Here is a 1153433-nt window from a genome sequence, read left to right as displayed (position 1 = left end):
CCCATTAAACGGAACTAAAAGTATGCAGAGGGGACAAGAGCCGTACGGGTCCACCCTATGTGTTTTTAAAAGCTGTAAATGATTTAAAGTAGTACTGTGTATTCTACTTTAGGAGACCGGTAAGCAGTCATCATACTTGCCGAAAAACTTTTTTTCATAAAAACGTTACCAAGCTTATGTTGAATGCACTAGTCTTTCTTTGATGGAAATGATTTCAGTAACATTATTTTGTCACTGTATAACCATAGCGGTAGCGATCTTGCCATGCTTTCTTTTGTTCTTCAGCTTTCGAATAATATTCTTCTATGTAGGAGTGTGTTTTCCCATCATTATGTTTTTTGGTAAACAGAACGATTACTTTATTGAAGAGACTGATGCTGGGACTGTTGGTACATAGTTCAAAATGGACGTAGGGAAGGAGGAATCGTACAAGCACAGACACCCAGTGTGTGTGTGCATTCCATTACTTCCTCTTGTGTAAGACTCCTTGAGGCTGAGTGTTGTTCTTTCAAACTCTTTTAGTGAAATTGTATGAGCTATGTTTATTGCACAAAAATAAAGCGGTCTTTATAACTGAAATCTTGAGTCTCAAATGAAATAATTTCACTTTTCACACAGCTTAAAATTTTATTTAACTACGAAACAAAAAGGGGGCGCCGACCATTCTAAACAGAACATTTATGACGTTTCGACTTCCAGCATGGAAGCCTTGTTCACGATGAATACATCATCAGAAGTGGCTCGTTTTATTTGGAAGACGAAACGTCATAAACATTTTGTTTGGACTGGTCTGTGTCACTTTTTTATTTCAAATGTACCCTCCTAGCCAGACTGGATTCCGCCATGATCCCGACTTCAAATGTCATTTAACGTACCAAGTAAGTGCTCACTGAACAGCAACATCTTGTGTTGACAAGTGTGTAGAAGACTAGGAGTGGCACAGTCATCATTAGGATCTATTCAGCGTGTTCTAATAAAGGAAGATGTCGATGGAGGGCTTCACCATGGGGACAGCGGCTCATCCTTTTTTCTTCAATTGTGTTTTTCTCCATAATACATTGAGAGCCAATCTTTGAGATAGAGACTTAGGACAGAAAGCTAGGGCTACTTCTGAAGTGTAGTAGCTTGTAATGTTTTAATTGTCATAATCTTTCCCAAGTGGCAAAAATTGAATTTCTTAATGAGTGGGACCTTTAATCTTTGTTTTTGCAATCACAAAAATCACAATTTTTTTTGCAATCACACAAAAAAAGGGTACAAAATCGAATTTTTGAACTTCGCGCCGAACCCTACTATCGGTCAGTCAGCATGACGTCACTAATCGATTTTTAAAATTTTTTTTATCTACGGCTGGTTTCTGCAGATCAAAATGTTACGAAGCCTCAGCGAGAGTGGAAAAGCGCGAGACTATCTTTGTTCCACACCTTGAGCTCAGCCAAATAACCCAGAAGTATGTTACACAGTAATAAATGTTTCCCATGGAGAAAAAGTTCTCTATTTTATGCATTTATCATTGGCGCCCGCAAATGACGGATCGATTGAAGGCGCTTAAAAGTCGCGATTTCGGTTTCTGATTGCGTGAAGCGCCACCTGCTTCCTGCTGCAAGCGTCATGGCGACTTCCTGTTTACTTTTCTGGCTCCAACGCGTGCGTTCAACTTCCAAACTTCTGCGCTGTTCTACGTGACATTGTGAAATCTATATGGATATATACGTGGTGGTCATATGTAGCACCACCCGGAGCATCAAGCACCAATATTTGATATGCGACACTTTGCCTACTGGTCGTCAGAAGGTAAGCAAAACGCCACTGCATCCTGCACAAACTTGCGCGGCCCGCCTGGTAAGGCGAATATGTAGTGCTTCTACGGCTACTGCTGCCCTTGCATTTGGGAATGACACTTGTCTGCTTTAATATCGTGTTAACTATAGCGACTAAGGCCTGCGTCTTTAATGTGTAAGAGCATGAGCTGCGCATACACGGACTTTAGAGAATAGACGACGCATCGTGTTTTCTGTTCTCGTTCGAAACATGTCCTCAGTTCTCGATCGATTCCAACGAACTAGGAGAACTTTCTGTCCGGATTTTTAAAACGATATCGCATTTGTTCTTCCGCATGGTCACAAATAGACACCACATGGAAAGAAGTGAGATTGTACGAATGAAATTGCTCTCCAAGAAAAGGTGGACAGAAATATGGGCTTCAGAGCAGTGTGCATAGATTGCAATATTTAAAGTATAGCAAGACGATTTAGACAACCTGTAGTCACATGAACCTGGCCACACAGCATTTGTACAGAGTCGTCTCTCGTCTCAGGGTATCATTAACGTCTATCGCTCATCCTTTATAAGTTAAATGCGGCCGCCGTGGCCGGGATTCGTTCCCGCGCCCTTTGGATAAGCACACCACCGTGGCGCGTCTCTTTGATGGGGTCCTTCTATGCCAAACGTCCGCGACATTGCACTCGTACTTCTCAAGATTCTGTTCTAAAAATTGTGGCCAAGCTTTTTTTGTGCAATATTCGGCTTCCTTCATGAAACTGTCATTGTAAGAAAAATTTTTTCTGTGTCCTTGGGAGGGATTTTAACGTTGCCATAGTGGTTGCTAGAAAAGGAATGGTGATTTCTTATTTCCTCCCATTGCGTCCGCTATTCTGTCTCGCGATATGCTTTGTGGTGAAGCAAAAAGGCCATTCTGCGTCCATTCTGAGAATTTAAAAAAAATCTACAATGTATATAAACACAATACAATAACACCACATGCCAGCATAGTTGCCAGTAAGTGTGTCAAAAAAGTATGGAGGTCGATGACCGAGAAGTTTCAAAGGATGAGGGGCGCAAACGTAGGAAAATGTGTAAATGGGGTGTCGCACCACCGATATACACAGAAATAGGAATAGACCACATCGAAGTCCAAGTGCCAAATTGCCAGACGAACTTTTTTTTTTCTATTCAATTCTGCCAAAGACAGCATCTGAATAGAACCACCTCCTCGCCTTTGTCGCCAATAACCCAGACCATTAATCTTTTCAAGCTGCCTTGCTTAACATTGTATAATGTACATGTATTAACAACTCTCCTCTGTAACGCTATTTGGAATTGAGAGTGAGTTAAAGAAATGCATGACTCATGTTCAGGCACATGCAGTTTGGTGATGCAGTCAAATTAAAATTGCACTTGTTTCGAAGGGTGTACAAAGGAAATTCGATTCTGAAAGTTTAATTATAGTGATTTTTGTTTTAAGTGAGAAAAATTTATGTTGAACATGTGCCACGTCCTTGGACGGCAGCTCGTAAGTCGGCTTCACTGCGCTGCGTGCTTCCTTGGGGCAAGGGAAAGATGCAACGGCCACACAAGTGGCAAGATTTTATGCTGCTTTGTGTATTTCTATGCTTTGACAAGCATTCATCGGCTTTCTGCAGTGCCACCGATCCGCCATGTTTGAGATGGTTTGTTCAGAAATATACTGTTATAGTATAATAAAAGTATATAACAAACACTGGGGATACACTTTAATTCTTTTTTGCAGCTCCCATAAACGTGACTCGCACATCCGCAGGTCGTCCTTTGGCCGCATCCCTTGGAAGCACATAAAATGAGCATTGCGAATGATGCGTCTACTGCTTCCTTGTCATACAGGAGAGCCTGTAAAAAAAAAAAAAAGTGAGAGCGATAAATATATAAAAGGACAGTGCCGCCTTACAATTACTGTGCTGAAGTGAGTGCCAACAAAAGCTGCACTAAGTGCAAGGCTCGTTCTTAAAAGGTGTTAAAGGGGTACTGACACGAAAAATTTCAGTTGTTTTTTGCGTCAAATGCGAGGCCAAGCCCTCAAGAGCCTACAAACGGTAGTGCTAAGCGCAAGTGCACCCTGAAAAAGTAATTACAATATGTTTTTAAAAGCTAGTTTCGGTTCCTACTGTACCCTGATGTCACAACACGGTATGAGCTTCTCGTCACGTGCTTGCACAATATATAGTGACGTTTCCACGGCTGCTCAGCACCGTGGCTCCGTTGATGACGCACAAGCGGCCATCTTCGAAGTGTTGGTACCTGATGTCATCACAACTAGCCAGACTGCTGCGTGAAGTCACCAGAATTAGTACTGTAGCCTGACGTCAAGCTAGTGTCGGTGTCGGTAGGTGCGCCATGGAAAAAGTTACTTTCATATAAACATAAAATATCTGATCAGCCTTTGCTGAGCTTCACACTTGCTCAGAGGCGTCTCTGCATACAGGAGATTTGTATGGCGGAGTAAACTCGCCTTCAAAAAAAGGCGTCAGTACCCCTTTAAGCGCCGGTTACACACACAAGTCAAAAGTTAAGTATAAAGTTCGTCTTTGAATGCGGCAGTTAGTGAAGAGAAGAAAAAACTGGGGGCAGCTACGTACTATTGGCGCGAAGACTGAGGAAACAAAGCTGGTGGCGTTCCCCTCCTCCTCACCCTCTTTTCGCTTTCCACCCCTTGCTATAGTGTACTATTAAAGAATATGCTATGCCTCACCGGTCTCCCCTCCTCCTCACACTCACTTCTGTTTCCCTTCCCTTTTCCATACTATTGGGCATGAGGCCCACCACTGGAAAAGATGGCGCCACTGTCAACGTGACAGATAGACATGATCACCAGTAGCATTGTCTGCTTAGGGAGCACCGACATGGGCTGAAAACAATATTTTTGAATAGCACCTGCGCTGCAATTTTGACTAAATGAGGAGTTCTCCCGCTTCAGCTGAGCACTTGACAACAGTTGAAAGCACAGCAATATGAAAACGTGAGCTTAGTAACTTCGTAACGTACTCGTTACTATTTCGGAACTGTAACTGCTGCCGGCCAATTCGTCTGCTGAGCGCCTATTTAACGTATAGGTGCGGACGTATTCACTAAGAGAGGCAATCTTTACGATGACAGCTTTGAAATGCAGCTGTTGCTTAAATTCAACAAGAAGTTGTGGAAACTTCTCCTTACAGTAATCTGTGCGGTAACTTTGTTTTCAAAAAAGGAATGTGCTTCTTTCGATCGGCAACTGTGGGTACACGTTTCTGTAGTTATTAAATTTTTCCACGAATTAGGCTGATCTTGAACACTTTCACATAAACGCTCGCAATTCTCGCGGCAATTATACAGGTTGTGATGTTTCTTTACGAAGAGCGTTGATGATAAAATCTTCTTTTGTGCAGTCACACTGCGAAAAAAGTTCGGCATATCCCTCGCCTTGTGGGAATCAGTTCCATGCAAAGCAGTCAGCGAGTAGCTGTGCGTGCTGCATATTTTGGCTTTGAGCCAAGGAATACAAATGTAAAGCTTATTAGACTGCTTGAAAAGCAGAGCTAACACTGGAACCGCCATTAAAATTATCCCGACATGACGCCTGAATCATAGCAGTATATAAGTATTGCTTATTGCCTTGTTATAAAATTAGATAGCCAGCACTGCAACCACAACTGACCTTGCACCGACATTACGCCTGTGTTGGGTTTTTTTTCCGAAATCAGTTTCAAGACCTGGCGTAGCTCTGTGGTAGAATACCTGACTGCCACGTTGAATGCCCGGGTTTGATTTTCTGCTGGGGTCCTGATTTTTAATGTTTGAATTCGTTAGGTCAACGCTGCTGATATAGGTTTTTCTTAACGCACTCGCATTTGAATTACCAATGTCTGTTCTCGCCGTTCCTGGGTTGATATATACTGTCAGTCACCCGTGGCACATACCCGCATACTGCAGCCCGTGGTATACGGGTGTGTACCACACGTATGTAGAGGAAAGGGTTTGACGACGTACGCGAAAGGATTTTAACATTATTCATGTCATGACCAGACTATCGTGTTCGTCAAATTCTCTTACCCTCCGATGCCAGTTTTGGCCCACACTAAGTTAGAACACCAGATGTAGGTAGCTAGATAGATAGATAGGTAGATAAGTATACATAGAAACGTTCAAAGTGCCTTTGATTCGCTAAGAAATGCTTCACATTTAAAATGGCTTTACCATGTGTCACGCGAGTTAGAAGCCATCACATCTAACTGTCTAGGCGACTTTAGGTAACTATACTCTTGCCAAGGTACGATACATTTGTCCAACTTATTCTCCTTAAATCTGTACTTCACGTAAAATTGTCATTTGGGCTAGAAGTTTTATGTAAATATATAAACATCAGCTTTATAAAATTGTTACTTGGGATTCCTGCAGCAATAATGCAGTGATTAATATTTCTGACCATGAAGTAACGGCAAAAGTAACGTCCGTTACTTTTTTTCGGTAAATGTAATGGTAACACGTTAACTTTTTTAAGAGGTAACGTAGGGCGGTAACGCGTTCCTTTTTTGTTAGTGTAACAGGTAACGTATTTAGTTACTTTTTCTCAGTAATGCCTACAACACTGACAATTATAGATGCTTATTTATGCTACGGCTGCGTCATCGCTTAATTGAGGCTTGATTCTCGTATGATCCATTTATTTATACAGACGGACCACTGTAAGAGTATATTTCTTTTGGTGAATTCCATTGGCAGCTTCGGAGCACTTCCGGTAGCAGTTTTTCTGCTCCATTAAGAGCAAGTCCGTTCCATTGGCGGATTGAGAGTGCTCCCTGTATGTTTCATTGGCAGATCTGGAGCAGCTCCCTCTACTCCGCGAAAAGCGGCAGATTCGACCGGAAGTCGCAAGCTCCCAGCGCGTGCACGCAGAGCGTGGCGTACTGCATGCGCGATGCAATGTGCTGTCTGACCGCACCCGTTCTCTCCGCTCGCGCCCATGAAGGCGAAAACGGCGCAAAACACAAGGAATGCTGGGCGCTTGCGAAGCAAATGTGCGCTAGCGGCCCCTACCATTTGCTCTGGCGGGGCCCTCGTGTTCCATTGACAGATTTCCTTCGGTTGCTCTCCGCCGGAGTGGAGTGCTCCGGCGCAGAGTTCGTCGGCCACTCCGAATCCACCAGTGGAATTCACCATTCAGAAGCGTGAAAAGCTGGGCCGGTTAGTTCATGTTTAGGTGCGAGGAAACCAGCAAAACTCAAAAACAAGGACGATAGAAGAAGGCACATTGAAGCGCACACCATCGCCGGAAACGGTGTGTGCTTGAATGTGCCTTCTTCTATCGTCCTTGTTTTTGAGTTTCGCTGGTTTCCTCGCACCTAAATTCACCATTAGGGATTGCCCACATTTCATGCAAGAAGATTGTTTGGGGATGCCCCATCACGGCGACCGCTCGCAATGTGCACTCACTGTACAATTTATGTAAACAGATAGCGCCTGTAAGCAACCCTGTGCTTTCTTTTCATCCAAGATTATTATTTTCATTGTAAAAACTTCTTTCGTTTGAAAGTATCCACAGAAATGTCCGTTAGGGCTTCCACGTGATGTTTTCACAGAGCGCCGATAGCGAAACCTATGAGGAGTGCGCCGGCATTATCCTACCTAGAACGCAAGTGCGGTGCATCCGATAAGAGGATGACTCCATAACTCCTCGCCTCCAATACTATACAAGACTGTTGTGCTATGCTTTACGCTCTCCGCTCCTCCCAACATCACTCCATACCCTCACTTCCTTTCCCACCCCGTATTATACTATACTATGCAAAGCTATGCTATGCTAGAAGCTGCTTGGCACATATCCACTTTTTGTGGCACATACCTGCAGAGTTTTTGCTAACACCTCACGGTGGAACTTCTTTCACAAGTAACCATCGAATGGCTTCTTTGAAGGAGTTTATTGCCTCACGAATCAACCGCCCCAAAAATTTTTTAAATCCGTGCGTACGAGCGGAGTTAGAGATTTGTCGCACGCTGTAATTGCTTTCTCTCTCATCCCAACGAGCGCACTGGAAGCTAAGCAGGGGAGGGATGGCACAGGGGAAAGAAGTTACATCATCTACACGTCATGACTTGGTGCACTTTTTCTTTGTTTTCTTTTTCCTTTCGAACGCATCGTGATTGCATGCGCAGGCACGTTAACTATGCAGCTGACGATGCTCAAGTCAGCTGACAGCCCGTGAATTTGGGTATATGGCATAATTTGTAGAAAGAAGAGGGAACGATTTCTAACTGACTTTCAGAATCAATGGTAAATTCCAGGCCTTGTAGAAGAGTTGAGATCTGGGCCAGTTGGTTCATGATACTTGACGAAAGCCAGCAAAAGAACGGGACACGAGAAAAGGCAGACACACACACCGCTGGAACTAACAACTGTGACTTTATTGAAGAAAAACATTCAACGAAGAAACCTCACAACGCATGTGCAGCACGTCTGTATCACCGACAACGTCACCCGGTGAAAGATTACGCAATCATCTTTCTTGCCATCGTTGTAACACACTAAATTCCTTGTCAATGAGGCAAATTGACGGTGTGCTTATACATCTATCTCCGCTTTTCCTAATGAAGTATGCCTCCACAATTTCCCTTTCTTCTTTACCCTTACCTCTTCCCAGATAAGTGACATTACTGAAAAGTGGGTAGCAACCGCATTCCCGACAGTGACGTGCAAGATTCGCCCCATCATTCGAACTCAAAGAAGCGTGATGTTCACGCAACCTAGTATTAATACATCGGCCGGTTTGGCCGATGTAAACCTTATCACAGGTCAACGGAATGTTGTACACAACACTTGTAGCACATTTCGTGAAGCAACGCTCGTGTTTGGTAGAGCACACCGGATTGCTAGTCTTTCCACGAGCCACACGTGAGCATAGGCTAGCAAGTTTACACGGAGCTGAAAGAACAATGTTTACGCCCTGTCGCGCGGCAACCTTTTTGATATTATGTGAAACCTTATGTATGTAAGGTAGGATTTCAAACGGTTTCTCCCGAATGCGTTGTGCTGGCAGACCAGTGCTATCTTGTGGCCTCTTAATCTTTTGTAGCACAGATTCTGCCACCGCGTACAGCAGATCCCTTGGGTAACCAGCAGCTTCCAGCCTCTCGAACTGGTTGTCTAGGCTGGTCTTCATAGCGTGAGGGCAACTTTTTTTCAGAGCATTTAAAAAACAGTTTGAAATAATGCCTCTTTTAACAATCTTTGAATGTGCTGACCCAAACGGCAAAAGGGCTTTCTTACTCCTAGGCATAAAACACCAACAAAGATGGTCATCACCATGAAAAGTTAATTGAAGCTCTAAAAATCTGATGGACCGGTTGCATGGAAGTTCATGGGTGAAGCTAAGAGCGTCAGAAGAAGCCTCAAAAGCTTCCACGACCTGGTGTACAACACCAGGTAAGGAGTCAGATGAAGACACTTTTAAAACAATGAGAAAATCATCGACGTATCTAAAGATACGGCACACACGTTCATGATCTATCAAGCCCCGAAGCGAGTTGTCAAAACGAGCTAGAAATATATTGCACAGCACAGGAGCAACGCATGACCCTATGCAAATACCCCTTCTTTGCAAGAACATCGACCCCTTAAACTCTACAACCGTGGATGACAGATACATCGTCAACAATTCTAAAAAGGCATCAACAGACACACCACAGTCATTCTGGAAGGCGATCGGCCCCGAGAGTTCTATTACATCGCGTACCGCCAAAAGCAGTTCGTCATGTGGAATGCTGTAGAATAAGTCTTCAACGTCGATTGAAAAGGCGAAATTAGCTCCTGCAATTCCTTCGTCGAGCACCTGCACGACGTCATACGCGCAGTCGACACCGTACGGGTCTTGGACTGGGAGGCTTTTCAGGTGTTTCTGCAAGAATTGACCCACCAGCTTTTGCCAGGAACCTGCCTCTGTTACAATGGCTCTGAAAGGATACTCTGGCTTGTGAGTTTTTGCAGAGAAAAACACTTGAAGAGAATTCCTTTTACAGTTCTTCACAGCTTGAGATAGCCTGTCCAACTTTTTATCTTTCAAGAGCTTCAGTGCCGCTGTCTTCAATTTTGAAGGTTTTTGTTTTGTGGGCAGGAAATTCTTGGCAACGGCATCCAGTGCTTTTTCTCCGAATTTGCTCGTCGGCAGAACAACAAAACCACCCTCTTTGTCCACCTCGATCAGAGTCAAGTCCTTTTCATTGAAGTAGTTGACAACACGATTGAGTTGACGATTTCTATGTCCGAGCTCGCTACGGCGAACCTTTGAAAGAACATCCACTCCTTCGGACAAGCAACGCTGTTTTTCAGATCTCAACTCTTCTGCAACGTATTTCTTCTTCCCTGGGCATCTTTCTAAGTGTGCATTCTACTGAGGACCAAAGGACGTTTTGTGTAAGTGCCATCGCCTTCGTCACTTGCCGTGCGCGAGAACTATCCGTTTGCCTTAAGGTGAACTCTGCACCAAAGGAACTGGTGGCGTTCTTCGGTCTCTTACAGCCGTCATCGGGACATTGGAGGCGGATAGTGAAAATTTGGAAATCGGAGTGTTGGCGACAGGTGAGGCTTCTACATGACTTACTACGTGTTCTTTGCCTTGCGGGACGTGATGAACATTCCGGGGTTCAATGCCTCATGGAGCATCGGCGCATGGCCGGCCAAGCCACTGAGGTATTTTGGAACCATTTGAGGAAACACCTTCCCAAGAAGGGAAGGTCCGAGGCTTCTAGTTGCTCGGTCACTTACCTTGAAGGTGTTTCAGTTCCGGGAGAGATACATGCGCTTCTACAGAATGGGCCCAAGTTCAGTATGACCCCTAGTGTCACTATGCCTGCACTTTTGGCCACGGTTCACAGGGTGTCTGAAAAAGCGGGCAAGGACGAAAAACAGCGTTGCTTGTCCGAAGGAGTGGATGTTCTTTCAAAGGTTCGCCGTAGCGAGCTCGGACATAGAAATCGTCAACTCAATCGTGTTGTCAACTACTTCAATGAAAAGGACTTGACTCTGATCGAGGTGGACAAAGAGGGTGGTTTTGTTGTTCTGCCGACGAGCAAATTCGGAGAAAAAGCACTGGATGCCGTTGCCAAGAATTTCCTGCCCACAAAACAAAAACCTTCAAAATTGAAGACAGCGGCACTGAAGCTCTTGAAAGATAAAAAGTTGGACAGGTTATCTCAAGCTGTGAAGAACTGTAAAAGGAATTCTCTTCAAGTGTTTTTCTCTGCAAAAACTCACAAGCCAGAGTGTCCTTTCAGAGCCATTGTAACAGAGGCAGGTTCCTGGCAAAAGCTGGTGGGTCAATTCTTGCAGAAACACCTGAAAAGCCTCCCAGTCCAAGACCCGTACGGTGTCGACTGCGCGTATGACGTCGTGCAGGTGCTCGACGAAGGAATTCCAGGAGCTAATTTCGCCTTTTCAATCGACGTTGAAGACTTATTCTACAGCATTCCACATGACGAACTGCTTTTGGCGGTACGCGATGTAATAGAACTCTCGGGGCCGATCGCCTTCCAGAATGACTGTGGTGTGTCTGTTGATGCCTTTTTAGAATTGTTGACGATGTATCTGTCATCCACGGTTGTAGAGTTTAAGGGGTCGATGTTCTTGCAAAGAAGGGGTATTTGCATAGGGTCATGCGTTGCTCCTGTGCTGTGCAATATATTTTTAGCTCGTTTTGACAACTCGCTTCGGGGCTTGATAGATCATGAACGTGTGTGCCGTATCTTTAGATACGTCGATGATTTTCTCATTGTTTTAAAAGTGTCTTCATCTGACTCCTTACCTGGTGTTGTACACCAGGTCGTGGAAGCTTTTGAGGCTTCTTCTGACGCTCTCAGCTTCACCCATGAACTTCCATGCAACCGGTCCATCAGATTTTTAGAGCTTCAATTAACTTTTCATGGTGATGACCATCTTTGTTGGTGTTTTATGCCTAGGAGTAAGAAAGCCCTTTTGCCGTTTGGGTCAGCACATTCAAAGATTGTTAAAAGAGGCATTATTTCAAACTGTTTTTTAAATGCTCTGAAAAAAAGTTGCCCTCACGCTATGAAGACCAGCCTAGACAACCAGTTCGAGAGGCTGGAAGCTGCTGGTTACCCAAGGGATCTGCTGTACGCGGTGGCAGAATCTGTGCTACAAAAGATTAAGAGGCCACAAGATAGCACTGGTCTGCCAGCACAACGCATTCGGGAGAAACCGTTTGAAATCCTACCTTACATACATAAGGTTTCACATAATATCAAAAGGTTGCCGCGCGACAGGGCGTAAACATTGTTCTTTCAGCTCCGTGTAAACTTGCTAGCCTATGCTCACGTGTGGCTCGTGGAAAGACTAGCAATCCGGTGTGCTCTACCAAACACGAGCGTTGCTTCACGAAATGTGCTACAAGTGTTGTGTACAACATTCCGTTGACCTGTGATAAGGTTTACATCGGCCAAACCGGCCGATGTATTAATACTAGGTTGCGTGAACATCACGCTTCTTTGAGTTCGAATGATGGGGCGAATCTTGCACGTCACTGTCGGGAATGCGGTTGCTACCCACTTTTCAGTAATGTCACTTATCTGGGAAGAGGTAAGGGTAAAGAAGAAAGGGAAATTGTGGAGGCATACTTCATTAGGAAAAGCGGAGATAGATGTATAAGCACACCGTCAATTTGCCTCATTGACAAGGAATTTAGTGTGTTACAACGATGGCAAGAAAGATGATTGCGTAATCTTTCACCGGGTGACGTCGGTGATACAGACGTGCTGCACATGCGTTGTGAGGTTTCTTCGTTGAATGTTTTTCTTCAATAAAGTCACAGTTGTTAGTTCCAGCGGTGTGTGTGTCTGCCTTTTCTCGTGTCCCGTTCTTTTGCTGGCTTTCGTCAAGTATCCAGGCCTTGTGCTGCGCTGTAATGTTTGGCTCGCGTGCTCTCAGGAGCCTCGACTACCGATCGGCAGTGTTTTCTAACCATGCCGAAAAAGTGTTTCAGGGCCCCTTTTAAAGAACTTCGCTGTTGAAAAAAAAGGAAATAGCAGGGGGACAAGCTAGGAGAGCGCTGCCCTCACTTGTTCCTCTCCTAATTCTTTCTTTTTTGATAGTGCCAAGTCACCAAAGTATTATGGTTTGTTTAGACGATGATTGCCTAGCAGATAAATGCACACACACATACAGCAGAGGAATGAGCAATTATGATAGAGTTAAACAGAGTGACTGTTAATATGAGGCTGCTAGAAACCTGCTTTCACTTGTGGAGCTGATGTTCAGCCTTCATTTCTGTGGTTGGTGCATGAAGACTAGGACTGTGTTTTGTTCTATCTAGCACAACTGAGCAACCTTGTACCAGTGCATGCACGTGGCCCTGTTTACATGAAAGTGTGTTCACCTTTGCAGCTCGCAGATGTTGAACAGCTGATGGCGCAAGGAGAATGCCAATATCTTCCTTGTACATTTCAAAACAGTTCTTGAACATGTAATTCCCGTCCAGAAGTGTTGCGTCCTTTATTCATCCTACTGTGTTGCTCCTGAATTGCCAATAAAAAGTACAATGTGAAAATTTGCTCTGGTGTCTCCAATTAAAGACATTATTCAGACTGCGTGTTCAGACTCCAAAACTTTCATATTGACCAAGCATATTCACTGAACCAAGTGTGCAAGGTGTCCAAGAACAAATAACTTCCAAGATTAGCAACATTTCAGCCCATAATCAGAACAGGCATACCAACTATTTCTCAAGGTCGTGAATTAAAACCGTCATTTGTGTTAAATTTGACAACAGCAGCATGCTTGGGCACATAGTGCATGTTGATGTTGGGCAGCAGCTCGTTATGCGCAGTTTTTAGCAAATCTTTTAACATTAATTTTTATGCACATGGCTGTTCAGCGACAGCAACCATACGTAGTAGTGTAACAGGGTTTCACTGGAGAACAACGGATGCCCCACAGCGGTGGGGCTGCAGATGTTTACAGCCAGCCACTTTTGTGATGTGCAGAATGCTGAAACGAGCAAATACATTTGTTTTCTCAACAATGCCTGTGCATTGATTGATTGTGCCACTTAAAGGGACTGACAACCAATTTTTAGGGCACCTATCTTCTTTAGCGCAATGGAAAGCTAACTGGTCAGATTGTCTAGCCATGGAATGGTAACGTGGAAAACGCCGTGAAACATTTTTAATCAGAATTTTTCTATCTCCGGCGAATATGAACTCTTAAACACACTTGACAACACATGCTGCAAACAATGAATCCGAGAGCGGTTTGTGTTTTAGCGCGAAGCTTTACTGCGCATGCGTGCACTCTGCGCGCATGCGCCACGGCTGGACATGGGCCACTGGCGGCTGCGAAGGCAGCGCCGCTTCTCACCATGCAACTCCTTTTACCTCGTAGGCAGCACAGAACTGAGCGGGGATAGATAATAATATGCATACTCTAACTCTGAGGACCAATTATGGCATGCATGACAGCATCAGACTACGTATACGTACAGAAAAGTGACAGACTTCATAATCCAGCTTCAAGGCTCTTCCGCTAGGCTGCGCAACATAGCGATTTTTGTTACTTTTAAGCACGATTTAAAAATATAAATCCTACTCGCAACGCGAAAAGAATGCTGGAATCTGTCACTATATTTCACGGTCTTTTCATTTTTACCAGGATCTAATAGCACGTTCTGCCCAGTTGTCGGTCCCTTCGAAGGCCCCCTGACAACACAACTTCAAAGCCAAAATCTTCTGTGTTCCATTCTCCCGCATACATAGGTAACTCAAACCATGTATTACTGGTGAACATAGTCTTAAACGCATTTTAATATGGTCTCAAAGGAAGCGCAAGTGCCCGAATTGGTGACAACTTGTGATCTCATTATCAGTATGATGCATTTAGTGGCTACTCAGGCTCACTGATAATTCACCTGTTCTACGAGCATAGTCGACATCAATGACGGACAAGCTTGCAGGGCGCACAACGAGGGCTATCGTCATTCACCTCTCTTGCTTTATTCTTGGGCTGCTTTCTAGGTGCTTCTGGATGCTTACGCCAGTGGTATTTTAAACATTGCAAGATATAAACAAACATTCAAATAGTGGTGAGGTTTTTTTTTGTTCCCAAGGGGGGCTGTGAAATGGGTGCCCTGCCGGCAGCTGTACTTTAGTAAACAAAATTCGGCAGAAGCTCCCTTGTCAAGTCACCTGCTCAGGAAACTCAACCACCTGAACGGAATGGAGTCACCATTTTAGCACTTTACTTCTTCTCATGCTGGTAATAAATTGCTTGTATCTAAAAAAAAGGATTTGGAAAAGTTTCCAAGTCACTGTGGTGTGTGCGTAAGGTGATTATGACAGTGTACAGCTTCATATTCGTTGTGTCACTGTCAGCTGATTATCTTGGAATATCTATGCTAGGTACACAACAGTGAAGTTGCTAAACGAAGTTTGCCACCTAAACATGCGGAATGAAAATAATGCTTATGGAGATTAGACGCAGCAGTCTCTAATACAACATATGTGTCACTGCTGCTGGCCCTGGAACAACTGTAAAATAAGCATTACAACAGCTGTAACTTGCAACAGTATAGTATAATAACAGTAATAGTCACGGAACTTTTATTTGGCAGCGAGCATCGCCTGCCTGTGTTACAACATGCTCCGTGTTGACATGAGCTGCGTGACAGTGTGTATCGCAAATTTTTTTTTTTTTCTCTGACACCATTGATGCCCTAGCTGAGCTGTGCGCCACAAATCTAGCAGGTGGTGACTTGTAAAGCTGACACATCGTGCAAGGCTTGTAAGCCATCTGGCAAGCGGAGTTGCTTCAGCTCATTGCTGCAGTGGGCATCTTGCTCTCGCTATCCACTCAACCTTCAAAATTGGATAGCACAAGATTGAACAGGTCCTGTGCATCTGAGTTCCTTCTAAGTCTTGTTCGATTTCCCATTATGCAATTTTGAAGATTATGAGCCAACTAGCCTATCAACGTATTTTGTTTGTTATCCACCCAACGCCCGCAGGATCCACGTGTCTGCAGCTGTAGCTTCACCCCTGGAGAGACAAACACTTTGCCCGAGTTTAGGCTGATCGGTGATCGTTCCCATATACCTTTTGTTTGTCCGCATGCTTTTGGAGATGGTCACCGTACAAGAGAATATAATAAGAACAGCTGGTAGTGTGGCGGCACATTGCAGAGCAGATCTTCCACACACTTGGTCTCTGTTGCCTGATGGCGCGTGCTCGATGGAGCTTGACCTGTCGAGTGCGCGTGACGGTTGGCTGTTTGACAAGTTGAGGAGGCAAAGCAGGGTCGAGGAGGGTGTCACTATAATTGCTTGCAGCTGCCTTGGTATGCTGTGCATGGCTCAATTCATGGTGCAAATGATTTGATGATGATGTAGAATAAATTCTTACAAAAAATTTCAAAGACAGTTTCAGGGTCCCTTCAAAGTCAAGTTTATTTGGCTCTTATCCTATTCGAAATTATCTTCGTGAATACTTTGTACAATGATGAGGCTGACATGTCTAGTTTAAATTCTTTTATGTCTCCATTTTTTTGTATTAGTAAAACATTGGCGTTTTTCCAACTTGTTACATTCGAATTTTTGCATCTTGCCGCATGACCGTGTGCGGTACGGCGTCACTCTCTGCGTACCTTTGCAAAACAAGGCGGCTGAATGAACGGCTTGGGCACTCCAGACAAGCGTGATTCATACTGTAAGACATGTTTCGGTACATAAAACTAGTAAAAGTAATGGCGAAGTTAACGAAACATCGCCCTGCGCACTGTTAGAATAAAATGATAAGTCGTTCTTTAGCTGTTTCTTGTTTACAAGTACCAGGTTTTCAAACGCCCCAGTCGGCCAACAGGATTTTTCATTACCGCAGTACAACGAATCTAAGAACTTGCCTAGGATTAACGATAAGGGAGTGCCCTTACTACTAGTCGATGAGATAATATCAGTAGTGGTTATCGCTTACGCAAAGCCGAACATTGGACGAGTTGGTGCAAGTTAACCATGTCGAACTGTAGCGGCTGTAGTGCATGAAAACACACGATCGGTTCCTTCGCAGAAAACTTTTTTTCTGCTCGCGCAGCGATCGTGGATGAGCCTCTTGTGCCGCAGTTCGAAATGTTTAGCACGCTCCGTATCCACAACGTAAGAACGGCAGCATAGCTATATGATCACGCTCTCTGATATGTAAATGTAACAGGTACGCCGACATTTCAGACTAGCGAAGCAGAACTCGAAATAACAGAGATCGCTACTTACTTGTCGTGGCAAGGCAGCGCATTGCAGCACCTTCGCTCTGTTTCGCCCTCGACGTCCGTCAATCAAGCAAAGGCAGTACTAGACGTTCTCTGAGGCAGTCACGACGAAGTCGCTACGGGACACCGGTTCACGGACTACGCTGTCGAAACGAAAGCTGCACGACTGGCGGTCATCGTCGTCGGTACAGAGACAAGAGACGAACGCGCGAACATACATGCACACGTGGAACAGATGGAAAGCCGACACCAGTCGGCGAAGCGAAGCCACAGAACACTTAGCGAAGCGGCGTTCCAGAAAGCTCCGCCAAGATGTGACGGCGCCACCATCGAAAATCTCTAGAGATTCTCTCCCTAGGTACCTAGCTTTCGAACACAAAAGGATTTTGTACGACATATAGACGCTCGCGTCTCCGCGCCATCATCCGCGCCGTCCCCATGCAAGGCCGCGTCCGCGCCACGGATGCTTGCGCAGGGGGCGCTGCGGTCCATCGGAGCGCCTGCACGGTGCATGTCGCGCAGGAGGAATCGGTGGAGTATCGCGCCTTGCCTTTTATTTTGCGCTCGCGCATGAACTCCACGTTTTCGTTCTGTTCGTGTGGGCAGAGACTGGAACATCCTGAACCGACCAAACATTGCATTCAACGTCGTCTCTTGTCTGGACACTGCCGGGATTACACTAAGATCAGTGGTGGATCCAGACGCTCACTTAAGAGCGCGCAGTTACTCGAAGCAAAACCAAAGGGCCAAAAATTGGCTTTTATTTTTAAAGACGATAGTCTTTCTTGGGATACTTAAACGGAGAAATTTTGGTCTGTCTGTCTTTCTGTTTGTCGGCACGTCACTCGATTCAGCCACCCGGCCGAAGTTTAACCACTTGCTTACCGCCCACCCAGCTTGAACTGGTACGGCTGTTCATACTTGTGAACGTTGTCGATCAAAAAGTAAATATTACGCATATCTGAGGCGCAACATCACCAGGCAAGTATTAGGTGGTGTGTTCCTTTAATAGAAAATGCATACATACGTAATTCTAAATACCCTAGTTTCTTAAGCTGCGCTGAAAATTCGACTGCGCTGAAACTTGCCTTCCTCCGTGCCCTCTGAACGAGCTCATTGTTGTGTTTCGGTTTCGGTTCTGTATTGCACTGTACGAATGCCATGGGGGGGGGGGGCCGCTCTGGAATTCCTGCTTTACCCAGGCGACGTATACATAAAAGAGTGTGTGGAGAGTACTCGTTGAGTGCGGACGTTTCTTCTGCTTCAGTGCTTCGCGCCAAACCGCGTGTTCGGGCTGGATGGCGTCCCCGCCGGTCGCGTTGGTCACCGCCGGTCTTCGCCTGCTGCTGCGCCGGGACTACGAGCCCGCAACACAGCACTCATGTTTCCCGACGTATTGCAAGATGGCGTCCATATCTCACGCAGCGCCTCTTCTATCGTCTTTAGACGACATTTGCAGCGCAGCACGCAGATACGCGGCCAATTTTTTTTTCTTAAGGAGTTACTGTTATCACAAGACTGTCATATCATTATATATATGCTGTTAAATTGTCCTTACGAAGGTACCAAACATTTCTAAGATCAGTTTTTAATAAGCTTTAACAGTTCTGAGAGTAAGAACGTTACTTCAGATATATTTAGTGTGCTAAGTCTCGTAATTATAAAGGTTGGTTCTCGATGTGTTACGGAGACAATAAACGCAATGCAGTTCTGAGAATGGGTGAGTATATTAATTACAGATATTGTAATGTTGGAGATTTTTTTAACGATAAGCTAAGTTCATCGCTCAAAGTGTTATTAGATCTATTTACTGTCCCACAATATATATATATATATATATATATATATATATATATATATATATATATATATATATATATATATATATATATATATATATATATATATATATATATATATATATATATATATATATATATATATATATATAGATTCTTTCATACCATACCTCGTGACAGCCAGTTGATTCAACAGACTCATCGTACATCTCGAACAGGCCACATGAACGCAGTAATTCCACCCCGAACCCGCACCACTACGTTCCATCAGTCATTCTTCGTCCGAACTGCCCGAGACTGGAATGGCCTTCCGGGAGATGTCGCACTCGTCCGTGACGCAGCGTGCTTCCGATCTGCTACCGAACTCTTAGTCTAACATATGGAACTGCTGTTTTTGGACTTACCTTTGTAAATAGATTTTTTTTTCTCCTTCCTTTCAAATTGTCATCATTGCCGTCTTTTGTATGTTGCATTTTCCGATTGTTGTTTTTTGTTAATTATTGTATTTTTTCCCTTTTTTTCTATCTTTTGTTCTTACTTTTGATGCCCACCCCTCATGTAAGGTCCCCGGGACCCTTGAGGTATCAATAAATAAATAAATAAAAATAAATATATATTATATATATATTGTGGGACAGTAAATAGATCTAATAACAGTAATAGATCTAATTTGATATATATATATATATATATATATATATATATATATATATAAGGAATGAAGAAAGAAACTACGACTTTCGTTGGTTTGGCACTGTATATTTTCACTAACGTTTCGTCTGGTGGACCAGACATTGTATATATATATATATATATATATATATATATATATATATATATATATATATATATATATATATATATATATATATATATATATATATATATATATATATATACAGAACTTTATTTTTGTCCAAGGTTGCTGCGGTCCAGGGAGGCGGTAGCCGGGAGACTGTATAGCTATAGTGCCTAGAATATACTGTATATTCTAGGCACTATAATATAGCTCTACAATGACGCCACAAATAAGTTGCGCCTCCTACAGGCTGGGACATTTACAGCAGAAGTTTGGCTACAGTTTGGCACATCAGAACCATGTGCATCAGCCGAAGAACAGACATATGGTATCTTTTCCACGAGTACCTTGCCACAAGGTTCGAAATTATAAAATGAAAGGGGTGTTGGCTTTCATAATGTGCTTATTACTTTCGTTTGCTTTTTTTTTTAGGTATAGGGATATAGGTATAGGGATAGGAGCTATCTTTTATCTGGGAATGACATAAAATCACACACGCCTGCCACAATTGACGTCGTTGACAGCCTCATTGATGGTGGAGACTTCAGGCGCGGAGACTGCACTAGCGTCGGGCACAGACCACAGTGCATACGTGGAAAAAAAAAAAGCCACGATATGCTGACTTACTACATTGCTGGTTAGGTGGCGCGTAAGACACTAAAGAAGACACAGTGCGAGACTTGTGCAACATGTCTCACATCAGACGGAAACACAGCTACGGGGAGTGATCAGGCCTCCCTATTCACAGCGCACTTTGATAACGGATACCCCTCCGGACCTCTCAAAGCAGCTATTGCAAAACTTGAAAATAGCTTTACCACTTATTTCAGCATGAGTAAGCTGCACGAAAAGAGCATTGTGGATTTAAGCGCTTTCTTGAAAAAAACAGATTTGCCTCATCTGGGATGTGAAGAATATTCAAATTTCATCACAAAAAGCCTCCATGAAGTTCTGCATTTTACTTTGATTCCGCTTCTTCACGAAATCACTGAACAGCGAAAGAGAAGTAAAGCGGCAAAGAATTAAGCTGCTAAAGACGAGAAGATGCAATTGTGAGCTCCAGCTCCAAATATAGTCGTATCCTGAAACGAGGTCAGGCAACCCTGGGAGCCAACGAACGTTTTCCCGCCGAGAGAGAGCGGAGAGCCGCGGTATTCGGCTTCATACAATGTGACCGTCCTTTGTCTTCTGCCTAGCCTCCTCAAATTAAACGTTTTTCTACCCTTTCCGTCCTGTTACTCCGCTCACACATGGCGCAGTCGACGCCCGCAACCTGCCACAGCCACTTCGCTCGCCAAGTAAGTCGCCGTGCCCTCGCCTGAGCGCTGTTGAACGCCAAATCAATCCTAAGCCTACCCAGCACGCCGTATCAACAACGATGTCGTTCATTAACTGGGGTGTTGCTACCGCAGAAGACCTCGCCACCTTGAATGTACAGTTGATTAAAACTGAGCTGCAACGCCGGAGCCTCTCCACAACCGGCAACAGGGAAGAACTAATTCACCGACTACTGGTTGATACCGCGAAAGGGCCACCGCCAAACCATGAACCCGCGCCATGCGTGCCTGCAATTTCAACGTCGTTCCCGAACGTGCCAGTGCCTACTATGTCATTCCCAGCTATGCCAACCTTCACGTCAGACCCAGCCGAAAACATGCAGCGCATGGCAGCGTTTCTTCATCAGAACATGGCCGTGATGATGACGACGATAGCCAGTCACGCGAACTCAGTGCACGTGACAACACTACCAGATCTCTCAGCTTCGCTGCCTACCTTCAACGGCAGTGGTACCCCTACTTTCAAGCACTGGATAGAAGAGCTCGAGCGCATTCAACGACTTGCACGATGGGAAGACCCGACTCTCCTCGCCATTGCGCAAGGAAAGCTACGTGGTGTCGCAGCCGACTGGCGTGCCTCAACAGGGCGACAACTTACCACCTGGGCCATCTGGAAGGCCGGACTCCAAGAACGATTCGGCGAGCAACTTTCGATCATACAGTGGCAACAGAAGGTCACAGCCCTCACACAAAAAGCCGGAGAGAGCCTGCAGCAGTACACCTTTGCGAAGCTCAAGATCATGTCACGCTGTCCAATTCCCATTACTGACAAGGAACGTATCGAATACCTCGTTCAAGGCATTCGTGACGACCAGGTAGCCACATCCATCGCTGTTCAGCGACCCCGTACCGTGGATGACTTTCTTAACGTTGTATCCGAAGTGGATAGAGCATTGGACCACGCCCGCCTGATCCGATCTCCGCAGTCAACAGAACAATTCGCAGGACAGCCGGTACGCCCCCACTTCCAGAGTGCTACTCCCAGATCTGACAGTACTGTGAATTCCCCACAGAATGCTCGATCATCTACGTTCCAGCACGCTACACCCATGAGGCAGCCTCCTCGTATTGCCAGCCTACCACCAGCTGACCAAGAGTCAAGGTACGAAGCCATTGCCGCTAAGTCTGGTGCCCCGGCATATAGGAGAGGCCAAGACTTGCGAGACGCTGTGTGTTACAGCTGTCAAAAGAAGGGTCACCTTGCAAGTAAATGTACTACACCGAAGCAGCCTCCTGGTGACAAGCAGGCAGTCCCCAAAGCACCAACAGCCTGTGTTGGCCGTGTCGACGACACCCTGTATGGATCCAAGTTCAGATGTGCCGTTGTTACCGCTCAAGTCAAAGGACTGGGAGAGATCAGTGCTTTCCCTGACAGCGGCTCGAATGTCACTATTCTTGCAGCAAGCCTAGCATCAAACCTCAAAATCGAACCGTGGACCAAGCCACCTTTGCTTGTCGTTGGCGGGAGCTCCGTCATACCTGAAGGATCTGTCTTTTTGAGAATCACCATCGGACCTCTATCTGCAGTTGTCGAAGCAGCCATCCTTGAACGGAACGCCCTTCCCCTCATTCTGGGAGAGGATTGGTTTTACGCAGCTCAAGCTGAACTCCACTTCAAACCTCCGAAGCTGCCTGTGATCTGCCAGCCATCTACCAACGTTGTCGTGCAGTGCAAAGAGGAACTGTTGCCAAGGATGTCAAATGCAGTAATTCTTACAAAGTCTGCATTGTCGCGTTTTGATCCCTCGCAGCCCACGGCAGAGCCGCTTCAATTAGAGTATGAGCCGGACGAGAATGAACCCATGTGGAGCCAGCTCAACAGGGCGGCCCTAGTTCAACCGGAAACATGCACCACAGGCCCACTCCAGACGAGCTCCTCCAGCCCGTTGCCTTCAGGCCCACTTGCTAACGTCCTTGATGATCCTCTGACTGACATATGCCTTGGGGCTCAGCTCAGTCCCGAAGAACAAGCAGCCGTGAAGTGTATTGTACAACGTCATGCTGGTCTTTTCAGCACAAGCCCAGAGGACATCGGTCTCTATGAAGGCATCGAACACGAGATCAAGCTGGTGCCTGACGCCAAGCCCTACGGTCGACAGCCGTATCGCTACACAGCCAGTGATAGACAATTTCTCGAGCGTCAGACAGCCATTCTGCTTGAGAGTGACATCATCCGGCAATCCTACGGCCCTTGGGGCTTCCCAGCAGTGGTCGTGACACAAAATGACAAAAAGAGACTGTGTGTGAATTATATACCCCTGAACCAAATGACAGTGAATGTCTTACAGCCACTTCCCCGGGCTGACGACATTTTTGATGACCTTGCCGGAAGCTCCTTGTTTGCGGTCTTGGATTTGTGCTGTGCATACTGGCAAATCAGAGTGAAAGAGGAAGACCAAGAGAAAACCACATTCATCACGCACCAGGGTACTTTCAAATGGACGCGAATGCCTTTCGGGTTGAAGAATGCACCATCCACCTTTCAAAAGGCGATGCATAAAATATTTTCTCAGCTAGAGCCTCGACAGTCCAAATCAGGTGTACGCACGTACCTGGACGACATCATCATCTTCGCCGACACCTTCTTGGAGTTCCTAGATCTTCTGGAGGATACTTTGACTCTCCTGCAGGAAGCCGGCTTCAAGGTTTCCTTGAAGAAATGCAAGTTTGCTGTTTCTTCGGTGAAGTTTCTCGGATTTCTGATCTCGGAACAAGGCAAGCAACCAGACCCCTCAAAGATTGAAGCACTCCTGCGAATCCCTGTGCCGTAAACGTCAAAACAGGTGCTCTCTTGGCTCCAGACAGCCAATTTTTACAGACGCTTCATACGTGACTTTTCAAAGATTGCTGCGCCTCTCCAAGCCGCCATTCGGACTGTCGAATTCGAGTGGACACCTGAGTGCCAGCGGTCCTTCGACACTATTCGCTCTGCACTAACGTCAGCGCCAATACTGGACCATTTTGACGCTGATGCACCTACTACAGTTGCCACAGACGCATCCGCTGCAGCCCTTGGGGCAGTGCTCACCCAAAAGAAAGACGGCAAAGAGACTGTGATTGGGTACGCCAGCCGATTGCTGACAGAATCTGAGCGTAAACTACACAGCAACGTTTGGGAAGCTTTGGCTGTGCATTGGGCCATTACAGTGAAGTTTCGACATTACCTACTTGGACGACGGTTCCATCTTCTGACAGACAACTGGTCAGTCGCCTGTTTGACCACAAACTTCAAGCCGTCTCGACGCTTCACAGGAATGCTACTCGATCTAGCAGAGTTTGACTTCTCTGTTGAACACCGACCAGGCCGTCAGAACCACGTGGCTGACATGCTTTCGCGTTATTCATGCGCCACAGTGTCTCAAGTCCACAGCCTCATCACAATGCAAGCTGAAGATGAAATGTGCAAGGCTATCCGTGCAAAGCTTCTGTCAGGACAGGAAAACCAGAACTTTGTTGTGGTCAATGAAATCCTCTGCAGGGTTGTGAGTCCAGACCTGCACACAATTGTTGTCCCAGCCAAGATGCAACAGCAAGTCCTCGAACTTGCTCATGATGCCAATGGACACATGGATGTGTCACGCACCCTCACAAAGATCAAAGAGCGTTATTGGTACCGCAGATGGCTGCTACGACGAAAGAGTATGTCGAAGCCTGTCAAGTTTGCCAGGTGTACAACCGGCCTACCACACGTTCAGTTGGCACAATGTGTTACATGCCTACGACTGAGATTCCATTCAGTGCCATAGCCCTTGACCACATTACAATGCCAGGAACAGAAGAGAAGTACATCCTCAACGTCATTGACTTCACAACCAGATACATCGTCCCAGCAGCGGTGCCCACAACCTCAACCAAAGATGTGCTAAAGCACTTGCATTCGCTTTTCTACAGATTTGGAGCCCCGGACGACTGCCTCTCCGATCATGCCAAGTCATTTGAGTCTCACCACTTCAAGAATTTCATGCGCATGCATGGTGTGAACATGCATTTTTCAGTATCATACCGTGCCGCTAGCAATGGACTTGTTGAGCGGGCCAATGGAACACTTGTGACGGTCCTTCGGAAATTGTGCAATGGTGATCAGTCACTTTGGGTCACTAAACTGGAAGAAGCCGCTTTTGCTGTCAATACAACCCGCCATCGAAGCACTGGCTTTTCGCCCTTCGAACTTTTGTTTGGGTTCATACCAAAACTGCCACATCAAAAAGTTCGCCCGCATCAAGCCTCTGACCTCAGTGAAAGACTCTTGACACTGCCAGACCGGCGAAGCGAAGCCGTCAGTAATTCGGAACAAGCGCAAGAAACTCGGAAAACGATATATGACAGGACCCACCGCGATGCATCGTTTGACATTGGTGACTTTGTATGGTTGCGACGACAAGAGCCTATCCTACAGGGATCTGAAAAGCTTGCTCCCAAGTTCAAAGGCTTATACCGAGTCACACGCAAGCGAACTCCAGTCACATACGACATTCAACAGGTAACCAACTCCGCAATGTCTATACCAGACACTCGAGTTGCTCATGTAAGCCAGATGAAGAGATACCGTCCACCATACGTCGACCCAATCCTGGCCCAGCCGACAGCGGGAGATGCATCCCCTACTCCAGACTTCTCCGTGTCGCCGCCCGAGGACCACGTCCCTGTTCACGACTCCGCTGAATTTGTAGATGCACCTACCTTACCATCACGCGTAGATGAAGCCTCGGCCCAACCTCCAAGTCGACGACCCCTGCGTCATCGAACACAACCACGACATCTACAGGACTATGACCTGTCAATGCAAGATTAGTGTTTCTTTTTCCAAGTGGACTTGGACTTCTAGGTGGGATGGGATGTGAGCTCCAGCTCCAAATATAACTGTATCCTGAAACGAGGTCAGGCAACCCTGGGAGCCAACGAACGTTTTCCCGCCGAGAGAGAGCGGAGAGCCGCGGTATTCGGCTTCATACAATGTGACCGTCCTTTGTCTTCTGCCTAGCCTCCTCAAATTAAACGTTTTTCTACCCTTTCCGTCCTGTTACTCCGCTCACACAATTAAATGACGCTGACGAAACCCATGTCAAGGAACCAATAAAGATTAAAAATTTTGATGCTCTCAATTCTGTCTCGTGAAGTGATAAGCCGGACGGATGCACTGAGGGATGGTGGTCATCACTGGGAAACTTGTGTGACGCCAGACTTCGTGCTCTTCTGCAACTTTAACTAGCGCTAAGGTATTCCTTACTTATTTGTACTCAATGTCACGTTCTGTAACAAAAGCAAACACCGCAGGCCTTCGACGTGAAAAGGTAAGCAAACACGAGAGCGCGATTGTAAACGGCTCCGCCAGCACACCCATAAGCGAGAGTCGCGGGCGGGGCGTCTGCTCAAGGAACTCCGATTGCGCGCAGCGCCACCGCCGCAGGCATCCCCGAGAGGACGCGGCGGAGAGCGGAGACGGCAGACTAGCCTAGTCTGCCGTCTCCGCTCTCCGCCGCGTCCTCTCGGGGATGCCTGCGGCGGTGGCGCTGCGCGCAATCGGAGTTCCTTGAGCAGACGCCCCGCCCGCGACTCTCGCTTACGGGTGGGCTGGGGGAGCAGTTTACAACCACGCTCTCACGTTTGCTTACCTTTTCACGTCGAAAGCCTGCGGTGTTTGCTTTTATTACAGAACGTGACATTGAGTACAAATAAGTAAGGAATACCCCAGCGCTAGTTAAAGTTGCAGAAGAGCACGAAGTCTGGCGTCACACAAGTTTCCCAGTGATGACCACCATCCCTCAGTGCATCCGTCCTGATTATCACTTCACGAGACAGAATTGAGAGCATCAGAATTTTTAATCTTTACTGGTTCCTTGACATGGGTTTCGTCAGCGTCATTTGATTGCATCTTCTCATCTTTAGCAGCTTAATTCTTTGCCGCTTTACTTCTCTTTCGCTGTTCAGCGATTTCGTAACGGAGCGGAATCAAAGTAAAATGCAGAACTTCATGGAGGCTTTTTCTGATGAAATTTGAATGCTCTTCACATCCCAGATGAGGCAAATCTGTTTTTTTTTTTTCAAGAAAGCGCTGAAATCCACAATGCTCTTTTCATGCAGCTTACTCACGCTGAAATAAGTGGTAAAGCTATTTTCAAGTTTTGCAATAGCTGCTTTGAGAGGTCCGGAGGGGTATATCAGGCCTCCGTTATCAAAGTGCGCTGTGAATAGGGAGGCCTGATCACTCCCCGTAGCTGTGTTTCTGTCTGATGTGAGACATGTTGCACAATTCTCGCACTGTGTCTTCTTTAGTGCCTTACGCGCCACCTAACCAGCAATGTAGTAAGTCAGCATATCGTGGCTTTTTTTTTCCACGTATGCACTGTGGTCTGTGCCTCACGCTAGTGCAGTCTCCGCGCCACTGAAGTCTCCACCATCAATGAGCCTGTCAACGACGTCAACTGTGGCAGGCGTGTGTGACTTTATGTCATTCCCAGATAAAAGATAGCTCCTATCCCTATACCTATATCCCTATACCTCAAAAAAAAGCAAACGAAAGAAATAAACAGCGCGAAACATGTGCGGTGGGCGAGCAGTCGACAAACTGACATAAGAAGTGCCGCGAATGAGTATTTCTTGTGCCACGAATGTGTTCTTGTGCTGCGCTTCGAGCCTATTTCCCGCTCATTTCGGCATGCAACAGTGTCATTAAAGAACGAACCAATATATTTTCAGTGGAGGAGCCAAAAACCAAATACAACGCACATTATGAAAGCCAACACCCCTTTCATTTTATAATTTCGAACCTTGTGGCAAGGTACTCGTGGAAAAGATACCATATGTCTGTTCTTCGGCTGATACACATGGTTCTGATGTGCCAAGCTTCTGCTGTAAATGTCTCAGCCTGTTGGAGGGGCAACTTATTTGTGGCGTCATTGTAGAGCTATATTATAGTGCCTAGAATATACAGTATATTCTAGGCACTATAGCTATATAGTCTCCTGGCTGCCGCCTCCCTGGACCGCAGCAAGCCAGCAAGCTTGGACAAAAATAAAGTTTTGTCTCTCTCTCTCTCTCTCTCTCTCTCTCTCTCTCTCTCTCTCTCTATATATATATATATATATATATATATATATATATATATATATATATATATATATATATATATATATATATATATATATATATATATTGTAATAATAATAATATCTGGGGTTTAACGTCCCAAAACCAAGATATGATTATGAGAGACGCCTATATATATATTGTAGGACAATAAATAGATCTAATAACACTTTGAGCGAAATCGCATGAACTTAGCTTATCGTTAAAAAAAATCTTCTCCAACATTACAATGTCTGTGATTAATATACTCACCCATTCTGAGAACTGCATTGCATTTATTGTCTCCGTAACACATCGAGAACCAACCTTTATGATTACGAGACTTAGCACACTAAATATATCTGAAGTAACGTTTTTACTCTCAGAATTGTTTGCTTATTAAAAACTGATCTTAGAAATGTTTGGTACCTTCGTAAGGACAATTTAACAGCATATATAAAGTGATGGCAGTCCTGTGATAACAGTAGCTCCTTAAGAAAAAAAAATAAAAGCCAATTTTTGGCCCTTTGGTTTTGCTTCGAGTAACTGCGCGCTCTTAAATGAGCGTCTGGATCCACCACTGATCCTAGTGTGATCACGGCAGTGTCCAGACAAGAGACGACGTTGAATGCAATGTTTGGTCGGTTCAAGATGTTCCAGTCTCTGCCCACACGAACAGAACGAAAACGTGGAGTTCATGCGGGAGCGCAAAATAAAAGGCAAGGCGCGATACTCCACCGATTCCTCCTGCGCGACATGCACCGTGCAGGCGCTCCGATGGACCGCAGCGCCCCCTGCGCAAGCATCCGTTGCGCGGACGCGGCCTTGCATGGGGACGGCGCGGAGACGGCAGACTAGCCAGCATATTCTAGGGACCGTAACCGTACTAAAACGGATGCTTTTTGCGCACGTGAGCGCGCTGGGCGAATGGTGGCGCGAGCGGTGAGTTCTATCAGAGGCGCAACTCTGCTACCTAGAGGTAGCATATACAGTAACTCTACACAACGTTCTAGTAACGTTGCTCTACACAGTGTTAGGGTACAGTGTACTAGTACACTGTAGTTAGGGTGCCTCAATGATCGCGCGCTCCTCCTCCCTCCGTTGGAGGGTGGTGCCTTTCTTTGCGGGGGTGAATGCCGCCTCCGCGAGTACGGCTGCCATATTTGAGCCCACTCCACTTCCCCGGAGGCCGTTGCACGTGCGAGGTGCCGCGTTCGCACGCTCCCAGTTTTCTACGGACCGCAAAACTGGCAAGGTGCCTGGTTGCTGCGTGCCACTGTGCACAAACCACGCAAGAAATGGCTGGAGGATGTTTTCATTCCCTAGAGATCCTAAAAGAAGACTCCTCTGGACGGTGAAGATAAAGAGGGACAAATGGCATCCTGCAAACTCTTCGCGTATATGCAGTGTAAGTACAGTCATTATTTGAACAAAATGGTATCGAAATGGTACACATTAATGTCGTCGCGTCATCCGTCTGTTGCACTAAGTCTGCTAGATGTGGCGAAGCATCGTGTAGCTGTGGACACTTAAAACCTGGCTCTAAATACCTTTCAAGGGATGAGCATGGGCTCCACCTCTTAGTGGAAGCCATCGCAGGCGGGCCTCCTGATATCCACAACAGTCGTGATTCGCCTGCAGGACATTCTTCTAAACTCAGAGGGGTACAACTTCTTTCTCACCAGCAGGCTGCTACAAGATTGCCTTGAGAATCTTTTCTCCATAGTTCGTCTCAAGAAGCCTGTCCCAGACGCCTATGATATGAAGTGCACCCTGAAGCTTGTGTGCATTAGCCAATTTTTGCACATGCCTACTACCACCAGCTACACTGTTGACGATTCCGAGTATCTGGTTGACCTTCTCTCAAACGGGAGACGTGTCCTCGCTGAAGCCGAAACACAGGAAATCGATGACTCGGAGATTGTCTTCACTGAAGCACTGACATCAACTGAGTGTAGTATCGTGTTCCATATTGCCGGGTTCCTCATGAAAGGTGTACTAAAAGCCATAAATAACTGCGAGCACTGTAAATCTGCTTTGCCCGGTTCCAGTGACACGGAACATTCTTATCTTACAAGGCTGAAGGAGTAAATACGCAATGGCGACAACCTGCATTACGCCAGTCCTCAAGTGATTAGTGTGCTTAAGTCGTGCGAGGAGCATTTCAAGGGCATCACAGAATGGACGGAAAGCCTTCTCAGCATAAAATCTCCGGTGCAGGCTGTTGTAGCTTACCTAAGTCGTATGGTGCAGTTTAATGTTGAAACCTGCCAGGTTCACAATGAAACCATTCGAAAGCTGTTATACTCTGCTTCTGCCCGAATGAGGCTTCGAATTCACCTACGACAAATGGAAGAAAAAAAAGTTAACGGACATGCAAGCAAGACGTGTGCTGGGGTGAGCTTGCCATGAATGGATTTGTAAATATGTATATGTGCCGACGTACATATCGTTCACTTAACTTGTATTTTTTGGCAGCAGTTCCAATAATTTTCAATATTGATTAAAGTGCACCATTAAAGCTCCTATGTGCATTTTGTTTTTTTAGTTGTCCATTTGCTCTTCACACTACATATAATAAAAAAATGTCTTCACTCGATAACTTACTTTCTCGAGAATATCTCTCGCACTAACGTTGGACGTCCGATGGAGAATATTTCTCGCACCCACGCTGGACGTCTAATAAACGTTATCGGTGATGGTATGAAAGTTACGAAACCATTTCATACATCGTTTAAGTGGCCAGCTTACGTGCAAACTATGCATCTGCATTGGGTATCAAAAACACAGTGAGAAATTCCATACCGCGGCACCGTTTCTTTCCTTTTTTTTGTCTGTGTAACGTCTGTTATTAAACCAGTGGCGCCAAGGATTTGACCACTTTCAAGAGCCCACACATTGCGCCCTCAAGGAGCAAAAGATTTCATTAATTCACCTTATCATCCTCGTGGTTTCATTCTTCCTTGCAGGTTGCGCCGGGCGAGATAAGCACTATCTGTACGAGACCGCCTGCTAAGTTTCAATACGAGGTAGCAAAAGGCGACGGGAGGAGTGGGCTCAAATATGGCGTACCGCCGTAGCAGACGACGCGGTTGTCCCCACCCTAGGAGAGGGCGCGCGATGCGCGCGCCCCCGCTTAGAGTGCGGTCATTCTTTGAAAGCATGGAGGAAAGCATATACTGAGAGGCCCTGACGTCACTCGTTGTGAAGCCGTGGTGAAGCCGGAAGTCGGCCATATTGACTGGGCAAATTCTCCTCTCTTGTTTACATCCGAATGTGAAGCGAAAGGCGCGACTCTCTCTCCGGCTCGAAAAGCACGTGGGCTGCGTGGCGCGCGCGCCGGTGCTATCCGAAACCAACTGAACGGATTTTAACGCGCTGTTCTGCCGCGATACGGCTGACGAAATCTCTCCGTCTGGGTATTGTACTCTTGCACTGCCGCCGTTTACAATAAACTCCGCTAGTTGCACGTTAAGTTTTTTTTATTTGAACAGTTTCTTGTGAAAATAAAGATGTTATGTCGGACCAGCCAATTCATTGCCGCGCAACGAACCAGGCGCCGAAATTTGTACAGCTTCTTTCAGATCGCTTTTCTTTTACGCTTCTCTTTGGGCTTTATGGAACTTTCGGCCAGGCTGTGAGCTAGGCACGGCGATACAAAAACATGTCTCCTCTGCAATAAACCCGGAGGCCCGTAGTTATGCCACTAAAATCGGCGTCGGTGGAGCATGTATACGTGACAGCCCGTTGAGGTTGCGGCGGCCTCCTTGTTTTCGCTTCCCTTATGTCCAAAGCGTACTGTTTTCAACGGATATCCCAAAGGCCAGGATTTCATTAGGACGAAGCAGCGAACACCAACTGAAGGTGCGTGAGATGTCTCTGGTGTGGATCACGCGCACTGGTACCTACGGAGAACTTAAAGGCGAGGATCGCGTTAGGACGAAAGCTGGGAAAGCCAGCCGAAGGAATGCGTGGGAAAAGGTCTCCCGGATGGATCACGCGCGGACACAGCCGCCAAGGACGGCGGGGAAAGCCAGCCGAATGCGAGGGAAGATGTCTCCGGGATAAGTGGCTAGTTATTTGAGAACAGGAGAGAGAAGGCGCTTGTTTCTGTCTCCCTTATCGGGAACATAGCTAAGCGCCTTGCTTGGTGGTGAAGTGGTGGTTCACGCGCGGACACAGCCGCCAAGGATGGCAGAGAAAGCCAGCCGACGGAAGGCGAAGGAAAAAGGTCTCCGGGATAATTGCCTGTTTATTAGAGAAAAGAGAAGGCGCTTGTTTCTGTTTCCCTTATCGGGGACCCGGCTAAGCGCCTTGCGTGGTGGGGAAGGGGTGGTTCACGCGCGGACACAGCCTTCAAGGATGCCCGCCCGGTTCAAACAGCGCCCGTAAACAAACACAGCATTCCTCCTTTCTTAATGAAAGCCGGATATGATTGTGTACACCTGTGGATTTCGAATAGTACGAGCAGCACGTCTTACTGCGTTGGCACTATCCCTCGAAGCTCCACTGCGAGCACGTCGCTGTGTGCGCGGTCACAGCCGCAATGCCCAGCTGTTGTGTGCCAGGATGCAAGTCGCGCGGCTCACAAGGAGTACCAGCCACCTCCTACCATTTGTAAGTAAATTTACGTATTCGGTGGACGCGTTAGAGTAGAGGCCAAGCGAATTCGCATAGTGGCAATCGTTCTGTAGATTTATAATATAACATGTTATGCTGCGTGTATACATTACTGTGCAATACATATGTTGTGTAACCATCCATTATCAGGTTTCCCAAAGATGCCGTTCGTCGGACAAAGTGGATAGAAGCAATTTGGCCCCCGCATATTCGCCGGGAACCTGCAAAGGAAGCTCATTTTTGTTCGAAGCATTTCTTAGAGGAGCATTTTGATCGCACGTCCGCGTTCAAAGTCCGCCTACGAGAGCATGCAGTTCCTACTCTCTTGGTGAGAATGAATGAACTTTGGAACCGATTTCCGTTCTCTTATACATAGTTCACGATTTATATTTTTCTCTCTCTGGTAAACGATCTTGATACCTGTATGTCGCTAGCATTATAGTGGTAAATGATGGTAAAAAGGATTGACATACAATAAATGTTATAATTCAAAATAAATAAATAAGCAATTAAATAATAAACAAATTATCATGCACCAGTTCATATCTATTCAGGCTTCCTTCTTTTGACATCACTGACGAAATTATATTTTTCTCTTAAAATTTAACAGCACATACTCATACCTGTTAGTACTCTGTGCACGAATTGGTGGGGTGCAAAAAAAAACTTAAGGTAGCAATTTCATAACCAGCATCTAGAAATTTAGATATAAACGTGGTAATCAAAAGCAAGAGTTTTGTAAGTGCCTCTTGCATCGCGTATACATGGTTAATTTATATTGATATGAAGTAATGCAACCCCTGTGCCATTGTTATTTCTTTTCTTGTTTTATTTTTTACATCCGATCTACAATTGTAATACTAAGTTTTTAATCCCCCAGCTACCTCATCCAGTACAACAAGGTGATAGAGCACCTGATGCAGCAAGCACCGATTCATCCTTTGATTCCCCTCAGCTCATGCAAGGTTGCGCTGAAGGCTTGCTGCTGCTTGCACAGGTAAACACTTCACTTGATCATTATAATATGCTTACAGGCCAAGTTATGCTTGAAGCAGCCACTCAACAATAAAATATTGTGGTTGTACTTGGTGCATTAGAATTCAATGTGTATTTGTACAATGCAATGCAAGTAAAGCAATATGCAGAAACTGTGGGAATGGCAGTTATATTGCACTCATTCCTCCAGTTTCAATGCCTCGCTTCATCTGTAATGCTTTGTACAGCTTTTCATGAAGGCATTTTTAACTAGCAGTGATATATCACTATCAGGTTGCTGCAACTTCTCATGAAGGCCTCCAAGCTTGCCTCTCCACACCTGCATCGCCTGACTTAGCTGCAGGCTTCCACGGGCAGTCCACACTCCAACAGGTGCACATCACTTTTCCCCTCTCGTTTTTTTTATTATTAAGCTCATTAGCTCACTACTTTGAACACTTTGCTGAAGAGCAAACCACTGAATAGCATAGGTATTCTTGCTTTTAGGAAGCCATGGATATACAGCATGAAAGTGCAGATCCAATCAGTTTACCTGACCTAGATCCCTCCAACCTAAGTGCCAGTCATTTCATCGAGCCAGCACTTGTACAGGTGAAAATTCACCTCTGTTCTACTCATCAGGCATGCTTGTCCTCTGTTATAAGTAAACTGATGTTACAGTTGATGTAGAAGTAAAAATTTCTAACACGTGCTCTTTCTAAAAGACTCCCATGGATATTGGTGAGAAGAGTGAAGCACAGGCCAGCATCGCCACACCAGGTCCATCCGGCCAAGTTGCTGGTATTCAATGGGAGCCGGCCCATGAGCAGGTAAACACACACTTCCACGTGACATAAATGTTGAATGATATACCAAGTGATACCTTCTCTAGCTGAGGCTTTACTAACATAATATGCACTTTCCCTTTAGTTATGTGGTTGCAGTGTCCTGATAAGAAGCAATGCATGTACTAGCCCACCTCAATTTTTCGAGAAGCAGTATAGTTCAATTATTTTAATAGTTCAATTATAGTTCAAAATGCTATTAGGTGCAGCAGTACCTCTTAAAACTGGCTATGCAAGCCCCTGTGAATATCAGCATTGTCAGAATTACAAATAACCGTTTTTTTATTAAGATGGTATCATCTACTTCCACAGGAATTACAAAGGCCAGAAGACATGCTGGCACCATTTGAAACACCAAGAAAAAGAAAGCAGGCAAAGGTAAAGAAGATGAACAAATGCAAGCTATCAGACCAAAGCAATGCACGTGTATACATCAAGAGTAGCACAACCAGTCCCAATATTTAGTTCAGTAAACTAATAAAATAACAAGACAAGAAAGGGTGTTAAAGTCATAATTTGATCAAAGCAACGCATGCAAACTGTACATGCCATGTTTATCTGCATGACATACAAATCAATTGATGACTGCAATATTAAATGACGAATGACCTGTGCTCCAAGTTATAGAAAATGGTTGGCTAATATCGATGAGGTCTTTTTAGAGGCGACCAAGATATGATAGTACAAGGTTGTCCTACATTTGAATGTTTTAAATACCATAAGTGCAAGTGTCAACAGAAGGAGCAGGAATAAGGAAAAATTATGGCTCAATGTCCAAATTCCCTGGCTCAGTCATATTGTTATTAGAAGTGTTTCAGCCTTTCACAAGTGACGCACGTTACCACCTGACAAGTTAGTGTTTTGTTCTATCTGGTTTTGCATTGTAGGTCGACACCCCTGAAAAGGCTTTTTTGCGAGCTCGCACAGCAAGACTTGCCTCAGAGCAGCAAAGATCAAGGAAAGCAATCAAAAGACTTCAGCAGTCCAAGAGGCGCCTTAAAAAACAAAATGCCGAATTGAAATCAGTTTTGAAAACACTAACCAAAGAAAACATTTTGCTCAGAGAGCAGGTTTCAGTGCTTGACACTCTGGGTGCAGCAAATCGGCATCTTTTGAAACGACAGATCGCAAAACAGACAGGACAACACCCCCGAAAGTATTCACCTGAGCTAAGGGCTTTTGCTCTTACCTTGAACTTCTACTCTCCTCGGGCATATCAATATGTAAGGGAAGTCTTTGACACATGCCTGCCACACCCTCGCTCATTAAGAAAATGGTATGAGAGTGTTGAAGGAAAAGCGGGATTCTCTAAAGAGGCTGTGACTGCATTAAAATTGAAATGCTTAGAAACTAGCAGTCGAGGACATCAAGCTGTGTGCAGCCTCATAGTTGACGAGATGTCAATTAGACAGCGGGTACAGTGGCAAAGTGGTCACTTTGAAGGCTATGTAGACATGGGCGCAGGAACCGAAGGTGACTGCTTGCCACAGGCAAAAGCCGCCTTCGTGATAATGGCTGTCTCCATTAATGGCCATTGGAAAGTTCCTCTTGGCTACTTCCTAGTTGATGGGCTTGTAGGTAAGCAGCGAGCGAACTTAGTTAGGCAGAGCTTGCTGACAGCTCATGAAGCAGGGGCCATGATTGTTTCTCTGACATGCGATGGTGCGCCAGCTAACATTGCAATGCTTCAAGAATTAGGTTGCAATTTTGCAGATATTCAGAACCTTCAAACAACCTTCAAGCACCCAGCTACTAACGAACCAGTTGCAGCTTTTCTTGATCCCTGCCACATGCTAAAGCTGGTGAGAAATGCCTTTGCACACCACAAATATTTTATTAACCAGGATGGAAAAGTTGTATCGTGGGCGCACATAGAAGCACTTCATGACTTGCAAGATAAGGAGGGAGTGCATCTGGCAAATAAGTTGCGAAGGGCTCACATCGAGTGGCAAAGGCAACCAATGAAGGTCCGCCTGGCAGCCCAGGTGATGAGCCTATCCGTGGCAACAGCAATTGCTGAATGTAGGGCAATGTGCTTGAGAGGATTCGCAAATTCGGAGGCAACTGAGGAATTTTTAGTGATTATTAATAACCTCTTTGACATACTCGATTCCCGCAGCATGCATCAGGGAGGGTGGAAAAAACCAGTCAATGAACAGAATGTAAATAACATCAAAGAATTGTTTGACAGCACAATACGATACCTTTCCCTCTTGAAAGAGCCTGCAAACAGAAGAAATTTAATAGAAACGGGGCGGAAAACTGGCTTTTTGGGCTTCATAATATGCATGAACAGTGTGTTAGCCATGTATGATTTTCTCATTTGTAAAAAGAAGATGCTAAAGTACATTCCTGGGCATAAAATTTGCCAGGATCATTTGGAATTATTTTTTGGCTTAATTAGAGGACATGGAGGGCACAACGACAACCCGACATCCCAACAATTTCAAGCAGCATTTAAAAAAGTGATCGTCCAAAATGAACTGTCTGATGTTGTTTCTGGCAATTGTCAAGTGCTGGACCGCATAACTATACTGTCATGCAGCTCAACCAAGAGGCATTCAGCAACAGAACTGCTGAATGCCACCATTCAGAGGAGGCAGCTTGTCTGAAGAGACCGTTGAGCATAGTTATGTAGTCAGCGAACATGATTACTGTGCATCATTCGAACACATAAGTGATTTTGGAAGTCGGGCTGTTGCCTACATTCTGGCTATGTGGCAAACAAGCTGGGCTCAAAGCTGATGTGTGCCCATTGTAGTGAAGCATTGTTTAGCACTTCAGGTGCAGCAGACACTGCATTCATTCAAAGGAAAAGCATGGGGGTGCTTCACTACCCATCTAAAAGTGTCCTTGAAATTTGCAAGAAATCAGAATCTCTTCTTCGATGGGCTGTGCACATGAAGATGTTAGCATCAAGATCACTCTTGCTGGACCTTGTACTCCAAGTGCTTGAATCACTGCAGCATAAACAACTCTTTGCAGAACTGCACACACACATGTTTGATAATTCACGACTGGAGAATCACTATGTCCATCTTTTAAGAAGTGTCGCAGAGTCTTACTTGAATGTGCGCCTATATCATGTCGGTAAGCAGACAACGCAAAGTTTTCACAGCAGTCAGGTGCGCCAAATGTTCACAAAACTGACCCAGTTTAAAGGGCAATAGCATTCCATTCGAACATTTAATTGGCCAAGTAACAATATCGTTTTTTCTATCTTCCCTATGTCTCTGCTATCTGCTTTTGTAGTCCAAATCAATGTTTCTTATGTGTGATGATGCTCTTATGTGTGATGCCCTAACGTCTAAATGCAGCTGAGTATACTGAGATGTTCTGTGCTTGCCTCTCGTTTCAATGCACAATTAATCAATGGATATGTTTATAATTGGATGAAATGACTATGGCATCCCACACCTGAATGGGTGTAATGCACCAAAACTGTTTTGGGTACACTTTATGTTCATTACACTGAAATGATCATGTGCCCTTCTCTCAGAATTAAGCCCACAGAAGTCTAACACTTGTGTGTACTCCCTATTGTATTGGTATTCATATTGCACACCACTTCTTACTACAGGTTGGCGAACTCACTCATGAGTCCACTCACTCAGAGTCGAGCCGTGAGTCTGAGTAAGTCTGCGTGAGTAATATTTTGGTGAGTCCGAGTGAGTCCGGTTGAAGAAAATTTTCATGAGTGTGAGTCCGAGTAAGTTAGGCTCAGGAAAAAAGTTTGGCGAGTCTGAGCGAGCCCAAAGCACAAGATATATTTCTTTAGTGAGTCTTGAGTGAGTTCCACTGTTTTTGCCGAGCTATCTACTAGTCTTCAGCATTACTATCAGCATTACCTGAATTCACGTTTATACTCACGTCTACTCAAACCTATTCCAAAGCAGTGACGTTCATGCCCCATTTAAATGTTTATTGATCAGAAGCGCGAATTGCGGATGGAGATGCCTTCACCTACCCACCTCGCCAACTCTTCTAGGGAAGTTCTTGATAAACACATCTTATGTTTTTATCCTTTCAAGAAAAATGACTGTACTGGTTTGCGAGCACTCACTATTCGAAGGTACTGTATCAAAAGGTGCCCTGAAGAGCACCGATAACGTGAGGTATTGGCGTTAAAGAGCAGTGACAGCATGGTTGAAAAAGCTAATTCTAGGCTAACTCATGAATAAACTCACTCGGAGCTTAGTCAGACTCGGATCAGGCTGTGAGGGGTGAATTTGAGTTCGAGTGAGTCCGGTTGAAGAAAATTTTCGTGAGTGTGAGTCCGAATGAGCCCTAAGCGCAAAAAATATTTAATAAGTGAGTTTGAGTGGGCTCCACAAGTTTTGCTGACCTATGCTTCTTACATCCGTATTCAGTCTCTAATTTGCATTTGAATGGTACACCTACACCATCCCCGAAGAAGGCTTGAAATACATGCTGCCAATGCTCAACAAAAGTGATTCTTTTTTTGTTTTTAAAGACTAACAACGTGACAGATTTTTCGGATTGCTATAGTCACAAATATTTGTGGTCAAATATTTTTCCACGTCACTGCATTGTAGATGTACTGCTCGATGTGTACTTCACAATTTTCCTCCGTACTTGTACTTGTCATAAGTATCATTAAAATGTGTTTTGCTCCTTCTGTCTTGAGTTCTAAAATAATTTGGTCACCATCGTTCGAACGGCTTTGTCCGACGCGCATTCAACGAGGTGCACCTGGTGATCTTGTGCAGGTGTGAGTAGACATTTTAACGAGTTTTGCTCTAATACAGACAATACTGCGAAAAGCGAGCATCTTAAGCGAAGCAGAACAGGTAATTTAATACGCACAAGCATGCTGTAACTGTAAAGGAACATGAAAAACAAGATTCAATTACAGTCTTGAATAAGGACCTGCGGGCCGCAAATGCATCGTCCGCTGTCATAATTACCAACACCGCATAACTGTCACTGACCTGCAAAGCATTCATTGAACAGATTCTGGAGCACAGTTGCTATCTTCTATGATGGCTCTTCAGCATGATTTTGCTGGACACTGCAAATCCAAAGTAAGTACGTATACGCGCGCTCGTTCCACGCTTTCTAGTTCAGAATTCTGGTTACAACCACCACCGGGAGAACACCGCGTAGCTAACAATGCGGCACAAAGAATGGATGCTGTCGTACAACTGCAGCACGCCACGGTTAGGTGCGAGGCCCACGAAAACGCGCACACCGCCGCTGAACCGCCGGACCGATGCCGCACCGCACCACATCAATAACAAAACGCCGCCATTGTGCCCAGTGAATATGGCCGCCATGACGTCATTTCCTCCACACTTTTCCCACAGCGCGCCGGCTGGGCATGCCCTCTCCTCTCTTTCCTTCCTCCGTGTTTGAAAGGGTCGACGCCGCCTCGACTCGCGCGTCCGCCATGTTTTAGCCCACGCCGCGCTTTGGTTAAACGTGCATGCTGCGCCTACCGCCTTGTCGCCCGTCTGCTCCGCCGCGAGTCCCGCAGGATGACTGGATGTTGCGTGCCACAGTGCACGAACCATTCTAGGAATGGTTGGAAGATGTTTTCTTTCCCAAGGGATCCTAAAAGAAGACTTTTATGGACAGTGAGGATAAAGCGTGACAAGTGGCAGCCGACGAATGCCTCTCGTGTGTGCAGCGTGAGTATTGCAAGCTTTGTTGCTGTTTCCCATCACCTTTCCTTTGCTACGTCGGGTGCTTTTGGGACGATTTCTGAAACGGCGTATATGTTACTAGTAACGCAGTCACAGAATAGACTAGTGTAAGTTATGTGTGTGCCGTGGTTTTGAGTGCGAGTTGGTGCCTCTTCAGCGCGCATTGTCGCACTTGAACACGATCGAACGTTGAGCGAACTGGTAATGCCAAATGGTTTTATCGCGTTTGAACCATTCGCATAAATTTGGCGCTGTTTTCGGGGTGTGCTTGGAAAACGTGCTTTCATTGTCGCGAGCATCTCCTTTTGTTTTTTTTTATGCACGAAGGTGTGATAATGAATATTGTCGCGTCTATAGTGAACTGCAAGTATTTGGTACGAGTTGTGATTTCTTTCCTAGCAGGAACTAGAAATCGAGAATGTTATTTTTCGTTATCCGGTGGAATAATTTGCCAGAATCGCTTTCTCTGAACAAACGCTTTCTTGTGTACATTACCATACGCGGTCATTAGTTTCAACGCGGCATTCACAGCGCTGAAAAACATTGAAACATTACATAAGTATAGTCGTTTCCGCTGCGATTTATAAACGACATTCTGATGCTTACTGCAATTTCGCTGGTATTTTTTCGAAATGGGAAATACAGCCATATTTTAAAATAGGTATTCAATAAGAGGACACGAAGACGCATACATCCGGCAATCGGTCACATATAATAGCAGCCTCGGAACCTGCGCGCGGATTCCAATCGCTTTAAGATTTAGCTGAGCAGCGAGTAGACCTTAGGACTCTCACGTCACCAAATTGATCACTGGTGATGGATGTTGGGAAATGCTGTGTGTATGGCACTCTGAAAATGTGCGTTTGCTATGTTGACAACATGTGCAGAGAGAGCCCGTAATGATGAATGGGATGGAAACGTTGCGCTCCGGTATATTCCATCTAAGTTTATTTTCACTCCATATCTCTAATGTAGCCGTCAAATCTGCGCGCGCTGTCTTCAAATTTTTATATTTCGCTAATTCGTTCGCTTCACTAGGTGCGTTTCTCGCTCAAATTAAGAAAGATTGCTTAAGAAAGACGCGCAATTTGCATTGCGCGTCTCAATACTGCGTGTCTCGTTTCGAGAATTCGTGCTGGAATAATTTCAGACGTACATGAAAGCATACATTCTGCGTCTTTATGTAAGGCGCATTATTGCACCGCTTTTCGTTTCGGCAGTCCCGGGAATGATACCTTTCAATTATTGCTTTCTAATAGACAGTATTCCGCATCTTTAACTTTCCTGAATAAAGCTAAACTGTCGTGCCTTCAAAAAGACACCGCACGAACATATATACCCGCAAAGTATAAAAGTAAATAGTGATGCCTGCAGCTCTCAGGGATCCAAAGCAGCTGTGCGCCGCTCAGCCACAGCCCAGCGGCCGCGCTGGCAGGGAGTATCACTGCGTTCTGCGACACCTTTAGGCGCAAAGTATTCGATTACTTGTTCTGATGCATGCCTGGAAACTTTTAACTAGCGACTTCCGTGAACGATTTTGCGTTTGCGAGGGCAAATCCAGCACAAAGTGTTTTTACTCGAGAGCAAAAGGCTGCGAATCCGCGCGCCGGCAGTGCGCGCCTTGACGATTGGGATCAGTAATGGCGACCGCTGTAGCAGACGACGCGCTTGTCTCCACCCTGAACGGAGCGGAGGCGAACGAGCGCATCGAGGCACTCTACGCAAGACGGAACTGCAGCGCCGCTAGTTCTCGCGACCGCCGTTCGGACCACCCTCCTCCGCTGGCGGAGATACGGAGCTTTGAAACTGAGTTTGTTCTAGTAACGCTGGTGATGACTGTGTTCAGTGTGCACCAGATGGAGACGTTCTGAACCATAAATGTCTTGGATTTCGACCGATTTCGACTCTACAAAGTGGCACCAAGAATAATGGCAAGACGAGCAACAAGGATATACTTCAAGGCCCATGTGCTCGGATTGTTTGGCGAGTTGAGTGGGCATGGTATTTACTCCTATTTAGTATTTATTTGATATCAGCTTTCTTTTTGTATCCAAACTTGGGACGAAGCCGAAAGGTCAGGAAAACAAGTCCCTCGTCCTTTGTATCCGGTATTTGATGACAGCGAGACCAGCGATGCCTCAATTGCAAGTCCACACGCTCTAATAGAAGTTGAATGATTGAGCGCATATATTATTGCTGTTTGTTTTTGTGTTTGTCAGTATGCACAAAAAAACGTAGCATAGATTAGAGGTAAAGGACAGGCGCCCTGCTCGTGAGTGTAGTTGGAGTCTCGCAAGCCCTTTGTAAGTATTTACAACGTGCATGTTGAGCCGAAAACGCGTTTATCGCCTCATAGTAAAACGCTCTAGTCGATGCGGTTTGTGTGTTGTAGTGCGCGCCAATCGGCTTATCATACTTGTTCGACATAATGTCACAAGAACCACATGAAGGCCACATGATAATTCATTATACAAAATGTGCATAGCATATGTACTACACTGGTGCGATTTATTAATGTTGTTGGCTTAATTGCATAAGCACGTAACATGCAGCACCTGTGTTATATCCAACTCATTGCAGCCTGACTGCTGTGTTGGGCTTGCAACGATATGGAATTTAGGCTGCCTTTACTACAGTCTTACACATTACTGTTGCCTCATCGTGAATCTACCCTAGCTTAATTTATTTCATGCCATCTTTAAGTTGAGATTTAGTGGCATGCTCTAGGTATGATAGTCGCACCACCATCGTGAAAAAGAGCACGTCACAGATAGTAAGTGATTATTGAGTTTGCTGTAATTTAAGGACGAGTTTGCAGTTCATTCTTGGGTACAGCTCAAAAAACACAGGACGCAAGCGTGTAAACGGGATAAGGCGCTGCTTAATTTAAAAAAAAAATTTGCCCCTTTATTTTCCTTCCTTTTTTCGCCGCAAAATTTTGCCGATATACTGTTTTCTTTCACGCAATAAGCCACAGTTGGGTGTGTGATATTTCACTCAGTTTTTTGCTACAGTTCAGCTCCTGCAACATTGTGAACATGTGCAGCGAATGAAGGTCTAGATAATTTCTCACTGTGCCACCTACTTTCTATACATTGCTTCAAAGGTATAAACTTTAATTAAATATGTGTTACTGTTTTCTGATTTCATGGCTCTGTTTATTTGCAGAATCTGTCAGGCACTTCCTCGAGTGCGGATGAGGCAGTCCAGAAGAAATTGACACAAGACATAGTTGCCTTGGCAAAATAGTCGCCCGCAAGATCGCCAACATCATCAAGGGCCAGAAGAAGCACTTGTAGTTTTGATTATGAGAATATATTTGAACATATGCCTCATTCATCCACTGTGATTATCATTGCAGGGGCGCTGCCACATTGTGGGCCTTCTGCATAAAACTGACACCAACGACGCATTATGCAAGACCATTTGTGATGGGTTAATGAATGGCAAATAGACAGATACAAAACTAATACATTACCAATAGGCTAACATAATTCAAATATGCAAATACAAAACAAATAGACCTATACAGAACCAATAGACCTATAAGAACCAATAGACCAATAGGTGTTTCATAAACCAATAGGCTATTGGTTTTCTATTGGGAATTTTCGCTAGGGAATGAAAGAAGTCCTGCAGGGGACGTAAAATAAGCTGAATATGATGAAACCTTACATGCGTTGTCTCTAGTCATAGTACAATCCAGTGGGACGCCCGATAACTGTATGTTGCTCATCAGGCATCCAGAACTGCTATTGATTTAGTTATCTAAGCTCTCAATATTACCGTCTCTGTCTGAATTTCTCCCTTGCGACGACTCATTCACTCGCACCTTCTCTACACATCCGAGTGAAAACAACAATGTAATTATGCAGTGAACTACACTATTATAAATTATAATTGCAGTGACATATAATTGTCAAGTGGATAATAGTAACATAAGTAATTATGCAGTGAAGCATTGCCAGTGTGCCTTGTAAGCACAGTTAAATACTTTGCATTACTTGTTTAATTTGCAGTGTGTAATCTATGTCTTGCGTAAGATCTGTCTAGATGTAAAGAACGTACTCAAGGTGTGCTGTGAGTAGTTTCTGCAGCCGTAAGCAACATTTACAGGGAACTTTGCCGGCTTCACTGCATCAACTTTTGTTGTGCAGTGAAGATTTACTGATGTGCACTTCATGTAGGCATGTGACCGCACTGTAAATTAAAAATCATCCGCAGTACTAATTAAGCAATACTAATCTTGCAGTTCCTACAAATCCGTTTCTCTCAGAAATGTATCCAAGGTTTTTTTTACCAAATAGCTAGCGTTCTGAAACTTTTGTCCTTTCTTTTCAGTTTTAGAAGTGCTGGCATGGATTTAACTTTCTGGCAAGAGTGGTATCTCAAGTTTTCTTTCAATGATAGAAGCCATATACTTATCAGATGTCGAGCTTCTGCTCCTATACTTGACTCTGAAATGAAAGACTCCCACAGCTAGTGAGGAACATTTGTCTGGAATGTAGGGGTGTGCGAATATTCGAAAGTTTCGAATATTCGTCGAATATTACATTCGAAATATTCGTATTCGATTCGAAAATCGTGTATTCGAAAGGTTCCGAATATTCGATAACTTCGAATATTCGAAAAATTCGAATATGCGATTCGATTATCATGCACCAAATAACTCGTCTTCCACATTTCTGCTGCGTTCGTATAGCTAAAAACGTTGCCGAGACGAGCGATAAACATCGTAAGTACACGGAGGCATGATATCTACCTGCGACGAGCGCCCCAATACGTATGATTTATTGCTGGTGCATCTCCGACGTGCAGCGCTGTTGGCGATCATGTAACCATACATTTTCAATATTATGCGGCCGTAACGTGCCGCACTACCACTCGTTCACTATGCGGGACCACTTCTGAAGATAGACAGTGACCCGGCATGTGACTGGTGGCGGACTGTGACTGATGGCCTACTGCCTGATCATGTGGAGCAACTCATATTTCTTCATGATAACATTTAGTCATTACTTTGATTGTGCCGTTTGCTTCTGTTGTGATGTGCATTGTGCTAGCCTGGACATTGTGTTCTGGAGATAGCAGTGTATGTTGTGTTGCCAGTCAGGCTGTTAATGTTTTTTTTTCTTCAAATGGCTACATGTTAAATAAAATATCGTTGCTGTGGAGGCATTTTTCCTTTGATATTCGATATTCGATTCGATATTCGAAGGTTGATATTCGTATTCGATTCGTATTCGAAAAATTTGATATTCGCACACCCCTACTGGAATGTGCTTGGTAGCACACGCTGCAGGTGTTGTTGTGCCGGAGCAGGTGACCGAACGTCGAAGCAGGGATCAACCCCTGCATGCTTTGTCTGCAATCCGGGGAAAACGGCGTCTTCACCCGGCCGGCCCCGTCAACTGACGCCAGTCGTTCTTCAAAGCTGCCCAGCTATGGAAAGGCTGCTCAATTCCTGCGGTGTAAAGGAGGTTCAACACCTGCGGCCGGCGGATCGTCAAGTTAGAAGACAGCCAACACCTGCGGCCGGCGGATCGTCAAGTTAGAAGGAGCCAACACCTGCGTGCGGCTTCTGGCAGCGCGTCGCAATTGAAACTTCTAGCAGCGCGCCGCAATTGAAACTTCTAGCAGCGCGCCGCAATTTAGAGAACTTGAATAGGAGCCAACACCTGCGTGCGGCTTCTGGCAGCGCGTCGCAATTGATACTCCTGGCAGCGCGCCGCAATTTGGAGAACTTGGATAGGAGCCCAACACCTGCGACCGGCGGACAGTCAGCAGGACAATGGACGGCTAGACGATTTAAGGCCGTGCCGGTCCGTGGAACGAGAGAGAAGGAGATCGGAGGAGATCGGAGAAGGAGAACGACTCGAACGGAGTCGAACCAGCCGACGTGGTCGGGCTGGCAGTCATGTTGATTGAGTCTTGCATCATGTAAATAGTTGTACATAAAATCTTTTCCTTATTCACCTTGCCATTACTGACTACTCCGAGCACGATAGCGATGGGCCACGCAACCTCATTCCTAACAGTGGTGGCAGCGGTGGGATGCCAGGACCTCGTATCCTACGCCGCGCACCCGAAGGGCCCTACCCCAGTCGTAACAGTGGTGGCAGCGGTGGGATGCAACGACCTCGGATCCTACGCCGCGCACCCGAAGGGCCCGACCCCAGTCGTAACAGTGGTGGCAGTGGTGGGATCGGCCAGCGTCAGCTACCCTGGTGTGGTGAGTGCCTGAAGTTTACCTCTTATTGCCAGACCTAGCTAGCCTAAGTCATTGTTAGCAGGTTTTGACTTTTGTTGTTGGCTTAAAACTTTGTTTGGTCAGCCAAGAATTGGATGGTCTGACCACTTTGTTTTGTAGAGGGTAAACGAGGCAGAGTGTAGAGTCAGTATGGACAAGTTCAGTGTATATGACCTCCTTGAAATTTGCAAGGAGTTGGGCATTTCGGTTGGCTCTGCTAAACGGAAACGGCAGATCCTCCCGATTATGGAGGCAGAGAAGGTGACTGTCGAGGAGGCCCAGGAAGCTCATGAGGAGATTCGAGCTAGAAAGGAGGAAAGGGATAAAGAGAAAGCTGCCGAGCAGGAACATGAGTTGAACCTAAGGGAGCTGGAACTTCGTATATCCGCCGCAAGACAGGTTCCCATAGTGAGGGAGGCGGTAAGGATGGAAGACCTTTTGCAGCCGTTCGAAATTGGCCAGGACATCGCGCTGTTTCTTGTTAATTTTGAGCGAACGTGCGAGAAGGCAGGATTCCCCCTAGAAAGTTGGCCGCAAGAGTTGCTAACTCTCCTTCCGTGCGAGGCCGCCGATGTTATAGCTAGACTCAATAGGAAGGACGCTGTATCGTATGACAAGGTCAAAGAGGCGCTGTTGCGCAAATGTCGCTTGTCAGCAAAGGGATTCCGACAGCGTTTGAGTCATGCGCGCAAAGCTGGGACATCGGACGAGGGCACGCATGGGGGAAGGGGAAAGATGGCCAACCGGCACGCAGAGTGCCTCGGACATGGGAAAGGCTCAGTTTTAGCCTTAGTGTCAGACGGCCTGCAGGAAGTAACTGAGGTTAAGGATACGTTGTTCAGCCAGTGGGGTAATGTAGGTTCGGCCGAATGCAAAGGCCCAAGAGAGAGGTCTTTGCAGGGCAGTGATAAAGCCCCAGTAATGGAAGAGACTCGTCAGAGCAAGCTGACTAGCTTAGAGAGCGTCGCGGCTGTCGTTCAGTCACAGGACATAACTGACGAAGACCGCGAGGGTAGCTCAGTTCAGCCGTTTGGAGCTTTGACTCCACAGAGTTCCGTACATGCGAGTACGAGGGACGAGGCGCCTAGTATTACGAGCCGCTCCGAGGCGCAAGAGGATGAGGCGCGCCGGAGAGACCAAGAGGTCGAGAAGCGTCGCGAGGCACAGGAGGCTGAGACCCGTCGCGAGGCGCTTCAGGAAGCAGAGGCGCGTCACAAGGCCCTAGAAGAGGAGGCGCATCAGAGAGAACGAGAGGCTGAGGCGCTTCGATGGGCGAGAACGGACGAGGCGCTTCGAAAAGCGAAAGAGGCGCGAGAACAAGAGGCACTTCACATAGCGCGAGAAGCTGAGGCGCGTGAGGACGAGGCGCGTCGTAAGGCGCAAGACGAGGCGCGCCGCGGAGACCAACAGGTCGAGATACGTCGCGAAGCGCAGGACGCAGAGGTTGCCTTCGAAGGCCTGAGAAAAGGGGCTATCCAGGATAGTGATAGATCACCCGAAGCTAGAGAGACATCTCAGGGCGAGCTAACTGAGTTAGAGAGTGTCGAGACTGTCGCTATGTCAGAAGTAAGGACACCTAGCGACGACACCGAGGATAGGCTAGTTGAGCCGCCTGAGATTTTGGCGGTGAATATCGAAGGCAGCGCACTTGCACGCGCGTGCGTCGAAGCTGCCAGCATTCCGAGCCGTTCAGTGAGGAAAAGGCGCCGGCGAAAGAAAAAGGGGAACGAAAGAGAGACCAGTAGCGGTAAGCGTGCTAAAGCGCTGGCAGAACGCGACGACCGCATCTCTCGAGACGCCAAGTTGAAGGCTTGGCCTGAAATCCCAAGAAGGCGTGCTAGGAAACGTCCCAAGTTGAGAGTCCCGCGGGGATCTAGATTGTGCGCTAAGCGCATCGCGAGGAAGCGAATGTCGATGAGATTCAGGCGCCGAGGTTTCCGTCTGTTCTCATCTTTTTCACTGCCGTGTAGAGGCAGGAGCGCAACGAGGTGTCGCGCACATAGGTATCGTGAGAAAGGCCCCAAAGTATGCACAAAGAGTCGTGCAAAAAGAAAGCGTCCGCAAGACAGAAATGCGGCAAAGGTCGCGACGCGTTTGAGGAAGAAGTTCGGACGTCGGCGCGAAATTGCGAGAGGGGCGCGATTGTCATTATTGACCGGTTTCTACTGCATGCGTCTGAACCACCAAGAGAACAGGAGGAGAGTAGCGCATGGTTCGCGGAATCGGACAGAGGAGGAATTGATGCGCAATCATCAAGACAGTAAGCGCGAGACAGCTGAGGAGCATGTTGATGAGCATCGGAGGCGGACGGAATGCTCCAAAGTCTGCACCAAGAAGCGTGCGAAAGGGAGAAAGCGTCCGAAAGATAGAAACGCGACAAAGGTCGCGACGCGGTTGAGAAAGAAGTTCAAAAGTCGGCGCGAAATTGCAAGACAAGTGCGATTGCCGTCAGGGACAGGTTTCTACCGCATGCACCCGTACCGCCGAAAGAAAAAGAAAAGAGAAGCGCATGATTCGCGGAAAGAGTCGGCGGGCAAAGGAACTTCCCGTTGTTCTTTTCGAAGAGCGTCGGATCAGGTGCGAGATCGCAGGCGTCCAAGCAGCCGAAAGAAAAAGAAAAGAGAAGCGCATGATTCGCGGAAAGGGTCAGTGGGTAAAAGAACTCCCCGTTGTTCCTTTCGAGGAACGTTGAAACAGGTGCGACACCGCGAGGTCGGTGACCTTCGCGAGGTGGCAGGAGGCGACAAAGAAAAGTCCGCTACAGGGAAAGTAGTGAGGCTCGACGAGGGGGTGATTAACTTTCATGCGTATCGTACACCCCGCTTGACGAGAAAAGCCTTCTGGGCGCGACCACCGCGAGTGCGCCTGAAAAGTTGTTGAGGACAGCTGTTGGCTTTTCCTGGAATATCGACTCCGGATTTGTTGGAAGGAATTTTGACTGTTAATTTTAGTTAGTATTTGGTATTCCTTGTTATTTCCGCGAGTGTTGATAGCTTAGTTAACTGTTATTTAACCTTGTTTTCTTTAGCGCTCTGTGGTTTTGTTTGTTAGCCGATATGCGTTGTGCAGCTAGCTATCGGAAGGTTAGTGACACGCATCAGAGCGAGTCAAGGGCTTTAAGAGATGAGCGCCTTGAATAGGGTTACGTCAGCTGCCTATGAAAAGAGTTTGTGGCGTTTCCGTTGCGTGTCATGCGTGAACGCAAGGAAACATAGGGCGGTTTTCGAGTGGCGTGCGCTGAGTTAGCGTTGGCGTTTGAGGCCTGCTGTTTCCGTCACTTAGCGGGAGCCCGCAAGCAGTTGGCGTATGACACGTGCGCAGTTACACGAAAGGCCGGTGCAGGGCTTTGTGTGCGCCGTTCGGGAGCTCCCTAGTAAGTCAAGGTGTCCCACGAGTTGTTAGCGGAACCTTAGGCGTTAAGCTGAGAGCTTGCGAGAAGGATAGGCAAGGCTAGGCTTTGTGCGAGTTTTGGTAGAGCCACGCAAAATTTATTTTTGTTTGTTTTTTGTTCTTTTGGCGTGCGTTCTGTGTAGGAGCGAATGAGGAAAGGTTATAGCGAGTCGCTCGGTTGTTTGTAAAAATTGTGACCGCAAGGGAGAGCTAGGTTAGTCGTACATCCGCGGAGTAGAAGCTCGCGGTGGCACTAGTACGTGCAATTACGGATGTCGTTTGCGAATTCAGTTCCTGATGTGGGTGCAGCGTGACAGAGTGCTCACGGGAACATGTCTAGCTTTAGTGGCGCAATATTAAGAATAACATGCGGAAGCAGTAACCCGCATGGGAGTGAGTTGTCGGCGTAAAATAATACACGTTAGCCGTGAGTAAAGATTTGTACGACCGCTAATTGTGAAAGAGTGGTGTTTGTCGAGCGTAACCGAATTTTACTTGTTTGTGTTTACTGTAGAGGCAGTAAATTTTGACCTATGTAGTGTCTGTATTTTGGAGGTTAATCTTCTAGCGTTGTAGCTGAAAAATGTTTCAACGGAGCTAGATGTAGGTTGAGTTTTGTTTTGTACTAGTTAGCATGAGCATTTAGGGCGAAGGGTAGTTCAACATTGTTTTATGTGAAGGGGGTAAGCTTTATTTTCAATTTCAGTTCATAGTTAGTAGAACCATGTTGTGTTGTTACGCTTACGCTGAGAGCGTTTAGTGAGAATTTAGCGAAGCCTTTGAGCTTCCGTTGGCTTCCTTGGTTGTTTATCTTCCATGCCTAAGCAGCTTTAGTACAATTACAATTCTTGTATTTCCTCGGAGTTGTTTCTTTAACAACACCTGAAATTGAGGTCTGTTGTTGAACTCGTCGTCATGCGATACGCACTTCTCCTCGTTTTATTTAAAGCGGGAACGTTAGTTGTCAGTAAGATTTGTTTCATTCATGTCTGGCAATTCGAGGGAGTGCGGAGGGCACTTGCAGCGCTGGGTGTAGTTTGACAATGGTTGCCCTGTCGAGTTCGTCTTATCCACAGGAATCTCGAGTCCGTGCCAGCCGAGTGTTCGTGTGGAATGTCACGAGAGCGGTGATCTTGGGAGCTTCGCCTCGAGCCGTGGATGAGCCTGGTGTCCGGCCGCATCAATTCAGCCGAGCTACGTGGAGCAGCTCGTCCTCCTGATGCATTGTTTGGCGGCGGGGGTGCTGTTGTGCCGGAGCAGGTGACCGAACGTCGAAGCAGGGATCAACCCCTGCATGCTTTGTCTGCAATCCGGGGAAAACGGCGTCTTCACCCGGCCGGCCCCGTCAACTGACGCCAGTCGTTCTTCAAAGCTGCCCAGCTATGGAAAGGCTGCTCAATTCCTGCGGTGTAAAGGAGGTTCAACACCTGCGGCCGGCGGATCGTCAAGTTAGAAGACAGCCAACACCTGCGGCCGGCGGATCGTCAAGTTAGAAGGAGCCAACACCTGCGTGCGGCTTCTGGCAGCGCGTCGCAATTGAAACTTCTAGCAGCGCGCCGCAATTGAAACTTCTAGCAGCGCGCCGCAATTTAGAGAACTTGAATAGGAGCCAACACCTGCGTGCGGCTTCTGGCAGCGCGTCGCAATTGATACTCCTGGCAGCGCGCCGCAATTTGGAGAACTTGGATAGGAGCCCAACACCTGCGACCGGCGGACAGTCAGCAGGACAATGGACGGCTAGACGATTTAAGGCCGTGCCGGTCCGTGGAACGAGAGAGAAGGAGATCGGAGGAGATCGGAGAAGGAGAACGACTCGAACGGAGTCGAACCAGCCGACGTGGTCGGGCTGGCAGTCATGTTGATTGAGTCTTGCATCATGTAAATAGTTGTACATAAAATCTTTTCCTTATTCACCTTGCCATTACTGACTACTCCGAGCACGATAGCGATGGGCCACGCAACCTCATTCCTAACAGTGGTGGCAGCGGTGGGATGCCAGGACCTCGTATCCTACGCCGCGCACCCGAAGGGCCCTACCCCAGTCGTAACAGTGGTGGCAGCGGTGGGATGCAACGACCTCGGATCCTACGCCGCGCACCCGAAGGGCCCGACCCCAGTCGTAACAGTGTACTACTGAACAGTGGCGTAGCCAGGAATTTTGTTCGGGGGGGGGGGGGGCTCACGTTGCAGCGCAACCTCCTCATCGAATGTTTCGAACGACTAAGTATATGAATAGCACGTATTACCAGTGACAATTTGTATTATATGCTGCAAATCACTTCTTGAATGCTGCGCACTGTCAAGAACAAGTAAGAAAACAAGTAAGAAATTATTGCAGGAGGGAAATACACAGGGTTACACGTGCGCGTGGAAATAGACAACTGGGCAAAGAAAATTAACACAACAGAAATAGAAAAAAATAAGTTCACGCCGTAATACATTCGCCAGTAATGTTCTGAAAAATGCTTCGGTAATACAATCCGCAATTTGCTGCCGTAGCTGATTCTACTGGGTTATCGAGTGTGGGGAAAGTGCAGCTCGAAAAGACGTTCGTTCCACAAATAATTTCCCTTAATTTTAACGATGGTCACTTATATGAGATATGCAATGAGGCGTTAAAGGTAAGCTTTCTTATTTCCCTATTTATCTTGCCCATGCTGGGGAAAAAATTGAAACGCATTCCTAACCTCGTGTTCTTTCTGCGTGTGCTTAAAAGGGCCCTGCAACAACTTTTCAGCATGGTCAGAACACGCGAGCGAGACGTTATAGCTCCTCCGTTTCCTTCCCAGGCCCGCTGGAAACCCAGCACGCGGCCTGTAACTTACGATTAATTCTCAGTCAGCTAGAATTTGTCCCCTATTCTATCGACAAATGATGCCATAAACCGAAATGACTGCGCCATGAATCCGTAATACACTCGGAGGTCGGTGGCTGATGCGTAGGCTGCACAGTTACTGCGACCGCCGCGGAAGGCCTCCATGTGCCCGCGCGCGCGCTCGCGATCACACTGAAAGCAAGTCGCACGTTCACAGAAAAAAAGAGAGAGAAATTGCCCAGGGCCATGATGCGCGATACGACACGCACCTTCTAGCCCCTTTGTTTTCGTTCGCTTCGAGTTTTAAAGACGATGGTCTTCCTTGGGGAACTAAACATTTTTGGTCTGTCATTCTGTCTGTCCGTCACACAATTCAGCAGTGAAGCTGAAGTTTAACCACTTACTCAACGCCCAGCCATCTTCCAACACCTTCCATTAGCGCTCATGCGTGAAAATCGAAGAGGCTCACGTGCTCTAAGGAATAGGGGTTATAGAACAAAAATATAATGTGCTTACCTTTGCTGGCTTCGGTGTCATGGCTTGGACGCTTTGGCGCAGGTGAAAAAAAGGACGATATTCTTTTCTGCGACATGACCGCACTGAAGCGCCAGATCTCTTCGCGTCGGTGCTGTTGCGACTCGGGTAGCGTAGCCGTTGGGACCACGAGTGGGTGCTCGACCACGTCGGCTGGTGCGACTCCCTAACAATCGGACCTGCACGGCCTTAAATTGGGTAGCAGTCTGTAGGACCGCCGTCAGAACTGGGCGCACGATTGTTGTTGTTTTCTTGTTTACTTTGAGCGGAAAACTTGGGAGGCCACGGCGGTCGGGGTGCTGCGTTCATTCCGGCGCGCAGCGCGACTTGGGCGGCTTTTGGTCAAAGCAGATGCGACCGGATGGCCCCTGACCGCAGGCTTCGAAGTGCCTGCGCGTCTCCCCGCAAAGTGCTTGGGCTCCGGAGATGAGGGAGCCCATCTGGTTTCTTGTCGCACCCAGGACAAAGGAGCCCGCTTCCACGCGGGCGGTGGCTGGAAGGGTTGGAAACGCCGTCGTAATGACCTCCCTAATTGCCCAGCGATGCCTTCCGGCTGCGCATGAATGGGCCGCTTCCAGGCCCCGCCCACGAAACACAAGAAAAGCTAGAAAACTTCTACTAAACATCTAGAAAGGAAACTCCAAAAGTATATTAGAAGTTTAGTTGAGATGTTATTTAGACGTAAGCAGCTTGAAAACTTCCTGTAGCTGTGCTAACGCCACGTTATTAGAAGTCTAGAAAACTGCTTGCAAGAATTCTAAAAAACTTCTTGCTAGATCTTTTTAAGAGCTTTTTTAGACATTTATTTTTCATGCAAACCAGCTTGTTGAGGAGCTTGCCCTAGCCAATTCGTTGCATCACGCAGCCTTTTGCAATCACGTTTTAGCTGTTCACTGTCAAGCGTAATAGGTAAAGGGATGCCTGCGTAATATGGCGTCACATTAATTTCTGGAGCTACTCTAGCGAGCAGGATTGATAATTAAAAAAAAGCAGATGTTCAGGGGTAGATGGAAGCTTGACGAGATGACAAATTCTTCGACACGGGGTGTCGCTGGAGCCATTTCGACAAGCGGACTTGTCAATTCACAGCTTTGAAGAAGACAAGTTTGCTTGTCGAAGCGCTGACTCCAGCGACACCCCGTGTCCAAGAATTTCTCATCTCTTCAAGCTTCCACCTTCCCCTGAACTTCTGCCTCTTTTGACTTATCAATTTTGCTCGCTAGAGTAGCTCGAGAAATTAATGTGACGCCATATTACGCAGGCATCCCTTTACCTGTTACGCTTGACAGTGAACAGCTAAGACGTGATAGCAAAACACTGGCATGATACAACGAATTGACTAGCGTGTTGCTGGAGCCGACATTTTGACAAACTAACTTGTCTTCAAGTTCCAGCCTTGAAGAAAAGTCCGCTTGTCGAAGCGGCTCCGGCGACACCCTGTGTTCAAGAATTTTTTATCTCAGCAAAATTGGTGTACTTCTGGCCAAAGAATTAGTTAGCCCTATTTATTCAGACATGACATTGCCTTAATTCATTGTTCTCAACTCATCTAAGCATTCTGATGTCGGGCCATTTTCATTACTTGTGTTTTATGGAATGCGTTATACCACGCTTCCAAAAGTAAATGCGAAATTCCAACAAATGTTGTTATCATGCATAACCTTTATTGTAGCAATTCCAAACAATATGTTGGCCACTTGACATAGGCTGGAGCAATGTAATTGATGACTTTGTTCAAGAACCTGCACGCAAAAGGCACAGTAAAGTCTCAATCAATCAGACATGTATCAGCACAACAAAAATCGGAAGGCTGTCTTGGCAAACACACGAGCACAGCAGCAATACTTTGCTAAATCATCGAACATTTGTAAACGTCAATAGAAGCAGTTCAATGGCTTATTTTGTCTCAATGAAGTAAATTTAGATATGTTAAAGAATCTTAAGTAGGCAAAATTTAGAGTTCCTCTACAATGGTGTGTGTCAATAATATCGTGGTTTTGGGAATACCTGGAATTCTAATTTCCGCCTGCACACAAAAGGCACGATGAGCCAAGAAAATGTTTCAGTCAAGCATGCACCTACACCAGCATAGCAAAGAAACAAATAAAACGAAACAAGAGGCTAGTTTGGTTAAACGACAACAAACACCGTAGCACAGGGCGACACTAGTTTAGGGAAAAATTCGCCCTAGTTGGTAGCACATGCAAAGAATTTTTTCGCATAACCAACACAAGAACAAAAATGGAGACACAACATGTGCACTAACTTTCAGTAGAATGGTTTATTGCACACGAGGCAAACGGTTGCACAATGCCGGTGCACTCACACTGCACCAAGAAGCAATGCACCGAGATTTGTCTTTTTCCATTTCATTTTTAGATATACATAACACTCATAAACTCACAGACTACTGCACATTCCAGAAAGTCTATTCTTTATCTGACAAGGACAGGGACAGAGTACTAACACAAGTGGTACGGATATTTGCGATTTTGGCAGCTCATAGTATTATCAATCTCGTTAGTTAAGCTCTATTGGTTGATAAAACCTTTGAGTTCTGCTAGAAAGGTTCACACCCACACGCTCTACAGGACAATGCAAGCCACCCATCATTGACTTTATTTACAAGATTACAATGCTCTATTAACCTATCATTCATGCAGCTGCTTGTTTACACGACATACTGCTTACTGCAGGAAAGAGGTATCTGATATGCGACAGTTTCTCCACATTCCACAAACCGCATTCTATGTCGTTTCTGGCAAGCAGTTGTCTTCTTCGATGCTTGGCTGCTAATTCTGCAAATCGATTTCAGCTTTCACGGAGCGGAAAAACTATTTGTACATTAGCAAGTGACATCAACCTTATTATGTAGTGCAAAATTTCGTGCAAGTGTGGCACAACAGCTATTCCTTTTTGAGCAACATCACTGTTGGAATGGCAGACTAGAGCAATGGAGCGGTACTTCCTAATCGGGACCTCTGCGACTAACACCTTTGTTTGAGTGACGTGTTGTGTGTGAATCTTTCCAATGTGCTATGTGTTCCGTTGAGTTGTTGGGCTATTCAAGTACAGAATAAAAAGGTTGGCATCACGTGCTAATGTGCAGGTAGTTTTTCAGCTCGATGCAAGCTGAAATCGATTTGCAGAATCAGCACTCAAGCACCAAAGACGACGACTGCCTGCAAGAAACAACATAGGACACAGTTTCTGGAATGCAGAGAAGTTGTCATTTATCAGATACCTCTTTCATGCGGTAAGCAGTATGCCGGGAAATGGGCCACTGCAGGAATGATAGGTTAAGAGAGCATTTTTAAAAGAGGCGAGCGAATGTTGGGTGAGTTAGTGTCTCGACATAGTAAATACCATCGTAAGTAGCGCAACTAGACAGGACAACAGTGTTCGTCTGTTCCTTTCTGTTGTCCTGCCTAGTTGCGGTACATACAATGGCATTCATAAGACAGCATTGTAATCTTGTAAACACCATGGATGTCTGGCGTTACAGTGTAGAGCATGTGAGTGGGAACCTTTCTTTCAGAACACAAATGTTTTATCAGCTAATAGAGTTGAACTAACGAAGTTCATAATAGAAGCTGCAAAAATTGCAATAGGGTGTATCAATTTTGTTAGCACTCCTCGACTGTCCTTCTCGAATGAAGCACTGACTTTCTTGAACATGGAGTAGTTCGCGAAGTGATCAGTATGCCGTATATTTTGCTAAAATAAAGCGGAAGAAGACATCTCTCTGCATGGCACCTTGGTTAAGCTTGAGGGCACCACCCCATTGTCTACAAGTGCCTCGTGTGCAATAAACCATTTTTTTTAAGTTAGTGCACAGATTGTCCCTTTTCGGCTTTCTGTTGCTTATGTGCTAAAAATTTTTACCAAGTGTGTTGAGGTCACTTATGAGTACAGAAAACAAGATACTTTAGAAATTTCAACCACAGATACACAGAAGCACAACAGCAAAACCTAGTTAACAGTAGAAAACTTGTAACAGCCAAAGGAAAGTGCAGCTGAACAGTTAATATTAGGCAGTTTTAGAATAGCGTGCGCTAAGTTAGCGTTAGCGGCCCGCTATTTCCGTCACTTAACGGGAGCCCGCAAGCGGTTAGCGTACGACGCATGCGCAGTTGCGCGAAAAGCCAACGCAAAGCTTTGCGTACGCTATTCTAAAACTGCCTATTGCCCAAACAATGCGCTTAAATTTAAGTATGTTTCAGAGTCCCGGGTAAGCAAAATCAACGAGTTCCTCCACAACGGTGGCCTTCACAATCGTGTCGTGGTTTCGGCAGTACTCAGAACTTTATTTTCATCCTGCACGCAAATGGCACAATGAAGTCAGCCAAGCATATGCGTGCAACAGCTTACCCCATGTCTTTCAAAAATTATGACAAATCGGAACATTTTCGAAGCATATGTTTTAACGCCTTCTACACATCCTTCTAAGGCCTCACAGCAAAGTTACTTGAACACGGGCATGAGCTGGCGCTCTCATGTATAATTCGTTCAGGTGACCTGTCGGCGGGTTCAGGTGACGCACTTCCACATTCATCACCCTCAACACAGATTGTAACCAGGCAGGCATTATCTACGCTTTCAGTAGTTGAGTTTTGTGCTGAAAAGTTACTTTCATTATTTTGCATCGAGGCGGTCTGGCGAAAAAGCGGCTCAACTGCAGCATGAAGTCGGCGATGTTTTTGCCGACGCATAGGGAGCCGATAGCTTTCTTTTTTTCTTTCCATGGCAGACCCTTTCGCGCGGAAAGCTAAAAATGACACTTACGTCTGTTGGGTGTCTGGAAGACAATGAGGTCCTGGAGTTTTGACACGAAAAAATAGCAGGACGAACAATTGAAGCACATTCCGAAAAGACGGAGAAAGGATATTCAACTTGAAACGCTTGAAACTATACTGCGCAGTTATCGTCGGCGGCTTCGGTGGAAAGGGAGCGAGATAAGAGCGAGAGCGGCGAGAGCGCCAGAGCGGCGTCACGGGCGGCCAATGAGAGGGCACGACACGATGACGTAGAATGACGAAGTGTGTGGCGACCAATGGCGACCATGGGTGGCGACATGTCTCGACCATGGCCTCCGAGATGGGGGGGACGCGGCCGCTATCTCGGAGGCCATGTCTCGCCTCTCGACGGCGGGAAGGTGAGGCGAGGTTGTGGAGAGGAAAAGACGCTTTTCTTCTGCCCTCGCTAAGAGCGCGCCTCAGCAAGCATGGTTAGAGTCACTCGAAAATTTCAGAGTACCGCAAAGGTAGGCTGCACGCGGCCAACATTGGGCGGCGGCGGCCATTTCCCTTCCGGACCGTCCAGCGCGTTGGTAGCGTGTGTTGAGAAGTGACCGATCTTTTCGCCTCGATGCCGTGTTACGGTCGGCGTAACTTCAATATGTGTGTGTGTGTGTGTGTGTGTGTGTGTGTGTGTGTGTGTGTGTGTGTGTGTGTGTGTGTGTGTGTGTGTGTGTGTGTGTGTGTGTGTGTGTGTGTGTGTGTGTGTGTGTGTGTGTGTGTGTGTGTGTGTGTGTGTGTGTGTGTGTGTGTGTTTCTTCAAAACGGTATCAGAAATGATTTCGAGTCATCAACAGTCATGAATCGACTGCGCGGTAAGCGGTGTGGCTAATGAAACGTGCGGCGAATGTTGCCATGTGCTCGCGAACTGTCTTCGTGGCTTCATTGGTCTATTTTCGTTTCACGGCCGGGTGTGTTCGCAAGGTCCGGAGCTGTATAGTTGCATTAGCGTAATGACCGTGCGAGATGCCATTTACTTCGACACTTGGTGAATGTTGACTGTTTGCGCTAGCTTTGCAGTCGGTGTTCAGGTTGACTTCATAGCGCATTCCAGAAGATTATCGAACATCGCGAACATTCAGCATTGCGTCCTTCGACTGATCGCTGACGCATACCTTACTTGCGCACCATGCTTGCTGTTCAGCTGGGTGTTATTTGTAATAGAAGTGGTGTGTGTACGGTAAGTGGAAGTTGTGCGTGAAGTATTTGTCTAGGTTCGGAACGCCAGCAGTTGAACGCACGGGCGAATTGGCGTGCGGTAGGTAAGGTTTATCTTATTTTTCGAATACGTTGTGATTTCCTAACAGATAGGTAGAAAATAGGCCATCGAAAATGATTGACGTCACTACTCAGTTGTCTGATTTCCTATTTTTTGTCTCCTTAATATTCCCAAAGTTGCAGTGCATTTGCAAATATTTTGCTGTGTTCCGACAAAGTTTTTTTTTTTTTGCGTTGCCAGCGCGTAAACAGCTGGGGTTCGGCTTCTGCACTGCTTTTAATTTCAACTTTTTTTTTTGTAATGCACTCTTGTTAAAACTTTCTCGGCGCAGTGCTTTATGTTATTTTGATCAGAAATAGCACATCCCGAAACCTCTTAACGCGCATGCTACTGCAACACAGTATGTATATAGATCTGGGGCTCGCATGAAATCGATTCCCTCAATGCGTGGGAGGATAAGCCGATTTTTTTTTTTTTTGCTGTGACCATTTCTCACCCACTAAACAGTATTGTAAGGGTACGCTCGGCGCAATGCAACATTAGCAACATTTTTAAAAAATAAAGTACGCTTAATAACATTGCCTTGTACCAACTTTATCAACAGAGTTCCACGCTTCAGTTTTGCGCAGTGGCAAATGATCATGCGACAATCGTCTTCAAGGTATACAGTAAACAATTATTATTTTAATAAGTCTTCGATTTCGCTCTCGTGCGCGACACGCTTATAACTCGAAATGCATGCACAATCTGTTCAACATATCGAGGTGTAAACAGCCGAGCAAATAGAAAGGTACGTAGTATGCAGTTTTCAATATCGCTGAACATAGCGAACAGAAAAGGTGAAGTATCCTCTTGAATGAGAGCTTTTCCAGCAAAGTTTGTGTAGTTCACTACAGAAAGGAGTGTTCTTCGAGAGGGGCGAATTCATTTCGCGGCCAACTATGCAGCCACGTACAACGACGCTCTTTGACGTTAATGTTTTCCACACGGAATGCAAAAATATACGAAATTCCCAGAGTAGCTCACCAGCAACGTTCGGTTACTGGTGAGCTACTCTCTGGCATCTGCATGGCGCGTTTAAAACAGCGACGAAGTACTTCTAGGGACCGCGGTACTGCTAAATGTCCGGCCGCGCTCTGCATTCAACGCGCCTGCACCCAAAGCGCTTGGAAGCGATATGGCGGCGAGAGGTCACGTGATGCGAGTAAGCCAATCGCGTCGGCGGCGGCGCGCGGAAAACAGATGCGATACTCTGAAGTTTTTCTAGTGACTCTAAGCATGGTCTGCGCGCGAACGAACTAACTGGAGATGACGCTCGAAGGGTCCGGGGGCACTCTCGGTCCCCATACTGCCCATACATTGTATCACATTTTATTTCATCAATTAAGCGATGGTGATCGATGTTCGGCGAATGATTTTGTATCCTTCACGTGCATGGTGGGCTAAAAGATGGGAAAATTTGGTTTACCGATCTTCACATGTTAAAATGGGGAGAAATATGAACCCGCTACCCTTTCTTTTTATTGCGCATGCGGTTCAGGCGACCAATATTTGCGATTACGAACGTATACGAGCGACCGAAGTTCATATGTGCGCATTTTATTGGCAAAAGCTCTAGAAAAAAATGTTCACTAAACGTTTTAAAAAGACTTCTTGTAAAAAACGTTTTTTCGACGTCTTCTAAAAAACTTCTTGTGAAAAACGTTTATTCAACGTTGCATAATATACCTAGATGTCTGCATACCTTTTTAGTCGTTTCAAGAAGTTTTTTAGAGGCTTTGTGTTTCGTGGGCGGCGCGGCGGTGGCGAGGTGTCGCATGGTTCGGCCTTGGTTCGGCCCCACCGTTTGCTGTTCGCGCGCTTCGCGGTCGCCACCCAAGGAGGTACAAGATAATGTGGTCTGCTTTTTCGGCACTGCGCGGTCGCCGGAGGCATTCGTCATGTGTTTCGTGCATCAGGCGGCTCAGACGGCGGCTAGACCCTTGACGCTAGAATGCGTGAACGGCGAGGAGCGGGCACACGTCGCGGGGTTACGGGCGCCCAGTCGGCACCTTTGATAATTGTTTGTGCACTGACATTCCTTCGGCGCGGTAACCATTTCCGCACTTTGCTTTACAGTCTGGTTCGGCAGAATCGCTGGAGTGGGAGTTGGGGTAACGAGCCCGTAAGTGGTGCCACGCGTAACGTTTTGCGCGGAGGCGGGAGCAGCGAAGTGGCTCGAGGGTGGTCGGAGGGTGGTGTCCTTTCAGCAATGGGTTGGGCATGGCACCAGGGTTGTTTTCTTAAGGACGTTTTTCTTTTCTTTTCTTATCACTGCACGCGTACATTTGACAGCGAGTCTACTGATAGAAATAAGTTTTATATGCACATAGAAAAATAAAACATCATTTTATGTCACTTTTGTATATAGTTGTCGCATTAACAGCGGAAGCAGTGAGGCACGGAATGCTAAATATTTTTGGCGCGTTCTTTTCCGCGCGATTTTTTTGTAACCACGGAAAAAAACACGTGAAAACAAGTACTCGCGCCTAGCGCTAAAAAAATGTGAAAAATAATCCCTGGGAATTTACAGCTCATCTGAACTGGCGATAAAAAGATCATTCGCATGGAGTCTGTGAGCGGACTGACTATTCGTCTGGCGAGGTGATCTGTGAAGACTAAAAAAAGTTCTGAACTAATACGGCGATCTGGGCGAGTTGGTGTACTAACATCTTCGGGAAAAATGTGCAGCGCGGCACGGACGAAGGACAAGCGCTCGTGTTGTGCGTTTCTTGTCCTTCGTCCGTGCCGCGCTGTACATTTTTCCCGAAGAAGACTAAAAAGTTGCCTTGAAGTAACTGCATGGAGAGTAAATGTTAGATCCGGGGACGTTAGTCATTAAAAAATTAATGTAATTAAACCTGCGTCGCCTTGTAGAGCTTCTAGGATAGGAAGGACACAATGGCAGACGCCGGCTGCGTGAAAGTAACGTAAAATAGCAATAATCGGACCACAGTCAATTTTCTTTATATTGTTCAAAAAAGAAAAAGAGTGATACCCTGTTTCACAAATTGCATGGTTGAAAACAAATCTCGCAGAAAAGCTACCATCCAGAACCTTTTAACTGTCCATGGTATTGTCGTGCTCAAAAAAAAAATATTTTAGACGACATCCTGGTTGGTTTTCGGTGAAGGTGGTTATTTCGGACGGCGGTGTATAATAGAACGAAAAAAATTCAAGGGGTGGCGGGGAGGCTGAAGCCCCATAAATCTCACCCCCCCCCCCGGGCGACGTCCCTGGTCGGCGGTGAAAGACAGCACGAAAAATTTCGGGGGGGGGGGGGGGGGCTGAAGCCCCATAAGCCCCCCCCCCCCTGGCTACGCCCCTGCTACTGAATACACCTTTTTTAGGAGGGAATCAAACAGCGCTGTTGATGAAATAGAGAGAAGGCAACAGACACAACATGTGTCTGTCATTTTCAACCCATTTTTTTCTTTATGGTGCTGTTCGATTTGTTCCTCATAAAGAAACTGCACGGCTTAATTCAGTTCATGTAAATGCAGGACAGCCCCATGTTGAAGCAGGACACTGTATATTTTTTTTGTAAAGCAGGCAGGGCTGCAAAAAAGCTAGAGCTTGACTAAAGCCAAAGACACAGGATGTGTTAGTATCAGAAGATGCTTGGCATAGACACATGCTAAAAATTGCAGATCCCACGTACCGTGGGAATCGATGTTATGCGAAGCATGCGCGGGATGTTGACTGCGGCGTAATTTTTCACATGGAGCGAAACGTTACGGAATAACGCTAGAGAAATATGGAAGTAGTATACACACACTCATTTGTTGAAGAGTCGCATATCTATTATATAACCAGTTGTTTACAGTTGCAGTTACAGTTTACAGTTGCGTAGCGATGGCAACAGACACATGGGTGTTACTAGCACCACACGCGGTAAACTGATATGTATACAGTGCTTATATTCATCAATATTGGATAGCGCGAATCCGAAAAGGACAAAGAAGGAACACAGATGCACAGGACAGGTGTAATTCGCAACTAAGCTGCATTCAGGAAAGTTTGTCTAGATGTATACACAGCCGAATGGCACGCGCAGGCGCACTGCACGTACGTTATAGTCACAGTTACAGTTGTAATGCTTATACTTGTCCGTTATGACGGAGAACGCACGCACGCTTCACGAACCCGTGTGTATGTGTAGAAGGGGTCCTTGACAGTTCTCGAACAAGGTCATCATCACCGTGATCAATGAGCACCAGCAGCTGGACCGCACTTGTTAATCGGATCCGTTCGTGATCGTGGTTACGAGGGGTCTAATTGCAGTAAAGTGCGAGGTATAGTACAGCTGGTGGAAATCCTGGATGACTCTTACGATGAAATGATCTATGATGCCTCCTGTCGTGGACGTGGCAGCGAGGTCTTTTGATGCCCTCTCCACATCCAAACCATCTTTCACGCAATATAAGGACCAAGCATTTTTGGGCCTTCATAAATCAATGTTCAAGACACCGGTAATGATGAGAGGCCTGGTCCTCTCAGCAGATTTATTGTAGGAAGTACTGACGCCGGTTTTTGCGTAATCCCCGTGGTCCACGTTGCGGACCAGGTGGATGAGTGGATGGTACTTGAGCGTCTTCTAGGGGTGTTCTGTCTTCAGTTTCCTCAATTTCCTTGCGTCCGACACGGCGGTGTAGCGGTTAAGGTGCTCGGCTGCTGACCCGAAGGTCGCGGGTTCGATCCCGGCCGCGGCGGGTGCATTTGGATCGAGGCAAAATGCTAGATGCCCGTGTTTCGTGTGATCTCGGTGCACGTTAAAGAATACCCAATGATCACAATGTCCGGAGCCATTCGCTACGGCGTCTCTCATATCATATCGTGATTTTAGGACGTAAAACCCGAACAATTATTATTATTATCACTTTCCTTGCGTGTCAGTGTGTGTGTTCGTGGTTACTATGTTGGTTGAGACTCTGTATCACCTGTGGCACATACCCACATAAAAGTAACTCTGGTTTACGGGTATGTGCCACACGTGACTGAGAGAAAGGGTTTCATGACATACGCGACAGGTATTTTGCGCTATTCGTGTCACGACCAGTGAATCGTGTTCGTCATACACTGATCCCCTGCTGGGCCAATTTTGGTATATTACAAGTTATGGAGACGACCAGGAGAGCGCCCAGACGTAGGCGGCTAGATAGATAGATACGTAGATAGAAACGGCCAAAGTGCCTGAGGTTCGCTAAGAAATGCTTCGCATTTAAAAAATGATTGAAGGGATTATCATAACAATAGGAAATAATTATACTCAGCAGGGCATAAATGCATGCAGTATTGCTCCTCACCTTGGTGCTGGTTTTTATCTGTTTCTCCGTTGATGCAACCACATAATTCTGTTCAACGTGGAAAAAACCCCACTAGCAATTTGTCACCTAGGCCATACTTCCTCCAGGGCTTGTTTCATTGTACTTTTACCGTACAGAAGAAAGTTTGTTTTTCTGTGCTGTTTCTTAAAACATGGCTAGAACTGTACACAGACTACACATGCACCCCTGGCATCAACAAAACCATAGAGGAAATTAAGGCATGAATAGCAGTTTATTTTAAGGCACACAAGAATGTCACATTCTCTTTTGAAGCTGACAGCTATGAGATCGACGAAACCAACTTTTTTCGTACATAATGTGAACGAATCACAAAATTTATTGTTTTTACGAGCTCGTTCAGCAAGAAGGCAAGAGCGTAGGTGCATCAGTGATTTGCGTAGCATGGTAAACAAATAATATGGAATAAGATAAATTGAAGGCAGGCTTTTTACGAGCCACTTTGTGGTTGTTTTCCAGGAACACATGCTTTCTTAGCACCTTTGCCATACCAAGAATGTAATTCCAGACAAGGCACTCAGTATGTAAGGCTTCAAAAGTATGGGTGCTTTTTAGGTACTGTGGGGACCTCTTCACGGAGAGGACAACAATAAATCTAGCTGCGACATATACAGTGTCTGCCATATTTTAAATGGCAATGAACCTTCTCCTGCTACCTCCAGCACTATGTGAAGCACGATACAAATAAACACATATCTTTTACTTTCAGTTCAATACATGTGGCAAGCCAGCTTTCAGAAATGAGTCATTGTAAGACATTGATTTCATATATTAAGCACTCTCGTGCAAAGCAAATAGAAGTAGAAATGGGCCAAGCATGCAGCACTGAGACTCTCCAGCCACTCATCAGGAGGCACACATGCGGAACAAAAAATCATATGTGCTGGAATTTCATGCATGTAACTATCAGCCATCCATTATTATTTTTTTGTTGGTGGGCTAATACTCTTCGTAGGAATCTGGCGGGCAGAGGTAAGGTGGAGCTAACGTTCCTATTTTGCGTGCAACTTTAGTACTCTGTGGGATTTCCTCCTCAAAGGTGGTTGAATATCAGGCTGAGCCAACGCTCGTGCACTTTGGCTGATATAATTTCTTTCTTAAAGGAAGAATCTAGCTTGTCATCTTGCTTTTTCGTTATGGTGTTGACACACTCTCTTTCTCACAATTTCTTTTACAGGATGGTAACTATAACGCGAACTCAAGGAAACTACACAAGGCACACAAAGAGGAGCGTCCTTGTCCTGAATTCACGCTACAGCTATCATCATGACATACTAACTAGCCCAAGCGTCCACCCTTCTTTTACAGCTCACAAAATTGCCCACCTTACATCATGTCATCATCTTCATGCATGTCACAGCACACCACACATTTCTGGTGTGCACCAGACATTCGAGACACCGAAGTTTCTCGGTGATGTAGCATTCGAATCCACATACCAACGATTTGAAGATGAGTGTCGTAACCACTCAGCTATCCAGGCATGCTAGCAGAGCATACCATAGCATTTTATAGCACAGTGTAGGAAGGGGGTGTGAAAGGGAAGTGAGGAACAGGGAAAGGAGGAGGGGAGAGGGTAAAGCATAGCATAGAAAAAAATGAGAGAGAAGTGCTGAAAGAGAAAGATTCAAGAAGGGAGAGAGAAAGGCGAAGAGAAAAAAAAATTAATGAAAAAAAAGAGACAGGAAAAACAGAGAGAAAAAGAAATAAAGAGAGGAAGGAAAAAAAGTGAGAACTGAAGAGAAACAAAGAAGGCCGCCCAGTTCCGCACTTCCTTCTGGCTTGGCACTAGTGCAAATATGCCTTAATTTTTTGTAACCTTGTTTTGATCTTTGAGGGTGCACAATTCTGCTGTGAATGATGTGAAAACAACACATGGGCACTGGTCACAGGGGTCTCAAACACGTGTCCCGCGGACCTTCCTTGAGCGACTCAGCCCGCACATGACTGTCTTCATCCTCATCATAAAACAGCTGATCACACACAAAAGAAGAAGGAAGAACTGTAGAAACAGCGCTAAAAGATGGGATGAAGAAAGGACACAAACCAAGGCGCTGACTAACAACCAAATTTTTTTTTGTTGTTGTTAGTCAGCACTGTGGTTTGTGTCCTTTCTTCGTCCAGTCTTTTAGTGCTATTACTACAGTTAATCATGAACCAACCAGCCCGAATGCGTACCTTATTGAAGGAAGAACTGATGACACGAGTGCTTCCTTCTTTTGTATTTGTGTGTGTGTGCACTGTTTTATGAAGCAGTTCGACCAACTCGCCTAAATAGCTACCTTGCTCTTGTCTTCATCTGATATTTTACCCTAATTAAAAAGTCAGCTCTCTGGTTGAGGATGACCGATGAGCACCTGTGATTGACCACGAGGATCGTCTCTGCACGAGAAGTTAATGCGGACATTTCTTCTCTCATCACAGCTAAGCTTTCCAAGGCATCAAGCCAGCGTGTTTAGAACTTCAGCAGTTATTTTGTATTTCGCAAGGAAGAAAGTTGTGTGACTTTGCTAAATGGTACTCACACAATTTTCTCGCCTGTTGCACCTAATAACGCTTTGTTTGGGTAAGCTACACAGACGTGACATGGTCTCAAGGATTTGTTCCTGGAGCACTCCATGCAGACAAAACAAAAACGTGGAGTAAAAACTTTTTATATTGTAGTTTTAGCCATTCTGGAAGTCGATATCGTCATCTTTCTCGATTCTTGATGACATTGAGAAGGGTGTCGACTTGGGCTTGTTGGTTTGTCATTCTCGTAAACTGTTGTGCGTGAAAGACGTAGACGGGGAACACAAAAAGACACACACGGAGCCAAGTCTCCTTCAGAGATGACCCATATATGAGATATGCGAAAAGGCTTTCTTTTAAGTGACAATACTTGACATTTTGCCTCCTTCCCTCCAAATGAAGTGTTGAAGTTTATTGACGTGAAGTAAATACAGATCGATTGCAAACACTGCATGGTCCCTTAGCCGAAGGCTATTATTGGGGCCATTTACAGACATGTAATTACCGAAATGTAAATTTACAGACATGTCATTGATAGTTTAGATCATCAATGACAACACAAAAAAATTAGTAATAGCAGCAAAAAAAAGGGAAAAAATATATAACAGACAGAATATATAGTAGAACAAGGAGACATGTCATTTTTAACTTAAGTGTGGTAAGCATAACACTGAGAGAGGGAAAAAGCAAGAAAAAAAAGTCATGTATGTATCTACAGGTTGCGCACGTGACATAAGTGTCTGTACATGCCCGGATGACATCTGCTGTAAACTGAATTTTTTTAACCACAGTGAAACGTTCTTGCTTTGTTTTCCACTAGTCTCTAGCCATATAAATTTCTAGCCAATGGTATATTAAAGTTGCCCATTTTTTTGTTTCTTGTTGGACGATTGGGCACACGCAATATTGGTATGTTCAAGGGATAGTTGTCCTTAATTATACTACTAATGCACTTTGCCATACTTATTTTGCATAAGAAATGGAATGGTATGATTTGTAGTTTAGCAAAAATTGGTTTACTTGCTTCACTTCCCCGCGAGAAATTAATAGATCGGATGGCTCGTTTCTGTAGACGCTGAACAGGTTCTAGGTACGCCTTGAATGTCCATGCCGATGACTCAATACAGTACGTTAGGCGATATTGGAAAAATGAAAAATACAAGGTGCGGAGAATGTTTCTTGGAAAATGTTCCCGTGCCTGAAAGAGCAAAACAACTAGATGCCAACTTTGAACAAAGCGCTTTCATGTGACGCTGTCAATTTAGACGGTGATCGAGAATAACGCCAAAATAGGTATATCAGTAAGTGCGTTCGAGTGGGCATTGATTTATATGCAGTGGGACACAGCCATTACAGATAATTTTTGAACGTGAGTGGAAAGCGGTATATTTAGTATTTGTAGTATTAATGGTTAGTTTATTGGCAACGAACCATTCGGAAACAATAGCAAGGTCGATTTGGGCTTCTTCCTCTAGTTCCTTCATGTTGTCACCTGTAATTATCGAAGCGGTGTCATCAGCGTACATTGATATATCAGCGAATTGTAAAGTTTGGGGCAAGTTATTTATATCAACTGTGAGAAACAGGGGACCAAGTAGTGAACCCTGCGGTACTCTTGTACTAAGATGCTGAGGGCATGACGTTATGTTGTTTATATGTACGATTTGATTTCGATTATCAAAATAACTGGGAAAAAAATCAAGTTCACTGTTGTGAAACCCATAAGCACAACTTCTTGAGTGAGATGCCATGATAGACGGTGTGGAAAGCCTTTTTTAAATCAAGAAAAATAACTGCCACTAGTTGGCTATTATGAAGAGCGATGTTTATTGTCTGTGTTAATGAATGTCTGCACTGGCCCGGCCTTTGCAGGACTAAATTTTGTGATTGCGGCCCTCTAGCTCAGGCGAGTTTGAGACTCCTGGTTTGCTTCTAATGGTGGGCTTTCTTATAAAGTTGGTTGCAAGATGGTGCTGTGGTGTGTATTTCTTCTTCGTGTGTTCTCGTTTTTTCGTGCTGTCCATTTTAACATGTATAAAATGCATCCATGTGCAGACTTAAAACTGCTCAGCATGACAGTTGATAAGCAACACAGGTGACACGAGGACAAGTGCAGACTTCCAACTGAAATTTAACACAACACAATATATAGCCTACACCCAAGATAAGAACAACATGCTTATGCTAGAAACAAATAACATGAAGTGAAGGATGATAGTGCAGTGAAACTATAAAAAAACAACTAAGGCAGAATACCACATGACGATGAATCCAGGTAAGCGAATTCTTTATCAGATAGGAATATTGATGACTGACACAGCTTTCTTTAGTTATCCTTACAACGTCAACGCCATCATGAAAGTAAGCTGCAAGAGCTTGTTTTCTTAAACAGAGACTGGCAACTACATTCTGAACAACGAGAAGCCAAAGAACCATCCCTATCCACGTTTTTTTACTTTTTGACAATGTTTCTGTAATGGTATATTTAGGCATCTACCTCTTTGACCAACGTAGCTGTGTTCACAGGACAAAGGCACGCTGTAAATGACGCCTATTACGCAGTCAACAAACTTTTTACAGTGCATAACTTGGAAATGGCTCAAAGGTCCTTCTACGGCTCTAGTACGAACACATAACTGAGATTGCTTATTCGGTGCTTTGGTTAAACAGGCAGGTTCCTAAGCATCTGATTACAGTGGCAAAAAGTAAAAAATGTGGGTAGCAACGTTATGGATAGAGACGTTTTTATGGCTTCTCATTATTAGAGATATGGCTGCCAACCTCTGTTCGAGAGAACACGAGTTCTTGTGGCTCACCCTCATGATGGCACCAGCAACCTTCATTATTCTTATCTGATAAAGAACTGGCCTATCTGGATTCATTAGCATGTGCTGTACTGCCTTTGTTTTGTTTTTTTACGGTCTCACTGTGCTTTCATGCTTGACCTCTTTTCTGTAGCATAAGCATGTTGTTTTAATCTTGGGTGTAGGCAATATATTTGTGAGTTGTGATAAATTTTAGTTGGATGTCAGCGCTAGTCCTCGTCTCACCTGCGTTGCTGTGTCTACTTTCGCGCTGAGCAGTTTTAAGTATACGAACTAGCCCAGTACCACACGTTGCTTTGTGCGTAGAACCCGTGTGGTGCGAGCCGCATGCCCTTACGAGCAACGTCATGGTGACGGTGTTTGTCACATAGAACTATCGATCATGTAGCCATGGATGCGAATAGTGAGGCTTGCGCATGCGGTGACCAATACGGGTGTCACATAGGCACTTTCTATTGAAATCGAAATTCTGGACAGGTGATTGACTCGCCTCTGCATCTAGCGCAAGTAAGTAAATCGCGATTAGGAAACTTGGGCTGGATCGACATCGAAATTACATCGTGTGATGCCCGTACTATGAAATCGAGGCTGGTCAGTGGCTTTTCTGAACGACGAAGTGATTCAAGTACCGTGCATTTAACAGCTAAGCCACGGCGAGTTCGATGCCATTACGGCTATAAAATTAAGCTTTCGACGAATATGTGCAAAAGCACAATGCAAAGCAGGTTGCCGAGTGGGTAAGAACGGCTGTGCAAAGCACAAAACAAACTTCCCTAGAAATGTGCACAACTACGGACTACCACAATGCTACCAACGTCCACGTACCGCACGAAAATAGATCAAATATGAATCGCAAACAACACCGAAACAGGTTCATGAGAGCCCTAGACATGGCAGTGACCGCGCAAGCTCAGGCGAACCACAGTACCGGTTCCAAACGCACTGATGCGAACACAATCCAACTATTCACGTTCAAAAAGCACACTGGTAAACGACAAGCACAATCACAGTGTCCGTGCCCACCACACAAACACCGCGCCGATCACAAACACGCAAGAAAACATGCCCAAGTACTTAAGTGCCCACGGGTTGCCTGAATCGGTGATGTAAACTTTCAACGAAAAGCCACAATCTTTCACAAATCCAAGCCAAGTTGTGTGAAAATAGCGTTTCCTTATTTTGACCCGGCCATAACCCGGGTCAGAATAACGAAACGCTATTTTCACGAGGGTCGCAGTAGGGCCGGCTGGCCCTAGCTGCATGCCGTCCGGCAGCCCGAGCGAATAATCGAAGAGGCTCTCTGTAGTGAGGGGAACTAGTGACATGAGTGACTTCGCCCCGCCACGGTGGTCTTCGCGGGATCAAATCCCGGCCGCGGCGGCTGCATTTTCGATGGAGGCGAAAATGTTTGAGGCCCGTGTATTTAGATTTAGGTGCACGTTAATGAACCCCAGGTGGTCGAAATTTCCGGAGCCCTCCACTACGGCGTCTCTCATAATCATATGGTGGTTTTGGGACGTTAAACCCCAGATATTATTATCATTATTGACATGAGTGACTTCCGGAACTCCACCACCTCTGCAACGTACCTACCAGTACGGTCCATTCTAGGGACCGTAGTACAGGCAAAGCATCGGTTGTTGCATCATTCTCCGAGTTTCGATCGCGCCCTGGTTAAGTGCTACAGTGTACTAGAATGTACTAAGTGCCTTGTGTGGTCACATGACCAAGCCCCCTATAGAGTGGGGACAGCATTTTGGGAAGCGATTGACTCTGCATACCAGCATGTCGCTGCTCCCCCCCCCCCCGAAATGTTTTCGTACTGTCGTGCACCGCCGACCAAAACAGCCACCTGCGCCTGAAGTCTTCCTGGATTTTTTCTAAGGGAACATTGCTGATTTGACTGGCTGTCCTCGCTGCGCCCATGTCGTCCCTGTAACTGGCTGCGCAGCGCATGACCGTCAGTGGCGCAGCGACATGCTGATTAACGGGGTCCGCTCTCCCACGCTGAGCCGTGCTTCTACGAATGAGTAACTATTGTTGACTAGCCGGAAGCTCGGAACGGTATTGTCAAACAATGCTGACAGAAGAAAAAGAAAGGAAAACTTTTCTTATTCAGCGCGATTAGAACCGAGATCCCATAGGCACAACGCATCGTCCGAACGCTAGGTCTGTCTAACCGCCCCAGGTGAAAATTTCCTGCTGGTTTCCTGCTGGGAGTTGTTGGTTTTTGATGGAACCAACAGGTAAGCTGCTGGTTTCCTGCTGGTTGTACTGGTTCCAGCAGGGTGCCTACTGGTTCTTTACTGGTACCAACAGGGTGCCTACTGGTTCTTTACTGGTACCAACAGACTGCCTACTGGCTGGCTGATGGTCCCAGCAGGCAGCCTGCTGGCCGTACTGGTTCCAACAGGGTGCTTGCTGGTTTTCTCTACTGGTTCAAGCAGGCTACTGGTTTCCCCCTGGGCATTGCTGATGGAACCAACAGGTAATACCTGCTGGATTTCTCAGCTAACTGGTTCTTTGTGGTTTTGTTCGAACTAGTCAAAACATTGAACCATGGGGCTTGTATCTTCTGTTTCTAACTAAAACCTTACTGATTTTCAAATCGGTGTGCAGATACATTCAGGCAATTAGGATGTAGCATAGCGAAATTAGACACAGAGGGTTCGTACAGCTTTCAAAGGACAAAATTCAAGGACTTTCAAGGCGCGTCTTGGGTTTTTCAAGGACTAAAAATGATATCCAAAGGAGGATTTTTATTTTGTGCTAATAACAGCGTTTCAACACACTGACTAGCTTTAATGAATTTATAATATAACCATAGTCCTTGTGATACTGCAGTCTTGACCACATCTAAACCCAAGCAACATTTTATCCTTGGCAAAATGTCGGCCTGATGTCGCTGGCCAACTGCATGCACTGTCGTTGGCCCAACCTTGGCAACCAATGTAGGGCCGGTCTTGGGGATTGACATTGGCCTCATGTGGGCCTGCGTCGGCACCCGATGTAGGCCCGTCCACCGTGGCCGACGATGCCGAGTGCATGCCGCTCGCGGGTTGACCAAGGCCTGACATCACATATCCGTCGATTTACCGACGGCCGTGGGTCGGTTGCGGACGTTCCTCGCTACTATTGCTCTGCTTTTTTTTTTCTTATTTTTTGTGCGTGTTCTAACAAAACGCATCTATTGTTTTTCTGGTGTGTTGATGCGTGTCGTATTTAATGTGAACGGGCAGTTTATAGAGGCGTTTAACTCTATCTGAATTAATTACGGGCAGAGTGCACACGTAAGACGGAATTAAACGCCTCTAACGGTCTGCACTAACGTGTTAATACGTAACACACAATAACAGAAAGACGTGAATATAAGTTTTCTCTCTTTATATGTTTATTTTGCAATTGTATAGATGTACTAATCTTACATGCAACATTGTTCGCACGGAGCGTTTGCATCAGCCCTTGTGCAACGCAACCGTACAGTCCATTTGATCACTGCGTCATAGCGCTGACATATATATAAAACGGACGGCATTCTTGTTGGATCGGCTCCCTTCTTTCGGCCAGTTCTCGTGCTCTTGGCCCTGAACACGTACGCAGATGCGACGTTTTACCGTCGAGATGTAAATCGCCACCCTCATCAAGATGTGAGACTTGCATTGTTCTTCTGTCGGAGAAGACTGAAAGAAAGAACAATGAATAATACTCTGAGAAAGGTAGACTATTTACTTGACCAGTTGCACAGTCATGTCGCGTCTAGAAACTCTATTCACACAACTAAACAAAGTTATTTTGTCACTGCACAAATAAGAAAAACACTGCACTTACAATAAATGCGAGTGTCCTGAAATTCTGAGAAGTGCTTCAAGCTCCACAGTGCACAAACTTGATAATATGTGGAGACAGGATGGATTGAGGTTTTCCTTGTTGGCTCGTAATGTCACTGCAAAACAAATGGTACAATAAATAGATTAATGAGAACACAATCTTACCTTCAAAGCGGCCGCAGGCCAGTCACATTGTGTAGTCGGCATTTACAGCACACTTGCGACCAAATTCAACGTGAAAAGCGATTGCGTGAAACTTTTGTAACCAAGCATACGTCTTACCAGAATTCTTTTCAGTTGACGAGACCAGCGCAGCACGGTATCCACACCAGTCCTTGTTGCAGTGTTCCTTAGAGAAAACGGCAAAATAGGTTACGGTCTTACAATAAGATGCCACAAATAAAATTTGTTTTTGTCGCTAGACAAAAGTCACCATACGATACACCGAGGAAATAGAATGTCACTTACGAGTTCGCGTCAAATCCTCGGCAGCGGGAGACGGCCGCGCGCCTCCAGGAGCAAGGCAAACGAACAGGGTTGCCAGGTACTCGGAGAGCTACCCGCCAAATTTCCGCCCGTTAATAGCCCAAAAGTAGCCAAACGTAATTAATAAAAAATAGCCCAAAATAGCCAAAGAGAGCAAATATAGAAAAATGTTTCTATTTATTATAATTTATACACAGAGAGTTTATACATGTCTCCAATTGTGCTGCTGCTTGCAAGATCGCGTGTGTGGTGCAGGTAGCAGAAATAGAAAGGAAATGTCACTTTATTTGCTAGAATTTCTGTTTTCTTGTTGCTCTTTATTAATTTGTTTTCTTTGAAGTGACGACACGATGTGAGGATTGTAGTCAAAGGAATGGAGAACCCCATGGAGGAGATGAATGTTTTTAGTAATTGCTCGTTTGGTATTTCACTACGTTTTTTTTATGTAGCGGCCGTGGTTTAAAGCAAATAACTAAAGCTAAATGATGCGGATCACATTCAGAGCATAAGTTGGAATCCACATCAAGCTAAGCTAAAGTAAAGTGGTAAATTATAACCTTTAAAATCAACGGTGATGCGTAAAATCTGGTGATAGTAGGCATAGCACAGAAAAACGTTACGAGGGTCCAAGTTACTTCTTGCGTGCTATCATGTACACTTTATATTTAAATCCACAAATTTATTCGCCATGAGAAGGAACAACTTAGCAGCATCGCGAAACCCGGCAAAAGAAGCTTCGCCTTAAAAGGCAGGGAACATATTCATTATTACTGACTACCGTAATTGTCTGGTGGAGGCTGCTGATACCTAAAGAATGCAAACACACAGGTAAAGGATAGTAGAAAGAGTGAAGTAAAGATAACTGTGTACGTAAACACTTGATTCACAACGAACTGGAGGCGCAAAACCACCACTAAAGAGGAGAAAGGGCACTGAAAAACAAGCGTTTGAAGCGAAGGCAGGTAATAGCCCAAAAGTAGCCAAATAGCCAACGACAAAAAATCCCGCCAAGTCCACAAAAATGTAGCCCAATTTGGCTATTTATAGCCCAACCTGGCAACCCTGCAAACGAAATGCTTCTGAGTGCTTGCCCAATGCCCGCCTCTGCGTAGTGTTTCCTCGCTCGAAAGAGCTACGATTTCGCGGGAAGGGAACTCCCGCACGCCACGGAGCTCGCTTCCCTCCCCAGCGCGGTGACAAAGAAAAAAAAAACCGCCAGAAGTCCGAGGTTCGGCGCTCCGCTTGCACGCCCCGCCGCCCTCGGCACATTCCGTTCCTCCTTTCAGGACTTGTCATTCTTTCTAGGAGAGGGATGTGATGCATGCTGCGTGCGCTCTCTCTCCAAAGTAAGACCGCAAGACCCCATCTTACCACTTTTTTTTTTCGGGGGAACGCACGTGTGTCTGGTGAGAAAAAAAAAAGGCGCGCGAAAACACTCTAGGGCAGCGCTAATGCGTCCAAGAAGCGAATCGAATTTGAATTGAACCGTTTTCGTTGTTAACACAAAATATCGTTGGCACCCTAACATTAAAACAAATTAACATGAAAACCATAAACTGAGCATCAAGTACAAATATTAAAACTCTTCAGAGTGTGCGGACTATCAAATTCTGGCTCTGCAAGCGACTTTTACGCTAATTTTGTGTTTATTTGGACATAGATAATATTTTGAAATATTCGTATTAACGCATATGGGCTATTCCCGAAGACCGAATCAAGTATGACGATATTCGATTCTATATTCCAAATGTTTTCATTATATCTGATGTCCTCCCTCTGTCATGCGGCTCGATCAGATCAATCATGTATTTATATTCACGACCGTGCTAAAGCGGTGGACAGTTCGGTGGACAGTTCAAAATCATCGATATTTTAATAGAGCCTAGCGCGCTATAGTATCAGGATCACAATTAAATTTCTGCTCGGTACTCGCATTTATTCCCATTTATTGATGTTGCTCAACCAAATGCTTTGCGTCTAATGCATGCAAAGGCGGACATTTTCTTGAGCTTCGAGCAGAAACCGTAAACGCTCGGTACACTTGAAAAGCACTGATGTCGTACCACTGTACATTGAGCATATAAGCGCTTCATCATAACAGGTCATCATAAGGCTTGAAAGGTGCTCATGACAATGCGACGGAGGATTCTCGGCGGCCCGATCGCTAAAGGTTCTGAAGTTTCTTGCGAAACAGGTGAAAAATTTCGACATTTAAATTCCGCATTCTAACCAACTCCGCAATTGTACCTTTTCTTATTCACATACTTAATGTGCACATCAGAAATATTCGGCTGGATTCGGGAAAACTGAGGCACAGCAAACATATAACTTTAGTGCTGGGGTTATTGATTGGAGCAGAACTGCAAATGCGACGTCATTCTTAGACAAATGGACGTGTAATAAGCTACAAGAACGCCAGATTTTAAGATCACTTCGCAATTCAGCTTTTCATGTAATCAGTTAGAGCTTTCGCGCCCCTGAAACACGTATCTGAAATTTTCTATTAAAGTTGTGCAGTCCGCGAGAACTCTATTTCGCACAATTCGTGTGACGAAATTAATATTTTTTTGGTCTCGCTATAAAGCAGCCAAAACCTTTCCGATGGGAGAAAGAATGATTTAATTCATTTTCAATAAAGTTTATTATTAATAGATGGTGTAATGTATATGGTCGGTTACAATCAACGTGCCGTTTGCGAACTATTTGAGTCAATTCTATACCGCGGCACAATGGACCATTGTAAAGCCACATTAAACAGAAATTCGCGTGCTTGCACTTTCTTATCCGTTATGTACTTCCTGGTGGCAAATACATTGATCTCCAGAGTGTTCAAATCTTGCGATTTCTCAAGGTTATAAAAATATTTTAACGATATTCTCCGATCGAATAATTCTTCACAACACCGAAGAACTCCAACTTCCATATTGATGTCAATGCATGCGCTCATCATTATGGCCATCGCATGTCTAGTCAGCATCCGATTAATAGCTTAACTTCAGTCAGTTCAGAGCAAAACTCGATGTTATCCCTTAGCCGGAAGTTTCCCTTACGTCTGTGGTTGACGGTCATTGCTGTTTTCCTTGTTTGACCAAAGGCCGTCATCGCGTTTGTAGCTACACTACATGACTTATTCTTCAACATACTGCCCAAACGCGCTCGCGCTTGTTAGCTCGAAACCTAAATGTTGAACTTCAAAGTAAAATTGACCAGTGTTCAACTTGTCACTCGATCAGAGACGAATACTTTTCACCACGTCGCGTTATTTTGCTCTGCTTTCGATAACAACGGCGTTAGATTGATGAGCTCTGCTGACAAATCCTCATCACTCTATGCAGCCGATGTAAGGCTGGACAAATATATAAATCAATCTAACGGTGTCGAGCAGTGCACCTGGTCCCATGTGGTGCGTCAGCAAGGGACTTGATAATTAAGTTCTCATATGTGTAGAAACGTACGGTACGCTTACGTTGCGCAGCCTCTACAGTCAGCCACACATATCGTCAACGGCACGTGAAGCGTCTACTATTAGCAATGTAATTTTATTACATTATTTTTCGTTTTGCATGCGAGGCACCGACGACGGCAGATTACCGCGAGGCACTAGCTATGCATTTGTCTAACGCGTCTTGAATTATAAAGTATAAAGCTACAGCGTCCATAGATCACAGAAATATAAAGCTACAGCGTCCAGTTTTAAGCACGTGTTGCTCCCATTGATAATTATCATTATGTGAAATAACGGAACTAGTAAACATTTTATTAACATTCCAACAGAACAGCAGTGCGCGTTGCGCGTTGCGCGTTACCCGCCGCAAATGCTCCATTATGCGATTCTTTTATACGTATGAGTCAGAAGATCAGTCAAATCCGCGGAATGTTTCTCATGCATTTCCATGCATCATATTCGCTTGCTTATCTTTTTGTTTAGTATTTTCAAGACGTATAAAATGATCACCATGCGATTTCTGACTGGCATTATTGCGTATCTTGAGGCAGTGCATCGTTGGGATTATTTTAACTTCTTTATAATGTAGGTTACGGTGTACCTGCTTTGTCTTTTATTAAAAACAGGGGTTCACACTTTTATTTGAAATGCTGTGCTAAAATGATGAATGTCACCAACATATGCAAGACGACCTCTGACAAAGTGATGGGATAACAGAAACTTTTCAAATAGGCATATCGAGGAATATGAGCTTATTATCTGTAAGAGATAAAGGTGTAACTACATTGCACATTAAAGAAAAAGATAAATTCGCGTTAACTTAATTCAAACTTGTTAAATTGCGTGCCTGCAGATGTGCGGCTTCTTCGAAAGAGGAGGCGGCTCCACCATTCTGCCCTTGCGGCGCTAGAAAACGCTGAGAAAGAAAACCGGAGAACAGCGGAAAAAAAGAAGTTTCCCTCTCCCCACCGGGACCTTCCGGGGCGCGGGCCGCAGTAGCGCATGTTATTTTGCTTCTTTTTTTAAAGGGACACTAAAGGCAAATATTAAGTCGACGTTGATTGTTGAAATAGCGGCCCAGAAACCTCGTAGTGCTGCTTTTGTGCCAAGGAAGTGCTTATTTTGAAATAAAATCACGTTTTTAGTGGTCCGCATCGCGTTAGCGCGCTTCAAATCTCCCGCCTGAAAATACGACTCTCATACGTCACTGCTGCCGTGCCCAACGTTGCCCGCTCTTACTGCGCGGCCGCCGACACTAGTAGCAGCCGAGCGGAAGTAGCGGGACCCACAGTAGCAACAACAACGGCGCTGCGGCAAAGACTTGCTCGGATGGGCACATTCAAAGCCGTCACCAAGTTGCGGTTGGTCTCGTAATCCTCAGTACGAAAGTGCAGCGAGCACACACGCAGAGGTTTTGAATGTTTAGCACACTGGCGCAATGGCATGACACTAAGCCACTTCGAGCGTAAGGGCGTTGTGCACCATTCGGGCATCCGGCAATATCACACGCATGCGGCATTTTGTCGAACTTTCTGTCAGAGCGACTTTCACGAGCGCGAAAAACACGCACGGCAGTACGCGATCCCGAAACTATCACTGAGACGGGCGAGGCACAGTTCGGTGAAAACGGAACCTTTGAACCATGTTTAAACCACGCGCGCCGTTCCCCATGGCAACGCCACGGAGGTTTTGTTTTCCATGAATCAAGCGGAAACGAACAAACAGCATTTTATTACGTCTTTTGTTGCTCGGAATGTTCTTTTTTTACTGCTGCTAGTTTGATTATTAGTGATTTATTGTAGGCCGACTTCCCTACGTCATCGGGATCACTTTGAAAATGTCCCACTCGTGGCGCTCATCATGTGATACATTTAGCTTAATTTCTCGGTAAGTGGGGCACTGCTGTTGATAATATTACCGTTTTAGAAGTTGTCATACATTGGGCTTTCACTCTGACATAAATTGTTATTTCCCTTTAGTGTCCCTTTAAGTGTGTTTTTCACTCCACGCTTCCTAGCTACACTGTAGAGCAGCGCGCGGTTCCTCTTGGCTCTTTCCCGCACTTTTCCACCTTCTGCGTTTTATTTTCCACAGCACGAGTCTTCAGTGGATTGCCACTGCTGTGTGTTCGTTCGAACAATCTTGAAAGAATATTTCTTGTTTATATATTATTCGTGTATTGGTACTAAAATCTTACATTGCGGCCACGCCAATTTTGATGAGTTTTTTTCACATAGCCTGACTTATCCGTCAGCGAAAGATGAGAACGTTTACTCATTCCATTGCGCAAATTACATAATAAAGGACTAGCTGTTAGAACAAAAATTGGGGGACGCTTAAGCTTCGCCTTTAAGAGCTGAACGCGATAGCGATATTCTGTTCCTACTGCGCAGTTCGAACACTACGAGGGTTTAACAGAATGCGCCCACTAAGGCGTGTGCCTTATGTAATGGGTAGCATGCTTTAAACCAGGAGCAATTATGCGCGAGAAACTTCTTCGAAGTTGCGATGCACCCACTACGTGGTCTTAAGGGAATACGCGCACTAATGTGTGCGCCTTTTGTAATGAGTGGTTGTCTTTAAACCACGAAGTCGTTATGATATTGGCATGGTGTGACGCCCTATGGCAATGTACACTTGTACCACGCAATACTACTGCGATATTACATCTCGCACTGTGACACCTGTATACAGGACGCGTATTTTTGGGAAGCATGAAAGTTACTTTCAGTGCAGCTCCAAGCAGAGGCGTGGCTGTGTGGTAGAACACCTGCTTGCCACGCAGACGGCCTGGGTTCGATTCTCATTCGGACCCAACATTTTTATTATTTATTTTATTTGCAGCTTTTTCGATTTTTCGGTCACGGACATGATGATGATTTTTCGCGCACAACCAACGGCCCCGACGCCGACAGCGCAATTTGTGCGATACGAGCTCTCTGTTTGGGTGCAGCGCTGCTCGGGCAGCACGCAAAAATTTTCATGCTTCATGTTGTCTGTATACAGACGATGCTTCTTTTAAGTTATACAGAACGGTTTTTAATGGCCGTTTTAGTTCAGAAATGACATAAATGTATTATGTGAGCTCGGTTTAATGCAAGCGGGTGACATTACTTGCATGAAAAAGCAAAATAAATAATCGCCTATCTAAATAAAGTTCATTTATGACCTTCAAATTACACTGTCTTACCTACTGCAACTGACTAACTGTAGCCACTGAGTTTGCAATAATTGGAATAAAATCTTACGATTTAATATTTATGCCATCAAATTTGAGGTAGAAATTCACTGTTTGCTTCGGTCACGTTTTTTTTTTTTTTGTAAGAATCCGTTTTAAGCATCGAACAACGACAAAAGCCTAGTTTAACGCCCATGTATATAAATACTGTCGCACACTTGGCGAATGATGGTCTCGAAAAAATCTAGATACGCACGCTTGGAGAAACCATGACGAATGTAATGGCTCGCTATTATTTTTGTTATTTAGTCAATAATGTATTTGGATTGTTCGCACAAATAATCTCTATCACTTGGTGTAATCAGCTCAAGGACCACAAGTATGTTGTGTGTCACAGGTGATTTTTGTAATGTTTAAAAAATCACACTGTAGGAGTTGTTTACACTTCCTGCAGTGTATTTTATGCTGCCCTAAAATAATACACGCTGTTCGAATTCTCTGCCGGCAACCAAGGCCGGCACGACGTGTTGCGGACTTGTCGCCCCGACAAGCGTTTGGCGCGCTCGGCGTTCACTCGGCCACCAACGGTGGTGCGAATCGTGCAGCCGACCTAGTGCCGACAAGTGTTTGGCGCGCTCGGCGTTCACTTGGCCACCGACGGTGGCGCGAATCGTGCAGCAGATCTAGTGCCGACGTAGCTGGCAGCGCACCTCCGGCCGACCCTTTTCGGATGCCTGGTGGCCAGTGAAGTCGGCTGCCGGCTATTTGCCAGTGATCAGCCAAACGTCGGCAGTCGGCCAGCGTTGCTTGGGAAGTAGTTCACTACACACCACGAATGTTCAGATTAGCTGCTGAGACTTCTTAAGTATTAGCTGGGCTTCACTTCGTTAGAGTGTACTAACTTCGTACGATGCTCGCTTGATGGGGAAATCACGCAGCATAAATGCACGAGACAGAGTGAAGTAGCAAGCAGATAAGTATAGAGAGAGACAAAGCAAGACAAGGTAGATGTGCTGGTGGAAAAATGAACGATAGAAAAAGGCATGAAGAAGACAGTGCAACACAGGGAGGGAGTGGTATCCTAAGCCGAGACACTCTATCACTTCGTTAACGGTGTTTCATATTTCTGTGAAAGTCCTGAAAAACAGAGGGCGTGTGCAACTGCGCCAGTGTATTACTGCCGAAATGGAAAGTTTGGCAAATCAACATTGCGCAGCCAAAACACAAGGGTTCTGAAGGACAGAAATTCTAGGACTTCTAAGGGCTAAGAATATGTTCTTTTTAAATTCAAGGGTTACAGAGGACCCATAAGCACCCTGAACACGAGAACTGTGTTCAAATGCACAGCGGTGCTCAAAAGTTCCCAGGCCGCCACGCATGTAATCCTATGGCAGCGTTGTCTGGCAACATTTGACCAGTCCCCTGTGCATATATTAGACCTTGTACTGTACATCAGTGCACACTCTCCTTTTCTTTACACTAAATGTTTACATCCAGAGGCCAGGCTAAAGCTGGGCTTAGGCAGTGAGAAATGTCAAGCTCTGCACAAAACTCACATTCATGAAATTTATTGTTAATTCAAGAGGCACCCAACAGTTGACAGCAAAAATTTCCACAAATTGGTGATAGCTAAATTTAATGTACACTGAAAATGACCTTGCTCATTTCCTAAGAACTAATGATTCACTACACAATCCACATACATCTGTACCAGCAGTGCACCGACATGTGGGGGTTGGCCGGTTATACCCAGACCCATAAGGCTAATTTAACACCTCCCCCCATACAATCTCCTTTTCAATGACAATGCAGTGTACACGTTAAAGGTTTCTGTTGATGTCATTGCAATTAAGGCTTGAGATAACATTTTCCTGGTCGACTAGAAATGTGTTGCACTCACTCCTAAAGTGACAGAGTGCAAACTGCACACTCCGTGGCTCGGAGTTCAATTCTACTGAAGCACCTTTGGACGAATAAAGGTGCAGTTTTTGCCTTTCGCAGGTTGGCAACTTGACCCCTTGGTAAAATGCTGAACAAACTGACATCAACGTCATTTTTGGTGCTATTTCTCATTTTAGTTTCTGTTGCGTTTCTCCAGCTGAAGCAAAAAAATCGGCATACCTGCAATCCTGTCAATACTTCAACCTCCCTTAACCACTTGACAGAAATTGTTGGTGCACTACTGATTTACACAATGGCAAACACAAAACACAATGATGCATATGTAGCTATCATAACTTCACAATAAATGAGCAGATATAAGACAAAGAAACAAACACTCAGTCCTAAAGTAGCAACTCTGCAGAGTGGCAACAATGGGCTCCTAGTGACACCACCACAGTGGTCTAGTGGGTATGGTGCTTGACTGCTGACCCGAAAGATACAGGATAAATTCCATGTAGAGGCCCATATGTGCCTTGATTTAGGTGCACATTAAAGAACCCGAGGTGGTTAAAATTTTTGAAGCCCTCAACTACGGTGTGCCTCATAATCATATTGTGGTTTTGGCACGTTAAACCCCTCTAATTATATTATTACTAGTGACCTTCAGGGGCCTCTGCTGTATAGAGGTTTGTGAACAACCAGAGAACTAAAAAAGTGATTTTTAGCAACTTGGAATTAAGAAAACTATTTTTCAAATACATTTGAAGATAACCACAACAGTAAGTTACATTGCACTAGTTGGTGGAAAAACACACTGCTATTCCATGACCAGAACATACTAATCATAGCAGAAACATATATGGTCATGATACCTGCACACAACTTGAGACGCATCAATTGCTCTGCTTAGCTGCAATCATTACATGCAAATAAAATTGAATATTCAAAACACAGTGATATACCCGCACAAATGTGATATGTACCCGCACAAAAACAAGACACGCACTCAAAATTTTTAAGCGTGCAAGGACAAGAAACATTTGGATGAATGGGATTCCAGATTAAATTAGATTGCCTGGTATTCTTTAACATGCACCGACAAAAATGCGCAGGTATTTTTACATTTTTACTTTTTTGTAATATGGCTGTGGTGCCCAGGAATTGATCCAATGGCACAGCAGGTGTATTTGCACCACTGCAGTGGCTGAGTGTTGAGTTCGCTCGACTGCTGAGCCAAAGGAATGCTGGTTAGATGGATGTGAAATGCAAGAATGAAGATATTGTGGATTGTGAATGCATGTTAAAGAGCCCCAGGTGGTGAAAATTATTGCAGCCCCTCCACTAAGGCTATGGTTCCTTCATGGCTCAGGTCACTATGAAACATTGAACTCCAGCAAAACAACACTTCAAATCAGGTTATCCTTACACAAAACATGCATGTTCCATGCTCAAACAGAAATAAATAATGCAGGTGGTGAAAAACATAAATTGCAAGCAGTTAATGAGAGGTGGTCATTTTCACATGGAACAAAGAAAGAGGAAATGAAAGTAACATGCACAGTTCAATTAGAAAACAGTTACTCTCATTATGCAATTAACAACCACAAGAGAGCATTTTTAAAGAAATTCTCTCAAAAAAAGACTTTCCATTGAACTCTATATAGTTGCACGGGATGATGCTGGTAAAGAGCTCCACTAGTTGTTGCGAATGGGCATCCTCGGATTTCATAATGTGCTCAGTCCCAAATGCACGACGGGACAAGAATTTGTTTGAAAGTGCAAAAATTCTTATATTCCCTGTCAAATCTATAAAAGAAACAATGTGCTTCAGTTTCATGCACGTTCCCAAATGTGTTTGTAATGCACTGCTGTCACTCTTGTTTGGCCTTGAGTATTGCTCACTGTGAAACCTAAGACCTGGAGATACAATAACTCGGTCATGTTCCACAACACGGCCACTAATGATGTTGCCAACATGGTCGAGGTGAAGCAGTTGGTCAGACACAGCTCGGGGCTTGCTGAGGAGTAAAGCACCTTTACTATTTGGTGGGCCAGCTTTTGTCAAAAACTTCAGAGTGCGAGGGCTAGCTGAAGCCTTCAGGCTCCTAAAGTTGCTGGCCATCATTAAGCGCTCTACAATCTGCAGCGGGGCACCTTTTGCTGATGTGACCAGTTGCTTAAGTTGACCAATATTGGACTCAAATGCAAAGCAGGAATGTGCCCAAAGTGGTCCTTGGTGCACAGCACTCTGAGCAATGTGCAACAATTGATGCACATTGAAAGTCATGCTTTTTACTCCGTAGAGAAACTGCATGTCTACCACGAACTTTACCAAACAGTCTGTGCTCACAGATATGTCGCTGAGGGACACTGTGTCCTGCAGAAGAAGGGAAATACCCTTCACAAGTAAAGCAAAATGTTTAAGATATTGCCGTGGAAGTACGCCTTCCAGACACGGCAACGAAAAATACAAGAGCCATTGTTGCCACTCTGAGGCTTTCCAATACTTCCTCAGAGAAACTGAACGTGGTAGTCGCGGCACACAACTATGCGGCTTTATGGAGCACAAACGTTCATCAATGGCCGCCACTGTTTGTGGTGCCCCAATGTAGTAAGGCTCTCCTACGTCAGAGAGCCAGTCCTCTGTTATCTGCCGTGCCACACCTAGAAGCACACAATGCATATAATCTGGGGTAAAGCCCCATGTCACAAACGATCGCGTTATAAAGCGCGCGCGAGGCCGCTTTCAAACTGCTACGAGACAGAACGGCGCGAATCGCGCGCCCAAGAAGCGCGAAAGACGAAAAAACAAGCATCAAAAGACGCCGGCGCGCCGCATCCTCCTCACCCACTCGAGCCAGACGCCGTAAACACGATCGAACGCCTGGCAAGGCCTGGATTTTTCTAGAAGGAGAGGGTGACGCATCCGCGAGCGATGCCGTCGCGATTCGAACATACGAGAAAGCTCTCGCCCTTTCCCCAGGCTTAGCTGTACTGCACGCGGAAGAAACATCCCGACGCTTCTAGAAACCGGGGAAGAAGGGATAAAAGCGTGCAAACGACGAGGCAGAGTAGTCAGTGAGAGAATCGAGACAGGAGTGAGTCAGTCGGCCCGGTGATGGTGAAGTTATGCGAAGTGTGGCTCCGTTAGCCAAAGAAGACGTGTTTATGATGGTGTGCGGTCAGTCGAGCGTCGATTTGGAAGAATCCGATGACGACACCGTGTGAGCCGTGACAAGACACGACGACGGTTGAGCTACGACGATCAACGCTGGAGCTGGCGTGAGTGTTTCCTAGAAGAGAAGCATTCGGTTACCGTCCAAGTATTGGGGACTGGATACGCCATTGTATATTCAGGACTTTAACGGTCATTGAATAGTTGTAATGCATGCGATTGCATTTGTAGCGCGTGATCTGTTTGTTTAGCTCCCGTTGTGTAACACCATCTGAGTTATATTGTGAAGCTGTAACTTGTACCAGCCGAGTGTGCACGTGTTTGTGTTATTTGTATTGCCTTAACTGAGAATATATTTCGTTTCGTTTGTGTTGTCGACTCTCGGCTCTGACTCGGTCTTTGGACCACAACCGGCGTTCGCTGGCGCACCAAAGGACCAACTCTAAATTGTCCGCGCTTTCGTGGTGCGTTTTCGGAGGGCCTTGACGCCAGTCCTTAGAATCCGCCCGGCGATTGCCAACCCGATTAACGGGATCAGTGACAATTATTCTGGCGTCCGCGACACAGGACCTTTTGGTGCACAGTGTGTCCAAAGTAGGGAGAAAGAGCCTTGAGACGTTGATAGTGCTTGCGAACGATTTTTGTGTGTTGCACCGCGTTCTCGCTAACCTGTGCGCAGAGAGTGTTTGGTATTCGAAGTTAGGCAGATATTTCGTGCACGCGGCTAGGTTTTGTTTGACGGGCATCATGGATCTCGAAAAATTAGTTGCCCTTGGTGAGAAGATGGGTCTGTCTGGGGCCGAATTACGAAAGTGGGTCAGCCAAAAGGAAAAAGAAGAAAGAGAACGAGCTAAGGAAGAAAGAGAGATGAAGGAACAACAGCTGAAAGCAGAGCTTGAAAGAGAGAGGTTGGCGGCTGAGAGGGCCACCAAAGAGAGAGAAGCAGAGCTGGAGAGAGAGAGGCTAGCAGCTGAGAGGGAGAGAGAAGAAAGAGAGGCGCAAGAGAGACAGATGCAAGCTGAGATGGCTGAGAGAGAAAGGCAACGGCAGCACGAATTGGAACTCGAACGGCTCCGTTTGCAGCAGCGCACAGAGACTCCCGTCCAGGCTAGAGTGGAGAGCAGCGAAAGGGAAGATCATAGCTTCCGTTTGAACCCAAGCAAACTGCTTGTGGCGTTTGACGAGAGGAAAGATGACCTTGATGCATACCTGCACAGGTTTGAGACAATAGCTAGAAGCCAAAATTGGCCGGAACAGCAATGGGCAACTGCTTTGAGCACTTGTTTGAGTGGCGAAGCGCTCAGTGTGTACGGTAGGCTGACACCTACCGATGCAGCTAATTACACGAAAGTGAAAGCTGCTTTGCTGAAACGATTTCGATTCACCGTGGAAGGCTTCCGAGATCGGTTCCGTACGGGAAAGCCAGCTGATGGCGAGACGGCAACGCAGTATGCCGCGCGGCTCAGCCATTATTTTGACAGGTGGATCGAACTTTCAGAGACGGCGCAGGAGTACGGTGAGCTTAGAGAGCTTCTAATCAGAGAGCAATTTCTCACCAGTTGCCACCCGAGCCTGTCGCTGTATCTGAAAGAGAGGAAAGCTAAATCGCTTGACGACATGCTTGAGTTGGCCGATCAATTCTTGGAAGCGCAAGGTGGCACGAATCTGGCCAAAGTAAAAAAGGAGGTTCCTACAGATTCGAAGAAATCGGCACCCGAAGAAAAGAAGAATTCTCAGGATGGCGCTGCGAGATGTTACTTGTGTAACCGACTGGGCCATCGCGCTAACAGTTGTCGGACCAACTTTTCACGTCCCGGTGTGGCGAAATGTTTTAAATGCGGGCGAACGGGACACAAAGCCGACGCGTGCCGCAGCGGGGGAAAGGAGATTCCCCAGGTATCTTGTGTGTCTACGCTGCCAGAAGGGTGTGAAGGGGACAACAGTGACCAGTTTGTCGAGCCAAGAAGCGGGAAGGAAATTCCAGTTGCCAATGCCGTCATGACTTCGTACTCGGGAACCTTGGTTAAAGGATCGCCCGTGCTTGCCGGAAGAATGGCGGGAAAGCGTATAACGGTTCTAAGAGATACTGGATGTACCACAGTGATCGTGCGAAAGGAATTGGTCCGAGACAATGAGTTCACAGGCAAGACCAAACCAGTTCGCCTGATTGATCATTCGATTCGAATGCTTCCCGAAGCCAAGATTGAGGTTGAGACCCCTTACCTCAGCGGGAGAGTTACTGCCCTGTGCATGGACAATCCATTGTACGACCTAACCGTGGGAAACGTCGAGGGAGCCCGATCAGCAGATCACCCTGAACCTCTGAAAGAGGAATTGAATATCGATCCACCGTCGATCGAGGAACCCCACGACGAAACGGTCAAGGTCGAAGAGAATACCGCGGCAGTTGTAACCCGAGCTCAATCTAAAGCCCAGTCAGGGCCATTCCAGCCTCTTCTCACGCCCCATTCCGAGGAAGATCCGGCCCAGAATTACGCTGAGGAACAAAAGCAAGACGGGTCCTTAAAAATGTGCTACGCACAAATTGGAAAGGATTTGAAATGCCGTAACAGTAATTGCGCGATAGAGTTCAAGCAAGACGGTGGCCTACTCTACAGATATTATACGGAGAAAAATGGACGACAAATACGACAACTTGTGGTGCCAAAGAACCGCCGGGAAACTGTGATGAAGCTGGCACACGATGGAATTATGGCTGGACACTTGGGAGCCGAGAAAACTAGGGACCGGATTCAAGAAGAATTCTTCTGGCCCGGAGTCACAGCCGACGTGAAACGCTTCGTGGCTTCATGCGATATTTGCCAACGAACAGTGCCGAAAGGAAGGGTGCCACATGTTTTCCTTGGCAAATCGCCTGTGATCGACACACCCTTCAAGCGAGTAGCCATTGATATAGTAGGCCCTATCCACCCACCATCCGGACGAGGGAACCGCTATATCTTGACACTCATGGATTGCGCCACACGCTACCCAGACGCCGTGGCACTGCCGAGCATAGAGACGGAACGAGTAGCAGAGGCTCTAGTCGAAATGTTCTCCCGTGTCGGCGTACCGAGAGAAATCCTCAGTGATAGGGGTACCAACTTTACGTCGGAGCTAATGAAGGAAGTGGCACGCCTTCTGTCAGTGCGGCAGCTTCATACCACCCCCTATCACCCGATGGCCAACGGAATGGTAGAAAAATTTAATGGCACACTAAAAATGATGCTGAAGCGAATGTGTGCGGAAAAACCGAAAAACTGGGATCGATTTCTAGGTCCGTTGCTATTTGCATATAGGGAAGTACCGCAAGCGAGCCTCGGTTTCTCACCGTTTGAACTACTATACGGGCGACACGTCCGAGGACCTCTGGCGATCCTAAAAGAAGTATGGACAAACCAAGAGCTGGATGACGACCTGAAGACAACCTACCAGTACGTATTGGATTTGCGAAATCGCTTGGAAGAAACGTGTCGTCTAGCTCACGAAGAACTTCGAAAGGCGGGAGCACGGTATGCTAAAAACTACAATCGGAAGGCAAAGGATCGAACATTCAAACCAGGAGATAAAGTCCTCATCTTGCTCCCGACCGACAACAACAAGCTCTTGTTGCATTGGAAGGGACCGTTCGAAGTCCAGGCGACCGTTGGAGACCTCGATTACGCCGTAAGGACACCGAGCGGGTCGAGGATTTTCCACGCCAACCTACTGAAACGGTACGCAGAGCGGGAAGCGAACCAAGACACACCCAATCAATGCCAAGCCATTGTAGGGGTCATCGACACGGGTGAAGAGCAAGAGATTCCCGTCCCGGAATTCGTGAAAACAGAAGGGATCGAGGACGTTAAAATCTCCCCCAAGTTGACTGTCCAACAAAAGGAGGAGTTGGAGGAAACCATGTCAGCGTGCTCCCGAATATTTTCCAACGTCCCGGGCAAGACAGACTGGGTAGAGTGCCACCTCGAACTCACGACGGACACCCCGGTTCACGTCAAACAATACCCGTTACCATTTGCTACGTCGAAGGACATAGAGGCCGAGGTGCAGCAAATGAAGGCTCTTGACATAATCGAAGTCTCAAAGTCGCCCTATAATTCCCCAGTGTTGCTCGTGGACAAACCGGACAAAACCAAGCGTTTCGTGGTTGATTTCCGGCGCCTGAATAACGTCGTAATCGCAGACTCAGAACCCATGCCCAGGGCGGACGCCGTTTTTGCCAGTGCCGCGAACAAGAATTATTTCTCTAAGCTGGATTTCGTAAAGGGATACTGGCAAATCCCGCTTTCCCAACAATCCAAACCCAAGACTGCTTTTTCAACGAAGTCCGGCCTATACCAGTTTCGCTACATGCCCTTCGGCATCAAAACGGCACCCGCCGTTTTCGCCCGGCTGATGCGACTAATTACCGAGGGAATACCCGGCGTCGAGCACTACTACGATGACGTGCTCATAACAAGCGCAACCTGGGAGGAACACCTGTCGTCCCTGAGACAACTCTTCGTCCGAATTGAAGCAGCAGGATTGACAGTGAGGCCTAGCAAGTGCGAATTCGGAACGGACGAGATTGATTTCCTCGGACACCGCATTGGGCAAAACAAACTTGCGCCACTTGGGAAAACCCTCAGCAAAATCCAAGCCGCACCCGCACCGAAGACGAAGCGGCAGGTACGAGCCTTCCTTGGGTTAACCAGTTACTACCGGGAGTTTATTCCAAATTACGCCGAGATCAGCAGCCCACTCACAGACCTGACCAAGAAGGGCGAAAACAACGTTGTCAAATGGACCGCGACACACGAGGAGGCGTTTACTAAGCTCAAGCAATGCATTTCGAGCCCCCCAGTGCTTCGCCTCCCCGACCTATCGAAGGAATTCGTACTACGCACCGACGCTTCCGACACCAGTCTCGGCGCGGTACTCATGCAGTCGCATGAGGGAACTCTCCACCCTATAGCCTATGCCAGCCGCAAATTGCTTCCCCGAGAAGCCTCCTATAGCACCATAGAAAGGGAATGCCTCGCTTTGGTCTGGGGGATCCAGAAATTTAATATGTACCTATACGGGGTGCCTTTCTTGGTACAGACAGACCACCAGCCGCTCCGTTACATCAAGCAAGCTAAACAACTTAACAGCAGGGTTTTGAGGTGGAGTTTGCTTCTCCAGGAGTATCAGTTCAGAGTCGAACATATCAAGGGAAGCGAGAACGTCGGGGCCGATTACCTTAGCCGAATTTGAATTCGAAAGTGTTTGAAGTGTTTTGAGTTTGAAAATGTTGAAGTGTTATTATTCCCTGTGTCGAGTGTGTATGGCTAGTGAGCCGAAGTGTTACTTGCGTTATTTTATGTGTACAATGCTATCGATATAATTGTATATGCATTATAATTGAAGAGCTTTGTTTTGTGCGTTCGCATTGTTTTATACGAAATGTATGATGGCGTTTTGTACTTATGTACTTGGGTTTATATTTCGACATTGAAATGCCCTGTGAATTGTATTCAGAGTTCTATTATGAATGTGACGCGCATTGTGTGTGGACTGAGTTATGGACTCTGTATGTGGGACATTTTTGGATGTGTATGTGCGCGCTCGTTTGTGTTGTTTGAATATTATGTGATAATATTCTTGAAGTGGGGGGCAGTGTCACAAACGATCGCGTTATAAAGCGCGCGCGAGGCCGCTTTCAAACTGCTACGAGACAGAACGGCGCGAATCGCGCGCCCAAGAAGCGCGAAAGACGAAAAAACAAGCATCAAAAGACGCCGGCGCGCCGCATCCTCCTCACCCACTCGAGCCAGACGCCGTAAACACGATCGAACGCCTGGCAAGGCCTGGATCTTTCTAGAAGGAGAGGGTGACGCATCCGCGAGCGATGCCGTCGCGATTCGAACATACGAGAAAGCTCTCGCCCTTTCCCCAGGCTTAGCTGTACTGCACGCAGAAGAAACATCCCGACGCTTCTAGAAACCGGGGAAGAAGGGATAAAAGCGTGCAAACGACGAGGCAGAGTAGTCAGTGAGAGAATCGAGACAGGAGTGAGTCAGTCGGCCCGGTGATGGTGAAGTTATGCGAAGTGTGGCTCCGTTAGCCAAAGAAGACGTGTTTATGATGGTGTGCGGTCAGTCGAGCGTCGATTTGGAAGAATCCGATGACGACACCGTGTGAGCCGTGACAAGACACGACGACGGTTGAGCTACGACGATCAACGCTGGAGCTGGCGTGAGTGTTTCCTAGAAGAGAAGCATTCGGTTACCGTCCAAGTATTGGGGACTGGATACGCCATTGTATATTCAGGACTTTAACGGTCATTGAATAGTTGTAATGCATGCGATTGCATTTGTAGCGCGTGATCTGTTTGTTTAGCTCCCGTTGTGTAACACCATCTGAGTTATATTGTGAAGCTGTAACTTGTACCAGCCGAGTGTGCACGTGTTTGTGTTATTTGTATTGCCTTAACTGAGAATATATTTCGTTTCGTTTGTGTTGTCGACTCTCGGCTCTGACTCGGTCTTTGGACCACAACCGGCGTTCGCTGGCGCACCAAAGGACCAACTCTAAATTGTCCGCGCTTTCGTGGTGCGTTTTCGGAGGGCCTTGACGCCAGTCCTTAGAATCCGCCCGGCGATTGCCAACCCGATTAACGGGATCAGTGACACCCCAGATTATATTAAAGTGCTGAAGGTTAATCAAAGGTGTGATGCCTTTTGCACCCTGAATCGGGCTTCCAGCTTCAGCAGCCTCAATCATAATCTTCTTTGTGCCTTCTGCCGTCCTGTTAGGTGCAACAGTGTCCACAGGATACTTGACAGTTCCTGTTTGGCATAGTAAGAAAAAAAAATTAAAACCACGTAAATCTAGAAGTTAAATTGTGAAGATCTCACACAGTTAAGCTTAATTTTAAATATTGGCACACTTGTTTGCAATGGCATTTCCGAGAATTCACTTCCACAACACATTTCCAAAAGCTGACAATGCCAGAATTTTGAAACATTGAAATGCTACTACATAAGGTACATTTTTGCTTCTGAGATGAAAAATTGGCCGCGTATCTGCGTGCGTCGCTGCAAATGTCGTCTAAAGACGATAGGAGAGGCGCTACGTGAGATATGGACGCCATCTGGCAATACGTCGGGAAACACGAGTGCTGTGTTGCGGGCTGGTAGTCCCGGCGCAGCGGCAGGCGAAGACCGGCGGTGACCAACGCGACCGGTGCACGGGACGCCGGCCAGCCCGAACACGCTGTTTGGCGCGATGCGCCGAAGGAGAAGAAACGTCCGCACTCAACGAGTACTCTCCACAAACTCTCTTACTTACACGTCGCCTGGGTAAAACAGGAATGGAAGAACGGCGCCCCCTGTCATTCGTACAATGCAATACTGAACCGAAACGGAAACACAACATGAGCTTGTGCAGAGGGCACGGAGGAAGACAAGTTTCAGCGCAGTCGCATTTTCAGCGCACCTTAAGAAACTACGGTTGAAACATTGTAGGGCGATTAGGGCCAGAAGGACCGTCACGACGAAAACCTGCCTCCTCAGTCGTATTCACCTGGAACGTTGGTGTGGCTTCGCGTTCCCTCCTGCGCTCCTGGCCTTTCCACAAAGCTACTGCCTAAATACGAAGGCCCCTACCGCGTCCTACGTCAAGCATCCCCAGTTAACTATATGATTGAGCCTGTTCAATCATCTACGGACCGCCGTCATCGCGGCCGCGAGACTGTTCACGTCGATCGACTGAAGCCGCATTATGACCCACCAGTTGTACCTGTTCCTTAGGTCGCCAGGATGGCTCCTTTTCCGCGGTGGAGTGATTTGTAACATGGTAGGGCGCAGACAAGAACGCCTGCGAAAGAAGAAGACGAAGACGGTTGTTGTTGGCGCTCGCGCTTGCTCGGCTTGGACCGCTGATCGCTTCAGCTGTGGCAATCTTTTAATAAACGCGTTACTGTCTCAACGTTAAACGCATACCATCAAGGTCTTTAAAATTGCGTATCTATGTATTTTCTGTTAAAGGAACACACCGCCTAACACTTACCTAGTGATGTTGCGCCTCAGATATGCGTAATGTTGGCTTTTTGATCAACAGTGTACACAAGTATGAAGCTACTCAGCCGTTAACGATGGCTGGCCCTTGGGCAAGTGGTTCAACTTTGGCCGAGATGCTGAATCGAGGGACGTGCCGACAAACAGAAAGACAGACAGAAGGACAGACAGAAAGACAGACAGAAAGACAGACCAAAATTTCTGCGTTTAAGTTCCCCAAGAAAGACTATCGTCTTTAAAAGGGCAAAGCCAGATACACTGAACATAGTACGTGTTTACCAGGCCCGTAGCAAGGGGGGTTGCCCTAGCCCCCCCCCCCTGAAATTTGGGTGAGGGGGTGTTTTACCGAAAATAAATAATGAAAATAGGGGTTCCTCCTCAAACAGCCAAGGCCTTCACCAAGTGCCCCCCCCCCCCCAAAAAAAAAGAGAAGTTTCTGGCTACAGGCCTGGTTTACATAAAAAGTGCTAAAACAGAGAGAAAAGCTGCCTCAACACATCTAACCAGAAATGTGACTATGTTCTGCAGTTATGAGATATCTTTACTAACCATCCACAGCTGCACCAGGATGCAAGCACCATCCACAGCCGTAATAGCCATTAAACTGTGTTATGTGCTGCATGGCTGCCCGTGCTGGTGCATCAGCTGAAGCAGTACACCTGCGTGAGCAAGGAAAACATATATTTATATTTCAAAGTACAAGCTGCAGCTGTTAGCCATACCTACTCTTGCAACAAAGTAAAACAAAAGGGAAATGGACAGAGGGCTTGTTTTCTTTGTTAGACACAAATTGATGCAGCAGATAATGAGGCCAAGGAAAGTGTAGGGAATGTTATTTACAGTTTTTAATGGACAACAATGCATTTACAAGATGAACTGTTTGTGCTTTTGCTTTTGCATAAATGGACGTGCTCCCCGTAAGTTGTAGGAGTTACAGTAAACACAAGACAGTAAATACAACTTAGACACTTGGGAATTGACAGTATTTGGAGATAAAGACGCAATGGAAAACGCCGCACACAATGATGCTGAACTATTGTGCCGATCTGCATTGTGTCATCGTCTCCAAGTGCCCTGAATTCCATGATGACTGAAAGAAACTAGCTGGTACATCACTGTACCCTGTCAGGAGTCAAGGCTGTGCATGCCAGCTCAATGCAGCGTTTACAAACTAGAATGTCCTGAGGCTGAGTAGTTCAAGCAGCTTTAATATTTAGAAAGAATTACCTTGGAATGCACAGTTTCGTTGCCTGCCTTCCATGTGATGCCGTTGGTTGACAAGCCGTCCATTTGTTCTACAAATGTGTTCAATAGAAGAGTCATGTCGGGATGTTTCTGGCCATACCATAGGGCAGACACAAGCACATTTTTCTGCCTAATGTGCACTGGGAGTTCATTCACCATCACTTGAATGGGCCACACAGAAAACTTTGACGATTTGAAGACGGGGCTGCCATCACTATTAACAGTGAGGGTGATGTCATTTTTTGACGTCAATTTGTGCCTAAGTGCTCTGTATAGGCTGCCATCTGTTATATCTGACATTTGATCTTTGTCAACAGACATACTCTTGTGTATTGAATCGAGTCTTTCGTGGAGTGCAGTGCTGGCATCATTTTCTGCAAGTAACGAAGACAGCAACTTTGCGATGGGCAGCGTTATGAAAAAGTGGCTATCTCGTAGCATCTGCGGGCCGTTGTAACGTTGCCCGCACTCGGTGCACGTTACCCGCACTGCGTTTCGCTCGGAGAGGTCGCCACTTGTTTCGGCAAGGAGCGTCATGCAGTTTCCACAGTAGAAGTGGGAACGGGCGGCATTTATTTCTGCCCCAACACTCTTCTTGAACCGATATTTTGTAGCTGGTATATCGTGCCGTGCAAGTACGTGCATAATCAACTTTTGGAGGGCTTCGACTCCCTTCCAAGGAATGCCAAATTCTATAACAAAATTTACTGTCAATGCCAGCAAATCGTCACTGGAAAAACTACCAAGATCTCCCTGCGGCTCTTCTGTCATTTCTGCGCCTACGGAAGGCTGCGGCTCGTCACTTGAGGCCGCTTCATGCGCCGATTCAGAGTCCCCGTGGTCTTCAGCATCAGTCTGTGCAGGCGTCTGCGCGTCACCAAGCGCAGCCGGAGCAGGCGCATGGCTTAACCCGGCAATGACACTTGTGTCCTGCTGCAGTCCACGTGATTGCTGCACGCGCCGGGCTGATCTTTCAAGATACGTTTTCGTGGAATATGGGATGGCGGAGGCGCTGCCTGGGTTGAGGTATTCCTTTCTACGACGCATACTCTCCCCAGTGCAGGTCCATGCAAATGTCGCTCTCGCACTGCAAACACACTGAAAAGCTTCAACACGCCGTTAACGCCAGGTTTCACACGCACACAAGAAAACGACTTGGATTGGATTGTATGAAGTTGGATTGCAGCGTCCGGCTACACGTGCCACATTCCACCAGGGACGCATATCAGTTTAATTATGACTGATTCATTACTGGTTACGCATAATTTGTGTATAATACTAGTCTTTAGACTTGTTTACAGTTTTTATATTTAAAGCGATCATTATTTGTTTATTATTTATTTTGTCATGCAGGCAGCCGCTCAACACCCCCTAGTCTGGCCACTAGGAGGTGTGTGCGACGCACGACGCACGTGCTTCAGATTCTCTCTGGGAACCGTGTGTATGGTATTTTCGGCGCACGTTTTGCCATTTTTTAGCACCTTGTTTGTTCAGCACCACCATGTTTGCTGTTGTGCGTTTCCTAAACGATCATGACAATCGGTCACACGTTATACACGTGCATGACATCGAAAATTTTGACCCTAAAGACACCAGCGACTACGACAACCGCTCTGTGTACAACGCCTATTGGCACGACCCTGTGGACGACACCAACAGCGGGTTGTACAACACGCAAGTCTTGATGCTGGCAGGTATGTATCAGCGTGTGTAAAATGTTACAGTTCCAATTTCATAGTCGTAATTTCTTACAGAGAGCGAAAGCGATGCCCACGAGAAAACGCGGGCCAAGAGGGTGGTGATCCCCAAAATACATGTGCAAGAAACGTCTGCAGATGATGATGAGGAATCGCATGCAAAAAGAAAAAGGGCTGAAAAAAAGGTTGCTATCTGCTGCCTACTTTATGAAACGTAGTCGTAAACTTGCTGAGCTCGCATCGAATCAGTACTTGTTTTCTTCTCTTTCAGAGACAAAAGAACGACAAAGCAAATGCAAAAAAAAAACTTGTATGAAAAAATCCTGAAAAAGAATCTTGAAGACGCGCACAAAAAGGCACAGTCTGGGCAGAAACCTAGAGCTCAGGTAAGTGCCATTTTCTCTTTAGTGCATTGGACTTTATATATAAAAGAAGCGACGTTACTGAAAGCAACCTTCATTTTACGGCCTTAAACATAATCATGTGATGAATTTTCAGCCAAGTAAAGGGACAAGCAGCTCATCCTACAGCGAGTCATCGGATAGCGATGAATTATGCGCAAAGACAGAGCTTCTTCAAATGAAGAAGAAGAAAGAAGTCTGGAAGGCGAGAACGAAGGTGCTGGCGCAAAAAGAGCTTGAGAAGGATAGAGATCTGTGGAAATTGCGCTCTGAAGAGCTGCAGCAGGAAAACAGATTTCTAAAGCAGCAGGTTGCAAGCCTTCAGAGATGCCTGGAGAGCAAAATTTTTGAGCGTAAGAATGCTTTTAGCTCTGCATTAATCACTTTGCCAAAGCTGCATCCCTATTGAAAATCGTGGGTTGGTGGATGCTGGAATTCATGGTGGACAAGGTGGAAACAATAGTGGATGTGGTGGAAACTGTGGTGGTCATAATGGCTGATGATGGCGAGAGTGGAAAAAATGGTGGCAGATGGTGGTGGTGGTGGCGAGCTTCTTTTGGTGTTAAGTGGAAAATGCTGGCTGATGGTGGCGAGAGTGGAAAAATGGTGGCAGATGGTGGTGGTGGTGGTGAGCTTCTTTTGGTGTTAAGTGGAAAATGCTGGCTGATGGTGGCGAGAGTGGAAAAATGGTGGCAGATGGTGGTGGTGGTGGCGAGCTTTTTTTGGTGTTAAGTGGAAAATGCTGGCTGATGGTGGCGAGCAAAACGTGTTTCGGTGGATGGCTTGGTGAACAAGCTGGATGACGGTGGCGTGATGGAAGTGCACGTGACATTATGTGAAATCACTGTCACTTCTAGTGTTTTGCTGTTCAATGTGTAGAAAAATATGTTTACAGTTCAAAGAAGCCAACGCCGATCATTAAGCTTTTCAGCACGCTTTTTTTTTATTCATGCGGCGTAACCGCCTCAAGATTTGTGGAGCACAGCAGCCGTGAATGTTTACATTTTACGCACGTACTTATCAGGTTTACATCCGCGATGTGCTGCTCCATTGTGATGTTTACAAGTCTAGAAGTGTCGGTGTGAACAGCGACAGTATCTGTGTTACATCGGCGCGCAGTTGCCGAGAAGTAAATGAGCCCTTCCAGCGGGTAGACCAGAAAACAGCCGCCGCTTATACCGTCACGCTAGAAACGCAACTCTGGCAATTCTTGCACACTCACTTACCTCAGCGGCACTTTAAGGTAACAGTGGAAATGCGTGCGAAGCTAAAATGCACAAACTTTTACCTTCGGCCTGCGTCGAGATAAGCCCGACCAAGTATCACTTCCACCATCATATTCTACCACCATGATTGCCACCAAAGGTTAGACATAGCTTACCGACCGAGTCCGTCTACGTGTTATCGGCACTTCTGAGTTTCAGGATACACGATTCCGATGAGTACGAATGACTTTACAGCACAGCTGTGGCATCGGCTAACCTAAATGAAGCGTTTTTTCTTGTGTACGGTGTCCGCACAAGAAGCGATCAGCATAGATGCGACGCGCTTCCAGCAAACGCCTCCGCTCACCAACCGCCGCCGGTCGCACTCGCCGGCGCTTCTCTGACACGTATGCGAGAACATAGACTTGTCAATTCGAACACCTTACTGAACCAATATGATGGCATATTTTTCCCGCGCACTGCACTTGCGTTTGGCCGAGCTGTTCTGCAGTTGTAGCTAATGATACAGCGTCAGATCAGTGCGCTGGCACGGCTGCGCTGTAGGTTGCGCGAAAAAAGCATCACAATAGTCAATCAACTGTACGCGCGTATTTATCGAATGAGATTTGAGTCGACATAAAGCCTCTGCACATGTCGCCCTTTGGAAAAAGCGAGAAACGGCAATTAAACTTAGCTGTAACATTCGGTTCACTATACCCGCTCCTCGGTCCACTTGACACTTTTTTCGGAGTTACGTTGTGAATTCTACAAGAAAGTTAGCGCTGTTGCCATTATCGACGTGCCATTCGTTACCGGCAGCAGTTTGTTCGCGTTTAATAACTATGCAAATTTTAGTACGATGTGAAGATCGCGTCTGTGTCCAGTATGAGACATACAAAGCTGAAGCCAAACGGTGTATTCGTATGTTGACTAGTCATTTTGCAAAACTCAAAGCAACTGTCAGCGTGGCGTAGTGGTAAAGTACTCGGCTCGAGATCCGAAGGTCGCACGTTCGATTCCCGGTGGCGGCAGTTTTTTTTTTTTTTTGCATACGGCTTTTTTTTTCTTTTTTTGTACTAATGCTTTCTACATCGCCTTCTATACAATTATTTATGTGTAAAAGCTAATCACGATGGTCCCGACGCTGTAGAGCCGTTTTACGCTCCGCTATTCCCAGCATCCATCATACGCCAGCATCCAGCATACACCATGTGCCACCATCTTCCAGCACCATAATCCACCATAATGGTGGATGGTGGAATCCACCATCCCACATGGTGGATAAATTTTCAATAGGGATAATGATTTAATAATGACAGCTCATGGGGCCTCTATATAAATTTGTTCATAATTTTTTTTATGTACACGCAGTTGCAGTCAAACAAGACCGGGCACCTTGCAGCCGAGGCACGTTGCCAGGTTTGTTTCCCATCAGAACTGCATGCAGTGATGCTCTTGAGAAAATCTGCATCAGCTGCATATTATATGTCACAGGGACAATGATATAGCAGGCTTTGTCCTGCCTTATGAAGTCAGGTTTTCATTTATTTATTTACTTTTTGTCTAAGCAACTCGCTCAACAGTATGTGCAAAGCAAGTTTTATAAGAGATATGGCTGCACTTAGTCGGCTTCCTGAACCAGTTTAAAGAGTGCTGCACTTTTCATTTGTTTTGCAAAAGTGCCCATCGTACACAGCATGAATTAACTCCCAAGTGTAAGTTCAGCTGTATCGCAGCAAGGTGTCAGTTTTTGTCAGTAGGTAATGGAGGAGATACTAGTGCCGTCCTAATGAAATGATGTTGGTTCTTCGAAAGTGGAGGTGGATAGGTAAAAGTAAAGTTTAAACTGCAAAACAGCGTAGTCAAGCCATGAAACTTTGAAGCTAAAAAAATTTTTGCCTCAGTCTGGTTCATTACATTTCACTGTGATTTTCGGTTTGAAAGTTCAAAGTAAACCGACTAACAGGTATGCATCTCACCGTAACTTTCGGAAGCAGCCAGTGCTATATGGTATACTGAAACTAGCACTGCACACTCGCACTTTATGAGGCTGTACAACAAAAGCATCCAAATTTAACAGGCTTGAGGTTTTTGATGTCTCAATATATTGCAAACTGTTATACCTGAATCCGTTTTGTTACAGCACTTTCTGACGTGGCAGAGGAAACAGAAAGCTTGGTCAGAAGTAAGTACTTCGCTTCTTTTATAATAATTTCCTGCATTTCAAAACTGAAGCGACAGTTACTGTCAGTATATCTTTGTAACTTTAGATCCATTGGATATGAACAACAAGGCCTGCAGCGAACGTGTTTCTTGTAAGTAACAGTTCTGTTTTCATAGACAGTAAAGTTCATTTCAATTAGTTATGTATGCTGCCAGATCATTCATTTTTAATATTCCTGAATATTGCGTAGCACCATGCTTATCTGCTGCTGTAGAAGCAGAGGAAAGGACCGGCGTTCTTAGTGAAGAAGAAAAAGAAAACATTCCGCATCCAGGTAAGTGGTAGGCTCAGATATGACCTCCAATATTCTGAAATTAATTTTTTTTGTGCCATGACAAGGACTTTATTTATATCTCCCTTGCAGGCCCCAATGGAGATTTTGTTTATATGGAAGATGGTTCTCTAAGTAATGTGCTAAAAAGTTAAATGTCACTTTGTCTTCAGCTGTTTTTCATGCTTAACCTTTTTTTATGTCAGTACATACTACTCTTTAGATCTTAGATGGTGTAGCTAACTACAAAAGCTTTCCAAAAGCTTGTTTCTTGCAGTATAATGTTTACCATTTTTATTTTTATAGAGCAAGGGCTTTTTCTAGCATGCTCAAGTCTGCAGTTATAATCTGTGTACTTTTAAGGAAAGTATGAACACCGGTGTGACCAGCACACAGTCTTCATCCTGTATTGTTGCAAGGGGTACAGTGCTGATAACACCCGTCTTGAGCACCCGAGCAGTGCTGTGTGGAGGAAATATGGCAAAATTCTAAAGCAGATACTCAATTTCGCTGATAGTTTTTGCATTCATGTGCAGCTGAATATACTATATGAACCGCACAGGCACAAGCGCATCACCTCTAACAGAGCGACTGTGATAACATTTCACTTAATTTGATTTGCAGCAAACCACTCATGGGCTATGGCCAAGTGTGATAACCTGTACCTACTATTCATGTGCTACCTTCTAGTGTTGTGCCAGGTGCATTGGCTAAACAATTTGTTAGTTTTGCCGTACGCTTACCAGAAGTAACATACAGCATTTTTTGTTTCATTGTTGCTTACAGTACAGTTATTTTCTGCTCATAGATTCATTGAAGGCAGCTGCTGCTACAGTGTATAGCTTGTATTGAACTTGATGCTGTCTTATCTTGTAACCTCAAGGCAGCTGAAATTAAAGTTGCTTCATGATTTTCCTTTTTCACAGTTCCACTTGATGAAAGGGATCACTATCAGCGGTGCATGCGCCAAAAAAATATTTGCGAACAGGAAACCAACCTTGGTTGTGAAGGACACTGCCCATGCGATATGGGGCAGTGATGTCCTGACGTCAAGGAGTGTAACTGGAGCAGTTTGCTCCAGGAAGAGAGCGTTGGGGGAGCAGCCGAAGAAACCCCTGACGCCCGAGAAGCTGCTTGTTGTGTCAGGTACAACTTGCATGAATAGTTTTCTGTAGCACAGCTGTTGCCTATACTGTTGCATGCAATAGGTCACCTTTACACAGCCTGGCAGCATGGACGAAAATGAGATAGCAAGAGTTATGCTATTTGCATGGCAATGTCGTCAACCTAAAGTTTGACATATAGGATGAAAACAAATGCCCTTGAACTTAGTACTAGAATTATGAAAAGAGGCATCTCTGAATTCGGCTAAATTTGAATGGGGTGTATTGTAGGCTGCTGTGCTCAACTGATATATTCTGTTTCACATGAAACTGTGCACCAGAGTGTATTGCCATCAGCTGCAGTGCACACGCGCTGCGGCCGATGCCAAACAGGATGACTTGGGTTTTGTGGAGCTTGTGAAACTGACAAGTCATGCGCATTCCTATCCAGTGCGGGAGCTTTAGTGCTCAAAGCCAAGGTCAGGCTGCATGGCGTACCAGTTGTTGTTGCCGCAATCACTACTTTTTGTTTTCTAATGCTGAAAATCGACTTGTTCATTTGTAGAAACACTCAAGCACTGGGGACAAGAAAAAGAAGTCAGCACTGCTGAAGTGGAGAAAAATATTTCAAGAATTCTGGCGGAAAAGATTCAAGATCTTCTGAAGGCAAAGCTGCGCAAGCAGATATTTGATGAAGCTGCAAAAGCACAATAAATTACGGTTTAACGCCAATGTGGAATGCTGTTAGCATGGCACAGGGACTCTTAGTGTGTGATTTACACATAAGCACTGGCTTACTAATCGAATGGCAGTGCAATCAGGATGAAAGTTATGTGCTTTTCAACCCTAAATTTACCATGAAGTGTGTAGAAACATGCATTTGAGTTCGTGTGGGCGCCACCTTGTTGGTTGGAGATGTTCTCGATCTCAGTGAGTAACAAGTCTGCCGAATGTATGCAATCCTGAGCTGGAACCAGTAGCTGCTGGTTTCAGATACTGGCCTCGGCTACTGGTTCCATCACCTACTGGTCCCATCACCTACTGGTTCCATCACCTACTGGTTCCATCACCTACTGGTCCCATCACCTACTGGTCCCATCACCTACTGGGAATGTGCTAATAAACCATCACTACTGGAACCAGCAGGAAACCAGCAGGAAATTTTCACCTGGGGCCGCAGACATGAACGACAAAGTTACACGACTCCGTCAGAGCAGTAACGTTGACGTTGACGCATAACCTGAAAAAAAAACGGAAAAAAAGAAACGGGAGGAATCGAACTGACGATCTGCAGCCTTAACACTCCATGGAGAGCGGCCCAACCAACTATACGCCATGAACGCTTTTTTTTTTTAATGCGAAGCATTTCTTAGCGAACCTCTGGCACTTTGGGCGTTTCTATCTGCGTATCTATCTATCTATCTATCTATCTATCTAGCCGCCTACGTCTGGGTGCTCTCATGATCGCCTCCTAAACCTAGTGTGGACCAAAATTGGCATGGGAGGGTAAGAGGATTTGACAAATATGATTTTCCGGTCATGACGTGAATAATGTGAAAATCATCTCGCGTACGTCATCAAACCCTTTCTACTAGACACGTGTGGCACATATATATACCCGTTTGCCACGGGCCGCGGTGTACGGGTATGCGCATCGTGATTGACAGTTTATATGGTGATTGACAGTTTATATCTACCCAGGAACGGCGAGAACAGACATTGGTAACTTAAATGCGAGAGCGTTAAGAAAAACCAACATCGGCAGCGTTGACTTGACCGAATGGAAAGAATGAAAATTAGGATCCCAGCAGGAATCGAGCCCAAGCATTCTGCGTGGCAATCAGGTATTCTACCACTGAGCCACGCCAAGTCTACGAACTGGTTTGGAAAAACAGCCTACGCAGGCGTAATATCGGTGCAACGTCACTAGTGGTTGTGGTGCTTGCAACCTAATTTTACAAGAAAGCAATGAGCACTACATGATACTCCTACGATGTGTACTCCTACGATACAGGCGTCATATCAGATTAACGTGTGTGGTTCCAGCGTTGGCTCCGCTTTTATAGCAGTCCAATAAACATCACATTTGTATTCCTATGATTCATCAAGCTATATTGAAGCATTGCTCGACCCCGGAGGAATACATTATCGAAAATTACATATGATATCCACCATCACCACATCGTAAAGTGCACTTCGTCCGCCAGAGTGACGCAGTGTCCTCTTCATTTCTTAGCTGGGCGCTGGCCTCATGCTGAGCGAGGATGATGCCAGATTGATTGACAGCCGCTTTGTAGACTAGGCAACGTAGGCCACATACGCCCATTTAGTCTGTGAATATGACAAGCGCCATCCACTGACGTTGGCTTACGTAGCACTATCCAGGCCTACCCGCCTCGACGGCCTATACCTCACCAACGCGAAGGGTGGCTTCAGGTTCCGACATGTCGCCGGCTTTAGCGACTCACAATTTGTCGACGAAATGACCGAGGCACCCACAAATTCCAACAGCTCTACTATACCACATACATCACTACACATGGACCCCTCGTCACCGTGATCACGACCGGATCCTATAACAAGTCATGACAGCTGCTGCTGCGATGTGATTGACTGAAGCTGTTTTGGAGCAGGTTTTTGGGGCAGCAAAAAGTGGGTTTTGGAGCAGGTAAAAGGGCTTTTGGAGCAGCCAAAAATGCGTTTGGGAGCAGGGAAAACAGCTTTTGGAGCAGCTAAAAGCTCACTGCCAGGTGGAAAAATGAACTGTGTGAAGAAACACAGTCAAATAAGGAAGAACTCTTTTGAAATAAAAGGTTCTGTCCAATAATGGGTGTTTGCATAACACCACTGGATCACCTAACGGCCCCGTAACCATAAATATTGGCGTTGCGGTCTTATAATGGCTTAATGCGGTCAAACAAACAACGCAGGTAGGGTTTCCCAACTACAGTAGAATCTCGGTGATGTAATCTGAAGGGGGAGCGACAATATTCGTATCACCCAAAATTTCGTATCATCAAAAAACTAGCAAAACCTGTTATCAAACCACGATATACGAACAAAACATTTATTTCCGTCAAAAGAACTCGCGTACGCCTTTCTGGGACACACGTGAACGGACCAATAAGGGACGGCGCAGCTGGCTGTCGCGAAAGTGCACGTCAAAGCTTCGCATGAGGCCAACTGAAAACTAAGTGAAGTCCGCTCCACCATAGTGACAAGCGAAGATCGACACGAACGCCGAAAGGCTTCGTGCCTGGGGCATAAGCAGAAATTTAGGAGGAGGAGGAATGAACTTAATATTATTGAGACCAGCAATTTGTTTGGCTGGGCCTAGGCCTCCCACGTGGGGACGTCGAGGTCTTGCCTCTCCGCCGCCTCGCGGGCCTGCTGGGTCGCCCAAAGCTGGTCGTCGAAGTGGGAGCTGCGCAGGGCGGCATGCCATCTCGACGAGAGGGTCTCGGTGTTAACGGACGGGTACTGGTGTTTACACTCCCACAGCATATGCGGGAGCGAAGCGACCTGGGTCTTGCATACCTTACAGGTGTGGTTAGGATAAATGTCTGGGTATATCTTGTGGTATCGATGTAGTGACGGGTACGTGTTTGTCTGTAACAGGCGGAGGGTGGTTGCCTGCGCTCTGTTTAGTTTGTGATGAGGGGTGGGGAAGGTTCTTCTTTCAAGGTAAAATGCTTTGGTGATGTCGTTGTAGCTGGTGAGGCGATCGCGTTCCGCGGGTACACCTGCGCTGTCTCCGGCACGGTTGACCAGGCCTCGTGCTACGGAGTGTGCGACCTCTATAAGGTTGGTGAGATGCGGATGAACGTCGCCAGCATGTGCTGGAATCCAGACGAGCGTGATTTGGTTATCTGCTGAGTGAGGGGCGTGGTGTAAGAGGCGTAATGCTTGCTGTGAGATGCGGCCTTTTATATAGTTGTTGATTGCCGTGCGGGAGTCGCTCACGATGGTGTCGCAGTCTGGGTCGAGGGCGGCCAGGGCGATGGCCACCTCTTCGGCAGTCTCAGCGTTCTGGGTTACGATGCTGGCAGCGTGTCTGAGCGAGCCGCCTTGGGTGGTAGCCGCTGCGAAGCGGTGCCCGTCTTGATATTCAGCTGCATCGACAAAAATGACGCCTGTGGTGTCGCCGTAAGCTTTGATGAGGGAGGCGGCCCGTGCCTTCCGCCGTTCCAATTGTTGTATTCAGGGTGCATGTTTTTGGGGATGGGGTCGGCATGTAGCCAAGCCCGGATACATCCTGGGATTGGGTGTTTGTCTCCGTGCTGGCGGTGGTAGGTGATGCCGAGTTTAGTCAGAATGTGCCGACCCGTTTCTGTGAGGGTGAGGCGCTCCAGATGAGCCTGACGCTGCGCTTCGATTATTTCTTCGAGGGTGTTATGGAGTCCTAATTGGAGAAGAAGTTCTGTGCTGGTGTTGTTTGGTAGTCCGAGGGCAAGCTTGTAGGCTCCGCGAATGATGATGTCCAGCTTAGTTTTTTCTGCTTTGTACCAGGTATGGAAGGCAGCGACGTACGTGATGTGGCAGATAACGAACGAGTGAACGAGGCGGATGAGGCTTTCTTCCTTCATGCCCTGCCTTCCCAGTCAAAAAAAGTTAATGGGTCCAATTGGTCATACCAGTTTCTAGCAATTGGTCCCAAATGGGATTAATTGGAAACCAACTGGAATGCCGCACTCCAATTGGAAAGACCAATTGGACCTCACAGTTCCAATTGGTCATTCCAGTTGGTCCACCTTTTGCCATTTGGTCTCCCAATTGGAATGCTTGTTGGTCCAATTGGTTGCACACATTCCAATTGGAAAACAATTGGAACAGAGCATTCCAATTGGCCTCCCAATTGGAATGCTTGTTGGTCCAATTGGTTGTACAACTCCAATTGGGTAGACCTATTGGACGTTTTTCTTCCGATTAAAATTTGTTTGATATATATAAAACTTGGTATTTGTTATTAAAATGGCAACTTAAATCGCTATAGGTCGGGGCAGAATTCCAGGCTCAATGAGTCGTCATAATAATTTTTATCTATTCCATTCAATTGAGCCATGTATGCACATTCTGAATTGAAACCTTCATCAGGCTGTGCCCCAAGTTGCAGTTTTAGGCCATTTATGTTCCTTACAAGCTACTTTTTTTTCTAGATTTGTGGTATTTATTATAAGGTACATTCTAACTCAAAACAGTGGGACAGTAATAGCATTAAGTTAACAGCGTTTTGAATGTGGTGCAATTAAAAATGCGGCTAGCTCTGCTGGTTTGTGTGACCTACAGCTGTGCTCGTAGAAGCTGTACCTTCAATCTCCTGCAGAGCAAATGCCTGGACGAAAATAGGCCCATTGCTACAAGCAAGCCTCATCGCTTGTTTTAATTATTTCTTTTCTTGGGTATTTTGTGTAGACATAGCAATGCTCACTCACATGGATATGAGATTAACGATTCCTGTTAGTGCACAAAGGGTGTAGTGCAAATGGAGTGTAAAAATCTGGCAGATCCCACGCATTGTGGGAATCAGTCGTATGAAGCAGTAAGCATGCGTCAACCAATGCCGGATTTTCTGCTTTCAGCCTTAAGCGTTATGAGGTGGATCGATGTCTTTGTGTGATTTAGTAGCTCTGCGCATATCGTGGACTTACCAGGCATGTCGAGTACACTGGCACCTGAAGGGTAGCTTATGGCCCGACATAACTTTGGTGCTCACATTGCAACTTACATGTCAGTTTCATCGCCACGAAGTGCACACTATGGAGCAATGATGTGCATATCTACAGACAAGTGCAACGCTTGAATATAGCTAGCAGTTATAAGTGCACATATGTAAAATTAATCACAGTGATATAATAAATAGGATAGGCAACTCTGCAACCACAATTAGCTTTGTCCTGACAGAAGGATTGTACAGGGTATTTTTCCAAAGCAGTTTGAAGCAGCGACTCTGTGGAAACTGCCATGCAGAATGCCAGTGTTTGATTCGGGCTAGAGCCATGATTTTTGTTCTTTGATGCCATCTGGATAATTCACCTATCAATGAAACGGGCTCATTCACGCTGTTTGTTAAGATTTCCAAAGTCTGGGATGATATAGACTATGAACCACTTATAGCACTTAACCGCATACCATGGGTATGTGCCACACGACTGGTGGAAAGGATTTCATGATGCATGCCTCAGGGAAGTCGCGTTAAGTCATGGCCTGCAGATTGTGTTCATCATACATTGAAGTGCTCCTGTGCCGATTTTGATATATACCAAGAGACAACCACAAGAACACAAAGACGTAAGCGGCTAGATAGATAGAAACAGTCAAAGTGCCTTTGGTTCACTAAAATGACTCGCATTTAACATATATTTCAAAGTTTAGAAGAAATACCATTTCCTAGTGCAAAATGAAGCAGGTTCACTGGAAGAGGACTCAACTCCTGAAAAATGTATGAGAAATGCATGCCACTAATGGCAGCAGTGCAAGCATTTGAGATTAGTCTGGACATATTTTAATAGATACACTATGCAACCTCTTTCTGCACAGTAGTGTTCTTGAAATTAATGAAAGCACAGCAGCATAATCTTACTGCTGTTTGCATAACAGAAGACAACCAAGCATTTCAGAGAAGTTCACGGCGTTCCACTGCAATATGTTTATTAAAATGGGCAAAAATACAGCAAGTCCAGGCATAAGGACACACAAACAAAACACAAAAATAACATGCATGCAATATATGTACATATGTAAAAAATCATACACAAATGGACAAAATTTATACATAGCTGCATTTGAAATGAAATGACAAATTTACAGTGCACATAAAATTTCACAAGGCACAGCAACTTGAATGACATATGCCACTCTGACAAGACTGAATGATTGATACGCACTGCACAAGTGCACACTGGGCACGAGGTGTTTGCATCTAGGCAACTTTGGCAATTTTAAGAGGTCAATGGATCCCCATGAAGTTTGCTGGTTAGAAATTTCTTTCACGTGACCTGAAGTTCCTGCACATGCATGGTTTTTGTTTTACATGCGTTCGTTTTTGTTTCAATAAACTTCAATTGTTAGACTGTGCTCATACTGTGTCTTCAGTCTTGTGAGATGTCGTGTTCGCGATGATTTTCCAAGTAATGCAAGTTTCAATGTACGGTCACTCACACCAGTGTGATTAGAGCTGCAATAGTGCTCACGTGCAGAAAACCCAGCTTGTACTGCTGGTATTTCGCATTTTTGGATGCCACAAAGGCATGGCTTTCATTATATATCAAGAGAACAATGAGCAGTCACTGTACCTCCTTATGTGATGAACAAATGCACCAGTTATTGCTTTGCACTATCACCAGCACTCTTCCAAAGAAAATGAGCAAATGAGGAAAGCAGTGTTCCATAATCTCTTAGTGACTATATCAACTGCTTCCTCGAAAAGGGCTAAAACACCTAAAATAGCTCGCTAAAATCAGTGGTTGGGGGCTACCCTTGATTTTCATGTTGCAGCGAGATGTGCTGCTTTGGGTTACCAGCATTCTCAAACAACTGACTCATGTGGCGGCGGGTCAAATGCAAATGGTGATTTATGGATGTTGAATTAATCGAAATTGCATCTGCTTATCCTGACAGTTCCAAAGACATAAGTCCTAAGATATCGACACACAGACACTGAAGGCCCATAAATCGGCAGCATCTGCCAGCTCTTCACCATTTAAATGCGACGCATCTCTTGCTCAGGGGTATGCAACGTGGCGTGGTGATCCGCACGCGCCGTGGTAGTCTGCACTCGCACTATGCATGCGCACCTCTCCTCCTTCCCTACCTCCGACAGCTGCGCATTACTCTCTCCACTTCTCTACCAGCACCTGCTTGCGCTTCTCCTGCATTTTCGCTTCTGCTTTCACGGTGCATGCGCTACTCTCCTCCTCTAAGCGGTTAGAGCGCAGCGCGCGTTCAGCGCAGCGCTTGCTTTGGTTGACTCCGCTTGACTCCATTGGTGCTTCCGATGAAGCGTGATGGAAGCAACAGTCCCATCAGTGAGTGGGCTGACGCAAGCACGCGTCAGCATCAGCCCAATTGCGTCCACTCAAGACAAAGCTGCGAAGCGAAGGGCAGCGAACTACCATTCACGGCACATGCATTGATCATGTCTTCACCAATTTCAAGATCCACCCACTGCACCAAGATCCCCTGACGGTTCACTTCAGCGACCACAAAGCCATCGTCATCAAAGCAAAGTACACACCTCAAGTACTAGACGGTGCTCAATAAAGACATTCGTTAACCGTTTCACCTTCGCCTACAACGTTAATAACGATCCAAGGTCGGTAACATGCCCAATGAACGCTAACGGAACGCGATCATGCAAGTGCTCCGGCTTCGCATCGCCTCATGGTCCCCTTTAGCGGGAGATGGTGTAATTTTTTTTGTCCTCCGTACAGGACTGACCGCATGTTTCACACGCCCTCCCACCCAGTGCACACGAAGGAGTGCTGCTCAGTCGGGTTACGGTTTAATTTTTGCATTTGTTTACTTATTTAAAATTATGTGCATACTTTCTAGGCCATTCTACTATCAGACCTGTGTCAGGAGCATCTAGGGAACATAGAACTGTCGAACAAGAAGACTACAGAGAAAGGGTGCTGGGAGGTGCACATACGTATGAAACATTTTCCAAATTGATTAATACACTAACACTTCTTATTTCTAGAGGCTGAATAATTACTGCCGGCGACTCTTTGAATAGCACTTTTTGCACATGGTTTACAGTCACCAAGTCATAATTTACTGGTCGGCACCGAAGTTTCCGGACACATATGGATGTGTTATCACCACTCAAAATGATCTTTTCAATAATGGCAAATGACCCATCCAAGAGTTGAATAACTGAACTATTAGTCTTCTTCTTTGACGCGTATGAGCAGTCTGTCAGGATTGAACCATTTACCATCATTCTTCTGTACTGTACAGAAGGTGGTGGGATTTCTTGCTCAGGCAATGAACAGGCTGGTGGAATAGGAATACCACTTCCAAAGAAACGGGTGCCATCACTGCTGCTTTTGCTTTTGTGTGTGACTTTGGCATCAAAAGAATTGCAGTACTGCACCACGCTAGGGCTGACAGCCAGATCCTGCAGTTACATCACAGTATTTTCAATTTCCAGAACTCTGCACAGCTGATGGGGAATCCCATTTGCAGCTTTGATAGCTTCCTTGAGGCTCCCATTTCCCGATTCAAATGGAAACGCAGAGTGTGCCCACAGGGGTCCCCAGTCACGAATACTCTTTACAATATGCGTCAACTGGTGCATATTATACGTCATAAAAGCTTTTCCAAAATGCATTTCTGAACGCACATGAAATTCTAACAACAGTTTCTCAGCTCTAGTCAGCTCAGAAGTTTCTATACTGCACTGCAGCATAATATGCAAAGCTTCAACCATGCATGCCCAGTGCTGAAGGTATCTTCTGTCAAGAATGCCATCAAGTACTGGGATGCTGTAGTACAATATCCAATTTTCCAGCTCTTTCGCCTTCCACCATTTCCGCTCCTTCGTTGGTCTTGGCAATCTTTTCACATCCTTTGGTGGCCTGATAGCCATAAGCCTCTCATCGATTGTGTGTTGCTTGCGGCTTAGAGAGTAAGCACAACCAGAAGACTCTAACCATAAATCTAAGAATTGTCGTCCTACTCCAAGTAAAATACAATGCATGTAATCAGGAACAAATCCTGCTACAATGTGAAAATAAGGCAGGCTGATCAATGGAGATGCCGTTTTTACACCATGAACGGTCACTCCTTGCCTAACTGCAGTTGTCATGTCTTCAACCATCTGGCTCTCTGTACGCTCAGTGGGGTTAACTGGCTGAACAGGGTACTTTGTTGAACCACCAGCTCGTTCACCTTTCTGTAAACACCAGTTACACCCAAAATAACCATTAAATTGAGTGACACTTTGCATAGGTGCCCTGGCAACCGAGTCAACCGCACAACAAATGCAATAAGCTTTAAATGTCTGAAGTTGCCCCTTTTGCTCCAAGACAAAGCCACTTTCGCTAAGCTGGCTCATTTGCTTAACAAATGTGCTCTGAAAAAGCTCCATGTTTGGCTTCTCCTTCCAGAACCACAATGCTGCAAGCACAAGTTTTGACATTCTCTGCTCAGCCGGAACCTCATTTACAATTAGCTGAATAGGCCAAATGGACGTGCCACTTGACTTAAAAAGTGGTGTGCCATCAGCATTTAATGTGAAGCTGATTCTGGGCCCACACTGCTGTGTTGCAGCTGCAAAATTGCGGTACATTTCGCCATCATACAGATCACCCAATGAGCCATCATGGTTAAGTGGTTTTGTTAAGTGAAGAAGTGTACAGTCTTTCAACAATCTTTGCAACTGTGATTCCACATCAAGAGTCACAAAAAAAGGCATATCAGATAAACTAGAAACACTAGTTTTGTGTCCGCACTTTGTGCAGTGAAAAGAGGCATTTGTTTCAGCATTTTCTATGTGTGTGAAGCATTTGGGGCAAAAACAATAATATGTCATTGTTGTGCCTGTTTTGCTCAAAAGTTTGGAGAGCTGGTAACGTGAATGAGGCAATATTGGTCGTTCTAAAATTCTGTTGATAAGGTCTAAGATGCTGGTCAGCCCTGCGAATGATGAATTATTTTTGACAGCGTGCTTCAGCACCATGAGGAGAATATCGCCTCTAGACAGAACCACTCTTTCAGTCACAACATCGGTAAATAACTCACCAAAAAGCGACTTGCCACCATGACCAGGCGCTGTGGGACTGTTAGGCATTTGCTGCGGAAAGGAGAAAAGAAATAGTCACTCAAAATGAAGCAGGTGCCCAGCCATCAACATTTACAGTCGAAGTTAGACTATAAAGCAGGACAATAAATCAAGACCCCAAAAGGAGCCAGAAAGCCAGAGCTATTAGGCATGTCTTAACTGAACACTAAGCAGGTAATATTAAATAAATGATTTTGTAACCTACTGTATGGACCAACCAAATCAATATGTTACTAAAGAAAATTTGACAAGCATGAAGCAGTAAACTTGTGCTAAAGCGTTTATTCTAAATGGAAAACAGTTGCTGTGCTTAGTTTTCAGCTTTAAAGGGGCCCTGCAACGCTTTTTTTAGCATGGTCAGAAAATGCTGCCGATCAGTAGTCCAGGCTCCCGAGACAAACATTATAGTGCGGCACATGGTCTAGAATTTACAATTAATTCTCAGTCAGCTAGAAATTGATCCCCCTTCTCTCTACAAATGATGCCATATACCCAAATTTTTGCACCATATACCCACATCCACAGCGATTGGCTGATTTGCTGCATAGTTACTGTGGCCGCTGCGATATGCTGCCACGTACCCCCAAGCGCACTCGCGATCATGCTGAAATTAAGCCGCGTGTTCGAAGAAAAACAAGAAAAGAAGGTGCTCAAGGTCATGACCCGCGCTGACGAAGGGTCGCATCTTTTTGCCCCTTGTCATTCCCCTCCCTCCAAAGCTTTCAGTGTGCTTGCTGGCACGAAAGGAGAGAGAAAGCGCTTGAAGCATACGACAAATACGTTTTTTGGTTTTGTGTGCAGCGTCCTGCAAAAAAGCCCTCTGGCCCAAGGCAGGAGCTATTGGACATGTTAAAAAAAAAAAACTGACGACATCCAGCAAAGGGAGGAAGCTGCTTTAAAGAAGCAGAAAAAGAGGCCAACATATGACGATAGGGGTGGCCTAGTCACTGAGCTGAAGTACAAGGTACAGAGACTTGAAGGCCTTGTGGAAAGAAAGTGCAAAAAAATTGAGGAACTGCGAAACAAAAACGAAGAGTTGGAGCAGGAGGCCATGAAGCTGAGGCAGCTAAACATGAGGCTGCAGGAAAGAATGCTGACAGCCATAGATGAAGGCAAAGGTATGGAATTCAGCTTTCTGTAGTTTTGTGGCTTCTGTGGCTGCTACATGGACTTATTTGTAATTTGTATGCCAGTAGTATAGCCAGCAATTTTTTTTTGGAGGGGGGGGGGGACTCAACTATACTTTATGTACGTTCATGCATGCATTTGTATGTGTGCCTATATTGCCAAACTGAAATGTTGGGGCGGGGCTTTGAACACCCCCTGGCCCTCCCCCTGGCTGCGCCAGTGGTGTAAGCATTGCCTCTGCCTAGATTATTTTGTTTAAATTATAGGTTTCTTTCAAATTAAAGCTTCCTTACAATTTCAAATCATAAAATTAAACAAGGGGAGATGTTTGTGCATACCATGTTTACACATTTATAAAATAAGGGGAGAGTTTGCCTTCGTAGAATTGTAAGAAAATTATACAAAAAGGTATTACAGGTATAACATGAGCTCGCCATACAATGTTGGAGAGCTTTTCTTCCAACCAGTGGTGACGATCTTGCATAGGACCACAAAAGGCTTTTCAAGTCGGCAGAGCATGAAAGAACTTGTCACCCAATAATTAGATGCTCATTTATGCCAAGACACCACTGATTATGGGTTTCCAATTTCTTTGGACAGTTTATTGCCTTATTTTTAAGCAGATAATTTGTACTGTGTTTTCTTCATCATGTTTTACCAGGCAGTGGTTGCATGTGCAAAACATTGCACAGACCCAACACGTTGCCATTGTCATTTAGAGTGCTCTGTGAAGCTGCTTTGAAAAAAGAAAAATAAGTAAGTGCCGTTATATTTGTAGCTTGGTTCCACATTTAATATGAGGTGTGTTCTCAAATTGTTAGTTACAAAAACAAAACAAAAAATTAAAAACTCTTGTACAGTACAGTACTTGCCTTTGGTACAATTTCTTTCTTGGATGTAGCGATATTTTGGATGTGAGCCTTTATATTGAAACTCATTTGCTTTAAATATTGATTCCTGACTATGCTGTCATCTTAAAGTGACCGAGTTCTGCTGTTTGTAATGAGCCATGCTTCGTGTTGATGATGCAGGCTACAGTAGAGCTTCGTGCTCCACTAAGAGCAGACCAGACCACTCGACGAGGGAAGTGGATATTGACAGCATGGACGTGATTCCTAGGGAGAAAACACCGCCACAGGATGATTACGCAAGAAAAGAGAATGCCATGGTAACGTGCACATCTGAAGGGCAGCCTCAGCAATTTTTAGTATTACGTACAGTTGTCATCATAAGTGAAATTTTCCTTGTGCTTGCCTAAACAGGAAATGCTGCTTTTTTAAATGGTTGTTAAAATGATTTTTTTTTTGCTGCAATACGTTTCCTGATGCAGGTGGACATTGGCGGTGGCCTTCAAATAAATTCTAGCGCATGGCACCACATTCAGGGCCATCAAAAGGATTCCCTTTTCGTTAAGGACCTCCTCCTGGGAATTTGGCCCAAGGACCAGCTGAAAAACCGCTCTTTGCAAGGTGTGTTTCTGTTCTATAGAATTCCTTGTACTTTCTTAACAGCGGAGCTGTTTAAGCCAGCTGTAATCTGTCCACCGTGAACAAAAATCCTCAGGTGGGTATGCGTCAAAGGAATTGGGCAAGCCCCACTATGAGTACAGCAGGTGCAAGTGTTAAATGAAAACTTCGCTTGACGAAGTGGAGCATGTGAAGCACGCAAGAGAAGTGAGGGGAATAAAGACATTACAAGATAGAAAGACTAGACAGAGAGAAAGATTGTGTTATAGTTAATCACCGTTCATTTGTGTCTTACAGGGAAGCGGTGTCCACGATTTCCCGATCGGCCTGCAAAGGCTCCACTGACACCTTGGAAAGTGGAAGTGATGCGTGGTAAGTGTTCATGCTTTTTATGATGTTTTGGTGCAAACTGTCTTTGGTCATTCTGCTTCAGACCGTAGTCTTATAGACTATTTTTGTTTAAAAATTGTTTCTTCGTACCAGTTAGTGAGGCCTTGTGAACTTTTTTGTTTTAGACTGTTACAGACGGAGACTGCAGCGCCAGGGGATTCCCGAAACCCTTATGCCTGCTGCACTCAAGCAGCTGAACCATTTCGTGGTTGAGAAGCTGGCAGACCTTGAGAGGCTGGCAAAACGGTGAGGTGCTGTTATAAATGTGTTTTGACTAATTTCAGGGAGGTTCTTTGTATGTAGTTTTTAAATTACATGCAGCCTGGTAAAGAAAGTGTTTAAAGCATCATACTGACTAAATGCCATGCCAGTGCATTTGCTTACATCTATGCAAAGTATCATGTGGAGAAAGCTAGTCTTGAGCTTGCAGCACATCAAGTTAACACTGTTTACTCAAATCTGAGCCAGCCCAGATTCTAGGCTGACCCCCTAATGTTTGAAGCCAGAAAAAACAAAAATGTTACCTCAAATGTAGGCTGAGCAGGAAAAAGAAATGTTACAGTGTGCACGAAACTCGTACAGAATATACAGTCAAACACAGATATATTGGGTGCGAGGTCCTCCACTAGAGACGTGGGCACTGTAGTCGTTATGACGTGCAGGGTTGGATCGCGTGATTCACGTTGCTCTGGTGAAGGGAAGTGGACGGTTCAACGCGTTGCTTTTAACCACGATTTCTGGTGTTTTCCGCTTTGAACAGCGTTGTTTTGTTCTCACTTCATGTGTGCGGACACCTAGACTTCACAATGCGGGAAAGTGCAGTCAAAGTTATCGGCAGCATGGTACTTTATGCTGCTCCATGCCACAGTGCGAGTCTAGCGTCAGCTTTCACTTTCACCGTTACCCTGCTTTGCAAGAGCGTGATACCACTGTCACCTGACATTCCTTTATTGTTATTTCCAGCTCATGGGGTTCCTTGCTTATAGAGGACGTCTGTACAATGAGCCCATCTAATGTGGAAGTGCTAGACTAATTGCATAAAGAAATTCCGATATATAATATGTGAAACGGCTGCTGTTCATGTTCATTGTTCTACATCTGTGCCTAGGCTCGCACAATTTGTGCAACCTGCACGTCAACTGAAGGCTGAATTAGCTATATTTGTTTCAAAACCGACTGTGGGTATGTCGCCCAAGTGACCAAACCAAGCTAATTTTCAGCCTTTGAGCCACTAATAGTTGCGTGTGAACATTGGCGTGCAGTGGTTGAGCTGCCTATGCAGTTTGTTTTTCCTGCTTCAAAAGCCACTTCTATCACTCCATTATAGCCACAGAGAACTTGTTCGTTTATTATGGTGTAACTACAACATAATTTACATACTTTGTGTGGAAGTGTGTAGGAATTGCTTTTTTTTCTTTTCTTTTTTTCTTTTTTTTTTGCAGCAAGTCTCTCCACCATCTGTTACAGCCAAGAACACAGATACATTCATAGTGTGCTTCAAGGGCAGCACCACAATATCTTTGCATCCTGTGTATATGTAACATTAGTGACGTGAACTTGTAACTTTCATGCACTTATGTATTTTCAACACTTTCAGGGAAAAGGACACAGGAAATTCCTAAGTGCGGCAAGGTGCAAGTTGAAGAATAAGGAGTACCTGATTTTTTGCTAGTCATTATAACTTTTACAATGCTTTTAAAGTAATAAATTATCGTAAAACAAGTACCTCCATTGTATGGTTTTTATTTGATGTGTGTGCATTACACATAATTCACAAATAAGCATACCAGACCATTTGTTCAGGATCAACATTTATTTTGTCCAATTTGCTATCATTTTTGCGTCAAAAATCTGGTGTACTCTTTGCCCATGTTTTTCAGCCAGTGGAAGAATATTCGGGTCAAGCTAGACCACCAGTTGTGCACGAGTGTACTTCAAATGGTTGACCAGTTGCGCACCACCTAGCTCTAACTGGATGACCATGTGTGTTCAACTGGCTAACCAATTGGGCACCAGTTGGCTCTAGCTGGGTGACCATATGTTTTCAACTGGTTAACCAGTTGGCTCTAACTGGATGACCATATGTGTTCAACTGGCTAACCAGTTGGACACCAGTTGGCTCTAACTGGGTGACCATATGGTTTCAACTGGTTAACCAGTTGGGCACCAGTTGGCTTCAACTGGATCACCATATGTGTTCAGCTGGCTAACCAATTGGGCACCAGTCACCTTCAACTGGATGACCATTTGGCTTGAACTGGATCACCATATGTTTTCAATAGGTTAACCATTTGGACACCCATTCACATTGACTGGTTGACCAGTTGGGCATCAATATGTTTAATTGGATGGCCATTTGTTTTCAACTGGCTAACCAATTGGGCACCAGTTAGGTTCAATTGATGACCAGTTGGCTTTAACTGGATGACCATATGTTTTCAACTGGTTGACCATTTCGACACCAATTTACATTGACTGGTTGACTAGGTGCACACCAGTTATCTATAATTGGTTGACCAATTGCGCACCATTTGGATTCAATTACGTCCAGTTAAATGCAATTGGAAAACCAATTGGCCACCGGTACTGCCCAAATGGTTTGCCAATTGGACGTAAACTGGTCTACCAATTGGATATAATTGGTGCGCTCTCAACTGGTGGCGAAATTCCAATTGGTCGAAAACCAATTGGTGGCAATTGGTATTTTTCCAATTGGACCCATTGACTTTTTTTGACTGGGTTCGGTTTGTCACCCGCTTTAACAGCCGCGACGTGTTGGCCGTCTGTCGGAGGATCTTGGAGATAGCCGTTGAGTTCGCACCGTTGGCTTCGATGGTCATGCCAAGGACCCGGATGGTGGAAACCACGGGTATGGTGCCACCGTTCCCTGTGTGAAGCTGGATTTCTTCGTAGTAGCGTTTGTGCGTAAAGCGTAGCGGTGGGCGTCCGCGGAGCGTTGGGCGATATAAGAGAAGCTCCGATTTGCTGGGCGAGCATCGCAGTCCCGTGCCTCGGAGATAAGTTTCGACGGTATCGATCGCGTTTTGCAGAGCGGTTTCGATTTCGCCGTCGCTGCCCTTCGCGGCCCAAATCGTAATGTCGTCGGCATAAATGGTGTGTTCAATACCGTCGATCTTCTGGAGTTCCTGTGCAAAACCGATCATGGCTAGATTGAACAACATTGGGGAGATGACGGAACCTTGCGGGGTGCCCGCGGCACCAAGAGCGAGTTCTTCCGACTGAATGTCCCCTGCCGAGAGGAACGCCCTTCTGTTGGATAGAAAGTCTCGAACGTAGTTATAGGTGCGCTCGCCAAGGCTGAGTAGTGATATGCGTTCGAGGATGGTGGAGTGCGCGACGTTATCGAAGGCGCGCTCGAGGTCGAGTCCCAAGATCGCCTTCGTGTGTCGGGATTTGCCATCGAGGATTTGGTGTTTGAGTAGAAGCATGGCATCTTGGGTTGAGAGGTGCGCCCTGAAGCCGATGATCGAGTGGGGGTAGGCGGTAGTGTCTTCAAGATAAAAGTTTATACGGTTAAGGAGGGCGTGCTCCTAACTTTGCCTACTCCCGATGTTAACGAAATGGGACGGAGATTGGCCAGGCTGGACGGCTTGCCAGGTTTTGGAATGAGGATTACCTTGGCCGTTTTTCCATGATTGGGGAATGGATCCTTGGTGCCAGCAGTCATTGATGTACGCAGTCAGCTGTTCCACCGAAGGGTCGTCTAGGTTTCTTAGGGTTTTGTTGGTGACGCCGTCCAAACCGGGGGCTGAACGGCTGTTCAGCTTGTGCAGAGCAGCGTGTATCTCGGCCACGCTGAAGTCCTCATCGAGGGTCGCGTTCGTGGACCCCGCATACGGACCGTGAGTCCTTGCGGGACCAGAAGGGATGTACTTTTGGCATAAGGTTCTTGTTACGTGGTCCTGGCCGTGTGCCTTGGTTTCTGTGAATAGGAGTTTGGTGAGCTTGTCCTGTTGTTGTGAACGGGTATTGGTGTTGTCCAGGAGATGCTTGAGGATCTTCCACGAGCGGGAGTGGTGGAGTTTCCCGTCGAGGGAGTTACAAAGCTCCGCCCACTGTTGTTGGTTGAGGACGCGACAGTGTTCCTCGATTTGTTTATTGAGTTCTGCCACCGTTTTCCGGAGTCTTTTGTTAAGTCGTTGGCCCTTCCAGCGAGTCAAGATGGACGTCTTGGCTTCAATGAGGTGAGCGAGCCGGCTGTCCATGCGTTCGGTTGGAGCATCGGTTTGGATAGTGCGTGTGGCTAGTTTGGTGTCTGATTGGAGGTCGCGAGTCCATAATTCAATATCGGAAATTGGGGTGTCTGTCGCTTCTGCTGTGCGACGTTTGCGGAAGGCGTACCAGTCCACCATTGTGAACGCCCTTGTTCTTGTAATTAGTGCTGTGAGGTGTGGAAGAATGATTTCGAGGATCGAATGATCACTGCCGAGGTCGTATTGAGTATTGCGCCATTGAACGTCACCTACATTTTTGATGAACGTGAGGTCGGGCGTTGTGTCTCGCGCAGTGGACGTGCCGAGGCGCGTGGGGAAAGTCGGGTCTGTAATAAGCATGAGGCCAAGATCATGGGTGTCCTGCCACAGGTTACGGCCCGCAGCGGAGCAATGTTTATAGCCCCAGGCCGTGTGCGGGAAGTTGAAATCTCCGCCGATAATGAGGGGGCTGCTGCCTGCGGTGTTTAGGGCCTTTTTGAAGAGTGCGAGAAAGCGGCTGTGGCGAAGGGTCGGGGCGTTGTAGATGTTGAGGATGAAGATGCTATTTGTGCGCTTCTTGTGCGGAAGAAGTTCAATGAAAAGGTGTTCCGAACGGCGGTCCTGGAGGTCATGTTCGATAGTGGTGATTCTGTTACGAACGAGTGTAGAGACTCCGTGTGGGGCATTGGTTATTTTTTTTTTGGGGGGGGGGGGGCACCTCCTTGATTTGAAGTGGGGGCCGGGCAGGCCGATGTGGTCAAGTGTCATTTGGGCTGTGTATGCCATAGCAAAAAAATTTTTTTCGGGGGGGGGTGCAACCCCCCCCCCCCGGTTACGCCACTGCTTCGTGCCTTTTTTTTTTTACTACTATATAGCCTTTAATCTACCGCTACGTTAGCCACGTAGCTTCGGAGCTTGTAGTCGCTATCGATGATCGCGTTGATAGCGACCGTGGTTTCGTGCGCGGCGGTTGCGGCAAACGGTAGTTCCGTTTTCAATCCGCCTGCGCTGGCCGCGCACGTGCCTTCAAAACTACGTCGTTTGTTGCTATCTATAATCGCATCTGCCGCGGTTTTGTCCGCGGCGTTTGCGGGAAGCAGCGTCGCTTGGACTGGGTGGGCGTTGGACGCGCGTGCACTTTCGGAGTTCCGTCAGTTTCGTCGTCGCCATACATGATAGTGTCAAAAGCGACCGCGGTTTCGCCCACAGCGGTTGTGGCAAACGATAACCACAGTTCTGACAGTGTGCGCGCTGGCCGCGCGCGTACTTCCGAAGCTAACAGCATTCTGCTCTCGACCGTCGCTCGACGGATTCGGTACCAAAGTTCTTATCAACCGCTGCGACGCGGAAAAGTGTTCGGAACATCCAAATTTCTGCCCATTCGACACAGTGGAATTCGGCTGGGGAATTTCACGAATTCAGATCATCCGGTTACGTTTACATCAACGCCTCCTAAATTGGTTTACTGACACGTGGGTTCGCAAAAAGCCTGGATCGGCTTGGGTTGCAATTTTTGTGAAGTCCAAATACGTCTGATATGCAGGTCTTTGGAGTTTTCATGCTGAATTCCGGTGCTGCTTCGTGGCCTCAATGTGCCTCTTGCTTGTAGCATGTCGCTTTATCGCTGCAAAACCATTATGTTCGCGGTTAATAGTCTGACTGCGGACAATGCAAAATCCACTGCCATCGCTGCCTTGGCGACACCAAGGTGATATAGTGTCACCATTTTCGTTCATCTTGCTCAGGATGTCGACAATGAACTTGGTGGAACGACCCGAGGCTCTGAGACGGCGGGTCAAGAAACGTGTAGCGATACGCTTTTTGCTAATCCCGCCGAGGACGGAATAGTCTTTGTTGATAGCCGTTCCACGGCGAACCTGGTTTTCCACGAGGTTTGCTCACCGACTGGAGTCGCGTTCAGTGAAAATCGAAGCTGCCAATTAACTGCGCCAGTTCACGGCTGGTGCGAAGCTTGTCCGCCATCTTGCCAGCTTCTTTGTTTGCGATAACCGCGGTTAGGAGACTAAATGCTGTTATTTCTGCTGTGTAGCCTAACCACGGTTAAGGTTGTCCGTGTGACAGGGGTATAACACTGGTTCGAGTAGCGGAACTTAAAAAAGGGGGCAAAAATAAGACAGGCGCGGACGTCGCTGTACCACACTAAAATTTTACTTCTATGTTGCTGCGACGGTGCGGCCACACCAGCTCGCGGCGAGCCGCTCCTTCCAAGGTGCATTTTTGGGGGGCCACGCCAATTTACAGCAGTCTGGAGAGGGTTATGTCGGCATCTGGCATCTGCATGACGCGTTTAAAAAAGCGACGAAGTACTTCTAGGGACCGTGGTATTGCTAAATGTCCGACCGCGCTCTGCATTCAACGCGCCTGCACCCAAAGCGCCTGGAAGGGATATGGCGGCGAGAGGTCACGTGATGCGAGTAAGGCAATCGCGTCGGCGGCGGCGCGCGGAAAACAGATGTGATACTCTGAAATTTTTCTAGTGACTCTATTTTTCGCTAGTGTGCTTATTCGCACTTTCCAGCGCCTATCCGCCTCGTGCATCGGTATGGTGGCGCCACCGCTCGGCTAAGGCGGTTGTACCCTCTCCCAACCCCCCATAGGATCTCATGCATTTTGAATGAAGTTTGCGATTTCGTTGCGCAAAAACAAACTAGCGCCATCTCTCGACAATACGCCACACCGACGACGCAACACTTCCTCTTGCTTCCACCGATACGCGATGCTCCTAGGTGCCCCTCTCTCCACTTTATTTTATTTCTTTCGGTGGCCGTGAGAGCGCGCGCTGTGCACTGTGCTGTTGTGCTGTAGCGCACCCGACAAGACCGGCTGGGCTCGTCGCTTTCGTCGCGTCTTCCTTGAACGTTGCAACGTTAATATTGTGTTAAGGCGGTGGCTACACGTCGGACGATGAGCCCTGATTTCGTTCAGCTGCCATCTCATCAACGGCAATGTTTCAGACGTCTCAGTTGTGTACTTTTGGCCGTTGGTTGCGGGACAAGATGGCCTCCTGCAAGACCGCGTTTTTCCAAGTCAGCTGTGTGCGTAGTTCTCGGCGTCGTAGCAGTTTGATGACGCGAGGACGTCAACTGGTGCTACATCGTGGGAACCGCTGGAGTGACTGCAAGCTTGACGACATTGTGCCAGAATATTCTAGCGTACTTTACGCGCACGATTGTGCTACACTTAAAATACCGCGCTTGGCCTCGCGCGTCAACCTGGTACGCCTGTGTGCAACAACTGTGTTGTTATCGTTGTTGCGTCGGTTAATATTGAATTGCAATTGGAATACCGTTTTTGCAAAGGTAAGTGAAGCTGTAAGTAGTTGTCCTGCTATATGCTCGCTACACCACGAACATTACTTCTAGAATCGCATTTTATTTTGAGCTGCACGTACCAAAGGAGAATCTAGCATACGAGATACATTACACGCGTGCGCATTTCCTATATAAATCTGAGTAATGCCACGCGTGCGCATTTTCTATATAAGTCTGAGTAATGCCATGCTCAATTTAAAGCGCATGTGTTAGAGGATTGTGGCTTCAATGGTGAAAGTGATTAGATATTCCAAAATATGTGATTGCAATGCAGTTAGAACTTTCTCATATGTTAATGCGATCTGTGAACAAAAAAAAAACGCTGTGTGAATGTTTGTTGGTCATTTGCTACAGTACTTTCACGCATTATTGCGCAGCTGTGTGACGGCTGTTAAAACGTTCAGCAAGTTAGATTTTGGTTTTCTTGGCCTAGTTGAGTGCTACGAGTGTTGGGCGAAGATAAAATCGCGTGTCTTTTGTGCGTTTCTTAAGCAGGCATACAGCCGTAATAGTCATTGTTGTTGTACTGTTTGGGGTGTTCAATAAAGCAAGAATGCTGTTTTGTACTGCAACAACTTTTATTTCATCTGTGTTAACAGATCACGCAAACAACTTGGACACATGCACGTAAGAAACGTACGCAGTGCATCGCGCGCACGCATAAAAAAACGGGCCTGTCATTTTAAAACAAATAATATAGAACAATCGACGTAACAGACGGCATGGTTGTCTAGTGGAGCAGCGTCGGCAGTACAAATATCAAACCAGAATGAAACATGAATAGAAAAACGGAGAGTAACAGGCGCTTTGCCCACGGCTTCTATGAGCCGCGCATATCCACCTATCGCCACCGTCCGCCGTTGGTGGCGCCACCAGTACCACTGAAAGCAGCAGCGCACGAGGCGGATAGGTGGCGCGGAGAACGTTTCAACATGGCGGGACGAGAGGCGATGGAAGCCACTATAAACTAGTGCTGCAACAACAAACTGGTTTTGCAGCAAAGCCGGTTATCCGGCTATTCGATTCATCGGTTATTCGATTTCGAAAACCGCACAACCGGAGTGACCGGATATTCGGTTTGTTATTCGGTTAGTAATATTGTGATATTCGGATATTCGAATAACCGGATTTTTATTCTGTAATGCTAGGGAAAATATTCGTTTCTCTCTGATTCTCACACTTGTAGGCATCACTGCAACCACTCGTGCAAGTATGATATCAGCTCTGGTTAGCCATCTCACTTTTTTTGTCCCAGATTACGGCGCCCGATCACGTTATCGCGTTCTACTCTTGAAGGCGAACCTCAAGCGTCCTCCAAGATTTTTCCAGTCCCAGACAATTTGACCCTCCCATAAATTAATAGAAGAATGAACATTCCTTGCAATAGTCACAAGCGTCATGACTGACGATGATTTGTTGACGTCATCAGATACGTGTAGTATAGGATTCGTTTTCTACATTTCGAGCTGAGTGACAAGAGTGACTCACACAAATGAGTCGCAACCCTCACAGATAATTTTCGAGCTGATTGTATCATGACGTGCGATCTCCTTCTCTATTACCATATGGTTCCTTCAAAGTACATGTACTCAGCCACTTGACGTATATGTGACTCGTATTATAAGTCACTGAGGTCCTACTTTAACACATGATCCCTAGTGACTCACATTACATCAACCCGCTTCTCATACACGTCGCTTACCTCCTGACAGTCATGTGAAACGAAATGCCTTCCTCAGAGTAATAAGTGGCGCCACTACCACTCAGTCAAATGGCGTGATCACTAGTGATTCATTCGACGTCACCACGCTTCTAACTACGCATACACTTTCTAAATATGTCGACATGTACATCAAACGATATGTCTTTCAAAGGTTAATAATCCAATCACTAGCAGAATGTAAAGTGACGCTGTCACTAGTGATTGATGTGACGTCACAACACTTCACAACCATGAATGCACTATCGCAACCTCCGACATGCATATCAAACGAAATGTCTTTGAAGCGGTAATAATCTGATCGATATTACTACGGTAAGTGACGCTAGCACTAGTGACTCACATGGCGCCACCACTCTTCACAACCATGAGTGCACTATCGCAGCCTGCTGACATGCATATCAAACGAAATGTCTTTCAAGGGGTAATAATCTGATCGCTATTACGATGTCAAGTGACGCTATCACTAGTGACTCACATGAAGTCATAACTTTTCACAATCGTGAATGCACTTTCGCAACCTGCCGACATGCATATCAAAGGAAATGTATTTCGAAGGGTAATAACCCGACCGCTATTACGATGTCAAGCGACGCTATCACTAGTGACTCACATGAAATCATCACTTTTCACAATCGTGAATGCACTTCGCAACCTGCCGACATGCATATCAAACGAAATGTCTTTCGAAGGGTAATAGCCTGATCGCAATTACGATGTCAAGTGACCCTATCACTAGTGACTTACATGAAGTCATCACTTTTCACAATCGTGAATGCACTTTCGCAACCTGCTGACATGCATATCAAACGAAATGTCTTTCGAAGGGTAATAACCTGATCGCTATTACGATGTCAAGTGACGCTATCACTAGTGACTCACATGAAGTCATCACTTTTCACAATTGTGATTGCACTTTCGCAACCTGCCGACATGCATATCAAACGAAATGTCTTTCGAAGGGTAATAACCTGATCGCTATTATGATGTCAAGTGACGCTATCACTAGTGATTCATGTGACGTCACCACCCTTGACAACAATGAATGCACTATCGCAACCTGCCGATATGCATAACAATCGAAATGTCTTGAAAGGGGCACTAGCCTGATCGCCATTACTACGTCATGTGACGTCATCACTAGTGACTCACATGACGCCACCACCCTTGACAACATGAATGCACTATCGGAACCTGCCGACATACATATGAAACGAAACATCTTTCAAATGGTAACGACCTGATCAGTAGCAATAGGTCAAGTGACATTATCGATAGCGACGCACGTGACGTCACCACCCTTGACAACATGAATGCAGATCGTAACCTGCCGAAGTGTATATCAAACGAAATATCTTTCAAAGGGTAACAACCTTGTCGCTATTACTGTGTCAAGTTACGTTATCACTAGTGACTCACGTGAGGTCATCAACCTTCACAACCATGAACGATCTTGCGCAATTAATCTGCTGAGACGCATATCAAATGAAGTCTATTTGAAGGAGTAATAACCTGATCATTAGCATAAAGTCAAGTGGCGTTGTCACTAATGACTCACGGGACGTCATCGCAACCCTCAACTACGCATGCACTCTCGCAGGCTGCCGACATATCCTGCCGATATCAATCCTATATCCGCAGCCGTTTAGTCATGCCACGTCGGCATTTCGCACAGTGTAGAACTAACCGCCGCTGGGCCTAACATGCAGACATTACGTTATGTGTTCACTTTACCGATTTGTCATCTTGGTGGTACTGTTGTTACATCAGAAATGATAGAGGTATACATTAAAAACACCAATGGAATTTCTGATTTTACCACACGCATTTATCCTATCGTTAACAGTATATGTAAATTTAGGAAAGTGAGCCTCATAGACGACCGTGGTTGATAGTCCGCTTATCGCCTAAACGGCATTTCAATTTAATTGTACCAAGTGAATGGAGGACATGCCTAATGAGTACATTTTTACGTTCTAAGCCGATATGTTTTTTTTTTCTGAATTTAGAGTATTAGCAGTGCTGGTTTACCGTACGGTAAGTACGAAATTCCGTACCATCGTGGCGGCACGTAGCTAGTTTAAACTTGTCAAAATGTACTTTTGGGCTAGTTGGTTCATAATCGTAGTAGAACAGCGCCGGCGAAAACAACAGACCAGACGAGGAGAAGGACACGTAACACAAGGCGCAAACGTTAGTGTTAGTGCGCCTTGTGTTACGTGTCCTTCTCCTCGTCTGGTCTGTTGTTTTCGCCGGCGCTGTTCTACTACGACTAGTTTAAACGTTGCAGTTGTGCGTACGGCAAGATGATGCGTACGGCAGCAAGATGAGATTATCAGAGCGGCAAATAGAGGTTTTGCAAACAGAAAAAAAACAGCGTAGCTTGCACTGGAGGCGCACTGCTTAAAAGACTGTGGAGCTGATGGGCACATAGGTAGTCGTGGCCGTTGTTGTTTTCCTAAGTTTTAGAAATTTTTCTTTCTTTCTCCCTCTGTTTCTTTTTCTTTGTGTTTGTGTACGTCATTTGCCTCTGTTATTTTCTATGTATTTCTTTCTCTTTCTCGGTCTTCCTGTCTTTATTTCCTTATTTCCTTTCTCTCTCTTTCTGTATTTTTCGCTTCCCCTTTCTCTCGCTTTCTATTTCTTGCTCTCTCGTTCTTTGATTTTCTCTCTTTCTCTTTTTTTCTTCTGCCTTTCTCTCTCTTCATATGCTCTGCTTTACTCTCTTCCCCCCTCCGTTCATTCCTCCTCACCGTCACTTCACTTTCCCACCCTCTTGCTATACTATACAATACAAGGTTATGCTGTGCTCTGCTAGCGCGCCTGGATAGCCGAGTGGTAAGACGCTCGCCTTCGGATCGTGAGTACGCGGGTTCGAATCGCCTCGCGAAGAAATTTTCCCCCCTAGAGTTTCTCTCTGTCTTTATCTTGATTTCTCTTTCTTTCTTTTTCTCTATGTACTCGTTGTCTCGCCCATCAGAGTTATTGCATCCCGCGCTGTAGAAATCGGCGCACGTGTTCTGAGAGCGAAGCAGAAGATGAAGAAGAGAACGAAGAGGGCACGTGCCGGTTCATGATGATGATAGTTTTCGGTTCGGGACAGGCAGAATACGGCCGGCTTAAACAGCTCCACTGTTAAAAAAACATGGTTGATCCCTCCGTCATAGGAATCGGAATAACACGAAAGTAAAGCGTTCCCTTACAGAAGTAACTGAATGTTTACTGTACATCGATATAAGAAAGTTTGCACAATGTATATTGATGTCTGGCAGCTAATGGCACCGTTTAACGTGTATGCACCCACTTTGATGATTGGTGGTACATCTCCATCCCGACGACTAACGTCCATGTTAAATGATTAAACAAACCCTTGTGGTAGCTGTAGTAGTTAACGGTGAAAGCGTAATCAGAGAAAGAGGTGTGATGGCCAGAAGAGCGTCGCATATTGGACGCTGAACTTGGTCGCCATCCCGCGGCATGTTAAAATGTGATTGAACACCACGGCCGGATTAGAGGGAAACGCAAAGCGCGTCGAGCCGCCCCGGTAGCCGGGCCGCGATTTTTCTCGGGGCGAACGCGTGAGCGGGGAACGCGGTGTTACGGCCAGGTGAGGCAGGCGCGCGTCGCAGAACTATTTTTGGTCTGGATTAGCGTGATGCTATGAGCGAGGCCGGTGCTTTACGACGCTTGAGCTAAGGTCCCCACCTCGCGGTGTGTTAAGGCACTGACAAAATTGAACTTCTATGGAAAACGCGCCGAATGGGACGGACGTGTAACGCGTTGCAGGTGCTAATCGCGGAGGCCACAGTAATGATGAATTATTTTACCTTACCGCTCCCAGAGGGCAACACCACACCGCCGACCGGGAGAGTGGTAGATGTAAAAGGCGCGTTTGTAAAGCCTTTCGAGTCTGAGTGTTATGTCGAAATTTGTTGAATTGCAGAAAACGCAGGAGATTGTACCTGAGTGGTTATCGAGAGTGGAACCCTTGACAGTGCTCAAGGAATTTTAAAATTGATGTCTGTCCAGTAGGACGGACAACATTTGATGTTATTTATTCTATGTGTTTGTGATGTGGTTTATGTCTGGAAGCAGGCAATAAAGCAAAAAAAAAAAGATCGTGGCGCAGTGGATAGCGTGCCCGGCATCTGTTGTTGCGGACCGAGCGGTCGTGGGTTCGATGCCCGTTGACGGAACCTTTTTTCTTTGCCATCTGATGATGTAAATTTTTTCGACGTCATTTCCGTTACGGAAATACGTCACTGAAGTCTTGATGGACCCCGGCATAAAACACTTTCGTGTTAAAAAGCAGCGTGGCGATCAAGATATTACGGTATTACCGCATTTACCGCGTGGTAAAGCGGCGCTGATAAAACACCCTTTTGACTCAACGATGCACAAGGTTTGAGATAAAGCGAACGAGCGATGAGTGTTTTTTTTTTCTTCTGAAATATGCGGCGACCATCGAATCACGAAAGGTGCATTACTTCTTTTTGCAACGCCATAAGGTCGTAAAATATTTTTTTTCAGACTTCTTGATGTAAAATGTGAAGCTCGAAGTTTGCGTTCGCTCCAGCAAAGTGGCGAAGTGCACAAAAATGTTCCACGATATGCAATCCGCCTGGTTAAGTTCTTTCCTGCCACATACAAATATTGGCATGATGAAAAGTAATCGCAAACTCTATGACATCTTTAGAAACGCACATTTATTTGTTCCAATTCGCTCGCTTTTACAGATCTAAATACGCCCTATTTTGGTATAAGAACACCAGCGAGCTCACATTTTCCGGTAGAAGGGAGCTCCGTTTGGCAGTGATGATATTTCCAGCCGATGAAAATACGCGCTCCGAACTTGCGGATGAGGCTGGGATGCACATGTACTTTTTCCAAGTTCCGCAAGCCGTGGAAATTTGGACTCATGGTCCTTCCACCATTTCAGTGCGTCCAAGTTATGTCCTATCTGAGGCTCTGAGAGATACGCTTCAAACTGAGCTGACAGGCCACTAACGCGAGGCTGTGCATCGAACAATATGTCCAGTGCTGTTGCTTCGGTCTGGGTAGTGTCTGTCCCGCTTTGGTCATCCGAAGTCGCCAAGTCGTCAAGCATTTCTCGAACATTGGCACGGATTGCCTCCCGGGCGCCTGGTTCCTCATACTGGAGGCTTTTGTACCTTGGATCGAGAAAAGATGCTCTCTGGCGTGCAGACACCGATGTCGGTTGGGCGTCCCAGTCCAAGGAGAATCGGCGAGATATCTCCAGCCGAATTATTTCTTTGAAATTCTCGACTAGATGGTCGCCAGAGGTCTGAGGCTCTAGTTTTTTTATTAAAGGGGTACTGACACAAAAATTTTGGCCTCGCGTTTTTTTTGCTGCAATGTGTTGCTGGGGGCCTGTTAGTCATAACACGGCACATCGTTTGCTGCAGCGCGCGACAGATAATTAATTACAGGCTCCTCATTACCGACCAGTGTCAGTTTCGGTTTCAAAAACGACAAGCCTCCGGGTGCAACTATCACCACCTAGCGGCTGCAGCGCTCGATCACGTCAGCACACAGAAGTGTGACGCACTTCCGCGCTGTTCGCGTCGTCTCCTCGCATTCGCACGCTTGCCGCACGTGCTGCGCGATGACGTCGCCATCATCGTCCTCGTTGTCGTCGTCCTCCTCATCGTCGTCTGTTGGCGACGATTTCCTTGAGACACCAACAGCGCAGCGGTGAGCGCGTCAAAACAAAAATGGCGGCTACGACGTCATCACAACTTGTTGTACCGGCTACAACAGTTACGTAGGGGAAGTAGGGGGGTCACCTCGGGTCACCTCCGAGGGTGTCAATGCAATAGGTGCGCCCTATAATGCTGGATCGCGCACGCAAACTTCAATATTCATATAAAATACCTTCCAAGCTTTATTCGCTGTCGATATTTCGCAGATGGTACACGCACGTACACGGAAATCGATCCAGCAGGCTATCTCGGCCGCGAAATTTTGTGTCAGTACCCCTTTAAAGCTTTCATCACTGGTCGAACCATGGAGACAGGGGACACTGTGTCGCTGCAGAGAATGTTAGTTGCAAGCTGAACAGGCTCAAGCACCTCACAAAGTTCACTGATGACATTCCATTCTTGCTGACTGATCTCAAGATTCTGCGCTGAATTTGCCGTGACAATTGCTCGGTCAGCAAGAACACTTTGAATGGCAGGCCGCTGCTTGATGAGCTTTGCGAGCATTTGGTAAGTAGAGCTCCATCTTGTCGGGCAGCTTTGCGTCAGGCGCTCTGTTGGTAAGCCGAGCAGCTCCTGTCGCCTAGTCAACTGGTCGCTGGCGATGGTCGAATGTCTGAAGTGGGCGACCAGTTTTCCGCTTTTCTGGCAGAGGCCATCGATTTCCTTGTCGGACAGTGCCTTCTTGATGCTCAGGTGGAGACTGTGGGCAGAGCAGGTCACGTCATTCGGCTCTAAAATGTCTCGCAGTGCATTGACTGCTTTAATGCCGTTAGATGCGTTATCAGTGACAACAGCTGTCACCTTGCCATCCAGCTTCCACACCGCGATGACTTCTTGCATTCGCTGCATGATATTTTCTCCCCTGTGCCGCTCTTGCATTGCCTCCGTTGCTAAAGTGAACGCTTGTGGCTTCCACTCACTGTCCAAAGTGTGCGCAGTCACTGTGATGTAGGAATCTCGCGCCCTTGATGTCCAGCAGTCTGAGGTGAGCGCAACAGCTGCAGCTGAGTCAATCTGAGATGCTACCTTCTGTTTCAAGTGATCATGCAGAAGTTTAATTCGATTTTTCAGCTTAGCATTAGAAGGTGTCTTGTAGCTTGGCTCCAAGACGTCCATGAAATGCCTAAATCCTGTACTGGTTGCGAATGCCAAAGGCAACTGGTTGATAGCGATCATTTTTGCTAGCGCCTGGTCAATATTCTCCTGTCTTTCAGCGCGCCTCTTCTGTCGTTTTCGTGGCTTAGGTCCCGCTGACGTCCCAGGTATAGTTGCGTGACAGAGTTTCGTTACCATCAGGCGTGTCATCAGCAGAAAATTCATCAGTGTCGCTTATATCCGAGGTTGGTGGCAATCTGTAAAAAGAAATATCAGCGGGTGAGTTCCTTGCAACACTATTAATTATGGCGGTGATGCCAGAAAGAACCGCAACATTTATTGAATTGTTTACTTTGAATTAAAATTTACTGAGTCTAACTAAAAAATTGCAGTATTTATCTGTCATCATCGAATACCTACGTTTCATAGGTAATAAAGAAAAGCAGGCAAATTTACATACTTAGGCAGAATGCTTCCCGCGAAATTAATACTTTTATCGCTTCATTGTTGTGTCCTAAGCTTAAGTGCAATAGCAAACAAGTGAAGTGCGTTGGGGGGCTAGTTGGTATGACATTAGAACGTACTACTTCTTGTGTTCCGTCAATCGCGCAGTTCCTTAGCAAACAAGTGCGATATTTTTATTATAGCAAGCCTACGTGTAGTTCTTAGCAGTCTTCAAGCATGAATTTGTTTAAGACCGAAGAATGCTTTATATTAAAAAAAAGATGGCTGATCCCTCCGTCATAGGAATCGGTATAACACGAAAGTGAAACGTCTCGTCACAGAAGTAGTTTATTGTTTATAGCGCATTGGTATATGAGAGCTTGTACAATGTCTACTGTTGTTGGACAGATGTAGCACCGCATGATGTGGACGCATCGCACTCACGTTGACACCTAATGGCACATCTCCGTACCGATGACAAACGCCCATGATCATGATTTAATCCTTGCGGTAGCTGAAGTTCTTAACATATACGTGGACACCGCATATGGTGAATCCCGCGCAAAGATGGCATCAGCAAGCACATAATAAACATTGATACTCGATATGCATTCCTTCAAAGCGTCGTGAAATGCGAAGAGAAACGCTACGCGCGTCGTTTCTTCTCTCAAGCCTGGCCGTTACTTCTCACAGGCTCAACGTTTTTTGCGCAAACTTTACAAAATCGAACTGAAGACGGCGATGAAGGACGTAGAAAACACATCAGCGCAAACTAACAAATGTTTAATGCGTAGATGAACATGTACGTCCTTCATCGCCGTCTTCAGTTCGCTTTTGTAAAGTTTGCGCAAAAAACGCTGATCATGTCCAACCAACTAGCCCATTACCAAGTTTTTCTTTCTCACAGGCCAGCGGGGAACGCGGTGCGACAGCCAAGCCTGACGGTGTGTTAAAGGGGCCCTGCAACACTTTTCGAGCATGCTCAAAAAGCGCTGCCGATCGGTAGTCGAGGCTCCCGAGAACACGCGAGCCAAATATTATAGCGATGCACACGGCCTGGAATTTACAATAAATTCTCAAAGTCAGCTGAAAATCGCTCCCTCTTCTCTCGACAAATGATGTATTAGTCCGCAAAATATGACGCGATTGTCGGGAGTTCCACCATTGGCTGATGTTATAATCACGATAACACCCTCATTATTACTTTCGTTGTTAATTTTGAGTTCAATAAGTAGATAATATGTATGTTTATATTCTGTTATCGCGTTAAAAACACCGAACAAACATTAATATTAGCACTTCCGGTCTCACCGACAGCTCGTAGTTGCGTGGTTCCGTTTTCTTCGCCATGCGCAGTGCCGAAAACGTGAATATTTCTGTGCTTTTGACCATCGCCGGTTGCCGTTGAGAGTGGCAGCCGTTCGAGTGTTGCCTCGTCAGCTGGGAACTGCATCGTCGGCACGTTCTCACGACCGACCGAGGCAGCCGTGCAGCATGTCTCCGATAACAATGCTGGCGTCCGGTAATGGCGGCGCTTCGGGGTCGTCTGCCAGTGCCGTCTTACGAGGCGGTGTATCGGAGTATGGGCCGAAACCGATCTCAGCTGTCATTCGTTCCAAACGAGCGCGCAGGTTTGCTTCCATGGTTGGCAAAGCGATGAAAACACTACGGCGTTCGAGGTGCACACCCAACATTACCAAACCGACGCGCAGTTTTCAAGCACGCGCGATACTCCGCTCGACGAGAACGACGCAAGCCGACCGGAAGTGGCGGCACAGACCACGTGGTTGCGCCCAGACGTCAGAGAGAAAAAAATGAAGAAAAAATTTCCGCCGGCGCTCTTGAGCGGAGCCTCGCTCGTCTGCGCTCCCTACCTCGACTCGCTGCCTAGCTCTCCGCGCGCTCGCGGCGTTGAGTTGAGGGAGAAAGCTGCGGAACGTGATCGCTATAATTTGGTAACACCACTTAGACTTGACGGATTCGAAAAATTTTTGCGGCATATGACTCGTGAAGAGTCATACGTCAATAATGAGACTATTCCAATATAACTAAGAAAGGTGTTGCAGGGCCCCTTTAAAGCGTTGACGAAATTAAACTTGTATTGGAAACGCGCCGAATGGGAAGGTCGTAGCAACGGTGCGTTTTTTTTTTTTCCGATCCTGGTGGCACACGTGTCACCGACCCTTTATAAAGAAGACTCTCAGCATCCATCCAAGAGCACTGCGAGTGGAAAGTGTGAAAGATAAAAGGCGCGTTCATCTAGCCTCCGTAATATGTATGGCGGTAGCTCCAGTAGTGTGCGCTTGACTTGTGTGCACTTAGTGGAACACCAAGATATTTTGGTGGCAGCACAGACCACTCAATACCGGCAAACTGATCAGGTGTAGATCCCCATGACCCAAACCACAAACCTGAACTCTTAGAATAGTTCACCTGTGCGCCTGAGACGCTACCAAATTGCTCTACTACATCAACAATCCTTTCAATGCTGGGTTTGTCAGTACAAAAAAAAAAAGGCAATGTCATGTGCATATACTAAAATTTTAACTTCATTCTCTATTTGAACAGCTTTTGGTGTAGCGCGAAAGGAAACACGGACACGAGAAGGCACAAATAACACCACACAGCGCTATCCGTGTTTCCTTTCGCGCTACACCAAAAGCTGTTCAAATGAGTAACCAACAAGCCCACGTCGCAACCTTCATTCTCTAGCAGTCTGAAGCCATGGATATTTTGAGACTGAATAATATGCAAGCACATCGGTTCTAAGTATAGAGAAAAAAGGGGCGGCGACATAGGACATCCCTGCTTAACAGAAGAGCTGATAGATATAGGCTGCAAGAGATAATGACTGTTCACTATTAGGCGGGTAGAACAATGATTATAACAAAGTTTCACTCCTTTTAACAATGTTGAGCCGACATTAACTTGCTGTAAAAGGGAAAACAGAAACGAGTGAGAGACACGATCAAATGCTTTTGCGAGGTCAACTTGCAGTAATGCAAGTTGGTCAAAAGAATTTGAGCAAAAATCTAGAATAGTTCGAGCGATGTGGATGTTAGTCTGTAGAGAACGGCCTTTCAGTCTACATGTTTGATGGGGTCCAGCTACAATCGACATAACAAACTGCAGCCTATTAGCTAAAATCTTGGCAAAAATCTTATAGTCTACGTTACATAACGTTATGGGCCTGTAGCCATCAGCATGGCGTAATTTTTCTTTATCAGAACTCTATGGAATCAAAATTGTGTGACTTTTGGCGAAAGACTGCGGAAGAGCCTCGATCTCTAACGCCTTTGAGAAAATTTTCATTAGAATGGGACATAGACGTCCCTTAAATGCCTTATAAAATTGACCTGATATTCCATCAGGACGTGGTGTTTTCGATAAAGGTAGCTGATCGATGGCAATTTCTAGCTCTTTCTGAGCAACAGGACCGCTTACAAGTGAACAATCTTCATCTGTTAATGGCTTAATGAGGGACACGAGTTGATCGAGAAGTTGAACATTCTGAGCAGAAGTACTAGCACTAAACAATGTTCGATAGCTATGCTCAAATTCTGCCATGATATCATCTGGATTGGTCACCAAAGTACCATTAGAGTACACTTCCCATATCGTTTTTGACATTGCGTGACGATGTTCGTCGAGCAGAGCCTGAGGGGTTGGTTTCTCGGAATTTAGAGCTCGATTATTGCACGAGCGAAATCGCGCACCTCTGTAGTGTTCTGCATTGAACTGTTGAATTTCACATTTGATACTAGCAATTTCTTCAACGCACGAACCAGGTGCTTCACGCTCTATCCTATAAAGGCTTCTGAGGCTATTCTCTAGCATCTTTTCTTCGTTTTTCTTATATAACAATTTTACAGAACTTTGGTCTATAGCGAGAGCACGCACCTCTTGCTTGAACAACTCCCAAGCAGCAAATAAAGGTAAATCAGCGTTAAAGCAAGTGGTCATAGCAAGCAAGTGGTCACAGTAGTAAATTATTTGTCACTTAAAAGGGTGGAATTAAATTTCCAAAGAGCCCAACGAGGGCGGGAACTTTACATTGGAATTTTTACCTAGTTGAGAAATGACGATGCAATGGTCTGAAAACGATACCGGTTCAGTAACACATGACCACCCACGAGAAAGAATACTGGAAAGATAGGGTTGCAGGCCTTGAGCGTTATGCTAAATCTTTTATACCACATAACCTTTCAATTTTCGGCAAAGCGGAAACGCGCAACAAGTTTTTGGCTACAAACCTTTTCTATGTACTACAAGTGCTGCATTGTGCTAGATCGCATATTCAGAGCTCTCACCGTAAGTTTGCAACATTTATATGGTCATCAACATATGAATCCATGAGATGAGACAATCTATTCAGACCAGTTAGTGCAGGTGGGTTTGGTCTAGTACACCTGTACGTGTGGCAAATTGTATCTCGCTACTCCTTTTTCCGCGACGTTTCTCATCCTATTATTGGAGCATTCTTGCAGGCAAACCTGGTAAATGTGCTACCTGATCTAGTAGTTTCGTCCGATTCTTCTCCACGACGATGTCTGTGGGGATTTACGCGAGTTTATTTCTCTGTTCGTTTTTTAACAGTTTTCAAATGTTTTCAAATGAATATTTGTACAGTGTATCACGCAAACATCTTTACAGAGATTTAATAACGATGCCGTTTCCGCCACCACTTTATCGTGCAAAATACTTGGGACTGCCAGGACATGATGTCTTACATCGAGTACGTAAAATGCCGCTGACACAATCGACAAAAACGTTCTTTTTGAAATTACATTCAGAGACATTGCCTGTGAGAACTTGGCTTCGTTCAAGAGACATTTTTGTGTCGTCCATTGATTGTCCTCTGTGTGATGTGCCAGAAACAATTGAACATTGTTTTATAAGCTGCAGAGATGCAATCTTATTTTGGGACGTGCTCCAACGAACTCGTCAAAAAGACTTCGTGCTAAATTCACAATCCGTGCAATATCTCTTGCCAGCGAGTTGTAATGACGTTACCATTCGACATGCTTCTTCTCATTCGAATGCATAGCCTGTGGAAGACGCGCATGTTGCAGAGTAACGCAGAGCCGATAATTTCCTCAACAGCCCACTTCATTAGGATGGTCACTCAGCTAAGAGATGTATACGAGCACATTGAAAGTCAGCCAGAGTGGTATCCGGCATTGGTGAGGTGGTTATCCTTACCGCTGTTCTAGCATATAATTGGAAAAGGCCGTTACCGTCGCGTTACTTGATGTATTCGCTATAGAGATGATTGCGGATTCTATAGTGCCGTCTGTTAGTCATTGTGTCGCGATAAGAGCATATTCAACATATTAGTTCTTTGTCTGTATTGCTTTCAAGTGCCATGTGTATGTTGAATAAATACCATGAAAGAAAAAAAAAGAAAAAAAGTTTGGCAGTAGCTCAGTGGGCTAAGCGCCCGCCAGCCATCGTCCGCGGACCGAGAGGTCATGGGTTAGACTCCCGTAAACGAAAAATTTTCTTATATAGTTTTTTTTCTTTGCCATCTGATGGCGTTCATTTTGCTGACGTACTTCCGTGACGGAAATACGTCATGAAGGTCTTTGTGGACCCCGGCATGAAACACTTTCGTGTTAAAAAAAACAGACCCGGTTTGATATAAGGCTTGCGTACAGTAACTTTGTATTGTCAAAGGGGTCAGGAGACGTTCGCGTCGCATAACAGCTATTTTGCAATGTTCTAGACAGTCAGGCGCGCAAGCGGCTCTGTTCGGTAATGCCGGCGTCACATGGTGCTCTGCTGGTCGCGATTATGCCCCATCTTGAGCAGATTTTTCAACACTTTTTAGCTCCAAGCATCTCGTGTGCACTTCTTCCGTCCTTTGTCCTTTTTGTGAGAGCTGCACAGTCCTTAGCATGAATCGATACCAACTAGCTCAGTTTTCCATTTTAAGTAAGTTGCATAATGAAGCCAAACATGATCAAGAAATTATATTTTAATCAGACCCGATCGCGATCAAAAATAACCGTTTGATAACGGTGTAAGCTTCATGTGCTATACAGGTATTTAAAACATGCCTCCCATCTGCGAACGGAGTCTTCAGAAGTACGATAAAATTCTTTAAAGTGATGGTGGCAATTTATTGAAATATATCAATTACTGAAGAAACGTTCAAGGTTTTACAAGGCGTGCTCGAATAACAATAAGAGATGTCCTGAAACCGCACTTCAACAGCTTCCCAAGTACAATTTTCTACTTACGAGCAGCGCTTGGATGGCTTCTTTTGAAGTCCATGTTCATTCAGAAGGTGCACAGCGAGAGACGATGTTGACATATTGATGTGAAACTCCTCATTGCAAACGGCACATTTGGCCGTGCTACCGTCCAGAGATCTTTCGGCATGTTGCCATACCCAGCTCCGCAATCTGCCCATCGCTGGTGACCACACGGTGCCGCACGCCACTGTGTTTTGTCGCCAGCGCTATTCCTCCTTCACTTCTTCCTTCCTTCGAGGCTGCTAAAACTGTTTGAACCATATATAATGCGCCACTCGCTAACGTAATCGCTAACAAGAAGCCAGCTTGATAAGCGTCCCTTCTACGTCCGATGTGGGCAGACGGCAGACAGACAGGACCTCAACGCAGCTTCGTGTCACTCTCCGATTCCAACTGGAAGCTGTTCTGTCGTCTGCCCCTTTTCTGTCGTCTGTCCCGTCTGTTCATAAGTACAAATGCAGAAGATTTTCTGTCGTCTGCCTTCATTGCCGTTAGGGGCAGATGGCAGACAGACAAGAAAATAGCGCAGCTTCGTCTAACTCACTCACTGAAAAGCAAGCTTTTGGTTTTTGGTTGTGTTATAAAAATTGCGAGGTTAAATACATTGCTTGTCTCGAACAGATGAAATCTCATCACTGAAAGGCAAGCGTCAATTTAATATGCGGCTGGCGCATATTAAATTGCGCAGCGTCGCAGTCAGTACAAGTGCCAAATCTGTTTGCGCCGTATCAGGAAGAGAACACTGCCATCAATATCTCAGTCGGTAGTCCTGTATATTTTACTCCGTATCATTAACACTGAAGCGACAAGCGTTTTCAGTTCCAATACTTGGGTACCTTGTTTCAGTGCTTTTGACAATAAGCTCGGAATTGAATATGTAAATAACTGTTGGCGATATAGTGTATGTTGCATGCGGATAGGACTGAATATTGTTTAACCGTGTTATTTTTGTCAGGTTTAGCAAAAATTGGCATAAATTCGGTCTCCAACATTGAATCGTTACAGCCGACGAAAAGCGCCCGTTCAGTGTCTTTTGCATACGTCCAGTTCAGGGGCGTAGCCAGAAATATTGTTGGGGGGGGTGGGGGGGGGTGTTGTTCAACCATACTTTGTGCATGTTCATGCGTGCGTTTGTATATGTGCGTTTAATATACGCAAGCAAAGCTGAAAATTTTCGGGGCGGTTTGAAACCCCCCACCACCTGGCTACGCCCCTGGTCCAGTTGTCACAAAAACCGGCAACACGCATAAACATGCTAGCCTATGACGACATATGCTGAATTTATGCATAGGTGAATTTACGCACAGGTGAATTTACAAAGTCACTTGCGTGTAATTTATTATTTTATGAGAAGGAATAGTGCTACACTCTGCACCTGCATAATACATGAGGGTTCTACTTTAGCGTCTGCTATATCAAAACACAAAGTGAATTTTTCATGCTCTGAACATCCCACTAGTTTATGAAAATTGATTGAAGAGCCGGAATGGCGTGGACGGTCATCAGACCTGAGAAGGTTAAGACGCGCACGCGCTGCACATGATATTTGGCACATGAGAATGATGCCAAATTTTGGTGTAATTGCATGCTCGCAATCAAACATTTTTTCGCAGTTTTGTAAATCTTTGATGACTTTTTAGTCCGCAACGTTCCCTGCAAATACGTTAAAGTTTACTAGTTACAAAACATTGTATTCGGCAGTGTGTATTGCGTCGGCAGTGAAAGATGCTGTCAGTTGACGACGTCATGTGGCGACGTCACGGTGTTACGTCATCATGGCGTGCTCAAGATGTCACAAATATTTTGCAATTTGTGATGCTTGAAAACAATTTCTGTTGATGGCATAATACTAGGGTGCATGCTTGCGCGAGACTAACACACTGTGAATCATTGGTGTCCCAAAAAATTTAGAAAATTTGCAGTGGCTTAGCTCGGCTATGCCAGGATGTACGTAGCGTTAGCAAAGGTTGAGCTGATTATTCTTAGCTTTCCAGACTGTCTAGGATTATTAGCCTTCTTCTGGGTGTGTCCAGATAAGATCGAACACGAGGTCCCGGTCACCATTCCCGATTGTGATGAAATTTACTGTAGGTCTAGGCATTACACCCAGAACAATGGTTTCGCAGTTAGTTTTGCGAAAAAAAAAATTTGTTCGCCTGAAAAAAAATATATAAATTTTGGCCACAAAAAAACGCTTTTCCGCCAATTTCGCGATTTCTGAATTTTGAGCGCACCTAGGAAAAAATCGGTGCACTTCTTCGTCACAATATTTATTCCCCTTAAAGAACAAGTGAAATACAATCTTATGAGTCTATTATTTTCCTTGCTTGTCGAAGCACCTTTGAAGAAAAAAAATCACAAACTTGGCAAATCGCACAAAATACCTCTATTTCAGGAATTTATTGCTGCAAGCAAGTTAAAGTGAGGATAATAAAAATCAGTACATATTAACTTTGATACTTTCGCTCTCTTTTAAAATAATTCGCGTGGTTTTATCGCGCTCGGTTTTACTCGATAGTTGGGCTGAAACGTAAGTAATTTACCAAAAACGCCGAACTTTGAAAATGATTTTCTCAAAAAGGCCATTTTTAATTTTTTTAAAAATCCCTCTGATTGAAGTCAAGGACGTCATCTACCATTGTGAAGAAAAAAACGTTGCATTATTTTGGTTGCTAACAAGTTATAGTGCGTCAAATGTGACCATGCCAGCCTAGCGGCCGCGTCGTTCGTTATGGGCTGAAACTCGGATATAAGTTGCTAAAAATGCTTGTACGTGACATAATCACAAATCAGCAGCTCTACACCAACAAATGCGCAGCCCGGTGTCATGGTTAAGCAAGCTTTGTCTTGGGATCAGCCGCTTGACAAACCCGCAGCAGCGGCCGCTCGATGCTGCGGGCACTCACATTACATGAGTACCGCTTCGACTGCGGATGAGCTCCGCTTGCGCGCCAAACTATACGCTCAGAGGACAAACGAGAGAAGGAATGCATCACTGTGAAAGTTAAAGGCCGTTAAGTGCCAACAAATGTCATAATATGCAACGAAAACTCTGCCGGCGATTTCCCAGTGAGCGCCTCCAGTAGTGCGCTCATGTGTTGCTTTTTCTTCGGGTGGCCTAAATATAATTAGGTACATTCTATGAGCGACATATGGCACAAAAGAAAGCCATTGATGTCTAAAGAAAGCTGTCATACGTGCTTCCGATGGTCGAGCAACTCAAACTGCAGTTATGCATCTCGTGCCAGAACACTTGTGTCAGCCGGCTGTGAAAAGAAGTGTGTCTAAGTCCATTACTTCATTAAAGAACCGCTTTTACAATAGTGTATTGTTGGGCGTCCGCAGATAGAATATTCGACGCAAGTCGAGCGTTTATCACGATATTATGCGGCTTCGGGCATAACAGCAGGGGAAAAAAATACATCCGTGCTGTATTGAAGGAGCTCACTGGGAAATTGCCGGGAGAGTTTTCTTTGCATATTATGACATTTGTTGGCACTTAACGGCCTTTACCTTTCACAGTGATCCATTCCTTCTCTCGTTTGTCCTCTGAGCGTAGTTTGGCGCGCAAGCGGAGCTCATCCGCAGTCGAAGCGGCACTCATGTAATGTGAGTGCCCGCAGCATCGAGCGGCCGCTGCTGCGGGTTTGTCAAGCGGCTGATCCCAAGAAAAAGCTTGCTTAACCATGACACCGGGCTGCGCATTTGTTGGTGTGGAGCTGCTGATTTGTGATTATGTCACGTACAAGTATTTTTAGCAACTTATATCCGAGTTTCAGCCCATAACGAACGACACGGCCGCTAGGCTGGCATGGTCACATTTGACGCACTATAACTTGTTAGCAACCAAAATAATGCAAGGTTTTTTTCTTCACAATGGTAGATGACGTCCTTGACTTCAATCAGAGGGATTTTAAAAAAAATTAAAAATGGCCTTTTTGAGAAAATCATTTTCAAAGTTCGGCGTTTTTGGTAAATCACTTACGTTTCAGCCCAATTATCGAGTAAAACCGAGCGTGATAAAACCACGCGAATTATTTTAAAAGAGAGCGAAAGTATCAAAGTTAATATGTACCGATTTTCTTTATCCTCACTTTAACTTGCTTGCAGCAATAAATTCCTGAAATAGAGGTATTTTGTGCGATTTGCCAAGTTTGTGATTTTTTTCTTGAAAAGTGCTTCGACAAGCAAGAAAAATAATAGACTAGACTCATAAGATTGTATTTCACTTGTTCTTTAACGGGAATAAATATTGTGACGAAGAAGTGCACCGTTTTTTTCCTAGGTGCGCTCAAAATACAGAAATCGCAAAATTGGCGGAAAAGCGTTTTTTGTGGCCAAAATTTATATATTTTTTTTTCAGGCGAACAAAAATTTTTTTCGCAAAACTAACTGCGAAACCATTGTTCTGGGTGTAATGCCTAGACCTACAGTAAATTTCATCACAATCGGGAATGGCGACCGGGACCTCGTGTTCGATCTTATCTGGACACACCCTTCTGTTCATTCTTCGTACGCTGAACCGCTAATTGCCAGGCAACTGCTTCGGGATCCGATTAGATAAGCTTCTCGGCTCTTCTGCGCCGTTGAGCAGCATTCGCGCTCTCCTTCTCCATGGCGTTACCCACCTGCAAACGCCAGTCAGAGGCGCTATCAAGCGGCTCCAGCGCGGTGTCACACGGCGAATGCACAGCGAAGTCGAATAGCTGCGCGCGCCGCAGCCAGTGTGTATGCCATGGCTACGACGTCACTCCTCGAATGCCCAGACCAGCAGCGGCGAGCCGCGCGCGGCGGTGGCGGAGAGCGCGTGGGATGCCGGCTCCAGTGAGCCAGCTGTGTGACATCACTGATCCTCGCGCATGCGCAGCACGGCTCATGAGGATCCACGCGAAATCGGCTCCGGCTAGGCAAGTGTAGCTAAAGCTACAAAACCATCTAGTTACCCCTTGGTTGAAAGACATTTCGTTTGATATGCATGTCAGCAGGTTGAAATATTGTAGGCGTACTTGAGAGTCGTGGGGATGTCACGGCAGTCACTAGTGCTAACGTCACTTGACACAGTGCATTCATGGTTGCGAAGAGTGGTGACGCCACGCGAGTCACCAGCGACAGCGTCACTTGACATCGTAATAGCGATCAGGTTATTACCCTTCGAAATACATTTCGTTTGATATGCATGTCGGCAGGTTGCGAAAGTGCATTCACGATTGTGAAAAGTGATGGCGTCGTGAGAGTCACTAGTGATTCTACCTAGTGACTAGTGTACCTAGTGTCCAAATTTCTAATCACAATTAACCCGTAGTACATACAATATACAACTTAGCGTAACAGTCAAGACATAACATAACAGTCAAAACAACATATTCAACAATCACATACATGTGTACACACGGTGATGTTAAAAAAAAAGAACAGCAACTGTTGCATAACATATCCAAGACAAAAATAGTCAACATACATAAATATACACTCTGCCGTTAACACAAAACAAAGCTTAAATGCGCTAGTAATGGCCAAGGATGCCACTCTCTTCAAGAAAAATTTTCAATGCTTTTAAAGCACACTACTGTAAGCCTCTTGTTGGCCACAGGCCCAAAAGTTTCCTTAAACTTAGTGGTCTGCGGTCTAATGTTATTAACGATGATTGAGGTCTGCGTCTTGGTGCGTCGTGCTGTGGGCATTCTAGAAGGAGGTGATATATGTCTTCATCTACGAATCCACAATCACATTCAGGAGTTTCAGAGCGGCCAATTTTGTGTAAAAAATGCTTGGTGTAGGCAGTTCCTAGCCTTAATCGGTGAATAAGGGTTTCCACAATTCTGTCTAAAAACAACGGAATTTCAAATGCGATAAGTGGATCTTCATGATATAAATCGCAGCTTTTAGAATTTTCATCGAACCACACATTTCTACACATATTGAAAGATTCGCAATTCATATTTTGATATTGGGATAGAAACGATATCTTTTTTGCGGCGTGCTTGTCGTGCTGCTTCATCGGCTGCTGTATTGCCAGGAATGTTGCAATGTCCCGGTATCCACTGGAACAATATTTCATGATGCTTTTGATCGGCCTTGGTGAGCTCTTTAAGTGTTTCGTAGATCAGGCTATTATTAATTGTTTCTGCTTTCGTGCTACAGAGTGACGTTAGTGCCGCCTGCGAATCACTGAAAATTACAAGTTTCTGATCATCTTTTACAGAATTGATAAATTTTATAGCACTTAGAATAGCGAATAGTTCAGCTGTTGTAGACGATGTAACGCGAGATAATTTAAATGAATCTTGTACCTTGAGGTGCGGTATAATAAATGCTGAAGTTGAAGATTTTAGTAAACTGGAGCCATCTGTATAGAGATGTATGTAGTCCGGATATCGCATATATATCTGGTAGAGCGCTAGTTGTTGGGTGGCTGAATGAACATTTCATTTTTTCTGATTATGCCGTCCACTGACACTTCGACCTTTGGTAGCGTAAGTAGCCATGGAGGATAATCAACGTCAGAGTTAAAAAATTCACCACCTTTTGCATGTCTGTGTGGCGCCCTCTCTCGGGGCACTACGAGAAACAAACCGTACGGCGTCGCGGCGCGCGTCTGCTACCACCGCCATACCCTAGCCATAGAGTGACCACCGCCACCGCTGCTGCATAGCACAAATCGTGACTGCGGCACATGAGCGGAGAGCTTCGCCTCGAGTGTTGTGCAAAGGCATGGAGCCCCCTGGGAGTGTTTACATACCCGGCGGCTACTTTTCGGTGGCCAACGGATGGACGACAAGGCCAGCATCAATGAAAATGCCGAGCAAGAAACAGTTGGATGCCTTTATGGCGTCAAGTGGTTCCCGTTGCTCCCGGCAGACCACTAAAGGACAAAAATTCCGCGACGAGGGGTACGTGCGCAACCTCATGTTTAATGAGTTGTCTACCACGTCCACGTACGGACTCCTCCTAAACTCATCGGTGTATACGAACAGTGATGGCACGAAATCAGGGTGCCTGGGCGAGTTGGACGGCGAACCTGCAAAATCCGGGAACATCGCACTACGGTGACTGGAAAAAAACGGCCGCACGTCGTAACTTCGCTAAGATAAGCAAAATGCCGCAAGATTTATAAATCGGTGCGCGGCAGTCATGTCAACATACGCGAATCGTTTTTACTGAACAGCGAACGTGCTTTGACAACAGAAATGAAGCGCTGACCGCCCGTGAACGACAGGCCACGACACTACACCCTTCGGCATTCATTATGTTCTAGAAGCAGTATTTACGGCGACTCCTTTACGCCAAAGTAAACAACAGCGTAGTTACGCTGAGACCGAAGCGATTAAGGCGCACTTAGTCATACTTCGCTGTTGTCGACGTTCTAAACCAAATGCTGAAAACATATCGTACAAAAAAAAAAGCCGTAGCGCGACTTTCGTCGCTACTGAACTGCTGTGTGACGACACGGACACAACGCGGACACATGTTCTTGTCGTACGCCATCTAAGTAACAACATTTCTTGAACGAAGTGATTTTCGCACAGTCTTGCCGAGTCCGAAGGCTGCCACGGACTGCCGTCTTCATTTTGGCGCTTCAAAGCCCTGATCCACGCTTCACGGCGCTGACGATCGCGTTTCACCGATGGGAAGCGGAAAAAATGAATGTTGCTGCCGGGCACGCCTCGGGAAGTGCATCCATAAGCGGCACATGTTGACGGCATCGTGCTAATAGAACCAGATATATCGGTAAATATATTTCAACCACCTGCACAAGTCAACACTTCTGTCACCGCTAAAGCCGCGGCGGAAAGAGAGGCGGCGGCGTCTGCGACGGCGCCGTACAGACCATTTCCCAGAGTCGCCGCCAGGAAGCGGCGCATGCGCTGTAGAGGCATGCAAAAGGCGGATATACTGGCTCTTTCCTTGATTTCTTTATGAACATGGCTTCTATTCCTTTGTAATATCTCTAGAGCCAATGGGTGGTTTTTATGTTGCGTCTGAAGACGAAAAAAATGCCGACATATTTCTATAGTTCTCATGAGTGTGAAGGGAGATTGGCGAGTCTCTGCTATTACAAAGGAACTGGAAGTCGCTCGTGTTATTATCCCTTGAAAAACATTTCGTTTGATATGCCTGTCGGCAGGTTGCGAAAGTGCATTCAAAAAGTGATGACTTCATGTAAGTCACTAGTGATAGCGTCACTTGACATCGTAATAGCGATCTGGTTATTACCCTTCGAAGGACATTTCGTTTGATATGCATGTCGGTAGGTCGCTACAGTTCATTAACGGTTGTGCAGGGTGGTGACGTCACGTGAGTCACTAGTGATGGCGTCACTTGACATCGTAATAGCGATCAGGTTATTACCCTTCGAAAGACATTTCGTTTGATATGCATGTCGGCAGGTTGCGAAAGTGCAATCACAATTGTGAAAAGTGATGACTTCATGTGAGTCACTAGTGATAGCGTCACTTGACATCGTAATAGCGATCAGGTTATTACCCTTCGAAAGACATTTCGTTTGATATGCATGTCGGCAGGTTGCGAAGTGCATTCACGATTGTAAAAAGTGATGACTTCATGTGACTCACTAGTGATAGCGTCACTTGACATCGTAATAGCGATCAGGTTATTACCCTTCGAAATACATTTCGTTTGATATGCATGTCGGCAGGTTGCGAAAGTGCATTCACGATTGTGAAAAGTGATGACTTCATGTGAGTCACTAGTGATAGCGTCACTTGACATCGTAACAGCGATCTGATTATTACCCTTCGAAGGACATTTCGTTTGATATGCATGTCGGTAGGTCGCTACAGTTCATTAACGGTTGTGCAGGGTGGTGACGTCACGTGAGTCACTAGTGATGGCGTCACTTGACATCGTAATAGCGATCAGATTATTACCCTTCGAAATACATTTCGTTTGATATGCATGTCGGTAGGTCGCTACAGTTCATTGACGGTTGTGCAGGGTGGTGACATCACGTGAGTCACTAGTGATAGCGTCACTTGACATCGTAATGGCGACCAAGTTATTATCCCTCGAAAAACATTTCGTTTGATATGCATGTCGGCAGGTAGCGAAGTGCATTCACGATAGCGAAAAAGTGATGATTTCATGTGAGTCACTAGTGATAGCGTCACTTGACATCGTAATAGCGATCAGGTTATTACCCTTCGAAAGACATTTCGTTTGATATGCATGTCGGCAGGTGGCGAAGTGCATTCACGATTGTAAAAAGTGATGACTTCATGTGAGTCACTAGTGATAGCGTCACTTGACATCGTAATAGCGATCAGGTTATTACCCTTCGAAAGACATTTCGTTTGATATGTATGTCGGCAGGTTGCAATAGTGGATTCATTGTTGTCAATGGTGGTGACGTCACGTGAGTCACTAGTGAGAATGTCACTTGACCTATTGCTAGTGATCAGCTTATTACCCCTTCAAAGACATTTCGTTTGATATGCATGTCAGCAGGCTGCGATAGTGCACTCATGGTTGTGAAGAGTGGTGGCGTCATGTGAGTCACTAGTGATAGCGTCACTTACCATAGTAATATCGATCAGGTTATTACCGCTTCAAATACATTTCATTTGATATGCATGTCGTCAGGTTGCGATAGTGCATTCATGGTTCTGAAGAGTGGTGACGTCACATGAGTCATTTGTGATAGCGTCACTTTGCATTGTGCTAGTGATTGGATTATTAATATTTGAAAGACATATCGTTTGATATACATGTCGGGATATTTCGAAAATGTATGCGTAGTATAGGAGCGTGATGACGTCGAATGAGTCACTAGTGATCACGCCATTTGACTGGGTGGTGGCGCCACTTATTACTCTGAGGAAGACATTTTGTTTCACCTTAATGTCAGGAGGTGAGCGATGTGCATGCGTGAATGAGAAACGGTTTGGTGTAATGTGAGTCACTATAGTGATAATGAGCTTAGTAGCATTTCAGTGAGCTATTATGAGTCACATAGTGATTGCGTCAAGTGGCTAAGAAACGATGAGCACGTTTGCACCTTTGTACATTATGTATTTTGAAGGAAACATATGCCAATAGGAAGGAAATCGCACGTCATGATAACAACGAACTCGACCTTTAGCGACACCAAATATTTTGTTTCCGAATATTCGAATATTCGGCTTCGCGTTTCTTGAAACCGGATAAGCGAAATATCCGTTTTTTTTTAATCCGGATAACCGGATAACCGGCTTTCAAGACCGGATTCGCTTTGCTCCGGTTAAACCGAATAACCGGTTTTGCGGATATTTGCAAGCACTACTATAAACGTTGATGGAAGCGACACGAAAGCGTGCACGTCTCGAGAACCAGACGGCTTAGGAGCTTCTGATATCTCTAAGCGCGATCCTTGACCTTGCCAAGGAAACACCGAGGTGTGTTGTCGAAGGAGAGGCGGCGTTTAACGCTGGCCATATAACATGTTGTGGAGTATGCGAGACGACAAGTCCAGGTGGAGTCCCTCTGCCTGCAGACTAAAAGGCCCGCCGCATACAATCAAAGTTCAAGTCTGCAACGCAACCGGTGCCGTAAAGGTCAGTATTTCTTCTTACGTTTTGTAATCTATATGATGTACGAGTATGATGTATGATGTATGATGTACACCAACCAGCGGTAGCGCTCGTGTGTAAACAAAGCTCCGTCCCCCCCTTTTGCGCTGCCTAAAATGTACTACAGTGTGTGCGTTCACGGCGAGATACATGGTTCCCCGCACCGGTTTAGCTGTGAAATGATTGTTCAAGAGTGACACGGAAACAGTTATGTAGTGGCGATTCGGCAGATATGAGCGCGATGAGGTAGCTTCCCGCACAATTGGCGTTTTCGCGTGTCGTGGGATGGCGGGGAGACACTGTTACTTGTTCATTATAGTGTTATAAAAGTAGCAATATATTGCCTAAAGCTTCCCGCATTCATTATGCATGTGGCAGCTGTCACATTTTACCCCGCGAAAATTACCACAGTTTTAATGTCGTTTGCATGCTCATCATTGATTTGTTTATTTTCAGGGAGAATGTACATGCAAGGCCGGTCTCTCTGCTCAATGCAAACATGTGTTTGCCAGCCACACTGATATATTTGAACAGGTTAAAAACCTTTTAACAACATCAATTCATCATATTTTGTTGGTTGTCTTCTGCAATGTGCACCGAGGGACTAACAGTGAATGTGTGCGATATGCCGTACTAAAAGCTTCAATGTAAAACAAACATAGAGGCATCACTGCAATAAAAGGAAATGAAATTGCATCTGGTGTTTGTTGTTGCACTCACAACCGTGACTTTTAATAACATGTTTCTACTAAACAGTCACATATTAGTTGTCCTTGTTGAAATACACACGACCATTTGCTAACTTCTTTCCCAATGCGGAGCTTGATTGTCCACAACTTTCGTCGTTTTTTCTCTTTTGGAAAGCGGTGCAAGCTGACTTTTCGAAATAGTGCATGATTTGTGCATTGTGGCACACTGCACGTGCGATTGCTCTTCGCTCTTAGCCCGTTTTTCTCCATGGCGCACTACTACGACGCTCCGGCAGCCACACAAACATGCACACAAACGTGGCGAGTGGGAAACCCACCACCGTCTCCTGCCTTCCGAAAAAATCCGCGCGATGGCGCTAGCTCATCTGGAAAGCGGTGCAATCTGACTTTTCGAAATAGTGCATGATTTGTGCATTGTGGCACACTGCACGTGCGATTGCTCTTCGCTCTTAGCCCGTTTTTCTCCATGGCGCACTACTACGACGCTCCGGCAGCCACACAAACATGCACACAAACGTGGCGAGTGGGAAACCCACCACCGTCTAGCGGCCGTGGTGTGAGCATGTGCGTTGTGTGCCTTTTTTTTTGTCACGTCCTGAATGATGTGTGTGTGATTTCGCCCGCGATTCACGTGAAGTGCTGTACTGTGTGTTGGGCTGTGTGCGACGTGCGCCTCGTGAGGTTATGTCTGCTGTCCCCGTTGGTTAGTGTGCAGCTTCCCGTGCCGGCGAGGGGGTAGGCCTAACCAACTGACCCATCGGTACAAGCTACTCCACGAGGCAGATAACAGATGGCGCTAGCAGCGTGACCTCGTGGTGGCGCGCGGAAGCGGGATATTTGAGCACTAAACGTGACCAAGAACCGCAGCATGGGCAGAACGCGAGGCAAACGAAGCCCGTCCGCTGAAGCCAGTAACAAGAGAGACAGCTGGGTGGCGTGTACAAGCTGCGATGTGTGGATCGACATCGAGGACACGCCGTTTGAGTCTGTAGAGGAGGCAAGCGCGACAGCGCACTATGACTGCAAGCAGTGCGTCCGGCTGAACATCTTGCGAGAGGAGTTCACGCAGTTGCTGCGGCGGCATAAAGAGGAGTGTGCGCTGCAGCTAGAGAATACAGAGACAAGGCTGAGCGACGCCCTCTCTCAGCTGGGCCGGGAGACTCGCATGCGAGAAGAACTCCAGGCGCGGGTTTCTCAGCTGCAGACACAGCTTGATGACCTGAAGAGCGCGACGGAAGGGTCCCAGACCGAAAAGCTTGAAGGGTCGCATCATGCTGCAACAGACAGTGCGACGTCGCGTTTGCCCCAGAAGGAAGACAAGAAACGTCGCGCACGTGACAAGGAGCCTAACCAGGCAGCTCCGGGAAGCTGCCCAGGGTCACTGGAACCGAGAGGGGAAGAGTGCAGCCAAGTGGATGACGAATGTGCGTTGGAGGTCCAGGAGTGGAGGCCCACCTTGAGAAACAAAAAGCGTAATGACCTGGGCAAGAGCTCGAGCGAAATGAGATCCTCCAACAAAGAGGAGCTCAAACAACAGGAGCGCTTCAGAGAGCCACTGAACAAAAGTCGGTGTGCTTTCATATATGGAGACAGGAATGCCTTCAGAATGAGGCACACCACACTACGCACTGTGAAGTGGAACAAACTTGTGCAGTACCGCACATGGAAGGATGCCACCCTCCAGAAGGTGATGACTGAAATGGATGCTGCGGTGGACATTTGGAGCGCACCAGAGGCAGTTGTGGTCATACATTGTGGAAGCAGCGATATCGTGGACAATGATGCCTCCCCAGATATTCCAATACAAGAGCTGAAGTCCAGGATGCAGACGTGGCAGGCGAGAGCCAATAAACATCGCTTCATTGTGTACGGTGTTCCTGAACCGGAACATTGTAATGACATAATGCAGAGAAAATGCAAGCTGTGGAACGAGAAGCTCAGGAAAGTCTGCGACGAACTGGGCCAACAGGTGGAGTTTGTAAGCACCACGCGAGCACCGACAGGTGGGGTACACAGCTTGCTCTACAAAGCCAGCGCTGCTGAGGAGCTGGGCACACGCCTGGGACACAGGCTTTGTGTTTTTTTAGGACTCCAGCCGGTTGGACCTACAGTACGACGGAAACGGACAAGCGGGTACTCGCACCCCTTGGCACCGCTTATGACAGCCCTCGGACAGGCGATGCTACAGATGGCAGGGAAACAGGACCAGGGGAAGCGCAGAAAGCCCCCTCGTCCTTCCAGTCAGGAGTAAAGCATGTACACCGTCGCCGCCACCACCGTGGCCTACGTGTAAGGGAAACCAACGTGGGTCTTCTCAATGTACATGGCGCAAGAAAGCCGAGCAAGTGGGAAGAGCTATATGCGATGCTAGACAGTGAAAAAATGGAACTTTATGCACTAACAGAGACGCACCTTCGTGGACTGGAGGAACCCCCAGTACATCCAAACTGGGAATGGTCAGGCTCCAACCGCGAAGGGAATACACGCAAAGGTGGGGGAATAGGTATCCTGTGGCGGTCCGGTGCGATGTGGGATAGATTGACCTGCCCATGCACTGAACACATGTGGCTCCGTGGTAGCATCCTAGGGATTCCCGTGATAGTAGGTGTGGTTTACCTCGCAGTGACCAATGGACAGCATGATGGAAATGCTCGAATTATGGAATGTGTGTCAATGGATGTACAACGATGGGCAGCTGACAGAGAAGTTCTACTCATGGGCGACTTCAATGGTCATCTACAAGCTCTGGACGGGTTCCAGGATTTTAACGGAGACCTGGTGGACCTGACAGCTCGTGAACTGAACTTGGAAATAGCCAACCTTCGCTCTGACTGCGAGGGTGAATTCACGTGGTGTGCTAGGAACAGCCATTCATGCATCGACTATGTACTTATGTCACCAAAGCTGTCCCGCCACGTTACATCAATCACAATAGACGAGGAGGGGAAGTTCAGTGTGGGAAGTGATCATAACCGAATTAAATTGACCTTCTCGACTTCCGCATGGCGCCAAAAACGGACCGACTGTCGTGAGCCGGCTGCACGCTACCTACCGGAAGAGACATATGATGACATCGCTCAAGAGTTTGAAGGCCGGCTCATGAATCTGGAGTCTCCTTCCTATGACCAGTATGTAGAAGCTTTGCAACAGATAATGGAAGCACATGAAGTATGCGTTAACTCCCGTGGAGGGGTGCGCCGGAAGCCATGGTGGGACAAGGAGGTCCAAGTGGCACTAAGTGCTCGACGGGAGGCGAATCGCCTACACAGAAAAGCGGTAAGGACACTCCTTCCACACGAATGTGCAGAGCTCTGGCAGAGGTACCTGGACTGCAAAAGAGCTATGCAAGCGATAGTGCAACGCAAGATTGCCGAGCACAATGGCAAGCAGCTGAAAGCCTTAACTGAAGACAGGCGAAACGGCTCCCGGCGGTTTTGGACATATGTGTCATCGCTCGACAGGAGGCCAGCCATGCCGCGGATTCGGAATGAGGAGACGGATCTGGCCGTCTGTGATCTCTCGGAACATCTTACAGAACATATGCATCGTCTGTACCAACCCACACAGTCAGCCTGCGTGGCCGCAGAGGAGAATGAAGCAGAAATCCACTGCCCCGAATATGAGACCATGAAATGGCAAGTGACACGAAGAGCGGTGGACAGGGCAATCGCACGCATTTATGCACACACGGCCAAAGGACTCGATGGCATACCCGCCGGTGTTGTAAAACACCTGGGGGATGCTGCCCGAGATCACCTTGCCGACATCTTCTCTGGCATCGTGGCGGGTGACACAGTCCCTACAGCCTGGCGAACAGGAAGGGTGTGCCTGGTGAGAAAGAAAGGTGGAGATGCTGGGCTTCTACGAGACTACAGGCCTTTGACTGTAACAAGCGTCCTATACCGTGTATTTGCACAGGTATTGAAGGCCTGGATGAGTGGTGGGCAGAGAACAACAACGTGCTCACCGACTTGCAGAACGGGTTCCGAGCTGACCGACGCCTGGAAGACAACCTCTTCGTGCTGATGCAAACCATAGAAATGGCTCGCAAGGAGTCCAGAAACCTGTATGGTTGCTTTCTTGACGTAGCTAAGGCATATGACAGTGTCCCACATGAATCCCTATTCCAGCGGATGGCGGAGGTCGGAATGTCAGAGGTGTGGGTCGGCCTAATGCGACGGCTGTACAAAGATAACTCAGTTATAGCGTGCTTTGACGGAGCCCAGTCCAGACCAGTAATGGTAACACGGGGACTTAAGCAGGGCTGCCCTCTGTCACCCCTGCTATACATGATCTATGTTTCTGGACTGGAACATATGCTCCTAGCATCCGGTATCGGCTTCTCATTCACCCACTTGTACGATGGAATGCCCGTGACTTGGAAGCTGCCGGGTTTAGTTTATGCTGACGACCTGGTCCTGCTAGCCGAAAGCCCAACGGACCTGCAACAACTGGTCACCCTCGCTGCGACCCATCTGTATCACCTAGACTTGGCCTTCAATGCAAAGAAGTCTGCGGCGTTACAGCTGTCAGGCTCCCATCCTACCGCCAACATATACCTGCCAGGAGGAGATCAGATACAGTGGGCCACTGAATATCGATACCTCGGGGTGGTATTGAGCACCTCCGGTGACTTGTTGGGGGTGCATGAAGAAAACCTGCGCAAGACTTCGCAGAGAGCAGCAAACGTGCTGCGCCGGAAAAGTCTATGGGGATGCAACCGTTTCCTCCTCATCCGAGACTTGTGGAAGGCTATACACGTCCCAGGCCTCACATTTGCCAATGCCATACTGTGCCTCACTGTGAAAACCAGGCAATGGCTGGAGCGTGGCCAACGGGAGGTGGGCCGTATGGCCCTTGGATGCCACGGGCGTGTCGCCATAGAGGCCATCCAGGGTGACCTAGGATGGTCCACATTTGAGGCGCGCGAGGCGAGAAGTAAGGCTACATACGAAGGACGCCTGCGACTCATGGACGACGAACGGTGGCCCCGGCGACTGTTCAGATATGCGAGCCTTACCGGCACACAAACGCAGTGGTGCAGACGCCTGGGCAACCTGAAAAGAAAGTTCGGCTTCTCTGCAAAACCTGTGATTGAGGACAAGATGTACAAGTGGGCCCATGCCGTGAAGACGCAGGTGTGTGAGGAGGAGACGGGGCAGTGGCGGCGTGCCATGGAAGACAAATCCACCCTGCTCACATACCGCACTCACAAGGCCGACATTGGCATGGAGCCCCTTTACGACAACAGCGGTGGCAGTGCACTCCTTTTTGAGGCACGTGCAGGAGCGCTGCGTACGTTGGGATACCTTCGCAGGTTCGACACATCAGCGGACGTGGCCGGGGCCATATGCCGAATATGCGGCGTTGAGGAGGAGACCACAGAACACCTTGTCCTCCGCTGCGCTGACTTGTGCCCGGGTCACGTAGAGGGCACCACCTTCCCGCTGGCACTGGGATTCCGAAGAGATACGGACAAGAACACAGCGGTGGCCAGAGCGGCCCACGTCACAAAACAAAGATTGGTGCAGTGGTGGCGCAGAACGCGCAGACAATGCCGACGCGCAGACGATGTAGATGATCAATGTAGCCGGTCTGCAAGGTGACACTAGCTGGATGTTGCAAACGTGATAACTCGTTTTGTGTGTGTGTGTATATCAGTTTTTTTTTCTCTCTCTCCTATCTCTCTGTTCTCTCGACGTCTTTTTTTCCTTTTTCCTTTTTTTTTTCTGGTTAAGGCACTTGAGAGCTGCCTACCCGTTACAAAGGGCAGGACCACAATTCATCATCATCATCATCATCATCATCAAAGCGCTAGAAGGTAGCAACATTGGATTTAATTTGTCACACAAACAGGTCGGAGCGATGGTTGAGCAGAAGCTTCCAGGTCTATTTTATGCTGATGATATTGTCTTATTTGCGGACAGTCAAGATGATATACAGCGACTGGCAGATATATGCGGAAGGGAGTGTAAGGCTCTAGGACTAGGATTTAGTGCAACAAAATGTGGATTGATGGTATTCAATGATCACGGAGACCATACGGTCTTAATACAGGGCCAAAAAATACCGAGGGTAAGCGAGTACAAGTACCTCGGAGTATGGGTAAATGAGGGGGATAGATATATGGAGGTACAAGAGAAAGCATCGGTAGCAAAGGGAAAGAGGAATGCTGCAATTATGAAGCACAGAGCTTTATGGGGATACAATAGGTACGAGGTGCTTCGAGGGCTGTGGAAGGGTGTGATGGTTCCGGGGCTTACATTTGGGAACTCAGTGGTGTGCATGAAGTCAGAGGTACAATCAGGAATGGATGTAAATCAAAGGACGGTGGGCCGCCTCGCGTTGGGCGCTCACGGGAAGACGACAAATGAGGCGGTAAAGGGTGATATGGGATGGACAGGCTTTGAAGTGAGGGAAGCGCAGAGCAAAATGAGATTCGAAGAGAGGCTGAGGAAAATGAAGGAGAGTAGATGGGCAGAGAAGGTTTTCAGGTATTTGTATAGAAAAAGCGTTGACACGCAGTGGAGAAAAAGAACTAGGAGGCTCACCAGTAAATATACGGCTAGCAGTGCAGGCGATATGGCAACAAGGAGCATTAAGCGGAAGGTCAGAGAGGCGGAGAGGACTTATTGGATGACAGCGATGGAAAAGAAGCCGGCTCTGAGTAACTACCGAAAAGGAAAAAACGAAATAAGGAGGGAAAGGTTTATGATAATTCAAGGGGAAGCGCTTTACTGTTTGAAGCAAGGTCGGGCTGCCTTAGAACGCGTAGTTATAAAGCGAGATTCAGTAACGAAGAAGAACAATGTACATGCTGCGGGGGAACTAAGGAAACGATGGAACATGTACTGATTGAATGTGGCGATATTCACCCAGGTATACGTGTGGGCACGAGTCTACATGAAGCCTTGGGTTTTAGGGACAACAATGGAAAGCTGAACACGTCCGCGATAGAAATAAGTAAGAGACGGTTAGAGTATTGGTGGCAGAAAAGTAGAGATAAAGTACAAAAATAAATAATTGGGAAAAAAAAGGTCATTCTGCCTTAAGACGCAGAGAGATGGACCGTGAATTTATATTTTTTGGTATAATAACATAGATTTAATCAATGTAGATAAGGCGTTAGGACAACATGAAACAAGGAAGTTTTTTTCTTCTTTCTCTTTTTTTTCGCCTTCGAGCCTGGTGGCAGACATGTCACCGCCCCGTTATAAAGGGGACGCTCATAGCATCCATCCATCCAGTGCGAATAGTTTGGCGCAGTTTTGGCGCAGAACAGCGGAGATGTAGCAGGTTTGACGTCTTGGCGCAGTTTGGCGCAATTGGCACAGCTATTACATCACTGTGCTCACTGATCACGGTGATGATGACCTTGTTCAAGAACTGTCAAGAACTTCTTCCACACAAGCACACGGGTTCGTGAAACGTGCGTGCGTTCTCCATCAGAAGGGACATGTATAAGCACTACATATCAGCTTACCGCTTCGCTTCTGGCGTTGGTAATACCCACGTTGCTGTTGGCAGGGTTACCCCACCGTAAACAACTGGTTATATAACACATATGCGGCTCTTCAACATATATGTGTGCGTATAAAATTTATCACATCTTTAGCGTCATTTTGTGACGTGTCGCTTTGTAAAAAAAATTACTCCACAGTCACCTTCCCGCCGCATGCTTCGCATAACATCGACTCCCACGGTGCGTGCGGGATCTGCCGAATTTTTTCTTTATTGCCTCACACAAGTAACTACTACGCCATGAATGCCACACGACGAGGGCGCCTAAAACGACCAAAAATCTACGGTAAAGGGGCCCCGTCACTTTTACGATGGTACTGTGCTGATGGGCCCCGTCACCGTAGTCACTGCTTTACGATGACGGGGCCCGTCACTATTACAATTTACACTACGGTGACGGGCCCCATCACTTTTACGACGGTACTGCGCTGACGGACCCCGTCACCGTAGTCAGTGCCAAAAGAATAAGTCTTCACTTACCTACGTGGCTTCAAAAAAGCTCACGGAGTTTAAATATATACGCTGTGGGCCATCAATGGCAGCGTGGCTTCACAAGGGTGCTTCACCAAGTATTTTGACGTAAACTTCACGTCTTGCAAGAAAAGATCGTATTTAGGTTGTCACGGGGGGTCCAACTTGTTCACTGATGCACGAAACATGCAAAGCCGTAGTGTTTCTTTCTTGCTAACGCGTTAACACTGAGGCTAGCACGGCCGAACAAGGCAGCGACTGCATAGGGCGGCCATTTTGTCATATACTAACCCTCCTCGAGAGGACACGCCTGAATTCCGCTAGGCGGCGCGACAGTCTATGGGCATTGCAAATAGAGTGAAAGCACTCCTTCCGAGGGAGTCAAGCTATCACGTTGAAACAGCTTTAAAATAAAATTAATCGAGCACAGAAAATGGCACATTCATACGCGCACACATCCACGCAACCAAAACACGTAAAGCGCTCGCAACCAAAACGCGTACATTAAAGGAGCACTGACATCAAATTTACGCATGTCAAGATTTTTGCATCCACGAGTAGTTATCTACCCCCTAGTAGCGATTCGCGACCGAAAATGCAACTGAGGGACGAATACCTATCTGTTTTATTGATTATATCGCCGGTATCTAGCACGATTGAAAACGGCCTGCAAGCCCGCCTTTTTTTTTAGCGCTGGCAGCGCTCCCTCGCGGTCAACTCCAGACCGCGCCCCAGTTTACCACTTGTCCACAGAAAGGAGTGACGTGAGGATCAGCTGCTCAGCTAACATTTCGTCTGCTAGGCGCGCACGTTCAGTCATGCCTTGTCACCAGCGTCGCCGTCGTCGCCGTCAAAAGTATCGACTTGTGTTGAAGACGACATTCTGGAACTTAGAATCACCGCGATACGCGACGTCGCGAATCATTTTCGCTTCGACCCTTTGCAAAACAGCGATTCAGAAATGGTCGCCGTTCCAAGCAGCAACGAGGAGGTGCGCGGGGACGCGCGCTTGGGCCATACTCGCTGGTGTGTCTCAATTAGCTATATCAGAGAATTGTAGCGTGCACGGCATTCCGGTATACGCAAAGGGGTCTATGGAATATCGGCATAGCGAATGCACACCAGCGGAAAAATAGAATACGATAGGTGTCTACAATAACAATTCTGTGCTTGCCAGGTTCTTCTTTGCGCCGCCAGATGGCCCCACCTATCCGGCCTCTCACGGTTACGGCTGCAGTAACCCGGTATTACGCCAGCGCAAGGAAGTCCACGGACGAACTACCATTCACTATTACGTGTTACTTGTTAGCGATGTTATTTATCTATAGGCTACTCCACTTTGATAGCTTGTGGTCGTGTTGGCGTGTACCGTACGTGTAATGAAACGCCACGCACTTTCCGCGCCTCGACGAGCAGGTCCGCACTACGCAGCGGTTCCCCGACGTGCTGGCACGTAGTCGCTCTGATTGATCTCACTCGCGCTGAGGATCACACGACAAATCAGTCGATACGACACGATGAATCGCAGGCACGGATCGGGACAGCAAGGAGAGCCACTGGCTGTGAGTGAGAGCCGGTGAAAGCGTCGTCTGGCGTCGGCGCCACAACAAATACACTCAGATCGTCGACGTCATTGTTACTGGCGTATCGTCACTCAGGATGGTATTTGCACCCACCTTTTCAAGTTCTCACGCCAGGGAGGCGCCATATTGAAATGCGCGCCGTCTAACGTGCAAGATTGGCGAAATCGCCATCTTGGGCTGCGCGTACTCGAACCGGCACGCTATTGTTGGTGTGAGGTCCCTGCTAAAGCCTGTGTTTGCTGATTTTTCGTTTCTTTAAGCTGTTTTGTTTGGTATCGTCGCTGCCATTGACTTATTCGTCGCTGTCTGAACCGTTCAGCGGCGCGCATTTGCCCGTGCGACGCAAGAATTAGCTCCGCGTCTGCGAACGGCAGTGCTTCGTCGTCGGTACCAGTAGCAGCCAGCGTAGTACCAAGTCGATCACGGCGTGAAGTGTTAATAATCGGTAACTAGAGCGTTCTTGCAGCTGTCTACCGCTTTCCTTTATTGGCGTACTAAATGTCTACGGATTATCCATCAGTTTCAAACCTCCGCGCATACTCGTTCGCGGCGCGTAAGTTTGTCAGCTGTAAACTGTAAACACCGCACAATCCTTCTTCACAGATACAGTGACCTACATTCACCCCGACGACGTCGAAGACTAGGTCGAGGAGACCTGTGAGTGGCCAGAAATACCGCGAGCGAACATTGTTTATATCTCGTTGAGGCGAATGCTTGGGGTCTTCGCCAGGTGTGCAACTACGAGGCACTGGAGTCGCGCAGCTACGTGACAGTTTGACTGTGTGGGTCAGTCGCTGGCGCACAATGTGAAGGAAAAAGTCGTGCTGGTGAAGGGGAATGTGACACCGTCGCAAGCCGATCGCGCGTGGGTTTCCGCTAGGCCGTCCGCTGAAGTACGGCGCGCGCAGGCTGCACATGCGTAACCGGGCAAGGCGGAGTTTTGCAGCCGTGTCGGCCGCTGTGTTATGGACGATATGAAGTGTGAATCCGCAACATTCTCACGAGTTAGTAGGTGAGTCATCAGTGGCTTGCGTACCTTTCTTTCCTATCTAGGATGCTGCTTGGGAACGTTGTTCTCGTCGTTTTTCTTGCCGCCAACGAAATACCGGGAATAGAGGCGTGACCAGGGCGACACGCGCAAGTTCTTACTATTTAGTGAAGCCACCCACTGCTGCCGCAATTCAGGCGACGAAGGAAAACGATTGCAGCGCGAACATGCCCCGCTTGCACTCATCGCGTGGCGTACATGCGCTGCGGACACACGATTGCACCTTAAATATTTCTCTTCCGCTGCTTGTTCGTTCACCCGTACACGACATAGTGATGACCAGATGACTTGCTATGCGAATGCAGTAAGTTTTCTGCCATGGTAGTCACTTCGTATCGGACACAGGCGCATAACACAGTCACACAAACGCGTACCGAAGCAACACACACACAGCACTGGCGCAGCCCAAAGCACGGTAGTTTTTCCGATTTACCGACGCCACCCATTTCTTCTGCAATTCCGGCGACGACGGAAAGTGATACAGCGAGAACATGTCACACTTGCAATCCTCGCGCGGCGTGCTGTGCTGCGGGCACACAAACACGCCTAAAATGTTCCTTTTCCGCTGATTGTTCGTGCACCCGTGCACGACACAGTGATGGCCAGACGATCGGTTCTTTGAATACGCACCATTTCCGGCCATGACAATCGCTTTTATCGCAAAGAAGGGCCTAATTCGCAAACAACATCCAAGCGTACCAAGCGTACAGATACAACATGCTGCAGCCAAAGCGCGATGGCAACACTGAAAACATACCCTCGAACCCTGCAGCGCACTGGTGCGAGCATGGGTGCGAGGGTGCTCCTGTGAAAAGGTTCGTAGGCGGCCGCCATGTTGGCCGACCGAGGCGCCGCGGTGCGAACATTTCCTTAGGGCTGCTGAAGCGCGCTGGCGGACAACGCGGTGCACCATGTTTGTGGCTCACAGTAGCGGGCGATGGCAGATTCGCAAGCGCTGCAGCCGCTCAATCTTCTGCGAATGTCGGAACATGCATCTTCTTTCATGCCACTACATTTTCGAATGGTGGAATTGTGCCAGGGAGCTGTCAAACTTCGCGAGAAGGTTCAGCAACATCGTCACGAAGGTTTGAACAGTTTGCAACACCGTGCAGTTGACTCTTTTTTTTTCTTTTAGAACTGTATCATATAAATAAACGTCTTAAATTTACGCATGTAAATGGCCAGATTAAATTGAGTGCGCTGTAGCTTTTTCTATTTTCCGAAAGGCAGCAGCGACAGATATTTTCGTGCCACGCTACCGTCGGACTTTGTGCTGCGCGATGGCTGTTTTGTGTTCTCTCGCAAAATACAACGGGATTAGGCTATTATGTCAGTTTTAAGGCAGAATTCTGTAGCTCAGAATACGTGCGGTTTCTGAGCGATATTACTGCGAAAACATGGCCTGGGCGTAGTGTCCGAAGCCTGTAGCAAAGCTAGTCGCAGCGCGCATATGCCGGCCCCCAAACTCTGTGTGTTAAAGAGCAGAGTCTGCAAAAAACACCCCGTCGCACAGGTGCTTTGCATCACGATCAAAACCGACGAAGATTACGTTTGAGTCCGATACTGATTAATTTCGACCCTGACCGAGCGGCGCATACGCGTGCACTTTATCGCGACATGCCTCAGTCAGGATATATACCTGAAACTGCAATGGAAGGATCGCTCCTGCAGTGACAAGATCCCTGTCACACGGGCATTTTCGATCGCAATTGAGCCGGATCAAGATTGATCGCCTCGGCCTTCCTTTGCTGTCACAGTAAAACTTCGTTCTTATGAAACCACAGGTACAGACATGCTGTGAGGTTCAAGATACATATGTTCTATGGACATGAAGTTGCAAATAGTGAAACTGTTCACTACATCGAGGTATACCTGTGCCTTTTTGAACAAATTTATAGCCAAGGTGGCTGCATTTTGGATGTGGGCAACAAGCTTAAACACCCGTGTGTTGAAATTTCCGTGCATGTTAATATCTGAAGCTTGCCTCCAGTCTGTCGCGGGCGCCTGTAACTTGGCTTCGCAGTTTGAGAAAACATGTGGTAAGGTGCATGGATACTGTTTTTCTCATTTCAAAATTCATCGTTGCCGTTCTAATAATTCAATTTATTTTTTCATCCAGCATGTCGTGTTTTACCCCATGCACTTGCCGTGCAGCCATTTGAATGGAAAATATGGCCTCCTGTGCAAGAGCACCAGCTACTTATTACTTCTTGAAATCAAGGGCCTTGAAAACGTCTAGAATACACGCTGCACAAACACAAGCCTCTCGTGTTCCCGTGAACGTCGCGTCTGTTGCATCAGCCGCTTCCTTTTTCGCTGGTTGTTCGGGCACCCAACGACGGCACAGTGCCACCCGGTCGAATTTTTATACATTGTACTGCCGTTCCGAGTATGCGGCAAGCAACCAGCTGAGACCGCTACTTTCTAACAGCTCTGAAAGCACTGACACAAGCGAACACGCGACGCAAGCACGGCCGTTACCTCCCGCTCAGCAGCCCCCGCGTCGTCTGCACCACCAGGCGGCGCCTGGTGTCGAGAGTAGCGGCGCGGCTGACACAGGAGCACCCTCGCACCAGTGCGCTGCAGGGTTCGAGGGTATGTTTTCAGTGTTGCCATCGCGCTTTGGGCTGCGCATGTTGTATCTGTACGCTTGGTACGCTTGGATGTTGTTTGCGAATTAGGCCCTTCTTTGCGATAAAAAGCGATTGTCATGGCCGGAAATGGTGCGTATTCAAAGAACCGATCGTCTGGCCATCACTGTGTCGTGCACGGGTGCACGAACAATCAGCGGAAAAGGAACATTTTAGGCGTGTTTGTGTGCCCGCAGCACAGCACGCCGCGCGAGGATTGCAAGTGTGACATGTTCTCGCTGTATCACTTTCCGTCGTCGCCGGAATTGCAGAAGAAATGGGTGGCGTCGGTAAATCGGAAAAACTACCGTGCTTTGGGCTGCGCCAGTGCTGTGTGTGTGTTGCTTCGGTACGCGTTTGTGTGACTGTGTTATGCGCCTGTGTCCGATACGAAGTGACTACCATGGCAGAAAATTTACTGCATTCGCATAGCAAGTCATCTGGTCATCACTGTGTCGTGTACGGGTGAACGAACAAGCAGCGGAAGAGAAATATTTAAGGTGCAATCGTGTGTCCGCAGCGCATGTACGCCACGCGATGAGTGCAAGCGTGGCATGTTCGCGCTGCATCGTTTCCTTCGTCGCCTGAATTGCGGCAGCAGTGGGTGGCTTCACTAAATAGTAAGAACTTGCGCGTGTCGCCCTGGTCACGCCTCTATTCCCGGTATTTCGTTGGCGGCAAGAAAAACGACGAGAACAACGTTCCCAAGCAGCATCCTAGATAGGAAAGAAAGGTACGCAAGCCACTGATGACTCACCTAACTCGTGAGAATGTTGCGGATTCACACTTCATATCGTCCATAACACAGCGGCCGACACGGCTGCAAACTCCGCCTTGCCCGGTTACGCATGTGCAGCCTGCGCGCGCCGTACTTCAGCGGACGGCCTAGCGGAAACCCACGCGCGATCGGCTTGCGACGGTGTCACATTCCCCTTCACCAGCACGACTTTTTCCTTCACACTGTGCGCCAGCGACTGACCCACACAGTCAAACTGCACGTAGCTGCGCGACTCCAGTGCCTCGTAGTTGCACATGGCGAAGACCCCACGCATTCGCCTCAACGAGATATAAACAATGTTCGCTCGCGGTATTTCTGGCCACTCACAGGTCTCCTCGGCCTAGTCTTCGACGTCGTCGGGGTGAATGTAGGTCAACTGTATCTGTGAAGAAGGATTGTGCGGTGTTTACAGTTTACAGCTGACAAACTTACGCGCCGTGAACGAGTATGCGCGGAGGTTTGAAACTGATGGATAATCCGTAGACATTTAGTACGCCAATAAAGGAAAGCGGTAGACAGCTGCAAGAACGCTCTAGTTACGATTATTAACACTTCACGCCGTGATCGACCTGGTACTACGCTGGCTGCTACTGGTACCGACGACGAAGCACTGCCGTTCGCAGACGCGGAGCTAATTCTTGCGTCGCACGGGCAAATGCGCGCGCTGAACGGTTCAGACAGCGACGAATAAGTCAATGGCAGCGACGATACCAAACAAAACAGCTTAAAGAAACGAAAAATCAGCAAACACAGGCTTTAGCAGGGACCTCACACCAACAGATAGCGTGCCGGTTCGAGTACGCGCAGCCCAAGATGGCGATTTCGCCAATCTTGCACGTTAGACGGCGCGCATTTCAATATGGCGCTCCCTGGCGTGAGAACTTGAAAAGGTTGTATATCCCGTACAAAATCCTTTTGTGTTCGAAAGCTAGGTACCTAGGGAGAGAATCTCTAGGGATTTTCGATGGTGGCGCCGTCACATCTTGGCGGAGCTTTCTGGAACGCCGCTTCGCCGACCGGTGTCGGCTGCGTCGGCTGTTCCATGCTGTTCCACGTGTGCATGTATGTACGCGCGTTCGTCTCTTGTCTCTGTACCTTGTAACGTTGGTACCGACGACGATGACCGCGAGTCGTGCAGCTTTCAGTTTCGACAGCGTAGTCCGTGCACCGGTGTCCCGTAGCGACTTCGTCGTGACTGCCTCGGAGAACGTCTAGTACTGCCTTTGCTTGATTGACGGACGTCGAGGGCGAAACAGAGCGAAGGTGCTGCAATGCGCTGCCTTGCCACGACAAGTAAGTAGCCATCTCTGTTATTTCGAGTTTTGCTTCGCTAGTCTCTGTCGCGCGTAATAGCCACAAATGCCAGCGTACCTGTTACATAACAAATTGTGATAATATAGCCATGCTGCCGTTCTTACGTTGTGGATTCGGAGCGTGATAAACATTTCGAACTGCAGCACAAGAGGCTCATCCACGATCGCCGCGCGAGGAGAAAAAAATTTGCTGCGGAAGAACTGATCGTGCGTTTTCATGCACTACAGTCGCTACAGTTCGAAATGGTTAACTTGCACCAAGTCGTCCAGTGTTCGGCTTTGCGTAAGTGATAACCACTACTGATATTATCTCATGAACTAGTAGTAAGGGCACTCCCTTATCGTTAATCCTAGGCAAGTTCTTAGATTCGTTGTACTGCGGTAATGAATAATCCTGTTGACCGACTGGGGCGTTTGAAAACCTGGTACTTGTAAACAACAGCTAAAGAACGACTTATCATTTTATTCTAACAGTGCGCAGGGCGATGTTTCGTTAACTTCGCCATTACTTGTACTAGTTTTATGTACCGAAACATGTCTTACAGTATGAATCATGCTTGCGTGGAGTGCCCAAGCCGTTCATTCAGCCGCCTTCTTTTGCAAAGGTACGCAGAGAGTGACGCCGTACCGCATACGGTCATACGGCAAGATGCAAAAATTCGAATGTAACAGAGAGTTGGAAAAACGCCAATGTTTTACTAATACAAAAAATGGAGACATGAAAGAATTTAAACTAGACATGTCAGCCTCATCATTGTACAAAGTATTCACGAAGATAATTTCGAATAGGATAAGAGCCAAGTAAACTTGACTTTGAAGGGACCCTGAAACTGTCTGTGAAATTTTGTAAGAATTTAGGCGACATCATGATCTCATTTGCACCATGAATTAAGCCACGCACTGCATATCAAGGCAGCTGCAAGCAATTATAGTGACACCCTCCTCGACCCTGCTTTGCCTCCTCAACTTGTCAAACAGCCAACCGTCACGCGCACTCGACAGGTCAAGCTCCATTGAGCACGCGCCGTCAGGCAACAGAGACCAAGTGTGTGGAGTGGTTGAGATCTGCTCTGCAACGTGCCGCCACACTATCAGCTGTTCTATTATATTCTCTTGTATAGTGACCATCTCCAAAAGCATGCGGACAAACAAAAGGTATATGAGAACGATCACCGATCAGCCTAAACTCGGGCAAAGTGTTTGTGTCTCCAGGGGTGAAGTTACAGCCGCAGACACGTGGATCCTGCGGGCGTTGGGTGGATAACAAACAAAATACGTTGATAGGCTAGTTGGCTCATAATCTTCAAAATTGCATAACGGGAAATCGAACAGGACTTAGAAAGAACACAGATGCACAGGACCTGTTCAATTTTGCGCTATCCAATTTTGAAGATTAAGTGGATAGCGAGAGCAAGATTGCCGACTGCAGCGATGAGCTGAAGCAACTCCGCTTGCCAGATGGCTTACAAGCCTTGCACGATGTGTCAGCTTTACAAGTCACCACTTGCTAGATTTGTGGCACACAGCTCAGCTAGGGCATCAATGGTGGCAGAGAAAAAAAAAAAAAATTGCGATACACACTGTCACGCAGCTCGTGTCAACACGGAGCATGTTGTAACATAGGCAGGCGACGCTCGCTGCCAACTGAAAGTTCCGTGACTATTACTGTTATTATACTATACTGTTGCAAGTTACAGCTGTTGTAATGCTTATGTTACAGTTGTTCCAGGACCAGCAGCAGTGACACATATGTTGTACTATTATAGACTGCTGCGTCTAATCTCCATAAGCATTATTTTCATTCCGTATGTTTAGGTGGCAAACTTCGTTTAGCAACTTCACCGTTGTGTACCTAGCAGAGATATTCCAAGATAATCAGCTGACAGTCACACAACGAATATGAAGCTGTGCACTGTCATAATCACCTTACACACATACCACAGTGACTTGGAAACTTTTCCGAATCCTTTTTTTTTAGATACAAACAGTTTATTACCAGCATGAGAAGAAGTACAGTGCTGAAATAGTGACTCCATTCCGTTCAGATGGTTGAGTTTCTTGAGCAGGTGACTTGACGAGGGAGCTTCTGCCGAATTTTGTTTACTAAAGTACAGCTGCCGGCAGGGCACCCATTTCACAGTCCCCCTCGGGAACAAAAAAAACCTCACCACTATTTGAATGTTTGTTTATATCTTGCAATGTTTAAAATACCACTGGCGTAAGCATCCAGAAGCACCTAGAAAGCAGCCCAAGAATAAAGCAAGAGAGGTGAATGACGATAGCCCTCATTGTGCGCCCTGCAAACTTGTCCGTCATTGACGTCGACTATACTTGTAGAATAGGTGAATTATCAGTGAGCCTGAGTAGCCACTAAATGCATCATACTGATAATGAGGTCACAAGTTGTCGCCAATTCGGGCACTTGCGCTTCCTTTAAAACCATATTAAAATGTGTTTAAGACTACGTTCACCAGCAATACATGGTTTGAGTTACCTATGTATGCGGGAGAATGGAACACAGAAGATTTTGGCTTTGAAGTTGCGTTGTCAGGGGGCCTTCAAAGGGACCGACAACTGGGCAGAACGTGCTATTAGATCCTGGTAGACATGAAGAGACCGTGAAATATAGTGACAGATTCCAGCATCCTTTTCGCGTTGCGAGTAGGATTTATATTTTTAAATAGTGCTTAAAAGTAACAAAAATCGCTATGTTGCGCAGCCTAGCGGAAGAGCCTTGAAGCTGGATTATGAAGTCGGTCATTTTTCTGCACGTATACGTAGTCTGGTGCTGTCATGCACGCCATAATTGGTCCTCAGAGTTAGAGTATGCATATTATTATCTATCCCCGCTCAGTTCTGTGCTGCCTACGAGGTAAAAGGAGTTGCATGGTGAGAAGCGGCGCTGCCTTCGCAGCCGCCAGTGGCCCATGTCCAGCCGTGGCGCATGCGCATGGAGTGCACGCATGCGCAGTAAAGCGTCGCGCTCGAACACAAACCGCTCTCGCATTCACTGTTTGCAGCATGTGTTGTCAAGTGTGTTTAAGAGTTCATATTCGCCGCAGATAGAAAAATTCTGATTAAAAATGTTTCACGGCGTTTTCCACGTTACCATTCCATGGCTAGACAATCTGACCAGTTAGCTTTCGGTTGCTCTAAAGAAGATAGGTGCCCTAAAAATTGGTTGTCAGTCCCTTTAAGTGGCACAATCAATCAGTGCACAGGCCTTGTTGAGAAAACAAATGTATTTGCTCGTTTAAGCATTCTGCACATCACAAAAGTGGCTGGCTGTAAACATCTGCAGCCCCACCGCTGTGGGGCATCCGTTGTTCTCCAGTGAAACCCTATTACACTACTACGTATGGTCGCTGTCGCTGAACAGCCATGTGCATAAAAATTAATGTTAAAGATTTGCTAAAAACTGCACATAACGAGCTGCTGCCCAACATCAACATGCACTATGTGCCCAAGCATGCTGCTGTTGTCAAATTTAACACAAAACATGGTTTTAATTCATGACCTTGAGAAATAGTTGGAATGCCTGTTCTGATTATGGACTGAAATGTTGCTAATCTTGTAAGTTAATTGTTCTTGGACACCTTGCACACTTGGTTCAGTGAATATGCTTGGTCAATATGAAAGTTTTGGAGTCTGAACATGCAGTCTGAATAATGTCTTTATTAGAGACACCAGAGCAAATTTTCACATTGTACTTTTTATTGGCATTTCAGGAGCAACACACTAGGATGACTAAAGGACGTAACACTTCTGGACGGGAATTACATGTTCAAGAATTGTTTTGAAATGTACAAGGAAGATATTGGCATTCTCCTTGCGCCATCAGCTGTTCAACATCTGCGAGCTGCAAAGGTGAACACACTTTCATGTAAACAGGGCCACGTGCATGCACTGGTACAAGGTTGTTCAGTTGTGCTAGATAGAACAAAACACAATCCTAGTCTTCATGCACCAACCACAGAAATGAGGGCTGAACATCAGCTCCACAAGTGAAAGCAGGTTTCTAGCAGCCTCATATCAACAGTCACTCTGTTTAACTCAATCATAATTGCTCATTCCTCTGCTGTATTTGTGCGTGCATTTACCTGCTAGGCAATCATCGTCTAAACAAACCGTAATACTTTGGTGACTTGGCACTATCAAAAAAGAATTAGGAGAGGAACAAGTGAGGGCAGCACTCTCCTAGCTTGTCCCCCTGCTATTTCCTTTTTTTTCAACAGTGAAGTTCTTTAAAAGGGGCCCTGAAACACTTTTTCAGCATGGTTAGAAAACACTGCCGATCGGTAGTCGAGGCTCCTGAGAGCATGCAAGCCAAACATTATAGCGCAGCACAAGGCCTGGAATTTACCATTAATTCTGAAAGTCAGCTAGAAATCGTTCCCTCTTCTTTCTACAAATTATGCCATATACCCAAATTCACGGGCTGTCAGCTGACTTGAGCATCGTCAGCTGCATAGTTAACGGGGCTGCCACGTGCCTGCGCATGCACTCACGATGCGTTCGAAAGGAAAAAGAAAAAGTGCACCAAGTCATGACGTGTAGATGATGTAACTTCTTTCCCCTGTGCCATCCTTCCCCTGCTTAGCTTCCAGTGCGCTTGCTGGGATGAGAGAGAAAGCAATTACAGCGTGCGACAAATCTCTAATTCCGCTCGTACGCACGGATTTAAAAAAATTTTGGGGCGGTTGATTCGTGAGGCAATAAACTCCTTTAAAGAAGCCATTCTATGGTTACTTGCGAAAGAAGTTCCACCGTGAGGTGTTAGCAAAAACTCTACAGGTATGTGCCACAAAAAGTGGATATGTGCCAAGCAGCTCCTAGCATAGCATAGCTTTGCATAGTATAGTATAATATGAGGTGGGAAAGGAAGTGAGGGTAAGGAGTGATGTTAGGAGGAGCGGAGAGTGTAAAGCATAGCATAACAGTCTTGTATAGTATTGGAGGCGAGGAGTTATGGAGTCATCCTCTTATCGGATGCACTGCACTTGCGTTCTAGGTAGGATAATGCCGGTGCACTCCTCATAGGTTTCGCTATCGGCGCTCTATGAAAAACATCACGTGGAAGCCCTAACGGACATTTCTGTGGATACTTTCAAACGAAAGAAGTTTTTACAATCAAAATAATAGTTTTGGATGAGAAGAAAGCACAGAGTTGCTTACAGGCGCTATCTGTTTACATAAATTGTACAGTGAGTGCACCTTACGAGCGGTCGCCGGCATGGGGCATCCCCAAACAATCTTCTTGCATGAAATGTGGGCAATCCATAATGGTGAATTTAGGTGCGAGGAAACCAGCGAAACTCAAAAACAAGGACGATAGAAGAAGGCACATTCAAGCACACACTGTTTCCAGCGATGGTGTGCGCTTGAATGCGCCTTCTTCTATCGTCCTTGTTTTTTAGTTTCGCTGGTTTCCTCGCACCTAAACATAAATTAACCGGCCCAGATTTTCACGCTTCTGAATGGTGAATTCCATTGGCGGATTCGGAGTGGCCGACAAACTCTGTGCCGGAGCACTCCACTCCGGCGGAGAGCAACCGAAGGAAATCTGTCAATGGAACACGAGGGCCCCGCCAGAGCAAATGGTAGGGGGCGCTAGTGCACATTTGCTTCACAAGCGCCCAGCATTTCTTGCGTTTTGCGCCGTTTTCACCTTCACGGGCGCGAGCGGAGAGAATGGGTGCGGTCGGACAGCGCATTGCATCGTGCATGTGGTACGCCACGCTCTGCGCGCACGTGCTGGGAGCTTGTGACTTCCGGTCGAATCCGCCGCTTTTCGCGGAGTAGGGGGAACTGCTCCAGATCTGCCAATGAAACATACAGGGAGCACTCTCAATCCGCCTGTGGAACAGACTTGCTTTGAATGGAGCAGGAAAACTGCTACCGGAAGTGCTCCGAATCTGCCAATGGAATTCACCAAAAGAAATATACTCTTACAGTGGTCCGTCTGTATAAATAAATGGATCATACGAGAATGAAGCCTCAATTAAGCAATGACGCGGCCGTAGTATAAATAAGTATCTATAATTGTCAGTGTTGTAGGCATTACTGAGAAAAAGTAACTAAATACGTTACCCGTTACGCTAACAAAAGGAATGCGTTACCGCCCTACGTTACCTCTTAAAAAAGTTAACGTGTTACCATTACATTTACCGAAAAAAAGTAACGGACGTTACTTTTGCCGTTACTTCATGGTCAGAAATATTAATCACTGCATTATTGCTGCAGGAATCCCAAGTAACAATTTTATAAAGCTGATGTTTATATATTTACATAAAACTTCTAGCCCAAATGACAATTTTACGTGAAGTACAGATTTAATGAGAATAAGTTGGACAAATGTATCGTACCTTGGCAAGGGTATAGTTACCTAAAGTCGCCTGGACAGTTAGATGTGATGGCTTCTAACTTGCAGTGAAACATGGTAAAGCCATTTTAAATATGAAGCATTTCTTAGCGAACCAAAGGCACTTTGAACGTTTCTATGTATACTTATCTACCTATCTATCTATCTAGCCGCCTACATCTGGTGTTCTGACTTAGTGTAGGCCAAAACTGGCATTGGAGGGTAAGAGAATTTGATGAACATGTTAGTTTAGTCATGACATGAATAATGTGAAAATCCTTTCGCGTACGTCGTCAAACTCTTTCCTCCACATACGTGTGGTACTCGCCCGTATACCACAGGCTGCAGTATGCGGGTATGTGCCACGGGTGACTGACAGTATAAATCAACCCAGAAACTGGCGAGAACAGACATTGGTAATTTAAATGCGAGTGCGTTAATTAAAACCGATTTCAGCAGCATTGACCTGACGAATTCAAACATTAAAAATCAGGACCCCAGCAGAAAATCGAACCCAGGCATTCAGCGTGGCAGTCAGGTATTCTACCGCAGAGCTACGCCAGGTCTTGAAACTGATTTCGGAAAAAAAAACCCAACGCAGGTGTAATGTCGGTGCAACGTCAGTTGTGGTTGCAGTGCTGGCTATCTAATTTTATAACAAGGCAATAAGCAATACTTATATACTCCTATGATTCAGGCGTCATGTCGGGATTTTAATGGTGGTTCCAGTGTTAGCTCTGCTTTTCAAGCAGTCTAATAAGCTTTACATTTGTATTCCTTGGCTCAAAGCCAAAACATGCAGCACGGACAGCTACTCGCTGACTGCTTTGCATGGAACCGATTCCCACAAGGCGTGGGATCTGCCGAACTTTTTTCGCAGTGTGACTGCACAAAGAAGATTTTATCATCAACACTCTTCGTAAAGAAGTCATCACAACCTGTATAATTGCCGCGAAAATTGCAAGCGTTTATGTGAAAGTGTTCAAGATCAGCCTCATTCGTGGAAAAATTTAATAACTACAGAAACGTGTACCCACAGTTGCCGATCGAAAGAAGCACATTCCTTTTTGAAAACAAAGTTACCGCACAGATTACTGTAAGGAGAAGTTTCCACAACTTCTTGTGGAATTTAAGCAACAGCTGCATTTCAAAGCTGTCATCGTAAAGATTGCCTCTCTTAGTGAATACGTCCACACCTATACGTTAAATAGGTGCTCAACAGACGAATTGGCCGGCAGCAGTTACAGTTCCGAAATAGTAACGAGTACGTTACGAAGTTACTAAGCTCACGTTTTCATATTGCTGTGCTTTCAAGTGTTGTCAAGTGCTCAGGTGAAGCGGGAGAACTCCTCATTTAGTCAAAATTACAGCGCAGGTGCTATTCAGAAATACTGTTTTCAGCACATGTTGGTGCTCCCTAAGCAGACAACGCTACTGCTGATCATGTCTATCTGGCACGCTGACAGTGGCGCCAGCTTTACCAGTGGTGGGCCTCATGCCCAATAGTATGGAAAAGGGAAGGGAAACAGAAGTGAGTGTGAGGAGGAGGGGAGATGGTGAAGCATAGCATATTCTTTAATAGTACACTATTGCAAGGAGTGGAGAGGGTGAGGAGGAGGGGAACGCCACCAGCTTTGTTTCCTCAGTCTTCGTGCCAATAGTACGTAGCTGCCCCCAGTTTTTTTTTCCTCTTCACTAACTGCCGCATTCAAGGACCAACTTTATACTTAACTTTTGACTTGAGTGTGTAACCGGCCCTTAAAGGGGTACTGACGCCTTTTTTTGAAGGCGAGTTTACTACGCCATACAAATCTCCTGTATGCAGAGACGCCTCTGAGCAAGTGTGAAGCTCAGGAAAGGCTGATCAGATATTTTATTTTTATATTAAAGTAACTTTTTCCATGGCACACCTACCGACACCGACACTAGCTTGATGTCAGGCTATAGTACTAATTGTGATGACATCAGGTACCAGAAATTCGAAGATGGCCACTTGTGCGTCAGCAAAACGTTCAAAATGGCCGCTTGTGCGTCATCAACGGAGCCCCGGTGCTGAGCAGCCGTGGAAACGTCACTATATATTGTGCAAGCACGTGACGAGAAGCTCGTACCATGTTGTGACGTCGGGGTACAGTAGGAACTGAAACTAGCTTTTAAAAGCATATTGTAATGACTTTTTCAGGGTGCACTTGCGCTTAGCACTTCCGTTTGTAGGCTCTTGAGGGCTTGGCCTCGCATTTGACGCAAAAAAACAACTGAAATTTTTCGTGTCAGTACCCCTTTAACACCTTTTAAGAACGAGCCTTGCACTTAAGTGCAGCTTTTGTTGGCACTCACTTCAGCACAGTAATTGTAAGGCGGCACTGTCCTTTTAGATAATTATCGCTCTAACTTTTTTTTTTACAGGCTCTCCTGTATGACAAGGAAGCAGTAGACGCGGCATTCGCAATGCTCATTTTATGTGCTTCCAAGGGATGCGGCCAAAGGACGACCTGCAGATGTGCGAGTCACGTTTATGGGAGCTGCAAAAAAGAATTAAAGTGTATCCCCAGTGTTTGTTATATACTCTTATTATACTCTAACAGTATATTTCTGAACAAACCATCTGAAACATGGCGGATCGGTGGCACTGCAGAAAGCCAATGAATGCTTGTCAAAGCATGGAAATACACAAAGCAGCATACAAACTTGCCACTCGTGTAGCCGTTGCATCTTTCCCTTGCCCCAATGAAGCACGCAGCGCAGTGAAGTGGACTTACGAGCTGCCGTCCAAGGACACTGCACATGCTCAACGTAAATTTTTCTTGCTTAAAACAAAAATCACTATAATTAAACTTTCAGAATCGAATTTCCTTTGTACACCCTTCCAAACAAGTGGAATTTTAATTTGACTGCATCACCAAACTGCATGTGCCTGAACACAAGTCATGCATTTCTTTAACTCACTCTCAAATCCAAATAGCGTTACAGAGGAGAGTTGTTAATACATGTACATTATACAACGTTATGCAAAGCAGCTTGAAAAGATTAATGGTCTGGGTTCTTGGCGACAGAGGCGAGGAGGTGGTTCTATTCAGATGCTGTCTTTGGCAGAATTGAATCGAAAAAAAAAAAAAAAGGTTCGTCTAGCAATTTGGCACTTGGATTTTGATGTGGTCTCTTCGTATTTCTGTGTATATGGGTGGTGCGACACCCCATTTACACATTTTTCTATGTTTGCACCCCTCATTCTTCAAAACTTCTCGGTCATCGACCTCCATACTTTTTTGACACACTTACTGGCAACTATCTTGGCATGTGGTGTTATTGTATTGTGTTGATATACATTGTAGAATTTTTTAAAAATTCTCAGAATGGATGCAGAATGGCCTTTTTGCTTCACCACAAAGCATATCGCGAGATAGAATAGCGGACGCAATGGGAGCAAATAAGAAATCACCATTCCTTTTCTAGCAACCACTATGGCAACGTTCAAATCCCTCCCAAGGACACAGAAAAAAATTTTCTTGCAATGACAGTTTCATGAAAGAGGTCGAATATTGCACTAAAAAGCTTGCCCACGATTTTTAGAACAGAATCTTGAGACGTACGAGTGCAATGTCGCGGACGTTTGGCATAGAAGGACCCCATCAAAGAGACGCGCCACGGTGGTGTGGTTATGGTGCTCGACTGCTGATCCGAAGGGCGCGGAAACGAATCCCGGCCACGGCGGCCGCATTTAAATTACAAAGGATGAGCGATAGACGTTAATGATACCCTGAGACGATTGAAGATTCTGTACAAATGCTGTGTGGCCAGGTTCATGTGACTACAGGTTGTCTAAATCGTCTTGCTATACTTTAAATATTGCAATCTATGCACACTGCTCTGAAGCTCATATTTCTGCCCACCTTTTTTTGGAGAGCAATTTCATTCGTACAATCTCATTTCTTTCCATGTGGTGTCTATTTGTGACCATGCGGAAGAACAAATGCGATATCGTTTTAAAAATCCGGACAGAAAGTTCTAGTTCGTTGGAATCGATCGAGAACTGAGGACATGTTTCGAACGAGAACAGAAAACACGATGCGTCGTCTATTCTCTAAAGTCCGTGTATGCGCAGCTCACGCTCTTACACATTAAAGACGCAGGCCTTGGTCGCTATAGTTAACGCAATATTAAAGCAAACAAGCGTCATTCCCAAATGCAAGGACAGAGGTAGCCGTAGAAGCACTACATAATCGCCTTACCACGCGGGCCGCGCAATAGTGACGGTGCAGTGGTGTTTTGCTTACCTTCTGACGACCAGTAGGCAAAGTGTCGCATATCAGATATTGATGCTTGATGTTCCGGATGGTGCTACATATGACCCATCACGTATATATCCATATAGATTTCACAATGTCACGAAGAACAGCGCAGAAGTTTGGAAGTTGAAAGCACGCGTTGGAGCCAGAAAAGTAAACAGGAAGTCGCCATGACGCTTGCAGTAGGAAGCAGGTGGCGCTTCACGCAGTCAGAAACCGAAACCGAAATTGCGATTTTTAAGCGCCTTCAATCGATCCATCATTTGTGGGCGCCAATCATAAATGCATAAAATAGAGAACTTTTTCTCCATGGGAAACATTTATTACTGTGTAACATACTTCTGTGCTATTTGGCTGAGCTCAAGGTGTGGAACAAAGATCTTAGTCTCGCGCTTTTCCACTCTCGCTGAGGCTTCGTAACATTTTGATCTGCAGAAACCAGCCGTAGATAAAAAAAAATAATAAAATCGATTAGTGACATCGTGCTGACTGACCGGTAGTAGGGTTCGGCGCGAAGTTCAAAAATTCGATTTTGTACATTATTTTTGTGTGTGATTGCAAAAAAAATTGATTGCCAGAACAAAGATTAAAGGTCCCACTCATTAAGAAAATCGATTTTGCCACTTGTGAAAGATTATGACAATTAAAACATTACAAGCTACTACACTTCAGAAATAGCCCTAGCTTTCTGTCCCAAGTTTCTAAATCACAAAGATTGGCTCTCAATGTATTATGGAGAAAAACACAATTGAAGAAAAAAGGATGAGCCGCTGTCCCCACGGTGAAGCCCTCCATCGACATCTTCCTTTATTAGAACACACTGAATAGATCCTAATGATGACTGTGTTACTCCTAGTCTTCTACACACTTGTCAACACAAGATGTTGCTGTTGAGTGAGCACTTACTTGGTACATTAAATGACATTTGAAGTCGGGCTCATGGCGGAATCCAGTCTGGCTAGGAGGGTACATTTGAAATAAAAAAGAGACACAGACAGGTCCAAACAAAATGTTTATGACGTTTCGTCTTCCAAATAAAACGAACCACTTCTGATGATGTATTCATCGTGAACAAGGCTTCCATACTGGAAGTCGAAACGTCATAAACGTTCTGTTTAGAATGGTCGGCGCCCCCTTTTTGTTTCGTAGTTAAATAAAATTTTAAGTTAATAATTGCAGTGTGTGAAAAGTGAAATTATTTCATTTGAGACAGTCAAGATTTCAGTTTAAAGACTGCTTTATTTTTGTGCAATAAACATAGCTCATACAATTTCACTAAAAGAGTTTGAAAGAGCAACACTCAGCCTGAAGGAGTCTTACACAAGAGGAAGGAATGGAATGCACACACACACTCGGTGTCTGTGCTTGTACAATTCCTTCTTCCGTATGTAGATTTTGAACTATGTACTAACAGTCCCAGCATCAGTCTCTTCAATTAAGTAATCGTTCTGTTTACCGAAAAACATAATGATGGGAAAACACACACTCCCACATAGAAGAATATTATTCGAAAGCTGAAGAACAAAAGAAAGCATGGCAAGATCGCTACTGCTATGGTTATACAGTGACAAAATAATGTTACTGAAATCATTTCCATCAAAGAAAGACTAGTGCATTCAACATAAGCTTGGTAACGTTTTTATGAAAAAAAGTTTTTCTGCAAGTATGATGACTGCTTACCGGTCTCCTAAAGTAGACTACACAGTACTACTTTAAATCATTTACAGCTTTTAAAAACACGTAGGGTGGACCCGTATGGCTCTTGTCCCCTCTGCATACTTTTAGTTCCGTTTAAAGGGCCCCTGACACCAAAATCAAGACCTCGAGATGTTTGTGTTGTGTGATTGTCCTGCACACGTGGGCACTTCTGGCTGATTATTAGTGGCAAATGTTACCTTTAAGATATTTTAATTTGGTTTTAAAGTAAGCGTGAGTGCTCATTTGAGTTGGCAGCACCTCGCAACACCTCCACTAATATAACATAGATGAAGGCCCCGTGTGGCGTTCCACAAGAAAAGCCAGTATTGTTGACGTCACAAAAGATGGACAGGACATACACAATACCACAACTGGCACCTGACGAGGGCTATTGCTTCTCGTCCCTCTCGCTCAGTTGTCAAGCTGCTCTCAGGGTGGTTTTGGCTGCTTAAGCCAGGAATGCTTTTCATATTCCTGAGGGGACACGCACTTAACCGGCTTAACTCATACCAAAGCACCCACATCGTTTCATTTTTTATCGCGCGCGGGGCCCCCGATTTGAAAACTGCGCTGTCAATGTCACCAAACCTTTAGCGCACAATGTCTTAGGTGCTTCCCCGCTGTGGGGAAGTAGTTTCTTACAATCTCAGGCGGGTGTTTCAAAATGAAGCTAAAAGTGGCCAGAATTAGAGACACTAGCATTAATTATGCGATATGTCAGAGCATTTATGACTCACTCAATTTCGGCATTGCCAGACACAAGGCTACAAATTACAGTAAAAAAAGTCACAAGGGGTCCTTTAACTTTTCGCATCCTTTTATGGTGTGCACCGGTGCATTTCTCTTCCACACGCAGGCAGTGAGCATACATACTTTAATCACTGAAGCATAAATCATAGAAAAGTAATACATAATAGAAAGAGAAGAGAGCTGGACTGCTGGGAGAGAAGCATGAAGTCTACCTCCAAGCAACAACAAAGATTGATCTATGTGTGTATGGCAGCTCACATGAGATGACAAAAAGTACATGGTTTAAAAACTTTACCTTGAACTTTACGCCTAGTTTTTTGGCGGAGCCAGTGTTGCAAGAGCTATGCTCATTAAGATGAGGAAGAGCAGCCTATGGCCAAGTGATGTCGAGCCACTTCTTGCGTGTTTTGAAATAGCTAAAAGCACCAGCAAAGCGTACTTAAAACGCAGCTCGTCAGCCCCTACTTTCTCCTTGGGGTCGGGTCCCTCTCCACAGGGGTTACGACTGCACTTGCAGCACGGGAACCTGCACAAATAAAGGTTGTATTTTGCACACTATAGTACAGCTGAAAACCTTATTGCATTCATTCTCATAAATGTGAATTACAAAAACTGTTCACTAGTTTAAAGGGATACTAAAGAGAAACAATGAATCTGTTTAGATCGATAAATTGTGCTCTGAGAACTCTAATGTCGTTAATTTCGCCATCATAGGTTTATTAATAGAGGAGAAAACCAACTTCAAAGTTTCATTGTTAAATTTCATGCCAAAATCTCCCCACGTGACGTCACGGATTTCAAAGTGTATTTATCGTATTTTGGCGCCATTGACTCAACAAAATTAGCCCAAACTTGGTATGTTAAGTTTATGGCACCCTCAGAGGCACCCTACAAAAAGTGGCAAGATACATACACGATGGGTGGCCTCAGAAACTTTCAGACATCGACAACAATGTCAAGCCATTCTACCACATCAGAAGCGAACTGCACACAACAGAGGGCTTCGTTTGCTATGGCCAGCGGCTAGTCATACTAACAGCTTGTCAATCAACTGTACTTCAAACGTTGCACCAAGCACATCGCGGAATTACTGCTTGCAAGAACTCGGCAAACCAGAGTGTGTACTGGCCATCTCTAAGCAAGGAAATTGAATCCTTGGTAAACAGGTGCGAAATATGTCAGTCGCATCGGAATGCTAACCCGCGGCAGCCACTGTTGGACAGATCTCTGCCTGAACGCCCTTGGATGCAGCTTGGCATGGATTTTTTTCATCTTAAAGGCAAAACATACCTTCTAATAGTTGACTACTTCTCCAAGTATATAGAGGTTTGGCAGATGACGAGTACCACAGCCTGTTCACTAATACAGGTACTCAAGGATACATTCGCCAGGTTCGGCATACCAAATGTTGTAATATCGGACCAAGGGCCACCGTTCGACAGCGCTGATCTCAGAAATTTCTTTTATGACTGGGACATCAAACATGTCCATTCATCTCCTTGAACATGATTAACTTAGCGCAACGACGACGAGGACACAAGAGAAGAGGAGACAAACCACAGCGCTGTGTCCTCGTCATCGTTGCGCTAAGTTAATCATGTTCAAGTATTATCACCAACTGGCCCAGCTATCAGTTCTTCTACATTCATCTCCACTGCACCCCCGCAGCAATGGTCAAGCAGAAAGGACCATCCAAACAGTCAAATCAATGATGACAAAGGCATCAGAGGAAGGCAAAGACCTCGCAGTTGTGCTGCTTAACTATCGTTCAACTCCAACGATAGGAGGAAAATCCCCAGCTGAGCTGCTAATGGGCAGGAAGTTGCGCACATTCCTACCAACCTTTCCAAGCGTACTACAACCGAGCTTTCCAACTGCAACTCACCACACGCTTCTCCACGAAAGGCAAAAGCAGTAACACAAACACGGAGACTGCCACACAAGAAATCTTTCGGCACTAATTCCTGGTCAGCCTTTGTGGCTCCACCTCAATCAAAAATTGGAAAAAAGCCACCGTGGTGAATGTCGGTCCAGAACCTCGAAGATACGCCGTAAAGACAGACACCGGAGGCATCCGCTTCAGAAATCGCATCCATCTGTGACCAAGAAACACACAGCAGACTGTTGCAGAGGCTTCGCCAGAGGACTACGACATAGCTGAGCCAAGCCTACCAGTGGCAACACAGCAAGTTGAGGAACGGCCTTGCCCACCTCCAACTACCTGCTCCGGAAGAAGGATCAAGCCTCCTGCACGCTATCCCAGCTTAAGAAGCGACTTCACTTAAAACTGAAAAGCTGGTTTACAAAAAAAAAGTCAAGTCACCAGGAGGAAAGTTGAGAGAAAGTAGACCGGGTGAGGAAATGAAATGAATGGTAGGAGATGAACAGTGATGAAGGCAGCTTAAACACAGGACGGGAGCCATAACAGGAGCACGGCATGTGCCCTTGGAGTTGGCCTGATGAACGTTTACCTATACATAGCAGCTGCCACAGTCAATATTAGACACCATATGCGAAGAAGTTGAAGCATTTTCCGAGAAAGAAAAAAATTCCAGGAATCTGAAGGGCTGTGAAAATGTGCTTTTCAATTTCAACTGTTTTCAAGGGCTTCAAGCACCTGTACACACCCTGATCTAACCACAAGCAGGTTTCAGCCATTGCCATATGATATTGTTAGAGGACTACATAAATATATTTTGTACCAATCTAGATAATGGTGTTAATGGAATCTGCAAAGATACATAAAGTGGTAAAGTTTATTGGTGCTGTTACTCTCACTGAATGTCAATAAAGAGAGAGCTAGGGCACTGTGCAAGCCAGAGTTCAACCAGAGGCCCACACAGAATAAAGAATTTTCACTCCCCCCACCTTGCACTTGAGTGGGCCTTTATTACGACTGTGAGAGGCATGTCAAGATATGTCCATAGAAGAAGAAATGCATTATCAGTTATTGTTTATGTATGACATTGTGCATTTTAGTGCATCAACATTGTACCAAATAACTCATAAAAACAGTGCAAAAACAATGAACGAGCAGAAAGAGACAACTCGTTTGTCCGTAGTTTGTGCACTGTTTTTTATGACAAAGGACAGCCAACTAACCCGAATTACCGCCTTTTCGAAGTGCCAAATAACTCATGCCCCTTTGCATGACAGAAATGCATGGTTTATCAGTGCAGGGCAAGTAATGCAGGAGTTTGGCACAAATTCTCATGTGGCATAACTGCCAGGCCCACCCATATTGTGACTCCATTGCCGATGGGGGCTTCTCAAAGACAAAGAGTTGTTGACACAATATGACAAAGCGATACGAGAATATTAAGAAAATGGTTTTGCATAACAAGTACCCGCGCACGTATGGAGGATGAATCGTGTGCCATTCGGAGCCGCATCAAGCCCGTTTCTTCTTAGTGCCACTCTTCATCATCACTTTGAGAATACCACAGGAGAACACGAAGAGATGACCAGCGGTCTAAAACACCAGTTTTATGTCGACGACATTGTGGCCGGAGCAGACACAGCGGAAGCAGCTTTGCTGGTCTGCAATAATGCAGCTAATGTTATCAATTAAGCAGAAATGCATCTGCGTAAATGGATGACAAATTCCACAAGTCTTCAACATCTCAGTGAAGAAAGAGAAGGCATTAATAAAGATATTCGTTTAACGGTTCCTAAGAACAAGAAATTACTGGGAGTTCTTTAGTACCCTGAAGATGGCGTGTAAAGGCTTGACACCTCCAATATTATGCAGCTCGTAGCATCCATGAGGACAACGAAGAGGAATGTTTTAAAGGCAGAAGCTGAGATATACGACCCATATGGCTTTCTGTCTCCATTCACAGAGCTTCAAAGGAACTAAAAAGTATGTGTGAGTCAGTCCGAGATGAACGCATACTTCAGTACTTCAGGCAGAATGGAATTAAATGGAAGTCTATAGCGGACTGCGCCCCATGGTGGGGCGGTTTCTGGGAACGGCTGATACGTACAGTAAAGACAGCAATACAAAAGGCCTGCAAGACAGCCTTGCTGAACTATGTTGAATTAGAGACCGTGTTGACAGAAGTTTATTCAATAGTACACTCTTGTCCATTAACAGTAATACCAAGTCAGTTGGAGGAGCCACGGCTTACACCGGCTCATTGTCTGATTAGTCGAAGGTCAGTCTCTATTCCTGATGACGAGATCACGGAGACGAAGCCTGGTTCGACCAAAGATGAACTACAAAGACGTTGGAGGCAAAGAAAAGCATGCCTTGATGCCTTCTGGAAGAGATGGCACAAGGAATATATTTTACAGCTACAATCAGCTCACCACATCAATGGCACTGCTTGTAGTAAAAGTAGGAGACTTATCATGAACGAGAAATCTCCAAGGCTCTTATGGGTTCTGGCCGTAATCGAAGAGACATTTAGGGGTCGTGACGATCACGTTTGTCTTGTCTCCCGAGAAAGTCAGACGGAAGGAAAGCACGAAAAGGTGTGCAACACCAAAGGGGCTATGCCTCTGGCTATGCCAGTGGTACAAATGAACACTTTCTAGACCAATTATACCTGTCTGCTTTGGTTCACTTTTTCCTTAATTTTTTTTTACTGAAGGCACAATTAGCTGAGGGCTTTTCCAAATGCCAGAGAGTTGAACATTTTTACAAAGACCTTAACGGGAAGACTGGACAAGGATTCAAAGCAGCTTCCAAACACTGCCATCGCATTGCGACTGCAATGATCTCTCAATCATGAAGTATTGGACAGAAGAGGAAATTCCTGCATTTCCGCAATGATTCACTCACCCTATATCATCCCAGCAGACTTTTATGAAATGGAAAATTAAAGGCAATCATCAGTACCATACAGTGACTCATAACAGTTTATTTGATCCCAGGGTCACTGACCCATGGAACAGGATTCAACGTGCCTGTCTGAACACTGCTAACGCAGTGCAGCTGCAGCATGACAGCACACAGCTGCAATGGTCCCGCAATGACGAAGTATTGGACAGAAAAGAAAGTTCCTGCATGTTTACAATGATTCGCTCACCCTACAATATTTCAGGTAACTTTCCTGATTGCCAAGAAATGGCTTGTGACATTTAAATTCATCACACGCCCATGGGACAACTTAAAAATAGTTCTGTGACTAAAGGCAGACACATATAAGTAATGTGTAGCTTCCTAAGGAAATGAAATACAGTTAAAATTCAATCTAACAAAACACAATTTCATGAAGTTCCTGATCTCACGAAGTATTTTGTGATTTTCCAGCAAATACCCATAGGGCTGAAATTAATGAATTAGCGCGGCCACAAAACTCGATTTAACAAAGTTTTCTTGGAAATAACTGCGTAAAAAGTGGTGATTTCCATTTAATTTTGCAGAGATGGGTTTTTCTTCGAGCGTGCACTCTAACGCTTTAGCCCTATAGCATTAGTTTGATGAGGCTGGACACTCCACAGTGCCCTTGCATGGAGCACTGGACTCAGCAGTCAGTGGCATTCTTACGTACCGGATGGTGCTAGAGGCGGCGGTAGCTGGTTTCGTTGCAATAATAGCTTCCTTGCAACTTTCTGACTTGGCCTGCTCGCACAATCGCTTCATTCGTTCTCCATGTATCGCCCATCATTGCTTCATGCAATGGTCTTTCTGGCTTGCATCACCTGGACATAGGCGACAAGGGAGCCTCATGTCAGAGCCACCCTCAGGCCGGCCTCACGGACTTTTCACCTGCGCAGCAATTAGATTAATCGCGAGAGCAATGGCCTGGTAGCTTTTGGTTGTTGTTATATGTTACAATTTTAGATTTCAAAGAGCCAAAAAATCCCCTTCTCGATTTTACGAACTTCCTGATTTAATGAAATAATTCAAGTGTCCTCACCACTTCGTTAGATCGAGTTTTAACTCAATACCGTAAAATCCGGAGCAAGCACCACTCCCACGGTGAAAGATAATCGGACAAGATTTGGAGGGGGGCCTTTGCTCGGTCACGGATCAAAATTCAATATGGAGGTGGAAGAGCCGCATGTGCTTCCAACGAAATGCGTTTTTGAATAGGCATGCATTTGCTGTCGTTATTAGCCCTTGTCACGCGAATAAAAACACGGAATGGAGCAGTGTAAAGGGCGGGAGGCAGGGGGGGAACACTTGCTCGGTCCCATTTGTAGATATTTCAAATATCCAGAAAAAAGGAGGGGGCGCTTGCTCGGGATATTACGGTACGTAGGCAGAAGAAATTTTTCAACATCAAGTGTGGATGGTGAAGGTACAACTTAATTACATTCTCAATAGACCTTGGTTGTGCACTGAAGTAAGGTGGCAAATTGGGCTAGTTGGAACATACTCGCCATGTTCAGCGCAAAAAAAGGAACACGAAAACACAAGGAAGTACACGACACAAGCGCTGTCTAACAACTGAAATTTTAATGGAAGAAACGTGTCATATATAAGCACAAAAAAAAAAAAAAAAAAAAAAAGCCAGGGACCAGCGCACGCGTGAAATAGCTGAAGCGTTTGAAATTATAAAAGCAAGAGACAGATGCGTGAGCCAGCCTTCAATCGCTCTCACGGAGGCTGAGATTACCTATCTACAGCATACGTGAGTATACATGCCTGGTGGGGGATAAGATTTTCTGTTTGGTTTTTGTGGCTTTTTTGTTTTCTGTTTTTTTTTTTTTTTTGTGCTTATATATGACACGTTTCTTCCATTAAAATTTCAGTTGTTAGACAGCGCTTGTGTCGTGTACTTCCTTGTGTTTTCGTGTTCCTTTTTTTGCGCTGAACATGGCGACTTGGTTGTGCATTGAGCCAAGTGTCGATAACACCATGTGTAGGCTAGTACCTTCGGGCTATTATGAAAGGATAGTGCATTATGGACAGTACCGCTACTGCACCAGAGTGGCGGCTGCACCCTTGCATGTTGCTGTAATCCTATATCCGGGGGACACAGAAAGCATGTTTGCCATGTTATTGTAGCATACAGCAGACAGAAGAGCAGTCTAGCCTACGACACGTTCGTTCAATAAGCAAGTTTGACTGGTGTGAGTGACAAGCAATGTTACACAAGGGTCTTCCAGGAAGCGTAAGGCTGCTAGACTGTGCACCCATTGGCCTTTTGCAAAGTTGGTTGCTTGAGCTAACCTCATTCTTGCTGTTCATGCCCTAAATAAAGATGCATATATCCTGCTGTGTATATAGTCATACCTTTTTCATTTACAATTGGTTTTTATTGCAACTACTTCAAAAGTATCACTCTCACAATCCTTATAAGCATTACATGGCGCATAATCTTACGTAAGGGCAGCTAAGCAGGCATATGAGATACACTGTACAAAAAGAGTGAACGCTTCTCGTCTTTCATTTTATATTTTCCGTCAGTACGCTTACAATTCAGCTTACAATTCGTAGAAGGCTTTTTACAAACCAACACCAAATGCGAGCGCACTAAACACGTTGAAGTGCTGTCTGGTGAACTGGCACTTGTATCAAACTAGCGAACGAAGAGCGCCTGCTTCCTCTTGCAAGCAGCTGCAATCCCTTGGAAACATGGAGCGTGATGACACTTCATAATGCAAGCAAATTCGACATTCAAACCTGAACACCTGCGAAACTGCCACAAAGCGAGAGCCATGTGTTCTTTCACATGGCAATCAGGCTTCTTTTATGCGCGAAGAAACTGTTCTAATAATAGTGTCAGTTATCAATTACGCAAAGCCGAACATTGGACGAGTTGGTGCAAGTTAATCATGTCGAACTGTAGCGGCTGTAGTGCATGAAAACACACGATCGGTTCTTTCGCAGAAAACTTTTTTCTGCTCGCGCAGCGATCGTGGATGAACCTCTTGTGCCGCAGTTCGAAATGTTTATCACGCTCCGTATCCACAACGTAAGAACGGCAGCATAGCTATATGATCACGCTCTCTGATACGTAAATGTAACAGGTACGCCGACATTTCAGACTAGCGGAGCAGAACTCGAAATAACAGAGATCACTACTTACTTGTGGCAAGGCAGCGCATTGCAGCACCTTCGCTCTGTTTCGCCCTCGACGTCCGTCAATCAAGCAAAGGCAGTACTAGACGTTCTCTGAGGCAGTCACGACGAAGTCGCTACGGGACACCGGTTTACGGACTACGTTGTCAAATGGTTGTCAAGACGAAAGCTGCATGTGCTGCATCATAGAGTTTCCTAAACTCTATGTGCCGCATGACTCACGGCGGCGTTCCAGAAAGCTCCCCCTAGATGTGACGGCGCCACCATCGAAAATCCCTAGAGATTCTCTCCCTAGGTACCTAGCCGTCGAACACAAAAGGATTTTGTACGTTTTCTAGACGCTCGCCCTGTTACGTAGCACTAGTGTCGATGTCGCAGCGTGATCAATCTTCCGTTGAGCTTTCGTACGCTGTTTGCCCTCGAAATAAAATTACTTCCACGCGACGGACGCCATTCAAATTTGGCCAAGCAGACCTATGCATACCGAGCAATCGAATGAATGACACATCTCGACTTTAAAATTTGATGTCAGTGCTCCTTTAAAGTAGAACCTTCCTGCTATCTTAGGGAGAGTTGTGAACGCAGGTGTGATGTTAGTGAGCGTGTTTTAGTTGAACGAAACAAGAAGCAACGAGACAACGGCTCGGTTTTCTCGGACGGTATATTTGTAACAATGAAAGCGAGATCGTTCTAGCTCGTTCGTAGTGGGTCAAGTACTTGAAACCGGCGATAGCAATTACAGCAAAATCTTTAGTGTATTAATTATTTGTCCGTTTCCGAACATTTCACCAGAGTAAGAACTCTGGTTTCTTTCTGTTGAGAAATTTCAAGCAGTTGCACTTCAACGCGCCGCATGCGACGAGAGGAGGTTGCACTGCCTTAAAAAACGCAGACCTTAACGGGACACTAAAGTAAAACAATGAATCGACATAGATTAATAAACTGTACTCTATCATATGCTAACAGAAGAGAAAATCACGGTCAAAGCGTCATTTTTAAATATTCCACCGAAATTTCCACGCGTGATGTCACGGATTTCAAATGGTATTTTTCATACTTTGGCACCATTGTGGCTCAATGAAATTTGAAACTTGGTATGTTATGTCTATGGCCCCCTCGCGGTACGATGTACTTAATTTTTATAGATTAGCAACTACGCATGACCTATTAGACACCGTCAAAATCTATGAAGTCACGGTGCTTGGTGCGGGAATTTCAAGGTGGCGTCGCCACCCACATTCTTTTCGTGGGTTTTCTCTCTTACCAAGCGTCTTCTTGTGGTAAGAGTGATGTTTTTGGTATTGTGAATTTTTAATTTACTAATGCATGAAAAATCATTTTTCCCTTTAGTGTCCCTTTAATGCGAAGGAATGTCTTCGCCTTCACACCCTCTTCCCTTCAGTTACTGCGAGCTGCGCAATACCCCCCCCCCCCAAAGGAGGTCCCTGGATCCACCCCTGTAACCCTACGGATAGCCAAAACTTCAAACGCAGTTGCCGTTGCCCCAACATGAAGCTGTGCTCAGAATTCACATTAGGGAGAACCGTAATCGTTGGTTAATTTTTTTCCAGCAAAATTAAAGGTGGTTGCTGGACATGCACCGACATTCTTATCTGAACACGCCCAGGTGCTACTTTCACTTACAGGAATAAAATGAAGTGGATCCATTATTTCTTTTTAAGCAGAGAGACATGCACATTCAGAAGTGGAAAAGAAGAAGCAAAAAACAAAGTACAATGCAAAGCATGCCCCAGCACAGTTACTGTAAAAATAATTCTCCCGCTTGTCATCTCACGAGTCTCTCACACGGCGGCAATGCAGTCGCCACAATGCATCACAAAAGGTGGTCACTTTCAAGAACGTCATTCCAAGCTGATGACGTGTTGGATTAGCTCGCTTCGACAAAGGCGGTGGCATGAGAGATGCATAAGATGAATAAGCATGAGAGATGCTTATTCCTGCAACCAATAAGGAATGATGGCTCAATGTTGTTGGGGAGTGAAAGAAGAGAGTGGGAAGGAGAAGCCACATTCTTGAGAAATGAGTGCCCACAACACCGATCACCCTGCAGGGTACCTCTGCATTGGAGGCGGATGCCCTAAACGCTTGAACACCGTTGCTGAATTTTCAGAAGGTACCCAAAGTATGGTACACAAGTGTCTCTGCACTGTGCCCAATTAGAACATACGTGGTATGTGCACAGTAGCAGTATGGCAATCCTTTGTGGTGTATCACATGACATGCTGCTCACTGTACATGACATGATGTTTTTATTGACTTTGACGTTCATGAATGACAACAAAACAGATGTTGATAACCATGCATCAACTAGAAGATTAAAGCTTAAAAAGTAGCTAAAGACAGAATGGTACCAGTGCTCCCACAAGCATCATCACAGCAGATCACTGTTTCTGGTAGATTGTTCACGACAGACGTCCTCCACACTGGTAGGCAATGTGTTGATCACTGGTGAAGCCTTGTTGACAGCTGGCAAATTGGCATTTCCACCAATTGGTGCGGCTTCATCCTCCAGTTGGCATATTTCCTCGAAGCACTGGCACACCCTTTCCCATATTGCAATAGACTGAAAAAAGCCCAGACACAGAAAATTTTCACAGTTACACATGAAAAACAAAGAACTGATAGTAATAATCTATTAGAAAACTACAAACAGCAATGTCTACTACTGATCTTACTTATGGCATGTAAGGAAGCTTACATTGCAGAAAGTAATTGCTTATGCATGCACACAAATAGATTTCACTTGACAACTGTGAACCCATGCTGTCACAATGATGGCATGGGAAAGGACGCCAACTTTCTGAAACTTGAGCTTGAGGGTAAACGAAATTCACTAGCTATCTTAATATTAGTTCATCTTTAGCCATTGTACTCACTGCAGATATAGCACACAGTTTAAGCTGCACATGAGCTTAGTCACCCGGAACGATCTCGTGCACAGGCAGGGCTAGAGGAGGAGACACGTTCTCACCTCCCCAAATGTGCACTTCATCACATAATTAATGTTGGGTGCACATGATGAGGCACATCAAGCCACCGTCTCTATTGGTGCAACTATAGTCATATGGCACTTGGATTCCAGTGCATCAAGTAGTTCACGAGTGAGGGTGCATTTTTTTAGACACTACAGATTTTTAAAATAAAAAATTGGCCGCATATCTGCGTGCTTCGCTGCAAATGTCGTCTAAAGACGATAGAAGAGGCGCTGCGTGAGATATGGACGTCATCTGGCAATACGTCGGGAAACATGAGTGCTGTGTTGCGGGCTGGTAGTCCCGGCGCAGCGGCAGGTGAAGATCGGCGGTGACGAACGCAACCGGCGGGGACGCCATCCAGCCCGAACACGCGGTTTGGCGCGATGCGCCGAAGGAGAAGAAACGTCCGCACTCAACGAGTACTTTCCACAAACTCTCTTATTTACACGTCGCCTGGGTAAAACAGGAATGCCAGGGTGGCGCCCCCTGTCATTCGTACAATGCAATACTGAACCGAAACCGAAACACAACATGAGCTTGTGCAGAGGGCACGGAGGAAGACAAGTTTCAGCGCAGTCGCATTTTCAGCGCAGCTTAAGAAACTAGGTCCTTTAAAATTGCGTATCTATGTAAGGAACACACCACCTAATACTTACCTAATGATGTTGCGCCTCAGATATGCGTAATATTTACTTTTTGATCGATAACGTTCACAAGTATGAACAGCCGTACCAGTTCCAGATGGGTGGGCAGTAAGCAAGCGGTTCAACTTTGGCCGGGTGGCTGAATCGAGTGACGTGCCGACAAACAGAAAGACAGACCAAAATTTCTGCGTTTAAGTTCCCCAAGAAAGACTATCGTCTTTAAAATGCTACGACAGTCAGGCCATTGTCGTCTTCGCAAATGAACTCTACACCGAGGAGGAAGAAACTTGGAGGATGCTTGAGCTTCACTTTCAAGAGTAGAATGCAAGAGCTTAGTCGGGCCCCGTGCGCATTCCTTCAACTGTACCGCAAGGAAAGGAACGTTTGTGCGTGTAACATTGGTCATTTCAAACTATCCCAGAATGCCTATTGCAAGCTCACTTGCAAAGTGCCCACTACACCATAATTATTCCTTTTGCTAACTGGCGAAGCACCCATCTGCGCAGCTGCACCCTTTGTACTAATGGGTGGGCAGCTTTAAATCACCCATTTGTTGACGCCTGGTGCCATTCTACACTTCTGCCACACAATATCACATGCATAAGGAGACTCCTTCCCCTTCATGACATTCTTATAGCGTCTTTTTAAGAAGGAGCTTCAAGCACTGGCGTGGCTCCGTGGTAGAACACCTGCTTGGCACGCAGAAGGCCTGGGTTTGATTCTCACTCAAAGTGAACTTTTTTATTATTTATTTATTTGCATCTATGTCAAATTTTTTCTCGTGGACAACACCAATGTTTTGCTCACAACCGACGACGCCGACACCGGAATTTCTGCGAAACGAGCTCTTAAACACTATCATGTTAAAATATTGCCACACCGAAAGTTACATTCAAATGCGTAATTAACAAAAACTCGTTAACTTTTTAATTATTCACTTGAGAACCGTTGTTTATATAGAAGTGTTGTAGGACCTGATAATTTAAGGCATGCCAATTTTTTAAAAGATCACAAAAAAACACACACACAATCTGCAATAATAATCATCGAAATTCAGTGCCCTGGTCTAGGCAATACCAAAACTGAGTGCATCGGGCACGCAAGAAATGCAGCAGTTGCGTTATGTCAGATCAGAAGCTCACGTGACGAACTTTGAAAAAAGGCCCATCACAGCAGAATATGGTCAGGAAAAACGGCAAGCCGGCTCAAGTACCCAATTGGACCGCTTGTTTTTTGCATTTGATGTGTAGTGCTTATACGTTTCCTTGTTAAACTTGAAAGAAATGCAAAGAACTCGTTCGCTTGTCTGCAAGAACTAGCACCGCAGTGGCTGCCACCTAGCTTTAGGCTGTACAGGGAAAGAAAAGGTGGAAACTGCGGTTTTCTTGGAAAAGAAACAGATAAGCACTACACACAAAACACTAGGAATAAGCGGTCCATTCGGGTGTATCTCGAATTTTTGCTCACGGGCAATGCTGATTTTTCGTGCACAAACAACGACACCGAAATTTCTGCAAAACAAGCTCTTTAACGCTTTCGCGTTAAGATAACCGCATCCCGCAGATAAAAAAGGAAAAGCCACGCACCTACTTTATTGCAGTTCAAAATCGACAACTCGTGTTTCAAACAGCTGCAAAGAAGTCCATAACTGGACGTTGATGCACCTTCCTGATGTGAACGATGGCTCGTTCATCTGCAGATGCTATGTTCATGCCATTCTGGCCGCACGCGCAGTTTTAACCTGTTAAATACAGTTGCCGCGTTGTGCACCGTCTCATATGTGCGTTGTCATGACTTATTGTGAAAGGGTTGTCGGCAATAAACTATACTGGCGCGTTCATCGGTGGCCATCATCTCGCCTTCGTTCTTTTCTGATGCTTATTCATAGAGGCATTGCCACAATCGCACAGAAGGTTGTGCAGAGCATCTCATGGCTCTCAATATACAGCTTGGCCCTACATACAAAGTGCATTAAATAATGAGCTGCCCACCTCTCTACAGAGGCGGATGTTGGTGCTGACAAATATGGTCAGTGCTCTGGTGAAGTCACGCTCCTTCTGCTCCCGAAACTTGGTGATCTCTGCCAAGGCCTTCTCGGAGAATTCCCTGAAAAGGCAAATTGCCAAATGCAACATTCTTATTGCAGGCATAAAACAGCATGATAAAAACACCCCTACACTCCAACAGAATATTCCACACTGCCTGCTCCAGACTCTCTTTCAGATAAGACAATACAGCAATGTCCCAAAAGTACACATACATAAATTGCACACCGATGCTTCAAACCGCCAGTGTCAGCTTGTAACCGCCAGTCATGACACATGTCGCCAACGATGCAGCCCGCCTGCTTCGAACTACCAGGACACGAAACACCAGAGTCTATTTTAGAAGCTGCAACATTACCACACCACCAGCACACCAGAGGCGGTCGACAACCGACACCCAGAGAAGGCACTTAGAATGTTCTACCTCCTTCCCTGGTTTCACCTGTGCTGAGGGTGAGTGAACTGTATCAAAAGCTCCAGAACCTCGGCAGCAGCCTATACAAGCGAGCAGTGACGAAGGAGCAGTCAGTCAGTGAGTGAATCAGAATAGCCATATGACCAGCCCAAAGATGGAAGAAGAGAGTCTCAGTGCTACAGTCGACAAGTCACGACCAGAGTTCCTTCAACGCCATGAACTCCTAACTCGGAAGAGCAGTGGTGAACATCACAGACATTTTTACTTCTTGAACATTCGCTTATGCACGTATTAGTACTGTAGTGCTAGTTATTATTTTAACCCAGCCAAGTGTGCATTTATATGAACGTTTGTAAATTCCTGAATTCAGAATATAAATTTTTTGTGTGTGTCAACTGTTGGCTCTGACTAGGTCTTGTCGACCACTGGTGGCATTCAGTAGCGCACCTACTCTTAAGTAGGTGCGCTACAACTAAAGGGACTTACTTTTAAACTGCCCTCACTTTTGTGGGGTGTTTCAGGGGACCGACACATCAGTCCTTCGAATCTGACCGGCGACAATGTACTTTCTAGAACAAAAGGCCTCTTTACTGTGTGTATAATCACCAGAAATTACTTGAAGACTTGCTATGCACTCATAAAATATAAACATTCAGCATACCCTCTCTCAACACTGCTTTGCCTATGTTGCTTTTTAGCAATGATGCTCACAATGCTGCACCCTTTCACTTGAATATACATATATCTCTGATGCTAATGTCCCTCATGTTACATCCATCATCATCAGCCTGACTGCGCCCACTGCAGGGCAAAGGCCTCTCCCATGTTCGCCAATCAACCCGGTCCTGTGCTTGCTGCGGCAACGTTATACCCGCGAACTTCTTAATCTCATCTGCCCACCTAACTTTCTGTCTCACCCTCGTGCATTTCCCTTCTTTGGAATCCAGTCTGTTACTCTTAATGACCAGTGTTCATCTTGCCTGTGTGCTACGTGCATGCCCATGCCCATTTCTTCTTCTTGATTTCAACTAAGATGTTCTTAACACCCATTTCTTGCCTGACCCACTTTGCTCTCTTCTTGTCCCTTAAGGTTACACCTATCATTTTCCTTTCCACTGCTCACTGCGTCGTCCTCAATTTAAGTTGAACCCTCTTTGTAAGCCTCCAGGTGCTTTCTGCTCCGTAGGTAAGTACCAGTAAGATACAGCTGTTATATACCTTCCTCTTGAGGGATGGTGGTAAACTACCATTCATGATTTCAGAATGCTTGCTGAATGTGCTCCACCCTGTTCTTATTCTAGTTACTTCAGTATCGTGGTTCGGCTCCGCGGTTACTACCTGTCCTAAGGAATTCCTTCACTAATTCCAGTGCCTCACTACCTATCGCAAAGAGCTGTTCTCTTTCAAGACTGTAGCTCATTTTGTGCATAACTTTAGTTTTCTGCATAGTATTAATTTTCAGACCTACCATTCTGTTTTCCTTGTCCAATTCAGTGATCATGAGTTGCAATTCATCCCAAGTTACTCATCAATGCAATGTCATCAATGAATCACAGGTTACTAAGGTACATTAAATCATATCCGAGCTCTTCCAATCTAGGGCCCTGAAAACCTTCTGTGGGCATGTGGTGAATGGCACTGGGGAGATCATGTCTCCCGGCCTTACACCCTTCATTGGAATTTTGTTGCGTCCTTTATGGAGGACTATGGTGTAGATTTCTTGCAGTATTTTTATCTGTATGGGTCATCGACACCCCAATACCGTAGTGCGTGCATGACTGCTGATATCTTGACCGAATCAAGTGCCTTCCTATAATCTATGAAGCATATATATATATATATATATATATATATATATATATATATATATATATATATATATATATATATATATATATATCAGGGTTGGTTATATTCCACAGATTTCTGTATCACCTGATTGATGGTGTGAATGATGTCTATTGTCGAGTAGCCTGTACGAAATCCTGAAAAATTGACAAGGAACTACTTAGCAGCCTCACAATTTTGTATTTGTGTCATGTTTTGTGAAAAGGTCTGCAATAAGTATAGTGAAGTGTGAGTACTTGGCGAGAAATTCATTTTTATGGACACAGAAAGCTTAATGAACTTTTTTTTTGTATCATTTTCAGGAAGACATTGATCATCATCATTTATTATCCCTTAAGGACCCTGGGTTGGGCATTACATAAGGGGGGGGGATATCGAAATATGCATACAAGGTCACATTTACAAAGGAAAAAGTCATGTTAGCTCTGTGCACTGCTACGAAACCGAAAATAAAAACAAAAATGACACATGCTAGCGTTTCCGCATGCGTTTGCAAAGTATTTGCATTGTGGTTTGACATGCACAAAACAGAGGAAAAAAAAAAGGAAACTAAGAACAAACAAACAAAGAAAACAAACATCATAGAACGTGTTTACAAAATGATAGATAGACTGGTTTTGTAAGCAGAATCTACAATAAGGAGTGGTTTCGTTATACATTGTTACGGAGTCGAGCACAGTGATATTATATAACTTTAGAGGCACAATATTTACGAAAGAATGAAGAATAAAAGGGTACAGTACAAAATATTTAATATACACTTGGAAAAAGGAGCAGCTTCAAAGTAAGCTTCCACTCTGGCAAAGCAGCAAAAGTTGCTCACCCACTGCTAGTGTACGAGACAGTGTATTGTGGGAACACTCCACTGTGCCTCACTGTACCCTATCTTGAACATTTCTTACATCTTACAGCATTTGGGCAAATACTGGGATTGATGCAGAGTGTTATGCATGGTACTGCGTGCAACCTTTCCAGTAGCATGTGCATTTGAAAATTTCGCATTGTTCAAAAGGACACTTAGTGGAACTGGCTTTATTCAGCAAACTTTATCCTAAAATGGACAGTTGGGCGAGCTGATGTGTATTCATTGTTAAAGAAAGTGCGAAAAAAAAACGCCACAGCACAGAGAAATGAGAATGAAAGGCACAGGACGATGCGCTACTAGCAACTGGAGTTTAATGCAAACCACAGAAAAATATACACACACAGTATGTAAAAACTACAAAATTAAAGAATCACACAGTTGTGGAAAGAGTAAAAACATGTCTAAAAAAGCCAAGCACATGTTAAACGTCAGTTGCTAGTACCGCGTCGTCCTGTCCCCTTCATTTCTACGTGTGTTGTGGTTTTGTTTTCCCGCTTTCTTTAACTATGAACTTAAGTACTGACTGCTTTACAGTCTCTGCAAGTGCATGGACAAATTTTATTCAACCTCATGGCATATCAAGTCCTAGGATCCAATGTACCAAGCCATCAGCCACTACTTATAGGAAATTTTTAATTTTGGGCACATGATTGCCTAACTTCAAATGGACCTTGAAGCCATAATGCTGGGCTTAATTTTCAATGTGGTAATTATGCATAAGCCATGAAGTGAGGAATTAAAGATGAAGAACTTTAAGTTGCAGATGGCACTAGCTGGCATGGATATATTGTAAACATAGATGTACTAATTATGCATAACATAAGTATTGGTACATTGTAGTCATGTGATAATGCCGACAAGTTCCCAAGCATAATTCCAGAAATTTACATTAGTTTTCAGATATCTGTAAGCAAATATGTGCAGCAATACATGAAGGCTGCATTGTCATATTGTGGGCATTGCTAAATGCTTTTATAAATTGTGGTAAGTGGATCTACAATCGATTTTAGACTTTTCTGCAGGAAACTCAACTGTATGATCATGTGCGACATGTTTTGATGCCATAGTGCAAACTAATGCAATAAAAACTAGAACATGCCTATCTACATGGTTGCATAATTGCAGGGTTTTGCAGCGCGCGAACATAGGAAAAAGGACAGAGTAGACAGAAAGTGCGCTGACTTCCAACTGACTTTATTTTCTGGGATTGCGGTTGCAATCCCCTCTTCGATCGATGCGCGATAAAGGCAAGGCACAGGGATTAGTTAACCTGCGAGATCATCGAAGCAGAAATAATTCACTCACTAGGTGAAAACTGCGTAAGCTCCCCATCAGTTTCATTATCACAGTTAGAACGTGAATACTTGGCCAGGCGTTAGGGCAATGGTGAATCCGTTCCACGTGCTTCGATTACAGTGGCTTTGATTAGGCTGTATGTTTGCTTTTTATCTTCCTTTTCGTCGCATATGTTTTGCCACTTTGCAAAATAAAGTCAGTTGGAAGTCAGCGCTCTTTCTGTCTACTCTGTCCTTTTTCCTATGTTCGCGCGCTGCAAAACCCTGCAATTATGAACACTAGCTAACTAGCCCAGGCCTCTACACTTATAAGCTACATGGTTGCATATTTCTCAAAAGTAAAGCTAGCCTTATTGTACTAATTTAGTTGCCTTCATGTGTAGGCTGACACCAAGTTCCTTGTGCATCCCATTTCTTTGGATTGTGCTTAGATAATGGAACTGTGAAGTGCACATATCAATAGGCATTATGAGGAGGTTTCACACACCACTTTCATGTTGCTTTACTGCTGTGAATTATATATAGTGCTTGAGCTGTACTGCATATGTTGTTCCATGTGTTCAGAATTGGGTGCAGGTTCTGTGCACAAAAATGAAAATATACATATGCTTACACTGACATGAGAACTGCTACTGTTTTGATTCCAATAAAATAGTGCAAACATTGTTTCTTGTATCAGTTGAGGTATGACTATTTGTCGTGCATGCAAATAGAAGAAATGAACTTTTGCATGCAATACACATTGGTGAAACACTGCTCGCTCAATGTAACGGCCTGTGTTTTATTACCAAACAAGTAGAACAGATGATTTACACATTAGAACACATTGTGGAAGAGAAATAGGTGACAGGCAGTTAGGCAACAAGTCATTGTGTTCTAATGTAGGTTGGGTGGTATTTCATGAATCGTAGCACAAATGAAGGTGCCTGTCGTATAAGTGAACTTCAACATAATGTGCAGGTGGACGAGGGAGTGCGCATATGACCAAGTTTTTCCAGTTTTGTACCTATTTCCTATAGTCCTCGTGTTTCTGTGTTATGTATGTAAAATTCTGAATTGTGAACAAGCCAACCTGTCTACTGCTGTGAATATAGTGTACTAGCAATTCAAACGAACCATTATTTTCTGGAGAACAGCTGTTTCATTGAGGACTGTAATACATATTTTTTTAACACGAAAGTGTTTTATGCCGGGGTCCACCACGGCTCCACTGACGTATTTCCACCACGAATATGACGTAAAATATAAGGACTAACAGTGGGCAAAGAAAAAAACCAGAAGAAAGAGTTCCATCACCGGGAATCGAACTTATGACCCCTTGCACAGGTGGTTTTAGAACAGCTCAGGCTGCCACTGGACGCGTGCAGCTCGCAGCAGAAATTACTAAAATTGCCCCACAGCATACGCCCATGGAATGCACATATGTTTGGCCAACTGAAGATACCTTTGTCACGCTGGTATCCACGAATTTCGGGCGAGCGAAGCATTGTTGATATATGGAGAAGCACTCAAGAGGGCACACATTTATCATTTTTATAACGGCACAACACAACGAACTGAAGAATTCGGAGCCGAAGGTGTTCACTTCGGCCTGCATGATGCCCCACAAATTATTTAGTGGCCTTACATAAGCTTAAACACAGGCCGATGGTGGCTCTTTGAAGACGACTGGAAGCAAAAGTGCTCTCAGTGAGTTGACAGTGGAATTCAGGTTGTATTATTTCGACCTTACCGCTGAATCCATCTTCGGGATATCTTTGACGTGAAGTGTATAAAAAGAATAATAGTGTTAAAACCCTCAGCTATAATCCAACCCTCATGGTTCACGAGGGGCCACTCTCCTGCCTGTTAATTAGGAACTTGCTTGCAACTCGATCTGTGCACACACTGATCAAGTCAGCACGAGAACGATGTCATAAGAACTCAACGCCACACACAAGTTTTGTAAGACTTGAGGCCAGTTATGGTATTCAAAACTAATCGAAACAAGCGAGGCACAAGAGGCTCGGCGATACCGAAAAGGCAGTGTGGCCAAATTGAGGTTACGCTCGAACGTGCACGGGTGCGCTGAGTTCAGCAGACGACAGTTGGCCTCTACCGGAAGTGAGTCATCTCTTTGAAAACTCGCAACAAAGCTTTTCCATATTTCAGTCTGTTTATTTAACTACAACAACTATTGTACACAGTGTCAACGGGAACAAGCGCATCTGATCCAAACACCGCTTTTGATTTATGTCGGCTATTGGCCAATAAGGATGCTATGTCTCTTGCGACGCGGCGAAGCAGATTCGTGATGTCAGCCGGCAGACTCCCCGCCCACCGACGAGAGTGAGAACCGGCCTCTGTTTGAAAAGAGGGCGCCTGATAACACAGCAACTTCGCGCTCCACTTGTAGCCTTTACACGGCGCGCACGACTGCAATATTTGGCTAAGCAGTTCATAGCCATGTCAGCTTTCCGCAGGATGTGTTTTACAACGAAAGCTGTTATGAGATCATTTCAGTGGCCGTTTTTGGCGCCGTAGTTGTCCGCCGCCGCCGGTGTCCGTAACCACTATCGCTCGAAATAAGAAAAAAAAAATAAGAAAAAGTTTCCAGGATGGAACAAGGTTCGAACCCGGGCCCTCTGCGTGGGAGCCCAGTATTCAACCTCTGAGCCATGCCGATGCTTGAAACTGCTTTGCAAAAAGACCCTATACAGGCTTCATATCGGGAAGGAAGCACATTAACATATGCAATATAGCGTGGTAGAAGAGTAAAATAAGCACCAAGTGTCGCACAACGCAAATTCCCTAACCAGGCGTCACACAATGCGAATTGAGCAACGAGTAGGTTGTTGAATGCGTCCAACCCATTACAAAGGGCTCAGCCATAATTATTCATCGTCATCAGGCAGAGCATCAACAAAGTGCGCATAATGCCTTACATGCGTTTAGCAGGTACCACGGCTCTCCGTAGAATGACGAAAAATGGCACAGTGCCTGCTACCCTACTTCTAAAAAAATAACAATGATTTATAGCGTAGTGGGTTCCTCGCAAGTGCACTTGTATTGGTTGCCAAGGAAGCCCATAAGCACATGATCCATTTTCTCGGGGTCTCAATAAAGTTCTTTGCCCCCCCCCCCCCCGCCCCCTCTCTTTCCCATGTCAACGTATGTTATACAGCATGGCGGGACAGGGAAATAGCGACCGGGCATCACCCAATGCAAATTACATAACTGGTGGGTCGTTTAGAGCTTCCAACCTATTACAAAAAGCTGACCCCTAATTCTTCATCGTCATCAGTTGCCGCTTCAACGAAGTGCACATAATGCCTTATAGACGTGCAGCTGGTGCCTCGCTTCTCCGCAGAATCACGAATATTGGCTTAGTAGGTGCTTCCCAACTACACAAAAATTGTTATTTATGGCGTAGTGGGTACCTTGCTAGTGTACTTGTATTAGTAGCCCCAAGAGAGCTTACAACGGGCTCTAGAAATGCCGCTCTTCCAGCTTTCGCTGTGACTGTGCTGCGGTTTCAGTGCAGGCCTGGCGTTTTTTTTTTTCAACAAGCCCAAGGGGTACTTCATGACCCCTGTCAATGTGAGTAGGAGCCAGTGCAGAGCTTGTTCTGAAACAACCACTTGATATTCACGCTAAAAATTGTCTATGGGATTACGAAAGCGGGAGGTCACATGAGGGCACCATCGCAATGCTTCATTGAATCCCGTTTGCTTGATACCTATATATGCCAAATGGCACGGAAGTCAGTCTTGCCGAAGCAAAAATTGCGTTATGCCACATGACACACCTTTTAGCTCAGTGCAGTTGTAAGGAATTCGTGAGGCCGCCCCCTTCCCAAACCTTCCATTATCGGACGGAATCTGTGCTGCCCCTACTCTGGATCCAGACCTGCTAGCGACAGCTTGCTGGGACCTGACTATAATCAAGCGCCACCTGCAGCACCACCAGTGCGCAGCTGCGACATCGTCATCTCGCCCAGAACGGATAAGACCCAGCATTGATCGGCATCACGGCAGTGGGCACGGAGGCGCGATGGAAGGAACAACCAAAGGCTTACGTACCTGTTTTTTCGTCCTACAGTACGCCGCTGTTTTCGCGGCCGGCGTATCGGCGGCTGGCCTCCGGGACAGCCTTGCGCTCTCGGACGGAATTCGTGAGGCCGCCCCCTTCCTGAACCTTCCATTATCGGACGGAATCTGTGCTGCCCCTACTCTGGATCCAGACCTGCTAGCGACAGCTTGCTGGGTCCTGACTATAATCAAGCGCCACCTGCAGCACCACCAGTGCGCAGCTGCGACATCAACGTCATCTCGCCCGGAACGGATAAGACCCAGCATTGATCGGCATCACGGCAGTGGGCACGGAGGCGCGATGGAAGGAACAACCAAAGGCTTACGTACCTGTTTTTTCGTCCTACAGGTTAGTTACCTCTCTAGACTGCCTTGTCGAAGTTTCAGATCGGATGAACCCTGTATTATTGTGCTTCCGTGCCCTGAAGCCGTTATATTGCCTTTTTGTTCTTTGTTACTACTTCTTTGTGGAGATGTAGAAACCAACCCGGGGCCTGATAATTTGGCAGAATTGGTGAAGACGATAAAGGATTTGAACGAGCGCACAAAGAGAATGGAATCGGCACAAACAACAATATTGAACACAGTATCTGTGTTAAAGGAAGAACAACGGTCTGTTTCAGAATCAATGAATGAAATAAAGGACAGGCTAGTGAAAGTTGAAAACCAAACCTCCGTTTTTGAGCATTGGCAACAAGAAATGAAAGAACTGCGCACCACTATAGAGCGCCTCGAAAAAGACACCGGTATTCTTCATTCGCGTCTTGATGACGCAGAAGATCGATCTAGGCGAGATAATCTTGTTTTTTATGTATTTCCGGACACCGCAGATGAAACTACTTCCGAATCAGAAAAAAAGATAATCAGTCTCCCGACTAATACTCTTAAAATTGACGTCACAGGTTCTGATATATGCCGAGCCCACAGAATAGGGCGCTACGACTCAACGAAAACTCGACCACTTATAGCAAAGTTTGAAACCTTTAAAACCAGGGAGCTGGTTTGTTCAAAACGAGGTTTGCTAAAGAGCACAGACATAGCAATGAGCGAAGATTCCTGCCAAACAACACGGAACATAAGAAAAAAATTACTAGAATACGGTACATCGAAGTCCACGTCATTCAAACTGCGATATAAAACACTGATTTTCGATGGCAAATCCTACGGGTACGACGAAACCAAGGACTGCGTTTTTGAAATACGTAGAAGAGAGCACACACGTGAACCCGAACGTAGCCGAACTCTTCGCTCAGGTCATAGGGTATTGCCAAGTTAGGGCCACCCGAGGGGAGGTGTCATAAACGAGTACAAGTGTTCGGTACTATTTACTAACATTCGTAGTTATTTTCCCAAGAAAGATGAATTCTGTGTTATTATTGATGACTATAACGCTGACATTATTGTGCTGACGGAAACATGGCTAAATAGCAAAATAACGAACTCCGAACTCTTTGAGTGTGAAAACCATTATACTGCTTACCGAAGTGATCGAACCAGCAGAATTGGTGGTGGCGTCTTGCTCGCTGTTAAAGAATCAATTAATTGTTCTCTTGTGCCAATCAACACGAATTTAGAACTTATCTGGTGTTGCCTTACAATAAGTTTTAAGAAAATAATATTGGGTGTCTGCTACAGATCCCCATCAAGTGACTTATCTTTTTGCGATGACCTTCACGATAGTTTAAATCTAATCACCATGCGTTTCCCTGGAGTTCAAATTATACTCTTAGGTGATTTTAATTTTCCCAATGTCGTGTGGTCTCACTCGCTCCCCTTTTCTAACCCCACAACGGGCGAAGCCAATCGGTTTGTTTCAGTTTGCTCTGATTTCGGCTTATCCCAGATAGTCAAACTTCCAACACGTGTAACACAAAAGAAATCGTCACTCCTCGATCTCATTCTAACATCATCAACTGATAATATTTCTACAGCAACACACATGCCCGGGCTGAGCAATCACGACGTCTTGCTCTTCACGATTACAACGCCTCATCAAAAGATCAAGCGAGAGCGGAAAAAGTTTCGAGATTACAAAAAAGCTAACTACGAAGCCATCAACAATGAACTCTGCTTGTTTCTGGACACTTTTTTACCTAATTATCTAGAACGCTCCGTCGAAACTAACTGGGTCATTTTTAAAAATAAAATCGGTGAGCTAACCACCAAATACGTTCCCCTTCGGACTGTCTACGCTAACAATAAATCGCCATGGTATAGCACATATTTGAATCGATTATCCAATAAGAAAAAACGCTTATTCCGCACAGCAAAGCTTTACGCAACACCCTCTCACTGGCTAGCATACAAAAATGCTGCAGGTTCGTATCTCAGAGCCCTAAAATCAGCCAAATCCTCCTTCCTTAATTGCACGCTTCCAAACTTACTGAAGGCTAACCCAAAACGCTTTTGGGAGATTGTCCGGGGAAATGCTCATAAAAATAGGATATCACTGCTGACAAGTTCTGGGGACCCTGTAGCTGAGCATTTGTGTTCTACTCTGCTCAACGTAACTTTTGCCTCGTCATTCTCAGCACCTAGCCTTCCTGATCCGATGCCTCCGATAAGTCCTACTGACTACCATTTAATGGATCCTATTGCTTTCAGCTCCACCGGTATCAAAGCCATCATTCACAAGCTAAAATCTAAAGCGTCATTTGGAGTAGACGAAATCAATACTATATTCTTAAAAAACACTGCCGAATACTGCTCAGTCATACTACAGCACATTTACTCACAATCGTACAATTCTAGCATCTTATCGTACGACTGAAAAACCGGTAGAGTAATTCCTATTCACAAATCAGGACCGTCCCCCGACCCACAGAATTACAGACCGATTTCCCTTACATCAGTGCCTTGCAAAGTTATAGAACATATAATTTACACACATCTGGTTAATTTTCTTGAAAATAACAACTTCTTCACAGCTATGCAGCATGGTTTTCGAAAAAATTTCTCCTGTGACACCCAACTCATCGCTTTCACTAATTTCCTTCATGCTAATCTAGATCACGGTTTTTTAACAGATTGTATATTTCTTGACTTTTCTAAAGCTTTTGACAAAGTGAACCATGCACTGCTTCTTCATAAACTAAGCGTTCTAAATATCGACTCAGCTGTAATTAATTGGATTCGCGCCTTTCTGACATCACGTGTTCAATTTGTAACCGCTAACGACGCTAACTCCTCATTGGTTCCTGTTGATTCCGGGGTCCCGCAAGGGTCTGTGCTTGGTCCATTGCTATTTCTAATCTATATTAATGACTTGCCTACTAATGTATCCTCTAAAATATGCCTGTTTGCAGACGATTGCGTCTTGTATAGAAAAGTGACTGATACCGCAGACATTTCACTAATTCAGGAAGATCTTAATAACATAACTAAGTGGTGTCGATTATGGCGGATGGAATTAAACGTTAAAAAATGTAAAAGTATGAGAATTTCCCGTTCTGAAGTAACATCCCCTATTTACACACTTAATAACATTCCTCTAGAATGCATAACAGCATACAAATACTTGGGTGTTCATATTACCAGTAACCTATCATGGAACACTCATATTGATCACATAACCAACAAGGCCACTGGCACATTAGGATACTTTCGCCGGAAGTTTTCGCAAGCACCATCATCACTAAAACTACTTCTGTACACAACTTTCATTCGTCCGAAGCTTGAGTATGCGTCGTCAGTATGGGACACCGGATATGAGCACCACATAAAATCACTAGAAAAGATACAAAATCACTCAGTCCGTTTCATTCTAAACAACTATCAAAGAACTGCGAGTGTTACTAACATGAAAGACATCCAACACCTTCCACCGCTATCACACCGCAGGAAACTCTCTCGTCTCTGTCTTTTCCATAAAATCTATTACCACAACTCATATTTACATTCCATATTCATTCAACCGCTGTCGTACATTTCATCACGCATCGATCACCGTCAAAAAGTAAACATTCCGCACAGCAACACCGTCGGTTTTTCACATTCATTTCTCCCCTCAACGACCAGAGATTGGAACAATCTACCTGCATCACTCACAAGCATAGCTAACACCAATAACTTCAAAATCGCACTACAGAGTTTCTTTTCAAGTTAGCATCGCTCAGTGCTTGTTTTACAGCTTTGATTGTTCTGTATGTTCTGGCTACGCTGCTCGAAATTTAGTTTTTACGAATGGCTACTTTTTTTGCGCATTATGTTTTCCATTGTAACTCTCTTAGCAGTGTAGTCAACGACCTCATCTTCTAACACTTTTGTGCCAATTAAATTAAGTGTCTCGGTTGATGTGTTATTCACCAGGCGTACCTTTAATTTTACTTTTGCCTTTGTTATTGTAACCGAAATTTGTTAAAAGTGTCATCGTGATAGTTCTATTTCTGTTTTGTACCTATAACCAAGTAGTTATTATGTGTTAACCTTTGCCCCTCCCCTCTTCAATGTACATTTGTACCCTGAGGGTATTTGAAATAAAAAAAAATAAAAATAAAGTACATCACAATAGTTCACCAGATGTTTGGCACCCGTTACTGTGAGTGATCATACTTGAACTGGTATAGCGCATTACGGGGAAGAAGAAACGACCGAGCGGACCGACACAAGAGGACAGATAGCGCTCTGTCCTCTTGTGTCAATCCGCTCGGCCGTTTCTTCTTCCCCGTAATGCGCTATACCAGTTCAAGTACAACGAACCAACTCATCCAATCTTCAACACTTGGGAGTGATCAGTCATCTGAATAAATATCTCAGCAAGGCCGCAATATTTCCATGGCGTAATTAAATCGGACTACTTTGGAACAGTGTAACTGCATTATTAAGTCATATCATATGCTTTGGTTCATGCGTCTTCAATTACTTTTGATTCACTGAACATTATTACGCAGCATTTCCTTGTTTTATAACAAGGAAACATGAGGAAACCTACCCATAACACATGAGCAAATGCATTTTTAGTTTGGATGAGTTCACTGGTGCGAGGACTAATGAAAATACATAGCCCGTGGATTACTTTACAGTGCAGACCACTTATAACGTAACCGCATATAGTGCAGGACCGGTTATAATGCGGCCTTTTTCGACTCCCGTTCACCCTCCCATAGAATCGCATGTATACGCATACCGCTTATTGTGCAGTCCCCCAAGATGAAATACCGTTTATAATGCGGTTGCGGGAAAATATTTCTGACAAACGGGGTAGCGAGTGCGGTTCTCAAAGGAGGTACGCCGCTGGGGAGGGAGCGACGAGGTCGTTACGAAGGGCGAGGGCACGCACAGTGAACGAACGAGGGGCGGAGGGAGGAAAAAGACCGCGGCAGCGCTATAGCAGCGCTGTGCGGGCTCGCCGAGTGGGGAAGGATGGTGGTTGCCTAGGCGACGGAGTAGCCTTTGCACCGGCGGCGGCGCTCCGCGGCCGCTTGCCGGCAGCGCGTTACGCGTGGAACGTACGATCGCGTCCTCATCAAGTGCGCTTTAAAGTAAGTTTCCTGTCGGGAAAAGCGTCGTCGTTATCACACTTGCTACAGATATCGCGTTTGCGACCTCGTCCGCAGATTGAAAAGTTTTGCGGCTTCATGACGCGAGCTTTCGCCTTTTCTGCCAGTGCGCGGACTTAAACGAGCTTGGCGTGCTTTTGTCGCCGTTGATCTCCTGGCCGCGAACACAAACTTCGTATCACGCGCGTTGTTCTTAAGTTAGTGCTTGAGTGCGATCTTTTCGACGTCCGATCTTCATGTTGTCTTGGACAAACTTCCCACGACAACATGCTGAACGGCACGCTAGGCCTAATCAGCGTTGGTTGCTTTTCGGTAGCGGTCGCGGGCGATAAAAGTTGCGGTTTGGTGCGGAATCAACGAAACTTTTTGCGATGGCTGCACTTGAAGGGAAGAGAATCATATAGTTAATGAAAACGAGGGCATGGTTGGCACATGCAACTCTCGAATTGTGGTTCCGGATTCGATTGCAATGTCTTGGACATCGCGTGCGCGCCCGTGAAATCGAACGATCGGTACCGCTCAGCACGTGAAATTTCGGTCGCGATTCGACATGGTTTTGTGTAATGCGCATACTTCGAGGTGGCCTGAAACGTAGTCGGCGAATTTCCGCGATGGCACTTTGTTTTGTTTGCTTTTTTCCCCCGTGTTCATTTCGTTGGCAATGCAGGTCTTTGGCGGTTAATTTTTGAACATTCGGACATTTAAGTGGTTGTAAGCGCCCCAAATCGCATATGTCGATTATCGGACACGCGAGGCTACGTGCTCAACACGTTTTGCGCAAGTGCAGCCTTTGAAGAAGGTTGTTTTGGTTATAGTGCGGTACCGCTTATAGTGCGGATATTCGCGACTCCGGCGACTTACGTTATAAGCGGTCTATACTGTACATGGTATCGAAATTACATGCTTGGCGCCTTGAATAAATTGACTGGCAGGTGTGGTGGTGGGGATTACCTGAGCAAGAATTACGCGGTTAAAACAAATTCAATCGTTGTCCGGTGAGTTGGGCCCTCCAAATCAACTGCTGCAACATTCCTTTGAGACGGAATGTCCTCAGAGACAAAATGTCCACTATTGCACATTCGTTCGACGTTCGTGCCGCAAGCATCTCTGTCTGTCAGCCAGAGAAGCTGCGAGCCGGTGGGCACGCATGCCTCCACTCTTGTCACGTCACTCGCACTGGCAATGAGGACAACATGCCGCTGCACGCTTTCCGCCAGTGTGCACGTACCTTACGGGCACTCTTTCATAGTTGCTTTTCTATGGGTGATCTACAGGTGAACTACAGGGAGTTCAAAGTACGAGTCTTCCCCCACCTCCACTATGTAATCAATATTGCTCATACTATTATCCTGCTTACACTGGGTTCATTATGAAAACAGCGCTGCAACACGAGGACAGAAAGAAAGAAACAACGAGACGGGCGCTGCTGTTGTTTCATTCTTTCTGTCCTCATGTTGCAGCACTGTTTTCATAATGAATTCAAACCAACTTGCCCAAATTTCTGTTCTCCTAAACTTTACATTGGGTTACATGCTTTCAAGTGCTGCTTCAGAAATTGGGGTAGTTGCAGTTTCTAGTGAAAAATACTCAGTAAGAGAGTGGGTTTAGAAAACATTTATTTGAAATGCACACGCCGGCCATAGCCGCACTTGAAAATTGCACATTTACGCTAGCCACATTAGAATTCCATTCTTTCTATTGAAATAAATGTTTTCACAGCAATAATAGAACAAACAAACAAGCAGCAGTCAAGCAGATGATTTGGGACTGAAAAATATTTGCTATGGCAGGAATTTTTTTGTAAAAGGTGAGGCAGCTCTTGTACTGCAAAATAAAACGCAATGCACCTCATTTTAAACAGGGCTGTTGAATGGCACCTGCGATTCACTCACTGCTTCTCACGTGTCATTGCTTGAATCTCAGTGTCCAGACTGTGCAGCTGCTGCTCCAGTGCCTGTGTCTTGTGCTCAGGTGTGGACGACGAGTGCAGCAGGCGTGACATAAGGCCCTGGCTGGCTACACCACTGGCTGCCTGTGACGGTGCAACCATCTGGCACTGGTTAAAACCATTTTGCAGAGCACAGATAGTGCTAACAAATTACGAGGCACTGCTACAAGTGTTGTCTGGAGAAGGTTCTTACTGGTTTTGACAAGTCACTCCACCAGATGAAACATTGTCATCAGCAACACAGTCAAACTTAACTACATCAACAAAACTTCATTTAGGCCTAGTTGGTACATATTCCAGAGGTAAAAGTAGCAGTGCAAACACACAACATGCCCCACCAGAAAAAAGACACAACACACACAAGCGCTGACTATCAACTGCTTTATTCCTTGATATGTCAATGCATATGTGGCGAAATGGTGTGGCACCGCTTCCGCGCCTGCGCGCCACATCGATGTGTCTAAGCATGAGCGCCAGCTATAAGGACACTCTCGCTGGACAGAAGCTACAAAAACTGTATGTGTACCGCTAATTGTATTAGTTGTTATGTCTTTCATGTGCAAGCATTAAAGCTATGCACTCCCACATCTGGTGACCCGGAAAACGAAGTATGCCACCATGGCCAACCAGGAAGCCCTTGCCGCTGTTCACCAAGTGATCAAGAAAAAACAGCAGCAACTTCAGGAACAGCAGCAGCACATCCAAAATGAACCGCACTCCCCTGACGATTCTGCACAGCACCGCTCGGGCCACGCCCCCCAACGCTTCGCTCCAGCGGTCGCTGCCAATGCAAGGTGCTGCCACTGCTGCGGCTGTGGCCGCCTCCGACACGGACCTCTATCGCGTCGTTGACAAGCTCCCACCGTTTCGGTCAGAGTCACTTGAGGTGTGGTTCGCTCAAGTCGAGGTGCTGCTTTCCCTGGCATGTATCACCCAGGACCGGACGCGCTACGACTATGTTGTCGCCCATCTAGACTCCTGCTACGCCACTGAACTTTGCGACATACTCGCAAGTCCTCCGGCTGACGACTGTTACCTGCAACTGAAGAGGGAACTGATACAACGGCTTTCACCTTCAGAATACGGGAAAGTGCATGAACTCCTCCAGCACGAAGAGCTCGGTGACCGCAAGCCATCACAGCTCCTGCGCTATATGCGTGCCCTCGTGGGCAGCACGCCGGTTGACGACTCCCTCCTCCGAAACATCTGGCTTCAGTGTCTACCCTCACACGCACAGGACATCCTCCAGGTGCAGCCGAATCTACTGCTGGACTAGCTCGCCCACATCGCGGACCGAGTCGTCGAAGTCTCTCTATCATCGCTGCCTCCCACCGTCCATGCAATCCATGCCATCAGCGTCCCACAGCCCACCCCTGAGCTCACATGCCGTATTGACAAAATCACCCGTCAGCTGGACTCTATTCAAAGGCACCTTGATCAACGCCCAAGGTTGCGTTCCCGAAAATGCCCTCAAAGCCAAGACCGCAATGCCGATTCATCGCGTGGAAACGATAACGGCTGCTGCTACTACCATTGTCACTTCGGTGAGAAGGCCTGGAAATGTCAACCACCCTGCTTAGCCGGACGCCAGGGAAACTTCAACGGCAGCCGTAGAGACGGCCGTGAGCTGCCAACTTAGAGGACATTGCATTTTTTGTCACCGACCAAGTCACTAAGCGACGGTTCCTCACTGTGGTTCCCACATCTGCTGCTTTCCCCGAGCCTTCCTGCACGACAAGCATCCTTGCATGTCCTTTGAGCTCAGTGCAGTGAATCACTCGAGCATTAGGCAGTTTTAGAATAACATACGCTAGGTTAGCGGTCCTTGCGGTCGCCCGCTATTTCCGTGACTTAACGGGGGCCCGTAAAAGGTTAGCGTACGACGCATGCGCAGTGGCAACAAACGCTAACGCAAAGCTTTGCGTAGGCTGTTCTAAAGCTCTCTATTAGAGCTTTAGAACAGCCTACGGCTTGCTCCACTTTAACATCAACCTTAAAAATCTACGTTGCAAATTCCCATTTAATTTCGTCATCGCCAACGTTGCAGAGCCAATCATTGGGTCCGACCTCCGGTATGACCGACTTATTGACGCAACAACAGGCCTCTCTGTGCCAGACCAACGTACGACCACTCAACAGCGACCACCCAACCTAGCGTTAACACACTTGCTGTTAAAGTCAATCGCCGTACCATGCCCTTCTCGCAGAATTTCCCGACCTTACTCGACTTAGTGGGCGTTCCCAAGAGGCGCGCCACTTGACCGTGCATCCGTACTACACCCCCCCCCTGATTTCTTGCCACGCCCCTTTCCCTAGCTCTGGATCACCTGCGAATCACCCAAGCCGAGTCTGAACCCATGCTCTGCGAAGGTATTGCCTGTCGCTCGGAGGGACCTTAAGCCTCACCGCTTCATTTAGTAGCAAAGACCGATGGCTGGTGGCCCTGTGGAGATTATCATGCACACAACGTCCGCACCATCCCTGACAGGTACCCCGTCCGTTAAATACAAAATTTTGCCCATCAATTACATGGTGGCACCATCTTCTCAGTTGGTGACCTGGTAAAGGTCTACACGCAAATTTCTGTCAACCTGAATGACGTCCCAAAGACCGCGATTATCACGCCCTTTAGCTTATTCGAATTCCCTTTCATGAGTTTTGGCCTCTGCAATGTGGGACGAACCTTCCAACGCTTCATCAACGACGACGTCTGCGGCTTAGACTTCTGTTTTGTCTGCCTAGACAACATTCTGGTCTTCTCTCCCAACGAAAAGGATCACCACCGACACCAACTTTTCCAGTGTCTCGACGTCCACGGCTTGCTCATAAACGTCCAGAAGAGCACACTCGGCACACCCGTCGTCACGTTTCTGGGCCATCAAATCTCTTCAGAAGGAACTACACCCTTGCCTGACCGCATCCTGGCCCTTAAAAATTATGCGTGGCCTGTCACAGTGAAAGACCTCCACCATTTCCGGGGCATGCTCAACTTTTACAGGCGCTTCATGCCTAAAGCGGCCACATATCTCAAGCCCCTCTCCATGACGCGTTAGCTGGTCTATGAGGCAACCACCCTGTTACTTGGACACCACTTTTAACACAAACATTTGAAGACTGCAAAACTGCCCTCTGCAATGCCACTTTGCTCTCCTATCCCAATCCAGAGTCTCCCTTGGGCCTCTTCACAGATGACTCAAGCACCGCCGTTGGAGTCTCGGATGCAGCGCGTGGGCAAAAACTGGTGCCCATTGGTGTTCTTTTGGAAGAAACTCTCTAGCCCAATGACGCCCTCGTCTTCTGGCATCATCACCGATGCATCTTTGGCCCCTGTGGAGACGACCTGGCCAGCCTACTACTGAGAGCTTCTTGCCATTTACGTAGCGGTCCAACACTTTCGCCACATCCTTGAGGCACAACACTGCACCATCTACACCGAGCACAAACCTATCATTTATGCCTTCTCCCCATGCCGCGAAAAACTTTCACCAGTCCAGCAAAACCAACTGTCCTTTATCGCTCAGTTTACCACTGACATTCAACACATCAGCTGAAAGGATAATGTGGTCGTTGATGCCCTCTCCTGTGTCTCTACAGTTGAGCTGCCACCCGTTACGACTGATGCCCTCGCGGTCGCTCGGAAAATGGGCGCCTAACTCCAGCAGCTCCTCGAGGATGGCTCTTCTCTTCAGCTTCAACAAGTTCCCGTCCCTGGGTCGATGGACACACTCTACTGCCACATATCCAGCGGATGAGTGAGACCGCCTGTCCCTTCTCTGCATTGCCACAGCCCCTTTTCAACCAGTTACACAACTTCAGCCATCCAGGCATTCACGCTTCTACACGCCTTGTGACTGACCGCTATGTTTGGCCCTCAATGCAACGAGACTGCGTACCTGGGCACGCACGTGCATTGAATGTCAGCGTACAAAAATCACCCGTCACATCACATCACCGCTCGAGGCATTCCCCCTGCTGTCTAAACGGTTTCAACACGTCCACATCAACATCATTGGCCCCCTTCCACCAGGCAGACCTTACCGCTATTGCCTCACTGCCATTGATAGTTACACTCGATGGTCCGAGGTATGGCCGCTCGAAAGGATTACCACAGAAGACGTTGCCCTGGCCTCTTTCCTGCTCCGGCACTCCTCGTCGCATCACAACCGATCAAGAACGGCAATTCGAATCTCAACTCTTCAGGCTCCTTGGGCTCTTCTCGACTGAGTTCGAGTGTGCATGGACCGCCAACTACCACCGTTGCACCAATGGGATGATTGAGAGGTTTCACCGTCAGCTTAAGGCAGCCATCATGTGCCACACTAACTCAACCTGGCTCGAGGCTCTCCCCGCTGTCGCTCTTGGTCTGTGCGCCACTTTCAAACAATACAGAAGGGTCACACCCGCAGAACTTGTCTACAAGCCAAGCCAACAAGCTCAAGTTTACACCCTTTTATTGTCTACAGGGAGCCGCTTCGCCTAAGTGGGGTACTTCTCTCCACTTCCACTCTGGACGTCGCCAGCTCGGACCCTAAAGGCCGTTAGCGCACCCAGGTTTTCTCTCAGGGGGGGGGGGGGGGGGTGAAATTCTGAGATGAGTATACAGGAATGCAACGACAAATAAAATATGTGATACCAAATAATAATAATAATAATAATAATAATAATAATAATAATAATAATAATAATAATAATAATATCAAACGCAATGATGATGCTGATCTTTCAGCGTTTTGCAGCAAGACCTTTAAAAAACATGAGAGGGCCAAGAAACCGTTCAGTGAAGCAGCGCACATAGAAAATCAACACGTAATATAGTTCCAACAGAGATGTCTGGCAAATACTTGTTTTTGTAAATTTTTCAGCTTCGTGCAGGGTGATAAGGGTGCTGACGTGCCGGCTGGCTGGCGGTCGCACAATGCTGATAAGGGTGCTGACGTGCCGTGCCGGCCGGCTGGTGGTCGCGCAATGCTGTTTAAAAAAAAAATGATTACTATGGTAGCGCAAACAAATGGGACGCAGGAAAGGCACACGGGGACACCCGGCGCCGTGCGCCTTTCTTGTGTTCCAGTTATTGTGTCTTGTGTCCGATAGCCACAGTAATCAGGAAATGTCATACAAACAAGCCCCATTGGAAACTTCAGCAGTTGAAAAACTCTGCAACTGAGAATTTTGTGCATAATGCGAGCAGAACATCCTATATCATACTTCCTTTGAGCCTCGCCAAACTACAAGTCTGAAAGTGCATCGTAAATATTGATTATAAACTTTGTGGCATTTATTATAAACAGTATGAACAGGTCAATGCAGCACACGTACAGTACAATTCTCAGCTCATGGATAAACTGCATTGTAGCCACGCTTACCGATTTGCCATGTCATTCGGGTGCACAGGTTCGACGACTGAAGTACCCTCTGATAAGTGACTGATCGATCGACGCATCTGAAGGCGATATGTGCTGAGTCATCGGTTCCTTTTTGGCCGTAATCGGGCATTCCGGTGTTGTTGCTGTGTCTCTTGAATTGGAACACGGAATCATTGTCGGGAAGTAGGTGAGGATCGTGTTTGACTGGCGCTTCAGCGAGATGCCTGTGGTGTGGTAGCTCATTGTCGATGCAGACTCGCGCAGCAGACACAGAAGCAAGTTCTAGCAAGCGAACTGGACGTGTATATGGTGCACATTGCAGCTTCCGTCCGATGTACAACATACAAAAAAGAAGTGGTAAAAAGAGAGAGAGCGAGAGTTGTCTACTGAAAAAAAAAAAAAGAAAACGTGGCCCCCCAATATACCTTTTGCACTTTCTAAAGCCCCTTTTTCTTGTCACACGGCCTTCAAAACATTTACTCATTCTGCCATGTATTCTACTCCTCCCGCCTTCGCAACGTATGGATTTCGCATAGCATTCGTGCTTGCTTGGGGTCCCTGCGTGCGTGCAGTACTGCGGCATGGCTGGCGACGCACACACTAGTTGCTCCAAGGCTTGCTCAGAAATGCAGGAGCCACAACGTATGTGCTTAAACCGCTTAAACTAATATCGTCATGTGCTCGAGCTGTACAGCCTCCGGGGTTTGCGGTCGCTTTGATGAACGAGCCGCATACGAGGTCGCCTTTCTTCTCGCCGCTCCAATGCACCTCGTCCGTCCGCTGTCAACAAAGTTAAGAAAAAAGGCTAGACCACCCCGCTGGCGACACCATTTGCCTGCACAAAACGCAAGCCCCGAAAAAAACAGAAAACACTTGTTTCGAAGCGCCACCGACGGCCTCTTATCTTTGGAACCTTGAGTGAGCATTGTCCCTATACGTTTCGGAATCCATACGGCTCCTTCTTGAGAGTTTGAGGGAGGGAGACAAACGAAGAGGGCTTCTTTTCTTGTTTGGTGGGTATGAAAAGGTGAGTCAGGAGGCGGCGGTGTCAGCAAAAGAACAGAGGAGTGCTAGGGCTTGACCGGTGGGAATGAGTTGAAGAGTAAAAGGGGATGGAGAGCTTCTTTGGCGTGTGGATGTGTCGAGGTAAACTGTTAGGTGAGAGACAGGGAAAGGGGGATACTTCGAGTGCTGGACTGTGTGAGGCTGTATGCAGACATCTTTTTTCTTTTTTCTTACGCTCTGCACAGGGAAAAGCGAAGACACTATGTGTAGGTAGCCTTCGGCGTGGTTCACGATTCGGGTCGCTTGGATCTGCCAGCATTCATTTCCGGTAATTGCTTTCAGCTGCGAGGACTACAGTTTCAAGAAAATAGATTCGGCGGTCTGCGCCTTTGCAAAATTGTGGACGTCTTTCCCGTCCTTCTTACAGGTTTTCAGTTCCGCTGACGCAGCTGGCGTCGCAGCCAGTACAAGCAGTTTTGTTGAAGATGCCTCGGGTTCACTCTTCCAGTGGCCAGTCTTTTGGAGAAGGCAGAGAACGTGCTATTGTGCTCGTAATGCTGAAAACATTTTCACGAACTGCCTGTCCCCATTGTCGGTTGCTGGCCGCGCGCTCAGAGAGGTGGGACGTCAACAAGATTGTTTCTTTTAAAGACGATAGTCTTTCTTGGGGAACTTAAACGCAGAAATTTTGGTCTGTCTTTCTGTCTTTCTGTTTGTCGGCACGTCCCTCGATTCAGCCACTCGGCCAAAGTTGAACCACTTGCCCAAGGGCCAGCCGTCTTGAACTGGTACGGCTGTTCATACTTGTGAACGTTGTCGATCAAAAAGTAAATATCATGCATATCTGAGGTGCAACATCACTAGGTAAGTATTAGGTGGCGTGTTCCTTTAATAGAAAATGCATACATACGTAATTTTAAGGACCCTAGTTTCTTAAGCTGCGCTGAAAATGCATAAGAATGGAAGCTTGAGCGAGTTGGTATGCGTTCATCTTTGTTGAAACAGCGCTCACTAGATGACGACGAAGTAAAAGAAGGCACAGGACAGGCGCTGCCTGTCCTGTGCCTTCTTTTACTTCGTCGTCGTCTAGTGAGCGCTGTTTCAACAAAGCTGAAAATGCGACTGCGCTGAAATTTGCCTTCCTCCGTGCCCTTCGCACGAGCTCATGGTTGTGTTTCGGTTTCGGTTCTGTATTGCACTGTACGAATGCCATGGGTTGGTGTTGAAAAACTTTAGTTTTGAGAAGGCCAAGAAGGTGAAAAAAAATATTTAAAAAATGAAAAAGCAGCGTTGTGGGCGGCCTTCAGGCTGCCGGTTGTGGGCGCCGCTCTGGCGTTCCTGTTTTACCCAGGCGACGTGTAAATAAAAGAGTGTGTGGAGAGTACTCGTTGAGTGCGGACGTTTCTCTGCTTCAGTGCTTCGCGCCAAACCGCGTGTTCGGGCTGGCTGGCGTCCCCGCCGGTCACGTTGGTCACCGCCGGTCTTCGCCTGCTGCTGCGCCGGGACTACCAGCACGCAACACAGCACTCATGTTTCCCGACGTATTGCCAGATGGCGTCCATATCTCACACAGCGCCTCTTCTATCGTCTTTACACGACGTTTGCAGCGAAGCACGCAGATACGCGGCCAATTTTTTTCCTTCTTTTTTCGGCACCCTATTACGCCGGCGGCTTTGCGAACATGTGGTTTCGCTTTGAAGTCGCGCGGGCGGCGCCGTTTGCGGTTTTGAACTGGCTTCAGCCTGGGCTTTATCCCTCCCGTTTTGGACTGCACGTGTGTATGGTGCAAATTTCGGACGGGCCATTCGCGGTCTTACTGTCACATGACTCAGCCTTCCGTGGAAATGGGTGATGGTTTCGCTGGCGCCGCTGGCACCACGGATAGCGGAGAGTGGTGTACGTATTTCTTTCGTGGTGTTGATTGGGAGAGGTCTTTTGTTGGATTTCTCAGCTTGTGTCGTTGTGTTTTTGCAAGTGAATTGCTTTCTGAATAAAAGATTTTGGGTAGCCATTCTTGGTGAGTTTACTGAATATTTCGCGTTTTTCTTGTTTTACTTTCTTCAAGTTGTGTGCTGCAGTGCGTTCCGGCTCTTCGCATTAATATCTTTACTACTGATGTATTGCGGATATTCGGGAGGTCTGAAGTGAACTGAAAATATCGACTTGTGCAGATGTGTTTGCACAGTTTTATTTTCAGGTTACAAGAACATCCAAAAACGACAGGGAGTCTTCTGTTTCAAGGGTTAACTGAATACTCGTTCGAAAAATTTAGATGAAAGAATAATTGTGATTATGATCTCCTGACGCTTGAATGACAGTCATTGAGACGTATCTGAAAAGGATTTTTGGCTGCGGTTGCAATGAATTAAGAGCTTGTTGGTCGATGTGTTTCACTGTTATATTTGCCATGGTGACAGACGTGGGCACAGTGTTCCAAATAGGAAAAGATTTATGAGAAAGTTTACATGTTTAGCAAATTAATACATTGTGATAAGGCAAGAAAAAGAATACTCGCACCATATGTATCTGGAAGTGCCCAAGTGCTTGAAGTGGCTTTCTCTCTCTCTTATCTTTTTTTTCGTTTTGGAGGATCGATAGTTACCTTGAATAGGTCATGCCAATTTTAATCACGTTAAACCCTGTTTGCACGTCAAAAGTGGTGCTAATTGGTAAGACCTTAAACATAAAGGGCATTTTCGTCGATTGAGTGCCTTCGTATTCTCACTTCGTGTTTTGTAGAACCCGTCTATGACGAAAAAAGAATGTTTGTCGGCAAGGAGAGCACACATTATTGACTATTTAAAGGAAAAAAAAGGTGCTCCGTGACGGTCACAATTCGTGGTCACTATAATATCAAGGATTTAAGAAAAAAGTAATGAGAATGCCACCGGCATCGCAACAGGAAATGTTCATCACGCTTAAGCAAGTTTCGTTTCCATAGCGAGTAAGGCATTGAATGTACATGAAAATGCTCGTTATTTCTATAAAATGAGCTTTATGACGTAGAAGTTGAAAAAGTTGCACATTCGAGGCAAAACCAACATATATTTGTTGCGCAACTTCGTCGTCGCGCCATTAGTGCCATTAAACCAAGCCATGTGATACCGAGAATTTAATGGTATTTAGGCACTTTATATCTTAATCTCAAATTGCAATAGAAGCATCCCAGTGAACCAGGTATAATTTGCATGTGTGCAGGTGTGAACCTATGTGAACCGGATAACGTTATAGACGGTAAACAACACTGCCGTGTCGTCTTCTTGTTCCCGTCTTTGTGCGCTTAACGGTTTCATGTCAGTGTACCAACTAGCTCGGGCCCAGCCTCTTAAACACTGTGAACTCCTGCTCTGGACATACATGTATGTAGCACTGCGTACACAGCTGGAGGAGCTGCTATACGTAATACTTTTTGATGTCGCATGCACTGTGCTCCGACGTCTGTGGCTAAGTCACGCAGCACATTATCATTGTACAAGGCCCCTTTTAGACTTCGCCCGAGAATCAAATAAATGAAAAAAAAACACTAGCTTGTTTCGAAGATTCCGAAGTATCTCCTTGCTCTATTGCAGTAATAAGAGGGGGTGAGAAAAGAAGAGGGGTCAAACTGACGACCCGTGAAAGCATCTTCTCTTTCGTCCAGAACTGCTTCACTGGAAGTTGTGGAGACAGGTTTAGCGCAAAGCTTACCCTACGAGGTGACCGTGAAAAGACGCGACGTTCTCCACTGCCGCAGCGAACAAAGACGCTACGGCCGGGTTCGTCGACTCCGGCACGGCGCAAAAAAGGCACTCGAGGCAGGATGTCAACAAACAACACGGGTTTATTAACCCAAGATGCAGCACAGTACGACAGTCACGGGCTTGCAGGCCGTAAAGGGAACTCCGCAAGACCGATCGAGTACGCTTGCCAGCGGTGCTACGACTATCACACAAAGGGCAGCAGTCAAGCACACGAACGAGAAGCCGCCTGCTAGAGCAGCGCGTCAACCTCTCATGCTAGCCTGGGAGCATCTCTCGCGGGCAAGCCCGCGCAAGACAGAAGCGAGCTCAAGGGGGAAGGGGGTTGTCACTGGCGGCCAATGAAGACAGGCGTTGCGCAGTGACGTAAGCTAGCTTGGTGGCGTGAGCATGTGAGCATGTCGAGGCATGCCCGGACGCGTGCCCGCGCGACGGGAAGCTGACGCATGGCTCGCACCAGACAAAGAGGCCTGGCGCTGCCGCCGTGGTCTGCCGATTAACGGCGGTTCCCGGCGCTCGAGCCGCGCGGGGCCAACACGCGCGCTAGCTGGGGAACGAGGCGCCAAAGGGAAGGGCGCGCTCGATTCCCACATTCCCCCCTCCTAAAGACCGAGGCCAGCCTGTGAAAGAGGCTGTCCGAGGCCAAGTAGCAAGATCAGCTCAGCCGCAAGGGGGCTGGCCAACGGGGCAAAGTCCAACAGGGGGGGTGTCGTCTTCCCGAAGGTACAAGTCCATAGGTCGGCCATGGCCACGCAAAAGTTCCACCGAAAGTTCCACCACAAGGGGAGAGCCCACTGCCGGGAGAAGGTCCACAGCCCAGGAGGAACGGGGGCAAGACTGCACAAGGGCGGGCAGCCAGCCCGCTTGAAGTTCACCGGTCTGGAGAGGTTGGCAGCCGGGAACGTACGAGGCGTGGCTGCCAGTTGCGTGCGGCAGCCAACCGCCGAAAGTCACTGGGACGGGGGCCTCACAGGAACGGTAGGCCGGAACAGCAGGCAGCCAGGAACGGAAGCCGGAGCGACCACGCTCGGGCCTGGGCCAAAGCTTGAGTGGGCGGACCAGCCACCGAGGGCGGCTGCCGAAGCTGCCAGGTGGGTAAGGCAGGGTGGTGGTGGCTGCCGGCCAGAAGGCAGGAACCAGGCCCTCGCAGGAAGGACCAGGGAACACCAGGCCATCAGGTCTGGAACAGGCTGGTGGCACGGTAGGCGCAGGGAGACGACGGGGCGACGCCGGAGTGGACAGAAGTGCCCCCGGCATAGCCGGCTTGCCCAGAAGGGTGCCTGCCTGACAGCGCTGCCCAACAAAGGGGGCGCTTGCCAGGTTATGGCTTGTACAACACGTCAGAGGGTATTTTCGGCCAAGAGGGCCTTCTACCACTTCCGTACGTGTGCCGCCGCACCTTAGCGCTTATTCTCCATTCACTGTCATGGTATGGAAGAAAGTCCAGCTACCTGTTAGTGGGAGAAAGGTTGCTTAAGTGCGTTTCCACAGGTTGTACCGGTGGCGTGACTTGGGGCCAGCCTTACGGTTTTCCTGCGGTTGTGTGACCGCCTCCCCCCCTCCTAAGTCGCTGCTGCGGGCAACGAAAGGGTTTGAGGGCGGCTGCATGAGCCCGGGGGGCTTGCCCGCACGAGACTGCACGCATTGTCACACGAGGAGTGAAGAGCGTCACGTTTATGCCTGGCCAGGTAGCAGAGCGGCACAACTTTTAGAAAGTCTTACGGCCACTCGCATCTCCGGCCAACCGCGAGTCGTGGAAATAGCCGAGGGTGACTTTCCTTAGACTGCGGGTACCCCCACCTTAAAAGACTCCTGGGGAGCTTCCTCTGGTGGGATGTGGAGCGCAGGAGAACTCCGCCGGCGACAAACAGATGCGAATCCAACGTGCCCGCAGCAATACCAGACTGCGTAAACGGCACACGGCGCCGACAGCAATACCAGACTGTCAATACGCGCCCGCCCCTTGGGAGCACGGCTCTTGGAGCCCACAACGGATCGCAGTGCTGTGCCTTTGGTATCTCTCTGCTTAACAGGATACCGGCTTATGTGACGTGCTCACCCGAGGCGATCGACTCAAGAGTCAATTCGCCGTCGGGGTTCGCTCCTTTCGACCCATTGGAGCCAGAGGCCCGGAGTCTACTCGGTGCGATTGCTCTCGGGAGAGGCGGACACAAGTGTCACACCGAAACGGGGGCACGCGACAAGGCGTGAGCCACGACGTTTAAACTCCCTTTCCGGTAGCGCACAACGTAGTAGTACCGCTACAAAATCAACGCCCAGCGCGCGAGGCGGCCCGAGGGCTCGTGCAAGCGCTTAAGCCAGACGAGCGCCATGGGGTTCGTTTCCTCCACCAATGGCACTCCATTGACATAGCAGACAAGCTTCCGGCGAGCGAAAATGGTTGTAGGGCGCCGAAAGGGACGACCCTGTAGCCACCACTTGGGAAGTCATTCACGATACCCGTGCGCGCGAGAAAGACGCGACCGAGAATCATGGGCAGCGAAAGACCAGGGAGATGCACAAAGCGCTGTCGGCGCGCGCGATTCTCCCAACGCACAACCAACCGCGAAGCACCGCACGAAACAGCGGTTCTGCTCGCGAGATGGAATGCAATGTTTTGCCTGGAGCCGTGCCCCATTTGTGTGCAGCGGCTCCGAGGCAGGCGCCGCCGTTCAAGGGTCGTGCGCCTGTATCTCCGCCATGCACGCCACACCCAAAGGGGCCAATAAACGGCACAGAGAAGATCAATAAGGTTGAGAGCCGGGCTAGTTGGTGACTGATCATTATGCCTATAAGGTTAGGTAGCGCACTTTCGACGGGGACAAAAGAAACAGAAAGGACACGACACTCGCTTTCTGTTTCTTTCTGTTTCTTTTGTCCCCGTCGAAAGTGCGCTACCTAACCTTATAGGCACAATGATAAGGCACAGAGAAGAGTAGGGTTTCCGCACCGACAGATGCATGATGCCTCACGCGACGGGCAAACAAATCGACAACGGAGCACGGTGGCTCGCATTTGCCGAAAGCGTCGCCCAAGCGCGCATGAGGAAAATGATCGTCGGAAAACGCGGCGACGGTGTCGCCTATGCGAGCTGGCTCGCGGACGACACTGTCAACCCTTCACGCTCGTGACAACGATGGGACAGCGCGCGTGTGAATGCCAGCACCATGTGGCCTAAGTAGGGACGCTCCGGTGCGGCGGTTTGGTCACTCAGCTGCGCTGCTAACAAAGGAAGGCCAGCGAGCGGAGACGACGCATTGGAGGGGCCCGAAAGCACGTACTCCGCGTGTCTCGAACAGCTGAGAAAACCCGATACTGGCTAGGCTAGGACTGTAGTCCACCTTCGAGCGGTCATCACCAAAGTAAGCCCCAAGACGGGATCTCTCCCGGTGGCCGAAAGCCGAGGGCCGCTAAGGCGAGCTTACCTCGTGCTGCCGGCGTCGTCCGCATCGAACGAGATCAGGTCCGTCGCCACGGGATCGAGCAGGAACGAGCGCCTCGAGAGGGACTGCTCCGCTGCCATGCCGAAACCAAGTTGGGCGCCAGTTATGTGGAGTTGGTTTAGCGCAAAGCTTACCCTACGAGGCGACCGTGAAGGGACGCGACGTTCTCCACTGCCGCAGCGAACAAAGACGCTACGGCCGGGTTCGTCGACTCCGGCACGGCGCAGAAAAGGCACTCGAGGCAGGATGTCAACAAACAACACGGGTTTATTAACCCAAGATGCAGCACAGTACGACGGTCACGGGCTTGCAGGCCGTAAAGGGAACTCCGCAAGACCGATCGAGTACGCTTGCCAGCGGCGCTACGACTATCACACAAAGGGCAGCAGTCGAGCACACGAACGAGAAGCCGCCTGCTAGAGCAGCGCGTCAACCTCTCATGCTAGCCTGGGAGCATCTCTCGCGGACGGGAAGGGAAGGGCGCGCTCGATTCCCACAAAGTGAACATGGAGTCACAGAACTTGCGGTTTGCGCCCTTTCTGTTAAGGAGTAGATGAGTGAATACAACACATTTCTATAGTAATTGAGGGAAATTCGACCTGAAAGCACCTCTTGAATTGAAATGACAACGTCAACAAGGCCCCCTGAACGTGTACGTTGGATTCTCGGTGACAATGACCGTGAAGCGGGGGGGGGGGGGGTTAAAACCAACCTCCAGAGCCCCCCCCCCCCGTCGTTTAAGGAGTTGGCAACATGCTCGCATGCCTTTCTCTGCAACGACACTGTACGTGCGCCTCTCCAACCGCCTCACTCCGGACCATATCCTCTTGTATCCCGGCTATGGGGAATTGTCCAATATATTGGACAACTCATTGTCGTCTGCTCTAACCCCAGCACCCACTATTTGCAGTTGAAAACTATTTTTTTTTAGTTTTTTTCAATGTCTACTAGCACCCTCTGTCAAGTGTGGGCAAAAACAATACAGCGGAGTGCCTGGAATACTAGTCCAAAATGGCAGCGGTCAGCAGTGGCGTGTTCTACGGCCGCACTCGTCAAACTATGTAATTTGGTTTCCATTTCTGAAGTTTGTTTGCTTGCTTATCATTCTTAAGTACCTTATCATTTTGAAAGTACCTTTTAAGTACGTTATTTTCGCCGTGTTATTTGGTCCTGATGTCCAATATATTTGGCATCAGGCCCAATTCAAGTCCTGATGTCCAAAATATTCGACACTGCACCACATACAAACCCCAACTTTTACTAAGCTAAACTTTAACACTTTTTGTCTATGTGGTCTGTTCGAGCTATACCGAACCTTCTGAAAAATTCGTGCATCTAACTTTAACCCGGGACTCAGGAGGATATAAAGTCATCCGTCGTGACGGTAAAACATTCCCCCTGCAAATCAGCAGGAAGGACGTTCGCGTCTCCATCGATTGACTGAAGCCATCATACATCCTCTCAGAGGAAACTACCAACCCCTGCGCGCCTCCCGTAATTCACCCACAACAGCCTCCAACGCCTTGGCCCGTGCCCCACACCACCCGCTTCTGACACCGGGTGCGGGTTCCCAATCCTCTTCAACCCTGAGGGCTCCTCTCTGTGTGGGGAGGGTGGTGTGGCGAAACCATGCAGCGCCGTTTGTGCGCCTGCGATAAGAACAGTGTCGCCGGACAGAGGCTACAAAAACTGTGTGTGTACCCCCAATCGTACCAGTTGTTGTTATGTCTTTCATGTGGAAGCATTAAAGCTGTGTGTTCCCACATATATATATATATACGTCCAAGGCAGCCTTATCACACATGAGCACACAACAATAATTCTAAACAGATCAGAGGAGGATGCCAAATCCGGCATGGCGTTTCCTATGCTCCATGTGCCATTGGTAATGAGAACTAACAGACAGCAATGCCAAGGAAAGTATAGGGGGTGTTATTTGTAGTAATTAGAATATAAGTGTGAAGAAAGTAAAGTGGACGAAAAGATAACTTTCCGCCGGCAGGGACCGAACCTGCAACCTTCGAATGACGCCTCCGATGCTCTACCACTGAGCTACGGCGGCGATCATCTCCCTGTCCATTTTATAGGGTATATATGTGGATTTAAACTTAGGAGTGTTAGTCAGCGCCGATCGCAGCCATGGCGGCGAGTGTGCAACACTCTTTTTTCTGCCTTTTGGCGTCATGTAGCATGTGATCTTTTTACGAGCGGGCAGCTGACCGATAATCCCTCGCATACTGCCTGAAGGCATCAAGCCTGCCAGAACGAGACCCTCACTATGAATGAAGGAAAGAAGATTACTTTTAAGGGCTCATTTTTCTTTTTTAGACACAATATTAATGAGAACTAAAAGACAGCAATGCCAAGTAAAGTATAGGGTACATATATACCCTTTACATATACAGTATAGGGTATGTATATACCCGTACATGTATTTATAGGGTACACATATACCCTATAAAGTGGACGGGGAGATGACCGCCTGACAGGGGCGGATTATCCAGGGTTCAAAGGGTTCAAATGAACCGGGCCCTCCGGTTGTAGGGGGCCCCCCAAGGGCCAGAAAAAAATGGCCGACTTCGTTGTTTTGTTCGAAAAAGTTTAACCCTCCTGCTGAATTCCCCTGATAGAAACAGATTATCTATTTCAATAATCAATATACAAGCTTCTAAGAGGTTGTTCGTTGCATAACGTGCATAATCTTGAAGTCAGTTCACAGTTCTGCAGTCTGTGGTAAAAACCTTTTACTCGCCCAAGACCATGCATCGTGTAGAGGGATGGAGCTGATCCAGCGGATGGACACACAGAGCAGCCTGACGAGGATTTTAGCAGCTACGGTCCAACACGCAATGCGAAGGCGCATAGAGAGTGGTTCCTGTTTGAAATATCATTTAATGCGCTGAATGAAAATAACCGGTAAGAAGCTGACGCATAGGTATGCTATATTATGCTTTCATTATAGTGTAAACAACGCACCATGAAATATTTGTATGTTAAGGAACTTCCTCATTATGCAACGACTCCGAAGGAGTAATGGTTTGATTCTTCGCTTCTGGCATTGCCGTTCTGTCTTAATTCCTGCTTGGTGGTTATATAGGAAAACTTAAGAGACCATTACTTGGTAAAGGTTGTGCACAGGAAATATCTACAACATATATCCACTATCTGGCCGCCAGAAGACCCTCACCGCAATTGCTTGAGCGTCACTTTTGAACTTCTTTTACGCAATGCCCTGCATAGCACGTGCAACCACGGGCGTCTCAGGTGAACATGATGCTTCTCCGAACCGACCGGATGCGCGCAGCTTGTTCGACATCACATAACACCGCTGCGGCGCTCAACGATCCGCGAGACAGCATGGCTCTTATGACACATTCTTCGGTTAAAGAAATTTCGTGCGCCTTCACGCTCTGGAGCTCTGTACTCGTCGTTGTCACTGCAGAACAATCGGATACGCTGACCTTAAAGGTAAGGACTTCAAAATTTACATTCGTGCGAGTATTGGAAACTGCAAGCGCATTTCTTATATTTGTGCACTTTAAGATGGCTAACACGTACAGTGTGCACGTTTCGTGCGAGAGTTGCAGGGCTTCTATTTTCCTTACTTTGCAAAGATTGAGGCACTACCAACATCTTTGCGAGACCCTTGGGAATATTAAAATAATATTCAGTGGATTAGCATTTGAATACGTTTATTGCGAATATATTATTACGCAATGACTAAGTCGGTGCATTTGCTCTTGTGTTGCCTCCGTCATTATCAACTAATTTTATGAATAAGCAAGTACGAGTTTTTCTTGCTAACTTACTCAGAGCGGCCGATTTCGCCAAGCTTCGACATTTTGTGCTTTATTTTTGCCACCTTTGGAGACTTTTTGCAAATCAGTTCTGCGGAATCCCGCAAGGTGGCGGAAGGGTTAAGAAAGGGAAAGTAGACGACCACCCATTTGTAGCACAAAGCCACAAGGAAATCCATACGGATTTCTCAGAAATAAAGCCTCTTGGTCGCCGAAAAATTCGTCCTGGTCCGGGGATCGAACCTGGGACCAACGCCTTTCCGGGGCGGTCGCTCTACCAACGCCTTTCCGGGAAGAGCGACCGCCCCGGAAAGGCGTTGGTCCCGGGTTCGATCCCCGGACCAGGACGAATTTTTCGGCGACTAAGAGGCTTTATTTCTGAGAAATCCGTATGGATTTCCTTGTGGCTACAAATGGGTGGTCGTCTACTTTCCCTTTCTTAACCTTTGGAGACTGTCGGTGACCATTCATTGGAATGAGCGAGCATCGCTGTAATATTCACCTGAACCAGAACGCTTGAGAATGCAACCCGTTGCGAAGATATGTGAACCATAATGATATAGAGATCTTATTGTAAAGTCAATTCCGGCTGTATCGTCTTATTCTGTGCACTTCCTTCATATTGTAGACAGATCCAGATAATGTCGAGAGAGTAATCGGTAGACAGGAAGCAGCAGAAACTCAAACTACGCGATAAACTCTCGTCAGTGAGTTTATCGCCAATATCAGGTTTCTTCGGTAGCGTTTCATTGTCTTGTTAAACTACCGTAATGTTACTCATAAATTTGTTTTGAGAGTATTCTTCATTGTCGCTCTTAGTAAAAATTATTTCTAGAAAAGCACACTTTGAATAAGTTACTTATAGATCATAAACTTGGCTTGCAGGCTCTGTTACTGTACCATGCCACGGAAAAAGGAGTTCCCTGGCGCTCGAAAGCGCCATTTGGCAACGGAGAAAAAAAAAAAAAACACCTCAGCGACACCTTAGGAAAACTGCCTAAGCTTTCTAGCTATTTTACCAGTGACAATAAGGGCTCGGCCAGTAATCCGTCGGCCAGTGAGACCAGAGAAGGTGACCAGAGAAGGTGAGACCGTGCGCTCAGCGAAACTGTTTGTTCCGAAGCCGGCGCAAGCGAGGCGCTCTCTTCAATGGCTTTAAAGCCAACAGCCCCAACGAGCATGGTCGGGGAACCAACTTCATCGCACACTGCGATGAAGCCCAGTTCTCCATGGACGAGCAGCCCGACTGAGACAGATCAGCCATTGCCTGATGAGCGTCCTTGCATGTCTATGGATCCCGCGGACTGGTTTCCTCTGCGCGTAGCCACTGTCAACGTTTGGGTGGCACAAACCCAGGATGTCTGTGAAAATGCTAGAAACATGCAGGGTGATTACTCTCGCTCGAAGCGGTACTTTCAGCCAAATGACGCGGCACCGAAGGGCTACCACCGCCACTTCAAGCAAGAAATGTTCTAGGCTCACCGCATCAACGGCGAAGCAGTCTTGTGCGAATGGCTGCTGCACAGCCCTTCCAAATGATCTGTATATTGCTTTCCTTGTACTCTGATGTCAGCAAGAAAGGACCAATTTTCGGAACCAGATGGGTTCAGTTCATGGAACAAGGCATATGCAAAGTTATAGACACACGAGGAAAATGAGTGTCATAGACAATGCGTGCTTGACCTGTGCAAGCGACGTTCTCTCAGAACGTCGGTCATTCGATCCTTTAAAGAGCGGTGATGTCGATGTCAGAGGGATGTTAGCACATTAATGGCAGTCACGTGTGTGTACACTGACATGGTATAAATGTGCCTTCTTCACAGAAATAAAGATCAGTTGTAAGTCAGCGCCTGTCGTCGTCTGTCTCCCTTTTGTGTTCGTCCAAACATTCGCGCTGTTTTTCCCTCCTATGAAGAGCACTGCTCTGAACGGGCAACTTACTGGAGAAATGTTCTTCGCCGCGTAGTTGCAGTGGTAATGTTCCTTGCAGAACGAGGGCTCTCTCTCGGAGGATCCAATGATTTACTCGGGTCTCCTCAAAATGGCAAGTTCCTTGGGTGTCTTGAACTGATCGCCATGTTTGATCCTTTCCTTGCCGCCCATATAAAGAACTTTGGGAACATTGGACGTGGAAAAACATCCTACCTCTCCTCCCAACCATTGTGGAAGAGGTTGTAGAAGCCCTCGGAGCTGAAGTCCAAAAAAAAAAAATCACTTGCGCGGTTGCGAGTGCCAAGTACTTCTCTCTTTCAGTTGATTCTACACCTGATTCGAGTCACAAGGATCAACTTAGAGTGGTCGTTCGCAACGTTGCTAACGATGAGCCTGAAGAACATTTTCTCGGATTTTTGCCCATAACCAGTCACAAAGGGGAAGATCTCGCGAAGAGAACGCTCGACCTCTTAGAAAATCTTGAAGTTAACTTCCAAGACTGTCGTGGCCAGTCATACGACAATGCGAGCAATATGGCTGGAAAATACTCTGGCAAGGAAGAAACAAACACGGTGCTTGGACTGCACTTCTAAGTGTCGTATGCATTCCTTCTTTTCGTCTAAACTTCTCGCACAGTTTAGTCTTCTTTCAGTATGATCCAACGAACCAGACAAATCTTAATGCTGTCCATGTGTCTTCGTCTTCTGATATAGTTAATTATTACGATGACAATCTCTCCACGTGCTCCGCAAGAAAGAAAACGCCCAGGTGATATTAAACACTCCGGGGAGGCTTAGAATAAATATGGCTTGTGTTCTTTGTAGCTAAATCTAAAAATCGTCAAGTCTCAAGCATGACCAGGTGACAAAGCGGGAAAGAAAGGGGGTGGGGCGAGGCGGGAGGGGCCCCCCTTATTTTTTTTGAACCGGGCCCTCCGCACTGTTAATCCGGCCCTGCCGCCTGATGAAAACTGAAGAGGACGATGCGCGGCAGAGCGCGTGGGCACGGGCGTGGGACAGCGCCGCTAGATAAAAAGGAAGAAGTTGAGTTCAATCAATAAATCGTAACCGAAGGGGACGTCAGTCTCTCTGTCTTCTATACGCCGCCGTCGCTCAGTGGTAGAGCATCAGAGGCGTTATTCGAAGGCCACAGGTTTGGTCCCTGCCGGCGGCAAGTTATCTTTTCGTCCACTTTACTTTCTTCACATTTATATTCTAATTACTACAAATAACACCCCCATACTTTCCTTGGCATTGCTGTCTGTTAGTTCTCATTAATATTGTGTCTAACAAAGAAAAATGAGCCCTTTAAAGTGTGCCATTGGTGTGGTTTATGCCGTCTCGCTTTCATGTGGTATGACCTACATTGGTCAAACAGGGTGGTGTGTCAATGAGCGGCTCAGGGAAAACGTGCAAAAGGCTAACAAGAATGCCAATAAAGGAACACATCTTGTGGCTCATATTAATTCTTGCTGCAATTGTGAGGCACGATTTGAAGGTACGTCAACCCTAGACAGAAGCGAGAATGAGCCTGTGCGGCTGGCCTTAGAAGCTTACCACGTAACGAAAAGAGCTATGTATGTGATGCTTCTTTGTCCCTGCACTCATCTGAATACGATTTCTTGTCTTCAAGGCTGCCTTGGGCATGCACATGCATTCACATATGAAGGAATAAAGCAGTTCATAGTCAGCACTCGTGTGTTTGCGCTGCTACTTTTACCTCAACACTAACAACATCGAACTCGAGCAGCGCCTCCTCTATTTTTCTGTGCCTGGGCGAAGGAGCGGAGCGCAATGGGAACTGACTGTCGGCGTTAGTGCAACTTTTAGCCGCCGTGCGCCGCCACCGTAGTAGACCCGCCGTCGCGTCGTCGCTCGTGGAAACGAATGCCGTGGCTGAATTCCAAGCTGCAATATGGTTCAGTTTCCGGCTGTATTCGCGTTGTTTAAGGTATAATGAAATCTTGTAAACTGGAATCATGAAGCACTTGTCGTTCTGGGCAACCAGCCCATTTCGAAGGCATGTGTCTTTCGCGGCTATTTGACCGAGACGCTCGCGTGTCGTCTGCTAGCCCGATACCAGAGAGCGCATGCAAGTGATGCGCGGAAAATTGTTTTGTCACCGTTACGTTCGCTTGACTGAGAGTCAGTTTTTGACTGTCTGAAAGTCGATTTTCGAAAGCAGCATTTGCTAAGAGCTAATACTGAAAGCTTGGGCACTTAAAGTCTACTGGTGTAGCACACTATATGCAAGCCTGGAGTTAGCATGAGATGTCACTAGACTGCTCCAAGGGATATACGTGATCGCCCGTTCCCTTCGCAAAGCTTTTGAGAATTACATTTGTTGACACCGGGAGAAAGCAACAGCTGGTGCTAGAAAAAGAACAACTATGCCAAGTAATTCTACCATTTCAGAGCTTAAACCAGTTAAATCGTGGTGGTACGAAAAACAAACAAAAACAGCTACATATGCCGCGCGCTTCCTGCAACACTGACCGATGTGTGTGAACAGACACTGTCATTCAAGTATAAAGTCGTAGTGCCGACTCTCAACTTGAGCCAATGTGAAAGGCGCGAAAAATGGCGCGGCCTGTTGTCAGTTGCTTGAGCTCGTCTTTCTATTTGTCGACGGATTGTTGTAGCCTCAGTATCTGGCTCCTCAGGTATTTTTTTTTTTCTCTCCCATTTTCTCTTTTCGGTAGCGAGCAAAGTATAGAGGCCGAATGGCTGTCGACCTGGACGCTTTTGTCGCATGGGGCAGCCTGCTCAGCCTTGTGCACTCATTTATTGTGACACTGTATATAATGATTGTCGGTTGTTTCGCCGGTAGCGCATGTGGTATCCATGGGCTCCGTCCGATTCTTCAGCTTCGGGACCTAATGTCAGTGCTGCATGCACATGGCGGCGATCCCAAGGCAGCGTTGCTACTGGTACTACATGCATTCGTTGACTATTGGGACGCAACATGGCCACGTTTAGGGATACTTGCCATGCTTGGTTCAGTTGTTACCTTGGGCTGCAAATGTGAAGGGTAGTCTGCAAAAAGCAACGCTACTGCATCCTTCGTAAGCCGCCGCTTCTTATATTCTATGAAATCTTCGCATCGTAAACGACGGCTGCATATTCTAGTGTAGTTTGAAGATGTATTAGGAGACCAATTATCTCGCCTAATTACTGCAAGCCACCTCTACCGAACACCAGCGGCAGCTGGAATTTCATGGAACGACAGCCGAACAGTTTATTAAGGCGAAAGCCTTAGATGCCTCACCAAACGCCAAAATTGACCGTCGGCGGCGTCAGCACGAGTGATGCAAAAAATAATTAAGTGATGACGTCATCATATGGCATCACAGATCATAAAATTTTGTGATGTCATCGTGACTTCACATAACGTGACGTCATCATATTACATCTTCGCTTGGTCAAAATGGGCCGATCACGGAGGTAGTGCATGCGTCCGCTGATGTGCAGAAAGCTTGCACTGCCTCTGACCTTGAGGCAGTAAGAAAACCACGTTAGCCGCAGAAATATCTCAGAGTGATGCAGGGAATGTTCAATACATTGACTGGAAGAAAAAGAAGAAGATGGCTTTCGCCTTTCAGTCGTCTTAGATGAATGCATAAGGAATACCTGGGAAATAAAAAAAAAGGCAATCGTGATTTCTTTCAGTTCAATTTGCAAAGTGGAACACTACAGTATGACATACTGCATGGGGCAGTTGCAATAGCCTGAAATAGAAAATAAAACGCCAATACTCTTAAACTCGAGTGCAAGTATCGAACCGGCAGCATGGCCTGACAGGATGCCTGCGGAATACTTACAGCGGGGATGGAAAGACATGCGATCATGCGGCATCAGCATTCTTTCCTGTTTCGCATTTATTTTGAAGTGGTTATAGCCTGGATGATTGACGAAAAGACGACGTCGTCCATGACACAATAAAAGACCATGTAGCGTCTTTGTATTGCCACCGCGGTTCGCGCTATGTTCGCGTTTCCTTCCATCCCCCTGTACCTGTGAAAGCCTGCAAGAAGCACAAATGCAATTAAACTCGGATGCAAACACGAATTCGTGAGCTTTGTGATACGAGCGGCCGTTCAGTGCCAGCTTCCCGTAGTCTACTTGCACAGTGCCACCACGCGGCAGCGGCGAGCGGACGCGCGCTCGACGACCCGAGGAGAGCATTCGTCCAGGCACTGAAAAATAGAGGAGGCGCTGACTCGGGTAATCGAATTATCCTTTATATCAAACTATTTTTGAACAGAACAATGCTTTAAAGTCAAAGCACAGGAAAATCTACGACTACATCGAACAAAAACCGACGGATCCCACGCACTGTGGGAATCAATGTGATGCGAAGCAGTCAGCGAGAAGCTTTTCTCTTTGAGGAAAATCAAGGCATTCATTCCATGACATGTCGTTCACTATCTTATGTTTGTCATGCATGAATGCATGCACAATCTGCTATATACCATGTAATTAAATTTATGCTGTGGTACATACAATGCATGATTTGTAGGCTTGTGCGAATATTCGAGCACTTCGAATATTCGAACGAATAATAAAGTATTCGAATTCGCTTCGATTCGAATTTAAATTATTGAAAATTTCGAAGTATTCGAAATGAACGAATAGGTGTATATTAGTCCGCTTGTAACCCCCTGTAAAGGTGGTTTTACTGCAGTGGAGCGGTGCTATACCGTGAATACACCTTTCCAAAAAAAATCCGCACTCTCTGTTTGTAATCTCCTGTAAAGGTGGTTTCACTGCAGTAGAGGGGTGCTATAGCGTGAATACACTTTTCCAGGGAAAATCCGCACTGCCGCGAAGCCCCACTTCAAGGTTAAATGAACATATTACCCTCACATCGATTCATGATTTTTTAAGTCTAAAAACGTGTTATACTGGCTTATACGCTCCAAGTGTAGTAAATTTTAAAATGTAACACATTTTACAGGTTATCACTTGCATTCTACCGAAAGCCAAATCCTGCTACTTTTCAAAGTTGCTTCCACTTCCTTTGAACCAAAAAGAATGACATTTGCACATGCCTTGTTACATTATTAAAAAAACATGCAGGTTGGTTGGGTCATGACAAATATGCTCGTTTTTCTTTATAATATGCGATATATACTATTCGAATTCGATTCGAAATTATTCGACCAAAATCACTATTCGCTTCGAACCTAAAATTTACTATTTGCACAAGCCTAATGATTTGTCATTTATGTTCTTCGTACACTCATATCATGCCATACCAATTTTTCCATATATCAAGTTAATGAAACGGCCACGAGCGCACCATGAGTGTGGCATGTAAAATGATGCTTTACATGGCATCAAAATCATGATTGTCACGTTGCGGCGTGCCATTTATGTTCGTCATACAGTTGTGTCATGGCATACCAATTTCGGTGTGTATCAGGCTAGCGAAAGGGCCACAAGTGTACAACGAGCGTGGCACGTAAATCATGGTGTACGTGAAGTGCATTTCACCATTTTCATGTTACCGCTTGTCGTTTATAATCGCCATACAGTCATGTCACGTCATGCCACTTTTGGTATCTATCACGCTAGCGAAAGGGCCACGAGTGCACCAAGCTTGGCATGTAGATCATGCTGTACATGACATGCATTTCATGATTTTCATGTGACAACCTGTCATTTATGTTCACCATACAATCATGCCATGTCATGCCAATTTCGGTATATCAAGCTAGCGAAAAGGCCACAAGTGCACCATGAAGGTGGCATGCAAATCATACCGTACATAACATGCATGATGTAATTTGCATGTTACAAGCTCTCATTTATGCATGTTGCTGGGCGAGTCGGTCGTACATCATTAAACAAGGTGCTGCACAAAGGAAACACGGACAAGGAAGTGAACAAGGACGGGTGCAGACTCGCGACTGAATTTTATTGAAAAAACAAAACACATAATTATACGACAGAAACCGCAACTTCATCTTTAGATGCACTATTCATCATGCATCTAAATAAAATTAAATTTCATGCATCTTTAGATGCACGATATTTAGAAGCAAAATATAACGTATTTTGCTCATGCAGCAACATTGTAGTTATGGCAGGTAGTCACTGTACTGCTGTATGGTGCTGCAGGAGTTCTGATACCGGCAAAGGCACAGATTTCTGAAGGTTTCCGGGTAATGACAGGTAGATTTGTTTTGCTGATGCGTGCATATTTGTTATTTTTGGTCGGTGATTGCATTCTGATGTTTTGTTGCCACTGTCAGTGTTGTGTATTTATGTACATACATTTGCACTGACCCTACACATGTATGAATGCTTACGTTTCTCTCTACTTCCGCTCCAACGTGATTTCCTTACGCAAACCCCCACCTGCTTGGTGTCCTCAGCTCGACTGCAGTACGCCATAATATATAAAAACCTGGGGGTGTTAAGCTGTGCTCGTCGAAAGCAAGTGCTGAAATTTGAAGCTGTCCATGTCACTGTAGCAGCTAATGCTGATGTTTTATGACTGTTTTGTAATACAGGTTAGTTATTGTGAACGCTAACTGACGCTGCAAACAGGCCAGACACACTTTCCTGCTTGTTTCATCTCTGAAGACAAAGGCGAGCCATTTGCGAGCTCCGGATAATGGTTTCAAAATGATAATTTTATTTCTTGCATTGAAAGAGCATTGCTGGTTTGCCATCAATAATGTTCTCTGTACTCGCTAGTGAATTGTCTGTACTGGTGCCACTACATGTCCTTCGGTTTCATGTAAACCTAGTACACACCAGTAGTGTTCCAAAAGGTGCTGGGGCATGCCGCTGGGTATGTAAACGCGCGAAAGAGTACAAGGCACGTTGCCCTATGAGAGTCACGTCCTCTTTCGCAGTGTCGGCGCATGTGCACAGAATACATTTAAAAAAATCGCAAAAGCAGTCATTTTATTGCACAGGAAAAAGAAAGGAAACAATACAAAACAGTTTTCGTTTTTGCTTCCTGTTTGTTCAGCGCCATCTCTTGGGCGCCATGGGTAGTTCCATGTGCTACTGCTGCTTGTACCATTGTCAAAGCTACAGTTTCCCTTCTCTAAACCGGTTCTTTATTCTATGGTGTCCCTGTATATGCTACCGCAGGTAGCAGAGTTGCGCATAACTTTTCCTTGTGCCGCTATTCGGCGAGCGCCATTATGTGGTGCAAAATGACGTCAAAAGTTCAATTGTGCCACGACGAAGCCAACTTTACAGACACGACAGCGCAGCTCCCACACCGACTTGTTTCTGTCAGTTCCATTGTCATTGCTTTTTTGAAGCAGCTGCAAATGATGGTTAATGACAAATTTCAGTTTGACAGTGGCCGCCAGCGTAACTGCACAAGCAATGGTCTTTTGGCGACAGTCACTGATCAGCTGGCTTAGGCGGCCAAAATGCACTTACCTGACTCTCGACCATAAGTGCGTGGAGTTACCTTTAGACACCCTTAAAGACAAATAGTTTGTGCCTTCCGCCCAGGCAAGAAAAGGTCGTGTGCATGCTGAAAATAATCGCACCATTTCTTGCTGCAAGGTACTGCGCGGTAGCAAGTGAACATTTGAACTGCTCAATCGTAGCATGCATCAGAAAGCTGTGGGGGTGGCATCGGCCCACCACTGTAAAATTCTTGGCAGAATGCAGTTTGGCCTAGCCACATGCAGCTCCACTAAATCCATTATACCACTTAGGGCACCTTTGAATCAATCTGAATCGCTTAATTCCCATTTAATGAGTCTTTCTGGCAACGTCGAGCAGAATCCAGGACCTATAACGGACGCTGTATGCAAGGACCAGAATCAAAAGGAAATTTTGTCTAAGCTTACCGTTTGAAACTAGAATCCTGGACATGCAAAATCGGCTTCTCGTCATTGAGACTAAGGCCTAGATGAGACTCGCAACAGGCTCAGAACTCTTGAAACAATTGTGGCTGAATGTTGTAACAAATCATCTAGTCTGTCTAATCATGTGGACGATTTGGATAATCGTTCAAGAAGGAATAACCTTATCATAAGGGGAGTAGCAGAAAGATGAGAACGAAAAAGAAGAAAGCCTATTAAACAAAATAAAAGATGAAATCTGTGGCTCTACCCTAAAGGTGAACATAACGTCTATAGAGAAGATTCATAGGTTAGGTAAAAAAATTTCTGGTAAAACTCGTCCTGTCATCCTTAGGTTAACAGACTTGAGGGATAAAATGAAAGTCTTGCAGAACTGCTCAAGACTGAAGGATACGGATTACAGCATCGGCGAGGATTTTTCTGAGTACAGGGAATAAGGAAAAAACTTTGGGACTTGGCAGGCAGGAAAGAAGGTTTTTGATAAGTTGAGGGTAAACAACACTGCTGGAATGAAGCGCGCGATGAAAGATGCAAGCTTGGAAACGATGACGGGTGCAGCGACAGAAAGATAATTTTAATATAATCAACTTAAACGCCAGAAGTGTATCAAATAAAGCACACGCGCTTGAAGCCTTGGTTATTGATCATGAACCTGATATTATTGTAATCACGGAAACATGGTTGCACAAAGATATATCTGATAGTGAAATCGCTCCTCCAGGCTACACATTGGTTCGGAGGGATCGCAATGGAAGAGCTCTCTTAGTCAAGCAAAACATAATTTTTTGCTCTGAGGCCGTCTGAATTACAAAACTAAGTAATCGCACAGTATACATAGGCGGGGTACACAGACCTCCAAACTCTCCTGTAGATTATATTTTAGAACTAAGAAGATTCATGGAAAGACGCTTTAAAGAAAAAGACAATATCCTGTTATTAGGTGATTTTAATCTTCCGGCTATTAAATGGGATTCGTATGAGGCCGTTGACACACTTGATGCTTCTTATGAGTTATTTCTCGACTTAATATTTTCTTACAATTTATGTCAGGTTGTTAACGAGTTCACTAGAGTACGTGCAACGCGGCCCTCTGTACTCGATCTAATATTAATATCCAATGCTTTGACTCCTTATGTGAATGGTTGCCTTGTTGAAGAAGGTCTATCAGACCACAAAATGGTTATTCTGCCCATGAGCATGTCATCTTGCACCTTGCAGCAGAAATCGGGCATCACTTATCTGAACTTTGAAGCTGCCGATGATGTTAGTGTTTTGGATTTCCTAGAAAGGTCGTTTGGCAATTTCACATCTATTTATGAATCAAATGGTAGCTCTGACTCTCTGTGGGAATATTTTCACAACATAACAATGGAAAGCATTAAGCGATTTATCCCTAAGAGTTTTAAAAAGTCCAAAAGAAAAACCCTTGGATCACGAGAGACATAATTCATCTGAAACGGAGGATTAAAAGGAAGAGAAAAGCTCGTTCTCGTGATCCTAGTGCCCAGAACAAGACTTCACTTCATAACTTAACGCTTGATCTAAATCGTCTTGTCAAGGAATCTAAGGAGAGATTTTTCAATGTAACTTTGAAAAACTTTCTTTACGAAGCACCTAGCAAATTCTGGAGATATGTAAACCCGCCAGAGAAACAGAATAAACCCGTCGATGAAAAAATTGTCCTTGAACGTACCAAAAATTTTAATTCCTTTTTTTCTTCTGTTTTCACCGAAGATGATGGTGCACTTCCACCCTTTTCTGACACTTCCGATCGCCCTTCGGTATCTGACCCGCTAATCAACCTTCTTCTACACATTAACATTAAGAAATCCCCTGGTCCCGAGAGAATTCCAAACGAATTCTTATACAGATATGCTCAATGGGTCGCAAAGTATCTCACTAAAATCTTTCAATCTTCAATTAACCAGGGATAATTTTGTTTAGCCTGGAAACAAGCTAAAATAATTCCAGTTCATAAAAGTGCGAACGCTTCAGAAGTTGGTAACTACAGGCCCATCTCTCTTACGAGTACCTGCTCCAAACTGCTTGAGCATATAATGTGCAAACATCTCTCGAATTATTTAGACACCCACAATTTATTATCTCCGGTGCAACATGGCTTTCGTAGAGGCTTATCTACAGTAATGCAGCTTGTTGTTACAGTTCACGATCTTGCGCAGGCAATAAACCGCTGGGAACAGATTGATTTAATCTTTTTAGACTTTGCCAAAGCCTTTGATAAGGTCTCGCATCCGAAACTCTTATTAAAAGTAAATGAAATATTCAGAAATTCAAATATTACTCGATGGTTCACATTGTATCTCCATTCTCGTACGCAATACGTAGAAATAAATAAAATTAAATCCACGTCCAGATGAGTTCGATCCGGCGTGCCTCAAGGCAGTGTTTTGAGGCCTCTTCTATTTCTTATTTTTGTAAATGACCTGCCCTCAGATATGATCGTCCCACTAAAATTGTTTGCAGATGACTGTGTGATATATAACAAGATCACATTCCTAAAAGGCCAGTTAGACCTGAACAACAATTTACAAAAAATTTTACTTTGGTGTAATGAATGGCAGATGTCTTTAAACCCCGTAAAATCAGTTTGCATGAGTATAACAAGAAAGAAGGTACCTTTGGAATATAATTACAATATTGGTCTGCATGAACTAAAAAGGGTACTAGAATATAAATGCTTAGGACCAATATTTACTTCAGACTTGAGGTGGAACACTCATATAGACGTCACCTGTAGAAAGGCAAATAGAACTCTGTGGGGCCTGAGGCGAAGATTACATGGCGCAACACCCGAGGTGAAAAGTCTGGCGCACAAAATGTTAGTATGAACAATTATCGAATATGCTAAGATAGTATGGGACCCCCACACTGCTTCAAATCAATATAAACTAGACAGAGTTCAAAGAATGGCTTCCAGATTCATATTTAATAAATATCAACGCGTACACTCTGCTTCCGAACTTTGTAATCGTGCAAATCTTCCCGCCTTAGATCTTAGAACTAAGTATGACCGTTTAAAATTTCTGTTCCTCATTATTCGTAACCAGGTTAATATTAACTTATTTCTTTGTAATTTCTCCAGATCTGCGCTTTAGACACAGACAAAACTTGTACATACAGCCCCTAGTCACCTGAAATGACACATTTAAGTACAGCTTCTTTCCAAGGGCAATTAAAAAATGGAATGAACTACCAGGTGCAGTCATCATGTCTTCTTCCATCAGTACTTTTACTGCAGCTTTAGAGTCATTTATTTTCTCTGTTACAAATGTGTCGTAGTAATTATATTTATTATTTTTTTTAGTATTGTGTGCACGATGTCGACGTATTTTGCCACTCTCTTTGTCAATTTTTATTTTTTTTTCTCAATGTGCACAATGTAATGGTACATGCCTGTGTTCACTTTATATCTTAATGTATTTCTTGGTCATTTTTCTTTTGCTCGAATTGCGGCAAATTGTATTTGTTCATGTAAAAACCCCCTCTTGGTGTTGACAGTATTAACAAACAAACAACTCTGCCACCTTTAGTCCACTTAATGCACCATCAATTCAATGTAATTCTCACTTGGTTCACTTAATTCACATTTTGCTGACTGACTCTGGGGGCGGCCGAACTCTCTGAAAGCACATCGTCTTCTCTGCGGACGCAATCCGCTAGAACCTATAGCCATATGCAGCTTCACTGTAAAAGTGCTATCTTGTTCAGCGTAGTGGGTTCCTCTCAAGTGCACTTCTATTGGTTGCCAAGGAAGCCCATAGGGCTCCCGTGGTGCATTTGTTCAGGGTCTCAATAAGGTTAATTCCCTCTCTCTCTTTCTCACGTTAACGTATGTTATAAAGCGTGGTGGGAGAATGAAATAACGGCCGGGCATCACACAATGCAAATTACGTAACTAGTGGGTCCTTTAAAGCTTCCAACCCATTACAAAGGGATCAGCCGTAATTCTTCATCGTCATCAACCATCGCATCAAGAAAGTGCATAAATGCCTTACAGATGGCACCTCGCTTCTCCACAGAATGACGAGTAGTGTCGGGGTGGGTGCTTCCCAACTTCACAAAAATATGATTTGTGGTGTAATGGGTACGTTCCTAATGTACTTGTATCAGTAGCCACAAGAGAGTTTATAACAGGCTCTAGAAATGCCGCTCTTCGAGCTTTCGCTGTGACTGTGCTGCGCTTTCCACGCAGGCCTGGCGTTTTTTTGAGAGCGTCACAGAAAGGCCACTCGCGCAATTTCCTTTGTCCAATCAATTTCGTATGCTGATCAATCTGCTTTTTCGATAGCGCAACAGAAGGAGTGCTCATGCAATTTTCTTTGTCGCAATCAATTTCGTATACTAATCAATCTGTTTATCACGGAAGGAGCACTGACACAATTCTTTTTGTCCAATCAATTTCGTATGCTGATCAATCTGCTTTTTTGATAGCATAATGGAATGAGTGCTCATGCAATTTTGTTGCAATAAATTTCTTAAGCTAATCAATCTGCTTATCACGGAAAGAGCGCTCACAAAATTTTCTTTGTCGCAATCAATTTCGTATGCTTAGCTCCTTTTTTGAGAGCGTCACAGACGGAGCACTCACGCAATTTTCTTTGTCCAATCAATTTCGTATGCTGATCAATCTGCTTTTTTGATAGCGTAACTAGAGGAGTGCTCATGCAATTTTTTTTGCAATCAATTTCTTAAAGGGACACTAAAGAGCAAAACGATTTTTCTCGCCTTAGTAGTCTTCCACGATACCAAAAACACCACGCTTCCTGCGCGAAGACGCTTAATAAGCGAGAAAACGCGCAAAAAGAAAATACAGGTGGCGACGCCACCTTGGAATTCCGGCACCATTTGTTGTGACGTCACATATTTTTGACGGCGCCTGCTTGGGCCTATGCAGTTCCTAATCGGTTAAATCGAAGTACACTGTCCTCTGAGGGGGCCAGAGACTTGACATAACGAGTTTGTGGAAATTTCGTCGAGCCAGTGGCGCCAAAATACGTTAAATGCTCTTTCAAGTCTTTTACGTCACGAATTACAAAGTTCGGCGCGAAATTTAAAAATGAAACTTTGAACTTGGTTTTCTCCTCTAATAGTAAACCTATCGTGATGAAATAAACTACACAAGAGTTCTCCGAGCGCACTTTATCAATCTAAACCAATTCATTGTTTCTCTTTAGTGTCCCTTTAAGCTAATCAATCTGCTTATCATGAAAGGAGCGCTCACAAAAATTTCTTTGTCGCAATCAATTTCGTATGCTTAGCTTCTTTTTTGAGAGCGTCACAGGAGGAGCACTCGCACAATTTTCTTTGTCACAATCAATTTCGTATGCTGATCAATCTGCTTTTATGATAGTGTAACGGAAGGAGTGCTCGTATGCTGATCAATCTGCTTTTTTGATTGCGTAACGGAAGGAGTGCTTATGCAGTTTTCTTTGTCGCAATCAATTTCTTATGCTAATCAATCTGCTTATCATGGAAGGAGTGCTCACACAATTTTCTTTGTCGCGATCAATTTTGTATGCTTATCTCCTTTTTTGAGAGCATCATGGAAGGAGCACTCACGCAATTTTCTTTGTTGCAATCAATTTCGTATGCTAATCAACCTGCATTTTTGAGAGCGTCATGGAAGAAGTGTTCATGCAATTTTCTTTGTCGCGATCAGTTTCATAGGCTTCAATTTCGTATGTTTAAGAGCATGGACATGAGGAGATAATCTTATAGACTGCCTCAAAGCAGCCTACGAGGAGACACCTAGAGGAGAATCCTAAGAATGTCCGCGTACATTTCACGCTTGCGAAGGGCCCTGCAGTGCCTGCATCTGCTACTGTGTCCACTCCAAGCACGAAGGAAATGAAGAAAGGGGGCTCCAGCTGTGCAGCTGACGCCTTCTTTTCGTTCACTCTCCTTTGGTGCTAATGCTGCATTCCTAAAGTGCACTCTCATGGTGTCATCACCCACAATCAGCCTGACCAGTCTTCAAATTCAGGCACCTCCCCCACAGTGGCCCAGCTACCTCAACTGGAATGTGGTCCCATCTAAACTTCACTGTTGGATTTTGGCTAGTGTCTGAACCACCTTTCGCATTACCTCACGTGCAACATTGTTTCTCTAGCACACATTTTGCTTGTGCATTATGGTTTTAAAGTATGATAACTACTGTAAACCCACTATGACGACACTCCCTGACCGTTTCTCCCTAAAACAATGAGCGAAAGTGACACTGTTCGGATTTGAAAATATGAAAAGAACAAGCACCACACTAAACATTAATGGTGACCATATGATGTGGCTCAGCTGCACCAATGGCAACTAGCTAAAATCAAAAAGCAGACTTGCCATTTCTGCCCGTTGTGACTCCCTGGATGCATAGAGGCTCTTCTTTCGTTCCAGCCCATATTGCAGAACTTCCTGATGACTGCACACAGCCCTGCGCACAGACACAACATTAAACACACACGAAAGGGTAAAAGCAATAACTGCTGGGGTTTTGCATCCCAAAACCATGATATGATTATGAGGGGCGCTGTAGTGGAGGGCTCCACAAATTTTAAGCATCTGGTGGCACACCTAAATCTGAGTACACAGGCCTTGGGCATTTCGCCTCCATCGAAATGCGGCCACCGGATTCAATTCCACGACCTCTGGGTCAGCAGTCGAGTGCCACAACCACAAGACCACCGTGGTGGGTGGAAGGGCAAAGTAATTGACTACATGCAGTAGGACTGTAGCTGCTTGCAAAACATCCCGGTTTCTGGTTTGCATACACCAGCATCATGTGACCACACTTAAAATATAACTCTCCAGTGGGAGTACGAATGTGTGTCTCCTCCTGTTCACACAGTGTGCCTGCTAATCCCAAACACACAGAACAATGACAATCACATTGCCCAACTGTAAATGAAGGCTCTATTAATCCCAGTATGTGTAAAGGGATACCGAACAAAACTTTTACCGCCAAGATTTTCAGCCAACTTGAAAGCTAGGGTGCTGAAATTGGTTGGCACAACCTTGTTTTCAGGCAGAAAGTAGCAGAAAATTAGTGCATTTTTTAGCGTTTACATCATGAGCTAGAAAAGGTGACGTTTAACTCACTGGAAAGGATGGATGGAAATAACTTTATTTATACGTCCTGTACAGGGTGTTGCCACCTGCCTGGCTAATCCCACTTCGGGACTGGGAGGTCAAGCCTCCCAGCCCTGTCATGGGCGTACTGGACAGCCAGGACTTGGGGAATATGGTCGTGAGACTTTATCATCCCTGTAAACCGTTCCCGGGAACTTGTGTGCCAACTATGCTCCCTGCATCGCTGCTTGCTCATTGAGAGGGTTCGTTGAGGTTCAAAAGGAGAAAACTTAAGGACTTTCCAGGCCCTGTCACAGGTTTTTCAAGGACTAAAAGAAAGGGATCCAGAGGAGGCTTTTCTTAAACTATAACAACGCTTCAAAATTCTGATTAGTTTCACTGCACTCCCTATTAAACTGTAGAATTGTCTATATATGATCACACAGGTTACCTTCATCGCAACCTAGCTTAGGCACCTACTGCTACAAAACTAACAGCTTTCTAGGCACCAGGCAATGCATTCATCAGACCACCTATCGCACGTTGCGCCATTGCCATCCAAAAGCCGTATATCTCGTATGCATCCATACTAACCTTCCAGAAGTAATTTTTTTTTTCAAACAGCACAAGAATGGAATGACCTTTCCACCCACATTGCCATGGTAACTAATATCACTCAATTTAAAACTGCCATAAAGAGCCATTACTTTTCATATGAATTGTGAACAGCTGCTTTTTTTTTCTTGCCCACCCCTCATGTAATATCTCTATGGGGCCCTTAAGGTATGAGTCAATGAAAAAATTAAATCTAAAGTAGCATACAACTGTTAAGAACAGCTGCTGAAACAGCTAGGCTTCACTTTGCTAGAGTGTGCTGACTTGATGTGCCACTCTCCTGACAGGGTGAAGTCACAAAAGAAGACACCGTATTTACTCGAATGTAACGCGAGTTTTTTTCAAAATCTCTCTCAAGTGATTTGGGGGTCCGCGTTATAATCGAAGCACCTCAAATCGTGCCTTGGCGGTGCCGCCCCACTGGTTCCTAAAAATGGCTACGACAAACCTAGCGATCTTTCAACCTTGTGCTGCCAACATCGAATCGAATCCAATCCAATCCTATTGTTCGCGACGTGTTTTGCGGGCGCTTCATTTCCTTTGTGCTTCCGCGACTTCGGCTCGAGCAAATGGCAGCGCGACGAGTTCAGTACGATGCCCGCTTTAAGAGAAGTGCAATACTGATGGCTGAGGAAATCGGGAACTCAGCTGTGGCTCGACGGCTAGATGTGGCGGAATCTACTATCCGTGGGTGGAGGCTCCAGCGTGAAGCCCTCTTCAAGAGTGAGCCTGGCCGAAAAGGCTTCCGTGGACCTCGTTGTGGCCGTCACACAGAACTCGCAAAAAAAGTGGCCGAGTTTGTGATTGAGCGGCGAAATCGCCTATTGGGGGTCAACGTTGAGCTGATTCAGTGGAAAGCCCGAGACGTACGGCCTGCCGCACGACATGATAGTTCGCGCGTTTAAAAAGTGCTGTATATCGAACTATATGGATGGCACGGAGGATGACCTCATCTGGGAGGAAGAAAGTGACAAAGAGGGCTCGACCACCAGCGATGATGGCGATGAAAGCGATGAATGAACAAAACTCACTTTATATTTAGAAACTGGGATGTCTTTGCCACTACCATGTGCAGCAAATAAAGGTACTTTTTTCCCCCCGCGGCAGGGTTCTGTTTGGTGTCACAAAAGTCTGGCAACTTGGGGCAGTGCGCCCCAGTGATACGACACGGGCACACCGCGGATGCGTGCAATGTTGCCGGCAGTTTTTCCCTGTTGCTCAGTGAAGGCCCTCTGCGCCCTTCGGGCGCGGAAACCTAATCGTGGCTTCGCCCTCGCTTCGCGAGTGCGGCCATTGTGCGTTAGCGAAATGGCCGGTTGGCAGGGTCTCGGCCACGCGCTGTTTAGCCCGCGCGCCTGCCCCTTCGGGGCAGGCATGCGTCCGTGCTCGTGTCATTGGGGCGCACGTAACCCACGAGCCGCTTCGCGCTTCTCAGTATTTTGCCAGCGTCCGTGGTGTGCCCCAAGTTGCCAGACTTCTGTGACACCAAACAACCAAACAGAACCCTGCCCCCACTTTACTCGCGTTACATTCGTGTTTTTTTGGCACTGAAAAGTCACCCCTCGCGTTACAATCGTGGTCACGTTACATTCGAGTAAATACGGTCGGCAGAGAGAGAAAGCAAGTCTAGGCAGAATGACAGGTTGGGAGCTGGCACCAAGGCCACAGTCTTTCACTGCATTAATAGCGTTTCTTTTTTCTGCACAAGTAATGCAAAACAGAACATGTGCGCACTCACACCAGCATATCGCTTCTGAAATGAAAAGTTTGACGAATCGTCGTGAATGTACAGCTGGAAGCAGGTCGCATTAGAGACATCAGGCCACACTGCTGCCAAAAATCAAGGCTTTTCAAGGGCCTTGAAAATGTACTTGTTGAATTCGGGGGTTTTCAAGGACCTGTATGCACCCTGCATTGACAACGCCAGGCATCACCAGCGTCTTTTAACCTGCTCTGCCCCCACTACTGTCTCTAGAATCAGTACGAACAGTGCACCATCTCCCAGGTCTGGCCACCTCAGTGGATGCAAAGGAGAGGTGGAGAAAGGAAAGTGCAAGCTTGCTCCCTGCCACTGTTGCTGCTGTATCCGCACGCTTTATGTCATGGCTGTCGATGTGCACAGAGCATGCAGCCGCCGCACACATGCTATCCTTTAAAGACACAGCCATCTGCTCAAAAATATGTGAAAAATAAGCACTGCTTATCGAAACAGTCACGTCTTCAGCATAGAATTGCGATGCTTTTATCATTTTTTTATACTTTTGTTCAGTAACCCTTTAAATTTTTTCTCAACCAAACGTCCTGGCTGGCACCCATACATTTCTATATGAACAAACATTTAGATTTTTCATAGTGAATGATGCCAGACAATTGAAGCCTGGCTAATCACCTCACAAGTGCCTGACCCTAATGGTTATCATTTTCAAACACGTCAATGAATCAGTCATTTTATAACCGCCAAGCAGAATATGCAGTGTGGGGACGGACACAGGACAGGCAGTATGAGCACTACGTTGGACGGGACGAGTCCTACGTTTGTTTCTGCACTATGAATTCCGCTTAGTGATGACCACATCCCTTCTGAGATGCATTTTATCAACTGGAGTTCCTTCATGCGCACCTAAATCACTTCTTTCTACCAAGGATGAGATAGTGTGGTCCTTCAAAGAATGTAATCAAGTGCTGTCTGGAAGTGACGGGCGATGGATGTTCACTCTGGTGGGCAACAGCGCTATGGACATGGAAAAAGGTTTAGGTACCAAGAAAGAGGAACGACAAGCTCGACAGGTGCACTGACCAACAACCGATTGTACCTGTTGCCAACCAAAACCAGCTAGCTAAATGCAGCTGCCATTCCTTTGTTACTGCCAGAATAGGAGGCATATGCTACACTTTCCTGGCTTAAAAAATCGGCTGTCCACCATTTGTACATTTCTTAGGAGGCCCAATTCGTGAACCTATAAAATGCAATTGTGTATTCAACGAGGAGGAAATACTGCCACGTGGTTCAGCAGAGCATTTCTGTTTTAATCTGCCTCTCACCTACTTGATTTGCCAGATAATTCTACACACTGTGTTGGCCCTGTGAGGTCAGCTATACTGCTATGTAAATTTCTGCAAAAAAGCGAGTAAAGAATTTTTTTTAATAGAGAAAGACCTCGTTACAAGCGGCACATAGGGGACCTGAGAGACGTGTCCTTTGTAACCAAACATTCTGAGGACTTGGACTAGATCACTTTATTATACATCAGTATCACAGTGTGTAAAAACACATCTACAGGTATTGCTCAGGATGGCTTAAATAAGTCATTCATTCCTTCCAAATTGTATTAGCTTCCTTTCCAAGTTTTGGAGGCAAAGTACTTCACTTTGCAAGTGTTCATGTTGCTCACAATACCTTTGAAGCGCTCTTAGATACTAGTGGCATGCCGTGGACACTGCACGGAAATCCAAATGCATGATAGTATTCTGCTGCAGAGTCAGTGCGGGAGAACAACAGTGCTTATAAAAGCATAATGACAGAAAGCTTGGTGCAAGTGGTAGTCGCAACCATGTGAAGAACAACATGCGGCTCTGGCATGAAACAGAATCGAGACAAAGGAATTCAAGAAGCGCATAGCAGTTGGTAAGACAACGTTGGCCGTGTTGCGTGAGCGTGTCTGGGTTGTCTCTCTTCTGAACAGTGAATAAGTTATTCTAGGGGCCTAAAAACGTTTCTCTGAGTAACTGAGTGTCTCTTGTAACCATGTTTCTTGTATGCAATGTTGCTAACATGGCAAACAGGAAAACCAACCAAACCATTTTAAAATGTCTCTGATAACAGAGTGATGAAAATATCCTCAAAACACAGGGTCTCGCTGGAGCACGCATTTTGGCAAGCGGTCTTGTCTTCTTCAAGGCTGCACCTAAGAACCTGCATGTCTATGCTTCATAGAACCCTTTCCCCCAACCAAAATTTGAATGAAGGTGCGTCGTATCTTTTCGTGAAAAGTGGCAAGTTCTCTCTCTTTCGCCAGCGGATCGCCTCACCTTTGCCTGTGGTGTTTGGTGCTTATCTGTTTCGTTTGAGCTGTGCACCAGAAAACCGCAATACCAATCTTCCTCTTTCTCTATGAAGCATGAAACACAGGGGCTGCCACTGCGGCAGTTCTTCCTGCAGACAGTCAAAATAGTTTTCTGCACCTGTTTATACTTTCAGAAAGAAACAGATAAGCATCACACATCGCACACAAAGAATTATAAGCTCTTGTATATTTTGGAATACTTTCTCATTTTCCTGACCAGATTCTGCTTTGGCACGCCTTCATTCAAAGTTTGTCACTTGCTTGTCACGTGTATTACGGTCTTACGTAGTAGAGAGGCCATGTGTCTTGCGCACCAGGGGCAGTCGGTTTCGATATCGCCCTGAAAGTTACGTGCAACTTTTATGACTTAAAAAAAAAATTGGTATGCCATAAATGCACTACATCTTTCTACAACCTTTGTCCGTAAAGTTTCGTGACTGATTTATTTTCTTCTCTAGAAATGATTCCCCAAAACAAATCCTGGTACGTATGTGCAGCACCATTTTTTCGGGCTAACCCGAGCTATTTATGTTAATTGCTGTGGCAGCCGCTAGATGGCATTACATGTAGAAAGATACGTTGTCACTAGTCGTGTGCGCATTCTACTGTGAGTGAATGTGCAGAGATGGACGTCCGCCTTGAACAGTGCATAAACATAAAATTTTGTGGGAAGCTTGGCAAGACAGCCACACAGATGTATGAGTTCCTTCGTGACGCTTACAGCAACGAGACATTATCGCGGGCGCAAGTTTTCAAGTAGCAGGAGAGGTTCATTTCGGGAAGAATGTTGGTGGAAGATGACACAAGGCAGAGGCGTGCCCTGCAACCTCACAGAATGAAAACAACCAGGCTCGGATCAGGGAGATCGTACAGCAAGACCGCACCATTACAGTCCGCATGCTATTGGATGCTCTCGACATAGGTAAGACAACCTGCCACCAAATATTGCGTGAGAACTTGGCGAAACGAAAGCTGCTCGAACAACACTCTTTTTCTGTGCTTCGTCTTTCTTCTATTGGTGCTTAGGCGTCTAAAAAATTTTTCCTAGAAGTTATGTACCAACTAGCCCTGCAACAAGTTTTGCTGAATTGATGCCTTAGGTAGCATGCGAGGGTTTATTGGTCAGCCGCCACCTCGTCCAACATCATGTGCCCCGTAACGCCCTCTGGCAGAAAAGAGTGTTCCACATTCGCCACCTGGGCTACGGGTGGTGCTGGCTAACACTTTCAAGGATTACACATAAATACCCTACAAAGTAGACGAGGGAGTGCCCATCGTAGCTCAATTGGTGGAGCATTGGACGTGTAATTCGAAAGTTGTGGGTATGGATCCCGCTGACTGAAAGGCTGATTTTACAGCGAAAGCTGTTATGAGATCATTTCAACGGCTGTTTTTGGCACCGTAGTTGTCTGCCGCCGCCGGTCTCCATAACCGCTATTGCGCGAAATAAGAAAAAAATTATTAAGCAAAAACATCCAGGATGGAACGGGGTTCAAACCTGGGCCCTCTGCGTGGGAGCCCAGTATTCTACCTCAGTGCCATGCCGGTGCTTGAAACTGCTTAAGAAAAGGACCCTATACAGGCTTCATGTCGGGAAGGAAACACATTAACATATGTTATATAGCATGATACAAGAGCGAAATTACTACCAGGCATCACACAACGCGAATCCTGTAACCAGGTGTCACACAATGCGAATTGCGCAGCGAGTGGGTTATTGAATGCTTCCAACCCACTGCAAGGCGCTCTGCCATAATTCTTTATCGTCATCAGGCACAGCATCAACAAAGTGCACACAATGCATTACAGGTGTTTGGCGGATACCACGGTTCTCTGCAGAATGACGAATAATGTCATAGTTGCTGCTTCCCTACTTCCCAAAAATTATGATGATTTATAGCGTAGTGGGTTCCTCCCAAGTGCACTTGTATTGGTTGCCAAGGAAGCCCACAAGGCCCCCATGATCCATTTCCTCAGGGTCTCACGTTAACGTATGTTATAGAGAGTGGTGGGAGAGTGAACTAGCTACTGGGTGTCACACAATGCGAATTATGTAACTAGTTGGTCGTTTAAAGAGACCCTGAAACGGTTTTGACGATTTTGTACGAACACATTGAGCCGGTAGACCAAGTCCTAAGGATCATTTACAGACCGATTTAAGTTCTGTGCGTAAACTGTGTAATTTATTACAAGGCTTTAAAGCTGCGAATCGCCACCGATCACAGCGGCTCAGCCAAATGCGTTTTCAAACCGCCCACTTCCACTGCGCGTCGTATTGGAAGCGCGACGTCACGCAGGCGGCTGATCTGATTGGATATGTCCAGTACACGTCACTGAACCACCTGTGGGCAACGAGCGTCGTCTGCCTGTGTTACAACGTACTCCGTGTTGACGTGAGCTGAGCGACAGTGTTTATCTCGAGGTTTCTTTTCTTGGACATAATTAATTGTCCTAGCCGTGTTGTGTACCACATATCTAGCAATTGGTGACTTGTAAAGCTGCGACATCGTGCAATGTTCGTGAGGCATCTGGCGAGCGGAATCCCTTCAGCTCGTCGCTGCAATGAGCATCGCGCTCTCGCTATCCGTTCAACACCACGATCCACGTTTCTGTGGCTGTAACTTCACCCCTGAAGACACAACCGCATTGCCCGAGTTTACGCTTATCGGTGATCGTTCTCGAATTATTTTTGTTTGTCCGCATGCTTTTGCAGATTGTCACCCTACAGAAGAATAAAATAAGATCTGCTGGTAGTGTGGCGGCACCTGTCAGAGCAAATATCAACCACTCCGCGAGCTTCGTCCTTATTGGGCCTCCGAGACTGCGCGCAACCCGTCGGCGCACAATATCTGAGGCCATGGCTGGGCGAAGCTCAAACCGTCGAGTGCGCTCATGAGAGTGATGCGATAGCCGGCGATGTCAGGGTGTCTGTGAGTTGAGGGTGCAAGGCAGTGGTGAGGAGGAGGGTATAAATATAAATTCCATGGCGGCCTTGGTACACAGTGCGTCGCTTAATTTCTGGTGAGAATGATTTGGGGATGCTCCTGCCTAAACGCTGACAAAACTTCAAAAAACCGTTTCAGGGTCCCTTTAAAGCTTCCAACCCATTACACAGGGCTGAGCCGTAATTCTTCATTGTCATCAGTCGTCGCATGAACAAAGTGCACATAAAAATGCCTTAGAGATGTGAAGCGGGTACCTCGATTCTCCGCAAAATGACGTATAGTGGCGTAGTCAGTGCTTCCCAACTTCACAGAGGGTTTAACGTCCCAAAACCACGATATGATTATGAGAGACGCCGTAGTGGAGGGCTCCGGGTATTTCTACCACCTGGGGTTCTTTAACGTGCACCTAAATCTAAGTACACGGGCCTCAAACATTTTCGCCTCCATAGAAAATGCAGCCGCTGCAGCCGCGATTCCATCCCGCGACCTTCGGGTCAGCAGTTGAGCGCCATAACCACTAGACCACCGTGGCGAGGCTGAATCATGGAGTAGTGGGTATCTTGCTAGTGTACTAGGTATTAGCAGCCCCAAGTGAGTTTACAACGGGCTCTAGAAATGCCGCTCTTCCAGCTTTCGCTGTGACTATGCTGCGCTTTCCGCACAGGCCTGGCATTTTTTCGTCCACTTTAGTTCTTTTCACTTTAAAGGAGTACTGACATGAATTTTAAAATTTTTCGGGTTATTGCTCTAAATGAAAGCACGGGTGTCGAGAACCCTAAAAAGAGTGTCGTGGTGCCTGGGGATGCATTGCATATATTTTTAATACCGCTTCTTTCAACCAGCAGTTTCGGTTTCGGTTTCGAGAGGGCGGCTTCATAGTGACGTGTCAAGTCGGCCCGTGACGTCACGGGCAGACTGCAACCCACGAAATATGCACCTGCTGTCCTTTGCTGTCAGTCGAACGTGGTTCATGATGAGTGAACTGTCGTCCAGTGCCTCCGACAGCGATTTCTGTGATTTAGGCTGCATGCAGAACCCAGATTTCACAAACCAAGTGAGCTGACTTGAAACGTCATAGGGCTCTCCATGCGGTGAAGCTGCCTTGCAGACGCTGGGAGATGAAAACTTTAAAATCAAACTTAAATATTTATACGTGTTTCCCGGATGCGGTGTGGGGAGAGCGTTAACACTACATGCCAAGGAAACCAAAAACGTCCGTTTTGCTGCACTTCAAAATCATGTCAGTACTCCTTTAAGTCAACATCATTACACTGCTGTTAAAGAAATAACAAATAATGTCCCTCCATGCTTTCCTTAGCTTAATTGCCTGCTTGTTTCAATGGTTGTGTCTAACAAAGAAACGAGCCCCTCGGACAATTCCCCTTCATTCGTACTGCAAATACAGTTGCGAAGTACCCAGTATGCCATAATTCATCATTTTGCCAAGTAGCAAAGTACTTACTATGTGTCTGTAAGTAAATATGTGCACCTAACAGCTGCAAACTTCGTTGATGTTCTGGCTGATGATGATGATGAATTGTGGTTGAGCTCTTTGTAATAGAAGGGCGGCTTTAAACCACTCACACGTTATGCAATTCATATGGAGTGACACCTGGTGTGATTATACTCTTCAGCCAAGGAATATTTGTATTGTTGCCAATGCACCCAACATGATGCCCACAGAGGGTCTTTTTCTAAACCTGTTTCAAGCATTGGTGTGGCTCTGTGGCAGAGCACTTTACTACCACCCAGAATGCCGGCGTTTGATTCCACCTCAAATTCTGGTGTTCTTTTCTTTTTTTTCTAAATATGCGCGATAGCTGCGATGGACACCAGTGATGGGGGACAGCATTGGCACAGAAAGTGGCTGTGGTAAGCTCTTAACAGCTTGCGCCATAACGTTGCAAATCCTGCTGATGGTTCCTATCAGTTGGCCAACAGATATTTTTGCCCTTTGTGTGACACATTCTTTTGCGACGCCTGTAGAACACGCACTTGGGACTAACATGGACAGAGTGTTGGCAAAGCAACGTACAGGAGTGCATTGGCGTAGGCCAGGTACTCCTTGAGGCAGTCGGCCGCCTCCTCCTGCTCCTCCAGGAAGGGCAGTGCTGCCTGGGAAAGCCGGTCCATGAACTGACCGGCTGCCTGCAGACGGTCCCCTCGTCCGCCTGGGCCATCCCGGTGACTTAGCTCACTCAGCACCTGCCCATACTGCTGGTGCAAGGCGTGGAAATCCAGCGTTGCATCCGCCAGACGCTGCAGTGATGGGAACACAGAAAGAAGGCTTCATCCTATGATGCCATTAAGATGCATTGCAACACTGCTTCTAAAATCCCAGTTTCACTGAAAGGGCAAAACAATGAATGAAATTGCAACAAATTCAAATGTTCAGCGGTGGTCCAGCCAGTTTAGGATATGGAGCAATTTTAGGAGCAGAGAAAAAGCTGTTTCGGAGCAGAAAGAACGGCGATTGGGATCACTTGTTGTAGGTATAGGTCCACAATTCTTCAGTGCACAGTCTTATTAATGTGCAACCAGAAAATTAGTCTAATAATCATGAACTAAAAAAAAGAGATAAAGAAAAAATACGCCATGTACCACACTTTCGTTAAAACACGTGACCTCCTGAAAGCATTCAAAAAGCTTCGTAATAGCTTGACCAAAAAATTGAAAAACGCTAAAAGCATGTATTACGAGCACGTTTTGAGCCCAGCAAATTGTGGGATGTTATTAACAAAATAACTTGTAGGAAAACCATTCACCGGAAACAATAATCTTGAACGAACAGCCTCTGTGCGATGTGGATATAGCAAATGCAATGAGCAATCACTTTATAAACGCTGCCAAATTCAAGGGGGAAATTCATAAAGGCAATGCTGTAAATACAAATACTCAACAAATACAGAGCTCTATTTTCCTTCGGCCAACATGTGCAGAGGAAATTGCAACATTCTTAATGAAACTGAAATCCAATGCAGCTGGTGGGATCGATGAAATTAGTGCTGAACCTGTTCTATATATAGCCCCATTAATCTCTGATGTATTATCATATATCATTAATCTTACTCTGACTTCTGGAAGGAACTAAAGGTTGCAAAGGTAGGTCCTGTCTACAAGGGTGGCATGCAGGATGACCTATCGGCCCATTTCTGTCCTACTCGTTTTTTCAAAAATATTTGAAGATGTCATATACGAAAGAATCAATACATTCTTTGAGAAACATAATGCTATTGCGAAAAGCCAGTACGGTTTTCAAAAACACAAATGTACGGAACAAGCCCTTTCCTATATCAAGGATAAAATAATCGAACATATTGAGAAGAAAAACTTTGCCCTGGGTCTGTTTCTCAACCTTAGGAAAGCTTTTGACTCCCTTGACCATGAGATATTATTAGCAAAGTTAGACAAATATGGCATCAAGGGGGTAGCAAAACGCCTTATTAGTAATTATCTGAAGGGGCGAAGGCAAAATGTTCGTCTAGAAACAGTGTCATCATCATTAATGGAAATTAAACAAGGTGTACCACAAGGTTCAAAATTAGGCCCGCTGCTTTTCCTTGTTTATATAAATGACATAGTTGCTATTCCAAATCCTCCAGAGATAATTATGTACGCAGAAGATACCAATGTATTTTTTGCATACATGACCTAGAAGAAATGGTCAATACATACTTAAAGTCACTATCACTTTGGCTTAGTCAAAATAAATTACAATTGAACGTATCCAAAACAACCTACATCCTCTTCAGACCTATCAACAAAAAAGTTAACTACGAGACTTCTGTTATGTTTGATGGAGTCATCCTCAACAGAAAAACAGAAGTTTCTGGAAGTGTGGTTTAGCGAGGACTTATCCTGGAATTGCCACACCTCTCCAATGATCTATCTAAAGTAGTAGGAACCATACACAAAATAGCACACTTTGTACAGATTTCCGTAAAAGTCTTAGTCAGTCTCAGTGAGTGTGAGCGCCTTAGAATGTGTGAGCGGGCTGCTGCTCGCTATGTTTGCGAGCTCTTAGGTCGCAGCGAGGCGGATCCTGGCGCCGACACCACAGGGGGTCGTCGGGAGAGATGCATGGCTCGAAAGCTGCGGCGGGTTTCCCGGAATTATTGCTTGAAGAGTTTGTGCCGGGGAAGCTAACCGCCGCAGCGGATTCTCGAAACGGTCAGGCGGGCGCCGAGGTCCAAGCCATGTGGCCGCAGCGACAGAGGAGGAGAAGCTATCTCCGAAGCGGGATATTGGGTTACGTCCGTCGGCAGTAATGGCCAACGCGGGTGGTTCTGAGGAAAGAGAGTGTCGCGCGGATCCCTTTTCTCCTAGCTGAGAGCAAGGAGAGGGGAAACGTACAGTGTTTGTATGTTTGTTTTTCAACGGAGGGAAATGCCCGTTGGAAGACGGGAGTCGGAGAGTTCGCTGGGCGCGGCCCGTGCGGACGGTCGTAGTGAATAAACGTTGCCTTCAACCAGACTCTGGCTCTTCCTTCGCGTTGCCAGCGTGCACTCGGATCATCGAGGGGCTGTCGATACCAAACATCAAACTTAACTGTCTTGCTCTATAACGCACTCTTTTATTCAAAGCTCTGTTATGGAGCATTAGTACGGGGTACTACTACCAAATCTAACTATGACTCGTACGACTACAAAAAAAGATGGATGATCCCTCCTTCATAGGAATCGGTATAACACGAAAGTGAAACGTGTCGTCAAGAAGTAGTTTATTGTTTATAGTGCATTGGTATATAAGAGCTTGTACAATGTCTACTGTTGTTTGGCAGCATCACACTCACGTTGATGCCCAGTGGCACATCTCCGCATCGACGAGAAACGCCCATGATCATAACTTAACCTTTGCGGTAGCTCATGTTCTTACATAAACGTGGACACCACATATGGTGAATGCCGCGCAAAGATGACATCAAAAAGCACATAAGCACTAATGCTCGGTATACACTCCTTCAAAGTGTCGTGAAAGCGAAGAGAAACGCTACGCGCGTCATGCCTTTCGTCTAGGATGGCTGCTAGTTCTCACAGGGCAAACGGGGAACGTGGTGCGACAGCCAGGCGAGCGTCGGAGAGCTATTTGTCGATATGGATGGATGCTATGAGCGAGGCTTGCGCTAAAGCCGCCACCTTGTGGCGTGTTAAAGCGTTGACGAAATTAAACTTGTATTGGACGAGCACCGAATAAGATGGTCGTTGCAACGCCACGTTATTTTTTGTTATTTTTTTTAGCCTGGTGGCACAGATGTCACCGCCCCGTTAAAAAGGGGACGCTCATAGCACCCATCTGTCCAAGAGCACTGTGAGAGGCAAGTGTGAAAGATAAAAGGCGCCTTCATGTCACCTGCGTAATGTGTTTGGCGGTAGCTCAGTGGGCTAAACGTTGGCTAAACGCCTACTGGCCATCAGCGCGGACCGAGAGGTCATGGGTTCGATTCCCGTCAACGGAACATTTTCTTAGTTTTTTTCTTCGCCATCTGATGGCGTTCATTTTGCTGACGTACTTCCGTGACGGAAATACGTCATGAAAGTCTCGGTGGACCCCGGCATAAAACACTTTCGTGTTAAAAACTTATAAGGGTACTTGTTTGGGCTAGTTGGTATCTATTCATCATTACGTTACTGCGCACCACTTGGAAGACTTGGACTCAACCACACGAACACAAGCGCAAACTTACAACTGAATTTATTGGACTTTTATACAATCACGTATCATAGTTACAAACAACCTAACCGAAAACATTTACAAAAAAAAAGATTTTTTGAAAATATATAAATAATATTACAATACCGATAAACACTCATGTCGATGAATCACGCACCTATCGCATATCCCTGCATTACAAATTCAGATACGTTATTTCCTTCTGCGTTAGTCCCAAAGATGCTATACTGACGCAGTCATCCCCCAGGCAAACAATCTCGGATGCTTCAATGATTTCACGAGTCATTTAATTATTGTGCCTAGCGACAACCTTGGTTTCACGGAACTTCGGCTGGCATCCGCAATCTCGACAATGCAAGCCTAGGTGTCCCTGCACCGGTTTATGCGCATTGTTGTTGTGCTCCCGCAGTCTTGCATTCGGGCACCGTCCCGTCTAGCCTACGTATTTCTTTCCGCATGTGAGCGGAATCACGTACACCACTTTTTCGACGCAATCCACAAACTTGTTCTTGTGATTAGTTGTGCAAGCACTTGTTCCCGTCACCTTTTTCTTTCTTACGTTGCAAAGTGACGACAACTTACGGGGTGCCATAAAAACTACTTGCACTCCGACATGGCCCCCAATCTTTTTCAGGTGATGGGAGACGTCGTGAAAATACGGTATCGCAGCCGTCTCTGAACAAAGAGGACCTTCGCACGTGTTGACCTGCAGGATCTGAGCGATGAGCTCATGCTGCTGAAGATAACCGATGACTTTGAGCCAGACCAAGAGGATCGCATCACGGAAATAAGAGATGAATTGGAGGTCATCACAAAAGATCTGAAGCAGCAAGACGTGCTCATCGAACCGCACGTTAGTGACGACGACCTCAAAGAGGAGTATGAAGGCACACGGAGTTACCAATCGCTCATCACACGTATGCGGACCCGACTTGAGCGCTTGCAGCGAAAGAGCTTGTCTGGTGGAGGACCAGCAGCGCAGGACCTCTCAAGCTATCAAAACTGGAACTCCAAAAGTTCAACGGCAACCGTCTTGGCTGGCAGTCATTTTCGGAGAAATTCCGACAGGGTGTCCATGAAAACGGTGCCCTTTCAAACACCGAGTGTTTTTTGTATCTGTGTGCAGTGCTGACGGGCAAAGCGACAGCAGCAGTCAGTGGCATCCAAGGTATGGAACAAAACTACGAGTATGCCATAAAGACCTTGAAGGAGCATTTCGGCTGACAGGGCGTGCTTGTGCAGGAGCACCTCACGCAGCTGTTGGGTTCAGTTCAGTTCAGTTTCCTTAAAGGCCCCGTTAGGGGTGTTACAGAAGGGGTGGGGTACAGGGTAATTCCAAATAAAAACCAATGAACTTTGTAAAAAGAGGAGAAAAAAAAGCAAAATGTTGATACACTGTGCAAACGAAAACGAAAACACGCGCTAGGTAATTAATTTGGCAAGGTTGGGAGAAACAACATAATGTGACAATATAACATAATAACTGTTGAAAATCTTGCACAAAAATAACACTGTACACATAAATACAACAAAAAAACAACGAACCGTTGTAGAAATAAATACTCGCATTACGTACAATCAATGGCAACTAATTTGGTAAAACAGAGGACACAGCAGCAATGAACACATGGTTGTTATTCGTAGATACAACATGGTGCGGAAGGGCATTCCACTCTGACGCTGTTCGAGAAAAAAATGAAGCAGAGAAAGTAGTCGTGTGTGAACGCGGTTTTAAAACCTGTAGCGGGTGACCAGTGCATTGCGCTATTCTTGCTGGTGGGGTGATGTACGGCATGCAGTTAAGTACACTGTAGAAAAACTTATGAAAAAGACCAAGGCTGGCTATCGTACGACAGTGTAAGAGTGATTGTAATTTAGATTTTTCTTTTAAGGCTGATATGCTTACGTCAAACGAGTAGGATGAATGAATGTATCTTGCTGCGCGATTTTGAAATGACTCAAGTGCGTTGATGAGGTATTTTTGATATGGGTCCCAGATTGGTGAAGCATATTCAACTTTAGGCCTGGTTAGTGATATGTACGCTAGTAGTCTCACGTCGCGTGGGGCATGACGTAAGTGGCGCCTAAAAAAGCCTAGTGATTGGTTTGCCGATGATAGAATGCTGTTGATATGTGGGCCCCAGTTATCATCAGATGAAATTAAGACTCCTAAGTACTTGAATGATGGGACTGTTTCAATGAGGCTATTGGCTATTGTGTAAGAAGAAGGAATGGGGCTGCGACTACGGGTAAATGACATATGTTGACATTTTTTTGGATTAAGAGTCATTAGCCACTGGGTACACCAAGTCTGTACATGGTTAAGGTTTTGCTGCAATGTATCTGCATCAGAATTATCGTTAATGGTATGATAAATCACGCAGTTATCTGCGAACATACAGATTTTACAAGTTACATGGAGGGGTAAGTCATTGATATATATCAAAAAAAGAAGTGGGCCAAGAACAGACCCCTGGGGGACACCTGAAGTAACCGGAAGTGGGACGGAGGACTGATCACTCACGCTGACGAATTGCGAGCGGTTGACAAAGAATGCTTCAAGCCATTTTAGTACGTCAGAGTTTAAGTTTAAAGGAGTACTGACACGATTTTGAAGTGCAGCAAAACGGACGTTTTTGGTTTCCTTGGCATGTAGTGTTAACGCTCTCCCCACACTGCATCCGGGAAACACGTATAAATATTTAAGTTTGATTTTAAAGTTTTCATCTCCCAGCATCTGCAAGGCAGCTTCACCGCATGGAGAGCTCTGTGACGTTTCAAGTCAGCTCACTTGGTTTGTGAAATCTGGGTTCTGCATGCAGCCTAAATCACAGAAATCGCTGTCGGAGGCACTGGACGACAGTTCACTCATCATGAACCACGTTTGACTGACAGCAAAGGACAGCAGGTGCACATTTCGTGGGTTGCAGTCTGCCCGTGACGTCACGGGCAGACTTGACTCGTCACTATGAAGCCGCCCTCTCGAAACCGAAACCGAAACTGCTGGTTGAAAGAAGCGGTATTAAAAATATATGCAATGCATCCCCAGGCACCACGACGCTCTTTTTAGGGTTCTCGACACCCGTGCTTTCACTTAGAGCAACAACCCGAAAAATTTTAAAATTCATGTCAGTACTCCTTTAAGAAGGAAAGTTTATGTAACAAGTGTCGGTGAGAAACCTTGTCAAAAGTTTTTTGATAGTCGAGAAAGATAGCGTCAGTTTGTTTGTTACAGTCAAGATTCGTATGAAGGTCGTGAATGAAAAAAGCTAGCTGTGTTTCGCAAGAAAGGCCCTTACGAAATCCATGCTGTGCAGGATGAAAGAAATGATTGACATCTAAATAGTCCATAATGAGTGAGTAAATGACGTGCTCCATGATTTTGCTTGGCAAACTCGTGAGGGAGATGGGGCAATAATTTAGCGGGTGAAGCCTGCTTTGTAGATGGGAATGACTTTCCCCACTTTTCAGTCGTGAGGGATGCAACCTACTGAAAGTGACTGAGCAAACAACAGACACAAAAATGCCGAGGATATATCCTTAGTGTTTTTTAACAGTTTTGAGTTAATACCATCGATACCGGCACGGGACGAAAGTTTTAGGTTATCAATCACATTTGAAATACCATCTACACTGAACGTAATGGCCGGCATTCTAGATACTATGTTGCTAGGCAGTAATGGCAAAGAAGCACTAGTATGCTTAGTAAAAACTGAGACGAAGGCATTGTTGAAAGTTCTGGCGCAGTCAGTATCAGACATAATGTTCCCCGAATCATCAGCAAGTGTTATGGCGCGAACACGACTTGAGTTTATTACTTGCCAAAATTTCTTCGGGTTTTCTCTAAGTATTTTGGGTAAGTCGTTAAAAAAAATCATGCTTGGCACCACGAACAGCAGATAGGTACATTTTTTCGGCAGAATAATATTTTTCCCAAGCGTTAGCATTCGTACTCTGTTTAGCAGCTCGGAAAAGTCTTTTTATTTTCTAAACGCTTTAAGTGATTCGTGAACCACGGATTCTGCCGATTCTCAGGAAAGGTAATTTTCGATATAGTTTGTCTGCTAATTGAATCAGTTTACTTTTAAAGAGCACCCAATTATCATCAATAGATCGTTCCTGAAATCGAAACTCAAAGTGAGATAGAAAGGCGGTTAACTTGTCATTAATGGCTCAGAAGTTTCCTCTATCCTCTAGCCCTGAGCTACTAACGGTGTTGCATGCCACAACGTCTGGCTGTTGCTCAAACAGGTCTCCAAGGCAATTGGCATCATCCACTGGATCTGGGGCAACCTTTTTGTCAGGTTTGGCAAATGGAACAACAAGCTGCGGCTCCATACCTATAGTCCACCCTCCCAAAGCTATGTGCAAGGATGTGCCAGTGGCTGTAAGGAAGTCCCTTCCAAGCACAACATCTTGGCACAGGTCAGGCAGACAGATTTTTGAACCCGGGAGCCGCCATCCCACTCTATTCTGCATTTGGTAGCCACGGAGCTCTGGGACCAACCTGATGTCCAACTGTTCGAGTTTCGCTTTTCTTTTTCCCCCCCAAAGAGCATGCCTCACTGGTGGCTAGTGGACCAAGGAGACTCGCGCTGGACCCAGTGTCGAGCAATGCACGGAACGTCGCACTGCCGATTCGAACGTCCCAGAGAGGCTCTTTCCCTCCTCCAGCTGCAGATGCAACTTGCATAACAAAATTGCAATAGGCACCCGCCAAACCAGTGCCTGTATACTGGCGCCCGTTTCCCGAGCGCTGCGCCTGGAAGTGCCCTGGTCGGCCGCACTGGAAGCAAACCGCGTGGTCTTGGCGCGGTCTACTCGCACAGTTGCGTGCAATGTGGCCGACACCGCCACATCATCGGCAAACAACTTGGCTCGGTGCCCGCTGAGGTCGACGTCCCGTTGGTGGTCGGTACATTGGTACGCCGACAGATTGGGGCTGAATTATGGGCCACTGGTCCTGGTAGTATGATGGTTGCACTGCTGCGGGGTAAAGGGGCCATGTGCACCCAGGAGTCCAACTGGCATTCGGCTCGGAGACGACCGCTGCGGAGTACTGGGGTACTGCCATTGCGTCAGGCATGCCGTGCGCCGACAAGATGCTAGAAACAGGCCTAATCAGGCAGAGCATAAGTAGCTGGACAAGTGTGCCAGTTCTGGTAGGAAAGAAATCCGGAGGGTACCGGGTAGCTGTCGACCACAGACGCTTGAATTCCTGCACAAGGGTACCAGTGTACCCAATGCCTCGCACTGATTGGCTCTTGGCTCACCTAGGTAATGCCCAATGGTTTACAAGCTTTGACCTCTCCCAAGGGTTCTTCCACATCCCACTGCGGGAACAAGATGTTGAGAAGACGGCATTCATATGTCATAGGGGCACATTCGAGTTCACAAGGATGCCGTTTGGTGTGGCTGGAGGCCCGGCCACATTCCAAGCTTTAATAGACAGGGTTCTTGAGGTCATAAACCACAAACCTGTCATGTTCGTTAGTCCCCACTCCAAAATTCCGTGACACTCACGTCCGACCACACACCGTCCGCTCTCACACTCCCCTCCCCACAGGTCAGATGTCCACAGTTGCCACCACGCCCAGGGGGCGCCACATACCCCCATCACTGGCTTTTGACGCTGCGCTTTTGACGCTGCTAGAGGACGGACGTGTTTTTCGTGGGCTCCGGAATGACAGCGTCAGATAAGTTTTTTTTTTTTCTTATGCATGATTCGAGCTTGTTTTTTTAGTTATATGAGTGCATAAGCCACTAGATTGAAGCTTTGAAGCATAATAGGGCTTACAATTTTGTACTGTTTCCTGTGTGACAGTCGCCTGGGGTTTTTTTTTTCCGTTCGGTCACCACGTGTCTGAAAGGCACACATGTGCTTTGAAGTATAGCATACTTGCGGAGTTTTGTGATACCATTTGACTTTAAGTGTATCTAATCCGCCGTGTGAACGATCTAGACATGGTCAAAAAGACCGTAAAGTGTTCAGGGTGCGGAATGGGATGGAAAATAGAGGTTTGTACGGATGAGAAGACACAGGGAGCTGACGCCAAGTGTAAGCAAAGCGAGCTAGAGGCGAAAATGGAAATAACGATGGCTGCCCAGAATAAGCTCATGGTAAGAATCGCCGAGCTGGAGATTGCGTTGGCAACAGAGCGGGAAAAAACGATGGCTATGGGGGAAAGGCTTAAGACAGCCGAGGAGGGGTTAGCGAAGGTAGTCATGATGAACAAAGAAGCAAGCGACAGCGGGAACAGCGGGGCATCGACCCCCACAGTGGTAGACTCGAAGGGGGAAACAGGTTTGGAAAAGACAGGTGCAAGGGTCACAGGAACCAGCTTCCGCGAAGTAGTTTTGGGAAGGGGAGGGGACAAAGCAGAAGTGGCACGCGCTAGTAACCGAGGCAGTGGCCAGGTGCGGGACGGTCCAGCAGAAGAGTCGGAGCACGTGATAATCGCCGGGGACTCGAACTTAGTTAGATGCGAAGAAGCAGTCAAGGAAAGGGTGAGAGGCGACAAACGAGTTTTAATAGGGAAGTTCCCGGGACATAGGCTGGGATCAGTGATGAGACAAGCTAGCGCAAAACTCGCAACTAAGGCTAATGGACGTAACCTCGTGATAATCGCGGGAGGTCTAAACGACGTCTTGAATGAAGAATCAGCCGAACTAGCGACCACATTGGCGAAAGGGGTCGAGGACATGCGCGCCATTTCCTCTCAGGTGCAGATAGTGTTATGCACAATACCGGAAGTACCAGTGAGAAATATCAAATTGCAAAGAGCGGTTGTCGACGCAAACAAAGAGATATGGCGAATTAGTCGAGAGAAGGGCTTCGAGGTAGTGGATATAAACAGGGAGGTGCACAGGTGGGGCGGTTTCCAAAGAGACAGAATTCACTTCGATAAGAGGCTTCGTCATGAGGTGGGCTGGCGACTGGCAGGACGCGCAGTAGCTTTTTTGGGGGGCACGCGGGCCCTTCGGTGCCCACGGTAGCTTGTAATGAGGAAAACAACCAGGGGGACTCTTTGACAGGCAGTATAGCGAAAAACCAGAGAAAAAGTAAAAGAAGGGAGAAGGCGCGTGTTGCAATTAGTTACATAAACATGCAGGGTGGCAGAAAAAAGGCAAAATGGTTAGAGATTGAGGAGCAGTTAAGCAAGGAACAGATAGGTGTTTATGCGGTTACAGAAACACACCTTAGAGACTTGGAAGAGCCACCACATATTGACAATTATATTTGGGAAGGATGTAACAAGATCACCTCAGAAAGGAGAGGTGGGGGTGTTGGAATGCTAATTCACAGCAGAACAAAATTGGATAGAGTGAAACAAACGTGTTCAGAGCACATGTGGGTTTCGGGCACAGTAGGTGGAAAGAAAACGTGGCTAGGTGTAGCTTACTTGTGGACAGGCAATAACTGCAGAGAAAAGAATCTGGAGATAGTGAAATGCATAAGCACCGATATTAAAGAATTTGGTCATGATGCCGAAATAATCCTTCTAGGGGACATGAACGCTCACATTCATGACCTTGACGGTTATTCAGACACCAATGGCAAGTTATTGCTAGATCTCTGCGAGCAACATAGTCTTGAGATAGTTAACGTGGGGCCTAAGTGTGAGGGGCAGATCACGTGGGAAGTCGGAAACAGGCAATCGAGCATTGATTATTGTCTCATGACAGAAGGAATATATGACAAACTTAGAGAGATGAGAATAGACGAGGAAGGCATTAGCAGCTTGGGTAGTGATCATAAACGCATAATATTACAAATGGGATATAAAACTGAAAATAAGAACATAGAATCAAAGTTTGGCAGCTTGTACCTAAATGACAAATAACAAATATAGCCGCAAGAGTCGAGGAAAAAGTAGACGAACTACCAGGCAAAGACTGGAAGTATAGTGAGCTGCTACATGTAATCACGAAAGAAATGGAAAAAGAGAAGAAAGCTATTTGTTGGAAAGGAAAGAGAAAGTCAAAACGTTGGTGGAACAAAGAAATCCGGGAGGCGATCGAGAAGCGACGTGAGGCATCACGGGAGCACAGACAGGCAAAAAAGGAGAAGCGGCCACAGGACGAAGTCAACCAAATATGGGAAATATATTTAGAGCAAAAATCCATTGTGCAGAAATTAGTCAAAGCAAAAATTAAAGGTGAAAGTGAACGCTGGATGACAGAGATTCGCGAAAAGAAGAAGGCCGCGCCTAGGATATTTTGGAGCCACCTAAAAGCGCTGGGTAGGAGGTCTGTCACAATGCAACAACATATGGTAGATGAAGGAGGAAATCAATTGGAAGGGTATGAAGCGCTAGGTTACATCCGAAAGATAACAGCTGATTCGTTTAAAAAGGTCGCCCCGGGGATTCCCCCAGAGTGTAAAAGTACGCAAAGGAGTGCAACCGACGAAGATGTAGTACTAGAGAATTTCAATTGGAAGAAGGCCGAAGGAAAAATTCCTAAGCGCACTACTCCGGGCTTAGATGGGGTTCCCGTCAGCCTCATTAACGAACTCGGACATAAAACTAAAGAAGCACTGCTGAAAGCCGTAGAAAAGTGCTCACAGGAGAGGGAAATACCAGACAGTTGGCGAAAAAGTAGAATGAACTTAATCTATAAAGGCAGGGGAGAAAAGGATAACATTCGCTCGTATAGACCGCTAACCATTACATCGGTGCTATACAGGTTGGCGATGCAGGCAGTAAAATTAAAATAGAAGCGTGGGTAGAACAAAATGATATTTTGGGAGAACTTCAGAATGGATTTCGAATTGACAGGCGGTTAGACGATAATCTGTTTGTTCTTACCCAGTGTATAGAAATATCGAAAATAGAAAACAGGCCCTTATACGTAGCTTATCTAGATATTACCGGGGCGTATGACAACGTTAATCAGGAAATTTTGTGGGATATACTGAAAGAAGTGGGCATAGGTGACGACTGTATACAGCTTTTGAGGGAAATATACCGAGAAAATACAGTTTGTATAGAATGGGAAGGAATAAGTAGTAAGGACAGCGTTGAAATTAGCAAGGGGCTGAGACAGGGATGTCCTTTGTCCCCGCCGTTATTCATGCTGTACATGGTGAGGATGGAAAAAGCGCTAGAAGGTAGCAACATTGGATTTAATTTGTCACACAAGCAGGTCGGCACGATGGTTGAGCAGAAGCTTCCAGGTCTATTTTATGCTGATGATATTGTCTTATTTGCGGACAGTCAAGATGATATACAGCGACTGGCAGATATATGCGGAAGGTAATGTGAGGCTCTAGGACTAGGATTTAGTGCAACAAAATGTGGATTGATGGTATTCAATGATCACGAGGACCATGCGGTCTTTATACAGGGCCAAAAAATACCGAGGGTAAGCGAGTACAAGTACCTCGGAGTATGGGTAAATGAGGGGGATAGATATATGGAGGTACAAGAGAAAGCATCGGTAGCAAAGGGAAAGAGGAATGCTGCAATTATGAAGCACAGAGCTTTATGGGGATACAATAGGTACGAGGTGCTTCGAGGGCTGTGGAAGGGTGTGATGGTCCCAGGGCTTACATTTGGGAACTCAGTAGTGTGCATGAAGTCAGAGGTACAATCAGGAATGGATGTAAATCAAAGGACGGTGGGCCGCCTCGCGTTGGGCACTCACGGGAAGACGACAAATGAGGCTGTAAGGGGTGATATGGGATGGACAGGCTTTGAAGTGAGGGAAGCTCAGAGCAAAATGAGATTCGAAGAGACGCTGAGGAAAATGAAGAACAATAGATGGGCAGAGAAGGTTTTCAGGTATTTGTATAGAAAAAGCGTTGACACGCAGTGGAGAAAAAGAACTAGGAGGCTCATCAGTAAATATACGGCTAGCAGTGCGGGCGATATGGCAACAAGGAGCATTAAGCGGAAGGTCAGAGAGGCGGAGAGGACTTATTGGATGGCAGCGATGGAAAAGAAGCCGGCTCTGAGTAACTACCGAAAGGGAAAAAACGAAATAAGGAGGGAAAGGTTTTATGATAATTCAAGGGGAAGCGCTTTACTGTTTGAAGCAAGGTCGGGCTGCCTTAGAACGCGTAGTTATAAAGCGAGATTCAGTAACGAAGAAGAACAATGTACATGCTGCGGGGGAACTAAGGAAACGATGGAACATGTACTGATTGAATGTGGCGATATTCACCCAGGTATACGTGTGGGCACGAGTCTACATGAAGCCTTGGGTTTTAGGGACAACAATGGAAAGCTGAACACGTCCGCGATAGAAATAAGTAAGAGACTGTTAGAGTATTGGTGGCAGAAAAGTAGAGATAAAGAACAAAAATAAATAATGGGGGAAAAATAAGGTCATTCTGCCTTAAGAGGCAGAGAGATGGACCGTGAATTTATATTTTGTTGGTATAATAACATAGATTTAATCAATGTAGATAAGGTATTAGGCCAACATGAACCAAGGAAGCTTTTTTTTTTTTTTTTTTCTTCGAGCCTGGTGGCAGACATGTCACCGCCCCGTTTTAAAGGGGACGCTCATAGCATCCATCCATCCACTCTGGCTGGAGGGTTCTGCTAGAGGACGGACGTGTTTTTCGTGGGCTCCGGAATGACAGCGTTAGGTAAGTTTTTTTTTTGCATGCATCGAGCTTGTTTTTTTAGTTACATGAGTACATAAGCCACTAGATTGAAGCTTAATAGGGCTTACAACTTTGTACTGTTTCCTGTGTGACAGTTGCCTGGGTTTTTTTTATTTGTTTGTTCGGCCACCACGTGGCTGAAAGGTACACATGTGCTTTGAAGTGTAGCATACTTGCGGAGTTTTGTGATACCATTTGGCTTTAAGTATATCTAATCCGCCGTGTAAACGATCTAGCCATGGTCAAAAAGACCGTAAAGTGTTCAGGGTGCTGAATGGGATGGAAAATAGAGGTTTGTACGGATGAGAAGACAGAGGGAGCTGACGCCAAGTGTAAGCAATGCGAGTTAGAGGCGAAAATGGAAATAATGATGGCTGCCCAGAATGAGCTCATGGTAAGAATCGCCGAGCTGGAGAATGCGTTGGCGACAGAGCGGGAAAAAACGATGGCTATGGGGGAAAGGCCGAGGAGGGGTTAGCAAAGGTAGGTAGGAAGTCAGCCGAGGAGGGGTTAGCAAAGGTAGCCATGGTAAACAAAGAAGCAAGCGACAGCGGGAACAGCAGGGTATCGACCCCCACAGTGGTAGACGCGAAGGGGGAAACAGGCTTGGAAAAGACAGGTGCAAGGGTCACAGGCATAGGCATGCGCAGGGTTACCCATTAGGGGGGGCAAAGGGTCGTCGCAGCGCCCCCCCCACCCTTCTAAGTCAATGTTTGGGGCAGATTTTGCGCCCCCCCCCCCCTCTCTTAGGTGACTGGAAGGGTCAATGTACGGGGCAGATTTTGCGGCCCCCCTCTTAGGTGATTAGGGAGGGCGGCCGCCCCCCCTGCCACCCCTGTGCGCACGCCTATGGTCACAGGACCCAGCTTCCGCGAAGTAGTTTTGAGAAGGGGAGGGGACAAAACAGCAGCAGTGGCACGTGCTAGTAACCGAGGCAGTGGCCAGGTGCGGGACAGTCCAACAGAAAAGTCGGAGCACGTGATAATCACCGGGGACTCGAATTTAGTTAGATGCGCAGAAGCAGTCAAGGAAAGTTAATAGGGAAGTTCCCGGGACATGGGCTGGGATCAGTGATGAGACAAGCTAGTGCAAAACTCGCAACTACGGCTAATGGACGTAACCTCGTGATAATCGCGGGCGGTCTAAACGACGTCTTGAATGAAGAATCAGCCGAACTAGCGACCACATTGGCGAAAGGGGTCGACGACATGCGCGCCATTTCCCCTCAGGTGCAGATAGTGGTATGCACAATACCAGAGATACCGGTGCGTGACGGCAACCTGCAAATAGCGGTTGTCGACGCAAACAAAGAGATATGGCAGATGAGTCGAGAGAAAGGCATTGAGGTAGTGGAAATAAACAGAGAGGTGCACAGGTGGGGTGGTTTTCGAAGAGACGGAATACACTTCGATAGGAGGCTTGGTCATGAGGTGGGTTGGCGACTTGCAGGACGCGCAGTAGCTTTTGGGGGGGGGGGGGCACGCGGGCCCTTCGGTGCCCAGGGTAGCTTGTAATGAGGAAAACAACCAGGGGGACTCTTTGACAGGCAGTATAGCGAAAAACCAGAGAAAAAGTAAAAGAAGGGAGAAGGCGCGTGTTGCAATTAGTTACATAAACATGCAGGGTGGCAGAAAAAAGGCAAAATGGTTAGAGATTGAGGAGCAGTTAAGCAAGGAACAGATAGGTGTTTATGCGGTTACAGAAACACACCTTAGAGACTTGGAAGAGCCACCACATATTGACAATTATATTTGGGAAGGATGTAACAAGATCACCTCAGAAAGGAGAGGTGGGGGTGTTGGAATGCTAATTCACAGCAGAACAAAATTGGATAGAGTGAAACAAACGTGTTCAGAGCACATGTGGGTTTCGGGCACAGTAGGTGGAAAGAAAACGTGGCTAGGTGTAGCTTACTTGTGGACAGGCAATAACTGCAGAGAAAAGAATCTGGAGATAGTGAAATGCATAAGCACCGATATTAAAGAATTTGGTCATGATGCCGAAATAATCCTTCTAGGGGACATGAACGCTCACATTCATGACCTTGACGGTTATTCAGACACCAATGGCAAGTTATTGCTAGATCTCTGCGAGCAACATAGTCTTGAGATAGTTAACGTGGGGCCTAAGTGTGAGGGGCAGATCACGTGGGAAGTCGGAAACAGGCAATCGAGCATTGATTATTGTCTCATGACAGAAGGAATATATGACAAACTTAGAGAGATGAGAATAGACGAGGAAGGCATTAGCAGCTTGGGTAGTGATCATAAACGCATAATATTACAAATGGGATATAAAACTGAAAATAAGAACATAGAATCAAAGTTTGGCAGCTTGTATCTAAATGACAAATAACAAATATAGCCGCAAGAGTCGAGGAAAAAGTAGACGAACTACCAGGCAAAGACTGGAAGTATAGTGAGCTGCTACATGTAATCACGAAAGAAATGGAAAAAGAGAAGAAAGCTATTTGTTGGAAAGGAAAGAGAAAGTCAAAAAGTTGGTGGAACAAAGAAATCCGGGAGGCTATCAAGAAGCGACGTGAGGCATCACGGGAGCACAGACAGGCAAAAAAAGGAGAAGCGGCCACACGATGAAGTCAACCAAATATGGGAAATATATTTAGAGCAAAAATCCATTGTGCAGAAATTAGTCGAGGCAAAAATGAAAGGTGAAAGTGAACGCTGGATGGCAGAGATTCGCGAAAAGAAGAAGGCCGCGCCTAGGATATTTTGGAGCCACCTAAAAGCGCTGGGTAGGGAGTATGTCACAATGCAACAACGTTTGGTAGATGAAGGAGGAAATCAATTGGAAGGGTATGAAGCGCTAGGTTACAACCGAAAGATAACAGCCGATTCGTTTAAAAAGGTCGCCCAGGGGATTCCCCCGGTGAGTAAAAGTACACAAAGGAGTGCAACCGACGAAGATGTAGTACTAGAGAATTTCAATTGGAAGAAGGCCGAAGGAAAAATTCCTAAGCGCACTACTCCGGGCTTAGATGAGGTTCCCGTCAGCCTCATTAACGAACTCGGACATAAAACTAAAGAAGCACTGCTGAAAGCCGTAGAAAAGTGCTCACAGGAGAGGGAAATACCAGACAGTTGGCGAAAAAGTAGAATGAACTTAATCTATAAAGGCAGGGGAGAAAAGGATAACATTCGCTCGTATAGACCGCTAACCATTACATCGGTGCTATACAGGTTGGCGATGCAGGCAGTAAAATTAAAAATAGAAGCGTGGGTAGAACAAAATGATATTTTGGGAGAACTTCAGAATGGATTTCGAATTGACAGGCGGTTAGACGATAATCTGTTTGTTCTTACCCAGTGTATAGAAATATCGAAAATAGAAAACAGGCCCTTATACGTAGCTTATCTAGATATTACCGGGGCGTATGACAACGTTAATCAGGAAATTTTGTGGGATATACTGAAAGAAGTGGGCATAGGTGACGACTGTATACAACTTTTGAGGGAAATATACCGAGAAAATACAGTTTGTATAGAATGGGAAGGAATAAGTAGCAAGGACAGCGTTGAAATTAGCAAGGGGCTGAGACAGGGATGTCCTTTGTCCCCGCTGTTATTCATGCTGTACATGGTGAGGATGGAAAAAGCGCTAGAAGGTAGCAACATTGGATTTAATTTGTCACACAAACAGGTCGGCACGGTGGTTGAGCAGAAGCTTCCAGGTCTATTTTATGGTGATGATATTGTCTTAATTGCGGACAGTCAAGGGGGTATGCACCTGACGTCATCCGCAAGGAGCGCTAACGTCGGTCCAGGATGCCGCCATTTTGGCGGTCTCGGGGGTTCGCGGCGCTCATGGTGGCACTGTGGAACTATCTGTTTTTTCGCTTTTCTTGGTACATCTGTGGACTGCAATGGACTTAAGCGCATACACACGTGGGTTACATAAACCTGCGCGATTGCGCTACCTGGCGAAAGTGCGTCTGTGCGGTGGCGCAGACCCCACTCGAACTCGAAGACGCTGAACTTCAACCCGATGTTGCACTGCATGCTGCCGCGGGTCGACTTTACCGACATGAAGGACTACCTTGTTCACGAGACAAGTTTTGTGTCGCGTGAGCAACTGAAAGCTTATAAATCCATGCACGGTCACAACTATCTCACGAGCGGATGGGTGCAGCAGCCGGGTGTCAAGGTTCTCAAAGACAGCACGATAGTTGCAGTTGGAAAGGTAAACAGACTTCCCTTGTCCACTTGTAATCGCGTTTATTGTGCCGTGCGAGCGCTCTGCCGATACTGTAAACCCAGTAACGGGATGTAATGGCAGAAAAGAGATCACAGCAACTGCTGCAGTGCTGTTTTCAAATGGTTTTTGCTTCTCAACAACCGCTGCGTGCGGTGCTAATGTGTAGCCGATTTATCGCAGCTTTTTAGTGCAGGTGTCAAAGTTCTGCCGTACAGCACAATCGCTGTTGTCAGAAAAGTAAGCCGACTTCCCCGTTTATTTCTAATCGCGTTTGTTCTGTCGTGCTAGCGCCGTGTGAAACCCATAAACACGGTAACGGGACGTCAGGGCAGGAAGGGATTACAACACTTGCCAGTGGCTGTTTCTAAATGGTTTTCGCATTTCAACAACCGCTGATTGCCTTGCTCGTGTGTAACCGAGTTATCGCAAGCGTTAAGCGACAGTTCTAGCTAGGGCGACGCGCAGCTTTCTGTAGGATTAAGTATGATCTAACTCCATTCCGCGTTAAACGCGATCGCCAGAATTTAAGAAGCCGCGTTGCGTCGATCACTTACGTCATGCAAATCAGCGTTGACGTTGCTTCATTCAGACATTTCTTAGTGTTCCAACTTTGCAGCTACGATAGCTTTCTAATTTATTTCAAATGTTTAGGTCACATCACTGAGGTTGTCTGTTTGTACTCCCAGGTTCGTCATTCACAGTCATTTAATGAAAAGCTCCTTAAGCCGTGGCTTCTCATCAAAGAAGACGGTGAGGTACAAGCTGCTCACTGCACCTGCAAAGCTGGCCTTTGGTATGAAAAAGAAACCAACCGAGGCAGCATACTGATCCACAGGCTTCTTTTTCGTGTGGTTGTTACAACCAAACACGGCGCAGTTCACCATTGTCGCAGCTGGCTGACGTGCAACCACGGCACGTACCGTCTCTCCGCACACACAAATAAATTCGTTCAAAGATTTTCACGTAATAAATACGCACCGCGCACGAGACACTGCTGTGCGTGGGCTAAGCAGAACGCATACAGAACGTAGCCCGATACTGCCGGTACTGCTACCTGCTACTGCGCTCACGAATGGCCGGACCGCCAAAATGGCGTCGCTGCCCGGCGATGCTATCGCCACCTCGCGGATCAAGGTACAGTGCATACCCCCTATACAGCGACTGGCAGATATATGCGGAAGGGAATGTGAGGCTCTAGGACTAGGATTTAGTGCAACAAAATGTGGATTGATGGTATTCAATGATCACGAAGACCATGCGGTCTTTATACAGGGCCAAAAAATACCGAGGGTAAGCGAGTACAAGTACCCCGGAGTATGGGTAAATGAGGGGGATAGATATATGGAGGTACAAGAGAAAGCATCGGTAGCAAAGGGAAAGAGGAATGCTGCAATTATGAAGCACAGAGCTTTATGGGGATACAATAGGTACGAGGTGCTTCGAGGGCTGTGGAAGGGTGTGATGGTCCCGGGGCTTACATTTGGGAACTCAGTGGTGTGCATGAAGTCAGAGGTACAATCAGGAATGGATGTAAATCAAAGGACGGTGGGCCGCCTCGCGTTGGGCGCTCACGGAAAGACGACAAATGAGGCTGTAAGGGGTGATATGGGATGGACAGGCTTTGAAGTGAGGGAAGCTCAGAGCAAAATGAGATTCGAAGAGAGGCTGAGGAAAATGAAGAAGAGTAGATGGGCAGAGAAGGTTTTCAGGTATTTGTATAGAAAAAGCGTTGACACGCAGTGGAGAAAAAGAACTAGGAGGCTCATCAGTAAATATACGGCTAGCAGTGCGGGCGATATGGCAACAAGGAGCATTAAGCGGAAGGTCAGAGAGGCGGAGAGGACTTATTGGATGGCAGCGATGGAAAAGAAGCCGGCTCTGAGTAAATACCGAAAGGGAAAAAACGAAATAAGGAGGGAAAGGTTTTATGATAATTCAAGGGGAAGCGCTTTACTGTTTGAAGCAAGGTCGGGTTGCCTTAATTAGAACGCGTAGTTATAAAGCGAGATTCAGTAACTAAGAAGAACAATGTACATGCTGCGGGGGAACTAAGGAAACGATGGAACATGTATTGAATGAATGTGGCGATATTCACCCAGGTATAGGTGTGGGCACGAGTCTACAGGAAGCCTTGGGTTTTAGGGACAACAATGGAAAGCTGAACATGTCCGCGATAGAAATAAGTAAGAGACTGTTAGAGTATTGGTGGCAGAAAAGTAGAGATAACGTACAAAAATAAATAATGGGGAAAAATAAGGTCATTCTGCCTTAAGAAACAGAGAGATGGACCGTGAATTTATATTTTTTGGGTATAATAACATAGATGTAATCAATGTAGATAAGGTATTAGGCCAACATGTAACAAGGAAGTTTTTTTTTCTTTTTATTTTTTTCTTCGAGCCTGGTGGCAGACATGTCACCACCCCGTTATAAAGGGGACGCTCATAGCATCCATCCTTCCATCCACTACCAATGGATGTCCTCACAAGTGGAAACTACAAAAGGGGCACTGCTTCAGCTGATTTGTCGCTCTTCTCACTGTGTACAACATGATAGTGGGGGAATGTTTCTTTTGGTCGGCTCAGAAAGGTCAGCTCTTCGATGCGTACGTGCTTTCAAGCGGCACGATCATTTAGCAATGGAAATGCTCTATGCATGATATTGGAATTTGCTTCAGCAGCGATGGCAGCCACGTGCCGTGGAGCCCAACACGGGGACGCTACAAGATTCGTGGTACCAAAAACATGACAGAATGCGTGCAAACATGAAACTATGCAGTGCCTGTATTGACAGTCATAATCCAGCACCTGTGTTAACAGCTTAACATTTGAGGAGTGCATGTTGACATCGTTCCTGCACCAAGTGCACCTAATGTATCTTGAAGCACGCTGCAGCCACATGGCGAACACAGCCAACAGGAGAGCTTGGAACAATCTTCAAGGATTTGTGCGCTCTTTTGTGTGTGCATTTGTTTCATAAACAGGGGAGGGGGGGGTAGGTGGTCTGAAGCAGCAGATTTGAAAATGGAGAAATGCGCTTTTCGACCAGACCAATATGTGTTGATGGCCTGAAAAATGAAGTGTTTTCATTATTTTCATGAAAATATTCACCACATTGAGTGGTAACACATTTTCGATACTGCTGCCTTGTCTGATAATACATTTTAATGTCACTTCAGAGCTCTAAAAATATGCTTTGAATGTTTTCTGGGGTGTTTGAATATTTCAAATAGTAAAGGTATCTCCCAAACTGAAGTGAATTCAAATGGAATATTTGAAGTTCCCTAGTGCCGTATTCTTGCATTATCGTAATTTTGGCAGCTTGATTCACCTCACTTTGCTACCTCCATGAAGCTCAGCCATGGGGAAACCAGATGACGACTGGCACAATCAATGGCATGCACAGTGTGCAGGTCTTGGCATAGTAGGGATTGGCACTTGATGATGATGGCAATAGGTATGTGACGCTTTGCACATTTTAAAACTAAAGCTGTTGCGAGGTGCACGGAATAATGTAGAAAATCTTGGTACCTGAATAGAAGAATGAGTGACAAGTATCGGAAAAAAAAGGGAAGCTCGTATAATACAACGATTTTTATGGTACTGTTGAGTGTGGAGCCGTGGATTTCAAGATGAAGTGGCAGCATCATGGAAGCCATGGTTCAATCATATCACAGCAACCTTCATGATATATGCGGAAGTTTGGAACGTCCGCTGCACTCAAACTGCAGAGAAGGCTCCAACAGGTGTCTGATGAATACAGGAGTCTGCTATGCATGACCAAAAATCTCTTGGTGCACCAAAGATGAAGATTACAAATGCCCTTTACTACGCAGCAAGCCTTCTGAAAACTTCACCAAATGATAGATGAGCACAATGAGACGCAACTGTACAATGTGGCCACTACGTTTTACACATCCTCGCCTACATTAACTTCACTAGAAGTGGACAGACAGTGAAGTACTCACAGCTCGTGACCTTAGGAAGTTGGTCAGGTTTGTCTTGAGCTCTGTGCTGTATCTCTTCACCTCCTCAAATTCTCTGCACAAAGAAAGCACATGAAGGAGCAATGCTTGAACACGGGGTGTTGCTGGAGACGTTTCGACAAGCTGACATGTCTTCTTCAGGAGCGTAGAGAAGATAAATTGCTCATCAAAGAACAGCGCAAGAAAACTCATGCTACGAACTCTGCCCTGAATAATCTCATGAACACAGCAAAAAGATCTGCAACCCCAGCCCAACACCCACATCACTGAAGTAAAATGGTGTACTGGGCAACCTGGTATGGATTCATGGCGAGACTTAGCGCATCGAAAACTGGACACAGAGCAGAAGACACGGCACAGACGTAGTGCGTCAGCCACCCTTGGAGGCTCCCGAGTACACATACCTTCAGCAAAACCTGTAAGACAGTATCGGTGATGTTAGCTTTGGTGATGACAAGTTCTGATTTGTGTTTTTCATGCAAGTTACAATTGTTTGTTTGATTTTGTTTCGTTCATGGATGTGCACGTGATGGCGTATCTTAGTTGATTTGTTGTGACGTTCTTGCCTACTATAAGAAGCAGATTTCCTTTTCAATAAATTTCAGTTCTCAGTCAGCACCTGTCTTGTGTCTAGTATCGCCATGAACTCAGTATCGCCACGAACCCACATCACTGTAGTGAAATGGTACACATATCACAGAGCTTAACCCTCTAGTGCACATTTTTTAATTTGTCCTCATATTATTTGTGGAGCAGCACGGAAGCATAGCAATAACTGTACTACCATCGAAAATAAATTTTGTTGATTTTTACAGTGTGTAGAAGCAGAAAAAAAGGTATGTTTTGTAAATTTGCAACGACGAGCAAGTAAAGAACAAGTTGAAGAGGAAAGATACACAGTGTGATTCGAAGTCAAATATTTATTCGTACATGACATTGAGTGGGTGCACTCGTGTCGTAGTGTGGTACAAAAGAAAGCAATTGCTCCTGCTTGTTGAACAAAGCTCGTTTCCACACTTCTAGCAGTATGTCATGGAGATTTCCATGCAGCCAGGAAACTTGCAGCGCCTTTCCACATCAGGTTGAACATTTGAAGGAGAGAGAGCAAAGCATCTTTATTATTAACACTAAAACTGAGTGAGGAGCATGGGAAGGACCCCTAGTTCGGGGTCCCAAGGATGATTCCGGCGATATGTCGAGCCTGTTGTACTGTGACGTGGAGAACCTCAAGAGGAGGAAACAGATCGCAACAAAGCAAATAAAATCTGTGGCAAAATAGAGCTCAACGCAGCCGCAGACTAAACAAAGCCTGTGTAATATTAGAGCAGGCAGAACTACTTCTATTACACGTTCCGGAAGAGAAAAAGGATCACGAGGGTACGAGTTCGGAAGTGAGGACAGAGTGGAACGTGTAATAAAACTCCACCACGACGCACAGTGTTTTAGCAGTATGGCCCAAAGTTTAGAACATAGAAGCAGAGACGTAAGAGAGACACCCGGGACGAAGCGACACAGTAGCGCGCGAATACAGTCGAACCCACTTATAACGATCCCACATATAATGATCTATCGGTTATAACGACCATATTTGGGTGCACTTACGATTTTCCTATGCTAACCATTGAAGCTGCGTCCAGATATAGCGAACATTTTTCAAAGCCTCCTACTTTTACAACGAACGCTTGAAACGCGGTCGCGGTAAAAATATGACGCATACGAAGCGAAAAAAAGTTAAAGCATGCCTTCTAAAGCGTGACAGGAGCGCGCGCTCGCGCGTGCCCCGCTCCCGTTTACTCGCGACTAAGATACCCAGATCGGCGATCACCGCACGCAGATTTCGGACGCTGCGAGCGAGGTCGCTCACTTTCCAGGCGTTTCTTCAGTGGTAGAACGGCAGTGAGGAAAAAAAAAATAGGCAGTATGAAGCCTTGCGGTCAGCTTTCGCACGGTGACCTTTCCCGACGCCGTTCTCTGTAGCTATAGTATACGACCGCCTGCGATGAACCAAACAATGCCTTGGAACGCAAGAAGGCATAAATGCAAGAAGTGATAACCGCGATAACTTTCCATCGCAAAAAGGTTCACTGCGTCATTAAACTCGTCGACACCACAATGTGCCGCAAAAAGTCGTCTGTCTTTTCGGTAACGGCAGAGACCGGTCAATCGGTTATTACGACTTCCGCGCGATTGCGGCGATGCCTTCGCGGATAAGCATCAGAAAAGAGCGAAGGCGAGGTGGCGGCCGTCGATGAACGTGCCGTTATGCCTTATAGCCGACCACCTTATCACAGTCATCTGTAGATATCTGCTCGGCTGCGCGTGTGGCGTACACTGCGGATTGACGGCGGTACGAGCGCGCCATGCTTAAGGCCTCACCGCGCTGCCACCGCACGTCCGTTTCCGCTCCGTTTTTCTGCTCCGTTCCGCTTTTCGAGGCGGGAGGCTTCCGCAACAGTCCTCGGTGGGACCGCACTAGGCACCCTAACCGCACGAGCGGACAGCATGCGCGCGCTGATTGGCCGACGCGATGTTCGCGAAGTGCTGGCAACCGTTCGTCACTGCAGCGGTGTTCGATGGCGGCGACTATCACCAGCAGACGACTCAAACATATACTTTTGCTTATGTGGGTTTAATTTTCCGAATTTTGACGTAAACAAAGCATTTGCACGGTTACGTTCTGTTCTACAGCGGCACGAGTTGCATGGCATGCGGTCATGGACGCCCGAAAGGCTGTATAGAGGGGCTTTACGCTGTACAATAGTTGAAATTCAGTTATTGCTGCCGCATCTCAGGCATTCTCAACAACAATCAGCCCATTTGCGCTAGGTCGCGTTCGGCGCGACATCGCAGCGTTTGAAGGTGTGTGCGCGTCAACTTGCAAGAACACGGCGTCCCCGCACACGTCTCTAATGCGATGATTCAGGTAGGGAACCTGTCGCGGCAACAGCGCTGCACGCTCACGACGATCAGGCCATCGATCGCGACGTGCAGACGTGTAGGTCATGAATAAAGTTTCTTCCTCTTCATATCATAGAATTGCGCAGTGCCGGCAATGGAGAGGCGGGCGGGGAGGGGGGGGGGGGCGGATGCAGTGCTGCTACAAACTAACGGCAACCCCTGCCACCGATGACACCGTTCTCAAATGCAATGAAAACAAACGCTCACTTGCACAAATTGTCTGTTTTCTTTCCAACTAGCACTGCGGAATCTACGCAGTTAGCCGCAAAGGCACGATGCTAAAAAAAAACGCTGCAAGTAGGAGAATTTTCACAAGGTTCACTCGTATATCCTAGTTCTCCCAAAGCCGTTCAACCTTGCGTCATAAGTCCGCGGCCATGGCAAAGCACGAGTTCCTGCTCAAATTATTGTCACTGTTCTTGGCCGTCCTTTTGACTGATAGATATATGAGCATAGGCGTGCTCAGGGTTCCCCTTCAGGGGGGGGGGGAGGCGAAGGTTCATCGCGGCGCCCTCCCCCCCCCCCTCCATATTAAGTCAATGTCCCCCTTCTGCGCATGCCTACGTATATGAGTTTCTATTTGAAGTTGTTTTGTTAGAAGTTACAGCATCAGACTGGCATCCTCTCCTTTCTAATACTGTGCAAGCCTGTTGAGTAGCTGTGTTCTTTTCTTACTGTGCCCAGATAAAATACATGGATACATGCGATGTCTTTTTTCTTACGGGTGAGAAACAGCGCTAAAAAGACGGGACAAGAAAGGACACGAGACCACGGCGCTGACTAACAACCAAATGTGCTTTATTCCTTCAGTCAGCATAAATATACTTCACCACTAACGTAATGAAAATACAGAAAACTCAGCCTGCGCAGAGGCAGTAAGGCGATCAACGAGACATGAATTCTATCTCCTTCGGAAGGAGGGAAATCGAGGGGAAGCTTACACATGCCTCGCCGCTATTGTAGATGTGATAAGCTTCTGAAATGAGGCGCGTGCGCTCGTCATGGTATTTTGACAAGAAAGTGGTATCGTTAAAAGATGGATGGCAACCGCAACTGTTACAGTGAAGTCAAAATACCATGACGAGCACGCGCGCCTCATTTCAGAAGCTTATCACATCTACAATAGCAGCGAGGCATGTGTAAGCTTCCCCTCGATTTCCCTCCTTCTGAAGGAGATAGAATTCATGTCTCGTTGATCGCCTTACTGCCTCTGCGCAGGCTGAGTTTTCTGTATTTTCATTACGTTAGTGGTGAAGTATATTTATGCTGACTGAAGGAATAAAGCACATTTGGTTGTTAGTCAGCGCCGTGGTCTCGTGTCCTTTCTTGTCCCGTCTTTTTAGCGCTGTTTCTCACCCGTAATCATGAACCAACCAGCCCAAATGCGTACCCTTTTTTCTTGTTAACAGTTATCACATACTGAGGAAGACATCAAAAGAAATAGTCGCGATACTTAAGTTGTACAACCAAGGAACAATTGCCCGTACAGCTGGGAAGAAAAACTGGGACCTAGACAGCCCGATAATTGAAGGGAGGACAGGGTGAAACTTATTAGGTTCTGCATGTAATCCATGCCCAGCCCCGCCAGAATCATTAACAAGATGTGGCAAAATCTTTGTGATGATTCTATCATGGCTCCCACCCAGTATCTGATCGAATGCTGGCAAGCAAGACAGCCACCTACATAAGTGGTAAACTGCACAGATAGTAATTATCCCAAAGCCAAGAAAAGAGGTGCAACAGGATAACCTCCGGCCTATTTCAATAACATCGAACACAGGCAAGCCTATTATGTAATGCTCATATGACTAAGTACATTCAGATTGCATTAATGTTATTTTGACATGCTGAAATAGTCATACCAAGCCAGAAGCTACATACGTAGCTTGGGGAATTGATGACCGCGATCTTTTCCTCCATACCGTGATCAGGTTAAGGCCAAAACTGTCCGCACACAACATTATGCTACAAATTGAACCCTAAATAATAGACGCGTGATTGCAGATATTGCATACCAAAGCAATCGTTAGAATGAGTCTCACGAAGGCCTTTGACAACATCACACACAAGGCTGTTATAGAGAAGCTACAGAAGCTAAACATATACATACATGTATGTAAGGACAACCATGTGTACCATGTGATGGTAATCGTAACAGGGGAGATCAGATCAGATAAAAAAAAAACGGCAGGAAGTGAAAGATGGAAGCTTGCGATGAAAAACTGTAAACAGGGGGTGGGTGCTCGAGCCAACGTTTCGAAAAGTGGACTTGGCTGGAACTGAAATCAGTTCCAGCCTTGAAGAAGACAAGTCCACTTGTCGAAACGTCGGCTCGAGTACCCACCCCCTGTTTACGGAGATCAGATCAGGTGACATAGAATTCAAAAGCTGGCGAACACCTTGGGGATCGGTTCCGTCTTCCCTTGTGCTGAATGTATACGCTTACTGGAAGAACTGAATAGCATGAAAGCATTGCAGCATGGCCTGTAAGCTTATGGCATCATGTTGTGGGTAGGTGACAGCAATGGTCAGATAGAAAAAAACTGTGCAATACACCATACACAGGCTAAACCATACGCCAAACAAATGATGTGGCTTAATTATCTAAAGGATATCCAGTTGTCATTCTGCCATGAAAGAGGCCAACTTGGTACGCATAGTGCAGGCCTTCATTATCATGAGCTGTGTGCAACACCGTACCAAACTCCAAATGCCAGGGAAGACTACTATATATAGTGGTCACTAAAGATAGTGCAATATTACGACTCACGCAGAGTCCTATGGGCACACACATACTCAATGAACTTATTGACATAATGAACTACACAGCATGAGACAGCACAAGGGCGAACATTCCCCATAATGTACGCAGATATCTTTAATTACTCCCCCTACCTAGAAAGATTCACCCCAAATCACAGAATAAAAATACAGGAATGATGTGACAATGTTCATAGCTCTTTGCAACGTGTCCATTGTAACAGATGGCGATCCCAAAGTGGGAGGGTAAATGTGTGCTGAAAACGCCTAAGGAGCCGAGGAATTGCCCATTGCATTGGCAATGGCTTCCACGTGAGCCAAATATGTAATCAATGAAAGAAGGGAATTTTAAGGGCTCATTTGTTTGCTTCACACAACCTTAACGAAAACCAGCACATAACAAAGCCAAGGGTATAGGGGACATTAATTATACTGTTTTAAGTGTATCACTGCACAAATTATGATATAGATGTGAAGGAAGTAAAGTGGACAAAATGACAACTTGCTGCCATCAGGGACCGAACCTGCAATCCTTCGGATAACACGCCAAATACTCTACCAATTGAGCTATGGTAGAGCATTGAGCGTGTTTTCCGAAGGTTGCAGGTTCGGTCCCTGATGGCGGCAAGTTGTCTTTTCGTCCACTTTACTTTCTTCACATCTATATCACAATTTGTACAGTGATACATCTAAACAGTACAATTAACGTCTCTTATACCTTGCTCGGCTTCATCATCTGCTGGTTTTCATTAAGGTTGTGTCAGATATGTAATCAGCAACTCCAAAACCTCACTCTGCAACTTCACCAGGGGTGCATCTCGCTGATCGAACAGCAAATTCTGTCCAAATGATCGGGCACCTGTACACTATACCTTCCCATAAATGAGGCGGCTCATGCCATTGCTTGAGCAATTACATAACGAGCCACCAAGGTGCTCCTTCTAAGGTCAAGAGGGAACTGCACAGTTAACTACAGGGAGATCTAAAGTCATTACAGACTGGGAAGAGCCCAGTATACCCCTAAGCATTCGACAATTGCTATGCAGCAAGTGGGGACCCGGTGCCTCCACTAAACCAATAACACTTGAACCTGGTGGCTTGAACCTCATGTCAGCCTGGAAAGAGCAACTCTGGGCCATCCCATTGGCTAAAGACGGCCCTGGGCCCATGGGCTACTAGTCACTATTTAGGTGCCCATTTATTGCCAGAAACTGCTGCACACAAGCTAATGTTATCTCTTTCTCTCTTCTCTTGCTGTCATCTTTTTCTTCACATATAAAACCACACAGAGAAACTGCAGCACAAAACAACAACCTTGTGGAAATTTAATTCTCGCAACTTGTAAATTTTCTGAACACAATAGTTCTACTCTACCAGAAACACAAAATCTGTCCACCCATGCCTCAAGTTCTTACTGTGCATAAAAATGTTCTACATACCTAAGTGGTAAGCTTGATGGAGCATTTAAGTGAAAGTAATGTATGCATGAAATTTCTTATAACTTATCTAATGATTGTTATACATAGCTGCTTGTCACACATTTTCAAGAATACAGTACTTACATAAAAGTGAATATTTATATTGATGCCAACATAAAGTGTTTGCAGTGAACATAATATTCACATTTCTTGTTGAGGTCTCAATGGTTTCCGCTGTCCCTTTAATATACCTAGCCATACTTCACACAACAATTAAACAATGCATAGTACATTATCAAAGTGCACAACAATAAGCAGTGCCATGGCGTGTATGATCCTGCTCTCAGCAATGATGAAATCCGAGAATGATTGAATAATGACTGTGGTAGCTGTTAAGAGCACCCATGTATGTGTTCTCATTTGATCACTTTCACTACAAAGATTTGCTTGTGTAGGGCAACCAATGTTACTGAATTATATATAGCAAGCTCTACCTAAGCTACTGGCACACCCGAATGTGTCATATAGGTATTAACAACTTGGATAGTTATATAGAGCTATGTTTTTATAAAATGAAAAGAGCATGGCCTGGATAACATAAATAGGTGAGTTGTACCTACATATCATCTGAAAGCCCGCTCAAATCAAGCAACTAAGCTTTGGACTGAGTACAGTGCAAAGCTGAGAACAATGACATGAGTAGGCTCATATGATGCAGGACAAGAAGCAAGACAGAACATTAAGTACCACCTGTCACACCAGATTCAGATCATAGTACTGTATATATGCAGTGAATGCATAGTCATTGCATCTCTGTATCTTGTATACTTATATTAGTCTCTACGTATGGGGTGATATATGTTTGCATAATCAACATTAGTTCATTAAATATTCTTGTAATCACCAAATGTTGTGTTCATTCTTCTATTATCACCTAGGCCAAGGTAGGCTGATAAATCGAGAAAACATTTCTTGCAATTCGTCATTTTCATAACAAAACCTGTACTTTCTCGAGTGACGCTTTGAGACTAATGCACTATATGTTCTGTTTGAACCTGCTAGCTGGGCCTCTTTTATAATTACATAGTCACTACATAACTACCTGATGAAATGAGGATATCCCCATGGGCACTGTGAGAGTGAGCAAAGAAGTGCAGAGCCTAAAATTGCTTCAAAAAGAAAACATGCATAAGGGCAAATTTGGTATTCTTTCACAACACCACTTGAATCGCACAGCACGCACAATCTCGTTTGTTCCTGTATTGTTTAATACTGTACACACCTTATTGCAGAACTGTGTTTGAATAAAGTAACCTGATGATTATCACAGCCAACCACAATTATTATGTCCAACAACTCTTAATGCATATGAGAAGTAACACATTGAAGTTCACATATTCAAAAAATACCACCGTAATTAGATTCTTTTTACAACTGTACATATTCTTTAAATTGTACTGCATTAGGTATATCGTCATGTTTTCACCAAGCATACAACAAAGATGCCATTATGCCATTGTCTTCTATTATCTTTGTTATGTACGAATATGATGCTATATGCGGTAATGCTCTCTTTTGTACAAGTTGATATTTATTATTCGTCTTTTGCATGTATAACTATTTGCTTTTGCTAGTACATATGCCCTGTAATTGCTCCTACAGTGGGCGGTGCCTAAGTAAACGTTTACTCCATCTCCCATTTTTCACCATTGTGCTTGATTTGCTGAAAAATAAACACGGACTGACTGAGTTAAACGTAGGTGTCAATAAACCAATTTTGCAACTGACTATGACACGTTAACCATGCAATCATGGAATTATATGATCAGGTTACGTCACCAGTATAACTATTCTTTTGCTTCCCACCCACCCATCTATGGAATACTCAGACAAAATAACTTAACCTCATGTTTTGACACAACAAATAAGATAGAATTGAAAACAACATAATTGAAATAAAGACTGCTTGATTACTGAGGGTGGAGCCTGTTCTCCACGGCCCCACTGGCTATTGCAGCTCAACGGGCCTGTTCGAGGGTTACCAATTCGTTTCCAATGACAGATTGAAAAGCCACACCTTCCACGACCAATTGTTGGGTCGTTGTTAAGTAGTCGTAAGGCGGCATTTGCGGGACGCTGTTTGCACTGGTACTGGAAGTCGCTGTCTCCCTTCTGAGGATGAGACTGTATCAGTAAAGTAGATGTTTGCATCCTACTGCCTTCTGTGCAGGGTGGCTTCTCAGGCTTGTGGCTGTTTTATTTGGAAGTACGGGTTCATGTGACATGGCACGAGGATTCTTGCTCCTACATCAGGTGGCATAAGTGTGGTTCCATTTTTACATACCTGAGGCATTGAGGGGTAACACAGTCATATTATATTCAATGGGAACATTTTTCCAGTGACTCTAAGTCTTATCAACACAGAGTGCCCTGGTGTGTTGCATTGAGTCCTTTGTGCTGGGCCATAAGTGTGGCCCCAGCAAGTTTCTCAAATGTGTTGAACATGCCTAGTTCGATGAGGCAGTCTGTGCACATGTTTTTGGGCAGACCGAGTGCCACCTCGCAGGCAATCAAAATTATTCAATTTGCTTGGTGGATTTCAGTTTGTTGCACATCTTGGAATGGGAGAGTGCAAGTTATTTTGCTCATGACGAAGGCATGCCCTACTTTCATAGTGTCTATCTCCATTATTTCCTCTGTTGAGTGTGAAATTCTTAATAAAGTTAGTAACATTATGCATTGTGTACTTCAGTTTGAAAAGGAATTTTTGAATTTTTTTCACATGCATTGCAAGCACTAGCAAGTGCCGACTCCTTGGATAAGTTCTCCATCGAGCAGTAGTAAATGTAGTGGTGGAGCTGTGTTGGTTTAGGGTTCTTGGTGGTCAAATATATTTTTATTTTGATTTTCTTGGAGCGCACTTCATAACAACTTCTGCTGTGTATGATTCAACCTCGTCTAGGGCCCGTTGAATTCTGTCCTGTCTGTCACTGTACGAGCTCGTAGTGACTTAGAGTGCAGATTGCCATGCTGAGGTCTCTGTCTTGCTACTGTACAGCAACTTGAACAGAGGCAGTATAAAGTTGCCTCGGGAAGTGAATACATATCCTTTTGCAGCAGCAGGTTTTGAGAACTGTTTGCTGGCATTAGCAATACTGCTTCAAGTTCATCAGCCTGACTATTCTGAAGGGTAGGTGGACCTTTGCCGTGGTCGCAGTCATACATAGGATATAGCGGTTGCTACATAGATTTCCTACAAGTTGCTCCAACTAACATTTGGTAATGGTGGAATCTGGCAGTGTCTGCAGCCACACTGTTGCCCATCCTTGTGGGAACTCTTGGGGATTTAAGCAGCAGGAACTCATAGGCCTGGGTGGTTCCCTTGTTTATATCTCGCTTCCACCCCCACCCCACCCCCCCTTCGGTGTACTATGCATACGTCCTCAAGGAGAATTAGTCGGTCCCTCTGTGCCATCCAAACTAGCACAACTGTCTACAGGTGCTTCACTTAATTAGTACAAATGCAATGTAGTGCATGTTATGAAGCCACGTTACTCATGCGCTATTTATTTATTTATTTCTTCATTCAGTGGCTACATTTCACCCGAGGGCATTGCAGAAAGAGGGTTCCAGCAACAATAACAACATTTGTACTGCACAAAGTGAAACAGTGCTTGGAATCGCAGTGTCACGAATCGAAACGTTGCTTGCGGAACATAATACATGGTCTAAATGTTACTGACCACTTTGAAAAAGAAATGTGTAGCATCCAAGTGATAACAAACACAAAATACACACAGATACACTGTTGAATATGGTAGTGGATGCACACAATATACAGAAATATTCAGCCATAACATTATCTGCAGATAATTCACTGTAAACAAAATCTGTGTGACACATAGCTTGTACAACTTCAATCAGTAGTTTATTCTGGTGATTTATAGCATGAAAGCACAATAAATTTGGCTAAGCCGTGACCTCCTGGGTTTGTTGGTTTAACACAGAGGACGGCAACAAAAGCTATTCTTATTTTGTTAACGATTGCAGGGTGATGAGACATGCCTCAGAGTATGAAGTTATTGATCTCTTTTAACCCTTCAGACGCCACCTATGAAGAACTGTCTGTAAATGTGTCAAATCGATACAATGTTATTTCAAGGCAATCGATATTATATTGCAACAAAAATAATGTAATACGTTCATTTATGTGTGTTATAGTAATCATTCCTAATTACTTTGTAATTAAATATCTGTTTATTCTGAACCCATTCATGCTCTGTTTTTGCATAGATAAAATGAAATCTCAGGCTAGAAATATAGTGCAAATTCGTTTTCGGTGATGTCCATGTTGAACAGAGAAAAATTATACTTTTGACGTTTCCCGCGACCCACGTCACTATCAACAGTCACTTTTGAAAACAATTTGTAAGACCATATAGCGATGAAAGAACATCAGTGGGCGACCAAGGAAAAATAGGTTGTGCAAAACAAGCAGATGGGACAACTTTTCAAATTCCTTTAGAAAATTTTGTTGAATATGCAGTCGTTTTAAAATCTTTTACATCCAATGAGCAAAATTGTTAGTACTAATACTGGTGTCACACCACACAGTCACTTAATGGTCGCGGTCGGGCCTGATCTGGATCGAATTTTTTTATCGACGTGGCTGCTTTACGCTAACTGTAAAACGAGGCCAATCACTGTTGAGAAATTTGATAGGGGCGTGCGAATAGTGAAATTTCATCTCGAATTGACTTCAAGTCGAATACTGCCGAATAGTGGCCAAAAATCTTCAATCGAATAAAGAATATTTTATTGAAAATTGCAAGAAAAAACTAAGAAATGAAATCTGCTGATGTTCTCGAGCACCTAACGCGGTGAGTGACCGCTACCCAAAGGGTACAAATTGTCATGCAGAAGCACAAGCTGTTCCATGTGACCTGGCTTCAGGCTCTCTCACTGTGATGTTACAGTGTATACTGCAGTTGAAAACACACACTCACTGGGCACCTCAGTAGTAGGGATGGGAAGGTGTCGCAAAGCAATTTCGAAGGATCATCCTTTCTTGTGATCAGGGACTCATTGAAGTATTTTTCAACCTCTTGACTATAAGGTCTGAGCTCAGCATGCTGGTTATTTTTTTACACTAACAGTTCGACAGTCTCACAGACTGTTTGTTCCCTGGCCTTCTTTTGCTGGAGCCATTACGTGCGGAAATGACATAATCTCCTTTAATATAAACATGTGCTCGCTTATGAACCAGGATATCGGCAAAAGTGTTAACGAAAGGCATACTGTAACGACGTTAGCGTTAGTTTTAGCCACCTCACCCTAAGTTGCACCATTGGCCTTTGTCGTGTTTAGATATTCGTCCTGTCGAATCATTCAAATCTTTGAATACTAGCTATTCGAAAGCTGAATCGAATTATTCGTTTCAAATTCAAAACTCGAATATTTGCACACCCCTAAAATTTGATCCCAAGCGGGCTTAATAGCGATTAACCATGTTACATGCTGGAACACCAACATGAGCTTACCGAGAAGCTTCTGCAACGATACTTCGGGCCCTATAATATACTCCAATATTGTGGTGCACTGAACTATGAGGTGTAGCCCAATGGCATGATGCAGTCATAACGGCACTGCACATGGCCTGAAATCCTCCATGTATTGCGGCTTAAACCTTACTGTGTATGCTCATGGACTATGGGATGTTATTTTCAACTTGCTTTCTTAATTTATTTGATTGCATGCAATCACACTATCGTGTTCTGTTATCAGCAATGGGACAATGCTTTTTCAAAGGAGAGTACTAACGTGTACTTTTTTTTCGTTTTCGATGGGACCGCATTTCACTAACTTGAAACTGTTGCACGTCTTCACTCGTCGCAAGCGACAGCTTCATGTATCGGAGCATTCTTGAACGGTTTCCATATTTGAATCCTTTCCCTACCGAAGACGAGCCGAGCTCTTTGACACAGTTTGTACTGCTCCCACCAAAAACGAGCTGGCTCGTCTACACTGAAAGATACGTTTGGGGCGCTGCAATTAAGCTACTCTGATTAATTTTGCTGAGTTCTCTGTGGCTTGAGGAAATAGTGCAGTAAAAAATTTAAAAACGTGCTCATAGAATGCATTTTGATCAAGAAAGGACTGTATTCTGGAAACCGCAATTAGAAAATGGCATCCTCCTCTGTGCACAAGCGGCACGCGCATGCTGGCAACAGCTCTGTTAAGAAAAAAGAAGAAAACGCATGTTTGCCTAAGTTTTGTGAAAAGAATTTCAGTTCTTCCGTGAGTGTGGCGGCGACTACACAGAACAGCATACTTTCTTCTATATTATCAGATTCAGACGACGACTGCTTCTCAACATGTATCGGCAGTGGACGCCGACAGATGTAAACAAACCCCCACATAGGTCCATAGGTCGGCAAAAAAGCTGGAGCTCACTCGGACTCACTCAAGAAATACATTTTGTTCTCAGGGCTCACTCAGACTCAGACTCACCAAAATTTTGCCAACTATTCACAAGTCATAAAAGATATGGGACAAAGACAGTCACGTGCGGGCCACTACAAGGTCTGCGGGCCGCAGGCCACGTGTTTGAAACCCATGGTTTAGAGGAACCATGGCGCCTTTTCCACATTGTTTCCGTCAGCTGCCGCTATGAATCGCCCAACAGCGGGTTCAAGGCTATTTACCACACGCTCATCTGGCAAATAGCGTGTTTCCTGTCACAGTGCTCACGATAGTCTATTCACAGTCTCACGATAGTCTATTAATATAGTGCTTATATTTAATTTAGGTGAATGTGAAAGAACCCCAAAGAATTAATCCAGACTACCCCTAACAGTACGCGTTATAATCATTATTGCGGCTTTTGCACGTAAAGTCTCGGAAGATATCTTGCTTTGCTAGGCTCACATTTACCCAATAAAGACTTCATTTATACTTTACCGTAGTAAAATGCTTTGCTTGGCACGTTGGTTCATATAGTCTAGTATAGATTTGAGTGCAAAAGGATGAGACACAAGAAGACAAGACGACTAAAGGAGCGCCCACTACCAACTCATTTAGTCGTTTTGTCTTCTTGTGTCTCTTCCCTATGTGCTCAAATCTATTCTAGACTATACTTTACTGGTTTGGCTGCTGCACTGTTCACAGTCGCAACCTCATGACTATATAAAATTTTCGTGAAACTACAACCTAGGTGGCACTCCCCTATGACTGTGATTATCTGAACACACCTTACTCTGTTCTCAAAACAAATAAGTGTGCACCAAGTTGCCCGGCCCGGACTGATTTTGATGCTTACACACGTGTGGCCTTCTACGAGAACACGAAGATATGTAAAACATTAAAATGAACTACACAGTCCTCTCAAAATATATGCTTATCTGTCATCTGCTCTCACAAATGCCTGCACTAACCACCTGCACATTTAGGCACGTGCAAGAACAGAGGAGTTGTGATTCTTTAGTGTGCGAACCGTTCGGGTCTGAACACAAAACCATACACTTTGTTTAGTCATGAATATCTTGCGGTTCAAACTAACATACCCGTAACAAAAATGAAGGCCACCCAAAATTCCCATTGAAAACACCTCCTACGGGTCGTGTCCAGACCTATCAGCACATGTCCAGACCTATCACCTCACTAAAAGATGTACCCGAAGAAGTGCACAAGTAATTTGTCAGGCAGACAGTAAGTGTGAGAAGCAGATAAATCCATGTGATAAGCAGATAAATCCAGCTTTTATAGTTTGACACACAGGAACACGTGACTGATTGCTTGCATGGTTCACTTCATAACACAAACACATTGCACAATGCACAACACATAAAACAATTAGCACCTAGAACCGCTCCAACACTGCAGATACACATCTACTTCACATTTTTTCATTGGCAATCACCCACATTGATTAGACCTGGAAGCTAGCCCCACCTTGTTGCCTTTTGATGAATATTTCGACGGATGCTGATTAACACTGGTACTAATCACAATAACATCCAAATAAACTCCTTTTATGCAGCTGGCGACCTAGGCCACTGCTCCCACTTCGTCACTTCATGCAGGTGTCATGTTTACATCGAACAGACATGAAGACGTCAAATTGTCACTGCCTTTTTTTCAGCCAACCAGTGACAGATACGTGCAACAGCACTAGCGAAATAGCTCACGTGAATGTTTTGCTGGTACGAGTCGTTTCAAGACACATTATGCAGCACCAGCTGCAGACAGAATTGGTGATCAAAGAGTACCTAAAAGAGCGTCTAGGCAGACTAATTGGGTAATACGTGTCAATTTTGTTTGCATTAAAATGAAGGATCATGGAAAATAGGTATGCCACAAACGATAGAATGAACGAAGGCAGATCTGCAAGGTAGTGGAAAGCTTTGATTTGGGCAACTGCCAGGTTTTGTACCATGACCGCAGCTAGCCTGTGAGGGCAAACTGTCAGCAAAGTTTCGAGCAAGTTAGGGTGCCAGTTGTACGTCATCGGATTCTACATCGAACTCACAATTTTGGTTAGAGTATTGCTTTACTGTTCTCTTACATGCATATGGCTTTTGATTATAAAATGGAAATTTGAAGATAATTAAAGCATTTCTCCTCCACATGACCATCAGTAAGCAGTCTCTGTGGTTGGTCACCAGCAAGAAGTCGCTCGCATCACGACTTGCTTTATCTGAAATTTTGTTTGCATTATTTCCACATGATAGAAATGAAGGCTACCTGAAGTTGTCATTCATGACTCAGCATTCTCGGGCATATCTAACGCAGCACTCTATGAAAGCAGAATGTTCAAAGTGCACAAAGAACTTTAAACAAACTATACGCGAGCTAAACAGCAAATCAAGTTTGATGGAGCTTCTGTATCGAGATGGCTGATACACAAGAAAACTGCACTGGCAGCGCACATGTACTGCACACTTCAGAGCACACACACACGCCGCAAAGAACACTTTTACGTCTAGCACCGCTGCAGCAAATCGCAGGCTCATGCCTCGACTTGTATCTTGTGAGCAGACTTCGTCAACTGAGGACACGATCGAGCACTTCGGACGCGACGCGACGCGCTCACCACAGCGCACCGCAAGCGGCAAAGCAGCGCACTCGTAGCAGAACATGTGCAATGACGGCAATAAAACTTATCGCTATTGAGTGTTTCATCACTCCGTACTTCACACAGGACTGGCAATACACGTACGCATTTCGCGGGAATGAACCCCGAACACGGAGCACATACAAATCGCATACGCTGTTTGCGGCGATCGAACACTTTTGACGTTCTTGTACGATGAGCATGTGACACACAGATTACGCCTCCATATGATGATATTCTAGTTCCCAAAGCAAAGCGAACGACGGCACGAAAGATACGAAATCGGTGGCCTCCGATCCTCGCGTAAACACAAGCACACTCCGTCGGTTTCCGTCGGCGATCGCAGGCACCGAGGAGGGCAGGAAGGTAGCGCCGGCTTGCTACCTTTCGATGAATATATCCGTAGATGATGATTAACTCTAGCACTAATCACAATAACACTCAAATGAACTTTTTTTACGCGGCTGCTAGGCCTCGATTCTCGCTTCGTCGCTTCACCCGGGCGCCATGTTTCTCGACGAGCAGGCGTGAGGACGTCATAGGTCACCGGTTTTTTTCTGCCAATCAGCGACCGAGAAAGCGAGCGGGACCGGCGAGTTTGGCTGGTACGAAAAACGGCCGCCGCCTCCGCACTCCGCGAGAGGCGGAACGGAACACGAAAAACGGAGCGGAAACGGACGTGCGGTGGCAGCGCGGTGAGGCCTTTAGCCATGCTGCCGTTCGCAAGTTCGCCGCCTTCGCGTCGTGCGAGACCGCTTTAAAGTGCGCGTCGCTTTGTAGAAACAAAAGTAGCTCGCTGTTTTTGAGCGGCGCGGGCACCGAGAAACGTCGATGCACTGACAGCGAGCGTATACTGCGTGTTTGACTAGGTGACAACTGTAGTGCGCCGCGCATCGTCGTGCAGGGCCGCGAGAGCATCGCGGAGACGTAGTGCGCGTTGCTTGGAAATTGCAATAACACTTTTCCAAGTAATCGTCAAATGGCTTCATTAAAGAAATTCATTGCCTCAAGAATCGACTGGGGGGGGGGGGGGTCAATAACAAGGGGACAAGAAGCTACGTGTGTTCATCAGAGCGCGTCACGGCCTTGAGCACTTTCTTTTCTTTTTTCTTCGAATGCACGGCTTACTCTCAGTTGGATTGCGAGTGTGCGCACACGCACGTCTCGGCATCTCGCGGTGACCGCGGTAACAATGCAGCTCACGATGATCAAACTAACCAATGACCGTAGATTTTTTGTTTAAGGCACGGTCATTTAGGTTTATGGCATCTAGAGAAGAGCGAGCATTTTATAGCTCACTTTGAGAATGAGTTGTAAATTCCAGGCCGCGTGCTGCGCTATAATGTTTGGTTCACATGTTCTCAGGAGCCTCGACTACCAATTGGCAGCGTTTTCTGACCATGCTGAAAAAGTGCTGCAGGGTCCCTTTAAGCCTAGTAAAAATAAGTTTGCTCAAGTGCGGCCTTACATTTCTGCGCCACAAACAATGCAGTGAACGAGTATGAGCTCTACAATTATGTAACTGAGTTTTCAAGACATTTACGCATCAAGGAATTCTTTTTTGATAAGGCATAAACAGAAGACGTAAGCAATGACTCTCTGCGACCACCAAGCACTTTAACAGATAAAGAAGAATGCCAAGAGTTTGATCAATACAAAAACTATCTCAAGGGAAATTCTGACCACTACAAAACAGAGCTGAAAGCCAAAGAACCTAATTTATGCAGAGCACTACACCTTGAAGCAACTCAACAACAGAAAGGTCATTATCATAAAACCTGCGGAGAAAGGTGGTAGTATGGAAAAATATAAAAACGAGGCTATCAGGCAACTCGGCATCAACACGCACTATCGAAAATTAACGTGGAACCCGACTCAAGAATATAGTAAGAGCATACAACATATCAAAATGGATTTGCTAGCCAGAGAATTAGACTCCAAGTACCTAGCTGTTCTTGACACCCAAACACAAGCAAGCAGCTGCTTCTACCTTCTTCCGAAAAGGGTACCAATATGGGCTTGTTGGTTCATCGTAAACTGGCTAGTAGCATAGCACGGTAAGACACACGGACAAAGAAGAAGTACGAGACGAACACAAGCGCTATTTCTTTCAACAACGAAAATTTTATTTTCAGGATCGGTCATATATACACACATGAAATCACGCGACAGTAGTGAGATATTTTCGTTTACAACTGATAACACATGGAAAATGGCGTTCAATCTTATCTGTCATACAGCAGTTTAAACATGGCAACCAACCTTAACTACTGGGCATGCGTAAATATTCAATTTCTGTGGTGGATAATGACAGTGACACCTTGCTGATACAGTGGTCGCCGGCAGAAAGGATGCGATCTGTCTCTATTATCAGTCTTACAGGCTCCGATGTACTTCTTGAAATAATGGCAGTATTCTCTAGTACCGGGTGGCATGCAGACGTTTTGCAGTGAAGGCAAGTTTTCATCAACAGGTGACACTACACTCCACATAGCCGCGATCACGAACGGATCCGATTAACAAGTCCGGTCGAGCTGCTGGTGCTCACTATTCTCGTTGATGATGACCTTATTGAAAGACTGCCAGGAACCCGTTCTACACATAAACATGGATTCGCGAAGCGTGCGTGCCTTCTCCGTCATAACGGAGAAGTATAGACTTCCAAAGCAACGTCGAGCGGCGCCACAGCTCTAATGGCAACTGGGGGCACCCACGGCCACAACACTGCCGCCCCCGCTTCTGCGAACGCGCAGAGCTCTTGGATTACATCAGTGGTGAGTCACAATGTCACTATTGCTGACTAGCAGTGCAGCATCGTTACACAACTGTAAACAACTGGTTATATAATATGCGACTCAACATATGAGTGTGCGTATACCACTTCCACATTTCTCTGACGTCATTCCGTAACGTTTCGCTCAATGTGAAAAATTACGCCACAGTCACCATCCCGCGCATGCTTCGCGTTACATCGATTCCCACGGTACGTGGGATCTGCCGAATTTTTTTTTTCCCTGGCCTCATCATTTGTGCAAGAAGATGAACATTTTGCATAAACAATCTGCATTGAAATACTTGATCTCGTCCTGGTTATTTTGTGGACTTCATTTTTTTTTTGTTATCAGGTGCTCCTTCAGTTTAAAATTGATGCAGTTCCAAAGTTCACGTGATATTCGCTGTACCTCTTACACACAAAAAAAATTAAAAATTTGAAAAGATTGAAGAGTTATTCCTGGAAAGATTTTGCAGTCATGCCAACATAATATTTTTATGAAAAAACACATTTCTTACTTGTTCTTGACAGTGCGCAGCATTCAAGAAGTGATTTGCAGCATCTAATACAAATTGTCACTGGCAATACATGTTATTCGTATACTTAGTCGTTCGAAAAATTGAATGAGGAGGTCGCGCTGCAATGTGAGCCCCCCCCCCCCCCCTCGAACAAAATTCCTGACTATGCCACTGAGTACCATGGAAGAATGCAAGATTTTGAAACATACTTGCTAGCCGCTGATGGCGAAGGTTTTTCTGCGGTTCACAAAGCCACGTTGTTGAAAACACCCCTTGGGACCAAAGGTCAGAGGCACGCACGGGCTGTACTCGCAGTGGCATCGGAAATGCCAGGGTTGGCCAAAGACTGCCCACTCCGCATTGGCGAAAACGGCCAAGTTCAGCCCTCCAGGTATAGTAGCCACAGCACGACTCTCATTTCGGAACTTAGTGCAAGGCGAGACTTCTCCCCAGGACTTTCTCTTCAAATTGCAAGATACTGCAAAGACTTCGGTAACCTGAAGGACCAGCTGCTGCTCCAACAATTACTCATGGATTGACTTCTATGCGACTATGTGAACGTTTGCTTGTAGAGGAGCCCACACTTACGGTTGAAAAGGCCGTGAAGATCATCAAAGATGCTGAGGGTGTCCAGCGTCGCCTCCAGGAATACGAGCCTGAAGCGCTCGTGCAGCTAAACGCAGCGCTCCATCAAAGTCCGGGGCAGCATCGTTCTTTGCCGCGGGTTTTCATGCCTTCTATTGAACCTGGCCACGTCAACTGACTGCACCTTCGTCAATGCGCCAGCATTACAACCGGCCACCTCATTCTTCAATTGGCAACTGCGGATATCAGCAAGCTCCTACTCAGAACTGCCCCGCGCGTGGCATGGTTTGTACTAGTGTTCCAAGACGGGATATTTCGCCACGGCTCCATTCTGCTGCGCTCTTTCCTTGGCTTGACTGAATATTATTCCAAGTTTGTGCCACACATGTCCCATTCAACCGGGATGTGGACACTGAGAACAGCCTCCAGCAACCCCTCTTAGTGTGATATCCACAGATGCCTCTGACTACAGGCTTGGGACTGCCTTGCAACAGACCGATGGAGAAAACACTATTCAATTTGCTTCTCGTTCTCTCTCTCCAGTTGAGTGCAGGTACTCCGCTGGCGAAAAAGAAGCTCTGGCTTGTCTGTGAAAAGAGGCACGTCTACCTCTGGGGAAGAAAGTTTACACTGATCCCTGTCCACAAGGCAAAGGGTATACTTTTGTGTGAGAAGGGCTCTGGGAGGCAACCACTAAGAATAGGTAGGTGGACAGCTCGTCTTCTCAATTACACATTCACCGTCCAGTATCGCAAAGGCGAGCAGAATAAGGTTGCAGATGCCCTCTCTCGCAACCCCCTCGATACCCCTGAGCCTTCTCTTGCTTTTGAGGAAGTGGTCACCCAGGTTGACGCCATGATATCTAAGACTGAAGTACAAAAGGCCACGGCCTGTAACCCACTGCTGACACAAGTTATGGAATACCACACCATGAATAGCTGGCCTCCAAAGAACCAACTTCCTAGAGAACTGCATCAATAGTCCGAGGTCAGGAACCAACTATCTGTAGTGGATAGTATCATACTAAGAGGGGACCAAGTTGTCCTTCCCAGCTAACTACAGAAACAAGTTCTTGCACTTGCGCATGCGGGGCACCTAGGTATAGTCAGAATGCAAGACCTAGTTCGCAGGGTGGCCAGTTTCTCAAACATGTCGAGCAACATGTAAGCCACTGTCAAACTTGCAACAGTGCTGACAAGTCAGCCAAGAGTCGACAGGGGCCCATTGAGCCAACTGAATACCCTCCCTGACCCTGGGTGAAGGTGGCTGTAGACTACTACTCTAAGTGGCCTGAGGTGACGCTCACACCATGTGTAACTAGTCGATCTGTAATCTGTTTCATAGCCTCCGTGTTTTCTAGAGAGGGACTGCCCGGGGAAATCGTCACTGAATAGGGCCCCCCAGTTCACCTCTGTTGAATTCAAAACCGATCTCACTACGGAGGGAATCAGGCACATCCGGTCTTCACTTCATTTCGCCCCGTCTAATGGACAGGCTGAGCGATTCAACCATGCTCTCTAGTCATTCATTCAGTGTGCCCTTCAAGAACAAAGTCCTCTAAAAAAAAAAAAGACAGTTCTCGACTACACTGCAACATACTGAACCATTCTTCACACTGCAACTAAGTTGTCTCCATTTTAGTTGTTACGTGGTTGCAAATCTCAAACGTGTTTGCATATTGCAGGCTTCTCCGCACACAGTTTTCACAAAAACCCATACCAAGAGTACAAGGAACTGCAATGTGTTGAACACTATCAATGTAAAATGCAAGAGAATGCCAATTGAAGACGTCCTACTAACCATTGTTTCAACCTGGCGACCAAGTACGGGTGCATCAGAAAGAACAAGAGAAAATGTTCTCCCAGTATTCACACCCCAGGGTAATTTATTCCAAGTTAGCCCGTAACACTTATCATCTGAACAACAGCACTATCTGGCATGCATCAAAGCTTTCCAGAAGCACACTGAAGGACCCCACAAAACATTCACTACAACGGTACGATTATGCATACCCTATACTGCTACCCCAAACACACACAGTGCCACCCATGCCATCGCATGTAAGTCTGCCAGAATCCACCCATGATGCGCAGCCTCGGCAACAGGTGGAGTCACTCGAGTTATGCCAATGGTCATCATCCCTGAAGTCACGACCTCGTGCCACATTAAGTGGCACGGCCTCAATGAGAGCGCCGGTGTCAACGGCACCTGGACGATTATGCATAGCTTAATCGTATTTTTATTAAGGGGAGGAGAAATGTTGTATATTATAGTCTACTACTTTATTCTGTTGTATGGCCCCAGGCGGTGCCCCTCAAGATATATATAAACACCCTCGCTGCAGCCGAGGGTAAGTTGGCCGTGGTGTGGAACTTGTGTGTGTATTATTCCTTCGGAGCCACCGACGGTGCTTGGTGCCTCCATTCGCAAACACTACAACTATGTTCACCGCTTGAGCAACTTGAAGGAAACATAAGGCGAAAGAAATTACCCGCACGACACACTAAACGTGGTCTACAACGAAGCATGTAAAATAGAGAGCAAACCAGCACTAGCTAGAAGAGCCCCTAAAACAGCCCAACAGCTGCTAGCATTTATAACCAAATATTCAAATGCGCTCCCAAACATAAACAATATCTTCTGCAAGTATTATCCAATATTAGCAAGCAATGAGTACCAAAGGTTGTGTATCACCGTGATAGGAACCTTAAGGCCACGTTAGTGCATGCAAAAGTAAATGACGAGAGCTCTAGTGAAAACTGGGGACGAAGAGGGCTCAACAGACAAGGACAAGCGCTCCTTCCAACTATGGCATCATCTGGTCTGTCCCCACTTTGTGCTAGCATCATGACTTACCAACTAGCCCAAGCCACAAAAGTAAACTCTCATTCTATTGCCCACATAATACCTTGTTCTCGTCCCAAATGTATGACTTGCAAGCACCTTCATGATGAAGTTATATAGTTTAAAGCACCAAAAGTGATGACGTCCATCATATAAAAATCTAGCTTTACCTGCACTAGTTCAAACATCATCTACACGATCGAATGTTCATACTGTCACAAGCAGTACATTGGCGAAACAGGACAGCCTGTTAATATTAGATTAAAAGGGCATCGCATAGACACGGCAAAGAAATTACCGAAGGCAGTGGCCCAACATTTTAATGAAACAGGTCACAATTTTGACCAATCTCAATGTTTACATACTTCAGTCAAACATCCAGTCCCCAAAAGACAGAAAATATAGAGAGTCATACCTAGTCATAAGTTTAATGCACTCCAGCCAACAGGTATAAACGTTTCAAATGGGGCTCTTGAATCCATCCGATATGGTATATACACAACGAAAACCAGTGAGAATTAAGCCTTTCTCCAAGGAATTTTTAACCATGCTTATTACCGTGAAATTATCATTGTGTGACGAATCGGCATATCACATGCAGGCAACCATAATTCAGCGAAACGCCTTTCTACCTTTCCACACGAGTACGCCCCACCACCCCACACTTTCTTTTTCCTCCTTTGTTTGGGTTGGAGGAGAGGGTGCGAAGGAGTGCACTTGCAGCCTTGAGGAAGACGCTTGTCAAAATGTCAGCTCCAGTGACACCTCGTGTTTTTCATCTCATGTAGCAGCAATGTCACAAAGAAATTCACTTTAAGTTACTCACTATTCTAAAGCATGCGGTACTCGCAGCACCAGCTCCCTTGCTGTTTGGTACCACCTATGCGAAGCTGCCTTGTCAGTTCATTTCTGTGGCATTACGTTTAGCTGAGGTTGGGCATAAGAAATAGAGCAAGAATGAAAAACCTCCATTGTAAATATTAGAGCAGAACAAGTCAGAACTTTCTGTGGATCATGTTTGTTTAAGCTACTAGCCCCTCTAGTTTAATTTTCCCCTCAAACTTGAGTTTGCTCTTCCCGCAAGTCAAATTATTCTTCAGGAGCAGCACTCGTGCAACACAAAGTGGAATGTCAAACCAAAGATTCGAGAATACAAGGAGGATGTTTAAGCTTAATTTTAAGAGCATCGCCTTCTCATTCACTTGCCATGCTTTGCTTCTCGGTGGGCATCTCAAGTGTTCCGTGACAGGGGCCTTCGTTAAATCCCCCAGGGTGCCTGCTGCAGTAACAGTTGTGAAGAGCACACAGCTGCACACTCTGCTGACACTCAGCCCTTTTTAATAGGTTGGCAGCTTCAAACCGCCCACTTGTTACACAATTCACATGGTGTGATGCCTGCTGCGATTCTACACTTCTGCAATGCAATATTACCTCTGTTAACGTAACTCCTTGACCGACCTGTATAGGGTCGGTCTATTCCTAAAGCAGCTTGAATAATCTTGAACGAACAAACTTTATTTGGGCATAACACATGCAGGGTTTACCTGCGAGGTAAAGCCAAAGGAAAACTTAAAGCTCCTGACTAGGCCTTACCTCGCTGGGGCAGCAGAGACTTGACAGTTACAATTTAACTAGAACATGATCCCTAGTGCAGTAAGAACACAATTACAAATTACAATAATAACATAATGACAGTAATTACACAGTAAAAGTAAGAACATAATAACTAATGCAGTAATAACAACAAGAACAAAACCAGTAATACTTAGTAACAGTAACATTTAGTACCATTACTAATGTAGTAACCAAACATATTAACATTTATACATGTTCCTATTCCTATTCCGAAGCAAGAAACATGTTCATTATGAAGTGTTTAAATTCATGAATTGCTTTACAATTTCTGGCTACTTCAGCAACATAAGGATACATACTACATAAACACATAGCTTCATACTCAATGGTTTCACACTCACAGGGGTGAGACAGCTGCGCATATTGCGCATTTTTGATACAATTTCGTTTTCTTGTGCCAAGCTGCTCCAAAAGCATGAAAATCGCAAAAATTGCGCTGAACTGCTCCAAAACAGCCTCGAAAGCCAGAATTTCGATGCCCACATCAGCTTCGTTGGGAAAGAAGGCTGAGTTGACAACATGATTTTCCAAGTTGCACCTATAGCAGTGCCTGGGATACCAAAATTACAAAGTTTATAGCGCGGAACTTCAACACAAGGGACAGAGAAACACGACAAGCACAAGCGCTAACTTCCAACTAACGTTTATTATCTGCGCTCGAAAATATATACATTGAAAGAAAAGAAAAGGAAACAACAGCACCCACTCCTCTGATCAAAAGCACACGTGTTCATTACATTGCATTTTTACCACATGCCATCGAGAAAACGTATCTCTCTTTGGGATAAGACAAGGGATAGTGCGCTGACACACTCGTAATCACCGCAGTTCATTGCTGCCGCTTCTATTATCTCACGCGTGCACCGGTCTTTGTCTCTAAACAACACTGCAGTATTGTCAAGGTATGGTAAACACCCACAATCCTGGCAATGTTGTCCTAGGTGCCCTTGTCTTCCTTTTGCCACGTTGCCGCTGTGCTCCCTTAAGCGGTTATTTAGGCATCTTTCCATCTGCCCGACGTATGTTCTGCCACACGACAGTGGTATCCTGTACACAACACCTTCTGCACATGCGACGAATCTGTTCTTGCGCTGTGTATTGCATTTCTTTTTTTCTTTCATGACAGGTGAAGTCAGGTTGCATAAGTTGGTCAATTTTTGGGGAGCTGACATGACAGCTCTCGCGCCTGCACTTTCGCCAATCTTCTTGAGACGGTGTGACGTTGAGTGCAGATATGGAATTACAGCCACCTTCCTTTGATCTCGTTCCTCGTCTTTGTCCGTTTGATCCCGCTGACACACCTTCTTCGTCTGCACCTCCGCAACAGCTACTGCCAAGTGCTCTGGGTAGCCTGCTGCAGCCAAGCGCTGTATCTGACAGCCAAAGCTTTCACTGATACGGTGCACGCAGGACTTCCTGAGTGCATTACGCAGGCACATTTGTGCTATTCCCCTTTTTACAAGCTTTGTGTGAGCGGATACGAATGGCAAAAGGGGTTTCCTGCTCCGTGGCTCGTAGATCCAGCACACATGACGGGGGGGGGGGGGGGAAGCAACTTTACATCAAGGAACTTGAGCGTGTTATTTTCAGGCACTTTGTGCATGATCTGCAAAGGCTGGAGGCACCCTTCAAATGTCTTTATACTTTCTGCCATCTCATTATGGGCATGTTCCACGTTACTGTTAATTATGACCAGGAAATCATCCACAAGTCTGAAAATTTTTTGCGACGCTGAATCCCGATAGCACTTCACTTAGCTTCGTGTCAAGCGAGGCCAAATACAGGTCACTGAGAACTGGCACTATGCACACTCCTGCTTCCTGCAGGAACACTTGGCCATCCCATTCTGCAAAAGTAGACGTCATGTAGAGAGAATAAATCTAGAAACCACTGCGGAGCCACATTACATTTTGCTTGAAAAGCCATTGCCCCGTACTCAAAAATCTTCTCATCCACGCATTTCAGAAGCTGGTCTTGAGGGAGGGTGTAATACAGGTCTTTAACGTCCACTGAAAAGGCATAAAAGCCTTCCCTATCGTGTTCAGCCAGGAAATCGATGACTTGTTCCGAGTTTTTCGTTTCAAAGGGGTCTTTGATTTCGAGCAGGTTCAGACCATCCTGTAGGAATCGCGCTACACACTTCTGCCAGGTGTGTTTTAAAGACGATAGTCTTTCTTGGGGAACTTAAACGCAGAAATTTTGGTCTGTCTTTCTGTCTTTCTGTTTGTCGGCACGTCCCTCGATTCAGCCACTCGGCCAAAGTTGAACCACTTGCCCAAGGGCCAGCCGTCTTGAACTGGTATGGCTGTTCATACTTGTGAACGTTGTCGATCAAAAAGTAAATATCATGCATATCTGAGGTGCAACATCACTAGGTAAGTATTAGGTGGCGTGTTCCTTTAATAGAAAATGCATACATACGTAATTTTAAGGACCCTAGTTTCTTAAGCTGCGCTGAAAATGCATAAGAATGGAAGCTTGAGCGAGTTGGTATGCGTTCATCTTTGTTGAAACAGCGCTCACTAGACGACGACGAAGTAAAAGAAGGCACAGGACAGGCGCTGCCTGTCGTGTGCCTTCTTTTACTTCGTCGTCGTCTAGTGAGCGCTGTTTCAACAAAGCTGAAAATGCGACTGCGCTGAAATTTGCCTTCCTCCGTGCCCTTCGCACGAGCTCATTGTTGTGTTTCGGTTTCGGTTCTGTATTGCACTGTACGAATGCCATGGGTTGGTGTTGAAAAACTTTAGTTTTGAGAAGGCCAAGAAGGTGAAAAAAAATATTTAAAAAATGAAAAAGCAGCGTTGTGGGCGGCCTTCAGGCTGCCGGTTGTGGGCGCCGCTCTGGCGTTCCTGTTTTACCCAGGCGACGTGTAAATAAAACAGTGTGTGGAGAGTACTCGTTGAGTGCGGACGTTTCTCTGCTTCAGCGCTTCGCGCCAAACCGCGTTTTCGGGCTGGCTGGCGTCCCCGCCGGTCGCGTTGGTCACCGCCGGTCTTCGCCTGCTGCTGCGCCGGGACTACCAGCACGCAACACAGCACTCATGTTTCCCGACGTATTGCCAGATGGCGTCCATATCTCACACAGCGCCTCTTCTATCGTCTTTACACGACATTTGCAGCGAAGCACGCAGATACGCGGCCAATTTTTTCCGAGACGGTCACTCTGAAGGGCGCGTCCACTTTATGGGTTTTTGCGCTGAAAAACATTTCAAGAGCCAGTCTACTGCTGCTTTGGATTGTCTTCACCAGTCTTGGAAGATTGAGTTGCTCACACAGCTCCTTTGCTCTGGCCTTGACGCGCTTCAAGCTGACTTTGTCACACTTGTTGAACACCGATCCAGTAGCCTCACCAGCTTTCATACGGTAGACGGCCTGTGAAAAAACACCAAATCCACCTTGTTTGTCTGCGGTCACCATGCATAGATTGTTTTTTTGTAGGTAGCGAACTACCTTCATGAATGGTGTCCGAGCCCTACTCGATCAATGCCGCAACAGAACATCCACACCTTCTGATGCGCATCGCGCCTTCTCACTTTCCGGAGAATAGTAGAAATCTTCCTTACCATGGACAGGAGCTTTGGTTTCGATAGCCTTGGCTCAGTTGCACATTTCGGGCCAAGACCAAGCGTGTCTCGAACATATGCAGGCAACTGGATGTCTTCTGTTGTGTGAACTACGTTGCTAGTAGGCGGTGGTTGTCTGGCAGCACACGAGCAAAGCTGGAATAGATGGCGGCGCCACATCGTTTCAGTCGTACTGTCGATCAGATGACAATACTTTTTCCATCTTCTTTTCTTCGTGCACGGTGACCCGGGCTGACTAAAGGCATAATTGTAGAGGAAATCTCGGTATAGGCGGCCTTGCCTGTTCCACTCCGAACGCAGAATTTTGCTCATCCTGTTACCATGGCTAACAGACGGCTTGAATCCTCCCACAAGAGTCAAAACTTCTGGGGGCACTTGTTTCACACGTAGGCAAAATGAAACTGTACGGCTACGGCACATGGCAACAGCAATCAGAGTGATGAGAACGGCTGGGTTGGGGGGGGAAAGACGTGAAAGGGCCCGTTGAACTAGAAATGTAACTCGGCAAGGCGTTGCTTCGGGCTAGTTGGTAATCCATAATTACAAAATTTATAGCGCTGAACTTCAACACAAGGGACAGAGAAACACGACAAGCATGACAAACACGACAAGCGTGTTAGCGCTTGTGCTTGTCGTGTTTCTCTGTCCCTTGTGTCGAAGTTCCGCGCTATAAATTTTGTAATTATGGATTACCAACTAGCCCGAAGCAACGCCTTGCTGGGATACCAAGCAGTACCCAACTGTGTTTCTATGCACCTTTCTAATGACGGCTCCCATGATGCCGCCATAACCTCCTCTGGGTTGTTGTAAATATGCTTGGCGCCCCAAAAATGTTCTGCCATAGACCGAGCGTGCTGCTGCTTCGGCTGTGTCTACTGGCGCTATCAAGTGGCATGCACAGCGGGAATGGCTTTCAGTCACAATAGTTTTTGCGTCGACGCTGCTACGTGTGGTCACCTACTTGCACGTTTGCTGTAGGAGTGTTTGTACTGTTACAACCCATACCGTGCATGGGAGAGGCATCACCCTTGTTGCATCAATGCGGCGACAACTAGCTTCCTGCATGTGGCGCGTATCTGCGATGCTCTGGCGGTTTTTCACACCGAAGCCGGCAGCGGACTGATGCGAAGCACCTTTGTATTATTCCCCAATAAAAGCGTGCAGTATGCTTACAACGGCGCTATGCTCGCAGTACCGTACGCGATAGTCAGTGCACGATAGCTTTTGAGATTGTCAATGCAGCGAGGTATTTGAGCACCCGCGCCGCGCTCTCGAAGGCGATCCCGCACGAGGGGGCAGCGAATGGCGGTAACGCGCCTTTGTTCTCGCTTGTTCAAAGCGTACAGTAGGTTTGACGCTACGCCAGCTGCGCGGCCGAGCTTAAGGCGTTTATTGAGATGTCCTCCTTACAAACACCGACCTACAGGAAGCTCTGGAGAAGCTTGAAAAGCTAAATAAGCATATCTACAAAAAAAATCAGTTTCACCGCAAGCGAAGCAATGAATGTGATAGCATCAAATTGTAATATTATACGAAGTAAGGTTGGCAGCTAACTAATACTTACAGATCCGACCTCGCGTAACTAGAAAACGCTGGTGTAAGAGAATACAGCTGCTCCAAGCAGAGAAGTGTTGAGATCACAGCACTTAGAAGGGTATACGAGCCGTCTGTGATGCCAGCCGAGATAGCGGGCGCGCCAGCGATCGCGACCGCGCCCTTAAAGTCAAAGTCCACAGTTGCTGCTCGAGTGACCCCTCCCCCCTCCCTCGCGTTCCTTCATGCTCCTTCAAGACAGGCGGTGCATTTCCTCTCTGCATGAGTAGCAATCAACAGCAGGCCTGGCATGCGGTATTATGTTATTGCATGCGCCCCCCTTGCAATAAGTCGGTCGGCTCTTTTCACCTCTGCCTCAGCCGCATTCATCGCCCTCGTTCGCGCACTTTTATCAAAGGGTAAAACATGATGCGCGGGGGACGTTATCACTTTGGAGTTTATACGAAACATGACTGCGATGCTGACGGCAAAAACCTGTTCAGAATGTCCATATAATTGCTATCACAATAAAATTATATCACTGATCTTAAAAAGGCCTACTGTTATGTAACTAATTCTTTCACAATCACATTCTTTTTGTTTCGTTTCTTTTTTTCAAATTTTTATGAAGTGAACCTGTGATACGATTAGTTTGCCGTTCCGGCGCCCGGGGGCGTCGATGTTGCAATGAAATAAATACGGCGCACATGACCAGCCAGTCATGTGTGGAACCCGCCAACGTACGTGTGTGTGATTCGGTCCGGTGACCGGCATGGCCCAGGACTACCCGGTTATCACAAGTGGCGACGAGGTCGACTGACGAACCGGACGGGCACAACACAGTCACACGTCGTCATGCCTGTCGTCGGGAAGCTGGATTCGTTCGACCCGAGTACATCGGAGTGGGCGGAATACCGTGAGCAGGCCGAGCTGTACTTCATCGCGAACGACATCCCGAGCGACAAGCAGACAGCTGTATTTTTGACATGCTGCGGTCCAGAGACTTATTCTCTGCTACGAGGCCTCCTAGCACCAAGCAGGCCCGCCCAAGAAGGACTGACCAAAATTTTTACCACACTTGGCAAGCACTACGCCCCTCGCGTATCAGAAGTAGTGGCAAGTTTCAAGTTTTTCTCGAGGCATCGAAAAGAGGGGGAGACTGTAAGTGACTACATTGCCTCGTTGAAGAAATTAGCCGAAGACTGCAATTTCGCAACACTTCGAGAGCGCATGTTGCGCGACCAGATAGTCAGCGGAATCAATGACACAACCATGCAAACACGGCTGCTGGAAACGACGTGTTTAACCTTCAAAACTGCGAAGGACACCGTCGTAGCTATGGAGGCTGCGCGTAAAGATTCACGCGCATTGAGCTGTCAGTAAGCACAGCTACTATCTGACGAAGCTCCGGAGCAAGCGAACGTTGTCGCCTCGGCGAAAAATGATAGCTGTTGCATTCATTGCGGGGGAGGTCATTCTACGCGTTGGTGTAGGCACGGCAACACCATCTGTCACAACTGCCCCCAAAAAGGGCACCTTGCAAGAGTTTGCAGCGTTCAGCCGGGGAGTAGAAATTTCGACCGGAGCCAGTCTAGTCGCATGAACAACCTGGACGACCTGCCTGTCTCTGCTGAAGAGCCCGAAGTTTTCGACTTGTGGACGCTTCACACAGCTAGTTCGGAGCCAATGCGCATAGCGGTTGAAGTGAACGACGTAACGCTCGATATGGAGTTGGACACCGGCGCAAGTGTGTCGACCATTGATGATGGCAAGTTCGCCGAGCTTTTTCCATCGGTGCCGTTGGAGCCATCGAGTGTGCAGCTGAGAAGTTTTTTCGGCGACATGAAACACGTCCAGGGAAAGCTGGAAGCAATGATCAAACTTGGCGACAAGGAGCGCCAGCTACCACTATTTGTCGTGAAAGGGGCGCGTCCTACGCTGTTTGGACGAAGCTGGATGAAGGCCTTCAAGCTAGGCATCGCTCAGACGGAGGGAGTCAATGTCGTGAAGTCTATGGAAGACCTGGTAAGCCAATATCACGACGTTTTTTTGGAGCAACTTGGCACATTTCACGGCGTTGCAGCTTCTCTATCTGTACAAAAGGGCGCGAAGCCACGTTTTGTCAAGGCACGTCCGATACCATTTGCTTTGCGTGATCGGGTTTTTGAAGAACTGCAGAGGATGGAACGGGAAGGCGTTATCAAACCGGTGAAAACTTCTCAGTGGGCAGCGCCCATCGTTCCTGTATTGAAGCGCGACGGCCGGGTTCGGGTCTGTGGCGATTTTAAGACCACCATAAACCCGATGACAGTCGTCGAGTCCTACCCTATTCCTAGGATTGAGGAACTTTATGTGCGGCTTACAGGGGGCAAGAAGTTCACAAAGCTTGACTTGCAAGACGCCTACCAGCAGGTCCCACTCGATGAGGAGTGCCAAGAGCTAGTCACCATTAACACCCCGAGGGGGTTATATAGATTCACAAGGCTGTCGTTCGGGGTTTCGTCAGCTCCGGCTATATTTCAGCGAGAGAGGGAAAATCTTTTGCACGACCTTGACCATGTTGTAGTGTACTTTGACGATATTCTGGTCACAGGAACCAGTGACAAAGAGCATTGGGAGAATTTGGGCCGAGTGTTGGATCGCCTGAAAACCGCGGGACTGCGACTGAAGTTATCCAAATGTGAATTCTTGAAACCAGAAGTCCAGTACTTGGGCCACATCATTAGTGCGGCTGGGCTGCGTCCAAACCCGGCTAAGACTGAAGCAGTGCTGGAAGCCCCCGCACCCCGAGCGGTCAAGGAACTACAGTTACCTCGGGCTGGTAAATTTTTACAGAAGGTTTTTGCCAAACCTTTCTGCCGTGTTACAGCCGCTCAATAGTTTGTTGGCATCGGGAACAACATGGCGCTGGGAAACTGATTAAGAGCAGGCATTTCGGAGAAGCAAGGAGCTATTGGCCTCTGCTGCTATATTGGCACACTTTGACCCAGGAAAGCCAACTGTGCTTGTCACTGATGCCTCTCCCTTCGGTATTGGAGCAGTACTGGCGCAACGAGTGATCTGGAGAAGAGCGCTCCATTGGTTTTGCCTCCCGCAGCCTGGCAACCGCGGAGAAAAACTACAGCCAATTAGATAAGGAGGCATTGAGCCTTGTATTTGGCGTTACAAAGTTCAGGCAGTACTTATGGGGCCGGCATTTCGAGGCCGTCACAGATCACAAACCGCTGCTCGGCGTGCTCGCAGCAGACAAACCAGTTCCCGAATCCTGTTCTCCGAGAGTGCTAAGGTGGGCCTTGCTGCTGTCGGGGTACAGTTACGACCTGAAGTATAGGCCGGGTTCACAAATTGCACATGCCGATGGGTTAAGCCGGCTACCTCTGCCAACTGCCGATTTTGTTGTTGACTGCCCTGCCGAAGTGTTAATGCTGGAAGGAGTATACCCAGGGGTGCTGTCGTCAAATGCTGTTGCGGCAGCTACCTCCAGAGACCCGGTGCTGTCGCAAATAAGAGCAGCGTTGTGGTCAGGCTGCCAGATAAACCTAGGGTCAGAGGGAAGACCCTACGAGATGTGCTTTCATGAGATGAGTGTGCAACGGAATTGTCTATTGTGGGGCAACAGAGTCATTGTTCCAAAATCCTTACAATAGGAAATCCTCCAGTTGCTGCATGAGAGTCATCCAGGACTGTCCAAAATGAAGGCAGTTGCGTGTAGCCATGTGTGGTGGCCTAGCTTGGATAACGACATAGCGATAACCATTCAAAGGTGCCGTATTTGCCGGGAGCATCAAAGAGTGTCACGACCAGTGCCTGTCATGCCCTGGCCGTTCCCGGAGAAACCGTGGTCACGGCTGCAAGTGGACTATGCCGGTCCTTACAGGAACACCTATTTTTTTATCGCAGTCGATGCGTTCTCAAAGTGGATTGAAGTGTTCCCGGTCTCCACACCCTCGGCTGAAGCAACTATTTCCTGCATGCGAATTATGTTCGTACCAGATGTGGTCGTGTCCGATAATGGGCCAGCATTTACCAGTGAGCTCTACTCCACATTCCTCAAGAAAAACTGAGTGAGGCGAATGCTGGTGCCGCCGTATCATCCAGCGTCAAACAGTGCTGCCGAGCGGGCAGTGCAGACTGTCAAAAACAAGTTGCGGAAGGCTGGCCCTGGAGATATTCGCACTCAAATTGCCCGCATGCTCCTGACTTACAGGTCAACGCCTCACGAGGTCACGGATTGCTGTCCGTCGGAGCTGTTGTTGGGGCGGAAGCTGAGGACTGCGTTGGACCTGCTACACCCAGACCTCAGGACTAAGGTGCTACAGAAGCAACTTAAGCAGAAAATCAGATGCGACCAAGCAACAAGACCCAGGGTTTTGGGTCACCCTGGTGACCAGGTGTTCGCAAGGAACTTCCGTCCAGGTCCTGCGTGGCTCCCTGCAGTCGTCACCGAACAACGTACTTCGTCCATGGATGTTCTACTGGAGGACAGACGGCACTTAACTCGACATCTGGATCACATCCGCCAGCCCCCTGAGGAACTAAGTGCAGACAACCAAGAGTCAGGCAGCCCAGTAGCTACTGGTCTTGCTCCAAGCTTGGATGTGGGTCAGAGACAGCCAACTCCGGATCACCTTCACGACACCGAGTCTAGGCAAGATCCCAGGGAAGACGTGGCGAGGGAAACGGAACTTGCTGTCACAGCACCCAGTACTCCTGTCCTGCGTCGAAGTACCAGAATGCGACGACCACTATCGCGCTACTCACCTTATACAAATTGTTTGCATCCATAAATAAAGGGGGGAGGGATGTGATAAAATTAGTTTGCCGTTCCGGCGCCCGGGGGCGTCGATGTTGCAATGAAATAAATACGGTGCACATGACCAGCCAGTCATGTGTGGAACCCGCCAACGTACGTGTGTGTGATTCGGTCCGGTGACCGGCATGGGCCAGGACTACCCGGTTATCACAGAACCTAGTTTGCAGAACCTTTTTTTTTTCAATTATTTCATGAGTTTCTTACTCGGGCTAGATAGGTCGCATAGTATTTAAAAAGGTAGAATAGTTCATACCTGGTGATACTTTTTCCAAAGGCTGCTTCAGTGTTACGTCTATCCTAGGCCAATTTAAATATGTACTTGTCCCCCCAAGTTGCTACAAATCTGTTTTTCAAGCTTCTGAGATGACATAAAAAATTCCTCTAACTGGTCCAAATCATGGTTCTTCTCCTCCAAAAACTGCTCCCAAATCAATTTCAGCCGTCTCACCCCTGGACTCAGTGCTTCAAGCACTGGCATGGCTCTGCAGTAGAATGCTTGTCTGCAGCATAAGCAGCAATTTTTTAGGGGCGAAGCTCCTTAAGCCGTGGGTCTGTCCTTCCTCTGTGACCGGTTTGTAACCACTCGTCAACGTCATCTTCTTCTACTGCATACCAGAACGCGCGCTTCTCACGAGCTAGTATGCAGTTCTGGTATGCAGTAGCAGAAGAAGACGACGTTGACGAGTGACTCTCGTGCGTGTTCGCCTGTGTGGCATTCTTTCTTTAATGCGCGCGTTCTGGTATGCAGTAGAAAAGACAATGTTGACGAGTGACACTCTCGTGCGTCTTCGCCTGTGTGGTGTTCTTTCTTCTTTACTACGTCGTGGGTCTGTCCTTCCTCTGTGACCAGTTCGTAACCACCTAGTTGTATGACTCACTCAGCAGGTGGCGCTAGTGTGAGTGACGTCATGATGACGTCATTCGCACGTGACTGACGCGACGCAATAAAAGGCATTCGCTCTTGACGCGCTTCCTCTTTCGCAGCGGGTCACCGGATGGAGCAGGTGGCTGTAGACAGTAGACGAACAAAATAAAAGAACAAAATAAGAGTTGATTTGTATATACGCACACAGTCTCACGTCTTTCTTAAAGGAGTACCCTAAAGAGAGTGTCGTGGTGCTTGGGGATGCATTGCATATATTTTTAATACCGCTTCTTTCAACCAGCAGTTTCGGTTTCGGTTTCGAGAGGGCGGCTTCATGGTGACGTGTCAAGTCTGCCCGTGACGTCACGGGCAGACTGCAACCCACAAAATATGCACCTGCTGTCCTTTGCTGTCAGTCGAACGTGGTTCATGATGAGTGAACTGTCGTCCAGTGCCTCCGACAGCGATTTCTGTGATTTAGGCTGCATGCAGAACCCAGATTTCGCAAACCAAGTGAGCTGACTTGAAACGTCATAGGGCTCTCCATGCAGTGAAGCTGCCTTGCAGATGCTGGTAGATGAAAACTTTAAAATCAAACTTAAATATTTATACGTGTTTCCCGGATGCGGTGTGGGGAGAGCGTTAACACTACATGCCAAGGAAACCAAAAATGTCCGTTTTGCTGCACTTCAAAATCGTGTCAGTACTCCTTTAATGATGTAATGGGTGAACTTTCAAGGGAGGGTTACGGTTTTACCGATGTAGTCGAGAGTTCGACGGAATACCGTCTGGTCAGGTAAAGGCATGGTAAAAAACAGGTCACTGACCAATGTCAAAAAACAACAAAATGACGTTTCGTCATTTGTTGTTTTTTGACATTGGTCAGTGACCTGTTTTTTACCACGGTTTTACCGATGATCTCCCCTTCTCGAGCTTCGCCCACTTATTATCATTAATTCCGTGGATATGGCGTGATTTTTTTTGGAGGGGGGGGGGAGGGGTTGATCAGTCTTTGTGTATGTTCGTGCGTGTGTCTGTATATCCACATGTTTTTCACTCGGGGTTCGATTTCTGGTCGAACCCCAACATTTACGCTTTGCATCAATCGCGATCTTTGCATCAATCACGATCAATCGCGATCGGCGGCGAGAAAATCGCCGCTGACGCCGTGATCATCGTCAGTCAAGTAAGACACGTTAATTATTTGGCTTTTCCGTAGGTGCTAATGCTGTGATTCCGTCAGTTCGATAAGCGTACCATTTTACGCTCATGTTTTGCTTCCTTGTTCTTGCCTCGATGCTCCTCTGAGCTTCCTCATTTACGCCAAGTGTAGCATAAATTTGACGACACCTCTTCGAAAGCTCTTGGTGAGTAAGGGTTAATGCAGATTCGTCGTGAAGCCGACGCAAGTCAGTGCAGAGAAATAAACATTAGCACCTACGGAAAAGTATAATAATTAACATCTTACTTGAGTGATGACGATCACGGTGTCAACAGTGACTTTCTTTGCCCACGGCTCCCAGCCACTCGTAACAAAGTTGTGGCCCTCAAGGGCTTTTCTCGACTTCAGCTGTTCCCCGGAAATAAAACTCGTCCTCAAAACGAGAAATTCGTGAATGTCGGAGATGTTGACGTGCGGCCACAAATCCACATCGCTTACACAGTCGTCCGCACGAAGCGTGAATGGGTCCAGCCCACAGAGTCTCGTCTTTTCTTCATACTGCTCACGGTCTTTTTGGCACAGCGTTGCGGTGTAGTCTTCCTGTGTAGCAGACATTGTGCACAACGCTCCTTGGAGTTAAACTTGTGTCGTGCTCGCACTTGATCACACCTGCAAGCTACGCCCATGCTCGCAAACACGACTGCTACACTGCACTCCGCGGTCGCCTCTGACAAAAAAATGGCTGCCTACCCAGAGTGCACAGCGTCGCCGTCGTTCGTGCAAGCTCCCTATTCAGCACCATGTGCCATTTATGCAGGCTGGTATTGCTGCGGGCACGTTGGATTTGCATCTGTTTGTCGCCGGCGGAGTTCTCCTGCACTACACATCCCACCGGAAGAAGCTCCCCAGGAGTCTTTCAAGGTGGGGATACCCCGCAGTCTAAGAAAAGCCACCCTTGGCTATTTCCACGACTTGCGGTTGGCCGGAGATGCGAGTGGCCGTAAGACTTTACAAAAGTTGTGCCGCTCTGCTACCTGGCCAGGCATTAAACGTGACGCTCTTCACTCCATGTGTGACAATGCGTGAAGATTCGTGCGGGCAAGCCCCCCGGGCTCGTGCAGCCACCATCAAACCATTTCTTTGCCCGCAGCAGCGACTTGTGAGAGGGGGAGGCGGTCACACAACCGCAGGCTGGCCCCAAGTCACACCACCGGTACAACCTGCGGAAACGCACTTAAGCAACCTTTCTCCCACTAACAGGTAGCTGTACCTTATTCCACATACCATTATAGTGAATGGACAATAACCGCTAAGGTGCCCAGACAAACGTCCGGAAGTGGTAGAAGGCCCTTTTGGCCGACAATACCCTCTGATGTGTCGTCCAAGCCATAACCTGGCAAGCGCCCCCTTTGTTGGGCAGCAATGTTAGGCAGGCACCCTTTTTGGCCAGCTGGCTATTCCGGGGGCACTCCTGTCCCCAGCTGTGGCCTGCTTCCTGCCTTCTGCCCTGCAGCCACCTCCACCCTGCCTATCCCATCTGGCGGTCTCGGCGGCTGGTCCGCCCACTCAAGCATTGGCCCAGGCTCGAGCGTGGTCGCTACGGCTCCCGTTTCCTGGCTGCCTGCTGTTCCAGCCTGTTGTTCCTGTGAGCCCCCATCCCAGCAACTTTCGGCGATTGGCTGCCGCACGCAACTTGCCGCCACGCTTTGTACGTTCCCGGCTGCCAACCTCTCCAGACCGGCAAACTTCAAGCGGGCGAGTCCGACCATAGACTCATATCAACGGGAGCGTCATTTTCACCTTTGCGCTGTGTGGAACCGTTTTTCGGTCCTGGCCTTCTGGAAGACGACACCACCCTTTTGGACATTGCCCCGTTAGCCAGCCCCCTTGCGGCTGAGCTGACCTTGCCACTTGGCCTCTGACAGCCTCTTTCACAGGCTGGCCTCGGTCTTTAGGAGGGGGGGAATGTGGCAATCGAGCATGCCCTCCTCTTTGGCACCTCGTTCCCCAGCTAGCACGTGTGCTGGTGCCGCGCAGCTCGAGCGCCGGGAACTGCCATTAATCGGCGACATGGCTACCGTGGCTACGCCACCAGGCATTTTTTACTGGTGCGAGCCATGCGTCGGTCTTCCCCGCATGAAGCTACGTGTCCAGACATGTTCAGACAATGCTCACCACACAGCACGCTATCCTACGTCACTGCGCTTCGCCTATGCTCTTTGGCCGCCAGTGACAAACTCCTCTCCCATGAGATGCTCACAGGCCCGCACGAGAGGCTGACGCGCTGCTCTGGCAGGCGGCTTCTCATCTGTGCACTCGACTGCTGCCCTTTATATTGTCACGGGCGTTGAAGGGCAGCGAATGACGACGACAAAGTGCTGAGCAGAACACGCTTGGACTGCGGCAGCGTTGTACGCTTTTGCTGTCAAATATACCCTGAGTATATAGTTTCTTCCCCGTAATATCTTTGGTGGAGGTGCGGGGTGTTGTGTAGGGCAGGAGCGCGGCGTAACTCGCGGCGGGCCGACGGAGAGGCCGAACGGCGGGAGGGCGCGCGGAGTGACGACGCAAAGACCAAGCTTCGGCGAGACTGACGGGAGACTGCTCTCCCACGTTTATTGCAGGCGGTTTTAAGGAGGGAGAAGAAAGGCTATTGGAAGAAAGGCACGGGTCACATGACCGGCATGACCACGCCGGATTGGTGGTAGCAAAGAGGCATGGCAGAGACCCAGCTCCCCCCAGTAGCATGAATAGAGAGCACAACAGCACTGGTGTCTCAGCATGTCACCAGGGGTCGCACGACACAACACGGGGCAAGACTAGCTATAAAGCACCAGGAACTGGATCTTCGCAGCGGACGGCGCATTGCTGCTACCATGATGACAGACTAAGCGACCCAGTGTGAACAAGATCCGCCAGGTCCACAGCCAATCGTTGTGGTGCACCCCCGTGATCCTGGCACATTCAACGGCACAAGTGGCGTGGACGTCGACGACTGTCTGGCTCCGTATGAGCGCGTCAGCAGCAGCAACCGCTGGGACCCAACGCTGATGCTGGCAAACATCTTCTTCTACTTGCGTGGCACTGCAAAACTCTGGTACGAGACGCATGAGGAAGAGTTGACAAGTTGGGATGTCTGCAAGCAAAAATTACGCAATTTATTTGGGAAGCCAATCACGACAAGCAGCCGCAAAGAAAGAGCTTGCAACTCGTGTCCAGACTTCCACAGAGCCGTACATCACGTACATCCAGGACGTGTTGGCTTTGTGCCACAAGATAGACAAGGACATGCCTGAAGAGGACAAGGTCGGACACATACTAAAGGGAATTGCCGATGATGTCTTTAATTTCCTGCTGTGCAAGGATTGCTCGACTGTGGAGTCGGTCATTGCAGGATGTCGACGCTTCGAACAGGCAAAAAGTAGGCACGTCATTCACCGGTTTGACCGTCTTTCCAACACGGCGGCTACGTCCTCCTGCGAAGATTTACCCACGCTACATCAACCACCAGCTCCAGAAAACGTCACCAGGATTGTCCGTCGCGAACTCGAGGCTATGGCTCCCGTTATGTCCAACGACAGCACTACCGGAAACAGCCATGCTGTTTCATTATTACAGGCCGTGGTCCGCCAAGAGATCGCGAATATGGGCATTTCACCAACCCTTCAAAGTGCTAATGCTACTCCCTACTCGGCTTCTCCAGTCATTGCTGCTGCTACTCCGACCCTCCCCTCCGCGCCGCGAAGAAACCCAGCCGAATGGCGTACACCTGAGGATCGGCCCATATGTTTCACGTGCCATCGGATAGGACGCATAGCACGCTACTGCCGCAGCCGTTGGACCTCATCACCTCGATCAAGCTTCTACAATTGGGGATCCGGCTCTGAACGTGCGCCATATGCACCGTCCTTTCGCGCAGAGACAAGTGCGAAGCATTTTTCAGAACATCGAACCAGCCGATCGCCATCGCCCCAGTGTCGCCAGACCCGCTCGCCCCAAGCTCGCCGCTCTCGGTCTCCCTTTGACCGCCACTCGGGAAACTAGCCGGTGCAGCCCCCAGAGGTGATGCTGCATACACGACTTGGACTGCAAAACCTCCCATTACTCCTGACAAGCGACGTAACCTTCTTGAAATTCTCGTTGATGGTTTACGTGTGACTGCTCTTATTGATACCGGTGCACAAATATCTGTCATGAGTTCAAACCTCCGCCACCGCCGCCAAAAAGTTCTGATGCCTGCGATTCCTCCTACTGTCCGTATAGCCAATGGGAGTACTCCTGCTGAGCTAGGAATGTGCACTGCGCACAATTTCTGATCATCACACGTCAGTTCTGTTTACTGTACTAGAAAATTGCCCTCATGATCTCATCCTTGGTATTGAATTTCTGACCACACACGCTGCGCTTATCGACTGCTCTGCAGGACTTCTTCGGCTAGAACTCCCTTTGTTCTCAGATACTGCTCCTGCCGGCCCACCTCGTCTACAATCCCTCGAGTTCCTTCGACTTTCGCCGCAAGCCACAGTTCAAGTCCAACTTTCGCCATTCCCACCAGTACCCAATGGTGATTATGTTGCTGTCCCGATTCCTGACGTCGCCATGACGCGCAATGTCACGCTCCCCAACTGGGACCCAACCCAGTTGGGTCCCAGTTGGAGCCAATCAAACAGTTACAGCCAATCGAACTTCTTTTCCTGTCCTCAATTTTGGCTTCTCGACGCAAGTGCTTTCTCGCGGCATGTCACTTGCACATCTGACACCACTGGCCAACCATACAATTTCTGCTTTGACCACATATGCGCCACCAGATTTTTCAATGCCGTCATTCGCTTCACGTTCCTCTTGCGGCTGCTTCACGCCAATGATATCCGAGGAGCTCACTTCAGAGCAAGTCTCTGCTCTCCGCCACCTCCTCGTTTCCTACCAGGACATCTTTGACTTCGGCGACCGTAATTTGGGCCATACATCCAAAGTCACCCATCGCATTGATACCGGTGATGCTCGACCCATTCACAGACGGCCATACTGTGTGTCAGCACCGGAGCATGTTATTATACAACGGGAGGTGGATAAAATGCTTCATAAGGGCATAACAGAACCCTCTTCCAGTCCTTGGTCCTCCCCTGTTGTCCTTGTTAAAAAGAAGGACAATAGCTGGAGATTCTGTGTTGACTACCGTCATCTCAAACATATTACCAAGATGTGTATCCTCTCCCGCGTATCGACGATGCACTCGATTGCTTGCACAGCGCCAGATATTTCTCGTCAATCGACCTGCGCTCAGGGTACTGACAGATCGCTGTGGACGACCAAGACAAAGAGAAGACTGCCTTCGTGACTCCTGATGGACTTTATCAGTTTAAGGTGACGCCTTTTGGCTTGTGTAATGCTCCCGCGACTTTCGAGCACATGATGGACTCTCTCCTTCGAGGCATGAAGTGGTCCATCTGTCTTTGCTATCCGGACGATGTTATCGTTTTTTCCACCACCTTCGAAAACCATCTTACTCGCCTGTCCACAGTGCTTGATGTTTTCCGACGCTCTAGCCTTCAACTTAACTCGTCGAAATGTCACTTTGGACAACACCAAATCTGCGTACTCGGCCATCTTGTTGACGCTGCGGGCGTGCAACCAGACCCTGGGAAAGTCCGAGCAGTTCGAGATTTCCCCACTCCCCGCTCGGCCAAGGACGTCTGCAGTTTTCTTGGACTGTGCTCCTACTTCCGTCGTTTTGTACAGAACTTCGCCAACGTAGCCCGTCCTCTGACCTGCCTACTGAAAAAGGACGTCGCATTCACTTGGGGCCAACAACAAGTGCACGCTTTCTCATCCCTCGTTGCCATCCTCACCAACCCGCAAGTTCTGGCACACTTCGACCCTTCTGCCACTATGGAGCTTCGTACTAATGCCAGTGGCCACGGTATAGGTGCAGTGCTTGCACAACAGCAACAGGGCATGGACCGCATTGTCGCGTTCGCAAGCCGCCTTTTGTCGCCATCGGAACAAAATTATTCGATCACTGAACGAGAGTGCTTAGCTCTCGTCTGGGCTATCACGAAATTCCGACTGTATCTGTATGGCAGACACTTCACGGTTTTTACAGACCATCATGCGCTTTGCTGGCTCTCCTTGCTCAAGGACCCCACGGGACGCTTCAGCTGCTGGGCGCTGCGCTTACAGGAGTACACATTTTCTGTATCCTATAAATCTGGACAACTTCACAAGGATGCCGACTGCTTGTCTCAGCACCCAGTCGATCCCCCTGAAACGACAGAAGATGACCATGAAGCACTCGTTCTCTCCATTACAGACTTCATCAACATGGTTGCTGAGCAACGCTGCGACTCGTCTTTGCGGCCTATTATAGATGGTCTGCAATCTCCATAGCCTGACCGCTCCCTACAGATGTTCGTCCTTCACAACGACATCTTGCACTCCTACAACGGCCGCCCTGACGGTGCTGAGCTTTTGCTCGTTCCTGCGCATCTCCGCTCGGATGTTTTGGCCCAGCTTTGTGATGCACCCACCGCCGGCCATCTAGGGGTGTCACGCACGTATGACCGCATTCGCCGGCGATTCTTTTGGCTTGCCTCTACCGTTCTGTGCAACAGTACGTTGCGGCATGCGACCTCTGTCAGAAGCGCAGGACACCTGCGCTATTGCCCGCTGGCAGTCTTCAGCCCATTGAAGTCCCAGATGAGCCCTTTTTCCGAGTCGGCCTCGACCTTCTAGGCCCTTTCCCCGTCTCAGCCACCAGTAACAGGTTGATTGCCATCGCTACCGACTACGCAACGCGGTATGCTGTCACACGAGTACTTCCCACCAGCTGCGCTACTGATGTAGCCAACTTCATTCTTCATGACATCATTCTGCGTCACGGTGCTCCTCGTCAGTTGATCACGGACCGCGGCTGCTGTTTCCTATCTAAAGTAGTCGACGACCTCCTGCGATCCTGCTCGACCCACCACAAGTTCACTACAGCGTACCACCCACAAACAAACGGCCTCACCGAATGCCTGAACCGTACCCTGACAGACATGCTTGCAATGTATGTCTCTGAGGACCACCGCGATTGGGACATCAACCTACCTTTTGTAACCTTCGCATACAACTCTTCACGTCACGACACAGCTGGATTTTCACTTTTTTACCTGTTGTTTGGCTACGACCCGCCTTTACCCATGGACACATGTTGCGTTGCATTCTGACGCCGACTCATTGACTGCCTATGCTCGTGATGCACTGGCCCGTGCTGACATTGCCCGCCATCGCCCGGGATCATTTATGCGCCTCGCAGGTTAACCAAAAGTGTGGTTGCGATTGCCGACACCGCGACATGCAGTACTCTCCGGGGTCGCTGGTCTTGCTGTGGTTACCATCATGACGTGTTGGTCTACGCGAAAAACTGATGTCCCATTATGTTGGCCCTTACCGCATCATACGAAAGGCCACTAGCATTACCCATGAGATCACCCCACTCAATCCTATGTCAGCGACGGCTTCAGCCACGAGCGATATAGTTCATGTCTTGCGACTTAAACCGTACCCCTCTCGCCCCGAGAACTGATCGCACCGGGGCAGTGCTTCTGCCGCTGGCAGGTAATGTCACAGGCGGAGAAGGGCAGCGAATGAGGACGATGAAGTGCTGAGTGGAATGCGCTTGGACTGCGGCAGCGTTGTACGCTTTTGCTGTCAAATATACCCTGCATATATAGTTTCTTCTCCGTAACAATATGATAGTCGTAGCACCGCTGGCAAGCGTACTCGACCAGTCTTGCGGAGTTCTGCAAGCCCGTGATGGTCACACTATGCTGCATCTTGGGTTAATAAACCCGTGTTTGTTGACAACCTGCCTCAAGTGGCTTTTCTGCGCCGTGTCGGAGGGTCGACGAACCGGGCTGCAACGTCTTTGTTCGCTGCGGCAGTGAAGAATGTCATGTCCCTTCCCGGTCCCATCGTAGGGTAAGCTTCTCGCAAACTTATCTCCACAATCTTCAACAGCTCTCACCATGTTTGAGTTTCGTGAAATCGCCCGCATATCGCCTAAAGTCAAAACGAAGCCGCTGAAAGCCACATTCGCTGAGGACGAAACCGTAATCACTAAAGATGAGATCATTGCGTCCACGCAGTTCTGAAGGCACATGCGTAGCCTGCATCTGGAGCCAAAACGAAACTGGTGAGCACCGTGTTTGCTGCTGAATAAACCTGGCTTGCTAATGCACAATCATGGACGGCGATTATGCAGTTCTGAAGGCACACAGCAAAAATGAAACTACTGCTCGTCGCAGCTTTGACTCCAGTTGCTATTGATGAGATCATAGATAAAGCCCACACAGTTCATTTGTGCCGAGTAAAATCGAAAATGAAAAGTCTGACGCAGCCGCTGAAGCCTTGGTCGCCAACAACGCAATTGTGGTAAGATTGTGGATGGCAACCACGCCTTTCTGAAGGCCCGCGGCTGTTTCGGTTGTTTGCAAATGCCGTTTTCACTCTTTGCATCACACATTTGCGGCACTTAGTCCTTGGCACCCTCCAAGGATCATCCTAATGAACCGGGTTGTGGCCAAATATGACTGAATTAATGAGAGTTTGATGCCATTAAACAATACACATGCTTCCAAGGACAAGAGAACACGTCTGAATGACTCAATTTTCCTAATTATACGTTTTCGAATGAGCTTTTACTGTGTCATGTCAAAATACTCACTTGTCAGGGTTCCTGAGCCGTATAGACGCATTGAAAATGCGCAGCATGCCGTCAGCTCGATGCAGAATTCCATCCGTATCATGATCATCCCGCCAGCTGGCCTCATGTCGCAGGAACTCGCCAAAGAGCTTATTGGCTGACAGTTCTGGATGTCTGGCCACCCGCCGCAGGAACATCTGCGCATGTGACATAATGCAGCATTTCTCTACTGATGTCCAAATAACTACATCAACAAATAAGAAAACAAAAGTCTTGTTCTACACCAAAGACTGCACAGCTGCACAAGAATCATTCAGAAGTTCCATGTGTCTGTTTTTCTACTGCCCGAAACCTAGTCAAGACTACATGTCACTCAGGTATAATAGCAGATGCTGTATATCCGAGATTAGTACAGACGAACTTGCTAATAATATTACAAGTTTTCACGATATACTAGATGCAGCAATGAGAAGTCGCAACACTGTAATCTTTTGTTTGTCTTCTGTAATGGAAGAAACTACGAACTACAATGTTCATACGCCGCATTGTTCGTTAAAGCAATTAAATCTGATACTCGTGTGTGGGAAGCAAAAGGAATGCCAGAAAAAACGAACAAGGGCTGCCACACTGACTTCAGTAGCCCCAATAAGAGAGCCACTTTTCCAGGTTCCTCCACACTGCCTACCTGGTGCGCCCATGTTCCTTCCATCCGGGTCTAACACAAATGAACGGTCAACATTCTGCGTGAAAGATCCTATTGCGTCCCTCAAGCTGTGGATGTAAGGAAAAGCTTGTGAGCCTGGAAGAATACTGGTGCTGCATGCTGACAGCACACACAGTAACAGTAGGCAAATTAGCATGCTTGCATGAATGGCATCCTTTAACTAACACCCTATCTGGCAGATAATCTGGCTGTGCAAGACAAGACAGCACTTCATTCCAGCCTGTGAAAAGACCACTGCCACTTGTTGCATGTCAATGAAATAGAGTGCGCAAAGATCTGTGTTCTATTCTATCTTGTGCAACAGGCGAGGTCCACTCTTCCACTTAACAATACCATCCGCAGTTGGAAGGAGGAGGCACAGGCTGCACCACCTATATAATAGTAACAACTTCCCCCTACGTGCATCCTAGGTTATGTAGTGAAGAGCAATGCCCGGCCACATTGGCAACCATGGTGTGAGATTGCCTGGCTTGCTCTTGTTCAGATGTGGCTTCGGTGTGCAACACTTTGCTTGCTTTACATTTTGGAGAAGGCTGCTGTTCGCCCACTTTGGAATTGAGCAGCTGAACTCAGCCCAGTCAGACTCTGGTGGCCAGTGTCAGTGACATCCTGACCTGTTCAGCAAGGTGTTGAAGACAGGCTGGAATTGTGCAAAAGAACGACCATCCTCAACAACGGGATGATATTTTGAAGCTCCACAACACAATGTATTATTTGATAGCTGTCACCAATCCAAGTCTGCACATGGGCTGGGTTCAATAATAGCATCACACGAGTTTTCGGCTGCCCTGATGTGTGCAAGCTTCATACAGAACAACGCTCACGAAGTCAATGATGGAAAAAGCGAACAGCGTCTGCCATCTCATTTGACAATGCCTTTTGTAAGCTGCTGTGAAGGCACTGCTCTTCAAGTTATTGAGCTTTGCTAAGAGTTTGGCAACCTCCACAGACAGCACCTTCTCACATGACACCCACCTGTGTTTGGTGAAACTCTCTTGAGCAAAGCCATTGCTTCTGATCTTCAACCAATGCTCTGCCAGATAAAGGCTTTCATCCATACTGATTTCCTTTGCCTCTTTTTTTTCTCTGGGGTTTAACGTCCCAAAACCACGATATGATTATAAGGGACGCCGTAGCGAAGGGCTCCTGAAATTTCGACCACCTGGGGTTCTTTAACGTGCACCTAAATCTAAGTACACGGGCCTCAAACATTTTCGCCTACATCGAAAATGCAGCCGCCGCGGCTGTGATTCGATTCTGCAACCAGCAGTCGAGTGCCATAACCACTAGACCACCGTGGCGCATGGGCGTCCGGAGGGGGGTGCAAGGGGGGGCAGCTGCCCCCCCTTGGAATTTTGGATAATAATTTTCTATGCAGTAGCAGTAAGCTACACAGCTTGATTAGCACACTCCAGTCCCGCATATCCGCGTGAAACATCATTCAGGATTACCAGCCTACTTTGCACGTTTCATACTGCTATGGACTAATCTTGCCGGTCATGTCATGGCAATGAAACAAAAGCTACCTATGCTGTATGCCCCCCTCCCCCTCCCCCACCCTCTGCTGATGCACCCCCCTGGAAAAAGTTCTGCGGACGCCCTTGCCGTGGCGAGGCGATTTCCTTTGCTTCAGAAACTTGTCTACATACACATGCTTGAAGTGACTGCCCCTTGAATCCTGTACTTACCAGAAGGCTTTGGGGACCAATGAGCAAAACATATTCATAAAACTAGACAGAGAGTTCCCAAATTGTAAAACAAGCCCAAATTCATAAACATTAAACAAAATTTGGCGTGTTGACAAGTATGTCTGTGCAATGATATCATTACGAAGTAGGTGATCGTACAAATTTCAGTATAAAATATAAATATATTAAAGCATTTCCGAGCCTTCCCATGTGGCAAGCATGTTTCTACAGCTTGAAGACTATAAGCAATCTTATTAAAGTGAGCCATACCTCTAGGCCGGCTCTTCTTCTCTCCACAAACTCTGGGTCCAGGGTGTCTGTGGGCAACTTCTGCCAGCGGAACTGCACCTACGAAGGTCAGGCACTTCACTGGTGAGCTCAGCCTGTCTAAAGCAATGAAAGCGCAAAGAGAAAACAGTCTTTTCTGCTTATTATAAAGAAATATTAAAATCGCATGTCTAGTAGAGTTTGGGTGTGCTGTAAAACAATAGCACAATCATGGCAACATGTTAATATTTACTAAGCAGATGCAGAGACATGAAGAAAACAGACAGAAAAGATGATTTTATAAATGAAGTAAATGTGTTCAGGGATGAAAAAGAAGAAACCTTTACACTAGTGGTTCAGGCAAGTTAGAATATAAAGCAATTTTTGGAGCAGGTAAAAGGCTGCCTTGGAGCATATTTGAACCAGCTATGGAGCTGGCATAATTGTGTTATGGAGCAGGTTTGGGACAGACAAAAGAGAGCATGAGATCACTTGGAGCAGTACAACAGTAAGCCTCTAAGCACACATTCTTGCTAGCACAGAAACAAATGCTGCTCTAAATGTAAACAGGTGACAAGACCAACAGTTCGAGAGCAGGCATCAATTGTAGCCACACCACACGAATGAACCTCAGATGCTGACTTCATAGCAATATACAAGTTGCGCATTTTGGTGAAGTATTATGACAAGGCGAGCATTACACGAACAGTTTTCGCATGCAGATGTGAGATGTGCATGCATACAGTGTGCATGCATACAGTTTTTGCATGCACGAGCAGTTTTGCAGATGTCAAAACGCCAGTAGAAGCAGAAAAATCAACCTAACCAGAAAACCAGCAATCAACCAACTTAAAGAAGGGGAAAAGGCACAAAGTCATGAAAAAGAACCTTCTGTGTGGAGCTGCATGCATGCACAGTACATTCTGCCATCAGCCCAACTTATTATATGGCTGACTTCCAATCGTACTCAATAATTGTAAGCCATTAGGCGCACAAATAATCGCATAACATGGACACCAAACATGGGAGCAAGTGTACGCACTAATAATGAACACAACCAATAGACCAAGTATCGCGGCTCCGCCTACGCTATCGGAAAGCTTTACTGTAATGCATTTAGAATGAAGCAAATTGAAGGTAGAGCGCTCGTGGTCGAATGGTGGTCATCGTGCAGTGAAACAGGAGCCAACGGCAGGGAGCGGTGATAGATCCAACCAGCTATAGTTACTGTAAGGGAGCATATGCAGTAATTCTACAACCAGCAGTGGCGGGGGAGGGGTTATGTTCTGCAGTGTAGAGGTACTGTGATCACAAGACTCCCACCATAATGTGCTGCATGACTGCCATGCTGTTCTTATGCAGCATAACAACTGTCGAAGAGTGCAGTCACCAGCAGGGGAAGTGGGGGGTATGTGCGATGTGTTCCTAACGACCCTGCACCCATTAGATCCGCATCTACCAGAGCCCAGGTTCGCAATCTGAGTTTTGCGACATGCTACCTGACTGCACACACAATTGTAGTTTGCAATGAGTGTGAGTCAGCTGGGAAGTTTTGCAAGCTCATAGCGACTTGTCTGGCCTGTTTTTTGCTAACTGACAATACGTTGGCTGTTTAAACAACGTTTTATAAGGGACACTTGAGCGCAGCCATGCATTATTTGTCACTTACAGCGCATCTGTGCCTGCTTGGCTCAGTTCCCATTATGGTGCCCAGAATAGTGGCTATACACTCTGGTTTACACCGAAATAAGCCAATTTCCTGAGCAAAATGCTCGACGAGCGGCAGTGGCACCACATCGTGCCGGAAGAGGGCTACACGGGCACGCAGGCTTAGCATTATGATCGGTAAGTCGAAGAACACTGCACAGCGAGAAAACAACTTTTTTTTAATTTTTAAATAAACTTTTGCACATCCGAATATTCATTTGCATGTCCACCATGCAGTGCTTAAAGCGCTAGCCATGCCAGCATACGTGCCATTATGATACGTATATTGGCCAACAAGTGACGGGCCTCCCACGGCGGCTGCAGTAACTACCAAGCGCGCCATGTTAAAATCAGCCAATGGTGTGGAACTTGTGTCAGTGACGCAGTGATTTTGAGTCAACAGCATCATTTGTCAAGAGAAGAAGAAGTGATTTTTAGCTGACTTTGAGAATTTATTGTAAATCCCAGGCCGCGTGCTGCGCTATAACGTTGGGCTCGCGTGTTCTCGAGAGCCTCGACTACCAATCGGCAGCATTTTCTGAGCATGCTGAAAAAGTGTTGCAGGGCCCTTAAGACGTCATGTTAAACTGTCAATAACAGAGGTCACACATGGTGGCACTCATATTCTGCTTTATACAAAGAGAAAGAGCACATCGGTGGAAACAAGAGATGGGGGGGCGTCTGTTACGGAAAGCTGTTGGCAAGTTTGGTGCTAGACCAAGAATACTTTAGGCCAAAAACGCTCCACTGACACGCAGGCAGCAGGAATATCAAAGCAATGCCTTATAAAAGTCATGCCCACATTTAATGGCTGCTAGTTTTAACGAGCAAGCTGAGTGACTTTCAAACGCTGGTTACCCCTCTCACAGACAGGTTTGAGTAGCGGAAACTTTGGTCAAGAAGCTTCAATTCTCAGAAGAAGTCGTGATTAAAAAAAAAATGAGCAGAAATAAACGACATAGGACCAAGAAAGATACACACACCACAAGCGCTCACTCGCAACTGAATTTTATTAGACGAAAGAACGTACATATATACATACATCACATCGCGCATGTCACAAGGAGTTACAGGCCTACAACCCTTGCGCTCAAGGTTTTTTTTTTTTAATCATGAGATACCAACTAGCCCACCTAGCCATATTGTTCAGAACAAGTCCTTCCACAAGACGAGGACACAGAAGTGTGTCGTAGTTCCGCATATTCATCGAGTTTCCCACAACTTGAAAAATGTAGGAGTGCAGGCCAATGTAAAGGTTGTTTCTTCTGTCCCGAAAGACCTGTCCTGCTCATGCAATATGAATCGTTCAAATGCAAAATGAGGTTGTTCTAAGAGGCACAAAAATCCCTTCATTACGTATGCAGCAAGTACCCTCTATCAGATACCTCTTTCATGTGGCATGCAGTACATAGGACAAACTGGCCACTGTGTTAATGATGGGATCCAGGAACATGCTTGTAACGCCAAGAATGGTTGCGGTGGTTTCTTGGCCTGCAGCACATGTGGCTGCAAGCCACTTTTGCATGATACCATTGTCATAAGTACATGGACAAAATATAGAGGAGGAAGAAGAAGGAGTAAATGAAGTTACAAATGAAGAAATACAGGATATAGAAAGAAAATAGTGATTGAAGAAGGAGAGGTGACGTGGCTGGGAGAGAGAACGAGCAGGGGCGGTGACTGCTAGCAGGGCTCCTGGCAAGGACGTACCCCAGTATTCGCAGCAACACCCCGTGAGCTGCAGGGCGCGACCGGGAGTCGAGCTCAGCCCAGCGACGTCACCCTCGTGAGGACGTGCCAGATGTGCTACTACGCCTCGTAGGCTGCATATCAAAGGACAAGCGGTACAGCTGCTGCGGTGACTCGACGCTGCAGGGACCCTACGGTGCTGCCCACGACCGTGCACCAGCAATGCGACAGATTTCGCGGACACGACGAGCCTTACGACTCGACACCGGAGCCCCAGCTTGCCACACGTGATGCACTGTAAATATGACTGCTACTTTTTTGTACATAGTGCTTAAAGGAGTGTTATAGTTATTTTGCGTGCCTTTTGCTATGTGGGTTCTTCATATTTGGGTTTTTCAGTTATAAAAATTTTTCGTGCTCCACAATGTTCCGGTGTCGTGTTTTTCCATCTATAGAGACCATGACAACCATCATCATAGGAAAAAAACAGAAACAAACTAACATGTGAAATTATCGAGGCACAGTGGGTTTAGATAAGGGCCTGACTGCATCAGCACACCCTCCCTCAGGCTGTGTCAAAAAGAATTAAACTTCCTGAGATTGTAAGATGTTTGCTCATGCCAGTTGTGTGCTTCTGGAATGGTTTTGTTTGTTTCTTCGCATCTCGAGAGTATATATCTGTACGCTCTTCGAAATAAAGTTTGCTGAAAGTTAGCGCTCGTCTTCGTCCCTGCCCTCATCCTGTGCCAAATTTTTGCGCTACCTGAACAGTTAGGCACTGTGAACCATGATGGGATTCACAGAAAGGCTTTGGATTGCAATTTATTGGCTTGTGTTCCACAGCACATGATCAGACTTCCTTCCGTTCAGCTCACTTGCGATAATTCAGGTACCTAGGCACTAGTATACACAGCTTGCAATTGTTGGTTAATAGCCAACAATTGTGAGGATGCCTGTGTGCATCGTCACACAAGACACCCAGAATCCTCCGGAGACCAGTACTGCTGTCTGTTACAGAACTTCCATGCCCATAGTTGGCTTCAAACCAGAGCCACCTAACGTCAACTATAGTCGCATACAACTTGAGAAGTCTGCGGCATTTCCTCCTCAGAGGCAGATGCACACAAGCCTGCACCAATGGGCACGCACTCTAGACTGACATCACGAGCTGGATGGCCTTTGGAGTACACTGTCGAGTGCATGAGCAGGGCTATTTCTTTAGTCACTGAGGTGATTGGCAGTCGCGCTTCGGTCGTCTGGACGGGGCCTCTCCGGACTTCTTAAGTTGTATCCGACTATAGAGCATGTTAGACTATGTGACTGAATTCCGTACAACTACTTCAAAGTGAATCAATGCCACTGTTGTCAGCAGCATAGGCAAAAAAATAATAAGGTCCTTTGTTTACGGGTCACTTGTACTGACTTTACAAAACTCTATTCAACCTGAGTTAGACTCAAACTTGCCAAAACTCTACTTAAATGGTCTGACTCGGACTAACCAAATTTCTGCTGAGCCCATGACACTTGAAATTAGTTAAATTACCAAGTGCAAACATCACATGGGAAGATGGCAGCTGGAAGTGATGAAAAATTGCTGAACAGGGAACCTTGCTGTAGCAAACGTTTTGGCAAGTGAATTGCAATTTATCGGCTTCTGTTTCACAGCACAGAATCAGAATTTTACTGATAGAAGTACAGGAATATTACATGTGTTTAGTATCCATAAGGAGGTCCCAAAGTCGAAATTTGACTGTGTAAATCCCATCATGGTTCACAATGCCTAAATGTTCATGTAGTACAAAAATTTGACACAGGACGTGTGAAATTTCAGATTTTGGGACTTCCTTATGTATACATGTCCAGACTTCCTTCTGTTCAGCTCACTTTTGATTATTCAGGTACCCAACAAAGCACTTGCAATTGTTGCTTGATAGGCAGCTTCAGAGATCACCCTTTTCATGGAAACAAACTGCCTGTGTGCATCATCACACACAACCTCCGGAGATCAGTACTGCTGTTCAAATGACATAAAACGGCCATTGGCTACAGAACTTGTATGCACATGGCTGGCTTCAAACCAGAGCCACCCAGCGTCAATAACAATAATAATATTATCTGAGGTTTAACGTGTCAAAACCACGATATGATTATGAGGGACGCCGTAACGGAGGGCTCAAGAAATTTCGACCACCTGGGGCTCGTTAATGTGCACCTAAATCTAAGTGCATGGGCCTCAAACATTTTCGCCTCCATAGAAAATGCAACCTCCGTGGCCAGGATTCGATCCCACGACCTTCGGGTCAGCAGTTGAGCGCCATAACCGCTAGACCACTGTGGCAGGGTTCACCCAGCGTCAACTAGAGCTACCTTTGTGAAGGTAGCAAATGCCTCCCCCACAAATGGAACATGTACATTCCGTGTTCAACAATTTTTCCTTGCTTGCATCACTAAGAGCAGATGTGGCTCTCCAGACAAACACACAAGGACTGGCCCGAGTTGTTTAGCTCATGCCGATCTATGGCCGATCTATGGACTCTGTGAGCAGACTGTCCTCATGAAGACACAGACCCTTGCATTTTTACAATGCTGAAAAAGCAATAGTCATAGCCACACTCAAGTCCAAGCCCCTTGATTTGTTGAGCTACCAATGGGGCCACAACAGAAACCCATACATACACTGGTATCGAAACCTATGCCTTCCTCTCCCTCTGCCTAGACCTGTGCATCGGTCCGAAAATTGTCGGCTGCGGCGCGTGAACGACGCGGGGTTCATCAGATCGGCGGTGGCGTGGCGCGGGAGGTGGGGGTGGGTATACTCAAGAGTTGGTGGGGAGAGAAATTTGTCCCTTGAATTTTGGAAAAAATCTGTTTCACCAAAAAGGCGAAGCAGTGATTGTGATAGGAGCATGCCGTAATGTAGCAGCTAACTCTTTTTGGTCCGATCTCACGTAATTCTACAAAACGCTGGTGTATGGGAATACGGCCGCTCCCAGGAGAGAAGCGGTTATCGTGTAGTTTATCGTATCAGCGGTCACAGCACGAAACGGTGAGATCACAGCGCATAGAATGGTATACGAGCCGTTTACTGTTGTCTGCCGAGATGGCGCGCCCTTATAGTAAAAGCTCCCAGTTGCTCAAGCCAGGCAGCGCGCCCCGGCATTTCTTCATGCTCCTTCACCCAGCGAAAGACGACCGGGGCATTTCCTTTCCGGTTGAGGAGCAACCGACGGCAGGACTCGCACACGGGGAGGTGGCCATCTTGTTTCATCTCTGCTTCAGCCGTGTTCTTCGCCAGCGCTTGCGAGCTTTTACTCGCAGGTACAACGTACGATGCACGGAGCGATGTTATGGATTCAGACTTTTGGATTTGGACGGCGACGGTGAAGACCTTTCCAGTGTCAATATAACTGTTATCGCAATAAAAAAATATGCAAAAACTGTGGAAGCGGGCTCGCCTTTTTTCTGGGGAGCTGCATCGTCTCTACTGTAAAGAGTTCGCCCGTTGGAAGAATCAACCAATCCGATGCCTTTTCCATTCTTTTTGTTCTCGCCTTCACTACCCTTCTTGCAGGCGATATCTCCTCCTCGTCACATATTTTTTCATAAAGCATGCGTACAATGTCAGCAATGAGCGTGGAGCCTCTTAGGATTTTGCGCTTGTCGGCTGCACCCTGTTATCTCCACTTGCGCGGTGGGAAACGCACAAAATGGAGCAAAATCAGTTGATTGCGCACATTAGTCACGCGAGACAAGGAAGAACGTGTAGGCGACTGCATGGTAAAACAGGGTGGGAGACCATTCACAACTGATATTTCTCATATATGGACCAATCAAGAGTGTGTGCCCTAATGATGTCACGTGAATCACAGTTCTGGCGTTACGAAGTGCGCCACAAACACAAGAAATGCCGAGAGAGAATAACGCGCTCGATTTTGTATTTTCAAAGGCTGTTTTGGGGCCCTTTGAAAAGACAGGGCGTGCAAACACAGACACAAGAGAGTAGTCAAGACACCACAAATGCCACCAGCAACTGAAAAAATCATACAGCGGCGGAGAAGAAGGTAGACATAATATTTATCTGTGCATTCCCAGGCAAGAGGCGATACCTGTCAATGAGAGGTAATAATAATGAGAGATAACTGTTCACTCTCTTGACTTCTCTCTTGTGTCCATGTTTGCACGTCGTGTCTTTTTAACATTAATACCTACCAACTAGCTCAGCTATCTGTTATTCTAAGTTTTACAGCGAAAGCTGTTATGAGATCATTTCAACGGCCGTTTTTGGTGCCGTAGTTGTCCGCCGCCACCGCCGCCGGTGTCTGTAACCGCTGTCGCGCGAAATAAGGAAGAAAAAATATCCAAGATGGAACGGGGTTCGAACCTGGGCCCTCTGCGTGGGAACCCAGTATTCAACCTCCGAGCCATGCCGGTGCTTAACCACATTAGCACATGCAATATAGCGTGGTAGAAGAGTAAAATAAGCACCAAGCGTCGCACAACGTGAATTCTATAACCAGGCGTCACACAATGTGAATTGCGCAACGAGTAGGTTGTTGAATGCTTCCAACCCATTACAAAGGGCTCTGCCATAATTCTTCATCGTCATCAGGCACAGCATCAACAAAGTGCACATAATGCCTTACATGCGTTTAGCAGGTACCAACGCTTTCCGTAGAATGACGAAAAATGGCACAGTGCCTGCTGCCCTACTTCACAGAAATTATGATGATTTATAGTGTAGTGGGTTCCTCGCAAGTGCACTTGCATTGGTTGCCAAAGAAGCCCATAAGCGCATGATCCACTTCCTCGGGGTCTCAGTAAAATTACAATGATTTATAGCGTAGTGGGTTCCTCGTAAGTGCACTTGTATTGGTTGCCAAGGAAGCCCATAAGCGCATGATCCATTTCTTCGGGGTCTCAGTAAAGTTCTTCCCCCCCCCCCCCCCCCGTCTCTCTCCCACGTCAACGTACAGTAAAACCTCGTTAATTCGAAGGCCTCGGGACCGAGAAAAATATCCCAATTAAGCGGGATTCCCAATTATCCGAAACAACGCGAAATCAAAGAAATCAGCCAGAAAACGTGATGTACGGAAGTCACACCTTTATTGTGGCAAGTCAGCCTACTTGGAGAAAAATTCCTCCATGCGTGACTGACGCGTTCGGTAGTTCCCAGCACTGAAAGTCATATTTTCCAGCCTGTCAATGAGGCGCAGCATCTCAGCCTCGCCGCCGTTGCACTCGACGAAGCTGCGCACAACACTCAAGGCATCGATGACATCCGCCAAAGGGGGTGCTCGGGAGGGCTCGTCATCGCTGTCAACATTAGAGGCCGAATCGGTCGATCTCGCAGCTATCTCGCTGTCGATGTCGGCGTAACACGTCTGCACTGTGCACTCGACATTTGCGTACTCGGAGAATCTGATTGGAGTGCACTCCTCGTCCGCGTGCAAAGCCTCATATCGAGCGCAGAGAGTCTCCCCTTCTTCATCAAACGGGCAAGTGACAGCGGTGACAGCAAACTCAGCGGAGGTTGCCTCTTCTTTCACAAAACCGGCGTGCTCAGAACACCGTCGAATAACGGTGGCCTCCACCTGCCTCTATGCGTGAACAATGAGGCAAATACCACCGAGGAGGTCAATGTTATACTCCTTTCCGTTGTCATAGCAAAGGAGCATTCGCTTCAACAGATTGTAGCGATATATTTTCCTGGTATGGTGTATGACGCCCTGGTCCATCGGCTGCGATAGCGACGTCGTGTTCGGGGGTAGAAAGACCAGCCTGATTGCCTGCAGGCTCTGAATGTCGCCGTGAGCTGGGCAATTATCGACGACGAACAAAACGCTGCGCCCTGCGGCCGCAAACTTGCGGTCAAGGTGCCGCACGTATTCTTCAAAGAGTGCAGCCGTCATCCAAGCTTTCTTGTTGTTTTTATAGATCAGGTCATCCTTGGATGGCAGTCGTGCATTTTTGAAACAACGAGGCTTTTCTGTCTTCCCAATAACAAGCAGTGGCAGCTTGTGCTCACCGCACATGCTTGCACCAAACAAAACAGTGATTCTATCTTTGTTCTGTTTCCGCCCCTTAATGTCTGCCTCCTTCAAAGCGAACGTCTTCGTAGGCAACATTTTGTAGAACAGAGCAGCTTCATCAAGGTTGTAAACATCTGCTGCTTCGTACTTGGCGAGTAGTGGAGCCAAGGTGTGCTGCTTCCAGCCGTCGACAACAGACTGATCCGCGCTGCCACTCTCGCCACAAACAGTCACGAATGTCAGGTTGTTGCGCTCCTTAAATCGGCAAAACCATCCATTGCTGCATTTAAACTCAGAATGTCCAAGTTGCAGCGCCAGCTGGTTGGCCTTCTCACGCAATATGGTCCCATTCACAGGAAGGTGTGCTGAGTTGGCTTTCTGCAGCCAGTCGATCAGAGCTGCTTCAACGTCGGCGTACGTAGGCGGGCGTACTCGTGTGCGCTTTGACGAGTGCGTCTTGCTGTAAGCATCGAGAATTTTCTCCTTATTCTTGATGATGTTGCACAGCGTTGACAGAGGCACGTGGTGCTTTTCGGCGAGAGCCGTTTTCGACGCCGTCGACTTGCTGGCCTCTTCAATTAAGCACACCTTTTCGTGCAGGGACAAGCTCTTGTACTTCGGCATCTTCCTTCCAAGCACACCTCAATCAACTAATTCACAGGGAAGACACTCAAGCGGAGACAGGAGACAAATGGAGCAGTCGCACCGAATCGCACAATGCTCGCCAGCCGACATCCAAATGGCACAAAGACTCCACAAAACATTCACTTCGGGAGAGTATTTCGGCCGCGCGTTAAAAAAGTCACGTGGTACACAGAGCTGCTCCGCGCGCGGCGGTCGCGGTTGCCTAGACGACGAAGACGCGGCCGCGGCGGCACTCCGACCGTCGTTGGGTTCTGCGGCAGTGCCATGCTTCCTTTGGTATTACAACGTATTCAATGGGCATTGCGATGAAGCAGTGACTGCATGAGCTGCACGTCACAGCGCACAAATGCAACATTCAAGGGTAAAATTTAGCACAGCTTCACTGACTTGGCGTCGCGAAGACTGATGAAACTGCGGAGCTGGTGCCTTTTCCTTGGCTTTGGGGTGCGTTTTTTACTAAGTACTATTTTAGCTCTCGATACAGCGATGGTAATATGACGCCGCTAAACGGTCCGTGAGCTCCTGCTTTGGCCACTCGCAAGTCAGGATCGGATTCCCTTCGTTGCTGGGCGGCCGACGTCTCTCTTCCCGACGAGTTTTGTCGTGCAGTTGCGGCGACACGCCTCTCTCACTCGAAACTCGGGGTCGGCCCGTCATCGTTGGGCCCATATGCTCTAGCGAATTCCCATCATATTTCCCGCCGCGCCGCTTCTTCTCCCGAAGACAGAACCTTGTTCGTACTCGCCATACTCGTCGCCGAACGTCGTAATGCTCTGCGCCGACAGTGCACGCTTTTGTACTGCTAATTGTTCACTCAGAATTTATACTTGCAGCAACAACGAAATGAAACAATGTTAGTGCTGTTAAATCAAGGTGTGCGGCCTAGAGGTAGGGGACACTCTTGTAAGCTCAGTGCGAGCAGTCCGGCCGCATTAGAATTAACACCACAATTAAAGCACGATATGCAACACGTACGAACTGACGGTCGGATGTCAAGAACAAGCATGCACGCTAGCAATAAACAAAGATAATGATGTGCGTCTATCCTGGCCTCTCCTAACTCCATCGCACAGTAGTCAGGGAACACCAAGCCCAGCTTTTTACTCTGCCGAAATAACATAACACTACCGCAGAAGGGGAGCGCATACTATCGATACGATGGCCGGAGCCACCGCGTCTACGCGTCTCCGTCTCGCCGGTCTCGCTCGCCTGGCAACGGCCAGACCCCCGCCAGAGGGCCGCACCGGCCGCACTTTTTTAACGCGCGGCCGAAATACTCTCCCATTCACTTCGCTAGCAGAGTTGCCAGATGGTGCGAGCCTCAAACCGCCAAATTGGACTCCGAGGTAGCCCAAACATAGCCCAACGCGAAAATTTGAAGTAGCCCAAAAACAGCCAAAATCAGCAAATGTATGCGTGAATCCGTTGTATTGCGTAATATTTTTTTGCTATTCAATCCACAATGATTGAGCGATGGCTGCAGAATCTAGAAAAAAGTTTATTGAGACGTGATAACATACAAATGAATGCAATCACAATGAAATATCGAAGCATATTTACAAGAGGAGAAATAGGTAGGGTTTACAAAAAGTAGAGATATACAAAAACTCAAATGAAATAGAGAATACAACAAAAGAGATGAAAGTGGAGAAGCGCACGAAAAATTTAGACATGATCACTGGCCGAGGCACTGCAAAGGCACTGCAACAAAAACAAGCCCCGCATTCAGTGGTGTATCTAAGAAAGCGGGGGGGGGGGGGGGTCCGTTCGCCCCCTCAGAACCTCAGACCCGAAACGCAATTAAATTTAAGTGGACGAAAGTAGGCGAAATGGCAAACTGCCACCGGCAGGGTCACTGAACCTGCAACTACCTGCAACCTTCGGATGGGCGCTCCCCACGTGTCACGCGAACTGCTAGCTTCACAACCATGTGCCCCCTTCCCCTTTTCGGGAGACTTCAAAATATGCGCCAATGACTGACCAAGCGCCACCCCCTCCCCCCTCGCCTCCCTCCCTCTCGACGTTTTTTTTTTTTTTCAACCTGTTCTCCGCCACATATAATCCTGCAGCAGCGGTTCCTCAGAGTCTTTAGATATGTGCACGATTTCTTAGTACTTGTACAGTGTGATGTCTCGTTGTCGCATTCCGGGTTGTCGCAAATTGTTGGGGTATTTGAAGAACGTCTTTCCACTCTTGTCATAAAACGTGAAATGTGTTATGACAAGAGTCACAACACGGACAGCCTCCGATTCAGTAAAAACTGTAAATGCATGCGTGTTCAACAAAGCATTTCATAAGAAACACGGGTGTTCATTCTACTTAGAGGCGCTTCAACTGTTATCTTGGATTTTGGTCTGGGACTGAGCAAGAGGGCCCTTTCCACATCTTTTTTATTATCTTTCACTGTGTGGTGGGGGGAAAGGGGGGGGGGGTGCTTGCTCGGCATTTTAGAAGTCAAGAAAATGCAGAGAAAACGTGAGCCATCAACACGGTTTCAAACTGACGACACGTGAAGCCCTTTCTTGGGCTACGTCTCTATTTTTTTTTTATAGGTGCTGAGATCGTTCAACAAACTGGAATGCTTTGATGGCGGCGTTCTCTGTATAGAGCTTTTTAACAGAGAGAACGATCACCACCTTTCTTGGCTTCTGCACGGGAGTACAAAAGCTGACGTCGCGCCTCGGTACTGCATTTTTGGGGGGTCACGCATGTTAACAACAGCCCAAAGGGGCTTATGGTGGCGGCCAGGGAGCCTTCGTTGAGAAGGTGCATACTAGAGATTTTTGGTCTCGGGGACCCCCAGACGATCGCGAACGCACTCTCCTGCTTTCCTTTGTATTCTCCGTGGGTACAGCTGCTGGGGGTCCCCGGCACTTGCAAGGCTGGAGGTACAAACAAACGCAAGAGCGTGCGTGCATAAGCCGTTTAGGGTCCTCGATACTAAAGTTATCTACATTTTGTAGCTTTTTGGGATTCTTGGCTAGTCGATAGCAATGTAGCCCAAAAATAGCCACATAGCCAAAGATAAAAATTCGACGCCAACTCGAACAAAAAGTAGCCCAATTTGGCTATTAATAGCCCAATCTGGTAACCCTGCACCTGTCGCTAGAGTGGCTAACATCGCTGTTGAGATGATGATGATCATGATCGCAACCGCACGCATCGCCGCCTGGCAATTGCTAAAACATGGCGTCTACGACGTATTTCCGGTAAAAAAAAAACATGGCCTTCGAGATCCGTACATCAAAAAAAAAAAAATGCATGTTTTAGTTACAGCCTCCGAGATTCGCAACACCCTTTGCATATCTTGGAAGTCGCGGCCAAGTGTGCCAATTAACCGGGAAGTCGCAGACTGGCCGCACCAATTATCCGGTTAAATTTACATGTAAAAATTTGGGACCGCGCAAATAATACAAATTATCCGGGATTCCCAATTAACCGAGTACAAATTACCGAGGTTTTACTGTATGTTATACAGCATGACGGGAGAGGGAAATAGCGACCGGGCGTCACCCAATGCAAATTACATAACTGGTGGGCCGTTTAAAGATTCCAACCCATTACAAAGGAGTGAGCCATAATTCTTCATTGTCATCAGTCGTCGCGTCAACAAAGTGCACATAATGCCTTACAGACGTGTAGCTGCTGTCTCGCTTCTCCGCAGAATGACGAATAATATCTTAGTAGGTGCTTCCCAACTTCATAAAAATTGTGATTTATGGCGTAGTGGGTACCTTGCTAGTGTACTTGTAGCCCCAGGAGAGCTTAACGGGCTCTAGAAACGCCGCTCTTCCAGCTTTCGCTGTGACTGTGCTGCGGTTTCAGCGCAGGCCTGGCATTCTTTATTGATACCTCAAGGGTCCCAATAGGACATTACATGAGGGGTGGGCATAAAAATGAAATAAGAACAAAACAAAAAACAAAAAAGGCAGCAATGATGATGAATTTACAAAAACAGCTTACAAAGATAAGTCAAGTAACATCAGTTACAAAGATTAGTCTAGGCACTCGGCAGTAGATCAGAAGAGCAATATGATAATGGGGGACGCCGTAGTGTAGGGCTCTGCAAATTTCCACCACCTGGGATTCTTTAACATGCACCTAAATCTAAGTACAAGGGCCTCAAGCATTTTCGCCTCCATCAAAAATGCGGCTGCCGCGACCGGGATTCGATATTGCGACCTTCAGGTCAGTAGTGATGTCAAAGCATGAAATCATTAGTGATGTAGGTCATGTGATTTTTTGCACCACTTAATTTGCCTGTCATGTTTTGCTCAAGGGGTCATGTTACAAGACACTTAAGGCCTTAATAATTGAATAGAAGAAAGTAGACCCTCCCAACATACCAAGAGAATTTTCTTTCCAAACAAACATCATTTATTAATGAACTGGGAGCTTTCTAACTGACAAATGCCAAAAGAATACTCGCTCTGGTACCTTCTTCTCGGGCAGAGGAGGGATGACAACGTAGCGGTACCTGTCTTGCAGGTGACTGTGCAGGTACTCAAAATCCCGGTATCGTCGCCATACAACATACGGGGTCTTCCTAGGTTCCCGGATGCTACAGTCACAAAGAACAAAGGTCATTAAGACACAGACATCAAAGGCGACATCGACAACACATTGAGGCTTCTCAGAGCCCACAATCCTTTGGGCGACGTGATGCTCTGTGAGAGGCACAGATAAGTGATCATCACGAAAGCGCGTTACACAATCGAGTAATGACAGCAAATGTATATTTCATGTAACTAACAATGTTCAACCCTGCTCATCCTACAGTATGGTGGAGTAGTGCACTTTTGACGAGGACAAAGGGGGACTAGAAGGACACAGCACTGGCTACACTGGCAACTAAATTTAGTATTTCAGAAACTGTGCTTCGTATATACATGCACCCACACACCCCTGAGCGACGCAGAAATGAACTGTCAAATGCATTCCCATCAAGGAACAAAATTCGTGCACAATCAAGCAATAGGACAAGGCATGTGTAGCTTAGACATAAAATATATATATAGAAGTGTCTAAGCTATACATGCTTTCTCCTATCACTTGAGTGGGCACCAATTTTGGCTCTTGTTAGTTCAGGGGTGTGTGGGTGCATGTATATATGAAGCATTGTTTCTGAAATACTAAATTTAGTTGCCAGTGTAGCCAGTGCTGTGCCCTTCTAGTCCCCCTTTGTCCTCGTCAAAAGTGCACTACTTCACCATACGGTATGATGATCAGTCACCTACTAGCCCAGCTTTCAACCCTATTAAACCCTGAGAGCCCTTTGAGGCATCTCAGAGTAAATTCAAAATTAAGTGTTTATTCTGTGCTGAAACTAAGAATATAGCAGCCAATATACTAAATATAAAAAAAAGTGAGAGGAAGTAATATTATTGCTATTTCATTGGCCACAGTTTGGAAACTCACTAATGCACATTCGCCTTTTATCCACAGGCATAATGCAGATTCCATGATATGGCAATGTGAAGTGGTCCTGTGTCCTCTGGCCACATCAGCAAAAGCCCAGACATGTAGCTTTCCGTTTGGTTCCAGCAAGTTAAGATCGATACAAACCAGTGGGATTCAGCACTGGGGCTGTCAGAAGACCATGCCAAGGCACTCACCAGCATGAGGTTCTGCTTGCTAGCCCACTAGGTGTGTACAATCTATAGCTGGATCGCTGCTAGAAACAATCTTACTTCCAGACTCCTTCAGCTATTCAATAACTAAAAGCTTACTGCAAGACAGGAAGCCATCCTAGGAACAACAGTGAGACTTAGATGAGATGAAATAAGGAGAGGTCAGTGTGAGTGACACCTCAAGAAGGAAAAAAAACAAAATGGGGGATGCCCTGGTGCACGTTTTTGGAAGCCAAAAGTGCAGCCATCTTGGCGGGCCATTTTCCTTTGCTTTTCAAAAGAGCTCACCCACAGAAGATGGATATGACCTTCAAACTTTCACTATCAGTTCACAGTAAATATTACTGGTAACATATGTCAGATTGAGCCCTATGAAATTTGTGCATTGAAGTTTTATTAAAGCAAGCATGTGTCATTATGTGACTCATTAAAAGAGATGAGCCAAGCTGTGAATGTATGAAAGAGTGTACAGTACGGTCCACTGTTAGAGGGAACACTCGAATGAGCACCCTTCATATTGCCGGCCCCTTAACGGCAAGTGGATGGGGAAACTTCGTTCGTGCATGGCACTGTTCTGTCAAAAGGAGTCGCAACTGTCAACCACCAGTAGTCTCATGCAAATCTAAGGCACTGTGCTTTTGCAAGAGAGCAAAATCCGAACATGCTCTGCACGCAAGTGTTCCCTTTAACAGTGGACCCGTCTGTACATGCTACTTGCTGGCTCACAGACAGAGAACACAGTTGGGAAACTCACAAAACAAAACTGCTAACACAACTTTCTGGAAGCCCTACACACCAAGAGCGTCTTGGGCCCTGATGCTGTAAAAACCTGTATAATCAGCCTAGCATTCCTAGTAATCCTTTGCAAACTACACTGCAGCCAGAATGCTGCAATTTCAAGGCAAGATTCTCATTCATAGCAGGTAAGGCCAGCATGGGGTATGGACTCTCACTTTCATGCTGCAGGTGCCGAGTAAAGCTCAAACCTTAAAACTCTGGAGCAATAACTGTGGTTCTTGTTGACTTGAATATGTCAACAGTAGCCAGTAGCCTGTCTTCAAGAATACCGATGACGAATGCCTTGCATTACAAAGCCGGTCCCACATGTCTATGTGGCACAGGGCTTATGTCCTCCTCCATTATTTTATTCAAATGATGAGAACTGACACAGAAAGGCAGGGATTCTTCTTCGCTCATGCTATGGAACGTGCCTATCGACCCTCGAACAGCTGTACGATTTCGTTGCACAGCAGTTCATCACCTTGTCATTTATGGCCTTGTATTCTCAAGGCTGTGCTGGAGTGACCGGGCCCATTCTTTTGTTATAATGCGATGCCTAAAATAAGGAGTTTGTCCAACTCTTGATGATGGCAGGAAGCAGTCCTTGTACTGCAGGAGCAGGCACTTGAGCCGTTCTTGCTGATAGCTGGGAGGACGTTTCAAAGCTGGCCCAGGAACTTGGATAGTTGAAGCAGGTACGGTAGAATCAGAGGGCAGAAGCGTTGCCGACATCCACAATTCCATTATGAAGGCAACCGTCGGGCCTCTATTGATGTGTCTGTTCTTGTGGCTGAATTTCGTCAGTATCGTCTTAGATTTCCCTCCATGCAGCTTGGCTGTGCTTTCGCGACACACATCTCATGGTCACGCAGCAGCTGTTGTTGCCTTTGATGACACCTTCCAAGTCTGCAGGTGTTTTGGTGCTGAGAGAAATGATGACGCTAAAGGAAGGCACAATGGGCACTTGATCTTTTAGAACATCCAAGGCACCCGTTGGTATCGCTTGATCTGTTGATAGTGCTATCGATTTCAGGTCAATGACTGCACCCCTTAAGAATTCCATAACAAGAATTACCTCTCGTGAGAATTATTTCAAGAAAATGATATTATTATTATATTATAAACTGCATAGGTGACTGTTTTGCACTGGAAGATCTGTTGCTTTCACTGTCAGGAGATGTCGAGGAAAACCCTGAACCTATTACGGATGCAACGTTTAAGGAACTACTTGAAACGCAAAAATCAATCCTGTCTAAAATTTTGCAAACAGGCCTCATCTGAATCAACTATGATTCTTCACGTGCAGAACAGGTTATCACCCATAAAGTGGATGGCAGACTGAAAAACTTGAGAAGGAAATTGAGAGGAGTGATGCTAGCTTGAGTGGTCAGTAGAAAGGTTGACGACTTAGAATATTATTAGAGCAGTAAAAGGAGAAGGCCCTGAGAATTAGGATGACTTAGTGAGAAAAATAAATTGCAACATATTTGGAACCATTCCTAATCAGAAACTGAATTCTATAGAAAGGATCCATAGACTGGGAAAGAAACTTCCTGAAAAAAATTCGGCAGATCCCACGTACCGTGGGAATCAATGTTATGTGAAGCATGCGCGAGATGGTGACTGTGGCGTAATTTTTCATATTGAGCAAACCATTACGGAGTGACGCTAGAGAAATATGGAAGTAGTATACACACGCTCATATGTTGAAGAGTCGCATATGTATTATATAACCAGTTGTTCACAGTTGCATAACGATGGCAAGAGCAACATGGGTGTTACCAACGCCAGATGCGGTAAGCTGATATGCAGTGCTTATATTGTTCAATGCCGGATAGCGCGAATCCGAAAATGACAAAGAAGGAACACAGATGCACAGGACAGGCATTACTCGCAACTAAGCTTTATTCAGGAAAGCTCCCCTATATAAATACACGGCCGAGTGGCATGCGCAGGCACACTGCTCGTACGTTACAGCCAGTTACATTTGTTATGTTTATATTTTTCCTTTATGATGGAGAACGCACGCACGTTTCACGAACCCGTGTGTATGTTTAGAAGGGTTTCTTGACAGTTCTTGAACAAGGTCATCATCACCGTGATCAGTCAGCACCAGCAGCTGGACGGGACTTGTTAATCGGATCCGTTCGTGACAGCGGCTATGAGGAGTGTAGTGCGAGGTATAGTGCAGCTGGTGGAAATCCTGGATGCCTCTTACGATGAAATGATCTATGATGCCTCCTGTCGTGGACGTGGCAGCGAGGTTTTCTGATGCCCTCTCCACATCCAATCCGTGTTTCACGCAGTATAAGGACCAAGCGTTGTTGGGTCTTGATAGATCAATGTTGAAGTCACCGGTAATGATGAGAGGCCTGGTACTCTCCGCATATTTATTGTAGGAAGCATTGACGCCGCTTTTTGCGTAATCCACACGGTGCATGTTGCGGACCATGTGGACGAATGGGTGGTAGTTGAGCGTCTTCCAGGGGTGTTCTGTCTTCAGTTTCCTCACTTTTCTTGCGTGCGCCGCGGTGGTGTTGTGGTTAAGGTGCTCGGCTGCTGACCCGAAGGTCTCGGGTTCGATCCCGGCCGCGGTGGTCGCATTTCGATGAGGCCAAATGCTAGATGCCTGTGTTCTGTGCGATCGCGTTACACGTTAAAGAATACCCGACGCTCAAAATTTCCGGAGCCCTTCGCTAAGGTGTCTCTCATAACCGTATCGTGGTTTTGGGACATAAGGCCCCAACAATTATCATTATTAACACTTTCCTTGCGTGATAATGTGTGTGTTCGCAGTTACTGTTGGTTGAGACTCTGTCACCTGTGGCACATACCGGCATAGCATTAAAGGGACACTAAAGGCAAATAACAATTTATGTCAGAGTGAAAGCTCAATGTATGACAACTTCTAAAACGGCAGTATTATCAACAGCAGTGCCCTACTTACCGAGAAATTAAGCTAAATGTATCACATGATGAGCGCCACGAGTGGGACATTTTCGAAGTGATCCCGATGACGCATGAGAGTCTGCCTACAATAAATCACTAGTAATCAAACTAGCAGCAATTAAAAAAGAACCTTCCGTGCATCAAAAGACGTAATAAAATGCTGTTTGTTCGTTTCCGTTTGATTCATGGAAAAAAGAACCTCTGTGGCGTTGCCATGGAGAACGGCGCGCGTGATTCAAAGGTTCCGTTTTCACCGAACTGCGCTTCGCCCGGCGACCTGCTTCACTCACGCGGTCGCGTCTCAGTGGTATTTTCGGGATCGCGTACTGCCGCGTGTCTTTTGCGCGCTCGTGAAAGTCGCTCTGACAGAAAGTTCGACAAAATGCCGCATGCAACGACGCCGGCACTACGAGCCCTCAGCAGCATGCCGCGTTCATCGGGGCTCAAGTCGCTGAATTGGAGCCCAGCGTCGTGAGCCAATGTCTCGTCGTCAAGTTCTCCGTCCACATCCATTGCGGCGATTGCGGCAAGCTTCGATGGCATCGATGGCTGTTGTTGCTGCTGTGGGTCCCGCTACTTTCGCTCTGCTGCTATAGGCGTCGGCGGCCGCGCAGTAAAGGCGGGCAACGTTGGGCACGGCAACAGTGACGTATGAAAGTCGGATTTCAGGCGGGTGATTTGAAGTGCGCTAACGCGACGCGGACCACTAAAACGTGATTTTGTTTCAAAATAAGCACTACCTTGGCATAAAAGTAGCACTACGAGGTTTCTGGACCGCTATTTGAACAATAAACGTTGACTTAATATTTGCCTTTAGTGTCCCTTTAACTCTGGCTTCTGGTTATGTGCCACACGTGACTGAGAAAAAGGGTTTCACGCCGTACGCGACAGGTATTTTGCGTTATTCGTATTTGCGTAAGTATCTGCTAAACCCGACCACCAATGACCTGAAAGGCCCCAAACCAGTTGACTTTAATATATCATAAACTTCAACGCTCGAAGCATGCTGAATAAAAGCCATTTAATTGAAAGTTAATCCCTTGAACATAATCTTGATATATATTTATTAATTTATTTATTTATTCATTTATTTAGAATGCCCTCAGAGCCAATGGCTATTACAGAGCGGACTGGGCGAAAAAAAAAATACACAAAATCGGAAATAACTCAGGAACAGGTCACAAGAAATTATACAGTATCAGCGGAAAGTTAAAAAAAAGGAAATTCACAATAATTGATAGATAAAGTTCAAAAAGATTCCAAGTACTTACACTTTAGACAACAAACCGTTCTGTCAGCTACACGATAGCGATGCTATCATGATTGTACTGATCACTGTCCTCCTTTCCAGTATATTTTAAATTTGTGATCTAAAAATGTGGAAGTCGGTACCAACTTTGTATGTTGCATGCTTACCTTTTTCTTTCATTTTCGTGTTTTTTTTTTTCAGTGTGTGCACATGTGACTGAGACATCTGCACTTGTTAATGTAGGTCTATTATCGTTATCATTTTGTACCATGATTTTTTTGTAATCCTACCTATACAATTGTATAATTATGTGAACATATAATGTTTGTAGACACTTTTCAACACACTCCTGTAAAAATCCCTGACGGGACTGACAGTATTGCTAAATAAATAAATAAATAAATAAATAATGCTAACGGCACAAAAACAAAACACAATACATGATATGTTAATTATTAACTGAAGTGCGAAATCCAGTATGTCAATGAAGATAGACACCTGATATAAGTATCAATGATGGTGCTCAGTTAAAACAAAGAAAAAGCTTAGAAATAGATCCTTGATGGAGACAACATTTGCATCACTATCTGTGTGGCACAAATGAGTGAAGGAATGGGTGATCAATGCGAGATGATGTGTATAATGTGGTGCCGAAAGGAGTTTGTGTCGTGAAACAGGGTGATGATATCGCCTATGAAAAAAAGGGAGGCAGGCGTGTTTACGTCGCGAAGCTAAGGATGGTAATTCTACATTAGTCTTCATTAAACTGATGCCAGCAGTCCAGTTATAGTCAGATAAAATTAATCGTGCAGAATTATTTTGAATCTTTTCTATTAAATAAATTAATTTGTGCTGACTGGGGTCCCAAACTGAGGCTGCATAATCAAGTTTAGGCCAAATAAGTGTTTTGTAGAGAATTAGTGCGAGGGACTGAGGCACACGTGAAAAATTTCCTCCGAGATAGCCCAGTGATCTGTTAGATTTGCTTGTTAGATATGCAATGTGCGTGTTCCAGGTAAGGTCGAATGGAATGTGGACACCAAAATATTTATAAGATGGAACACAATCTAGAGGGGTGTTAGCGATATTATAGGCTGGCAGACTGTTAGTACGCCTGTAATGCGCATTGCTTTGCATTTGGTTATGTTTAGTTCCATCCGCCATGTGTTACACGATGCGCTGATAGCGTTAAGGTCAGATTGGAGAATGGCTGCATCATCGTTACAAGTTATTAAATGCGAAGCATTTAGCGAATCTCAGACACTTTGGACCGACCGACCGACCCACCCACCCACCCACCCACCCACCTACCTACCTACCTACCTACCTACCTACCTATCTATCTATCTATCTAGCCGCCTATGTCTGGGCGCTCTCCTGGTTGTCTCCATAACTTCTAATGTACCAAAATTGGCAGAGCAGGGGATCAGTGTATGGTGAACACGATTCACTGGTCATGACATGAATAATGCAAAATACATGTCGCGTACGTCATGAAACCCTTTCTCTCAGTCACGTGTGGCACATACCCGCATACCAGAGTTTATGTTATGCGGGTATGTGCCACAGGTGATACAAAGTCTCAACCAACACAGTGAACGCGAACACACACATAGACACGCAAGGGAAGTGATAATAATAATAATAATTGTAGTGGCTTTATTTTGACCATCTGGTATTCTTTAACGTGCACCGAGATCGCACAGTACACGGGCATCTAGCATTCTGCATCCATCGAAATGCGACCGCCGCGGCCGGGATCGAACCCGCGACCTTCGGGTCCGCAGCCGAGCACCGTAACCGCTACACTACCGTGGTGGACATAAGGAAACTACCATGCACTCAATCACGTGGCCCGCAACGTGGACCACGTCGATTACGCAAAAACCTTGGTCAATGCTTCCTACAATAAATCTGCCGAGAGAACCAGGCCGCTCATCATTATCGGTGAATTCCAGATTGAGTTATCAAGACCAACAACGACTGGTCTTTATACTGCGTGAAAGACGGCTTGAATGTGGACAGGGCAATAAAAGACCTCGCTGCCACGTGCAGGACAAGAGGCGTCATAGATCATTTCATCGTAAGAGGCATCCTGGGTTTCCAACAGCTGTGCTATATATACCTCGCACTTCATCGCACTTATACCCGTCGTAGCCGCGATCACGAACGGATCCGATTAACAAGTCCGGTCGTGCTGCTGGTGCTCACTGATCACCGTGATGATGACCTTGTTCAAGAACTGTCAAGAATCACTTCTACACATACGGGTTGGTGAAACGTGCGTGCGCCCCCGTCATAACAGATAAGTATAAGCATAACGACTGTAACCCAACTGCAACTGTGACTGTAACGTACGTGCAGTGCGCCTGCGTGTGCCACTTGGCTGTGTGTATATCTAGGGGAACTTTACTGAATGAAGCTTAGTTGCGAGTAACGCCTGTCCTGTGCATCTGTGTTCCTTCTTTGTCCTGTCCGAATTCGCGCTATCCAGTATTGAAGAATATAAGCACTACATATCAGCTAACCGCGTCTGGTGATGGTAACACCCATGTTGCTGTTGGCATCGTTACACAACTGTAAACAACTGCTTATATAATGCATATGCGACTCATCAACATATAAGTGTTCGTTACCACTTCCACATTTCTCTAGCGTCATTCTTTAACGTTTCGCTCAATGTGAAAAATTACGCCGCAGTCACCATCCCGCGCATGCTTCGCGTAACATCGACTCCCACGGTGCGTGGGATCTGCCGAATTTTTTTTCTCTAAATATTGCGCGGTCATCAACAAAAAGATGAATATTAGACAAAACACAGGAAGGTAAGTCATTAATATAAATTGGAAATAAAAGCAGCCCTCGAACAGAGCCTTGTGGAACGCAAACCAGAGTGGAGGGTGAGTCAAAGTTGTTAGCAGAAACACACTGAGAACGTCTAGACAGAAGTTGGGGGTCTATGCTAAGCTGGCATAATTTGTACAATAGTAGATTATGAGAGACTTCATCAAATGCTTTAGAGAAATTTAGAAATATGCAATCTGCAAAAGAATGGCATGCAAATGGTCTGTCAATGATGTTATTTGTGTTCTGCAAGAATAAGATTTGCGAAAGCCGTGCTGAGAATGCGTGAAAAAGGAGTTAGATTCAAGATAGTTAGCAAGATTAGAAAATAATATATGCTCGAGAAGTGGACATGGAATGAGTGAAATGGGGCGGTAATTAAACAGCGAGTGCTTGTTACCTCATTTATGAAGCGGAATCCACGACCTCCTCTGGTGTAATCACCTTCCTTATCTTCCATTCGGCGGGACAGAACCAGTGTCAAGTGATTGTCGAAAGATTTTGGTTAGTATGATAGAACTGTAAACACTTGTGCTTTTCAGAAACTTTGGGCTAATTGCGTCGCAACCAGGGGAGAAAAAAGCTTTAATTTATTGATTAGGCACTCTACGCCACTCAGATCTATTAGGAACGGATGCATCGGTGGTAAAACACTTGTCAATGATAAAAATTGGAAATCATTAAGGACAGATGCGCACTGTTCAGAGAGTATAGTGTTTCCTGCGTGAGGCTTACAGCGTTATTGTCTCTTGGATTAATTTTTTAGTTTGAAGCATGGAAGGTGTTTGAAAAGTTTTCTTTTACGCTGCCAAGTACAGTGATATATTCATCTGAAACTAATTAACGCGCGTTCAAATGACTGGAACAAGGACAATGTTTTGCTGATCTGTAGAGACATTTCTTTTTATTTAACAAGCATTTTATGTGATTGGTAAGCATGGTACCGTTTTGTTTGAGGTTATTGAGCGAATCGGTGCATACTTGTCAAGTAAGGTTCTAGCCTCGTTCACAAATAAATGCCAGTTGCTTTTAACGCCACGACAGTCAAAATTGACCAGAAACGTGTCAGGAAAATCTCACAGTTCACTGTTTATTGCATCAAAATTGATGTCGTGAATGATTTTACATTTCTTTTTGTATTTAGGCCGTGACAGTTTGAGTTGGAAAGTTACGACGGAATGAGCACTCAAGCCTGGTAATACAGTTACATCATAAGCAAGATACTAAATCGAGGGTACTGGCAGCAAAAAATGTTGTTCTGGTGGGTTCTTTGAAAAGTTGTGAAGCATGGATGAAGGATTCATGCTGGGCGGATCACACTTTTATGTTACATTAGGAATGTTAAAATCACTGAGCAGAAACAAAGGTAGCGAAGGGTAGCGTGAAGTAATCATGTTAGTTACATGAGTGCGGTCACAAAGCTGTCGGAAAACGTGGGTGGCCGATAACAAAGTCCGATAACTATATGCTGTTGTTTTATTTTAACAATGACCCAGACAGTCTCTAGTTCACTGGAAACCTGAACGTGCCGAGACACAAGAAATTTACACAGTATGTCATAATAAACTTCTTGTTAAAGGGCTGGTGACACCAAATTTTGAGGCTATAAAAAGCCTGCTGTAGGCTTCCCCTGTACGCAAGGAAACTCTGCACGAAGTGTTGGACACAGCAAGCGTTACGCTCATTTTCACGATTGAGAGCTATCGCTAGCGCAACTGACACCAATGTCACTGTGTAGGAAGTGTCACAAAAGTTTTAGTGAGGTCAGACCACATTAGAGTGACGTGCAATGAGCAGTGACCCATAGCTCTGCTGCACGAGGCAAGCAAAGTGAGCATCGGCTGCAAACTACACTTTTCAGAGCTTGTTGCCCAAATAGCCAAACTTGCTCGCATTTTGCAAAGTGCTTCGCATCGCCATGCGAACCTAAGAAATCGACATCAGAGAAGTCTAGTTCGTTCGCACACTTCTTTGCTTTAGCATACCGAGTCACCGTAGCTGTAAATGTGAGAGGTCCGTAGGTGGGGCCACCTGGTGAACCAGGCAAGCACAGAATTGCTGTTACAGAAACGTAACGTATTCCACTTCTCTTCTGGTGTAAATTCCCGGCAGCGGCATAGTCTCTGAATACATTGCCTTTTTAAACGTTTTTTTCGCCACAGTCACTCAGCGAAAACAAAAAAATGCCCCCATAATTGTGGTTGCACGAAGCTCACAAGATGTCCATCCTTGCATTGTGAGCATCAAGACGGTCATCAAAGGCTGGCAGGGCTTGTCGGTCGTTTGTTGAGGAAATACCAGTAGCTCCAGCTACAGCACTGCACGGGCCCGGGCTGGTCCAAAAGCCCAAGCCCAGCCCGGTCCGCGGGCCGGGTAAGGGATTGTTAAATCGGGCCCGGGCTGGACTCGGGCCAGTCATCTTCGGGCCTGAGCCAGGCCCCTATTAGGCCCGGGTCTCATACGTATCTGTATAATTGCATGTGTGCATTGTTTGGCTTTGTTTTTGTTGTTTTGTGGGGTTTAGCTTCCCGAAGCGACCCGGGCTATATAAGACACCATCGTTGAGGGCTCCGGGTAAATTAAACCACCTGGAGTGCATTGGCGTGCACAGAAATTGCACAGTACAAGACGTCTACAATTTTGCTCCATCGGTATGCTACACATAATTTCAAGAAATGCCTAATATAAGTTTCCACCATTATAGTGAGTAAAAGACGTTCTTGGGTACCGTGTAAGAAAAGCAACGGTAAACTTTCCAGATTAGTGTATATAAGATGTGCGCATTTGTACCTAGGGAAACATTTCGAGTATGCAGCTACGCTCGCATGCCGCCGCGCCTGTTTCTGCCTACGCGACTCCGTAGATTGGTCAACGCGACTTGTGAGTCATTAATATCTCAGGAGCTGTTTTTTGTGCAATTTAAGTGAAAGATGTGGAGCGACTCGGGGAAGAAGGGTTGGACAAAGAACCTTCTTGTTTTGAACACGAAAACGTAGTGTACGTTGGGTGCAGTTGCCTGTCGAGGAGTCAACACGACAGCTTTAATTTATGTAACACTGCCCAGGCTGGTGTATCCCTCCCAGAAGCAGCTAGATCACGTCTTTTCATTGTATTGTGCAATAGATGAAGTTTGCAGGAGACTTGCTACTTTTACTCAACAGCCCTAGCTCATATGCAATTGATGTAGACTCAAACTAAAAATGTCTACCATGTTTGTTTTTCCACTTTATGGAGGTATTATATTTTGTAGTCGTTCTTTGAAATGCAAAAATAAGATTGCGTGGTTAGCATTGCGTGTGTACATGAAACAGCCAGCTATGACTCCAATTATATTTTATATTGCCCTGCAATTATTTCACAAGAGCGTTACGAGCGTAATTAACTGAAAGTACACACAGTACCAGTGAAAGTCGTGACACTGAAAGAAGTTCCTAAAACAATCTCTAGAAAATATCTTGTGTGTGGCAGGTATCTTCAAAATAACCGAAGGTTGGACAGTGCCTCCTTTATGCTCAAGGCATAACTAGCTGAAACGGGCCGGGCCGGGCCGGGCCCAAACCTTTAGGGCCCGTGTCGGGTATGGGCCACATTTAAGAACACCGGGCCAGGCTCGGGCGGGCAGGAGCATGGCGTTTTCGGGCCAGGCCAGGCCCGGGCCAGGAAAAACGGCCCGTGCAGTGCTCTTGCTCCAGCCACAATAATTTTGCAGTAGTCCTCCACAACGTCTACTTCGCTCCTATGTTGCACAACCGCCAGAGCTCGTACTTGGTACTTTTCATGAGGGGGAAATTGTAGGTTGCGCAGTATTTGCCATATTTTACAATGTGGCTTTCGAGGATCCAGGGAAGTACAAAATCCTCTCCGGCATGTAGAGTCCAATTTGTCAAGATGTCAACATACATGTCGTTGAGCTTGGCCACATGTCCTAAGGTCTGAAACAGATTTTGTTCTTCTGTGCTTCCTCTCTGCGCAGTGACGTACAGCAAGCAGTTTTTATATTCAGTGTCAACAGAGGTTCTGGGTACCAATAGGCTTATGCATTTCATCGTGTCTTGAAGAGCTGAGGTTATGATACATTTGAGGTCTGGTGGCATAGATTGGTTTGAGCAAGCGTTTTCAACCGATGTCTTAAAATCTCGCCAGTTAGGTGATCGAATACAAGGAGGAGAGGCTTTGAGGAACCATTTCAGTTGTACGTAGGTTGGTATGTGGTCGCTACTATGCGTCTCTAGATCTGTGCGCCAGGTTGTTGATGGCAGAATGCTTCTGGATACGTGCAAAGTAAAAGGAGCTACTGTATGTTGGGCCTCGTAGAAATGTGGGCGAACCATCATTAGTCGTTGTTAGGCCTTCGTCATGTATGAAGTTAACGAGCTGCTCCCCCCATCTATTCGTCGTAACGCCTCCCCAAAACAGGTGATGTGCATGGAAGTGTCCGATAAGTATATGTGGTCCCAGGCAGCTTTCAACAAAAGAACTCGGGTACCTGCAGTCAAATCTCTATTTCAGTGGTATGTAGCCTCCTATGATTGAAAACACGCGTTGCTTATGTTTCATGGTCATGCATATGTATTCATTGGAAGCATGTGCTGCAACAATATGCTGCGTGTACACCGTGTCGCAACGTATGAACAACAGAACTTTGCTTCTGGATATGGCTTGGTGTAACCAAAGTTGCAAATACCCTGATAGTTGGAAGGACGATGTAATGTTCGGCTCGTAGATAAGCACAAATGGAAATCGATATTTGAGTAGACGCTGTCGAAGAACTGAAAGGCGACCACGCCAGCCACACGCGTTCCACTGCATAATAGCAGATCGACGCATGCACTTTGGTGGCATAGTAACAGATCGACGCATGCCCCATACTAGAGGGCCAGGTGGTGCGAGCAGCCACTGCACTTGGAGAGAACACTCCCCCGTCCGGTGGCAGTTTGATGATCTCTCTTTCGTGCTGCACCACATTTCTTCGTGTGTCCCTCATTTGTTCGCTGTGTCATTTTTGTATCAAATGGAGCGGATTGTTTGTGCCGGTTTCCATGCTTTACTAACAATGTAAGGGATTTAGGCGTCCAATGCTCTCATTTCAGTTATTATTGCTTTTCTTGATCAACACATACAACCTGCACTTATATTTCACAGGCGTACCTGCATGCTGAGAGTTCTTATTAAATGCGAAGCATTTCTTAGCGAACCTCTGGCACTTTGAGCATTTCTTTCTTTCTTTCTTTCTTTCTTTCTTTCTTTCTATCTATCTATCTATCTATCTATCTATCTATCTATCTATCTATCTATCTATATCTATCTATCTATCTATCTATATCTATCTATCTATCTATCTATCTATCTATCTATCTATCTAATCTATCTATCTATCTATCTAGCCGCCTACGTCTGGGTGCTCTCATGATCGCCTCCTTAACTTGGTGTAGACCAAAATTGGCATGGGAGGGTAAGAGGATTTGACGAATATGATTGTCGGGACGTGACATGAATAACGTGAAAATCCTGTCGCGTACGTCGTCAAACCCTTTCCACTAGACACGTGTGGCACATACCCGTTTACCACGGGCCGAGGTGTACGGGTATGCGCCACAGGTGATTGACAGTTTATATCTACCCAGGAACGGCGAGAACAGACAATGGTAACTTAAATGCTAGAACGTTAAGGAAACCGAACATCGGCAGCGTTGACTCGACGAATGGAAAGAATGAAAATTAGGATCCCAGCAGGAATCGAACCCAAGCATTCTGCGTGGTAATCAGGCATTCTACCACTGAGCCACGCCACGTCTACCAACTGGTTTGGAAAAGCTGCCTACGCAGGCGTAATATCCGTGCAATGTCAATCGTGGTTGTGGTGCTTGCTATCTAATTTTACAAGAAAGCAATAAACACCGCATGATACTCCTACGACGTGTACTCCTACGATAGAGGTGTCATATCAGATAAACGTCTGTGGTTCCAGTGTTGGCTCCACTTTTATAGCAGTCTAATAAACATTACGTTTGTATTCCTGATTCTATACTGAAGCATTGCTCGACCCCGGAGGAATACATTAGCGAAAGTTGCATATGATCTCCACATCACCGCACCGTAAAGTGCACTTCGTCCGCTTGAACGACGCAGTGTCCTCTTCATTTCTTACGAGGCTGGGCGATGGCCTCATGCTGACCGAGGATGATACCAGATTGATGGACAGCCGCTTTGTAGACTAGGCTACGTAGGCCACATACGCCCAGGTAGTCTACGAATACGACAAGCACCATTCACTGATGTTGGTAGCACTATCCTGGCCTACCAGCCTCGACGGCCTATACCTCACCAACGCGAAGGGTGGCTTCAGGTTCCGACATGTCGCCGGCTCTATCGACAGGCAATTTGTCGACGAAATGACCAAGGCATCCACGATTTCCAACAGTTCTACTATACCGCTTACTCCACTACACATGGACCCCTCGTCACTATGGTCACGACCGGATCCTATACCAAGTCATGACCAGCTGCTGGTGCTCACTGATCATGGTGATGACGCCCTTGTTCAACAACTGTCAAGAACTTCTTCCACACATGCTCACGGGTTCGTGAAACATGCGTGCGTTCTCGGGACAAGTATAAGCACTACATATCAGCTTACCGCTTCTGGTGTTGGTAATGCCCACGTTGCCATTGGCAGCGTTACCCATCCGTAAGCAACTGGTTATATAACACATATGAGGCTTTTCAACATATATGAGTGCGTATAAAATTTATACAAATCTTTAGCGTCATTTTGTAACGTGTCACTTAGTAAAAACAAATTACGCCACAGTCCCCTTGCCGCCGCATGCTTCGCATAACATGGACTCCCGCGGTACGTGGGATCTGCCGAATTTTTTTTTATTTGTTTTCTGCAGAATTGTCCATAAGTGCCAAGTGAACCACTTTTTGTGTAAATGCCACAACACAATAGCAATGCTGTTATTGGTTGTTTTCAACGAATGTAATCTCACATCCCCTACAACAACTGACTCTAGTGTTGACCGCAGGGGTGCAACAGCCGAAATAGGATTTGGAGCAATTTCTGGAGCAGCAAAATGTTGCTTTTGGAGCACAAAAATTCAAATTTGGAGCAGGTTACAAAAAAACCTGAATTTCTTAGCACGAAATCCCAAATTCAGAGCAGTATAGCAAAGAAGGCTTACTTTTAGAAAAGAAAACAAAAATACGTACAAACCATTCAACATCAGCTAACTCGTGCACAGTGCATGTGAACACTTATTTCAATAAAAGCAGTGTGCTGAGCCACCCCAAAGTGCGAACAATGACTATGTCCACATTAGCATTTGTAGGGTCCGTCAAATAATTTGACAGGCACTGCAAATGCTAAGGTGGACCTACGAACCTGGCAACCTCGAAATTCAGGAGATTTGTAAAGCAGGAGCAAGTGAGAGTGAAGAAAAAATAAAACTGGCGGACTTTTTTGTCTATATTTGTTTCTCAAGGCTGCAGAGACGCCATACACAGCAGCTCCAAATGATTGCCAATAATTTTTTAGACATCAGCGATCATACTAGTACTCGTAATTACACGGCGCGTGCACGAATGAGTAATTAAGGAACAAAATGTGCTGCATCCCTGACAGCCAATACTAATCGCCTCTTTTAAATCTCAGTACGCTTTTCCGCAGGACACCAGTGTACTGCAGCAAAAGTGGCTTAAAAAGTGTTCTGCATGCAATAAAGCAAGCATCAGGAAATTTGAGAACCACTGTCCTTTATTATTGCGATAGCAATTATATGGACAGTCTCGACGGGTTTTTGCCGTCATGTCCTTATAAAGTCCAAATTGACAGCATCCCCTGCGCATAGTATGTTTTAACGTGGGTAAAAGCGCGCGAGTGCACGCGATGAACACGGCTGAAGCATAGATCATACGAGCGAGCCGATCTCCGTCGCTCGGAGGGCACATGCGACAGCATCACTCCACTCTGGAGGCCTGCCATCGAAGCAGAGAGGAAACGGCCCACCCGTCTTGAACGAGCATGAAAAAAGACGCGAGGTGGGCAGCAAGGAGGGAGGGGGTTGTCGCACGAGCGGCCACTACTTTGAACTTTGGATCTAAGGGCGCGGTCGCGGAAGCCATCAGTGGGCGGCTCGTATACCCTTCAACGTGCTGCGCTCTCAATGCGAAGACACTGTGCAGAACGAGCATCTTTCCCTGGAGCGGCCGCATTCTCTTACACCAACGTTTCGTAGAGTTAGGCGAGATCGGATACAAAAGAGTTTGCTGCCAGCCTTACTTCGTATAACATTACCATTTGTTGTAATCGCATTCATTGCTTCGTCCTTGCAGTGAAACTGTGACTTTTTTCTTTTCTTTCACTGAGGGGTTAAGGCTTGCGCGTCTGCATTGGATGATGCCCACACTGCAGATGACCAACACGGCCTCCATTTCTCACACAAATTTGCGCAACTGAGAAAATTTTGGTGCAGCATTTTGGTGCAGCATGGTGCAATTTCAACAAATTTCACGGTTTTGGCTCAGCTTGGCGCAAAAATAAGGAATTGTATCAAATTGGTGCAACTGGCACAGCTGTTGCACCTCTGCCATCTGCCCCTCGAGCATTAATAGTGTCCAAAGAAATCTCACGAGTACTAGCAGATTCTTTTCCTTTTTTTGTTAGACACACTTTCTGTATTGACATTCTCTTATTAATACACTGCTTTTAATGTAATATACCTGTGTTCCACAATACAACTGCCGTTTTCCTTTCATTATTTTAAAGAGTGTTCTCTTTATTTGAGATGTTGCAATATGTCCTACTGCTTGAATTGCTCTATCGATGTGTGTGTGGAGTACATTGCTTGCTTCTTTATGTAACTTGAATTTAATAACCCCTCGCATACTACCTGAAGGCGTCAAGTCTGCCAGAACCTCACTATGAATTACTGAAAGAAGGGGGGAATTTTGGGGGCTCGTTTTTTCGTTTGACACAGCATTAATGAAAAGCAATAGATAATGAAGCCAAGGAAGGTATAGGGGACGTTAATTGTACTGTTTTTTTAAGTGTATTTTAGTAATTGTGATATAGATGTGAAGAAGGTAAAGTGAACAAAAAGACTCGACTTCATGTAACTTAACACTCGCCATCATGGCTATGAGCAGCACTAACACTCCCAGGTTTGCATGCACACAAATACCTGATAAAGTGGACAAAAAGACGACTGCCACCGTAGCTCAATTGGTAGAGCATCGGACGCATTATCCGAAGGTTCCAGGTTTGGTTCCGTCCACTTTACTTTCTTCATATCTATATCACAATTACTACAACACACTTAAAACACACTTACCGGGTTGATTGGTGGAACATGGGAGAGGCCTTGGCCCTGCAGTGGGCACAGACAGGCTGATGATGATGATTATGACTTTAAAAAAAGTACAAATAACATCCCTTATACCTTCCTTGGCTTCATTACCTGCTGGTTTTCATTCATTAAAGTTGTGTCAAACAAAAAAAATGAGCCCGCTAAATTACCCCTTCTTTCATTAATTTTAATGTGTGCTGTATACACGCCCCCCCCCCCCAACCTGTGTAATAACTTTTAACCAAAGGCCTTTAGAGTATAATGAAATAAAGAAAAAAGGTTAAACAATATATAGACAGTCACTTAAATGGATGTCTTTTCCTAATCTCATTCAATCTTGTTTGGCCGTATCTCAATATTGCCTCAGTTAGGTCAGCAGTAAACGCCGTACCACTGTCGGTTATAAGGGCCTCTGGGGTTTAGTCTTCGGGATATGGCCTGTCTACAACTTGTACTTATTGTATTTCCTGTAAAAGTTAAGCATGCTAGTCGGTGCTCATCTCACAAAGGCATTCAAATACAATTGTCCACATCGTTATTCACTACAAACTACAATTGTATGGCATTTTTGTCCCACTTTGAGTTCATTTTTAGCACGCAGCCACAATTATAGTCCAAGTTAATGGCGTGATGGGAGATGTGCGCAAGTGTCGTGTGTGGTGTGATGGAGCCGACATGGACAGAGCGACATATGCAGAAGCACAGTGGCAAGATGACGATGGGCCACCAGTGAGAGAAACTGGTGAGTCTAATGACGTAACTGAAGGTGGGCGTGAGAGACGTGCATGTGGAGTTCCAGGCAGCTTCGATGATGGTGTTCGATTTAGTTGGAGGAACATGGAGCGTGATCACTAGCATTGTGGTCGATGAGTCCCGAGTGCCTGGCAGAGGTCCAGGGTTGGAGCAACTTGCTTCGCTTGGCCTCATGCTTCGACGGCGAATCCATCGAGCCAGCGGGAAGCTACCTCAACGACCAGTAACACCACTGGGCGCAGGCCTGAGTGTTGCCCAGCCGGACGACAGCATGAGACGAAGCACAGGACTTCATGTGGCCTTAACCCTCGACGTCTACTTCTGGAAAGTAGACGTCTACTTCTGTCGCTACCATCAACATGGTCGGGTGTAATTCTAAGATTTTGCTGCGGTCCATTGCCCACGAGTAAGAGCAGAAGACTCTGCATGACTTCAGCGCCTGCAGTCTTTGTCACCTGCAAACTCCGTCGTGGCATCCACTCAAGCGTTTCCTTGTTCTTCGCCATACTGCTTCAATGAGTGCGTTTCCGTGCCGACATCCCATCCATGTAGACGCGCTCCACATCAGCTTCTCTTACTCACCGGTGAGACCGTTTCACTTACAATAAGACTAAACTTGTGTGTGTGTGTGTCTAAAGTTCTCATACGTTGCGAAGTGTCATGTTCCTGTTGGTGTCCGCTGTTGTGTGTATTGCCACGTGCGTTTCTTATTATCACTTTTTCTGTATTCGGTTTTCACCAGCAAAGACTGTCAGCAACGCTCAGCGCAAACCGCGCCTCATTGTTCGAGAAGGTTCGCGATTATTGTAGATCGTTTTGCTAAGATTTCGCGCAAGACGCGAACACTCGAGCTTGTTCTAGAGTTTGCGCGACAACCAGCGATAACGCTGAATATTCGACGGCACGTGTATAAATGCCGACGCGCTTCACCGCTAGTCAGTTGATCGACGGTCGACGCTCTGTTCGCCATCAGTGCATACAGTGTGTATTACTGTAAATTAACTGTCCGTTTCTCGGCCACAAGTTCGGCCAAATAAAGAGTTTTCATCTTGGACACCTCGCCTGGGGTCTTCATCGACGTCATGACCACGTGACATCTGGTGGAGGTGCTGCTTCATGATCCGGACGCTACCGCGGGGCGCTGACCCAAGCCCAAGCCGCGACGAGGACGACGGCAAGGAAAACCCGGGTCATCGAACAAGCCACAGGCAGCAGGGACTGCAGCCAGAGCACGGGCTCCATCCCGAAAAACCTAGGCAGCCGCAGATCCCAACATCGACCACAGCGACGATGACCGACCCCGTGCAGCCTGCGCCGATCCTTCTTCGGCAGCCCAAGGTGCCGCCAACCTTCAGCGGATCGTCGTTCGAAGACCCGGAAAGCTGGCTCGAAGCCTACGACCGAGTCGCACTTTTCAATGCCTGGACCAGCGAAGACAAGCTTCGACATGTGTACTTCGCCTTGCAAGACGCCGCTCGAACCTGGTTCGAGAACCAAGAGCGAAACCTGACGTGGGACACATTTCGCACCATGTTCCTCACTACATTCACGAGCGTCATCCGCAAGGAGAGGGCCGAAGTGCTGTTTGAAGCCCGTTCGCAGCTACCAAACGAAAACGTGGTGCTCTTCACAGAAGAGATGACCAGACTCTTCCGCCACGCCGACCCCGAAATGCCGGAAGACAAGAAAGTTCGCTTCCTCATCAGAGGAGTAAAGCAGGAGCTGTTCGCGGGTCTGATGCGGAACCCACCGTGGAATTCACCTCCGAAGCGACGACGATTGAAAAGACGCTGAAGATGCGCACCCGACAATTCAATCGCCGCTCGACGCCAGCGTACGCAGACGTTCAACCACTCTGCTCCGACGATCTGAGTGACGATCCGAGCCATCGTGCGAGAGGAGCTGCGAAAGCTCGCACCTTTGGCACCGCCCGAAGTGACGTCGATTGCTGACGTTGTACGCGAGGAGATCCAACAGTCACTGGGTGTTCCTCAGCCGGCACCGCCGTAGCTGCAAGCAATGAGCTATGCTGCTGCAGCCCGACGCAACGCCCCCCCTCCTCACCCACGTCAAGGCGCCGCACCGCCACAGCAGTTCCGCCGCCAGCACCGACGTCATACCGCCCGCCAGCCGGCCAGCGTTACACGCCGAGGAAGACCGACGTTTGGCGCGCCCCTGATAACCGCCCGCTCTGCTACCACTGCGGGGAGGCCGGCCACACGTACCGCCGCTGTCAGTACCGACAAATGGGGCTACGAGGATTCGCCGTCAACGCGCCGCGCCCGCAGCCAGGCGAACGGCCTCGCGTCATCGACGACTACCTCACCGGAACACAGTGGCAAGAACGACGACCTTCCCGCTCGCCGTCGCCTGGCCGCTACATATCACCGTACCGCGGGCAGTACACTGGCCCAAACCGGGGCCGGTCGCCTAGCCCGTATCCGAGAAACTAAGGGCAGCAACCGATGGAGGTGCGGTTGCTGTACGACAAAATGCCGAAGATCCTCCGCGGCCGCCGACGACGACAACGCGACGAGACCTGCAGAACACGACGCGAAGCAGACGAAGCCCTGCCGACGAAACATCGCGGACCGAAGAAGACACGACGACGCAACATGGAAGCACCGCCGCAGCCGTGACCCGACGCCGCGATCCAACCGCAACGCAAGACGGCGAACTAGCGACCTCGACGTTCTCATCGACGGGCACAACGTCACCGCTCTCGTCGACACTGGGGCCGACTATTCCGTCGTCCAGGGGCGTAGCCAAGGGGGGGTTGGGGGGTTCAACCCCCCCCCCCGAAATTTTTCAATTTTCAATTTTGCTTGCGTATATATGCACGCACACATACAAACGCACGCACGAACATACATAAAGTATGGTTGAACCCCTCCCCCCCCAAAAAAAAAAATTTCTGGCTACGCCCCTGATTGAATGTGATAGAAGAGCAAGTGACCGTTCCGCCGCGCTCCAGCGTCATTATTTCCGTCGACACCGAAAAACCTGCGAACCTTGCAGGCGTCATCGAGGGCGATCAGCACCTACTCCTGAACCGTCAAATTTGTGTCGCAAGAGGTATACAGTGATGCCACCGAGGACTTCTGATATGGAGCAATTTTTGGAGCAGCAAAATATCCATTTTGGAGCACTTTGGAGCAGCAATTATTTCCATCTTGGAGCACTTTGGAGCAGATAATTTTGCATCTGGGAGCACTCTGGAGCAGCTAATCTGCACTAGAGAAGCAAATTCCATTAACATTGAATCGCCTGAATAATTTTTACGGGGCTCTTATGAAGAGCTAGAAATATTTCGATTCATTGCAAATCTCATGGAAAAAATCAACTCAGGAGAACTCCGTATTTCACTCGATAATGCAAAAAAAAAAAATCACAGCTTCGCCGCAAAGGCGAAGCAATGAATGCGATAGCAAGAAACTAATGCTATACGAAGTGAGGCTCGCCAATGGATACTCTCAGTTTGAACAGCGCTCCTGTTACAAAGGCGGCCGAAGCAGCGAAGGAAACTAGCGTGCTTCAAGTGTCGAGCTGTGACACTTGATAGTTCGCGCTCATCTTCTGTTTGTTCGTTTAGCGGCGTCGTTTAGCGGCGCTCCGTAACATGAGCGCGGACATCAAGGTAAAAGCTTGAAATATCCCTCTTGCCCTCACCACGAGAAAACCGCGCGAGCAGACAGCGGAAGGCCAAGGTTCTCCTTGCGCAAATATAGATTTTCCGCAGCGGCGCACGGGCGCTGCCATGTTTGATCACGTGATCGTAACTGGCCTTCCCCCAGCCATTTGCCCCAGCCAACGCATTGGGCCAGCGAAGCGGCCGTGGCCGTACTACACAAGCTGGTTGCTGCAGGGTGTAAGCAAGTCGCATGCTTGCGCAGCAAAACATAGTTTTACATGTAATCGCCTCAGAGTTGAAAACGTTGAGACATTTGCGTTTGTTTGGCACGTACCACGCCACAACGATAAGGGATATGTTTAATCTGCGTCGTATTTATGGTGTATGTCTTTAATTGTTGTATTAGCAACCGCCAGTAGCTGGGGTTACAAGTCAACATGGCAGCACCCATGCAGACGCGACACCTCGCTTCGATCCGAACTCGCGCTTGCTACTCGCCCACTGTCCTCACAGCAATAAATAAATGGCAAAATCGGCCATCGCTTTGTGTCAGCTCACGCTGGAGAAGAGACGTCAGGTATGCTTTGTCTTTATTATTGCGATCAGCTGTGTTTGTTTAGCCATGCCTGCTAAGCCTTGTCTCGGACTACATGAGAATGAATCTTGGAAATACTGCAAAATACCGACGAGTACATCGCTCTCGAAGCTTCAGGACGCGAATATAAAGCAAATAAATGCGTAGGTTTTGAACTTACGGGCCACATAGCGCAGGACGACGACGTGATAAATTCGAGGCGGAAGGAAACTACATCCACAGGTGCCGCCATGTTTACTTTTCCGGCGCTGCCGTCTGCGCCGTCTGCTCTCTTTTACTCGTGTGCGCGCAGACGCTATGGGAACGCCTAGCAGACGACGCGACACGGATGGAGACATATTGAGCAGCGCTGCCAAAGGCCACGGCAGGGGGATGGCCATGGAGACGGCCACGGTACGGTTAGAGTCACTAGAAAAATTTTCCAGTGACTCTAGGTACGGTGGCGCCAGTGCGCCATCTAGTTTGATTTAATGAACTAGCTGCGGAAAATCGTCTAAAGAAGCGAGCGAGCTCGCCGACGACTTTTAAATGCGCCCGTCGCGCTCCTAACGCCATCTCGCTGGTAATGAAGAAACGCTTATAAGCGCCGGCCATCTCTGAGTCCCACCAGCAACGCTCGCCGTTAGCTACGTGGAGGACTTGCGTTCCGTGGCGTAGTGGTTAGCGCCACTCGCTGCGGAGCAAGAGGTCCCTGGTTCGATTCCGCGCTTCGGAAGCATTTTTCTGAATTATTTTTCTTTGGGGCTTTTATATATATATATATATATATATATATATATATATATATATATATATATATATATATATATATACGGTGCATGACGGCGACGGCAAAATCCAGCCGAGACTGTCCATATAATTGCTATCGCAATAATATGGGCTCATGCAGATGAGTGTTCTGGATTAACACCTTCGGTGATTATTTTCGACACTAGCAAATACACAGAATAGCGGATGCATAAAATTGTATTTTATGAAATAACACTAAGTACATCGATGCCGTGTACAACAGTGCATCAATGCTAAAGAGTCACACGGTCCCTAATGCATTCCCCTAAGACGACTTCAAGGCGAAAGCCAGGTGCTTTTTTTCTTGATCGATGTGTTGAGTAGTGTTGATCCTCCGGCCTCCCTCTCTGCAGGCTTTGTGCACTTCACATGGCTTTGCACATGGCTCTGCACCTCACATGGCTCACACCTCACATGATCGGCGCACCGATCACGAAAGCACTGCAAAGCGCCGACGTCATGTCATGATGTCATCACGTGACATTACGATATATGACGCCATGGTGACGTCACAAGTTCTGACGATCTATGACGCCCATCATGTGATGATTTTTTGCATAAATCGATTGACGCCGCCGACCGTCACATTTCGTGTCTGATGAAGCATGGATCTAAGGCTTGAACGTTAACAGCCTGGCCGTTAACAACCTGGCCTTACATACACAACTCTCCTCCATCATGCCACCTCTGTGCCGTGCGCGAAACAGCATCGCTTATCATCCACTTCACAGAGTGCGATGGCTCCTAAATTTCTTTTTAATTTTTATTGTGATAGCAATTATATAGACACTGTTGGGGGACTGCATCGCTCGAAGAGCCTAGTCGCCGGCGCGCGCGTTATCTCGAGGCATGACACTAACGTCCCTAGATTAGGGAAAAATCTAGGGACTTTACAGGACACGGCTTGTACTCTCAACGCTTACTTTGTGTTTAGAGAACTCGCAGAGCGAAAACCGCTTCGGTTCCATATTCCCTTAAACCAGCGTTTTGTTGAGTTACGCGTGAATGAATCCAAAAGAGTTAGCTGCTAGCCTTACTTCGTATAACAATACAATTTATTGGTATCGCATTCATTGCTTCGCCCTAAAGCGAAACAGTTTTTTTAACCGTCAGCTATTGACCCTGGAAAGCGAGGGGCGGACGTGTAAGCCGCTTCGCAGTGGCCGCCAGCGACAGGCCCGCTACTGACAGCTGCGCATATAGTGTTCTAGAAGTTTGTAGTGCGCTCACTGAGCGGCGGAGCGTGACGCACTTCATGTCGCCGCCGACAGGCGGCGCGGCTCGCAGCATCACCTGAAACTTTCCGGCGGGTTGCAGGGCGCGGCTAGCGCGCGTTGCTGTTTTGCGCGGAAGAAAAGTCAAAGTTACGGTGCGCAACTCACGGAAGTTTTTTTGATGCAAGTTTTCTGTGTGTTGTGAAATAAGTTACTGTCGTTGTGACTGATTTACGGAGGGCAGGCGATGTTTTAAGCGGCTATTGCATAGATGAATGCTCCTCCACGCAGCCGCTGCAATAAGGTGGGGGCGTTAGTTTCTTTTTTTTTTTTTTTTTGTCCTGCTGATCCATATGATTTTCAGTGCACTTTCGCCACTGCAGCGATCATAGCGACTTCACTCCCGCCTTTCGAGCCCCACTATGCCGAATATAAACAACGCCTCATTTTTTATTTTTTTTATTTTTTGCATATATATGAGCTGGTCTGTGTAACTAACCCACTTATGTTCTTTTTTTTTTTCGCGAATCAATAATGGGCGGAATCACTCGGCTTCGTAATAAATGTATCCGCACCGTACTCTTAAATTTTTTTTTTTATTTGCAGACGTAGATCGTGCAATGTTACCAAAACTGCAGTAAAACTGCAGTTGGACTCGTATGCCCAATGAAAAAAAAAAAAAATATTTATACATAGTTATTATGAGTACATAAAAAGTAACATGCATCACGTGCGTACACATATTTTTATTGCACCGTAGAATTGCACCAGTTCTTCAGCAGAGCGGATAAAACAGGACACGAAGAAATACTCGACAGCGTCACGCGCTGACAAACTGATTTTACTTACACAAAACCATATGCCTATGTATACGCACGTTTGCCATATCACAATATGAATTAACAATGCAGAAATTGTCACTCGTGGTCGAACAATAAACAGATGCAACAAACGTGTATGAACACCTGCTAATCGACTACGAAAATGAAAAATAAAGGACAGCGAGAAACGCCAGCGATGCTTGCAGTCGACAGCCGACGACAACGTCGATCTACCAGGCACTGGGGCATCCCAAGGAGAGCCCAATCCCTTTGGACCTCCCCCGCTTTTTAATGAGAGCTACTTCAGCCCCCTCTACATCTCCTTTTTCTGTACGTCTCTATCCAGCCCGTTTCATCTGTCATTATAGTTCTGTGCTTAGGACTTCGACAGCAAAAGAAGCAGCGACGTACCAGCGTTCTTTATTAATTTTTTTGAAGTACCCCTGACCCCTCCCCGTTCTACCAAAGCACGAGTATGGTTTTGTTGTCCCCGACCTCGCGCGTTTTCTTGCTCTTATTGTTGTCGCACTTGACTCTGCGGTCACTCCTAGCTTCGTTGAGTCCAGCTGTTTTTTGTTGTCAAACGCTGCCCCAGGAATTTCTCTGCACGTACGCTGCATGCTCTATGTACACGACCGCCTGAGGTTGTAAAAAAGCGCGTCCCTCTCGCCCAGATGCAGCGGCGGGCCGTCTTTGAGACAGTTGCGATTTGCGGATAGACACACATGCCGATCCTTCAGAAAAACAAGCATATATAAGTGCAGTAAAGCGGCACGCGTGGTGCCGAAAAAAGTCCTTCAAACGAATGAACGGCGTAAATATGCGATGCAGGGCACACACAAATGAAAACAGTAGCTTCAGCTACTTGGGTCAGTTTAAAAAAAAATAATAATAAAATGCGCTCGACCCCCTCCCTTCCTTTTTTTTTTGTGATCTCTTCTTGTGTGATTGTGGTGGCCCTCTCCCCGCCACCAACCCCGCGTTTGTTGATGCCCCCGCATTTACAGTGTAACCAGCCTAACCCCTAGCGACCAAGGGGACGCGCTTCACACCTCGCAAGAGCACATAGCGGCCGTGGCAAGAGTTTTCAGGATGGATGGATGGATGCATGGATAGATGGATGCTATGAGCGTCCCCTTTATAACGGGGCGGTGACATGTCTGCCACCATGCTCGAAGAAAAAAGAAAAAACTTCCTTGTTTCATGCTGGCCTAATACCTTGTCTACATTGATTAAATCTATCTTATTATACCAAAAAAATTATAAATTCACGGTCTATCTCTCTGCCTCTTAAGGCAGAATGACCTTATTTTTTTTCACCGTTATTTATTTTTGTACTTTATCTCTACTCTTCTGCCACCAATACTCTAACCGTCTCTTACTTATTTCTATCGCGGACGTGTTCAGCTTTCCATTGTTGTCCCTAAAACCCAAGGCTTCCTGTAGACTCGTGCCCACAAGTATACCTGGGTGAATATCGCCACATTCAATCAGTACATGTTCCATCGTTTCCTTAGTTCCCCCGCAGCATGTACAGTGTTCGTCTTCGTTACTGAATCTCGCTTTATAACTTCGCGTTCTAAGGCAGCCCGACCTTGCTTCAAACAGTAAAGCGCTTCCCCTTGAATTATCATAAAACCTTTCCCTCCTTATTTCGTTTTTTCCCTTTCGGTAGTTACTCAGAGCCGGCTTCTTTTCCATCGCTGTCATCCAATAAGTCCTCTCCGCCTCCCTGACCTTCCGCTTAATGCTTCCTGTTGCCGTATCGCCCGCACTGCTAGCCGTATATTTACTGGTGAGCCTCCTAGTTCTCTTTCTCCACTGCGTGTCAACGCTTTTTCTATACAAATACCTGAAAACCTTCTCTGCCCATCTACTCTTCTTCATTTTCCTCAGCCTCTCTTCGAATCTCATTTTGCTCTGAGCTTCCCTCACTTCAAAGCCTGTCCATCCCATATCTCCCTTTACAGCCTCATTTGTCGTCTTCCCGTGAGCGCCCAACGCGAGGCGGCCCACCGTCCTTTGATTTACATCCATTCCTGATTGTACCTCTGACTTCATGCAAACCACTGAGTTCCCAAATGTAAGCCCCGGGACCATCACACCCTTCCACAGCCCTCGAAGCACCTCGTACCTATTGTATCCCCATAAAGGTCTGTGCTTCATAATTGCAGCATTCCTCTTTCCCTTTGCTACCGCTGCTTTCTCTTGTACCTCCATATATCTATCGCCCTCATTTACCCATACTCCGAGGTACTTGTATTCGCTTACCCTCGGTATTTTTTGGCCCTGTATGAAGACCGCACGGTCTTCGTGATCATTGAATACCATCAATCCACATTTTGTTGCACTAAATCCTAGTCCTAGAGCCTCACATTCCCTTCCGCATATATCTGCCAGTCGCTGTATATCATCTTGACTGTCCGCAAATAAGACAATATCATCAGCATAAAATAGACCTGGAAGCTTCTGCTCAACCATCGTGCCGACCTGTTTGTGTGACAAATTAAATCCAATGTTGCTACCTTCTAGCGCTTTTTCCATCCTCACCATGTACAGCATGAATAACAGCGGGGACAAAGGACATCCCTGTCTCAGCCCCTTGCTAATTTCAACGCTGTCCTTGCTACTTATTCCTTCCCATTCTATACAAACTGTATTTTCTCGGTATATTTCCCTCAAAAGCTGTATACAGTCGTCCCCTATGCCCACTTCTTTCAATATATCCCACAAAATTTCCTGCTTAACGTTGTCGTAGGCTCCGGTGATATCTAGATAAGCTATGTATAAGGGCCTGTTTTCTATTTTCGATATTTCTATACACTGGGTAAGAACAAACAGATTATCGTCTAACCGCCTGTCGATTCGAAATCCATTCTGAAGTTCTCCCAAAATATCATTTTGTTCTACCCACGCTTCTATTTTTAATTTTACTGCCTGCATCGCCAACCTGTATAGCACCGATGTAATGGTTAGCGGTCTATACGAGCGAATGTTATCCTTTTCTCCCCTGCCTTTATAGATTAAGTTCATTCTACTTTTTCGCCAACTGTCTGGTATTTCCCGCTCCTGTAAGCACTTTTCTACGGCTTTCAGCAGTGCTTCTTTAGTGTTATGTCCGAGTTCGTTAATGAGGCTGACGGGAACCCCATCTAAGCCCGGAGTAGTGCGCTTAGGAATTTTTCCTTCGGCCTTCTTCCAATTGAAATTCTCTAGTACTACATCTTCGTCAGTTGCACTCCTTTGCGTACTATTACCTACCGGGGGAATCCCTTGGGTGACCTTTTTAAACGAATCGGCTGTTATCTTTCGGATGTAACCTAGCGCTTCATGCCCTTCCAATTGATTTCCTCCTTCATCTACCAAACGTTGTTGCATTGTGACAGACTTCCTACCTAGCGCTTTTAGGTGGCTCCAAAATATCCTAGGCGCGGCCTTCTTCTTTTCGCGAATCTCTGTCATCCAGCGTTCACTTTCACCTTTAATTTTTGCCTCGACTAATTTCTGCACGATGGAGTTTTGCTCTAAATATATTTCCCATATTTGGTTGACTTCGTCCTGTGGCCGCTTCTCCTTTTTTGCCTGTCTGTGCTCCCGTGATGCCTCACGTCGCTTCTCGATCGCCTCCCGGATTTCTTTGTTCCACCAACTTTTTGTTCCACCAACTGTTTGTTCCACCACCTGCCCTCCTCTTCACTGACACACTCTAATGAGATAAAAAAAGTCACGGTGGCTGCCATGTTGGGGCCCCAGCGCAGAGAACCTGTCTGTGACGTCACGTGCAAGGCATGTATATATGGCTCTGTGCGGCGCCGACAAGTGGCGGCACCCCGTATCAAGAAGCGCATCTGATTGAACGCCGCTCTTGATTTATGTCGGCTATCAGGAGAAACTGGCGGCAGCGCCCCTGGCGGGCGCTCAAACTGTCGACGCGGAGAGGGCCACGGCGGCGCGGCGCAGGGATACGGCAGTGAGCCCACTGCCCCATTCTAGTACACTGTCGCTGCGCATATTAAAACGCAATCGCGGCTACTCCGACCAGGAGGCATATTTTTATTAATGGCATGAAATTTAGTGCGATAGCAATTATATGGTCACTCTCGACGGGTTCTTGCCGTCATGTCCCGTACGTATAAAGTGCAAACTGATAGCATCCCCCCGTGGATCGTATGTTCTACCGCGAGTAAAAGCGCGCGAGCGGGGCCGACAAACGCTGCTGAAGCAGAGATCAAACGGGCCGGCCCATCTCTGTCGCTCGGAGGGCGCACGCGATAACGTCACCCCGCTTGCAAGGAAGGCCTACCGTCGAAGCAAAAAGGAAACGCCCCGCCCATCTTGAGCGCCTGAAAAGACGCGAGGGGGGGGGGGGGGAATGTCGTTAGAGCAGCAACTTTGATTCTAAGGGCGCGGTCGCGATCGCTGACGCGCGGGATATCGGCAGCCATGCGCGGGTGGCTCGTATACCCTTCTACGTGCTGCGCTCTCAACGCGAGCAGACTGTGCGGAAAGAGCATCTCCATGGAGCGGCCGTGTTCTCTCACACCAGCGTTTCGTAGAGTTACGCGAGATCGGATCCTTGCTATCGCATTTATTGCTTCACCCTTGAGGTGAAACTGTGACTTTCTTTAAAAAAAGCAAGCAAAAAATTCGACTTGGAACCCTAGCAAACCCAGATGTGCTGATGGAAGGAATTACGAAAAAGTTCGTCTGGATGAAGATCCATGAATGAAGTATATATCTGAGGAAAAGTGTCAATGCGTTCCCACCATCCACGTGCTCTTCCATAGACGCGAAGCACGGAAAATTCGATATTATTCCATATATCTACTGCTAGTGATCCCAAATCTCATTCCACGATGTCCAGAAACAGAATTGTGAGAGACATTTTAGCGGCACGCGTGTAGTTATTACTGAACATCCCATGTAACACAAAACCTCTAAAAGACGTCTCGAAACGGCTACGGACGGCTATAGACGTCTTGGTTTACGAGAAGATCAAGAATAGACATTTTTGCAAAATAAAGCACTTGCCTCTCAAATATGCCTGCGTACTGTTTATTACCGTTTTCAACAGCTACGACATAGCCAGAGTGTATTCTGCCAAAGAAGTCCACAACGTCTACTTTGAGACATTTTTAGACATTCTGGGGGAAAGTGCGCGCGCAACGACTATATAAGTGATTCTTCAAATGTTTAGTCCACGAGCGCAAAGACGCCAAAACGGCATGTCTAAAGAGCGGTGACTGTCGCTTTAGTGAAAGATGAGACGCAGAAAACAAAACCCTCAAAATAATTGGTTTCGCTCCGCAAGGCGCGTTTCTATCAGCAGTTTGGTAAGTATATTCTTTTCAAGCCAAGGCGGCGCAACAGCGAACGACAACAGAAGCAAACGCAGGCAAGCCAGGCAAGCATGCTACTGATGCTACGCATGTGCTACGCAGTCGGAGGCTCGAAGCGGGTGTTGTCGAAGCGCGCATGTTTACCCCTGCATTCAAGAACATCTTTTCACTCGGCGCTCCACCTTGACTCAATGTCGATGGCAGACACACCTATTGGCAGGAATTTTCACTAAATATTGAGCAATAGGCGGGATTATTTTGTGAGAACCGTTGTGTCTTTTCTGTTGAATGGTGACGCTGTGCTCAGCTCGGTCAAGTGAAGGGTGAGGCTTGTTTCAGAATACTTGTTCCTTCCTCCCCCTTTCCCCTCATCATCCACTAGTTCGCGCCAGCCGCCAGTTCGCGGCGGCAGCGGCGGCTCGATCGGCAGCAGAGCTAGGCGACGGCCGGCGGTGATTTGCGTTTCGTGTAGCGTTGTCAGCTTTTGTTTGTGAATGGATGAACGGATTACGGGCTGTTTGGTATCAAGTAACGGTGATCATACTGTCTGTCGCATATTTTCCATCAGTGTTTGGTGAAACAAGCTTTACTGTGCTTTTTGCGACGGTACGTTCGTCGGTACGTTGGTTTCAAGAAGCGATTGTTCTGCTCACCACCTTCGTTGCAGCCAGACAAACAGCTAAGAACGTGTGCACGTTCGGATAGAGTGCTTTTTTCGGTAAGTGCACCTGACCTTTCGTCGTTTTTACTGAAAGGTTTTAGCATTGTGATTAAACTGTGAACAGTTCTTTGCTAAGTTGAACCGCGTGGTCGAACGCGAAACTATAGTATACGCGCCGGTGCGAATCGTAAGCCAGACTGACTCGCCCTATTTTGAGTAATTATGTTTTGCGCGTTACAGCTCGTGGCTCCACGCACGAACGCTAGTGACAGGCCGACATAGTTTAGGCAAGCATGCTTACAACTACGCCGGCCTGTCGCTGACAAAGTGCAAAGCTTCTACCGTAGGCGCCTCGCCTGTAGGTGCGGTTATGATTGATTGTCGTTTCTTAATACATGACAGCATTTTATCATATCTGTAATTGGAAATGTTTCTTTAGAGCGACTTGATGATCTGTTATTTGTTGTAAATCCTGCGTAGCTTACTTACTTTCTCTGTATGCAGCTTTTCTTCACTGCTGTTTGTGCAAGATATTGGGCCTGAGACCACGCCAGCTAATGCGGAAGCCAGTGCAGCTTCTTTGACGAGACTTGGAGTGCATTCATGCAGAATTTTATTTACGTTGCTGCCGTGCCACTCAGCTTCACCTTGTGCGGTCACCTTCCGACGTGTTTTGTGCCACATTTGGTTGGGCTTTATTCATTAATAAAGCCGATTTGACAACATCATGGGATAATTTATTGTTGCTGAGAAGCGCGATTATTTATTTGCGCGCCATTCGCTAAACGTCATTTATGTATACAGTATACGTGTTGATCCCCTGCGTACGTGTTCAAATTCATTATAAACCGATGTCTTTTACATGAAAATTGGATATGTATGGTGTGCTGAAGTAGCCAATAATTCACGCGGCATATATGAGCGACCGCAACAACTTGATTCGGTCCGCAATAAACGCGAGTAAACTCAGCGTCGAAAACTTATATATGCAACAGTGGGGACATGCGTGGGTGAACAGGTATGTACGTATGTTAGTGATCTTGCTTGATTGTTTGGTCACTTGCTCGACGACTGACATAGGAAGTGTGAGAAAAACAGGAAAGTGCTCTCGCGGGAGCTCTTTCGGTCCCTTCAATCTCTATCTTCCTATGGTAGCCGTCAGGCTGCCGACCAAACATCTGCAAAGACAGTTATATTAGTTTATTTTATATTTCGAAAGTCCAAAATTTCGAAAACTGCGAAAAAACAAGAACGCCTATAAAACGTCTTATCTTGGTCTTTTCAAAACGTCTTCTAAAGACGTCAACTAGCGGGACATTAGCACAGCTATCAGACGTCGGATAGACGTCTACGGCTACGGGAATGTCTTGACCAAGACGTCTATTAGCCCTTTTTTATAGCCGTTCAAGACGTCTTTTAGACGGGAAATAGCTTCTTTTGTGTTACATGGGATTGCTTTCATAACGTGCCGTGCGAGGCTTGAAACGAGCTATCAGCAGTGTTTCTGAAACTGATGACGTCCGCCGATGAATCGCCGCCACACTTTCAAGCAGCCGATTGGCCAGACGTCACGAGCCTCTGCGGAGAGCACATTTTGCTGTCAAGCCGACTTGCAGAACAGAAGCTGCATCGGCACCGCGCGTAGCGTAATGGCTTACTCGGCACGCATGCGCGAGCGCTCTTTATTCAGTGGAATAATTCTTGGTCCGTGGTTGTAACTTTGACGGCCCCAAAATCAAGCTGCACTTGTTTTGACGCGCCTGCGGTGCGACTGCCAGTGATAGACGCCCACAAATCCGAGACTCTGGCGCAGTTTGGCGCAATTTTCGTCGATATTATCAGGATGGCGCAGTAAATACAATTTGGCGCACTTTGGCGCAGTTGGCGCAGGAGTGGAATCACTGGGTATAGCCGAGCTGCGTGACGGTAAAGCAAAGGTAGTGCTGACAAACTTCAGCCACGAATATAGGCACCTCAACATTGGTACGACGGTCGCCTACATCGACGAATGTGTGGCCGCCAGCAATGCTTTCGCCCCCTCCGATGCTGCCGAACCTGCTTCGACGAATCGAGGTCCCGAACGTCAAGCAAGACCAGCTCAAAACACTGCTCCTGCAAGACAAGGACTGCTTTTCATCGTCGTCCAGACTTCGCCAAACACCGGTTGCAAGACATCGCATCATAACAGAAGAAAGTACCAGGCCACTTCGTCAGAGCCCGTACAGAGTTTCGACACGAGAACGTGAGTCCATAAAGAAGTCGACGAAATGCTACGCGACGACATCATCCAGCCGTCCAAGAGTCAGTGGGCGTCACCCATGATGTTAGTGAAGAAGGATGGGACCCTACGTTTCTGCGTCGATTATCGTCGCCTGAACAAAATCACGAAGAAGGACGTGTGCCCTCTCCTACGTATAGACGACGCCCTAGATCGACTCCACAACGCGAAGTACTTTTCTTCGATGGACCTCAAGACCGGCTATTGGCAAATCAAAGTCGACGAGACCGAGAAAAGACTGCCTTCATAACACCGGACGGTGTTATGCAAGAATTCGACATTACCATCGTTTACAAGTCCAGATGAAAGCACTCCGACGCCGACTGCCTGTCTCGTGCCCCCGACGACGCACCGCCGCAGGACGACCACGATGATGACTGCTTCTTGGGAACCATAAGTGCCGATGACTTCGCTGAACGACAGCAAGCCGACCCGGAAATCAGGGGCCTTGTGGAATACCTCAAGGGCAGGATCGCCGTTGTTCCGAAAGCATTCTGTGGAAGATTGGCGTCATTTTCCTTGAAAAACAACGTCCTCGTAAAGAAGAACTTCTTTCCGGCCCGAGCCAGCTACCTTATCGTTGTACCTTCAGGACTGCGACAAGAAATTCTGCATGCCCTGCACGACGACCCGACGGCTGGACACCTCGGACTTTCCCACACGCTTGCACGAGTACAGGAAAAAAACTACTGGCCGCGCCTTGCCGCCGACATTACTCGCTATGTAAGGACGTGCCGAGACTGTCAGCGACGGAAGACATTGCCCACAAGACCAGCAGGCTTCCTTCAGGCAATCGAGCCTCCTCGGCGACCATTCCAGCAGATCAGGATGGACCTCCTGGGGCGTTCCCAATGTCGACTTGCGGAAATGAATGGATCGTCGTGGCTACCGACTACCTCACCCGCTATGCCGAAACAAAATCCCTGCCCAAAGGCAGTGCCAGTGAGGTAGCCAAGTTCTTCGTTGAGAGCATCGTTCTTCGTCACGGCGCCCCAGAGGTTCTCATCACCGACAGAGGTACGGCGTTTACGGCTGACCTAATTCAGGCGATCTTGGAATACAGCCACACAAGCCACCACCGGACCACCGCGTACCACCCACAGACCAACGGCCTCACCAAGCGTCTAAATAAGACCATCGCCGACATGCTGGCCATGTACGTCGACGTCGAACACAAGACGTGGGACGCCATCCTTCCGTACGTGACTTCCGCGTACAACACGGCCGTACAAGAAACGACACAGATGACTCCATACAAGTTGGTCTACGGACGGAGCCCGGCAACGACGCTTGACGCCATGTTACCAAACGTGACCGACAAGGAAAACATTGACGTGACCACCTACCTACAGCTCGCCCACCTACGGATCAAGAACCAGCAGACGAATGACAGCCGCCGCTACAACCTTCGACGACACCACATGGAATACCAACCCGGTGACCGTTTTTGGGTATGGATGCCAACACGCCGACGGGGACTCAGTGAGAAGCTTCTTCGACGATACTTCGGACCGTACAGGGTACTTCGACGCCTCGGCGCACTGGACTACGAGGTTGTCCATGACGGCATTACGAACTCTCAGCGGCGCCGTGCGCGACCTGAAGTCGTCCATGTAGTGCGCCTCAAGCCATATTACGCGCGTTAGTGAATCTGAGGACTGTATTTTTACTTTATTATTGTACTTTCTTGCTTGCGCTTATTTTTATTGTACTTGCTTGTGCTTGTTTATTGTACTTTCTTGCTTTATTGTTGTTATTGTTGCATGCATTGACCAACCAACCAACCCCCCACCCCCATCCCGTGTTCTGTTTTAAGCATCGGGACGATGCTTTTTCAGAGGGGGGCATTGCCATGTGCGTGTCTTATCACTTTTTCTGTATTCGGTTTTCGCCCACAAAGACTGTCAGCAACGCTCAGCGCAAACCGCGCCTCATTGTTCGAGAAGCTTCGCGATTATTGTAGATCGTTTTGTGCAACACGCGCATTTCGCGCAACACGCGAACACTCGAGCTTGTTCTAGAGTTTGCGCAACAACCAGCGATAACGCTGGAATATTCGACGGCACGTGTATAAATGCCGACGCGCTTCACCGCTAGTCAGTTGATAGACGGTCGACGCTGTTTGCCGCTATCAGCGCATACCGTGTGTATTGCTGTAAATTAACTGTCCATTTCTCGGCCACAAGTTCGGCCAAATAATGAGTTTTCATCTTGGACACCTCGCCTGCGGTCTTCGTGGATGTCACGACCACGTGACAGTATGATGTTCTTGGGTTTTCGTCATAAAGTGTCTGGGAACCACACGCACCACCAGATGCCGTGCAGTAGGGGTGCGTGCGTCCCACAGATCCCCTACAAAAGTGCCAGCTGGTCTGACACGTGGAGAGTTGACAGCGGACTGGCAGGCAGTGTGTGGTATGCGGCCGGCATAGCGAAGGTTGATGGCAAGTGTTGTGGCCGTGATAACATCGTTTGAAATGTGAGCGTAACTGTTAACGTTCTTTCTACTAACAAATGTTTTCCTGGGTTTTGAACCAGTGGCTTCCTCCGTCCTTTGGTCAGACGGCGAGATCACAAGTGAAAAACAGGAAACAGTCTCGCTAGCTCTTTGACAATTTTGCTCTCATCAACGCAACGTACTCCGCTCTCAATTGTTATTCGTAAGAATCCCATCACAAATGGTTTATTAGAACTTGCTGTTGGGCTAGTTGGTTATATGTCATCTTGAAAAATAGGGGCAAATTGGCACTCCCTCATTCACACAAGTCCACACTCATGAGTACACCCGTAGTGAACACAGTTTGTGGGGTGTGGTCATGAGTATGTGCGTGTGTGAGTGTGTGTGAATGAGGGAGTGCCAAGTTGCACCCTATTTTTTAAGATGATAATGGTTTATCATCCCCTATATGTTCAGTTACGTTCTACACCAATGAATACACTGAATAAACTAATAATAATATCTGGGGTTTGACGTGCCAAAACCACAATATGATTACGAGAGACGCCGTAGTGGAGGACTCCGGAAATTTCGACTACCTGGGGTTCTTTAACGTGCACTTAAGTCTAAATACATGGGCCTCAAACATTTTCGCCTCCATCAATAATGTGGCAAAAGACAAGCCATGTAGGGACAAGCATCTGTAAACCAATGTTTTCAATGTCACGGCAAAGGCAGATTACCATTGCCCAGCTATTCCTTTAGCGCAGTGCAGATGCTGTCAACTTGAGTCAGACAGCCAAAACTTACACGGCAGGCTACATACCACATCCAAAAAGTGAACGTTCTTAGCCAAAAGTGAAACAAACTATGACAACATTACATAGAACAGAATATATTTATAGGATGCTTGCACCGCATCAGCATGATTTGAAAAGCTCGGATGTATTGACACATTCATTGTAATGCGAGCGGCTAATAATGAAATGGACACCGTGTACACAGGAAATAGGGAGCTCTGGGGAACAGGCATCCAACTGCGAGCACCACCGTGCCCATCATGAAATGGTCAATTGGCTTTCGCACTGCCTTCTCCTCAAGCCGCCCCACCTGTACCAACTCCATGCCCAGTACAGCTTCCGGTTTTGTTCATCGACACAGCCCCTTAACTTTGGTCGGGGAAAAAGCCTTGGTATAATAATATCTGGGGTTTAACATCCCAAAACCACGATATGATTATGAGAGATGTTGTAGTGGAGGGCTCCGGAAATTTCGATCACCTGGGGTTCTTTAACGTGCACCTAAATCTAAGTACACGGGCCTCAAACATTTTCGCCTCCATCGAAAATGCAGCCACCACGGAAAAAGCCTTAGTGAACAGCACGAGTACAGTAAGAGAGAAGCCCGCAGATTTCCAACACTCTTCCTTGTGTACTTCAAAAGAGTATTGCTCATAGCTATGCACACGATTATCAAAGTTACTCTTGAATCATTGTCTTTTTTCTATAACTTAAAATGTAAAAAAAGGACTTTCTGAACTCGGAAACAACACAGAAACACACTTTCTGTTTCAGTATAGTAGACTGATAATTGAAGTGACTGAAAGCTTCTTGATGGTATTATGGCAAAGCCATCTAGGCACTTCCCCACTCCTAACTCGTTAAGGCTAACAATTTCCCACTTTGCATTACTGGAGCACTTCCGTTGGTCTAGCTTCACTTGAGAGTGTTAAAGGCCAACTCAGCGATATTTTGACAATGTTAAAGCAATGGTGATTTATGCTCCTAGGACACTCCATTCACGGTTCCGATAGCAGAAATACTCAGCAAATTCGAAAATAACTTTAAAGCAAAAAACCACAACACCGAAACCAAAACCCAACCAAAAAGTACTGTCTTCGCATGATGTATAACACGGTGAAAACCGCAAGTCGTGCAAGGCATGCTGGTCCCACCATTGCGAAGTATGAAAACTGTGAAGAGCAGACACTCAGCGGAAAGATGACCCCTCTGCACCAGCTGTAATACCATGCCTGTGACCGACCATGCCACTTGCACAAACTCCTTGGAGCTGTTGAACAATGAAAGCTGCAATTCGGAGGCCAGCCTCCATTTCTCTTCGATTAAGTCGAACACACTTATTTACGTTGTGAGCTTGCATCGTTGCACAATCCACCGCCAGATGGCGTGCCACCTGTCCAGGCCGCTAAGTCTGTGGATGCCGCGATCAGGTAAAACTCTAAGTTAGCAGACAAATTAAAATTATTTCATATCATTATGAGAAGAATGCATAAGTTTGTGGATAGTGGCACTTAACGTCTCGTCAAAAGGATTGATGAAATTTAATGCAAGCCAAGTACAAGCCACCTTTCGCACGATACGTAGATTGCCGTATACTACAGTGTACCGTGTATGGATAGACACGGTTATTGAGCCCGAGAACATCAAGTACACTACAGACCCACTACACATCATGGAAAGAGTTTCCGTACTTAGTTTGCGCATGCGCACTCTTCAGCCAGTACGGTATAACCGTACTTTCTGTGCGTTAAATTGGCACCTAGTTAAAACACTCGAATATCACAACGAAGGGTAAGCATTAGCTGTGTGTTTAGTGACTATACGGGAAATCGTGTGCAGCCTACCACGGAACACCACTTGCCACCTGTTGCACATCCGCCCACAGAGAACTGAATTCCCATATTAAATCAGCTATGCGCTGGCCAAGCACACGCGATCGTTGCTTTTGGTACAGCAGACGCTCTAGGGGCACCTCGGTTCCGTCACTTTACCATAAATGACATCACACACACAATATGGCCAATAATTGTGGGAAGCCAGGTGAGCGGTTTGAGGCAATCTATAAAGTTCATTTGTAAACAATCTGCGAATCGCTCAAGCCTGTGATTTCGCATAAATGACGGAAACGTGCTAAGGAACGCACCCAGCGAATTTTATTGAGAACCAGTGAACTCGAAAAAGCGCCTGAGTTGGCTTTGAAGGGTTGCCATGTTCAGGTTCCAGAGGCGGCTTTTGCGGGTCCAGTGACATTTTGTACCCTCGACCATGCTACAAGTGTAACCGACGCTTGATGCATCGCAGCCACTTGATATATATATATATATATATATATATATACACAGTTGGCAGAAAACTACTGGAACACTGGTGGGAGACAAGCCCAAGTTTACGCATTTCCCAAAATTACTTAAGTGCTCGTGGAAGGCCAACTCACACTGATTCCACCTGATAGGCGATGTAAACATCTTGCAGCGGCATGACAGTGCCCGTGCAGCGACGCTCCACCTCCGTTATGCTGATCTCGCAGATTCCACTCTGCACAAAAAGAAAACGCTTTGCATGTTCCGACCATCCACTCAAAGAGATGTGGGATACCTGCTGCGAGTTCTCATCTTCCGGAGTTTCGGACATCTCAATACGCAATTATTAAATATGTAGAAGAGAACGGCCCACACGCGAGTGCTTTCGAACGCAGTGCCCTCATCAGCTGCTGATCGCGCCGGACCGCTAATCATACGCCCCGCAAAGCTCAAGCCAACGTACTCGAGTTGACTGCGCCTTCCGTTGACTTACGCGCGTCTTCCCCAACTGGCCCGGTGGTACCGGTGGCGCATTTATATTCTAGGGACCACGACCTACTATACTCCTGACCTGCCCAGATATCGGGGGTCCAATGGAAGCGCGCGTCCCCGCTCTCGTTCAACCGCTTGCCGTAGGTGGCGCTTCCTATAACCTGTTCGTCTGCTACTCTGTGACCGTTTGGACGGCGCTGGAGTAAGAACGCCTGTATTACGTGACGAACTGCCGGCATTATGTGACTGTTTCTGCAAACTTAGACCGAGGGTCAAGTAAGCTATTCTGTGCGGCTAAGTATTTACTGCGCACTGGTTGACTAACGTGAGAAGCCGTAGACTTGCATAGTGTAGGACGGCTGTGTCCTTTTAAATGAAAAAAAAGTTCTAATTCACTTTCCGTTTTTTTATTTCCAAAGTATTTCGCATTTGTGAATAATAATTACATGATATGAGCGCTCTGCGCTGGAGAAACATCATCACGAGCGGTAAATTGACGTCAGCGGACAGGTGCTGACTAGCGCCACAACGCTCGTAGGTTACATCCCTAGCGGCAGTAGGTATGAACTAGAACGTGGGCGCTGGAGAGGGCACATCTGGGCAGGTCAGGAGTATAGTAGGTCGTGCTAGGGACCGTACATTTACAAAGGCGAGCGGATAAACCCCCCCACAATGCACCGCGCCACGGCGCTCTCTGGGGCTATGCATTTTGGCCAGCCTGATTGTGTCGGCAGCTGCCAGTTCCCGTACTTTCGTATCAGCGGAAACACAGCGGCGCAAGGCAGCGACCGCGGCTGTGCCAGCTGTGCTGCGCAGTGCTGGGACGACGCGAGTCCCGCAACCATAGCAAACGCCTTACGATGAATCGGATACTCGTGAAGAGACAGCAAGGGCTTCGCGAGACGCTGTGCGCACACTTCTCGCTGCCGAAAGCCGTCTCGTTCAGGACGCATTGAAGCGGACACAGCCTGCAGCGAAGAACAACACGACGGACATTGCTCTACTCCACTCGGTAAGTTTTTGTTGCTGCTCAGCATGAAGCTATAAAAAGCGCGTTTCTGATACTACTGTCACTATATCTAAGGCTACGAACGTTGCTCGGGCAGCAAGCGCATCTTCCACTAGCTAGCGACGATGCATGCGTGCGACCATAAAAGCCTGCGCGCAAACTTTATCGTGCTGCCGCTTCCAAATTTGCGAAGATAAAAGAAAAGCACGCAGCCCTAAAGCACTGCCTTTAGTGGAATAAATTTAAGAGGACAGAATTGAACTTAATTGGGAGCTCTTCGAGGATATGGTTTTTTTTTTTTCATGGCTTCACCGCAGTACGGCTCTGTGTTCCGCGGTGAAGGCAAGTGAGACTCGCACTTATCCGCACTCGTTTGTGGTTTCACCTTTCTTTCCTCCCGCTGTATATTGTGCAACCCTCCTCTATGAAATTGTTGAGTGCACTCAATAGGCTCTACTCTCCATTATGTCTACACTTTGACGTTTCATCACAATAAAAATACGTATTAGGGCAAGGCTTACTCGAATCACTTCCGCCACTGTAGTAACCACTATACCCATGCAAAATAAAAAAAATATATATATACGAGATAACAGTTTATTAACATGAAAAGTGACCCATGAAGTAAGAACAAGCAAAAAAGATTTTTTGGTAATTATTGGTATATCACAAGCATAAACATATATATATATATATATATATATATATATATATACACACGCACACACAGACATTAATGCTTGTTGAAGCAAGGTAAATAACTTGTAAATGTGTGCAGAGCAAACATGACAGAAAATTCTGTAGTGCTGTGAAGTTTGGAAGACAACCGGAAAGGCGCGACTGCACTCTGGCAAAGTCTGATAACTGGTGTACGAATATTCGAGTTTCGAATTCGATTTGACTTTCGAATAGCAAGTATTCAACGTTTTGAATAATTCAACACGACGAATATCTAAGACGCGACAAAGGCCAATAGTGCAATTTGATTAGGGTGGGATGGCAAAAAGTAATAACGTCGCTAAACTTCATTAAATTTTCACCTGCCGTTAAAACCTTCATCGATATGCTGGTTCAAAAGTGAGTGCATGTTCATTTTAAGAACGATTATACCGTTTCCATGGCTCATGGTCAGGGAACATTCTGTGAGACCCGAATTGCTGGCACTCAAAAATAACCAGCACACTGAGCTCAGATCTTATAGTCAAGAGGTTCACAAATACTTCAATGAGCCCCTAATTGCAGGAAAGGATGATACTTTAGCTGACTGCAAAGAGCACGAAGCTGCACTTTATCAAGGTATCGCCATAATCGCTTTGCGATACCTTCCCAACCCTGCTACTGAGGTGCCCAGTAAGTGCACGTTTTCAACTGCAGGAAACACTGTAACATCAGGGCAAGAAAGCCTGAAGCCAGGTCATGTGAAACTGCTTGTGTCATGACAATTCGTAGTCTTTTGGTAGTAGTCACTCACCACGTTATGTGCTCGAAGACATGAGCAGATTTTATTTCGTTGTTCTTTCTTTCAATTTCAAGTAAAGCTTTCTGTATTCGATATTTGACATTTTCAGCCACTATTCGGCACTGTTAGGTTCAAAATGAAATTTCACTATTTGCGCACTCCTACTAAAACAAGAGACCTCAGAGAAACTCGCCATCAAGACAAAGGAAGCAGAGAGTACAGCAAAGGGGTGGGAAAGGGAAGTGAGGGAGAGGTGGTGGGAGAGGGTACAGCATAGCCGTGTATAGTACAGTGTATAAAGGGGATGGGAAAGGGAAGTGTCGTGTTCTCTCTTTGTCTCCGTCAGTGCGTGCTGTCCGGTAACGAGGGAAGTGATGTGGGGGCTGAGAAGGCGGGAAAGGAAAGGGAGAGTTTAGCATAGTTTAGTGAAGGTGAGTGGAGGAGGAAGATGAGTTGGAGGTTGCAGACAAGGCCACCATGTAGCTCCACTGTTTCCGAAGCCATCGCAACACTGATGCGTAGCTGCCCCAATCTTTTTTTTTGAAGACACGGGGTAAGGTAAGTTTCTTTTATTATTGAAATTTGTTCTTTCTCTTTTTTTTTTGCTTTTGTGAAATAAGGCCTTCTTTAATAATGTCCAGTGCCCCACACATTTTACCGCATTTTGATTGAGCCAAAACCACAATGTTTTCGAGACCAGCTGACGAGCAGCCGCGCCCTCTTAGGTCGTGTAGAAGCTGAGCTTTCTGCCTCAAACGAATTTTTCAGAAACCAAAACTGGGTAGTTTCTCTGAGCTTAGCAGGTTTTAAAAAAATCACTTTAGCTACCTAAAGGCACATGGTGCAGTTTTTTTAATACTCGCAGCATTTACACAGTCCACTTGCCTTGTGTGTGCGAGACGTGGTTCTGCGCACGTATCTTGAGTTTAGTTGCACCTTTGTTGATTTTGTTGCAGTGGGAAAAGATATGCTCGTGTTGACAAAACCACCATTTGGAGAGCGTAGTATAATTGGAAATCGACACGGTTCAGCTACTAACAGAATGAGACCAGGAGCACTCATGCAAGTAAGCTAAAAACGGTGTCGCCACAAGGACAAAATGTTACCTGTAGTGACAATGGCTATCCTTTGATTGATGTGGAGCTCATACAAACCATGATTACGAGTATCTGTGTCTGCACAGAATGCGGAGGAACGATTGCACTCGCAGACAACACAATGGATTATGTTCTTTGGAATGGAAACCCTCAGAACGGCCACCTTTGAAACCATTCTAACTTTGAAAAAGGCCAGCATGGCCTGAGTAAATGTTCTGAAGGCCGTTCACACATCAAGCCGCAACATTGTGATATGGTTGGGTGAGATTGACCACCGTCGATAGTATGTTGCCAAAAGAGAGACAAAAGATGACAGAACAAGCTAGGGAACCAAGAAAACAAGAAGCAAAAGGTTTATTCATGTGATCACTAATATGGCTCATTGCTATTAAATTGTTAAGTGCACATTCTTTTTGAAAAATTATGAAATAAACTTGCTTTTTGTCTTTAAGTCTATATCTCAAGAATCAATTGTGTGCCTCATTATCAGAACAACTTTAAAGGACAGAAGGCTGATTTTTTAACAGAATAAAGTGAACACCAGTACAAAGCTGCTGAGCTAGAATGTTGTACATATGCAAATAGCTTTCATTTTTTGGCAGCTTTATTAAAAAATAACAAAAAAATATTGCCTTGCTTAAAAATTTGCAAAAATGTCAACACTTGAAATGCAATTGTAATTCTAGCTGCATTACAAGAGATGCTCATAAATGAAATTAATCAAATGAATGCTTTACATATACTGTAAAATTCTGAGCAAGCACGGTGAAAGATAATTGGACAATGTGGAGGGGGGTCCTCGTTTGAGCGCAGACCAAAATTCGATGTGGTGGTGGAGAAGAACACCCATCTGTGCTTGTAATGAAATGCTTTATTCAATACCCCGCAGGGGCGCCTGCGCAGGCAGGCGTTTGGTGAATGGCGTCACTACGGACCCGAGCCAACAGGGGGTTTTTGACCCCCTCCCACGCCTCGCCATGCTTGGCTTTGCTGTGTCCGAGGAAAAGGGGATCCTGGGTGTTGAGCCGACGCCGGGTGATTGGACCTGTAAGGCCCCCCGGCAGAGGCAACACACCCCTTTGGCCCCAGCTTCACGTAGACGGCACCCCTGGGCTGACCCACCCAGAGGAAATTGGCAGTTGTCTTTTCCTATCTCTCTCTGTCTCCACATTTTCGTCTTTCCCTCTCACTTTTGATCTTTCCTGTCCTCTTCTCTCTTCAGTTTACTTCCGTGTTTCATGGTGGCAAGGGTTAACCTGGTGTGAATATCCAACCATGAGTAGTTAGATGAGGTTATAGTAACAGCGTACGGCTGGCATCGTGTAGGCTTGTTGACAAGTCCAGCCGTGTCTCCTTGTTGGGCTCCATGGTGGGCGGTTGGCGCTGTTGCCGAACACTTTCATCTTTTTATGGCTTCTCAAGCATCCACTATTTTTGATCAGTCTCGGAAAAGAGGCCACACCTAGGCAACTTTTCATTTCAACACACAATCCAAAGTATCCTTCCAAAAGTACCATGGCATCCACAGCGAAGGCACACCAGTACGAAAGCTATCTCCATTTTTGGTGGCCAAGTGCCTGAAAGAAAGAAATTGGACCCAAGTACAAAGTTTTGAAAATGTCAAGCGGTCACCTGCTCCTAGAGCTAGCCGAAAAAGAACAAGTATCAAAGCTCTCCGAACTCGCCCGCATTGGTGACACTACCGTAACAATTTCTGTCCACAGATCCCTTAACACCAGCAGGGGAGGAATATCTGAAGAAGATTTCTTAGGCCTAAGTGACAAGGAGCTCCTCGAGGGGTTTCAGGATCAAGACGTCATAAAGGTACAGAGAATCGTCATCCGCCGCAACGATCAGGAAGTCCCCACAAAACACGTCGTACTTTCCTTTGGAACGAGCGAAATGCCCACCTCCCTCGAGGCAGGCTACGTGAAAATAAACATCAGGCCCTATATTCCTAATCCTAGACGGTGTTTTAAATGCCAAAGATTCAGTCACGCATCCCACTCATGCAGGGGAAAAGAAACATGTGCAAAATGCAGTGAAAACGACTACACAGCCGTAAACTGCGCATCATTGCCACTTTGTGTGAACTGTAAGGGGGATCACCCAGCATACTCCCGCTCATGCCCATCCTGGAAAAAAGAAAAAGAAGTAATTGCTCTCACCGTCAAAAAAAGATCTCGTTTTATGAAGCGCGGAAACGGTTGTCGTACCTTTTCCGCAAAAGTTACACTGATGTGACGCAGTCGGGGGCACCATCACAGAGGCCTCAGACATCCTCCAGGTCCACACAGAGTGGCCCAGTTGTGACTCCTTCCGCCCCCGTCATGGAAGCAGCGTCTGCTGCTCCATCCACCTCAAAGGGCCCTCAGACTCCGGTCTCCCTGGGCCCTAAAATCACTCGAATGCCAAGGCCCGAGATCCACGTCTCAGCGCCGAACTCTCGATCTTCCAGCGCCTCTGACAGGGTGATGGAGATCGACTGAAAACTTTAGTGTCATCGACACCGAAGGACATGGCTCCCTGGAGCGTGCCAACTGGACAAGGTCCCAATAACCACGCAAAGCAAGCGATAATCATAATGATTATCGCATTTGTCTGTAGTTTAAGTTCTTAATAATGCTAATAATATGTGTATGTGGTTTGTACACGTGTGTCAGGTAGCGCAGTTATCCCTTTTGTCTTAATAATGTCACCTATCATCTTTTAATTTAATTGAACAATCCCCACAGGTATATTTGCTTAATTTTATTTCATCATGGCTTTTATCATACATTGGAACTGTAGAGGATTAATGCATAATTTAGGTGACTCAAAGGACATCATCAATAAGTTCTCACCAGTGGCTTTCTGCCTCCAAGAGACAAACCTAGGTGCAAAACATGCTCAATTTCTCAAGGGCTATACAGTTGCCCGAAAGGGCCGTGAACGCTGTAGCCGTCTGTCAGGAGGAGTAGCTATTGTTTTCCAGGGTGGCACTCCTACCCGAGATGTCCAACTCAGTACATCTTTCGAGGCCATAGCAGTCACCATTTTATCGTACAAAACTATTACCATTTGTACACTTTATATCCCACCCCACACCCATTTTACCACTAAAAACCTAGAAAATCTAGTAGAACAGTTACCAAAGCCATTTGGTTTAGTAGGGGATTTTAATGCTCATTTTACTCTTTGGGGTAGTGACAAAGCTGATCAAAGAGGGCAGGTCGTTGAAGATTTTGTCTTGTCAAACAATATCTGCTTTAAAACACAGGTGCTTTGACCTACTTTTCAGCAACCTCACGCACTTTTAGTTGTTTAGATCTTGCTTTGTGCTCACCATGCCTTTTTAACGATCTTAAATGGGAGGTCCTCGACACGTCATATGGTAGTGATCACCAACCTGCCATCATCAAACTCATGTCATCCCACCAAACTTTATCTAGCAAGCCACGCTGGTGGAAATTGAAGCTCGCGAACTGGCCGATTTTTACAGAAAATGCAAAGCTTGAAGAAGTTTTCTCATCAGAACTTTCTGTTCAGGAAGTTAACAAAAAGCTCATCGAAATTATAATCTCAGCGGCAGAAAAGGCGATACCGCAGTCATCCGGCATTGTGCACATTAAACTAAATCCTTGGTGGACAAGCGAGTGCACAGAGGCAAAAAACCAACAAAATAAGTCCTGGGGAATGCTATGAAGATACCCCACCTACACCAACATCATAAGCTTCAAACAGGCAAAAGCCGAAGCACGATTTATTCATAGGCAGGCGGAAAAGGATTCGTGGCAAAAATATATATCATCAATTAATAGTTCGGTCACACCAAAATGTATCTGGGACCAGGTGAGGAAGTTTAGAGGAGAAGACTCATCGTACACAATACCACTTCTTACAAGTCCAGACACAAACAACACTACAAGACCAGGCCAACCTATTAGGCGAACACTTTTACGAGGTATCACCTTCAGGGAATTACACAAACGCTTTCCTCAAATACAAAGAAACGTCTGAAAGACACAGACTGCCGACACAGACTGGGGGCGTGGAACTGGTGCGGATATGACTGCACCGCTTACGCTTACGCTGTTCTTTCTGCAGGTACTGCTCCGATCAACCACAAGCAAACCAGTTTTCGAACTACAGCCTGATGACTTATCAGCTCAGTTTTTGCCGGACGGTGAACCTTTGTTCAACTGCTCGACATGGGAATCAAGCGACATTGACCAAAATGACGGAAATCAACGAATGTGCCTCGCAGCTGAAATTGGCCGCTGCCGGTCAACCAACCGTGGACTGATCGCACAGACGACTGCAGCCTACAAATAGCACAGATCTTCACTCGGCGCTTGGGGCATGGAACCGGTGCAGATATGACTGCACTGCTTACGCTTACGCTGTTATTTCTGCAGGTTAGTAAGCACTCTTATCGTGGTTACTTAGTATATTCCCTGCCTGTTCCACCCCCAGTGGCATTTTCAAGTGTCTCTAGTCATTCGCTACGCGATGTTCGTCTGTACCGAAAACGACGTCATTTTGTGCTCTTTCGCCACATTGCATTCTATTTGCTTTTGTTGCTTTTGTGTGGGGACGTAGAATTAAACCCGGGTCCTTCCGACATACTCCTGCAACAGCTCCTAAGTGGTCAGCGGGAGATAAAAGACAAACTTAGTGCCATTGAGGAGTCACAAGCTGAAACCAAATCAGCAATGGCTAGCCTTACTTGCACGCATAACGAAACTAGAATCGACCATAGGTAAGATGGATGAAATAAAAAGTTCAGTTTTACAGTGTAAAAAAACCTGTGAAAATCAGGATACGAGATATGCACTGTCTTGAACAAAAAGTGGATGATATTGAAAACCCTAGCAGGCGGTGTAATTTAATCTTTTTTGGTATTGAGGACACAGACAAGAGTGAATCATATGACATAGTTAAAAAGAAATTGCTAGAGATATGTTCTTCCACTGTGACATGCGATAATATTACAATCGAAAGGGCACATCGCTCAGGCAAGTTCACTGGAAACCGACCTCGACCAGTTAACGCTAGTTTTGCTTCATTCAAAGATAAGCAAGCTGTTTTGTCAAATGCGAAAAAACTAAAGGGCTCCAAGATAAGCATATCGGAAGATTTTTCTGCTGCTGTTAGACTAAAAAGAAAGCGTTTACTGGAATACAGTAAGGCAAATAAAAAGGAAAATGATAAAATATGCCTTAAATTCGACTCCCTGTACTTAAACGGTGTCAGGTATATATTTGGGTCTTTGTAAGAAGGTTGTGCAGCGTGGCACGATGAGCAGGATTTGTTACATAAAACAAGTAAAAAAATACTGTGCATGTAACACGTGTGGTGTATTGCATCCCTTTAAGTTGTGACAAGTTTTACGTTGGACAGTCGGGTCGATGTGTCAATGTTAGATTCAGGGAGCATGAAAATCTTCTACCCACAGGCACGGGTGGTAACTTGCCGCTGCACTGCAAGTTGTGTGGTTGTTCGCCTCTGTTTGATAAGGTGACAATTTTAGGTAAAGCTAAGATGCAGTGAGAACGGGAGATTATTGAGGCATTCCATATCTGCAAACTTGGTCCAGACAAATGCGTTAGTGCAGCTTCGGTTTATCTTACCAGGAAGGAATTTTTGTTTCTAGCACAGAGGTGATCTGCTTAGATTAGCTGTTTGTGCTTTTTGGGTTTGGGTTGATTGGTTTTTGTTTGTCAGTTGCGCACGCGTCGTACGGTCTGGGGGGGGAAGGTTTTTCCGAAATAAACGCCAGTTGTTAGTGCCACGTCTCTGCGCTCTGTCTGTGTTTTCTGCCGCTCTGCTTTTTCCGTTTTTCGACATTTTGTGGCTTCTTTTGTAGTTAACTAAGTATGTACCAACTTGCCCAACAAGCAACTCTCCTGAATATATATTTGATGAATCGCTAGACCAAGTAAGGCGTGCTGACTGACTACGGTCGACAAATAGGTCACTGCTTTCAGTATTGATTGTGAACTGTCGGAGCATTAGGAATAAAACGGACAAGTTTGCTGCCCTTCTAGACATGACTCAGCCTTCTGTGGTGCTGGGAACAGAATCCTGGCTTGATGGAACCGTTAGTGATACGGAAATCTTTCCTGAAAAATATATTTCTTATCGGAAGGATCGTAAATGTCGTGGAGGTGGTGTCTAATAGATGAAGCGATTAACTCTAGGGTACTGTAAATGGAAGTTAGCCACAGCCAGGCTGTCTGGGCTCTGATTAGACTTTCAAATGGCAAAACTGTCTCTCTGTGTTCGTTTTATCGTCCACCAAGTAGTACAGCTAATGTTTTGTATGAACTAATCGATGCGGTTGAAACTGTCAAAACGGACTACGTGATAATAGGAGGCGACTTTAACCTCCCAGAGGTCAATTGGGCTCATCACGGGCCCACATCGAGCGGGCAGAGTGAATTAACCAGAGCGATTATCGAACTATGCGGCACTTATGACTTAACACAGATGGTCTTGCAGCCAACACGAGGAAACATATTAGATCTCATGCTCATGAACACCCCCACAGCTGTGAAGTCTTCTCTGGTACTTCCAGGCATTAGTGATCATGCTGTTGTTCACTGCGAGTTAAATTTACAGTATGCAAAAATCGCAAATTGCGCTAGACAACGGATCTATAGTTATCAGAAAGCCCGTAAAAGTGATATTGAAAGTTCTTTAGATGCATATTACGATGTTTTTGAAACTTTAGCGGAAACCAAAAATGGGGGCAGATGAATTATGGAACATATTTAAGCTAAAACTTCTCGAATTACGCGACCGATATGTGCCGTCATGGATAATGACGCCACGGCGCAGCAGATCTAAGCCGTGGTGCACAAAGGAATTGCATAGCTTAGCCAGAAAACGAGCAACCGCTTACACTGCATACAGAAAAACACCTTCATCGCACTTGCGCAAAAGACTTGAGGTAATAACCAAGCACATGAAAAGTGTGTTAAGCATACAGAAAAAGAAGTTCTTCGGGTCTTTTGGAATAGGAATACAAAGAAGTCCTAAAAAAACTCTGGCAGCTAGTCAAACTGAACGGCAAAGATAGTGTCTATTCCTCCACTTGAACTAGACGGAAACTTACTTCATAGTGACATTACAAAAGCCACACATCTTAACCAATATTTTAGCTCTGTCTTTGCTGGCCGCTCAAGCGGCGGTGCCATTTCAGCACAAACCTGTGCGAGTGGAGAGCAAATGGAAGATATTGTTTTTGATCAGCGGAGCATCCAGAAATTGTTAGAGAAATTATGTGCCTCAAAGGCCGCTGGTCCGGACGGCCTACAATCTGTTTACTTTCTATGTGCACACGTTCTGTATCAAAATACTTGTTTGTTATCTTCTCAAAGTCACTGAGTGAAAGTGTCTTGCCGGATGATTGGAAACTTCCTTATGTTGTGCCAGTGCACAAGTCTGGCCCGCGCAGCATTGCGTCCAACTACCGGCCGATCTCACTCACTTGCATCAGCTGTAAAATTCTAAAACACATCCTCTTTACAGACATTATGAATCGCCTGAAAAAATTAATCCTTATTATCGCCTCAGCAACATGGATTTCGACCTGGGTTTTCTTGTGTTACACAGTTGACTGAATTCACACATGATTTGGCTAGTGCACTGGATAACGGGTATACTGTTGACTGTTTGTACTTGGAATTCCGTAAAGCATTTGATTTAGTATCTCACTCATTACTGATTCAGAAGCTGTCCTGGTACAACATAAACTCTACTGTTATTGAATGGATCAAAGCATATTTGAACTTCAGACGGCAGATCAGTCAGACTGCGTATTATACAGAGTATTATACAGAGTTTTAAATGGAATGCAGTCCGATCAAGTGGATGTTACTTCAGATGTGCCGCAAGGGTCAGTGCTGGGGCCGCTTCTTTTTCTTATCTACATGAATGACATCTGTTGTGGTATTTCGTCCAGACTCCGAATGTTCGCAGATGACTGTGTATTATACAGAGTTATTCATACCGTAGATGATCACACTGCGCTACAGAACGATTTGGATTTGATTAGCACCTGGTGTAATATTTGACACTTGCGACGCACTGTTTTAACACGAAGACACACGAAAAACAACAGGTAGTGCACAGACGAGCGCAAATTTAGTACAACCGCTGAAGGGGCGACAGGTCCGGAACAAAGAAGCCCGATGTACTTGAAATAACAGCTAGAAGGGCCATGGTAGGGGCTAGTTGGTTGTACATATTTGACACTTGCGACGCGCTGTCTTCGTGTTAAAACAGCGCGTCGCAAGTGTCAAATATGTACAATCAACTAGCCCCTACCATGGCCCTTCTAGCTGGTGTAATACCTGGCGCATGGACATAAACGTAAAAAAATCTGTTTATATGTGCTTCACTAGAAAAAAGTGCTGTAATGATTTTAGTTACACTATTAATGCAGAAAAACTGGCAAAAGTGTTCGACCATAACTATCTTGGTGTTTATTTTACAGCAGAATTATCCTGGCGTCGCCATGTCGAGTATGTCACGTGCAAGGCTTCAAGTGTTCTAGGTTTTCTTAGAAGAAATGCAAGAAATTTACCTATTGCCGCAAAAGAGCTCTTGTATAAAGCCAATGTTAGACCAATACATGAATATGCTTGTTGCGTTTGGGACCCTTGGCAGCAAGTAGACATTCAAAGGATTGAAAGAATTCAAAATTTAGCTGTGAGATTTGTTCATGCTGATTATACCCGCCACTTTAGCGTGACCAGTGCAAAGGAAAGCCTTGGATGGGAGTCACTGCAGCAGCGTAGGCAATACATAAGGTTAAAATTTTTTCACAGTATATTCCATAACAACACTGGTATTAACCGGGATTTTTACATGCACAATCCTGATTACGTCTAACCCCGTCTTGATCATGCCTACAAGATAAAGGAGATAAGATGTAGGACGAACTATTTCCTGATGGCGTTTTTTCCCCAGAACAATTCACGAGTGGAACAAACTGCCTCATGACATTGCCACTGTTATCTCCCCTGAAGTATTTGCTTCCTCTTTACAGAACTCGTATCGTAAATAGTCCTCGTGATCCCCTGAGGGGTATTTGCTAGGGGTGTGCGAATAGTGAAATTTTACCTCGAATCGAATTCGAATCGAATAGTGCCGAATAGTGGCCAAAAATATCGAATATCGAATCGAATATCGAATACTAAAGATTTTATTCAAAATTTAAAGAAAGAACAGAGAAATTAAATTCTGCTCATGTCCTCGAGCACACACAGCGGTCAGTGACTGTTACCGCAAGGCTACAAATTGTCATGCAGAAACACAAGTTGCTCCACATGACCTGGCTTCAGGCTCTCTCGCCGCGATGTCACGGTGTTTCCCGCAGTCGAAAACATGCGCTCACTTGGCACCTCCGTAGCAGGGATGGGTAGGTATCGCAAAGCAATCTTGGCGATTCCTGGATACAGTGAAGCTCCATGCACTTTCCAATATTTCAGAGGGTCATTCTTCCTTGGGATCAGCGGCTCAGTGAAATATTTTTGAACTTCTTGACTATAAGGTGTGAGCTCATTGTGCTGGTTCTTTTCTGACGCCAGCTGTTCGACAGTCTCCCAGACTGTTCCCTGGCCTTCTTTGCTTGCGGCATGACTTGTCGATGGCTTCGGATTTTGAAAGTGCTGCGATGGAGAGTTCATGCGAGCGTGTCGAGCAGTAATTTCGGCTACCAGCAGCTCAGCAGCCTGTGACTGACTGCATGAACTTGTGCAGAAAATAGATTTAAACCTCGGATCGCATAGTGTTGCGAGCATCAGTTCCTTTCGTTCTGTATAAAGAGGGAACCGTGATTCCAAGCTCTTCAACAAGTTCTTAGCAAACTAAGCTGCTTCGTTTTCAATGTTACCGTGCCTTTTAAGGACCTGTTCTGTCCCGTAAAGAAATGGCACAATAGAAGATATAGTTCCATACTTCTGGCCGCTAAGATCTGTAGTCGCATCTGCAATAGGCTGCAGGATCTGCACTAAACTTGCAGCAACATTCCACTCACTTGGGGACAGGCAGCTCACACTTGTTTCTGATGTTGCTATTTCGAGTGAGACAGCGTCTCTTAGCTGCACCAAGCGGCTCAGCATTGCGTATTCACTATTCCAACGCGTGTCCACATCTTGAGTGAGACCTATACTTGGCAGCTCCATGCGCTTCTGGCAGTCCTTGAGCCGGCAAGTTGCCTGAGCGCTGTGTTTATAGTGCCCCACTAACGCTCGTGCCTTCTTGCACAGTGATGAAACCACCGGCGTTTCTTCTTTTGCGTCCTTTATTGCCAGTTGCAACGTGTGTCCCAGGCACTGAAGTGGGATCCATTCCATCTGACGCACGGCGGCACGGATATTCCAACCATTGTCTGTCACCACATGCACAGGCACAGTGCTGAGGTCAAGAGACCACTCCTTGACGATTTCGGTCAAGCAGGCTTGAATATTCACAGCTGTGTGGCTTTCTTGCAGGTGACAACACGCCAGGGCCTTGACTGCGAAATCTTGGTGATATAGTGGCAGGTCAAGGAGATGTATCCTTGATTTGCCCTGGATGTGCACATGTCGGTTGTGAATGCGAGCGACTCTAATCCTTTTGCTATGTCCGACGCGATTTGTGTCTTGAGTGAGTCGACTGTGCGTCGGTACAGCTCAGGAATTACTGTTCTTGAAAACGTAGTTCTGTGCGGGATCTTGTACTGAGGCTGGAGGTGGCGGATCAAGTCCTGAAATCCTTTATTCTCCACGAACTCGTACGGCTGGAGGTCTCGAGCGATCATGCGCACAATGAAAATCGTCGTTTCCTTTTTCGCGCTTTCGGACAGCGCACCTTTCGCTTTAGTCAGATCCAGCAATGTTTGCTGGCTTTTCTCCTTAGGCTTCGGTTTTTCCTTAGTCAACTTCTGGAGTTCCAAATACTGCATGTGATGCTTGCTCCTCAGATGATTCACGAGCGTGCTTGTAGTGCTTGACGGTGTCCTCAGAGTTGAACCGCACTTCTTGCAAATAGCAGAGCACGGAGTTGCCTTGTCGAAAAAATTCCAAATGAAACTTTTTTTGCCACGGCAATCCATGTTGCAGAACGCGGCACATAAACGCTTGATGACTAAAGGTGTGCTGCTGACAGCTGCAGTCACAAACGAGCGCTTAACCGCACACAAGCTACTGCCTTCAAACGACAGCACGTTATCACGACGCCAACGGATTGTCTCGACAGAACGTGCGCATTGAAAAAAAAAAAAACAATTACCAAAAGGTGCCGAGAGCACGCCCCCTCACCCTCTCCGGAGCTGAGGAGAAACAAACATTTTATAAGAACAGCAAACTGAGGTTCTCGTGGCTAGAGCCCCTTTTTCAGGGCCCCACTGGCTCGAGCAACTCGCTTGGCCTGGTAGCCGCCGAGACAGCTAACTCCCGCGCAATGTCTGGAAAGATCCAGAAATCAACTCGGCTACCACGGGCGCGTCTGCCCGTCGACGCCGGCCAGACGAATGTGCGAGGAGGTACTCGCCCTTTCCACAAGCCTTCACTGTGCTGTGAGCAGATCGGTCATATTGATTCCTGAACCCAGGTGCAACCCAATATAAGCGCACGGCGACGGTTGTGCAGACAGGGTGTGAAGGAAGATTTAGATCTGTGTAAAAGTGTTTTACGGCGCTTGCGGCATATGTGACCGAACTACTCAAGAAGTCCGTGTCTTCGTTTCGGAAGTGAAGTTCTGAATGGCTTGACAGTTTTCTCATGTTTTTTTGACGTGTGGAAATTGCATAATCTCCTTTACTATAAACATGCACTCGCTTTTGAGCCAGGATACCAGCGAAAGTTTTAACCGAAGGCCTACTGTAAGGACGTTAGCATTAGTTTTAGGCACACCACCCTAACCAAGTTGCACCATTGGCCTTTGTCACGTTTTAGATATTCGTCCTGTCGAATTATTCGAAACTTCGAATACTGGCTATTCAAAAATCGAATCGAATTATTCGATTAGGTATTATTCAATTCGAATTCGAAACTCGAATATTCGCACACCCCTAGTATTTGCTTGTGTATTTTTAGTACAAAAAATGTTTTGCTTTTCTTTTGTCCATTTGGCTACTTGCTGCTGTACATTTATTCAATTACCTGCTTTTGGTTGGCTATGTTTTTATTGTACTCCCCTCCCACTGTAATGCCGAAAGGCGCTGTGGGTATTGTAATAAATAAATAAATAAATATAAGTGCCTCAAAGGAATTCTATAACCATGATCTCACATTAGAAGAATTAAACAGGGTACTTTCTGCTGGTAAAAAAACAGCAACAGGGCCTGACCATGTGCACTACACAATGCTGGCACACCTATCCCAGGCATCGGCGGAGGCACTTCTCCAATTTTTCAATAAAATATGGGAATCTGGTTAACGCCTGAAGATTGGAAAAATGCAATAGTTATACCTTTCCTCAAATCTGGTAAACCCCCAACATCCCCGAGTAGCTACAGGCCCATTGCATTAACAAGTCTCGCAAAAACATACAAAAGCATTATATACATAACTTACCTTCATTCTTGAAACAAGACACCTTATAGACTCACACCAGCGTGGATACAAAAAGGGCTGTTCAACAACTGACCATTTCGTGAAACTGGAACACGAAATACGAGATGCATTCTACACAAACAGCACTGTCTCGCGGTATTCTTTGACTTAGAGAAAGCATACGATACAACTTGGCGATATGGAATTCTCTGAGACCTAGCTGACTTGGGGATTCGTGGAAGAATGTTGAACTGCTTATGTGATTTTCTGTCAAATAGAACATTTCAAGTACGTCTTGGCACAGTACTGTCACGAATATTTGTCCAAGAAAATGGTGTACCACAAGGGTGCATTCTGAGCACAACTCTCTTCATAGTTAAAATGAACTCCATTAACATGGTCATACCACACACAGTTATGCACTCCTTCTACGTTGACGATCTACAAATCGCCTGTTGTGCCTCGAACCAATCATCCTGTGAGAGGCAACTCCACTTTACCATCAATAAGCTGACGTAATGGGCTGACCACAATGGTTTTCGATTTTCCACACATAAAACTACCGCTGTTCTCTGCGCAAAAACGAGGACTATTCCCTGACCCTGCTCTTAAACTAAACAACATCGAAATGCCAGTAAAACAATATAAATTTCTAGGAATTACATTCGACCGAAAACGCAACTTTCTGGCAAACATAAACGCATTAAAAACTATCATAATTCATATGGCGTAGCGCACCATGACAGCAACAGAGAAGAGGGACGCACACACACACCGCTAACTTGCAACTAATGGTTTTATTTGCGATCACACATGCCTTTTATACAATAAGAGTGGATCGATAAAATCGAGATAACAGCATGTCAAGATACAGCACAAAGCCTGCACGTGTACCACTAATCACAACAATCTGCACCCGCCAACGTCAAAGCGATGATTCCAGATACATCTTTTCTTTAGCTGACAAAGCTAAAGATGGCACACTCACACATTTTTCTTTCCTTTTGTCGATTTCGTAGGCTTCAGTTACTTCCCGCGTGGTTCTGCTGCAGGCCCTATCGAGAATACGGGTATATTGAACCATTGGGGCGCGACCACACCTTTGACAGTGAATTCCCAAATGACCAGATAGAGCTTTTTATACATTGTACTGGTGTTCCCTTAGTCTTTGGTTCACACACCTTCCAGTCTGGCCTATGTAATGCGTTCACATGTCAAAGGGATACAAAGCACAATGCCTCGACTGCAATTGACAAATTTTTCCCAGTGCTTGATCATACAATCCCGCTTCCCGCTACTCTCTGCATTTACCTTTTTGCACATCACTTGTAATCGTTCGGGAGCAGAAAAAACCACGTCCGCACCGGCCTTCCTTGCTATCCTTTGCAAATTATGCGAAATGGTGTGCATTTAGGGCACTACAGCAACCTTGGCTGCCAGGGGCGTAGCCAGAAATTTTTTTCGGGGGGGGTTCAACCATACTTTATGTATGTTTGTGCGTGCGTTTGTATGTGTGCGTGCCTATATACGCAAGCAAAATTGAAAAAATTTTGGGGGGTTTGAACCCCCCCAACCCCCCCCTTGGCTACGCCCCTGTTGGCTGCCTTAGTAGCGGCTGCCTACTCCCCGGCGTTTGCCCTTCCCTTCCTGCTCACATTTTCGGTTACGGCGGTCAACAGGCGCATGGGATAACCAGAATCTATTAAACATTTAGCCTGGGCCCACAAGCTTGCATCAAGCTTGTGGTGACACGACTTCATTAGTGAATTTTGAAAACAGAAATTAATCACAGCACGCTTTACCAATTTTGAGTGAGCGGATGTAAACGGAAGAACCGGTTTATTTCCTCACGGTTCATAGCTCCAGCACACTACTGCCGGCGAAAAATAAAGACCGAGGTTTAAAAATCTTATTGAAGTTGTCTTTAGCTATTTCATGCACCAGCACTAGGGGAGATAACTCTGTCGCGAACACGGTTAGAGTTTCTGAAACTACCGCATCAAAATTGTTACGTTCATTATTAGCATCAGATAGTCGTCTATGATCCTAAAAACAGCAACAACATCCGTCTGCTTCACACGCTCTTGAAGGCCTGGCTAGGTTAATGGACAAGACAAAAAAAGTGGATCTAGACATATTTTTCACGGCGAAAACGCATAAAATTGACTGCCCTTTCCGAGTGATCATTTCAGAGAATGAAAATGGCAAAAGTGCATTGCTTTGTTTCTACATAAGTACTTGAAGTTGACTTCTCTTGACGATCCCTTTTTGGTGAAAAAGTTGGAACAGGTGCTAGATTTTTTCACAGGCAAGGAAAAAGCGAATCATTTAGCATTTTCAATCGATTTCAAAGATCTTTATTACACCCTTCCTCAGGTCGATTTGATGGCACGTGTGTCCGAAGGTATCGACAGAGTAGATGCGGTTCAATTCCAAAATGCTGCCACAAAGTGTATACCTAAACGAACTGAACTTAATCAAGCCACTTATCTTACGTTTTGAGGAGTACTGCCGCACATATGTCATCCCTGAAGAGGCACTAAATGTCGGAAGGAAACCACCAAGACTGTCGCCATGGTTCGACTTGGCGCAGCTCTGCGATTTGTCATAAAGTCATCTAAAGTAAAAATACACCCCATCAGAACACCTAATCCAGGAATTTCGTGCACTTCAGGATAAATATAGGGATTATGTCGAATTTTACACAGATGGCTCGAAAACAAGAAACCACGTGGGTATTGGGATAGTGACTGGAAAAAGTGCCCTTAGTGTGAGAGTACATATTTCCATTTTTACAGCCGAAGTTTACGGCTTATATGAAGCAGTTCGGAAAATCATTGCTGGTAAACACAAGAAAGCAATCATATACACCAACTCGTTAAGTGCACTGAAATCCCTGCATGTTAAATCCGAGTGTGAGCCATTAGTTGGCAACATTTTAAACATGGTGTTTTTAAATAGCGTAGTAATTTCTATCCATTTCTTCTGGGTGCCAAGTCATGTTGGGATACCGGGAAACGAAAAACCAGATGAATGCACCTCTTTGGCAGCACACAAAGCACTCGCAAAAATAAAAATTCCCCTGAAAGACAGCCAAAGAACAATTCGTCAAACACTGTTAGCGAAATGGCAGCAACAGTGGGACTCGTGCAAAAATAAGCTCCATGCGGTAAAGCCTGTACTTGGAGAATGGAAGACCTGTCATCACCAAGAATGCTTTGTTGAGGTCATTTTATGCAGACTCCGAATTGGGCACACACACCTGACACACAACTTTCTACTCACAAAAGAAGAACAACCAACATGTGAAAAAATGCCAACGACTGTTCACACTCATACACATTCTAATCTCATGCCCCGACATTGAAACGCAGAGTCAAAAATGCTTCAGCAAATTATACAAACAACACATACCTCTACACCCTACTTTTCTTCTAGGAGATCATCCTCTAGTACCATTGTCTGATGTGCTAAACTTTCTTAAAGAATGTGGTTCTTTAAGTAAGCTCTAAAACTGCATCATATCACTGCCCATTATTTAACACCTTGTGACTGGCGCAGCATAGCCTCAGCTGCTTTTGCGCCATAAAAAACGAACTAACCAACTAAGCTTTATTCAATACGCATGCACTTACTATTTTTAATGAACCGGAGGGAACCCTCATGTGAAATTTTGTACGTTATGACAATGGGGGAAAGATGTTCTTCAAATGTACCAACAATTTGTGACAACTTGCAATGCAACCTTGAGTCAACACACTGTAAAGGTACTAAGAAACTGCACATATCTAGAGACTCCCAAAACTAGGGTTCGTAGAATCCACTACTGCAGTAGTCTATAGTTGAGGACAGCTTGGAAAAAAAAACGGTGAGGGGTGAGGGGGCTTGCTCATTCTTTGGCGCATATTTCAAGTCTCTCGAAAAGGGGAAGGGTGCGCTTGCTTAGGTAGAGGTGCTTGCTTGGTATTTTACGGTAGTAGTTTCTGAGGAAATTAGTCTTAAATGCACCTTAAGGAGGTATAGGGCCTACCCTGTGCCCTTATGTTTAAAAGCTTGTTATATGGGCCAGGTAGGAAAATTTTAAACACAAATATTTTACTATGTATAACTTGCAACCTACTCATATTCAAATCCTAAACTCATTATAAGTTTGCTTCAACTTCGCTTCACACCAAGAAAGAGACATTCCTGGTATAACAGCACAAAAGGCCACTGTCAAGAGGAGACGAGACGACACTAGCGCAAGTGATATTCGCTCAAGCCTAGTTCTCGTTCGTAAAATTGTTGTGCAAAGTCGTTGGATCATAATAAAAATGCTCGTTTTTCTTTGTAATATGTTATATATTCAATTCTAACTACTTTACTTCAAATTATTCGACCAAATTGCTTTCCTTAGAACCTCACATTTACTGTTTCCCAATCACTAGACTTGGGAGTTCTTGCTTCTTCTGGCTGGGCTAGACAAGTGTGTGAAGAAGTGGCCGAAAATCCCATGCATGTTTTCTGACAGAGCAGACTGCTGCAGGCCTATGTGTTACATTTAAATGTTGAATGGGAGAACTGAAGGTTACCCAGCATACAAATCGTCAATTTTCGTGCATATTGGGAATTCACTGTGAGCAGGACTGGACATTTCTAATCGATTTCCTGTATTCTTAGTGCAATGAAGCTATCTGTAATGTTCTGGTAAAATTGTTAAAGCAAAAGACTTTTACTTGAGGTGCTGCCTCACATTCTTGAAAGTCCTTGCATTTTGGCCTTCAAAACTTGCATAAGCTTTGAAAAACTGAATTACTCATAAGCGCTAGTTAAGCTAGAACTGGGTTATCTTCAATATACCTTATCCACCAGAATCTTCTGATGGTCTCGTCAAGCCTCGCCGATGCCCATGGGGTGTGGAAGAAACCAAATAATGCAAACAAAACAGTTTTTATTTCATTTGTGTATTTATTCACTTATTTATAAATAATAAAATCACCAAAGTTGGTTTTAATGGCTTTGGTGCAATAATGACATAGTACATAGCAGTAACAACACACTATTAATGCAAATTGATCTCTTTTTTTGCTTGCAAATGGTGCTTTCATTGCTTATTGAGCCACCTTTGCTGCTTTTCAATGCACAAGCACTGTCAATCATTGCCACACACCTCCACATGGCGGTCCTCCGTGCCCATGCAGCATTAGAAAAATGTGAGCCACGTTAACTGAATAGCGTACGCCCATAGTTGACATGTATCTCCATGTGCAGTGCCCAATAGATGTGCTGCTTGCTGAAAGTATACCTGGATAAGCTTAGTGATAAAAATCTGTGTCTTCAAGAGCACAATTTCATTAGCAATGCATAGCGCTGTATGCATTTTTTTCTGGGGTCCTCTCTTTGGTGTGCTGCTTGTGTGCTTCTCCGTGTTTGTATTCAATTTTATGCCTTCTCTTTGACTTGTGTTATGGTGCTGACATATCTGGGATTCCTGATTGTTTCCATTTCCTCATTTTCCTTTGAAAATCTCTGAGAAACTCGAATAAAAAGTCACTACAGAGCAAATCGCGGAACTCGGTACTTAAAAACGTTTTGGTATCTCCTCCACTTACAGGCTGACCACCAAAACAGTGTGAATCTGGGTCCTCAGGAGCTTGAATGCCACCAGGTACCAATGCTCTGCTCGTTGTGGACAAGTACGACGAAGACAGCACCTGCCTTTGTGCAATACTTCTGAATGCTTCTTCATTGTGACCAATGCAAAACTGTTGTGCAATTTAACCTTTGTTTACTTCACTAAAATAATAAATGAGCCCAACAATTACAAGAGCAAGCCTGGAAGTGTGGAGACTTCATATTACTACTTTGACTAAAAAATAATAAAAATATAGTTTTTTAATGCAGGAAGTTCTTGCTTTGGTTTATTCCAAAACAAGCCAACTGCATCTCTTAAAGGAGTGTTGACACCTAAAATCGGACTGTAACTTGACATGAAAAGGACTCCAGCATAAGTTTTTAGTGCTTGCAAGGAATGCCATAAGGATTCTTAACCGTTTGACACACTATGTACACAATTATGTACACCACTTGATTTTGCTATTTGTATCAACTAGGGGCTAAGAAACATCAAGATATACACAATTATGTACACCACTTGATTTTGCTATTTGTATCAACTAGGGGCTCAGAAACATGAAGATATATCGAGCTTCGGATGAATTGAACCTTCTGCGTAACACATTTCTCTTCATTTAACTTCATTTTGCAGTGTACTGTTGCATATTTATTTATTTTTATTTCATTTACCCTCAAGGCCATAGGGCATTATAGAGGGGAGTGGCTACCAAGTAGACAAGAAATAAAATACAGCATGAAAATAAGTTATTCAACAAACAATAAAGTAATCACTATACAATGTTAGCTGCGTAAGGACAAAAGGACAATGAACACAATACAATAGGAACATGATACATAACAACACATAACATAATACAATTGCTTATCGCAAAATATTAAGTTTGTCAGAAAAGATGGCTATTAGTAATAGTTACTATGTCTTCAGGTAGGTAGTTCCAATCTACTGATGTAGGAGGTATGAATGATCGATAAAAACACTGGGAGTTACATAATGCGATGCCAACCTTATGACGGTGGTTGATGCGATGGGATATGTAATGAAGATTGAGGTTTAGATGATGGAATAACTTGTGAAATGTAGCCAAACGGGATATTTTCCAACGGGATGCAAAAGAAGGAAGGCCTAGACTGGATTTCATTGACATCGTACTGGCAATGCGATTATAGTTAGAAAGTATGAAACGGACGGAGTTATTCTGTACTACATGAAGTGAAGTAATCAAATTATCGTGTTAAGGATCCCACACAGAAGAGGCATATTGAAGTTTGGAACTTATTCATGTTTTATATAAGAGTAGTTTCAGTGCAGATGGTGCTTTTGAGAAGTTGCGACGTATGTAGCCTAACATGAGATTGGCATTATTAGTAATGTATTCAATGTGAGGTGCCCAAGATAGGTTCAATGTGATAAGTAATACCCAAGTATTTAAACGAGCTGACCGGATTGAGTGCGACATTGTTGAAGTATGTTAGCGGGGTGGTGGCAGATCTTGTTACGCGCAATGCCTTACATTTACCAATGTTCAAATTCATTCGCGATGTGCTGCACCAAGCTGCTATGATGTTAAGATCAGACTAGAGGAATGAACTGTCATTATCACTGGTTATTTAATGAAAAATGACACAATCATCTGCAAAAAGATGAATATTAGAAGAAATTGAAGACGTGAGGTTGTTAATATAAATTAGCAACAGAAGTGGACCAAGGACTGATTCTTGTTGTATGCCTGAGTGGACCGCAGCAGATGACGAATTGTTTGAGTCGTTCGATGTGCCGCTGCCTTCAAGCCATGTGGAAAGTATAATTTTTCTTTGCTCGAAATGTACATAACCAGGAATGAATTTGAACAATATTTCTAGCCTAAAATTTCATTCTATTTATGCCAAAAGAGAGCACCAACGTCGTTAGGATAAATACATTTTTAATTACTACTTAATTAGGATTAGTTACTATAACACATAAATTAACATGTTATGACACTATTTTTGTTGCAACAGAATATTGAGTGCCGTCAAATAATGTTGTATCAGTCTGACACGTTTACATACAGTTCTTCATAGGTGGCGTCTGAAAGGGTTTAAAGAAGGGGTGACATTTATTTTTTTTATTTCAAGAAACCCCTGGGAGGGATTACATAGGGGGGTAGCAAAAGAAGAAAAGATACAATAGAAGCAACAGCAAGCATAAAAATTTGCAAAAATACAAGACTTGCTTAAGCATAACGAAAAAGGCAACACAATAACGCAACACATATTGAAAATATTGAAGAAGATAATTAAAAAAGCGAAACACAAAATAACAATAACATAATAATACAGTACAAAATAAGAATCAAATGGGTAATTGAGAATAGAGCAGAACATTAAACTTTAAGGTTATCATTCTTTAAAAGTTCATTAAATTTCTAAACGTTGCTTTCTATTGCAATTTTACGAGGCAGCTGGTCCCATTAAGTGATGGTTTTTGGTATGACTGAATTAGCAAAAGATGAAGTACGGCATGTGAAGCATTTGATCTTGAGAGGGTGATCACTGCGTGGAAAGATGGCTAAGGGTGACTGAAAAAAATCGTCATGAAGGAACAGATGATAAGTTTTATGAAAAAGAGATAAACAGGCAAGTTTACGACGATGGGAAAGGTTATCAAGACCTGCACAGTCTTTTAAGGCATTGAAGCTAGTGAAACGCGAGTAGTCGGAGAAAATGAAGCGAGCAGCATGGTTCTGCAAGGATTCTATGTTATCAATGATTTATGCTTGTTCCGGGTCTCGTATAGCTGCAGAGTACTCAATTTTAGGGCGGATTAGGGTAATATACTCAAGTTTTCACACGTGTGCAGGAGCATGACGCAGATCATGTTTTAACATGCCGAGGGAGCGGTTAGCAGCTGCAAGAATGTAATTGATGTGACAGTTCCAGGATAGGTCGGATTGTAGGTGAAGTCCTAGATATTTGTATGATGTGGCTGACTACGGGTGTGTCATTAAGTGCATACGTGGTCAGGAGGCGCCTAGAATTTTGTGTAAAGGAGACAAGTTTAGTCTTGGAGTGATTTAGCTTCATTAGCCATGATGAACAAGAATTGATGGGACTTAAAGCAAACTTTTCAAATCGGTGGGCCCACACGCGGTGAAGAATGAAATGATGTGGGTGCTTTGGGTGTGTCCACTTGAGAAAAAAGAAAATCATTCCTGGTGTAAGCAGCCAGAACCACCTTGAAAGCAGCCCGACAACAGAGCAAGAGGGGGGACAAACAATAGTCCTCGTTGGGTGCTAGTCGTGGTATTGTGTGCGCCCTGCATATCTTCGGTCGACAATACTAGCTCTTCTTGTGGAACGTCATAAGGGACCTCTGTCTACATCATACTAGTGGCGATCTCAGGTGGTGCTGAAAACCCAGATGAGCATTCACGTTTAATTTAAAACCAAATTAAAATATCTTAAAGGGAACATTCGCCACTAATAATCGGTCACAAGTACCCACTTATACAGGACAACCAAACAACACAGAGATCTCAATGTTTCCATTTTGGTGTCAGGGGCCCTTTAATAAGCCATGAGCACAATTACACCACAGTACTGTCTGTCATCAGAGATGAACACAAAGACGGACACACCTGAAACCTTTGAGTGCTGAGTGTACTTTGCGAAGTGCAACAAATTCACTTTTTCTTTAATGCATTTGAAATATTTTAAATAAAAGGCTATTTGCTGGCAATATCTCAAAGTTTAAAATTTTTTTAACATGTACAAGCTATCAGACATGTAAATAAATTATTCTAATTGGGGTAACTAGTGTACTTCAGGCAATATGAGCAGCGCTCCTTGTAACCTATCCCTTCTAACCAACGCTGATGTCTCATAAAAAGCAGTTCACAAGTTTTTGAATTTATGAATTCTGAAAAAAAAAAAACATGCAGCCTTTTTGCACTGTGCAGGAACAAGATATGTAAGCTACACTAACGATAAGTTAGCTTTGCCACACCTTGTCTTGCATAAATGTTTTGTATAAGTAACCTCTGAGTTGATGGTACACCCACTCTAATTATGGTTCACATTCATCAGTTATGTTGGCCATTAGTAAGACTACAGCATGGCCCTTCGTATGGTTCAAGGTCCTTTTTCATATTTAGGAGCCGCCATTTGTCACACCATGTAGCACCACATTAACACTGTGCTACATAATACATTCTTCCCATGCGAAGATTTTATAAACTAGTGATGAATGAATACAGTAATTGGCAATCAACATGTGCAATATATCTTTTCTGCAGCATTTCATCAGTATAACACAGCAAGAACACAATTTCAAACTTTGCAGAAATGATGCTTACCATTGCTGACCCATTAAGCTCGATAAGCTACAATTTGCCACTTCTAAAATAATAGCTATATGCATTACAAATGAGTTTTTTGCTCTCTGGGAAGATTTAAATAAAAACAACAAATGCCAGTGTTATTATGACAATTACAAAATGGTCATTAATGACTGGCCATTTCACAATATATGTGCAATTCATGGCACATATGCCTGCGCTACTGCTGCACATCTAAAATAAAAGCCCCGCTTGTAAAAGGATGCAATCTTCATGACAGTTTATTACCAAATTTGGGGTGTACCTTAGGCTGTCAAAGTAGGCTACAAGAACATGCAATACCTTCTGACATGCCTTGAGTGGCATACAAAGGTGTTTGCTCAAATTTAGAAAGTAGGTCGATGCTACTACTTCCAAAGCATGCCTCTTGCCACACAGTGAGGGACAGTTCTATAAAAATGGTGCAAAGCTGCATCGCCAGGCTTTACACTACCCTCCCTATTTAAGCACAGCTTGCAGTCACTGTAGTCTTTGTAACTTAGGAGAAATCATTACATCAACAAAGCAGCATATCAATGTCTTTCTCATAATGGAAAGAGTGCCATGAAGAAGTCATAAAGCATCCACTGACTGCGTGCTCAGAGGGCCTCGTGGCAATGCATTTTACAAATTGTCCGATCTACTTCTCTGTGCAACTATACCTTGCTCCTCTTGGGCCATAGCACAATGATTCGACCTTGATGGCGAGGTGTTTCATGCATTTAGCACTGTAGTTGTTGCTTGCATTGTTTCATCCATGGTGCTAGCAGCAGTGCTGTCACAGGGGTTTTTTTGGGGGGAGAGGGAAACACATGCCTAGTACAACACTTGCAACAACCCTGGTTGGCAGTGGAGAACCTTTGTAAAGACCATTCCACATGCCAGTCATGAGCCATATGAACATTGGTACTTGTATAATGCTTCACTGAATTGGAAGTTCGTTTAAAGAATAAATAACATTTCACAGTTCTGCATCTCTACATCTTCACATTTGTCAAAAGTTATATTTCGGGCTTCTGGATTTATAGATGTCCACATCTCGTAGAGAGACATATAAACTGGCATGCAAGAAGTTGTCAAGCTTCTCACTTACATAACTGTAAACATGTGAAATTTATATCAAGGAATAGCTACCTTTTATCCTCAATGCCAAAAGATATAAGAAACTGGATGTGTTATGCTGTGTCATCATAGGTGTTATCTTGTGTATTTTCATAGCATTAAAAAGATTGAGCAGAAATGCGTACAGCTGAATAAAACGCATGGCCTCCACATTCCCCAAGCAGCTTCCACTGGCAAGTATTTTTACATTTTCAAGGACACTTGTGGCAGCCTCAATTGGTCTACTCTTGTTCAGAATGCTTCTGCAAAAGCAAAAAAAAAATATATTGCTTTCTTTTTTTATAGAACAGCTCATAAATCTTTGAGCCAGTTTTAACATTTCCCGTGATTTTTACATTACGTACTTGTGGTAAAGCACCAAGATTATAGGCTGAAGAGGTCTGTAGGCATTTGACACAACTTGTGCAAGAAAAGAGCTTCCAAGGCTTCTCAGAAAATACACATAGCTGGCATTAAGAGATATCTGCCAGGTTCCCTGTGAAGGCTTGTGCTAGAATTTCCGGAATATACTTGCCTTTGCAGTATTTTCTGTCTGGCACATGCTGTGTCGCTAGAGGTAGTTAATTGCTATTTGCTGCATTCAATTTTATATGTTTCTAAAGTGTTTAATATTGAATTGTGAAGTCTGATTTTGTATTATAATCATGCACAAATCATGCAGCCATACGCAAGGTTCATTTGAACAGGCACATGCATACAAAACTGGCTATCACTTATACAAGGTAGGATGACAAAGGGTGCAAGCAATGATCCCTGTGATACTCCAGGTGGCATTTCACCTGCAATGCATTGGGTTTAAGTAATGCAAAAAATAAAGCAAGGTGTGTTTGTGTATTTGGAAGATCGTGGGCGACTTCCATGGTATGCACTCCTATTTTTACTTCAGTTTCATGTGACGACTATGTGGCACTTGTGGCCAGGTAGGTTTTTTACTTGCCTTCAAGTATGCATGACGGCTTGTTGCATGAGGGTGGGTTGCAGAAAGAAAAAAAAAAAAAAGAAACCGGCAGGAGCAGGGCTGAAGGGCACACCAGAAAATTTTCGTTTGTGTTTGAACCTTATTTTTTTCATAGGTGATATCCTGGCGGCAGCGTATTGTTCTCTTAATGATCGCGCACCATCTTATATATATAATAAAAAATATACGAACGGCCGAAAGCGTGTTTTAAGGAGCACAATGGCTTTTCGAAGGTCTTGAATTCCTATTGCATCGCATGTCCCCATTCACAGTGCGTAGCTTAAAATAATTCGAAGCCAGTGCTGGGCCATCAGCTGAAGCTAATCAATGCTGAAGTGACGACCGCGACGTAGGGAATGACATTCTTCGAAACCAGCTTTCTGAGCAGCGTCAAGGCTTGCACAAATCCGTCATGCCGTCGTTTTAACCGCATATGGCTTTGTCAACATCGATACTTACGTCGTTGCAAACAGATCGACGCAACTTTCGGTAGATGAGGGCATTGTCGATAACGGCGCGCGCACTAACGTTGCTTGAAGCATCTACAGTTTCGCGCGTATGTGATCCATCGTAGAGGGCTTTCCTTGATCCCATCGTCCCAGTGCCCACATTTCCTTAGCTTCGTCACATCTGCAATATCGGCGCTGACTCGCAAGAAATCCGTCATCCCGCCGTCGTGTTGTTCACAGCAGGCTGTGTCCGCTTCAATGCGTCCTGAACGAGACGGCTTTCGGCAGCGAGAAGTGTGCGCACAGCGTCTCGCGAAGCACTCGCGTGTATCCGATTCATCGTAGGGCGCTTACTAGGGTCGCGTCGTCCCAGCACTTGTGTCTGCACAGCCAAGGAGGCATTGGCACAGCAGTACAGGCACAGCGCGCTCACCCGCCGCCGTCATGCCCGCCGTCGCTGTTCTGATACGAAAGTACGGGAACTGGCAGCCGCCCGACACAATCAGGCTGTCCAAAATGGATGGATGGATGGTAGAGTTACTGTATATGCTACCTTTAGGATATACAGTAACTCTAGATGGATGGATGCTATGAGCGTCCCCTTTAAAACGGGGCGGTGACATGTCTGCCACCAGGCTCGAAGAAAAAAAAAAAAAAAAAAAAGCTTCCTTGTTTCATGTTGGCCTAATACCTTATCTACATTGATTAAATCTATGTTATTATGGATAGCCCCAGAGAGCGCCGTGGCGCGGTGCATTGTGGGGGGGTTTATCCGCTCGCCTTTGTAAATGCGCGGCCCGGTGTTAGAATGAACAGGAAAAGTGAATCACAAAACAAGCGCGTCATCGAACCTCTTAAGTTGCTTGCAGCAGTCTGCAGGTGGCGGTACAAGTTTGTGGGCCGAAAGACGCACATCGCAAGTTTTTACTGTGACTGTGCTGTGAAAGGCATCGCTATTTTTCTGGCTTTAAAACATCGTTACTGTATTTGGTTTCTCGTAGTGGCTGTCTGCCGGCTTGGCCCACAAAAATAAGTGTACCAAGACATGACCTATTGTACTCCTGACCTGCCCAGTCCCCGCTCTCGTTCAACCGCTCGTCGTAGGTGGCGCTACCTATAACCTGTTCGTCTGCTACTCTGCGACCGTTTGGACGCCTCTGGAGTAAATACTCCTGTATTATGTGACGAACTGCCAGCATTATGTGACTGTTTCTGCAAAATTAGACGGAGGGTCAAGTAAACTATTCAGTGCGGTTAAGTATTTACTGTACACTGGTTGACTAACATGAGAAGCCGCAGACTTGCATAGTGTAGGACGGATGTGTACTTTTAAATGCAAAAAAAATTCTAATTCATTCATAATAATTAAACGATATGAGCGCTCTGCGCTGGCGAAACATCACCACGAGCGTTAAAGCTCTCGTCAGCGAACAGGTGCTGACTAGCGCCCCAATGCTCGTAGGTTACGTCCCTAGCGGCAGGAGGTATGAACTAGAACGTGGGCGCTGGAGACGGGACATCTGGGCAGGTCAGGAGTGCCGGAGGCGAGTTTGTAATATGCAGAGCGCTCAACGCATGGCAACGGCAGCGGCGCGCTATTGGCTGCGCGCACATAGGGACCTATGTGTCGCCCTTGAATACCTGTGCTGTCTGCTGTGTCTTTTGAGCCCTCGCGTTGTCGCAAGACATAATCGTTGTTGTGTTGGACTGATTGCTTTTGTTTATTTTTTTAACGCTGAACACGCTTTCACGTGAATATATATGAAGCTTCACGATTGTTTGAACTCATTCTGTTACGCGCCGGACACGAATAGTCAAATTTATTCGAGAGCTTACGCGAGCACCAGCGATAACGGTGGAAGGGATGATGACTGATGTATAAAAGACGACGCGTTCCACCGATGATCAGATTAGTTGACGGTCAACGACTGTTCTCGCCGCTTTCAGTGTGCAGCAACGTTTTTAGATTACTTCAGTTGGCAAAGACCGCGGCCTTCCAGAGGCGCGGGGCGGCTCGCCGCGATCGCCAACCAGGCGGGGGCGCTGCGGTCGCGTTAGGATTAGGGTGCCTTGATGCGCGTTTTGTTGCGCGGGCGCACACATCGAGGCACACTAGTTAGGATTAGGGTGCCTTGATGCGCGTTTTGTTGCGCGTTTTGTCGAGGCACACTAGTTAGGATTGGTCTCGGCGCGTCGTCTGCTACTGCGCTGCTGATTCAAAGGGGCCGACAAGCGACCACAACAGGGGTTAACTCGATGTGGTAGTCACTCTCATTTCGCTTGGCTTGAGTGAAATGCGCGTTTTAGTTGTATCTCAGCATTATAACAAGAAACAGCACGTAAGACAGGGCATGAAAAAGTAAGTTAAAGATAAGGCAAACACTGCACAGTGCCTTCATTCTGTTTCCCGTTGTAATCGGCTTTAATTTTTCCCCCGTATATGCGCAAATCATCTCAGGCTCCCGTAATGCTCAATCATATCCCAACCTCACCTGAACATGTATTACGCCAGCTGCTGAAAACCCTACCAAATCAAAAACCAGCAAGGAAGCCAGAAAAACACGTCTTTTTCATTCGATTTCGTGAAACAGAATGCAACACGTACATTTATTTGCAGTGACGTATTTACGGGGTGTGTGCGAGTATTCGAAAATTTCAATATTCAAATGAAACAGTGCCTTCCTCGATTCTATCATCGAATCGAATAACCGCCATTTGTAATGAAGGCCACATCACAGCACTGTGCCATGTCCACTTTTCGTCTTCGTCTGTGTTTTTCGTGCTGTTAGCCACGATGAATCTGCACCAACTCGCCGTGTATTCCATCCTACCTAATGTCATTTGTAAGCCCGAATATTTTACGAATATTTGAAAATGTCATTTTCAACGGCGTAAGGCAAAAATTGGCGCAAAAGCACGATAACTGACATTCCTGTAGGGCATATTAGAGTCACGCTACTTCGCTTGAGGAGCACGTCTCTTTTAACAAGGAGCCCATGTAACACAAAACCTCTAAAAGACGTCTCGAAACGGCTACGGACGGCTATCGACGTCTTGGTTTACGAGAAGATCAAGAATACACATTTTTGCAAAATAAAGCACTTGCCTCTCAAATATGCCTGCGTACTGTTTATTACCGTTTTCAACAGCTACGACATAGCCAGAGTGTATTCTGCAAAAGAATTCCACAACGTCTACATATTGCTTTTTTAGCGCAAAAAACGACACCACAAGAAAGAAGACGGAACACAGCGCTACTCTCAACTGACATGGTTTATTGCGTCACTCCACTCTTTATAGCAGCCAGATACCGGTAGGACATGCGCCGTGCACCCTATGCGCACAATCACCACACCTTGGACACCTGAGCGCAATCATGAAAGCGCATCCAAAAAGCAAAATTCAGCAGAAAACAAGGTAATGGACGGCACACTAATGCACTGCGACCCCAATGATTGAATGAAAAAAGCTTCCGATAATTCTCGGGCGGTGGTGTCACGACTCTTCTTTAAGATAGTGGTTAGTCTAAACAAGGCTTGACAATTGCATTTTTTGCAGTGTTGAGCTAAATGTGAGCCTGTACCAGTCGGCAAGGTACCAAATCCCGGTTGTCTTTTCTGCCCCCCGGAAACTGTCTATGTTGTGCAGGCGTGTTTGTAAAGAAAACAAAAAGCCGCAATGTGAAAAGAGACACCAGAAGTTTGTCGAGTGCAGCGTAGGGGTGGTCTACAAGATTCCACTCTCTTGTGGCAAAGTGTATGTAGGTCAGTCAGGCCGCTGTGTGAATGAGCGCCTTAAAGAACATGAGCGATCCCTGCCGACTGGTACAGGCTCACATTTAGCTCAACACTGCAAAAAATGCAATTGTCAAGCCTTGTTTAGACTAACCACTATCTTAAAGAAGAGTCGTGACACCACCGCCCGAGAATTATCGGAAGCTTTTTTCATTCAATCATTGGGGTCGCAGTGCATTAGTGTGCCGTCCATTACCTTGTTTTCTGCTGAATTTTGCTTTTTGGATGCGCTTTCATGATTGCGCTCAGGTGTCCAAGGTGTGGTGATTGTGCGCATAGGGTGCACGGCGCATGTCCTACCGGTATCTGGCTGCTATAAAGAGTGGAGTGACGCAATAAACCATGTCAGTTGAGAGTAGCGCTGTGTTCCGTCTTCTTTCTTGTGGTGTCGTTTTTTGCGCTAAAAAAGCAATATGGATTCTCACCAACTAGCCCGCCAACGCATTTTGTTGAGCCACAACGTCTACTTTGAGACATTTTTAGACATTCTGGGGGAAAGTGCGCGCGCAACGACTATCTAAATGATTCTTCAAATGTTTTGTCCACGAGCGCAAAGACGCCAAAACGGCACGTCTAAAGAGCGGTGACTGTCGCTTTAATGAAAGAAGAGACGCAGAAAACAAAGCCCTCAAAATAATTGGTTTCGCTCCGCGACGCGGGTTTCCATCAGCAGTTTGGTAAGTATATTCTTTTCAAGCCAAGGCGGCTAAGGCCGCGCAACGCTCGCGCAACAGCGAACGACAACAGAAGCCAACGCAGGCAAGCCAGGCAAGCATGCTACTGATGCTACGCAGTCGGAGGCTCGAAGCGGGTGTTGTCGAAGCGCGCATGTTTACCCCTGCATTCAAGAACATCTTTTCACTCGGCGCTCCACCTTGACTCAATGTCGATGGCAGATACACCTATTGGCAGGAATGTTCACTAAATATTGAGCAATAAGCGGGATTATTTTGTGAGAACCGTTCTGTCTTTCCTCAATCAATCAATCAATCAATCAATCAATCAATCAATCAAAGAACTTTATTTTCACCAAAAACAAGAACATTTACGGTGAAAAAAGGTGGCCGGGAAAAAAGCTGTCCAATGACAGCTTAATTCCCTAGTGAAAATGTGTAACTGGGAATCCAACTGGTTTCAATTCTGGTTCCAGTTCAAATGGTTTAAGGAACACATTTCCAGTACCTAGTTCCAGTTGCCAAATGGTCCCAGTTGCCTACTGAAATTAAGACGCCAAAACGGCACGTCTAAAGAGCGGTTACTGTCGCTTTAGTGAAAGAAGAGACGCAGAAAACAAAGCCCTCAAAAAAATTCGGCAGATCCCACGTACCGTGGGAGCCCAATGGTACAAAAGTGCTCGGCACGACGCTGGCCCAAGGTCACTGGCCAACCTGGCCAACCTCGGCCATAGGTCAGCTGCCGACGTCGGCCCACATTTGGGGATTGACACTGGCCTCAGGTTGGCCGATGTTATGGCCACTGACATTGGGCCGACCTAGATGGCCAACCTGGCCGACTGCCAGCCACTCTACGGCCACGTTAGGCCCTGTGAAAATTAGCTCATGGCCAGGCGCCAGCCACCCTAGTGCCAAGCATGGGCCGGTGAAATGGCCAGTTGCCAGCCACTGCGGGACCACGCCTGGCCCGGTGCTTATTCGCGCATACGGCCAGCTGTAAGCCACGTAGGACCCAGCTTGACCGAGGAATAATTAGCCTTGATTTTTCGCGATGCCACATTTTCGTACATGCAACAGGAGGGAAGCCCCGTCTTGCACACCAGTTTAAACTCGGCAGACACAAGTACAAAATGCAGGTAATTCTTTTGACCATTTATTGAAAAATTTTACACATCAAAACAGTGCAGAAACACACAGTTAACTAAGATTGTCTGTATAGGAACACAAATGCAGTTCACCACATCACCAGTACATGGACGTAAAATGGCACAAGAAAGTTTGCACAAGTCTATTGCACAAGAAGATTTAGGGCGCAAAAACTTTCACATTGATACACATGAGCTCGCTGCCTAGCAGCCGCTTCTGCGTTCTTCCATCTTCTCTGTTATGCAGTGTCAGGCAAGCCGATAAGCCCACCTCTTCAACAGCTCTCACACCTTCGCTCGGGACTTTCATGCTTTATTCGCGTCCCATATTTTCTCCACTTAGTGTAGTGTTCCAGCGTGTATTGCCGCGATGATTTCGCGTCTCTGTCACGTAATTGTTATTTCTTGAGAGTGGATTCCGACGTTGTGTTCTTTTCTTGCGTCGCGGCAGAGTGTGATTTGCTTGTGTTTAGTTTGATTATTCGTTTGTTTGTGATCACTGATTTCGGGGCGCGTGATTTTATTTTGTTAAAGCGAGTGTATGTTTTTACGTCGTCATCCGTCCGATGGCCCTGGCTAGCAGTCGATCAGGCGTGGACCTTATCCCCGGTCAGCCTGTCGAACAACTTGCAAACGCACGAGGGTAGAATTGTTGTCGCCGCATCCCTTCCGGAACGAATAGTGCAGATAATTCAATTAACATATAAAATCGAAATTACACATAAAGGCTGATTTTCTGCACTATTCGTTCCGCAAGGGATTGGCGACAACAATTCCACCCACGTGCGTTTGCGGGTTCTTCGACAGGCTGACCGGCGATGAGGTCCACGCCTGATCGACTGCGGGCCAGGGGCATCGGACGGAAGATGACGTCAAAACATACACTCACTTTAACAAAATAAAATCACGCGCCCCGAAGTCAGTGATCACAAACAAACGAATACTCAAACTAAACAGAAGCAAATCACACTCTGCCGCGATGCAAGAAAAGAACACAACGCCGGAATCCACTCTCTAGAAATAACAATTACGTGACACACACGCGAAATCATAGCGGCAATACATGCGGCAACCCCAAACAGACCGAATATTCGAAAAAGAAACACGGGATGGTTAACCAAAGCAAAGATTGAACGCGAATAAAGCAAGATGGTCCCGGCGGAAGGTGCGAGAGCTGTTCAACAAGTAGGCTTATCTGCAGTGGAACGTCCGTATGCTGGTGGTTTGCCGCCATACACCGCTGCCGACGATTAGCAGGGACTCGAGTCACACGCCGCTGCCGAAGGTGGACATTTGATTCGAGCCGTGGGTCCTGCTACGGGACCACGCTTCAGCTGCCAGCTACCAGTTCGTGTCTTCGCCTCACGTGCCGCTCGGCTCGACGGTTCAACAAAGCGTTCGTTCATTCGCTCTCCTTGGGAGTCCCTAGTCCCTCGCTCCCATGCTCATCCCCGCTCACCCACCACTCTATAGACCTTATGCAAAATTGCTGCCATCTAGCGGCCGCCATGCAAATTTCCGCCATGTTCAAGGCTAAGCGCGCTCCGCATGTGCACAAACGGAGCGTGCGAATCAACGTGTGGAGGCTGATAGGAACGGCAATGCCACAATATTTTCTTGTGCCGTGTTGCTCAGATCGAGGAAATCGCGGTGCTGAAAAAAAAGGTTTGCAGAAAACTAACTTTCATGTCATTATATTTCCTCACAGCCTACGAGAATCGGCAGATCGTTTCGTTTCTGCGGCTACTGCTTACGACTAACGCCGTGTTTACGCTCGCCGTTCTTAATATATGCGGTATGTGACACCATCGGCACTCATCAGAGAACACTCTTTCATGTCATGCCAGAACGCGACAGTTTTCGTGGTGCTTACAGGCACAGACAAACCCGCTTCGTGTACGAGCTTCAAAGCTGCATCGCGGCTACTCGCGCATGCCTGCGCTGCTGTTGACATTACCTAGTTTATTGCATTGCGATAACAATTACATGTTACACAAGTATAGCTCGTGCGCGTCATTGATTCTCAGCGTACGGACCGATTGTACTGCAGCGTGTTGTTTGTAGTTTGTTTTCGATTGTGGAGTTTAACAAGGTAGCGTTTGGTGGGATGCTTTGCGCGCGTATTGCTTCACTATGCGTATTTTTCAAGCATTTCATGTGGTATCACTGCCAGATTCAGACGGGTGGCGCGGATGTCCTGACCGCCCCCCACCCCTTAATTCTTTTTGTTTAATTTATACCCCCAGAAGAGCACATCAATTGCTCCCAAAAGCTGATCACCCTTCGGAAAAGTCCTGTATCCACCCCTGTGTGCTAGGAAATTTTAACAGGTGCTTCAAGTGCGTGGCACTTTTCTTATAAAACTAAAATAAATGCTATTCCGGGAAATATGCTGTATTCGACCGTGGGCGCGCTACCACTGGTGGTTTCGCAGGCATACAGTCGGCGACGCAAAACTGCCTTGCCGCTACGCGTTGACATTTTAAGGCACCAATAGGCCCCGAAATCGACGATGTGCACGTGATTTTGGCGTATCGTGTTACATAGGAACACATGTCGGAAGGATATTCAATAAAACACCAGCTGATCGGCATCTACTGCTTGGAGACACAACACTTTTCATGTTCACGTCGGTGGCTAAAGCTGCGAAATATTTTTTATTTAAAAAATAAAAACGAGGACAACGCCTTTAGTTTAAAATTAGATGCACAATACATCAGCTCGACATAGGCTGTCTCTTAAGAAATACGTTTTAAATTGGGTCTACAGAACTTTCTTTCCGTCATCGCTGTGCCTATCCGTGTCGCACGTTAACGCTTCTTCCCATCCATCCTGTACTACACGCATGTTATTCAGATAGCTAACAACGCTTTACTCACTACATTGAAAACAGAAAGAGCAAACTTGTAATCTAACACAAAGTTTCATTCTCGACGACGGCAGGCCAACATGCGACTCACGGTGTCAAACTCGTATTTTCTTCTCGCTATAAGGCAGTTCTTTACACGTAATAACCGTCAACGTAATAACTACGAAATGCCGGTAACGTGTACAGGCCCTTGCACACTCGTCTGACGTTTTTATGCCCCGATTGCCCACTATCAAAGCAGACACAAGCAAGAAGTTATAGCAGCGACAGCAATACGATTCGGCCACAAGCCTCCAACATGGCGCCGAATGGGTAGCTTCGTCAAACCTCCGACAGATGGCAGCAATTTTGCATAAGGTCTATATACCTCTCCCCCCGTGCGCCGGCTGCCGCGAGCGAGAGGAACCTGTCCACCACGTGAAGGAAGAAGGGGTGTTTGCTCCCCTCCTGCTGCGCGCCAGCAGTCACGGCGGTGGAGCTTGCAGAGTACGCGCACTTTGAAACCATTGGCATAGCTGGGGTTGGGGGGAGAGGGCCCGAACTGTCCTAAATTTTCTCGATTTTGCATGTGTGTATGTACACGAATTGACATGTATAAACGGTGGCTGACCGCCTCGCCGCCCCCCCCCCCCCCATCTTCCCCAGAAAACATTTATATTTGCGCCCCTGTTAATGGCATATATGTACACAAACTGCCAATTTACACCGCGATTCACGACATACCACTGCCTGCCTCAAAAAAAAAGAAAAAAAAAAGACGCAGAAAGAATATCCGCTGCTACTTACACAACAGGCAAATTGACGAGCGCCAAGCACCCGCGTCCTAGCATAGCGCACCAATCTAAAATAGAGGTCGGCCCACACTCGTGTTCCGACCAAGCCCAGGTGGCGTTGGCAGAAGGTAAACAGGCGACGTCGGGCCAAGCGCGCTGGCCAACTCGCTGCCGACCTGGTCGGTGGCCAGTCACGGGCCGACCTCTTTCTTTGGTTGTATGGCCGACCAGATTGGCCAACGACTGCTTCCCAACTCGTTGCCAACCGTCGGCCACTGGCCATGTCCCCTTGGGAGTCGATGTTATCCTCCCTTTTTCCCCTCTTGTTCGCGCCAGGCGCCAGTTCGCGGCGGCTCGATCGGCAGCAGAGCTAGGCGACCATAGGCGTGCGCAGGGGGGGGGGGGGGGGGGCAAGGGGGGCGAGAAGGGGGGGCGCAAAGTCAGCCCTATACATTGTAGGGGGGGCGAGAAGAGGGGCGCAAAGGCAGCCGCATACATTGACATAATAGGGAGGGGGGGGCGCTGCGACGAACCTTCGCCCCCCCTGAAGGGGAACCCTGCGCACGCTTATGTAGGCGACGGCCGGCGGTCATTTGCGTTTTGTGTAGCGTTGTCAGCTTTTGTTTGTGAACGGATGAATGGATTACGGGCTGTTTGGCATCAAGTAACGGTGATCATACTGTCTGTCGCATATTTTCCATCAGTGTTTGGTGAAATAAGCTTTACTGTACTTTTTGCGATGGTACGTTCGTCGGTACGTTCGTTTCAAGAAGTGATTGTTCTGCTCACCACCTTCGTTGCAGCCAGACAAACAGCTAAGAACGTGTGCACGTTCGGATAGAGTGCTTTTTCCGGTAAGTGCACCTGACTTTTGGTCGTTTTTACTGAAAGGTTTTAGAATTGTGATTAAAATGTGAACAGTTCTTTGCTAGGTTGAACCGCGTGGTCGAACGCGAAACTATTGGCCGCGAGCATAGAGTTTCCTACACTTACCTAGAGTAGAGTGACCTAGAATAGGGGGAGTGTCCAAAGCGCCGGCTCCCGCGTGGGCCTTTTGCCGTGAACTCCCGCGCCGCGCCGCTGCTGCGCCGGACCCGTGGGCTTTTCGCGCTCGGGAAGCGCGCGGAAAGCCAGGGGCGTCTGCTACGCTCTGTAGTTTATTGCGCCGCGGTTCCACACACGGCACTCGAAGTGTACTTAACTTTTATAATGCGGTGCGGAATGGAGCTTATCCATCTTTAAGCGTTGTGTTAGTGCTGGGGCAACAACAGAATGCAAAAAAATCATGTGTCAAGCCGCATCAGCGTGGTCTAGTTCCGGTCACAAAGTTCGAAAACGTTGGTGCGTGTGTAAAACGCGCAAAACGGACACGCACCAGCAAAGAACGAAAAAAAAAAACTTATTCGCACGAGTAATCGGGCAATAGCATCACGCATGCACGAATTAAGAGTAATAAAAAAAAGTAAATTGCACGCGCAGTCAGCTGAAATACTTGCGCGCAGTGGTTTCACGGTCGCCACTGGTTTGCTAGCTATATGCACACCGCTTTAATCGACAATTCATTAGCCTCCACTAGCTCTTTATTATGGACGGAACACACCGGGAAGACGCAAGGGAAACAAAAAAAGAAAAAAAAAAGAGTAGAGACGGCCATACGACCGCAATGCTTTTGGCTTATGTTTTTGCTTCTGAGGTAGCGTACAACAAGGCTCACCGTGCGCAAACATTTGAAAGAAAAGCAATGCCAGGTAAACTAACCTTATTCCACAAGTTTTTGCATAAAAGGCGTAATATAGAAAATGCTTTACAAATATCCAGATATCATGAAACAAAGTTAAAAATGCCCCCATCCCATTCTTGCTGTACAAGTGGCCTGAACCGGAAATACAGTAAAAAATTGACAAATAGAAGAGCACGTAATATCTCAATCACTTCAGAAAATTGTTCAAATGCAGAGATCCCTTATGTACCTAGCCTGAAAAAATGCAACACTCGCATTTATATATATATATATATATATTGCCTCAAGCCTTCACCATACGAAATGAAAACAGTTTCAAACAACTCATTCTCAACTTATGATGTTTTCACGGTTCCCAGAGGTTAGCGTTCGCCTGGTTCAGAGACTTTACAAAAAGATGTGGACGAGTAGTTACATAATATACAATTGTTTCCGCGGCAGTTGAATGCGCGCCAAGAGGGCACCCGACCACGATTTCCCGCTTTTTCCTGACGACCTCAATATAGCGTCCACCACAATTTCGTCCTGAAGCTCCGGAGTACTTAAATAGCGAGTCTGCTCACCTCTTGAATAAATATAAAGAGATGACCAGACGGGTAAAGCAAGCCTCTTTTGTCCCGTAGACGCGTGCAATCAGCTGCTCTGAACTGAGAATCACGTTTGTTTTCGGGCGATCACTCGTAACATGAAGTGAGGCATACACGATATTGCACTGTTATCGTTTCATTTTCTTCAGTTTGTCTTTTTTTTAAGGCTAAAGTCTTAGATGCCTCATCAAACACGAAAATTGACCGTCGGCGTCCCGCGTAGCCAACACGAGTGATGCACAAAATCATCACACGATGACGTCGACAGAACTTGTGACGTCACTATGACGTCATTCAACGTGACGTCATATGATGACGCCATCGCATGACATGGGGCCGATCACGGAGGCAACGTAAAAGCAGGCGAGGTGCAGAAAGCTTGCAATGCCTTCGAGCCTGTCGGTAGTCCGAAACCACGTTATGTGCAGAAAGCTTTCGGAGAGGGGCGAGGGAGGATCAATGCATCGACTGACGAAAAAGATGGCTTTCGTTTTCGAGTCATCTCAGGCGAATGCATAAGGGACCATGTTTCTTTTCATGTAATTTTTTCGCACACATTTTACCTATGCGGTCAGTTCTTCAAAATGTATGGGTAAGTCTGACATGTTGACATCGATATTGGTGACCACCACGTTTTTTTTATAACCTGACGGAAACAAATCGTCGGAATTATTTCTGGCTACAGAAAGCGGGTTTGCGCGCCACACACCATATTATTATTGTTAGTGGTTACACAAATGACAAGCATGTCAAGTTAGTGATGCCATGACCTATCAGTCGTGTTGGGCATACATACACTCGTGCCCCTCCGTGCCAATTTTCGTGTATACCAAGTGAACGAGACGCGAGTTACGCGAGTAATTTTTTACTTTTGGTACGTGGCCACGCCGACTGACACATTCGGCTTCGCGTGAAATGGCTTGAAACAGCAGAGCGCCAGAGGCAGCCTTGTAAAACAAATCGAATGCACGAAATAAAAGATAGGATATGAAGGGTGCAAACGCGTTAGCATGCATGAGCTATAGTTACTACGTGCATATGTGCTACGTTCTCCTGATTATCTCCAGTTTATTCTCTCCTGCAGCAAGTTTACGTTCGTCATTCCATACGAAAGTAAGTTAAGCGCCTTTTCTCACGATGAAGTGCGCGCAGGATGCGTTCCTCAAACAGCCGCGGAAGTGTGGACCAATGCGGTGAAACTATCTGAAAGGATATATACAAAATCCCCGTTTCACAACATACAAACTAACAAACGCGTTCTTTGTGTGATGAGTCGCTGCAGTATTATGTTTCAGTGACACAGTATCAAATATTGCCCAAATTTCCGCAATTTTAGCTAATAGCGGCCAAAATATCACGCGCGTAGCAGACGCTCGCCGCTTTGACACGGCTTCCGCCGCGGAGAAAGCCCACGGGTCCGGCATGGCAGCGCCGCGGCGCGGGAGTTCACCGCAAAAGGCCCTCGCTCCTCCCATGTATTCGTGCGGCGCTTTGGACACTCCCCCTATTCTAGGTCACTCTACCTAGAGGGAAAAGTGGCGCTGCGAGCTGTTGGACGCATGGGAATGCCGGGATATGTGAGCTTCGAACTTGACTCGGATTCGTATCCTTCACGTATAGAGCCCAGACACCTCGATAACCTCGAAGATGCGTCTGGCTTCAACGCGTTCCTTGCGTCGAAGTGGTTGATTTCTTACTGAACGAGCACGTAGTGAGCTATTTCTTTTTTATTATTGCAGAAAACAAGTTTTATTAAGTCGATGTATAGTTTTACGAAGCGTAAAAAGTAACCAACGGCCGCTAAACTTGGCAGGCAGACGACAAAGGCAGCGTTCCCTCTGCCACTGTTCGTGGTCTGTTTGTTTCTGTCGCCGTTTGGTTATGCCGTCAAGGTGAGTGGACGTTTATTTTAAAATATAATACCGTAAATGACATCTGCTTATAAAAGTTTTGTTTGAGAGAAGCTGTATTTGCGCACTCGTATCCGCTTTTGAGCCGAAGCCTCGCTCAACACCAGCCAACACAAGCCTCACAGACACATATACCGTCATTCCCAGCGCTCCAACGGCGCCCCTTAAGAAATTCGCATAGACGGTGGCGCCAGATTTCCCTCTAGGTATGTTTGTAAGAAACTCTATGGCCGCGAGATCGAGCAGAGCCGCCGCCTGGCGGCTACTGGCTGAAGCGCGCCTAGTGTGGATTGCTCCCTGCGTCGTCTGCTAGCCACGTCGTGTTTGCATGTGAGCGTACGTCATGCACGTTCTCAAATGGCGGTTTGTTCTGTTATGTTAGCGCGAGTTTAACTGCTTATACGTATACCTAACATGGTGTACAGAAGCAAATGGGCTAGCTCGGCTGCATGCGCATTGTAATAAGATCAGTGAGTGCGACTTTCGAGATGGCTGTGTATTGGTGTCGTACCCTTCGTTCGCCAGAATCATTTCAGTGTTGGTGCCGCTTTCTGGTTCAAGCACGTCGTAAAGTACGCTTGGCATAGTCCCAAACATAAGGAGCAGTAAACAGTGTGTGAATGCCGCGTTTTAGCGACTCGGTGGTAAACAAAAGCGAGGCTCATGCACTTTCGCGTTGTTGTTAGGTGTATAACTGCGGCACTGTAGTTCACGGTGAGCTTTAGTTGTGCTTAAGATGTCCTTTTATTGTAGGGTCGTGGTCCCACTACAGCGACATTTTTCTATCAAGTGAAGTCTGACATTTCGGTACTCATTCCAAAAAGACAGGGCGTGCAAACACAGACACAAGAAAGAAGTCAGGACACCACAAACGCCGACTAACAACTGAAGAGACGCACAACGGCTGAAAAGAAAGAAGGCACGAAAACTTATCTGCGCATGCCCATGCAACAGGCGAGCCTATCAATCCGGCACGCGTGGTGGTCTACGTGGAAGATAACTGTTAAGGCAGTTGTTAGTCGGCGTTTGTGGTGTCCTGACTTCTTTCTTGTGTCCATGTTTGCACGCCCTGTCTTTTTGGAATGAATACTTACCAACTAGCTCAGCTCTCTGTTATTCTAAATTTCGGTACTCAAACTGTCCCCTAAAAAAAAACAATGGAATGACACGGCACTGATAAAGTGGAGTTCCCACGCGCAATTTTAAGTTTGGGCGAAATTTATGCAGAAACACCCGTGTGTTTAGATTTAGGTACGCTTTGAAGAACCCAGCAGGTGTTTAAGATTAATCCCGACGGCGTGCCTTACATTTTTGTCGTATATAGGCGATGCGCAAATCGCCGACGACGCCATCTGCCGCCACGCCTCGGAAGCGCTCGCGGGGCCCGGCGAGCAGTGTTCCCGCGAGCGTCTATACGCGAGTGCACAGATGGATGTGTTTTTCATCGTGATTTAACGATTCTGGCGGGCCTCAGCGATGTCGAAAAATAACTGCTGCGTTGTCGGCTGCTCAAACACACACAAAAAATCGCCAGGAACGCACATCTACAGGTTTCCGGTGCTATTTCTTGAGCGAAAGCGACGGCGGCGGTGGATTGCGGCTGTACGACGTAGAAGCTAAGCAATCGCGCTTTGTTTACGGCAGTGTTAGAACGATTACCGTGTTTTTATTTCTTCTTTTTTTGTCGCTACGTTTTCAGCGAACGCTACTACGTTTACACTTGGTCGCCTCGCCTGCATTGTAGACACTACAATTCACATGAGGTTGTTATTACTGATAAGACGCGATACCTTGGCTCTCTTGAAAAACGAATGGCGCGAAGCGCAATGCGAGAGAATGTAGGGCAGGTGACGGCTCCTTTAAAAAAGCGCCGTGGAATCACACGTGTGCTGTACGAAATCGGCTGCATTCTACCTATTGATGGCACTGGAATGCGATCATCGGTGCAGAATGTTCGCTGTGCGCTTCTGCACCGATGATGACAAGCTTATCGTTTATTTTTTCACAAGTTTATCGTGCTGGTTTCAAAGTTTTACCAACGCTGACCCTTCACGTGGCCGACCCTGTGAAATCTATACGCCGGTGCGACAGCGCTCCCTCAAAATCTACTATATCAGCACATGGCACGTAAACAAAGCTACTGTGTCGAGAAAAAAACATTGGTTCACGCGTCAACGCATGCAGGCGTTAGTGATCGGGACGTTATAAAGAAAGCGGTGTACTTACGATGAGCTCCACTTCGTAGGAGAAGCTTGTTGTCGATTGTCTGTGGCAAACACTTGTCGCGTATGGGGACATTGTCGTCCCACACAGCTGTGACATCGGACACATGTCCACTATTATAAAGTGCGGCTCCTTTGCGCACACTGTTGCCGCAAAAGTAATTATCTGGGACGCGCACAACCGGCGAATCGCACGCGCGCAAATGAGGCGTCTGCTACGCGACCCGCGAGCGGTTCCAACGGCCGCCGCTACGCGGCTTTCAGTGGCGCCCCTATATAGGCGCTGCGCATCGCGGATAATGATGATGATGATGATTTCCTTGATGCATGGCTCACACCCACTCTGGGGGATTGGCCAAGAAACGATTAATTTTAGGTAGAAGTGACCACATATGATTTCTATGACTAATGAATTATAGAGTAGTTAGAAAAAATGCATAATGCTCATTTAAAATTCCGAATTAAAACCGCCCTGATTCAATTAAGAATTTTTGTACAGCGGAACAGACATCCCGGTGACAGTGACCTAATGAGGAGGCTCCCAAGGATAGAATATTAGAAGTAATGAAATCCAATCTAATTCGATTGAACGCTGCTTTGAGAATGTTTTTCCTTAGTAAATTGAAACGGTTACATGATAAGAAATAATGTTCAACTGTTTCGTCCTGGTTACAAAACGAGCAAAGAGGGGAGGGAGCCAGACCAGATCTATGCATATAAAAATTTAGTTTTGGAACGCGACATCGTAATTTAGTAAAAATAACTTCATCTTTTTTTGTTGAACAGAAATTCCTAGGCCAAGGGAACAAGAGGTGTCGATATTCGTTTAGATGAGTGATTAATGTTTTGCCGGAGTCTTGAATTATGGCACGCCTTCTAAATCTGTCACGAATTATGAGTGCTGTTATGGGAATAATTGAGAATATGGGACCACTGAGAGCGGCTTTCGCCAGAGAGTCCGCCATTTCATTCATTTTTATCCCTTTGTGTCCCGGTACCCAGATTAATCTAATTAAAGTTACGTGGGTGGGAACAAGAAAATGAAAAGTACGTGATAATTGAGATTCGGTATTTGCAGCGAGTGCGGAACACAAAGATAATGAATCTGTAATTATTGCAACTCTTGAGGTTGATGGGGTCAGCTTTCGTAAAGCCATAATTACCGCTAGAAATTCCGCCGAAAATACTGATAAGAAATCAGGAAGTCTTAATGAAAATGACCAGTTGAAGGTCTCAGAGAAAATACCAATGCCAGATTTTTCTTCGGATTGTGAGGCATCTGTAGCTATGATATTTGTCGTATGTATCCCCTCTAAATGCTTTTGGAGTAGGCCGTTTAATATCTGGTAAGGCAAATTTTTGGCATGATTTGGATATATATTGTCAAAAATGATTTTAAGGTTGTGCTTTTCCTTGTCAATGGAAAGAACTTCACTCAGTTTAACATCTAAGGGTCCAATAAGTGCTTGTACGTAACTCACCTGTGGTGTATGAAACCGAGGCCAGTAAGATTGAAAAAATAACGCTGGGTGAGACATGAAAATAATTTTTAGTTTTATAGGATATTCATACATCTTTAGAAAAGTTTGTACCGTTAGTATCCTAAATCTGCACAAAAGAGAGGGCAATCATGCCTCTAAGTACAGGACATTATTGGCTACGAATTTCGGGAGTCCGAGGCATAACCTTAGGGCCTCCCTTTCCAGCAGTACAAGTGGACGCAATTTATAAGCTGGTGCACCCGAATATAAAACACATCCGAATTCTAATACTGGGCGTACATACATTTTGTATATCATAATTAGTGTGTCTCTTCGCATCCCCGATCGACTGTTGCAAAGTCTTCGTAAAACTCCTAGCGCTCGTACTCCTTTCTTTGTTATGTATTCAATATGTGTGTGCCAGAGGAGACGATTATCATAAATTATTCCCAGATATTTTACCGACTCCACTTGTGGTATGTTCTGCAGGTTGCAAGTTAGTGTTATATTAACTGGGTTATCCAAAGGGAAAACTATCACTGAGCTCTTTGAAACATTGAGACATAAATGGATATCCTCTAACCAATTTTCAATGGCGCACATATACGTTTGTAAGCGAGTATATAGGGAATGTATATCAGAGTCGGACGCAAAAAATGCTATGTCGTCTGCATATACGTATGTGTATACACCATCATGGCTGGGAATATTGCTCAGCAATACATTAAAGAGAAGAGGCGAGGTGACTGCTCCCTGAGGAACCCCTCTGGACTGACAATGTATACCTGAAGAATGACCTTTTAGTGAACAATAAAATTTCCTTCCAGTTAAAAACTCACTAAACCACCTCACTATATAATTAGGGATATCATTAAAGTTTAATTGATCCAATAATATTTTATATTCTACACTATCGTAAGCTTTTGAGATATCCAATGTTACCAGGGCTGCTATTTGTCTGTGACGGCGCGCTAATTTAATTCTGTTCTCCAAATCCACATGTGCATGCCAAATAGAACATCTAGGTCTAAAGCCAATTTGGAAGGGGCTGAAAATCTCTTTCTCCTCGACCAATTTCATAAGACGAGCATAAATAATTCTTTCTATTAATTTAACCAGATTAGAAGTTAGCGCAATTGGTCTAATATTGTCAAGGGTGTATCCTGCAGAGTTGTTTTTAAGAACTGGAATTATTTTAGCAATTTTCCAATTAGAAGGAATCCATGAGCATTTGACAGAATGATTAACTATAGCTAGTAAAATATCAGGGGCCTCCCTAAAAAGGATTTTTAACATATTTGTAGTTATTCCATCAGAACCTGGAGCGGAATTGGGAAGTCCTTGCATTACCGTGGCCAGTTCAGTCATTGATATCTCGTTGTAGTCATCACTCGGCATTGCAACTTTAGTGTATGGTGATAGTAGAGATGAAAATCTGCTTTCTAGACCAACTGCTATATCTTTTAGCATTTGCTTAATTTCTTCGTCAGAGTGCACCAAAGAATCTATGTTTGGACAATGAAGAATTTTCCTACTACGGAGGAATTTGAAAAGCGCACTTTTATTTTTGGCTTTGGATAGGAAATCGTAATGCTTAGTGTCGTAGTCATCCTTTGCTTTAGATACTGTGTGTTTGAATATGGTTCGGTAGAATTTATAGTCGCTCCAATTTTTCGGACATTGGTTATGTAATAAGCTTTTCCAGGCAGCTTTCCTTCTTTTAAAATCGCGTGAACAATCCGAATTCCACCAAGGGTTGAGCAAATTATTTTTCTTTGATTGAATCACAAATTCTGACTTTTTTCTAGAAGTTTCCAGAGCACTAAAAATTATCCTTGATTTTTGTTCATCAGAAACATCGGATACTGGAGAAATTGCAGATATCAAGTATTTCTTAAATATGCTGTAGTTTATAAATGTATTGGTTTGTTCAGCAGCGAATGTCACTGGGCATAAAATTTCATAAATTACTGGTAGATGATCACTATTAGTGGCACTGTCAATAGTCGACCATGAAGATAGTGAGAGACTATTGCTAGTAAATGTTAGATCGATTGTAGAGCAGTTCAGGCCTCTCACGAATGTACAAGATCCAGAGTTTTTGCAAGAAAAGTTTTTATCTAATGACCAGTTCCACAGCCGGTTACCGCAGGAATCTGTTTTTAAACCCCAAGAAATATGATGCGAATTAAAGTCCCCAGAAATCAATGTATCACGCCCACAAAAATTTAATGCCCTGTCAAGAAAGCTAGTACTCTGAACACCGCAAGGAAAATAAGTGTTTATAATATATATCGGAAAACAGCCGGGAAGGACCATCTCTACGGTTAACATTTCACAGTCAGGATCCATAATTTGAAAAATAATTTTTGCCTTATGACATATTTTACCTGAAATGAATGTGATTAGACCTCCACCTCTAGTAGGTCGGTCTAATCGAAAACACCGGTAAGACTTTAAATGAAAATTTTTCTCATTAGTTAACAAAGTTTCCTGTAATAAAATTATATCCGGATTATGTTGATTAACAAGACAAAATAGGTCTACAGAAGCTGATAAAATGGAGCGGCAGTTCCACTGAAGCACTTTCAACGACCCTATGGTGAAGAAAGTGCCGCAGTAGAAATTGCCTTCTCCAACATACTTTCTTTCAAAATTGATTTAGGCTGACTTTTCTTCGATTTTGACTGAGGCAGAGATGACGAGTCCTCACTAGCTGACGAGATTGCTCTCTTTTGGGCCCTAGCAATATGGTCTGCATCTGTCATTTCCATATCGTTGATTGGCTGGTTTTCAGAGACAGGAGTAAAAGATGAGCTCGTTGACGCGATACCACATTCAGAGTTGGGTATCTGATTACTTTCCTCATTGGTACGCTGTGTAGGTTTAGTATTCAAAGATGTTACAGAGCACTGACCAGCAGTTTGCATGGCGGTATTCATTTTTTCTGAAATAGCCTGTGCAATGCTGTCTCCCAGGTTCGCCAATAGCTGGCCCATAGCCTTCGCTACTGCCTTCTGCACAGCTGCTTCAATAATTGAAGCGAGGGATTGTTCTGAGACAGAATTAGGCTTAGAAGCAACTCCTGCATAACCAAATGCCCTTTCTTTCACAGTGATGATTGCTTCTCTCCTAGAACATCGCCGTTTATCTATTATTTCCAGAATCTGTACTTCCTGGGCGCGAGCTGAACAGTTGGGAAAATCAGCGGTATGGTCTCCACCACATAGGCAACAACGTTCATCTTTTGAAGTGCAGTCTTTTTGGGCATGGTCTTCTCCACATTTGCAGCAGCGCTGGCCCGATTTACACGCGCCGACACTGTGACCAAATCTCCAGAAAGTTTTTACTTCCAGCTGGATTATGGAACCGGAAATTTTGCCCAGCTGGACCTTTTTCTAGCTGGGAAAGGAGCTGGTAAAAAATCCAGCTGGATTACAATTCCAGTTCCATAATCTAGCTGGAAAGCAGAAAGGCTGCAGCTGGGAAAAAAATCTAGCTGGAAAAATTTCCAGTTCCATAATCTAGCTGGAAATGGAAATATTTCCAGCAAATATTTCCCAGCAGGAAATGGCAAAATTTCCAGTTGCAATTCTTCATTCCCAGCTAGAAATGGAAGAATTTCCAGATTTCACCTCGCTGCTACATCGCATGCGTCTTAGCATGGTTCCTACAGGACCTGTTCGTCCAGTCCAGTGAACTGCACACAGTCAAAGAACATGGTGGTGAAACTTAATAGCATTTATTTAAACGCTTGTATCAAGTGTTGGAACATGTCTCGAGATGTGGAATGAGTCCTTGTACACCACCTGAAAAGAATATTTATACATAGTGAGGGAACATCAGAACCACAATGACCCATAAAACGCAATTCTAGCAAAAGTATAGTTTTACCAAATCACATGAACAGCATCAATACCGCTTTCAAAAACAGTACCACAATACAAAGTCAATGCAGTGCAAAGCAAAGGTGAGCAAGATCTGATGAGCACTGCGTTTTATACCGTAGGTGCTATGTAACGATTATTTATATCGACCTTCAACTACTCCGAATAGACGTCCAATGAATTCACTCGAACATATGTAATTATTGGCGTTTGTTGCATAGACGCATGCGCACCATTAGGTACAAGCATTGCACGGCACAGGGCCATTGGAGACAAAGGCTGCTTACTCAAACCGGCCTGTAGTGTACTTCGCGCATATATAAACATTACACACAGCCAGGTAACATGACACTGTGATAACGAAGCCCACAAACATTCGGGACAAATGTTCGCTTACACTTGAAATATATAAGTGCAAAAAACTTACCTCCAAATGGAACAATGAGAGCTGAGAAAATCGCTGTCCCTTGATCAACGCTGGTGTATCCAAGACATCGCACACAGTACGGCAATAAAAACCGCTCGAACATGCTGGTCATCACTCGTAACACTTTCCAGAGATAAACCTGACCAAAAATAACTATTCCATGTAACTGTCACACAGATATTCATCAAGGAAACACCCTAGACTAGCGAACACCGAGCACACACACGTACAGATATCACCACGTCTGGCCGCCATGTGCTGTTCGAAACTGTGGCTGACTGCGGCGACAGAATAATTTATGCGGTCTATTAGACCGTTGTCTTTAACGGTATTAACCTTAAAAAAGGAATACAATTTTTGTATACCGTATTTATAATACAGAGTAGGTTATTATTTAGCATTAACGTCATAAGTCACCGAGAAATGATACGAGAATAGAGCTACTGAGATGCCAACAAACATCGCGGCAGTGCGGCGTTTTTCATGGCCGCGGCGTCGGACAGAGCAAGTTAGCAAAGTTCACTGCTATTCGATCGTGACAGTCCATGGCGAATGTTGAAAATAAGGCTCCTTTTCACAAGGAAGTAACTACTATTGTTCAAACACTAGCTATTGGCGCAACGGCTCAATGAGCAACTGAACAAGCAGCTGGTTTTAAGGCCGTGTCTACCGGGCGCACGACTACTGAAAAGGTCAAATAAAAGTTTATTTTTTAATTATTTTGCAACCCAGCCGTACGGGGCGCGGAAGATCACGGTTGCAAAATGAGTCAGTGGGAGAGGGGGGGGGGGTTATACGCAATATGCAGCGTGTGAATACGCAATATGCAGGTGCCTTTTATTTCTGCGTGGCAATGTTTCAATAAGTTGTTTAGCCTGCAGCCGCATTGAACCTCTTCATCGCGATGTTTGCTTTTCAAATATGCAGGCCTGGAAAAATCATGCTCGCATAAGTCGCAGAAAACTGCAACAGAAACTTTACAGCCACATTATGAGGAAAAAACATAAGTCAGCTACGTCGCAATGCAAACATGTTATGCGCTGAAGCATACCAAAAACCAGAAGGGGCCGCTGTCATGGGACATAGTGTGCCCTCAAAAAACTTTTTTTTTTTTTTGCAAGCTTGGGTTTTGCAGACCCCCCATAATGACCTCGCGGACCCACATTTGAGAACCACTGTTCTAAGTCATGTCTAAATGCACGGTCTGCATTATACATTTAATCTGCTGTCACTTGTATGAAGATCAATCTTTGGGCGGCTGGAATTCCTTTTGTCAACTATACCACTTCCTCGCTCAAACAGGAAAACTGCATGATGAGCAAATTATTTCCCAGCTGAAGCCGGAAAAATTTCCAGCTTGAAATATAACTTCCCAACTGGAACTGGAAACTTCAAGCTGGAAATGGCTTTCCAGTCGGGAATTATTTCCATATCTATGCTGGAAATACCATTTCCAGCTTGGAATGGGTTTCATTCCCTGCTGGAAATACCATTTCCAGCTGGGAATGGAGCCTGAAGAGCCGTTTCCAGCTGAAAACCAGGCTGGAAACCCGATTTCCAGCTGGGAATTCACATCCCATTTTCATGTGGGAAGAGGGCGCGGAGCTAGCTGATCTACTCTGAATACGAGTGGCCATATCTTAATTTCGGAAGGGCATGTAGTTCCCGCAAAAGTGGCAATAACTGACTCAGTAGGCACCCTGGTATTGTCAACTAGTCTATTACATCGGTAAACTAGCTGCCGCTAGTTTCTCCAGTGTTTGCTGAGGAGTTAGACTGGAATCGACACCTCTTACAATTCCCTTGGTGCAAGCTAGGTGAGCAGGAATGAATGCACTCACCGGAGTTCTCGCGAATGTGGAACACCTGAGCAAATCAGCAACACAGGTCTGGTCTGGCGATCTACACACGATACCTCCTCGACCGAACTGTCTCACATCCGTTATCGTCTGGTACAGGGGAGTGGCAGCATGAAGCGATTCCTGGATAGCATGAGGGTTGTTCAGACGAATGGAGCCTCCGCTAGATGGTACCAAGGCCACCGGGATGCTTGTGACTCCGCTGCGAGAGAAAAAATCCAAAGGGAGGTCGTTATAGGTGGGAGAGATGCCGTCCAAGGGGAGAAACCCCTGCCAGGGGAGTTTTTAGACATCGGCCTCAGCTGACGATTTTCAAACTTATCAGTGAATCCGCAAGAATGCAAAGGAAAACCGCTACTAGCACTCGAATCTTAGCCAATCCACCAGAACCAACAAGCACGGGCAGACATGTCACGCAAAATCTCATCCTTTTTTACGTTATCTTGAGCGTTTGTGTGGAGTTATAAATTGATGGAAGGCAGCGGCATGATTAGTTCGAGAAGAAAAACCCTTATTCCATAAAATAACCGGACCTTTGTTGCATCACTAACGTGCACGTAATCAATCGATGAAAACTCTGTGCTAAACACTCTTACATATTCGTACGCGTACTCGCGCGAGCAGTGCTTCATTGCACAGGAATATGGGCTGGTATACAAATGAAGAAGAAGGGAACACTTAAGTAGTTCAGGCGTGCTACAGCAGTGCGTAGTACACAGAACACAAGGTAAACACGTACAGAGAAAGCAACAACAACAACAAAAAAAAAACTTGGCCGCGTATATATCTGCGTGCTTCGCTGCAAGTGTCGTCTAAAGACGATAGAAGAGGCGCTACGTGAGATATGGACGCCATCAGGCAATACGTCGGGAAACATGAGTGCTGTGTTGCAGCAGCTGGCGAAGACCGGCGGTGACCAACGCAACCGGCGGGGACGCCAGCCAGCCCGAACACGCGGTTTGGCGCGAAGCGCCGAAGCAGAAGAAACGTCCGCACTCAACGAGTACTGTCCACTGTAAAGAGTGGGGTTCGGCAGGTCTCGTTACCGTAGCTGGCTCCCAGGGAGGAGACGCGTTCTTTCAAGAAGGAACGTGTTTATTTACATGATGAAGTCAGGAGGTGAAAAGAAGAGAGAGAAAAACGTCAAAAGTCTTCGGCTTTTATAGCCCCGAAACCGTCACTGCAGAAGCACAGGCAAACCGGTGTCAGCGTCTTCCGCCAATCCGGTGACCTGTCGTCCTGGCGTCCGGCCTCCAGAAAGGAGGCAAAGAGTCACACAATACGCTCGCCACGCCCCGAAGACTCGTAGGTGAGAAGGTCGGCGAGGAGTTCAGTCCAAAGGGGAATTGGGGGAGGAGGGCCGATGACCTTCGCTTCCACTGCCGGTAATACTCGGAAGAAGCGTTGAAAGATGGCTGCCTCGGGTGAAGGCCCCACCTGGGTTGATGGGAGCGTCTTCAACGGCGCACTCCCACGCTGATCAAAGCGCACGATAAAGCGAGTGTGTCGAATTTCGGAAGGCACGCAGACCGCTCCCGCCGGCACAGGTTAATTTTCCCTGCTGCGGTAGGGTAGAAGGCAGAAGTGGCTGGGTGAGAATCTTTCCCGCGGTGCTATCTCACGCAGAGATCAACAAGCCAAAAAGGAGTCTCTGAATTCCGACGTCCTTTGTCTGGGAAATCCATCCACGGCGACATGTCCGCTCGCTCGGCAAAAGCTCCTCCAGGGAGACGTGGCGTTCCACGTATCCGTCTGCGCCGACACGTGGGGGAGACAGCATTCTGGCTGATAGCTGTACGCTCAATGGCGTCTGCCTCGATGAATTTTCAGGCCAAACGTAACAGCTCCTCCGCCGCCCGGAAAATCTCGGCTGGCCAGCGCTCACAACCGCTGGGCACGAAGAGAAAGGCTGGTGACGAGGACGACGTCCTGTCTTGGAACCGCAACTGCGAACTCGCAACAAACTTTCAAACCACCTCACAATGATCGACAGCAGCAAAGTGAACCACACAACACAATGCCATGCCGCGATCAAGCGCCTTGGACCCGCTAAAAACTCTCCAGGCTTCTCAAGACACACAAATAAATGATAAACCCGCTACTCTAAAATATTGACGGAATTTCGTGCCGCCAAAGCTACAGCATTCATGGAAGAAGGCATGCCAAAGAAAAAAAAAAGAACAGTTTTGGTCACATAAGATAACCACAAAAGATACAATATAATGTGGCCCTTGATTCATCAACACAACACTTTTCAAATTAGTCTGCTCAGACCATCCGCATTGCCGTGCAATTTCCCTTTCTTATAACGAACCTCGAAGTTGTACTGCTGGAGGGTGAGGCTCCATCGGAGTAAGCGACCATTTTTGTGTGACATTTGATTGAGCCATGTCAGAGGACAGTGATCTGTCTCAAAGATGAACCTCGCTCCGTACAAGTAGCATGACAACTTCTGGGCTGCCCAAACCAAACAGGCACATTCCTTTTCGGAAGCACTATAGGCTTCCTCCCGGACCGTTAGTTTGCGGCTGGCATAGAGAATGGGATGTTCCTCATGATCATCACCAACTTGGGTAAGCACAACGCCCATACCTCTGTCGCTTGCGTCGCATTGAACTATAAACTCTTTACTATAGTCCGGTGCGCGTAGCACAGGTCGTGAAACTAACAATGCTTTCAAACCCTGAAAGGCGGCTTCTTTACCCCCATCCCAATGCACGTTAGTTGGCTCCCCTTTTCTCAGTGCGTCTGTAAGCGGACTTGCCAGTTGCGAAAAATTGGGAATGTAACGCTGGTAGTAGCCGACAAGTCCCAAGAATGACCGAATGTCGGTCTTTGTGCGTGGCTGTGAAAAACCGGCAATCGCAGCTGTTTTCAGTTCGGCCGGCTGTCTCGTTCCCTGCGCAACAACATGGCCTAGATAGGTCACTTGAGAGCAGCCAAACTACATTTTTCCGCCTTCATTGTCAAACCCGCCCTTCTCAACCGCGAGAATACTTCCCTCAGATGCTCTATGTGATCTTCCCAGCTGTCTGAAAATATCGCGACATCGTCAAGGTACGGGAGTGCGAACTCCTGTAGGTCTTTCAGTACGATGTCCATCAACTTGGAGAAGCTGAAAGGCGCGTTCTTTAGGCCGAAGCTTAGAACCAAAGGTCTAAAAGTGCCTACAGGTGAAATGAATGCGGCATAGCGGCTGGCACTTTCTGAAAGAGGAACCTGCCAGTATCCTCTCACGAGATCTAGCGTTGAAATGTATTTAGCAGCGCTGACCCTTTCGATTCGCTCCTCAATATTTGGGATCGGGTACAACTGATCCCTAGTGATGGCATTCAACCTCCTGTAGTCTACACATGGACGAGGGTCCTTGTTTGGGGCTTCCACAAGTATTAGTGGTGACGCGTAGTCACTTTCAGCGGGCTCGATCACCCCCAGCTCCAGCATGCGCCGTATCTCGGCCTCCATAATCTCCTTCTGTCGTGGGGACACGCGGTAAGGTTTGGACCTTACCGGTTGGGCTGATGTGAGTTCTATTTCGTGAGTTATCAGTTCGGTTCTACCCGGCCGATGACTGAACCTATCGAGATACTGCCTCAGTAGCTTTTTTAGTTCCTGTACCTGTTCAGGCTTAAGCGCTTCCGCGCCTACAGAGAAAGCTACAACCTCTTCAAGGCTAATTTCTGAGTCGGAAGTCTTTGTGAATCCGTCGAACTCGGATTGAATTTCTTCGGGCTCCTTTAGGGTGAGATTCACAACCCCATGTCGTTCTATGTAAGGCTTCATCAGGTTACAGTGGTAGATTCTAACTTCCTTCCTTCGACCTGGCACTTTCAACGCGTAGTTAGTGTCAGAAAGCCTATGCAACACTTCGACTGGCCCGTCCCAATGTACTTCTTTGTTCTTTCGCGACGGTCTGAGAATCATTACTTGATCCCCAATGCTAAATGTCCGAAGTCTGGCATTCCTGTCGTAATAAAGCTTGGCATTCCTTTGAGCCTTGTCCATGTTCTTTTCGACAAGCCCCTGTGTCGTACTTAGTCGTTCTAGCAGATTTAGCACGTATTCTACCACTGTTTGACTATCCCCTCTTTCTTCCCACATTTCTCTCAACATTCTAAGTGGAGAACGCAGCGTTCTGCCATACACTAACTCTGCCGGTGAGAACCCCGTGGCCTCATGCGGGACCGTACGCAAAGCGAACAAAGTAGCCGGAAGACAGCTTTCCCAGTCTTCCTTATGCTCATAACAAAGAGCGCGCAACACTCGCTTCAACACTGAATGCCATCTCTCGGCGCTGTTTGATTGAGGATGGTAGACAGAACTGTGTATCAACCTTATCCCAAACTTCTGTAAAAAAGTTGTAGTTAACGAGCTCGTGAAAACCGACCCTTGATCAGCCTGTATTTCTGCCGGAAAGCCGACGCGTGTGAAAACTGACAGAAGCGCGTCTACTATTTCTGTCGAAGTGGGCTCCTTCAGAGGGATTGCCTCTGGAAACTTCGTGGCTGGGCACAGCATGGTGAACAAATACCTATAACCCGACTTAGTTGCTGGTAGGGGACCCACTATGTCTATCACCAGACGTCGAAATGGTTCTGATATTATAGGTACCAATTTTAGCGGAGCTTTCCACTTTTCCCCAGGCTTACCCGTGCGTTGGCACGTGTCACAGGATCTTACAAATTCCTCCACATCTTTGAAGCACCCAGGCCAATAGTATTCCATTAGCAATCTCTCTTTGGATTTATTTATTCCTAGGTGGCCGGACCACCCGTTTCCATGGCAGAGGTTCAAAAGATCCTCCCGGTATTCTCTAGGAACGACCAATTGATCTAGAATCCGGCCTCTTTTGTCCCTGTAGTGCCGATGCAACAAACCTCCCTTCTTATGCAACGTCACATTGCCCCTGGCGATCCCTTCTTTAGCGTTAAACTGTAATCTAGTTAAGCTAGGATCGTTCTCTTGCTGGGCCTCATTTTGCTGATCAGTTGACTCTCCCTCTAGGTCATGATCTAACTCCGTCAATAAAGCCTCATTTTGCTTATCAGCTGGCTCTATCTGCGCGCCTGTAGGGTTACCTAACTCCGTCTCTGTTGACGCTGCGATTGGTTCTTCTGGTGCCACAGAGGCGAGCTCTCGCGCCTTGGACCGAGTCAGCGCTTGAACAGTTCCTTCTCCAAGTTTCTGACCCCGCTAGCGCAGTATCCTGTCTGACCGATTTGAAAATATATACGGGTACTGCAACGACAGAGATGTCGAGACCGCTGCCTCAGTCACAATTTTTCCAAACGGCCCAGTGATCGTTACTTTAGCCATAGGAAGGCAGACGCTATTTTCCTCTACAACCTGTCTGATCCACGCCACTTCTCCCGTAAAGTCATCTACTGTAATGTACGATGGGTGGAAAATGTCCATGGTGGCGCCGCTGTCCCTGAGTACTTTGCAAGGTTTGCCGTTAACCTCCAGGTCATGGAGATACGGGCGTAACAGCTCTATGTTCTCGTCACTTTCGTCCGCGTAGGAAAAAGCCACCTTAGGACTTCTGCAGTTTGCCGCGATATGTCCGGTCTTCTGACAGTTATAACAGCGAATGGGTTTGAAAGCTTCGAACTCTTTTCTTTGGGAATGTCCACCACTCGCGCTTTCACCCTTGTTCTCTGGCGTACTTGTTTCTGCCCTCGGATTGTCTAGCTTTTTCGCCTGTGAGCCCTTCCTGAACGAAAACTCTTTCCGCGATCCCTTTCGCCCGTCCGGTCCTCCACCCTCGATGCTCAGTTTTCTACGCATTGCGTAATCTTCGGCTAACTCGGCCGCCCTTTCCACAGTGTTTACGTTATCTCTGTCTTGCACCCATAGCTTCACGTTCTGTGGAATGCTCCTGTAAAATTGCTCTAGACAGATGGTCTCGATGATCCTGTCTCTACTCTCGTAGGATTCCGCACTTTTCAACCACTCGATTAGGTTTCTCTTCATGCCGTAGGCAAAGTCCGGATATCCCTCACTATCCTTCTTTTCTGTGTTTCGAAACCTTTGACGAAATGCCTCGGCTGAAAGGCGGTACTTCTTTAATAAGGCAGCCTTAACCTTCGCATAATCATCTGCCTCTTGCGCGCTGAGTCTGGTAATTACTTCAGCCGCCTCATACGGTAACAGCGAAAGCAACCGCTGCGACCATGTACTTGGAGCAAGGTTCATCCTCTCGCAAGTCCGTTCAAAACCCCCGAGGAATATTGCTATATCTTTCCCGACTTGAAAAGGGTTTAGATATTTGTCCATGCGGTATGAATCTATCTCGCTCACTCTCTCAGGAGCCCCTCCACTCGTTTGAGCCAAACGTCAGCCTTCATTCTCAAGTTCGATTCTCCGCAACTCTCTTTCCTCTTTTCCTCTTTCCTCTCTTTTTCTTTCTTGCTCCTCAAACCTTTTGAAAGTGTTTAACGCGGTTTCAATCTCACCCTTACTGGCACTTTCCATAATCAGCTTCAAAATTTGAGACCTGCCCATTCCTTCCTCAACCTCAATGCTTAGATCCTCACATACAAACAAAAGTTCGTCTTTTAGCATTGTCTTTAACTCCATGACTGCTGTTTTGCTTTGGTCCTGCTCGCTAATAGTTAGGTGATCCCTATAACTCACTCAATACTCATAAAGAGGTGATCTACCTAACCCACACAAAAAACAATCTAGCTTCTACACTACTTAAGTGTACACACAAAATGAAGCCTGGAAAGTCATAGCAAAGACCAAGCACTCACCACAACGCAGCACCATGTCGCAAGGTTCATCTCACCGCTGCCAACCAGTTGTAAAGAGTGGGGTTCGGCAGGTCTCGTTACCGTAGCTGGCTCCCAGGGAGGAGACGCGTTCTTTCAAGAAGGAACGTGTTTATTTACATGATGAAGTCAGGAGGTGAAAAGAAGAGAGAGAAAAACGTCAAAAGTCTTCGGCTTTTATAGCCCCGAAACCGTCACTGCAGAAGCACAGGCAAACCGGTGTCAGCGTCTTCCGCCAATCCGGTGACCTGTCGTCCTGGCGTCCGGCCTCCAGAAAGGAGGCAAAGAGTCACACAATACGCTCGCCACGCCCCGAAGACTCGTAGGTGAGAAGGTCGGCGAGGAGTTCAGTCCAAAGGGGAATTGGGGGAGGAGGGCCGATGACCTTCGCTTCCACTGCCGGTAATACTCGGAAGAAGCGTTGAAAGATGGCTGCCTCGGGTGAAGGCCCCACCTGGGTTGATGGGAGCGTCTTCAACGGCGCACTCCCACGCTGATCAAAGCGCACGATAAAGCGAGTGTGTCGAATTTCGGAAGGCACGCAGACCGCTCCCGCCGGCACAGGTTAATTTTCCCTGCTGCGGTAGGGTAGAAGGCAGAAGTGGCTGGGTGAGAATCTTTCTCGCGGTGCTATCTCACGCAGAGATCAACAAGCCAAAAAGGGGTCTCTGAATTCCGACGTCCTTTGTCTGGGAAATCCATCCACGGCGACATGTCCGCTCGCTCGGCAAAAGCTCCTCCAGGGAGACGTGGCGTTCCACGTATCCGTCTGCGCCGACACGTGGGGGAGACAGCATTCTGGCTGATAGCTGTACGCTCAATGGCGTCTGCCTCGATGAATTTTCAGGCCAAACGTAACACCACACACTCTTTTATTTACACGTCGCCTGGGTAAAAGAGGAATGCCAGAGCGGCGCCCCATGGCATTCATACAGTGCAATACGGAACCGAAACCGAAACACAACAATGAGCTCGTGCAGAGGGCACGGAGGACAAGTTTCAGCGCAGTTGCATTTTCCGCGCAGCTTAAGAAACTAGGGTCTCTAGAATTACGTATCTATGTATATTCTATTAAAGGAACACAGCGCCTAATACTTACCTAGTGATGTTGCGCCTAAACATTACGGCGCGGTCAAACGTTGCTAGCAGTATTTGTGGGTGAAACCCGAATACATCAAAACAAAGCAATAAACACGCGTAGCAGTAATACCGCTAGTAATATTAACGATGGTACTACCGATTGCACAATCGATAGTTTGTTGATAGTAGTACTATCGACCCAGCTTTTTACGGCGCGACAGGAAGCTTACCCTTCGTAACGTTTGTAGCTGCAGTGGTTTATCCTAAAAGCACGTAGTTATTTTATAAGCAGTATTTTTCGATCTGAAAGGCTCCAAACACGCATGAAGGCTTGCTTTAGCAACGCTGAGAATTGATAGCAATGCCGCTAGCCCTTATGAAAGCTATCGTTGTTCTGCTTTCGCAGGAGTTACTGTAGCTATGCTTCACCACCTTTATTTTGAGCTTTCCAGCCATTTTTTAAAATAGCAAGCTGTTACAATGAGATGATGTGGCTTTATACACCTTCTCGGTATTTCGTTGCGCGCCTGCGACCAAGGTTGCCTGCGCCTGTGTCATGGATGGCTTTTCGCGGCATGGGATCATTACTAGGGTGGCTAGAAGGGGAGGTGTGTGGTGCGATCTTGTACGCGTTCCAAAATAAACACGGAGGTGTGGCATTACATTCAGCCACACGTGACTGCACGTGACCGCACGCGATTGGTCAATGCAGGGCGGTGTCGTCTGTCGCGGTTCACATGGGCCATTCGCGTGCGGTTGGATGAAACGCCACGCCTCCGTGTTTATTTGGAATGCGTACAAGATCGCACCAGTGATGACCGGGCGGCAAACGTTGGCCGCCATTCGCGTGAATGCCGTGGGGCGGCGCTGTCGTCGGGGGCGCCGGCTCTGAGTAACTACCGAAAGGGAAAAAACGAAATAAGGAGGGAAAGGTTTTATGATAATTCAAGGGGAAGCGCTTTACTGTTTGAAGCAAGGTCGGGCTGCCTTAGAACGCGTACTTATAAAGCGAGGTTCAGTAACGAAGAAGAACAATGTACATGCTGCGGAGGAACTAAGGAAACGATGGAACATGTACTGATTGAATGTGGCGATATTCACCCAGGTATACGTGTGGGCACGGGTCTACATGAAGCCTTGGGTTTTAGGGACAACAATGGAAAGCTGAACACGTCCGCGATAGAAATAAGTAAGAGGCGGTTAGAGTATTGGTGGCAGAAAAGTAGAGATAAAGAACAAAAATAAATAATGGGGGGAAAAATAGGGTCATTCTGCCTTAAGAGGCAGAGAGATAGACCGTGAATTTATATTTTTTTGGTATAATAACATAGATTTAATCAATGTAAATAAGGTATTAGGCCAACATAAAACAAGGAAGTTTTTTTTTTTTTTTCTTCGAGCCTGGTGGCAGACATGTCACCGCCCCGTTACAAAGGGGACGCTCATAGCATCCATCCATCCATCCATCCGTCAGCGAACGTGGCCGTTATCCGTCCTCGGCAGGGAGAACGCTTCAGTAGAAGTGCGTTACCAAATTATATAAAACTTTAGCTGATAATGCAGTTCCTTAGCGCACAGCTTGTATTGCGCTACTGTTATGCGGTTTTGAAATACGGGGTACAGAGCCGCGTTTTGTTCCGACGGAAAGCAAGTGGTGGTCGCTCTGAAGGCGTGCAAGTATTTTAGTGTCACCCGAAAAGTCTTTAGAATAATCTTCATTACCCGATGACTATATGACTTGCTAATTTAGTGCCTGTTCACAAGAGTGGACCGCAAAGCAGTGTTTTAAATTATAGGCCCATTTCCCTTACAAGTGTTGCATGCAAAATACTTGAACATGTTCTATTTACCAATGTTATGACTCATATGAACACGCATTCCTTACTTAATCCTCAGCAGCACGGTTTTCGCAGTCGTTTTTCCTGTACAACACAATTACTTGAATGGATACACGACTTATCAACAGCAGTCAACGGAGGGTTTCTCCGTTGACTGCTTCTTCCTAGATTTAAAAAAAAAAGCCTTTGGCGTTGCACGCCCACTCTTTAACAATTGAAAAACTAAAAATGTATAATGTGAACGATACAGTTAATTGTGAACTGGATAAACGAGTATTTAAATTTGAGAAGGCAGAAGGTCGTTATCAATAGTAAGACGCATCCCGGGAAGTTGATGTGTCCTCTAGCGTGCACCATGGGTCAGTCTTGGGTCCGCTATTGTTCCTCATCTACATAAATGACATTTGTTCCGGTATTTCATCACATATCAAATTATCTGCCGATGACTGCGTTTTGTGCAGAATTATACATAGCTCCCATGATTGCACTACTCTCCAAAACGACCTCGACAGGGTTTTAGAATGGTGTGATAGGCGGCGTAATGAAAAAAAAAAAAACAGTGCATATGTGTTTCACTAGGAAAAAGGCCGCCCATGACTCTTTTTATGTTATAAATTCAACCAAGCTGCTATCAGTTCGCGAACACAAGCATCTTCGTGTATATTTCACACCAGACCTTTCCTGGAGCCGTCACATCAATCACGTCACAATTAAAGCTGGGCGTGTGCTAGGTTTCCTGCGCAGAAATGCAAAAAAGTTACCATTTGAGGCCAAGACTCAACTGTACATGTCTAACGTTCGATCTATCTTAGATTACGCTTGTGTTGTGTGGGATCCGTGGAAGGGAGGCGACGTGTCCAATTTAGAAAGAATTCAGAACATGGCTGTTCGGTTTGTCTGCTCTGACTATATACCAGGAATTTCAGTGTTCCAAAAGCAAAAGTAAGGCTTGGTTGGGAACTTCTACACAGACGAAGGGAATATCTGCGGTTGAAACTATTTCATAACGTATTTCACGACCGTACGGGTCTGGACCCCTCGCGATACTTTCACAAACCGGATTACGTTTCGCTGCGATTACATCATGCCAATAAGATAAAGGAAATAAGCTGCCCGACTGACGCATTTAAAATGTCGCTTTTTCCGAGGACGATAAGCAAGTGGAATAGGTTGTCTCCTGAAGTAGCAGAAATTTCTTCACATGAAGTATTTTCAAGTTCAGTGCTGGGTCTCCAGTAGTGTACTGGCGCGGTTGTGTAAGGACAAAACTGTACTATGAACCCGATTTACATTGTGTATATCCCATGTATCACTACGTAAGTTGACAGTGAATTGCGTTTATTGTAATGTTAAAGAGTTGGAATCTGTATTCTGTATCGAAATATTGTATTCTCCCCCCCCCCCCCCCACTGTAATATGCCCTTGGGTGCTGTGGGTACTATGATAGATAAATAAATAAAGCATGAAAAAATTTCGGGGGGTGTCATAACCCCCTCACCCCCCCCCCCCTTTTAGTTACGGCCCTGGGGGCCTAATTATGCTCCAATGCGCTCTGATCATTTTATTCGTGCGCCTCATTACGTGCGAAAGCAGATAACTTGATTTACGCCAACCAAATCAGGATTAAACCATGGCACATGGTAATACAACGTTCGGTGGTCTTTTCAGGCTCCATCAATTCAGATCCAAATAAATAAACGCAACATATGTTACTAGGTAAAGAAACTTTATTGTGTACAACAGAACGCACTTGATCGTTTCCGCGGCTTCTCATATCACACATGGCTTTCTTCTTTTGACTTTTTTGTCATTAATTTCTTTGACTTTTTATCATTCATTCTGCTGTTTGCGCAAATGCTTTGCGCAAACAGCGGAATTCTTTTGAAGCGGTTTGTCAGCCCTCGGTATGGCACATGCCCACTTCAAGAACATTTCGTGGCAAGTCGGTGCGTGGAAAAGGGACACTTTTCCGAACAAGATCTGTAGCCGGAATCACACCCTGGCACGAAGCACCAATAACGCCGAGTTTTTTTCTTTGAGATAGACGGCATCTTTGCCAGCACACAGCACTCATGAATAAACAGAACACGCCAACACTTCGCAGCAACTACACAACTACAAACCGCCGGCCAGGTGTTGACAGCCGGATTAGTGCCGCGGAAACGCTGACGGCGCCCCAGATGGCAGCGCTATGTTGTGCCCTAGCGGCGATCACGCGAAAGAGGACCACCCTCTCCTATGGCAGCGGGAGAGTATTTCGGCCGCGCGTTAAAAAAGTCACGTGGTACACAGAGCTGTTCCGCGCGCGGCGGTCGCGGTTGCCTAGACAACACCGTGGCCTAGACGATACAGTGAAAACGCGGCCGCGGCGGCACTCCGACCGTCGTTGGGTTCTGCGGCAGTACCATGTTTCACATGTTTCCTTTGGTATTACAAAGTATTCAGTGGGCATTGCGATGAAGCAGTGACTGCATGAGCTGCACGTCACAGCGCACAAATGCAACATTCAAGGGTAAAATTTAGCACTGCAATTCACTGACTTGGCGTCGCGAAGACTGATGAAACTGCGGAGCTGGTGCCTTTTCCTTGGCTTTGGGGTGCGTTTTTTACTAAGTACTATTTTAGCTGTCGATACAGCGATGATAATATGACGCCGCTAAACGGTCCGTGAGCTCCTGCTTTGGCCACTCGCAAGTCAGGATCGGATTCCCTTCGTTGCTGGGCGGCCGACGTCTCTCTTCCCGACGAGTTTTGTCGTGCAGTTGCGGCGACACGCCTCTCTCACTCGAAACTCGGGGTCGGCCCGTCATCGTTGGGCCCATATGCTCTAGCGAATTCCCATCATATTTCCCGCCGCGCCGCTTCTTCTCCCGAAGACAGAACCTTGTTCGTACTCGCCATACTCGTCGCCGAACGTCGTAATGCTCTGCGCCGACAGTGCACGCTTTTGTACTGCTTTGTTCACTCAGAATTTATACTTGCAGCAACAACGAAATGAAACAATGTTAGTGCTGTTAAATCAAGGTGTGCGGCCTAGAGGTAGGGGGCACTCTTGTAAGCTCAGTGCGAGCAGTCCGGCCGCATTAGAATTAACACCACAATTAAAGCACGATATGCAACACGTACGAACTGACGGTCGGATGTCAACAAGCATGCACGCTAGCAATAAACAAAGATAATGATGTGCGTCTATCCTGGCCTCTCCTAACTCCATCGCACAGTAGTCAGGGAACACCAAGCCCAGCTTTTTACTCTGCCGAAATAACATAACACTACCGCAGAAGGGGAGCGCATACTATCGATACGATGGCCGGAGCCACCGCGTCTACGCGTCTCCGTTAGAGTGTACTAGAAGGTTTTGAGTGGCGCGACCGGTCGCCTCGGAGAGGGCCACAGCGCGTGGAATGTTGGCGGTGGCGCTGCAGTCAACGGCACTTGAACGCGTCTCTGCCTCCTTGCCGCGCTCGCTTGCAGCCTGCCGCGCAGAGCGGAGTTATAGCGGAGTCGGCGCGCGCAAAAATTTCGCGAATTTTCGCGCTGTTTGGCATGGGTCGTTGCTTCCGAGTAAAAACATACCCTGCGTATTCAAACTAATGGATTGGGATGAATAAAGCGCACTTTTTCTCCCTATCCACTTCCACACCCGTATTGCTTCTAAACAGTCATTCCTGTACCCGACGTAATAACCACTTATATAAAAGCATAGCAGTTTTGCTCTGCAACGCGTAGCCGGTGTACGCTTTCGTTCTCTTCGTTAGCGCAGCTCAGTGGAAGACTCGTGTGACTTTAACAACGCGAGAGCAGTATTTCTTATAAGTAAGTGCGATTCCGATTCGCGTATCCAGTTGTTTCACATGCGCTGCTAACATACCAGGCAAGCTTTGTGCACTGCTATATATGCCCAAAGCTGAAATTCCCCAGAAACGGAAATACACAGGAAGCAATGAAACAATTTATTAACAAATACTGTGCTCATACGTCCGTCCCCTGACATAATCCTGCTGCACAGGCTTTCTAGATTCGGCTCAGCTTTAAATGCTGCTGTGCTTTTCTGCGTGCATGGTCACGAGACTTGTTTAGTCCCTTGACAAAAAAGTGAAGCCTAGTAACTAGATAAAATCCAGTTAAACTTAAAGATAGTCCCTCGCAGTGTTGATCACACCCAATGTGATTCAGGCCCTTCTTACTCACAAGGGCTAGCACATCCATAATGCTGTCATGCTGCAGCTCTGCGGTACTGAAACATTCGGTAAAAATGTCCTCAAGTTCACTAATGAACCTGAAAAGGCTCAGAGAGGGGTACAGCAAGCCGCCAAAATCGCATGCGCTTGTGAACGTTGAAGCATTCAGACGTTTTCCCTCGGGAGCAGGCAGGAGCAGCTGGTCCATGCACACTTGGCACTTGGTTTTTAAGACACACTTCCGTGCAACGTATCCCGCAATGTAATGCGTTAGCCTCGAGTCACTCCTCTTGGTATTATACGTATGCGTTGATGTGTCGCCTTTACTCTCAAGTGCAGCCTGTGCTCCATCAAGATTTCCCATGTTGATTAAGGTGTCGACGACTTGCTGCTGTTTTTGGCAACTTGCTGGCTGGTCTTTCACTGAAAGAAGCGAGTTGATGACGTCATCAGGTACATTTGAGCCAGTGACGCTCTTAGCCAAATTATAATAACTTAAACAGTTTACAGTAATCAGGAACTGCTGTGGACTTGGGCGGGCATTGCAGCCAGACGACTGCCTCACAATCCCAAATGTACTTTCGAGCTTGTCCTGGCTCAGGCGCGAAGTCATCATGTATGAGAAGCCAACTTCTGAATGTAGGTAGTTCAACAGAGCCAAAGTACTTGTGATGGTAACTCTAAGGCCTTCTGCCGTTGATTCACTCAAGAACTTTCCCTTTTCAGCATGAGCCTCCCACTTGTTCAAAAAGTCCAGGAAGTCCGTCAGCTCCTGCACTGCAGTTGAATTGGGCTTCAAAGCTTCTGCAGGAAAGCGTGAAGTCATGATAGCTATAAGCGACTTCATCATCCTGCAAGAGTAAAAGATCGCCTTGATGTTATGGAGCTTACAGTATTAGTCATGAAAAATAGTCACTAGGTGCTAGAAAAATGTGAAGATACATGAGCAGTGAAAGAAATTACAGTATTACAAATCGAATGTATTTTTAAGGTATCTTAGCAGTTTATATTAATTTGATGCACTTCATTGCACCAGTTTCCACAAATGATGGTGGTTAATGTTGAGATTTTATAAACGAGCATGAAAAAGATGTGATGAAGCAGTAAATGCATAATTAATTTACAAGCATAATAGGCATGTACGTTTTGCAAAAGCAAATGTATACATGTATATGTATGTACTTATATGACTGTTGTTGTTTCTTTTCTCTTAGCTGTCCTGTACATTCTTTGTTACACATCGTATTGGACCGGTCCGTAGCCACTCTAGGTTACTGGTCCAAACAATCGTATATTCAGTTCTTTGTTCATAAGAGTAAAGTTCCACTCATTGATTAATTGATTAATAATAATGAAAGTTTTTAAACACTTAAAGATGAGTACTAAAGGAATACAAACCTGAAAAACTTCTGTGTTGCTGCAATGTCACCGCAGCGTCGTTCAAGCTGTGACTTGTAGAGTTGGAATCCCCTTAAAACGTCCGTGCTGAATAGTTGAAAAGCGTACGACGTTCTCATTTTCTCAAAGTTGTTTGGTTCGAGATGAACTGTTGTTAGCCGGGGCATTGCCTTCAGAGTGAGATTGTTGGAATCTAGCTTTAGGGCTTCCTTAAGTGGCTCCAGGGAGACCTACATGAAAAACCAATCAAAAGGAAGAGAAAGAGTAGTCAGCTTTAAACTGTTTGAGCTGCAATGATCATGTACACCAGCATGCTAACATAATTTACCACAACACTAGTAATGTGCATTTTTAACAGCAGTGCCTGCGGTGGTTTGTTATGAACAACAAACTTACCTTTCCGTCTGGTGTGTCAAAGGCAGTTTGTAGAAGCCTATTCCGCAGGTTTTTCACCAGATGAGGGAAATCAGAGAGGAAATGTAGAAAGCGCTTGTTGTCTGATGGGTGGACCTTTTTCGCTACAGTTTCCTTTCTCGTTGCTTTCACACCCATCATTCGCCACATCTTTCTATTCCATGCTGCAGCATCGCAGGTTATGTAATCGACAAAAAGACCTGCCCTCTCAGCCAAGACTGTGGCGTCAAGAATAATCTTTGCGAGAAGATCTCCTTTGATGTTTGTGTGGGTTGCAAATACGCCCAAAATCTGAGTCCAGTTTCCGACCAAGGGAACAAACATGACTACAAGGCCATGGTTTGACAGCAGATGTGCTTGGTCCTTTGGGGTGTACGGGCCCAAGTCCACAAAGCCAGCGATCTTGCCAGCAGTGTCCACCGACAAGTGCTCAGAAAGACTCATTTCATCCACAATCAATCCGCCGTGGCATTTGAAAGCGTCCATTGCAGAGGTTTTCTTCTTCAGAGTTTGTAGCATGCTTTCATTGAACCCGAAACTGCCCATGTAGCTTGACAAGTATTTTCTGATGGTAGTTCTGCTTGGAAGAACCAATATCTTCTGCCTGCGGATGTATTCATAAAGCCTCGGGCTTCGCATCTTCAGGAGAATACATTCAAGCATCCACTCCTTATCAAATGACATGCCTCGAGTGCTTTTTCTTTTTGAAGCTTGGAAACACTGTTTCACAGCTAGTTGTTGCTTGGGGGACAAAGATTTAAGCTTGTCTTGTAGAATGCTTTCAGCGTTGGCAGCAGCAGCTTTTTTCAAACTGGCAACAACAGAACTTAGTGTTTTCACCTTTGACACAAGCCGCTTGGTTTTTCTCTGCGACGCTCGCATTTTATGCGCAGTGCTGTGTGTAGTTTTCACCACTTGTCTCTTAATGCGTGACTTTCTTGTTTGCAAAGACTTGCGGAGGTACTTGCAAGGTATGCAGGGTAACCCTGTAAAAAAATGGAAAACAATCATTGAATTTATCAAACGCCCGAAAATCTGCCACTGAGTGTTTCGTTATGTTTATTTTAATATGATACACTTGCTTCTTCAGGCTGAACGCATAACGACAATGCATTGGTATTGCACTACATTTAGTAAATTTAACCATACCTGCATTTGGTGATCTCCCTGAGCAGTTGACGCTGAAGAGGGCTCCTTTTCGTGACCGCATTCGTGCGTGAAGACCTTTCGTGAGCTCCGATGCAGACACAAATGACTCTTCCACAGCTCCACAGCACAAAGGAATGCTTGCAGCCCGTTGTAAGAGCTCCGTCGCTTCTCTTACGGTGGTCAAACGACACTTGTCGACCAACTTTTCTAGGACAAACACTTTGCCCTCTACGCTACCTGTACTAGAGCAATCAAAACACACGGCCCTCTCAATTGCAACTTCATTCGTGCGTGAGTCGAATGTACAGGCCACATAGGAAACTCCGGAAAAGTTAGGAAATTCGTGTGGTGCCCACGACTTGGATGGCAGCGGTAAGTTGCGAAGGTCAGCAAGGCCAACGCAGTCAGCACCTACTCCGTTTTCCGAGTCTTCCATAGGAGCAGCATCCGCTTCATCTGCGGAAGTAGAAGTGTCGTCTGTACGACGGCGCTTATTCTTCCTCGGAGCCTCCGCTTGCCGGCGTTTCCTTTCGGGCCTCGGTGTCGGTGTTTTCACACTCAGGTAGGACGGCAAGTTCGGCAAGATAGTCGGCACTGCATCGGGAGAAAGCGTTGGCGCTCCTCTGGGTATTCGCACTTCGGTCCCGTCCACAATGTGCACATAATCCCTTAGGACAAAACGGGGTTCGAAATGCAGCTCACATACCGCGCAGTCTTTGTCCAGCGGCTTGTCAAGCCTGCGCAAGTGTCTCTGCCAGAGCAGTCGCCGCTCTTCATCGGCGGGGGCTTTGAAAAGGGACAATTTGCGACCATGTGCAGTCCGTGCGTACCCAGTTTTGCAACCAGGCGCGTAGCAATGATTAAGCCGTCGCTTCGAAGGCATCGTACGAGATGAGCATGTCAGAAAAGATTTTTCCGATGCGAATAGCACTGCGCACACATGCCAACAAACACATTGAACAAGCGAGCTGCAGAAGGCTTGAGCGGGCGCTCTTCAAGTGCCGACGACGACAGCGCCGCCGCAATTTTCCACGTAGGAGGGGGCAGCGGCTAACAATAGAACCGGTATCCGCTCGCTCCACTCAAAAGTTCTAGTACACTCTATCTCCGTCTCGCCGGTCTCTTGCCTGGCAACGGCCAGACCCCCGCCAGAGGGCCGCACCGGCCGCACTTTTTTAACGCGCGGCCCGCACACCTCCCCTTCTAGCCACCCTATCATTACGCCAAGCGAAGGCAGCGCCACTTTGTAGCATACAACTAACGCAGGCCTATATGTACAGGGTCGACCACATCTAAGCTGAACACCTCATTAGTATTCAAACCGGTAAAACTAGAACGTTTCTTATACTTCACGAGTGCAATGCCCGTTATAGAACGTCTAATCATGGTGTCGACAAACACAGTAATGATTTTCCGAATTATGTATTAAACAACAGCTTCTATGAGGTCGTGAATACTAATGAGGTGTTCAGCTTAGATTTGGTCGACCCTGTACATTTTTATGGAGTAATATCTTTTAATATAAATAAATGAACAATATTTCAGTACTAACAGAAAAGTCATCGAACGCATACACCAATCAATCGTCACGTGACCGGCTTCATCGAACCGTGTATGATTTTGCCGCCAGAGGCGCCAAAGGTCATTTTTCGCGACTTTGAATGAAGAAATAAAAATATAAATCCGCCTCTCACGAGATAAACAGGTTGGTTTGAGTCAATGAGACGGACAATCTTTCCATCAGTGCAATCATCTCATTTCATGTTCTGGGCAGTTGACTATCGATAGCATCGATAGTCATCTTACCGATAGTTCTGCATCACTAACTTCCACTCCTTTCCAACAATGAAGTCATATTTGAAGGACAAGAAATTTCAAGATGATGAGACTCTGATTCCTGAAGTCACAACAAAGTTTTTGGAGCAACCTGTCGACTTCTACAAGCGAGGTGTTGCATAAAAAGATGGGAGAAGTGCGTGTTCCTGGGTGACACCTATGTAGAGGAGGACTAATAAATATGCAAAGTTTCGTTACTCTTCGTCCACAGGAAGTGGGTCAGGGGAAATCTTTATTGAACGCCCCTCGTACCCTCGTACATCCATTGACACACATTCCACAATTCAAGCATTTTCATCAGCCCCGTTCATAGCCCTATAGAGCATAGCCCCATTCACGTAGCGCTATCTACAAAGGCATCCGTGAACTCGAACAAAGTTTCGTCACGCTTTCTGGCCGCGCTGAGTCGCCTTTCCTTCTTACACTTTGACATAGCCTTAGATATTGTATTGTAATTATCAAAAGAGGATTACCTTTTGGGCAGAGTATATTTAAAATAAACAAGCTGACTCATTGTGTGTTTGCACTACTGTTGTGCTTCAAAGAAGAAATATTCTTGGGTTAGAGTCAGCAACAAGTACGAAACTAAGGTTGTTTTGTTTCGCGTGATTTTTTTCTTTTTCGCGTAACAGCGAGTTTCGCGCCAAAGTTGCGCAGGCCATGCTTCGCCGGTGGTCAGCCGTTCGGCACCAATGAAGATTTTGTGGTAACGCACTCACCAGCAGCCCCCCGGTGCAAAACAGGTGAGCCGTCGCTTAGAATGCCTGCCAACGGTTTGCGCTGATGTGATGTGTGTGTGTGTGCTTTGGCGAGCACCGGTGCAGCCGCTTCGATTGGCATGCCGAGAACACTTAGCATTCACTCCTGCCTACTGATAGACTGGTCGACATTTGAGTGTTCCATGCTAAATGCGGTTGTTTTGTTAGGGTGAGATAATTGATCAGTCTCAACTGTTTCAATATAGTGTCCCGTTAAATACTGTCATTTATTGTTTTTCACTCTCCTGCGCAACCTCAGCATTGACACTGTATGCATTAAGTGCGCCATGAAAAGTTAGCTAATTCAGTTGTTACATTAGCTACTTGTTCACTACTACAAGCACAAAAAAAAAAAAAAAAGATGCCCGCGAGCCTAATAACACGAGAACGGTCCGTTCATTTAAGCTTTCTCGAAAAAAGTTTAACTATATTTTGTTACATTTTGACGATTTCGTAGCGCAGCGTTAACAGACGAAGAAATAACACACAAGGACAAGCACATACTCTAAGCTAAGTGCAGCGCCAACTGCATATCACCTCAATCGACAAGACTCAATCTGACAGACGATGACTGCAACTAACCATGAATTCTGTGCGAAGCAAAAAAGGAAGAACAACAGGTTCAAGAGAAAAAGAACTTGATTGAATATAACTCGCGACTCTAAAAATGATTGTGCGAAAGAACCATAGATGGAACTAGAGCACTGCACAGGCCGATTTTTCTGGCCCGGCCCGGTGTTTTTAATATACTTTTATATATGGTCCGTACCCGGCCCGGGCTCGAAAGATTTGGGCCCGACCCGGCCTGGTCCGCTTCAACCATTTATGACGAGCGTAATCGAGGCGCTCTCCAATCCTCTGCCTCTTGTCTATTACTGGTTCATTCTTTCCCTGCACAGCAACACAAATCCTACCTAGCCTATTGGCAGCTGTAAAAACAACATTAATGCCGTATGTGCTTCCCACTTTTTTAGCCTGTGAGGTATGCAATGAATGTAAGGAAGACCGACGACACATTTTTTTCTGTCGCTTTCTTCTTTTTGAAAGAATCAGCGAGTAACAGACAAGAAGTGGACTGACATTTGTTTCGTAAAACACACCAACAAATTCACTGATTACCATACAGGTGTGGTGTATAAGGGTCTCTTAAGCTGCGACTGCTCCTAGGTAGGACAGACGAGCCGCTGCATTAACCAGAGATTATTGGAACATAAGAGATCGCTAACCGGAGGCTCACCTTCTTATCTGTCTTTACATTGTCGAGAGTGTAAATGCACGCCAAGATTTGATGAATGCACAGTTTTGTGGAGGCACGGGAATGAAGAAATCTGTCTAATGGTTTAGGCATGGCATATCGATAACAGTAGTAGCGCATGTGTGAGCCAACTGTCGATTCACTTGCATAAAGAAAAAATCAAATGCCTGAACAGTTGTCCTTCACGTATACCCCTACGTGTGCCAGATTGATAGGTTCACTTATTGCCTGGGCATGCAAAGATGAGTTTTCGCGCTTTCTTTTCCGTCACTGTGCACCTCTTCAGTTGTTAGTTGGCGTTTGTGGTGTCCTGACTTCTTTCTTGTGTTCGTGTTTGCACGCCCTGACTTTTTAGAATGAATACTTGCCAACTATCTCAGCTGTTCGGCTCCCAGATCTACTGCAAGGCTTCTTTTGCCACTCCTGTTGCTGTATGGGACAGTGGCACAGCACCGAAGGCACAGAAATTCATCTTGATGCCACTGATACTAACTTACAGAAATGCAAGCGAGCACCCAGCTGCTTCCTCTGTCCGTGGCCCAAGGCCTCTCTATAGACCTCGTGAGCTGGTATGGTGGCGCTACTGCTCTCGCCCTCTATCGGGCTAGCGGCGCACTGTTAGGGTTGTCGCCTACGTGCCCGTCTGCATGTTTCAAGGCGGTGGCTACGGTTGCGGCGGCCGCTGTTCTCCAAGAACTGCCACCGTAGTTCTTTTTTTTTTTCTGTCTGCGTGCGTAAATACGCTAGGCTAACTTATGTTTATTTATGTTTTTCTTCCTGTCTGAAAAACCTCTCAAACTACAACCGAAAAACTAGCATGCAGCGACTCTTGTTATCGTAAGCATTCAACAAAACTTCGTCCCCTTTTGGCCTCAAGCCATTTGAGAAAGAGAGACCCCTCTCAGTCCTTCTGTTCGCTGAAAACCGAACTGCGAGCCCTACCAACAAAAAAAAAGAAAAGAAAAGAAAAAGCCGACAAAACACAGCTGCTTGCTCCGGAAACAAGTTCTTTTCCGTCCCATTGGACACCACGCGGGGAACAGTAGATTACCCCCCCCCCCCCACACACACACACACACCAACACGCTCACAACGCGAACGCGCACACACACTTTACAGACAGTGAGACTGCAAGGCAGTGCAAGCGCCCATCAGTTCGTCACTGGTTGTCGTCTGCTAGGAAAGCGCATCGCTGCCAGCCCGCGCCTGAACGTGAGGACAAGAAGCGACGATCGTGTGTTGTTCTGCGGTTTCCGTAGGATTGAAATTGCAATAACGTGTGTTTCAAAAGGAGTTCTTGGTCGCTTGGTACGAAGTTGCACGCGAGTGGTCAGTGTGTGGTCTGGAAGAAGAATTGATGTGCGTGATGGAATCTTCCGACATTATTGGGAAATGCAAAGGGCAGTCGAAAAGCGTGGACTACCACGTACGAGTGGAGGTGAGCTTTTGATTTTTCAGTGCTCTACGTGTGCTGAGCCATACCGAACTGTTTTAGTTCCCAACGAAGAGGACGTGGCAATTTTGTGTCTGATTCCGCACTGGCTACCCCTGTTCGCCGCTCTGGCTGGCAAGAAATCACGTGTGAGAGCAGAAGACGCAGACAGGCACATTGCCCCTCTAGGTGGCCATTGTCAGCCTGCTATCTTCCTATTTCTTTGTGACCTTGTAAGCTTGTGTATACGTTTAAAATAAATAATAAAAGGCGAAAAAAAAAAAAAACGCACGAAAGTGGGGACACTTATGGGCGGAATTCGAGGCGTTGCTTACGCAGCCCCGCACAGCTGCGCTAGAGTTGTCTTTCATTTTCGTCCGACTTCTGAGGTAACCCGCAGAATTTTAAAGCTAGTTGCTTCCGAATGGTGTTCCTACAGCTGTTGTGTCAGCCATGCACGCAGAAGTACGAAAAAGTACCGGACTACTGCGACGTTTTTACGTCCTTTCGGCGAGGAGCCATGCGTTTCTACCGTGACTGCGGGCACGGGAGCAACAAACGACAATCCCCAGTTTTCCGCCGCAGCCGTCTGGTGGCGCTGCCTGTTCGGTTCAAAGCTGCAGCGCACTAGGCCTATATGGTTTTTAATCTAGCAGCTGAGAAGCAAGTGCAAACGAATACCTCACGCTTTGTTCATAGTATTGTAAAGATGGGTGGCAACTGAAGAAGTAGTTCAGTTATGTGGTAAGTTCAAGTAGTGCAAGTTGTCTCCAGTAAATGGCCCACATGGCGGTAGCACCACCATGTCAATACACATGGTGCCCACATGGTGGCTGGGCAGTCCCCACAGCTTGGACCTAGATAAGATGTCCCCAGGCTGCCCTGTGCCTCTAATAAGTGCTGGCAGCAAAGGGGTGACCAGCAAGACTGCATGTTTGGCCAGTTGGTTAGGAGTCATCTTGAACCTCGTTACAGTGCAATGTGGACAAAAGGAAGGAAAACGAACGTTACTCTGACTCTCAACTGAAGAATTGTGAAACATGTATGTGTACTAGAGCTGTGCACAGGCCGTATTTCCGAGCCCGAGCCCGGCCCGGGCCTGCTGACTTTGTCGAAGGCCCGCCCGAGCCCGACGGCAAAGGGCTGCGAGCCTGCCCGGCCCGGCCCGGCCCGACGTACGAAAACACAAACCCCGGCCCGGCCCGGCCCGGTTTTTTGAAGGTTCGCTGCGAAAACAAAACATCGTTTTCCGGTAATTTGGCATTTTATTGAGCATATCGAATATGATCAAACGACACACGACGAACAGTCTCTATTACACAGATTACAAATTGTCGTGCAAGAACAGCAAGCAGTCCAACGATTCCGGCTTCAACGACGTGCGGCGCTTTTGCATTATGTAGCCCGCCGAATTGAAGTTACGTTCGCTGCTTGCACTCGTCGCCGGAATTGCTAATATCTTTTTGCAAGCCTGGCAAGCTTGGGAATTTTATTTGCATTGCATACCTGCGACAGCGCGGACGGCGGCGGCGTCATGCCAGCAACAATGGAGTTCGCTCGCCAAAGCCGTCACGTGTATACGCCTAGTGCGCGCCGACGGAAGCGCCATAGGCGGCGAACTCAATCATTGCTCTCGGGAAAGCAAGCAGACGGCCGCCGTGGTTTCCTACGTCGTTGTACGTGTGTTTCCGCGTTGTTCACGTTTCCGAAGTGAAATAACCAACGTTCGTCGTATGTGTGGCGGCCGAAACTTCAAGGGATGTCGAATAACAATTGCTGTGGAGTGGAGTGCTCAAACACCTACAAAAACGCGCCCGGAACACGGTTTTACTCACTTACCGCAAGGCCTCCTGAGCAAGAGCGACGGAAGCAATGGATCGCCGCTGTTCGTTGGCAAAGACGAGCCGCTTCGTCATTGTGCGGGTTAACACGTCGCTTCTTGTTCTAATGCTTTCGTTCTGCCATATCGGTGCTCGCTGGATGCACTCGATCATGTTGACACTGGTAGACGACCAAAGTTATCAGCCTGAGCATGCGTTGGTTCGGTTCGACCGCCGTGCAGGGCACGTCGCTCAAACGTTCTATATTTCAGAAGTGTTGTAGTTCGGGCGAGTTGGTCATCCATGAACTTAGCTTGTACTAGCGCGGTACATGTACCGCGCTATTACAAGCTAAGTTCTATATTTATTATTTACAGAAACAGAAATGCAGTAATGGTTGACTTCAGAAAGAACAAGAAGTGATTTAGACGTCACCTTTGTAAACAAAACAAAGCGGATGTTCACCACGAGCTGCACCTCATAGCTGGATCTTGTTACGCTGGTCTGCGCGACGCACCTTTGATATTCACCGGCATGACGATTCACTCCACGCGGACGTTCGTTCTCCTCCGCAGTCGGTCATCACACGTCTTCTCGGCGACCCTCTTCAAAACTTGTCACTGTCATCTCTTGATACTTAACTCACAGCACTAGATCATCAAACAACACGTCTTCTGCGATCGAGCGAACGATGCTATCACTAGAACGACATAACTTGTACGCCGACTAACTCCTCACTGACTGACTCTGCCCCCGCGCACTTGCTGCCTTGCTGTGCTTGCTGCGCTTGCATTGCCTGTATCGGCTCGCGCCTGGGTTCGGGAAGGTGCGTATGATTCGTCTGTGCGTAGCGCAGCGAAAGCTAGGGAAAGGGCGAGATCCTCTCACCGATTCGTCTGCGGAATCAGACGGCGCCGCTGGCTCGGCTTTGCTTTCTCGAATATCCCGATCTTCCGCGTTCGTTGGCTGTGTCGGTGGCGTCTTCTGCGGTGAGGGTAAGAGGCGCGCGGGCGCGCTCCCGGCGCCTTTTTATACTTGTTTTTTCGATGCGCGCGCTCTGTCGCTCACGAACCGTCGGCGCCAGGCTTTCATGCCGTCGTTCGAAATCGGTGACGTGCGCTTAGTTAAGCGCTCGTTCGTGAAAAACATCGTGCACAAGTCCACTTTCGTAGAGGCCCGCGCCTTTCCTGCAGCTGCCAGTGCAGAATTACTTGTCTGGCACCCGCACGAAGGGGAAATAGCAGCCGCGAACTTCATTCATCTCCTCACAGCAAAGCTGTGCAAAGCGCTGTCGTCTGCTCGGCTTCCCGCACGTACTGTCGACGGCGCCCGCTAGGTGGCTATGAGTGGCGCTTCTATAGGCGGTGCACAAGGCGTATGGCGTATGCCCATGCAAGCGTCAGCTTGCACAAAGGTGATCTACATCGGGTCGTTCGTCGCTGTAGCGTGCATTTTCACTCATATGGGGTTTGGCCTTAAATCTAACATGAACAGTCGCGTGGCGCCGTCACTAGCTCAGGTGGTGTTACTTCTCTGTTTGTCGGAGTGCAACAGAGGCAGTGCTTTACCTGCTCCCCTATAGTTTAAAGTAGCGAATGGAAAGGAAAAGCGGTAAAGGGCGGTCGCGGAAAAGGCGCTGTATGCGTGCTGGAAAACAATTCCCGCTCATTCTCTATATTTCGGGCTTGAGTCGGGCTTTGTGCCGGGCCCGAGCCCGGCCCGCTAAAACTCCAAGTGGCCCGAGCCCGGCCCGGGCCCGAGGTGAAAATACGTCGGCCCGCCCAAGCCCGGCCCGCAGGCTGGGTCGGGCTCGGGCTTTCGGGCTACCCGGAGCCCGTGCACACCTCTAATGTGTACCAGTTACAAAAGAAGAAACGGCCTCTTAATTTTATATATACTAATGATGGTGTCAGTCTAGCTCGTGTCACGGACTTTAAATGCCTTAGTGTAACTCTGTCAACAAATTTAAAATGGCACGTGCATGGCCAAACAATGTGCAACAAGGCTCTTCGAAAACTTTGGTATCTCCGACGCACGTTAAGCAACTCGACAAAAGAATGCAAATTGACAGCTTACAAGACCTTGGTCAGGCCCATACTCGAATATGCCTCGGTTGTTTGGTCACCTCACCACAAACATGGCATAGCTATGTTGGGATCTGTTAAAAAAAAAGCAACAAGGTTTATTTTTCGTCGCTATAACCGGCGGTTCTCGCCTAGTTCACATGCGCATGTTTTATCACTGCAGCGTTTCGAACATCGGCGCACTTGCGATCATATCATCCTCCTGCATAAGATAGTTCACACCTGCTTGAGTATTCTAGCGCCCATTTCTTTCATTGCAGCTTCTGCACACCGTATCAGACGATTCAATCCCCTAAATATTATGCCCTTTAGAGCTAGTCTTGATTGTTTTAAGTTTTCCTTTTTTCTGTGGACCATGGATCTATGGAATGAGCTTGCTGGGTCTCTGCGCAGACTCGATGCTCAGCAATTTGAAAAAGAGTTGCGAAATCATGTATTTTGTTAAATTGCATTTTTTTCATTGTGTTGAACATCTGTATCCACTCCTGCTATGTCTCAGTAACTGAGACAGCAGTATTTGTAAATAAAATAATTAATAAAACCATGACATGCACAAAACACAGATGCATCATGGCAGCGTTGTCAATGTAATCAAGGTTAGCTAAAGTAACTAATTGGCTAAGGCACGTTGCCAGGCTAGTTGGTTAGGATTCATTAAACATTACATGTTGTTCCCTTGTTTTTTTTTTGTCGATCTACTGTTATTGTGTAAACACCATCTGTGATCGCAAATAAAACGTTTAGTTGCAAGTTAGCGCTGTGTGTGTGTGTCCTTCTCTGTCCCTGTCGTGATGCGCTACACCATATAAATTAACATAACTAAATTCCTTGTCATGAAGAGCGACTGGTGGTTAACTAATACAACCCTAGTCCCTAATCGTTATATTGTAGGCCTCAGCGATTTCTCTTGTCAACTGGCTCGTGTTTTTAAAAATGATGCTGTTTTATTAGAAATCGTATGATAACCGCACGACTTGTAATGCTTCGGTAGATGACCCCTTGAAGTGAAAGCTCTCTTAGTCGAACACTCATTGTGAAAGGTATAGGTTGAGAGCTAGCGCCATGTCTGCCACAGTCTAGTGTTCTGGAGTGAGTGGATTGGGACTGCACCAGATCTTCTGGCAGGCTTGGTCCTGGCTGTCTTGGTGTTTTCTTCTGCATGCGCCACTTCACCTGGGTGTGATGCAATGTGTCATGTCCTGTCAGTAGGCCACAAAGAGACCACAACATTTGCACTTCGATGTTAATTGCTCACATTGCAGCACTAATTCACTGCACGAGTATTTTTTGACACCTGTGACGATACAGTGATCTGACACTGAATATCATTTTCTTGAACCTAGGTGGCATTCAAATGTTTAAGCTGTTTGCACAAGGTGCCACGTGCATCTGGCTTTATTCTTTAGGCAGTCATTACATTTTTGCCTGTGGATTAACATTTAATTCAAATGACTAAAATGCTAAATCCACTGGGTTGAGGCAGGCAGTGAAGCACATTGAAATGTCTCAAACATCAAGTACTGTTCATATTTAAAGAAAAGCGGCGCACAAAAAGACGGAGACAAAGAAGAGCACCACACACAGCGCTGCTTTTTTTTTTTTCTTCTGTCTGTACTGTCTTTTACTGTACTGTACTGTACTGTCAAGTACTGTCTTTGTATGTATGATGTTTGATTGCAGTTAGCTACCCAAGTTTTATTTGTTTGCAATTGTTCATCAGTGCATGTGCAGCAAGGCCACCAAGTGATGTTTGATTGTGTGCATCTCCACAGAGTGGCCATGTTGTCAACAGAGCTGGCACAGCAGCCAAAGCTGTCCACTGCACACGAGCAGAGGAAGCTGCTTGGGTCCCTCCTGGAGGCGGAAGCCATCAAAAATGTCGACGAGTTCAGGTGGGCCTCTGATCTGTAGTATTGTACAGCAGTAAAGATTCTTCAAAAACCGAAAGTGTCCATTCAAGAAAAGGGCCTGCAATGAATGCTTGCAGATTAGTGTTCAAGATGGTTGGCTGAGAAGGGACAGGTGTGAGGATAAAGGGGATTGTGGTATCCAGACAAATTACAAGAGAAGGCTAACTCCCTGTAGGGGCACCTGTTTTGACAGGTAAGTAGTGTCCTGGAGGGGAGGTGCATATAGCCGTGCCTGGCTGAGTAATGTTCGGGGAAAAAGGTAACCTGGAGGTTGAGCTGGTGCCGGGTGTTTGGACCTTTGAAGGGGTACTGACACGAAGATTTTCAGTTGTCGTTTTGCCACGTCAAATGAAAGGCCAAGCCCTCGAGAGGTGAAACCGATCACATCAAAAATAAAGGAATAAGCGCGCATGGCAATGTCACTGATGTTTTCCCTCCATGTAGCTCAGCTTGCGATTTGTATCTCATGGTTGCCCAACAGGTGCTGGTCACCTTTGATGCTGCCCTCTTTGTCTGCGAATTTCTCAGTGCCAACAGATATGATGATGCTGGAGTGAGGCGGAATGGTGACTCTGTCTTTGAGCACACTCAAGGTGTGGTTTCCTGGTGTCATATGTTGCTTCCGGGGATAGCACTGTCGAGTCAGATCTCAGGTCGATGACTGCACCGTGGTGGCTTAAGAAGTCCATACCGAGACTTACCTATCACAAGCGATACTGTAGGGCTACGAAGCTTGCGTGATAAGCCTGTATTGGCTGCTGACTCGTTAATAGTGGCAACGAAACTCATTTGCCCCAGTGCGAGACAAATGTTTAAATACGAGGGGCGTTCAATAAAGATTTGCCCTGACTGACTTCCATTTAATGCAGGATGCTGAAACTGCGCAAGTGTAATGACATAAGTCACTGTAGGTCACGTGCCAATTTGCAACTCTAAACTAATAACGGTCTTTCTTTTAGAGGTGCTGAAGTGGTGTGAGGTGTGATAATGGATGCAGTGGAATACAGAGCAGCCGTCAAGTTTCCGTTCTTGAAAGGCCGCACTCCAAGGGAGATGTTCGATGAGATAAAAGAGGTTTATGGGGAGGATTCCCCATCATATGATGTAGTGAATAACTGGCATTGCCAATTCAAATACGGTCTGATTTCCGTGGAAGCGGCTCCGATTGCAGGGCGACCCCACTCCGCTCTCAATGAACACACCATCCAGCAAGTGGAGGCCGCCATTTTGGAAAATCGCCGCGTTAGCGTTCGAGACCTAGCCCAACATGTCAAGATTAGTGTGGGATCCATGGAAAAAATCATTCAGGACCATCTTCATATGCATAAGGTATCCGATCGCTGGGTTCGCCGGCTGCTCACACCTTTCCAAAAGCAGGAACGAGTCGAATGCTCCCAGGCTCTTTTGACCTTGTGCCATGGAAACCAGCAGGACTTTTTCAACAAACTGATTACACAGGATGAATGCTGGGTCCATCACAATGATCTGGAGACTAAAGTGCAGTCGATGCAATGGAAGCACTTGGACTCACCGCCTCCAAAGAAGGCACGCACCCAGCCCTCGGCGGGCAAGGTCATGCTCACAGTCTTTTGGGACCAGCACGGAGTAGTCTTGATGGATTTCCTAGCAATGGGTGCCACGATTACTGGGGCATACTATGCTTCACTGCTGCGGAAATTGCGAGAGACCATCAAAAACAAGAGACGTGGCATGCTCACCAAAGGCGTCCGCCTTCTGCGAGACAGTACCCCAGTTCACAACACAAATGTTGCCCAGACGGAAGCACGCTCCTGCGTCTTTGAAATTCTACCACATTCCCCATATTCACCCGACCTCGCACCATCGGACTTCCACCTCGTTCCCACATTGAAGTCATATTTGAAGAGCAAGCATTTTCCAGATGATGAGGCTCCGATTTCTGAAGTTACAATATGGCTTTTGCAGCAACCTGTTGACTTCTACAAGCGAGGTGTTTACAGTTGCATAAAAAGATGGGGGAAGTGTGTGTCCCTGGGTGGCACCTATGTAGAGAAGGACTAATAAATCTGCAAAGTTTCGTTCCTCTCCGTCTCCAGGAAGTGGGTCAGGGGAAATCTTTATTGAACGCCCCTCGTATATGTACAGATGATACGACTGGAGGCAGTTTCAATTTCGAAGAGCACTCGGGGGTCCTGTGACATAGCTGGCCTACTCGTTCACAAATACATTATCAGGTGACTGCGAGAGTTGCGACGTCAGTGGCCATCTTCTGCCATGTTGTCACTGCTGCTGTTTCATCCGCTGTGTTGTGTGCTGCGAGTGCTTGTTTCCTCGATCGTCAAACTGTGTTGCTTACCTTGTGCGGCGATGGATGAAGGAGCTGGGAGGAGTGTAAAAATCAGTCAGAAAAGCTCAACTCACTTCGCGAATCTCACCGGCGGCTGCGATTTTGTTCTTGTCGTCGTCCAGCATAGGCGACGATTTCAATGAGGCTTGGAGCAGCCGCAGCATTAGGCGCGCTGAAACATTTTTGCTCCAATCATTTGTAAAGTAGCAGGTTGAGAAGTGAAGAAGAAAGCAGTGAAATCACAACATTGGCACTCTGTGACAGTGTGTATGTGTAACATGTAAGTGGCATGATGTATGCTTTACTGACTCATATTTAGATCGGGCAGTGCTGAGTACCGAAGGCATACCAATCCCACATACTCTCGTTGGAGCGCCAAAGCAGTTATGTCTCCACTACGCAGTGCGATCCAGGCAGTAGAGAGTTTGTCTGTAGGCTTCCTAATGTTTGCGAATACCCGGTTACTGGAGTCATTGACGGCTACAGCAGCAGCCGCGGAGCCGGTAGTGACATCTTGTGACGTTTTGTCCAACTACATTTAATTTTTTTGCTGTCTTCTCAGTCGTGTCGCTGTTCTTGTCGAAAAGAAAACGATGAGAATGCTGTGAGTTGATCATTTTCTCACTGCCAGTGCTTTACACTGTGGAGATAGGTTTAGCACAAAGCTTACCCTACGAGGCGACCGTGAAGGGACGTGACGTTCTCCACTGCCGCAGCGAACAAAGATGCTATGGCCGGGTTCGTAGACTCCGGCACGGCGCAGGAAAGGCACTCTAAGCAGGATGTCAACAAACAACACGGGTTTATTAACCCAAGATGCAGCACAGTATGACAGTCACGGGCTTGCAGGCTGTAAAGGGAACTCCGCAAGACCGATCGAGTACGCTTGCCAGTGGCGCTACGACTATCACACAAAGGGCAGCAGTCGAGCACACGAACGAGAAGACGCCTGCTAGAGCAGCGCGTCAACCTCTCGTGCCAGCCTGAGAGCATCTGACGCGGGCAAGCCCACACCAGACAGAAGCGAGCTCAAGGGGGAAGGGGGGTTGTCACTGGCGGCCAATGAGGACAGGCGTTGTGCAGTGACGTAAGCCAGCTTGGTGGCGTGAGCATGTCGAGGCATGCCCGGACGCGTGCCCGCGCGCCGGGAAGCCGACGCATGGCTCGCACCAGACAAAGAGGCCTGGCGCTGCCGCCGTGGTCGCCATACTGCCGATTAACGGCGCTCTCCGGCGCTCGAGCCGCGCGGGTCCCACACACACACGCTAGCTGGGGAATGAGGTGCCAAAGGGGAGGGCGCGCTTGATTCCCACAACACAGAGTCAGTAAGCGGGTAAGTCAGTGCAGTGTTATGTTTTAGGTCTTTGGATAGGCTCTGCATTATCAGGTGGCGCTACCAGCGTTGTCCATCTCGTACATGTCTCCGGTAAACCATCCAGAACTCGTGACGTACGTTGTTTACAAAAGGTCCCTGCTCGATGACCTCATCGCTTTTTGCTTCTATTTTCGATTCGGCACTTTCACGAACTTCAAAACTCAATTAAAATACTTTTTTGGGTGTATTTGATGCTGATATTGTCCAGATGGCACCTCTATGTTCCCATCAATGTAATGTAACAGTCAAATTGTGTCTGAAATGTTTATTGTACTCTCGCTGCACCAAAGCAAACACTTGCACGACATTCGCAGTGGTGGGAAACCAGCGCAAATTGCGCCAATCTGCGCCAACTGGAAATTACTGCTCTATACTGCTCTAAAAGGGTCTTTTTTTTGCCTAACTTGCACCATTGCTGCGCCACAACGTGGTTTTACAACCGAAACTAATGTTTAGTTGATAGCATGCTGCTTGAGCGGAAGTACGTCGATCATGGTTGCCATCTTGTACATTAGCGCTATTGCATTTGTTAATGGTAGCGCCCTAGCCGTTGCGACGGCCGACGCAATCTAATACAATACTAGTGGCAATGGTAGCAACTCTGCAACCCCCCTTCTAGTACGCTGTCACTGTAATGATGCCGCAACGTTTGCTTTCTGCAAGCGATGCACTCTCCTTGATGCTGTAGCAATCCTGGCAGTGGACGGAGGCATGTTTGGGTTGTCGCCTAATAAAAGTGTGCAGTCTGGTTACAACAATGCTTCGTTTGCTGTGCCGTACACGTGCGTTTATCGCAATGGCGTCTATGCAGTGAGGTTTCTAGGTGCACGATCCACATTGCTCAACTCCGCAACAGTGAGCTGCTTTTGTTTCTACAAAGCAGTGCGCGCTTGAACGGGGTCCCGCACAACGAGCAGCAGCGATCGGCGGCTAAAAGCATGCAGTAGGTTTAAGTGGGGACGCGGGGATTGGATCGCGAAAACCTCGAAAAAAATCGATTTTCGGAAATTACGCAATTCGGCATCTGCAATGCCTATTCTATGCTGTACCAAAACTATTTCGCTGAAAACCTACTCTAAATGCTTGAAAAAAATAAGTTTGTCAGCGCGTTCGGCGAAAAAGCGGCTCAAAATCGCGAAAAAACACCGATGTTCGCGAAGCAATTGTTCGTCTTTCGCGCCACCGATCGCCGCCATCTTGGTAGGCTTCGGACCGTCGATACTTCGCGTTCCTGCTTTCACGCGTTTCAAGCGTCACCGGCGAGGAGAAAACTCACAAAAAGCAAAAAAGGAGCACATGGTCATACGCACTCGAAGCGCCATTTTGTGAATGCGGGCCTCCGATTGGCTGGCGCGCTGCAAGGAGGCTCCCCATTGGCCGCTGTCACACCAAGAGAAGAGTAGCCGCCGCAGTCGTCTGCATCACAAACCACGTTTCGCGCACGCTTTTAGCACTTGTTCACTCACGCAGTTATGGAATCTCGCTCGTTCAAGAAGAAGTTCGCAACGACTCACACGTTTGGAAAACGAAAGCGGAAGCCTCCTACGGCGAAAAAGAGACGGTGGTTAGCGGAATCTCCGACAACTGCACTGGCATCAATGGAGCACGTGGAAAACACGCCAAGCTGCTGCGCACCACACTACCCCCAAGAACCCAGCGGTGAATCCATTGTGACAACATCGACAACGCTGTTGTGTGGTGATAATCACGCAACACGTTCAAGGGAGGACGCATCCAATGCTTCCGCGTGTACCGCGACCCCGGATGTTCGACGCGAAGGCGCTCGCTCGCGCAGCCGAGATAAAATCGCCGTCTGCCGTTCGGACGAAAGGGCGCCGTCAAAGTCTGCGGAAGTGCGCCCGTTATCTACGAGCGATCCTCAACCGTCGACAAGCTTCGATGTGAACGACGATTCACCGTGTGCGAATGCTTCGACAAATTGCTCAAAGCCGCCAGCCGAGCGCCGAGATGAAATCGCCGACTGTCGCTTGGATCAAAGGTCGTCGTCGCTGTCAAAGCCTTCGGAAGTGCACCCTACGAGCGATCCCCGAACGTCGATGAGCTTCGACGATTCATCGTGTGCCCCTGCATCTACAAGTTACGCAACGTCGTCAACTGAGCATCGCACCATTCAGGTGCGCTTGGAGACTCGTTATGTGCCAGCAGGAACCGTGGAGGCGCAAGCGTCACACGTTAGCGAATCTCTCCGCGCGGTGTCCGCAACTCGGCGGAAGCTGTCTCTGGTGGGCCAGCAATGTGAAGATGGCACTTCTGGGACACCCAAGGATGAATTTATTCTAATGCAAGCTGCTACCATCAACGCAATGCTCGCTGACACACTGTGCCCGAAATGCCGAAAGAATTCTGTGGGCGTGAATTATGAAACTAGGCTGGGTCTTGCAGTGAAAATGGTGCTGTCATGCAGTGCTTGCGGCAGCATATCCTCCCACTGGTCCTCTCAAAGGAAGGACGACTCCAGAGTGTTTGACGTCAACATTCGCTCAATGCAAGCAATAAAAACTATTGGGAAGGGGCAAACTGCTCTAAATGACTTGTGGGCCACCATGAACGTTTCTCACCGAGGCTTGCATCACAAGACCTACCAAGGCCATTTGAAACAGTTGTTCAAGCCTGCAGCTGAGGTGGCTTCAGACAAGGTATTTGCAGATGCGGTTGTTGCTGTGAAAAGAGTATACAGAGAGATGGACACTGGCTTTTCTAAAAATGTTACTGTTGTCTTCGACGGCACCTGGATGACGCGTGGTCATCAGTCGCATATTGGAGTAGGGTGCATAACAGAATTCCATACGGGGCTTGTGCTCGACAGAATTGTCCTCTCGAATTTCTGCCTCGGGTGCCGTCTGGGACCGGCAGAGAATGACCCTGCGTATCCCCAGTGGAGGCAGCACCATCAGTGCCAAAAAAACACAGATGTTGGATCTGGTCGCATGGAGGTGGAGGCCGCACTGCAACTTTTTGGCCGGTCATTGACCAAGAATGGTCTAAGGTACTGCAGTGTGGTTTGTGATGGAGACAGCAGAGTTTTTCAGGCGTTGAGTGAGGAGCAACCATATGGTTTTATCCAAATAACTAAGGAAGATTGTATAAACCATGTGAAGAAGAGGATGGGGACTGCGCTCCGCTCTCTTGTCACCAAAGCAAGAAAAGGGGAGCCACTTGGCGGAAAAGGAGGCCTTACACAAGACCTCATCAAGAGGCTCACGAACTACTATGGACAAGCCCTCCTCAACAACAGCAACGATGTTGCTGCAATGCACAAGGCCGTGATGGCGACATACTATCATGTCACGTCCACCGATGAGAGTCCCCACCATGAGCTATGCCCCCCTGGCCCTACGAGCTGGTGTACGCACAGAGTCGCAGAGGCAAAAGGAGGTGCACAACCACCCCACAAGTACAAGATTTCAGGCAGAGTTGCCCAAGCCCTGTTGCCTGTGTATGAACGCCTTGCAGATACACAGCTGCTTGAGCGGTGTAAAGGGGGCAAAACACAGAATGCAGCTGAAAGCTTGCATTCTGTGATTTGGTCACTTCTATCCAAGGACCAACATGCCTCACTTTTTGCTGTCGAGACAGCGGTAAATGAGGCAATATTAAAGTACAATTCAGGATGCGTACGGATGTACTCAGAAAGCTGTGCTGCACTGGGTGTACGTCCTGGTGCCATTGCCCTCCAGAGGGCTCAAGAAAAAAACCGCCTGCGTCTCAAAAGAGCACGAAAAAGTGAACCGACCAAGCGACAGAGATCCAAGAAGATGTGTCTTGGCAATGATGCCAAATACTAGAGCCCTGGGGCTTTTTAATAAAGGTGCAACGTTTCCAAAACTTCAGAAGCCATTTTCTCAGATGCGTTTTTTTTGTCAACCACCCCGCTCGTGGAAAGCATTGCACGACTATGGCTGTACCGATTTTCATTCCGTTTGTTTTATTCTCATTCATAGACTGTGCCATACTTCATGACAGTCTTAAAATTTTAGTTTAGACTTCCATTTATTTTTAATTTCACAATTACCGAATGACACAACTTGCTGAAGCACATTCATATGCAAGTAATGCCCAGCAAAAATTTTTTAGGGCAGTAAAAAAAAAATCTGGCACTGTGTTCGAGTACAAGCAATATGTAAGCACACATACAAAGTTATTCCAACACCTTAGCATGTTTCATCACTGTGCCAGGCTTTCCACGAACGAGAAACTTGATATTTTTTTATAAAATGATAACTAACAAAGATATCTTTACGAAAATTTACATTTATCTCTTTAATATGATTTCTAGTGTGTATGCCAAATTTCATCAACCTAGAACAAGAAACTAAAAAGTTACAAACGATCCCCACGTCCCCCCTTAAAGGGACACTAAAGACAAATAATAATTTGTCAGAGTGAAAGCTCAATGTATGACAACTTCTAAAATGGCAATATTATCAACAGCAGTGCCATACTTGCTGAGAAATTAAGCTAAATGTATCACATGATGAGCGCCACGAGTGGGACATTTTCGAAGTGATCCCGATGACGTATGAGAGTCTGCCTACAAGAAATCACTCGTAATCTAACTAGATGCAATAAAAAAAGAACCTTCCGTGCATCAAGAGACATAATAAAATGCTGCTTGTTTGTTTCTGTTTGATTCATGGAAAAAAGAACCTCTTTGGCGTTGTCATGGGGAACGGCGCGCGTGGTTCAAAGGTTCCGTTTTCGCCGAACTGCACTTCGCCCGGCGCCCTGCTTCGCTCACGCGGTCGCGTCTCAGTGGTAGTTTCGGGATCGCGTACTGCCGCATGTGTTTTGTGCGCTCGTGAAAGTCGCTCTGACAGAAAGTTCGACAAAATGCCGCATGCAACGACGCCGGCACTACGAGCCCTCAGCAGCATACCGCATTCATCGGGGCTCAAGTCGTTGAATTTGAGTCGAGCGTCGCGAGCCAATGCCTCGTTGTCAAGTTCTCCGTCCACATCCACTGCGGCGATTGCGGCAAGCTTCGGTGGCCGTTGTTGCTGCTGTGGGTCCCGCTACTTTCGCTCTGCTGCTACTAGTGTCGGCGGCCGCGCAGTAAAGGCGGGCAACGTTGGGCACGGCAGCAGTGACGTATGAAAGTCGGATTTCAGGCGGGTGATTTGAAGTGCGCTAACGCGATGTGGACCACTAAAACGTGATTTTATTTCAAAATAAGCACTTCCTTGGCATAAAAGTAGCACTACGAGGTTTCTGGACCGCTATTTCAACAACCAACGTCGACTTAATATTTGCCTTTAGTGTCCCTTTAAAGTAGTGCTACCCGACACGCGTGCCCTAGAACATAGCTGAAGATACTTATTGTGATAAGGTTGTCAGCAATAAGTCAATCTGGTGTGTTTTTCAGTTGCCGCCACCTCGCATTCGTTCTTTCCCTATACTTGCCCACAAAGGCATCGCTGCAATCTCGCTGAAGTAGGGAGCATTTATCGACTGATTTCCGCACGTCTCGAAAATACTGAAAACATTGTAGCATCAGCAAATTCAGCGACGCAGTAAGCTTTTATGACGCAAGAAGTTATCGTGGTACGCAGTGTGCGCACTAACCAGTAGGCGTAGGATGAACCAGTATGGGTGAAGCGGTCAGCGAAGGCATTATGCACTATGAGACTCTGTCGGGGATTCGTCATCGTCACTACATAATAATTGAATATACAGTCGATCCCGGATATATCGAACTCGGATATATCAAATTATTGGCTATATCGAACAGTTGAGAAATCCGCTTGAATTTTCCATGGGGCTGGTGCACACATATATCGAACTCCTGCACAGCAAAACATCCGCTATACATAACTTGCAACTACGTCACACCGCGGAACTCTGGGATACGATTTTGCGGCATGCGCCACCATTACCGAGCACAGGGCATTGTTGTGGGCGTCCACACAACACTAACCAGTATTGTGGGCGTCCTCCTACCAATAGAAGACCGAACGCAGATCGAAAAATTCTGTTTTAAGAATTTCTACTCACTTTCTAGAAAAACTGCTGCAGGGTTGGACACTTCAGATGGTACGCTTTCTATTGCGATACGAAACAGAAAAGCGATGAAGGACGGTAGACTGTCCCTTTAACTCTATTCAAGCATAGTGTGACCACTGGCTCATGACCCTTAACCCAACTAAACGCAAATCGTTCTTTCTTGCGTCGTCAAAACTCTATCATTACCTTACACATTCGGTAACGTTAGCTTGGACAGAGTCAAATCCTATGAGTACATCCCTAGAGAGGGAGAAAGGAAGGTTGAGGAAAGACAGGGAGGTTGACCATACTCCGGTTCGCTACCCTGTACTGGGGAAGGGGAAAGGGTGTACGAAAGAATGAAGTACATACCTAAGTGTAACATTGTCACATGATCTAACGTGGGGTGTGCATGTCACTAACTTGTAGCGGGTGCTAACAAAACACCCAGGTTTCTAAAATAACTTTATGTCACGCTCCCAAACACTTAAAACTGCTTGCCTACATATTCATTATCACACCAAAGCTTGAGTGTGCTGCTGCCCCTTGGAGCCCATCTCAGGCTTACCTAATACATTCACTTGACGCAGTTCAGAACTGTGTGATACGATGTATCCATTCATCATATTCGTACCATGTCAGTGTCATCACTGAATGAAGAATCAGTTCCACTAACTGGTGCACGTTGTCACTGCATTGCCACTGTAGCTCTGTTTCATAAGTTCTGCTACGGCTCGCGTGAGCACCCAGACTTTATCACCCCTCCAGCCTGCATATCTCATCGCACCGGTCATGCCTTACAAGGCACCCGTTCATGCAGCCGCACCACAACATTTTCTGCCTCCTTCTTTCCACGTGCATCATATTGTCACGTGGTCGTGACGTCGACAAAGGCAGCAGTCAGCACGTCAGAGATGAAACTACGATCCTCACATTACAACCTACGATCCTCACATTACAACCTACGATCCTCACATTACAATAATCACAGAAACCTGGCTGCACGAAGGTATAGATGATTCAGTACTAATTCCTCCGAGATATCAAATCTTCAGACTTGACCGGCCAACAAGAGGTGGTGGTGTAGCAATAGTTCTCAAAGATGGTATTAGTGCTCGGCCCCTTCAACAGATTCCTGAGCACGAAAGTTTATTCCTTAAAGTAAGCTGCTGGGGCCATTACTTCACCGTGTGTGCCATCTACAGACCACCCTCTTCAACACACGAATATCTGTCTAAGCTATATGACCACATGTGCGCGTTCAAAAATGATCGTCTGATTCTTGCAGGTGATTTTAACTTGCCCAATGTTGACTGGCGCGTTCCACGCTCTGGATGTGATGTAACGACGTTAAGCCCTCTCGCTGACATTGCCTTGATGTGTGATCTTGTGCAGATTGTTAATGAGTGCACTAGAGAGGCTGGAAACGCCCGTTCTACACTCGACCTAGTCTTTTTAAGTTCCAGTGTATGCAAATACACGGTCTCCATTGAACATGGCATCTCCGACCATAAAGCAGTATTTTTATCCTTTGGTATCGGTGAAAACAAAGTGCACCGGCAAGAGACCAGACATGTCATTAGGGATTACTCGAAGGCGGATGACCAGGCCATTTTTGATTATCTGTGGTTCCTATGTGATAATCTTTCTGATGATGTGTCGACCGCCTGGAATGAAATAAAAACTGCGATACATTACTGCACTGATAAGTTTGTGCCAAGCAAACAGGTTAGGAAAAACCGAAATAACCCATGGATTACTAGAGACATCATACATTTGCACCGTAAGCTAAAACGAGCTAGAAAAAAGAAAAAAATACCCTGCAGACTTATCTCGTTAAAAGCCCAGCTTGCAACTCGGCTAAGCGAAGCAAAGGCAAGATACTTCAACCACTCGCTTCCTAACTTTTTGAAAACTAACCCGGATAGATTCTGGCGGTACTTGAGCGATGCGCACAAAACACCGACCGAGATATCAGTAAACGGCTGTATTGTTAACGATCCAGCCAAAATTGCAAACCAATTCAATCAGTATTTTCACTCTGTATTCACTCAGGGAGATCATGCTGACACAAACATTAGTTCTCTTTCTACTATATCTGCCGATTTCATAACTGTCGAAGGTGTCCTTTCGCTGTTACTGAATGTTAAGACTAAATCTTCCGGTGGCCCAGACGGCATACCTAACGCATTTCTGCAACGTTACGCCGAACCTATTGCGCACGTCCTCACCCATCTTTTTCGTCTTTCGTTTCATAATTCCATGCTTCCCGATGATTGGCGTACGGCACGTGTTATTCCCGTATTTAAAAAAGGTGATCGCCTAAATGTTGAAAACTACCGGCCAATATCATTAACTTCCGGTCCTTGTAAACTTCTTGAGCACATCATCACGCATTACATAATGTCATTTCTTGAAGAAAACAATATGTTGACTCCTTTCCAGCATGGTTTTAGAAAAGGCCTCTCAACTACCACTCAACTTGTCACCACAATTCACGACTTCGCAATAGCACTTGATAAAGGCGACCAAATAGAGGCCATCTTCTTAGATTTTAGAAAAGCTTTCGACTGTGTCTGCCATGGTAAACTACTCGCGAAACTTTCAAACATTGGTCTACCCGTTAATGTAATTAATTGGATCCGCTCCTACCTTAGCAACCGGAAACAGTTTGTCCAGGTCGAGGGCGGCAGCTCTGGGGTTCTGCCCGTAACCTCGGGAGTTCCACAGGGAAGTGTCCTTGGCCCTGTCTTGTTTCTTATCTTTATCAATGACATCGTTTCATCAGTTGACACCTCCGCCATAAGCCTAAAGCTTTTTGCAGATAACTGCATTCTTTATAAGCCAATTAAAAGTGAAAGGGACCAAGAGTGCCTGCAGAACAACCTAAATTCCCTCTCCGATTGGTGCCATACCTGGTCGATGGAGTTAAACATTAGTAAATCAGTCTTTATGCGTATTTCAAATAAAATTACCCCTTTTACATCACGCTACACCTTAAATAATAATCCGTTGATCGAAGTGAGCAGTTTTAAATACTTGGGAGTCAATATTACCAATAGACTGTCGTGGAGTAAACATATTGACGACGCTTGTTTCTCCGCCTCTAGAAAACTAGGTTTTCTTAGACACAAACTAAAAAACGCGCCATCTGAGATCAAACTTCTTGCATATAATACATTTATTCGGCCCCGTCTAGAGTACGCATGCGTAGCCTGGGACCCGTATTTTAAAAAGGATGTTCATAAACTTGAAATGGTCCAGAGGAGAGCGGTAAGATTCATCTATAATGCCTATCAGAATCTTGATTCACCTTCATCACTTATGGCTACTAACAACATTCCACTCCTGAAACAGCGTAGAGCTATCGCCAGACTCAAGTTTCTTTTCCTGCTTCGTAATCGGCAGTTTAATATCGATCCCAGTAAATACATCTCTCTCTCTTCTTCTAGGAAAACCAGATATGCTCACAATCATGATCTGACGCCATACTTTGCATGTACTAACCTTTTCAAACACTCCTTCTTTCCGAGAACCATTAGCGAATGGAATACACTGCCTTCAAATGTTTTTCCTGAACGTGGCATTCCTGACTTTGAAAAATACATGCATCTTTTTGTGTAATCTACACTGTTGATATTGCAATGCTACATTATAGCTGTGTAGCTTTACTTTTTGTTCTTGAAACTGTTTATAGAAGTTTGTTCACTTTTCTTCTAGAGATGTATGACTAAGCATCCTAGTTAGTATGACTTGTTTTTCAGTAGTATTGTGTATTATTCTAACTTGCTGTATAATTTGTTCGTTTTTTTTCGCTATGCTCTCTTTTTCGCCCCTCCTGCTTGGTCTACGGACTGCAGTATGTACTAAATAAAAAAAAAATAAAATAAAAAACTCTTTATTTGGCCGAACTTGTGTCCGGGAAACTGAAAGTCAAACTACAGCAATACACTGATAGCGGTGAACAGAGCGTCGACCGTTGATCAACTGACAAGCGGTCAAGCGTGTCGGCTTTTATACAGGCGCTATCGAACTTTCCAGTGATATCGCTGGTGGCGGCGTTATCTCGACAAAGCTGGGACATTCGTGTGCGGCGCGCAATCTCAACGGGACGTTCTAAAACAATCGCGAAGCTTCTTACATATCGCGGCGCAGCCTGCGCAGCGCGTTGCCCACAGGCTTTGTGGGTGAAGCTTCAACTCATGAAAAATAAGACGGGGGCAATGCCCCCCTCTGAAAATGCATTGTCCCGATGCTTAAAAACAGAACATGAATACATGCAATACTAAAGAAAACTAATAAAGCAAGCAAACATTAGAGTCCTCAGGTGCGTTAACGAGCATAGTACGGTTTAAGGCGCATCACATGTACGACCTCGGGTCGAGCTCGGCGCCTCTGAGAGTTCGTGATGCCGTCGGGGACCTTGTAGTCGAGTGTGCCGAGACGTCGAAGTACCCTGTACGGTCCGAAGTATCATCAAAGAAGCTTCTCGCTCAGTCTGCGTCGTCGTATTGGCGTCCAGGCCCAGACACGGTCGCCGGGCTGGTACTCCACGAAGCGTCGTCGAAGATTGTAGCGACGGCTGTCGGTGTGCTGCTGGGTCTTGATGCGCAAGCAGGCAAGCTGTTGAGCTTCTTCGTCACATTGTAAGTAAGCGGCAGCGTCGAGATTTTCTTCGTTGGTGACGTTGGGTAGCAAGGCGTCGAACGTCGTTGCCAGGCTCCTTCCATAGACCAACTTGTACGGCGTCATCTGTGTCGTTTCTTGGACAGCCGTGTTGTAAGCGAAGGTCACGTACGGAAGGATGGCATCCCACGTCTTGTGCTCAACGTTGACGTACATAACCAGCATGTCGGTGATTGTCTTATTAGACGCTCGGTGAGGCCATTGGTCTGCGGGTGGTAGGCGGTGGTGCGGCGGTGGCTCATCTCACGGTATTTAAAGATCGCCTGAGTTAGGTCGGCAGTAAAGGCGGTACCTCTGTCTGTGATGAGGACTTCTGGGGCGCCATGACGCAAGACGATGTTCTCCACGAAGAACTTGGCTACTTCGGGGGCACTGCCTTTGGGCAAGGCCTTTGTCTCGGCGTAGCGGGTGAGGTAGTCAGTTGCTACGACGATCCACTTGTTGCTGGAAGTCGACGTCTGGAATGGCCCCAGTAGGTCCATCCCGATTTGCTGGAACGGCTGGTGAGGTGGTTCGATTGGCTGCAGGAGTCCTGCTGGCCTAATCGACATATTTGCACAGTGCTACGTAAACGAGGACGTAAGAAAGGCCACAACACAGGCGCTGACTTCAACTAAATTTTATTAGCGAAAACGCTAGAAATATATACAGCAAAAATATATATACAACCCTTAGTTGAAGTCAGCGCCTGTGTTGTGTCCTTCCTTACGTCCTCGTTTACGTAGCGCTGTGCAAATATGTCGATTATAAATCACCATCTGGCCCATGCGGCCGTTCTCTGCTGGCCTAGTCGGCGGTGTCTTCCGTTGCTGGCAATCACGGCAAGTCTTAACATAATGGGCGACGTTGGCAGCAAGGCATGGCCAGTAGTATTTTTCCTGTATTCTGGCAGGCGTGCAGGAAACACCGAGGTGCCCAGCTGTCGGGTCGTCGTGTAGAACCTGGAGGACTTCTGGTCGCAATGATAAGGGCACGACAAGGAGGTAGTCGGTTCGAAGTGGCGAGAAGTTCTTCAGGAGAATGCCGTTCCGTAAGAAAAACGACGGCAGTCCTCGCTTGAATACCTTCGAAACAACGGCAGTCTTGCACTTGAGATACTCTATAAGGCCCCCCAGTTCCGTGTCGGCTCGTTGCCTTTGGCGAAGTCGTCGGCACTTATAGTTCCGAGGAAGCAGTCATCGTTGTCGTCTTGCGGCGGCGCATCGACGGGGGCATGAGACAGGCAGTTGGCGGCAGAATGTTTTCGTCCGGACTTGTACACAACGGTAATGTCGAATTCTTGAAGCCTCAGACTCCATCGTGCGAGACGACCTGAAGGGTCCTTGAGGTTAGCTAGCCAACATAAGGCATGATGGTCACTGAGAACTTTGAAGGGCCTGCCATAGAGGTAGGGGCGAAACTTTGACGTAGCCCAGATGATGGCAAGGCATTCCTTTTCTGTTGTGGAATAGTTGGCTTCTGCCTTGGATAGTGACCGGCTAGCATAACTGACAACCCTTTCAAGCCCGTCAGCCTTTTGCACAAGGACGGCACCGAGTCCTACGCTGCTTGCGTCGGTGTGTATTTCCGTTTCGGCGTATTCGTCGAAATGCGCAAGTATCGGAGGCGTCTGTAGGCGTCGTTTCAGTTCATGAAATGCTTCGACTTGCGCTGTTTTCCACCTGAATTCGACGTTGGTCTTCGTGAGCTGTGTTGGTGGCTCGGCGATCCGTGAAAAGTCTTTGACAAAGCGTCTGTAATAGGCGCACAAGCCGAGAAATGCGCAAGTATGGGTGGCATCTGCAGGTGTCGTTTAAGTTCTTGAAATGCTTGCACTTGCGCCGTTTCCCACCTGAATTCCTTGTTAGTCTTCGTGAAAAGCGTCACTGGTTCGGCGATTCGTGAAAAGTTTTTGACGAAGCGTCTGTAGTAGGCGCATAAGCCGAGAAATCGGCGCACGGCCTTCTTGTCGGTGGGTGGCGCGAAGTCGGCAATTGGGGCGGTTTTCCGTGGGTCTAGGCGCATTCCAGACTTGCTGATCACATGACCCAGAAACAAGAGCTTGTCGTACGCGAATCGGCACTTTTCTGGCTTCAGGGTCAGACCAGAGGTCTTGATTGCTTGAAGTACTGCCTCAAGCCGCCGGAGATGCTCATCGAAGGTCGAGGAAAACACGATGACGTCGTCCAAATACACAAGGCACGTCTGCCACTTCAATCTGGCCATGACGCGCTGGAACGTCGCAGGTGCCGAGTAAAGACTGAAAGGCGTGACCTTGAACTCAAAGAGGCCGTCGGGTGTTATGAAAGCGTTCTTTTCTTGGTCTCTTTTATCCACTTCGATCTGCCAATAGCCGGTCTTGAGGTCCATCGACGAAAAGTACGTCGCGTTGTGAAGTCGATCCAGGATGTCGTCTATACATGGGAAGGGGTACACGTCCTTCGTGATGTTCATGCGCCGATAATCAACGCAGAAGCGCAGTGTCCCGTCCTTTTTCTTCACTAACACCACGGGTGACGCCCACAGACGGCTGGATGATGTCGTGTAGCATCTCGCGACTTGTTTCGTTATCACGTCGCGCTCTCGAGTCGAAACTCTGTAGGGGCTCTGACGGAGTGGTCGAGAATTTTCTTCTGTTATAATGCGGTGCTTCGCAAGGGGTGTTTGTCGGACCCGCGATGACGAGAAACAGTCCTTGTATTGCAGGAGCAGGGTTTTGAGCTCGTCTTGCTTGGCCTTCGGAAGGCTCGGGTTGACGTCAAAATCCGGTTCGGGACTTCTATTCGTCGAAGCAGTTTCGGCAGCATCGAAGAGGGCGAAAGCATTGCTGGCGGCCACACATTCGTCGATGTAGGCAACTGTCGTACCAATGTTGAGGTGCCTGTATTCGTGGCTGAAGTTTGTCAGCACTACCTTTGCTTTACCGTCACGCAGCTCGGCTATACGTCGTGCGACGCAAATTTGACGGTTCAGGAGTAGGTGCTGATCGCCCTCGATGACGCCTTCAAGGCTCGCAGGTTTTTCGGTGCCAACGGAAATAATGACGCTGGAGCGCGGCGGAACGGTCACCTGCTCTTCTATCACATTCAATCCACGGTTCTCTGGCGTCGCGTGGGGCGGGAGCACTTTGTCTGAGGTTAGTGTTATCGACTCAGACCTCAGGTTGATGACGGCGCCGTGGTCACTTAGGAAGTCCATTCCAAGTATCACATCCCTGGAGCAGTTTTGTAGGATTACAAAGCTCGCAGGATCAGTCCAGTTATTGATGGTGACTCTCGAGGTGCAGACACCAATCGACGTTATCAGATGGCCTCCAGCGGTCTGGATCTCGGGGCCTTCCCAAGCAGTCCCAACTTTCTTCAACATTGCTGTGAACGGCCCACTGATGACCGAATAGTCGGCTCCAGTATCTACAAGAGCGGTGATGTTGTGGCCGTCGATCAGAACGTCGAGGTCGCTAGTCCGCCGTCTTGCGTTGCGGTTACGTTGCGGCGTCGGGTCACGGCTACGTCGGTTTGCACCGCTGCTTCCGCGTTGCGTCGTCAGGTCTGCTTCCAGTCGCAAAGTTTCGTCTTCAGGACGTCGTTCGGCGTGCGGCGGGGGCTCGGAACTTCGTCGCGGCGTCGTCGTCGACAGCGGAGGATCTTCAGCGTTTCGTCGTTCAGCAACCGCACCTCCATCGGTTGCTGCCCTTAGTTTTCCGGATACGGGCTAGGCGACCGGCCCCGGTTTGGGCCGGCCAGTGTACTGCAGGCGGGTGCGGTGACATGTAGCGGCCGGGCGACGGCGAGCGGGAAGGTCGTCGTTCTTGCCACTGTGTTCCGGTGAGGTAGTCGTTGATGTCGCGAGGCCGTTCCTGGCTGCGGGCGCGGCGCGTTGACGGTGAAACCGCGTAGCCCCATCTGTCGGTACTGGCAGCGGCGGTACGTGTGGCCGGCCTCCCCGCAGTGGTAGCAGAGCGAGCGGGTGTCAGGGGCATGCCAAACGTCGGTGTTCCTTGGCGCGTAGCGCGCGGCATAGTGCTGGGCGACAGGAGGACGGTAGGGCGTCGGTGGTGGCGGTGGCGGCAGCGGCGTCTGGCGGCCGAACTGGTGCGGCGGCGTGGCGTCTTGACGTGGGTAAGGAGGGGGGGCGTTGCGTCGGGCTGCAGCAGCATAGCTCATGGCTTGTGGCTGAGGCAGGGGCGGTTCAAGGTTACCCAGCGACTGCTGGATTTCTGATCGAACGAGCTCTGCGATCTAGTCCACTTGAGGCTGTGGTGAGGGTAACAGCTTGCGCAGTTCCTCCCGAACGATCGCTCGGATCGTTTCGCGCAGGTCGTCGGAGGCAAAGGCATGAACTGCTGGGCTGTCTTCAATCGAATGGCGATTGTTCTGTCGGGTTCGCATTTGCAGCGTCTTCTCAATCGTCGTCGCTTCTGAGACGAATTCTTGGACTGTCGAAGGTGGGTTCCGCATCAGACCAGCGAAGAGCTCTTGCTTTACTGCTCGCATGAGGATGCGGACTTTCTTGTCCTCGGGCATGGCAGGGTCAGCGTGGCGAAACAGCCGGGTCATTTCCTCTGCAAAGATGGCCACGCTTTCATTTGGAAGTTGGACCCATGTCTCCAGCAAGGCTGTCGCCCTTTCCTTTCGGACGACGCTTGCGAATGTCTCCAGGAAAGCAGTGCGAAAGGCGTCCCAGGTTTGAAGAGTGGACTCCCGATTCTCGAACCAGGTCCTTGCTGCGCCTTCAAGGTAAAAGTAGGCGTGGCGCAGCTTGTCCTCGAAGTCCCAGTTGTTGAAGGTTGAAACCCTTTCGAACGTCTCGAGCCAGGTTTCGGGGTCGTCGCTTGGTGATCCATGGAAGGTCGGTGGCTCTCTGGGCGGCTGCATCACGACAGCTGCAGGGGACGGTACGGCTGTCATTGTGCCCGTTGTGTTCGTCGCCGTGGCTCTTGGCTTGTCCGGTAGGAGACCGTATTCGGGTTGCAAGCCTTGTAGCCTGCGGCTAGCTCGCTGTTTCACGAGGTCTTGACATCTTCTTCACGCTGTGGGCTTGTTCCCGGCTCATCGTAGGTGTCCAGAACATCAAGGAAGCAGCACCTCCACCAGATGTCACGTGGTAGTGATGTTGACAAAAGCAGCAGTCAGCACGTCAGAGATGAAACTCTTTATTTGGCCGAATTTGTGGGCGAGAAACTGAAAGTCAAACTACAGCAATACACTGATAGCGGTGAACAGAGCGTCGACTGTCGATCAACTGACAAGCGGTCAAGTGCATCGGCTTTTATACAGGCGCCATTGAACTTTCCAGCGATATCGCTGGTAGCGGCGTTATCTCTCAACAAAGGTGGGAGATTCGTGTGCGGCTCTCAATCTTAACGGGACGTTCTAAAACAATCGCGAAGCTTCTTACACATCGCGGCGCAGCCTGCGCAGCACGTTGCCCACAGGCTTTGTGGGTGAAGCTTTCAACTCATAAAAAATAAGACGCACGGCAATAAGAATGGAACGACCTTTCCCACAGCACTGCCGCCATTTGCTGCCAGACTTTATTTCTGCGAAGTGTAACACATTACCTGTTGCGCAGTTAACCTATGTGGTTACCGTTTGTATAATTTATGTATATCCACCCCTTATGCAAGACCCTGTAGAGGGGTCTTTAAGGAAATAACATGAAAACGAAATGTAACGAAGAAGTCAATGTGTATGGTTGTATGATGTAGACAAGCCATAGTTGATCACGGAATGAGCCTGTGCTGCCTGAGCAAACTATGTGCAAGATGCGCCCTGAAAGCACTACCTCCAAGGTAGTGCGTGTGTGCGATTTCTCCTGTGCGTGATTAAACAATGAAAATTCACAGCATACATGTAAAATAAAAGTGAGCTGCAAGTCGTCATAATTCTCATCGAACCTTTAGTATAAATGCGCCGGATCTTACGTCGGTGATGACGTACTGGGCAGAATTCACGGAAGATTCACGGTTTACCAATGAACCTCCGCAGCTTCGCCCACTCATCATCATTCACTCCGTGGATATGCTGTGATTTTTTTTTCCCCCTCTGGGTTATATGGCCAGTGAAGCGGTGTCAGAAAAGTTGTTGTCGGTAACGTTTTCAGCTGTTTGTGTTTTGTCATGCTACAGTGTATATGAGTGTGTGAACTTCAGTTTCTGTACTATATTGTGTGTCACAAGCAGTCACCCTGTGTCTTCGACGCCAAGTCGTTGACAAGGAAATGACAAGCTTGCAGGTTGGTATACGTTCAGTACACAAGCAGTGTGGAGTGGGAAAGAAAACAGGCTCTGTATATACGGCACAGTGATGCACAAAATAATACAAATGATGACAAAAGAAAAACAATTATAGCACACATGTATTTAAGATGATTGATCATTGGCTACGACACAATGCGGGTAGAGGGAAATTAACAATGCATCCGGAAATTAGGACAGCACGCAAATCATGAATTTGCCAACACTCCAAAAACAAAATCTTAACAGCAGCTAACTAAAACGAACATTAAAAAAATAAACAAAAGTTGGCATTCGGATGACGGTGATCACAATCTAGCAAGAGTGGTAACACGCTAAAGTGATCCATACGGCTTGCCCACCTGCAGCTTTTTCTGTGGAAAATGTCCTTTTCCTTCGTTCTTAGCCAGTGTGTCGTGCTGTTTGTATCTGGTTCGTAGTACACTGTCCCAGTCTTCAATGACACCTCGTTGCCACCAGTACATGCCATACAGGATAAGAAACAAAGCATAGGCAGCCAGTGTTTGAAGACAAATGGCCCCTTCGGTACTTTCCGGCTCGAAAGATATAATCCCTTCATGATCAAGATGTCCATCTTTTGCTACAGTGGCGTTTTCAAAATATTGAGTCAACAGCTTAATGCTTGCCCGGCTAGTCAACAATGGTTACCTGATGTGTGAGGCAGGGTGATCAACTCTCTCAATGAGGTCACTTTCACAAGCAAACTTTGGTGCATTACGTCCTCCTGTGTGCCTATGTGAAAAGTCCCGCTCTGTCATCTCCCTCTACTTTTGCATCATCCTCAGATGTCCGAGGAGTCAGCTACCTCTTCATTACTAGGTGTCAGCCATCATTACTTCCTTTCCTTCCCCTTGTTTTTGAAAATATTTCCGCTAATAAACAATTATTTACTACCTTCGCGGGGTTCAACCTGGGAGCACGCAGCTCATTAACAGTTTCGTGACTGCGGAAAAATCTATTGTTTTTGGGTACTCCAGGAAATATTGTTTTCCTGCCACAGGAATTGATTAATGCTAAAGTGTAGAGTATCGAATGATAAAGCAAGAATTGGTCTTTCCAACAGCATTAATTTCAAACAACAAGTTTACTTCAAATATCAGAAAATCATCAAAACAAAGAAAATATCTAACAAGAAGAAAAAAAAATCATAACAACATCAATGCTACTCTGCGCAAAGTAAACAAAAAAATCGAAATATACACTTTGAATACAAGGGCCTAGTAGAATAATACTGTAAATATAAGCTCTCAAAGTACAAAAGGTATTTATATTGTCACCTGGTCGTGACGTCGACGAAGACAGCAGTCAGCACGTCCAAGATGAAACTGTTTATTAGGCCGAACTTGTGGCCGGGAGACCGAAGGTCAAACTACAGCAATACACTGATAGCGGTGAACAGAGCGTCGACTGTCGATCAACTGACAAGCGGTCAAGTGCATCGGCTTTTATACAGGCGCCATTGAACTTTCCAGCGATATCGCTGGTAGCGGCGTTATCTCTCAACAAAGGTGGGAGATTCGTGTGCGGCTCTCAATCTTAACGGGACGTTCTAAAACAATCGCGAAGCTTCTTACACATCGCGGCGCAGCCTGCGCAGCACGTTGCCCACAGGCTTTGTGGGTGAAGCTTTCAACTCATAAAAAATAAGACGCACGGCAATAAGAATGGAACGACCTCTCCCACAGCACTGCCGCCATTAGCTGCCAGACTTTATTTCTGCGAAGTGTAACACATTACCTGTTGCGCAGTTAACCTATGTGGTTACCGTTTGTATAATTTATGTATATCCACCCCTTATGCAACACCCTGTAGAGGGGTCTTTAAGGAAATAACATGAAAACGAAATGTAACGAAGAAGTCAATGTGTATGGTTGTATGATGTAGACAAGCCATAGTTGATCACGGAATGAGCCTGTGCTGCCTGAGCAAACTATGTGCAAGATGCGCCCTGAAAGGGAAATTGATAGCCACCCATATGTAGCACGAAGCCACAAGGAAATCCACACAGATTTCTCATAATTGCTGAAAAATTCGTCCTGGTCTGGGGATCGAACGCAGGACCAACGCCTTTCTTTGGCGGTCGCTTCACCACTTGGGCTAACCAGGAAACTAGGAATTGGCAGTGTGAGGGCGAATTTGCCAATGCCACGAAGACGGTTTTGGTTTTGCAGTTGACTGTGACATGCAGGCAATTTTCAGACTCAATTTGTGAAATGTGTCCTTTTTGGATATGTCTTGGCATCGCAAAATGAGCCTGCAATAAAGATTTGTCAGCATCGCCCTAAATATGGTGAAATGTTAAGTTACCCAGTGTAGTGCCAACACCTTGCGGTCACCCTTGCCACCCTTAGGTCTGTGGTGGCAAGTCGCTGGTGGAAGGAACAAAGGGCTAGAGCTTAGTTCCTTTCCCCAGTGCAGGGTAGCCAGCCATCTGTTTCCTCCTCTCCTCATTGTTGGCTCATCTTGCAAGGAAAGCGAGTGCCTTTTCTCAGTGTTTGTTGCAGTTGTCACTAGCAGGAGTACATGTCTGCTTCTGGGACATGTTGAGCAGCTCGCTTGTCTCAAGGACACATTCAATCACTGTCTCAACAGTGAATAGTGTTGTCTCAACAATATTCAGTGATTCAACTTGTCGCCATTCATGCTCTTGAACATGTGTATTAGACTGTATTCTTCTTTTACTAGGAATAACTACACACTAGTTGTGCAATATAGTTGCTTTTTTAGCTGTTTTGCAGTATGTTTTTTTCTATAATTTAACTTGGAAGTGTTTAAAAGATATTCAAATCTATTTGCACTCAAACTTTCCTATTTGCTCAGCACTAGTTCAGATATGCAGTGAAATGTGCTGAGCAGCATGCACCATGGGATTGTTGTCCAGAAAAAAGTAGCTGTAGTTGCGGTCCTCCATATAGCAGCCTGAATGACAAGTGCCTGCCGTTTGTGCAGGAATGCCCCAATGGCCAGCAGTGAGCGGCTTCTCTCTGGTGAGTTGAAACTTTTGGGTAATGTGCTCTGTTCTATGCCTTTGGGGGGCATTCTTTTTTCCTTGCAATGTGAATAACAGTGGGACATGTTTCGCACTACCCTGCCACCACGCCAGCGTGGCCGCATCAAGAACGTCAAAAGTGGCTGTGTTCCAGTACTTGCCGTAGATGGTAAAAAAAGACAGCTTTGCGAAGACAGCATGGGAGGCAGATAAGATGCAGGCTACTTGGTTGCTCAAGCAAGATGGCAGCTGAGCAGAATGCTTGGATCTTGCCTGCAAGCAGGCGCTTTCTTGCACATTGTAAGCCAAGTTTAGTTCTTCAGAGATTCGACCATGACAGAGCTGAAAGAAACAAACAACATTTCTGTTTGGTTTCCCGAGTTTTGTCTTGTAGGTGGGGTCAGGTCGCACAGACGTCATTGGACGACTGCTTAAACTGTCTAGGAGGCTGGGCAGAATGGGAACACACCCTGTAACGAATTCGTAGTAAAGGCAAAGGGAACAGCAGCTACCGCGACTGCAGTGATGGTGGCAATGATGATCCACTTAAAGCTCTCTGCAGTGGAGCACTGGGTTTGACTAGAGTGAGATGAGCTTTTTGCAGACAAGCAAGATAAGCGTGGCGAGGGACGCTAGGACGTTGAATGGTGGTTACTTGCTGGAAGAAGAACAACAGGGAACAGCAGGAGGAATTAGTACATAAGAAACTTAAACACAGAAGATTCACTCACAATGACTGTTGCTCCAGAACCAAAGAGGTAAGGAAGAAGCCGCTAGCTGACACTAATGATGACAGCATGCCACCAATCTAGCTCAGAAGCCACTAGAAGAACCGAGAAGTTGCCTCAGACAGAGGCAAGTCCGATTAAAGCCGGCCTGCATGCAGCATGCGCTTTTTAAAGTTGGAGGCCCCGATAGCAGTGATGATCACGAGGTGCCTTGTGATGCTCCTTTGAGGGGGTGATTCAACAAACAAGTTGCTGCTTGAAGTACACCTGAAGGGAAAACCAAACCGGATGATAAAGGACGCAGAGAATAATGATGAGAGCTTTCTCATGGAGAGGGGTTGATGTAGCACCAGATGTGACATGTTCGGTGAAATTACTGGAGGCCTTTCAGCTTGCCACTACTGCCTCAAATAATTATGAGCGCCCATAAGAAGGCTAAGACCGTTAAAGTCAGTTTGCTCTAGAGGCCCATGCGATCTAGGCGTAAGTGCAGGTCTTTCATCATTGTCACGGATTCGGGTGGTTCCGGGCAATGGACTCCGGTATCGGTTGTTTGGTCACCTTGCCACAAGCTTGACATAGATATCATAGAATCTATTAAGAAAAGGCAATCAGGTTCATTTTGCGTCGCTATGACTGGCGATTCTCGCCTACTTCGCATGCACACATTTTATTGTTGCAGTCTCTCGAACATCGGCGCACTTGCGATCGTGTTATCCTCCTGCATAAGATAGTTCACATAGGCTCGTGTGTTTTGGTGCCAGTTTCTTTTGTTACAGCTTCTGCACGCTGTACTCAACTGTTTGATCACAGAATTTTCTCCTTCAGGTCGATTCTTGATTGTTGTAAATTTTCCTTTTTTTCCGTGGACAGTGGATTTATGGAATGAACTTGATGGCTCTCTATGCAGACTTGGTGCTGAGCAATTCAAAGAAGAATTGCGAGGCCATGTATTTTGTTTCATTGTGTTGAACATCTGTACTTACTCCTGCCATGTCTCAGAAACTGAGACAGTAGTATTTGTACATAAATAAATACAGACTCTATTAATGACACAACACATTTATGAAAGGAAAACGCATGGCTCTTAAAAATTAAATGGGAAATACAGGTATCAATAAAAAAAAATTGAAAAACCAACACTAGAGCAATAAATCCCTACACGTCTAAACTAAGTAGTCTCATTGAGTCTTTGCTTATTACCGATTCCTATCCTGGGTCTAATAATCCCGGCCTTGTAGCTCCTGGAACGTAGGGTCGGTCTGACTTGCTTCTGTTACGGATGTTTATAGTCAAAGTCCGGGATCGGTCGTGTTGCATTCCTGTCGGTGATCTCGACGCTCTTTACGAATGTTGCTGTCCTTGCCGCTGCTGAATAGTCGCTCGTTTTAGTTGTAGCATGACGTCGCTGACGTGGAGGAGCCCTCAGGCCTTGGAGATTAGGCCTAGCGGCGGTCAGTGGTACCCAGCGCTCGGAGCTGGTGTGGCCCACCAAGGACCGTCTTCTGTGGCTTGCTTCGAAGTGGGCTTGCGCCGGGAGCGCCCGTGCTTGCTGTGTACTGTTGCTGCATCGTCAAGCAGCTTCACTCAAGCACCATCAAGCCACCTCTCGGAATGCCCGTGTCGCAGTTTGCAGATTTGAGCGCCTGTCGCTTCCGTTGCCAGTGCGTTTGCTGGCGGTGCAATATTCCAGTGCCGAGGCCATGTAGGCAGCGCCAGCTTGTCGTTGCTTGTCTTTCGATCACAGCTCTGGTGACGCGGCTTGGGCCCTTGCATGGTACAGTGCGTGCACTTGTGCCATTTTGGATGTTGTCTGCGCCTTGTTGTATTTCTTCTTTAATCCTATGGCTCTTGCTCATGACAATTATGTGTGCCAGCATTGCCGTTCAAGTCTCTTATTGTGATTTCGACGTTGTGCCTCAGGGTGAGTATGACCCAGCCAACCCACAGCCAGATGTAGAGTGCAAGCTTGTACTCCTGACAACCAGCCTTGCAAGATTAGTAGTTGCCAGAGCTGGTGGAACCTCCCATTTGTCTTGCAGCAGAGGCTTCATAAAAAAAGTCATTGAGAATGCCCGAACTTCCATGCAAAAGCTGAAGGTCACTGTGTTGTGTAAAAATTTGTGAGGGTCTCAGGCAGTGAGTCTCAAGTGCTGGATGACATGAGAGGTAGTGCATGGGAATCAGCATGAGAATCAATACCGAGAGGTCAAGTGGCACGAAATGTGAGGCCCAAGGCTTTCCTGAATCTGAGAGATGGAGGTTGTCGGGATTGAGAGAATTGTGCTCGGCACTTTCGTGGAGGACGGGATACTTTGCCAACAAAACGAGAAAACCCTGCTCTTAGTGCCGCTGCCCCCTGACCTTCGATGAAGAGCTCGGCGTTTGGAACGGATGCCTCGGAGGCTTTTCAAGTGATGGAAGAAGAAATACTTTCTGTCCCTGTGTGCTGCTCACCATGACAAGTCCATGTCACCTTGATTTTAAAGCCTATTAACTGCGCTAGTAAACACTGACAAAGACGAGGGAAGAATGGACATGCGCAGTCCCGTCTTCCCTCGTCTTTGTCCGTGTATACTAGCGGCGCAGTTAATAGGCTTTAAAATCAAGGTGAACCAACTAGCCAGACTTGGTGCTCGACTTCAGTATGTCACCTTGAGCTTAAAGCTAGTTGATCTTATCGTTATCATGGACATAAGTGTGTCATTTTTTAGATGTGAAGCATCTTATAGTGTACATAGTTCAATCCGGTGGTGGTGGTGTGCGGCGTGACCACCCTTACTGCGCATGCGCAAACCCTCTCCACCCCCTCCCCTCCCCCTCACCACTCCCCCTCTGAAACGCGGGCTGTACATACCGAAACACTGCTTCGCATCGCCTCATGGTCCCCTTCAGCGGGAGATGGTGTGGTTTTTATATTGATGATGGCCCACATTGTTAAACTGTTGCCAGGAAGAAACAGCATTGCACAGTCAGTCTGAATACTACAGTTAAATGGCCCGGAGGTCCGTCGTCCCGTGCAGGCTCGGCCTTCTGGATGCACATGTGTGCAGTGCGACCACGAGAGCGTGATGAAAACTGAAGTGAAAGTGTTGAAGAAAAGAAGTGACACGATGTGTGGGCTTGTGCCAGCGCTGTCTTAGCAGTTAAATCAACAAACTGCCTCCAACGGTTGTCAATCTCTGTCTTGAATAGACGTCAGACTCTGCCGGGGGGGTGCTGCGAAAAACACCAGCACAAGCGCCCTCATTGCAACCCTGGCGCTAACTGGTTACTACAAAGAGAGCCGTCCGCAAGCAAATGTGTATAGGCCACAATAGCCCCCCCCCCTTTCGTTGGTGTTGAGGTGCGGTTTCCTGAAAATTAAGGACTTTGAAAGCTTCTTCCGCCAATCCATGCTTCAAAAAAGTAGGAACCTCATCAAAGCGAACTGTGGGTACAGTGCAAAAAGAAGTTTCAGTTGTTCCGGCGCGCTGCAACTCGCAAGTACAAGCGAGCATCGCACTACATCGAGTTTGAGGCAAGCCCTCCAACGTCCATTCTCTAGTGCCTAAATGCGTTAAAATCTGGTATGTACGTAATGCCAAAGCGATGAAGTACTACACGATCAATTTACCTATGTGTATCGGTTACCGCCGAGACCGTCTATGTACGCCACCCAGTCTGGCAACGTGCTCGAGCACTTCCGGTGCGCAAGTAATAAACACCAGTTCTTCCATTGCCCAGAGACGCCAACCCTAGGGATTCATCCTTGGATCTGGGGAATTTCCGTCTGTTTTAGGGACTTGGCGTCTTTTTATTGAATCGAGGGATTTTTGTAAGGCTCTGAAGATGTTACATTACACGTCCTAATAACGGGCGTTTTGAGTTATCATGCTTACTCAGCTGGAAAGGCTATGAAAAACAATAGCTATTTGCTGTTTGGCATTTAAGAGAGCTTTGGTGTTCTGCTGGGCCGAGTGAAGGCGATAGCAGTTCTATGACGCGAGAATGAAGCTTTGTTGTCATAAAGTGCTTGGCATGCACGCGCGTATCATCGTAAGCGCCCTGAGTGATTGCTGCTGTGTGAAACAATGAGAAATTTTGTCTTGTAGTGTACATAAAAACGTGCAAAGTTCACGCTCGTCGCCTGCCTTCACCGTGCAACGTCCTCATGCCTAACAATATCTGGACCAGGAGACGTTGATAGGAGGTCGAATGTAGGGCCGACAATTGGGCGAGTTGGTACGGATTCGTTATTATATGAAAACGGAGTGACGGAAAGAGCCAAAAGGCTGTTTGTGTGTTTTCAGTCTTTCTGTCGCGCCATTTTCATCAGAACGAAAAGAGTGGCGAAAATATGTGGCCATATGGGAAGCTGATCAAAAGTACACAGGGTGGCTATCAGCCAGTAAAAAAAAAGCACTTTGTATATCTACTGCAAATCATGCAACGCTGATTTCAAATGTGGAAAATTACAAGTTGACTGCCACCTCGCAAGTTGCAAGTACAAGAAAGGGGTTACAAACTGAATGATCACATTTATGCGTTCAATTAGTGGGAAAGTGAACTTGGCAAATTTGTGTGTCTCTGTAGCAACTGGCGCCATCTGCAAGCCCTTTATGTGCAACTGCTCCACAGAAAATGCAGGAAAGATACCTTCAGCAGTTGTTAATACAGTGCATTTTAATTCAAATAGGGTTCAGGTTAATTAGGCCACAAAGCGAACAATCTTTACACCTTGTTAAAGGTGAATTAACCTGAATGGTGACAATAAAAAGACAATCTAGGGATTTTTCTTGCAATCTAGGGTATTTTCAAGGGTCTATCTAGGGATAAAACGTTGACTTAGGTTGGCATCAATGCCATGGCCACTGTATGTGTCGGTCTCGTTCCATGCATGGTGTCAGAAGTGGCCAGATCACCACGCTAGGAAATGACTGAGCTTCCGCCCCCAGAGCCGTTACGTTTCGGGGATAATGTGGCAGAGAACTGGATTCGGTTCAAGCAGCGAGTCGAGCTGTACTTCACCGCCACAGAATCCTCGGAACCAGGAAAGCAACGCAGCCCCGCCCAGAAAGCCGCCATCTTGCTTCACCTGGCGGGCCAAGAGGCGATCGATGTTTACAACACTTTCGACCTCACTAAAAAAGAAAAGCGGGACTACGACAAGTTAGTCCAAGCATTCGAGGCATACTGCTGTTAGCTATTTTACTAGCGGGTAGCTAGCGCCACCTATCCTGTGCGCCATGATCAGCGGTGTGGCTTGAGACTAGCCTGGTGGTGGAATTGTCTTTTGAGAGTGTGCGCGTTCGTGTGACGGCGCGGTTGTGCGTATGTGCGCGCGAGAGACCGTGAGTGTGAGTTCGACGGACGCTATGTGTGTCCCCCCGTGTGACGAACTTCAGTACGTGTGTTCCTTCGTGTGAGCATTTCTTTTTTTCATCTTATTAAAACCATTTTTATTTTACCAAGCTATCCTGTGATTTGTGAGTCCCGGATTTCCAACATCTCAGAAGTGGGATTGGATTACAAGGCCTAACAAAGTGAGCGGCACCATGAACAACAAGGATGTTCAGAGTGGAGACGCCCAAGTCGGCAGCGGCAACGAGAGTGGTGTTACTGGTGAGACTGTGCGTGCTGCGAATTCTCCCGTGGGTGCCGGCCAAAGTGATGGTGTTACCGTGCGCGAACTGTTGAATGCTCTTATGGAAAAGGACAGTGTCTTAACGGCGTTGTTCGAGCGCTTGGCTCCGTCAGCGACCCCACAGCCCGTGTCCGCGGGAACGCCCGGTGGAATCGCTGCGTTCCAGGTAATGCCCGACCTCAGCAACAACATACCAAGCTTCGACGATTGCGAGGATGCACCCTCAGCAAGGGATTGGATTGAAAATCTCCGTACAACTGCGATGCTACACAGCTGGCCTGAGTCTTTCATGCTGGAGACCGCCAAGTCCCGTTTGACCGGACCGGCAAGAGACTGGCTGTGTTCGAGGAGGTCCGAAATCAAAACTTGGATGAAACACGTGCTCAGAATGCCAGCGTGTTGCATGCAAGAAAATCAGTTGACGAGGGAAGTACCAAGGACAGGCGACCCCCTCTGTCTAATGAGAAGAGAGAACGAAAGTGCTACAACTGTGGCCAGTACGGCCATATAGCGAGAGACTGTCCGCAACCAAAACGGCCGATGAAATGTCTTCGCTGCAATGGAACAGACCATACACAGCGTCACTGCAAGGTGGTACTGCAGCGCAATGAAGCAAACACAGTAACTGAGCCAGTATGTGAAATCAAGAGCCCAAGCGTGTTGCTGAAGGAAGTCGCTATGAATGGAAGGTTCACTGTCGTTGGGCTCATTGACACAGGCAGTTCTGGCTGTCTCCTGCGTGCCTCCGCAGCAGCGCGATGTGGCTTAGAAATCGTTCCCGAGACAACAGCCCTGTATGGTTTTGGAAATTACACCGTGCCTGCGGCAAAAGCCATTGGAAGATGCAAGGCCGATTTATGCATCGATGGTGTTTTGGCTAAGAACATATCCATCCTCGTAGTCCCAGATGAAGCTCAATGTGTCGATTTATTGGGTGGAAGGACATTCACGGAGTTGCCTTACATCACGTATGCAGGAATAGGAGGTTCTCTGCGGATTTGGCATTGTAGTGACTGTCCGTTTGCTCATCTGGAGCCTAATGAGTCACCAAAGACTGCAATTGAGAGCCAAGCAGGAATGCGTACTCCAGAGGGACACCGTAAACTGGGTTACATTGTGCACGGAGCAAAGGATCACCACTCCCGTCGTATACAGACACTGTGGTCAAGATGTCCTGCTCGACATGACGCTTGGAGAAGTTACTGTTCCTATGCAGCCAGTGGGTGACGGACAGGCCTTCATACGAAAGAGTCAACCGCTTGGACGAGCTACACCAGTAGAGGTACTACAGGTTTCTCCACGAAGGTCCATTTTGGATGACATGGAGCAGGGAAAGAAAGCGGTGAAAGAGACGCCTGTGCCAACTGAACGACAGCCGATATGACGCTGTGACGTGAACGTTGGATGCTCTGTGACAGAGTCCCAGTATTTAGAACTCGTGGATGTTTTGAACGAATTTCGAGAATGCTTTGCAGTGACCCCAGCAGAATTGGTCTGCACAAGTGTGCTGAAGATGGACATTGTAGAAGTGCCGGGTAGCACCCCTGTTGCACTGTGTCCACATCGAACAAACGCCGAAGGGCGAGAAACAATCCGAAGAATTGTCAAGGAATGGAAGGACCTCGGGGGCATAGTGACTGAGACGAACTCCGATTATGCCAGCCCTGTGCTCGTAGTAGACAAAAAGAATGGGGAAAAGCGCCTTGTTATCGACTACCGAAGGCTTAACGCGCAAACTGTGAAGGAGAAGTATCCCCTTCCCAACATAGATGATCAGATGAAGGCCTCGCGGGAGCTACCTACTACACAGTTCTGGATTTGGCTCAAGGCTACTTGCAAGTGCCCTTGACAGAAGAAGCCAAGAAGAAAACAGCATTCATCACTCCAGACGAAACTGGTCAATTCGAAAGAATGATTTTTGCTCTTACAAATGCGCCTGCCGTGTTCCAATGGCTTATGAATCGAGTGCTCGGACCACTAAGGGGTGAAATCGTGCGGTGCTACCTAGACGACATCCTCATACCGGCAAAAGATTGGAGTGAAATGGTCGTGCGATTGCGTCAAGTCCTGCAGGCATTCAGAGATGCGGGTTTGACACTGAGACTCAGCAAGTGCTCATTTGCAAACGACCATGTGGACTTCCTGGGTTTCCGTCTGATGGGAGGACTAGTACAGCCAGGCGAGGTCAAAACAAAGGCAATATCCGAGTTCCCAAGGCCAAGGAATGTGCATGAGGTGAGGCGTTTCCTCGGATTGAGTGGATTCTTCAGGAAGTTCATTCACAAGTACGCTTTGGTTGCTGAACCACTCACAAGACTAACCAAGAAAGATGCAGTATTTGAATGGAAGTCGGACCAAGAGAGCAGTTTCCAAGATCTGAAGGAAAAACTTACGTCAAAGCCAGTGTTGCAGCTGTTTGATCCAAAGGCAGAAACCGAATTGCACACTGACGCCAGTTCCAAAGGGTTAGCAGGAATGTTGCTCCAGAAAAGGGATAACAATTGGCACCTTGTGTACTGTGTAAGCAAGAAGACAACTGAATCAGAAAGCAGATATCATTCCACAAGATTGGAACTGATGGCCATTGTGTGGTGTGTTGATCGACTGCGGTTCCTACTCTTAGGCATACATTTCACGGTGGTCACAGACTGCCAGGCCCTCATCTATTTGAATGCACAACTAACACAGAAACCACAGATTGCACGATGGTATGACCTCATTCAGGAATTTGACTTCACAGTAAGGCATCGGCCGGGTACACGGATGGAGCATGTTGACTCATTGAGTTGAGAACCAGTGGAGTGTCCCACTGATACCATGGATGATCTTTTGGAGAGACGCGTTGAGGTGTGCCTGACCTGTAGTCTGGAAGACCAGATAGTTGCCACTCAAAGAGGAGACGAAGAGTTGCCACTCAAAGAGGAGACGAAGAGTTACGAGAACATATACGAATACTTGAACAGCCGGAATGTGACCGCTCGAGAGAAGACAACAGAACAAAGGACTATGTGCTCAAGGATGGTCGACTCATGCGGATCATCGACTCGGACAAAGAGACTGTAATGAAGTTTGTGCTACCGAAGTGCATGAGGAAAGCAGTTGTGGTCCGATGTCATGATCTGCTTAGTCATTTTTCTGTGGACCGAACTGTGGCAAAGATCTAGGAGACTTTCTGGTTCCCTAGGACGCGCAACTACGTGCGAAAGCACATCTCACAGTTGAAGGTGTGATCGGCAATAAGTAATACGCCTCACGTAGACGACGACGAAGAATCTGAGCACCAACCAGACCAGGATCAGTGCGAAGAACCCTTGGCCGTTGGACGCCCACGCAGGCAACGGGTACTACCTGCCAGACTGCGCGACTGTGTGCTGTAAAACAGCTATCGTTTTTTTTTTTCATTTGCAACCACCTTAACGAGGACGTTAAGGTTTCAGGACGGCCGAGTGTTAGCTATTTTACTAGCGGGTAGCTAGCGCCACCTATCCTGTGCGCCATGATCAGCGGTGTGGCTTGAGACTAGCCTGGTGGTGGGATTGTCTTTTGAGAGTGTGCGCGTTCGTGTGGCGGTGCGGTTGTGCGTATGTGCATGCGAGAGACCGTGAGTGTGAGTTCGACGGACGCTATGTGTGTCCCCCCGTGTGACGAACTTCAGTACGTGTGTTGCTTCGTGTGAGCATTTCTTTTTTTTCATCTTATTAAAACCATTTTTATTTTACCAAGCTATCCTGTGATTTGTGAGTCCCGGATTTCCAACACTGCTTACCTCAGAGCAACGAAACGTTCGAGCGCCACGTGTTCCGGAGCCTCACGCAGACCGAAGGTGAGCCTTTCGAGCAGTCCTATCGGGATCTGCAACCGAAATCGAAAAGCTGTAACTTTGAGAACCTCCGGGAGTCGATGCTGCGTGACCATATAGTGTACGGCACATCTAGTAAAGCGTTGAGAGAAAAGCTTCTAGCCAAAAAGGACTTGATGCTCAGCACAGCTGTTGAGTGGGCCAAGGTTGAGGAAATCGCTGCCGCACAAACCAAAGCGTGGAGTGAAACCAAGAGCGTAGACGCAGTGACGCAAGACAAAAAGGAGTACCAGCAACACAGGAAGGACTCGCTAGGGCACAGCAAAGAGAGACAGCAAGGAAAGAAATGCGGCTACTGCGACCGCTCGCATAGGCCTCGAGAGTGTCCAGCATATGGGAAATATTGTGCTAGATGCGGAAAGCAGAATCATTTCGCAGTTTGCTGCAAAGCAAGAGTAATGCATGTGAATGACATCGCCGAGCGGGATGACGATGACGATGCCTTTACTGTGCTGCACATATCTGTAGTATGTAAGAAAGCAAGCACGGCTGATCGGCGCGACTGGGAGGTTGCGACTCATATTTCGGGACGAGAAGTGCGGCTGAAAGTTGACACCGGCGCGCAGGCCAACCTGCTGCCGCGCGGTGTGTTTGACGCCCTGGGAACCAAGTGCCAGCCACAGCCGGCCAGAGCAGTACTGCGTAGCTACGGCGGTGATATATGGGGTGCATATGGGGAAGCTATGCCTCCCAGTTCAGATTGGAGAAGACACCAGGATAGTGGAATTCTTTGTTGTGAAGAAAGGTCGGCAGGCGATGTTAGGACTGCACGCTTGCGAGTGCATTCGCAGAGAGTACCTGACGCTGTTTACAGGCATCGGACTACTAAAGCGAGAATACAGTATGGCGCTCCAAGATGGCGCCCGCCCAGTCGTCGAGTCGGCACGTGTACCTCACGCAATTCGACCCCGGTTGAAAAAGGAACTTGATCGTTTGGAGGCAGTGGGGATCATAGCCAGGGTGCGGGAGCATTCTGACTGGGTAAGCCCACTTATTGCTCGACAGAAGAACGGTCAACTTCGGGTCTGTATGGATCCCAGAAAAGTGAATGAGGTTTTGAAGAGAGAACACTTTCAACTTCCACGCAGAGAAGAGATAGAAAGCGAACTGGCAGGGGCGAAATATTTCAGCTCGCTTGCTGCCAACAGCGGTTTCCACCAAATACCTCTTGATGAAAGGTCCTTGCACATTTGCACATTCAGCAGCCCATTTGGTCGTTACCGGTTCCTAAGGCTGCCCTTTGGCATCGCGTCGGCTCCAGAGATATTTCAGAGGACAATGACCGAGATTTTTGACGGGCTACCTGGGGTACGCATCTACATCGATGACATTTTAATTTGGGGTGCCTCATGGGAAGAGCACCAAGAAAGGCTGCACAACGCCCTGAAAACAGCCATTGAAGCGGGCCTCACACTTAATTGGGAAAACTGTAAGTTCAGAGTGAAGCAGATAGACTTCCTTGGAGATAGCATAAGTGCGGAAGGCATCAAACCAAACCAAGAACTGGCAGAGTGCATAGCCCATTGCCAGAGACCAGCTACAAAAAAGGAAGTCCAAAGGTTGCTGGGCGCTGTCAACTATTTTAGCAAGTACTTGCCGAACTTAGCAAGTCAGACAGAGTCACTTCGAGGACTGTTGCGTGAAGGCGTTATCTTTGAATGAACAAGAGCGCGTTGCCAGACTGGGTGGCGTACATAGACGGTCTTAGCGGTAACCGCCGAGACTTATGGAAAGCAAAATGCTCTAGCAACTCGGCACCACAGCAGCTTCATCCTACTTGAATTAGCAACGAGGGTGAGGGGAGTCATTCAGGACTGCAGGGATCAGCCGATGCAAAACGGGCATTCATGAGCGTTGACCTTCCCTTAGTGGTCGCAAGATCAACAGCAGCAGCAAGGGAACTATGTGCGCCCCCCAGACAACTAGAAGCACCTACAGCATTATCGCCCATAGTGGGAGCAAGGGCTGCCGAAGAATGCCTTCCTTCCGCACCTCCTAGACCAGCGGGAGTGTTGGGGGAAGATGAGTCTAGATCGTCGTCCAGCCAACAAACCACCGAGCGGCCAGCTGTGCAGGCCCCAAGAGGTTCTGCAGAGACTGCTATAGAACACCGTTATAATACATCCCTGCGGCGGTCATCAGGAATCAGAAGATCTCTCCACCGATTGGGCTACCAGAATTAACAAGTCTTCTCTTGCACCTTATGAAGGACTTACTGTGTAATCAGCTCGTAATTTTAAAGAAAAGAGGATGTATCGGTTACCGCTAAGACCGTCTATGTACGCCACCCAGTCTGGCAACGCGCTCGAGCACTTCCGCGATTTTCCTGCGATTTTCGCCTTTTCAGTTGCATTCTCCTATCATCTCTCGCTTCCTGTGCGATGGACTGTTTTACTACGCATCCTCAAATGGTCTCTTGATGGTTGTCTTCCGTTTGTATATACTGCAAGTGGGGACACGTGCGTGTCCACTTTCGTGGGTTGTAACCAAAGGCAAAATCGTGGCCTCCGAGATAGCTACGGCAATCATGGAGGCTACGGGCAAAACAAACCTGAAGGTGGTCACGACCAGCATTTTGCGATTTACTTGTATGACCGTTCGACAGAGTTAGAACTGCAACTCTTAGCCTTCAAAAGGTACGTGCGCGATGCTGAGTGGTGAGATTATAGGATGTTGTGGCGTGTGTATCTCGCGTTTTCAGTCTGCCTCCAGCTGCTCACTCCGTGTTACACGGCACGCGCCGCAGCCAGAGCCTCTGCTGAGCTTCGTAGTCATGGTTACCATGGTTATCCGTCAGGGCTACGCAAAGCAGCAGCAGAGCCAAATTATCACACTTTCTTATGCGACCGGCTGGGGAGAACGCGGGTACTTTGCTTACCCAACACTCTCGCAATGGCCCGTATCCAGCACAAACGTGGTGAACCGTACAAAATTCTGTATTTCGGGAATTTGTTGCTTCAGACAAGTTAAACTGAGGACAATAATACTCGGGACATATTTACTTTGATATCTGAGCTTTCTTTAAAAAAATTATGTGCTTTTTGTGCTCTCTGTTATAATTCAGAATTGTGCTGATACGTACCTGGTTTACTGAAAATGCTGAAGTTTGAGAATAGTTTCCTAAAGGCAATTTCAAATTTTTTTGTTATTTCTATGATTGAAGTCGAGGACGTTGTCTACCATAAAAAGGTTGCATTATTTGAGTTGCTAACAAGTTATAATGCGTCAGATGTGACCAACTCAGCCTAGCGGCCACGCCATTGTGTGCTGCAAATCGAATACAAGTTGTTGAAAATAATTGTACACAACATAATCACAAAGCAGCTGTTCCAAAACATCAAATGCGCAGCCAAGTTTCGCGGTGCAGGAAGCTTTGTCTTGTGATCAGCCGCTTGGCAAAGTTGAGTACTCAACGACCAGCTGGAGGCTTGAGGCAGCTTGCGGCATTGCTAGGGCTGCTTCGACAGTGGGCGAGCTCTGCTTGTGCGTGAAGGCGACGCTTTTACCGCGGTAAAAGCTCGTTAATTTGAATCTCATGCCTACCGAGTTCGAATTAAACTAAATTCAGACTAACAAAAGTGACAGACTAAAGGCTGTATATGATGATGGAAGGAGTGGAAGCAACTCTGCAACCTTTTGTTTGAAAAAGGAATTAATGATCATCTTTCTGTTTTCGTTTCTTGAAGCATGATCGATTTTACTGCCTGAGCTATTTAGTGATGCAGCTTTTGAAAGGCTTCTAAGCCACCTCCAATAATTTTTCAACATTTCAAGTAAACGCATGGATTGCGTTTGAGTGCCGTCACGATCAACAATGCCAAACGTGGCAGCATTACGAGCCGCGGGAGTGCCACAAATTTCAAGAAAGAATCCCTTCTTCTCTCCGGGCCTTTCGACAATCCTCAGCCCCTCAGCGTTCGCCGTGACGTCAATTCTCATCTCATTGATTCCACTCCTGTGCCAAATCCTCCAAAGTGCACCAAAAGGGATTTACTGCGCCATCCTGATAAAATTAACTTAAATTGTGTCAAACTGCGCCAGAGCCTCGGGTTTGACTGTGTCTATCACCGCAATCGCTCTGCTGGCGTGTCAAAATAGGTGAAGCATGACCTTGAGGCCACTAAAGTTACAGCCACGAGCCAAAGGTTCTTTCGCATACGAAACAGTGCTTTCATGTGTGTCTTGATTAATTAAGCCATGGCGCCATGCACGGTACCGATGAAGCTTCTGTTGCGCTAGTCGGCTCGACAGCAAAACGCGCTCTCCGCAGAGCCTCGTGATTTCTAGGCCAATCGGTGACGATCAAGTGTGGCGGCGATTCATCAGCGACGTCGTCTGTTCCAGAAAGGCTGCTCGTAGCTCGTTTCAAGCGGCGCACGGCAGGTAATTAGGGCGATGTTTAGTAATAACTACACGCGTGCGGGTAAAATGTCTATCACTTCTGTTTCTGGACATTTCGGTACAAAATCGGGGAAACCTACCTAGAAATATATATAGAACAAAATGGAATTATACGTGCATAGAAGAGCAACGCGAACGGTGGGAACACGCCGACACTTATCAAATACTTTCTCCATAAATCTCCATCCAGAAGAGGTTTTTCGTTGTTACTTCCACCAGCACATCCATGCATGAATCTATCGCGTTTGCTGTTAAAGAAAAAAAAAAAGTCCCTTTCCTTTGGACACCGTGAGTGGAAGGGCCCTTATATGAATATCTTGCTTACTTTTTTAAAAATGAGATCTCATTATAAAGGCTTGTGTCCTCATCGGAGAAGCCGCTATTTCATCTTAAAGGGGCCCTGCACCCTCAATTACGCACGTTGTTTTTATCGGCCGTTTGCTTTCTATGGGTCTTGATGACTGCTGTGGCACCAACGGAAGCGGCGAGAACGAAGTGTTTGATATTTTAATTTGCTTCCGAAACGGGTTTCCGCGCCGATTGCAGCATCGTACAACGACAATTTCTGTTACAGGAAGTGAAGTAGCGTGCGTGACTTATGCTGTTCGTTTTGATTGGTGGGAAATTAATATATAGTACACGCTTGCGACACACTCAGTATGTGGAATTTACTCATTTTAATGTGTTTAATGCTCGTTACAGCTTCGAAAAGGACACCAATTTGTGCATCGATTTTAACTTATCAGAAACTGCGACACAGATGGCGCTGCCGAATGGCCTACTCAAGGCGCAGCCTTCATCAATACACTGTGCTTTTCTGAAATGTTCGAACGTCCTCCCGCCTACCGGCCTACCGTTCTTCCCTCGTGTCAGCATACATTGATACAGTCATCGGCTAACTTGTGCGGCACAGAAGCCGTCAAAAGGAGCGGCGCCCGCTTTCGACTATAAGGCCACCATGTGTTGCGGGGTTCTGGTATGGCAAAATGTAAGTCGCGTTTTGATTGGAAGCAGACAAAACTCCAGTGACACGTCATTGGGCGAGTGAAATACGAAAGGGTACGCCAATATCTGTCGTCTGCTTTTATTTTGAATTTGTAAGTTCAATAACTTCCGTTTCCGTGCGTCTATCTCCAAAATTCTTTTTGCATTCATCTCAGGACGTTACAAGGAACGCGTTCAGATGTAAAAATCGGAGGGTAAAATATGAGTGCAGGGCCCCTTTAATATGCGCAGATATCAGTAGCGGGCCCGTTGCTGACGGCCCTGGCATCGGAAGGCCCACTGTCCGAAGGCCCAGTTTGACCTAGTACCGGCGGCGTTCGCAGAAAATGCGCCTTTTATCGCGGAGCCATGACGTCACCATGCGTCGCGTAGCAACGCGTTGGAGGAAGGAAAAGATGAGAAGTGGAGAGTAGGAGAAGAATAAGTAAATAAAAGAAAATGAAAATTCTTGGCGAGGAGGGATTCGAACACTGGTACCAACGGTCCGAAAGCCAGCGTCATAACCACTCGGCAGCTATCCAGGCACGCTAACAGAACAAGCATACATGGGTACCACATGATTGTGTTGGTGTGGGTGAGAGAACGAGAAAAAGATAGAAAGAGAAAGACAAAAAAGAAAAACAAAAACACAGCAAAAGAGAAAGAAATAGAGAAAGAGATAGAAACAGAGAGATAAGCCTGTGAGGGTGAGGAGGGGAAGGGGTGAACATAGCATAGCCTTGTATAGTATAGTATAGCAAGGGCGCGGGAGATGGAAGTGTGCGTGAGGAGGAGGGAATTGGGGATGGGAGAGATTGAAGCATAGCATAGTTTTGTATAGGATAGCCAGGGTTGGGAAAGGGAAGCTGAGGAGGAGGTAATTGGGGTTGGGAGAGGGTGAAGCATAGTATGGCCTTGTGTAGTATAGAATAGCAAGGGCGTGGAAAAGGGAAGTGTGGGTGAGGATGAGGGAAAAGGGGATGGGAGAGATTGAAGCATAGCATGGTTTTGTATAGTATAGCAAGGGGTGGGAAAGGGAAGTTGAGGAGGAGGGAAATGGGGATGGGAGAGGGTGAAGCATAGCATAGTCTTGTGTAGTATAGAATAGCAAGGGCGTGGGAAAGGGAAGTGTGGGTGAGGATGAGTGTCACGAGTGAGTGCCAGGCGGCCAAAAGACGACGGCGAAGTTCTCAAAACATTCGAAGCGACGAGCGCGTGCACGGAAGATTCGACAGAGCTCGAGGCACGCGAACCGAGCCATGAAGGAGGACGAAGAGGAATGAGCTGGGATTGTCTTCGTGGGCTTGGCGAAGGAAGGTCGCATCGCCAGCAGACGCACTGGCGACGGCAGCGACGGGCGTTTGGGTCTGCGGACGGTGACGCGGGCGTCCCGAGGTGAGGCCGGCGAGATCGACGACGTTCGGGCAAGGCACCTCGGCGATGCAGTGGCCGCGCCCCGCAAGTACGGACGTTCCCGGCGCAAGACCCCTTCCGAAGCAAGCCACCGAAGGCAATCAACGGAGGGCCACGTCAGCGGTGGAACGCCATACTTGGCGAAGGAGCCGACAACGACGTCAGGCCTAGCGGGCCTAGCCGTCAGGAGAGCGGAGTGCCCGCTTGTGACCAGGCAACGACGGTTGGCGCATTGTGCTACGGCGTGGACCATGTCAAGTTAAATGACCGGACGACGTAGACACCAGGCGGGACTTTGGCTTTGCACCAAGTCATCAGAAATGACAAGTAAGACCGGTCCGACGTGTTCGTTGTTATAAGACTGGAGCAGGCTAGGGGTAGGACAATTTAGTTATGTACTGAGTTGAGAGGGTGAATTTTGTAGCGACTGTGTTTTGTACATTTGTATATCTTAGTGTCAAGTTTTCCTTTTTTTATTGTTTGATAAATGTTTGCTGTGCTATGCCCCGAGTCTTGACTGAGTCTATCGCACCGGGCCACACGAAATTCGTGACAATGAGGGAAAAGGGGATGGGAGAGATTGAAGCATAGCATGGTTTTGTATAGTATAGCAAGGGGTGGGAGAGGAAAGTTGAGGAGGAGGGAAATGGGGATGGGAGAGGGTGAAGCATAGCATAGTCTTGTGTAATATTGAATAGCAAGGGCATGGGAAAGGGAAGTGAAGGTGAGGAGGAGGGAAAGGAGAGTTTGAAGCATAGCATAGCCTTTTATGGTATAATATAGCAAGGGATGGAAAAGGGAAGTGTGGGTGAGGATGAGCGAAAGGGGGAAGGGAGAGATTGAAGCATAGCATGGTTTTGTATAGTATAGCATGTGGAGATAGGTTTAGCACAAAGCTTACCCTACGAGGCGACCGTGAAGGGACGCGACGTTCTCCACTGCCGCAGCGAACAAAGACGCTACGGCAGGGTTCGTCGACTCCGGCACGGCGCAGAAAAGGCACTCGAGGCAGGATGTCAACAAACAACACGGGTTTATTAAAACCCAAGATGCAGCACAGTACGACAGTCACGGGCTTGCAGGCCGTAAAGGGAACTCCGCAAGACCGATCGAGTACGCTTGCCAGCGGCGCTACGACTATCACACAAAGGGCAGCAGTCGAGCACACGAACGAGAAGCCGCCTGCTAGAGCAGCGCGTCAACCTCTCGTGCTAGCCTGGGAGCATCTCACGCGGGCAAGCCCGCGCGAGACAGAAGCGAGCTCAAGGGGGAAGGGGGTTGTTACTGGCGGCCAATGAAGACAGGCGTCGCGCAGTGACGTAAGCTAGCTTGGTGGCGTGAGCATGTCGAGGCATGCCCGGACGCGTGCCCGCGCGCCGGGAGGCCGCCGCATGGCTCGCACCAGACAAAGAAGCCTGGCGCTGCCGCCGTGGTCTGCCGATTAACGGCGGTTCCCGGCGCACGGGCCGCGCGGGGCCAACGCGCGCTAGCTGGGGAACGAGGCGCCAAAGAGAAGGGTGCGCTCGATTCCCACAAGCAAGGGGTGGGCGAAAGGGGGAAGGGAGAGATTGAAGCATAGCATGGTTTTGTATAGTATAGCAAGGGGTGGGAAAGGGAAGTTGATGAGGGAAATGGGGATGGGAGAGGGTGAAGCATAGCATAGTCTTGTGTAGTATAGAATAGCAAGGGTGTGGAAAAGGGAAGTTGAGGAGGGGAATGGGGATGGGAGAGGGTGAAGCATAGCATAGTCTTGTATGGTATAACAAAAGCGTGGGAAAGGGAAGTTGAGGAGGAGTGAAATGGGGATGGGAATGCCACCAGCTTCACTGTTTCCTCAGTCTTCGCACCACTAATGCATAGCTGCCCTAAGTTTTTTTCCGTGAGATTTGCAACGAATCGAGATATATATCTAGCCCCTCATAACATCCCTACAATAATTATTACGTTCCAATCTAAATGCAACTTGCTTCTGCAATGCACACCAGAATGTGAAATGCAATGCCAGAATGTGAAATTATCTGCTCCAGGGTGCTCCCCAAGGCGCAATTACTTGCTCCAAAGGGCTGCATAATGGAAATATTTCCTGCTCCAAAGTGCTCTAAAATGAAAATTTTGCTGCTCCAACAATTGCTCCAAATCGGAAGTCTTCGGTAGCATCACTGTCGTCTGCTTGTTATCTACAAAAACCAGTTTGTCCGCTTGCAGTATGTGCACCAGCACCACCTACGTTGTGTGCTCTTGCCGCTCTTCTCCTCAGACGGTGGGGAGGAACACTCGGCTAGGAGGGATGTTGTCAACGAATGGAACATAGCTTCGAAAAATTCTCGCGGCTACGTGTTAGTTGTAGACTCGTGCACAATTGCAACACAACTAAATTTTGACCTCTGGATGGTTTAGGGGCCCTTTAAACCATCATGCAACGTGACGTGACACACATCTGGTATGTAGTAGGCTCTGCATATATAGAAAACAAACAAAAAAAGGCTTTGCAAAGTGGTAGTCTGAGTTTGCTTTTTATTTATCTTGTCTGTGAGACGCGACCACGGTAGTCATTCACAAGCTACGTGAAAGGCGCTTTGATTTCTACCCGCATGTTAGCACCTGACTGACTACCGCAGTATAAGGTTGCACTTGAGAATATTGCCGATCGCTTAAAAAGTCTGTAAAGGACCTATCTTGCTGTTGCCACTCCACAACGGAGCTGCCACTTTTGTGCCAGGTCATGCAACCAGGGGTGAGACAGCTGCGCATATTGCGCATTTTTGATACGATTCTGTTTTCCTGCGCCAAGCTGCTCCAAAAGCATAAAAATGGGAAAAATTGCGCTGAACTGCTCCAAAACAGCATCAAAAGCAAGAATTTTGATGTGTGCACGTCAGCTTTAGCGGGGAACAAAAGACTGAGTTGACATGATTTTTGAAGCAGTGCCAGGAATACCAAGAAAATAATGCGTTCGCAGAACACACAGACGCACCCAAGTGTGTTTCTTCTATGCACCTTTCTAATGAAGACTTGCATCGTGCCTCCGCCATAATCTCCTCTTGACTGTTGTCAATATGCGTGACCCCGCAATGTGCTGCCGTGCCCCAAGCTTGCTGCTTCTACTCGCTAGGCTGTGTGTTCTGGCACTACTGGCGCTCAGTGAAAACTACTGAGTGGTATGCGTAGCGGGGTTGACTCTCAGGTTCTTTGTTGTGCGTAGTGTGTTCCTCCGGTCACTTTCATATGCGCTTCGATACGTGTAAAAGGCGTCGCTTCGTGCCGGCTGTGGGCTACACAAGCATTTAGGCTTAGCTTTATGACCGGTGTATCGGTCGACGGCTGTTTTGCTATGCGACTGGCATGCCTCATTTTTGTTTTGCAAAAAATAAAACAGACCTCTGTACGTCCGGCGCTTTGTTTGAGTGAACACATTGCTTACAACAGAGCATCAAGTTGGGCTAGCTGGTTGATGTTCATTCTTCAAAGGTATACTGCGCTAAAAGGAACAAGGACACAGAAAAGGGGGGACAACACATGCGCAGACTCACAACTGAAATTTTATTGAGTGAAGGGTGACATATATACACTGAAGATTAAAAAAGAAGGATGAGCTCATTCGGCAAAAACTGGTCACGTGAACGCGTCAATCATCATGTCAAAACCTAGAATCTAGATACTGCACTTCACAGTCAGCAAGCTGCACCGACGGATCGCTTACACACGCCCTTGTTTTTCTAATCGCATAAGCTTCGTAGAGCTCCCGTGTATTGCGGTCCTTGTGACGGTACAGGACTTTGGTCCTATCCAGAAGGGGGTGGCACGCCCTCTTCGTCTCCTGTTCACATTCCCTGCAGTGCTTAGCTACGTGGGAGTAAACATCAGAAGCTAAGCGTAGCTAAGCACTGCAGGGAATGTGAACAGGAGACTAAGAAGGCGTGCCACCCCCTTCTGGATAGGACCAAAGTCCTGTACCGTCACAAGGACCGCAATACACGGGAGCTCTACGAAGCTTATGCGATTAGAAAAACAAGGGCGTGTGTAAGCGATCCGTTGGTGCAGCTTGCTGACTGTGAAGTGCAGTATCTAGATTCTAGGTTTTGACATGATGATTGACGCGCTCACGTGACCAGTTTTTGCCGAATAAGCTCATCCTTCTTTTTTAATCTTCAGTGTATATATGTCACCCTTCACTCAATAAAATTTCAGTTGTGAGTCTGCGCATGTGTTGTCCCCCCTTTTCTGTGTCCTTGTTCCTTTTAGCGCAGTATACCTTTGAAGAATGAACATTGCTTACGGTGTGTGGTGCTTGAAGCATGCAGTGTACGGTCGGCGAGCGCTTTACGTGACTCGCGGCGTGGGGGGCAATCGCAAGTCTATGTATTATCGGGAGTGCTACATCAACGGCGATGGACTTCGATATTAAAGAAAAGCGCACGGGCCAACACAGGCAGTGCTTATACTGTAGTTGCGCATGTTGAGAGGCATTATCAATCCTCCCGCCCCCATGCTTGCGATTGTCTTCATGCTCAAGAAAAAGTTAGGGGTTCTGCGGCACTCTGGAAAAGCCGTTGGGGTTCCTCAGGGCCAGAACGTTTGAGAACCCCTGCTCTGGTGGTTTTGCGTGAGAAGGCGGCAGTAGACTGATGCGAAGCGTGTCTGCGTCGTCCCCCAGTAAAAGCGTACAGTACGGCGCTACTCTTGCAGTACCATACGCATGCGTTTGACGAGATAGTCAGTGCGGCGAGGTTTCTTGGCACCCGCGCGGCACTCTTGAAGGGGGTCCCGCACAAGGTGGCAGCGAACGGCGGTGCAGCACGCTTTTGTTGTCTGTTAAAAGCGTGCAGTACACATGACGCTATGCCAGCCATAGTTTCCTAAAAATTAACTAAAGGGGACTCTGGCGCTGCGATCGTTCAGCCACCATGGGAATGATGGGTAGTACACGGATTTGCCTAGTCTTCGTACTTGCGGGCTTCGAACGTACTTGTGGATTTGTTTATTGCTGTGTTTTGGTTTTCTTTCGGATAAAAGAATGGATCGTTGTGAACTTCGGGACCAGATTTGAATTGGTGAGCCTAAAAAAGATAAAGTGGTGAAGTGGAACTGCTGACTTTTGCTGAACTTCGTCTTGCTACAAAGTGGATCCAGGCGACGCATAGCCAAATGGAGCCGAAAGAATGAAGTTTAGACTAATCCGTGTACTACCCATCATTCCCATGCTGGCTGAAGCGCCATGCGTTGCAGCTCCCATAGACATTAGCGCCAGAGTTCCCTCTAGGAAGTATTGTATGAAACTCTGATGCCAGCAGCGCGCCGAGCAGATAGCTGAAGGCGCTTATTGTGATGCTCTCAACAAAGAGTAATACTGACCTACAGAGAGCTCTTGGTAAGCTTGAAAAGCTAAATAAGCAGATGAGAAGCAGACATACAAAAAGCCAAAACAGTGGTCTGCTAAATCATGTCAGTGATCTTAAGCAAAGGCCTACTGCTACGTAACTGCAATTATTGTGCAATCACAATTTTTTAGAAATTTTTGATAAGTGTGATACTTTTTCGGTACCTCTTTTTTCAAATGTTTGAGGAGAACTTAGTTCCCAGAACGTTTTTTTCAATTATTTCATGTTTGTTACATGAGCTAGATAGGTCGCGTGGTATGTTAAAAAGTAGTGCAATTCATACCTGGCTATAATCTGCTAAAAAAAGCTTTCTCAGAAGGCTGGTTCAGTGTTATGTGTATTCAAAGCGAATTAAAATATGTACTTGTACCCCCAAGTTGCTACAAATTTGTTTTTTCAAGCTCCTAGGACGACATATTAAATGCTGCTAACTGCTCCAAATCAAGGCTCTTCTGCTCCTCCAAAAGCTTCTCCCAATTAAAGGAGCACTGACACAAAAATTTTGCACCTTGTTTTTTTTTTGTTGCAATAGATAGCTTATGATCCACTTATCACGGCTTCAAACCTCGTTTGCGCGAGTGCGCGACGGTTATTTATTTAGAGACGTTTTTAGAGCGCCCAGTCGCAGTTTCGGTTTCAAAGAGCACCGAGCTAGGCAGCTACTTCCGGAGGATGGGTAGCCACAGCTGGCCACGTGAACACGCAAAATTGTGACGTAGGTGTCGCGCGAACGTGGGTGCGGTTAGGTGCGATGGGCGCCGAACCAGGTCAAGTGGCGCCAGCTATGAAGGATTAGAAACAACTAACAAACGCGTAATCTATGTCCTCCGAGCATTCGAAAGTGCCCATCTCAACTCGCTAAGCTTACAGCATCGATTATTTGACTATGGCTCTCAAAAACGGCGCCGAATCGGGACGAATACATTGCTGTCGAAGCTTAAGGACATGAATCTAAAGCAAATGGAAGCATCAGTTTGGAACTTACACGTTACAGAGCGCACGGCGGCCACTTGATAGATTCGAAGTGGACGACAACCGCTTTTGGCAGTGCTGCCATGTTTTTCGGAGGCGCGAATGCCTCGCCGGCGAAGCTTGCCGTGCAAGTTGGACAGCTCTCGCGCGTGCGGTGATGGCCGACGTTCTGCGGCACCGCGCCGTTGCGGCAGGCTTGCCGCTAGCGTGAGCGGGCCATAACATCTGCCAACGGGCACGACGAGCGAACAGCGGAAGAGAACACAACTAGCACACGCAAAGCCGCAGGCATGGAGGAAGAAATGGCAGGTAGCACGGCACAAGCGCAAAGGCACAACCAGCCACCAGCCAACACAAACTCGTGACGTAGGTTTGTTTACACATCCGCCGCGTTGATGTCGGCGTCGCGAAGCGCTCGCATCTCGCTCAGTCGCGCGGCATGCACTTTAAAATTGATTTTAAATATGTTCTAGGCTATATTGGCCCTTGATATTTCGTCGACGTTGTGTACGGCTCCACATACATCTATTTCACTCATTATCTCGCCTTCGAAATTTTGTCAGTGCTCCTTGAAGTTTCAACCGTCTCACCCCTGTGCAACGTGCCTATGATCATTTATGACTTGCCTGTTAATTAAAAAGCTGCATTTTTATTTATGCGCTGGACACTGCAAATGTCATCGGTGTCTGTACAATAATTCAATGCCAGTGGTGCCAGTACTTTCGGGCTAGCTTGCACTTTTCCGCATGCTGCAAGCAGTTGCACATAGCAAATATTCCACACATGCACTTGTTTTGCGATGTGAATGGCAATGCAGCCTGTGGCAGAGTACACCCATCATTCGTATCACAGCTGTTAGTGTGTTTTCGATGGGCAGTAGTAATTAATCTTACAATAACATGCTGCATCCATCAACCGGCAAACAAATGTGATTTCTCGGGGTCATCATACCGCGATGGCACATTTTGAGCACCTGCAATCTTCTCCTTCTCCAAAACACCTTCCGAACGGTCTTGGTGCAGGCGTGCAGCAAGTTATCTTGCTTTTCAGTTCTCGGCAATTATGTGACTACGTGTCACTTCTTTCACTCGCTTGGCCGTTCAGACTGAGAGGAATGCTTGAAAGTTGGCCATTGTGGAACTTAAACAATGTAAATGTGTAAACCTGCATACCTCCCTGCTGCAGTGGACTGTCGATGTCGATGCAACCAAACAGTTAAAAAAATAGACAGGGCAGCTGTGACATGTCATCGACCACAAAGCTTGATGCACATGAGGGCGTTGTTGCTGAGCTGTTGATTGCTGACAATAGTGATCAGAAAATGATCTTGATCGTTGCACCATCTGTCTCTTAGTGGTGAAAATGGCTGCGAGAGCCTGCCTTAGTGGCGTGAAGTTTAAATTATCCATGGCAGGGGGGGATCTGATTTGCATGCAAATTAATAAACTTTTTAACACATTAAGTTTTATGGAGCTTGGCCAAACCATGTCACTTAGCTCGAAGGATTGAAAAATTCAAATTAATGAGGTGTGAATTAACAAGCTTTTATTGTAGTGCGCTGTGGTCAAACAGCTGAAATTGGAAGTTTTGGGAAGCATATGAGGTGGGCAGCGTTTAATCAGTGAATGGTTTTGTGCTTGCTGCAGGATTTTACAGTAAAACCACAATTAGCAATAGCAGGTGTCGCAGGCAATTTTTATGAGTCTACAGGTATAGCATTTGAGCTGTAACAGAATCCTGTGGACTCGCTCAGAAAGGGGCACAGTATTCAAACATGTAATAAGCATCACTGTGGACTGATGCCCCACATCATTTTTGCGTGAGTTGGAGTTTAAATTTAATGATGCAAGGGTATGTTTGTTTGATTGTGAGTTATGACTTTTTCATTGCCACAGTGAACTGAGTACACACTAAGTGTGATTGAGAGTGGTGAGACCCTTTGAGCATTAGCTGAGATTGCTGTTTGCGTAGGCCTTGTGGAGCTGCTGCGTTTTTCAAAAGATGCCACTGTGCTGACCAGTGGAGCTGATATCTTGGCAGCTGGTGCCCAGAGTAAGGACTTCAGCTCAAATACCAAGGTAAGGAGATGTCTTTGGTCCCATTACGAAAAGCCACGTGACTAGCTCTGATATCACAAAATGTTGGTGAATTTAAATATGTTCCGAAGGTCCGTCGTTGTCTTTTGACAGTTTCCATGAGCACCGTTGTCTGTCAGTTTCCACCAGCGCCTAATCTGACATCTCTTTGGTAGTGATGGCGCAGTCCTCCAAAAAAAAAATCTTAATGCTGCACGTCGTCAGGGCTGCTCCATGCGCACGCATTTAAACCACGCACGCATGCACGGCGCCGAAAATGAAGAGCAAGTGACACGGATAGACAAAAAGATATTCTGAAAAGCGCTTTCCGTATTCGGCGCAGCCGTACATATGAGGCGCAAACTCGAAGTGTAACAACACGGAGCAAGGTTTTCTTTTTTCGTTTTAGTGGCGTCACCAGGTGTCACGTTAACAATGTGCAGTTCAGAGACTTCTGCAACAACAGAAGAGTGGCGCCGCCAACGTAAAAGCCTTTCTTTTTTAAAGATAGTCAGCGTGGTGGATGAGGTTTGAAGGGATAGGGGGAAGGGCACGCTGGCTCAGGGGGTCAATAACAACAGCTCGAAAGGCGCAGGCCTGCCTCGCGCACACCCGCACACAGAAATGAGCTCTCGCTCTCGCCTCGCAGTCGCCGGTGCTTCAAGCGCGCCATGCGCGACACTGCTGTTTCACGCTCCGTTGTCGGCGAGGCAATCGCAAAAGATGCATGCGGCTCCTGCTCGTGCCAAAATGACAAAATTCAGGGCATAAATCCTAGGTTGTCGGCATAGAAAATTTCTTATATCAAGGGTGTCTCCCGCTGTCACTTTGTTACATAGAGGTCGCAAATATATATGCATAGAGTAACGGCAGGGACTAGAAAAACTTCGTAATATCGAGGAAGTCGTTGCATGGAGGTTCGTTATAGGCAGGTTTAACTGTTTTTTGAAATGTTGTCTGTGAAAATATTGGAGAAGAGCATCTACCAGGGGCGAAACAGCTGCGCATATTGCGCACTTTTGATACGATTCCGTTTTCCTGCGCCAAGCTGCTCCAAAAGCATAAAAATTGCAAAAATTGCGCCGAACTGCGCCGAAACGGCCTCACAAGCAAGAATTTTCAAGCCCGCGTCAGTTTCAGCGTGGGAAAACGTAACTTTAGAAGCAGCGCCAGGGATACGTTCGCAGAACACGTTAACGCGCGTGTCCTTCTATGCACCTTTGTAATGAAGGCTTCCATAGTGCTGTGATACTATGAGTGGTTGTAAATATGTGTGCCCCCCCCCCCCCCGCCCCCAAAATGTGTGCCGCTCCGCTAGCTTGCTGCTTCTCGGTAAGCTGAGTGTTCTGGCGCTACTGTCAACTGTCGCGTAGTGAAAACTATCGAGTGGCATACGTAGCACATAGCGGTGTTGTTCACTCTCAGTTTCTTTATTGTGCATAGCTTGTTCTTCTGCTAGCTACGGTTTTGATGTCGACGCTGCTGCGTGTGTTTTCCCGCAGTGAGGGAAGGTGAGTATTTTTCGTGTGGGTAGAGCGAATATTTCCGGCTGCATGCGTTAACCTTGTTAGAACATACCTGCCGTGAACGCGGCATAACTACGCATTAAACAGTAATAGGCGCTAACCACCAAGTTCCAATTTGCATCTCCTGGTTTGCGCCGCCGCCGCCAAGGAGGAAATAAATGCAGTGCCACTGTAAATAGTGCCTCAAGTGCGCACGACAAAGCCTTTTTTTGTTTGTTCGTTTGCGGCAGTGCTGATTTTGGCTCTCTCGTACGACCGTCCTATAGCACATGGTGGTGACATCAGGGAGCGTTTTGAAACTATTACGCTTACAACAACGCTACGCTTACAGCGCAGTACGCGCGCGCGTTTGACGACTTAGTGTCCGAGCGGTGAGGTTTCTCGGCGCTCGCGACCCATTCTTGAAGGCGGTTCTGCACAACGTGGCAGTGAACGGTGGTGCAGCGCGCTTTTGTTATCACCTATTAAAAGCGTGCAATACACTTGACGCTGCGCCACCCGTGCGGCTGAGCAGATAGCTGAAGGCGCTTTATTGTGATGGGGTGCCTCTAGGCATATGCAGGGTTCGTTCCCCTTCAGGGACGGCGAAGGTTCATCGCAGTGCCCCCAATCCTGATTAAGTCAAAGTATGGGCGGTATGGGGCAGACTTTGCGCTCCTCTCCCCCCCACCCCCCCTCCACGAAGGGGAACACTGACCTACAGGAAGCTCTGGGGAAGCTTGAAAAGCTAAATAAGCAGGCCAACAAAAAGTCAAATTAGTAGTCTGCTAAATGCAGTGATTCTACTCCTGCGCCAACTGCGCCAAAGTGCGCCATATTGTATTTACTGCGCCGTCCTGATAATATCGACGAAAATTGCGCCAAACTGCGCCAAAGTCTCGGGTTTTGGGGTGTCTATCACCGGCAATCGCACCGCCGGCGCGTCAGAACATGTCCAGCTTGATCTTGGAGCTGCCAAAATCACAACCACGGACCAAGAATTATTCCGCTGAATAAATAGCGCTCGCGCGTGCGTCCCGAGTCAGTCACGATGCCATGTACGGTGCCGACGCAGCTTCTGTTCTGCAAGTCGGCTCGACAGCAAAACGCGCTCTCCACAGAGGCTCGTAATGTCTATAGGCCTATCGGTAGCGAGAAAATGCGACGGCGATTCATCGGCGAACGTCGTCTGTTCCAGAAACGCTGCTGATAGCCCGTTTCAAGCGTCGCACGGCATGTAAGGAAAGCAATGTTCAGTAATGACTACATGCGTGCCGCTAAAATGTCTGTCACTTCTGTTTCTGAACATCGCTGTATGAAATCGGGGATATGGAACAATATCGAATTTTCCTTGCTTCGCGTTTATGGAAGAGCACGCGAACGGTGGGAACGCGTTGACACTTTTCCTCAGATATACTTTATCCATGGATCTTCATCCAGAAGAGCTTTCGTAATTTCTTCCACAACACATCCGAAGTTTGTAATCACTCTGCAGTAAATACCCCCTAAAAGGCCCTGCCCTTTTGAGCTCGCGTGCTAGTGTTCCAATTCGAAGTTTTTGCTAGCTCTTTTTTAAAATGTCATCTCATTAATAAAAGCACATCTCCTGGTCGGAGCAGCCGCAAATGGGCAGCTGTCAGTAGCGGGCCCATCGCTGACGGCCTACAGTGAAGTGGCTACGCCATGTTACACGTTCGCCCCTCGCTTTCCAGGGTCACTAGCGGACGGATAAAAAAGAACTCACAGTTTCGCTTAAGGGCGAAGCAATGAATACAATACCAACAAATTGTACTGTTAAGCGAAGTAAGGCTAGCAGCTAGATCGCTTGGATCCGATCTCGCGTAACTCAACAAAACGCTGGTTTAAGGAAATATGGCCGCTCCAGGAAGCGAAGCGTTTTCGTGCTCTGAGTTCTCTAAATGCGTAGTAAGCTTTGAGAGCACAGCAAGTTTACGAGCCGTCTCCTGATGCCTCGAGATAGCGCGCGCGCAAGCGACTGCGTCCTTCGAACGATGCGGTCGCCTCCCCCCCCTCCCCTTCCGCTCCCCTGGCGTCCCTTCATGCTCCTTACGAAAGACGGGCGGGGCGTTTCCTCTCTGTTTGATGAGCAATCCACGGCAGGCCCGCACGCGGGAAGATGTTATGCTCTCCGTGCGACGGAGACAGACGGCCGGCTAGTTTAATCTCTGCTTGAGCCGCGTTCGTCGCCAGCGCTCGCGAGCTTTTACCCGCGGCTAGAATGCGCATGGTGATGTTATTAATTTGGACTTTATACGAAAAATTACGGCAACGTCGACGGCAAAAATCCGCCGAGAGTGCCCATATAATCGCTATCACAATAAAAATGAAAAAAAAATTGAGGAGCCATTTCACTCTGTGAAGTGGACGATAAGCGAAGCTGTTTCGCGCATGGCACAGAGGTGACATGGTGGAGGACAGTTTGGTATGTAAGGCCAGGTTGTTAACGGCCAGGCTGTTAACGTTCAATACGCATTATTAACGGGAAAGCCTTAGATGCTTTATCAAACACGAAAATTGACCGTCGGCGGCGTCAATCGATTGATGCAAAAAATAATCATCATGTGATGGCGTTATCATCACGTCATAGATCGTCAAAACTTGTGACGTTATCATGGCGTCATATATTGTGATGTCATGTGATGACGTCATCGCAGGACATCGTCGCTTTACACTGCTTCCGTGATCGGTGCGCCGATCATGGAGCTAGCGCAAAACCAGGTGAGGTGCAGAAAGCTTGCAGAGAGGATCAACCCGGCGATCGAGAAGAAAAATAACGTGGCTTTCGCCTTGGAGTCTTCTTAGGGGAAAGCATTAGGGATAGTGTGGCTCTTTGCCATTGAGGCACTGCTGTACATCACGGCGTTAGTCTACCACGTCTGCTGATAACCACATAGATGTATTTAGAGTGTTATTTCATAAAGTGCAATTTTATTGATCCGGTATTCTGTTTATTTGCTAGTGTCGAAAATAGTCGACGAAGAGGTTAATCCAGGACACTCAACTGCATGAGTCCTTATTTTTTCGTTAGCCAGTGAAGTATGGAGTTCTCCTGAGATGATTTTTTCCATGAGATTTGCAATGAATCGAAATATTTCTAGGCTTCATAAGAGCCCCATAATAATTATTAAGGTGCTTGAATGTTAATGCAATATGCTTCTGTAGTGTACTCCAGGATGTAAAATTTGCTGCTCCAGAGTGCTCCCAGATGTAAAATTATCTGCTCCAAAGTGCTCCAAAACGGAAATTTTGCTGCTCCGAAAATTGCTCCAAATCAGAAGTCCTCGGTAGCATCACTGTAAATGGTATTGCTTATCTAAAGCAAAGACCTACTGCCATGTGACTACAATTCTTGTGCAATCAGTTTTTTTTTTATTTGAGAAGTGTGATGTTTTTTTGTTTTCTTATTTTCAAATGTAAAGTGAACCTAGTTGTAAAAACTTTCTTCATCTATTTCATATGTTGTTACCCGGGTTATATAAATTGCGTGGTTTGTAAAAAGGTAGTGTAGTTCATACCTGGCGATAATTTTTAAAAAAAGCTTTCTCCAAAGGCTGTTTGAATGTTATGTGTATTCTAAGCCGATTAAAATATGTGCTTGTTCCTCCAAGTTGCTACAAATTTGTTTTTTCAAGCTCCAAAAATGACATAATAAATGCCGCTAACTGCTGTCAAAAAAGGTTCTCCTGCTGCTAAATTGAAGTTTTGCTGCTCCCAAAACTGCACCCAAAACTGCTCCCAAAACTGCTCCCAAATCTATTTCAGCCGTCTCACCCCTGATCTACCCAAAGGTGTCCGTGCCTTGTGTGCTACTGCAATGTTGAAACACAGTTTTGTAGCCATGAGAACTTCTGAAGCAGTATCACTGGACCTAGACCTTGCAGTTCTCCATTTTGCACGCATTCCAAGCTTCCTTAGACTGGGGCTCCTGTCCATCTACCCATTTTCAGGTGCGCACATGATCAGGCTGGCCAATGCCGATCTGTAGAACCAGGGTCCAATCACACCAGTTATATTCACTCTGGTCGGTTAAATATTTTTGCGAGTTTGCTGTCTACGCAAGGACCTGGTCAGCACCTGTGGTCCTTTTCATAGGGCAACCTCCAATTAGTGTGCTAAGATGTCCTGCCCTGGTGCAGAAAGTATGCTCTGATACAGTGTAACTTCTTGCCCTAAGTGGTCTCTTATTTGAATGAAAAACTTAGCTTCTATGGTTGTGACGTGTGCAGGGGGGCAAACAACCAGTGGAAGTGAAAGAACATCAAAACCGTTAAGGGGAGATGCTACTGGAATGGAAAAGTTTGTTTTGTGTATAGCCTAGCGCAGTGAAATGTCTTTTCTTTTTGCATAGTTTTTCGTGCTTATTTCAAATATCTAGTCATAATGAGTGGCATAGTTTCCATTCTGTATTGTGACGATGTGTGAAATGAAGCTCTTCTTGCACCCACTTTTCGGGGAGTGGGTGAAGAGGCGAGGGGAGGGGAGGATAGTAACAGTGTTTTCAACAAGAGCTTCTTGCCATAATCCTCTTTGGGATGTTGATACGGATTTTTTCATCAGACTAAAATACAGATGTGGGGGGATCAATTTTTTTTCCTTGCAAACAGTATAAGCATAAATGGGGATTAGGGCGACATCCACCATGTTCTAGTGCAAAAGTGCCAGCTCCTGAAATTGCCGAAGAGGGGAGGGGGAGGATAGTAATAGTGTTTTCAAAAAGAGCTTCTTGCCATAATCTTCTTTGGGATGTTGGGATGGATTTTCCATCAAACTAAAGAACAGATACAGGGGGATCAGCTTTTTTTCCTTGCAAACAGTATAAGCATAAATGGGGATTAGGGCGACATCCACCATGTTCTGGTGCAAAAGTGCCAGCTCCTGAAATTGCCGAAGAGGGGAGGGGGAGGATAGTAATAGTGTTTTCAACAAGAGCTTCTTGCCATAATCTTCTTTGGGATGTTGGGATGGATCTTCCATCAAACGAAAGAACAGATACAGGGGGATCAGCTTTTTTTCCTTGCAAACAGTATAAGCATAAATGGGGATTAGGGCGACATCCACCATGTTCTAGTGCAAAAGTGCCAGCTCCTGAAATTGCCGAAGAGGGGAGGGGGAGGATAGTAATAGTGTTTTCAACAAGAGCTTCTTGCCATAATCTTCTTTGGGATGTTGGGATGGATTTTTTCATCAAACTAAAATACAGATGCGGGGGGATCAATTTTTTTTCCTTGCAAACAGTATAAGCATAAATGGGGATTAGGGTGACATCCACCATGTTCTGGTGCAAAAGTGCCAGCTCCTGAAATTGCCGAAGAGGGGAGGGGGAGGATAGTAATAGTGTTTTCAAAAAGAGCTTCTTGCCATAATCTTCTTTGGGATGTTGGGATGGATTTTTTCATCAAACTAAAATACAGATGCGGGAGGATCAATTTTTTTTCCTTGCAAACAGTATAAGCATAAATGGGGATTAGGGCGACATCCACCATGTTCTAGTGCAAAAGTGCCAGCTCCTGAAATTGCCGAAGAGGGGAGGGGGAGGATAGTAATAGTGTTTTCAACAAGAGCTTCTTGCCATAATCTTCTTTGGGATGTTGGGATGGATCTTCCATCAAACGAAAGAACAGATACAGGGGGATCAGCTTTTTTTCCTTGCAAACAGTATAAGCATAAATGGGGATTAGGGCGACATCCACCATGTTCTAGTGCAAAAGTGCCAGCTCCTGAAATTGCCGAAGAGGGGAGGGGGAGGATAGTAATAGTGTTTTCAAAAAGAGCTTCTTGCCATAATCTTCTTTGGGATGTTGGGATGGATTTTCCATCAAACTAAAGAACAGATACAGGGGGATCAGCTTTTTTTCCTTGCAAACAGTATAAGCATAAATGGGGATTAGGGCGACATCCACCATGTTCTGGTGCAAAAGTGCCAGCTCCTGAAATTGCCGAAGAGGGGAGGGGGAGGATAGTAATAGTGTTTTCAACAAGAGCTTCTTGCCATAATCTTCTTTGGGATGTTGGGATGGATCTTCCATCAAACGAAAGAACAGATACAGGGGGATCAGCTTTTTTTCCTTGCAAACAGTATAAGCATAAATGGGGATTAGGGCGACATCCACCATGTTCTAGTGCAAAAGTGCCAGCTCCTGAAATTGCCGAAGAGGGGAGGGGGAGGATAGTAATAGTGTTTTCAAAAAGAGCTTCTTGCCATAATCTTCTTTGGGATGTTGGGATGGATTTTCCATCAAACTAAAGAACAGATACAGGGGGATCAGCTTTTTTTCCTTGCAAACAGTATAAGCATAAATGGGGATTAGGGCGACATCCACCATGTTCTGGTGCAAAAGTGCCAGCTCCTGAAATTGCCGAAGAGGGGAGGGGGAGGATAGTAATAGTGTTTTCAACAAGAGCTTCTTGCCATAATCTTCTTTGGGATGTTGGGATGGATCTTCCATCAAACGAAAGAACAGATACAGGGGGATCAGCTTTTTTTTCCTTGCAAACAGTATAAGCATAAATGGGGATTAGGGCGACATCCACCATGTTCTAGTGCAAAAGTGCCAGCTCCTGAAATTGCCGAAGAGGGGAGGGGGAGGATAGTAATAGTGTTTTCAACAAGAGCTTCTTGCCATAATCTTCTTTGGGATGTTGGGATGGATTTTTTCATCAAACTAAAATACAGATGCGGGGGGATCAATTTTTTTTCCTTGCAAACAGTATAAGCATAAATGGGGATTAGGGTGACATCCACCATGTTCTGGTGCAAAAGTGCCAGCTCCTGAAATTGCCGAAGAGGGGAGGGGGAGGATAGTAATAGTGTTTTCAAAAAGAGCTTCTTGCCATAATCTTCTTTGGGATGTTGATACGGATTTTTTCATCAGACTAAAATACAGATGTGGGGGGATCAATTTTTTTTCCTTGCAAACAGTATAAGCATAAATGGGGATTAGGGCGACATCCACCATGTTCTAGTGCAAAAGTGCCAGCTCCTGAAATTGCCGAAGAGGGGAGGGGGAGGATAGTAATAGTGTTTTCAACAAGAGCTTCTTGCCATAATCTTCTTTGGGATGTTGGGATGGATCTTCCATCAAACGAAAGAACAGATACAGGGGGATCAGCGTTTTTTTCCTTGCAAACAGTATAAGCATAAATGGGGATTAGGGCGACATCCACCATGTTCTAGTGCAAAAGTGCCAGCTCCTGAAATTGCCGAAGAGGGGAGGGGGAGGATAGTAATAGTGTTTTCAAAAAGAGCTTCTTGCCATAATCTTCTTTGGGATGTTGGGATGGATTTTCCATCAAACTAAAGAACAGATACAGGGGGATCAGCTTTTTTTCCTTGCAAACAGTATAAGCATAAATGGGGATTAGGGCGACATCCACCATGTTCTGGTGCAAAAGTGCCAGCTCCTGAAATTGCCGAAGAGGGGAGGGGGAGGATAGTAATAGTGTTTTCAACAAGAGCTTCTTGCCATAATCTTCTTTGGGATGTTGGGATGGATCTTCCATCAAACGAAAGAACAGATACAGGGGGATCAGCTTTTTTTCCTTGCAAACAGTATAAGCATAAATGGGGATTAGGGCGACATCCACCATGTTCTAGTGCAAAAGTGCCAGCTCCTGAAATTGCCGAAGAGGGGAGGGGGAGGATAGTAATAGTGTTTTCAAAAAGAGCTTCTTGCCATAATCTTCTTTGGGATGTTGGGATGGATTTTTTCATCAAACTAAAATACAGATGCGGGAGGATCAATTTTTTTTCCTTGCAAACAGTATAAGCATAAATGGGGATTAGGGCGACATCCACCATGTTCTGGTGCAAAAGTGCCAGCTCCTGAAATTGCCGAAGCTGTGCAGTGTTGCTCTGAGCTAGAACATGAGAGAGAGACCACTTCCATGAACGCTGACTGATGGGAGTATTCTTGTACCGCTTTAGTGTGATCCAGTTTGAGCACCGAGAAAAGGGACATGAGCAAGGAAGGAAAAAAGACAGGCAGCAAGATGAGCGCTAAACTTCCTTTTGATCTTAATGCTATGATCAGATGGGAGCAAGAGATGACTACACTAACCAGCAGTATCCATACAATTAACCATCATGGTGCTTTGTTTTACCCTTTCTTTGACATCTGGCTGTTATGATCAGACAAGCATGGTGGGTCAAGACAGATCACAAAGTTTGTTGTCCACAAAGTACTTGACACTAGTTTCATGTCCAAGTAATTTCAGCTATGGGAGCACTGTTTCAAGAACAGGGGTGGAACAGCTGCACCATTTGTGCCATTGTGCGCCAAACTTGTTTACCTGTGCCATACTGCACTGAACCAGCCCTGTTGTGCCAAACTCGTTTGTCAGCGCCGTACTGCGTCGTAGCACCCGAATTTAGCAGCAATGTATGACAGCCATCCAACCCCATGCCCGAAAACATGGCTCAAACTTCGTGGTTTCGGTTGCATCGAAACGGTTACAGTTTCAGTTTCATCAAGGCTGTGATTGGCTATGGAGGTTGGCTCAACAGGCGCTATGCGCCACGGAAGAAAAAAAAAAGAAAGAAAAGGACGGAAGTTTTACAAGTGTTGGGACCAAGCACTGTCCTTTTCTTTCTTTCCTTGTGTGCTTTTAAGCTCATTACACCAAAGTGTCTTTTGTATGAAAAAAAATAGACTTTATTGTGCCGAATGGTCTTTTGTGTCCAGTATTCAGTGATTCCACTCCTGCGCCAACTGCGCCAAAGTGCGCCAAATTGTTTTTACTGCGCCATCCTGATAATATCGACGAAAATTGCGCCAAACTGCGCCAAAGTCTCGGGTTTGGGGGCGTCTATCACCGGCAATCGCACGGCCGGCGCGTCAGAACATGTGCAGCTTGATCTTGGGGCTGCCAAAGTCGCAACCATGGACCAAGAATTATTCCGCTGAATAAATAGCGCTCGCGCGTGCGTCCCGAATAAGCCACGACGCCATGCACGGTGCCGACGCAGCTTCTGTTCTGCAAGTCGGCTCGACAGCAAAACGCGCTCTCCACAGAGGCTCGTGACGTCTAGGCCTCTCGGTAGCGAGAAAGTGCAACGGCGATTCATCGGTGGACGTCGTCTGTTCTAGAAACGCTGCTGATAGCTCGTTTCAAGCGTCGCACGGCACATAAGGAAAGCAATGTTCAGTAATAACTACATGTGTGCTGCTAAAATGTCTGTCACTTCTGTTTCCGGACATCACGGAATGAAATCTGGGATCGCTAGCAGTATATGTATGGAACAATATCGAATTTTCCTTGCTTCGCGTTTATGGAAGAGCACGCGAACGGTGGAAACGCGTTCACACTTTTCCTCAGATATACTTTATCCATGGATCTTCATTCGGAAGAGCTTTTTCGTAATTGCTTATACCAGCACGTCCGAGTTTAATCACTCTGCGGTAAATACCCCCTAAAAGGCCCTGCCCTTTCGAGCTCACTTGCTAGGGTTCCAATTCAAATTTTTTGCTTGCTTTTTAAAAATGTCATCTCATTATTAAAAGCATATATCCTGGTCGGAGCAGCCGCAAATACGCAGCTGTCAGTAGCGGGCCCGTCGCTGACGGCCCACAGTGAAGCGGCTACCCCATGTTACACGTCCGCCCCTCGCTTTCGGTGGTCAATAGCTGACGGGTAAAAAAACTCAGTTTCGCTTAAGGGCGAAGCAATGAATGCGATACCAACACTGTTAAGCGAAGTAAGGCTAGCAGCTAGATCGCTTGGATCCGATCTCGCGTAACTCAACAAAACGCTGGTTTAAGGGAATATGGCCGCTCCAGGAAGCAAAGCGTTTTCTTGCTCTGAGCTCTCTAAACACGAAGTAAGCGTTGAGAGCACAGCAAGTTTACGAGCCGTCTCCTAATGCCTCGAGATGGCGTGCGCGCAAGCGACTGCGCCCTTCGAACGATGCGGTCCCCTCGCTCCCCTGGCGTCCTTTCATGCTCCTTACGAAAGACGGGCGGGGTGTTTCCTCTCTGTTTGATGAGCAATCGACGGCAGGCCCGCATGCGGGAAGATGTTATCTCATGCGCTGTCCGTGCGACGGAGACAGACGGCCGGCTAGCTTCAGCCGCGTTCGTCGCCAGCGCTCGCGAGCTTTTGCCCGCGGCTAGAATGCGCGTGGTGATGTTATTAATTTGGTCTTTATACAGAAAATTACGGCAACGGGACGGCGAAAATCCGCGGAGAGTGTCCATATAATTGTAATCACAATAAACATTTTAAAAAAGTTGAGGAGCCATTTCACTCTGTGAACTCCTAAGCGAAGCTGTTTCGCGCATGGCAAGGAGGTGACATGGCGGAGGACAGTTTGGTATGTAAGGCCAGGTTGTTAACGTTCAATACGCAATATTAATGCGAAAGCATCAGATGCTTTATCAAACACGAAAATTGACCGTCGGCGGCTTCAATCGATTGATGCAAAAAATAATCATGTGATGGCGTCATCATCAAGTCATAGATCGTCAAATCTTGTGACGTCATCATGGCGTCATATATCGTGATGTCACGTGATGACGCCATCACGACATCGTCGCTTTACACTGCTTCCGTAATCGGTGCACTGATCATGGAGCTAGCGCAAAACCAGGTGAGGTGCAGATAGCTTGCAGAGAGGGAGGGGGAGGATCAACCCGTCGATCGAGAAGAAAAAGAACCTGGCTTTCGCCTTGGAGTCGTCTGAGGGGAATGCATTAGGGACAGTGTGGCTCTTTGGCATTGAGGCACTGCTGTACATCACGGCGTTTATCTACAATGTCTGCTGATAACCACATAGATGTATTTAGAGTGTTATTTCATAAAGTGAAATTTTATCGATCTGGTATTCTGTTTATTTGCTAGTGTCGAAAATAATCGCCGAAGAGGTTAATTCAGAACACTCAACTGCATGAGCCCTTATTTTTTCATTAGCGAGTGAAGTATGGAGTTCTCCTGAGATGATTTTTTCCAGGAGATTTGCAATGAATCGAAATATATTTCTAGCCTTCATAAGAGCCCCATAGTAATATTCCGGTGCTTGAATGTTATTGCAATATGCTTCTGTAGTGCACTCCAGGATGTAAAATTCGCTGCTCTAGAGTGCTCCCAGATGCAAAATTATCTGCTCCAAAGTGCTCCAAGATGAAAATTTTGCTGCTCCAAAGTGCTCCAAAACGGAAATTTTGCTGCTCCAAAAATTGCTCCAAATCAGAAGTCCTCGGTAGCATCACTGAGTATTGCATAGTACCGCAATAACAAAACACCAGAATTATTTGGCAGTTATAGAGGAGTTTAACCTAGAAGAAAACTTCAAGGATATGAGCATATTTCTCCAGGCATTGTACTACCTAGCACGATTGCGGCCATTGGGAGACAAACTATATAAAACAACGAAAAGGACAACACGAACGTGTGTATAGCCGGGCATTTTTTAACCTGAACGCGCGAGTGTTGGCCGCTGAGCCGATAAGCGTTGTATGACGGAGCACAGCGGGGAAATGAACGAGAATACGTGCATGTACACAGTGAAGAGTTCGTGCAGCTTCGTCTGCCAGGCTGTTATGTGAAACGGACTTGACCCCACCTGCTTTTTTGTCCTGTTCTTTTTTTTTGCACTGCCAGATATCTTTTTTGCCTCAAGAAAGTGCTATGTGAACCACAGGAAAAAGAAAAAAAATGCTGATGCGCACATAGTATAATCAGCAGGTGTATATCACATCCGATCCATCTCACGTGCGAACACGTGGCTTTTTTTTTATATAGCTTGATGGCAGCGTTCAGAAGAGAAAAAAGGGACGACGGTAACGGTGCTTAAAAGAAGTGGGGGTGGTGTCCGGTTCTCGGAACAGCCTATGAAAGACAGGTGCACAGGACTGCTCATTGAGCGCACGCACTTATTCTCGTTCATTTCGCCGCTGTGCTCCGCTATACGGCGCTTATCGACTCGGCGGTTGATGATCATGCGTTCAGGTTAAAAGAATGGGTGGCTGTACATAGCTGAATAAGACTATTGCTCAATTTAGCTTAGTGTTTGCCAAATGCAGCATTGGACAAATGTTGCTTCGCAAGTGCTGTGAAAAGGGTCTACATCTGCTCTGAATATTCTCTCCGACTGCTCCAAACTTGCTCGAAAAGGCCTTTCTGGCTGCTCCAAGCTTGCTCCAAGCCTGCTACAAAAGGCGCTTTTGCCTGCTCCCAGGACTGCTCCCAAACCCATGTACCCTGCTCCACTCCTGAAGAAGCATGAAAAAAGGACACCGGCTTAATCAGAAAGAATTTAAACGAAATTTCCATTAAGAAAATATGTTTTATGGCAAATGAAAATTTTGATTTTACAATAAGTAAACAAAGCAAAAACACAGTTAACAGGCATTGTGTGCCTTGCACTGTGTTACAAAAAATTAACGTCCACTGTTGCACAATGTCCTTTTGTAAGCTGTGTTTGAGATGCTTGAAGTAGGTTATTTCTTGCTTGCAGTGTCTCCAGTTGTGGCTGCGTGCAGCCAAGGACCTGGTGGCGAAAGAAGAAGCTGGTGTGGATGCACGCCGTGCCATCATACAGTGTCTGCATGCGTAAGAAAGAGGCTCTTTCATGGCAGCGGGTCTCAAAGAGAGATTAGTGGCAGTAGCCTGTAATTTGTGCCAGGTGACATAGGAAATACGTTTGCTGGAATATGTAGTTTAGAAGCATGTCAAGTAGGTGCATGGAAATATTCGAGTTCTGAATTCAAATATAATACCTAATTTAATAATTCAATTCGACTTTTAGTGTTCTGTGATGGTACTGAAATTCTACCGCACTTTGTTCTACTGAATTTTGTCATGACATCCCTTATTTACTTGTGCATCCCAGTGTTGCCAACCAATTTTTGGAAAATACCCTACGTCACGGTCAAAATTAGCCTACTTTACCCTACACGGTTTTTTTATTACCTTACATTTTACCTTACGCCTAAGAAAGGCAGTGTAACACACTGCACGAGATGTGTGGTGGCGCTGTAGCCGGTAGAGACCAGGAAGTGTGACAGCAGCAGATGGGCATTCGTAAAGGAAGAGCGTTCACTCGCAGTGGAGAACTCACCAGCAAGTGCTGTACGGCTGGCAGTGTAAGCAGTCTGGCAGAAAGGATTTAGTGGATAGCAGCAATGGAAACAAAAAGGGCAAAGCTGAAATAAGCAAAGAGATATTTTGTGATAATTCAAGGGGAAGTGCTTTACTGTCCGAAGCAAGGTCGGGTTGCATTATGGCACATAAAGTGAGATTCAGTAAAGAAGAAGAAAAATGCACGTGCATGCGGAAGCCGAGGAAACGATAGATCACGTTTTAATTGAACGTGAGGATATACACCCAGGAATGTGTTAGCCTACATTGAAGCCTTGGGTCTTAGGGACAACATTGAGAAGGTCAGTGATGGAAATAAGTGCTTGTGGCAGAACAGTTGGCCAAAAGACAAAATGAGGGCTAGGAAAACTAAGGTTGATCTGTGGTAAGGCACAAAAAGTTTTTTTTTAGGAGAAGAACCTTAATTCAGCTAGACGAGATTAGGCTGAAGTAGAGTAATATAATAATAATACTCGGAAGAAGTAGCAAATGTTGAGCTTGGTGGCGTCCAGGTCATCCATCCATCCACACTCATTGAAAAAACTCGCACGGGACTTGCTTAAGATGAATGGAAAGTGAAAGCTTAACCTTCTCAGTTGATTGTATTGATCCCCTCGCCCTCGAAAGTTTCCGCACCTAGCATTGTTTTGCACTGCCCTGAGCATCAACCCACCTATGACCAAACGACAGTGTCATGTGGTGAAGTCATCAGTGCTAGACATATTATCTTTCGTCTCTGCCCTGTGCTGTTGACATGTGGATTAAGTCCCATTAGTATTATTGGCAGCAGCAAGCACAGAACCGGATTGATTGGCAGTATAACATGGCAGAGGCCTTTGCCCTGCGTAGTCAGGCTGATGATGATTCAAAGAAGGATTTAGTTTTCGGATCTAGTTAGGAATGTGTCACATCGATTGTCTATATTTCTCGTCGATCGATGACGAGCGAAAAGTGGAAATAAAATCGTATTGCCGCCCTAGTACCCCACGCTGCCTGAAAAATTATGAAAGTACACTGCATGATCCCTTGTTTAGTTGTGCAGAAGAGATGTGTCTTGCGCAGGCTGACACCCAGCGGTGCAAGCATGTCCGACTGGTGCCAAGTTGGGCTTCAGTGCCTTCTCTACCCCGAAGTGCGCATGGAGGCATATGCTGCCCTCTGCAGCCAGCGTAAGGCGGCCCTGACCCCGCCCCGCCGGGGTGTGGACGCTCCTGCATACGGGGCCATAAAGGACGTAAGTGGCTGCCACGATGCTGCTGTAGGGGCCTCTTTCAGCATCTGTAGGCCAGGTCGACATCTCGGACATGGAGTAATAATTTCTGGGTGGTGCTCGACTGCTGACCTGAAGGTCGTGCGATTGAATCCCAGCCACATTTTCGATAAAGGCGAAAATGCTTCAGGCTCGTGCAGTACTTGGATTTAGGTGCACCCCACCTGGTTGAAATTTCTAGAGCCCTCCACTCCCTCATAATCATATCGTGCTTTTGGGACGTTAAACCCCAACAACAACTCAGGCTTGACCTGAGTCTGAGTGAGTCGACTCATGAGTCCGTTAGCATAAAATTAGCTTTTTCGATCATGGCGTGAATGCTCCTTAATGCCAATATCTCACATAATCAGTGCTCTACAATACACCTTTTGATCTTGTACCTTCACATACGAGGTATCAGTGGCTTCAATCTTGAACTACGTGGCTCACACAAGATGTTTTTATCAGACTTCCTCTGAAAGAGTTTGTGGGGGGAGGTTTCGGCACCCCTTCCCCCAACTCACGTTTCTAATCTATAAATATTGGGAGCGAGGACATACCGTGGCGCCGCCATGCGGAGGCGTCCGTGTGACGTGCAAGGTTGGATTGCTCCGCCTGCCCTCTCCCGCTCAGCCTGCAGCCACTTTCGCGTCTTCCTTCTTATTATTATTGTTGTACTTCACTTTGACGAAATTACTAAAGTACTGCTGTGGCTTCGTGACTGACTACGAAATGCGGCAAAACTGCTCCGAAAAATATATTGCGTTCCTCAAAATGACTGACACCACCTTGGCTGCCGGCGTCGTCTGCTACGGCCACCGATGTGGAAGCCACGGGGGCCGAGCGAGCTGCTTTTGTAAAAGATAAACAACCATTTTGTGCCGAAACTAAGCATCTAATGGGCTTGAGCGTTTGCTTGAGACAAAGAAATATATTTTCGCAGCAAGAAATGCGTGAAACGTGGCTATACCGAGTAACTTCATCCCATGTGGGTTCGCATCTAAAGACGGGTTGCGGTTGGCACGAGAAAGAAATGACATGAGCAAATTTGCATTCCTGTTTAGTACACATGGTCTTATAGTATAAAGCATGACGCGAGCAGTTTGTCAGCTTTGTGGGAAGCAACCCAACATGCTTACTTCTGCATGCAGCCGCAACCTTCCTCAAGTTATTGGAGGCAAACGCACAAAAGCTATATGCACACGCGCGCCTCATTCAGGGTTGTAGCTAGATAAAATTTTACGTAAACAGATGTTTTTTTTTCTGCGGCACGATTTTAATATTTATCTGTTGCTCCTGATTGCGCGAATTGTCTACGGTTTGCACACGGTGCATTTTCGATCGCCATCGAGCCACATCGGGACGAAAATGTTCTACGATTTACTCCGTTCTGCAGTTGCCACAAAGAAGCCAATCGCGATCGAAAAATACGGTCCCGATAGGGCTCAATTCCGAAGGTAAATGTACCGTTTGCCAGGTGCCCGCATTACTTTGCTCATTTGAGTGCAGTAGCATGCTGCATGAGGCGGCTTACTGTGGTCTAGATGGCAATTTTATGCTTATGAAGCGCGAAAAACAGAGGACGAAGCAGAGATACATACAGGACAAGTGTTTGTCCTGTGTGTATCTCTGTTTTGTCCCAGTGTTTTTTTTTTTCGCGCTTCATAAGCACGAACCGATTCCAACTAAATCAGATGGCTGTGTTCGCAGTTGTGTCAGTGAAAATACCAGTGTCCAGCATTTACAACTTAATTCATAAGCAGTATGACACTTCGCGGCTGCTGTTAGAAGGTGAATCAATGCATGAGGCCCGCGAACTTGAATTTATGTACACGTACGGGCGTCAAGCTCAATTTCGACTCCATCGAGGTGTTTGAAATTTCCGGAGCTTTCGACTACGGCGTCCCTCACAATTATATCGCGGTTTTGGACGTCAAACCTTAACAATTGTAGAAGGTGAATCAGTGTTTGAAGCTAGCCACGTTGTCGCCTGTAGCGCAACATAAAAAATAAGTCACACTGGATGGGCTCATTCTACAGACATCCTCTAGAATGAGCTGGAAATAATATTAAAGGAATGTCAGGTGAAAGCGGTATCACACTTTTGCAAAGAAGGGTGACGGTGAAAGTGAAAGCTCACACTAGGCTCGCACTCTGGCACGGAGCAGTATAAAGTACAACGCCGCCGATAACTCCGACTGCACTTTCCCGCATTGTCTAGCCTCTTAGGTGTCCGCACACATTATGTGAGAGCAAAACAACGCTGTTCAAAGCGGAAAACGCCAGAAATCGCGGTTAAAAGTAACGTGTTCAACCGTCCGCTTCCCTTCGCCGGAGCAAAGTGAGATCACGTGATCCAACCCTGCACGTCACAACGATCGCAGCGCCCGCATCTCCAGTGGTGGGCCTCGCGCCCAATTGAGGTGGCGCATGAACGCTAGTGCATTGAGGTATGTGTGAATAGACTTCAGTATAAACGTTAGCCGATATAAGGCTGATAGTAATGAAGGAGATTAGTAGATAGGACCATAGGTTGGCAATAAAAGATGGAGCGCACTCAGACTCACCCAAAGAATATATTTTGCACTTAGGGCTCACTCGGACTCAGACTCGCCCATATTACAATGAAAGCTGTTACGAGATCACAACAGCCGTTTTTGGCGCCGTAGTTGTCCGCCACTACGGCCGCCGCTGTCCGTAACTGCTGTCGTGCGGAATAGGAGAAAGAAAAAAAAAACTAAATTAGAAAAAAATATCAAGGATGGGACGGGATTCGTACCTAGGCCCTTTGTGTGGCAGCCCAGTATTCTACCATAGCCATGCCTGTGCCTGAAACTCCTTCACAAAAAGACCCTATGCAGGCTTCATGTTGGGAAGGAACCATATTAGCTGGGCTTGTGTGAATATTCGAGCACTTCGAATATTCGAACGAACATTGCAGTATTCGAATTTGCTTCGATATGAATTTAAATTACTGGACATTTCAAAGTATTGGAAATGAATGAATAGGTACAGTCAAACCTCGTTAATACGTACCCGCTTTAAACGTACTAACGGTTAAAACGTAGTTACGACGAATCCCCGTCCGAGTCCCATAGAGCCCAATGCATTCGCTGACCGCTTAAAGGGGCCCTGCGACACAATTTGAGCGTGTCTTTTTCATCGGTTCTTCTGGTACTGTGGAATGCACCGATATTGTTGCGCAAGTGGCAACGCCGAAATCGAAGCGGTTATAATTTTAATTGACGGGATAAACTACCTTGATTTCGCACTATGGCGACACACATCGGCTATTTCTGTTACAGGAAGTGACGTGATATCATGTGACAGTGACGACAAAGACCGTTCGTTTTTGATTGGCTTGACTCGACACGTGACGTGCAATATTCATATGGTGGAAGCTTGGCCATATTACGGAGGCCTAAGAGGAACAAAACCCCTTTTTATGCTTTCTCAGAAACAAATGATTCCCGTTTCTAACTGACATATTTTCAAAACAACGAACACGACGCTAGGTGCGCTGTGGAATGGTAATCAAACGATACTCTTCCGCGTTTTGTCTTTTGCGGCATTGAGCGACAGCAGCCACACCGGCACCTGCGAAACACGCAACGCTCAGTTCGGCACGATGCTGTCAACGAAAAAAAATTCTAAACGCTTACCGGCCGACGCCTTCCGCGTCATCGGGCGTTAGCGTTTCGTCTGGGCCCATAGAGCCATCCTCGCGTTTCGCGGGGCTCAGCCATAGCTCAGCGACGCACTTTCAATTTGCAATGGCGTGCACGACATGCAAGCAATCACTTCGTCGCAAGAGCTCGCGCTCTAGGTCTGTTAGGACTTCCAGACTCATTTTGTGCACTACACGACAAATTATGGGAGCGTCTGCTAACTGACGCACGTGGTTTGTCGTAAGCATGGTAACAACACCGTCAAAAAGAGGGGTAGCAATGTACTGTGTGAAGGCCACCATGAGGTGACATTTCCGGTATGTCTTTATAAGACGCGCGCGGTGATTGGAACCGGTCTTTGACGTCAGCGGGAGAGTGAAATCCGAAAAAAAACGTTTCTCGTCGTCGTCTGCTTGAGTTTTGAACTTTGAGGACTAATAACTTCACTTTTCGTGCACAAATTTGCATAATTCTTTTTGCGTTCGTCTCGGCATTCATAACTACACGCATTTGCGGTGCTAAATAAGGCAGTCGCAAAAGTGTCGCAGGGCCCCTTTAAGCCATAATGGTTCGCCCTATGCCTACCGGTTAGTGCGTACCTGCGCGTACCGCGATAACTTTTTCTGCCATAAAATTTTACTGCACGAGTGAAATTCTCGACGCCACAGTGTGCCGCCAAAGGTTTCCCGTCTTTTCGAGAAGTGCGGAGATCGGTCGATTCCGACTTCCTCGCGATTGCGGCGACGCCTTTGCGGGTAAGCATCGGGAAAGAACGAAGGCGAGGTGGCGGCCACCGACGAACGCACCGACATGACTTATCGCCGACAACCTTATCACAATAAGTATCTTCAGCTATCTGCTCGGGCACGTGTGCGGCGCAGCGCTACTTTTTAAGCCTACTGCACGCTTTTATTAAGCGACAACCTGAACGCGCTGGGCCGCCGATCGCTGTTGCCTCGTTGTGCGCGGCTGTCTTCAAGGCTGAAGTTGAATTACTGGCACAAATTGCTCGGGCAGGGACGAAGAACTTCAGCCATGTACCAACTAGCCCGACAGCAAACGCTACTAAGCCGTCATCAGGCGCGCACCGCTTTGTAGAAGCGAAAGCAGATCGCTGTTGCGTATAGTTAGCGTTGCGGGTCGCGGGCGCCGAGAAACCTCGCTGCATTGACGCTATCACACTAAACGCACGTGTACGATACAGCAAGCGTAGCGCGGTTGTAACCATACTGCACGCTTTTATTAGGCGACCACCCAAGGTGCCTCCGTCCGCCGTCAGGACCGCTAGAGCATCGCGGAGTGCGCATCGCTTGCATGAAGCTCGTCATCGCTGCGTTAACCGAACAAGCTACTCGCCGCATCTGTGCACAAACTGGAGCGAAGTGGGTACGAACAACATTCCCACGATAAATGCGCGCGTGCGGCACAGCAAGCGGCCCGGTAGTGACGGCGTGAGCCGAGTAGGCGACGTGCTGCACGCAACTAGCCGGGAGACGATCGGCTCCACGCGGCCGTACCGCGTTTCACTGGAACTGTGTCAGTTTTCGTTTAGTAGCAGATCGCGGTTGGACGCACACACATATACCGCGTAAAGCAGACACTGTCCGTTCTGTCGCTATGTCGGTCACTGCGTTGACCGAGTATCCCGGACCCTGCAATAGTTTGGAAATGCTCTTCGGCGTCGCCACTACGCGCTATCGGGCGGTCGTGTGAGTGTGCCAGGATCTTTTCTGCACTTTGGCAAAAAGAAATAAAAGAATTTTTGGTGGGTACTTTAGGCAATATTTGCTGTGGCACTGTATTTATTTGCTGGCGGCGATGGCGTACGCTAGGAGATGCAAATTTGTACTTGGTGTTTAATGCGTACTACTGTTTAGTGCGTAGTTATGCCGCGTTCCCGGCAGGTACGTATTAACAAGGTTCCACTGTATATATTTGTCCGCATGTAACCCACTTGTAAAGGTGGTTTCACTGCAGTGGAGGGGTGCTCTACCGTGAATACACCTTTCCAGGAGAAATTCGCCCTGTCGCGAAGTTCCACATTTTTAGGTTAAATGAACATATTACCCTCACATCGATTCATCATTTTTTAAGTTTAAAAGCTTGTTATACCGGCTTGTTATACCGGCTTATATGCTTTAAGTATAGTAAATTTTAAGACGTAACATATTTTAAACGTTATCACTAGCATTCTACCGAAAGTCAAATCCCGCTACTATTCAAAGTTGCTTCCACTTCCTTTGAACCAAAAAGAATGACGTTTGTACATGCTTTGTTTCAATTAAAAAAAAATATTGTGTAGGTTAGTTGGGTCATGACAAATATGCTCATCTTTCTTTCTAATATATGATATACTATTCGAATTTGATTCGAAATTATTTGACCAAATCACTATTCGCTTCAAACCTAAAATTTACTATTCGCACAAGCCTAATATTAACATCTGTAATAGAGCTCATACCATTTATAACGTAACTGCTTAGAGTGCAGGACCGGCTATAATGCGTTTTTTTAGGGGCGAAGCTCCTTAAGGTGGCACCCGTTCGTCCCAGTCGTAACGCTAGTACCAGATCTTGACCTCCAAGGTGGTGCCGGTGGGAGATTTTTCCTGTGCGTTGTTGAACAATAAAAAATTCGCAGCGTGCGCGTTAACTAAAAGCCGAATTCTTCTGTATCTCATTCCCCATTAGCAGCCATTGGCATGTTCCAGTAGGAAACGTTAGAAGTAGAAGTGTAAGTGTTAGCTAAAAGCCGACTTCTTCTGTCTCTCATTCCCATTAGCAGCCATTGTTTACCTCCAAGGTAGTGCCTGGTGAGATTTCTCCTGTGCGTGATTAAACAATAAAAAGTTTGTTCAAAACACCGTTGACTGATGAAATAAACCAACGAAAGACGCCAGATGTTTTCTAAAAGCAAAACGAAAGAACGCCAGATGTTTCTAAAGCAAAACGAAAAGACGCCAGCTGCTTAACGAAAGACGCCAGATGTTTTCTAAAGCAATGGTTTTCTAAACAATGAAAATTCACAGCGTACATGTAAAATTAAAGTGAGCTGCAAGTCGTCATAACTCATCGAACCTTTAGTATAAACGCGCCCGATCTCACGTCGGTGATGATGTACTGGGCAGGATTCACGGAAGATTCACGGTTTACCGATGAACCTCCGCAGCTTCGCCCACTCATCATCATTCACTCCGTGGATATGCTGTGATTTTTTCTGACTCCCGTTCACCGCCCTTCCATAGAACTGCATGTATACTACGCATACCACTTATTGTGCATTCCCCCCAGATGAAAGACCGCCTATAATGTCGGGAAATTCTCAGAGAAGCAAGGGAGCGAGCATGCTTTTCGGTGGAGGTGCGTTACAAAGGAGGAGGAGTGAGTGTGAGGAGAGAAGCCCCCTTTGCACGCTCCATACCTGCCAACTCTCCCGAATTGTCCGGGAGACCCCCGAATTTAAACCTAATCTCCCGATTGTACGAATGTCGTCACGAATCTCACGAAAAGTGGCCACCACAGCAGAGGCTGTTTTTTTTCTCTCTTTTTTTAAAATCATGCGCGTATGTCAGCCCTTCCTGTTGTGGTGGTGCTGCGGAAGAGCACTCGCCACCACACTTCTTTTTCATTGTAGTCATATATCGTAGAGTACCACTGAGTACATTCTAGGCACTGCGCATCTGGGCGAAGGCTGGCCGCGAGAAGCGCTCGCCACCGTGCTGAAAGAAGGCGAGGCAAAAGGTACAGTTGGTACAGTCTCAACGGAAAAAGATTGCCAAATGTGAACGGCGGCCGCAGCCACGGCGCTGCACGAGCGCTCCGATAACGATATGGCGAGACTGTCGAGCACATTCCATTTTCCAAAGGAGGGGTGGCCGGCAGACCGGCGGTAAGTAAGCGGCCCCCATTGTGCTTTGCACTCTCGATATCGGCGTGCTTGGGAGAAACAGCGCCGCGTGTCGCAGTCTTGCCGCTCCGGCCACCGTTGAGTGCATTTGTGGCAATCGTTTCCATTGAGCCTAGCCAGAACTTTTGTGTCTCTGTCTTGGCCCCCGCATTTTGTACGCTACGCCTACGCTGTCTGCCGTGGTTGTGGGGGTTGCGTGTTTCCAGAGTTCAGTTAGAAGGTCGATGGCGGCGTCAAAATCAAAGAAGTACAGTCGAACCCGGGTATATCGAACTCGCCAAAAAACGTTTATTAGTTCAATATATGGCATAATTCGATATAGGCCCGCTATAGGATTTAATGACACAAAGGCACATACAAATAATAAAAGTACTTTATTAATATGGTGGCTTACTTGCGTGCCCTACTTTGGAACAAAATAGTCCTGGATTTTCTTCTGTTTCAACAACTTCGCTGCCTGCGACAGCACGCACGCCTCCACGTCCAACGAGTCGGAGCAGCCTTGTATATTCACGTAATAGCGCCGGACCAATGCAAGTGCACTAAGGCAACGGGCCATCGTCAATTTCCTTATTGCTGTCGCTTTGGCTCGTGGTCGGCACGACATCTGCAACGTATTCCTCATCTTGTAGCTGGCCCATGACGGCAGCATCATCGTCCGCACTGACGAACTCGTCGAATGTCGATCCGTATGCGGTGGCGACGCCGGACTTCTTCTCACCGCGCTCGACTCGATTTGTGATTTCGAGTTTCGTGGCGAACGGCAAATTCTACCTCTTTGCACAAGCCATGACAACAGCGCGCCAAGAAAGTTCACAGAGCGCCAACAGGCAACACCACCAGCACGGACCACGCTGAACTTGTGGAAAAGAGGCAGCAGCAGGCAGGCAGGCACGCAAGCATAAAGAAAGAAAAAAATGGCGCTCACTTGTACCGCCTCCGCGCCTCGGAGAAAGCGCGACTGCCTCTGATTGGCTGTAAGCGCTGCGAGCAGGCCAGGATCATTTTTTGCAGGGAGGTGTTCGGCCGTGCACAGCCGGGTCTACACCACTTTTTCTAGGGTGGCGCCGGCAGTTTTCCCCGCCACCGCGAGGGAAAGCCAACTTGCTGGGGCACTTTTGAGGCACATGGAGTTTGATATATCGGTTGTCGTTGCTATTTTCGTTCGATGTAACAGTAACTTTTGCTATATATTCTCAATGTAAATTTACCGTGTTTAGAAATTGTTCGATATATGGGATAATTTGATATAAACGGGTTCGATATAGTCGGGCTCGACTGTACTTGCAAGTGTTTCTGAACTCATACACAGCTGAGTTTCCGTGCTTTGTGACTTCGCGGAAAGGTGAGAAGTACGGATTCTGCACCACGTGTGCCGTGAAGTAAAGAAGTTCGGTTCAAGCAGCTAAAAACAAACGTCCTTACCCCTTTCTGATGTCAGGCTCCAGTCTCAGTAATTTCCGCTATGCAAAAAGACCCCCCCCCCCCCCGCTGCGGTCTCCCGAATTTTCATGCTGTGAGGTTGGCAGGTATTACGCTCTGCTACGAACAGGTGCCCACGTCCGCATCAAGTGCGCGTTAGCGCTGTTTGTCTCTTTGGTTTTCAGTCGGGAAAATAGTTGTCGTCGTAGAGTGGAGATATTGCGCATGCAACCTTGATTACCCGACAAGTGACAATGCTTTGAGACGCGATCGAGCTTTTGGCTTTTCCACCAACAGGTGGACTTACAAGCTTGAAAGACTTTTTCAGGATAGTTGCGGCGGCTGTTCTCCCGAACACGAACACGCGTACTGCCCTCGGTTTAACTCGCGAGTGTGATCTCTTCTACGCTTTATCTCCATGTTGTCTTGGGTAAGCTTCTCGCGACGGCTTGCCAAGTTGCAACCCACATGCTAAGCCTAACTAGCACTAGCTGCCTCGTCGATAGTGGCTGCGGACTATCAAAGTTGTGATTTGATGCCGAGTCAATTATTTTCCAGTTGTTGCATTTAGAAGGGGTGACTTACACCTTCAACGAAGACGAGGGCGTGCGTGTGCGATACTCAAGTGGTGATTCGTGGTTGCCACTGTTTTTGACATCACACATGCGCCCGGAAATCTGAAGTGTGCGGAAATTTCAGTGGCCGTTTGATGTATAGTTTTTGCGCAGTGTGGTACCGGGGCGAAGTCCGCATAAATGAGAAGGTCCGAAAAGTTGGTCATCGACTTTACGGTACGGCGAAATTATACTTTTCCCCCTCGTTCATTATGTCAGCGCCGCAGGTCCGTGGACGTTAAATTCAAAACTTTAAAATTTAAGCGGATGCAAACTTACGTCCCACTTGCATGCCTCGATAGTCGGAATTGCGCAGCTGCCTGTTGGTCATGTTTTGCACACGTGCAGCTTTTCAGAAATGTTGTTTTGGTTATAGTGCGGTAGCGCTTGTAGTGCGGGGATATTCGCGACTCCGGCAACTTCCGATATAAGTGGTCTATGCTACATAGCATGGTAAAATAGTAAAATAACAACCATGTGTCACAGAATGCGAATTATGTAACCACGTGTCACACAATGCGAATTGCGTATTGAATGGGTCGTTAAATGCTTCCAACCCATGACAAAGGGCTCAGCCATAATTCTTTGTCGTCATCAGTCACAATATCAACAAAGTGCACATAATGTCTTACAGGTGTGTAGCGGGTGCCATGGTTCTCTGCAGAGTGACGAAAAATGGCACAGTGGGTGCTTCCAAACTTGACAAAAAAATTATGATTTATGGCGTAGTGAGTACCTTGCAAGTATAATTGTATTAGTAGCCCCAAGAGAGTTTACAATGGGCTCTAGAAATGCCGCTCTTCCAGCTTTCGCTGTGTTTGTGCCTGTGCTTTCCGCACAGGCCTGGCGTTTTTTTCCTCAACTGGACTAGCTCGGACTCAAGCTTGCCAAAATATTACTCACGTGGACTCACTCAGACTCACGGCCAGATCTGAGTCTGAGTGAGTCGACTCATAAGTGAGATGGCTGACCTATGCCTAGGCTTGCTGCACATGTCGTGTGTTATGCTCTGTCGCTACTTGTGTACATGTGTAGTTCTGCTGCTTGGTGTGCAGGAGCCAGAAAAGGCCGCATTCTAGTAGCTCATCCTGCAACTTTGGTAAATTCAATTATCCTTTATATCAAACTGTTTTGAAACATGACGATGCTTTAACATGGATGTGCAGGAAAAGCTGTGGTTTCATCGAACAAAAAATGGCTGCAACACTTCATGCACTGAACATTGGGCAATGTGAATAGCTCCTAGAGGTTGGCTTGCCCTCGCAAGAAGTGTGACTAGGGAACTGCACGAAGCGAGTAGAAGCTACTGCATACTTTTTCTTTTGATACCTTGTCGTGTGCTGTTGTGCTTTGTACCTCAGTTTATTTGTGATTTATTTGTACATACTGCAGCCAAATACCATATACAGTAGACTCTCAGTAAACGGAAATCTGTTAAACGGAACTGCTGCTTAAACGGAACAACTGCATCTAATATAATTGGTTTCATACTTAGATTCTGCACTCCTGTTCATCTCTCAGTAAACGGAACTCCTGTTAAATGGAACACATTTTCTGGGTCCCTTCAGGTTCCGTTTAACGAGAGTCTACTGTACAGTAAAAGCTAGTTAATTCAGATTTCACGGGACCGGAAAAAATGTCCGAATTAACCGAATGCCAAATTAACGAATGAACAGGAAAAACAACATTAAAATCAAGTTGGAGAAGCATACCTTTATTTGCTGAAGTATTGTCACGTGGTCGTGACGTCGACGAAGACAGCAGTCGGCGTTTGCAGAATGAAACTGTTTATTTGGCCGAACTTGTGGCCGGAAAATGAGAACTAGAACTACAGCAATACACGCTGTACAATGATAGCGGCGAACAGGGCGTCGTCCGTTGATCAACTGACAAGCGGTCAAGCGCGTCGGCTTTTATACAGGCGATATGGAACTTTCCAGCAATATCGCTGGTGGCGGCGTTATCTCTCGACAAAGCTGGAACATTCGCGTGCGGCGCGCAATCTTAAAAAAAACGATCTACCAAAATCGTGAAACTTCTCGAACACTGCTTCGGGGCCAGCGTCGAGCGTTGATAACCGTCCTTGCTGGTCAAACTCGAACACATCTAAATAAAAGAAGCGGGCGTGGCAGTATTTTGTAATGGTCGTTTGCGTTTTCGCGCAGATTCCGGCTGACGTTACAATTTTTCTTAACTCTTCCAAATGGCCAACAGCACGCAAACTGTCGGAAGTGCTCAGGCAAATGTCCTCTAATATCAAAAGTGCCTCCGAGTCTTCCCGTGAGGTGCGATGAGGTCGCGACATCATTAATAATTTCTTGATCGGGCAGGAGACCAGTCGTGGCGACACAATCATCAATCGCGATGCAGTCCTGAAGGGTTATATCTGTGGGAAGGACAGCATCGAAGGTCGGGCAGTCATCGTCGGTGGACTCGGCTGACACCTCGTCAATGCCATCGTCAGCTACTGCGGCATGCTCGGGCCTCACATGCAAACACGGTCACAACGGGGGAAAAAAAAAAAATAAAAAGAGAGAACTCTGCAAGAAGAGACGGTGCAGACACAACACAAGGGAAAATGGCATCGAAGGCGCAGTGGAGCGAAGAAAAGACGCCGACGTTCGGTGACGCTGCGATCGCCCCCAGTAGTTGATGGCGATGTCACTCAGGTTTTGGTTTCACTCCAGTGGTGCCAGCGCTGCTTTACCACACTTTTGTGTAGCGGCAGCCGTCAGCATTTGTCCGAATTAAGCGGTGCGGAGTCGAATTCTGACAAATTAACGAAGGTTTGGTCTCGTAGATTAACATGCACTTTGGTTGGGACCAATAGAGCCGTCCGAATTATCCGAATTTCCGAATTAACGGGTGTCGAATTAATGAGCTTTTACTGTAATCTTGAGTATGAATTGCACTCCCCTTTTTCAAACCAAATAATTGAGAAAAAAAGTAAGTCGTGAAATAGCCGCACCCGCCCTTTCAGCCGCCCACCAAATGCAGCCGTGCCACCATGCTTGCGCTGCAACCTGCAGTCTCCAGCACAAAGCGTTTCTTGAGCGCCTGCAATGCCATAACTTCCTTATCTGGTGCCTGTTCAAGGCATTGGCTCCCGCACTTGGCCAGCGATCACTCTTGGCAATATTTTCGCCGGTTGTGCTGGCGTCTCCAAGCGATAACGTTCCTGGCCCGGTGTGTTAGCACGGTTGGCACAGTGTGAGACTGTCTTGGTGTAATGTCGCTAGTTTCGGCTTCAATGCATAGTCTTGCAACATTGGTGGCTCTGTTGTTGTCTTGTATATATGGGTGTTCTAAAATAAAGCGGCAGTCGGTTTTGTTGTGTTATGGTGGCTTGTCCACTCTCTTCTTCGCGGCTTCGGGCTGTGACACCACACTTGGTTTGTAAACAGCCAAATGCCTCGCAAAAGTACAGTCAAACCTCGTTACAACGAACATTTCAAATTAACGAACTTTTAAGAAATCCCGTGCCGACTGCTTATAGTTTCTCAATATAAAAATATTTCACTACTACGAACTTCAGAATAACGAACATTTCAGAATAACTATCGTTATTTAATTCCCGTGTAATCTAAACAACACCTCAGTACTACGAACTTATATCCCGAAATGCGAGGATTCTTAGATTTCAGTGTATCGGTCATGGCAGTCGGAGCTGTAAGGTAGCAGACGATGCAGCGCGAAGAGCGGACGCCCTCCCGCAAAAAGCTGAGATGGCGTGGGAGGAGAAAGACATGGGCAGAGAACTTTTGTTTTTTTGCCTCCGTTGCGGAGGCGACAACGCATCAGGTTTTGTAAAGGCCCAACCTCGTGCATTGCACACGACTTTCGAGGGCGACTGCGACAAACGGGCTCCGTCGCGCTGTCGCGACGGGAGCACCCACATGTTCGCGACAAAGTATCACAGTTGCTCGATGGAAAACTATTGCGTGCACGCAGGCAAAATACGAAAAAGAATTACAGAGTGGATGAATGACAACATGCCAAATTTATTATTGTCTTGTTTGAGATAAGGATGCCATAAAAGCGTTTCGTGACTTTCTTTTTTCGCAATCTTATGTTTAACCGCGACAGTAGTATCTACTGTGATCCCATGGGGCGCCCGGAAGCGTACGCTGCCTACGCTACGTCGCACTTTGCAAACTGCGTTATGTTGGGGTTAGTCCACAAGGCGCATCTCGACAACGTTTCCTCTTGCTGTCGTAGAACGTTTAAGAAAAGCTGCAGCGCCTCACATCGTTGCTTCGCAGGGAGAAGGGCTACCTCACACAACGACGATGTTGACATTGCAGCAAGCTACCACCGAAACATCAAAACGAACCGTCGATCAAAATTAACGACAAAATATGGCCGCTGCCTCGCCCTCCGTGTGATATTGGGCTGTAAAGAAGGTAGTCTTGAAGTCATGCACCAACCAGCCCAAATTCGTACCCTACTGTAGTCTATAACTTGCATTCCTTGAAGTACGCGCCGATTGGAAGCATCACGAGCAAATTGCAACCGAAGGTCAGAGATGCCGTCATGTTGCCGGATATCGTCATGTTCACTTCCGGGCGACAAGCGATGTTTTCTGGCTTTCCAGAAACCTGCGACGTGACAAGCGACGGCGATGGATGGCCCTTTGCGACAGCAAATCCTGTCGGCCGTCGCTCAAAACTCGCGTGCATGCAGTTGGGCCTTAAAGGATTGCAGCGATGACATGGACGACGATGTCATGGTAGCACTCGAAGATCGCGACGAGTCCGTGTCAGCCACAGATGCATTGGACTACTTGAGGAAACTCCGCATACTCACAGAAAAAAGTTGAACAGCGACCGAAGCAGCGCATAAAAATGCGGACGGTCTAGAATCGTTCGTGATGCAGAGTTTGTGCTGCACCCGTCAAAAAACGATTTCAAATAAACTATTTCAAATAAACATGCCTTGTCTGACGTTCACGTGTGCATTGTTGTGAGAAACGAGTTCAAGGACGTACCGTTGCAAAGGTAGGGCGTTTGCGTTACTGAAATTCTGTTGTTATGGTAAATTTTTGGGCTTTCACTGTAACGACCTTTCAGAATAATGAACATTTTTCCGCGGTCCCCTGAAGTTCGTTATACCGAGATTTCACTGTACCTCTGAAAGCAATTGCCCTAAACATGCGGCCCTTGCCTCAGCTCTACATGAAACAAAGGCGACGCAATCGGGATCGGGGCATGCAGGCACCTTCGATGATGATGAGTGCAAGAGACGCAGATCTCGAAGGCCTTAGTTTTGCTATTAAAGGGGTACTGACACAAAAATTTTGGCCTCGCGTTTTTTTGCTGCAATGTGTTGCTGGGGGCCTGTTGGTCATACACAGCACATCGTTTGCTGCAGCGCGCGACAGATAATTAATTACAGGCTCCTCATTACCGACCAGTGTCGGTTTCGGTTTCAATAACGACAAGCCTCCAGGTGCAATTATCACCACCTAGCGGCTGCAGCGCTCGATCATGTCAGCACACAGAAATGTGACGCAGTTCCGCGCTGTTCGCGTCGTCTCCTCGCATTCGCACGCTTGCCGCATTCGCACTCTTGCCACACGTGCTGCGCGATGTCGTCGCCATCGTCGTCCTCGTTGTCGTCGTCGTCCTCATCGTTGTCTGTTGGCGACGATTTCCTTGAGACACCAACAGCGCAGCGGCGAGCGCGTCAAAACAGAAATGACGGCTACGACGTCATCATAACTTGTTGTACCGGCTACAACGGTTACGTAGGGGAAGTAGGGGGTTCACCTCAGGTCACCTCCGAGGGTGTCAATGCAACAGGTGCGGCCTATAATGCTGGATCGCGCATGCGAACTTCAAAATTCATATAAAATACCTTCCAAGCTTTATTCGCTGTCGGTATTTTGCAGATGGTACACGCACGTACACGGAAATCGATCCAGCAGGCTATCTCGGCCGCATAATTTTGTGTCAGTACCCCTTTAATGTCTAAAATACGTCATAGCTACAGTCTTCCAACTTGAAGTACAGATCTCTGAGGTTGTGCTTTTGCTTGTGGTAACCTGAAAAACGTCATTGGTGTTGAGCACAAGGTTCTGCGTGAGATCGTAATGTAGCAAAGCAGAAAAAAAAGCAAATTGTGGCAACAAAATTCAGAGGTCCAGTGTGCAATCATTATGCGATGAAATTATGGCATTTTTTTTAACGCAAAAAAAAAAAGTATGGGCTACACCCGAAAAATTCCCACTTGAATGAAAAAAAGTGTGGCGCTTACATGAGTTTATACGGTATTTGGCTGCAGCAAAAGTGGGATAAAAAATAATACACTTTGGGCACTATTGCAACAGTTCAGTAGCTGTGTTTGGTTTTGCTGTTCGCTTTTCTGTGCCTCTGTTAATGAGATGGCTGGCATGGAATGGATGAACTTGCTGTTCTGGAGGCTGGAGATAGACGAACGTGGTGAAAAGGAGTCTGATGTTGCTGCTCTGTACAGCATCCCAGTGTGCACGCTGAGTACAATACTGATGAATGAGGCTGGCATTAGGGCCCGACAAACGCGCACAGCTGCACATGTTGAGGCAGCCCTCTCCTGCTCGGTTCATTCCTGTTTATGGCCCCATCATTGACACGAAAGTGAAAGTTGTTGCTTTTATGCTCAACAGATCTGACCTATGGCGTGGCTTTGGTTGGCTGCAGCACTTCTAATACTGTCACACCATCTCATCAGTGACTGCTATGTCACAGCAACATGGAACAAGGTCGTATCGAATATTCCAAGTTTCAAATATTCGCACCCCACTTGTTATGGCTAAACTACTCGGACTGCAATAATTCTGCGAAACAGGAGTGCATCGCGTCTCTGGACAATGGTGCATAGGTAAATATAGACCGGTATTTTATCATGGCCACGATAGAAGAAAATCGGCACTGGAATGGCAAGGAGAACGGTTGTTCTTCCTTGTCCTCCGTACCAGCCAGTTGTGCCGGCAAGCAGTTCATGTGCGAGCGAGGCAAATGCGTAAAGGGAAAAAGTGGCCTTTGTTACTTATTTGTCTGACGGTATGACAGCTTATGTGTCAGGCCAACTGAATCTGGCTTTATTACCGAGTCATTTGCCCAAAGCACCAACATCCCAACTGAGTGGTGCTGCACATAAGTCGGCAATTAAATGAAACACACTCAGGCTGATCAATAAAATATGCTTTTTGAGTATTGCCAACATCGACTTAGGCTCACCTAAATCCTGCTCAATTTGGCCCACTCATACACAAACTCGCCAAAATTTACTCGACCAAGATCACTTGGACTCAAATCGCCAATATTCTGCTCGTCCATGTTCGATCGGACTCGGACTTCCGAATATTTGACTCATCTGCGCTCACTTGTACTCACGAAAATTGAACTCACGAAAATTTTGCTCGTCTAGACTCGCTCAGACTCTGAAACGCAGGTTGGCTTAACCCTTTGAGGGTCGAATTTTTTCGTGAAATGCAGTCCAAAAATGTAATTTTGTTATTGCTGCAATAAATTTTTAATACGATTCTATTTCAGAAAAAAATAGTCTAAAATTTTTTTTGCGTGACCGTTAAGTGACAAACATTCATTTTTGTTGTTACATACACATGGTTTATTCGTGAGTAACATCAAGCAAAATCCTAAAGAAAACACGATTTTTTATAAAGGGAAATTATGTGTTGTATTAAACACAGCTCACAGACATACAAAACTACACTTGGGGAATAGTCCACATTGGAAGGATCGCTGCTCGACACACTAGCAGCAGAGCAACTGGCGCGCACTTTCATAGCGTAAGTGAACTGCGTCAGTGAGCGCACGGAAGAAAACCGTATGGTTGTGCTCCTATCCGGAAAGCAAAACGAGGGAAAAAGCTATAATAATCCATTGCCTTATCGCCAACGAGACTGAGTTAGTCTTTTAGAGTCCCCAAAACAGGAAACGCAACCACGGCGACGTCGTTTGTGTAATTTAGCGCCCGACGGAAACAGATGTAATCGCACTCCAGGGAGCTATAAACGAGAGAGTCGCAAGCAGTCACCCTTTGAGAGATTAGAAACCAGAGAGCCATCAGCTTTGCGGGCGCAAGAAGCGAAAACCACCCTAAGGATGAAACCGAAACCAGCGGCACCGCGCGCGCGCATTCTGATGCGCAAGGGAAAGCCGCTGCGCCGCTTTGGAAAGCAAAAAAGCAAAAAAAAAACCCCAACGGAGAGACATCGGCGCATGAAAAAAATTCCACGTATTCCCGAAGCGTTGCAGCACATTACAAGCAAGAGAAACTATCGAAAAAGGCGCGCGTTTTAAACATACAGGCAATGCCGTACATGTACGATGAAAACCCTTTGGTGCCTGTTAGGTGATATCCGGTGTTACCGGATATTGACGTTGGAAATGGCCCCAGCAAGTCCCTCCCAACCTACTGGAAGAGTCGACGAGGTGGTCCTATAGGCTGAAGAAATTCTGCCGGCCTTGTCGGCGGTGTCTTGCCTCGCTGACAGTCCCAGCATGTCCTCACGTAATGAGTGACATCGGCGGGAAGGCATGTTCAGCAGTACTTTTCTTGTATCCTCGTAAGCGTGTGGGAAAAACCGAGGTGGCCAACCATCGGGGGGTCGTGAAGGGCCTGCAGAACTTCTTGTCGCAGTGTCGAAGGTACAACGAGTAGGTAGTTGGCCCAGGCCAGCGAGAAGTTCTTTAGGAGGACGTCATTTTACAAGAAAAATTATGCCAATCCTCACCTGAATGCCTTGGGGACAATGGTAGCTTTGCCTTCCAAGTATCCTGCCAGTCCTCTCTGTTCAGGACCGCTTTGCTGTTGTTCAACGCAGTCATTGTCATATTTATGGGCTCCAGGAAGCTGTCTTTGTCGAGATCGTCATGCGGTGGTGGGTCAACAGGTGCACTGGACAAGCAGTCGTAATCAGAGTTCTTTTGGCCCGTCTTGTAAACTATGGTGACGTCGAATTCCTGAAGTCTGAATCTCCATTGTGCGAGGTGCCCTGAAGAGTCTTTTTCAAGTTTGCTAGCCAGCACAAGCCATGGTGGTCACTCATGACCTTGAAGGGCCTTCTGTACAGGTAGGGGCAATACTTTGATGTAGCCCAAATCATGGCACTTTTTTTCTGTTGCTGAATAACTTGATTTGGCCTTTGATAGCGACCGGCTAGCGTAAGCGACAACCCTTTCTCGATCTTCTGTCCATTGTACAAGCGAGAGGCACTGGGATTGGTACCTAGCATTTCCACCAGATCTCAAGTAATCGTGACTGGGAAGTACGCGGAACACAAGCTGGTACAGATGAACTCTTTATTGGGCGAACTTGTGCCCAGGAAATGAAAAGTCGGAATAGAAGCAATACACACTGTACATTGGTAGCGGTGATCACAGTTGGTAATCTAATGTGCATTAAGGCTGGTCGGCATTTATACATGTGGTATTGAAGATTACAGCATTATGGCTGGTAGATCCAAGGTCTTTCAGCGTTATTGCTGGAGGCCACATTACTTCCAGTATAAACTCTATTGTTTGCGTTGTGTGTGCAATTGTATTGGAAAAATTATTGGGCGTGTTCCGAGGCATCCTAGCGCAAGGGAGCGGTTACACGTGTAATAGGCCAGTTACATAACAATAGGAAAATAAATGCGTGTGGCAATATAATCGCTGAAAAAAACAACCTAAATTACAGATGAAACCAGAGTCCAATGACTTTTTGGTCATGAAATTTCTCCGTAACGCTATGGGGAGAGCTTGCTATGCTGCCACGCGGCGCCGCTAGGAGCACTCGAGGGACGTTGAGGAGAGCTAGGGGAGAGCTGGGGGCCCGAAGAATATGGCGGCATTGGCGTTCAGTCGGTTCAGTTTTCCTCATTTTTCTAAATTTGTGTGACTGACGGGTGTGAGAATTGTATGCGAGGACACGGATGGTGTATGTGAGCAACGATGCCCGAGATTTGCTGTGTACCTGGTTGCTGCTCCGGCTACAGAGGTACAAGCGGAAGGGTGTTGTTATTTAGTTTGCCGAGGGATGGCAATGAGAGGGATGAATGGAAATGTGCAATACCACGGCAGGAAATTGGGGGATTTACCTTCAATTCTAAAGACGTTAGAGTGTGCGAGAAACATTTTGATGCCACCGACTGAAGTAACGTAGAGTACTGGGCGAGTTTGAATGGACGTTATTCGAATGGATGACTTTCTAGTGAATGGCGAAAATGTGTCTTTGCAAGGCGAGAAAGCAGTGCTGCGGGCCGATGCTGTTTCTTTCTTGCTTGCTAGCTGCCAGCTTGTGAGTTTTTTTAGGTTCTTTCCAGCTTATTAAGTGCTTCACATTCTTTCCTTGTTTGGCGTTGTTAAAAAGGCATATTTTTTTAACTTGAAAGTGTTTTACGCCGGGGTCCACCACGGCTCCACTGACGTGTTTTCGTCACGGATATGACGTAAAATAGGAAGACTAACAGATGACAAAGAAAAAAACTAGACGAAAAAGTTCCGTCACCAGGAGTCAAACTTACGACCCCTCACTCTGCAGCGCGCTGCGCAAAACGATTAGGCCACAGACGGCACGTTCTTCGCCATGCTAACGGTGAGCTATTTATGTACACCATTTGCCGGTGGTGGTACAGAGATCGGTGGTACATTAGAGTGTTTTTGTTATCACTAGTGAGATGGCGCGAAGGGCTTGAGAGCGCGCTTTAAAGATGCCCCACGCGTCGCGATGAGTGCGCGCTTCTACAGGGCACGGTCCCTCGTTTCGTTCGCGCATTTATCTCTTGATGGCGGTGGTTTGTACGTCTTGTGCTCTGACCACAAGTTTGCTTTGAGAGTACGAAGGTCACTTCGCTCACTGCAGCGGCCGCTTTTGCGAAGGAGTGCGCTGCTCACACAAAAATTACACCATCTCCCGCTAAAGGGGACCATGAGGCGATGCGAAGCCGGAGCACTTGCACGATCGCGTTCCGTTGGCGTTCGTTGGGCATGCTACTGACCTCGCGTCGTGGAACGCGAAGAGGGACGCTACGCGCGTCGTATCTTCCATCTAGCCTGGCCGTTAATTCTCACAGGGTGAGCGGGGAATGCGGTCGACAGGCGGGCGAGAGGTGGGCAGCGTGGGAGAGGAGAGAGAAGCGGAGGGGACGCGCATGCGCTCGAGCTCATCGCGGCGTTGCGCAGGAGAGAATTTCGGCATGTCTAGCCCGCGTTTCAGAGGAAGAGTGGAAAGGGGGAGGGGAGAGGGGAAGGGGAGAGGGAAAGTGTAGAGGGGAGGGTGAGTGGAGAGGAGGTGTGTGGAGAGGGTATGCGCATGCGCAGTGACGGTGGTCACGCCGCACACCACCACCACCGGATTGAGCTCCGTCTTAAGATACTTCGCATCTAAAAAATTACACCATCTCCCACTAAAGGGGACCATGAGGCAATACGAAGCAGCGTTTCGGCATGTCGAGCCCGCGTTTCAGAGGGGGAGAGGAGAGGGGGAGATGGGAGAGGAGGTGTGTGGACAGGGTTTGCACATGTGCAGTAAGGGTGGTCACGCCGCACACCACCACCACCGCCACCGAATTGAACTCTGCCATAAGATGTTTCGCATCTAATAAGTTACAACAGTGTGAGGTAGTTCGCGCTCATCCTGTGTATGTTTGTTCCGTGCATCCTTTCTGTTTCAGCAGCGCATTGCAAGTTTCGAGCTGCTTGCCGTTCTTCACGTGATATTACAATTTGTTGCTATAGCATTCATTCCTTTGTTGTTGGGGCGAAATAATGCCCAACAAACGCTCAACTACGTCTGAGTAGACAAGTTTCGCTTTTGTGTTTATACTGATTCCTACAACAGACGGATCAGCCATGTTTTTTAATTTTCATTGACTGAATGTCACTAAGTTAATTTTTTATTTTTATATTGTACTTCAGAGTTTGCCTTGTTCTTTGCATTAGCTTGGTCCCTTCATGTACTAGCCTCGCAGAGAGTTTTCCTGCGCTAAGAAAATGACATGCATAGCTTAGGACGCGTTATTCGAAGGTCGCAGGTTCGGTCCCTGCCGGCGGCAAGTTATCTTTTCGTCCACTTTACTTTCTTCACATTTATATTCTAAATACTACAGATAACACCCCCTATACTTTCCTTGGCGTCATTGTCTGTTAGTTCTCAATATTGTGTCTAACAAAGAAAACGAGCCCTTAAGAGTCATCTTCTTTCCTTCATGCATAGCTTTCTGCTTTCTGAGCTAATTTTCCAATAAAAGCATTTCTCTCTTTCTCTTTCAATTGTGGCATTCTTGCTTTGTTTACTGTGAATTAGTGTCTCGACGGTGTGATGTTCTCAAACATATGCATTGAAATAAGCAATTATAAAGAAGTATGGACGCAATGGGTGTTAGTGTTTCCTCAGCTCGACATGTTTTTGGGTATTTTGCCCATGTTATGTTTTTCGCATTCTGAATAAATCGAAAGCGAAGCCGAGCTCTGCTTGTGAACACATGTGCTCATTTTCTCTACATTAGTGAAACACTGTTTCATTTCATTTAATCAAGTCTCCCTTGTGTAGTCTTCATCAAGAAATTTGTTGCATCATGCGGTGTAAACGTAGTCCATCTAAGCAGTCAAAGTAACCCACGTTGAGATTTGTGAAAAGGTGCCACCATTGCGAAGATTGGAGATACCCGAATGCCCTTGCGACGCTGCACCATGTAACCCGTGACACACTTTCGCTCGTGCAATGTCCACGTAACATGAAGTTGTCAAAGTTACACGTAGAAAATGGTTGCTGAAGAGCGGAAGTGATATTCTCGAGCATACGCATTTGGGATACGATCACGCGCGACTCGCCCCGTCCGTGAAGAAAACTGCCACCCCGCTAAAGGCTTAACAAGCTCAAGTCTTCGCAGTGCACGGAACAATCGCGGTACAATACGATATGCGAAATCTCGTGAAAGTGATAAGCGTCCCTGAAAGCGACAGCTGCTCGCGGCTATCATGTACTACGTCGCACACTTGCGCTGATTAGTTTGTGTTTTGTCCTAACTTGAGACATGCGCTGGTATGTTCACCGCCACTCATAATCGCACCATCTCGCATGGCGGAACGGTCTTTGAAAGATAACGCCCGGCGTAATGGCAACCGAAGGTGAAGTCCCCAAGATCCGTCGAGTCCACACAAAGATGGCGGCGAGCGCGCATCATCTCGTTTTGGCGTCTGATAACCAGAAACCTTCCAGATATCTTCCAGAACATTTTTTTCTCGCAGCTTCTGACGACCCGCTGGTAGGCAGAATTGTGCAGCCAGAGAAAAACGAACGCCAACTGGAATTGCGCTGCGCGATGGTCGAAGCAACCCGAAAACGAACGCACTCCGGGAGAAAAGTGGGGGGGATATTATCGGCCATATTCACTGGGCACAATGACGGCGTTGCTATGGTTACGTGTCGCGGCGTGTTGTGCAGCGGCGGCAATGCGGCGGCGGCATGCACGTTTCCGTAGGTCTTGTACTGAACCGTGGCGGACTGGAGGAGTGACAGCCTTCATTCTTTGGGCCGCATTGTTAGTTCCCCCGGCTGTTGTGCGAGCCATGGGGTCTGGACCATGGTGTGTGGAACGAGTGTGCATCTATGTACCGTGCTACAAATAAAGGATTTGCAATGCTCAGGAAAATCGTGCCAAGTGCTACAGAAAATACTTTTTTTTTTTTGACAGCCGTTTTACAGATTTCGACGGCCAGCGTCGCCACCTGCCTTTGGGTCGGTGTGTGGTTGACAGAGAGCGGCGATCGAACAATTAGGAGAAAACGCAGAGGGTACAATTGAGCAATGCACAGAAAGCGCGTAGGGGGAAAGGCACTGGGGAGAAGCCGCCGTCGCCGTGCGGCCGCTGTCTGCCACTTGTGCTTCACAAGCACATGAGAGGGCCCTTTTTGCACACCTGAATGATAGTTTCTGACTACAAAACATATCATGCGACAGCAGTTTTCCGCTGTGCTGAACGTTGCTGCCGAATAATCATATTTTCCTGGAACGTATGAACCGGTACGTATTACACACAGCTGTATTGGGTTATTTTTAATTTTCGCGATTTCGAGTGTAGGAGCCGGGAAAACGTACTAAGCGGGCACTTATCAACGAGGTTCCACTGTATTCACGCGGCACACGGACGCTACCTTGTGAAAGCTTCGTCATTCCAATTTCAATCGTTGCTGAAGCTCTGTGAGGTCGGCTGCAGTGGAGTGAAGTTAGCTTTTAAAAACTGTAAATGCAGGAATGTACAGCTTTTCTTTTTTGTAATGCGGCCGTGTTAAGCTCCCGCGGTGTATACGGTCTGACTGTAAATAGCGGTATGGGCGCTGGCTCAACTCTTGCTGTGAGACTTCATTTTGAATGTTGGTGGGTTTGTAAGTTTAGTGCAGTGTCACAAGTCTAAGTAAATATCCCGTGCCTGAATAAAAACCCTCGTGCTTGCCTGCAGGAGGTAAGGAACCGCGCTGGAACAACACATACAGCTAATATTGCTGCATAGGCACGACTAGGTCCATTGCAGCCTTGATATCTTTAAAAAATATGCGAAAGTTTTTTACATGCATATGCTACAACCACATTGTATTTCAGGTGAAGTATGAGCGGTAGTTGAATTATTCTGGTTTGGTGCAAGTTAAACCATTGCCTCGAACCGGTACAGCATTCAGCCGAGTGCAGTGGGCCTGCACGGATGCCCCTGCGTTGATCGCGGCGACCCTAGCGGCCGCTTCTGTCCCTGTATGAAGCTGCGGGCAGAGTTTCGTGACCAGGAAAACATTGAAGGACTCTGATGAAACTTACAAACTTACTGTTCAAACATGCTTAATGATGCGGGCTTCCTTGTGGCACCACCGCAAACGCAAAAGGTGCTATGCTGACCAAGATTTTGTACACTGTATGGCACATTGAGATTTTACAGTTGCAATTTTCCATTGTGCATGCACTGTGGGAATCGAGAGCACCCTCCCCTTTGGCGCCCCGTTCCCTAGCTAGCGTGTTGTGCCGGCCCGACGTGGCTCAGTCGCCGGGAACCTCCGTTAAATGGCAACATGGTGGCCGGGGCTATGACGCCAGGCTTTATTGTGCGATGCAGGCCATGCTTCCCTCTCCCTCCCAGGTGTTCAGATGTCTGGGTGCTGGTTCTCATTGGCCACCAGTTACAGCCCCTGGGCCCCCTATCCCCTAGAGCTCGCTGCTGGCTGGCGCTTGCTCGCCGCAGAGAGATGCTCGCATGCCTGCAACGAGACTGTCACGCACTGCCTTTGTGGGCGACTTCTTGATGGCGTGGTCGGTGGTCCCCCATTGTGTGGTAGCCGTAGCACCGTAGGCAAGCATACTCGATCGGTCTTGTGGAGTTACCCTGTATGGCCCGCGATCCTGTAATTGTCGCACTGTGCTGCATCTTGGGTTAATAAACCTGTGTTTATTGACAACCTGCCTTGAGTGCCTTTCTGCGCCTTGTTGGAGAGTTGACGAAACCGGCCGTAGTGTCTTTGTGCGCTACGGTGGTAGAGGAGTGTTGCATTCCGTCGCTGTCGTGCTCGTGGTAAGCTTTGTGCAAGCCTATCTCTCCAGCGCAATGTTTCATTGAAAATGTGGCAATCTGAAACAAAGCTGCAACAATTTGTGTGTTATACATGCCATCTATTGTCTTGATGTAATAGTTTATGTTGCTTTTCAAGTACAGTCACTGGGAAGCGTTTCTTTGACTGGGCAGTGTTATATACCGCAGTAGCTGGCGCCGTCCATGTGGCACGAAAACTTAAGAATGTGTCCAGCCTGGCCACTTTGGAAAGGGGGGATCTTAGAATAAACATGTCTGCCTGGTGTGTGTATGTGTTATGTGTATGCTGAATCCAACTCATCGGACGCAACCCGGAGCGCATATTACGGCGTAGCATGGTGTCAGAAGTGGTTTCTCCTGGCTAACAGTAATTATATTTTTCTGAGCGATGGCGTCGTTCCTGCCAACAGTTTGCCATTCTCGTTGAGCTCCAATCCAGCAGAGGACTGGGGAGAATGGAGGCTAGAGTTTGACATCATTGAAGTAGCTGCGAAATACCACAAGGAAGATAATAAGACCTGGCTCGCACTGCTACGCTACGTCGGAGGGCCGGATCTCTTTCAGAAGTACCAAATCCTCGTGTTTTCATCGGCGGAATGGAAATACAAAGACGTCGTGGAATGCCTTGACCAGCACTTTGCCAAGTATCACAACAAGACTCATGCACTATGTTTTCCACAACATGAGCCAGGCACCAGCTCACACTTTCGAAGCATTTGCACATGCAGTTGCCAAGCCAGTGGATCAATGTTCATTTGGCAGCGCACGCAACCGTATGATCACGTATCGGTTGGTCCTTGGAATTAATGACAGCACACTCAGAGAATGACTCCTACGTGAGAAAATGCTTACGCTGGAGAGCGGGATGGGCCAATGCATGGTGGCGCAATTGTCGAACATGGATGCACAAGAAATGCAACCGCAGAAAAGCGAGGTGTTAGCACTGGATCATCGCAACCAGCCAGTCTCGCAACATGTTGACAAGCGGAAAAAACCCCGAGGAGGCTCACCGTCATACCATTAGCTACCACAGCACCAACCTAATGCACAAAGAGCCTGCTTGAGGTGCGGTCAGCAGCACCAGCCACGACACTGTCCAGCATTTGGCCAACAGTGGCACAACTGTGGAAAATTCAATCACTATGCAGCATTGTGTCGGCAGCCACAGCCACTGCACCCATACCAGCCAAACCAACCATGTGTTGTGTGAGCACTGCATGAAGACAATGAAGATGTGCCACACTCGTTGGATGTGCTGACAGTTAGTGCTGTCCACCGCACACCATCATGGCTCCAGACAGTCAAGGTGGATGGACATGATCTCTCATTGAAACTGGATGCTCGTTTCGATGTGAACCTCATCTCCGCAGATGAACTGCATAAATGGGCCAATCCCCCAGTGCTCACTGATGCGAGTGCGTGTGTAACCACCTACACTGGTGAACCACTGCCATTGCAGGGAGAGTGTCTTCTTAAGTGCTTCTCATCAGGCACATCAACAACACTGAAACTCTGTGTAATTGATTTTCCAGCTCCTCCCATCTTGGGGCTATATGCTTGCCACAAGGTGAAGTTCATTCAGCGTGTCAACGAACTGGAGTGTAGCCCAACTGTCAACAGGCAAGCAAGAAATGAGACGCTACAAAGCATCATTGAAGTGATGTATTTGAGGGTACAGGATGTCTCCCAGGAGAATTCACAATAATTCTCAGTGCAAATGCACAACCATTCATAGCTGCACCACGTAAAATCCCATCGGCCAGGCAAGACAATGTCAAACAAGAATTACAGCGCCTGGAGGAAGAACATGTGATCACAAAGGTCACTGATTGGGTCAGTTCAGTGGTTGTCGTCACCAAAAAGGACGGCTCTCTTCAGATTTGCCTTGACTCCCGAAAGTTCAACGAGTTTGTGCACCACCTGTCCTGTGTCCCTGTTTCGACCTACCGTCCTCGTCTCATCATCTGCAGCACAACAAGGAAACCATGAATATCCAGCCAAAGCCATACCTGCCAAGTCTCCCGGATTACCCGGGAGACTCCCGGATTTTGAATGTTTCTCCTGGTTGTACGGGTCATAGGAAAATCTCCTGGAAATCCAGTTTTGCCCCGCGCGTCCAGTGCATTGCGCGCCCCGTGCGTCACGGTGACGCGAGGTGGGACGTTTCGCGTAGAGATGCGCTACACGCAATTTAAAAATTGATCCTAAATGTGTTATAGGTTATATCAGCGCCATTAATATTTCGTATATGATGCATTTGTGTACACACAAATCTATCCCACAGGTTATCTCGCCTTCAAAACTTTGTGTCACTACTGCTTTAAGTGGAGACCCCAGCACTTAAAGGGTAGCTGTTACCGATGTCTGTCGAGATAGCGTGTTTGCCAGCACTCGCGACCGTCCCCGTATCAACGGCGCCCCTTATGGTCCCTTGCCCGACGAAATAACTGGTAAGCAAGCGACGACAGGCCTCGCACGCGGAGCGATGTTATTGCACGAGCCCTTCGCGCGACGATGACGGCCGGGTCGTATCATCTCTGCTTCAACCGCGTTCGTCCCTAGCGCTAGCGCGCATTTACTCGCACGTGAAACAGACGATGCGTAAGCGATGTTATTGGTTTGGACTCTGTACAGATCAGCGGCGACCGCAAAATCCCGCTGACAGTGTCTACATCGCAGTACCCCCCCCCCCCCCCCGTTGAGTAGATCTCCCGGATTCCGTTTCTCCAAACTTGGCAGGTATGCAAAGCCCATCATCAAGGGCTTCAGGCACATCACAACATACAGCATAAGCATGAGGACCAACACACATCACAGCATGAAACCACTTGAATACGGGGTCTGGTTCAGACTGAACAGTGAATGGAAATTGGGCAGTGTCACTGCTTTGGGTGATCGTTTGTTCATCACTGAAGGCCCCAATGGGGGTCAATATCGCAGGAACCGCTTCCATCTAAGAGAAGCACACCTCCGCCCCTTGGACCCAGAAGCATTGTCTCAAGCATGCCATCCTCAGGCAAGGCACGTGGAAAACCTCTACCCTCTCCCAAGCACGAGTGAGACTCCTCAGCCAGCACATGAACCCTGCAGCACCAACAGCTCTCTGCCAGCCCCCATCACTACCCTATCTGGAAGAAAAGTTTGTCCCCCACCAAAAATGGACTTGTGAAAAAAAAAATGCAAAAAAGCAAAAAAGGGTTGTGTTATATACAGCAGTAGCTGGCACCCTCTATGTCGCATGAAAAGTTTAGATGTGCCTAGCCTGGCCACTCTGCTAAGGGTTGGGGGGATCTAGTAAGAATAAATATGTCTTCCTGATGTGCATACGTGTTGTATGTGTGCTCAACCGGCTCATCTGACACGACCCAGAGCGCATATCCATCGTTTTCTGTCTTCTCTTTATGCTGAGTTCTTGCGCTATAAAAGTAATTAAACATACTTGAATTTTAGCCTACTGCATTCACTGTGGACGAGGTTGTTTGTTCTTGTTAGCTTTAGTCTGCAGGGTTTCGGGTGGCATGCCATCACGAAGGCTTGCCTTTGACATGTCTGCGCTGTAGATAACATGGAGGTTGAGTGTGAGAGATCACATTCATGAGCTGAACCAATGACATTCATTTGCTGCTAAGATAGCAGTATGAGCTGTTCTATAAAAGCATGCCTGATTTGCAAGTGCACCTACTAGTAGCAGCTTCAAAAGCTAATAACTTTGTAGACAGTGATGATGGTGTCAAGGTCCTTTATGCCATATCTGCATTCTACGGCGATGCATGTCATGAATGAGTAATTTTGGTGTAGTGCAGCCAGCAAACTTGTAGATGCTGTGCTCTAGATGTAAACTTGTATGATGCTTGTTTGGGCCATTTTCTCTGGATACAAACTGAACAGCCAGATAAGAACGGTAATGGGCACTTGACGCACACGCACATGGTTTTATTGCGGTACAGAGGCTTCTCCAGTGCCTTCCCGAACTTTGTGTTCAATTGACTCTCTGGCCTTTTTCGTTTGTTTTGTTTTTTTGCCCTTCATTCCCTTTGGTATTGTTACCCTTGAAAATTTCCCAAGGCTGATGAAATTTTCATGCAGGGACATCTGCAGTGTGAGTGTGGCCTAAACCACGATAAGGTGCCGTGATATTCGATATGTTTTTGTGCAGTGCATTGGACCTCAGCTGAGCCACTGGATGGATGGCTCCCAGGGTTGTGCTGCACTTCAGGTCTGGACTCTGATTGTCCAGTGGATGGGTGAGGTAAGTGTTGCCATCTTCTGCGAGTATACTTCTGTGCAGGGGCGTAGCCAGGGGGGGGGCTTATGGGGCTTCAGCCCCCCCCGAAATTTTTCGTGCTCTCATACACCACCAACCAGCGGCGTCACCCGGGTGGTGGGATTTATTGGGCTTCAGCCTGATTATCATTTATTTAATTATTTATCTTTTTATGACCCTCAAAATGTTAGCAGAAGCAAGTTTGATATCGGGCTCTACACAGATGGCTCAAAAGTGGATGATGACACAAAACATCAACTGCTAGCTTCTCCTTGGATTCCTCCGCCATGCTATATGTTTAAGTCTATGAACGATTTTAAGCAGAAACGAATGTTTACGTGGCTTGGCTGGACAGGTACCGATGGCTTAGCTTCTCAGCGCTTCAAGAGGGTGCGTTTTGCCGAGTGTGTGTCCTTTTTAGCAGAAGTGAGATTGGCAAGGGCCAACATGCGCGCACTAAGGCCCTCGTATCCAAGCCATTTCAAAAGTGGAAGCACGCCCTCGAAGTCTTCGGTGCACATGAAGTCACTAAATATCACACTGACGCTCATCTGGTAGCCGATAGTTTTCTTCAAACCTTCTCAGGATGTGTGCCCAGTGTTGTTGATCAGCTGGACCATGGCAGGCAAATTCAAATAAGAGAGATCCGAAGGAAGTTACAGCCTATTGTTGAGACAGTTCTCTTTTGCGGGTGGCAAGGTGTGGCTCTCCGTGGACATAGAGACAGTGGTCCCATGGATTCAAGCACAGCCTCCTCTACAAATACAGGCAACTTCAAAGAGCTGCTTCACATGCGCGCGGATTGTGGCGACACAGATAAAAAAAAGCATTTGGAAAGTTGCCCAAATAAGGCCTCATATTTTAGTTTATATGTACAAAACCACATTATAGAAATCTCTGCTGCAATCATCAAGGAAAGCCTAGTCGCAAAAGTAAATGCTGCAGGCTGCTTCTCCGTACTTGCTGATGAAACGACGGATGCTGCGGGTATCGAGCAGCTTACTGTTTGTGCAAGGTACCTTAATAAGGATGCGAACGGAATCGAAGAAGTGTTCTTAGGCTTTGTGCCAATTCACGACCAAATGGCCGGGCCCTGGCCGACACAATCATAAGGCTCCTTATAGAAATGGGAATTAACATGCAGCATCTCCGTGGTCAAGGCTACGGTGGTGCAAGTTCGATGGCCGACAAAACGAATGGTGTTCAAGCTGCTGTCCGTGAGAAATATCCAGCCGCACTCTATGTACTCACAGCGCGTGTCACTCCCTTTATATAGTTGTGTGTGCAGCATGCTCCATCACAGACATTCGAAACTGTTTTGGGACTCTGAAGGCGACGTCAGCCTTTTTCCGTAAATCTTCTAGCCGCTCACACGTTTTGCGAAAAGTGATAAGTTTGAGCTGTCCTGAGCCTACAAGGCAGCGCCTTTTGGGACTATGCGAAACGCGCTGGGCCGAGAAGCACGATGCAGTGCTTTCATTTGTGAGCCTCTTTGAGCCGTTCATCGCAGCACTAGAGGAGATTAAGTTTAACGGAAATGGCGAAAGTCGAATGCAGGCAAACAGTATAATGTTGGCACTCTTTTCACCAGCGTTCCTTGTAAGCCTGCATGTGACGGAACACGTGTTAGCACTGACTTTGCCACTGTCAAAGAAGCTGCAGACGAGGAGTATCGACATGAGCGCTGCCATTGACGACACAGAAGTGATACAGCAGATAATTGAAAGTGACCGCAAGAACACGAATGTTTCTTTCTCAAAAATATTTGCACAAATGCAGGCATTGGCAGAAAAACTGAATGTGGAGATCACCAGCCGTCGAGCCGGTGTCCGGAAGCAAAACCTTGGGAGCAATGCATTCGAAAGTGCGGAAGAATATTTTCGCAGAACCCTGTTCATTCCGTTCATGAACCACGTACTAGCCCAGTTAAACCAACGGTTCGAAAAGCACAGGGCACTTCTAAAGGACTTTTCATTAATTGTATCATCCGCAATACCACCAATGCAAGATGATCGGGAGAAAGGAGCAGAAAATCTCCTGACCGTTTTTGCGCATGACGTCGAAACGAGGGCTGGTTTTGGAGAACTGCGACTATGGTGGACAAAGTGGGCGAACAAAGCAGCAAACCAGAGCCCCGGTACAGGAACCGATGCCCTCTCTCATTGCGACAGCAGGTTCTGTGCGAATGTGTACAAGCTACTCCGGATTCTAGTCACCCTTCCAGTGACCACTGCCAGCGCAGAGCGAACGTTTTCAAGCATGAGGTTACTTAAGAACTACTTACGCTCCACGATGTCTGAGGAACGCATGGTTGGCCAGGCACTTCTGTACGCCCACAGAAATGTCGACATCAGCGTGTCGGAAGTCATTGACCGCTTCGCTAAGCTTCCTCGCCGGGTCAACGTTGTCCTTTGATACCGAGCAGGACAAAAATCAGCGCAAACGAAAGGAAAAGACACTACTGTTCCAGAGTTCAGGTCAATGAGCCCGTAATTCTGACGCAATATTATTGTTCACCACCTTTTAAAGCCGTGAGGATTTTGTACCTTTTAGCAGTTAACACTGTGACCTAATATAAACATAAGAATACGGGCATCAGGTGGACATTACCAGCCAATCGACAGCTTCACCTTGTTCACTGAGAGATCGGCATACGCGGCGTTACCAAACAAATTCAACTATTGGGAAGCCGTACTAACAGCATTGTTTGTTACTTTCATTTGTCGTTTTTGTTCTTCATTGCTTTTTCAACTAGAAGCGGCAACCTTCCTTTAAATTGAGTGCACAATAGTGGTTCGCACTTTTAAAACAGTTTCGAAGTAGTTTCTTTCGTTATTTCTGCGCTCTTCCTTTATAGTTCTGTTTACATGGTGCGTCCGAGACAGCAGCTTGGCCCAAGGACATATCAGTTGGCCATTATGTATAGTGATCATTGCTTAGTTCCGTTTATTGATTGCATATTTAAATGTACATTTGTGAAGTTTTGCGTAAGCATACTGCGCACTGTTTCCGGTGACTTATATTTTGCCCGTATTCGAGGTGTACATTCCCATTCTTGCTTTTCCCTGGCCGCATCACTTGTGCAAAAAGATGAACATTTTGCGTAAAAAATCTGCATTAAAATCCTGGTTATTTCGTGGACTTCATTTTTTTTGTTATCAGGCACCTCTTCAGTTCAAAGCTGATGCAGTCCCGAAGTTTACGTGATATTTGCCGTACCTGTTACACACACACACAAACACAAATATTGAAAAGATTGAAGACAGTTATTCCTGGAAAGATTTTTCGGGCATGCCAACATAATATTTTTACGAAAAAACACATTTCTTACTCGTTCTTAACAGAGGGCAGCATTCAAGAAGTGATTTGCAGCATCTAATACAAATTGTCACTGGTAATACATATTAATGGTAATACCAGTGACAATGTATGTACATGGTAATACATGTACATACCCACGCCGCTTTTGGAAAATTATGAAACCGGACGACAAAACCACAGTCTCTCTTTGTGACACTTCTGGATCCCCCGTTGCCGACTGCGACGTTCCATCCGTCAACTCTGCATTTTGTTCCGTCTTTACTAACGAACCTAACAACGAACTTCCTGATTTTCCGCATTTTGCTTTTCCGCCAAAGCCAAAGATTGCATTCAATTCAGAGGGAATTGTAAAAGTTATTAACCAATTAAAGAGCTCTTAGTCATGCGGTATAGATGGCATAAACGCCAAAATTCTGAAAAATGCTAAACATGTATGCAGTTCCATATTGTCAATCATTTTTCAGCAGTCACCCGACACAGGTGAAGTCCCATTAGACTGGAGAGTTGGGAAGGTCTTTCCGGTCTTCAAGAAAGGTGACCGCTCATTTGCAGGTTACTACCGACCAATCTCGCTCCCTAGTGTTTGTTCAAAGATCATGGAACACGTCATCTTTTCTCATGTTGCTACATTTTTATCATCCGTAAACTTCTTTCACCCAAACCAACATGGCTTTCGTAAAGATCACTCATGCGAGACCCAACTAACATTATTCCTGCACGACATTCACCTTCATATGGACCGTAACATCCCAATTGACACACTGTTCTTAGATTTTGAAAAAGCCTTCGATAAGGTACCCCACTCCCGTCTCCTTCAAAAAACCTCGCGTCTAAACCTTCATCGGCACATTTTAACTGGATTAAAGCATTCCTAACAAACCGTAAACAATTCGTGCATGTTAATGATCACTCCTCCGACCTCTCGCATGTCTTGTCCAGCGTGCCCCAGGGTATCGTCCTAGGGCCTCTTTTATTCCTAATATACATTAACGATATTCTGCTTTCCGTTGAATCTAACATCCGTCTTTTTGCTGATGATTGTGTCCTCTACCGCCCTATAAATAACCCCACCGATGTCTCCTCTCTACAGCATGACCTCTCACGCATTCAGCAGTGGTGTGCCACCTGGTTGATGTCCCTTAATGCGAAAAAAACATTACTAATTTCTTTCCATCGTCGCCGAAACCACACGCCGGCTACTTACACAATCAACAACTGTCATATAGCTGCTACTGACTCGATTAAATACCTGCGTGTCCATCTTTCGAGTAACCTATCTTGGGGCGACCATATAAATCACATAATTCACTCCGATAACCGCGCTCTCGGGTACATACGCCGTAACATTTCCATGGCACCACCTTCCGTTAAACTACTCGCTTATAACACCATTGTCAGACCAAAACTTGAGTATGCAGCTGCTGTCTTTGACCCCCACCAAACTAATCATATCGAAATACTTGAGTCAGTACAGAACCGAGCAACCAGATTCATTGTTTCAGATTATTCCCGCTATACTCGAGCGTCTCCGCCCTCAAATCCCAGTTCAATCTTTCTACCCTCGCTCTTCGTCGTCATATTGCACGTCTCTGCCTTTTTCACAGATTCTTTTATTCAACCCCGCGTGACAACCACCTCATCCAGCCGGTCCATCGAGGTCATCGCACAAGTCATCCAAATGCTGTGATTCCGCCATGTGCCCACACCACCTCATTTCAGCAGCCCTTCTTTTTGCGCACCACCCGAGACTGGAATGACCTTCCGAACGAAGCAGCAGTCATCCGCGATTTTGCGCGCTTCAAAAATGCCATCCAGGAAGCAGACTCAACCACATCCTAACATACACCTTCATCGATACCGCCATTTTATGACGCCCACCCCTCATGTAAAGTCCCATATGGGACCTTTGAGGATATAATAAATAAATAAATAAATAAATAAATAAATAAATAAATAAATAAATAAATGTTATTCATATACTTAGTCGTTCTAAAAATTCAATGAGGAGGTCGCGCTGCAACGTGAGCCCCCCCCGAACAAAATTCCTGCCTACGCCACTGCTTCTGTGGTACACTTCTGAGAGACCAACTTTGGTTTGTTTGATTTCTTGATCATCTCGATCTCGACTTTAAATCCTACTTGGCGTTGAACACACTTATAACAATACCATAAAATTGTGAGCAAGTGCGCCACCTTCAGCAAGTAGAAATTACCTGTAAAGTAGAAGGGGTACACTTTCTGAGAATGGCGCCAAAATTCAAGATGGTGGCAGCAAAGTTTTCCTGCTAGAAACAAATGAAGTGCATGTGTACTTTCTCAAAAGTCTTGTAGCTCTTGTTCGTGGCATGGCGACCTACGAAGGCTCACAAACATAAACACAAAGGCGAGGAGATCAGACTGCGGGAAGCATCGCATGGTAGCACCTCCAGTGTCGAGCCAACACAACAGCCCTAAGCAACAGGCACAGATCTTGGAGGCCTTACTTTGCTGACTACAGTAAGTTGTCATAGGCACCATAGAGTTTCCTACTAAAACCTAGAGGGGAATCTGGTGATGCGATTGTTCAACCACCATGGGAATGATGGGAAATATAAGCTTCAAATTGGATTTCGTTAGCTAGCCAACCGTCGACAAGTCTTCTACAGTTTGTTTTGTTCCACATGCAGCAGCTATATGCTACTGCAGTACCCAGGGTGTTCTCTAATGTGGGTGCATGTTGGGGTGTGGCGCAAACCACTGAAGCGGTGTCTTTGTTGTTTAAAGTCGCTGGAGCGAGCTAGGTCTCTTGGCTTGCGGCACGTTATGGCTTTACAGGTTGCACTTGACAGTTTTAGCAAAGCGTCATTCACTCAGCGGTCCGCACTGATGAGCGTCTCGGAATCTATGCAGAAAACTTCATAGTTTTCACTTTTTTATATATGTAATTGCGTCTTGCCAAGATGAGGCCAACTTGGCTGCAAAATAATGACGAAGTGAAGTGGACGCACCACCATGCTCCGCTGAATCCCCCAGCATGAGTGTGAGCCACGGATACAAGGATCTGCTCTGCTGTACGCTGAATCGGCTTTACAGCGGTACGAAAGATGCGTTGAACGCACTGCTGCTGTCACGATCGTTCTGCGCTTGGGCAGACGCGCCTGGTGTTGCAGCAAAAAATACATTTAGTGTTTCCTGCTCCATACAGTATTTTTATTTCCATAAATAGTTGATGCATACTTTCGTGAGAAAAACACGCATGTTTGTTTTCACTGTTAAAAAAAATAATTCATTATTGGCAATGCCAAACCTGGAATACAATTGCAAAGCAATGCATAATACCCTGGTGTTTAAATTTGTATCGGTTTCGCCAGAGTCCTTCAATGCTTTTCTGGTCACGAAACTCCTCCGTAACGCTATGGGGAGAGCTTGCTATGTCACTGCAGCTGCTGCGCGGTGGCGCTGGGAGCGCGCAGGGGGCATTGAGGAGAGCTTCACTGCGTAGGGGGAGCTGGGGGCCCGAGGAATTCGGCGGCATCACGGCGTTGAGTTTTCCTCGTTGTTGCTTAATTTGCGTGACTGACGGGTCTGAGAAATGTGTGCGAGGACATGAAGGTGTTCGTGAGTGACGATGCCAAAGACTTGCGGTGTACCGGGTTGTCGCTCCGGCAACAGAGGTACGAGCGGAAAGGTGTCGTTTTTAGTTTGCCGACGGACGGCGATGAGAGGGATGAATACAAACTTGCAGTACTGCGACAGGAAGCTGGCGGATTTATTTTCGATTCTGAACACGTTAGAGTGTGTGAGAAACATTTTGACGTTACCAACGTTATTCGAACGGACGACTTCATAGTGAATGGACAAAATTTGTCTTTGCAACGCGAGAAGGCAAAGTTGCAGGCCAACGCTGTTTCTTTCGTAGCTTGCTAGTTTTTTAGAATAACAGAGAGCTGAGCTAGTTGTAAAGTATTCATATTCCAAAATGACACGGCGTGCAAACATGGACACAAGAAAGAAGTCACGACACCACATACACCGTTTGTGGTGGCGTTTGTGGTGTCGTGACTTCTTTCTTGTGTCCGTGTTTGCATGCCCGGTATTTTTAGAAGACCGTATTTGCACGTAAATAACGCGACCGCGAATATAACGCGAGGGGGGTACTATCAGCCTGGATGAAAAAAAAAAGTTTATTACGATTATAACGCGAAGTGATGCAACTGTAAACAGCAGTCAAAAAGTGGTCGCGCGCAGGGCTTTATTTACATTTACATCCGTCGGAAATGCTAGAACCACTAGCTCGCCTGATTACTCTTCCTCGCTGCTCGAGTCCTTATCGCTGTCGGCAAAAACCGCGTCGTCTTCCGTGCCGTCCAGGCTGTTCGAGAGGCAGCACTTCAGGAATGCCCGTGACACTACTGCCGATGGCAGGGCCTCCCAAGCATTATGAATCCATCGAGCGACCTCGCTCACTCACGCTCGCTTCATGCGACCCGATGTAGTCAGTTGGCGATTGCTAGCCTCCAGCCACTGCTCGTATTCCCGTCGTACGAGATCCTTGAAGGGCTTATTTATGCATACATCCAGTGGCTGGAGCTGCGAAGTCATTCCTCCGGGAATGACAACAAGGTCGGTGTTAGACTTGCGGAGCGCTTCTTTGACCTCATCGGTCAAGTGGCCTCTAAATGCGTCTAGTGCAAGCATAGCTGGAGTGTTGAGGAGCGCACCCGCACATCTTCCCCACACAACACGGATCCACTCCTTCATCATGGTGCTGTGCATCCAGCCCTTCTCGTTGCACCTGACATACATCCGGGGCGGGAATGTCTCGTTCTTTGGGAGAGTCTTTCTTTTAAATATGAGAAAAGGCGGCACCTTACGCCCGTCCGCCGTGCAGGCCGGCATCACCGTCACCCGAGTCTTCTCGTTGCCCGTTGTGCGGACGCGTACCTCCTTGGGGCCGAGGTCGTCGATCACGTAGCCAGCCGGAATGTCCAAAAAGATTGGCGTCTCATCCACGTTTCCGATCTGGCCTACGGGGTACTTCTTCTCCCTCCTCATCTTAATTACATAGCGCTGAAACTCAATTAGCTTCTCTTCGTACTCGGCCGGAAGCTTCTGGCAAATCGAAGTCCTTCGGCGAAGCGAGAATCCCGCACGACGCATGAACGCACCCATGAGCGACTGGCCTTAAAGGTGTCACGGGGCACGCCGGCCTCACGTGCAAGCTCCCATGCCTTGATCTGGACGAATTCGGCATTGACAGGCAGAAAATGGCCGCGACGTTGGTGCACGAATTCTGCCAGGTCCTCTTCGATTTTCGGGAAAGAGCCGGTCTTGGGCCCACGGAACGCCTTGTGAGTCGGTGCAGCTTGGAAGATGCGGTCACGGCACTTCCTCCAACCTCGAACGGTTGACTCCGTCACTCCGAGATGCCGCGCCGCATTCGAATTGCCCCTCTCTTTGGCCAGCAGGATTGCCTGTTTTTTAAATGCGGCAGTATATTGATTCCGCTTGTTCATTATGACAGGCAATGCGGAAGAAAGTGCGTTCCGAACATAGCGACGAGCGAGCGCGAGGCGTAAGGAGGCGAAGTTATTCCGAAATGATTGTTATCCACGTGTTGCCACTGTGGCTCCCATGGCGCTAGCGGCACAATGCGATCGCCGCAGCATACCGTAGTAGCGCGTGCATCGACTGCGATACGCACAAGGTTTCCGTACTGAGCAGCGGTGTTCCGAGGCGCCAGGCAGGCGTCGGCGACACGGTGCCTTCCCGCGCGCGGTCACCGGAGGTGCAAGTAGGAATAAAATGTGCTATATGGTGTGACGAACCCGCCAAGTCCCTGGAACGTGCGGCGCACGCTACAGGGACGAAGGTTTTTAAACGAAAAAAAAAGCTCGAAAAAATTTCGCGCTATATTTGTGTTAGTATAGACCGCTTATAACGTAAGTCGCCGGAGTCGCGAATATCCGCACTATAAGCGGTACCGCACTATAACCAAAACAACCTTTTTCAAAGGCTGCACTTGCGCAAAACGTGTTGAGCATGTAGCCTGGCGTGTCCGATAATCAACATATGCGATTTCGGGCGCTTACAACCACTTATAACTCCGAACGTTAAAAAAATAACCGCCAAAGACCCGCATTGCCAACGAAATGAACACGGGGGAAAAAAGCAAACAAAACAAAGTGCCGTTGTGGAAATTCGCCGACTACGTTTCAGGCCACCTCGAGGTATGCGCATTACACAGAAACCATGTTGAATCGCGACCGAAATTTCACGTGCTGAGCGCGGTACCGATCGTTCGATTTCACGGGCGCGCACGCGATGTCCAAGACATTGCAATAGAATCCGGAACCACCATTCGAGAGTTGCTTGTGCCAACCATGCCCTCGTTTTCATTAACGATATGATTCCCTTCAATTCAAGTGCAGCCATCGCAAAAAGTTTCGTTAATTCCGCACCAAACCGCAACTTTTATCGCCCGCGACCGCTACCGAAAAGCAACCAACGCTGATTAGGCCTAGCCTGCGGTTTAGCATGTTGTTGCGGGAAGTTTGTCCAAGACAACATGAAGGTCGGACGTCGAAAAGATCGCACTCAAGCACTAACCCAAGGACAGCGCGCGTGATACGAAGTTTGTGTTCACGGCCGGGAGATCAACGGCGACAAAAGCCGCCAAGCTCGTTTAAGTCCGCGCACTGGCAGAAAAGGCGAAAGCTTGCGTCATGAAGCCGCAAAACTTTTCAATTTGCGGACGAGGTAGCAATATCTGTAGCAAGTGTGATAACGACGACGCTTTTCCCGACAGGAAACTTGCTTTAAAGCGCACATGATGAGGACGCGATCGTACGTTCCACGCAGAACGCGCTGCCGGCAAGCGGCCGCGGAGCCTTGCCGCCGCCGCTGGTGCAAAGGCTACTCTGTCGCCTAGGCAACCACCATCCTTCCCCACTCGGCGAGCCCGCACAGCGCTGCCGCGGTCTTTTTCCTCCCTCCGCCCCTCGTTCGTTCACTGTGCGTGCTCTCGAACTTCGTAAAGACGTCGTCGCTCCCTCCCCAGCGGCGTACCTCCTTTGAGAACCGCACTCGCTACCGCGTTTTTTGTGTCACGAACAGGGTTGCCACTGACTTTCGAGTAAATGTCACCAAACGACGAGCAAAAAGTCACCAAAACTCGCCATTCTGTTACAAATTTCGCCAAAAAAAGTCGCCATTCTTGATATGTGCGGCATACCTAGTAACAAAAATTTCCACTCACGTGTAGCACCGTAGAATACAGTACCATCCATGACCCTTCAATTATACTGACGTTTCTCAATGCCAGTCGTATCGCCCGCTTCACGAACAGGGTTGCCACTGACTTTCGAGTAAATGTCACCAAACGACGAGCAAAAAGTCACCAAAACTCGCCATTCTGTTACAAATTTCGCCAAAAAAAGTCGCCATTCTTGATATGTGCGGCATACCTAGTAACAAAAATTTCCACTCACGTGTAGCACCGTAGAATACAGTACCATCCATGACCCTTCAATTATACTGACGTTTCTCAATGCCAGTCGTATCGCCCGCTTCACCATGGGAGTGCATGGTGCTGCTTCTCCGACTAGCTGCAAGATGTGCGTGGTGGCGCAAGGGTGAATGAATGAAACGCTCATGATATCCTTCCATCCCTGTCCGCTCGTTTCAAAGGTAAAAGTGTGGTAAACCTTGGGAGGAAAACCGTGAAAGCATTGTTTGTAGACAGCTTTATGTACCCTTATATGAATTAGAAGGATTAAAAGGCTTAATAAAGATAACACGACAGAATTCTTACAGGAACCGATAATTAGTGAGTCTTACACCTATCCAGTGTGAACTAATACGGTACCGGACGCCACCGACCCTTTCTTATAGTCACTTATATCTACACGCGTGAATCCGATGCGTTACGAATGAACAGGTAGACAATGTAAAATGTTATATAGCAATTGTTTTCTTTGCACACGCTCACCGAGAACAGTGGAAAATGCCTGAATAAATATTTTTTATTGCACAAATAGCCGCGTATCCGCCTCTCTTCGCTATTCCAAAACAGTCTTTACGAGCTGAATTGGCGGTACTGCAACAGTGAATAACTTGCCAAGCTATTCAGAACAGTTGGAGTTTTGCTGGAAAAAAAGGTCGGACCACGCGGCAAACTCGTCGTCTAGCCGCTTCAGAAGCGAAACTTTAGAGAAGCTGAAAGCACCGAAAGCCATTAACTTATAGTCAAACACCGCCACCTTGCGGTACGCAAGGCAGTACTCTGACTTACATTTCGCTAGGATGTCACTGGGGGACCTTCCAGTACCTCCTGCATCTAGATGAATTAAGGAGCTCACACGAGTTACAGGACGGACATACCGAATGACGCGTAATGTGCACATTCTACTCGTGGGTCTAAAACCAAGAAAAATACAGAGAATGTTGCCGCTCATTAGGTGGGAAGACACTGAGCTTAGTATGCATAACTCAGTGGAGACCTAAGCCGAAAATCGCCAAAAATTCGCCATGTTGCCATTTATAATTTTTGGTCGCCACGGGCCTCTAAAATTCGCCAATTTGGCGAAAAGTAGTCACCACTGGCAACCCTGGTCACGAACCCGAATATAACGCGAGGCGCCTTTCTAACTCGCAAATTTTTGGAAAATAACTCGCGTTATATTCGTGCAAATACGGTAGTTTTTTAGGTTCTTTCCAGCTTATTAAATGCTTCGCATTATTTCCTTGTTTGCCGTTGTTAAAAAAAGCGTTTTTGTTTCTATTTTTATTGACTGAATGTCAACTAAGCTAATTTTTTTTATTGTACTTCAGTTTTCCTTGTTTTTTGCATTAGCTTGCTCCCTCCATGTACTGGCCTTGCTGAGAGTTTCTCTACGCTGGGAAACTGTCGCTCATAGCTTTCTGTTTTCTGGGGTATTTTTCGAATAAAAGGTTTTCTATCTTTCTCTTTCAATCGTAGCATTCTTGCTTTGTTTACTGTAAGTCAGTGGCTCGACAGTGGGATGTTCTCAAACATGTGCATTGAAATAAGCAATTATAGTGAAGTATAGACGCAAAGGGCGTTAGTGTTTTCTCAGCGTTTCGTTTCAGTTAATCAAGTCTCCCCTGGGCAGTCTTCATTAAGGAAATCATTGCGTCACGCGGTGCAGACGTAGTCCATCTAAGCAGTCAAAGTAATGCACGTTGTGATCTGTGAAGGTACCACGAGCGCGAGGATTGGAGATACCCGAGTGCCTTTGCACGCTGCACAATGTAAAGTGCGACACACTTTCACTCGTGCGATGTCCACGTAACATGAAATTGTCAAAGTTGTTCATTGTAAAAAGACATGGCGTGCAAACGTGGACACAAGAAAGAAGTCAGGACACCAGAAACGCCGTGGTGTCCTGACGTGGTGTCCTGACGCCGTGTATGCACGCCCTGTCTTTTTAGAATGCTTACCGTATTTACTTGCATAATTTGCGCACTTTTTTTCGCGACTTTGGAGCTCCGAAAAGGGGGTGCGCAAATTATGCGGATATTTCGCGAGCACATCTGAAATAACACACAATATATTGTCCTAACATGCGCGATATAATACATTAAAGAAGAAAATAAATTATAGCGCAAACGAACGGTTTTTAACAGAATTAGCACGTACTTTAACCAGCCAGATTCGGTCATGCACGGTCTAGTCAGAATCACTGGTTGAGAAGTCCGACTGAGAATCATCGCCGCGGCCGCTGTCACCGCTTTTCCAAAGCGCGTCGTCCTTGGTTCCGTTGAGGCGTCTTCTTGAAGCTCTTCGCGACAATGCTGGGAGTAACGAGGTGCCACGGCACGGCGATACCGGTGGGCCTAAGCTCTCGCACATATTTGAAAGGGTATACTCTTCAACGGCAGGAAACTTTCCATGCTTCGGTCCTCGGAACGGTCTCCTTCTCGGTCTTGTATTAAAAAGCGAACTCTTCTGCGGCACGGTTCCCGTTTCCGTAGGCAAATTCTATAACAGTTAGCTTGAATTTTGCCGAGTAGTTATTGTAGCCCAGCGCAAGAGAACAGTGAAAACGCAACTGGCTGATCGCGAAACCTAAACTGCCTAAACTTCTGAAATCAACGAAGGCTGCGTCGCAGCACGGACGCAGAGGAGGAGGGTCAGCGCGGGAAAATGTTGGCGCGACTGGCCCTCGCACGCCTCCGATGCAGAAAGTAGTCCGTGCCGTGTCGCGTGCACGCATTCTCACGGCGGGAGAACGCTCGAATAGTTCCGACAACCGGTGAACAGATTTAGGGTGTTCGGGTACGGTTGGTACGGTCTCGGCGGTTTCCGGAGAAGAGAACGAAGTAATTCGGGAATACGTGGAACTTCGGGAATACGTGGAATTTTTTTAACGCACAGATGTCTCTCCGTTGTATCTTTTTTTTTGCTTCCCAAATGGCGCGCCGGCTATCGCTTGCTCATCCGAGCGCGTTCGCGGTGCAGCTGGTTTAAAGTGCGCGCCTTTTTCGATCATTTCTCTTGCTTTGCATGTGCTGCCACGCTTCGGGAATACGTGGAATTTTTTTCATGCACCGATGTCTCTCCGTTCTGGCTTTCTTTATGCTTCGCAAAACAGCGCGCCGGCTATCGCTTGCGCCACCGAGCGCGCCCACGGAGTGGTTGGTTTCAAACGCGCACATTCTTCGATCATTTCTCTTGCTTTGCATGTGCTGCCATGCTTCGGGAATACGTGGAATTTTTTTCATGCACCGATGTCTCTCCGTTCTGGCTTTCTTTATGCTTCGCAAAACAGCGCGCCGGCTATCGCTTGCGCCACCGAGCGCGCCCACTGAGTGGTTGCTTTCAAACGCGCACATTCTTTGATCATTTCTCTTGCTTCGAATGTGCTGCTACGCTTCAGGAATACGTGGAATTTTTTTCATGCACCGATATCTCTCCATTCTGGCTTTCTTTATGCTTCGCAAAACAGCGCGCCGGCTATCGCTTGCGCCACCGAGCGCGCCCACGGAGTGGTTGGTTTCAAACGCGCACATTCTTCGATCATTTCTCTTGCTTGGAATGTGCTGCTACGCTTCAGGAATACGTGGAATTTTTTTAATGCGCCGATGCACCTCCGTGCGCTGATGTCTCTCAGTCTTTTTTTTTTTGCTTTCAAAGGGGCGCTGCGGCTTTCAGTTGCACATCAGAACGCGCGCACGTGGTCCGGCTGGTTTCGGTTTCGTCCTTCGGGTGGTTTTCGCTTCTTGCGCCCGCAAAGCTGATGGCTGTTTGGTTTCTAATATCTCAAAGGGTGACCGCTTGTTACTGTCTCGTTTATTGCTCCCCGGCGCGCGATTACATCTGTTTCCGTGCGGCGCTAAATTACACAAACGACGCCGCCGTGATTGCGTTTTCTGTTTTAGGGCCTCGGAAAAACTAACTACGCCTTGTTGGTGATAAGACGAAAAATTACTATAGCTTTATCACTCGTTTTGCTTTCTGGACGGGCGCACAACCATAGAGTTTTCTTCCGTGCGCTCAGTGACTCAGTTCGCTTACGCTATGGAAGCGCGCGCCTGTTGCTCTGCTGTCGGTGAGTCGAGCAGTGATTCTTCCGATGCGGACTATTCCCCAAGTGCCGAGTCAGAATCTGATTCATTGGATTTTAGTTTGTCAGACGAGGATTTTTTGACGAGTTCAGATTCCGATGACGATCAAGGAGCGACATCTGAAGAGCGTGCGCGGCGAGCCATGCTTCAAAGACTATTACACGCTGAAAAGTTTTTAGTGTTAGAGCACGAACGTTTTTAACCGGAAAAGTACTCTGGTGCGCTTATTTTTGTATGTCTGTGAGCTCTGTTTAATACAACGCATAATTTTTATTTATTAAAGACTGTTAAAGCTTTTTTTTTTTAGGATTTTGCTTGATTTGCTCCGAATAAACCATGTGTATGTAACAACAAAAATGACTTTTTGTCACTTTACGGTCACGCAAAAATATTTTAGACAATTTTTTTCTTAAATAGAATCGTCTAAAGAATTTATTTCAGCAATAAAAAAATTACACATTTTTGGACTGGATTTCGCGAAAAAATTCGACCCTGAAAGGGTTAAAGGGGTCATGAACCACTCCTCATGCTTGGCGTGAAAAACACCCTTGAATGAGTCGGAGCCTTCCCAGGAATATATAGCCAAAAGAATTTTTCGAAAAGCTAAAGTAGGACCGGAGATATAGCAATCGCTATATTTACCCTCTCAACTCCCTCTCAACTCGCTTCATTCCGGAGGTGGGAGGGAGCGCCGTTCGAGGTGCCCGCCCAGTGCATTACGTGACTTCGCTTCAATGTTGTGTGGTTTCCTTTCCGCGTAACTTGGCGGTGTGGACGGCTGCTGCTGGCAACTAATAGTTCCGGTCGGCTGCTTCCCGCTGCACGGCGTGGTCTGGCGCATTGCGCGGTCTATCGCGTCTGGGTTGTAAGCGCTGACATGATCTATTTGCATTGATACTGTCGTTACTTCGCTTATGTCGCATTGATACTGATACTTCGCATTGCTACTGTCCTTACTTCGCTTCGTGACTTCGCTTATGTCGTTTTTCCATCAAATCAAAATTAAACTAAAAGGAAAAGCGGGCAAGACCTTGATGTAGTCGATTGGCGTGGCATGTACACTCAATATACATTTTTACATAACGAACTGGCCAAGACGGCCTGCCTCAACGCATGGAATAAAATCCCGTGCGGAGAAAACGCGACGCAAAAGAAAAAAGAAAGAAAGAAAAGACTCGATTCTTTTTAAGCTGCCGCTGTGAACGGGAGGAAATGAGATAAAATGCCCTTCGAGCCCACCTGGTTGTCAGCAAGAGCGAGAAAATCAGACAATCAGGCGCGTCGGAATACAAGCTAGATTTGAAAAAGCTCCAGCTCTAGATACGCTGCGATCTATCACTCAAGAGGGTAGGGCAACATGCTGGTGTTAAGGTAGTGTTCTCCGCACCGGAGAAGTTGTCGAAGCTTTGCAAGTTTGCTTCGAGTGGCAGCCGTAATGGCTGTTCTGTGAAACACAAAAAGCAGTTTGTGCCCTGTACCACTGGCGAGGTGTACGTGATTCCTCTGTCTTGTGGGAAGAAATACGTGGGACAGACTGGTAGGTGCTTAAATGATCGTTTAAGGGAGCACCACAACAATGTGTACAACACGGTTCAAGGCCACTTGGGCATTCATTGTCGTGACTGTGGTTGCGTGCCTTTCTTTGAAAAAAGAGAGGTCCTGGCTAGGCATAATTTACAGTTGGCACGCAAAATCATCGAGGCAGACTTCATGAGAAAGTTCGATAGCAGATGCATCAGTTCTCCTTCGATAACACTTTCATCACACGAAATATCATATCTAAACAGACTATGAATGACACGCCTTAGTGCGCAGTGGTGGTTGCACTATGTATAATGTTCGTCATTTTCCCCGGTGGTGGTGCATGTCAGTGAAGTATGTATAAATGTTCATCCCTCCCTTTCTACGAATAAAGTGTTGCAAGTGAGCGCTCTGTGTGCATCGCCCTTCCTTGTCCCTCTCTTATCTTTCGCTGTATTCCCTCCGACGCCCAAGCTTCGATACTAAGTAATTATTTCAAGGTTTTACTGTATGTGCTTGTTTTTCAGTATCTGCCCCGAAATGCTGCCTCGGTGAATGTGCTGCTGCGGGTGGCCAGCAAAGGTTTTGCTGCCTCGTCACGGCCAGAACTACAGCGCCAAGCCCTGGAGTCGTGGCAAGCTCTCATCTCCACCTTTAAGCCTGGTCAGTCCACTGCTGGTTTCAGAATTGAATTTATCAGTAGTGCTGCTGGGTGAGGGGGTCTCCATTTAATACAGTAAAGCTTTGTTCATACATTCTTGTTTGTTACATTCGTCTGGCTCTTACGCCCTGTAACTTCAGTTCCGTTTAGTTCCCACACAGTCATTTGGACAGCTCCCTACACGCACGTATTATGTGCACCACGATTGGCCTTATAGACCTAATGTATCGAGGCGACCAAAATTTTGCGCAACAGACCGTGTGCCAGAAAACACCATATTTACGCAACTGTAAGTCAACACCAACGCAGCTCCTATACAGTCATGTGTACAGTTGCTGAACAGTCATTTGGACTGCTCCTTCTGCACACATATGCACACACCTATTTGCTGCACGATTGGTTCCATAGACCTAATGTATCAGGACAACCGAAGTTCCGTGCAACATACAGTGTGCCAAATAACACCACATTTACAGGACTTCTACTCAGTTTCCATACAGTCATGTGTAAGGTGCTGAACGTTCCAGTGGTCCCAGTCTGGTGACAAACGAAATTTTCTGCACTTCCCCGATGAAACATAACACGATATTGTGCCTGAATGTGTCAAAATCTTGCCTTCAAGGTAGCTCGGAGGCCATGACCAAAATTAGCTACTACAAAAAATGTGCGCGGCAGTAGTGGTCTGCAGACTTGCATGGTGTGCCTGTTCACAAGGGGCTTAATAAATGGAACATACCATTATTGAAATTTCTGTTTGCTACATGAGGTGTTTTCTAGTCACCTGGGCTGTAACTACCAGCCAGCCATACAGCGCTGCAGCTGCTGCTCTACAGGACACTGCTGGCGCGACCTAGTGGCTTAGTAAAAGTATGGGACGAAAGGCACTGGCTATGTCTCACGTTCTTTCTTTTCATTTTTGGTTGTCGTCACCATGCGTTTCCTGCCTGGGCCAATTCTTTTTTACTGCGGATGACTTCTAAGTATAGATGTGCGAATAGCAAGTGCTGGGTGAAGAGCAAATTCGAATACTAAAGCTAGAGTGGGAATAGAATATTTTTTGAATATTCCTCGAAACTTTTTCGAATACTTTCAAGCGAAATTGTAGAAAAAAGTTGCAGAGCATCCCTAAGCATATTATTATGAGATGGGAGCATGAACGCGTTTCCTTTGGCTAGGTTGGTTTTATGAAGGGCGCTGCAAATTGGTGTTCCCAAGTTGTGTTATAAAGAATGAGGAAATGCAGAGGCCGAGTTGTGTTTATGTACATGATTGGGTGCAACTAAAGTGGTGTTGACAACGCTTTACATGTCCTCTTCTTTTCGTTGCTGAGCTGCTATGAATCATAATGTTGACAAAGCTTCTCTCGATGTCGACGCTAGGACTACAAGATAGGTAGGCATTGTACTTTCTGCAGCTATGTGCTGCAAAATCCCGATGCATTCTGCTGCGACATAGCCTCCACGGAAGTTGAAGGCCAGCTGATGTGGTGGCGTACAAGGGCACGCGCGCTCCCTTTGAGTTGGGAGTTCTGCCACGGGGATTCCCCTCTGAGTTGTTTCTGCAGCAGTTGTTAGTGCCGGCATCAGTGTGAGATGTTCCTGCACATAGCTTTTGCGGATACCAGACGAGTGCATGCTTTCGCAAAGCTGGCCAAGTAGCGCTTTTGCGTTAGAATGTAGTACAAGATATGGCTCCTCTGAAAAATTCCTTTTGCACGGTTACCCGTATACCCTTCGGCAGCGCGCTGTCTGCAATGTGAAAACGAAAGTGTGCCCTATAGGCACCGGACGCGGGACGAGTTTGGACGGGTGGCGCCTCTTTTGGTGGAAGCGCGGAACTAATGGCATGTGGGGGCTGGAAAGGGCAGGTGCTTGCTGCACTTGCTGCGGGGACGCAGGGCTGGATGTTGGCTGCGCTTCATTGTGCTCTCGTCGCTTGTGTCCGGCGCTGCCGAAATGCGTTGAGGAAGCAAGCCCGAGCAGACAGGTTGCGCTGTAGGCTGCACAAACAGCTATGGAAACATGGATAAAGCTGGGGAGTACATCCAGTTAATCGGTCCCCGTCTGCAATCGCTGTCGACGACGGCCTTGCTCGCACACCGGCCACCAATGACGGCCCTTGTTGCGTCAAGCTACATGAAACACACAAACTGAAGATAGCTGTTAAAATATTAGGATCGGCGAAGCATCCAAAAGAAAATAAAAACAAAACGGGAACTGGAGTGTGCAAGAAGTACAACTGAGGAATAACATATGCAATCGGCCAAGCATCGCGTAAAAAAAGTCGAAAATCGAATAGGAGGCGGGGGCATCCTTTTTAAATGTTGGGAGACAATGTTAACGTGTAGACACAGTAACAAAGTATTAAAAATTCGGCAGATCCCACACCTTGTGGGAATCAGTTTCATGCGAAGCAGTCGGCGAGTATAGTTCTTTGCTGCATTTTTTTCTTTGAGCCAAGCGTTACGAGGTAGATCGACATGTTTTTGTAAGTGCGGTAGTTGTGTACACATCATGGTCTTACCAGGCACGTCGACTACACTGGCGTTCAAAGGGTAACTTAAATTATAGTCTGACGTAACGTCAGCACTCACGTTAGAGTACATACGTCAGTATTATCGAAGCTAAGTGCACTTTATCATGAAATAATGTGAATATCACATGTACCTTCCATTAATGTACAGTCGAACCCGTTTATAACGAACTCGAAAGTGCCGCGAAAAATGGCCGTTATATCAGTAGTTCATTGTAAATGGACACACCCTGAAAAACGTGCATTTAGCGACCAAGCCGCTTTTTTTTCCTGCGCATTTGTATTGAGAAGTGCTAACAACCCCTCCGGTGTCACGTTAAGCCTTTTCGCTTTGTGAAGCGACGCCAGCTGTGCTTCACCCGCTGCGTGCACGAGTGAATTAAACCGTTTTTGCAGTTAACTGACACCGTTTTACTGAACCGCGGTACCGCCACGTGGAGCGGATCATGCCTGGCTAGTTGCGTGCAGTACGTCGCCTACACAGCTCACGCCATCACTGCCGGGCCGCTTGCTGTACTACGCACATTTGCGCATTCGTGTCCGGTGCGGCGGGTAGCCTGTTCGTTCAACATGGCGAACACAAGCATTTTGCAAGTAACGTGCACTCTACGTCTCCGCAATGCTCTGACAGTCCTGTGAGACGAGGCGCGGCGCACTTGGGTTGTCGCCATAGTTCTCGCCTAATAAAACACGAAGTATACGCTCGCTGTAAGTGAATCGACGTTTCTCAGTGCCCGTGCCTCTCGGTGCCCGTGCCAGTCAACAACAGCGAGCTACTTTCGTTTCCACGAAGTGACGTGCACTTGCATGGCGCAGCGGCGGCGAACTTGCGAACGGCAGCATCGCGCTTGTACGTACTGCTCGTACCGGTGTCAATCCGAACAGTTTACGCCACACGGTCAGCCGCACAGATAGCTGCAGATGACTGTGATAAGGCTGTCAGCGACAAGTCATAATGGCACGTTCATCGCGGGTTGCCACATCGCCTTCGCTCTCTTCTGATGCTTATCGCGCGGAAGTCGTGATCACTGATCATCCGGTCTCTGCCGTTATCGAAAAGACGAGACATTTTGTGGCACATTGTGCTGTCGACGCAGTGGACTTTTATGCGCCGAAAAGTTATCGTGCTCATCGCTTATTGCATTTTGACTTCTAGCTGTTCCAAGGCGTAGGTTCATCGTAGGCGGTCGTAGCTGCAGAGAACGGCGCCAGCAAAGGTTGCCGTGTGAAAAGCTGACCACAAGGCTTCATGCTGCCTCTTATTTCTTTCGTTTTGTTTTCCTCACTGCCATTCTGCCACTGAAGAAATGACTTGAAAGTGAGCGACCTCGCTCGCAGCGTCCGAAATCGGCGTGCGGTGCTTGCCGATCTAGGGTATCTTCGTTGCGAGTAAACTGGAGCAGGGCACGCGCGAGCGCGCGCCTCTCTCATGCTTTAGAACATGCTTTAGAAGGCCCGTTTAAATTTTTTTCGCTTCGTATGCGCCATATTTTTACCGCGACCATGTATGAAGTGTTCGTTGTAAAAGTAGGAGTCTTTGAAAAATGTTTGCTATATATGGATGCAATTGCAATGGGTAGCATAGGAAAATCGTAAGTGCACTGAAATATGGTCGTTATAGCCGATAGATTGTTATATCTGGGATCGTTCTAAGTGGGTTCGACTGTATTCCACTGGGGTCAAGCAGTGCTTCAATATAGCTTGCTGAATCATAGGAATACAAATGTAATGTTTATAAAAGCGGAGCCAACACTAGAACCACAGACGTTAATCCGTTATGACGCCTGTATCGTAGGAGTACATATGTAGTGTTTATTGCTTTCTTGCAAAATTAGATAACCACCACCACAAACACAATTGACGTTGCACCGACATTACGCCAGCATAGGCTGTTTTTCCGAACCAGTTTATAGACCTGGTGTGGATCTGTGGTAGAATACCTGATTGCCACACAGAATGCTTGGGTTCAATTCCTGCTGGGATCCTAATTCTTACTCTTTCCATTCGTCGAGTCAACGCTGCCGATGTCGGTTTTTCTTAACGCTCTCATTTAAATTACCGATGTCTGTTCTCGGCGTTCCTGGTTAGATATAAACTGTGAATCCCCTGTGGCGCATAACCGCTCACCGCGGCCCATGGTAAATGGGTATGTGTCAAACGTGTCTGGAGGAGAGGGTTTGACGATGTACGTGACAGGATTTTTACATTATTCATGTCATGACCAGACATTCATATTCGTCAAATTCTCGTACCCTCCCGTGCCAATGTTGGTTTACACCAAGTTAAGGCGGCGATCATGAGAGCACCCAGACGTAGGTGGATAGATAGATAGATAGATAGATAGATAGATAGATAGATAGATGGATGGATGGATGGATGGATGGATGGATGGATGGATGGATGGATGGATGGATGGATGGATGGATGGATGGACGGACGGACGGACGGACGGACGGACGGACGGACGGACAAAAAGAAAAAGAAAGAAAGAAAGAAACGCTCAAAGTGCTTAGGGTTCGCTAAGAAATGCTTCGCAATTAAAAAAAATAGAAGTGGTACTAATACTTACATCTAGCTCTACATCGTAGCTTATCGCGTTAAGCTTCGTCTGCGGGGCGCACTTGCAACGCAATTTGCACTCTTTGTCGCCTTTATATTCCGTGATGTCGTGTACGTGACCTGCTTCGTGCAAGCGGCGACCCTTCTCTAGAGCAGACGCACGAAAACGCGGTCGCCAGCTGGTCAAGCCTTTAAAACCGCAGTGCAAAATAACTGGCAGCGCCATGGGTGCACTTGCGCTGTCAGGTCTCGCCCTCCCGCCAAGAGCCCTCCAGAGAACAGTGAGGAACAGCGAGTTCGGCAGTTAAAATGCAAAGATGCTTATTTTAGTGTGTCGCCAATCGGGCCTGTCTCATTGCAGTCGCGAAAGGGAGGAGGCATCATGCCCCCTCTGGTCCGCCTCCGAATGAAAACAAACGCCTACACGCACAGCACCACGCAAAGAAGCTGACTCGTTTGATGTTCTGACGGCGCTCATCGGTGTGGGCATGAGAGGGACACGTGTCATTCTTTCTAGATGACTTGGCAACCATTTAACGCGTCCACGACCGCAAACGACTGCGCGGGAGTCTCCCTGAAGCCCAACGACGGGCCCCGTTGTCTGAATACATGTCCGACAGTCGAACGCTTCGTGCATTGTTCACAAGAACACACTGTTGTCGCTTTTTGTCTTTGGGCGACATACGCAACAGCATACAGCTTCGAATTGTTAGAAAAGAAATGCCGCTGCTGCTCTTCGAATATGGGCCGAAAGCAGCAGAGCCTTCTCCACGTCGTCTGCTTCACATGCCAGTGCTGTCCCTGCCGCTGCTTGGGGCGCTTTTCAGGAGGGCCGCAGCTGGCGCCTTACGACAGCCGCCTGGTGCCTGCAGCTGTCGCATAATGACGTGGGTGACGTAATGTGCAGTATTGGCACGATTCTGCAGCATCGGGACATCTTTTGGAAAGCACATTTCACAAAACATGTTTATAGAGTATGAAACCGAAACACGTTCGTGGCATTAGCAATGACGGACTGTCAGTGGCAGGTTTGGTGACATAGCAATAGAGCACTGCACGGGCCCGGCCCGGCCCGCGGGTTGGGCCGGGCTGTCCGAAGCGTTTTCTGGCGGGCCCGGGCTTGAAGCTGCGGGCCTGGGCCGGGCCCGGGCTTGAGGCTGCGGGCCGGGCCGGACTCGGACCCGCTCATTAAAAGGTGTAAGTCGGGCCTTCGAGCACACGCGAATGTTATGCATTCCATGATCTAAGGTATACTGTGCCAAGCTGAAGTGACACGTATATGCTATATATATATATATATTAACAGCACTAACAATGGGCCACATCACGGTTGTTCCCGTGGGAGGCATAAAGATTTCGGTCTTTTATTCGAGGTTGACACATACGATACATTTCATTTATATTCCTTGGTATTACGTGCCAAAACCACGATATGATTACGAGGCACGCCGTAGTGGCACCGGATCAATTTCGACCACCTCGAGTTCTCTAACGTGCACCTAAAGATAAGTATATACACGGGTGTTCTTGCATTTTGCCCCCACCAAATTGCGGCCGCCGTGGCCGCGTGAATCGCACCCGCGTCCTAGGACTTAACAGCGAAAGAGCTTAACCGCTGAGCTACCACCGTGGGCAAAGCAACATTTTGATGCATGTACACACGGGATTTTCCGTCCAATCGCCCGCTACAAAGCGCACGGCATCATTAAGAATCATCATCAACAACTAATATCCTCTAGCGGGCTCAGGTCGGGCCTGGTCATGAACAAGCGTGCCCTGGATTAGTTTAGTAATGAACGCCCGGGCCGGGCCCGGGCTTGGAACGATGGGCCCGGGCCGGGCTCGGGCTGGGTACGGTCAAGTCCCGTGCAGTGCTCTGCATAGCAATCACAAAATGGCGGTGGAATGCATTTTCGAGCTAGGCCGCACTGGTTCATTCCGTGCTCGATTACAGTCTGCCTGCGTCGAACTTGTTCCCAATGGAAATGGTGACATGCCCTTTCATTATGAAAGGTCATATCTAAGGAAAGTTGATTGGCATGCTGCAGACAGCTATGTCGTGTCTATTTGCATGCCAAAAACCTGTGTCCATGTGTAGAGAAAACAATGGAGGGAGGTCCTCAGCTGTGTGTCGACCAGGAAAAGTTTCTACAGGCTGAGAAATATTCAGACCTTGATGACAAGCTTGCAGGTGTTCTCAAGCTGCTCTGTGTAGACCGAGCTTGTGAAGGTAATGGCCCTTGAAGCGGCACGTGATCGAGGTGTATTCAGAAGGGACCTGAAAGCCAGCATAACTGGATCAGTTATGCTGCCAGCAGAATAAATTTCATTTTCTGTGAGGGTCCACTGTGCCTTTATTATTATTATTTTTTCATGTGTTCGTCAACATGGGAGCAGGCCAGTTTTAGAATACATATCATTTAAAAGTGCTGTGATTTGATTTTAAGTGAATGAAAACGTTATATGTATCTATTTTGTGGAAGTTTGAATACTTGAAATAGTAGAGTTTCGATGTGAATCGAATTGCAAACACTATTAAAAAAATATTCGCACACTCCTTCTAAGAGTACAGAAATGAAAGTTTTCATTTAGATACTCCGTAATTATCACGTCACACACACGACGATTGGAAACCACGTTCGCCACGCAACCCTTTACTCGCCTGCGCCATATCTCCTTGAGTCTCTCTTCTCGTTTTTCTGCGTGCACACACGCGCCCTCTCACTGTTCACTTCACACTCATGCCCTCTAGTTCCTCACCTGGCAACCACACAGCCTCCGAGACTCGCACCCAACACACCCGCACTCTTCACTCCGTTTCATCTCTCACAACATGTTCCTTGTACGTGCATGTTTGTAGCGTACATGTGACATTGAGTGGTACCTTTCTGTTCGCTAAAAAAAATACGTCAAGAGATTCTTCAGTAAACTTCTATTAAGATGAACTTCTCGCTTATGCCGAACAACACGGGAACTTTTGTTTGGTTTTCCATAGACTTGATGCAAAAGAAAATCTGCCGGGGTCATGACGCACCGCTTGGGCTTGTTGAAAAAACAGATCCTGCGGAAAGCTGACACGGCTATGAACTGCTCAGCCGAATATCGCAGTCGTGTGCGCCGCGTAAAGGCTACAAGTGGAATGCGAAGTTGCTATTTTCTCAGGCGCCCTCTTTTCAAACAGAGGCCGGTTCTCACTCTCGTCGGTGGGCGGGACGTCTGCCCGTTGACGTCACGATCTGCATTTCCACGTCGCAAAAGACATAGCATCCTCATTGGCCGATAGCCGACTTAAATCGAGAGCGGCGTTCAGATCAGATGCGCTTCTTGCCACGGGGTGCCGCCACTTGCCGACGCCGCACTCCTCAGCAACGTTTATAGAACCAGGTAAGTTGCAAAACTCCCCGCGTCAGCCAACCCGTCGTGCGGCGCCGGGGCAGCTTCCGGTTTGGTGGCGCTGGCGGCGCAACAAGCTTCCGCTAGCAGACGAAAATGCGTAGTCTGCGTGGCAAGACGCCGGGGCAGCCGTTCAGAAAAGGCTCCGTCGTTTACTCTCCGACTGTATATTATCGAGATTTTTCGTTGCGCTGTCGCTGCAACTTAAAACTGAGTAATATTTAGCAGCGGTAGACAAAGTCACTAAAGCTATGACTTTCTAGACTGCCCACGATAACTCATGCTTGATAACGTAATTTGCGAGTCTGTCCATTACAGAAATTAACTAAATGGCGCATTCCCGTAGCGTAATTATTTAGCTAAAGTGGATACTTGGGCGTGTTGGTACTTATTTCTTTTCGTTGTGGACTGTGCAGTTATTGCGCGATGTCAACGAATAAATATTTGTTGTAAGTCAGCGCTGTTTGTTTGTGTAATCCTTTTTCTGGTGCTCCGTCTTTTTTTTCGCTGTTTTCTTTCCGATAATTCTTCACTATAACTTTTTTTAAGTAAGGAGTTTTCACTTTGTACCGCGGCTGTCGTTACTTGCAATTATGGAGTGGTAATATTGCCGTGTGTGCACTGCACGCCACAATTTCAGTCCTGCTACAGAAAAAAAAATTGTATTTATTTCACACACGCAATGCAGAGAAACAACTTTTCCGATATTACATGTATGGTGTGATGCACACAAACGGCACAACTTATTTAGTCTCAGGTATTAAACTTTATGAAAGCAGCTCTAGTTAACTGTAAAAAATTATTTACAGCACAATTTTTAGACTCACTCAAATCAAGGCAAGTTCCGGAATATCTTTGGGGCGCATCCTTCGATGATCGAGTCTCCTTTCCGCTGACAATTTCAACCTTAATTCTTACCATTGACCATGTGAGTGAAAGTATTCAGGATGTCTTCCTCATGAAAGTGCATATCACATACACGTGATACGTCGGACAGTTTCTTGTCCTCACGAGCAATAGCGCGATCCCACGTCGCTCGCTGGTCAGGGTCACGCGGGGCATAAATAGGTTACCAATTACGTCTCGGATTTCGCGGGACTGTCCCGACTTTTCATATAGCGTCGCGAGCCTTCCCGGTCGGGACATCTATATGTCCCGGGTTTATTCCGGACCGTCCAATTAGAAATTTTTATGTGATCCAACGCACGCCTGACAACGCGCGTCACGCTCCAGAACACGAAGTTCTCACGAATAGCACGCACGAAGCAATGTTGCGGTGGCTAGCGGTGGCTGCGAAGGGCTTTAGTTACTTTGGCTGAACTTCTGTGCGAAGCGCGACAACTTTTACGGGTACATTCTCCAGGAAGGGGAAGTGTTGCGAACAGCACGTAGCCAGCTGAAGAGGCCGAAACAATAAAGAAACAATGACCCCCGTCCCGACTCCCTTCATTGAAGAGTTGATAACCCTCACTAAAGAAAGGCGTCTCAGACTTCCTGTACCCGCTCGTACAGCTGAGAACACAACATATGTCGGCATGGTGAAGACACGCACATCCGAAGCACAATAGAAAGCGCGAAACTGTTCACGCAGAAAGCAGCCTCCACGGATACTGACGCGCCGCAATGCCGGCTGAAGGGAGTGGAGTGAATCCTGTTGCGACAGCAGCGCCACATCTGTCGCTGATGGCGGCGGCGCCGCGCAACATCGCTCAGTTTTGCAACTGACCTGGTTCTATAAACGTTGCTCCTCAGTACACGGTAGCCGCACTCGCGCACGCGAATCACAGCGGGAGAGCAATCGCGTTTCATGATGCATGCTGACGAAACTTCTTTCCCCCGTGCCATCCCTCCCTGTGTAGCTTCCAGTGCGCTCGTCGGCACGAGAAAAGAGAGAAAGCGCTGAGAGCATGCGCCAAACCTCTGTAACTCCACTCATTCTTGACGGATTTGAGAAATTTTTGCGGCAATCGATTCGGGTGGCAGTAAACTCCGATACTGAGGTCATTAGATCATTACTTGGAAAAGTGGTTCATGACCCCTTTAAGGGAAGCTGAAGTGTTTATATAATTCGGTGAAACTTCGTGGTAAACAATGACCGACATTATTGTCAATGATGTTGTAATTTTTTTTCACGGTGGTTGTGGCAGGAGCTTCAGAATACGTGAAAGAAAAGTTTGTCTTGCTTTGCTTGCGCGAGCATGCCAAAAGTGTGGGCGTGGAAGTGAGCCAAACAGAACTATGCCATCTTCAGTTCCATTGGTGGAGCTGCACCGCACTCCCATGGTAGCTTCCTGCCCCTCACTGATCCCAACTGACTGTGAGAGCACTGTTTATTTATTTATTTATTTACAAATACTGTCAATCCCTTGAGGGATTATAACAGGAAGGGCAAAAACAATGATAAAGAAGTGAGTAAACAAATTACAGACACACGTATATATACATATATATATGAATCAGTAGTGTTGGTGCAAATATAACTACGAAAGTATGTGCATTGTATGACATTCAAAATATGGTCACTATAGTCACAAATAACTTTTTTAGAATGTGAAACAAATCGCTTCAAGATAGAGTACGCAGATGTGTTTGTAATAATTGAGATAAATTGTTCGGAAGTGAGCTCTTTGGTAAGAATCCATCTAAAAAAAAGCTGCACTACTTTACACGCGGACAAAGGATCAAAACAGTAGGACTTCCTCGTGTTGTTCCTTTGTCTATGTGTAAAGTAGCACTGTTTTTTTTTTGAGATGCAGTGTTTATGTACTGGGGGCACAAGTAAGTGTAGAGATGCTGAAAATTACGCAGCTGGATTACATACCTGTATAGCGGCAAACAGCCGAGTGCAGTGTGAACAAGTGCCTCTTGTACCTTGAACCTTTGTGATTTGCTCCCGTAGTGTGCATTGCCTGACCTGATCGTGTAGGCCACGCTTCAACAATGCTGCTGTTGCAGATGACATGGTTTACTGAGGATTCTCAAGATGCCCGGCGGCTGCAGGTGCTGTTTCTTGCCAAAAAATGCTGTTTGCGTTCACTCTTGAGAACTCTTCACATCGGTATTAAAATTACGCAGTTAACAAACCGTGATTACACACTCCAAAGTAGTTTTTTTTTTTTAAATGCTTCGGCTTCCCCTGTTAAGACGAACAGCCTAAAAGGTACACTTCTGTTAAGGTGAACTTTCGCTTCGACCACCATCGCTGGCGATTCTGCGCAGGGAACATTGCAGCCTAGATGGGGCATTCACAACTGAAGGAAAGTTAAAAAATTAATAAATAAATAGAGCACTTCCTGATGCAAAGATGCAAAGCCGTGAAGGGAGGGAGCGAGATAAGCGAGAAAGAAAGGTCTGAGGACTTGCAGGTAGAGGACCTTCCGGCTTTATCAGCAAAAGAAAGCAAAAAAAGAGTTGGGCGTTTTACTACCACAGCCCCTAGCCGGATTGCAAAGTAGTACAGAACACCAGAAGCTTGGTACCCCTAAGCCTTGGGGGCCATCGCATCAGCCATGGACTGAGGCGAAAATCAGAGGAGGGGGAAAAGAACAAAATGAAAACAACAATGGAGACAAAAACTGCTTGTGTCTTGGAATCTAGTAAGAACCATGTTCGTGGTGCTAATAGGAGTGGCCAGTTGCGTTGTCATCAGTGTCATACAGTTTGTTGTCAGTTCACATAGGACCTGTGTGCATAGTGTCTGCTCCCAGTGAAGGGCAAATTGTGATGCGCCACTTTCTTTATGAAAACGCACAACAAAAAGTTATTTTGCACGCCGAGAACAGCTGCATTGTGTCTTTCGTGTGCACGAGTTCCTGTAACCCTAGTAGCGCAAACGGAGATCTTCAGCTGCTTATCGTTGAGCCGACATCGGGTGATTGGACCTTTAAGGCCCCCCAGCAGAGGCAACACACCCCTTTGGCCCCGGCTTCACGTAGACGGCACCTCCGGGCTGAACCACCCAGGGGAAACCAGCAGTCGCCTTTTCTTGTCTCTTTCTCTCCCCACGCCTTCGTCTTTCTCTCTTACTTTTGATCTTTCCTCTCTTCTTCTCACTTCTTTTACTTCCATGTTTCTCGGCGGCAAGGGTTAACCTTGTGCAAATAGCCAACCTTGGCCTAGGAGCATTAGGTTATAGCAACGATGTACAGCTGGCGTGTGCAAGTCATGCAAACTCGTACCGTCCCCTTGTTGGGCTCCGTGGTGGGTGGCTGCCATCGTTGCCGAAAAACTTCATGTGTTATGCATAGAACATTTCCACTTCTCCCTGATCGTACCGCCTTAAAGCGTGTACGCACAGAAGCTGCCTTGAACTTTGTCCCTCAGTGCACAGAATCCTTCCCCAGATACCATGTAGTGCATAGTCTTAAATCTGAAAAACCTGTTCGAGCTATCTCTCCCTTCCTTGTGGCCAAGTCTCTGACTGAGTCCAATGGACCAGGATACAAAGCAACCAAAATGGCAAGCGGTGACCTGCTCCTTGAGGTTCGTGACAAGCTGCAACATGACAAACTTGCTGCACTCAAAGCATTTGGCGACACTCCTATCACCGCAAACCCACATCGCTCTTTGAATACTGTCTGTGGCGTGGTCTCAGAAATCGACTTCCTTGGCCTGACCGAGGCAGAACTATTGGAGGGTTGGCAAGAGAAAAATGTCACTGAAGTTCGAAGAATCAAAATCAGAAGAGAAAACAACGAAATCCCAACAAATCACTTGATAGTCACATTTGCCTCCAGCACATTACGAGAGTTTCTCGAAAGTGGTTATACCAAAACTCGTGTCAGGCCGTACATCCCAAACCCCCGTAGATGTTTCAAGTGGCAGAAATACGGCCATGGCTTGCAGACCTGTCGGGGTCATCTAACTTGCGCTAAATGTGGAGAAAAGGATCACTCCTCTGAAAACTGCACTGGCAAGATGCACTGCATCAACTGTGAAGGCGACCACCCTGCTTATTCGTGATCATGCAGTACTTGGAAAAAGGAAAAAGAAATCGTCACATTGAAAGTCAAAGAAAACATCTCCTATCGAGAAGCTAGGAAAAGATGCTCGATTTTTCAGGGCAGATCCTATGTTGATACGGCACGTCAGGGGGCAGCGCTGCACCGGCCCTCGGCATTTAGCCAGCCCACGCACAATGAGCTGGCAGTGGCATCAGCCCCCGCGGTGGCGGCAGTCAAGACTACGCCATCCACCCAGCAAATGGCTCTGGCGACTCCAGGGTCATCAGGCCTCAAGACCTCGTCTCATGAGGCGAAGTCTGAAACACGAAATTCCAGCTTGCTCGTGCGGGCATCCAGTGCCTCCCGCGAGGCAATGGACACTACTCCGGCGCCCCTAGCGCCTAGAGAGAGATGCGGCTCTCTGGAACAAAAAAAAAGAAAAGCAAAAAAAATCATGGGCCCGAGCAAGGGCCCTTGAACATCACCCACATTCCTTGATCACACACAGAACACCTATTCGTTCTACCAAAATGGCGACCATGATAATGTGCTGGAATGTTAGAACACTACTGCACAATCTTGATGATATAATGGAACTACTATCTGAGTACCAGCTAAAGGTGTTCTGTGTTCAGGAGACGCATTTAAATCCCACGCACACAAACTTCCTAAAGTGATACGCCATTTTCTGAATAGACCGTGACGGCGCAGACATATTGTCTGGTGGCGTAGCAATAATAGTAGATAGGTCAGTTGCTTGCCAACATCTAGCCCTACAGACGCCCCTAGAGGCAGTATAAATAAGGGCAATTCTTTGCAACAAGCTGGTCACCGTTAGCTCCATATACATGGCACCTAATTACCAAATTGATAAAACAGTATTCTATAACCTTGTTGACCAGCTCCCAGAGCCTTTCATCATTGTCGGCGACTTTAATGCCTACAACAGTCTGTGGGGAGACGCGAGGTGCGACGCAAGGGATAGATTTATCGAAAACTTTCTTTTAAAGTCTGGTGTATGCCTTTTTAATAAGAAGGAACCCAGTTATTACAATTGTTCACACAACTCTTACTCTTCTATTGACTTGGCCATTGGCTCCGCCACGCTCTTCCCGCACTTGACTGGAACGTTACATCATCATCGTCATTTATTTTTCCCTTAAAGGCCCCTCTCGGGGTATTACATAAGGGGGGGAGGTTACATAAGGAGTCACAAACGTATCGGATCACAATACTGAAACATAACACAGAGAAATGCAGACTTCTTTAGAAGCAAAAAAAAAAAAAGGTTACAATTTGAACGAGGCATATAAAGGCGAAAAGAAAGAACAGTGTAAATGAATTTTACAGCGTAAGATGATCAGTGAGCAACTGCTTAAACACAATAGGGTTTCGCTCAACGACAACACAGTCTGGCAAAGTGTTCCATTCTGCAATGGCTGTTGGCAAAAAAGATTGATTAAAAGAAGATGTAGAACCGTGCAAACGCTGGACGCTGCACGAGTTAAAAAGGCGACGAGATGTACGGCTTGGCGGGATAAAGAGTTTACCGTGAAGGTGTGGGAAGTTGTAGTAAAGCCTATGGAACAAGCACAGCCTTGCAATCTTCCGACGGAACGACAATGGCTCGAGTCCCAATGATGACTTTATGGCATTGATGCTTTCATCGTGGCCGTACCTAGAAGAGATGAATCTGGCCGCACGGTGCTGTATAGATTCTAAAGTGTTAATGAGGTATGCTTGATGAGGGCTCCAAATAGCTGAGGCATATTCAAGCTTACTTCGTATAAATGTTTCATAAGCCAGTTTTCGCGTGGATGAGGGACACAAGGAAAGGGAACGTGTGATGTAACCAAGTGATTTAGTAGTGTCGGCTGCTAATTTGGTGATGTGATCGGACCATGTCAATTTTTTGTTTATTGTAACACCAAGATAACGATAAGATTCGACGAGGGACAAAGCTATCGAGTTTAAGGAGTACGTGTAATTACTGTTGGAGCGCTTACGGGATATCTGCATAACTTTACATTTCGAAATATTGAGTTTCATTAATGAATTTGAACACCAGGATTCGATTTGATGTAAGTCGCTTTGAATGATTTCATGGTCAGTTCGGTGTGCGATGCGACGATAAAGAACGCAGTCATCTGCAAAAAGTCGAATAGAAGATGAAATGCCATTAGGAAGGTCGTTTATGAAGATGAGAAAGAGCAGAGGACCAAGGACGGATTCCTGTGGTACTCCAGAAATCACGTTAGTAGTGGCTGAACAGTGATTACCGACAACCGTGTATTGGAGACGATTGGTCAGGAAGCATCGGATCCATGACAACGCTAGGGGGTCCAGCTGTAGGCATGAGAGCTTGGCCAGAAGTCGCTGGTGGGGGACACAGTCAAAAGCTTTCGCAAAATCAAGATAAATGACGTCAGTTTGAAAGGATGAGTCTAAGTTTAAGTGAAGCTCAGTAACAAATTCAAAGAGCTGAGTATCACATGATAGGTTAGGCCGAAAACCATGTTGATTGGGGAAAAAGAAGGAATGATTACCTAGATGACATGCTATTTGTGAGTATATTATACGTTCTAGGAGTTTGCAGGCAATGCTTGTAAGCGAAATGGGATGATAGTTGGAGGGATCCGAGCGGCTGCCAGACTTGTATACAGGTACTACTTTATTAATTTTCCAGTCCGTCGGAAGTGAACTGTCAGTGATTGACTGCGTGAAAATTATTTCTAATATAGAACTAGAGAACACTTTTGTGCCTTTTAGTATTTTGGCTGTAATACCATCATGTCCTGGGGCACTAGAAATCTTCATTTTTTCAATGAGCTTCAAGATTCCTTGAGAAGTAATGATTATAAAAGGCATATCGGAAAGAGAAAGGTTGGGTGGATCAAGAAGGCCGTCTGCCCTTCAGCGTCACATGCTCAAGTTTCTCCGTGACGGCAGGGATCCAACAGCTGCGCCAATTGCGTCATTTTGATACAATTTCGTTTTTCTACGCCGAGCTGCGCCAAAACCGCGATATTTCTCGAAATTGCGCCACGCTGCGCCAAAACGCCCCCGGTAACCGCAAAATTTTTCGGTTGCGTTAGTTTTAGCCTCGTTTTAATGCAGAACGAAGCCCGTATTGGCGACCTAATGTTGGGAGAGGCACCAGAGGCACCTTCATCCAATCCAATTCGATCCAATGGCGTTTGACTCAAACAAGACGTTAATCTGTTCCGGTGTGTTAGCTGGTGGGCCGATGGGCCTAAATGAAGTTTTTACTGCTGGTTCAAATGCTGCTTTACAGGGTCATTCAGCATGAGCAGAGGTGAGCGCCAATTTAATGTGGAAGCACCGCATAAAGAAAGTTAACTGACAAGCGAGCCGTTTGACACGTGCTGCAAATCTTAGTGGGGATGTCGTTATTGTTTGGTGGAGTCCGGTTCAACGCTGCCTTTGTTCAAATAGCAGAACTCACGTGCACGGATTCGCAGGTTGTATACAGTAAAGCCTTTTTAAATCTACTGACGAGTAAAATGTTTAGAGAAGTACTACATGCGAAAACCCTGACCGCCTTAGCCGAACGAGTTCATCAAGGTACTTGCTCCCCCCACTCGCGGTGAGGCCGACACCACAATGTGCCGAAAAAGGCCTTCCGCTTTTTGGGAAATGTGGACATTGGTCGACTAATCATTTTGACGTCGACGCGAGTGCGGTCACCGCTTTCCTGGCGCGAATGTTTGATGGCAGATACCAACGAGCAGGTCATTATGAGTTATCGCCAGCAACCTTTTCGCGATCAGGATCTTTATATCTGTTCGGTAGCGTGTGCGGCATAGCGCTATTGGTACTATACTGTTAATATATTGCACACATTTTATAGGCGACGAACCCAAACATGCCGTTGGCTGCCGCCACGTGAGCGGAAACGCAGATTGCGTGTCGCTTGCAGAAACGAAAGCAGCTCACCATTGTTAACCCAACGAAATCTTTGCCGTATCCCTACATGCGGTCACGAGCGGAGCGGGTAGGAATACTTCTCGGGAAAAGCTGTCGTACGGTAGAGCACGCGACCGACCCGGTAGTGAAGGCGTCCACTTTGTTGGAGACGTGCTGCACGAAACTAGGGACGCACTTATGAAGATCGTACTTATTGGCTGGTTTGTCTTAGACGTTGCATGACATATAAACACCGGACTTAGACTTTTCTCTTGAACTATATATACATATGGTGGCTCTCTTTAAAATGGACTTTCTCCTCAAGATCTTCTTAGCAGGGCGGAATACAAAATTCAGCGCATCGGTGCTGAATGAAGTGGATTGCAACAATGACGTGATCAGCCAGTGGCGTAGGCCAGGTGTAAAGGACCTTGGTGTAAATTCACCAATGCACAAGTCCTTATACCCCTGTCACACGGGGCAACTTAAGGGCACTTTGTGGGAGTGCACTTCGCCGCTAGTGTCATTTGCACGCTGTCACACGGGAACATTTAGGGACACTCGCTGCAAAGCGCACTTGCCAGCGAGTGCGTTCGCCAAACTCACTTCACTGCGACGGAGTGTCGCAGTGAAGAGCCTCGGTGGCAGCGGCTCGAAAGTATGTATGTTATTATCTAAAGCCGAGTTTATAGTATTTTTTAAGTATCGTTTTCGTTATTAGAAATATTTTTATGCATTAAAACATACTATACAACAAAAAAACTACTCTGCTATTCTCGCTCTCAGGCAGTTTACAGACACGACCACTAGGGGCATGCCCAGAACACGCCATGCAATGGCGGCAGCCGCCGTGTTTGCACGTAAAGTTCATTTTAAGGGTTGCTTATAGCTGTAACACATTATTACCCAATAAACATGGCCTTAAATGACGAATATATGCTGTGCTACTGAATTACTCATCGCCATTACCATCATTTCCAAAGTACACTTCCCTTTCTCGTGTAGCAGCGCGCCGCCAAAGTGACATTCTGGAGGTGTAAGTGCACTCGCTCAAAATGACACTAAATTTGCCAGTGTGACCGAGGTACTACTGGTTTCCGGAGAATTCACTGGCATTATTCAGCATGTTATGCACTGAAAACATGATTGTGGTGACATCGAAATGTTCGCATATATTTTTTGTCACTGTTCCAAAAGCAAGCTTTGTTTGTGAAGCTGCTCCAAATTTGGAATTTTGTGCTCCAAAACGGAGCTTTTTTTCCCATAACCTGCTCCAAATTTGGATTTTCCTGCTCCAAAAGAGAGATTTTCCTGCTCCAAAAATTGCTCCAAATCCTATTTTGCCTGTTGCATCCCTGCGTGACGGGCATCAAGGCATCAACCGATGCAAAGCTTTAGCTTGGGAGTCGGTCTGGTGGCCGGGCATCAAAAACCAGGCAGAAAAACGGGTGTCTAATACCCCTGTCACACAGGGCAACTTAAGTGCACTTTGAGCGAGTGCACTTCGCCGGTAGTGTCATTTGCACGCTGTCACACAGGAACGCTTAGTGACACTCGCTGCAAAGTACACTTGCTGGCAAGTGTGTTCGCCAAACTCACTTCGCTGCGACGGAGTGTCTATCCTCGGCAGCAGTGGCTTGCAAATAAACACGCTAGTGCAAAACGCGACGATCATGGTATTTTTAAACCATCGTTCTCGTTATTAGCAATACTGCCATGTATTCAAACAAATGATACTACAACAAAAAACCTCGCTACTCTCGCCCTTGGGCAGTTTTTCTTTAATCAGTCATTCTTTAATCATTTGCGATGGCGTGTGCCACGGGTGCCACTTCCGCGAAGACACCGTGGTCCGACGCAGAGACGCGGGCGCTCATACGCCTTTGGGAGGAGCAAATGATTGCTGCCAAAACACGCTCTAAACGCCCGTCACCACTACGCGTCTCTTCTGCACCGGAGTCCGCCATTTTTGTTTTCGATTCGTCTTGGATATGATACTGTCTTGTCTCGGCTCGCGATGACCAATGACGTTATGCGGTTGCAATATTTACCTCATTTACGCGCAAAGTTCATTGTAAATTATGTTCATGCCTATAATAAGCAATTAAACTGCGAGCATTGCCAAAAATAACAAATGTATGTTGCGCTACTGAACCACCAATTGCCACTGTCATCATTTCCAAAGCACACTTCTCTTTCTCGTGTGCAGCGCGCCGCCAAAGTGACACTCAGTGAGTATAAGTGTGCACTCGCTCAAAATGACACTAAATTTGCCAGTGTGACCGGGGTATAACTGCCACACGTGGGCCGAAACCAGGGTGCACTGCTCGGAGCCCATGCTGCCATCAACCACTCCGAGTCGACCCTGGGAAGAGGTCGGCATCGATCTTTTTCATCTCGACGGCCAAGACTTTGTCCTTCTGGTGGATTACCGGTCACGTTTCCCGGAAGTCATCAGTCTACGTTCAACCACAGCACTTGCGGTCATCAACGCCATCAAGAGCGTTTTCGCACGCCATGGGATTCCGAGACTGGTACGCAGCGACAACGGTCCTCAGTTTGCTGCGAAAGAGTTCTCCGCCTTCGCCAAGTCCTACGGCTTCTGCCACGTCACCAGCAGTCCCCATTTTCCACAGTCGAATGGGGAGATGGAACGGATGGTGAGGACAGTCAAAAGACCTGCTGCAGAAGGCGGATGATCCCTACCTGGCACTTCTGGTATACCGGGACACACCTGGGGTAAATGGAGTGAGTCCTGCTCAGCTGCTCATGGGTAGGCGCCTACAGACACTCGGCTGCCGAAGACGTCGCACCTGCTGGAGCCAGCCTGGCCTCCTTCGGTTACAATCACTCAATGGGACCAAGACAACCGGAGGCGCCAAGCGTCAGACTTCAACCGAAGGCATGCAGCTCACACCTTGCGGCCTCTTCAGGCCGGAGAGTGGGTGGTTGGTGCAAGATGTCAACTCCCCAGCAACCGTCTTTGGGCCGGCTCAACGCCCGCGCTCCTACGTGGTGGAGACTCTGACAGGTGTACTTCAGCATAACCAGATGCACCTAGTGCCAACGACGGGAACCCCCACTGCCAACCCACCTGGAACCCCAGTGGCAGATCAGCCCGAGAAGACTACAACACCTGGAGCTGACCAAGCAGCACAAGACCAGCAAACCGCGTCGCCTCGGGAAAGCACCTCCACTGCAGAGGAACCTCAGGGTTCTGCTTCCACGCCACGCATCTCACGGTCGCGGTATGGCAGGAGGATCCGCAGGCCGAAAAGACTCGACCTGTGAACATTGTTTTCTTTCGGACCATGAGTTTTGGTGCATGTGTTTGGTTCAAGTTTACCGTGGGGGGGTTGTAGTGTATGGCAGTACCACTAGATGGCTGTATGATTTATGTAGTGTACAAGAGTACTGACAGATGGCAGCGCGGCATGTACTGGATTCAGCAATAAGGGCTGCCAATAAACTTGACGTCACTTGTCCACCCGGGGACTCGGCTGTCGTGTCACTTACTCGCCCGATGCGCTCGACAATTTACAGCGCACATAAAACATCTTAAGGAAAAATGCTTAAAGACAATGAACATTTTTAAAGGGACACTAAAGAGCAAAACGATTTTTCTCACATTAGTAAAGTAGTCTTCCATGATACCAAAAACACCACGCTCGCTGCGAGAGGACGCTTAATAAGCGAGAAAACGCGCAGATAGAAAATACAGGTGGCGATGCCACCTTGGAATTCCCGCACCATTTGCCGTGACGTCACATATTTTTGACGGTGCCTGCTTGGGCCTACGTAGTTCCTAATCGGTTAAATCGAAGTACATTGTCCTCTGAGGGGGCCAGAGACTTGACATAACGAGTTTGTGGAAATTTCGTCGAGCCAGTGACGCCAAAATAGGTTAAATGCTCTTTGAAACCTTTTATGTCACGAATTACAAAGCTCGGCACGAAATTTAAAAATGAAACTTTGAACTTGGTTTTCTCCTCTAATAATAAACCTATGGTGGTGAAATAAACTACACAAGAGTTCTCCGAGCACACTTTATCAATCTAAACCAATTCATTGTTTCTCTTTAGTGTCCCTTACAGTCCCTTTAGTGTCCTTTAGTGTCCCTTTAGTCTTCTCACACCTCTTGTGGGGCAGTGACAGAACATGCCTACTACACTTGTACAGGAGCCTCATACAATTGCGCTTAGACTATGGTGCGATAATTTATCAATCTGCTGCGCCAAATGTTTTAAAGATGCTGGACCCTGTTCATCACCTTGGCATTCGACTTGCCACCGGAGCCTTTCGAACAAGCCCTATGGAAAGTCTCTACGTGGAATTGAATATTAGAATAACAGAGAGCTGAGCTATTTGGTAAGTATTCATTCTAAAAAGACAGGGCGTGCAAACACGGACACAAGAAAGAAGTCAGGACCCACCTGGAACCCCGTTTGTGGTGGCGTTTGTGGTGTCCTGACTTCTTTCTTGTGTCCGTGTTTGCACGCCCTGTCTTTTTAGAATGGAATTGAATAAGTGGGCACTTCACCTACACAGGGCATATTGCAGCTTCACATACTTCTTGAAGGTTAACACGAACTTGGAACACCCTACCCATGCCGTCATCAACGATACCAGAAGTACCACGCTTTTTCGTAATCGACCGAGAGTGAGGGAACCCTTCACAATGCGGGTGCGGAAACTAAGCGAAGAATTCGACATTCCGCTTCTTGCATACAACCTCATGGCCCCAGTAAAGCTTCCGCTGCCCTGGCAGTGGCAGATTGTTAAAGTCGACACGTCATTCATTGAAGTCACCAAGCACGCCCCCGATGTGCATATTAAAATGCACTTTCAAGAAATCGGGGCCAAATACTCTTGTCCAGAATGCTATACAGATGCGTCCAAGTCACATACCGGTGTCTCCTACGCAGCTATTGGTCCGGCGTTTACCGAAAGCGACATTCTGCATCCGGAAACGAGTATCTTTACAGAAGAGGCGTGTGCAGTTACGGCTACTGTGCAACAGATCAAAAGAACAAAATTACATAAAGCTGTGATATTTACTGACTCCTTAAGCATTGTGAAGGCTCTAACAACTTTCTGCAAACATAAAAACCCGGTTTTAAACAATCTGTACATACTACTGTGTGCAGTGCACACATCTAACTAGGATGTCATTATATGTTGGGTGCCAGGTCATAGAGACGTTGAGGGCAACGCTCTTGCTGACAAAACCGCTTGAACTACGATTACAGGGACCTGTGGCCGTGCTTTGGCTGTTTGTGTCACGGATTTAAGGTCAGCTGTTCGTAGAAATATGCGAAAACAATGGCAACGCCTGTGGGATGCTGAAATACATAACAAGCTACATATAGTAAAACCGCAGTTAGGCTTTCCACCACTACTGACAAAATCACAGCGAACGGATGTGTTGTCCTGCAGACTAAGGATAGGACACACGTTCAGTACACATAACTTTTTGTTGACTGGTAGTGAACCACCTGTTTTCAACAGATGTGGGGACAGACTCTCCGTTCTCCATATGCTTGTGGAGTCCCGCGAAGCTCAGCATGAGAGAAAAAGGCACTTTCCTGTAGTTTACACCCACCGTATCCCTTTACACCCAGCACTGTTTCTCGGCACTGAACCACTTTTTAGCATCACATCTGTTCTCAACTTTTTAAAAAAAGACTTTTGCATTGCAGATCATTGGCCCAAGATGCTCGTAACACGGCCTCCCCTGGGAGACCGATGTTTCGAGATCACATAACACAAGCACACGCCTCTATGCCCTTGTGCGCAAGAGCTTAGAGAGGCCATTGTGCCCACAGTAGTTGACAAGCTTTATTACATCAACCACATATAGCCCATTCTTCATACTGTATCGTATGCGTCAGCCGACAACATACTTTTATCGTACATGCATTTTACGCCCTCACAGCGACTTGTTTTAGGCCACTATACAGCCGTTTCATGTTACTATTAGTCCCATCGTTTCATTGAAACTTCATGCCCAACCATTTGCTTGACACTCTTTGGCCAGATTTTGGCCCTTGCGCCAGTAAAATCCACACTTCATCATCATCATCAGCTGCTTGTCAATTGGGAAAAGTTACTATGGGCCAAAAAACTGAAAAAAAAAATTACACACATCTCCCCGTAAAGGGAACCCTGAGTAGCATGTGAAGCAGCTCATGGGTCGACTTAAAGTTCCGTAAAGAGTTGCCGTTAAAGTCATCCGTGCCGGGTTGCAGCAGTTGCTTCAAGCGTTTCACTGCCTTCGCTGCTGACTCGTGTTGCCGCGCTGCTTCGGGATCTGCTGCTCGGCGTTTACGTTTAGCTTCGGCTTCGTATTGCCGCGCCGCTTCGATGCTTGCTTGCCGGCTTGACGTTGCGCTTCGGCTGCGCAAGCCCTCGTTGCTTCTCTGGATTCTTGCAGGCGGTGTTTATGGCACGCTTCCGCTTTTCTCGCTCGAAGTTCGGGGTCGGCTTGCCGCCGCTGCCGTTTCGTGGCAGCGGCTTGAGCCCTCTTCTCCGCAGCAGTAGCAGTAGCATTGCTGCCGGTGGAGCTCATCCTGGTGTTGCCGGGAGGAGAATGAGCGGAGCGCGTGCGGGCCATTTTCATCTAGCGGGGCTGCCGTGGCGCCTCTATCGGTCTCCTCCGGAAGCTTGGGCCAGCTGTGGGCGTGTGGACGGTGCAGGGAGGGAACAGGCTCGACCATAGGCTGCTTCACATCTAATATCCAGAACTCTAAGACAAGCTTGCGGACCAACTTGGTGTGCACCGACTTTGTCAAGGTAATGGCCTGTGATCGAGGCATATCCAGAAGTGATCTTATAGCCAGCAAAACAGGATTACTGAAGATGAACAGCCAGCGGGATAAATTTCCCATTCTTTGAAAGCATATTGTGCTTGTCTGTTTAAAAAAAAAATCACAGCATATCCAGGGAGTGAATGATGACGAGTGGGCGAAGCTGCGGAGGTTCATCGGTAAACCGTGAATCTTCCGTGAATTCTGCCCAGTACATCATCACCGACGTGAGATCGGGCGCGTTTATACTAAAGGTTCGATGAGAGTTATGACGACTTGCAGCTCACTTTAATTTTACATGTACGCTGTGAATTTTCATTGTTTAATCACGCACAGGAGAAATCGCGCACACGCACTACCTTGGAGGTCAAAATCCAGTGCGTATATATACGGGGTGGTCAGTGAACGGTTGTGCAGCGCGAGCGGTCGGTTTTTTCAATCAAGACGCTGCTGCGACGCTGCCTCGCGACGCTGCGCCGCGAGGCAAGATAGGGGGAGGGGGACCGTAGGAGAGGAGAAACATCTGGCGTCTTTTCGTTTTGCTTTTAGAAAACATCTGGCGTCTTTCGTGTATTTATTTCATCAGTCAACGGCGTTTTGAACAAAATTTTTATTGTTTAATCACGCACAGGAGAAATCTCACCAGGCACTACCTTGGAGGTAAACAATGGCTGCTAATGGGAATGAGAGACACAAGAAGTCGGCTTTTAGCTAACACTTACACTTCTACTTCTACTAACGTTTCCTACTGGAACATGCCAATGGCTGCTAATGGGGAATGAGAGACAGAAGAATTCTGCTTTTAGTTAACGCGCACGCTGCGAATTTTTTATTGTTCAACAACGCACAGGAGAAATCTCCCACCGGCACCACCTTGGAGGTCAAGATCTGGTACTAGCGTTAAGACTGGTTACGTACTACGACGGGGACGAACGGGTGCCGCTTTAAGGAGCTTCGCCCCTAAAAAAAATCGTTAATGTTGGGGATGTCACAGTTTTATCGTTAAAGGAGCGGTGACAGAAAATTTGTAAGCCTCTGTTTCTTGCTCTTAATCAGTGGCTACTGACTTGTTTATAGTGGCAACGAAACTGATTTGCCCCAGTGCGAGACGAATGTTTAATTATATGCTCGTATGCTACGACCGGAGGCAGTTTTGATTTCGAAGAGCACTCGGTGGCCCCGTGATGTAGTCGGCCTACTCGTTAATAAATACTATCAAGTGACCGCAAGAGCCAGTGACAAACTGGCCAGCTTCTGCCATTTTGTCAGCGCTGCTGTGTCGTCTGCAGTGTTCAGCGTTGCGAGTGCTTGTTTCCTCAATCGTCAAACAACATTGCTTATCTAGTGTGGGGACGGACAAAAGAGGTGGGAGGAGTGTAAAAATCAGTCATAAAAGCTTAATTCACTTCGTGAATGTCGCCGGTGGTTGCGATTTTGTTCTTGTCGTTGTCGTCCAACTGAGGTGACGTTTTCCGTGAGGCTTGGAGCAGCCGCAGCACTAGACGTGCTGGAACATTTTCGCTTCGATCATTTGTAAAGTAGCAGGTTGAGAAGCGACGAAGGAAGCCGTGAAATCGCGACATTAGTGCTCTGTAACAGTGTTTATGTGTAACATGCAAGTGACTTGATGTACGCTTTACTGACTCCTATTTAGATTGGACAACGCAGCGTTCTCAAGGCATACCAATCCCATGTACACATATTGGAACACTGAAGTAGTTATCTGTCCACTATGCAATACGATCCCGGCAGGAGAGAGCTTTAGTTTGTCTGTAGACTTCCTAACGTTTGTGGATACCTGGTTACCGGAGCTGTTGACGGCTGCAGCAGTAGCAGCAACCGCGGAGCCGCTAGCGACATCTTGTGGCGTTTTGTCCAACTACAACAATTTTTTTTTCTGTTTTCTACATAGCGTTGCTTTTCTTGTCGCAAGAAAGGCAATGAGAATACTGTGAGTTGCTAATTATCTCACTGCTAATGCTTTACGCAGAGTCAGTAAACGGGTAAGTCGCTGCAATGTTATTTTGTAGGTCTCTGGTTATGCTATGCATCATCAGTTGTTGCCACGAACGTTGTCTGTCTCGTACACACCTCCGGTAACCCGGCCAGACCTCGTGACGTATGTTGTTTACAAAAAGGCCCCGCTCGATGATGTCATCGCTTTTTGCTTCTATTTCCGATTCGGCACTCTCATGAACTTCAAAACTGAATTAAAATACTTTTTAGGCTGCATTTGTGGCTGATATTGTACAGATGGCAGCCATATGCACCCATTAGTGTGATGCAACAGTCAAATTGTGTCCGAATTTTTGTGTCACCACTCCTTTAAAATCTGATAACAATACATTCATGTGAATATTTATTTTGAATCTGCGAAATCGGGTGTGTGTTAGATTTGTGGCAATACGGTACTTGAACACAGTCTTTATAGAGTTGAGCCAAATAAATATCTTTTCTTGTCATTTGTACCCCATGATAGGTCTTCATTCACTGTTCAAGTAACATGCTATCTGGAAGAATTTGGCATATTAGCATGCCTTTTTCGGAAGCACTTCTGATAAGCCGAACTTTTGATGAGACTAACTGATTTTTACATAATGAAACTTCAGTGCACAGAAATGGGTGGGGAAGAAGGCGAGACTGGACGAAAGGTTGACTTCTTTTATTTCAGGCCTGGAGACGAACGTAGAACAGTAGCAAGCACTTTATTGCTACATCACACGTAAGTACAGCGATACAAAATGCAAGAGGCCAGCAGAGAAACGTCGGCTTCATAATTAATTGTGGTTGGGTCGCATGATTACTGCGAAGCTTAGCTGGCGGCTGTTATCAACAATATGTTGCGCTATCACATACATGGCATTTCCTCCCGCTTAAATTGTAGGGAGCTACCCTTATACATGCCCCGCCACGGTGGTCTAGTGGTTATGGTGCTCGACTGCTGACCCGAAGGTCGCGGGATCGAATCCCAGCCGCGGCGGCTGCATTTTCGATGGAGGCGAAAATGTTTGAGGCTCGTGTACTTAGATTTAGGTGCACGTTAAAGAACCCCAGGTGGTCGAAATTTCCGGAGCCCTCCACTACGGCATCTCTCATAATCATATCGTGGTTTTGGGACGTTAAACCCCATATATTAATATTACCCTTATACATGATTAAGATGGCGTGTAGCGATCTGGTGCTCGTCAGTTGCGCACGGGATATCTTCGTACAGGTGGTGCAGGCTCCAAGGCTATGGGCGCTGTCGTAGGGGTTTCCTCAGTGGCGTCCGAGAAATCTCAGGTGTTCTTGTTCTCTTGCACTGACCGAAAAAGAAAAACTGTTTCTTGATATGTGTTGCTAGGTATTGACTGCTTCTAACGAGCGGAAGACCAATGTACCGTATTGTTGAAATTTTCTCTTCCTTTTTTCGTGTGCCTCCTATATATATGACGCACTGATAGTCATCATCATCATCATCAGCCTGTCTACGCCCACTGCAGGGCAAAGGCCTCTCCCATGTTCCGCCAATCAACCCGGTCCTGTGCTTTCTGGTGCCACGTTATAGCTGCAAACATCTTAATCTCATCTACCCACCTAATTTTCTGTCTCCCCCTCATGCGTTTTCCATCTCTTGGAATCCAATCAGTTACCCTTAATGACCACCAGTTATCCTGCCGCCGTGCTACGTGCCCGGCCCATATCCATTTCTTCTTCTTGATTTCAACTATGATGTCCTTAACCCCCGTTTGTTCCCTGACCCACTCTGCTCTCTTCCTGTCTCTTAAGGTTACACCTATCATTTTCCTTTCCATCGCTCGCTGCGTCGTCCTCAATTTAAGTTGAACCCTCTTTGTAAGTCTCCAGGTTTCTGCTCCGTAGGTAAGTACCGGTAAGATGCAGCTGTTATATACCTTCCTCTTGAGGGATAGTGGTAGATTATGGCACTGATTATGGCACAGTAGAGGTATGGCACTGATAGTAATAAAAACTAGTTGTGAGTAAGGGCTCGTGTGTGTGCCCTTCCGTCCTCGTGTCTTAGCGCTGTTTCGTCACCATGCTTCCAAACCAACCAGCCCACCGACAAGCACTAACTTGTTCTCCTCACCCTTGGAGACGTCAGCTGTACCCAGGAGAAGCTGATCATGCGGATGATGCCACACGGCCAAGCCCCGTGGCGCGTGCACTTTGACGGCATAAGAAACAGGTCCTTTCTGCCGTATCACAGTACCCAGATGCCATCTTGGTGGTCCCCTGTAATTACGAACAAGAATGTACTTGTTCGAACAAGAACGTTCTTACGAACTTCTTACGAATTACGAACAAGAGCGTACAAGACTTGTTAAGACGAACTCGAAGGGACAATGGTCATTTGTTCGTCTTACCAGGAGTTCGGCTTATCAGAAGTGCCCCAAAAAAAGACATGCTAAAATGCAAGGTGCATCCAAATATGGTACTTGAAAACACTGAATGGAGTAGACTTAGAAAAAGGGGAAAAAATGACAAGAAAAAGCATTTATTTGGCTCAATGGTAAAAATATAAAACAGCGCTTTCTTAAACAGGAGACTGTGTTATGGTGTTAATGTGCTGCTCTCTGCTCCTAATAAAGTGGGCAGGGTGGGAGCCACAGTTCAAAGGAAGCTAGAGGCATCGGGAAGAATCTCAGGCTGCCCAATAAAACATGTTAACAAGTTTGTTCCGTGCAAAATCGCTGTTGTGTACCACATACCTTTGTCATGCGGCCGTACATACATAGGGCAAACAGGCCGGTGCATTAATGTGAGCAGAAGAATTCATTACCAAAGAGATCAACTAACTTGTCCAAGCACTGTTTTGAGTGTCAGTATGTACCGTTTTTTGTTGACACAGAAATCTTGTTTGTTCATAATGACAGCTACACTAGAGAAGTAGCTGAGGCATTCCACATATCAAGGAAGGCAAGTGATTGCATTAGCCAACCTTCCCTGGCGTTATCTTCGAAGGAAATGGGCCTGTTAACTAGGGGTGACTAGGGAGCTCACACAAGGCTTTGCCTTATGGTTTGACAAGTGAATCATCTTTGACAATGAGCATGCGCGCTCGCCTTGAAAAGTACATGCTGTTTTTTCATTAAACCAGTTGCAAGTTCAGCGCCGTGTGTGTCTCTTCCTTCGTCCCGTGTTTAAGAAAGCGCTGTTTTATATTTTTACCATGGAACCTCACCAACTCGCCCAATTTGCGTGTCTTCAGTTTATTTGGCTCAACCTGACAAAAACTGCCTTCAAGTACCGTATTTACACGAATCTTAACGTGCACCCGATTTCACGGGTTCAAAATAAAAATGCACATGAATATATTGCTTCTACATTTTGACGATAAAACTGTAGCTCGCCTCTGCGTTGACGATTAGAAAAAAGAAAAAGGGAAAGACAAGCATAATTTTTCTTCAAATGGAAGATTTATGCTCCTGGCAGTTCATTTTCTTCTGGGAGCCTGTTTTGCTGCTACTGATATCAGTTCTGGAGATGTCTCGATCGTGTGCTGTTACCTTGGCAAAGTCAATATTCGCTGACTTGCTTAAGAAAGTCTGGGAGGTTTCCTTTCAGGTTTGGATATTTCCCGTTTTTGGCCTGTAGTAACTTTTCCTGATTGACGTGCAGCTGAAGATCTCCCTTCGCACTACACAGGGTCACAAGCCTTGGGCACACAAAAAGTACATGACGCAGCTATATCCATCAAGCAAGATGCTTTCATAATGAAAATGGTGCATCACAATTTGCACTTTACTGGGAACAGATACGATGTGCACAGGTCCTATGCGAAACAATGCATACGGACAACCACAACATGTTCTCGGCTGCCATTGTGTGACGGAAATCTGCATCTTACCCCTTTGACGGGAGTGCTAGTGCCGCAGACATGGTTTTGGTTTCGTATGCGATTCTAACACACAGACAGTTTTTCTTCCCCTTGTCGCTTTTATTTGGCTTTTTTTTTTCCCGCTGCTCTCGTGTTTGCCCCAGGTGGGATAGCCCTATAGGGGCCCCAAACTTTTCTGTTCTTCCGTTCTCCTTTGTACTCCACTTAGGGAACCTAAGAACCAGTGTTGTACGCGTTCTGGTAGGGTGATTATTAGACGGCACTCAGCGACAATGCGTAATGGCGACAGTCACGGCCAGGCACGAACTCTCAGCGTGAGCGGCGTCCTTTCAGGAGAAACCAAAGAGGACGACCCACTAGAAGGCGCTGGAGAGCGCAACCCATTGCTAAGTTCGAAGGCTTCGCTACAATTGCCCCGGGTACAAAAAGGGAGCCGCCCGGCGACCTAACAGCTTGTCACTATGAGCGGGTCATAGTAGGCCTGGAGGCGCTCCATGTTGACAGTGTCGCGCCCTTGACGGCGCATGTCTGAAGATGGTTGGATGGGTTCGATCAGGTAGTTCACCGGGGATGTGCACTCGAGGAAATGGTGGGGGCGTTCGTATTTCAGCAGCAGTTTTGAAGAGAGGCCACTTGCAGTGGTAGGGACCGAGAGCCATGGAGCGCTCCAGGGAGGAATGTGGGCTCAGAAGTGGTGGTGCCATCACGAATGCTTTTCTGCCGCTCTTGTTCATGCGTCGTAAAGGTCTTGCCAAGCTCGCGACACTCTTGAGCAAGCCTGGCTGTGGCAGAAATAGGCCCACACTCAGATGTATCCGGCTTGTATGGAAGTGTCGTGTCGATGGTGTGCGAAGGGTACCTTCCGTACAGTCAGAAGAAGGGTGAAAAACCAGTCGTGCTCTGAGGGGCGGTGTTATAGGCGTAGGTGACAAAGGGCAGAATGGCATCCCAATTTGTGTGATGCGTCAAAGACAGATGCGTCAAAGTCTCGTACTGGTGTGTCCTATGCAGCTGTTGGCCCATCCTTTTCAAAATCCGGTATTCTGCACCCACAAACAAGCATCTTCACTGCAGAAGCCCATGCGATATCTGTGGCCATCAAGCATATCAAGGAATTACAACTGCAACGTGCGGTTGTATACACAGATTCGCTGAGCGTCGTAACAGCTTTGAAAATGCTGAAAAAACATAAAAATCCTGTCCTGATATCACTTTACTCTCTTTTATGCACGATCTACGCCCTTAAACGACAGGTTGTTGTGTGCTGGGTGCCAGGGCACCGCGAGATCGCTGGAAACGTAGTGGCGGACCAGCTGGCTGGGTGTGCGCACGACCACGCACCCGCCAATACATCCCTGGCCGTCCCTGCAGTTGACATGAAACCCTTCCTACGACGGGAGCTCAGGGCGTGCTGGCAGCTCCTGTGGGATAGGCAAACGGATAACAAATTGCACGTTATCAAACCGAGACTTGAAAATTGGCCAACAGTATCCAGATCCCGCTACACACAAGTCACACTTACAAGGCTACAAATAGGACACACTCACTCAACACATTCACACCTTTTGTCTGGTGGCGATCCGCCATTGTGTGAGAGATGTGGAGAACCACTTACGGTTCTCCACATCCTCGTACAGTGCGATGAGTTAGATGCTCTGAGAAAAAAGCACTTTTTACTACCCTACCGACAGCAGCTCCCACTACACCCTGGGATGCTCATCGGTAGGGATCCGATTTTTAAACTTCAATCACTGTTTAGGTTTTTAAATGATGTACATAGTTTTCACTGCATATTTCGAGCTGATCCGTAGCACGACCTCTGCACCGAGGTCGCGGCTGCGGTGACTACATCCCCGCCATGGTTTTATGATCATGACCTTTCGCCATCCACTTTCACTGGACATACTTCACGTCACTGTCATGATTTTAAATACTTCTATGTTTTTACCCGCGTTAGCGCGAGGAATTTTAAGGCCCCTATACAGCCACGCACCATGTCATTGTTCACATCTCTAGTCTACTGAAATGGCTCTCTTTGGCCATCAAATGGCCCTTGCGCCATAAAATACCACACATCATCATCATCATCTCGTGCAAACGAACGTAGCTGAATGGGTGACAGTGAGCGACGTAGTGGAGATGGAGAGCGGCGAGTATATGGAGCTGGGCGTGACGTCGGTGACATAGGCGAAGATGGCTCGTAGAATGCATGGCTGTACTGGCAGGTGACAGGTGATGCAACTCGAGGTGGCTGCGCACGTTGGCAATAACGTGCCACGTGACTGGCATAACTGCATGCAAAGCAGATGGGCCGGTTGTCGGGTGTGCGCCATCAGTTCGCCGGGGCAGGTCCCACCCATGTCGCAGGGCGCGATTGACAGGGTGGCTGCTAAAATGACTGCATGGTGGGCTGCAGTTGTGGCCGAGAGATGGCGTCAGCATACGTAGCTGGCACACCCGCTTCGAAGGACGGAGGTCTAGCGGCGGCTTCAGCGTAACTCAGTGGGGCAGCCGCAGGAATTACTTGGGGCATCCTGGCGACAACTTGAGCGTAACTCTGGGGCGCAGGAGCTGGAGGTTTCTGGTAGTACTCAGGCATGACCTCCGCAGTTTCCTGCTCAATCGCTCAGTGGAGAGGGGAAAGAAGGGTTGTCGACGACTCTTGTATGTGCGGCGGGTGGGCAAAGGCCAGGAGAGAGAACTGGCGTGCAGTTTCCTCGCGCATAAATGACTTGACTTCTGCCAGCAACGCGGCTTGGTCAGATATTGCCGCCAAGCCAGCAAGCTCTGCGTCGCGTGATGGAGAGTGACGGGTCATCGAACACTGCCGGCGGAACTCCTCGTAGCTCTGGCACAGCGTTATGACCTCGGCCACTGTGCCAGGGTTTTTGGCGAGCAGCATGGTGAAGGCATCATCGTCAATGCCTTTCATTGCGTGCCGGATTTTGTCAGACTCAGACATGGTTCTGTTGGCTTTCTTACACAAGTCGAGGACGTCTTCGATATAACTTGTGAAAGATTCACGAGCCTGCTGAGCTCGTTCGCGTAAACGCTGTTCTGCTTGCAGCTTTCGAACTGCTGGGCGGCCAGAAACGTTGATGACAGCGGTCTTGAAATCGTACCAAGTTGCAAAATCGGACGCGTGGTTGTTGTACCACAAGCTTGCTACTCCCGCGAGGTAGAATACCAAGTTGCTCAGCTTGCCTTCTTCGTCCCATTTATTGGATATGCTGACGCGTTCGTAAATTGCGAGCCAGTCCTCCACGTCGGTGCCATGAGCGCCAGTGAAGATAGGTGGATCGCGTATACGAGGGACACTGGGACATGTGGTCGTTGCGGGAGGAGGCGTTTGCTGAGCGGCGTTTTGAGGCATGGTACGTGGCAGGGTACGGGATCGAAGCTCCAGGGGCATTGAATGGGAGCACAGCACTCTCCACCAATTTGTTAGGGTGTTTAACAGACGGCACTCAGCGACAATGCATAATGGCGACAGTCACGGCCAGGCGCAAACTCTCAGCGCAAGCGGCATCCTTTCAGGAGAAGCCAAAGAGGACGACCCAGTAGAAGGCGCTGGAGAGCGCAACCCGTTACTAAGTTCGAAGGCTTCGCTACAGTTCCCCTAATACAGGAACGGTAAGCTCATTCCTTGTTCTTGCCCAATTTTCAAACGAGTTTCCGTTACAAGTTTCCTTCATTGAAAGGAATGAGTTCCAGTTACAATTCGAAAATTGGAACGTATCGTTACATTAATGTCACATTTGATTTTTTAAAACTAAATTTAGTGCCGGACAATCCTGTGGCGAAATAAAGTTAGCACCTTAAAACTCAAATCGACCAGCGCATACTATGCGAATTTGAATATCGCCGACAGCATATTATCTGGCGATGAAAAGCTGCTTCAGGACGAATATATTTCAAGTAGCACCGTACACACTCCCGACATGTGTAACTACAACTTTGGTGCTCGTCTATTACAAGTGCAACACAGATGCAACTTTGCACTTCAGTCTTTAAATGTGGAATCGGGAGAGTGCGTTTCAGAAGTGCAGGGGTGAGGCAGCTGTGCATATTGCGCATTTTTGATACAATTCCGTTTTCCTGCGCCAAGCTGCTCCAAGAGCATGAAAATTGCAAAAATTGCGCCGCACTGCTCCAGAACAGCCTCGAAAGCCAGAATTTCCATGCCCACGTCAGCTTCGTTGGGAAAAAAAGGCTGAGTTGACAACATGATTTTCCAAGTTGCGCCTATAGCAGCACCTGGGATACCAAGAAAATGAGACATTCGCAAAACGTGCAGATGCACCCAACTGTGTTTTTATGCACGTTTCTAATCGGGGCTCCCATGATGCCGCCATAACCTCCTCTTGGTTGTTGTAAATATGCGTGGCACCCCAAAAATGCTCTGCCATGCCCCGAGCGTGCTGCTGCTTCTCGTTAGGCTGTGTCTTCTGGCGCTATCAAGTGGCATGATAGCAGGAATGGCTCTCCGGTTCTTCTTTGTGCGTAGCATGTTCTTCCGATCGCAATGTAATTCGCGTTGACGTTGCTGCGTGTGGTCACCTATGCTTGCGTTTGCTGTGGAAGTGTTTGTACCGTTATGACGCATACCGTGCATGGGAGAGGCATCACCCTTGTTGCATCAACGCCGCGACAACTAGCTTCCTGCATGCGGCGCGTCTCCGTGATGCTCTGGCGGTTTTTCACGCCGAAGCCAGCAGTGGACTGATACGAAGCACCTTTGTGTCGTTCCCCAATAAAAGCATGCAGTACTCTTACAATGGCGCTATGGTCGCAGTACCGTACGGGGTAGTCAGTGTGAGATAGCTTTATGAGATAGTCAATGCAGCGAGGTATCTTGGCACCTGTGCCGTGCTCTCGAAGGCGGTCCCGCACGAGGGGGCAGCGAACAGCGGTAGCACGCCTTTGTTCTCGCCTGTACAAAGTGTGCAGTAGGTTTGATGCTACACCAACCACGCGGCCGAGCTGAAGGTGTTTATTGTGATGTCCTCCTTACAAACACTGACCTGCAGGAAGCTCTGGAGAAGCTTGAAAAGCTGCCCCGCCACAGTGGTCTTAGTGGTTATGGTGTTCGACTGCTGACCCAAAGGTCGCGCGATTGAATCCAGGCCACGCCGCCTGCGTTTTCCATGGAGGTGAAAATCTTTGAGGCTGTGTACCTAGGTTTAGGTGCACGTTAAAGAACTTCAAGTGGTCGAAATTTCTGGAGCGTTCCGCTACGTTGTGTCTCATAATCATATCGTGATTTTAGGACGTTTAACTCCAGATATTATTATTATTATTATTATTATTATTATTATTATTATTATTATTATTATTATTATTATTATGAAGCTTGAAGAGCTAAATAAGGCAGATCTACAAACAATCAGTTTCACTGCAAGTGAAGCAATGAATGCGATAGCATCAAATTGTAATCTACGAAGTAAGGATGGCAGCTTACTAACACTTATGGATCCGATCTCGCGTAACTACGAAACGCTGGTGTAAGAGAATACAGCTGCTCAAGGGAGAGAAGCATTGAGATCACAGCACTTTGAAGGGTATACAAGCCGTCTGTAATTTCAGACGAGATAGTGCGCGCGCCAGCGATCGCGACTGCGCCCTTAAAGTCATAGTGCGCAGTTGCAGCTCGAGCGATCCCCCCCTCCCTCGCGTTCCTTCGGGCTCCTTCAAGACGGGCGGCACATTTTGCATGAGTAGCAATCAACGGCAGGCCTGGCATGTGGTGTTATGTTATTGGATGCGCCCTCCATGCAGCGGTGATCGGTCGACTCTTTTCATCTCTTATAAAAACAGCACAGCAACACGAGGAGAGAATGAAAGAAACAACGGGATGGGCGCTGTCTCGTTTCTTTCATTCTGTCCTCGTGTTGCTGCGCTGTTTTTATAATGAATGCAAAGCAACTTGCCCAAATTTCCGTTCTCTTAAACTTCAAACTTCATCTCTGCCTCAGCCGCGTTCGTCGCCCTCGCTCGTGCGCTTTTGCCCAAGGGTAAAACATATGATGCGCGGGGGGGGGGGGATGTTATCAATTTGGACTTTACACGGAACGTGTCTGTATGCGATGGCAGAAACCTGTTCAGAATGTCCATATAATTGCTATCGCGATAAAAGCCAAAGCAGTAATCTCCTAAATTGTATCCCTGATCTTAAAAAGGCCTACTGCTATGTAACTGCAATTCTTGTGCAATCACACTCTTTTTGTTGTTTTTTTGAAATTTTTATGAAGTGAACCTAGTTTTCAGAACCTTTTTTTTTTTCAATTATTTCATGCGTTTCTTACTCGGGCTAGATAGGTCGCATAGTATTTAAAGAGCTAGTGTAGTTCATACCTGGTGATATTTTCTCCAAAGGTTGCTTCAGTGTTACGTCTATCCTAGGCCAATTTAAATATGTACAGTGTAGCCCATTTATAACGAACCCACTTACAGCGAAATAGCGGTTATAACGAAGTGATCTTGATTTCCCGGTCGTAATTTCCAAATTTTCAATGCCTTTTAAGTCCAGTTTTAATGCAGTAAAAAAATGCGACTCAGCGGATATAGCGAAGTTTTTTGTCGAGGACAACAAAAAAAACCCCATCAAACCACTTTTTCAGCTTTCGTGTGAATCAACTAGGCCGAAAAACTGCCAGTTCTTGGCTCCCGGCAGCCGCTTCGCCCCACTTGGCTCTCTGCGAAAGCTTGCTTCACCGCACCACACGGTCACCCGGTAGCCGTCTCGCGAACGCTTCCCATTCTTTTTCCCAGTGCGAGGTGGGCCGACCGCCGCGATCTTACCTCGTTTCATGGCGTACTCCTCTCTTCAGAGAGGAGGTCGTGAGGGCAGCTTCAGAAACTTCGTGGCCGCTTTAGACCGGTTCCACTTGTGTCGCCTCATTTTGGTGAAAAAGCGAAGTAAGTTGGTGCGCTCCTAAATTGCTTTTCATCCACGGCATGGCGCCACCAGCTAGGCCTGCCTGCTGCGCTCTGCCAGCGGCTCCGCGCAAGCCTGTTGCACACTAGAGTGTACTAGATTGTACTAGAGTGTACTAGACCCTATCTAGTACACTCTACGCACACGAAGCTGTTCTTTCTTTCGTGGTGTTCAGTCAGTTCAGTCTTAGCAGGAGCAGCCGTTTGCACATGTTGTGCTGTGTCTCTGTTCACAGGTGAAAAGTGGATTATCGCAGCGCACTTGGACTTTACCACTGTTGAGCAGCCGAAGCATTCGTTCGCTCATGCTGTCTCTATTCACTGGTGAAAAGCGGATTATCGCAGCGTGCTTGGACTTGCCGCGGTTGCAGCTAGGCCTGCCCATGTGCATCGGGGAACTTTACGACACTGTCGAGTCAAGCGATACCCGGAACGACCGCCTCATCGACGACCAAACGAAAAGTGCTCTCTCTAAAAGTGAAACGTGCCATTTTGGATGAAGTTCGGCCGAAAATTAAGAAGACCGACATTGCGCGGAAGTACGGCATAGCACGGTCGACTTTGGCGACAATTATAAAAAATGCAACCAAAATTGATGCCGTCTTGGACGACGACGTTGGCAGCGGTGAACAGAAGCGGATCCGCGCTGCCACTTAAGCTGTATTTCCACGACGGACGTGATCGCGGGCGGATCAGTCACGTGACGTGACGTGATTCGAGTCTCTCCGCAGCCAGTATTCACACGACAGGGGGGAATTCATGCTACAAGCGAGGATTTCGGCATTACTCCCCGAGGATCCCAACTGTGATTTTGGCCTCCATCGTTTCACGAATCACTCCGTGCGGACCGAAGTGGGAACGTGGGAACGGCTGATGTATGGTGACGTACGCAATCTGCAGGCTCGAATCGCGATTTCATCCGTCGTGTCAATACAGCTTTACGGAGATGTCGAAGCGGCACTCTACAAATGGTTTGTAGACGCTCGTGCCAAGAACGTCCCGCTCAATGGGCCGATCCTGCTAGCGCAGGCCAAACGTCTGGGGTTTGCTCTCGGCCATGAGAACTTCAACCCAGGCAACGGATGGTTGCAGCGATTTAAAGACCGCCATGGGATCACATGCAAGAGCATTGTCGGTGAAGCTGGATCCGTTGATGAGGACGGTCTGCAGCGTTGGATGGTGAAGCACAGGAGCCGCATTTTTTAGTCATACACCGAAAGAGATATTTACAACACTGATGAAACGGGTCTGTTCTTTCAGCTGTTGCCTGCAAAAAGTCTTGCGGCGAAGACTGACGGCGTGGGGGGGGAAAAACGGCAAAAATCGCATCACAGTGTTGGTGTGCGCGAACATGGACGACTGCGACAAGCGGCCGCTATTGGTCATCGGCAAGCCCAAGAAACCGCGGGGCTTCGCCAAGGTGCTGTCAATGCCTGTTGCGTACACACACAACACAAAGGCGTGGATGACGGGGGGAGATATTTCGGAAGTGGCTGACAGACTTTGATGAGGAAATGTCCGCGAAGAAGTGCAAAAGTGCTGCTCTTGCTGGACAATTGCAGCGCACACCATGTTAACGCACATCTGAGCGCTATAGAGGTACTTTTTCTGCCTCCGAACACAACCGCCAAGATGCAGCCGATGGACCAGGGAGTGATAGCAAACTTCAAAGTGCATTATCGCCACCGTGTCATCGAGCGTCTGCTCATTGACATCCGTACAGCCGACAGTGCTGCCGACCTGAAGGTGCCACTAGTAAAGGCGGTATTTTTCGCAAGCAGAGCCTGGCGGGACGTGAAGTCTGAGACCATTCTTCACTGCTTCGAGAAAGCAGGTTTTTCGCGGAGAAGCAGCGCTGCCGAAGAAATAACAGCAGAAGCAGACATCGATGCTGCTGCAGCGGATGGTGCCGCGGCTGTGACGAGCTTGGGGCACCTGTGGGAGGCCGCGGGCAATGCAAGCCTTCTCCCAAGCGGGTTGGATTATCTGGACTTTGCCCTGGCGGATCAAGACCTCGTCTCAACAGAGGAGCTCACCACCGATGAACTCGCCGCTAGCGTCTCCGAAAATGAACGGCAGCAGGTAGCAGTTCCTCGGACGGCAAAGGGGACGACATTGGTGCGCCTCAGCCTGGGACCGCCGGAGCAGCTCTTGCAGCTGTAGACATGCTGCGTATGTACTTGTGCTCCAAAGAGGGCAGTTGCGATCTGTTGGACAACGTTGAGCACCGTGTTCTGAAACGTGCGCTCGCGAAACGCGTGCAAGGACCCTTGATCTCTTTTTTCAGAAAGTGTAAATAAATTTTTTTTCTTGGTCTGCATAACGTTTGATTTTTTTAGAGTCCAGATTTAGCAAAAAAGCGGTTATAGTGAAGTAATTTCAGATTCACGCCAACTTCGTTATGTAGCAATGTAGCCAACAGGCTACATTGTACTTGTCACCCTAAGTTGCTACAAATCTGTTTTTCAAGCTCCGGAGATGACATAAAAAATTCTGCTAACTGCTCCGAATCGGGGTTCTCCTGCTCCAAAATAGAAATTTTGCTGCTCCAAAAACTGCTCCCGAATCAGTTTCAGCCGTCTCATTCTTGGAAGTGCAAATATACCATGCCGTGCCAGCTTACGAACAACAGTCGCAACTTATCGCTTTCTAATACGCTTCTCTTCCCGTTGAACTCCTTAGCCAGGGGTCTCAAACCCACCTCAGCGAGCGGGCTGCAGTCACGCAGTTTAGTCTGCAAAGGTCGGGATAGGGGAAAAAAAAAATAAAAAAAGAAGACTGCAAGGAGGAAAGGCGTGAACTAGATGTAAGTTAACGCTGCCATTTGAAAGATAGCATTTGCCATATCTCGTATATGGGTCCCTTCGGAAGGGAATTTGATGTGAGAGTTCGAGAACTACTATATCAATGGTAATCTCCAGAACGACTAAAACCTGGAGACGCTTATTTTGAAGTATATTTTTCCTTTCATGGTCATGTTTCAGTTCCTGGTGACCACATGGGGTGCCTCACGAAAATAAGTACTTGAGAACAGTCACGTCTGTGTATCTTGATTACCCAAATAAATTGAGCGTTTTTAATCGCAATAGACGAGAAAATAATAGGGGACAATTTATTGAAGTCATAAAACTTTATTCCTTGTGGAGAACATAATAAGGGCTAAAGTTCTAAACACGTTGAGTTGATACCTTGCAACGCTTAGCTGCTACGAGAGCAGAAATGCGCACATTAACTTCTTGTGCGGAGGTGATCCTCATGGTCGATCACCTCTGTTCATCCTCGAACGGACTTTCTCACCTTGAGCAAGGAGAACAGTTGTTCACACAAGTAGGTACTTCCGAAGAGTCAGTGAACCTAACAGCCTGTCGACCTCACACCGAACAGTGGGGGGCCGCGTGTTTAAGACCCCTGTTCTAAGCAAAAGTCCGATGTTGGCGGCTCACCTTACGACGCGCTGCCCTTCCGACATCGCAAGTACACAACAGTAGTGGCAGTTCATAGCAAGTAGTGGGTGTCACTGTACATAGCCTGCCCATACAACAGTCTGCTGGTGTGACTATAACAAGAAGCCGACACAGCCTTAAGCCCTTAAATGGCATTTCATTCATTGTCTCCCATCCCCTCCACGGCTGCTGGGACTCCACATCGTCATACCACGGTATGGAAGCCCACCTGCATACCTGCCAAGTCTCCTGGATTACCCGGGAGACTCCCGGATTTTAAACGTTTCTCCCGGTTGTACGGGTCATAGGAAAATCTCCCGGAAATCCAGTTTTGCCCCGCGCGTCCAGTGCATCGCGTGCCCCGTACGTCACGGTGACGCGAGGTGGGACGTTTAGCGTACAGATGTGCTACACGCAATTTAAAAATTGATCCTAAATGTGGTATAGGTTATATCAGCCGTTAATATTTCGTAGATGATGCGTTTGTGTACACAAAAATCTATCCCACAAGTTATCTCGCCTTCAAAATTTTGTGTCACTACTGCTTTAAGTGGAGAGCCCAGCACTTAAAAGGGTAGCCGTTACCGATGTCTGTCGAGATAGCGCGTTCGCCAGCGCTTGCGACCGTCCCCGTCTCAACGGCGCCCGTTATGGTCCCTTGCCCGACGAAATAACTGGTGAGCAAGCGACGACAGGCCTCGCACGCGGAGCGATGTTATCGCACGAGCCCTTCGCGCGACGATGACGGCCGGGTCGTATCATCTCTGCTTCAACCGCGTTCGTCCCTAGCGCTAGCGCGCATTTACTCGCACGTGAAACAGACGATGCGTAAGCGATGTTATCGGTTTGGACTCTGTACAGATCAGCGGCGACCGCAAAATCCCGCTGACAGTGTCCATATAATTGCTATCGCAGTATCCCCCCCCCCCCCCCCCCCCCCGTTGAGTAGATCTCCCGGATTCCGTTTCTCCAAACTTGGCAGGTATGCACCTGCATATGTGGTGCGTTGACTGTTCGTCGTAAGCTGGCACGGCACGGTTAAAGAAGGGCCTACTCCCATTGGACCAAGGCCTAATTGTGTTGGTGCAAAAGCTGTAGACTGACTAATCCCTTCCTTGGGAAGAAGGGTTGCATGATGGCAGAAGATGTGGCACAACACCAGTCAAAGTGTACACCAGTGACTGTGCACCAGAGGTACAGCGACGCTGCACTTCACTATGCTCACAAAAAATATGCACCATGGTCACGTGAAAGGCAAGCGGGAGCTTTTTGTGGCTCATGTGGTTGTCCATCCGCTTTGCATGATAGTGCCACTGCCTCGCGTGCGTCATAGTGCTCGTCGCGCACCTTCATTGCGAAACAAGGCGCTCTCAGCATGCAAAACTTTTGCCCACCTGTGCTTATCTTACAAATCAAGCTTGCAAGTGTGCTCAGAGCAGTGTGGCCTCTCGATGTCCGCTAATCATGCAATGCTGTGCAGTGATGAATCTGGGGCACCGCTAGCACGCGAGTTTCTCCATGTTCGAGACTACAGAAGGGTGGATGTGTTTTGCAGTGCCTTTGTTGTTAAATCCAAAGTGCAATGAAAATTTGTTTTTCAAAATAATAAACTGTGTAAATTAGTGGGAAATAAACCGTATGTAGTCGAGTCACTTGGAAAACTCCTGCCAGCGGCGAATCGAAGTTGTGATAAAGGTGAGGGGGGGGGGGGGGAAGGAGAGGGGGTCTGTAGCTGCGATCACCCCCTTCCCCTCTCTGAAACTGGGAGGGAATGACGTTTTGATACCTGTCACTCGTAGAAACCGTATACAGTAGAACCCCGCTGTTACGTTCCTCACTGCTGCGTTTTCCCGGCTGTTACGTCGTTTTCCGCCGGTCCCGGCATAGCTCCCATAGGATACAATGTATTGGGAACCCCGCTGTTACGTCGTAACTGTCGGACCGTTCCCGTATGATACGTCGCGAAGTGCGCCCGGAGCCGACCGAGTGACTACCAAAGAGAGCGGCCATGGTGCATTTTCACGCAGCTTGGCCTCGTTTCACCGTAATATTAGCCGCATGAGAGGCGCAAGCAACAGAATCTTTCAATTGATGCAAACAAAAGCATGGCCTTCGAGATTCAAATTGCAAAGATGGCGTCTATGACGTAACTGCTCGCGAAAGCAAGGCCTTCGAGATTGGCATTTACTATTGACAAAAGCATAGCCTCTGAGATTTGCATTGCACAAACATGGCGTGTATGACGTAATTGCTTGCGAAAGCAAGGCCTTCGAGATTGGCATTCACTTCTGCTATCGCGTTGGCGTAGACTCATCATCATCGTTATTTGTCGGAGAACGGGAGGAGTTCGAGCTGGTTGGAGCTCGCATGGTCGTGCGTGCGGTTCGCGGTCGGACTCGCCGCGCCGGTCGTGATTGCGTGTGCTTAGTTCTTTCATGCCTACAGCTGTTGGTGTTAAAAAATCACATACGTTGATTACATTTCTGTGGATAAGGCCGTCCTAAGCTCCGCGTTTCTATCCATCGACTAGATCGCGGCTGAGCGCGCCAATTTTCGTGCTGCTCGTAAGAATTGAAATAAAATTCTGTACCACTAAATATTTTGCCGTTTTTCCTGTTTTTCGGCTCTTACGTTTCCCGTCTCTTACGTTTATTTCCTACGGTCCCTTCAAAAACGTATCAGCGGGGTTCTACTGTATGCTATCCATGACTTGTCGCTAATGCTTCACCACAATGTACATCTCGTGTGTTGCGGTGAAGCCTTCATGTGACATTATTTTGTGTAAACAGTCTAATTAATGGCTGCTCTCTGGCTGTTGGCCTTGTCTTCTTGTTTATGTTAGAGCTGCATTTCATGGTTGCTCATTACAGGGATGCAACAGCTGCGCCAATTGCGCCAATTTGATACAATTCCTTATTTTTGCGCCAAGCTGAGCCAAAACCGTGAAATTTGTTGAAATTGCGCCACGCTGCGCCAAAACGCCCGACCAGATTCAAAATTTTCTCAGTTGCGCAAATTTCTGCGAGTAATGGAGGCTGCGTTGGTCGTCTGCAGTGTGGGCATCATCATCCAATACAGACGCGCAGACCCTAAGCCCCCAACGAAAGAAAAGTATAAATGAAGCGTGGAAACTTGGGCAAGTTGGTAGGTCATAATTGAATATCCTTTCTTTGTCCTTCCTTTGTCCTTGTCAGTTGCGCTGTTCGTATATTCAAAAAGAATAAAGTCAGTTTCAGCCCAAGGACGAAGCATTGAATGCGATAGCAACAAATTCTAATGTTATATGAAGTGAGGCTGGCAGCAAACTCTTTTGTATCCGATCTCGCGTAACTCTACAAAACGTGGGTGTAAGAAAATACGGTCGCTCCAAAGAAAGATGCTCTTCCTGCACCGTGTCTTCGCATCGAGAGCGCAGCACGTAGAAGGGTATACGAGCCGCCCGCTGATGGCTGCCGAGATAGCGCGCGCGCCAGCGTTCGCGACCGCGCCCTTGGAATTAAAGTTCAAAGTTGCTGCTTGAGCAACACCCCCCCAACCCCCGCGTCTTTTCAGGCTCATTCAAGACGGGCGGGGCGTTTCCTCTCTGCTTTGACGGCAGGCCTCCCGAGCGGAGTGGTGTTATCGCATGCGCCCTCCGAGCGACTGAGATGGGCCGGCTCATTTGACCTCTGCTTCAGCCGCGTTCGTCGCCCGCACTCGCGCGCTTTTACTCGCGGTAGAACATACTATGCGCGGGGGGATGTTATCAACTTGGACTTTATACGGGACATGACGGCAAAACCCCGTCGAGAGTGTCCATATAACTGCCATCGCAATAAAAAAGGACATTGGTTCTCAAATTTCCTGGTGCTTGTTTTATTGTGTCCAGAACGTTTTTTAAGGCACTGTTGCCGCAGTACACTGATGTCTTGCGGAAAAGCGTACTGAGATTTAGAAGGGGCTATTAGCACTAGCTGTCAGGAACAGAGCACATTTTTTTCCTTAATTACTAATTCGTGCAAACGCCGTGCAATTATGAGTATTAGTATGATCGCTGACGTCACAAAAATATTGGCAATCATTTGGAGCTGCTGTATATGGAGTTTATGTGGCCTTCAGAAACAAAGACAAAAACGTACGCCAGTTTTTTTTTTTCTCCACCCCCCTTGCTCCTGCTTTACGAATCTCCCGAATTTCGAGGTTGCCAGGTTCGCAGGTCCACATTAGCATTTGCAGTGCCTGTTGAAATATTTGACAGGCCCTGCAAATGCTAATGTGCACTTAGTCATTGTTCGCACTGTAGGGTGGCTCAACACAATGCTTTTTTTGAAATAGCAGTGTTCATGTGCACTGTGCACGAGTTAGCTGATGTTGAATCGTTTGTACGTATTTTTGTTTTCGTTTCTAAAAGTAAGCCTTCTTTGTTATACTGCTCCAAATTTGGGATTTCGTGCTAAAAAATTCATGTTTTTTTTCGTAACCTGCTCCAAATATGGATTTTTGTGCTCCAAAAGCAACATTTTGCTGCTCCAAAAATTGCTCCAAATCCTATTTCAGCTGTTGCACCCCTGTCATTAATAAGAATGTGCACTAAATAGTTGCACACTTACTGTTATAATACTCCAAGTGATCCCAAACTACATTCTTTTTCTGCTCTGAACCTGCTCCGAAACAAAATTTTTTCAGCTCCAAAGTTGCTCCTAAACACAGTTACTTCTGCTACAAATCTGCTCCAAATACACTTTTTTCCTGCTCCAAAAGCTGCTCCAAATGAGAAACTGACTGGACCACCACTGGTAATCGCGGTCGGGTCACATGATTATTGCGAAGCTTAGCTGGCCGCTGTTATCGACTACACGTGGTGCCGTTGCATACATGACAACTTCGAACAAATAAGTTTATTTGAGAGAAACCTTGCTAATATATGTCCTTCTACTCACGCATGCGTGTGGAGTCACCGCAAAGTGCACAAACAAGCTGAGGCATAATCAACAAGAGCTATGCTCTGCTACCTTGACGCCTGCATTGTTGCACGCAGGCAGTTGTCCACTTCAGTAAAGTGTCAGTTTTCGCATAGTAGCAGATTGCAGTACAGATGCATGTATGTGTATCGCAGAAAGCCAATAAGTGTGTCTGTCTGCTCTGCTGCGATGCCAGTCCCTGTGTGCTCCGGACCATATAATAGTTTCGAATTGCTCCTTGGCGACGCACGCCACTGTGCACAATCGGGCAATTGTGTGAGAGCCGGTGTACAGGAGCTGGAATCGGCACTTTGACATAATGGAAAAGAGGCTTTGTAGTGTGTACTTCAGCAACATTTGATATGGTGTAGCGTTTATTTCGTTTGTGGAAGAGTTGGTGCGTGCCAGGAGATTGCATGCCAGAAGATGCGAACGTGTACTTGGTGGACATTGCACACTACCGTTTAGTGCATAGTTATGCCACATTCCCGGCAGCTACGTATTTACAAGGTTTCACTGTCCTTCGATACAAATTGTCGGCGTTCGAGAGTGCTTGTTTTTGTGCATGAGATATGTAGAGTCACCAGTGTGACTAATCCCTCACTCTTGCGAATGCGTGTGTGTTTTGCTACAAACCCGCCATGTTGGTCTAGTGGTTAAACGGACACTAAAGGCAAATAAAAATTTATGTCAGAGTGAAAGGTCAATGTTTGAGAACGTCTAAAATGTCAATATTATCAATGGCAGTGCTCTAGTAATCGAGAAATTAAGGTAAATGTAGGGCACTATATGCGCCACCAGTGGGACGTTTTGGAACGGGCCCGATGATGTCAAGAGTCCCGAATGCAAATTATCACTAGTATTCAAGCTACTTATGATAAAAAAAAAGAACATTCCGAGCATTGCATAATGTAATAAAATGCTGCTTGCGCGTTTCTGTTGGATTCATGGAAAAAAGAACTTCACGTTACAGTGGAGAACGACGCAGGTTGTGCAAAAGTTGCGTTTTTGCAGGGCTGCGCTCCGCTCACACTGTCGCGTCTCAGTGGTAGTTTCGTTATCGCGTACTGCTGCGTGTGCCTTGCACGCTCGTGAAAGTCGCTCTAACGAAAAGTTCGACAAAATGCCGTGTCCATATGATATTGTGTAATGTGCCCTTCAGAGCAGAAACCACAGCGTCTGGCTGCCGGGCAGTAAAGGCGGGCAACGTTGGGCAATGCAAATGCTACGTCAGGAGGCCTTTTCAGGCGTGTGATTTGAAGTGCGCCAACGCTGTGCAGACCACTAAAACGTGATTTTAGTTCAAGATAAGCATTTCCTTGGCACAAAACAAGCACTATGAGGTTTCCGGAACGCTATTTCAACAATCAACGTCGACTTAACATTTGCCTTTAGTGTTCCTTTAAGGTGTTTGACTGCTGACCCGAAGGTCATGAGATCTAATCCCGGCTGCGGCGGCCGCATTTTTTATAAAGGCGAGCATGCTTGAGGCCTCTGTACTTAGATTTAGGTGCGTGTTAAAGAACCTTAGGTGGACGAAACATATGGAGCCCTCCATTATGGTGTCCCTCATAATCATATTGCCACACACACTCCCTTCTATTCTTTAGGTTACTGGCTTATTCAATGTGTAACTACTGCCTTGCGCAAACCGTGCCCGAATCACTGGCAACCCTCCAGATTATTTGAGAACCTTCCAATGAGATTGCGCGCACAACGCGAACATTCTTGAACTTACGCGGCCACTAGCGATAACACTATAATCTTTGATGGCACGTGTATAAATGCCGACGTGCTTTACCGCTTGTCAGATTATTGATAGCTGATGCTCTGTTTGCCACTATCAGTGTACAGCGTGTTTTGCTTGTAGTTTGATTTTTCCTGGCACAAGTTCGCCCAAATAAAGTTTCTTTTTTAACATGCTGTCTACTGCCTTCCTCAACATCACGACCACGTGACATCATGGTTTGGGGACGTTCAACCCCTACAATTACTAATTTAATAAAATGTTTTGCTACAATTATTTTTACTACAGGTGTATGAGCACTCGAATACTACTGAATAGAATCGAATAGTGAACATACGAACCATTTGAGCAGGTAATGGTATCAAGTGCTTTGCAGGAAACAGTTCAACATTGAAGGGGTCCGCTCTATGCACGGCTGGTGCAGAAGCCTAGCTCCGGTTCCATCCGCACACAGTCGTACCGTGCACGTGTCAACGTCCCCTTCCCGTAGCATGAGTCATCGCAGCTATGACGGGTTCTGGCGAATAAGGCAACAGGCTAGAACAACAAACAACACGTTATTGCTGCAGTAGCAATAGAGGGATAGTCCACTCTGCTGCACTCGCGTAGAGGGATGGTCCACTCTACTTACTCGCTACTTACTCCCTCGGTCGATGGTTGGCTCGCAGGTCCTGGGAGTGATCTGGATGCGTGGGTCGTTCCCACGGGTCAGCGGAAAATGAAATGCGAGCAAGCCAGATGACGATTATTGTTGCATGGCAGAAATACTCCCCAAATACACAATTTTTTCTTAGGGCGAAGTGATCTTGGCTCCTGCCGTCAGTCCGCGATCGCGCCAGCGTTAAGGAAAGGAAATGGGTGCGCGTGCTCTCCCACAACATACACATCCTTTTGTCACGTATGCACGTACAGAAATAAAAGGAACATACGTCCATAGTCAAGAGTTCGACGAAAGTTCGTCTGGTCAGGCATTGGATGAGATGATTCACGGTCACTGACCAAGTCGGATGAGGTGATCTGGTTCCTCTGGTTCCTCCGCACCACGCCGGTCTCTACCACCGTCTGCTCTGCACGAACGGTTCAGCGCCTGCAATGTATGGCCTGCCAAAAGTCCACAAGCCTGGCGTTCCACTTCGACCTATTGTCGACTTCACCAGATCACCGCTCTGCCGACTATCGGGCTACCTTCACCAAGTGTTGAGTCCTCTAGCCGGTAAGACGTCGACACACATCGGAAATTCGTCTGCTCTTGTTGCTAAGTTAAAGGATGTCACACTGAGTGAAGACGACGCCATGGTCTCGTTCGACGTCACGTCACTTTTTACAAGTGTCCCGGTGGATTTGGCAGTAGCCACGTGCTGCGAAGAAGCCCTTAAAGCAGACAGTGGTCTTCCTGGTCGCACCCCCTTCGACATCCCCGAACTTAGCGAGCTGCTGCAGTTTTGTCTCAGCAACACGTATTTTTCATACGATGGCAAGATTTACCAGCAAACACATGGTACGGCAATGGGAGCGTCAATATCAGTCACCACGGCCAATCTAGTAATGGAAGACTTGGAAGGAAAGGTCCTGGCAACGTTCACTCCGGCCCCCAATGTGTTTTACCGGTACGTCGATGACTGCTTCTGCATTTTGAAGAAGCAAGACATCCAACGCTTCTTGGACTGCCTGAACGCCCAGAATGTGAACATACAGTTCACGGTTGAACACGAGGATGACAGTGTGCTGCCTTTTTTGGACGTTCAGGTGCGCCGGCATGGGAGCGCCCTCGCCTTCTCAGTATACAGGAAGCCCACACACACAGGTCGTTATCTCAGTTTTAATTCGCATCACCCCATTGGCCATAAGACGTCCGTAGTGTCATCCTTGGTGACACGCGCCGTACGGGTCTACTCAGACGATGATGAGTTGAAGAAAGAGCTACGTACGATCCATCGGGAGCTAAACCGCAACGGTTATCCTGATCGATTCATCTCCAAAACTGAGAAGCGGATACTTCAATTCAGCTCACAGAGCAACGTGACTACCTGTGCACGTGCGGCCATACCTTACGTTGAAGGTATCAGCGAGGCACTTTCGCGCGTATTTTCAAAACACGATTTGCGCATTGCTCACGTCCCGACCAGCAAGCTCCGGAACCAGCTCGTCAATGTGAAAGACAGGCTGCCAAGTGAATCGTTTCCAGGTGTTGTGTATAAGATACCGTGCGCTGATTGCCGTGAAGTGTATATTGGCGAAACAGGAAAGTTTTCTCGACGCATCAAAGAGCACCGACGTGACGTGACTAAAAACAATCACATGACAAACGCCATTACTGAGCATGCGCATGCACATGATCATACCATTGACTGGGATAATGCCGCCATGATCGCCAAGGAAAAGAACGTGTCGTCACTCCGGCTTCTGGAATCACTGATCATTCAGTCGACGCCAGCTACAATGAACAGGACACCAGGAACTATGCCTGCCGTGTACGCATGCTCGTTGCGTCACGTTCTGCCTACATAATCGACAACGACTTCGAGTCCTGCTCAGTGAACAAGGAACCCGTATGCGGTTCCGAAACGTCAGATCATCTCATCCGACTTGGTCAGTGACCGTGAATCATCTCAACATACGTCCATAAGAGGTGGTTGCGCAAGAATTCAAATTTTGGTTCAAGTGAAGCGAGAGATGGCTCATTTGTACAAAGATCTTTGTTGCTTTTCATTAGAAAGGCTTTCAAAGCAAGTTTAGCAAGTTGCGGCCTTGAGGAAGACAAGTCTGCTTGTCTACACGTTGGCCCCAGCACACCACCTGTTTTGCGAATTTTTCATCACAAGTGACGCCTAGAAGAAGCATTTCTGCTCCTTTGCAGACACAGCCATTTCGGGCAGGAGTGGCAGCACTTCCGCTAGACTTGCTTTGGAGGCTTTTTTGCATCCTTGTGCACCCAAAGTAGTGGAATTCGCGAATATTTTTTCTCATTTAGTGTATTTCAAGAAAACAGTGTGTAATAATTCCACGCATCATGGATGGCAAGCAACAGTGCTACCATAACCGGTTGGCTGTTGCTCTACTGCTGCAGAGACGCTGCGGATGAACAAGATGCTGAACCTGGTGATGACACCGCTGCGTCAGCGTCCTTCAGCAGACCCCCTTGCCAGACTGGCCCTGGTGCGCACCCTATGGCACTTGGCTGTTATGCTAGGGCCACAGCATCTGGCCGCCTGTTTCCAGCAGGTGAGCCAGCTTATTTTGTTGCAGAAATTGTTCCCAAGTGGGGCCTGGCTAACGATGCAGGTATCATTATATTCTTCATTGTAGCTGTTTCTGTTACATTTATATATATATGTATAAAGGAAAGAAGATGACATTTAAGGGCTTGTTTTTCTTTGTTAGAGACAATATTAATGAAAACTAACGGGACGACCGCTGCTGTAGCTGAGTGGTAGACCATCGGATGCGTTATTCGAAGGTCGTAGGTTCGGTCCCTGCCAACGGCAAGTTATCTTTTCATCCACTGTACTTCACATTTACAGTCAAACCCGCTTTAAGCGTACTAACGGTTAAAACGTAGTTGCGATGAATCCCTGACCGAGTCTCATAGAACCTAATGCATTCACTGACCGCTTAAGCCGTAGTGCTTCGTCCTACGCATACCGGCTAGTGCGTACCCTGCGTCACCGCGATAACTTTTTGTGCCATAAAATTTTACTGCGCCGCTGAACTTCCCGACCCCCCTATGTGCCGCCAAAGGTTTTCCATCTTCGAGAAGTGCGTAGATCGGTCGATCGTTGATTCCGACTTCTGCGCGATTGCGACGATGCTTTTGCGAGTAAGCACCAGGAAAGAACGAAGGTGAGGCGGCGGCCACCGAAGAACTTATCGCCGACAACCTTATCACAATAAGTATCTTCAGATATTTGCTCGGGCTCGCGTGCGGCGCAGCACTACTTTAAACCTACTGCACGCTTTTAATAGGCGACAACCTGAACGCGCTGGGCCCCGCCTCGTTGTGCGGGGCCGTGTTCAAGCGCGCGCCGCTTTGTAGAAACGAAAGCAGCTCGCTGTTGTGGAGTTGAGTGTTGCTGGTCGCGGGCGACAAGAAACCTCTTTGCATTCACGCTATCACGCTAAACACACGCGTACCTACAGCAAGCGTAGCGCTGTTGTAACCATACTGCATGTTTTTATTGGGCGACCACCCAAACGCGCTTCCATCCGCTGCCAGCACCACTAGAGCGTCGCAGAGTGCGCATCGCTTGCAGGAAGTTCGTCATCGCCGCCGCCGCGTTAACTGAACCAGCTACTCGCCGCATCTGTGCACGGTCTGGGGCGAAGTGGGTATGAAGAACACTCCCACGACAAATGCGCACGTGCAGTGCAGCAAGCGGCCCGGCAGTGACGGCGTGAGCCGAGAAGGCCACGCGTTGCACGCAACTAGCCAGGAGACGATCGGCTCCACACAGCCGTACCGCGTTTCTCTGAAACTGTGTCAGTTTTCGTTTAGTAGCAGATTGCGGTACAGACGCACACACATATAGCCGACACTGTCCGTTCCGTCGCTATGTCGGTCACTGCGTATACCGGACCCTGTAATAGTTCCGAAATGCTCCTTGGCGTCGCCACCGCGCGCTATCGGCACTACCGGACGGTCGTGCGAGAGTGCCAGAATCTTTTCTCCACTTTGGCAAAAACAAAGAAAAGGCTTTGCAGTGGGTAGTTTAGGCAATATTTGCTGTGGCACTGTATATATTTCTTTGCTGGCGGCGATGGCATACGCAAGGAGATGCAGCTTATTACTTAGTGGTTAATGCGTACTACCGTTTAGTGCGTAGTTATGCGGCGTTCCTGGCAGGTACGCATTAACGAGGTTCCACTGTATATCCTAATTACTACAAATACCATCCCCTATTGGCCTCGAGATCTTTGAGTGGCGCCCTCTCGCATGTGACGTCAGAGAGGACCCGGGTGCCGCTCTTCGCGCGTGCGTTCGCTAAGTGAAGGCTGCTTGACGCTACCGGCCTGTCTGTCCTGCTCGAGTTATTGAAACATTAGTGGGCAGGTTCCTAAAGCAATTTGTACTGAATGTTCAAGCAAAATGCCCAGCGAAATCGAGCGGACTTGCTGTCAGGAGCATGTTCAGTGTCGATTGCTCCTGGTGTCGTCTGCTAGTCATCAATGTGTACATCTCTATGTATGGCGACGATTTCTTGTCGCGACTGTCCTATGGCTGTGGCGCACTTAAAATGACTTTCCGGCCCATTTTCGATCACTGATTTTAGCGTTCGGGCTTCGGCTACTGTGTCTGCGTTAAAGCGCAATACACATATACCACATGTTCGGTTGCCAAGCCTGCTCCTTCGATTCAGTTCCTTTGTTCGGAGTTTTAAGCACATGACAAGCGACATGTGATGTCATTCAAATAAATTAAATGGTCGTCACAGGCAACAACTTGATTAAATCGAAGTTTTCAGCAGCTGCCGTGTAAGCACGTCGTAAGTACTTCAAGCTTAAACAAGAAATAAAAAGGTTGAGAGCACGAGTCAAAAGGGGGTGCACGACAGTGACATGAAATATTTGGTAGGCTGTGTGGAGTTGTTTTTTTTTCAGCATATTTTAACCATGCGTTAATAAATCAACGTTTGCTGACTCGTTCTCGGTCATTTGAAAGTATGCTGAACAGAGTTAGTGTAAACATACTAACGTAGATAAATAGAAAGCGTTTGCACCAAAAGTTGTAGTAAGATGTATTTGCAATAAAATAATGTAAATCACTCTCAACGGTCGACTCCTGATAGGGTGTGATGCGGTCACTGTACTAAAAAGACTCGCAGGGTCCCTTATGCATTTGCCTAAGATGACTCGAAGGCGAAAGCCATCTTCTTTTTTTTGTTCATCGACGTTCAGTCGATGTTCCCTGCCTCCTTCCGAATGCTTTTTGGGCGTAACGTGGTTTTGCACTGCCTCCAGGATCGGAGGCATTGCAAGCTTTTTACACATCGCCTGATTTTGCATTGCCTCCGTGATCGACCCACCGATTACGGAGACAATGCAAACCGACGATATTATGTGATGACGTCATCATGTGACGTGACGTTATGACTAGATACCGGATTTTAGGCAAATGCCTATTTTGTTCCTTGCATTCCTATCGTGCCACTTTGATATATGAGCATGAATTAGCGGTTAAGAAGGGGTTTTATAGTGTTTTTATAGTGCCTATAAATGCCTATTTTTGGGGTTCGTGCCTAAATCACTATAAGTGCCTATAAATGCCTATTTTCAAAAACGGCACCTATACAAGCACTATTTAGCCTCAAATTTCGCTTTCGAGTGCAGTTTGAAACCGTTGTTCATGTTACCGGGCAATATTGACCTTTTAAAACTATGAGGTTCAACCTAGCCCTCTAGTTCAACCAACTACCGGAAAAACAACTGCTAGCAGCAGTGAACCGGAATAGAAGCCCGTCTCAGCGTCTGCAGGGGAATGGGGAGAGGGAAATAAAGATGGGAATCAGAAAGAAGAGGAGAGTGGCGCCATTGCCCAGGATGCGGCGGGTGGCATGTACAGCCGGTTGTCCAGTCCAGTGTCCCCAAGGAAGTCAAGAGCCTTGAAGACCTGGGTGTTTCGGTGGGCAGGGAACAGGAGGTCCCTCTGTGCAGCCGCGGGAAGGTGAAGAACGAATGCGAAACCGTGGAGTGCCGTCTGGGGAAAGGAGGGTTTAGATCAAAATAAATTTTAAAATGAGGTGCGCACGTGGCTCTTGTTTTCTTTGTAATTTACTTCTGAAAAAGCAGCTCACGAGGTGACATAAGCAATTGTAGTTAGACACCGGGAGTTGTTGCATGCCCAATGATGAAGCGTTTTACCGCAAGAATGTTTCAAATTGGTTCATTATGAGCCGAGAAACCGTGATGCGAGAAGGCGATCTTGAAACCCTTGCCACTATCCCCGTGTAGTCTTCGCAAGCCAAGTCCCTTCGCTGCCCTCTTCAGTATCGGAGCCGTAGGATCACATGTGATCACATGACGCAGACGCATCAACATGTTATGCGCACGCAAGGTGACGTGCGCATGACGTGCCAGGGCTAGCTCGTGAATGCGATTGCTGTTGTGTCGTTTCGGCGTTCCTTTCTGTGGGATGGACCCCTCGGTGCGCGCAGGTTTGGAGAGGTTGGCTCGGATCATGTATCGTTACCGCGATACACCGCGTCGTACAGCTAGAACTGTTGTAAGGGACGATGCACCAAAAAGGTGCCAAGCGTTGTTGGGGCTGGCATCGGCACGACGTGGGAATGGCGAGAACACGAACGCATGCGTCGCACGAATGCAGGCAGATTAGTCTGGCATCTCGCTGCGATTAGAAGTCAAAAAGAAAAAGAAAGAAATTGGCGAAGGTTGCACTAAGCTGCGCAAAGCTCGAAGCAGCGAAACTGGACGATTCTGAAGACTCATCTGGTCGCTTCGGTTGTTTCTAGGCCTTGGCTAAGTGATGCAGGTTATTTATACATTGATACTCAGCGTAGAGAGGTTAGAGTTAAACCAGACAGTCACAGACACGACACGGATGTCCAAACTCCCGAGACAGAACCTCGCGCTGAAACGAAGCGTTCGCACCTCATCGATCTACGGGCACGTCGTTGACGTAGGCCTTCCATCGCTTCGGGCTCTTCTAGAAGCCGCCGTTGCCTTTCCCGTTCCCTAGTATTCTCTGGTTGTATGTACTCGGGCTCTTCGGCTCGCCGCCAACACTTCTCAGCCATTTGTTGGGCTAAATGTTGCCTTCTTCATCTTTAGTTGACCAGTGGTGAGTAGTGAGATTCACCCAATTTCTGTGGCACATACCCGTTTACGATGATGATAGTTTTCTGATATGCCGTGGCACATATCCGTTTTCTGGTAGGCCGCACACATTACGGCTAGCCTTAACAGCTTCGCTGTTAAAACGCGGGCAAATTCCGTTTCTGTGTTTTATTATTTCTCTCAGCTTTCTGTTATTCATTCAAGCAACAGATTAAACAAATTATACATGTCGTCTCGAATACTTCTCGCAGCGTCATATGCTATTGTAGGTGACGTTAGAGACTCAGAGCATCAATGTCTATGTGGGTGAGCAACTCAAGAGCACAGGACCACTCATTGTTGAACGTCAGCCCTTCCTGCATGACGCAGGACCACTCATTGTTGTACGTCAGCCCTTCAGTCTTGGGGCGCGCGCCTACGAGAAGAAGGGCAACAGCGTTCAGTTTCAAATTTCACATCTTTCCGCGGCGCGTAGCGTTGTAAACCTTGGCAGACGTGATCGTGAGCGCCCAGTGCATAAATTACACTTGTCAGCTCGAAATGCTCAAAACATGGTGAGGGGTCCTTGGGGTGTTCACCAGCAGGGGAGAAATTGACCCTACGCAATTACTCCCGGCCATTATGAGGCATCCCTCCCTTCTGGTCTTTTAGCGGTCTGTGTATCTGCTCCTGCGCTGCCCTTCTCAGCCACGGTGAAAAGAAAGAGACCCAGGAGTGTGATGATTCGGCGGTGGGCACTTGACTCACCATGTTAGGCAATAAAAGGAGAGACCATGTTCTGCGAGCCGTGCGGGTAAAGAGACACTTGCATGGCTATGCTGAACCGTTGGCGCCTTTGTGCCATCATAAACAACATTATCTCTGGCTTTACTGTCGTACATACAGGTCGGGCACATCTTTGATTGAAATTATATGAATTTATGTGAAAATTTATTGTGCCTATATTAACGATTTTGGAGGCTTAAAACGGTGTTTTGCCTGCCTATTTTTGGCGCCTAAAACACACTTTTTTAGTGCCTAAAAATCCGGCCTCTAGTTATGACGTAACAAATATTGGCGGTCTGTGATGTCATTGAGGACGTCATAAGGTGATGTCATCGTGTGATGATTTTTTGCATCACTCGTGTTGACGCTGCTGATCCTAGGGACGCCGACGGTGAATTTTCGCGTTTGATCAGGAATCCAAAGCTTTCACCGTAAAATATTCATCCTTGTTACAGCGCGGTAAAGAATAGCAATAACCAGCCAAAGAGGCCAAAAGAATGGTGGGAAAGAGCTCTCTTTCTCTCCTTCCTGGACAATTCGTCGATTTTTCCTACTGTTTACCAATATGTATTATCGGTGACAAATGAAACACGAACAGCTTAACGCGTTCCCCAAGCATTAGAAACTGTATAATGCGCGCCGTCCTGTCATCACCATGGACATGCACACACACCCGATTAGGCAGCACTCAGGGGTGAGACAGCTGCGCATATTGCACATTTTTGATATGATTCCGTTTTCCTGCGCAAAGCTGCTCCAAGAGCATCAAAAATGCAAAAATTGTGCCGAACTGCGCCGAAATGGATTCACAAGCAGGAATTTTCAAGCCCACGTCAGTTTCAGCTTGGGAAATAGAAGCAGTGCCAGGGATATGTTCGCAGAACACGTTAACGCGCCTAAGCGTGTCCTACGCACCTTTGTAATGGAGGCTTCCATAGTGCTGTGATAATCGCCTCTGAGCGGTTGTAAATATGTGTAACCCCCCCCCAAAATGCCGTGCCGCTCCGCTAGCTTGCAGCTTCTCGGTAGGCTGAGTGTTCTGGCGTTACTGTCAACTGTCGCTTAGGGAAAACTATCGAGTGGCATACGTAGCGCATAGCGGTGTTGTTCACTCTCAGTTTCTTTATTGTGCATAGCTTGTTCTTCTGCTAGCTACGGTTTTGATGTCGGCGCTGCTGCGTGTGTTTTCCCGCAGTGAGGAAAGGTGCGTATTTTTCGTGTGGATAGAGCGAATATTTCCGGCTGCATGCGTTAAGCTCGTTAGAACATACCTGCCGTGAACGCGGCATAACTACGCATTAAACGGTAGTAGGCGCTAACCACCAAGTTCCAATTTGCATCTCCTGGTTTGCGCCGACGCTGCCAAGGAGGAAATAAATGCAGTGCCGCTGTAAATAGTGCCTCAAGTGCGCACGACAAAGCCTTTTTTTGTTTGTTCGTTTGCCGCAGCACTGATTTTGGCTCTCTCGTAAGACCGTCCTATAGCATATGGTGGCGACATCAAGGAGCGTTTCGAAACTACCGTATATACTTGCATAATGATCGCACTTTTTTTTCAAAAAAATTGACGCCAACTGCGGGGTGCGATCATTACGCGGGGTAAATTTTCCGTGAAACAATATTCTGAGCACCGAAAACGCAAAGAAGTCGCTAATCTGAATTCTTACGATAGCTATCATGAACATAACCAAAAATAAAAGTAGAGTAAGGCTTACCTTTGTAATAAAATGCACGCATTACGCAGGAGCTACATGCATGGAACACTGCCCTTTTATTTTTGAACTCTCTGACCCCCTAACGTTCATTCTGAGTCCGAAGCGTCACTGGCGTCAGTGTCGTCGCCGCACGATTCCCTGTCGGAATCGGCAGTGTCTTCACTGTCCCACAGACGGTCATCTTCTGTCCCGTCGAGCGCGTTGGAAATGCCAGTCTTCTTAAAGCTCTTGACGACCACCTCGTCGGAAATGGTACTCCACGCTTCGAGAATCCATGAGCAGAGGACTTCCACGGAGGGTCTCCTGATTTTGCCACTTGGCGTGAAATCGTGGTCGCCCGCCGCCATCCACTCTGCGTACAGCCTCCGGACGTTGTCCTTGAACGGTTTGTTCAGTGACACGTCCAGAGGCTGTAGCAGCGAAGTTAGACCCCCAGGGATCACTGCGATTTCCGTGCGCCGCTCCTTCAGCTCGGTACGGACACTGTCAACGAGATGGCCCCAAAAGCTGTCCAGCACAAGAAGTGAAGGAAGCAGAAGCGCTCCTGCTCTTCGCCCCCAAACCGTCTTGATCCAATCGACCATGAGGTCTGCCGTCATCCACCCTTTTGCTTGAGCGCGGATGTGGATGCCACGGGGAAAGTTTCCCTTTGGAATTGTTTTCCGCATCAGAATCACGTACGGCGGCAGCTTCCGCCCGTCTGCCGTCACTGCGAGCATCACGGTGCACCGCTGCTTCTCCGCACCACACGTTTTCACGAGCACCTTTCTCGTTCACAGTAGTGCTTTGAGGCATGTCAAACTTCAACGGCGTTTGGTCAGCGTTGCCTATCTGTGACAGCAGGAAACCGTTCTTCTGGCGTATCCTCGTGACGAACCTGTGAAAATCTATCACTTTGTCTTCGTACGCGGATGGAAGTCGCTGGCACAATGACGTCCGCCGCCTCAGCGACAGTCCATTCCGCCGCATGAAGCGTGTCGTCCAGCCGTAACTGGCGCGGAAGTCCTTTGTGGCTATTCCCAGCCTCCGGGAAACTGTGCGCGCCTGTGTCCGTACCATGTCTAACGACACAGCACAACCGTCTTTGCGCATGTACCTCACGTATTCGAGGACTGCCTTTTCGATGTCAGGGAACTTGCCCGTTTTGGGTCCGCGGAAAGTCCGGCGCGTGCTGTTCGTAGCCATGAGCTTCTCGCGCTGTTTTTTCCAATATCGGATCCGGATTTCGTCGACGCCGAAATGTCTGCCGGCAGCGCGGTTTCCGTGCTCTAGCGCGTAATCAAGCACCTTCAGCTTGAACGCGGCAGTAAAGCTCGCATACCGCCCCATGGTGAAACGGTGCTTCAACAGACGATCACAAAGCACAGCCAAAAAAACGTGGTGTCGAGTGACGCCGTGACGAGCGACTGGGATGGCGGCGACACGGCTTTTTCAGGAATTATGGGAATGCGTCGGCAGCTTGTTGCTGCGGGATGACAACAGGTCGACCAACAGGCGGCCGCCGCTGTAACAGTGCGGGATAGCAAAACAAACATGGCGGCCCACAGAGCGAAGCGACCGCATTTTTTTTTTCATCTTTTCGTCAGTCACGTTGGTTGTGAGTACCGTAAAAACCCGCATATAGCTCGGACCCGCATATAGTCCGGGGTGTAATTCGGGGATAGCAAACGTGAGAAAAAAAGTTTTCACCCGAATATAGTCCGAGGAAAATGGAAAAAATGCATTTATTGACATTTCATTCATCCTCGTCGTCGGACGCACTCTCTTCCGAAGCTCCCTTGTCGGAAATGTTCTCCCACAGCACATCATCCTCAGTGCCATCAAGCGCGTTGGAGATGGAGCACTTTTTGAAGGCGCGGCAAACGAGCGCCTCTGGAATGCAGGCCCAAGCCTCGACTATCCACGAGCAGAGCATCGCTGGCGAGGCCCGTTTCAGCCGTCCGGCAGGGGTCACTTCTGGTTCTCCGGACCTCATCCACTCCACGTACAGGCGCTTGACATGGTCCTTAAATGGCTTATTAAGGCACACATCAAGCGGCTGCAGCTGTGATGTCATCCCTCCCGGGATGACGACGAGCTCGGTGCGGGAGTCGCGCAGCAGTCGCTTTACGGAGTCGGCCAGGTGACACCGAAACGCGTCGAGCACAAGCATCGAAGGGAGCCCCAGCAGTGCTCCGGGCCGTCGACACCACACGGACTTTATCCAGTCAAGGACTAACGATTCGTCCATCCACCCCTTGTCCTGGCAGCGGACGACGACATTTTTCGGGAACTTCTCCCCCTTCGGCAGCGTCTTTCGTTTGAACACCACGTAGGGTGGCAGCTTGCGACCGTCAGCCGTGCAGGATAACATTACAGTCACCCGCGTTTTTTCGTTTCCAGTCGACCGCACGATAACTTGCCTGGAGCCTTTTTGATGCACCGTCAGCGCCGAGGGCATATCCAGGTAGACCGGCGTCTGATCCGCGTTGCCGATCTGGCCCAGCTGAAAGGGGACTGCCTTTCGCAACGCAATTATGTACCTTTGAAAAGCCACGAGGTGCTCTTCGTAGCTCTCTGGTAGCTTCTGGGAGATCGACGTACGCCGACGTAGGGAGAACCCAGCGCGGCGCATGAAGCGAGACACCCAATGCTTGCTCGCTTTGAAATCCTCCGGCTGAATGCCTTTGTCTCGAGCGATCTCCCTTGCCTTCGCTTGTAGCAGCTCGATGTTGACAGCGAGATGTGCAGCTCGCTGCTCCCGCACAAAGTCTGTGAGTTCTCGTTCCACGTCAGGAAATGCTCCATTTTTTGGTCCGCGGAAACTTTTTCGCTGGCCGCTGCATGCAAAGAGGGCTTCCTTCTGCTTCCGCCAACCGCGAATGCTCCGCTCGTTGACTCCGAACTGCCGCTCCGTGGCACAGTTGCCAATGGTTTCGGCAGCAGCGATAACTTTTCTTTTAAAAGCAGCAGAGTACTGCCTGCGCGGTCCTGACATGGCGTAAAATCACAGGAGCAAAATCGAGGCCGTCGTTATGGGCACCAAGTTGAAGCAAAGGCCACTGACCAACTGACCAGTTAAGACTAACGCCGCTAACACTACCTAGCGCAGAAGCGCGCAGACAGCTGATGATGATGATAGCACCGCGCTATGCCGAAACCGAAACTGAATTTGGGCCGAAAATTCTTGGGACCCGCATATAGTACGGGGCCGAAATTTCGCACCCTAAAATCTAGAAAAAAAACCCGGGCTATACGCGGGTTTTTACGGTACGTCACGCGCGTCAAAACAGTCTCTTCTGTCTAAATAAGGAATGCTTTCATTTAAATCAGTAAATTTACGGCATTAGCGTAGTGATGCCTGCTTTCAGATCACAGAAACAAAGACGGGCGCGTTCAGCTGCCACAGCTGTGGACATATCTACTAGCACGAAAAACACAAAGGACGAGGTAAAGACGGCAGACAGGACATAGCGCTAAACTTCAACTGATCTTTTACTTCCACAAGACACAAGAAATCACAAGCTGCGCAGGAGGCTGCGCCACACGGAAGAAAACAGCCAAAAACGCCCCCATAAACGTAACCACATTTTTTTAATTTCACATGCCCTAAGTTGATGAATCGTGTGATAACTAATCCAACGGTTCTATGCGCAGATTACGGTCCAAGTATGCGCACTCCTTGTTGCTGAGGGCCAGCGATGGTGCGCTTACACACCGATCACCCGCTTTTTTTATGCAGAAGGCCTCGTAGATCTCTCTGTCTGATTGCCCTCGCAACCGCCTGAGCACACGAGCGCAGTGAAACTGTGCTTTGCACGCGCACCTTCGGCAATGGTCAGCAAGATGGCCAGCGGCAGCTACGGCACTGACGGATGCCCGGTGTTCCCTCAGACGGTCGTTTAAACAACGGCCCGTCTGGCCGATGTAGCACTTTCCGCACGACAGTGGAATCATGTATACCACTGCGACTGAGCATTCCACGAAGCGCGTGACATGCTTTTTCCCACAGGCTCGAGCACCCTCCGTAGCATTCACCATACGGCACATCCCAGAAAGTTTTCTCGGTGCAGTGAAAACAACTGAGACGCCGCATTTCAGTGCTGCCTTTTTGAGGCGGTGCGACACCCTGTGCATGTACGGCACCGGTACAGGGCGCACCTGCCTTGCCTGCTCACTAAGCCCAGTGGTGGGTCGTGCCTGCTTAACCTCTGAAATGAGGCTTTCCGCTACCGACACCATGGTGCCGTCAGGGAAACCGGCGCTTCTCAGCCTATTGACTTGGTGCATTACACTGCTTGCTACCTGGTGCTCACAGGATTTGTGTAAGGCGGCTCGAAGGCTATTCACGGCTATTCCCCTTTTGACAGTTTTAGAGTGGGCCGAATTATAGTTGAGGATTGGTTTCTTACTTCGCGGGCAATATGCCCAGCAGAGTGTACGTTCCTTAAAGCTGATGCGGAGATCAAGAAATTGTAAGCACCCATCGACTGGCATCTCATGTGTAAACCTTAGACCACCACAAGAACATGTTTTAAACGCTTCGAGCACATCATCCACGACTGCATCCTTAGCGTTCATTTCGAGGCCTGTCATTAAAATTAGGAAATCATCGACATATCTAAAAATCTTTGCGACAAAAGTTTTGTCAACACATGCGTTCACTCTCCTGTCAAAATCTGATAAAAACAAATCACTTAAAACTGGTGCTATGCGTGAGCCTATACATATACCATCCCTCTGCACAAAGGCACCACCGTTAAAATCAACAACTGTAGAAGAGAGGTAAAATCTAAGCATTTCCAGAAAATTGTCAATAGATATTCCCGAAAAGTTCTGAAAGGCAACAGGGCCAAATTCCTCTACGCGGTCCCTAACCACGTTCATTAGATGATCCTGCGGGATAGAGTAGAAAAGGTCTTCTACGTCTATGAAAAAGCGAAAAAACGCTCCCCCGTTTTTTCATGCTCTGACAAGTAATGAATGACCGAATTTGAATTAGATGCGAGAAAAGGATCATCAGTTCTCAAAACATTAAGTTGCTTTTGAAGGAACTTCGAAAGCTCACCCTGCCAGCTAGCCTTTTCTGTTACAATCGACCTGAACGGCATCCCTTCTTTGTGTGTCTTGGCAGAGAAGAACAGCCCCAACATGTCGTTCTTCGTCCCTGATATGCACTTCCTAAGTCCTTCTAGATTCATATCCTTGCACAACGCTAAGGCTTTCTTCTTCAGCTGTGCTAAAGAGCATTTGGACTGCACGAAGTTCTTATCTACTGCGGCCCTTGCTTTTTCACGATACGCTGAGTTGGGGAGCACTACAAACCCACCCTCCTTATCCGAAACGAGCAATGCGAGGTCATTTGCTTTTATGTGATTAACCGAATTTCTAAGCGCATTTTCCGGCGCCCTATCATAGCGACAAATGGGAGGCAGGCAATCTACACCCTCAGATACACATCTATTCTGCTCGTCATCCGCAGCACGGCAAGCAATGTTTCTTACAAGCCCGATCAAAGATACAGGTGTAACATTAGGCTCATTGCTGAACTTTGGCTCACATTTTAACACATCATGAACTTTGGCAGGAACCGAGCACTCGAACGTGGTTACAGGCGCAGCAGCTGCAGCTGATTTTCTGTTGCACTTCTTCCAAGCATTCAGTGAAGGGACCCACTTCTACCAAAGAAAGTTGCAAACGTTCGTTGCCTCACGGCTTCTTCTGTGGAACACGGCCTCCCCGTTACTGCGTCCACTCACTTGACACTCTGTGAAGACCCGGAGGCAAAGCTGAAAGTGGCGAACTTGACGCCACAGTTCAGACCGCATGATCTTTGTAATTCTTCTGGCATGGCTGGCTGAAGGGGCGCAAGGGGTGAAGAGAGCACGAACTTCTAGTGGCACAAGACGGTGGTTGAGGGCAAAGGAGAGAACCCGCGCACGACACGTAGTAATGGCAATGAGGTTGACTAGAGTCACTGAAGGATCAACACAAAGAGAAGGCGGAAGAACAGGGCCCAATGTACTAGAAAGTAGCAGTATTAGAGAAGTGAGTTGGGCTAGTTGGTGCGTATTAACTGTGGACATATCTACTAGCGCGAAAAACACAAAGGACGAGGTAAAGACGGCAGACAGGACACAGCGCTAAACTTCAACTGATCATTTACTTCCACAGGAAACAGGAAATCACAAGCTGCGCAGGAGGCTGCGCCACACGGAAGAAAGCAGCCAAAAACGCCCCCATAAACGTAACTACATTTTTTTAATTTCACATGCCCTAAGTTGATGAATCGTGTGATAACTAATCCAACGGTTCTATGCGCAGATTACGGTCCAAGTATGCGCACTCCTTGTTGCTGAGGGCCAGCGATGGTGCGCTTACACACCGATCACCCTCTTTTTTTATGCAGAAGGCCTCGTAGATCTCTCTGTCTGATTGCCCTCGCAACCGCCTGAGCACACGAGCGCAGTGAAACTGTGCTTTGCACGCGCACCTTCGGCAATGGTCAGCAAGATGGCCAGCGGCAGCTACGGCACTGACGGATGCCCGGTGTTCCCTCAGACGGTCGTTTAAACAACGGCCCGTCTGGCCGATGTAGCACTTTCCGCACGACAGTGGAATCATGTATACCACTGCGACTGAGCATTCCACGAAGCGCGTGACATGCTTTTTCCCACAGGCTCGAGCACCCTCGAGCAGGCACGACCCACCACTGGGCTTAGTGAGCAGGCAAGGCAGGTGCGCCCTGTGCCGGTGCCGTACATGCACAGGGTGTCGCACCGCCTCAAAAAGGCAGCACTGAAATGCGGCGTCTCAGTTGTTTTCACTGCACCGAGAAAACTTTCTGGGATGTGCCGTATGGTGAATGCTACGGAGGGTGCTCGAGCCTGTGGGAAAAAGCATGTCACGCGCTTCGTGGAATGCTCAGTCGCAGTGGTATATATGATTCCACTGTCGTGCGGAAAGTGCTACATCGGCCAGACGGGCCGTTGTTTAAACGACCGTCTGAGGGAACACCGGGCATCCGTCAGTGCCGTAGCTGCCGCTGGCCATCTTGCTGACCATTGCCGAAGGTGCGCGTGCAAAGCACAGTTTCACTGCGCTCGTGTGCTCAGGCGGTTGCGAGGGCAATCAGACAAGAGAGATCTACGAGGCCTTCTGCATAAAAAAAGCGGGTGATCGGTGTGTAAGCGCACCATCGCTGGCCCTCAGCAACAAGGAGTGCGCATACTTGGACCGTAATCTGCGTATAGAACTGTTGGATTAGTTATCACACGATTCATCAACTTAGGGCATGTGAAATTAAAAAAATGTAGTTACGTTTACGGGGGCGTTTTTGGCTGTTTTCTTCCGTGTGGCGCAGCCTGCTGCGCAGCTTGTGATTTCTTGTGTCTTGTGGAAGTAAAAGATCAGTTGAAGTTTAGCGCTGTGTCCTGTCTGCCGTCTTTACCTCGTCCTTTGTGTTTTTCGCACTAGTAGATATGTCCACAGTTAATACGCACCAACTAGCCCAACTCACTTCTCTAATAAAAGCTGCCACAGACATAAAACACATGGCGGGCATTCAGTGAAAACTGCGGCATTTGCCTTTACTGCAATCCTAAATGGCACGTTTCCGCCAACGGTGGGCAAAAATTACGAATATGTTTGGTGCGTGCAGTTCACTTGGCGAGTTTGGAAGAGTTATTAACGCAACATTCGACAGATGATAAATGCGATGATCATCGGCTAGACTTGGCACACGACATATCGATGTGGCAAGTTTGGGGTGCGATCATTACGCGGGGAAAAAGAAAAATCGAATTTAGACGACAAAATTTAGGGGTGCGATCATTACGCGAGTGCGATCATTACGCGAGTAAATACGGTATTACGCTTACAACAACGCTACGCTTACAGCTCCGTACACGCGCGCATTTGACGACTTAGTGTCCGAGCGGTGGGGTTTCTCGGCGCTCGCGACCCATTCTTGAAGGCGGTTCTGCACAATGTGGCAGTGAATGGTGGTGCAGCGCGCTTTTGTTATCACCTATTAAAAGCGTGCGGTACACTTGACGCTGGGCCACCCGTGCGGCTGAGCAGATAGCTGAAGGCGCTTTATTGTGATGGGGTGCCTATAGGCATACGCAGGGTTCATTCCCCTTCAGGGAGGGCGAAGGTTCATCGCAGTGCCCCCAATCCCGATTAAGTCAAAGTATGGGCGGTATGGGGCAGACTTTGCGCTCCTCTCCCCCCCACCCCCCCTCCACGAAGGGGAACACTGACCTACGGGAAGCTCTGGGGAAGCTTGAAAAGCTAAATAAGCTGATCAAAGCTACTGCCATGTGACTACAATTCTTGTGCAATCAGTTTTTTTTTATTATTTGAGAAGTGAGATGTTTTTTCTTTTCTTATTTTCTAATGTAAAGTGAACCTAGTGGAAAAAATTTCTTCATCTATTTCATATGTAGTTGCCCGGGTTATATAAATTGCGTGGTTTGTAAAAAGGTAGTGCAGTTCATACCTGGCGATAATCTGTTAAAAAAAAGCTTTCTCCAAAGGCTGTTTGAATGTTATGTGTATTCTAAGCCGATTAAAATATGTGCTTGTTCCTCCAAGTTGCTACAAATTTGTTTTTCAAGCTCCAAAAATGACATAATAAATGCCATTAACTGCTCTCAAACAAGGTTCTCCTGCTCCTAAATTGAAGTTTTGCTGCTCCCAAGTCGATTTCAGCCGTCGCACCCCTGAGCACTGCACGATCGGAAGCACGATTGTGGCTCACGAGCATCAAACCGCAAGAGCGTATTTATCTCTAATTATAAGGGTGCTAACTGTACCACGTGCACCATGCTGGCGTTTCATTCGGAGCCAATAGTACGTGTAACAAGTTTTAATGTGCATCCAACTCGTCCATTCTATGCTAGTTGTCCGCAATAACCCGCTGGTCGCTGAATTTATCAATTTTATTTTGCCGCAAAGGTTTTTTGTACGGGACTACAATTGGTAGTGGAGTGCGAACTTATGTTCAAGTCTGTTTACATGACGCTAACTTTTGTGAACAAGCCGTAAAATTGATCGCGCTTCGCTTCCAAAGCAGTGTAGACTCTCTTTAACTTGCTTGGCGGGAGGTTCGCGCTTTCACGTAAGCTATTTCAACGCAATCCAGCCCAGCGAGTGACGCTACGAACTCGGTGGCATGATCGTGACCACGATGGCTCTGTGTATATAGAAGATATGTTAAATGTTAACGTTTCTTAACCTCCTGTAATACTAGCAGCCATCTAAAGAACAATCATTAGAAAAAACTGCAGCTAGTAGTTGAGGAATGCCATGCAACGTTAGCGAACTATATAATGAAAATGCTGCTGTTCTAGCCACAGCCTAGCAGACGACAAAAGCCTATTCCCCGCCTTTGCGTCACCGGAGCGCCGTTCGCAGCGTCGCCATTGGTGGCGCACGAGGCGAATTCTTTCCTTGGCATTATTGTCTGTTAGCTTTCATTAATATTGTCTCTAACAAAGAAAAACAAGCCCTTAAAAGTCATCTTCTTTCCTTCATTCATAGCGAGGATCTCGTTCTGGCATACTTGATGCCTTCAGGCGGTATGCGAGGGATTATTGGTCAGCTGCCAGCTCGTAAGAAGATCACATGCCACGTGACGCCAACAGGCAGAAAAAGAGTTCCACACTCGCCGCCATGGCTCCGATTGGCACTGACTAACACTCCTAGGCTTATATGCACATATATACCCCATAAAGATTACGGGAGGATGACTGCCGCTGTAGCTCAGTGGTAGAGCACCGAATGTGTTATTCGAAGGTTGCAGGTTCGGTCCCTGCTGGCATCAAGTTATTTCGTCCACTGTACTTTCTTCACATTTGTATCCTAATTACTACAAATACCATTCCCTATAGTTTCTGTGGCATTATTGTATGTTAGTTCTCGTTACCAAAGAAAAGGGAATGTCCATGCAGTTTCAAAGGTTCGCGGCCCTCTGCTGTTTCCTGTCGTGCACTGGGCTTTCCTCTTTTGACCCCTCACCCCCAGCCTGTGGGTAAGGGGAGGTGCCGTGTTCATCAGCAAAGAAAGCAGCAAAAAGAGTAGGGGGATTTACAACCCCCTACTCTTTTCCCCCTCTGGTCTTCGGTTTCCCAGCTGGAGTACAAAGGGGAACAGAACAACACAAGAGCTTGGGGCCCCTCCGCTGGGGTCAGAGGGGCAAACCCAAGGAGCAAACGAAAGGGGAGTAGACAGAAAAACAAAAGAAACGAAAGCGACAACCAGAACTAAAATGGTCTATGCATTAGAATCGAGTACGAAACCACGTTCGTCAGAGGGGTCGGGTGCATTGTCATCGCCATCACACAATGGCGGCTGAGCACATTATGTGGTCAGTTCGCGTAGGACCTGTGCGCATTGTATCTGTTCCCGGTGAAGTGCAAATTGTGATGAGCCATTTTTATTTTGGAAGTGCACGACAAAGGAAGGCTATAAGGCTACTTTGCACACTGAATATAGCTGCGTCGTGCCTTTTCCGTGAGTGTTAGGCTTGTGACCGTGAGTAGTGCAATGGGATATCTTCACCTGCACGTTGATCAGGAAAAATTACTACAGGTCGAAAGCGGGAAAATATTCGGACCTCGAAGAAAACCTTGCAGACTTTCTTAAGCAACTGAGACTTTGTCATGGCAACAGCAGGTGACCAAGGTGTATCCAGAAGTAATCTTAGAGCCAGCGAAACAGGCTCACAGAAGAAGAGAAACTGCGAGGACAATAAACTTAACATTCTTTGAAGGAAAATTGTGCTTGTCTCGATATTTTTTTGTAATTGTGAACATACGAGCGTGCTGCAGTTTTATCATTAAAATGTGGTAGCAATATCTTCATGAGAATTTTTATTTGTGAACCCGCAAAATCAGGTGCTCGTGAGATTTGTGTAAATACTCTACTTGAAGGCACAGTTTTTATCAAGCTGAGCCAAATAAATGCTTTTTCTTGTCTTTTTACCCCCATTGTAAGTCTATACCATTCAGTGTTCAGTTCACGAAGAGCAATTCCAAGGTGCTTTGCTACGTGATTGATGCAGCCCTCCTTTTCAGTGCCTACAGCAGAACCATAGACATTCGATTCCACAAGTGCAGTGTATGCTTTCGAGTCTCCATTGCTCAGGGATGAAGCGCAGTGGCGTGTCATAAGACTTGCTCCTTTGCCACATCTGTGCTGCAGCTTCCGCTTCGATTGCATGGGCCTAACAGTCAACATTTTGCTCACACACACAGGGCCATGAAATGCTTGACAAATTTTCTTGTCTTGGTCTGGCAGAATCTTATGCTGGCTAGGCAGAAGTTTGACAGGACTTCAAGGCCTGAACAGCGTCCAGTGTCAAGGGACACAGCTGTACCAGTGCCATTGTGGCTCTTATGTCCTCGTTATTGCCACACACTGTTGTACATGACGCCCATGTCGTCCCCACCCACTTCACTCTTCGTGAGCTGCCTAGGCTTCTCAAGATTTTAAAAGGTGGTGTCCATTGCCACATCAGGAACTTTTCGGCTGATGGCTGTAAAGGGCTCATGGTGTATTGGCTTTTGCAAGCCCATAATTCCCACAAATCAGACCAGCTGATTGTAGCCCATTCCTGCAGAACGTGCCGCAACAACAGCTTTCACATTGACTGCGAAGCTGTCGCGCGAGCTCCTGCTGTTGTAGGTTGTGCTTCTGCTTGGTCCGTCACCCACCACACTCACACTGGCCTCCCTGCCGGCAGCAACTTGCTGTGACATATATGTTGCTGAAACAACACTTTCGGGGCACTCACTGTTCTCGCAGTGTAGTTCAAGAAATGGCGCAAGTCCTTTACATTTGGCAGCTGGTTCTGGGACGTGCACTTCCGAAGGTGACAAGTTGGCCACGCTGCATTGGTCGCAAGAATGTTCAATGCGTTGCATCGGCATAGGTCGGCAAACTCACTCATGAGTCGACTCACTCAGACTCACTCAGACTCAGATCGAGCCGTGAGTATGAGTCTGAGTGAGTCAGGCTGAGTAATACTTTCGTGAGTCTGAGTCCGAGTGAGTCCGGCTGAGAAAATTTTCAGTGAGTCTTAATCCGAGTGAGTCCAAATGAGAAAAATTTTGGTGAGTATGAGTCCGAGTGAGCCCCAAGGGCAAAATATGTTTCATGAGTGAGTCTGAGTGAGCTCCAAATTTTTTTGCCGACCTACGGTCATATCTGCTCAACTTCAGCAGTACTATCAGCCTTATGATGACTCACGTTTATAAACACGTCTACTCACACATACTTAATAACACTGGCTTTCATACGCCACCTCAATATTTAATGATCAGACGCGTGAGTTACGGAGGGGGGCGAGGGGATGGGGGTTTGACCTCCCTCTGGCAAAATCTTTTACGAGACGTTCTTGATAAAATATCTTGTGGGAGTCATCTCTTTCGATAAAAATGTTCTTACCAGAGTGTAACCATTGATAAATCGTATTTGAAGGTATGAGATCATAACGCTCCAAGCTGCACACTAGTTATATGGGATATTGATGTTAAAAAGCATTTACAATATGGTCGAAAAAGTTAAGCATACGCTAATGGACTCATGAGTCGACTCATTCAGACTCACTCAGACTCAGATCGAGCCGTGAGTCTGAGTCTGAGTGAGTCCGAGCGAGCAATATTTTGGTGAGTTTGAGTCAGAGTGAGTCTGTTTGAGAAAATTTTCAGTGAGTCTGAGTCCGAGTGAGTCCGAATGAGGAAAGTTTTGGTGAGTCTGTGTCCGAGTGAGCCCTAAGGACAAAATATATTTCATGAGTGAGCCTGAGTGAGCTCCACATTTTTTGCCGACCTATGTACATCGGTGATCAGAGAGCACACATCTCGTGTTCTTTCTTCATCGTCAAAAAGTCCAATCTTTTTTTGGCAGGCACGGATCTATTCCAACGCTGTGGTGAACGTGTCTGAAGAATTGGCGTTGGTGTTGCTAGACCTTGCGGCTGCAGACGCACTCACCGTTGGTCAAGTCATTGGTTTCGATTTGCACTGGCGTCCTCGAAATTTTTCCATTGAGCGATACTTCACCTCCTGGTGACTGTGCTTGCTGTGACTTTCCTCGTCCTTACTGATGATAAAGATGTGAAAGGACTGTTGTTAAGCTGTGTAGCTCGATGAGGCTAGGACCCAGTGTGTAGACTTCAGTGCACGCAGACACGCAACAACCATTGGTGATCCTGGATCCGTACCGCGTGATTTAAAAGCCAGCCACAGTGCTCGAAAAAGGCGAAAACTAGTGCTTTCTTTATTATTATTTCTTGCACCACAGCAGCCTAGGCAATTGTGGTTGTCAGGAGAATTGGGCTTGGCCACGCATTGTCGGCCGCAAGACGCTAGAAGGTTCTGCACGTTCTGTCTTTTAAGAGCCACTTCGGGCTCTTTAATTCCACGGTGGAAGAATGAGAGGTGTATGAACTGGCCTCCAAACGCGGTAGATGATTCGCTATGGTTGCTGTGTGACCACAGCGGTAGACGATCACTGTGCGTTGGGGTCTCACCGACTTGCTGTGTGGGTATGAGGAAAACGTAGCTGAACTGTTATGAGTAATACAATGGGTCCCATAGCTTACGTTTGCTTATTTTTTCTTTTTTTCAAGCTCCGGCGATCAAGTGCTCACGCTATAAAAGAGCTTGAAGCGAATGTAGGATGTATATATGGACGTCACAAAAACGCAGGTGGCTGAGCGGCTCCTCCAGTCTGTAGTGTTTAGTATGGTAAATATTTGGTGACTACGAAATTAAACGTAGCCAGACACCTATGTGAACCCTCCGGTCACATGACAATGCCTGTGAATTGACATATTGTCACGTGGTCGTGACGCCCACGAAGGCAGCAGTCAGTGCGTCTGAGATTAAACTCTTTATTTGGACGAACTTGTGGCCGGGAAACTGAAATACACTGATATGCAGCGAGCAATACACTGATACGCAGCGTGCACTGATAGCGGCGAACAGAGCATCAGCCGTCGAAAAACTGACAAGCGGTGAAGCGCGTCGGCATTTATGCATGTGTCGTCGAATATTCCACCGTTATCGCTGGTTGTCGCGCAAGTTCTAGAATAAGCTTGAGTGTTCGTGTCTTGCGCGCAATCTTAACAAAACGATCTACAATAATCGTGAAGCTCCTCGAACAGTGAGGCGCGGTTTGTGCTGAGCGTTGCTGACAGTCTTTGTGGGCGAAAACCGAATACAGAAAAAGTGATAATAAGAAACGCACGTGGCAATGCCCCCCTCTGAAAAAGCATCGTCCCGATGCTTAAAACAGAACACGGGAGGGGGGAGCTGAATGCATGCAACAATAAATAACAACAATAAAGCAAGAAAGTGCAATAAACTATAAGCACAAGCAAGATAGTACAATAATAAAGCAAAAGTACAGTCCTCAGATTCACTAACGCGCGTAGTATTGCTTGAGGCGCACGACATGGACGACTACAGCTCGCACACAGCGCCGCTGAGAATTCGCAATTGCAATGCCTTCAGGGACCACCTCGTAGTCGAGTGCGCCGAGGCGTCGAAGTACCCTGTACGGTCCGAAGTATCGTCGAAGGAGCTTCTCACTAAGTCCCCGTCGGCGTATTGGCGTCCATACCCATACACGGTCACCGGGTTGGTATTCCATGTGGCGTTGTCGAAGGTTGCAGCGGCGGCTGTCAGTCATCTGCTGGTTCTTGATCCGTAGGCGGGCGAGCTGTCGTGCTTCCTCGGCGCGCTGTAGGTAGGTGGTCACGTCGATGTTTTCCTCTTCGGTCACGTGTGGTAACATGGCGTCGAGCGTCATTGCCGGGCTCCGTCCGTAGACCAACTTGGATGGCGTCATCTGCGTCGTTTCTTGTACGGCCATGTTGTACACGAAGGTCACGTACGGAAGGATGGCATCCCACGTCTTCTGTTCCACGTCGACGTACATGTCCAGCATGTCGGCGATGTCTTATTTAGACGCTCGGTCAGGCCATTGGTCTGTGGGTAGTACGCGGTTGTCCGGTGGTGGCTTGTGTGGCTGTATTCCAAGATCGCCTGAGGTAGGTCAGCCGTAAACGCCGTACCTCTGTCGGTGATGAGAACCTCTGGGGCGCCGTGTCGAAGGACAGTGCTCTCAACGAAGAACTTGGCTACCTGAGCGGCACTGCCTTTGGGCAGGGCTTTTGTTTCGGCGTAGCGGGCAAGGTAGTCGGTAGCCACGACGATCCATTTATTTCCGCAAGTCGACGTTGGGAACGGTCCCAGGAGGTCCATCCCGATGTGCTGGAATGGTCGCCGAGGAGGCTTGATCGGCTGAGGGAAGCCTGCTGGTCTTGGGGGCGATGTCTTCCGTCGCTGACAGTCTCGGCACGTCCTTACGTAGCGAGTGACGTCGGCGGTAAGGCGCGGCCACTAGTACTTTTCGTGTACTCGTGCGAGCGTGCGGGAAAGTCCAAGGTGTCCAGTCGTCGGGTTGTCGTGCAGGGCATGCAAAATTTCTGGTCGCAGTCTCGAAGGTACAGCATAGACCGCTTATAACGTAAGTCGCTGGAGTCGCGAATATCCGCACTATAAGCGGTACTGCACTATAACCAAAACAACATTTTTGAAAGGTTGCACGTGTGCAAAACATGACCAACGGGTAAGCGCGCGATTCCGACTATCGAGGCATGCGACTGGGACTTAAGTTTGCATCTGCTTACATTTGGAAATGTTGAATGGTTAGCGTCCGCGGACCTGCGGTGCCGACATAACGAACGCGCAAAAAATGCGCTGTCACGGGAAGTCACCGCAGTAGCACACTGTGCGTGCGCCATGTCGAAAACGGTGGCGACCACAAACCACCACTCGAGTGTTTCACACACACGCCCGCATTTTCGTTAAAGATGTAATTCACCCCTTCTAAATGCAACAACTGCAAAATGTTTCATTGACTCGACACCAAACCGCAACTTCTGTAGTCTGCAGCCGCCGACATGGCAGCTAGCGCTCGTTAGGCCTAGCGTGCGCGTTGCAACTTGGCATGCCGCCGCGAGAAGCTTGCCCTAGGTAACACGGAGATCGGGCGTAGAAGAGATCGAACTCGCGAGCTAAACCGAGGGCATCACGCCTGAAACGCAGTTTCGGTTCACGGTCAGGAGAAAAGCCGCGGCAACTATCCTGAAAAAGTCTCTCAAGCTTGTAAGTCCGCCTGTTCGTGGCAAAGGCGAAAGCTCAGTCGCATCTCAAAGCATTGTTACTTCCGATGCAATCGAGGTTTATCGCGCGATATCTGCGCTCTACGACGAAGCAACTATTTTCCCGACGGAGACAAATAGCGGTAACACGCTCTTGATGTGGACGCGGGCGCCCGTACATAGTGGAGCACGCATGTCATGCGGCCGGGGCAAAGCGCGCATGTCAAGGGGGCAAAGGCTTCTCCGTCGGCCATGCACCCGCGCCGGGCTGCTGTCCTCCATCACCATCCCCTTTTTTATCGCCCCCCGCTCCTTGTTCATTCGTTTCGCGTCCGCTCCTCCTTCGTAACGCCGTCGCCGCTCGCTCCCTCGCATCTCTGAGAACGTTCCGGCAGCCGCATTATAACCGGTCTTTCATCTCGGGGAACTGCACAATAAGCGGTATGCGTATACATGGAGTTCTATGGGAGGGTAAACGGGAGTCAGAAAAAACCACATTATAGCCGGTACTGCACTGTAAGCGGTTATGTTATAAGTGGTCTGAGCTGTACAACGATAAGGTAGCTGGCTCGGGCCGGAGAGAAGTTTTTCTTTACGAGAATGTTGTTTTTCAAGGAAAATGATGGCAGTCCCCGCCTGAATACTTTTAGGACAACGATGGTCCTGCCCTCCAGGTATTCCACTACACCCTTTACTTCCGGGTCGGCTCGCTGTCGTTCGGTAGACTCGTCGCCACTTATGGCTCCCAAGAAGCTGTCATCATTCTGGTCGTCGGGCGGTGGTGGGTCGAGGGGGGCACAAGACAAGCAGTCGGCGTCGGAGTGTTTCCTTTCAGACTTGTACACGACAGTAATGTTGAATTCCTGAAGTCTTAGGCTCCACCGTGCGAGGCGACCTGAAGGGTCCTTCAAGTTAGCTAGCCAACACAAGGCGTGATGGTCGCTCACAACTTTGAAGGGCCTGCCGTAGAGGTAGGGACGAAAATTTGACGTAGCCCAGGTGATGGCGATGCATTCCTTTTCTGTTGTGGAATAGTTGGCCTCTGCCTTAGACAGCGACCGGCTAGCGTAACTGATAACTCTTTCCAGTCCGTCCGTCTGCTGCACTAGGACGGCGCTGAGTCCTACGCTGCTTGCATCGGTGTGAATCTCCGTATCGACGTATTCGTCGAAATGCGCAAGTATCGGAGGCGTCTGTAGGCATCGTTTCAGTTCATGAAATGCTTCGACTTGCGCTGTTTGCCACCTGAATTCGACGTCGCTCTTCGTGAGCTGCGTTAGTGGCTCGGCGATCCGTGAAAAGTCTTTGACAAAGCGTCTGTAATAGGCGCACAAGCCGAGAAATGGGCGCACAGCCTTCTTATCGGTGGGTGGTGGGAAAGCGGCGATGGCAGCTGTTTTCTGCGGGTCTGGGCGCACTCCAGTCTTGCTGATCACGTGACCAAAAAAAATTTGCAGTGGCTTAGCTCGGCTATGCCAGGATATAGTAGCGTTAGCAGAGGTTCAGCTGATTATTCTGAGCTTTCCAGATTGTCTAGGATTAGCTTGATTGTCATGCTTACTGCTGCTCCAGTGACACACATTCGGCCACATCGTTCAGAACCGGTAGACTTGGCGGCATGGCCGGGTAACGACACCCATTGGTAACGCTAAAGAGCGGAATGTTCTGCTCAACGAGAAAGTTCTTGCACGTTGTACAAACCCGCGCCACGGTTTCACCCCACTCAGGCGCCGCCACTAAACTCAACGTTTCACGCATGGCACTACTTAGCGGCGTCAAGTCTTTCATGTGCCATAGTCTTTCACACATGTCGCACACGTATCCAAACGGATTGTTTACGAAGTCCGTCTCGGAGGTCCGAGTCGCACTGGCACTTTCGCCAAGTTTCACAGTATAGGCAGTCGATCGGCGAGCCTTGACGTCATCGACGGCGTCTTGTTGTTGCTGCTGCAGAGGTGGTCGGGCACGTCGCTCAGCATCCTGGCAACGCCGCTTTGCTAGACGTTCCTCCCTTTCCTCCAGTGTCTCCGCAGCACGTTTAGCCTTCCTCTGTTCATTCTTCGTACGCTGAACCGCTAATTGCCAGGCAACTACTTCGGGATCCGATGACATAAGCTTCTTGGCTCTTCTGCGCCGTTGAGCAGCATTTGCGCTCTCCTTCTTCATGGTGTTACGCACCTGCAAACGCCAGTCAGAGGCGCTATCAAGCGGCACCAGCGCATTGTCAGACGGCGACTGCACAGCGAAGGCGAATAGCTGCGCGCGCCATGGCTACGACGTCACCCCTCTCGAATGCGCAGAGCAGCAGCGGCGAGTCGCGTGCGCCTGCGCCAGTCTGTCGGCCCGGCTACGACGCCACTCCTCCTGCTCTCCGCCACCAGAAGCAGCGAGCCGCGCGTGGCGGTCGCGGAGAGCACGTGAGATGCCGGCTCCGCACTCATCCTCGTGCATGCGCAGCACGGCTCATGATGACCCACGTGAAATCGGCTCCGGCTAGGCAAGTGTAGCTAACGCTACAAAACAAGAACTCCTTGTACGCGAAGCGGCACTTTTCTGGCTTCAGGGTGAGCCCGGAGTTCTTGATTGCTTGAAGTACGGATTCAAGGCGCTGGAGGTGTTCGTGGAAGTTCGAGGAAAACACAACGACGTGGCCCAAGTAAACAAGGCAAGTTTGCCACTTCAAGCCTGCTAATACTGTATCCATGACTTGTTGGAAAGTCGCAGGTGTCGAGCAAAGACCCTATATTGGAAACCCTATAAAGCCACTAAATTGCGTGATTTTTTTAGTGGCCCTGACTCTTGATACAGCTGTTTACTGAACAGGGACGAGATTGCAGGCATGCGTTCTGCAGATACATCAAGTGTGCGTACACAAGAGCTGCAGAATATGCAAAAGGTGAAGAAATTGTTAACACATGGTAAAACAGCAATATAACTTAACACGCAAGTGCTGCGCTCGTCCCTGGTTCAGGCTTTCGAAGGAACAGTGATGAATATTGATGTGGCATATCACAGACAACACATCCTACGCGAGTCCACCAAAATTTTCTTGACTGGCTTTAAAGTTACAAAATATGAACAAAACGAAATACGTCACACTTTGGTCATTGTGCAAGTACCTATACACGTATGTATGCCTCTACGCATATGCATGTAGCGCCACATCAGCGTACGTCACGTACACTGCACAAACTGTAGAGAAACAAGACGATGGTAAACTGAGAGCGTAAAATATGTGTATGGGGGGGGGGGGCCTAGGCAAGAGCGGTAGCAACGCTCAGTCAAAGAGCCTCAGAACAGATTGGCTGATTGCAGTTAGTAGCTTGATATTTAAGGCAAAATTTTTTGCATTAGCCAGGTATGCCAGACAGTCAGGGAACTTTGTCGGTACAGCATCTTTTGACAATGTCGCCTGTTGCGGCATGTTTATTAGGACGTGTTCATTGTAGTGTGCTCTCTATTCCTTGCAGACGAGTTCGGACTCAAGATTTCGTTCACAGGCGAAATCATCGGACTGAAGGACTCCGTCCCTCCTCGGGGTTGCCCGCCTCCACTTGTCCAGAAGATCGGAGTCTTTTGGTGCACAAAACAATGAGAACTTTTCCTTGCATGTCTGTACCACATATTGCAGCAGGGTACAAAACATTTTCTCCCTGTTATGAACTACAGAGCGCAGTGCATTCTCACAAAAGCGCGTGGAAAATAACTATGTGCTTAAATTTCCCATTTGCTCTGTGCGCAAGGCAGGGCCACAACAGCCAACGCCGTCTATCGTCAAGAGCCAGCAACCACAGCGAGTGTGTGTCACGCTCTATCCACAATGCCGCCTTGCAGTTCGCACACCTCTCTTATTCTTCCATCGTGGGCACGTCCGTACAGGAGTGTCTTTACTTTTCGTATGGTCGGTGCGGCGCCTAGGTCGATTTCTTGTCGTTCCTGTTGCTTTGCGCTCGCCGTCAATACCCTTGATCAGGTCCTGCAGTCGTGTGTTGCTCAGCAGCAACTCGATGATCCACCATTTGCCGGTGTTCCGGTCGTCGTCATGGCCATCACGGAAGTAGAGGGGTTAGGCCTGGCTGCCTCCTTGGTCCCTTGTTCCAAATGAGTCTGGCCCAAGTGATGACGTGACGCCCCGGGGACTGGCCTGTGGGTCCGAGCCGTTCTGCAAACGAAGGTGCAGCCTTGCAAGGGCTCCAGGACCCACTGTGACGAGAATGCTGAAACTCATTGGTAGCCTCACCCAGGCTTTGCCGAGGTCAACATAGACTCTTAGTGTTGCATCTCCGGACCCGGCACCCGCCGCTCTCTTCACCTGGGAGATGCTGGATTCTTCGACCTTTTTTAAACGGCCCCACAGACAGTGCCCATTCTGTCTTTTTGGGTTTTTTGCCACGACTCGGGTCGCGCGTGCCACGAGCCCTTCTCCGACCAATCGTGTGCATGGACGTGGCAGAGGTGCAAGTAATGTTTTTGATGGTTCTTCGTCGTTGATCACTGAGATCTCGGAGGGTGATCGGCAGCGATGATGAACTCACATGCAAACAGCAGCGGAAGTCAGATGGATGAAGTCGTTTATGATAAGGCAAAATAATACATAAAACTGAGCTTATAAAGATACAAAGATTAAAACAGGACAAATATACAGTCGCACTCTTCTACTTGTTAACAAAGTTAGAGCCCAGACTGTCCTAACTTGCCATTGGGACTAGCCTCACTGATCTATCAGCGTTCTGATTACAGCCCAGGCTAGCTTTACGTACATTGTACGGAGCCTCACCGATCTATCAACAACGCTGATTACAGCCCAGACTGATGTGCCACTCACGTGCAGGTCAGTATCTACTGCCACAAACAAAGAAAAAGGGTGGTGGCATCCCTTTATCCCTCCCTTGACCACGGTGGCCAACCAGATCGTAAGTACTCGTAGGTCACAGCCCACCGGGCAGGGCCTAAATGGAAAAGCAAGATAGTACGAAAAATAACGGCGTTCCTTTTTCTCGTCAACACGTGGTGACGCGCAATGTCAGGAGCCGACGCCACGTGCGGAATTTATTGCTAACAGATTCCGCGCTGCAGCAGCATCGTCGGTCAGCAAAAGCGCCATCGCCTCGAACTTGGCGCAAACCAGGCTACTGGGGTTTCGCCTCTGCAACGTGTTGCTGTCGCTGGCCGGTGTCATTAAACAGCGCCGCCTGCGCTTCAGACCCCCGCAGTGTGGTCTGTCTACTGGCCAGAAGCGGTGCCTTCCCGGAGTTCAAAAACAAGACCGCAGCAGCCGGGGTCCCGATCTCACACCAGAAGGGAGGCGGCGCACAACTGCCTGCGTGGTGCCATCGCAGCTGACACAACTGCCCGCAATGCACTCCAAACACGGCGGGAGGTGTCCGGCACCGGTCCCCGCTCCGAAATCCGACCCCTCTCGGCATTCTGCGACCTCGCGGTTCACCCACCGCTCTTGCCCAGAGCAGTCAACACAAAAAGAAAAGCTGAGCGGCCGTCGTCGGCGAGCGAAAGAGACACGGCCTTCTCCCCTGAAAACGTAAACACGTCGGCATCCTTAGGGCGCTCCACCATATGTGGCCTTACAGTGCATATCATCGAGAAGGTTTCCGCTCCTCGCATACCATCGAAACTTTCCATTGTTGGGCGCGTGACTTGTGCCCTTTACTCATGACAATGTTGCAAGTTGCTGCAGGAGAATGGGTGCTTTGGAAAGTGCGTTGGACATGGCTTTCTTTCCGCTTTTCACATTCCCCATGATTGCTACAGTGCAGACCACTTATAACGTAACCGCATATAGTGCAGGACCGGTTATAATGCGGTCTTTTTCGACTCCTGTTTACCCTCCCATAGAACCGCATGTATACGCATACCGCTTATTGTGCAGTCCCCCAAGATGAAATACCGTTTATAATGCGGTTGCGGGAAAATATTTCTGACAAACGCGGTAACGAGTGCGGTTCTCAGAGGTACGCCGCTGGGGAGGGAGCGACGAGGTCGTTACGAAGGGCGAGGGCACGCACAGTGAACGAACGAGGGGCGGAGGGAGGAAAAAGACCGCGGCAGCGCTGCGCGGGCTCGCCGAGTGGGAAGGATGGTGGTTGCCTAGGTGACGGAGTAGCCTTTGCACCGGCGGTGGCAAGGCTCCGCGGCCGCTTGCCGGCAGCGCGTTCTGCGTGGAACGTACGATCGCGTCCTCATCAAGTGCGCTTTAAAGTAAGTTTCCTGTCGGGAAAAGCGTCGTCGTTATCACATTTGCTACAGATATCGCGTTTGCTACCTCGTCCGCAAATTGAAAAGTTTTGCGGCTTCATGACGCGAGCTTTTGCCTTTTCTGCCAGTGCGCGGACTTAAACGAGCTTGGCGGGCTTTTGTCGCCGTTGATCTCCCGGCCGCGAACACAAACTTCGTATCATGCGCGCTGTTTTTGGGTTAGTGCTTGAGTGCGATCTTTTCGACGTCCGATCTTCATGTTGTCTTAGACAAACTTCCCGCGACAACATGCTGAACCGCAGGCTAGGCCTAATCAGCGTTGGTTGCTTTTCGGTAGCGGTCGCGGGCGATAAAAGTTTCGGTTTGGTGCGGAATCAACGAAACTTTTTGCGATGGCTGCACTTGAAGGGAAGGGAATCAATCATATCGTTAATGAAAACGAGGGCATGGTTGGCACATGCACCTCTCGAATGGTGGTTCCGGATTCGATTGCAATGACTTGGACATCGCGTGCGCGCCCGTGAAATTGAACGATCGGTACCACTCAGCACGTGAAATTTCGGTCGCGATTCGACATGGTTTCTGTGTAATGCGCATACCTCGAGGTGGCCTGAAAGGTAGTCGGCGAATTTCCGCGATGGCACTTTGTTTTGTTTGCTTTTTTCCCCTGTGTTCATTTCGTTGGCAATGCGGGTCTTTGGTGGTTAATTTTTGAACATTCGGAGATTTAAGTGGTTGTAAGCGCCCCAAATCGCATATTTCGATTATCGGAGACGCGAGGCTACATGCTCAACACGTTTTGCGCAAGTGCAGCCTTTGAAAGAGGTTGTTTTGGTTATAGTGCGGTACCGCTTATAATGCGGATATTCGCGACTCCGGCGACTTACGTTATAAGCGGTCTATACTGCAAAGAAATCTTTGCCAGCACAGTATCGAAGAATAAAAGTTGAGTTCTTGTGCAGACACTGAACTTCAAGAAATCAGTAATGGGGTGACAGTGCTTGCTCAGCATCTTTTTTCTTGGCCCATATTGGTGAGACAAGTTAATTTCCACCATGAAATGAGCAGGCACTTATTTTTGAAGAAAAGAACTCGACCCATATTCTGTTTTCTTGGGTACCATTCAGCATGATGGGTGTCAACTTTGGTGGAACTACACTGACTTGAGCATGTTAATTTGGCCCAGCAAGTCATGTTGCATGTCTGTTGATTGGCCTCATCTGTCAAGACCAATCAGATGCATATGTGTTCTCTTCCGTGCAGGTGGGCGTGCCAATGGTCAAGACCCTGGTTGGATTTCTCACCGAGCCAAACACTGTCCTCGAAAACAGTGAGTGACATCAGATCAGTTGCTTTTTTGTGTGTGATCGAAGGGCTGCGCCAAGTGCATCGATAAGTGCTTAGGTTCAGGTGCGGTCAAAATTAATACGGGGTCCCTCACTTATTGCGTTCATCGTAATCATATTGTGGTTTTGGCACGTAAAACCTCAGGCAACTATTGCTGTCAAAGCCCATGAGAATGGAATGGACAGGATGCGCAAAAAAGTTCCTTGTCGCAGAATTTTGTTGTGACGAGATTTCATGTACAGACCATAAAAGTTAGGGAAATCTGTTGATTATGACTCGTCCTCTGGTCCCGGTAAGCATATGCATTATCTTTTGCATTGAACTCTCAAAAACTTGTGTATTTGGCTGCACACAGCCTGCACACCATGAATGTACAGCCGCCCAAATCTTTAACTATCGTGCACGAGCAGTGACTTTTCTGTGCGTCAGCGCCGTATAACGGAGATGAGTTGCAAACAGGGTGAGGGTAAGTGCATTAATAAGCGCACATCATAATTATAAATATTTTGATAACTTCATCTGAATGCTCCAGTTTGGCCAAACTTAATTAAAATTAAAGAATGGTTTGCTCACAAATTTGGTCTGCCATAAATAATTTCAATTGAGCGCCGCCATGGCCTGTTCTTGCAGAGGGGTCACTTTAGGTGGTGTGACTTGCTGGCCATCATCATCTTCTGGTTACTATTATCATTGGTCGACACCTCAGTGACAGTGCACTCGCATCTTGAAAGCTATCCTTTGCAGTTGAAATGGCTCTCATTTAGCCATGATGGTTCAGCAGTATGTATGCCAGTAAGCTGGTGGTGCAACCAAAAGGGCCAGAAATGCATCGTTGTCAAAAGAAAATGAGTCCCCAGTGACGAAGCAGTGGGGTAGTAGTAGTAGAAAACTTTATTGATATAAGATGCACGAGTGGTCTTCAGGCTCGTTGGGGCTCCTATTCTAGTGCTGCACTGGCATGGGCTCTTCTGGGGTTGACTGGAGTTTGGCAGTCCAGCACAACAGACCACATACACGACGTGCTAACACATGTGAAGATGATTTTATTGTGTGAGGTGTCCGACATCCCGCAGTGCCCGTCTCCCATGTCTCCGGACAGATGGCAGCACTCAGCTGATCCCCCTAGCGTTTCCTCCTCGACTTACTAGGAGGTGCCCAGTGTCAGACGCTAGCAGAGACAGCAGAGGACCGCCCGCGTTGCTAGTGTGATGTCCGTTCTTGTGTGCTTGTGCGAGCGTCGCCCTGTTTGGCCGCAGAGTTCTCGTTCCGTGTTAATAAACATGTAGTTACAAGAGACAGTGCCCGTGCGTCTTCAATCATTCGCCTACGAGCCTCACAATTGCTATTCAATACGAGCATCCGCTGCGTTCGGCCACATGTATCACGCTGAACCGTTGGCTCCTAGATGACTGTGCCATCTGTCGGAAACTGCTTAGAAGCGCACGTTATACTGGTATGCTGGGGCGGACACTGTTGAGACACCTCTCACATTCCTCCTCCGTGGTTAGAACGGAGTTGGCTTCTGTGCTTTGACCAGTTCTGTGAGAAAAAAAAAAATTGCTCAGGGTGTCTACTGACTGGGAAAACCAGGAAAACCGGGAATTCTGAGGGATTTTGGATAGGGTCTGGAAATACTCAGGGAAAACTCGGGAAATTGTGCTCTCATCAGGGAAAATCCGCAATAACTTTATTGAAAGGCAACGAAAGTCGCGATAACGCTGGCTTGAGATTTTGTGAACGCATTTTTCAAATTGAAGGCCGCTGCGGCTGCGAGGAAGGGGCGCACCTTTGTGCTCTCCTCGCCTTCGGAGCGGTGGAGTAAGAGAGAATCCGGCCAATGCATGCATTGCGTGGCATGCGGGAACCATTGTTAGCGTCAGGATGATGATAGCCTTAAAATAAAACACAATAGAAAACGCAAGGCACGGTTAAAAGGGAAAAAGAAGTTATTTATGTTTAATGAGGAAAACTTAGTTACAACACAAAACTCTTAGCACAAAGTCCTATACGCACATCCACTCAAATCTCCCCGCTAACACACACAACCGCTCTAATTGCATGCACTTCGCAGACTCTTCTTGTTGCTCACGCTTCTGTCTGTCTTGTCTTTCCCGCGCTTTTCGCTCTCGTTTTCCCGACCATGGGTCCGAGCACACAAACGCGCATACACACATACACACAAATGGTTTCACGAAGTCGGAGGGCCTGGGCAGCCGGCGAGGACCCAATTCCACACATCTGAGGAAGCTTGGTGTCGAACGCCGTGCCTGGCACGAAGGCACAAAGTCTTGCGTTTCACCTCCTGTGCCAGTGGTACTGACGTTGTTTGAAGCAACTGAAAGCCGTGCTCATCCTCTTCCATTCGAAACAGCAGAACGCAGTAAAGTGGGGCTGCCTCTTTTATTCTGCCCCCGGTGCCCCGCAGCGAAGGGAGGCTCGCCGACACTTGACAAAAAGAAATTATCGTAGCTGCGCGCAGCTTCTTCTCAAGTCGCTATTGCCCTGGTATCTTTTTCACACAAGGCTATACTGACAGGCAGCTAATGCAATCATAACCTGTACATAATATGGTGAGTGCCTCAATGATTTCTCTTGTAAGAGTTGACTTAGATCGAGATCAAATCTTGCAGATAATATTTTATCTCGATGTAAGTCAACTCCTCAAGTCATCTTACATGTAAGTCATCAAGGCTGCCGCTGTCTCGATGACTGATGGGAGAAATTGCAGTGCGCAGAAGCATTGGGGCTGAACAATGATTGGCATCTATTGATCATGCGGGGCCTCGATGTCTGTTACGTTGCACTTACCTAAGCAGAAAACCGTGCATGTTTATTGGAGTCTGGAGCGACTGCAGGAAGCGAATGCGCCATATGTAACGATTTATATCTCGGACTTCCATTCTAATAAGTCGAGTGTTTATAAAACGAGAGAGGAAAGTGGAAAGGAGTAAAACAGTGAAAACACAATGCCCCTCCCTGCCCCCCCGAAGGAACTTGCTTTTTGTGGTTGCCCCCCCAGAAATAAAATCCTGGCGCCACCCCTGTATCCAATAAGGACACTTTTATGAAATTCGCGACCCACACGAGATATTAAATGCGAAACATTTCCTAGCGAACTTCGGCGACTTTGAGCGTATCTATCTATTTATCTGTCTGTCTGTCTGTCTAACCACCTACGACTTTGTACTCTCCTGGCCGTTTTGTTAAGAGAATGTATACCAAAATTGGTATGGCATAACATGACTGTATGACGAACATAAATGACAGGTTATAACATGAAAATCATAACACGAGCGTCATAAGCGGCATAATTTACATGCCGTGGTGTTGGTCTGTCTGTCCAATTCCCTGCCCCTCGAAGGAACTTGCTTTTCGTTTGCCCCCCCAGGAAAAAAATCCTGGCGCCGCCCCTGTATCCAGTAAGGACACTTTTATGAAATACGCGACCCACACGAGATATTAAATGTGAAGCATTTCTTAGCGAACTTGGGCGACTTTGAGCGTATCTATCTATTTATCTATCTGCCTTTCTGTCTGTCTGTCTGTCTGTCTAACCGCCTACGACTTTGTGCTCTCCTGGCCATTTTGTTAAGGGAATGTATACCAAAATTGGTATGGCATAACATGACTGTATGACGAACATAAATGACAGGTTATAACATGAAAATCATGACACGAGTGTCATAAGTGGCATAATTTACATGCCGCGGTGTTGGTGCTTTTGCGGCTGATTTGTTAACTTGATATATACTAAAATTGGTATGGTGTGACAAGAATGTATGACAAACATAAGTGACAGGTTCTATCGTGCAAATCATGGCACGCATGTCATGCACAGCATGATTTACATGAAATGGTCTCGGGGTGCTCACGGCTGTTTAATTAGGTGGATATATACCAAAATTGGCACTAGTGTGGCGAACATAAACGACAGGTGGTAACATGAAAATCATGATATGCACGTTATGTACGCCATGACATAGAAGCCCTGCTCATGGTGGGCTTGTGGCCGTTTTGCTATCTTGACATGTACAAAATTTGGTATTGTATGAAGAACATAAATCACAGGTGCCTTCAGGCAGTATGCGAGGGATTATTGGTCAGCTGCCTGCTCGTAAATAGATCACGTGCTACGTGACGCCAAATAAGCTGAAAAAAGAGTGTTCCACACTCGCCGCCATGGCTGCAATCAGTGCTGACTAACACTCCTAAGTTTAATTCACATATGTACCCTATAAAGTGGAAAGGGAGAGGACCGCCGCCGTGGCTCAGTGGTAGAGCATCGGACGCGTTATTCGAAGGTCGAAGGTTTGGTCCCTGCTGGCGGCAAGTTATCTTTTCGTCCACTTTACTTTCTTCACACTTATATTCTAATTACTACAAATAACACCCCCTATACTTTCCTTGGCATTGCTGTCTGTTAGTTCTCATTAATATTGTGTCTAACAAAGAAAAATGAGCCCTTAAAAGTAATCTTTCCTTCAAATCACAGGTGGTAACATGAAAATCACGACATGCATGTCATGTACAGCATGATTTACGTGCCACACTCATGGTGCGCTCGCACCCGTTTCGCTAGCTTGGTATACCCCAAAATTATTATTTCGTCACGTGACTGTATGACGAACATAAATGACAGTTCGTAAGATGAAAATCATGACATGCATGTCGTGCAGGGCTTCATTTACATGCCACGCTCATAGTCTGCTCACGGCTGTTTCGCTAATTTGACATACACACATACTGGTATTGCGCTACGCGACTGTATGATAACACAAATGGCAGGTGGTGACATTACAATCATGACATGCATTTCATGTACAGCACGATTTACATGCCATGCTCATGGTGCACTCGCGGCCGTTTCTGTAGCTCGATATGCACGAAAACTGGTATTGCACGACGTGATTGTATGACAGTTCCGAACACTCAGATCATACCATGCATATCATGCACGGCATGATTTACATGACACTGTCTTTATATGATTCTGGTCATTTTGTTAACTGGATATACACCAAAATTGGCGTGGCATGACATGAGTGTGTGACGAACATAAATGACAGGCCATGCATTGCATTGTATATACCAGAATATGGGCTTCATTATACAGTCAACTGCTGATTTTTTGGACGCCCGATTTTCCGGACATGCTCGAAAATTCGGATGCTTTCGCGGCACCGTCGCCAGCCCCATAGACTTCAATGTATTAGAACGTCCGAAATTTCGGACGCTGAAGCTATTTCGCGTCCGATTTTTAGGAATTTCTGCCCGAATTGCAGGTCCGAAAGGCATTATTTGAAGCCCCCACCTCTGCCGCATCTATTATCTCGTAGGTTCGAACCAGCGCTTTCACGAGTCGATCTGTTTGAGACAGTAGCAGAGTCCAAAAGTCAGCTTTGCCGCAATGCCGAAGCGTGTTATGGGGTGAAGCAGACCAAAAATTCGAAGCGGTCGCTATCGCGGCGCCGTGCGGCGATGTTACGGATAAGCAGCGGAAATGCACGGAGGCGTGATGGCGGCAGCTGGCAAACGTGCCAGTACGGCTTAATCGCTGACAACCTTTACGATAAGCATCTTCAGTTAACTGCTTGGTAGTGCACGTGGCCCAGCGCAGTTGCATGTGTACTGCACGCATTTAATAGGCGAGAACCCAAATGCGCCGTGCCGCCATTCCTGCTGGGTCTTTGTGCGAGACCGCTAAGTGCGCCGCATAGACGCGTTGCCTTTGCGGACAAAACCAGCTCGCCATTGCCACGCCCACGTGCAGTCAGGAACTAAGTGCGCATCACGAACCCTTTCATGATAAATGCGTGCGTACGATACAGCAACAGTAAAGGGACTGTGTCAGCTTAGTTGGCGATGTGCTGCACACAACTAGAAACGATCGGCTTGACACGGCAGCAAATGCTGTGTATCGGCGGCGATTCGGCGATGTGTGTGCGCATCATTTACACGCACACACGCATTGGAGAAAGCCGGACGAGTCGTCCGGTCTTCCGCCACAGTCTTTGTGTTCCGCGTCATCGTTTACAAACGCTTCATGCGAGATAGCCGTAATCTATTCCGCGCTTTGCTGTTATCAGCGGCGCTCATCACGAGATGCAAAAGTGGCGGTTGGCACATACGTAGTTAAGCGAAGTTCGCGGCAGGTACCGAATGTATTTGCGAGAGCCTGGGCGCCCACCAAAATGGCTGATAATTGTACTGGGAGGCATTAAAGCTATTTCGGACGTGGCTGGGGCGATTTGACCGCTTCAGCTAAATAAAAAAAGCATGAATTCGATTTTTCCGGACTGCTCGATTTTTGGGACGATTTCGTGGTCCCCAGGAAGTCCGAAAAATCGGCAGTTGATTGTATAAAAGATTGTACTTGCATGCATGCATGCATGACAAACATGGGACATATAGTGAACTAGATGTCATGACGTGAATGACTTCATTTTCCTCAAAGAGAAACAAGGCGATGTATGCAGCTCTCTGCTGGCTGCTTCGTAATTACATCGATTCCCACAGTGCGTGGGATCTGCTGGATATTTTTTTATAAAGAACTTTCCATGAAATAGTTTATGGGGGGAGGTCATGGCACCCCCCCCCCTGCTAACACATGCCTCTGATCAATAAATATTGGCGCGGCGCATGAATGCGAGTGCGTTGAGATATCAGTGAAGATATTTGAGCATAAATGTAAGCTGATGTCAGTCTCATATTAATGCTGATGATGAGTAGATAGGGCGATAGGTCGGCAAAAGAATGTGGAGCTCACTCAGACGCACTCAAGAAATATATTTTGCACTTAGGACTCGCTCGGACTCAAACTCGCCAAACTATTACTCACCTGGACTCCCTCAGACTCGGACTGACGACTTTATCTGAGTCTGAGTGAGTGTGATTGAGTTGACTCATGAGTGAGTTTGCCAACCAATGTCTCTAACACCAACCTAGCCAACAGAAAGGCTTTCATGTTTGCATCTCATAAGAATATTGCCACGTGCGTTTCTTATTATCACTTTTGCTGTATTCGGTTTTCGCCCACAAAGACTGTCAGCAGCGCTCAGCGCAAACCGCGCCTCATTGTTCGAGAAGCTTCGCGATTACTGTAGATGGTTTTGTTAAGATTGCGCGCAAAACGCGAACACTCGAGCTTATCCTAGAGCTTGCTCCACAACCAGCGATAATGCGGGAGTATTCGACGGCACATGTATAAATGCCGACACGCTTCACCGCTTGTCAGTTGATTGACAGCCGACGCCCTGTTCGCTGCTATCAGTGTACAGTGTGTATTGCTGTCGTTTAAGTTTTCATTCCCCGGCCACAAATTCGGCCAAATAAACTGTTTCATCTTGAACACGGCGGCTGCTGTCTTCGTCGACGTCATGACCACGTGACATCTGGTGGAGGTGCTTCGTGCTCCATGTACCGAACACCCCCCTCCAACCGTGAGCCAAGCCCACACCGTCAAGGGGACACCGACGCCAACGCTGACCAGCGAGCCAGCTGCAGAGTCTCCCACCAGAATACGAATCGCTACCCGACAAGAACAAGACCGCGACGACGAAGACGACAGGCACCATGACGGCTGCTGTGTCACCTCAGTGAATCGTCATGAATCAACCCAGGGAGCCGCCGACTTTCCGCGGATCACCATGTGAAGACCCGGAAAGTTGGTTGGAAAAATACGACCGAGTTGCTCAGTTCAACAACTGGGACTGTGACGAGAAACTTCGCCACATGTACTTCGCCGTTGAAGGTAGTGCCAGGACCTGGTTCGAAAACAGAGAGCATGGGACCTATTTCGCGCCGCATTCCTTGGAACCTTCGTAAGTGTCGTGTGTAAGGAAAGGGCCGAAACAGTGCTGGAAAGCCGTATGCAGCTCCCAAACGAGAACGTCGGAATATACACAGAAGAAATGACCCGCCTGTTCTGTCACGCCGACCCTGCCATGTCTGAGAAGAAGCTCCGGTTCCTAATGCGAGGAGTCAAGCAAGAGCTGTTTGCGGGCCTTGTTCGCAACCAGCCCAGGAGTTTCACCGAATTCCTTACAGAGGCCATAACAATGGAAAAGGTGCTTGAGATGCGGACAAGGCAGTACAAGCGCCGCTCACCAATAACGAACTACGCAGAAGTTCAAGCCCTCAGCACCGACGACCTGCGCAAGACCATCTGAGCAGTCGTGCGTGAAGAGCTGCGTAAGATGTTTCCAGAATCGCAGCCTCGAGTGGACTCGATCAACAACATTGTTCGTGAAGAGGTCCAGCAAGTGTTGGGCATTCCCGAACCACAGCAGTCGCATCCGGAGGCTATGAGCTACGCTGCTGCAGCGCGTTGTAGCGCTCCCCCTCGGCGCCCACGGGAAGATGCCGCACCACCGCAGTTCCGCTGCCAGACACCGACGCCATACCGCCAGACTGTCGGCCAGCGCAACGCTCCGAGGAAGACCGACATGTGGCATGCCCCCAACCACCGTCCGCTCTGCTACCACTGCAGGGAGGCCGGCCACACGTACCGACAGATTGGGCTACGCGGATTCACCATCAATGCGCCGTGCCTGCAGCTAGGCGAACTGCCTCGCGACATCGATGACTACCTCACCGGAACACAGTGGCAAGACCAACGACCTTCCCGCTCACCGTCGCCTGGCCGCTACATGTCACCGCACCGCCGGCAGTACACTGGCTCAAACCGGGACTGGTCGCCTAGCCCGTATCCGAGAAACTAAGGGCAGCAACCGATGGAGGTGCGGTTGCTGTATGACGAAATGCTGAAGAACCTCCGCGGCGGTGGCCGCCGACAGCACGACGAGACCTGCAGAACACGACACGAAGCAGACGAAGCCCTGCCGACGAAGCCTCACGAACGGAAGAAGACCTGATGACGCAGCATGGAAGCACCGCAACAAATCGATGCAGCCGTGATCCGATGCCGTGACCTAACCGCAACGCAAGGCGACGGACTAGCGACTTCGACGTTCTCATTGACGGCCACAACGTCACCGCTCTCGTCGACACTGGGGCCTACTATTCCGTCGTCGGTGGGCCATTCGCCACCAAGCTGAAGAAAGTAAAGACCGCTTGGAGTGGACCCGAAATCCCAACAGCTGGAGGCCACCTGATAACGTTGATTAGTGTCTGCACGGCGAGAGTCACCATAAATAACCGGACTTATCCTGCGAGCTTTGTAATCCTACAAAACTGCTCCAGGGATGTGATACAGTAATACCTCGTTAACTCGAACTCGCATATCTCGAAAAATTGGCTAAGTCGAAGTTTTCCGCGGTACCGAACAATTTCCCATAGGTGGAATGTATTTATTGCCCTTTATCTCGAAGTATTTCCTTGCCCACTTTCGGTTATCTCGAAATCTCGACTGATAATGGAACCGAAACTTCGCCGCCGAACCGTTTCACAAAATACTAGCGGCAAAATGTCATACGTTTCACAAGGTTCGCGCGAGGCTGCCGCGTTTACGACGAAGTGGACACTGTTCCTGAAAGTAAAGTCGGAACCTAGCGGCATACCAACTTTGTCGAGCAACCCTGTGTCTTGTCATGTGACGCTCTATAGACGTGCACATAAGCAGGCCCTGCAAAATAGCTCGGGTCGTACACGTTTTGTTTACCGTCAGAGATGCGATTTCGGCATTTTATTTACGCAAGACACATCGCGCGGATATTTTCGTCGGCCGTGCGATGTGGTGAGGATAACGCCACCAAAGCAAAGCAAGTCACTGATGCTGCAAAGAAAGGTAGCCCTAATCAAAGAAACGGATTCGAGGCTTGAAGTTTCCGGACGTCAAAACGGCGCTGAATGTGTGGCATCGTGCGAGAGGAGCCCCTTCCAGTCACATCGACAGATAAGGCCGATTCTCTGGACTTAGCGGTGGGCTAAACTGACCTAGCCTGCAACATCGGCTGGTTTGACCATTTTCTTAAGCCAAACAACGGGGCGTCACGCACAGTGATCGCGGCAGCGTCGACGCAGCTACTCGAGGGGTGACGACATCCGCCGAAACAAGAAACATGCTTCGCTTGATGCGAAATAAATTTGAGTGCAGCGGCGCGGATGATCGGCACATGCGATGTGTTAAGCAACTCGAGAAAGCTTTGCTAGGTGCAAGTGTTACAGAGAGGCAGACCAGCCTTAGTCGGTCTCTCTGCACTAAATAAAAAGGCAGTGCCGAAAAACACAGCTGGTTAATAGCGCTGGTATGTCATTATTTTTCTTCAAAACCTTTACAAAGAGCCAGTTTGGCGCTCCTGTTAAGAAACTGGTCAGTAGGGATAACGTTTCTAGATAGAACTGAACTTCTCAATGGAATTTGCCCAACTTTGCTTATCTCGAAAATCTGCTTATCTCGAAATTTTTTCTGGTTTTTACTACTTCGAGTTAACGAGGTATTACTGTACTTGGAATGGACTTCCTAAGTGACCATGGCGCCGTCATCGACCTGAGGTCTGAGTCCATGACACTAAGCTCAGACAAAGCGCTCCCGCCCCACACGACGTCAGGGAATCACGCATTGAATGTGGTAAAAGAGTAGGTGACCGTTCTGCCGCGCTCCAGCGTCATTATTTCCGTTGCGGGAATCGAGCGCGCCCTCCCCTTTGGCGCCTCGTTCCCCAGCTAACGTGTGTGCTGGCCCTGCGCGGCTCGAGCGCCGGGATCCGCCATTATTCGGTGACATGGCTGCCGTGGCTACCCCGTCAGGCCTTTTTGCCTGGTGCGAGCCATGCGTTGGTTTTGCCCGCACGAGCGACGCGTCGGGACATGCCCGGAGTATGCTCGCGCCACCACACTAGCCTACGTCACTGCGCCACACCTGTCCTCATTGGCCGCCAGTGACAACCCCTCTCCCATGAGCTTGCTTCTGTCTGGCGCGGGCTTGCCTGCGTCAGATTCACTCAGGTCAGCACGAGAGGTTGACGCACTGTTCTGGCAGGCGGCTTCTCGTCCGTGCGCTCGATTGCTGCCCTTGTGTGATGGTCGTAGTTCCGCTGGCAAGCGTACTCGATTGGTTTTGCGGAGTTACCTTGACGGCCCACAAACCCGGGATTGCGACGGCCCGCAAACCCTTTTCTGCGCAATGTCGGAGAGTCTACGAACCCTGCCATAACAACTTTGTTCGCTGCGGCAGTGGAGAACGTCGCGTTCCTTCCCGGTCGCCTCTTAGGGCAAGCTTTTTGCAAACCTATCTCCACGCGTTGGCACCGAAAAACCTGTGAACCTTGAAGGCGTCATCGAGGGCGATCAGCACCTACTCCTGAACCGTCAAATTTGCGTCGCAAGAGGTATAGCCGAGCTGCGTGACGGTAAAGCGGTAAAGAGTGCTGACAAACTTCAGTGAACATAGGCACCTCAACATTAGTACGACGGTCGCCTACATCGACGAATATGTGGCCGCCAGCAATGCTTTCACCTTCCTCAATGCTGCCGAACCTGCTTCGACGAATCGAGGTCCCGAACCAGATTTCGACGTCAATCCAAGCCTTCCGAAGGTCAAGCAAGACCAGCCCAAAACCCTGCTCCTGCAATACAAGGACTGCTTTTCGTCGTCGTCCAGACTTCGGCAGACACCGGTCGCAAGACATTGCATCATAACAGAAGAAAGTACCAGGCCACTTCGTCAGAGCCCGTACAGAGTTCAACGCGAGAACGTGAGGCCATAAAGAAACAAGTCGACGAAATGCTACCCGACGACATCATCCAGCCTTCAAAGAGTCTGTGGGCGTCACCTGAGGTGTTAGTGAAGAAGGATGGGGCCCTACGTTTCTGCGTCGATTATCGTCGCCTGAACAAAATCACGAAAAAGGACGTGTACCCTCTCCCACGTATGACGACGCCCTAGATCGACTCCACAACGCGAAGTACTTTTCTTCTATGGACCTCAAGGCCGGCTACTGGCAAATCGAAGTCGACGAGAGAGAGACTGAGAAAAGACTGCCTTCATAACACCGGACGGCCTGTTCGAGTTCAAGGTCATGTCCTTCAGTCTTTGCTCGTCACCTGAGACATTCCAACGAGTCACGGATACTGTATTAGCTGGCTTGAAGTGGCAAACTTGCCTTGTTTACTTTGGCGACGTCGTTGTGTTTTCCTCGAACTTCGACGAACACCTCCAGTGCCTTGAATACGTACTTCAAGCAATCAAGAACTCCGGGCTCACCCTGAAGCCAGAAAGGTGCCGCTTCGCGTACGAGGAGCTCTTGTTTTTGGGTCACGTGATCAGCAAGACTGGAGTGCGCCCAGACCCGCAGAAAACAGCAGCCATTGCCGCTTTCCTACCACCCACTGTGGGAATCGAGCGCGCCCTCCCTTTGGCGCTTCGTTCCCCAGCTAGCGCGTGTGTTGGCCCCGCGCGGCACGAGCACCGGGGACCGCCGTTAATCGGCAGTATGGCGACCACGGCGGCAGCGCCAGGCCTCTTTGTCTGGTGCGAGCCATGCGTCGGCTTCCCGGCGCGCGGGCACGCGTCCGGGCATGCCTGGACATGCTCACGTGCTCACGCCACCAAGCTAGCTTACGTCACTTCTCAACGCCTGTCCTCATTGGCCGCCAGTGACAACCCCCTTCCCCCTTGAGCTTGCTTCTGTCTGGCGCGAGTTTGCCCGCGTCAGGTGCTCTCAGGCCTTGACGAGAGGTTGACTAAAAAACTTTGAGCGCGCAAAAGGACGTAGGACCAGAAGAAACACAAACCACAAGCGCTCACTCGCAACTGAATTTTATTAGACGGAAGAACATACATTTATACATACATCGCATCGCGCATGTCACAAGGAGTTACAGGCCTACAACCGAAGGAACGTGTTACAGGCCTACAACCCAAGGAACGTGTTGACGCGCTGCTGAGCAGGCGGCTTCTCGTTCGTGCGTTCGACTTCGGCCCTCGTGCGTGAGTCGTCGCGCCGTAGACAAGCGTACTTGCTCGGTCTTGCGTAGTTCCCTATACGGCCTGCAAGCCCGTGAGTGTCGCACTGTGCTGCATCTTGGGTTAATAAACCCGTTGTTGTTACCCTGCCTCGTGCGTGGTTTCTGCGCCGTGTCGGAGAAAACGACGAACCCGGCCGCAGCGTCGTCGCACGCAGCGGCAGTGGAGAACGTCGCGTCCCTACACGGTCGCGCTCGTAGGTAAGCCTAGTGCTAACCTATCTCCACATAACTGGCGCCCAACGTGGGGCACGAACCCACGACCCTGAGATTAAGAGTCTCATGCTCTACCGACTGAGCTAGCCGGGGTTATGTGGAGATAGGTTTGCACTAGGCTTACCTACGAGCGCGACCGTGTAGGGACGCGACGTTCTCCACTGCCGCTGCGTGCGACGACGCTGCGGCCGGGTTCGTCGTTTTCTCCGACACGGCGCAGAAACCACGCACGAGGCAGGGTAACAACAACAACGGGTTTATTAACCCAAGATGCAGCACAGTGCGACACTCACGGGCTTGCAGGCCGTATAGGGAACTCCGCAAGACCGAGCAAGTACGCTTGTCTACGGCGCGACGACTCACGCACGAGGGCCGAAGTCGAACGCACGAACGAGAAGCCGCCTGCTCAGCAGCGCGTCAACCTCTCGTCAAGGCCTGAGAGCATCTGACGCGGGCAAGCCCGCGCCAGACAGAAGCGAGCTCAAGGGAGAAGGGGGTTGTCACTGGCGGCCAAATGAGGACAGGCGTTGAGCAGTGACGTAAGCTAGCTTGGTGGCGTGAGCATGTCCAGGCATGCCCGGACGCGTGCCCGCGCGCCGGGAAGCCGACGCATGGCTCGCACCAAACAAAGAGGCCTGGCGCTGCCGCCGTGGTCGCCATACTGCCGATTAACGGCGGTCCCTGGCGCTCGTGGCGCGCGGGGCCAACACACGCGCTAGCTGGGGAACAAAGCGCCAAAGGGGAGGGCGCGCTCGATTCCCACATTCCCCCCTCCTAAAGACCGAGGCCAGCCTGTGAAAGAGGCTGTCCGGGGCCAAGTGGCAAGGTCAGCTCAGCCGCAAGGGGGCTGGCCAACGGGGCAAAGTCCAACAGGGGGGTGTCGTCTTCCCGAAGGTGCAAGTCCATAGGTCGGCCAAGGCCACGCAAAAGTTCCACCGAAAGTTTCACCACAAGTTCCACCACCGGGGAGAGCCCACCGCCGGGAAGAAGGTCCACAGCCCAGGAGGAACGGGGGCAAGACTGCACAAAAGCGGGCAGCCAGCCTGCTTGAAGCTCACTGGACTGGAGAAGTTGGCAGCCGGGAACGTACGAGGCGTGGCTGCCAGTTGCGTGCGGCAGCCAACCGCCGAAAGTCGCTGGGACGGGGGGCACACAGGAACGGCAGGCAGGAACAGCAGGCAGCCAGGAACGGAAGCCGGAGCGACCACGCTCGGGCCTGGGCCAAAGCTTGAGCGGGCGGACCAGCCGCCGAGGGCGGCTGCGAAAGCTGTCAGGTGGGCCAGGCAGGATGGAGGTGGCGGCTGCAGGCCAGAAGGCAGGAACCAGGCCACAGCTGGGAGGACCAGGGAACAGCAGGCCATCAGGTCTGGAACAGGCTGGTGGCACGGTAGGCGCAGGGAGACGACGGGGCGATGCAGGAGTGGACAGAAGTGCCCCCGGCATAGCCGGTTTGCCCAGAAGGGTGCCTGCCTGACAGCGCTGCCCAACAAAGGGGGCGCTTGCCAGGTTATGGCTTGGACAACACGTCAGAGGGTATTTTCGGCCAAGAGGGCCTTCTACCACTTCCAGACGTGTGCCGCCGCACCTTAGCGGTGATTCTCCATTCGCTGTCATGGTATGGAATAAAGTCCAGCTACCTGCCAGTGGGAGAAAGGTCGCTTAGGTGCGTTTCCGCAGGTTGTACCAATGGCGTGGCTTGGAGCCAGCCTTCTCATGGTTTTCCTGCAGTTGTGTGACCGCCTCCCCCTCTCCCAAGTCGCTGCTGTGGGCAACGAAAGGGTTTGAGGGGCGGCTGCATGAGCCCGGGGGGCTTGCCCGCACGAGACTTCACGCATTGTCACACGTGGAGTGAAGAGCGTCACGTTTAATGCCTGGCCAGGTAGCAGAGCGGCACAACTTTTGGAAAGTCTTACGGCCACTCGCATGTCCGGCCAACCGTGAGTCGTGGAAATAGCCGAGGGTGACTTTCCTTAGACTGCGGGGTACCCCCACCTTAAAAGACTCCTGGGGAGCTTCCTCCGGTGGGATGTGGAGCGCAGGAGAACTCCGCCGGCGGCAAACAGATGCGAATCCAACGTGCCCGCAGCAATACCAGACTGCGTAAACGGCACACGGCGCTGACAGCAATACCAGACTGTCAATACGCGCCCGCTCCTTGGGAGCACGGCTCTTGGAGCCCAAAACGGATCGCACTGCTGTGCCTTTGGTATCTCTTCTCTGCTTAACAGGATACCGGCTGAAGTGACGTGCTCACCCGAGGCGATCGACTCAAAAGGCAATTCGCCGTCGGGGTTCGCTCCTTTCGAGCCATTGGAGCCAGAGGCCCTGGAGTCTACTCGGTTCGATTGCTCTCGGGAGAGGCGGACACAAGTGTCACACCGAAACGGGGGCACGCGACAAGGCGTGAACCACGACGTTTAAACTCCCTTTCCGGTAGCGCACAACAAAGTTGTATCGCTGCATAGTCAACGCCCAGCGCGCGAGGCGGCCCGAAGGCTCACGCAAGCGCTTAAGCCACACGAGCGCCATGGGGTCTGTTTCCTCCACCAATGGCACCGACGTCAAATTCAGACCGATGTCGACGTCGAATTCAGGTGGCAAACAGCACAAGTCGAAGCATTTCATGAATTGGAATGACGCCTGCAGACGCCTCCGATACTTGCGCATTTCGACGAATACACCGATGCAAGCAGCGTAGGACTCGGCGCCGTCCTTGTGCAGCGGCGGACAGACTGGAAAGGGTTATTAGTTATGCTAGCCTGTCGCTGTCTAGGGCAGAGGCCAACTATTCCACAACAGAAAAGGAGTGCCTCACCATCATCTGGGCTACGTCAAAGTTTCGCCCCTACCTCTACGGCATGTACCATCGTGTACAAGTCCGGAAGGAAACACTCCGACGCCGACTGCTTGTCTCGTGCCCCCATCGACCCGCCACCGCCTGACTACCAGGATGATAAGAGCTTCTTGGGAGCCATAGGTGCCGATGACTTCGCCGAACGACGAGCCGACCCGGAACTGAAGGGTCTAATGGAATACCTTGAGGGCAGGACCATCGCTGTCCCAAAAGTATTCAGGCGAGGATTGGCGTCATTTTCCTTGAAAAACAACGTCCTCTTAAAGGGCCCCTCACCAGGTTTGACAATTTTGAGCTGATGGGCGCAATCCATGCACTAGGCGTTCACGATTACGTCTGCCAAAATTTGCAACGCTACGCGCCGCGCAAATGGGTCAAATTTCAAGCTGAACGCTGCTTGCCCTTCTTCTCGCGTCCACGCGCCCAGAGAATGAGGGGATGACGTACATGAGAGAATGGCCCTGCGTAGATAGTAGTGCTGTGACGTCGCTCCTCTACGTAGACGAGTGTGCTCTGACGTCGCCAACAGTAGCACGTGACACTGCGATAATTATTTGACACGACGCGTAGTTTTTGCAATTTGTTGCTTGAATGGATGAATAAAACTTGAGAGCAATAATAAAACACACAAACGGAATGTGTGCGTTTTCTTTTTTTAATTTTTACTGTGAATCGCAGCGAGATTCGAGACTAATCTACCTCCGTTTCGCACGCGTTCGTGTTCTCGCGCTTTGCGCATCGTGCAGACGCCACCCTTTACAACGAAACTAATTTTCTACCGCGTTCCAGCGCTCATTAGGCTCATTTATCCTCCCGCGTCTAACTAGATGTTCATGCGGCACACCGCTAGTCTCGCGTCCGTACAAATGTCGCAGCTTTCGTGCTCAGTAATAGGTTGAAAGCCAAGTGATCGGCGAGGGCGCATTCGGCATAACTTGCAGAGATGAAGCGCAAAGAACGCCGCCACAACACCGCTCGCGTCTCGGGGGCTCGGGCTGGTTCGGGCGCGTCATGCGCTCGTGACATTTTGTGCGCATGACGTGTTCATGCGTATGCGTTATGTGATCCTTCCGCTCGCGTGCCGAAGAGGGCAGGGAAGGGATTTGGCTTGCGAAGGCTACGCGGGGCGAGCGGCGAGGGTTTGCAGCTCGCCTCCTCGCATCATGGTTTCGCGCCGCTACAAATTATTGTTTTTCTCAGCTTCTAACCGACCGATTAGAAAATTTCTTGTGGCATAATGCTCTTTATTGGGCTCGCAACAACTTGCAATGTGTAACTAAAGTTCGTTAGGTCACCTGGTGAGGGACCCTTTAAAGAAGAACTTCTCTCTGGCCCGAGCCAGCTACCTTATCGTTGTACCTTCGGGACTGTGACCAGAAATTCTGCATGCCCTGCACAACGACCCGACGGCTGGACACCTCGGACTTTCCCACTCGCTTGCACGAGTACAGGAAAAGTACTACTGACCGCGCCTTGCCGCCGACGTCACTCGCTACATAAGGTCGTGCAGAGACTGTCAGTGACGGAAGACACCGCCCACAAGACCAGCAGGCTTCCTTCAGCCTATCAAGCCTCCTCGGCGACTATTCCAGGAGATCGGAATGGACCTCCTGGGGCCAATGCCAACGTCGACTTGCGGAAATAAATGGATTGTCGTGGCTACCGACTACCTCACGCTCTACGCAGAAAAAAAGCCCTGCCCAAAGGCAGTGCCGCTGACATAGCCAAGCTCTTCGTTGAGAGCGTCATCCTTTGACACGGTGCCCCAGAGGTTCTCATCACCGACTGAGGTACGGCGTTTATGGCTGACCTAACTCAGGCAATCTTGGAATACAGCCGCACAAGCCACCGCTGGACCACCGCGTACCACCCACAGACCAACGGCCTGATCGAGCGTCTAAATAAGACCATTGCCGACATGCTGGCAATGTACGTCGACGTCGAACACAGGATGTGGGATTTCATCCTTCCGTACGTGACCTTTGTGTACAACGCAGCCGTTCAAGAAACGACGCAGATGACGCCATACAAGTTGGTCAACGGACGGAGCCCGGCAACGACGCTCGACGCCATGTTACCAAACATGACCGATGAGGAAAACATCGACAGCGCGCCGAAGAAACACGAGAGCTTGCCCGCCTGCGAATCGAGAATCAGCACACGAGTGACAGCCGCCGCTACAACCTTCGAGGACTCCACATGGAATACCAACCCGGTGACCGTGTATGGGTATGGACACCCAATACGCCGATGGGGACTTAGTGAGAAGTTTCTTCGACGACATTTCGGACCGTACAGGATACTTCGACGCCTCGGCGCACTCGACTACGAGGTTGTCCCTGACGGCATTTCGAACTCTCAGCGGCACCGTGCGCGACCTGGAGTCGTCCATGTCGTGCGCCTCAAGCCATATTACGCGCGTTAGTGAATCTGAGGACTGTACTTTTGCTTTATTATTGTACGTTCTTGCTTATGGTTTATTGTACTTTCTTGCTTTAATGTTGTCATTTATTGTTGCCTGCTTTGTGCCCCCCCCCCCCCGTCTTCTGTTTTAAGCATCGGGACGATGCTTTTTTAATAGGGGGGCATTGCCACGTGCGTTTCTTATCACTTTTGCTGTATTCGGTTTTTGCCCACAAAGACTGCCAGCAACGCTCAGCACAAGCCGCGCCTTATTGTTTGAGAAGCTTTGCGATTATTGTAGATCGTTCCGTTAAGATTGCGCACAAGACGCAAACATTCGAGCTTATTCTAGAGCTTGCTCGACAACCAGCGATAACGCTGGAATATTGGACGGCACACATATAAATGCCGACGCGCTTCACCGTTTGTCAGTTGATCGACGGCCGATGCCCTTTTCGCCGCTATCAGTGTACAGCATGTATTGCTGTATAGCTGTAGTTTTAGTTTTCATTCCCCGGCCACAAGTTCGGCCAAATAAACAGTTTCATCTTGAACACGCCGGCTGCTGTCTTCTTCGACGTGACGACCACGTAACAATATGCTTAGGGATCCTCTACAACTTTTTTCTGTAATTTAACTTGGAAATATTTGAAAATATTCGATTCACTCTCAAATTTTAATATTTGAATTTGCTTCTCGCCCAAAATTTGGCTATTCGCACAGCTTTACTCATTAGTGAATAGTATGGATGAATGGAGGTTCTAAATGCTGTAATTTAGAAACTATAACAGCTGCAGTAAAATTGCATTATTTTGCTACTGAATAATTGGAACTTTTTGATAATTTAACTAGGGTGACATTGTTTGACGAAGCTCCATAGAACTGAATGTATTGAAAAGCTCATTAATCTGCATGCTTATCGGATCCGCCATGGATAACTCAAACTATCAAGGCTGGCTCTTGCAGTCATTTTCCCCTCTAAGTGACAGGTGGCGGGCGCGACTTGTTAGTCATCGCCATCATGATCTTCTGATTGCTATTGTTGGAGGTCGACGTTTCAGCGTCAGCACCCACGAATCTCGAAGGCTATGCTTTGCAGTCGATGGTACGTCACTTCTGCCATGTTGATTTTTTTAACTTAAAAAACTTTAACTTGAAAAACTGCTTAAAAAACTTCAGTGTAGCCGAATCGACAGTGTCGTCAATCCACTACATGACAGGACGTGATATGGCATCAATGCACTGCGATGACATTCATGATAATGTTAACTTATGAAACTTGCTTAATATTTGTGTAGGAGTTTTATTTAAAAGCTGTTGACAAAGTACCACCTTGAGTACTGTAGTCACTGCTATATTTCAGCCTGCACTTATCAGATATTTCGAAGGCTCTATTTGCTGCTATATTCAAGCTTGCCTCAGTTTAAATAATTGTATTATTTTGTTTTCGTTCAAAGTAATCATATTGTTCCTTTGTTGAAGCTTGTGAATATTTGTGTCAAATAAAATGTTGCGGAATTCTAGGGCAGTTTTAAAAGTTGCTATCCTTACCATAAGCCTAGGGCTGTTTTGAAAATGGTTGTCTTACTCTTCGAAAACTATTCGAATGTTATTCGATTCGCATTCACATTTGATTCGGTGTTAGCACTATTCGATTCAGTTCTCGAATTCACTATTCGCACACCCCTAGTGTTAAGCATTTATGTCCTACATTCGGCAACTTTCCAGTGTGTTTCTCAGTTGAAGCAATTGAGCAAGTGAAGGATTCAGAGTAGTGATATGATTGCTGGAATCTGCAAAGCTACATTATTTGCTCCAAGCCTGCACCAAGACATCATTGTGGACATGTTTTGGAGAAAGATTGCAAGTGCTCAAAGTGTGTTGCTGTGACATGATGGCCACAAAAAATCACAGTTGTCGCCAGTTGATCGATACAGCGTTTCGTTGTAATTTCCATTGCCAGGTGCAATCACTTGAATAGCTGTGCTAGGAAGGCTCAGTGTGCTCCGCCACAAGCTGCATCGCCATTCACTTCGCGGAGAAAGTGTGTGTGTGGAATATTTGTTATGTGCAGTGACTTCCGACATGTGTAATGTGCAAGTGTGATATTGTGAGTGCTTCCGCATGTAACCAGAGAACGAGAGCGAGCGACCAGCCAACACAGACTCCGGTGACCAACTGCCTTTATTTCAGTTCGCGCACTCTGTCAACTGTGCCGTTGAAACATGAACCGTTAACACATGACGTGGCGCCATCTGTCGTGCTCCTTGGCCAAACGCATGGCGAGATGTCATGTGTTTACGGCTCATGTTCCAATGGCGCAGTTCGCGGAGCACGCGAACTGAAATAGAGGCAGTTGGTCACCGGAGTCTGTGTTGGCTGGTTGCTCGCTTTCGTTCTCTGGTTACGCGCGGAAACACTCGCAATATCACAATGGCGACGAGGATGGGATGTAACAGAGTCAAAGCTGTCTTCAGCTTACGTCCCATCATCAACTCGGGCCGTGAGCACACCGTGGTCTCCTGCGGCGTTGATCTGTAGTTCAGAAGGACGCGTGCGATCTGGCAGTCGAAGCTTCCACCCACTGCCTTCTTCAGCTTTGTGTTGTTTGTACTGCACGCTCTGCAGCAACATTCGAAGCGGGATTATATGGTGGTGTCAGAACATGCTTAATGCTATTTCGCCGGAGGAATTCCTTGAAACTAGCACTTACGAAGGCTGACCCATTATCTGACACGTTTACGTCTGGCAACCCATGGGTGCTAAACATGGTGCGCAAGCACGGAATGGTGGCATCTGTCGATGGAGTGGTCACAGGAATGACTTCTAGCCATTTTGAATTGGCATCAGTCACAGTCAGCAAATACCAATTCCTGAGAGGTCCTGCAAAGACAATGTGAATTCGTGACCACGGCCTCTCTGGAAACGGCCATGGCGTCATCGCTACTGGCCGCGCGGTTCTCTGGTTCTCCTGGCACACGTCGCACTGACGCACCGTATTAGCGATATCATCATCCAGGGTCGACCACCACACATGACTACGAGCCACTGCTTTCATTTTTGAAATGCCAGGATGGCCTTCATGGAGCAGGTGCAGCACTTGTGGTTGCAGGGTAGTAGGAACCACCACGCGTGAGCCTAGCAGAATACGGTTTTCTTGCCCGCTCATTTGCGTGCTCCGATGGGTATACAGTTTCATCGCGGGTTCCCTCAGCTCTTTTCCAGCCCACAGTGCTTCACGAACCTTTGCCAACACAGGATCTTTGGAGGTTGCCTCAGCCACGATAGAGGGCACCAAATACGCAGTCTCAAGCATGAACACGTCTGCCGGCTGCTTGACGGTGTGTTCAGAGACAGGCAGCGGCAGTCGACTCAAACAGTCAGCATTCGTGATGCTTGATCCAGATCTGTACTTCAGCTTGTAGCTGTAAGCCGCCAGCATCAGCGACCAGCGCAGCACTCGCGGTCAGTGTGTCTCAGGCACAGGTTTTTCGGGGTGAGCAAGCCAAGCAAAGGCTTGTGATCGGTGACCGCTGTGAACTCTCGGCCCCAAACATACTGTCGAAACTTGGTCACTCTGAACACAAGGGCAAGAGCCTCTTTGTCCAGATTACTGTAGTTGCGCTCAGCCGGCGCGAGACTCCTCGACGCAAAAGCAATCGGCCGTTTGGTGCCGTATTCATCGTGGTGGGCGAGAACAGCACCTACACCATACGGTGACGCATCGCAGATCAGCACCAGGGGCTTCTTAGGATCGTAGTGCACCAGAACAGCTGCTGATGCGAGTAGCTTCTTGCTTTGTTGAAAAGCTTGTTCTTGGTCGTCTCCCCACACCCATGGTGCCTTGGTTCCAAGGAGTTGGTTTAGAGGATGCGACAAGTTGGACGAATTGGGTAGGAAATGCCAATAAAAGTTCACTAGCCCAAGGTAGCTCTGCAGTGACTTGACGTCACTTGGTCTTGGCACCTTTAGCACAGCCTCCGTTTTCTCGGGGTTTCGGTGGAAACCCCCAGACGTAACGACATGGCCCAAGTATTCGACCCGTGGGGCAAGAAACACACATTTATTCAGTTTCAGCTTCAGTCCAGCCTCCTTCAGGTGCCCTAGCACTTGGGCCAGGTTTTCCAGGTGATCCTGGTCGTTGCGTCCCGTCACCAACACGTCATCGAAATACACAACAATGTGTTTCAGCCCCTGCAGAAGGTTGTTCATTTCCCTCTGGAATATCGAAGGTGCTGAGGTTATGCTAAAGGGTAAATGGTTGTACTGGTACAAACCCCTCGGTGTGTTGATTTTCACCAGCTTAGTTGACTCCTCAGCAAGCGGCACTTGTAAATATGCATCCTTCAGGTCAAGTTTGGTGGATTTCTCCCCACCACTTAGCTTGGCGAACAGGTCCTCAACACGGGGGTATGGGGTAATTCTCTGGTACACTTACTGGGTTCACTGTGACGATACGAATCTACCCGCTTCGCTTCAAAATGGGCACAATCAGTGCAGCCCACTCAGAGGTCTTCACAGGTCACAGCACGCCTGTGCGTTCCATGCAAAGCAGCTCGTCATCTATGCGATCGAGCATCGTGAACGGGACAGGGCGAGGTTTAAAAAACCTGGGCTTCGTATTATCCTGAAGGGTGGTCTTTGCAGCGACGCCTTTGAATGTCCCTAGTTCGTCGTCAAAGACACTGCGATACTCCACACTAACGTTCTGAATAGACGACACCGCGTTGACATTCGTCGTGGTGCGAAGTTCTATTCCCAGTCCTTTCATCCAGCCCCGCCCCATAAAGGATGGGCAGCGGCCCGAGACGACGTGTAGCAGATCGTCGCACTCGTGGCTGCCAAGCCGTACGGACACGGCCAGGGTTCCTTTGACAGGAGTGAGCTCGCCCGAATAGCTTTTCAACAGGACAGTTGACTGTTCCAGGCGCACGGACTGGAACTTTGCGGTGAAAGGTGTCCTCCGAGACAGCCGACACACTCGCACCCGTGTCGAGCTCCATCAGCAGCGAAATTCCATTCACGGAAACTTCGACACGGAACGGCTGCATGTCCTCAGTTCCTTGCAGTTTCCACATTTCGTACACTTGCGGCACATTGAGCCGCTTTTCAGTTCCGTCGCCCCCGGGTCCTCCACGGCGTGCACAGATTTTTTCTTCCCAGCCGGCAGTGCCTGTCCTCTGGTGTTCGTTACACTTTTCTTCCCTTTACACACACGAGAGAGATGACCTTTGAACCCACACTTGTGGCACACACTGTTCAGATGAATGCACTGCATCGCCAAATGCTTGCCGCTGCAGCGAAAGCACACAATTGCCATTCCTTCCCTCCTTGGCTTCGACGAACCACGGGACACGGCGTTCGTCGACGCGACGAATGGCACCGGCGCCGTCGAAAGCGCTTGTATCTTTGCTCACTGCCTCCATGGCAATGACGGTTTTCTTCGCCGTGTCTAGCGTCAAGTCCGGTAGCTCCAACAGTCGTCTGTGTACAGCTTCATCGTTAATGCCTGCCACAATGCGGTCACGCAGCATCCTGTCACGAAAGTTGCCAAACCTGCAGTCATCAGCGAGTTTGTTCAAAGACGCAAAGTAGTCCGCAGCCATTTCACCCGCCTGTCGTGTTCTAGAGTTGAACTTGAAAGTAGCAACGACTTCTGACGGTTTTGGCGAGAAATGCTTCCCGAGAACATCAAAAATGGTCGTCAAACTTGCGTCGCACGGCTTCACAGGTGCCATTAAGTTCCAAAGCAGGGTGTATGTGGCTGGGCCACAACACGTAAGACAGCTCTTTGTTTGTCATCTGGCACGTCGTTGGCAACAAAGTACTGTACAGTTCGCTCTCTGTATTCTTCCCAGCTCGTCTGCGCATCGAACGGCTCCAGGTTGCCGACGCCATGGCGTTTCCGAAGTACAGGAGCGCAGCCCGGCGCATGACAGATGGCGCCACGTCATGTGTTAACGGCTCATGTTTCAACGGCGCATTTCGCGGAGCGCGCGAACTGAAATAAAGGCAGTTGGTCATCGGAGTCTGTATTGGCTGCAAGCTAGCCCGAAAGCTTAACGCACTGATACCAATGACATTAAACTGCAACAATAGCTGGGTCCACTGAATAAATAACATTGTAGTTTAATTGATCACAGGCAAGCGATAGCAAGCATGTTGTGTGAACTGGCATGAAACAGGCAGCTATGAGTGGCAATAGTGAGGTACGTGCTTTACACTCTCCAAGCAATCGATGATATTCTCAAGTGCAGTCTCGCACTGCGATAGTCAGTCAGACGCTAGCACGCAGGTCAAAAAGCTCCTTTCACTTAGCTTGTGAATGACTACCACAGCCACATCACATTGATTCAAAATAAAAAGTGCTCGTCACCCAGCAATGATGTCTCATGGACATGATAAGACGAGATAACACGAATAAAAAGAAAGATAAAAACTCCGACTAACATTCGACTTGCATTTGCTGAAGCCTCTCCTTTTTCTTTTTTAGATACCGAGAGCCTATGGATGGCAGATGTGCATTCATGTTATGCACTGGTGACCACATGTCTTGGGCAGTGATTGCAATAATTTTTCGAGGAATAGAAAAATAATGATGAATTTCTTTTTTTTAAGTAAAAGATGGTGGTTTCAAAGGTGCTTGCACTCCTTTTATCATCATACACGTCCTTTTTTTATCGCTTTCTTTCGCTTTCTTTTAATTAGAACTCAGCGGCCATCCCCATGAGATTCGAATTAACAAGCTTTTACTGTAACTGAAACCGGTTGTTGTTTTGAAATCAGCGGCAAGAATTACAAATCTGTACCATATACGGTTAAATTTGTGGTCCCCCCTCAGGGAACTCTTGCAAAAGCTGCAGCCAGTGTTGCCATAACTTGGCAATCTGTATGAGGCTGTGTTTCTCTCTGACCCTCAGAGCATGACCAAGACAACCTTCGGCGGGAGTGCTGTTACGTGCTGCTCAGGCTGCTCCAACTTCCTCTGGAGGGTGCCTGGAAAACTACCATGGATAGCGTGCCTCTGCGTAAGTCCCTCATCATCCTAATTACATCCACTGTACAGCCTATGTGGCAACCTCCACCTAATTTGTGCAAGCTGAGTTTAGGGTATGAAGACTTTTGCGTGTGTCCTCGTCTCCCTGGGCAGGACAGTTTGTACAGATCTCCCTCTTTCTCTCCCCCGTGAGGAGTAGCAGGCTAGAAATCTGCTTTCCATGTTGACCTCTCCTCCTCGTCGTTCAACATCTTTTTCTTCTTCTTGGGCTTGCAAGTTTCCTAATATGTCCCACAACTTAGTAATTGTTTTTCCATAACGAACTGCATTTACCTTTGTGCTCAATTATACGTAATTTAAACCTCAATATGATGCACACTACAACTGCCTTTCACTAGCATTCGATTCGGTTTTGTTGCCGCTGTCTTTCAACTGACAAGCACGAGCAGCCATAGCGGTGGTAGTATTCAGTGCTGTGCCCTTTCACTGGGTTCTCTCCATGCCTATTGTCCCAGCCATTTTGGCGACCTTCTCAAATGTATTGGAAAAAATCGTGCTGATTTATTGCATTGAAAACAGTGAATCACTAGCATAGTATTTCGGAGAGAAAAAATTTTTTGTCTTGTGGGAGCTTTCTAAATTTCACAAAATGTTGTCTGAGTTATGTTAGTCTTAAAATTTATTCTGAGGGTATCGTTTCTCGCTTCAGTGTCAAATTTGGTTAAGCAAAAGTCCTTATTGTTCACCAGTGCCTTGAGTTCAGCTGAATCTGGGTTAGCTGCAAGAACTCCAAGTTTCCGAAAAAGTCAGCTAGCCACATGATTAACGGTGGTGACGAATGCTTCTGGCACCAGCCGAGCGCCCTGTCCAAGAAATATGACTCCAAGAAAGCAAAAGAAGCCCCGTGAAGTACTTCCCAGGCTTCTAATTAGTAACTAAACCACAGCCATTCTGAGAGTGACTGTTTTCAGGGTTGGCGAATTTTTTCTGTTGTTATTGATAACTTTGTTTTGTGTCTGAGCTTACCACAGTGATCTATAAAGTAGTTTTAACACGATAGTGTTAGAGCTCATTTCACAGAAATACTGATGTCAGCGTTGTTTGTGAGCGAAAAATCTGTGTCCATGAGCGAAAAATCGCGATGGATGCGAATGATAAAAATCATGGCACCGAGCAGGGATCAAACCCAAACCTTCTGCCTGGCAAACAGTTCTACCATGGAGCCGCACCTGTGCTTGAAACTCTTTAGGAAAAAACTCTTTACAGGTGTTATATAGTGCGAAAAGTTGCATTAACACATCCAATATTGTGTGGCAGAAGCGTAGAATCGCAGCGGGCATCACACCACGTGAACAGCACAATGAGTTGTTGGTTTAAAGATAAAGGCCCACTAATTACAAAGTGCTCAGGCACAATTAATCTTTATCGTCAGAAACAGCATCAGCAAAGCGGGTAGTTGAGTTGGTGTGCATATTGCCTTGCGGATGCCTAGTGGGTACTTATCCAATTCTTAGAATGAGGAATTACGGTGTAGTGGGCAGTTGGCAACTTTACTTGCAGTAGCCATTCTAGAATAGTTTATAAAATGGCCAATGCTGAGTGCACAGATGTTCCTTCCTCGTGGCACGGTTTATGTGCCTATCGAGAAGCGAAGCCTGACTGGCGAATGAGGAGGCAATGCGAATGGGGTCAGTTATGCTATCACCTACCCTCCGACACGCAAAAAATACTCATTTCCCTTTACAACGTTATATGGTCCTCTGGCGAGAAAGGAGGCTATTACAATTCCTATTCTGAAACAGGGAAAGGATCCATTCTCTGTTTCAAGGTACAGGCCTATAGCACTAGCAAGTTGCTTCGCCAAAGTAATTGAAAAAATGAACTACCCCTTACTACCGTATTTTCCGGTGTATAAGACGCACCACCTACATTTCATGACTGTCCCTGGAAAAAAATTATATTTATGACACACCTCTGTATAAGATGAATCTATTTTTAACTCTTGTCAACATGATAAAACACAATGGCACACGCAGAGTACATTAATTGTGAAATGCTTAGTCACGTCACATACAGCACTGAATACAGTCGCCGACCGTTCATTCGGACTTGGCGGGAACCACCGAAAAGGCCGAATAATCGGGAGTCCGAAAAAAAGGATTTACCAGAAAAAAAGCACCTGTATTGACCCAGTGGCCGGAAGAAACTTGTCAGTGCATGTCTGTACACGTGCATGCTTGCGCGCGACGTAGTCGGCCTGTATTTCAGCCACTGATTGGCCACTCCTGTGTGTCGGCAATAGCACTGCAACGGCCTACGCTAAATCACATTTGATGGCTGTGGTGTGGGAGGCGCGTCATCACGGCAGTCACTGTCCACATGCGCTGGTTCGAGTAGCTAACGGATGATCTCATCACGCAACTCGGCGAAAACTTCCAAGCAACTTTGGATTGAGGTCGGCCGCCTTCCACCTGGCGAATAATCGCATTTTTCGCCATCGCCAGGGCCTTGTAGTTGCCGCGTTTCTTTAGTTCCGACGGTGCACACGGAATGGGAAGCGTTGGAGCAATTTCAGCAGATCAAGCCTTGCACGCCAAGCAACAAACAAGGAAGTGAGACACAAAGCTCGGGACGCAGATCAGGCCTAGCCACAGAAACATCTGACAACGGAAACCCTCAAATGCCAAAAGGGAACGACGTTGGGCTAGTTGATGTTGCAGCGCTTGTGTTGGCGTACTCTCTTTGTACGACTTAGGATCCGCGTTGTACTCGTACGCGCTGTCATTCACCTCAAACGCCGCACCGAGCTGATTCTGATCTCGGCTTGGCTTGGCCTGCTGTTTGGCCGCAATAGCCGATCAATGGATACTTGACTGGCTAAAGCCAAAAGGCAACCGTTCCGCGTAGTTAACAAACAGAGCCTTCGAGATTGGCAATTTCTGCGTCGATTTTGACACTAGCATGCTCTCCAGCTATCGCCAGTGCAGCATTTCAGTGCTGGCAACCTAGCAGATATATTGTAAACATTGCTGACAGCTTGGCCCCTATTCTGAAACGATCGCAACAGGTGATAGTATCGCGTTTGGTGACGTAGAATCTGATGCGTTCAATAACTGAAGAAACACTTGCCTGTGACGTCATTGTTGCACTGGCCGTTGGTGTTACGAATGTCTCAAAACACAGGAGTGAGTGTAACGTACGAGCGCAGAGTGACCCGAGTGTGGTGTTTTTGAGCGTATGCTGGCTTCTATGCAGTGGCCAGGCTTGGCTGTGGCTACTTGAAACATAGGACGTGTTGAAAGTGCTTTCAATGTTTTTTGTGCGATTGTTTAATGCACAGTATAATATTTCAAGAATGCAACTGCGTGAAATGCATTTTTGTTGAGAGTTTAACATGGCATACTCGGAGAGCTCAGCTGTAGTGTGTCGCCGCAGTGATATCGTCTCAGCATCTCAAGGTGTTGCCGGCTCGCGATTAGCCACGCGAGCAACGCACGGTTCATGTTCCTGGGACGTTCAAACCACGAAAAAACATGCGCTGGCAAAGAACGAGTACTGATAACACCCCAAGGTAATGCTCGCTGAAATAAAGTGGCTGACTGGACTAGTTGGTTGTGCATACTTAAGGTTAACAGTGCGAAAATAACACATGGCGGACAGGACAGGATGGTGTCCCATCTTTTTCCTGTCCGCCGTGTGTTATTTTCACGCTGTTAACCTTAAGCTTGCTGAAAGCTTCAGCGTAAAAAATGCTGTGTACATCCACCGAGGATTGAATACTAGAAGCTGCTGCACACGTCACTGAAATGCTAGTCTTCACCACCAACCGAAAGTGCTCAGGTGTGTTCGTTTATTCCAGGCATTGCAAGAGCGCCATAGAGCACCGCCACGTTGACGGAAATACTAGATGGCGCCCTCACTTTTCCGGTTTTGCTCACTAGACAATCAGCATGCACTAAACGCGATACTTTTGTGATTGTTGCCTTTTGCGATCGTTTGAAAATACGGCCCAAAGTTGGTGTTCAACGTCGCACTCGATCAGCCAGCCAGAGTCCGAAAAATGGAACGGCGCACTGTGGGGTGTCCAGATTCCGGTCGTGAGTTTACATTACTTCAATGGGACAAGTGGCGGTGCTGCGAAGGTGTCCGAATAAACGAGCACGTCCAAATTTTCAGCGTCCGAATAAACTGTCGGCGACTGTATCTGTAAGCCAAAGTATAAAACTTGTAAATAACGCGTTCTTAAGGCGCAGAAAACCAACATTTATATTACTGGATTCGAAGCCATCCTTTGGCGCACTGTCAAAAGTTGTTTTGCCTTGGTTGGCAGCTTCGCTCGGACTGTCGGCCTCTGAGTAACTCTTTTAAGCGTCGTTGTAAGCACCTTGAAGCACGTCGTTGGCATTGCCTCTATGGCATTATGAGGCTTGCCAGGAACACATAAACAATGATCGCGCCGCACAGTTAATACCTACATACACATATAGAAAATATAAATGACTGGAAGCTGGAAGCAGCGACTACCGCTGGACTGCAGCGGAGACTGATGATGACAATAATAACAAAGTGGTACTTTTGTTTTTGTCAGCGGTATTGTAGGCCTTACAACGTAACAATGAAATGTTGTGGTACCCTTTTTGATTTATTGCCTCAGTTCTGTTGGGTTAATGCTTCATTTAAGGGGAGACCCTGCGTCAGAAATATGTTTTTTGTTTTTGAGCATATCGTTATGAAACTTTCACAGCTTATGTATTTTTATGTCCTGATTTCAAATATGCGATTATTTTTCTAGTACAAATTGCTGTTTTCATATTCTCATATTTCATGTATATTGTTATGAGCAAGATTTATTCCTCAACTGTCAGAGTTATAAAGCAAGTCAGCATATCACAATAACCTGTACAGTCAAACCCCGCTACAACGAAATTGACGGTGCTCGGAAAAATGTTCGTTGAAGCGAACATTTCGTTGTAGTGAAATCGAAAAAAATATGGCTGACCTGAGCTAGTAGAACAGAGAAACCTTTATTTCCAAAATTCAAAGAGTGTCTGCTGCTTCCTTTGCGTCCCCAGCAGCGTCACGACGCGATTCTCGTATATGCGTAGCGACGCCACGTTGAAAAGCACGCAGAAACAACGTTCGCGGCTTCCGCGAACGAACCAAACAGAGGCACGGGCGCGCAACACAAACTGCACAGTTGCACTAATACGCTAACACAAGCTATTCGCCGACAACGGCGAGATGCAGGCGTGCTATCGCGGAGCGATGACTTACGCCTTATTCTATGCTATTCTTATCCACCACTCGTGGCTGGCTGATCCCGTTGATAACGTGGACGAATTGTTGCTCCGACCACCGGTCGCACTGGCCAAGCGCGAAAAGCACGAAAAACATAGGCATTGGAAAAGGCATCGTTCCGCGACTGCACCCCAGGGCTGCTCGCATTGATAACGCGTACGTACCGTCGCTTTGACCACTAGCGAAGCGCGAAAAGCATGAAAAGCATTGGAAAAGCATCGGGAAAGGAATCGTTCCGATTGCACTGAGCTTTGGCTTCGGATTGTCTGCGACTAAGAAGCAACTCAAACCAGTTGCGAAAGCAGGGCAGTCCGATCGCCGTCGCCATCAAGGAATGGCGGCCCCCATACTCGATCAACAGCGGCGGTTTCTGGAGGTGCCAACACGCGATTTAGACTTTGAATTCGTATTTTTATGTTCTAAAATGCATCAAAATGTCCGAGATTGTGTTTTTTGCACAGTAAATTAAATTTTTGAGCCCAGAATGGCATGGTAAATTTCGTTGAAGCGGAACGGCAGCAGAAAAAATGTTCGTTGTGGCGAGCATATTTATGCATTGACTCCTATGGACTGTTGACGGGGAACCGAGAATTTTTCGTTGTACCGGAAATTTCGTTGAAGCGGAGTTCGTTGTAGCGGAGTTCGACTGTAATGGATGTTCTAGGCCCATTTGAGCACAAGTTATGGTACTTGACATCGCAGTAAGTGAGCGATGTCAAGCTAGGTCAAGCTGGGAACATACCATAACTTTTGTTCAAATAGGATCCATTCTTGTTTTACTGCATACAGTAATAATTCCAGCTTATTATGGTATGCTGGATAACCCGCCACGGTGGTCGAGTGGTTAACACTTTCGTGACCGCAGAAAAATCGGTTGTTTTTGGTTAGTCCAGGAAATATTTTTTTCCTGCCACAGAAAATAATTGATGATAAAGTGTAGGGTATCAAATGATAGAGGAAGAATTGGTCTTTCCAACAGTATTAATTTCAAACAACGGATTTATTTCGAATATAATAAAAAATTATCAAACAAAGAAAAATGCATCAAAAAGAAAGAAAGATTCATAAAAACATCAATCCTACTCTAGTAAAACTTGTTGTTGGGCTAGTTGGTGCATGTTACTGTAATCCTACTCTGCAAAGGTTAAACATTAAAAAAAATCGAAATGTACGTTTTGAACGCAAAGCCCTCGTCGAATAATAGTGGAAATATAAGCTCTGTAAGTACAAAGATTATTTACATAAATACAAGAATATAGGCACTAGTGCCTATCATGCCACCGCGCGATGCAGGTTCTCGACGCGGTGAAACAAAGGCTGGCTGCGCATGTTTCGGGAAAAAAAAAGCTGCTTTTTTCTGTTCACCTTTCCTAGCATAGTTTGCAGTTCTGGTATTTTTCAATTTTCCTGTGTATTTGTTGAAATGAACAGTGTAGCCTGTTCCAAATCTGCAAAAATCCATAATTGTACCCTCATTTGACCTCTTTCTTGCTCATATACTGCTGAATACCATACTGACCTTCACATTTCACCATTTTCTCATCCACTGAAAGGTTCCGATGGGGTTAAAAGACAGCGTAGAAAAATCGTTCATGTGTTGCAATAGAGAAGACAAGTGGTGAAGATTCTCGTGGGATGTGACAGTCGTCTTCTTCAGATCAGAGACACTCAAGAAGCTTTGAAGCTTTTCCGTGGCATCAGTGACGGTGGACGAAGGCCTGGAAATATGTGTCGTCGACACCAACACCAATGCAAGCGCGGGACTTAACGATTCTCACGTACACATGGAGTGAGACGAACTTGCTCATCTTCTCTTCAGTAAGCTCCCTCCATGGATCCGTCCCTCTCACTCTATGTTGGCTTTTCGAAAGTATGCATCCACGCATACTTATCTGTGTGGTTGCATATCTCTCTGACGACTTCTGTGGTAAAAAACAGCACGAAGATGCCGCCGTGCAGCACACCGGAGCGTTGGGTCAAAGTCCGCTCCGCGCCGTCTTCACGGAGAGAACTGTGCTCTTTCTGCAGCCGGCGCCAAATGCTCCTGCCCGAATGAAGTTAACACCTTGCAGATAAGAGCTGTTATTTTTAGAACGCACCGGATACATGTACATCGACGCGCGGCAGTGATAAATTGACCCGAAGATAGGACGAAACTTACCGGCGGATAGCTGCTGATGTTCCGGGGAGGTTTGACCAGGGTGTCTACCGACCGGGAAATCCGGGAAAACCGGGAATTCTCAAGGATTTTGGGTAGTCTGGAAATTCTCAGGGAAAACTCAGGGAAATTGTGCTCCCATCAGGGAAAATCCACAGTAACTTTATTGAAAGGCGACGAAAGTCGCGGTAGCGCTTGCTCAATATTTTGTGAACGCGTTTTTCAAATCAAACGGCCGCTGCGGCGGCGGGGAAGTGGCGCATCTCGATGCTATCATCGCCTTCGGAGCGGTGAAGTGGGAGAGAATCCGGCTAAAGGCCGAGACAGATGGTACGATTTTCCATGCGGTGCGACGGCCGACACGGCGGTGGGGGCCGTGCCGTGCCGGCGGGCCACCGCCATGTCGGACGTCGCATCGCATGGAAAATCTTACCGCCTGTCTCGGCCTTAATGCATGGCATGCGGGAACCACGAACCACGACACATCGTATCGCGCAATGTTGTCAGGGTGTTCTGTGAGTACGCGGTGTAGTTTTGTAATCTTTCTCGCGCGTGCTGTGCGTTATCGTCCGATATGGAATTTTTGTTATCGCCGCGTGTTAAGTAACAAGCATGATTAGTTGTAGAAGCGGTAGGAGTAGATGTAACGAGCTTGAGTTATCGTGCAAGCGATCGCGCTCGTGCAGGAAGCGGATGTCTTCGACAAGGCTTGTATCTGGCAAGTCATCCTGATCGGCGAGAAAAAAGACGACGCTTAGTGGCTTTTATCGGAGAGCTCACTCGCTCTGATCCCGAGCTTCAAAGATGCTATTTAGGACTCCGTGAAGCATAGAATAAATTTCCAGCCGAGAGCTAGCGTAACTAACGGGTCCATTCACAGCAAGTGAAAGCTTTTTTTCTTTCTTTTTTTCCCGATGAGGGCACTGCTGAAACAAGTTTTAGGCAGTCGACTGATAATTTTTGGGGCTGCAGCTCGCAATTACCAGCCACACCACGTGGATGTTTGCTACAAAGCCGAATTACAAAACTTTTCAGAGCCAAGGCATAGCGGCGACCGAAATTCGCGACCCCGGCACGGGTCCCATTGGCTCGATTCGGCGCGCGATGTCGGAAAACACTAACTTTTCCACCATAATCGGATGTGCCGTAATTCAGGCTGTTACCGTGCTTTCATGAGATCTTAGCCCGCAGCTATATTGTTTTTTTTTTGCGATAGCAATTGTATAGACACTCCGACGCGAATTTTATGCCTTCGCCATGATCTTCCTTATCAAGTCCAAATCGCGATTACATCACCCCGCGCGTCGTATGCTCCATGCGCGAGTGAAAGCGCGCGAGCGCTGCCGATGAACGGGGCTTAAGCAGAGATGAAACGAGCCGACCGTCTCGTTCTCGCGATGGGCACATGGAGATAGGAGCCGGCGGGTTGTGGGGCGGGGGGAGGGGGCTGCGTTAGTCCGACAGGAAATGCGTACTTTGTACCAGCGGGCGTGGTCGCGTGGGCCGCGGTATCTTTAGTGGGGATCAGCAGACGGCTCATACCTTTGCAGGTGTTGTGCTCTAATTGAAAAACTTCCGTTGAAGCCATAGCAGTGGCGAATCCAAGGGGGGGGGGCGTAGCGGCGATCGCCCCCCCCCCTTAAGCCAGCCCCCGCCCCCTCCCTTCAGTGCCTGTCGTCCACCTCCTTTGTCAGGCTGCCTGTTGAGTTTGCCCCCTTTTTCAGGTTGCTTTGCCTGCCACTGCCCAAAAGGGGTAAAGAGAATCTTGTCCCTGCTCTCTACCTCTCTCATCGCTCTACCTTTTCCTGCTTCCCTATGCACATTTACAACGAAGGCTTCTTAGCACCGCCATAATCCCCTCTGGGCTGTTGTGACCCACCGTGATCCACCAAAATGCACTGCTGAGCGGGGGCTTCAGCCTTTGTAACCCCCCCCCATCCCCATTAGGTACCTGAATCCGCCCCTGAGCCATAGATAGGGCACTTCTCTCAGTGCAGCGGCTGCGTTTTCTGAAGGAGCGAGCTGCCAGCCTACATTCATATAAAATTCCTCTTTGTTGCTATCAGATTTACTGTTTTGTTCTCGCGGTGAAACTGTGACTCTTTTTTTTTAACGTGGAATGGTTTTCGATGTTTTGCATTCGTGGAGAGCAAATGGTTCGGCTGGGCAACATGGCAGCAAAGGCGTTGCATTGCTCTGGGCAACGCGCGAGGATTTGACAACAACCCGCAGCAGCAGAACAAGCGCAATTCCACAGTGCATTAAACCCGCATTTGTTTCGTATATACATGTGACACTTGGCAAGGCATTTAACTGTGATTGCTGCACTTCATGCTCAACAAAATTGATTTTTTTTCACGCAAAAAATCAAAAAAGTTTTTTCATGTTGCCGTATTAGTTGAGCATTCTTGTGGCATTTTCAGTTTAAGATTAATCCTTCAGTAACTATGCCTTGCATGAAAGGTCGAATTTCAGTTTAACGAAGTTTCGATATAACGAAGTGAGTTCCCGCTTTTACCAACTTCGCTATATTGAGGTTTAACTGTTCTATGTACAATTCAAATGGGATTAAGTCGTTTTTATTTTCTAACGTGCGTATTAGAGAGTGACATCACCGAGCGATATGGTCTCTACCCATCTTGACATAAAACAAAGTTCTGCTTCACTCAGGGAATATTAGCAAAAACACTCAGGGAAAACCTGGAAAACTCAGGGAATTTAGAAAAGTCAACTCGGTAGACATCCTGAATATGTATCTGGAGCAGGGTCTCCCCTTAAGGGTAGGCCTTGCTTCAGATACATTTGTAAATCCAATATTTTGTGGCAGTTTCTGTCCTAAATGTAAGCATGGCCGCATATTTGAGCATTTCTAATTTTTAAACGAATACAGTAAAAGCTTGTTAATTCAAACTCGAAGGGGACTATGAAGTTGTTAGCAGAGTTCGAATTAGCAGGAGGGCGCTCGAATGAACGGAAATCGCGCCACACTGCACGGGCAGAACCCAAAGAAGCCACCTCTAGACTTGTTATCACGAATTAGGCACTACTACGCGTTTGTGGCAGGAGATTTTGTAAGTTAGCTTCATGGAGCTCTGACAGCGAACAGAATTAATTGATCCATCAGTGATACGCCAGAAACAAGCACTGCCATGCATTTCTGTGAGCAGTGAGCCCTAATGTCGAAATATATGACACTATTTATGCTCCAAAACACGTTTAAGTGCAGACCGCTTATAACGTAACCGCTTATAGTGCAGGACCGGTTACAATGCAGTCTTCTTTGACTCCCGTTTACCTCCCATAGAACCCCATGTATACGCATACCGCTTATTGTGCAGTCCCCCAAGATGAAGTACCGTTTATAATGCGGTTGCGGGAAAATATTTCTGACAAATGCGGTAGCGAGTGTGGTTCTCAAAGGAGGTACACCGCTGGGGAGAGAGCGACGAGGTAATTACGAAGGGCGAGGGCATGTGCAGTGAACGAACAAGGCGTGAAGGAAGGAAAAAGAAAAAAAAAAGACCATGGAAGCGCTGCGCGGGCTCGCCGAGTGGGGAAGGATAGTGGTTGCCTAGACGACGGAGAAGCCTTTGCACCGGTGGAGGCAAGGCTCCGGCCACTTGTCGGCCGCGCGCTCCGCGTGGAACGTGCGATTGTGTCCTCGTCAAGTGTTCTTTAAGTTTCCTGTCGGGAAAAGCGTCGTCGTTATCACACTTGCTACAGGTATCGCGTTTGCTACCTCATCCGCAAATTGATTAGTTTTACGGCTTCATGACGCGAGCTTTCGCCTTTTCTGCCAGTGCGCGGACTTGGAATGAGCTTGGCGAGCTTTTGTTGCCGTTGATCCCCCGGCCGCGAACACAAATTTCGTATCACATGCGCTGTTCTTTTTGAGTGCGATCTTTTTGACGTCCGATTTTCAGGTTGTCTTGGATAAACTTCTTACGACAACATGTTGAACCGCAGGCTAGACCTAATCAGCGTTGGTTACTTTTCGGTAGCGGTCGCGGGCGATCAAAGTTGCGGTTTGGTGCGGAATCAACGAAACTCTTTGCGATGGCTGCTCTCGAAGGGAAGGGAATCATATCGTTAATGAAAACGAGGGCATGGTTGGCACATGCAACTCTCGAATGGTGGTTCCCAATTCGATTGCAATCTCTTGGACATCGGGTGCGCACCCGTGAAATCGAACGATCGGTACCATTCAGCGTGCAAAATTTTGGTTGCGATTTGACATAGTTTCTGTGTAATGCACATACCTTGAGGTGGTCTGAAATGTAGTCGACGAATTTCCGCGATGGTGCTTTGTTTTGTTTGCTTTTTTCCCCCGCGTTTATTTCGTTGGCAATGCAGGTCTTTGGCGGTTAGTTTTTGAACATTAGGAAATTTAAGTGGTTGTAAGCGCCCCGAATCGCATGTCTCGATTATCGGACAGGCGAGGCTACATGCTCAACACGTTTCGCGCAAGTGCAGCCTTTCAAGAAGGTTGTTTTGGTTATAGTGCGGTACCGCTTATAGTGCGGATATTCGCGACTCCGGCGACTTACGTTATAAGCGGTCTATGATTTACATGGCAGAGTTAACGCAATCAAGAGTTCACTTGCTTGCATTTCTTATGTCACAACTTCGTGAGCATTGTTTGCAGCTTGCCCAAGAGCTCCAGCGCAGCATAATGAATTCTCATCTGCTGAGAAATGCTGCCATTTCGTTGTTTTGAATGTCTAGTAAATTTGGTTTGGTTTGGTTTTGTAACGTATTGTGATCACTCTGGGCCGACTTCTGCGATACGCCATGAAAACCAGGCGCTCCCAGTTCGAATTAACCGTTGTGGATACAAACGCATTGGAATTATCAGGAGTTTTCCTCCATAGAAATACACAGGACTGTGCCGGGACCAGGGCGTCAGTTTGAATTAACTGTAAGTTGTACTTAACCAAGTTTGAATTAATGAGCTTTTACTGTACTATTACCATGTGAATTCACTTTGGCATTAATTAAAAATTTCGAAACTGTCGAAGTATTTCAAATGAATTAATAGTTCTATTCATTACCACATGTAACCTCTCTGAAAAGGTGGCCTCACTGCATCTTTCGGCCGCTATGCGCTGAAACTGGCTCTTCAGGGAAAATTCACTTTGCCAGGAAACCGCACTTCAAGGTTAATATATTAAATGTATATATTGCGCAAACCCACTTATTTTTATCGTTATTATTATTATTTGAAGTTTAAAAGCGTGTTATACGGGGGCTTACGTGTGCTGCATGCAGCAAATGTTAAAAGTGTAACATATTTTGCCGCTTCTCACTTTCAAGGTTGTTTCCACTTCACCTTCCACCAAAAAAGTGACATTCGCACCAGCCTAGTTCCCTTGGTTCGAATCGTTGGCTGCCCAGGCCTGAGTAGTCACACCATCGCCCAGCTCGTCATCCACGGCCACGCAGGCCTCAGTTGCAACTCACCGCGGCACGTATCGATGTAACTCTGGGCAGACATGATTGCAAATGCGCGATGTAAGCACTGTGCTTGTCAGCCCAAAATGGCCAGACCTGGTGAGGGGCTCCTTAAGGAATGTTTCATTTGTAGTGTGGTTCTACTTGTAGTGTGGATATATGTGATTCTGGCAACCTACGTTATAAGTGGTCTATGCCAGGGCATGCATCAGGGAATGAGACAGAACTTCACTCTTTTGGCATGCAGCTCCTCTGGAAAGTTCTTTGGACACTGGCTTCCTGGGACGCCATCTGGAGATTTTAGAACCAGCTTGTCGTGCAGCCATTGGCTTCATCCAACAGTGTACAGATTACGGTGAGTCTGCTAGTTGAAGGTGTCGGCCAGCTTTTGCTCATTGCTTGTTACGGCATTGCATGAAACGGATGCCTTGTTTATGTTCTTGTACAAGAGTGTAACTTTGTGTATGTCTGTATTTGTGTGTTTATCCAACACCAGCATGATGGGCACCTCAGATATTTTTCATTGAGTCTTGGCAGGGCCAACTGAAAAGATGAAATACAGCTCTTCACTAGGCAAACTTCATCTCTGAAGGTAAAGTAGCACTAAGGCCACCAGTTATATTTTAATTCAGATGCTTTGCTCACAATGGCGGGGCTTGCATTAGTGGTAGAATGCTTTACAAGGTGAGCAACATGCCAACAAAACAATACTACATGAGATAGGGGCTTACAACAGTTCTTGATCCTGTGTTCAGTGATTCCACTCCTGTGCCAACTGCGCCAAAGTGTGCCAAATTGTATTTACTGCGCCATCCTGATAATATCGACAAAATTGCGCCAAACTGCGCCAGAGTCTCGGGTTTGGGGCGTCTATCACCGGCAGTCGCACCGCGGCCGCGTCAGAATATGTGCAGCTTGATCTTGGGGCCGTCTAAGTTACAACCACGGACCAAGAATTATTCCGTTGAATAAACAGCGCTCGCGCATGCGTGCCGAGTAGGTCATGACGCCATGCACGGTGCCGACGTAGCTTGTGTTGTGCAAGTCGGCTCGACAGCAAAACTCGCTCTCCGCAGATGCTCGTGATGTCTAATCGGCAGCGTGAAAGTGTGGTGGCGACGGCGGACGTCGCCTGTTCCAGAAACGCTGCTGATAGCTCGTTTCAAGTGTCTCACGGCACGTAATGAAGGCAATGTTCAGTAATAACTACACGTGTGCCGCTAAAATGTCTGTCACTTCTGTTTTTAGGCATCGCAGAATGAGATCTGGGATCACTATAGAAACAGGTATATGGAATGATATCGAATTTTCTGTGCTTCGCATCTATGGAAGAGCACGTGAACGGTGGGAACGCGTCGACACTTTTCCTCAGATATACTTTATCCATGTATCTTTATCCAGAAAAGCATTTTGTAATTCCTTCCACTAGCACATCCGGGTTTGTAATCACTCTGCGGTAAATACACCCTAAGGTCCTGTCCTTTCGAGCTCAGGAGTGCTATAGGATACCAATTTGAATTTTGTGCTTGCTTTTTTTTTTAAAATGTCATCTCAATAATAAAAGCATGCCTCCTGGTCGGAGCAGCCGCAGTTGCGTTTTAATATGCGCAGCTGTCAGTAGCGGGCCCGTTGCTGACGGCCCACTGTGAAGTGGCTACGCCATGCTATACATCCGCCCTCGCTTTCCAGGGTGAAGAGCTGACGGTTAAAAAACTCAGTTTCACTTAAGCGCGAAGCTATGAATGCGATACCAACAAATTGTATTGTTATACGAAGTAAGGCTAGCAGGCGCAGCTAACTCTTTTGGATCCGATCTCGCGTAACTAAACAAAATGCTGGTTTAAGGGAATATGGTCGCTCCAAGAACCGAAGCGGTTTTAGTGCTGTGAGTTCTCTAAACACGAACTAAGAGCTGAGAGCACTGCAATTTTACGAGCCGTCTCCTGATGCCTCGAGATTGCGCGCGGGCCAGAGACTGCGCCCTTCGAGCGATGCAGTCCTATCCTCCCCTGGCGTCCCTTCATGCCCTTTACGAAAGACGGGCGGGGCGTTTCCTCTCTGTTTGATGCGCAACCGACGACAGGCCCGCACGCGGAAAGATCTTTGGCATGCGCTCTTCGTGCAACGGAGACGACTGGCTTGTTTAATCTCCGCTTCAGCGGCGTTTGACGCCAGCACTCGCGAGCTTTTTTTTGACCCGCGGGTAGAATGCGCGGGGTGATGTTATCAATTTAAACTTTATACGGAAAATTACGGCAACGCCGTCGGCGGCGTCCATCGATTGACGCGAAAAATAATCATCACGTGACGGCGTCATCATGATGTCATAGAGCGTCAAAATTCTGACGTCATCATGACGTCATAGATTGTCAAAACTTGTTACGTCATCATGGCATCATATATCGTGATGACGTCATCACATGACATCGTCGCATTGCACTGCTCCGATCATGGAGGTCGTGCAAAATCAGGTGAGGTACAGAAAGCTTGCAGAGAGGGAGGAGGAGGGCCAACACATCGATCGAGCAGAAAAAGAACCTGCTTTTCGCCTTGGAGTCGTCTTAGGGGAATGCATTAGGGACAGCGCGACTCTTTTGCATTGAGGCACTGTTTTACGTCACGGCGTTTGTCTACCACGTCTGCTGATAACCACATCGATGTACTTGGAGCGTTATTTCAGAAAGTACAATTTTATTGATCCGGTATTCTGTTTATTTGCTAGTGTTGAAAAATAATCACCGAAAAGGTTAATCCAGAACACTCAACTGCATGAGCCCTTATTTTGTAATTATCGAGTGAAATATGGAGTTCTCCTGAGAATATTTTTTCCATGTTATTTGCAATAAATAAAAATATTTACAGCTTTCCATAAGAGTCCTATAATAATTATTCAGGTGCTTGAATGTAAATGCTATTTGCCTCTCCAGTGTACACCAAGATGTGAAATTAGCTGCTCCAAGAGTGCTCCCAGATGCAAAATTATCCGCTCCAAAGTGCTCCAAGATGGAAATTTTTTATGCTCAAAAGTGCTCCAAAATGGAAATTTTGTTGCTCCAAAAATTGCTCCAAATCAGAAGTCCTCGGTAGCATCACTGTGTGTTTCATTATTGTATTTACTCGCATAGTGGTTTCATGTGTGTATTCTGTTATCTGATTTTAATTTTTCCCACTGCACTGAATGGGAATGGCATTGCACATGCCACATGTTGGACATTTTGCGAGGCAGCCACTGCGTGTTTTTCTTTGTTTCGTCACGGGGTTACACACATTCATGGTTTTATTTGGAAGCTCATCCACACAGGGTTCCCTATTCCTGATCTTGGCTAATCCTACACCTTATGTGAATCATTTTCACTTGGCACTTGTTTTGTCTCACTCTTCCCTGTTGTTGGCTTTTCGAGGGCTCGTTTTTCTTTGTTAGACACAATATTAATGAGAACTAACAGACAATAATGCCTGTTGTTTGTGTTTACACATTAAAGGAAAGAAGTTGTTTCCTTCATTTGTAGCGAGGGTCTCGTTCTGGCAGACTTGATGCCTTCAGGTAGTATGCGAGGGATTATTGGTCAGCTGCTAGCTCGTAAAAAGATCACGTGCTATGTGGTGCCAACAGGCAGAAAAAGAGCGTTCCACACTCGCCGCCATGGCTGCGATTGGCACTGACTGACACTCCTAGGTTTAAATACACATATATACCTCATAAAGATTACGGGAGGATGACCGCCGCTGTAGCTCAGTGGTAGAGCATTGGACGCGTTATTCGAAGGTTGCAGGTTCGGTCGCTGCCGGCAGCAAGTTATCTTTTACGAGAACGGAAATCTGGGCGAGTTTGTAAGAATTGATCATAGAGCAGGTAGCGCAAAAATTACGGGGACACAAAGCAACATAAACACGGAGACGAGCGGTAACTTCAAACTGAAATTTATTCTCAGAATCCACGCCTATTTATAAACCAGCAGAGATCACAACAGCACATCGTCACCCAAGAACGTACATCATAATCCACAATGAATAGTATGACAACATCTTGATCGGCTCTTAGAACAAAAATGATACAAGCAAAATGTAACACAGCCAAGGTAAGCTAAAAATTGAATGCGAGCAATTCGAGTACACGTGCTCAAACTGGAGACTTTTATCGACGAGCCAACCAAGGTGAGAGCTCGTGCTGTGGAACTGCTCAAAATACTTTTACTTGACAAATTAGCGACTGGTGTTAAACAAAGCAAAGGCCTGTTGATGGAGGTGTTTTTTGCTGCTAAATTGCACAAGCCGGATGTTCCGTTCCGATCAATAGTCTCAGAGAGGAACACTTGGTTGTTTATGGTGTCGGGGTATCTTCAGACACATTTAGATTCGTGCATGTGAATGATCTGTTTTTCGTTCCGTGTTCCGCTTCTGTTGTAGATTTCTTGTGCAAAGACAATCTGGTGGGTTGCGGTGCGTTTAGCGTTGATGTCGAGAACATGTATTATTCAATGCCCCAGGACGCCCTCATGCAGAGCGTAAGAGAGTGTATTTGTGCAGACAATGACGACGTCGCCTTTTTGACCAGATGTGGTGTCTCAGCTGAGGGTTTAACTTTTTATCTCCGCTTCACGATGATTTCCTGGGAAGGCAGTGTGTATGCACAGTGGTCCGGCGTGTGTATAGGGTCTCGTGTGGCGCCGGTCCTGAGTCACATATTTTTGGCTAAGGTGGACAGAGCCATTAACAGCCCGCTTTGTGATGTCACCCATAAATGCATGAGGTACGTGGATGACTACCTCATTTTCGTTCATGCGCCAAATTTCGCCCACAAGGTAGTTAAGATGCTTAAGGTGTTCAACGAGCATGGCCAAGGTTTATGTTTCTCGGTTGAGACACCAAAAGAGACTGTAATTCAGTTCCTGGAGTTGCACATAACGTTGGGGGGCTCGCATGTATGCTGCCAATACATGCCTCGTTCTGCGAAAGCCCTTCTCAGCTTCAATTCCTCCCATTCGAAGCTTATCAAGCAAGGTATCGCTTTTTCTTGCATACACTCAGCATTGAAGAAATCCTGTGAACATTTGATAGCACAGAGTGTGAATGGGCAGGTTAGCAAGCTTCGGAAAGCTGGGTACCCAGAAGCTGTCATTACAGCTGCCAGCTTCAAATGTTTAAAGGCCGTAAAAGCAGGAGCAGTGTGTGCACCAAAGGTACGTACGTTAGGCAAAAAACATTTCGCGGTCATACCGTACATCCATGGGCTATCTCATCGCGTGAAAAAGGTGGCATCACGTCATGATGTTGACATTGTTTTCACCACTAAAAACAAGGTGGGCGCCATTTGTCCAAGATTGCAGAGGCGCATGTGCAGTAAAGAGGACCCCAAAAAAGCTAGTTGTACCATTAGGCACGGTATGCGTTTTGTTTCTTGCACCTGCATTGTTGTTTATTGCATTCCTTTTTCATGCGGACATAAATACATTGGCCAGACGGGCAGGTGTTTGAACTCGGAGAGCATTTCAGCTCTCTCAAAGGTTCACCATACTCGCATCTCACAATGAATTGTCGGCAGTGTGGCTGTCAGCCGCTTTTAAATGACACTACAGTGGTGTACAGAAACCGTAATAAGGTGTCCAGAGAGATCGTGGAAGCGTTTTTGATTCAAAAGAACGATCTCGAGTGTGTCAGCCAGCCTTCCTTGAGCCTACACCCTTGTGAGTTAGCCTTCCTTACAGCTAACCTGGCACCTACGCTTTCCGCTTGATAAAAGTCTGCAGTTTGAGCACGCATACTCGAATCGCTTTTTAGCTTATCTTGGCTGTGTTACATTTTGCTTGTATCATTTTTGTTGTAAGAGCTGATCAAGATGTCATACTATTCATTGTGGATTACGATGTACGTTCTTGGGTGACGATGTGCTGTTTTGATCCCTGCTGGTTAATAAATAGGCTAGGAGCCTGAGAATAAATTTCAGTTTGAAGTTAGCGCTCGTCTCCGTGTTTATGTTGCTTTCTTGTGTCCTCGTAATTTTTGCGCTACCTGCTCTATGATAAAGTTATCTCTTCGTCCACTTTACTTTCTTCACATTTATATCCTGATTACTACAAATAACATCCCCTGTACTTTCCTTGGCATTATTGTCTGTTAGTTCTCATTAATATTTACACAATAAAGTGACACAATGAATTTATACAAGCTAGCCCACGTGTCTACTCTCCTGATATACATTAATGAGAACATTAATGTCTAATGAGATATACAAGTTATTTGGCTGTTTTCAAGTTCATACGGACATCTTTTATTTTTCGAGATGTCTGTATGAAACCTTCAAACTATGTTGACACTGCTAAAATCAGAGAAACTGCAACGTTTCACGAAGCTGTGTTTATTAGTTCCAGAACTACAAGAAAGGGCTAAGGTAGTTCATACTCTGTTTATTTGAATCTAGGACGATAGTTTTTCTAAATAATTCATCCTTGATTCAAACTATAAATAAATGTGTCGGTTTCTACAACAATTGCAGCTATTGCACTCCTGTACCAGATTGCACCAAATTGGATTTACTGATCCATCCTGATAAAATCGACGTAAACTATGCGAAACTGTGCCAGAGTCTCGGGTTTGATGGTGTCTACAGTGGCAATTGCACTGCCGACGCATCAAAGCATGTGCAGCTTGATCCTGGGTCTGCCAATGTCACAATTACGGACCAAGGATTATTCCTTACAAAACAGCACTCGTGCGTGCCTCCCAATTAAGCCACGACGCTTTGTGCAGTGCTGACGCAGCTTCGGTTGTCCAAGTTGGCTCGAAGGCAAAACGCGCTGTCCGCAGAGGCTCGTGACTTCTAGGAAAATCAGTGGTGATCAATTGTTGTGGTGATGTAACAATCTTGGTACAGCACGATGCAAATCTCATGGAAGTGATAGCATCTCTGAAAGCGACAGCTCGAAGATGTACCTGCTCGTGGTTATTGCATACTACATCGCACACACGCACTGATCAGTTTGCATTATTTCTGAACTTGAGACATGCAGTGGCATGTTCGCTGCCACTCGGGATCGCACGGCGGAATGGGCTTTAGAAGGTAACACCAAGTGTGATGGTAACCGAAAGGATGTCCGCAAGCGTCCACATTGCACTCTGTCGAGTCCTCACAAAGATGGCGACGAGCGTGCCTAGTCTCTTTTTGGCATCTGCTAGCCCAGAAACCTTCCAGAGAACTAACTGAGTGTCACATGACTAGCGTTTTCTGAAGCATGGCTTCAGAAAAGCTTACTCGTGTTACACTCGGTTATTTGAATTTACGACTGATGTTCTTTAATATGAACACTAACGATCAAACTGATTGCCTCTTCCTTGACTTCGCTAAAGCGTTTGGTACTGTACCTCATTGTCCTTTGATTTCTAAGTTGTCCACCCTTTGTATCCATTTATTAACACTGTCTTGGCTACGCAACTTCCTGTCTTTGCGTATGGGGTGGGCAATGACATTTCGTCTAACGTTTGCGACGTCACGTCCGGTGTTCCCCAAGGCAGTGTGTTAGGTCCGTTACTCTTCTTAATATAGATGAACAATTTGCCCGGTAACCTTTGCCTGATTTGCCCGCTAACTGCGAGGCAACAACAGATGTCTTACATCTTAGTCCCGAGCACCACATACTATGCGGTCCCGCAGCATGCGGTGCAACATGTCATCGAAATTGCAGCCTTCGGCCATGCGACGAAGGGTGGCTACGAAATCCCAAACTCGCTCACCCTCTGCCTGTGTGCACGTGAAAAAGCAGTAACTGGCTGCCATTTCATTGACCTGTGGCTCGTAGTGTCTCTGTAGATGCTTGATGACATCGCTGTAGGTGAGGTCGTTCACGTTTTTGGGGTGGCATCGTCCCTGGAGTACTTTGACAGCGCCATCAGCAGGGCTCGTTGTTTTGACGCATCCGTGATTTCTTGTGCTTGAAAGTAAGCTTCCAAGCGTACCTTGTAGGCGAACCAGCCTCCTCCTCCTTCAGTGAATGCGAGCGCTTTTCCCGACACCATCGCTGCCTGTTTCAGTAGCCGCGCTTCAACGCAATCTCCCACCGCGTCTGTTGTGTTTCGAGTGAACGTCTCAGGAACTAAGCAAGAACGAGAAGGTTTTATTTTGCATGCCTTGTTTTTATGTGCTACTGCGGTGATGTCATTATGTATTATGTTACTCTGTATTGTGTTACTCTACAAATTTACTGAAATAAGCGTTCTTGAACCTTAGTTCTGTATATTCACATCGTACTTATTTGTTGTACTTTGATTGTTCCTTTGAATGTCTGTACATATTTTCGAACATTGTTCCCACCCTGCCATGATCTTTCAAATGAAAGATTGCAGTATTTATAAATAAATAAATAAATAAATAAATAAATAAATAAATAAATAAGTAGTACGCTGTCACTTGAGGTGGCATCACGAGATATGCTGTGGTGAAATACTGAAGAAGATGAGGACAGCAGCGAGGAATGCGACACGAAAAGAAAAAAGAAAGAAGAAGAAATCAGAAGCTGGCAGTAGTGACCACTGAAACACAGCGTTCCAGAGGCCACGTTCGTGAGGGCTACCCGGGACAACCGCTGGGCAGCCTCCTGACGGGTCGCGCTCCTGCGGCCACTGGCGACGAAGGTGTCCGAGTCCTGGCCGGTTCCTGTGCTGTCTGTTTCCTGCCTGCCTGCCTGAACTTTTGTCCCGCCACCACTCGCCCTGCTGCTCGTCAAACCGCACTGCTGTGTGCCGTCCATAGCTGAGACGATTGACTGTCGGCCTGCTGTGCTGCAGACGTTTACGAGGACGAGGAAGTAACATGAGCGCATCACTTTAGGACGTTGCACGTTCATTGAACCTTTCGTTTAAAGTGTATCTTGTTAAAGTGTGTCTGCTATGTGCGTATTGTCTTGGAAAGTTGTTTAAGCTTGAGAATATATGTTGTTTAGCAGCCTTACTGTCTTCCTTCACCGCACCGCACATGAATAAAAGGGACGGGATAAAAGGGATCACTCATTGCATATGCTTCCTGTTGTCGATTGATGACACGCTCGCTTGACGTAGCAATTGTCGCTTGATTTGTAAGTTGTCTACGCTTTGTATTGATTCATTAGCACTGTCATTATAGGCATTTAGGCACAAACACCAAAAATAGGCATTTATAGGCGCTATTAAAACACTATAAAGGCCCTTCTTAACCTATAATTCATGCTCATATATCAAATTGGGGCGATAGGAGCGCAAGGAACAAAATAGGCATTTGCCTAAAATCCGGTCTCTACTGATTACATTTATCACATTATCAACTTTGACCTCATTTATGCCACAAGAACTGGCAGTTTAAGTGTATAGCTCATTTAGCTTATTTTATTTTTTAAATTTTCAATGCTGGCTATTTTGGCAAAATATGAAAATAACGTATTGAGCTCGTACTGATTATAAACTGCTGTATGGCAATAGTTACATGTGATTGGGGCTACTTTTGTAAATTGGTGTTCAGTCAAGGCTGAAGGCCTTGACTATTTGAGAAAAACACCTATTTTCATGATTTATTTTTGGTAAAACACCATGTCTCACCAAAATTTTGAGGGGGGGCTATGGGCCTGCCCTACGTACATGAGGTGTGGCACAGGCTAAAGAAGGTGGTTGGCAAAATAGGTCTGAGAGTTGTGTTCTGCGCATGAGGCAAGCATGCTGTGCTGTGCCGCAGGGTCAACAATGAAGGACCTCAAAAACAAGCATGTGTTATGAAACATGCTAAGTGCTATGCTGAATCTGTATGTGCGATGGTTTACAAGATATCATTTAGGAGGTTACTATGGCTCCAGCCAAGTTTAAGAGAGCCCGACGTTTCGGGACCGATTCGGCCCCTTCCTCAGGGGGTGACTGGTTTGGTCATGGAAGCTTCTCCCCGACTTGTTTCCCCGCGGCTCCGGATTTCCCTTTCCCTCACGTTTCGGAGGCCGTGAACGTAAACCGAGGGCATTGTTCCTAGGGACCGGTTCAGATTTACTGGTGTGTTTTGAATGTGCCACGACTCGAGCAAGAGCCTCCTTCCCAGATTCCTTTCTGTTTCCAGAACAGAAGCGCCGTCGAAGTCGATCTTATGGTCGTGCTTCTCACAGTGCTCTGCAAGAGCGCTGGTCACGGTGATACACAAGCAAGCGTCGACGCTCACCCGCCTGCTACCGCGGCCGAAGGATCGACGCTCGAGGGAACAACACCAAGGCGTAGTGTACAGGGTGCCGTGTTCCGAATGCCCAGCAAGCTACATAGGCGAGAGCAAGTGCTTCCCAGAAAGAATGCGCCTACATAAGAACGACGTCAGGAAGATGGAAATGCAACGCAGCGCTCTTGCAGAGCACTGTGAGAAGCACGACCATAAGATCGACTTCGACGGCGCTTGTGTTCACGGTTCACGGTGGAGCGAGAGCGAGACGGGATGCTTCCGTTTCTCGATGTGGCAGTCGGACGGCAGGGCGAGCGCATGACCTTCTCAGTGTACAGAAAGCCAACGCACACCGGCAGGTATTTGCACTTCAAGTTCCTGTCATCCGACTGCCCACAAAGCTTTGGTAGTTTCGGCTCTCCTTTCACGTGCAAGAACAATCTGCACGTCGGAGGGGGAGAGAAAGAAGAAGAGAGGGTCATGAGTACGGAGAGGATGTATGGACGACGAAGTAGGAGGAGAAGCACGCGGAACAGGCACGAGCGCGTGCAGGGTAGCACACGGCGCGATGCGCGTGACACGAGCCGTAAACGAAGGCAGCAGTTCGATGAGCTGGCATTGTTTGCGTGGCTACTGAAGAAGAAGGTCGCATTGGCAGCTACGTTCTGTCAACGGGAAGGCAGCGGGCGTTCGATTCCGGAGGCCGTGATGCTGGCACTCCGTGGCGTGGCCGTTGACCTCGACGACGCTCGGGCGAGGCTCCTCGGAGGTGCTGCAGCACCTTGCGGCGATTCCTGACGCACCAGCAGCAGTCCCCCTTCAAGCTTCAGCCAGCAACAATCCCCGGGACGCCACGTCATCAAGTACAGCAGGGGCCGAGCTCGTACTTAGGCCTAAGCGGCAGCGACGCCTGGCCACGTCAGCGACTGGGAAAAGGCTTACGGCAGCTTCGTGGTCTGTTATGCATCGGGACGACAGTTCATCGGGACGACAGAGGATCGTCGGCGACATCGACTGGGGAACCAGCACAACGGAGGCTGGACTTACGGCGTGTAACGGAACCAAGTAAGAGTGTTCCATTGGCGAGGCCTAAGTGGCCAGACGGACTCTAGTAGCGACATGAGTCGGAGGTGGAGAAGTACTGAGAATTGTGTTTGTCTGTTTTCGCATATTGCTCTAGTGTTTGTAAGATTTTCATTGTTAGTTGTTTTGAGTGTTTTTCTTATAGTTTTTCCCAGTGTGCAATTAAATTATGTTTGCTGTGCCAACCTGCGCCTTCTCAATCTATCTCCAACGCACACGCCTCCGAGATCAGTGACAGTCGTCGCGGAGCTGCTAAAGAATGGATACACCGAAGCTTTCATTCGGCAAGTGTCACGCCGCGTGCCGAAAGACACGCTACGCGACCCCCCTCCCCTCTCCCCGGCCACCCCACCGGCCACAGTGGAATCCAAGAAGCCAGCCCAGCGCATTGTCATACCATATGTGCCGGGCATCAGTGAAGAGCTCGCCAGGATTCTCAGAAAAGAGGGGGTCACGGTGATACACAAGCCAGCGTCGACGCTCACCCGCCTGCTACCGCGGCCGAAGGATCGACCCTCGAGGGAACAACACCAAGGCGTGGTGTACAGGGTGCCGTGTTCCTAATGCCCAGCAAGCTACATAGGCGAGAGCAAGTGCTTCCCAGAAAGAATGGGCCAACATAAGAACGTCAGGAAGATGGAAATGCAATGCAGCGCTCTTGCAGAGCACTGTGAGAAGCACGATTATAAGATCGACTTCGACGGCGCTTCTGTTCTGGAAACAGAAAGGAATCTGGGAAGGAGGCTCTTGCTCGAGTCGTGGCACATTCAAAACACACCAGCAAATCTGAACCGGTCCCTAGGAACAATGCCCTCGGTTTACGTTCACGGCCTCCGAAACGTGAGGGAAAGGGAAATCCGGAGCCGCGGGGAAACAAGTCAGGGAGAAGCTTCCATGACCAAACCAGTCACCCCCTGAGGAAGGGGCCGAATCGGTCCCGAAACGTCGGGCTCTCTTAAACTTGGTTGGCTGGAGCCACAGTAACCGCCTAAATATTCCACCCAGCCAGACAGATTTCTGTCAAAATATATACATTTAAGTCTTTACGCATTGACTTCGGTCAGGAAGCGGCACTCCTCGCAAAGCGGTACGTGAGCGTAGCAAGAGAAGCGTACATTGGGGGGCTAGTTGGTAAGACATAATTGAAAAAATTTATAACTGCGCTAAGGACGAGACACCAGAAACGAAGTGGACAGGACGATCGCAGACTAACAACTGGTTTATTGAAACATACACCACCCTTGTGAAACAAACTAAGCGCGTGCGCAGTGACATTCATGACCACGTGACAGGTTTCACCACCGCCAAGACTCCTATCTACTACAAAGGAAATCGCGCTCTATTCTGGAAAGATACACGGATGCATCGCTGACGCACTTATCAGGCCCGTGTCTAGCTATCTAAGATGCCTCCAAGATTTCTCTTGCTCTTTGGCTTCTGGCTCGCCCTATCACCTTGGTGCTACTGAAGATGGGCTTGCATCCCTGAGCGCATGCGCCACAATGAACTGGTAGGTGCTTCCCACTCCCGTCTCCTAATGAATTAGCATGCTCCATCAGACGCTTGTTAATGCACTTTCCGGTCTGCCCCACATAAACCATTCCACAGGTCAGGGGGAATTCGTAGACCACTTCAGATGTACAGGGTACATACGCACGTCTGTGCTTAACATCACATCCTCTATTGTTAACTTTACTCGCGTTGAACATGGCACACAAACGCGACAACTTGCAAGGCGCTGAAAAAACCATATCGACCCCGTATCTTCTCGCCACCTTGTGTATGTACGGCATCACTTCAAACTTGCGCCTTTCATTCTTCTCCGATTCTTTTCCTTCATTTACTTCTGCATTTCCGTCAGCTGCAGTGGTACGGTGGCAAATGACCCTTAAAAGTGATTCTGCTACAGCTTGAAGCAGCGTCTGCGGGAAACCTGCAGTTCGGAGACGACGCACTTGTGTAGAGAAACTATCATTGACATAGTGGTGACATGACTTGGTCAAAGAAGACCTTAAGCATGACACCGCCATGCCCCTCTTCACAAGCTTCGAGTGCGAGGAATCGAAAGGCAATAGGGCCTTGTTCGTGCATGGCGAGTACGACCAGCACAAGTGTTTGCTGTCCTTAAAAAACAACTTTAAATCTAAGAACTGCAGAGATGCATTGTCAGGCAAATCAAAAGTAAAATTCAACTTAGTTGCTGTGGATTTAAAAGACTGAAGAATGCGCTTATCTTGAAGAGATAGCTTAGCTTGAAGGGAAACCGTAGCTAGCAGAGGAACAAGCTATGCACAATAAAGAAACTGAGAGTGAACAACCCCGCTACGCGGCACTACGTATGCCACTCGATAGTTTTCGCTACGCGACAGTTGACAGTAGCGCCAGAACACTGAGCCTACCAAGAAGCAGCAAACTAGCGGAGCGGCAGCGCACTTTTCTTTTTTGGGGGGGGGGGGGGGTCACACATATTTACAACCGCTCAGAGGCGATTATCACAGCACTATGGAAGCCTCCATTACAAAGGCGCGTAGAAGGACACGCGTTAACGTGTTCTGCGAACGTATCCCTGGCGCTGCTTCTAAGAAGTACACGTTGCTGGGCTAGTCGGTTCATGTCTAAGTACAAGCCACAAAGTACGGCTGTTTCTTGCGTGAGGAAATAACGAGGGAAGGGGTCCAGGGGAGCGCAAACTTTTGACTGTTTATTCAAGAGAAAGTGCAACGAAATATATAGGCACAGACATGCGCAGCAAACTAGGCACACAGCGAGCGCATACCACCCTAATCACAACCTCTGATCTATGAACTTGCGCTCTGCCTGCGAAAGGGACAATGTAGTGTCACTGATACACATGGAACCTCGTGCTTTGATATGATATGCCTTCAACAACTCTCGAGCCGTGGTGTCCCCGCTTCTACCCAGAATCTGAATCTTATTCAAACACTGCTCACACTTATGTGAACTGCAGTGGGTCGGCAAATGTGCCCCATCTTTACCTTTTAGTGAAAGCTCGTGTTCCCGCGCACACTCATTCACGCACCTTCCCGTCTGGCCGACATACGTCTTGCCACAGGTTAGCGAAAATTCATACACAACACCGGTGGCACATTTTGTGTACGAATTTGCGTGCTTCTTGCCGCAGCCACCTTTCTTGCTCCCATCAGATAGGATACGTGGGCATAGCTGAGCCAGCTTCCGCGGCGCAGAAAAAACAATTGGCACGCCGTGTCTGTTAGCAACCTTCTTTAGGTTGTGTGCCACCCGGTGCATATACGGCACGACCTCAGGTCTCACAGTTCTCCGCTCTTGCTCTACCCCAGAATCGTAGTGTTCACTCTTGAACTTCTGGAGGAGCGACTCGGCGACGGCAATGAGGAGCGTGCGAGGGAAACCAGCCAAGGACAGACGATCCAATTGGTTTTGAAAACCCTTCTGCATCACGTGCGAGCACGACCTTGCAAGTGCAGACTCTAGGCAATGTTTAGCTATAGCCCTTTTCACAGTTTTGGAATGCGCCGACTCATATGGCAGCAATTCTTTTGTAGACCTAGGTGAATAAAGCCAACACGCGTGACACCTCTGCAGGGTAATGTTCAAGTCTAAAAACTGCAAGGAGCCACGAACCGGCAACTCGTGTGTGAACACCAATCCCTTCCCGAGTCGGCAAAAGGCCGCTAACACATTGTTAACAATGGGATGATATGCAACGGTTGTTAGTTGCTTTGAAATAATTAGAAAATCGTCAACGTACCTAAAAACTTTTAAAACCTCCCCCCCCATTATAATGCTGGTGCAAGGCACGGTCAATAGAACATAAAAACAAATTGCACAACACTGGAGCGACACAAGAGCCTATGCAAATGCCTTGTCTTTGGACATAAAAATCTCCATTAAAACTGATGAAGGTGACTTTGGCATAAAACTCGAGAAGGGACATAAAAGCTACTACAGGGACATAAAAGCTACTGTAAACCGGATCGTTGACTCAACCTGTCGAGCAAGGCTCATCGCTTTCTGTCTGCGGAAAGGCCATGTTCCGGAAGAAGTGAGTGCCCTATTCGGGGAAATCGCACCTTCTTTTGGTCATGTTAAACGTGTATGTAAAATTTTAAAATCGGAACTGTGGCGGCAGGTGCGCTTATTTTTTGACCTGCTTCGAGCGCTGTGCTTCAGTTTGGACCCCGATTGGCTAGCGCTGAAGAATTTTCGCGACGCTAAGCGTTCAGCAGCCCACATCACTGAGGCAAAGTGGAACCAAGTGCTAAGGGATGCCCGCCGTTTCTTCCCCAAGAAGCCTGCTCGTCCGGCCCGAGAAGGCCTCGTTGTGCTGGGGAATATTAGCATTCCGGAAAACGTACGCTGTGTTCTCAACAAAGGTCCAAAGTTTAGTCAGGAACCTTCGTTGCCGGCTCTCGAATTGCTGGAAATGAACCGATGAGTTGCCGGAAAAGCCGACGTGGAAGTTAGGGACCGTTGCGTACAAGAGGGCGTGGAAGCCCTAGCCAGAACCGGGGCAAAATCTTCCGTTTTACATCACAAGGATCCTACGGCCGCTGTTGTCTCATTCTTCAAGGGCAACAATTTGTGCTTGCTTCAAGCGAATAAAAGCGGTGGCTTCGTGGCAATGGATGCGGATTCGTACAAATTCAAGGCAGGACAGGCAGTCAACAAAAACTTCGTCAAGATAAAAGCCAGCAATACAAGAGTGAAAAGCAAGGCGGTGGCTATGTGCAAGGACATGGGACTTGAAAAAATTGCACGGTCTATTGGAACTAGCAAGAACAACGCCCTTTCGGTGTTCTTCACGGCCAAGACGCATAAGCCGGACGTTCCTTTTAGGACGATTGTGAGTGAACGAGGTACCTGGCAGAATGTGATCAGTAAGTTTTTAATGAGGTAGCTAAACTCGGTTGCAGTGAATGACCCGTTTAGAACTGAAAATTCCTCGTGTGTTACCCACTTTCTTCAAACGAACCCTTCGATTGGGTACTTGTTCTCGGTTGATGTCGAGGACTTGTTTTATTCTGTCCCGCACGGCGAATTGTTTTCATGTGTAAGACGTTGCATAGACGAGAGTGGTGTTGTTGCCTTCCGGAATGCCGCGGCAATGACTGTAGAAGCTTTTATGTCCCTTCTCGAGTTTTATGTCAAAGTCACCTTCATCAGTTTTAATGGAGATTTTTATGTCCAAAGACAAGGCATTTGCATAGGCTCTTGTGTCGCTCCTGTGTTGTGCAATTTGTTTTTATGTTCTATTGACCGTGCCTTGCACCAGCATTTTAATGGGGGGGAGGTTTTAAAAGTTTTTAGGTACGTTGACGATTTTCTGATTATTTTAAAGAAACTAACAACCGCTGCATGTCATCCCATTGTTAACAATGTGTTAGCGGCCTTTTGCCGACTCGGGAAGGGATTGGCGTTCACACACGAGTTGCCGGTTCGCGGCTCTTTGCAGTTTTTAGACTTGAGCATTGTCATGAGTAAGGAGAGGACGTATGGACGACGAAGACGACGAAGTAGGAGGAGAAGCACGCGGAACAGGCACGAGCGCGTGCAGGGTAGCACACGGCGCGATGCGCGTGACACGAGCCGTAAACGAAGGCAGCAGTTCGATGAGCTGGCATTGTTTGCGTGGCTACTGAAGAAGAAGGTCGCATTGGCAGCTACGTTCTGTCAACGGGAAGGCAGCGAGCGTTCGATTCCGGAGGTCGTGACGCTGGCACTCCGTGGCGTGGCCGTTAACCTCGACGACGCTCGGGCGAGGCTCCTCGGAGGTGCTGCAGCACCTTGTGGCAATTCCGGACGCACCAGCAGCAGTCCCCCTTCAAGCTTCAGCCAGCAACAATCCTCGGGACGCCACGTCATCATGTACAGCAGGGGCCGAGCTCGTACTTAGGCCTAAGCGGCAGCGACGCCTGGCCACGTCAGCGACCGGGAAGCGGCTTACGGCAGCGTGGCTAACCAACACGTATCGGAGCGACGATTGAAGAGGATCGTCGGAAACATCGACTGCGGATCCAACCCCACGGAGGCGGGACTCATGGAGTTTGACGGAACCAAGTAAGCGTGTTCCATCCAGACTACGACTCGACGGCGAGGCCTACGTGGCCAGACACTCTAGTGGCGACGCTAGTCGTAGGTCTCAAAGTACTGAGAAGTGTGTTTGTTAACTTTCGCATATTTCTTTTGTGGTTATAAGATTTTCTCTGTTAGTTATTCTGAGTGTTTTTCTTATAGTTTTTCTTGTGTGTAATTAAATTATGTTTGCTTTGCCTACCTGCGCCTTCTCAATCTATCTCCAGCGCACACGCCTCCGAGATCGGTGACAAAACAATTGGCGAGCCCGCCAGGATTCAATCCGGCCCAGTCATCGATTCTCAGGGGGAATAAGTTGGTGCGGAGATGGATTGGGAGCGCTTGACGGCGATAGCTAAAGATCTAGGAATGACTAAAGAGGAGACCTTGAAGTTTTTTGATAATGCCCAAGTAGAACATGAGCGCGAATTTGAACGCGAAAAAGAGCTTCTCGAATTGAAGTTGAGACTAGCGCAACTTAATGGTGTTCCGCAAGACGACCAGAGCGTCACATCAGCATCCTCTGGCTCGCAGTCACCCAAAACTACCCGCATATGTCCGAGAAAGTTAATGGCTCCGTTCGATGAAAGACGTGATGACTTGGATGCCTATTTATACAGATTTGAACGGATTGCCAGGGGTCAAGGTTGGGACAGAAGGGAGTGGGCAACAGCACTCAGCCTTTGTCTGGTAGGAGAAGCCTTAAGTGTTTTTGGCCGAATGCCCGCTGATGACTCCATGGATTATGATAAAGTCAAGAAAACACTGTTGCAAAGATTTAGGTTGACGGCAGAAGGCTTCCGTGAGCGGTTTCGTGGGTGCAAGCCAGAGAATGCAGAGACAGCAAAGCAGTTTGTGTGCCGCTTGTCAAATTATTTTGAAAGATGGATGGAGATGGCGAATGTAGAAAAAACATATGAAGGCGTACGTGATTGCATGGTCGTGGAGCAATTCTTGAATTGTTGCAGTAACAAGTTAAGTGTTTTCCTGAAAGAACGAAAGGTAGCTTCACTTGATGATGTAGCAGAGCATGCTGATCAGTATTTGGAGGCCCAGGGATTTAGAAACCTAGGGAAGGCAAATGAAGGCTGTGACAAAGCAAGCACAGACGAGACAAAGGGTAGACCTCAGGGAGTACCGAACACGTCACAGCGACCACTCAGGTGTTTCCTGTGTAACCGCATTGGGCACCGAGCTATGAATTGTCGAGCTGGAGATGGTCGTTCACAGCCACAAGTAGTAGTGTGTCACTTGTGCAATAGAAGGGGACATCGGGCGAATGAGTGTAGGTCAGGGACTACAGACAAAGTAGCCTGTATAGTGGACTCCCACGGTGGTAGCACGAAGGAAGTTGGGAGTAAAAACAAAGTAGCTTGTATAGTGGACTCACAGAGGGATAGCGTGGAAGAAGGGCAACAGGCACAGAAAGAACAGTCGGGTAAGAACGAAAGTAAGCTGTACTCTCAAGGAGACGGGTTACCGGTCGTAGACGGAGAGGTGCATGGACAAAGGGTGAAAGTTTTGAGAGATACAGGCACAAATATTGTTTTGGTGAAAAGGAGCTTAGTAGACGAGTCGAATCTAACAGGGGAGTACGCAACAGTCATTTTGGTGGATAGTTCGGTGAGAAGGCTTCCAGAAGCTCGGATAAAAGTTGCAAGTCCATATTACACAGGTTGGGTGACAGCAAAGTGCTTGGAGAAGCCTATGTACGACCTGATTTTGGGTAATGTGCCGGGAGTCAGGAAAGTAGATGAGCCTGATACGAACTGGGAAAACAACAGGGACGTGGTAGATGAACAGAATGCAACCAGTGGTAGAGTAGCGGAACCAAAGGAGAGTGGTAAAGAGGAATCATGCCACGACAGAGTAAGAGAAGTGCAGACGCCAATAGCAGAAGTGGCATTGGCAGCAATTATGAGAGCGGCGGCAAAGAGAGAAGCAGAGGCCACAAGATTGAAGGTGACGACCATGCAGAGTATAGATATAACCCCTATGGAGTTCCGAGAAGAGCAGAAAAGGGATGAATCGTTGAAGGGTTGTTTTGAGAAGGTAGGGGAACCATTCAAGAAACAGCGAAGCAGGAATGTATTTGAGTTCCAAATACATGATGGACTATTGTATAGGAGATGCCAGTTTAGTTCAGGAAGGGAAGTACTACAGCTGATGGTACCCAAAGCTTTAAGGAAAGCGATACTTACCTTGGGACATGACAGTGCCTTGGCAGGGCATCAGGGAGTTAAGAACACGATGACTAGAATTACAGAAGAATTCTTTTGGCCTGGGATTCAGTCAGAAGTTATAAGATATGTGAAGTCTTGTGATAGGTGTCAGCGCACAGTACCAAAAGGGAGAGTAGGCAGAAAGAAATTATTTGATCGTGGAAAAGGGCTTAGCGTTAGTACGGGATATTAAAAGGTTTCGCAGCGATTTTTTTCGGAAAGAAATTCAAAGTGCAGACGGATCATCAACCGTTAGAGTTCATAAACAAGGCGAAGTTGACAAATGGAAGAGTAATGAGATGGAGTCTAGCACTGCAAGAATACTCATTTAGTGTAGAATATATTGAAGGGAGAGAAAATGTGGGGGCCGATTTTATGAGTAGAAGTTGTTTAGCGGCCAAAATAGGTGTAGAGGGTAAAACAGGGAATAGCAAAGCTTGATAGCCCTAGGAGGATGAAATTGTGCAGCATATATGGCGATGTATTGATGTGTGTGGTGCATATATAGTGCGATAGGGACGATTGACTTATATAGCAGTGTTGTGAAGTGACCAGCGAAGTGTGTGTGTGACAAGTATGTGGTGAAGTGTCAAGCGGAAAGGCCTGTGAGTTGACAAGAAGACAGGCATTACGACAAAAGAAAGAAGAGTAAAGTTTTTCTTTTTGAAAAAAAAAAACTTTCGGAAAAAAAGGGGCCTATGTCATGAGTAAGGAGAGGACGTATGGACGACGAAGACGATGAAGTAGGAGGAGAAGCACGCGGAACAGGCACGAGCGCGTGCAGGGTAGCACACGGCGCGATGTGCGTGACACGAGCCGTAAACGAAGGCAGCAGTTCGATGAGCTGGCATTGTTTGCGTGGCTACTGAAGAAGAAGGTCGCATTGGCAGCTGCGTTCTGTCAACGGGAAGGCAGCGAGCGTTCGATTCCGGAGGTCGTGACGCTGGCACTCCGTGGCGTGGCCGTTAACCTCGACGACGCTCGGGCGAGGCTCCTCGGAGGTGCTGCAGCACCTTGCGGCAATTCCGGACGCACCAGCAGCAGTCCCCCTTCAAGCTTCAGCCAGCAACAATCCCCGGGACGCCACGTCATCATGTACAGCAGGGGCCGAGCTCGTACTTAGGCCTAAGCGGCAGCGACGCCTGGCCACGTCAGCGACCGGGAAGCGGCTTACGGCAGCGTGGCTAACCAACACGTATCGGAGCGACGATTGAAGAGGATCGTCGGAAACATCGACTGCGGATCCAACCCCACGGAGGCGGGACTCATGGAGTTTGACGGAACCAAGTAAGCGTGTTCCATCCAGACTACGACTCGACGGCGAGGCCTACGTGGCCAGACACTCTAGTGGCGACGCTAGTCGTAGGTCTCAAAGTACTGAGAAGTGTGTTTGTTAACTTTTGCATATTTCTTTTGTGGTTATAAGATTTTCTCTGTTAGTTATTCTGAGTGTCTTTCTTATAGTTTTTCTTGTGTGTAATTAAATTATGTTTGCTTTGCCTACCTGCGCCTTCTCAATCTATCTCCAGCGCACACGCCTCCGAGATCGGTGACAAGCATTACCCTGCAGAGGTGTCACGCGTGTTGGCTTTATTCGCCTAGGTCTACAAAAGAATTGCTGCCATATGAGTCGGCGCATTCCAAAACTGTGAAAAGGGCTATAGCTAAACATTGCCTAGAGTCTGCACTTGCAAGGTTGTGCTCGCACGTGATGCAGAAGGGTTTTCAAAACCAATTGGATCGTCTGTCCTTGGCTGGTTTCCCTCGCACGCTCCTCATTGCCGTCGCCGAGTCGCTCCTCCAGAAGTTCAAGAGTGAACACCACGGTTCTGGGGTAGAGCAAGAGCGGAGAACGGTGAGACCTGAGGTCGTGCCGTATATGCACCGGGTGGCACACAACCTAAAGAAGGTTGCTAACAGACACGGCGTGCCAATTGCTTTTTCTGCGCCGCGGAAGCTGGCTCAGCTATGCCCACGTATCCTATCTGATGGGAGCAAGAAAGGTGGCTGCGGCAAGAAGCACGCAAAGTCGTACACAAAATGTGCCACCGGTGTTGTGTATGAATTTCCGCTAACCTGTGGCAAGACGTATGTCGGCCAGACGGGAAGGTGCGTGAATGAGCGTGCGCGGGAACACGAGCTTTCACTAAAAGGTAAAGATGGGGCACATTTGCCGACCCACTGCAGTTCACATAAGTGTGAGCAGTGCTTGAATAAGATTCAGATTCTGGGTAGGAGTGGGGACACCACGGCTCGAGAGTTGTTGGAGGCATATCATATCAAAGCACGAGGTTCCATGTGTATCAGTGATACTACATTGTCCCTTTCGCAGGCAGAGCGCAAGTTCATAGATCACAGGTTGTGATTAGGGTGGTATGTGCTCGCTGTGTGCCTAGTTTGCTGCACATGTCTGTGCCTATATATTTCGTTGCACTTTCTCTTGAATAAACAGTCAAAAGTTTGCGCTCCCCTGGACCCCTTCCCTCGTTATTTCCTCACGCAAGAAACAGCCGTACTTTGTGGCTTGTACTTAGACATGAACCGACTAGCCCAGCAACGTGTACTTCTTAGAAGCAGCGCCAGGGATACGTTCGCAGAACACGTTAACGCGTGTCCTTCAACGCGCCTTTGTAATGGAGGCTTCCATAGTGCTGTGATAATCGCCTCTGAGCGGTTGTAAATATGTGTGACCCCCCCCCAAAAAAGTGCGCTGCCGCTCCGCTAGTTTGCTGCTTCTTGGTAGGCTCAGTGTTCTGGCGCTACTGTCAACTGTCGCGTAGCGAAAACTATCGAGTGGCATACGTAGTGCCGCGTAGCGGGATTGTTCACTCTCAGTTTCTTTATTGTGCATAGCTTGTTCCTCTGCTAGCTACGGTTTTGGTGTCGACGCTGCTGCGTGTGTTCTCCCAGAGTGAGCAAAGGTGAGTATTTTTCGGGTGGATAGAGCGAATATTTCCGGCTGCATCCGTTAATGTCGTTAAAACATACCTGCCGTGGACGCTGGATAACTACGCATTAAACGGTAATATATAGGGACTAACCACCAAGTTCACATCGACATCTCCTGGCTTGCGCTGCCGCCGCCAAGGAGGAAATAAATGCAGTGCCGCTGTAAATAGTGCCTCAAGTGCGCACGACAAAGCCTTTTAGGGGCGAAGCTCTTAAAGCCGCGGGTCTGTCCCTCCTAGCTCGTACTTGACCGCCTATGCCGCGCGTATGTGCCAGTGGTGATGGCAACGAAGCAGCGCGAGTGTTCTCGGCCCAGCGCAGGGACGAAGAAGACGTTGCAGTTCTTTCTCTGATCGATAAAGCGTGTTTGTTTGTCGTGCTCCGTGTCCTCGTCGATCCCACGTCGTTACACTGGTGGAGGTGCGGGGTAAGCTTCATGCTTGGCACTCCATCGCGGAGCCGACAATCGAGCCCGGAATCGCCACCACGCGTCGAAACACCGGTCCACCAATTCAGTCGCCGTCTGCTAGTCGCCGTCATGACCGTGTACCTCGCACCCAACCTGTCTATCGGGGACGTCAAGTCGTTTATAGACGCTGCGTTACGTGACTACAACAAGTACAAGAACCGTCCGTTTGTGCTGGTTGGGGACTTCAACGTGGACCTCATTTCCAATGACTGGATAGTGCAGCACATGCTTTCCAAATACGCACTCAGATGTATCCATATGCAACCTGCCACGATCCGAGGAACGTGCATAGACTTAGTGTTTGCAAACTTCCCACTGCAGCCAGTGCAAGAACCTCTCTCGCTTCATTTCACGGACCATAAAGCCGTCATAATGAAGGGACCTCGCAATCCAGCCGCCATGACAACGACGAAATGAAAAGAACAAATGAAGAAATGAAACAACAAACGAACAAGAACAAAATAAAAGTTGATTTTGTATAATATACGCACAGTCTTCCGTCTTTCTAATGATGTAATGGGCTAACTTTTACGGGAGAGTTGATCTCCCCTTTCAAGCTTCGCCCACTTATCATCATTCATTTCGTGGATATGGCGTGATTTTTTTTTTGTTTGTTCGTTTGCCGCAGCGCTGATTCGGGCTATTTCGTACGACCGTCCTATAGCACATGGTGGCGACATCAAGGAGTGTTTCGAAACTGTTACGCTCATAGGCGTGCACAGGGTTCCCCTTCAGGGGGGGCGAAGGTTCGTCGCAGCGCCCCCAATCCCGATTAAGTCAAAGTATGGGCAGTATGGGGCAGACTTTGCGCTCCTCTCCCCCCCACCCCCTCCACGAAGGGGAACACTGACCTACAGGAAGCTCTGGGGAAGCTTGAAAAGCTAAATAAGCAGACCAACAAAAAGTCAAAGCAGTAATCTGCTAAATGGTATTGCTTATATCTAAAGCAAATACCTACTGCTATGTGACTACAATTCTTGTGCAATCAGTTTTTTTTTATTATTTGAGAAGTGTGATGTTTTTTTCTTTTCTTATTTTCAAATGTAAAGTGAACCTAGTTGGAAAAACTTTTTTTATCTATTTCATATGTTGTTACCCGGGTTATATAAATTGCGTGGTTTGTAAGGTAGTGTAGTTCATACCTGGCGATAATCTGTTAGAAAAAGCTTTCTCCAAAGGCTGTTTGAATGTTATGTGTATTCTAAGCCGATTAAAACATGTTCCTCCAAGTCGCTACAAATTTGTTTTTTCAGGCACCGAAAATGACATAATAAATGCCGCTAACTGCTCCCAAACAAGGTTCTCCTGCTCCTAAATTGAAATTTTGCTGCTCCCAAAATTGCTCCCAAATCGATTTCAGCCGTCTCACCCCTAAAAATAGGAAAGTGCCGTGAGCACAACATGTCGAGGGAGGAGAATAATGCCGTTCACTCCGAAATGATGAGAACATTGTCATCCTCCTGGCCGACAAGGGCTACGCAATGGTCATGCTCGATAGGGATGCGTACAGCGACAAAGTGCGTGATCTCCTTCACAGCCCGGCCTATGAAACGCTGGCGAAAGACCCCCACACCAAGAGTCCAAAGGGAACTGAACAAGCTCCTGGCGGATATCTTTAAGAGGCACCCGGAGGCAAGAACCACCTACCTCCAGCTTATCTGCCGGAACGGCTCTGCGCCAGGATTTTACGGGCTTCCCAAGATCCACAAGCCCACCGTCCCGCTCCGTCCTATCGTGGATTTTACATCTTCTCCACTCCGTGCGCTGTCCAAGTATCTCCACGGGACTCTGGCGCCGCTCGTGGGAAAAAACACCAACCCGCATACGCAACGCCAGCCACTTCGTGGAGCACATGAAAGATGTGACAGTGAGCAGTGATGAGTGCATCGTTTCGTTCGACGTCCTGTCTCTGTTCACCAGTGTGCCCATAGCGCTAGCAGTGTCCTGCGCACGAGCAGCTTTGAAGGAAGATAAACTCTTGGGCGAAAGAAGCTGCCTAAGCATCGATGAACTGTGTCGTCTACTGGAGTATTGCCTCAAGGGGACATACTTCAGCGTCGACGGGATCTTATACAGACAAGCCAGCGGGACCGCGATGGGGGCGGCGATCTCCGTTACAGCTGCAAACCTCACAATGGAGCACATTGAAGAAACGGCACTAGGCTCCTTTATTGACAAGCCGAAAGTGTTTGTGAGGTACATGGATGACTGCTTCTGCGTCATAAAGAAGTCAGCTGTAAACAGCTTCCTCCAAAATCTGAATTCCGTCGACCAGGCGATACAGTTCACGGTGGAGCGAGAGCGAGACGGGATGCTTCCGTTTCTCGATGTGGCAGTCGGGCGGCAGGGCGAGCGCATGACCTTCTCGGGGTACAGAAAGCCAACGCACACCGGCAGGTATTTGCATTTCACGTCCTGTCATCCGACTGCCCACAAAGCTTCGGTAGTTTCGGCGCTTCTTTCACGTGCAAGAACAATCTGCACGTCGGAGGGGGAGAGAAAGAGAGAAGAGGAGAGGGTCGTCGCCGAGCTGCTAAAGAACGGATGCACCGAAGCTTTCATTCGGCGAGTGTCACGCCGCGTGCCGAAAGACACGCTACGCGATCCCCCTCCGCTCTCCCCGGCCACCCCACAGGCCACAATGGAATCCAAGGAGCCAGCCCAGCGCATTGTCATACCGTATGTGCCGGGCATCAGTGAAGAGCTCGCCAGGATTCTCAGAAAAGAGGGGGTCACGGTGATACACAAGCCAGCGTCGACACTCACCCGTCTGCTACCACGGCCGAAGGATCGACCCTCGAGGGAACAACACCAAGGCGTAGTGTACAGGGTGCCGTGTTCGGAATGCCGAGCAAGCTACATAGGCGAGAGCAAGTGCTTCCCAGAAAGAATGCGCCAACATAAGAACGACGTCAGGAAGATGGAAATGCAACGCAGCGCTCTTGCAGAGCACTGTGAGAAGCACGACCATAAGATCGACTTCGACGACGCTTCTGTTCTGGAAACAGAAAGGAATCTGGGAAGGAGGCTCTTGCTCGAGTCGTGGCACATTCAAAACACACCAGCAAATCTGAACCGGTCCCTAGGAACAATGCCCTCGGTTTACGTTCACGGCCTCCGAAACGTGAGGGAAAGGGAAATCCGGAGTCGCAGGGAAACAAGTCGGGGAGAAGCTTCCATGACCAAACCAGTCACGCCCTGAGGAAGGGGCCGAATCGGTCCCGAAACGTCGGGCTTTCTTAAACTTGGCTGGAGCCATAGTAACCTCCTAAATATTCCACCCAGCCAGACAGATTTCTGTCAAAATGTTTACATTTTGTGGGAGAGCACGCGCGCCCATTTCCTTTCCTTAAGGCTGGCGCGATCGCGAACTGACAGCGGGAGCCGAGGGACCACTAGGAGAGGAGCACCGTCGCCCTTTCCGGACAACCCCTTCTTTCCCGTCACTCCGCGCGCCAATCCTCGCTTCCCGGCTCGCGGGAAAGGGAACTCGCCTGCGAGGAAAACAACCCTCGTGGTGGGGAGGGAGACGGGAGGTGAATAAAACAACCGCGCAGACAGGCAGACGGTCTCTCGTGCCCTGCTGACCTGCGAAGTAACACCTCACCGCCCCGAGACCCGCCAGCCGATTATCGACCGAAGGTGTAAGCATTACCCTTTGTTTTCTACGAGAGCGGACTATCCCTCTACGCGACCTTTACGCGTTATTGCTAGCATAGCAATAAAGTGTTGTTTGTTGTTCTAGCCTGTTGCCTTATTCGCCCGAACCCGTCGTAGCTGCGATGACGCGCGCTACGGGAAGGGGACGTTGACACGGTACGACTATTTGCGGCTGGGACCGGAGCTAGGCTTCTGCACCAGCCGTACATAGAGCGGATCCCCTCAATTTAAGGTACCATTTACTTGTGGGCGCTGTTATAACAGGCTGATGCATAAATGATTGGCTGAGGGAGCACGCATACTTTATTTATTTATTTATTTACAGAATACTGCAGGCCCAAAAAGGGGCTCAAGCAGGAGGGGCGAATGTACATAGAAATGCATTTAGACAATGCGAACAAACATTAGAATGTGTCAAGAACGCATATTGAGCAAAAAAACACGAATAAATGTAAAGAAAAAAGCAGAAACATGAAAAGAAGGAAAGCACAAGCCATATAATTATTAAGAAATAGCAATACGAAGTGTAAGCAGCAAAAGTGGCAACACAGTCATACGTAAAGTTTTCAGACACTTCAAGCTAAGACGATTCTCTGTCAAGAGCGCATCATACATAGATACACATACCTGCCAAGTCTCCCGGATTACCCGGGAGACTCCTGGATTTTGAACGTTTCTCCCGGTTGTAGGGGTCATAGGAAAATCTCCCGGAAATCCAGTTTTGCCCCGCGCGTCCAGCGATTTGTATGGCCACATGAGCAAAGTTGTCTGGCCACGTAGTAGAAAGGATTCTTCTTCTTTTTATTGCGATAGCAATTATATGGACAGTCTCGACGGGTTTTTGCTGTCGCCGTCATGCCCTTCCAGTCTGAAGTCCAAATTGATAAGATCCCCCCGCGCATTGTATGTTCTACTGCGTGTAAACGTGTGCGAGTGGGGGCGACGAATGCGGCTGAAGCAGAGTTCAAACAAGATGGCCCATTGCTCGGAAGTTGCATGCGATAACATCACCCCGCTCGGAAGGCCTGCCGTCGAAGCAGACAGGAAATGCCCCGCCCGTCTTTACCGAGCCTTAAGAGACGCGAAGACGTGAGGGAGGGAGTGAGGGGGGGGAGGGAGTGTCGCGTCGCGTCGCGCGAAGAGCAACTTTGAACTTTGAATCTAAGGGTGCGGTGGCGATCACTGGCACGCGTGCTATCTCGAAAGCCATCACAGCGGCAGGGATGCAACAGCTGCGCCAATTGCGCCATTTTGATACAATTTCGTTTTTCTGCGCCGAGCTGTGCCAAAACCGCGATGTTTCTCGAAATTGCGCCACGCTGCGCCAAAACGCCTCCGGTAACCGCAAAATTTTTCGGTTGCGCTAGTTTTAGCCTCATTTTAACGCAAAACGAAGCCCGTATTGGCGACCTAATGTTGGGAGAAGCACCAGAGGCACTTTCATCCAATCCAATTCGACCCAGTGGCGCTTGACTCAAACAGGACGTTAATCTGTTCCCGTGTGTTTGCTGGTGGGCTGGTGGGCCTAAATGAAGTTTTTACTGCTGGTTCAAATGCTGCTTTACAGGGTCATTCAGCATGAGCAAAGGTGAACGCCCATTTAATGTGGAAGCACCGCATAAAGAAAGTTAACTGACAAATGAGCCGTTTGACACGTGCTGCAAATCTTAGTGGGGATGTCGTTATTATTTGGTGGATTCCGGTTCAAAGCTGCCTTTGTTCAAATAGCAGTACTCACGTGCACGAATTCGCGGGTTGTATACAGTAAAGTCTTTTTAAATCTACTGACGAGTAAAGTGTTGTTTAGAGAAGTACTACACGCGAAAACCCTGACCGCCTTAGCCGAAAGAGATCATCAAGGTACTTGCTCCCCCCCAGTAGCGGTGAGGCCGACACCACAATGTGTCGAAAAAGGCCTTCCGTTTTTTTGGAAATGTGGACATTGGTCGACTAACCATTTTGACGTCCACGCGAGTGCGGTCACCGCTTTCCTGGCGCGAATGTTTCATGGCAGATACCAACGAGCACGTCAATACGAGTTATCGCCAGCAACCTTATCGCGATCAGGATCTTTATATCTGCTCGGTAGCACGTGCGGCATAGCGCTATTGGTACTATACTGTTAATATATTGCACGCGTAATATAGGCGACGAACCCAAGGATGCCATTGGCTGCCGCCACGTGAGCGGAAACGCAGATTGCGTGTCGCTTGCAGAAACGAAAGCAGCTCACCATTGTTAACCCAACGAAATCTTTGCCGTATCCCTACATGCGGTCACGAGCGGAGCACGTAGGAATACTCCTCAGGAAAAGCTGTCGTACGGTAGAGCACGCGACCGACCCGGGAGTGATGGCGTCCGCTTTGTTGGAGACGCGCTGCACGAAACTAGGAAGGGTTCGGCTCTACGCGGCGACAGCACTGCGTTCAATGAAACGATGCCGACTTTCGCTGTGCATAGCTCCCTCCCTCCCTCCCTCTCCCTCTCTCTCTCTCTCTCTCTCTCTCTCTCTCTCTATATATATATATATATATATATATATATATATATATATATATATATATATATATATATATATATATATATTTAAAATAAAGATAAGAGGGAGGACGCACTTATGAAGATTGTACTTATTGGCTGGTTTGTCTTAGACGTTGCATGACATATAAACACCGGACTTAGACTTTTCTCTTGAACTGTATACACATATGGCGGCTCTCTTTAAAATGGACTTTCTCCTTAAGATCTTCTTAGCAGGGCGGAATACAAAATTCAGCGCATCTGTGCTGAATGAAGTGGATTGCAACAGTGACGTGATCAGCCAGTGGCGTAGGTCAGGTGTAAAGGACCTTGGTGCAAATTCACCAATGCACAAGGCCTTACTGGTTTCCGGAGTATTCACTGGCATTATTCAGCATGTTATGCACTGAAAACATGATTGTGGTGGTGACATCAAAATGTTTGCATATATTTTTTTGTTGCTGTTCCAAAAGCAAGCTTTGTTTGTGAAGCTGCTCCAAATTTGGAATTTTGAGCTCCAAAACGGAGTTTTTTTTTCCCGTAACCTGCTCCAAATTTGGATTTTCCTGCTCCAAAAGAGAGATTTTCCTGCTCCAAAAATTGCTCCAAATCCTATTTTGCCTGTTGCATCCCTGCAGCGGACGGCTCGTATTCTACGTGCTGCGCTCTGAACGCGAAGTGACTTTGCGGGGAGCATCTCTCCCTGGAGCAGCCGTATTCTCCTACACCAGCGTTTTGTAGTTACGCGAGATTGGATGCAAAACAGTTAGCTGCCAGCCTCACTTCGTGTAACATTACAATTTGTTGCTATCACATTCATTGCTTCGCCCTTGCGGTGAAACTGTGACTTTTTTTTTTTTTCTCGCCTTCAAATTATCTTGCCTTCAAAATTTTGTGTCACTACTGCTTTAAGTGGAGAGCCCAGCACTTATAAGGGTAGCCGTTACCAATGTCTGTCGACTCAACAGACATCGGACTCTACGGTGTCGAGATAGCGCGTTCGCCAGCGCTCACAACCGTCCCAATCTCAACGGCGCCCCTTATGGTCCCTGGCCCATTGAAATAACTGGTAAGCACGCGACGACAGGCCTCGCAGGCGGAGCGATGTTGTCGCATGTGCCCTTCGTGCGGTGACGGCCGGGTCGTTTCATCTCTGCTTCAACCGCATTTGTCCCTAGCGCTAGCGCGCTTTGACTCGCACGTGAAACAGACGATGCGTAAGCGATGTTATCGGTTTGGACTCTGTACAGATCAGCGGCGACCGCAAAATCCCGTTGACAGTGTCCATATAATTGCTATCGCAGTATGCCCTCCCCCCCCCCCCCTCCCCCCGTTGAGTAGATTTCCCGGATGCCGTTTCTTCAAACTTGGCAGGTATGGATACATACATACATGTGCAAAAATAAGGAAATGAAGCAATTTTAAGGAGTCGTTGTATTAGCTCATTAGATCAGGGAACACAAGATAACCAATGAGTGAAGGTATAAATAATGGTATATAAATAGCAGTGTATAGGGTCAAATGCTTACACGTTCTAAATGACCGGTGTTAGATAACTGTGAAAAAGGTAGGTTGTTCCAATCTGTTATGGTGCATGGAAAGAAGGAATATTTGAAAAGATTAGTTCTTGTCCGATAAGGCGTTAAAGAGTCAGCGTGATGATGCCGTGTTCCACGTGCTGTAAGTGGTTTTAAATAATGACTTGGGTTTATTGCTAAAAGATTATTTTTGAGCGAAAACAGAAATTTTACTTTCTATTTTTCTGTGTAACTGAAGTGTTTGGATGTTATATTATACTCTCTTAAAGTCTCTGTTCCCAGCCATTTGACTAACCATTGTAAAAATTGCGGATGTCAGCCAATTGTTGATGTGTGCGTGGTCATTGGGCGCTATCATGAGCAGCGTGCATGCAAGATCAGTGAAGCCTTCCACATTCAACAGCATGGTGTTTCTTGTGTTAGTGAGCCTTCAGTTTCCCTTCACTGTAGTGAAATTGGATTTCAGGGGGTACTAGTGTGACAGCTTCTTGATAATGTGCTTAAGCTGATTATCTTTGATGTATGGCCCGTATCACATGTATGTGCATTTTTGCTTATGCTTTGTTGTTCTGTGCATTCTTATATATTGTCATGTAGCAAAGTATGATGCCGGGTTCTTTCAGAAAACAAGGTTTATTAGAGTGAACTTGTGCTCCGCAACTGATTCAAAGAAAAATGCAGGCGGCGAAGAAGAGCCGACAAAGCAATGTGTTTAGGCGACCACCGGTGGAAAAGGAATCCCGCCGCGTTATTTTTTCCGCAACCATCGGATTACCCCAATAATTCTAGTCTGGTGGCGACAGGGCGAGACTCTCCCTGTCAAAATGTGTGACATACAAAAGAGTAAGAAGGAAACATGCACTTTCCTTTAAGCATAGATAACACGATCGGGCGCAGCCAGACGCTGGTCACAAAACAGCTGAGAGAACAAACGATGAGGGCAATATTGCAGTTGTTTTGCAGTGAAACTTGGTGGTTAGTTCATTGCCGTGTCTGTGTCCTCATCTCGTCTTGTCTTAAGCGCTGTTTTATTCTTCATCTACTATGCACCAACCAGCGCAATCAAGCACACTGCTCATGTCCAGTGAGAGCAAAATTTTGAACGCCAACTAGAAGCAAGTTGTGCGGTGGGCAAAGCAACCCGAAAACGAACGTGGCTCTGGGAGAAAAAGACAGAGGAAATGACATCTTATTGGCCTTATTCACTGGGCACAATGGCGGCATTGCTCTGGTTACGTTACGCGGCGTGTTGTGTAGTGGGGGTGGCATGTGTGCTTCCATAGGTCTCGTACCAAACACTGGCGGACTGGAGGTGGTCATATAGAAAATTGAGCGAGTTGGTATTGATTCATACTTAGGACTGTGCAGCGCTCACAAAACGGGACAAGGGACGAAGTACTTTTTTTGTGTTTTCCGGAATAAAAATTCAGTTGAGAGTCAGCGCTTGTCCTGTGTACTTCTTCTGTCCCTTGTCCCCTTTTGTGAGCGCTGCACAGTCCTAAGTATGGAGGTGTTCGACAGCATTCATTCTTTGTGCCACATAGCTAGCTCCGCAGTGTTCTCTCGGTTATGCATCTTCGGTTCTCTCGGTTGTTGTTGTAGCCATGAGGTCTGAAGAAAAATGTGTGGAAGCAGTGTGTGTCTACATACCATGCTGTGGATGAAGAATTAGTAGGGCTCGGCAAAATCATGCTTAGGTGCCATCACAGAGCAAAACCATTGTGCTATAGAAAAGAGACATTTTTTGAAAGCAGATTGAAGAGTTTTGACGGCCACTGTGCTGCATATCTTCGGGTTGGTATGTGGCTGAGAGAGAGCTGAGGCAATTGCTGAGGGGGCAATCGAGCTATATGGAGAAGACGTGGAGGGGAGAATTGAGCAAAGCAGAAACTGCAGGTGGTAGCGATCCATATTTACGTTACCACTGCAACCTGAGTGGTCACGGTAATAGACAGGTGAGGCATTTGAAAGGCGCTACCCTGCCAAATGATTTCACCCCGCCCATACTGTGTACTGAAAGTTTTCCAATGAGTTTTCTTAGTGAGTTTGTTTGAAAGAAATTGTACTATAATTCTAGTTTACTTCCAGAAGATTTTATGCAGGGCGCTTAAGTTTTAATGCCATACAAGGGACAGACTTTGCCAACAATTCAACATGCTGCAATGTACTGAGGAATTTTGTTAGCGTGGTGTCCTGGGATCTCGGAATATCTTGTTTGCGTTTCTTAGCTACGGCAACAGTACATGTTAAAGAGCTTGTGAAAAGTAAATACATACCCTCCTATTAGCGCAAATTTCATGGAGCACAGATTAGCTTTCAGGCGCAAAGGACCAGTTACTAAACCCTGTTTGTTGTTAAGGAGTCCTGACACAGAAATTTTCGCCCCGCGTTTTTTTGCTGCAATGTGTTGCTGGGGGCCTGTTAGTCGTAACATGGCACATCGTCTGCTGCAGCGCGCGACAGATAATTAATTACAAGCTCCTCATTACCGACACAGCCTCAGTTTCGGTGTGACAGAGCTCCAAAAATGACAAGCCGCCGGGTGCAACTATCACCACCTAGCGAGTGAAACGCTCGGTCACGTGAGCACACTAAACAGTGACGCATTTCCGCGCGGTCTGTCGTCGTCGGGCTCATCGTCGTCTGATGGCGACGATTTTCTTGCGACGGGGATGGAAGAAATTTTCGACGTGGCGAATCACTTCAGGTTTGACCCGCTGGCGAGCAGCGATTCATTGGGAAGCGCGTCAAAACAGAAATGGCGGCTGCAACGGTTACGTAGGGGAAGTAGGGGGCATTGACACCCTCGGGTCACCTCCGAGGGTGTCAATGCCTCAGGTGCGGCCTATAATGCTGGATCGCGCTCGCGAACTTCAAGATTCATATAAAATACCTTCCAAGCTTTATTCGCTGTCGATATTTTGCAGATGGTACACGCACGTACACGGTAATCGATCCAGCGGGCTATCTCGGCCGCAAAATTTTGTGTCAATACTCCTTTAATCACCAAAAACCAGGATTCTAACGATTCTGTCCGTAAAGGATGACGGCATAAGCTTCTCCACACAACGAAGGCCTAGGTTGTACTGAAAGCACCCAATAGCTACCATGGCATTGCTTTTGCCAGCAACTCCTGCCTGCGCACCTGAAAAGTCTGTGACATAGGGGACATAATATCTGCGATGTAGGCCAAGTAGACGGCCACGTGAACCTATAACACGTTACCAATATGGGGTGATGTCTGCTGCGGTGGTGTAGCGGTTATGGTGCTCGGCTGCTGACCCGAAGGTCACGGGTTCGATCTCGGCCGCGGCGGTCACATTTTGATGGAGGCGAGATGCTAGAGACCTGTGTACTGTGCGATGTCAGTGCACGTTAAAGAACACCAGATGGTTGAAATTTTCTGGAGCCCTTCACTACAGCGTGTCTCATAATCATATCGTCGTTTTGGCGCGTAAAACCCAGATCATGTAATAAATATGTGATGACGCAGAGAAAGGATGGAGTGGGTTGTGTGAGCACGCTGAGCAAGAAAGTTGCGAGGAGATGGTCAGAGCTATCTGTCGCATAAATCATGAAATTACCAAAGGAGCCATCGCCGCCTGCGGCACCCTCCGGTACATAAGAGTGCTACCGACTGCGGAGTCTGTTGCTCAATGCACAGGCGTGGTTTGTTTGCAGCCTTGTCAAAATAAAGCTAGGGCCGTAATTGGGGTGCTTAGACATTATAAACGATAGCGTTAGATTAGAGCACGCGCTCATAGAAAAACCTGTCTGGGTCAAAATTAGAGGGAAATCACTGCTTCTTTTATTTGAGGAAAAACTTCGTTAAATTGGGTTTGGTGGCCAAATTAGTTTGTTAATTCGTGTTGATGACAACACTGAACCTCGTGAGTATTTGTTGGGGAATGGAAATTTCTTCGTTAAATTTGAAATTTCGGAAAGTCAGGTTTTGTTTCATCAAGTTTTAACTGTAGTTCATTTATATAGCAAGTAAAATGCATGAAAAATATGACAGCATATGGTTCCATTACTGTAACTAAAGCATCAAGTAAACCCAGATTCATTATCAAATATGAAGTGAACTGCAGGGAAATGTTAGGTGGCCCGAGGTCATGGGACTAAAAAAGCTTAAGACTGTGCAAAAAAATCACAGCATATCCACGGGGTGAATGATGATGAGTCGGGCGAAGCTCCGGAGGGAATCATCGGTAAACCGTGAAACTCTTCCGTGAAATTCGCCCAGTACATCATATAAACACCGCGGTGAGGTTATTATCGAACCAAAGTCGCTCACACACGTCGCAACTGTGGCCAAATGAATGAGTGAGAAATTCCCGCTCGAACTGCGCGTCGGCTCCTTGAATGTGAGACAGCCAGGCGCCCCGCTCGCTTCGCCGCTGCTTCTTGGGCTCGCACCGCGGGAGGCCCTCAACTCCGCTTCGTCCATGCCCCACCAACGATCCGACACATACGGCGAGGATCCAGGAGACTGAGAGAGACACTCGTTCCCCGCAACCCAGGCACAGCCCGCGCAGCAGCCGATCGGAGAGTAGTGGCACTTCCACAGCCCTCTAGTGACGATTCACACAAACGCACTATTGCAGACACTTCTATTGGACCAACACAGATTGTGTACAGCGCCATCTAGAATATCATCAGTCAACTGCAGTTTGTATGTACTTCTATGAGACAGCGCCATCTATTATACTGTTCGGGAGACACTGCCGGTTATGCCTGACATGGGACAAGGTTAGACTAAGAGGAGCTACGCCCCTAAAAAATGAAAAGTGGTGACCTAATTTCATCTCTATGGGTATCCTAAGTAAATGTGTGCATGTGTGCGTAAAGCGATTTCATTAAGGGGACACGCAGGAATCATTCGTAACTTTTTAGTTTCTTGGCCTAGGTTGATGAAATTTGGCACATGTACTACAAGTCATTTTAGAAAGATAAATTAAATTTTCATAAAGATATTTTTAATAGTTCATTTTATAAAAATTCACGAGTCCCTTGCTCATGGAAAGCCTGGCACATTGATGAAACAAGTTGGAAGGCTGGAACTACTTTGCATCTTTGCTCACATACCGTTTGTACTTCAAGGCGCTTTCAGGTTTTTTTTTACAGCCCTAATAATTTTATGCTGCACATTACATGCAAATGCCTGTGTCTCAGCTAATCGTGCCATTCAGTAATTATGAAATAACAAAATAATGATAGCCGAAACAAAGTTTCCAATAGTGTGTTGAAGTACAGCACAGTCTATGGACTACAATAAAACAAACCGTATAAAAATTGGTCTAGCCATATTTGTGCTATGCTTTCCACAAGGGAAGTGGCAGGCACAAAACACTTTTGAGAAAATGGACAACAAAGTTTTGGTTGCAGTTGACCCTATGCTGAAGGGTGCCAGGACAGTAATAATTGGTGTCCTTGCCAGGAGACAATCTTTTGGGCCTCTACTTCTTAATTTGGCCTGATTTAGGAAGTTCATTATCCTCTATTATTTACCGCAGATGCTTTTTTGCAGCCCTCTGGAACGCAAGTGCACCAGGCTGCATGTAAACGTTGGGCATGTTGGACTGTGTCGCTATTTTTGTGGTCACGGAACGTGTCGTCAGGCGACCTAAATTGCGGTGTATTACTTTGATGAAGCTTTGCGATCACCCCTGTCAACAAGTAACGCCTAAAGATTAAATTTCTTGCACAGTACACTGCGCCGCAGAGCTGACACCTTCTCGGCAGTCCGAAGCTGACGGCGACTTCGCATCGAACTATACTGCAGACGCATTTTCTCACATTATTAACTTTTCTGAGTGAAACGAGAACGCTCTTCCACTAGTGGGGACATTAGGCACCCGTTTTATTGAAACAGGACCAGGAACGTGCGCCTACGAAGCTCGGCTCTCAGCGTAGTGGCGTGAGAGCAAGCGTTGGCAGATCGTCTCCAAAGTAAAGCCGTTAATGCGGCACTCGTGCATCATCTGATAAGTAGTAAGCGTTTTGATGAAAAATCGCTATTGTTTACATCGATGTTGCTTTATTCCCGTCCCGGCAAGGGATGACACGACATGCCGACAACCCATCTGGTACGCCCGAATCTAATCACTGGCTCGCCCGATCCATGCGATACCGTCCCCCGTTTTTCTCCGTACGAAATTAAAGAGGCTTGCACTGTGCCTCCCATATGCGCGTCACCTTTCGTAGTGGCGATTCACGTGCTTACGGCGGCGGAGTGATCAAGCAGCGAGCACTCCGCTTGTAAACACTGGGGCCGTCGCCGTGGCAACAACCAATAGAAAAGCGCCTCTCAACGGTGTCGTGCGCTCCGCTAATAGGAGCGCCGCGTAGATTGCAAGGTTCGTGAGAACACCCTCTGATTTTTTTGTTTGCGCATTTTCTATGCGGTGGTTGTAAGCGAGAAGGGCGGGAACGGAAAGGCGGAACTTTGAACTTTGACGCCAAGATGGCGGTGCTCGATGGCAGGAAAGACGACGTACGACGCCGTGCATTGCGCCGTTTTAGTACGATTTCGGGCTTCTTTTTCACCGACCTCACTTACAAAGTTATTTTTTTCGGGCACTTGGAGTGCGTTTTCAGCGTAATCATTTAGATACTGCGTAAATAGGAGACCACAGATGACAAAACTAGTGTTTTCCAAAAATTGATTTTTTTTGGCGATTTTCGCGATTTGATACCCGCGACCCCCCTTAAACATGTACAACCACTTCAGCCTGGAAACTGAAATATTTGCGTGCACAAATGTGTGATAGGTAACTGCTCCAACATGACGTTTTAGCTGCTCCGGAAGCTGCACGGAAATGGCTTAGGAGTCAGTATGCAGAAATGTGTGATACTTGTGACTGGAGCCTTTTTTTGTGTGTGAAACCGTGTTAGGCATGCTGTTCCGATGAGATGCTTGTGGCGTTAGGGATGGATTTCATTGAAGTGATGCTGGAAGTACAGTGAGATTGGTCTTTCATAAGTGTGTCCACGGTTGGTGCTGGGAGCTACTTCAATAATCTGATGGCTTTCTGATTTTGATGCTTGTGCACAGCACCTGATCTTGGCTGTCTGCTGATGCACCTGCTGCTCAGACATGCTGCGGAGTCCCATGCAGCCGACACTGTGCCCGCTGCTGCAGCCCTGCTGAAACTCGTTCTGGATGGCCTCTCCGACTGGATCTCGGTGGCACCACTTGCCTGCAAGGTTTGGCTGTTTTTTATAGCAATAGTGCTTGGGAGCAGATGCAGTAGAGTGAAAAATTCGTGACTCTACAGAGTCGAACCAAGAATTTCATCAACCACAGTGAACCCCCACCAACTGCCCTGAATTTTCATCAAGTTTATGAATTTAAGCTTCAGAGCGGTTAATTGGGCGAGTTGGTCTGCTTCCATCTTGAACAAATAAACAGCGCAAAAAACGAGGACGAGCAAAAGGACGGCAGACAACGGCGCTGAATCGCAACTAAAACTTTATTTCGAAATGAAACACAATAAATAGCGTCTGGGAAAGCATGATAACAAACAACCATTACGCATGCAAAAGGTAACAAATAGTAGCAAAAACAACCCAAGTGTTAGACATGACGTTAGACATGAACATAACGCAAACTACCCCTGAGGTATGACACTTCTGCCTGTGATAATGCTACCGAAGGTTGACTGATGCAGCTGTAACTGTCCAGTGACATGTAAAAAGCCTCCACGATTTCACGAGTGCGCTGATCCCTGTGCCAATGCAAAATTGTATATACTAAATTGTATATGCAATTGAACCCCTTTATAAGAGACATGCACCGGGAAGCAATTCTTGTCTTTTATATGAGGTGTCTCTTATAAGCAGGGTACCACATATGCATTTTCTTGTCAACTCTAACTTCAATGTAGGCACACTTGTGTCCCTTACACCCAGCTGTCTGTTACATCAGGGTCTCTTACCAAGGGGTTTGACTGTAATTGTATATAAAATTTCATGTTCTTGTGATAATATTTACATAGAGCATACTAGTCGGTGCGTAAATATTAGGATCCAAGAGCATGTGCAAAATGTTAAAAATGCCATAGGTTCTCATTTGGCTCTTCATTGTCACAAAAGTGCTTGTAATTCAAGTTTTGATAGGACAGAAATTTTGCATTTGCACAGAGATCAGCGCACGTGTGAAATCATGGAGGCTTTTTACACGTCACTGAACAGTCGCAACTGCATCAGTCAACCTTCGGTAGCATTGTCACAGGCAGAGGTCTCATACCTCAGGGATAGTTTGCATTATGTTCATGTCTAATCAGTCACTTAGGTTGTTTTTGCTACTATTTGTTCCCTTTTGCATGCATGATGGTTGTTTTTTATCATGCTTTTCCAGATGATATTTATTCTGTTCGTTTCGAAATAAAATTTTAGTTGCTAGCCAGCGCCGTTGTCTGTCGTCCCTTTGCTCGTCCTCGTATTTCTGCGTCGTTTATTCGTTCAAGATGGAATTTAAGCTTCTTTATGATTTTAAATATATTGTCTAGTTCTAAAAAAAAAAAGATTCGCGATATTGAGGGTGTACAGTAATACCTCGTTAACTTGAAGTAGTAAAAACAAGAAAAAATTTTGAGATAAGCAGATTTTCGAGATAAACAAAGTTGCGCAATTTCTACTGAGAAGTCCCGTTCTAGACACTTTTTCACTACTGTCCAGTTTCTTAACAGGAGTGCCTAACTGACTCTTTGTAAAAGTTTTAAAAAAGATAATGACATACCAGAGCTATCAACCCGCTGTGTTTTTCTGCAATGCCTTTTTATTTAGTGCAGAAAGACCGATTAAGTCTGGTCTGCCTCTCAGTAACACTTGCACCTACCAAAGCTTTCTCGAGTTGCTTAACACATCGCATGTGGCGATCGTCCATGCCGCTGCACTCAAGTTTATTTTGTATCAAGCGAAGCATGTTTCTTGTTTCGGCTCATGTCGTCACCCCTTGAGTAGCTGCGTCGACACTGCCGTGATCACCGTGTGTGACGCCACATTGTTTCACTTAAGTAAATGGTCAAACCAACCGATGTTGCAGCCGAGGTCAGTGTAGCCCACTGCTAAGTCCAGAGAATCGGCCTTCTCTGTCAATGTTGTGACTGGAATGTGCTCCTCTCGCACAATGCAACCACACAATGAGCGCCATTTTGACGCGTGGAAACTTCAAGCCTCGAATCTGCTTCTTTGATTAGGGCTACCTTTCTTTGCAGCATCAGTGACTTGCTTTGCTCTGACGGTGTTATCCTCACCACATCGCACGGCCGATGAAAAAGTCCCCGCAACGTGCTTTGCTTAAATAAAATGCTGAAATCGCATCTCTGACTGTAAACAAAATGACGTGTACGACCCCAGCTATTTTGCACGGCCTGCCTCTGTGCACTGACACTCTTAAATGTACATATATACCCTATAAAGTGGACGGAGGGATGGCCGCCGCGGTAGCTCAGTTGGTAGAGCATCGGACGCGTTATTCGAAGGTTGCAGGTTCGGTCCCTGCCCGCGGCAAGTTATCTTTTCGTCCACTTTTCTTTCTTCACATTTACCTTACATTTACTGCTAATAACATCCCCTATACTTTCCTTGGCATTATTGTCTGTTAGTGCTCATTAATATTGTGTCTAACAAAGAAAAACGAGCCCTTAAAATTTGACACTGTTTTTGGTACTTCTGACAGTTGGACCTGGACAAAATTTTCACACATACAGTAAACTACAGTGATCGGAAACCTTCGCAAATTGCGCCAATCTGCGCCAACTGGAAATTACTACTCCATACTGCTCCAAACGGGTCTTTTTTTTCTAGTTTGCGCCATTGCTGCGCCACAAAATGGTTTTGCAACCGAAACTAATCTTTGGCGGACAGCGTTTTGTGAGCGGAAGTGCGTCATGGTTGCCATCTTGTACACTTGCGCTGTTGCATTTCTTAGTGGCGCCACTAGCACCCCAGCCATTACAGCCGACGCAATCCCATTCAATATCAGTGGCAACGCCGCAATGTTGGCTTTCTGCAAGCAATGCGTACTCCTCGATGCTGTAGCGGTCCTGGCAGTGGACAGAGGTGCGTTTGGGTTGTTGCCTAATAAAGGCGTGCTGTATAGTTACAACATCTCTACGCTTGCTGTGCTGTATGCGTGCGTTTATCGTAATAGCGTCAATGCAGCCAGGTTTCTTGGTGCACAACAAGCGGTGTGTGCTTGAATGCAGTCCCACACAACGAACAGCAGCGATTGGCAGCTAAAAGCGTGCAGTAGGCTTAAAGTAGCGCTACGTGACAAACGTGCCCGAGAACGTAACACATATATACTCCATAAAGTGGGCGGGAGGATGACCGCCGCTGTAGCTCAGTCGTAGAGCATCGGACCCGTTATTCGAAGGTCGCAGGTTCGGTCCCTGCTGGCGGCAAGTTATCTTTTCGTCCACTTGACTTTCTTCACATTTATATCCTAATTACTACAAATAACATCCCCTATACTTTCCTTGCCATTATTGTCTGTTAGTTCTAGTTACCAAAGAAAAGGAAATGTCCATGCAGCTTGAAAGGTTCACTGCCCCACTGCTGTTTCCTGTCGTGCGCTGGGCTCTCCTCTTTTGACCAGACATGCCCACAACCCAACCACTGACACTGGTGGCCACGTCCCCCGTTTCATGGCCCAGTTTGGAGAGGGCACAGTAACAGTAGAGGCTGGAACGCTTCTATAGTATCACTGTTTGAGTCAGGCTGCGGGGGCCGTTATGCTGCATGCATGGCCCCTCTGAGCACTGGGAACGACGAAGAACTTGAGACACACATGAATTTTGTTGTACGTTAAAACAACGCCTCCTCTAGAAACATGCCTGCGGCGTCGCTGGCCATCCCATTGTAGCCGTCCTGCCTTGAGTTGTGGTCGCTTGTCGAGAGATGGCGCCACGTTCTCCCCTATTGTTTTCAATGGGGCTGGCGTGGTGTGACGTCGAGGGGGGGAATGTGCGCATGCGCAAATGTGTGTTGCAAGCGGCCACCGCAAGGATCGCCAGCTACTGCCCTCATTAGAAACGGTGAAGGAGGGAAAGGGTAGGGCAGGAGGTTTTTGGCTCACGCGGCAGGCATCTTTCTAGAGGAGGCGTTGGTTAAAAAAGTGGTGCAGTGACTAAGGACAATTTTGTTGACCAATCACCCAAAACAATCTTTTCCTGCCCCCCCTGCCCCGTCCTGGTCCCCCGATTTCAGAAGTCCCTAGGTTGGCAGGTATGTACAAAGCACGTGAAGACATGCAAGCTTGCAGCTTGCATGAGGGTGTGATTTATTTATTTATTCAGTACCTGCATCGCCTTTGCAGGCATTACAGCAGGGGGGGGGGGTATATATACATCACTACATCAACTGTCAAAGCGTGGTAAAAGTCATCATTACATTGAATTTCTGCCATATTTGATGTACTCACTTGGACACATGGGGAGGGGGGGTGAAGCCGAAGTTGTAGTGTATTGAGGGAGGCATACTATATTAAATAATTGCGGCATAAGGTTCCACTAAGATAGCTAAACACGAACCTGCACATCTCACTGTATCTGTCAACCAAACGCCAAGCATGGCAAATGTAGTATTGAGCCAAAAGTACAGTGTTGCTGCCTTTGCTCCGCCTACAGACTATTCTACTGGAGGCCAGTGAACTGCCAGAGAAGATGCTCACCTCACACTGCTACTACTCGGGAAAACTTGGCCTGCTGCACGTGAGTGAGAGTGTACCGTTTCCTCAGTGGCCTTTTTCTTTTACCTCCTGAATAACCTGAGAGCAATTGCATTTGGGCACTGGGAAAGTTAAATTTGAAGGTTGTAGGATAACTACTGTTGGGGGTCATGAATGCAGCTAGACCTTGATACAGTAGAATCTCGGTGATACGAATTCGTTGAGAGCACGTGAAATATTATCGTCCTGAATTCGTATGACCCAAAACAAGCTGTGTTGAACATGAGGATGAACACAAACTTTATTGGGGATAACTGCTTCCTGGTGAATAAGTCCCTGGTGTTCTTTGGAACTTTTCTGCCTTTGATTTCGTTCACAAAAGCTGCCTGAAAGGCATAAAACTGTGCGCGGTTTTGTCGCTCACGCTGCCGGCACTTATGGTGCGGTGCAGAAGTTTGTCGCATGTCGGCATCTTCACCATCACTATCAGTCTCGATTTCCTTCGCCTACTCAACTAAGTATTCAATAGACTAGACCCACAGGTGACAATGTTGTGATCTGCGGTGACGAGGTCCATAGCCAAAACTTGAGTGTCGAGGTTCTGCCAACCTTCTATCTGAATGTCGTCGTCGAGCTCTTGATTTTGTCCTGTTGAAGCCGCATCCTGTCCTGCAAAAAATCCACATTTGCGGAAAGATTTCGCGATTGTATCCGGGGTCACATTGTCATAGGACCTTGCCAGGAAATGCAACGCATCAAGCAGACTGATCCGCAGGTTTTCTTCTTTGCGATCAATTTTCACCAGGAGATTTCTTCTTTGCGATCAATTTTCACCAGGAGACGCCGTACTAGCGAGCCTTTGAAGTGATGCTTTGCATTTCGAATCATCGCCGCGTCCAGTGGCTGTAGACGGCTCATAGGTTTGTGGGCAGGAACCTTGGGGAGACATTGTTGAGGTTACAGTCAAACCTCGTTAATACGTACCCGTTTTAAACGTACTAACGGTTAAAACGTAGTTGCGACGAATCCCCGACCGATTCCCATAGAGCCCAATGCATTCGTTGACCGCTTAAGCCGTAGTGGTTCGCCCTATGCCTATCGGTTAGTGTGTACCCTGCGTGCCGCGCAGGGTACGCAGGGTACGCAGTTGTGCCATAAAATTTGATTGCGCCGCTCAACTTCCCGACGCCACAATGTGCCGCAAAGGTCTTCCGTCTTTTTGAGAAGTGCAGAGATCGGTCGATCACAGATTCCGACTTCCGCGCGATGCGGCGACGCCTTTGCGGGTAAGCATCGGGAAAGAACGAAGGTGAGATGGCGGCCACCGACGAACGCACCGGCATGGCTTATCGCCGACAACCTTATCACAATAAGTATATTCAGCTATCTGTACGCGTGCAGCGCAGCGCTACTTTTTAAGCCTACTGCACGCTTTTAGTAGGCGACAACCTGAACGCGCTGGGCCGCTGATCGCTGCCGCCTCGTTTGCGGGGCCGTTTTCAAGGCTGAAGTTGAATTGATGGCGCAAATGCTCGGACAGGGACGAAGAACTTCAGCCATGTACCAACTAGCCCGACAGCAAATGCTACTAAGCCGTCATCAGGCGCGCCACTTTGTAGAAACGAAAGTAGATCGCTGTTGCGTAGTTAACGTTGCGGGTCGCGAGCGCTGAGAAATCTCCCTGCATTGACGCTATTACACTAAACGCACGTGTACGGTACAGCAAGCGTAGCGCGGTTGTAACCATACTGCACGCTTTTATTACGCGACCACCCAACGCGCCTCCGTCCGCTGCCAGGACCGCTAGAGCGTCGTGGTGTGCGCATTGCTTGCATGAAGCTTGTCATCGCTGCATTAACTGAACAAGCTACTCGCCGCATCTGTGCACGATCTGGAGCGAAGTGGGTACGAACAGCATTCCCACGACAAATGCGCGTGTGCGACACCGAAGTGGCCCGGCAGTGACGGCGTGAGCCGAGTGGGCGACGCGCTGTACGCAACTAGGCGGGAGAAGATCGGCTCCAAGCGGTCGTACTGCGTTTCACTAGCACTGTGTCAGTTTTCGTTTAGTAGCAGATCGCGGTTAGACGCGCACACACACATCGCGGAAAGCAGACACTGTCCGTTCTGTCGCTATGTCGGTCACTGCGTTGACTGCGTATCCTGGACCCTGTAACAGTTTCAAAATGCGCTTTGGCGTCGCCACTGTGCGCTATCGGGCGGTTGTGCAAGAGTGCCAGGATCTTTTCTCCACTTAGGCAAAAAGAAAGGGCTTTGCGGTGGGTACTTTAAGCAATATTTTCTGTGGCACTCTATTTATTTGCTGGCGGCGATGGCGTACGCTAGAAGATGCAAATTTGTACTTTGTGTTTAATGCGTTTAGTGCGTAGTTATGCCGCGTTCCCGGCAGGTACGTATTAACGAGGTTTCACTGTACATTCTTTTGGGTTGGGCGAACACTGGTTGAAAAAAAGCAAAATTTTTCTGTTCTTTGCTGCCATATTGCGGTATAAGTTCAAAAGAAAGTCACGGGAAAAAAATATACTGCAGACGCATTTTCACACATTATAACTAAGTGAAATGAGAACGCTCTTCCGCTAGTGGGGACATTAGACGGCCGTTTTATCGAAACAGGACCAGGAACGCGCGCCTACAAAGCTCGGCTTTCAGCGTAGCGGCGTGAGAGCAAGCGTTAGCAGATCGTCTCCAAAGTAAAGCCAGTAAAGCGGCACTCGTGCGTCATCTGATAAGTAGTAAGCGTTTCGATGATAAAGCGCTATTGTTTACATCACTGTCGCTTTATTACCGTCCCGGCAAGGGATGACACGACGTGCCGACAGCCCAGTCGGTACGCCCCAATCTAATCACTGGCTGGCCCGATCCATGCGATACCGTCCCACGTTTTCCTCCGTACGAAACTAAACAGGCTTGCACTTTGCCTCCCGTACACGCGTCACTTTTCGAAGCGGCGATTCATGTGCTTACGGTCACGCAGTGATCAAGCAGCGTGCACTTCGCTCGTAAACACTGCAGCATGTCCCATGGCAACTACCAATAGAAAAGCGCCTCTCAACGGTGTCGCGTGCTCCGCCAATAGGAGCGCTGCGTACATTGCAAGGTTTGTGAGAACACCCTCTGATTTCTTTGTCTGCGCTTTTTCTATGCATTGATTGTAAGCGAGAAGGGAGGGAACAGGGAGGCGAAACTTTGAGCTCTGAAACGACGCCAAGATGGCGGCGCTTGATGGCAGGAAAGTCAAGATACGATGCCGTGAATTGCACCATTATAGCGCGATTTTGGGCTTCCTTTTCACCGACCTCACTTACAAAATTATTTTTTTTTGAGGACTTGAAGTGCGTTTTCAGTGTAATCGTTTAGATACTGCGCAACTAAGAGACCACAGATGCCAAAATGAGTGTTTTCCAAAAATTGATTTTTTTTGGACGATTTTCGCAATTAGATCCCCGCTTCCCCCCTTAAATACGTTGCATGGTGCATAATCGAAAACCAGTGCCGGCACCGTGTTCAGCCAGTTACTGACCTGAGACTCGTCCACTTTTTTTCCCTTCAGCGTTAACAACTCTAGAAGAGTCCATGTCTTTGCTTGAAGCTATGTAGCCATCTGCTGGAAGCTTGGAAATGCAGCATAGACCGCTTATAACGTAAGTCGCCATAGTCTCGAATATTCGCACTATAAGCGCTACAGCACTATAACCAAAACAACATTTTTCAATGGCTGCATGAATACAAAACATGTCCAACAGGCAGCCGTGTGATTCCTACAGTCCAGGCATGTGACTGGGGTGTAAGTTTGTATGTAAATTTGCAATTAATCTCCGCAGACCTGCGCTGACGATATAATGTACGCAGAAAAAAAAATTCACTGTAGTGTGTGGGGTACAGCACTGCACGGGCCGTGATTCTCGGCCCGGGCCTGGAACTCGTTCAAGTTTACCTGCCCGAACCTGGCCCGGTGACTCAAAGTGAGACCCGGGCCTGGCCCAAACCCGAGAAAAATTTCGCCTACCCGGCCCGGCCCGGCATGGCCCGACAGGGGCCCGAACCACTAATCTAGGTGGTGTGGCCTGAACATGGAATCGACATCAAGGTGGTTTAAGTGGCAAATATCTACGCTTTGTTGGCGCATGTTTCGCTAACAATTATGCTTTAACCTACCGCAATTTTTCGTAAAAAAGGGGCTCACTGTGGAAACAGTTGAGCGGACATAATGGGCACAATGGATGTTTGTTGAGCAGTGTATACTCTATTTTTTCTGCAAATACAGTGGGGATCTTCAAGGGTGTTTTGTAGCAGATAATGTTGTAGCAAGGAAAGTGATTTGCAGCAGGAGTTCAGTTTCGATAGGGAGCGCAATAAACACAGGAGAGACAGAGAACAGAACGCCCTCTTCACTTTGTTTTTATTGCACTCTCTGTTGAAATTTAAAGCATTCTCTAACGACAAAGCCAATCATGCACCCTTCTGGATATGTAGCGCCTGTCTTCAGCATTGTAGCACCTTGCCACAGGAAGAGAAATAGAGGAGGAAAGCCAAATCTTTTATCTTGTTGTCGATACACAAACCTACAGAAAAAAATTATAATGAACCGCGTGTACCATGTGTACTTTTAGAAATACGTATAAGCAGCCAAAAGGAAGAAAAGAAAACTGTTTGTCATAGCATTATTTTCAAATATCCGACTGCTGGTAGGATACACAGTATGTAGGTTTCTTTAGGCATATTTTATAGTTCATTTCTTCACATGTTATTGTGCAAGAAATCAAATTGTCAAGAGATTCCCGCTTTAAGCACACCATGCATCGCATATCCTGCCGCGCTAAAGTTTCTCGCTCTGTTTGCGCTAGCTGCAGGGGCACACATCTACCTTGTGAATTCTGAAAGCGTTGGCAGTCGTTCTTAACTTCCGCCACCGGATCAAATGTAGAATATCTTTGTGGACTTCTGCAGAATGGACATCTGCAGAATGGAAGGGACGAGCTATCCAGCTCATCCCTTCATTTCTCTTGTCGAACGTCGTGTCACTCTTCAATGTCATCAATTAAAACTCGTCTTTGAGGGCTTTTAGGGTTTTCAACATTGTATTTTATGCACGGTTTTCACCATGCTTTTTTTAGATGCGAAGCAGCTTTTGCTCGGGGCTGTGTCTGCCGTTGGTGGTGGCGTCTGCGCTCCACTGCGCATGCGCCTACTCTCTCTCCCACTCTCCTCCTTTACGCAGGTGTTCGGCTACCTTCTCTCCTCTCCCCCGCGCTGTAGCCGCGCCACAGCCAAATACAGCCTGTAACCCACTCTCTCCTCTCCCTCCCCCATTTCATGTGTATATAAGCACGTGCGCTCAGTCGGCTTCCATCATCCTCGCTTCACTTCCGTTCAGATGAGTTGTAACATCAACGTCGGCGCCACTCGTTCACTCTGCGCTAACCGAAAACAACGCACAAACACAACGTAATGATAACACAAACACTAACCACGAATCTCACACACTAACGGAAACACCGAGTGAATGTAACGGAAACTTGGTGTGCGCCCCCAATGCTGCTCGCATCCCCTCATGGTTCCCTTGAGTGGGAGATGGTGTAATTTTCCATATTGTAATGGTGTATGCCTTCCTAACGATGTTGTACTGGTAGAAGATGGTCATTGGACTACGTGGGTAAAGCTGGCATGAGGTGGACGAAGCAATTTCGATCAATTTTCGGGGTTTGTTAGCAGTTTGGTAATAAAGGTGCAATAAGCTTCTCGACGCCGACTCATTGGATGCATATGGTTCGACATAAAGGGACATCACCCGGCACAGAATTTGCAATTGTCTTTTTTTCAAGCCAGATGTTTCGTCTAGCGAATATACTTTGTCCCACGCCTTGTTTAATGGGCCTATGATATTTCCGCACATTCCAATGTTGTTGCGGCAGTATTGTGTAGCTCTCGCACTATATAGCGAAGGGGTCTCAAACACGTGGCCCGCGGCCCGCACACGACTGTTTTCGTCCCATTTTTTCCCTTTATAAATACGTTCTGAAGCTATGCAGGCATGACCGGGCTAAAGAATTTTTTTCGTGAGGCACCCCCTATGGCCACCATGTATTGATACATAACCGTTAAACAAAACTCTACTTTTCAGAATTGGCTTCCAGATTTTAGTCATTTTGGAGATAGGTATCCATACGTTGTTGGAATTCTGCCTCTCCGAATACCCCTCAGAAATGACCCATATAGGAGATATGGAAAAGGTTTTTCAAGTGGTACATTTGGTACGACCTATCGCCCCCCCTCCCCCCTGCTTTTATCTTCATCACTGTCTTTTCCCCTGCGGGAGTTTGCGTGAATGCGGCCCGTAAGCTGAGGTGAGCTTGAGAGCCCTGATATAGCGGTATACAAGACGAAAGCTCAGACATTAACAGCGTGGGCATGCAACGCAGGCTGTGAATGTATACCTCGCGTCACATGACCTCTGGGAGCAGTGACGGAAGCATGGAAAAAGAATGCCTTTATAGGAATTCTACGTAACAAGACAGTAGTACGTACAGTCTTTTCGTTTAAGTGGAGGGCTGGAACTCTGAAGAACGTTCTCCCGCTTTGGATCTCTGTTATCGCTCTTGCGATGTCAGAGGTATAAATTTGTTATATTACATTTAACGCTGCGATTACAGAATGATATTTGGGATATAAAACAATAACGAATGCAAATAAAGCACACAGTAGCAATATGTTAACTTCAGCTCGCCCGTTTTAGATAAATAAAGTAGCGCCATATGCGAGAAGCAAAAGAAGTTCAGCACTTCTCCCTCATAAAGCTTCTCGAAATAGCTTGCCTGACATTAAAAAAAATACATTTTTTCTCGAGATAAAATGTGAGGCATATGTATGCACAATGTATGTAGAACAAAGTTTAAGGGAGACGAAAGAGACAAATGATTTTTCTATTATCGGTAAATTACTGTTTTCCAATTCTAAAATCACCACGCTCGCCGCGACAAGACACTTGGTAAGCGCAAGAACGCGCAAAAAGGAAATGCGGGTGGCGACACCGCCTTGACGTTCGCGCAGCAGACGCCGTGACGTCATGGATTTGACAGTGTGTACTGGGGCCTACGTAGTTCCCAATCGGGAAAAAGGAAGTACGTTGACCTTCGAGGGGGCCATAGACTTAATATACCAAGTTTCAGAAAATTTCGTTAAGCCAAAGTTTCCAAAATACAGCAAATACAGTTTGAAATCCGAGACCTCACGCGCGGAGTTTTCGGGGCGAAATTTAAAAATCGAACTTTTATCTTGATTTTCTCCTCAATTAATTAACTCATGATGGTGAAATGAGCGACATTCGAGTTCTCAGAGTACACTTTATCAGTCTAAACCGATTCAGTGTTTCACTTTAGCGTCCTTTTAAGAACGGAACAAAGTCCAAGCCCGGCCCGACCCGAGCCCGCCACCTCAAACCCGGGCCCGGCCCTAACCCCAGAGCTTCAGGCCTGAGCCCGCAATGAAAACTACTTTACCTGGCCCAACCGGCCTGTCATGAGTAAGGAGAGGACGTATGGACGACGAAGACGACGAAGTAGGAGGAGAAGCACGCGGAACAGGCACGAGCGCGTGCAGGGTAGCACACGGCGCGATGTGCGTGACACGAGCCGTAAACGAAGGCAGCAGTTCGATGAGCTGGCATTGTTTGCGTGGCTACTGAAGAAGAAGGTCGCATTGGCAGCTACGTTCTGTCAACGGGAAGGCAGCGAACGTTCGATACCGGAGGCCGTGACACTGGCACTCCGTGGCCTGGCCGTTGACCTCGACGACGCTCGGGCGAGGCTCCTCGGAGGTGCTGCAGCACCTTGCGGCAATTCCGGACGCACCAGCAGCAGTCCCCCTTCAAGCTTCAGCCAGCAACAATCCCCGGGACGCCACGTCATCATGTACAGCAGGGGCCGAGCTCGTACTTAGGCCTAAGCGGCAGCGACGCCTGGCCACGTCAGCGACCGGGAAGCGGCTTACGGCAGCGTGGCTAACCAACACGTATCGGAGCGACGATTGAAGAGGATCGTCGGAAACATCGACTGCGGATCCAACCCCACGGAGGCGGGACTCATGGAGTTTGACGGAACCAAGTAAGCGTGTTCCATCCAGACTACGACTCGACGGCGAGGCCTACGTGGCCAGACACTCTAGTGGCGACGCTAGTCGTAGGTCTCAAAGTACTGAGAAGTGTGTTTGTTAACTTTCGCATATTTCTTTTGTGGTTATAAGATTTTCTCTGTTAGTTATTCTGAGTGTTTTTCTTATAGTTTTTCTTGTGTGCAATTAAATTATGTTTGCTGTGCCTACCTGCGCCTTCTCAATCTATCTACAGCGCACACGCCTCCGAGATCGGTGACACGGCCCATGGGCCGGGCCCGGGTTTTCGGGTAGGCCCGAGCCCGTGCAGTGCTCTAGTGTGGGGTCATGAATAGAGCCGCTCTCGGAACGCACGAACACAGCCACACCGTCGAGCAAGCAACACGTGTACATTTATTAACTCCTTTTACAACGCCGAGCTCGCCAGCCGAATCTAATAGCTAACTACAGTTGAATCTCGTTACAACGAACTTCGCGGGACCGCCAAATTTAATTTGTTATTCTGAAATATCATAGTACTGAAAAATGGTGTCGGTAATGTAACACAACAGCGAAAATAACGTACCTTTGCAGGAGGTGCACGTGTTGGGGTGTAAACAATGAACGAAAACACTGGGCACCGAGTGGAAACAATTTACTGCTTAAAAAAGTCGGTTATCTTCTTCTGGCGAGTAGAAAGCAGGCGCTGGTGCAAGTATGCCTCCACGTCTGCAACCTTCCTAAGGATGTCTTCGGGTACATCCTTGCAGCACCCGAGGTCGATCGGGTCTTCTCAAGGAACACCGCAACATCCGAGCTGGAAATAGCCTCTTCCGTTGTCCCAGACTCTGCATCTCCAGCGTCGTCTTCGTCACTGCTACAGCAATCTTGCTCACGCACTTGACTCACGATTTCTTCGCAGGTGAGCTCTGCAGACGTAGCCGCTGCGCAATCACTGTCTACGTAATCCTCTAAGGTTACTGCAGCATCTACCGGGAGCTTCTCGGTAAGCTCATTCCAAAGCTCTGGGTCGAGCTCCGCTTCGTCATCGCAGTCTCGTGGCATAGGCTCGCAGTCTTGCGGCGTAAGCGAAGTCTCGAGAAGACCTGCCTTTCGCCAGCAGTTGCTAATGGTGCTTGCCTTGACGTTCCACCACGACCCTGTCAGCATTTCTGCGGCTTGACGGATGTTGACCTCCGTGGGCAGCTTCAGTCGTTTGTTAATGAGTAGGCGCTGCACAAGTAGCTTCCGAAATTCGGCCTCCGCACATCTTATTATGCTCTGGTCTAAAGGTTGGAGCAAAGACGTACAATTTGGGGGCAGAAATTCAAGCTGCACATTGCTCAAACGCACATTCACCATATGTGCTGAGCAGTTATCAACGATTAGAAGAACCTTCTTTTGTTTCTTCTTCATTGTGTTGTCGAACTGCAGCAGCCACTGTGTGAACATTTCCCGCGTCATCCATGCTTTCTTATTTGCCCGATAGTCGCAAGGCAACGAGACGTTTTTCAAGCAGAGAGGCTTGGCAGACTTGCCAATAACAAGAGGCTTGAGTTTTTCCGTGCCTGTGGCGTTGCAGCAGAAGAGCACTGACACACGAACACGCGATTTTTTCCCGCCCTTGCATTTTTCACCTTTAAAGTTCATTGTCTTATAAGGTAACAGCTGATAAAAGCACGTCGTTTTGTCGGCGTTGAAAACGTCACCTGGACTGAGCAACTCGACGATTTCCTGAAAGCGCTCGTTCCGCCAGGCAATCGCACTTTCGACATCGGCCGCCTTTTCTTCTCCGCATGCGACTTGCCACATGGTGCCATTCCTTTGCCAGAACCGATAGAGCCATCCGGCACTTGCGTTGAAGCCGGAGGTGCCCAAAGCGACCGTGAACTGTCGTGCCTTTTCTTGAATAATAGGGCCTGACAAGGGCACACCATGTTGTCTGGCATCCTTAAACCATATGAGGATGGCATCATCGACGGTTTGGTAGTTGCCCAGCCGCAAGCGTTTTCTTGAGGGAGCCAGCTGTGATTCTCGATGTAATTTCACGATCTTCTCCCGATCCTTCAGTATCGTTGCCACTGTTGACGGCATGATATTACGCTCCCTGCATGTGTCCACTTGCTTTTTTCCAGCATTCAGCTCCGTCAGAATGTCCACTTTTTCCTTGAGCGAAAACTGGCGTCGCTTCTTTTTAACGCTGGGGCCAGGAGAACTAGAGACCACACAACACGATCGCAACTTCACAGCTCCAAACGACAGCAACTGGAAACGTGGTAAGAACAGCGGCAACAGCAGGACTAAGCCTACGACGTTGTTTGATTTGGTTTGACTAATTTTAACGGGTGGTGACGCTTGCGTCGATGTCGACGCTGATAGGGCTTCACCCGTTGAAGCGGGTTTCCCGGTGCATATCTGCTGCAGATGATGATAGATGTAAGCATAAGTGATTTCCATACCGAAACATTCACGGAACTTCGTAATAACGAAGCATCTTTTTGATTTCGGGGTTAAATTACGTACGTTAATCTGAAATATTTGGTATTCTGAAATTCGTAGTACTGAAAGTTTTTAACATTGCCAATATAGGCATTTTGGTGGGGATTTCAAAAAAATTCGATAATCTGAAAATTTCGTTAATCTGATGTTCGTAGTAACAAGATTTTACTGTACCATATATTGCTGATTATAAGTCGACTCCGATTATAAGACGACCATTAAACGAAGTGCTGTGCAAAGGAAACACGGACAAGGAAGTGAACGAGGATGGGCGTAGTTCACTTCCTTATCCATGTTTCTTTTGTGCAGCACCTTGTTTAATGATGTATGACCGACTCGCCCAGCAGCATGCATTATAAGACAACCCCCAACTTGCAACCCCTTGTAGGCAAAAAAAAAAGTTGACTCCGAACACAGCTTCATGCTGCGGCCATGGCTCACCAATAAGTTTTTCGGAAGAGGGAGTGATGCAAAGAAAGATTTATTTGCTCGAGAAACATTGCTTACGACTCGTCGTCGCTTGAGAGAAGGACGCAGTCACGGTCATTGCCATCGTGTGAGCCACTGCTGCTGCTCACCGTCGGAAGGGGTGCCGGTTCTGCTGAGATGCCGCACGTGGAAAACACCGCGCACCATGTCGGTTGTCAGTCCATACCGTTATCGTTGACCCATTGCGCCACATCACTTAAAGAAGTGCGCTTCAGCTTCCCTGTCGGTGTCTTCGGGTTTTCTTGTTGGAGCCATTCATTATAAAACACGCACATGCGGTCTTTGAATGGCTTGAGTGGCTGGAGAATAGGTTTCAGTCCGCCCAGAATGATGACCAGCTCACATCCAGAGTTCGCTGCCACTTTCTTCACTCGATCTGTGATGTGGCCACGGAAGGAGTCCAGGATGAGCATGCTGCGGGGCTTCAGCAGTGCACCCGGGCGCCTGCACCACGCGAGACGAAACCATTTGAGGACAGTTTCATCGATTAAAAAAACCCTTTTCGTTCACCTGCACGATAACTTTTGGCAGAAACCTTTCTTTGGCATCGTTTTTCTGTTGAACAGAAGAAATTGAAGTACAGTAGAACCCCGCTGATACGTTTTTGAAGGGACCGTAGGAAATAAACGTAAGAGACGGGAAACGTAAGAGCCGAAAAACAGGAAAAACGGCAAAATATTTAGTGGTACAGAATTTTATTTCAATTCTTACGAGCAGCACGAAAATTGGCGCGCTCAGCCGCGATCTAGTCGATGGATAGAAACGCGGAGCTTAGGACGGCCTTATCCACAGAAATGTAATCAACGTATGTGATTTTTTTAACACCAACAGCTGTAGGCATGAAAGAACTAAGCACACGCAATCACGACCGGCGCGGCGAGTCCGACCGCGAACCGCACGCACGACCATGCGAGCTCCAACCAGCTCGAACTCCTCCCGTTCTCCGACAAATAACGATGATGATGAGTCTACGCCAACGCGATGGCAGAAGTGAATGCCAATCTCGAAGGCCTTGCTTTCGCAAGCAAGTACGTCATACACGCCATGTTTGTGCAATGCAAATCTCAGAGGCTATGCTTTTGTCAATAGTAAATGCCAATCTCGAAGGCCTTGCTTTCGCGAGCAGTTACGTCATAGACGCCATCTTTGCAATTTGAATCTCGAAGGCCATGCTTTTGTTTGCATCAGTTGAAAGATTCTGTTGCTTGCGCCTCTCATGCGGCTAATATTACGGTCAAACGAGGCCAAGCTGCGTGAAAATGCATCATGGCGGCTCTCTTTGGTAGTCACTCGGTCGGCTCCGGGCGCACTTCGCGACGTATTATACGGGAACGGTCCGACAGTTACGGCGTAACAGCGGGGTTCCCAATACATTGTATCCTATGGGAGCTATGCCGGGACCGGCGGAAAACGACGTAACAGCCGGGAAAACGCAGCAGTGAGGAACGTAACAGCGGGGTTCTACTGTATCTTGTGCCTGTCGGTCGTACAGCACAACGCGACAGTGACACGGTTGTGCGTGTTGCCCGTTGTCAGCAGGCGAACCTGGCGCTCCCCATTTCCAGACACGGTCCTCTTGCTAGGCATGACAAAGCATACAGGAGTCGTGTCGGCATTGCCTATTTGACTCAGCAGGAATGAATGCTTTGCCTTCAGGTCACTCACATAGCGAAGAACCACGCACCGTTTTTCTTTGTAGGCTTCGGGCAACCTTTGGCATACAGTTGTGCGTTGTCTTAGGCTCAAGGCGCTCCGTTTCATGTAGCTCGTGACCCATTACTTGGATACTTTCAATTCGGTTTGTGGGATGCACATATCCTTCGCGACAGTATGTGCTTTTGCTTCAATATCATCGTAGCTGACACTCAGGCTCTTGCTTCTCTGGTCGTGAACCCAATGTCGAACTGCTTCCTCAACAGCAGGGTATCGTCCAGAGTTCGGTCTGTGAAAAGAACAGCGTGTAGCAGCGCATGCGGAGATCTTGGTCCTTTGTTTTCTCCATTCCCTCATGCACTTTTCCGACACATTGAACTTGTGCCCTGCTGCAACATTGCTTTCCGACTCTGCGTAGAGCATTGCTTGCCACTTGAAAGCAGCGTTGTACTGTTGCTGGCGTAGCAGTGGCATCTTGGCGTCCGTTGGGCAGCATCGCAAATCACGCACACCGCTGTTCGCAAGGGAAGCGAAATGCAGAAATGGCGAACAGGCGGGAGTGCAAAACGACGCGAAGGTGCTTGTGGGCGCATTTGACTGGTCATGTGGTTTAGTTCCCCGCGTAGAGTTGCCAGCTTTTCCGTGGAACGCCCATGGTCTGTCAACAAATCGTTTCTGTTTTATGAAAACAAAGCTGCAAAGCGTATCGCAATTTTTCTGTTTTTCATAGATCATCGTTAGCCCTCCATCAAAGGTTTGAAATGCTGCTTTCGAGACCTTGTTTCCCGAGCAGTTCGCATTAATGCCGCGTGGCGGTGATTTTTAAACGTGCTCTGTGGTTTCGCTATTTGCACCTAAAACGAAATTCAGTTGGCGCTGCAAAGTTAGGCAACACTGGCAAGGATGGCAGCAGCAAGGAGGTCCATGTGCGAATTGTTGCTGCTGGAAATACCGTGTTTCCTATATTGCAATGTGAAAACGTGGTGTTTTGTCGAAGGTGAGTGTGTACAGGGTGACGAGTACCTCATTTTCAGTGATTCCACTCCTGCGCCAACTGCGCCAAAGTGCGCCAAATTGTATTTACTGCGCCATCCTGATAATATCGACGAAAATTGCGCCAAACTGCGCCAAAGTCTCGGGTTTGGGGGTGCCTATCACCGGCAATCGCACAGCCGGCGCGTCAGAACATGTGCAGCTTGATCTTGGGGCTGCCAAAGTCGCAAGCATGGACCAAGAATTATTCCGCTGAATAAACAGCGCTCGCGCGTGCGTTCCGAGTAAGCCACGATGCCATGCACGGTGTCGACGCAGCTTCTGTTCTGCAAGTCGGCTCGACAGCAAAACGCGCTCTCCGCAGAGGCTCGTGACGTCTAAGCCTATCGGTAGCAAGAAAGTGCGACGGGGATTCATCGGCGGACGTCGTCTGTTCCAGAAACGCTGCTGATAGCTCGTTTCAAGCGTCACACGGCACGCAAGGAAAGCAATGTTCAGTAATAACTACATGCGTGCCGCTGAAAATGTCTCGCTTCTGTTTCTGGACATCGCGGAATGAAATCTGGGATCGCTAGCAGTAGATATATGGAACAATATCGAATTTTCCTTGCTTCCCGTTTATGGAAGAGCACGCGAACGGTGGGAACGCGTTGACACTTTTCCTCAGATACACTTTATCCATGGATCTTCATCCAGAAGAGCCTTTTCGTAATTCCTTCCACCAGCACATCCTAGTTTGTAATCATTCTGTGGTAAATATCCAATAAAAGGCCCTGCCCTTTCGAGCTCACGTGCTAGGGTTCCCATTCTAATTTTTGCTTGCATTTTTAAAAATGCAATCTCATTAACCCCTTCAGGGTTTTCGCCGTACATGTACGGCAGAAGCTTCCTGGTACCAAAGGGTTTTCGTCGTACATGTACGGCATAGCGTTTATTTTTAAAACGCGCGCCTTTTTCGATCATTTCTCTTGTTTGGCCTGTGCTTCAACACTTCGGGAATATGTGGAATTTTTTTCATGCGCCGATGTCTCTCCGTTGTATTTTTTTTTCGCTTCCCAAAACGGCGCGCCGCCTATCGCTTGCCCATCCGAGCGCGTTCGCGGTGCAGCTGGTTTAAAGTGCGCGCCTTTTTCGATGATTTCTCTTGCTTGGCATGTGCTGCCACGCTTCGGGAATACGTGGAATTTTTTTCATGCGCCGATGTCTCTCCGTTGTTGCTTTTTTTATGCTTCGCAAAATGGCGCGCCGCGCGCCGGCTATCGCTTGCGCAACCGAGAGCGCCCGCGGCGCGGTTTGGTTTCAAACGCGCGCCTTCTCCCATTTCTCTTGCTTGGAATGTGCTGCCACGCTTCGGGAATACGTGTAATTTTTTTAATGCGCCAATGTCTCTCCGTCTTTTTTTGTTTTCTTTTCAAAGAGGCGCGGCGGCTTGTAGTCTCGCATCAGAACGCGCGCACACGGTCCGGCTCGTTTCGGTTTCGTCCTTCGGGTGGTTTTCGCTTCTTGCGCCCGCAAAGCTGATGGCTGTTTGGTTTCTAATCTCTCAAAGGGTGACCGCTTGTTACTCTCTGATTTATTGCACCCCGGCGCGCGATTACATCTGTTTCCGCGCGGCGCTAAGTTACACAAACGACGCCGCCGTGATTGCGTTTCCTGTTTTGGGTTCTCGGAAAAACTAACTACGTCTTGTTGGCGATAAGACGAAGTATTACTGTAGCTTTTTCACTCGTTTTGCTTTCCGGACGGGCGCAGAACCATAGAGTTTTCTTCCGTGCGCTCACTGACGCAGTTCGCTCACGCTATGGAAGCGCGCGTCGGTTGCGCTGCTGCCGGTGAGTCGAGCAGCGATTCTTCCGATGCGGACTATTCCCCAATGGCCGATCAGAATGTGATTCATTGGATTTCAGTTCGTCAGATGAGGATTTTTTGACGAGTTCAGACTCCGATGACGATCAAGGAGCGACATCTGAAATGCGTGCGCGGGGAGCCATGCTTCAAAGACTATCACACGCTGAAAAGTTTTTAGTGTTAGAGCACGAGCGTTTTTAACCGGAAACGTACTCTGGTGCGCTTCTTTTTGTATGTTTGTGAGCTATCTTTAATACACTGCATAATTTTTATTCATAAAAAACTGTGAAGCTTTTTTTTTAGGATTCTGCTTGATTTTACTACGAATAAACCATATGTATGTAGCAACAAAACTGATTTTTTTGTCACTTTACGGTCACGAAAAAAAATTTTAGACAATTTTTTTCTTAAATAGAATCGTCTGAAGAATTTATTTCAGCAATAAAAAAATTACACATTTTTGGACTGGATTTCGCGAAAAAATTCGACCCTCAAAGGGTTAATAAAAGCATATCTCCTGGTTGGAGCAGCCGCAAATGCGCAGCTGTCAGTAGCAGGCCCGTCGCTGACGGCCCACAGTGAAGCGGCTACGCTATGTTACACGTCCGCCTCTCGCTTTCGAGGGTCAATATCTGACGGTTAAAAAAAACTCAATTTCGCTTAAGCAATGAAGCAATGAATGCGATACCAACAAATTGTATTGTTAAACGAAGTAAGACTAGCAGCTAACTCTTTTGGATCCGATCTCGCGTAACTCAACAAAACGCTGGTTTAAGGGAATATGGCCGCCCCAGGAACCGGAGCGTTTTCGTGCTCTGAGTTCTCTAAACGCGAAGTAAGCGTTGAGAGCACAGCAAGCTTACGAACCGACTCTTGATGCCTCGAGATAGCGCGCGCGCAAGCGACTGCGCCCTCCGAACGATGCGGTCCCCCCCCTCCCCCCCCTCCGCTCCCCTGATGTCCCTTCGTGCTCCTTACGAAAGACGGGCGAAGCGTTTCCTCTCTGTTTGGTGAGCAATCGACAGCAGGTCCGCATGCGGGAAGATGTTATCTCATGCGCTCTCCGTGCGACGGAGACAGACGGCCGCTTCAGCCGCATTCATCGCCAGTGCTCGCGAGCTTTTACCCGCGGCTAGAATGCGCGTGGTGATGTTATTAATTTGGACTTTATACGGAAAATTACGGCGATGGCAACGGCAAAAATCCGCCGAGAGTGTCCATATAATCGCTATCACAATAAAAATTTTTAAAAATTGAGCCATTTCACTCTGTGAAGTGGATGATAAGCGAAGCTGTTTCGCGCATGGCACAGAGGTGACATGGTGGGGGACAGTTTGGTATGTAAGGCCAGGTTGTTAACGGCCAGGCTGTTAACGTTCAATACGCAATATTAATGCGAAAGCCTTAGATGCTTTCTCAAACACGAAAATTGACCGTCGGCGGCGTCAATCGATTGCAAAAAATAATCATGTGATGGCGTCATCACCACGTTATAGATCGTCAAAACTTGTGACGTCATCATGGCGTCATATATCGTGATGTAACGTGATGACGTCATCACATGACATTGTCGCTTTACACTGCTTCTGTGATCGGTGCGTCGATCATGGAGCTAGCGCAAAACCAGGTGAGGTGCAGAAAGCTTGCAGAGAGGGAGGGGGAGGATCTACCCGTCGATCGAGAAGAAAAAGAACCTGGCTTTGGCGTTGGAGTTTTCTTAGGGCAATGCATTAGGGACAGTGTGGCTCTTTGGCATTGATGCACTGCTGTACATCACGGCGTTTGTCTACCACGTCTGCTGATAACCACATAGATGTACTTAGAGTGTTATTTCATAAAATGTAATTTTATTGATCCGGCATTCTGTTCATTTGTTAGTGTAGAAAATAATCGCCGAAGAGGTTAATCCAAAACACTCAACTGCATGAGCCCTTATTTTTTCATTAGCGAGTGAAGTATGGAGTTCTCCTGAGATGATTTTTTCCATGAGATTTGCAATGAATCGAAATAGTTCTAGCGTTCATAAGAGCCCCATAATAATATTCAGGGGCTTGAATATTAATGCAATATGCTTCTGTATTGCACTCCAGGATGTAAAATTTGCTGCTCCAGAGTGCTCCCAGGTGCAAAATTATCTGCTCCAAAGTGCTCGAAGATGAAAATTTTTGCTGCTCCAAAGTGCTCCAAAACGGAAATTTTGCTGCTCCAAAAATTGCTCCAAATCAGAAGTCCTCGGTAGCATCACTGCATTTTGGTTGTCGTGAAGGACAACATCGAGGATAAAATAAATGTTGCACTGTTAGTGTAAATGTCTGGCATGAATTCGGACGCACAAGAAATCCCAGTGCGGCTGCGAAGTGTTTTTGTTGAGCCTGTGATCTCAGATGGCCAATCCTCCTGCACTGCTGGCTTTTTCGCGAAGTGCAAACGCGTATCAGCAGTTCTCATCTACTGCTAGGTAAGTGCTGCTGCGCTGTCACGAGCCATGTCAATCGGCAAAGCAGACAAACTGTTCGGCAGTGTTTTGAAGGTGGGTGGGCAAACGCACTCGGTAGTTGTCGGTGGTTATCGTTTATCAAATGCTGATTGCCTAAAGCATCACGGCGACACGTCAGCATTTTGCAGCGACTTTGTCAGGCGGTTACTTCGTCACGTCCTTGTATAAATGTGTTCAAATCCAAAGAATGAGGCGGTGATGGTACATCGAGTGAAATAACGTTTCGTGTACAAGGACAGGTGGAGAGAAAGAATGACTACTAACTGCTGAAGAAATAATCGCAGGAAACTTGTACACCATTTTTTGCAATCCGCAGAGCCTTATTGATATGTGTTTGTACGTGTGTTTGTCAGCTGATTCGCATACGTGAGCGGAATTGTGGTGCCTGCGAATTCTTTTGCTTACCTGCTGCTACAGCAATGTATTGTTACTGCTTGGTGTAAATTGGCACTTTCCTGCTGCCTGAAGCCTACGATGAGACATCAGGCAGGCTATACCAATGTTACTAGACTAGGTTGGGTGATACCACTTACACGTGTTCACAAATCAAGGAAATCGAGCATGCAACAACTAAAGAGCAAAGCTCCAAGCTACTATGCATCATAATATAGCAAGCATCTCAGGCCTGCCTTGACGCCATGCAGCAAGCACGCTGACATCAACATTACAAAGATTTCGTTTATGCCCGCCGTTGTGGCAGAGTGGGTATATGGTGCTTGGAAGCTGACGCGAAAGATGCATTGCCGATCCCAGTTGTGGCGGTCGCATTTTGATGGGGGTGAAATGCTAGATGCATACGTGCTGTGTAATTTAGGAACCCCAGCTGGTCGAGATTATCCGGAGCCCTCCACTACGGCGTCGCTCGCAGATTGTATTGCTTCGTGATGCTCCCAGCCATGAATCGATTCCGATTCATTCCAGATGTGTTATCCTTAGGATTCGTTGATGCTGTTCAAAGAGTGCAACCAATTTTTAGCACAGCGGCACAATACTTGTTGCTGAAGTGCCGAGAACAAACAACCATCGTCGGAGCAACTTTGCTGACGCGGAGGTTGGTTATTTATGCCGTTCTTCACGGTTCACTCAAAGAACAGAAACTCATGTGAAAATATACTATCCCACCTTTCTGCCTCGCTGATGTACATATCGAAACGCAGAAAAACTGCTTTGCAAGGCATTTTTTTCTTTGCTGACGACGAATCCATCTGCCAGAACAGCTACTGCATGTGCGAAAGTGAATGTCGTCCGCTACATGGACCTCAATCACCTGTTTCGCGCTCTCTTTGCTAGGTGGCATGTTGGCTCAAATTACTCGCGAATAGCTTCGCGATCACTGCGGCAGATAGCAAAAATGTCCGGCTCTGGAAGCGGTGCACGTGCGTTGGGAAATAGCACTTCCCGCGACTCCGCTGCCTCTGTGGCTGATGTTATCGATGCGTCGAATAGCAGTGAATCCTAGAACGATGGCCTATCGTCAGACCACATAGATAAGTCGACTTCATGATTCCACGTATAGGTCGACTCTGATTATAGGTCGACCCCCGAATTTCGGGAGGTCACTTTATGAAAAAAACGTCGACTTATAAACGGCAATAATGGTAGTAACATGCTAAATAACCAAATACACAATGCCAATCCAATACACAGAAAACATAACACATACAGAACAGCATAACACGTACAATGTACCGCGAATGCAGCGTCGCCGACGCACGACTCACCATGAGGGCCCATGGGCCCTACCCTCGGAATCATACCTGCGGATGTCGCTGAGAGCTGTCCACCCACGCACGCTGCCAAACCCCGAAGAGACTCACTGCCGTTCCTTGTGCGCTGGTCCAATCTCTCTCCCACAAGGTGGCACTGCTCACTTACTGGTGCCACCTGGTGCACCAGCAGGTGGTACTGCACTAAGCTTACATTGCGTGAGCACAGCGCCACCTCTTGCTCGGCGGTGTTTAAGCTAGCTACGACTAATTTGACGGACGCGCTCGCCATGAGGCGAAAACGATTTTACAAGGGGGCACCCCCACAAGTGGTGAGTCGCCCACTAACTTTTCAGACCTCTTGTTTATGTAGACTTCGCCGCGGTACCATACTGTGCAGAAACTATACGTCGAACACATGCTTTTGATTTTCTGGGCGCTTGCGCAATGTCGAAAACAGTGCAGACTGTTGTATCGACGCCATGTGTTGTGTAGGGCAGGAGCGCGGTGTAAACCGCAGCAGGCCGACGGAGAGGCCGAACGACGGGAGGGCGCATGGAGTGACGACGCATAGACCAAGCTTCGGCGAGACTGATGGGAGACTGCTCTCCCGCGTTTATTGCAGGTGGTTTTATGGGGGGGGAAGGGCTATTGGTCAGCGAGGCACGGGTCACATGACCGGCATGGCCACACCGGGTTGGTGGTCGTCATACTGTCACGTCCACGAATACCGATTTTGGTACTTATGAAGTCAGCGAATGTCACAAAATGCGCGCACGGTGCGCGGCACTCTTCGAGGAGACTGGACCACGGGAGGAGGGGCGCACCGGAAGACCGGCGCGGCGACTGACGTAGGGTGGGAAAGGAGGAAGGAGAAGAGCGGCGCATCTGCCGCGGTCCCGCAGTGGGGAAGCAGAGTTCGCCGAACGGTTGCAGCAGGTGGAAGAGGGGTCGGAGGTCAGGCCAAACGGTAGCCGGCAGCCTGAACATCGCTGTCGAGTCCGCGACAGGTACTCGCGGAATCTTCGGCGGTGGCGTAGAACTGGTGTTCTTGCCCAACTTCGGCCAGCGGTAGACAGCGGAGCAGCAGCCCGGAATCCACCAGCTCGGACCTTCGACCTGACCCCTACACCACACAGATAAGCGCCATGTTCGGCGGCTCTCCTCTCTCTCGCCGGGACTTTTCGTAATCGGGTGCCATCCCGAGTGTGTTTATCCATCGAGCGTTGTTGTTAGTGCATACATTTTAGCGTAGTGTCCATTTATCTATCGTCGCGCGTATTTCTCTTTGTTTTGTTCTTTTGAGCTCTGTGTTTATCCATCGAGCGTTGTTTTTAGTGTGTACATTTTAGCGTAGTTTTCATTTATCTATTGTCGCGCGTATTTCTCTTTGTTTTGTTCTTTGGAGCTCAGTGTGTTTATCCATCGAGTGTTGTTGTTAGTGTATACATTTTAGTGTAGTGTTCATTTATCTATCGTCGCGCGTATTTCTCTTTGTTTTGTTCTTTTGAGCTCAGTGTGTATTTTTGTGTTACCTAGCGTACTCTGATGGTATCGTATTAAAGTGTACTGTGTAGTGTATGCGCGTTCTCCCGACTCTTGCCCCTGGCCCCACGTCTGATCAGGCGTGGACCTATCGCCGGTCACTTTCGAACCACGCACTTCACATGGGGTGGGTCCGTTGTCCGCCCACCCCCTCCAATCGGAGAGTAAATCTTTGACAACTGGCGTCCGCGGACAGGACTGGTTGACCACGGTCGAACGTGGCCACGGGGCAGAGGCGGCAGAACGAACACGGTCCGCGAACAGATTAGCAGAGCCGAGATATGGCCGAAGAGGCAGAGCGCCTTGTCGCTGTCGGGAAACAGCTAGGCTACGAGGGAACGGCCCTTCAGGAATTTCTGCGCGAGGAACGGGCCGCACATCGCGAGCGCCTTCGAGAAGTCGAGGAGCGAAAGCGGGAGGAGGAAGAACGCGAGAGAGAGCGAAAGCGGGAGGAGGAAGAACGGGAGAAAGAGCGGAAACGCGAAGACGAGGAGCGCGACAGGGTGCGCTCGGATCGGCGCATCGTCGAAATGGAGAAGGAGATGGAGTTACTGCGCCTGCGGAGCGAGTGCACGAGCAATAATGGCAGCTCGGAGGGCATGGCAAACGCAGCCGCGATACCGTCTCACTTCACGGGGGTAGGCGCACAGAGGCTGCTGGCACCGTTCAGCGAAAAAACCGACCATCTGGACGCGTATCTGACGCGCTTTGAGCGGGTGGCCGAAGCGCACGCGTGGGCGCCGGAACATTGGGCCACGGCTCTCAGTACGTGTCTGACGGGGGAAGCACAAACTGTGTTCAGCCGCATGCCAGCATCGGAGGCGCTAGTGTATGAAAAGGTTAAACGGGCCCTCCTACTTCGTTTTCGCCTCACGGAGGAAGGCTTCCGAAAGAGGTTCGGAAGCGCGGTTAGAAAACTACTGGGAGAGGTGGGTGCAACTCTCAGAGGCAAGCCGGTCATATGAGGGAGTCAAGAACCTTATCTTGGCGGAGCAATTTCTCGAAAACTGCAAACCGGCGTTGGCGTTGTTCCTCAAGGAAAAGAAGAGCCGCGACGTCGAGGATCTCCTCCAGAGGGCCGAAGAATATGTCAGTGCCCGAGAGACGATCAATTTTGGCAGGCGGGATGGAAAACAAGGGAGCCAAGGGGGAGACATCACCGAGGGGAGTCGACGCAGGCGACAACCCAACAGCGGAATGACGCTCCGGTGTTATTTGTGCTCACGACCGGGACATTTGGCATCACAATGCACGAACGGTCACAGAAATGCAAGCGGCCAGCCGCCCGCCGTGAAGAACGTCTCGGCCTGCGTTGAAGATGGATATCTCGAACTGGAGGACGGGCAGCGCGTGCCCGTCGTGAACTTGGGCATGGCGCACGTCACGGGTGACCTCCCTGTTGTCAAAGGCCGGGTCGCGGGGAAGAACGTAAAAGTCTTGAGGGACAGTGGCTGTAACATCGTCATTGTTAACCGAGACTTCGTTAATGCATCAGACATGACAGGCAGGTGCAGGGCGGTTTACCTCGTAGACCGTTCAGTGAGGACATTACCGGAGGCCCGAATATACATCGATACGCCCTACTACACAGGGGAGGTCTTGGCCGCATGTATGGAGAGCCCCTTGTTTGACCTCATACTGGGGAATATCGAGGGCGCCCGGGCCCCCGCCGACCCAGACGGGGCATGGAGTGAGGCCGATGCGCGGGAAGACATCGACGCGACACCGAGGCCACACAAGCGGCTGGAGCCCCCAGGGATACAAACCCAGTCCCAGCCGATAGCCGCGGAGACAACACGCCGCCAAGCTCAGCAGCAGACCTTCCAGGCGGTCCAGAGTTTGCGGGTGCCGCCCACCCTGGCCGCAGTCACTCCCGATCAGATGAAGTAAGACCAGCGGCGGGATGACACCCTGCAACAGCTCTTTCGGATGCAGAGAGAGGGACGGAGCGGGAAATGCAAGGGCGGATCGTTCGCTATCCGGCTCAGGGACGGGCTGCTGTATAGGGAATACACGTCGGAGTCGGGGCCGAAGACAGTGCAGCTGATTGTCCCGAGACCGCATCGCGACCAGGTCCTTCACCTCGCTCACTGCGGGCTGATGGCAGGTCACCTGGGGAAAAGAAAGACCACGGACCGCGTACTGGCAGACTTTTTCTGGCCGGGTATGCATAAGGATGTGGAAAACTTTGTTGCCTCTTGCGACATTTGCCAGAAGACGACCAACCGCGGATCGGCGAGGAAGGTACCCCTCGAAAGGATGCCACTTGTCGACACGCCATTTCGCAAGGTCGCCATTGATATCCTGGGCCCTTTGAAACCAACAACACGAAGGGGTAACAAGTACATCCTGACACTGGTCGACTACGCCACCCGATTTCCGGAAGCGATTGCCCTGCCCAGTATAGAAAGTGAGCGAGGGGCCGAGGCACTTCTGAAAATTTTCTCCCGAGTAGGCGTACCGGAGGAGATGCTGAGCGACCGTGGATCAAACTTCACCTCTGAACTCATGTCGGAGGTGGGACGCTTGCTTTCGTTGCGGCTTCAGACGACGACTCCATACCACCCAATGGCCAACGGCCTGGTGGAGAAGTTTAATGGGACGTTGAAGAAGATGCTGCGGCGCATGTGTACGGAACAGCCCAAGGATTGGGACCGCTTCATCGAGCCCCTGCTGTTCGCCTACAGAGAGGTCCCACAGGCCAGCACTGGGTTCTCCCCGTTCGAGTTGCTATACGGGCGGAATGTCTTCACATACTCAGAGAGCTATGGACTGGATCGCGCCTGGAGGAGGAGGTGAAGACGGCCTACCAGTACGTTGTCAACCTAAGGGAGAGGCTTGAAACGACGTGTCAGATGGCCCACGAGGCCCTTGACCAAGCAGGAGAGCGCTACAAGTGCTACTATGATCGTGGAGCGAGGGCGAAGATTTTGCATCCGGGTGACCAAGCGCTCCTACTGCTGCCTACTGAGCACAACAAGCTCGCCATGAAATGGAAGGGACCGTACACAATCAGAGAAAGGAAAGGCGAGGTCGACTACGTGGTGGAGATAGGGGATGGTGCGAAGACATTCCATGCGAACATGTTGAAGAAGTACAACACCAGGGAACCGGAGCCCGGGACGCCAGTCCCAACGGTCGCGGCAACAGCCAGTGGGCAAGGAGTGCCAATGTGGCCATGGGAAGAGCGAGGAGACTACCGCGACGTCGCCGTTTCCGACAAACTCAGTGCTCAGCGGGCGACTGAGTTAAAAGCATTAATCTCCCGACACAAAGATGTATTTTCGGAGCGACCAGGTGTCACCGACTGGGCTGTCTGTAAGTTATCGACGACAACGGAAGAGCCGGTACATGTACGACAGTACCCCCTTCCCTTTGCGGTAAGACAGGAAGTGGAGGCAGAGGTCGCTATGATGCTTCAGATGGGGGTGATTGAGAGGTCTCACTCCCCATCAACGCCCCGACCGTGTTGATCAAGAAACCCGACGGCACGAACAGGTTTTGCGTGGACTTCCGACGGCTAAACGAGGTGCTGATCGCAGACGCAGAACCGATCCCGCGAGCGGACTGCCTGATCGCGGAAGTGGGAAGCCGGAAGATATTCTCGAAAATGGACCTCGCAAAGGGGTACTGGCAAGTGCCCCTAGACGAACAGTCCAAGGAAAAGACGGCGTTTTCAACGTCGAACGGACTCTACCCGTTCAAGAACATGCCGTTTGGCATAAAGACTGCTCCGGCTGTGTTCGCAAAGCTCATGCGGAGACTCCTCGGTGATATTGCCCACGTCTACCACTACTACGATGACGTGCTCATTGCGACGGATAGCTGGGAGGACCACCTGTACGCCTTGGAGCGGGTACTGGCGAGGTTGCGGGAGGCGGGAATGACCGTTCACCTCAAGAAATGCGAACTGGGCTTCGACCAGCTGTCTTTCCTGGGCCACAAAATTGGGAGAGGAAGGCTGGGCCCCTTGGAAACCACCTTGGACAAGATACGCGAGGCTACACCGCCAAGCACCAAGCACCAAGCGCCAAGTTCGGGCCTTCCTGGGACTGGCCGGCTACTACCGCGAGTTCATCCCAAATTATGCGACGATCGCCGCACCTCTGACGGACCTGACAAAGAAGCGGGCGCCGAATCATGTTGAGTGGGGAGCCCTCGAGCAAGACGCATTTGATAAACTGCGGAGACTGCTCACTGAAGCACCGATTCTGCAGATCCCAGATTTCTCTCAACCATTCGTGCTACGCACAGACGCCTCCGATCAGGGGCTCGGCGCCGTCCTATTGCAGGATAAGGGGGGAGTGCTTCACCCGGTTGCATACGCGAGCCGGAAACTCCTACCGAGAGAGCAGGCCTACGCTGCCATTGAAAAGGAATGTCTCGCCATTGTATGGGCAGTTAAGCGATTTAACTTCTACCTTTACGGTAAGCGATTCACGGTCCAAACGGATCATCAACCCCTGAGATACCTCAAAGAGGCCCGATTCACGAACTCCCGGGTGCTCCGATGGGCCCTACTCCTCCAGGAGTACGACTTTCGCGTGATAAGTATCAAGGGTACCGAGAATGTTGGCGCGGACTACCTCAGCAGGGTGTAGGCGGCCGCAGAGGTATGAAGGGACACTGTTTTTCATTTAACTGTACTCAATTTTGTCCTGTTCATCTCTCCCTTTTGTTCATCTTATGCTCTGTGTGCGTCTATTGTCGGGAGTGCCCGCGACAGCTTCGGTGCAGTGTTGTGTGCGTGAGCGCTTGCGCTGCCCTGGAACACATCGATGTGACGTTGCGCATGATCGTCTGGTGCTCGGACCGCTTTCGGTGCGCGCCTGTGACTTTGGACTGCGTTGAATGTTGAGTGATAACATTCTTGTCGCCGGGGTGGTGTCACAAAATGCGCGCACGGTGCGCGGCACTCTTCGAGGAGACTGGACCACGGGAGGAGGGGCGCACCGGAAGACCGGCGCGGCGACTGACGTAGGGTGGGAAAGGAGGAAGGAGAAGAGCGGCGCATCTGCCGCGGTCCCGCGGTGGGGAAGCAGAGTTCGCCGAACGGTTGCAGCAGGTGGAAGAGGGGTCGGAGGTCAGGCCAAACGGTAGCCGGCAGCCTGAACATCGCTGTCGAGTCCGCGACAGGTACTCGCGGAATCTTCGGCGGTGGCGTAGAACTGGTGTTCTTGCCCAACTTCGGCCAGCGGTAGACAGCGGAGCAGCAGCCCGGAATCCACCAGCTCGGACCTTCGACCTGACCCCTACACCACACAGATAAGCGCCATGTTCGGCGGCTCTCCTCTCTCTCGCCGGGACTTTTCGTAATCGGGTGCCATCCCGAGTGTGTTTATCCATCGAGCGTTGTTGTTAGTGCATACATTTTAGCGTAGTGTCCATTTATCTATCGTCGCGCGTATTTCTCTTTGTTTTGTTCTTTTGAGCTCTGTGTTTATCCATCGAGCGTTGTTTTTAGTGTGTACATTTTAGCGTAGTTTTCATTTATCTATTGTCGCGCGTATTTCTCTTTGTTTTGTTCTTTGGAGCTCAGTGTGTTTATCCATCGAGTGTTGTTGTTAGTGTATACATTTTAGCGTAGTGTTCATTTATCTATCGTCGCGCGTATTTCTCTTTGTTTTGTTCTTTTGAGCTCAGTGTGTATTTTTGTGTTACCTAGCGTACTCTGATGGTATCGTATTAAAGTGTACTGTGTAGTGTATGCGCGTTCTCCCGACTCTTGCCCCTGGCCCCACGTCTGATCAGGCGTGGACCTATCGCCGGTCACTTTCGAACCACGCACTTCACGTGGCGTGGGTCCGTTGTCCGCCCACCCCCTCCAATCGGAGAGTAAATCTTTGACAGCGAACTGGCCGTTAGTGCATCATGAGCATGGCATGTAAATCACGCCTTACATGACACGCGTGCCATTATTTTCATGTTACCACCTGTTATTTACTTTCGTCATACAGTCACGTCACGCAATACTGATTTTGGTGCATATCAAGCCAGGGAACCGGCCATGAGTGCACCATGAACATGACATGTAAATCATGCCTTACATGACATGTGTGCCAATATTTTCATGTTACCACCAGGTATTTATGTTCGTCATACAACCACGTCACGCAGTACTGATTTTGGTGCTTTTGGTGCTTTGGTGACTGTGGCGGCAGGTGCGCTTATTTTTTTACCTGCTTCGAGCGCTGTGCTTCAGTTTGGACCCGGATTGGCTGGCGCTGAAGAAGTTTCGCGATGCTAAGCGTTCAGCAGCCCACATCACTGAGGCAAAGTGGAACCAAGTGCTAAGGGATGCCCGCCGTTTCTTCCCCAAGAAGCCTGCTCGTCCGGCCCGAGAATGCCTCGTTGTGCTGGGGAATATTAGCATTCCAGAAAATGTACACTGTGTATTCAACAAAGGTCCAAAGTTTAGTCAGGAACCTTCGTTGCCGGCTCACGAATTACTGGCAATGAACCGACGAGTTGCCGGAAAAGCCGACGTGGAAGTTAGGGACCGTTGCATACAAGAGGGCGTGGAAGCGCTAACCAGAACCGGGGCAAAATCTTCCGTTTGACGTCACAAGGATCCTACGGCCGCTGTTGTGTCATTCTTCAAGAGCAACAATTTGTGCCTGCTTCAAGCGGATAAAAGTGGTGGCTTCGTGGCAATGGATGCAAATTCGTACAAATTCAAGGCAGGACAGGCAGTCAACAAGAACTTCGTCAAGATAAAAGCCAGTGATACAAGAGTGAAAAGCAAGGCGGTGGCTCTGTGCAAGGACTTGGGACTTGAAAAAATTGCGCGGTCTATTGGAACTAGCAAGAACAACGCCTTTTCTGTGTTCTTCACGGCCAAGACGCATAAGCCGGACGTTCCTTTTAGGACGATTGTGAGTGAACGAGGTACCTGGCAGAATGTGATCAGGAAGTTTTTAATGAGGCAGCTAAACTCGGTTGCAGTGAATGACCCGTTTCGAACTGAAAATTCCTCGTGTGTTACTAACTTTCTTCAAACAAACCCTTCGATTGGGTACATATTCTCGGTTGATGTTGAGGACCTGTTTTATTCTGTCCCGCACGGCGAATTGTTTTCATGTGTAGCCCCGCCACGGTGGTCTAGTGGTTATGGCACTCGACTGCTGACCCGAAGGTCGCGGGATCGAATCCCGGCCGCGGCGGCTGCATTTTCGATGGAGGCGAAAATGTTCGAGGCCCGTGTACTTAGATTTAGGTGCACGTTAAAGAACCCCAGGTGGTCGAAATTTCCGGAGCCCTCCACTACGGCGTCTCTCATAATCATATGGTGGTTTTGGGACGTTAAACCCCAGATATTATTATGTTTTCATGTGTAAGACGTTGCATAGACGAGAGTGGTGTTGTTGCCTTCCGGAATGCCGCGGGAATGACTGTAGAAGCTTTTATGTCCCTTCTCGAGTTTTATGTCAAGGTCACCTTCATCAGTTTTAATGAAGATTTTTATGTCCAAAGACAAGGCATTTGCATAGGCTCTTGTGTCGCTCCTGTGTTGTGCAATTTGTTTTTATGTTCTATTGACCGTGCCTTGCACCAGCATTTTAATGGGGGGGAGGTTTTAAAAGTTTTTAGGTACGTTGACGATTTTCTGATTATTTTAAAGAAACTAACAACCGCTGCATATCATCCCATTGTTAACAATGTGTTAGCGGCCTTTTGCCGACTCGGGAAGGGATTGGCGTTCACACACGAGTTGCCGGTTCGCGGCTCTTTGCAGTTTTTAGACTTGAGCATTACCATGCAGAGGTGTCACGCCTGTTGGCTTTATTCGCCTAGGTCTACAAAAGAAGTGCTGCCATATGAGTCGGCGCATTCCAAAACTGTGAAAAGGGCTATAGCTAAACATTGCCTAGAGTCTGCACTTGCAAGGTCGTGCTCACACGTGATGCAGAAGGGTTTTCAAAACCAATTGGATCGACTGGCCTTGGCTGGTTTCCCTCGCACGCTCCTCATCGCCGTCGCCGAGTTGCTCCTCCAGAAGTTCAAGAGTGAACACCACGGTTCTGGGGTAGAGCAAGAGCGGAGAACGGTGAGACCTGAGGTCGTACCGTATATGCACCGGGTGGCACACAACCTAAAGAAGGTTGCTAACAGACATGGCGTGCCAATTGTTTTTTCTGCGCCGTGGAAGCTGTCTCAGCTATGCCCACGTATCCTATCTGATGGGAGCAAGAAAGGTGGTTGCGGCAAGAAGCACGCCAAGTCGTACACAAAATGTGCCACCGGTGTTGTGTATGAATTTCCGCTATCCTGTGGCAAGACGTATGTCGGCCAGACGGGAAGGTGCGTGAATGAGTGTGCGCGGGAACACGAGCTTTCACTAAAAGGTAAAGATGGGGCACATTTGCCGACCCACTGCAGTTCACACAAGTGTGAGCCGTGCTTGAATAAGATTCAGGTTCTGGGTAGGAGCGGGGACACCACGGCTGAGAGTTGTTGGAGGCATATCATATCAAAGCACGAGGTTCCATGTGTATCAGTGACACTTCATTGTCTCTTTTGCAGGCAGAGCGCAAGTTCATAGATCACAGGTTGTGATTAGGGTGGTATGCGCTCGCTGTGTGTGCAGTTTGCTGCGCATGTCTGTGCCTATATATTTGGTTGCACTGTCTCTTGAATAAACAGTCGAAAGTTTGCGCTCCCCTGAACCCCTCTGTTGTTATTTCCTCGCGCAAGAAACAGCCATAGTTTGTGGCTTGTACTTAGACATGAACCGACTAGCCCAGCAACGTGTACTTCTAGACACGTTTGTGTTGCGCCGTCGATCAGGAGTCCCAACTGCTAGTTGGCGTCGAGCCCTAGCAGTACCATGTGCTGTCATGTAGAAGGTGACAAAGGCCCGCTTGCCATGGTGCTGCAAGTCAGTGCAGAAATAGCCCAGGACCGGTATGCGGTGCTTCGAAAAACTCTGCAGTTGGATGGACATTTAGAGCAGTCGGTGCTTCGAAGCGAAAAGCATGTCGAAATCCTTCTTGGTCATTAACGATGCAGTGGCTCTGGTGTCCACGAACAATGACATGTGGCTATCTCCTCCGACGACGACAGGGATGTGCAAGTCCTTTGGGCTGAACGGCACAGCTTAGACGGATAGTAATGTGGCAGTGCCGGAGTCAGCGCCTTGAACGGGGGTAACTTCCTGCACCGACTCTTGTAGTTTACGGCAGACTGCCGCGAAATGCCCCTTGATGCGGCAAAATTGGCAAGCTTTGTTTTTGACCGGACGATTTTTGGAAGTTGCCAAATGCCCTAACTTGCCGCAGCGAAAACAAGGGCCAACTTGAGGCTTGGAAGCAGGCTGACCCTCTAGGCCGCGAACGCCTTCCTGGAGGCGCGCTGACGAGCCGCGTAGCCATCCTCGACGTGGCCACCCTGGTTGGGGGGAAGCCGCCGCCATGTTGAGTCACATGCGGGGCCGCCGGAGCAGCCGACCCACCACTTTGTGTTGCTGCTGCGAAGCTACGTGCGATGCGCTGCACGCAACTGCCATCCCTGGCGAGCAAGCCGAGTAGCCGTTCATCCTCTCCGAATGCCGCGTTGGCTTTGTTGAGCGCCTCCAAGTCACGTCCAACTTCTTCGGCTTTCTGCAGCGTAAGGGCTTCCCCGTACGACAGTAGTTTGGCCCGTACCTGTGCATTGGCGACCCCGTGAATTACTTGGTCCCGCACTCTGTCGTCGTAAGTGGCGTCAAACTTGCACGAGAGGGCCTTCTTCTTGAGGGCTGCGACAAATTCGAGGAAGGTTTCGCTAGGCAGTTGTTCCCGGCTCGTGAACAGGTGCCGCTCGGCTAGCACGTTCGTCGTCTTGGCAAAGAGCCCGTCCAGGAATTGTAGCAATGTGTTGTACTCCGTCGTCGTCGCTGCTTCCATCATCGACACCGCTCCCGAGCCCAATGCTGCCGGCGTGCTGGTTCTGCGTGGTGCATTTTGGACGCCCTGTGCTTTGACCTGCTCCTGCGTGGCAAAGTATTTGCGCTGGTCCTCGATACAGAGCGCGCTGTTAAGTGCTGACGCGAGTCTTTCATCTTCCCACCCGCTTCCACCGGCCGCCTTCAGGTGTACCTGGAAAAGGTTTTTCCATTTATGCCACAGAATAGGAGGCATGCCGGGCACGTTGGGGAGTGGAGGAAAGTCGGCAAAAAGGGCCGCCATGTGTGAAGGAGGTAGGCAGTGGGCTGAAGCAGGAAGGTGGCGTCGTAGAGGGAGCCGGAGCGGGAACAAAGAAAACTCAGGTCGACGCCAATTTAGCGAGCAGGAAGGACAGAGCACCGACGTGCAGGAGAAATGTGACTCGCAGGTAAGTGTCACGTCGTGCTCTTCCTGGCGTCGCCTGTGGAACCGGGTTCAGTATCTCGTTGCCATATGTTGTATTGACGCCATGTGTTGTGTAGGCCAGGAGCGCGGCGTAACCCGCGGCATGCCCAACGGAGAGGCCAAACGACGGGAAGGCGCGTTGAGTGACGACGTGTAGACCAAGCTTCGGCGAGACTGATGGGAGACTGCTCTCCCACGTTTATTGCAGGTGGTTTTGTGGAGGGGGAAGAAGGACTATTGGTCAGCGAGGCACGGGTCACATGACTGGCATGGCCATGCCGGGTTGGTGGTAGTAAAGAGGCATGGGAGAGACCCAGCTCCACCTAGTAGCATGAATAGAGACCCCTACCACACTGGTGTTTTAGCATGTCACCAGGGGTCGCCCAACACAACACCGACCACGAATCGCCACTCGGTTGTTGCACGCACATGTCCTCTTTTTCATTGAAGATGCAAGTCACGGTCACCCCTTCTAAGTGCAACAAGTTAAACGTTTCGTTGACATGGCACCAAACCGCAACTGGTAGTCCGCGGCCGCTACTGATGAGGCATCTAGCGCTCGTTAGGCCTAGCGTGCGGGTTGCAACTTGGCATGCTGTCGCGGGAAGCTTGCCCTAGACAACACGGAGATAGGGCGTAGAAGAGATCGCACTCACGAGCTAAAGCAAGGGCAGCATGCGTGAAACAAAGTTTTGGTTCGCGTTTGGGAGAACAGCACAGCAACTATATCTTTAAAAAGTCTTCCAAGCTATTAATTCTGCATGTTGGTTGCAAAGGCGAAAGCTCGATCGCATCTTAAAGCGTTGTCACTTGCAGGGGAATTGAGGTCACACCCTCGACATCTGCGGTCTACGACGACGCAACTGTTTTCTCTACAGAAAACCGAAGAGACAAACAGCGGTAACGCGCACTTGGTGCGAATGCGGGCAACCATTTGGAGCAGAGTGCGCACGACAAGCGGCCGAACCAAAGGGGGCAAAGGCTTCTCCACTGCCTATGCAACCGCTCCGCCTCCTGACGCCACGTGCCCGCGTCGGGCTTCTGTCCCCCCTCCCCTCTTTTCTTGCCCCACTCCTCATTTGTTTGTTCCACGTCCCCTCAGCTTTCATAACAAGGCGCTGCGCCGTGCTCCCGACCGGGCTGCAGAAATTAGGCGCCTTTTCCTTTTCAAACCACTACCACAACACCATTGTTGCTCTCTCCTCGGCGGGCGCACTTCCGCGTTATGCGCTCACTCCCTTGCTTCTCTGAGAATTTTCCAGCAGCCGCATTACAGTCGAACCTCGTTACAACGAACGCCACTCGAACAAAATTTTTTGGTGCATTTTAGAACATAAATATACGTCTACAAAGTCTAAATCGCATGTTGGCACCACCAAAAACCGCCGCTGTTGACTCAGCATGGGGGCCGCCATTGCTTGACAGTGACGGCGATGAGACTGCCCCACTTTAACTGGCTTGAGTCGATTCTTAGTTGCAGACAGTACGAAGCTGAAGCTCAGTTGTCCACGCTGCGGCCTGGGTAGAGTGTACTAGAACTGTTGAGTGGCGTGAACGTGCCTCGCCGCCTGATGCCTTCCGTGTCGGCCATAGCGGCGGCGCTGCAGTCGCTCGGTACTGAAGGTGCGCGGCGCCGCGCGCAAGAACTGCTGGGCGCCTCGGCGGCACCCGGCTAATTGGCACTATTATGCGGCTTTTGTTGCGTGTATATCATTATTAAGCGTAGGACCTGTCGTCGTAAGCCTTGATGGACGAAACTTCAAAGCTTTTAATGGATGCTTGCTTCATAAATGCCTTTGAGAGATGCTGCAAATCAGTTCTTGTAGCCGAAGTGACTGCTGTGATCTCGGTGTAATTGAGCCGAACTCATTGCTGGGCTAGTTACATTACTGTAAATTAACTAGACGCCGAACGACCGCCAGAAGAAAGAGACAGAGGAAACAGAAAGGGCGTGCCTTATTCTGATTTCTTCTGTTTTAATGCTTTCTTCTGGTGGTGATTCGGCGTCTAGTTCATTCAGAGTAACTGAGCTGCTGTATTGGAATTTAACTGTGCTCAGAAAGCTGTGTGCTGATATTCTGCCGTTGGCGAAGCTGTGTGTACGGTGCATGTCTTTACAAATGCCCTGTGTATAATGTGACTTTTTCGACATTACGAGGGCTCAAAGGTATTGGAAGTCAATGGTAACTCGACCGGTACAAATAACGGTCGTCCTCAGGGCCGTTGTATGGATATTGTTGTTGGCGCCGGGTGGGTAGGTGAGACTTTACTGCTCGTATTTGTGCATGTACATATATATGCACATATATATATAAAAACATAACATCGCAAAGCGTAGAGCACCACCGCCCCTCCTGGCTTGACTTTTGACACTTTAGAGATAAAGCAACGAAATTATAATTCAAAACATGCATTGTGAAAAAGAAGTTTTTGCAATGGCATCGATAGCTCAGGAAAAGTGCAATATGAGCTGTCCATTGAAAAGGAGAACTGGTTGTAGTGAATTTAGGCAGAATTACCGACAGGCTATATTTACATCTGCGCATTTTAAGATGCTTGAAATAAGCCCTGATGCATGAAGTTTGTGCCTCGGAGCGTGCCTTCGGCTCGGCTTCCTGGTATTTTAAGCACTCAGAGCTCGCATAACCGATGCATAGTAACCGCGGAAGCGTAGGCGTGCGCGAGGGGGGGGGGGAGGAGGGCAGGGAGGCGGCCGCCTCTCCTAGTCATCTAAGAGGAGGAGGAGGGGGCGCAAAGTCTGCCCCATACATTGACTTAATAGGGATGGGAGGGGGGGGGGTGCTGCGACAAACAATTACCCGACGCCCCCCCCCCTGAAGGGGGACCCTGCGCACGCCTATGCGCGGAAGCACGCTGTTGAAACACGATAGCCTTTCGGAATTAAAGAAACAGAACAAAACTTGCAGAACTTAGCCGTCACTAATATAAATGTTGTGATAAAGTTATTTGTACTCAGGTTACTCATGAAACAGTCGAGCGCATTGGAGCTCATATAAGGATCAGTGCTCTGGATATCGTAGAGACTGCCGGCAGAAGAATGGTAGGCTTTCGACGCTGGTTATTTATTTCTTTGTAGTCGCTTATAGTGTAGCGCGGCTCGAAGTGTTGCTTGCAAACCGCACAGCAATCAGTGAGCAGCTAGGTGCAAAATCCGATTGTTGCCTTCTTTGGGGGCAGGCAGGCTGCAAAAGCAGGGAACATCTCGGAGCAATTTTGGCACGCCTGCATATTCACTCATGCACCACGGCACGTAGCAGGCGTTGAGACACCAATTAAAGCTCAGTAATGTATTAAACGCACTCAAAACGCGCAATTACACGCTTTCGTAGGCTGCGACACGCCCGCGCCAAATGCAGACGCTCTCCACAGGTTCAGTATAAAGTGACTACAGCGCCGCCGCTACGATTGCCCGTCAGAGCATCACCCGAGATGCAGCGCGGCAATCGCGGAACAAAGCCTTTTCCAATGCCAATACTTTCCGTGCTTTTCGCGCTTTGCCAGAGCGGCCTGTTGTCAGAGCAATAATTCGTCCGCATTATCAGTGGGATCAGCCAGCCGCGAGTGCTGGATGATAAGAATAACATAGAATAAGGCGTAAGTCATCGCTCCGTGATAGCATGCCTGCATCTTGGTCTTGTTGGATACCTTGTCGGCGAATAGGCTTAGCTAGTGTTCGCGTATTAGTGCAACTGTGCAGTTTGTGTTGCGCGCCCGTGGCTCCGTTTGGTTCGTTTGTGGAAGCCGTTGTTTCAGCGTGCTTTTCAACATGGCGTCGCTATGCACATATGGGAATCGTGTAATGAAACTGCTGGGGAAACAAAGCAAGCAGCCGACACTTCTTGAATTTTGGAAATAAATGTTTCTCTGTTCTACTAGCTCAGGTCAGCTGTATTTTTTTCGATTTCACTACAACGAAATGTTCGCTTTGTGGCGAAGCCTTCGTACTGTTTAACGGTTGCGCTCTCCAGAGGCTTCTAGTGGGTCGTCCTCTTCTGAACGCCGCTCGCGCTCAGAGTTCGTGCTTTTGCCTTGACTGTCGCCATTGCGCATTGTCGCTGAGTGCTGTCTAATAAACAGCTTAACAAATTGGTGGAGAGTGCTGTGCTCCCATTCGATGCCCCTGGAGCTTCGTTTCCGTACCCTGCCATCTACCATGCCTCAAGATGCCACTCAGCAAACACCGCCTCCCACACCGGCCACATGTCCCGGTGTCTCACGCATCTGCGATCTCCCTATCTTCACTGGCGCCGATGGCACCGATGTGGAAGACTGGCTCGCAATTTACGAGCACGTGAGCGTACCCAACAAATGGGACGAAGCAGGCAAGTTGAGCAACTTGGTCTTCTACCTCGCGGGAGTGGCGAGCTTGTGGTAAAAGAACCACGCGTCCGATTTTGCGGCTTGGTCGGATTTCAAGACCGCCGTCATCAACATTTTTGGCAGCCCTGCAGTTCGTAAGCTGCTAGCAGAACAGCGCTTAAGCGAATGAGCTCAGCAGGCCGGTGAATCTTTCACAAGTTATATTGAAGACGTCCTCGACTTGAGTAAGAAAGCCAAGAGCACCATGTCCGTGTCTGACAAGATCCGGTACATTATGAAGGGCATTGACGACGATGCCTTCACCATGTTGCTCGCCAAAAATCTTTCTACAGTGGCCGAGGTCATAACGCTGTGCTAGAGCTACGAGGAGCTCCGCCAGCAACGTTCGATGACCCGTCGCTCTTCATCACGCGCCGAAGAGATTGCTGGCTTGGCTCGCCCTGCGGCTTGGCAATCCCTGTGGCTGCACCATTAGTTACGCCGAAGCCGCTGCTAGACCTCCATCCTTCGAAGCGGGCGTGCCGGCTACGTATGCTGCCGTCAGCCCTCATGCGCTGGTGGTTTGCAGTCGGGGCGACTGCAACCCACCATGCAGTCATTTCAGCAGCTGCCCCGTGAATCGCATCCTGCGACATGGGTGGGACCTGCCCCAGCGAACCGATGGTGCACACCCAACAACCGGCCCATCTGCTTTGCATGCGGTTATGCCGGTCACGTGGCACGTTACTGCTATTGCGCGCAGCCGCCTCAAGTCGTGTCACCCGTCACCAGCCAGTTCAGCCGTGCATTCTACGACCCGCCTATGTCACCGACGTCACGCCCAGCTCCATCCACCCGCTGCTCTCCGTCTCCATGACGTCGCTCACTGTCACCAATGCAGCCACGTTCTGATCACACGAGAGCAGGAAAACTAGTCGTCACAGTCCAAGAGGCAAGGGCTGCGACGCTGTCGAACTGTAAAAGCCCTCAGCGAAGTCCATCGAATGTCATAGACGTGTTTGTGGATGGTGTTTGCGCATCTGCCCTTATCGACACTGGATCGCCGTATCCGTTATGGACGCAAAACTTAGCTGCTTACTCCGAAAAGTGACGACGCCACTTTCTGGGATGTCCCTCTGTACCGCCAGCTCCCAGAGTATGAGGCCTACAGCAGTATGCACTGCTCGCGTCGTCATTCAGGACGTTCTGTATGACGTTGAGTTCATCATAATTGCTGCATGCTTCCACGACGTCATCCTGGGATGGGATTTTCTCTCCCGCCATGACATCATAATTCACTGCGCACCAGCCGCCATCGAATTCTCACTGTTTTCGCATTTGACGCCGGCAGACGGTCCATCGGCATTGACCAAGATCCTCATCAAAGACGATACCAAAGTGCCTCAAACTTGTCGACGGCCGTGCCAGTTTATTGCACCGGTCGCTCCGACACCATTGCACTTGTTTCGCCATTAGACCGCATTTGCACTAGGAAAGGGTTGCTGGTACCTTTGGCAACCGTGCTAGTCACTCAGGGTAGCACCCCTCTTTTCGTTACCAACCCATCCCCGCACATTGTTACGTTGGTGCGAGGGAAATGTCTCGACAAAGTGGAGCCCCTCAAAGATGCACAAGTTCTGGATGCACCCGATGACTCACACTGTACCAGTTCCCATACCATCAGTGCTGTTTCTACGTCTGATTCATCACCCGCTGATGTATTTGGTCCCTCCATTGCTGACAACCCTACGTCGGTCCGGCGTTCCCAGCTTCTGTGCCTGTTGGAAGACTTTCGTTTTTCTTTTGTTGTCGGGGAAACTTTTCTCGGCCGCACATCCGCTGTTATGCATTGCATCGACACTGGTGCCCAACCACCACTGCGGCAACGTCCATATCGCATGTCTCCCACAGAACGTCAGGTAGTTAATGAGCAAGTCGATGGTATGCTTTAACACGACGTTATTCGATCTTCGGACAGCCCATGGGCGTCTCTTGTTTTCGTTGCCAAGAAGGACGGTTCTGTGCGGTTCTGTGTGGACTACCGACGGCTGAACAAGATCACTCGGAAGCATGTTTATCCACTGCCGCGAATCGACGCGATTGACAGCCTCCAAGGAGCAGAATACTTTTCCTCTCTCGATTTGCGCTAGGGGTACTGGCAAGTACCGATGGCTGATTACGCTTGACTGAAGACAGCCTTTGTCACGCCCGACGGCTTGTACGAGTTCAAGGTCATGCCGTTTGGTTGGTGTAATGCGTCCGCGACCTTTGAGCGCATGATGGACACAGTTCTGCACAACTTGAAATGGCACACGTGCTTGTGTTACCTGGACGACCGAATTTCCCAAACCTACGTCTGTCAAAGAACTGCACAGTTTCGTAGGACTGTGCTCATACTTTCGACGCTTCATGCGCAACTTTGCCACCATCATGTCTCCGCTGACGAAGCTCCTTGGAAGTAACGGGCCCCTGCATTCGTGGTCGTCCAAGTGCGACGACGCATTCGCAAAACCTCGTCTTTTGTTGACGTCTTTTCCCACACTGCGCCACTACGACCCTACAGCCGCAACGGAGGTACACACGGACACCAGCGGTGTAGGCCTCGGCGCTGTTCTTGCGCATCGCAAACCAGGGTTCCTCGGATACGTCGTAGCATACGCAAGTCGTACGCTTACTAGAGCCGAGACCAATTACACCGTCACGGAAAATGAGTGCCTGGCGATCATCTGGGCCCTTACAAAATTCCGACCTTTTTTGTATACCATCGTGCACTATGCTGCCTGTCGTCATTGAAGGATCCCTCGGGCCGTCTCGCCCGCTGGGCATTCCTCCTGCAAGACTACGACATCCGCGTGCTGTACCTCAATGTACGCCAGCATGCTGATGCCGAAGCCCTCTTGCTCTCCCTCTTACCTGACGACGGTGCCTCCTGCTCAGTATCTCACATTGCTGTTTCTTCCATCGATATTCACACCATTGCTACCGAGCAGCGCAAGCATAAATGGATCGCCTCGCTGATAGACTTGCTCACTGATCCGTCGGCAACACCAACCACACGAGCGTTGCGTCGTCAAGCCCACCATTTTGCCATACGTGACGACCTACTGCACCGACGCAATTACAACGCCGACGGCCGCCAGTAGCTACTTGTGATACCCCGAAGTTTGCGGTCTGAAATATGCGAGTCCTTCCACTCTGATCCGCAATGCGCGCACTCTAGGTTATCCAAAACTTACCACTGCGTTCGACGATACTTCTGGCGAGGGATGTACCGCTACGTGCAGAAGTTCGTCTGCTGCTGCCTTGATTGCCAATGCCGAAAATCTTCAACGCACGTGTCACCTGTAGGTCTACAAACATTACGTTGCCCTAGCCATCCGTTCGGGCGCGTGGGCATCGATTTGTATCGATCGCTTCCTTGACGTCGGCTGGTAACCGCTGGGCCATCGTCGCTGTAGACCACCTAACGTGATACGCCGAAACCGCCGGCCTCCCAGCGGCTACAGCGCGTGATGTTGCCTCCTTCCTGCTACATCAATTCATGCTGCGTCATGGTCCACCCCAGGAACTTCTCAGCGATCGAGGCCGTGTTTTCTTGTCGGAAGTCGACGAAGCCATTCTAAATGAGTGCCATGCTGTTCCCCGCAAAACTACTGCTTACCACCTGCAGACGAATGGCCTGACAGAACGCTTTAACCACACCCTCGGCGACATGGTCTCAATGTACGTTGCCGCCGGTCACACAGACTGGGATGCCATTCTGCCCTTCGTCACCTACGCCTATAATACTGCCCCTCAGAGCACTACTGGTTTTTCACCCTTCTCCCTATTGCACTGAAGGCACCCGTCGCACACCATAGACACGATACTAGCCTACAAGCCGGATCCATCTGAATGTACGCCTATTTCTGACACAGCCAGGCTTGCTGAAGAGTGTCGCGAGCTTGCTAAGACCTTTACAACGCATGAGCAAGAGCGGTAGAAGAGCATTCGCGGTGGCACCATCACTTATGAGCCCACGTTCCTCTCTGGAGCGCTCGTATGGCGCTCGGTCCCTGCCACTGCAACTGGCCTCTCTTCAAAACTACTGCTGAAATACGAAGGCCCCTACCGTATCATCGAGCACACATCCCCGGTCAATTACCTGATCGAACCCATCGAGCCATCTTCGGACATGCACTGTCGAGGGCGCGACATAGTCAACGTGGAGCGCCTCAAGGCTTACTATGACCCCCTCATATACTTGCGGACAACTTTTCTTGGCTATGAAGGGAAGGCTAGACAGCCGAACTATGTGTGTGCTACCGCTGAAGATTATACCGTATTAACGCGTGTAAGGGCCGCACTTTTTTTTCAAGAAATGAGGGCCAATTTTCAGGGTGCGGCCCATACACGCGACATTTTTTTTTTTTTAAGTAAAAACGCACCAGATAGCGATCGAAGAGCGTTTATTGCAGTATACGACATTTCTTGCGACATACGTGCTCAATCGTCGTCACTCGGCGAGTCCTCAGACTTGGGAGTCCGAGATGAGATGGTGTGCTGCGAAGCGCCGTCACCTCACAAGCAGTCATCTTCCGTGCCATCCAAGCTGTTAGATATCTCTGCGACTTTAAAACTTCGGGACACAATGTCCGTCGACACCGAGCTCCACGCAGATAGGATCCACTCAAGTACAGTCGCCAAGGCACGCAGCATGTCCGTTGTGAGTGCAAGACCATCATTCCGCACTTCAGTCACATAGCGGAGCAAGTCTTCTTTCAAATCGGGAAACTTGCGCTGCTCTCCTCGGAAAGCGCGCTTAGTGCTGTTGGTGTTTCGCAAGGCTTCTTTTTGAGCACACCAACGTCGAACACACTTCTCGTCAACATCGAATTTTCTGCCGGCGGCACGTTTCCCATGCTCGAGAGCATACTCGATCACCTTCATCTTATAGCCAGCAGTGTAGCTATTCAGGTACTTGCCCATCTTGCCAAAACGTGAACGCCGTGTAGAAAACAAGCTAGCACGAAGGTCATCGAACAGTGCAGAAAACTACAGCAAATGGCTGGCTCAACTAAGGTGGCTAGAATGGGGTGTGCTGAGCGCAGCGCGTTTCCCTTGCCAGACAGGGCCCCACTGCGCGCCGATGCCGCCAGGGGCGCTGCTGCAGGCCGCGCGGGTACAGCTGCCGCTGTCGCAGAGTGCCCGTTGGAAGGCTACCACAAGGAAACGCAGCGTGATTTTTTCTTTTCACCTTTTACGCGTTCTTTACTGTACACGGGTCATGCATTAGTGAGCTGTGGTGATAATGCCCTATAAAACGAAGAGAACTGAACGCTGGTGCTTCGTTCCAGGCTGCTACGAAAACTCTGAAACCAAAGAACTGAATTGCGAAGAAATACAATGATAATGATTAACAAAATGTATGTTCGCCCTATCACGGTGTAGGGCGTTTTCTTGTTGTTTTTTTTTATCTGACAACACAGCTTAAAAAATGAAGCCTCTAATACAATTTAGAAAGGAATGATTTGCGCTTGTGCCTTGGACTTCTAATGTTCGTTGCGAACAACGTGTTAGATATGGAAGCGCGATTACCATGGTCTACAATTAGATCAGAGATACCAAGAGTTCAAACGTACATTTTTAAAGATATACAGTTCGCATAAGAGACAATCATTATATGTTTTCATATAAAACCTAGTTTATTCTTTGAAGCACATTGGTCGTGAGTGCACACCCCTCAGATTATATTCGCACAAGCTCTGCTAGAACTACTCGATGTAAAAATATAACATATTGGCTCTTCAAGTAAGCTCAGTTCGATCCTTCGCACACAATGTCATGATATTTTTTTCTCCTAATGCTAAACAAATGCCATTTCTATATTTAAATAACCAGTACACGATTACCTTGCTCACATGACAATTAGCAATACAACCCATTATGTCAACAAAAAAAAAAAACCGCGAGTTACGCATCGGTAGAGGGCAAGGTTAGGCCAACGTCAATATACTAGGTAGCCTAGTCTAGTAACGTTAGGTTAGGCATCTTCTCTCGCTCTTTTCATGGTCTTTTTCAATTTGACTTCCCAACCATACACCTAAGGCGCTTAGCCGTGCTCCCTATTAGGTGGCAGAAATTAGCGCTTTTTATTTCTATCTTCCTCTTATCACCGTATACATACACCTATACTAATTCCAGAAATATTGGCTGTTGTTTTAGCAAGCTCCCGTCAAATGAATCAAGAGCAGTTACAGATTCTCTTTCGGTATGTTCAGCACTTCCTATATACGGCAACGAATTGAACACTCCTGAGCATGTTTCGTTATCTAATACCTGCAAACTTACAAAAAATTTGGTTGCTGAGGGCACCGGGCCACCGCGGATTGTATCTGAATGAAATGCTGGATTCATGAGCCTCAGTATCTCTGTGTGGACCTCTGATTCCTAATTTACCAGATACGGCTTATGCGACAGCTTTAATGTATAGAAATGCTTGTTTGCAAAGCGACACTGGCAAATTATCGCTGGATAAAATTAAAAACTTCGTACATGTAAGGTATTGCTGGAATAAACAGCGGTGTGCATCTGGACAATTAGATGTTTATTACAGCAGATTACGCTGTCGAATTGCACGAGTGAATTTTTATTTATATAATGCTGGTCTCATGGCGTCCACGGCCGTTGTGCAAATTTTGCAATCAATTGAAACAACAGACCACTGCCTTTTATTCTGTCGCAGATATTACAATTAGAAAAAAGGTACCTCGTAGCTCCGCTTCAGAAGATATGATTAACAATAAGTTACTGTTTTTATATTCAGAGGGATGTCTTTTATGCTGTATTCGGTTACATAAATATGACGAAAACAATACCGCAATGGTTTATTTTTCTTTCCCTTTTCTTTGTTCGAAATCCATTTTGTCTAGATCGATCCTTTGCATTACTTCACATCTAGATATTTACTACCGCGAGGGTTATCTCTTTCCTAAATTCCATCTGACAGTATGACCGCTTGCTCATTTATCATTTTCATTTACTCGATGTTTACTTTTTAATCTAGCTTTCTAGTTACGCTTGGCTTCATTTGTGTTTTCTTAAATTATTCATATTGTGTGTAACGAATTTTTTTCTTTCAAGCAAGTAACACCAATCGACATTTGCTGGTTGGGGCGCACCGCATCTCACTCCGATATATTCTTTCTCGCGTGCATTCCTTCACAAAAATCAGTAAAGAAGGAGAGGAAGATGAGAAGCGTACGAACTTGAGCTTGTTGGTACACATTCATAGTAAAAAACAGCGCGAAAACGACAAGGACGAGACAGCGCTAGTGCTGTTTCATGTCTCGTATTTGTAGTTGTCGCGCTGTTTTTTACTATGAGAGGAATATGTTACAGTGTGCCCTTTTTTACTGCACCCGTTGAAAGGCAAAAGGAAAAAAAAACGCCAGGCCTGCGCTGAAACCGCAGCACAGTCACAGCGAAAGCTGGAAGAGCGGCATTTCTAGAGCCCGTTGTAAGCTCTCTTGGGGCTACTAATACAGGTACACTAGCAAGGCAACCACTACGCCATAAATCACAATTTTTGTGAAGTTGGGAAGCACCTACTAAGCCATTATTCGTCATTCTGCGGAGAAGCGAGGCACCAGCTACACGTCTGTAAGGCATTATGTGCACTTTGTTGACGCGACGACTGATGACAATGAAGAATTATGGCTCAGCCCATTGTAATGGGTTGGAAGCTTTAAACGGCCCACCAGTTATGTAATTTGCATTGGGTGACGGCCGGTCGCTATTTCCCTCTCCCGTCATGCTGTATAACATACGTTGACGTGGGAGAGAGACGGGGGGGGGGGGGGGGGGGGGGGAAGAACTTTACTGAGACCCCGAGGAAATGGATCATGCGCTTATGGGCTTCCTTGGCAACCAATACAAGTGCACTTGCGAGGAACCCACTACGCTATAAATCATTGTAATTTTACTGAGACCCCGAGGAAATGGATCAGGCGCTTATGGGCTTCCTTGGCAACCAATACAAGTGCACTTGCGAGGAACCCACTACGCTCTAAATCATTGTAATATTACTGAGACCCCGAGGAAATGGATCATGCGCTTATGGGCTTCCTTGGCAACCGATACAAGGGCACTTGCGAGGAACCCACTACGCTATAAATCATTGCAATTTTTGAGAAGTAGGGCAGCAGGCACTGTGCCATTTTTCGTCATTCTACGCAGAGCCGTGGTACCTGCTAAACGCATGTAAGGCATTATGCGCACTTTGTTGATGCTGTGCCTGATGACGACGAAGAATTATGGCAGAACCCTTTGTCATGGGTTGGATGCATTCAACAACCTACTCGTTGCGCAATTCGCATTGTGTGACGCCTGGTTACAGAATTCGCGTTGTGCGACGCTTGGTGCTTATTTTACTCTTCTACCACGCTATATTGCGTATGCTAATGTGGTTTCTTCCCGACATGAAGCCTGTATAGGACCTTTTTGCAAAGCAGTTTCAAGCACCGGCATGGCTCAGAGGTTGAATACTGGGCTCCCACGCAGAGGGCCCAGGTTCGAACCTCGTTCCATCCTGGAACTTTTTTTCTAATTTCATTTTTTTTTCTTATTTCGAGCGATACTGGTTACTGACACCGGTGGCGGCGGCGGCGGCGGACAACTACGGCGCCAAAAACGGCCGGTGAAATGATCTCATAACAGCTTTCGCTGTAAAAGACGATTAACGCAGCAAACTGTTGCAAGCTAATAGCGCGAGACAGGTTTGCCGGACATGAACAGCGCTATGCGGCACGTCGTCTGCTCGACTCCCCGCGCCCCTACGTACAGCGCCCCTTGCGGCATCGGCGCGATTTGGGGACCGGTTTTCGCGGCTGCTTTTCACAGCTCCCCATTCTAGCCACCCTAGCTGAACTGCACAAACCGAACAACGCAAACGCCATGCCAAAGTTGGTGGTGCTAATGCCGATATGGATAGCGCCGATAGGGCGTTTGTATAGAGATGTGAGAAGCTAAAGATAAAATCCTGCTTTAACCGTTAGTTGGCGGGTCTATGAATACTAATAAAAAAGTTAAAATTTTTAGCCCACTTCACGAACATCTTAAGACGAATAAAATCCAAAAAAATATATATACTCTGGTGACGATGATGATGGTTGCGTTTCCTTGCGCCATCTATCGACTATGCCTAGAAGCTTATGCGCGCGCGCATTTTGAATATGTATTGGTTGAGGAAAGTGTGGGTGCGGCCCTTACGCGGATATTTTTTTTTAGAATATGCACTTCAAAAAAAAAAAAAAAACGGGGTGCGGCCCTTACATGCGTTTATACGGTAGTCCCATAATAGCGTCCGTGTTTTCTGCGTGAGAATAGAAAAACAACATTACTTTATTTTCTACGGGCCGCTGTTTGAAAAGAGGGCCAGCGCGCACCAAGGATATATTTATATTTGTTTTGCTTTATATAGTGTCATTTCGCGTTTTCGCACCTGTGAATACGGCGCACCTTTTACGTGCACCTCACAGTCAAAATGGCGTCTGCGTCTCCAGGTGAGCGCTCGTCACCCTCTAGCTTTTACGACGATTCGCCGAGGGTGCTTGTGACCAATTTCACTAAAAAATGGCTGTCGAAGCCTGTGACGGCCGCTCGAATAATCAAATGGCTGTCACAGGCGATACGGAAGGTTCACAAACCAAAACTAAATTCGAAACGCGCGCCGAACCGGACTACTTCGCAGAGCAGTACATGTGCTGTAGCTCCGCCCCCGTAGCCTTTCCTTCATTGCCAAGAAAAGTTGTCCGCGAGTATAGTGATGAGCTGTTAGGTTGCTGCGGGGCTCCCTTTTCGTACCCGGGGTCATTGTGGCGAAGCCTTGGTACTGTTTAATGGTTGCACTCTCCAGCGGCTTCTAGTGGGTCGTCCTCTTCTGAACGCCGCTCGCGCTCAGAGTCCGTGCTTTTGCTTTGACTGTCACCATTGCGCACTGTCGCTGAGTGCCGTCCAATAAACAGCTTAACTGCTTCAACAAAATTTTTTCTGTGCACTGTCAGTTTCGTTTAGCGGGGTTCGAGACAGACGGTACGATTTTCCATGCGATGCGACGTCCGACACGGCGGTGGGGAAACCGGAATGGTGACCTTTCATAGCATTGGACAGCCACCATTCCCCCCCACCACCGCGTCGGCCGGCACATCGCATGGAAAATCGTACAGTCTGTCTCGCACTTAACCGGTCTTTCATCTTGGGGGACTGCACAATAAGTGGTATGCATATACAGTGGAAGCCACTTATAATGATCCCAGATACAAGAATCTATCGGTTATAAAGACCACATTTCGGTACACTTACAATTCTCCTACGCTACCTATTGAAACTGCGTTCACATATAGCAAACATTTTTCAAAGCCTCCTACTGTTATAACGAACACTTCAATCACGGTCGCAGTAATAATATGGCGCGTATTAATCGATGAAAAGTTCAAACAGGCCTTTTCAAGCATGAGAGATCCTCGCGCAGGCGCGTGCCTCGCTAGTTTAGTTGGGACGAAAATAGCCTAGATTGGTCAGCACTGCAGGCAGACTTCAGACGCTTTGAGCACGGTCGCTAACTTTCCAGGCACTTCAAAAAAAAAAAAAAAAAAGAAAGAAATAGGAGGCAGCATGAAGCCTTTTGGTCAGCTTTCGCACGGCAACATTTTCTGATGCTATTCTCTGCAGCTACAACCGCCACGATGAATCAAACAGTGCCTTGGAACACAAGAAGCCAGGAATGCAAGAAGCCATCGCCACGATAACTTTTATTCTCATAAATGTTCACTGCGCCTCTCAACTCATCGGTGCCACAGCGTGCTGCGAAAGGTCTTCCGTCTTTTCGGTAACAGCAGAAACCGGTCAATGATTCAGGCTTCCACGCGATTGCGGCGAGGCCTTCACGAACAAGCATCAGAAAGGAGCGCAGGTGAGGTGGCGGCTGGCGATGAACATGTCATTATGACATACTGCCGTTAAACTTATCACAGTCATCTGCTGCTACCCGTTCGGCTCTGCATATGGCATAAACTGTGCGGATTGACGGCAATACAGGTGTGTCATGCTGCCATTCACAGTTTCGCTGCCGCCACTTTGTCATGTGAGCGTCGCTTTGTAGAAGCGAAAATATCTCGCTGGTGTTGAGCAGTTCGTGCACCGAAAAACGTTGATGCAGTGAGAGCGAGCGTATATTGCACAAAAATTACTTAGCGCAGTAAAAACATGGTACACAATGAAGGTACACAAGGTACAAGCGCTACTTGCAACTGTTTATTCCACAACGTCATCATGACACATATACAGACAAACCCACTTATGACGATCCCACATATAACGATCTATCGGTTATAATGACCATATTTTGGTGAACTTATGATTTTCCTTTGTTGCCCATTGAAATTGCGGGAACACATAGTGAACATTTTTCAAAGCCTCCTACTTTTACAACGAACACTTCAGACACAGTCACGATAAAAATGTGGTGCATACGAAGCGAAAAAAAAAAAAAAGCTTGAACAGGCCTTCTAAAGCGTAAGAGAGGCTCGCGCTCGCTCGTGCCCCGCTCCGGTTTAGTCGCCACGAAGATACCCGAGATCGGCGAGCACTGCATGCAGATTTCGGATGCTCACTTTTCAGGGCGTTTCTTGAGTGGCAGAATGGCAGTGAGGAATAAAAAAAGAAAGAAATAGGCGGCAGCATGAAGCCTTGCGGTCAGCTTTAACACGGCAACCTTTTCTGGTGCCGTTCTCTGCAGCTACGACTGCCTACGATAAACCTATGCCTTGGAATGCAAGGATCCATAAAATGTAACAAGTGGTGACCGCGATTACTTTTCCGCGCATATAAGTTCACTGCGTTGGCGCCACAATGTGCTGCAAAATGTCTTTCGCCTTTTTGCTAACGGCAAAGGCTGGTCGATCAATGATTAAGACTTCCACACGATTGCAGCGATGCCTTCACGGATACTAATCAAAAGAGAGCGAAGCCGATTTGGCGGCCGACGATGAACGTGCCATTATGACTTATCGCTGACGACCTTATCACAGTCATCTGCAGCCATCTGCTTGGCTGCATGTGTGGCGTAAACTGGTCGGATTGACGGCGGCACAAGCAGTACAAGCGCGTGATGCTGTCATTTGCAAGTTTGCCGCCACTTCGCCGTGCGAGATATAGTGCACGTCGCTCCGTCGAAACGAAAGTAGAAAGTGTTGAGCGGCATGGGCAAAGAGAAACGTCGATGCACGTACAGCGAGCGTATACTACGTGTTTTATTAGGCGACAATCCAAGCGCGCTGCACCTCGTTGTGCAGGACCGTCAGAGCATTGCGGAGACGTAGAGTGTGCGTTGCTTGGAAAATGCTCGTCTTCGCCACGTTGAACGAACAGGCTACTTGCCACACCCGTGCACTGTCTGAAGTGAAGCGGGCACGAAGAACGCACAAATGCGCGTAATACAGCAAGCGGCCTGGCTGTGATGGCGTGAGCCGAGTAGGCGGCGTGCTGCGCTCAACTATCCAGGGATGATCGGCTCCACATGGCGGTACCGCGGTTCAGTGAAACGGCATCAGTTCACTGCAAAGGCGGTTTAATTCACTCGTGCACACAACGGGCGTCGCTTCACAAAGCAAAAAGGCTTAACTTTTCACCAGAGGGGTTGTTAGCACTTTTCAGTGAAAATGTGCAGAGTGCATGCTAAGTGCATGTTTTTTCAGGGCGAATTCATTTACAACAAACTACTGATATAACTACCAGTTTTCGCGACACTTTCAAGTTCGTTATAAACGGGTTCCACTGTATGTATCTTTATATACCTGCTTTGTGCCACCACAAGATGCAACAGAGTTTTGATGCACAAGTATCGAAGCTGCTGGTGGAAGGCTATCCACCCACAGCGACCGCAGCAGTTGCTGAAAGCCTGTTGCAGTAGTGCAAACAACACATAAACAAAGACGCCAGTGTCTTCACCTGAAAGAAACGTGCTCTAATAGTCGTTCCCTATATACATAAGGTTTCGCATAACCTCATAAAGGTCACGAATAAGCACGATGTTTGAGTGGTATTCTCTGCCCCAACAAGCTTGCCCGCCTTTGCCCTCTCATAACTGCGGCAAAGGCAACAAGGCGAGGATGCCAAAAAAAGCACCTTTCGCCTGTGAAATGCACCTGCGGCGTCGTTTATGACATACCACTGTCATGTGGTAAAAGTTACATCGGTCAAACCGGAAGGTGTGCAAATGACCGTTTCAGGGAGCATGCCCTCAACATAAAAAAGAAGGAACAAACGCACTTAGCAGATCACGTGAATTCTTTTGGTTGTGAGGCATTGTTTTGCGAGGCAGAGATTCTTGACAAAAGCCACTATGAACAAGCCCGCTTGTTACTGGAAGGATTTCTCATTAAGAGAGGGAGGCGGGGTGCGTTAGTTGTCATTCTGCACTCGAATGAATTTAGCTTGCTCGACACGTATAGTAGATAGGAAATCTGTTATCTTCATTTCTTGTTTTTTTCATTGAACGCATCTGCGCATGTGCCAAAGGTGTACATATGTTTCATGACGACATTGTGGAATAAACACTTGTAAGTGACGCTTGTCCCTTGTGTACCTTCCTTGTTAATTTTTGATCACCTTACAGCGCAAGGAAAGACGAGGACGCATACCAAAGATGTGACGACACAGCGCCTGTGTCGTCACAATGAACTATAACCAACTAGCCCCGATTTCCCTTCTTGTACCTTCCTTGTGTGCCGTGTTTTTATTGCGCTAAGTAATTTTTGTCAGTATGCACCAACTAGGCCCCCAAAAAGTCCTTATACTGCACGTTTCATTAGGCGACAACCCAGCGAGCCGTGCCTCTGGAGCATCGCGGAGACGTAGAGTGCGTATTGCTCATCAAATGCTTGTCTTTGCCGCATTGATTGAACAGGCTACTCGCCACAGCTGTGCATGGTCCCGACTGAAGCAGGCACGAAGGGCACACAAACACGCACATACGGTATACAGCAAGCGGCCTGGCAGTGACTTTGTTAGCCAAGGAGACAGCACACGGCACTCAACTAGCCAGAGAGGTACGGCTCCACGTTCATTAAACGATCACGTAGCATGTGATCTTTTAACGAGCTGACAGCTGACCAATAAGCCCTCGTATACTACCTGAAGGCATCAAATCTGCTACAACGACACCCTACTTGCTATGTGATGCCAGCTGGCAAAGAAGAAAGTGTTCCACACTTGTCGTCATGGCTGCGAGTGGCACTGACTAACACTCCCAGGCCTGCATGCACATAAATAGCCGATAAAGTGGATGAGGGGAGGACTGCTGCCGTAGCTGAATTGGTAATACAGTAGAACCTCGTTGATACGTTTCCGAAAAAAACGCGGAAAATAAACGTATGATCCAGGAAAACGTACGATCCGAATCCAGCAAAAATTGAGGCTGACAAGCCCATATTGAGGTGCAAGGGCAAAAAACATTTATTTCTCAAAAAACATGGAGGCACTCTTCGATTTTGGGACTCCTGGCATCTCGCTGGCCGCCAGAGGTCAGCCAGCTAGTTCCGGTCCTGACCGAAAATAACGTCGTGGTCACGTGCATGGTCACGTGTATTGAAATCCCGAGACAACCCGAATATTGCAAAATCGAACTCTGAGACAACCAGCGTAAACGTAAAGAAATGCTACCGCCGTGTCAGCAGACGAAGCTATTCATTCTATTCATTCTAAAAAGACAGGGCGTGCAATCACGGACACAAGAAAGAAGTCAGGACACCATCTTCTTTCTTTCATTACATAGTGTGTGTGTTTTATTGGCATTGGGTCATTATGCTTGCCATTATGTAAAAGCTGTAAATAAATGTCCATGTGTTCGTTGCACAAAGGCCTCAACTGCATCTGTTTTTTCCGAGTGGCTCTATCGATCCCCACAAATTTATGTGTACTTGGACAATTTCACACCTTCGCTGGGCCCTGCGTTCGTAGAGTTTTTGAATGCATTCACCGAGCACCTGAATGACATGAATGCAGCAATCAAGTTTACCGGAGAGGAGGAGCAGCACGGTAAACTTCCATTCCTAGACGTCCTCGTCAAGCACGAAGAAGAAGGCATGTCGTTCAGTGTCTACAGAAAAAGCACCCACATGGGTCGCTATTTGCATTTCAATTTCGTGAACCCGGTTTCCCACAAAAGGTCCGTGGTCACCTCGCTGATGAATCGCGCAAAGAGAGTTTGCCGTAAAATCAGAGGACTTCACTGCCGACGTGGAGCATGTGCATCGGGATCTCTCCCAAAGTGGCTATCCTGACTCGTTCGTGCAGTCCGTGGAACGTCAGTTAGCACGTTCGCCACGTTCTGGAAACTCGCGCCCATAAAAACGTGCTTCTGTGCCATATATTCCTGGCATCAGCGAACACCTTGCGCGTGTGCTATGCCCCTACAATGTGCAGGTAGCACGCGTAAAAGATAAGCTGGGTAGACAAACAGGGTAAAAGACAAGCTGCCAAGAGAAAAATTTCCTGTCGTTGTCTACAGCATCCCGTGCGCAGACTGTAGTGGAAGTTACATCGGCGAGACTGGTAATTTTCCACAAAGGCTAAAAGAGCATTTGAATGACGTAAAAAAAAAGGTCTCATCGAATGTGCTGGCCGAGCATGCGGAAACGTCTGGACACAAAATAGACTGGGATAACGCAAGAATAACAGAAAGAGAAAAGAACTGGTCATCTCGGCTTCATCTCGAATCTGTCACGATCCAGACAACGGCGCACACACTTAATCAAAATGACGGAAACTTTCCACACGCCTACACAAATTGCTTACGTCACATTTTATGACATACTTAACCAGACCGCTCGCACAGTCATTTTTCACTTGTGAACAAGGCACCTGTACGGGGGCCGAAACGCCGTGCTTTTATTTCCTTTTAATTATAGTCAGAGTGTTGTTTTAATTGTCTTTTTGTAGAGTTTTTACACAGCACTTCCGAAGTACAGCAACTCTATGCACTCGTATCACTGGATTGGCCTGCTTGGCAGTGGAGTAGCAGCCGGTATCGCGGCAGTTTTTTTGTGGCCATCACATCTGTTTAGTGACATCTTGCAAGCTTATGTCTGAAGAATTGAGCAAGACCCTATGTAGCAGTTGTGAGTCCGAAGGAGCTCAGAAAAAACCATCGGCTACTCATATCTAAAAATTATTCCAGGAGTAAGCAGTGCACTCACTAAAAATACTTGTATTTTTGGTGAAAACTTCAAATTGTAGTTCTTCAGCATGTCGATGGTAGCTTCTATTCTGTGGTGTCCCAAAACAAGTGACAAGACGCGCCCTATCTCTCGCTTATGATGGTCGCTTGCAAGATACTAGCTTTATTTGCGAGCCATCATCCTTTTTCTTTCAATATTGCTTGCAAGGTAACCAAGAATGCCTTGCATGTTGTACTACTACAATTGTCTTCTGGCATACTGATTTCCACTCTCTGCCATGCAGCATGCGATTCGAAAGGTGTGTTAGCAAAAATCCCGTGTGTGTTATGTATTAGATGTCTGCAATGGTTTGAATTCACTCAGTCAGGTGACGAATTGAAATATCAGTGATTTATTGAAATTGTGTGTATCTCAACATATTAAACCTTAGTTAATTAAAATTGTGGATAAACATGTTTTGTTATATTGAGATTAAAATAAGTGGTGTTCTATGAACATAGAATCGTGAAAAGTTAAGCAGTTGATGATATCGCATTGTAACTGTATTTTTTTCTCACAGGAAAGTACCTTATGCTAGGAAAAGGCATTGAGTTCAGCAAAGATATGAGCAGTCTCTTGTGCTGATATAAATAACTTTTCTGCTGCTGGCTGAAAGCCATACTTCCTAGAAGTCCTGTCAACACTGCAGTTTTTCTAATCAGTTGCTTTGTCCTCTTTGTTGGTTAGATGTCTTACTGTCGGCTGCTTTTGAAGAAGTATTCTGGCACTTTCCTTTTGTCAGTTGAGCACGGCTCTAAAGCCAGACCAGCATTTATTCAATATAGTTTGCTTTGATCCCGTTTTTCTTCTCTGTGAAACGTGCTACGAAAGCGAGGCCAACTGCTACAAAATGCCATCCTTTGTGTTACAAATAGTGCTCTAAAATGCTCTTGGCCATTCCCATCGCTGAAACTGTTCGTACAATCCCGAATCATGGCACCTCTTATATAACGTAGTCTGAAACATCCTTAAAATTGATATTGCGAAAGTCAGATCAACCGTAACCGTATTATTGAAATTCTACTGTATAACACTTGCTAAGGTTTACTTCATTACAGCGCATTGTAAAACCTCGGTATAACAAAGCTTTCAGTGTAACAGAGTACCCATACCAACAAATAAACAAACAGAGGCGTGGAATTTATTCTCCATTTGTGCCACTCTGCTCCATTTGTTTGCCTGCTGCACCGCCTGCCATTTGAGCCATGCAGGAAATTTTGTTACAGATAAGGAAGCCTCGGCTAGTTGCGGTTTCATTTATTAGGCTAACTTGTCTTCTGTCTGGCTACAATTAGGCTATAGGCAGTGCGCAGTGCCTACAGGGGCGCCACCGAAAGCCCCTAGCGGCAGCTGTTGGAACCGCAGGTGGGCTTCGTGCCGGAGACGCCTGCTTTGTCTGGCTTTGCGTTTTGCATCATTTGTTATTTCAAAGAGAAGCATCCCGTCTCACGAGTAACAACAACCTCGTGTGCATTGTAGCTTCCAGAATTTAGACGAGGCGACCAACTGTAAACATGGTAGCATTCACTAATGGCGTAGCGACATAAATGGAAAAATAAAAACATGGTAATCGTTCTAACCCTGCCGTTAACAAAGCGCGATTGCCTACCTTCTTTGTCGAACAGCGGCAATCCACCGCTGCCGTTGCTCTTGCTCGTGAAGAAGGACCAGAAACTCGTAGAAGTGTGTTCTTGGCGAGTTTTTATACGTGTTTGGGCAGCCAACTACGCAGCAGTTGTTTCTGATGTCGCTGAAGGCTGACAGAAGCGTTAAATTGCGATTGAATACGCAACGATCACAGCAACTACAGCACTCGCCTTGACGCTCAGGAACACTGCTCGCCTGAGCCTGCCTATGCTTCTGAGCCGTGGCGACAGGCGACGTTGTCGACGCTTTGCGCAGCGCCTATAGCTTTTTTTTTTTTTCATAACATGGTGGTCGTTAAGTTGATAGCGTATGCCTTTGTGCATTGGGAAGCTCTAGGACTGAAAAATGGCCAAGAGCATGTCTTTCCTTTTATTTTTGTGCAACCGCAACAGTGTACAAATCCATACCATTGCTCCGAGCGTTGTACGTTCTAAGTGCTAGTGAAAGCTTGCAAGTGCAGCCCACGATCGTAGCTCAAGTGGAGAAGAAATGTACCGGCCATCTTTCACCATGGGCTGCATGGCTCTGGCTGCAACTTTTCACTTTGCTCGTCCAGGCGCATTCGCGCGCTTTAATTTGACAGGGATGGCTTGTTTCTGAAAAAAGGAGCCATCTGAAACAAGGAAATTGAAGACCACGAAATTGAAATGCTTTTTCCCATGAGCCCAGGATTGTGGTGCCTGGTTTTGTGCCATCGCACGGTTATGATCTTTTGGAAAACACAGTTTTTGGGAATTTCTGAAATCATTTTGGCCTCCTTGACGGGCGCGACAAATTTTTTAAGCAGGTCTATATGTAGGGTTCGTAGCAGTCCTTGAAACCATTGAAAACCCTGGAATTTTCAAACAGCATTTTCAACACCTTGAAATTTCTTAAATTTTTGTAGATCCCTAAATGTCTTTGAATTTATCAATACTCTTTTGTTGAGCCAATTTTTAGCAGTTGCTTTTTGGATATTTCTTTGCGAATAATTGAGCATGTATTACAGTTCTCGAATGTGCTGTGACATTAATTTATAATTTGAAAGTGTTTAAAAGGAACGAACAGACATACTATTCTACGACATGTAACCTGGCTTAAAGATTGTTTTACTGCACCACGGGACTGCTGTGCCGTGAAACCACCTTGTCCGGGGAAATCCGTACCAGCGCGAAGATGCGCTTCTGCGCTTCACTTGTTTTTTGTGAGCATCTTATATTGCCTAAGTATCAGAAATTTTAAAAGTTAAAGTATTTTTCCACATAATTTGCATCCTACTACTATCTAAATCCTGCTACTATTCAAATTCACTTCAAAATTATTCAACAAAAATTGCCATGCACTTTGAACCTCGAAAGTTATATTTTATTTTGTGGCAGTGGGGAGAGAAGGGTGCCTGACCCCTTCGTAAATGTGCAAGGGTGTGCGCATATGTACTCATCAGGTGAACGTGTTCATGGCCTAATTGGTACTACTTGCTATGTGACATAATTGCCCTTAAAATGACACAAAGCAAGTTGGAAGTGCTGCCTTTGTTATCATGTCTAGTTGCCACTGTTTTCGTTTTTCGCACAATTTCAACATATCTTTGCTTTGGAACTCCTGCCTGAGGTGTGCGCTAATACTGCACCCTGAGATATGCATAATTGCTCACGTTGCATGATCTCAGTTGTTCCGGATTGCCATGTTTTCTCGTGAACCGAGAAACGATTGAAAAAATTTCGGATTCACTCCGGAACGAAATAATAAAGTTTCGGTTACGTTTTCGTTCCAGTCAAAACTATAGTTTTTTTTTTTTGTTTTTCGTTTTTGGTTTTCATTCCGTTCCAGCACACTGGTTTTCAGTGAAGATATTTTGGAATTGGAGAGAAAAAAAAGGGCTACATTTAACTGAAAATGATATCTTTTTTTTGGCGCCATTTTTTGCTATATGCAAGCCCCTTAAAATCTGACAGTTATGAGGCATGTATAATTTCCCGAAGCAGTACACCTTTTAATGTGAGGCCTCTGATTTCCTGTGCTTTCTTATCCGCTGCAGGGCACACCGGTCCTCTCCTTGCTGAGGCTTCTGCTGCAGCCTTCGCTACTGGCTGTTTATGGCAGCACTGATGAGTAAGTGCTACTTCTTTTGCATGTACTTATTGTCTGCCATAGGCTCTGTACAGCTCCGCCATTCCCCAACATCATTATGAGATTTACTGCCGTATTCATGAACCGACCTCAACTTCTCGTGGTAAGGCTACTTACAAAAGGAAGAAAAAAGTACAAGTATAAAAAAAGGAGAAGGTGAGTTTCAAAAACCTGCCTTATCTTGTCATGAGTGAGCCTTATGAAAGGCGTCCTTAACTCGTTAAGTATGTGCCCTGGGAGCCACGGCAGGTAAATATTTGCTACAAAATTATTACTTCGAGCAGCAATAAATTAGTTTAATTGCAAGAAACCAATAACAGTACGCGCAAAAGCACCCATGCGTAAACACCTGAAATGTTTGCTAAGGCATTCGCCGCTTTTGGTGAAATCCGCATTTTTGTCTGGCCACATTTGTTGAACCTCCGTCGATGCAGTGGGGACATGAGATCACCATTGCTATTTCGATGCCCTCTCTTGTACGTTTCACTGATGGTATTTTTGTGCTCGCTTGAGTGTTTATCGTTATCTTTCACTTTTTTTGACTTCACTTGATTTATGCAATTGTTTGAGCAGTTGTACAGTACTTTTTAAACCGAAATTGCGTTCATATTGAAACGGTGCACCAAAGTGAACTTCACCGACGAAGAGTGCGGTGTCGTGGCGTCTTGGCGGTTCTCGTCAACAAGTACCGTGAAGTACTGCGTCGTTGACTTTCTTGCGGGCCAGGAATGTGAACGAAACTTCATAAACAGGGTACTGTGTGTGTGTGTGTGTGATTATTGGTGTATATATCATAATCATCACCCAGATCCTGGAGTAGCATGTAAGGCGAACTGCCAGGCTAACATCTCCAGCTTTTCATTAAAACATATCTCTCTCAATGAAGACAAGAAGATGGATGCTGTGCCCTGTCAGAGAAAAGAAACGTGGGAGCACCTCGCGACAGAATTCAACAGCCGACACAATGTGCATCCGAGTATGGCCAAATAACTAAAGAAGTGTTTGCAACACTTCGATAAATTTTACCAGTACGAGCAACCAAGGCAGATATTCGCTGGACCGCTCTTGACACGGTCGACTGCAAGACATTGACAAGGTCCTGCTCACAAGTTCAAACGTGCCCACTCCATTGAAGCACAATGCGATGAGCAGCTGCATGAGAGGCGGCCCACGGAACCCACGACTGTTGGCATTTTCCTGCAGAGGCAGCACGGCGAGCAGCTTGTTCACGGCACTTTTTGTAAAGTTCGTGCCCGTCGTAGGTCTCCATCGGTTTCAGTCGATTCCCGAGGATTCGCCGCGGCGGGGACGTGTACACATACTGTGCCGTTCAATATTTCTTCATTGCGGTCCACATATAATCAACTAACTGCGCAAAGTTGTCGTCCCCCGCCATGTTGTTTGCCTACAAGGAAGCCTTAAGGTAGGTCATAGGCTACCTTAACCGGAGCTTACTTATGACGGCGATAAGTACGAGGAAAGTTCCGCGATAAGTATAAGGTTCGTTCTTGAAACGCGTTCAGGGCATACTTATGATTATGCGTGACTTAAGTCACACGCATAAGTATGAGTTAGGTTTGTGAATACAGGGGTTAGTTCTTTGCCTTTGCTTTTTCATTGCTACCTGTGCAGCTAGACTGTATACATTATAACCTCGTTCATATGTTTTTATTGCGATAGCAATTAAATGGACACTCTCGGCGGGTTTTTGCCGTCACCGTCATGTCCCATATATATATATATATATGTATGTACAGTCGAACCCACTTATAACGCTTTCAGATATAATGATTGTTGTATTCAGCATGTGTGTTATCATCTGATAGCCCTAGGCATGCGCAGATGCACGCGCACGCGCCTTATCATGTCAGCTAACATCTGGGTATATTAACCATCACGGACTAAGAATAAACAGAGTTGTTTGAGGTACTGGGTCGGTGTAGTTACTTCGCGACCCTGCGGCTCTCCGACGTAGTTCGGCAGAGCATGGCGGCGGATACCACAGTTGGCGACGAGTGGTGAAGTGACCGAAAGCTGAAGCAATGAGCCTGCACCAACCGCCCGAGTTCCTGCCGACGCCCGGGAAGCCTACCCTTCCGTGGACGCAGTGGCACCGCCTTTTCAAGAATTATCTCCTGGCATCGGGGAGCGACGTCCACTCATCTGCTCGCCGTAAAGCTTTGCTGTTGCACTGCTTGGGGGTGGAAGGCCAGCGATTGTACTACGCATTACCGCATACAGCGGGAAAAGAAGAAAGCGGCCCGAGCGACGAGTACGATGCAGCGGTGGCTACGTTGGACGCCTACTTTACTGCTAAAACGAACATCGTCGTGGAACGGCACCGGTTCGGACAGCGCACCCAACTGCCTGGGGAGACCGCAGCAGCATTCGTCACGGCACTGCGCGAGTTGGCATTGTCCTGCAACTTTGGGGAGCAAACTGACGACTTCATTCGTGACCAGCTTGTAGCGAAAACGAGCAACCATGTTCTTCGGGAACGCCTACTTCTGGAAGGAACTTCGCTTACGCTTGAACGTGCGCTGACTATCTCGAACAACATTGAAGAAGCCACGAAATACTCACTTGAGCTACAGTCATCAGCCGCGAGCATCCAAAAGGTGGATAAACATCAGATGCCAGCCCGTACAGAAGCACGAATGCCGTCTTCGCAGCACAAAGCGTGTTTTCGTTGCGGGTCTTCTCGGCATCTCGCAGATTCCAAAACATGCAAGGCGCGGGATAAAACATGCAGTAAATGCGGCAAACGGGGACATTTCCAGCGTGTATGTCGGAGCGGCATGCCAGACGAGCGGGCACTAGCTGTCCGAGAGGTCGATACCTGCAATATATCCGAAGACCTCAACGTGTTGCTTCTCGCCCGGCAGAAAAAAGCAGCAATACATGTGGACACCCTCGTGCAGGACGTGCCCGTACGTCTCCTCGTAGACACAGGCTCTGCGGTCTCGATTCTGTCGGCCGTCACGTATTCGAGGTTGAAATGCCCTCCGGTGCAGCCGACCTCAGCGGCACTGTACGATTTTTCTCGCCGCAGAATAAGCACTGAGGGGTGTCTTACGGCGCCAGTCTTCTTCCAAGGTCGGCACGCCGACATACTTTTCTACGTCGTCAAAGGCGGTACGGACATCCTCGGTATCGACGCTATCAAAGCCCTGCGGCTGCACATCAATGGTATGTCACTTCAATGCACTAACATTACGCAAGCGCCACAAGGCCTTGATCCTGAGCTTTTCTCCGAATTTTCAACCTTGTTCGATGGAAAGTTAGGGCTAGCAGCAAATTTCATTCACAAGGTCAAGATAAGACAAGGGGTCACGCCTGTCGCTGCTAAGTTATGCCGTTTGCCATTTTCAGTGCGAGACGCGGTGCGTGAAGAGCTGCAGCGCCTTGAGCAGAATGATGTGATAGAAAAGGTGGATGCCTCAGAATGGGTATCACCAATCGTAGTAGTGGCAAAGAAAAATGGCAAGATAAGAATTTGTGTCGACCTACGCGAACCGAACAAAGCGGTTGTCATTGACAAATTTCCGTTGCCTCACACGGAAGAACTGCTGCACAAACTTCACGGTGCAAAGTATTTTTCCAAGATTGATTTAGCAGCCGCATACCACCAAGTCCTGCTGAGTCCTGAAAGTAGAGAATTGACTACCTTCATAACCGATAGTGGATTGTACCGATTCAAACGCGTCTGCTTTGGCCTTGCATCGGCACCGTCTGCTTTTCAGAAAATGATGGTCACTATCCTGCAGAAGTGCAAAAATACTTTGTGCTACATAGATGACGTGATTGTGTTTGGTAGCACGCCTGAGGAGCATTTCAAGAACCTGAAGTAAGTGTTGCAGCTGATTGCAAAGTCGGGATTGAAGCTGAATGACAAATGCATTTTCAATGTTCAAGAAATAGAATTCCTTGGGCACATGATAAGTCTCCAGGGTATACGGCCGCTACAAAGCAACATTGACGCCATCAAGGCTGCACCAGCACCAACGGATATCAGTACCCTGCGCTCATTCTTAGGAATGGTTGGCTATTACGCAAAGTTCGTACCTGACTATGCAGTGCTTGTTGAGCCTCTTCGTGAGCTCTTACGTAAGAATTCCACGTTCACTTGGAATCCTGCCAGACAAGCTTGTTTTGAGCATCTGAAAAGTACCTTGTCCACAAGATGTTTACAGCTTTTTGACCCTGTGGGTGACATTATCGTTACCACAGACGCCTCATCCATCGGGCTAGGAGCAGTGTTGCAACAGACAAGAAATGATGAGCTAGTAACGATTTCATTTGCTTCTCGCAGGCTTACTCCACAGGAACAGAAGTACTCCGTTGGGGAACTGGAAGCCCTTGCATGCTTGTGGGCATGCGAACACTGGAGAGTCTACCTTTGGGGCCGTCCATTCACTCTGCGCACCGACCACCAGGCTCTGACTACACTCCTAAGTACAAAGGGAGTAGGTCGCCGTCCGTTCCGAATAGCAAGGTGGCACGCAAGACTACTGGCATACAACTTCACAATTGAATTCCAAAAGGGTGACAAGAATACGGTTGCTGACGCTCTTTCAAGGATGCCTCTCCCAGTTCAAGTGGAGGAGGAAGAGACTGGGGAGACCGTTTGTGTGGTCTCACCATGCGTTACCCATGGGGAGTTTGTCGCTGAAACAATGCAAGACCAGCTGCTGCAACAGATCATGAAGTGGGTGACTTCGACATGGCCTGCAGTGAAGACGTTGCCTGCCGATGCAGTTCCATTCTACAGGGTGCGGACTGAGCTCTCAGTCGTTGGAGACCTCCTACTTCGTGGAGACAAGTTCGTCGCACCTTCATCTCTCGTAGGACGGCTACTTGACGCAGCCCACGAGTCTCACCCAGGAATAACAAGGACAAAACAGCGACTACGTGAGCAATACTGGTGGCCTGCTATGTGCAAACAAGTAGAACAGTTGATTGCATCTTGTGGTGTATGCCAATCAGTTGACAAGTCTGCAAAACCAGTGACACCACCATTGCAGCCAGTTGCATTCCCGTCGGCACCATGGCAGAAGCTAGGAATTGATATTGTGGGTCCTTTTGCGAACGTGTCTGCAGATTGTCGTTTCGCGATTACGGCCATTGATTACTTCAGCAAGTGGCCAGAGGTTTGCTTCGCTGCGAGAGTGACTGCTACAACAGTTATTTCCTTTCTACGAAGTATTTTTAGCAGGGAAGGATACCCAGACGAGATTGTGAGTGACCATGGTCCTCAGTTTACAGCCTGCAAGTTCGACAGTTTTCTCAAGGAACGCGGCATCACCCATACGTATTCGGCAGTCTACCACCCGCAAGCGAACGGCCAAGTGGAAAGATTTAACCGGGTGCTCAAAGAGTATGTTCAGGCCTGCACGCGTGAACGTCGGTCTCTCAAGGAAGCCATCACCGAATATCTAGGAGTTTACCGTTTCACGCCGCATGCCACTACAGGAGTGAAGCCTTCCGTTCTCCTGCACGGCCGCCATCCCAGAACTAAACTGGATCTAGTAGGAGCGCCAGGTAAACAGTTTTTTCAAGACCCACATGCAGCAATGGAGGCCGTCCGCAGCAGGGTAAAGCAAAAGCAACAAGCAAGTAAGACCTACACCGACCGTCGACGAGCTGCAAAGCAGTCTCCGTTAACAACAGGTCAACCAGTACGAATCAGGCTGCCAGATCATGTGCCTAAGGGTGCTGTGAGTTACTCAAGCCCGTTCACAATCATTGACCAATGTGGCCAAGACACTTACGAACTAAGTGATGGTCGCACCTGGAATCGGAATCGGCTAGTACCCTGCCCTCGGCCTGCTACTCCTGTAGAATCTTCCTGTTGTGACTCGCCAAACGATTCCGATGATGCACCCCAGCCGTCAAACCTTGGAGCCTCAGTTTCAAGGGACCTTCCAGAACTGAGGCGGTCGACGAGGCTAAGAAGACCACCGTCGTGGTTAAAAGACTATGAACGACATTGAGTGCTATGTAGTGTCTACTTATTTTTACTCTTTCTAAGTGATTGTTCAAGTTTTTGAGGGGAGGGAGAATATTGTATTCAGCATGTGCGTTATCATCTGATAGCCCTAGGCATGCGCAGATGCACGCGCACGCGCCTTATCATGTCAGCTAACATCTGGGTATATTAACAATCACGGACTAAGAATAAACAGAGTTGTTTGAGGTACTGGGTCGGTGCAGTTACTTCGCGACCCTGCGGCTCTCCGACGTAGTTCGGCAGAGCATGGCGGCAGATACCACAATGATCTATGGTTGTAACGACCATATTTCGGTGCACTTGCGATTTTCCTATGCTGCCCATTGAAACTGCATCCACATATAGGTAACATTCCTCAAGGCAAGCCGGGGGGAGGGGGGGGACTACCCCTCCCCCTCAAAAAAAAGTTTGGGCGAGTAGGTGTTTATACCAAAAATAAATAATGAAAATCAGTGTTTTTTCTCAAATAGACAACGTTTTCAGCAAGTAAGCCCCCCCTCCCTGAAAAAATTTCCTTGCCTACGGGCCTGCCTCAAGGCCTCCTACTTTTACAACGAACATTTCAGACACGGTCGCGTCAAAAATATGGCACATACGAAGCAAAAAAAAGTTAACACAGGCCTTCTAAAGCATGAGAGAGGCATGTGCTTGCGCATGCCCCACTCCAGTTTACTCGCGACTAAGATATCCTAGATCACCAAGCACTGCTCACAGATTTTGGACGCTGTGAGCAAGGTCGCTCACTTTTCGGATGGTTCTTAAAGGGACACTAAAGGCAAATAACAATTTATGTCAGAGTGAAAGTTCAGTGTATGACAACTTCTAAAACGGCAATATTATCAACAGCAGTGCCCTACTTAACAAGAAATTAAGCTAAATGTATCACATGATGAGCGCCACGAGTGGGACATTTTCGAAGTGATCCCAATGACGTATGAGAATCTGCCTACAATAAATCACTAGTGATCAAACTACCAGCAATAAAAAAAGAACCTTCCGTGCATCAAAAGTCATAATAAAATGCTGCTTGTTCGTTTCCGTTTGATTCATGGAAAAAAGAACCTCTGTGGCATTGCCATGGGGAACGGCGCGCGTGGTTCAAAGGTTCCGTTTTCGCCGAACTGCGCTTCGCCCGGCGCCCTGCTTCACTCACGCGGTCCCGTCTCAGTGGTAGTTTCGGGATCGCGTCCAGCCGCGTGTGTTTTGCGCGCTCGTGAAAGTCGACAAAATGCCGCATGCAACGACGCCGGCACTACGAGTCTTTAGCGGCATACCGCGTTCATCGGGGCTCAAGTCGCCAAATTGGAGCCCAGCGTCGCGAGCCAATGTCTCGATCGTTGTCAAGTTCTCCGTCCGCATCCATTGCGGCGATTGCGGCAAGCTTCGATGGCTTCGATGGCCGTAGTTGCTGCTGTGGGTCCCGCTACTTTCGCTCTGCTGCTACTTGTGTCGGCGGCCGCGCAGTAAAGGCGGGCAATGTTGGGCACGGCAGCAGTGACGTATGAAAGTCTGATTTCAGGCGGGTGGTTTGAAGTGCGCTAACGCGATGCGGACCACTAAAACGTGATTTTATTTCAAAATAAGCACTTCCTTGGCATAAAAGTAGCACTACGAGGTTTCTGGACCGCTATTTTAACAATCAACGTCGGCTTAATATTTGCCTTTAGTGTCCCTTTAAGTGGCAGAACGGCAGCGAGGAAAAAAAACAACAAGTAGGAGACAGCATCAAGCCTTGCAATCAACTTTCACGGGGCAACCTTTTCTGATGCCATTCTCTGCAGCTACGACCACCTACGATGAACCAATGCCTTGAAACGCAAGATGCCATAAATGCAAGAAGCAAGAAGCGTGATAGCTTTTCTTTGCACAAAAAAAGTTCACTGTGCCCCCTCAACTCGCCGACGTGGCTCAAAGGGTGTTCCATCTTTTCAGTAACGGTAGAGACTGGTCCGTCAAATGATTAGTGACGGCTTTCGCGCGGTTGGGGCAATGCCTTCACGGACAAGCATCAGAAAACGGCGAAGGCGATGAACGTGCCATTATGACTTATCACCAACAACCTCGTCATAGTCATCTGCAGTTATCTGCTCGGCTGCACGTATGGCGTAAACTGTACGGATTGACAGCAGTACAAATGTGCCATGGTGCCATTCGCAAGTTCACTGCCGCCATGTCGCGTGAGACCGTTTTAGTGTGTGTCACTTTGTGGAAACGAAAGTAGCTCACTGTTGTTGAGCGGTGCAAGCATCGAGAAACATCGATGCACTGAGAGCAAGTGTAGACTGCATGTTTTACTAGGCGACATCCCAAGTGCGCCGTGCCTCATTGTGCAGGACCGTGTAGAGGCGTAGGGTGCGGGTCTTCGCCACATTGAACTGTGCTTGTCTTCACCACATTGAACGAACAGGCTATTCGCATCTTCCATGCACAGTCTGGAGTGAAGCAGGCATGAAGAACCCACAAACGTGCACATACAGTATACAGCAAGCAGCCCGGCTGTGACAGCACGTGCCGAGTAGGCGACGCACTGCACACTAGCCAGGGATGATCGGCTTCACGTGGCAGTACCGTGCTACAGTGAAATGGTGTCAGTTCATTGCAAAAGCAATTTAATTCACTTGTGAGCACGCAGCGGGCGTCGCTTCACGACATGAAAAGGCTTAACTTATCACTGGAGGGGTTTAGAACTTTTTAATAAAAATGTGCAAAAAAAAAATTGCTTGGTCACTAAGCGCACTTTTTTAAGGGTGAGTTCATATACAACGAACTACTAGTATACGACCACTTTTCACGGCACTTTCGAGTTCGTTATAAACAGGTTCGACTGTATATATACACTCAAACCTCAACCATGAAAATAAGTTCGTTATACGCATATATTTGTAACTATATATATGACAAGACTGTTTTTAATTCACTTCGTTATAACCAGTAATTTGTTATATCGAGGTTTGAGTGTATTTAAAAATACATACTATTCAGAAAATTTTTCCGAAGTGCGCAACTGGGGATTCGAACCTGCGACTCCTCGCTCCGCAGTGCACTGTGTTAGACAATTGAGCCACGCAGTATACATCCTTCAGCATACTAATGACAAGCTATTTATATGCACCAGTTACCGCTGACGGTATGCAGATCTCGGAGGTGCTTCAGCTTGTTCATTCTCACCCGCGAGATGACGCGAAGGGTGCGCTTTAGAGGCCGTGGCCCTGCTAGTAGCTGCATTGGGTAGGCTGCTCTTGTGTTTGGAGGAGCAGCAGCGTTTGAGAGTTGGATCAAACACAGGTGCCGTTAGATCAAACGCACGGTACGTTAAAATTATGCGAGATATGGGCCATGCTGCGTCGTTGCCTGTGCTGCGCTGCGTTGTGAGAGTTGGATCAAACAGAGGTGCCGTTAGATCAAACGCACGGTACGCCGCACGGGGCGTAATTAAAATTATGCGAGATATGGGCCATGCTGTGTCGTTGCCTGCGCTGCGCTGTGTCGTCTCGATGGCGACCCACACTAGTTTTCGATTTTTAGGTCTTGGGACGACCCTAACGCAAGAGCCCAAGGGTGCCTTGGGATCTGCAACACGTGCTCTGGCGGCTTGCAAATTTCTTGGGTCCCCTAGCTCCTTGGGTGCCCAAATATAAACCTCTGTGTTTCACCGGAGTTGGGATGGGCACCTCCGACTTGTACTTTGACATACAGGCTGTGGTCGCCCGTGCAAGCGTGCTTATGTCTCGAGTGGAGAGGTTAATACATCTTGCACTTTCACTGTAAAGTTTGCGTTGAAGCTATAGACCGCACTAAGGTCACTTTGCTCGCTACAGCGGCCACGTTTGCTAAAGGAGTGAGCTGCTAGCTGGGAAGAGCTAAGTAGGTGCTAGTTGAAGTAACAACTGTGACAGTTCACGCTTGTCCTGTGTATACCTGTTCGTTCTTTTCATGCGTCTTGTTTTGTCCTTATGTAGCATTCTGCAAGTGCCAAGCTGTAACAGTTGTTAGTTCGCGCTGTTCTTTTCGTGCGTCCTTTGTGTTTGAGCAGCATGCGGCAAGTTTTGAGCTGCTTGTCGTCCTTCGTGTGACATTGCAATTTGTTGCTATCGCATTCATTCCTTTACCCTTGTTGCAAAACTGTGGCTTCTTGAAAAACACTGCTAAAACATACTGCGTGAGGAAACTTGCAGTGCCAAGTGACTGGAAAATAAGACACTGTTTAGCTTCACCAAGCAATATAGTATTGTGTGAAAGTGCACTCGCGAGCTGCAAACAGTGCCAAATGCAGTTGGAATCTCAAGGAATGCAGAAGCTTGACAGGCACACTGCTGAAACACACAAGGAACGCCAAGCCTCACAGGCTGAAAGAAGTGCATACAAGCACCACGGAGTCGAGAAATGCTTGACCGTGGCATCAGCAGCTATTAATTCCCATGACCAATTCGCTGAAGCCTAAGTGCTCTCTGCTTTTCCCAAGTGCTCTTCCCTAAGTGCTCTCGTACTTAAAATTGGGCAGTTTTGCTAGAAAAGCAAAGCTCTGATAAAGAAAACGCCAGGCCTGCGCTGAAACCGCAGCACAGTCACAGCGAAAGCTGGAGGAGTGCCGTTTCTAGAGCCCGTTGTAAGCTCTCTTGGGGCTACTAATACGAGTACACTAGCAAGGTACCCACTACGCCATAAATCACAATTTTTGTGAATCTGGGAAGCACCTACTAAGCCATTTTTCGTCATTCTGCGGAGAAGCAAGGCACCAGCTACACGTCTGTAAGGCATTATGTGAATTTGGTTAACGCGACGACTAATGACGCTGAAGAATTATGGCTCAGCACTTTGTAATAGGTTGGAAGCTTTAAACGGCCCACCAGTTATGTAATTTGCATTGGGTGACGCCCAGGTGCTATTTCCCTCTCCCGTCATGCTGTATAACGTACATTGACGTGGGAGAGAGACGGGGGGGGGGGGGAGTAAGAACTTTACTGAGACCCCGAGGAAATGGATCATGCGCTTATGGGCTTCCTTGGCAACCAATGCAAGTGCACTTGCGAGGAACCCACTATGCTATAAATCATTGTAATTTTTGAGAAGTAGGGTAGCAGGCACTATGCCAGTTTTTGTCATTCAACGGAGAGCCGTGATACCGGCTAAATGCATGTAAGGCATTATGCGCACTTTGTTGATGCTGTGCCTGATGACGATGAAGAATTATGGCGGAGCCCTTTGTAATGGGTTGGAGGCATTCAACAACCTACTCGTTACGCAATTCGCATTGTGTGGCGCCTGGTTACAGAATACGTGTTGTGCGACGCTTGGTGCTTATTTTACTCTTTTGCCACGCTATATTGCATATGTTAATGTGGTTCCTTCCTGACATGAAGCGTGTATAGGGCCTTTTTGCAAAGCAGTTTCAAGCACCGGCATGGCTCAGAGGTTGAATACTGGACCCCCATGCCAAGGTGTCTACCGACCGGGAAAACCGGGAATTCTCAGGGATTTTGGATAGTCTGGAAAAACTCAGGGAAATTGTGTTCCCATCAGGGAAAATCCATAGTAACTTTATTGAAAGGGAATGAAAGTTGCGGTAAAGCTGGCTTGAGGTTTTGTGAACGCATTTTTCAAATAGAACGGCTGCTGCGGCTGCGGGAAAGGGGCGAACCACGATGCTCTCCTCGCCTTCGGAGTGGTGGAATGGGAGACAATCCGGCTAATGCGTGGCATGCGGGAACTATGAACCACGGCACATTGTATCGTGCAATGTTGTCAGGGTGTTCTGTGACTTCGCCGTGTAGTTCTGTATTCTTTGTCGCGCGTGCTGTGCGTTAGCGCCCGATTGTCAAGTAACAAGCATGATTAGTTGTAGAGGCGGCAGCAGTAGATGTAACGAGCTTGAGTCAAGGCTAGTATCTTGCGAGCCATCCTGATCGGCGAGATAAAAGACGATGACGCTTGTTGGCAGTTATCGGAGAGCTCACTCGCTCTGATCCCGAGCTACAAAGATGCCATTTTGGACTCTGAAGAACAGAATAAATTTCCAGGCGAGAGCGAGCGTAACTAACAGGCCCATTTACAGCCAGTCAAAGCTTTTTCTTTCTTTTTCCTCGGTGAGGGACACTGCTGAAACAAGTTTTAGGCAGTCGACCGATATTTTTTGGGGCTGCAGCTCGTAATTATCAGCCACGCCACTGCCTATGTGGATGTTTTGCTACAAAGCCGAATTACGAAACTTTTCAGAGCCAGTCCCACTTGCTCGATTCGGCGCGCGATGTCGGAGAACAGAAACGTGGCCACCATAATCGAATGTGCCGTCATTCAGGCTGTTGCCATGCTTTCATGCGATCTTAGCCCACAGCTGTTTTGCTCCAGGCGAACTTTTTGCCTTCGCCATGATCTTCCTTATCAAGTCAAAATCGCGATTACATCACCCCGCATGTCGTATACTCTGTGTGCGAGTGAAAGTGTGCGAGCACTGCCGACAAACGGGGCTCAAGCAGAGATGAAACGAGCCGACCATCTCCTTCGCGCGATGGACGCGGGGGGGGGGGGCAGCAGCTGCGTGAGTCCGATAGGAAGTGCGTACTTTGTACCAGAGGGTGTGGTCGCGTGTGCCGCAATATCTTTAGAGGGGATCAGCAGACGGCTCATACCTTTGTAGGTGTTGTGCTCTAATTGCAAAACTTCCGTTAAAGCCTTAGCAGTGACGGATCCAGGGGGGGGGGGGGTAGCGGCGATGGCCTCCCCCTCCCAAAGCCCGCCCCTTCCCGGTCCACCTCCTTTGTCAGGCTTCCTGTTGAGTTTGCCCCTTTGTCAGGTTGCATTGCCTACACTGCCCAGAAGGGGCAAAGGGAATCTTGTCCATGCTCTCTACCTCTCTCCTAATCGCTCTACCATTTCCTGCTTCCTTATGCACATTTCCAACAAAGGCTTCCTAGGCGCCGCAATAATCCCCTCTGGGCTGTTGTAAATATGCGTGACCCACCAAAATGCACTGCTGAGGCGGTGGCTTCAGCCTTCTACCCCCCCACCTACTTGATCGTATGATGGAACCCCGCCTCCCCCCACCTTCCTATGTAGACACCTGGATCTACCCCTGAGCCATAGATAGGTCACTTCTATTACTGCAGTGGCTTCGTTTTTTCAAGGAGTGAGCTGCTAGCCTATACTTGTATAAAATTCCTATTTGTTGCTATCGGCATTCATTATTTCGCTCTCATGGAGAAACTGTAACCCTTTTTTTCTAACATGCGACGGTTTTCGATGTTGCATGTTCGTGGAGACCAAATGGTTCAGCTCTTCAACGTGATAGCAAAGGCGTCGCACGCTCTGCTCAATGCGCGAGCATTTGACAACATGCAGCAGCAGAATAAGCGTAATTCCACAGTACGTTAAACCTGCATTTGTTTCGTCGCTGCACGTGACACTCTGGCAAGGCATCTAATTGTGATTGCTGCACTTCAGGCTCAACAAAATTGACTTTTTTTCACGCAAAAAAAAGTTTTTTCGTGTTGCCGCATTAGTCAAGCATTCTTGTGGCATTTGCAGTTTAAAAATAATCCTTCGGTAACTATGCCTTGCATCAAAGGTCGAATTTCAGTTTAACGAAGTTTCGATATAACGAAGTGAGTTGCCGCTTTTACCAACTTCGCTATATTGCGGTTTAACTGTTCTCTGTACTATCCAACTGGGATTAAGTCATCTTTATTTTTTAACATGCGTACTAGAGAGTGACATCATCGAGCGACATGGTGTCTACCCATTTTGACATAAAACAAGGTTCTGTTTCACTCAGGGAAATTTAGCAAAAACACTCGGGGAAAACCTGGAAAACTAAGGGAAATTAGAAATGTCTACTCGGTAGACACCCTGCCATGCAGAGGGCCCAGGTTCGAACCTCGTTCCATCCTGGAATCTTTTTATTATTTCATTTTTTTTTTTCTTATTTCTAGCGATAGTGGTTACGGACACCGGCGGCGGCGGCGGCGGCGGACAACTACGGCGCCAAAAATGGCCGCTGAAATGATTTCATAACAGCTTTCGCTGTAATACAGAGGAACCTTGATTATATGACCCCTGATCTTGCGGCGACCCGCATTTTACATCGAACCAGTTTGGTCCAGGCAAAACTGCTGCAGAAATAATGTAATAAAATCCTTGATTATACGATGCAATTTTACGCGAACTCAGCATCATACGACGACTCTGCAATACCGTTCGAGAGAAAAATTGCCTTTTTCACCAAAGTGTAAACGGCCAGAAAATATTCGCGGGTGCAAAAGAAAAAACTGATGTGCCCTTAGGTTGATGATTAGAAAAAAAGAGAGAGTGAAACGGGTACGTTATGCCTTCTTAGAATGGAAAATTTATTCTCCTGGCAGTTCGTTTTCCTCTGTAATTCAGTTTTCGTGGCTTTAAAGTTGCATTTGGAAACTCCTAAATCACAGGTGTATTCGAGGACCATTGCCTTGACAAGCTCGGTCTACGCGGCAAGCTCATATTTGAGATTTGAATATTTTCACGTCTTCAGCGTGGGAAAACTTTTCCCGGTCGATATCTCCTCTTTGTTTGTGGAACTCCCAGTCACAGGCCTCGAGCATGCAAAAATAACACGACTCAGCTATTTTCAGTGTGTCAAATAACTGTCCCTTGACGTGGCCATTCAGAACAACAGCGGCAGATCACCAATAGGCCTCCCAAGCTCGGCCAGGGGCCGCTGCGTCGCACGCGTTTCGCCGCCTTTCTTGCGAAAACCGGTCGCTCCTGTCCCCACACCAGCCTTTTGACTGCGCTGTCTCGGCACGTTCAGGCACCCTGCATGCGCTGTTCTCTGCTCGCCGTGCACGTGCAGCTTCACGTGTCGCTTGCTCTGAAGGTTTAGAAAGATCCCAGAGATGGAAAAAAACGTTTTAACGGTGGGAATCATACCAGAGGAGGACGGTTGATCGACCACCTTTTCGGGACCGAGCAGGTCGTCAACGGCGATGCTGTTTGTGCGAGCGCTACGTGCATGCAGATGCTGAGCGGGCACATTTCCTTGACATGAGTAGGGAGGTGACTGCGCGAGTTCTGTAATTATGTTACCGGTAAAACGCACATTCTTTGCGGCAGTCGTGTATACTCGGAGCTGTCAGCAACCATCCAGCACGCTTTCGCGTGCGTTTTCTATTGATAACTTTTCAATTGCTTGGATGCCAAGTTTGTCATGCGGCTTTAAATTTATTATGAGCTCAGTGTGAAGAGCATAAATTTACATCTGCCCTGTTGAGTCACTGGCTGCATCGCAATGCGCAGTGTTCAGTTTCGTGGGAGTTTCACTTTTGCTGAGGTTTGCATCGAATGATAACAACGTCAGATCGCAAGTTTAATGTCGCCTTGGATTTTTTTAGAGCTCCCTTTGACAGCATAATGATATTGCCACGCCCACTTCTTGTTTTATTTTGATGTTTTTTGGGTTTGACCAGCAAGGACGGTTATCAACGCTCGAGGCTGTCCGCAAAGCAGTGTTCGAGAAGCTTCTCGATTGTAGTAGATCGTTTTGTTAAGATTTCGCGCCGCACGCGAATGTTCCAGCTTTATCCAGAGATAACGCCGCCACCAGCGATATCGCTGGAAAGTTCGATAGCGCCTGTATAAAAGCCGACGCACTTGACCGCTAGTCAGTTGATCGACGGACGACGCCCTGTTCGCCGCTATCATTGTACAGCGTGTATTGCTGTAGTTCTAGTTCTCATTTTCCGGCCACAAGTTCAGCCAAATAAACAGTTCCATCCTGCAAACGCCGACTACTGTCTTCGTCGACGTCACGACCACGTGACATCTGGTGGAGGTGCTGCTTCATGATCCGGACGCCACCGCGGAGCGCTGACCCAAGCCCAAGCCGCGGAGAAGACGACGCTACAGACAACCCGGATCGTCGTACCAGCCGCCGGCAGAAGGGACTACACCCAGAGTACGGGCTCCTTCCCGAAAACACCAGGCAGCCCAAGACCGCCACATCGACCGCCGAGACGATGACAGCCCCCATGCCGCCTACAACGGTCGTGATGCAACAGCCAAAGGAGCCACCGACTTTCCGTGGATCGTCGTTTGAAGACCCGGAGAGCTGGCTGGAGACGTACGAGCGAGTCGCCACCTTCAATCACTGGGACTCTGAAGAGAAGCTGCGCCACGTCTTCTTCTACCTAGAAGACGCCGCGAAGACGTGGTTCGAGAACCGTGAATCGAGCCTTCAAACCTGGGACCTCTTTCGGACGACGTTCCTTAATACATTTGCGAGCATCGTCCGCAAAGAAAAGGCTGCTGCTTTGCTGGAGACCAGAGCGCAGCTACCGAATGAGAGCGTCACCATTTACACGGAAGAGATGACGCGACTTTTCCGCCTGGCCGACGCTGCCATGCCTGAGGAAAAAAAGGTCCGCTTCCTTATGCGGGGAGTGAAACAAGACCTCTTCGCAGGATTGGTGCGGAACCCCCCGAAAACAGTCACCGAATTCCTCACCGAGGCCACAACTATCGAAAAGACACTTGAAATGCGGACGAAACAATACAACCGCTCTCCGCTGTCTGCAACCTATTCCGAAGTGCACTCGCTGGCCACCGATGATTTGCGCGAAACCATCAGAGCGATTGTGCGGGAGGAGCTGCGCAAACTGTTACCTTCGCCGCAGCATCAAGTGGATTCAATCGCCGACGTTGTCCGCGAGGAAGTCCGGCAATCGCTTGGAATTCCCGAAGCACCGCAGGCTCAGCCGGAAGCCATGAACTATGCTGCTGCAGCCCGACGCAACGCCCCTCCTCCTCGCCCACGTCAAGACGCCGCGCCGCCGCAGCAGTTTCGCCGCCAGGCACCGCCGCCACCACAACCGACGCCATACCGCCCGCCGACAGGACAACGCTGTGCCCCCCGAAAGACCGACGTTTGGCGTGCCCCTGACAACCGCCCGCTCTGCTACCACTGCGGGGAGGCCGGCCACACGTACCGCCGCTGTCAGTACCGACAGATGGGGCTTCGAGGATTCGCCGTCAACGCGCCGCGCCCGCAGCCAGGCGAACGGCCTCGCGACATCGACGACTACCTCACCGGAACACAGTGGCAAGGACGACGACCTTCCCGCTCGCCGTCGCCCGGCCGCTACATGTCACCGCACCGCCAGCAGTACACTGGCCCAAACCGGGGCCGGTCGCCTAGCCCGTATCCGGAAAACTAAGGGCAGCAACCGATGGAGGTGCGGTTGCTGAACGACGAAATGCTGAAGATCCTCCGCCGTCGACGACGACGCCGCGACGAAGTTCCGAGCCCCCGCCGCACGCCGAACGAGGTCCTGAAGACGAAGCTTTGCGACCGGAAGGAGACCTGACGACGCAACGCGGAAACAGCGGTGCAAACCGACGTAGCCGTGACCCGACGCCACGACGTAACCGCAACGCAAGACGGCGGACTAGCGACCTCGACGTTCTGATCGACGGCCACAACGTCACCGCTCTCGTCGATACTGGAGCCGACTACTCCGTCATCAGTGGGCCGTTCGCAGCAAAGTTGAAGAAAGTTAGGGCTGCTTGGGAAGGCCCCGAGATCCGGACCGCTGGAGGCCATCTGATAACGCCGATTGGTGTCTGCACGGCGAGAGTCACCATCAAAAACCGGACTTATCCTGCGAGCTTTGTAATCCTACAAAACTGCTCCAGGGATGTGATACTTGGAATGGACTTCCTAAGTGACCACGGCGCCGTCATCGACCTGAGGTCTGAGTCGATAACACTAACCTCAGACAAAGCGCTCCCGCCCCACGCGACGCCAGGGAAGCATGCATTGAAGGTGATAGAAGAGCAGGTGACCGTTCCGCCACGCTCCAGCGTCATTATCTCCGTCGGCACCGAAAAACCTGCGAACCTTGAAGGCGTCATCGAGGGCGATCAGCGCCTACTCCTGAACCGTCAAATTTGCGTCGCACGAGGTATAGCCGAGCTGCGTCACGGTAAATCAAAGGTAGTGCTGACGAACTTCAGCCACGAATATCGGCACCTGAACATTGGTACGACGGTTGCCTACATCGATGAATGTGTGGCCGCCAGCAATGCTTTCGCCCTCTTCGATGCTGCCGAACCTGCTTCAACGAATCGAGGCCCCGAACCAGATTTTGACGTCAACCCGAGCCTTCCGAAGGTCAAGCAAGACCAGCTCAAAATCCTGCTCCTGCAATACAAGGACTGCTTCTCGTCGTCATCGCGGGTCCGACAAACGCCCCTTGCTAAGCACCGCATTATAACAGAAGAAAATTCTTGACCACTCCGCCAGAGCCCCTACAGAGTTTCGACGCGAGAACGTGAGGCCATAAAGAAACAAGTCGACGAAATGTTACGCGACGACATCATCCAGCCTTCAAAGAGTCCGTGGGCGTCACCCGTGGTGTTAGTGAAGAAGAAGGACGGGACACTGCGCTTCTGCGTCGATTATCGGCGCCTGAATAAAATCACGAAGAAGGATGTGTACCCCCTCCCACGGATAGACGACACCCTGGATCGACTTCACAACGCCACGTACTTTTCGTCGATGGCCCTCAAGACCGGTTATTGGCAGATCGAAGTAGACGAAAGAGACCGAGAAAAGACCGCTTTTATAACACCCGATGGCCTCTTTGAATTCAAGGTCATGCCTTTCGGTCTTTGCTCGGCACCTGCGACGTTCCAGCGCGTCATGGACACCGTACTGGCCGGATTGAAGTGGCAGACGTGCCTTGTGTATTTGGACGACGTCGTCGTGTTCTCCTCGACCTTCGACGAGCATCTCCGGCGGCTTGAGGCAGTACTTCAAGCAATCAAGACATCTGGACTGACCCTGAAGCCAGAAAAGTGCCGATTCGCGTACGACGAGCTCCTCTTTCTGGGTCATGTGATCAGCAAGTCTGGAGTGCGCCCAGACCCGCGGAAAACGGCTGCCATCGCTGACTTCCCGACGCCCACCGACAAGAAGGCCGTACGCCGTTTTCTTGGCTTGTGCGCCTATTACAGACGTTTCGTCAAGGAGTTTTCACGGATCGCCGAGCCACTGACGCAACTCACGAAGGCCGACGTCGAATTCAGGTGGGAAACGTCGCAAGTTCAGGCATTTCAAGAATTGAAACAACGCCTGCAGACGCCCCCGATACTTGCGCATTTCGACGAGCACGCCGATGCAGAAATCCACACCGACGCAAGCAGCCTAGGACTCGGCGCCGTCCTTGTGCAGAAGACCGACGGAATGGAAAGGGTCATCAGTTATGCTAGCCGGTCGCTATCAAAGGCAGAAATCAACTATTCCACAACAGAAAAGGAGTGCCTGGCCATCATCTGGGCTACATCGAAGTTTCGCCTCTACATCTACGGCCGGCCCTTCAAAGTTGTGAGCGACCACCACGCCTTGTGTTGGCTAGCTAACTTGAAGGACCCTTCAGGTCGTTTCGCACGATGGAGTCTGAGGCTTCAAGAATTTGACATTACCGTCGTGTACAAGTCCGGACGAAAACACTCTGACGCCGACTGCCTGTCCCGTGCCCCCGTCGACGCGCCGCCGCAAGAGGACGACGACGACTGCTTCCTCGGAACTGCTGTGTTATCGTGTTTGTGCATCGTGGTGCTGACGCAGACGCGCTTCGCTATCAGCGGTGACCTGGACTCGGACTGTTGGGCTTCGTGACGTCAACGCTCGGTGTGATAGTGGCTCGAGCATGTATATAAGCAACCGCCCCTTTTTCCTTCCTGGTTGTTAGACAGTTGGTTGTGTGACCGAATAAACATGTGTTGCACTTAGCCATTGTGTGCTGCCTGCCGGTCTCGCCCCTGGTTAGACGAAGATATAATAGTGGCGACGAAGATGGGATCCTGGTGAATCCGCACGGCCGACAGACGCCAGGCACTTTTGGGAGCGGAAGACTTTCAACATGGCAGCGGCTGGCAAGTTCGAACCCTTCCTCGAGGACGGAGAGGAGGATTTCGAATCGTACATCGAGCGGTTCGAGCACTTCCTTCGGGCGACCCAGGTGAGCGACGACCTCAAGGTTTCGGTGTTGGTTACCGCTATTGGGAAGAAAACCTATCGCACGCTTAAAAATCTACTAGCTCCCGCGAAGCCCGAGGAGAAAGAATATGCGCAACTAATTCAAGCCCTCAAGAAGCATTATGCTCCGGAACCCATGGTCATAGTGGAACGCTTCCGATTCAACCGCCGGATTCAGCAGGACACAGAACCGGTGGCGGGCTTTGCGTTGGAATTGAAGAGTCTGGCTGCCTCCTGCAATTTCGGGGCATTTTTGGATGAAGCTTTGCGGGACCGTTTCGTTGCCGGGCTGAAAGACGAGACAACGCAAGCAGAGCTTCTGAAGAGGGCCACACTGACGTTTGCAGAGGCGTGCGAACTAGCCCGAAGTATTGAACTAGCCCGTTCCGAGACGAAGAAATTCCAGCCGGAGGGGCAAGAACTGGGTGTCCACGCCGTACAACGACAAGCTCTGAGTTCAAGGTCGGGACAGCCGCGTGGAGACTACATGGAACCCAGACCAGCGAAAGAAACAACCGGTTGGGCTTGTTACCGCTGCGGAGCCACCTCCCACACCGACGGAAGGTGCCCGTTCAGGAAATACCGCTGCCGCGCCTGCAAACGAGTGGGCCACTTGGCAAGAGCATGCCGATCGTCCGCCAGCACAGCACACTATGCGGAGGACAGTAGTGGTGAGGACAATATTTTGCTACAGAATCTATTTTCGTGTAACGAGAGTGTCCGAAACTATACTGTAAACGTACGGGTCGGGGGTCGTAATGTGCCGATGCAGATAGATACGGGCGCGTCTGTTTCTATCGTCCCCGAGACTCTCTATCAGCGACACTGGGCCGGGCGACCGTTGTTGCCGTGTAGCATAAAGCTAAAAGCCTATGGGGGAACGCCGTTAACGGTTCTGGGCAAGCTGATGATGCAGGTAGAGCACAACAACCAGACAGCGACGCTGCCTCTGATCGTTGTCCGTACGGTGCAAAAGAGTGAGACTGCGTTGCTAGGGCGAGACTGGTTGGAATCTCTTAAATTGGATTGGTTGAGTGTGGATGGGGTGGGGATCGATCGAGTAGCTAGCTTGCTTGAAAGGTTCTCGGAAGTGTTTGAACCAGAGCTCGGACAGATAACGGATTGTCAAGTAAGCTTGTTGCTGAAGGAGGGCACAACACCGGTCTTTTGTAAACCTCGACCGGTGCCCTTCGCACTCAGAGATCCCGTTTCCCAACAATTGAGGGCCTGGCAGAACGCAGGGGTGATTGTTCCCGTCCTAAAAAGCGACTGGGCCACGCCGCTGGTGGTGGTTCCAAAAGGAGACAACACGGTCAGGATTTGCGGAGACTACAGAATGACGGTGAATCCCTGCTTGCGCACCGATCATTATCCGCTGCCAGTCATGGAAGATTTGTTTGTAGCCTTGCATGGGTGCAAATATTTCACTGTGCTTGACCTTTCAACCGCGTATCAGCAGCTGCAGTTGTACCCTGACTCGCAGTCGTTGCTCACGATAAATACGCACATGGGGCTGTTTAAGTTTACGCGCCTACCGTATGGGATAACCAGTGCACCCTCGATATTCCAGGCAGTCATGGACGATGTTCTAGGAGGCCTAGATAAAGTCGCCTGCTACCTGGATGATGTGTTGATTGCCGGGGAAAGTTTTGAGGAGTGTTGGGAAAAGGTGGAAAGCGTGCTGACAAGGTTCAAGAAACGAGGCATTAAATTGCGCAAAGAAAAGTGCAAGTTTTTTGAAACATCGGTGGCGTATCTGGGTCACGTGCTGGACGCAAATGGCATTCGGCCATCCGATGATAAGGTGCGCGCTATCAAAGACGCGCCGACACCCAAGAACAAACAGGAGCTTCGAGCATATTTGGGCATGCTCAATTTTTATGGCAAATTCGTTCCGAACATGTCAGCAGAGCTGAAACCATTGTATGAGTTGTTGGGCGAAAATGTTAAGTGGCAATGGACGGGCAGGGTGGCGGATGCCTTTAAGAGATCTAAGGATTGGCTTATGCATCCCAGAGTACTAGCATACTACAATCCGGATCAGGAACTTGGTATGGTGTGCGACGCCTCGGCATATGGACTAGGGGCGATCTTATTTCATAAAATCGCGGGGGTCGAAAGACCGATAGCGTTCGCATCGAGGACACTAAGTCAGGCAGAGCAGGGCTACGCCCACCTGGAGAAAGAGGCTCTTGCAGTTATTTTTGGTCTAAAGAAGTTCCACAAATTTTTGTTTGGTCGAAAATTTTCCGTTTATTCAGATCACCAGCCCCTTGTTGGAATTTTCGGGCATGGCAAGCCAATCCCTACAATGGCAGCAGCACGGATACAGCGGTGGGCCTTAATTCTTGCAGCATATGACTACAGATGGGTCTACCGAAAGGCAAGCGAAATCCAAAATGCCGATGCGCTTTCACGGCTACCGCTCCGAGACAAAGCAGAGGAGTCGGAGGGCGTTTATTTCTTTTCAGTGCTAGACGAGGCTCCATTGTCAGCAAGGGAAATCAGATTGGAAACGCGTAAAGATCGATTGCTGTCCAAAGTGTTGTTTTTTACGCAGAACGGGTGGCCTGCGCATGTGTCGGACGACGATCTTTCACCATACTTCGTTCGCCGTAACGAACTGTCGGTAGACCAAGAGTGCGTAACATGGGGCAATCGCGTGGTTATACCAGCTTCGTTGCGACAGAAGGTTCTAGAAATGCTGCACGAAGGTCACCCAGGGATGACTCGAATGAAAATGCTGGCAAGGAGTCATGTCTGGTGGCCTCGCTTAACGCTAGACATAGAGCAAGCGGTGAAAGAGTGCATCACTTGTCAGTTGTCACAGAATGCGGCAGCTAGAGTGCCACTAATGTCATGGGGCTGGCCAACGCGTAGATGGCAGCGAGTTCATCTAGATTTTGCGCAAAGGGACCAGCATTTCTTTTTGGTCCTAATGGACGCTCATTCGAAGTGGGTTGAGGTGTTTGTCATGACAACAACAACAAGTGAAAAGACAGTAGAGAAGTTGCGAGGTGTTTTTGCGGCCTACGGACTACCAGAGGAGATCGTGACCGACAACGGGCCCCAATTCACATCGCAGCACTTCGCAACATTCCTGAGCAGGAATGGAATTCGTCATTCCAAATCTCCTCCCTATCACCCAGTTTCGAATGGTAGCGCCGAACGGTGCGTTCAGACCGTCAAGAAGGACTTGTTTAAACAGATACTAGACGAAGAAAGAAAAGGAGACAAGAAGTCCATGCAACATCGCATAGACCAATTTCTCTTCAGTTATCGCAACACCCCGTCCAGCACCACTGGTGAGACCCCGGCCCAGATCTTCTTGTCATGGCAGCCAAGAACCAGGCTGAGTCTGCTGCACCCGGACATGGAACAACGCATGCGCGAAAAGGGGGAGCAGGCGAAGCTCCACGCAGACCAGAAACGAGGGCCATGGAGAGACTTTTCGGAAGGCGACCAGGTTTTGGTAAAAGGACTCCGCCCGGACGACGACAAATGGCTGTTGGGTACAATTGCTCAGCGGTGCAGCGCATGCACGTACATCGTTCGCGTCGGAGACGAGGACTGATACGTTCACGCTGATAACCTGCGACTGCGTACATTTCAGGAGAACCGGAGCTGGCTTAAGGCGGCGGGAACCGTACTGGACGGGCCGAGAGTGGAAAACAAGGGTCCGCTCTTCAGGGACACTAGAGAGCCCACCTCGACCAGCACGCCTACTCGGCTCAACGATCAGGACCAACCAGCATCGAACTTGACGTCACCAGCAGCTGAATCGGCAGGGTCTTCTACCGAGCCATCTCCGGGCCTTCTACACGACAGCGGTCCGACGCTCGACAGTGGTGCCCATAACGGCGACCCCTCGGGACAATCAACACCGCAGCTTCGACGTTCTACCCGGTTGAGGCGACCGCCAGACCGTTACGTGCCGTGAGACGAAACCTCGTGAGGGGAGAGGAGTGTTGTGTTATCGTGTTTGTGCATCGTGGTGCTGACGCAGACGCGCTTCGCTATCAGCGGTGACCTGGACTCGGACTGTTGGGCTTCGTGACGTCAACGCTCGGTGTGATAGTGGCTCGAGCATGTATATAAGCAACCGCCCCTTTTTCCTTCCTGGTTGTTAGACAGTTGGTTGTGTGACCGAATAAACATGTGTTGCACTTAGCCATCGTGTGCTGCCTGCCGGTCTCGCCCCTGGTTAGACGAAGATATAATAGGAACTATAAGTGCCGACGACTTCGCCGAAAGGCAACGAGCCGACGCGGAACTGGGGGGCCTTATGGAGTACCTCAAGTGCAAGACCGCCGTTGTTCCGAAGGTATTCAAGCGAGCACTGCCGTCGTTTTTCTTGCGGAACGGCGTTCTCATGAAGAAGAACTTTTCGCCACTTCGAACCGACTACCCTCTTGTCGTGCCCTCATCATTGCGACTAGAAGTCCTCCAGGCCCTACACGACGACCCGACGGCTGGACACCTCGGTGTTTCCCGCACGCTCGCCAGAATACAGGAAAGATACTACTGGCCACGCCTTGCTGCCGACGTCGCCCACTACGTTAAGACTTGCCGAGATTGCCAGCGACGGAAGACACCGCCGACTAGGCCCGCGGGACTTCTGCAGCCAATCGAACCACCTCACCGGCCGTTCCAGCAAATCGGGATGGACCTACTGGGGCCGTTCCCGACGTCGGCTTCCGGCAACAAGTGGATCGTCGTAGCAACTGACTACCTCACCCGCTACGCCGAGACGAAGGCCTTGCCCAAAGGCAGTGCCGCCGAGGTAGCCAAGTTCTTCGTGGAAAACATCGTCTTGCGTCATGGCGCCCCAGAGGTCCTCATCACAGACAGAGGTACCGCCTTTACTGCGGACCTAACTCAGGCGATCTTAAAATACAGCGAGACGAGCCACCGCCGCACCACCGCATACCACCCGCAGACCAATGGCCTCACCGAGCGTCTAAATAAGACCATCTCCGACATGCTGGCCATGTACGTCGATGTTGAGCACAAGACGTGGGACGCCGTTCTTCCGTACGTGACCTTTGCTTACAACACGGCCGTCCAAGAAACGACGCACATGACGCCGTACAAGTTGGTCTACGGAAGGAGCCCGGCGGCGACGCTCGACGCCATGCTACCGAACGTCACCGACGAAGAAAACCTTGACGCCGCCGCTTACTTACAACGTGCCGAGGAAGCTCGACAGCTCGCCCGCCTGCGCATCAAGACCCGGCAGCACACCGACAGCCATCGCTACAATCTTCGACGGCGCTTCGTGGAATACCAGCCCGGCGACCGTGTCTGGGTCTGGACGCCGATACGCCGACGTGGGCTTAGCGAAAAACTCCTTCGGCGATACTTCGGACCATACAAGGTTCTTCGACGTCTCGGCGCTCTTGACTACGAGGTCATCCCGGACGGCATTATGAACTCCCAGCGACGCCGCACACGACCTGAAGTCGTCCATGTCGTGCGCCTTAAGCCGTTTTTTGCACGTTAGCGAGCCTGGGGACTCTAATTTTACCTTTGTTATTGTAATTTATTTATGTGTGCACTTGTTTTCTTTCTCTTCTTTGTTCTTTCACAAGCATCGGGATGATGCTTTTTCAGAGGGGGGCAATGCCACGCCCACTTCTTGTTTTATTTTGATGTTTTTTGGGTTTGACCAGCAAGGACGGTTATCAACGCTCGAAGCTGTCCGCGAAGCAGTGTTCGAGAAGCTTCTCGATTGTAGTAGATCGTTTTGTTAAGATTTCGCGCCGCACGCGAATGTTCCAGCTTTATCCAGAGATAACGCCGCCACCAGCGATATCGCTGGAAAGTTCGATAGCGCCTGTATAAAAGCCGACGCACTTGACCGCTAGTCAGTTGATCGACGGACGACGCCCTGTTCGCCGCTATCATTGTACTGTGTGTATTGCTGTAGTTCTAGTTCTCATTTTCCGGCCACAAGTTCGGCCAAATAAACAGTTCCATCCTGCAAACGCCGACTACTGTCTTCGTCGACGTCACGACCACGTGACAATATAGGCAAACGAAAAATAAATAAATATTTCATGCCCACTTCGACGATGCATGTTTCTTGCAGAGGCGTGTTTCATTTCGAATAATATCGACGCCTGATCACGCACCGTGTTCGCTTATACGAATGTCGCTTTGGTTGTTTCGACAGCTCACTTGGTCAGCATCATACTATACAGGGGCGTAGCCAAGGGGGGGGGGTGGTTCAAACCCTCCCCGAAAATTTTCAATTTTGCTTGCGTATATGTACACGCACACATACAAACGCACGCACAAACATACATAAAGTATGGTTGGACCCCCCCCCCGAAAAAATTTCTGGCTACGCCCCTGATACTATATAATACCCACTGGGATCGCGCATGTTTATGATTATGCCGAAATTTGTGCCCAATAATAAGAGCATCTGAATTCGCGAAGCCATCGAAAATTTAATTGCCACCTTGGTTCTTTTTTCAGCTCGTTTCCAAAGCGGCATGCAAGGCTTTTTATTACGTGCCGAACGCATGACATTAATACGAGGCACGCCGTGGTGGATTAATTCGGATTAATTTCGGCCACCTGGGTTTCTTTAACGTGTACGTAAGTCTAAGTACGCCAGTGTTAGTGCATTTCGCTCCCATCGAAATGCAGCTGCTGTATGCGTGAATCGAATCCATGACCACGATATTAGCAGCGCAACACTTCAGCATTCTAAGCAATCACGGTGTGTCGCATGCAAAGCCAATATAAACGCTCAGTGCAAACATACAGCTTAATTCTGTTTACAGGGAGCCGCGACGGGAAATGTACCGCAATCAGCCGAATTAAACAGTTAGTACTCACGATACGTTATTTAAACTGTGGTGTAATAAGCCCAAATGCTCCGCTGCTGTAACATTACAAATGGTTGACTCGGAAAGCCAGCGCACAATCTCGAAACGTACAGCGGCTGTCTATTTGTTGTAACTTCGGTTCACAAACGCACTTCCCTTTCAAATGCGCACGATCATCGCGTTTCTCCCCGTTAATAGTTCGTAATACTGTGTACGACAAAAACTGCTTCAAGGTGACAAGACCGCGAAAGCATCGCGGCGAACTGCCATAATCCACTCTTGACGCCTCTGCTCCTCGGACTGCTTGCATTGGAAACGGTAGAACATGACAGGAAGTTTTCGGCTCTTCGACATTTTTAAACTTTTGTGACAGTTCACAATGCAGCAGGACTGCGTGCCTGCTTTCGAGTACGATGAAGGAACGGCACCCACAGCGTGAAAAATGCAAGATAAAAGCCCCGGGGAGCACGTTCTCCGCGCGCGCGTGATGGGAAAACCAAGCAAGGGCGACCCGTCCCAGCTACCGGAGTTTTCCCCTCTCTCCGCTGGGGCGGCGGACGGCGCTGCGCAAACTTGAGCGTTGGAGGCCTATGGCACTTCACAGGCGAACAAATACAACGTGCACAGCTCAGTGACGCACTAAATCATTTTAAGCGAACGCACAGCAAAATATGCTCTGTCCCCATTACGTGAAGGCGGCACTGCATCTGACTCTTCTGACGAGAGGCTGTTGTCTACGCGGTTTCAGTTTCATTTTGACATGCAGGCAAGATGCATGTTAGATTCGATTTTCTTTTTTTAAATCTGAGTATAAAGATTCTCTCACACCTTTTCCACTTGCTCCACTTGGTTCCCTTTAGCTGTGGCCGCTTCTACGTAGGACAGACAGGCCGCTGTGTTAAAGGGGTACTGACACAAAAATTTTGGCATCGCGTTTTTTTGCTGTAGTGTGTTGCTGGTGGCCTGTTAGTGATAACACGGCACATTGTTTGCTGCAGCGTGCGACAAATAATTAATTGCAGGCTCCTCACTACCGATCAGACTCGGTTTTGGTTGGAGAGAGCTCCGAAAACGACAAGCCGCCGAGTGCAACTATCACCACCTAGCGTGTTCTAGTCCTTAACCCTTTGAGACACTATGTACACTTGAGACACCACTGTTTTTGTTATTTGTATCGACTAGGGGCTAAGAAAGAGCAAGATATATCAAGCTTTAGATGAATTGAACCTCCTGTATAATAAATTTGTCTTCATTTAACTTCATTTTGCAGTGTACTGTTGCATATGATCACTTTGCTAAAGGCACTACTATGCTCGACAAGTCGTTCGACGGGCTGCTTCCCACGAGCCTTGACAAAAGTATAATTTTTCTTTGTTAAACATGCACATAACCGGAAAAGAATTTGCACCATAAATCTAGTCTCAGATTTTGTTCTACTTGTGCAAAAACAGAACATGAATGACCTCGTAATAAGGAGATATTTAATTACAGTTTAATTAGGTGCAATTACTATGAGCAGACATGAGCAGCTACGAAAGAAGATGAATTCGCAAGATATGGCCGCAAATGTAAAGCGGATCCCATTAGTAGTGTACATTCCATGAAAGCAAGTCTACGTTTAGTATAAATGCGCGCATGCGCAGATTCCATCTGGCACTCCGGTAACATTGTAATGTGAAAAGCATACGGACAAGCTAAAAACTTCTGTGAGTTGAAAGAAATCACCTGCATGGTGTTCTAAACAAGGTCTACTATGAAGCATGTAAACTAGAAAGTTAGCACTAGCTAGAAGAGCCCCTTGTTATGTTATCTGCATAAACAACAGGCTGTGTGAGCATAGCAACAAAGTGAACAAGACATTGTCAAATGAATTCCTGTCTCTCTCTGCATTGCTAGAAATGCAAATGTAGTCCGTGCGTTCGAAATCACCATCTTAGGTAGAAATGGGTGTGAAGTAACACGTTTGATTTTTGAAGCTGAAGGGACAGATAGAGCCAGTAGTGCGTGTGTCAGCAGTCCATGTATTGTGCTCTCAAGAAAGGACTTGCAATACCTGTGCATGAGCTGAAGGATGAAATGAATGAATTTTCTTGTTCCTTCTCTGATGTTTTCCATGCGTGATTAGCGACTCAAAAATTGCTGATGAACCACGGTTTGTGCTCCTCCACATGTTAGTTGCGGCAGTGTGCGAAGTGTATAAGAACGATGTGGTGCCCGATAAAAATATATGTGTTGGAAGTGTAGCTCTGTGTCTGTCTCTTTGTTGCCTTCTTGTGTCCTCTTTCTTTGCACTGCCATTGTTATCCAAACTGCTCCAGCTTAGAGACGCATACCTGTCAAGTCTCCCGGATTACCCGGGAGACTCCCGTATTTTGAACGTTTCTCCCGGTTGTACAGGTCATAGGAAAATCTCCCGGAAATCCAGTTTTTGCCCCGCGCGTCCAGTGCTTTGTCTGGGCACATGAGCAAAGTTGTCTGGCCACGTCTGGCCACATCCTAAATGTGTTATTGGTTATATCAGCCGTTAATATTTCGTAGATGATGCGTTTCTGTAGACACAATATCTTGCCTGACGAAATAACTGGTAAGCAAGCGACGACAGGCCTCGCAGGCGGAGCGATGTTGTCGCATGTGCCCTTCGCGCTTTATCTCTGCTTCAACTGCGTTCGTGCCTAGCGCTTGCGCAACAGACGATGTGTAAGCGATGTTATCGGTTTGCACTCGGTACAGATCAGCGGCGCCCGCAAAATCCCACTGACAGTGTCCATATAATTGCTCTCGCAGTACCCCCCCCCCCCCCCCCCCCCCCCCCCCCCCCGTTGAGTAGATCTCCCGGATTCTGTTTCTCCAAACTTGGCAGGTATGAAGACGTTACGTTTAAATATATTTGCACTTGAAAATGTAGGCTTGATAACTGCTCCAAAAGTCTGTTATGCTGCTCCAGAAGCTGCACCGAAGTGGCTTTGGTCACTCGCATCACTGGTGTCAGAATGGTGCCCCAAGTTGGAGATGACTTTAAAGGGCCAGTAAACAGGCTATGACTTTTTTTTACACCTCCCAAACAAGCTCGCTAATTCATGCACTAGACCGCGGCCATCACATTTTCTGAATATTACAGTGCTGCGCACAGTGCAAACTCTTCATTTTGAAAGACAATTCCCGCGCCTCTTTCCTACGCTTGTCCAATCCTCCTTCTACGTGCAGTGACGAAATCTTGCCCATCGGCAACATTTTATACCACTGAGCTTGCTCCTTTGCACTACAAAACGGTGCCTTGGGCCTGCAGCGATGCAGTTTCAGCCGCGCCGTCTGCATTTTCAATTTCCAGTGCTGCCCTCTGCCGTTTTGTAAAGCCTGAGACTACGGGGACTACTGGTATTGCCAGAATGAAAGCCTTCGAAATGAAGAGGGGCAGGGTGCATGCCGTGCCAGTGCCTCGTACTCCTCGCACCGCGCTTCTTCCCCGCGCTGACATGTGCACACGTGGGGGCCATAGTCGTGACAAAGGGCTGCACCTACCCCTGTCCGCAGCAGTGAGAGTAGGCTGGGAAGGTAAATTCCTTAATACAGCACTTACCTGCAAAGTTCTTGCGGCAGCATGTTCACATAATACAAGTGCGCAGTTATTTCTCCATTAGAAATTTTGAACCGCGAGGTTGTTTACTGGCCCTTTAAATGTAAAAAAAATCAGTCTTACTACAAATAACCTGCAATCAAAACATATAAAAATTTTCCTACAGCACTGGCAAGACGGAGCTAACGTCACTCAACTATCTTCAGGGTTTCCAGTGACTAGGAAAGCAGGGTCAGAGAATTGTCAGGGAATTCATTAATCGAGCGAGACATGTCAGGGAAAGTGGTGTTCTTGGGTCTAGTGGTGTACAAACTCACATCCCAGCGACAGTTTCCTCTGAGTAACAGATGCCAACGTCTAAGACTATGCTTCTTGTTACGGTGAATGAGTCTCCATGGTGGCGCGAGGACGGCGAGTTCCGGGAACAAACTCAGACGCAACGTCACTGATTTCACTCACCAAACATTCACGAAACATATTGCGTACGATTAGGGCGGGAGCGGAAAGGTGAGCTTTCGAACCATACCAAGATGGCGGCACTCACCGGTGGGAATGGCAAGAGAGGCCTCCTTCAACTGTGGTATTGCGCAATACTGAGCTCATTTCTCATCGTCCGCGCTAAGTTACTTTTTCATGTGCTTTGCGTTTCCAGCTAACTCACTTTGATTTTGATACATCGTGGATACGGCAAATATCACCGTGTGACATTGTGAAGAAAGCCAGCTTTCTTTTCTTTTCTTTTCTCTTTCTTTTTGCTTTCTTTGGGTTCTTGTACTCCCTGCCACGGTGGTCTAGTGGTTATGGCGCTTGACTGCTGACCCGAAGGTCGCGGGATCAAATCCTGGCCGCGGCAGCTGCATTTTTGATGGAGGTGAAAATGTTTGAGGCCCGTGTACTTAGATTTAGGTGCACGTTAAAGGGCCAGTAAACAACCCCGATGTCCAAAAATTGTAATGAAGAGAAATATGCGCACTTTTGCTGTGTGAACATGCTGCCGCAAGAATTTTGCGAGTACGTGCTATAATAAGGAAGTTAAAGGGGTTAGAACATCCGTTTCAGCTGGTTTCAAATTTTTGCGCGGCCTCACCACCCTTCTCCGCCACATGGAGGGAAAGGCGTAGCCCGTCGTCGTGACTCCGCCCACTTTGGCAACGTGACACGACGTCAGTGATCGACGTCATTGGCGAGCTCGATCAGTCGCAATGCACTTCCGCTTGCTGCAGCTCCTGGTCGTTTATTGTTTATATTGTCACACGTGCTCTGTAACTTGATGGGCAGTTTTCGGCTCTTCACTATTTTTAAACCTTTGTGATGGTTCACAATGCAGCAGGAATGCGTGCTTGCTTTTCAAGACGTCGAAGGGGCGCGAGAGAAAAGCCTGGAGAACCCCGCTTGCCGCGCGAGCAAGCGCGACCCGTCCGAGCTACCGGAAATTCCCCTCTCCCCGCTCGATTTGCAGCCGGCAACTGAACAACGCTTCGCCTCATGTCGAAGGCGAAGTGCGTGCCGGTGCTATGCAGTGCGAGGAATATACGCGCGACAACTCCGTGGCCGAAACCGCATCACCGCAGGGAAAAAACAAGGCGCAGTTTCGTAGCGGTGGGTGGGAACAGGAACTGACGTTAACTTGACAACTGTTTGTTGAGACCTGGTTTAGACCAATCGACGAGCTCAGTGCTACGTCAACTCGCCGATCGCCGAGTTGGCGTCACTGCGCGTACGAGGAGGATTGGTCAGGCGTAGGAAAGAAGCGCGGGAATTGTTTTCCGAAATGAAGGGTCTGCGCGGCGCGCAGCGCTGTAATATTCGGAAAACGTGATCGCCGCGGTCTACTGTATGAATTACCGAGCTTGTTTGGGGGGTGTAAAAAAAAAAAAGTCACAGCCTGTTTACGGGCCCTTTAAAAAACCCCAGGTGGTCGAAATTTCTGGCGCCCTCCTCTACGGCATCTCTCATAATCATATCTTGGTTTTGGGACATTAAACCCCAGATATTATTAATATTAATATTATTATTATTATTATTATTATTATTATTATTATTATTATTATTATTGGGTTCTTGTACGTACGTGCCGTGCTTGTCTTGGAGCAATTCATGTAACACTTGTGGTAGCCTCGATACTCACCAGAGTCGAAGACCACGGTTCAGGCTTAGCGAGCCACAGGGCCGCGTCTAGCTTCGCCTGCTCATGTGTAGCGCACCGCTCCGCGCGCGCTCAGCTAGCAAAGGCGTTGAGTGCCGCGCGGCAAAAACACAGTGTTCAATATAACAACACACACACAAACACTTTATTTGCCTTTGGCGGCACCCCAACACACAGCACAACGTCCATTCCCGAGACACGGGGAAGCAACGGGCTTCCTGCGCGGACGGTACACCAAGGGGGAACCACGAGCATGTTGTAGCTGTCAATGGCAAGCTTTGACACGTCGCTTGGGAAAAGGTCCCTCGCGGCTACGCTGTGCACTCTCGCGATGACCACTGGGCCTGGTCGCAAGAGCTAGGGCAAATCGCTACGCGTGGGCCTCTGGCAAGCGCGACTCGGCGTAGTACGACCACACACGAGCACCAGGCACCACTCTTTGGCTTAACGTATGGAACAGGAGCTAACACTCGGGTAAACACGCCTGCCAAGGATGCCGAGGCACCCAGGCAGGCTACAGTCCGGCAATTCCCAAAGGGGACGTCGGACCAAAAGGAAACATGCGCTTACCCAGCGGCGTCCGAGGAGTGAGAGAGAGAGTTCCGGCATCCACGTGCCTCAGTTACGCCGAATCTCGTGGCTTCGAGACCGCGCGCAGTGCCACCACGAGAGCCGGCGCATAGCGCAAGATGGCGCCACTTGCCGTCGCGTGAGAACGGGAGAGGAAGGGATTAGCAGAACGGCAAAATGCCCGCGCAGAGGCTTCGGGCGCGCCTTCGATCACCACACACTATTTCGGCAAAGCTGACCGCCCTATCTATTGCTGAATAATTGGAACCCTGTCTGCGTGAATTTCTGACAGGCAAACAATAGTTGAACTCCTGCATCAGCAGAACTAGATGGCTTATATTCTGTGTTTGCTGCTGTCAAGAATTTCGTTGCAAGGGCAAAGTTTCGTTGCAAGGGCAAAGCAATGAATGCTATAGCAAATTTTAATGTTATAAGAAGAAAGGCTAGCAGCTAACTCTTTATAGACACGCGGCTGCGGCAGCAAGCAAATTCTTGTGGCCTTTGTGCTGTCTATGGCTTCAATGGAAATTTTGCTGTGAAAGCAAAACATGTAAAAAGCTATGAGCCGTCTGCTGATCCCCTCTAGAGATATGCGCACCACAGTGAGCGACCATGTCCACTCGGTCATAGTACGCATCGTCTGCTGGACTTTGGCTCCTATTTGTTTGCGCCTTTCGTACTCCGCAGGCAGCCAGTTGATTCCATGAACTGCATTCGTCAGGGAAGTGCTCGCGCGCTTTTCTTCTGGCAAAGGACATACGACACACGCGGCAATGTTGTAGTAAAAGCTCATTCATTCGACCTTCGTTAGTTCGGAAAATCGGATAATTCGGATGTGTTCCCTGATCCCGGCCAGCATATGCATTGTTTAATGGCACCAAAGCCTCGTTAACTTGGTCCCATATGGCCGCAACCCGGGTAATTTGGACGATCCTCGGAGTGCGTCGAGCACGAACTGCCGCAAATGTGTGACGCAAAAGAGCGATGACGGCATTCGCAGACAACCGAAACGATGTAGTAATGTTTGCATCGCAATCTTTATCAGTTAATGACCACGATTTTGTCATCATGCGGATGCGGCACTAAGAAGCTTTGTTTTAACTTGGCAGGAGCTGTTGCAAATGAAGAGCTTTCAGCCGCGGTTGGTATGCTAGCATAAAACTTCTTTGCTATATCATGGTGTACAAACTATCAGTTGCCAGCCATTTTACCTGTGAAAGAATGATCGTCACGTGTGTGGTGGTGGTGGTGGCAGTACGTAATAAGGGAGGTGTGCAGAACACGCTTCGGGCTATTGAAACACGGGAGTGGGGACTCGTTGAGAAGGAAGCATGACAAAAATTGCGACTTTTACACTGCTCTTGTGCAAAATAAGTACAGGAATTAGGTATTCATCAAGAAAATTAAAGCGTATTGATGTAACAGACATTTGTTTATTGTTTTCTTGATACTTTCGATGATTTGGCATTTGGTTAACACTTTGAGGAATTTTTTCGGGAAATGCACTCCAAAAATTGTAATTTTTTTATTGCTGAAATAAATTTTTCACATGATTCTATTTACAGTGATTCCACTCCTGCGCCAACTGCGCCAAAGTGCGCCAAATTGGGTTTGCTGCGCCATCCAGATACTATCAACGGATATTGCGCCAAACTGCGCCAAAGTCGCGGGTTTGGTGGCGTCTATCACCCACAGTCGCACCGCCGGCGCGTCAAAACATGTGCAGCTTGATCTTGGGGTCACCATAGTCACAACCACGAACCAAGAATTATTCCTTTGAATACACAGTGCTCGCGCGTGCGTCCTGAGTAATCCACTATGCCACGCTGGGTGCCGACGCAGCTTCTGTTGTGCAAGTCGGCTGTTGTGCAAGCATGCAGTGTGCGCCGGTGTTTTTCCCAGCAAGATCACTGCTAATGGGCATTGAGAGACAGAACAAAGATTAGACATGAGAGACCCGCAGTCCGCTTTTAGTTAACGTGCACGCTGAGAATCTTTACTGTTCAACTATACACAAGAGAAATCTCCCGTCGGCACTACAATGCAGGTCAAGATCCAGTGCCTAAATATGCGCAATGGCCGGTGAACGGTTGTGCACCGTGAGCAGTCAGTTTTTTCAATCAAGAAACTCGCAAGCAGACGATACCTGCATCGGCGTTGTCTCTCGCAGGCAAAGGCGCGTTCTCGTTCCTTGCGAGTTGGTAGTTCTAAAGTCATTGCAGCGTTCTAGTGACTTTATGTAGTTCAGCGTAGCGTTCATTGCTCAAAGAGCGTTTCCATAGTCAACGCGCGCCGTTCGCCCTCTCTCGCCACGCGGGGAGCGCTGAGGCGGTGGCGACCTCTCGCGCTCAAGCGCAAGAGAGGAGGACGCAAGAGAGCACCAACGAGAGAGGACACGACGATGCCCGCGAACACGCCGACACCCTGAGGTGCTTCGTCCCTAAAAAGTCATAGTTTTGCCGCACCTGCGAGGCAGTGAATGTGATAGCAACAAATTGGAAACTAACGCGAAGGATGGGAAGCGGCTCGAAATTTCCAGCGCCTCATTCAAGCGCAAACAACGCGCGAAACGAACACACACACAGGACGAGCGCGAGCTATCAAGTGTCAAAGCTTGACTTTTCAAACGTGCTGCTCAAACGTATACCTGTGCTCGAACGCACAGGTATACGCAGGATGAGCGCGAACTGCCACAGTTGTTACTTCTCTTTGTTTGAACAGCGCGCTCCTTTCGCAAACGCGGCCGCTGCAGCCAGCAAAGTGACCTGCGTACGCTCTGGAACTTCAGCGCGGACATCGCGAAGAAAGCACAAAGCATACAAACCACCCCCTCTCCAGATAAGCGCGCGCGCAGGCGACCACGCACTGTAGGGCAAATTGCACCTCGCTGGCGAGGCAGGAGGCGCGCGCGCGTCGCACCGAGCGGGGCGACGACCTTTAAAGCGCGCCCTTCACGCCATCTCGCTGGTGACCAAGAAAGCACGCTGAACTAAATGGTGTATATAAATACCTCGCCGCCAGCATGTTGAAAGATGTACTCTTCGTGGTCTAGCCGCCTAACGCCACGCGCTGCGGAGCGAGAGGTCGCCCGTTCTATTCCGCGCTTCGCAAAAAAAAAATTTCTGAATTATTTTTCTTTGTGGCATTTATATATACATATATACCCCAAAAAGTGGACGGGAGGATGACCGCCGCCGTAGCTCAGTGGTAGAGCATCGGACGCGTTATTCGAAGGTCGTAGGTTCGGTCCTTGCCAGCAGCAAGTTATCTCTTTGTCCACTTTACTTTCTTCACATTTATATCCTAATTACTACAAATAACATGCCCTATACTTTCCTTCGCATTATTGTCTGTTCTCATTAATATTGTGTCTAACAAAGAAAAACGAGCCCTTGACAAAAAGTCACCTTCCTTCATATATATATATATATATATATATATATATATTATTGCTTTCGGCGAATGCATAAGGGACCCTGAAACCCTCTGAGTCTGTTTTTATGGCACTGCAAGGTGGGTACTGGGCGGTTTTCGACGTACGAACGGAATGTCCTAGCCATATGCAGCTTCGCTCTCGAAAGAAAACGAAGCTTGTTATATCATGTAGTCCCCCACTGAACGCACTTTCGGACACTTTCGCGGAAGCTCCACTTGAAGCGGATCTCCATCTTCCAAGCAACCCGGCGCATGCGCAAGCGATAGTCTAAAAGCACTGCGAGCGAGATTACTCTTGCTTCAGCACAGAGAGGCCTCAGAGAGAGGAAAGGGAGTGTCGGAGAAGGTTGGTTTAAGTACAGTTCTGTTGATCCAGTATTCTGTTCGCTTGCTAGTGTAGAAAATAGTCGCAGAAGAGGTTATTCGAAACACTGAACTGCATGACGCTCTTATTTTTACATTATCAAGGGAAATATGGAGTACTCCTGACACGATTTTCTCTATGAAATTTGCAATGAATCGAAATATTTCAAGCTCTTCATTAGAGCCCCATAATATTTATTCAAATGCTTGAATGTAAGTGCGACTTGTTTCTCCACTGTACTCCAGGATGTGAAATTAGCTGCCCCAGAGTGCTCCGAAATGCAAAATTACCTGCTCCAACGTGCTCCAAGCTCCAAAGTGCTCCAAGTTGGAAATTGTCGCTGCTTCAAAGTGCTCCAAAATGAAAATATTGCTGCTCCAAAAATTGCTCCAAATCAGAAGTCCTCGGTAGCGTCACTGTATTTAAGAAAAAAAAATTGTCCAACATTTTTTTGTGTGACCGTGAAGTGACAAAAAGATCATTTTTTTATTGCATACACATGGTTTATTCGGGAGTAACATCAAGCAAAATCCTAAAAAAAAAACACTTATACGACTTTTATAAATAAAAATTACAAAAGAAACAATTCCAAAATAATAAGTCAGACAACAAGCATCAACATGTACAAAACAAAAAATTCGGCAGATCCCACGTGCCGTGGGAGTCGATGTTATGCGAAGCATGCGGCGGGAAGGTGACTGTGGTGTAATTTTTTTACTGAGCGACACGTGAGAAAATGACGCTAAAGATTTGTATAAATTTTATACCCACACATATACGTTGAAGAGCCGCATATGTGTTATATACACCAGTTGTTTATGGTTGGGTAGCGCTTCCAACGGGAACGTGGGTATTACCAACACCACAAGCAGTAAGCTGATATGTAGTGCTTATACTTGTCCCTTATGATGCAGAACGCACGCACGTTTCACGAACCCGTGTATATGTGTGGAAGAACTTCCTGACAGTTCTTGAAGAAGGTCAACATCACTGTGATCAGTGAGCACCAGCAGCTGGTCATGACTTGTTATAGGATCCGGTCGCGATCGCGGTGACGAGGAGTCCACGTGTAGTGAAGTATGTGGTATTGAAGAGCTGTTGGAATTCGTGGATATCTTGGTTATTTCGTCGACAAATTGTGAGTCGATAGAGCCGGCGACATGTCGGAACCTGAAGCCACCCTTCGCGCTGGTGAGGTATAGGCCGTCGAGGCTGGTAGGTCTGGCTAGTGCTACGTAGACCAACATCAGTGGATGGCGCTTGCCGTATTCGTAGACTAGCTGGGCCTATATGGCCTACGTTGCCTAGCTTAGAAAGCGGCTCCCAACCAGTCTGGCATCATCCTCGGCCATCATGAGGCCATCGGCCAGCCTCGTAAGAAATGAAGAGGACACAGCGTCATTCTGGCTGACGAAGTGCACTTTACGGTGCGGTGATGTGGATATCATATTTAACTTTTCGTTAATGTATTCCTCCGGGGTCGAGCAATGCTTCAATATAGCTTGCTGAATCATAGGAATACACATGTAATGTTTATTAGACTGCTATAAAAGCGGAGCCAACACTGGAACAACATACGCTAATCTGATAAGACGCCTGTATCGTAGGAGTACACATCGTAGGAGTATCATGTATTGCTCATTGCTTTCTTGCAAAATTAGATAGCAAGCACCAAAACCACAATTGACGTTGCACCGACATTACGCCTGCGTAGGCCGATTTTCCAAACCAGTTTATAGACCTGGCGTGGCTCAGTGGTAGAATACCTGATTGCCACGCAGAATGCTTAGGTTCGATTCCTGCTGGGATCCTAATTTTCATTCTTTCCGTTCTGCAAGTTAACGCTGCCGATGTTGGTTTTTATTAACGCTCTCGCATTTAAGTTACCAATGTCTGTTCTCGCCGTCCCTGGGTAGATAGAAACTGTCAATCACCTGTGGCGCATACCCGCACACCGCGGCCCGAGGTAAACGGGTATGTGCCACACGTGTCTAGTGGAAAGGGTTTGACGATGTACGCGACAGGATTTTTACATTATTCATGTCATGACCCGACAATCATATTCGTCAAATCCTCTTACCCTCCCATGCCAATTTTGGTCTACACTGAGTTAAGGAGGCGACCACGAGAGCACCCAGACGTAGGCGGCTAGATAGATAGATAGATACGTAGATAGAAACGCTCAAAGTGCCAAAGGTTCGCTAAGAAATGCTTCGCATTTAAAATTATGCGTTGTCTTAAACATAGCTCACAGACATAAAAAAAACTACACTTGGGGAATAGTCCACATTGGAAGAATCGCGCTTGACTGACTAGCAGCATAGCAACCGGCGGGCACTTCTATGGCGTAAGCGAACTGCGTGAGTGAGAGCACAGAAGAAAACTGTGTGGTTGTGTGCCTGTCCGGAAAGCTAAACGAGTGAAAATGCTATAATAATCCTTATTGTTTTCTTGATACTTCCGATGATTCGGCATTTGGTAATTCAGACATTTTTTCTGGTCCCGTGAAATCCGAATTAACGAGCTTTTACTGTGTCTACTTGTTCATAATATGGGGCATGACGGCAATGGCAAAAGCGCTCTTGCAGTGTCCCTGTAGCTGCTATCGCAATAAAGAGGAACTTCACAATGGTACCGACACACCCTCTAAGCTGATGACGATAGACTTGGACACACCCAAATGTGTAATATATGTAGTGTCATCCGACCTTAGATTCTTGGCAAAAAATGCGCTCCGCAATAACAGGAAGTGGTTGCAGCTTGTAATTTCAATTTCAAGAAAGGCTGCATATCTTTCGTCAAAGCTTGTGTACAGAAAGTGGTGGACCGATTGCCACTTGAGGACAAATTGACCGTTGGTGCAAACCGTTTGGATCCTTTGTGTACATTGTCTTTGAAGGCTGGTCTCACTTGAAGTTCTTACCAGGATGACTTGCTTGCTAGCAGACTTAGCTTATCATTCCTTAAAAGCGAGTGAATGCGAGCCGGTTGGTAAGAATCCATGGTTAAAAAACAGCGCGAAGAAGACGCGGACAATTAGCACGCCAAGACGCTACGAACACATCCATTAACATTACACGGAATCCATTTTAACTCTAACTGCTTCAAATGTTCGTTCTTCCCGCAGACTCTTACAGAATGGAATAGATTACCGAGATGTATAACTAGTTGCAATGATATGATCAAATTTCTTACATTACCCGATGACCACATTCGTTCCACTCACTGTTAAACTGTTATTTTTTCATAGGTACTGGTATTATTATTCTACTGTGCTTACTGAATATCTTCGCTTAAGCTATATTTCTGCCATCCATTTAGTTTTTCTCTCTTTTTTTCTATTTTTCATATTTATTAGTAACTTTCTTATGTGTGCTATTCAATAATATGATCATTATGTACAATTATCTGTTCATAATCTTTATTATCGTATGACCTGTGCTCCTATAAACTTTAGTTTATATTCTATAAGAACTGCATTCGTGAATTGTCACTTTATTCTCTCAAAGTGTGTCTTTTTCATCTTGTTTGGTTGCCCTCCTGCAATAGTCTCCAATAAGTGCGGCAGTATGTTATATGTAAATAAATAAAAAGAAATCCTCCCTTGAAAGCTGCTTATTTTTGGGCTGCTTGAAGCTCCTTGAATATGCTTGAATTTTCTCCTTTGAAACCTGTACAGACTCTAATTTCTATGCACATGGACGATCAAAAGTGCATTGTTGTAAAAGTAGCTAACACGGTGTGTGAAAGATGCCTGTGCATAAAGAAGTAGGGTTGTGCGAATATTCGAATTCGAAGTTTCGAATAATTCAACAGGATGAATATTATATCTAAAACGCGACAAAGGCCAATGGTATAACTTGGTTAGGCTGGTGTGGCTAAAACTAATGCTAACGTCGTTACAGTAGGCCTTTTGCTAACTTTCACCGGTATCCTGGTTCAAAAGTGAGCGCATGTTTATATTAAAGGAGATTATGCCATTTCCGCGCATTAAAAAAAAAGACATGAAAAAACTGTCAAGCCCTTCACAACTTCACTCCCAAAATGAAGGCACGGACTTCTTGCGTAGTTTGGTCGTGTATGCCACAAACGCCGTAAATCATTTTTACACAAAATCTTCCTTCACAGCTTGTCTGTACAACCGTCACTGCGCGCTTATTTTGGGTTGCACCCGGGTTCAGGAATCGACATGACCCATCTGCTCACAGCACAGCGAAGGCTTGCAGAAAGGGTGAGTTCCTCCTCGCACATTCGTCTGGCCGGGGTGGCTGCGTTGATTTCCTGATCTTTCCGGACATTGTGCGGGAGTTAGCTGTCTCGGCGGCTACCAGGCCAAGCGAGTTACTCGAGCCAGTGGAGCCCTGAAAAAGGGGCTCTAGCCAGGGAAACCTCAGTTTGCTGTTTGAATAAAATGTTTGTTTCTTCTCCTCTCCGGAGGGGGGGGGGGGGGTGGGAGGGGGCATGCTCTCGGGTCCTTTTGGTGATTTTTTTTTTTTTTTCAATGTGCGCGCTCTGTCGAGGCAATCCATTGGCGCTGTGATGCCGTGCTGTCATTTGAAGGCGGCAGCGCGTGTTCGGTTAATCGCTCATTTGTGACTGCAGCTGTCAGTGGCACACCTTTAGTCGTCAAGCGTTTATGTGCCGCGTTCTGCAACATGGATAGCCGTGGCGAAAAAAGAAGTTTCATTTGGAATTTTTTCGACAACTCTGCTATTTGGAAGAAGTCGACCCTGAAGACACCATCAAGCACAACAAGCCCATTCGTGAATCATCTGAGGAGCAAGCGTCACATGCAGTATTTAGAACTCCAGCGGTTGTCTAAGGAAAAATCAAAGCCTAAGGACAAAAGCCAGCAAACATTGCTGCATCTGACTAAAGGGAAAGGTGTGCTGCGCAAAAGAGGAAACGATGATTTTCATTGTGCACATGATTGCGCGAGACCTCCAGCCATTCGAGTTCGTGAAGAACAAAGTATTTCAGGACTTGATCCGCCACCTGCAGCCCCAGTACAAGATCTCGCACAGAACCACGTTTTCAAGAACAGTAATTCCTGAGCTGTACCGAAGCACATTCGACTCACTCAAGACACAAATCACGTCAAACATGGCAAAAGGATTAGAGTCGCTTGCATTCACAGCCGACATGTGGACATCCATGGCAAATGAAGGGAACGTCTCTTTGACCTGCCACTATATGACCCAAGATTTTGCAGTCAAGATGTTCACCCTGGCGCGCTGTCCCCTTCAAGAAAGCCACACAGCTGTGAATATCCAAGCCTGCTTGACCGAAATCGTGAAGGAGTGGTCTCTCGACATCAGCAACATGCCTGTGAGAGACAACGGTTGGAATATCCGTGCCGTCGTGCATCAGATGGAATGGATCCCACTTGAGTGCCTGGGACACACATTGCAGCTGGCAATCAAGGACGCAAAAGAAGAAATGCCGGTGGTTTCATCGCTGTGCAGGATGGCACGAGCGTTAGTGGGGCACACAGCGCTCAGGCAACTTGCCAGCTGAAGGACTGCCAGGTATAGGCCTCGCTCAAGATGTGGACACGCGTTGGAACAGTGAACACGCAGTGCTGAGCCACTTGGTGCAGTCTCACTTGAAATAGCAACATCAGAAACAAGCATGGGCTGCCTGTCCTCAAGTGAGTGGAATGTTGCTGCAAGCTTAGTGCAGATCCTGCAGCCTATTGCAGATGAGACTAGAGATTTTAGCGGCCAGAAGTATGAAAGTGTATCATCAATTGGGCCCTTTCTTTATGGGACAGGACAGGTCCTTAAGAGGCATGCTAACATTAAAAACAAAGCAGGTTTGTTTGCCAAGAACTTGCTGAAGAGCTTGGAGTCACGGTTCCCTCTTTATGCAGAACAAAAGGAACTGACGCTCGCAACACTATGTGATTTGAGGTTTAAATCTATTTTCTGCACAAGACGATTCAACTGGTCACAGGCTGCTGAGCTGCTGGCAGCCAAAATTACTGGTCGACATGCTCGCATGAACTCTCCATCGCAGCACTTTGACAAGTCGTGCCACAAGCAAAGAACAGTCTGGCGCCACAAAAAAACCAGCACAATGACCTTATAGTTCAAAAATACATCAATGATCATCCCAAGCAAGGATGATCCTCTGAAATATTGGAGCTTCGCTGTATCCAGGAATTTCCAAGATAGCTTTGGGATACCTTCCCATCACTGCTACTGAGGTGCCCAGTGAGCGCATGTTTTCGACTGCACCGTAACATTGCGGTGAGAGAGCCTGAAGCCAGGTCATGTGGAGCAGCTTGTGTTTCTGCATGACAATTTGTAGCCTTGCGGTAACAGTCGCTCTCCACTTTGTGTGCTCGAGGACATGAGCAGACTTCATTTCTTTGTTCTTTCTGTAAATTTTCGATAAAATCTTCTGTACCCGATATTCATTTCGATATTCGATATTTTTGGCCACTATTCGGCACTATTCAATTCGAGGTGAAATTTCACTATTCACACACCCCATAAAGAAGCCATCCTCATCAAAAAGGGAGTTGGCATTTCTAGGCAGTGTCAGCGCGACCAGTCGGCAATGGCGGCATCTCTGTTTCATGTCGCATTTTGCACCTTCTGCTTTTTCCATATCGCCTTCAGGCGCGAATTTTGATGGAATGTCTGAAAATGTGTCAAAGTCACACAACATAATTCCAAGGCACTCGATAATGCATCCCAGGAAAGAAAATGAGGTATTGTGTTGTTTTGTACGAGTTTCAGTAAGTAATCATAATTAGTGTGTAATTATATATCTAAATATGCCACGATTAGTCATGTTCCATATTTGCATAAATAGAATCAAATCTTATGCTCAAAATGCATGCCAAATTTGTTTTTGGTTATCGTTTCGAGCAAAGAAAAATAATACTCTTGACAGCTCTGAAGCGCGGCACACCGATGTCAGACATGGCAGTGTCTCCAGCTCCTCTGCAGCAATATGTGGCACAATGAAGTTAAATGAGTGCTAGTTTTCCACTTGGGAAGCATGTACAGATGTGTAAACTGTGTTTCAAGCCACTTCAAGAAGCACGCTGTGCGTGACGCGCCTCCGTGTTGTGGACAGTTGTACACACTGCCGCTGAAGTTGAAGGGGATATATGAAACAATTAAATGTCACTTGACAGAAAGCGCTCATTCTTGTCTTTTACGTATTGATTCTCATCTGCATGAACTGCAGGGTGATGCAGCTGTTCCAGTGTCTGCTGACCTTGGGCCTCCAGAACCCTTCACGGCTGCACCTGGCACAGTCGGTGCTGAGTTGCCTGGAACGCTGCCCACCAGCTGCCCCTCTTGCCTCTTCCCTCTGGATGGCACTGGCTTCCTCACTGCTCCACTTTCTGCAGTCAGGCCACGAGGTCAACCAGGGCAGTGACCTGGAACCCGACTTCTCAGCTTTAGTGGCTGCCCTCACATTTCCCGTCCACCATGCACTGCCCCACGTGGGGGCCAAGGTGGGTGCACTGAGCCTTCTCTACATGACTCGCTTTTTGTACATGATTTCACTTTTCAAACATGACAGGGGAGCTCCAAGAATTATCTTCCAGTGAATTCAGCCCACCATGTAGCCTGACACCACGTTTGGCGTGTCGAAGACAGGTGATTGACTTGACAAGTGTCCATCCAGTTCACTGCAGTGGCGGCATCGAGAAACACAAAAATTCGCCAGCGCATAAGTTTCTCTGCAACGCATGGTTGCTAGCGGCAACGACGCATATTTGGAAGACTGACACGCAACTCTGCTACCTAAAGGTAGCATATGCAATAACTCTAATGTACAGTACACACTTGCTCGGAAGTTTCGTAATGCATGGCTATCACTAAGTCTCGCTAAGAACTATCACTAAGTTCTCGCTGCCCGTGTCCTACAGTGCATCGTCCTCTGTTCCGTCCTGTGCATTGTTGATGTAGTGTGGGCTTTCTAACCAAATCAACTGAAACCAAACGATGCTGTGAATGATATTCTTGAACCAGCACGTGCTTGTAGTGTGCAGATTGGAATGGATGTAGAGGATTTGGTTTAGTTTGTCTCCTGTACTGTGTGTGTGTGTGTGTGTGTGTGTGTGTGTGTGTGTGTGTGTGTGTGTGTGTGTGTGTGTGTGTGTGTGTGTGTGTGTGTGTGTGTGTGTGTGTGTGTGTGTGTGTGTGTGTGTGTGTGTGAGTGAGTGAGTGAGATCTGTGCCACTCAAGAAATCACATTCATTAACTAAGGTCTTAAGGGGGATGTGGCAATGAAAACTATTGTTGTTATATTTATGTGGATAAAGGGATGAAATTTGGCTTGCGGATGTGATTTGTCATGCTGATAACACAACTGAAATTGGTTTTGAGTAGAGCTGTGCGAATAGCAAAATTTTGGGTGCGAAGCGAATTCGAATAATAAAGATTGAGTGCGAATCGAATCGAATATTTTCGAATAATTTTCGAATATTTCTCAAACATTTCTCGAATAATTCGAAGTGAAATTACAGAAAAAGTTGCAGAGAATCCCTAAGTATGTTCTTGTGATATAGCAACATGAAAGTGTTTCTTTTCGCTAGGTTGATGAAGCACTGGTGGGGTCATATTTCATAGTTGTCTTTCTTATCAAGAGTGAGGCAATGTAGAGGCCGAATTGTATTTATGTACATGATTTGATGCAACCAAAGTGTTGCCTACAACACTTTACACGTGATAGGCAGGGATGCCATTTCCTCAGCCTCTCCTCCTCTTTCAACTGCTGTGGAAGGCCAACTTGATGTGGCGGACAAGAGTGTGCTCCCTTCAAGTCCGGAGTTCCAAATCTGCCTCGTAGACGTTGATATATAAGAACATCTGAAATTTTGGATGCTAAAAAACTTCGGCGTCCGATTTTTCGGACTTCCTGCCCAAATTTCAGGTCCAAAACAGCTTTAATTGAGCCCCCAACTCTGCCACATCTTTCATCTCCATATTGGAACCAGCGTTTTCTTGAGTTTATACATTTGCGACCGTAGCGGAGCTTGAAAGGCAGCTTTGCCGCAATACTGTATTGAGGTGAAGCATATTGAAAATTTAGGGACCACTTCCAAACGGACGTTGACTGTCTCTTGGCCCTAAGTTCGACCATAACGGAGCTTGAAAGGCAGCTTTGCCGCAATACGGGGGTGTGTTGAGGTGAAGCATATTGAAAATCTAGGGACCACTTCCAACCGGACTTTGTCTCTTGGCTATGTTCGACCGTAACGGAGCTTGAAAGGCAGCTTTGCCGCAATACGAGAGTGTAATGAGGTGAAGCATATTGAAAATCTGAAGGGGTCACTTTCAACCGGACGTTGACTGCATTTGTCTTTTGGGAAGTTCGAATAGTTCGAATAGTAAAATTCCAGTGCGAATCGAATCGAATAGCAAACACTATTCGAAAAATATTCGAAATTTCGAATATTCGCACACCCCTAGTTTTGAGCTGTCTGTGGTAGTTTTTCGGTTACAACACTTGATAGGCTCTCATTGTCATCCCAAAATTAATTAATTAATTAGACATAAGTTTATCAAAATGTTTGCATAAGGATATTCGCAAGCGCCCATTCTGTGCTGTAAAGCTATTAGCTTATTTTTTAATATTCAAATAAGCATACAAAATATGTTATGTCCTGTACATATTGTCTTACAACATGTACAAAAAGCCAACTATAAAAATTTTTATGATGTGCAGACAAATATGGACAGCTTTACAGCACTAACCAATGTTTCAGCATCTAAGTGCAAAGAACGGAATGGTGCAGGGATGCCTGGCAGCAAGTGTGTCAAAAATGCAAGCTGGGAAAACAGAGCTCAAAGCTAAGAAAACTGAACTCGGAAGGTTTTATTTTTCATGGTATAAACGGAGCATTGTGGCTACCTTGAGCTCTCCTCTTTACGATGATGCCAAGATGGTGGCACTCAAGATGTGCATTTCCTAAAGGCCAATTTTCTCACAGTTTTCATGGCGGAGCTGTAAATGATGATGTCGATAAGAGCAGCTTCTGAAGGGGCCAAGTTTAGGGTAATCAATTTAGGTTTCATGACAATATTAGTAACGTGAGTGAAAAGTAATAAAACAGAAGGAAGTTTAATTGCAATCGTTGACAGCATACTTGTAAAGTAGCTAAACTAACGTAAAAAGAAAGTGTATAGAAAAATTTTGTATCGCTTTACCTAATGGACATAGATCTGGGTCGATGACCCTGCATACATGGCTACTGTTATGCGCACACAGTCTCTTTCCATTTGTCAAGTAAATTCAGATAATGATTCGGCGTTGGTGATGGCAGCATCAAGTTGATTTCATTCTGCTATTGGATGCGAGGCCCACCACTGGAAAAGCTGTCGCCATTGTCAGCATAAAGTGCTTGGCAGGATCAGTGGCAGCATCATCTGCTTCAGCAGCACCAACCCACGCTGAAAACGAAATTTTAGAATGCCGCCTGCGCTGTAATTCTGAGTAAATGGGGAGCTTTTTCCGCTTCCGGCGTGCGCTTGACAACACTCGAAAGCACCGTCTTTGAAGGCGTCTTATACGGTTGGCCTGTACTCGGTGTCGCAGTGCCGGACGTGTGCAATGGAGCCTGGTGTCAGGCTTCCCATGTGTCCTCAGGGTAAGGAGCTGTGTGAAGCTTGGATTTTGTAACTTAGAAATTGTAAACAGCCATCAGCTACGACACATGTGTGCAGCCAGCACTTCCACGAGGAAGATTTCTGTTTCAGCGTGGGGCTGCGATGTTTGGTGAGTAGAAGGACTTGCTCACTGAGATGCTCATCTGTGTGTGCTGGCCAGCCACTTATGCCTTTCTCCCGCAAGCTGGCCTATATGTTGCCTAGCTCCGTATCAACCCCAAAATTAGATTCACTCCCACATTCAAGTGGGACCATTCCAGCTTTGTTTGTTTGCTACTGAGTCGGCAGCATATATTCTTGTTGGAAAGGTGCCATGTCTTTTGTGTTAAAGTCACGATTTTGCCACTACAATTGCTAGTGAACTTGCCAAAAAATCTTGCGCATTAAAACTTCTCATTATGTCTCTACACCTTGTCTTGGCCCTGCTTTGCAGCTACTTGGTGCAGTAACTCTCTCTTTTTCACTGCGAATCCTAGCTTGTGCCAGTCCTTGTGTATCGCCGTTGCCTGGAGAACTAGTGCAGCGAACGTTGCTATGTGACAATAGTTCAATCTTCTCGATGCCTCATGTTTCGCCTCGTGGACTGCTTCTCCTCCTAACAGCAGTTGCGAAGCCTATGGTCTTGTGCTTTTGTCTATGCACACTTTGATCCTATAGATAATGGCAAGTTCACTAGAATGGAAACGGAGGAATCACGCTAAAAAGGAATGCACGCCGCACAGTATGTGCTCTGTTGTTTGTCGTCCTAGCACCAACCAATGAATGTACTAAATTAAAAAAAAAGAAGAGAAAGCAGCGGGAAATTGCTCGCTGTGAGACGCTGCTTTAGTAATTATGATAATGAAACGTCGAAGAACTACTAATATGCTACTAACTATTAATACTAATATGCTACAGTTAATACTGTTAATACTACAGTTACTACTAATACGCAACAGTTAAAACTTGATCTAACGAAGAAATTTCCATTCCCCGGCAGGCACCTGTAGGGTTAAATGTCTCTGAATGAAACAGTGAAAATGGCGGGAGGGCTTGCTCTGTCATTGGCACATATTTCAAATCTCTCGGAAAAAGGAGGGGACGGTAGTCACCACACTAGTTTTATTTTGACGCAACTGCATGCCGCAGTCAGTAGCGCTTTTACATACCAAATGGTGCTGTGCAGTAGTGGTTTTTCGTCCCTGCAAATACTCCCACAGGTGCACGGTGGTTGCCTTTATTATTTAATAGTTTATGGCACTGATCGTCTCCTGGGAACTTTCTTGCTTTGCCTGGACGTGGGGCTCCTAGGGGGCTGCAACTCTTGCAGACCAGTCTGCCAGCCTGGTCTGTATATGCCAGTGTGTGATCCTTAACTGTTTTATTGTTTTAGTTTTTCTGTCTCAAAAGTTTTCTTTTTTTTCAACTTGATATTGAATATTTCGCTTCTAAAAAGCATGTCTTGATTGACGAAAAATGGCGAAGCTTGCACTAAGTCGCGCAAGGCTTGAAACAGCGAAACTGCACGGTTCTGAAGTCTAATCTGGTTGCTCCTAGGTTGTTGCTAGGCTTTAGCTAGATTAGTCACAGCACGGATGTCCAAACTCCAGAACCGAGCATTCGCGCCTCTCATAGATCTACGGGCAGATCGTCGTTGGCGTAGGGCTTCCATCGCTTCGGGCTCTTCTCGCAGCCACCGTTGCTTTTCCCGTTCCCTAGCATCGCAGCTTTGCACTAGTCGTGCCAAGCCTGAAGGAAGAGCATTGTTGGGTGGCCTTTTTGTTTCTGATTATGTTTTCTTTCTTCCCTTTCTCTCCGTTTCTTGTATCTCTATTTTGTATTCGTTTCTTTCTCGCTCTTTTTATCTTCCCTTTCTTTATCCCTGCTTTTTTCTCTTTCTTTCTCTCAATCTTTCTCTGTCTTTCTATCTTATTATGTCTTTCTTTCCATTCTTCTCTCTCTTAGTGAAGCAGTGGTGAGTAGTCATTTCCTTAAAGTTTCAGAAGAACCACATGTGCTGGCAGTATGCTGCTAGATCTTCAAAACCGTTATTAAATTTTTCGTCGAAGCACTCAAAGGTTGTAAAAAACGGTATCGCCATGTCTTGCCTTAAGTCTGCCTTCACCAAGTCGTGGGAGCACAAAATGAGTGATAGCTTTAACGCGCAGCTTACGCGTCTTTTAGATGTAGGTTATCCCCGTGATGCAGTGGCCAGTGTCGCTGAGCGTTTAAAGAAATCCATTATGTTAAGTCCGAGCATGGTTGCGGAAAGCGATAGGAAGAAACGTGTCGTAGGCATACCGTACATTCATTGCGTATCTCACAGGCTAAAGAAAGTAGGAAGTAGATGCGGCGTTAATCGACAAGGGTACCAATGTGGGCTTGTTGGTTCATCGTAAACTGGCATAGTGCGGGAAGACACACGGACAGTGTCCGGACAGACACACGAGTCGCATCCTTTCTGCCGGTGACCACTGTATCAGCAAGGTGTCACTGTCATTATCCACCACAGAAATTGAATATTTACGCATGCCCGGTAGTTACTGTTGGTTGCCATGTATAAACTGCTGTATGACAGATAAGATTGAACGCCATTTTCCATGTGTTATCAGTTGTAAACGAAAATATCTCACTACTGTCGCATGATTTCATGTGTGTATATATGACCGATCCTGAAAATAAAATTTTCGTTGTTGAAAGTTAGCGCTTGTGTTCATCTCGTTCTTCTTCTTTGTCCGTGTGTCTTCCCGCGCTATGCTACTAGCCAGTTCACGGCATTAATGTTGTTTTCACGGCTGCCAATAAGCTAGGTAAGATATGTGCCGATTTGCAGAGGCACAATGAGCGAGTAAAAGACAAGAAGCGAACCGATATTTGTTTCGTAAAACACACAAACAAATTCACTGATTGGTGTACAAGTCGGGTGTATAAGGTTCCTTTAAGCTGCGACCGCTTCTACGTAGGACAGACGGGCCGCTGCATTAACCAGAGATTATTAGAACATAAAAGATACTAACCGGCTACTCACCTTCTAATCTATCGTTACATTGTCGAGATTGTAAGTGCACGCCAAAATTCAATGAATGCGCAGTATTGTACCAACATAGGAATGAAGAAACGCGTCTGATCATTGAGGCATGGCACATTGAGAATAGTGGTAGTGCATGCGTGAGCCAACCGTCGATGAAACCAAATGCCTTAACAGTTGTCTTTCGCGTAGGCCCCCATGCAAGCCGGATTGATAAGTTCGCCTATTGCATGGGCATGCACAGATAAGAAGTTTTCGTGCCTTGTTTTTTTTTCTGCCGTTGTGCATCCATTCAGTTGTTAGTCGGCATTTGTGGTGTCCTGACTTCTTTCTTGTGTCCGTGTTTGCACGCCCTGTCTTTTTAGAATGAATATTTACCAACTAGCTGAGCTCTCTGTTATTTCTAAGGCCCGGTATATTTTTGCAAATAATACTCTTTAAATCAGCATTTTGGGTATATTCGTTGTTTGAGTTAGAAGATTTATGTGAAACATACATTTTAGATATAAAAAATTCTTATTGTGGGTTTGTGCAGCAAAGACACATTGATTAAAATTTATGATAGTGGAGTAATGGCAGAGGTAATGTCCGTTACTTTTTTTTCTGTAACAGTAATGCGCTACATTTTTTTGTAGGTAACGTAGGGCGGTAGCGCGTTTCTTTTTTTATAGTATAACGAGTAACGTATTTAGTTACCTGTTTTCAGTGACGCATACAACACTGAGTAAAACTGAGTACTGAGAAAACTGTGCTGCTAGCTGTTGCGTAGTGACGCGGGTGACATATCGTGCAGTATTGCCACGAGCCCAAATAACTTGATATTTCTCCGTTTTTTTGGGTGACACTGTTGAATTTTATATCGCAGGCTGAATTCGCGGCGCCAAGGCATTATTTGAAAAGCATGTTCCGCGAAAGGAGTCGATCAAGTACAAAACCGAAACCGCATTCGCGGCATTAGTAACTGCCGACTGCCAGAGGTAGATGTAATGACATCGGCTCTGTGCTTCGCACCTTTATGCTGCACACTAGAGCACTGCACAGGCCTTGATTCTCGGCCCAGGCCCGGGAATCGTTCATATTTACCCGCCCGAGCCCAGCCCGGCGACTCAAAGCGAGACCTGGGCCCGGCCCGAACCCGAGAGAAACTTTCGGCTACCCGGCCCGGCGCGCCCGACCACAGATCAGGTCCGTGTCGGGCCTGAGCCAATAATCAAGGTGGTGTTGCCCGAACATAGAATAGACCGCAAGGTGTTTTAAGTGGCAAATATCTACGCATGCTTTGCTGGCAAGTATACCTACGGTACTTTCTTGTTAAAAGGGGCTGGCTCACCGTGGGAACAGTTGAGTGGACGTACTGGGTACGATGAAAGTTTGTTCGGCAGTGGTATACTGTACCTAATTTTCTAGGAATACAATCGGGATCATCAAGAGCGTTTTGTAGCAGATATTGCTGGAAGAAAAGTGATTTGCCGCATGAGTCCTGTTTCGATAAGGAGCGCAATAAAAACAGAGGGTGCAGTGAACAGAACATTGTTTTCGTTGTGCTCTCTAGTGAAATTTAAATGGACACGAAAGTGAAACAATGAATCGACTTAGATTGATAAATTGTACTCAGAGAAATCGAATGTTGTTAGTTTCACCAACACAGATGCATTAATAAAGGAGAAAATCTAGGTCCACGTTTCATTTTGAAATTTTGCGGCAATATCTCCACGCGTGACAACACGGATTTCAAAGCATATTTTTCATATTTGGCAATTTTGGCTTCTCAATTTTCTGAAGCTTCGTATGCTAAGTCTATGCCTCCCCCCCCCCCTTTCTCGGAAGACCATACACTTCAGTCTTACCTATTAGGAACTGTGTAGGACCTAGCAGACGCCGTCAAAATCTATGACGCGTTTGATGCAGGAATTTCAATGTGATGTCACCAGCTGTAATTTCTTTTTGCGGCAGTATCATGTATCAGTTGGGGCAGTATCATGTAGCTATCGCACTATATAGTGCAGGGGTTTCAAACACGGGGCCCGCGGACCTCACGCTAGCGGCCTGCGACCTGCACATGACTGTCATTGTCCAATGTTTAAATTTTTTTTATTTATAAGTAAGGTATTGAGCTACAGAGGCATGACAGGTGTAAATCATTTTTTTTCGTGGGGCACCACCTGCAGCCACCATGTGTTTATACATAACCATGAAACAAAACTCTATATTGCAGAATTGGCACCCGTATTTTAGTCATTTTGGAAATAGGTATCTATATGCTGGTGGAAACTTGCCGCCAAATACCCTTCAGAAATGACTCATATATGAAATATTAAAAAGGTCTTTAAAATGGCAACGTTAGCTGACATCTGGTAGAACCTATCCCCCCCCTCCCTTCACTCCTACCTTTGTCACTGTCCTGGCCCTTGCGGAAGTAAATTTTCGTGAATGTGGCCCGTTAGCTGAGGCAATGTTTGAGACCCCTGCTATTGCGGAACAAGACGAACGTCAAATGTTAACAATATGGGCACACAAAGCAGGCTGTGCATGTACATCTCGCGTCACATGACCTCTGCGAGCCTTGACGGAGCCACGGAAAAAGAATGTCCTTATAGGGATTTTATGCAATAAGACTCCGCGCAGTCTTTTCGTTTTAGTGGAGGGTTGGAACTTGCAAGAACGTTTCCCCGCCTTGGAGCTGCGTGATCGCACTTGCGATGATAAGTTGAAGGGATAGATTTATTATATTACATTTATTACTGCGATTATAGAAGAACATTTGGGATATAAATAATAATGAATGGAAATAAAGCACAGAATAGCGAGATGTTAATTATATAGGCGCCTGGTCTATTTTTTTTTTAGCTCACCCGTTCCAGATAAATCAAGTAGTCCCATATGCAAGAAGCAAAATAAGACCAATACTTCGCGCTCATAAAACTTCTCGAATAAGCTTGCCCCACATAAAAAAAAAGAATCGTTTTATTGAGATAAAATGTGAACGTAGATGTATGTGCAACGTATGAGGAACACACTTGAAGGGACACAAAAAAAGAATTATTCTGTTATCAGTACATTAGTCTTAAAATTCCATAATCACCACGCTCGCTGCGACAAGAGTTTTGGCAAGCGAAAAAAACGCGCAAAAAGAAAATGCGGGTGCCGATGCCACTGAAAATCGTGCGACAAATACCGTGACGTCATACATTCTGACGGCATACACTGGGATGTACTTGGTCGTAATCGGTGAAAATTAAGTACATTGACCTCTGAGAGGGCCATAGACTTAACATACCAAGGTTCAAGGAGTTTCGTTGACCCAATGTCCCCAAAATACGACAATACAGTTTGAAATCCGTGACGTCACGCGCGGAGATTTAAAAATGGAACTTTGCCCTTGACTTTCTTCTTATGGTGGTGAAACTAATTGCATTCGTGTTCTCAGAGCACACTTTATCAGTCTTAACCATTTGAACAGCTAAATAGCGCGAACTTCAGGGACGAAAGACAGGAGAATGCGACACACACAAGCGCACGAAGTCTGGCGCCGCCAGTCTTGACCGATTCATTGCATCATTTTAGTGTCCCTTCAAGAATTGAGCAATGTCGAAGCACGGCCCGACCCGAGCCCACCACCTCAAACCCGGGCCCGGCCCTAAGCCCGGAGCTTGAGACCCGAGCCCGGCCCGGGCCCGCCGTGAAAACTACTTTACCCGGCCTGGCCCGGGTTTTCGGGTAGGCCCGAGCCCGTGCAGTGCTCTACTGCACAATTTCTAGTCTTATGTGCAGTGATCGAGCTACCTTGTCTAAAATAGTGTCAGGGTGTGGTAACAGCTGTTAACTTTTCGATAGGTGCAAGTTCATGAGAACAGTTGGGTTTACGTGCATCATTTAGAAGTGCTGTAACTTGATTTGAAATTAGTGAAGCCACTACATTTATTTTCAGGGTGTTCAAATATTTCGAATAGTGAAATTTCGGTGCAAATAGAATCGAACAGCAAACGCTGTTTGAAAATATTCGAAAGTTGAAATACCCGTACACCCCTACTGTGTACATATAAAATCCTTATGAAATGGGCTTGTTCAATGAAATGCATCCTTTGAATTCCCTGGATATTGAAAAACGAAAATGCCATAGTTGAAGCACAGTAAGCAGCACGTAGCTCTCCTATTTGCATCTGCTCGCACCACCTAGTGGCAGAACTGGAAGCAGCACACAGTAAAACCTCGTGAACTTGGATTTCACGGGACCAGAAAAAAATGTCTGAATATACCGTATCTCGAATTATCAAGAGCATTACGAAAGCAATAACCAAATGTCCATTACATTGGCACACTTTTATTTTCTGCATGAATATGTAGATTCTGTTCCTATTTTGCATATCAGCAGTTTACAGTGATTCCACTCCTGCGCCAACTGCACCAGAGTGCAACAAATTGGGTTTACTGCACTATCCTGATAAAATCTACATAAATTGTGACAAACTCCATTTAATGGTGTCTATCACTGGCCATCGCACTACTGGCACATCAAAACATGTGCAGCTGGTGAAGGAGCCATATTTCATGAAGAATTCAGCAGCATGCCAAGTACCAGGGCACGTGCCATAGGGGGAGAAGATGAGCAACCCACCGGAGCTGTTGGACGCCAGGAACAGCGCACGATAACAATGTCGCAATGTAATTCTTGCTGTATTGTGAAGGAAGATTTCTGTGTTTACATGACAAGGGTTGGCTAGGGCACTAAATTTCTGTTTTGCCGACCATTTTTCTATTTGTACTCTGCCATTTGACAGTAACAAAGTTTTCATAGTAGCAAAATTTTCCAGTTTTCTCACCGATTTCATTATAGCAGGGTCACGCTAAACCTTGCAGTAGCAGGGTTTAGCTTGGTTTTCTTTAGCTTTGTTGAATCAAGGTACTACTATCTGGCAGTCAACGAATAGAAGCCTGTGTCACTGTGCAGGTGCGCAAGACAATGTCACGCAAATGGCTGCAGCTGTATCAGGCGTTCTCGTGTTCAGCTGTGCTGGTGCCCAACGTTTCCCCACAGGGAGTCTGTCACGAAGTCTGGCGCCGCCTGTATGCAGGCCTCACTGACCATCTGAAGCAGGTAAGTCCTCCCTTGTTTGTTGCACCGCCACGTAGTATCGCTTTTCAGCTCAGCCCCAACTTGCACTGTTGTGGCAACAATCTAACACAAGCTCAGTCACCCCCAGTACATAAATCAGACAGTGGCACAAAGAATCACATGGACTGCGAAAGAACAAGACTGGGCACAGCGCTTACTAGATACAACGCACAGGTAAAGGGGGAGAAAGGGGCACACAATCCAATCCACCCAGCAAATCAAGCAGGCAGCTGACACGACAAAAATAGCATTTCCTTCACTGAGCAGCAAATTGATGAGCAACCAACAGCATCTCTGTTTTCATCCTCCACCGATTCAATGGTTTTCCACGCGAGCTGGTCAGAATTTTTCGCCAGTGAATGCACACGATTGAACAGGGGCTTGCAACCATAGCGTGTACAGTGTGCGGCAAGGTGGTCTGAAAAGGCAACTTGTTCAACATCCTGATGTAGCCACTCCTGTTTTGAATGTCACACATGTAACGGACCACCATCAATTATAGACAGTTCTGTTGTATCCGCTGTCATGCCCTGCCGAACTGTGCTGGAGAGCCGCAGAACCACGCAGCAAACCGCACCAGCCCAGTACACCAAGGAACTCTGTTTATTATTAGTGTGCGATGGCATATATACCATATATAGCCATGTGTCAGCTGACGTGGTAAGGTGTGTGCTGAGCACCATCTAGGTTACCGTAAAAACCTGCATATAGTCTTTTTTTCTCGATTTTATGATGCAGAATTTCTGCCCCGTACTACATGCGGATTCCAAGAATGTTCAGCCAGAATTCACAGTTTCGGTTTCGGCATTGCGCAGTGCTATCATCATCATCAGGCATTAGGTAGCGTTAGTTCTACATGCAACAATCGCCATTGCAACCACATGGCACACTTCACGAAAGCCATGATTATGCGCCTTGTGAGGACCACGAAAGGAGTACTTGGCTGCTTTTAAAAAAAAGGCAATCCCATCTGCCGAAACCATCGGCAACGTTGCAGCGGAGCAGCAGTTCGGCATAAACGAGCGAAGCATTCGCGGTTGTGGGAAACAGAAGGAAGCACTCCTTGTGTGCAGTGGCCTGAGAAGAAATTTCCGGGGGGCCAAAAAATAGAGCATTTCCCCACGTTGAACAGGAATTTACAGACTTTGTTTGGGAGCAATGAAGCACTGTTGGGGCTCCCATCGATACTTGTGCTTGACGTGTTTCGGTGTCACCTCCGTAAAGTGACTGCTGCGCGACTCCCGTGCCAAGTTTGTCTTCATCCCGGGAGGGGGACGTCCCAGCTGCAGCCGCTTGATGTGTGCCTCAGTAAACCATATAAAGGGGCGCTAAAAGCAAATAACAATTTGTCAGAGTGAAAGTTCAATGTACAACAACGTCTAAAACAGCAGTATTATCAACAGCAGTGCCCTACTTACCGAGAAATTAAAGGGACCGACAACTGATTTTCAGGTTGTCTACCGACCGGGAAAACCGGGAATTCTCAGGGATTTTGAGTAGTCTGGAAATTCTCAGGGAAAACTCAGGGAAATTGTGCTCCCATCAGGGAAAATCCAAAGTAACTTTATTGAAAGGCGACGAAAGTCGCGGTAGCGCTTGCGCGATATTTTGTGAATGCATTTTTCAAATCAAACGGCCGCGGCTGTGGGGAAGTGGCGCACCTCGATGGTGTCATCGCCTTCGGGGCGGTGAAGTGGGAGAGAATCCGGCTAATGCGTGGCATGCGGGAACCGCGAACCACGACACATCGTATCGCGCAATGTTGTCAGGGTGTTCTGTGAGTACGCGGTGTAGTTCTGTAATCTTTCTCGTGCGTGCTGTGCGTTAGTGCCCGATATGGTGTTTTTGTTATCGCCGCGTGTCAAGTAACAAGCATGATTAGTTGTAGAAGCGGTAGCAGTAGATGTAACGAGCTTGAGTTATCTTGCAAGCGATCGCGATCGTACAGGAAGCGGATGTCTTCGACAAGGCTCGTATCTGGTAAGCCATCCCGATCGGCGAGAAAAGAAGACGCTTGTTGGCTGTTATCCGAGAGCTCACTCGCTCTGATCCCGAGCTTCAAAGATGCTATTTAGGACTCCGTGAAGAATATAATAAATTTCCAGGCGAGAGCTAGCGTAACTAATGGGCCCATTAACAGCAAGTGAAAGTTTTTTTCTTTCTTTTTTTCCCGATGAGGGCACTGCTGAAACAAGTTTTAGGCAGTCGGCTGAAATTTTTTGGGGCTGCAGCTCGCAATTACCAGACACACCACGTGGATGTTTGCTACAAAGCCAAATTAAAAAACTTTTCAGAGCCATGGCATAGCGGCGACCGAAATTCGCGACACCTGCACGGGTCCCACACGCTCGATACGGCGCGCGATGTCGGAAAACAGTAACGTTTCCACCATAATCAGATGTGCCGTAATTCAGGCTGTTGCTGTGCTTTCATGTTATCTTAGCCCGCAGCTATATTGCTTTTTTTTTTTTGCGATAGCAATTACATAGACACTCCGACGCGAATTTCTTGCCTTCGCCATGATCTTCCTTATCAAGTCCAAATCGCGAGTACATCACCCCGCGCGTAGTATGCTCCATGTGCGAGTGAAAGTGCGCGAGCGCTGCCGACGAACGGGGCTTAAGCAGAGATGAAATGAGCAGACCGTCTCATCTGCGCGATGGGCACATGGAGATAGGAGCCAGCACGTTGATGAGGTGGGGGGGGGGGGTTGGCTGCGTGAGTCCGACAGGAAGTGCGTACTTTGTACCAGCGGGCGTGGTCGCGTGCGCCGCGGTATCTTCAGTGGGGATCAGCAGACGGCTCATACCTTTGTAGGTGTTGTGCTCTAATTGCAAAACTTCCGTTGAAGCCATAGCAGTGGCAGATCCCGGGGGGGGGGGGGGCGGTAGCGGCGATCGCCCCCGCCCCCTCCCTTCAGTGCCTGTCGTCCACCTCCTTTGTAATGCTGCTTGTCGAGTTTGCCCCCTTTTTCAGGTTGCTTTGCCTGCCACTGTCCAAAAGGGGTAAAGAGAATCTTGTCCCTGCTCTCTACCTCTCATTGCTCTACCCTTTCCTGATTCCCTATGCACATTTCCAACGAAGGCTTCTTAGGTACCGCCATAATCCCCTCTGGGCTGTTGTAAATATGCGTGACCCGCCAAAATGCACTGCTGAGCGTTGGCTTCAGCCGTTGTATCCCCCCCCCCCCATTATGTACCTGAATCCGCCCCTGAGCCAAAGATAGGTCACTTCTCTTAGTGCAGCGGCTGCGTTTCCTGAAGGAGCGAGCTGCTAGCCTATATTCATATAAAGTTCCTCTTTTTTGCTTTTTGCTATCGGATTTACTATTTTGCTCTCGCGGTGAAACTGTGACTTTTCTAACGTGGGATGGTTTGCGATGTTGTGCATTCGTGGAGAGCAAATGGTTCGGTTGGGCAACATGATAGCAAAAGCGTTGCATTGCTCTGGGCAACGCGCGAGGATTTGACAAGAACCTGCAGCAGCAGAACAAGCGCAATTCCACATTGCATTAAACCCGCATTTGTTTCGTCTTTACATGTGACACTTTGGCAAGGCATCTAACTGTGATTGCTGCATCTCAGGCTCAACAAAATTGTTTTTTTTTCACGCAAAAAATAAAAAAAATGTTTTTTCATGTTGCCATATTAGTCGTGCATTCTTGTGGCATTTTCAGTTTAAGATTAATCCTTCAGTAACTATGCCTTGCATAAAAGGTCGAATTTCAGTTTAACGAAGTTTTGATATAACGAAGTGAGTTGCCGCTTTTACCAACTTCGCTGTATTGAGGTTTATCTGTTCTATATGTACTATTCAAATGGGATTAAGTCGTTCTCATTTTCTAACATGCGTATTAGAGAGTTACATCACTGAGCGATATGGTCTCTACCCATCATGACATAAAACAAAGTTCTGTTTCGCTCAGGGAATTTTAGCGGAAACACTCGGGGAAAACCTGGAAAACTCGGGGAATTTAGAAATGTCAACTTGGTAGACACCCTGGATTTTTCTCGACCCACTTTTTTACGGCGCGACAGGAAGCTCACCCTTCGTAGCGTTTGTAGCTGCAGTGGTTTATCCGAAAAGCACGTAGTTATTTTATAAGCGGTATTTTTCGATCTGAAAGGCTCCAAACACGCATGGAGGCTTGCTCCAGCAATGCTGAGAATTGATAGCGATGCCGCTAGCCCTTGTGAAAGCTGTCGTTGTTCTGCTTTCGCAGGAGTTACTGTAACTATGCTTAACCATCTTTATTTTGAGCTTTCCAACCATCTTTGAAAATACAGTAGAACCTCGTTGATACGTTCCCGCTTAATACGATTTCCCGGCTCCTACGCTCGAAATCGCGAAAACTAGAAATGCCCCCATAGAGCTATGTGTTAATACGTTCCGCTTAATACGTTCCCGGAAAATACAATTATTCGGCAGCAACGTTCGGCATTTCGGCAAACTGCGGTCGTATGATACGTTCCGCGGGCAAAAATTCTCACTCAGGTGTGCAAAAAAAAAAAAACGCGCTCTCGCGTGCTTATCAAGCGTAAAGTGGCAGACTGCCGCCGCGCGGCTACGGCGGTTTCTTTGCTGCGCTCAGTTGACCCCTCCCCCGCGTCTTCTCCGAATTATTCTCAACCGTCCCCTCCGTGCCTTCTTCGAATGGCCCGGTCGCCCTCTCCATCACTGCCGCAGCTGTCTGTGAACCACACACAGACCCGTCCGAGCCGTCAAAGTCTTCAAATGGTTTTCAAAAAAATGCCTGTTATTTTCTGTAGCACAATGGTTTTCTTTCTCAGCTGACACCTTGGCACGATTTCGCTGAGCGCTGCAAAGTCTTCATCCGTAGCACGGTACGTCAAAATGCGATCGTCCCACACACTTTTGTTCAGACCCCATGGCTACAACAGCCAGAAGAACGCTACGGAGCTAACAATGTGGCACAAAGAATGGATGCTGTCGGTCACTTCCAGTTCGCCACGCTTCGGCACAAGACGCACGTGCTGCCTCCGCTACACAACGCGCCGCGCAGGGGTAGCAACGCCTTAAATCACTAGACTTTTGCTACATCTGCCTCCTCTCCCGACGGTGTCTCACGCGCAGCTGGCGTCTGCCACCATGTTTTTCCTAACGTAGAAGATTTACAAAGCCACGCGCATTTAAGTATGTTAGCCATGCACCTTTTAGCGGGAAAGATGCGAACGTGACATGCCTATCTACTCCCGCTAATCCCCCTGTCATTAGCGGGGGATGCGTTCCCCACTGTGTTATCAGGTGTCTACAACTCTGCAGGGTAACCTCCACCGGAAACGAGCGTCGCCCAATGAGAGTCGTCGTCAGGGCTTCGGCGATTGTCGCTACTTCAAGGAGAAAAAACATTTAGGGATATACGTATTAGGCAGGCCGGGCCCTGTGCGAGGCTGCACGTTGCTCAGTAGTTCGCGATTCGAGACAGTTTGCAGTTGCGTCTAGCATGGCGTCGAGGAAGCGCAAGCCCTTGTCGATTAAGGAGAAGCTGAATATCCTAGCGGTTGTCGACAGGAACCCGAAGAGGAAGCGAGTGGACATAGCGAACGAACTTGGACTGCCAGCGTCTACTGTGAATACCGTGGTGTCGAAGCGGAAAGAGATCGAGACGAACGCTTTGGTATTCGGCGGCGCAACAAAGCAAGCCCAAAAGCGCCCGCGTGCGCTTTCAAACGGCAGCAGGAGAAAACGGCGCGAGCCGCTCGCCCAAAAAGCGCGAGTGACGAAAAAACAAGGATCAAAAGACGCCGATGCGCCGCATCCTCCTCACCCACTCGAGCCAGACGCAGACAACACGATCAAACGCCTGGCAAAGCCTGGATGTTTCTAGAAGGAAAGGGTGACGCATCCCCGAGCGACGCCGCCGTTAGTAGAACCGGCGAGAGAAATCTCGAACTATCCTTAGCCTTGGCTGTACTGCACGCCGAAGAACCCTCCCGACGCTTCTAGAAACCGGGGGAGAAGGGATAAAAGCGTGCAAACAATGACGAGTCAGACAGTAGTGAGACAGTGAAGGAGTGAGCGAGTCAGTCGGTCCGGTGATGGTGAAGTTATGCTAAGTGTGGCTCTGTTAGCCAAAGAAGACGTGTCTATGATGGTGTGCGGTCAGTCGATCATCGATCTGGAAGAATTGGATGACGACGCCGTGTGAGCGGTGACAAGTTACGATGACGGTTGAGCTACGACGATCAACGCTGGAGCTCGCCTGAGTGTTTCCTAGAAGAGAAGTATTCGATTACTGTCCAAGAATTGTGGACTGGATACGCCATTGTACGTTCGGGACTTTAACTGTCCTTGAATAGTTGTAATGCATGCGATTGCATTTGTTGCATGTGATCTGTTTGTTTAGTTCCTGTTGTGTGAACACCATCTGAGTTATATTGTGAAGCTGTAAATGGTACCAGCCGAGTGTGCATGTGTTTGTGATATTTGTAGTGCCTTAAGCGAGAATATATTTCGTTTTCGTTTGTGTTATTGACTCTCGGCTCTGACTCGGTCTTTGGACCACAACCGGCGTTCGCTGGCGCACCAAAGGACCAACTCTAAATTGTCCGCGCTTTCGTGATGCGTTTTCGGAGGGCCGAGACGACAGCCCTTGAAATTCGCCCGGCGTTTGCCATTCCCATTAACGGGATTAGTGACACCCAGGTATGAGGTATTACCAGGCCCGCAGCCAGGGGGTGAGGGAGTGGGGGTTGTTTAGGGGCCAGGGCACCCCCCCACTCCTCCCGAAATTCGGATAGAGGGGGGTGTTCTACTGAAAAAAACTTAATGGAAATAGGTGTTTTCAAGGCCTTCAACAAGTGCCTCCCCCCACGCTTTGTGGCGGCTTCCCTCTTCAAGCGCATGCTCCATCTTTGCTCAGACGAATCAGCACGAAGACAGGAATACGCTAAAGTGAAGCATGACCTCGCACGCAACGGCTACCCTCGCCAACTACTATGTCAGCAGGAACTCCGCTCCAGAAAACTTCCCGGAAACAGACCAACCACTCACAAGAAAACTGCACCCATTCCATATGCTCCCAGCGTAAGCGAAACCCTTACAAAAATTTTCAAGAGCTATGACGTGCAAGTCGCACACGTGCGCTCGCACAGATTAAGAAGCCAGCTGGTCCGCGTTGAACACCCATTGGAATGAGAACGCTACCCTGGAGTAGCATATAAGATGCCTTGTCCAGACTGCCGTTCATCATACATAGGAGAAACAGGCAACTTCAAACGGCGTATCAAGCAGGGCCCGTATTCTCAAACGATCGCAAAAGGCGATAGTATCGCGTTTGGTGACGTAGAATCTGATGTGTTCAATAACTGAAGAAACACTTGCCTGTGACGTCGGTGTTGCACTGGCCCTTGGTGTTACGAATGTCTCACAACACAGGAGTGAGTGTACCGTACGAGTGCAAAGCGACCCGAGTGCGGCGTTTTTGAGCGTATGCTGGCTTCTACGCAGTGGCCAGGCTTGGCTGTGGCTACTTGAAACATAGAACATGTTGAAAGTGCTTTCAACGTTTTTTTGTACGATTCTTTGATGCACAGTGTAATATTTAAAGAATTCAACTTTGCGTGAAATGTATTTTCGTTGAGAGCTTAACACGGCGTACCGGAGAGTTAAGCTGTAGTGTGCGGCCGCAGCGATATTGTCTCAACATCTCAGCACTTTACCGGCTCATGATAAGCAACTCACGGATCATGTTCCTGGGACGTTCAAACCATGAAAAAACAGGCGCTGGCAAAGAACGAGTACTGATAACACCCCAAGGTAATGCTCGCTGAAAGCTTCAGCGTAAAAAATGCTGCGTACATCCACTGAGGATTGAATACTAGAAGCTACCGCCTACGTCACTGAAATGCTAGTCTTCACCACCAACTGACGGTGATAAGGTGTGTTCGTTTATTCCAGGCATTGCAGGAGCACCATAGAGCATTGTCACCTCGACGGAAATACTAGATGGTGCCCTCACTTTTTCCTGTTTTGGTCAATAACCAATCAGCGCGCACCAAAGGCGATACTTTTGCGATTTTCACCTCTTGCGATCGCTTGAGAATACGGCCTCAGCGCCAAAATGATGTAGCTAAGGGATATGCCGCCGCCAATGCACTAGCAGAACATCATCTTAACACAGGTCACAACATTGATTGGAATTCAGCGGCTGTCATCGACACCGAAAAATCACTGTCATCCTACCTTTTGGATCATTATTAATCCAGTCGACACCTCGTGCACTTAATTGGAAACGTGGAAATCTACCGGATACTACACCAGATCATTGCACCATATTCTTCACATATAAAGGCACGGCCCAACTTTTTTCGCGTGTATGTGAACTAGAGACCCGTAGTGGTCTCAAAAGATCATAAATTCTCTTTTTTGTTACGGCTTTGGCGAGTGCTTGTTTATTTGCAAGGAATGGTGTTGTGTTGAACCCTGGACTACAGAATCGGATATTATTGCTTTCGAAGTAAGCCTTGAGCCGCACCCTGTAGGTATCCCAGCTGCTCGCTGTCTCATCAAACTCTTGCGGCCTCGATTCCCATCTTTGTCGCCACTGAAGTGATGCAATGCAGTAGCGGCAGAAAACTGAACCATTTATTGCTTGGCACTTGGCCTTTTTATACCGAAAACCACGTGAGTCTAGGACACGAGCTGTGGCCAAGTACATCGAGACTTGGCGACAGATGATAAGGAACTCGGGCGTGTGAGTGTGGTTTGTCGACGACGCTGCAGGTGACACATACACTGGCGGAAAATGCAGTAAAGTGGACGTCCCAACCCATCTCTTCATTAATATGGGTGACAGTAACTGGTGCATTTCCACATCGTTTGTGGGGCTATGTGCCTGTGTGCTGCAGGCATAATGTGTGTGGATGGTTCCCAATGTATTCACAATGCACCGGGCAAGTTTGACCATGGCATTCAGAATCATGGAAGGTGTGTGCTGCTCGTGATGGACATGTGCTCCACCCACCACGGGCAAACTTTTCTGATGGCAGTGACTACTTTTTCCTGCTACCCAATCCCATTCTGAAAGTTCAGGTGCCTGATTTGGGCATAATACATGCGTCTAACTTATCGTATAGGTGCCACATTGTGGAGCACTCATTTGTCACTGTTCATTACTTGACTGCGAACTTGCTGTTTTGAGTTTCGAGGGATTAAGCCACTGAGGCAACGAAGGCGACCTGGGCTGAGGTGCAGAACCGCATGCATGCCGAACTGTTTCGGCAAGACGGACTTCGCCAGTGTAGTACTTGATGCCAAGCCTGATGATTCTGAAGAGGATCAGTCCGGCAGCGATTTCTGGCAAAGTATCGTTAACTCCAACATGGGAAGCCGTGACATCGACTGATGCGACCTGGTTCCTGCTGACGAAGGTGCTGACACTGTGAAACTATGCACTAACGAGGGCATCGTTGTGAGGTGCAGGCCAAAAGCTATGCAGAGAAATTGATTGATGACACTTCAGAGCCAGCATCCACGAATGAGTCTGTAGCAGGGGCTACCCAGGGAACCTCAGGAGCCTTGTCATCCTTTGGGCTCTGAAACTGTTACCTCCTGTTTACAGGGACATCATATGACATGGGAGCATATGAATGAAGTTCTACTGTACGTATGTCCTTCACATGTAAATAATACTTTTAAGTTGGGAGATGGTGCTTGTGTTGCTTTTGATTGTGTGTTTTTGTGTTCTCGTCCTATTCCGTGATGCTGTTTTGTAAGAATGAGCTTTTACTTCTCTAGCTTTCAGCCAAATCAAATAGCATATGCCGTGAAGCGTAGTCTTAAGTGCTCTACACTTGAGTGAACTCGTGAGCTGACATTTTGCTTTCTTTATTGCAGGACATTGGTTATGTGAATGCAGTGTCCGAACTGCTGGCATCTGCGAGTAGCTGCTTGCCTTCGTCCCAGTCTGCTACAAGTGAGCATGTGTTTAGCACCTCCCTGTCACTTTTGTGATTTGAAATAATCAGAAAATCTTGTTAATGTGTGGAAGTGACAAAAATACGTCTTATCATTCATTCAATTTGATGCAGACAAACCTTGCTATAACAAACCTGATGAAGCATGTTAGAAATTTTATTATAGCGGAAGTTTCGTTGGGGCAGAACATTGTCAGATTTGACTAAGCACTTCACAAACATAATTTGTTTCGGAAAACAGTCCTGTCATCTTCATTTGCCGCTGTCCTTGAGATATCAGCCCTGTGGAGTGAGTCTCACACTCGGTCAGCAGCTGCATCATGATGTCATCATCATGGGCGCAAATGAAATTGCGAGTCAAATGCGCCCATTACATTTAGTGCAGAGACAGCGCTGATGCATCTTGTGCATCGCTCTCATTGCTAGCCGACACGTTGTCATGGCAGACGTCTTCAATGGTATATTGCACAGCATAGCGGAAGAGCCTTGAAAGCTGGATTATGGAGCCGTTCACTTTCCTGTATGCACAGTATAACCTCGTTACAATGGATATGTTTACAACAGACATTCGGATACTACATACCAATTTGACATTATGCCGACCTCCATATTTGTTCCATTGATTGAGCTTCGTTTACAACTGATTATGGTACAACGGACATTCCGACATAATTGACTAAAATGTCAGGCCAGCAAGGTGGTCAGGACTCCTTTACAGCGAATTTTTATACCACGGACATCCCAAATTCAATAACTTGCGATTTCAAACATCACTTAGCATACTTTCGGGGCCGGAACAGCGCGCCGCGGATATCGACATACCAATTTAAGAATGAAGGCCGCCGATCTCCGGTCTGTCAATCATCAGCTATGCTCAGCTGTAGTGACAAAAAATCGGCGTGCAGCGTGCTTGGTGTTGCGTTTTGGGACGCTGACACACGAAATTGCTAGTCACTGCCACCGCTTCTCCGAGCAGTTGCTGTGTGGTGAGCTTGGCCGGGGGGTCCTCTGCCGATGCACGAAATGCCCATCCGCAGATCTGAGAAGCCAGCAGGCGATGTGATTCGTTGCTTGCAACGAAGGACGTTGCGGCTTCTTCACTTTCGCATGTCCGCTAGCACGATGTTCTTGCCCGCAAATTCGGATTCATCTCATACATCGCAGTGATTCCACTCCTGCGCCAACTGCGCCAAAGTGCGCCAAATTGTATTTACTGCGCCATCCTGATAATATCGAGGAAATTTGCGCCAAACTGCGCCAAAGTCTCGGGTTTGGGGGCGCCTATCACTGGCAATCGCACCGCCGGCACGTCAGAACATGTGCAGCTCTATCTTGGGGCTGCCAATAAAGTCGCAATCATGGACCAAGAATTATTCCGCTGAATAAATAGCGCTCGCGCGTGCGTTCCGAGTAAGCCACAATGCCATGCACGGTGCCGACGCAGCTTCTGTTCTGCAAGTCGGCTCGACAGCAAAACGCGCTCTCCGCAGAGGCTCGTGACATCTCTATCGGTAGCGAGAAAGTGCGACGGCGATTCATCGGCGGACATCGTCTGTTCCAGAAACGCTGCTGATAGCTCGTTTCAAGCGTCTCACGGCACGTAAGGAAAGCAATGTTCAGTAATAACTACATGAGTGCCGCTAAAATGTGTCACTTCTGTTTCCGGCGCGGGATCGAATCCCGGCCGCGGCGGCTGCATTTTCGATAAAGGCGAAAATGTTTGAGGCCCGTGTACTTAGATTTAGGTGCACGTTAAAGAACCCCAGGTGGTCAAAATTTCCGGAGCCCTCCACTACGGCGTCTCTCATAATCATATCGTGGTTTTGGGACGTTACAGACAGACAATGAACTTTATTGTGGTCCTGAGGGGCGACTCGGAAAGCGGGCAACTCCCACGTCGGGACGGGCAGGCCATACCTGACCGCCACGTCGCGGGCCCTCTGGACGGCCCGTAGCTGAACGGTGAGGTCGGAGCTCTTGAGTGCCTTCTGCCACTCTTCTTCCGTGGTTAGACGATCGTGCTGCTGTAACGAGGGACACCGCCAGAGCATGTGTTCTAAAGTGCATAAAGCATCTCCGCAATCTGGACAATCAGGCTCGAACGAGTCCGCGTACCTGCTGACCCTAGCTAGGCTGGGATAGACCCAGTCTGCAGCATGCGAAAGGTGGAACACTGAGGCCCGGAGAGCTTGGTGTGCGGCGGGGGATATATCCTCCTGCCGAGCTTACAGTGCTTCGTGACCTCGTTGAACGTGTGGTGCGAATCCTTGTGGAGCCCCGCGTCCGCACCCGCGAGCAGCGATTCCCCGGCGCGGTGGGTGAGTTCGCGCGCACGGGCATGGGCCAGCTCGTTGGCGTTTGGAACGACGGGGGAGACCTGAGGCCCCATGTGGGCCGGGAACCAAGTGATGACGTGGGGGACGACGCTTCTGCCGTGGAGCAGGGAGGCCGCCTCCCTCGAGACCGAACCTGACGCGAAGGTCCTGGCCGCCACCTGGGAATCCGTGTAGACCTGCAGCCTGCTCCCGTCCCGGAGGGTGAGAGCTACAGCCACCTGTTCTGCCAGTGCCGGGGACGAGCCCCACACCGATGCGGCGTTAAGGAGGTTGCCCCTGTAATCTACCACGGCCGCCACGAACCGGTCGGACGAACCATACTGAGCGGCGTCGACAAACGCGACCGATCGCGGATCGCCGGCGACGGATTTGAGAAGCGCGGCTGCCCTGGCCCTTCGCCTGCCTGCATTGTGTTGTGGGTGCACGTTGCGCGGGATCGGCGAGACCGTGATGGCCTCCCGCGTTTGCGCGTCGAGCGCGCACCGCCTCTCCCTGATGGCAGTGGGATTGCAGCCGAGCGCCTCCAGGACCCGCCTCCCCGCAGGCGAGGAAGAGAGCCTGGCGACCTGGGCCGTCTGCTGTGCCTCGACAACCTCGTGGAGGGTGTTGTGGACTCCCAGCTGCATAAGCTTCTTCGTGCTGGCTCCCATGGGGATGCCGAGCACCTTCTTGATGCTTTTATGCATCAGCGCCTGGAGCTTTGACCTTTCGTATCCGTGCCAGCGATGCGCGGCGGCCACGTACGTGATATGACTCATTAGAAAGGCGTGGTACAACCTGAGGAGGTTTTCTTCCCCCAGCCCTCCGCGGCTATTGGAGACCCTGGTGATGAGCCTGACTATGTTGTCCGTTTTGGTTGCGATACGAGTGATCGTTTGTCCGTTACAACCGTTTGCCTCGATCAGCATACCGAGTGCGCGGATGACCTCAACTCTTGGGATGACCTGTCCGATGGCTGTGTGAATGGAGATGTCGACCTTCCCCAGAGGGACCTGCGCCCTGGGGATGCGCCCTCTCCTCGTCGGGCGATACAAAAGAAGTTCGGACTTGGACAGGGAGAGCCGGAGCCCCGTGCCCTTCAAGAATTCCTCCGTGCAGCTCAGGGCCGCCTGTAGGGATTCCTCGACTCTACCTTCCCTGCCGCCGTCGCACCACACCGTGATGTCATCGGCTTGAAGAGCGTGATTAACTCCGTCCAGAGGCGGGCGGAGAGGTCGCGCACGGCGACGTTGAAGAGAAGAGGCGAGATTACCGACCCCTGAGGAGTGCCCCTCGCCCCCAGCTCAAAGGGATCAGACGTTACCTCGCCCACCTTGAGGGTGGCGCGCCTGCCCCGAAGGAACGAAGTGATGAACCCGTGAAACTTGCACCCAAGTCCCATGTCCGAAATGGAATCCAGGACGTGCTTCTGCAAAACATTATCGAAGGCCTTTTCGAGATCCAGCGCCAGGATACCCCTGACGTCTCTGGTGTCCCTATCAATGATCTGGTGCTTAATGAGCTTCATGACATCCTGAGTGGACAGGGATGGGCGAAATCCCATCATGTTGTAGGGGAAGAGTTCGTGTTCCTCGATATACCTATATATCCGGTTGTGAATGACGTGTTCTGCGACTTTTCCCACGCACGAAGCGAGCGAGATCGGTCGCAGGTTGGTTAGGCTGGGGGTTCGACCTGGCTTTGAAATAAGAATTACTGACGCTAGCTTCCAATCGTCCGGGACGTCACCCGTATCCCACACGCGATTGATCTCTTCTGTTAAGGTGACGATGGCCTTTTCGTCCAGATTGCGAAGTAGCCTGTTCGAAATGCCGTCCGGCCCTGGGGCCGATCGGCCATTAAGGTTGTAAAGCGCTTCACCGACCTCGTTTTTAGAGAAGGGAGCGTCGAGGTCCTCCCTCTGGAGGCCCCGGTAGTGGGGGTAGTCCGCGTCGCCCGAGGGACCCATCGGTAGGTATATGTCTGCCAATGACTGGAGAATGTCGTCCGCCGTGGAGCCCTCCTGTTTGGCTTCGTGTAAAACCCTATCCATGGCTAGTCTCTGATTTGACTTGGAGGCCGACTCCTCAAGGAGCTGCTTCAAGAGGTTTCATTTGCCTCCCGTGCGCATTTGCCTGTTGACCGAGTTGCAAAGCTCGTCCCACTGCTGCTTAGCAAGCGCGCGACAGTGTTCCTCAATGGTGCGATTGAGTTCGGCTATCCTCTTACGGAGTCTACGATTGAGCCGCTGCCCCTTCCACCTGGCTAGGAGAGCGGCCTTTGCCTCGAGGAGGTGAGCGAGACGACTGTCCATCCTGTCCACCTTGAGGTCCGTGCGGACTGTCTTGGTGGCGGACTCGACGTCCCTTTTCAATTGCGACAACCAGTCTTTAAAGGGGCCCTGCAACACTTTTCGAGCATGCTCAAAAAACGCTGCCGATCGGTAGTCGAGGCTCCCGAGAACACGCGAGCCAAATATTACAGCGATGCGCACGGCCTGGAATTTACAATAAATTCTCAAAGTCAGCTGAAAATCGCTCCCTCTTCACTCGACAAATGATGTATTAGTCCGCAAAATATGACGCGATTGTCGGCAGTTCCACCATTGGCTGATGTTATAATCACGATAACACCCTCATTATTACTTTCGTTGTTAATTTTGAGTTCAATAAGTAGATAATACGTATGTTTATATTCTGTTATCGCGTTAAAAACACCGAACAAACATTAATATTAGCACTTCCGGTCTCACCGACAGCTCGTCTGCTCGTAGTTGCGTGGTTCCGTTTTCTTCGCCATGCGCAGTGCCGAAAACGTGAATATTTCTGTGCTTTTGACCATCGCCGGTTCCGTTGAGAGTGGCAGCCGTTCGAGTGTTGCCTCGTCAGCTGAGAACTGCATCGTCGGCACGTTCTCACGACCGACCGAGGCACGGGCGCAGCGTGTCTCCGATAACAATGCGGGCGTCCGGTAATGGCGGCGCTTCGGGGTCGTCTGCCAGTGCCGTCTTACGAGGCGGTGTATCGGAGTATGGGCCGAAACCGATCTCAGCTGTCATTCGTTCCAAACGAGCGCGCAGGTTTGCTTCCATGGTTGGCAGAGCGATGAAAACACTACGGCGTTCGAGGTGCACACCCAACATTACCAAACCGACGCGCAGTTTTCAAGCACGCGCGATATCGGCTCCGCTCGACGAGAACGACGCAAGCCGACCGGAAGTGGCGGCACAGACCACGTGGTTGCGCCCAGACGTCAGAGAGAAAAAAATGAAGAAAAAAAACTCCGCCGGCGCTCTTGGGCGGAGACTCGCTCCTCTGCGCTGCCTCCCTCGATTCGCTGCCTATCTTTCCGCGCGCTCGCGGCGTTGAGTTGAGGGAGAAAGCTGCGGAACGTGATCTCTATAATTTGGTAACACCACTTAGGCTCGACGGATTCGAAAAATTTTTGCGGCATACGACTCGTGAAGAGTCATACGTCAATAATGAGACTATTCCAATATAACTAAGAAAGGTGTTGCAGGGCCCCTTTAAAGTCTGCATGTTCCTTTGTCTTTTCTTCCCTGATTTTGCGAAAGAGGTCCCAATCGGTGACCCTAAATTCGTGCGGGGGCCTGCTCGACACCTTGAAGGAGGCGGCCAAGACGAAGTGGTCACTACCCAAGTTCTTGTGCAGGTTATGCCACGAGGTCGGCCCCACCCCCTTGACTAAAGTAAGGTCCGGCGTGGAGTCCCTAGGGATAGAAGTGCCCGTTCTGGTGGGGAGGGACGGATCCGTCAAGAGTACGAGCGCGTGATCGGCGGCCGTTTGCCAGAGGTCACTCCCCTTCACTGTCGAGGACGGGTAGCCCCACTCGCGGTGTGGAGCGTTGAAGTCGCCCGCGACCACCAGCGGTGCGCCCGCCGCCAGCCCCACGGCCTTCGCCACGAGGGACGCAAAGCGGTGTCTGTGGTCCCTGGGGGAACTGTATATGTTGAGAATAAAGATGCTGGACTTGAGCCAGGCATTGGGAATGATCTCAATTAGCGAGTGCTCGACCTTGCTGTGGTCCATGCGCATGGAGTGTACGATAAAAGAACATCGCTTGGACACGAGGAAGCAAATGCCCCTCCTGCCCTCGCCAAAGACCGAGTGAGACCTGCTACCCTGCAACGAAACTGCCTCCCTGAGAGTTTCCTGTAGTAAAATGACGTGCGGCTTGCGCTCGCATGAACGAACGAACTGCTGCAGGACCGCCCTTTTCGGCAGGAACCCGGTGCAGTTCCATTGCCAGATTAGGAGTCTGTTATCCTGACCCGCCATGTTTGGAGCCTTTGCTTGGCCTTTCATTTGGAGAACCGTGTCTCATACCCTCCGCTTCTGAGGGTAACCCCAGATATTATATTATATTATTATTCTGTTTCCGGACATCGCGGAATGAAATCTGGGATCGCTCGCAGTAGATATACGGGACAATATCGAATTTTCCTTGCTTCGCGTTCGCCCTGCGCCCTTCGAAAGATGCGGTCCCCCGCCCCCCTTCCGCTCCCCTGGCGTCCCTTCATGCTCCTTACAAAAGACGGGCGGGGCGTTTCCTCTCTGTTTGATCAGCAATCGACGGCAGGCCCGCACGCAGGAAGATGTTATCTCATGCGCTGTCCGTGCGGCGGAGACAGACGGCCGGCTAGTTTAATCTCCGCTTCAGCCGCGTTCGTCGCCAGCGCTCACGAGCTTTTACCCGCGGCTAGAATGCGCGTAGTGATGTTATTAATTTGGACTTTATACGGAAAATTACGGCAACGGCGATGGCAAAAATCCACCGAGAGTGTCCATATAATTGCTATCGCAAGGGTCAATGTAAGGGGCAGATTTTGCGCCCCCCCCCCCCTCTTAGGTGATAGGGGGGGGCGCCCCGCCTGCCCTCCCTGTGCGCATGCCTATGCTCCTGAGATTATTTTTTCCATGAGATTTGCAATGAATCGAAATATTTCTAGCCTTCATAAGAGCCCCATAATAATACTCAGGTGCTTGAATGTTAATGCAATATGCTTCTGTATTGCACTCCAGGATGTAAAATTCGCTGCTCCAAAGTGCTCCCAGATGCAAAATTATCTGCTCCAAAGTGCTCCAAGATGAAACTTTTGCTGCTCCAAAGTGCTCCAAAATGGAAATTTTGCTGCTCCAAAAATTGCTCCAAATCAGAAGTCCTCGGTAGCATCACTGACATCGGCACCATGAGCGGAGTTAAGCCTAGCAATGACATCGAGTAGCAAGTTCGGTTGCGATCTGTGTGGCTGTGGTGCTTGATGTTTCCAAGTACGTCGTGCTCAATCGCAAGTACAGAGAGTTGTCCCACGGTGGTCTTCATCATAACCTCCGAAGCGCTGAAAAGCGGTACCTCTAACAGTGGGTCCAACGAGTCAACGCTATTACAGTCGCACGTCTGCAATGTTCGTGACGAGTGCAGCGCGCTGTCGTAATCTGATTATTGAGCTTCCGCTTGCAGCTGCCATACTAAAGCGCAATTATATTCTAAATTATCGTCGACCCATAAACACAGAATGAGTGTGAACGCGTCACTAAGTAGCGCAATTTTCAACAGCCATGACCTTGTGATGCACAAGCAACAGACGACGCTCCCGAACCGAGCATCGGACCAATGGCGAGGCGTGCTGGCAGGTGCTAGAGCAACACTGCAGAAGCAGCCAATAGGAGGCCTCGAATTGAACTTCAAACATGTGCATTTTGTACGCTTGTTACTGAATCGAGGAGCTAGCTGAAACGGAGAACTTGAACACGGAGAAATACTCTTTACGACGAGCCCAAAATGGTGGCGCCCGGTTGCACCGTTGCCGAGCTATAATTTTGAACATTTGTTTTTTTACGTTGCTATTTCTGAAATTTTCACCAGGAACTGAAAATGCGATTGTCCAAAAATCAAATATTTTTTTGCCCCCCCCCCCTCCCCATTAAAATAAATCCGTTCTTTGACCATGTTTGTGACTTGTAATTCTCTTCGGTTTCAACAGACCCATTCACAGTGGTGGTCCAACTGCGCCAATTGCGCCATTTTGCTACAATCCCAGATCCCTGTGCCTTGCTGCGCACATTAAAGTACTGCTTGCGCCAACTGCGCCAAAGTTCACTAGTCCACCTGTTTACACGGTATCGGACCGTTTATGGCCCAAAATATTCTTATTCGCAACAAACAGTACTGGAGCTTTTCCATAATGCCGCCGATGCCCTCCACTCGTTCCATTCCAGCGATGCGCTTTTACAGCAAAAGCTCCGTTTTTGGCGCTGTAGTTGTCCGTCGCCGCCGTCCCCGGTGTCCGTAACCGCTTTCGTGCGAAATAAAAAAGAAACAAAGTAAGAAAGACTATCCAGGATGGAACGGGGTTCGAACCTGGGCCCTCTGCGTGGGAGCCCACTATTCTACCCCAGAGCCATGCCGGTGCTTTAAACTACCTTCCAAAAATATTATATACAGGCTTCATGTCGGGAAGGAGCCACATTAACATGTAATATAGCATGGTAGAAGAGTAAAGTAACAACCAGGCGTAACACAATGCGAATTGCACAGCGGGTGGGTTGTTGAATGCTTCCAACCCATTACAAAGGCCTCTGCCATAATTCTTCATCGTCGTCAGGGACAACATCAACAAAGTGCACATGATGCCTTAGAGGTGTTTAGTGGGTACCACGGTTCTCCGCAGAATGACAAAAAAATGGCATAGCAGCTGCTTCCCTACCTCACAATAATTGATGATTGATAGCGTACTGGGTTCCTCGCAAGAACACTTCTATTGGTTGCCAAGGAAGCCCGGCCAAAGTCTGCACCGTCGGGTGTGTCTATGTTGTTGAAAGTTCGATAGTCTCTCTTATTTAATCGAGAACTGGTGAGAACACTTCAAAATGTGTTTTTACTTCGTTCACGAGTCACTCCGCGTACCGCAATGTAGCCACCGTGGCCAAGCGGCAACAGCTATCGGCGTTGCGCTCTGTAAGCGGCGTCTTCATGCAAATGCAGATTCGACCTTCAAAAAGTTTGAAAAATCTAAAAAAAAAATAAACAAAAGATGCCTCCTAATCGTGCTGCGCAACGTTTTTCGGTACGCCTCTCGTAAAGCTAAGCCACAATGGTCACGTAGAGCGCATCTGGCATGTTGTGGTGCTACTGCTGCTCGCGCACGTCCAAGCGCTCATTGTGCGTCTTGATTGCGAAACTGACCGTAACACGGTGGCAAGCCAGTGCATCTAGAAATTGTGCCGTGCAGTCAGCTACAAATCAAGAGCAAGTGGCCTCACGCGTCCTAAGCACTGTTAGAACAGTCAGTGTTGTCGTCAGTCGACAAAAAAGTCAAAGAAGTTTCCCAACTTGCAAAGTTTTCCAACTGATTTCCTCCTGCTTGTTGAAAGCTACACTTGGGAGCGTACTCGGCGTTTGTTCGCAAATCTCACATTGACGAGCATTGAGCGGCGCTGCTGCGGGACTTTCTCTCTGTTCATGGACTACCTAACTGCGCCGTGCAGTGACTTCGTTAAGTCCAAATTGCAATGCAGAATGTAATAAAGAAACAGACCGGACGCAGTCGCATTAGTCCTTTGCACTTGCTGAACCCTAAAACATCCTTCTCGGACCAAGTCTCGGGACCTCCATCAACAGCAGATCCAAAGGGCGGTGATCCCCACCCCCCCCCAAAAAAAAAAATATAACCGATGGTACTCTTTACACCTAAACAGTCGGTTGTCATTTGTCATGTGGCCTCTTAGCGGGTCGCCATAGTTATTCCCCTACAGTGTGAGCATCATGGGGACTCACACCCACCAGTCGTACCTTGACAGCATATTTAGTTAAGAAATTCGCGAACGCGGGTTGTCACTAAAGCCAACTTTTTGACAAGCGGACTTGTCTTCCTCACGGCTGCCTTGAAGAAGAGCATCCCCCCACTTCATGCTTGGAATGATCACTGACCCCGCCCCTTCATACAAGATCACTTTGTTCCACTTTTACTTTTTAGAAGACTTTTTCTGAATATTTGGGTTGAGTACTTACTTCCGGTTCTCCAAAGTCCTTAACAGTAAAAGGAGAATGTCACTCAGTGCTCACGCCTCTAATAATTATTGAGTACGATGGAGCATCATCCCTAGTGAGTTCTAGCGATTGTTGAATGCATCATCCAGGCAGGCAATTTCATACAGTATGTTTTCATTTGCAAAGAGTTAGTCTTATTTCTTTAATAACGGCTGGTTTTCTGGTTAGGATTTTTTTTTTTTGGAATGACCTTAGGACAGCTATCATTCGCAGAAACTGTATGTGCCATGCTTGCTTGCCATTGATGCTTCACTTCAGTGCACATCTTGTGCAGTGCAATGAAGCCAGAATGTGACACTCTTTCGTGCTGAGAACCTCATTAGTGCTGAGAACCTTATTAGGCTGCTCTCTGGCTGTTCGCCTTGTCTCTTTGTTTGCATTGATCATTGAACATTGAACATGGCAGCAGCATTTCCTGTACGCACTCTAATAAGAATATTCACCGAAAATATAGACATGTTCTGCTCCAAGTGATCCTAATTTCCGTTTTGGCTGCTCCAAACCTACTCAAAGCAACGGTTCCTCCTGCGCCAAATTTCCTCCAAAACAGCCTTTTTTCTGCTCCAAAAATCGCTCCAAATCATAAACTGGCTGGACCACCACTGCATTACAGTGTTTACATAAAAGTCTGTTGTTACGGTACTTGGGTTTTACATATACTCCCGTTACAACAGACCAAAATCCTCTCCACTATGAAGGTCTGTTGTAAGGAGGTCATACTGAGTCTGATGTTTTCATGCGCACCCTAAATAGTGCTGACAATTAGTGTACGTATATTATCGTCGATCCTCACTCTGTTCTGTGCTGCTTACAAGGTAAAAGGAGTTGCACGCTGAGAAGCGACACTGCCTTCGCGGCAACTAGCAGAACTTGTCAAACCACACGTATGTGCGCACAGTGCACACTGGTGCACAAAACTGCTGCACACAAATATGAACCACTCTCACATTCACGTCTCACTGTTTGCAGCATGTGTGTGATGGGATTCTTAAGAATGAGCAGTCAGAAAGAGTACGTTGTGCCGATGACAGCAACATTCTCAAGAATATGGCGATGCTGTTTTCTGTTTTCACTTTATGGAGAAACACACGAACATAAGAGACACAACAAATTATGCTATACGGGAACACGACACTTTACAACACATGGAACAGAACTCAAAAAGAAGCAAGCTTATTCTTGGCGCAAGAAAGTCTCATCGGGCGAAACAAATGGCTGACGCGGGATAGATACGCCTTCGTGGATGGAGCATCGGCACGAGAATGCGGCTGTCGCAGTGGCTTGGCGAAATAAGGTGCAGTGCATGAATGGATGCTGCCAAGCGATGACGGGGACAGCTGATCCAGAGGTCAAGCCAAGTGTTGTGTTCTGACTCGTTAGTCTAGTAATGCGTTGCAAAACTGGGGCCTACACCAGACGGTGTTGCGGATGAACACTGCAGCTTCGTGGGAGCTCAATGCACTTGACGTCGATTCTTGAGCCCAAGCGAAGCAGTGCACTCCGACTCTTGACCTCCGCCAGGCACTCGGGTCTACGCCCAACCGTGCTGCTGGCAGAGGTCCACCACCTCGAAGTGAACGCCACCGTGGCGACTGCGTGGCTCTTCACGTGCCTGACTCGCGCTAACTTAAAGATTTTTCTTTTTTTGTCCGTTTCACATGCCAAAGCGCATAGTCGTGTTCATCTTTGATTGGAAGTCCGCGCAGTCAGCTACAAAACACGGACGCTATTATGGGACTATAATCTTCAGCGGTAGCACACGCATAGTTCGGCTGTCTCGCCTTCCCTTCATTGCCAAGAAAAGTTGTCCGCAAGTATATGAGGGGGTCATAGTAAGCCTTGAGGCGCTCCACGTTGACTATGTCGCGCCCTCGACAGTGCATGTCCGAAGATGGCTTGATGGGTTCGATCAGGTAATTGACCGGGGATGTGTGCTCGACGATACGGTAGGGGCCTTCGTATTTCAGCAGTAGTTTTGAAGAGAGGCCAGTTGCAGTGGCAGGGACCGAGCGCCATACGAGCGCTCCAGAGAGGAACGTGGGCTCATAAGTGATGGTGCCACCGCGAATGCTCTTCTACCGCTCTTGCTCATGCGTTGTAAAGGTCTTAGCAAGCTCGCGACACTCTTCAGCAAGCCTGGCTGTGTCAGAAATAGGCTCACACTAAGAGTGATCCTGCTTGTATGGAAGTATCATGTCGATCGTGTGTGACGGGTGCCTTCTGTACAATAAAAAGATGGGTGAAAAGGCAGTTGTGCTGAGGGGCGGTATTATAGGCGTAGGTGACGAAGGGCAGAATGGCATCCCAGTCTGTGTGACCGGCGGCAACGTACATTGAGACCATGTCGCCGAGGGTGTGGTTAAAGCGTTCTGTCAGGCCATTCGTCTGCAGGTGGTAAGCAGTAGTTTTGCGGGGAACAGCATGGCACTCATTTAGAATGGCTTCGTCGACTTCCGACAAGAAAACACGGCCTCGATCGCTGAGAAGTTCTTGGGGTGGACCATGACGCAGCATGAATTCATGTAGCAGGAAGGAGGCAACATCGCGCGCTGTAGCCGCTGGGAGGCCGGCGGTTTCGGCGTATCACGTTAGGTGGTCTACAGCGACGATGGCCCAGCGGTTACCAGCCGACGTCAAGGAAGCGATCGATACAAATCGATGGCTAGGGCAACGTAATGTTTGTAGACCTACAGGTGACACGTGCGTTGAAGATTTTCGGCATTGGCAATCAAGGCAGCAGCAGACGAACTTCTGCACGTAGCGGTACATCCCTCGCCAGAAGTATCGTCGAACGCAGTGGTAAGTTTTGGATAACCTAGAGTGCGCGCATTGCGGATCAGAGTGGAAGGACTCGCATATTTCAGACCGCAAACTTCGGGGTATCACAAGTAGCCACTGGCGGCCGTCGGCGTTGTAATTGCGTCGGTGCAGTAGGTCGTCACATATGGCAAAATGGTGGGCTTGACGACGCAACGCGCGTGTGGTTGGTGTTGCCGACGGATCAGTGAGCAAGTCAATCAGCGAGGCGATCCATTTATGCTTGCGCTGCTCGGTCGCAATGGTGTGAATATCGATGGAAGAAACAGCAATGTGAGATACTGAGCAGGAGGCACCGTCGTCAGGTAAGGGGGAGAGCAAGAGGGCTTCGGCATCAGCATGCTGGCGTACATTGAGGTACAGCACGCGGATGTCGTAGTCTTGCAGGAGAAATGCCCAGCGGGCGAGACGGCCCGAGGAATCCTTCAATGACGACAGGCAGCATAGTGCACGATGGTCGGTGACGACATCAAATGGGCGACCATACAAAAAAGGTCGGAATTTTGTAAGGGCCCAGATGATCGCCAGGCACTCATTTTCAGTGACGGTGTAATTGGTCTCGGCTCTAGTAAGCGTACGACTTGCGTATGCTACGACGTATCCGGGGACCCCTGGTTTGCGATGCGCAAGAACAGCGCCGAGGCCTACACCGCTGGTGTCCGTGTGTACCTCCGTTGCGGCTGTAGGGTCGTAGTGGCGCAGTGTGGGAAAAGACGTCAACAAACAACGGAGCTTTGCGAACGCGTCGTCGCACTCGGACGACCACGAATGTAGCAAGCATAGGCTCTTGGCGCGAGTGGCGTCCTTTCAGGAGAAGCGAAAGAGGACGGTTCATTAGAATGCGCTGGAGAGCGCAACCGATTACTCAGCTCCAAGGCTTCGCTACAAATGAATTAGAATCTGCACAAAATTGTGCCACTAGGTTCATTCATTCTTCATATTCATACGACATAAGCATATCATCCTTAAACATGAAACTGATCTTGCTAATCTTTCTGTGCGTTGCCACATCGCCAGCCCCTGTTTCGTTCACAAATTTTTTCACTTCCCTCAGTCATGCTTCATACATCATCCCACCAACATGCATATCCCACCGCACGACCCATCCTTATCCAATTGCACGTGCATGTGCTTGCACTACTACTTTTGCTGCCTTATTAGTTTCCTCACACAGCAATGGACTGGAATGGCCTTCCCCGTGACATTGCAGCCATCACGTGTTCTTCAACTTTTGCGAACAGCATCACTGCACATTGTTCATGAACATCACTCATTTTAACCTTCATTTGTTCACCCACCCCTTATGTAATGCCCCCTAAACGGGGTCTTTACGGTATTAAAGCGATGAGTGATGTGATCTGATGTCAACTGCACAGATGAACCCGTGACGCCGTCCCATGGCCTCAGACATTGCGATCGTGACACAGTTCATGTCAGCCGACTTAAACCGGACTATGACCCCTTGATGCTACCTATGCCTTTAGTTGCCAGGATGGCTGATCTCGTCTCCCGGTGGTAATTGTAGCGAAGAGGAGGAAGAAGAAATGTTCGAGCGTCTGTTACCGTGCTCATGATCTGCGTTCGTATCCGACTGGTGCTATCTTGAATGTGCAACTCGTCAGTGTTTCCCAGTAAATGGTCATAAGACATCTGACGTCGTACGACATCAGATATCGTCGCAGGATGGGGCCGCAGGTGGTGGGAGCAGAGGCAGTTTTGGGCTGATTGTTGGGAATGTCAGTCATTGCATCGGTTTAAGCAGTTGGCAGTGCTTGGCTGCAAAGTTCCAGGTTAAGGTCAGGGATTGCAGGAACCTCTGCCAGATGTTGTATGAGGATTTATTGGAAAACACTGATGACTTGCACAGTCGAAGTAGTGCTGGTCAAACAGACGCCTGAGTGTTTCTTCTTCCTCCTCTTCACCACAACCAGAATACTAGATGGTTTTATGGTGTTGTAACCCACTCTTCAGGTGGGTTACATAAGGTAAAATACCACTGTTCATTTGTTTTGAATTATTCGTAAGTACAAATACTGTGACTCAAAAGTTGAATCAGATTATTTGATTAGGTGTTGTTCGATTCAAATTCAAAGCTCGAATGCTCAGCAACCCTATTTTTTGCTGTTATTGAAGTTAGTTATGGCTCTTTGCGTGCTGCCTTAATATTTGCGCATGTTTTGTGGCTCATTCTGGGTAAAAAAAACCAAGGCAATATTCTCCGAGTGACTGCACTTTGCGTAAACAATGAATTTCAATGTAACAAAGCGAATTGTGCAAAGCGAGCTCCTTACAGTGATTCACATATGCTGCAGATGGTTTGTCACCAAGCAAGTTGTCTGCCAGTCCCAATTCTCCTCGTCGTTGGGGGTTGCGGCAACAGCGTGGCAGTGCCTTGGGTGACTTACAGCCCTATTGTCAAGCCTTGGTGTGGGCACTGGATGCGGTTGCCAGCCACCAGTTGCTCCCAAATGAGGTGGGAGCAGCTCTGTATTTTGTTACTCACAAGTGGTAGAGATGTTCAAGTAAAATTTCCGGCAACATTTCGCTGCTATCTGCCTGCTCTCTCTCTTTTCATTCAGCATTATGTGTTGGAGGACAAGAGTGACTCACCAGAAACCTTCCTGCTTAATGATTATACAGCTTGCACATCTTTTTATCTTGGGGTGTGCAAATTAGTGATGCAGAACTATCGATGCTACTATCGATACTATCGATAGTGGAGTCACTATCGAACTATCGATGGTAAAAAATACTATCGATAGCGCTATCGATAGTAAGTACTATCAATAGTATAAAATCAACAGCGCGAACTCATTGCAGCGTAAACTTGGTTCCCCGCGCGCGCGGTACACAGTGCAGCCGGAGGAGCAGGCTGAAGGGCAAGGAAGTTGACATGCTTGTGTTCTTCACCAGAGTGCTTCGCTGATACATGATCATAAAGTCAAACTGTTCAGCTGTAGCGGAAAGGAAGCCGTTATGTATGTCTCAGAAATCATAACATTCTTTTAACAGCTATTCATGTCTTACGCACTTTACAGCAAACGTTTTTAGGCCCATATACAGCCAATGTTACACACTGCCATTGTCATTGACCGCATCATCTCCTACACATCAAATACCTTCTGGCGCTCTTTGGCCATCATTGGCCCTTGCGCCACAAAACAACACATATCATCATCATCATGTGTGGTGGTACTGCGTGGCTTCAAATTTATATTGCATTTTATGATTCCAAAATACAAAAAATTGTCAAGAACTAAGTTTGTTAAGCGTAAGGTGTAACGGGTTGCTTTTGAATACGAATTAATAATGGACACATTCCGCCATTTTCACTGTGGATATAATTTATTTCTCTCGCCAAAAATTGCTCATAAATTAAGTGAAGGGGATACTAGGCTATCGCAAATATTTTGGCAATGTGGCCAGCCAGCAACAGCATCATTATTCGCGCCACTATGGATAGTTTGTCACGTAGTTGTGAGAGTGAAGAATGCTGCAGAAAGACTGGGAAATAGGAAGCTCTTTTTTAGGGGGAACTTGTGCCCGGAAAATCAAAACTCAACATGAAGTCCAGGGTTCGACGGAAACCCGTCTGGTCGGGAAAATTCATGGTGGGAATGGCAAGCACCGACCAATCGTTGAAACAAACACACAAATTGACGTTTCGGCCCCGCTACGAGGGCCTTGTTCAACACACAAATTGACGTTTCGGCCCCGCTACGGGGGCCTTGTACACCTGGTGAACAAGGCCCCCGTAGCGGGGCCGAAACGTCAATTTGTGTGTTTGTTTCAACGATTGGTCGGTGCTTGCCATTCCCACCACAAAACTCAACATACAAGCGATACACGCTGCAGACTGATAGCGGCGAGAATAGTCGCTGGCCGTCGAGTAATCTGATGATCGGTGGAACACTTAGTCTTTTATACATCAGTAATCGAACCTTCTAGCGTTATCGCCGGTTCTCGCGTAAGCTCTCGAATAAACTCGACTATTCGCGTCCAGCGCGTAATCTTAACAAATGATCTCAGACAATCGCGAAGCTTCTCAAACATTGCGGCGTGGTCTGCGTCAAACGCTCGGAGCAGTCTTTCTTGGTGAAACCCGAATACATCTAGACAAAGCAATAAACACGCGTGTCAGTAACATCGCTAGTAATATTACTGATGGTACTACCGACTGGACTATCGATAGTTTGTCGATAGTAATACTGTCGATAGTTTGTTTACACTATCGATAGTTTAAAAGAAACTATCGATACTATCGATAGTCAATTTACCGATAGTTCTGCATCACTAGTGCAAATACAGTAAAACCTCAATAATACATACCTCTAGAAATGCTGCATACCAACGTACTAAATGGCAGTACACACTAAGTCCAGAGTACAAATTGGAATCTGCCTTATGCGTGCGGATATTGCCAACAAAGAAATAATGTAGTTCAAAGTACCTTTTCGTTCTATTTGCCAAAGCGCTGCACAGGCCATGATTCTCAGCCCGGACCCGGAACTCATTCAAGTTTACCCGCCCGAACTCGGCCTGCCAACTAAAAGTGAGGCCCGGGGCCAGCCCGAACCCGAGATAAAAATTCACCTACCCGTCCCGGCCCGGCCCGAGCGCAGATCGAGCCCGACAGAGGCCCGAGCCAATAATCTAGGTGGTGTGGCCCGAACATGGAATCGACAGCAAGACGTTTTATCTAGCAAATATCTTATGCTTTGTTGGCGCATGCTTCGCTAACAAGCATGCTCTAATCTACGGTAATTCCTTGTACCGAAGGGCCTCACTGTGGAAACAGTTGAGCAGACATACTGGGTACGATGAACTTTGTTCTGCAGCGGTACACTGTACCTATTTCTTCTGCAAATACAGTGGGAATCATCAAGAGCGTTTTGTAGAAGATACTGTAGCAACTAAAGTGACTTGCATCATAAGTTCAGTTTCAGTATCGAGCGCGATGAACACAGAGGGGGCAGAGAACAGAACCCTATGTTCCCTTTCTCTTTTTATTGCAATCTCTGTTGAAATTTAAAGCATGCTCTACCAACAAACCAAATCGTGCACCCTTCTGGATATGTAGTACCTGTCTTCAGCATAGTAGCACTTTGCCACGGCAAGAGATATAGAGGAAAATAAGCCATATTTATTACCATTGCTCTAAATTTGCTAACCTAGATAAAAATTAAAACTAACTCCGTGCAGCACGCATACAAATACCTACAGTGGAACACGGATATATCGAACTCGAAGGGGATCGCAAATTAGTTCGATACAGTAAAAGCTCGTTAATTCGGATTTCACGGGACCGGAAAAAATGTCCAAATTAACGGAATGCCAAATTAATGAATGAACAGGAAAAACAACATTAAAATCAAGTTGAAGAAGCATACCTTCATTTGCTAAAGTATTTTGTAATGGGCGTCTGCTTTTTCGCGCAGATTCCGGCTGATATTACAATTTTTCTTAACTCTTCCAAATGGACAACAGCATGCAAACTGTCGGAAATGCTCAGGCAAACGTCCTCTAATATCAAAAGCGCCTCCAACACTTCTCGTGAGGTGCGATGAGGTCACGGCTGCATCTCCTCGCATGACTCTTCGTCAGAATCGTGGTCTTCCTGGGCGCCCGTGAGATCATTAATAATTTCTTGATCGGTCAGGAGACCAGTCGTCGGTCGGTCATAATGTGCTGTCGCTATTCGCCATTCTTCAGAGCTCCCAAAATTTCCACTTTAGTCACCAAGTTCTTCACTTCGTACTTCTGCCGCTTTTCCGGCGCTGCCATCACTGTAGCGCATGATGTTGGTGGCATGCAAGTACGGTCAGAACGGAAAAAAAGAACTCTGCAAGAAGAGACGGTGCCGACACGACAACACAAGGGAAAATGGTGTCGGAGGCGCAGTGGAGCGAAGAAAGAAGATGCCGACGTTCCGTGACGCTGCAATCGCCCCCACTAGTTGATGACGATGGCGATGTGACTCAGGTTTCGGTTTCACTCCAGTGGTGCCAGCGCTGCTTTACCGCATTTTTGTGTAGCGGCAGCTGTCAGCATTTGTGCGAATTAAGCGGTGCGGAGCCGAATTCTGACGAATTAACGAAGGTTTGGTCCCATAGATTAACATGCACTTTGGCCGGGACCAGTAGAGCCGTCCGAATTTTCGAATTGACGGGTGTCGAATTAACGAGCTTTTACTGTATATGAAAAATTCGATATAAAAAAATACAGGCCCCGAGACCTTACCAGTGGCGGACGATCACCTACAATCGGGGCATTCAAGAATGACCACTAATTCCGCACACAAGATGCAACAGAATGTTTTATTTGCGGGAAAAAAAATTGCTTATCTTGGCCTGCTTCTTTGTCTTCGAAATGAAGTTGAAGACGCTGGCCTCAATGTTATCGAGGCTGTGTAGGTGCGACAACCCGGTTTCCCTCCATGTCGCCGCAACAATGGCGAATCAAGCTGAACGCTGCCGCCACTCTAGTGGCGGAGTACGCGCATGTAGCCGCCGCCTCGTCCGGACGATCGTCGCCATTTGAGCTGTCGGCCTGGGCATCCTGGGTCCCTGCGACCGCAGCAATGTCCTCGTCTACGAGGCTCGCAACAGCCTGAACATTGCAATCCGCATCCATGAAATCGTCTGCAGACACTTCGGGTGGTACAACAGCAGGGAAAAGGGACGACCACTCGCGAAACGCGTCGTCTATGTGCTCGTCGTCGCAGTCTTCACTGGTTTCCGCAAGTTTCGCCATCACGAAGCCTGCCTTCCAGAAGCAGTTGGCCACAGTGTCCGTCTTCACGTCTTGCCAGGCGCCCGTCATCATTTGAATGGCACCAAGCAGGTCAACCTTCAGCTCAGTACCCATGCGGAGGTTGACCAGCAGCCTATCAAGGAGTCGCCTCCTGTAGCCCACTGTGAAGGACTTGATGATGCCCTGGTCGAGCGGTTGCAGCTTCGCTGTCGTGTTGGCCGGCAGAAAGTAGAGCTCGACGTTTTTGAGCTCACAGGTGGTGTGGTGGGCCGAGCAGTTGTCCACAAAAGGGCAAGCGCGACGCCCCGACTTGCCCAGCTCGACATCCCACGCTTGCAGCCATTCTGTGAACAGCTGACGCGTCATCCATGCTTTCTTGTTCGATGCGTAGTGCGCTGTGCCCTTGCTTTCCCGATCACAAAAGGCTGGAGCTTCCGAGACCCATCCATATTGGCTGCCAGCAGAACGCTCACACGAACTTTACTCGTTTTGCCGCCGTGACACGTGCTACCCCGGACGTCGAGAGCCTTGCTTGGCAGCATTTGCCAAATAGACCGGTCTCGTTGGCGTTCAAGATTTCCGCAGGTGAAAACTTCACAGAGATTTCCGGCCACTCCTTTGTCATCCACTACTGTATGTCCTGGCTGCTTACGGCTTCGCTTTCGCCAGAAATGGTTTTGCCGACGATGTTGTAGCGTTGCTTGAATTGGTGAAGCCACCTGGTGTTGTCGGCAAAATTGTCTTCACCGAGTGCAGCGGCAAACCATTTGGCCTTAGTCATCAGCATTGGGCCATCCACAGGAATGTTCTTTGCGCGCACTTCTAAGAACCAGGCATAGGAGTGCCTGTTCTACTTTCCCGTGGGCAGGAGCGCGCACACGACAGGCTCCTGGCGTTTGCTGCTCTGCCGCCTTTGCCTTGATATCTGTCTTGTTTTTCAACAAGGTGCTCAGTGTGCTCCGTGGTATCCCGATGTTGTCCGCCGCCGCCGAATTTTTTTCGCCTGCCTCAACACGCTGTATGGCTTTCAACTTCGTTGCAAAGTCAAGGTTCTTGCGCTTCTTGACACTGGCCATTGCTATACGAGAAGTCGAAAATTCAAGCAGTCCCCAGCGCCTTTGCACAGCACGCGTGCAAAAGAGGAATGCGGTGGCATGCAACAACTCACGGAAGTGGACTCCGCCAACAAAGCGCTCGCGATCAGTCGTGATGGCGGTGATGGCTACCCGGGCTACCTGCGAGGGCAGCAGCGATATACGAAAGGCGCTAGCTGTGGTTGGCTGAGCAAATATGAAAGTTGCGGGCTGTGGTTGACTGATCAAAACTCGCAAAACAGCAACAAAAAAAAAAGAATGAGAAGGAGGGAGCCGCCGGCTCCTTTGTTCCTGCTCTAAAAAAAAAGGTGAAAGGAGGAAGCCGCCGGCTACTGCATTCCTGCTCTCTGAGCTGACGGTAACGCGGAGAAAAAAAAAAGAAAAAAAAAGTGTTCCGCAAGTTCGAGAATGCGCCCAACAGGAGTACAGTCTGAGCCCTCTCGCCCTCGTTTTTTTAGCGTATCGGGTGTCGGCGGAGGCGCGGTGCCGCGAAGATCGCGGGGCACAGTGAGTGCGTTAGCGCGCCTTCCAGCTCGCATGGTGTTCGATATATCTGATGGTGGGTAAAAATACCGTTCATTATACAGTCAACGTCCGATTTTTCGGACTCCCTAGGGACCGCAAAATTGTCCTAAAAATCGGGCAGTCCGAAAAAACGAATTCATGTTCTTTTATTCCGCTGAAACGGTCAGATCACCATAGCCCTGTCCGAAATAGCTTTAATGCCTCCCAGTACACTTATCAGGCATTTTCGTGCGCGCCCAGGCTCTCGCAAGTACATTCGGTACCTGCCGTGAACCCCGCTTAACTACGTGCCAACCGCGACTTTCAAATTTGCGTCTCGTGATGATCGCCGCTGATACCAGCAAAGCGCGGAATATATTACGGCTCTCTCGCATGGAGCAATTGGAAATGATGACGCGGAACACAAAGACTGTGGCGCAAGAGCGGACGACTCGTCCGGCTTTCCCTGATGCGTGTGCGTACATAAACGACGCACACGCATTGCCGATCTCCGCTGATAAGCAGCATTTGCTGCCGTGTGAAGCCAATTGTTTCTAGTTGTGTGCAGCACATCGCCAACTAAGCTGATGCCGTCACTGTACTGTTGCTGTACCATACGCACGCATTTGTCATGAAAGGGTTCGTGATGCGCACTCCGTTCCTGACCACACACGGACGCGGCGATGGTGAGCTGCTTTCGTTCGTGAAGGGAACGCGTCTGTGCGGCGCACTTAGCGATCTCGCACAAAGAGACAGCATGAATGGCGGCGCGGCGCGTTTGGGTTCTCGCCTATTAAATGCGTGCAGTATGCGTGCAGCTGCGCTAGGCCACATGCACTACCGAGCAGTTAACTGTAGATGCTTATCGTAAGGGTTGTCAGCGATCAAGGCTCACTGGCGCGTTTGCCACCTGCCGCCATCACGCCTCTGTGCATTTCCGCTGCTCATCTGTAAAGACATCGCCGCACGGCGCCGTGATAATGGCTCCTTTGAATTTCTGGTTTGCTTCATCCCATAACACTTCGGCTTTGCGGCAGAGCTGACTATCAGACTCTGCTGCTGTTGCAAACAGATCGACTCGCGAAAGCGCTGGTTACAACCTACGAGATGATAGAAGCGGCAGAGGTGGGAGATTCAATTAATGCCGTTCAGACCTGCAATTGGGGGCAGAAAGTCCGAAAAATCGGACGCCGAATAGTTTCAGCGTCCGAAATTTTGGACGTTCTTATACATTGATGTCGATGGGACTGGTGATGGTGCTGCGAAAGCGTCCGAATTTTCGAGCATGTTCGGAAAATCGGGCGTCAAAAAAATCGGCAGTTGAATGTAAACATGTGAATTTCTATACTTTTGCAGGGGATTTTCAAAGGAATAATTTCGAGTTCGATATAGCCGAAAATTCTATATGTGTTGGTTCAATATATCCGTGTTCGACTGCATAAACAGCCGAAAGGAAAAAATATACTATTTGTCATAGCATTCTTTTCATATACATACTACAGTAGAACCTCGTTGATATGTTCCCGCTTAGTACGATTTCCCGGCTCCTATGCTTGAAATCGCGAAAATTAAAAATAACCCAATACAGGTGTGTGTAATACATACCGGTTAATACGTTCCCGAAAAATACAATTATTTGGCAGCAACGTTCAGCACGGCAGAAAACTGCGTTCGTATGATACGTTTTGTTCTCAGAAAATCTCATTGTGCAAAAAAGGGCCGTCTCGTGTACTTGTAAAACGCGAAGTGGCAGACAGCTGCTGCGGGGCGACAGCTGCTTCTCCGCAGTGCCTTTCCCCCCTGTGCGCTTTCTCTGCGTTGCTCCGTTGTCCCTCCGCGTCTCTTCCGAATTGCTCGATCACCGCTCTCTGTCAACCACACACCAACCCAAAGGCAGGCGGCGACACTGGTCGTCAAAATCTTCAAATTACTTTTGTCACGTGGTTTATTCACGTACAAACGCAGTGATGTGATAGCTGCGCCAATTGCGCCAAACTGCGCCAATACGTGAAACCTGCAACATCCTGCTACATCTCCGCTGTTCTGCCCCAAAGCTGCCGCGCGGTAAAATTTTCGTGCCGCGAGAGGAATGGGTTCATGCATCATTTTTCACGGCACGCTGCCCGGCGCTTTCTGGGGGACCTGACCGGACGCAGATTGATGGGTAGGCTCGTTAAGCACTGGTTTGGCTTGCCCAGGCTTTTGGGGGCCGACATAACCCTCTGCAGACTGCTGTAAATTGGCATGACCCCCCAAAAATGCACCTTGGAAGGAGCGGCTCGCCGACAGCTGGTGTGACCGCACCGCCGCAGCAACATAGAAGTAAAATTTCAATTGTTAGTACAGCGACGTCCATGCCTGTCTTATTTTTGGCCCCCTTTTTAAGTTCTGCTACTCGAACTAGGGTTATAGCCCTGTCACATGGGCAACCTTAACCATGGTTAGGGGTAGCTACACAGCAGAAGTAACAGCACTTAATCTCGTAACCACGGTTATCACAAACAGAGAAGCTGGCAAGATGGCGGACAAGCTTCGCACCAACCGTGAGCTGGCGCAGGGACCGCCGCACAAGCGCTTATTGACACAGGGGCCACCGTTTCCATAATCTGCGAGAACCTATGCCGCAAGTTAAAAAAGGTGACCACGTCGCTCTCAGGACTAATGCTCTGCACGGCCAGCTCACAGTACATAGCACCTTCTGCTGTGTGCACCGCGCGTGTCATTATTCAAGGCGAACTGTACGTCATCGAGTTTTTCGTGCAAGCCTCATGCTCCCACGACGTTATTCTCGGCTGGGACTTCCTTTCGCGTCATCGTGCCCTCATAGACTGCTCCCTTGCAGAAGTCGCCCTTACGCCACTGCAAACTGCTCTTTCGGTGGATCCCCTTCCCGGCGCTTACAAACTTGTCGTTGCTGCGGACACAGATATAGCCCCGAAAACATCCACCCTGGTAGCCCTGACCTGTAAAGCCCCTCCAGACAGAACTGTTCTGTTCGTCCCGTCCGAGGTATTTCTCTGCCGCTATGGCTTGCGACTGCCGTTTGCCGTACTCGCCGTTGAATCGGGTGCTACAATTATGCTGGTTGTGAACTCATTAACATCCTCAGTTATATTACTTCGGGGGGAATGTTTGGGCAACATACAAGACGTTGACCTACTGCGCTCTATGGAGTTTGCGCCAAACCAACCGGAGCTCCAGCTGAATGCCATGACACCACCTGTTGCCACTACTTCCGCTCCAGACATTTTCCATCCTTCCGTTGCCACTGATCTATCGCGGACACATCGACGCGAACTCTTAGCCCTTCTTCGAGAGTTCCGCTCTTCCTTTGATTGCGCTCAACCATCTTCGGGGCGTACAACGAGCATCACGCACCACATTCACACCGACAGGTAATGCTCCCTTACGCCAACGACCATATCGAGTTTCAGCGGAAGAGCGGCGTATTATCAACGAACAAGTCGACGATATGCTCAAGCGCGGTGTCATCCAGCCATCCCAGAGCCCCTGGTCGTCCCCTGTTGTGCTTGTACGCAAAAAGGATGGATCAATCAGATTCTGTGTCGACTACCGCCGCCTCAATAAAATAACTCGGAAGGATGTATACCTATTGCCACGCATCGACGATGCTCTCGATTGCTTGCAAGGAGCAGAATATTTCTCGTCGTTGGATTTACGCTCGGGTTATTGGCAAGTTCCGATGGCCGACCCTGACCGATCGAAGACTGCATTCGTCACTCCTGACGGGCTGTATGAGTATAACGTCATGCCGTTCGGACTCTGCAACGACCCAGCTACCTTCGAATGGATGATGGACAACATCCTTCGCGGCTACAAGTGGAATACCTGCCTCTGCTACAAGGTAGCAGAGACAGGTATCCTTGGCCTTTGACATCCTTGACGACATCGTCGTTTTGGAACGACGAGGAACGTCGAGGGTCCAAAATCCGAGCAAGCGCAAGCTCAGGTCGCGTGGCTACCACTAACGCTGTGGCTTGCTTTCTTGACTGCTTTGTCGTTGTCTGTATTGTTCACTACACTTAAAAAAAAAAGTATTTTCTGTAGCACTTTTCACGATTTTGCTGAGCATTGCAAATCCTTCATCCGTAGCACGGTACATAGGTGCACGCTCGTTCCACACACTTTTGTTTAGACCCCATAGCTACAACAACAGCCGGGGTAACTAACAATGCGGCCCAAAGAATGGAGGCTGTCGCTCCTCCAGTCCGCCACGGTTAGATACAAGACCTACGGAAATGCACATGGTCGCCGCTGCACTACACGCCGCGATGTGTAACCACAGCAACGCCGCCATTGTGCCCAGTGAATATGGCCGATAATTTCCTCCACACTCTTCTGCCGGAGCGCGTTTGTTTTTTTCTGGCTGGACAATTCTGCCTACCAGCGGGGGTCGTCAGAAGCTGCGAGAAAAAATTTGTCCTGGAAGATATCTGGGAGGTTTCTTGCTTTCAGAGGCCAAAACGAGACGATGTGCAATCGCCGCCATCTTTGTGAGGACTCGACGGATTGCAGTGTGGGCACTTGGGGACTTTACCTTCGGTTGCCATTACGCTGGGCGTTATCTTTTACAGCCCCTTCCGCCGTGCGAGATGGTGCCATTATGAGTGGCGGCGAACATACCAGCGCATGTCTCAAGTTGAGACAGAACGCAAACTGATCAGCGTGAGTGTGCGACGTTGCATGCGATAGCCGCGAATAGCTGTCGCTTTCGGGGACGCTTAGCACTTTCGCGAGATTTCGTATATCGTGTTGTACCGCACTTGTTACGTGCACTGCGTAGAGTTGAGCTTGTTAAGCTTTTAGAGGGGCAGCAGTTTTCTTCACGGACGAGGCGAGGTGCGCGTAATGTTTTGAACGTACGTGATCGTATCCCAAATGCATATGCTCGAGAATATCACTTCCGCTCTTCGGGAAACCTGGCCCCATATTTGCAAGCGGCCGACGCCCATGCGGCGCAAAGTTTCGTCTGCTGACACGGCGGTAGCGTTTCTTTACGTTTACGCTTGTTGTCCCAGAGTTCGAGTTTTCAATATTCGGGTTGTCTCGGGATGTCAACACACGTGACCACGACGTTATTTCCGGTCAGGACCGCAACTCGCTGGCTGACCTCTGGCTGCCAGCGAGATGCCAGGAGTTCGAAAATCGAAGAGTCCCTCCATGTTTTTTGACAAATAAATGGTTTTTGCCTTGCACCTTAATATGGGCTTGTCAGCTTCAATTTTTACTCGATTCGGATCGTACGTTTATTTCCCGCGTTTTTTTTTGGAAACGTACCAACGAGGTTCTACTGTATATCACACCCCTGCTAGTATGTACAACCTATAAGTTGTATGTGGCATAGTTTACAGTTTATTTCTTCACATGTTATTGTGCAAAAAATTTAATTATCCAGAGATTCCGGCTTTAAGCATGCCATGCGCTGTTGCATAACATATCTTGCTGCACTAAAGTTTCTTGCACTGCTTGCGGTAGCCGCAGGGGAGGACATCATCTGCCTCGCAAATTGTGAAGGTATCGGTAGTCGTTGTTCTTAGACTTCCACAGGGATGCAACAACTGCGCCAATTGCGCCATTTTGATGCAATTTCGTATTTCTGCGCCAAGCTGCGCTGAAACCGCGATAATTGTCGAAACTGCGCCACATTGCGCCAAAACGCCCCAGGTAACCGCAAAATTTTTTCGGTAGCGGTAGGTTTAGCCTGGTTTTAGCGCGCAACGAAGCCCGCATTGGCGTTGGCAATGGCGACCTCATGTAGGAAGAGGCACCTTCATCCAATCTAATCCGATCCAGTGGTGCTTGACTCAAACATGACGTTAATCTGTTGTGGCGGGCTTGCTGGTGTGCCGATGGGCCTAAATGGAGTTTTTACTGCTGGTTCAAATGCTGCTATACAAGGTCATTCAACATGAGCAAAGGTCAGCGGCCATTTAATGTGGAAGCACCGCGTAAAGAAAGTTAACTGGCAAACGGGTCGTTTGACACGTGCGGCAAATCTTAGGGGGGATGTCGTTATTGTTTGGTGGAGTCCGGTTCAACGCTGCCTTTGTTCAGCTAGTAGTGCTCACGTGCACAAATTCGCGGACTGTATATACAGCAAGGTCTTGTTAAATGTGCTGACGAATAAAGTGTTGTTTAGAGAAGTACTTCACACGAAAACTCTGACCACCTTAGCCGAACAAGTTCGTCAAGGTACTTGCTCCCTTCAATTCGCGGTGAGGCCGACATCACAATGTGCCGAAAAAGGCCTTCCGCTTTTTGGGAAATCTGGACATTGGTCTACTAATCATTTTGACTTCGACGCGAGTGCGGTCACCGCTTTTCTGGCGCGAAGGTTTGATCGTGGCTACTAACGAGCACGCCAGTGCGAGTTATCGCTGGCAACCTTAATGCGATCAGGATCTTTATATCAGCTCGGTAGCGCGTGTGGCATAGTGCCTTTGGTACTACTGCCATATTGCACGCATTTTATACGCGACGGACCCAAAGATGCCGTTGGCTGCTGCCTCCCAAGCAGAGACACAGATTTGCGTGTCGCTTGCAGAAACGAAAGCAGCTCACCATTGCTGCGTTTACGCGACGAAATCTTTGCCGTATCCCTACACGCGGTCACGAGCGGAGCAGGTAGGAATACTCCTCGGGAAAAGCTGTCATACGGTAGAGCACGCGACCGCACCAGCAGTGACGGCGTCAGCTTTGTTGGTGACACGATGCACGAAATTAGCAAGGGTTCGGCTCTACTCGGTGACAGGCACTGCGTACAATGAAGGATGTCGGATTTTCGCTGTGCATAGCTCTCTCTCTCTATATATATATGTGTGTGTGTGTGTGTGTGTGTGTGTGTGTGTGTGTGTGTGTGTGTGTGTGTGTGTGTGTGTGTGTTTGTGTTTGTGTGTGTGTGTGTATCCATCCTGGTTTGTCTTAGACGTGGCATGGCATAACACACCGGACTTGGACTTTTCTCTTGAACTATATATACACATGGTGGCTCTCTTTAAAATGGACTTTCTCCTCATAGATCTTCTTAACAGAGCGGAATACAAAATTCAGCACATCGGTGCTGAATGAAGTGGACTGCACCAATTACGTGATCAGCCGGAGGTATAGGCCAAGTTACTGTAAAGGACCTTGGTGCAAACTCATCATGCACAAGGCCTTGGTGGTTTCCGCGGAATTCATTGGTCTTATCAGAGTCCTTCAATGCTTTTCTGGTCACGAAACTCCTCCGTAACGCTATGGGGCGAGCTTGCTATGTCGCCGCCGCAGCCGCGCAGCGGCGCAAGGAGTGTGCAGGGGGCATTGAGGAGAGCTTCGCTGGCTTCGCTATGTAGGGAGAGCCAACATTTATAGATACTATAAACGTTGGGGAGAGCTCGGGCCCGAGGAATCCGGCGGCATCGGCATTCAGTTTTCCTCGTTGTTTCTTAATTTGTGTGTCTGACAGGTGTGAGAAATGTGTGCGAGGACATGGATAGTGTACGTGAGCGACGATGCCGAAGACTTGCTGTGTACCGGGTTGTCGCTCCGGCTACAGAGGTACGAGCGGAAAGGTGTCGTTGTTTAGTTTGCCGATGGACGGCTATGAGAGGGATGAATAGAAATGTGCTATACCGCGACAGGAAGCTGCCGGATTTACCTTTGATGTTAGAATGTACAGGTTAGAATGTGCGAGAAACATTTTGATGCCATCGACGTTATTCGAACGGACGACATCATAGTGAATGGAGAAAATGTGTCTTTGCGACGCGAGAAGGCAAAGTTGCGGGCCGGCGCTGTTTCTTTCGCAACTTGCTACTTTTTTAGAATAACAGAGAGCCGAGCTAGTTGGTAAGTATTCATTCTAAAAAGACACGGCGTGCAAACACGGACACAAGGAATAAGTAACGATACCAGGCGTTTGTGGTGTCGTGGCTTCTTTCTTGCGTCCGTGTTTGCATGCCCTGTCTTTTTTAGAATAGTTGTTTAGGTTCTTTCCAGCTTATTAAATGCTTTGCATAGTGTCCTTGTTTGCCGTTGTTAAAAACACCGTTTTTTTTTTGTCATTTTTATTGACTGAATGTCAACTAAGCTATTTTTTTTTAAATTTTTATATTGTACTTCAGAGTTTTCCTTGTTTTTTGCATTATCTTGCTCCCTCCATGTACTGGCCGTGCAGAGATTTCCCTACGCTAGGAAAATGTCGCTCATAGCTTTCTGTTTTCTGAGGTATTTTTGCAATAAAAGTTTTTCTATCTTTCTCTTTCAATCGTAGCATTCTTGCTTTGTTTACTGTATATTAGTGGCTCAACAGTGGGATGTTCTCAAACATGTGCATTAAAATAAGCATTTATAGTGAAGTATAGACGCAAAGGGCGTTAGTGTTTCCTCAGCTTGACACGTTTTTAGGTATTTTGCCCCATGTTACGTTTTCCACGTTCTGAATAATGCGAAAGCGCAACAGAGCTCTGCTTGTGACGACATATGTGCTTATTTTCTCTAGATTAGCGAAACGCGGTTTCGTTTCACGTAATCGCGTCTCCCTTGTGCAGTCTTCATTAAGAAAATCGTTGCATCACGCGGTGCAGACATAGTCCATCTAAGCAGTCAAAGTAACGCGCGTTTTGATTTGTGAAGGTACCATGAGCGCGAAGATTGGACATACCTGCGAGTGCCTTTTCGACGCTGCACAATGTAAAGTGCGACACACTTTCGCTCATGCAATGTCCACGTAACATGAAATTGTCAAAGTTACTCGTAGAAAATGAACAAAACGTGGTTACAAACTCGGAGTAAGGCTAGGTTAGGTCCTAGAGATCAGCTGGTGTTCACCCGGCACACGGATGCTATACCTTGCGAAAGCTTCATCACTCCCGATTTCAAGTGTTGCCGAAGCTCTGTGAGGTAGGGTGCAGCAGAGAGAAGTTAGCTTTTATAAACTGTAAACACAGGAATGTAGAGCTTTTCTTTTTTGTAATGCGCCTGTGTTTAACTCCCGCGGCGTAGACGACCTGATTGTACATAGCGCGATCGGCGCTGGCTCAACTCCCGCTACGAAACTTCAGTTTGCGAGTTGGTGGGTTTGTAAGGCTTGTGCAGTGCAGTGTTAAAAGTCTAGGTAAATATCCCGTGCTCCACTGCCTGAGGTAAGGAACCTCGCTGGAACAACATATACATCTAATATTGCCGCGTTGGCAGGAGTGTATGCATTGCAGCCTTGATATTAAAAAAAAAAAGACGCGATAGTAAGTTTTTTACACGCATATGCGACTAACACATCGTATGTCAGGTGAAGTATGAATGGTAGTTGAAATATTGCAGTTTGATGCACCGTTAAACCATTGCCTCCAACCAGCACAGCATTCAGCCGAGCGCAGCGCGCGCGCACGAATGCCCCCGCGTTGACCGCGGCGACCCTAGCAGCCGCCTCTGTCCCTCTATGAAACTGCGGGCGGAGTTTCGTGACCAGAAAAGCATTGAAGGACTCTGGTCTTTTTCAGCATGTTATGCGCTGAAAACATGATTGTGGTGACATCGAAAGATTTGCATATATATTTTTTGTTACTGTTCCAAAATGAAGCTTTGTTTATGAAGCTGCTCCAAATTTGGAATTTTGTGCTCTAAAACGAAGTTTTCTTCCCGTAACCTGCTCCAAATTAGGATTTTCCTGCTCCAAAAATTGCTCCGAATCTTATTTTGGCTGTTGCACCTTTGCTTCCACCTCTGGCGCAAATTTCGGATGTCCTTGTGGACCTCTGCAGGATACAAATAGCTGTCAAGCTTCATTTCTCTCATTGCCGAACATCGTGCCATTCTTCAATATCATCTATAAAACTCCTTTTTAGGGCTTTTCCTTGCAGGTTTCAGCAGTGTATGTTATGCACAGTTCGTACCGTGATCTCCTTTTTTTTTCATATTTTAATGATGTATGCTTTCCTCACGATGTTGTAGTGGTAGAAGATGGCCATTGGACCACGTGGGTAGGACTTCGCAAAAGGTGGACAAATAGATTTCGATCTATTTTTAATGGGATAGCGTTAAAGAGCTTGCTTTGCAGAAGTTCAGGCGTCGGCGTTGTTGTCGCCCTCGTTGGTTGTGAGCGAAAAATCAGCGTTGTCCGTGGCCGAAAAATCAAGAAAGATGCCAATAAGATAAATAATAAAAATCTTTGGTTCGAGTGAGATTCGAACAAAGGCCTTCACTGTGTGGCAAGCAGGTGTTCTACTACACAACCACGCCATTGCTTGGAACAGCTTTGAAAAAAAAAAAGTAACACTATATAAATGTCTTGTAGTGGGAGGATCCTCCTTAACGCAAGTAATATTGTGTGGTAGAGGCGCTGAATAGCGCCAGGCGTCAAAACATGTGAATTGCACATATACAATAAAACCTCGTTTATCCGGATCTCGTTAACTCGGAAATTCGGTTAACTCGGACTCGCGGCGCGGTCCCGGCAAAACTGTGTATATTTCAATGGTGTTAATGCTCGTTAATTCAGACGGATTTAGCTTCGCACCGGTTAACTCGGACAACTCCGGAGTTGGGACTCCATGCTTTGAGTCGCGCGATCGTGGCGGCTTGGAGGCTCAAGCACTGCTTGCCGTAACCGACGGCGCAACCGGAGTTTCGGAGAAACCGAAACCGAACGAACAACTGCAGCAGAAAATGATCATGATGATAGTGAATGAGGGGGAAGTGGCTAGGTGGCGCTAGTCACCATCCGGCGGAAGCGCTTGGGCTGCCGGCGCATGCAGTGTCTACTTGCGCTGCTGGTTCCTTTCTGTTGTGACTTCGTGCGTAGCGTGCAAGATCGGGCACATTGCGTTCTCCGGCTGTGCTTATGCGCGTTGCCGCCGTTGCGCTTCATAGTGATGGCGACCGTCACCGAAGTGAAGCGGCCACAGCAGCCAGCAAATGATCTAGAAAGAAAGGTGATGATATTGAAAGACGTGAGCGCAGGTGTTTCTCGACAGGAGATAATGAAAAAGTACGACGTTAAGAGAAGCATTTTAAGCGACTACGTGAAGAACCAAGCAAAATTTTTCGAGGCGTTTGACAGCGGCAAAAGAAAAAGACTAAGGATGGCAGCGAACCCGAAACTGGAAGACGCCTTGCTGCGGTGGATAGCAGACATGCGGAACAGCCAGCTTCCCTTGAGTGAATCGTTGATCTGTCAGGACGCTGAAAGGTACGCGCTGAAAATGAACATCGAGGCTTTCAGTGCATCTGAAGGATGGTTTGCCCGCTTTAAAGAAAAGCACGGATTGGTCTTTCGGAATGTGTGCGGGAAAAAAGCAGCAGTGGATGAACGGTGCATTGCTGACTGGAAGACAACTGAGCTTCCCCAGTACCTGGCTCATTATGAACCTGCGGATCTTTTCAATGCCGATGAAACGGCTCTCTTTTTTAAAGCCTTGCCGGACGAAATGATCACGTTCAAAGGCGACCCGTGCATTGGAGGAAAGAGGAGCAAAGAAAGGGTCACTATGCTTCTCGCTTCAAATATGTTGGGCACCGAGCGCCTGCCGCTGCTAGTCATCGGAAAGGTAAATAACCCAAGGTGTTTTAAGAATATTCACCATCTTCCTGTGCAATACTGCTCTAATAGAAAAGCCTGGATGACCTCGGATATTTTCCAAGCTTGGTTGCGGCAGCTCGACCGCCGCTTCTCCGCTAAAAAGTGCAAGGTTTTACTCGTAGTTGATAACTGCAGCGCTCATACCAGTGTGACAGGGCTGGAGTGCATCGAACCTTTATTTCTACCTCCAAACACGACAGCTGCCCTGCAACCTCTGGATCAAGGGATAATTCAGCACATAAAAAGCAGGTACAGAAAGCATGTACTGGAACGGATCCTGCTGTGCAAGGAAGCAGGGTGCGAATATGTCCTGAGTCTCCTGACCGCAATTCACATTTTAGCGCATGTCTGGAGCGACATGCCGCCTGAGGTCATTGCAAATTCTTTCCGGCACAGCGGCTTTGTCAGCCCTGACGACTCAAATGCTTCTCCGGAGGCCACTCCAGAGGATACCCGCGAGCCCACTGGAAATGTGGACGACGAAGAGGTGAATGATACGCATTTTGAGTCTCTCCTTCCTAGTGGCGTCCAGCTTGTAGACTACGTCGCTGTAGACCTCGAGAGCTGGTATGGTGGCGCTGCTGCTCTCGCCCTCTGTCGGGCCAGCGGCGCACTGTTAGGATTGTCGTCTACGGGCCCATCTGCATGTTTCAAGGCGGCGGTGGCAGTTGCGGCAGCCGCTGTTCGCCAAGAACGGCTATCGTAGTTCTTTTTTTTTGTCTGCGTGTATAAATACGCTGTGCTAACTTATGTTTATTTATGTTTTTCTTCCTGTCTGAAAAACCTCTCAAACAGCTGTTTAAAGCTGTACCGAAAAACCAGCATGCAGCTACTCTTCGTAACGTGAGCATTCAACAGAACATCGTCCCCCTTTCGCCTCAAGCCATCCGAGAAAGACAGACCCCCTCAGTCCTTCTTTTTGCTGAAAACCGAAATGCGAGCCCTGCTAAAAAAAAAGAAAGAAAAAGAAAGAAGGAAAGCAGAGAAAACACAGCTGCTTGCGCCGGAAACAAGTTCCGTTCCATCCCTTGGACACCACGAGGGAAACAGTATCCCTCCACACGCACATGCACACACTCACACAGGCGCGCGCGCACACACGCTTTACAGGCAGTGAAACTGCAAGCGTCCATCAGTTCGTCACTGATTGTCGTCTGCTAGGAAAGTGCATCGCCAGCCAAGGCCGTCAGCCCCGCGCGTGAACATGAGGACAAGAAGCAACAATCGTGTGTTGTTCTGCGGTTTACGTAGGACTGAAACTGCAGTAATATGTGTTTCAAAAGGAGTTGCTCGTCGCTTGGAACGAAGTTGCTCGCGAGTGGTGAGTGTGTGGTCTGAAAGAATTGATGTGCGTGATGGAATCTTCCGACATTATTGGGAAATGCACAGTGCATTTGAAAACCGTGGACTACGATGTACGAGTGGAGGTGAGCTTTTCATTTTTTCAGTGCTCTTACGTGTGCTGAGCCATATCGAACTCTTTTTATTCCCAACGAAGAGGACGCTGCATATGCGTGTCTGATTCCGCACCGGCTGCCCCTGCTCGCCGTTCTGGCTGGCAAGATATCACGCGTGAGCAGAAGACGCAGATAGGCACATAGATGATGACGTTGCCGTAGCTGGTCTGCTGACTGACGATGACATATTATCGGAAGTGCTTGAAAAGGATCAGAATCACCGTTCCGATGATGACACTCAAGATGAGCCGACACGACATTGCATCGTGCAGGAGGCCGCTGAAGCCCTCGCTATCCTCGAGGAGTTCTGTGTCGGTTCTTGCGACAGTGAGCATGCGCACCACCACCTGATGGGGTTGAAGAAGATCGTCCTAGCACAAATTCTGACGATGAGGTAGACAAAAATAACGCAGTTTGTCTGTGCCGAGCAGATTTTCCTTTTGTTTTCATAGTCCATTCGATAATCCGGAATTCGGTTAACTCGGACATTTTCGCTGGTCCCGTGAGATCCGAGTTAACAAGGTTTTACTGTAGTGGGTGTTTTAAAGGCTCACCCATTACAAAGCGCTCAGACATATTTAATCATCATCAGCTGCAAAAGCATCAACAAAGTGAGCATCTGCGTAGGTTTGCGTGTTGCCTTAATTACAGGCGTGTAAAGGGCCCTTCAATGATTCACAAAAGGAAGAATTATGGCGTAGTGTGCACTTAACTGTACTTGCAGTAGACATTTTAGGGTACTTTAAAACGGCCAATGTTACCAGCACAGTCGTTCGTTTCCTCACGCCACGGTTGAGGTATGCACCGAGAGCCGAAGCCAGCCTAGCACTTGAGAAGGCGAGGCACATGGGGCCTGATTACGCTATCGTGTAATCGCGTTCTACTCTTGAAGGCGAAGTTCAAGCGTCCTTCAAGTTTTGGAGTTTGTTCCAGTTTGGTAAAAAAGGCGTGAATAAGCTTCTCAACGCTTAGTAATTGGATGCATTCGGTTTGAGGTAAGCGGACATCACCCGGTACAGAATTCGTAATTGCCTTTTTTTTTCAAGCCAGATATTTCGTTTAGTGAATATACTTTGCCCCACACCTTGTTTAAAGGGACACTAAAGGCAAATATTAAGTCGACGTTGATTGTTGAAATAGCGGCCCAGAAACCTCGTAGTGCTACTTTTGTGCCAAGGAAGTGCTTATTTTGAAACAAAATCCCGTTTTAGTGGTCTGCATTGCGTTAACGCACTTCAGATCACCCGCCTGAAAGCGGTCTTTCTGATGTCACTGTTTCCGTGCCCAACGTTGCCCGCCTTTACTGCACGGCGGCGTGCAACACTCGGGCATCCGGTAACATCACATGCATGCGGTATTTTGTCAAAGTTTCTGTCAGAGCGACTCTCACGAGCCCGCAAAACACAAGTGGCAGTACGCGATACCGAAAATACCACCGAGACGCGACCGCGTGAGCGAAGCAGGGTACCAGCCGAAGTGTAGTTCAGCGAAAACGGAACCTTTGAACCACGTGCTCCGTTCCCCATGGCAACGCCACAAAGGTTCTTTTTTCTATGAATCAAACAGAAACGAACAAGCAGCATTTTATTACGTTTCTTGAAGTACAGAAGGTTCTTTTTTATTGCAGCTAGTTTGATTACTAACGATTAATTGTAGCCGGACTCTCACGTCATCGGGATCATTTCCAAAATGTCCCGCTCGTGGTGCTCATCGTGTGATACATTTAGTTTAATTTCTCGGTAAGTAGGGCACTGTTGTTGATAATATTGCCATTGTAGATGTTGTCATACATTGAGCTTTTACTCTGACATAAATTGTTATTTGCCTTTAGTGTCCCTTTAATGGATCTATATAGGCTATTCCTGCACATAGCAGTGCTGTTGCGTTATTATCATGTAGCTCTCGTACAATATAGCGGAACAAGACAAAAACTTTAACAGTGTGTGCGCACAAAGCAGGCTGTGCATATTCATGTCGTGTCATATGGCGACTGGGAGCTTTGGCAAAAGAATGTATGTTTATAGTGATTCCAGGTAACGAGACTTCACGCAGACCTTTTGTTTTAGTGGACTGCTGGAACTTTCAAGAACGTTTCCCTGCTTTGGAGCTCTGTAAGCACTCTTTCGATAATAAGTTATTAATATAAGTTTATTATATTACATTTATTTCTGCGATTGCAAAATAACATTTGTTAGATGCAAAACGATGATTCGGGAGACGTGAGGGAAAGACTGGCAAAAACACAACGGTTACTTTAACAGAACAACGTTTATTTAGCTAAAGTAAAGAAACTGCTGGAGAGACAAGAATACGGCGTCTCTCCAGTTGCACAGCCGTCCCTCTTCTGCCTTCTCTCGGGGCCCGCGCGCAGTCGCACTCCCGCGCTCACCACAGGGGGTCCACTTCGGTGTCCCATTACAGCTCCGGCCACCGGCCGGCTCGGCTCGCACAGTGGTCGTGGCCTGGCGCCATCTTTCGAGCCCAATCTCGCACAACATGAGCGCGCACACTCTGCCGTCCTGCAATTACCGACTGTCCCGGTCGGAATCACTGTCTGAAGTATCCGTGTCGATCTCGTCCTGGCCCCACAGCTTTAGCTTGTCCACTGGAGCGATGCTGCTGTATGCTCTCCTCCCGCGTCGTGCACTGAGCAGCATCCCGATGCGATATCGGTCGTTGGGCAGTTTTGCCGTGATGATGTACGGTCCTTTGTATTTCTCCTTGAGTTTCCTTGATTCACCACACGCTGTAGGCTCTCGCTCGACCAAAACGACATCTCCCGGTTCGTAAGTCGGCGCTTCTGAACGTTTCTTGTTGTATCTTGCCTGCTGTTTCCGTTGGTCTTCGCGAATGCTCTCGGCCGCAGATGTTCGCTTGGCCTCTACCTGACGGTCGAATTCCTCGGCAAGAGCGTCATCCACGCAGTCGGCGTTGATGTTCCGTGGCCTATAGTTGAACAGCAGTCCGAACGGAGTGGTCTTCGTAGCTTGATGAAGCATGTTGTTGATTCCCCATTGCACCTGAGGTAAAGTCGTGTCCCAGTCTTTGCCGTCCGTGTTCTTCGTCAAGCTCGACTTGACCATTAGCTCGTGGCGTCGCAGTGGCGTTTTTCACGTGCTTGATGCTGAAGACGTCACACGTTGCCTTGAATTTGGCGCTCGTGAAGGCAGTTCCGCGATCGGTGATCACCATGGTTGGTGGCCCAAAAATGCCTGCCACATCGCGAAGAAACTGGGCGGCCGGTCCCGCCGATGTGTTCCGAACCGCTCGCAGTAACACAAACTTCGTGAAGCCATCAACGGCCACCAGTATGTAGGCGTTGCCGGATTTGCTTCTCACGAACGGACCGAGGTGATCGATATGGATGCTGTGAAAGGGCTTGCCGACTTTGTCAATGCTGTGCAGTTTACCCGGTCTCTTCCCAGCGGGAACCTTGTGAAAGAGACATTCGATGCACGCGGCGATATATCGTCTGACGTAGCGTTTCATGCCGGGAAACCAGTACGTTTCTTTCAGTTTCGACAGTGTTTTCTCCACAGCAAAATGTCCGATGTCATCATGGCAAGCCTTCACTACGCGCCAGCGCGCGTGCCTTGGCACCACCCAGAGAAGTCGTGGTGCAGAATCGCCTTTGTGCACCTTTTTGAACAACTTGCCGTTGCTGAGTTGGTATTCGCTTTGAACACGCCGGTCTTCGTTAGACAGGTGCTGCTTTCTGCTCAATCGCTCTTTCAGTATTTGAATGTCGGGATCGTTCTGTTGAGCAATTGCGAGGCAGTCGTCGATCTCAATGCACGTGGCGAGGACGTGAAGGCCACCAACGACATCTGTTTCATCGGGAGGGTCGTACGGTGAGCGGCTCAGCGCGTCTACGTGCGCCATGGTTGTTCCCTTCCGATACTCGATATCGAAGGTGAACTCTTGAAGACGGAGCCACCATCTGCCGATTCGTGGCAGGAGATCCCTCTTGCTCAATGTTGCTCGCACGGCATTGCAATCGGTCACCACCGCGAATTTCAGTCCAATCAAATACGTCCGAAACTTCTCCAGGGCCCACACAACCGCTAGCGTTTCAAGTTCGTAGGAGTGGTACCTTTCCTCGTACTCTGACGTACGTCGGCTAGCGTAAACGACAGGATGAAACTCCCCGTTCACTTGTTCTTGCAGCAGTATTGCTCCGAGCCCATCCTTACTGGCATCCGTATGCACTTGTGTTTTCGCTTCGAACGAAAAATGTGCCAAGACAGGCTTCTCGACCAGGCGTTTCTTGAGCTCGACGAATGCGGCGTCGTGCTGTGTCGTCCATACCCAGGCCTCATCTTTTACTGTCAATTTCGTCAGCGGTCTTGCAATTGTAGCGTAACCGTGAACAAACTTTCTGAAGTAGCTCGTGAGACCCAAAAATTGCCGCAGTTGGTGCACGTCAGCGGGCTTCGGGAAGTCGGCGACGCACTCGATTTTCTGACTTCCTGGTCTCAACCCTTCCGCAGAAATGTCGTAACCAAGGTAGTCCACTCGGTCGTAGAAGAAGTAGCACTTGCTTAACCGCAAAGTCAGTCCCGCTCCACGGAGGACATCCAAGATCATTCGCAGGGACTGAAGTCCTTCTTCTACAGTTGTCGTCGGGAGCAAGATGTCATCCATGTAAGCAAGTGCCACCGTGTATCGTAGTGGACCAAGAACGGCGTTGATCATCCTCTGGAATACCGCCGGGCCGTTGGCCAAACCAAATGGCATGCGGACGAATTCGTAATGTCCATCGGGCGTGATGAACGCGGTCTTGTGTTGGGACTCCTTTGCAATAGGAATCTGATAATAGCCCGATGCGAGGTCGAGACTCGTGAAAAGACACTTTGCTCGTAGACGGTCGAGCTGATCATCAATTAACGGCAGTGGGTACCGGTCCTTTTTCGTCACTCGGTTGAGAGCACGGTAGTCGACGCAAAGTCGTCGCTCTCCGGACTTCTTCCGCACAAGGAGAATAGGACTTGCATAGTCGGAATTTGAGTCGACGACGATGCCTGCTTGTTTTAGCTCCTCGATGACCACCTTCGCATGCTCTCTATCGGCAAAGGAAAGCCGATATGGGCGGTACCTTACAGGTTCCTCGGCTGTAATTTCGATCTTCATTTCCGCTGCATCGGTGCGGCCAATCTCTGCGACGCTGTCGGCAAAACAGTCGCGATACTCCTCGATGAGTCGGTCGAGTTTCTCACGCTGCTCCGGTGTGACGCCTGGGCCCGTTTTGACGTTCGCGCTCGCCGTTGAACATGTTTGCGTGGCACTGCAGCTCGATTTCACGTCCTGCATCGGCTCTTCATCGAGGTAGCACACCTCCGCTCGCGCAACCCGCTCGTTGGCTTTGATGTTGAGTGCCTGGTACGAAACGTTCATCACAGGAATGCACGTCTCGTTCGCCGCATCTACGTTGATGACGCAACGCGGTATGCAATGTTCGCGCCCCTCTTGGCACCTGAGTTGGGCGTCCACAAAGACATCCGCGTTGGGCTCGCTGCCCGTAACGTAGAGCTTGACAAACCCAACGTAGTTCGGCGGAACCACCATCGACTCCTTGGCCCAAAGGCACACTGGACGCCTCGGAAGATCCGGAATGTTGATGGACTGTCGCGTGTCGTCACCTTCGTCCACATTTTTCTCCTCCTCAAAGATCCGCACGGTGTTCCGTCGCCTCACAATCGTAACGTGAGATTGCTCGGTGAAGGGTTGTCCCACGATGACAGGAATCGCCTGTGACTCGTTCGGCACGATCAGCACGGGGACGTTGGCTGTTGCTTGGTCGACTGTGAGGTTAACGTTCGCCTCACCACGCGGCGTCACACGTCCTGACCCGTAGCCCCCGATGGTCAGCGGCTTCCCTATCAATGAGTATTTGATCCCGATCCGATCAGCATCCTCACGCCGAATAGTGACACACTGACTGCCGAGGTCAACGTACGCTCTCAGTTTGCTCCCGTTTACCTTAGCCAGCATGAAGTACTTTTCGTTGGCCGCGTCCGCTGCACGGATGTTGAGATCCACCACGCTTTGAAAAAGGCGCGGCCCGCTTTCCCTTTCCCTGCAGTTTTGGGCTTCGTGACCACTTCGGTTACAAATGCTGCACCTCGCCCTCCGCTGTGGACTCGGGCAGTTGAGAGAGAGATGACCGTACTTGTTGCAGTTAAAACAGCGCAGCCCTCCTTTTTCGGAAGGGGGGGTTTTCCTCCTCGGTTCGGACGGTTCGGTCTCCCTCCTCGGTTCTAAGTTTTGTTGGTTTTGTTGACTCTCGTTCAAGGCCGTTTCCGCGGCTCGGTTTTCGTTGTTGCCGTGGCCCGCAAGATTCCGAAATTCGCTCGCCTTCGAATGTTTTATGTCCCGGGAGCCGACAGCTCCGACGCGCTCTTCGACACGCTTGAGGCAACACAGAAGCTCCTCCGGAGAGTCGTACGTGCGGGTGCTGATGGCACGGATGGTGTCCTGATTGTTTAGGCCGGTGATCAAATATTCGATACATGCCTCATCGCTCAGGTTGCAACGACGTGCTTTTGCCAATTTGTCATAATAGTAGCACTCGATGGGCTCACCTCGCTTATAGATTCGGTCCTCCATTTCCCGGTGAAGCCTCTGCATTCCTGCTGTCGTGGGGAAGGCACGTTTGAGCTCCACCTTCCACTCGGGCCAAGTTTTGTTAACAGACAGGAGGGAGTCGTACCACATCTTCGCCGGTCCGTGCAACTTTGCGAGCGCATGGCAAGATGTTACTCTGTCGGTCCAACGGTAGACTTCCGCTAGGTCGTCCACACGTCGAATCCACGCGTCGACGGTTGACGAGTCCGACGAAGTTGGGTCGAACAAAGGAACCAGGCGCGATGTCTCTCCCGCGCCGATTACAGGCATGGCTGCTGTCTGTTGCGACTGGAGCTGCGCGATCCCGTTGATGGCTTCTCTCACTGCTGCTTGTACGGTGGCTTGAAGGACTGCCGCCATATCGAACGCTGGTGCGGGTGTCGTAGTGGTGCCGCTGGTCGATGCGCTGTCGGGCACGCCTCGGCTTGCGCTGCCTTCCCCGCCGTCGGTGCTCCGCCATTCGCCATCTTCGCTTGTCGGAGCCGTTGAAGATGTACCGTTGCGAGTGACAGGCATGGTTGGGCTCGATGGTTGACTTCTGTGCGTACGTTATCCCACTTCTGAATCTTTAGATGCAAAACGATGATTCGGGAGACGTGAGGGAAAGACTGGCAAAAACACAACGGTTACTTTAACAGAACAACGTTTATTTAGCTAAAGTAAAGAAACTGCTGGAGAGACAAGAATACGGCGTCTCTCCAGTAGTTTCTTTACTTTAGCTAAATAAACGTTGTTCTGTTAAAGTAACCGTTGTGTTTTTGCCAGTCGTTCCCTCACGTCTCCCGAATCATCGTTTTGCATCTAACACTTCAGAAGTGGGATAACGTACGCCCAGAAGTCAACCATCGAGCCCAACCATGCCTGTCACTCGCAACGGTACATCTTCAACGGCTCCGACAAGCGAAGATGGCGAATGGCGGAGCACCGACGGCGGGGAAGGCAGCGCAAGCCGAGGCGTGCCCGACAGCGCATCGACCAGCGGCACCACTACGACACCCGCACCAGCGTTCGATATGGCGGCAGTCCTTCAAGCCACCGTACAAGCAGCAGTGAGAGAAGCCATCAACGGGATCGCGCAGCTCCAGTCGCAACAGACAGCAGCCATGCCTGTAATCGGCGCGGGAGAGACATCGCGCCTGGTTCCTTTGTTCGACCCAACTTCGTCGGACTCGTCAACCGTCGACGCGTGGATTCGACGTGTGGACGACCTAGCGGAAGTCTACCGTTGGACCGACAGAGTAACATCTTGCCATGCGCTCGCAAAGTTGCACGGACCGGCGAAGATGTGGTACGACTCCCTCCTGTCTGTTAACAAAACTTGGCCCGAGTGGAAGGTGGAGCTCAAACGTGCCTTCCCCACGACAGCAGGAATGCAGAGGCTTCACCGGGAAATGGAGGACCGAATCTATAAGCGAGGTGAGCCCATCGAGTGCTACTATTATGACAAATTGGCAAAAGCACGTCGTTGCAACCTGAGCGATGAGGCATGTATCGAATATTTGATCACCGGCCTAAACAATCAGGACACCATCCGTGCCATCAGCACCCGCACGTACGACTCTCCGGAGGAGCTTCTGTGTTGCCTCAAGCGTGTCGAAGAGCGCGTCGGAGCTGTCGAAGATGTACCGTTGCGAGTGACAGGCATGGTTGGGCTCGATGGTTGACTTCTGGGCGTACGTTATCCCACTTCTGAATTGTTAGATGCAAAACGATGATTCGGGAGACGTGAGGGAAAGACTGGCAAAAACACAATGGTTACTTTAACAGAACAACGTTTATTTAGCTAAAGTAAAGAAACTGCTGGAGAGACAAGAATACGGCGTCTCTCCAGTTGCACAGCCATCCCTCTTCTGCCTTCTCTCGGGGCCCGCGCGCAGTCGCACTCCCGCGCTCACCACAGGGGGTCCACTTCGGTGTCCCATTACAGCTCCGGCCACCGGCCAGCTCGGCTCGCACAGTGGTCGTGGCCTGGCGCCATCTTTCGAGCCCAATCTCGCACAACATGAGCGCGCACACATTTGGGATATAAAATAATAGCGAGTGCAATTAATAAAGCACAGAATAATGTTTTGACCATATAAGTGCCTGGGCCATTTAGTTTTAGCTTGCCCGTTTCAGATAAATCAAGTATCCCTATATGCAAGAAGCAAAAGAAGTTCAGTACTTGTCCCTCATAAAACTTCTCCAAATATCTTGCCCCACATCAAAAAAAGTGTATTTTTGAGATCAAATATGTGGAACATATATGTATGCACAATGTATGTGGAACAGTATTAAGAACTGAGCAAAGTCCAAGCCCAGCCCGAGCCGAGCCCGCCACCTCAAACCCGGGCCCGGCCCTAAGCCCGGAGCTTCCGGCCCTAACGCGGACCGGGCCTACCATGAAAACTACTTTACCCGACCCGGGTTTTCGGGTAGGCCCAAGCCCGTGCAGTGCTCTAATTCTACCTCTCTTTCAGCCTTCTGATAGCGCATGGTGGTGATGCCAAGAAGTGTTTCATAACTAGAGGCCGGATTTTCAGGCATTAAAAAAGCTCGTTTTAGGCACCAAAAATAGGCAGGGAAAACAACATTTCTAGGCCTCCAATATCGTAAATATAGGCACAAAAAATTTTCACATAAATGCAAGTAATTTCAAACGAAGACATGTGCGACCTCAATCTATGACAGAAAACCAAAAATTTTATTGCTTAAGATGGCACAAATGCGCATACAGTCGAACATAGCCGTGCCATTGTGCTTCGTCTCGCACGGTTCGCAGAACACGGTCTCTCCTGTGTTCTGCATGGTGAGTCACGTGTCCACTGTCGGATCAACACACTCCTGGGTGTCTTTTCGGCATGACTGAGAAGGGCAGAGCAGGAGCAGACAGCCAGATTGCTAAAAGACCAGAAGGTCCCCCTATTGACCGGGTCGAATCGCATAGAGCCAATTTCTCCCCTGACAGTGAACCACTGGCGTACCAGGCGGGGTGTGTGTGTTTGGGTGGAGAGGGTGAGTGGTTCAGGTGTTTGAACCCCCCTCTCCTCTCCGAAACTTTACAGTTCTGCATGTGTATACATACACTCACACATACAAGCGCATGCACGTACATACACAAAGTATGGTTGAATGCCTCGAAAAAAATTTCTGGCTACGCTACTGCAGTGAACACCTTAAAAAGTAAATTACATCAAAACAAAAGCTACGTGCACATCATATTTTTCTTTCTTTTTTTCTCCTATCTGCTGACTGCTCACCTCGGTTTAGCATTCGCCAACCGCTCACGCCATGTCAGCGCGGCGGCGAATTCTCACCGGCATGTCCCACTTCACTGCTGCTAGCGGTGTTTTCCAGTAGGTGCTTGAACTAGAGGACTAGGTTGAACCCCATAGTTGCCAACAGTCGATCTTGCACGGTAATGTGAATAACGGTCTCAAACTGCATCCGGGAGCGAAACTTGAGGCTAAATAGGGTTCATATAGGCGCCAATTTTGCAAATAGGCATTTGTAAGCATTTAGGCACAAGCGCCAAAAATAGGCATTTATAGGCACTTTAAAAACACTATAAAAACTCTTCTTGACCTCCAATTCGTGCTCATATGTCAAAATGACGTGATAGAAGTGCAAGGAACAAAATAGGCATTTGCCTAAAATCCGGTCTCTATTCATAACTATTGCAGGGACCACAATACACAGCATCTCGCATAGCCACAAAGCAGATGGACACACATATCAACTTTCTGCACTACATGCACGTCTGTATTGCAGTCTGTTAGTGAGTGAAAACTGGGACTGCTTCATTGAAACACATTACTGCTGTGTGGATTGGATCGTCCCTGTGTAGTTGCTTGGAGTGTGTTGCGAACTCTGCTCGTAACATCACTTGTTGGGCCGTTTATGTACTGTACAGGTACGTTTACCGTGATTGTATTTGTACTGCTCTGCTCAAGGCCGTGCTCGTGAGTGGCTTTTTAGGTCGACATGTGGCGACGATGAGCTTCTTGCTAGCGAAACGCACTCCAAGTTTTTGTGATGCCCTAGCAGTTCCGCGCAAGAAGGCTGCTGTGGGCAGAGGCACACCGTGTTTGTGTCATTGCCTAATAAACATTTGCAGTGTGTTTACAACAGTGCTATGTTACTGCAGTAAAATTTTGTTTGAATTTCATAGGATTGGACAAAATGTACAAATGACCAAATGTTGAATTATTGAGAGTGTAAAACAGCAATAAACAAACGTCTACTATTAATGATGTATTGATGCATACAACTATCAGGGTGTCTACCAACCAGAATAACGTGGAAAACCGTGCATTCTGAGGGGTTTTGGGTAGTCCAGAAATACTCAGGGAAAACTCGGGGAATTCTTGCTCCCATTGAGAAGATCCGCTGCGACTATAGTTAAAAGAACACAAGTCGTGGTATCTGGCTCGAGATTTTGTGAAGCCATTTTTCAAATTGTGCGACCGCTGTGGCTGTGGGAAAAAGGTGCATCTCGATGCTCTCCTGGCCTTCGGAGCGGCAGAGTGGGAGAGCATCCGGCTTATGCGTGGCATGCGGGAACCATGGCACATAGTATCGTGCACTGTCGTTTAGGTGTGCCATGCATCACCAACTCGCCCAGATTTTCACGTTACTCGTTTAGGTGTTCTGTGACTATGCAGTGTAGTTCTCTGTTCTTTGTCATGCGTGCCACGCTTTAGCATCTGATGTGTTTTGGTTATCGCTGCATATCATGTAATAAGCATGAGTAGCCGTAGAGGCAGTAGCAATAAATGTAACAAGCTCTTGGTTATCTTGCAATCGTTCAAGAAGCAGATGTCGCTGACACAGTTGGTACCTTGCAAGCATGGACATCGGCAGGGTGGTGCAAAAAGGGCACTTGCCTCCTCTTTTGCAACCCACTCCAGCACTTGCCCCCCACACAAGCCACATGAGCACTCCCCCACCGCAATGCAACGTGGGTTTGCACCTGTCAAGACAAAATCCTGCCGATGCCCGTGCCTGCAAGCCCTCTCTATCGGTGAGAACAAAGATGCCACTGCTTGTTGGCACATATCGGAGGGCTCCCTCTGTGTTACTGAGCTCCTGAGGTGCTATTTTGGACTATTTGAAGAATAGAATCAATTTCCAAGCGAGAGCAATGGTAATTAACAGGTGCATTTACCGCATGTGAACGCTTTTTTTTTTTCAGTGAAGGCACTGCTGCAACAAGTTTTAAGCAGTGGACCAATATTTTTTGGAGCTGCTGTCATTTACCAGCCACATTGCTGCCTGCCCATTATGGGGATATCTTAAGACAAATCTCGGTTACAAAGCTTCTGCTGCACCAATGCATGGTAGCGACTGGTGGCGAGCGCTGCCAACAAACGAGTTTCAAATAGAGATGAAACGAGCCACCCACGTCTTCTTCGTGCAAAAGGCACATGGAGATAAGAGCAGGGGGGTGGGGGTTGGGGACGTGATCGTTTTACGATCGTTACGTTATCTTTTCATCCACTTTACTTTCTTCACATTTATATTCTAATTACTGCAAATAACATCCCCTATACTTTCCTTGGCATTATTGTCTTCTAGTTCTCATTAATATTGTGTCTAACGAAGAAAAACGAGCCCTTAAAATCATCTTCTTTGCTTCGCTCAAGATAATAGTCACCGTTGCAGATTAGTTACATAGAGGTCACAAATACTTGTCGACTTCTGTGGAGACACGTTAGTGATGGAAAAAAAATTTGTAAAGAGGAGGAATTTCTCACAGATTTTCATTAAATCCTGGCTTATATGTATCTGGGAGAACATAAGAACAAATAGCAATTTAGCAAGGATGTTCTACTGACGTGTGAAAGTATAACTTATAAGGGTACTTGCTTGGGCCAGTTGGTATGTATTCATTGTCACTTATTGCGTACCACTTTCAGGACGAAGACTGAACCACACGAACACAAGCGCAAAAGCGAACACAAGTGATATTGCGCTTGTGTTCGTGTGGTTCAGTCTTCGTCCTGAAAGTGGTGCGCAATAAGTAACAATGAGTGTGAAAGTACTTTTAGCCTTCCTGCCGCATGGAAGGTGGCATAATTTTCGACCGACTGTAGTGTTCCAAATGCGATCTCACTATTTCCTGCTCATATCACTCACAGGTACTCAATACCATTATTGATGCACATGTCATTGTTGCTATGAAAAAGAAAGATTGCTAGGTGCAGACAGCAACACTGCTCGACTCATTTGCTGTTACCTTCCGGTTGCTGAGTGGTGTATAATTCTTATCACTGTGTTTGATGCAGTCCCGCCAGTCAGTGGCCAGCATTGTCGGAAAGTTGGTGCGGCCAGTGCAGGACCTGCTGTCTTCACTCCATGGTATACCAACGCTGGTCGAAGTTGTGACACTGCTGGGGCCAGCCTTGTCCAAGCTGCTAGCAAGAGGCAGTGGCTACGCCTCGAAGGCAAGTGTCTTCCCCTGTGCTCTATAGGTGCATATCATAGCTGTTGTCTGCTCTAAGGTGTCTGTTCTTCATTGTATTTATGGAGGAAAGACATGCATCTGCAGCAGTGTTATTACCGGGTGTCCAGTGATCATAATCTTGAATTCTTTCGTGAATGTTTAAAAAATGCTTCACATTTGACAGAACCAAGCGCGCAGCTGTAAAGGGGTAGTTTGAATGGGACATTTTGAATAGACATGCAAGTCGACAAGTATTGAAGATTGGCCGAGTTGGTTTGTCGTACTTGAACTTCTACAGCGAATCATGGGAAAAAAACACATGCACTGCGCTTGTGCATGTGTCTTCCTTGTCCCTGTTTATTTTGTTCAGTTTTTCGTAGTGAAAAAAAAAAAAAAGAGGCGGCCAAGTCAGCCAGACGAAAGGGCAGAGCGCTAACTTCCAACTGGTATTTTATTGGCAAATTGCATCAAATATATATAGTCTTGCGCAAGAACACAAAAGCACCCAAGTGTCACGCCAAGATGACACAGCACCATCGCAGCGTCAAAGAAAAAAGTTTCATGTATGGCTCGTCTGAGTAAGGAAAAATATTTTTTTGTGCAAATAAGGACAAGGAAGGGGCGCTGATACACATGATTCCAGCCCTTGCTAGAGAATGCGCTTCGATAATTTCTCGTGTGATTTGTGACAGGTGCTTTTTCAACACTTCACACTGATCAAACTTTGACGAACATCCACAGTCGTGGCAGTGAATTTCAATGTGTCCCTGGATTGCTTTGTGCACATTGTATTAATGCTCTTTTAGCCTTTCATAAAGGCAGTTCCCCGTTTCGCCTATGTACCACTTAACACAGAAAAGTGGTATCTAGTAAACGACCCCTGCAATGCAAGACACAAACCATGTTTTGTGCTTAGTTGAACAAACAGTGGCGTGCAGTTGTAGGGAACTGACTGCTTTACAAAGCTGCTGCAGCCTATTCGGCCACACAGCAGTTAAGGCCTCCTTTTCAGTGTGACTGTATCGCTGCTCTGTGGCTGTTAAAGACCGCGAAGCAACTGAAACAGGACGTCTGTCTCCTGAAGGTTGTACCTGCAAAAGGACTGCTCCCAAGCCGAAGGAGCTTGCATCGGCAAAGACCATAGTTGGGTGTGCAAGATGGCACATTGCCCTGAAACATTTGAGGTTTTTCACTGCAGCAAATGCAGATTCTTGTTGATGAGACCATGTCCATGCAACATTCTTGCCAAGGAGAGCCCTGACTGGGGCTGTGACTGCTGATACATGAGGGCGAAAGTGGCCCAGGTGATTCATCATGCCTAAGAGACGACGTATGTATACCAGCTACGTGTGTGGGTGGCCTCATGTCCTTCACTGCATTAGAACGTTTAACTGGGCAAGTTGGTGTGATTCCATCGTGAATGAACACAACGCGCTAGAGAATGAGGACGAACAGAAGAAACAATAGACCACGGCGCTGACTCGCAACTAAAACTTTATTTCACAAGGAGCAGAATGAATAGCATCTGGGAAAGGATATCAAAAGACCATCACGTATGCACAAGGCGACAAAAGTAGCAACAACAACATAGTACGCTATGTGAGTGATTAGTCATGAACATGAGGCAAGTTATCTCTGAGATAAGACACTTCAACCTGTGACAAGGCTACCGAAGGTTGGCTGACGCATATGTGACTTTCCAATGACATGTAAAAAGCTTCCATTATTTCTCGTGTGCCTGTGCAAAATTACCGTCCTATCAAAACTGGGATTACAACCACTTTTTCGACAATGAAGAGCCAAATGAGAACCTGTGCCATTTTTAACATTTTGCGCATGCTCTTGGATCCTAATGTTTATGCATCGACTCGTTTGCCCTATGTAAATCTTACCGCAGGAACATGGAATTTTATATTGGCCTCGGGGCCCACCACTGGAAACGCCGGCGCCACCATCGGCGTGACGTGCTTGGCGGGATAACGTGGTCTCAGCAGCCGCGTCATCTGCTTGTGAAGCGCTGCCGCATGCTTTGAAAACGACTTTCAAGTTCCACCTGCGCTGCGGCCTGTTCAAATGCGGAGGTTTTCTCTCATTTTGAACACAATTGAACCCATTTTGATAGGAGTGGCTGCCTCCGAAGGCGATGAACATGCTGCTCGGTGCTGCATTTACGCAACGGAGCCTGGTTTCAGCCCGCACTGGTATCCGCGGGACAATAAACTGCGTGAAGTGTGGGTTGTGAAGCTAAAAACCGGCAAGCAGTCATTGGCTTTGAGTCGTGTGTGCAACAAGCACTTCCGCGATGAAGACTTTCGCTACTGCGTCGGGGCTGCGGGGATCGGTGAGTAGCAGAAAGCGCACACTGAGACGATCGTTCGCGCGCGCTTCCCGCCGGCTAATGGTGCTTATCTCCCGCGTTACCTTTTACCTGGTGCGATATCATCTCACAAACTTCCCGTGCGACCTCTTGATCTTCGGCCCCGTGCTTAGTGTACAAAGTGGCTGCATATACTTAAGTCATTGTTTAGATATGCTGTATTAAAAAGCTCATACGGTCCCTTATGCATTCCCCTAAGATGACGGGAATGCGAAAGCCATTTTCCTCTTCTTCTTCTTCTTGTCAGTCAATGTACTGATTCTCCCCCGCCCCCCCTCCAAAAGCTTTCTGCACCTAACGCGCTTTTGCAGTGCCTCCGTGATCGGTGGGCCGATCACGGAGGCAGTGCAAAGTGACCATGTGTGAATACGTCTTCATGTGAGGTCACGTTATGTGACATCATGGTGACGCCATAATGGCAGAGAACGGTAAGTTCACTGGAATGCAAAGAGCACGGTAAGTAAGAAAAATATTTAAAAAAGGCATCACATTTGCTCACGCTTTGTGTGAGCACCAAGCGAAACGAATGCACTGAAATAATTCAGAAACAGAAGCAGAGGCAATTGCTCGCAGAGAAGACCGATCGATATGCAGTGCGCGGCAACTTGTCAAATGACGTTGACATGTACGCGAATTTAGACAAAAAAAACATTTCATTTGTCGGGACCATAGGTCGGGACGGCACAAACACAGTTACCATATGAGAGCCTAAGTCATAGCTGTAACGAAATTGTTTTTGAACTGCTCTAATAGTGTCTTCGCAACAACAGTTGTTTGTTTACTCACAAATTCTCACATTTTGCTGCCTGAAGTTCACAGCACGGTGCCAAAATGCGCTCGTTGCGAAAGCGAAATCATGAGTGCTGACATACATGCAGAAGCAACGTCGGCCGCTGTGAACCCGTGCGATCGCTGGCTTGAGGCTTCTTTCTATTATGCTCCATTTGGTTACACAGGCAGTCCACTCTAAGACGATATTTCACATATTTTGCACTCAGCGAGTGACTACATTTCACGCAAGAAGCCGGTTCAGGGGTCTCCATCGCGGTGACCGCGTGAAGTGGGCGCCCCGTTTTCTGCTAAGAGACAGCGACTGTATACTATCTTGTGCTTTCTGTTCGTTGAAAATTATTACTTTGACAGTAAAGAACATATTTCGTTTTGAAAGTTGTTACAGAAATGTCTCGGTGGGCTTCAGCGAGGTGTTGTTTAGAGCGCTGACAGCAAAACCTATGGGGAGCGCGCCGGCGGCATCCTGCCTAGCACGCAATCGAGGCGCGTCCGATAGAGGGCGACTCTGTAACTCCTCGGCCCCAATACATACGTGATGGTGCATACGTGATGGTCTTTTGATATCCTTTCCCAGATGCTATTTATTCTGTTTAAATGTGAACATATTCGACAGAGATCTGTCTGGCTGGGTGAAAAATTTTTACGAAAAATAATAAACTCTCCAGCCACTTTGCTAAAGTTAAACTTTAGAAGCTATAAAACTGACCCGACGTTTCGGGACCGATTCGGTCCCTTCCTCAGGGGTGACTGTTCGGCCGGCTCCGAAGCTAGCGAGTTTCTTTGGTGGTGTCCCCCTCTCCATTGTCCTTCTTCCCGCCGTTCTTGTTGCCGCGGCGTTTCTTCCACTGGTTCCATAGACCGTGCACGTACACACTCGGCAAGGTTCCAGTTGAGCGGTTGACATTTCCCGGTGTTGTTTGGATATGCCAGGATTCCAAGAACTGCCTTTTTGTGTGGTTGCCTTCCGTGTCGATGATCCGGGCGTCGTCAAAATTGATGCGATGGTCCATCTTTTCGCTGTGTTCAGCGAGGGCGTTTCGCGCAGCGTTGAAGCTACGCACGTCGTTTCAATGTTGCCGTATCCTTTCGGGGAAGTTTTTTGTTTCACCGATGTAAGTGGCGTCACAGTCCGTGCATGGAATCTCGTAGACCAACCCGGGGCATCTTTCTTTTGGCAATCGGTCTTTTGGCCGTGGCAGGAGACGCCCGATTGTTGACGCGGGCTTGTGCGCTACCTGGATGCCTTCTCTTCCCAGCACCCTGGACAGTTGCTCGCTGATTCCCGGAACGTATGGGACCGAGATGCGGTAGGAACGTTTGGGGGAAGCCTCATTGTTAGTGTCACCCATTGCAGAAGAATGCGGATGGGGGACGCTTTCCCGGCGTCGCTGGCGCACTCGGCGAATAAAGCTCTTCGGGTATCCATTGTCCAGGAGGTCGGTGGTGATCGCTTTTTCTTCTTTTCTCCGTATTTCTTTGGAGCTGCAGACGGCCTCTGCGCGATTCAGGAGTGTGTTGACCACTGATGTTTTGTGGGCGGTCGGGTGGTTAGAGCTGAACTGCAGGTATCGTCCCGTGTGTGTAGGTTTTCGGTACGCCGAGAAGCTCAAACGTCCTTTCAGCCCCGTTTTTTGCCGTTTCACTAGCACATCCAGAAAAGGAAGCACGTTGTTCTTTTCATGTTCCACGGTGAATTGAATCGCCGGTTCCATCGAATTTAGATGTGCCAGGAAACCGTCGAACCGCCGGCCGAACAGTCACCCCTGAGGAAGGGACCGAATCGGTCCCGAAACGTCGGGTCAGTTTTATAGCTTCTAAAGTTTAACTTTAGCAAAGTGGCTGGAGAGTTTATTATTTTTCGTATAAATTTATTCTGTTCCTTGTGAAATAAAGTTTTAGTTGCGAGTCAGCGCCCTGTTGTTTCTTCTGTTCGTCCTCGTTCTCTAGCGCGTTGTATTCATTCACGATGTCCTCCACTGCCTTGAGCTTGTTGTGTTCTGGGCGGATGCCTTGCACTGAGACCCCAAGGAAAGAGACTTTAGTCTGGTGAAAGCTGCATTTGTCCTTATTCAAAATTCCGGCTTGAGAGACCCTTGTGAGGACTTCCTGAAGCGGAGCGTCATGCTCTTCCAAGGAGCAGTCGAAAATCAGGGCATCATTAATCATACAGACTGTACCTTCAACACCCTCCCAGGATTCTTGACATTTGCTTCTCAAAAAATTCCGGCGCTGAAGTGATGCCAAAGGGCATCCGACGAAAGCAGTGGTGCCCAAATGGCGTAATGAATGTTGTCAACTCCTGCGATTCTTCCGCAAGCTTGATTTGATAAAAACCAGACATTTGACTTGATTTGATCTGTATACCTGAACACTGAGCACCTCTCTACAATTTGGTTAAACCCGATCACAAGCCGCTATGGCATTAAATGCCATAGCGGCTTGTGAACGAGTAATAATTCAATAAATACGAATTCGGTGTTACAGCTCACATTGCTCACGATAGCATATTTTGACTACATGTATCGGCACGTGATAACTCGCATGCCGCTTAACTGCTACATCCGGTATACATCCGCTTGGTAATACCTACACTGACTGCACCATTCCTTTCGCATTTCATGCGTAGAGATACATGCAGGTGCATTGAGACATGTAGTACAGTTGAACCCGTTTATAACGAACTCGAAAGTGTCGCGAAAAGTGGTCGTTATATCAGTAGTTCGTTGTATATGGACTCGCCCTTAAAAACGTGCGCTTAGCGGCCAAGCCGTTTTTTTTTTTTTCTTTGCACTTTTTTTAATGTGCTAACAACCTTTTCGGTGACAAGCTAAGCCTTTTTGCGTTGTGAAGCGACGCCCGCTGCGTGCTCACGAGTGAATTAACCGCCTTTGCAATGAGCTGACACCATTTCACCGAAGCGCGGTACCGCGACGTGGAGCCGATCATCCCTGGCTAGTTGCGTGCAGCGCGTCGCCTACTCGGCTCGCGGAGTCACTGCCGGGCCGCTTGCTGTATGCCCTATGCGCGCGTTTGTACGTTCTTCGTGCTTGCTTCACTCCGGACCATGCACGTGTGTGGCGACTAGCCTCTTCGTTCAACGCGGCGAAAACAAGCATTTTGCAAGCAACGCGCACTCGACGTCTACGCGATGCTCTCGTGGCCCTGCACGACGATGCGCGGCACACTTGAGTTGTCACCTAGTCAAACACGCAGTATATGCTCGCTGTCAGTGCATCGACGTTTCTCGGTGCCCGCGCTGCTCAAAAACAGCGAGCTACTTTCGTTTCTACAAAGCGACGCGCACTTTAAAGCAGTCTCGCACGACGCGGTGGCGGCGAACTTGCGAACGGCAGCTTGGCGCGCTCGTACCGCCGTCAATCCGCAGTGTGCAGCGTACGCCACACGCGCAGCCGAGCAGATATCTACAGATGACTGTGATAAGGTTGTTGGTTATAAGTCATAATGGCACGTTCATCGACGGCCGCCACCTCGCCTTCGCTCTTTTCTGATACTTATCCGCGAAAGCATCGCCGCAATTGCACGGAAGTAGTAATTACTGATCGACCGGTCTCTGCCGTTACCGAATAGACGGACGACCTTTTGTGGCACATTGTGGCGTCGACGAGTTTAGGGACGCAGTGAACCTTTTTGCGATGGAAAGTTATCGCGGTTATCACTTGCATTTATGCCTTCTTGCGTTCCAAGGCATTGTTTGGTTCATCGCAGGCAGTCGTAGCTGCAGAGAACGGCGTCAGGAAAGGTTACCGTGTGAAAGCTGACCGCAAGGCTTCATGCTGCCTACAATTTTTTTTTTCCTCACTGCCATTCTGCCACTGAAGAAATACCTGGAAAGTGAGCGACCTCGCTCGCAGCGTCCGAAATCTGCGTGCGGTGCTCACCGATCTGGGATTTCTTAGTCGCAAGTAAACTGGACCGGAGCACGCGCGAGCGCGCGCCCCTGTCACGCTTTAGAAGGATGTTTTAACTTTTTTTCGCTTCGTATGCGCCCTATTTTTACCGCGATCGTGTCTGAAGTGTTCGTTGTAAAAGTAGGAGGCTTTGAAAAATGTTCTCTATGTGTGAACACAGCTTCAATGGTTAGCATAGAAAAATCGTAAGTGCACCCAAATATGGTCGTTATAACCGATAGATTGTTATATGTGGGATCGTTATAAGTGGGTGCGACTGTATTTAGGATTTAATAATGGTCAACCAGCGGCGACGCGTTCTTGTTTGGTGCTCCCACGGCGCCAACGAGCAGCGAGCGACGGAACAGCTGGCGGGCTCGTCGTACACACTTTTCCCATAGTGCTTCGCGCGCCCGTGGGAGTTTCTGGGATTGCTTGAAAAAGGTCTATTGGGCCCACAAAGCTGTGACGAACGCAGTGCTGCATCGTGTGCTCTCACACACGCGCGAGCAACCGCCTGGATGCGTTCAAAACTCGCCAAAATTCTCTAATAGAGAATGTTAGCGTGTACGAAATTCCTGCATACGCAGAGATCTTTGCAGAATACTGGGTTACCGGACAATAGTATCAACATCTTGCGACATTTCGTGCAACCGCAGCTATAGGTGCGTTTCTTTGTGCTCGCTGTGAGGCCGTGGCGAAAAAACGTTTAAAAAGGCAACGCATTGAGAACTACGTCGCTGCCGAGAATTTACAGCAGCAGAGAATTAGAATACATTAGATTTCTGCAACAACAATTCTGTGCTTGCCAGGTTCATCTTAGCGCCTCTAGGTGGCCCCACCTATTTGGTCTTATGTTTATGGCTGCAGTAACCCGGTATGCTAAAGCAAAGAAGTGTGCGAATAAACTAAAATTTGCTAAAGTCGCCTTCGCAGAATCGTGTGACGATGCGGAGCACTTTGAAAAATGCGAGCAAGTTCAGCTGCTTTGGCAACACGCTGAGAAAAAATTAGTGTAGGTTCGCGGCCGATGCTCTCTTGGCTTGCCTGGTGCAGTGGAGCTGTGGATCACCGCTCATTGCAGGTCCCTCTAACATGGTCTGACATCACTAAAACTTCAGTTACGCTTCCTACACATTGACGTCAGTGTCAGTCACGCTAGCGATGGCTCTCAATTGTGAGAATGAGCATTTAGGCACACTTTGGAAGCAAATTAAAGGGACACTAAAGAGAAACAATGAATTGGTTTAGATTGATAAAGTGTGCTCGGAGAACTCTTGTGTAGTTTATTTCACCAGCATAGGTTTATTATTAGAGGAGAAAACAAAGTTCAAAGTTTCATTTTTAAATTTTGCGCCGAACTTTGTAATTCGTGACGTAAAAGGTTTCAAAGAGCATTTAACGTATTTTGGCGCCACTGGCTCGGCGAAATTTCTGCAAACTCATTACGTCAAGTCTCTGGCCCCCTCAGAGGACAATGTACTTCGATTTAACCGATTAGGAACTACGTAGGCCCAAGTAGGCGCCGTCAAAAATATGTGACGTCACTGCAAATGGTACGGGAATTCCAAGGTGGCGTCGCCACCTGTATTTTCTTTTTATGCGTTTTCTCGCTTATTAAGCGTCTTCTCGCAGCAAGCGTGGTGTTTTTGGTATCGTGGAAGACTACTTTACTAATGCGAGAAAAATCGTTTTGCTCTTTAGTATTCCTTTAAAATACAGTAGACTCCCGTTAAGGCGAACTCGAAGGGACCGCGGTCATCTGTTCGTCTTATCAGGAGTTCGGCTTATCAGAAGTGCCCCCAAAAAGAGAGATGCTAACATGCCAAGTGCATCCAAATATGTTACTTGAAAACACTGAATGGAGGAGGCTTACAATGGGGCCAAAAAGACAAGAAAAAGCATTTATTTGGCTCATCTAGATAAAAACTACGCCTTTAAGCAGAGTATTTGCACGAATCTTACGAGCACCCAATTTCGCGGGTTCAAAAATAAAAAGCTCATGAAGATATTTGCTACCATATTTTAATGATAAAACTGTAACACGCTCCTATGTTGACGATGTGGAAAAAAATTAAGAGACAAGCACAATTTTCCTTCAAAGAATGTAAAATTTATTGTCCTGGCAGTTCGTTTTCTTCTGTGAGCCTGTTTTGCTGGCTCTAAGATCACTTCTGGATACGCCTCGGTCGCGTGCTGTTGCCTTGACAAAGTCATTATACGCTGAGTTGCTTAAGAAAGTCTGCAAGGCTTTTTTCGAGGTCCGGATATTTTCCCGTTTTCGTCCCGTAGTTACTTTTCCCGATCGACGTGCGGCTGAAGATATCCCATTGTGCTACTCACGGTCACAAGCCTCGCGCACACGAAAAAGACACGACGCAGCTCTATTCACTGTGCAAAATAGCCTTCCTTTGTCGTGCGCTTCCATAATCAAAATGGCTTATCGCAATTTGCACTTCACTGGGAACAGGTACAACGCATACAGGCCCTACGCGAACCAGCGCGAATTGACCACAGAATACATGTGGTCGGCCGCCATTGAGTGACGGCGATGACAATGCCAATGCACCTGACCCCTCTGACGGGAGTGCGCCGCAATCGTGTACTTGATTGTAATGCACAGACCATTTTTGTTCCTGTTGTGGCTTCCTTTTTTTCCCCACTCCCCTTGCCTTTGCCCCTCTGACCACGACAGAGGGGCCCCAAGCTCTTGTGTTCTTCGGTTCTCCTTTGTACTCCAGCTGGGAAACCGAAGAGAAGAACGGGGAATAGAAAAGGACGCAGTGGCTTGGGGGTCCAAGTTGTAAATCCTCCTACTCTTTTTGTTGCTTTCTTTACTGATAAAGCCCACACCTCCCCCACCCACAGGCTGGGAGTGAGGGGGTATACTGGCTTTATCCGCTGACCGGTCTTCTTCATTTATCTCGTGCCCTCCGCGTCGCGATTTGCTTGGCGTCTTTTCTCCAGGAAGCGCTTTTTTAAAATCTTTTTTGCTTTTTCTGGGTCGCCTGAATGCCCCAGCAAGACTGCAGTGTTTGTTTCGCAGAATCGCTAGCGTTTTCGATCACCGCGAAAGTTCGTCTTAACAGAATACAGTTGGGCAGTTCGTCTTAAGCGAATTTTTTTTTCATTGAGTCTAAGGGAAACCAAACAAATGGTCCTGTGTTGTTCGGTATAAGCGAGAATTCGTCTTAACCGAGTTCGTCTTAACGGGAGTTCACTGTATATTCTAAACGTTTGCTGTGTCCAACACTTCGTGCTGAGCGTCTTTGCATACAGACGAAGCCTACAGGAGATTTTTTATAACCTCAAAATTTAATGGCACCACCCTTAAAATGACAACTCTAGTGTTTCTTTCAATATACAAAATCACGGCAAGATCAATTTGTTTGAAAATGGTGTTTTTATAACAGACAAGCCTTGCCGCAATTACTGACTAAGTTTCTCACACCTTTGATTTATATTTTGGCCAGAAGAAGCAGAAGAGCTTTATTGATAGGGTTTGAGATGAGAAGTCATGAGCTTTGTGGGTGAGGCCCCAAGTCTGGGGCTCCACTGGCTGCTGCCACCTACCTGACATGACCCAAAAGCGCAAGCTGTACCTATGGGTCAGAGCTGGTGAGCTGTGCCTCTCGGTGCTCAAAAGTGTTCGACAGATTAAACTGACTTAAGGGCCAAATTGCGAAAATAGCCAAAAAAATAAATTTTTGGAAAACACTCGTTTTGGCATCTGTGGTCTCTTATTTACGCAGTATCAAACGATTACGCTGAAAACGCACTCTAAGTGCCCGAAAAAAGTAATTTTTTAAGTGAGGTCGGTGAAAATGAAGCCCAAGAATTGCACTAAAACGGTGCAATTCACGACGTCATGTCTTGATTTTCCTGCCACCGAGCGCCGCCATCTTGGTGTCGTTTCAAAGCTCAATATTTCACCTTTCTGTGCCCGCCCCGCTTGCTTACGATCACCGCATAAAAAAAGCTCAAAGAGGAAAAAAAATCGGAGGGCATTCTCACGAATCTTGCAATGTACGCGGCGCCCCTATTGGCGAAGCACGCGACACCGTTGAGATGTGCTTTTCTATTGGTTGATGCCACGACGACGGCCGCTGTGTTTACGAGCGGAGTGCTTGCTGCTTGATCACTCCGCCGCCGTAAGCACGTGAATCACTGCTGTTCGAAAGGTGATGCGTGTGCGGGAGGCAAAGTGCAAGCCTCTTTAGTTTCGTATGGAGGAAACCGGGGGACGGTATCGCATGGATCGGGCGAGGCAGTGATTAGATTCGGGCGTACCGACTGGGTTGGTGGCGCGTCGTGTCATCCCTTGCTGGGGCGGTAATAAAGCGACAGAAATGTAAACCATAGCACTCTTATCATGAAAACGCTTACTACCTATGAGATGACGCGCGAGTGCCGCTTTACTCGCTTTACTTCGCAGACAATCTGCCGATGCTGGCTCTCGCGCCGCGCCACTGAGACGCGAGCTTTGTGCGCGCGGGTTCCTGGTCCCGTTTCGATAAAACGGGCGTCTAATGTCCCCACCAGTGGAAGAGTGTTCTCGTTTCACTTAGAAAAGTTAATAATGTGAGAAAATGCGTCTGTGGTATAGTTCGGTGCGAAGTCGCCGTCAGCTTCGGACTGCCGACAAGGCCTCAGCTCTGCAGCGCGAGTGTGCGGATTCTCATACAAGGAAATGAATCTTTAGGCGTTACTGGCTTACAGGGGTGATCGCAAAGCTTGATCAAACTAATACACCACTATTTAGGTTGCCTGACGACACGTTCCATGGCCGCAAAAGTAGCGATGCAGTCCAACATGCCCAATGTTTACATGCAGCCTGGTGCACTTGTGTTCTAGGGGGCTACACAAAAGTGTCTGCGGTAAATGATAGAGGATAATAAACTTCTTAAATCAGGCCAAATTAAGAAGTAGAGGCCTAAAAGATTGCCTCCTGGCAAGGACACCAATTATTACTGTCGTGGCACACTTTAGCATAGGGTCAGTTGCAGTTAAAGGGCCAGTAAACAACCCCGATGTCCAAAAATTGTAATGAAAAGAAATATGCGCACGTTTGCTATGTGAACATGCTGCCGCAAGAATTTTGCGAGTACGTGCTATAATAAGGAAGTTACAGGGGTTAGAACATCCGTTTCAGCTGGTTTCAAATTTTCGCGCGGCCTCACCACCCTTCTCCGCCACATGGAGCAAAAGGCGTAGCCCGTCGTCGTGACTCCGCCCACTTCGGCAGCGTGACACGACGTCAACAATTGACGTCATGGGCGAGCTTCCGCTTGCTGCGGCTCCTGGTTGTTTTTTGTTTATATTGTCGCACGTGCACCGTAACTTGACGGGCAGTTTTCGGCTCTTCACTATTTTTAAACCTTTGTGACAGTTCACAATGCAGCAGGAATGCGTGCTTGCTTTCTGAGACGTCGAAGGGGCGCGAGAGAAAAGCCTGGAGAACCCCGCTTGCCGCGCGAGCAAGCGCGACCCGTCCGAGCTACCGGAGATTCCCCTCTCCCCGCTCGATTTGCAGCCGGCAACTGAACAACGTTTCGTATGCGCGACAACTGCGTGGCCGAAACCGCATCACCGCAGGGCCAAAAAACAAGGCGCAGTTTCGTAGCGGTGGGTGGGAACAGGAACTGACGTAAACTTGACAATTGTTTGTTGACACCTGGTTTAGACCAATCGACGAGCTCAGTGCTACGTCAACTCGGCGATCGCCGAGTTGACGTCACTGCGCGTACGAGGAGGATTGGTCAGGCGTAGGAAAGAAGCGCGGGAATTGTTTTTCGAAATGAAGGGTCTGCACGGCGCGCAGCGCTGTAATATTCGGAAAACGTGATCGCCGCGGTCTACTGTACGGATTAGCGAGCTTGTTTGGCGGGTGTAAAAAAAAGTCGCAGCCTGTTTACGGGCCCTTTAAAACTTTGTTGTCCATTTTCTTGAAAGAGTGTTTTGTGCCTGTCACTTCGCTTGTGGAAAGCATAGCACAACTATGACTAGACCGATTTTTATGCTGTTTGTTTCACTGTAATCCATAGACTGTGCTGTACTCTAACACAATCTCAGAATTTTTGTTTAGGCTTTCATTCTTTTCTTATTTGATAATTACTGCATGGCACGATTAGCTGAGACACAGGCATTTGCATGTAATGTTCAGCAGAATGTTATTAGGGCTGTAAAAAAAAATCTAAAACTGTCATTAAGTACAAAAGGTATGTGAGCAAAGATACAAAGTTCATAGTTCCAACCTCCTAGCATGTTTCATCACTGTGCCAGGCTTTGCACAAGCAAGGAACTTGTGAATTTTTATAAAATGAAGACTGTTAAAGATATCTTTTATGAAAATTTAAATTTGTTTTTTTTTTTGTAGTGTGTGTGTGTGCCAAATTTCATCAACCTAGGCCAAGAAACTAAAAAGTGACAAATGATCCCCGTGTTCCCCCTTAAAGGGATACTGACACCTTTTTTCAAAAACGCATTTACTCTGCCGTACAAATGTTCTGTATGTAATAGATTGAGCGCAAACGGACGAGGCACAAGAAGACGAGACGACTACACGAGCGCTCGTGTAGTCATCATGTCTTCTTGTGTCCCGTCCAATATCGCTCAGTCTATTACAGAATGAACCAACACTCCCAACAAAGCATTTTATTATTAAATGTCCTGTACGCAGAGACTGCTCTGAGCATGTGTGACGCTCAGCAAATGCTGATAAGATATTTTATTTTGATATTAAATTCAATTTTTCCATGGCACACCTATCGACATCGACAATAGCTTGACGTCAAACTACAGTACTCATTCTGGTGACCTCACGCAGCAGTCTGGGTAGTTGGTGTGTCGTACGACACCTCGTGGCCCTCGGACACACCAGTGCAGTAAAGGTCCCTGTGCACGCCACTGGGTGGAGCTGGGTCTCCCCCATGCCTCTTTGCTACCACCAATCCGGCGTGGTCATGCCGGTCATGTGACCTGTGCCTCGATGACCAATAGCCTTTCTTCTCCCTCCTTAAAACCGCCTGCAATAAACGCGGGAGAGCAGTCTCCCGTCCGTCTCGCCGAAGCTTGGTCTCTGCGTCTTCACTCCGCGCGCCCTCCCGTCGTTCGGCCTCTCCGTCGGCCCGCCGCGGGTTACGCCGCGCTCCTGCCCTACACAACAAACCTCACGGCAGGTGGCAAAAATGTGCGTGGAGTGTCATATATAGAGACCGGAAGTTCAGGCACGAAAAAACAAGGTTTTAGGCGCCTATAATAGGCCCTAAATACTGTCATTTAGGCATATATAGGCGTTCAAAGCTATCGTTTAGGCATATATAGGCAGAATTCGTAATTACTTCAGCAGTGTGTTTCAGGACAAATCTTCCTTCTAACAAACAGAGCAGGCAAATCCTGTGCTTTGGGAAAGTTAATTTTATTTTTTTCATGAAAAGAATTAGGAGAAGAATAACCATTTGAACAGATTAAGGTAAAAGCTACGGTGACAGGACACTGTGAGAAAGGCTACGAAAGCAGTGGCAAACCAGCACCATCTCAAGGTTTTCGGGCTTGAAGTTGTGCCTTCTTTCAGTCAGTATTTGTTTTTATGTGGAAAAAGAACGCTCCACGTCCACTGAAGTTAGTGGAGCGTACTTGTAGTCCGGCACTTTCGATGCTCTGATTTCATCTGGAATCTTCGAATCAGCACCGCTCAGAACATTAGAGACTTGTTTTAGCACATAAAATCCGGGATTCTTGTCCAAGACAGATTTAAGCTTCGAGGTGGCCCTGTCAGCGACAGGTCCATTGGGGACGGTGGCAAACTTTTCCTGCGCGTCCAAAATTAGCTCAACACTCTGAGTCAGAGCGGCGCCCGAACTTTCAAGTTTCTGTATGCTTTCTGCAAGGAAAGTAAAATGAGCACACAGATAAGCCAAGTCAGATTCAAGTGTATCATGGTGTAGAACAGTCTGGGCTCTTCTCACGGCGATGCTCTCGTCCGCTGCAAAGCTGTTAATAACAGCCTTAACACCAGCGAAGTGTTTGTTGTAGTAGTCCACTGCCTTCAGCCAAGTTCCCCAGCGAGTAACAACGGGCTCCGGTGGAAGAGGCACATCCGACAACTGCTCTTTAAAGGCACGAACGCGCGAAGGCGCCTTAAGGAACACTGCCTTGCCTGCGGCTATTAGTTCGTTAACAGAACTGAACGACTTTCTCAGCTCTTCACAGACCCGATGAAGCCCATGGGCAAGACAAGTGACATGCAATAATTCTAGATAAAAGACCTTGAGAAGTGCAGCAGCCTTGTGCATATAAGCTGCTGCATCTGTGTAGAGCAGCAGTACTCTGTCGTCGTGGGATCCGGAGGAGTACAGTACCCTCAAGGACGAGTTCACAAAGTAGGCGATGGTATCACCGCTCGTTTTTTCCAGTTGTTTCGAGCATACCAAGAAAGGTGTTGTTTTCTCTTTTGCATCCAGCTTTCCAACTACAAAATGTCCAAGTAATCGTCCGGTCGCATCTGTTGTCTCGTCCACTGAAATCCATATGTATGATTCACCGAGTTCTCGTCTGATTTTTGCTAACGTGTCCTCGTACATTGGCCTCAGGTACTGCTTGCGAAGAGTGGACTCTGATGACACTTTTTTTCACATCGTACCTGCGAGAATAAAAGAGCGAATTGCACTAGGAAGGTGCGTTGGATACGTGGAACTTCTTTAGTGCACTTGCGCTTGTACTTTTCCTTGCGGCTGTCGAAAAACTCTGTGGAAATGGCGAAGTTAGATAACACGAGCCCGAGCGTGCATTTTAAAATCGAAATGCTTATACCTGTATCCGACCGAGAATGCTCCGCACATTTCCTGTTGCATGCGAGTTGACAGATGCGGATATAAAAATAACAAAACAATGAATCTGAGTGCACGTGAAGTCACCAAAAAATGCATCTTATTTGCGCAGGTTCAGGGGTTATTCGAATTGGCAGTTGCGTAAGCAATGTTGGGAGCTTTATGCCAATGCGTGTTTCAGAGTGGACATCAAACGCAACATATTGATCTTTGCAATGTCTTCTCACCTGCTTTCCACATGGATGGCAAAATACCGTTTCTCCATCGACGGAGTAGCACTGCGATCCACTGGTCCATTGCCTGACAAGGACACTTTTCGGCGTCTTTTTCTTGGGCATTGCTCGGCAGACTACCGACAGCTGCAGTTATGAACACAAATGCCAACGAAACTGACGCGTAGGCTGTAGGCTGCAGCGCAAGCGTAGCTTAGCTTTGGCTTGCTAGAGTAGACTCTAGCCTCCCTCACGCAACCGCCGAGGTGCACTACTCTCGAACCAAGCGACGGAGATCTTCAAGGGGGAGAGGGAGGGAACGCTAGCGCTAGCATAGCCTCGCTTCCCCTCGCTAGAGTACACTCTAGCCTCGCTCACGCAACCGCCGTGCTTCTCGAACCAAGCGACGGAGATCTTTTAAGGGGGCCCACTAGCGCTAGGCTAGCCTCGGTTTACCTCGCTGGGATACACTCTAGCCCCGCTCACGTAAAGGCGCGTTGATAGACCGACGTTATCGGTGCGTTGGCGAGCGTCACATGCGTCGGAGCACATCGGCCCAGTCCAGTTATACGTTGGCTGTGGCAATGCGTCGAACTAGGTCTGTTTTCACCGACGTGACGAAGCGCATGCGCACGTCTACGCTAAGCCGCACTGTAATCGCGCCTTAACAGGAGCTAAAAACGTAAACGAAAAAAAAAAACAACATAACTAGCACACTAAATGCTTCTTGTTTTCCTCCGTATGAAGAGCTCATTTAAGCAAAACGTGTACTCGACGAACGCGAAAAGGCATTTTTAGGCGCTGAAAAGCTGATATAGGCACGAAGCTCGAAATAGGCACTTATAGGCACAATAAATGTTTGATTAAAACGTTTCCCTTCCCTTAGTTCGTGCTTATATGTTAAATAGGCTCGAAACGGACTCCAGGAAAAAATAGGCATTTTGCCTGAAGTTCCGGTCTCTAGTCATATATGGCTATCGCAATAAAAGGTCCGTGTTAGACTCCAGTTAATATTGTATTTTAAACATGTGGGCGCAGCTATTCTTCGTTAGGATTATGCCACATAAAAGCACTTCTAAGACACCGGTCTTATGCTGCAGCTGCATATTGGAGGAAGTCATGACTTGTGGAAAATTGTAGCTTGTACATCTCTTTTGGGCAAACTGAACAAAATTTGCCAATTCATTCAGTAATAAAAGTGTCAGGCCCAAAGCCAGGAATCTTTTTCGAGGGGGGGGGGGCACTTGCTGGAAGCCTTAACTATTTGAGAAAAACACCTATTTGCATTATTTATTTTCGGTAAAACACGTGTATCAAAAGTTTTGGGGGGGAGCGGGCGGCCCCCCCCCCCCCTGGCTGCGGGCCTGAAGTGTGTTACATTGTTGGCATTTGTTCATTATTCTATTAAATGCGACTCATTTCTTAGCGAACCTCAGGCACTTTGGCCGTTTCTATCTGTCTGTCTGTCTGTCTGTCTGTCGATCCATCCATCCATCCAGCCGCCTATGTCTGGGCGCTCTCCTGGTCGTCTCCATAGGTTTTAATATACCGAAGTTCGCACAGCGGAGGAGCAGTGTAGGGAGAATACGATTCACTAGTCATGACATGAATAACGCAAAATACCTGGTCGCGTAAGTCATGAAACCCTTTTTCTCACTCACATGTGGCACATACCGGCATGCCAGAGTTCATGTTATGCTGGTATGTGCCACAGGGGATACATAGTCTCAATCAACACAGTAACTGCAAACATACACATTGACGTGCGAGGAAAGTGATAATAATAATAATAATTGTTGGGGTTTTATGTCCCAAGACCAAGATATGATTATGAGAGATGCTGTAGTGTAGGGCTCCGGAAATTATGACCATCTGATGTTCTTTAACGTGCACTGAAATTGCACAGCACACGGGCCTCTATCATTTCGCCTCTTTATCATTTTGAAATGCAACCGCCACGACCGGGATTGAACCTGCGACCTTCAGCTCAGCAGCTGAGCATCGTAACCGCTACACCTCCGTGGCGGACGCAAAGAAATTGAGGAAGCTGAAGACAGAACACCCCTGGAAGACGGTCGACTACCATCCACTTGTCCACATGGTCCGCAACGTGGACCACGTGCATTACGAGAAAACGGGGTTAATGCTTGCTACAATGATTCTGCCGAGAGGACTATGCCCCTCATCATTACCGGTGAGTTTATCACTTTGGTTTATCAAAACCCAACAACGCCTGCTGCTTACACTGCATGAAAGACGGCTTGGGTGTGAACAGGGCATCGCAAGACCTCATTGCCACGTCCACGACAGGAGGCATCATAGATCATTTCTGCGGAAGAAGCATCCACGATTTCCACCAGCTGTTCTATACCTTGCACTTCACTACACTTGAACCCCGCTAGCCGCGATCACGAACGGATCCAATAACAAGTCCTGTCCAGCTGCTCGTGCTCACTGATCACAGTGATGAGGAGGACCCTGTTCAAAAACTGTCAAGACCCCTTCCACACATGTACCCGAGTTCGTGAAACATGCATGCGTTGTCCATCATAACGCACAAGTATAAGCATAACAACTCTAGCACAACTGTAACAGCTGCAACTGTGACTAACGTGTGTGTGCAGTGCACCTGCGCGTGCCACTGGACTGTGTACGAGTAGCGGCTGTCCTGTGCATCTGTGTTCCTTCTTTGTCTTGTTCGAATTCGTGCTATCTAATATGGAGGACTATAAGCACTACATATCAGTTTACCGCGTCTGGTGTTGGTAACACCCATGTTGCTGTTGGAATTGTTGCGCAACTGTAAAACAACTGGTTATGTAACACATGTGCAGTGATTCCATTCCTGTGCCAAAGTGTGCCAAATTAAATTTACTGCGCCATCCTGATAAAGTCAATGTAAATTGCACCAAACTGCACCAGAGTCTTGGGTTTGGGGGTGTCCATCACCGGCAATCGCACCGCCAGCGCGTCAAAACATGTGCAGCTTGATCTTGGGGCCGCCAAAATCACAACCACAGCACAAGAATTATTCCGGTGAATAAACAGCGCTCGCGCAAGTGTCCCGATCCATGACGCCATTATCGGTGCTGACGCAGCTGCCGTTGTGCAAGTCAGCTCAACGGCAGAATGCATCCTCCGCAGAAGCTCGTGACGCCTAGGCCAATTGGTAGCGTTAAAGTGAGGCGGCGATTCATTGGTGGACGTCATCTATTCCAGAAACGCTGCTGATCATTTCAGGAGTCGCATGGCACGTAATTGAAGAAATGTTCAGTAATAACTACACGCATGCTCCTAGGATGTCTGACGCTTTTGTTTTTTGGCATCGTGGAATGAAATCTGGGAAAACTAACATTAGATATATGAGTCACAGCGATGTCGAATTTTCCGTGCTTCACTCCATGGAAGAGCACGTGAACGGCGGGAACGCGTTGCCACTTTTCATCAAATGTACTTTTATCCACGGATCTTCATCCAGAGGAGCTTTTTCGTAATCTCCTTCCACCATCGCACCCGGGTTGGTAATCGTTCTTGCGGTAATACCCCCTGAAAGAGGCTCCCCTTTTGAGCTCGTCGATGTTAGGACCCCAATTCGAATATTTTGCTTGTTCGTTTTTCAAATGTCATCTCATTAATAAAAGAATGCCTCCTGGTCGGAGCAGCCGCAATTCTGTTTTAATTTGCACAGCTGTCAGTAGCGGGCCCAACGCTGAGGCCCACTGTGAGGCGGTTACGCTATGGCATACGTCCGCCCCTCGCTTTCCAGGGTCAATAGCTGACGGTTAAAAAATTTGTTTCGCTTAAAGGCAAGCAATGAATTTGATCGCAAGAAATTGTATTGTTATACGAAGTAAGGCTAGCAGCTAACTCATTTGGATCCGACCTCGCGTAAGTCAACAGAACGCAGGTTTAAGAAAATACGGCCGCTTCAGGGACCGAAGTGGTTTTCGTGCTTTGAGTTCGCTATATGTGAAGTAAGCCTTGCGAGCACAGCAAGTTTACGACCCTTCTCCTGATGCCTGTTGAGATAGCGTGCGCGCCAGCGACCGCGTCCTTTGAACGCCTCAGCACCCCCACCCCTCCGTCCTCTTCACTCACGTCCCTTCATGCTCCTTACGAAAGACGGGCGGGGCGTTTCCTCTCTGCTTGATGAGCAATCGACGGCAGGCCTCGCGCGCCGGGTGATGTTATCGCAAGCGCCCTCTGTGCGATGCAGACGGCCGGCTCGTTTGATCTCCGCTTCAGCCGTGTTCGTCGCCAACGCTCGCGAGATTTTACTCACGGGTAGAACATACCATGCGCGGGGTGATGTTATCAATTTGGACTTACTACTGAAAATGACGGCAACGGCGATGCCAAAAACCCGTTGAGAGTGTGCATATAATTGACAAAAAGAAAAAAAGTCACAGTTTCTCCGCAAGGATGAAAGAATGAATGCGATAGCAAGAAAAGCGGCCCGTGATGGACGTGCTGCAACTACCACGTGTCCATCACTACCCGGTAGCCACTACCGCGCAAGCAGACAACGGAAGGGCAAGGTTCTCCCTGCGCAAATATTAGAAGAAGCGAGCGAGCTCGCCGACGCCTTTAAGTGCGCCTGTTGTGCTCCTCGCGCCTGCCGTCTCTGAGTACTGCGGTAAAGGGTGTATATATAACGCTCGCCGTTAGCTACCTGAAGCATCTCCAATTTGTGGCGTAGTGGTTAGCGCCACGCGCTGGAGAGAGCGAGGTCGCTGGTTCGATTCCGCGCTTCGGAAGCATTTTTCTGAATCATTTTTCTTTGGGACTTTTATATAATATATACATTCTTATACATATACAGTGCATGATGGCGGCGGAAAAAAGCAGCCGAGACCCTCCATATAATTGCTATCGCAATAAAAAATAGTTATAGCAGCTTCGCACTAGTGGTGCCAAGCTTGAAGGAAGGCTAGGTGGCCTTCCTTGTTTCTTTCTTCTCTTTTTTTCTAATAATAATATCTGGGGTTTAATGTCCCAAAACCACGATATGATTATGAGGGATGCCGTAGTGGAGGGCTCTGGAAATTTCGACCACCTGGGGTTCTTCAACGTGCACCTGAATCTAAGTACACGGGCCTCAAACATTTTCACCTCCATCGAAAATGCAGCCGCCGCAGCCAGGATTCGATCCCGCGACCTTCGGGACTTCTTTGTCTTTCTCTCTCTTTCTTGTATATCTTTTTTTCTATCGGTTTCTTTCTCTCTTTATTGCCTTTCTTTCTCTATATTGCTTCCTTTTTCTCTCTCTTTCTGCTTCTTTCTCTTTCTTTCAGACTTGCTCTTTGTTTTTTGTTTTTTTTTATTCAAGTTCCCTAAAGGCCTGGGTAGGCATTACATAGGGGAGTTATAACGCAATAAAGCTGTTACAATTATAGTGTACAAATTGAATAACAAATACAAATAAATGATACAAATAGATATAAATATGCACATACACTATCTGTATGTTGAGATATTATTACTTAACAGAACAGTGATGCTACGCGGAAAAAAGTAAGTACTACTAAAACAAAAGAAAGAAAAGAACAGGGCAACAAAAACCCGAAGCAAAATGTTTGCAGTGCTAAAGAACAAGAAAAGGAGGAAAAAAAAAAGGATAATTCCTGTCATTGAAATTCTGCTTACAAATAATGACAATAACTACAACAAAACAGATATGCACAAGAACAATATTAGCGTTCATTAAAATAACTTTTAAGTTTATTCATGAAATCTTCATGATTTTGAGAAGAAATGACGTCGGCAGGTAGCTTGTTCCAGTGATATATTGCGAGAAAGAGGGGGGATTTACTTAAGAAGTTTGTTCGAGCAAAAGCGGGTTGTACTTTAAAGGGGTCATCAAGGCGCGGAAAGATACAATGGGCGGCCTTGATGTGGCATGCGCTGAACGACGATGTTGAGTGATAAAGTTTGTTGAAATGAGATAGAAGTGCTATGATTCTTTTATTTTCTAGGGTGCTTAGATTCAAATTTTTTAGGTTAGTCATGCTTGATGTTTGTGAATAATCTTTGGTAATGAAGCGGGTTGCTTTATTTTGAATTGCTTCGAGTTTGTTAATGAGATAAGACTGGTGCAGGTTCCAAATAAAAGATCATAGTCTAGTTTTGCGCGAACCAACGTCACATAGGCCAATAATTTAGTAGACTTGTTTGCCAAGTAAAGGTTACGCCTGATAAAGCCAAGGGTTTCGCATGCACTGCTACAGATTGCTTTGATGTGGTCACTCCATGAAACGTTAGAAGATAAATGAAGTATTTTATTGTATGCGCACACGCAATGACTGTGTCACTTATCGAATAATGAGTAAGCTTGGGATTAGACACTCTATTGAAGGCTACAGCCTTAGTTTTCGAAGAATTTATTTCCATTTGCCACTGTTTACACCAATCTTCTATCAATCTTTCTTCTTTTTCTATGTTCTATTTTTTATTCTATCTTTTTTTTGCATCGTGTTGCTTTCTTCTCTCTCTTTCTATGTCTTTTTGTATTTCTGCCTTTTTGTCTTTATTCCCTTTATTCCCTTCCATTTTTCTCTTTTTTTCTATCGCTATTTTTTTCTCTCTTTTGAATGGTCCGCTTAGAGGAGTAGTGACACGAATTTTAAATATTTTCGGGTGGTTGCTCTAAATAAAAACACGGGTGTCGAGAACCCTAAAAAGAGTGTCGTAGGGCTTGGGAATGCATTGAATAGGTTATTGCGATAGCAGTTATATGGACACTCTCGGCTGATTTTTGCCATGGCCGTCAACGTCATGTTCCGGATATGTATATGTATGTATATATAACAAAGGCATAAAGGAAAATAAAGCAGAAGAAAAAATATTCCGAAGCACCCGACCGGGGATTCGAACCATCGACTTCTCGCTCTTCAGCCCGCTGCATTAGACAACTCAACCATGCCCCAAGCATGCGCCGGTGAAATAACGGCAAGCTATTTATATGCGATATTTACCGGTGGTGGTAAACAAATCTTGGAAGAGCTTGAGCGTGCATTCTATCACGCAACACTCCTATATTCATTCAATTTGAAAAACTGCCCTTGATATGCGCACGACAAAGTGGCCCTTTTCTGTACCCACTCGGGATGTGGAAGGAGAGGAAAAAATGTCCACAGCATATCCACGGGGTGGATGATGATGAGTGGGGCGAAGCTCCGGAGGGAATCATCGGTAAACCGTGAATACTCCGAGTAATTCGCCCACTATATGACCAAGTAAACACGTGAGAAGCAACGTGTATATATTAAATATCAAACTTTTATTGTACTGTTGGTTTACGTGGTCCCTTCATTACAACGGTCCTTCTAGCGTACGCCGCCGCACTACATCAAACAATTGCCTTCCACCAATGACACGCGCCATATGTGAGTCTTCCGTGAATTCTGCCCAGTACATCATCAACGACGTGAGATCGGGCGCGTTTATACTAAAGGGTCGATGAGAGTCATGGCGACTTGCAGCTCCCTTTAATTTTACATGTACACTGTGAATTTTTATTGTTTAATCATGCACAGGAGAAATCTCACAGAGGCACTACCTCGGAGTTCAAAATCCAGTGCCTATATATACGGGGTGGTCAGTGAACGGTTGTGCAGCGCGAGCAGGCGGTTTTTTCAATCAACAAACTCTCTAGCAGATGCTGCCTGCATCGGCCTCGCGAGGCGAGAAGGGGGGGGGGGACTAGAGCATGCATCTGCAACGCAGCGAGCGCGGAGTGTCGGCGTCGCGATGCGAGAGAGGAGGGGGGACTAGAGCACGCATCTGCAATGCGGCGAGCACCTCCGCGCCATCTAGGGATCTTTCTGAGAACTACAGGTGGCTACAACAGCACCATCTAGTGAACACTCTAGGAACTAGAGGTGGCTACCTACTACTACTACTACTACAGAGGAGGGACAGACTCACATCCTAAGGAGCTTCGCCCCTAAAACAAACACCGGCCACACCTTACATCAGACGTCCCCGTGTTGCATGAGACGCAGGGGGTATCTCCACGCGCCGCAGTTTAAAGGAAAAAGAAATATCTAAGAGCGTCTGATTCTCCATTGTCGACACTTGCAGACGCAACGCTCTTAATTTTCTTTCAATTTGAAAACTGCCCGTGAGACGCGCACGACAATGTGCGTGTGTGGCCTTTTTCTGTATCCACTTGTGAGTTGGAAGGAAAAAAAAAAACACCGGGCGCACCTTGCATCAGACCCCCCCTATGGCAGCAAACGCAGGGGGTCAGTCCGCGCGCCGCAGTTTAAAGGAAAACCAAATATCTAAGAGCAGGCAATCATAACCATCATCATCATTCTCCATTGTCGACACTTGCAGTGCGTTGCTCAAGCACAAAGACCTAACAACTGCGACTGTTGTAAGTTCACACTTGCCCTGTGCATGCATGTGCGTTCTTTTCGGGCATCCTTCTTTGTTCTTCAGCGGCGCGCTGCAAGTATCGAGCTGCTTCTCGTTCTTCGTGTGACATTCCAATTTCTTGCTCTCGCATTCATTGCTTCACCCTTACAGCGAAACTGTAACGTTTTTTTAATACCGCTGCCTTAAAACAGAAATTTTGGTTTCGGTATCGAAGGGCGGCTTCGCAATGACGTGTCAACACAAGTCTGACGTCACTGGTTGACCCGGAAGACTGCAACTCGCGACATCTAGCAACAGCTGTCAGTTTGTGGTCAGTTGCACGTGGTCCACCTAAACAATGACGAGTGAATTGTCAAGAGACACTGACAGTGATTTCTGCGTTGTAGGCTGCATGCAGGACGCAAATCTTGCAAACCCAGTGAACTGTGTTGACTTGTTGTCATAATGTCCATTGCAATGGGGCTAGCTTGCATATGCTGGGCGACGAAAAGTTTAAAATCGGAGTAAAATATTTTATACGTGTTGTCTGGTCCGGTGTGTGTAGAGCGTTGATAGCTCTTGCACATCATGGAGATGAAAAATATCCCATTTTTGGGCGCCTCAAAATCGTGTCAGTACTCCTTTAAAGCAGATATATCCATCTTCCAGGCAACCCGGCGCATGCGCAAGCGATGGTCTGGGAGCACTGCGAGAATGCTCTTGCTACAGCACAGAGAGGCCTCAGAGAGAGGGGAAAGGAGTGTCAGAAGAAGTAGCTGGGCTCAGCTAAATGATGTCATGTTGCACCCTGCAATAGAATCGATTGAGGAGAAAAGAACCTGGCCTTTGCCTTTGAGTCGTCTTAGGAGAATGCGTTGGCGACACTGTGAATCTTTAACATCGAGGCACTGTTGTATGTCGCAGCGTTTGTCTACCACTTCTGCTGATAATTACGTAGATGTATTTAGAGTGTTTGTCATAAAGTACGATTTTCAGTATCCAGTATTTTGTTTATTTGCTAGTTTCGAAAAACAAATAGCTGAATAGGTTATTCGAGAGCACTCAAGTGCATCACGCCCTTATTTTTGCATTATCGAATGAGATGTGGAGTGCTCCTGAGATGAGTTTCCCCATGAGATTTGGAATGAATTTTAGCTCTTCGTAAGAGCCCCATAATAATTATTCAGGGGCTTGAATTTAAATGCAACTTTCTCTCCAGTGTACTCCAGAATGTAAAATTAGCTGCTCCAGAGTGTTCCAAGATACAAAATTAGCTGCTCCAAAATGCTCGAAGATGAAACTTTTTGCTGCTCCGAAGTGCTCCAAAATGAAAATTTTGCTGCTCCAAAAATTGCTCCAAATCAGAAGTCCTCGGTGGCATCACTGCATGTGCGACTCTTCAACATATGTGTGTGCGTACACCATTTGCACATTTCTCTAGCGTCATTTTGTCACGTTTCGCTCAATGTGAAAAAATACGCCACAGTCACATTTCCACGCATGCTTCACATAACATCGATTCCCACAGTACGTAGGATCTGCCGAATTTTTTTTCTACCCTGGATTGCTGAACATTCGGTTAGTTTTGACATTTCCTCTTGTCCAGGGAAATGCAAATGCATGATGCTTTGTGGTATAAGCTCTTTTGTCTACTTTTTTATGAAGCTTTTTTATTGTTTTCTAAAGCTGTTCTTATAGCCGAAAATTCAGCATAGTTTTAGTGTATTTGAGCTTAGCAGTATTTCCGTATTTTAACATGAAAGTGTTTTATGCCGGGGTCCATCAAGACTTCTGTGATGTATTTCCGTCACGGAAATGACATCAAGAAAATGCACACGATCAGATGGCAAATAAAAATTTTAAGAAAAAGTCCCATCAACTGGAGTCGAACCCACGACCTCTCGGTCCGCGGCAACAGATGCCGGGCACTCTATCCACTGCGCCACCATCACACACTCTGGCGGCTTTACAAACGCACCTTTTATATCTAACACTTTTCTCTTACAGTGCTCTTGGTCGACGGGGCTGTGTTGCCGTTTAGGAGCGGTAAAGTGAAGGAATGTATCATGACCATGGCCTTCGTGATTAGCAGCGGCAACGCATTGTTGCTACGCGTCCATCCCATTCGGCGCGTCTCCAATAGAAGAAGGGCAATTTTGTCAACGCCTTAACCCACTGCGAGGTGGCGACGTTAGCCGGAGCCTCGGCCTCGCTCATAGTATCCATCCATATTAAAAATAGCTCTGCAACGTGCGCCTGCCTTGTCTGGCTGTAACACCGCATTCCCCGCTCATGCTTGCCCCGAGAAAATTTGCGGCCAGGCTAGAGGCGGGACACGACGCGTATTGCATTTCGCTCTAATCCGGCCGTGCTGTTCTGTTTACTGTTTAACATTTCGCGGGATCGTGACCTTAGCCGACGCTCTTCTGTCTGTCACACCACTTTCTCTGATTACGCTCTCACCGTTAACTGCTACAGCTACCACAAAGGCGTGTTTAATCGTCGATCATAGACGTTAGTTGTCGGCATGGAGATGTGCCACCAAGCGTCAACATGGGTGCATCCATGGTAAACAGGGCTATATCTGCCAAACACCAATAGACATGCATCAAGCTCTCTTATATCAATGTACAGCAAACATTCAACTACTTCTGTAAGGACATGTTTTACTTTCGTGTGATACTTGTTCCTATGATGAGGCATCAGCCATGTTTTTTTTTCTTACTCTTTGTCTTCTAAATGTGCCCTTATTGTGGAAAACAACTGCCTTATGATTAGATTAATACAATATTTTCACTAGTTCGTACTGTGTCATAAATATTGTGCACGATGTGCATACCTTTACATTCATTACCATTTTAACATACTAAGGTTGAGCGTTGGGCTAGTTGGTGCAGCATAATCCAAAGGTTTCACAGCGCATACAACGAGGACGAGCAAAGAAGAGACACACACAGCGCTGAACTTACAACTGGCTTTTTATTTTCCTGCCACGGCAATATATATGCGCATTTTTACAGGAAAAAAGGGAGAACAGAGCAGACGAGGTGTACAAAATCAGTCAAAGGAACAGCAACCCATTATCGATATCACATGTTTTGAGATAAAAATTCACTTTCCTTGCTCGAAAGAGCAAGCGACGCAACACTGATACACTTTTCACCACGTTTCAAAATTTCCTGGGCTTCTATGATTTCGCGCGCTATCCTATTTTTGTTTCTCGCGAGCACACGTGTGTGATCGAAAAGAGGCCGGCACCCACAATCCCGACAATGAATTCCTAAATGCCCACTGATAGCCCTGTCTACATTGTACCGGTGTTCCTTAAGACGTTCATTAAGGCACCTTCCGGTCTGCCCGACATATTCACTGTGACAAGATAGCGGAATACAATACACGACGCTATCTTCACACGGGACGAACCTATTTTTATGCTTGGTGGTGCACATTTTTCGAGGTCTTACTTCAGAATTCACCTGACGGCACATTGTAAGAAGCTTGGCGGGGGCTGAAAAAACAACGTTTACACCAGCTCGCTTGCCAACCCGCTTTATGTTGTGGCTAATTTGATGCAGGTACGGGATTACTGCGACTTTTTCTCGCACTTGCGTTGCCTCAACGGATATTGCAGTAGAACGACTAGAATTCTTGATAGATTTTAAAGTTTTTTCCGCCACGGACCTTAATACATCGCGAGAGTAGCCAGCACATTCTAAGCGCTCGACTTGTTTGGTGAAACTGGACGACACAGTGTGGGCACAGGATTTTGTCAGCGCATTCTTAAGGCACAAACCGGCAATACTTCTTTTTACCAGCTTGGAGTGAGCTGAATTGAAGGGTAGTATGGCCTTACTACCTCGCGGGGCGTAGGACCAACAAACATGTGACGCCATGAAGTGCAATTCAAGGTCTAGGAATCTTAGCCGGTCATCTCGTGGGCATTCTATAGTGACATCAAGATGGCGTAGGCATTCACTGAACAACCCCACAGCTTCCGTGACATTTTCATCAAAAGAACCGTTTTCAGGGTCTAAAAACAACAAATAATCATCTACATATCGAAAAATTCTGCAAACTTTTGAATTGTCATTGCGCGCTTGGAGCAGTCTGTCGCACTGTGCTAAAAATAGGTCGCTCAACAAAGGGGCTAGGCATGACCCTATACATACACCGTTTTTCTGGATATACGTAACATCTTTTAGAGACACAAAGGTTGATTTTAGATATGTGCTTAGCAGTTCTAGGAACCCACTAGCTGTCATCCCGGTAGTGTTTTGGAATGCCACGACACCATGTTTGTCAATATATTGCTCAATACAAAGAAGTAGGGCATCCTGCGGTAGCGAATAATACAAGTCTTTAACGTCAATTGAGCAGGCTAGGTACCCTTTGTCCGAGTTAGTTTTTAAGAAGTCAATGACTTCTGTCGAGTTTTTTACCAGGAAAGGATCGTCAACATTTAAAATGGCTAGCTTTTCTTGCAAAAAGTGGGCCACAACTTTTTGCCAGGTGCCCCTTTCTGATACTATTACCCTGAGCGGCATTTCAGGTTTGTGGGTTTTTATGCTGAAAAAGACATCCAACGAAAGCTTTTTTGCTTTTGTGATGCTTCGATGCAGTTTGTCTAACTTCATATCTTGGCACAGTTTGCAAGCTGCCCTTTTCACCTTTTCAAGAGAAGTGCTATCTTTCTTTAAGAAAAGCGAACCCATGGCGGCAGACATTTTTGATTCAAACTCTTGCTTTTTCAACACAACGAAAGATCCCTGTTTGTCAGCTACGAGTAATGACAGCGTATTGTCTTTAAGGTAGGCGATACTTTCTTTGACACTAAACTTACTATTTGCAGGCTTGTGGTGCATGAGAATGTCAACTCCGTCTGCAACACACCTGTCCTTTTCCGTGTCGGGGGCTAAGTTCGAAACCTGTCTCACCAGTGACAGAAGATCTGGCTTCTTCATCTGGGGTTCCACGGCGAATTTGGGTCCAAAGTTCAGAACTCGGGAAACACTTTCCGGAAGACGCACATCGCCGATGACTTGAACCGTGGTCGTGGGGCCTGGCCCTTTCTTGGTCAGTAACCTTCTGAGATGTGGCAGTAAGCACTGCCACAGAAAATCCGTCGTCCGGTTCACGATACTGATGTATCGAGTCCACATATTGGTGGCACCCACAGTGTCGAGGACCGAGTGAAGGCTGAGGAACAGATGTTCCCTGAAGAGACGCGCTTGTCGCTCCCATTCCGACCGAAGAATCTTGCAAATCCGTATGCCATGGCCTCGAGAAGGCAGATTGCCAGAAAAGAGCGCGATGACTTCCGGTGGGAGTACTTTGCGACGAATGCAAAAACTGAAAGATCTGGCACGGCAGGTAGCCACAGCAATAAACGATACGATACGGCTGGGTTCCGCTTGACCACATTGAAAAGAGCCCGATGTACTAGATATATAGTTTACTAAGGTTGAGCGTTGGGCTAGTTGGTGCAGCATAATCCAAAGGTTTCACAGCGCATACAACGAGGACGAGCAAAGAAGAGACACACACAGCGCTGAACTTACAACTGGCTTTTTATTTTCCTGCCACGGCAATATATATGCGCATTTTTACAGGAAAAAAGGGAGAACAGAGCAGACGAGGTGTACAAAATCAGTCAAAGGAACAGCAACCCATTATCGATATCACATGTTTTGAGATAAAAATTCACTTTCCTTGCTCGAAAGAGCAAGCGACGCAACACTGATACACTTTTCACCACGTTTCAAAATTTCCTGGGCTTCTATGATTTCGCGCGCTATCCTATTTTTGTTTCTCGCGAGCACACGTGTGTGATCGAAAAGACGATACAAATTCGCCGTGGACAAAGACAAATTCGCCGTGGAACCCCAGATGAAGAAGCCAGATCTTCTGTCACTGGTGAGACAGGTTTCGAACTTAGCCCCCGACACGGAAAAGGACAGGTGTGTTGCAGACGGAGTTGACATTCTCATGCACCACAAGCCTGCGAATAGTAAGTTTAGTGTCAAAGAAAGTATCGCCTACCTTAAAGACAATACGCTGTCATTACTCGTAGCTGACAAACAGGGATCTTTCGTTGTGTTGAAAAAGCAAGAGTTTGAATCAAAAATGTCTGCCGCCATGGGTTCGCTTTTCTTAAAGAAAGATAGCACTTCTCTTGAAAAGGTGAAAAGGGCAGCTTGCAAACTGTGCCAAGATATGAAGTTAGACAAACTGCATCGAAGCATCACAAAAGCAAAAAAGCTTTCGTTGGATGTCTTTTTCAGCATAAAAACCCACAAACCTGAAATGCCGCTCAGGGTAATAGTATCAGAAAGGGGCACCTGGCAAAAGTTGTGGCCCACTTTTTGCAAGAAAAGCTAGCCATTTTAAATGTTGACGATCCTTTCCTGGTAAAAAACTCGACAGAAGTCATTGACTTCTTAAAAACTAACTCGGACAAAGGGTACCTAGCCTGCTCAATTGACGTTAAAGACTTGTATTATTCGCTACCGCAGGATGCCCTACTTCTTTGTATTGAGCAATATATTGACAAACATGGTGTCGTGGCATTCCAAAACACTACCGGGATGACAGCTAGTGGGTTCCTAGAACTGCTAAGCACATATCTAAAATCAACCTTTGTGTCTCTAAAAGATGTTACGTATATCCAGAAAAACGGTGTATGTATAGGGTCATGCCTAGCCCCTTTGTTGAGCGACCTATTTTTAGCACAGTGCGACAGACTGCTCCAAGCGCGCAATGACAATTCAAAAGTTTGCAGAATTTTTCGATATGTAGATGATTATTTGTTGTTTTTAGACCCTGAAAACGGTTCTTTTGATGAAAATGTCACGGAAGCTGTGGGGTTGTTCAGTGAATGCCTACGCCATCTTGATGTCACTATAGAATGCCCACGAGATGACCGGCTAAGATTCCTAGACCTTGAATTGCACTTCATGGCGTCACATGTTTGTTGGTCCTACGCCCCGCGAGGTAGTAAGGCCATACTACCCTTCAATTCAGCTCACTCCAAGCTGGTAAAAAGAAGTATTGCCGGTTTGTGCCTTAAGAATGCGCTGACAAAATCCTGTGCCCACACTGTGTCGTCCAGTTTCACCAAACAAGTCGAGCGCTTAGAATGTGCAGGCTACTCTCGCGATGTATTAAGGTCCGTGGCGGAAAAAACTTTAAAAACTATCAAGAATTCTAGTCGTTCTACTGCAATATCCGTTGAGGCAACGCAAGTGCGAGAAAAAGTCGCAGTAATCCCGTACCTGCATCAAATTAGCCACAACATAAAGCGGGTTGGCAAGCGAGCTGGTGTAAACGTTGTTTTTTCAGCCCCCGCCAAGCTTCTTACAATGTGCCGTCAGGTGAATTCTGAAGTAAGACCTCGAAAAATGTGCACCACCAAGCATAAAAATAGGTTCGTCCCGTGTGAAGATAGCGTCGTGTATTGTATTCCGCTATCTTGTCACAGTGAATATGTCGGGCAGACCGGAAGGTGCCTTAATGAACGTCTTAAGGAACACCGGTACAATGTAGACAGGGCTATCAGTGGGCATTTAGGAATTCATTGTCGGGATTGTGGGTGCCGGCCTCTTTTCGATCACACACGTGTGCTCGCGAGAAACAAAAATAGGATAGCGCGCGAAATCATAGAAGCCCAGGAAATTTTGAAACGTGGTGAAAAGTGTATCAGTGTTGCGTCGCTTGCTCTTTCGAGCAAGGAAAGTGAATTTTTATCTCAAAACATGTGATATCGATAATGGGTTGCTGTTCCTTTGACTGATTTTGTACACCTCGTCTGCTCTGTTCTCCCTTTTTTCCTGTAAAAATGCGCATATATATTGCCGTGGCAGGAAAATAAAAAGCCAGTTGTAAGTTCAGCGCTGTGTGTGTCTCTTCTTTGCTCGTCCTCGTTGTATGCGCTGTGAAACCTTTGGATCATTTTAACATACCAGCCATGGTGGTCTAGTGGTTATGGTGTTCAAATGCTGATCTGGAGGTTGCGGAATCGAGTCTGGGCCGTGGTGGCCACATTTTCGGTGAAGGTGAAAATGCTTGAGGCCCGTGTACTTAGATTTAGGTGCACGTAAAAGAACCCTAGGTGCTTGAAATTTTCGGAACCCTCCACTGCGGCGTCTCATAATCACATCATGGTTTTGGGACGTTAAACCCCAATGATTATTATTTTAATGTAAGAAATGTCCACTCCTACATGTGTCACATACACAAGCATCATTTTCACTCAATAGGTTTTTGCTCAACTATTCAATATGTTTTCATTCACATGAATTTCTATGGTAATTACTTGAGCGTAGATTTTTAGGCAATAAAAATGTACGGTTTAGTCGCCAAAAATCTGTTGGCTAAACAAGGGTTAAGCCTCCACATCGTAAGTATAGGCACGATAAGTTTTTACATGACTTCAAATAATTTCAAACGAAGACGTGCGCGACCTGTATCTACGACAGGAAAACAAAAAATGTTATTGTTTATGATGACCAAGGCGCCAACAGTTGAACATAGCTGTGCAATTGTCATTCGTCCCACACGGTTCACAGAACGCGGTCTCCCCGTTTATTCTGTAGCATGGTGAGTGAAGTGTCCACTGTTGAATCAACACACTCCAGGGTGTCTTTCTTTCTAGCATGGCTGATAGGGGCAGAGCAGGAGCAGATAGCCAGACTGCTAAAAGGCTAGAAGGGAGGGATGCCTCCTACTGGCCAGGTCGAATCACGTAGAGTCAATTTCTCCGCTGGCGGTGAACACCTTAAAGAGACACTACAGTGAAACAATGGATCGGCTTAAGCTGATAAATTGTACTCTGAGAACTCTGATTTTGTTAATTTCATCATCATATGTTTATTAATAAAGGAAAAAATCAAGGTGAATGTTTCATTTAAAAACTTCTCGCTCAAATCTCCTCACGTGACGTCACGGATTTCAAAGTGTGTTTTTTGTATTTTTTCGACATTGGCTTCACGAAAATGCCTGAAACTTGGTATGTTAAAGGACCCCTGACAGCGAAATTTTTGTTGGTGACTTTTTTGCTGTAATTTGTAGCTTTGTGTCTGGTAATCTCTAAATTAAATCGTAAATGCTCTAGCGTATCGTACAACTAATTTTAGCGTAGTTAATTGTGACCATTTTAGCATCACTTCAAAACGCCCGCCTAAAAACCACAAGAAACTGGCGCCCCATGCGAGGGAGCGTCAAAGACCACGTGCACTCAAGCTGTGGTGACGTTGACAGCGCGGTTTTCAAATCGGGGCCCCGCACGTGGTAGAGATTGAAAGTATGTGAGTGCCTCGGTATGGGTTAAACCTGTTAAGCGCGTGTCCCCTCACGAAAACTACCTTGATAGCAGCCCGACAACAGAGCCAGAGGGGTGAGGAACAATAGGCCTCGCCGGGTGCCAGTCGTCGTATTGTGCACGTGCGCCCCGCAAACCTTCTGTGACGTCCACAATACTTGCTTTACTCGTGGAACGTCACACGGGGCCTCTATCTACGTCATACCAGGATGTCGCAAGGTGCAGCCAACTCAAGTGAGCACTCATGCTTACTTTAAAACCAAATTAAGATATCTTAAAGGCAACGTTCGTCACTAATAATCGGTCAGATGTGCCCCCGTATACAGGAAAGTCAAACAACACAAATATCTCGAGGTTTCAATTTTGGTGTCAGGGGTCCTTTAAATCTATGGCCCCTTGGACGACAATGCTTCGTTTTTATCGACCTAGTAGACGCTGTCAAAATCTAGGACGTCACGGCGTTTGGTGCGAGAATTTGAAAGTATTGTCGCTACACGCATTTTCTTTCCTTGCGTTTTCTCGCTTAGCAAACGTCTTCTCGCGGTAAGAGTGGTGTTTTTGGTATTGTGAAATAGTAATTTATTAATATGCGAAAAAATGTTGTTCTTTCTAGTGTCCCTTTAAAATGTAAATTGCAAAGAAAACAAAAGCCGCATGCACATGACATTTTTCTTCTTTTGCTCTTCGCCCTCATTTCCCCTGACGGCTCTCTGTGGTTTTGCATTCGCCAACTGCTCGCGACATGTCAGTACGGTGGCGTATGCTGGCTGGTGCATCCCACTTCACTGCTGTTAGTGGTTGTTTTCCGTGAGTGTGTTGAGCTAGAGGACTAGGCTGAACACCACAGAGTTTTGAGCAGTTGATGTTGCCTGGTGACATGAATAAAGGTCTCAAACTGCACATGAAAGCGAAACTTGAGGCTAAATAGTGTTCACATAGGCCCCAATTTCAAAAATAAGCATTTATAGGCACTTATAGTCATTTAGGCACGAATGCCAGAATTAGGCATTTATAGGCACTATAAAAACACTATAAAAGCCCTTCTTAACTCTTTCGTTACCACGCCTATTTAAATCGATCACTGGTGATCGATGCTTTGAATCGTCGATTTTGGCATGTTGAATTTGTTTCTCGTGTGCCTAGCACCTCCTACTAGTAGTTAGTCCAGTCACTGAACTTTCAGAATCAGCTGGAATTTGCCCGTTTTCGCAACATGGTGATTTTTGACAGACCTTTACGCGAACCAATGTGCTTGTGTTGTTGGGAAAATGCGCTTGGCTAACGAACTTGAGAGAAATGCATGTTGCTCGGTGTTATGCGTCAGTAACATCAATGTTCTGTAATCAAAAGAAGTTTTGCAAGTCAACTATCAAATTATCGTGTCTGCTTCGCAATCTGAGAGTGTTGAGCTGTAATAATGGCTGCGCGCTGCTCAGTTGGTGCGAGGAACTGGTGCACCGTGCCGACAGCTTGGCACACTGAACCGAGAGGCTTGCTGTGCGAAGCTGCATTTCCACGTTGGCAGAAGCGACCTGCGGAAGGGCAAGCGAGGTCCGAAGTATTGCGGTGTCGTGGCCTGCCACAACAGTGCAGACAACACCAAGGCATGCGATTCACATGTGAAACTGTATCGGTTCCCGGGCTTGTCGCACGAGAAATAAAGGCGGATAGCGTGGATAGCTGACAGCGCTGTCTCGCCTTCTATTTAGGCTGTCTGAGTTCATCGCTTTCGTTCGTTTCGACTTCCTGAATCGGTACGTAACGCGGCGCATGCACGCAGCGACTACAGTAATGATTACTCGCTGTCTTCTCGCATTGTGAAAGTCCAGTTACGGTTGTAGGGGAAACAACCTTGTGTTTTGATTCCCCGTGTTCATGAGACCTACCTGTCGTTCTTGAACGTTCACACTCGTGCTAGTTAGCGTTGCGCGGTTGGTTGAATTCAACTGAACTCGGCACATTGTCAGAAGTTCGGCGCCTGCAATTCTCGCGTCGGGAAGGCTGCTTTATCACGCCAGAATGGACTTCTGTGCATTTTCAGCAAGCTTTGACATTGTCCTGCAAGTTTGATTTGTTTTTGTCACTTTATTAGGGTGATATATATATTTACCGTAAAAACCCGCATATAGCTCGGACCCGCATATAGTCCGGGGTGTAATTCGGGGATAGCAAACGTGAGAAAAAAAGTTTTCACCCGAATATAGTCCGAGGAAAATGGAAAAAATGCATTTATTGGCATTTCATTCATCGTCGTCGTCGGACGCACTCTCTTCCGAAGCTCCCTTGTCGGAAATGTTCTCCCACAGCACATCATCCTCAGTGCCATCAAGCGCGTTGGAGATGGAGCACTTTTTGAAGGCGCGGCAAACGAGCGCCTCTGGAATGCAGGCCCAAGCCTCGACTATCCACGAGCAGAGCATCGCTGGCGAGGCCCGTTTCAGCCGTCCGGCAGGGGTCACTTCTGGTTCTCCGGACCTCATCCACTCCACGTACAGGCGCTTGACATGGTCCTTAAATGGCTTATTAAGGCACACATCAAGCGGCTGCAGCTGTGATGTCATCCCTCCCGGGATGACGACGAGCTCGGTGCGGGAGTCGCGCAGCAGTCGCTTTACGGAGTCGGCCAGGTGACACCGAAACGCGTCGAGCACAAGCATCGAAGGGAGCCCCAGCAGTGCTCCGGGCCGTCGACACCACACGGACTTTATCCAGTCAAGGACTAACGATTCGTCCATCCACCCCTTGTCCTGGCAGCGGACGACGACATTTTTCGGGAACTTCTCCCCCTTCGGCAGCGTCTTTCGTTTGAACACCACGTAGGGTGGCAGCTTGCGACCGTCAGCCGTGCAGGATAACATTACAGTCACCCGCGTTTTTTCGTTTCCAGTCGACCGCACGATAACTTGCCTGGAGCCTTTTTGATGCACCGTCAGCGCCGAGGGCATATCCAGGTAGACCGGCGTCTGATCCGCGTTGTCGATCTGGCCCAGCTGAAAGGGGACTGCCTTTCGCAACGCAATTATGTACCTTTGAAAAGCCACGAGGTGCTCTTCGTAGCTCTCTGGTAGCTTCTGGGAGATCGACGTACGCCGACGTAGGGAGAACCCAGCGCGGCGCATGAAGCGAGACACCCTATGCTTGCTCGCTTTGAAATCCTCCGGCTGAATGCCTTTGTCTCGAGCGATCTCCCTTGCCTTCGCTTGTAGCAGCTCGATGTTGACAGCGAGATGTGCAGCTCGCTGCTCCCGCACAAAGTCTGTGAGTTCTCGTTCCACGTCAGGAAATGCTCCATTTTTTGGTCCGCGGAAACTTTTTCGCTGGCCGCTGCATGCAAAGAGGGCTTCCTTCTGCTTCCGCCAACCGCGAATGCTCCGCTCGTTGACTCCGAACTGCCGCTCCGCGGCACAGTTGCCGATGGTTTCGGCAGCAGCGATAACTTTTCTTTTAAAAGCAGCAGAGTACTGCCTGCGCGGTCCTGACATGGCGTAAAATCACAGGAGCAAAATCGAGGCCGTCGTTATGGGCACCAAGTTGAAGCAAAGGCCACTGACCAACTGACCAGTTAAGACTAACGCCGCTAACACTACCTAGCGCAGAAGCGCGCAGACAGCTGATGATGATGATAGCACCGCGCTATGCCGAAACCGAAACTGAATTTGGGCCGAAAATTCTTGGGACCCGCATATAGTACGGGGCCGAAATTTCGCACCCTAAAATCTAGAAAAAAACCCCGGGCTATACGCGGGTTTTTACGGTAAGTCGCTAAATATAACTGGCACTTAATACATGCTTTGAAGGAAAGGAGGGGACTCTTAAGGGCTCGTTTTTCTTTGTTAGACACAAGTTCTCATTAATAGTAATACATGCTTTGCAATTGCAACCTTGAAGTAACCACCTTCTGACTTTTTGCAATTTTCTAGCTGCGTTCGCGCAGCAGGTTCTACATGCCTGTCAAGTCGATATCCTCATAAAAAGATAGTGCAAGCATGACGCGAGAGCCGAAAAACCGAGGCGAGCAGTTCATCTTGCTTCACAGTGGTTAAAGCTCAGCTAGATGCCTTGTGTCCGAATCGGCAAGTGATTCTCCACTGGCACAGAGGACTTGACTCTAACCTTTTCAGGAAACAGTGCCATGGCCACATAATTTCTTTTTTTCGCACGCCACAAACGTTTGTTCACGAAAGTACACGGCTGCTACTGTAAGCATGCCATCTCAAAACAACATTCATATGATTCGTAGTCCACACCACAAAACATCGATAGCGTGCAAGGCTTCATTTAGGAGTGCATGTGGACCATTAGCCATTACTCATCTTTAACATGATAGAATGAGACTTACCTTGAGGTATACGTCCTACACGGTGTAATCGCGACTTGGGAAATGCATTTCGTTTTGAGTCGAGGCGTCATTGTTGTCGATTGTCTGCTCTTCACCGTAAACATGATTGACGAGCCTTTCTCCTTTTATCAAGTTCGCTTTTCGGAAGTGCCAGTCAAGCTTGAAGATCCTTTTGAAGCCGCACTGCAAGCAGTACATTGTGAGGCACCGCAAGTGCGCCGCGAGAGCTCTGCACGTGCATGGAAACCCAAAGGTCGCGGGTTCGATCCCGGCTGCATTGGTCGCATTTCGATGGAGGCGAAATGGTAGAGGCCCGTGTACTTAGATTTAGGTGCACATTAAAGAACAGATGGTCGAAATTTCCGGAGCCCTCCACTACGGCGTCTCTCATAATCATATCGTGGTTTTGGGACGTAAAACCCCAGATAATATTATTACACGTGCATGGAAGCGAGTGGCAGCACATTGAAGAGAAGGGAAAACGCGCGTTGCTTGCACCCAGTTTGTATTTTTATGCCAGAGATGGCGCTGCCTGTCAAGAGCAGCAGCGCCACTAAGAGATGCTTGGGGAATCTATACTGTACTATACAAGGCTCTGCTATGCTCTGCTAGCGTGCCTGGATAGCCGAGTGGTTGAGATGCTCACCTTCGGATAGTGGGAACACAGGCTCAAATGCCCCTTGCCAAAAATCTTCGTTTTTTTTCTTTCTTTCTTTCTCTCGCCCATCAGGTTATTGTAGTTCTGGGAGCAAAGCAGATGAAAAACAAGAAGAGGACGAAGAGAGCATGTGCCGTTTCATGATGATGATCATTTCTGTTTCCGACAGAGAAATGACGGCGAGCATCAACGCTCCGTTGGTAAAAAAAGCAGTGGGATGTGCCCCAAAAGCTTGCCCTTAATAATGCAGGTGGAGCCTCTTTGGATGGCCCTGTGTGGCGCTCTGTCCTCCCAGTGCACATCAGGTCCGAGGGATGACTCCTTGCTGTGTGCCTTGACTCCTCTGCTCGAGGTGGCCCTGGGATATTCACGGGGTCAGGTGCATGACCGTGCTGTCCACCTGTGGCAGTCGCTGTTTGCCCACTCTCCTGGTCTCCATGTGCAGCCCAGGCTCAGGTCGGCTCACATTTATATTCACCCTCAAAGCGTGTAAGCGTTGCACAAACTTATCAGTGACGGTTTAACAAAAATTTGTAATATGCTTTTGATCATCGTGAAATGCAATTGCCGAAGTGCTTACTCTTACAGCATCTGAAGTCAAACCCACTGAATACGATATTCATGTGCGTCGAAGATGCCATCGCTATAACAGAATTGTTGTCCTCGAGTCTTGTCCTCGAGATATTCGTCATCGAATTTCATGGGCGAAGTCGAAACTGATAGCTCAAGGCGCGCACAAAGCGCGACCGTTCTGCTATATCAGACTGGAACTACCCGTCACATGGGAGTGACAAAATTTGAATGACTGCGCGCCGCAGCCGTATGTTTTCATGAAAAGCTGCAAGTCATCTCACTTGTGCCTACGCATCGCCTTACTTTTGCGTGTAATGTTTGGTGCTTATCTGTTTCTTTTCAACTGTGCACAAGAAAACTGCAATATCAACCTTTTCTATGTCTGGGAAGCATAAAACTTAGGGACGGCCACTGTGGCGCTTCTTGCAGAGAGGTGAAATCGTCTTTCGCACCTCTTTATAGTTTAAGAAAGAAACAGGTAGGCACCACCCATCGCACTCGAACATTAAGCTGTCTACTAGTGTATTTCAGAATGCTTGCCGATTTTTCTGACCAGATTCTGCTTTGGCGCACCTTCATTCAAATTTCATCACTGCCCTGTCACGTGTCATCCCGATGTTCCGCCGCGCTTTGCGCGCACCGGGCGCAATCAGTTTCAATTTCGCCCTTGAAATTCGATTATATCTCGAACTACATGCAACTTTTGTGATTTCTAAAAAATATGTATGCGATAAATTGGCATGCACTACAACTTTGTAATATAAACACCTGCCCTGAAGTCGATAAATAAATAGTTAATTAATGATTTTTGTTAATTAGTCGCTTCAACATCATTTTAACTGCTAGAAAGTATTCCCACCTCGACACAGAGTGCATGTGCGAAAACGACAGGAGCCTGACTGTCATAGAATTTTTATAAAAAATCTGTATTGTCTAAAAAAAACACCCTTTATATTGTTTGGGGGAAAATATGAGTCATATATGTGTTTTGTGCTGCACCGCTTTCTAACGCGCTGGAAAATATAATTACTTGATTATTAGCACACCTCAGCTCGAGGTGAAGAAGAAAGAAAGGCGCACATGTGAACGCATATACACTGCATATTTTAATTGGGGATACAATAAAGGGGATGCTAGAACAGCGTGTGCCATGTGTGGTTCATCTCAAGCCCTGAAGAGGATTCTACACACACAGAAATGATCAGTGTTATGGCACATAGCCTCGAGTACTGCGGGGACTTCCAACGCCTACAATTTCAAGATCTTTCTTAAAGGGGGCTTTTCCTGAAAAAACGTCATGGTAGCATTTGTGTCGGTCTCTCCCTGTGCATAGTTTGCAAAAAGTTGCTTGGTGAGCTTTCGTGCTTTCTGGTGGTCCGAATCGGTGTTGCCACAGCTCAGTATGGGCATGCTCCTCATGAGCTCTTGTACCGACCTCTGCACGCATACTTCAAGAGGCTTCTTGACTGACCGTCATTGTGAGTGCACACAGTCCACAAGTCTCCACAGGCCTACAGGAACTTTGATAAGTTCCTGCATGGGCAGTAAAGGCTGCGGCGATCTTGGTCCATTATCAGGCCATTATTTGGAGCACCGTTATTTGGTGCCTGAAGCATTGCAGTTCACTCGGCACAGGCAATCCACTCGTTGACAGCGTGAACAATTAAACCTGCAATCATTGCCATGCTGGCAATGTTGGGGTTCGAGAAAATTGGCCTGTCTGACAGAAAGTGCTCCCTTGGACGCATTGTGGCTGTGTTCAAAATGCGGCCTCTGGTGGGTGTGTTAGTGCAGTGCATCCACTCAATTGGCTGCCCTGTTGTGAATGTCGCCAAACATTGTTGTCACTGGAAGTGTCTACAATTCCTGTTTTCAGCACCTTTTCGAGACCGCGTATTGTGCTCCTGACGTCAGTATAAGCCATTGTCATATCTTGCACCCCACTTCAAGATTCCGAACATGGCTTCTAAGGGTCACTCGACATCATGCGAGTCAGAACAAATTTAAATTTCTTCTCAGTCAACAGGTGTCTTATGCAACCAGCATTTTACTGCGTTGTGAAGAGTAGGGCGTGGCACATTTCCTTGCCGAAAAGGTTTTCCACCCTGCTTGCATCCCCGAGATCTTCTACTTAAGCAATGAAAGCGTGTTCCAGCCAATTGAGCCTCACTTCGTCTACACCACTGAGCGGATGACAATCATTATTGTTGCAATGAATTTACTGCTGACAATTGCTTATGTCCAACAAAGTAAGCCATCTTTGCATGACTTCCAGGAAGTTGATCGTAGGACCTGCATGTAAATTGTATGTCTGAAGTGATCCTGCTTGCTCTGTCATGTAGTTTAAGGTTCCCACTATTGCGGCTGACAGCAACTGCATGGCTAGCTTAACACTAACTTTTTCAGTGTTTGAACGGTAGAGGCGCTTTTGTGTGAGTAACCTGATTGGCCGTACTGTTGAGTTCTTCATTTTCTAGCTCTTTCTTTAGTTGTGCTGACAATATTTCCTTTTCTCAGCCAATGTCTTTTGCCAGAAACTGGGACCTAACATTTCTGATTATGTGGCTCTGATTAAAAGCAAAAAAATAATATTATTCACGACATCCCTGGGGTGCAAATTGCATATACAGTGAAACCTCGGTGATACGATCACAGGTGATACGAATTTCGGGGTGACACAAACTTTTCGTTAGTCCCGGCCAAGGCCCATTGGCCTGTAATGTAATAGAGTACGGTTGTTGCGAACCGATTTTCACCCAGCGACGTTTGATACGAACGTACGCTACCGCCCAGGTACGAAGAGATGCTGTCCGCGCTGTCGCGGAAGACGCGCCAAGCACATGCGAGCGCGGGAACGCAAGCGTGGGCATGTGCGCAGCACCGCCAAATCGTCAGAATCACGGTGTAAGAAAAACACTTTTCTTATGGTCAGAATAAACCTTCAGAGACGCTTCACGGCCTCCCAAGTTGTGCGCACGAATCTTTGATGCTCTTCTGTGCCTCCATGTGCCTTCACGTTTAGATTACAGAGAACATTAGCACCGTGCTTTTTTTTTCTTACGCGTCGACGCGGGCTGCTGTCATTGTACTCTGTTTACATGTGCCTGCCTCGTGCATCAGACATCCTATGAAAGGTGGACGAGGACCGAAAGAAGGCAAGGACGGTCTTGGTGAAGGAGTCGGGCCTCACAACGTCAACATGCGCGACCGTTGAGGTCGCACTTGTGCGGGCATGGCCTTAAATCTCCCAAAACACATCCCCAACATCTCCGCGATAAAATCGTAACACAGGGCCGTGATTCTGTAATTTTGTAGCCCTGATCCATCGCGTCAAAGCACTTCTTTTGTTACTTTTGCTGCAGTACTCTGATGTCATGCAAAAAAGCATACTAACGTTTGGATGAGGCTACTGCTGTCATGGATCACGACGCACCTGGTTCATTAATTAAATACGTGCGTACGGGCCGTATATTTACGAGTGCTGGTATGATTGCCGACATCTAAAAACTTAAGTGACAATCATTCAGGGTTCTTCCTAACGTTGCTGCGGCCCTGAAAAACAATAAATGAAAATGTACGCCAGCTTTCTTTTGTCGCATGCTAATTTTCCAAGCTTTCTGGTGATACGAATTTCGGATGATACGAATATTTTTGGTGGTCCCGTGAGATTCATATCACCGAGGTTTCACTGTATGCAGCGCCCCTCACACACAAGTTCCATGGCTGTCACATTAATCTTGTGATCGTCCGTGACAACAATGATGAATCGAAGCCGATCTCTGACGTTTCATGCTGATCTCTGACGTTTCTGTGTCACATGTCGTATGACTTCTGGTAACCACTGTGCACCCCTTTCTGAAAAAAAATCACGCCATATCCATGAAGTGAATGATGATGAGTGGGCGAAGCTCCGGAGGTAATCTGGTAAACCGTCAATCCCCGTAAATTTTGCCCACTCGATCATCATACAAAGACCTGACACACAAACGCGGGTGTCCTCATATATGACGTTAAGCTCAGGGGAATGTTTGTTGTCGGCGTTGCCGTTTTGCCTTTCAAGGGCGAGAGCGCGTTCACGATCGTTTTCATCCATGGCGGAAAGAGAATGTGTGATCTGGAACGCGCTTATACTTCATGGTCATAAGCGTCATCAAATCACGTGTAGTGGGTACATTCCACTATACTGGAACGTGCTTATTCTTCATGGTCATCAGTCGTCATCGTCATGGAACGCACTTATACTTCATGGTCATCGGCGTCATCGTTATCACGTGTAGTGGGTACATCCCACTATACTCATCATCATCATCAGCCTGTCTACGCCCACTGCAGGGCAAAGGCCTCTCCCATGTTCCGCCAATCAACCCGGTCCTGTGCTTTCTGCTGCCACGTTATACCTACAAACTTCTTAATCTCATCTACCCACCTAATTTTCTGTCTCCCCCTCACGCGTTTGCCATCTCTTGGAATCCAGTCAGTTACCCTTAATGACCACCGGTTATCCTGCCGACGTGCTACGTGCCCGGCCCATATCCATTTCTTCTTCTTGATTTCAACTATGATATCCTTAACCCCCGTTTGTTCCCTGACCCACTCTGCTCTCTTCCTGTCTCTTAAGGTTACACCTATCATTTTCCTTTCCATCGCTCGCTGCGTCGTCCTCAATTTAAGTTGAACCCTCTTTGTTAGTCTCCAAGTTTTTCCTCCGTAGGTAAGTATCAGTAAGATGCAGCTGTTATATATCTTCCTCTTGAGGGATAGTGGTGGACTACCATTCATGATTTGATAATGCTTGCCGAATGAGCCCCATCCCATCCTTATTCTTCTAGTTATTTCACTCTCATGGTTCGGCTCCGCGGTTACTAACTGCCCTAAGTAGACGTGCTCCTTTACAACTTCCAGTGTCTCGCCACCTATCGCAAAGCGCTGTTCTCTGCCAAGATTGTTCCACATTACTTTAGTTTAGTAGTATAGTACCTCCACTATACTGGAACGCGCTTATTCTTCATGGTCATCAGTCATCGTCATGGACTGCGCTTATACTTCATGGTCATCATCGTCGTCGTTATCATGTGTAGTGGGTACATTCCACTATACTGGAACGCGCTTATTCTTCATGGTCATCACTCGTCATCGTCATCACAAGGAGTGGATACATCCCACTATGCGTGGCTACCTACAACTACATACTACAAAGGAGGGACAGGCCCACACCCTGAGGAGCTTCGCCCCTAAAAATGTCCTACAAGTATTTTGTATCGGCTGTGGAGGCCACAGAGGGAAGAATGCCTGGCCTGCGTGGAACACGCAGCACAGTCGCAGCGAAAGCTCAAGGAGCGGCCTTTCTGGAGCCTCTCTTGGGGAGACCACTGCAAGCCTAGTTGCAATGATAATTTTGTGAAGTGGGTAGTAAGGCATTATGGGCATGTTGGTGTTGCTCTGACTCACGACAATGAAGAATTATGGTTGAGCTCCTTGTAATCAGTGGGAAGCTTTAAATGACCCACTCGTTATGCAAGTCTTTGTACTCGAAAAATTTGGTATTCACACAGCTCTACTAAGAGCTGATGTGCTTGAAGTTGTCATGATAGGGTTATCTCTCTCTCTTTTTTTTCTTTGTTCTTTTTTTCCCCTCTTTTTGTATCGATCCTTCCTGGAACATGTGACGGATATCATTATACGTGCTCTTGGCATGAAAGTTTCAGGTGCTTCTCTTGTTGCTTACTCTTTGTCACGCTGGGATTCACGTGGATGACATGCTGGTGTGCTCATGTGTCACTGTTACAACCAGTGATTGTGCTACTCTTTATGCAGGGAACTACTGCGCAAGGTGAAGCCTTCCCTGGTGCCTTACGTGGAGCCTGAAGGCTCAGAGATCTGCGAGCCAGCTTCTTTTTCCCAGGTGCCTTTCCTCTGACGATAACTTCCCTTAACATGCAGTTAAGCCTGATTGCAGCAAAGCAGCGTCTTGGTTAAAACTTCATAATATGCCATACACTTAACCCTTAACAAAGTGAAGTTATATTTGCACCGAAAAACAACATGTTGAGGGAGGGTTCATGTTGCTGCATCAATGCCCAAAAAAATCTTGTTTTCACTCTCTACAAACCCGCAATTTAGCTGGAGTGATTTTGCTGCAATTCTATTTCTCTGCTTTGCTGTACCATCCAAGGGCAGCTTGCACCAACTGCTCCCAAGTTCACTCTTCACCCTGCCTACAATGGGGTATTTTCTTACCTAATATATTCTTTACTTGGCACCAAACATATCAACCGCTTTTTTCCATAGATGCTGGCCCCCCTCGCTTATTTCCATGGATGCACTTTTTCTCATAAATCGGCAATCAGACCTGCTGCATGCGCTGCATGTGACCTCGGCTGTTGACAATTGCACACGTCTTCTTTTGTCTGGAAGCTCATCACTCTTGATGGGAAACTTGTGATTATGCAGAGACAAGTGATATACTTTTAGCCAATATGCGTATTGTAATGCAGCGCACGCTGGCTTTTCTGCTATCGCTTTAAGCACCGTGCCGGGCTTAAGCGTCACGTAAAAGACTTATTTTGATAATTTGAAAAGAACTTAAGTGTCAGTTGCAGAGCGCAATGTTCTTCCAACATACCGGTTGTTACTCTAAATGCCGATGTGTTCCCCAACCAGCACACAGTCCTGCTGCTGCTCCCACACATTGAAGCACTCCTCGTGCATTACGATTACGAAATCTATACAGTTCAGTCTCGTTGATACGATTCTTCGTAATACGTTTTTCAGCCTAATGCGTTCTTCCTTTTATTTCCAGCGAACGCCCCTTGGAAATAATGCATTTTCGTGCTCTTAATAGGGTCACATTTTTTCTCAAAATTGGATAATATGACTGCAAAAGGGTATCTAGAAATTCTACGTTTACTCGTCTAGCCGCTTTCTTGTTTTTTACTTTTCAGGAGAATTTACTCCTAGATGTTGAAAAGAAGAAACTGCAGTGCAATTGACCAGTTACTTCAATGTTGCTCAATAAAAGTTAGTTGCTGAGGGATTATGCATATTTTCCTCCTGTTGTTAACCTCTTTAGTGAATACGATTTTTGCATAATGTTTTATTTTACGGTTCCCGTGAAAAACATATCAACTAGATTCCACTGTATATTGCAGTAAAAAACGAGCATCCATAGAAACTGTTCTAGGCTTGGTAATGAAAACTGAGCCACGCAGACATAGATGAGCGGTGTGCCACAAATGATGCGTGACTGCACTCGTGTGTCTCTTATTTATTTATTTATTTATTTATTTATTTATTTATTTATTTATTTATTTATTTATTTATGCAAATATCTGCAGCACCACTAGGGCATTATTGCAGGGGGGGAGGGGGGGCATATCGACAAAAATTGCGCCAAACTGCGCCAAAGTCTCGGGTTTGGGGGCGTCTATCAACGGCAATCGCACCGCCGGCGCGTCAGATCATGTGCAGCTCGATCTTGGGGCTGCCAATAAAGTCGCAGCCATGGACCAAGAATTATTCCGCTGAATAACGCTCGCGCGTGCGTTCCGAGTAAGCCACGATGCCATGTACGGTGCCGACGCAGCTTCTGTTCTGCAAGTCCGCTCGACAGCAAAACGCGCTCTCCGCAGAGGCTCGTGACGTCTAGGCCTATCGGTAGCGAGAAAGTGCGACGGCGATTCATCGGCGGACGTCATCTGTTCCAGAAACGCTGCTGATAGCTCGTTCCAAGCGTCGCACGGCACACAAGGAAAGCAATGTTCAGTAATAACTACATGCGTGCCGCTAAAATGTCTGTCACTTCTGTTTCCGGACATCGCGGAATGAGATCTGGGATCACTCGCAGTAGATATATGGAACAATATCGAATTTTTCTTGCTTTGCGTTTATGGAAGAGCACGTGAACGGTGGAAACGCGTTGACACTTTTCCTCAGATATACTTTATCCATGGATCTTCATCCAGAAGAGCTTTTTCGTAATTCCTTCCGCCAGCACGTCCGAGTTTGTAATCACTCTGCAGTAAATACCCTCAAAAGGGCCTGCCCTTTCGAGCTCACGTGCTAGGGTTCCAATTCGAATTTTTTGCTTGCTTTTTTAAAAATGTAATCTCATTAGTAAAAGCATATCTCCTTGTCGGAGCAGCCGCAAATGCGCAGCTGTGAGTAGCGGGCCCGTCGCTGACGGCCCACAGTGAAGCGGCTACGCCATGTTACACGTCCGCCCCTTGTTTTCAGGGGTCAATAGCTAACAGTTAAAAAAACTCAGTTTCGCTTAAAGGGGTACTGACACCTTTTTTTGAAGGCGAGTTTACTCTGCCATACCAACCTCCTGCATGCAGAGACGGCTCTGAGCAAGTGTAAAGCTCAGCAAATGCTGATAAGATATTTTGATTTGATATTAAAGTCAATCGTTCCATGGCGCACCTACTGACATCGACACTAGCTTGACGTCAGGCTACAGTACTAATTCTGGTGACTTCATGCAGCAGTCTGGCTAGTTGTGGTGACGTCAGGTACCAAAACTTCCAAGATGGCCGCTTTTGCGTCATCAAAACTTCTAAAATGGCCGCTTGTACATCACCAGCAGAGCCACGGCGCAGAGCGGCCGTGGAAACGTCACTATATATTGTGCGAGCACGTGACGAGAATCTCATATCGTGTTGTGACGTCAGGGTACAGTAGGAACCGAAACTAGCTTTTAAAAACATACTGTAATTACTTTTCCAGGGCGCAGTCGCGCTTAGCACTACCTTTTCTGGGCTCTTGGAGACTTGACCTTTCATTTGACGCAAAAAAACTACAACTGAAAATATTCGTGTCAGTACCCCTTTAAGGGCGAAGCAATGAATGCGATACCAAAAAATTATATTGTTAAGCGAAGTAAGGCTAGCAGCTAGCTCTTTTGGATCCGATCTCGCGTAACTCAACAAAACGCTGGTTTAAGAGAATATGGCCGCTCCAGGAACCGAAGCGTTTTCTTACTCTGAGTTCTCTAAACGCGAAGTAAGCGTTGAGAGCACAGCAAGTTTACGAGCCGTCTCCTGATGCCTCGAGATAGCGCGCGGGCAAGCGACTGCGCCCTTCGAACGGTGGGTCCCCCCCCCCCTCCGCTCCCCTGGCGTCCCTTCATGCTCCTTACGAAAGACGGGCGGGGCGTTTCCTCTCTGTTTAATAAGCAATCGACGGCGCGTGGGAAGATGTTATCTCCTGCGCTGTCCGTGCGACGGAGACAGACGGCCGGCTAGTTTAATCTCCGCTTCAGACGCGTTCGTCGCCAGCGCTCGCGAGCTTTTACCCGCGGCTAGAATGCGCGTGGTGATGTTATTAATTTGGACTTTATACGGAAAGTTACGGCAACGGCGACGGCAAAAGTCCGCCGAGAGTGTCCATATAATTGCTATCACAATAAAAATTTTAAAAAAGTTGAGAAGCCATTTCACCCCGTGAAGTGGATGATAAGCCAAGCTGTTTCGCGCATGGCACAGAGGTGACATGGTGGAGGACAGTTTGGTATGTAAGGCCAGGCTGTTAACGTTCAATACGCAGTATTAATGCGAACGCCTTAGATGCTTTATCAAACACGAAAATTGACCGTCGGCGGCTTCAATCGATTGATGCAAAAAATAATCATGTGATGGCGTCATCATCACGCCATAGATCGTCAAAACTTGTGACGTCATCATGGCGTCATATATCGTGATGTCACGTGATGACGCCATCACGACATCGTCGCTTTACACTGCTTCTGTAATCGGTGCGCCGATCATGGAGCTAGCGCAAAACCAGGTGAGGTGCAGATAGCTTGCAGAGAAGGAGGGGGAGGATCAACCCGTCGATCGAGAAGAAAAAGAACCTGGCTTTCGCCTTGGAGTTTTCTTAGGGGAATGCATTAGGGACAGTGTGACTCTTTGGCATTGAGGTACTGCTGTACATCACGGCGTTTGTCTACCATGTCTGCTGATAACCACATAGGTGTATTTAGTGTTATTTCATAAAGTACAATTTTCTTGACCCGGTATTCTGTTTATTTGCTAGTGTCGAAAATAATCGCCGAAGAGGTTAATCCAGAACACTCAACTGCATGAGCCCTTATTTTTTTCATTAGCGAGTGAAATATGGAGTTCTCCTGAGCATAGGCGTACGCAGGGTTCCCCATCAGGAAGGGAGGGGCGAAGGTTCGTCGCAGTGCCCCCCCCCCCCCCCCCAAACCCTACTAAGTCAATGTACGGGGCAGATTTTGCCCCCCCCCCCCCCTCTTAGGTGACTAGGGGGGGGCGGCCGCCACCCCCTCCCCCCTGTGCGCACGCCCATGCTCCTGAGACGATTTTTTCCATGAGATTTGCAGTGAACCGAAATATTTCTAGCCTTCATAAGAGCCCCATAATAATATTCAGGTGCTTGAATGTTGATGCAATATGCTTCTGTAGTGCGCTACAGGATGTAAAATTCGCTGCTCCAGAGTGCTCCCAGATGCAAAATTATCTGCTCCAAAGTTCTCCAAGATGAAAATTTTGCTGCTCCAGAGGGCTCCAAAACGGAAATTTTGCTGCTCCAGAAATCGCTCCAAATCAGAAGTCCTCGGTAGCATCACTGAAAACAAAATACATGAGTAGACACTTAGACTAAGAGAGAGCAGAGCTAATTGGTAAGTATTCATTCTAAAAGACTGGGCCTGCAAACACAGACGCAAGAAGCCAAGACACCATGAACGCCCACTAGCAACTGCAAGGACACACAATGATGGAAAAGAAAGAAGGCACGAGAACTTATCTGCGCATGCCGAGGCATTAGGCGATGCCTATCAATCCGGCACGCAGGGGTGGTCTATGTGAAAGATAACTGTTAAGGTACTATTTGATTTCATTTTTATGCAAGTTAATTAACGGTTGGCTCACGCATGCGCTACCACAATATTTGATATGCCATGCCTCAATCATCACACGCGTTTCTTCATTCCTGTGCATGTAGAAAATTGCTCATTCATCGAATTTTCGCATGCACTTACACTTTCAACAATGTAAAGATAGATTAGAAGGTGAGGCTTCGGTTAGCAATCTCTTATGTTCCAGTGATCTCTGGTTAACACAGCGGCCCGTCTGTCTTACCTAGACGAGGCCGCAGATAAAAGGAACCTTATACACCACATCTGTACGGCAATCAGTGAATGGTAAAGCACACCAACATGAATCGCAATCATAAAACACATCGACAAATTCACTCATTGCCGTACTGGCGCCTGGGCATGTGCAGATAAGTTTTGATGCCTCCTTTCTTTTCCGCTGTTGTGCGCCTTTGCAGTTGTCAGCGTTAGTGGTGTCTTGACATCTTTCTTGTGTCGGTGTTTGCATGCCCAGTCTTTTAGAATGAGTAGACACATGAAGTAAAGACGAAAGTATGAGCTACTAAGAATGCACAGGATACAGCATGGAACAGTGGCAACAAGTATAAGCGGAAAAATCAACCTAAAATCTGGCGCAATCACATCAAAAGAAGAAACAAAAAAGGGGGAGGCAGTTCATAGCTCACGGAAGGTCAATGTAAAGATGATTCAAACTAGGATAATGTTTAAAAATGGGATATATCCTTAGGAAGTCTTTTCCAGTGCATGGAAGTATGCGGAAAGATGAATTTCGAAACACATTCGTGGAGCAGTGCACTAAAAGTACCTTGCACTCGTGGCCACAATGCGTAGAGATAAAGGGAAGGGGGAAAATGTAGAAGTTGTTATTAATTCCTTTGAGGTCAGAGTAAATGAGGAAGAAAAGTTATAATTTCGTTGCTAAGTGGCTAGGGTTTGCCAGGCAAGGTTGTTTTTAAATAATGAAATGCTGCTTTTGAAGTTGTAATTACCAGAGACAAATCGGGCTGCGTGGTTCTGGGTACTGCCACTGGGGAACTGCTGCTCCGCAACTACTGTGAGAAGCAACTTCAGGAGCCTCACTCGAACGCTGTCGTGGTCACGTATCCGGCACCCACTGCTCCCGTCATTAGTACAAAGCTGGCGGGGCAGCCTTCCATGACCGGCTCATCCTAAGTCCACACTCAATCCACACGCGCGTCGAGCCTTTTCCCCACAGCAATGCTACGGGAGGTGCAGAAAGCCTCGGATGGGAGAAGCGATGCTTTCGAGGGAGCTCGTCAAGGTAATTTAATGCACTTCTTTCGTACTGTGGCTCGTGATGGCTTGCAAGGAGTCTGGCCCCCGTTTGTATGACTTAGTGCATTGCCAAGTCTGCAGCAGGCCTTCACGTATTGGGGTTTGGGCCGTCTGCCGCAAGAAATTGCTGCAGCCGCCGGTTCAAGATTCAACAACAACAAAAAAAAAAACATTTATTAAGAACAGAACGTAAAAGTTATACGCAAAAATACAAGCTTGTGGGACTGTGGCACCCACGCCCTGTGCACACCACGTGTTGCTTGGACACCAGCCGGGCAACGGGCATGGCTTCGACAACGTGTTACAGAGTGTTTCACATTTGCGGTGTTTCAATTAACTGGGCCGGTGCCGTCCTCAGTGGTGGTGCAGGCTTCATGTTAGTATTTAATGAGATTTACTTTGGAACATATATACATTGAGAATTCTTTAAGTTATTGAGATTTTAATGTGATCGACTTTGAATTATCGAAATTTTACCATAGGCACAAGGAGTATAAAGATGTTATGTCTGGAGAGCTTCAAAGGTATGTGGTGTCTTGATTTTGCTGAAGCATTTTACTGTGGTTGCTGTCGATAGAATGCTGTTGGATGCTGCAGTAGTTGTGTGAAGCCAAATTTCATTGCACCGTACATAGCACGTGTAGCTGCCTGTTCATTAATGCACTCCATTGTTGCAGGATTCTCTGGTGCCAGATGCTTGTCTTCCAACAACGCCACAAAAGAAAGAAGCCCTCTCGTTCAGCCCACTGCTTTCGTCCAAGAAACGCTTGACACCTCCTTCGGGCAGCTCTACGACGCGCCCCACTGTTGTACGACTTCGGACGCCCCAGAAGGCCATGCAGTCTCCTCGCAAGAGACGCTCACTCTACGACTTCCGGGCTGAGGTGCTTCGTCAACCACCCACACATTGGTCCAGCTTTTATAGCCTTCCCCATAAATGATCCATAAAGGGGCCCTGCAACACTTGTTGAACACGGTCAGAAAATGCTGTCGATCGGGCTCCTGAGAACATGTGAGCCAAACATTATAGTGCATTCATTCTCAGAGGGAACTGGAAATCACTCTCTCTTCTCTCGACAAATGATGCCACATTCCCAAAGGACACGGCCATTGGCTGATATAAACATTGTGAGCTAGCTGCCACGACTTACCATGGCGCCCCGCCACGGTGGTCTAGTGGTTATGGCGCTCGACTGCTGACCCGAAGGTCGCGGGATCGAATCCCGGCCGCGGCGGCTGCGTTTTCGATGGAGGCGAAAATGTCTGAGGCCCGTGTACGTAGATTTAGGTGCACGTTAAAGAACCCCAGGTGGTCGAAATTTCCGGAGCCCTCCACTACGGCGTCTCTCATAATCAAATCGTGGTTTTGGGACGTTAAACCCCAGATATTATTATATTATATTACGACTTACCATGGCGTTGGAAAGTGAGCTGCATGCAAGGTTTATGCATTGGCTGCGTGCACATTAAAAAAAAACAGACAAAAAAAGTGCTCATGTTCATGATGGGCACTGGTGTGAAAGAAGAGAAAAAATGCTGAGAGCATGGGACAAATCCCTGTCACTCCACTTGTGACGTCATTGTGTGAATACTTGGAAAAGTGTTGCAGAGCCCCTTTAAAGGGATACTGAACAAAAATTTGAAAAAGCTACGAAAACACTTACATTCGACTCGGACGACACGACTGTTCCTGTACGCAGCGTTTATTTCACGTAATTTCGAGCAGTTGGCCGTATTTTTAGTGGATTGTGAGAGCGCTGCGGCTGCATGCCACTGCGCTTGTCGGCGGACGTGACGTCGAGTGCTCCAGCAAGAGGGGGGCAAACGGCACGCTCTCTCCTGCCCTGCCACTTTCCTTTCTCCACCTCTCCTCTCAAGAACCGAGGGTGGCTGGTGTGGCGCTGAGCATAGCTGAGCCTTGTCCTCTTTTCCCCACATAGGAAACAAAATAGCGCATATTCCTCAAAAACCGCTACAACTACCGAGCTTGTCGCGAGAGCGCAAAGATGCAAGGTGCGAGTGACAGTGGTTCCACGAGCGGTCATTGCGACTCCGAGTTCGACGGGCCTCCAAAACGGATGCGCCAACATGTGACCGTTCTGCTGTGTCAAGCGACAGCAAGGACGACGAGCCAGACGAGCCGCCGTAGCCCAACGTGGGTCGGCAGCCGGGACCAGCAATTTACACAGTAACTCATAGTCACTATCCTCGAAGTGTTCAGAGCACAAAAAGTCACGCTTTGAAGGCACCCACTTTGGCTGCGATGGGCGCGCAGCGCGAATCCATATTCTTCGAAGCTTCGGCTCTGTTGGAAATGTATGACAGGGCACACCCTAGCGCAGAACAGCATTGAGGCATTCTGCGTTGTGTCAGGTGCTTCACCGTTCACATTACGTAGCAGCACACAACACAGACGGCAAATTCGTAGACGTGGGCGCAAGCTCCGCTTGAGAAAACAGTCTATTCTAGGGACCGTAATACGGCCGAGAGCGCGGCAATGGCGTCGTTGGCATCGTTGGCTGCCGGTTGAGAACACGCACGGAGAACACCTTCCCGACTGTGAAAACACGTTTTGGGAGAGACGCGCGGCAGCGGGTGGCGGCTTGCGATGTCGATTGGTAAGCGATTTTGCTGCGAGCACGGTTGGCGAGTCACTATCCGCGGAGTTTCGCGTCACTTCCTCTCTAGTTCGCGACGCGGCCGCTAGACGCGCCAATTCGCGAAAAATGCATTAAATTCATTATTTTCTGCTAGTCTCTGGCTGAAATGAAGGTTGTTTCAACAAATTTCAGCACCCAATCTTTCAATTGAGTCATTTATCTTGGCGGCGAAAATTTTGTTCAGTATCCCTTTAAGTGTGGTCTTGTTGAGAGCCATAAAAATGGGTGTGTTGGTGTTTATTTATTGATTGATTTATTGATTTATTTATTTATTTATTTTATTATATTTTTATTTACAGATACTGCAATCCCCATAGGGGATTTTAGCAGGGTGGAAATACAACATATTATGGAACAAATGCAGGCAACAAAACAAAACAGGGTATAATACATTGCTTCAAAAATACAAATACAACAAATACATCATATGCGAACGAATACATTGTTTTAGTCTATTGCGCATACAAATACAGCAGTGATGCCACAGCTGCGCCAATTGCGCCAGTTTGATACAATTCTTTATTTTTGCGCCAAGCTGAGCCAAAACCGTGAAACTTGTTGAAATTGCGCCACGCTGCGCCAAAATGCCCGACCGGCTTCAAAATTTTCTCAGTTGCGCAAATTTTAGCGAGAAATGGAGGCTGCGTTGGTCATCTGGAGTGTGGGCATCATCATCATCATCCAATATAGACGCACAGACCCTAGCCTTAACCCCCCCCCCCCAGTGAAAGAAAAGAAAAAAGTCAGCTTCACTGCAAGGTAGAAGCAATATATGCGATACCAACAAATTGTAATAATATACGAAGGGAGGCTGGCAGCAAACTCTTTTGTATTCGATCTCGTGTAACTCTACAAAACGTTGGTGTAAGAGAATACGGCCGTTCCAGGGAAAGGTGTTCTTTGTGCACAGTGTCTTCGCACTGAGAGCGCAGCACGTAATACGAGCCGCCCGCTGATGGCTGCCGAAATAGCGCGCGCGACCATGCCCTTAGAATCAAAGTTCAAAGTTGCTGCTCGAGCGACAGCCCCTACCCCCCGCCCTCGCGTCTTTTCATGCTCGTTCAAGACGGGTGGGGCCTTTCGTCTCTCCTTTGACGGCAGGCCTCCCGAGCGGAGTGGTGTTATCGCATGCGCCCTCCGAGCGTGAGAGATGGGCTGGCTCGTTTGATGTCTGCTTCAGCTGCGTTCGTCACCGGCACTCGCGCGCTTTTACCCGCGGTTGAACATACTATGCGCCGGGGATGTTATCAATTTGGTCTTTATACGGGACATGATGGCAAAAACCTGTCGAGAGTGTCCATATAATTGCTATCGCAGTAAAAGAGGACAGTGGTTCTCAAATTTCCTGATGCTTGTTTTATTGCGTGCAGGACGCTTTTTAAGGACGCGGCTTTCGTATCGCGAAAAATGGCAAAAAAATCGATTTTTTGAAAATCACATTTTCAGTTTCTGTAGCCCTTTTTATATACGATTCCAAAATATCTTCACCGAAAACCGCGTAGAAGTGCTATAAAAAAATTGTTGCGCCTGCCGAGGTGGCGAAAATTATTGGGGAAATCGCAAAAAAACACTGATTTTCAAAAAATCATAGCTCCGCAACGACGCCACCGGGCACCGATATCTTGGGCTCATCGGAAAGCGCATTTCTCCGTCTTCAAATTCCCCGCCGCAGCTGGCTCCTCCCTTCGAAAACAAGCGCACAAAAAGCAAATGTTCGAAGGTCGTTTCGAGCCCTCCGATTGGCCGCGTCTGCCATGTTGCCCCAGCGCGCCTCGCCATTGGTCCGATGCTCGCTCCGGGAGATTGTCGTCTGCAGCTCGTGCGTCTTGAGCTCACGGCTGTCGAAAGTCGCGCTACTTTGTTGCGTGTTCGCAATCGCTCTGTGTTCACGGCTCGACGATAACTTTGAACAAGAACTACGTTTTAGTTTGGAGCTTCTAGCGGAAGCTCGGTGGGATTACGATGGCGCGCCGCACTCGTAGCGAACATCGCAAACGCGCGTCTCGGACCGACTCTCTAGCGTTGACTCACAGGATCCGTGGTTGGAGGTTCTGCTTACGCGCACTTCGGATGTCGTGACGAAGATGATCGCAGGACGACTCGCGACCACGCATTACGTACTTTGAAACATCGGGCACCGCGGCCGGCGCGTCTACTGCTCGGAGTCGTCACTAGGCCTAACTCCGCTCACGGCGTCGGCACGCGAGACGAACCTCGAACTTTGCGGGCAAGAGCGACGCGTTAGCGGACTCGCGGCAGTGTGCTTCTTCGCAAGGAACGAAGCGCTTCCCCCGCCGGCTTCTCGGTACAGCGGATGGTCATTTTACGCATCGGCAGCGGACCCCACGGCCAAGCTCGTCGCGCAGCGGGCGCGCGTCGGCGTCCCGCAATGCGAGGCCAAACACGTTGCGCGCCTATTTTTCGTCGCCGCACCTAGGCATTTTGCGCATCGTCACCGAATGCCGCCACCCAGCACATCGCGTGCCGACTTCCCGGACTATGCGGCCGAGCACTTAGAGGTGAAATAAAGCACTGGTGATGCAATTTAGGCGCGCTTGGGGCCATGCTTGGTATCGCCGTAAGCGCTCATGAATCATCTGAAAAAATAAAAGCCTCGCAGAAAACCGTGTCCGCGACCGGGTGAATGATGAAGCGCATCGCAGGCGAGGTTTACAAATTAGCTTGACGAGTGAAACAGGGAGATGAATTCATATCTGCCCAGTTCGCGTCTTTAATAAACTGCTAAGGAATTCCTATTCCACCAATGTCTTGGCCATAACTGCCTGTTATTTAGGAGGAAGGGATAGGTTGCCATGATGAGAGCCGCTCTTAGTATCCTATAAAAATGATTCAATGATCAAGTGCAATCAAGACTGTTAATTACGTTAATGAGAGCATGAATACAAGAAAGCTGGCAAATCATCATAGTACATGACCTACTTGCATTACAATATCTTGTTTTTTGTCATGTCTATTACACCACTTCATAACTTCGTTTAAAATTCATGCTACATGTTCTTTGTATATCAGAAAAGGATTTTAAGAAAAAAGAAAGAAAACAAAGGCACAACAAATGAAAGGCCACATGTGCAGGAGGTCCAACCTTATAAAACACCTTAAAGATCACAATCTTCTCGTGTTTTTGAGAAGCAAGGCACCTCAAACTAAAGACAGGGCACTCTAGAAAGTGCACATTATGAAGGACTAAAAAGATTACGACCCCAGTGCCTTTTGATGAAGTAATATCGTTGGTACAACTTTAAATGCCGTTTTCTCAAAACGACTTTTCTTGCTTCCTGCTTCGCTTGTTCCGCTGATTTCTCGCTGACCGCTGGGTCCATTTCAGTTCCGTTTTTTGTTCTATATTCCTTGAAGCACAGTTCAGGGCGTGACATTCTTGCTTTTTCAGTATGGCCTTTTGATAATTAGCTATTTGACAAGTTGCATAAAGCCTCGATGCCTGTTGCACAGTCACCTCATGAAAAATAAAAACTAAAAAAAATTTTGTTGAAAATAAAAAAATCTAAGAATGTCATGCCCGCAATCAGACATCTTAGAATGCATAGCACTTTGAACGAGTTTCCTATCGCATTTTTTAAGCGTGTCAGACTCGGAACAAGAGCAGAAGGTGAAATATATTGTAAATCAAAAAGTTGTAAAGATATATTCATGAAATTTCTACAGTAGCATTAAAAAAACATTTCAAATAAGTGTGCCAATTTTCATCAAAATCCATGAAGAAATAGAAAGTTGGTACCGAAAGCCACGTCCCCCCTTAAGCCACTTTTGCTGCAGTACACTGATGTCCTGCGGAAAAGCGTATTGAGATTTAGAAGAGGCTATTAATACTAGCTGTCAGGGACGCAGCACGTTTTGTTCCTTAATTACTCATTCGTGCATGCGCCGTGTAATTATGAGTCCTAGTATGATCGCTGACGTCTGAAAAGTTATTGGCAATCATTTGGAGCTGCTGTGTGTGGCGTTTCTGCGGCCTTGAGAAACAGACAAAAATGTACGCCATTTTGGTTTTTTCGTCACCCCACTTGCTCCTGCTGTATGAAACTCCTGAATTTCGAGGTTGCCAGGTTTGCAGGTCCACATTAGCACTTGCAGTGCCTGTCGAATTGCTTGACAGGCCCTGCAAATGCTAATGTGGATCTAGTCATTGTTCGCACTGTGGGGTGGCTCAGCACACTGCTTTTATTGAAATAGCAGTGTTCACGTGCACTGTGCACAATTTAGCTGATGTTGAATGGTTTGTACGTATTTTTGTTTTCTTTTCTAAAAGTAGGCTTTCTTTGTTATACTGCTCCAAGTTTGGGATTTCGTGCTAAAAAAGTTCAGGTTTTTTTCGTGACCTGCTCCAAATTTGGATTTTTGTGCTCCAAAAGCAACATTTTGCTGCTCCAAAAATTGCTCCAAATCATATTTTGGCTGTTGCACCCCTGATACAGCCCTTATACAAAACAACAGCTAAATAAACAAAACTCGGCGAAAAGAAATACATATTATGAAGGAGGTCATATTGGAAGATAAATAACAGATGTTTGCAGCAAATAAAGACAGTGAAGGTTGAGTAACTTGGGTATTAGTCAGGTTATTCCATTCAGTCACAGTCCTTGGAAAAAAAGGAATATTTCAAACAATTCTTTTTTACGCTGAATGGATTAATTGTTAGGTGATGCCTTTACGGAATAGCCTTTACGGAATCCATGCTGATTGATTGTTAAAAATTTGTTTCTCAAGGAATTCCAAAGTGTGTTTGTGAATGATGTGTTCCAAGATTTCGCGTGCAGTTGAAGTTAATGAAATAGGGCGGTAATTTTTTATGTGCTGCTTATTCCCGGTTTTGTGGAGTGGCTTAACTCTGGCAATCCTCCAGTCGCCCGGCACCTGGCCAAATTCCAAGGTTTTCACAAACAAGACCTTTAAATATTTGGATACCCATTCTGCATAGCGTTTAAGAAAACAATTCGAAATGTCATCTGGGCCACAGGATTTTCTGATATCTAGAATTAGTAGTATATATTAAAAATGCCCTCTTCTGTGATCTGAACGTCAGGTATAGGAGGCAGCACGAAGTCGTAAAGTGGTAAAATGCAATTATCTCGAGTAAAGACAGATTTCAAATGTTCATTGAATAGGTTGGCAATTTCTTTGGTTTCATGAATTAGCGCACCATTTACGTCAAACACACATCACACTCCTCAGACTTGGGGCTAACACTTCTCCAAAATTTCTCTGGGGCTGATGTCATGTAACTAGGTAATAAGTCATCATAATAGCACTGCTTATCACTACTGACTTGGTTTTTAACTTTTAAGGTTAGTTCACAGACTTCACAGACTTCTTTCTTTTTTTCTTTAATTGTTTTAGCCGTCTTTTCAATTGAAGTGTTTTGCGAGAAATCCAGGGATTTTGATGTTTCTTCTTTTTAGTTATTCGTGGTACAAAAGACGTAATACAGTGTAGCCCATTTATAACGAACCCACTTACAGCGAAATAGCGGTTATAACGAAATGATCTTGATTTCCCGGTCCCAATTTCCGCATTTTCAGTGCCTTTTAAGTCCACTTTTAACGAAGTAAAAAAATGCGACTCAGCGGATATAGTGAAGTACTTTTGTCGAGAACAACAAAAAAACCCCATCAAACCACCTTCTGAGCTTTCGAGTGAATCAACCAGGCCGAAAAACCGCCAATTCTTGGCTCCCGGCAGCCTCTTCGCCCTACTCGGCTCCCTGCAAAAGCTTGCTTCACCGCACCACATAGTCGCCCGGTAGCCGTCTCACGAACGCTTCCCATTCTTTTTTCCAGTGCCAGGCGGGCCGACCGCCACAACCTTATCTCGTTTCACGGCGTACTCCTCTCTTCAGAGAGGAGGTCGTGGGGCCAGCTTCAGCAACTTCGTGGCTACTTTAGACCGGTACCACTTGTGGCACACCATTTTGGTGAAAAAGCGAAGCTAGTTGGTGCGCTCCTAAATTGCTTTTCTTCCACGGCATGGCGCCACCAGCTAGGCCTGCCTAAGCCTGGCTGTAGCGCTGTGCCAGCGGCTCCGCGCAAACCTGTCGCACACAAAGCCATTCTTTCTTTCGTGGTGTTCAGTCAGTTCAGTCTTTACAGCAGAAACAGCCGTTCGCGCATGTTGTGCTCTGCCTGTTCACAGATGAAAAGCGGATTATCGCCGCACACTTGGACTTGACCACAGTTGAACAGCAGAAGCATTCGTTCGCTCGTGCTGCCTCTATTCACTCGTGAACAGCGGATTATCGCAGCGTGCTTGGACTTACCGCGGTTGCAGCTAGGCCTGCCCATGTGCATCGGCGAACTTTACGACAATGTCGGGTCAAGCCATACCGGAACAACCGCCTCATCGATGACCAAACGAAAAGTGCTCTCTCTAAAAGTGAAACGTGCCATTTTGGATGAAGTTCGGCAGAAAATTAAGAAGTCCGACATTGCGCGGAAGTACGGCATAGCACAGTTGACTTTGGCGATAATAATAAAGAATGCAAGCAAAATTGATGCCGTCTTGGACGACGACGTTGGCAGCGGTGAACGGAAGCGGATCTGCGCTGCCACTTACGGAGATGTCGAAGCTGCGCTCTACAAATGGTTTGTAGACGCTCGTGCCAAGAACATCCTGCTCAATGGGCCGATCCTGCTAGCGCAGGCCAAACGTCTGGGGTTTGCTCTCGGCCACGAGGACTTCAACCCAGGCAGCGGATGGTTGCAGTGATTTAAAGACCGCCATGGGATCACATGCAAGAGCATTGTCAAAGGCGGTATTTTTCGCAAGTGGAGCCTGGCGGGACGTGATGTTTGAGACCATTCTTCACTGCTTTGAGAAAGCAGGTTTTTCGCGGGGAAGCAGCGCTGCCAAAGAAATAAGTAACAGCAGAAGCAGATATCGATGCTGCTGCAGTGGATGGTGCCGCGGCAGTGACGAGCTTGGAGCAGCTGTGGGAGGCCGCGGGCGAAGCAAGCCTTGTCCCAAGCAGTTTGGATTATCTGGACTATTACGAGCTGACAGCTGACCAAACACTCTTTTTCTGCCTGTTGGCGTCACGTAGCACGTGAACTTATTACGAGCTGACAGTTGACCAATAATTGGTCAACGCCGCGGTGGCTCAGTTGGTAGAGCATCGAACGCGTTATTCGAAGGTCGCAGGTTCAGTCCCTGCCCGCAGCAAGTTATCTTTTTGTCCACTTTTCTTTCTTCACATTTACCTTATATTTACTACTAATAACATCCCCTATACTTTCCTTGGCATTATTGTCTGTTAGTGCTCATTGATATTGTCATATATTGAGTCTCTGTCAACTGCAAGAGCAGGATTATGTGAAAGGACAAGAGCCTCTAACTCAGATACCTTGTTAACAATGCTCCTACAGTTTACATTTAGTATTGTCAGGGACCGAGTGTTAGGAACGAGCCAGTCCTTCCCTTGGATATCTGAAAGCGTGCATTTCTCTCCTCATCCCAACCGAACAAAGTATTATTTATGCTCACCTTACCATAAACTAATTCTACTTTTGCACCATTTGCTTTCTCTCCTGCCGCGGTCTTCTATAATTTCTGCCTTATGTCACGAAGCCACTTGGAAAAGTCTTCAGATAAAGATGGGCTTGTGCCTTTTAACTTAGGTGCTGATTTCAATATTGACACTTTTTCGCGATAGTCGAGAGTTTTTATGATGACAGGGCGTGACTTGCTTTGTTGTTTATTTCCTAATCTATGCCATCTTTCTATGCCATCTACCTCCCTGCCGAAATGTTTTAAAAAAATATGTTCTTGTACCCTTTTAAGTAGCTCATTGTTTGACTCATCAGCTCATCAGCGTTTGACTCATGTGGTGAAAAGTGAGTTGCTGTCTTGTACACTGGTTTTGGAAGAAGTACTACGGAGGTCTTGAAACTGTTGGCGACTCAAACAAGGAGGTTACAATAAAACCTCTGGAGTGGTGGTTTCCTATAAAAGGCCATGGGATTGAGTGAAGCCGGTGAAACTGGCCAGCAGTGATCTCTCGAGGGGCAAGACGGAAAGCTGAGCGCGCGCTTCTGCGTACACCATTATCGCGTTGCTGCTGCCAAATTAATATTTCCTTCTTATTTTTTGAGTGAGTTTCGCTTATGATAACAGTTACAGAAGCCCATGAAGTTTGTTTGGCGAGCTGGTATTTGATTTATGTTCCAAAAGACAGTCTGTACAGCTTTCAAAGTACAGTAGACCCTCAGTTAATGGAAATCTCTTAAATGGAACTGCTGCTCCTAATATGAGTGGTTTCGTACTTGGATTCTACACCCCTGTTCATCTCTCACTAAACGAAACTCCCGTTAAATGGAACACATTTTCCTAGTCCCTTGAGGTTTCATTTAATGAGAGTCCACTGTAATTAACCTGCTCTGTCATTACTCTGCTTAAAGCAGTGGCGAACGGGACTCTCATACTATTGCAATTGTTAGTTTCCTTTTTGAGATTTCTACAGAATTTTGAAGGCTTATGTGCACTCAAAGAAATACGTGTACGTGTGACAGAACAAAAAAAAAAAAAGAGTGCACAATATCGTTGCTTATTATCGATCTCGTGCAGGGCTATAGAAAGACAATATGGAGCTTGCTTCACGTACAACTTTACGGGTTTTTAAAATTGCCATGTGATGGACTCTGACCTCAATGTACAATTGGACAGTTTTCCGAGAGAGTTTTTAGTCTGGCCAGTCCTGTCAAAACAATCGTCCTTGAAGTGGACTGAGCATGGGATCACCGCTCTTGGGAGCCCAACCATCCTGCAGAACTGTGCCCATGCTTCACAAAGAGTGCCGTCCTTGGAAAACCTGCTGACATTCAAATACTATCTTCACACCATGACAAAGAAAAATATGAATAGACTGTGATTGTGCCATCAAACTTGTGCCGCTGTATCATATTGTCGCGAGAGGAAACGACAAACAGTCAACTTGGAGGGAATGGCTGTTTACTTTTGGCCACGGCAGGCACCGACCTCATCTTTCTCGACCTCTACTGCCAATATAGCATGGCATTACCGTCTACCCACAAAAAAAATTAGACAAATAAAGGGGCATCGTCTCGATGCCGCAGCTTGAAACAAAAATGAAAGCTGAGCCATAAAAGTTAGTGACGAGCTCAACGGCACAAGGAGAAAATAAAAGAAGCGATAAAAAGAAATACAATGAGCCTGAGGGTAGGCCACGGAGGAAGAAACATTTAGGAGGTGCATCTCCGCTATTTGAGGTGACCAGATAACGTCACATTGCCGGAGAGCCACTTCGTGCTGGTGGCATCTAGCAGCACGCAAAGGAAGTGCCGCCATTTCGGTTTCCGAGGGAACCAGCCACGTGCGTTGTTCCTGCTCCGCCGCAGACACGGAGCATGGACACGGAGCGCGTTCGGCCGCATTTGTTTGTTGCTCAACCCTTCCTCTGCAAGACTTGCACCCGCTTTTGCAGGTTTCAACAAATCTTAGGCTAGCAAATGCCGAAGAAGAGCATACTGTGCGCTGCAGAGTTCTTATAGCAACGGCCGCTACATAAAACGAAAGGTTACTGAAAAAGCAATCCACACACACAAAAAAAAAATTGCGCGCCCACTGACGCAAACGACGCTGTCGTCTGCTCATGAACGCTGCTAAAGAGAACGCATGCGGGCATGCTCTCCTGGCCGCGCCCGGCCAGTAGCACTTCTTTTTCTTTTTTTGGTGGCTGCGGCTTTGAAGTGCCTCCGTCAGCGCATGTTATTTTTGTATTTTTTGTGGCGTTATCTGGATGCCTGCCGACGCCCGTTCTAACGGGAGTTTCGCCTCCTAAACATTTCTTCCGTGGGGTAGGCTCAGCACCACAAAGTTTGTGACTTGCAGTCAGCGCGAATAATACAGCTACATCCTGGGGACGTGAACCACATCAGATGAGCGTGGTCTACGAGAGTGGGGTGATGTCTCTGCTGGGACGACTTCGTAGTTTACCTCGCCTAAGTGATTAGGAACACAGTAATGTCCAAAATACCGGCACCACAATTTTTCTGAGCGGCCTCGTTGTCGTATAGGGGCGCAAACCCAGACTAGGTCATTTGTCTTGTACGCTACGGCTCTGTGATGGATGTTCTATCAGCGAGCATCGTGACCTTGCCAAGACAAAATGCGTAGCCTCACAAGCTTCCGCGCTTCCTCGGCAGGCTGAAAAAAGATGTCTGTATCTGGAGAGGTCGTGTCGAGCGTCTAGGTGACGTCGCGGTCGTAAACAAGGCTAAAAGGTGCAAACCCAATGATTTCTTGAAGAAGAGTATTATAGGCAAATGTGACATATGGCAGTATTTTGTCCCAATTCTTGGGATCCGTGGCAACATACATCTAGAGCAAAGTATCTGCAATTATTTTGTTGAGGCACTCGGTTAATTCATTGGTCTGCATGTTGTATGCAGTTGTTCAGCGTGTGGTACCGCTCATCTGCAAGCTATCGCGGAGCAAATGCGCCATGAATGCTGTACCACTATCTGTGATGACAACAGCTGGAGCACCATGGCAGAGAACAATGTTTTTGACGAAGAAGTTGGCCACATCGAAAGCAGCAGGTCGCTGAATGGCTTGGGTTTCGCAGTATCTAGTCGAGTAGTCGGTAGGTAGCAACAACAATCCAGCGGTTATCAGTTCAAAACTTTGTATACGGCCTGAGCAAATCCATCCCGACCTGTTCAAAAGGTGCATGTGGAGGTCTTACAGGCTGAAGGAGACGGTGTTGGCAAGCAGTGCAAGTTTTGTTGTACTGCTTCTCAATTTTTGTGAGTTTCCGCCAGTAGTACTTCTGTTTAATCCTCGCCAAAGTATGTGTGAAGTCAAGATACCTGGACTATGGTTCGTCGTGGCAAGCACGTAAAATGCCGTCCTGGAGAGAAGCAGGAACGACTAGGAGGCAAAGAGTTTTTGTAGGATGAAAGTTGTGAGGACGTCGTTGCGTAGACGGAAAGATGAAAAGTCGCGCGCAAATTGATGGGGGTTGTGGGCGATGTCTTTCAAGGTATTCAATCAGTGGTTGTAGTTCTGACTCTTCAAGTTGCCATTGAGCCACGTTTGAAAATGCTAGAGTAGAAAAGAAAACGCAGTCTTTGTCACTGTTTCTTGGAGCGGTCTCCAGGGGGGCACAGGAAAGACAGTCGGCGTCAGCTTGTTTCTGGCCAGATGTACATGATTGTTAAATCGAATTCCTGCAACCAAAGGCTCCATCTTGCAACAACCCGAAGGATCCTTGAGATTCGCCAGTGATCACTGACAAGTCAGAATGGGCATCCGTACAAGTATGGCCAGAACTTTGTAATAGCCCACACGACTGCCAGACATTCCTTTTCAGTTGTTGAATAGTTTTTCCCCGCAGAAGACAGCATACGGTTAGCATAGAAAATGACACGTTCCACACCACCTTGAAATTGTACGAGAGCAGCTCCGAGACCAAGGTTGCTAGCATCAGTGTGCACTTCTGTATCTGGTTCTACAGTGTGTCTACCGACCGGGAAAACCGGGAATGCTCAGGGATTTTGAATAGTCTGGAAATACTCGGGGAAATTGTGCTCCTATCAGGGAAAATCCACAGTAACTTTATTGAAAGGGAACGAAAGTCGCAGTAACGCTGGCTCGAGATTTTGTGAATGCATTTTTCAAATAGAACAGCGGCTGAGGGTAAGGGGTGCACCTCGATGCTCTCCTCGCCTTCGGAGCGGTGGCGTGAGATAGAATCCGGCTAATGCGTGGCATGCAGGAACCATGAACCACGGCACATCGTATCGCGCAATGTTGTCAGGGTGTTCTGTGACTACGCTGTGTAGTTCTGCATTCTTTGTCGCCCGTGCTGTGCGCTAGCGCCCGATATGGTGTGTTTGTTATCGCCACGTGTCAACAAGCATGATTAGTCGTAGAAACAGTAGCAGTAGATGTAACGAGCTTCAGTTATCTTGCAAGCGATCGCAATCGTTCAGGAAGCGGATGTCGTCGACAAGGCTGGTATCTTGCAAGCCATCCCGATCGGCAAGAAAAAAGACGACGACGCTTGTTGGCTGTTATCGGAGAGCTCACTCGCCCTGATCCCGAGCTTCAAGGATGCTATTTAGGACTCTGTGAAGAAGAGAATAAATTTCCAGGTGAGAGTGAGCGTAACTAACGGGCCCATTTACAGCAAGTGAAAGTTTCTTTTTTTTTTCTTTTTTCCGGTGAGAGCACTGCTGAAACAAGTTTTAGGCAGTCGACCAATATATTTTGCGGCTGCAGCTTATAGTTACCAGCCACACCATCTGGATGTTTTGCTACGAAGCTCAATTACAAAACTTTTCTGAGCCAAGGCATAGCGGCGACCGAAATTCGCGACACTGGCACGGGTCCCACTTGCTCGATTCGGCGCGCGATGTCGTAAAACAGTAACGTGGCCACCATAATCGGATGTGCCATAATTCAGGCAGTTGCCGTGCTTTCATGTGATCTTAGCCCGCAGCTATTTTTCTTTTTTTTCTTTTTGCAATAGCAATTATATAGACACTCCGCGTGTCGCATACTCTATGTGCCAGTGAAAGTGTGCGAGCGCTGCCGGCGAACAAAGCAGAGGTGAAACGAGCCGACCGTCTCCTTCGCACGATGGGCACATGGAGCCGAAGGGTTGGGGGGTGGGGGGGGACTGTGTGAGTTTGACAGGAAGTACATATTTTTAGAGCTGTGCGAATAGCAAAATTTTGGGTGCGAAGCGAATTCGAATAATAAAGATTGAGTGCGAATCGAATCGAATAATTTTCGAATAATTTTCGAATATTTCTCAAACATTTTTCGAATAATTCGAAGTGAAATTACAGAAAAGGTTGCAGAAAATCCTTAAGTATGTTCTTGTGAGAGATATCAACATGAAAGTGTTTCTTTTCGCTAGGTTGATGAAGCGCTGGTGGGGCCATATTTCATAGTTGTCTTTCTTATCAAGAAGGAGGCAATGTAGAGGCCAAATTGTATTTGGTGCAACCAAAGTGTTGCCGACAACACTTTACACGTGATAGGCAGAGATGCCATTTCCTCAGCCTCTCCTCCTCTTTCAACTTCTGTGGAAGCCCAACTGATGTAGCGAACAAGGGTGTGCTTCCTTCAAGTCCGGAGTTCCAAATCTGCCTCGTAGACGTCGATATATAAGAACATCTGAAATTTTGGATGCTAAAAAGCTTCGGCGTCCGATTTTTCGGACTTTCTGCCCATATTTCAGGTCCAAAACAGCATTAATTGAGCCCCCAACTCTGCCACATCTTTCATCTCCATATTGGAACCAGCGTTTTCTTGAGTTAATACATTTGCGACCGTAGCGGAGCTTGAAAGGCAGCTTTGCCGCATTACGGGGATGTGATGGGGTGAAGCATATTGAAAATCTAGGGACCACTTCCAATCGGACGTTAACTGTGTTTACAAAGTTCGACCGTAACGGAGCTTGAAAGGCAGCTTTGCCGCAATACGTGGGTGTCATGAGGTGAAGCATATTGAAAATCTAGGGACCACATCCAATCGGACGTTAACTGTGTTTACAAAGTTCGACCGTAACGAAGCTTGAAAGGCAGCTTCGCCGCAATACGTGGCTGTGAAGAGGTGAAGCATATTGAAAATCTAAGGACCACTTTCAATCAGACGTTTACTGTGTCTAGGCAAAGTTCGACTGTAACGAAGCTTGAAAGGCAGCTTTGCCGCAATACGAGAGTGTTATGAGGCGAAGCATATTGAAAATTTGAAGGGGTCACTTTCAATCGGACGTTGACTGCATTTGTCTTTGGGAAGTTCGAATAGTTCGAATAGTAAAATTTCAGTGCGAATCGAATCGAATAGCAAACACTATTCGAAAAATATTCGAAATTTCGAATATTCGCACACCCCTACATATTTTGTACCAGCGGGTGTGGTCGCGTGTGCCGTGATATCTTTAGAGGGTATCAGCAGACGGCTCATACCTTTGTAGGTGTTCTGCTCTAATTGCAAAACTTCCGTTGAAGCCATAGCAGTGGCGGATCCGGAAGGGGGGGGGGGCGGTAGCGGCGATCGCCACCCCCCTCCCCTCCAAAGCCAGCCGCTGGCCCCTCCCTTCAGTGCCTGTCGTCCACCTCCTTTGTCAGGCTGCCTGTTGAGTTTGCCCCCTTTGTCAGGGTGCTTTGCCTACCACTGCCCAAAAGGGGCAAGGAGAATCTTGTCCCCGCTCTCTACCTCTCTCTCCATCACTCTACTCTTTCTTGCTTCCCTATGCACATTTCCAATGAAGGCTCCTTAGGCGCTGCCATAATCCCCTCTGGGCTGTTGTAAATATGCGTGACCCACAAAAATGCACTGCTCAGGCGGTGGCTTCAGCCTTTGTACTCCCCCCCTCCCCCAATGTAGGCACCTGGATCCGCCCCTGAGCCGTAGATAAGTCACTTCTCGTACTGCAGTGGCTGCATTTCCTGAAGGAGTGAGCTGCTAGCCTATATTCGTATAAAATTCTTATTTGTTGCTATTGGGTTCTCTATTTCACACTCGCAGTGAGACGGCAACTCTTTTTTTCTAACGTGCGATGGTTCTTGATGTTGCGTGGAGAGCAAATGGTTCTGCTGGGCAACGTGATAGCAAAGGCGTTGCACTGCTCTGGGCAACACGCGAGGATTTAACAACAACCTGCAGCAGCAGAATAAGTGCAATTCTACAGTGCGCTAAACCTGCATTTGTTTCGTCTTTACACGTGACACTCTGGCAAGGCATCTAACTGTGATTGCTGCACCTCAGCTCAACAAAATTGATTTCTTTCATACAAAAAAAAATGTTTTTTGATGTTGCCGTATTAGTCGAGGATTCTTGTGGCATTTTCAGTTTAAAGTTAATCCTTCAGTAACTGTGCCTTGCATGAAAAGTCGAATTTCAGTTTAACAAAGTAAATTCCCGCTTTTACCAACTTCACTATATTGAGGTTTAACTGTTCTCTGTACTGTAAAAGCTCGTTAATTTGGATTTCTAGGGACCGGAAAAAATGTCCGAATTAGCCGAATGTCCGAATTATCGAATGGTCGAAATAAACACAATAAATGCACGAGTTTTTTCAACATACCTTTACTTAACAAAGTAATCGCGGATGCTTGTCTGTTTTCGAGCAGATATTCGCGCGGACACAATTTTTCTGAGCCCTTCAAGGTGCTCAGTAGCTCGCATGATGTCTGCAGTGTCCGCAAAAGTTTCACCCGTCATCCACGCTTTTCGGTTGGCACGGTAATCCACGGGAAGATTGTTGATGTTCTTAAAGCAGCGTGGCTTTTGAACCTTTCCGATAACGAGAAGCAGCAAGCGCTCTGTTCCCGTCACATTGGCGGCTAAAAGTACGGTTACTCGTTCCTTGCTTCTTTTGCCGCCGATACAAGGATCCCCTTTCATCACTCTTCATCATTTCTTGTCGGGAGAGCCCATTATTCAGAGCACGCAAGATTTCTACTTTGGTGGTGAAGTCCTTGGCCTCGTACTTGGGCCGCTTCGCTGGCGTTGCCATCGGCGGAGAGTGCGGTCACACGAGAAGTCAGCACAAAAGCACCAGCAACGATCAAGCTAAAGGAGCCGTACTGAAACGTTCCTCGATAAATCGGCAATCAACGATGCAGGACACCAACGGGAACAAAGCAACAAAACTCACACACGAAAAAAAGGCGTTCAACCAGTCTCAAGCCAAGCCAAGTCGATAATTGATGTCCATGGCGATGCTGCGTTTGAGCTTCACTTTTGTTCCGAATTGTTCTTTTTTCGTTTTTGAGCCTCACCAACGGCCCGAAAGTCGCCGAATTATACGATTTGCGGTCAAATCTGTCCGAAATAACGAGCGCCCAGTCTCATAGAGTGATGCGTATATTTACAGGGGCCAGATGACGTGTCCGAATTAACCGATTTTTCGAATTAACGAGAGTCGAATTAACGAGCTTTTACTGTACTATTCAAATGGGATTACTTCATTTTTATTTTTTAGCGTGCGTACTAGAGAGTGACATCATCGAGCGGCATAAAACAAAGTTCTGTTTCACTCAGGGAGCTCTAGCAATAACACCCAGGGAAAACCAGGAAAAGTCGGGAAATTTAGAAATGTCATCTCGGTAGGCACCCTGTTCTATGTCAAAGTGACCAAGGATCGGCGGGTTTTGTGGGCGTTGTTGAATCTCTAGGAAAGTGTCCAATTGTGCTGAACCCCAGATAAAGGCGACATCACCTTTGATGAGTTGCTGCAATGATTCAGCGATTTTAGGAAAATTTGGCACAAAACAGCAGTAATACGCACAAAGGCCTAGATATCTGCGTACATCATGCTTTTGTTTTTGGTATCGGGAACAGAGCAACTGCCGTGGCTTTTTCAGGGTCAGGGCGAGCACCTCCGCTGCTGACAATATGGCCCAAGAATTGAAGCTCCTTGTATCCAAAGTACGAAGGAAGGGAATTTTGAGGGCTCGTTTCTTTGTTTGACACAACCTTAATGAAAACCAGAAGATATCCAAATTAACACTTTTCCGGCTTCAGAGATAGGCCTGCAGTGCAAATGGCCTGAAGCCTCTCGATGTGATGTTCAAAAGTCGTGGAAAAAACAGTTACATTGTCTAAGTACACTAATCACGAGTGCCACTTTTGGTCAGCTAACACTTTGTTCATCATTCGTTGGAATACAGCTCGAGAGGAGCACAATCCAAAAGGGAGGACTTTAAGTTCATAGAGATTGTCAGGTGTTAGAAACGCCATTTTTTCTCGGTTCCGTTCGTGAACCTTAATCTACCAGTACCCGCTACGGAGATCCATCGAAGCAGGCACATTGCAGGCAATCTAAGGAGTCATCGATAAGGAGAAGGGGATAAGCGTCTTTTTTAGCGATGGAGTTCAACTTGCGGTAATCTACGCACAATCGGAGAGAACAGTCTTCTTAACCAGCACAACAGTTGACGGTGACAGTCGATGCTGTTGTGCTACACTTACGGCTGCATGCGGAAGGGGGAGTGAAGGGAGCAGGGCTGCGGCAGTTTTGGAAGGGAATAAACAGTTGTTTTGTCTTCCCAGTGAACTCGGGTCTCGGCTCCATATCTTCCGGCTACATGTAACAAACTGGCGATGAAGACCAAACTGTATGAAGAACCATGCCTGCCTTCGATAGGATCAAAGCGTTCGAGGGAGAAGGCGACGCCTGGTCTGCTTACGTGGAGTGCGTCCCAGAGTTTTTGGAAGCCAACGACGTCGTGCCAGCAAAGAAAAGGTCGACATTTTTGAGCTGCTGCGGGCCTCGTACCTATGCACTACTTCGTAACCTAGTAAAGCCAGAGCACCCCATGATAAAACACTCGACGACGTACTGGCCTTACTTGGCAGGCACTGCGCCCCCACCCCATGTCGTAGTGCAACGGTTGTGCTTCAGTTCGAGGGGGCGTTCCAAAGAAGAAGCGGTCAGCGACTTTGTTGCGGCGCTCAACAAGTGTTTGTGTGAGCACTGCAATTATGGAACCGAACTCAACAGCCTGCTGAGAGACCGAATAGTATGTGGCATAAGCAACGCAGCGGTTCAGACGCAGCTACTCGAGAGTCCTGACCTCACGTTCGAGGACGCAGTGAAAACTGCCTTTTCTTTGCAATATCGAGTGAAAAATGGAGTGCTCCTGAGATGATTGTCTGCATGAGGTTTGCAATGAATCGAAATATTTCTAGCTTTTCATAAGAACCCCATAATAATTATCCATGTGCTTGAATGTAAATGCAGCATCCTTCTCCAGTGTACTCCAGGATGTGAAATTAGCTGCTTCAGCATGCTCCAAGATGCAAAATTAGCTGCTCCAAAGTGCTCCAAAATGAAGATTGTGCTGCTCAATCAAAATCACAAGTCCTCACTAGCATCACTGTATACCGTAACCTCATAGCGAGAAAGAGAGAGAGCGAAAAAAAGGACAGTGGTTCTAAAATTTCCTGGCCTTGTTCTATCACGTGCAGAACACTTTATAGGCCACTTTTGCCACAGTACACCTTTGCTGCGTGGAAAAACGTACAATGATTTAAAAGGGGCTACTGGTACTCGCTGTCACGGGACACAGCACATTTGGTTCCTTAATTACTCATGCGTGCACACGCCATATAGTACTAGTACTATAGTATATAGTATATATGCTATATAGTACTAACAAGTACTAGTATGATTGCTGACATTGAAAAAGGTTACTAGCAATCATTCATAACGGTGTATATGTTTCTGTGGCCTTGAGAAACAACAAACAAAAATGTACGCCAGTTTTCTTTTTTTCACCACCCCCTTTCGGTCCTGCTTTACGAATCTACCAAATTTCGAGGTCGCCAGGTTGATAGATTCACAATAGCACTTGCAGCACCTGTCAAATGGTTTAACAGGCTCTGCAAACGCTAATGTGGACATTGAAATTGTTCGCACTGTGGGGCGGTTCACTGACTGCTTTACTGAAATAGCAGTGCTCACGTGCACTCTGCATAAATTAGCTGATGTTGAAAAGTTTGTACATATATTCTCCTTTTCTTAAAGTAAGTCCTATTTTTTGTAGTGCTCCAAATTTGGGATTTCAGGATAAAAAGTTAGAGCATTTTTTTTTCCCCTGTAAGCTGCTCCAAAAGCAACATTTTGCTCCTCCAAAAATTGCTCCAAACCCTAATTCGGCTGCTGCACCCCTGAACGCAGGATCCCACTATAGCTCACGAAGACACACGTGACTGCTGTGTGCGCATGCATTGTCTTCCCCTTGCAACATGGCGACGCTGGCTTCACTGGCTGTTTGCCTCCTCCACTCCAGAAGTTTTATTTTAACCTCCTTGGACTGAAGTGAACAACCGCGGGGCGCCACCATTTTGGTTTTTGCTGTTCTTATGTTGAAGGAGTACTGAAACGATTTTGAGGCATCGCAAAAGGGACATTTTACGTTTTCTTGGTATGCAGTGTGAACGCTCTCCCCACACCAGAGTCAGACAACTGTATAAAATATCTTACTTTAATTTTAAAGCTTTTGTCGCTCAGCATCTGCAAGCCAGCCCCACCGCAATGGATGTTATCCTGATGAATCAACACAGTTCCACTGTGTTTGCAAATTCTGCATCCTGCATGCAGCCAAAATCGCAGAAATGGGAGAGTATTTCGGCCGCGCGTTAAAAAAGTGCGGCCGGTGCGGCCCTCTGGCGGGGGTCTGGCCGTTGCCAGGCGAGCGAGACCGGCGAGACGGAGACGCGGTGGCTCCGGCCATCGTATCGATAGTATGCGCTCCCCTTCTGCGGTAGTGTTATGTTATTTCGGCAGAGTAAAAAGCTGGGCTTGGTGTTCCCTGACTACTGTGCGATGGAGTTAGGAGAGGCCAGGATAGACGCACATCATTATCTTTGTTTATTGCTAGCGTGCATGCTTGTTGTTGACATCCGACCGTCAGTTCGTACGTGTTGCATATCAGGCTTTAATTGTGGTGTTAATTCTAATGCGGCCGGACTGCTCGCACTGAGCTTACAAGAGTGTCCCCTACCTCTAGGCCGCACACCTTGATTTAACAGCACTAACATTGTTTCATTTCGTTGATGCTGCAAGTATAAATTCTGAGTGAACAAAGCAGTACAAAAGCGTGCACTGTCGGCGCAGAGCATTACGACGTTCGGCGACGAGTATGGCCAGTACGAACAAGGTTCTGTCTTCGGGAGAAGAAGCGGCGCGGCGGGAAATATGATGGGAATTCGCTAGAGCATATGGGCCCAACGATGACGGGCCGACCCCGAGTTTCGAGTGAGGGAGGCGTGTCGCGGCAACTGCGAGGGAATCCGATCCTGACTTGCGAGTGGCCAAAGCAGGAGCTCACGGACCGTTTAGCGGCGTCATATTATCATCGCTGTATCGACAGCTAAAATAGTACTTAGTAAAAAAAACCCGCATTTCCCCGAAGGGGAGTATGAGGAAGTGCGAAGCACGGGGTGATGCTATGAGGGGGGGGGGGGCGACTAAACTGCAGAGCCGAGCGAAGGAGACGGCAGCGAGAGAGCACGCGCCAGCCGACCCGCGGAGGTCTGGCCGTTTTTAAGTGCAAAGCACTTTTACTGATGATGATGATCTGTCTTCCGAACTCGTTCCAAAGAACCCGCAACGCGTTCAACTTGTTGGCGGCGTTGCGCACGCCCGAGATGGGGCTCAGGTTGTTGTCGAACCACAGTCGATCGCACACCGCGCAGCTATATCCGAAGCTGTGGTCCAGGAAGTCTCGCTTGAAGCGCGCGTCCGGCCGATCGAATTCGAGGGCCCGCGCTCGCTCGCGCATCGCGCGTCCCCGCGCCAGATCGGCTTCGGGGTGCTCGGCTCGCTTCGCACGCTTTCGTTCGGCGTCTCGCCGCCGGCCTTCATCACCACAGGCAATACGCGGGGCGCGCGCAGCCACCGAGTGGAGGGCGGAGCGCGCGCAGTCACGTGGGGCGTGACGTCGCTGCGCCGTTGCTACAGACGCTCCTCTCCGCTCCTCGCGCTGTTGCTATGGGACGGCGGATTCAGGGTCGCTTATAAAGTGCATTCGCACTTAAAAAACGCCAGGCCTGCGCTGAAACCGCAGCACAGTCACAGCGAAAGCTGGAAGAGCGGCGTTTCTAGAGCCCGTTAAGCTCTCTTGGGGCTACAATACAAGTACACTAGAAAGGTACCCACTACGCCACAAATCAAAATTTTTGTGAAGTTGGGAAGCACCCACTAAGCCATTATTCGTCATTCTATGGAGAAGCGAGGCACCAGCTACACGTCTGTAAGGCATTATGTGCACTTTGTTGACGTGACGACTGATGACGATGAAGAATTATGGCTCAGCCCTTTGTAATGGGTTGGAATCTTTAAACGGCCCACCAGTTATGTAATTTGCATTGGGTGACGCCCGGTCGCTATTTCCCTCTCCCGTCATGCTGTATACGTTGACGTGGAAGAGAGACGGAGGGGGCGAAGAACTTTATTGAGACCCCGAGGTAATGGATCATGCGCTTATGGGCTTCCTTGGCAACCAATACAAGTGCACTTGCGAGGAACCCACTACGCTATAAATAATTGTAATTTTTTAGAAATAGGGCAGCAGGCACTGTGCCATTTTTCGTCATTCTACAGAGAGCGTTGGTACCTGCTAAACGCATGTAAGGGATTATGCGCACTTTGTTGATTCTGCGCCTGATGACGATGAAGAATTATGGCAGAGCCCTTTTGTAATGGGTTGGAAGCATTCAACAACCTGCTCGTTGCGCAATTCGCAATTGTTTGACGCCTGGTTACAGAATTCGCGTTGTGCGACGCTTGGTGCTTATTTTAATCTTCTACCACGCTATATTGCATATGCTAATGTGGTTCCTTCCCGACATGAAGCCTGTATAGGACCTTTTTGCAAAGCAGTTTGAAGCACCGGCATGGCTCAGAGGTTGAATACTGGGCTCCCACGCAGTGGACCCAGGTTCGAACCTCGTTCCATCCTGGAATTTTTTTCTTATTTCGAGCGATACTGGTTACGGACACCGGCGGCGGCGGCGGCGGACAACTACGGCGCCAAAAACGGCCGGAGAAATGATCTCATAACAGCTTTCGCTGTAAAAACGCACCCCAAAGCCAAGGAAAAGGCACCAGCTCCGCAGTTTCATCAGTCTTCGCGACGCCAAGTCAGTGAAGCTGTGCTAAATTTTACCCTTGAATGTTGCATTTGTGCGCTGTGACGTGCAGCTCATGCAGTCACTGCTTCATCGCAATGCCCACTGAATACGTTGTAATACCAAAGGAAACATGGCACTGCCGCAGAACCCAACGACGGTCGCAGTGCCGCCGCGGCCGCGTCTTCGTCGTCTAGGCAACCGCGACCGCCGCGCGCGGAGCAGCTCTGTGTACCACGTGACTTTTTTAACGCGCGGCCGAAATACTCTCCCCGCAGAAATGACTGTACGGGTTGCTGGACAACTCACTCATCGTTGTTTACATGCACCACGAGCAGAGGGCAGATCTGCTGCTAGTACATAACGAGTTGCTGTCTCCCCGTGATGTTGCACTGCGATGACAAGTCACTGAGATGCCGCCCCCTCGATATCGAAACCAAGAGTCTTTTTTTAAGGTAGCGGTAATAAAAATATATTCTAGGCATTCCCAGGCACCACAGTACTCATTTTAGGGCTCTCGACACTAGTGTTTTTCTTTGGAGCAACAATCCGAAAATATTTAAAATCAATGCCAGTACTCTTTTAATCTATTTGGGCTCCGAGCTGGTCTTTATTTTTTACTTTTTGGTGAAAATGAGTTGAAGCCAACAAGACCATTCACTTCAACAAAAAGGCAATTGAGTTCACATACGCACATAATAATCTGGAAGCACAGTGTGAGTATAGTGGCTAGGCAGAGCTTGCGATAGTCAGTGGATGGCACGTCATTCACCTGGTGAGCGTGTGCAAGCACGGCAGCTGCCGTTCACTTCAGTGAAACCAAGTTTTGTGGTTGCGGTTGTGAGGACATCCATCGGTAGTGATGGGGGTATGGCACCCCCTGGGCGTTGTGGCAACTGCGGACATCTTACGTGTGCGTGTGTGCATGTGTGTGTGTGTGCGCGCGTCACCGCGGCGTCGTGTGCACGGAAGAAAGTTGCGAGAACGGGAGTGAGGCATAACAAACCTGACAAGCGGGGGTTTGTCCGGGATGGAGCCGACAGAAATTCCAGATGACTTTGTATGGTTTATGTTGCAGCAAATGAACGACTTGACTTTTCAACATGAGCACATTGCATCTGAGCTGCAGCACGCACTAAGGGCCACACCCGTGGTTCTCGTCAGTAGCGACCGCCAACCGGCCTTTGTTCTTCCGCCGGCCACACAAATGCTGGCTACTGTAACATCGCCAATTGCGACCCCGCTGCCAAGGTGCGGGGGTTTCTGGGATGTACAGACACCGGAGGAGTTTCTCAGCAAGGTTGACAATTTTGGTTTGATCAACGGCGTACCTGCAGAGGACCGGGTTCGCCACATCGTTGCCGCAGCACTTGACAGCAGCGTGAAGCTGTGGTACCGTTTCACGAGGCCCTTCGATATGCAGGATGCCTTTGTCATAGCTTCCTGACGGGAATTTGCGCCGGTGGATGAAAAGAAGCGACTTAAAGAAGAGCTGGAGACATGCCGTCAACACCCTGAGGAGAACGTGAAAGAATTCATTTATGTTATCTCTGAATTCTACGACTGAATCGGAGAGGATGTTCCTGAAGACATCAAGGTCGACAGAGTGCTGCGCCAGATGCAACCCCAGCTGCAGGACTTAGTAGCAGGGTCTACCTACCCAAGTTTGAAAGCCCTGGCGGATGCGGCCGATGGCGTCATGGAGCGAGCACGATGCCGGCCACAATATCGGCCTCCGCCACCCAAAATAAACCAAGTCGTGTGCGACTTGGCATATTCGGCACACCATTGGGCACTGCCATTGCCTGACGCAATAGCAGTGCCCCAGTACTCGGCAGCTGTCATCTCTGCACCGAATGCGCCACTTGCCACGGCCAGTTGGACACCTGGGTGCACGTGGCCCTTTCACCCTGCTGCAGTGCAACCTTCATACCATCGGGGCCAGTGGCCCATAAATCAGGCCTAACCTATTGGCGTACCAACATATCAACCACCAGCGGGACATCGACCTCAGCAAGGACCAAACTAAGTTGTTTGCCGATGATGGGCCGGTGTCGGCCACATTGCACGCAAATGTGCGAGTAGACCGCGCCAGGACAGGAGAGCGCCGTTTGCTTTCAATGCGACCGACCAGAGTGGTTTTAGGTGCAGTGCTCGAGAAATGGGCACGAGTAGACACTGGTACGACTGGTGCCTACACCGATACCGCTATGCAAATTGCATCTGCAGCCAGAGGAGGGAAGGAGCCATTTTTGGACTTTCGAATCAGCGGTAAGACGTTCCACGCCTTGCTCGACACTGAGTACAGCGTGAGTTTCCTTGGTCCACAGGTCACCAGTCCAGCATGCTCTTTGGGAGGAAAAAAGCAACGCAAATCTCGAACACTTCGCCTGGCATCAGGTTGGTCCCAAAGCTCCGTGGCTACCAAATGCAGAATAAAGTGGGGTGGCGGCTCCCGGGTTCAAGAGTTTCTTTGTCGGCCTGGCCTGTGCCGAGATGTGCTGAGCAGACCTTCCTTACAGCCACTGGCACATCCTTGCACATAGCTTTGGGAGGGTGGACTATAGGTATGGGGCCACAGCCTCTTGTCCCATTTGTTAAATCTGACAAAAAGGTTGCCCGAGATCCAATGGAGGATGCCAGTTGCCTTGGAGGGCTGTTTGCGCAAGAACCAGACGTTGTGGCATGCAACACCTTTAGTAGCTCAGGACAGCAAGCAGAACTAATGAATGAGTTCAGGGGCCTGCTGGGAGAGTATAAGGCACTGTTCACTGAACTATTGTTAGTTCATGGGGGGCAGTAACCAAGCCATGGCCTGAGCACCTGAGCGGCCTGTAGTGAGACAGCCGGTCGACTCTGATTCCAAACAACCGCTGTCCTTTATTCAACTTTGTACAAACCCTCCAGAGCTAGGTGGGGTCGCCACTAACCAACACAATAGTAGCGGCCCCTACATTCACAAGGTTGCCCGGTTGTACCGCAGTCATCAAGCACTCTATCGACACCGGCAACAGCACCCTAGTGCACACAAAGCTGCACCCAGTCAATCCAAAAAACACACATTATGGACACCTGCTTCGATGAGATGCTGGGAGCAGGCCTAATGAGGCGCAGCATAAGTAGATGGACAAGTGCACTGGTCCTGGTGTGGAAAAAATCCGGAGGCTACCGTGTGGCTGTTGATTACAAACCCTTGAATAGACCGATCCCACTGGCCAGTTTCACGACGCCACCGCTGCCGCGGTGCATGCTGGTACTTGTCATCCGGCTGCTCCAGCCGCACGGAGTGTCTATGCGTCCCGTTTCCGAACAATTTTTGGTTTGCGGGGAGCCATTGTGCGATGGGAGGATTCACCTGCTGCGTCCCTGGGTGCTACAACAACAGCACAAGGGATAAATCCTTCGGATTCTATGTGTTTGCTAAAGAGTGAAAGCTTCGAGAGACATGGATCCAACGGATTAACAGGGCCGGACAGAGTGGCAGATAAGACAGCTTTTTTGCGATGTAGCGCCGTCAGTTGCAGCCGCGCATCGAAGCGCAGACGACGAGAAGCACCTGATACAGGCCCTTTGCGCCAACGCCACTTTACCAACATACGCGGCCGTGTCAGATGCACAGGCACTTCGAAGAGCACAGCCACGCGCCCGCGTGATCAAACTACGAGTGAACGACTCTGTACATCGAGACGCTACTTTTTTTAATCGAGGCAAAATGCTGGCGGGACTCTTGGCAACGGCTTAGCCGGAACTCGTTGGGCCAAACGTCGGATGAGCTTTCACGGATCATCCTCGAGACAGGTGTCGGCAGAGCCTCGCCCCTACTTTCCAGGAATAGTTATCGGCCTCTTGCCCGCGGCCGATTTCGCTGCACCTGTGCAGCTCAGTGGCTGCAACAGCTGTAGATTTTATGCGTTTGTGGCGCTGTCGAATAAAGCCGAAAAAAAAGAAAACTCACTTGCACCGTTCTGATGGAATGTCATGTAAGCTAATCAAGAGAAAGCGATACTGTTGTCTCACAATGGAAGTATCCAGCCTGGAAAGTACAGGCTGTAAGTGGAAATGTGGAAGGTACACTATTGCCATCCTGGCCATGTTCAGTGTGTCATAGCATTAATGCTGGAACTCTCTCTACCTAGGTTCTCGAAGTTTACTCCAACCACAGGACACAGAGTTTGCAGTGCTCACTTCGAAGGAGGCAAAAAGACTTATACGAACCGTGTGCCCACAATATTCCCTTTGAGACAGCAAAAGGTGGAGAAGAGGCGACCGTTCGACCAGCACGAATCGACCAGCACGAATCACTGATTAAAGTATATCACCGCTGCCTATAATAGCGAGCGGCACGTATTCATGTGCGCAAAAGATGGGGACGCTCGCCTCACGCCACACAGTCGAAGTTTTCGAAGCAGCAACCATACCACTCGCTTCAATGCACATATAAAACGCCGCCTTGCTTACCTAAGAACGTCTAGGTATCGCTGTTACAGACGTCTGCAAGTCGTGCGCAAAACCCATCTAGGTAAGCATCATTAGGGCACGAAAGTTTCGGCGCCGCATTTCATACCTGTCTCCAACAGGCATACAAATCCTATATGCGCGTCGCTAAGCAAACAAAGTTGCATTCACCGAGATGCACATGCGCAAAAATAGTAACGCCAAATGACCGTGTACAACAGCATGTACTACATACGTAGCTCGAACAAATATGATACCGCGTAACCAGCGCATAACAACCGAAAAGAGCAGCCGGCACTTTTGAACGTTCGCCTCGCATGTTGCAATGAACAGCTGATGTAATTTCTAAAATACTAACATGATTTTTCCTCGGTGGTGGAGTCGCAGAGATGTCTGAGAAGCTCATGCACAGTGAACCAGCGGGGACTGCGGTGGTGCGGTTGACGAGTTGACTACAACCAAGATGGCGCCAGTGCTACTTCCGGAAAACCGGCGCACGCGCAGATCGGTCGGTGGGATCGGTCTTTGAATTCTCACAAGAGGGTACCAGTGTACCCAATGCCTCGCACTGATCGGCAGTTGGCTCAGCTAGGTAATGCCCAATGGTTTACAAACTTTGGCCTGTCCCAGGGGTTCATCCAAATTTCACTGCGGGAAGAAGATGTTGAGAAGACGACATTCATATGTCTCAGGGGCACCTTTGAGTTCACAAGGATGCCATTTGGTGTGGCTGGAGGCCCGGCCACATTCCATTTAATGGACAAGGTTCTTGAGGGCATAAACCACAAATTTGCCATGGTGTTCCTCGACAATGTCTTAGTGTACTTTCCAACAATAGAAGATCACCTGGTACATGTCTGTGAAGTCCTATCAAGAATGCAGGACTTACACTTAATCCTGCCAAAGTACAACAGTCCGTGCAGTTCCTCACCTCTCCAGGAGAGTGCTGACCAGACCTAGGAAAGGTGCGTGCAGTGGCAGAGTACCCACGGCCATCCAACATCAAACAACTGCAGGCACTTCTCAGCTTGGTTGGATATTACAGGAACTTTCTTCCACAATTTTCCCTCACTGCTAAGCCGTTGACCAACTTGCTGTGAAGTAGCAACAGAAACGGCAGTAGACGAGTATTGAAGAATGCGCATTAGCAACTCTTCGAGCAATGCTGGCAAAAGATGCAGTTCTGAGCTTGCCAGACCTCAATGCACCATTTGTAGTTGAAACAGATGCCAGCAGAGTTGGCATAGCAGCAGTGCTGCTGCAACATCAGGATAACATTTTGAAGCCATTTTCATTCATCAGCAGAGGCTTGTTGAATTCGGAGTGTAATTACACTGCCCTGGATGGGAGTGTTTGGCTGTTACATGGGCTGTGGAGAAACTCTAATCTTATTTGGAATTTGCAGAATTTGAAGTGCACTGTGATTATGCGTCATTGGCCTGGATGTTCACCACTCAGCAGGAATCTCCTCGTGTGCGGCGCTGGGTGTTACGCCTTCAAGGGTTCCAGTGCAAAATTGAGCACTGTCATGGGAAGGCCATCATCCCTGCTGACGCTCTAAGCCGGGCACCTGTTGAACGAGACTCCAAGACAGCCACTGAAAGCCTGCCTGAGAGACTTTTGCCACTTAACTTGCACGCTGATGAAGGCTCCATCACGTTTGACAGCTGCCTACCCAGGTGAAAATGTGTAACTGGGAATCCAACTGGTTTCAACTGGTTCCACTTCAACTGGTTTAAGGAACACATTTCCAGTTGGTAACTGGGACCAGTTGGGAATGCATTCCCAGTTGGCGACTGGGACCAGTTGGGAATACATTCCCAGTTGGCGACTGGTACCAATTGGGAATGCATTCTCAGTTGGAAATGCTTTCCCAGTTGTGAACAGGTCCCATTCCCCGTTGGTGCCCAAATGGGCATGCTTGTACTCCAGCTAGCTCAAACAATCTTCAACGTGCAAATAATGTTCATTCTGAGCACATCAAACACTCCAATGGAACACTTGACACTCCATGTTAAGTGTAGAAGATGATCATGATTTATTGCTATTACACAAAAAATTACACAGCTCTAGGCATTCCCTGCTGTGGCTGGTTTGGACCAGCACTGTGGTTGCACATTCAGTGCAAAGATATCCTCCGCTCGGCTTTCATGCAGTGCTGTATTTTCTCAACCAATATACTGGTGAAGTTTCGGGCTGCGCAGCTGATGAATCTGTGCCATTCACCCGTGACCAATGAAACAGCGTTGCTGCAAAATAAGAGGTAACATGTTTCATGCATGTCTCAGAACAGTCATATCAATTTATAGATATACACAGCAGACCTACCTTCTAACAATTCACACGACAAACAGTGTCTACAGAGATCATGCGCTGCATCTATTCCGAATTTTTAGAAAACGATTTTATATATCAGCAGCAAAAAATAATAAAAAACACCATTATTTTCACTAGAATTCATATGCCTACACATGCAACAGGTTCAGGAATATTCATTTAGAATGCAAATACGGGCCCTTAGCGCTTTCTTTGACAGTCGCGGACAGAGTTACGAGTACACTTCATAGTTATTTAGCACGCCGTTCAAAGCACAAGTATTGCACGGCACTCGTTTTCTGTGATGCTCCCAAACAAATGGCAGCAAGTTTGTGAGCACTCCGCACAAACCCATAAACAAACTTAGCTAGATCAGTATAGAAAGCATTTGTTTACAATGCAACGTTCCATCGTCTCAACACTCAAAGCACTCTGCCTGCATTATATCTACATCTTCTCTAGGATACTGAACAACTAGCACTCGAAGCATATATGGTATAATTACCTTCAAACGGCTGCATCACTGACAATTGGCAGGCAGCATTCCACACACAATGGGTCCATATATCCGTCTTGTCACAGGCGTAAACACTTGTCCGGCGTTCGCCTGAAGTCGAAGTCTTCCAGAGATGAAGCTGCCGAACACTAATTCGACAAAGTCTAATTTACGCACGCCATGACTGCACGTGCCTTTTGAAAAACAGCACAACTAAGCAGCGCGACCACGGACCACCGAGCGCTCGGTAGCTAGCCCTCGTCCCATGTGGTGTACGAAACTAGCATCGCTGTTTTTCTAAATTTTATGTCTTTTGTTATCCAGTTTCTTTCTTCCATTAAATATTGCCGAATTGGCACGAGATAATTCATTTCAGTTTATTTTATATGTAATCTTTATGCTTGATTACTTTACTGCTTCGTTCAATGTTTGAGCCTATGAGATACGGAACTAATGTGACGGCAGTCGATGTAGAGAGGCTGCGTTTGTGCAACGGTTTCTGGGTTTGTGTCGGCAGGATGTCGGCAGTCTCAGCTGTGGTAGCTCTCGGCACTGGCACTACTCCATTTTTCGTTCTCGTTTGGAAGTAACCGCTGTGCTGCACACAATACTATTAAGCATGGCATGCTCCCAGCGAGACGACGGCAATATTAACACCCCAACGTCAATTGGGCCCGCCTCGGTTGCGCGTATTGTCACCGTGATCGACGTAAAAAGATTGACAACAGCTTTTTAATGTTAGTTGAATGTACTGATGCTAAAACAAGCGTACGCTTGTGTGCACTGTGTTGCGAGGACATCCATCGGCTGTGAGGACATCCTGTGAGGACAGGCTGTGAGGACATCCATCGACAGTGATTGGGGCATGTGGCGCCCCCTGGGCATGGTGGCAACAGCAGACATCTTACCTGTGTGTGTGTGTGTGTGTGTGTGTGTGTGTGTGTGTGTGTGCGCGCGTACATGCGTGCGACTGCGATGTCATGTGCAAAGAAGAAAGTCGTGGGAACGGGAGTGAGGCCTAACAAACCTGACACGGTACAAGCTCATAGTGTTTGGTGAGTAACCAAAAATAAATGGGGACTGTGGTGAGCCCATAAAGACCCGCATTATTGCAAGAGGGGTCACACAAACACTGGTTTTATTATAGGCCTCCCAAGCTCGGCCAAGGGGCACTGCGTCGCGCGTGTTTCGCCGCCTTTCTTGCAAAAACCGGTCGCTCCTCTCCCCGCACCTGCCTTTTGACAGCGCTGTCACAGCACGTTCACGCACCCTGCACGCGCTGTTTTCTGCTCGCCGTGCACGTGCAGCTTCACGTGTCGCTTGCTCTGAAGGTTTAGAAAGATCCTAGACATGGAGAAAACGTTTTCACGGTGGGAATCACACCTGAGGAGGACGGTTGATCGACCACATTTTCGGGACCGAGCAGGTCGTCAAAGACGATGCTGTTTGTGCGAGCGCTACGTGCGTGCCGATGCTGAACGGGCACATTTCTTTGGCATGAATAGTGAGGTGACTGCGCGAGTTCTGTAATTATTTTACCGGTAAAACGCACATTCGTTGCGGCAGTCGTGTCTACTCGGAGCTGTCAGCAAACATCCAGCACGCTTTCGCATGCGTTTTCTATTGATAACTTTTCGATTGCTTGGATGCCAAGTTTGTCGTGCGGCTTTAAATTTATTATGAGCTCAGTGTGAAGAGCATAAATTTACATCTGCCCTGTTGAGTCACTGGCTGCATCGCAATGCGCAGTGTTCAGTTTCGTGGGAGTTTAACTTTTGCCGAGGTTTGCATCGAATCATAACGTCGGATCGCAAGTTTATTGCCAGTTTCGATTTTTTAGAGCTCCCTTTGATAGTTTAATGATACGCCCCCAAAAAAATACTTCATGCCCACTTCGACCATGCATGTTTCTTGCAGAGGCGTGTTTCATTTCGAATAATATCGACGCCTGATCATGCACCGTGTTCGCTTATTCGAATGTTGCTTTGGTTGTTTCGACAGCGCGCTTGGTCAGCATCATACTATACAGGGGCGTAGCCAAAAGGGGGGGTTGATGGGGGTTCAAACCTTTCCTGAAAATTTTCAATTTTGCTTGCATATATGTACACGCACACATACAAACGCACGCACGAACATACATAAAGTATGGTTGGACCCCCCCCCCCCCCCCCCGAAAAAAATTTCTGGCTACGCCCCTGATATACAATACGCACTGGGATCGCGGATGTTTATGATTATGCTGAGATTTGTGCCCGATGATAAACGCATCTGAATCCACGAAGCCATCGAAAATTTATTTGCCGCCTTGGTTCTTTTTTCAGCTCGTTTCCAGAGCGGCAACTGCATATTGCCCGCGGCGCACGGGCATGCAAGGCTTTTTATTATGTGCCGAACGCATGACATCATTACGAGACACGCCGTGGTGGGGGACTTCGGATTAATTTCGGCCACCTGGGGTTCTTTAACGTGTACGTGAATCTAAGTACGCCGGTGTTACTGCATTTCGCTCCCATCGAAATGCAGCTGCCGTATGCATGAATCGAACCAATGACCACGATCTTAGCAGCGTAACACATCAGCCTGCTAAGTAATCACGGCGTGTCACATGCAAGGCCAATATAAACGCTCAGTGCAAACATGCAGCTTAATTCTGTTTACAGGGAGCCGCGACGGGAAATGTACCGCAATCAGCTGAATTAAACACTTAGTACTCAGGGTACATTATTTAAACTGCGGTGTAATAAGCCCACATGCTCCGCTGCTGTCACATTACAAATGGTTGACTCGGAAAACCAGCGTGCAATCTCGAAACGTACAGCGGCTGTCTATTTGTTGTAGCTTCGGTTCACAAACGGACTTCTTTTTCAAATGAGCACGATCATCGCGTTTATCCCCATTAATAGTTCGTAATACTGTGTACGACAAAAATTGCTTCAAGGTGACAAGACCGCGAAAGCATCGCGGCGAACTGGCATCCACTCTTGACGCCTCTGCTCCTCGCACTCCTTGCATTGGAAATGGTAGAACATGACAGAAAGTTTTCGGCTCTTCGTCATTTTTGAACTTTTGTGACAGCTCACAATGCAGCAGGACTGCATGCCTGCTTTCGAGTACGACGAAGGAACGGCACGCATAGCGTGAAAAATGCGAGATAAAAGCCCCGGGGAGCACGTTCTCCGCGCGCGCAATGGGAAAACCAAGCAAGAGCGACCCGTCCGAGCTACCAGAGCTTTCCCCTCTCTCCACTGGGGCGGCGGACGGCGCTGCGCAAACTTGAGCATCGGAGGCCTATGAGCGAACTTGTGCCCAGAGAAGTAGGCGAAATAAGAGTCAGCTAAAGCGTTCCACGTAAGTGTCTCTTGCCAAACACACTTCTTCGATGCCTCGCAAATCAGCCCACTGTCTCGAGCCTGTGCACGAGGAGCGCCGCGGTGCCACACGAAGAGCGCACAGGGGCGAGACATTGTAGACGCTTACACAGCGGCTCGCTGATCCTCTTGCTCAAAAGCTTATTGAAAGCAGTCCTTGCGGCATTAGTCCCTCTCCGAAATACGCATTGTCCGGATGCACGATTGAGGGCAGGGTAACCAGGGGGGGGGGGGTGATTTTTCATTATCTCTTGTAATAGGGCTTCATGCGGACTACATGTACGACTTGCATGGTTTTCCCGTCTTATATGGACCAAAGTAGCGTCGAAGGAGTTTTTCTGAGAGCTTGTGGCTTCGTATTGGTGTCCATACCCATACTTGATTGCCTGGCTGGTACTTAACTTCTCTGCAGCACAGGTTGTAGTAGCTCGCTTCCTTGGATTGTTGTTGACATGTTCGGTAACGCGCCAGCTGGCGCACTTCTTCAGCTCTGTAGGATGTCGTCAATGTCGGATGGCTCATAATTGTCGTTGTAGACTGGTAGCTTGGTATCGCAGGTTGTAGTGACCGTGCGGCCATAGAACAGCTAAAATGGCGTGACACAAGTGGTTTCCTGTAGGGCTGTATTGTAGGCAAAAGTTGCGTAAGGTAGGATCTCGTCCCACGTCTTATGCTCCATATTCACGTACAGGCGGGTCCACTGTTAAAGGGAACACTACTGGTGGTTGACAGGTCTGCCTCTTTTTGACAGACTCGTGCAGTGCATGAACAATGTTTCCCTGTCCAGGTGCTGTTAGAGGGCCAGCAAAATGACGGGGGCTCATTGGAGTGTTCCCTTTAACATTGGACCATACGGTACATCGACAACATGTCAGCAGTGGTGCGGTTTAGACGTTCTGTCAACCTGTTCGTTTGGGGATGGTACACAGGGCTTTTTCTCTGACTGGTGTTAGTCATCATCATCAAGCACTACATCAACTCAGACGTGAAGGCTGCTCCTCGATCGGTAATGAATACCGTTGGGGCGCCATGTCGGAGGACTATGTTGTGAATGAAGAGCTTGGCAACTTCCACTGCCATTCCTCACTCAAGGCAGCCAGTTTCAACATACCGTGTTAAATAGTCAGTCGCGACAACAATCCACCTCTTACTGAGGATGACCTTGGAAACAACCCGAGAAGATCCATTCCAATTTGTTAAAATGGAGATTCAGGTGGATCTATGGGCTGGAGAGGTGTTGTTTTGCACCGATGCTAACAGCTTGGGCCAGTAATACTTCAGGCGAATTCTGGCGAATGTCCGGCTGATGCCCAAGTGGCCCGACGATGGTTCATCATGGCAAGGTTCTCATATTTCATGCCTCATGGCTAACGGCACAATGAGTAAGAACTTTTCCTTGTTGTGTCCCAAGTTCCTCTTGTAGGGTACATTATCACGGAGGCAGAATGAGGATAATGCACTCTTAAATACTACATTTGGAACTTGGGAGTCATGCACTTCAAAGTATCAATGGGAGCAGTTCTGTGTCAGCTCATTGATGCTCGGCGATATCCAAAGCTTCCACCACGCAAGGGAATGGGAAGTCGTCCTCTTCTGAAGTAGAGTCCATTGGCGAGAGTGATAAGCAGTCAGCATCGTTATGTTTTCTTCCAGACTAATATACAACAGTAATATTGTATTCTTGGAGCCTGAGGCTCCATCTAGCAAGTCGCCCCGACGGGTCTTTTAAGCTTGCCAGCCAGCAAAGTGAGTGGTGGTCGCTGACAGCAGGGAACGGCCTTCGTAGAGGTATGGCCTGAATTTGCTGATGGCCCATATTACTGCCAAGCACTCCTTTTCTCTGGCGGAGTAGTTTTTTTTCAGCTTTTGAGAGGGTGCGGCTGGCATAAGCTATGACTTTCTCTTCTCCGTTTTGCCATTAAATCAACACCGCGCCGAGACCAAGATTGCTTGCATCTCTATGGACTTCGGTGTCCGCGGTCTCGTCGAAGTGGGTGAGGATCAGCAGGGTGTGTAAACGTTTCTTTAATTCATTGAAAGCTGCCTCTTGTTCCATATGCCAAATGAATGGTTGCTCCTCTTTTGTGAGTCTGGTTAGAGGTTCGGCAATTTTCGAGAAATTTTCCACGAATTGCCTGTAGTAAGCGCATAAGCCCAGAAATCGACGCACCTCCTTCTTGTCTCTCGGCTTGGGGAATTGTGCAACGGCCGCAGTCTTGTCGGTCTCCAAGCCAACACCTTCAGCACTGATTACATGACCCAGGAAGAGAAGCTTTTCAAATCCAAACTGGCACTTTTCCGGTATATAATAGTCAAGCCGGCCAACTGGATAGCCTGAAGCACTAAACGTAGTCTGTCTACGTGCTGGTCAAATGTTGCAGAAAATACCACAACATCGTCTAAGTAGACTAAGCGTGACTGCCATTTGAGGCCCGAGAGGACACTGCCCATCATGCGCTGGAATGTCGCTGGCATACAACAGAGGCCGAATGGGAGTGCTTTAAATTCATACAGGTCGTCCGGGTTCACGAAAGCAGTCTTTTCACGGTCTCTTTCGTCCACTTCAATTTGCCAATAGTACCTGCTTTTTAAATCCAATGACAAGAAATATCTCGTGTGCCATAGCCGATCTAATGTGTCGTCAATACGCGCCAAGGGGTTATACATCCCACTTGGTCACGCTGTTCAGTTTCCGGTAGTCAACACAGAATCTCAACGTGTTGTCCTTTTTCCTGACAAGAACTACTGGTGATGCCCACGGACTGTTGGATGGCTGAATGACATCGTCCTCCAGCATCTCTTGCAGTTGACCCTTTATGACGTCTCGTTCTTTTGGTGAAACTCTGTACGGATGTTGATATACTGGCCTTGTTGCGTCGTCCGTTATTATTCGGTGCTTAACGATCTGTGTTCGACATACTTTTGATGATGTGGAGAAACACTGTGAGAAATCTCTTATAAGGTCTTCCGTGACTTTCCTTTCGGCTGGCGATAGATTTCGGCTGATCGAAACTGCCGCTCCGACATCATGCGTAGTTTTCGAAGTAGGTGGCGCTGACGCCAGGCTACATGAATCTGTTGCTGCAATAAAACTGTGTAGAAAGGCGATGGTAGTGCCTTTTGCAACATGCTGAATTTCATTTTTGAAATTTGTGAGCAAAACGTTGGCACACCCACCACGTAAGTGAATAATGCCCCGAGCTATGCAAATGCCTTTCTTTAGCAGTAGCTCGATGTTGCCATCCACTATACCTTCGGAATCGACGAATGCGTCATTTCTTATGCCATCCAGTGCGCTGTATCGTGGTGGCACGGTCCCCATCGTCAACCCGCAATGCAGTGCTCTCTATCTCCTTCTTGTCGATCGCCAGTTTCATCGAGAAAGGAATGCTAGAATTCTGAAGGTTGATTACGGCACCGTTCGCTAGCAGGAAATCCATCCCAAGTATTACGTCTCTCAAGCATTCTGGAAGCACGATGAAATCAGCGACGTAAGTAGCACCCTGAATTCCGATTCTCGCGGTGCATCTTCCCAGAGGTGTTATGAGGTGGCCCCCACCATTACGTATTTGTGGCCCACTCCATGGTGTCAAAACTTCCTTGAGATCCCTTGAGAACGCATAGCTTATGACTGAATAATCAGCACCCGTACCAAAACGCTCAATTCATGCCCGTCCACCGTAACACGCCAGTCTGAAGAAATTTTTTCTTTACTTATCTTAGCCGTCGCTGCTACGCTGGGGCCTTGACGGAGGATCTTTGCTTTGTATAACATCAGAGGCCTTGCCTCCCCAGTTCACTGGCTTTAGTTTTCCTGCCGCGGGCTCATTGAACGACACCTTGGTGAACTTGAAGATGGGGAACTTGAACGCCGGGGACCCTGGCTGGTGTTGAAAACTAGCCATTAGGAATTCATGCCTCGACAGGTAATCTTGTATTTTGATGGGTCTTTCACCATTACGCGGGCATGGCGTATTTACAGAAAACCCACGCAGACGAATTCTTCGATATGGGCACATTCGGTAAAGATGTCTAGCTTCTCCGCAATGAAAACAGAGTGGCGTCCTGTCAGGTATGCGCCACACGTCGCTTTTTTGTGGCCTCAGTTCCCCTAGAAAGGGCGAGCCGCGTGAAGCCGATGGGTGGCCACTGGGGTCTGCGAACGAAGCATTGTGCACGGCGAGTTGGCGTAGAGCGTCCATGTATGTTGGTACACGACGTTGCTGCAGCAGTTGTTCGAGCCGGATAGGTTGCGCCTCAGGTTTTGGTTGAAGAATTGTGTGCCGAACTTCATCACGAATGACGGTGGCGAGGGTAGAAACTGTGGGTGTGACTTGTGGCTGCAGAAGCTTCCGAAGCTCTTCCTTTGCGATGGGTTGCACCAGTTCCCTCAGAGCTTCACTGTTCAGTTGGGCAGGTTGGTAAATATGCATAACTTGGACTGGATAGCGCATAAAACGTGGAACAAAAGATAAAGACGTGGACAGCACAAGTACTAACTTCAAACCACGTTTATTTCGGAACACGCAAGAATATATACATCACTAATCCAAACGATCTCAAGCATCAGGCTCATGACATGAAAGTTCTTTAGACTATCAAGAAAACCATTCGTACGACTGCGCAGAATACCACAGGCGTCGGACAGCAATGACAACCCAAAAAAGCGAGAAAATAAAATAAAAAATAAATAAAATAACAGTTGACAGTACAGTACTCCAACCATTTAGAAAAACAACAAAATACAAATCTTCATACACTCTTTTCTATTCCACGTGTGACATGAGGTACTTACGCGATATTAGGAAGCTACGCTAAGGAATGATAATTCCTTATCACGTATGTGTACACACTTACGCACAAGGTGCCTTGCCTCTGGATGACGCAAGCCTCAGCTATCTCGTGAGTTAATTGCACCCATTGACGGAATAAAACTGAGGTTAGTTCAAACTGTGGATCGCAACCACAGTGACGGCAACGTAAGGCCCAATTCGATGACGGAGCACATTTTAAGGAGCTGTGGTGTTCGTGCAGGCGGATGTTGAGGCAGCGGCCAGTCTGGCCCACGTAAGCTTTTCTACGTGAAAGGGGGATCTGGTACACAACCCCCTTTACACAATACACAAAGCGAAGGCCATGCTTCATGGTGCACTGTCCTCTTGCTTCTTCGTTTCTTTTTCGCCAATACTGCAATCTCGGGCAAATCCCCTTTAGCTTATTTGTGGCTGAAAAAACAACATTAACGTTAAAGCGTGCCGCCCAGTGTGTCGGAACGGAACGAAAACCGAAAACGAAAAAAAAAACAATATTTTTTACCGGAACGAAAACGTAACCGAAACTTTATCTAATATCTCGTTCCGGAGTGAAACCAAAGTTTTTTCAATCGTTTTTCGGTTCACGAGAAAACTTCGCAATCCGGAAGAACAAACTCATGCAACGTGAGCATATCTCAGGGTACAGTATTAGCACGTACCTCAGGCAGGAATTCCAAAGCAAAGATATGTTGAAATTGTGTGAAAAACGAATATAATGGCAACCAGTGATGTTTATATTAACGCAAATGGACTTTTGCACGCCTGTCACGCAGGCCAAAGTGGAGAGGGCTTTATCGGCGACGAAGTTTGTTACAGCGAAAGTTATCAGATCGCAACAGCAGATTTTGGCACCATAGTTGTCCGCTGCCTCTGGTGTCCGTGACCGTTATCGAGTGAAATAAGAAAAAGTGAAATGAGAAATTTCTAAGATCGGATAGAATTTTAACGCGCGTCCTCTGCGTTGCAGTCGGACCTTCCACCATAGTGCCACGCTGGTGCTTGTAATTCCTTCACAAAAATACTCCATACAAGCGTCATGTCGGACAAGTAATCGTGTTAACATATGTAATATAGCGTAACAGAAGAGTAAAATAACAACCTGGGGTCACACAATGCGGATTACGCAACGAGTTGGTCGTTGAATGCTTCCAACCCGTTACAAAGGGCTCAGCCATAATTCTTCGTCGTCATCAGCCACCGCACAAAGTGCACAAAATGCCTTACAGATGCGTAGCGGGTACCACGATTCTCCAAAGAATGGCAAAAAATGACATAGTTGGAACTTCGCTACTTCAGAAAAATTACGATGATTTATGGAGTAGCGGGTACCTTGCATGTGTACTTGTATCAGTTGCCGCAAGAGACTCTAGAACGCGCTCTACAAAGCCCGCTCTGCCAGCTTTCGCTGTGACTGTTTGGCGTGTTCCGCGCAGGCCTCGCAATCTTTTTATCAGAACAGCGGTCTCACACATCAGAGAGTGCACTCAATGACGTGCTACTTCTGAGATCGTGCTCACTCCCTTGACACAAAGCATTGAGCTTACTGAAAAAAATTGTAATTGACTTTTGAGAAAATAAATACTATGACTTTAAGGGTATACTGGTTCGTGCTAGTTGGTAGGAATTCGTAGTACAGTTACTTCCCCTCCTCTGGAGAACGTGTTTTACCCTTGTCCCACTTTCTTAAGAAGAGGGCAAGTAACTACATCACAAATACAATGTCTTTTATCATTAACTTAACTTCAAATTTTTGCATAAAAAAAAAAACGTTACGAACCGTTACGGAACATTTTTTTTTTTTTTTTTCATTCCGGAACAGCTTTTTGCGGCGGAACGAAACTAAAACTGAAACGAAAAACATTTCGTTCCGACATTCTGGTGCCGCCACTCTATTGAAACGGTGGGATACTCCGTGAATGTAAGGGATCACCAAGAACGGCCTGCTTTGCTCACTTCTTCCTTCCAGCGCCAACTATCCATGTGCTCTTACTTCTTTTAGCACATGTTCACTGGTGGCTGCTAGTACAGCATCAGGGTAACCTGCCTGCCGCAATTTTTTTCACCTGTTCGTGAACGTTTTGGTTCACCAGGTGCGGGCAGGACTTTGATATCGCAGACCGGATACATGACATCCCAATGCCGTTTTTCACGAGTCTCGAGTGGCCAGACTGATAGCTGAGCAAACCCTTTTTCGATCTTGGTCTGTATTGCCAGCATATCTCCTCGGGGCAAAAAACCATGTTAAGGTCGAGTTACTGCAACGTGTCATTCTGTGGCCTCTCGCGTGTGAACGTGAGTCCCTGCCCTTGTTCCCTGAACACCTTTAACAGCAACCATTTTTCTGTTGAAATCATGCCTGTCGACAAACACCAAGTAGTCGTCAACATAACGAACTACCTTGTTTGCTAGACCACAAAGGTTACTCTCAATGACCCTATCCACCTTCGCTAAAAAGATCGTATTCAGAATCGGCGCCACCCAAGAACCAATGCATACGCCAGATCTCTGAGCGAAAGCTTTTTCCTTCCAGGTGATGAACGTTGAATCCAGCGCTTGTGCTGTCTATCTTTTGTTCCGTGTTTTATGCGCTACCAAGTCGAAGTTATGCTTCACTGTTGCTGCCTTGGCTCCTCACCAAAAGGACGTCCACTGGTGCATCATGGTCGTAGTGACAGTCACGCTGCTGTAGCACCCTCTCTATGGTCGTGGCTTCGGTGCGGAACTTGGCAACGGTGCGTGGGGGGTTGCGAAGCAACCCTGCAAATAAGTCCTGCTTGACTCCACGCATTAGGTGGCGCAGTTTCTTCTCTTCAGTCATGTTCGCATCGGCACATTTCAAGAGCCGGGACATGTCTTCGATATACATGCTCACGCTCTCATTCGTGCACTGGTTCCTGGATTGGAGAGCGTTTTCTGCCTTCTCTCGGTGGTCGGTGCTGGCATACGCAGCGAGCAAGTGTCGTCGAAAATCTTCCTATGTCGCTATCACCGCTTCGTGATTTTCAAACCATATCCTCGCTGCATCTTCCAACGTGAAGTACACGCTGCCCAGTTTCCTTGCCTCGTGCCAGCCATTGATCTTTGCGACCCACTCGAAATGCTCCAACCAGTCTTCAACATCTTCGAACGCATTGCCGTAGAAGGGTTCAGGCATGCATGGTGGCGACACGATGAGTTGAGATGATGCCAATGGGCTGGTCATTGCTCTGGAGTTGGCGGTAAACGCTTCCTGTGTTGCAGGAGCAGTGGGGAGTGGTCTGAATTCAGGCGGGTCTCCTCGGAGGCGGTGGCTTGAACGCTGGTGTACTGGAGTCAGTTCGGCAGATTCCAATCGTTGAGGATCAGGACTCCACTCTCTTGCGCCAAGGGGACTTCCATGCATACCCCACACCTCCACCAGTATGTAACGTATTGCAAGAGGCGTCACCAAACAATGGTTTTATTATGGGCAAACTTGTGCCCAGAAAAGTAGGTGAAATAAATGAAAGAGTCTGCTAAAGCTTTCCACACAAGTGTCTCTTCTTTGATGCCTCACACGCTTTGAACACACTTCTTTGACGCCTCGCAGATCAGCCCACTGTCTCGAGCCTGTGCACGAGAAGCACCGTGGTGCCACAAGAAGCGCGCAGAGGTGCGAGACATTGTAGACGCCTACACAGCGGCTCGCTGATCCTCTTGTTGAAAAGCTTATTGAAAGCAGTCTTTCCGCCCCGCCACGGTGGTCTAGTGGTTATGGCGCTCGACTGCTGACCCGAAGGTCGCGGGATCGAATCCCGGCCGCGGCGGCTGCATTTTCGATGGAGGCGAAAATGTCTGAGGCCCGTGTACTTAGATTTAGGTGCACGTTAAAGAACCCCAGGTGGTCTAAATTTCCGGAGCCCTCCACTACGGCGTCTCTCATAATCATATCGTGGTTTTGGGACGTTAAACCCCAGATATTATTATTATTATTATTAAAGCAGTCTTTGCGGCAATATAGCTCGGACTCGCATATGTTCCAAGGTGTAATCTGGGGACAGTGAAAATGGGAAAAAAAGTTTTTTCCTCATATAGTACAGGTAAACAATGATTGAAACCATTTATTTGCATAGCATTTCAATACTTGCTCATTGCCATCTTTGCAGGAGTTCGTGAAGGTGGTCTCCCCCATCAAAAAGAAGCAGGTTCTGACGGAGCACCAGAAAGAGGTCCGCAAGGAACGCAGGTGAAGTAATGTGCAGTGTCTCTGAGCTTACACTTTTTTATTTCTATCTGCAGTGGTACCATGAAGCTCCAGGCTCAGTGTCAACAAAACAGGCCCGGGCCGAGCCTGTTTTGTTCTCTGGCACACACATAATCTCGCTCAGCGTTCAGAATTTTTTTTGTGGGGGAGGCTTTATTTTGGTTTGTTGAGATTCAGGATAGACTCAGAGTAAAAGCCTTTGAAGAACCACATTAGGTGCTGCGGGAGAGTGCTCGTTTACCACTGCGTAATATGGCATGGCGTTACTGTCAGAGCTGTGTGTATTTACAAGGGGACGCTGCAAGAGGCACTGTACCGAAAACTAAAAAATAAAGGCGATGGAAGGGCAGTGCATTTGCAGCCCACATTCCAGGCCTTGTGCTATAGGAGGCGTTGAAATAGAAAACCCATTTTCATGGTCTTTTGTCGGAAGGAATGCAAAACATGTCATGGTTGACATAGTGTGGCTAATCCCATAGTCAAGTCAGGCCATGCATGAAAAGTCAACATGGCCGCTGTCCGAGGCCATTTGGGCCAGCTCGGCGTGCCGCTTCACGACGTGTCGTACTGGAACAAATTCCTTTGAACAATGGGCTTCCCAATGCATTGGATTCTATAGGAGCTATGCCAGGACTGGCCAAAAATGAGTCAGCAGCCGGGAAAATCTGGCACCCGGGATGGGTGATACATAGCAAGGTTCCACTTTATTGTGCTCTGGAGTCAGAGGGACTGTTCAAAGATATCTCCCATCTGGAGTTCAAATTAATGAGATGATTCTGTATTTGCATCCGGAAGTGTGTGACTGGTAACTGCTTCAAAAGGTTTATTTGCTGCTCCAATGTGAGGTTTCAGCTGCTTCAGAAGCTGCACTTAAGTGGCTTCATGTGATAGCATTGCTAAGAAACATGCATATAACCCGCACCCCCACTTTTAAGCACATTTTTCTGGTTTTTTGGTGCTGGTTATATGCGAGAAAATACGGATGTGCGTTATGTCTTGCACACAGGTCCTTGCCAGCCCTCTATAGCAACCTGTCCCAGAGTGGCCTAGACAGCCAAGATTCAGAGACTCCACAGGAATCCGAGGAGATGGACGATGAGCCTTTCACCAGTGAAAAGGTCAGAGCGCCTGGAGTGTTCTTTTCATTTTTATTCGTTAATGACCCCTCTGGGTAGGCTCAGAAATATTATGTGATGAGCACTTGGTTACAAGGTGTATGCTGACAATTTCTTCCACGAAGGCAATAGTTTGCGCACGGTCATTCCAGTCTTTGGCAGCTCTGGGAAAAACTACCCTGCTACAACGAAATTGACGGAATTCGCCAAAAACCTTCTTGTGGAATTTGGTGGTAGTGAAATTTTACATATAGACGACAAAAATTGGGAAAATGTGATGTTTATGACCTGCCCTTTGGTCTCGGCATTGTGTGCCTTGATTTGTTTACAGATACTGCTGTCTCATGTTTGAGACATTGCAGCAGTGGTTACAGGAAACGCACAAAGAACAACAACAAAAAAATTAAAAGATCAAAATATATAATTGGAAATTTGTTTGACAAACTGTGCATGTGGTAATCATCTGAAAAAACTGTCAAGATTATTCCAGGTGTCAACTGTGCATGGGGAAAAAAGAGTATTTGTAACAGTCGATATAACATCTGAATGGCACAATGTTCAACATGGGTAGTATGACTGGTGAAAGAAATGGGTGTAGCTGTGCGGCACGATGTTATCTAACATGATAAGCCGGTCGCGCATACGTTGGCGTTCTAAACGATTCAGCGATAAAACGTGGTAGTGCTCTGAAGGGGAGAAGTTACGGTCGTAGCGATTAAAAATGAATCTGATTGCTTTTCGCTGGACGGACTCAAGTTTATCTTTGTCATTTGCAAGATGTGGTGACCATACAACTGACGCATATTAAAGAAGAGGCCTGACCAGTGACTTATAGGCTATAAGCTTGCATTTTTTTGCGGCACCTTTTAACGTCCTTCTTAGGCGACCTCATTTCTTAAGCGATTTTGCAGAAATAAGGTCAACGTGATTGTGCCACTTCAAGTTTGGAGATAATACAACACCAAGGTACTTAAAGTCCTGGACGTTTCCTAGTGTATGATCGGGATTGCCATACCCAAATTGCAATGGTTCCTTTTTATTAGTAAAAGTCATTGTCACAGTTTTCTGAAAATTAAGCTCCATCTGCCATGTTGTGCTCCAGTCGCAAAAAGAAGAAAGCACATCATTTAAGAAAACCTGGTCAGTGACGCTACTCACATTGGAATATAAAACACAGTCATCGGCGTGTAGATGTAGCTTAACTGGAGTGTTGGTGACAACATCATTATTGTAAATTATGAATAAAAGGGGTCCCAAAACAGAGCCTTGTTGAGGAAATATGAGCTGATAATGACTGTTCATGGTTGTAGCGAACAAACTGACTCCTCAGGTTGTTTTTACCGAGAATCCACCTGCTTGCTTCGGGCACTCGGTTTGAAGGTATTCAGACACACTGTTCGGGCTGGCGATGACACATGGATCATCGATGGGGAGGGCATCTAGGGACGACTGCAGGTAAGGTTGACACGAAAGACTTAAGGTTGACGCAAGTTGACGTGAAAGACTTGTTTTATTCCTTGCCCCATAACCTTGTCTGTAACAAAGTGAGCGAATGTATTGATAGGTATAAGAACACAAAATTTCAAAACTTCTGCGGAATTCAAGTCGACAAGTTCCTTGAACTTCTTGCTTTTTACCTTCATTTGACCTTCATCACCTTTAATGACTCCATTTTCATTCAGCGGGATGGCATGTGCATAGGTTCTACTATTGCCCCCGTCCTTAGCAACCTCTTGCTAGCAAGATTTGACAGAAGCCTCATGGCCCACCTTGCGCTGACCTGTGTGGCCAAGGTTTTTCGGTTCGTGGACGACTTCCTTGTGCTTCACACGAGTGGGTCGTCAACACAGGACATTTTTGACATATTTCAGAGTGAAATGAAGCCACGAATTCTTACGGTTGAGCACCCCTCCGACAAAAAAAAATAAGATTTTTAGACCTTGAGCTGTCGTTTAACACTGACCATGTGTGCTGGCAATATAAACCCCGCTTGAAGAAAGCAATCCTACCCTTCATGTTAGTGCACTCTAAACTTGTTAAGAGGGGTATTGCCGTCGCCTACCTAGAAGCGTCTCTGACCCGGTCGTGCCACCACCAGGTAGCGGGTAGCTTCGAACGCCAGCTGCAACGTCTCAACCATGCTGGTTATCCTCAGGCGCTGCTGGTGTCTGCTGCCGAGAGGCTTTTGGTGAGCTTAGCAAGGGGAGGGGCAACATGCGACAACGAGGATCAAAGGCCTCGTGCAGATACGGCGGTTATCCCCTATGTTTATGAGGTATTGCACAGGTGGAAAAAGGTTGCTGGTAAGATTGGTGTACACGTATTTAGTGCAAAAAACAAACTTGCGGCGCTGTGCCGAAAAGTGAACAAAGGGGGCAAGAAAGATATGTGTGAGAAAAAAGCACAGAAAGCACTTTGTCGAATGTGGGAAAGCTGTAGTATACAAGATTCCATTTACGTGTGAAAGATGCCGATGTTTGAACAATCGGTTACGAGAGCACGCGTACTCGCTTAACGGATCAGTGCCCAGTAATTTAGCCCAGCACTGCAAAGCATGTGGCTGTCAGCCTATTCTTGAGCGGTGCACCGTTTTGGAAGCGTACAATCAGCAAAGAACATGAGAAATTAGTGAAGCGCACCATATCCATGCACACGGAAATGTGTGCATCAGTGTTCCTTCAATTTATCTACATAACTGTGAATTCGATTACTTGTCCAAAACATGACAGCCTGTTCTGCCGACGCATCTACAGTGATCCCTCGTTAACTCGAAGCCGTCAAATCCGAGAAATATTTCGAGATAAACAGTATTTTGAGTTAAACAAACCGCCGAAAATGTAAGAGAAAAGCCAGTGCTGCCAGGAAAAGCTCCACTGCACGAGACAGCTACCGTAGTAAAGGCACAAGAATTCGGAGGGAAAAAATTTTATTACCGAGGACCAAAAAACTGCGTGATGCTCACCTGTTTCGTGTTCGCGTTCAAGAAAGGCGTTTTCCAGTTGCTCAACACATCGCATGAGCCGTTGGTCGCCACCGCTGCATTCGACCTTGTTGCGGAGCAAGCGCAGCACGTTATGTGTTTGTGTCGTAGGCACTTCTCGAGGCTCTTCCTCGTCTGCATGGTCATCTGCGTCGTTCACGGCCATCTCAACGATATCGGCGTCCGACAGCATTCCGGTAACGGGGAGGTCCGCCTCATAGAGCACATATTCCTCAAAGGTGATCTCGCCATCTTCAGTATCGCTCACGCAGCCAGTTGTCTTGCGCACTTCATTGCACAGCTCATCACAGCCGCTGAATTCTGCGCCAATGTCTTCTTCGATCGATTCCGGGCGCGAGAAAACCCTGCATGGTGCGAAGCAGTTAGCAGTCAGTGCTGCTTCGACGTCCGGGAATTTGGACGCTCGAATGCGCTTCCGCTTGCTTGAGAAGCGTTGCTCGAAGCGTTCCAAAACCTTTTGTCTGTTCTTAAGCACTGTCGAGAGGGTTGACAAAGTGATGCCGAATTCTTTGGCGTTGCACGACTTGCTTCGACCTGCTTTTTCGACTTCCTTGATTAGCGCGACTTTTCTCTCCAACTTCAGAGATTTGCACTGCTTTGGGCAGGACATCTTGGTCGATATTCGGAAGCGTTCGTTGCGCAGACCACTCACTACTCAGCAAAACTGAACTCAAGATGCGTCGTGCGCAAATCGCGGGGAAAACACAGAATACCAGCTCGCACATGCAAGGGCTAGGTTGCGTACTGACGGGCGCACGCTGCACACGCCGCCCACCGTGCATAAGTCTCGCGCGGGTGCGCACATGTGATCACTCCCACGGTTGCTTGACAAGGCTGATAGGAAACGGTTGCGTCCGCGGGAATTTCAAATTTGCCTTTCACGACCACGTTCGGCACGTATAGTAAGAGCTAAGCGTTCGCACAGAGCCCTCGTTTCCTGTTGGGAGTGGACTTTGCCTTCTGCCCTCCCGGTCAAGATTTCGAGATAAGAGGGGGCAAATACAAAGCACCTATGGGAGGTAAATCCACGGCGAAAAAAAGTTTCGACTTAACCGAGATTTCGAGATATGCGAGTTCGAGTTAACGAGGGTTAACTGTATTATGATGACTCCTTACCCCTCTTTGCGCATCGTGCAGTTACTGTGTTTTGTTGTTCTTCTGTGCAGTGCTTCCGTATATACATATTGCATATCCAAGCAATAAACCAGTGGTTCAGCGCTCGTGTCTGTCGTTTAGCGCTGTTTGCTCTCGTCCTAATCATTTACCAACCAGCCCTGTTAAGCACACTCCTGCAGTTCCTTTGTTAAAGCTTGGGAATATTTGTTTCAAATAAAATGTTGTGAGATTCTTGGGCTGTTTCGAAAATGGTTACGTAACCAATCTAGGGCTGCTTTGAAAATGGTGTCCTTTCTATTAGAAAGCTATTCAAGTAGTACCCAGTTTTGATTCGTATTTGATTTAGTGTCATTGCTATTCGATAAGGTTCTAAATTTCACTATTCACACACTCCTACCATCATTGCATCGACATGACCGTGATTTCGTTCGCTGCAGTTGGAAGAGAATGCAGTTTCACTTGGACTAGATGCGTGCTGGTGGCTTCGGTATGCTGTGGTTGTCATCCATGATCACAGGACTAGTGACGACATGCAGTAATTTCATTTCTAGTATTACGTCAAAAACATGGGAGGAGTTGTTGAAGAACAATCCTACCGCGGCCTGCATGGGCATCAAACCCGCTGGCTGTATCGTTGTGGGTGGAGGATCTGTCACCATGCATCTCAGTGGCCAGAAATCTATTTGGATGTGCGTGTACTAGTAGCGGAAAGCATGTCTCAGATGACCACACAGTTCTTGTGGTGCAGCTGCGCTGCTCTGGAAATCACAAGCCAACTAGAAGTTGTCAAACTGCCATCGGAGTTTCGCAACAATCCTGGGCAAGGGCCTTTTCCTTATGTGGTAGCACTCTCGTAAACTTCGTTGGAGCAGAAGTACCCCGGAAAATTATTTGTTGTGACGAGGCATTTTCCTTATTGTTTTCTATGGGCAGCTGATGGAGAATCGAACGTTCTTCATTGTGGCGAAGATTTTGTAGCAGTATTCATTATAGCAGGATTCAATTGTAGTTATCTGGGAAAGCCTGTCACGTTGAGCATAGAAGTACCAGGAGAACCACCTGTGATTGGGAACCGGCGTACCTCAGGTCTCCTAAGTAGGTCCACCTGAAGGTGAGTTAGACTACGCATCCACAAGTTGGCGTACTCGCCATTGGGAAGTGATGGGCTGGCCAAACCAGATACTGCCCAACCTGGTGGTGATGCCCTCCGGCGCCAGGCAGTCAGCACGCAGCTCCACTTAGCCATGTGAACTCCGAAAAAAACAGTACACGCTACCGATGATGTACCTCGGGGAGGTGGTGAGCAGCTTCATTAAATTGAAATTTGACCTTATGTGAAAAGTGTCAGTGAAGCATTCTTTTTTTTTTCATTGAATGTGCCATAAGAATGTTGAAATAATAAGGCAAAAAAAAATGCAGTAAAACCTCATTACAAAAGACACACAAGGCACCTGGCAAACGTCTCCTATAATTAGGACTGTGCGAATATTCGAAATTTCGAATATTTTTCGAATAGTGTTTGCTATTAGATTCGATTCGCACTGGAATTTTACTATTCGAACATTTCGAACTTCCCAAAGACAAATACAGTCAACGTCCAACTGGAAGTGGTCCCTAGATTTTCACTATGCTTCACTTCATCACACCCCCGTATTGCGGCAAAGCTGCCTTTCAAGCTGCGCTACGGTCGCAAATGTATTAACTCAAGAAAACACTGGTTCCAACATGGAGATGAAAGATGTGGCAGAGTTGGGGGCTCAATTAATGCTGTTTTGGACCTAAAATTTTGGCAGGAAGTCCGAAAAATCTGACACCGAAGCTTTTTAGCATCCAAAATTTCGGATGTTCTTGTATATCGATGTCTACGAAGCAGATTTGGAACTCCGGACTTGAAGGGAGCACACCCTTGTCCGCCACATCAGTTGGGCTTCCACAGAAGTTGGGAGAGGAGGAGAGGCTGAGGAAATGGCATCTTTGCCTATCATGTGTAAAGTGTTGTCGGCAACACTTTGGTTGCACCAAATCATGTACATATATACAATTCGGCTTCTACATTGCCTCGTTCTTGATAAGACAACTATGAAACACCACCCCGCCAGTGCTTCATCAATCTAGCGAAATGAAACACTTTCATGTTGTTATCTCATAACGATATGCTTAGGAATCCCCTTTAACTTTTTTTTTTCTGCAATTTCGCTTTGAAGTATTCGAAAAATATTCTAGAAATATTCGAGAAATATTAGAGAAATATTCGATTCGATTCACACTCACGCTTCAATATTGAAATTCGCTTCGCACCCAAAATTTTGCTATTCGCACAGCTCTACTTATAACCAGAAAATAAAAAACACTGATGCATCACACTAGATTACTTTATCAAAGTGTGTTTCTTTGTGTACGCGACCAATGCGCCGCTCCATTTGCAACCTTCAGTGTTATTCTTTCATTCTTTTTCTGGGTATTCTTAGTATTGCTTTGCCATTTCATTCCATTTTCTTCACCGTCTTGCCAGCACATTATTATTGTCGCACTCATGTATCGGTTTCTTTTGTTTTCTTTTGTTCTGTGATGCTTCCCTTACTCAGTGCTCTCTATGAGGCCTGTAAAGTACTTTTAAATAAATAAATAAAAGAAAATAAATAAAAAATAAAATCTTCATGGAATTGTTCAGGGTGACCTAAACAAGTTGTTTATACAGTCAAACCCTGCTACAACGAAATTGACAGTGCTCGGAAAAATGTTCGTTGAAGCGGACATTTCGTTGTAGTGAAATCGAAAAAAATATGGCTGACCTGAGCTAGTAGAACAGTGAAACCTTTATTTCCAATATTCAAAAAGTGTCTGCTGCTTCCTTTGCATCCCCAGCAGCGTTACGACGCGATTCTCATATATGCATAGCGACGCCAAGTTGAAAAGCACGCAGAAATAACGGCTTCCGCGAACGAATCAAACAGGCACGGGCGCGCAACACGAACTGCACAGCTGCACCAATACGCTAACACTAGCTATACGCCGACAATGGCGACATGCAGACGTGCTATCGCGGAACGATGACTTACGCCTTATTCTATGCTATTCTTATCCACCACTCGTGGCTGGCTGATCCCGTTCGTAACGCGGACGAATTGTTGCTCCGACCACTGGTCGCACTGACCAAGCGCGAAAAGCATTGGCATTCGAAAAGGCACCATTCCGCGACTGCACCCCAGGGCTGCTCGCGTTGATAACGCGGATGTGGCGGATGTATTGTCGCTCTGACCACTAGCGATGCGCGAAAAGCACGAAAAGTATTGGAAGGGCATCGGAAAAGCTATCGTTTCGCGATTGCACCCCACTGTCGACAACTGAGCTTTGGCTTCGGATTGTCTGCGACTCAGAAGCAACTCAAGCCAGTTGCGAAAGCACGGTAGTCTGATCGCTCTCGCTATCAAGCAATGGCGGCCCCCATGCTCAGTCAATAGCGGCGGTTTCTGGTGGTTCCAACACGCGATTCAGACTTTGAATTCGTATTTTTATGTTCTAAAATGCATCAAAATGTCCGAAATTGTGTTTATTGCACGGTAAATTAAATTTTTGAGCCCGGAATGGCATCGTCAAATTTCGTTGAAGCGGAACGGCAGCAGTAAAAGTGTTCGTTGTGGCGAGCATATTTATGCATCGACTCCTATGGACTGTTGACGGGGAACCGAGAATTTTTCGTTGTACCTGAAATTTCGTTGAAGTGGAGTTTGTTGTAGCGGAGTTCGACTGTAGTAGATTTACTTTTAATGCTTGCAGATTGTATCATCTTCCTCCTTAACATCTCGAAGTAAACCACTTCACTTAGCAAGCCTTCATGCTGCTCACAGCACCGTGGATGCTGGGATGCAAATCCTTATCAATGGTATTTAGTCGCACAGTTAGTGTGGGAGAGCAACAAAGCATGGCAGAAAGTTTGGTGCAATTTGTAGTCACTACCTTGTGGGCTGTGAAATGGAACAGAATTGATCCAGGGGAATGAAAAGTGCAGTGCATAGTGGTGAGCAGTGCAATGCCAGCCGTGCTGTGTGAGGGTGTCTGGGTTTTGTCCATGCTGTGATGCCACGGTGTCTAAGTATTGAAAGATTTATCCTAGGGGCCTAGAAATGTTGCAACATTGCAACAGACCAAGTTTTTCTGCTTGTATGGAGCAATCACATTCCACTGGCAGATTGGAAGCGTGAATTGTGTGTTTCAATGGCAGATTGGGAGCAGCCACAGATTACGGATTGCTCTGTAGTGCAAGAATACTTGCTCTGCTGAATTCGGCGGATTTGAGCGGAAGTCTGCATGATGTATTTTGTGTGCTCGTCTTTCTTCCCATCACGGCTAGATATTTGCAGTCGCAGTCCGCCATGGACGACAAGAAAAACGCTTCACACCCTGCGCTTGTGTTGTTGCAGTTCGGAATCAGACACAACAAGTTCCGAGTTCAGTGGGGATGCTTCGAACTCAGACAGTGAGTGTGAGGCTGTTGTGTACCTACAGGCATTGGACGTGATCTTCCGCCTGCCTGCCTGCCTAAACTTATTGGCTTCGTCAAGGAATTTGTTCAGCGATACTCAATGAGGACCGTACAACTCTCATGGTGGTAGTGTGGAAAGAACTTTTTTTTCCCCCCGAAATGTTGTTTTCATCTAGTTCCATAGGCACTTTCATCTGTCGCAACGTGTAGCGGAGGTTTGCTGCTTCACCTAAATGCCACAGCAGAGTAGCCGCAAAGTTTGCAGAAACAAAATGCACAGAATGCTGGGGTCATGCGGATGCCCAGTAGCCTGGTGCCGCCTGGCTAGATTTCCGTGTACAGACTGCTCCCGTCCAAGCACGTGCCTTCCGATGGCAGATTTGACGAGGGCAACATTGCTCGGAGCTACACGCTTCATTGTGAGCTGGCCGAGCGCTTGTGATCTGCAATTAAAATTCAACAGGTGTCTCTTAAGAGGGTGTTGAGGCAAGCTCGTTGGTACGGATCCATTAGAATGCAGCACTTGAAGAACACAAACACATGGGGCGAGAACGAGGACGGGCGCAATGTCATCAATGCCATGTCATCAGCGAATCGCAGGTTACTGAAGTACTCTCCATTAACTAGTACAAGAGAACCCCGCTAATACGTTTTTGAAGGGACCGTAGGAAATAAACGTAAGAGACGGGAAACATAACAGCCGAAAAACAGGAAAAACGGCAAAATATTTAGTGGTACAGAATTTTATTTCAATTCTTACGAGCAGCACGAAAATTGGCGCGCTCAGCCGCGATCTAGTCGATGGATAGAAACGCGGAGCTTAGGACGGCCTCATCCACAGAAATGTAATCAACGTATGTGATTTTTTTAAAACCAACAGCTGTAGGCATGAAAGAACTAAGCACACGCAATCACGACCGGCGCGGCGAGTCCGACCGCGAACCGCACGCACGACCATGCGAGCTCCAACCAGCTCGAACTCCTCCCGCTCTCCGACAAATAACGATGATGATGAGTCTACGCCAACGCGATGGCAGAAGTGAATGCCAATCTCGAAGGCCTTGCCACTGTAGCCTTGCTTTCGCAAGCAATTACGTCATACACGCCATGTTTGTGCAATACAAATCTCGAAGGCTATGCTTTTGTCAATAGTAAATGCCAATGTCGGAGGCCTTGCTTTCGCGAGCAGTTACGTCATAGACGCCATCTTTGCAATTTGAATCTCGAAGGCCATGCTTTTGTTTGCATCAATTGAAAGATTTGGTTGCTTGCGCCTCTCATGCGGCTAATATTACGGTCAAACGAGGCCAAGCTGCGTGAAAATGCACCATGGCGGCTCTCTTTGGTAGTCACTCGGTCGGCTCCGAGCGCACTTCGCGACGTATCATACGGGAACGGGCCGACAGTTACGACGTAACAGCGGGGTTCCCAATACATTGTATCTTATGGGAGCTATGCCGGGACCGGCGGAAAACGACGTAACAGCCGGGAAAATGCAGCAGTGAGGAACGTAACAGCGGGGTTCTACTGTATTAAGTGTCTCTTGTATGCAATGCTGTAAACATGAATATACAAAAAGCAACCAAGCTATTTTCAAATGTCTCTTATAATGAAGTAAAGGGGAAGATGCAATCTTGAAGAAGCTTGAAACTTTTTCTACTTTCGCACTTCCTCCTCTTTTGTTGGGTCTGAAGGGGAGGGTACGAAGCATGTGCATTGGCGTCAGCTTCAGCAACTCCCTGTGTTTTTCAATCTTATAAACGAGCGTCTCTCGTAACAAGACATTCATCAGCATCAGCCCCACTGCGCCCATTGCAGGGCAACGGCACCACCCATGTCCTTCCACTAGACGACGAATAGAAACAGCGCTAGACACGGGACGAGAAGAGGACACATACACGGCGCTGAACTAACAACCAATGTTTATTGCAAAACCGAGTGCAATATATAGGACACAGGTGTCTGCGCAGAAACACGGAACATACACCAAAGTGCACATCCATGTGATAAGGCCAAACTGCAAACATTATCAAGAGCCTGTCAAATCAGTGGACCTCAGATATCTAATTTCACAGCCATGAAGCGAAATTGAGGGTACGCTAACACAAGAAACATCATGCTGTTGAATGTGAAAGGCTTCGCAGATCTCGCGTTCGCGCTGCTTGCTATAGCGCCCCATGACCACACACTTATCGAGAATCGGCCGACAACCACAATCTTTACAGTGGTCAGCCAGGTGGCTAGGAACAGAGCCTTTCAGAGCATAAGAGTGCTCCCTCAGCCGATCATTTACGCATCGGCCTGTTTGGCCGATGTAACAGCGCCCACAAGTGAATGGTATTTTATAGACAACAGCTGAAACACATTCCACATAGCGCGTAGCGTGTTTCTTAGTACATGCCTGTTTCTTAGGTCCATCACTGTTAACCCTGCGGCACAGCCCGGCCAGCTTGCCGCGTGCGCAGAAAACAACTCTTACACCAATTTTGCCTGCAACTTTCTTTAGCCTGTGCGAAACCTCATGTACGTAGGGAATAACCGCCGTGCTAGAGTGAGGCGTGATACGTTGGCTATGGCTTTGTCTGTTAATGGGCACTCTTAGCGACTTAAGGAGAGTCTCGGCGATAGAGGTTAACATGGGCAGAGGGAAGCCTGCTTGTTGAAGACGGTGCACTTGGTGCGTAAAACTGCTGTCGACCTGGTGGTGACAAGAGCGAGTTAAGGCTGCCTTTAGGCAGGAATGAGCGATGCTTCGCTTGACCAATTTGGAATGCGCGGACGTGAAAGGAAGAAGGCTTTTCTTTGACCGTGGCTCGTACCGCCAACAGACATGGTCAGACAAAAAATGCATTTCAAGATCCAGGAATCGTAGCCTGTCGTCAGACGTACACTCAGAAGTTAATTCTAGTCGCTCCATTTCACGCCGAAATACGTCAAAAATATCACCAGTGGTTCGTCGAGGGTTAGTTTCATCAAATTGGTAAACAACTAAAAAGTCGTCTACATAGCGGAACACCTTAACAGTGCTTGTCTGGAGAAGCTTAGCCATGAGACTTCTGTCATAACGTGCGAGTAAAAGGTCGCTAAGCACCGGAGCTAAGCATGAGCCGATGCACACTCCTTCACGCTGAGTGTAAAAGGAGTCCTTGTGAAGTACAAAGGTCGATTGTAGGTAAAATTGCAGTAGTTCCAAAACCCGTCAACATGAATTCCACACGCATTCTGAAATTTTGTGCACCCATAGCGTTCAATGCACTGGCTAACTTCCTCGCACACGAGGTCATGAGGCAAGGAATAAAATAAGTCCTTGACATCAACAGAGAAGGCGCTTACTCGTTTTGGGCACTCAGTCCGGAGGTAATCGCTGACGATGACAGGGCTCTTGATTCGACAAGGGTCGTCGATGGGTAGGACTGCCAGAGACCTCTGAAGATAGGATGCAACGGGGCGCTGCCATGTACCGCGCTCGGAGACAATGGCTCTGAAGGGATTACCTTCCTTGTGTGTCTTCACTGAAAAGAAGACAGAAAGGCTCAGGCCCTTCGCCGTTTTCACAGACTTTGCCAAGGCAGTTAGTCCCATTTCGTCGCACAATTTGACCGCTTGCGTCCTCACTCTTGCTCCTTTGACGGCAGGGAGCTCCATGAAGTTCTTTCGAATGGCTTCCTCAGCCTTGCTGTCGTAGACTTGCTTCGGCATCAGCACGAACCCTCCTTCCTTGTCAGATTGGAGAAGCTTGACGTCAGCTCTTCGTAGGCCGGCGACGATGGCATTTGACCTTTGTCTAACCGTCTTAATGTCTTGCGGAAGGCACTGGACACCCTCCTGGACGAGTAGACCAACTTCGTCATCTTTTGCTCGGCCGACGGTGCCTCTCACGAGGCCAAGCAGCTCAACCTTGTCTAGGTTTGGATGCTCGCAGAATTTTGGTCCATTTTGCAACACCTTTTTCACCCCGGCAGGAACAGCGACGTTTCCAAGGATGACGACCTCCTGTCCCTGTGGGGGTCGTTGGCGTCCCTTTTTCGGCAGCCAAGGTAGCATCTGGCGCCATAAGAACTCAGTTGATTGATGGGCTAAGCGAAGATCCTGAAGAAAAAGCTTCTCACCAGATCCTCTTGGCGCCTGCCCCATGTGTGCGACGTGAAGGCATTCCGTGTAGAAGCGGACTTGTCGCCAAGCTTCGGAGCGAAGGATACGGCAGAGCCTGTTCGCATGTCCTGCGGACGGAGCAAGCCCTCCAAAGAGGCGTAGAACTTCAGGAGGCAAGTAGGCATTCTTCAGAGAAAACGTGAACAGTCTCGCCCTACAAGACGCCGTGGCGATCAGGCTGACACAAAAAACGGATGACTGTAGGAAGTCAGGAAAGCACAGGGAAGAGCCCGATGAACTAGAAATAAACTTTAACAATGTGCTTGATTGGGCTGGTTGGTTCTGCATGGTAGACGACGAATAGAAACAGCGCTAGACACGGGACGAGAAGAGGACACATACACGGCGCTGAACTAACAACCAATGTTTATTGCAAAACCGAGTGCAATATATAGGACACAGGTGTCTGCGCAGAAACACGGAACATACACCAAAGTGCACATCCATGTGATAAGGCCAAACTGCAAACATTATCAAGAGCCTGTCAAATCAGTGGACCTCAGATATCTAATTTCACAGCCATGAAGCGAAATTGAGGGTACGCTAACACAAGAAACATCATGCTGTTGAATGTGAAAGGCTTCGCAGATCTCGCGTTCGCGCTGCTTGCTATAGCGCCCCATGACCACACACTTATCGAGAATCGGCCGACAACCACAATCTTTACAGTGGTCAGCCAGGTGGCTAGGAACAGAGCCTTTCAGAGCATAAGAGTGCTCCCTCAGCCGATCATTTACGCATCGGCCTGTTTGGCCGATGTAACAGCGCCCACAAGTGAATGGTATTTTATAGACAACAGCTGAAACACATTCCACATAGCGCGTAGCGTGTTTCTTAGTACATGCCTGTTTCTTAGGTCCATCACTGTTAACCCTGCGGCACAGCCCGGCCAGCTTGCCGCGTGCGCAGAAAACAACTCTTACACCAATTTTGCCTGCAACTTTCTTTAGCCTGTGCGAAACCTCATGTACGTAGGGAATAACCGCCGTGCTAGAGTGAGGCGTGATACGTTGGCTATGGCTTTGTCTGTTAATGGGCACTCTTAGCGACTTAAGGAGAGTCTCGGCGATAGAGGTTAACATGGGCAGAGGGAAGCCTGCTTGTTGAAGACGGTGCACTTGGTGCGTAAAACTGCTGTCGACCTGGTGGTGACAAGAGCGAGTTAAGGCTGCCTTTAGGCAGGAATGAGCGATGCTTCGCTTGACCAATTTGGAATGCGCGGACGTGAAAGGAAGAAGGCTTTTCTTTGACCGTGGCTCGTACCGCCAACAGACATGGTCAGACAAAAAATGCATTTCAAGATCCAGGAATCGTAGCCTGTCGTCAGACGTACACTCAGAAGTTAATTCTAGTCGCTCCATTTCACGCCGAAATACGTCAAAAATATCACCAGTGGTTCGTCGAGGGTTAGTTTCATCAAATTGGTAAACAACTAAAAAGTCGTCTACATAGCGGAACACCTTAACAGTGCTTGTCTGGAGAAGCTTAGCCATGAGACTTCTGTCATAACGTGCGAGTAAAAGGTCGCTAAGCACCGGAGCTAAGCATGAGCCGATGCACACTCCTTCACGCTGAGTGTAAAAGGAGTCCTTGTGAAGTACAAAGGTCGATTGTAGGTAAAATTGCAGTAGTTCCAAAAACCTGTCAACATGAATTCCACACGCATTCTGAAATTTTGTGCACCCATAGCGTTCAATGCACTGGCTAACTTCCTCGCACACGAGGTCATGAGGCAAGGAATAAAATAAGTCCTTGACATCAACAGAGAAGGCGCTTACTCGTTTTGGGCACTCAGTCCGGAGGTAATCGCTGACGATGACAGGGCTCTTGATTCGACAAGGGTCGTCGATGGGTAGGACTGCCAGAGACCTCTGAAGATAGGATGCAACGGGGCGCTGCCATGTACCGCGCTCGGAGACAATGGCTCTGAAGGGATTACCTTCCTTGTGTGTCTTCACTGAAAAGAAGACAGAAAGGCTCAGGCCCTTCGCCGTTTTCACAGACTTTGCCAAGGCAGTTAGTCCCATTTCGTCGCACAATTTGACCGCTTGCGTCCTCACTCTTGCTCCTTTGACGGCAGGGAGCTCCATGAAGTTCTTTCGAATGGCTTCCTCAGCCTTGCTGTCGTAGACTTGCTTCGGCATCAGCACGAACCCTCCTTCCTTGTCAGATTGGAGAAGCTTGACGTCAGCTCTTCGTAGGCCGGCGACGATGGCATTTGACCTTTGTCTAACCGTCTTAATGTCTTGCGGAAGGCACTGGACACCCTCCTGGACGAGTAGACCAACTTCGTCATCTTTTGCTCGGCCGACGGTGCCTCTCACGAGGCCAAGCAGCTCAACCTTGTCTAGGTTTGGATGCTCGCAGAATTTTGGTCCATTTTGCAACACCTTTTTCACCCCGGCAGGAACAGCGACGTTTCCAAGGATGACGACCTCCTGTCCCTGTGGGGGTCGTTGGCGTCCCTTTTTCGGCAGCCAAGGTAGCATCTGGCGCCATAAGAACTCAGTTGATTGATGGGCTAAGCGAAGATCCTGAAGAAAAAGCTTCTCACCAGATCCTCTTGGCGCCTGCCCCATGTGTGCGACGTGAAGGCATTCCGTGTAGAAGCGGACTTGTCGCCAAGCTTCGGAGCGAAGGATACGGCAGAGCCTGTTCGCATGTCCTGCGGACGGAGCAAGCCCTCCAAAGAGGCGTAGAACTTCAGGAGGCAAGTAGGCATTCTTCAGAGAAAACGTGAACAGTCTGGCTGACCACTGTAAAGATTGTGGTTGTCGGCCGATTCTCGATAAGTGTGTGGTCATGGGGCGCTATAGCAAGCAGCGCGAACGCGAGATCTGCGAAGCCTTTCACATTCAACAGCATGATGTTTCTTGTGTTAGCGTACCCTCAATTTCGCTTCATGGCTGTGAAATTAGATATCTGAGGTCCACTGATTTGACAGGCTCTTGATAATGTTTGCAGTTTGGCCTTATCACATGGATGTGCACTTTGGTGTATGTTCCGTGTTTCTGCGCAGACACCTGTGTCCTATATATTGCACTCGGTTTTGCAATAAACATTGGTTGTTAGTTCAGCGCCGTGTATGTGTCCTCTTCTCGTCCCGTGTCTAGCGCTGTTTCTATTCGTCGTCTACCATGCAGAACCAACCAGCCCAATCAAGCACATTGTTAAAGTCCTTCCACTAATAACCCCTGCCTGTGCTTGCTGGGGCCACGCGCAAACTTTCGGCCTCCCCCTCGGGCATTTCCCTTGTCTTGAAATCCATTCTGTTACTCTTAATGAGCAGTGCTCGTCTTGCCTGCGTGCTACATGCATGCCCATTTCTCCTTCTTGATTTCATCTAAGATGTCCTTAACACCCATTTTTTGCCTGACCCACTCTGCTCTCTTCTTGTCCCTTCAGCCTATCATTTTCCTTTCCATTGCTCCTCAGTTTAAGTTGAACCCTCTTTGTAAGCCTCCGGGTGGTTTCTGCTCCGTAGGTAAGTACCAGTAAGGTACAGCTGTTGTATACCTTCCTCTTGAGGGATGCCAGTAAAGTGCCAATCGTGATTTGGGAATGCCTGCCGTATGTGCTCCACCCTGTTCTTATTCTAGTTACTTCAGTCTCGTGGTTCGACTCTGCGATCCACTTCCAGGGCCGTGCTACCTATTGCAAAGCGCTATTCTCTGCGGGGATTGTTGCACATTACCTTAGTTTTCTGCATATTAATTTTCAGACCTACTGTTCTGTTTTCCTTGTCCAATTCAGTAGTCATGAGTTGCAATTTGTCCCCTGAGTTACTCATCAATGCAATGTCATCAGCGAATCACAGGTTACTAAAGTACTCTTCATTAACTAGTATCCCTAACTGCTCCCAATCTAGAGCGCTGAAATTCTCGTTTTAAAGTGGCCCTGCAACACCTTTCTTAGTTATATTGGAATAGTCTCATTATTGACGTATGACTCTTGACGAGTCATATGCCGCAAAAATTTTTCGAATCCGTCAAGTCTAAGTGGTGTTACCAAATTATAGAGATCACGTTCCGCAGCTTTCTCCCTCAACTCAACGCTGCGAGCGCGCGGAAAGCTAGGCAACGAGTCGACGGAGGCAGCGCAGAAGAGCGAGGCTCCGCCCAAGAGCGCCGGCGGAGTTTTTTTCTTCATTTTTTTCTCTCTGACGTCTGGGCGCAACCACGTGGTCTGTGCCGCCACTTCCGGTCGGCTTGCGTCGTTCTCGTCGAGCGGAGTCGATCGCACTGTGTATCGCGCGTGCTTGAAAACTGCGCGTCGGTTTGGTAATGTTGGGTGTGCACCTCGAATGCCGTAGTGTTTTCATCGCTCTGCCAACCATGGAAGCAAACCTGCGCGCTCGTTTGGAACGAATGACAGCTGAGATCGGTTTCGGCCCATACTCCGATACACCGCCTCGTAAGACGGCACTGGCAGACGACCCCGAAGCGCCGCCATTACCGGACGCCAGCATTGTTATCGGAGACACGCTGCGCCCGTGCCTCGGTCGGTCGTGAGAACGTGCCGACGATGCAGTTCTCGGCTGACGAGGCAACACTCGAACGGCTGCCACTCTCAACGGCAACCGGCAATGGTCAAAAGCACAGAAATATTCACGTTTTCGGCACTGCGCATGGCGAAGAAAACGGAACCACGCAACTACGAGCAGACGAGCTGTCGGTGAGACCGGAAGGGCTAATATTAATGTTTGTTCGGTGTTTTTAACGCGATAACATAATATAAACATACATATTATCTACTTATTGAACTCAAAATTAACAACGAAAGTAATAATGAGGGTGTTATCGTGATTATAACATCAGCCAATGGTGGAACAGCCGACAATCGCGTCATATTTTGCGGACTAATACATCATTTGTCAAGAGAAGAGGGAGTGATTTTCAGCTGACTTTGAGAATTTATTGTAAATTGCAGGCCGTGCGCATCGCTATAGTATTTGGCTCGCGTGTTCTCGAGAGCCTCGACTACCGAACAGCAGCGCTTTTTGAGCATGCTCGAAAAGTGTTGCAGGACCCCTTTAAGCACGCGGCGAACAGCATTGAGGAGATCGTGTCTCCCTGCCTTACACCTTCTTCATTGGAATTTCGTTGCTTTCTTTATGGAGGACTATGGTGGCTGTGGAGCGGCTGTAGATTTCTTCCTATATTTTTGTATTCCGCAGTGCCTGCATGACTGCTGATATCTTGATGAAATCAGTGCCTTCCCAAATCTATGAAGGCTATATATAGGTGTTGGTTATACAGTTAAAACTCGATTTAACGAAATTTAGGGGAGCTGCTAATTATTTCGTTAAAGCGAGAACTTCGTTAAATCGGGAACTTCATTAGATCGAATGAGGCATTTCGCGGTCACTTTATTCGGTACATTAGATTATATGGTGTAGTGGCAATCCGGAAAGCTGCCGTGGCATCATATTTGTGTAGCATAAATGCGCCAAGAATGAAATTGCAGCCTTTGGAAATGACCTCTAGGGTGTATGACCCAACAAAAATTGTTACCTCAACAATAAGGGCTACAGGGGAGAACAAATTTATTTCCCAGCAAAAAAGAAGTCGGTGTGATCTTTGCTTGCTTGCATTTTGTAAGCAATGACCGCACGGTTTTTTTGTAGGTCTTAAGTGCGTCCAGCGCATCTTCCGTCCCCTCGGGCATTCCAGCAAACTGCCACAGCAAAATCAAGGGCATCCATCTCTTGACTCGCTGTTGGTGCGGGGGGAGCCTTGCACAATGGGATATCCGCAGAAGAGTGGTGGGAACAATAAGCAGTGGCGCACACCATCGGGTAAATGCAACCCAAAATTATTCGTTTTTGTGCTGTGCAGTTTAAATTGGACGAAGGTGCTCCGCGGTGTTGCCGTTTGCTCGCAATCAATAACATTTGGGACGTTCTCTACAAAACAGACCAAAAATTTCAAAAACAGGGTCATTAAATCGGGACAGATCACGAAATTTGTTTCATTATTTCAAGTTAGTCAAAGCGTTGGACCCTATGGGCGTTTGAGAAGGAATTGGGTTTCGTTAAATCAAGTTTTAACTGTATTCTGCACATTTCTCTATTCCCTGATTGATAGTGTGAATATGGTCTATTGTTGAGTAGCCTGTACGAATTCCTGCTTGGTCCTTTGTTCTTGTTCTGCGCTAAAAAATGTAACAGGGGGACGACACGGGAACACAGACCCCCTGTTACATTTTTTAGCGCAGAACAAGAACGATGCAGTACCAACTAGCCCCCATTGAATCCTTATTGGTCCTTTGCTTGATTGAATTCTAAGGTGGTCTTAATTCTATTAGCTACTGTCTTTGTAGATAACTGATTGGCCTCTAATTTTTGAAGTCCTTGACACCCCCTTGCTTATGGATTAAGATGAGGTTAGCATTCTTTCAAGATCCTGGTACCCTCACCATCAAGAGGCTCTTCGTATTGCCACGTGCATTTAAAGGAAGCAAGACTGCAATGTGTTATTGGACTCTTTATCCGCTTCAACACCGTTCTTGTTTGTTATCAAGCGTAGCTGTTCGCCAGCCCAAATGCGACGTAAGGACAAGATAGGCAATTGCCGCATACGTCCCCCAGGCAGTCTGACGCCCGCCGTTCGGCCATGCGGTCGTCTACCGTGTGGTTCCTTCACTTTACTTTAGGGCACAAGTTAGCCCAATAAATGCTCCATAAGTTTATTGCCGACATAGTCGCTGTTTTGTCTACCTGGGCGCCGCCCAGCTCGCCATGACTTACGTGACAGTATACAGGGTGGCCAGTTTTCCTCACACAATCTGTCCACTGTCTTGCAACAGATCTGATGTTACCTGATCCTCACCAGCGGCTTTGCCTCTTTGCATTTCATCGACGTCTACATGCGATGCATTCGCTCTGTGCCCGTGTGTGCACTGGATCTGGAGAATTAATGGCAGTCGAGTGGTAATGTAAAGGAACGAACCCTGCATGCGGTTGCACGTGACGCCAGTAGGCCAATAGCGACATGGTGTGGACCTCGAAAAAGCCGGACAAGGGAGAAATAGCAAGTCTTTGCCAAGAAGGCTTTCTTCTTCACACTGTAGCACTACTTTACAATATTTCAGAGGCTTCACTGCTGTCAAGTGTTTTTGGAAAAACTAGAAAACCATGCCAAAAAAACAAGGGCGGTTTTTATATTGGGGGTGGGGCATTTTGGAATGTTCTTGCAAGGGCGATGACAATGGTGCTGTCAAAACAATGCCACTCACTGGAAAGAAAGGCAGCCACACTCAAAGAAGTGCTGTGGTTGTCAAACTGTGCCATTTGTGCCATTTTGCTGCAACCCCATGTCTCTGTGCATTGCTGCACCCATTCAAGTTCAGTTTGTGCCAACTGTGCCAAAGTTCAATATGCCGCTGGCTTGCAAGGCAGTGGAACATTTTTGGCCCAATATGTCCTTGGTCTGGCAATAAGCATGCCAACAGCTTTTCCATGTGCCGTAGATGACCCCTCCCCCCCCCTTTTTTTTTTCTTCCTCTTTCCTCCGATGCACTTTTTCTCATTTTATTCAACCTAAGCAAAGTCTCAGCGCTGCCATGTGTACGTGTTATCTGTAATGCCGACAGCTCGACATGACGTCTATAATCTGTAAGTTAGTCCCACTCATGGGGTACTGGTGATAATGCGTGGACAAGTACAGTAGAACCCCGCTGATACGTTTTTGAAGGGACCGTAGGAAATAAACGTAAGAGACGGGAAACGTAAGAGCCGAAAAACAGGAAAAACGGCAAGATATTTAGTGGTACAAAATTTTATTTCAATTCTTACGAGCAGCACGAAAATTGGCGCGCTCAGCCGCGATCTAGTCGATGGATAGAAACACGGAGCTTAGGACGGCCTTATCCACAGAAATGTAATCAACGTATGTGATTTTTTTAACACCAACAGCTGTAGGTATGAAAGAACTAAGCACACGCAATCACGACCGGCGCGGCGAGTCCGACCGCGAACCGCACGCACGACCATGCGAGCTCCAACGAGCTCGAACTCCTCCCGTTCTCCGACAAATAACGATGATGATGAGTCTACGCCAACGCGATGGCAGAAGTGAATGCCAATCTCGAAGGCCTTGCTTTCGCAAGCAATTACGTCATACACGCCATGTTTGTGCAATGCAAATCTCAGAGGCTATGCTTTTGTCAATAGTAAATGCCAATCTCGAAGGCCTTGCTTTCGCGAGCAGTTACGTCATAGACGCCATCTTTGCAATTTGAATCTCGAAGGCCATGCTTTTGTTTGCATCAATTGAAAGATTCCGTTGCTTGCGCCTCTCATGCGGCTAATATTACGGTCAAACGAGGCCAAGCTGCGTGAAAATGCACCATGGCCGCTCTCTTTCGTAGTCACTCGGTCGGCTCCGAGCGCACTTCGCGACGTATCATACGGGAACGGTCCGACAGTTACGACGTAACAGCGGGGTTCCCAATACATTGTATCCTATGGGAGCTATGCCGGGACCGGCGGAAAACGACGTAACAGCCGGGAAAACGCAGCAGTGAGGAACGTAACAGCGGGGTTCCACTGTACAGTGAAACCTCGTTAATACGTACCTGCCGGGAACGCGGCATAACTACGCACTAAACGGTAGTACGCATTAAACACCAAGTACAAATTTGCATCTCCTAGCGTACGCCATCGCCGCCAGCAAATAAATAGAGTGCCACAGCAAATATTGCCTAAAGTACCCACCGCAAAGCCTTTTCTTTCTTTTTGCCAAAGTGGGGAAAAGATCCTGGCACACTCGCACGACTGCCCGATAACGCGTAGTGGCGACGCCGAAGAGCATTTCGAAACTATTGCAGGGTCCGGGATACGCGGTCAACGCAGTGACCGACATAGCGACAGAACGGACAGTGTCTGATTTCCGCGGTTTATGTGTGTGCGTCTAACTGCGATCTGCCACTAAACGAAAACTGACACAGTACCAGTGAAATGCGGTATGGCCACGCGGAGCCGATCGTCTCCCGGCTAGTTGCGTGCAGCGCGTCGCCTACTCGGCTCACGCCGTCACTACCGGGCCGCTTGCCGTGCCGCACGCGCGCATTTATCATGGGAATGTTGTTCGTACCCACTTCGCTCCAGATCGTGCACAGATGCGGCGAGTAGCTTGTTCGGTTAACGCAGCGATGACGAGCTTCATGCAAGCGATGCGCACTCCGCGATGCTCTAGCGGTCCTGGCAGCGGACGGAGGCGCGTTGGGGGGTCGCCTAATAAAAAGCGTGCAGTATGGTTACAACCGCGCTACGCTTGCTGTATCGTACACGTGCGTTAGTGTGATAGCGTCAATGCAGCGAGGTTTCTCGGCGCCCACGACCCGCAGCGCTAACTACGCAACAGCGATCTGCTTTCGCTTCTACGAAGCGGTGCGCGCCTGATGACGGCTTAGTAGCGTTTGCTGTCAGGCTAGTTAGTACATTGCTGAAGTTCTTCGACCCTGCCCGAGCATTTGTGCCATTAATTCAACTTCAGCCTTGAAGACGGCCGCGCACAACGAAGCGGCAGCGATCGGCGGCCCAGTGCGTTCAGGTTGTCGCCTAATAAAAGCGTGCAGTAGGCTTACAAAGTAGCGCTGCGCCGCACGCGTGCCCGAGCAGATAGCTGAAGATACTTATTGTGATAAGGTTGTCGGCGATAAGTCATGTAGTCATGTAGCGTAGCGTAGTGTCACGTACGTCGTGCTCTTCCTGGCGTCGCCTGTCGAACCGGGTTCAGCACCTCGTCGCCATGTGTTGTGCAGGCAGGAGCGCGGCGTAACCCGCGGCGGGCCGACGGAGAGGCCGAACGACGGGAGGGCGCGCGGAGTGACGACGCAGAGACCAAGCTTCGGCGAGACTGACGGGAGTCTGCTCTCCCGCGTTTATTGCAGGCGGTTTTAAGGAGGAAGAAGAAAGGCTATTGGTCAGCGGGGCACGGGTCACATGACCGGCATGACCACGCCGGATTGGTGGTAGCAACGAGGCATGGCAGAGACCCAGCTCCCCCCAGTAGCATGAATAGAGAGCACAAGAGCACTGGTGTCTCAGCATGTCACCAGGGGTCGCACGACACAACAGGTGCGTTCGTCGGTGGCCGCCACCTCGCCTTCGTTCTTTCCCGATGCTTACCCGCAAAGGCGTCGCCGCAATCGCGCGTAAGTCGGAATCGGGGATCGACTGATCTGCGCACTTTTCAAAAAGGCGGAAGACCTTTGGCGGCACATTCTGGCGTCGGGAAGTTGAGCAGCACAGTAAAATTTTATGGCACAAAAAGTTATCGCGGTACGCAGGGTACACACTAACCGGTATAGCATATGCGAACCACTACGGCTTAAGCGGTCAGCGAATGCATTGGGCTCTATGGGACTCGGTCGGAGATTCGTCGCAACTACGTTTTAACCGTTAGTACGTTTAAAGCGGGTACGTATTAACGATGTTTGACTGTATTTTGTTCAAGCCACTCTGCATTTTCAAGCCTAGCCCCCATGCGGCAACCGCTTGCTTAACCCTTTGAGGGTCGAATTCTTTCGCGAAATCCAGTCCAAAAATGTGCAATATTTTTATTGCTGAAATAAATTCTTCAGACAATTCTATTTAAGAAAAAAATTGTCTAAAATTTTTTTTCGTGACCGTAAAGTGATAAAAAAATCATTTTTCTTGTTACATACACATGGTTTATTCGTAATAAAATCAGGCGAAATCCTAAAAAAAACAAAACTTAACAGTTTTTTATAAACAAAAATTATGCATTGTAGTAAACATAGCTCACAGACATACAAAATTAAGCGCACCAGTGTACTTTCCCGGTTAAAAATGTTCGTGTTCTAACACAAAAACATTTCACCGTGTGATAGTCTTTGAAGCATGGCTCTCCGCGTATGCTTTTCAGATGTCGCTCCTTGATGGTCATCGGAGTCTGAACTCATCAAAAAATCCTCGTCTGACAAACTGAAATCCAATGAATCAGATTCTAACTCGGTACTTGGGGAATAGTCTGCATCGGAAGAATCTCTGCTCGACTCACCGGCAGCAGAGCAACCATTGCACGCTTCCATAGCGTAAGCGAACTGCGTCAGTGAGCGCACGGAAGAAAACTCTACGGTTGTGCGCCCGTCCGGAAAGCAAAAAGAGCGAAAAAGCTACAGTAATTCTTCGTCTTATTGCCAACAAGACGTATTTAGTTTTTCCGAGACCCCAAAACTGGAAACACAATCATGGCGGCGTCGTTTGTGTAATTGAGCGCCACACGGAAACAGATGTAATCGTGCCGCTCCGCTTTGCCATCCGCTTTGCGGGCGCAAGAAGCGAAAACCACCCGAAGGACGAAACCGAAACCAGCCGCACCGTGTGCGCGCGTTACGATGCGCAATCGAAAGCCGCCGTGCCTCTTTCGCAAGCAAAAAAAAAGGCAGAGAGACATCGGCGCATGAAAAAAATTCCACGTATTCCCAAAGCATGGCAGCACATTCCAAGCAAGAGAAATGATCGAAGAAGGCGCGCACTTTAAACCAGCTGCACCGCGAACACGCTCGGATGGGCAAGCGATAGCCGGCGCGCCGTTTCGGGAAGCAAAAAAAAAATACAACGGAGACACATCGGCACATGAAAAAAATTCCACGTATTCCCGAAGTGTCGCAGCACAGGCCAAGCAAGAGAAATGGTCGAAAAGGGCGTGCGTTTTAAAAATAAACGCTATGCCGTAGATGTACGACGAAAACCCTTTAGTGCCAGGAAGCTGCTGCCGTACATGTACGGCGAAAACCCTCAAGGGGTTAAAGGGCCCCTCACCAGGTTACATAAGAAATTGTAGTTAGACACTGGAAATTGTTGCACACCCAATTAAGAGTGTTGTAGCACAATAATTTTTCATATTCTTACGAGCTGAGAAAATAAACATTTTGGAGCGGCAAGAAACCATGATGCGAGGAGGCGAGCTTGAAACCTTTGCCATTCACCCTGTGTAGCCTTCACAAGCCAAATTCTTTTCCTGCCCTATTTGGTATCGAATTCAGAGGATCGCATGACACAGACGAATCAACACGTCACGTGCACGCAAGGTCACATGCACATGACATGCTTAAGCCAGCCTGAGCACGCAAGCGGTGTTATGTTGTTTTGGCATTCTCTGTGGTATAGTACTGCCCGTTTCTGTGGGATGGATCCGCAGTGCGTGCATGTTTGGAGAGGCTTGCACAGATCATGGATCCTTGCTGCCAGACACTGTGTTGCACCATTGGTAGTGCTGTCAGGGCTGGCGCTTGCACGACGTGGAAACGGCGAGAACAAACACATGTGAAACAGGGGCAGATTAGTCTCGCGTCTCACTGCGATTCAAAGTAAAAAAATAAAATAAAAATAAAACATGCACACATTTCGTTTGGGTGTTGATCAACTTTCATCCATCTATTCAAGCAGCAGTTGCACATATTACACATGTTGTCTCGAATAATTCTCGCAGTGTCACATACTACTGTTAGCGAAGCCGGAGCACGGATGTCTACGTAGAGCCATTCCTTCTTGTACGTGATCCCCTCCATCAGAGTTGCACGTAACTCATTACAAGTAATTGATTACTTGTAATCAAATACATTTTCTTGTACTTTTGTAATATAATCAATTACTTTTTCGAACCTGTAACGTGCTAGGCAACTCAATTACATTTTTTTTTGTAATTTATTACCACTAATCAATTACTTTTTTTTTTTCTCAAAATCAAGTTGTAACCAGTCTTCTACAGCAGATCTCGTCCTTAAAGATATGCGACTGCTCGGTAGGTCCTATCAAACAGGGGTCCTTACATGGGCTATTTGTTCACCTCTTACTTGGCCTTACCTGCAATGCCTTACCTGAGCGTCAGCAGCAGTGAAGCCCAACGCTTCATAAAGGACACTAGCATCAAAGCACTGCGCAACTACGAGCTGGTGCTCAAGGTGTTCCTACGTTATACCACCCTTCCTTCCAGCGCATGCATTGAGAGAATGTTCAGTGTGGCACCTTACCTGTTCACAAGGAGAAGAATCAGCGACGACAACTTTGAAAAACAACTCATGTTAAAAGTTAACTATGTGTAACACTATATCACAGAAGCTACAGTAAGCCTCCCAGCCTTCATGCAAGCCTCAGTTGTTCATTGTAGTTTGCGTAAACTTGTGGGATTGTGTTACAGCAATAAAATTTTGAAGGAAAGTAACGCAAAAGTAATTGATTACATTTCTGTCATTACTTTTCTGGGGTTGTAAATAACCACTGTAATCAATTTTAAAGGAGGGAATTGTAATTTTAATCGATTACTTATTTTCTGTAATATGTACAAGTCTTCCCTTCATCCTCGGGTGGGCGTCCACGAGAAGGACAAGCGGGGATCAGTTTAAAATTTCACCTCTTTCCGCGGCGCATAGCGTTGCAAATCTTGGCAGACGTGATTGTGAGCAGCAGTGTATGCATTGCACTTGTCAGCTCAAAATGCTCAGACGGGGTGAGGGGCCCTCTAAGGCACTTATATACTCCGAGGTAGCGGGTGCATGGCATGGCGACGTCGCATCGGCAAAGTACCGCCCTGTAGAGTTTGGCGACTGCTGACTGCCAAAACAAGCGACGGCTCCTGGCACTAGGATGTTCCTCAGCTCCGAATAGGTCCGTTTGCATCTTTTGCATCTTGTACCAGCCATGCCATGCCGCACCGGACTTGTGCAAAGAAGGAACCTGGTTCGTCTGTTCCGGGCAGGCAGCGCAACGCATTTTTCACCTTACTGTGCATGCGCATCTTCTGCTGTGGTCGCCTCGCTGTGTCAGAACCAGTTTGACTGTGGTGGAGCTTGGTTGTGGGCGAGCCCCTAGGGGGGGGGAGGGGTGGCATCATCGACTTCACATGACCAAATATTGTTATCATATAATCGCAGCGCATGCACACTTCGTGAACGTCGCAGTATAACAGAGCCCTTAAGGTACCACACACTGTAAATGCCATCATCCACAAATGAAGATTCTTGCGTACAAAAAATGCTTAGGTATTATGAAAAACAAAATTCTGCGTGTCATTTACACTGGGCAAACTTTCTCAATATGGTGATCAAAATGCTAGAGCTAAACACCCGTCTACACCTTGTCTTGCACGAACTGGTGCAGCAACTGCTCGTTGCGCATCTTGATTTTTAAACCAAACATTAAAAAAAATACACCGCTAAAACAGCAAATATTGCCTTCAATAGGGAAAACAAAAAGGCCAGATAAGTTGCTCTTAGCATGAAAAACTTCCCAACTGATTCCCACCCTCTTGTTATACCAGTGTCACACGAGCACTTTCGATCACTATCGGAACTGATCCAGATCGGACTTCTTGATCGCGATCAACAAGTTTGTTGCTGCTACACAGTACAGCTCAATCCAGATCAAGTTTGGTGGAGACATTGGCCAAATCGCGATTATGAAGCCAGATTGCAATCATCTTGATCGCTTATAAGTGTGATCATGTAGCAGCACCTGATCCAGATCCAGCCTAATCCGGATCGGCCCTGATCGCAATCAGAAGTTCCTGTGTGATACCAGTATTACGAAGTAGGCTTGCGAGCGTGCTCAGCCACTGTGTCTGGATGTCCAACAATGACAAGTCGAGCGGTGCTGCCACGTGAGTTCCTGACTGTGGGTGTACTTCTAAGTACCTACGCAGCGTGCAGTGGCTTAAATAAATCCAAAGTGCAACGCGTCATTCTACACCGGATGTCCCAGCCATTTCGACGACCATCTCAAATGTACTAGAAAGAAATGAGCTGATTTATTGCATTGGAAGCAGTAGATTGCTAGAATATCTCGGGGATAAAAATTTTTGGTCACGTGGGAGCCTTTTGAATTTCTCAGAATGTTGCTTTAGTAATGTTTTTTGGAAAATTTAATTTGAGAGTATCATTTCTCATTTCCATACCAAATTTTGTTTGCGCAGTAACCATAGGTGTTTGCATAAGGTGTTCAACACTCACTAATATTACTGCAATTTTTCTGTCACATGTGCCTCCAGAAGTTTTGCCAAAATGTTCTGTGTTTGAATTTTTTTCCCTGTAATATTTCATTGTGTAGTTATATCATAGTAATCAATGCTTACTCTATTGCAGGAGCATTTCCTGTTTGCAAAATAATAATATGCGCCCAAAAGTTGGACTGTACCTGTCTTCTTCTCCAAGCTTGCTCCAACGCAGCTTTTTGTTTTCCTGCTTCAGAAATTGCTAGAGAAGTGCTGAGAGAAAGCCAGAAAAAATTAAGCATCATCCAAGAATTTGGCTCTTCTTTCCTGCACTTTTAACACTGGTTGCGTTTTAATAGTAAACAAGCAGGGAAGCTCAAGGAATTTTTTTTATTCTAATTTGAAACTTGAGTATTTGCACATGCCTGCAGCTGTGTCATTGGTTATCTAATTTTTTTTTTATTCACAGTGTCTTGAGGGGATTTTTCAATATTTTTATATTACAGGACCATCAGGTGTCTCAAAAGTTTTCCCAGGTTTTGTTACTTCTAGTCTGCTGTATTTCTCTGAAAGAATAGGAGGCAGAGGGACTTTAAAGGACCCCTGACAGCAAAATTTTTGTTGATGACTTTTTTACTGTAATTTGTAGCTTTGTGTCTGGCAATCCCTAAGTTAAATCGTAAATGCTCTAGCCTTAAATGTAAACATTTCGACAGAAGTCTGTCTGGCTGGGTGGAAGAATTAAGAAGTTGAAATACCTCCAGCCACAAATTCTTGGAGGAAACCCGACGTTTCGAGACCGGCTTGGTCTCTTCTTCAGGGGTGACTGTGCTGATCGGGGGGCTTCGTCGCAGCTTGTTTTTGGCTCCGCCTTTCTCTTTCCCTCACGTTCCGGAGGCCGTGCACGTAGATCGGAGGTCCCTCAGAACAATGCCTCCGATCTATGTGCACGGCCTCCGGAACGTGAGGGAAAGAGAAAGGCGGAGCCAAAAACAAGCTGCGACGAAGCCCCCCTGATCAGCACAGTCACCCCTGAAGAAGAGACCAAGCCGGTCTCGAAACGTCGGGTTTCCTCCAAGAATTTGTGGCTGGAGGTATTTCAACTTCTTAAATGCTCTAGCGTATCGCATAACTCATTCTAGCGTAGTTAATTGCGACCATTTTAGCGTCACTTCAAAACGCCCGCCTAAAAACCACAAGAAACTGGCGCCCCATGCGGGGGAGCGCCAAAGACCACGTGTACACAAGCTGTGGTGACGTTGAAAGCGCGGTATACAAATCGGGGCCCCGTGGTAGAGATTGAAAGTATGTGGGTGCCTCGGTATGGGTTAAACCTGTTAAGCGCGTGTCCCCTCACGAAAACTACCTCGAGAGCAGGCCGACAACAAAGCAAGAGGGGTGCGGAACAATAGGCCTCGTATTGTGCATGTGCGCCCCGCAAACCTTCTGTGACGTCCACAATACTTGCTTTACTCGTGGACGTCACGCGGGGCCTCTATCTACAGGTGCAGCCAACTCAAGTGAGCACTCCACGCTTACTTTAAAACCAAATTAAGATATCTTAAAGGCAACGTTCGTCACTAATAATCGGTCAGACGTGCCCCCGTATACAGGAAAGTCCAACAACAGAAACATCTCGAGGTTTCAATTTTGGTGTCAGGGGTCCTTTAAGTTAATTCAAACGCCAGCAAAAATGTAGTGTTTGAGCAACTTGGTGTAGTATATAACAAGGGAGAAAAAGATATTTTGCTGTGTACCTATATCTCTGCCTCAAATAGGGTTTGTTTTCACTTACTCTGCAAAATGCTGCAGAACCAAACTTTGGAATCCATGCCTGTGATCGTGCTTGATTCGGACAGCGACGAAAATGGAATGCCGCCAGAAGATCCACCCGGCCAGGAAGTGTGCTGCACTCCTCCATTGCAGAATCTCCATGCACCAAGCATGGCTAAAGGCGATGTAGTGCCTGAGACCCAACAGACCTCTGTGGAGACTCCAAAGGCAAGCAAGCATTTAGAAACTCTGATCCTAACAACCGATCAAAGGGGGTTCTATAAACGTGCACAGGCATGCATACAGTACCATGAAGGAATGAAATCCCCTCCCTGTATTACAATCAAGGGACCATTTCTCCCATAATTTAGCACCACCTTAAGCAGTGCTTGAAACCATTTCTTCTGGTTTTTATGTGAAATCTTTAGTGCCTTGTTGTTTGCACAGCGTTCTTCATCAAAGTGTAACTTCAGGTGTGCATTTCTTCTCTTCGATGTATTTACTGTGGTAAGACAAGCATTTAGTTTTCTGTAACCATGTTGGAGACTGCATCCCTGTCATTTTCTGTTCTTTTTTTCTTGCATTTCCACACTATTGCCTCTCCTGCATAAACCAGCATATTGGCCTGCATCATGAATAAATAACTAAATAAATAAAATGCTCGTGTAATGGCTGCACGTTTTTCCCCCAAGATTTAGGGTAAAAAAGCGGAGTGGTATATGGCTAGAAGACGGGAAAGACACCGCTTTTCTTTTGCAAATATTTTTGGTAGTAAACAGCAAAAAAAAAAAAAAAAGAACCAGCATAGAACTCCTCATTGGTGGCTGAGTTAAGTCAAAGGACTTTGGCAATATTGAAAGTGGTCCCTCATTTTTAGCAGAAAGCGAAGCCAAACTTAGCTAATTTAGTGGTGACAAGACTGGCTAGGGCTACGAAAAGAGCTAACTAGTCGGCAAAGGCAGCCTCTTGCAATGTTATTGCGTGATACAAGTTGTAGCACTTTAGTTGCTCCTGGTACTGACGCGAAAATTTTCTGTTGTCGTTTTGTTTCAAATGAAAGGCCAAGCCCTCACAACCTGGAAAATGTACTTGTGTGAGTGTTCCCTGAAAAATTAATTACATGTTTTAAAAGCTAGTTTTGGTTCCTACTGTACACGGATGTCACGACACAGTATGAGCTTCGCGTCACGTGCTCGCACCAGATATCGTGACGTTTTCATGGGCGCATCACCCATGACTCTGTTGGTGACCCACATGTGACTGTTTTCTCTGTTTTGGTTCGTGACGTCATCACAACTAGTAGCAACGGTAATCCAACTGGGATGATGGGAGGCCTTCCTTCCCGTCCTGCTATTTTCACCAGTGTGCTTTTTTTTATGACATTCGGGCTCGCCAAAAGTATTGACGCTGCCACATTGTGTGCTTAACCTCCGTTGTTGACAGTTGGGCATTTTCTGTGGAAGCTCATCCTTTTGTGAGGAAACTGGTGATGTGTAAACGAGTCTTCTTTTTGCTGATAACTGTACGTAACGTTGGCCATGTGGCTGCTGCTTTAGGCACCACTCTCTGTAAATGACATCTTCTCACTAATGACAATTCAGACGTACAGAAGCTGTTTGATATTTCAAAATAAAGTTTTAATGTGCATGTCACTTGCACTGCACAAAGTTTTTCGGTATGCTGATTGAATTGCTAGGCCTGAATGCCCATTTATGTATTGCGATGAAGCATTCCGATAGTGTCTGCGGAGTCGCGATGCATGGTAGGCATTTCACTATTCAACTCCCCCTTTTTTTTTTTACTCACATGTTGTGTAGACTGAAGTATGGACAGATTAGTGCAGCAAGAATGGCAGCAATAGGGGCACGCAGTCGGAAGATATTCGGTCTAGAAAATTCAATATACAAGAAAAAAGTGCCCCTATCTTCACGGGGGCACATGGCCGCATTTCACTCGCATGTGAAGGTGAAACATGCTTCCTGTGGAATGAGCTGAAAGCTCCTACGTAGGAGAAGCTCGCACTCCATTGTTGCTTGTCCTGTCCAACGTATTACAGTCTTGTCCAAGTGTGAGTAGACATGAGTATGAACATGAGTGAGCAGCTTGGAGTGCGAGTATGTGCAATTATGAATGTGAGTGAGCAGCTTGGAGTGGGAGTACATGCGAGTATCAACGTGAGTGAGCACGTATGAGTGTGAGTAGACATCAGTATGAACGTGAGTGGGCAGCTTGGTGTGCGAGTATATGCGAGTATGAATGTGAGTTGACATGAGTATAAACATGAGTGAGCACGTATGAGTGTGAGTAGACGTGAGTATGAACGTGAGTGAGCAGCTTGGAGTGGGAGTACATGCGAGTATCAACGTGAGTGAGCACGTATGAGTGTGAGTAGACATCAGTATGAACGTGAGTGGGCAGCTTGGTGTGCGAGTATATGCGAGTATGAATGTGAGTTGACATGAGTATAAACATGAGTGAGCACGTATGAGTGTGAGTAGACGTGAGTATGAACGTGAGTGAGCAGCTTGGAGTGGGAGTACATGCGAGTATCAACGTGAGTGAGCACGTATGAGTGTGAGTAGACATCAGTATGAACGTGAGTGGGCAGCTTGGTGTGCGAGTATATGCGAGTATGAATGTGAGTTGACATGAGTATAAACATGAGTGAGCACGTATGAGTGTGAGTAGACGTGAGTATGAACGTGAGTGAGCAGCTTGGAGTGGGAGTATATGCGAGTATCAACGTGAGTGAGCACGTATGAGTGTGAGTAGACATGAGTATGAACATGAGTGGGCAGCTTGGAGTGCGAGTATATGCGAGTATGAATGTGAGTGAGCAGCTTGGAGTGTGAGTATATGCGAGTATGAATGTGAGTGAGCACGTATGAGTGTGAGTAGACATGAGTATGAACGTGAGTGAGCAGCTTGAAGTGTGAATATATGCAAGTATGAACACGATTGAATACCTGTGAGTGTGAGTAGACATGAGTATGAATGTGTGTTAGCAGCTTGGAGTGTGAGTTAGTGCGAGCATGAACACGATTGAGTACCTGTGAGTGTGAGTTATACAAGTATAACGTCAGTGAGTACCTGTGATTGTGAACAGACATGAGAATGAACGTGAACACATATGAGTGTGTGTAGACATGAGAGAGAGAGAGAGAGAATAAGGATGAAAGAAAGGCAGGGAGGTTAACCAGGGCTGAGCCTGGTAGGCTACCCTACCAGGCTCAGCCCTGTAGACATGAGTATGAATGTGAGTGAGCAGCTAGGAGTGTGAGTGTATGTGAGTATGAACGTGAGTGAGTAGTTATGTTTGTGAGTATGAACATGAGCGAGTGAGAATCCTGAAAGAAATTAGGGTGAGGGAGTATGAGTGAGTACTGTCTTGTAGGGCCGACCTATGGGTGCACCCCTATCAAGCAATGCCAACTACGCCGTACTGTGCAAAGTTTTCTATGACTACTACTATATATCATTCTGCGGCATAACATTATTAAATTGAGTACATATGGTTTCTCACTGTTTTGGCGTTAGAGAAAAGCAACGCTGATGCAAATATGGGTTTTTGTAGGACGGCAACGTTTCATTTGCTTGATTGTATTAACTACAGTGAGCAGTACATGTGCGTCTGTGCTGTACGTCAGCCACTTGGCGCGCGTGACGATGCAAGTTGTAGTGAGCACGGGCCAAGAAACCACCGTGTACTTATCGACCTACCGCTTCAACAGAGCCGGCGAGTCACGGCCACAGCTGATTTTGTTCGCTCAAACCACAGCTGAGAGCAGCACGTTCGCTGCACGCGAATGCGCTAGTCACATGGTGTTTTTTGTATTTCACAGGCTTTGTTGCAGCTTAGAAAAAATTGTGTTCGTGAGACTTTCTTTATTGCAAATAATGCACTGAGGGTTTCTGAAGACGCTCTCAAACTTTGCAAGGTGCATTTCTTGCCTAAAGTCAATATTTAGCAATTCAGTTAAATAATCATATTTGACAAATTAATTAATTACAGAACAAAAAATTGTCTGTAGTGTGCAAGGTGGTTGTCAGCAATTTGCAACTGATCTCACTTGCCTGCCTCTAATATTGTATTTTTTAACCGTTGGCTAAAGATAGCTGGGACACCGGACACCGCGCACACACACACTGATGGCTCACTCCTCCTTCTTGACTGAACAAAAGTTCATGTTAAAGGAGTGGTGACAGAAAATTTGTGAACCTGTTTTTTTGCTCCTAATCAGTGGCAACTGACTCGTTAATAGCAGCAACGATACTCATCTGCCACAGTGCGAGAGGAATGTTTAATTACATGCTCGTTTGTTACGACTGGAGGCAGCTTCGATTTCGAAGAGCTCACTGTGGCTCCGTGACGTAGTCGTTCACTCGTTGACAAATATTATCCGGTGACCGTGAACACGAGTAATGCCACGGTCACCTTCTGTCATGTTGTCTGCGCTGCTGTTTCGTTTGCTGTGTTGAGTGTTGTGAGTGCTTGTCTCCTCAGTCGTCTAACGATGTAGCGTATCTAGTGCGGTGATTAACAACGGAGCCAGGAAGAGTGTAAAAATCAGTCAAAAAAGCTTGATTCACTTTGCGAATCTCGCCGGTGGCTGTGAGTTTGTTCTTGGCGTCGTCGTCCAACTCAGGTGACGATTTCCGTGAGCCTTGGAGCAGCCGTAGTATTAGGCATGCTGAAATATTTTCGCTCCAATCATTTATAAAGTAGCAGGTTGAAAGGTGACGAAGGAAGCAGTGAAATTACAACATTGGCGCTCTGTAACAGTGTGTATGTGTAACATGTAAGTGGCATGATATACACATTACTGACTGGTACTTAAATCGGGCTATGCTATGTTCTAAAGGCATACCATTCTCACTTACATACGGGGGAGCACCAAAGCAGTTACAGTAAAAGCTCGTTAATTCGGAAATTCGGATAATTCGGACGGCTTTCTTGGTCCCGGCCAAAGTGCATGTTATTCTATGGGACCAAACCTTTGTTAATGCGTCATAATTCGGCTCTGCACCGCTTAATTCGGACAAATGCTGACGGCTCCCGCTACACAAAAGTGTGGTAAAGCAGCGCTGGCACCACTGGAGTGAAACCGAAACCTGAGTGGCATTGCCATCGTCATAAACTAGTGGGAGCGATCGCAGCGTCACCGATCGTCAGCGTCTTCTTTCTTCGCTCCACTCCGACGCCATTTTCCTTTGTGTTGTCGTGTCGGCACCGTCTCTTCTTGCGAAGTTCTTTTTTTTTCCGTTGTGACCGTGTTTGCATGTGAGGCCCGAGCCTGCAGCAGCAGCTGACGATGACATCAACGAGGTGTCAGCCGAGTCCACCGACAATGACTGCCCGACCTTCGATGCCGTCCTTCCCACAGATGTGACCCTTCAGGACTACATGACGATTGATGATTGTCGCCACGACAGGTCTCCTGACCGATCAAGAAATTATTAATGATGTCACGGCTGCCCAGGAAGACCACAATTCTGACGAAAGGTCATGCGAGGAGATGCAGCCGCGACCTCATCGCACCTCACGGGAAGTCTTGGAGGCGCTTTTGATATTAGAGGACGTTTGCCTGAGCACTTCCGACAGCTTGCGTGCAGTTGGCCATTTGGAAGAGTTAAGAAAAATTGTAATGTCAGCCAGAATCCGCGTGAAAACGCAGACGACCATTACAAAATACAGTAGAACCTCGTTGATACGTTCCCGCTTAGTACGATTTCCCGGCTTTTACACTCGAAATCGCGAAAATTAAAAATAACCCAATACAGCTGTGTGTAATACGTTCCGGTTAATACGTTCCCGGAAAATACGATTATTCGGCAGCTACGTTCAGCACCACGGAAAACTGCGATCGTATGACACGTTTTGTACTCAGAAACTCTCATTCAGGTGTGCAGAAAGGGCCCTCTCGTGTACTTGTGAAGCAAGAAGTGGCAGACAGCCGCTGCGCGGCGACGGCAGCTTCTCCGCAGTGCCTTTCCCCTCCTCCGCGCTTTCTCTGCTTTGCACAATTGTCCCCTCCACGTCTCGTCCGAATTGCTCGATCGTCCCCTCCGTGTCTTCTCCGAATTGCTCAATCGCCGCTCTCTGTCAACCACACACCGACCCGAAGGCAGGCGGCGACGCTGGCCGTCAAAATCTTCAAACGGCTTGTTGCGGAAACGCACATGCCGCCACCGCTGCACAACACGCCGCGACCCGTAACCATAGCAACGCCGCCATTGTGCCCAGTGAATATGGCGGATAATTTCCCCCACACTTTTCTCCCGGAGCGCATTTGTTTTTGGGTTGCTGCGCCCGGCGCAATTCCAGTCAGCGTATTTCTCTGGCTGGGCAATTCTGCCTACCAGCGGGTCGTCAAAAGCTGCCAGAAAAGATTTGTTCTGGAAGATATCTGGAAAGTTTTTGGTTATCAGATGCCAAAACGAGACGATGCGCGCTCGCCGCCATCTATTTGAGGACTCGACAGATCAAAGTGCGGGTGCTTGGGGACTTCACCTTCGGTTACCATTACGCCGGGCGTTATCTTTTAAAGCCCGTTCTGCCGTGCGACATAGTGCGATTACGAGTGGCGGCGAACATAGCACATGTCTGAAGTTAAGACAGAACGCAAACTGATAAGCGCGAGTATGCGACGTAGTATGCGATTGCCGCGAACAGCTGTCACTTTCGGGGACGCTTATCACTTTCGCGAGATTTCGCATATCTTGTTGTACCACGATTGTTGCGTGCACTGCGAAGAGTTGAGCTTGTTAAGCCTTTAGCGGGTCGGATTTTTCTTCACGGACGGGGCAAGTTACACGTGATCTTGCAAACTTACGTTATTGTATCCCAAATGCGTATGCTCGAGAATATCACTTCTGCTCTTCGGCAAACCTAGCCCCATATTTCCAAGCGGCAATGCAGAAAGAACCGACGCTCATGCAGCGCAAAGTTTCGTCTGCTGACACACACGGCAGTAGCGTTTCTTTACGTTTACGCTGGTTGTCACAGAGTTCGATTTTGCAATATTCGGGTTGTCTTGGGATTTCAATACACGTGACCACGACGTTATTTTCGTTCAGGACTGGAACTAGCTGGCTGACCTCTGGCTGCCAGCGAGACGCCAGGAGTTCGAAAATTGAAGAGTCCCTCCATGTTTTTTGAGAAATAAATGTTTATTGCCCTTGCACCTCAGTATGGCCTTGTCAGTATGGCCTCAATTTTTACTGGATTCGGATGGTACGTTTTCCCGGATCATACATTTATTTTACGCGTTTTTTTTTCGGAAACGTATCAACGAGGTTCTACTGTACTTCAGCACATAGAGGTATACTTCTCCAACTAGATTTTAATGTTGTTTTTCCTGTTCATTCGTTAATTTGGACATTTTTTACGGTCCCGTGAAATCCGAATTAACGAGCTTTTACTGTATATATCTGTCTACTGCGTAGTACAATCCAAGCAGTAGAGAGCTTTAAAGGGATACTGAACAAAAATTTGAAAAAGCTACGAAAGCACTTGCATTCGACTCGGACGACACGACTGTTCCTATAAACAGCATTTATTTCACGTAATTTCGAGCAGTTGGCCGTATTTTTAGTGGATTGTGAGAGCGTCGTGGCTGTACGCCAGTGCGCTTGTCGACGGCCGTGGCGCCGAATGCTCCAGCAAGAGGGGGGCAACCGGCACGCTCTCTCTTGCCCAGCCACTTCCCTTTCCCCACCTCTTCTCTCAAGAACACCTTCCCGACCGTGAGAACACGTTTTGAGAGAGACGCACGGCAGCGGGTGGCGGCTTGCGATGTCAATTGGTAAGCGATTTTGCAGCGAGCACGGTTGGCGAGTCAGTATCCGCCGAGTTTCGTGTCACTCCCTCTTTAGTTCGTGGCGCGGCCGCGAGACGCGCCAATTTGCGAAAAATGCATCAAATTCATTATTTTTTGCTAGTCTCCGGCTGAAATGAAGGTTGTTTCAACAAATTTCAGCACCCAATCTTTGAATTGGGCCATTTATCTCGGCGGTGAAAATTTTGTTCAGTATCCCTTTAATTTGTCGTATACTTCCTAATGTTTGCGAATACCCAGTTTGAGCCATTGATGGCTGCAGTAAAGTCCCTAGATTTTTCACTTTTACCTAAGTAGCGACAACTGCCTCCTCTCCCAACCTTCTTTCACGCGCAGCTGGCATCTGCCGCCTTGTTCTTCCTAACCTAAAAGATCTACAAAGCCACGTACATTGAAGTACATTAGCCATGCACATTTCAGCGCACCATACACAAATGTGCATTTCTCTCCCCGCTAATCGCCCGTCATTAGTGTGTTTCACCAGGTGCTGGAAACGGTTAGGAAGAAAAGGAGCGTTACCCAATGATTCGGCGGCGGCACTTCAGTGGTTGTCACTACTTAAAAACCAAGTGAAAAAAAATCTAGGGACTTCAGGCAACAGGGGCAGCGGAGCCGGTAGCGATATCTTGTGGCATTTTGTCCGACTACAATACATATATATATGTATGTATATATGTGTATATATATATATATATATATATATATACACACACACACAGTATAGCCTCATTACAACACACCGTTATAGTGAAGAGGATTTTGGTCGGTTGTAAAGGGAGTATGTAAAATCCAAGTACTGTTACAGCAGACTTTTATGTAAATGCTGAATGGGTCTCCTATAACCGGAGAGAATTAACGAGTCACAAAAGCGGTCAAAAAACGGATTTATTCTTAATAGGGCTTTTTTGCAGCGGAAAATAACAAAAAAAAATTGATTTTCTGAAAGTCACACTTTCAGTTTCTGTAGCCCTTTTTCTATTTGATTCCAAAATATCTTCTCAGAAAACTACATTCAAGTGCTGTAAAAAGTTTGTTGCGACTGCCAAGGTGGTGAGAATAATGTAGAAATTGAAAAAAAAAACTGCGTTTTTTTTTTTTCCATGTTGTAGCTCCGGAATGGCGGCGCAACCGTGCGCCGTCATTCCGGGCTCGTCGGAAAAAGCATTTCTCCTTATTTAAATTCCCTGCTTCAGCTATCTCCTCCATTCAGAAACAAGCGTACAAAAGGCAAATGTTTGACGTTCATTTCGGGGCGTCCGATTGGCTGCTTCTGCCATGTTACTGCAGCACGTCTCGCCATTGGACCGATGCTCGCTCCAGGAGAGCGTCGTCTGCTGCTTATGCGTCGTGAGGTCACGGCTGTCGAAAATTGCGCTACTTAGTGATGCGTTCTGTGTTCACGGGTCGACGATCATTTAGGATATAATTACGCTTTAGTTTGGCAGCTTCAAGAGGAAGCTCAATCGTCAAATTATGATATCACGCCGCACTCGTCACGAACATCTCAGACGCGTGTCTCGGACCGACTGTAATAGTGTTGACTTGTCGGACCCGCGGTTAGAGGTTCTGCTCATCAGCACTTCGGACCTCATGACAAAGACTATGCAGGGACAACTCTTTGTGCTCGCGATCGAGCATGACGTACTTGAAACATCGGGCACCGCGGCCACGCACATCGCAGCCAAGCTTTCTGCTCGAAATCGTGGCTAGGCCTCACTACGCTCACGGCGCCCACATGCTAGACGAATGCGAACTTTGCGGGCAAAAACATCACGCATGGGGACATGCGAAAGCGAAGAAGCCATAATGAGCTCCGTCGCAAGCAACAAATCACATCGCCTGCTGGCTCCTCTGAACCGCGGATGGGCAGTTTACGCTTCGGCAGTGTACCCCCCGGGCAAGCTCACCGTGCAATGACCACTTGGAGCAGCGGTGGCAGCGGCTAGCGATTTCACCTGTCGGTGCCCCAAAACGCAAGACGAAGCACGCTGCGCGCCGATTTTTGGTCGCCGCGGCTAGGCATAACTGATCATTGACAGACCGGATATCGGTGGCCTTTGTTCTTAAATCGGTACGTCTATATCCGGCGCGCTCTTCCCTTCCCGAAAGTGTGCCAAGCGATGTTTGAAGTCGGAAGTTATTGAACTTGGAATGTCCGTGGTAGAAAAGTTCATTGTAAAGGGGTCCTGACCACCTTGCTGGCCTCACGGTCGATTCCACGAAAGATCGAAAAAGGGTGTATATTTGATGTTTCCGATTTTCCTGATAATTTTGTATGTTGTGCACATATGCCTGCACAGCACGAAATTGCAGTTCGTTTTCAAATAAAAAATTTTTTCAACACAGGAAAATTCGACAAGTGTCGCCGGTTGACGACGACCGTTTTACGAAGAGTGCGTTTTCGTAAATTCGCAATCATGCTGGCAGCCACTGAAGCTATATATTACAAATATCTTTCTTTTTGGCGGAAGTAGAAGTAAAGAGGAAATAGCTCTTATCATTTCATGGAATTCTGAGTAAATAATGTATTTTTAAAAATTCACGAAAAACGCTGCGTTTTTGAAAATCAGTCAAATTTGGGACGCTATGGCTACTTCTGTGAACATCTTAGCTTGTTCATATTTGCAGTATGAATAGGCCTTTATGTGAATAATGAACCTATGCATTTGTATTTCTCTAATAATTTTCAAAGTAGTAAATTTTTATGCTCGAAACACCAAAAAGAGAAAAGTGCTCCTCCATTCAAAAATCTATAATAAAAAAAACCCAATCTCAATTTTGTTCAAAGTCCCCCAAAATGTTCTCAAAGGACTGCAGAATGATATTATGAAAAAACATGTTGCATCATTTTTATTAGAACAAAAGAAGAAAATGTCAAACATTGTGTTTCCAGAGCGTGGTGGCTACTGCGCAAAGGACATCTCTAGTAACAAGAAAATACAGTAACACGTCTTTTTTCTTTTCTGAGCTTCGCTAAACAACAGTAATGATCTATGGTCGGAAATTGGGAACTGTTTTGTAAAGAAAAAGACCGTTCCAATTAAATGCATTCGCGTGGTTTGCGACTTCACGCCAGTGTTAGACATCCCTCAGTCCACAGTATGCACTTTCAGTTGTAGCCTCCTTTTCTTACATCTATTTCAGTTGAGTATAATTCATATCTTGAGTGCTAAAGAACGCATTCCCTCCATGCGTCTCTTATGATGATGTGCTGAGCCAGAATTGAGAGATTGGTATAAAAGCCAAGGTCTCTTCATGAATGGAAATGAATTTCTGGAGAGCGGTCGCCAAGAGGTGTGGTTTTTGTTGGCCCAAATGTGTACGTTGTCAAACCTTATGTGATCAATGCACAGTTTAAAAATAATCGATTACCTGAAGATTGGTGGCAGCAGTTCTGGCCACGGACAAAACACGCTTTGTTTGCATCGCATCTGCTTTGTTTTGCATATCCTTCTTTCTCTTGAAGCAGTGCTGGCAGATCTGGTTTCCCTCTTGAATTGAGTGCGCATCCTGCTTCATGATCCTCCGCAAAATAGTCTCGATCCGATATCTTCTACGTAACGAAAATTCCGCTGCAGCGGAATTTTCTTTTTGTGCACCATGAGGCAGTCCGTACAAAATCTCGGCCATGGCTATAACGCCTACCCATAGCCACCTTCAGAGCGTAGGATAGTGATCGCATCAAAGTGAAGCACAATTTGGATGCTTAACTTCTATCTCAGGTGGTGTTTGGCTGACTGGCACAGCCGTACTCGTTGCTGTCGTCTGCTCAGGCGGGCGTCCATCGCGCCGCCCTTTGCAACTGTCCGCCTAACGCATGCTACTCCGTTTACACGAAGGCGAGTAGCGCGGGCCACTCGATCCGCCACACGATCCGCACGGTGCGGATCCAGAGACCGGGCGGGAGAGCGACGAGCGGTGAAAAATGTATCGTGTAACCAACGCAATCGACACCCCAGCTTTTTCTCATGCATAGCGACAAAGCCTGGCAAACAATGTATGGCTGCTGTGCTTAGGTTGCACTGCGGTACTCGCCGTTCACCACTGCCGCCATTTGCGATTTCTCACATTCTTACAATGCATGATCGACTCAGCTACACATATTTCGCGTTTAGATTCGTTACTTTTATATAAGCGCATTTACTAAAAAAAATTATCCAGAGGAATGAAAATGTCCGTGCTGCCCGTCGACGAGGAATGTAAGTGGTGTCGCAAATGCATTTAATTGGAACGACCTTTTTTTTCTTACAATAGATCATTACTGCTGTTTAGCGAAGCTCAGAGAAGAAAACAGACGTGTTACTGTATTTTCTTGTTACTAGAGATGTCCTTTACGCAGTGGCCACCACGCTCTGGAAACACAATGTTTGACATTTTCTGCTTTTGTTCTAATAAAAATGATGCAACATGTTTTTTCATAATATCATTCTGCAGTCCTTTGAGAACATTTTGGGGGACTTTGAACAAAATTGAGATGGGGTTTTTTTTATTATAGATTTTTGAATGGAGGAGCACTTTTCTGTTTTCGGTGTTTCGAGCACAAAAATTTACTACTTTGAAAATTATTAGAGAAATACAAATGCAGAGGTTCATTATTCACATAAAGGCCTATTCATACTGCAAATATGAGCAAGCTAAGATGTTCACATAAGTAGCCATAGCGTCCCAAATTTGACTAATTTTCAAAAACGCAGCGTTTTTCGTGAATTTTTAAAAATACATAATTTGCTCAGAAGTATATGAAATGATAAGAGCTATTTCCTCTTTACTTCTACTTCCGCTAAAAAGAAAGATATTTGTAATATATAGCTTGAGTAGCTGCCAGCATGGTTCCGAATTTACGAAAACGCATTCTTCGTAAAATGGTCGTCGTCAACCGGCGACACTTGTCGAATTTTGCTGTGTTGAAAAAAATTTTTATTTGAAAACGAACTGCGATTTCGTGCTGTGGAATCATATGTGCACAACATACAAAATTATCAGGAAAATCGGAAACATCAAATATACACCCTTTTTCGATCTTTCGTGGAATCGACATTGAGTCCACTTATAACAATACCGGTTTTAACAATATATCGGATATAGCAATGGACAGCCACGGCACCATCAGCTTTTCATTGTATTCTATGGCAAAATAAACCGCTTTTAACAATGCTGTCATGATGCAATATCGGTTATAACAATTAAATGTGGGCACTGGAACCAACCTTGAATGAAACAAAAATGCAAAAACGCTGCGACAATGCCACCCCAACCCCGCCTATTACGCAAAAGGGCATGAGAGCATACGCGCGGTGGCCAGGCAATAGCGTACTTGGCCTCGCACACGGCGAGTGCACGCCGAAGAGGCTCACATGCCACCACTGCCACCGACGCGGAGGAGGGGGAGGAGGACCGGATGGGCACCTCTACGGGCAGTGGGGCAGTCCATTCTGAGGGTGCGCCACCTGTAGAAAAAGCACCGGGGTGCCTAAGCCGCTGCAGCAGCAGCGCTGTGTGCACTGTGCCGACCTCCCCTATTCTTCGCTAATTTGGCCACGTCTCCAGCTCCGCCGTTTGCACGTGTTCCGAGTCTGGTGCTTAGCAGCGTCATTTTCCTTGCCTGTTGTCACTGTTCCTGTTCTGTGGTCACCGTCGCCTCGATCCTCCTGTCCCCGCACGCGCGGACATCATTGTGCACACAACGATGGCAGACCGTCCTCCAGAAAGCGACACCCCAGTGAAGAGGAAGCGAACGGCAATACCGTTGGAAGTTAAGCATAGCATTGTGAGAGAGCACAACGCCGGCGAGAAAGTGAGCAGCTTGGTGCGCAAGTACGGCCTGCTGCAGCCAACAGTATCCTGCATCATTCGCAATGCACTCAAGCAAGCCGAAAGTGACAGCCATGCCAGTGCTAACGGTGCTAGCCACGCAATGGATGACGGCCGGAAAAGGGTTAGGCACGGGGCCTACAAAGACGTGGAAGATGCACTGTACCAGTGGTTCCTTAGCGCTAGCGCTATGAATTTGCCAGTCAGTGGTCCCATTTTGGCGGAGAAGGCGAAGAGGTTCACGTACCTCCTTCGCAACACTGATTTCCAGCCTGGGGGTGGCTGGCTTCAGTGTTTTAAGGAGAGGCATGGCATAGTGTACAAGGCAGTCGTCGGAGAGGCAGGCTCGCTGGATGTATATGCTAGGCAGAAGTGGTTGGAGGAAGCACTGCCCTGCATCCGCGAAGCCTACGCGGACCGAGACCTGTACAATGGTGGCGAAACTGGGCTGTTTTTTCAGATGCTACCCTCAAAGACGCACGCGCTCAAAGGCGATGCCTGTAAGGGCAGCAAACAGAGCAAAGTTCGAGTGACAGTTTTTTTCTGTGCTGACATGGACGGCAGTGACAAGTGTCCCGCCCTTGTGATAAGCAAGTCAAGGAATCCTCGCTGTTTTCGTGGTGCCGCGAGGATACCTGTTCGGTACCGCCACAACAAGAAAGCGTGGATGACGCGCGAACTTTTCCGTGAGTGGCTGGTCGAGTTCGACGAGAGGATACAGCGCGAAGGCAGGAAAGTGGCGCTAGTGCTTGACAACTGCACCGCCCATCATACCACCCAGAAGCTGTCGAACGTGGAGATTTTTTTCCTCCCTCCCAACACCACTGCGGGCTTGCAACCCATGGACGCAGGAGTGATTGCTTGCTTCAAGGCGCTGTATCAGCGTCGTGTTTTGAGCAGGCTGGCGCTGAACCTGGACATCTCCATACGTGAACGCCGACCTGCGCCGGACTTCAAGGTTTCGCTCCTGATGGCCGTGCAGTTCATTTTTGCGGCATGGGCAGAAGTTGGCTCTTCCACCATTGTGAATTGCTTCTGTAAGGTGGGCTTTGCTGGGGATTACAGTGAGGCGGAAGTGGAAGGCCGTGACGCTCCTGCCAACGCGGAAATGACCGAACTTTGGTCATCGGTGAACGGTGGTGATGGAGACGCGTCGGGACTTGAGGAGTTTTTGCACGCCGACGATGCAGTAGCAAAAAATGAGGACCTCACCGACGAGGCGATCGTCGCTGCGGTGACCGGCGCGGAAGACGAAAGCAGTGACGACGAGGAGGAACCAGAACCCATGCAGGCTGTGTCGCATCAGGAAGCGTTGCAAATGATCGACCGCCTGCGCGATTTTGTGTTTGCTAAAAACCTTCCGCTCGGCCATGCGCAGCAAATGGACGCTTTGCAAAAAGATGTTAATAAGATGGCCAGTAAGCTGTCGAAGCTGACTGCTTACGCTTTTCTACCTGCTAAAAAGCGAAAAGTGTAAGCAACTTCCCCCTCATTAAGTGCTCTTGTTTATCATGTTCCCCTCATTAAATGCTCTTGTTTGTCACGTTTTCTTTGTTATTTTCGGCATAACCCGCTTATAACAATAATCGGTTATAACAATGATATTTTCATGGCACCTCAATATTGTTATAAGTGGACTCGACTGTATATCCGTATGTCCGTTGCACCAGAATTGGTTATCAGCAGTCACTTGACCAAGCAACCTTGCCGCTGGACTGGAAGGTTGGTAAGGTTGTGCCGATATACAAGTCTGGTAATAAACAGTCCGCTCTTAACTATCGGCCCATTTCACTAACGAGCATTTCGTGTAAACTAATGGAACATGTACTGCACACACATACTGCAAAATTTTTAGAATCGAATTCATTTTTTACATCGACCCAACACGGTTTTTCACCTGCACACCATTCTTGATTAACAATCTCGAATTGACTGCATTTTCCTGGATTTTGCAAAAGCATTTGAAAAAGTCAATCACTCGTTACTAATGCATAAGCTCTCCTCTCTCAACCTTGACTCGAATGTACTGGCATGGCTTGACTACTTTCTAACAAACCGTCTTCAGTATGTCACTATTAACGGTCATGACTCGCCGGAAATAAGCGTAACGTCGGGTGTACCACAGGGGTCAGTTTTGGGACCACTGCTGTTTTTAATATATATTAATGACCTACCTAACTGCGTCTCTTCATCCGTTCATTTATATACCAACGACTGTGTGCTTTACAGAGAAATACGTACCGATGATGATAAGAACATCTTGCAGACAGACTTAAATAACATTAGGAATTGGTGCGATGAATGGCTTATGAAATTAAATCCCAATAAGTGCAAGCTAATGACAGTCTCCCGCCAGTTTAAAACAGTCGACGACCGATAATTCGAACTCCACGGGGAACGTAAACAAGTCCGAATTATCGAATGCTCGAAAAAACGAATGCGTCGGGAAAAAAAATACTTTTATTAACACTTCAGGGTACCGGTGGCCGAAAAAAGTTGTCAATGCGTTGCTGCCCGCACTTCCGCTTACGTGCAACCAAGTCCGCCTGTATCTCCGCCAGTGTGATGTGATCGCTGTACGATGGCGAGCTGGTTTCGTTCGTGAAGGCAACGCGTCTGTGCGGCGCACTTAGCGGTTGCACAAAGAGGCAGCATGAATGGCGGCGCAGCGCGTTTAGGTTCTCGCCTATTAAATGCATGCACTACGCATGCAACTGCACCAGGCCACATGCACTATCGAGCAGCTGATGCTTATCGTGAGGCTTGTCAGCGATTGAGCCATACTGGCGCGTTTGCGACCTGCCGCCATCACGCCTCCGTGCATTTCCACTGCTTATCCGTAAGATCGCCACACGGCGCCACGATAGCGGCCCCTTTGAATTTCCGGTCTGCTTCACCCCATGACACGTCGGCATCGCGACTAAACTGACTTTCGGACTCTGCTACTGTCGCAAACAGGTCGATTCGCGAAAGCGCTGGTTCGAACCTGCGAGATGATAGACGCGGCAGAGGTGGGGGCTTCAATTATTGCTTTTCGGACCTGCAATTTGGGTAGAAAGTCCGCAAAATTGGACACCGAAGAGTTTTAGCGTCCGAAATTTCTGACGTTCTTGACCATTGACGTCTATGGGGCTGGTGACAGTGCCGCGAAAGCGTCCGAATTTTCGAGCATGTCCAGAAAATCGGCATTTGACTGTATCTGCCGCGTTTCGTTGTCGTCGGCGCGGCCTTCGGCGCTGGCTGTGAGGGCACCGTTGGCGCCATTTAACTCAGATCTTTTCAGACAGCAGAGCGTAAAATAAAGCAAGTCTCAAGATAAAAATGAACGCGCGCACAGAACGCTTTACCACAGACACATTCGACAGAATGGCGGCGATAGCAGCGCAGCGCGGGGATACAGGAACCGGAATGTAGGATGTTCGCGATGTCGATATAATTTCCCACAGTTGACCAGTGCCTCCAAGATCGGCATTTCAAATCACAAATCTGAGGCATAAAGTAGCGATCGAAATAGAGTCTCCTAGATCACCAATTAGCTTTCGTTTTGATCTCTGAGGCCATACTTTGTATGGTACGGGTGCCGGAGGAGATAATGGCTGGCGATTCGGCGTGCGCGACAGTCTCGGACAGGGTCCGGATTATCGAATGTAGATCTCGCAGCTGTCCGAAATATCGGTCATCTTTACACATTACGTCTATGGGATCAACGGCGGTGCCGCGCGACTGTCCGAATTACCGAGCATGTCCGAATTATCGGTGTCCGATTTATCGGTCGGCGACTGTAACTCCTCAACATACAAACTGGGTGATGTTTATCTTGACCACGTGTCGTCATACCGGTACTTAGGCGTTGCCATTTCTTTCGATCTAACATGGAATGCCCATATTAACGTCATCACGAACAATGCTAACCGTACATTCGGATACATACGTCGAAATTTTAGCAACGCCCCACTTTCCCTGAAGATGCTTCTTTATAAAACCCTTGTGCGCTCGAAATTGGAGTACGCTGCTGCTATCTGGAACCCTTACCACGGAAACTTGATTAGGTACCTTGAGCTAATTCAAAATAACGCTGCACGTTTTATTCTATCGGATTATCACCGTACATCAAGCATAACAGCAATGAAGCACCATTTGTCACTGCCACCTTTATGACTACGTTGCAAGTACTTCCGCCTTTGCCTTTTCCATAAGACCTACCATCATCCATCACTGCGTAGTGAGCTCATTACGGCTCCCACATATCACTCCTCTCGGATTGACCACAAACACAAGGTTAAAGGTACTTTCTGCTACACAAACACATTTTCTTGCTCCTTCATACAGGTCACATCAAACGATTGGAATCAGCTGCCAGGTGACATCGTTTCCATCCCCCTTTCGTCATTCTTTATCAGCTCACCTACTTCGCGATAGCTCTCCCTAGTCATCCGATCTATTCCCCCTCCCTACGAATTTCTGTCTCCACATGTCAAGATGCCGGCGTTGTCCAGCAGATTCTTGATTTTTTTTGTGTGTGTGTCATTTCTCTTACTTTTACATTTTCTTGCTAGTACTGTATAATTTTACCACATTCAGTATTTGCTTTTTGTGATTTCCTTATTTTTACGTTTCACTTGTTGTGTTTCATTGAGTAGAGATGTTATTTCCTTTAGTCTTGTTCATGTATAAAATAGCACGTTTTGTTTCGTTTTGTGTTTTTCATGTTGTAACCCGCTCCCCTCTGTAAACCTTCGGCGATTGAGGGTAACAAAATAAATAAATAAAAACGAAGCTCAATCAATAGAACAGATAGGGAGGTTGGCATAACGCCGCAAATTGGTCTGTAATATCCAACAGTATATTGTAAGCAGATCCATTGTAACGAGGTTATACTGTGTGCGTGTGTGTGTATATATATATAATCTTTTTTTCTCAGTAGTCGCTGGTCTTGTCGAAAAAAATAAACAACATTGAGAATACTGTGAGTTGATTATTATCTCACTGCCAGAGCTTTACACAGAGTCAGTAAGCAGGTAAGTCGGTGCAATGTTATGTTTGTAGGTCTTTGGATGGGCTCTGCATCATCATGTGTCGCTACCGCTGTTGTCTCTCTCATACACGTCTCCGGTAACCTGGTCAGAACTCGTGACGCACGCTGTTTACAAAGCATCCCCAAATGATGACCTTTTCGCTTTTTGCTTCAATTTCCGATTCAGTGCTTTCATGAACTTCAAAGCTCAGTTGAAATACTTTTTTTAGGCTGTATTTGTGGCTGATATTGTGCAGATGGCAGCTCTATGTTTCCATTAGTGCGATGTAATAGTCAAATTGTGTTCGAATTTTTGTGTCACCATTCCTTTAAAGAACTTGTCAAATGAGATACGGAGCCTTCTGTTACCCCAAATTTCGTTAAGCACTGCAAATACTTCGTGCACAACGGACTGGTTAATTACTAGCCACTGTTTTTTGCTAACAGCCCACAGAACAGCAGCCCAATGATGCTCTCCATGAAGCACGAGAGCATTTAATTTACAATACAACGTAGAACTTGGTTTTATTTTGTGGGGGTTCGCATCATCTGCCCCAAAGAAGGCTCAGCAAGGGAGCTAAAAAGAACCTAAATAACACATTCATTAGTAAAAACACTTTGAACAAACTTGAAAAGCGTCACATCACATATAACACCAACCATGGGGCTCTACCCTTGTCCCCGGCAGGGTGCACACTTCGCACGTCAATACACCATCGACCACACTTTCTGCCAGTCTGCTCCCAATTCCCTGGGCAGCGCACCGGCTCCTGCTTTTATGGCACACACACGAGCCACCCGCATTGCCACTGCGCAGCACATGGTGCAATCTAGCCAGCTGGGCAATGGGCGTGGCTTCCACATCTGCAAGCGCGAACGTCATCCGAATAGCTTTTTCAAGAGTAAAAAAAATTGCGTAGAATACAGTAGAACCTCGTTGATACGTTTCCGGAAAAAATGCAGAAAATAAACGTACGATCCGAATCCAGTAAAAATTGAGGCTGACAAGCCCATATTGAGGTGCAAGGGCAAAAAACATTTATTTCTAAAAAAACATGGAGGGACTTTTCGATTTTCGAGCTCCTGGCATCTCACTGGTAGCCAGAGGTCAGCCAGCTAGTTCCAGTCCTGACCAGAAATGACATCGTGGTCAATTGTGTTGAAATCCCGAGTCAACCCGGATATTGCAAAATGGAACTCTGGGACAACCAGCGTAAACGTAAAGAAATGCTACCGCCATGTCAGCAGACAAAACTTTGCGCTGCATGAGCATCGGTTCTTTCTGCATTGCAGCTTGTAAATATGGGGCTAGGTTTGCCGAAGAGCAGAAGTGATATTCTCGAGCATGTGCATTTGGGATACGATCACATACGTTCGCAAGATCACGTGTGATTTGCGCCGTCCGTGAAGAAAACTGCCGCCCCGCTAAAGGCTCAACAAGCTCAACTCTTCGCAGTGCACGTAACAATCGTGGTATAATACGATATGTGAAAGGTCGCGAAAATGATAAGCTTCTTCGAAAGCGACAGCTGCTCGCGGCTATCGCGTACTACGTTGCACACTCGCGCTGATCAGTTTGTGTTCTGTCTTAACTTGAGACATGCGGTGGTATGTTCGCCGCCATTCATAATCGCACCATCTCGCACGGCGGAACGCCCGGCAAGATGGTGCGAAAAAGATAACACTCGGCGTAATGGCAACCGAAGGTGAAGTCCCCAAGTGCCCGCATTACAATCCGTCGAGTCTTCACAAAGGCAAATTTTTTCTGGCAGCTTCTGACGACCCCCGCTGGTAGACAGAATTGTCCAGTCAGAGAAAAACGAATGGCGACTGGAATTGCATGTGTGATGGGTGCAGTAACCCGAAGAAAACGAACGTGCTCCGGGAGAAAAGTGTGGGGGAAATTATCAGCCATATTGACTGGGCACAATGACGGCGTTGCTATGGTTACGTGTCACGGCGTGTTGTGCAGCAGCGGCATGTGCGTTTCCGTAGGTCCTGTTCCGAACCGTGGCGGACTGGAGGCAACAGCCTCCATTCTTTGGGCTGCATTGTTAGTTCCGCCGGCTGTTGTTGGAGCCATGTGGTCTGAACAAAAGTGTGTGGAACGAGTGTGCATCTATGTACTGTGCTACGGATGAAGGATTTGCAATGCTTAGCAAAATTGTGCCAAGTGCTACACAAAATACTTTTTTTTTTTTTTTTTAAATTAATTTGAAGATTGTGACTGCCAGTGTCGCCGCCTGCTTCGGGTCGGTGTGTGGTCGACAGAGAGCGGTGATCGAGCAATTCGGAAGAGACACGGAGGGGACAATTGAGCAAAGCAGAGAAAGCGCGGAGGGGGGAAGGCACTGCGGAGAAGCTGCCATCGCCGCGCATTGGCTGTCTGCCACTTTGCACTTCACAAGTACACGAGAGGGCCCTTTTTGCACACCTGAATGAGAGTTTCTGAGTAAAAAATGTACCATACGACTGCAGTTGTCCGCGGTGCTGAACGTTGCCTCCGAATAATCGTATTTTCCGGGAACGTATTAACCGGAACATAATACACACAGCTGTATTGGAAAAAAACGGCAGGAAGGAGAAGATAGAAGGTTGTGATGAAAAACTCTGTAAACAGGGGATGGGTGCTCGAGTCGATGTTTCAACAAGTGGACTTGTCTTCTTCGAGGCTAGAATTGATTTCCTTAGCTCTCGTCTGTACTATATGCTTCGTGCCATGTAGGAGAGGGCACGCAGCATATAGTACACACGAGCGCTAAGGGAATCAGTTCCAGCCTCGAAGAAGAAAAGTCCTCTTGTCGAAACGTTTGCTCGAGCACCCACCCCCTGTGTACGGATTTTTTCACAGCTGTATTGGGTTATATTTAATTTTTGCGATTGGGAGCGTAGGAGCCGGGAAGTCATACTAAGTGGGAACGTATCAACGAGGTTCTACTGTGTTCACACTGCTCGCACTTCCACGCACTAGCTAAAGTTTCCGAGGCCCCATTCAATTACAAATATAATTTGTATTGCTGGAAAATGTGAGGTCACCAACAGTCACGGGACAGAACACTGAAGAAACTGTCAGTTGGGAGCAAGAAAATGAAGAGCAATAATTATAAGTAAAGATGTATTCATGTGTGCATTTCTTTAAACATGGTACAACTACTCCATATTAGAGACATAAATAGTTGCGCTTGAAAATGTGGCACTGGTAACTTCTCCAAAGGCTCATTTGCTGCGCCAAGGTGGAGTTTTATCTGCTCCAGAAGTTGCACCAAAATGGCTTTGATGAATCACTTCACTGGCATATGAAATTTTTTCGTGTGAAGAACCTGATTATTGACGACTCCCTGACTGTTGTCTCCTTGTTTCTATTACAGCAGCATGTGCAGTTTGCACACTGATAAGAATATGCACCAAAAACTTAGCCTGTGGTGCTCCAGTGTGATCTCAAACTTCAGTGTGCCCCAAACCTGCTTCAGCACGCAATTTTTTTTCAGCTCCAAACTGCGCCAAAAGACCGTTCCTTCTTCAAAACAGCCTTCTTCCGACTCCAAAAATTGCTCCAAATCACAAACTCTCTGGAGCACCACTGCAACTAGCCATACAGGCACGTTAACTCGTCAGAACTGATAGTGTAGATGTGCCAAGACAAAATTGACACTAAATATCAAAATAAAACCCCTTCTCAGCATTTCTTGAGTTTCACACTTGCTCAGAGTTTGTATGGCAGAGTGAAGGCAGCTTTGAAAATTGGTGCCAGTGCCCCTTCAGCAGTGCTGCAGCATTTGAACAGGTAGGGGAGAGGGTGAAGTGTGGCAACAGCACTGCAGCAGCAGAGAGTGGAACGGGGAGAGTGTGCCACACGTATCAGAGGCTTAAATTCTAACCGTGTATCGTATTGATTATAAAGCAGTGATCAACACTGCTGCGAAATTAAATGTGTGTAAATTTATAATCCTTTAATTATAATGTATTATTTCATAATGTATGCAGCATAAACAGGTTCGCTGGTTATGCATCCCCAGATAAATGTTGCAGCTCCACGCATTTTTTTTTTTTTTTCTCAGCTGGTGGGACACGGGACGTGGTCTTTTTTCTGACCGCTGACGAATAAACCCTGGCTTTCCGCTTAAAGACGTCAAGTCTGCCAGGATGAAACCCTCGCTATGAAAGAATGAAAAATTCCTTTTCGTTTATTTCATCATTACAACACTAGAGTTAAAAATGACAAAGATGTACTGTCCTTGGCTTTGTTGTTTGCTGACCTCATTATGCTTTGTTAAGAGAACAAGCCCCTCAATTAATTCCCCTTCTTTTGCTCTATCATAGTGTGTTGTGCTAGACCCATCCAATGTTTAAGTCAAAATATGGGGCATTTCTTGCCTCTCGTCGCAAACAGGGTTAACCACACCAGGTTGTTTCATTTCCAGCAACACCAGAAATGCTTACTTTTGTTTGGCGCAAGAAGCAAGAAGGCTCCAGAGCCAAAAGGCAGAAACACAGGAAGGACGCTGCTAGCATGTCACTTCCGAGAAATGGCTGCAGCAAGACACAGTTGAAAGTGTGCCAGTAGCTGTGGGGCATACTCCACAGTGATGTGTGGGCTTTTTCCTGGGTGCTACGGCAATCTCTGTTTGCTTGAGCCTCCGACAAGTGTAACGTGGCATAGCCTGAACAGAAGAATTTCTTCGGGGGGCTTTGTTGGGTACAGCCTAAGGAATTGAACAGACAGTTGTACCAGGGGAAGCATTCATTGTTGTCTTTGACGGTAGTGTAGTAGTAATGACAAAATGAATTAAAGTGAACGAAAAATCACTGTTTCCATTAATGGACCTGAAATCGCAACCTTCAAGTTCTGACTAATTTGAGCTACGACGAAAGGCGCTTCCCCGTGCACTTTGTTGGGTGTATGTGTAATGCCTGGGAGTGTTAGCCAGTGCTGCTTATAGCCGAGGCGTTCTACACTCGTATATGTGGTATGCTGTTTTCTGGGCATTCTCTGGATTGGTCGCACTGGTGGTGTGGCTGGAAGTGTAATGATGCAATATTTGACAACATTGGACCAGGTGATGCCGGGCTGTCACTTGCACAGTAGATGTTGTAAATCGTAGCGGGGCAGAGAGCATACAAAAGTAATAAATATGCCTCAGTTTCCACACTCCTTGTGTGTTTGAACCATACTTGGATTTTGAAAGCTGTCTGCATCAGGAGGGCAGGGTAGTGGTATGTGATTAGCCGTGGTGAAATTCTGCCATCAGCTCAATTAAAGCTAGAGTAATAAGCAACTTTTCATAGGTACAATTTAAAAAGATTGCCTGTAGAAACTTACCTCGCCATCAAAATATGGGCGGGAGATGATGTCAAGATGTTTGCTGCATTGCTTGCTACAAAAGCAGTTTGATAGAAAGTTTGTCTCTTATCTGTGTGGTGTCCTTCCTGTAGAGCCAAAAACCACGCAAGGTGGACTGTCCTTGGAACCTTGTGTCCGGAGGCAGCCCTCGAGTGCACCGTCCCAGGGCCAGGCTTTCCTTCACCCGACCATCTGCTCAGGAAGCCTGTGAGGAACTAGGCGACACTGACGTAGTGCCCAGTTCACAGTCCACTGTGGACTCCTCTGAGGAGGTGGAAGTGGCCAAGTTGGGTCAGGATAAGCCACTCATGGATCCACACCCAGAGAGTCCTGTCACAGTGTGGCTACAAGATAAGGAGAAGGGCCGGCTCATTGCCAGTCAAGAGGCACCATTGTCTCCTGCCAAGCACCAAAGATCATTGAGGATGCTGGTGCATGAGGATGGTGGTGATAGCCCCCCAAAAAATGCACGGCATACGCGGGGGTGGCTGCTTGCTAATGGGCCTATCAGGTGGCAAGATGAGCTGTTGGAAAATGGCATTGCACCACTTGATGATCATGTGCCCACAAACAGTGTACCAGCTGAGCAGAACATAGAGGAGCATGGTGATAGCAGTGCAGTGCACGCAGAGGAAGCTCGCACAACTCAGGAGTCCACTGACACTGAAATATACGAGGACCAGCTGGAGGGTGAGGAGCCGGTGACAAAGGAGGCTGAAACTTCTCCACCCTGTGAGCCTTCGGCAGCATCCCCTGCACTTGTAAACAGTGAAGAATGCGTGCTGCAACTCAGTGAAGGCTCTTCTGCATGTTACAGTGAGGGCACCATGCAAGCGTCTCAGGCATCACCAGAATTTGGTGCACCTATTCCAAGCTCTGAAGACACCAACAGAGTCGAGCTGGCAATGGACACCGAAGAGCAAATAGGCAATGTGTGCCCAGCCGGGGTTGACGTTCACGAGAGTTTTCCTGCTGGTCACTCATGCCCAGACATCTGCACAGTGCCCGAAACCGAAGACCAAGCTACCATAGAAAGCTGGGAACCACAAAGTGTGACAGATACTGCAGCATCCAAGCCAGAGAGCATGCTAGCTCAAGGAAAGGCTGTCAGGGGAGCACGCAAGCGCAAGCTGCCTTCACAGACAACATCCCCAATCTCCAGCCGCCTTCGGGCAAAGCAGGTAAGCTGAAATAATTTCTAATCTGTAACTGCATGCACAGTGAGGCAAAGAGAGCACGCCTGACTTAACATCACTTTGTGGTTTTTCAATCCCAGAAATTGGTTACCAAGTACATAAAAAAGTCAATACAGTAAAAACTCTTTAATTAGGATTTCATGGGAATGAAAAAAGTCTGAATTAACCGAATGCCAAATTATCGAGACTATCAAGAAAGCGAACAAGTGTTATTACATCAGTGCATTTTCATTTTCTTGATTAATATGTAAATACAGTACTTATTTTGCATAAGAGCAGTGTAAAAGCTGCAACTTTCGTCAGTCGCAACTTCGTTCACATAGTTACTGTGACAGTTGATCCTGTGCGCTGCACCAGCTGTAGCGCTGCCGCTACTAGCGCCACCTACTGCTGCGAGCGGACGTGGGAGTGAGGAGAACAGGGCTGGGGCAGTGTGAAAGGAACAAACAGTTCATGTTGTGTTCTCGTTGAGCACGGATCTCAGCTCCACTTATTCCGGCAACATGTAACAACTGGCGACGAAGACCAAACCACGTGAACAATCATGCCTACCTTCGGTAGGATTGAAGCGTTCGAGGGGGAAGGCGATGCCTGGCCTGCGTACGTGCAGCGTGTCCAAGAGCTCTTCAAAGCCAATGACGTCGTGCCAGCAAAGAAAACGTCAATATTTTTGAGCTGCTGTGGGCCTCGTACCTATGCACTACTTCATAACCTCATAAAGCCGGAAACGCCCCGAGCCCTGAGATAAAACGCTCGACGAGATACTGGACGTACTCAGCAGGCACTACGCCCCCACCCCATCCGTCGTGGTGCAACGGTTTCGCTTCAATTCGAGGGGGCGTTCCGAAGGAGAAGCAGTCAGCGACTTTGTTGCGGCGCTCAAGTGTTTGTCCGAGCACTGCAATTATGGAACCGAACTTAACAACATGATAAGGGACCGAATTGTATGTGGCATAAACAAGGCAGCGATTCAGACGCGGCTACTCGAGATTCCCGACCTCACATTCGAGGATGCAGTGAAAACTGCCTTGGCGATGGAATCCGCTAAAAAGGAAGCCGGTGAACTGTGTCAGGCAACTGCAAGTAGTTTACCGGGTTTGCCAACTCACCGGGTATCGTCCGCGGCCAAGAGCATCGTGTGTTACCGATGCGGCGACAGAGGTCATTTAGCGTCGCAATGCAGACACAGCAAGTCGCAGTGTCACTACTGCAAGAAAGTGGAGGACTTGGCAGTCTGTAACTTGCGGAAGGCCGAGACATTCGCGAAGGGAAACGCGTCTGCTGCGAGAACTGCACCGCCACGGTCAACACGTACCGCACAGGTAAACGCTGTCGACGATGCGGACGTGCTTGATGTTCCTCGCAGTGCTGACGTTTTTGACATGTGGCACCTGAGTGGTGAGCCGACTGTGCTGCCTTTCCTTTGCACCGTGGAAATGTTTGGGAAACCGTTTCCGATGGAGTTGGACACCGGGGCAAGCGTCTCTGTAATGCCGGTAGACAAGTTTCCACGGGCCTTCCCAGAAGTGAGTCTAGAACCTTCAAACGTATTTTTGCGCGGGTTTAGTGGGGAGCTCGAGCAACTCAAGGCCAAGGCAAACGTTCGCGTCGGGTACAAGGGGTACGAACGGGCCCTTCCGTTGTACCTCACGAGTGGCACTGCTCCAATGTGCTTGGGCACAACTGGTTCCAAGCTTTGGGCATTGGCATGGAAGGATTCAAACAAATTAACCAAGTTAGTGATGTCTGCGAGTTGATTGCTCGTTTTCCTGAGGTATTTGCAGAAGGCATTGGCACGTTCAAGGGATTTTCTGCCAAAATTCTTGTGCCTCCCGATGCAGTGCTGAAATTCTGCAAACCACGCCTACTGCCATTTGCGTTGGTTGACCTCGTAACGCAGGAGATCCTGAGGTTGCAGCGTGAGAACATTCTCATTTCTGTGAAGACAGCGAAGTGGGCAGCGCCGATTGTGCCTGTTCAGAAAAAAAAAACGGCACAATAAGAATTCGTGGAGATTTCAAGCAAACAGTCAATGCTGTGTCGCTCATGGAAACCTACCCAGTTTCGCGTGCTGAAGAGCTGTGGGCAGCCATGTTGGGAGGTCAGAAGTTCACAAAACTTGACCTGCGAGACGCCTACCAGCAGATACCTCTGGATGCAGAAAGCCGTGAATATGTGACCATCAACAAACACATGGGTCTCCTCCAGTATACGCGCCTACCCTTCGGCGTTTCAGCCGCACCTGCTATTTTTCAGCGAGAGATGGAAACTCTGCTTCGTGGTGTGACGACAAAACATTCACCCTTCAAATCAGCGGGAGGGACGTTCGCGTCTCCGTCGACCAACTGAAGCCATCGTACATCCTCTCCAAGGAAACTACCAACATGTGCACGCCTTCCGTAAATCACCCACAACAGCCTCCAACGCCTCGGCCCGTGCCCTACATCACGCGCTTTGGACGCCAGGTGCGCGTTCCCAATGCTCTTCAAACCTGAGGGCACCTCTCAGCATGAAGGGGTGGTGTGGCGGCACGGTGCGGCGCCGCTTCTGCGCCTGCGCGCAGCGTCGACGCTACTAAACTGAGCGCCAGTGTGTGATAAGAACACTCTCGCCCGACAGAAGACAAAAACTGTGCTCCCACAATCAGTTCAGTTGTTGCTGTTACGTCTTTCGTGTGGACGCATTAAAGTTATGTGTTCCCACAAGCCTCTTGACTTGTGAGAGGTTGTTAAATGTGTTTTTTTTTTTGCACCAGCCCAGCAATGGTGTGTATTCAGTTACCTGAAAAGAGGTATTCAGAGGGTGCTATACATGTGCCATTAGTAACTGTGCAATGGCGTCCTCCGAATGTATATTTTGCGTGCAGCAACAGCAAACAGGGTTTCAATGCTGTGACAAGGCGGAGTGGCCAATCTTGCTGACGAGCTCTGGCTGTTGGACATTCGTGCCATTTTATAAGTCTGTTTGATGCCGCTTTCTGAGTTTTCTGAATCTGCATTGCTGCTTTATCAGGTACGGCAAGAACAGGTGCGGCGGAGCTCTTCTCCACCACCAGATGCAGCCGGAGGCAAGCCGCCACCTCGGTGGTCGGGTTCTTCACCAGCTCTGTCACGCAGCCGCATCATGCTGGATGCAGCCATGCGGAGCGTTGGCTCTTCCCCAAGCCGTCACACAGCCAATGTGCCCTTTGCGCAACAATCGGCCGACGATGGGGGCAGCACTGGTCCTCTACCAAGCATCCTCAAGAGGCGCCCACCAGCTGAAGATGGCTCACCACAGGGATCCCCACATAGAGCCAAGGTGAGCTAAATATCAATGAACTGCTCTTGGCCATCTAGCTCCAAATGTCCTCTACAGGGAAGCATTACAGTTCTCGGTTTTGCTTGACCCTTTCTCTCCCAACAACAAGCGGGGCTTGTCCACGCTGAAAGAAGCAGTTCGGGGCTATGGAGTTAAGTTGTACTTGAACAGATGGTGCGGTATAAAATTAAAAAACGTGCTCAAAGCATGCATTTTGGTCGAGAAAGAACTGGATTCTGGTAACCAGAATTAGAAAACGGTGCCCTCCTGTGTGCATGAGCAGCACACAGTCTGTGAGGCGGGCCTTTCTTTTTGCAGAAGTTGCAGGCGGAGCGTCGAGCCGGGCAGTCCGAACATCGGTGAGGCACGCGGCCGCAGAATTCACATGTGGACGGCTCGCAAGCGCGCTCAGCTGGCGGCTGCGGCGTAGTAGGCTTAGCTCCGGAGCGGCGACGAGAGGTGAACTTGCTGGCTTTCGCGGCGTCGAGGTTGAGCTCGCATGCGTGCTCGGTGCGGTTCTGGGTCAACTCCTTCTCTTTGTCGGCGTCTTCGGACTGATGGACTTGTGTCCATGCCTCTTTGAGCGTCAGCTTCGCGTTTCGGCACAGCTGATCCGAGAGGCGAGAGTCACGGAGGCCGACGACGAACCGGTCGTGTACGAGCCTTTCCTCGACAGCAGCTGACTGGTAGTTGCAGCGGTTCACCATCCTGCACAGTTCCGCGTAGTACATGTCGACGCTTTCGCCGGGCAGCTGAACACGCCTGTGGAACCGCGACGACTCGTAGAGCTCGTTGGCCGGGTGCACGAAGTGCTCAGTGAAGCGGGCGGCAACAACTTGGTACGAGGCGAGCAACTCGGCGTCGAGCGAGAACGTCTCGAGGAGCGGACGTGCCTCCGGGCTCATGCAGTACAGTAGTGAGCGTACCTGCATGTCTTCCGACGCTTTTGTCAGTCCCGAAACCGCCGCGAAGTCTTCGTAGTGGCTGAGCCATGTCAACCATGTTGCCGGGTTCGACTTCGCGAACCCGGCAACATGGTAGAATGGCTGAAGGTTGACGCCGTACAGTTTCGGCAGCTCGCCAGTCTCGAGGTCCATCGTGCTGCTGTTCCGTCGTGGTAAGGCCTAGGGCTGGGAGGGCGTTATTCCTACACTCCGAACTTTTGTCACGCGATGTCACCCCACTTCTGACTCCATGTCGCGTGGTTAGTGCCGCAGGGGCACGGGCACGCAGAGACTGACACGTACACGCTGCTGGCCCGGACGAAAGTGGAACCCACACTTTATTGGAGCACAAACATATATGATGCACGGCAGTAACAGGGGGCGCCACGCTCCAGTGGCGGCCTAATCAAAAGGCTGAATTGTGGCGACCTCTACAGTGTCCAAGAAAAGACACCTCGTAATAAACACTGTCGCTCAGCTCACGTAAACACGGAGCACATTGTAACACAGGCAGACAACGCTCGCTGCCCACAGGAGGTTCAGTGACGTGTACTGGACATATCCAATCAGATCAGCCGCCTCCGTGACGTCGTGCTTCCAGTACAACACGCGCTGGAAATAGGCGGTTTGAAAACGTGTTTGGCTGAGCCGCTCGGATCGGTGGCGATTCGCAGCTTTAAAGCCTTGTAATAAATGGCACAGTTTACGCACAAAGCTTAAATCGGTCTGTAAATGATCCTTAGGACTTGCTCTACCGGCGCAATGTGTTCGTACAAAATCGTCAAAACCATTTCCCTTTAAGAGAAACTTTTATTGTGAGTCTACCCTGTGAATATGGCAGTATTCACGAGACATTTGCATGACCAGATAAAGAAAGCTGTTTCTGGCACACGATGTGAATCCTTGCCTCAGAGGGAGAGCAGGAGAAAGAAAGAGGTGGGAAACAAAGCAAGAGCAAGCATGCGTGTCACAGCCCATCTGGAGAGGGAAAGTGGCGCCACAAGTTTTCTGCTCAAATCTTAGCTCTGAAACCGCATTAATTGAAGCTAGCACCACCACCACATTTATTATCTCACAAGCTCAAACCAGCACTTTAGTTAGTCAATCCGTTTGCAGCCTGAGCATATTCCAAAAGTCAGCTTTGCTGCAATGACAAAGTGTTATTGGGTGAAGCATACCAGGAATCGAAGGGGCTACTGTCACGGTGTGGTGCGGCAATGCCTCATGGAAAATGCGCCAGTACGATTTAATTGTTGGCCACCCTATTATGGTACGCATCTTCAGTTAACTGCTTGGTGGTGCACCTGACCCAGGGCACTTGTAAGCATACTGCATGCTTTTAATATGCAACAGCACAAATGCACCGCGTCGCCATTCGCTGCTGCCTTTTTGTGTGTGGTTGCAAAAGGTTCCGCACAGATCCGTTGCTTTCAGGAATTAATTAAACCTTCCTACCATGCCTGTGTGTGGTCAGGAATTGAGTGGGCACAACGGACATTCCACCAGTAACAATGAAAAAATAAGCGCGGAAAATTGACGAGCACAAAAAGGAGATCAGACAAAGTTCTCCTTTCTGTGTTCGTCAATTTTTAGCGCTTATTCTTTCAGTGTTCATGGATAGCCAACTAGCCCAACAGTCTGTTCTGCTAAAGCACCAGTAACAACGACGGAAAGAGGCAAAGCTGCTGGTGAGGATCAGATAAGAACAGATGTGTTGAAAGACAGTGGAGTGGACAGATTGGGTTAGAAAAACTGGCCACCTTGTATACAAAGTACCTCTTGACAGTGAGGGTACCAGAACCTTGGCAGAATGCTTATAAAGGGGACGTCGAGGACTTGAAAAATTACCTACAAGCCAGTCAGCCTACTGTCTATTGTCTACAAGCTCTTTACAAAGGTAATAGCTAATAGAATTAAGACAACCTTAGAATTCAATCAACCAAAGGACCAAGCAGGATTTCATAAGGCTACTCAACAAGAGACCATTTTCACACTATCGATCAGGTGACAGAGAAATGCACGGAATATAACCAACCCCTATAGTATATAGCCTGTAGCAAAAGAAAAGGAATAAACGCCTGCAGTGCTCACCTGCATGCTGTAAGCTTTATCGCCCTCAAAGTTGACGAAAGCTACGTAGAGGAAACTACACGCAGTACTTTCAGCGCGATGAAGTTTACACTATGAACAACTAACTGGCCCCTACCCAGGCTTTTCACCTGCATGCGTTTATTCCTTTTCTTTTTCTACATACTCCCGCTCCAGTAGCATTGTACAGCTCGAGCTTGTACAGTTTTTGCACTGGTCTTCTTAAAAATGTGCCAACATGGGCTTTCACTAGACAAGCTCGAATGATCCCATTTTGACTTTGTTAAATCTCATGATTCGTCCTACTGTAGAAATGCCAAGCTCCTCTATGATCACCAAATCATCTTGACCAGACTGCTACTAGGATGTGCGGGGTAAAGCTGAAGCGCCCACGGTTCTTGTAGGTACTGTTTCTTCCACCGGATCCACTGGTGATCTTTCAGCTTCTGATGGTATCTCAACTTCTTGCTGTCACATTGAGTACCCTGAGCTCTTAGGGCTTTGTAGTCGTTGTTGGTTCGCTCCAAAGAAGCCAGTGATGAATGTTTAGTGTCTGTAAACGTGGAGGTCAGCAGTCTTGAATGAACAATCGCTTTTTCCTCCAACCGTACAGTCTCAGCTTGTTCGCTCTTGGGCTTGCTCTTTCACAGCACCTTGCCTAGCGACAACTTCACTGTTCAGTCAGTCTCTCCCACCATCCACCCAAAGACACACCAAGTGAAATAACCTTCAACTCTCTTCGATGCTTCGAGCAACGATGCAATTCGAGAGCTCTTAATGATGTTCCAAATGTTCTGTGAATCTTTCACTCCTGTCCTAAATGGGAAGCGCATTATCGTAGTTCAGTGCTACTGGCACTCTTATACATGTCAAAGACCAAAGAGATCCCGCTCGGGGTCTCAGTAAACTTCTTCGCCTCCCCCTCCTCCCCTTTCTCTCCCACGTCAACGCATGTTATACAGCATGGTGGGAGAGGGTAATAGCGACCGGGCGTCACCCAATGCAAATTGAATTACTGGTGGGCCGTTTAAAGCTTCCAACCCATTACAAAGGGCTGAGCCATAATTCTTCATCGTCATCAGTCGTCGCGTCAACAAAGTGCACATAATGCCTTACAGACGTGTAGCTGGTGCCTGGCTTCTCCGCAGAATGACGAATATTGGCTTAATAGGTGCTTCCCAACTTCACAAAAATTGTGATTTATGGCACAGTGGGTACCTTGCTAGTGCACTTGTATCAGTAGTCCCAAGAGAGCTTACAACGGGCTCTAGAAACGCCGCTCTTCCAGCTTTCGCTGTGACTGTGCTGCGGTTTCAGCGCAGCCCTGGCATTTTTTTTATTGCACTCCATAGCCTATTGAAACTGATAGCATGCTCTAACCACAAAGCCAATCGTGCACCCTTCTTGATATGTAGTACCTGCCTTCACCATTGTAGCACCATGGCCCATAGCACCTTGCCACAGAAAGAGAAACAGAGGGAAATAAACCAAATTTGTGACCGTTGTTGTAAATACACTAATCTAGGTGAAGGTATGGAACCACGTGCACCACGTGTATGCGTATAAGCAGCCGAAACGAAGAAAAAAACTATTTGTCATAGCATTATTTTCATATACCACACCACTGCTAGTACATACAGTCTAAGTTTCTTATGGCATAGTTTATAGTTTACTTCTTCACAAGTTATTGTGCGAAAAATCAAAGTATCAAGAGATTCCTGGTTTAAGCACACCACGAGCTGTTGCATCACATATCCTGCCGCGCTTAAGTTTCCTGCACTGCTCGTGCTGGCCGCACGGGTGGACCACATCTGCCTTGCCAATTGCGAAGGCATCGGCAGTCGTTGTTCTTAACTTCCACAACTGGAGCAAATCTAGGATGTCTTTGTGGACCTCTGCAGAGTGACCATAGCTGTCCAGCTCATCCCTTCAGTTCTCTCGTTCCCGAACGCCGTGCAACTCTTCAATGTCATCTATAAAACTCGATCCTCTTTGAGGGCTTCTTGCGGTTTTCAGCAGTGTATGTTATGCACAGTTTGAACCTGCTCGTTTTTTTCATATTATAATGATTTATGCCTTCCCAGCGATGTCCTGACGGTAGAAGGTGGCCATTGGACTACGCAGTTAGGACAGGCAGGAGGTGGACGAAGTGATTTCGATATATTTTCGGGGTTCGTTCGAGTTTGGCAATAAAGGAGCGACTAAGCTTCTGGAAGCTTACTCATTGGATGCATATGGTTCGAGGTAAGGGGACGCCACCTGGCACAGAATCTGTCATTGTCGTTTTTCAAGCCAAATATTTCGTCCAGCAAATATACTTCACCCCAAGCCTTGTTTAATGGACCAATTCTATTCCTGCACATTCCAACGCTGTTGCGGCAGTGTCATGTAGCTCTCGCACCATGTAGCGCACTATATAGGGCATCAAACACGTGGCTTGTGGACCTCTCCCTAGCGGCCCTCCGCCCGCACATGACTGTCTTCATCCCATTTTTTTTCTTTATAACACAGGCATGACAGATCGAAAGCATATATTTCGTGAGGCACCCCCTGCGGTCACCGTATGTTGATACATGACCGTGAAACAAAAGCTATATTTCAGAATCGGCGTCCAGATTTTAGTCATTATGGGTGTTATGAAATGACTGGTTCCCCAGACGTGAAGGAGAGACGTCTGTTTAATGGCAATACTTAAGGTGAATTGCTGCGCCGCCAGGTGCACGTGCCCTCGATGCCCCTCGGTTTCCTCTTCGATAGAGTCTGGCGCGCTCCAAGTTGCTCCGTTCCGCACTGTCTTGCAACAATGAGTATCGATATGTTGTTGGAATCCTGCCGCCAAATCCCCTTCAGAAATGATCCCGTATATGAGATATGGGAAAGGTCTGCTGTGAAATGATGGTAGTTTTAAAACCTGTTCCCCCCTCCCACGCTCCTACCTTCGTCATTGCCCTACTTGCGGGAGTAAATTTTCGTAAATGCGGCCCATTAGCTGAGGTGAGTTTGGACCTCTCATATGGCGGAACAAGATGAAAGCTCAGACATTAACAATGTGGGCACACAAAGCAGGCTGTGCATGTCCATCTCGCGCCACATAGGCCTCCAACGCTCAAGTTTGCGCAGCGCCGTCCGCCGCCCCAGCGGAGAGAGGGGAAAGCTCCGGTAGCTGGGACGGGTCGCTCTTGCTTGGTTTTCCCATTGCGCGCGCGGAGAACGTGCTACCCGGGGCTTTTATCTCGCATTTTTCACGCTATGGGGGCCGTTCCTTCGTCGTACTCGAAAGCAGGCACGTAGTCCTGCTGCATTGTGAACTGTCTCAAACGTTTAAAAATGACGAAGGGCCGAAAAGTGCCCGTCAAGTTCTACCGTTTCCATTGCAAGCAGTGCGAGGAGCAGAGGCATCAAGAGTGGATTATGGCAGTTCGCCGCGATGCTTTCGCGGTCTTGTCACCTTGAAGCAATTTTTGTCGTACAGAGTATTACGAAGTATTAACGGGGAGAAACGCGATGATCGTGCTCACTTGAAAGGGAAGTGCGTTTGTGAACCGAAGCTACAACAAATAGACAGCCGCTGTACGTTTCGAGATTGCGCGCTGGCTTTCCGAGTCAACCATTTGTAATGTGACAGCAGCGGAGCATGTGGGCTTATTACACCACAGTTTAAATAACGTACCGTGAGTACTAAGTGTTTAATTCAGCTGATTGCGGTACATTTCCCGTTGCGGCTCCCTGTAAACAGAATTAAGCTGCATGTTTGCACTGAGCGTTTATATTGGCCTTGCATACAACACGCCGTGATTGCTTAGCAGGCTGAAATGTTGCGCTGCTAAGATCGTGGTCATCGGTCCGATTCAGGCATACGGCAGCTGCATTTCGATGGGAACGAAATGCAGTAACACCGGCATACTTAGATTTACGTACACGTTAAATAACCCCAGGTGGCCGAAATTAATCCGAAGTCCCCCACCACGGCGTGCCTCGTAATAATGTCATGCGTTCGGCATGTAATATAAAGCCTTGCATGCGCGTACGTGAGCCGCGGGCAATATACAGTTGCCGCTTTGGAAACGAGCTGAAAAAAAGAGCCAAGGCGGCAATTAAATTTTCGATGGCTTCACGAATTCAGATGCGCTTATAATTGGGCACAAATCTCGGCATAATCATAAACATGCGTAATCCAAGTGGGTATTGTATAGTATCAGGGGCATAGCGAGAAATTTTTTTCGGGGGGGGGAGGAGGGGGGGGGAGGGGGTCCAACCATACTTTATGTTCGTGCGTGCATTTGTATGTGTGCGTGTACATATATGCAAGCAAAATTGAAAACTTTTGGGGAGGGTTTGAACCCCTCCCCCCTCCCTGGCTACGCCCCTGTATAGTATGATGCTGACCAAGCGAGCTGTCGAAACAACCAATGCGACGTTAGAATAAGCGAACACGGTGCATGATCAGGCGTCGATATTATTCGAAATGAAACACGCCTCTGCAAGAAACATGCATGGTCGAAGTGGGCATGATTTTTTTTTTTTTTTTTTTTCTTTTTGCGCGTATCATTATGCTGTCAAAGGGAGCTCTAAAAAATCCAAGGTGCAATTAAACTTGCGATCCGATGTTGTTATCATTTGATGCAAACCTCGGCAAAAGTTAAACTCCCACGAAACTGAACACTGCACATTGCGATGCAGCCAGTGACTCAACAGGACAGATGTAAATTTATGCTCTTCACACTAAGCTCATAATAAATTTAAACCCGCACGACAAACTTGGCATCCATGCAATCGAAAAGTTATCAATAGAAAACGCACGCGAAAGCGTGCTGGATGTTTGCTGACAGCTCCGAGTAGACACGACTGCCGCAACGAATGTGCGTTTTACCGGTAAAATAATTACAGAACTCGCCCAGTCACCTCCCTATTCATGTCAAAGAAATGTGCCCGTTCAGCATCGGCACGCACGTAGCGCTCACACAAACAGCATCGTCCTTGACGACCTTGCTCGGTCCTGAAAAGGTGGTCGATCAACCGTCCTCCTCTGGTGAGATTCCCGCTGTGAAAGCATTTTTTCCATCTCTGGGATCTTTCTAAACCTTCCGAGGAAGCGACACGTGAAGCTGCACGTGCACGGCGAGCAGAGAACAGCGCGTGCAAGGTGTGGGAACGTACTGAGACAGCGCAGTCAAAAGGCAGGTGCGGGGAGAGGAGCGACCGGTTTTTGCTAGAAAGGCGGCGAAACGCATGCAACGCAGCGCCCCCTGACCGAGCTTAGGAGGCCTATAGTCACAGAAAAAGAATGTGCCTTTATAGGGATTCTATGTATCAAGACACCGTGCAGTCCTTTCGTTTTAGATGGGGACTCTAACTTTCACCAATGTTTCCCCGCTTTGGAGCTCTGTGATCGCTCTTGCGATGACATCTCATCGGTATAATTTTATTATATTACATTTATTACTGCAATTACAGAGTAACATTTGTGATATAAAATAATAACGAAAGCAAATAAAGCACGGAATAGCGAGATGTTACATATAAGCGCCTGGTCTATTTACTTTTAGCTCACCCGTTTCAGATAAATCAAGTAGCTCATATGCAAAAAGCAAAAGAAGTTCAGTATTTATCCTTCATAAAACTTCTCCAAATAGCTTACCCCACATAAAAAAAAAGCGTTTTTCCGAGATAAAATGTGGGACATATATGTATGCACAGCGTATGCGGAACAAGGCACATTAAAGAGAAAAGCGATTTTTCTCTTGTCAGTAAATTACTCTTTTACCATTCCCAAAGCACCACGCTCGCCGCGACAAGACTGTTGGTAAGAGAGAAAACTTGCAGGAAAATGCAGGTAACGACGCCAACTTGAAATTTATGCAGCAAACACCATGACGTCACAGATTCTGACGGCATCTACTGGGCCCTACGTAGTTTGTGGTGGGTAGAAATGAAGTACATTGACCTCTGAGGGTGTCATAGACTTAACATACCAAGTTTCTGGAAATTTCCTTGAGCCAATGTCCACAAAATGAGACGAATAGTTTGAAATCCATGATGTCACGTGTGCAGATTTCAGCGCAATTTTTCAAAATGGAAATAAACTCACTGATGGTGAAATTAGTGATGTTCGCGTTCTCAGAGTACACTTTATCGGTCTAAACCGATTCAGTGTTTCACTTTAGTGACCCTTTAAGAACGGAGCAAAGTCCAAGCCCGGCCCGACCCGGCCCAAGCCCGCCACCTTAAACCCGGGTCCGGCCCTAAGCCCGGAGCTTCAGGCCCGGGTCCGGCCCGGGCCGCCGTGAATGCTACTTTACCCGGCCTGGCCCATGGGCCGGGCCAAGTCCGGGTTTTCGGGTAGGCCCAAGCCCCTGCAGTGCTCTAGTGTGAATGTGTTGGTAAAATCAAGACAGATACTGTAGTGTTAATTGTATGCAGCTTTTCCCGCAAGTTGTGCACATGCATGTCTTTCCCAGTCTCTTGTGATTGCAGGTGCAGGCATTACATGGTCAAATATTTTGTTTTAGTATTTACTATGATTATTGCATTTAACCCTCTGTAATGCCTTAAAAAGACTCTTATTGTTTTTGTTTGGCAGGCGGAAGAGTAGCTTTCCGAACTGTCATGTCAAGCCAATTAAGCTTAATCATCATCATTTATTAAACCATTATGAAGCTGACATTTTCGGAATCTATATCTATTTTTGCACAAGTCTGCTAAGTTTCTAGCTTCTATTATCATTATTTTCGCCGTAAAATCAATTTGTAACACCAGTATGAGGTGTATCTGAGTGCAAACTGACGCTAAAATCGCGCTTTTTCCGCGCCGAACCGTTGCCGGTACACACGGGCTATCGTGGCCATCTTGGTCTCGTTTGGAATAGCCATTCTTCATCTTCAATTTCCCGCCACCGCTGGCTTGCCTTGCTCATTGGTTTTCTAGCGAAAACGCGTCATCGAGAGGTACACGTGTACGATTCTATTGGCTACTTGGGGCACGTGACAAAATCTAGGCATCCGATTGGCCAAGCGGCTTTTTGGTTTATTTATTTATTTATTTATTTTGTTACCCTCAATTGCCGAAGCTTTACAGAGGGGAGTGGGTTACAACATGAAAAATACAAAACAACGGAAAAAAACGTGCTATTTTATACATGAACAAGACTAAAGCAAAAAACATCTCTACTCAATGTAACGCAACAAAAGTGGTAAAAATAAGGAAATCACAAAAACCAAATAGTGAATGTGGTAAAATTATACAGTACTAGCAAGAAAGTGTAAAAGTAAGAGAAATGACACGCACACACAAAAAATCAAGAATCCACTGGAAAACGCTGGCATCTTGACACGTGGAGACAGAAATTCGTAGGGAGGGGGAATAGATCGTAGGGTTGTCTGCTTCACCGCCGAGAAACACGTGAGCGTGCACCATTTTGTCTTGGTGTTGTTGACTGCCTACAGCTATGGGTCATGCTATCAAGAAGTTCTGCACCAAACACAAATTTGGAGAGCGGGTTAGGCGATCGCTAGCCGAGAACTTCAGGAAGCACCCTGCAACGACCCAGGACAACGAGGATGACAAACTCACGGCAGCCAGCGAAGCGGTCATCGACGCCAGCGCGGCAGGCCTAACGGACACTAGATCTATGAGTCCGTCAGTTGCCGACGTCGCAGAAAGCGGCCGTGTGCATCACGACACACAAATACTGCAGCCCCAACATATAGAGGACAAGAAGAAGAAGGCAGAAGAGAAGCTGCAAGAGACTCATCTGTTGTGGCTACAGAGCGGAAGTGCAGCCTTATCGCTAAACGCGCCGACGCCGCGGGTCCCCCATCTGATAAAATGACCTTCACCACCTTGGAGTTGGAGGCGGTAAATGCTTTGATAATATTGTATTTAAAATGCAAGATTTGCAACGGAGATGCCGAGATCAGGAAAGGCGAACGGGAATACGGCCTTGCCGTCAAGCTTGAGCTAGTGTGTGTGAACTGTGGTGACGGGTCGTCAAAGTGGAGCTCGCCGTGTGTCAACAGACAGCAGAAAATAAATCCATTCACAGTGAATATGTTCACCACCCACGCAATGCAGGCTACTGGCAACAGGCAGACTGCTTTTAACGACATATAGGCCTCCCACGCTCAAGTTTGCGCAGCGTCGTCCGCTGCCCCAGCAGAAAGAGGGGAAAGCTCCGGTAGCTCGGACGGGTTGCGCTTGCTTGGTTTTCCCATTGCGCGCACAGAGAATGTGCTCCCTGGGGATTTTATCTTGCATTTTTCACACTATGGGTGCCGCTCCTTCGTCGTACTGGAAAGCAGGCATGCAGTCCTGCTGCACTGTGAACTTTCACAAAAGTTTAAAAATGACGACGATCCGAAAACTGCCCGTCAAGTTATACCGTGTCCAATGCAAGCAGTGCAAGGAGCAGAAGCGTCGAGAGTGAATTATGGCAGTTCGCCGCAATAAGCGATGCTTTTGCGGTCTTGTCACCTTGAAGCAATTTTTGTCATACACAGTATTATGAACTATTAACAGGGAGAAACGCGATGACCGTGCTCATTTGAAAGGGAAGTGCATTTGTGAACCGAAGCTACAACAAATAGACAGCCGCTGTACATTTAGAGATTGCGCACTGGCTTTCCGAGTCAACCATTTGTAATGTAACAGCAACGGAGCTTGCTAGCTTAATACACCACAGTTTAAATACTGTACCGTGAGTACTACAAGAATTTTATTCAGCTGGTGGCAGTACATTTCCCGTCACGGCTCACTGTGATTGCTCAGCAGGCTGAGGTGCTGCGCTGCTACGATCGAGGTCATGGGTTCAATTCCCACATATGGCAGCTGCATTTCGATGGGAGCGAAATGCAGTAACACCAGCGTACTTAGATTTAGGTGCATGTTAAGGAACCCCAGGTGGCAAAAATTAATCCGAAGTCCCCTCATAATAATGTTGTGGTTTCGGCACGTAAAATATTAAGGGGGGAGGTGGCATTGAAAAAAAACTTTTTTGTTTGTTGACCTAGAGCAATGAAATTTGGCATGCATACTAATAAGTGTCTTGTATAGGGAAATATGCAGTTTCATCATGATACCTTGAGTAGTTCTCAAGTTACATCATGCTACATGGTCCAATTATATGGTCTGCTTGTGGAAAGCCTAGCGCTGTAACAAAACATGCCAGGAAGCTGCAAATGGTGTTGATCTTTACTCAAAAGAAGACTACAGGGTATGACACTCTCAGAATTGTTTAGTAAATTCTCTTTTTTTTTTAGAGATCATCATGGCTGCTGACACACATTGTCAGAAACAGTGTCATGGACAAATCATCATCTAGAAAAATAACTGGGCCATAAACAAGAAATTGAAGAATGTCATACCCACAAGCAGTGTTCAGGGATTCAGGAAAAAGAAACAGAATCAAAATCGGTCCAGTCATTCCCGTGCTACTCTTTCCACGAGCAATGCACAATGTCCAAAACACACTTGTGAGAAAAAGCCTATCAAAGTTTTCGAAGTTGTTTACATTTGTTAGAAGGCACCAGCACTGTAGTCCTTGGTGTTCTTGTGTAGAGGCAACCTTTTGCGTCTCTGCCCTTTCACTTCATGCATGTGCGATGACTTCCTTGCTCGCTGAGCGTCTTTTTAGCAGCCCTGTGGAGGGTAAGGGCCCCGGGTTGCACACCCATTGCAGCACAAATCTTGGTGTAAGCTTGAAAGTTGCCTGCATTGTACCTCGCAACTGCCTCATGGACTGCTACTTCCACAGTGAAGTGGGAGGCATGCTGCTGCTTAGAAATTAGTGACCAAATCACCAAGTGAAGGCTTTCAGCGGCATTTTGTGTCTTGTTGCCACTGCAACGAGCCTGCAGTTGAGGGTCAGAGAGGCGTTGGTACACTGGCCGCAACGCTTCAACAACTTTGTTGGGCAGGTTATACGTGTGTGGAAGTTGTGGCTTCCCCTCTGCCTCTGCTGCACGGTGCCTGCACCAGCTGCGGGCACCGGAAGGACAGAGCTCTTGATGAGGTTCTGCATCTGTCGATGAAACATTATGAAAGGTGGCCATCACTGCTTTCTTCATATATCTTCGACGTCCGTGTTGCTTCGCAGTGCTAGGCCATAATAGCTGGTGAGCCTTTTGATCAAGTCCTGCGTCAGGCCAATGTTGTCACGGATAGCCATGCATAACAACTAGTCAGTCTTTTAATCAGGTCTTCAGTCAGGCTGCCCCATCCTCCTAGTCTATCCTTCTTGCTTCTTGACACGTGTTGGAGAGCTGTACCCATCCTCTCTTTGACATGATTTATACAGTCTTCTTTAGCCAGTGGAATAAATCTGTATGTTCTTTCTTCAGAGTGAGGGAAGTATCACTGTCTTCATCACAAACAATGCATGCGTACCGGAGGTCATTCTTTCCAGTGACCTTCTGAATAAAATTAAGGTGGGGGACGTGGCAGTTTCCTTCGTAGGTTTTGATGAAAATTGGCACAGTTATTGCAAACATTTCTGGGATCAAATATCTGAGCAGTTTATTCAATAACGCGAGTTGGTCAGATATAAATTCAACTCCCTGCTTCACACACGCCACGCTCATTTGCAAACCCCGCCTGTGATGCGTTTCATCATCCACTCGGTCGCGGAAACGGTAATTTGCGAGGCATTCGTTATTTTCGAAGATTCATCAGAGCTAGCGGCGATACCAAGCACGAATCCAAACGTGCCTAAATTGCGTCACCAGCGCTTTCTTTCAAGCCGATGTACTAGGCCGCGGGGCCCGGGAAGTCGGCGCACGATATGCTGGCTGGCGGCATTCGGTGACAATGCACAATGCTCCTAGCCGCGGCGACGAAACATCGGCGCACATAACGTGCTTGGTCTCGCATTTTGCGGCGCCGACGCGCGAAATTGCTAGCCGCTGTTCCGAGCGGTCAATGCGCGACGAGCTTGGCCGGGAGGTCCGCTGCCGATTCGTAAAATGTCCATCCGCACTTTCGAGGAGCCAGCGGACGATGCGATTTGCTGCTTCTGACGAAGCACAGTGCGGCTTGTCCGCTAGCGCGATGTCCTTGCCCGCAAAGTTCGGATTCGTCTCGTAAACCAGCGCCGTGAGCGGAGTTAGGCCTAGCCATGACTCCGAGCAGTAAGCTCGGTCGCGGTGTGCGTGGCCGCGGTGCCCGATGTTTCAAAGCAAGTCATGTTCGATCGCGAGTACAAAGAGTAGTAGCGCGAAGTTATTCGTCTCGGAGTACGAAGTGCTGACAAGCTGAACTTCTACCCGAGACGCGCACCCGCGATGTTCGCGACGAGCGCGGCACGCTATCGTCTATCGTACACTGATGACTGCGCTTCCGCTTGCAGCTGTCAAACTACGGGGTAATCATATTGTCACGTGGTCGTGACGTCGACGAAGAAAGCAGTCGGCGTTTGCAGAATGAAACTGTTTATTTGGCCGAACTTGTGGCCGGGAAAATGAGAACTAGAGCTACAGCAATACACGCTGTACAATGATAGCGGCGAACAGGGCGTCGTCCGTCGATCAACTGACAAGCGGTCAATCGCGTCGGCTTTTATACAGGCAGTATCGAACTTTCCAGCAATATCGCTGGTGGCGGCGTTATCTCTAGACAAAGCTGGAACATTCGCGTGCGGGGCGCAATCTTAACAGGACGATCTACTATAGACGTGAAGCTTCTCGAACAATGCTTCGCGGACAGCGTCGAGCGTTGATAACCGTCCCTGCCGGTCAAACCCGAATACATCAAAACAAGACAAGAAGTGGGCGTGGCATTGCCCCCCTCTGAAAAAGCATCGCCCCGATGCTTGTGAAAGAACATAGAAGAGAGAAAAAAAAACAAGTGCATACAAAAATAAATTACAATAACAAAGGAAGAAAAATAGAGTCCCCAGGTTCGCTAACGCGCAAAAAACGGCTTAAGGCGCACGACATGGACGACTTCAGGTCGTGCGCGGCGTCGCTGGGAGTTCGTAATGCCGTCCGGGATCACCTCGTAGTCAAGAGCGCCGAGGCGTCGAAGAACCTTGTATGGCCCGAAGTATCGCCGAAGGAGTTTTTCGCTAAGCCCACGCCGGCGTATCGGCGTCCAGACCCAAACACGGTCGCCGGGCTGGTATTCCGCGAAGCGTCGTCGAAGATTGTAGCGACGGCTGTCGGTGTGCTGCTGGGTCTTGATGCGCAGGCGGGCGAGCTGTCGAGCTTCTTCGGCACGTTGTAAGTAAGCAGCGGCATCGAGGTTTTCTTCGTCGGTGACGTTGGGTAGCATGGCGTCGAGCGTCGTCGCCGGGCTCCTTCCGTAGACCAACTTGTACGGCGTCATCTGCGTCGTTTCTTGGACGGCCGTGTTGTATGCGAATGTCACATACGGAAGGATGGCATCCCACGTCTTGTGTTCGACGTCGACATACATGGCCAACATGTCGGCGATGGTCTTGTTTAGCCGCTCGGTCAGGCCATTTGTCTGTGGGTGGTACGCTGTGGTCCGGCGGTGGCTTGTTTGGCTGTATCTCAGTATTGCCTGAGTTAGGTCAGCAGTAAACGCCGTACCTCTGTCGGTGATGAGAACTTCTGGGGCGCCATGACGCAGGACGATGTTCTCAACGAAGAACTTCGCTACCTCGGCGGCACTGCCTCTAGACAGGGCCCTCGTCTCGGCGTAGCGTGTGAGGTAGTCTGTAGCTACGACGATCCATTTGTTTCCGGTATTGGACGTCGGGAACGGCCCCAGTAAGTCCATCCCGATTTGCTGGAACGGCCGTCGAGGTGGCTCGATAGGCTGCAGAAGTCCGGCTGGCCTAGTGGGCGGTGTCTTGCGTCGCTGACAGTCCCGGCAGGTCTTCACGTAACGAGTGACGTCGGCGGAAAGGCGCGGCCAGTAGTACTTCTCCTGTATTCTTGCTAGCGTGCGAGAAACACCCAGGTGTCCAGCCGTCGGGTCGTCGTGCAGAGCCTGGAGGACCTCTGGCCGCAATGTCGAGGGTACCACGAGAAGGCAATCGGCTCGAAGCGGTGAGAAGTTCTTCTTTAGGAGAACACCATTGCGCAAGAAAAATGACGCCAGTCCCCGCGTGAATACCTTCGGAACAACGGTGGTCCTGCCCTCGAGGTATTCCACAAGGCCCCTGAGTTCTGGATCCGTTCGCTGTCGTTCGGCGAAGTCGTCGGCACTTATGATTCCCAAGAAGGAGTCGTCCTCCTTGTCGTCCTGCGGCGGTGGGTCGACGGGGGCGCGAGACAGGCAGTCGGCGTCGGAGTGTTTCCTTCCGGACTTGTAAACGACGGTAATGTCGAATTCTTGAAGTCGTAGGCTCCACCGTGCGAGGCGACCTGAAGGGTCCTTCAAGTTAGCTAGCCAACACAATGCGTGGTGGTCGCTCACAACTTTGAAAGGCCTGCCGTAGAGGTAGGGGCGAAACTTGGATGCAGCCCAGATGATCGCTAGGCACTCCTTTTCTGTTGTGGAATAGTTCGTTTCTGCCTTTGATAGCGACCGGCTAGCATAACTGATGACCCTTTCCTGCCCGTCAGTCTTCTGCACAAGGACGGCGCCGAGTCCTACGCTGCTTGCGTCGGTGTGTATTTCCGTATCGGCGTATTCGTCGAAATGTGCTAGTATGGGAGGCATCTGAAGGCGTCGTTTCAGTTCTTCAAATGCTTCGATTTGCGCCGTTTCCCACTTAAATGGCACGTCGGTCTTCGTGAGGTGAGTTAGCGGTTCGGCGATTCGTGAAAATTCCTTGACAAAGCGCCTGTAGTAGGCGCACAAGCCGAGAAAACGGCGCACGGCTTTCGTGTCGGTGGGGGGCGGGAAGGCAGCGATGGCAGCTGTTTTCCGCGGGTCTGGGCGAACACCACCCTTGCTGATCACGTGACCCAAAAACAGCAGCTCCTCGTATGCAAAGCGGCACTTTTCAGGCTTCAAGGTGAGGCCAGAAGTCTTGATTGCTTGTAGTACAGTGTCAAGGCGCCGGAGGTGTTCGTCGAAGCTTGAGGCAAACACAATGACGTCGTCCAAGTACACAAGGCAAGTCTGCCACTTCAGTCCAGCCAGCACGGTGTCCATAACGCGCTGGAACGTCGCAGGTGCCGAGCAAAGACCAAAGGGCATAACCTTGAACTCGAAGAGGCCGTCTGGTGTTATAAAGGCAGTCTTCTCTCGGTCTCTCTCGTCGACTTCGATTTGCCAATAGCCGGTCTTGAGGTCCATCGACGAAAAGTACCTCGCGTTGTAGAGTCGATCCAGGGTGTCGTCTATCCGTGGGAGAGGGTAGACGTCCTTCTTCGTGATTTTGTTCAGGCGGCGATAATCGACGCAGAAGCGTAGGGTTCCGTCTTTCTTCTTCACTAGCACCACGGGTGACGCCCATGGACTCTTCGACGGCTGGATGATGTCGTCGCGTAGCATTTCGTCGACTTGTTTCTTTATGGATTCGCGTTCTCGCGTTGAAACTCTGTACGGGCTCTGCCGGAGTGGCCTGGCATTTTCCTCTGTTATGATGCGATGTTTTGCGACTGGGGTCTGGCGGATTCTTGACGATGACGAAAAGCAGTCCCTGTATTTCAAGAGCAGGGTTTTGAGCTGTTCTTGTTTATGCTTCGGAAGGCTAGGATTAACGTCGAAAACTGGTTGAGAAGCTTGGTTCGTCGGTGTTGGCTCGGAAGAATCGGCGATGGCGAAAGCCATCGACGTAGCCGTGATTTCTTCGATGTAGGCGACTGTCGTGCCTTTGTTTACGTGCTTATACTCGTTGCTAAAGTTTGTGAGCATCACTGTTGCTTTGCCTCCCCGCAACTCTGCTATTCCTCTTGCGACGCAAATCTCGCGGTTAATCAACTGGTGCTGGTCGCCTTCAATGACGCCTTCCAGGTCTGCTACTTTCTGAGAGCCGACGGAAATGATGACGCTGGAGCGAGGGGGAATGGTGACTTGGTCTTCCAGCACATTCAAGGCATGCTTCCCTGGCGGCGTGTACCGCGGTAATGCTTTTTCTGTAGATAGTGTTATCGACTTCGATCTGAGGTCGATGACTGCACCATGAAGGCCTAAGAAGTCCATACCAAGGATGACATCTCGGGAGCAATGCTGAAGGACTACGAAGCTTGCGGGATAAATCTGGTTGTTGATGGAAACCCTCGCTGTGCAGATTCCTGCCGGCGTTACTAGGTGACCTCCCGCTGTGCGGATTTCGGGGCCTTCCCAGGCGGTCTTGACTTTCTTCAGCTTCGTCGCGAATGGTCCACTGATGACGGAATAGTCGGCTCCAGTATCGACGAGAGCGGTGACGTTGTGGCCGTCGATGAGAACGTCGAGGTCACTCGTTCGTCGCCTACCGTTTCGATTTGGTCGCGGCGTCGGATCACGGCTACGTCGGTTTGTCCCGCTGCTTCGTCGTGGTGTCGTCAGGTCTTCCTCGGGCCGTGAAGTTTCGACGTCAGGGCTTCGTTCGGCTTGCGGCGTGTTCTTTAGATGTCGTTGCAGCGTTGTCGTCGGCGGCGGAGGATCTTCGGTATTTCGTCGTACAGCAACCGCACCTCCATCGGTTGCTGCCCTTAGTTTTCCGGATACGGGCTGGGTGACCGGCCTCGCGTTGGGCCAGTGTATGGTCGGCGTTGGGGGGAGACGTAGCGGCCTGGCGACGGCGAACGGGAAGGTTGTCGGGGCGTCCATTGCGTTCCCGCGAGGTAGTCGGCGATGTCGTGTGGTCTTTCCCCTCGCTGTGGACGCGGCGCGTCGATGGCGAACCCACGCAGTCCCATCTGTCGGTACTGGCAGCGGCGGTAAGTGTGGCCAGCTTCCCCGCAATGGTAGCAGAGTGGGCGGTGGTCGGGGGTGCGCCAAACGTCGGTCTTTCGGGGGGCGCAGCGTTGTCCTGTCGGCGGGCGGTATGGCGTCGGTGGTGGTGGCGGCGGTGCCTGGCGGCGGAACTGCTGCGGCGACGCGGCGTCTTGACGTGGGCGAGGGGGTGGGGCGTTGCGTCGGGCTGCAGCAGCATAGCTCATTGCTTCCGGCTGAGCCTGCGGTGCTTCGGGAATTCCAAGCGATTGCCGGACTTCCTCGCGGACAACGTCGGCGATTGAATGCACTTGATGCTGCGGCGAAGGTAACAGTTTGCGCAGCTCTTCCCGCACAATCGCTCTGATGGTGTCACGCAGGTCATCAGACTGCAGCGCCTGAACCTCCCCGTAGGTCGTCGTAGGAATGCGGCGGTTGTACTGCCTAGTGCGGATTTCTAGTGCCTTTTCGATTGTGGTGGCCTCTGAAAGGAATTCCGAGACCGTCTTCGGCGGGTTGCGCACAAGTCCGGCGAAGAGTTCTTCCTTCACTCCCCGCATCAGGAAGCGAACTTTCTTTTCTTCGGACATGGCTGGATCGGCATGGCGGAATAGTCGAGTCATTTCTTCGGTGTACAGTCCGACGTTTTCATTGGGGAGCTGTACACGGGTCTCGAGAAGGGTTTCAGCCCTTTCTTTCCGGATGACGCTCGTGAAGGTGTTGAGAAATCCGGTGCGGAAGAGGTCCCATGATGTTAGCGTGGACTCTCGATTCTCGAACCAGGTCCTTGCGCCATCTTGAAGGGCGAAGTAGACATGGCGTAGCTTCTCGTCGCAGTCCCAGTTGTTGAACGTGGAGACTCGGTCGTATGCCTCCAGCCAGCTTTCTGGATCCTCGCATGGTGATCCGCGGAATGTCGGCGGCTCCCTCGGTTGATGCATGACGACCGTTGTAGGCGCCACAGCGGTTGTCATTGTGGCTGTTGTCTTCTTCGTTGTGATCCTGGTCTTGTCCGGTAGGGGTCCGTATTGTGGGGGTAGTCCTTCCAGTCTGCGGCTGGCTCGACTGCCGCTGATGGTGTCGGTGTCTTCTTCGCGACGTGGGCTGGGTTCAAGGCTTGTCGGGGGCGTCCGGAACATGAACGAGCAGCACCTCCACCAGATGTCACGTGGTCGTGACGTCGACGAAGAAAGCAGTCGGCGTTTGCAGAATGAAACTGTTTATTTGGCCGAACTTGTGGCCGGGAAAATGAGAACTAGAGCTACAGCAATACACGCTGTACAATGATAGCGGCGAACAGGGCGTCGTCCGTCGATCAACTGACAAGCGGTCAATCGCGTCGGCTTTTATACAGGCAGTATCGAACTTTCCAGCAATATCGCTGGTGGCGGCGTTATCTCTAGACAAAGCTGGAACATTCGCGTGCGGGGCGCAATCTTAACAGAACGATCTACTATAGACGTGAAGCTTCTCGAACAATGCTTCGCGGACAGCGTCGAGCGTTGATAACCGTCCCTGCCGGTCAAACCCGAATACATCAAAACAAGACAAGAAGTGGGCGTGGCAATATTCTAAATTATCGTCGACCCGTGCACACAGGACGAGTGAACGCGTCACTAATGGCATCTTCGACAAATCGCACTGGTGCGCACCGGGGCGCCCTGGTGCGCCGTTTCGTCCAATCGTCGTAGCGCCTGGGTGCCCCGGTGCGCACCGGTGCGATTTGTCGAAGATGGCATAAGTAGCGCGATTTTCGGCAGTCGTAACATCAGGTAACATCGCGACGCGTAAGCAGCAGACGGCTGTCCTCTCGGAGCGAGCATCGGACCAATGACGAGGCGTGCTGGAGCAACATGGCGGACGCGGCCAATCGGAGGCCTCGAAACGACCTTCAGAGATTCGCTTTTTGTGCGGTTGTTTTCAAAGGGAGGAGCCAGCTGAGGCGGGGAATTTGAAAACGAAGAAATGCTCTTTACGGCGAGCTCAAAATGGCGGCGCCCGGTTGTGCCGTTGCGGAGCAAGACTTTTTTGAAAACCACCGTTTTTTTGCGATCTCCACAATAATTTTCGCCAACTCAGCACGTGCAACAAATTTTTTAAAGCACTTCTAGGTGGTTTTCAGTGAAGATATTTTGGAATCGGATAGAAAAAGGGCTACAGAAACTGAAAATGTGATTTTCAAAAAATCGATTTTTTTGCCATTTTGCGCGATACGAAAGCCGCGTCCCCCCTTAAAGCCTTGCATGCGCGTGAGCTGCGGGCTCTATACTGCTGCCGCTGGAAACGAGCTGAAAAAAGAACCAAGGCGGCAATTACATTTTCCATGGCTTCGCGAAATCAGACGCGGTTATCACCGGGAGCAAATCTCGGCATAATCATAAATGTGCGTGATCCCAGTGAGTATTGTATAGTATGATGCTGACCACGCGAGCTGTCGAAACAACCAAAGCGACATTCGAATCAGCGAATGCGGCGTGTGATCAGGCGTCGATATTATCCGAAATGAAACACACTGCTGCATGAAACATACATGGTCGAAGTGGGCATGAAACATTTTTTTGCGCGCATCATTATGCTGTCAAAGGGAGCTCAAAAAAATTCAAGGTAGCGTTAAACTTAGGATCCGACGTTATCATCCGATGCAAACCTCGGCAAAAGTGAAACTCCCACGAAACTGAACATTGCGCGCTGCAATGCTGCCAGGGACTCAACAGGGCAGATGTAAGTTTATGCTCTTCACACTGAGTTCATGATAAAATTACAGCCACGCGACAAACTTGGCATCCAAGCAATCGAAAGTCATCGCTCGAAAACGCACGCAAAAGCGTGGTGGTTGTTTGCTGACAGCTCCGAGCAGACATGGCTGCCACAACAAAGGTGCATTTTACCGGTAACATAATTATAGAACTTGGGCAGTCACCTCCCTATTCATGTCATAGAAATGTGGTCAGTCACCATCGGCACGCACATAGCACTCGCACAAACAGCATCGTCCTTGACCTGCTCGGTCCTGCAAAGGTGTTCGATCAACCACCCTCCTCTGGTGAGATTCACACCGTGAAAACGTTTTTCCCATCTCTGCTATCTTTATATACCTTCAGAGCAAGCAACAAGTGAAGCTGCACGTGCACGGCGAGCAGAGAACAGCGCATGCAGGGTGCGTGAACGTGCTGAGACAGCGCAGTCGAAAGGCAGGTGCGGGGAGAGCAGTGACCGGGATTTGCAAGAAAGGCGGCGAAACACATGCGACGCAGCACCCCCTGGCCGACCTTGGGAGGCCTATTTGCAATGATGAACATATCGTGTCGCAGCCTGCACACGACAACGTGGCAGGTGTACGTGAAGAAGAAGCTAACACCTGCTACTACGCTTGCTGCCTCGAAACTCATGAGTGAGTGCACGAGTTCGGCTCGCGACATCTACGCGGATCTCAATGTGGACAACCCGGGAAACATCGCCATGTCATACGACGGATCATGGATGGCTTAAATGTAAACATTTCGACAGAAGTCTGTCTGGCTGGGTGGAAGAATTAAGAAGTTGAAATACGTCCAGCCACAAATTCTTGGAGGAAACCCGACGTTTCGAGATCGGCTTGGTCTCTTCTTCAGGGGTGACTGTGCTGATCAGGGGGGCTTCGTCGCAGCTTGTTTTTGGCTCCGCCTTTCTCTTTCCCTCACGTTCCGGAGGCCGTGCACGTAGATCGGAGGCATTGTTCCGAGGGACCGGTTCACATTCGCAGGTGTGTTCTGGATGTGCCACGACTCGAGTAAGAGCCTCCTTCCCAGATTCCTTTCCGTTTCTATGATGGAAGCGCCCTCGAAGTCAATTTTGTGGTCGTGCTTCTCGCAATGCTCTGCAAGGGCACTGCGTTGTATTTCCATCTTTCTGACGTCGTTTTTGTGTTGGCGCATTCTTTCCGGGAAGCACTTAGTCTCGCCTATGTAGCTCGCTGGACAGTCAGCACATGACACTTTGTAGACCACGCCCTGGTGTTGCTCCCGGGATGGTCGATCTTTCGGCCGCGGTAGTAAGCGAGCGAGCGTTGAGGCCGGCTTGTGAACCACCGTGACCCCAGCTTTTCCGAGAACCCTGGCGAGCTGTTCGCTAGTTCCCGGAACATACGGGATGACGACTCGTTGGGCTGGTTTCTTCGATACCATTGTATCCGGTGGGGTGGCCAGCGTGGGAGGAGGGTCACGTGTGTCGTTCGCAGATGCGTCTCCGCAGTGGGGAAGCTGATCTCTCGGCATGCAGCGTGCCATACGGCGGATGAAAGCTGTCGTGTATCCGTTCTTTCTTAACTCCGCCACGACCCTCTCTTCTTCTCTCTTTCTCTCTCCTTCTGATGTGCAGATGGCTCTTGCTCGTGAAAGGAGTGCCGACACCACGGAAGCTTTGTGGGCAGTGGGGTGACTCGAGGTGAAATGCAAATACCTGCTGGTGTGCGTTGGTTTTCTGTACACAGAGAAGGTCATGCGTTCGCCTTGTCGTCGTACTAAAACATCGAGGAACGGTAGCGCTCCGTCTTGTTCTCTTTCCACCGTAAACTGGATTGCTTGGTCGACGGAGTTAAGGGGAGACCCTGCTTCTGAAAGATGTTTCTTGTTTTTGAGCGTATCATTATGAAACTTTCACAGCTTATGTATTTTTATGTGCTGATTTCAAACATGCAATTATTGTTCGAATACATTATGTAGTTTTGAAACTATTAAATAGTTTTTGTATTGTTAGGAGCAGGCTTTATTCCTAAACTGTGAGAGTTATCAAGCAAATCAGCCTATCACAATAACCTGGAATCAATGCTGTATGCAATAAGACAAGAATGGATGTTCTAGGCCCATTTGAACAAAAGTTATGGTATTTTGAACATTCCCAGCTTGATCCCAGCTTGACCGAGCTCGACATTGCTGACTTGCCAAGTGTTCAACGTACTATAACTTTTGTTCAATTCAAATCAGCAAATGCTGATTTGCTTTATAACTCCTACAATTTATAAATAAATCTTGCTCCCAACAATATACATGAAATATTTGATATTTTGGAAACAGCATAGTGTGCTAGAAAAATAATTGCATATTTGAAATCAGGACATAAAAATACATAAGCTGCAAAAGTTTCATAAAAATGTACTCAAAAACAAAGAAATATGTCTCCGAAGCAGGGTCCCCCCTTAAGATGTTCGAGGAAGCTGTCTACCGCTGTCCTCTTTATGATGCAGAAGCAGTCGTCCACATACCTCGCAAATACTTTCGGCCTTTCAATAAAGGAACGCAGTGCCGCCTCTTCTACGTGCTCCATTGTGAGGTTCGCAGCTGTAACGGAGACGGCTGCTCCTATCGCGGTCCCGTTGGCCTGTCTGTAGAAGTCCCCGTTGACACTAAAGTATGTTCCCTTGAGGCAGTACTCCAGTAGGCGGCACAGCTCATCGGTGCTCATGCAGGTTCTTTCACTCAGGAGTTCGTCGTCATTCAAAGCTGCCCGTGCGCAAGACACCGCTAGTGTTATGGGCACGCTGGTGAACAGGGACACGACGTCGAACGAGACGAGGCACTCATCACTGCTCACGGTCACTTCCTTCATGCGCTCCACGAAGTGGCTGGCGTTGCGTATGTGGGTTGGTGTTTTTCCCACGAGCGGCGCCAGAGTCTGGTGGAGATATTGGGACAGCGCACGGAGTGGAGAAGATGTAAAATCCACGATCGGACGGAGCGGGATGGTGGGCTTATGGATCTTTGGAAGCCCGTAAAATCCTGGTGCACAGCCGTTCCTGCAGATGAGCTGGAGATAGATGGTTCTTGCCTCTTGGTGTCCTTTGAAGATATCCACCAGAAGCTTGTTCAGTTCCCTTTGGACTCTTGGTGTGGGGTCTTTCGTCAGCTTTTCATAGGCCGGGCTTTGGAGCAAATGCTGAACTTTGTCGTCGTACGCCTCCCTATCAAGCAGGACCATCGCGTTGCCTTTGTCGGCCGGGAGGATGACAATCTTCTCATCCTTTCGGAGCGCACGGATCGCATTGCTCTCCTCTCTCGACAGGTTGTGCTCGCGGCGTTTTCCTATTTTTGATAGTACACCGATGGCCTTGAGACGGATGTTCTCTCGAATTCCACTGTCGAGTCTCCTGGTGCCTTCCTCGGCAGCCACAATGATCTTTGGTAGTGGCGGACACGTCGTGGTCGTGTTAAAATTGTGTCCCTTTGCCAGCACGTCGTGCTCGGTCGGGGAGAGTTGTCTGGAGGACAAGTTGACGACGAAATTTCCGTTGACCGGACTGCGGTGGCGTTTCCCTTGAAGCGTCGCAAGCTTGCCTTTGTGAGCTGCTTGCTGCTTCCGAGCTGTTGTTGCAGCCACATCCCGCGCGAATTCTTCCAACGACGGAAAGATGTTGGGCAGTCGATGTTGTAGCTGTCGTCGAAGGAAGAACAGGTCTAATTCCTTCTTCTTGATCACGTTGTGGCACTCATGGATTCAGGCTTTGAGCAGGCGCCGTTCAGCTTGTGCGACGATCTTGTTGCCCTCCGCCGTGTGCACCGTGCGTTTAAGTTGAAGGCTTTGCGGTATTGCGTTCATCTCCCGGCAGGTCTTCGAGAAGTCGAGATGAGTTCGATAGGTCGTGATGCCTCGTGCTACGTTCACGTAACGCTTTGCGAGAAGAGCCGCCTCTTGACCAAAGTCATTGCGTAAAGACTTAAATGTAAACATTTCGACAGAAGTCTGTCTGGCTGGGTGGAAGAATTAAGAAGTTGAAATACCTCCAGCCACAAATTCTTGGAGGAAACCCGACGTTTCGAGACCGGCTTGGTCTCTTCTTCAGGGGTGACTGTGCTGATCAGGGGGGCTTCGTCGCAGCTTGTTTTTGGCTCCGCCTTTCTCTTTCCCTCACGTTCCGGAGGCCGTGCACGTAGATCGGAGGCATTGCTCCGAGGGACCGGTTCGAGTCACCCCACTGCCCACAAAGCTTCCGTGGTGTCGGCACTCCTTTCACGAGCAAGAGCCATCTGCACATCAGAAGGAGAGAGAAAGAGAGAAGAAGAGAGGGTCGTGGCCGAGTTAAGAAAGAACGGATACACGACAGCTTTCATCCGCCGTGTGGCACGCCGCATGCCGAGAGATCAGCTTCCCCACCGCGGAGACGCATCTGCGAACGACACACGTGACCCTCCTCCCACGCTGGCCACCCCACCGGATACAATGGTATCGAAGAAACCAGCCCAACGAGTCGTCATCCCGTATGTTCCGGGAACTAGCGAACAGCTCGCCAGGGTTCTCGGAAAAGCTGGGGTCACGGTGGTTCACAAGCCGGCCTCAACGCTCGCTCGCTTACTACCGCGGCCGAAAGATCGACCATCCCGGGAGCAACACCAGGGCGTGGTCTACAAAGTGTCATGTGCTGACTGTCCAGCGAGCTACATAGGCGAGAGTAAGTGCTTCCCGGAAAGAATGCGCCAACACAGAAACGACGTCGGAAAGATGGAAATACAACGCAGTGCCCTTGCAGAGCATTGCGAGAAGCACGACCACAAAATTGACTTCGAGGGCGCTTCCATCATAGAAACGGAAAGGAATCTGGGAAGGAGGCTCTTACTCGAGTCGTGGCACATCCAGAACACACCTGCGAATGTGAACCGGTCCCTCGGAACAATGCCTCCGATCCACGTGCACGGCCTCCGGAACGTGAGGGAAAGAGAAAGGCGGAGCCAAAAACAAACTGCGACGAAGCCCCCCTGATCAGCACAGTCACCCCTGAAGAAGAGACCAAGCCGGTCTCGAAACGTCGGGTTTCCTCCAAGAATTTGTGGCTGGACGTATTTCAACTTCTTAATCATGGATGGCGCGCGGACACTCGTCGCGTATTGGCATCGGTACCATCATTGAACTGATAAGCGGCCTCGTTCTTGACTACGTCGTCCTCAGCAGTTTTTGTGCCGGGTGTGAATCGGTCCCGAAGGAGGGGGACCCCGCTTACGAAGAGTGGAAAGAGTGCCACGTGTGTCAGCGAAACACAACAAAGAAAGCTGGGGAATGGAGGTAGAGGCTGGCCTCATTTTATTCAAGAGATCACTAGAGCGGCATAATGTCAGGTACACAACCGTGCTTTCAGATGGCGACAGCCGGACGTACCTGGCGCTGCAAAAAGAGAACATGTACGGCTACATTCCCATCGCCAAGGAGGGCTGCATGAATCACGTGAAGAAGTGGATGGGTATGGCCTTGCGCAATTTGGTGGACAAGCACAAGAAAAGCACTGGCCTGGAGAGCCTGTCTGGAAAAGGCTGGCTGACTGGGGATCTGATCAACAAGTTGAGTTCATATTATGGATGGGCCCTGAAATCTCATGATGATGTGGATGCTATGCGAAAGGCAGTGATGGCCACTTATTACCATGAGACATCAAATGATGAAGTGGCCAACCACACATTTTGCCCAACTGGGACCGACTCATGGTGTAGGCACAATGCTGTAGACGCTAAGGGCGAGCCTGCACCCAAGCATCCGCGCAGCTTGCCTCCTCATGTCTGTGAGGTGTTATTGCCCATTTATCGGGGGCTTTCTGACAAGAAGCTACTGCAACAATGCCAACGGGGTGAGACGCAAAATGGCAATGAGTGCTTACACTCCATGATATGGGCACCTGCGCCGAAGGACCGACATGCTTCATTGGTTGTTGTTGAAGCGGCTGTAGCCGAAGCAGTCATAAGTTTAACGCTGGTAATGAGAGAAGCTCTGCAGGCATACTGAAAGAGCTTGGCCTCAACCCTGGCATCCACAGTTCCAAGCACATGGCTGGAAAGGGTTGCTGTCGTTCCGTGGCTTCAGCAAGCAAACGCTCGTCGACTGACAACTTGCAGCAGAACCTGAAAAAAAAAGGCTAGGGTGTCTACTGACCGGGAAAACTGGGAATTCTCAGGGATTTTGGATAGGGTCTGGAAATACTCAGGGAAAACTCAGGGAAATTGGGCTCCCATCAGGGAAAATCAACAGTAACTGTATTGAAAGGAATAGAAAGTTGCGGTAACGCTGGCTAGAGATTTTGTCAACGCATTTTTCAAATCAAACGGTGGCTGCGGGGAAAGGGCGCACATGATGCTGTTCTCGCCCATCCTCGCCTTCAGAGCAGTGGAATAGGAGAGAATCCAGCTAAATGCATGGCATTGGTGGCATGCAGGAACCATGAACTACGGCACATCGTATCGCACAATGTTGTCAGAGTGTTCTGTACTACGCGGTGTAGTTCTGTGTTCTTTGTCGCGTATGCTGTGCGTTAGCGCCCGATATGGTGTTTTAGATGCGAAGTATCTTAAGGCGGAGCTCAATCCGGTGGTGGTGGTGGTGTGCGGCGTGACCGCCCTTACTGCACATGCACATAACCTCTCCACTACCCCTCTCCCCTTCCTCTCTCCACATACCCTCCCCTCTCCCCCTCTCCCATACCCATCTCCACTTCCCCTCTCCCCTCCCCTTTCCACTCTTCCTCTGAAACGCGGGCTTGACATGCCGAAATTCTCTCCTGTGCAACGCCGCGATGAGCTCGAGCGCATGCGCGTCCCCTCCCCTTCTCTCTCCTCTCCTACGCTGCCCCCCTCTCGCCCGCCTGTCGACCGCGTTCCCCGCTCGCCCTGTGAGAATTAACGGCCAGGCTAGATGGAAAATACGACGCGCGTAGCGTCCCTCTTCGCGTTCCACGACGCGAGGTCGGTAGCATGCCCAATGAACGCCAACAGAACGCGATCGTGGAAGTGCTCCGGCTTCGCATCGCCTCATGGTCCCCTTTAGCGGGAGATGGTGTAATTTTTTTGTTATCGCCGCATGTCAAGTAACAAGCATGATTAGTTGTAGAGGTGGTAGCAGTAGATGTAACCAGCTAGAGTTATCTTGCAAGCGATCGTGATCGTTCAGGAAACTTATGTCGTCGACAAGGCTGGTATTTTGCAAGCCATCCCGATCGGCGAAAAAAAAGACGACGACGCTCGTTGGCAGCTCACTCGCTCTGATCCCGAGCTTCAAAGATTCTATTAGGTACTCTGTGAAAAATAGAATATATTTCAGGGCGAGAGCGAGCGTAACTAACAGGCCTATTTACAGCAAGTGAAAGCTTTTTTCCTCTCTTTTTTTTTCGGTGATGGCACTGCTGACACAAGCTTTAGGCAGTCGACTGATATTTTTTTGGAGCTTTAGCTCGCAATTAGCAGCCACACCACTGCTTATGTGGATGTTTTGCTACAAAGTCGAATTACAAGACTTTTGAGAGTGAATGCATAGCGGCGACTGAAATTGGCGACACCGGCACGGGTCCCACTTGCTCGATTCGGAGCGCGATGTCGGAAAACAGTAACGTCGCCACCGCAATCGGATGTGCCGTAATTCAGGCTGTTGCCGTGCTTTCATGCGATCATAGCCTGCAGCTATTTTTCTTTTTCTTTCTTTTGCAATAGCAATTATATAGACACTCCAGGCAAATTTTTCGCCTTCGCCATGATCTTCCATATAAAGTGCAAATCGCGATTACATCACCCTGCGCATTGTATGCTCTATGTGCGAGTGAAAGCACGCGAGCGCTGCCGACGAACGGGGTTCAAACAGAGATGAAAGGAGCCGGCAGTCTCCTTCGTGCGATGGGCACATGGAGATAGGAGCCGGAGGGTTGGGGAGGGTGCAGGGGCAGCTGCGTGAGTCCGACAGGAAGTGCGTACTTTATGCCACCGGGTGTGGTCTCGTGTGCCGCGGTATCTTTAGAGGGGATCAACAGAGGGCTCATAACTTATGGCATCTTCGGCTGAGCCGCACTGGCACCGTGGTGGTGGAAGGGAAGTTACGTCAAACACCGCCCCAGTTCCAGGCCCCGCTACGGGCCAGACGAACGTGCGAACCACTAAACTTGAATCTGCGACAGCAGCGCCGTCTCCGAGACGCGCACAGCAGTCGATATTCAGCAGACGACACTTTGCAACGGCAGATTTGTACTGGGATTAAGAGCGCAAACGACGGAAAACCAGATGATTAGAGACGCTTGCGAGACGCTGTGCGTCCAGCGTGTGCTCGTCTGTTCTCCACGCGCTTTTGCTGCGTGACTTATGCACAAACTCGACGAAGGTTAGCAGTTTCTGCATCGTCTTCGCTCTCCAGTGAAATCCCGACAGCAAAAGTAGCCGTGTGAGCGCACGCATGTTTTACCTGCAGTCCGGCCGCGTTCTCCTGCAGCGCCAGCTGTAAATTGCACCTGCAACTGATGGAACGTCGCCTGACGTCACCGCGTCGTCTGCCAGCGCGCGCTGAACGACGGGATTGCACCACGCTCCACCGTCGACCTCCACGGTGGCGCGGTGGCGTGCACTCGTGTCGTGGCCAGCCCAGCCGAACGTGCGGCACCACACGCGTGGTGACCAGACGAACATACGGCACCGCACGAGTGCGCAAAAAACGCCACGAGTGCCGCCAGCCGAAGATCCCATTAGGTGTTGTGCTCTCATTGCAAAACTTCCGTTGAAGACGTTCTATTTACAAAACTTCCGTTGAAGACCTAGCAGTGGCGGATTCCAGAGAGGAGGGGGGGCGGTAGGGATGATACCCCCCCAGAGTCTGTGCCAGCCCCCGGCCCCTACCTTCAGTGCCTGTCGTCCACCTCTTTTATCATTCTGCCTGTAAGTTTGCCCCTTTGTCAGGTTGCTTTGCCTGCCACTGCCCAAAAGGGGCAAGGAGAACCTTGTCCCCGCTTTCTGCCTCTCCTTATCACTCCACCCTTTCCTGCTTCCCTATGCACATTTCCAACGAAGGCTTCTTAGGTGGCGCCATGGTCCCTCAATACTTTTACTGGTCATGAAACTCCCGCGTAACTCAATGGGAGAGCTTCATATACCGCCCGCACTTTCCGTGCCATAGCGCTGGCGTAGCTAGAAGGGGGACGAGGAAGCCGGCTGCTGCTAGCCGCTGTTAGCGGAGTGTGGGCGTGGAGTGGTCTTGTTTGTGCTGGTTGCACCCCTTTTCTCGTCGTGACAGCGATGCCCAACACCTGCTGTGTGCCGGGCTGTTGCTCGGGATACAAGGGCACCGTCGAAAAAGTCTCCCTGTTCTGTTTACCAGGCGACACAGAACAACGTGACAGGTGGAAACGTGCAATCCCATGACAGGAGACTGTCGGATTTTCGTTCGACTCCAAGTACGTTCGCGTATGCGAAAAAATTTCGATGCAAGTGACATTGTACGTGCGGACGTGTGCACAGTGAATAGAAACATAGTTTCACTGCCTCGAGATCGACCAAGACTGGTGGAAGACGCCATGCCTACAGTTGTGTGTGTAGTGTGTTTAAAGTTTTATGTGAAGTGCGGTGTTCGGAGTGCGTGCGTTTGCATTCTGAATAATGGTAGAAACTAAAAAGTGATGCCGTGGGCCAAAATGCAATATTTTGTTTTACTTTCATAGTGCTGTTTGCTGGTGTAGTCGCTGAATCGAGAAAATTTCTAGAAAGGTTCAAAAAGGGTAATGTAGTTTTATGTATAATTGATCAGTATAAGCTGAATAACTGGGTTGATGGAAGCTCCGGGTTGATTTCGATTTCCGCTGGTGTTTATATAGAAAAAACTGGGTGGCTAAATGGAACGCCATCTTAGAACTCGTGGTCATTGTGACAATATATGGGAATGGATAAAAAAAAAAAGCCGCATATATTAGAACTCGGCAGTGTCATGAAATCTGCATGCGTAAAATCAAAACCTTTCGCTTGAAAATTGCACATAGTGCCTATACCTAGCAAAAGCAGCTCACAGCAGTTTCCCTTCATTATTTTTTTTAATCTTCAAAATCAAAAGCGCAAATTATGACACCAAAGAAAAAAAAAAGGAAAAGAACACGAGCATCCCTTTACATTTTGTGGTATCTCAATCTGCACTTTTGATTTTTAAAACTATGTTTCACTCGAAATCCCTCAAGGTACTTCAAAGCTATTAATGCCAAGTTAGCCTGATATACAGGCTTGCTTACTGGCACGCGAACTTCTATTTGCTGCTTCGCGATGCCCTATAGAATAAAGTGACAATTAGTCTGAAAATGAGCGTTACGTAAAGCCAGAGCACGGCTACTCCGCAACTTCTAGCGCAACATATGTTACCCTGTCAGTCATGTAGAACCAGTCGCAGTGTTCGGTTTAAGCCCTGAAGCGACTGTGCAGGAATCGAGAAATGTAGGAACGTCACGAACACACGCGTCACTTGACAGACACCCTCAGTCAAAACATTGCCAGCAATCAATGACTTGGGCAATTTGACAATGCGCATCATGTACCATATTGACAGTGCTAATCACTGCTATGATTTGTTAGCGAGAACACGGAGAACGAAAATATCTGAAGAAGTGTATTTGATGGCAAACGCTTCCGTGAACGCGCAACTGCCCTACCAAGTGCGCTAGATTAATGCCCTTCTGCTTACGGTGGCTCCTCTGGTGTCCATTTTTGTCCCTATGTGAAACTTTCACGGGAGTTTCATGACCAGTAAAAAGTATTGAGGGACCATGGCCCCGCCTTAATCCCCTCTGGGCTGTTGCAAATATGCGTGACCCCCCTAAAATGCACTGTGAGGCAGCGGCATCAGCATTTATACTCCCCCCCCCCCCTGCCTGACCAAAGACCCCTCCCCCAAAGTAGGCACCTGGGTCTGCCCCTGAGCCATAGATAGGTCAGTTCTCTTATTGCAGCGGCTGCGTTTCCTGAAGGAGTGAGCTGCTAGCCTATATTCACATAAAATTTGTATTTGTTTCTATCAGATTCACCATTTCGCCCTTGCGGTGAAACTGCGACTCCCTTTTTTTTTTTTTTTACATGCGACAGTTTTCAACGTTGCGCATTCGTGGAGGGCAAATGGTTCGGCTGGGCAACATGATAGCACTGGCGTCGCACTGCTCTGGGCAATGCGCGAGGATTTGATGACAAGCCGCGGCAGCAGAATAAGCGCAACTGCACAGTGCAATAAACCTGCATTTGTTTCGTCTTTGCACTTGACACTCTGACCAGGCATCTAATTGTGATTGCTGCACCTCAGGCTCAAGAAACTAGATTTTTTTTCACACAAAAAAAAAAATATTTTTTCATGTTGCCGTATTATTCGAGCATTCTTGTGGCATTTCCAGTGTAAAATGAATCCTTCAGTAACTATGCCTCGCACGAAAGATTGAATTTCAGTTTAACGAAGTTTCAAAATAACGAAGTAAATTGCCGCTTTTACCAACTTTGCTGCATTGAGGTTTAACTGTACTCTGTGCTATTCAAATGGGATTAAGTCATTTTTATTTTTTAACGTGCATACTAGACATTGACATCATCGAGCGACATGGTGTCTACCCATCTTGACATAAAACAAGGTTCTGTTTCACTCAGGGAAATTTAGCAAAAACACTCGGGGAAAACCTGGAAAACTTGGAATTTAGAAATGTCCACTTGGTAGACACCTTGAAGGCGCGCTCATGCTAACAATCAGTCTGATTATATGCCTGATGCATGTTAACTCACTAAAATTATGTGTGCCTTTGATATTTTTCATTCTGTAATGCTAAATAATGTTCATTTCTCAGAACATGGATTTTGGCCACTTCCCTTGTTTGCTTCTTCTGTAAAAGCCGACCTAGGACAGCACAAGCTACAATTCTTTTTGCACAATTGCACGTGCATAGAAAGCAACGCTGCGAGCAGATTGTCAATCTGCAGTTCAATATATTTTTTTATTTTAATCTAAAATTTTCTTGTTTTTGGTTGGTGAAGACCATGAACTCATTAATGCCGTAAATTGAGAAGTAGTTCAATTTCCAATCATCTTGCAGCATTGCTCTGCTTAGGCTTTCTGGTAGCCATATATCGGTTTATAATGATGTTATGTTGCATAGATAATTTTTTTATTGTTTCAGCAAACAATAGAATGAGATTACTAATTATCTCTGGAAATAATTGACCTGTGTAAAATATAACTGGACAGTTAAATAAAGCTAAAGAAACTGAACAAAGCAGTGCAGTTTCATCTAATTTGGCCAAAAAATAACCTATGTTATCTCTAAAAACTATGTCACCCGTTAAATGCCTGTACAATGCGTTACATAAGGGGTGGGGAGACGGATAAACATCGTAAGGACAAGTCATGATATAAATGCAGTGTTTCAAGAATGATAGTGAAAGTAAATATTGCCACGCCCACTTGTTTTATTTTGATGTTTTTTGGGTTTGACCAGCAAGGATAGTTATCAACACTCGAGGCTGTCCGCGAAGCAGTGTTCGAGAAACTTCTCGATTGTAGTAGATTGTTTTGTTAAGATTTCGCGCCGCACGCGAATGTTCCAGCTTTATCGAGAGATAACGCCGCCACCAGCGATATCGCTGGAAAGTTTGATAGCACCTTTATAAAAGCCGACGCACTTGACCGCTTGTCAGTTGATCGACGGTCGACGCTCTGTTTGCCGCTATCAGTGTATTGCTGTAGTTTGACTGTCAGTTTCTCGGCCACAAGTTCGGCCAAATAAAGAGTTTCATCTCAGACGTGCTGACTGCTGCCTTGTTCGACGTCACGACCATGTGACAATATCAAGCAGACAGCATTGGACAGAATAGATAAAGTAAATAGCAGGGATGCAACAGCTGCGCCAAGCTGAGCCAAAACCATCAAATTTGTTGAAATTGCACCACGCTGTGCCAAAATGCCCGACCAGCTTGAAAATTTTCTCATTTGTGCAAATTTCAGCAAGAAATGGAGGCCGCATTGGTCATCTGCAGTGTGGGCATCATCATCCAATACAGACACGCAGACCCTAAGCCCCCAACAAATGAAAAGAAAAAAGTCGCAGTTTCAGCGCGAGGACGAAGCATTGAATGCGATAGCACCAAATTGTAATGTTATACGTAGTGAGGCTGGCAGCAAATTCTTTTGTATCTGATCTCGCGTAACTCTACAAAGCATTGGTGTAAGAAAATACGGTCGTTCCAGGGAAAGGTGCTCTTTCTGCACCGTGTCGTCACATCGAGAGCGCAGCACGTAGAAGGGTATACGAGCCGCCCGCTGATGGCTGCCGAGATAGCGCGCGTGCCAGCGATCTCGACCGCACCATTAGAATCAAAGTTCAAAGTTGCCGCTCGAGCGATGGCATCGTCATGTTGATCACGTAGTCGCAAGTGCTGGCAAGTCATTAGGGTTTCTACAGCGTAATGCAAAATGTTTTAGTATGGCTACTCAAGAACTGCTTTTCAAGACATTTGTCCGATCGATTTTAGAATATGCATGTGAGGTGTGGGACCCACCAATGGTAGGTGACAGGGAATGTATAGAAAAAGTGCAAAACCTAGCTGCAAGGTTTGTGACTGGAAATTATACATTTACCTTTAGCGCTACCCAAGCGAAGGTGGGTCTTAAATGGTAGTTGCTAGAAAATCGCAGGAAAAAACTTCGTCTAAAACTTTTTCATAACATTTTTCACTCAAAAATTGGCATTGATCGGCAACAATATATACTCGAACCTTATTAGTATCCACACGGAGCGATCATTCCCATAAAGTGCGTGAAATGTTTTGCAATACTGAATCCTTCAGAATGTCGTTTTTCCCAAGAAAAATATGGGAGTGGAATAGATTACCTGCTGCAGTGGTTAATGAAATATCAAATGAGACGTTTTTTGCCTTGTTGACTTAGTGTTTTTATTAGTTCCCGTTTTGCCTTTCTCTACATACTAGCTGTGTATGTAATTTATTTATTATTGTGCCTACTTTTTGTTTTCCAGTGTTTATATGTGATGTTGTATAAAACCGCTTATGTGTTCACCCCCTCACTGTAATGCCTCTGATGGCGCTTTGAGTATTGCGTAAATAAACAAATAAGTAAGGGTGGCTCAACACAATGCTTTTTTTGAAATAGCAGTGTTTATGTGCACTGTGCACGAGTTAGCTAATGTTGAATCGTTTGTACGTATTTTTGTTTTCGTTTCTAAAAGTAAGCCTTCTTTGTTATACTGCTCCAAATTTAAGATTTCATGCTAAAAAATTCAGGTTTTTTTTTTTTTCGTAACCTGCTCTAAATTTGGATTTTTGTGCTGCAAAACAGCATTTTGCTGCGCCGAAAATTGCTCCAAATCCTATTTTAGCTAAAAAGACAGGGCGTGCAAACACGGACACAAGAAAGAAGTCAGGTGTCCTGACTTCTTTCTTGTGTCCGTGTTTGCACGCCCTGTCTTTTTAGAATGAATACGTACAAACTAGCTCAGTGGTGCGATCTTGTACGCGTTACAAAATAAACACGGAGGCGTGGCATGACAACCAGCCGCACGTGACCGCACGCGATTGGTCAATGCAGAGCCGTGACGTCTGTCGCGGTTCAAATGGGCCATTCGCGTGCGGCATGTGCGGTCACGTGCGGCTGGATGTAATGCCACACCTCCGTGGTTATTTTGAAACGCGTACAAGATCGCACCACAGCTCTCTGTTATTCTATTTCAGCTGATGCCGTCGGTTTAAGAAAAAGCAATAAACTTTAGTCAAGAACGAAATGCAGCCTGTAACAGGTCACGGATTATGCACCCCTCTCTCCCTCCTACATCTGACACTGTTAGCACTTTTGTGACCGCGGAAAAATCGGTGGCTAGTCCAGGAAATATTTTTTTTCCTGCCACAGAAAATAATTGATGCTAAGTGTAGGGTATAAAATGATCGAGGAAAAATTGGTCTTTCCAACAGTATTAATTCCAAACAACGGATTTATTTCGAATATAAAAAAAATATCGCACAAAGAAAAATGCATCAAAAAGAAAAAGATTCATAAAAACACCAATGCTACTCTGCAAAGGGTAATCAATAAAAAAAAATCGAAATATACGTTTTGAACGCAAAGCCCTCGTAGAATAATAGTGGAAGTATAAGCTCTGCAAGTACAAAGATTGTTTACATATATACAGTAGAACCCCGCTGATACGTTTTTGAAGGGACCGTAGGAAATAAACGTAAGAGACGGGAAACGTAAGAGCCGAAAAACAGGAAAAACTGCAAAATATTTAGTGGTACAGAATTTTATTTCAAATCTTACGAGCAGCACGAAAATTGGCGCGCTCAGCCGCGATCTAGTCGATGGATAGAAACGCGGAGCTTAGGACGGCCTCATCCACAGAAATGTAATCAACGTATGTGATTTTTTTAACACCAACAGCTGTAGACATGAAAGAACTAAGCACACGCAATCACGACTGGCGCGGCGAGTCTGACCGCGAACCGCACGCACGATCGTGCGAGCTCCAACCAGCTCGAACTCTTCCCGCTCTCCGACAAATAACGATGATGATGAGTATAGTGTACTAGAATAATTTCCTAGTGACGCGTCCAGGAGGCAGGGACAATAGGCCGGTTGAAGCAAACGCCAGTAGACGCCACTGGTGGCGTTGCTGCGCTTTTTTCTAGTCGCGGAGCCAGTTCGCGCCGGTTTGGGCCGGTTCAGACGCGCTTTGCAGCTGCTTGCCTCGTGCACGTACCCTGCGACGCTATGTTCAACGTCGTAGTTCTTGTGAAAAAAAAATGGTGGATGACTTTTTTTTCTCCGGACGCTTTCATGTGGGATGCTTCCATGTAGTCTCATTGCACGCCGTAAAATGAGGTAAGGAAACGCCGGAATAATCTCGTTTAGCTGCAATTCTGTAACTGAGAATAAATCACGAAAAGTTTACCACCAGCAATATGCGTCCGTCGAGGCCGTTATTTCATCGTACGCCTTCTGGCATAGCAACGCAGCGTAGACGTTGCTGAGCACTTTTGTGTATGTAGTTTGTGATGAGCATGCGATTTAAATGTTGTGCGAGATACTGCGCAATAGAAGCAAAACATGCAGAGTTACTCATATGATGGGTTTGTGCAAATGGATGATAAAAAAATGCGAATAGATACTGCTGCAGGCGATGTCCCGAACTGCAATGAATCCGCCGGTCTGCGGCATTTACGCTAGCAGACGATGTTGTCGATACTAGTATGTTGCTGTGGTTTTCACAAAATTTCTTTACACTATACTGTAGTAAATGCAGTCTTTTTGCGCAGCAATCAAAGAGTTCGGTGCTTAAGGAACGCCTACAAACGCGGAGAAGGAGAGCGTTAAACGCAGCGGGGGAGAGAGCGATCGGTCTACTAGAAAAAGGCGCAGTGGCGGCGCCTGGTGGCGTCTACACAAACGGGCACGCGCGCTCCTTCTCAGACGCGTCACTAGGAAATTATCCTAGTACACTATAATGATGAGTCTACGCCAACGCGATGGCAGAAGTGAATGCCAATCTCGAAGGCCTTGCTTTCGCATGCAATTACGTCATACACGCCATGTTTGTGCAATACAAATCTCAAAGGCTATGCTTTTGTCATTAGTAAATGCCAATCTTGAAGGCCTTGCTTTCACGAGCAGTTACGTCATAGACGCCATCTTTGCAATTTGAATCTCGAAGGCCATGCTTTTGTTTGTATCAATTGAAAGATTCTGTTGCTTGCGCCTCTCATGCGGCTAATATTACGGTCAAACGAGGCCAAGCTGCGTGAAAATGCACCATGGCGGCTCTCTTTGGTAGTCACTCGGTCGGCTCCGAGCGCAGTTCGCGACGTATCATACGGGAACGGTCCGACAGTTACGACGTAACAGCGGGGTTCCCAATACATTGTATCCTATGGGAGCTATGCCGGGACCGGCGGAAAACGACGTAACAGCCGGGAAAACGCAGCAGTGAGGAACGTAACAGCGGGGTTCTACTGTACAAGAATATAGGCACTAGTGCCTATCATGCCACCGCGCGATGCAGTTTCTCAACGCGGTGAAACAAAGGCTGGCTGTACATGTTCCGAAAAAAAAAAATTTTCTGTTCAACTTTCCTAGCATAGTTTGCAGTACTGGTATTTTTCAATTTTCCTGTGTGTTTGTTGAAATGAACAGTGTAGCCTGTTGCAAATCTGCAAAAATCCATAATTGTACCCTGATTTGACCTCTTTCTCGCTCATATACTGCCGAATACCATACCGACCTTCACATTTCACCATTTTCTAATCTACTGAAAGGTTCCGATGGGGTTAAAAGATAGCGTAGAAAAATTGTTCAAGTGTTGCAATAGAGAAGACACGTGGTGAAGATTCTCGTGGGATGCGATGGTCGTCTTCTTCAGATCAGAGACACTCAAGAAGCCTTGAACTTTTTCTGTGGCATCACTGACGGTGGACGAAGGCGTGTAAATATGTGTCGTCGACACCAACACCAATGCAAGCGCGGGACTTCAACCATTACCATGTACACATGGAGTGAGACGAACTTGCTCATCTTCTCTTCAGTAACCTCCCTCCATGGATCTGTCCCTCTCACTGTATGTTGTCTTTTCGAAAGTATGCATCCACGCATACTTATCTGTCTGGTTGCATATCTCTGTGACGACTTCTGCAGTAAAAAGCAACACGAAGACGCCGCCGCGCAGCACGCCGGAGCGTTGGGTCAAAGTCCGCTCCGCGCTGTCTTCGCGAAGAGAACTGCGCTCTTTCTGCTGCCGGCGCCAAATGCTCCCGCCCGAACGAAGTTAACACCTTGCAGATAAGAGCTGTTATTTTTAGAACGCACCGGATACGTTTACATCGACGCGCGGCAGCGATAAAACGACCCGAGGAGAAGACGAAACTTACCGGCGGATAGCTGCTGATGTTCCGGGGAGGTTTGACGCACTTTCTCCGTCCGTACTGAAGCCTGACAAATCGAAGTCGTCTTCCGTGTCTGTGCTGCTACCATCATCCAGAGATTCCCACTCAGATTAATCGGAATCTGTCGAAATTCGCCGTTTCTGTGGAGCACCCGCGAGCGACGTCGACGTGAAGTCTGAAACAACGAGCTCTCACCTACCCAACTGCGAACGAGCTTTAAAAATCTCCCCGCGGAGAAAAAAAGAAACTCGCAAATAAAGCTGATAAAAAACATGTTAATTTACCCTTTGTATTGTGTTAGCTGTCCAGAACCGCTCAAAGCGTGCCAAAACTTGAACTTGAAGTCATCGGTAACATACTATCGATGGGAATAGGTGCGGTCACAAAAGTGTTAAGGTGTGCCTTCGCAACAGTGGGAATTATCCCTTAAAAAGGTGGTTTCATGGCATACTACCACTGCGCTGCCCTGAAACCATGTCTTCAAGTGGGTTTCGTGAGGAAAATATATATATTTGTTTATTTCGTGTAATTAGAAAACATGGAATACAGAAGTCAAAACGAACATCGAATGTTCCTACAAAATTGGTATATTATTTTGTATTGGTGCTGTTCAAACACCCTAGCCTTTATCTTTTGCTGGCCTATTCACCTTTGTATAACGATATATCTTTTTCGTGCATAGCCCGAAGTAAACCCGAGGTACATGCACTTTCTTGACATCATCCAGCACATGGATTTCACTATGCCATTGTGTAGCATTGAACACTTCTTGTTTGTTTGCAGCAAGTGTCATCAGGCAGGCACGTCTCATTTGCTGACCCTCTTGTGCAAGGCGAATACGAGGTAGGGCCCCGCAAGTCACGCATCTCCAGAACCCTATATGAGGTAAGCCTCGATTTGCAAGGGAAAACAAGTCACAGTTTCAGTGTTCCCCTTGTAGCGATGATTGTGTTTAGGCTTGTGCGAATGTTCGAGCATGACTTCTTTTGCGCAAAACGTACACGGACACAAGGAAAAAAGAGGCAGACAACACAGGCGCAAACTCACAACTGATTTATTTTGAACAACGAACTGTACTTTTATCTTCACGTATACCAGAAGTCATGAACGAATACCAACTCGCCCAACTTTCAGTACTGTTGCTACAAATGTTCGAGCACTTCGAATATTCGAACGAATATTACAGTATTCGAATTCACTTTGACACGAATTTAAATTATTGGAAATTTTGATGTGTTCGAAATGAACGATTAGACATATGTAAACCACATGCCACCCCTCTCAAGGTGGTTTCACTGGGGTGGAGCGGTGCTATGTCGTAAATACGCCTATCCAGGGGAAATCCGCACTGCTGTGAAGCCCCACTTCAAGGTTAAATGGACAAATTACCCTCACATCAATTCATCGTTTTTTAAGTTTAAAAGCTTGTTATACTGGCTTATATGCTCTAAGCATAGCAAATTTTAAAATGTAATGTATTTTACAGGTTTCTCACTTTCTACCGAAAGTCAATTCCTGCTACTATTCAAAGTTGCTTCCACTTCCCTTTGAACCAAAAAGAATGACATTTCCACATGCCTTGTTTCAACTTTAAAAATATTGTGCACGTTAGTTGGGTCATGACAGGTATGCTCATTTTTCTTTGTAATATGTGATATATACCGTAAAAACCCGCATATAGCTCGGACCCGCATATAGTCCGGGGTGTAATTCGGGGATAGCAAACGTGAGAAAAAAAGTTTTCACCCGAATATAGTCCGAGCAAAATGGAAAAAATGCATTTATTGACATTTCATTAATCGTCGTCGTCGGACGCACTCTCTTCCGAAGCTCCCTTGTCGGAAATGTTCTCCCACAGCACATCATCCTCAGTGCCATCAAGCGCGTTGGAGATGGAGCACTTTTTGAAGGCGCGGCAAACGAGCGCCTCTGGAATGCAGGCCCAAGCCTCGACTATCCACGAGCAGAGCATCGCTGGCGAGGCCCGTTTCAGCCGTCCGGCAGGGGTCACTTCAGGTTCTCCGGACCTCATCCACTCCACGTACAGGCGCTTGACATGGTCCTTAAATGGCTTATTAAGGCACACATCAAGCGGCTGCAGCTGTGATGTCATCCCTCCCGGGATGACGACGAGCTCGGTGCGGGAGTCGCGCAGCAGTCGCTTTACGGAGTCGGCCAGGTGACACCGAAACGCGTCGAGCACAAGCATCGAAGGCAGCCCCAGCAGTGCTCCGGGCCGTCGACACCACACGGACTTTATCCAGTCAAGGACTAACGATTCGTCCATCCACCCCTTGTCCTGGCAGCGGACGACGACATTTTTCGGGAACTTCTCCCCCTTCGGCAGCGTCTTTCGTTTGAACACCACGTAGGGTGGCAGCTTGCGACCGTCAGCCGTGCAGGATAACATTACAGTCACCCGCGTCTTTTCGTTTCCAGTCGACCGCACGATAACTTGCCTGGAGCCTTTTTGATGCGCCGTCAGCGCCGAGGGCATATCCAGGTAGACCGGCGTCTGATCCGCGTTGCCGATCTGGCCCAGCTGAAAGGGGACTGCCTTTCGCAACGCAATTATGTACCTTTGAAAAGCCACAAGGTGCTCTTCGTAGCTCTCTGGTAGCTTCTGGGAGATACGCCAACGTAGGGAGAACCCAGCGCGGCGCATGAAGCGAGACACCCAATGCTTGCTCGCTTTGAAATCCTCCGGCTGAATGCCTTTGTCTCGAGCGATCTCCCTTGCCTTCGCTTGTAGCAGCTCGATGTTGACAGCGAGATGTGCAGCTCGCTGCTCCCGCACAAAGTCTGTGAGTTCTCGTTCCACGTCAGGAAATGCTCCATTTTTTGGTCCGCGGAAACTTTTTCGCTGGCCGCTGCATGCAAAGAGGGCTTCCTTCTGCTTCCGCCAACCGCGAATACTCCGCTCGTTGACTCCGAACTGCCGCTCCGCGGCACAGTTGCCGATGGTTTCGGCAGCAGCGATAACTTTTCTTTTAAAAGCAGCAGAGTACTGCCTGCGCGGTCCTGACATAGTGTAAAATCACAGGAGCAAAATCGAGGCCGTCGTTTTCGGCACCAAGTTGAAGCAAAGGCCACTGACCGACTGACCAACCACTGTTGCACGTGGGGGTCCGTAAGACTAACGCCGCTAACACTACCTAGCGCAGAAGCGCGCAGACACCTGATGATGATGATAGCACCGCGCTATGCCGAAACCGAAACTGAATTTGGGCCGAAAATTCTTGGGACCCGCATATAGTACGGGGCCGAAATTTCGCACCCTAAAATCTAGAAAAAAACCCCGGGCTATACGCGGGTTTTTACGGTACTACTCGAATTTGCTTCGGAATTATTCGAACAGATCGCTATTCATTACGAATTCGCTTCGAACCTAATATTTACTATTCGCAGAAGCCTAATTGTGTTCCATTACCTTAATTGTTTACTGTTGTGTAAAGGAACGCCTAGCCTGCTCTTGTTGAGATGGTGCCTACTGCTTTTCTGTCCTGTCCTATGCTCACTTTGTATAACACACTTTATGTGGTAAAGATCTCAATGGAAATCTTGGTGACAATTATGTAGCTGATATTCTCAAACCTCATTTCCTAAAATACATGTTAAAGAGACAGGGCGTGCAAACACGGACACAGGAGAGAAGTCAAGACACCACAAACGCCGACTAACAACTGAAAAAGCGCACAACGGCGGAAAAGAAACGAGGCACGAAAATTTATCTGCGCATGCCCAAGCAATAGGCAAACCTATCAATCCGGCACATGTGATGGTCTATGCGAGAGATAACTATTCAGACACTTGATTTCTTCTTTATGCAGGTTAATCTATAGTTGGTTCATGCATGCGCTACCACTATTATCGATATGCCAGGCCTCAACCATTAAATGCGTTTATTCATTCCTGTGCCGGTACAAAATCGCGCATTCATTGAATTTTGGTGTGCACTTACACTCGCGACAATGTAAAGATAGATTAGATGGAGAGCCTCCGGTTAGTGATCTCTTATGTTCCATTAATCTCTAGTGAACACTAGAGTCACTGTATATGCTACCTTTAGGTAGCAGAGTTGCGCATAGGTCCAGCTGGTAACCACAGCTATGCGGTAAAGTCGCAGTCCGTTTCTGCAGGCGACATGCCTACCGTGTCGCCGATAAACATGTCTGGCATGTCGACGGCCGGCGATAAACATTGGCTGTCGATGACTAGTGTTAATTCAATTCGCTGCAGCGGCGGCGTCGAGAAATACAAAAATTGGCCCGAGCGTCAGCTTCTCCGCAATGCATGGTTGCTAGCGGCTCTGGAAGACAGATGCGCAACTCTGCTACCTAAAGGTAGCATATACAGTAACTCTAGTGAACACAGCAATCCGTTTGCCCAGCATAAAAGCTGCCTAGTTAAGCGGAATCTTATACACCACACATACGGCAATCAGTAAATTTGTTATGTTTCTTAAAACAAATATCAGTCTGCTCCTTGTCTATCATCTGCTCGTTCTTTTTCTGTACTGTGGCACATATCTTACCTAGCAAGGAGCATATTTGTCATGACCCATGTATTTAACCCTTTGCGGTCCCCCGACAACGCAACATGGCCGTAGCGGTCCGCTGTCGGGCCCAGCTCGACAAGGGTGTTCGTGGTTTAAATTTCGCTGTGTTATCACTCCGAGTAGCGCGCATTTTTTGTATACATGAAGTGCCATCTCTTGAGGAATGAGTGTGCTTTGTTTGTTGAGGTTTACTTTTTTTTACACTAGGGTGCAGCACTATGTGCAGCACGGAGCCTAGAGCGTACCCTATCGCGCGCGGTTCGCTGGGAAGCATGGCCAGGTTTTCACTGCGTGCATTTTACGGTGGTGCTTTTAGCGAAAGCGAGGATGACTTTAGTGAGGAAGAGAATTACGTGCCTCCACCAGACAGTGATGACAGTGATTCAACAGAAGTGAGTGACGAAGATGACGGCGGTGGAGACAAGAACCTTTGTTGACACACAGGGGAACAGTAACAACCCTGGCCTGCACCCAGGAGAATGCTTTGAGCGGTATGATACGCTGCCGAATGCAGGAGCAAAAATAAGTATCCTGTAAGTTTTTCTTCCACAGTTTGTGTTTTTCTTCGCGGCGCCAGAAACTGGCAAAATAGTTTAGCACCGGTAGAGCCGGAAAATGGGTAAAAGTTTTGGACTGCAATGGGTTAAAGTCGATGCTGGTAGGTTGAAAGGAAGGCATTTATGCGCAGAAATCAGGAATTTGCATTTGTTCTGAGCTTGCTCTGACTCTTAGTGATTTATACCTTAGCAAGATCGACAGACGTTTAGAGGACGCCTTAGGTAATTATGTTATTAAGATTTTTCGGTACGTGGACAATTACTTGATTTTCGTTAGTGGTGATGACATTGAACCGGTGGTTACGTCAGTAAACGAACAATTCGAATTAGATGGAGGAGGGCTTAACTTCACTAAAGAATTGCCTCAGAATGATGGAATGCAATTTTTAGACATTTCCTTAACGTTTCAAGAGAACCACGTTTGCTGGCAGTATTCTCCTAGATCTTCTAAACCGCTGTTAAACTTCTCGTCAAAACCTTCTAAGATTGTAAGAAACGGTATAGTCATGTCATGCCTTAAATCTTCTCTCACTAAGTCATGTGAACACAAAATCCGTGCCAGCTTTAACGGACCGGTTACGCGTCTTTATGTGCAGGTTATCCTCACGTGCAGTAGCCGTTGTTGCTGAACGCTCGCAGAAATTCATTTTGTTAAGTCTGAGCATGGTTGCGGAAATTAATAGGAAAAAGCGTGTCATCAGTATTCCTTATATTCATCGCGTATCTCATAGGCTGGAAAAAGTAGGGGGTAGATAGGGCGTTAATGTTGTTTTTACGGCTGTCAATAAGCTAGGTAAGATATGCCGCCGTACAGAGAAAAAATGAGCGGGTGATAGACAAGAAGTCGAGTGATATTTGTTTTGGGAAACGTACCAACAAATTTACTGATTTCCGTACGCGTGTGGGGTATAAGATTCCGTTTAGCTGTGGCCACTTTTACGTAGGGCAAACAGATCGCTGTGTTAACCAGAGATTAATGGAACATAAGAGCATAGGTCGGCAAACTCACTCGTGGGTCGATTCACCCAGACTCAGATCGGGCTATGAGTCTGAGTGTGTCCGGGTGAGTAATATTTTGGTGAGTCTGAGTCCGAGTGAGTCCAGTTGAGGAAGATATTGGTTAGTCAGGGCCCGAGTGAGCCCTAAGCACAAAATATATTTCTTGAGTGAGTCTGAGTGAGCTCCATCTTTTGCTGCCAACTTATGGTCCTATTTACTCACCTTCAGCATTACTGTCAGCCCTATATCGGCTTACGTTTATACTCAAGTCTATTCACACATATCTCAGCACACTAGCATTCATACGCCACCTCAATATTTATTGATCAGAGGCGTGAGTTAGGGGAAGGGGTGCCACGACCTCCCCCTGCAAACTCTTTCATGGGAAGTTCTTGATAAAAATATCTCATGTGAGTCGCATATTTCATAAAAATGTCCTTACTGTATTGATATATGATGATGATGATATATGATATATGATGATAACTCGTATTTGTAGGTTCAAGATCAAAAGGCGTATCGTAGAGTACTGATTATGTGAGATATTGGCGTTAAAGAGGATTGACACCATGACCAAAAAAGCTAATTTTACGCCAATGGACTCATGAGTCAACTCACTCAGGCTCACTTGGACTCAGGTGAAGCCGTGAGTCTGAGTGAGTCCGGCTGAGTAATATGTTGGCGAGTTTGAGTCTGAGTGAGTCCAGTTGAGAAAAGGTTTAGTGAGTCCGAGTCTGAGCGAGTCCATTTGAGGAAAATTTTGGTGAGTCTGAGTCCAAGTGAGCCCTCAGAGCAAAATATATTTCTTGAGTGAGTCTCAGTGAGCTCCAATCCTTTTGCCGATCTATGCATAAGAGATCGCTAACCAGAGGTTCGCCATCTAATCTATCTTTACATTGTCAAGAGTGTAAGTGTACACCAAAATTGGATGAATGCGCGATTTTGTACCGGCACAGGAATGAAGAAACGCATTTAATGGTTGAGGCCTGTCATATCGATAACGGTGGTAGCGCATGCATGAGCCAACCATCGATTAACCTGCCTAAAGAAGAAATCAAGTGTCTGAATAGTTAATAGGGGTGTGCGAATATTCAAAATTTCGAATATTTTTCTAATAGTGTTTGCTGTTCGGTTCGATTCGCACTGGGATTTTACTATTCTAACTTTTCAAACTTCCCAAAGACAAATACAGTCAACGTCCGATTGAAAGTGACCTCTTCAGATTTTCAATAAGCTTCACTTCATTACACTTTCGTATTGCGGCAAAGCTGCCTTTCAAGCTCCGTTTCGGTCAAACATAGCCAGGACACAGAATGGGCAAAAACAGCGCGCAGACTAACGGGACGAAAAAAACAATACACAGCGCTTGTTCTGTGTATTCTTTTCTTCGTCCCCTCCGTCTGCGTGCTGTTTTTGCCCATAATGTACCACCAACTAGCCCAACTTTCACTCTTGCTGCCAAGAGACATTCAACGTCCGATTAGAAGTGGTCCCTAGATTTTCAATATGCTTCACCTTATCGCTCCCCGATATTGCGGCAAAGCTGCCTTTCGAGCTCTGCTTCGGTCGCAAATGTATTAACTCAAGAAAACGCTGGTAACAACATGGAGATGAAAGATGGGGCAGAGGTGGGGGCTCAATTAATGCTGTTTTGGGCCTGAAATTTGGGCAGGAAGTCTGAAAAATCAGAAACCGAAGCTTTTTAGCATCCAAAATTTCAGATGTTCTTATATATCGACGTCTACGAGGCAGATTTGGAACTCCGGACTTGAAGGGAGCACACCCTTGTCCGCCACGCCAGTTGGGCTTCCACAGAATTTGAAGGAGGAGTAGAGGCTGAGGAAATGGCATCTTTGCCTATCACGTGTAAAGTGTTGTCAGCAACACTTGGGTTGCACCAAATCATGTACATAAATCCAATTCAGCCTCTACATTGCGCTTCAACCTAGCAAAAAGAAACACTTTCATGTTTCTATCTCATAAGAATATGCTTACGAATCCTCACTTTTTTTTTCTGCAATTTCGCTTCGAAGTATTACAAAAATATTCTAGAAATATTCGAAAAATATTCGAATTCGCTTCGCCCCCAAAATTTTGCTATTCGCACAGCTCTAATAGTTATCTCTCACGTAGACCACCACGCGTGCCGGATTCATAGGTTCGCCTATTGCTTGGGCATGCGCAGGTAAGTTTTCGTGCCTGCTTTCTTTTCTGCCATTGGGTGTGTTCCAATACTCACCGTAGATGGCTAAATAGACAGCTAAGTGGACAGCGGCCATCTTAAGTCCCATTCCAATTCTCACGTAGCTGGCAAAATAGACAGCTTCGAGAAAGACAAAAACGATGCAGGCTACTTTGCTGTCCAAACAAGATGGCGGCTCAGCGCAATGCTCGTGTAGCTCGGATCTCGCCGGTATGGTCGTCTGTACACCAGTAGGCGCTTTTCCAGGCGCTCAATGTAAGCTACGTTAATTTTTTCATAGGTTTGAACACGAAAGAGGCTAAAGAAAGAACATTTACGTTTGTTTTTCTTAGCTTTCTCTTCTCGGCGCTAGGTGGCATCACGTCGCGTAGACGTCTTCTAGACGCGTTTCATTTGTCGGACAACATGACCTCGATGCTGTCTTCTAAGCTGTCAGCATAGACTGTCTACGATGCTGTCCAGAATTGGAACACAGCCATTGTGCGCTTTTTCAGTTGTTAGTCGGCGTTTGTGGTGTCACGACTTCTCTCTTGTGTCCGTGTTTGCACGCTCATCTCTCTCTTATTTTAAAAATTCCTCAAATATACTGGCGGGTTTGTTAGTTGGTCATTAGAGCTTATGGCAGTGTTCTGTGCGAAGGTCACGTACGGAAGGCTGGTATCCCACGTATTGCGTTCAACGTCAACATGCATGGCCAGCATGTCAGCGATGGTGTTATTTAGACGCTCTGTGAGGCAGGCCATTGGGTTCTAAGCGGTGGTACGGCGGTGGCTTGTCTGGCTGTATTCCAAGATCGCCTGAGTTAGGTCAGCAGTAAAGTCCGTACCTCTATCAATGATGAGGACGTCTGGGGTGCCATGACACAGGACGATGTTCTCAACGAAGAACTTGGCTACCTCGGTGGGACTGCCTTTGGGCAGGACCGTTGTTGCGGCGTGGCATGTGGGGTAGTCAGTAGCTTTGACGATCCATTTATTTCCTGAAGTTGACGTCGGGAACAGCCCCAGTAAGTCCATCTTGATTTTTTGGAGTGGTCGGCAAGGTGGTTCAATGGGCTGCAGAAGTCCGGCTAGCCTAGTCGGCGGTGTCTTTCGTCGCTGACAGTCTCGGCAGGCCCTTCTGTAATGGGCAACGTCGGCATTGATTAAAGGCCAGTACAGTAGAACCCCGCTGATACGTTTTTGAAGGGACCGTAGGAAATAAACGTAAGAGACGGGAAACGTAAGAGCCGAAAAACAGGAAAAACGGCAAAATATTTAGTGGTACAGAATTTTATTTCAATTCTTACGAGCAGCACGAAAATTGGCGCGCTCAACCGCGATCTAGTCGATGGATAGAAACGCGGAGCTTAGGACGGCCTCATCCACAGAAATGTAATCAACGTATGTGATTTTTTTAACACCAACAGCTGTAGGCATGAAAGAACTAAGCACACGCAATCACGACCGGCGCGGCGAGTCCGACCGCGAACCGCACGCACGACCGTGCGAGCTCCAACCAGCTCGAACTCCTCCCGCACTCCGACAAATAACGATGATGATGAGTCTACGCCAACGCGATGGCAGAAGTGAATGCCAATCTCGAAGGCCTTGCTTTCGCGAGCAGTTACGTCATAGACGCCATTTTTGCAATTTGAATCTCGAAGGCCATGCTTTTGTTTGCATCAATTGGAAGATTCTGTTGCTTGCGCCTCTCATGCGGCTAATATTACGGTCAAACGAGGCCAAGCTGCGTGAAAATGCGCCATGGCGGCTCTCTTTGGTAATCACTCGGTCGGCTCCGAGCGCACTTCGCGACGTATCATATGGGAACGGTCCGACAGTTACGACGTAACAGCGGGGTTCCCAATACATTGTATCCTATGGGAGCTATGCCGGGACCGGCGGAAAACGACGTAACAGCCGGGAAAACGCAGCAGTGAGGAACGTAACAGCGGGGTTCTACTGTAGTAGTTTTCTTGTATCTTCATGAGTGTGCAGGAAAATCCGTGGTGTCCAGCCATCGAGTTGTCATGCACAGTTTCCAGAACCTTTGGATGTAATACTGGAGTTGGCTCGAAGTGGCGAGAAGGTCTTCTTTAGGAGAAGACTGCTTCGCAAGAAAAATGATGTGAGTCCTCACTTTAATACCTTCAAAACAACGTCGGTCTTGCCTCAATGTATTCCACGAGGCCCCTAAGTTCCGGGTCGGCTCATTGTCGTTCAGCGAAGACATGGCCATTTATAGTTCCCAAGAAGTAGTCATCGTCCTAGTCGTCCTGTGGCGGCAGGTCGACGGGTGCATGAGACAGGCAGTCGGCTTCAGAGTGCTTTCATCCGGACTTGTAAACAACAGTAATGTTTAATTCTTAGAGTCTGAGACTCCACTATGCAAGGCAACCTGGCCCAAATAATGGCAAGGCATTCCTTTTCCGTCGTGCAATAGTTGGCTTTGGCTTTTGAGTGACAGGCTGGCATGAGCTATGACCCTTCAAATACCGTCGCTTATTTGTACGAGCATGGTGCTGAGCCCTACACTGCACGCCTGGGTGTGAATTTTAGTTTCTGCTTGGCCATTAAAATGCTCATTTGCAGTCGTTGTTTCAGCTCCTCAAATGCCTCGATCTGTGGTGTTTCCCACTTGAAATCAGAGTCAGATTTCGTGAGGACTGTCAGTGGTGCAGCGGTGCGGGGGAACTTTTTCACGAAGTGTTGATAATTGGCACACAGACCGAGAAACCGGCTCGCTGCCTTCTTGTCGGCAGGCTTAGGGAAGTTTGCGATGGTTACAGTCTTTTGAGGGTCTGGACGAACTTTGGTATGGCTAATGACTTGTCGCAGGAAGAGTAGCTCTTCGTACATGAAATGGCACTTTTCAAGTTTCAGTGTAAGCCCCTATGACTTAATAGCTTGTAACACTGTCTCAAGCGCCCTAAGGTGATCATCGAAGTTCTAAGAAAAAACGACATCATCATCAGTGATTCCACTCCTGCGTCAAGTGTGCCAAATGGCATTTACTGCGCCATCCTGATAATATGGACGAAAATTGCGCCAAACTGCGCCAAAGTCTGGGGTTTGGGGGCTATCACCGGCAGTCGCACCGCCTGCGCGTCAGAACATGTGCAGCTTGATCTTGGGGCTGACAAAGTCGCAACCATGGACCTAGAATTATTCCGCTGAATAAATTGCGCTCGCGCGTGCGTCCCGAGTAAGCCACGATGCCATGCATAGTGCCGACGCAGCTTCTGTTCTGCAAGTCGGCTCGACAGCAAAACGCGCTCTCCGTAGAGGCCACGACCTCCTCTATACAATTTTATACAGAAGGTCGTGGTAGAGGCTCGTGACGTCTAGGCCTATCGGTAGCGAGAAAGTGCGACGGCGATTCATCGGTGGACGTCGTCTGTTCCAGAAACGCTGCTGATAGCTCGTTTCAAGCGTCGCACGGCACGCAAGGAAAGCAATGTTCAGTAATACCTACATGCGTGCCGCTAAAATGTCTGTCACTTCTGTTTCTGCACATCGCGGAATGAATTCTGGGATCGCTAGCAGTAGATATATGGAACGATATCGAATTTTCCTTGCTTCGCGTTTATGGAAGAGCACGTGAACGGTGGGAACACGTTGACACTTTTCCTCATATATACTTTATCCATGGATCTTCATCCAGAAGAGCTTTTTCGTAATTCCTTCCACCAGCACATCCGAGTTCGTAATCACTCTGTTGTAAATACCCCCTAAAAGGCCCTGCCCTTTCGAGCTCACGTGCTAGGGTTCGAATTCGAATTTTTGCTTGCTTTTTTGAAAATGTAATCTCATTATTAATGGGCAAAAAACAGCGCGCAGACGGACGGGACGAAGAAAGGGATACACAGAACAAGCGCTGTCTCTCAACTGAGGTTTGTCTCTCAACTGAGACAAGCAGCGCTTGTTCTGTGTATCCCTTTCTTCGTCCCGTTCGTCTGCGCGCTGTTTTTTGCCCATTATGTATCACCAACTAGCCCAACTTTCAGTCCTGCTGCTCATTATTAAAGCATATCTCCTGGTAGGAGCAGCCGCAAATGCGCAGCAGTCAGTAGCGGGCCTGTCGCTGACGGCCCACAGTGAAGCGGCTACGCCATGTTGCATGTCCGCCCCTCGCTTTCGAGGGTCAATAGCTGATGGTTAAAAAAAACTCAGTTTCGCTTACGGCCGAAACAATTAATGCGATACCAACAAATTGTATTGTTCAACGAAGTAAGGCTAGCAGCTAACTCTTTTGGATCCGATCTCTCGTAATTCATCAAAACGCTGGTTTAAGGGAATATGGCCGCTCCAGGAACCGAAGCGTTTTCGTGCTCTGAGTTTTCTAAACGCGAAGCAAGCGTTGAGAGCACAGCAAGTTTACGAACCGTCTTCTGATGCCTCGAGATAGCGCGCGTGCAAGCTACTGCGCCCTTCGAACGATGCATCTCCCCCCCCCTTGCTCCCCTGGCGTCCCTTCATGCTCCTTATGAAAGACGGGCAGGGCGTTTTCTCTGTTTGATGAGCAATCGACGGCAGGCCCACACGCGGGAAGATGTTATCTCATGCGCTGTTCGTGCGACGGAGACAGGCAGCCGGCTATTTTAATCTCCGCTTCAGCCGCATTCGTCGCCAGCGCTCGCGAGCTTTTACCCGCAGCTAGAATGCGTGTGGTGATGTTATTAATCTGGGCTTTATACGAAAAATTACGGCAACGGCGATGGCAAAATTCCGCCGAGAGTGTTCATATATTTGCTATCACAATAAAAATTAAAAATAAATTGAGGAGCCATTTTACTCTGTGAAGTGGATGATAAGCGAAGCTATTTCGCGCATGGCACAGATGTGACATGGTGGAGGACAGTTTGGTATGTAAGGCCAGGCTGTCAACCGCCAAGCTGTTAACGTTCAATACGCAATATGAATGCAAAAGCCTTAGATGCTTTTAAACACGAAAATTGACCGTCGTCGGCGTCAATCGATTGATGCAAAAAATAATCATGTGATGGCGTTATCATCACGTCATAGATCGTCAAAACTTGTGACGTCATCATTGCCTCATATATCGTGATGTCACTTGATGACATCATCACAGGACATTGTCGCTTTACACTGCTTCCGTGATCGGTGCGCCGATCATGGAGCTAGCGCAAAAGCAGGTGAGGTGCACAAAGCTTGCAGAGAGGGAGGGGGAGGATCTACCTTTTGATCGAGAAGAAAAAGAACCTGGCTTTCGCCTTGGAGTTTTCTTAGGGGAATGCATTAGGGACAGTGTGGCTCTTTGGCATTGAGGCACTGCTGTACATCACGGCGTTCGTCTACCACGTCTGCTGATAGCCACGTAGGTGTATTTAGAGTGTTATTTCATAAAATGCAATTTTATTGATCCGGATTTCTGTTTATTTGTTGGTGTGGAAAATAATCGCCAAAGAGGTTAATCCAGAACACTCAATTGCGTGAGCTCTTATTTTTTCATTAGCAAGTGAGGTATGGAGTTCTCCTGAGATGATTTTTTCCATGAGATTTGCAATGAATCGAAATATTTCTAGCCTTCATAAGAGGCCCATAATAATATTCAGGGACTTGAATGTTAATGCAATATGCTTCTGTAGTGCACTCCAGGATGTAAAATTTGCTGCTCCAGAGTGCTCCCAGATGCAAAATTCTCTGCTCCAAAGTGCTCCAAGATGAAAATTTTTGCTGCTCCATAGTGCTCCAAAAACGGAAATTTTGCTGCTCCAAAAATTGCTCCAAATCAGAAGTCCTCGGTAGCATCACTGCATCATCCAAGTAGACAGCAAGACTGCTACTTTAGGACTGTCTGTTACACAATGAAACACGAGTGCTGAGCAAAGCCCGAACGGCATGACCTTAAACTCAAAGAGGCCGTCTGGCGTGATTAAGGCACTTATCTCTCAATCCCTCTCGTCGACTTCAATTTGCCAACAGGCTGTCTTCAAGTCCATCGACGACAAACACCGTGTATAGCACAGCCGTTCCAATGTTTTGTCTATCCATGGGAGGGGTAGACGTCCTTCTTCATATTCTTGTTCGAACGACGAAAATCGGCACGGAACCGTACGGATCCATTGTTTTTTTCCCTTCACTAATGCCACGGGTGATGCCCACGGGCTCTTCGATGGCTGTGTGATTTCATCACGTAGCATTTTGTCTACTTGTAGTTTTATGGTGTCCCATTCACGTGCAAAAACTCGATGGGCTCTCATGGAGTGGACGGACATGTTCTTCACTTATAATGCGGCGCTTGGCAACAGGACTCTGTCGAATTCTTGGCAATGACAACGAGAAGCGTCCCTGTATTGCCAGAGCATTTCTTTGAGCTGGTCTTGCTTATGACTGGGACGACTTGGACGGATGTCCAGCACTGGTTAAGGTGTCAGTGTAGGTTTGGCAGAATCTCTGAGGGCGAAAGCGTTCCTGGCTTCCACAATTTCTTCGATGTAGGCAACCATTGTGCCTGTGTTGACATGCTTCTACTCGTCGCTAAAATGAAATGTTTCAAAAATGAAATGCTTGTGCTCGTCGCGATGCCTTACATTCTACAAAAGTGGTAAAAGCTTTTAGGTTCGTCAGCAATTTTTTCATTTTCATTGATTGCGACTCATGACTGCCAGACTAATACTGACAATGCCCTGGTTACTTTCTGAACTCACTTAAATCCGATGGAGCTTACATGCCAATTTCTGGATGAGGGAAGACTTGCTTTCCTTGGCACAAAACACATCTGTTGGGCAGGGTAACAATACCCGCTCTCCCATTCAACTCAGCCCTCTGAAAACTGGTAAAACGTGGTACCGTAAACCTTAGCTTTGCCACTGTCATAAGTGTTGGGCCAACAGGTAAAGCACCTGGTTGTTGCAGGCTGCCTTGATCACTTGATCGTTTCTGTGGCAGAGAGCATGCACACGAAATTTCGAGCATGTAATAAGGAAAACTTGCAAAGGTCAAAAAAGAAAAAATGGGTGTCATTTCAATGGTCGCTATGACCATTGTTACGCGTAGAGTTGCAGTATTTACAATATATTTACAGTACGTAAGGGGTGTAGCGTTGACGCACTATGACAAGTGCAACACCATCGACCCGAGCCCGAGACACTTCAACTTCGTCTTCGGCTAGTAGTGTCCTCTAGTCCACAGTGGCACTAACACCTATGTGACAATATATACACAAAGTATCACATAACTCAGTGATTCGACTCCTGCGCCAACTGCGCCAAAGTGCGCCAAATGGTATTTACTGTGCCATCCTGATAATATCGACAAAAATTGCGCCAAACTGCGCCAGAGTCTCGGGTTTGGGGGCGTCTATCACCGGCAATTGCACCGCCGGCGCGTCAGAACATGTGCAGCTTGACCTTGGGGCCGCCAAAGTCGCAATCACGATCCAAGAATTATTCCTTTCAATAAACAGCGCTCGCGCGTGCGGCCCGAGTAAGCCACGACGCCATGCATGCACGGTGCCGACGGAGCTTGTGTTCTGCCAGTCGGCTCGACTGCAAAACGCGCTCTCGGCAGAGACTCGTGACGTCTATCGGTAGTGAGCAAGTGTGGCGGCGAGTCATCGGCGGATGTCCTATGTGCCAGAAGCGCTGCTGATAGCTCGTTTCAAGCGTCGCATGGCACGTAAGGAAAACAATGTTCAGTAATAACTACACGCGTGCCGGTAAATAGTGTCTGTCATTTTTATTTCTGGACATCGCGGGATGAAATCTGGGATCGCTAGCAATAGATATATGGGACAATATCGAATTTTTCGTGCTTTGCGTCTATGGAAGAGCACGTGAATGGTGGGAATGATTTGACATTTTTCCTCAGATATACTTTATACATGGATCTTCATCCAGAAGAGCTTTTTCGTAGTTCCTTCCACCAGCACATCCGAGTTTGCAATCACTCTTTGATAAATAGTCCCTAAAAGGCCCTGTCCTTTCGAGCTCGTGAGTGCTAGGGTTCCGATTCGAATTTTTTGGTTGCTTATTTAAAAATGTCATCTCATTAATAAAGCCATGCCTCCTGGTCGGAGCAGCCGCAATTGCGTTTTAATATGCGCACCTGCAGTAACGGGCCCGTCGCTGACGGCCCACAGTGAAGCGGCTACGCCATGTTACACGTCCGCCTCTCGCTTAGCTGACTGTTAAAAACCTCACAGTTTCGCTTAAGGGTGAAGCAATGAATGCGGTACTAGCAAATTGTATTGTTATACGAAGTAGGGCTAGCAGCTATAGCTCTTTTGGATCCGATCTCACGTAGCTGAAAAAACGCTGGTTTAAGGGGATATGGCCGCTCCAGGAACCGAAGCGGTTTTCGTTTTGTGAGTTTTCTAAACGCGAAGTAGGCGTTGAGAGCCCAGCAAGTTTACGAGCCGTCCCCTGATGCCTGAGATAGCGTGCGCCAGCGACTGAGCCCTTCGAGCGATGCAGTCCCCCCACCCCTCGCCGATAGCGTCCCTTCATGCTCCTTACGAAAGACGGGCGGGGCTTTTCCCCTCTGTTTTATGAACAATCGACGGCAGGCCCGCACGCGGGAAGATGTTATCGCATGCACTCTCCGTGCGACGGAGACAGCCGGCTCGTTTAATCTCCACTTCAGCCGCGTTCTTCGCCAGCGCTCGCGAGCTTTACCCGCGGGTAGAATGCGCAGGGTGATGTTATCAATTCGGACTTTATACGGAAAATTACGGCAACGGCCACGGCAAAAACCTGTCGAGAGTGTCCATATAATTGTTATCACAATAAAAGTACAAAAAAAAATGAGGATCCACTCCATTCTGTGAAGTGGATGATAAGCGAAGCTGTTTCGCGCACGGCACAGAGGTGGCATGATGGAGGACAGTTTGGTATGTAAGGCCACGTTGTTAACGGCCAGGCTGTTAATGCTCAACACGCAATATTAATGCGAAAGCCTTAGATCTATGCTTCCTCAAACACAAAAATGGCGGCGGCGTTAGTCGATTTATGCAAAAAATAATCATCACGTGATGGCGTCATCATGACGTCATATATCGTAATGTCAGCTGATGACGTCATCACATGACATCGTCGGTTTGTACTGCTTCCGTGATCGGTGCACCGATCATGGAGGCAGTGCAAAACTATGTGAGCTGCAGAATGCTTGCTGAGAGGAAGGGGGAGGATCAACACATCGATCGAGAAGAAAAAGGACCTGGCTTTCACCTTGGGGTCGTCTTAGGGGAATGCATTAGGGACTGTGTGTCTCTTTGGCATCGAGGAACAGCTGTACGTCACGGCGTTTGTCTACCACGTCTGCTGATAACCACGTAGATGTATTTCGAGTGCTATTTCATAAAGTACAATTTTATTGATCCGGTATTCTGTTTATTTCCTAGTGTCAAAATAACCATTGAATAGTGATGTACCAACTCGTTTGCGAGTGGCGGGGGGCCGGCGTCGCTCACTCAATCCGCCATATATACAGTGAACTCCCGTTAAGACGAACTCGGTTAAGACGAATTCTCGCTTATGCCGAACAACACAGGACCGGTTGTTTGGTTCCCCATAGACTCAATGCAAAAAAAATTCGCTTAAGACGAACCGCCCAATGTATTCTTCTGTTAAGACGAACTCTCGCGGTGGTCAACAACGCTGGCGATTCTGCGAAACGAACACTGCAGTCTTGGTTGGGCATTCAGGCGACCGAGAAAAAGCACAAAAGAAAAAAAAAGCGCTTTCGGGAGCAAAGACGCGAAGCAAATCGCGACGCGGAGGGCGCGAGATAAAGGAAAAAGAACGGTCAGCGGATAAAGCCGGCATCCCCCTCACCCCCAGAATAGGGGGATTTACAACTTGGACCCCCAAGCCATTGTATTCCCCTCCCGTTCTTCAGTTTCCCAGCTGGACTACAAAGGAGAACAGAAGAACACAGGAGCTTGGGGCCCCTCCGCCGTGGTCAGAGGGGCAAACGCAAGGGGAGTGGGGAAAAAAAAAAGAAAGCGACAACAGGAACAAAAATGGTCTGTGCATTACAATCGAGTACGAAACCAAAACCACGATCGCGGCGCACTCCCGTCAGAGGGGTCAGGTGCATTGTCATCGCCATCACACAATGGCGGCCGAGCACATGTATTTTGTGGTCAATTCGCGTTGGTTCGCATAGGACCTGTGTGCGTTGTATCTGGGCCCGTATTCTCAAAAGGCGACAATCGCAAAAGTATCGCCTTTGGTGCGCGCTGATTGGCTATTGAGCAAACCGGAAAAGTTAGGGCGCCATCTGGTAATTCCGCCGACGTCAATTTTGCGTCATGGTGCTCGACGGTGCTCTCGACATATTTGCAATAAACGAAGGCACCGTTAACCGTCGGTTCGTGGTGAAGTCTAGCATTTCAGTGACGTAGGCGGTAGCTTCTAGTATTCAATCCTCGGTGGATATACGCAGCATTTTTTACGCTGAAGCTTTCATCGAGCATTACCTTGGGGTGTTATCAGCGCTCGTTCTATGCCAGCGCGTGTTTTTTCGTGGTTTGAACGTCCCAGGAACATGAACCGTGCGTTGCTCGCGTGGCTTATCGCGAGCCGGCAACATGTTGAGATCTTGAGACGATGTCGCTGCGGCGGCACGCTACAGCTGAACTCTCCGAGTACGCCGTGTTAAACTCTCAACGAAAATACGTTTCACGCAAAGTTGCATTCTTTAAATATTATACTGTGCATTAAATAATCGAACAAAAAAACGTTGAAAGCACCTTCAACACGTCTTATACTTCAAGTAGCCACAGCCAAGCGGACCAAGCCTGGCCACTGCGTAGAAGCAGCAGCACACGCTCGAAAACGCCGCACTCGGTTTGCTCTGCACTCGTACGGTGCGCTCACTCCTGTGTTGTAAGACATTCGTACGACCAACGGCCAGTTGCAACAATGACGTCACAGGCAAGTGTTTTTTTCACTTATTGAACGCATCAAATTCTACGTCACCAAATGCGATACTATCGCCTTTTGCGATCGTTTGAGAATACGGGCCCTGTTCCCAGTGAAGTGCAAATTGTGATCAGCCATTTTGATTATGGAAGCGCACGACAAGGGAAGGCTATTTTGCACAGTGAATATAGCTGCGTTGTGTCTTTTTCGTGGCGAGGCTTGTGACCGTGAGTAGCCCGATGGGATATCTTCAGCTGCACGTCGTTCAGGAAAAGTTACTACGGGTCGAAAACGGCAAAATATCCGGACCTCGAAGAAAACCTTGCAGACTTTCTTAAGCAATTCAGCGTATAATGACTTTGTCAAGGCAACAGCACGCGACCGAGGCCCATCCAGAAGTGATCTTAGAGCCAGCAAAACAGGCTCACAGAAGAAAACGAACTGCCAGGACAATAAATTTTACATTCTTTGAAGGAAAATTGTGCTTCTCTCTCTCTCTTTTTTTGTAATCGTCAACATAGGAGCGTGCTACAGTTTTATCATTAAAATGTGGTAGCAGTATGTACATGAATTTTTTTTATTTTTGAACCCGCGAAATCAGGTGCTCGTACGACTCGTGTAAGTACTCTGCTTGAAGGCATAGTTTTTATCTAGATGAGCCAAATAAATGCTTTTTCTTGTCTTTTTGCCGCCATTGTAGGCCTACTCCATTCAGTGTTTTCAAGTAACATATTTGGATGCACTTGGCATGTTACCATGTCTCTTTTTAGGGGCACTTCTGATAAGCCGAACTCCTGATAAGACGAACAGATGACCGCGGCCCCTTCGAGTTCGTCTTAACGGGAGTCTACTGTATATATATATGTATATATATATATATATATAATTTGAGGTCATTTTTGATATTCGTAGAGCTGATCAGATGACTTGCTTTTCAAAACTGTTTGCTTTAAGGGGGGACGTGGCACTTAAGGAATGAAAATCAACCGAAAAATCTAGTTTTCGCTGGCCATCTCTGCACGTACATCAATGTGCACCTAGTTACTAATTTTCATTGCTGCATACCCTCTTCTATCCAGACCTTACTATAAAAAAGCAAAACTTTGCATCCTGCCCTTTAAATTGAGGGCAAACGGCAAGCAATTTTTCATGCTCTTTCTGTAATGGAGGAGCAATATCTTTTGTTCTGTCTGGGTTATCATTATGATTTCTTTTTCGCTGCTAAGATAAATAGATGTGATGTGTCGTAAGGCAAATTTTGTTATAGTACTTTCTTAAGAAAAATGTTCTAAATCAAGGTTTTGTTTTGAGTATTAATTGGGGCGTTTTTTAAATTGAGTGCAACAGCCCACAACTCTGCTTGGAAATGTCCTAAAACAATGATTTATACTTTACGACACACTACAAACATTCTCAATGTATTCTGTGGATTGTACATTGGTGTGCAGGTTGTGGTTAATTAGCTAATTAGGCCTTAAACAAAGAAGTAGGTGTTTGTGATATCCTGGAAACTATTTATCATAGGAAAACAACAATTGCATATTTGAAATCAGCACATAAACATTCCTAAACTATGAAAGTTCCATCAAAATCAGTCAAGAATTAAAAAAAAAAGTTTTAAAGTGCCACGTCTCCCCTTAAATCAAGGAAGAATCTGCACAAACAGATTGTGCAGGCTCAGCGGCCCTATACCGCGACAACACTGCAGTGTTTAATAACATTTTGGAAATATTACCGTGAAGTTTAAAAAGTACACCTAAACTTAACTTGATCATCTGAGTATTGCATCAGCAAACTTCCCAGTCTTAGTTTGGCATTGTAGATACGATGAGCATGAAGAACCTGCTATGACTCTCGTACCTTAAATTTTCACTTATTAAACAGAACATGTAGCTGACGAAGCAAGGTACGTCGCAGAAGTCTTCAGGATAAGCCGATTGCCAATTTCTTTATTGTTATAGCTCTCTAATATAAAGTCCTTCTTACGAAGCAGACCAAGTTCAGTCGATTAATACTTAAGCAAACCACATTGAGCTGGTTGTGTATAGTTATAAGATTATAAATGACTACCAATGTTTATACTAGGTGTCGTTCCTTGCCCTCCTACTTTTCCCAGCTTTGGTGGGGGTGGACGGAAAAGCGGTGAAGTGTCCCTTTACTCCTCCCCTCCGGTTCCTCCAATTAAATAGCCTACTTAAACTATGTAAGCTCAAATTTTCCTTGAAAAAATGCGGGCGTTTATAACGTTAAACTACCCCGCATTGTTTCCTTACGTATAGTTCGTTAGCTGTTAATGAGCGGTAGAAATTTTCTGGGTCATGCTCACAGCACCTGCTCGTAAAACGACGCAACAAATGACGCGTAAGTGATCCATCGCGTAATTACTACGCACTCATGACTGCTTAAAAAATAATATAATAATGAACTATTTTCAATATGGCGTATTGTTTGTCATTAGTTCTTCGCTATTCGTCAAAAATTTTCAATGTGCCATAAAATTGCCTCCTTGTTACGCGACGTCACAAGTCTGCGAAAACTCGCGGCGTTAAAATCAAGTGTGCACAATAAGCAGCACATTACTGTGCTGAACAATAACTCGTTTATTTCGGAATAGCCAGACAGTGTTTCTTTCTGAACGCAATTTAAGAAGGCTGCCCGCCAATCACATTGGCAGCGGCTGCTTACAGCAGCGGGAGAGATGGATTCATATGTGTATAAAAGATACTTTTAGTTGTAGTACAACGATGTTGAGCTGTTTTTGCGCGTGTACAACTCACTCACCCTTGCTGAAAGAGAGGTAGAGAGAGAAATAAACATTATTAGGAACAGACACAATCCTTTGCAGGTAGGCAGCCTTCTTACTACAGAAAACCGTGGACGCTGAGGATCTCCCTGGTGAGGTAAATCAAGTAACGGAGCAAACTTGAAAGCTGGGTTCTCAATGTGCTCGAGTCCACTGCCTTATTACAAGCCGCCGCGATCGCTGCAGGCTACCATATGATAAGCCAAGTGAAGCAGGCTAATCGGAGACTAAAGTGAGAATCTATTTTAGCTGTCCTGGCTAGGCACAACGAAAATGCTGGACACTTCTGCACACTCATCAACTGACGGTACCTTGAATATGGAGCAGTGGCGATGCTATTCGTTTTAAAAGAAAGAAACTGAATTTCCTGTAAAAGGAGAGCGTTTGATCGGCCTATACAACGTTTACTGGTTCCCGCCCATATTTGCGTCGCCGATTACTGAAATTTCAGGCCAGGCAGAACAAAATAAAATCATGTCAGATTGCTGCAATGTTATTGGCCGCGAGATCGACCTATAGGTGGCAGCACCGTCGCCGCGTTAGTGTGGAGAGGCTGTCGGAGGCGCGCATACAAATGCACACAGCGGCGCTTCGTTGTGAGCGGTTTGAGCCGATTCTCGGCGAATAAAATGTGTTTATTGCAGCTTACTGGAAATATATACACTCTTCATTGTTGAATCGATGCACGAAGATCATCCAACATTACTATTACTAGTGAGAGAAGCGCAAGCTGCCGATGAAAGGGATGCTCGCCCTGGATGACAGTTCACGCTTACGCACTTTATGACGTTTTTGGTTGTTTTCTCTGTACGTGTTTAGCTTGTGTTCTGTGTACTACGCGCTGCTGTAGCACGACTGAACTACTTAAGTGTTTACTTCTTGTTGATTTGTATACCAGCCCATATTCCTGTGCAATGAGCACTGCTCGCGCGAATACGCATTTTTTTATTGTTCAGTTCTCCATGAAATGTAGGACAGTTGATAAGTTTAGTCAGGAAAGCTACGTGATCGACAGCGCTTTAGCGCCACGGAGACGTTCAACGCGTACGCACTTGTTCTTGCTCGAGTAACAGAATAAAAAGGTAAGAGTTTAGCACAGAGCTTTCATCGATTGATTACATGCACGACAGTGATGCAACAAAGTTCCGGTTATTTTATAGAATAAGTGTTTTTTTAACGAATAATGTTCGCTGCCTTCCATCAATTTATAACAACTCCACACAAAAGCTCAAGATAATGTAAAAATTCGGCAGATCCCACATACCGTGGGAGTCGATGTTATGCGAAGCATAACAGCTACTCTAAGCACACAAGTGGTTGCGCGTTAATTTCGCCCCAAGTTAAAATTGCGCGCGGCAACTCCGTTTTATCACTGCCGTACGTGTCATTCCATTGTCTGTTTTTTTTGGGGGGGGGGGGGGGGGAACAGTTTGAGTACCGAAGTGTCAGACTTCACTGGAGAAAGAAATATTTCGCTGTAACGGGACCACGATCGTACAATAAAAGGACATCTTAAGCACAACTAAAGCTCATCGCATAACCGATGAACTACAGTGCCGCAGTTATACAGCTAACGACAACGCGAAAGTGCATGGCCTAGAGCCTCTTGTTTGTTTACCAACGAGTCCCTAAAACGCTGCCTTCACACACTATTTAATGCTCCTAATGTTTGGGACTATGTCAAGTGCACTTTAGGATGCGCTTGAACCAGAAAGCGGCACCAACACTGAAATGATTCCGGCGAACGAAGGGTACGACATCAATACACAGCCCTCTTGAAAGTCGCACTCACTGATTTATTACAATGCGCATGCAGCCTAGCAAGCTGATTTGCTTCTGTACACCATATTAGGTATACGTACGAGCAGTTAAACTCGTGCTAAAACAAGAGAACAAACCGCCCTTTGAGAACGTGCATGACGTACGCGCACTTGCAAACACGGCGTGGCTAGCAGACGACGCAGGGCGCGCGTCTGCTAGCCACGCCGCACACTACACTAGGCGCGCTTCATCCAGTAGCCGCCAGGCGGCGACTCTGCTCGATCTCGCGGCCAATAGAGCCCCTGCTGAGCGATAGCCTCCTCTGCAATGCTCGAACGCAAGACGCACAAGCGTGGAATAGGCAGCCCGCACCGCAGGTAGCCTACAGTGCGTGGTCATGATACACGGAACACACGAAGGACAGTCATCACAGCAGAATCGTAAGACAAATTTTATTACAAAATTACGTTTTGCTGCGTTCAAGTAAAAGTTTGCCTGACTTGTTAGTTTCCCAGTCTGCAGCCGACAGTGACCACTGTCAAAAGTGGGGGGGGGCTCCGCCTCCCCCCCCCCAACATTTCTCAGTGGGGGCTAGCGCCTCCCCTTGCCCCTCCCCCCCCCCCCCCCCCCCTGGCAGTTACGCCTATGCCACTGAAGAGGTTAATCCAGAACACTCAACTGCATGAGCCCTTATTTTTGTATTATCGAGTGGAATATAGAGTTCTCCTGATGTGATTTTTTCCACGAGATTTCCAGTGAATCGAAATATTTCTTGCTGTTCATACGGGCCCCATAATAATTATTCAGGTGCTTGAATGTTAATGCAATTTGCTTCTCTTGTGCACCCCAAGATGTAAAATTAGGTGCTGCGGTGGGCTCCCAGATGCAAAATTACCTGCTCCAAAGTGCTCCAAGATGGAAATTTTTGCTGCTCCAAAGTGCTCCAAAATGGAAATTTTGCTGCTCCAAAAATTGCTCCAAATCAGAAGTCCTCTGTAGCATCACTGCATAACTTTAAAAAATTGCTCAAATAGTTAATATCAACGTGGTGTTTTCTGCTCCTGCAAAATTAAGCAGTATTTGCCACTTTATGTGGCCATCCAATTCAACGATTCCATTGAAAATGTTGTGGATCAGATTCCTCTCGCATGCGGAAAATTTTCAGACAGATCGTGCTAACGATCGTGCCGTGTGCACGTAAAACGTGCACACGGCGCATGGCTATCCATCCTCTGTAGGTCCTGCATGTGCTCACCTGTATTTGAGAAATGTAGTGTAGTGAGTAAACACAATGATCGCCCAACACGCAAAATTGTTGAAGCTCATCAGATTGCACAGTTGGGTAACAACTGTGTCAATCATGTTTTCATCCAAGGAACGGGATTACTTGGGTGAACGGTTTTCGTAATCTGTCTGAGTTGCTGTGCTCCTATGTGTACTATGTCCCATGACTCAGTACTACGTAAGTGGTTATCTTGTGTCAACTTGATATATATAGGCAGTGCATTGTTTACATGTCCTTGGTACACGTACAACCAACAGGCTCATGTTGAGTTAGGCATGTCAAGCAGTCTGTCGAGTGCAAGAAAGGTGTGATTTATGCCCTGCCGTTCTCATGTGGACAGCAGTACGTGGGACAAACTGAAAGATGTTTAAACTAGAGGTGTGTGAATATTCGAAATTTCGAATATTTTTCTAATAGTGTTTGCTATTCGATTCGATTCGCACTGGAATTTTACTATTCGAATTATTCGAACTTCCCAAAAACAAATACAGTCAACGTCCGACTGAAAGTGACCCAGTCAGATTTTCAATATGCTTCACCTCATTACACTCTCGTATTGCGGCAAAGCTGCCTTTCAAGCTCCGTTACGGTCGAACTTTGCCAAGACACAACGTCCGATTGGAAGAGGTCCCTAGATTTTCAGTACGCTTCACCTTATCACACCCCGGTATTGTGGCAAAGATGCCTTTCAAGCTCCGTTACGATCGAATTTTGCCAAGACACACTCAACGACAGATTGGAAGTGGTCCCTAGATTTTCAATATGCTTCACCTCATCACACCCCCATATAGCGGCAAAGCTGCCTTTCAAGCTCCACTAAGGTGTAAATGTATTAACTCAAGAAAACGCTGGTTACAACATGGAGATGAAAGATGTGGCAGAGTTGGGGGCTCAATTAATGCTGTTTTGGGCCTGAAATTTGGGCAGGAAGTCCGAAAAATTGGACGCCGAAGCTTTTTAGCATCCAAAATTTCAGATGTTCTTACATATCGACGTCTACGAGGCAGATTTGGAACTCCGGACTTGAAGGGAGCACACCCTTGTCCACCACATCAGTTGGGCTTCCACAGAAGTTGAAAGAGGAGGAGAGGCTGAGGAAATGGCATCTTTGCCTATCACGTGTAAAGTGTTGTCGGCAACACTTTGGTTGCACCAAATCATGTACATAAATAGAATTCGGCCTCTACATTGCCTCATTGCCTCATTCTTGATAAGACAACTATGAAACACCACCCTGCCAGTGCTTCATCAACCTAGCGAAAACACCTTCATATTGCTATCTCATAAAGAATATGCTAAGGAATCCTCTCCAACTTTTTTTCTGCAATTTCGCTTCGAAGTATTCGAAAAATATTCTAGAAATATTCGAATAATATTCGATTCAATTCGCACTCACACTTCAATATTCGAATTCGCTTCGCACCCAAAATTTTGCTATTCGCACAGCTCTAGTTTAAACCAAAGATTAAAAGAGCACCACGACAATGTCGCACGCGTTGCCACTTGTGGATATGTGGCCAAACATTTCAGAGATTGTCGATCGAAAGGAAATGAGTGAACCCTGTGAACCAAGGTACACAGATTGCAACGTTATAGGTAAACACTGTGATGCCCCGAGAAATACAGGAGGCACATGTGATTGCAAGATTGCAGGACATGTGTAAAAGCACAACGCCCTCAGTAGCACTGTCCCAAAGAGAAAATCAGTACCTTGATTGTGAAATTTTACGCACGTCTGTTTTCTGCCAGCACTAACGTTCTCTCTGTGCATGTTTCTTGTAAATTTTTTTCTGTTCACCAGTGGGGCTTGCTGGCTTCAATAAAATTTCATTTGTCAGTCAGCGCTCTGTCTGTCCTATGTGCCACGTTGTAGATATGGGTCTAGTGGTTATGGTGCTTGATTGCTGACCCGAAGGTCGCAGGATCAAATCCCAGCTGCTCTGGCATTTCAGTGGAGGCGACGTGCTGGAGGCCCGTGTGCTTCGATTTAGGTGCAGCCCTGTCTCATAACCACATTGTGGTTTTGGGACGTAAAACAGCAAGAATCATTTATTAGTTAATCTGAAAATATTGTTCACCTGGTGTACAGTAGAGGAGAGTGTCACTGAAGTTACCCTTTCTGTATGCATGAATAATACGTGACCTGGCACATTTGTTTATATGAGAAGATTTAGCGTAACTATTGGAGACTGGTTTGTAGATCTGTATTTTGTTCCAAGCATTCTCATATCATACATAAGAGCATCTTTCTGGGCTAGGTGGGTCATTCTTGCATTGGTTAACAAATTAAAGCGCACGTGTATGCCAATGATATTTCACAAATCAGTAGCGTTCGTGGCATCAAGATCCAAGGTGTTTGGATAAGGTTCTCAGTCCGAGTTGCACATCCGCGTAGTTTTTATACGTTCATTTTAGAGTCCTTCTTAAAGCCACTCAACCTTCTGCCGCGGCTGCCCCTTGTGAGCACGCTGGAGCGCCACGTCATGCGGTGCTTGTGCGGATGCTCTCACCCCCTGTAAAGTCATTTTCGCCTCATGGCACACGTGTGTCCGTCAGATTAGTCGTAGTTAGTTTCACCACCGAGCAAAAGATGGCACTGTGATTGTATGGTCATGCCAGTAGAGTGCCACTTGGCGGGCGCGAGGTTATCTGCGCGTTTGGGGACATCTTTCTCTCTCTTGGGGTGGTGCGGCCATGGATGGACGTCAGTCTCTCGCGGGCCCCTCGTGGGGAGTCGGATGTCGGCAACACCGCATTCGCGGTACATTGTATGTGTGTGCTGTGTTGCTTTGTGTGTTATGTTCTCTGTGTGTTGTGCTGGCATTGTGTTCAGATTATTTCTCACGTTACTTCTTAGATTCAGCTGGGGAGCTCGCCATTGTACAGGCAGTTAATAAATGTCCAAATGTTTGTCGTTCACGTGACTGTGTTCCGAGAGAGGAGCTCTCTTTTCAGTCCCAACATGCTCTGAGGCATCTTTTGTAGCTGCAGTGGCACTTGTCATGTGACCGATGTGGTGAGCAGAGCCTCCATGCTGTGTCTACATTTGAAGCTGGCCCATCTTCACTTACTTTGAATCTGCCAGTGGCTGATAGCCGACATAAATCAAGAGTGTTGTTTTGATCGGATGTGCCTCTTGCTATTATCACTGATGCAAGTTTAATTAATAGGAGTTTACCTATCTGGTCCTGCAAAAGTACACTTAACTAGGCCGAGCCAGCAGTTAGCTGATGTGATGATACCATTGATTTGGATAAAACACCCCCAGGTGCACAAAACAGAAATTGTTTGCATAACGGATGACCATGCACTGCAGGATGCCGAGATGGACGAAGGTGAGCTGACCGACAGTCAGCAGCCACTGTGGTCTCCTCTCGAGGGCAACACTGACCCTGTGGAGGCCGTCCTGCCTTTCCTCACCAGCTCTCTCTGGTGGGTGACTTCCAAGGAGGCTTCCTTTCACCTCAATTTTCCTTTATTCTTCGATCGAGCATGTTTTGCAAGAATATGCACAGTGTATGGCTAATATCCATTTCACAAAAATAGCTCTACATTGTAGATCTCTATATGTAAAATCCAGTTACTGACTCGTGTGTTGGCAGTAGATTTGCTTACACAGGAACTCTGGTATTTTTTTAACCATATTACTGTATGACTGTCTTCAATGCTGTTGACAGCATTGGGCAGTGGTTAGAAAAGTTGTTTTTGTCACCTCCTTTAAGGGGAGACCCTGCTTCTCAAACATGTGTCTTGTTTTCGAGCATATCATTATGAAACTTTCACAGCTTATGTATTTTTATGTGCTGATTTCAAACATGCAATTATTGTTCTAATACAATATGTAATTTTGAAACTTAAATAGTATTTGTATTGTTAGGAGCAGGCTTTATTTCTAAACTTGGAGAGTTATCAAACAAATCGCATATCACAATAACCTGGAATGAATACTGTATGCAATAAAACAAGAATGGATGTTCTAGGCCCATTTGAAGAAAAGTTATGGTACGTTGAACATTTGGCAAGTGAGCGATGTCGAGCTCGGTCAAACTGGGATCAAGTTGGGAATGTTCAACATACCATAACTTTCGTTCAAATGGGCCTGGAACATCCATTCTTGTTTTTACTGCACACAGTATTAATTCCAGCTTATTTTGATATGCTGATTTGCTTTATAACTCTCACAATTTATAAATGAATCTTGCTCCCAACAATATACATGAAATATTTGATATTTTGAAAACAGCATAGTTTACTAGAAAAATAATTGCGTATTTGAAATAAGGACATAAAAATACATAAGCTGCGAAAGGTTAATAAAAATGTACTCAAAAACAAAGAAATATGTCTCTGAAGCAGGGTCCCCCCTTAAATATCACAGCTGCTTTTGTTATGTGCATTTTTTTCAAGAAAGACACCTGTACTGAGCGCTAAGTTATAAATATTGCAAAGATGCGGTCAAATTATGTTGATCAAATATTTTACTGGTTTTATCTGAATTCTATCTATCTCACATGCTGCACTATTTTTAAAGAAATTAATTATGCCGGTAATTTCATAATCATCTGTAGGATTGAGATATATACTGCTGTCGTTTTTATTTATTGCGTCTGGGTAACGTGTACTGACTTACTAGGCTCGTAAAGAAATCATTAAATGCGTCGCTGAGTTCTGAACCCTTGACATTATTTAAATCAATTCTTCACAGTTTCTGCGGAATGTGAGTGACCCGTTTATCTTTTTCCACATAACACCAGGCTTGGTCTTTTCATACTGCTCAAGAGTATTGTAAGAATAAGAACGTTCTGTTTTTTTGTAGGTAGCCATTGGTTTTAGTATTCTTATGCTGTGTAAATGTAGCCCATTCCTCTGAGCTTATCGTCCATAGCTTATGCAAATTAGCACTCGTCTTGGTTATTTCTTCTAGGGGAAATGATTCAGCATAACCTTCTGTGAAAAGACTAATCAAATTCTGATGTCTTAGCGCGAGTTACAGCATCCCAATTTATCATTGATAGTCTTTTGCGAAAGTTATCTAAATTGTGTTGACTATTGTTCTGTACTAATGTAATGTTTGAGCAATAATTAGCCCCACATTTGCGAGGCTTAACCCTTTGAGGGTCGAATTTTTTCGCGAAATCCAGTCCAAAAATTTCTAATTTTTTTATTGTTGAAATAAATTCTTCAGACGATTCTATTTCAGAAAAAACTGTCTAAAATTTTTTTTCGTGACCGGTAAGTGACAAAAAAAATCATTTTTGTTGGTACATACACATGGCTTATTCGTAGTCCACATCTCGCCACGCACGCTTTTCAGATGTCGCTTCTTGATTGTCATCGGAGTCTGAACTCGTCAGAAAACAGAAAATCCTCGTCTGAGAAACTGAAATCCAATGAATCAGATTCTGATTCGGCACCGGAAGAATCGCTGCTCGACTTACTAGCAGCAGAGCAACCGGCACGCGCTTCCATAACGTAAGCGAACTGCGTCAGTGAGCGCACGGAAGAAAACTCTACGGTTGTGCGCCCATCCGGAAAGCAAAACGAGTGAAAAAGCTACAGTAATCCTTCGTCTTATCGCCAACAAGAAGTAGTTAGTGTTTTTGAGACCCCAAAACTTGAAACGCAATCACGGCGGCATCGATTGTGTAATTTAGCGCCACACGGAAACAGATGTAATCGCACCCCGGGGAGAAATAAACGAGAGAGTAAGAAGCGGTCACCCTTTGAGAGATTATAAACCAAACAGCCATCAGCTTTGCGGGCGCAAGAAGCGAAAACCTACCGAAGGACAAAACCGAAACCAGCTGGACCCTGTGCGCGCATTCCGATGCGCAACTGAAAGCCGCCGCACCACTTTGGAAAGCAAAAAAAAAAGACATTGGCGCATTAAAAAAATTCCACGTATTCCCGAAGCGTGGCAGCACATTCCAAGCAAGAGAAATGATTGAAGAAAGCGCGCGTTTGAAACCAACCAACCGCGCCACCGGCGCCCTCGGTTGCGTAAGCGATAGCCGGCGCACCGTTTTGCGAAACATAAAAAAAGCAACAACGGAGAGACATCGGCGCATGAAAAAAATTCCACGTATTCCCGAAGCGTGGCAGCACATGCCAAGCAAGAGAAACGATCGAAAAAGGCGCGCACTTTAAACCAGCTCCACTGCGAACGCGCTCGGATGGGCGAGCGATAGCCAGCGCGCCGTTTTGGGAAGCAAAAAAAAAAATACAACGGTAGAGACATCGGTGCATGAAAAAATTCCATGTATTCCCGAAGTGTAGCATCAAAGGCCAAGTAGGAGAAATGATCGAAAAAGGCGCGCGTTTTAAAAATAAATGCTATGCCGTACGTGTACGACGAAAACCCTTTGGTACCAGGAAGCTTCTGCCGTACATGTACGGTGAAAACCCTCAAGGGGTTAAAGGGACACTATAGGCAAATATTAAGTCGACGCTGATTGTTGAAATAGCGGTCCAGAAACCTCGTAGTGCTACTTTTATGCCAAGGAAGTCCTTATTTTGAAATAAAATCACGTTTTAGAGGTCCGCATCACGTTAGCGCAATTCAAATCACCCGCCTGAAATCAGACTTTCATACGTCACTGCTGCCGTGCCCAACGTTGCCCGCCTTTACTGCGCAGCCACCGACACTAGTAGCAGCAGAGCGAAAGTAGCGGGACCCACAGAAGCAACAACAGCCATCGAAGCTCTGACTTTCTGTCAGCGACTTTCACGAGCGCGCAAAACACACGCGGCAGTACGCGATCCCGAAACTACCACTAATACCCTTGTTACACGGGCACGCTAACCTCAGTTACGGCAAACCTCAGTACCCTTAAACCGCAGTTACATCCAGTTAGACGGAAAGCCTAACCGCAGTTATCCCACTAACCGTAGTTGCTCCGAACTGAGGTAGACCACCTCAGTTAAGAAAGCTAACTAACAAAATGGCGGCACCCAAGTCGGTGGTCGAAGGCAGCGTGGCTCCACTGGAGGCTGAAACGTCTTCCCAAAAGCAAGTAAACTTGCCTTTCTCAAGAACAGAAGCGCTGACACGCGAAACAGTCCGTCAAAACAAACCACGCACCAAACACGGCGATACTAGAGTGACCTAGAATAGGGGGAGTGTCCAAAGCGCCGTGCGAATACATGGCAGGAGCGAGGGCCTTTTGCGGTGAACTTCCGCGCCGCGGCGCTGCCGTGCCGGACCCGTGGGCTTTCTCCGCGGCGGAAGCCGCGTGAAAGCGGCGAGTGTCTGCTACGCGCGTGATATTTTGGACGCTATTAGCTAAAATTGCGGAGATTTGGGCAATATTTAATACTGCATCACTGCAACATAATATTGCAGCGACTCATCACACAGAGAACGCGTTTGTTAGTTTGTGTGTTGTGAAACGATGATCTTGTATACATCCTTTCAGCTGGTTTGTCACCGCATTGGTCTACATTTCCGTGGCTGTTTGAGAAACGCATCCTGCGCGCACTTCATCGTGAGAAAAGGCGCTTAACTTACTTTCGTGTGGAATGACGAACGTAAACTTGCTGCAGGAGCGAATAAAGTGGAGATAACCAGCTAGGAGAACGTAGCACATATGCACGTTGTAACTAGCACATGCATGCTAACGCGTTTGCACCCTTCATATCCCATCTTTTATTTCATGCATTCGATTTGTTTTACAAGGCTGCCATCCGGCGCTCTGCTGTTTCAAGCCATTTCATGCGAAGCCGAATGTGTCAGTCGGCGTGGCCGCGGTACCAAAAGTAAAAAAAATTACTCTCGTAACTCGCGTCTTGTTCACTTGGTATACACGAAAATTGGCACGGAGGGGCACGAATGTACGTATGCCCAACACGACCGATAGGTCATGGCATCACTAACCTGACATGCTTGCCGTTTGCGTAACGGCTAACAATAATAATATCGTGTGTGGCGCGCAAACCCGCTTTCTGTAGCCAGAAATAATTCTGACGATGTGTGGTCTGACGATTTGTTTCTGTCAGGTAATGAAAAACGTGGTGGTCACCGATATCGATGTCAACATGTAAGACTTACCTATACATTTTGAAGAATTGACCGCATAAGTAAAATGTATGCGAAAAAATTAAATGAAAAAAAAAACATGGTCCCTTATGCATTCGCCTGAGATGACTCCAAAACGAAAGCCATCTTTTTCCTCAGTCGATGCATTGAACCTCCCTCGCCCCTCTACGAAGGCTTTCTGCACATAATGTGGTTTCGGACTGCCGAGAGGATCGAAGGCATTGCAAGCTTTCTGCACCTCACCTGCTTTTACATTGCCTCTGTGATCGCCCCCGATCACGGAGGCAATGCAAAGCGACCATGTCACGTGGTGGCGTCATCATATGACATCACGTTGAATGACGTCATAGTGACGACACAAGTTCTGTCGACGTCATCGTGTGATGATTTTGTGCATCACTCGTGTTGACTATGCGGGATGCCGACGGTCAATTTTCGTGTTTGATGAGGCATCTAAGGCTTTAGCCTTAAAAAAAAGACAAAGAAAATGAAACGATAACAGTGCAACATCGCATATGCCTCACTTCATGTTACGAGCGATCGCCCGAAAACAAACGTGATTCTCAGTTCAGAGCAACTGATTGCACGCGTCTGCGAGACAAAAGAGGCTTGCTTTTTCCGTCTCGTCATGTCTTTATATTTATTCAAGAGATGAGCAGACTCCGGAGCTTCAGCACGAAATTGTGGTGGACGCTATATTGAGGTCATCAGGAAAAAGCGGGAAATTGTGGTCGGGTGCCCTGTTGGCGCGCACTCAACTGCCGAGGAAACAATTGTATTTTATGTAACTACTCGTCTACATCTTTTTGTAAAATCTCTGAACCGCGCGAACACTAACCTCCGAGAACCGCGAAAACATCTGAAGTTGAGAATGAGTTGTTTGAAACTGTTTTCATTTCGTATGGTGAAGGCTTGAAGCAATGCATGCATCTCGCGCGAACGTTCCATATTAACGTTCAGCGATACAGTGCATATATATATACATATATATATATATATATATATATATATATATATATATATATATATATATATATATATATATATATAATCGCATGTTGCATTTTTTTCAGGCTAGGTACATAAGGGATCTCTGCATTTGAACAGTTTTCTGAAGTGATTGAGATGTTACACTTCTATTTGTCAATTTCTTACAGTATTTTCGGTTCAGGCAGCTTGTACAGCAAGAATGGGCGCATTTGTAACTTTGTTTCATGATATCTGGATATTTGTAAAGCATTTTCTATATTAAGTCTTTTATGCAAAAACTTGTGGAATAAGGTTAGTTTACCTGGCATTGCTTTTCTTTCAAATGTTTGCGCACGGTGAGCCTTGTTGTACGCTACCTCAGAAGCAAAAATAAGCCAACAGCATTGCGGTCGTGTGGCCGTCTCTACTCTTTTTTTTTTTTTGTTTCCCTTGCGTCTTCCCGGTGTGCTCCGTCCATAATAAAGAGCTAGTGGAGGCTAACTAATTGTCGAATAAAGCGGTGTGCATATGGCTAGCAAACCAGTGGCGACCGTGAGTAAAAAGCTCGTAGTGTGAAGGTCACTGCGTGCAAGTATTTCAGCTGACTGCGCGTGCAATCTACTTTTTTTATTACTCTTAATTCGTGCATGCGTGATGCTATTGCCTAATTACTCGTGCGAATAAGGTTTTTTTTTTCCGTTCTTTGCTTGTGCGTGTCCCTTTTGCGCGTTGTTACACACGCGCCAACGTTCTCGAACTCTGTGACCGGAACTAAGCCACGCTGATGCCACTTGACACATGATTTTTTGCATTCTGTTGTTGCCCCAGCACTAACACAATGCTTAAAGATGGATAAGCTCCATTCCGCACCGCATTATATAAGTTAAGTAGACTTCAAGTGCCCTGTGTGGAAACTCGGCGCAAAGAACTACAGCGCGTAGCAGACGCCCCTCGCTTTCCGCACGCTTCTCGAGCGCGGAAAGCCCATGGGTCCGGTGCAGCAGCGGCGCGGCGCGGGAGTTCACGGCAAAAGGCCCACGTGGGAGCCGGCGCTTTGGACACTCCCCCTATTCTAGGTCACTCTAGCGATACCAAACGTATCAAGCAACAGATTGTCTTGGCTTTCGCACTGACCGTAAGTTGACTTCGGCCATAGTTGTGAGACTAGCCCTTATTTACGCCAAACATTGTCAAAACACTTGATGGAATACGCTTGGGGACTGCAGATGCAAGGAGAAAGGATTTATTTTAACCGAAATACATTGTATTTGTCAGTATTTCTTATAAAAACCAGCTGAACGTTCATATTTTAATCACGAAACTTAGTGTCACGTGACCTGCTTCAGCGACCCAAACTAAGGACTTTTCGCGTGTAACATGTGCCAACCGCAGTTGGCGCTAACTATAGTTTATTACGGTTAACTGAGGTCCGTCGTAACTGAGATTAGCGTGCCCGTGTAACTAGGGTATAAGATGCGACCGCGTGAACGAAGCAAGGCGCCGGGCGAAGCGCAGTACGGCGAAAACGGAACCTTGGAGCCACGCGCGCCGTTCCCCATGGCAACGCCACAGAGGTTCTTTTTTCCATGAATCAAATGGAAACGAACAAACAGCATTTTATTACATGTTTTGACACACGTAGGTTCTTTTTTTATTGCTGCTAGTTTGGTTACTAGTGATTTATTGCAGGCAGACTCTCATACATCATCGGGATCACTTCGAAAATGTCCCACTCGTGGCGCTCATCATGTGATACATTTAGCTTAATTTCTCGGTAAGTAGGGCACTGCTGTCGATAATATTGCTGTTTTAGAAGTTGTCATACATTGAGCTTTCACTCTGACATAAATTGTTATTTGCCTTTAGTGTCCCTTTAAAAGATAAGATGATCAGTGATGTGGGAAGAAACGACTCGTGATATCAACGAGCTCAATCAAGGTATTCCGAAGTGCGTGTGGCATCGCAAATAACATTAGTAAAACCAGTGTTTTTAAACTGTGTGTTACACCTGAGGTGTGTAACATGTGAACATAGGAACGTGGCTTGCAATATACAGTAGAACCTCGTTGATACGTTCCCGCTTAGCATGATTTCCCGGTCGAAATCGCGAAAATTAAAAGTAACCCAATACAGCTGTGTGTAATACGTTCCCGGGAAATACGATTATTCGGCAGCAACGTTCAGCACCGCAGGAAACTGTGGTCGTATGATACGTTTTGTATAGGCTTGTGCGAATATTCGAGCACTTCAAATATTCGAATGAATATAACAGTATTCGAATTCGCTTCGAAACGAATTTAAATTCTAGGAAATTTCGAAGTATTCAAAATGAACGAATGAACATACTATATAAACCGCATGTAACTCCCTGTAAAGGTGGTTTCACTGCAATGGAGGTGTGCTGTACCGTGAATACACCTTTCCAGGAGAAATCCGCGCTGCCGCAAAGCCCCACTTCAAGTTTAAATGAACATACAGTAAAACATCGTTAATTCAAAATCACTGGGGCTGTGAAAAATCTGATTAAGCCGGTTTTCGAATTAACCAAACATACAAAAAGCGGAATGCAAGGAACTTTGAATTACTGGAAGTAATCAGAGGTGATCGTTTGCTGTGCCTGCTAGTTTGCAGCTACAAGGGTTATGTCTTCCAGCAATAGCTGGTCCCAATTTTGCCGCTAAACCGGGGAAACGGCGGGGCACGCTGCTGCCATCGCAAGAAACAAAAAGAAAGAGGGAAAAAACACGATCTCGTGGTCAACTGAAATGCGCACCTGCAGAAAAGGTGTGCTTCGCTGCAACACAGTAGTGACACGCGAGCAGCATGTCACCTGCTCCTCGCAGCGTCAGCGCGTCATGATGCGACCATTCGCCCATTCTTTCTGGTAAAATAAAGAATTTAATAATGACCAGTCTGACGGAATTCGCGATGTTTTCTGGGTGGAAAAGATTATCATTGAAGCTTTCAAACTGAGTTTCCGAAGTAGGCGTTGCAGGCAAGTACTCCGCCAGCAGTGCAAGTGCGCAAATTGCCGGAACAACCGCCATTCGGAGGTTCACATACATCGCGAATTCCGTCAGACCGCCTTTTAATATTTTCTCTATTTTCCCAGAAAGAATGGGTAAATCATGACGCGCTGATGTTGAGAGAAGCATGCGTCATGCTGCCCGTGTGTCATTGCTGTGTTGCAGTGAAGCACGTCTTTTCCGCAGGCACACATTTCAGCTGACCACGAGAGCGCCTTTTGTTTAGTTTTTTTCTTGCGTTGGCAGCAGCGAGGCTGGGATGCTTCACTTGTCACTCATTAGTATCGCTACATGCATTGCCTTGTTGCTCCTAAGGGCCATCGTTTCTGCGGATTTGCAGCTAAATTGGGATCGGGGAATTGGCACATGGCACCCAAAGTTTTCTAATTAACCGGGCTGGTACTGACCGCCACTTCAAATTATCCACTCATATTTACATTGCAAAATACAAGGCCAAGGAAATCCTTATAATTATGCGAGATCTCGAATTACTGAGGTTTTACTGTATTACCGTCACATCGATTCATCATTTTTTAAGTTTAAAAGCTTGTTATACCGGCTTATATGCTCCAAGTATAGTAAATCTTAAAACGTAACATGTTTTACAGGTTATCACTTGCATTCTACTGAAAGTCAAATACTGCTATTGCTCAAAGTTGCTTCCACTTCCCTTTGAACCAGAAAGAATGACATATGTTGTTTCAACTTTAAAAATATTGTGCTGGTTAGTTGGGTCATGACAAATATGCTCATTTTTCTTTATAATATGTGATATAAACTATTCGAATTTGCTTCGAAATTCGCTTAGACTAAATCACTATTCGCTTCGAATTCACTTCGGACCTAAAATTTACTATTCGCACAAGCCTATAACTTTTGTACTCAGAAACTCTCATTCAGGTGTGCAAAAAGGGCCCTCTCGTGTACTTGCGAAGCGCGAAGTGGCAGACATCCGCTGCGCAGCGACGGCAGCTTCTCCGCAGTGCCTTTCCCCCCTCCGCACTTTCTCTGCTTTCCACAACTGTCTCCTCCGCATCGCTTCCGAATTGCTCGATCGCCGCTCTCTGTCAACCACACACTGACCCGAAGGCAGGTGGCGACGCTGATCGTCAAAATCTTCAAATGGCTTTCAAAAAAAAAATATTTTCTGTAGCACTTGGCACAATTTTGCTGAGCATATTGCAAATCCTTCATCCGTAGCACGGCACATAGGTGCACACTCGTTCCACACACTCAGTGATTCCACTCCTGCGCCAAAGTGCGCCAAATTGTATTTACTGCGCCATCCTGATAATATCGACGACAATTGTGCCAAACTGCGCCAAAGTCCCAGGTTTGGGGGCGTCTATCACCGGCAATCGCACTGCCGGCGCGTCAGAACGTGTGCAGCATGATCTTGGGGCTGCCAAAGTCACAACCATGGACCAAGAATTATTCCGCTGAATAAATAGCGCTCGCGCATGCGTCCCGAGTAAGCCATGATGCCATGCACGGTGCCGACATAGCTTCTGTTCTGCAAGTCGGCTCGGCAGCACAACACGCTCTCCGCAGAGGCTCGTGACGTCTAGGCCTATCGGTAGCGAGAAAGTGCAACGGCGATTCATCGGCGGACGTCGTCTATTCCAGAAATGCTGCTGATAGCTCGTTTCAAGCGTCGCACAGCACGCAAGGAAAGCAATGTTCACTAATAACTACATGCGTGCCGCTAAAATGTCTGTCACTTCTGTTTCTGGACATCGCAGAATGAAATCTGGGATCGCTAGCAGTCCCGTTGCTGGGTTTCCACTCCTGCGCCAGATGCGCTAAAGTGCGCCAAATTAGATTTACTGCTCCCTCCTGATAAAATCGATTTAAATTTTGCCAAACTGCGCCAGAGCCTCGGGTTTGACTGTATCTCTCACCCACACTCGTTACGCCGGCGCATCAAAATATGTGAAGCATGATCTTGAGGCCACCAAAGTTACAACTATGGACCAAAGATTATTCCGCAAACGAAACAATGCTTGCACGTGCGTCCTGATTATTTGAGCCACGCACGGTGCCGATGCAGTTTCTCTTACGCAAGTTGGCTCGAAAACAAAACCCGCTCTTCGCAGAGCCTCGTGACTTCTAGGCTAATCGGTAGCGATCATTTGTCGCGGCGATTCAGCGGCTGACGTCGTCTGTTCCAGAAACGCTGCTCGTAGCTCGTTTCAAGCATTGCACGGCATTGAATTAAGGCAATGTTTAGTAATAACTACACGCGTGCTGTTGAAATGTCTGTCACTTCTGTTTCTGGACATTTTGGAACGAAATCGGGGAAACCTAGCAAGACATGCAGAACAAAATGGAATTTTGTGTCCATAGAAGAGCAGCGCGAACGATGGTAAGACGCCGACACTTCTCACGTACTTTCTCCATGAATCTCCATACAAAAGTGGTTTTTCGTTAATTCATTCTAAAAAGACAGGGCGTGCAAACACGGACACAAGAAAGAAGTCAAGACACCACAAACGCCGACTAACAACTGAAGAGACGCCCAACGGCTGAAAAGAAAGAAGGCACGAAAACTTATCTGCGCATGCCCATCCAACAGGCGAACCTATCAATCTGGCACGCATGGCGGTCTACGTGGAAGATAACTGTTAAGGCATTTGATTTCATCTTTATGCAAGTTAATCGACGGTTGGCTCATGCATGTGCTACCACTATTCTCGATATGCCATGCTTCAATCATCGGGCGCGTTTCTTCATTTCTATGCTGGTACAAAACTGCGCATTCATCAAATTTTGGCGTGCACTTACAATCTCGACAATGTAAGGATAGATTAGAAGGTGAGCCTCCTGTTAGCGATCTCTTATGTTCCAACAATCTCTGGTTGATGCATCGGCCCGTCTGTCCTACGTAGAAGCGGCCGCAGTTGAAAGGGATCTTATACACCACACCCGTACGACAATCAGTGAATTTGATGGTGTGTTTCACGAAACAAATATCGGTCCGCTTCTTGTGTTTTACTCTCTCATTCTTCCTCTGGACAGCGGCACAAATCTTACCTAGCTTATTGGCAGCCGTGAAAACAACATTAACGCCATATCTAGTTCTTACTTTCTTTAGCCTGTGAGATATGCAATGAATGTACGGTATACCTACGACACGTTTCTTCCTATCGCTTTCTACAACCATGCTCAGACTTAACACAGTAGACTTCTTTAAACGTTCAGCGACTGTGGCCACTGCATCACGAGGATACCCTGCATCTAAAAGACGTGTAACCTGTGCGTTAAAGCTATCACTCATTTTGTGCTCACACGACTTGGTGAGGGCTGACTTAAAAAACATGGCGATGCCGTTTTTTACAACCTTAAGTTCGATAGGTTCGCCTGTTGGATGGGCATGCGCAGATAAGTTTTCGTGCCTTCTTTCTTTTCAGCCGTTGTGCGCTCCAGTTGTTAGTCGGCGTTTGTGGTGTCCTGACTTCTTTCTTGTGTCCGTGTTTGCACGCCCCGTCTTTTTATAATGAATACTTACCAACTAGCTCAGCTCTCTGTTATTCTAATTTTCGTTGTTACTTCCACCAGCACGTCCAAGTATATATCTGTTGCGCTTGCCGAAAGAAAGAAAAAAAAAGCACCCCACCCTTTTCTTCCGACACCGTGAGTAGGAGAATCCATATATGAATCTTTTGCTTGCTCTTTTTAAAAATGTGATCTCATTAATAAAGGCTTGTCTCCTGGTCGGAGCAGCCTCTATTTCGTCTTAATATGCACAGCTGTCAGTAGCGGTCCCGTTGCTGATGGCCCTGGCATCGGAAGGCCCAGCTTGAGCTAGGTCTGGCGGCGTTCGCAGAAACTGTGCCTTTCATCGCCGAGCGATGACCTCACCATGCATCGCCTAGCAACGCGTTGGAGGGAGGGAAAGATGAGAAAAGAAGTGAGAGGAGGAGAGTAAGTAAATGAAATGAAATAAAATTTCTTGGCGGGGCAGGATTCGAACACGGGCGCCCACGTTCCGAAGGCCGGCGTCGTAACCACTCGGGTCTCCAGGCATGCTAAGACAAGCATTCATGGGAACCATATGATGGCGTTGCTATGGGCGAGAGAACGAGAAAAAGCTAGATAAAGAAAAAAAGGGAGAAAAAAAACCGGAGAAAAAGAAACAGGACAAAGAGAGAGAAAAAAAGAGATAGAAACAAACAGAAAGAGAGATCACCTGTGAGGGTGGGGAAAGAGTGCCTTCTATGGTATAGTATAGCAAAGGCGTAGGAAAGGCAAGTGAGGAGCAGGGGAGGTGCATTGCATAGCCCTTGTATGTTAGGCAAAGGGGTGGAAAAGGGAAGTGAGGCTGAGGGGAAGGGTGGGAATGGTATAGTATAGCAAGAGATGGGAAACGGATGTGAGGGTGAAGCATAACGTAGTCTTGTATAGTACAGGGGTGGGAAAGGGAAAGGAAGTGGGGAACACCACCAGCTCCGCTGTTTTCTCAGTCTTCGCACCGCTAATGCGTAGCTGCCCAAATCTTTTTCTCCGTGAGATTCGCAGTGAATCAAGATACGTTTCTAGCCCTTCATAACAGCCCTACATTAATTGTTCTGATGTCTGAATGTAAATGCACCTTGCTTCTCCAATGTACTCCAGAATGTGAAATTATCTGCTCCAGGGTGCTCCCAGATGCAAAATTATCTGCTCCAAAGTGCTCCATAATGGAAATTTTCGCTGCTCCAAAGTGCTCTAAAATGAAGATTCTGCTGCTCCAAAAATTGCTCCAAATGAAAAGTCCTTGGGAGCATCACTGTATATGGAATAATATAGAATTTTCCTTGCTTCGCGTTTATGGAAGAGCAGGCGAACGGTGGGAACGCGTTGACACTTTTCCTCAGATATATTTTATTTATGGATCTTCATCCGGAAGAGCTTTTTCGTAATTCCTTCCACCAGCACATCCGCGTTTGTAATCACTCTGTGGTAAATACCCCCTAAAAGGCCCTGCCCTTTCGAGGTCACAAGCTAGGGTTCCAATTCGAATTTTTTGCTTGCTGTTTTAAATATGTAATCTCATTAATAAAAGCTTATCTCCTGGTCGGAGCAGCCGCAAATGCACAGGTGTCAGTAGCGGGCCCATCGCTGACGGCCCACAGTGAAGTGGCTACGCCATGTTACACGTCCGCCCCTCACTTTCGAGGGTCAATAACTGACGGTTAAAAAAAAACTCAGTTTCGCTTAAGGGCGAAGCAATGGATGCGATACCAACAAATTGTATTGTTAAACGAAGTAAGGCTAGCACCTAACTCATTTGGATCCAATCTCGGGTAACTCAACAAAACGCTGGTTTAAGGGAATATGGCCGCTCCAGGAACCGAAGCATTTTCGTGCTCCGATTTCTATGAACGCGAAGCAAGTAAGAGAGCAGAGCAAGTTTACGAACCGTCTCCTGATGCCTCGAGATAGCACGCGCACAAGCGACTGTGCCCTTTGAACGATGCGGTCCCCTCCCCCCCCCCCCCTTTGCTCCCCTGGCGTCCCTTCATGCTCCTTATGAAAGACGGGCAGGGCGTTTTCTCTGTTTGATGAGCAATCGACGGCAGGCCACACGCGGGAAGATGTTATCTCATGCGCTGTCCGTGCGATGAAGACAGACGGCCGGCTAGCTTAATCTCCGCTTCAGCCGTGTTCGTCGCCAGCGCTCGCGAGCTTTTACCCGCAGCTAGAATGCGTGTGGTGATGTTATTAATATGGACTTCATACGGAAAATTACAGCAACGGCGATGGCAAAAATCCGCCGATAGTGTCCATATAATTGCTATCACAATAAAAATTTTTTAAAAATTGAGGAGCCATTTCACTCTGTGAAGTGGATGATAAGCAAAGCTGTTTCGTGCATGGCACAGAGGTGACATGGTGGAGGACAGTTTGGTATGTAAGCCAGGATGTTAACGGCCAGGCTGTAAACATTCAATACGCAATATTAATGCGAAAGCCTTAGATGCTTTATCAAACACGAAAATTGACCATCGGAGGCGTCAATCGATTGATGCAAAAAATAATCATAATGTGATGACGTCATCATGGCGTCATATATTGTGATGTCACGTGACGACGTATAGCGCGAAACCAGGTGAGGTGCAGAAAGCTTGCAGAGAGGGAGGGGGAGGATCTACCCGTTCATCGAGAAGAAAAAGAACCTGGCTTTCGCCTTGGAGTCGTCTGAGGGGAATGCATTAGGGACAGTGTGGCTCTTTGGCATTGAGGCACTGCTGTACATCACGGCGTTTGTCTACCACGTCTGCTGATAACCACATAGATGTATTTAGAGTGTTATTTCATAAACTGCAATTTTATTGATCTGGTGTTCTGTTTATTAGTGTCGAAAATAATCACCGAGGAGGTTAATCCAGAACACTCAACTGCATGAGCCCTTATTTTTTCATTAACGAGTAAAGTATGGAGTTCTCCTGAGATGATTTTTCCATGAGATTTGCAATGAATCGAAATATTTCTAGCCTTCACAAGAACCCCACAATGATATTCAGGGGCTTGAATGTTAATGCAATATGCTTCTGTAGTGCACTCCAGGATGTAAAATTTGCTGCTCCAGAGTGCTCCCAGATGCAAAATTTTTGCTGCTCCAAAGTGCTCAAAAACGGAAATTTTGCTGCTCCGAAAATTGCTCCAAATCAGAAGCCCTCGGTAGCATCACTGCACACTTTTGTTCAGAACCTATGGCTCCAACAACAGCCGGGGGAACTAACAATGCAGCCCAAAGATTGGAGTCTGTCGCTCCTCCAGTCTGCCACAGTTCGGTACAAGACCTAAGGAAACACACATGCCGCTGCTGCACAACACGCAGCGACACGTAACCATAGCAACCCTGCCATTGTGCCCAGTGAATATGGCCGATAATTTCCCCCACACTTTTCTCCCGGAGCGCATTTGTTTTTGGGTTGCTCCTCCCATCGCGCAGTGCAATTCCAGTCGGCGTTCGTTTTTCTCTCACTGGACAATTCTGCCTATCAGCGGGTCGTTAGAAGCTGCCAGAAAAAAAATGTTCTGGAGAATATCCGGGAGGTTTCGGGTTATCAAACACCAAAACGAGACGATGCGCGCTCGCCGCCATCTTTGTGAGGACTCGACGGATCGCAATGCAGGCACTTGGAGACTTCATATCGGTTGCCATTACGCCGGGCATTATCTTTTAAAGCCCGTTCCACCGTGCAAAATCGTGCGATTATGAATGGCGGCGAATATACGAGCGCATGTCTCAGGTTAAGACAGAACGCAAACTGTATGCAATAGCCGTGAGCAGCTGTCACTTTCGGGGAGGCTTATCACTTTTGCGAGGTTTCGCATATCGTGCTGTACCGCGATTGTTACATGCACTGCGAAGAGTTGAGCTTGTTGAGCCTTTAGCGGGGCGGCAGTTTTCTTCACGGACGGGGTGAATCACACGTAATCTTGCGAACGTATGTGATCGTATCCCAAATGCACATGCTCGAGAATATCACTTCTGCTCTTCGGAAAACCTAGCCCCATATTTACAAGCTGCAATGCAGAAAGAACCGATGCTCATGCAGCGCAAAGTTTTGTCTGCTGACATGGCGGTAGCATTTCTTTACGTTTATGCTGGTTGTCCCAGAGTTCCATTTTGCAATATCTGGGTTGACTCGGGATTTCAATACACATGACCATGACGTTATTTCCGGTCAGGACCGGAACTAGCTGGCTGACCTCTGGCGGCCAGCGAGAAGCCCGGAGTTCGAAGATCGGAGAGTCCCTCCATGGTTTATGAGAAATAAATGTTTTTTGGCCTTGCACCTCAACATGGGCTTGTCAGCCTCAATTTTTACTCGATTCGGATCATATGTTTTCCCGAATCATACGTTTGTTTGTTTTTTCGGAAATGTATCAACGAGGTTCTACAGTACTGAGGACTGTTGCCGAATTATCGTGTTTTACGGAAACAGGTAAAAACTAAGCACCACGGTATTAGGCCATTCTTGCATTTCCGACTGCGAATGTTAGTGCTGGGAAACCCTATGAAACGGAATTGTAGTAAGAGGCAAGGTTCTGCAGTAAAAGCTAGGTTAATTTGGAAAATCGAATATTTCTGACGTGTTCTCTGGTCAAGGCCAGCTAATGCATTTTTAAATGTAATCAAACTTTCATTAATTTGGTCATATTAGGCCTCAGCCCGGTTAATTCGTACGATCCTCGGAGCATGAAGTGCCGCAAATGTGTGCCACAAAGGAATGAAAACGGTAGGCATGTGCGAATAGTAAATTATAGGTTCGAAGTGAATAGTGATTTGGTCGAATAATTTCGAAAGGAATTCGATTAGTATTGAAATTGTTTATTTGCCATCTTTACAAAGTACAGATGGGAGGATTGCAGAAAGAAAAGCTGTCCTCGGACAGCTTGACTAGCCTCTAACCCTTTCATTTAATTTAGTATATATCACATTTTATAAAGGAAAATGAGCATATTTATCATGACCCAACTAACCTGCACAATTTTTTTTTTTTAATTGAAACAAGGCATGTGCAAACATCATTCTTTTTGGTTCAAAGGAAGTGGAAACAACTTTGAATAGTAGCAGGATTTGACTTTTGGTAGAATGCAAGTGATAGCTAGAGACGGGATTTCAGGCCGATGCCTATTTTGTTCCTTGCGCTCCTATCGCCCCATTTTGATATATGAGCATGAACTAGAGGTTAAGAAGGCCTTTTATAGTGTTTTTATAGTGCCTATAAATGCCTATTTTTGGCGTTCGTGCCTAAATGCTTACAAATGCCTATAAATGCCTTTTTTCAAAATTGGCGCTTGTATGAACGCTATTTAGCCCCAAGTTTCGCTCCCGGGCGCTGTTTGAGACTGTTATTAATGTTACCGCATAAGACTGACTGTTGGGAACTATGGGGTTCAACCTATAGTCCTCTAGTTCAACCAACTCTAGTCCTCTAGTTCAACCAACCAACAACTGCTAGCAGCAGTGAAACGGGACACGCCGGCGAGCATTCGCCGCCACGCTGACATGGCCCGAGCGGTTGGCGAATGCGAAACCGCAGAGAGCCGTCAGTGGAAATGAGAGTTGAGCAAAAAAAGAAAGAAAAATGTGATGTGCACGCAGCCCTTGTTTTGTTTGTAATTTACTTTTTAAGGTGTTCACTGCAGTAGCGTAGCCAGAAATCTTTTTCAGGGGGACGGGGGGACTATACTTTATATATGCATTTGTGCATGCATTTGTATGTGTGCGTGTGTATACAAAAACTGAAAAGTTTCGGGGGAGTGGGAGAGGTCGACCCCCCATCGCCTGGCTACGCCAGTGGTTCACTGCCATGGGAGCAATTGGCTCTACGCAATTCGACCCGGTCAATAGGAGGATTCCCTCCCTTCTGGTCTTTTAGCAATCTGGCTGTCTGCTCCTGCTCTGCACTTCTCAGTCATGCCGGAAAGACACTCAGCGGTGTGTTGATTCGACAGTGGACACTTGACTCACTTTGGAGAACACGGCGGTGCGAACCGTGCAGGACGAAGCACGCTATGTTCAAATGTGTGCGCCTTTGTGCCATGTTAAACAATAACATTTTTGTTTTCCTGTCGTAGATAGAGGTCGCGCACGTGTTCATTTGAAATTATTTGCATTTATGTGAAAATTCATTGTGCCTATATTTATTTTTTACGATTTTGGAAGCCTAAAACATTGTTTTGCCTGCCTATTGTTGGCGCCTAAAACGAGCTTTTTTAGTGCCTAAAAATCCGGCCTCTAGTGATAACCTGTCACATGTGTTACGTTTTAAAATTTACTATACTTAAGGCATATAAGCCGGTATAACGAGCTTTTAAACTTAAAAAATGACGAATCGATCTGAGGGTAATATGTTCATTTAACCTTGAAGTGGGGCTTCGCGGCAGTGCGGATTCCCCTGGAAAGGTGTATTCACTGTGTAGCACCCTTCCACTGCAGTGAAACCACCTTTACAGGGGGTTGCATGCAGACTTGTCTACACCTATTCGTTCTTTCCGTATACTTGGAAATTTCCAAGAATGTAAATGCGAATCAAAGCGAATTCGAATACTGTAATATTTTTTCAAATATTCAAAGTACTCGAATATTCGCACAAGCCTAGAAAACTGCATTTGCGGAGAGCCAAAATGGCTTTCAGAAAGGCATGATCACTGTCCACAAGCTTCAGATCACATTTTGGATTTAGACACGGGGGTCTTTAGCCACATTGGCATTGTGGACGAAGTCACAAATGACGAAAATGGTGGTTTTTGCAGTGCTCGTATGCAAAATAATTGCTGGATTTACGTCTTGCTCAAAAAAACTGAAGTGCATTATTGTAATGGAGCTTTTTTCCACTCTCTCTCTTGATAACTTGGCTTTCGGTTTTTTGGACAGTGTTTCCGGTCCCGGTGAAATCCATATTAACGTGCTTTTACTGTGTCTTATTATGCAACTTGTGTTTCTGTTTGTTTGCTCATGATGCAGGCAGCGCAGCCTTGGGCGCAAGCTGCAGCTGCAGGGCGTCACCACTGTGGGTGCGCTGGCATCGATGACCTGCGCACAGGCGCTTCAGCTGCCCGTGCGAGCGCCACGTGTGGCCTCTCTGCGCAAGGCCCTCCAACAGTATGCAGCTGCCCTGCAGGATTCCCCACTTTGTGAGGCAAGTCTCCTGACTGAAGTATTTCACTTGGGATGAAATGAACTCTGTCTTATGAAGCGGGGAGGCCTCCGAGCCCATGCAGTACAGTAGTGAGTGTATCTGCATGTCTCTCACGCTTGTGTCAGTCCCGAAACTATGGCATAGTCTTCGTGGCAGCTGAACCACGTCGCCCGCATTGCCGGGTACGCAAAGTCAAACGGTGCTGGTGGCGGCAAGTTGATGCTGTACAGTTTCGGTGGCTTGCTGGTCTCGAGGGACATCGTGGTGCCATCCCATTGCGGTAAGACCCAAAGCTGGGGGCATTATCTGTTCGCTTCTAAAGCCATGTCGCGTGGTTAGTGCCACGGGGGCACGCTCCAACCAAAGTATACCTGCTCTTCATTGGGCCCGAACAGATACAGGCACAACCCTCTGGTAGCAGCCAAACAAACAGGCTCAACTGTGGCGAGCTCTAGATTGAAAATTTGGAAGTGCTTGAAACGAAGAATGCCTTATGTAACCCACCTGGTTGCACTGCAGCACAGGGCTGCTGCTCTGTGAAACCACCTTGTCAGGGAACCCCGCGAAGCCATGCTCCTGCATTAAGAGTGCCTCTTTCGTTATCGTGCCAATAGAACATAGGTCACTGGTGAGCCGAACAAGCATTTAAAAATGCGGACGTTCCTATCAACTAGCTGCACCGTCTAGCATATTCTGTAAGCCCTAATGTTTAGGTAGCTTTTTCCCGATCGGCAGTGATTTTTAACAGCTACTCAAAAATAGCAGTTCACTTGGTTTGTTCCCGAAAATGGCAAATGACTCAGTAGCGAGACCCTCTCGGAAATCTTGTTCCTTGGGTGATTCTGTTGCGTTCACGAGTTTTCTGCAGTTTCAAGAAGAAGTGACTCTGAGGATGATGTCATATCATGGAAATATAGTTCGGATGACAAAAAAAAACATAGAAAGAGCTTGGACCGTAGTCAGGTGTTGATCGGTACGTTATGCTTTCTGGCACATCAACTTTTTCTCCAATTGAAATGTCGTAAGGATGTTGGCACTAGTGTGTCTTTTATTTGTAGTGTCTCAACAGTATATGGTGAAAATTTGGTGACATAACCTTCAACCAGTGAAGAGTAATGTTCAGCCCAAGAAGACTACCCGGCCGTGACCTCAGAGTAGTGTTGCGCAGTGAAGCGATATGTGCCACAAGGAAAACCGGCATTCTGGGGATCTTTTTCACAGCAAAGTAATAAACAGGATTTGTGTTGACAAAAATGAGTCTACATAGTTGCAAATCCTGTATAAGCAGACTTATTCGAAGGATGATGGTTCTTGGGAAATGGTCACGGCCGCAGATACGGTGAATTTCATTTGCCTGCTGATCTATATGACCATCGTTGAGCTTCCGTGACTACACTTCCCCAAAACAAGTACATTCAAAACACGAAGCGGAGAAAATACAGAAAGGGCTGTGAGGACAAGTAACTTGACGACCGGACAAATGCCACTCGTAACACCTGCTTTGCCCAGTGGCCCACCAACCTTAGAAATATTTTTTTTTACACCTTAGAGCTTTCAGACATAGTTCCACCTATTTCGATGGTGTCAGACATTGAAATGTGAAGACTTTTTTGTAGCTTACAAGTTTAGAATACTTTTATTGTGCGCGGTGAAGCCATACTTGAGGATGTTTTGATATGTATTTTTTTCTATGCTGATATTTAGCATAATTTGTTAAAATACCTATGGCTCCATAGGAAACTTATTCTTCTTTTTAATTATGTTGTATTACTGTGTTTGGAAAATTTGTAGAGGGAAGAAATACAACCATGTAACCTTATGGAATAGGAATATAATGCAGTTTTCACTGGGCAGACAAAAAAAATTGGTAACTCATACACTTTTTGAACTAGATCATTGAAATTTTTCTCTAACGTAGAAAACTAATGGGCAAACAATTTGTATATTTCAGATTATATTTTTATTTTTTGTCTTTCATGTTGGGAGCACATTAACAATGTTCTATACAATGTTAAATAATTATTGTTTTCTATAAATATTCTTGCATATTAAACTCTAATATTAGCTTTTTCAAGTAATACCACTAAAAAGTACAATCACTTAGCTTTATATTGATGTATAATATTACACTGTATCTATTATTATATTATTCATAACAAAAAATAATCACTAAAACACACAAAATGGAGCCAGTTTTTCCTCGGTAACAGAAAGGCCCTGCTGCGGTGGTCTAGTGGTTATGGCGCTCGACTGCTGACCCGAAGGTCGCGGGATCGAATCCCGGCCGCGGCGGCTGCATTTTCGATGGAGGCGAAAATGTTAGAGGCCCGTGTACTTAGATTTATGTGCACGTTTCAACGCCGTTAAACAAACACAAATGCAGCCGGCTCTGTCGTCTTCTGCGGCCATCTCGATGCTGCGCTGCACAGACTCGGCACTACCTCATGGGCAGGTGCAGGAAATCGCTGAACTAGCCCTGCACGACGGCTGCACTTTACTGAAACGAATGCCAGAGTGCAGTGCCACCGTGAACCGGTTCACGAAGCGCAGGTGAAACGAATGGACCTCATGATGTAAAAGATGGTGTTGTCCTTGCCTACAATCTCGACAAGTGTTGTTTGAAGTCCTTCAAAATTATTTGTTAGGGGGCTTGCAAGCCCTTAAACACCGTTCCATTTTTTTTTTTCAAAGGTTGCTATGAATCCTGTGTGATGCGTGTAGAGCCATGAGTTTTGTCAGAGTGGTGAATAAAGCATTGGCTTCCTCTGTGATGGAGGACGGCCTGCCAAAGCAGCATAGCCACTGGCTGAGCAGCAGTATTGGCTTTAATGTTTGTAGCCTCCATTAATGCGTAAAACAATCAACAGAAGTATGTTTGGCCTTGGCAGCCTGGCAGTGGCCCAGCAATGGCCACGTGTATGTAGTCTACGTAGTCATCTGGCCCTGAAATGTCTCAATGGTGTCACAGCGTGACTTTAAACGCTGCAGGGTGTAAATTAACCCTGCTTGTTTGAAAGTGCTGCCTTATGCTTTTGTATTCTGGTATATTGTTTTCCAGCTTTCTTCATGTCAGGGTTGTGTTCACCGATGGAGCAGCATTGATGCAATCTGACGCCGTTTGAAATTAAAAATGAATGTGATTTTTCAGGTGAGAAGGAGAAAAATTTAGTGTAGCCCATATTTTCTGAAGCTGGGTACCATGAAAGGCATTTTAACCCTTTGTAGGTTTGCCTATATTTTTGACATGATCATATAAAAAACGGCTGTGGTATATTGATATAAGCTACAAAGAAATGGTATAAAAGAAATGTCATCGAAATCGAGCCAGTAGTTTACTGAAAAAATGTGGAACATATATGTCCCACTGACTAATGAGAGTGTTTTCAAGAAGTGGGAAAACACTGTCCCACTGCCTCACAAAGGCACCATTTCGAGATTGCATCAATGTGTATTTTGGATGAAACGGCCGAAGCAAGTGGCACAGAGTATTGCTTCTCAAGGTGTGCTGAGGAAAGTTGTGGGGATCTCATTCCAGCAGTAGAACACCACCTGCACCCATAGGTCGGCAAACTCACTCATGAGTCGACTGACTCAGACTGACATTGAGCCGTGAGTCTGAGTGAGTCTGGGTGAATAATGTATTCATGAGTTTGAGTCCGAGTGAGTCCGGTCAAGGAAAATTTTCGGGAGTCTGGTTTGGAAAGTCTGGAGTTCGTGAGTCTGGAGGAAAGGTTTGGCGAGTCGGAGTGAGCCTAAAGCGCGAAATATATTTCTTGAGTGGGCTGCACATTCTTTGCCGACGTATGGTCTAATTTACACATCTTCAGCTTTACTGTCAGCCTTATGTCGGCACACGTTTATACTCACAGCTACTCACACATACTTCAAAGCACTAGCTTTCACACACTTTCATCTCGGTATTTATTGATCAGAGGCGTGAGTTGAGGAGGCTCCTCTGGCAAAACCTTTCATGGGAATAACTCGTGTAAGTCGTCTCTTTCAAGAAAAGCGTCCTCACTGGATTACAACCATTGATAACTCCAGTGATTCCACTCCTGCGCTAAAGTGAGCCAAATTGAATTTACTGCGCCATCCTGATAAAATTAAGATAAATTGCACCAAACTGCGCCAGATTCTCGGTTTGGGGGTGTCTATCACCGGCAATCGCACCGCCGGCGTGTCAAAAGATGTGCAGCATGAGCTTGGGGCCGCCAAAGTCACAACCACGGACCAAGAATTATCCGCTGAATAAACAGCGCTTGTGCGTGCGTCCCGATCCATGATGCCATGATCGGTGCCGACGCAGCTTCCGTTGTGCAAGTGGGCTTGACTTGCCGGCAAGGTGCATCCTCCGCAGAAGCTCATGACGCCGAGGCCAATTGGTAGCGTGAAAGTGAGGCGGCGATTCAATGGCAGACGTCGTCTGTTCTAGAAACACTGCTGATAGCTCGTTTCAGGAGTCGCACAGCTCGTAATTCAAGCAATGTTCAGTAATAACTACACTCGTGCCGCTAGGATGTCTGTCACTTCTGTTTCTGGACATTGCGGAATGATATTTAGGAAAACTAGCAATAGATATATGGAGCAGTGTCAAATTTTTTGTGCTTCACGTCCATGAAAGAGCATGTGAACGGCGGGAACGCGTTGACACTTTTCATCAAATATGCTTTATCCATAGATCTTGATCCAGAGGAGCTTTTTTGTAATTTTCTTCCACCAGCACATCCGTGTTGGTAATCGTTCTTGCGGTAATACCCCCTGAAAGGCCCTGCCTTTTGAGCTCGTAAGTGCTAGGACCCCAATTCAAATACTTTGCTTGTTCTTTTTTCAAATGTCATCTCATTAATAACAGAATTCCTCCTGGTTGGAGCAGCCGCAATTCTGTTTTTAATTTGCGCAGCTGTCCGTAGCGGGCCCATCGCTGACGGTCCTGGCGTTGGAAGGCCCACTGCGAAGCAGCTACGCTATGTTATACGTCCGCCTCTTGCTTTCCAGGGTCAATAGCCGACTGCTAAAAAAATTTAGTTTCGCTTAAAGGCGAAGCAGTGAATGCGATAGCAACAAATTGTATTGTTACAGCACGAAGTAAGGCTAACCGCTAACTCTTTTGGATCCGATCTCGCGTAACAGAAGGCAAATTTAAAAGAATACGGCCGCTTCAGGGATGGAAGTGGTTTTCGAGCTTTCAGTTTATGCGTGAAGTAAGCGTTGCGAGCACAGCAAGTTTACGACCCGTCTCCTGATGCCTGTTGAGATAGCGCGCGCGCCAGCGACTGCGCCCTGCGAGCGATGCAGCAACCCCCCGCTCCCCCCTCCACTACCGTCCCTTCATGTTCCTTACGAAAGATAGACGGAACGTTTCCTCTCTGCTTGATGAAAAATCGACAGCAGGCCTTGCGCGCAGGAGGATATCGCATGCCCCATCCGTGCGACGGATACGGCCGGCTCACTTTATCTCCGCTTCAGCTGCCTTCGTCGCCAGCGCTTGCAAGCTTTTACTCGAGGCTATAACATACGATGCGCTGGGAGATGTTATCAGGCGCGAGGTGATGTTATCAATTTAGACTTTATATTGCAAAATGACGGCAATAATGGCGATGCCAATAACTCGTCGGGAGTGTGCATATAATTGCTATCCTAATAAAAAGAAAAAATAATTATGCCAGCTTCGCACTCGTGGTGCCAAGCCTGAAGGAAGCTTGGCGGCTTTCCCTCATTTCTTCTCTTTCTTTCTATTTCTGTTTCTTGTATCTCCTTTTTGTATTGGTTTCTTTCTTTCTCTCGCTATTTCTCTTTTGTGCTCTTTCCTCTCTCTGTTTATCGCTTCCTCTTTCTCTCTCGCTCTTTGTGTCTCTCTTTCTATGTCTTGTTCTGTCTTTCTATCATTTTATGTCTTGATTCCCTTTATTTTTGTCTCTCTCTTTCGTTGTCATTTTCTTTTTCTCTTTCTGTCTATCTCTTTCTCTCTCTCTCTTTCACGTGTTTCATGTGTTCCACTTCACCGAGCAGAGCGTTCGTTTAGCGCTCGCACCTGGTGTACACGGTAGTGGGGCTTGCCCGATTCCTGTCGCGCATACCCACCTGAGGAGTTGTGCGCGACCGATAGCTTAGGCAGCTTCACTGTGAAAAAATAAGGAGCCATTCCACTCTGTAAGCTGGATGACCAGCCAAGCTGTTTAGCGCACAGCACAAATATGAAATGGTGGACGCCTGTTTGGTCTGTAAGGGCAGGTTGTTAACGGCGCAGCTCTCAGCTTTTTTGTTAGAGGGGCGGGGGAGGAGCATTTACTGAGGGCCTTCACTGTTTGAAAAAATCCCCTCTTTTCATTATTTATTTTCGGTAACACACCCCCCTGTAGGAAAATATCAGGTGGAGATGGGGAGGGGGGGGCTAGAGCACCCCCCCCCCCTAGCTACGAACCTGCCCGCTGTTAACATTTAGTACGCATTTTTTTTGCACTGCTCTGTCGAGGGCAAGATGATTCACGGTCATTGACCAAGTCAAAAGAGATGATCTGGCATTTCGGAACCGCATACGGTTTCCTTGTTCACTGACCAGGACTCGAAGTCATTGTCATTTATATAGGCAGAACGTGACGCAACGCACATGCGTAGATGGCAGGCATGGTTCCTGGTCTCCTGTTAGTTGTAGCTGGCGTCAACTGAATCGTTAGTGATTCCAGAAGCCGGCTTGATGACACGTTCTTTTCCTTGGCGACGATGGCGGCATTATCCCAGTCAATGGTATGATGATGCACATGCTCAGCGATGGCATTTGTCGTCTGATTGTTTTGAGTCACGTCACGTTGGTGCTCTTTGAGGCGTCGAGAAAACATTCCTGTTTTGCCAATATACACTTCACGGCAATCAGCGCACGGTATCTTATACACGACACGACGTGAAGTGTATATTGGCGAAACAGGAAAGTTTTCTCGACGCCTCATAGAGCACCAACATGACGTGACTAAAAACAATCACTCGACAAACGCCATCGTCACCAAGGAAAAGAACGTGTCATCACGCCGGCTTCTGGAATAACTAATCATTCAGTCGACGCCAGCTACAACGAACAGGACACCAGGAACTATGCCTGCCGTCTACGCATGCTCGTTGCGTCGCATTCTACATTTACATTTAAATTCTGCCTATATAATTGACGACTTCGAATCCTGCTCAGTGAACAAGGAAGTCATATGCGGTTCCGAAATGTCAGATCATCTCTTCCGACTTGGTCAGTGACCGTGAATCATCTCATCCAATGCCTGAGCAGACGAACTTTCGTCGAACTCTAGACTACCTCCTCTAGAGGGACTAGGGAATGTCCCAGCGGTACACAGCTTCGCTGTAAAAGGAAAACGTAGTTTGTGATATCATGAAGCCCCCCGTTGAATGCACTTTCGGTCACTTTCGCGGATGTTCAGCTTAAAGATCTCCATCTTCCAGGCAACCCGACGCATGCGCAAGCAATAGTCTGGAGGCACTGCGAGAATGCTCTTGCTTCAGAACAGAGAGGCCTCAGAGAGAGGGAGTGTTGCAAGAAGTTTGGTTTCTGAGCCCATCTAAGTGATGTCATGTTGCACCTGCACCAATGCAATCGATCCAGGAGAAAAAGAATCTGGCCTTTGCAAACTATGAGTCGTCTTAGGGGAATGTGTGGCGACAGTGGGAATAGCATTGCGGCACTGCTGTATTTCGCAGCGTTTGTTTACCATTATGTCATAAAGTACAATTTTCAGAATCCAGTATTTTGTTTATTTGCTAGTTTCGAAAAAGTTATTCGAGAACACTCAAGTGCATGACGCCCTTATTTTTGCATTGGAATGCTTCTGAGATGATTTTCTCCATGAGATCTGCAATGAATCGAAATATTTCTAGCTCTTCATGAGAGCCTCATAATAATTATTCAGGTGCTTGAATGTAAATGCAACTTGCTTCTCCAGTGTGCTCCAGGACAAATCAGCTGCCCCAGAGTGCTCCATGGTGCAAAATGAGCTGCTCTAAAGTGCTCCAAGATGGAACTTTTTGCTGCACCAAAGTGCTCCAAAATGAAAATCTTGCTGCTCCAAAAATTGCTACAAATCAGCAGTCCTCGGTAGCATCACTGTAACTCGTATTTGAATGTACGAGATTAAAAGGCGCCAAGTAGAGCGCCAATTGTGTGAGATTTTGGTGTCAAAAGAGCATTGACACTACATCGAAAAAGTTAAATATATGCTAACGGACTCATGATTCGACTCACTCAGACTCGCTCAGGCTCAGATCGAGCCTTGAGTCTGAGTACGAGTGAGTAACGTTTTGGTGAATTTGAGTCCGGATGAGGAAAATTTTGGTCAGTCTGAGTCTGAGTGAGCCCTAAGGGCAAAATATATTTCGTGAGTGAGTCTGAGTGAGGTCCACATTTTTTGCTGACTTATGCCTGCACCTGTGCCTCTTGTGAGCCGTCATAGCGCTGTAGCCTGTTCCTGTAAAGCTTACTTCACTGCATGCACCAACTATTTTTTTCTCCATTTGCCTGTCCTTGCTCTGGCTGTCAAAATTGTCGAGTACGGCTGTTTTCCCTGAATATGCGCCTACTTTTCAAGAAGAATATGATATCAGCAAAAACATTTCCACACGCCAATATCCGCAATTACGCTGAGGAATTGCTTTATCGGCCAAGTTATTCCTCAAATTTACAGAAACACATGATGACTGGAAGCTAAAATCACCTCTCTGAAAAACCAGAAAAAGAGGAATTTATCCGGTATTTTGATTGGTAGGTTCTTTCTGTCTGGAAAAGAAGAAAATTCAGAAGCTATCATAAAAAATTGATCGAAATTCAACGTCACTGTAACACAAATTTTGCCCTTCGAAAGTGTGGCAAAAGATTTTTCCTTGATAATATGAAGACTTAGGTAAGATATGAGTGACTTCTTGTTGCGCCAGTTGCAACTGGTGATGTGGGAAAAATTATTCCTGCAGACGGAAAAGTAGGACGTATGTGTCCCGCTGTTGCACAAAGGGTTAATTTACGGAAGCTGTCAGAACAAATGCAAGTCGCTCTAGTTTTACCCCATTAGCACCTAATTTTTTTACTTGAACAAGAAAATTTGCATAGAATTTTGCATTTAATGAAACCACCATGCGCCGCATCTGCGCTTCAAGATTCTGCGGGCATCAAGGGACCCATGTGGTAGCAGCACTGAGGACTTGTCGTCTAGTGCGCACCATGAAATTTGTGTGATTTGTGGAGCCATGGTGATAGAGCATGCGGGACACTGCTAATTCATGCTCATGAGCGCAGTTGGTAACACGTGCGCAGGAATCGATTTGGTAATTCTGCCAGCCAAGATACAGAAGATGGGCTGTTCAAACTACATAATGGGCATGCGGGGCACTTTATTTGTGGCTCATGGCACGGAGGTGCTCACGTGGCAGTTTTCATGCACACTGATTTGCCACTGCTCTATGTCAGTTTTGTAATCAAAGCATGCAACTGGCACTATGCTGCGTGGGAGGCAGTGGGACTGTGCTGTGGTGGGAGTGTGATAGCCTAGTAGTCCTGGGCCATGCTGGTCACCGGACCAAATCACACACACGTATGTTGGCAGGTTCCACACATGACTGGCTGGTCATGTGCGCCGCATTTATTTCATTGCAACATCGACGCCCCCGGGCACCGGAACAGCAAACTAATCTTATCACATCCCTCCCCCCTTTATTTATGGATGCAAACAATTTGTTTAAGGTGAGTAGCGCGATACTGGTCGTCGCATTCTGGTACTTCGATGCAGGACAGGAGTACTGGGTGCTGTGACAGCAAGTTCCGTTTCCCTCGCCACGTCTTCCCTGGGATCTTGCCTAGACTCGGTGTCGTGAAGGCGATCCGGAGTTAGCTGCCTCTGACCCACGTCCAAGCTTAGAGCAAGACCTGTAGCTACTGGGCTGCCTGACTCTTGGTTGTCTGCACTTAGTTCCTCAGGGGGCTGGCGGGTGTGATCCAGATGTCGAGTTAAACGCCGTCCGTCCTCCAGTAGAACATCCATGGACGAAGTGCGTTGTTCGGTGACGACTGCAGGGAGCCACGCAGGACCTGGACGGAAGTTCCTTGCGAACACCTGGTCACCAGGGTGACCCAAAACCCTGGGTCTTGTTCCTTGGTCGCATCTGATTTTCTCCTGAAGTTGCTTCTGTAGCACCTTAGTCCTGAGGTCTGGGTGTAGCAGGTCTAACGCAGTCCTCGGCTTCCGCCCCAACAACAGCTCCGACGAACAGCAACCCGTGACCTCGTGAGGCGTTGACCTGTAAGTCAGGAGTACGCGGGCAATTTGAGTGCGAATATCTCCAGGGCCAGCCTTCCGCAGCTTGTTTTTGACAGTCTGCACTGCCCGCTCTGCAGCACCGTTTGACGCTGGATGATACGGCGGCACCAGCATTCACCTCTCCCTGTTTTTCTTGAGGAATGTGGAGTAGAGCTCACTGGTAAATGCTGGCCCATTATCGGACACGACCATATCTGGAAGGCCTTGGTTTGCGAACATAATTCGCATGCAGGAAATAGTTGCTTCAGCCGAGGGTGTGGAGACCGGGAACACTTCAATCCACTTTGAGAACGCATCGACTGCGATAAAAAAATAGGTATTCCTGTAAGGACCGGCATAGTTCACATGCAGCCGTGACCACGGTTTCTCCGGGAACGACTAGGGCATGACAGGCACTGGTCGTGACACTCTTTGATGCTCCTGGCAAACACGGCACCTTTGAATGGTCATCGCTATATCGTTATCCAAGCTAGGCCACCACACATGGCTACGCGCAACTGCCTTCATTTTGGACAGTCCTGGATGACTCTCATGCAGCAACTGGAGGACTTCCTATGGTAAGGATTTTGGAACAATGACTCTGTTGCCCCACAATAGACAATTCCTTTGCACACTCATCTCATGAAAGCACATCTCGTAGGGTCTTCCCTCTGACCCTAGGTTTATCTCGCAGCCTGACCACAACGCTGCTCTTACTTGCGACAGCACCGGGTCTCTGGAGGTGGCTGCCGCAACAGCATTTGACGACAGCACCCCTGGGTATACTCCTTCCAACCAGTGGCGTAGCCAGGAATTTTGTTCAGGGGGTGCTGACGTTGCAGCGCGACCTCCTCATTGAATTTTTAGAACGACTAAGTATATGAATAACATTTATTTATTTATTTATTTATTTATTTATTTATTTATTTATTTATTTATTTATTTATTATATCCTCAAAGGTCCCGTATGGGACTTTACGTGAGGAGTGGTCGTCATAAAATGGCGGTATCGATGAAGGTGTATGTTAGGATGTGGTTGAGTCTGCTTCCTGGATGGCATTTTTGAAGCGCGCCAAATCGCGGATGACTGCTGCTTCGTTCGGAAGGTCATTCCAGTCTCGGGCGGTGCGCAAAAAGAAGGACTGCTGAAATGAGGTGGTGTGGGCACGTGGCGGAATCACTGCATTTGGATGACTTGGGCGATGACCTCGATGGACCGGCTGGATGAGGTGGCTGTCAAGCGGGGTTGAATAAAATAATCTGTGAAAAAGGCAGAGACGTGCAATACGACGACGAAGAGCGAGGGTAGAAAGATTTAACTGGGATTTGAGGGCGGAGACGCTCGAGTAGGGGGAATAATCTGAAACATTGAATCTGGTTGCTCGGTTCTGTCTGACTTAAATATTTCGATTTTTCGATATGATTAGTTTGGGGGGTGGGGGGGTCAAAGACAGCAGACGCATACTCAAGTTTTGGTCTGACAATGGTTTTATAAGCGAGTAGTTTAACGGAAGGTGGTGCCATGGAAATGTTACGGCGTATGTACCCGAGAGCGCGGTTAGCGGAGTGAATTATGTGATTTATATGGTCGCCCCAAGATAGGTCACTCGAAAGATGGACACCCAAGTATTTAACCGAGTCAGTAGCAGCTATATGACAGTTGTTGATTGTGTAAGTAGCCGGCGTGTGCTTTCGGTGAGGATGGAAAGAAATTAGTAATGTTTTTTTCGCATTAAGGGACATCAACCAGGTGGTACACCACTGCTGAATGCGTGAGAGGTCATGCTGTAGAGAGGAGACATCGGTGGGGTTATTTATAGGGCGGTAGAGGACACAATCATCAGCAAAAAGACGGATGTTAGATTCAACGGAAAGCGGAATATCGTTAATGTATATTAGGAATAAAAGAGGCCCTAGGACGATACCCTGGGGCACGCTGGACAAGACATGCGAGAGGTCGGAGGAGTGATCATTAACATGCACGAATTGTTTACAGTTTGTTAAGAATGCTTTAA

At 47.3% G+C, this 1153433-nt stretch overlaps 11 protein-coding genes, 3 long non-coding RNA genes, 1 other non-coding gene and 2 pseudogenes across 20 annotated transcripts; 12 read left to right on the top strand and 5 right to left on the bottom strand.

Moving 5' to 3' along the window:
• The first annotated feature begins 32522 nt into the window (after nucleotides 1-32522).
• Nucleotides 32523-34946, top strand: LOC119384789 (uncharacterized). The gene is made up of 7 exons (XM_037652487.1): nucleotides 32523-32658; nucleotides 32812-32989; nucleotides 33542-33658; nucleotides 33931-34029; nucleotides 34144-34248; nucleotides 34362-34466; nucleotides 34794-34946. Exons 1-7 carry the CDS (start codon nucleotides 32588-32590, stop codon nucleotides 34944-34946), a joined length of 828 nt encoding a protein of 275 aa, XP_037508415.1. The 5' UTR covers nucleotides 32523-32587.
• Nucleotides 34947-84964: 50018 nt separating this feature from the next.
• Nucleotides 84965-96049, bottom strand: LOC119386447 (uncharacterized; annotated as a pseudogene).
• A 541-nt stretch (nucleotides 96050-96590) lies between these two features.
• Nucleotides 96591-101183, top strand: LOC119386445 (uncharacterized). Of its 2 annotated transcripts, XM_037653737.2 has the most exons (8): nucleotides 96591-96841; nucleotides 96902-97029; nucleotides 97116-97230; nucleotides 97343-97598; nucleotides 99822-99869; nucleotides 100594-100635; nucleotides 100721-100948; nucleotides 101039-101076. In XM_037653737.2, the coding sequence occupies exons 2-7, from the start codon at nucleotides 96962-96964 to the stop codon at nucleotides 100771-100773; spliced, it is 582 nt and encodes a 193-aa protein (XP_037509665.2). In that variant the 5' UTR covers nucleotides 96591-96841; nucleotides 96902-96961; the 3' UTR covers nucleotides 100774-100948; nucleotides 101039-101076. The 2 variants fall into 2 exon arrangements, with proteins under 2 accessions (XP_037509665.2, XP_049269098.1); XM_049413141.1 differs by having other exon boundaries at nucleotides 100594-101183.
• Nucleotides 101184-115013: 13830 nt separating this feature from the next.
• Nucleotides 115014-116103, top strand: LOC119386446 (BEN domain-containing protein 5). Its single transcript, XM_037653738.2, has 4 exons — nucleotides 115014-115127; nucleotides 115290-115428; nucleotides 115723-115797; nucleotides 115941-116103. The coding sequence occupies exons 1-4, from the start codon at nucleotides 115062-115064 to the stop codon at nucleotides 116063-116065; spliced, it is 405 nt and encodes a 134-aa protein (XP_037509666.2). The 5' UTR covers nucleotides 115014-115061; the 3' UTR covers nucleotides 116066-116103.
• Nucleotides 116104-150743: 34640 nt separating this feature from the next.
• On the top strand, nucleotides 150744-152142 carry LOC125757550 (uncharacterized). The gene has a single exon (XM_049413128.1). It carries the CDS (start codon nucleotides 150744-150746, stop codon nucleotides 152124-152126), a length of 1383 nt encoding a protein of 460 aa, XP_049269085.1. The 3' UTR covers nucleotides 152127-152142.
• Nucleotides 152143-152590: 448 nt separating this feature from the next.
• Nucleotides 152591-155481, top strand: LOC119384788 (uncharacterized). Its single transcript, XM_037652486.1, has 2 exons — nucleotides 152591-153662; nucleotides 153794-155481. Exons 1-2 carry the CDS (start codon nucleotides 152591-152593, stop codon nucleotides 155479-155481), a joined length of 2760 nt encoding a protein of 919 aa, XP_037508414.1.
• A 9567-nt stretch (nucleotides 155482-165048) lies between these two features.
• LOC119386443 (uncharacterized) lies at nucleotides 165049-174134 on the top strand. The gene is made up of 3 exons (XR_005182263.2): nucleotides 165049-165199; nucleotides 168948-169086; nucleotides 173987-174134. It is a non-coding gene; the product is annotated as an uncharacterized LOC119386443 (long non-coding RNA).
• Nucleotides 174135-188539: 14405 nt separating this feature from the next.
• On the bottom strand, nucleotides 188540-377179 carry LOC119386441 (sorting nexin-4). The gene is made up of 11 exons (XM_049413140.1): nucleotides 376932-377179; nucleotides 376771-376871; nucleotides 336657-336780; nucleotides 322153-322230; nucleotides 319492-319667; nucleotides 274208-274280; nucleotides 251776-251999; nucleotides 241387-241481; nucleotides 207861-207996; nucleotides 191924-192038; nucleotides 188540-188876 (listed from the first exon to the last, which is right to left on the bottom strand). Exons 1-11 carry the CDS (start codon nucleotides 376965-376967, stop codon nucleotides 188685-188687), a joined length of 1350 nt encoding a protein of 449 aa, XP_049269097.1. The 5' UTR covers nucleotides 376968-377179; the 3' UTR covers nucleotides 188540-188684.
• A 734-nt stretch (nucleotides 377180-377913) lies between these two features.
• Nucleotides 377914-399155, top strand: LOC119386440 (uncharacterized). Of its 4 annotated transcripts, XR_007415310.1 has the most exons (5): nucleotides 377914-378140; nucleotides 380553-380662; nucleotides 382418-382517; nucleotides 384780-385090; nucleotides 398814-399155. It is a non-coding gene; the product is annotated as an uncharacterized LOC119386440 (long non-coding RNA). The 4 variants fall into 4 exon arrangements; XR_007415309.1 differs by lacking the exon at nucleotides 380553-380662 and having other exon boundaries at nucleotides 377918-378140; nucleotides 398814-399138; XR_007415308.1 differs by lacking the exons at nucleotides 380553-380662; nucleotides 382418-382517 and having other exon boundaries at nucleotides 377921-378140; nucleotides 398814-399127.
• Nucleotides 399156-400817: 1662 nt separating this feature from the next.
• LOC119386439 (uncharacterized) lies at nucleotides 400818-405843 on the bottom strand. Its single transcript, XR_007415571.1, has 3 exons — nucleotides 405731-405843; nucleotides 404439-404555; nucleotides 400818-400904 (listed from the first exon to the last, which is right to left on the bottom strand). It is a non-coding gene; the product is annotated as an uncharacterized LOC119386439 (long non-coding RNA).
• Nucleotides 405844-444343: 38500 nt separating this feature from the next.
• LOC125757548 (uncharacterized) lies at nucleotides 444344-446847 on the bottom strand. The gene is made up of 3 exons (XM_049413127.1): nucleotides 445923-446847; nucleotides 444756-445759; nucleotides 444344-444589 (listed from the first exon to the last, which is right to left on the bottom strand). The coding sequence occupies exons 1-3, from the start codon at nucleotides 446803-446805 to the stop codon at nucleotides 444344-444346; spliced, it is 2133 nt and encodes a 710-aa protein (XP_049269084.1). The 5' UTR covers nucleotides 446806-446847.
• Nucleotides 446848-448361: 1514 nt separating this feature from the next.
• On the top strand, nucleotides 448362-914849 carry LOC119386438 (uncharacterized). The gene is made up of 21 exons (XM_049413126.1): nucleotides 448362-448501; nucleotides 456880-456999; nucleotides 480589-480626; nucleotides 505961-506067; nucleotides 520042-520136; nucleotides 521727-521898; nucleotides 551239-551331; nucleotides 568284-568419; nucleotides 618550-618704; nucleotides 649386-649452; nucleotides 674787-674894; nucleotides 688018-688125; nucleotides 725497-725648; nucleotides 730076-730159; nucleotides 786021-786094; nucleotides 830262-830535; nucleotides 841651-841797; nucleotides 851674-851752; nucleotides 867269-867429; nucleotides 899230-899388; nucleotides 914781-914849. Exons 2-21 carry the CDS (start codon nucleotides 456887-456889, stop codon nucleotides 914847-914849), a joined length of 2391 nt encoding a protein of 796 aa, XP_049269083.1. The 5' UTR covers nucleotides 448362-448501; nucleotides 456880-456886.
• On the bottom strand, nucleotides 662630-662702 carry Trnak-cuu (transfer RNA lysine (anticodon CUU)). The gene has a single exon. It is a non-coding gene; the product is annotated as a tRNA-Lys (tRNA).
• LOC125757561 (uncharacterized) lies at nucleotides 788019-788928 on the top strand (annotated as a pseudogene).
• On the top strand, nucleotides 808632-810330 carry LOC125757560 (uncharacterized protein K02A2.6-like). Its single transcript, XM_049413139.1, has one exon. It carries the CDS (start codon nucleotides 808832-808834, stop codon nucleotides 809702-809704), a length of 873 nt encoding a protein of 290 aa, XP_049269096.1. The 5' UTR covers nucleotides 808632-808831; the 3' UTR covers nucleotides 809705-810330.
• Nucleotides 914850-938432: 23583 nt separating the features above from the next.
• LOC125757559 (telomere-associated protein RIF1-like) lies at nucleotides 938433-1026646 on the top strand. Of its 2 annotated transcripts, XM_049413137.1 has the most exons (6): nucleotides 938433-938634; nucleotides 944566-944653; nucleotides 951583-951789; nucleotides 994784-994863; nucleotides 995888-995999; nucleotides 1025518-1026646. In XM_049413137.1, the coding sequence occupies exons 1-6, from the start codon at nucleotides 938444-938446 to the stop codon at nucleotides 1025842-1025844; spliced, it is 1005 nt and encodes a 334-aa protein (XP_049269094.1). In that variant the 5' UTR covers nucleotides 938433-938443; the 3' UTR covers nucleotides 1025845-1026646. The 2 variants fall into 2 exon arrangements, with proteins under 2 accessions (XP_049269094.1, XP_049269095.1); XM_049413138.1 differs by lacking the exon at nucleotides 951583-951789.
• A 12356-nt stretch (nucleotides 1026647-1039002) lies between these two features.
• LOC125757547 (uncharacterized) lies at nucleotides 1039003-1143692 on the top strand. Its single transcript, XM_049413125.1, has 7 exons — nucleotides 1039003-1040541; nucleotides 1049575-1050663; nucleotides 1053691-1053978; nucleotides 1094216-1094317; nucleotides 1121785-1121900; nucleotides 1140964-1141138; nucleotides 1143522-1143692. The coding sequence occupies exons 1-7, from the start codon at nucleotides 1039003-1039005 to the stop codon at nucleotides 1143690-1143692; spliced, it is 3480 nt and encodes a 1159-aa protein (XP_049269082.1).
• The last annotated feature ends 9741 nt before the right edge of the window (nucleotides 1143693-1153433 follow it).

The sequence above is a fragment of the Rhipicephalus sanguineus genome, chromosome 3 (genome assembly GCF_013339695.2).
Source record: "Rhipicephalus sanguineus isolate Rsan-2018 chromosome 3, BIME_Rsan_1.4, whole genome shotgun sequence".
Lineage (NCBI taxonomy): Eukaryota > Metazoa > Arthropoda > Arachnida > Ixodida > Ixodidae > Rhipicephalus > Rhipicephalus sanguineus.
This window is presented reverse-complemented; position numbering and strand designations above follow the sequence as displayed.

Coding starts and splice junctions, on each gene's coding strand:
- LOC119384789 (XM_037652487.1), top strand. CDS start 32,588: ATGCCCAGCTGTTGTGTGCCAGGATGCAAGTCGCGCGGCTCACAAGGA. Junction 32,659..32,811: donor CCAGCCACCTCCTACCATTT/GTAAGTAAATTT, acceptor ATCCATTATCAG/GTTTCCCAAAGATGCCGTTC. Junction 34,467..34,793: donor GGGAGCCGGCCCATGAGCAG/GTAAACACACAC, acceptor CTACTTCCACAG/GAATTACAAAGGCCAGAAGA.
- LOC119386445 (XM_049413141.1), top strand. CDS start 96,962: ATGTGCAAGAAACGTCTGCAGATGATGATGAGGAATCGCATGCAAAAA. Junction 97,030..97,115: donor GAAAAAGGGCTGAAAAAAAG/GTTGCTATCTGC, acceptor CTTCTCTTTCAG/AGACAAAAGAACGACAAAGC. Junction 99,870..100,593: donor CAGCCGAGGCACGTTGCCAG/GTTTGTTTCCCA, acceptor GTTTTGTTACAG/CACTTTCTGACGTGGCAGAG.
- LOC119386446 (XM_037653738.2), top strand. CDS start 115,062: ATGGACGTGATTCCTAGGGAGAAAACACCGCCACAGGATGATTACGCA. Junction 115,128..115,289: donor CAAGAAAAGAGAATGCCATG/GTAACGTGCACA, acceptor TTCCTGATGCAG/GTGGACATTGGCGGTGGCCT. Junction 115,798..115,940: donor GAAAGTGGAAGTGATGCGTG/GTAAGTGTTCAT, acceptor TTTTTGTTTTAG/ACTGTTACAGACGGAGACTG.
- LOC125757550 (XM_049413128.1), top strand. CDS start 150,744: ATGGGCAGAACGCGAGGCAAACGAAGCCCGTCCGCTGAAGCCAGTAAC.
- LOC119384788 (XM_037652486.1), top strand. CDS start 152,591: ATGGGCGACTTCAATGGTCATCTACAAGCTCTGGACGGGTTCCAGGAT. Junction 153,663..153,793: donor CTTCTCTGGCATCGTGGCGG/GTGACACAGTCC, acceptor GTATTTGCACAG/GTATTGAAGGCCTGGATGAG.
- LOC119386441 (XM_049413140.1), bottom strand. CDS start 376,967: ATGTCCGAAACTCCGGAAGATGAGAACTCGCAGCAG. Junction 336,781..376,770: donor GCCTATCAGGTGGAATCAGT/GTGAGTTGGCCT, acceptor TTGTGACTGTAG/CATCCGGGAACCTAGGAAGA. Junction 319,668..322,152: donor GAAGAAGAGCCGGCCTAGAG/GTATGGCTCACT, acceptor TCACATGCGCAG/ATGTTCCTGCGGCGGGTGGC.
- LOC125757548 (XM_049413127.1), bottom strand. CDS start 446,805: ATGCCTTCGAAGCGACGGCTTAATCATTGCTACGCGCCTGGTTGCAAA. Junction 445,760..445,922: donor AGGGAGATCACCAAATGCAG/GTATGGTTAAAT, acceptor ATTTTTTTACAG/GGTTACCCTGCATACCTTGC. Junction 444,590..444,755: donor TTGACACACCAGACGGAAAG/GTAAGTTTGTTG, acceptor TTTTTCATGTAG/GTCTCCCTGGAGCCACTTAA.
- LOC119386438 (XM_049413126.1), top strand. CDS start 456,887: ATGTTGTCAACAGAGCTGGCACAGCAGCCAAAGCTGTCCACTGCACAC. Junction 688,126..725,496: donor CCAACAGTGTACAGATTACG/GTGAGTCTGCTA, acceptor GCTTGTGCACAG/CACCTGATCTTGGCTGTCTG. Junction 830,536..841,650: donor TGCCCCACGTGGGGGCCAAG/GTGGGTGCACTG, acceptor GTCACTGTGCAG/GTGCGCAAGACAATGTCACG.
- LOC125757560 (XM_049413139.1), top strand. CDS start 808,832: ATGCTGCACGAAGGTCACCCAGGGATGACTCGAATGAAAATGCTGGCA.
- LOC125757559 (XM_049413137.1), top strand. CDS start 938,444: ATGGCCCTGTGTGGCGCTCTGTCCTCCCAGTGCACATCAGGTCCGAGG. Junction 938,635..944,565: donor CATGTGCAGCCCAGGCTCAG/GTCGGCTCACAT, acceptor CTCTTTATGCAG/GGAACTACTGCGCAAGGTGA. Junction 994,864..995,887: donor GAGGTCCGCAAGGAACGCAG/GTGAAGTAATGT, acceptor TCTTGCACACAG/GTCCTTGCCAGCCCTCTATA.
- LOC125757547 (XM_049413125.1), top strand. CDS start 1,039,003: ATGGCAGACCGTCCTCCAGAAAGCGACACCCCAGTGAAGAGGAAGCGA. Junction 1,050,664..1,053,690: donor GCCGCCTTCGGGCAAAGCAG/GTAAGCTGAAAT, acceptor CTGCTTTATCAG/GTACGGCAAGAACAGGTGCG. Junction 1,053,979..1,094,215: donor GATCCCCACATAGAGCCAAG/GTGAGCTAAATA, acceptor GTTTGTTTGCAG/CAAGTGTCATCAGGCAGGCA.